At 51.0% G+C, this 1,053,347-nt stretch overlaps 310 protein-coding genes across 310 annotated transcripts; 143 read left to right on the plus strand and 167 right to left on the minus strand.

The window, feature by feature from the left end:
* Positions 1-1,917: 1,917 nt before the first annotated feature.
* MRS44_013617 (uncharacterized protein) lies at positions 1,918-2,539 on the plus strand (the record flags this gene model as incomplete). Its single annotated transcript, XM_065617084.1, has 2 exons — positions 1,918-1,974; positions 2,051-2,539. 2 exons carry the CDS (start codon positions 1,918-1,920, stop codon positions 2,537-2,539), a joined length of 546 nt encoding a protein of 181 aa, XP_065473156.1.
* A 6,447-nt stretch (positions 2,540-8,986) lies between these two features.
* Positions 8,987-10,688, minus strand: MRS44_013618 (uncharacterized protein; the record flags this gene model as incomplete). Its single annotated transcript, XM_065617085.1, has 3 exons — positions 8,987-9,909; positions 9,960-10,216; positions 10,267-10,688. 3 exons carry the CDS (start codon positions 10,686-10,688, stop codon positions 8,987-8,989), a joined length of 1,602 nt encoding a protein of 533 aa, XP_065473157.1.
* Positions 10,689-13,677: 2,989 nt separating this feature from the next.
* MRS44_013619 (uncharacterized protein) lies at positions 13,678-14,263 on the plus strand (the record flags this gene model as incomplete). The annotated part of the gene is made up of 2 exons (XM_065617086.1): positions 13,678-13,937; positions 14,026-14,263. The coding sequence occupies 2 exons, from the start codon at positions 13,678-13,680 to the stop codon at positions 14,261-14,263; spliced, it is 498 nt and encodes a 165-aa protein (XP_065473158.1).
* A 4,381-nt stretch (positions 14,264-18,644) lies between these two features.
* Positions 18,645-19,325, minus strand: MRS44_013620 (uncharacterized protein; the record flags this gene model as incomplete). Its single annotated transcript, XM_065617087.1, has 2 exons — positions 18,645-19,085; positions 19,179-19,325. 2 exons carry the CDS (start codon positions 19,323-19,325, stop codon positions 18,645-18,647), a joined length of 588 nt encoding a protein of 195 aa, XP_065473159.1.
* Positions 19,326-19,736: 411 nt separating this feature from the next.
* On the plus strand, positions 19,737-26,777 carry MRS44_013621 (uncharacterized protein; the record flags this gene model as incomplete). The annotated part of the gene is made up of 10 exons (XM_065617088.1): positions 19,737-20,518; positions 20,570-21,073; positions 21,125-21,573; positions 21,627-21,926; positions 22,019-22,417; positions 22,700-23,133; positions 23,607-23,766; positions 23,814-25,147; positions 25,226-26,097; positions 26,153-26,777. The coding sequence occupies 10 exons, from the start codon at positions 19,737-19,739 to the stop codon at positions 26,775-26,777; spliced, it is 5,859 nt and encodes a 1,952-aa protein (XP_065473160.1).
* Positions 26,778-27,009: 232 nt separating this feature from the next.
* MRS44_013622 (uncharacterized protein) lies at positions 27,010-28,875 on the plus strand (the record flags this gene model as incomplete). The annotated part of the gene is made up of 1 exon (XM_065617089.1): positions 27,010-28,875. One exon carries the CDS (start codon positions 27,010-27,012, stop codon positions 28,873-28,875), a length of 1,866 nt encoding a protein of 621 aa, XP_065473161.1.
* A 6,983-nt stretch (positions 28,876-35,858) lies between these two features.
* MRS44_013623 (uncharacterized protein) lies at positions 35,859-36,257 on the plus strand (the record flags this gene model as incomplete). Its single annotated transcript, XM_065617090.1, has 1 exon — positions 35,859-36,257. One exon carries the CDS (start codon positions 35,859-35,861, stop codon positions 36,255-36,257), a length of 399 nt encoding a protein of 132 aa, XP_065473162.1.
* Positions 36,258-36,576: 319 nt separating this feature from the next.
* Positions 36,577-38,378, minus strand: MRS44_013624 (uncharacterized protein; the record flags this gene model as incomplete). Its single annotated transcript, XM_065617091.1, has 2 exons — positions 36,577-37,186; positions 38,002-38,378. The coding sequence occupies 2 exons, from the start codon at positions 38,376-38,378 to the stop codon at positions 36,577-36,579; spliced, it is 987 nt and encodes a 328-aa protein (XP_065473163.1).
* Positions 38,379-42,433: 4,055 nt separating this feature from the next.
* Positions 42,434-43,888, minus strand: MRS44_013625 (uncharacterized protein; the record flags this gene model as incomplete). Its single annotated transcript, XM_065617092.1, has 2 exons — positions 42,434-43,395; positions 43,489-43,888. 2 exons carry the CDS (start codon positions 43,886-43,888, stop codon positions 42,434-42,436), a joined length of 1,362 nt encoding a protein of 453 aa, XP_065473164.1.
* Positions 43,889-44,608: 720 nt separating this feature from the next.
* MRS44_013626 (uncharacterized protein) lies at positions 44,609-44,938 on the plus strand (the record flags this gene model as incomplete). Its single annotated transcript, XM_065617093.1, has 1 exon — positions 44,609-44,938. The coding sequence occupies one exon, from the start codon at positions 44,609-44,611 to the stop codon at positions 44,936-44,938; it is 330 nt and encodes a 109-aa protein (XP_065473165.1).
* A 1,289-nt stretch (positions 44,939-46,227) lies between these two features.
* Positions 46,228-47,961, minus strand: MRS44_013627 (uncharacterized protein; the record flags this gene model as incomplete). Its single annotated transcript, XM_065617094.1, has 4 exons — positions 46,228-47,007; positions 47,067-47,407; positions 47,460-47,719; positions 47,789-47,961. The coding sequence occupies 4 exons, from the start codon at positions 47,959-47,961 to the stop codon at positions 46,228-46,230; spliced, it is 1,554 nt and encodes a 517-aa protein (XP_065473166.1).
* Positions 47,962-51,906: 3,945 nt separating this feature from the next.
* Positions 51,907-53,280, plus strand: MRS44_013628 (uncharacterized protein; the record flags this gene model as incomplete). The annotated part of the gene is made up of 1 exon (XM_065617095.1): positions 51,907-53,280. One exon carries the CDS (start codon positions 51,907-51,909, stop codon positions 53,278-53,280), a length of 1,374 nt encoding a protein of 457 aa, XP_065473167.1.
* An 888-nt stretch (positions 53,281-54,168) lies between these two features.
* Positions 54,169-55,439, minus strand: MRS44_013629 (uncharacterized protein; the record flags this gene model as incomplete). Its single annotated transcript, XM_065617096.1, has 2 exons — positions 54,169-54,177; positions 54,261-55,439. 2 exons carry the CDS (start codon positions 55,437-55,439, stop codon positions 54,169-54,171), a joined length of 1,188 nt encoding a protein of 395 aa, XP_065473168.1.
* Positions 55,440-59,449: 4,010 nt separating this feature from the next.
* On the minus strand, positions 59,450-60,541 carry MRS44_013630 (uncharacterized protein; the record flags this gene model as incomplete). Its single annotated transcript, XM_046281487.2, has 2 exons — positions 59,450-60,167; positions 60,225-60,541. 2 exons carry the CDS (start codon positions 60,539-60,541, stop codon positions 59,450-59,452), a joined length of 1,035 nt encoding a protein of 344 aa, XP_046128745.2.
* A 477-nt stretch (positions 60,542-61,018) lies between these two features.
* On the plus strand, positions 61,019-67,570 carry MRS44_013631 (uncharacterized protein; the record flags this gene model as incomplete). Its single annotated transcript, XM_065617097.1, has 8 exons — positions 61,019-61,401; positions 61,530-61,600; positions 61,664-62,526; positions 62,612-64,039; positions 64,102-65,144; positions 65,303-66,309; positions 66,377-66,505; positions 66,555-67,570. The coding sequence occupies 8 exons, from the start codon at positions 61,019-61,021 to the stop codon at positions 67,568-67,570; spliced, it is 5,940 nt and encodes a 1,979-aa protein (XP_065473169.1).
* Positions 67,571-68,239: 669 nt separating this feature from the next.
* Positions 68,240-69,482, minus strand: MRS44_013632 (uncharacterized protein; the record flags this gene model as incomplete). The annotated part of the gene is made up of 3 exons (XM_065617098.1): positions 68,240-69,092; positions 69,240-69,347; positions 69,397-69,482. The coding sequence occupies 3 exons, from the start codon at positions 69,480-69,482 to the stop codon at positions 68,240-68,242; spliced, it is 1,047 nt and encodes a 348-aa protein (XP_065473170.1).
* Positions 69,483-70,528: 1,046 nt separating this feature from the next.
* On the plus strand, positions 70,529-72,232 carry MRS44_013633 (uncharacterized protein; the record flags this gene model as incomplete). The annotated part of the gene is made up of 2 exons (XM_065617099.1): positions 70,529-71,788; positions 71,975-72,232. 2 exons carry the CDS (start codon positions 70,529-70,531, stop codon positions 72,230-72,232), a joined length of 1,518 nt encoding a protein of 505 aa, XP_065473171.1.
* Positions 72,233-76,896: 4,664 nt separating this feature from the next.
* MRS44_013634 (uncharacterized protein) lies at positions 76,897-79,007 on the minus strand (the record flags this gene model as incomplete). Its single annotated transcript, XM_065617100.1, has 6 exons — positions 76,897-77,596; positions 77,747-77,806; positions 77,861-78,164; positions 78,376-78,503; positions 78,720-78,786; positions 78,860-79,007. 6 exons carry the CDS (start codon positions 79,005-79,007, stop codon positions 76,897-76,899), a joined length of 1,407 nt encoding a protein of 468 aa, XP_065473172.1.
* Positions 79,008-80,015: 1,008 nt separating this feature from the next.
* On the plus strand, positions 80,016-80,963 carry MRS44_013635 (uncharacterized protein; the record flags this gene model as incomplete). Its single annotated transcript, XM_065617101.1, has 2 exons — positions 80,016-80,440; positions 80,534-80,963. The coding sequence occupies 2 exons, from the start codon at positions 80,016-80,018 to the stop codon at positions 80,961-80,963; spliced, it is 855 nt and encodes a 284-aa protein (XP_065473173.1).
* A 1,038-nt stretch (positions 80,964-82,001) lies between these two features.
* On the minus strand, positions 82,002-82,599 carry MRS44_013636 (uncharacterized protein; the record flags this gene model as incomplete). The annotated part of the gene is made up of 2 exons (XM_065617102.1): positions 82,002-82,035; positions 82,157-82,599. The coding sequence occupies 2 exons, from the start codon at positions 82,597-82,599 to the stop codon at positions 82,002-82,004; spliced, it is 477 nt and encodes a 158-aa protein (XP_065473174.1).
* Positions 82,600-83,260: 661 nt separating this feature from the next.
* On the plus strand, positions 83,261-84,589 carry MRS44_013637 (uncharacterized protein; the record flags this gene model as incomplete). The annotated part of the gene is made up of 2 exons (XM_065617103.1): positions 83,261-83,337; positions 83,395-84,589. The coding sequence occupies 2 exons, from the start codon at positions 83,261-83,263 to the stop codon at positions 84,587-84,589; spliced, it is 1,272 nt and encodes a 423-aa protein (XP_065473175.1).
* Positions 84,590-87,381: 2,792 nt separating this feature from the next.
* On the minus strand, positions 87,382-89,132 carry MRS44_013638 (uncharacterized protein; the record flags this gene model as incomplete). The annotated part of the gene is made up of 3 exons (XM_046282695.2): positions 87,382-87,811; positions 87,861-88,849; positions 88,926-89,132. The coding sequence occupies 3 exons, from the start codon at positions 89,130-89,132 to the stop codon at positions 87,382-87,384; spliced, it is 1,626 nt and encodes a 541-aa protein (XP_046125853.2).
* Positions 89,133-98,677: 9,545 nt separating this feature from the next.
* MRS44_013639 (uncharacterized protein) lies at positions 98,678-100,033 on the plus strand (the record flags this gene model as incomplete). The annotated part of the gene is made up of 2 exons (XM_065617104.1): positions 98,678-98,856; positions 98,971-100,033. 2 exons carry the CDS (start codon positions 98,678-98,680, stop codon positions 100,031-100,033), a joined length of 1,242 nt encoding a protein of 413 aa, XP_065473176.1.
* A 1,749-nt stretch (positions 100,034-101,782) lies between these two features.
* MRS44_013640 (uncharacterized protein) lies at positions 101,783-104,392 on the minus strand (the record flags this gene model as incomplete). The annotated part of the gene is made up of 1 exon (XM_046278087.2): positions 101,783-104,392. One exon carries the CDS (start codon positions 104,390-104,392, stop codon positions 101,783-101,785), a length of 2,610 nt encoding a protein of 869 aa, XP_046123237.2.
* A 950-nt stretch (positions 104,393-105,342) lies between these two features.
* On the minus strand, positions 105,343-106,371 carry MRS44_013641 (uncharacterized protein; the record flags this gene model as incomplete). The annotated part of the gene is made up of 5 exons (XM_065617105.1): positions 105,343-105,390; positions 105,446-105,661; positions 105,752-105,804; positions 105,860-106,080; positions 106,244-106,371. The coding sequence occupies 5 exons, from the start codon at positions 106,369-106,371 to the stop codon at positions 105,343-105,345; spliced, it is 666 nt and encodes a 221-aa protein (XP_065473177.1).
* An 18-nt stretch (positions 106,372-106,389) lies between these two features.
* MRS44_013642 (uncharacterized protein) lies at positions 106,390-109,750 on the plus strand (the record flags this gene model as incomplete). The annotated part of the gene is made up of 6 exons (XM_065617106.1): positions 106,390-106,913; positions 107,003-107,747; positions 107,831-107,863; positions 107,923-108,317; positions 108,428-108,634; positions 108,694-109,750. The coding sequence occupies 6 exons, from the start codon at positions 106,390-106,392 to the stop codon at positions 109,748-109,750; spliced, it is 2,961 nt and encodes a 986-aa protein (XP_065473178.1).
* A 1,629-nt stretch (positions 109,751-111,379) lies between these two features.
* MRS44_013643 (uncharacterized protein) lies at positions 111,380-113,696 on the minus strand (the record flags this gene model as incomplete). Its single annotated transcript, XM_065617107.1, has 3 exons — positions 111,380-112,683; positions 112,902-113,445; positions 113,526-113,696. 3 exons carry the CDS (start codon positions 113,694-113,696, stop codon positions 111,380-111,382), a joined length of 2,019 nt encoding a protein of 672 aa, XP_065473179.1.
* A 179-nt stretch (positions 113,697-113,875) lies between these two features.
* Positions 113,876-116,880, minus strand: MRS44_013644 (uncharacterized protein; the record flags this gene model as incomplete). Its single annotated transcript, XM_065617108.1, has 4 exons — positions 113,876-114,068; positions 114,126-114,409; positions 114,968-115,869; positions 115,917-116,880. 4 exons carry the CDS (start codon positions 116,878-116,880, stop codon positions 113,876-113,878), a joined length of 2,343 nt encoding a protein of 780 aa, XP_065473180.1.
* A 418-nt stretch (positions 116,881-117,298) lies between these two features.
* MRS44_013645 (uncharacterized protein) lies at positions 117,299-119,481 on the plus strand (the record flags this gene model as incomplete). Its single annotated transcript, XM_065617109.1, has 2 exons — positions 117,299-118,883; positions 119,192-119,481. The coding sequence occupies 2 exons, from the start codon at positions 117,299-117,301 to the stop codon at positions 119,479-119,481; spliced, it is 1,875 nt and encodes a 624-aa protein (XP_065473181.1).
* A 784-nt stretch (positions 119,482-120,265) lies between these two features.
* Positions 120,266-120,928, plus strand: MRS44_013646 (uncharacterized protein; the record flags this gene model as incomplete). Its single annotated transcript, XM_065617110.1, has 1 exon — positions 120,266-120,928. The coding sequence occupies one exon, from the start codon at positions 120,266-120,268 to the stop codon at positions 120,926-120,928; it is 663 nt and encodes a 220-aa protein (XP_065473182.1).
* A 138-nt stretch (positions 120,929-121,066) lies between these two features.
* MRS44_013647 (uncharacterized protein) lies at positions 121,067-124,568 on the plus strand (the record flags this gene model as incomplete). Its single annotated transcript, XM_065617111.1, has 8 exons — positions 121,067-121,350; positions 121,467-121,521; positions 121,562-122,220; positions 122,967-123,595; positions 123,689-123,782; positions 123,843-124,087; positions 124,161-124,255; positions 124,515-124,568. The coding sequence occupies 8 exons, from the start codon at positions 121,067-121,069 to the stop codon at positions 124,566-124,568; spliced, it is 2,115 nt and encodes a 704-aa protein (XP_065473183.1).
* An 804-nt stretch (positions 124,569-125,372) lies between these two features.
* On the plus strand, positions 125,373-127,550 carry MRS44_013648 (uncharacterized protein; the record flags this gene model as incomplete). Its single annotated transcript, XM_046277072.2, has 1 exon — positions 125,373-127,550. The coding sequence occupies one exon, from the start codon at positions 125,373-125,375 to the stop codon at positions 127,548-127,550; it is 2,178 nt and encodes a 725-aa protein (XP_046128657.2).
* An 845-nt stretch (positions 127,551-128,395) lies between these two features.
* On the minus strand, positions 128,396-128,995 carry MRS44_013649 (uncharacterized protein; the record flags this gene model as incomplete). Its single annotated transcript, XM_065617112.1, has 1 exon — positions 128,396-128,995. The coding sequence occupies one exon, from the start codon at positions 128,993-128,995 to the stop codon at positions 128,396-128,398; it is 600 nt and encodes a 199-aa protein (XP_065473184.1).
* An 11,693-nt stretch (positions 128,996-140,688) lies between these two features.
* MRS44_013650 (uncharacterized protein) lies at positions 140,689-141,937 on the plus strand (the record flags this gene model as incomplete). The annotated part of the gene is made up of 2 exons (XM_065617113.1): positions 140,689-140,711; positions 140,752-141,937. The coding sequence occupies 2 exons, from the start codon at positions 140,689-140,691 to the stop codon at positions 141,935-141,937; spliced, it is 1,209 nt and encodes a 402-aa protein (XP_065473185.1).
* Positions 141,938-144,893: 2,956 nt separating this feature from the next.
* MRS44_013651 (uncharacterized protein) lies at positions 144,894-146,180 on the minus strand (the record flags this gene model as incomplete). The annotated part of the gene is made up of 1 exon (XM_065617114.1): positions 144,894-146,180. The coding sequence occupies one exon, from the start codon at positions 146,178-146,180 to the stop codon at positions 144,894-144,896; it is 1,287 nt and encodes a 428-aa protein (XP_065473186.1).
* Positions 146,181-146,482: 302 nt separating this feature from the next.
* Positions 146,483-148,226, plus strand: MRS44_013652 (uncharacterized protein; the record flags this gene model as incomplete). Its single annotated transcript, XM_065617115.1, has 3 exons — positions 146,483-146,993; positions 147,062-147,387; positions 147,447-148,226. 3 exons carry the CDS (start codon positions 146,483-146,485, stop codon positions 148,224-148,226), a joined length of 1,617 nt encoding a protein of 538 aa, XP_065473187.1.
* A 117-nt stretch (positions 148,227-148,343) lies between these two features.
* MRS44_013653 (uncharacterized protein) lies at positions 148,344-152,181 on the minus strand (the record flags this gene model as incomplete). The annotated part of the gene is made up of 4 exons (XM_065617116.1): positions 148,344-149,057; positions 149,102-149,910; positions 149,991-150,886; positions 150,941-152,181. 4 exons carry the CDS (start codon positions 152,179-152,181, stop codon positions 148,344-148,346), a joined length of 3,660 nt encoding a protein of 1,219 aa, XP_065473188.1.
* Positions 152,182-152,459: 278 nt separating this feature from the next.
* MRS44_013654 (uncharacterized protein) lies at positions 152,460-154,919 on the minus strand (the record flags this gene model as incomplete). Its single annotated transcript, XM_065617117.1, has 1 exon — positions 152,460-154,919. The coding sequence occupies one exon, from the start codon at positions 154,917-154,919 to the stop codon at positions 152,460-152,462; it is 2,460 nt and encodes an 819-aa protein (XP_065473189.1).
* Positions 154,920-155,053: 134 nt separating this feature from the next.
* Positions 155,054-157,372, minus strand: MRS44_013655 (uncharacterized protein; the record flags this gene model as incomplete). The annotated part of the gene is made up of 1 exon (XM_065617118.1): positions 155,054-157,372. One exon carries the CDS (start codon positions 157,370-157,372, stop codon positions 155,054-155,056), a length of 2,319 nt encoding a protein of 772 aa, XP_065473190.1.
* A 776-nt stretch (positions 157,373-158,148) lies between these two features.
* Positions 158,149-159,411, minus strand: MRS44_013656 (uncharacterized protein; the record flags this gene model as incomplete). The annotated part of the gene is made up of 3 exons (XM_046274101.2): positions 158,149-158,264; positions 158,332-158,774; positions 158,867-159,411. 3 exons carry the CDS (start codon positions 159,409-159,411, stop codon positions 158,149-158,151), a joined length of 1,104 nt encoding a protein of 367 aa, XP_046128840.2.
* A 3,577-nt stretch (positions 159,412-162,988) lies between these two features.
* MRS44_013657 (uncharacterized protein) lies at positions 162,989-164,765 on the plus strand (the record flags this gene model as incomplete). Its single annotated transcript, XM_065617119.1, has 3 exons — positions 162,989-163,335; positions 163,393-163,622; positions 163,660-164,765. 3 exons carry the CDS (start codon positions 162,989-162,991, stop codon positions 164,763-164,765), a joined length of 1,683 nt encoding a protein of 560 aa, XP_065473191.1.
* A 187-nt stretch (positions 164,766-164,952) lies between these two features.
* Positions 164,953-165,612, minus strand: MRS44_013658 (uncharacterized protein; the record flags this gene model as incomplete). Its single annotated transcript, XM_065617120.1, has 1 exon — positions 164,953-165,612. The coding sequence occupies one exon, from the start codon at positions 165,610-165,612 to the stop codon at positions 164,953-164,955; it is 660 nt and encodes a 219-aa protein (XP_065473192.1).
* Positions 165,613-165,997: 385 nt separating this feature from the next.
* On the plus strand, positions 165,998-167,630 carry MRS44_013659 (uncharacterized protein; the record flags this gene model as incomplete). The annotated part of the gene is made up of 3 exons (XM_065617121.1): positions 165,998-166,168; positions 166,218-166,506; positions 167,011-167,630. The coding sequence occupies 3 exons, from the start codon at positions 165,998-166,000 to the stop codon at positions 167,628-167,630; spliced, it is 1,080 nt and encodes a 359-aa protein (XP_065473193.1).
* A 1,226-nt stretch (positions 167,631-168,856) lies between these two features.
* Positions 168,857-169,885, minus strand: MRS44_013660 (uncharacterized protein; the record flags this gene model as incomplete). The annotated part of the gene is made up of 1 exon (XM_046282303.2): positions 168,857-169,885. One exon carries the CDS (start codon positions 169,883-169,885, stop codon positions 168,857-168,859), a length of 1,029 nt encoding a protein of 342 aa, XP_046128841.1.
* Positions 169,886-171,158: 1,273 nt separating this feature from the next.
* MRS44_013661 (uncharacterized protein) lies at positions 171,159-172,688 on the plus strand (the record flags this gene model as incomplete). Its single annotated transcript, XM_065617122.1, has 1 exon — positions 171,159-172,688. One exon carries the CDS (start codon positions 171,159-171,161, stop codon positions 172,686-172,688), a length of 1,530 nt encoding a protein of 509 aa, XP_065473194.1.
* Positions 172,689-174,321: 1,633 nt separating this feature from the next.
* MRS44_013662 (uncharacterized protein) lies at positions 174,322-175,513 on the minus strand (the record flags this gene model as incomplete). Its single annotated transcript, XM_065617123.1, has 4 exons — positions 174,322-174,727; positions 174,776-175,190; positions 175,234-175,256; positions 175,308-175,513. The coding sequence occupies 4 exons, from the start codon at positions 175,511-175,513 to the stop codon at positions 174,322-174,324; spliced, it is 1,050 nt and encodes a 349-aa protein (XP_065473195.1).
* A 2,569-nt stretch (positions 175,514-178,082) lies between these two features.
* Positions 178,083-179,190, plus strand: MRS44_013663 (uncharacterized protein; the record flags this gene model as incomplete). The annotated part of the gene is made up of 3 exons (XM_065617124.1): positions 178,083-178,181; positions 178,401-178,522; positions 178,698-179,190. The coding sequence occupies 3 exons, from the start codon at positions 178,083-178,085 to the stop codon at positions 179,188-179,190; spliced, it is 714 nt and encodes a 237-aa protein (XP_065473196.1).
* Positions 179,191-179,655: 465 nt separating this feature from the next.
* On the minus strand, positions 179,656-180,617 carry MRS44_013664 (uncharacterized protein; the record flags this gene model as incomplete). The annotated part of the gene is made up of 2 exons (XM_065617125.1): positions 179,656-179,855; positions 180,002-180,617. The coding sequence occupies 2 exons, from the start codon at positions 180,615-180,617 to the stop codon at positions 179,656-179,658; spliced, it is 816 nt and encodes a 271-aa protein (XP_065473197.1).
* Positions 180,618-181,001: 384 nt separating this feature from the next.
* MRS44_013665 (uncharacterized protein) lies at positions 181,002-184,790 on the plus strand (the record flags this gene model as incomplete). Its single annotated transcript, XM_065617126.1, has 9 exons — positions 181,002-181,512; positions 181,565-181,724; positions 181,903-182,014; positions 182,233-182,886; positions 183,391-183,507; positions 183,557-183,637; positions 183,678-183,831; positions 183,970-184,308; positions 184,372-184,790. 9 exons carry the CDS (start codon positions 181,002-181,004, stop codon positions 184,788-184,790), a joined length of 2,547 nt encoding a protein of 848 aa, XP_065473198.1.
* A 2,109-nt stretch (positions 184,791-186,899) lies between these two features.
* Positions 186,900-188,349, minus strand: MRS44_013666 (uncharacterized protein; the record flags this gene model as incomplete). The annotated part of the gene is made up of 4 exons (XM_046272954.2): positions 186,900-187,848; positions 187,897-187,976; positions 188,029-188,220; positions 188,275-188,349. 4 exons carry the CDS (start codon positions 188,347-188,349, stop codon positions 186,900-186,902), a joined length of 1,296 nt encoding a protein of 431 aa, XP_046128838.2.
* A 9,381-nt stretch (positions 188,350-197,730) lies between these two features.
* Positions 197,731-198,861, minus strand: MRS44_013667 (uncharacterized protein; the record flags this gene model as incomplete). Its single annotated transcript, XM_065617127.1, has 2 exons — positions 197,731-198,063; positions 198,112-198,861. 2 exons carry the CDS (start codon positions 198,859-198,861, stop codon positions 197,731-197,733), a joined length of 1,083 nt encoding a protein of 360 aa, XP_065473199.1.
* Positions 198,862-202,377: 3,516 nt separating this feature from the next.
* On the plus strand, positions 202,378-204,852 carry MRS44_013668 (uncharacterized protein; the record flags this gene model as incomplete). Its single annotated transcript, XM_065617128.1, has 8 exons — positions 202,378-202,385; positions 202,749-202,891; positions 203,012-203,295; positions 203,358-203,749; positions 203,829-204,087; positions 204,529-204,535; positions 204,596-204,680; positions 204,726-204,852. The coding sequence occupies 8 exons, from the start codon at positions 202,378-202,380 to the stop codon at positions 204,850-204,852; spliced, it is 1,305 nt and encodes a 434-aa protein (XP_065473200.1).
* Positions 204,853-212,911: 8,059 nt separating this feature from the next.
* Positions 212,912-214,955, plus strand: MRS44_013669 (uncharacterized protein; the record flags this gene model as incomplete). The annotated part of the gene is made up of 5 exons (XM_065617129.1): positions 212,912-213,126; positions 213,295-213,328; positions 213,538-214,281; positions 214,354-214,867; positions 214,921-214,955. 5 exons carry the CDS (start codon positions 212,912-212,914, stop codon positions 214,953-214,955), a joined length of 1,542 nt encoding a protein of 513 aa, XP_065473201.1.
* Positions 214,956-216,808: 1,853 nt separating this feature from the next.
* MRS44_013670 (uncharacterized protein) lies at positions 216,809-218,583 on the minus strand (the record flags this gene model as incomplete). Its single annotated transcript, XM_065617130.1, has 3 exons — positions 216,809-218,057; positions 218,132-218,384; positions 218,436-218,583. 3 exons carry the CDS (start codon positions 218,581-218,583, stop codon positions 216,809-216,811), a joined length of 1,650 nt encoding a protein of 549 aa, XP_065473202.1.
* Positions 218,584-219,730: 1,147 nt separating this feature from the next.
* On the plus strand, positions 219,731-220,829 carry MRS44_013671 (uncharacterized protein; the record flags this gene model as incomplete). Its single annotated transcript, XM_065617131.1, has 3 exons — positions 219,731-219,808; positions 219,862-220,095; positions 220,164-220,829. The coding sequence occupies 3 exons, from the start codon at positions 219,731-219,733 to the stop codon at positions 220,827-220,829; spliced, it is 978 nt and encodes a 325-aa protein (XP_065473203.1).
* A 590-nt stretch (positions 220,830-221,419) lies between these two features.
* Positions 221,420-222,206, plus strand: MRS44_013672 (uncharacterized protein; the record flags this gene model as incomplete). The annotated part of the gene is made up of 2 exons (XM_065617132.1): positions 221,420-221,726; positions 221,791-222,206. 2 exons carry the CDS (start codon positions 221,420-221,422, stop codon positions 222,204-222,206), a joined length of 723 nt encoding a protein of 240 aa, XP_065473204.1.
* A 653-nt stretch (positions 222,207-222,859) lies between these two features.
* On the minus strand, positions 222,860-224,718 carry MRS44_013673 (uncharacterized protein; the record flags this gene model as incomplete). Its single annotated transcript, XM_065617133.1, has 2 exons — positions 222,860-224,135; positions 224,210-224,718. 2 exons carry the CDS (start codon positions 224,716-224,718, stop codon positions 222,860-222,862), a joined length of 1,785 nt encoding a protein of 594 aa, XP_065473205.1.
* Positions 224,719-225,382: 664 nt separating this feature from the next.
* Positions 225,383-226,461, minus strand: MRS44_013674 (uncharacterized protein; the record flags this gene model as incomplete). The annotated part of the gene is made up of 2 exons (XM_065617134.1): positions 225,383-225,984; positions 226,035-226,461. 2 exons carry the CDS (start codon positions 226,459-226,461, stop codon positions 225,383-225,385), a joined length of 1,029 nt encoding a protein of 342 aa, XP_065473206.1.
* Positions 226,462-228,120: 1,659 nt separating this feature from the next.
* On the minus strand, positions 228,121-229,218 carry MRS44_013675 (uncharacterized protein; the record flags this gene model as incomplete). The annotated part of the gene is made up of 1 exon (XM_065617135.1): positions 228,121-229,218. One exon carries the CDS (start codon positions 229,216-229,218, stop codon positions 228,121-228,123), a length of 1,098 nt encoding a protein of 365 aa, XP_065473207.1.
* A 1,157-nt stretch (positions 229,219-230,375) lies between these two features.
* Positions 230,376-234,107, minus strand: MRS44_013676 (uncharacterized protein; the record flags this gene model as incomplete). Its single annotated transcript, XM_065617136.1, has 14 exons — positions 230,376-230,574; positions 230,770-230,805; positions 231,032-231,274; positions 231,403-231,515; positions 231,650-231,868; positions 231,937-232,067; positions 232,125-232,152; positions 232,315-232,499; positions 232,694-232,746; positions 232,804-232,892; positions 232,976-233,140; positions 233,199-233,669; positions 233,731-233,909; positions 234,080-234,107. 14 exons carry the CDS (start codon positions 234,105-234,107, stop codon positions 230,376-230,378), a joined length of 2,139 nt encoding a protein of 712 aa, XP_065473208.1.
* A 461-nt stretch (positions 234,108-234,568) lies between these two features.
* On the plus strand, positions 234,569-235,417 carry MRS44_013677 (uncharacterized protein; the record flags this gene model as incomplete). Its single annotated transcript, XM_065617137.1, has 3 exons — positions 234,569-234,615; positions 234,664-234,694; positions 234,980-235,417. 3 exons carry the CDS (start codon positions 234,569-234,571, stop codon positions 235,415-235,417), a joined length of 516 nt encoding a protein of 171 aa, XP_065473209.1.
* Positions 235,418-235,730: 313 nt separating this feature from the next.
* MRS44_013678 (uncharacterized protein) lies at positions 235,731-238,841 on the minus strand (the record flags this gene model as incomplete). Its single annotated transcript, XM_065617138.1, has 7 exons — positions 235,731-236,489; positions 236,555-237,327; positions 237,828-238,007; positions 238,191-238,243; positions 238,299-238,490; positions 238,544-238,707; positions 238,770-238,841. 7 exons carry the CDS (start codon positions 238,839-238,841, stop codon positions 235,731-235,733), a joined length of 2,193 nt encoding a protein of 730 aa, XP_065473210.1.
* Positions 238,842-243,915: 5,074 nt separating this feature from the next.
* Positions 243,916-244,883, plus strand: MRS44_013679 (uncharacterized protein; the record flags this gene model as incomplete). Its single annotated transcript, XM_046280393.2, has 4 exons — positions 243,916-243,929; positions 243,989-244,339; positions 244,403-244,490; positions 244,566-244,883. The coding sequence occupies 4 exons, from the start codon at positions 243,916-243,918 to the stop codon at positions 244,881-244,883; spliced, it is 771 nt and encodes a 256-aa protein (XP_046124402.2).
* A 314-nt stretch (positions 244,884-245,197) lies between these two features.
* Positions 245,198-246,941, minus strand: MRS44_013680 (uncharacterized protein; the record flags this gene model as incomplete). The annotated part of the gene is made up of 3 exons (XM_065617139.1): positions 245,198-245,555; positions 246,029-246,368; positions 246,431-246,941. 3 exons carry the CDS (start codon positions 246,939-246,941, stop codon positions 245,198-245,200), a joined length of 1,209 nt encoding a protein of 402 aa, XP_065473211.1.
* Positions 246,942-247,223: 282 nt separating this feature from the next.
* Positions 247,224-248,651, minus strand: MRS44_013681 (uncharacterized protein; the record flags this gene model as incomplete). Its single annotated transcript, XM_065617140.1, has 3 exons — positions 247,224-247,516; positions 247,743-247,768; positions 248,110-248,651. The coding sequence occupies 3 exons, from the start codon at positions 248,649-248,651 to the stop codon at positions 247,224-247,226; spliced, it is 861 nt and encodes a 286-aa protein (XP_065473212.1).
* Positions 248,652-250,752: 2,101 nt separating this feature from the next.
* MRS44_013682 (uncharacterized protein) lies at positions 250,753-254,400 on the plus strand (the record flags this gene model as incomplete). Its single annotated transcript, XM_065617141.1, has 6 exons — positions 250,753-251,776; positions 251,825-252,255; positions 252,311-252,560; positions 252,608-253,428; positions 253,484-253,699; positions 253,759-254,400. The coding sequence occupies 6 exons, from the start codon at positions 250,753-250,755 to the stop codon at positions 254,398-254,400; spliced, it is 3,384 nt and encodes a 1,127-aa protein (XP_065473213.1).
* A 515-nt stretch (positions 254,401-254,915) lies between these two features.
* On the minus strand, positions 254,916-256,380 carry MRS44_013683 (uncharacterized protein; the record flags this gene model as incomplete). Its single annotated transcript, XM_065617142.1, has 3 exons — positions 254,916-255,763; positions 256,037-256,059; positions 256,211-256,380. 3 exons carry the CDS (start codon positions 256,378-256,380, stop codon positions 254,916-254,918), a joined length of 1,041 nt encoding a protein of 346 aa, XP_065473214.1.
* A 338-nt stretch (positions 256,381-256,718) lies between these two features.
* On the plus strand, positions 256,719-259,745 carry MRS44_013684 (uncharacterized protein; the record flags this gene model as incomplete). The annotated part of the gene is made up of 4 exons (XM_065617143.1): positions 256,719-256,910; positions 256,965-257,356; positions 257,418-258,929; positions 259,031-259,745. 4 exons carry the CDS (start codon positions 256,719-256,721, stop codon positions 259,743-259,745), a joined length of 2,811 nt encoding a protein of 936 aa, XP_065473215.1.
* A 747-nt stretch (positions 259,746-260,492) lies between these two features.
* Positions 260,493-261,170, minus strand: MRS44_013685 (uncharacterized protein; the record flags this gene model as incomplete). Its single annotated transcript, XM_065617144.1, has 1 exon — positions 260,493-261,170. The coding sequence occupies one exon, from the start codon at positions 261,168-261,170 to the stop codon at positions 260,493-260,495; it is 678 nt and encodes a 225-aa protein (XP_065473216.1).
* Positions 261,171-264,990: 3,820 nt separating this feature from the next.
* Positions 264,991-265,578, minus strand: MRS44_013686 (uncharacterized protein; the record flags this gene model as incomplete). Its single annotated transcript, XM_065617145.1, has 1 exon — positions 264,991-265,578. One exon carries the CDS (start codon positions 265,576-265,578, stop codon positions 264,991-264,993), a length of 588 nt encoding a protein of 195 aa, XP_065473217.1.
* Positions 265,579-267,637: 2,059 nt separating this feature from the next.
* Positions 267,638-268,634, plus strand: MRS44_013687 (uncharacterized protein; the record flags this gene model as incomplete). The annotated part of the gene is made up of 3 exons (XM_065617146.1): positions 267,638-267,988; positions 268,044-268,554; positions 268,600-268,634. 3 exons carry the CDS (start codon positions 267,638-267,640, stop codon positions 268,632-268,634), a joined length of 897 nt encoding a protein of 298 aa, XP_065473218.1.
* A 1,324-nt stretch (positions 268,635-269,958) lies between these two features.
* On the plus strand, positions 269,959-271,291 carry MRS44_013688 (uncharacterized protein; the record flags this gene model as incomplete). The annotated part of the gene is made up of 2 exons (XM_065617147.1): positions 269,959-270,030; positions 270,473-271,291. 2 exons carry the CDS (start codon positions 269,959-269,961, stop codon positions 271,289-271,291), a joined length of 891 nt encoding a protein of 296 aa, XP_065473219.1.
* A 1,624-nt stretch (positions 271,292-272,915) lies between these two features.
* Positions 272,916-274,596, minus strand: MRS44_013689 (uncharacterized protein; the record flags this gene model as incomplete). The annotated part of the gene is made up of 2 exons (XM_065617148.1): positions 272,916-273,419; positions 273,511-274,596. 2 exons carry the CDS (start codon positions 274,594-274,596, stop codon positions 272,916-272,918), a joined length of 1,590 nt encoding a protein of 529 aa, XP_065473220.1.
* A 2,687-nt stretch (positions 274,597-277,283) lies between these two features.
* On the minus strand, positions 277,284-278,555 carry MRS44_013690 (uncharacterized protein; the record flags this gene model as incomplete). Its single annotated transcript, XM_065617149.1, has 5 exons — positions 277,284-277,299; positions 277,354-277,404; positions 277,461-277,756; positions 277,816-278,282; positions 278,354-278,555. 5 exons carry the CDS (start codon positions 278,553-278,555, stop codon positions 277,284-277,286), a joined length of 1,032 nt encoding a protein of 343 aa, XP_065473221.1.
* Positions 278,556-278,910: 355 nt separating this feature from the next.
* MRS44_013691 (uncharacterized protein) lies at positions 278,911-280,529 on the plus strand (the record flags this gene model as incomplete). The annotated part of the gene is made up of 4 exons (XM_065617150.1): positions 278,911-278,964; positions 279,022-279,091; positions 279,149-279,582; positions 279,639-280,529. 4 exons carry the CDS (start codon positions 278,911-278,913, stop codon positions 280,527-280,529), a joined length of 1,449 nt encoding a protein of 482 aa, XP_065473222.1.
* A 665-nt stretch (positions 280,530-281,194) lies between these two features.
* Positions 281,195-282,791, plus strand: MRS44_013692 (uncharacterized protein; the record flags this gene model as incomplete). Its single annotated transcript, XM_065617151.1, has 2 exons — positions 281,195-281,261; positions 281,323-282,791. The coding sequence occupies 2 exons, from the start codon at positions 281,195-281,197 to the stop codon at positions 282,789-282,791; spliced, it is 1,536 nt and encodes a 511-aa protein (XP_065473223.1).
* Positions 282,792-283,191: 400 nt separating this feature from the next.
* On the minus strand, positions 283,192-284,643 carry MRS44_013693 (uncharacterized protein; the record flags this gene model as incomplete). Its single annotated transcript, XM_065617152.1, has 4 exons — positions 283,192-283,538; positions 283,606-284,020; positions 284,071-284,178; positions 284,236-284,643. The coding sequence occupies 4 exons, from the start codon at positions 284,641-284,643 to the stop codon at positions 283,192-283,194; spliced, it is 1,278 nt and encodes a 425-aa protein (XP_065473224.1).
* Positions 284,644-285,120: 477 nt separating this feature from the next.
* On the minus strand, positions 285,121-287,177 carry MRS44_013694 (uncharacterized protein; the record flags this gene model as incomplete). Its single annotated transcript, XM_065617153.1, has 4 exons — positions 285,121-285,512; positions 285,564-285,849; positions 285,945-286,920; positions 286,978-287,177. The coding sequence occupies 4 exons, from the start codon at positions 287,175-287,177 to the stop codon at positions 285,121-285,123; spliced, it is 1,854 nt and encodes a 617-aa protein (XP_065473225.1).
* A 421-nt stretch (positions 287,178-287,598) lies between these two features.
* On the plus strand, positions 287,599-289,554 carry MRS44_013695 (uncharacterized protein; the record flags this gene model as incomplete). The annotated part of the gene is made up of 5 exons (XM_065617154.1): positions 287,599-287,771; positions 287,825-288,438; positions 288,498-288,750; positions 288,808-288,930; positions 288,987-289,554. The coding sequence occupies 5 exons, from the start codon at positions 287,599-287,601 to the stop codon at positions 289,552-289,554; spliced, it is 1,731 nt and encodes a 576-aa protein (XP_065473226.1).
* Positions 289,555-289,864: 310 nt separating this feature from the next.
* On the minus strand, positions 289,865-291,053 carry MRS44_013696 (uncharacterized protein; the record flags this gene model as incomplete). Its single annotated transcript, XM_065617155.1, has 3 exons — positions 289,865-290,117; positions 290,165-290,813; positions 290,864-291,053. 3 exons carry the CDS (start codon positions 291,051-291,053, stop codon positions 289,865-289,867), a joined length of 1,092 nt encoding a protein of 363 aa, XP_065473227.1.
* Positions 291,054-291,867: 814 nt separating this feature from the next.
* On the plus strand, positions 291,868-295,357 carry MRS44_013697 (uncharacterized protein; the record flags this gene model as incomplete). The annotated part of the gene is made up of 3 exons (XM_065617156.1): positions 291,868-292,361; positions 292,407-294,217; positions 294,696-295,357. 3 exons carry the CDS (start codon positions 291,868-291,870, stop codon positions 295,355-295,357), a joined length of 2,967 nt encoding a protein of 988 aa, XP_065473228.1.
* A 69-nt stretch (positions 295,358-295,426) lies between these two features.
* On the plus strand, positions 295,427-296,230 carry MRS44_013698 (uncharacterized protein; the record flags this gene model as incomplete). Its single annotated transcript, XM_065617157.1, has 1 exon — positions 295,427-296,230. The coding sequence occupies one exon, from the start codon at positions 295,427-295,429 to the stop codon at positions 296,228-296,230; it is 804 nt and encodes a 267-aa protein (XP_065473229.1).
* A 4,140-nt stretch (positions 296,231-300,370) lies between these two features.
* On the plus strand, positions 300,371-302,206 carry MRS44_013699 (uncharacterized protein; the record flags this gene model as incomplete). The annotated part of the gene is made up of 1 exon (XM_065617158.1): positions 300,371-302,206. The coding sequence occupies one exon, from the start codon at positions 300,371-300,373 to the stop codon at positions 302,204-302,206; it is 1,836 nt and encodes a 611-aa protein (XP_065473230.1).
* Positions 302,207-302,747: 541 nt separating this feature from the next.
* Positions 302,748-303,598, minus strand: MRS44_013700 (uncharacterized protein; the record flags this gene model as incomplete). The annotated part of the gene is made up of 2 exons (XM_065617159.1): positions 302,748-303,295; positions 303,472-303,598. The coding sequence occupies 2 exons, from the start codon at positions 303,596-303,598 to the stop codon at positions 302,748-302,750; spliced, it is 675 nt and encodes a 224-aa protein (XP_065473231.1).
* Positions 303,599-303,919: 321 nt separating this feature from the next.
* On the minus strand, positions 303,920-305,457 carry MRS44_013701 (uncharacterized protein; the record flags this gene model as incomplete). Its single annotated transcript, XM_065617160.1, has 2 exons — positions 303,920-304,783; positions 304,837-305,457. The coding sequence occupies 2 exons, from the start codon at positions 305,455-305,457 to the stop codon at positions 303,920-303,922; spliced, it is 1,485 nt and encodes a 494-aa protein (XP_065473232.1).
* An 872-nt stretch (positions 305,458-306,329) lies between these two features.
* Positions 306,330-308,360, plus strand: MRS44_013702 (uncharacterized protein; the record flags this gene model as incomplete). The annotated part of the gene is made up of 2 exons (XM_065617161.1): positions 306,330-306,575; positions 306,837-308,360. The coding sequence occupies 2 exons, from the start codon at positions 306,330-306,332 to the stop codon at positions 308,358-308,360; spliced, it is 1,770 nt and encodes a 589-aa protein (XP_065473233.1).
* A 290-nt stretch (positions 308,361-308,650) lies between these two features.
* Positions 308,651-311,171, minus strand: MRS44_013703 (uncharacterized protein; the record flags this gene model as incomplete). Its single annotated transcript, XM_065617162.1, has 3 exons — positions 308,651-309,967; positions 310,137-310,421; positions 310,569-311,171. The coding sequence occupies 3 exons, from the start codon at positions 311,169-311,171 to the stop codon at positions 308,651-308,653; spliced, it is 2,205 nt and encodes a 734-aa protein (XP_065473234.1).
* A 1,171-nt stretch (positions 311,172-312,342) lies between these two features.
* MRS44_013704 (uncharacterized protein) lies at positions 312,343-312,717 on the minus strand (the record flags this gene model as incomplete). Its single annotated transcript, XM_065617163.1, has 1 exon — positions 312,343-312,717. One exon carries the CDS (start codon positions 312,715-312,717, stop codon positions 312,343-312,345), a length of 375 nt encoding a protein of 124 aa, XP_065473235.1.
* A 2,661-nt stretch (positions 312,718-315,378) lies between these two features.
* MRS44_013705 (uncharacterized protein) lies at positions 315,379-316,201 on the minus strand (the record flags this gene model as incomplete). The annotated part of the gene is made up of 2 exons (XM_065617164.1): positions 315,379-315,648; positions 315,767-316,201. The coding sequence occupies 2 exons, from the start codon at positions 316,199-316,201 to the stop codon at positions 315,379-315,381; spliced, it is 705 nt and encodes a 234-aa protein (XP_065473236.1).
* Positions 316,202-320,199: 3,998 nt separating this feature from the next.
* On the plus strand, positions 320,200-322,720 carry MRS44_013706 (uncharacterized protein; the record flags this gene model as incomplete). The annotated part of the gene is made up of 3 exons (XM_065617165.1): positions 320,200-320,802; positions 320,950-321,234; positions 321,296-322,720. 3 exons carry the CDS (start codon positions 320,200-320,202, stop codon positions 322,718-322,720), a joined length of 2,313 nt encoding a protein of 770 aa, XP_065473237.1.
* A 290-nt stretch (positions 322,721-323,010) lies between these two features.
* Positions 323,011-325,041, minus strand: MRS44_013707 (uncharacterized protein; the record flags this gene model as incomplete). The annotated part of the gene is made up of 2 exons (XM_065617166.1): positions 323,011-324,534; positions 324,796-325,041. The coding sequence occupies 2 exons, from the start codon at positions 325,039-325,041 to the stop codon at positions 323,011-323,013; spliced, it is 1,770 nt and encodes a 589-aa protein (XP_065473238.1).
* A 2,072-nt stretch (positions 325,042-327,113) lies between these two features.
* On the plus strand, positions 327,114-329,070 carry MRS44_013708 (uncharacterized protein; the record flags this gene model as incomplete). Its single annotated transcript, XM_065617167.1, has 7 exons — positions 327,114-327,280; positions 327,336-327,461; positions 327,528-327,631; positions 327,699-327,845; positions 327,900-328,445; positions 328,512-328,819; positions 328,876-329,070. The coding sequence occupies 7 exons, from the start codon at positions 327,114-327,116 to the stop codon at positions 329,068-329,070; spliced, it is 1,593 nt and encodes a 530-aa protein (XP_065473239.1).
* Positions 329,071-329,931: 861 nt separating this feature from the next.
* Positions 329,932-331,714, minus strand: MRS44_013709 (uncharacterized protein; the record flags this gene model as incomplete). The annotated part of the gene is made up of 3 exons (XM_065617168.1): positions 329,932-330,099; positions 330,162-330,749; positions 331,346-331,714. 3 exons carry the CDS (start codon positions 331,712-331,714, stop codon positions 329,932-329,934), a joined length of 1,125 nt encoding a protein of 374 aa, XP_065473240.1.
* A 2,013-nt stretch (positions 331,715-333,727) lies between these two features.
* MRS44_013710 (uncharacterized protein) lies at positions 333,728-334,025 on the minus strand (the record flags this gene model as incomplete). The annotated part of the gene is made up of 2 exons (XM_065617169.1): positions 333,728-333,820; positions 333,888-334,025. 2 exons carry the CDS (start codon positions 334,023-334,025, stop codon positions 333,728-333,730), a joined length of 231 nt encoding a protein of 76 aa, XP_065473241.1.
* A 4,867-nt stretch (positions 334,026-338,892) lies between these two features.
* Positions 338,893-341,204, plus strand: MRS44_013711 (uncharacterized protein; the record flags this gene model as incomplete). Its single annotated transcript, XM_065617170.1, has 4 exons — positions 338,893-339,011; positions 339,085-339,495; positions 339,571-339,718; positions 340,359-341,204. The coding sequence occupies 4 exons, from the start codon at positions 338,893-338,895 to the stop codon at positions 341,202-341,204; spliced, it is 1,524 nt and encodes a 507-aa protein (XP_065473242.1).
* A 3,914-nt stretch (positions 341,205-345,118) lies between these two features.
* MRS44_013712 (uncharacterized protein) lies at positions 345,119-348,624 on the plus strand (the record flags this gene model as incomplete). Its single annotated transcript, XM_065617171.1, has 2 exons — positions 345,119-345,423; positions 345,474-348,624. 2 exons carry the CDS (start codon positions 345,119-345,121, stop codon positions 348,622-348,624), a joined length of 3,456 nt encoding a protein of 1,151 aa, XP_065473243.1.
* A 3,359-nt stretch (positions 348,625-351,983) lies between these two features.
* On the plus strand, positions 351,984-355,079 carry MRS44_013713 (uncharacterized protein; the record flags this gene model as incomplete). Its single annotated transcript, XM_065617172.1, has 1 exon — positions 351,984-355,079. One exon carries the CDS (start codon positions 351,984-351,986, stop codon positions 355,077-355,079), a length of 3,096 nt encoding a protein of 1,031 aa, XP_065473244.1.
* A 2,983-nt stretch (positions 355,080-358,062) lies between these two features.
* Positions 358,063-359,089, minus strand: MRS44_013714 (uncharacterized protein; the record flags this gene model as incomplete). The annotated part of the gene is made up of 3 exons (XM_046282306.2): positions 358,063-358,549; positions 358,613-358,905; positions 358,967-359,089. 3 exons carry the CDS (start codon positions 359,087-359,089, stop codon positions 358,063-358,065), a joined length of 903 nt encoding a protein of 300 aa, XP_046128891.2.
* A 753-nt stretch (positions 359,090-359,842) lies between these two features.
* Positions 359,843-361,134, plus strand: MRS44_013715 (uncharacterized protein; the record flags this gene model as incomplete). The annotated part of the gene is made up of 5 exons (XM_065617173.1): positions 359,843-359,918; positions 359,981-360,174; positions 360,232-360,349; positions 360,419-360,615; positions 360,679-361,134. The coding sequence occupies 5 exons, from the start codon at positions 359,843-359,845 to the stop codon at positions 361,132-361,134; spliced, it is 1,041 nt and encodes a 346-aa protein (XP_065473245.1).
* Positions 361,135-361,425: 291 nt separating this feature from the next.
* MRS44_013716 (uncharacterized protein) lies at positions 361,426-363,860 on the minus strand (the record flags this gene model as incomplete). The annotated part of the gene is made up of 3 exons (XM_065617174.1): positions 361,426-361,809; positions 362,398-362,937; positions 363,003-363,860. 3 exons carry the CDS (start codon positions 363,858-363,860, stop codon positions 361,426-361,428), a joined length of 1,782 nt encoding a protein of 593 aa, XP_065473246.1.
* A 1,434-nt stretch (positions 363,861-365,294) lies between these two features.
* Positions 365,295-365,867, plus strand: MRS44_013717 (uncharacterized protein; the record flags this gene model as incomplete). Its single annotated transcript, XM_065617175.1, has 1 exon — positions 365,295-365,867. One exon carries the CDS (start codon positions 365,295-365,297, stop codon positions 365,865-365,867), a length of 573 nt encoding a protein of 190 aa, XP_065473247.1.
* A 367-nt stretch (positions 365,868-366,234) lies between these two features.
* MRS44_013718 (uncharacterized protein) lies at positions 366,235-366,828 on the minus strand (the record flags this gene model as incomplete). The annotated part of the gene is made up of 1 exon (XM_065617176.1): positions 366,235-366,828. One exon carries the CDS (start codon positions 366,826-366,828, stop codon positions 366,235-366,237), a length of 594 nt encoding a protein of 197 aa, XP_065473248.1.
* A 1,703-nt stretch (positions 366,829-368,531) lies between these two features.
* On the plus strand, positions 368,532-370,615 carry MRS44_013719 (uncharacterized protein; the record flags this gene model as incomplete). The annotated part of the gene is made up of 5 exons (XM_065617177.1): positions 368,532-368,636; positions 368,696-368,856; positions 369,130-369,172; positions 369,344-370,183; positions 370,304-370,615. 5 exons carry the CDS (start codon positions 368,532-368,534, stop codon positions 370,613-370,615), a joined length of 1,461 nt encoding a protein of 486 aa, XP_065473249.1.
* Positions 370,616-371,203: 588 nt separating this feature from the next.
* MRS44_013720 (uncharacterized protein) lies at positions 371,204-374,104 on the minus strand (the record flags this gene model as incomplete). Its single annotated transcript, XM_065617178.1, has 5 exons — positions 371,204-372,955; positions 373,014-373,199; positions 373,250-373,756; positions 373,834-373,888; positions 373,944-374,104. The coding sequence occupies 5 exons, from the start codon at positions 374,102-374,104 to the stop codon at positions 371,204-371,206; spliced, it is 2,661 nt and encodes an 886-aa protein (XP_065473250.1).
* Positions 374,105-377,151: 3,047 nt separating this feature from the next.
* MRS44_013721 (uncharacterized protein) lies at positions 377,152-379,440 on the minus strand (the record flags this gene model as incomplete). Its single annotated transcript, XM_065617179.1, has 2 exons — positions 377,152-378,987; positions 379,162-379,440. The coding sequence occupies 2 exons, from the start codon at positions 379,438-379,440 to the stop codon at positions 377,152-377,154; spliced, it is 2,115 nt and encodes a 704-aa protein (XP_065473251.1).
* A 1,880-nt stretch (positions 379,441-381,320) lies between these two features.
* MRS44_013722 (uncharacterized protein) lies at positions 381,321-382,052 on the plus strand (the record flags this gene model as incomplete). Its single annotated transcript, XM_065617180.1, has 1 exon — positions 381,321-382,052. One exon carries the CDS (start codon positions 381,321-381,323, stop codon positions 382,050-382,052), a length of 732 nt encoding a protein of 243 aa, XP_065473252.1.
* Positions 382,053-383,566: 1,514 nt separating this feature from the next.
* On the plus strand, positions 383,567-386,002 carry MRS44_013723 (uncharacterized protein; the record flags this gene model as incomplete). Its single annotated transcript, XM_065617181.1, has 6 exons — positions 383,567-383,782; positions 383,929-384,279; positions 384,365-384,550; positions 384,608-384,915; positions 384,978-385,325; positions 385,519-386,002. The coding sequence occupies 6 exons, from the start codon at positions 383,567-383,569 to the stop codon at positions 386,000-386,002; spliced, it is 1,893 nt and encodes a 630-aa protein (XP_065473253.1).
* A 4,668-nt stretch (positions 386,003-390,670) lies between these two features.
* Positions 390,671-391,511, minus strand: MRS44_013724 (uncharacterized protein; the record flags this gene model as incomplete). The annotated part of the gene is made up of 2 exons (XM_065617182.1): positions 390,671-391,206; positions 391,430-391,511. 2 exons carry the CDS (start codon positions 391,509-391,511, stop codon positions 390,671-390,673), a joined length of 618 nt encoding a protein of 205 aa, XP_065473254.1.
* A 4,905-nt stretch (positions 391,512-396,416) lies between these two features.
* MRS44_013725 (uncharacterized protein) lies at positions 396,417-397,106 on the minus strand (the record flags this gene model as incomplete). Its single annotated transcript, XM_065617183.1, has 1 exon — positions 396,417-397,106. One exon carries the CDS (start codon positions 397,104-397,106, stop codon positions 396,417-396,419), a length of 690 nt encoding a protein of 229 aa, XP_065473255.1.
* A 965-nt stretch (positions 397,107-398,071) lies between these two features.
* On the plus strand, positions 398,072-400,593 carry MRS44_013726 (uncharacterized protein; the record flags this gene model as incomplete). Its single annotated transcript, XM_065617184.1, has 5 exons — positions 398,072-398,188; positions 398,239-398,302; positions 398,373-398,713; positions 398,762-399,523; positions 400,102-400,593. 5 exons carry the CDS (start codon positions 398,072-398,074, stop codon positions 400,591-400,593), a joined length of 1,776 nt encoding a protein of 591 aa, XP_065473256.1.
* Positions 400,594-400,671: 78 nt separating this feature from the next.
* On the plus strand, positions 400,672-401,562 carry MRS44_013727 (uncharacterized protein; the record flags this gene model as incomplete). Its single annotated transcript, XM_065617185.1, has 1 exon — positions 400,672-401,562. The coding sequence occupies one exon, from the start codon at positions 400,672-400,674 to the stop codon at positions 401,560-401,562; it is 891 nt and encodes a 296-aa protein (XP_065473257.1).
* A 1,042-nt stretch (positions 401,563-402,604) lies between these two features.
* Positions 402,605-403,336, minus strand: MRS44_013728 (uncharacterized protein; the record flags this gene model as incomplete). Its single annotated transcript, XM_065617186.1, has 3 exons — positions 402,605-402,700; positions 402,752-403,046; positions 403,203-403,336. 3 exons carry the CDS (start codon positions 403,334-403,336, stop codon positions 402,605-402,607), a joined length of 525 nt encoding a protein of 174 aa, XP_065473258.1.
* A 503-nt stretch (positions 403,337-403,839) lies between these two features.
* On the plus strand, positions 403,840-404,794 carry MRS44_013729 (uncharacterized protein; the record flags this gene model as incomplete). Its single annotated transcript, XM_065617187.1, has 2 exons — positions 403,840-404,135; positions 404,221-404,794. The coding sequence occupies 2 exons, from the start codon at positions 403,840-403,842 to the stop codon at positions 404,792-404,794; spliced, it is 870 nt and encodes a 289-aa protein (XP_065473259.1).
* A 332-nt stretch (positions 404,795-405,126) lies between these two features.
* MRS44_013730 (uncharacterized protein) lies at positions 405,127-406,716 on the plus strand (the record flags this gene model as incomplete). Its single annotated transcript, XM_065617188.1, has 3 exons — positions 405,127-406,323; positions 406,378-406,574; positions 406,626-406,716. 3 exons carry the CDS (start codon positions 405,127-405,129, stop codon positions 406,714-406,716), a joined length of 1,485 nt encoding a protein of 494 aa, XP_065473260.1.
* A 707-nt stretch (positions 406,717-407,423) lies between these two features.
* On the minus strand, positions 407,424-408,452 carry MRS44_013731 (uncharacterized protein; the record flags this gene model as incomplete). The annotated part of the gene is made up of 1 exon (XM_046277632.2): positions 407,424-408,452. The coding sequence occupies one exon, from the start codon at positions 408,450-408,452 to the stop codon at positions 407,424-407,426; it is 1,029 nt and encodes a 342-aa protein (XP_046125849.2).
* A 333-nt stretch (positions 408,453-408,785) lies between these two features.
* MRS44_013732 (uncharacterized protein) lies at positions 408,786-412,236 on the plus strand (the record flags this gene model as incomplete). Its single annotated transcript, XM_065617189.1, has 4 exons — positions 408,786-410,018; positions 410,080-410,578; positions 411,265-411,593; positions 411,949-412,236. The coding sequence occupies 4 exons, from the start codon at positions 408,786-408,788 to the stop codon at positions 412,234-412,236; spliced, it is 2,349 nt and encodes a 782-aa protein (XP_065473261.1).
* Positions 412,237-412,931: 695 nt separating this feature from the next.
* Positions 412,932-413,198, minus strand: MRS44_013733 (uncharacterized protein; the record flags this gene model as incomplete). The annotated part of the gene is made up of 1 exon (XM_065617190.1): positions 412,932-413,198. One exon carries the CDS (start codon positions 413,196-413,198, stop codon positions 412,932-412,934), a length of 267 nt encoding a protein of 88 aa, XP_065473262.1.
* Positions 413,199-413,492: 294 nt separating this feature from the next.
* On the plus strand, positions 413,493-415,433 carry MRS44_013734 (uncharacterized protein; the record flags this gene model as incomplete). Its single annotated transcript, XM_065617191.1, has 1 exon — positions 413,493-415,433. The coding sequence occupies one exon, from the start codon at positions 413,493-413,495 to the stop codon at positions 415,431-415,433; it is 1,941 nt and encodes a 646-aa protein (XP_065473263.1).
* A 234-nt stretch (positions 415,434-415,667) lies between these two features.
* On the minus strand, positions 415,668-419,665 carry MRS44_013735 (uncharacterized protein; the record flags this gene model as incomplete). Its single annotated transcript, XM_065617192.1, has 4 exons — positions 415,668-415,753; positions 415,807-417,716; positions 417,947-418,488; positions 418,550-419,665. The coding sequence occupies 4 exons, from the start codon at positions 419,663-419,665 to the stop codon at positions 415,668-415,670; spliced, it is 3,654 nt and encodes a 1,217-aa protein (XP_065473264.1).
* Positions 419,666-420,306: 641 nt separating this feature from the next.
* On the plus strand, positions 420,307-420,978 carry MRS44_013736 (uncharacterized protein; the record flags this gene model as incomplete). The annotated part of the gene is made up of 1 exon (XM_046271306.2): positions 420,307-420,978. One exon carries the CDS (start codon positions 420,307-420,309, stop codon positions 420,976-420,978), a length of 672 nt encoding a protein of 223 aa, XP_046128594.2.
* Positions 420,979-421,488: 510 nt separating this feature from the next.
* Positions 421,489-427,302, minus strand: MRS44_013737 (uncharacterized protein; the record flags this gene model as incomplete). Its single annotated transcript, XM_065617193.1, has 1 exon — positions 421,489-427,302. The coding sequence occupies one exon, from the start codon at positions 427,300-427,302 to the stop codon at positions 421,489-421,491; it is 5,814 nt and encodes a 1,937-aa protein (XP_065473265.1).
* A 1,242-nt stretch (positions 427,303-428,544) lies between these two features.
* Positions 428,545-430,612, minus strand: MRS44_013738 (uncharacterized protein; the record flags this gene model as incomplete). Its single annotated transcript, XM_065617194.1, has 4 exons — positions 428,545-429,202; positions 429,601-429,698; positions 430,086-430,215; positions 430,557-430,612. The coding sequence occupies 4 exons, from the start codon at positions 430,610-430,612 to the stop codon at positions 428,545-428,547; spliced, it is 942 nt and encodes a 313-aa protein (XP_065473266.1).
* Positions 430,613-430,656: 44 nt separating this feature from the next.
* MRS44_013739 (uncharacterized protein) lies at positions 430,657-435,367 on the minus strand (the record flags this gene model as incomplete). The annotated part of the gene is made up of 5 exons (XM_065617195.1): positions 430,657-431,059; positions 431,109-431,251; positions 431,985-432,023; positions 432,072-432,562; positions 432,844-435,367. The coding sequence occupies 5 exons, from the start codon at positions 435,365-435,367 to the stop codon at positions 430,657-430,659; spliced, it is 3,600 nt and encodes a 1,199-aa protein (XP_065473267.1).
* Positions 435,368-437,388: 2,021 nt separating this feature from the next.
* Positions 437,389-438,339, plus strand: MRS44_013740 (uncharacterized protein; the record flags this gene model as incomplete). The annotated part of the gene is made up of 1 exon (XM_065617196.1): positions 437,389-438,339. The coding sequence occupies one exon, from the start codon at positions 437,389-437,391 to the stop codon at positions 438,337-438,339; it is 951 nt and encodes a 316-aa protein (XP_065473268.1).
* Positions 438,340-440,471: 2,132 nt separating this feature from the next.
* On the plus strand, positions 440,472-441,443 carry MRS44_013741 (uncharacterized protein; the record flags this gene model as incomplete). Its single annotated transcript, XM_065617197.1, has 1 exon — positions 440,472-441,443. One exon carries the CDS (start codon positions 440,472-440,474, stop codon positions 441,441-441,443), a length of 972 nt encoding a protein of 323 aa, XP_065473269.1.
* A 281-nt stretch (positions 441,444-441,724) lies between these two features.
* MRS44_013742 (uncharacterized protein) lies at positions 441,725-442,321 on the plus strand (the record flags this gene model as incomplete). Its single annotated transcript, XM_065617198.1, has 2 exons — positions 441,725-441,984; positions 442,048-442,321. The coding sequence occupies 2 exons, from the start codon at positions 441,725-441,727 to the stop codon at positions 442,319-442,321; spliced, it is 534 nt and encodes a 177-aa protein (XP_065473270.1).
* Positions 442,322-448,594: 6,273 nt separating this feature from the next.
* MRS44_013743 (uncharacterized protein) lies at positions 448,595-449,323 on the minus strand (the record flags this gene model as incomplete). Its single annotated transcript, XM_046277092.2, has 1 exon — positions 448,595-449,323. The coding sequence occupies one exon, from the start codon at positions 449,321-449,323 to the stop codon at positions 448,595-448,597; it is 729 nt and encodes a 242-aa protein (XP_046128831.2).
* An 886-nt stretch (positions 449,324-450,209) lies between these two features.
* Positions 450,210-450,800, minus strand: MRS44_013744 (uncharacterized protein; the record flags this gene model as incomplete). Its single annotated transcript, XM_046274099.2, has 1 exon — positions 450,210-450,800. The coding sequence occupies one exon, from the start codon at positions 450,798-450,800 to the stop codon at positions 450,210-450,212; it is 591 nt and encodes a 196-aa protein (XP_046128830.2).
* Positions 450,801-450,999: 199 nt separating this feature from the next.
* Positions 451,000-452,118, minus strand: MRS44_013745 (uncharacterized protein; the record flags this gene model as incomplete). The annotated part of the gene is made up of 3 exons (XM_046277091.2): positions 451,000-451,738; positions 451,803-451,968; positions 452,025-452,118. 3 exons carry the CDS (start codon positions 452,116-452,118, stop codon positions 451,000-451,002), a joined length of 999 nt encoding a protein of 332 aa, XP_046128829.2.
* Positions 452,119-458,948: 6,830 nt separating this feature from the next.
* Positions 458,949-460,053, plus strand: MRS44_013746 (uncharacterized protein; the record flags this gene model as incomplete). The annotated part of the gene is made up of 4 exons (XM_065617199.1): positions 458,949-459,099; positions 459,412-459,649; positions 459,713-459,830; positions 459,880-460,053. The coding sequence occupies 4 exons, from the start codon at positions 458,949-458,951 to the stop codon at positions 460,051-460,053; spliced, it is 681 nt and encodes a 226-aa protein (XP_065473271.1).
* Positions 460,054-462,169: 2,116 nt separating this feature from the next.
* Positions 462,170-462,877, minus strand: MRS44_013747 (uncharacterized protein; the record flags this gene model as incomplete). The annotated part of the gene is made up of 1 exon (XM_046277089.2): positions 462,170-462,877. One exon carries the CDS (start codon positions 462,875-462,877, stop codon positions 462,170-462,172), a length of 708 nt encoding a protein of 235 aa, XP_046128827.2.
* Positions 462,878-464,310: 1,433 nt separating this feature from the next.
* On the plus strand, positions 464,311-465,344 carry MRS44_013748 (uncharacterized protein; the record flags this gene model as incomplete). The annotated part of the gene is made up of 2 exons (XM_065617200.1): positions 464,311-464,877; positions 464,919-465,344. The coding sequence occupies 2 exons, from the start codon at positions 464,311-464,313 to the stop codon at positions 465,342-465,344; spliced, it is 993 nt and encodes a 330-aa protein (XP_065473272.1).
* Positions 465,345-467,589: 2,245 nt separating this feature from the next.
* MRS44_013749 (uncharacterized protein) lies at positions 467,590-468,421 on the minus strand (the record flags this gene model as incomplete). The annotated part of the gene is made up of 4 exons (XM_065617201.1): positions 467,590-467,972; positions 468,028-468,203; positions 468,270-468,329; positions 468,369-468,421. The coding sequence occupies 4 exons, from the start codon at positions 468,419-468,421 to the stop codon at positions 467,590-467,592; spliced, it is 672 nt and encodes a 223-aa protein (XP_065473273.1).
* A 112-nt stretch (positions 468,422-468,533) lies between these two features.
* Positions 468,534-470,095, plus strand: MRS44_013750 (uncharacterized protein; the record flags this gene model as incomplete). Its single annotated transcript, XM_065617202.1, has 2 exons — positions 468,534-469,268; positions 469,313-470,095. 2 exons carry the CDS (start codon positions 468,534-468,536, stop codon positions 470,093-470,095), a joined length of 1,518 nt encoding a protein of 505 aa, XP_065473274.1.
* An 86-nt stretch (positions 470,096-470,181) lies between these two features.
* On the minus strand, positions 470,182-470,885 carry MRS44_013751 (uncharacterized protein; the record flags this gene model as incomplete). The annotated part of the gene is made up of 4 exons (XM_065617203.1): positions 470,182-470,235; positions 470,338-470,460; positions 470,572-470,796; positions 470,847-470,885. The coding sequence occupies 4 exons, from the start codon at positions 470,883-470,885 to the stop codon at positions 470,182-470,184; spliced, it is 441 nt and encodes a 146-aa protein (XP_065473275.1).
* Positions 470,886-473,578: 2,693 nt separating this feature from the next.
* On the plus strand, positions 473,579-474,538 carry MRS44_013752 (uncharacterized protein; the record flags this gene model as incomplete). The annotated part of the gene is made up of 1 exon (XM_065617204.1): positions 473,579-474,538. The coding sequence occupies one exon, from the start codon at positions 473,579-473,581 to the stop codon at positions 474,536-474,538; it is 960 nt and encodes a 319-aa protein (XP_065473276.1).
* Positions 474,539-475,092: 554 nt separating this feature from the next.
* On the plus strand, positions 475,093-478,059 carry MRS44_013753 (uncharacterized protein; the record flags this gene model as incomplete). The annotated part of the gene is made up of 3 exons (XM_065617205.1): positions 475,093-475,110; positions 475,458-476,571; positions 476,627-478,059. 3 exons carry the CDS (start codon positions 475,093-475,095, stop codon positions 478,057-478,059), a joined length of 2,565 nt encoding a protein of 854 aa, XP_065473277.1.
* A 1,360-nt stretch (positions 478,060-479,419) lies between these two features.
* MRS44_013754 (uncharacterized protein) lies at positions 479,420-484,081 on the plus strand (the record flags this gene model as incomplete). The annotated part of the gene is made up of 4 exons (XM_065617206.1): positions 479,420-479,703; positions 479,759-480,804; positions 480,853-482,747; positions 483,119-484,081. The coding sequence occupies 4 exons, from the start codon at positions 479,420-479,422 to the stop codon at positions 484,079-484,081; spliced, it is 4,188 nt and encodes a 1,395-aa protein (XP_065473278.1).
* A 1,048-nt stretch (positions 484,082-485,129) lies between these two features.
* Positions 485,130-486,380, minus strand: MRS44_013755 (uncharacterized protein; the record flags this gene model as incomplete). Its single annotated transcript, XM_065617207.1, has 3 exons — positions 485,130-485,395; positions 485,453-486,232; positions 486,350-486,380. The coding sequence occupies 3 exons, from the start codon at positions 486,378-486,380 to the stop codon at positions 485,130-485,132; spliced, it is 1,077 nt and encodes a 358-aa protein (XP_065473279.1).
* Positions 486,381-487,346: 966 nt separating this feature from the next.
* MRS44_013756 (uncharacterized protein) lies at positions 487,347-488,969 on the plus strand (the record flags this gene model as incomplete). The annotated part of the gene is made up of 1 exon (XM_046278073.2): positions 487,347-488,969. One exon carries the CDS (start codon positions 487,347-487,349, stop codon positions 488,967-488,969), a length of 1,623 nt encoding a protein of 540 aa, XP_046123353.2.
* Positions 488,970-490,324: 1,355 nt separating this feature from the next.
* MRS44_013757 (uncharacterized protein) lies at positions 490,325-491,005 on the minus strand (the record flags this gene model as incomplete). The annotated part of the gene is made up of 1 exon (XM_046274420.2): positions 490,325-491,005. One exon carries the CDS (start codon positions 491,003-491,005, stop codon positions 490,325-490,327), a length of 681 nt encoding a protein of 226 aa, XP_046123352.2.
* Positions 491,006-491,759: 754 nt separating this feature from the next.
* Positions 491,760-493,175, minus strand: MRS44_013758 (uncharacterized protein; the record flags this gene model as incomplete). Its single annotated transcript, XM_046272466.2, has 3 exons — positions 491,760-491,836; positions 491,893-491,998; positions 492,054-493,175. The coding sequence occupies 3 exons, from the start codon at positions 493,173-493,175 to the stop codon at positions 491,760-491,762; spliced, it is 1,305 nt and encodes a 434-aa protein (XP_046123351.2).
* Positions 493,176-493,692: 517 nt separating this feature from the next.
* MRS44_013759 (uncharacterized protein) lies at positions 493,693-495,441 on the plus strand (the record flags this gene model as incomplete). Its single annotated transcript, XM_046278072.2, has 1 exon — positions 493,693-495,441. One exon carries the CDS (start codon positions 493,693-493,695, stop codon positions 495,439-495,441), a length of 1,749 nt encoding a protein of 582 aa, XP_046123350.2.
* A 1,139-nt stretch (positions 495,442-496,580) lies between these two features.
* Positions 496,581-498,676, plus strand: MRS44_013760 (uncharacterized protein; the record flags this gene model as incomplete). Its single annotated transcript, XM_065617208.1, has 3 exons — positions 496,581-497,480; positions 497,531-497,782; positions 497,831-498,676. 3 exons carry the CDS (start codon positions 496,581-496,583, stop codon positions 498,674-498,676), a joined length of 1,998 nt encoding a protein of 665 aa, XP_065473280.1.
* Positions 498,677-499,543: 867 nt separating this feature from the next.
* On the minus strand, positions 499,544-500,241 carry MRS44_013761 (uncharacterized protein; the record flags this gene model as incomplete). Its single annotated transcript, XM_046283278.2, has 3 exons — positions 499,544-499,639; positions 499,694-500,066; positions 500,114-500,241. 3 exons carry the CDS (start codon positions 500,239-500,241, stop codon positions 499,544-499,546), a joined length of 597 nt encoding a protein of 198 aa, XP_046123348.1.
* Positions 500,242-500,753: 512 nt separating this feature from the next.
* MRS44_013762 (uncharacterized protein) lies at positions 500,754-503,086 on the plus strand (the record flags this gene model as incomplete). The annotated part of the gene is made up of 4 exons (XM_065617209.1): positions 500,754-500,787; positions 500,838-502,506; positions 502,551-502,674; positions 502,832-503,086. 4 exons carry the CDS (start codon positions 500,754-500,756, stop codon positions 503,084-503,086), a joined length of 2,082 nt encoding a protein of 693 aa, XP_065473281.1.
* A 674-nt stretch (positions 503,087-503,760) lies between these two features.
* On the plus strand, positions 503,761-504,219 carry MRS44_013763 (uncharacterized protein; the record flags this gene model as incomplete). Its single annotated transcript, XM_065617210.1, has 1 exon — positions 503,761-504,219. The coding sequence occupies one exon, from the start codon at positions 503,761-503,763 to the stop codon at positions 504,217-504,219; it is 459 nt and encodes a 152-aa protein (XP_065473282.1).
* Positions 504,220-504,767: 548 nt separating this feature from the next.
* On the minus strand, positions 504,768-505,898 carry MRS44_013764 (uncharacterized protein; the record flags this gene model as incomplete). The annotated part of the gene is made up of 1 exon (XM_046275748.2): positions 504,768-505,898. One exon carries the CDS (start codon positions 505,896-505,898, stop codon positions 504,768-504,770), a length of 1,131 nt encoding a protein of 376 aa, XP_046135005.2.
* Positions 505,899-506,705: 807 nt separating this feature from the next.
* On the minus strand, positions 506,706-509,151 carry MRS44_013765 (uncharacterized protein; the record flags this gene model as incomplete). Its single annotated transcript, XM_065617211.1, has 3 exons — positions 506,706-507,443; positions 507,491-508,135; positions 508,183-509,151. 3 exons carry the CDS (start codon positions 509,149-509,151, stop codon positions 506,706-506,708), a joined length of 2,352 nt encoding a protein of 783 aa, XP_065473283.1.
* A 1,213-nt stretch (positions 509,152-510,364) lies between these two features.
* MRS44_013766 (uncharacterized protein) lies at positions 510,365-514,631 on the plus strand (the record flags this gene model as incomplete). Its single annotated transcript, XM_065617212.1, has 5 exons — positions 510,365-510,559; positions 510,694-512,200; positions 512,250-512,483; positions 512,555-514,199; positions 514,277-514,631. 5 exons carry the CDS (start codon positions 510,365-510,367, stop codon positions 514,629-514,631), a joined length of 3,936 nt encoding a protein of 1,311 aa, XP_065473284.1.
* Positions 514,632-515,168: 537 nt separating this feature from the next.
* On the plus strand, positions 515,169-516,967 carry MRS44_013767 (uncharacterized protein; the record flags this gene model as incomplete). The annotated part of the gene is made up of 4 exons (XM_065617213.1): positions 515,169-515,719; positions 515,788-516,051; positions 516,115-516,745; positions 516,806-516,967. The coding sequence occupies 4 exons, from the start codon at positions 515,169-515,171 to the stop codon at positions 516,965-516,967; spliced, it is 1,608 nt and encodes a 535-aa protein (XP_065473285.1).
* A 438-nt stretch (positions 516,968-517,405) lies between these two features.
* On the minus strand, positions 517,406-518,506 carry MRS44_013768 (uncharacterized protein; the record flags this gene model as incomplete). The annotated part of the gene is made up of 1 exon (XM_065617214.1): positions 517,406-518,506. One exon carries the CDS (start codon positions 518,504-518,506, stop codon positions 517,406-517,408), a length of 1,101 nt encoding a protein of 366 aa, XP_065473286.1.
* A 2,188-nt stretch (positions 518,507-520,694) lies between these two features.
* Positions 520,695-523,062, minus strand: MRS44_013769 (uncharacterized protein; the record flags this gene model as incomplete). Its single annotated transcript, XM_065617215.1, has 2 exons — positions 520,695-521,537; positions 521,671-523,062. 2 exons carry the CDS (start codon positions 523,060-523,062, stop codon positions 520,695-520,697), a joined length of 2,235 nt encoding a protein of 744 aa, XP_065473287.1.
* Positions 523,063-523,876: 814 nt separating this feature from the next.
* On the minus strand, positions 523,877-526,330 carry MRS44_013770 (uncharacterized protein; the record flags this gene model as incomplete). Its single annotated transcript, XM_065617216.1, has 1 exon — positions 523,877-526,330. One exon carries the CDS (start codon positions 526,328-526,330, stop codon positions 523,877-523,879), a length of 2,454 nt encoding a protein of 817 aa, XP_065473288.1.
* Positions 526,331-527,978: 1,648 nt separating this feature from the next.
* MRS44_013771 (uncharacterized protein) lies at positions 527,979-530,491 on the minus strand (the record flags this gene model as incomplete). Its single annotated transcript, XM_046274244.2, has 2 exons — positions 527,979-530,272; positions 530,329-530,491. The coding sequence occupies 2 exons, from the start codon at positions 530,489-530,491 to the stop codon at positions 527,979-527,981; spliced, it is 2,457 nt and encodes an 818-aa protein (XP_046125878.2).
* Positions 530,492-532,774: 2,283 nt separating this feature from the next.
* MRS44_013772 (uncharacterized protein) lies at positions 532,775-534,087 on the plus strand (the record flags this gene model as incomplete). The annotated part of the gene is made up of 3 exons (XM_065617217.1): positions 532,775-533,041; positions 533,152-533,880; positions 533,938-534,087. The coding sequence occupies 3 exons, from the start codon at positions 532,775-532,777 to the stop codon at positions 534,085-534,087; spliced, it is 1,146 nt and encodes a 381-aa protein (XP_065473289.1).
* Positions 534,088-535,167: 1,080 nt separating this feature from the next.
* MRS44_013773 (uncharacterized protein) lies at positions 535,168-537,603 on the minus strand (the record flags this gene model as incomplete). Its single annotated transcript, XM_065617218.1, has 7 exons — positions 535,168-535,711; positions 535,765-535,922; positions 535,977-536,130; positions 536,184-536,518; positions 536,575-536,887; positions 536,954-537,387; positions 537,454-537,603. The coding sequence occupies 7 exons, from the start codon at positions 537,601-537,603 to the stop codon at positions 535,168-535,170; spliced, it is 2,088 nt and encodes a 695-aa protein (XP_065473290.1).
* A 2,280-nt stretch (positions 537,604-539,883) lies between these two features.
* On the minus strand, positions 539,884-542,379 carry MRS44_013774 (uncharacterized protein; the record flags this gene model as incomplete). Its single annotated transcript, XM_065617219.1, has 6 exons — positions 539,884-540,508; positions 540,570-540,649; positions 541,337-541,423; positions 541,523-541,957; positions 542,104-542,292; positions 542,368-542,379. 6 exons carry the CDS (start codon positions 542,377-542,379, stop codon positions 539,884-539,886), a joined length of 1,428 nt encoding a protein of 475 aa, XP_065473291.1.
* A 1,118-nt stretch (positions 542,380-543,497) lies between these two features.
* On the plus strand, positions 543,498-544,094 carry MRS44_013775 (uncharacterized protein; the record flags this gene model as incomplete). Its single annotated transcript, XM_046277637.2, has 3 exons — positions 543,498-543,512; positions 543,575-543,741; positions 543,839-544,094. The coding sequence occupies 3 exons, from the start codon at positions 543,498-543,500 to the stop codon at positions 544,092-544,094; spliced, it is 438 nt and encodes a 145-aa protein (XP_046125881.1).
* A 7,317-nt stretch (positions 544,095-551,411) lies between these two features.
* Positions 551,412-553,235, minus strand: MRS44_013776 (uncharacterized protein; the record flags this gene model as incomplete). Its single annotated transcript, XM_065617220.1, has 1 exon — positions 551,412-553,235. One exon carries the CDS (start codon positions 553,233-553,235, stop codon positions 551,412-551,414), a length of 1,824 nt encoding a protein of 607 aa, XP_065473292.1.
* A 1,056-nt stretch (positions 553,236-554,291) lies between these two features.
* Positions 554,292-554,804, plus strand: MRS44_013777 (uncharacterized protein; the record flags this gene model as incomplete). Its single annotated transcript, XM_065617221.1, has 1 exon — positions 554,292-554,804. The coding sequence occupies one exon, from the start codon at positions 554,292-554,294 to the stop codon at positions 554,802-554,804; it is 513 nt and encodes a 170-aa protein (XP_065473293.1).
* Positions 554,805-554,837: 33 nt separating this feature from the next.
* MRS44_013778 (uncharacterized protein) lies at positions 554,838-555,869 on the minus strand (the record flags this gene model as incomplete). Its single annotated transcript, XM_065617222.1, has 1 exon — positions 554,838-555,869. The coding sequence occupies one exon, from the start codon at positions 555,867-555,869 to the stop codon at positions 554,838-554,840; it is 1,032 nt and encodes a 343-aa protein (XP_065473294.1).
* Positions 555,870-557,295: 1,426 nt separating this feature from the next.
* MRS44_013779 (uncharacterized protein) lies at positions 557,296-558,955 on the minus strand (the record flags this gene model as incomplete). Its single annotated transcript, XM_065617223.1, has 4 exons — positions 557,296-558,055; positions 558,244-558,373; positions 558,419-558,851; positions 558,953-558,955. The coding sequence occupies 4 exons, from the start codon at positions 558,953-558,955 to the stop codon at positions 557,296-557,298; spliced, it is 1,326 nt and encodes a 441-aa protein (XP_065473295.1).
* A 1,810-nt stretch (positions 558,956-560,765) lies between these two features.
* On the minus strand, positions 560,766-561,698 carry MRS44_013780 (uncharacterized protein; the record flags this gene model as incomplete). Its single annotated transcript, XM_065617224.1, has 3 exons — positions 560,766-560,968; positions 561,044-561,347; positions 561,402-561,698. The coding sequence occupies 3 exons, from the start codon at positions 561,696-561,698 to the stop codon at positions 560,766-560,768; spliced, it is 804 nt and encodes a 267-aa protein (XP_065473296.1).
* Positions 561,699-563,228: 1,530 nt separating this feature from the next.
* MRS44_013781 (uncharacterized protein) lies at positions 563,229-564,511 on the plus strand (the record flags this gene model as incomplete). The annotated part of the gene is made up of 6 exons (XM_046271339.2): positions 563,229-563,304; positions 563,367-563,456; positions 563,526-563,557; positions 563,614-563,731; positions 563,794-563,990; positions 564,056-564,511. The coding sequence occupies 6 exons, from the start codon at positions 563,229-563,231 to the stop codon at positions 564,509-564,511; spliced, it is 969 nt and encodes a 322-aa protein (XP_046128892.2).
* Positions 564,512-566,870: 2,359 nt separating this feature from the next.
* On the minus strand, positions 566,871-568,184 carry MRS44_013782 (uncharacterized protein; the record flags this gene model as incomplete). Its single annotated transcript, XM_065617225.1, has 6 exons — positions 566,871-566,978; positions 567,028-567,496; positions 567,641-567,818; positions 567,872-567,951; positions 568,010-568,035; positions 568,092-568,184. The coding sequence occupies 6 exons, from the start codon at positions 568,182-568,184 to the stop codon at positions 566,871-566,873; spliced, it is 954 nt and encodes a 317-aa protein (XP_065473297.1).
* Positions 568,185-574,731: 6,547 nt separating this feature from the next.
* MRS44_013783 (uncharacterized protein) lies at positions 574,732-575,923 on the plus strand (the record flags this gene model as incomplete). The annotated part of the gene is made up of 7 exons (XM_065617226.1): positions 574,732-574,741; positions 574,830-574,871; positions 574,924-575,078; positions 575,134-575,171; positions 575,224-575,361; positions 575,412-575,831; positions 575,881-575,923. 7 exons carry the CDS (start codon positions 574,732-574,734, stop codon positions 575,921-575,923), a joined length of 846 nt encoding a protein of 281 aa, XP_065473298.1.
* Positions 575,924-577,136: 1,213 nt separating this feature from the next.
* On the minus strand, positions 577,137-579,497 carry MRS44_013784 (uncharacterized protein; the record flags this gene model as incomplete). Its single annotated transcript, XM_065617227.1, has 1 exon — positions 577,137-579,497. The coding sequence occupies one exon, from the start codon at positions 579,495-579,497 to the stop codon at positions 577,137-577,139; it is 2,361 nt and encodes a 786-aa protein (XP_065473299.1).
* Positions 579,498-579,581: 84 nt separating this feature from the next.
* On the minus strand, positions 579,582-580,016 carry MRS44_013785 (uncharacterized protein; the record flags this gene model as incomplete). The annotated part of the gene is made up of 1 exon (XM_065617228.1): positions 579,582-580,016. The coding sequence occupies one exon, from the start codon at positions 580,014-580,016 to the stop codon at positions 579,582-579,584; it is 435 nt and encodes a 144-aa protein (XP_065473300.1).
* An 837-nt stretch (positions 580,017-580,853) lies between these two features.
* MRS44_013786 (uncharacterized protein) lies at positions 580,854-582,380 on the plus strand (the record flags this gene model as incomplete). The annotated part of the gene is made up of 1 exon (XM_065617229.1): positions 580,854-582,380. The coding sequence occupies one exon, from the start codon at positions 580,854-580,856 to the stop codon at positions 582,378-582,380; it is 1,527 nt and encodes a 508-aa protein (XP_065473301.1).
* A 2,698-nt stretch (positions 582,381-585,078) lies between these two features.
* Positions 585,079-585,849, plus strand: MRS44_013787 (uncharacterized protein; the record flags this gene model as incomplete). Its single annotated transcript, XM_065617230.1, has 1 exon — positions 585,079-585,849. The coding sequence occupies one exon, from the start codon at positions 585,079-585,081 to the stop codon at positions 585,847-585,849; it is 771 nt and encodes a 256-aa protein (XP_065473302.1).
* A 2,741-nt stretch (positions 585,850-588,590) lies between these two features.
* On the minus strand, positions 588,591-589,834 carry MRS44_013788 (uncharacterized protein; the record flags this gene model as incomplete). The annotated part of the gene is made up of 2 exons (XM_065617231.1): positions 588,591-588,715; positions 588,964-589,834. The coding sequence occupies 2 exons, from the start codon at positions 589,832-589,834 to the stop codon at positions 588,591-588,593; spliced, it is 996 nt and encodes a 331-aa protein (XP_065473303.1).
* A 1,260-nt stretch (positions 589,835-591,094) lies between these two features.
* MRS44_013789 (uncharacterized protein) lies at positions 591,095-592,689 on the minus strand (the record flags this gene model as incomplete). Its single annotated transcript, XM_065617232.1, has 3 exons — positions 591,095-591,844; positions 591,892-592,502; positions 592,566-592,689. The coding sequence occupies 3 exons, from the start codon at positions 592,687-592,689 to the stop codon at positions 591,095-591,097; spliced, it is 1,485 nt and encodes a 494-aa protein (XP_065473304.1).
* Positions 592,690-596,202: 3,513 nt separating this feature from the next.
* MRS44_013790 (uncharacterized protein) lies at positions 596,203-597,666 on the minus strand (the record flags this gene model as incomplete). The annotated part of the gene is made up of 4 exons (XM_065617233.1): positions 596,203-596,312; positions 596,356-596,782; positions 596,899-597,157; positions 597,500-597,666. 4 exons carry the CDS (start codon positions 597,664-597,666, stop codon positions 596,203-596,205), a joined length of 963 nt encoding a protein of 320 aa, XP_065473305.1.
* A 7,697-nt stretch (positions 597,667-605,363) lies between these two features.
* On the minus strand, positions 605,364-605,953 carry MRS44_013791 (uncharacterized protein; the record flags this gene model as incomplete). The annotated part of the gene is made up of 4 exons (XM_065617234.1): positions 605,364-605,459; positions 605,511-605,553; positions 605,602-605,782; positions 605,944-605,953. 4 exons carry the CDS (start codon positions 605,951-605,953, stop codon positions 605,364-605,366), a joined length of 330 nt encoding a protein of 109 aa, XP_065473306.1.
* An 802-nt stretch (positions 605,954-606,755) lies between these two features.
* Positions 606,756-607,696, minus strand: MRS44_013792 (uncharacterized protein; the record flags this gene model as incomplete). Its single annotated transcript, XM_065617235.1, has 3 exons — positions 606,756-607,155; positions 607,212-607,338; positions 607,594-607,696. The coding sequence occupies 3 exons, from the start codon at positions 607,694-607,696 to the stop codon at positions 606,756-606,758; spliced, it is 630 nt and encodes a 209-aa protein (XP_065473307.1).
* An 871-nt stretch (positions 607,697-608,567) lies between these two features.
* MRS44_013793 (uncharacterized protein) lies at positions 608,568-609,487 on the plus strand (the record flags this gene model as incomplete). The annotated part of the gene is made up of 2 exons (XM_065617236.1): positions 608,568-608,963; positions 609,146-609,487. 2 exons carry the CDS (start codon positions 608,568-608,570, stop codon positions 609,485-609,487), a joined length of 738 nt encoding a protein of 245 aa, XP_065473308.1.
* Positions 609,488-611,440: 1,953 nt separating this feature from the next.
* On the minus strand, positions 611,441-616,538 carry MRS44_013794 (uncharacterized protein; the record flags this gene model as incomplete). The annotated part of the gene is made up of 6 exons (XM_065617237.1): positions 611,441-611,459; positions 611,712-613,354; positions 613,466-613,832; positions 614,008-615,011; positions 615,069-615,113; positions 615,180-616,538. The coding sequence occupies 6 exons, from the start codon at positions 616,536-616,538 to the stop codon at positions 611,441-611,443; spliced, it is 4,437 nt and encodes a 1,478-aa protein (XP_065473309.1).
* A 3,397-nt stretch (positions 616,539-619,935) lies between these two features.
* On the plus strand, positions 619,936-620,844 carry MRS44_013795 (uncharacterized protein; the record flags this gene model as incomplete). The annotated part of the gene is made up of 2 exons (XM_065617238.1): positions 619,936-620,204; positions 620,274-620,844. 2 exons carry the CDS (start codon positions 619,936-619,938, stop codon positions 620,842-620,844), a joined length of 840 nt encoding a protein of 279 aa, XP_065473310.1.
* Positions 620,845-622,019: 1,175 nt separating this feature from the next.
* MRS44_013796 (uncharacterized protein) lies at positions 622,020-625,113 on the minus strand (the record flags this gene model as incomplete). The annotated part of the gene is made up of 4 exons (XM_065617239.1): positions 622,020-622,496; positions 622,679-623,278; positions 623,341-624,728; positions 625,002-625,113. The coding sequence occupies 4 exons, from the start codon at positions 625,111-625,113 to the stop codon at positions 622,020-622,022; spliced, it is 2,577 nt and encodes an 858-aa protein (XP_065473311.1).
* An 800-nt stretch (positions 625,114-625,913) lies between these two features.
* Positions 625,914-628,911, minus strand: MRS44_013797 (uncharacterized protein; the record flags this gene model as incomplete). The annotated part of the gene is made up of 4 exons (XM_065617240.1): positions 625,914-626,325; positions 626,781-627,783; positions 627,834-628,079; positions 628,185-628,911. 4 exons carry the CDS (start codon positions 628,909-628,911, stop codon positions 625,914-625,916), a joined length of 2,388 nt encoding a protein of 795 aa, XP_065473312.1.
* Positions 628,912-629,304: 393 nt separating this feature from the next.
* MRS44_013798 (uncharacterized protein) lies at positions 629,305-634,676 on the plus strand (the record flags this gene model as incomplete). Its single annotated transcript, XM_065617241.1, has 3 exons — positions 629,305-630,912; positions 630,965-632,492; positions 632,536-634,676. The coding sequence occupies 3 exons, from the start codon at positions 629,305-629,307 to the stop codon at positions 634,674-634,676; spliced, it is 5,277 nt and encodes a 1,758-aa protein (XP_065473313.1).
* Positions 634,677-635,208: 532 nt separating this feature from the next.
* MRS44_013799 (uncharacterized protein) lies at positions 635,209-640,838 on the minus strand (the record flags this gene model as incomplete). Its single annotated transcript, XM_065617242.1, has 4 exons — positions 635,209-636,365; positions 636,434-636,768; positions 636,829-637,892; positions 637,950-640,838. 4 exons carry the CDS (start codon positions 640,836-640,838, stop codon positions 635,209-635,211), a joined length of 5,445 nt encoding a protein of 1,814 aa, XP_065473314.1.
* A 743-nt stretch (positions 640,839-641,581) lies between these two features.
* Positions 641,582-642,978, plus strand: MRS44_013800 (uncharacterized protein; the record flags this gene model as incomplete). The annotated part of the gene is made up of 2 exons (XM_065617243.1): positions 641,582-642,012; positions 642,066-642,978. 2 exons carry the CDS (start codon positions 641,582-641,584, stop codon positions 642,976-642,978), a joined length of 1,344 nt encoding a protein of 447 aa, XP_065473315.1.
* Positions 642,979-644,019: 1,041 nt separating this feature from the next.
* Positions 644,020-645,765, plus strand: MRS44_013801 (uncharacterized protein; the record flags this gene model as incomplete). The annotated part of the gene is made up of 1 exon (XM_065617244.1): positions 644,020-645,765. The coding sequence occupies one exon, from the start codon at positions 644,020-644,022 to the stop codon at positions 645,763-645,765; it is 1,746 nt and encodes a 581-aa protein (XP_065473316.1).
* Positions 645,766-648,553: 2,788 nt separating this feature from the next.
* MRS44_013802 (uncharacterized protein) lies at positions 648,554-651,604 on the plus strand (the record flags this gene model as incomplete). Its single annotated transcript, XM_065617245.1, has 2 exons — positions 648,554-651,426; positions 651,511-651,604. 2 exons carry the CDS (start codon positions 648,554-648,556, stop codon positions 651,602-651,604), a joined length of 2,967 nt encoding a protein of 988 aa, XP_065473317.1.
* Positions 651,605-652,862: 1,258 nt separating this feature from the next.
* MRS44_013803 (uncharacterized protein) lies at positions 652,863-654,930 on the plus strand (the record flags this gene model as incomplete). Its single annotated transcript, XM_065617246.1, has 4 exons — positions 652,863-652,964; positions 653,115-653,349; positions 653,809-653,887; positions 654,273-654,930. 4 exons carry the CDS (start codon positions 652,863-652,865, stop codon positions 654,928-654,930), a joined length of 1,074 nt encoding a protein of 357 aa, XP_065473318.1.
* Positions 654,931-655,743: 813 nt separating this feature from the next.
* Positions 655,744-657,251, plus strand: MRS44_013804 (uncharacterized protein; the record flags this gene model as incomplete). Its single annotated transcript, XM_065617247.1, has 4 exons — positions 655,744-656,305; positions 656,404-656,659; positions 656,709-657,094; positions 657,154-657,251. 4 exons carry the CDS (start codon positions 655,744-655,746, stop codon positions 657,249-657,251), a joined length of 1,302 nt encoding a protein of 433 aa, XP_065473319.1.
* Positions 657,252-658,393: 1,142 nt separating this feature from the next.
* Positions 658,394-659,292, minus strand: MRS44_013805 (uncharacterized protein; the record flags this gene model as incomplete). The annotated part of the gene is made up of 2 exons (XM_065617248.1): positions 658,394-658,986; positions 659,037-659,292. The coding sequence occupies 2 exons, from the start codon at positions 659,290-659,292 to the stop codon at positions 658,394-658,396; spliced, it is 849 nt and encodes a 282-aa protein (XP_065473320.1).
* Positions 659,293-659,707: 415 nt separating this feature from the next.
* MRS44_013806 (uncharacterized protein) lies at positions 659,708-660,976 on the minus strand (the record flags this gene model as incomplete). Its single annotated transcript, XM_065617249.1, has 1 exon — positions 659,708-660,976. One exon carries the CDS (start codon positions 660,974-660,976, stop codon positions 659,708-659,710), a length of 1,269 nt encoding a protein of 422 aa, XP_065473321.1.
* A 458-nt stretch (positions 660,977-661,434) lies between these two features.
* Positions 661,435-663,117, minus strand: MRS44_013807 (uncharacterized protein; the record flags this gene model as incomplete). The annotated part of the gene is made up of 1 exon (XM_046271801.2): positions 661,435-663,117. One exon carries the CDS (start codon positions 663,115-663,117, stop codon positions 661,435-661,437), a length of 1,683 nt encoding a protein of 560 aa, XP_046124414.2.
* Positions 663,118-665,865: 2,748 nt separating this feature from the next.
* Positions 665,866-667,039, plus strand: MRS44_013808 (uncharacterized protein; the record flags this gene model as incomplete). Its single annotated transcript, XM_065617250.1, has 3 exons — positions 665,866-666,131; positions 666,186-666,452; positions 666,505-667,039. 3 exons carry the CDS (start codon positions 665,866-665,868, stop codon positions 667,037-667,039), a joined length of 1,068 nt encoding a protein of 355 aa, XP_065473322.1.
* A 3,001-nt stretch (positions 667,040-670,040) lies between these two features.
* MRS44_013809 (uncharacterized protein) lies at positions 670,041-670,733 on the minus strand (the record flags this gene model as incomplete). The annotated part of the gene is made up of 1 exon (XM_065617251.1): positions 670,041-670,733. The coding sequence occupies one exon, from the start codon at positions 670,731-670,733 to the stop codon at positions 670,041-670,043; it is 693 nt and encodes a 230-aa protein (XP_065473323.1).
* Positions 670,734-671,411: 678 nt separating this feature from the next.
* Positions 671,412-671,963, plus strand: MRS44_013810 (uncharacterized protein; the record flags this gene model as incomplete). Its single annotated transcript, XM_065617252.1, has 1 exon — positions 671,412-671,963. The coding sequence occupies one exon, from the start codon at positions 671,412-671,414 to the stop codon at positions 671,961-671,963; it is 552 nt and encodes a 183-aa protein (XP_065473324.1).
* An 82-nt stretch (positions 671,964-672,045) lies between these two features.
* MRS44_013811 (uncharacterized protein) lies at positions 672,046-674,448 on the minus strand (the record flags this gene model as incomplete). Its single annotated transcript, XM_065617253.1, has 4 exons — positions 672,046-672,759; positions 672,815-673,015; positions 673,103-673,501; positions 673,552-674,448. 4 exons carry the CDS (start codon positions 674,446-674,448, stop codon positions 672,046-672,048), a joined length of 2,211 nt encoding a protein of 736 aa, XP_065473325.1.
* A 3,117-nt stretch (positions 674,449-677,565) lies between these two features.
* On the minus strand, positions 677,566-679,083 carry MRS44_013812 (uncharacterized protein; the record flags this gene model as incomplete). The annotated part of the gene is made up of 3 exons (XM_065617254.1): positions 677,566-678,001; positions 678,065-678,248; positions 678,384-679,083. The coding sequence occupies 3 exons, from the start codon at positions 679,081-679,083 to the stop codon at positions 677,566-677,568; spliced, it is 1,320 nt and encodes a 439-aa protein (XP_065473326.1).
* Positions 679,084-684,874: 5,791 nt separating this feature from the next.
* On the plus strand, positions 684,875-687,687 carry MRS44_013813 (uncharacterized protein; the record flags this gene model as incomplete). The annotated part of the gene is made up of 3 exons (XM_065617255.1): positions 684,875-684,932; positions 684,989-686,278; positions 686,390-687,687. 3 exons carry the CDS (start codon positions 684,875-684,877, stop codon positions 687,685-687,687), a joined length of 2,646 nt encoding a protein of 881 aa, XP_065473327.1.
* Positions 687,688-688,183: 496 nt separating this feature from the next.
* MRS44_013814 (uncharacterized protein) lies at positions 688,184-690,592 on the plus strand (the record flags this gene model as incomplete). The annotated part of the gene is made up of 1 exon (XM_065617256.1): positions 688,184-690,592. One exon carries the CDS (start codon positions 688,184-688,186, stop codon positions 690,590-690,592), a length of 2,409 nt encoding a protein of 802 aa, XP_065473328.1.
* A 705-nt stretch (positions 690,593-691,297) lies between these two features.
* On the plus strand, positions 691,298-693,692 carry MRS44_013815 (uncharacterized protein; the record flags this gene model as incomplete). The annotated part of the gene is made up of 3 exons (XM_065617257.1): positions 691,298-692,525; positions 692,618-692,882; positions 692,945-693,692. The coding sequence occupies 3 exons, from the start codon at positions 691,298-691,300 to the stop codon at positions 693,690-693,692; spliced, it is 2,241 nt and encodes a 746-aa protein (XP_065473329.1).
* Positions 693,693-698,252: 4,560 nt separating this feature from the next.
* Positions 698,253-699,486, plus strand: MRS44_013816 (uncharacterized protein; the record flags this gene model as incomplete). The annotated part of the gene is made up of 4 exons (XM_065617258.1): positions 698,253-698,262; positions 698,610-698,792; positions 698,854-699,277; positions 699,327-699,486. The coding sequence occupies 4 exons, from the start codon at positions 698,253-698,255 to the stop codon at positions 699,484-699,486; spliced, it is 777 nt and encodes a 258-aa protein (XP_065473330.1).
* Positions 699,487-700,367: 881 nt separating this feature from the next.
* Positions 700,368-700,995, plus strand: MRS44_013817 (uncharacterized protein; the record flags this gene model as incomplete). Its single annotated transcript, XM_046268558.2, has 2 exons — positions 700,368-700,686; positions 700,754-700,995. 2 exons carry the CDS (start codon positions 700,368-700,370, stop codon positions 700,993-700,995), a joined length of 561 nt encoding a protein of 186 aa, XP_046124211.2.
* Positions 700,996-701,548: 553 nt separating this feature from the next.
* MRS44_013818 (uncharacterized protein) lies at positions 701,549-702,887 on the minus strand (the record flags this gene model as incomplete). The annotated part of the gene is made up of 3 exons (XM_065617259.1): positions 701,549-702,594; positions 702,643-702,752; positions 702,808-702,887. The coding sequence occupies 3 exons, from the start codon at positions 702,885-702,887 to the stop codon at positions 701,549-701,551; spliced, it is 1,236 nt and encodes a 411-aa protein (XP_065473331.1).
* A 6,228-nt stretch (positions 702,888-709,115) lies between these two features.
* MRS44_013819 (uncharacterized protein) lies at positions 709,116-715,350 on the plus strand (the record flags this gene model as incomplete). The annotated part of the gene is made up of 3 exons (XM_065617260.1): positions 709,116-713,543; positions 713,832-714,209; positions 714,394-715,350. The coding sequence occupies 3 exons, from the start codon at positions 709,116-709,118 to the stop codon at positions 715,348-715,350; spliced, it is 5,763 nt and encodes a 1,920-aa protein (XP_065473332.1).
* An 80-nt stretch (positions 715,351-715,430) lies between these two features.
* On the minus strand, positions 715,431-717,475 carry MRS44_013820 (uncharacterized protein; the record flags this gene model as incomplete). Its single annotated transcript, XM_065617261.1, has 4 exons — positions 715,431-715,632; positions 715,707-716,030; positions 716,096-717,332; positions 717,448-717,475. The coding sequence occupies 4 exons, from the start codon at positions 717,473-717,475 to the stop codon at positions 715,431-715,433; spliced, it is 1,791 nt and encodes a 596-aa protein (XP_065473333.1).
* Positions 717,476-718,488: 1,013 nt separating this feature from the next.
* MRS44_013821 (uncharacterized protein) lies at positions 718,489-719,201 on the minus strand (the record flags this gene model as incomplete). The annotated part of the gene is made up of 2 exons (XM_065617262.1): positions 718,489-718,944; positions 719,190-719,201. The coding sequence occupies 2 exons, from the start codon at positions 719,199-719,201 to the stop codon at positions 718,489-718,491; spliced, it is 468 nt and encodes a 155-aa protein (XP_065473334.1).
* A 937-nt stretch (positions 719,202-720,138) lies between these two features.
* MRS44_013822 (uncharacterized protein) lies at positions 720,139-721,209 on the plus strand (the record flags this gene model as incomplete). Its single annotated transcript, XM_065617263.1, has 3 exons — positions 720,139-720,176; positions 720,281-720,510; positions 720,581-721,209. The coding sequence occupies 3 exons, from the start codon at positions 720,139-720,141 to the stop codon at positions 721,207-721,209; spliced, it is 897 nt and encodes a 298-aa protein (XP_065473335.1).
* A 2,835-nt stretch (positions 721,210-724,044) lies between these two features.
* MRS44_013823 (uncharacterized protein) lies at positions 724,045-727,263 on the minus strand (the record flags this gene model as incomplete). Its single annotated transcript, XM_065617264.1, has 3 exons — positions 724,045-725,291; positions 725,356-725,889; positions 726,048-727,263. 3 exons carry the CDS (start codon positions 727,261-727,263, stop codon positions 724,045-724,047), a joined length of 2,997 nt encoding a protein of 998 aa, XP_065473336.1.
* Positions 727,264-728,455: 1,192 nt separating this feature from the next.
* On the plus strand, positions 728,456-730,030 carry MRS44_013824 (uncharacterized protein; the record flags this gene model as incomplete). The annotated part of the gene is made up of 1 exon (XM_065617265.1): positions 728,456-730,030. The coding sequence occupies one exon, from the start codon at positions 728,456-728,458 to the stop codon at positions 730,028-730,030; it is 1,575 nt and encodes a 524-aa protein (XP_065473337.1).
* A 1,539-nt stretch (positions 730,031-731,569) lies between these two features.
* On the plus strand, positions 731,570-734,755 carry MRS44_013825 (uncharacterized protein; the record flags this gene model as incomplete). Its single annotated transcript, XM_065617266.1, has 1 exon — positions 731,570-734,755. One exon carries the CDS (start codon positions 731,570-731,572, stop codon positions 734,753-734,755), a length of 3,186 nt encoding a protein of 1,061 aa, XP_065473338.1.
* Positions 734,756-735,741: 986 nt separating this feature from the next.
* MRS44_013826 (uncharacterized protein) lies at positions 735,742-736,596 on the plus strand (the record flags this gene model as incomplete). Its single annotated transcript, XM_065617267.1, has 1 exon — positions 735,742-736,596. One exon carries the CDS (start codon positions 735,742-735,744, stop codon positions 736,594-736,596), a length of 855 nt encoding a protein of 284 aa, XP_065473339.1.
* Positions 736,597-737,331: 735 nt separating this feature from the next.
* Positions 737,332-738,146, minus strand: MRS44_013827 (uncharacterized protein; the record flags this gene model as incomplete). Its single annotated transcript, XM_065617268.1, has 5 exons — positions 737,332-737,397; positions 737,449-737,694; positions 737,750-737,802; positions 737,856-737,973; positions 738,033-738,146. 5 exons carry the CDS (start codon positions 738,144-738,146, stop codon positions 737,332-737,334), a joined length of 597 nt encoding a protein of 198 aa, XP_065473340.1.
* Positions 738,147-738,615: 469 nt separating this feature from the next.
* Positions 738,616-740,667, plus strand: MRS44_013828 (uncharacterized protein; the record flags this gene model as incomplete). The annotated part of the gene is made up of 2 exons (XM_065617269.1): positions 738,616-739,488; positions 739,726-740,667. 2 exons carry the CDS (start codon positions 738,616-738,618, stop codon positions 740,665-740,667), a joined length of 1,815 nt encoding a protein of 604 aa, XP_065473341.1.
* A 2,051-nt stretch (positions 740,668-742,718) lies between these two features.
* On the plus strand, positions 742,719-744,446 carry MRS44_013829 (uncharacterized protein; the record flags this gene model as incomplete). The annotated part of the gene is made up of 3 exons (XM_065617270.1): positions 742,719-742,990; positions 743,033-744,227; positions 744,276-744,446. 3 exons carry the CDS (start codon positions 742,719-742,721, stop codon positions 744,444-744,446), a joined length of 1,638 nt encoding a protein of 545 aa, XP_065473342.1.
* A 136-nt stretch (positions 744,447-744,582) lies between these two features.
* Positions 744,583-745,926, minus strand: MRS44_013830 (uncharacterized protein; the record flags this gene model as incomplete). Its single annotated transcript, XM_065617271.1, has 1 exon — positions 744,583-745,926. The coding sequence occupies one exon, from the start codon at positions 745,924-745,926 to the stop codon at positions 744,583-744,585; it is 1,344 nt and encodes a 447-aa protein (XP_065473343.1).
* A 1,568-nt stretch (positions 745,927-747,494) lies between these two features.
* MRS44_013831 (uncharacterized protein) lies at positions 747,495-749,306 on the minus strand (the record flags this gene model as incomplete). The annotated part of the gene is made up of 4 exons (XM_065617272.1): positions 747,495-747,723; positions 747,827-748,056; positions 748,122-748,787; positions 749,142-749,306. The coding sequence occupies 4 exons, from the start codon at positions 749,304-749,306 to the stop codon at positions 747,495-747,497; spliced, it is 1,290 nt and encodes a 429-aa protein (XP_065473344.1).
* A 1,358-nt stretch (positions 749,307-750,664) lies between these two features.
* On the plus strand, positions 750,665-752,338 carry MRS44_013832 (uncharacterized protein; the record flags this gene model as incomplete). The annotated part of the gene is made up of 1 exon (XM_065617273.1): positions 750,665-752,338. One exon carries the CDS (start codon positions 750,665-750,667, stop codon positions 752,336-752,338), a length of 1,674 nt encoding a protein of 557 aa, XP_065473345.1.
* Positions 752,339-753,038: 700 nt separating this feature from the next.
* On the plus strand, positions 753,039-753,945 carry MRS44_013833 (uncharacterized protein; the record flags this gene model as incomplete). Its single annotated transcript, XM_065617274.1, has 2 exons — positions 753,039-753,571; positions 753,633-753,945. The coding sequence occupies 2 exons, from the start codon at positions 753,039-753,041 to the stop codon at positions 753,943-753,945; spliced, it is 846 nt and encodes a 281-aa protein (XP_065473346.1).
* A 2,286-nt stretch (positions 753,946-756,231) lies between these two features.
* Positions 756,232-760,384, plus strand: MRS44_013834 (uncharacterized protein; the record flags this gene model as incomplete). Its single annotated transcript, XM_065617275.1, has 6 exons — positions 756,232-756,350; positions 756,669-756,788; positions 756,845-758,500; positions 758,616-759,138; positions 759,207-759,263; positions 759,362-760,384. 6 exons carry the CDS (start codon positions 756,232-756,234, stop codon positions 760,382-760,384), a joined length of 3,498 nt encoding a protein of 1,165 aa, XP_065473347.1.
* A 38-nt stretch (positions 760,385-760,422) lies between these two features.
* On the minus strand, positions 760,423-762,190 carry MRS44_013835 (uncharacterized protein; the record flags this gene model as incomplete). The annotated part of the gene is made up of 3 exons (XM_065617276.1): positions 760,423-760,427; positions 760,486-760,492; positions 760,538-762,190. 3 exons carry the CDS (start codon positions 762,188-762,190, stop codon positions 760,423-760,425), a joined length of 1,665 nt encoding a protein of 554 aa, XP_065473348.1.
* Positions 762,191-762,862: 672 nt separating this feature from the next.
* Positions 762,863-764,637, minus strand: MRS44_013836 (uncharacterized protein; the record flags this gene model as incomplete). The annotated part of the gene is made up of 4 exons (XM_065617277.1): positions 762,863-763,345; positions 763,724-764,064; positions 764,127-764,274; positions 764,437-764,637. The coding sequence occupies 4 exons, from the start codon at positions 764,635-764,637 to the stop codon at positions 762,863-762,865; spliced, it is 1,173 nt and encodes a 390-aa protein (XP_065473349.1).
* A 444-nt stretch (positions 764,638-765,081) lies between these two features.
* Positions 765,082-766,650, minus strand: MRS44_013837 (uncharacterized protein; the record flags this gene model as incomplete). Its single annotated transcript, XM_065617278.1, has 3 exons — positions 765,082-765,665; positions 765,849-766,493; positions 766,614-766,650. The coding sequence occupies 3 exons, from the start codon at positions 766,648-766,650 to the stop codon at positions 765,082-765,084; spliced, it is 1,266 nt and encodes a 421-aa protein (XP_065473350.1).
* Positions 766,651-766,729: 79 nt separating this feature from the next.
* MRS44_013838 (uncharacterized protein) lies at positions 766,730-768,504 on the plus strand (the record flags this gene model as incomplete). Its single annotated transcript, XM_065617279.1, has 3 exons — positions 766,730-767,240; positions 767,303-767,643; positions 768,022-768,504. 3 exons carry the CDS (start codon positions 766,730-766,732, stop codon positions 768,502-768,504), a joined length of 1,335 nt encoding a protein of 444 aa, XP_065473351.1.
* A 121-nt stretch (positions 768,505-768,625) lies between these two features.
* On the minus strand, positions 768,626-773,785 carry MRS44_013839 (uncharacterized protein; the record flags this gene model as incomplete). The annotated part of the gene is made up of 4 exons (XM_065617280.1): positions 768,626-769,209; positions 769,332-772,968; positions 773,518-773,651; positions 773,719-773,785. The coding sequence occupies 4 exons, from the start codon at positions 773,783-773,785 to the stop codon at positions 768,626-768,628; spliced, it is 4,422 nt and encodes a 1,473-aa protein (XP_065473352.1).
* A 371-nt stretch (positions 773,786-774,156) lies between these two features.
* On the minus strand, positions 774,157-776,459 carry MRS44_013840 (uncharacterized protein; the record flags this gene model as incomplete). The annotated part of the gene is made up of 3 exons (XM_065617281.1): positions 774,157-775,735; positions 775,991-776,038; positions 776,095-776,459. The coding sequence occupies 3 exons, from the start codon at positions 776,457-776,459 to the stop codon at positions 774,157-774,159; spliced, it is 1,992 nt and encodes a 663-aa protein (XP_065473353.1).
* A 748-nt stretch (positions 776,460-777,207) lies between these two features.
* Positions 777,208-777,519, minus strand: MRS44_013841 (uncharacterized protein; the record flags this gene model as incomplete). Its single annotated transcript, XM_065617282.1, has 1 exon — positions 777,208-777,519. The coding sequence occupies one exon, from the start codon at positions 777,517-777,519 to the stop codon at positions 777,208-777,210; it is 312 nt and encodes a 103-aa protein (XP_065473354.1).
* A 331-nt stretch (positions 777,520-777,850) lies between these two features.
* MRS44_013842 (uncharacterized protein) lies at positions 777,851-779,073 on the minus strand (the record flags this gene model as incomplete). The annotated part of the gene is made up of 5 exons (XM_065617283.1): positions 777,851-778,546; positions 778,592-778,624; positions 778,684-778,781; positions 778,829-779,008; positions 779,061-779,073. 5 exons carry the CDS (start codon positions 779,071-779,073, stop codon positions 777,851-777,853), a joined length of 1,020 nt encoding a protein of 339 aa, XP_065473355.1.
* Positions 779,074-780,680: 1,607 nt separating this feature from the next.
* MRS44_013843 (uncharacterized protein) lies at positions 780,681-781,679 on the minus strand (the record flags this gene model as incomplete). Its single annotated transcript, XM_065617284.1, has 1 exon — positions 780,681-781,679. The coding sequence occupies one exon, from the start codon at positions 781,677-781,679 to the stop codon at positions 780,681-780,683; it is 999 nt and encodes a 332-aa protein (XP_065473356.1).
* Positions 781,680-782,216: 537 nt separating this feature from the next.
* MRS44_013844 (uncharacterized protein) lies at positions 782,217-783,318 on the minus strand (the record flags this gene model as incomplete). Its single annotated transcript, XM_065617285.1, has 2 exons — positions 782,217-783,118; positions 783,171-783,318. The coding sequence occupies 2 exons, from the start codon at positions 783,316-783,318 to the stop codon at positions 782,217-782,219; spliced, it is 1,050 nt and encodes a 349-aa protein (XP_065473357.1).
* A 4,284-nt stretch (positions 783,319-787,602) lies between these two features.
* MRS44_013845 (uncharacterized protein) lies at positions 787,603-788,761 on the plus strand (the record flags this gene model as incomplete). Its single annotated transcript, XM_065617286.1, has 2 exons — positions 787,603-787,705; positions 787,767-788,761. The coding sequence occupies 2 exons, from the start codon at positions 787,603-787,605 to the stop codon at positions 788,759-788,761; spliced, it is 1,098 nt and encodes a 365-aa protein (XP_065473358.1).
* Positions 788,762-791,148: 2,387 nt separating this feature from the next.
* MRS44_013846 (uncharacterized protein) lies at positions 791,149-792,898 on the plus strand (the record flags this gene model as incomplete). Its single annotated transcript, XM_065617287.1, has 2 exons — positions 791,149-792,264; positions 792,320-792,898. 2 exons carry the CDS (start codon positions 791,149-791,151, stop codon positions 792,896-792,898), a joined length of 1,695 nt encoding a protein of 564 aa, XP_065473359.1.
* Positions 792,899-793,170: 272 nt separating this feature from the next.
* MRS44_013847 (uncharacterized protein) lies at positions 793,171-793,695 on the plus strand (the record flags this gene model as incomplete). The annotated part of the gene is made up of 2 exons (XM_065617288.1): positions 793,171-793,177; positions 793,355-793,695. 2 exons carry the CDS (start codon positions 793,171-793,173, stop codon positions 793,693-793,695), a joined length of 348 nt encoding a protein of 115 aa, XP_065473360.1.
* Positions 793,696-793,775: 80 nt separating this feature from the next.
* On the plus strand, positions 793,776-796,554 carry MRS44_013848 (uncharacterized protein; the record flags this gene model as incomplete). The annotated part of the gene is made up of 6 exons (XM_065617289.1): positions 793,776-793,934; positions 794,169-794,194; positions 794,389-794,579; positions 794,919-796,177; positions 796,231-796,419; positions 796,474-796,554. 6 exons carry the CDS (start codon positions 793,776-793,778, stop codon positions 796,552-796,554), a joined length of 1,905 nt encoding a protein of 634 aa, XP_065473361.1.
* Positions 796,555-798,613: 2,059 nt separating this feature from the next.
* Positions 798,614-799,132, minus strand: MRS44_013849 (uncharacterized protein; the record flags this gene model as incomplete). Its single annotated transcript, XM_065617290.1, has 1 exon — positions 798,614-799,132. The coding sequence occupies one exon, from the start codon at positions 799,130-799,132 to the stop codon at positions 798,614-798,616; it is 519 nt and encodes a 172-aa protein (XP_065473362.1).
* Positions 799,133-800,213: 1,081 nt separating this feature from the next.
* Positions 800,214-800,858, minus strand: MRS44_013850 (uncharacterized protein; the record flags this gene model as incomplete). The annotated part of the gene is made up of 1 exon (XM_065617291.1): positions 800,214-800,858. One exon carries the CDS (start codon positions 800,856-800,858, stop codon positions 800,214-800,216), a length of 645 nt encoding a protein of 214 aa, XP_065473363.1.
* A 553-nt stretch (positions 800,859-801,411) lies between these two features.
* Positions 801,412-804,093, minus strand: MRS44_013851 (uncharacterized protein; the record flags this gene model as incomplete). The annotated part of the gene is made up of 3 exons (XM_065617292.1): positions 801,412-803,322; positions 803,374-803,867; positions 803,931-804,093. 3 exons carry the CDS (start codon positions 804,091-804,093, stop codon positions 801,412-801,414), a joined length of 2,568 nt encoding a protein of 855 aa, XP_065473364.1.
* A 1,284-nt stretch (positions 804,094-805,377) lies between these two features.
* On the plus strand, positions 805,378-807,142 carry MRS44_013852 (uncharacterized protein; the record flags this gene model as incomplete). The annotated part of the gene is made up of 3 exons (XM_065617293.1): positions 805,378-805,888; positions 805,951-806,291; positions 806,492-807,142. 3 exons carry the CDS (start codon positions 805,378-805,380, stop codon positions 807,140-807,142), a joined length of 1,503 nt encoding a protein of 500 aa, XP_065473365.1.
* A 120-nt stretch (positions 807,143-807,262) lies between these two features.
* On the minus strand, positions 807,263-807,970 carry MRS44_013853 (uncharacterized protein; the record flags this gene model as incomplete). Its single annotated transcript, XM_065617294.1, has 1 exon — positions 807,263-807,970. The coding sequence occupies one exon, from the start codon at positions 807,968-807,970 to the stop codon at positions 807,263-807,265; it is 708 nt and encodes a 235-aa protein (XP_065473366.1).
* A 754-nt stretch (positions 807,971-808,724) lies between these two features.
* MRS44_013854 (uncharacterized protein) lies at positions 808,725-809,354 on the plus strand (the record flags this gene model as incomplete). Its single annotated transcript, XM_065617295.1, has 1 exon — positions 808,725-809,354. One exon carries the CDS (start codon positions 808,725-808,727, stop codon positions 809,352-809,354), a length of 630 nt encoding a protein of 209 aa, XP_065473367.1.
* Positions 809,355-812,366: 3,012 nt separating this feature from the next.
* MRS44_013855 (uncharacterized protein) lies at positions 812,367-812,915 on the minus strand (the record flags this gene model as incomplete). The annotated part of the gene is made up of 2 exons (XM_065617296.1): positions 812,367-812,504; positions 812,565-812,915. 2 exons carry the CDS (start codon positions 812,913-812,915, stop codon positions 812,367-812,369), a joined length of 489 nt encoding a protein of 162 aa, XP_065473368.1.
* Positions 812,916-814,138: 1,223 nt separating this feature from the next.
* Positions 814,139-814,893, plus strand: MRS44_013856 (uncharacterized protein; the record flags this gene model as incomplete). Its single annotated transcript, XM_065617297.1, has 2 exons — positions 814,139-814,219; positions 814,279-814,893. 2 exons carry the CDS (start codon positions 814,139-814,141, stop codon positions 814,891-814,893), a joined length of 696 nt encoding a protein of 231 aa, XP_065473369.1.
* Positions 814,894-815,462: 569 nt separating this feature from the next.
* Positions 815,463-816,234, minus strand: MRS44_013857 (uncharacterized protein; the record flags this gene model as incomplete). Its single annotated transcript, XM_065617298.1, has 2 exons — positions 815,463-815,643; positions 815,693-816,234. The coding sequence occupies 2 exons, from the start codon at positions 816,232-816,234 to the stop codon at positions 815,463-815,465; spliced, it is 723 nt and encodes a 240-aa protein (XP_065473370.1).
* Positions 816,235-818,526: 2,292 nt separating this feature from the next.
* MRS44_013858 (uncharacterized protein) lies at positions 818,527-820,269 on the plus strand (the record flags this gene model as incomplete). Its single annotated transcript, XM_065617299.1, has 4 exons — positions 818,527-818,625; positions 818,698-819,037; positions 819,090-819,430; positions 819,568-820,269. The coding sequence occupies 4 exons, from the start codon at positions 818,527-818,529 to the stop codon at positions 820,267-820,269; spliced, it is 1,482 nt and encodes a 493-aa protein (XP_065473371.1).
* Positions 820,270-820,589: 320 nt separating this feature from the next.
* On the minus strand, positions 820,590-821,618 carry MRS44_013859 (uncharacterized protein; the record flags this gene model as incomplete). Its single annotated transcript, XM_065617300.1, has 1 exon — positions 820,590-821,618. The coding sequence occupies one exon, from the start codon at positions 821,616-821,618 to the stop codon at positions 820,590-820,592; it is 1,029 nt and encodes a 342-aa protein (XP_065473372.1).
* A 381-nt stretch (positions 821,619-821,999) lies between these two features.
* On the minus strand, positions 822,000-824,501 carry MRS44_013860 (uncharacterized protein; the record flags this gene model as incomplete). The annotated part of the gene is made up of 3 exons (XM_065617301.1): positions 822,000-822,288; positions 823,229-823,812; positions 823,878-824,501. 3 exons carry the CDS (start codon positions 824,499-824,501, stop codon positions 822,000-822,002), a joined length of 1,497 nt encoding a protein of 498 aa, XP_065473373.1.
* A 778-nt stretch (positions 824,502-825,279) lies between these two features.
* Positions 825,280-828,262, minus strand: MRS44_013861 (uncharacterized protein; the record flags this gene model as incomplete). Its single annotated transcript, XM_065617302.1, has 5 exons — positions 825,280-825,647; positions 825,934-826,871; positions 826,921-826,944; positions 827,019-827,480; positions 827,529-828,262. The coding sequence occupies 5 exons, from the start codon at positions 828,260-828,262 to the stop codon at positions 825,280-825,282; spliced, it is 2,526 nt and encodes an 841-aa protein (XP_065473374.1).
* A 580-nt stretch (positions 828,263-828,842) lies between these two features.
* MRS44_013862 (uncharacterized protein) lies at positions 828,843-831,338 on the plus strand (the record flags this gene model as incomplete). The annotated part of the gene is made up of 1 exon (XM_065617303.1): positions 828,843-831,338. The coding sequence occupies one exon, from the start codon at positions 828,843-828,845 to the stop codon at positions 831,336-831,338; it is 2,496 nt and encodes an 831-aa protein (XP_065473375.1).
* A 746-nt stretch (positions 831,339-832,084) lies between these two features.
* On the minus strand, positions 832,085-834,145 carry MRS44_013863 (uncharacterized protein; the record flags this gene model as incomplete). The annotated part of the gene is made up of 4 exons (XM_065617304.1): positions 832,085-833,095; positions 833,165-833,343; positions 833,512-833,600; positions 833,883-834,145. The coding sequence occupies 4 exons, from the start codon at positions 834,143-834,145 to the stop codon at positions 832,085-832,087; spliced, it is 1,542 nt and encodes a 513-aa protein (XP_065473376.1).
* A 3,603-nt stretch (positions 834,146-837,748) lies between these two features.
* Positions 837,749-838,747, minus strand: MRS44_013864 (uncharacterized protein; the record flags this gene model as incomplete). The annotated part of the gene is made up of 1 exon (XM_065617305.1): positions 837,749-838,747. One exon carries the CDS (start codon positions 838,745-838,747, stop codon positions 837,749-837,751), a length of 999 nt encoding a protein of 332 aa, XP_065473377.1.
* A 1,262-nt stretch (positions 838,748-840,009) lies between these two features.
* MRS44_013865 (uncharacterized protein) lies at positions 840,010-840,336 on the minus strand (the record flags this gene model as incomplete). Its single annotated transcript, XM_065617306.1, has 1 exon — positions 840,010-840,336. The coding sequence occupies one exon, from the start codon at positions 840,334-840,336 to the stop codon at positions 840,010-840,012; it is 327 nt and encodes a 108-aa protein (XP_065473378.1).
* A 312-nt stretch (positions 840,337-840,648) lies between these two features.
* MRS44_013866 (uncharacterized protein) lies at positions 840,649-844,047 on the plus strand (the record flags this gene model as incomplete). The annotated part of the gene is made up of 5 exons (XM_065617307.1): positions 840,649-841,695; positions 841,746-842,152; positions 842,337-842,432; positions 842,700-843,111; positions 843,886-844,047. The coding sequence occupies 5 exons, from the start codon at positions 840,649-840,651 to the stop codon at positions 844,045-844,047; spliced, it is 2,124 nt and encodes a 707-aa protein (XP_065473379.1).
* Positions 844,048-846,637: 2,590 nt separating this feature from the next.
* Positions 846,638-847,165, minus strand: MRS44_013867 (uncharacterized protein; the record flags this gene model as incomplete). Its single annotated transcript, XM_065617308.1, has 1 exon — positions 846,638-847,165. One exon carries the CDS (start codon positions 847,163-847,165, stop codon positions 846,638-846,640), a length of 528 nt encoding a protein of 175 aa, XP_065473380.1.
* Positions 847,166-849,763: 2,598 nt separating this feature from the next.
* Positions 849,764-853,377, minus strand: MRS44_013868 (uncharacterized protein; the record flags this gene model as incomplete). Its single annotated transcript, XM_065617309.1, has 2 exons — positions 849,764-849,972; positions 850,074-853,377. The coding sequence occupies 2 exons, from the start codon at positions 853,375-853,377 to the stop codon at positions 849,764-849,766; spliced, it is 3,513 nt and encodes a 1,170-aa protein (XP_065473381.1).
* Positions 853,378-853,721: 344 nt separating this feature from the next.
* MRS44_013869 (uncharacterized protein) lies at positions 853,722-854,657 on the minus strand (the record flags this gene model as incomplete). Its single annotated transcript, XM_065617310.1, has 1 exon — positions 853,722-854,657. The coding sequence occupies one exon, from the start codon at positions 854,655-854,657 to the stop codon at positions 853,722-853,724; it is 936 nt and encodes a 311-aa protein (XP_065473382.1).
* Positions 854,658-855,235: 578 nt separating this feature from the next.
* Positions 855,236-855,781, plus strand: MRS44_013870 (uncharacterized protein; the record flags this gene model as incomplete). The annotated part of the gene is made up of 1 exon (XM_065617311.1): positions 855,236-855,781. One exon carries the CDS (start codon positions 855,236-855,238, stop codon positions 855,779-855,781), a length of 546 nt encoding a protein of 181 aa, XP_065473383.1.
* Positions 855,782-857,298: 1,517 nt separating this feature from the next.
* Positions 857,299-864,309, minus strand: MRS44_013871 (uncharacterized protein; the record flags this gene model as incomplete). The annotated part of the gene is made up of 5 exons (XM_065617312.1): positions 857,299-857,317; positions 857,570-859,693; positions 859,869-860,974; positions 861,041-863,731; positions 864,049-864,309. 5 exons carry the CDS (start codon positions 864,307-864,309, stop codon positions 857,299-857,301), a joined length of 6,201 nt encoding a protein of 2,066 aa, XP_065473384.1.
* A 1,264-nt stretch (positions 864,310-865,573) lies between these two features.
* Positions 865,574-866,936, plus strand: MRS44_013872 (uncharacterized protein; the record flags this gene model as incomplete). The annotated part of the gene is made up of 3 exons (XM_065617313.1): positions 865,574-866,070; positions 866,140-866,672; positions 866,719-866,936. The coding sequence occupies 3 exons, from the start codon at positions 865,574-865,576 to the stop codon at positions 866,934-866,936; spliced, it is 1,248 nt and encodes a 415-aa protein (XP_065473385.1).
* Positions 866,937-868,263: 1,327 nt separating this feature from the next.
* MRS44_013873 (uncharacterized protein) lies at positions 868,264-868,966 on the minus strand (the record flags this gene model as incomplete). Its single annotated transcript, XM_065617314.1, has 2 exons — positions 868,264-868,463; positions 868,627-868,966. The coding sequence occupies 2 exons, from the start codon at positions 868,964-868,966 to the stop codon at positions 868,264-868,266; spliced, it is 540 nt and encodes a 179-aa protein (XP_065473386.1).
* Positions 868,967-869,272: 306 nt separating this feature from the next.
* On the plus strand, positions 869,273-870,579 carry MRS44_013874 (uncharacterized protein; the record flags this gene model as incomplete). The annotated part of the gene is made up of 2 exons (XM_065617315.1): positions 869,273-869,441; positions 869,480-870,579. The coding sequence occupies 2 exons, from the start codon at positions 869,273-869,275 to the stop codon at positions 870,577-870,579; spliced, it is 1,269 nt and encodes a 422-aa protein (XP_065473387.1).
* Positions 870,580-872,862: 2,283 nt separating this feature from the next.
* Positions 872,863-876,362, minus strand: MRS44_013875 (uncharacterized protein; the record flags this gene model as incomplete). The annotated part of the gene is made up of 2 exons (XM_065617316.1): positions 872,863-875,314; positions 875,380-876,362. The coding sequence occupies 2 exons, from the start codon at positions 876,360-876,362 to the stop codon at positions 872,863-872,865; spliced, it is 3,435 nt and encodes a 1,144-aa protein (XP_065473388.1).
* Positions 876,363-876,500: 138 nt separating this feature from the next.
* On the minus strand, positions 876,501-879,338 carry MRS44_013876 (uncharacterized protein; the record flags this gene model as incomplete). Its single annotated transcript, XM_065617317.1, has 1 exon — positions 876,501-879,338. One exon carries the CDS (start codon positions 879,336-879,338, stop codon positions 876,501-876,503), a length of 2,838 nt encoding a protein of 945 aa, XP_065473389.1.
* Positions 879,339-880,018: 680 nt separating this feature from the next.
* Positions 880,019-883,661, plus strand: MRS44_013877 (uncharacterized protein; the record flags this gene model as incomplete). Its single annotated transcript, XM_065617318.1, has 5 exons — positions 880,019-880,485; positions 880,996-881,492; positions 881,575-881,915; positions 882,076-882,744; positions 882,930-883,661. The coding sequence occupies 5 exons, from the start codon at positions 880,019-880,021 to the stop codon at positions 883,659-883,661; spliced, it is 2,706 nt and encodes a 901-aa protein (XP_065473390.1).
* Positions 883,662-884,409: 748 nt separating this feature from the next.
* On the minus strand, positions 884,410-886,065 carry MRS44_013878 (uncharacterized protein; the record flags this gene model as incomplete). The annotated part of the gene is made up of 1 exon (XM_065617319.1): positions 884,410-886,065. One exon carries the CDS (start codon positions 886,063-886,065, stop codon positions 884,410-884,412), a length of 1,656 nt encoding a protein of 551 aa, XP_065473391.1.
* Positions 886,066-887,094: 1,029 nt separating this feature from the next.
* On the minus strand, positions 887,095-887,781 carry MRS44_013879 (uncharacterized protein; the record flags this gene model as incomplete). Its single annotated transcript, XM_065617320.1, has 1 exon — positions 887,095-887,781. The coding sequence occupies one exon, from the start codon at positions 887,779-887,781 to the stop codon at positions 887,095-887,097; it is 687 nt and encodes a 228-aa protein (XP_065473392.1).
* A 1,224-nt stretch (positions 887,782-889,005) lies between these two features.
* MRS44_013880 (uncharacterized protein) lies at positions 889,006-890,118 on the minus strand (the record flags this gene model as incomplete). The annotated part of the gene is made up of 1 exon (XM_065617321.1): positions 889,006-890,118. The coding sequence occupies one exon, from the start codon at positions 890,116-890,118 to the stop codon at positions 889,006-889,008; it is 1,113 nt and encodes a 370-aa protein (XP_065473393.1).
* Positions 890,119-890,889: 771 nt separating this feature from the next.
* On the plus strand, positions 890,890-891,527 carry MRS44_013881 (uncharacterized protein; the record flags this gene model as incomplete). The annotated part of the gene is made up of 2 exons (XM_065617322.1): positions 890,890-890,976; positions 891,030-891,527. The coding sequence occupies 2 exons, from the start codon at positions 890,890-890,892 to the stop codon at positions 891,525-891,527; spliced, it is 585 nt and encodes a 194-aa protein (XP_065473394.1).
* A 331-nt stretch (positions 891,528-891,858) lies between these two features.
* On the minus strand, positions 891,859-894,270 carry MRS44_013882 (uncharacterized protein; the record flags this gene model as incomplete). The annotated part of the gene is made up of 1 exon (XM_065617323.1): positions 891,859-894,270. One exon carries the CDS (start codon positions 894,268-894,270, stop codon positions 891,859-891,861), a length of 2,412 nt encoding a protein of 803 aa, XP_065473395.1.
* A 792-nt stretch (positions 894,271-895,062) lies between these two features.
* On the minus strand, positions 895,063-895,449 carry MRS44_013883 (uncharacterized protein; the record flags this gene model as incomplete). The annotated part of the gene is made up of 1 exon (XM_065617324.1): positions 895,063-895,449. The coding sequence occupies one exon, from the start codon at positions 895,447-895,449 to the stop codon at positions 895,063-895,065; it is 387 nt and encodes a 128-aa protein (XP_065473396.1).
* A 598-nt stretch (positions 895,450-896,047) lies between these two features.
* MRS44_013884 (uncharacterized protein) lies at positions 896,048-899,145 on the minus strand (the record flags this gene model as incomplete). Its single annotated transcript, XM_065617325.1, has 2 exons — positions 896,048-898,423; positions 898,576-899,145. The coding sequence occupies 2 exons, from the start codon at positions 899,143-899,145 to the stop codon at positions 896,048-896,050; spliced, it is 2,946 nt and encodes a 981-aa protein (XP_065473397.1).
* Positions 899,146-899,330: 185 nt separating this feature from the next.
* MRS44_013885 (uncharacterized protein) lies at positions 899,331-900,251 on the minus strand (the record flags this gene model as incomplete). The annotated part of the gene is made up of 1 exon (XM_065617326.1): positions 899,331-900,251. One exon carries the CDS (start codon positions 900,249-900,251, stop codon positions 899,331-899,333), a length of 921 nt encoding a protein of 306 aa, XP_065473398.1.
* Positions 900,252-901,970: 1,719 nt separating this feature from the next.
* Positions 901,971-905,371, plus strand: MRS44_013886 (uncharacterized protein; the record flags this gene model as incomplete). Its single annotated transcript, XM_065617327.1, has 3 exons — positions 901,971-902,953; positions 903,272-904,633; positions 904,819-905,371. The coding sequence occupies 3 exons, from the start codon at positions 901,971-901,973 to the stop codon at positions 905,369-905,371; spliced, it is 2,898 nt and encodes a 965-aa protein (XP_065473399.1).
* Positions 905,372-906,178: 807 nt separating this feature from the next.
* MRS44_013887 (uncharacterized protein) lies at positions 906,179-908,674 on the plus strand (the record flags this gene model as incomplete). Its single annotated transcript, XM_065617328.1, has 1 exon — positions 906,179-908,674. One exon carries the CDS (start codon positions 906,179-906,181, stop codon positions 908,672-908,674), a length of 2,496 nt encoding a protein of 831 aa, XP_065473400.1.
* Positions 908,675-910,809: 2,135 nt separating this feature from the next.
* Positions 910,810-916,395, minus strand: MRS44_013888 (uncharacterized protein; the record flags this gene model as incomplete). Its single annotated transcript, XM_065617329.1, has 10 exons — positions 910,810-912,013; positions 912,061-913,017; positions 913,080-913,788; positions 913,939-914,188; positions 914,236-914,551; positions 914,602-915,494; positions 915,548-915,574; positions 915,829-916,174; positions 916,234-916,259; positions 916,345-916,395. The coding sequence occupies 10 exons, from the start codon at positions 916,393-916,395 to the stop codon at positions 910,810-910,812; spliced, it is 4,779 nt and encodes a 1,592-aa protein (XP_065473401.1).
* A 367-nt stretch (positions 916,396-916,762) lies between these two features.
* On the plus strand, positions 916,763-918,037 carry MRS44_013889 (uncharacterized protein; the record flags this gene model as incomplete). Its single annotated transcript, XM_065617330.1, has 1 exon — positions 916,763-918,037. One exon carries the CDS (start codon positions 916,763-916,765, stop codon positions 918,035-918,037), a length of 1,275 nt encoding a protein of 424 aa, XP_065473402.1.
* A 1,241-nt stretch (positions 918,038-919,278) lies between these two features.
* Positions 919,279-921,272, plus strand: MRS44_013890 (uncharacterized protein; the record flags this gene model as incomplete). Its single annotated transcript, XM_065617331.1, has 3 exons — positions 919,279-919,687; positions 919,749-920,183; positions 920,296-921,272. 3 exons carry the CDS (start codon positions 919,279-919,281, stop codon positions 921,270-921,272), a joined length of 1,821 nt encoding a protein of 606 aa, XP_065473403.1.
* A 620-nt stretch (positions 921,273-921,892) lies between these two features.
* Positions 921,893-922,774, minus strand: MRS44_013891 (uncharacterized protein; the record flags this gene model as incomplete). The annotated part of the gene is made up of 1 exon (XM_065617332.1): positions 921,893-922,774. The coding sequence occupies one exon, from the start codon at positions 922,772-922,774 to the stop codon at positions 921,893-921,895; it is 882 nt and encodes a 293-aa protein (XP_065473404.1).
* Positions 922,775-925,217: 2,443 nt separating this feature from the next.
* Positions 925,218-927,619, plus strand: MRS44_013892 (uncharacterized protein; the record flags this gene model as incomplete). Its single annotated transcript, XM_065617333.1, has 2 exons — positions 925,218-926,647; positions 926,713-927,619. 2 exons carry the CDS (start codon positions 925,218-925,220, stop codon positions 927,617-927,619), a joined length of 2,337 nt encoding a protein of 778 aa, XP_065473405.1.
* A 733-nt stretch (positions 927,620-928,352) lies between these two features.
* MRS44_013893 (uncharacterized protein) lies at positions 928,353-934,055 on the plus strand (the record flags this gene model as incomplete). The annotated part of the gene is made up of 4 exons (XM_065617334.1): positions 928,353-929,888; positions 929,938-933,662; positions 933,726-933,875; positions 933,980-934,055. 4 exons carry the CDS (start codon positions 928,353-928,355, stop codon positions 934,053-934,055), a joined length of 5,487 nt encoding a protein of 1,828 aa, XP_065473406.1.
* A 203-nt stretch (positions 934,056-934,258) lies between these two features.
* On the minus strand, positions 934,259-937,354 carry MRS44_013894 (uncharacterized protein; the record flags this gene model as incomplete). Its single annotated transcript, XM_046281495.2, has 2 exons — positions 934,259-934,352; positions 934,437-937,354. 2 exons carry the CDS (start codon positions 937,352-937,354, stop codon positions 934,259-934,261), a joined length of 3,012 nt encoding a protein of 1,003 aa, XP_046128916.2.
* A 3,434-nt stretch (positions 937,355-940,788) lies between these two features.
* Positions 940,789-941,295, plus strand: MRS44_013895 (uncharacterized protein; the record flags this gene model as incomplete). The annotated part of the gene is made up of 1 exon (XM_065617335.1): positions 940,789-941,295. The coding sequence occupies one exon, from the start codon at positions 940,789-940,791 to the stop codon at positions 941,293-941,295; it is 507 nt and encodes a 168-aa protein (XP_065473407.1).
* Positions 941,296-942,761: 1,466 nt separating this feature from the next.
* MRS44_013896 (uncharacterized protein) lies at positions 942,762-945,020 on the plus strand (the record flags this gene model as incomplete). Its single annotated transcript, XM_065617336.1, has 4 exons — positions 942,762-943,201; positions 943,255-943,676; positions 943,748-944,871; positions 944,928-945,020. 4 exons carry the CDS (start codon positions 942,762-942,764, stop codon positions 945,018-945,020), a joined length of 2,079 nt encoding a protein of 692 aa, XP_065473408.1.
* Positions 945,021-945,831: 811 nt separating this feature from the next.
* Positions 945,832-947,721, minus strand: MRS44_013897 (uncharacterized protein; the record flags this gene model as incomplete). The annotated part of the gene is made up of 3 exons (XM_065617337.1): positions 945,832-946,424; positions 946,558-946,941; positions 947,433-947,721. 3 exons carry the CDS (start codon positions 947,719-947,721, stop codon positions 945,832-945,834), a joined length of 1,266 nt encoding a protein of 421 aa, XP_065473409.1.
* Positions 947,722-950,805: 3,084 nt separating this feature from the next.
* On the plus strand, positions 950,806-951,144 carry MRS44_013898 (uncharacterized protein; the record flags this gene model as incomplete). The annotated part of the gene is made up of 1 exon (XM_046281482.1): positions 950,806-951,144. The coding sequence occupies one exon, from the start codon at positions 950,806-950,808 to the stop codon at positions 951,142-951,144; it is 339 nt and encodes a 112-aa protein (XP_046128701.1).
* Positions 951,145-954,301: 3,157 nt separating this feature from the next.
* On the plus strand, positions 954,302-955,829 carry MRS44_013899 (uncharacterized protein; the record flags this gene model as incomplete). The annotated part of the gene is made up of 4 exons (XM_065617338.1): positions 954,302-954,395; positions 954,449-954,577; positions 954,640-954,980; positions 955,563-955,829. The coding sequence occupies 4 exons, from the start codon at positions 954,302-954,304 to the stop codon at positions 955,827-955,829; spliced, it is 831 nt and encodes a 276-aa protein (XP_065473410.1).
* A 698-nt stretch (positions 955,830-956,527) lies between these two features.
* Positions 956,528-962,139, minus strand: MRS44_013900 (uncharacterized protein; the record flags this gene model as incomplete). Its single annotated transcript, XM_065617339.1, has 10 exons — positions 956,528-957,134; positions 957,393-958,119; positions 958,169-958,670; positions 958,720-959,503; positions 959,554-959,929; positions 960,184-960,893; positions 960,955-961,360; positions 961,459-961,862; positions 961,900-961,909; positions 962,034-962,139. The coding sequence occupies 10 exons, from the start codon at positions 962,137-962,139 to the stop codon at positions 956,528-956,530; spliced, it is 4,632 nt and encodes a 1,543-aa protein (XP_065473411.1).
* Positions 962,140-965,597: 3,458 nt separating this feature from the next.
* MRS44_013901 (uncharacterized protein) lies at positions 965,598-965,828 on the minus strand (the record flags this gene model as incomplete). The annotated part of the gene is made up of 1 exon (XM_065617340.1): positions 965,598-965,828. One exon carries the CDS (start codon positions 965,826-965,828, stop codon positions 965,598-965,600), a length of 231 nt encoding a protein of 76 aa, XP_065473412.1.
* A 1,666-nt stretch (positions 965,829-967,494) lies between these two features.
* Positions 967,495-968,589, plus strand: MRS44_013902 (uncharacterized protein; the record flags this gene model as incomplete). The annotated part of the gene is made up of 4 exons (XM_065617341.1): positions 967,495-967,745; positions 967,934-968,066; positions 968,125-968,355; positions 968,422-968,589. The coding sequence occupies 4 exons, from the start codon at positions 967,495-967,497 to the stop codon at positions 968,587-968,589; spliced, it is 783 nt and encodes a 260-aa protein (XP_065473413.1).
* A 1,733-nt stretch (positions 968,590-970,322) lies between these two features.
* On the plus strand, positions 970,323-971,352 carry MRS44_013903 (uncharacterized protein; the record flags this gene model as incomplete). The annotated part of the gene is made up of 3 exons (XM_065617342.1): positions 970,323-970,388; positions 970,443-971,000; positions 971,080-971,352. 3 exons carry the CDS (start codon positions 970,323-970,325, stop codon positions 971,350-971,352), a joined length of 897 nt encoding a protein of 298 aa, XP_065473414.1.
* An 818-nt stretch (positions 971,353-972,170) lies between these two features.
* MRS44_013904 (uncharacterized protein) lies at positions 972,171-975,041 on the minus strand (the record flags this gene model as incomplete). The annotated part of the gene is made up of 7 exons (XM_065617343.1): positions 972,171-972,411; positions 973,224-973,994; positions 974,045-974,370; positions 974,416-974,577; positions 974,717-974,736; positions 974,802-974,886; positions 974,943-975,041. The coding sequence occupies 7 exons, from the start codon at positions 975,039-975,041 to the stop codon at positions 972,171-972,173; spliced, it is 1,704 nt and encodes a 567-aa protein (XP_065473415.1).
* A 1,838-nt stretch (positions 975,042-976,879) lies between these two features.
* Positions 976,880-978,459, minus strand: MRS44_013905 (uncharacterized protein; the record flags this gene model as incomplete). Its single annotated transcript, XM_065617344.1, has 5 exons — positions 976,880-976,897; positions 976,951-977,269; positions 977,323-977,688; positions 977,742-977,977; positions 978,133-978,459. The coding sequence occupies 5 exons, from the start codon at positions 978,457-978,459 to the stop codon at positions 976,880-976,882; spliced, it is 1,266 nt and encodes a 421-aa protein (XP_065473416.1).
* Positions 978,460-980,877: 2,418 nt separating this feature from the next.
* Positions 980,878-983,307, minus strand: MRS44_013906 (uncharacterized protein; the record flags this gene model as incomplete). The annotated part of the gene is made up of 5 exons (XM_065617345.1): positions 980,878-981,481; positions 981,542-981,889; positions 981,949-982,256; positions 982,306-982,938; positions 983,074-983,307. The coding sequence occupies 5 exons, from the start codon at positions 983,305-983,307 to the stop codon at positions 980,878-980,880; spliced, it is 2,127 nt and encodes a 708-aa protein (XP_065473417.1).
* A 6,594-nt stretch (positions 983,308-989,901) lies between these two features.
* Positions 989,902-991,258, minus strand: MRS44_013907 (uncharacterized protein; the record flags this gene model as incomplete). Its single annotated transcript, XM_065617346.1, has 5 exons — positions 989,902-989,994; positions 990,048-990,492; positions 990,649-990,754; positions 990,804-990,846; positions 991,082-991,258. 5 exons carry the CDS (start codon positions 991,256-991,258, stop codon positions 989,902-989,904), a joined length of 864 nt encoding a protein of 287 aa, XP_065473418.1.
* Positions 991,259-992,042: 784 nt separating this feature from the next.
* On the plus strand, positions 992,043-992,882 carry MRS44_013908 (uncharacterized protein; the record flags this gene model as incomplete). Its single annotated transcript, XM_065617347.1, has 1 exon — positions 992,043-992,882. One exon carries the CDS (start codon positions 992,043-992,045, stop codon positions 992,880-992,882), a length of 840 nt encoding a protein of 279 aa, XP_065473419.1.
* A 443-nt stretch (positions 992,883-993,325) lies between these two features.
* MRS44_013909 (uncharacterized protein) lies at positions 993,326-994,516 on the plus strand (the record flags this gene model as incomplete). Its single annotated transcript, XM_065617348.1, has 2 exons — positions 993,326-993,865; positions 993,923-994,516. The coding sequence occupies 2 exons, from the start codon at positions 993,326-993,328 to the stop codon at positions 994,514-994,516; spliced, it is 1,134 nt and encodes a 377-aa protein (XP_065473420.1).
* Positions 994,517-995,275: 759 nt separating this feature from the next.
* On the minus strand, positions 995,276-996,631 carry MRS44_013910 (uncharacterized protein; the record flags this gene model as incomplete). The annotated part of the gene is made up of 1 exon (XM_065617349.1): positions 995,276-996,631. The coding sequence occupies one exon, from the start codon at positions 996,629-996,631 to the stop codon at positions 995,276-995,278; it is 1,356 nt and encodes a 451-aa protein (XP_065473421.1).
* Positions 996,632-997,255: 624 nt separating this feature from the next.
* MRS44_013911 (uncharacterized protein) lies at positions 997,256-999,776 on the plus strand (the record flags this gene model as incomplete). Its single annotated transcript, XM_065617350.1, has 3 exons — positions 997,256-997,858; positions 998,006-998,290; positions 998,352-999,776. The coding sequence occupies 3 exons, from the start codon at positions 997,256-997,258 to the stop codon at positions 999,774-999,776; spliced, it is 2,313 nt and encodes a 770-aa protein (XP_065473422.1).
* A 278-nt stretch (positions 999,777-1,000,054) lies between these two features.
* Positions 1,000,055-1,002,085, minus strand: MRS44_013912 (uncharacterized protein; the record flags this gene model as incomplete). Its single annotated transcript, XM_065617351.1, has 2 exons — positions 1,000,055-1,001,578; positions 1,001,840-1,002,085. The coding sequence occupies 2 exons, from the start codon at positions 1,002,083-1,002,085 to the stop codon at positions 1,000,055-1,000,057; spliced, it is 1,770 nt and encodes a 589-aa protein (XP_065473423.1).
* A 1,486-nt stretch (positions 1,002,086-1,003,571) lies between these two features.
* Positions 1,003,572-1,006,101, minus strand: MRS44_013913 (uncharacterized protein; the record flags this gene model as incomplete). The annotated part of the gene is made up of 4 exons (XM_065617352.1): positions 1,003,572-1,004,254; positions 1,004,306-1,004,510; positions 1,004,561-1,004,997; positions 1,005,054-1,006,101. The coding sequence occupies 4 exons, from the start codon at positions 1,006,099-1,006,101 to the stop codon at positions 1,003,572-1,003,574; spliced, it is 2,373 nt and encodes a 790-aa protein (XP_065473424.1).
* A 1,514-nt stretch (positions 1,006,102-1,007,615) lies between these two features.
* MRS44_013914 (uncharacterized protein) lies at positions 1,007,616-1,012,930 on the minus strand (the record flags this gene model as incomplete). The annotated part of the gene is made up of 4 exons (XM_065617353.1): positions 1,007,616-1,011,318; positions 1,011,366-1,011,484; positions 1,011,987-1,012,589; positions 1,012,628-1,012,930. 4 exons carry the CDS (start codon positions 1,012,928-1,012,930, stop codon positions 1,007,616-1,007,618), a joined length of 4,728 nt encoding a protein of 1,575 aa, XP_065473425.1.
* A 431-nt stretch (positions 1,012,931-1,013,361) lies between these two features.
* On the minus strand, positions 1,013,362-1,015,251 carry MRS44_013915 (uncharacterized protein; the record flags this gene model as incomplete). The annotated part of the gene is made up of 4 exons (XM_065617354.1): positions 1,013,362-1,014,226; positions 1,014,282-1,014,365; positions 1,014,418-1,014,543; positions 1,014,752-1,015,251. The coding sequence occupies 4 exons, from the start codon at positions 1,015,249-1,015,251 to the stop codon at positions 1,013,362-1,013,364; spliced, it is 1,575 nt and encodes a 524-aa protein (XP_065473426.1).
* A 2,758-nt stretch (positions 1,015,252-1,018,009) lies between these two features.
* MRS44_013916 (uncharacterized protein) lies at positions 1,018,010-1,018,753 on the minus strand (the record flags this gene model as incomplete). Its single annotated transcript, XM_065617355.1, has 1 exon — positions 1,018,010-1,018,753. One exon carries the CDS (start codon positions 1,018,751-1,018,753, stop codon positions 1,018,010-1,018,012), a length of 744 nt encoding a protein of 247 aa, XP_065473427.1.
* Positions 1,018,754-1,022,353: 3,600 nt separating this feature from the next.
* On the plus strand, positions 1,022,354-1,023,321 carry MRS44_013917 (uncharacterized protein; the record flags this gene model as incomplete). Its single annotated transcript, XM_065617356.1, has 3 exons — positions 1,022,354-1,022,436; positions 1,022,482-1,022,862; positions 1,022,922-1,023,321. 3 exons carry the CDS (start codon positions 1,022,354-1,022,356, stop codon positions 1,023,319-1,023,321), a joined length of 864 nt encoding a protein of 287 aa, XP_065473428.1.
* A 170-nt stretch (positions 1,023,322-1,023,491) lies between these two features.
* Positions 1,023,492-1,024,376, minus strand: MRS44_013918 (uncharacterized protein; the record flags this gene model as incomplete). The annotated part of the gene is made up of 3 exons (XM_065617357.1): positions 1,023,492-1,023,778; positions 1,023,903-1,024,216; positions 1,024,363-1,024,376. The coding sequence occupies 3 exons, from the start codon at positions 1,024,374-1,024,376 to the stop codon at positions 1,023,492-1,023,494; spliced, it is 615 nt and encodes a 204-aa protein (XP_065473429.1).
* Positions 1,024,377-1,025,602: 1,226 nt separating this feature from the next.
* Positions 1,025,603-1,027,002, plus strand: MRS44_013919 (uncharacterized protein; the record flags this gene model as incomplete). The annotated part of the gene is made up of 4 exons (XM_065617358.1): positions 1,025,603-1,025,773; positions 1,025,850-1,025,954; positions 1,026,021-1,026,388; positions 1,026,456-1,027,002. 4 exons carry the CDS (start codon positions 1,025,603-1,025,605, stop codon positions 1,027,000-1,027,002), a joined length of 1,191 nt encoding a protein of 396 aa, XP_065473430.1.
* A 1,062-nt stretch (positions 1,027,003-1,028,064) lies between these two features.
* MRS44_013920 (uncharacterized protein) lies at positions 1,028,065-1,029,861 on the plus strand (the record flags this gene model as incomplete). Its single annotated transcript, XM_046278899.2, has 3 exons — positions 1,028,065-1,028,229; positions 1,028,306-1,028,971; positions 1,029,043-1,029,861. The coding sequence occupies 3 exons, from the start codon at positions 1,028,065-1,028,067 to the stop codon at positions 1,029,859-1,029,861; spliced, it is 1,650 nt and encodes a 549-aa protein (XP_046127012.2).
* Positions 1,029,862-1,030,063: 202 nt separating this feature from the next.
* MRS44_013921 (uncharacterized protein) lies at positions 1,030,064-1,032,883 on the minus strand (the record flags this gene model as incomplete). Its single annotated transcript, XM_065617359.1, has 5 exons — positions 1,030,064-1,031,731; positions 1,031,785-1,031,970; positions 1,032,024-1,032,271; positions 1,032,329-1,032,471; positions 1,032,723-1,032,883. The coding sequence occupies 5 exons, from the start codon at positions 1,032,881-1,032,883 to the stop codon at positions 1,030,064-1,030,066; spliced, it is 2,406 nt and encodes an 801-aa protein (XP_065473431.1).
* A 3,010-nt stretch (positions 1,032,884-1,035,893) lies between these two features.
* Positions 1,035,894-1,036,510, plus strand: MRS44_013922 (uncharacterized protein; the record flags this gene model as incomplete). Its single annotated transcript, XM_065617360.1, has 2 exons — positions 1,035,894-1,035,940; positions 1,036,009-1,036,510. 2 exons carry the CDS (start codon positions 1,035,894-1,035,896, stop codon positions 1,036,508-1,036,510), a joined length of 549 nt encoding a protein of 182 aa, XP_065473432.1.
* A 210-nt stretch (positions 1,036,511-1,036,720) lies between these two features.
* Positions 1,036,721-1,038,546, minus strand: MRS44_013923 (uncharacterized protein; the record flags this gene model as incomplete). The annotated part of the gene is made up of 5 exons (XM_065617361.1): positions 1,036,721-1,037,525; positions 1,037,585-1,037,668; positions 1,037,781-1,037,843; positions 1,037,894-1,038,018; positions 1,038,070-1,038,546. The coding sequence occupies 5 exons, from the start codon at positions 1,038,544-1,038,546 to the stop codon at positions 1,036,721-1,036,723; spliced, it is 1,554 nt and encodes a 517-aa protein (XP_065473433.1).
* Positions 1,038,547-1,041,815: 3,269 nt separating this feature from the next.
* Positions 1,041,816-1,044,188, plus strand: MRS44_013924 (uncharacterized protein; the record flags this gene model as incomplete). Its single annotated transcript, XM_065617362.1, has 5 exons — positions 1,041,816-1,041,839; positions 1,042,030-1,042,408; positions 1,042,462-1,042,614; positions 1,042,667-1,042,715; positions 1,043,741-1,044,188. The coding sequence occupies 5 exons, from the start codon at positions 1,041,816-1,041,818 to the stop codon at positions 1,044,186-1,044,188; spliced, it is 1,053 nt and encodes a 350-aa protein (XP_065473434.1).
* A 1,335-nt stretch (positions 1,044,189-1,045,523) lies between these two features.
* On the minus strand, positions 1,045,524-1,046,039 carry MRS44_013925 (uncharacterized protein; the record flags this gene model as incomplete). The annotated part of the gene is made up of 1 exon (XM_065617363.1): positions 1,045,524-1,046,039. One exon carries the CDS (start codon positions 1,046,037-1,046,039, stop codon positions 1,045,524-1,045,526), a length of 516 nt encoding a protein of 171 aa, XP_065473435.1.
* Positions 1,046,040-1,048,393: 2,354 nt separating this feature from the next.
* MRS44_013926 (uncharacterized protein) lies at positions 1,048,394-1,049,086 on the plus strand (the record flags this gene model as incomplete). The annotated part of the gene is made up of 2 exons (XM_065617364.1): positions 1,048,394-1,048,466; positions 1,048,530-1,049,086. The coding sequence occupies 2 exons, from the start codon at positions 1,048,394-1,048,396 to the stop codon at positions 1,049,084-1,049,086; spliced, it is 630 nt and encodes a 209-aa protein (XP_065473436.1).
* Between the last annotated feature and the right edge of the window lie 4,261 nt (positions 1,049,087-1,053,347).

Below are 1,053,347 nucleotides of genomic sequence, written 5' to 3' on the forward strand. Positions count from 1 at the left end.
TATCCACCGTGGTTCGACTGGCAATGGTGTAGAGCAGGTCTTTTCTTCAGCTATAGGATAGACTACCTGCTCACCCATGGCACTCTTGTCTGCCTCACTAATCATTCCCGCTGCCGTACGTTTTAACTTCGCCACTCTGCAAGGAAGAAGCTGACTGATCGTTGATATAGCTGGAGAAAATAGCATTATGAGGTCAAAACATACGATTGTCCAACAATGTTCAAAAGGCGTAATTCGTGGAAAGCATCCCGCCAATTCGGTCAGCCTACATCACGAAAAGCACGACCACTCACTTCCAGAGGCTCCTCAACCAGAACGCCATGTCTTATTCGAGTCATGCTTCTGCATTGTGGGATTCTACAACCGACTGGAGCAGAGCCCTTGAAAGGATCAGGGACCCAGAGGTCGTATTTGACGAAGAGCTAGCCATGCTTCATAACCGCTCACGAGAACAATTGAAACAGTTTGCCCTCGACCCTAGCCAAGAGAACTTGCCGCTGGTCTAGCAGGGACTGCTGTTGACTAGCCGTCAAATCAAGGAGCGCACTTGATCACGCTATGGCGAGGCTGTAGAAGCAACAAACCTGCGAGGAGGTAACAGAAGTGCTCGTTGAGAAAATTATTGGGGATCTAGTTCACATATTTGGGCTTCCCACTCTGCAAAGATTGTCCACCAAACTAGTTTTCCTTTTCCCAGAGAGAGGCCAAGCGCACGGGATTGGTCCCATCATCCGCGAGCCTTCATCTCCAAGCCACCTTCTCACAGAAGATGAGGGGTTATCTGCAAACTCGTCCACAAGACATAGAGGGGTAAGCATATTCCCATCGGTACCGGAACATAAATGATCAATTACGTATAGATCAAACAAAAACGAGGTGCTAGCATCGAAAGCATCAAAGGAAAGAGACGCCACAGGGAATCGAAAGAACCCCTGCAAGCTAGGATCACGAGACACGATCCGCCGGTAGCCGCAGTGCCTTTTTTGCCACCACCGAGAGCCCATACGAGCATAATACGACACAAAAGACCGTTATCAGGAAAAGAGGTCTCACTCTTGCGAGGAAGAGCATAAGCCTCGGTAGAGACGGAGATGCATCCTGCTTTGTGGCCTAGAAAAGTACTATCCAAAACCAATGGATATGTGCGATGCACGTTCCGGAAGGTCAAAGGGTCCCAAGCATGGATGCCAACGTATGCTCATCCCTAGGCTGCATTAGATATCGTATCTAACCCGCGATAGATAGCAGAGAGGTTGAGAACCGACCGATCGATGAGGTATCTGGACCTTGATAACAGAGAAGTTAAGGTCCGACCCAGCGATGAGGCATATATTTGCAGGATAGCTGAATGGACGTTGGAGCTAGCCCGACAGTCCGATTCGTGGACGGACAGAGATACTTATAAATAATTTGGTCGACCCTTTACTCGATACACGCATCGTAGAATGAACATGTGCCCCATTTGTCAGAGATAAATGGCCTTCAACTCCCGGATTGGCAGCCGGAAGGGTGGGATTTAGCAAAAACCCTGATCCACTCTTCATGAGCTATGCTCTCCTCTTTAATAAAGGCCTCCAGACCCCCCGACCACATCCAAGACTGCTTCCTCGCACTTTGCAATTATCACTTCGCCAAACATAATACAACTCTCTACCAGAGATCGTATCGAATCAGCTACTCGAGTGCGCTTTTTCTTTTTTTTTTTTTACCGCCTTCCCCTCATACCACCACTGGCTTGTTATTCATCCGCCTTAAACACGAGCCGCGCAACTCAGACGACTTAGCAAGGACCGCGAGCGGTCGAAAGCCGCAGCTTCGCACTCGGTAAAGTTCCTTTCCTCATGATTTCGTAGTTGTCTACCGAAAAATACTGACCGTATCTTTTTAGATAGGCGCAATACCTCTCACTCCACCATCATGCCAACCACAAGATCTCGGGCTCGCATAACCAGCGAACGCATCGTGCCCGGCAGAGTAACGAGAGCTAAAAGTAGAGCAGCTGCTGAGGGGGTTTTCAAAGGTCGATTCCATCACAACCCGACTTTCCCAGACTAGGAGCACTTCTAGAGTCATCAGTCCCACCCAAAACCCAAAGCCACTCCTGGAAACACATCATGGTTCGCGCCAACACAAGCCAGCCGGACAGTCAGAGGGTCAGCCAGCAAACCAGCCGGCATTTGAAAGCGGGCCCGCTCAGAAACGCCGTCTTATGCCGGCTAACAAACGGAAGGCGCATGCGATCTCTCGCCTCAGAGAGTTGGCAGACGTCAAAATCAGTCATCTTGAGGATGTCACAAACCGAGCAGAGCGCCGCTTTAAATGTAAAGAATATTTCGGCGCCCTCGCCCAAAACTCTCAAGGCGCCAACCATGCTCTACACCCGGACTATACCCTGCCTCATCTGATTCACGGCGACACCATATACAAATACAAAATCAGCGGCCCCTTCGTCGGTATGTCCGTTTCGCCAGGCACTCTCATTCAGGTTAACGGCGAAGACTATGTCGAATACCGCGTGCTCGCAAAGCCGCGTTTCTGATGCCAGACTTTGGAGTATTAAGCCAGGGAGGCGAGACTTTTCACGCACGCACGAACTTCACGAGTCAGTGCCCTAGTTTTGGCGAGTGTCTGTACGTAGTTAGCTCTTCCTGTCACTACGAGAATTGCACCAAAATGAGCCTCTAGGGGCTGTCTCCCCTGCGTCAATGCAACCCTGTCCTTTAAAGGCTTTTCTTTAGTACGTCTAGGCCACACCCTTTGCCGGGACTCGTGGCCGCAGAGGACCAGAACGTCTTGGACGTCGGGAACTCCACAAATAAATAAGCAAGGGAAAAAAAAAAGGAAAAAAAGGATCACAGCATAAAATTCGTGCGTAGTCAGATTCTGGTGTTTTCGAGACTATTCCTATCAACAAAATCTGGCCTCCATCGAACCAGCCTGTGGACCGCCAATAATCCGTTGAATGGCTGGCTGAATTGGGGATGGGGTATCTACGTGGCAGAGAGATATGTTGATGTGTTATTTTGGTTTTTTTGTTGTTACTAAAGAGTAATTATAACTTGATTTTTCTGAGATTTCTACCCTCCTATCTTCTTGCCATGACCAGTCTCTTCGACAAAAAAACAGTCCGGCGGCTTATTCTTAGGTCGAAAATTCTCTGCCCTCAAGCTCATGCCTCACCATGCTTCTCTTAAGGTGAAGGATAACAACAGTGTATTGGTCCAGGATAGACAACGACCGTCAGTCGGCTTACAGACGAACATCTTCAAGAGTTACGCCTCGCTACTCGGGGGTCAAATGGGGGCAGCGCTGTCGGTGGGTATTGTAGAATTGGTAATGGAAAATACAAAACAGATGGCTTGCCCCCTACAGGCACCTCTTGAGGCTTTATGGTGCCTTGGAGGCCTATCATGCGTATAGCATAATCCAGGACTCAGTGAAGCCTAGCATTTCCATTATGAAAATACTTTGAAGTATAATGATCAAGTTCTTCACCAGAGATGATTCGAGATTGGTTAAGTTCTAGGAGATTGTCGAAGAGAACGCCCTTAGTGACATCAAATCTGAATTCACCCCCAGCAGTTGTGCCTCTAAACATAGCATTAAGAAACTGCCGAACCTCTTCTCCGTCCCTTATGCTATCCTAGGCTTCTATGCCCATAAATTACAGCTGGTATCTCAAGGGTATACACTTTTCGCTGCGAGTAAGATTGTCCAGGCTAAGGAACCCCGAAGAGGGCCGGATGAAAGGAATACCGATGCTAAAATGGCCCTAGACCAGATCAGGAAACCACATGGCAACGCGCCACGCCGTGACGTCGCCTAAGCCATGACCACCAAGGATGATTTTGTTTTTCTTAGCAACAAGATATGCCAGCTCTTTGACGTCTTCAGCAATACTTCTCAAGGAGTAATATGCGGATGATCAGGTGCAGCAGTCTTCCCGAACCCGAGCGTGTCCGGTGCCAAAACCTCGTAGCCTAGAGAGGCAAGATGTGGAATCCGGCATCGCCAGCCGAATCCCAGGTCAGGGAAACCATGCATGAGAATGATTGTACCAAGCGAGTCTCTAACTAGACCTGCCCGGATATAATGGTATGGCTTACCGCGGATAGACGCCACGCACGATGTGGTCCTGGAGTCATTGATGTTCAGCTTGTCGAATTCCATCTTGTTGGGATCGAAGGCTTGGGGGCCGGGGCTGGCCGCTTAAGTGGTGCTCATGGTTAATAGAGTTTCTGGGGAAAGATGGAGATCATGAAATTACTGGGCTTATCTGAAGAACGATGCTTCTTGAAGTGACAGGACATGAAGGGCGTTGCATCGTTGTAGTTGAAATTAGCTGGACCCTATATAGCCGCGACAATAGTAAATAACGTGCAGTCTTAGGAGGCTGGCTGAACTGGTCGAGCAAAAAAAAAAAAAAAACAACAAGACAAGTCAATTTTGGCCTTGATCTTCAAGAACCACCATCGCCCTCTTACTCTTCATCAACCTCAAAAATGTCTGTAATCGCCTCACGCTACTGAGTCCCCGGTTACGCTGATAGATTCCTATATCCGTGGTTAATAGACCAGAACCATATATGGACGAGATAATATTAACGCAATAGGGGTCTAGAGCTTGGGACACTTGATCTAGTCAAATAGAGTACATCTAGCAATGTGGCTAATTTCCAGATTCGGAATGGGTTCTGATTAATCACCGTTGCGAGGAGGGATAGGCCGGTGGATATTGTAGGCTCTTGGGTCGAAATGATGATCTGCATGCCGAGATGTCATTGCACGCGGATGATAGACAGCAATGACTCTGTGAATACCTGGCTCTCCACATTGTCTGCCATCTACTTGTATAGTTCGTCGGATGCCACTGCCCTTCCGAGGCTGGTTTCCTTTCGGAGACCAGACCGGGACAGATGTTGAAGAGGGAACACGCCATCTCAGGGGTTACACAAGGACAAGACAGGTGTTGTCTCGATGAACCTATCACTAGTTTCCAATCGATAACCTTATCTTCCCTGCGTGCAGCAGCTTTGGTCTTCTTTTTGTCATCCTAGTTGGTAACCCCCTGACCCTTGACATTTGTTTTACCACGGAGCTCTCCAAGGGTTCAAGTCGCTTCTGAAGAGGGATAGATTGCCTCTCTGGTAGTGTTTCCGCTTTTAGAGATCTTTTAAACCTAGGGTAGTCGAATGTTCCACCTAGTTGTTGCTGCTAGATCCACAGGTCCTGCCGCACTCGTGCCATGTTATGAAGATGCAACGGCATTCAACTATTTTGACCTGAGTTGACTGCCATAAGATCCAGATGCGCTCCGCATCCCAAGCCTGATTTATGTGATCATTCTCGGCAGACCATGGCTCGCAGCAGACAGACCAATCCACCCAGCCACAGCTATGGCTTGATTGGCTTGGGTCTGTCAACCATCTCCGCGACTTTTCTGATTAGAAGGAATTTCTGGGTGGCTCGATCTCTCTTTAACTTGGCATAAGTCCCGCCAACACCGACCTGGCAGATAACCTTGGATATTTATTGATCATGAGGGCATTTGATCAGTTGACATGGAAGGCGCAAGGTTTGAGTTACCATCAAGAGATTCCATATATGGCGCGTTTTGAAGTCAACCGGTTGACATCGGGGCTGCCAACCGGAAGCCTTTCAGCCATAGCCACAAGCAGTAGACAAAGCGGCGACAGGCCCAGGTAGTAAATCAGCTTGGCGAGAAGATCAAGTAGGCTCGGGTTGACTCTATTCGGCTATGCCGCATAATTATACTATTAATCCAAAGAATAGATGGTCCGCGCCCACAAACTCAAAGCCTTCGCCCCCTTCGTCTTTCTTTATCCCTCTCTTACTCTATAACAATCAGTACTCTAGGGCCTTTAACAGCTGGGAAATTTGCCCTATGGCGTGCTATGGTGTAATGGTAGCCATTATGGGAGCTGACTGTTCTTTTGTGATGGCTGTGGTAGCCCTATGTAGGATTCACGCCTGGATTCGAAGCATGCAGATGTTTAATGTTTTCTGTGTTTGCATATAGAAACAAACGCCAGGAGGGAGTTTTGCTTCGCGATTGGTAGCAACTCCTGTGGAAGACTTCTCGGCGTGGCCCAATAGAGGCTTCAACTCAGCCGTCTGCAGCGCTTTCCAGTATACGCGGCGAATATCGAATAGGCTGCGCACTGGATGGGTGAGAGGCTCACTATCAATATTAATAATCTTCACTCCTCGTCCAGTTACTTGAAAATCAGTAACTCTCACTGAAATATGACGAGTTTCATAGTGTGGTTTACGCATGTTGAGATGTATTAGAAGTGTGGTATAAGCGGCGCCAGCACTGGTATTTATCAAGTTGTGTCGATGTGAGGTGTCGAGGCTCGTATTGACATTGCTATTTATGATCTGTCCGAATTAGATGGCTGGCTTCGTGAAAGATGATGGGAGCCATATTGGGCCATATTTAGGGCTAAAGATGGATGTCCAATACACTCGCTCTAGGGCTCGCCGCTTCATGAAAGTCATCGCGGGATCTTTGATAGAAGAAAGGCAACTATAAGAGATTTCTAGAGGAAAGCTATGGAAGATCGTGTCTGCTTTGAGAAATTGTTTCAAGAGTGACATTACTTGACCCGTGCCAGCGTGAGAATCGAAGACATCTGGAACTTCGATGAGACAGGGTTCTAACGGCATCTCTGTGTGGACTTTCAGAGAGATATACAACCCAATTCTGACCGACGTATACGACACTATCTCCATCACGAGCATTCAGGTCATCTCGGTGGCCGGGGTGGTGATACCGCTGTTCATTATCATGCCCAGTGTCCAAGTTCCGCCCAGGTGGGTCGGCAATGAACTTGACGGCGAGGCAGTCACCGCAGCCTCTCCAAAGGAGTATGTCAATTATTTTCTCGTTACAGAATGGTTCGGACACTTCTCTAAACGCACGAAGCCGGCTCGAGAGTGGCAGACGAGGATTATTCTGCTTGAGGGCTGTCAGAGTCACATTACGAAGGATCTTTTCGTAAATTGCGGCTCTCATGTAAATACCGACATCAGGAGGTCCTGATGAGTGAGATTTGCGGACGGCGCAACCGACCTTAATCAAGCCGACTTTTTCTGTCACCTTCAGAAGGTACTGAGGGACACGAAAAAGAAGTCGGCGATCCTCTCTTCAAGGCGAAAATTTGGCCCTTCTCCTTATAATCAGGCGGTTGTCTCAGAACGCATGGTGAATCCGTTGTCGCCCCTGACTGCGGAAGCGGCTGAGACTTAACCTCCGGGTTATAACTCTCTTGGATCCTTCCTTTGATGATATCTCTCACTCAGACGACGAAAATGGGGAGGAAGGCGGCAATGATGCTTTCCAAAATACACGAAGAAGCCCACGACAAGGAGATCACGATCATGCCCTCCACGCCCCCTAGAGGCCCCCCTTCTGCATAAGCAGGATTCAACAATACGAGCATTATTTGAAGCCTAGGTATGAGTCTTCTACTGCAGTCTGCAGGCAGCAGGAAGACCAAAAAAAAGGCCACTGTGTTAGCATTGGGATATGATGCTATGATGTGTTGATAATGTGTTCTTTGTTGTAGTTGAAGCCCGGCTCTTGATGGGATAACTGCGCCAGAAGACAGAAAATTCCAATTATAGAGAGCGAGTGAAAGAGCAGAGGCGTGTTGATGTTCTTCGTTAATATAAGGATACTTCAGCAGAAAGGCGATACTGCCTTCCTCACCGCGAGCAGCAGCATTATATATCGGGGTAATATTAAGATGCGTCTCGTGCTGTGGCAAGTAGGCCGTTTTGCGTTCAGAGGTCCAAAAGTCCTGAGAGAAAAGATGTTAAATGGGGTAGTTTTGTTCTCGCTTGCGTTGCTGACGCGCCTATAATAATCGATAGAAGTCTGGATTGAGTCGATAAGGAACTTAACCCCTCTAGAAGCTATGTAGATAGGAGTATGTTGTATAGAAAACGTTATGCTGAGTGGTGAGATTGCTTCGAATGATAGTGAAATAGGAAGGGCTCCCGATAATGAGGAGGGAGAAGCTAAAGGTAGAACTTATGGGGTAGAAGACCCCCTATATATTTACTATCCTGTAGATCAATTTTATGGTGTCTTCTATAGAATGCCTTGCCGATGGCACACGTCATATTGTTTTATTGCCATATGCTAGCTTCTAGCACGCTCCCTATTGATTTGTAAAAAGGAGGCCAAGCCGGGACTCTGTCCAGGGCTCGCGGGACCACGATCGTGGGAGCAACCACGTCTGGTAGTGAAAACCCCCGGTGTTGGTCGTGAGACCAGTTCATCGATTCAATAAGCATCGGCATACGAGGCACGGAAAGAGGCCGACAAGAAGCAAAAGTATAAGAGGACTATGTAAAGGCCATGCCTGTTTAAATGGGATCACATCGGGGCCGATAACTCGGTCCAGGGGATGAGACTATTGAGCCAAGGTTGCCCCAGAGGTCAATGAGCAGGCCATCTAGGCGCAGAGTGGTTACGAAAGAGTCACTCGGTCATAAAAATGCCTTGCCGCTGTCACCGATATGACCTAGGGGTAAAATGGTTAGGTCCAAATGAAGGCCAGAGGCAACTACGTAACCTTGAGACACCCGTCATCGGGATCAGGGCCTTCGGGAGCCAGATTTATGATGTTCACAATGGTGAAACAGGGGCCTGGACAGCCCTTGACTTGAGGCTACCGATACCACCAGCTGTGAAAGCCAAAGAATACCTCCCGGCGGGACAATAATATAAAAATTGACCAAGAAGCGGGCTTCTCAATTTGGGGAAAAGCAAACGCCCAAAGAGACGGCCTCCCCTCCCAACGGCGCTTAAGTGATTGTCCTTCCTTTGCCCCTCGTGTATTATATCATTTCAACAAATTCATAGTCTTCCTCTTCACCGTCATCCCTGTCAATCAGACCGACAGATAATCCCCATTCCACCAGATTTGAGACTCATCTCTCCTCTATTGAAGCCGTCATTCGAGAAACCAAGAATCGAGATCCAGATTGTCGAGCGCGGTACTGTCTGGAGGGCCAGCAATAGAACCGTGCCCCGAGTCCACAGACTGTATAGATGTTACCTGTGGCGGAAAGTCCCAAGATCCAAGGAGGTATTCTTCCGGTCGTGGTCCCAGATTGGCAAAGGCCTGGGCTTGGTCACTTGCCGGCCCGGAAACATTTGAAACATTTGAGTTTGCGTTTTGGCGAATGGGGTTGTACATGCCACTTGAAAAGACGGCGTCATTGTTGTCGCAAGTGACGCTAGGGAGCTCTGCAATCGGACCTCCTTCAGTTGTGTGCAAGAGGGAATCGTCCAAGTGACTCTCCCCAAACATAGAAGCTAAGTCGAGCTCCAAAGGAGACGTTGATCCCATTTGGCTCCGTTCCATATTTCCAAACTGGAACTCTGGCGAACGACTGAAAGCCGAACTTGTAGGGGTCGGGTACTGAGCTCTCGTCTCAATCTTTAGTCCGGTTCCACCAATGCCTGGAGGCAGAAGGAAATCATCCTGCAGCGGAGTCGGCCCTATCAGCGGCACTTGTTTCTCCTGTTTGATCGATATCTTTGATTCCTCTTCGGGGCTTTCAACATTCAGACGTGGTATCTGAAAGTCATTAAATGGCTGCTCCTTTGAGCGGTCCACCTCGGAAAGTGTTTTCCGCAAGGCGATTTCCACCACATTCTCAATCTGTCGTACCAGTTGTGGGTTTTCTGATGGATTTGATTTGCTACCAAATCCACTCGCCGAGCAATGTTGGTTTGCCATCACATCGTCTGTGATATGTCTCATCAGCCCTGGTCCCGCCGCTCTCAACTGTTCTGTAACAATCCCAGGTAGTTTCTGTATCAACATTTTTCGATAACAGTCTGGAAACTCGGGAACCTCTGGTTCATAGTCTAAAACATCATTAGCTTCAACTTCAGGTTAGGCAGAACAGATTTCCTACATGGGCTGGGAATGTTTTCCTCGTCTGGGAAGATGATCTTGTATATGGCACGCCACTTTTCCTCTTCATCGAGAGACTTCTGATACATCTTTCTACTTCTTAACTGCCCCTCTTGCTTTTTGCTGATGCCATGTGATTTTAGAGGTGGTTTTCGTCGACATGGAACGTCGAGGGGTTTGTCAAGTGCAGCGTGGTTCCCAAATTCCTCAAGGCCATCATGAGTGTCTGACAACATATGTCGACGAAAGATATGCTCCCTATACATCGTTAGCGCTTGGAACGTTATAGAACTTAGCTGGTGACTGACTTGACTCTGTGGACGCTGGACCAGCCAGGCCCTACGCATGTCCGTGAAGCCCTGAATGCCTGTGGATCATTCTTGTAGAACGGGCAAGCGAATTTGTTCTTTGCCGATTCTTCTTCTTCATCCTTTCTTCTTTTTCCAGTATTAGGTCGGCCGCCTCCTCTGCCAGAATCGTCAAAGTCGTCGTCGTCTCGTTCGACCGAGTCTCGTTTTCGTTTTTTGCCGGCCTTCGTTGTCCCATTTGTGCCTTCGCCGTAGTGAGAGTTTTGTCTCTGTCTTTTCGATGGCTTTTTCGATGTTTCACCGCCCTCTGGTGCCCTTGAGTCGCCGTGCTCTTCTCTTTTGATGGAGCCTGCGTTGTCTTCTGGATCGCTAGAACTGCCCCCAAGTTGTCTGTCAGTGATAATGGGACCGCTCTCTTTCATTCAGAAAACCCAAGGCTGATGTTCCAACCGCACATACCTTTGGAACTCACGTAAATAGTTTTTGGCTGTTTGCTCGGGTCCTTCATATCCCACCACTTGCAAGATATCATTCGCATTGCCAAAGCTAGTACGTGGTCCACGGATACATGAATGCTTTCTGTTCTGTCTCACAGAGGAACTGCATCGCGAGCAGCTGAAGCCTGGCTGAATAGAGGAGTTCAACGTTTGAGATGAAAAATCAAGATTCAGGACCTTCCGGTACGTCCCTTCGCATTGCAAAGGCGGCATAGAAGCCTCGGCGCACACAGAATTATCGGAGATCGCCTCCCTGTGGCTGCTTGTTTTTGGGTATTTATCCGATCGAACGTGAACCAAAGCATCTGTAGTATACCTGTTTTCTGTCACCTGTAACCCGCAGACCCAGTGAGAAACCCGCTGAGAGAAGTTAGAAAACAAAGAAGAAGATGGGAAAGGCTTGAGAAATCTGCGTAAGGTTCGTAGCAGAGCACCCTTGGGGAAAGGACATTGAAGAGAATCAAACTCCCGGATAGGTGTCCGTAGAAGCCAAGACTTTGTCAGCCAATATGTACTCCGCAAAGAAAGCTGCAGAGAGTTTTGGTCTATGCAAAAGTCGTCCAGGCAGTGGTGTGTAGCGCGCGTGGCTATCGTCAGAGTCTTTGCGACGAGGAAAGGATCTGCGCTAGATTCCGCCACCGGCTTGGCCCTGCCTTTGATAGAAGGCCAGGGACTTTTGGAAGAATCGAAGGCATCTTCGAAAATCTTGCGTGTCCGATTAGCGTCGCGCAACCATTGCCGGAAGCCGTCCCAGCGGTGTGGGGAGCCTTGACTAGGCTGCAAGCTGGATGTAGGGGAAGAAGTCATCTGTGAAGGGGCTTCGACAGCTGGCCTCGCGCATGAAGTGACGATGGGATTGTCTGGAGTAGTTCTCAAGCGATCGATCGATTTACGTAGAAGAAGGCTCTGGAGGCAGTTTTCGTGAGGACCTACGCGCCGATGTGATGATGAGAGGTCCAAGTTGTGTGGCCGAGTGCGTCCGCACCTGTGGCGGTCATATCACAAGGAGGCTGTGAGGCAACCACGCCCAATGAAGTTGTGCAGCCTAATTCGGCCTAAAATTGGCGGGGCGGGTCGCATTGTTGCCGCTGAGGCTGAGAGAAGGGTTTTGCCTTAACTTCTTCGAACAAGCAGCCTTGCCTGAGCTACTTGTGGTTCTTCTTGGTCTTCGCTAACGATGCCTTTGGATTGCACTCCGTGCCTCGGAGCTAGTGGATCTCCAGCTTATTGTCTCTCCTATCTTCCAGTCCAACGACCCATGCTGACTGACACTGACATGGCTCAAAAGACCGACGTCTATAAAGGCCCCAAATGACTGATAGAAGAAAGCTTCGCCTAGGAGCAGATTCGAACATGCTGACATCGTCCTCGCCCAGTCCAGGACGATTCGTAACTGGTGTGACACAGGTGGCCTCACGTCAAACCCTAACACATCAAAAGATAGAGTAACAAACATCCAAAGTATTTAATGTTTGTCCTGGTGGCTAGCCGATGTAACTCTCTCTTCCCTCGGCCAAGGGCACGGCGATACGTGGCAGTGCGGAGTGGAGCACCTTGTCAGTCAGTATTTATTACGCCTGGGAGAACGGATCTCATAGGGCCGGTGGCTACGCTAAACTGTCTTCGCTTCCCCGCTATTCATCCGGACCACCCAAGAGAGCCCCACTCTTCTTGCCAGCTCGTCTCTTTTCCAGCCCCGCTTGCTTGACTCTGCTCGACAGGCCTGCTTGAAGGCCGATTTCTCCAAGTGTTCAGCATCCTATCCCCAGCAGCTGAAGCATGGTCTGTCAACTTGAGGCTGTTCAATGTTAGTAGTCAGCTGTGGTGTTAGTGCTTAGCATGTTCTGTTTCCCTTTTCACCTCAGTCTTCCCGTCGCCATTGCAAACTTGATTGCCGCTCGCACCGCCTCTAGGTTAGGTGCCCATTTGGGCCCGTCCGACGCAGACTTTCCACCCTGGAGCTGTTAGACACGCGTGCTCGTATATTGATGGAGTAAGGGATCAGAAGATGGAGACCCAAGGATCATTGATTGATCGTGATCTCTGTCCGTCTTTGTCTTTTTATCTTGAAGAGACCTGGCCAAGATACTAGACTTGCTGTTCTGACAATTCTGGTATCATCGTGATGTCATCTTCCTTGAGGTGGCATGCCTGTGTAACACCATCATACAAGCCACTTCTCCAACAGGAGCACCTTGCAAGGCAGTGTGAGGCTACAAAAAGGAACGACACATTTTTCGGTACCCCGCTTTCCCGTCTACCTTCACCAGAATCATTACCAACTTCCATTGTTCATCACGCAGCCAAATCAAGGCAGAATGGCCCCAAAAAACATATCATTCTCCCATACGAGAACTGGAACTGTTTGGAGATACAATTCGGGTGTGTCAGCTAGCCACATCGCGTGGGAAGAGGGCGTCTCTCGGCATGCCATTTACGGCATCACATCCCAGCCATCCGCAGATTCAAAGCCCTCGTACCAACAGTTCCCTTCCTTCCAGTGGCTAGTAGGAGCGCACGTGCCCCTCTGGAGTTCATCATGAGTTCGCATGCAAGATCATCCAACTTGATATGATTGCGATATACGCGGTGTTTTCGGCTGAGACTGATACTGGGCTAAATCGGATAGGGAACTGCGTGTGGCTCGCAGGCTGATTGCTCTTGTAGAATGCCTTGCAATGAGCACGCTTGGCTGCATACCTACAGAACACGGCCGCTCTTGATGCGGCCTGCATTCACATCAGTGTTGTTGACGCCGCGGCCTGTGTCTACCTCAGCTGATCAATTAAGGGAACGCTGGAAGAAATAAGAATGCTGATATTCCCCTTAGGATGGTGCTTATTCCCCTCTCGTTCGACATATCACTTCCAAAGACTCACCACTTTGCAGTCCTTCACTCTCATACTTGTTCGTCATGACGCTTCTCAGAAACATCAGCCCTCCTCTCATCCAAGAAGCGCTTTCCCAACAGATATCCATCTTGGACCTCTTTCTTCCTGCTCTCACAAACATCACCGGTGCCGCCAGTCAGGTCCTCAGTGCAGAGAGCTTAGAGATTTTCTCCACCCTGAAACGAGACGCTGGTACTCTGAACATTCCATGCCCTACAAACAAGGGTATCTCTTACATGGCCCCCCTGGAGCCGGAGGTCGAGCTTCAGCTTGTCGATTGCAGGTCAATTGGACATGGATATCTATGTCGTCAGCATCCCCAGCACGAATGATCAAATGCTGAGGGGCCTGTTTGCTGGTCTTCCATATAGATGCGTTGTCTTGTTGGGAAACATTGACGCAGCAGGTGCCACCTGCTTTAGGGACTCTGGCCCAGAGAATTCAGACAGCGACACAGACTCAAAGTCGCGAAGGAGAGGAGTCACTCTCTCCGGCCTATGTTTGGACATGGAAGGGATACTGCAGAGAATGTCAACGGGATGGGCGCGACAGAGAGGTCGAGAGACGGGCGAAAGAATTCGCTACAATGATGCCGATGTTCAAATTTAGCCCGGTGAAGATCATATAGTACCTTTTGCGACACAGGCGTTGCCCGGCTACTACAGTAGACGATCGTGGCCAATGGGCGGATAATCTCCACCGGGAAAAGAAGGCCAAGAAAATAGTGTCGAAGGATCGTCGTAAGAATCAGCATGGTTAGGATGAGACGACGGACCAGAGGTTGATCCTACCGTCGAGGAGGCGGTTGTCAGTACTTACTGTATTCAGTCTGTGGTCATGAAGGCTAAGTAATACCACACTCATTACTCCATATTCCCCCAATGACAACCTCGGCAGCATAATTTGGGTACCTCAACAAAGGAATCATGTGTCCATGGTGTAAATCGGTCCACTTGAGCATGCGGGCGTGGCTCTGCTCTCGGGAGACCACGGTGTTCGTGCGTAGTTGGTCATGATCCCCCAGCCCCTGAGATTGGCAAACTGGATGGAGTGGAGGCACACAAACATCTTGGTTTTTGTTCTTTTGTTCCATCAATCACGCGCTATGTGGTGCGGTGGAGCCATGTTCTTTATGCCCTCAGGCTGCAAGCATAAATAGGACCTCGTGTAGCCTTTGTTGTCCCTCCCCACTAGCTGCGATTCATATTCCCTACTACCATATTCGTTTTTGACAACATGGACCGCCTTACTACATACCAGAGAGGTGACATCTACCTGCTGTCCGCAATTTCGACATTTTGTGTATGTCTTTTCATCGGTGTCAAGTATAATGCATTGTGGTGGCGGGAGAAATACTTGAAAGGCATGCTGGCAACTTGGGGCGTACTGGAAGTGGCAGTCTTGATCCTGTTTTCCCTGGAAAACAGTGGAAAGATCAAGCTACCGTGGGTTCTTGCCAGATCTGTGCACACACTCTTGGTCGCGGTTTCTTTATGGGGAATTGCCACGACTCAGGTGAGTTGAAGTCTTTGGGTTGCAGCATTGTTATTCTGAGGTGATGATCTAGATCGCTGCGATTATCCATGTCTTCGCGAGGGCAATTGAACGGGAAGAGTGGTGGATATGCACGGCAATCCTTGAATGTGTTGAAGTCGTTTTGATCTTCGTCTTCGTACTCGTTCGTGGAGATTCGATTCCTGTCGAAGTTGTGTACGTGATACCACTTACGTCTCAAGTTGCAACCGTATTGGTCACCGCCTACACTCTTTACGTTTTTCAATCCGAGAAATCATCGAACTCGGCCCCTTGGCACATGGTCATCCATTCCATGGGTATCGGTGTTGCTGTTATCGCAGCCTTTGCGACAGCGATTGCGCTTTCGACTACCGGAAACCTCCCGAGCTTGGTTTGGCCACATGGCATCCTTTTCATGATAAATTCAATAGTGGGGTATCGGCCTCCAGAGAGCCGGCAGCCCAGCCATCATTCAGAAATTGCCCTGAATTCATATGAACAACCGAGCCAGGCTCCGTCTCTCTCTGGCAGATCATCTTTGCCACAACCTTGATGGTCACTACTCGCTCTCTCCAGCCGCAAGAAATCGAATATCTTGCGCTTACTGCGAGGAAATGTATCATCCTAGGTCTGAGAAGCGGCCATTGCCTGAGGGAAGTTGGCATCGAGGGACGAGTGACGGACGGATTTCAATAACTTGTTGATCTATCGTCTCGTGGTTGCGGGTCTGGAGTTTTCTAGGGTGAATGGAATTTTTTGGTTGTATTTTCCCCAAATACTCCCACAACCTGCTGGTAGAATTGTCGGCTCTCCATGTCTTGCCACACCTTAATTGACGGGCGCTATTATGCGAATGGTGAACAGAATCGGGCCTGTTGTTTGGAAGGCGCCCCTGTCTCAATCCACGTCCAACCAATGATTGCTCTGGATATTAAGCAGCTAACAATGGCATCTGTCGATTTCATTGGGTCAACCAAGACAGGGTACCGACTTTATTCCGGTTGCAAGGACAGACGTGTACCCGAGGCTATTTACGACCTCAAGGTTATCGGTTGGTGTCTCCCAAAAACCCAGGACGGAGATGCAGCTTCTGAGGGCCAGTTTCATGGTGGTTCTTTTACTTCAGCTTCTGAGGGCCAGTTTCATGGTGGTTCTTTTATAAACAACTGGTAACCACGACGTTTACAAGCCTTTTTCTTACTTCTCCAGGTTCAAGAGGCAGGCGGGTGATCATATGCGCCCTAGCTAGCACCACCACCTACCAACCCAGATCTCCAGTGTCCTCGTGAAACGGGCTCGACCTCTCACAAGAGCGTGCGGTTGAAAAAAAAAAAAAAGATGGCCCGGGAGTGTGATTGGCTCCGAGGTTTACCTGTTCGAGCTCTCTTGCAGCTCGTCCAATTCCTCCTCATTATCTGTGATAACAACCAGAGGCGATTCACTGGCTGCATTTTACATTCTCCTCACGCCCTGCTTCAAGGGTGTTCAGGCTCAGTTATCCCATCGAGGGCCGGGCCTCAACTGTAACAAAGAATGCGTTTCGAGTTGCTCAGGTAAGTGCCACGATCAACCACAAACTGCTCGGCTCTGCCAACATCTTTTCTCACTTCCCCGTCGCACTTTCCCTTCTGGGTATCTGTCCCATCGTTGAATTGATATCATGTCGGTCTGCCCATGACTATCACTCTATCAGGCGACAGCTCCTCGACGCATGGATACATTGTCGCTGATCGTGCTCATCATGAGCCGAACAGAATAGTCACATCACCGGTTTCTAAACACTGCCACATACGCTCGAGATTGGCTTCCGGTCAAGTTACGTGAGATACTTCCCAACTGCCTTTTGCAATCTCCGCCGTCGGTTGAGGGGATCTAGAAATGATACCAATGGTACGCAAGCTTCAAAAGAACGATTTCAAGTTATTTAACCTCATATCATACCCAAGGGCAGATCAAGGCAACCCAGCAAGAGAAATACTGTTATCAACACAATTATTTGTGGTAGGTATGGTAACTCTATATAAGATACACACCTAGATCCGAAGCAGGCAGACATGTCCTTTCTTCCGCGTTTGCATATAGAAACATAGGCCAGGAGGGAGTTTTTACTTTTGCCATCGGCAATAGTCCCTCTAGAAAATCTCCCGGCGTAGTCCAATAGAGGCTTCAACTCAGTAGTCTGCAGCGCTTTATAGTACACGCGACTAATATCAAATAAGCTATATATTGGATGGCTAAGGGGTTCACCGTCAATATGAATGATCTTTACTCCACGTCCAGTGACTTGGACATCAGTAACTTCCACTAAACGGGTTTCATGGTGTGGTTTATGCATGTTGAAATCTGATGTGAGCGGCGCGAGCACTGGTATTTATCAAGGCGCGTCGATGTGAGGCTTGTATTGGCGTTACTATTTACTACCTATCCGAGTTAGACTCTAGTTCGGGCAATGCAAAACAAACCAAAATTGACCAGTCCATTGTTTTGTTTGAAATAATGCAGGGTGATATTGGTTTGGTATTGTTCGAGTACCAAAATGCTACCAAGAGCTTAGTAAATCGGGAGATAGTCAACAGTCATTGGACCTGCACGCAGCCATCACAAGGCAAAGGAAGGGCCGTTCGGAATGCTTCCTCACCGACGGGTCCAACATCTAGCAAGCTGCCGAGTACCTAAGACCTGGAGACGAAACAAACGGCGATGAAGTGCCTCCGCCGAGAAGAGTAGACGGGACCACGACGCAGGATAAGGCCAGACAAGCAGAAGAGCTCCTCAGCGTCTTCTTCCCCACCATTCCTGGCCAGCATAGAACACAAAGGCCCGCAACCGAGGCGTAGGGAAGTAGCCATGCCGCACCTGACGGGGAGGAGGTCGAGGAGAAGGTGATGGAACCTAAGCAAAGATGCAGCAATACACCAGCATGGCCGGTCAATACTGAACCCCAAACGTAGTCGGGAAGATTCCCGAGACGATACCAACCCCAGACAGTTGTTCGTATACCAGCGTGAAGGAGTGACTTAGAAGGACAGGTGTCTGGAATCATGCACCAAGTATAGACCATTACGAAACGCCAGTGAACGTCATGTCGTCGCATATGATAGACAGTGAGCCATGTAACAATGTTTAGAATTCCGTGTTCTGATGGAGCTAGTTGACAGATTTCTCTTCTAGTTGAGAACAGGATTAGGCGGATATGCCAAGTGGAACTACTGAAGAGAAGCACACAACAGGCGCACGAATAATAGTTGTATTGATAAATCAAATTAGCTTTCTTGTAACTCCCATCCTCGTCATGATGATGCTTCGTCATTCCCCGATGATAGACAAGGATGCTTGTACCATCACCAACCGTTGCCGTCATAGCCATGGCCTCGATCATCTCTGGAGCAAATGTTTCATGCCCTTGATCCGGGCAATAACGCCGCTTCGAAAGTTGAGTTATCGACTTATAATGTAATATTTGAGCATCAAGCCTTCAGTCGTTCTCTTTGGCTTTGCGTGCGGCGTCCTCAACTTGTGATAGAAATATTCTAGGGCCCTGTTCAGTGGTGTTTCCCGAGGTTCGAGTTTTCTCCGAGCCGTCGCCACTCCCAGTATCATGGGGGGTATTATTTCTGATAAGCTTGCCGATAAGGGAAATTGGTCGCGCGCACGTCGGCTTGATGCGCGGGAAAGCCTCCAACTTTGGCTCGTGGGTGTCAGCATTGTCCTTGAACTCCTCCAGGCTCTCACCATCGTCCTCAATCGCATAATCATCAAGCGAGCCGGTCGTGGGCAGAGTTACAGTTACAGTATATGTTGATGGTAATGGAGAGGGATCATTTGTTGTCGAGGTGAGCTTGGCAAGATCTTGCGACACTTCTGAATCTTTGACCAGGCTAGGTGACTTCGTACGAACACTCTGCTCATCAATAGGCTAGTCGTGGTGAGAAAAGGAAGCCCTCGTGTCTGTTCGAGGCATAGCAGCGGCATCAGTCTTTGGCTTGACACCAATAGCGCAAGAATCGACAGTTCGGGTAAGCGCAGTCGCGATGCTCGTTCCAGTGTTTCCGAACACGGCGATAGGAGCAAAAAAAGTGGAGTCAGGCAAGAAGAAGGCGAACAAGGCAACTTGAGGCTCACCAGGCGAACCACTAGCACAGGGGCCTCTTTGCATTTTTTATAGGACCACCGGACCTTGACAGGGGCACCCACCAACGCAGATAGATATTCACACCCAAACTTTCGTAAAATGATATGTGATACGCAAGCGGGGGTGTTCCATGTCTCCCATGTCTCAGGGATCAAGCAGGTCAGCCACAGCGGCGTTAGCGTGCTGGGCCTCTCCCCTGCACGGTGGAGCCTCACCGTCTCCCTGTGCAGTGGGGTGGCATGACGGCTCATATCCGTATTCCGCGCTAAAAGAAAGTTGACGCAGATTCCACCCGCTGAAGGGCCTGCAGATCATTGCATCCACGGATCATGGTGCCCCTGTCAAGGTCCGGTGGTCTATGAAAACGCAAGCGTCCCCAGAGACAGATGGTAGGACCTAAGCGCTGCTCTCAACAACCTGAGTCCCGCTGCCGTCATGACGCTCAACCAAATCGAGAATTTCCGATCCCAGTCGCAAGACCAGATCCCCATTGATCCTGCGCTTGAGGATCCTCAGCAAGCCCCGACATGGTCGATCTGTGTAGGCGCCGTCGGCCTGCCACTAACAACCACGCCCTTACGAGACAACGGAATCCATCTTACATCTCAAGCACCTCCAAAAGTCGAGATCGGACTGGCGCAGTTTCGCTGTGGTATATGCAACTCGCCGTTCAGGGAGGCTTACCGCCTACGTGAGCATGCGCGCATACAGCATCCTGATAAGGATGTCGCCTTCGGGTGTAATAGCCCTGGATGTCATGGGTCGCAGTGTTTTGACTCACCATGCTCTCTTTTGAGCAACCATGATTGTCCTAATCCCGTACCCAAACCCTATTCTTGTAGTTTATGCAAGAAGACATTTGCCAAGTTGGATAAGGCACAATACCATGTCAGGTGGCTCCACGCAGATGCAGTTGAGCCCCCTGACCGGCAGCCCGTCAAGGTTCCTTTCGTCTGCAATTACGTTGGTTGCAAAACATCAGTCTCAATACCTTCGCAGCTTCAACAACATATATGGAAGCATTCAGATGACACGCGGGAAAAGTGCAAATGTGGAAAGACGGTTGGTAGTGACCGCCAGGCATTTAAGAGTCATGCCGCCGACTGTGGACTACTTGACCGGGCACGCACGCCTACTTTTCGCATCGAATGTGACAACATCTATGGGTGTCGCCGTGATGGATGCGTCGAGGATTTTGGGCAATTTCATGACCTACTGTGAGTTTTGGGCGATCATATTTAAGCATCATACTGACTGACAATTGGAAGGAGGCATCTCAAGGCGGCACATTGCAAGACACAACGCCCTCACTGCGGGCGTAACTACAGGGACAGTAGGCATGTCGACTCGTGCGAAAAAGGGCCATCGAAAACCCAGATGGGGAGCAACATGCCGTTGGGGGAGGATCAACCACATCACCAAGCCCAGCAAGTCGTAGGGGACATCGTTCAAAGACAGAACCTCGGAGAGGATAACACCTCTTCTACAAAATTCTTCTGCTATCATCCCGAATGCCATGGCAAGATCAAGCGATTTGACCGGTGGGGAAACTTACAGCGACATGTCTGGACCCATTCAAAACGGAGGCGGCGAGAGTGCACATGTGATGATGGGGGGCCCCGTCTCTACGAAAAGTTTAAGAGCCATCTCGAACAAGGCAAGTGCCGGAGACGTGACCCAGACCGAATACCTCCTGATATGAAGGGCATGACGGTCTACGGATGCATCAAATATGGGGCAGCGTTTGCCTTCGATAGCAGAGATGCGCTACGGTAAGGTTACTTGAGACGTAATTGAGAATCATAGTGGCTAACATTTTGAAGGAAGCACCTAAAGAGCTCGGCTACACCATGCCCGCGCTGCGGGTTTCTGTTTTTCAGGATAAAGAGGCATCTCCGAATGGGGACATGCCTTCGGTCCCTCGTTGATACTAAGTGCGATTACTGCCGAAAACACTGGAAGACATTGGATGATTACCGTACGCATCTCGCCAGTTGCCCAAACAATCCGGACAATCAAAGCCCGGACAGTGGTCCTATATTAGGCGGCGAAGACGACCACGAGGACGACGATCGCGTTTCATCTGGAGGTGGTGATGAGTATGCTAACTACGACTGCGATGGCGGCGGCGGCTACGGCGACGATAACACCCCGCCCAGCGGTGATGAAGATGGGCAATCTGCCCTTCACCAAGGGGCCGGACATGGCAGGCCCTGGGACCAAGACCATATAGAACCAGGAAACCAAATGCAACCAGGGGCAGGATCAGGGGGTTCAACCACAAAATCAACTTCAGCCAGTTACCGAGAACAAGTTGAGTTTCAGCTTCATCCTCAGCTCAGAATCTTCTCAAGCTCGCTCTCCCAGACAATCGCTCCCCCCTGCACCCGGCGGTAGCATTGCATTTCGCGAGATGGAAGTACGAGAAAGGTTCAACTATCGATGTATCGAAGGGCGCCCCTTATAGCTCTCCTACGGCCATCCAACCTCAGCAGCCCGCTAGGCTCGATGCCTACCCACCCGAGGGCGGCGAGGAGAGCGGCACCGATTCCAGCCGATCGCTTGTTGGTGACAGGCAGTCACTCCCCCCTGCCACCGCCAGTGGCATTGCATTTCACGGGGCCCGTAAGCAAGAATTTCATCCGATAGGAGCCAAGAGAGACGGAAGATTCAAGAGGCCGAACATGACATACACAGGGATATACCATCAGAGACAGAATCAGGGGTTCAACCAGATCACCAACCCCAGCAAGTTGCCGAGAACACTAACCGCGGCTGGATTTCCCTCATACTCAACTCACCCGCAACAATCATTTCCGATCATAGAATACACCCTCTGGCCGACGACTCAGGTCATACGCATGAACCTTCTCAGGCTCGCTCTCCTCTGCAAGCAAGTCCAACGGCTTCACCATATTCGACAAACGAGCTCCCTCATCACCACGACCCATGGACAGCTAGAGACGACACTGTCAGGTTGGCATCCGAGCTCGACTATTCTAAGGAGGCCTCGGCCACGGTACAGCACTCAGGTCACCCAGTGACAGCACTCTCAGCAGTCGCGCAATCTACAGAGGGAGAGGCAGGGCCCAGAGCGGCCAAGCCCGACAGCTCAGGTCAATCGACTCAGCCTACCGAATCTCGACGCAAATTCAAGCCCCGCAATGCTATCAAGTTACTCACTGCCTCCCCGTTCAGAGTAATCTAAAGAGAGGAAATAGCGTTTATTAAGATAGTGAGAACGATAAAAGCCGCGCTCGCGCACAACTATTCGCTTATAATCCCAGACCGAGAGTAGGCCTGCTGTACATATCGCGGGGTGCTGACCAGGTGCATTGACCAGAGTGTCGCTCTCGGATAAGTCTCGGAAGTGTACTATACTTAAGCCTGCCATCCAGCCGCCGCCCGTTCACTCATCGTCCCCCAGAAACAACCTCGCACATCCGCCAACACGGCTGAGCCCGGCACTCCAGCACCAGATCTCGCCGCGCTCTTTGCTGCAACCCGCTGGGTCAGTTCTCAAATCAAACAGGTACAGAATTCACTCAAGTCTATTGCGGCATCCATTCAGCAGCACACAAGTGAGCCGAGATCCAGCACGCGACCTGCGACTCGTAGCACAGCTCGAGGAAAAGGCAGCAGTGAATCGGCAGTATGGACAAAAGCTATCTCCGGCTTCAAAGAGGCCTGTGAGAAGAAGGATTCTCTCAAAACTACTGCGGAAGCCCTCATCACTTCAGTATCACAACTATCACAAGAGTCGCGAGCTCGTGCCGACGGCGGCCCAGTGCATGATGTTGGAGACTACGAGTGTGAGGCGACTAAGGCGGTGGTAAGATGTGGAAGAAGGAGGAACATTCTACAAGAGATCGTGCCTGTACATAAATAGTGGTTTCCCTACTGCACTTTTAGGAGGAATCAAGCAATCAGCATCTTCTCATTACAACATGAATTGCAGACGACGCGGTCTCGTTGCGCCAAACCCTTGCAGGGTTGACGAGCCAGGGGACTCGTCATGGTCGCTGTTTTGCATCGAGATCTAGGATATTAATCCGAGAGCTTGCAGCACGCGGTGGAAACATTTTCTGCGGCCCTTGGGGGTCATGGTTGCATTCCGCCAGACATGAAACCCTAACATTACCAGGGCCTCTGAAAAATGAAAAGTAAAATTCAGCTTACAGATACCCTACAATCGACGCCCCTGCCCACCCCATCCTTCGACCGCAAAAAACTTCCCTCCTACATCAACTCCGCAGCTACAGCTGTTAAGGGAGTGCGCCGGACACACACCCAAATCGCTAACAGCCGCCGCCAACACCACCAACGGGCCAGATGGCCACAGGGCCATTTGACTTGGGCGATCGCACGCCCAAGGGCATCGCCCAGGGGCGCCCGCAACGCCCTTCTGCGCGGCAGCGAACGCAACCTTCGAGAAGAACAAGTGACGCCCCAGGGGAAGCAGGGCGTACGTGACCAACGCCAACGGGCCCGAAGCCCGCGAACCGAGCCCAGCCAGCAGCGAATTCATCGTGGCCACCGAGCCACCCGGCCTCGAAAGCTCACGGCACAACCCGGCCGCCAACACGACCCGCGCGCTCGCGGGCATCGCCGCCCAGAGCCGCGCCCAACTCGAATCCAAGATCAAAGCCGCAGAGGCCTTCTGCGCCGCTTTCGACACCACCGCCGCCCAATTCGCCGACAAACCCGCCGCCGCCTTTGCCAAAGACCTGGCCCGGCGCTTCACCGAGCTGTGCCAGTCCCTCGTGACTGGCACGACGAGCGACCGATCGAACAACCGCAGGGAGCAGCCCAAAGCCCAGAACGACACCTGGGCAAGCAAAGCTGCCACTCCTGCTCTCGCCGAACGTGGGCGTCCCAGAAACCCCCCAAAACAAGCTTCGGCACCCCTGCCGAAGCCACGAGCCCCCAAGAGCGACGACGAAAGAATTTTCATCCGCATCGACCAGGATCTCCCCGAACGCCGCCTGACGGCTTACGGGGTCCGCTCCGCTATCACAGAGGAGCTTCAGCTGCAATTAGACGCTATCCCACAAGCGTCTCGCACTAAGACAGGATGGGCAGTCCGCCCTGTCGATCGCAACATCAAGCACAAGATCCTCAAATCAGAGGCCGCCCTGCGCTCCAAGCTCGGCGCCGCTAAGATCGAACCTTCACAGAGGTGGCACACCTACGTCATCGCGGACGTCCCCCGCGAAGTCTACCGAATCGTCCCCGAAGCAGGCCCTATAGACGTCGACGAAGTCCTGCGAGGGGAGATCCTCACGCAGACTGGCATAGAACCAGTCAGCATTAGGGACTCTAAGCACAACGACCCGATGGCCTCGCACAAGGCCATTCTGGTCTCCTTCCTCGAGGCCCCTGCCAAGCGGTTCCAGCTCTTCGACGAGAGCAGGTTCAGCCGCCTGATCGATAAACCTCCCCCGACCGCCCAGTGTGATAGATGCTGGGATTTCCACTCCCGCAAGCACTGCGAGAGAGCAGAGCGCTGCTCTGATTGCGGCCAGAAGAAGTCCCAACACAAAGATAACTGTGAGAAGACGCAGTGCGCCAACTGCCTCGGCCCTCACGTCGCTACCTACGAACGCTGTCCAGCGCGGCCGGCAAAGCGAAACGGCGCCCTGCGCCCACTGACGAGGAGCGAGAGAGGGAAAGTCCGCCTCGCCGGCGAGAAGGCTTTCAGACGGGCAAACCCCCCCAGCTCCCCTCCTGCCCCCCCTGCGTCATCGCCATGCCCAACACTCCCGGCACCTTCGATGACCACCGACGCCCAAGAGCAGCAGCCTTCTGGCCGAGCCCGAGCTACCTCGCCTCACAAGAGACAGAGGGTCGACTCCACCACTGAGCAGCCATGCCGGGCGGCCTAAAAACACACACGATACGACCGCCCACTTCGCATTTTGCAGGTGAACGTGGGCAAGAAGCCCGAGGCGCACAACACTGCTATGGCCTTAGGCGATAGCTGCCACTACGATGTCCTCCTAATCCAGGAGCCCTCCACCAATGTATACGACGGCGGGCAACGCTGCACCACACTGACACACACCGCCTACGATACTTTTGTTCCAGTCGCCCACTGGGAGAAGAACAAGCCGCCCAGAGTTGCCACCTACGTCTCCCGCCGGGGCAAGCTCTTCGCCGACCAACTGTGCCCCGTAGAGACGAGGGACGCACTGTGGATTAGGATTGGCAACTACACCATCGTCAATATCTACAACGCCAAACGCAGCCCCGAGGACGACCTACAACAGGCGGCTGACCTACTACGGCAATGGGGAGCCCCCTCGCAGTGCATCATCGCCGGGGACTTCAACGCCATGCATCACAGCTGGCAGAGCAATGCGGACACCACCAATCGCGGAGGTATCATCGCCGACTGGATGGACGAACATGAACTCGCGCTTCTCAACCAGCCTGACTCACCAACTAGATATAACAACACCATCGACCTCGCCTTCTCAAACATCCCGCTCGCTGAAGCCACCGTCGAAGACCACCTGGCCACGAGCTCCGACCACAACACTCTCAGCATCACAATCCCCCGGCAGCCCACTGTACCGAATATCCCTGCGCGCCGGAAGGTTCATGACCTTGAACGCTTTACAACGTTTGTCTGGGACGGGATCAGCGCCATCGACACTCTCATAGGCCTCTCACGAGAACCTGAGGACACTGATAGACTCGACGAAGTCGCCGAGCAGCTGGTGCAGCTGGTGCAAGACGCTGTTGAGATCTCCGCCAAGACAACCAAACGGCACGCCCACCAAGCCCCTTGGTGGTCAGACAAATGCGCCGCCGCCCACCCGAGAATTCCTTGCGGCCATGAGAAGCAGGGATCGAGAAGCAATCGACGATGCCCGCCAGGCCCTGAGAAAGACCGTCAGGAAGGCCAAGAGGACCTTCTGGCGCATCACGACTTCAAGCCTGAAAGAACCTAAGGATATCTTTCGCATCACCCGCTGGAGGAAAGGCGCCAGCCAATTCCGGGAGCCGCCTCTCGAAGTGAACTCAGTGGTCTACGAGACCCAACTGGACCGCGCAGAAGCCCTACGCAGGGCCACTCTCGAACGACGGACTGCCGAGGATGACATTGAGGACCCATGGCTGGAAGACGCCGTGGCCTCACTGGTCATCCCACTCACAGTTACGCTCGAGGAAGCCGAACACGCTGCAACCAGCACTGGCAATACCTCGCCTGGCACCGATAATATCACAGTTGACCTCCTCAAGGCCAGCTGGCCGGCGATTGGCGACACAGTCCGCTGGCTGTATGAGAACTGTCTCCAGACAGGGCACCACCCCCTGATTTTCAAATCCGCCGAGGTGGTCATGATCCCCAAGACCGGCAAGCGGGACCTATCGAAGCCCAAGTCCTGGCGCCCTATCTCGCTCCTCTCCTGCCTGGGAAAGGGACTCGAACGCCTCATCGCGCGGAGGATCGCCTACGCCGTCATCTAGCAGAGGGTGCTCTCCTCGCAGCAATTTGGTGCACTACCAAAACGCGCCGCAGTGGACCTCGTGGCTGCCCTCATCCACGACATCGAGGCCGCCCTCAGCGCCGGCAAGGTAGCCACAGTGGCCACCATGGACGTGCAGGGGGCCTTCGACGCCATCCTCCGCAACCGACTCACCCTTAGGCTCCGCCAACAAGGCTGGCCGCCCCCCGATCGCCCGCTGGGCGCAGTCGTTCATGACCGGCAGATCCGCCCGGATCAGACTCCGCGAGACAACTACGCCTTCCAAACCACTCAACTGCGGCCTGCCCCAGGGCTCCCCCGCCTCGCCAATCCTTTTCATGCTATACACCCAGCCCATCTGCAACATCGGGACCCTCCAAATCCCAGGACTCATACTGCAGCGCATCAGAGGGAAATTCTGGCCCGCCAACCGCTTCGGCTACGCTGACGACACAGCGATGCTTCGCATCGGCAACACGCTAGAAGAGACCACTGAGCAGGTCGAGAATGATATCCAAGCTCTAATCGCCTGGGGCCAGGATAACGCCATCTCCTTCGACTACGAAAAGACCGAGGTCATGCACTTCTCCCGTAAGAAGAACACGATAAGCCCCCCCGTCCGACACGGCGATCACCTCATACAACCCAAGGAAGCCCTGCGCTGGCTTGGGCTTTGGCTGGATCGCAAGCTCACCTTCAAGGCCCACGTCACGAAGTGGGCATCGACTGCCGGCACAGTGGCAAGCATCCTGAAGAGCATCACAGGCTCATCATACGGCCCGCCCCCAGCCTATGCCCGGCAGGCGGTCAAGGCCTGCGTCGAACCCATGCTCCTTTACGGATTAGAAGCGTGGTTCCCTGGCTTTACAAACCAAGGGAAAAGCACAAGTACGGGACACCTTGCTGACCGCATGAACCGAGTTTACCTCAAAGCTATCCGCGCCGCTATTCCTGCCTGGAAGACCACCCCTCTCGCTGCCCTTCACAGGGAAAGCGGCCTGCCGCCCATCACCCAGCTGCTTGAGAGCTCCCGCCGACGCTTCGCCGCCAGACTTCAGTCACTGGATCCCCTGCACCCTCTGGCGGCCAGGCTGGCCAACCCGGCCTCCAACAAGCCCACCAGGCTCCAGCGCACTTGGGCCCTCCTGCCCAAGGCGCCTCGCCCCGAACTCACCCCGCCGATTCCTCCGGCTACCTTCGAGACCCCCTCCAAGCGCGAAGCCAAGGAGGCCTTCGAAAACTGGTTCCTCTTCCTCCCACAGAAGGACCTGACGGTCTTTTCAGACGGGTCCAAAACGGAAGACGGCGTCGGTTACGGGTACTCGATTTGGAGAGACGGCAAAGAAGTTGCGGCAGGCTACGGAGGACTCAGGTCAGCCGAAGTCTTCGACGCAGAGGCAGTCGCGGCCATCGAGGGCCTACAGCGCGCCCTTCACTTTACCACCCACCGGGTGCCTATCCACTCGTGCCTCGACAACACAGCCGTGATCAGGGGACTCCTAGGGAGGCCCAGCGAATCCTCCCAAAAAGCTTTCCTGGACTTCCAGAGGTTAGCAAAGGAGCATGGGGGGGTTGACATACGCTGGAGCCCTGGCCACATGGGAATCGAGGGGAATGAAGCCGCCGACGCATACGCCAAGCTCGGCTGCAGCAGCTCCCCGAGGGATGAACCTCCCACCCTCGCCAACGTCAAAGCCACCTCGAAAGCCCAGTCCAGAACGGACTTCCAGCAGTGGTGGAACAACGAAATGCCAGAGGCATACCAACCCCTGGAGCTCAAGGCAGCGCTGGGATGCCCGAAGGAGCTGGCACTCCCTAGGGCAACCCTTCATCACCTTCTAGCAGCGAGGACAGGGCACGGGGACTTCGCGGAGTACCATGAAAGGTTCAACCACCAGGACGCAGGTGCCAACTGCTCCTGCGGGCGCCGGAAGAACCCGCACCATATCTTCTACTGCCGGAAGGTGACGCGGCCTAAGCTCCAGGCTCGACCCACGATGCTAGCGAGCATCCACAGGGCCATTGGGAAGGATTTCGAGACCTTCACGGGCCTAGCAAAGAAGGCAAAGTTTTCCCAGGACATCTGCCCCCGTCACTAGGCCCGAGGCCCCGGAAGCCTTTCGTTTGTTCAACATATTCTCATTCGATTCGACCGAGCGGCACACTGTGAAAAAGCGCTAGCTAGAGCAAGAGCCCCTACCATTCAACACCTTCTTCAACTAGCGGCACCGGCGGCCGCGTCGAGCACAATCGGAACGCCTCTAGCCAGTACGTAAATACTGAAAATCGCGGTCTCACTCCGCGCCACGGACCCTGCGGATCAGGGAATGGGCCCCAAAGAACTCTGGCTTCGGCCGCTGAAAAGCTAGTTAGACTGGGGGAGATGCGAGAAGGAAATCGCGGGTGCGAGCAGCAAGGAGTGGACAGCGCGTTGTATATAGCGCGTGGGCCCCCGGCGCGCGACGCGATCAACGGATCAAGATAATTTCCGGGCGCCGCCCAACACCCTAGACCCTAGCCTAGCACGTCCTTTTACGCCTGAAGGCGGTCGGCAGGATTACCCTGTAGGACGATAAATATATCATCATCATCATCATCATCATCACCATCCTTCGACCGCCGAAGCGCACCTCTATCCGCGCAAATAAGTGATCGTATCGATCCATGGGCCGTCATCCAAAAGTCATCAACTGCAGTGAAGCGAGCCTAAGTGACTTCTCTAGCGTGCTGTCTTCCGCGACTGTAAATGATCGGCTCGGCTTGGTTCCTACCCTCCCAGAAGTCTTTCCATTGTCGCTTTAGAATCGTCGTGTTAATGGTAGAGTATGTGCGTTCTGCACCGGAACAACAGACTATCGTAATCGTGCAATGAAGGGTACGCGCTAGATAATGGGGTTGTCTTGGCGGATTTTTTTTGGGGTTTCGATAAAAAGATAGGCGTAGTATTATCGGCTTGAAATCCTAATTACTCCTTTCGACTTGGCCAAACGGCCTGCAATAAAGAATGACCCATCGTTTAACCCTTCTTCTCAAGATTCAGTCATCGTCAACCCATTCCTACTTTGCTACCGCTATGACAATTAGGTAGAATCTCCAGGATCGGTCCGGCTTTGTGGCACCATAGTCAGCAACCTATGAGCAGTAACAATCTCTTCTTCGAACTCACCTCAGAATGGCCAATGCAGTTTTCGCATGAGAAGGTGGAGGATCTTGTAATTTCTTTCAAATGATCACAGTAGATTTCGTGCACATCGGCCATGTAAGCCTGTTCTTGTTGTGCCTCTGGGCAGCGGCGTCTTTTCTCTCTCAAATCCTTCACTTCGTCGGGGATGTTTTCATCGGGAACGATGTCTCCGCAGACGTCGCAGTAAGTCACGTACTGGAAGGTTTTGCACATGGCCAATCGTCAGGGCGCTGAGGATGGGTTGAGACTGTTTTGGGGTATGAATGAGGGTTTGGGTCGATATTGGGAGTGATTTGTGGGAAATTGAGAGGGCGAGAGGACTGAATTTATATTAGGTAGGTCCGACGAGGGAGCACGGTATCAGGGACGACGTGGGAACAACTAAACAACAAAGGCAGTGGTCAGGTGGAGGATACATGACTAGCTTGAAATGAGATGACCAGTGTGCTAATTTGTCTTCGCTTCGCCCTACTTGCGCTTGGCAGCGCCCAAAACTCATGCAATCCATCGGTTCCTCCGTAGCGACAGCCCTCGCCCGTCACGGCCCTTTCGACCGGGGCTGCAGCCTGGCTTACAATGGTAATAAACAAACCGAAGGTAGGTAGTCACAGCAGTCAGGATCACACCTACGCAGCTTCTCGGCACGGATGATCCTCATGGTCTCCTCTCATGCACTTTCCGGGGACTTGACCCCTGGAAAGACAGAGTCCTCAGAGATGCCGAACTAAACCAATCCTTATGGCTACACAGGGTTACAGAAATTCATCGCCGCTCTTGAGACTGGAGTTGGCGACATAAAGCCTGACGCTGGGGAGGAGGAACAACTCGATCATCATCTAGGTAATCCTAGAGATTGCCATGTCTAGCCTCGGCGAGAAGAATGCCGCCCTGCACTTGCGGAAACCGAAAAGGGTTATCTATCATTTCTTAGAAGGTTTTACGGTTAAATGCTCGAATGAGGGCTCAGTTTCTAAAAAGCTGTATTTCAGCGGCGAAGAAGTTGACGATAGCATTTCTGTGAGTCGGTGGTGATCGGTTGCGCCTGTCAAATACGGCAAACCCCAATGGCCAGGGGTAGCTCCGTAACTTGAGATCCGAGATGAAACGGAGCCCCAGGACGTACAAAAAAAACCCCCATTGTAAGAGGGACAAAAAATCCAAAGGGAAAAGGTAAACCCAACCGAGAAAAGAAAAAACTCAAGAGAAAAGCAACAATACCGAAGGAGGAGGGCAGGTCCCCTTCTCAAACTCCATCCCTCCACCCCGCCATCCGGACCAGCCGCCAAAGCACAAGCAAGTAGGTGGGATGGATGCGTAGTTGCGCGTCCAAAGTGTCAGCGGCCAAAGGGGGAAACAGGCGTCAATATCGAGGCGGTTGGTCCGAAGTGCCGTGGCGCAATACAGCCGCCAACCCCCGCGCCCTGATTACAAGAGTCACATCTCTTTGTCGAATCGAGTGACAAAACACTACCCGTGTCATGTCAAGAGGGTGCCGCCAGTCACAGTCTGTGCTAGACGGACGGCTTGAATCTTTATCGAGCTCCGCCGCTCCCGCTGGCTTCTTCTGAGGCTTCGTAGAGGTCCAGACAGTCTTCGAGAACTATGCGCTTCTATTAGCCATCACGAGGTCGAGCCTTGGTCAGGAGAGTCTTGGGCATACCGGCAATTATCTGTTCCTCCCACACCCCGTATTGGTAGTCGACGAGTCCGTGGCGCTCGATCCCGTCGCATAAACGTATTAATTCGTTGCCCATCTTCTTAATCATGGCCTTTGACATGAGGCTCTGCGATCTCGATGGCTGGGATGAAGTCATCAACTCCATCTGGCGCTGGCCTAGGCCTAACCAGGCGTGGTTAAAGTCGTCCCATAACTTGATTCGATCGGTGTGGAGGTTTGGATCGTCTAAATTGAGGCCTGCAGTCTTGGTCAGCCATGTCGTCCTGCCCTGATGCTCTGCTCCCACCCATGCTCTTGGGGTTTGCGACAACACATACCAAGATCTGCCACCTGAGGCAACAGCCAGCTGGTGACGCTCAGCAATGTCTCAGATGCGCTTTCTAGAGATCCATTCATGATCTCTTGGAATATGGTGCCCAATTGTGTCTGGTAGTTGACCCATCTCTCCTCTAGTGCGCCATCTGGGTACTCGTGATCTTCTGCCATGGAAACATCGGCGCTCGCAGTCGCCTGGGGCATTGCGCCCACGCTCGACATGTCGCTTGCATCATTCATGGCATTGCTCTGCTGGTACACGTTTGCTGATCCGCTTGAGCCCTGCGCCGACTGTTGCAGGCCCGGACCGCCTGTGCTTCCCGTCTCGGATCCGAAGTATGTCGAAGCGACATCCGGCGTCATCATCTGCATAGCTGCAGGTTGCCGTGATCCAAATTGCTGCGCATCGTAGACGGGGTTTTGCACCCCAGGCTGGGCGACGTTGTACATCATAGTCGCAGCTGTGTTGTAACCGCCAAAGCTCTGAGGCTGCTGGCGCGAGTCCTGGCAGTACTCAGGCCCGTAAGCCATGGCTGTCCCAGGCATGTTTGCCGTCGAGAAGGGTGCGCTGGGTTCAGGATAGCAGCTGCTGTAGTTGCCCGAGCCCCCCACCCCTCGCACTGCTGCTGAAGGAGACGATGAAGCAAGGGACGCAGGCCGGTACCTGTCGCTGGAGACTCCGGCGAGAGAACGGCGCGGCTGGGAGGGATCGTTGAGCGAATATCTCTGGTTGGGTGATACTGGAGGGGTCACCGCGGGGTCGTTGGGATAAAGTCCACTCGGTTGGAGTAGTCGCGATGATCGATGGTCGGGGGGGTGGTGAGGCAGGGAATCGATGGCTAGGCGAGGTAGTAGTCGAAGTGAAAGAGCACAAATGAGTTTACAAACAGGGTGCCGCTGGCCTATTATACGCAACCAAGCCCAACTGATTCACTGGTCAGGGTCGCGAGAAGAGAAGGAGGGGTGTGGGCGTGTGTGTGTATCCAGGCGGGCGCTCGCGCTGAACAACGGCTCCAACATCTGTCTGGCTCTCAAGGGCTCGGAGTCTTTTGGGGTCCAAGCTCTGATCAAAACTTCTTGACCAGCGAGTTCCATTCCTGTCTTGCCGGTGAGTGGCAGCTGAAAATTGCGGCAACCGAGAAGCAATGCAAACAGGGCTGAGAAAACAAGGCCGAGTGGGGTCCAAGCCCACACACTATCCTCTGAGATCACGCCCGGCTCAACTGATCTCACAGGCGGTGGTATCCGAGAAGGTTCCCTATACCGACCAACTCCGTATCTCTCGGGGTCTTCGGCCTCGCTCGGTCTTGAACGCAAGGCGGATTGCTCCTCGATAAGTCCTATGACCATCTAGTTAAACCAGAAACTGAATATCGCAGGAGTCGTTCCGGTCCTCTGAATGAAGCTCTACGAATCAAGAAGCCGATGATGCGCCTGAGGCCCCGAAGCGATGATCATGGTGTAAGGTTATTTTTACCAAGATAGGAGAGGATAACATTGAGCTGGAAGATGATGCAACAGATGTAAATTAAAAACTAGCCTTGACATACTTGACCATCTCCATCGCGCGTGCACTCCGACTAGACCCCTTCTATCTCGACCCTACAGTGAGGTGTTGGGCAGACATGGAATCCCATCTGAGTAAAACAGCATTGTAATCACAGGAGATGCCTTTTCTAGCACACTGCTTGCAGGTAGGTTTCGTAAGGTTGCATCTCCTTTTGCGTTTCTTACAGGGCCAGCAAGAGCCTTCAACGGCGGCGTAAGGTTTTCTCTTCCCTTTTGTGCTCTGAGTTTGGGATAGTATGGATGTTGGGCCTCTCTGGGCCCTTGGTAGAGCCTTTAGGGCCGAGGGCTCCTTCTCAACGCCCTGAAGGGTATTGCTGGTCGCTGGTAATTCGCAGGTTGAGGCCTCCTCATCGCCGTTTTGATGAGTATCATTGGTTGACGATACATCCCCTCCAGAAGCGAGAACAGGGCGAGTGTTGGGCCTCGATAGCTACTCGGGCGGTAGGTGAGAGTACTGATCTGGCGGATCTGGCGGATCTGGCGTCGCGTACGGCTCTTTGATATTGGTTACAGATCCGATGAGACCGCCTGGATCCTGTACTTCGGCTGTCCCTGGCGCGCTACTGACGGGTGACTCTTCGGGAAAGAATTGCAATCGCCTATGGGCAATTAGGGGCGTCTAGCAAATGGATATTCAATGCAACATACAAGTGACCATCACGTCCGGCCAATGTCAATGAACGATGATATACTCCCTGGGCATCTTCCTGGATGCCCCAGAGCTTGGTCTTCTCCAAGTGTTCAAGAATCTGACACCGTGCCGTGTTACGGGGTTTGGGAAGGACTTGACCATTGCTGAAATAGGCAAAGCCATCTAGTGACTGACCGTCACAAGACAAAGTGTAACGAAACCTCAGAGACGACATGAAAGCAAAGGCAAAGAGTAATCGTAGGTGAGGCAGGAGTTGGAATATTTTACAACGAAGGTTGGCTTGCACCGAGCGCGTGGTCTTATCAAAGGCTGGTGGGACTCGATTAACCAATGCCAATCAACATTCGGAAAGGCTTGACAAGGAGCACCTCTACAAGCTCGACGTGAAGGCTCTAACACAAGTATTCTTTAACTTAATTTACAGGGAAGAGATGCCATTCTTGGCCAAGACTGGGCCCTGTTGTGCCATGCGTGGTGGTTGTGGAAACCAACAATGCCTCAACAGCAAGGAGGCTACCTGGTTACTTACCTTGTGTGTGTACGCACAGACTCTGGCCTTGAGGGGGACGTGTGTCTCTGTATGGCTGGTCACCTTGCCGGGACCGCCCTCCCATTTTATTCATGTTTCACGCCGAGTCCGGCGTCAACGGACCGCAATCACCTCCGAAGTGTGGGTGTGATTTGAGATCGGGATCGGCAAGCGCGGGCATACAGGGTCGAGACACTTTTGTGAAGATGGGTGGAGTCGAATCACCTTTGCCAACATGCGAGTCCAGATAAAGCTGTCACATTCAACATCCGCCTGGCCGATCCACTCCACATTCCTTGGTAGGTACTGTATATCTGATGTGTTGACCCCTCTACCCCTTGCTCCCGCCCAGTTGAGGCATGGTCCTTGCCGCCCCTGTCGTTATGCTAGTCTAGATACGATGGGATGAACAGGGGCTTAGAAAGTGGTTCGCAAAACAAGGAGATGCTTACCGTGAATCTTGTCCAGCTCGGTGGATCTGCCGCGCCACCCATTCTGTGTGCATTTAATGCCATCAGCGCAGGGACAAATCCCTGTGAGCAAGCTTGAAGTATGCTCAATATGCTGTCCTGATGGTGTTGGCTTGGGCGGAGCTGAGGAACCACTTCTGGGGGAGGCTTTGGCAAAAGAGCCATGTCGTGATTGCGACATAAACCGAAAGAGACAGGAGCTTGATGAAGTCATCGTGGGGTTCAATGGTGACGAAGACAAGGCGACCGCATTTGAAAACCGCAAGGCAGCAGCCGCACTTATATGGGCATTATCCTGGGGTGCCAGATGACCAACAGCTCCATACGCACACACCCTCCAACTTCATTTCATGTTGACTCTTTTCTCCAGTGAGCCAAGAAATCGAGATGAAATGTGGTTAGAGCGAACGGTCCTCGACTTGCTGGAGTGCTTTGCAGGTAGCATGTCTCACCATGGGGGACTCTTTGCTTCTGCTGCTTCCCGGCCATGCCCTGGATTCCAGCCGAGGCCCAGTCCTGGAGCCATGCCCTGGATCCCTCGGAAGTGAGCGCCAACGCGTTAAATTCTCGTACTGGTGGGCGCTATTGTGCGAGTGGTGAACAGAATCGGGCCTGTTGTTTGGAAGGCATCCCTGTCTCAACCCACGTCCAACCAATGATTGCTCTGGATATTAAGCAGCTAACAATGGCATCTGCCGATTCCATCGGGCCAACCAAGACAGGATACCGACTTTATTCCGGTTGCAAGGACGGACGAGTAGCTGAGGCTATCTACGACCTCAAGGTTATCGGTTGGTGTCTCCCAAAAGCGCCACATTCTGCCTCTCATCCGCTGGTTGATTTGACTGTAATTGTTACGATCATCCCTGGCTCGACCGATCTCACACGCGGTGGTATCCGAGGAGGTTCCCTGGGTGGGCTGAGTGGTGATCAGCCAGCCACTCGACGCCGTCCACGCCAATACATGGCTCCGTCTCAAGCGACCGCCGCTCATGACACTTACTTCGCCTCTGCCCGTGTCATTTGGGGCCACCAACTCGGCTTCTTCTCCGTAGATCCGCCAAGCGTGGTCCACCAAGCGTGAATGCAGCAAACCCAATTCAGAAGCAGTCAGTTTGAAGTCACTTTGCTGAGTCGCAACCCATGCACACCAATTCAACAATGAAGTTTTGACACAAGTCAGGCTGTCACTAAAGCTCCAGCGGAACTCGTTCATTGACAGACACTATGTAATGGGTCCGCCATTCGTAATATTCCCGTCAAACCGTGTTCCATGTGCAGGATCAATAATTGCGACGACCATGACCATAATCATCAACTAGAGACACTTTTCCGTAACCACGTCGATGATTATACATCAAGGGAAATGACATGAACAGCCCGCGTAACTCAAGAGGCCTCTTCTAGGGAGACGTATCATCTGTGTAGAAAACCTCGGGAAACCCTTTCGAAGAGTTTGTTAACAACCCCCCATTGGGATGGCCGTCACCTGCAACTCTTCGCTGGGCTGGAGGGAGGGTTTGGCCATTGCCTTGTTCCAGAGCCCCAAATGCAGTCCTGTAAATCCTTTTCCGTGTAGGATTCTCGGGAGCTTGATTGCCATGCAAGGTCACATCCTTCATCAGGTCCTTGTCGCCTTGGTCTGGGGGCAGGCCATTTTTAACAGCAGACTGTATCATCTCGGTGTTACCACCCGTAAGGGACTCTATCAGGGTTGCATCGCCGCAAGTGTTCTGAGTCCCGTCATCCTCGTGGTTGTTGGTCGTTGAAGATATGTGTGTACGTGGAGGAATGTCTGGGGGCGGACTTGAGGAAGGCTCGATTTTGGGGCGAACAGCTGTAAGGGGTGGGCTGTGTCTTTCCACTCCGTCAAAGCCAGGATCTGCCATTGTCTGCTTGATGTGGTATACTATCGCAGGGTGCTCGGGAAGGGCAGGAGTCGACGGGAGAAAGGAGGGCGAGAGTGTAGATCGACGAAGAGACTCGAACGTGCTCGGGGAGACAGTGCAGGAACTGAGAGATCAGAGTGGGAATCGAGGAGGAAAATCGTGTTGGGTCGACATGCGGGAAGACAAGGAGCCTGCCGCTTTTTGACTCCTGGGCGTTACATAATGGGGCCAGGAGACCGGCCCATCTGCCGAGCCTGATCTCGCGGAGAACACTTGGAATGTAAGCCATAGGAGGTCAGCTTGACGCCAAGTTCTGTTATCAACAGATGCTGCGCTTTGAACCCACGCTCGTCATGTAGAGGATAGCCTGGTGGCCGAGGCACGGTTATTTCCATCCACCACATCCCAAGACACCTCCACTTTCCCTGGATGCCTTTATCCGAACTCCGGTCAATTCTTTCCACTATGCTTCCATTCCAGCCTGTCCATATAGTCTAAGTGATCGGGATATCGGCCCCGCACCGGACTCAACCCCGGCGCAGTCCACATCACCACATGAAGATGACAGGGTGAAATTATCCCAGATGTTGCAACGGTTTCGTACAGAACACACACACATAAAACAGTGATTCTTTTGCATAGTACATGGAGCCATCTGTCCTTCTTATCTAACTCAATTTGGTCTCATTCGACGAGAGCTCAACCCCCTTTCGCAAACCACTTTTAGGAGGGCAAAAGAGCTTTTCTCCTTGCTCTCTCCTTTCGCTATGATAAGAATCCCAGTCTTAATAACGGCGAGAGAAGCGTATGTGGTTGATAAAGAATCGGCATGCTTGTAGTGTATAGAAAATGGGCCAGTTCGCGACAATGCGACTTTGGCACATGCTAATCACGCTCAGTGTGATACTTTTTGCTTGGCTAGATAGAAAATAAAAGTACTTACCGTAGATGTCTTTCTCCGATGGCGAAGAGCGAAGTCCGCGTTTGATGGCCGCATCACAAATTTTAACCGTCAAATCAAGTAGGCCGCCTAGTTTGTTTTCGGCCTCAACCCGGAGAAGCTCAGACGACCCAGACGACTGGAGAGAGACGACAATTTTCTTTGGGATGACTTCGTTATCGTTGTTTCCATCGTCATTGTCGTCGGTATACTCGATAGAAAACCCCGACTCTTCCTCGAAGGCGATCGCGGCCACGTCTAAACAAACGACAATCAGCACTGGTTCTGCCTCCTGTTTCTCGATCAAGTATGGAATTAAAAGCTCACTCTTGATGGCATTCACGAAGTCGGTATTTTCCGGTGATGGTGGAGTCATGGTGCTAGTCGGAGGTTCCTTGGAGTGCTAGCTGTAGAATAGCTTCAGTCTAGAACAGAAAGGGGAGATATGGAGGCCTCGAGCAGCTCAGCAGTCAACCGCCAAAAGTCTCAAACAGTGGTAGCTAAATCAGAGAGACAAGAACACACAAAGTCCGGTACCGTCTGGGGAACGAAGAGAGTAAATACACATAAAAAAAAAAGGAGGCTGCGAATGCCAAGGATCTGCAGAGCAGGCAGTACATCCACAACTTCACGAAGCCCAGATAAGACAAACAAGCATGAGATAACCAAGGTCCATTGGTCAAAGTATGAGATATGAGGTAATTCCATCACTATTGGCAAGGCCCTTCAAGACCACCGAAGCATAATGGCGTCGGTAAACAATACACTTTCAAGCCCCCAGGCCCCTCCTTATCTCCAAACGCCATCCAGTCAGACAAAGCCCTTGACACTCACGACATTAGTTCTTCCGGAACGGGATGCTGCTGAATACAGAGAATACAGCCCTGCAGTGACTTGCGTTGAGGCTGGTGTGGTGGGTCGGAAATCGTCCCTGGTGGTGTTGATGACTGGCGGTTTCGGATGCAGCCACAAGGACAGAACTTGGTGTTGGCCGGCGGACATTGTGAAGATGACGCCTTGACAATCCTCGGAGGCTGGGGTTTGCCGTAGCCTGATGCGTCGACGGCGTGCATGAACACACCGCTCTAGTTGAAGACGAAGTTGTTGGCCGAGCTGTCATACGCGCTTGCTGTGCGGTGTCGATGAGGAGGCGATGCCCCATGACCCATTCATTTTGCCGCTGCTACTTTTTTCGTTTTGGGAGGTGAGGGTCTACAATGGGATGATCCATCTCCATGCATATTTCCCGTCTGTTGTCTCGGTGCGCAACCCCTTTTCCGAGCTTGACGGGGCATTGAGACTCGCCACAGTCGACGATGGAAACATCGGCATGGTCTACTTTGTGCAGTTGTAGGTGACTCGATAGAGTACGCACATATTCGGTCAAGTGAGTTGCCGTGTGCAGTGCCAGCAGGGAATACCTATATCCCAACGATGAAGGATGGGGATGGTCAGGGGAAAAGGAGGTGTCTGAAGTTATTAATATTACGAGCAGCAATGTGAAAGATGAATTGTGCAAGGTTGAAGAACTAATATACAGAATTGGAGCAAATCCTGACTTCTGTACGCCACCACGGCATCGGGCTCATGTTGACCCGTCTCACATGCCAGGAGGCATGTAGGTCTCGAGTTCAGTTTCATTTTTAAACTTTCCTGTTTGTACTCGGTCTCTAGGAGCAGCATCATTGTGGTTTTTCCACGAACCCTCCGCTTTCTCTCCTCTCCGATCAGTGTGAGCAGGTAGTCAACCTCCTATCACACAACACCCAATGTGGGAGATCAGATCACCAGCAAGGTCCAGCTCCTACAAGGCACGTCTGGCTTGGCCTAATAAGGTAAGGACGTTGCCACCCAAAAGAAAACATGAGGCAAAGCAAGCCTCACCTGTATTACCTTCAAGGAGTCGCGACGGCGACGCGTCGCGCGAGGCCATGAATGGTGCTACACGCGACCCCCTACCCGACACGGTGCCCTGAATACTGTACTGCAGGGGCCTGACGGTCGGTCAGCTCCTGGGACGAGGTATTCCCCAGCATCGATCCACAGCGTGTCCAGCGATCCCAATGCTATGAAGGAAAAGGATCAGTAGGTCCTCCAGAATGGGTGTGGTCACTAGGCTGTCTCGCGTGCACCAGCATTGACCGCAGGAAATGGTGCCGAACTTACAGAGAACACATGTCAGGGATATTCTCCTATCGATCAAATGCATCTCAACAGAGGGAAGCGGGCTCATATCTGAATGGGGAATAGTAGAGTGATCCATGTGATACCATCCACAACCCCTCTTTCGGCACAACCCCTCTTTCGGCAAGCAAAATAAAAAAAGCTTCACCAAAACTCACCAACTTCACTTATACCAGAATTGGCCAAAGTAAATAGCTACTTAGGAGATAATGCCTCTATTGATTATAGAAATGATTGGAGTTAACGACTTTAGCTCTCTTAGGCTGTGCGGGGTATGTGATCTATGCATGCTGTGTTATGGAAATACTGTTGGTTTAATCATCAAACTCCTCACCGCTCTTTCCCGTGTTTTTTGACCTTTATCTGCGACAACGACGAGAAAATGCCTAGGTCGAGACCTCGATGGAAATATACAGAGGAAAACATGGCAAAGGCTATCTTGGATGTTACTGATGATGGCGTTTCACCTCCTCAAGCCCCTCAGAGACGGGGAGTGCCTCGAAGTACTCTAGTCGACAGACTTAACGGCCGCGGGGCCGTTAAAGAGCAGATCCACCCTCATCGGCGCTTGTCCAAGAACCAAGAGGATAGATTGGCTGCCTGGATACTCCGGCAGGAGTCCTTGGGCTACGCTCCGTCCCACAGTCAGATTCGCGCCTGTGTCATGGGCCTGTTGAGACAGCAGGGCGAACATCCCGACTTAGGACGCAACTGGGTGATCAAGTTTATCAGTCGCCGCGCAGATCTAAAGACCAAGATGGGTAGACGTCAAGAAGCCAAGAGGTTCGACTCTTTCACACCCAAAGCGGTTCATTGGTACTTTGATATCAGGGAGGGCCAGTACGGCTGGATCAAGCCCGAAAACACCGTCAACGTTGATGAAGGAGGTATTATGACTGGTTTCGGCAAGCATATACCTACATTCCTTGCCATTCTTTGAAATTCGACCGACTAATTCTCTTTATTTAGGCCTGGATAGCCTGGTTGTTGGAAGCGCGGACCCGAAGCGGAAGGCATTTCTCAAAGGACCACAAACTCGGAATTGGACTTCATTTATCGAAGCCATCACTGCTGACGGCCGCGCTTTGATTCCAGGCATAATCTTCAAGGGGAAAGAACTGCAGAAACAGTGGTTTCTTGAAGAATTTAAGAAGATAGCAGACTGGTATTACATAACTTCGCCTAACGGATGGACTGACGACCACATTGGCGTTGAATGGCTTGAAAGAGTTTATCTACCCCAGACAATGCCAGCTGACGACTCTGATGCGAGACTGATCATTTTAGATGGTCATGGGAGCCACGCAACGGTATGTTCTTCGTTTACCTCGGTTCAAGATCACTACTGAGCGACGGAAGGATGAATGGATGGCCACGTGCTTTTTGAACAACGTTTATTGTTGCTATCTGCCAGCACACTGCTCTCATGGACTCCAACCACTTGACAATGGAGTATTCAATGCCTCCAAGGCCGCATATCGACGAGAGTTGGAAAAGTTCGCTTCATTGACTGATTCCACTCCAATGGACAAGGTCAACTTCATCAGGATCTACGCCAAGGCTCGTCAAGTTGGCATGACTAAGAAGAACATACTCTCCGGCTGGAGAGTTACTGGGAACTGGCCGATCTCACGTACCAAGGCACTGAGGCATCCAGAAATCCAACAAGATAGGCCAAAGGGCAACCCAAGAGCAACCCCCGAACCCGCGCCGTATTTTGACTCGGACGATACACCACAAACGAGCCGTCAAATTCGTGATCTCGGGCTGAACAAAACACCAAAGACGCGGAGACGGTACCACGTAATAGCCAAGGGCTTTGAGGCTCAACAGCAGACAATAGCGGCGCATACGCTGAGGATTGCTAGCCTAGAGGAAGAATTGGCTCGCTTGAAAAGAGGGAAGAAGAGGAAGGCGGTGCCGAATCCTAACAAACGTTTTATGACTCTTGGGGAGATCCTATCCGGTGGAGAAGCTATAATAGAAGATGAGACCCAAAATATGGCTGTTGGACTGGAATCGGTCTGTTCAAGCGAGCAGGAGTCAGAATCGGAGGCTGGCTCTGTCATCGAAGTCAGAGAGGAAACCATCCGCCAACTCACCACGCGATCAGGGCGGCTTGTCAAAAAGCCCAGGGTACAATAGATGAACCTATTCGTTATTTATGAAACGAAGATTTTGACGCATTTCTATCAATTTGGTCAAGTTCTATGTAAGTAAAGTTGGTGATTTTTGGTGGTGGCTTTTTTATTTTGCTTGCCGAAAGAGGGGTTGTGCCGAAAGAGGGGTTGTGGATGGTATTTGAAGTTCGGGGTCGCTAATAACAAGTGACGTCAAGGCGGCGTTGATTGCTTCGTCTGGTTGGTCCACAACATAGATCCCTGATCGTACAGTTGCTGTCAGGATTACTCGATTGTTGTGTATCACCCTGGCTTGGTTATCGTCGAAAGAGATTTTTGCGCCCTTCTTTGTTAAGGCAGATATCGAAACAAGGTTGACACGTCCTTCTGGGGAGTATACCGAGTTGTCCAGCGCCAGGTGTTGCGGACCGTCAAGTCCCTTTAGCCGCAGGATATAGTTTCCCAGACACTGAGGAGTGATCTGTGTCTCGCCGATTCCAACTGTCTGTCCGCCGCTCCAGGGGTGAAGGGTACTGAAGTTTTCCCTTTTGCAAAAGGTATGCATCGAAGCTCCGCTATCCAACACGTGTACTTGCTCGAGTAAATCGCTCAACCTTTGACCCTGGTATGCCATGAGCTGTATGACGGGTTCCGCATGGATGGAAAGAGCATTTGTAACTTCGTCCTGGTCCGCATTTCTGGTTCGGTTGTTGGTTCTTGAATGATCTTGGCGCTGCTTTCTCCTAAATCGCTTATCCTTCAGGCGTTTCTTGAGCTCTGGGTGAAGTAACCAGCAGGCATCTGAGGTATGCCCAAGCTTCTTGCAGTAGCTACAGGTCGTGAAATTTTGCTCCTTGATGGCAGCGACCATAGCAGCGTGCTTGATTGCCTCTTGGTCTTGGTCTTGGTCTTGTTGTTGCATCCGCTGACTATGTTCCTCCTGCTCTGCAGCTCTAGTAGCTTCTTCAATAGTAGTAGCTGCCTTGATGATGATGCCTTCGAGGTTTCGTTCGGGTAGCAGGCTGTGGCTCTGAAGAAATGCAGTAAGGAACACTTGATACTTGGGTCCAAGTCCATTGAGAAACTTGTCTATCAGTTGTGGTTGTCCAATCTGACTAGTTTCGTCTAGTTGAAGGATTTGGTCTCGGGTCTTCTATAATTGCCGAGAGAAGTCGGATACACTTTCGCAGTTGTCAAGAGTGAGCCGATCAAACTTTTGCTGGAGGTCGTGGAATACACTGCTACCCTTGGGTTTGAAGTGCTGCTCCAGCGTTTTAAGGATGTCCGCCAAGTTGCTGAGACCTTGGACTTCCTGTTTGGGACGGAAACCAAGCCGATATCGAATTGCTCCGCACGCCCGTGCTTGTCTATTGTGCCAAGCATCTAGCTTTTCTTCGAAGTCGACGTCCGAGAGATTGCCTTGAGCCGGTGGGTCTCGTTTTCTCTCCAGGAGATCGTCATAACCGGACAGGGCCAGTAGATCTCGGATTTCCTCGTTCCAGTTGATCCAGCCTTCAGAGGATTCAAGCTTGGCAACTCCGGAAAGATTTCCGCTCAGATTCGAGTCTTTGCCGTCCGACATATTGAAGTAGTGTAATGTGCTGATGTTGTTTCGTGAACTGAATCGCAAGAGCGAGTCCAGGGCGTGCTTCTTATGGCCAGTGCCTGCCAACACAGAAGGTGATAGAAACCTGGTGGCAAAGAGAGCATTGACAGACCGAGGGGTTAGTATAGTCAGCTAGAAAGTAGTAGAATCAGCTAGAGTGTAGTGAAATCCGAGAGTGTAGTGAAATCAGTGAGCGGGAGGCTGGTAGAACCAGCGGGAAGCTGGTAGAATCAGCGGGAAGCTCTTGACTCCTTGAGTCTCCGCTGCAGTGGAAGGGACTGTGAAGTCCTTGTGAGTAAGAGGCAAATAACTAGGTAGGAGACTCAGCTTTTAAGTATGATTTAGCTTTCCGGGCTCATAACCTGTTGAAATGAGAAGATTCAGATTGCTTAATGCTTATCTCAAAGTGAAGTAGGGGAACCACTATTTATGTACAGGCACGATTTCTTGCAGAATGTTCCTCCTTCTTCCACACCTTGCCACCGACTTGGTCGCCTCACACTTGTGATCTCCAACACATTGTCGTGCAGCTGCGGGAAACACAACACCACGCTGCTCAGCCAGGTGCGCCTAGCGGGTGTTTGTCAGATCTAGGTGAGAGTCTCCGCCGCAATCATTACTAAGGAAACATCGGGTTTGATATATATCGAATAGCTTGCTAGGGTCATGCGCATCGGATCCATTATGCACAACAAGATGGTCAATAAGGACCCCGCTTTCAAACCTGGCGCTTATGATCCCGCCTTGTCGTTGGGTGCAAGAGAGGTGGTCTGGGAGGAGGGATACGACTATGGGGATTTATCATCTTCCCCGGATATGAGCGGGGGTGTTTCTGACGAGGCATACCATACCGTTTGCTGGCTGCCTGAAGAGGAACCCGTGACTGGCACCCTGAATCCGCGCATGCTCGAAGATCCTGCATTTCAAGGGAACCCTACCGATCCCAACCATTACGGATACGCGGCCAATGTATCTTTGTACGAACCACTGCCTTGCACGGCCGGAAATGTGCCCCAGAACCTATAGGGTGCTAGCGGCTCCCCATCCGGACACGACGCGGGTGTTTTAACGCGGCCCCAACGAATTATAAACTTGGGGCCTGATGAGTATCATGCCATGAATTTTTCTTCTGTTTCTGTAAACTCTCCTCAAAACCACCTACCCCCTCACGTCCCAGACCCACAATCCCTTGTTCACCATCCGATGGAGCGTGGAAACGCTTCTTTCACAACTAGCTATTGTACTCAGGATGGAAACCCCCCCGCTTCCAACACAGATTCCAATTCAGCAACAAATGCTGTTTCGAAGGTCACAACAAAGTTGAAGGAACGTTCTTTGCCAAAAGGCAGAAAGGGGCCAGTCAAATGCGAGTTCGCTGGTTGCAGCAAGATTTTCCCGAGGCCTACTGAACTCCAGTCAGTAAACTCCCTTTTCCTTTGGTGTAACGTACTACGAGACTACATCAAGCCAATCAAACTCATACATCAGCCAGCGGCGAAACTGATTTCTTTTCTGTAGTAAACACTATCGCACGCATACTCCTCCGGTTCCATGTAAAGCGGGTTGCGGGAAACTTTTCCAATGGAACGATGGCATGTTTCGCCACGTCCGACTCGCACACAGGTCATTCGCGGATGATCCGAATAATGGTGTTCCTCCCGATGGGGGAGAGTGCCCTTATTCTGACTGTGATGAGACATTCACTCGAGACGACAATCGCAAACGGCACATTGACAAGCAACATCTTCAAAGAAGGTCGTGAGCAAGCGTTGCGTATATATGAGGCGGGTGTGTGGTGTCGGGACTCGGCTCTGTCATCCACTTGGGAGACCCGTTGGGCCAGGTCTATTATAAGCAGTTCCTTTTCACCCTTTTTCTCCTGTATCTTACGGTTTACCTGTTTTCCATCTAATTGTTTCTCGGTTTTTCATGTGGATTTAGATTGGCAGCGCCGGCCATAGGGTTGTCGCTATTCTTTCTTTGCCTAGATGCCGAATGGATGATTTAAATATGAAAATTTGTTTCCCACTTTGAAATCAGCATGCCATAGAATACGAATGCAGGCATGACGTTCTAATATTGCACCTGGATCCTGTTGAACCATACGAATCCTGCTTGTGCTGGGGGTTGATCTCAGAGATGCTGAAACGCGTTAATTACCATGCAGTACCCACCTGCCGGTAATACCCACCTGCCGGTAAGCAAAAAAAATATTTCCCCATACAAAATGCAATTTTTCAACCATATGTGGAAAATTCACCAAAAATAAAACCCGTGAAATTAGTTTCGAATTTCGTTTTAGAATCAAGTAAATTTTAATATTTCCGCGGTATTTTGACCTCACGCCCTGCGCGTGTGCGTACCACAGCTAATTCTTCCCCCTCCGAATTTGAACTCTCATCTTCTTCCATCCCTCCCACCTCGATCACATCCCCAACAGCATCCGCTTCTTCAATTACTTCGTTTACCTCGGAAATAGTCTCACCAGCCACTAGAGCCTCCGCCAATGTCATGAATCTTTTGTTGGGATTCGGTATCGCCTTCCTCTTCTTGCCTCTGCTCAACCGCCCAACTTCCTCCTCCAGGCTGGCTATTCTAGTGCTCAGAGAGGCGATCTTTGACTCTTGAGCTTCAAACCCTCTCGATATCACAGAATAGCGCCTTCTTGTTGACGGACTCTTATTCTTCCCCAGATCTCGGATGTGGCGGCTGGTCTTTGGCGTATTATCAGAGTCGACTTGCCCGTCTCGGTGGCCGTCCGACCCGGGCGTCGTTTCCTTCTTGTCCGGCTGGATCTCAGGATATATGAGCGCTTTCCGCCGTGAAATCGGCCAGTTTCCAGTCACCCTCCAGCCTGAGAGGATATTTTTCTTCGTCATACCCACTTCCCTGGCCTTGGCATAGGCCTTGATGAAGTTGACCTTGTCCACCGGCGCAGAATCGGTCAGGCTGGTCAGTTTTTGGAGCTCTTTGCGATAGCCAGCCTTGGATGCATTGAATGGGCCATTGTCAAGTGGTTGTAGACCGTGAGAGCAATGAGCAGGCAGGTAACAGCAATATACGTTGTTCAAAAAGCACGTAGCCATCCACTCATCCTGAATTCTCAGTCAGCGCCGTCAGAGGGATTTCTGATCTAGAACAGGTAGATACTCACAGATACATGGCTCCTATGGCCATCTAGTATGATGAGCCTTGCATCAGACTCATCCGCCGGTTGCGTTTGAGGCAGATAGACCTCCTTTAGCCACTCGACTGCGATATGGTTGTCCGTCCAGCCATTGTCGGACGTGATATAATACCAGTCGGCGACCCCCCGGAGCTCGTCGATAAACCACTGTTGCTGGAGCTCTTTACCTTTGAAGATAATCCCCGGCTTGAGAAGACGGCCATCTGCGGTGACGGCTTCCATAAAGGTAGTCCAAGTGCGGGACTGCGAGCCCTTGAGGAAGGCCTTCCTCCTAGGGTCGCTACTGCCAATGACCAAGGAATCCAAGCCTATTTTTTCAGTGGATTAGAGAGTTTCGTAGCAAAAATAATCAATGCTCACCAAATCCAGCCATGATACCGCCCTCGTCAACATTAACCGTGTTCTCCGGTTTGATCCAGCCATATTCGCTCTCGCGGATATCAAAGTACCAATTGACGGCCATTGGGGTGAAGGAATTGAACCTTGCAGCTTCCTGACGTTTCCCCACCTTCGTCTTGATATTGGGATGGCGTTTAATGAATCTGGCTAGCCAGTGCACACCGATAGGCCTTTCCCGGCCCTGCTGTCTCAAGAGGGCAGCGACGGTGGCGCGGACTTGACTGTGGGAAGGAGCGTAGCCCAAGGCCTCTTGTCGAAGTATCCAGGTGCCTCTTAATCGGACTCCTCACTTGGAAGCAGCTGGGAGTGGTGACCTTGATTTTGGGACGCCTCTTATTCGGTCAGAAAGAGTGGTTTGAGGGACGCCATTCTTCTGGGCAGCCTGGTTCTGGGAGAGGCCATTATCGGTGACATCCAGTACGGCCTGGATAACATCCTCCTCCGTATAAGATAATCGAGGCATGTTTGAGGCGATTGAGGAAAGATGGGAAAGAGAAAATTCTGGATGAAGCTTCGGGGAGGCTGGGTGATAAGGGAGGCATTTTGAGACATTTTACATTAGTGCCGCGCGACCATGCCGCATGCGTCATTAACTAGACAATGCTGGAATATTAAATTCCATACAATTCTTAATACAGCAGACATTTTCTCATGAAAAAATCTTTCCTTTTGATAAAGTACTGTGTAAGTGAAATTGGGCATTTTGTATGGGGAAATATTTTTTTTGCTTACCGGCAGGTGGGTATTACCGGCAGGTGGGTACTGCATGGTAAATCATGGTTAATCTGACACCCAATGACTGGGGTTAAGGATCTCGTGACCTGCTAAGGCCAGAAATCCATGCCGCCGTCAGCTGACTTGCAACACGTTGGACAGGAGACGCAAACCGCAAGCGGTTTGCCCAAAAGAGCCTTGAGGAACGAAGGTTTGATGACACTTGACAACTTTCTAGGAAAAGAGAGCGAAAGAGAATCGCCTGTTGAGGCTAATCTAGCTTCTGTGGCTTGTCGCGTCCCCACATCCCGTTGGATCTCAGCGTTCGTAGCGAGGCTGTGCAGGTTGATGCCTGATTGCGAAGCAAGGGCGCCGTGACCCGTACGAGGCACAAAGAGGTGATTGAAGGAGCCTTGTTTTGGTGCCTTGTGAGGGCTGCCATGAGCCGTTTACGTACAGTGAGCTTGGCCCCTATTGTGGGACTGCTCGGTCCAATCAGAGACCGCCTACAGCACCGCACTGATCTTACCCCGCAATGATAAAATGCCAAGTGCCACCAGACGTCCATTACCCCTAAGCAGCCAAAGTCTGGCAGGAAACAACAATCTTCAAATGGCATCTACAGAGGAACAAGGTCGCCGCTAGATTCATTACGATTTTGAAGTGAGACTCAAGCTCCAGCCAAAGCACTGGGATTAAAATCTAACCGAGATACAGGATGTACGTCTACGGTTGAGGGCCGTGATACGCCGATACTAATCACACTATGTAGGAGGTGTGTGCACAATAGGTTGTGAACTAACAATATATTAACTTTAGTATATTTCTTATTATATAGATAGTAAGTAGATAATGCTATAATAGATGAGATGGCGATAATTGCTGACCTTGGCTTATTTGCTAGTATAGTGGGTAAATAAATGCCTCTAAGATGGATAAGATGGCGATGATTATTGACTTTAGTATATTTGCCGGTGCAGTGGGTATATAGATGCCTCTGAGATATATGAGATGGCGATAATTGCTGACCTTGGCGTGCCTGCTAGTATAGCGTATAAGTAGATGTCTCTGAGATGGATGAGATGGCGATAGTTGCTGACCTTGGCATTTGCTTGCTGGTATAGCGTGTCAGTAGATGCCTCCGAGATGGACGAGATGGCGATGGTTACTGACCTTGATGTGTTTACTGGTATTTAGGAAGTAAGTTAATGCCTCCGAGATATATGAAGTGGCGATGATTTCTAACCTTGGCGTGTTTGCTAGTATTTAGGAAGTAAGTGAATTCCTCTGAGGCGGATGAGATGGCTGTGGTTGCTGACCCTTGCGTGTTTGCTGGTGTAGTGGGTATATGGACGCCTCTAAGATAGACGAGAAGACGATTACTAACCTTTATGTATTTGCTGGTGTAGTAGGTGAATGAATTCCTCTAAGATAGACGAGGTAGCGATAGCTATTAACTTTAGTATATTTCTTATTGGGAATTGATATACGGGCATGACATTTTGGCTACACGGGCATGACTCTTACACGGGCATGACTTTTGTAACATCTGATTCGCTAGATTTCCGTCGACCCATAGATACATCCCCGCAAAGGCGGTGAAGCCAGCTTCGCTAACAAAATCTCCCTTTCAGTCGGGCCAGCCCCCTTGAACAAGTCTTGCACAGGCGTCAAAATAAGGTCTGGCTTTCCATACGGAACAAGGCCAACTCTATTACGCCCTCGAAGGCAGCTATCTACACCTCTACTTCCTAACTGTTATACAAGAAAGAGCCTCCTCGTCGCTCTCTACCATCTCCCACTGAACCCTTCGCCTCCAGATGCTTGGTTGCGTCCTCCGTCCGCTGGCACGTATCCCTGTAGTTCTTCCACTTCGCAGAGAAGCTGACTGTGGTCTATCCGTAAGCAGTGGCGGGCTGAACCTGGCTGGTCGGGTCTGTCGCTGTCGTTTTCGATGATGTGATTGATCGCTCGGGCTAGGCCTTCGGGTTCGGCGTCTTCAATTGCTCTCTAAGCTATGAAAAGGCTCAGATTGGGACATGATGAAGGTTCTTATCGTCAAAGGCTGGGAGGCTAGCAATGGATAGCTCATTATCAGATGGAGAGCGCCCGTCAGCCACTAGGGGTTGAAAACTGGAGGTACACATTAGAGCTGTCGGCAGAACCGAGATGTGCTAACAAAAGAGGGTCCTATCCAATCAGATGTTACAAAAGTCATGCCCGTGTAAGAGTCATGCCCGTGTAGCCAAAATGTCATGCCCGTATATCAATTCCCTTCTTATTATATAGGTAGTAAGTAGATAATACTATGATAGATAAGATGGCAATAATTATTAATCTTAGCATGCCTGCTAGTATAGCATATAAGTAGATGCCTCTAAGATAGATAAGATAATAATAGTTATTAACTTTGGTATATTTCTTATTATATAGATAATAAGTAGACGCTACTATGATAGATAAGATAGCGGTAATTGCTAACCTTAGCGTATCTATTAGTATTTAGGAAATAAGTAAATACCTCGAGGTAGATAGGATAGCTATGATTATTAACTTTAGTGTATTTATTAGTGCAGTGGGTATATAAATGCCTCTGAGATATATGAGATAGCGATAATTACTAACCTTAGCGTGCCTGCTAGTATAGTATATAAGTAGATGCCTCTGAGATATATGAGATGGCGATGGTTATTAACTTTAGTATGTTTTCTATTATATAGATGGTAAGTAGACGATGCTATAATAGACGAGATGGCGATGATTACTGACCTTAGTATATTTACTAGTGTAGGTAGTAAGTAGACGTCTATAATATAGTTTCCTCTTTCCTATTTATTTAACCCTTCTTTATAGATAACTTGGATATATAATGGTGATAGCGAATTCGCTAAGGAATTTTTTAGAGTATTAATAGAGAATACTTCTAATAATACTATCTCCTCTGACTCTATTGCTAGCTATTTATATTCCCTCTTATTGCGTAAGTGGCTTTAGAACTATGACTAAAACTATACCTAATATAAGCGGCTGTAAATAAAGGAGAATTTTTAACTAAAAGGGTTATTTTTATAGGTAATCTTAATAAATTAACACTCGTTAAGAAGTAGCTTTAAGGGGAAGACTACCTTATGCTCTTATATTACTAGGGCATTTTAATAAAAGAAGAAAAGAAGCGCTTTTATATTATCCTAAAAAACTACTAAGATTATTTATAGGGTTTTAGCTATAATAAGCTGCCTAGGATATTTTAAGATATAATTTAGGTAACTTAACCACTTAGGAAGTAATATCTAGATTAATACCCTTTATATTATTTAAGGGCTTAATAGCGATTAGAATAGTAAAGTAAGGATAATAGAAGATATATTTACTTATGCCTATTATATTATTACTATAAGCTTAGCGTGTAGCTAGGGAGATAGCTTCTTAATGCTAAATTTAGATTCCTTAGGTATTAGATTATAAGATATTCTAAGCATATTGACTTATAACTGCGACTTTAATAAAAATATAGATAAGGAGCCCCTTATATAGCGAGCTTAGGTATTATAAGAATAGGTGCTATCTTAGCGAATTATTTATTTTACTATAATATAACGTACTTGATAAGTGAGTGGATCAAACAAGTGAGTGGATCAAAAATCCCTCATCCTCCACCCTCTCTACTTGATCAATTGATTCTTCACCACCAAGCATGTCACAGACAAATTATGAGGCAAGAATCCTTCTGGCACTTCATGCCTATCAAAATAACCCCAATCTAGGTCTCAAACGCGCTGCAAAGACCTATAAAGTTGGTTATGGTACACTATGGCGCCGACACAATGGCATTCAGTCTCAGCGCGATACCACCCCCAAATCACGCAAATTATCCGATCTAGAGGAACTGATCATAGTTCAGTTCATTCTCGACCTAGATTCGCGAGGGTTTCCCCCGCGACTACGTGGTGTGGAAGAAATGGCCAACCGACTGCTCGCTGACCGCGACGCGCCACCCGTCGGCAAGCGCTGGGCTTCCAACTTCGTCAAGCGACACGATGAGCTCAAGACGCGGTTTTTTCGTAGATACGACTACCAGAGGGCCAAATGCGAAGATCCAGCCGAGATTCGAAAGTGGTTCAAGCTCGTGGAGAACACAATCGCCAAATACGGTATCGACCTGGCCGATATCTACAACTTCGATGAGGTTGGCTTTATGATGGGCGTCATTGCAAACGGAATGGTCGTCACAGGCACAGAAAGGCGTGAAAGACCGAAATTAGTGCAGCCTGGAAGCCGGGAATGGATTACTGTCATCCAGGCCATCAATGCGGAAGGCTGGGCGATCCCACCGTTCATCATAGGTGCGGGCCAGTATCACCTCGCCAACTGGTACCGAGACAGCAACCTCCCGGACGATTGGGCCATTGCAACGTCTCCCAATGGCTGGACCGATAATGAGCTGGGTCTGGAGTGGCTGAAGCACTTTGACCGGTACACCAAGACGCGATCGGTTGGCCGCTATCGTCTTTTGATCCTCGACGGCCACGAAAGTCACCACTCTCTCGAGTTTGAGAAATATTGCCAGGCAAACAAGATTGTTACGCTCTTTATGCCGCCTCATTCGTCTCATCTGCTTCAGCCCCTTGATGTCGGGTACTTTAGCCTGCTCAAGAGGGCATATGGTCGAGAAATCGAGCATCTAATGCGATGCTCTATAACCCACGTTTCCAAGACCGAGTTCTTTCCAGCATTTTATGCAGCATTTCAGGCCACCATGACAGAGAAAAACATCAAGGCAGCTTTTAGAGGGGCTGGCATTATTCCTCTTGATCCGGAAAGTGTGATTTCGAAGCTTGATGTGCAGCTACGGACGCCGACGCCGGCTGAGGAGGAGGCCGGGCTCTCTACTACTTGGGTTTCAAAGACGCCAAAGACGGTCCTTGAAGCCGAATCTCAATCTGAATACCTCGATAGACGAATCAGAAGGCATCATAGTAGCTCGCCAGAGTCAATACTGGAAGCATTAAAGTCGCTTTCCAAGGGAACAAAGGCAACTATGCATGAGCTTGCCTTGTTGAGGGCCTAGGTCCGCGATCTTCAGCAGGCAAATGAGACACTAAGCCGGCGGCGGAGGGCAAAACGGAGGCGACTACAGAAAGGAGGAGTAATGACAGTGGGGGAAGCAAGGGAAGCAATTGATCAGATGAATGTGGATGGGCAGGTAGAGGGGGAATCGTCGAGACGTGGTGGTCAAGGAGGGTCGGGGCGACTGAGGGAAAGGCGCTGTGGAGGATGCGGCAAGACGGGGCATAATGCAAGAACATGTCAGATAGTTGTTGCAATGTCTGAAGAAGAGTATAGCGACTAGTTTTAATTGATTAGATGATTTGTTGTGTTTTTATAGAATTTTCAATTGAGAAGGGTGAGGATTTTTGATCCACTCACTTGTTTGATCCACTCACTTATCAAGTACGTTATATATAACGTACATGATAAGCGAGCGACGCGGACAAGCGAGCGACGCGCTTTTACTACGCTCTTAACTAGAAATCACCATAAAAACACAACAAATTAATTAATCAATTAAAACTACCCACTGTACTCTTCCCCAGACGTCTCAATCACGACCTGACACGTTCTTACATTATGCCCGGGCTTACCGCACACTCCACAGCGCCGAACCCCCGGTCCGACCGACCTTCCTCGACCACCACTTCTCGACGATTCCGCCACTACCTGCGCATCAACATCCCTCTGATCAATTGCTTGCCTTCCTTCCTCTACTGTCATTACCCCTCCTCTTTGTAGTCGGGTCCTTTTTGCCCTCCGCCGCCGGCTTAATATCTCATTTGCCTGTCGAAGGTCTTGGACCTCAGCCCTTAATAAGGCATTCTCATGCATTATTGCCGTAGTTCCCTTAGCAAGTGACTTAAGAGCTCCTAGAATCGACTCTGGGGAGCTACTTTGATGCCTTCTAATTCGTCTATTGAGGTATTCAGACTGAGATTGGGCCTCGAGGACAGTCTTTGGGGTCTTTGAGACCCAAGGGGTCGAGGGGCTAGCTACCTCCTCGGCAGGCGTTGGCGTCCGTAGCTGCACATCAAGCTTTGAGACCACACTTTCTGGGTCAAGAGGAACAAGCCCAGCCCCTCTAAAGGCTGACTTGACATTTCTTTCTGTCATGGTGGCCTGATGTGCGGCATAAAAGGCCGGGAAGAACTCGGTCTTTGAAACGTGGGTTATAGAGCATCTGATCAGACGCTCAATTTCCCGACCATAAGCCTGCTTGAGCAGGTTAAAGTACCCGACATCAAGGGGCTGAAGCAGATGAGACGAATGAGGCGGCATACAAAGCGTGATGATCTTGTTTTCCTCGCAATATCTCTCAAAGTCGACGGAGTGGTGACTTTCGTGGCCATCTAGGATCAGAAGACGATAGGAACCAATTGATCGATTGCTTGTACACCGGTTGAAGTGCTTTAGCCACTCGAGACCGATCTCGTTATCGGTCCAGCCATTTTGGGTCGTTGCAATAGCCCAATCGCCTGGGAGGTTGCTGTCTCGGTACCAATTGGCGAGGTGATATTGGCCCGCACCGATAATAAACGGCTGGATCGCCCAGCCGGCCGCGTTAATCGCCTGAATGACCGTAATCCATTCCCGGCTTCCAGGCTGCACTGATTTCGGTCGTCCACGCCTTTCTGTACCTGTAACAACCATTCCGCTTGCAATCATGCCCATAAGAAAGCCAGTCTCGTCAAAGTTCCAGATATCATCTGATCGGATGCCGTACTTCGCGATTGTATTCGCCACAAGCCGAAACCAGTTGCGAATAACGGTTGGATCTTCGCATTTAGCTCTCTGGTAGTCGTATTTGCGAAAAAAACGCGTCTTGACCTCTTCGTGTCGCCTGACGAAGTTATGAGCCCAGCGCTTGCCGACGGGTGACGCGTCGCGGTCGGCAAGCAGTCGGTTGGCCATTTCTTCCACAGCACGCAATCGGGGAGGAAATCCTCGCGAATCTAGGTCGAGAATCAACTGAACTATAATCTGTTCCTCTAGATCAGATAGTCGGCGTGAGTTAGGGATAATATCGCCTCGAGATTGAATGCCATCCTGCCGGCGACGTAATCTTGCCTCAGAGATCTTATAGATCCTTGCAGTAGGTTTAATACGTAGGTTTGGGTTATTTTGAAGGGCCTGAAGGGCAAGAAGGGTTCTAGCCTCAATATTTGGGTCTGACATATTTTATGGTTGATAAATCAATTGATTAAGTGAAGGTTAGGTATAAGGAGGAAAAGCGCGTCGCTCGCTTGTCCGCGTCGCTCGCTTATCATGTACGTTATTAGGAGTATAAGATAGGAGTTTAATGCGAATAGTTTATTAAACTAGAATTATAAGTCTATAGTTAATAGTTATATATATAATAAAATCTAATATAGCTCTAGGCCATTTAGGAGGTAGTATTTTATCCTTAATCTTAACTTCCCTTATTGACTTAGCTAATCTAGGTATTAGATTATTATTAATTTTATTTAATTTTTATTTAAGAAGTATATAATATTTAACCTTATTTTTAAATCCGACTGGGATATTATGATTTATAGCCTAGTCGAGCGTATGCGACGTATATTATAGACCGAAGTGAGATATAGGATCATTAGTTACTTTCTTATTTCCCTTCTCCTATAGAAGCGGACTAACGAGGACAAGATAGCACTAATTAACTACGGAGATCAAACGGTGCCATTATAGTCCTAGATAGTATACCCCGGAGGCATTAATTTTATCTCAGATATAATGCAGAGACTTATAGTTTTGCGCTCTATAGATCTTAAGTTTACTAATAATAGGGATATATTAATTATTACCGTGAGGCGATTTAAAGATTGCTAGATAGGCTAAGACGGGAAATAATTTGCTATTTTTACTATATCTACTTTTGCCTTACTAAGAAAAGTAGGTTTTTTATGGTTTAATATAGCGGATAGGATTGAGTTTAAATATTATGTTATTATTGGTATAGATAAGGATTACTAGAAGGAAGACCCTTGGAAGACTTATTACTTCCTTCTTATTCGTGAGAGATAGGGTGGAGAAGGATTTGAAAGGCTTGGAGTTGGAAAGGTGGAAGCGCAGTATATCTCGAAGGCGAGTGATGCTAGTAAGCTTTGGTGAAATTGTGCTTCCTTCATGGTAGATATTTCCTACGAGAACAGAGAACGCCCTTGTAATGCCGGACATAAGTGGAAAGAGGCGAGCCAACAGAGGACGACGCCCTTGTAATGCCGAGTCACGGGGATGGGTATGAGCAACATCGACTGTCAGTCAGTTCCGAGCGCGTGCGACCCATACAGCCTGTATGAGCAACTGCCGCGGTGCACGTCGCTGGACGGCATTATGTTCCTGTCAAAGGCGCGAGAGAGGGACTTCGTAGGCAACAATGTGCCCGACAACATGGTTGCAGCGGAGGGGAGGCTGGAACGGTTGAGCGACGCAACGATCAGAGAAGCCGAGCTGTGGGGCTGGTCGGGATAAGAACTGATCAAGAAACGAGATAATAAGTGTTGGTAGAATATAGATGAAGGGGGATCACGAGGTGAAAACGCATTCATTCACAGAATTAAAGTTTGACGTTCAGGATGTGTGACTGGTGATCGATTTCGATTTCGGGTCGTCAGTATAAAGCTAGACGAGATGGCACGTGCTTGCCGCTAGCTACGGCAGGCTATAGGGGTCACTGTTGCAAAACCCCAAAAACCACCGGAAGAGAGACAAAATGGGTTAGCGAGATGGGCAACCCGACCCGCAGTACATTGCTACGTGTACCTCAGCATAGATTCTTGGATTTTTTTTCGCGTTACAGAGGACGTAATCAAAGCTGCGGGGTCGCTGCAGACCAGCAAAGCAGATTTCTATCTAGTCCTACAGACATCGGCCGCCACCATGACGGTCGAACTGGACAGCACCAACACTCAATTGTCCTCTTCCATCTCTTCCTCGTCCTCCTCCTCCTCCTCGTCCGATTTATTGAGCTGCTGCGCATCGAGTTAGTAGTGGAAATGTGTTGTTGAATTGCGCAGTGATGCTAGGTGTGATTAATAAAATCAAGGTTGTTATTATTATTGTCATGGTGAGAGCTCCCTAGGGGTTTATATCCCATGCGATTCCATCTAGGACTTTCAACTTTCAATCTAGGACTTTTTGATGTGACCCTGAAGTAAGGGGGAAGCTCCCAATTATTCCAACAAAATGTATATGACGACTTGATCACGCTCACAATCCAGAGCCGAGCAGCCTCAGCGATGGACAATATGCCCCCTTTGTCACAGCGGATGAAGTCGCTAGACCCATTTAAGCACGAGGTTGCTACGCTAGTCCGCTGCTGACCAGACGCGGGATTACTGCGGTAGTCCTCTGCTGCCTCACTGTCCCGCTCCTCATTCCAAGTTTGGGGGGACGTTAAGATAAAGACCGTACACAATGGTCATGGCTAGGACGTAGAGTCGAGACTTTAAACCCCAAATTTCAACCAGATACCATCATATAGCGAAAAACATTAGGCCCTTAAAGTCGATGCCATATATGTATGTTTTTTTTTCTTTATGGGCGTCGACATTTATATATTTCTAGCCCCATTAGGGTAGGGACTGGGTGACGGCTTTCCTTATTTCTGGAATAGGCGCGCTTTCGATCAGGACAATGGCAAAACTAAAGTTATTTGGTGAACTGGTTTTGGAAGAATTAATTTAGCTTGTCGGGACCAAGTTCTAGATATCGCGTTTTGCGCATCAATATGGTGGCAAATGGTTTGCAAACCGACTACTATTATGGACCTGATGCTGCGAACCTGTCAATTGGACTGGCAGAAGGCCACCGCGCGGGCCCGCTGCTAGTCCGCGGTACATATCTCATGCTTATATGAAGTACTTGGATGACTAAGGAGCTGAGCGCCTAAGCCCAAAAGAAATTGACACAGGGTTTTGCAATAGTGACCCCTATCGCCCACCGTAGCTAGCAACGATTGGGAGCCCATAGGTTCGCTAGGTTCGCGGTACCCGCGAAATTTTAAATCCGCGGGTACCGCGAACCTATGGGCTCCCGCAACGATTAGCCGTCTTAGTCACCCCTTTCCCTCTTTTCGTTTATGTTGTGTGAGACGCAAGGCGTTGCAGAAAAAGATATATGGCATGACGATGGGTTTGGTCAGGCGCCGAGGCACGAGGTTTAAGGGTCAAAACTTTTGATTGGAAGAAGTCAGGTGATTTTAAGGCCCGGAAAAAGATGGCGGCATAAAACAGGAGACGCAACCCGCAAGCGTGTTGCCCAGAAGAGCCTTGAGGAGCGAAATTGAAGCTAGAATTTAAACATGGAAAGGTATTTTTAGTAGATGATTAGAAGTTATATATATATATCGATGCAACCCCAACGGAAGACTCGCTTTTTGCTACTTTCAGTCACCGTGTCAATGATGTTAGGCTGAAACGTGCGGCAGGTCTTTGTGAAACATGCCCCTAAAACTCTAAAACGAGCCTGGTATCTTAAGATGGACCCCGCCCCTCCCCAAAAGCTTATGATTAGAGAATTTGCGTTCAGTTCAATTGACTATTGTCACAATTATAGAGCTCATATACCGTCACATATCGCAAACATGACCACGTGCCCAGTTCGGTTCCAGTTCCTTTGCGACAAGGTGGCCGAGGGCTTAAATTTCAATCATCCGGTCCCAGAGAGCCTAATCACCCCCCTATGCAAAGCTCGCGAAGAATCATCCTTTCATGACCGTTTCCGGCGTGCGATATTGGCTTTCATGAAAGAGCACGAAGCCGCTTGTCGCGCGGCGTCCAATCCTTTTTGCGTCAATTGCGGATCGCCCATCACAACTGTTCTGCAGACACCAATGTCCTATCTTCACAAAGCGAGCGATCCCCACGTAGCGGTCGTCGTCAGTGGCGTGTGTGGGAAGGTCGAATGCGAAATCAAGACACGGCAGGCCATCCAAGGGGAGATGCTTGAGGCTGGGGCAGGGTACGAGTCGGAGGTTGCAGGCACGTATTGCGCGGTATGTGGAACGAGGGAACAGATCAAAAGGTGCGGTCGGTGCAAGGCGGTGGGATACTGTGGAAAGGATCACCAGAGAGTGGATTGGAAGAGGCACAAGAGAGTGTGTGTACATCAAGACGCGGAAACAGCAGGGGAGAGTCAGACTGCATAGTTGGGTTACATCTTTGAATCGTGGGAAATGCATGAGGACTTTAGTACAAATGCAACTGCCTAGTCTTCGTGAGAATACTTCTTCGGGGGATGGCGATTGCGATGCGACCTAGTCCCACCGTCTGGGCCCGGGAAGGAGCCAAAGTGATGGAGGACTCGTCAGCGTCGGCCATGGTCGATGGAGACGGGGGATTGGTAGACGGATTTGCGCTCTCTTCTGCAATCGATAGACGAGAGCGATCCTCTATGGCTTGTGGGGGTTGACTCTCGTAGGAAGGCCCTGCAGCGCTGGCGCTCTCGTCGCCTCGTCGCCTTTTTGAAGGGGTGGACGGAGTGGCTCGGCCCTCCCAGCGAACAGACCGTTTTGAAGTCGGGGTAGAGGACGGCGTCGGCGCGGCCGTGGGTACGGGGGCCGGTCTCGGGAGGTAGGCCAAGTCGAGGACACGGAGGGCCAGCTGGTTGGTGTCGGTGGTGCGACCAGCAATCTTGGCCGTGATGCTCAAGAGAGCCCCTGCCGTAGGCGTCTTAACTCTATGCCAACGCTTCGTGATTTCCAAGAAGCAGGCCACGGAGAATGCCACCGGTGCGGACTTTGAAGAGTCGTAGACGGATGTTTCGACGGTAAAGCGGCGAGGCTCGGACAGGTCACCGGTCCTGTCGCCGGTAGACGGCACCGACCCGATAACGGTCACCATGGGGCACCACTGCCCCGGTAGGTGTCGGCGGTACTCGTCGAAGTTGGACACATCACCAGGGTGTCTGGGAAGATCAGATCAGATCAGTAAGAGCGAGATCAGGCGGCAAACTCGGACGAACCTCATCAGGCTGAGGGCCTGGACACTAATCTGCAGGACGCCATTAGGGGACTGGGCCGCGGAGAAGCGGCCATCGGCGTAGAAAAACGTATTAGGGGTGTATAGCTCCCGCTCTTCTCGTGTCAGATAAGCGTGGATGTGGGTGTGAATGGGGTCAATGTCAACGTGTGAGCCGCAGAAGCCGTCCTCCTCGAAGATGTTGATGTCGGTCTGGATCTCGACGTAGTTGGGAGCGTTTTCCCGAGTCGGATCGTCCGTGATGGCGTCAACAAAGTCGCGCAGATGGATAGTATTCGAGAAGGTCGTTGGTCGAGACATGGCGAAGATAGACGGAAGTACAGAAACGGGTGAGAAGATGCAGGAACGGGGCCGCCAGAAGGAAGTCATATAGGAACTCAACCCATATTAGCTACACACCACCACTTCTGTTGCGTGCCAGATGCTGTAACGGATGTGGTGTCAGGAAGAAACTCTATTGCCCTCCCTCGATCCATTCGCGGAGCGGGAGAGAAAAGCTACCGCTGAAACCATCGAAAGACATCACCATCGTTTCAAGGCGGTCAAGCCGACTCCCACGGTCATGGGTAGACTGGATTCCAAGGAGCCGCCCGTGGCAGAAGATGTAGCATCGGTTGGATGGAGGTGTGGAGGATGGGATCCGAGTTTCTGCAAGGGCAGGGCCCATGGGCTAGCAGTCGGGCGAGAAGACGGGGGCTATTTAGCTGGAAGCTGTGACGTGATATGCACATTACCGAGGAAGGTCTGGACAGGAAGAGCTACTGAAGTCGATTCGTTATGGACAGAGAGAACTTAGACGAGCTGAACCTCCGGCGGGATATGCGTAACCGGGAGAACGTGGCGCTCTTTGGTCTGGGAATCCGTACGTCGGCGGACATCTTCGAGGCCGCAGAGCGGCAGTTGGAAGAGGCCAGATCATGGAAAGCGCCGCCGCGGGCAGGACCGGCAGACACTTCGGCGCTGGCAAGTCTGGGTATCCGGACGTCGGTCGACATGTGGGAGGCGACGCAAAAGCAGCAGGAAGAAGCGAGGGAGAAGAAGAGCTCTCACCAACAGCGGGGTCGGAAATCGAGGGAGTCTGGCAGCGTCAAGAGGCAGCCAAGGAGCCTAGAAGGCAGACCGGGAAACAACCAGCCCGCAGGGCCTGGAGCATTATTCCGGTCCGTTCAGATCGACGGAGGCAGCAGGGTGCTGTCAGCCCCCCGGCCGTCGGTGGGTAGTCTGGCGGGGCCGGCCAGCGAGGAGGAAGCGCATAATCAGCCGAATACGGCGACATTCGCGGGACCAGATTTCCGTCCATCGGCGGAAATGCTGGAGGCTGGGCGAAGGTCTCTGGTCGCAGGCCTGGGGCTTCGGACGGTGGCTGATATTTTCGAGGAGTCGAGAAACGAAATTTCCGGCAACGGAGACGGACGAGGACAGTGGAGTCGTTCAGCCAAGTCGCCACCGGCGGGGTGGAGGACGCGGCGGAGGACGGTGCCCCTCCTGCGGGGCCGAGTGGGCGGCCGGGAAGGAAGCGAGCTGGTTCTGGCCGCTCTGATGATCAGCCAGCACCAAAGCGCAAGAGGGCCGCGGCCCACCGAGAGAGGGACGAGGAAGAACAGGCGCGGGATCTCGCCAGCGTCTTAGGGGCGCTCGACGAAGAGTTTGCGGAGAAGGAGCGGCTCTCGTACGGACAGGAATGGTGTGCGCCTGTGCCCCACGAGAGGAAGGTAAAGACGGCCCAGGACTTTTACAAGGCGTTTCATGAGACGAGGACGTTACCGATCCTCACCTGCATGTTCTGCTACCGTAAGTACAGCAGGGCAGAGCTGGAGGATGTTGAGTGGGACTGGTGGATGGCAAGTCCTGTCGAGAAGCGTGATGGATCACCATTCAAGTGCCTCCGGTGCTTCCCTGTGGGGGAGAAGATTCATGGGTGTGCGGATTGCGTGAGACAACTGAGGAGAGGCGCCTTGTCTCCAGCCGCACAGCTGCACACCAAGCTAGGATGCGAGCACATGTTTCCCGAGGAGCTGAAGGACCTTACGCCGGTCGAGGAGAAGCTCATCGCGCTCAACTCGTGTTATGGCTTCATCACCAAGCACAGCATCGCAGACGGGCACCGGCAGGGCACCAAATATCCGAGGCACGTCAAGGGGCATATCACTGTATTCCCAAACAACGTACAGGAGCTCGTGACGAAGGTGCTGCCGCATCCGCTGCTGAAGGTCATGGACGAGATCCATGTGTCATGGCAGGGGCCGGAGAAGCCAGAGCCGAGTGATCTGGCCGTGCTTCTCTCGGTCCGTCGCCGTGTTGTAGAGAACGCGCTGATGTGGCTGAAGGGAAACAATCAATCATTTGTATGTCGACATCAACATTGACAAGGCGGAGCTGGATAGCTGGGAGACCCCGTCGCATGGTGTGCCATCCCAGGTCTACGGTCGACTGGAACTGAACGAGCCTTCGGCAAGAGAAAAGACGCAAACTGCGCACATTGTCCCGCCGACGGAACGTGGACTTGACGATTTGGGTCCGGTAGACATCCGGGAAGTCATGGCATCACTGACCGAGGACCGGGGCATCCCTGGAAACGTGGCAGGGGATGGCGTGGCTTGCACGGAAGAAACTGGTAGTGGGCTTGACAGCAGCCGCGATGTTATGCACGAAATCGGCTCGTCCGGCATGTTCGGCTTGGATTGCCAGCCAGACATCGCGGACGTGGAAAAGCTGCGGTATCTTGTGGATTCCATCGGCGAAACGGTTGCTGGACAGGCGACGTGCAGAGCCGCCTGGAGAGGGTCGGGCGAAGGGCGGCACGGGCGCGCTGCTGAGCCGTATATCGTCGTTTCCCGGGGCCAGGACTTTGCAGATTCCTTTGACACGTGGTTTTTGGCAAAAGCATTCCCTACTCTGTTTCCGCTCGGTAGGGGCGGTCCTCGGCAGGCCGAGGAATGCGTCATAGGTGCAGAAGGGGGGTCATTTTGTGCTGTCGACGCGGAAGTCGTTGCGCAGCAGTTGGTGTCGTCCCGGAATATGACCCTGGAGGCTTGGGCCAAGCTGGTACTACAGCGTCACGGCGGCCGCTTTGCAGCGCATCCCGTGCTTGCCTTTCTTGTCTTCAATATCGGGGTCCGGTCTAGAAATCGTCGCGTAAGCATGGCAAGCGTGAGGACGAGCGACTTCCCCGAGGTAGAGCGCACCATACAGGCGCTGACGGCGTCAAGATTTGAAAGAGCGAGGGTCGAACTGGAGGCCTTTGGGAAGACCACAGACCAAGGTGTCAATCGGCTACTCAGAAGCCTATCGCTGTACGGCTACCGTCAGCCCATGTCGAGGGAAAGCCGATTAACCATGCGGCGGAAGATCAAGTCCCTCATAATCCGGTACGGCATCCCCGCGATATGGTTCACACTCAATCCAAATGATATTACGAATCCGATCAAGATTAAGCTCGCCGCATACCGCAACCATGAGACTGGTGAAGCCGAGGAATTCTTGAGAAGCCTCGATCAGGTATACAAAAGGGTCCGACTCGCGATATCAGACCCCCTGAGCTCTGCCATCTTCTTCCATCGGGAGATCTCTATGTTCTTCAAGCACTACCTCAGGATCGGGGAGGACTCGATCTTTGGCCGCGTCAGTCAGTACTACGGGGTGGTGGAGACGAATGAGAGGGGTGCGCTCCATCTCCACGGCCTCCTCTGGCTTCAGGGAAACATAAACCTGAGCTCCCTCATGAGCGATGTTCGGAGCGAGAATCAAGCTGCATACCGGGACCGGGTGATCGAGTACATAGACACCGTCTTTACGGAGGTGGGTTGGCCTGACGATCTGGAGTGGGGATGTCGATGAATAGGTGCTGACATGTGCAGTAGGACCTCGACGCAGAAGCATCTGAAGCAATGCGGGCGGGCAGGTCAGTCTCTGCCGAGATATCGTCGTTGCTGGACAACATGGCCCAGTTCGAAGCATCGTTCGAGGAGGAAGCGAACTTCTGCGCCGGCGCAACCCAGGTCCACACGCATAGCCCTACATGCGTGAAATACGCCATGGGGAGGCACAAGAGGCAGAATCCCTGCAGGTTCGGGGCGCCTTGGCCACTGGTCGAGAAGACCTGCTTCACGGAGGACGGGCTACTGAAGATTCGGCGCGGCCACAGCCTGGTGAATCGCTGGAACAAGGCGATGGCGGTGGGATTGAGACACAACCACGACATATCCTTTATCGTGACGAAATGCAAGGGTCTGGCTCTGGTTTATTACGTGACCAACTATGCCACCAAAGTGGAGGATCCGGTGTGGAAGCGTGTGGTAGCGGCTAAGGAACTGTTTCGGCTCGTGGGCTACGGGACAACGACGGATCAGCCGAATGAAGAGCCGCGCTCGACCGAGAGTGATGGCCGAGGGAACCGAACGCGGCAATTCCTCCTGCGCGTGGCCAACAGGATCTTCACGGAGCGGGCTTTGTCGCAGGTCGAGGTAGTGGCCCATTTTCAGGGGTATGGGGCAGAGTTTACAAGCAGCAACGCCTGGACGTTTCTCAACGTGTGCACTCTGTACTGGCACATATTTCGGCGGTGGCCGCTCCTGCGGCGTGCAGCCGGCGGGGAGAGCCTGAAGGAGCCAGTCGAAGAGACGGTCCTGCTAGGAGAAGACGGACAGAGGGTCTCGTTGTTGCAGGCATATCCACATCGCGGTCGGCTTCTAGAAGGCCTAGCTCTTTACGACTACATGTCGGTGGTCAGGCTGAAGCGGAAAGGGCAAGGTGCTGCTTGGGGTGAGATCGAACTCGACAGCTCCTGGCCGCTGTCAAGATCGTGGGTTCAGGTGCTGCGGCGGCCAGGGCAGCATGCAACCCTCTGCTTCGACGGATACCTGGGCATGGATTTCACTGAGGAGGATGGCTCTTACCACAGGAGGTATGAGACGCACCCCCATAGCGACGAGAGTGCAGAGCAGAGAGCTGACGGGGAGGTGTCCCTGGCTTCAGAGCAGCAGTGCAACATCTTGCCCTCTTCGTCCCATGGCAGGCGTTCTTGTGCGAGACGTCCGGCGAAATAAACAGCATTTGGGACAGAAAAAGAGCACGTTTACCCAAGCGCGTCTCGTGGCTAGTGGACAACGTCCAATTGCTGCGGTGGTCGGCCGAGGACGTGGCGCAGGATGCCGAACAATGGGCGGCATTGTCCGGTGAGCTCGAACCCGTCATTGACGCAGCTGAATCAGGCGGTGCCGAAAGGGACCACGCACAAAGCGCAGCCTACCAGTCAGGTACAGTCGGGACGGCGACACGCCTGATAGACGTAATGAGAAACGCGATATCCGCTAACGAGATTACGGCCGGCTCGAAGGAGATCTCTGCAATGGTAGAGCAAATGTACCGCTTCCAGGCGGCCGCTCTAGAGTCGGGGGACGACCTCTATAGTACGGTCTTCCCCGAGGCCGAAGCAAGGACCGTCAGTATCCTAGGAGGGGCCATCTCAGGAGCGGAAACCCCAGGGCAGGAGCAGTTAAGATCTATCAAGGCGCAGCAGGCCGGTCTCTCCCGCGAGCGGGAGAAGGCGATCCAGGGAATGCAGAGCGGGTCAAACGGCCGCGGCCGAGAAGACGGCTCTACAGCGGAAGGCGATTGCACATGGCCATCGCGGGACGCGGAACCGTCAACGAGAATCCGGTTCGGCCCGTCCACATCGTTTTGTGAAGTGGGGAGGCTGGTGGCCGATTCCTTGACGCTCAACCGAAGGCAGAGCCTCGCCCTCTGGCTGATCTGCCGCCAACTTGACCAAGTTCGCCGGGACGAGAGCGGCACCGCCCAGCTCTGCTTATTCGTCGGAGGCGAAGGTGGCACTGGGAAGTCACGCGTCATCGCGGCTGTCGCCGAACTGTTCGCCTGCACGGCACAATCCCATCGCCTGCTGGTGACGGCGACGTCTGGCACAGCAGCCGCGAACGTCAACGGAATCACCATCCATTCCGCCTGCAAGTTCTCCAAAGACACCAGAGCCAGCCGGGGCGGAGACCCAGACGGTTTCACGTCGTCCGGCTCCGCATCGACGGGCGGACCAAGATGGACTGGCAGGAGAAGTACGTGCTGATCATAGACGAGGTTAGCATGTTGGGTGTGCGGACACTCTACGCTGTCAACGAACAGCTCTGCAGACTCCGGGAGTCGAGCCGGGACTTTGGCGGGATCCCGGTGGTTCTATTTTGCGGAGATTTCCATCAGTTTCGTCCAGTCCAGGAGAGGTCGATTCTCCTCCCCAGCTCTACCATTCCGTGGGTGGAAGATCACGGTTTCGGTCCGGAACAGAGACGCCAACACGACGTAGCCCACGCCCTGTGGGGGAAATTCACCACGGTTATAATGCTGAACGAGCAAGTCCGTGCCGCGGATGATCCAAGGCTACGCCGGCTGCTAACGCGCATTCGACAAGGAGTGCAGGACCAGTCGGACGTGAACTATCTCAACAGCACCTGCTACCAGGAAGGCAGGCGGATCCCGTGGGAGTCGGACATCACGGTGGTGACGCCGCTGAACAGGAATCGGTGGAACCTGAACATGGAGGCGACGCTCGCTTTCCAGGGGAAATGGCAGGTCCCGCTCCGCATCTTCGTTTCGGAACACAAGTGGAAGGATGGCGAGCCGACGGAGGAGGAAGCCTTGGTGATGTTGGGCCACGGGGATGACAGCGCCATCCCTGTGCCTGCCGTCTTCATGTTCGTGCCGGGTATGCCCGTTGTGGTGAACCAGAACACTCACCAAGGTCTGAAACTGGTCAACGGCGCCGCCTATACGGCGATAGATGTCGTCCCTGACAGGGCACGACCGGGCTATCGGATCAATAAAAATACCATTCTCCACTTCGGTCCACCAGCGGGCATCGTGCTGGCCTCGGAGACGACGAGGAACTTCCGTTTCGTCGGCATGCCGCCTGGCACCATCCTGCTCACGCCAATCAGCACCAAAATAGAGTGCCAGAGAAAGCGGCCATGGCAACAGCATGATGTCTCCCGCAGGGGGCTGCCATGCGCAGCTGCGTTTGCGTGTACCGATTACAAGGTGCAGGCGAGGACGCTAGACCGGGTGGTTCTGGAGCTGCGGGGGACGAGGACGACCAATGCCGGCGGCCAGGCGGTTCCGAGTACATGCGACCCATACAGCCTATACGTGCAGCTGTCCCGGTGCAGGTCGCTGGACGGCATCATGCTCCTGTCCAAGGCGAGAGAGCGTGACTTCGTAGGCAACACGGTGCCTGAGGAAATGACGCAGGCTGAGCAGAGGCTGGAACAGTTGAGTGAAGAGACAATTAGGGCAGCGGAATCGTCTTGGGACTGGTCGGGATGAGGTTGAAGAGGGAAAAAAAAAAAAAAAAGAGTTTGACGTCGCGAACTAATAATGAAACGCGACTCAGACGCCGACTTGACACGACGGCACGTGATTGCCATGCCGGGCTATGATTGGTGGGCGGGTGAATAAGTCATAAGTCACGCTGCAAGTCACGCGTCAAATTAGACCGCCCAATGACAAGCCTTCAATCACGTGGTTTTTGTCTGGTGGTTTTTGGCTGGGCCCCTCTTTTCCCCCGCGCCCGTCCTCTAAGAGCCTTTCGTTCCTCAAGGCACTAGTGGGTTGCTGCACGTGTTGAGAAGAGGGCGCGGTTTTAAGTGGTCGGCTCCGGGTGGGTGGATGAAGAGACTTGGCCAATAGGGCGCGTGTGTGTGTTACCTTTATTTTGCGTAGCCAATAAGACGTACGCAGCGGGCTTTGAGGAGAAGGCACCATTTTGAGTGGCACGATTTGAAGAGCTTAATGCGGAACTAAGAGACGTAGCCAATAGGGTGAGGGTCAATAATTGAGACAGGGATCAGGGGACTGAGACTAGCAGAGATCAATCAGTTGCAATACCAAAGAGGGAAAATTGTCAATTTGAGTATAAGAAGCTGCCATGCCAAGATGTCCTGGTGTTGAGACCGTTGGACTTTTATCACTCGCATTGGTGTTGAAACCGCACCCTTATTGAGACTTGGCCTCTTCGCAGTCTTCAGTCTTGTAGAATTTCAGCCCAAAGCTGAACATGAATGTTAGCGAGTCACCGTAATGCTTCTTGATGAACTTGAGTTCGTCGGCGTCGAAATACGAGTCAGCTAGCTGCCCCTCCGGGCGGTCATCGTTAGGGTAGTCCCGACCAATATCGCTATCGTCGCTGTCGTCGCTGTCGTCGCCGTCACTGCCGGCCAGGATGGCCCGGAGGATAATATGACCCTCTTCGCGATCGTCTTCCTTGTTGATGTTGAGACCGTGGCTCGCTAGAAACCTGAATTCGCCGCCCCAGTGTTTCTTGAGCAACTGCTTTTCCTCGGTCGAAAGAGGACCTACCTCCGCCTGCTGCAGGGCTTTGCTGGCATGCGATGCCTCCCATTTCTCCCGCTCACTGTCGGCCCATCGCACGTTGATCCAGTACATTGCCGACGGATCAAACGGAGTAGTGCCAACCCGAGGCCCAACCGGTGGACCGCTCAACCTCACCTGTAAGAATTTGCCGCGGGGCTCAAAGTAGGCAACGGTCCTACCCTGTTTATCGATGATGGTGCCTTTTGTGTTTTGCATACTAGGTCCCGTATGGATATCGTATTCGTCTAGAATCGGACTTCCAATGACATTACAGATGCCTGTGGGGACGTGAAGGACATCGCGCAGTCGTAGGATGCCGTGGGATCGTGGACCGGTAGCCCTCGGACTTCGTTTGACGGGAAGTTCGACCGTGCCGATCCCCACAACCGGCGTTTGGATCCCTCCCATCAAGTGGCCGACCATGGAGTTAAGAGGTGTGTAGTCGGCGCCGAACCACGACCGATCCTTGGCGGCACTAAAATTCGATTAGATGTCAACTAAAGCTTCACTTCGACTTCGGCTTGGCCACTACGAGGGATAGAATAGAGCGGACCGGTAGACGGACAACGTGTATATATGACTTGTACGTGATGATATTGCGAGCATGCGGGATGATACGTACTGGACGTTGGAATTATTGGACCAGATCCATGAAGGGCATGGAAGAGATCCGGCCATGGTTGATGATCCGTTGCTTCGCGCGTTGACGATCCGCTCTTGATTGGCAAATCTATGGCGACCGTAGAACGCAAACAGGAAATCTAGGCAGCCTAGCGGACGAGTATCGGCGATATGGAGATGAGATGACTAGACGGATGGAGGGAGAGTGTTCTGGCGGATCGTAAACGATGGTGGAAGTTCGCATGACGGAGCTCGTGAGCTAAAAATAGCTGACGTCATGGCGTCATGGCCTGAAGGGACCGGTCAAATCTCGGTACGGGACAACCTCGGCTTAAAATCAGCCAAGCTGAAATCACGAAACAAGACTTGCTTCACCGAAACCTTCAACGTCAATACAATGAATATATATTTTCAACGTTGATACTATTAATTTTCCTGTTCAAATTCGTTCCTTAAGGCCCTTTTGGATAAACCGCGAAGCGGTTTGGCTCTCCTGTAAAATATAAGGACAAGAGCAATAATGCTATCACAACCCGAGTTCCACGTGCATTTCACGTGCATTTCACGTGTCTCTTAACAAGAAACCCTCAAAAAGAAGACTCCTTTACACTTAATCTCAGAGAGCGAATGAGAGAGAGTTCACTTGTGCGCATTGGCAAATGAGGAAGAGAAGATTGGCACCTCTGGGGGCATTCGGATGGGGTTAATCCGGACCAACAAGAGGTGCGGTTGCGCTTCCGAATCGGGTAATCGCTTAATGCGGTAATTTTGCAAGGGGGGCCAAATTTTGGGGGGAAATCCCAGAGCTTAAGAAGACCTTTCGTACCGAAAGGCATTTGGGGGTGAAAATCCCAGAGCTTAAGAAGACCTTTCGTACCGAAAGGCATTCTGCTCGCGTCTCCCAAAGGCCCCACATTCTTCCTCATCCGCTGGTTGGTCTCGCCTCTCTTAATTCTGTGAGACAGGCCTGCTTGAAGGCCAATTTCTCCAAGTGTTCAGCATCCTATCTTCAGCAGCTGAAGCATGGTTTGCCAGCTTGAGGCTGTTTGGTGTTAGTATCGCCAGGTTTGCCCGCTAAATGCCGTAAGAACTCGTTAAATTCGCGCTTTTTTGAGTTCAACCGTCGGTCTTGGCGCATTACTTCCCGGATGATCACTTCCTCATATAGTTAGTATGTGGAAGTGATCATTCGAGGGGTAATATCAGAAGATCAGATGTTCCCCCCGGCCAGGATTTTTGCAGTTTCTCTTTCATCCGATCTGAAGCTATCACCACCGCGTTTTTCACACGATGCCGCCGCTTGATGAGGTTGATCCTAATGCCGGCTGGACTATGGCCTCAACACCAAGAAACAAGCCCGGCCCAAAGCCCAAGCCTCTTGCAGAGCGGAAACCAAAGAGGATCCTGCCAATCCAACGCCCGGAAAGAAGCTATTCACAGGAGCAGAAGGCGGAAGTCCTCGTGTGGTTGATCCACGGCCATGTTATAAAGAAGGGTTGGAAAAGGAAGCCTACGGTTTATGATGCCTCGAGGCACTTCAAAATACCGGAAGGAACGATCCGTGGATGGCGACAAAAGCGTGAGTCTTTCCTCGAAGAATATCATCGGAAACTCTGCCCTAAGTGGCCAGGCCTCGAAGATCAAGTGTACCTCTCTTTCTTAGAGCGCCGCGCCCAAGGGAAAGTAGCTACGACCTCTTGGTTCCGCCGGAAGGCACAGGCTATTTACAAGGAGTTATACCCGGACCAAAGCTCCTATTTCCCTTTCTCCACCGGTTGGTGGCGGGGCTTCCTTCGGCGTCACAACATCGTAAAGCGACGAGTGACAAAGCAGTCAACCAAGAGGCCAGAGGATTATATCGACGTCGTGAATAGGTTCTTACGATTCATCAGGCGCATCTCTACATTACGATTCCAATCTCGGGCCATCACGATGATCTTGAACTCGCCAAAACGCCGGTTTTATCGGCGCCTAATACTCAACCTAGACGAGACCCCAATACCATTTGAGTATCTCGATGGCTTCACTTGGGAAATACGCGGCGCAAAATCAGTCTCCGGGAAATGCGACCGCAGCGGGTGGAATAAACGGCAGGCCACCTTGATTCTTTATATATTCGCAGATGGCGAATTCAGGCTTCGACCGACTATCATATTTCATGGTACCCCTACCGATGAAGGCGGCCAGAATTACGAGAAGGAGCAGCATCTTTATTCCCCTGACGTCGACGTAGAGTTCAATAAGACAGCATATAATAACGAGGAGCTTTTTTCTTCCTGGATTGACAACAAGCTTCTTCCCCTTACTAAGGATGAAGAAGAGGATATATTGCTCGTGATGGATGCAGCCACATTCCACAAGACTGAAGGGATCAAGAAGAAACTAAGGGATAACGGTATCTCCCTTGCACTTCTACCTTCCGGCTGTACGAGTCTTTTGCAACCCCTTGACACCGCTATCAACGCTCCTTTTAAGCGGTGGTTACAGGAGGCAACTGACGAGTATGTTGAGCAGATGGAAAGAGAGAAAGGGGAGGATTTCAAGTGGTCAGTTAGTGATAAGAGAGTTATGGTTACTTATGTAGTTGCTTCTGCTTTAAAGCGTCTTAATGCACAGTCAGAGATGGTCAAAAAAGCGTTCTTGAACTGCGGAATAAGCATACGCTCTGACGGGACTGAGGACTGGCTGATCCGGATCAAGGATATACCTTCTGATCAGATTGACTTCACTGGGTAGGAAGAAGCCGAGGAAGTCATCGTCAAAGACGAGGACCCCGTGGATCCCCTATGTGACGACGAGGAATTCCTCGTTGCCGACGATGACGAGCTTCTTCTGCGTACACGATATCACGAAGAAGTCGTCAAGCAGCTGCAAGAGCGGCTGCGGAAGAGGGGCCTCAAGGTATCAGGGAAGAAGGCAGATCTGATCCAACGACTGCGAGATGATGATGACTCGCAAAATCCTCGAGAAGGAGATACGATATATATTAGCTAACTAGACTAGAAGAATCAGCGCCTTCAGAAGTCTTATTGACCTTATTATCTTGCCAAAAGAAGGCTATTCCCTCTTGCCATTCGCGTTCCTTTCTTAACCTCCAGTCCATCTTCCTCCACCTCTTTCCTTTGCCTTCTACCTTACAGACATAATTCCCCTGCCTCATGACATCGTCAACAGGCTTCCTACTGCGCACCCTTACCCAGCCGTAATGAGAGCCTGATTTTACTAGGGAAATGGCCTCTTCTTCACCCGGTGAGGAAGGGAGTCGGTACTCAAGGCGGTAGGTCTGTCCGACCTCGAAGCAGGCTGCGGTCTCAAAGTCATATGTGACATCTAATTAGTTAGCCTCGCATAGCCTTATCATGATCTTCAACACCAAAAACACACATATGATGTCTATGAAGCCGGCGGCAGCCATCTTCGTTATCACGATGTCGGGGGGCAGCTTCAATGCAAGGTGGAGGTTGGAAGTGGGAACAAGCCCCTACCTATTTTTAGTGCGGAATCAGTTCTGCCGCCCATCCCCGCCCTCTGTGTGGCTTGCCAAGAGACACTAGTTGAACTCAATTTTGTTCGAATTTCGTGAGTTCTTACGGTAGAGGTTGCGTCACCCCTTCTCTGATGAAGAGAGGGTTGCGGCCTAAGACCACTTAGTCAGCCCCCGGGTAATCGTAGGACTTCAAACTTTAATCTTGATCCTGAAGTCAAGGGGGAACTCTCAGTTCTTCCAACAGCCTCAGAGATGCACTCACCATGTTCGTCGTGAGCAATCCAAACTACAACAGTATATAGTATACACGCATTTGCACTTTCCTATGTAGCAATTACCTCAGGTATCAATACAACTTGGTTACACTCAATACCTTTGAGCACATTACCAGACGTGACAACGCTGTTGTTCAAACAACACGGCTAGTCTTCCTGCCAACATAAACCCAGCACGACCGGTTTATCCCTTGGGAAATACACGATCGTCACACCTATAGAAAACCTATAGGGAATCTTAAAAGAGAGGATTTATATGTTACGATTGGAACCGGGCGAGGCCTCTGATTGGCCGGCGCCGGCGGGTTACTTCCGTGATATACGGCGTAAAGCAGACCTGACCTCGATGGCTCGAGGTCATAGGCTAACCTTTTGGCCTAACGGCTTAGGTTTTGCTGCGGCTGTACACTGCCTTTGCAGGCGTAACATCATCCCCTCGACTGTGTTAAGGCTCCAGTCGGGTCACTACAGGGATATCTAAAAAATGAAATTGCACAATATGAATGGTACATTATTTCCCACCTAAATTAACCTCTGGTAGAAGTCCCAACAATATTTTGAGTTACAAATCGCGACATCACGCTGCTTACACCCCCGCTTGATTGATGCCTCCTTTTATTGCTGCTGGCCGGCCATACTCATGCTCCCGGCAGCTGTTATCCTCCCTGATGAAGCTTTGGTCGTCATATGCATTGAGGGTCTCGGCAGGTATTGATTGAGAGCCCATTGATAACTTTGGAATGATATGTATGATGTTTTTGTTGGGAATAATTGATGATGCATCGTCACGTTCCCCGCATGTGCCTATCATATGACAGGGGTGATGTGGGGCGGAATACCTTCTGGGGCCTCAACACAATGGAGGGGATAAGCAGTACCTAGAACTTAGATCATTGCCGAAGAGTGCTGAGTCTCTGGATCGTCTAATTAAGGCTACGAGAGAAGTCTGGGCTTTAATTAAAGGTAACTAAGGTGCTTGAAAACCTGATTATTTGAATGCTGAAGCAAATAAAGGCCGTGATTAATAATGACGATTAGTATACAGAATATTAAAATATATTATAATAAACTACACTCTATGGGCTGTAATTTTATATATCTTATGATATTATACGGCTTTCATTGCTTGCACAATAGCTGGTCGACGATGGCGGTGTGGATGGAGGTGGTTCGGGTGGATCCGGGTTTTGTTGGAACTAAATCTCCCCCCACTGTAACGGGATACTCAGTTGAGTGCTCGCCAGGGTGGGGATGCCCTTGTATGGAGTGGGGAAAGGAGACTTTGCTTTTTAGTGTTTATGAAAGTCGTCGTTCTAGTGGGGCTCGTTTAATTGTGGCACACGCTTATGGATACTCCGCTGCTTGTGCTCTCGGCTGACTCCGATCCCCACTCTTCATTCGTCAGCAGGTAAATTCTATGAATCAAATTGCTGACTTCCCCGCTTCTCTTCCACCTGCGTTAATATTTAATTCTTCTTCCATCTTGTTGACCTATGCCACTCTTCCCCTAAGGGCGCTGACTATGGTCAACGACAGACTGCAATCGGCAGCGGAACTAGCACTTCCAGCACCTGGGTCATCCTTGTCTTTTCACGTCTTTCCCCACCTCCCTTTCGAGCTCCGACTAAAGATCTGGCGCTACTCTTTTACGCCCCGTATCGTCGAGATCCACGCCCGCAGATCGCATTACGCCGATGACTTCCAACATGGAGGTGTGCCAAAATGGCAAAGCGGCTGTAACAATCCTGCCGCGCTGTCTGTAAATTCCGAGGCGAGGTCCGCCGCATTGGATTGTTATCCCGTCAAATTGCCCCTTGCGACTTTTGCGCCGTATGAGCATGCTGGCGATAGTATTAACGACTTGAATCGTGTGTTGTATATCAATCCTGCGGTTGATACCGTCGTTGTACTTGGCGATCTGGACTATCGCAGAATGTCACGCCTGCTATCGGACTTGAGTCTTCGTGATCCGAAGGGGAAGGGTCTGCAGAGATTGGCTGTCAGCGCCAGCTGGACATATCATCAAGGAGCTGGCGACACAATCAGAATGCTTGTTCAACATATGTTTCCTGAACTGATTGAGATGACCGTGTTTATGTATGCTGAAAGAGTACCCCCTGCCGATTGGGCTGGTGGAGTGTGCTCGCTGGAAGATTGCAGTGGGACGGACTACTACAAGCGGTATGCAATGGGAAGAGGCCAACAGATGAAGGATGGTGATAAATGGATGGTGATTGGGAAGAAAGAGTTAAGAGTGATGGAGCTCACTTTCAGGCATGGATGGTAGTTGGATATTTCTTCGATGGTTTGGTGATGAGTAAAATATGCTGACACCCTCACCGATGGTGGGGAGGGTGTAATACAGTCCGAAGGATGTATCTCTATGACATGATATTTCATACTAGTAACTCTGGCTATGTGCTGGCGCTCCATGGGGCGGTGCGTAAAATGACTGTGACCTATTTTCACCCTCTCTGTACTATGGCGACGTCATCAAGATAAAAGAGGTTGGAATAGTGGCTGGTCAAGTTGCTGTTTCTTGCGCCAGTTCTAGTCGCGGACTTTCATCAAAACACCTGCTACTCTCTTAGGACTTATAGAGCCTCAAGCGTGAATAATATGATGGAACTCTACTTGCCATCAGGTAGCTTCTCATAGTGGAGAGACGCCCGTTCAAACGAGGTATCGATCATTAACCCGTCTAACATCTTGACCCTGGACACAGCAACATAGCTGAGCCCTGTCTGGAAGTCCCGTTCAGATAGATCTGTCACCATCTTGTCCACCATGATGCTCTGTTACTTGGCTGCATAATTAATCACAGCTTGAAGGCCGGTACAGGGGGAACTATCAATATTGCCTAACCAGCCAAGACTAAAACACCGATTATAGTGGTTCATAAGGTTATCATTCCTGGTCGCCTCGAAGGAGAAGTAGGATTGTCCCTATCGTCGAACAACATCAGCCGTATCTCTCGTATCCCGTGGGAAGAAAAAGCGACAAGGAATCTCTTCTAAATCCTTCTTCTTTCATGGGCAATACGCCTCACTGCAGTAGTAGCGTTAGCAGCGGTTCAGAACCTATGAGAGCCATTAGAACGTCAAGGGTTGCTATAATGGATTTACAGTCAAGGGATTACCTTCTCCTTGCTATTGGACTCGAGCTGGCTCAGGATTAAAAGCTATGATGTGGAAACTCCAGATACGAGCGAATTTCATCCATAAATGCTCATTTTCCAAGTCAACACTAGGCCCACCGTCCATCCAGAACAGGCCGTGGCAATAGCTACTTCCACGACCCTGCCATTCATACGTATTCCAAAAATTAGTAACGTTAAATTTCTGCTTCAGAACGATATCTCTAAATACGCCAAACCGCTTATAGAAGTGCCAGGCTGCAATATATGGGTTGCTCCTGTGAAGGTTGCTAGAAATACCCATTCGTTGTTGCTCGGGTAGAAATACCCAGTGTTGAAGCTGGGATAAATGTTGGTAGAGGTTGGTAGAGGCTCCTCCAGTGCAAGTCTGCCGGGCTGAATGTAATAACTGTATCGGGTGTCCGGATACTCGATCTGCCCGTGATATGCCATCCAAGACCACGACGGAAGCGCCTGACCAGCCGCGAAAGATATCCGCTCCAGGGGAATATCCTGAGACCGTTGCCACAGGAGACTTCTTTGGTGTAAGTGCTGAAAGATACCATATTTGGCATTGGTATTGAACGCTTTGGCCAACGCCCTAGCTAGTGAGTCGATCGCAACGGGCCTGTCTGTCTTATATGTAAGGTCCAGGTCCGAATAGTCCGCAAAGAGAGATTGAAAAGGAGCATGCATTTAAGGGGTAGTTGCCCATAACTCTAACGGGCGTAATACATCCATTCCATAGGGGAATGTGAGCCTAAGGACCCTGCCAGTCGAGAAAGTCGTCCCATGGAATGTCTGACGGACTGGGCAGTTCTTTAATTAGTTCCTCCCAGAGTGTGGCAACATCCTGGATCGATGGTCCGTCTAGGTGAGCCCCCGGCCAATCATGCGCTAGATTCGGCCTCTCCAAAGTCTCCACCAAGCGGTCGATGGCAGCAGAAATGCCATGGCCGGCTCGGCTTAGCGATCCTTGTTTCTCCTTTAGCATGCTGCAGATGGGGAGCAGGTCCGCCTTGCGCTTCTGCGCGAGTTCTGTGTCCTTTTCCCCCAAGATGCCCATGGACAACAGCAGCAGCGCACTGAACGAGTGCTGGTCCATGCTGTGAGAATGGACGTGCAGGCAGAGGTCGCCAGGCTCGACCATGCGCCGGATCTCGATCATTCTCTCAGCACACTGGATGGCCAGGGAATGAGAAACAGAAAAGAATTCTTTCTCGTCGGTGCCTCGGAGCAGAAACGGTCGGTGTAGACGACCGATACGTGAATATATGCCATACAGCAGCACGAATTTCTGGCGGAGAAGATAGGGGCGTCGGCTTGCCAGAACTGCGGCCTGGGCTGAACTTTTCTCATCGGCGCAAAAGAACCAGGGAAGACGGTCCATGAAGTCGGTGTAGCGGCTGCTCATCCTCAAGACCTGATCGTAGGGTAGGCTCGCCTCACCGCTTGGGAGGCTGTCCATAACGTTGCGGCAGAGCTCTGCAAACTTCAACCGCTGAAGAAAATATGACATTTGCGTCAGCTAATCAACCGGGAGGCCTTCTGTATAAAGCCCATCCGGCCGGATGTCTTCGTCGTCAAGGTTAGCAGGATACCGAACACACATGTGTTTGGTATGGAAGCTATAGATGCCTTCCCGCGGACCGGGCACGCTGGCAATTAACCTATTTAAGAGTTAGCATTGGCTGACAAGTGCAGACGAAACCAAGTTTACACACCAATCTGTTGCTGCAAGATGCCACCACAGTCGTCGCTTCAACTCAGCTTGGACAACGTCCGTTGCCGTATCTGCATCCAGTCGGTGAAGCTTCATCTGGACAGCTTTCGTATGTGCCAGGCTCCGTAGGGTATGGAACGTCGTTGACTGGCCTTCGGAATCCCACGTCAAATACATCATGATGGATATAGACTGCAACGATGTCAGAGTCAAGGAGGCAGCCGCATCGTGACTCATGACCGACTCCAGTGCTATCCTCTTCCATACAGGATGCAACTCATGAGCATCCTTGAGCTCGCGATGCACTTGATGTGAGTGTTTATGGCACACATAGAATGAGCTGGAGGCGAAGATGCTGCAGAATAAGACCAAGGTCTCAGTGGATACAGGCAATGAAGCTGACAGCTGGGCATACGTAGTTTCTAAGAGTGCTTGGGTGGAAGGAATGTGTATCTCCCTATGCAAGCTGTCGGCTGTCTGCACATAATGTTTGAACAATAATCGAGCAAGTCGTACATGGGGGAGCTGAGCGGCGATCAAGCTGCTGGCTTCCGTAGAATTCGCAACGGTTGGCCCAGCGCAATTTGGCGCGAGCGAGATCAATGGCTTCGCTGCGGGTTCGGCTTGGGGGGTTGCTGCGAATTCTTCCAAATTTTTCCAAGTATGTGATATGTCTTCTTGCCGGCCGACCGTGGGGATTCGTTTCTCAGGGCGATGTTGCGCTATGTTCAGGGCGGATCCAGGCTGGCAAGAAGCCAAGCTCTCCAGTTTTTGGACTCGACTCTGTAATTCCTGGACGTGCCTTTTGAACATTAGCGAAATACGTCATACTTGTGATATTATCTTCTCCGTAAGCCTACCGTCTCAATGACAAGTATCCGGCACCATAATCCTCCCTCTCCGATTCAGTGATCGGGTTTGCATCTTCTGTGTGGTTTTTAGCGTCGACCAGAATTCACACCCCGTCACGATAACGAGCTTTTCTTCGCTCTGAACATACCAGAAACATATCGGCACTCTAGCTGTCTAGTCGTACAGTTCGAACAAGGCCGTTCCTTGTCACAGCGAATCTTTTTGGAGCGGCAGAACTCGCAAGAAGCCGGCTGTTGCCAGGCGCTACGTCTGCTTTCTGATAGAGAGCGCTTCATCTGGTCTTTGAGTGGGCTGAAACTTGGGCAGCAAGGTAAGGTACTGCGTCGACTCGCCGAAGTGGCATGAGGATGGGGAGAGTAACATTCGGGAAAACATTAAACTCATTCGGACCCCCGAGCGGCTTGCTAAAGAGGCACTGACTTAGTTGAGCCCCACGATCCGCTGCCATTGGCCGACTCGGACCTCCGCGGAGCCTCCACTTCGCGCCCTCTAGCTGACGACTTAAATGCATTACTGGCGAGGTAATTTCACCAGGGCCGCAAAGACAGTGGCTTGCCATCACGTAATAGAAAATATCCAGCATCAGCCATTTATATCGGCATATTGTCCCTGGAAGTTTTGCAGTGACTCACGCAATACGTTCTCAATATACTTTTCGAGTCTCTTGGCTGGTATAATTTGCGTCCATTTCTTTGTCATACTTTTCTTCGATCAAAGTAACTTCCACACACGCTTGACAGAACTGCCATGGACCCAGACACTGAAGAGCCAAGGGTCGAGGAACCGAAACCGGAGTCACCCAAGCCTAATACCGAATTCCCAGATGGGGGGTTGAAGGCTTGGTTGGCTGTCTTGGGGGCCTTTTTTGGACTTTTTGTCAGCTTTGGCTGGACCAACTGTGCGACAATTTTCCCCATGTTGCTGTCTAGAATATAAGACTCCGAATCGCTAACATGTAAGGCAGGCGTCGGCGTTTTTCAGGCATACTACGAGGCAAACCAGTTGCGGGACTTGTCACCCAGCACTGTTTCATGGATTCCGGCCTTATCAATGTTTATGATGTTCATCGCTGTAGGTCTTGATTTCAAGTCTTTTGTGTTATGTGTGCTCAAGCTATGACTCAGGGACCTTTCGTGGGGCGAGCATTTGACAATTTCGGCCCGCGCTACCTTCTCCTTGTGGGGACACTGCTACACGTTTTTGGCTTGATGATGGCCTCGATATCGTCTCAGTACTACCAGTTCATCTTGTCCCAGGCAATTTGCAGCCCCCTGGGTGCAAGCATGGTTCTGTATCCGTCCTTCAGCTGCGTCGCCACCTGGTTCCGACAAAAGCGTGCTCTGGCCCTGGGAATCACAGCTAGCGGCTCGAGTCTCGGCGGCGCTATCTTGCCTGTTTTGGTCAATCGCTTGATACCACGTATTGGGTTTGGGTGGACGATGCGTGTCTGCGCTTTCCTCTTATTCGGCCTGCTTCTTCTGACAAATCTAACCGTTCGATCACGAGTCCCACCACAACCAAAGGAGACCGGTATCATGGCCTATCTCCGCCCCTTTACGTCGCTTTCCTTTGTGCTAACCTCCTTGGCGGGCTTCTTCTACTCCATGGGCATGTTCATCCCTATTACATTCATGGTAACTTACGGTGAATATGTCGGCCTGTCAGATGATATGGCTGGGTACCTGGTCTCAATCTTCAATGCGGCGAGGTGAGTAAAATCCAGGCATCCCCATATCTACCTACACAGAAGGCGTCGATTTACTCTTTCCCATGCCTAGCGACATGATATTGACTGCAATAGTGGAATTGGGCGTATTCTACCGGGATACATAGCAGACAAAGTTGGCAGCTTCAACGTGTCAATGGCAGCCGCGACTCTTTCGACCATCTTTGTGCTGGCATTGTGGCTGCCAGGGCATAGTCATGGGTCAGCCATCGCTTTTGCCGCATTGTTTGGATTCAGTTCCGGCACTTATACAGCCATCAGCCCGGCCTTGGTAGCGGACATTTCAGACCTCAAGGAGATAGGCACCCGTTCCGGAACCATGTACGCGTTCATGTCTGTGGCTGCCCTCACTGGCAGCCCAATCGGGGGTACCTTGATCTCGGGAGCAGACGGGAGCTATTGGAAGCTCCAAGTTTTTACTGGCTGCATGCTTGGTGCTGGAACTGCGTTCTATCTCGCTGCCAGGCTGTACCTGACAAAAGGTAGGCTGTGGGAGAAAGTCTGATGACTCCTACAAATGGCTACCACCATGCGCGTCTCACCTCTAAGAACGGTTGTCGCTGAAACTGCGACATCGCCGTTTTCGTCATGATTAGAGCTGAAAAAGAAAAGGGAGCATATAGATTCTGAAATCAGATAGGGTATGAAACCAGAGTGATATAAAGGCATTGCATAAGGGGAGAGATTGATCGAGATTAGAGAACTTCATGCCAAGGTACCATGCACAACCACCCTTTCGCCAACCCCACCCTTTCGCCAGGCAAAAAAAAAAAAAAAAGCACCACCAAAAATCAACAAGTTTACTTACACAGAACTTGGCCAAATTGATATGTGCGTGCAAGAATTTGCGTCTTGTGAATAATAGTTGCATCTCTTTATTGAATCCTGGGTCTTTTGATAAGCCGCCCTGACCGCGTGGTTAGTTGATGGGTTATGGTTTCCTCTGACGTCAATGACCGACGCAGCCTCCGATTCTGACTCCGGCTCCCCTGAACGGCCACGTTCCACCGCAACAGGCACATTGTGAGTCTCCTCTTCGGATATGGCTTCCCCAGCAGCTAGAGTCTCACCAAGAGTCATAAAACGTTTGTTAGGATTCGGCACCGCCTTCCTCTTCTTCCCTCTCTTCGGGCGAGCCAATTCCTCCTCTAGGCTAGCAATCTTCGCAGTATGCGCCGCTACCGTCTGCTGTTGAGCCTCAAAGCCCTTTGCTATTACGTTATACCGTCTTCGTGTCTTTGGTGTTTTGTTCAGCCCAAGATTACGAATTGTTGTTGAATTGCGCAGTGATGCTGGGTGTGATTGATAAAATCAAGGTTGTTATTATTATTGTCATGGTGAGAGCTCCCTAGGGGTTTATATCCCATGCGATTCCATCTAGGACTTTCAACTTTCAATCTAGTACTTTGTGATGTGACCCTGAAGTGAGGGGGAAGCTCCCAATTATTCCAACACGAATTTGACGGCTCGTCTTTGGTGTATCATCCGAGTGAAAATACGGCCTTGGTTCGGGAGTCGCTGTTGGAAGAACTGAGAGTTCCCCCTAAGGTTCAGGATCAAGATTAAAGTTTGGAGTCCTACGATTAAGGTTCAAAGTCCTAGATGGGATCATTCAAAGATATAAGGCCCCAAAGGGCCTCTCATTGAGATCATGGAAACTTAACCAAGAATAATTACAATCACGACAACAAGAACTACCTTTTGTCAAGTGCACTCAGCATCCCTGCGTGACACAACAACAGGAACTCTGTCTTCACCTCCCAAGGAAGGGGGGATGTAGGGGGAGGAGTCGGGTGATCATCTTGGACACTCTGAATCGGTTGACGTAGGACAGGAGTAAAGATCTGGGACAGACGCCGGTTAAGCTGATTGATGCGGATGTTGACACGGCCGTCGTCAGTGACGCAGGCGCTGGTACCCGGGGCGTCTTTTTCGTTGCGGACCTCGCCATAGGTGTCGCCGTACGCAGGAGGGGGTATGTCGTCCTCATGAGTGATGAGGTTAATGTCTTGCAGAAGAGCCTCCTGTCTCGTGGGTGTTGCGACATTGGCAGCGGCGGCTTGTGCTTGCTGAAGAATGGATTGCTGCACCACCATCTCCAGGACAGGTCGGCCCTCTTCTGGGGGAGCTTGAGTGACCATGATGTGAATGAGACAAGGCAGAATGGGTTGAGTTGGTTCAGCCACGGCATCAGAATTATATGGTATATCGTGAGAGGTCAACTGAGAGGTGACGCGGCTACAGGGAGGGTTGGAGAGGGGGCTCGTACATAGTTACGTGGACAGAGCTTACCATGAGGAGGCTTAGCAGAATAGAGAAGCGTCTGATGGCAGGTAGTATTTCAATCCTTCTTCTAAGGCACCAACTGAAAGACCGAGATCCAAGACCTTGGTGGTTGGTCTCGATGTTTCCATTCTGCTCCGTCCTTGCTCCACTGTCAGAATTTAGCGTAAGCTGATGTAGCACCATTGGTCAAATGCTCGTCCTGCCCCATTCTTTTGCTCGGTCTTTGACTTTACGCCAAGACCATTTTGGCGATCTTGACCCCTGGCACCAGATCCTTCAGGAGTGAAGAAGTACTGCATACTTTAGCCAAGGCTATTCCTCTATCAGTGTTAATGTACTGCTACATTAAATGCAGTCGTCGCTTAAGCCTTACCGAGCACATTCCACGCGGTGTGGGCCGCCTCAACTGACGCATATAAAACGGTTATTGTGCTGTGTCCTGCTTATTCTCATGTCATTCTCGCTCGGTCTTTGTTCACAACTCACCACCAATCAACCATCCATCCAGAGACCACAATGCCATCGGAAACAGACAAGGCGAAGCGGGCCAGGACCCATGTCAAGCAATCCAAATATGGCTGCTTCACTTGCAAGTATGATCAACCCCAGTTGGTCTTCGCATCCATGCATGGCTGACCTGATGCGTCTAGAGCTCGAAGAGTTAAATGCGATGAAGCTAAGCCGTCTTGTCGACGATGCTTGACTGCAAAGAGGTCTTGTCAAGGCTATCCACGTGGAGCACCTTGCGATTCGTCATCATCGCCATCGACAACCACGTCTTCGACGCCCACCTCGACACTTTCGTCAGCCTCTTCCTCGTCTCCAACCTTCCTAACATCCGACCTCCTCTATCCTTCAAGCCCCTTGGCTAAACTTGCCTGCACCGTACTCGTACAAAGTCCCCGCAGGGCAAAAAACACCCTCGAGCTGGGGTTTTGGTCACGCATCGTCCCTCAGCTCACCCACTCCGTCCCATGTGTCCGAGCTGCGGTCGAAGCCTTTGGAGCCTGCTATAAAGAGTATGTGCTGAGAGGTGATCCTGCCGCTACAGGCCTCGAGACTACGAAGCGATACATCAAAGCTTTGAAACTGGCGCAACTCGATCTTTCCACTATGCAACATGGGCCCTTGCCCTGCATGATCGCTTGTCTTCTCTTAGCGAGTATCGAGGCTATACAGCAGCGGCTCTACAACGGACACGTGCATCTTAACGGGGCATTGACTGTGATGGCGTCCCATGTTGGCCAGGGAGCAAAGCCCATGGTTGATATGGAATATGTCTCGTTATTCCAAAAACTCGATCTGCATATCGCCACCTATGATGTGGGAATCGCACCGCATCTGCCACCTCAGCCTTTAATCGCAATAGAAGACGTCCTGTCAGATCCGCCTGATCAAAGTCTCTCTAGAGTATTACACTCTTGCTATCATTTCATCTCCGCAGCGTATCCATACAAGTACACCAGCCGACGAATAATACCACCAGAGTTACTCATTGAACAGGGTCGTCAGCTCAGCAACATGAGGCAGTGGCTTGCAAATAACCAAGTGCCGTCTTCTCCAACGCCAAATACTCACGTTCAAGATGAGTCGCTGTTCGTTCTCCGGGCTCAATGTATTTCTGCGCTGGTTTATGCTTCAACTGTTCTTGACCCTTGGGAGACTGCCTTGGATTGCTTTGGTCCAGAGTTTGAAGAGATCGTCACGTTGATCGAGGACCTACCCCCTCAACACAGATCGGGATCAGACTTTACGGAACGACCACTTGAGCAGCCTGTTATCGTACACCCCGGAAATGGGCATCATTCATCCACTATACTTTGTGGCGCGAAAATACAGGCATAGACGCTGGCGACGCAGAGCCTTGCGTCTATTGCTAAAGAGCGGAAGGGAGGGGCCATGGTGCGGCGAGATTGAAGGTCCTGCGGCGTTGTGCGTGATCAGGGCAGAGGAAGGGATGGACGATAACACGCCTTTGGACCTAGCAGGACCCGAAGACGCAGAAATGGATGACCCTATCAACATCCCCGAAAGAAACAGAGTCCACATAAGTGGGCCAGTTGCGGTTGACGATGATGACGACTATGGGGGCGTGGAATCGAGTCAGACGTCAAAGAACAGACTCGCAAAGGTACGCATATTCAGGTGTTGTGATATAGAGGCAATGCTGCGGGATGATGGGCATCAACCTCGTTTTCACCCATGGAAGGATTCAAACCATTGGGAGTCATGGATGGACCCGCTTGAACCTATCCGATAGAATTAGTTCGTGGTTGTTAATTGTACTTTGACATGGAGAGAAAGGTGCGATGGTGCTTCTCGACCGTTCAGTGCACGACGGATACCAAAGACGACATGATGGTGTTGATGGGAAAGGAATTTTTATCAAGTTAGGTGTGGAAGAAATAGAAAGTAAGAACAAACAGAAGGTGGTTAAGGAAGCTGAGGACCTTTTCAACTTTTAGAAGGCTTTTTATACCGAGGAAGGAGGCTTATGGATATGGGCACCTGTTTGAAAACTTGTATATGCCCAGCATTAGAGCTCTTTCTAGGGCAAACATTGATGCTTGGCGGATTAGTTTACTGTAGGCAGCATCTTGGATCAAGGTAGGGTCTTGAACAACCTCATCGCTCTGAGAAGAAACAGTGGTCAAGCCCTTAGGTTATCTATCTGCTTTTCCATGTCTGTCTTCTTCTTAGAGGTTGTAAAGGTCTTTGCTTTAAGGTGGATAGGGAATGTCTCACGAATAAATCTTGTTAAGGACGAAGAAATTTATATCATTCGATAAGTATAATCCTTAAGCTCTCCGTGCGACGAACTCCTCATACTCCAGGTTCCCCGGATATCTTAGATTAGGGGAATCTCCCTATATAATTTCAATTACGTTTTGTTGCGCAATTTCTTGAGGATCCCGCAACACAAAACACATTCCCACGCGTTAAAATCTGCCTTTATGAGTGCCAGAAGGGCTTAGAAGCAGACCGAGAGAAAGCTTCAAGGTGAATTAGCAAGTAATCGAATACTTAGCCAAGCTTTAATGAATAAGGTTCCGTTTTTGACCGTCAAAAACCGTTTTTGACGGTCAAATTCCTAAAGGGGGTTTTTGGCGGTAATTTACGTCAAAAACCTTCCCGTTTTAGGCTTAGTTCCTAGCCATATTAGGATTAGTTAGTGCACGGAATAGGTTTAGTGCGTCATATCACCAATTCCCTCCCGCGATATCGAAAAGTAATAGACATGGAACTGTCACAATGAGTAAAGGCGGCCACCCTGAAACTCTTGGTGTTCATGAACACTTTGCAGCGGCCCCAATTCCTCCAGGAGCGGGTAAATTCACTCAACTTCGCGTTCGGTGCAAATATTGTTCTAAAACGATGAACTCTGTTCCTTCAGAGCGTTCTCTCAGTGCTACGAACTACCTTCATTGTAAGCTTCGGAATCGGCTTAGTCCACTTAGCACTGACCAAGTCACTTTCATCTATATGAATAGTCGGGTGCTAAAGAGCTTAAGACGGTCAAAGATAATCCGGCAGAACCGATGGCTGTCAAAAACTGGGAGACAGTTGATGTTGCTCGGCTGATGAAGGTAGAAAACACCTTCCAAGACTCCATTTTTGTGGATGGCTGGGGTTGGGAAGAGACCGATTTGGAAAATAGTGGAGAAGAAATGGACATCGGCCAATGAGAGGTTTTTGTCATGTAAAATACCTCGAGGTTTCTGACGTCAAAAACCTTGGTCAGATAGGTAAATTACCGTTCGGTAAATTACCTCGACGGAACCCTACTTATAAGAAGTGCTTACCTTGACGTGAAATACCTCAGTAACCACAACAATTTTACGAAAGGCAGAAAGAAAGAGAGCCTTTACAATCATATTTACCAATACGCGCTTGCTAAACTGTGAAAATGAGGAGAATTTATCATAAGTCACCAGTGGACTATAGGACCGGTTAATGACAATATTTACTTGCTTGGACGGAGAGATGAACAGTATATATACACATATATATATTGTGTGGGCCCGAGTGCTGCAGTTACGGCGTGCTTGGCTGCGGGTGGGGCAAAAGAACCATGATTACGGTTAGGCTAAGCGGAGCAATCGCATTCTCTATCTGGAGAGCTGTGCAACGCGGCCAGTACCGGTGGTGTCTGGGATTGCTCGGAGTAAGCCACCGACGCAGGCAGTAGAGAAGTGCGGACGCCTCTTTGACGCCTGCCGAGTGTCACAGGAACATCAGCGATGGTACACCATACATTTTTACGAGCAGCTATTATGTAACAACTTGCGTTGTAAAATAGCATCCTGCGGTGAATCAAAGTTGAGAATCGGAGATATGCCTCCATAGCCAAGGAGCAAGCAAATTGCAAGGCGACAGATCCAGCGAGAGGTGTTAGGGTTCACATGGTGTGCTGTCAAGGGCAAGGATCACAACCATCGTGAATAGCTTCACGGTCAGCGTGAACGCTATACCACAACTAGCATCAGGCAACAGCCTGCTGCCTATGAGATCGGCAGACCGAACACAGGTATAAAAGACCGACTCTCGCCACTCCTTTAGATAGGAAATTAAGCGCTCATTTGATCCTCACGGCCCATCAGTACCTGCGACAGTCCTGGATGGTACCTAGTACATAGCTAGTCAACTTTCTTGAACAGGACCTTTCCCTCAACCTCATCAGTGACTCGGTTAACCCAGTCCACCTGCAATCCAACCGGCTTTCCATCATTTCCAATCTTGAACTCCCCAGCTACAAACTCGGTGAAGTACCCTGGATTCTCCAATAATGGCAAGTAGATAATCCAATAGTCGCCAGAGACGTGGTGCAGGTTCATCTGGTACTTCCACGTCATCTCCTGGCGGTCTGCAACAAGAATCTTCTCATCTGATCTATCAGGGTGAGACGCCTCGTGTAATGTGATGCGTCCGTACCCTGGGTCGTAGTATATGCCCTGCAACTTGGTGGTATTCACGGTGGCGGGCAGCGGCGGATTCGGTCGCTCGGGGTAGAGAATATCAACAGCCTCATCCGCGGCACTGCTTAACCAGTTCCAAAACTTTTGGTATCTGTCTTGGTCAGTCAATGTTTCGTAGCATGACGGAAGACGTGACGAACTTAGCATCAAAATCAAAGCGCTCGTTCTCTGGGATCCCAAGCCGGTCTTGAATCAACTTCCATGCCAGGATTTCTTCGGCGGCATTCGACGTAGTGGCCGTGTTCGCGAACGCAACGACGCCATACTTGATCTGAGGCAACCAGTAGACCTGGGCGCCATAGGCGTGCAACCCTCCGCTGTGAATGTACATAACATGCCCCTTAAAGAGGGTGCGCCGCCAGCCCAGGGCGTATGTAACAATGTCGTTGGGAACATCCGGCTGCGTGGATTCAAGCATTCTCGGCGACTTTATATCCTTGTGCACCTCCTTCGAGAATGGCGGTGCCTCGTGAAGCAGGCATTTCACCCATTTAGCGTAGTCGAGGACATTGGAGATGACAGCTCCGGCGCCGCTGAGTTCCGTAACGCTCATGAAGGGAACCTCCCCGTATTTCCCTTCTTTTTTGTCCCAGTAGTACCCCGAAGCGAGTTGATGCGGTGCATCATTTGCATCCTGCAAGTCGAAAAAAGTCGAGTTCATATCCAGCGGAGCCCAGATCAGCTCCTTCATCACGTCCCCAAGCCATTTGCCCGTGACGGTCTCAATGACATGTGAGAGCGTAGTGTACATCGAATTCGTATAAGAGTACTTGAGCCGCGGTTCGGTGGTTAATGGTAGATTCCTCAAGTTGCGGACAACATCTTTAGGCTTAGCCTCCTTCCCTTCCACTACCCGCGCGTAGGATTTATCGTGAGCTGCCATCCCTGTGCGATGGCTTACAGCATCGTCTAGCGTGATGTGCTCTGTCGCCCACGTGTCCTGAAGGACGAAGTCGTCATGAATAATAGATGAGATTGTCGTTGACCAACCGTTTGCGAGAGCCGGGTGGTCTCCGGAGTTGATCAGGCGGGCTAGGGTAGCGGCAGTCTGTGCCTTTGTAGTTGAAGCGGCGTACCAAAGTGTTTCCGGCGTGGCTGGCTCGTCAGGCAATCTCGCAAAGCCGTATCCCTATATCCACGTCAGTATCATCAGCCCTCACGCATTCAAGCCGATGTTGCAGAGCGCAGAGGAATCAAATGCATACCTCAGCGAAGACCTGGTCGCCATCAACCACAGCAACGGACAAACCTGGGACTTTCCACTTATCCAATGTCTCTGTCACAAAGCTGGCGAAATCCTCGGTGAGCGGATTCTTGCCCACTGAACTGTGATCGTTCGCCTGGGCAGTTGCCCCCATCAAGATGAAGAAACCTACAGTGAGGCTGGCGATGAGATTCCGAAGCCGCAGCATCATGTCCTATTTATACACCACTAATGCCACTTATATGTTGATCAGACAAGTCGGTTACCAGGCCGCAACAGTGATGGCGAACTGTAGTTGAGTCCGTGTCAGAATACGGCATGCGCCGTATATCTATAGGAGAAATAGCAATAGATCTAATTAAGCAGCAAACGTGTACCGTTTATGCGCGACAGAAATCATGCTTTGCGTCCATGATTCGCAAGTATAGTGGCTGAGGGAGCCAGGATTATGGCACGCCAAACTAGAACGGCATGGATGACGTACCCAGATGTGACTGACGAATTCCAGTATTAATTCAAAAGTCGTTTCACCAATTAGAGAAGAGCCCTTGGGACCACCGCAAGGGCCATTTATTATTCGCTTCGGCAGCTCCGTGTAGAGGGGCCGAAGAACCTCACGATGACAACTCACTTTGTTGAGTGTGCTGTTGGCGTGTTTTAGGGGCCACGCGTTCACACTGCCTCAATTCAAACTAATCCTTGAAGGATGACAAATTAGTACCCCCGAAACTGTGGAGATGAAATGGTGGCAGCTTATTCCAAGCCTATTTGGAAGGATCTGTCAACTCAGCCCCGCAGAAGCACGAAGTCCAGGAGAGCCTCGTGGAGAATTCCCGGTTCAGAATATGTCCAAAATAAAGCCCCATATGATGCCTAAACCATACTTTAAGTATGGCCGCGAGCCACTAGTTTACACCAAGAGTCATACAGAAGAACAATGATGAGACTTTGTTTTTTTTTTGCTGTAAAGCAATAGGGATGTGATACCGTCCAGTGAATGCGGCCACAACTGTAAGACTCCATGCACCCATCAGGTTGACGACGAGGTCGGACGCCGGTTAGCTGGGCGGCTAAGAGCGCCCCTGAAGCTAGCGTTAAGCTTGTCCAGGGCGCCGGCCTCGACTCGAAGGATAAGTATGGTTAGATGCCGCTTAACTTGGCGGCCGCTCCTGGTCACGAAGCTACAGGGAAGCTGCTTCTCGTGAAGGGCGTCGGATCCGCATAAGGGACGACCCGCTTCCCCCACCCCCACCCCCATTGCAAGTTCGTAATGTACTCAGCAATTTATGACCTGGCGCCGGACTCGGGTGTCGGGGAGCGATCGGTTCAGCGAGACTTTTTCCGGCAGCGACTAAGGGCAGGTACTTGTTCTGCCCGGAGAGCACACGGTGCTCAGCCACGGTTAAGTCACTCCATCCAAAAATGGGCATAGTTCACCGATTACGACGATCCTCCAAGAGTGGCGCTTCCTAGCCCTTTCTCAGAGCTTGACGTCTCCTGCACCCACGATCGTACGAACCGAGTGCTAGCATGGCTTATCGTTTTCTGCTTTGCCCTTTCTACCAAAACTTCTAAAGTGGGGTCAAGCAATGACTAGCTCCTAGCAGTATGGTGCAGATAGATACCCGTGGGCATTTCCCTCAACTTATATGATTTATACGAGAAGGGAAAGTCGGTGATTTCAAATAACTGCCGGAACCAAGGGCTATTCCGGGTGTTCGAGGATGGAGGACTCCTCTGGTCTTGTTTATTAAGTCACCCCTCGTCATTCCCGAGACCCACCGTGCTAGATCGGTCCTGAAGTTTTATTTCGGTACATCGAATTTGCTTGCGATGGATATGTAGCGGAACAGGCATCAACGTCAGAAACCATCCATCAACCGATTCGTACTTACAGTCCTCGATACACGAGAAATAAGGACGCGGTTTGGCGGGAACAAATGAGGAAGCTAAGGTGCTTACCTCTAAACCCAGGCTGTTAGAGCGAAGCCTTCTCTCTTATTTCAGCTTTAACAAGTGTATCCTTAAGCAGGCTCTAAGAATAATAAAGAAGCCCAGAGACTCCCGCCGTTTTGACCCTAGATAAGGCCAATTGCTGAAGAGTAAGCACAACCTAATTGACATATTATTCTCTCTACGTCTTACATTGACGGCGTGTTGTTCGCGGCTCTGCGAAGCTACCATCACCACTTATCCTGTACCTATAACCCGGGCTTTATCGCCGGTGCTAAATGTGAGGGAGATTTCTAATTTATATCTGCAAAGAGATTTCTGACTATTAATTAATCTAACAAGCACGCGGGCGGTACGGACGTACGTCGCTACAAGAGCGAGGTCGTTCTGCGTATATGCATCTAAGAAAACGACACATGACTGCGCGATCATTGCCTCGTATCCAGGCTTTTGGAGAGAAAACACAGACTGACAATGATACGTTGCACATGTCCTAGCATCTAGTGACTAGTCTGCTACCCCATATGCTCCATACGGATGTACTCTCTGTTGTTGCGAGCATTATTTGTAGCCCTTGATTGTTGGCGTGCCTTCTTTTTTTGCCTTCGCATAGCTGTTCTTTCCGCTCGGCTGAGAGAGGGAAACTCGCTATCCGTCCCACGGAGAACGAAACCAGGATGCATCGCGTTCAGCATTGTCAGCGCCAAGATCATCGGAAGCGCATCGAGGGCAAAGGGATAGATTTCCTTCGTTACTAGGGGGTTGTCCGCCGCATTGAGACCCGGCCCGAATTCAATCAAGCGATAAACAGTTCGAACCTATGATGCTCTGAAGTTAGCCGTGACTTGACGTGCCATGAGTTCATTCAAAGTCCCTGGGTCTTCAAACCTACCACGATGAGAAGTAATACTGCTAACATCACCAACGTTAAGCCCTTCATTCGGCCGTTATTGCAGCGAGACAACTGATGTATCCTGCGATAGAACCATGCAGTCATGGCTCCAAAGATGATGATAAAGGCCATCTGTATCGCCACCCCAGCTGTATATACTTTTGTGCCAATTCTGGCTATATTCGGTTCGTCTTTATTTGACAGCATGCCACCCCCTCCAGCTTGGACGAGAAAGCAGACGACATCGATCCAAACGAAGAGGACGGTCAGCTTGTTCGCCTTGATATTCCAAATTTGCTTGTCGGCGAGCCCGAAATGTACCATTCTCGCGACTGTCATATACACAAAGGCATTCACCCCTAATTCGATGGTCAGCAGCGGAGTTTTCGGTGTCATTTGTTAATGTAACGAACAGAGTGGTGCCAAAATGAAGAGAAGCTGCCCCCAAAAGGCAAATTGTTCCTCTTGTTGGCCACGGGAGCCGAGTGTTCGCGCAATGAATGCGCCTGTCTCCCATGCCCCTCCCATAATGACCACCCAGCAGAATTTCTTTTCCTTTGATCAGCAATGTCTCCTCTCCCCTGGATTTATTGGGGATAAATTTCAGACCTTTTTAAACGCAATTGCTTCGATTAAGTGGGCAATAGTGCTCAATCCAAAGACTGTGGCAAAGGCGAGGTTACCAGTGAAGCTTGGGTAGAAATGATAGTTGGAGTTGCAGGTATTAGGATCGAATGGCACGTAGCCGTACGCCCCTGGTACTGCTGTAGTGCAACTGGCTATGATGGTAGAGAAGGTCGAGGTGACATGTGGCCCCTGAGAAATCGTTGTTGTGGCCATTGTAGCGGGAATGAACGTTGAGGGACTGAATTTGGAGGTATTGAGACTGACTGCGAGCTTGGTGTCTTGCTGTTCTTATGCCGAGAGCATTCGACGATTACCGTGTAACCCTGAGATCCTGGCGGAAACCAGCTCCAGTGGGGAAACGCTAATTGTGGACTAACGGGACTTTTGACACTCCAGTGGCTTTGCAGTTGGCGCAACTGAACGCGTAGCCTCTGCCACGCTAGTCATCAGCAAAAGCACAGAACTCCCCACTTAACAGGCATTGAAATGCGAGTTCCGTTAATAATAGTTATCTCTTTTATTTCTAAATATGATGACCCCTGCTTTCTCTGGGAAATGGTGCCTACTTGGTGGAGCTTCCCCACTGTCGTATGCTTCTTGCCCCCGTGCCCATGGCCGCAGTGACGACGACAGATGGCCTAGAGTTGACAAGGCTTGCGGAACGCTGTACATAGGACGGCCTGGCGCCCCAGGTCTCGACTCCCTTGCATAGGTAAGGCAGATTAGAAGATGCTTGTGGTGCAAACAGCACCGAGCACGTGGCAGACGTTGCTGCTCTAGCTCGACCACTTGTCTCAACCAAGCCTCGAAAAGAGTCAATTTGCGTTCTCTTGACGGGAAAGCTCAGTAAGCCTCACTGGGCAGGCTAAGAGCACTCACCGGATATTGCTGGGGTTGAAAGGAGTGTGCATATAAGCTATAACGCTCATATGTAAATTATGCGCGAGGCTGACTCCAGGCCAGCCGCTTCGGAGGGCATAAGCACGGCAGATGCGCAACCCGATGGGCGTATGGACAAGGCGACGAGGACTCTCCATAATTAGCAGTTGGTTCTCCGTTCTACTTAGCCCCTTGATGGCATCATCTCAAAAGTCTTCAGGGAATCGGGCAACCTAAGTGACCCTAAGAACCGGGCTTACGCATGGGTCCTTTTAGGCTGTCTTGAGGATCAAGCAAACCTTCTAGGGCTACATAATTGGCCGATAGCAAATGAACATTGGCATTACGTAAACTAGGCATAATTCCGGGGATATTAGCTATGAGACATTAATAAAGATTGAAGTGAGATTGCTGTGTCGAGGCAAGGCCGAGCAAAGTAGGCGTGCGACGCCCATTTTGCACTCCGTGGGTTGATCAGAGAGACCCAGGTTGGTTTACAGCTGAGCAGCAGCATGAGGTTCCAGGCCCTAGCCTCACAACTTGAAGTGAAGCGATTCATCAGCGAGCCATTCCCTTTCCCGAATCCTGACATCAGCCACGTTGCCTCAGCCCTCAGGGGTTGCCCTTGTTAAGCTTACCCTTACCACCAAACAGATCGGCTCAGACACGCACGCATTTCTAAGGCTGTTGCTTTTCAAGACTGACGCGGTATTGTTAGTTGTGAACGTTTTGCGAAGCCAACAGAGCAACTAAGGGCTCAGCTATGGAGATTAAACAATCATCTATGATGATTGAGCCGCGCAAGTACCTAGAAAGGGGGAATACGAACAGCTATCCATCCTACAAAAGTGCCGGTCAATGAGACTTATGGCGTAAGGTCTCTAGTCACAATACAGTACAAGTGGTGAGCTAAGCACGCTGGTGAATACTCGTGTAGGTGATATATCTGGAAAGGCTAGGAATAGGCCGCCACTGGTGCCTGGGTCGGTTCGCTTACGACTGATGAAACTCTCACGGGTCCGTGGATATACGAGAGATCTAATAGAGAACCCGCACGCGACTTACTGAATCTGGTTGATGTTGGTAGGGTCCGCGCTCAGGATCAGCAGCTGCAACTGGTTAGCCTCTATAAATGATGCTGCCTTCGAGGCCTCTCGTTTCACGTTTGGTATTAATCGGCACTCCGCATGTTGGCTGGCGTTGAGCTGAGTGCGAGAGGCGGAGAAACTGTTCAATGAAATGGACCTTATACTCCCCTGAGCGTGCAGTTAAGCCCAGCTCTTTAAGCTCCAAATACCCCTAAGCGTTAGTCGATACCTCTCCTGAAGGTCTAACGCGGCACGGAGCAGTCTGCGCCTGGGTTCGAGCTTTTTGTGACGGACAAGGGGCTAACTGGGCTCTGGGGTGAAAATTTCTTATCGCTCCCAGGTGCCCAGCGTTTCTCAGCATTTCCAGCCCTTACGAAACTAGCCATGTTCCATAAACCAAGCCCAAGTGTAAGAGAGAAAGTTTGTGAGCTGCCAATTGTCGTCGGCGGCATCGCCGCGCTCACGCGGCCAATCGTCTTGTAGGGAAGGACATTTGACTATCAACCAGAAATCCTCGACGTCCTACCTCGACGGCCTAGCATATTACATAGATTACATAGGGCAATAACGACACTCTAGATCGAGTTCAGAGGGATGTCCTTGTCGCTATTGGCCTGTATAGCCGCCTTCCTTCCTGTGCCCCTGCCTACGCCCCAGCCCCAGCCTTGGCCTCGTGTTGACCTCTCTTTTGGTGGCTCAATTCCAGCAGCGCCGTATTGAGCACTCTTGAGGAGCCATATCCACCGCATGAAGAAGCCTTTTTAAGCGATAACCCAGATCTTGAAGACTGTATCAGTTGGCTTACCCTCCCCCAGTGATTGCTGCGAACATTATGACGTAATATATAATATATAATCTGGTTCGTGCACGTTCTGAGGGTTCGTGGGACCGTTGTCGTTCCCCGCTCTCTTTACCACAATATCCCTTCAACTTTGGAAAGCCTCCATCGCGGTCACTACGGGGGTGTCAGGCCAATTAAAATGCAGGCATGAAAGGTACATCTTTCCCTTCCTAAATTAGCCTATGAGAGAAGTCCCAACAATATTTCGAGTTACAAAGTGCAACGTCACATTGCTCACATCCCTTGGTTGATTGCCGGCGCCGCAGCCCCTTTTTATTGCTGCTGACCGACACCAACGGCCGCCTTGAGCTCCTCGACCTAGGCTGCCCAACGCGATGACCCTGACAGGCCACGCAGTCTGATTTTTTCCCTCTCGCGACAAACTTATGCTGTGCAACAGGCGTAAATTCGTCTCTGGTCCGAAACTTTCGCCTTGCCTGACTGGTCTTATGGAACACCTTTGAACAGGTCGCTATGAAGGCGCCGGCGCCACTCTTGCTGACTCGTATATCGCTTCCAAGCCGGCTGGCCATGGAGCTGCATAAGGAGGCTATTCGCAAGGACCGCATCCAATAAGAAGGTCCAAGTAAGAGCGTGCCAAGCGCCGCGGTGGACAGCATGATCATAACCCTGATATGCCCTCCTCTGGTCTCCTCGATCCACATGATTCATCTCATCATCGTAAGAAGCAGCCACGGTAGGGATTGATATGAGCTTGACTGGCTCGTCACCAAAAAAAAAAAAAAAAAAAAAAACGCTGTATCGGCTGTGCTGTAGAAGTCGTTGTTGATGGTCGCTTCCTCCACCGCTCACATCTCTCATCGCCCTTAAACACGGTTGATAGGGATAACACTAGGGCATTATCCTTCCGCGCGATTTGGTTTACCTATAGTAAGAATAGATAAGTTAGTAAGGAAATCATAGCTAATAGGGTCAAGGCTTTCTACCTGATTATCTGGGGCAGGGATGACTTTGATCTCATTGAATTTGAACCCTGATTTCCCTGATTTGTCGTTCTTTTTGGCATCAGCGAGCTCCTTGAAGATGCCACAGTTAGGGCGGGCTGTGCCTGTAGCACCGTGGCCGTGCTGACGAACAGAGAGGAAGAGGTCTGGCGACGAGAAGAGGTTATCCACGAAGACATGATATGTCACACTTCGGCAGTAGGATTACCATCCACAACCCCTCTTTCGGCACAACCCCTCTTTCGGCAAGCAAAATAAAAAAGCCACCACCAAAAATCACCAACTTTACTTACATAGAACTTGACCAAATTGATAGAAATGCGTCAAAATCTTCGTTTCATAAATAACGAATAGGTTCATCTATTGTACCCTGGGCTTTTTGACAAGCCGCCCTGATCGCGTGGTGAGTTGGCGGATGGTTTCCTCTCTGACTTCGATGACAGAGCCAGCCTCCGATTCTGACTCCTGCTCGCTTGAACAGACCGATTCCAGTCCAACAGCCATATTTTGGGTCTCATCTTCTATTATAGCTTCTCCACCGGATAGGGTCTCCCCAAGAGTCATAAAACGTTTGTTAGGATTCGGCACCGCCTTCCTCTTCTTCCCTCTTTTCAAGCGAGCCAATTCTTCCTCTAGGCTAGCAATCCTCAGCGTATGCGCCGCTATTGTCTGCTGTTGAGCCTCAAAGCCCTTGGCTATTACGTGGTACCGTCTCCGCGTCTTTGGTGTTTTGTTCAGCCCGAGATCACGAATTTGACGGCTCGTTTGTGGTGTATCGTCCGAGTCAAAATACGGCGCGGGTTCGGGGGTTGCTCTTGGGTTGCCCTTTGGCCTATCTTGTTGGATTTCTGGATGCCTCAGTGCCTTGGTACGTGAGATCGGCCAGTTCCCAGTAACTCTCCAGCCGGAGAGTATGTTCTTCTTAGTCATGCCAACTTGACGAGCCTTGGCGTAGATCCTGATGAAGTTGACCTTGTCCATTGGAGTGGAATCAGTCAATGAAGCGAACTTTTCCAACTCTCGTCGATATGCGGCCTTGGAGGCATTGAATACTCCATTGTCAAGTGGTTGGAGTCCATGAGAGCAGTGTGCTGGCAGATAGCAACAATAAACGTTGTTCAAAAAGCACGTGGCCATCCATTCATCCTTCCGTCGCTCAGTAGTGATCTTGAACCGAGGTAAACGAAGAACATACCGTTGCGTGGCTCCCATGACCATCTAAAATGATCAGTCTCGCATCAGAGTCGTCAGCTGGCATTGTCTGGGGTAGATAAACTCTTTCAAGCCATTCAACGCCAATGTGGTCGTCAGTCCATCCGTTAGGCGAAGTTATGTAATACCAGTCTGCTATCTTCTTAAATTCTTCAAGAAACCACTGTTTCTGCAGTTCTTTCCCCTTGAAGATTATGCCTGGAATCAAAGCGCGGCCGTCAGCAGTGATGGCTTCGATAAATGAAGTCCAATTCCGAGTTTGTGGTCCTTTGAGAAATGCCTTCCGCTTCGGGTCCGCGCTTCCAACAACCAGGCTATCCAGGCCTAAATAAAGAGAATTAGTCGGTCGAATTTCAAAGAATGGCAAGGAATGTAGGTATATGCTTGCCGAAACCAGTCATAATACCTCCTTCATCAACGTTGACGGTGTTTTCGGGCTTGATCCAGCCGTACTGGCCCTCCCTGATATCAAAGTACCAATGAACCGCTTTGGGTGTGAAAGAGTCGAACCTCTTGGCTTCTTGACGTCTACCCATCTTGGTCTTTAGATCTGCGCGGCGACTGATAAACTTGATCACCCAGTTGCGTCCTAAGTCGGGATGTTCGCCCTGCTGTCTCAACAGGCCCATGACACAGGCGCGAATCTGACTGTGGGACGGAGCGTAGCCCAAGGACTCCTGCCGGAGTATCCAGGCAGCCAATCTATCCTCTTGGTTCTTGGACAAGCGCCGATGAGGGTGGATCTGCTCTTTAACGGCCCCGCGGCCGTTAAGTCTGTCGACTAGAGTACTTCGAGGCACTCCCCGTCTCTGAGGGGCTTGAGGAGGTGAAACGCCATCATCAGTAACATCCAAGATAGCCTTTGCCATGTTTTCCTCTGTATATTTCCATCGAGGTCTCGACCTAGGCATTTTCTCGTCGTTGTCGCAGATAAAGGTCAAAAAACACGGGAAAGAGCGGTGAGGAGTTTGATGATTAAACCAACAGTATTTCCATAACACAGCATGCATAGATCACATACCCCGCACAGCCTAAGAGAGCTAAAGTCGTTAACTCCAATCATTTCTATAATCAATAGAGGCATTATCTCCTAAGTAGCTATTTACTTTGGCCAATTCTGGTATAAGTGAAGTTGGTGAGTTTTGGTGAAGCTTTTTTTATTTTGCTTGCCGAAAGAGGGGTTGTGCCGAAAGAGGGGTTGTGGATGGTACATCAATCTTTTGTATCCTGAGCTGGAGATAATTTGCAAGGGCAACCTTGCGAATTAACTCGTTTTGCACAGATACGGATAGCGTGATGAGGAAAGCTCATGTGCATGTGGCTGCAAGAAAGGAATTCCAGCATTGCTTCTTTTCCCTCTGTGATTCACACGGGTTACAGCTGCTCATCAAGGACATCCTAGAGCTGCCGTTCTTTGAGGAGACATTCAAAAGCGCTACATTAATTGTCACCTTCTTCAAGAAGTCGAAACTGCAGTTGGCTTGATTGAGAGAGGCACAAAAGGCAGCTTGGGGCCACCATAAGGCGTTTTTATCCGCGTGGGTCTTTAATTTTTTCTGACTCCTGGCTATAACTAACGCTCGCTTTAGTGTAATCACACGCTGGGGCAGCCAGTTCAATGCTTTGCAGTCAGTTTTACGCTGTAAAGAGCCTCTCCAAACATACGCTCGCCGTCCTGACGTGAGGGCAGAGGTAGCCTCCGGTTCTCTCGAGCTTCTTCCAAAGGTGCTGGAGTCTGTCAATAACCCTCACTTCTGGACACGCCTAGAGACTGTTTGGGCTATAATTAAGCCTGTCAGCAGTCGTCAGCACGCCTCAGAAACCGATCGGGCTCACATCGGCCATGTGAGTCCTCGTTGGCTGGAGATTAAAGCAGAATGGAAAGCACTTGACGATTCTCAGCAACATAAAGACGTGAATTTCAGCGAGCTGTATTCCGTGTGGTTAAACCGTATGGATAAACAGACATATGATATTCATTATGCAGGATTTGCATTAAGGCCTGACACAGTCGGGACTAAGCTTGAAGAACAGCTGATGATGAAAGTGCTTCAGTTCTTTAAGTCAGCAGTCGATCCTGCTGACTACCTTCATATTGTTCGAGAATTTAACCACTTCCGAGCACAATCGGGCGCCCAGTTTGCTGCAGGGGGCTTAGTCTATTCAAAAGAATGGACGCCATTAGATGCTTGGATGCTTCTTGATAACCAGGGCAGCAAGCTGGCTACCCTTGCAGTCCGAATCTTTGGAACCATAGCCAATTCAGTTCCCTCAGAGAGATCATTCTCGGCGGTTAACTTCCTCCACAGCAAGGCACGCAACAGGCTCACACCAGCCAACGCTGACAAGTTGGCGTTCATCTACATGAACGAACGGGTGCTAGAGAGGATAACGCAGTCTCAGAATCAACCTTTTGATCATCGTAATGAGGTTGATTCTACGGTGGTTAGCTGGGAAGATTTGACAGAAGTCGGTTGGCTTACTCTCGAAGATACGTATATGGAAATCCATTGCGCATCAAGTCTGGAAGTTGACGCTGTTATCGGCGAGTTCACTCACCAACCCGCCTCTGACGGAGAAGAGGCGATTGTGGAAAAATTTGGGGTCCAAGATGGGTCAGAGAGTGAAGGAACGGGGGAAAAATTGACCTAATTTGGCTTGGTTATTTGTATTATATGACCCTTGGGCACCTTCATATATGGGTAGTTATATTGCAATAAAAAGCTGCTTCATTATAATAAAAAGCAGTTTAATACACATGTGTATTAAACACGTGCCCATCCCTATATGCGTCATCGTACGGTGGGGGTGGCGTGTTGTCAATAGGCACATTACTGCTGTGGCCTGACGGTCGCTGCAACTCGGAAAGGCCTGGAGGATCTGTCATGGTAGTGGAAAGGGACGTTGCTGATAACTGATTGTCAGAAGGCACGTAGGCAGACATTTGGACATCACGTAGGCAGACTGTCAGACCAGCTGGCTTCACAGGGATCATTGATGGCACCAGTCAATTGATGAGAATTATCTAAAGAACAAAAGAAACTGAACAGCCATGTGTTCGGGCACAGCTATTTGTTAGACACGCGTGTTCATATAATGACAGAGATAGATGATCAGAAGATGGAGAAGTGTATAACGTATATGATAAGTGTGACGGTCAAGGTTCCCAACGTAGTAAACCGTAACCCAATTGGTTTATGTTGGCAGTTGTGACGGGGCGTCGTACTGAGCGTAGGGTGGCGAATCACGTCTGATAATGTCAAGAAGTATTCTTGAGTAATCAAATTGTATTGAAAGCTGAGGTAGCGAGAGTGTCTGTCTAAGGGATGTTGTGTGGTTTTTTATAGGTAGGGTTTGGGGAGCATCTCACGATGCCCGTCGTGAGATAGTGTTACATTCTCACTTGCCCGGAGTGAGAAAATGGGTCCCGCTCACTCGGTGCGAGTGAGCGGAATACGTTGATCCGTGCCGTGTGGCGACACGCATTCGATCGCGGCATGGGCCGTGACAATAAGCGAGTGAGCCAGACAAGCGAGTGAGCCACTATACTGTACTGCAAAAAATAACCTACCCTATATAGACTAACTTTCTTAATAAAATAGCTATAAGGCTAAAAAGGGTATCTTTATAAACCTTATTTTATATAAAATCCAAAAATTATTTTTATATATTTCTTAAAAAATTCTTTTATAGAGAAATAACTAAGTATACAGTGCGGATTTACTTTTTTCTATACTCACTATTAAGTAATTTAATAATAATTTTTTATAAGACTTGATAAAGTAATAAATTATATAATAAATATAATTCTAAGTTTATAGCTATTTTAGGCTAGATTTCGATTTTTAAGGATTTTTTAAATTAGCTTTTTATATAGAAATACAAGTGGCTCACTCGCTTGACTGGCTCACTCGCTTATCATATACGTTATGGAATATAGAGAACCAAGAATGACCTGTGTCTGATCTGTGGATGTGTTGTCCTTCTTCTTCGCTCTCCCTCCTCGTCTTTTTATCTGAGGAAGCAGGCCAAGTTACTAGGCCTGCTGATCCTGCAACAGATCTGTAACGCCCGTTCTGACCTTCTGGTATCATCGTGGTGGCATGCCTGTGTAACATCATCATGCATGCCACTTCAACACTATTTAAGCTCATGTCGTTAGGATTGGAATCCTTGATGCGACAAGCCGGATGTGAAACCGGATACACGACTCCAAAGTATGGGCCGCGTTTCATATCCAGTCGCACGAACCTAGTGGTGATATGCGGCAATAAGTTCTGCTTATCATGTACGTTAGGGAAAGAGAGGCAAATGATTGGATCTTTTACCATTGAACCACTCCCCACGCTACCAATCTCCAATGCTCAAGCTAATGCCTTACCGTAGCACAAGTCCCGTTTCTTAGTACACTTCTTCTGCTCCCTCCAGCTCCTCTGTCTCATCCTCGGAGTCGTCGTTCTCAAACTGAATATCCTTGCCGATCTTACTAGCAATCTCAATCGCTATCTGGCCAGCCCCCGAACTAATCATGCCATTGAAAGGCTCCGCTGCGAGATTCAGCAGTCTCAAGTCACGTACTCCATCAACGCCACTTGCAGCCGTGAGAATGTACCCGACCACCCAGGGCAGCTCGCTCTCCTTCTCCATGTAAGCAGGTGTGTAAAGCTCTCTCAGGACGGGGTCGCAATTGTCTTTGACCGATCGCAGCAAGATCCAGCACCAGCGATGCATCAACAAGTACGGGAATGCCATTTCGAGGGACTCGGAGTTGAGTGCCAAAACGAGTGTTTTGGCAAGTTCCTCGGGCACAAGACCATCGGTGGCCGTGTCTTTCCCGGCAGCCCTACCCTTGGCCTTTTGCTGCCGAAGTCGATCTTTCGCTCTCAATTCTTGTGGATCGTCAATTTGTGTCATGATCAAGTCTCCGTTGTCGACCGAGCCCTCCCACTGATAGGCGCTGCGCGCGACAATGTCATCGATCAGCTCAGGCGTCCAGTTCATTTCGGCTCCCGAGCAAATCTGGGTCTTGAACATGGACGACACGGGCGCGCCCTCATTAATGCCTCGCGGACCAGCGCGCGAGGCGATGGCAGTCTTGCGTCGGCGGTTTGCTGTGAAGGCGGCAGCTGAGATGCCCATCTGAAGACAGAATTTCTGGAAGTAATCTCCAGTCGTCCTTGGCCGCTCACCTCCAACCCAGATGTTGGAATCGCCAAGCATAGTGAGCACAACATCCATATCCGGCCACTGACTTTCCAACAACCTCTCTTTGAGCAGGGCATTGTAGAGGTGAGCAGTGTAAGTGATTGAGCCCCAAGCATTTGCGACGGCAAGACCCACGTCGTACACCTCTGTACGAAGACGGAAGAGGTACAGACCAGACAGAACAGGGGAGTAGATCAAGATACGATGAGCCTCCATCTCCGAGGGTATAGGCAAGCCTGCTCGCGTGTACACCCTCGCCTTTGCACCGTGCACAGGATCCTTGCCCATCCATTTCATCAACCGACTCAGTTCTCGCAGCTGGTGGTCGTTGGAAGCAGGCCAATTCTGGATCTTCAGGTTCTCGTGAAACTCAAGATGTCGTCCCAGCGAATTGTCCATTATGGTAACTTCATCAACCATGGTCACGAAGCTTTGTCGCGTCACAGCACGCATGGTGTGATGAATGTCAAGAAAGATCTGGGCAGCGAACACGAGCGAAAAGGGAACGGTAGACGACTTTTCAAGCACTTTCATTTCGCGCAGGAACTCGTCTTCGACTGGGTAGTTGGGGATCAATCGAATCACGGTAATGAGCTCCGTGAAAAATTCCATGAGGAGGATTTGGTCTTCCTGGAACTTCTCCCGACCCGTCTTGGAGGCAGGGTTGCTGTTGGGGTCGTATTTGCCAAACATGCCTTCCTTGATCAAGGGAAGGTCTCTAGGATCGAGGACGTCGACAAAGCTGTTCAAGAGCCGGAAGGCAACGACGTAGCATTCGTTGGCCATGTCGTACAAGTCGTAATTGAAGTTGTCTTTACTGTTGTTGAGGTAGACTTGTTCTGGTTTGTATCCCTTCCTCAGGCAGATCATGAGGTAGAACTTATTCAGAACCCCCCAAGCGCCTCCGTCTTGCTTGTTCAAAAGAGGTGCTACTTCTTCGATCAAACCGCGAGCAAGGGAAATGGCCGTATTGGTGGCAACGGCAGCAGCAGCGAGGTCGAACCTACCATCACAATGGTTGGACCAGATCCATTCGATGCGTGACCTGATTCTGTTCAGATCGTTGATCAGAGCCGTAATGGCAAACAAGACATCCTCCAGGGAAGTCTGGGGCTCTGCTTCGTAAGAGACATGGTCATCATCGCGTGGTTTTGGTCTCTCATGGAGCGCGTTGCGGAACGCGTCGAGGAAGGCCTGAGACGGCTCGTCGACAGACAAAGCAGCGAACCTGCTGCCGAGATCCTTGGTCGCATCTCTAGAGGCATCATTGCTAGCGTCTATGGCTGCATCTACCGCCACAGTTGCTGTCGTAGAAGTCATTCCCGGTCGCAACGCCTCTCTGACCGCCTCGAGAACGCCAACGAAATATCCATGCTTTTCGTCGGACTTGGGATCTGGCTGAACTCCATTATCGCTCAATTTGCTACCAAACCCAGACCGAAGAGTGATGAGCCGATCAATTGTGGTAGAGAAGACATCTGGCACCGACACGGCCGGATCTCGGCGACCAGCGATGAAGTTGGCGAGTGGTAGGAAGTCCTTGATGGCAATGACGTGCTTGGCCGTCTTCTTCTCCGCTGGCTTTGGCTTCGGCTTTGCCCTGCCGCCACCGCGAGCCTTGCTTCTCTGCTTGCCCTTCAATCGTCCGCTTTTTGGTGCCTGTGTTTCTCCCGACTTGGAACCCGTAGTAGTGAGCAGATCAGCGGGGTAGCCGCAGGCCTTGGCAGTTGAGGCGAGCCATGAAGCGACCGAGTCAGTGTCCTGCTTGTACTGCCTGTAGATGCCCAAGAGCTGGATCGGCAGCATCGTGACAGAATTAGATGCCAGTTGGCATTAAAAGAAGACTTCGGTGATGTTCAATGAGAGGTAATTGTCAAAGTGCGAGGTCCGTATCAATGTTGAAAGGTGGGTAGGTTTCTTAGCGCGCCGCAGTGAGGGGGCCATTCTTCTGACACGACACCGTCACTCCGGGCCGACGTTGAACCCGAAAAAGCAAAAAGCATCGTCATTCTCAGAATTGCTTAACTTCTCTTGGAAATGGTCTGAGCTTGCTGAGGTAAGTGGAGCCAATCATTGGTTCAGTGATTTGGTCTCAGGCGATGTCGAGAATGCCGTTCATTGGGTACACATCTCCCAAACGTGACGCGACATCTCAATTCGCAGCCAAACATCCACATCTACCTTTTTTTCTCTTCAACATTAGAAGGGATCAAAGAGTGACAAGTTCTGCTTTAGGGTACCATATCGCCATGCAAAACAACCCTGCGTCCCAGGTAGCAGCATCGAGATATCGTACGGCAGGCTATAGGGGTGACTGTTGCAAAACCCCAAAATCCACCTCGAAAGTGCCGAAATGGGCTAGCGGCATGGACACCCCACCCCGCAGTACATTGCTCCATGTACCTCAGCGTAGGTTACCTGCATTTTTTTTCGCGTTTCAACAGATGCAAGTAAAGCAGCGGGGCCGCAGCGGACCAGCAAAGCGCATTTTCATTCCCGTTCTACAGACATCGTTGGAAGAAACTGCGAGTTCCCCTTAACTTCAGGTTCAAGATTAAAGTTTGAAGTCCTACCATTAAGGTTCAAAGTCCTAGATGGGATCACTCAAGGATATAAAGCCTCAAAGGAATAATTTAACCAAGAATAATTACAATCAGTACAATAATTACTTTTTCGTCAAGTACACGCAGCACCCCTGCGCAATCCAACAACAGATCAGCCGCCACCATGGCGGTCGAATCGGGAGACACCAACGCTTAACTGTCCTCTTCCTCTTCCTCTTCCTCCTCGTCCGGCTTGTTGAGCTGCTGAGCGTCGAGTTAGCAGTGAAAATGTATTTGACGACTTGATCCCGCTCACAATCCAGAGCCGAGCAGCCTCGGCAATGGTCTCCAGTGCCATGATCTTTCGCTCCTCGGGGCTCTTCTCGGCTATCTCGCCAAACGAGGCCAAAGCGGGAGCTGGTCCTGGAGTGGCAGGAAGAGCCGCACCACTGCCGCAAGCTCGTAGTTGTTGTGATGCGCGCTGTGCAGCAGTTCGCCAGGCATCATCTGGATCGGCATTTGCACGCTTGAGCTGCCGATTCAGCACCAACAGCACCAACAGGGACCTAGAGATGCAACTTCATCAATGAGTCGTCGCCCTACACAAGCAGAGATGCCTTACCGGTTTGCACGTGTGAGCGTTCTTTGCGCAGTCCCAGCACGCAGCACCAGTATCTATTCCGTGCTCGTCAGCATAACAGTCATATACTTCTAAAGCAATCCAACATACTGTCCTGGGAGGCACATTCATGACCGGGAGCCTTGGTGGCGCGCGTGACGCAGGCGCGACATGGAAAGTCTCGCACCGAGCCGAGGGGAGGGACCTTTTTCGTCTGCTTCTTCTTCTGCTCGAACAACCTTGTGAGCTGCCGTCCTTCTGTCAGAAAAGGAACTGACCAGATCTCACGGTAATTTTGCCTGTGGATTTGCGGGCGCTGGGCCGCATAAACCCTGTCCGGGTATCGGCATTGACGGGACTAAGCCCAGTGTCTAACTGGCTTGCTCGGCGTTCATCATCGTCACTCGCCGACGCCAAGGCGAGCTAGTCCTAATCGGTAGCAGGAACGCAAATGTGCTACAGATTAGGACTAGCCCGCCTTGGCGTCGGACGCACGGGCCTGAGCTTGCTGAGGTAAGGCGGTAAGAGCCTTTTCGTCGAGCCTTCGTTCCACTTCGTTCCACTTCGTTCCTCAAGGCATTAACGCGATCGCGTCTCATTAAACCACCTCGCGACAACATCATGATGGCATCTTGCTAATCATGGCAGACGAACATGAACCAATACCCAATGCTCCCGGCTCTACTACTGGGACCTTTGAGCCCGACGATTCCCAGAGTGATGCCGAGAGCGCTGCAAGCAACCTAAGCACCAACACCTACTATGTTGGTCTTAAGGAAGAACTCCTCGCCGCTCTCTCGAACATCCAGGCCTCAGGATCATTCGCATCGTTCGCTGGAATATCCAATACCCCGCCGGCCCTGTTTGTCGATGGAGTCGGCGACGTCACGATGCCGCTCAGCGAGTCCCAGGCGCGCCAGTTGATCGCGAGGGCACGTCAAGCGCCATACGGCAAGGGAAGCGAAACTCTCGTCGACACAGCCGTCCGAAACACCTGGGAATTAGATGCAGAACAATTCGAGTTTCGGGATCCAGCTTGGGCGGGTTTCATCAGGTCTTTGTGCGCCCATACCTCCCAGCGTTTAGGTATCAACACACCCATTACGGCCGAGATCTATAAGATGCTTGTCTACGAAAAGGGTGCCATGTTCAAGGCGCACACGGAGTAAGTTGCTCAACCAATCGCTGAGCCCCTGAAACATGGCAAAGATCAAGGCTCTGCTTTGCAAATGGCTGGCCTGACTATGACCACAGCACGGAGAAGATTCCTGGCATGTTCGGCACGCTTGTAGTCAGCCTGCCGTCGGCGCACCAAGGCGGAGACTTGGTACTGAAGCACTGCGGCGAGAAGAAGGTCTTCAAGACGTCCGAATGGGCGCAGTCCTTCGCCTGTTGGTACTCGGACGTGTCGCATGAGGTTCTCCCTGTCACGTCGGGCTACCGCTGGGTCCTGACTTACAATCTCGCGCTCGATCAGACTCTGCCGCGTCCATCGGCGACGGGCCTCCAGCTGTCCCAGTTTCGGCCTCTCCGTCACACTCTGAGACGGTGGCTGGCCGAGGACCAAGAGTCACGCAAACAGAAGTTCCTCTACCATGTACTCGACCACGACTACACGGAAGCCAACGCCTCGCTCAATGCGTTGAAGGCCCAAGATTTGGCTCGTGTCCAGGCTCTCAAGGAGGCATGCAGCAAACTCCCTGTCGACATCTTCCTCGCGCTGCTGGAGAAGCAGGAGATGGGAAGCGTTGAGTTCGATTACTACGACAGGGGTTATCGCCGGCGCGGCTACTGGGACGACTACGACGACGACGATGAGTCCGGCTTTCATGCACTTGAGGAAGTTTTCGAATTGAGCTATAAAGTCAAGACTCTTGTCGACTTGGAGGGCCGTATCGTGACAAAGGATCTGCACCTCGATGAAGATGACATCCTCGAAGAAGACTGTTTCGAGGATCTCGAGGCGGAAGAAGAGTACGAAGGGTATATGGGGAACTCGGTGTGTTTCCACTAGCCATAAATCGAGGCCAAGCCTTGGATTCTGGGGGTAGGGCTGGCCGTGCTAATATCTTCATTTCCCAGGGACCAACGGCGACTCACTGGTATCGCGTGACGGTAAGATATCCGTTCTTTCTTAATTCAATCCCTCATCAGTACTGACTTGTCCGACTTAGGCCGTCGTCATTGTCCCTCGCGACTCGGCCACCTCTTACTTCGATTGTAGTAAGCAGACACATTGCTCTTTGTCACATAACTTCTACTCCCCGATCGGCTATTACGCCCGAGCCTGCTTGCTACCACAGGCCGGGTTGTCTTCGGCCACTGCGCTTCTGAAGCTCTGGGAGCAAGTGTGGGGCGAGCGGAACAAGAAGCGCTACGGCTCGTTAGATGGAGACGCCATGCGGGACGTTCTCAAGGTCGCAGTACAGCGTGGACTATATGACTTGTTCGAAAAGGCTGCTGTCCGTCATCAGGGCCTCCTATTACCGGACTTCTTCAGCTGGGTGAGGCAGTGGTTGGGTACTGGTGATGGTGATCCCAATGAACGGTTCAATGCTATTAAAAAGGGGTATGTTGCTCAGCTGAACCGTCTCGGAACATGTTGTCGCCTTCGGAAGCTAACAATGGCAGATTGTGCTTTGCTATTTCGGGGTACCCTTATTTCACTGACCATTTCAGGGCGATCGCGAATTTGGTGCCCATTCCCGAGGATGCTACCGCTTCGGACAACACGCACACGCCCCAGCGCGTCCTCGGTTGGGCTCGTTCAACGCTCCGCTCTTGCCTGGATGGTTGTGTGGGCAGAGGCCTCGGCGGAGATGATGGAACAGCCTTGGTTGACTCTGCACTTTACTTCAGTGACCCCTCCGCTTTTCTCTCGCAGACGTACGTTGTACCGGCCTCCTTCATTGCTATCGTGCGTACGACGCTAACTGAAACTGTAGCGCAACGTCTATAGTCGATAGAAAACGAATCGCCGCGGCGTTCTGTCTAAGATTTCTGGCTCGATTGGAACAGCAAAGCACCAAAGGTACCCTGCCTGTGGAAAGCTCTATGCACCTCTATCGGACCATAGCGAGCTATTTCATCCGTATGGCGGATTTTGAGCAGGTAAAAAGTGAGGTTAGAGTACGGGCAGCGGCTAAACGGGCACGTCTCAGTGGCGCCAGACAAGATACAAAAGCTCAACTCCGAACAGCCATCAGCCATGAAACGCTAGCCGACTTCTTCTCTACCATCTTCAGGACAAGTGCAGAAGGAGACGGTCTCTTGGCGCAGCTCGTCTCCAATCTCGTTGCAGAAGCTCCGGGGCTCCTTGGTCTCGAACTCCACTACTTCTGGCTGCCCTTCTTGCGGTCTCTCATCCCCATCCTCACATCCAACGCCATACCCCTCGATACGGAACGCTATCAGAAGCTCTTTTCAACCTTCTTCAAAGCTTACCTTGACAACTTCGTGGGGCTTGAGCCTGGAAACAACCAAGACCTTGTGCGGAATGGTGTGCGCTGTTCCTGCTTTGACTGCGGGGTGCTAAATGGCTTTCTTACTGATCCGGCGCGGATGATCGGCCACTTCTCGGTCAATAAACAGCGGCGTATGCACCTGCACCGGCAGCTCGACTCTTCAGGTGTCGACTGCACTCACGAGACGGAGCGGTCGGGCTCACCACAGACTCTGGTGGTGACCAAGACTTTCCGACATCAAGTGAAGAGGCATCAGGACTGGGCGTCGCGTCGAACGCTAGCTGCCACAAAGATCGGAATTTTCGAACACGATCACCTTAGACTGCTACTCGGCCCGGACTACTTTGCCATTGTCCACATGGAACGAATCTCGGCGGCGCATCTGGCTCGGGCCCCGGCCGCAGCGTCGACGACAGGCCAGCCTCGTCAGCCGTTGGCAGATACCAGCCAACAAGGCACATCGCAGCCGCCGGTTGTTGGAGAGAAGCGGAAGTTGCCTCCTGCGGAGTATGAGATCATTGATCTGACCAGTGACTAGAGCGGTCGCGGCTGGTGTTGCCCTGGACCAGATCTGGTGGGAAGAAATGAGAACCCTAATGAATTGTGTTGGAGACTACCATTTGGAGAAATATCCAATCTCTTCTGCCCACACCCATGTTGCACACCTCTGACTTCTGAGAAAGCGAAGCGCCTCTTAGTTGGGCCCCACAGGGCCGACCAACGGGTAGTTAATGATGCATCTTTAGGTTCCCCTCATGTACCTGTCATGTGACAGGGGTCATGTGGGGCAACAGGTATCAAGAGCTCACCGCATCCAGGCCCGGGACTGATGGGTGACTAGGGTGAACTCTCTTTCTCTCTTTTCTCTCTCCTTCACTCGAACCGAGTGAACAGCAACGCTGACGGAACCAGAAATCTGCGCATTATCGCGGCTGCACCGAGCCAAGACGAACTAGGTGAGCAATTTTTTTTATATAACGGTAGCCGGCACGGCCAGCCACTGATAGATCCTTGTACATCTTCACCAGTGAAGCGCAACCTGAGAGAGTGAAGTAGGTCTAGTTGCGAGCAACGGTGGCCGTGCATGAAGAGGGAAATTGACGGGGCCAAGCTTCTTTTATTCAAGCAGAGCGAGCCTTGCAATCGAAACGTGAGCCGAGAGACGAACTTTGGTGAAATAGGGGCGACATGGATTCTGGCCTCGACATGGCACAGAGTGGTTTGGATGCTTGGTATCTTGTGGTAACAATTGACGTGGATGCGGAACATTCTCTCATGAGGCAAGGATCACCGGACCAGAGTTGCTAATAATATAAACAATACGTATATTGGCAATATGGACCCCCTCGCAATAATATCGTATTGTCAAGAGGCGATATTGTATTACCCAATATGAACATGACCCATATTGTATTGTATTGCCAAGAACCCAATATATTGGCAGTGTGACAATACATCCAATATATTCCACGTGACCTCATCATTCATCTGCCTCAGCGAAAATCTCGTCGCCTTGAAAATCTCGTATCCCAAACCATGACTTCAGGCACTCCAATGCTTCAATCACATCACTCCCAAGTCGATTTCGACGGTCTGTAATCGTTATTTTTGCCCCAGAGAAGAGTCGTTCGGGCTCCGCAGACATTGCAGGAATTGACAATATATCCACGGCCATCTTGCTCAGGCAGCGCTGCCCTCAAATCAAACAAATCAAATCCGGTGTCATATTTGGGATATTTGATAGCCCTCGACGCTGGATTTGTTGTTTGAAATATTTAACGTACTTGATAAGTGAGTGGATCAAACAAGTGAGTGGATCAAAAATCCTCACCCTTCTCAATTGAAAATTCTATAAAAACACAACAAATCATCTAATCAATTAAAACTAGTCGCTATACTCTTCTTCAGACATTGCAACAACTATCTGACATGTTCTTGCATTATGCCCCGTCTTGCCGCATCCTCCACAGCGCCTTTCCCTCAGTCGCCCCGACCCTCCTTGACCACCACGTCTCGACGATTCCCCCTCTACCTGCCCATCCACATTCATCTGATCAATTGCTTCCCTTGCTTCCCCCACTGTCATTACTCCTCCTTTCTGTAGTCGCCTCCGTTTTGCCCTCCGCCGCCGGCTTAGTGTCTCATTTGCCTGCTGAAGATCGCGGACCTAGGCCCTCAACAAGGCAAGCTCATGCATAGTTGCCTTTGTTCCCTTGGAAAGCGACTTTAATGCTTCCAGTATTGACTCTGGCGAGCTACTATGATGCCTTCTGATTCGTCTATCGAGGTATTCAGATTGAGATTCGGCTTCAAGGACCGTCTTTGGCGTCTTTGAAACCCAAGTAGTAGAGAGCCCGGCCTCCTCCTCAGCCGGCGTCGGCGTCCGTAGCTGCACATCAAGCTTCGAAATCACACTTTCCGGATCAAGAGGAATAATGCCAGCCCCTCTAAAAGCTGCCTTGATGTTTTTCTCTGTCATGGTGGCCTGAAATGCTGCATAAAATGCTGGAAAGAACTCGGTCTTGGAAACGTGGGTTATAGAGCATCGCATTAGATGCTCGATTTCTCGACCATATGCCCTCTTGAGCAGGCTAAAGTACCCGACATCAAGGGGCTGAAGCAGATGAGACGAATGAGGCGGCATAAAGAGCGTAACAATCTTGTTTGCCTGGCAATATTTCTCAAACTCGAGAGAGTGGTGACTTTCGTGGCCGTCGAGGATCAAAAGACGATAGCGGCCAACCGATCGCGTCTTGGTGTACCGGTCAAAGTGCTTCAGCCACTCCAGACCCAGCTCATTATCGGTCCAGCCATTGGGAGACGTTGCAATGGCCCAATCGTCCGGGAGGTTGCTGTCTCGGTACCAGTTGGCGAGGTGATACTGGCCCGCACCTATGATGAACGGTGGGATCGCCCAGCCTTCCGCATTGATGGCCTGGATGACAGTAATCCATTCCCGGCTTCCAGGCTGCACTAATTTCGGTCTTTCACGCCTTTCTGTGCCTGTGACGACCATTCCGTTTGCAATGACGCCCATCATAAAGCCAACCTCATCGAAGTTGTAGATATCGGCCAGGTCGATACCGTATTTGGCGATTGTGTTCTCCACGAGCTTGAACCACTTTCGAATCTCGGCTGGATCTTCGCATTTGGCCCTCTGGTAGTCGTATCTACGAAAAAACCGCGTCTTGAGCTCATCGTGTCGCTTGACGAAGTTGGAAGCCCAGCGCTTGCCGACGGGTGGCGCGTCGCGGTCAGCGAGCAGTCGGTTGGCCATTTCTTCCACACCACGTAGTCGCGGGGGAAACCCTCGCGAATCTAGGTCGAGAATGAACTGAACTATGATCAGTTCCTCTAGATCGGATAATTTGCGTGATTTGGGGGTGGTATCGCGCTGAGACTGAATGCCATTGTGTCGGCGCCATAGTGTACCATAACCAACTTTATAGGTCTTTGCAGCGCGTTTGAGACCTAGATTGGGGTTATTTTGATAGGCATGAAGTGCCAGAAGGATTCTTGCCTCATAATTTGTCTGTGACATGCTTGGTGGTGAAGAATCAATTGATCAAGTAGAGAGGGTGGAGGATGAGGGATTTTTGATCCACTCACTTGTTTGATCCACTCACTTATCAAGTACGTTAATCAAATATTTCAAATATTTCAAATCTCAGCATCCGTGCTCTCCATACCGCTATTTCCAATCTCCCACTGGAGCTCATCTCTCCCACCTGCTGTCGGGCCCAGCTTCACCGCGCCAGGCCTGACCCAGTTCTTGAGGCATTGCAACTTCTCCAGTGTTTCCGTCGTCATTGAAAGCCTCTGCGACGTCAACGTCAACTTGGCCAGGCTGAACGACCTCTCGCAATCAGTCGCCATCGCCGGTATGGCAAGTATATCAACAGCCAACTGGCTGGCCATTGGGAACTGCCCCTGGCGAGCCATCCACCACTGAATTGGATCCTCGATTTCTTGTAGTTCTAACCGCAGATACCGCTCGAGCTCGCTGCCCATCACCGTAGTCTTCGCTGTCCTGTTTTTGACCCACTGCTTGAACACGCTGTCTTCAGGTGTTTTCCGTAGCACGCTTGGGGATGCCACAGTCTCCGCAATCGCCTTTCGCTGCTCATCCACCGGCCGGTTGCAGCGGTACCAGCGGTCGAGGTAGTCAGAGAGTCTAATTTTGGCGTCCCTCACCCACACAAGTTCAGGATATGTCCGTAGCAGCGCATACGTCTGGCCCGGATGTCCGCCGGTCCCATCTCTACGTTGAGGCTTCCGTAGAAGTTTTGGAGATAGTTATCGTTCGAGGATACGTTGTCCGGGATCACTGTCCCAACTCGACCCTCTATCTCGAATTCCCGTACAACTCGTGAAAGCGTTACGGCGAGGTTTTCACCGCTATGGCACCCGAGCTGGCGTCGGAGTGCCAATAGGCGCGACTGGTGCTTGCCTTGGCGGTCAAGAAAGTGAGTAGTAACCGCCATGATAGCGTGCCGATTGGGCGAGGTTCACAGGTCAAACCCGAGATGGATTTTGGTGAGGGCATCTAAGAGCTCCTGCTTGACTCTATCCTTCTTGGACTTGTACATGTCATCCAGCAGACGGCTCATCGATTGCCGACTCCACGGTACCTGGCTAGATAGATGAGGGTCGAGCTGCCAGGCTAGCTGTTCGAAAATGGATCGGTAAAGAAAGAAAAGGGAACATCGGTGTTGATTAGAAGCCCTAGGCTTAGTTCCCGGATCATCTTGACCTTGGCCCGCGGCACGGCGCTGTACTGCAAGCGCGGTCGCTTGGGACGGTCAGAATCGTCGGTTGATGGGTCCGTGTCGGCGCTTTGACTGCTCTCGAATATCCTGTGAGACCTGCATATGGTCAATGTTGCTCAAGCTCGCGATATCTCATTCTCATACTTGCGGAGGTGGTCAGCTGCTGAACTGATAGCAGCAGCGGCGAAGAACTCGGGCTGGCCCTTCGCGTCGCACAAACGACAGGCCCAGTAAGGGCTCAACGGGCTGTCGTTAGCGTCAACTTCAACAAGAAAAAATCCATGGCGCTTGATCCAGCTCTTCCGTCCCTTCGAGCCCTTTCGAGACAAGAACTCTTCCAAAACATATCGTTTGTTCCTCCATACAGCTTGCGGAAGATCTGCAACGGTAGGATGATCTGGCAATGCCGTCTGCGTCGTCGATTCAAACTAACTCGCCAAGTTCCTCAGCGGTCAGAGAAGAGCAAAGGCGGAGGGTAGAGAAGGAAGCATAATGCCGTGGGGTTCCGTTGGGTTGGGCGTCCATCCGAGCTGGCTGGCACGCGTCGAGAGAAGTAAACAAACTGCCAAAGACGCGGTCTAATGATGTGGGGGCGAACAGCAGGGAAATTAAGAAGCTACTTTGTCTCTAGCGCATTTAAAGTGATGTCTGAAGGTAGCTCACTAACAGCAACTGCGGGCAATGGCTCTGATTGGCCAGGCCACTAACCGGATTCTGTGACACACCAGGTTCCGGGTAAGCTCACTCAGCAGCCCAGCCGGTTGTGTCTCAACCTCATATCACGTATCAAATATATCAAATGGCATTTCAAATTCGGGATTTTGTATTTGTTTGATTTGAAATAAGATTTTGGCATATTTGATTGATTTATTTGGCAGTTTGTTTGTTTGCATTTGATTTATGGGCAGCGCTGTGCTCAGGCTCGGGTAGTTTTTCTGCTGCGTCTCCTCTAGCCACCATGCAAGGGCGCTCGTAAAACCATAAACCCGTTCAGACTTGCAATAGCGCTCGTATTCGTCCGTGATGAGTGACGGCTGCAGGTGCTTGTTCCGCCAATTCAAGAACTCGTTCGTGGTCGCCGATGGGACCTCGCAGAGTGGAAGAGGTGATTCCACAGGCTTATATTCGTTCCACAGCGTCTCAAGCAACTCCTTCGACGACTCAACCCACTCCTTTTTCCAGTTCTCCTGGATGTAGTACCATTTATGCGAAGGGTGGAGCACGGTAGCTGCAACGTAGGCAGGTGATTCATCAGTAAGGCGATAATACTTGTCCAGCTTCGCCCAGCCCGAGTTATACATCGGTGCCATCACCGGATCGTCGATATTCGCCTCCTTGCCGGCTTCGAATTGTGCCAATACGAAGTCCGTGGCCAGGAGGACATTGTCGAGTGTTGCAAACGATGACTCGAGAGCCTTGGTCGTCATCTTCAGCTTCTCTAAGAAGGACTTGACCTTCTCCAAGATGGTCCAGTCCTCCGAAGAGAGCTCGTCTCCAGCGCAATCTGCTTCCATCCATTTGTTGAAATAGCCGTCAATTGCGTCTCTAAGATTCAAGGCCGCTCTCAACATGGTATACCACGAGCTCCACCGTGTGTCGTTGTCTCGCGCAAGCTTACGGTTATGGCTGATAGCAAGAAACTTTTGGCTGCGCTGAACATTCCGTTGGATGTAAACGACGAAGTTGTGAAGCTTGCCAAGAGGTCCCTTCTTCCGCCACGCTTCAATATGCTTTAGTGTCACATTATACAGACCTGGATCGTCGCGTTCGAGCTTCTCATTGTCGGTAACGAAGAGGAAGGCTTTAGCGGCGAGATTGATGATATGACCTTGGCAGCGGAGTCGGTGAACTTTGGGATCGTATCGGATGTCATATCGGCGAAGGAGGCCTGTGGGATGTTAGAACCAGTCAGTAGAAACGGTGAGTTGTACTGACCAAGCGAAAGGGATCTCATCATTGTGTCGTTATTGCCAGCATTGTCCATCACGAAATATCTGAGTTTTGAAGCAAAGCCCCATTCGTCAACCACTTCCAAAATCGCCGCCGCGAGGTGAGAACCGTCGTGCTCACTGTCGATGTCTTTCAACGCGAAAATATGGTGTTCCAGCTGACCGTCTTCCGTGACATAGTGGCCGACTACGCCCAAGATGGCCAAAGAGCTGGGAGAAGTCCAAAGGTCGCAGCTAATGTGAATTCTTGACTTCGCCGACTGTATGCGCTGCTTGACCTTCTCCTTCTGGTCTTCATACTGCCGCATGATCCATTTCCTAATGGTCTCGTGCGTATCTGGAAGCCAAATATCGATATCGTCATTGATGTAGGCCAAGAGTGCCCGGAACTCTGGGCATTCTACAAGCCGAAATGGGAGAGAGCAGGCCGTAATAAACCTCACGTACAACACTTCGAGCTGGTCAGGGTCGATCGAATCTCCGAATTGATCGTTGAGCCGACGGCGTTTGCGGGGATTTTCTTCTGCTGCAGCACGAGCTTGTTCGAGAATCGTTCGTACCGTTGTCACTTTAGCTGTTCGCAGGGCTCCTTTTGGTAGACCGTGGCCGTCAGGAGGAGGGTCCATAAGATGTTTTGCAGGAGCCGCAGTACCCCCAGAACAGGCATATGCTCTGTCACAATGTTTGCAACGCCACTCTTCTTTTCTGGTCCGCGGATTGTAGTATCTCGTCTCCATCTCCTCGTCTGGCATATGAGAGAAGACCCATGACGTTCTGGGCTTGGTGGAGGAGGTTGTGGAGGCTGTGCGAGGTCGAGATGACTGGCATTTGGGCGTTTGGCTCTGGCCTAGGTCATTCAACTGCCGGCTGGAAAACTCCGAAACGTCGACTGAAATTGACGACTCTCTTCGTTGCGACCATTGGCCAAAAGGGAGGCGTTGTTGAGGCATGGCGGTACGGTTAGTCAGTAGGCTCGACAGCGATAAAGAAAGTGGGCAGAGGTGACAATGGCCAATGTCGGCAGGTAACCACCGGTAGGCCCGGCCCAACATGGTCCGTACCAATCGTGCCTCTTATACCTCCCCTGACGCGTGGAAGAAACGCGTGATCGCGTGTTAGGTCTGATTGTCAATAAAGACAGACGTGTGTTGAGGTGAATGCTAGCCAATAAAATGCCCAGTATCCCTGTCGCTGGTATAGGGTAAGGCCTGCCCGCTACTGTCAAAAGGCAATTTCGCCCGAGGACTGACAACCCAATATAAATAATATAACGTACATGTATAGCTTGCGTGACAAACAAGTATGCGTGACAAAAATCCCTCAACCTACATCATCTCTATTTAACTAATTAATTCTCAACCACCTAGCATGTCACAGTCTAATGAGGAGGCTAGAATCCTTCTTGCCCTTCAAGCCCTTCAAAATAACCCAAAACTAAAGCTCCGACGCGCTGCAAAGATATATAATATTGGTCGTATGAAGCTATGGCGCCGGCAACAAGGCATTCAATCCCGACTTGACTGGATCCCTAAATCACGCAAGCTCTCTGATCTAGAAGAAGAGATCCTTATTCACTTTATTCTCGACCTAGATTCGCGAGGATTCCCCCCCCGACTGCGTGGTGTGAAAGATATGGCTGATCAATTGCTTGCCGACCGCGACGCGCCACCAGTCGGCACGCGTTGGGCTTCAAACTTCGTTAAGCGGCACCCAGACCTTAAGACGCGTTTCTTTCGGAAATACGACTACCAGAGAGCTAAGTGCGAAGATCCAACCATTATCCGCGATTGGTTTCGGCTTGTGACGAACACAATCGCGAAGTACGGCATCCGATCAAATGATATCTACAACTTTGACGAGACTGGCTTTATGATGGGCATGATTCAGAGCGGAATGGTTGTCACAGGCACAGATAGGCGTGAAAAGCCAAAATCAGTGCAGCCTGGAAATCGGGAATGGATTACGGTCATTCAATCGATCAATGCGGAAGGCTGGTCGATCCCGCCGTTTATCATCGGTGCGGGCCAATATCATCTCGCCAACTGGTACCGAGAAAGCAACCTCCCGGGCGATTGGGCTATTGCAACGACCCAAAATGGCTGGACCGATAACGAGACTGGTCTCGAGTGGCTAAAGCACTTTGACCGGTGCACAGCCAAGCGATCAAATAGTCGCTATCGTCTTCTAATCCTTGATGGCCACGAAAGTCACCACTCGATCGAATTCGAGAGATATTGCGAGGAAAACAAGATTATCAGGCTTTGTATGCCGCCTCATTCGTCTCATCTACTTCAGCCCCTTGACGTCGGGTGCTTCGGCGTGCTTAAGAACGCTTACGGTCGAGAAATAGAGCATCTGATCAGATGCTCTATAACCCACGTTTCGAAGACCGAGTTCTTTCCGGCCTTCCACGCCGCATTTCAGGCCACTATGACAGAAAAAAATATCAGATCAGCCTTTAGAGGAGCCGGGCTTGTTCCTCTTGACCCGGAAAGTGTGGTCTCGAAGCTTGATGTGCAGCTACGGACTCCAACACCGGCTGAGGAGGTGGCTGAACCGTCGACCCCTTGGGTTTCAAAGACCCCAAAGACCGTGCTTGAGGCTCAATCTCAGTCAGAATACCTTGAGAGACGAGTTATAAGGCACAAAAGCAGCTCCCCAGAGTCAATCCTAGAAGCTATACGGTCTTCTTCTAAGGGAACAAAGATAGTTATGCATAAGGTTGCCTTACTTGAGGCTAGGGTCAAAGAACTTGAACAGGCAAATGAGATACTAAGCCGGCGCCGGAGGGCAAAAAGGACCCGATTACAGAAAAGAGGGGTAATGACGGTAGAGGAAGGAAGGCAAGCAATTGATCAAATGGATGTAGATGCGCAGGTAGTGGCAGAATCGTCGAGGAGTGGTGGTCAAGGAAGGTCGGCGCGACCGGGTATTCGGCGTTGTGGTGTCTGTGGTAAGCCCGGCCATAATGCAAGGACGTGTCAGGTAGTGATTGAGACATCTGGGGAAGAGTATAGCGAGTAGTTTTAATCGATCAAATAGCGCGCGGTATTTTTATAGCGATTTCTATCTTAGAGGTTAAGAAAAGTGTCCGGTTCGCTTGCTGTCCGGCTCGCTATACATGTACGTTATTGCCAATATGGACATCATCATATTATATTGTCACAATATCAAATTCTTCATATCATATTGTGACAATATGAGAAAGTCCATATCATATGGGTTATATTGCAATATACTACTTTATTGCCATACTATTAGCAACACTGATGCCAGGAGGACATAGAACCTACTCCCTCCGAGTGCAAGGACCTAAGGGGCCACAGAATGTTACTCTCGACAACGCTCTCTACGCTCCGGAAGGATGCTCGAACCTATTGTCCGTGTCAGCGCTGGAGAAGAAGGGTGCAGAAGTTCTTTTCCGAAATGGGAAGGCAGTGGTCACAGACAAAGGAAAAATCGTCCTCACTGCAATAAGGATCTCCGGTATCTATGTGGTCGACGAAGCTGAGGAAGACACTTTCAAACCGCGTTGGCCTCCTTTTCAGTAGAAGACTCTCGACTACATCTTTGGCACGAACGACTCACACACTTTAGAACAGAGAAATATCAAGAGACTAATAGGGGTATCCACTAGAATTCAACCAGATCAGTCTACATCAAACCCATATGGAGCTTACGTGCAAGGCAAACTCAAGGAATGCCCTCACGTCCGACCGATCAAGAAAGGGACTTACCCCCTAGAGTATATCCATACAGATATTACTGGACCATTCCTAGAAGTGGGAGTAGACGGGAGCCGGTACTGGGCCTGCTTTATTGATGAATTTACTCAAATGTCCTGGGTGTATCCAGTCAAAGAAAGGTCAGAGTTCGAAGAGTGTTTCCAGCATCTATTGAAGCAGTTCGAAACGCCGGAAAGACGATGCCACTTCCTGCATCTCGATCGAGGAGGAGAGAATCGAAGCCACATCCTGATCAGGTCCTGCCGGGACAGGAATTCATCTCTCGTACAAAGCAACGGAGCAACACGAACAAATGGATTGGCAGAGGTTCTCAATCGAATCATCCTGGAAAAACACGCCCACACTGCTCAAATCTGGACTTGCTTTGAAATGGTGGCCATACTTCCTCAAGGCAGTGAACCACATCCGAAATCTCTGTCCCACGGCGAGCATTTCCACCACTCCATACCAAGCCTTGTATGGAGATGTTCCCGACCTCAGTCACTTACGAGTCCTTGGCTCACGAGGATAGGCTCTACTTCCATCCTCCAAACGAAAGAAGATGCAGTCTAGGAGCATTCTCTGTTAGATTTTCGACTATCAGGGCAGTATGGACTATATTCTCCTTGACGAAAGGGGCCGAGTCTTTATATCTAACAATGTCGTCTTCTCTGAAAACATCAAAAGCGCCGAACCAACACTCGATAACCTCACGCATCAGTTGAGTGACCAGAGGCCACCGCAACGACGACGGGTAGACAGAAAAGACAACACCGACGTGGAAAATCCTATCATTCTAGAACCGTCGCCCCTTCCGATCGCGCCAGGAAAGACAAATGGAACCGAGGAGATTGGCCGTGGAGAGACGGCCTCGGATGAGTCCTCAGTGGGAGATCCAGGATGGGATCCGGACCAAGAGCCAACCAGATCGAGTATCCATGTTGCCACAGATGAGCACGAAGTGCCACCGGAAGCAACAGAACGGCACGCAGAGTCTCGGCTGCCCGAAAGATCGACCAGAGGACAGCTGCCATCGAGATACATACTGGCCAGCACAAACTTCGCCTTCCTCGCAACGATTGCAAGACAGCTGTACCTAGTTGCTCGCGACATCGACCAGTCAGAACCAAGAAACTTCAAGGAAGCCACTCAGGGTCCTCATGGAAGACTCTGGTGGGAAGAACTGAAGGATGAACACGGATCTCTAATCGAGAATGGTGTCTGGACCCTAGTTACGCTTCCACCAGGACGAAAGGTCCTTCGAGGCAAATAGGTATTCAAGCTCAAACAAGGGGGAAATGGGGAGGTTCTGCGGTACAAAGCCCGCTTTGTCGTGAGAGGATTCGAACAAAGAGAAGGAGTTGACTTCAACGAAACCTTCGCCTCTGTTGTCAAGCCAATGAGCTATAAGATGATCTTTGCCATTGCGGCGGCACTCGACTTGGAACTGGAACAAATGGATGTCAAGACAGCCTTCCTCTATGGCCTCGTAACTGAGGAGATATACGTGGAACAACCCGAAGGATTCGACGATGGAAGTGGGAGAGTCTGTAAGCTCTTGAGAGCATTGTATGGACTGAAGCAAGCTCCAAGAGTGTGGTACGAGACCCTCTCGACCTTCCTCGAGACACTCGGGTTCAAGTCTTTATTCTCAAACATGGGGGTCTTCGTAAAAGGCCACACGTTCATTGCGGTGTATGTGGATGATCTGCTTATTGCTGGACCCTCCAAGGACGAGATCGTAGCGGTCAAGCAAGCTCTGTGCAACAAGTTCAAGATGACAGACCTGGGCCCATGCAAATATTACCTAGGCATGTCCTTGAGAAGAGACAGGGCGGACCGATCGATCTCCTTGTCGCAGACAACGTACCTGGAGAAAATACTTCGAGACTTTGGAATGGACTAGTGCGCCCCTAATGCCACACCAGTTGCCACAAGCAAGTTCGGAGAACCAGACACCGACTATAAGGCAACCGATAAACTCAAGCAGTGGTATGCAAAGGCGATTGGATCCCTGATGTATCTCATGCTTGGGACGAGACCCGACATTGCCTTTGCCGTCTCTTTATGCAGTCGACACCTGGGAAATCCAACCAACGAACATCAGACGGCTATCAAGCGTATCTTTCGATATCTCAAGGGATCGCAAAATATGGAACTGGTGTACCAAGGAAAGCTGCAACCTCTTCTCGGCTACACCGACTCGGATTGGGCGGGAGACCAGGAGACTCGAAAGTCAACGTCTGGATATGTGTTCAACCTTGGCACAGGCGCTATTAGCTGGAGCTCGAAGAGACAAAGGAATGTTGCCCTGTCTTCATGTGAAGCAGAATACATGGGGCAAACGGGAGCAGCGAAGGAAGCTGTCTGGTTGCGAAGCCTTCTCCAGGAACTGTTGAAAGAGTACAGGGAGGTCCCGGAACTGAAGACAACTGTGGTCTTCGGAGACAACCAAGGAGCGATCGTAATGTCGAAGAATCCCCAGTTCCATGCAAGAACCAAGCATATTGATATTCAACATCATTACTGCAGGGAGAAGGTCAACGATGGAACTGTTGACTTCCAGTATATTCCAATAGGCAAGAAAGTCGCTGACGGGCTAACGAAGGCTTTGCCGAAGGATCGCTTCTTATGATTTCGGGAAGCATTGGGTCTTAAAGAACGACGATTATGAGGAGGTGCAAATATGGGCATAGAGAGGAGACCTACTATAGACAAATAGGAGACCCATAGATCCAAGATTGCACTAAAACGTAAGGAAGGTATAAAGATAAGTTAAAGTAGGAGATCTTCTATGAATAGAAGAAGACCTACGACCTTAAGATTGCACTAAGCGTGAGGAACGTGTAAAGATAGACTAAAGTGGGAGACCTACCATAGAAAGGAGACCCATGGACTCAAGATTGCACCGGATTTGAAAAGAACCTGCAGAGACTGGCATAGGTAGGAGATCTTCTGTGGATAGAAAGAAGACCTATGGGTTTAAGGTTGTGCTGGACTAAGAAGAAAGGTACAAAGATAAATTCAGGAGGGAGATCTTCTGCGGATAGAAGAAGACCTACTGTCCTAAGATTGCATGAGGCTATCAAGAATTTTCGAGTGCCTGGGTCGAGATAGCTCTTTCCCTGTAGTTTTCACCCGCGAAGGTGTTTTTGGGGTTTTAACGAGGCTCGACAGGCATACACACTAAGTTCAATAGCAGCTCGAGTGGGAGTGTTAAGACCGTATGACTAAGATGGTCCAATCTGCTGGTGGTTGGGATGTAGGTACTATATGAGGAGCTATGCTCCTCTGAGACACACGTAACTTAGACCTTTAAAACATCACCGACAATTATTCGCTTCATCACGGACCGCACTCGAAGCAGCCGCTGAGAGAGGCCATCTAAAGATTGTCGAGAAGCTGCTTGTAGCGGGAGCCGATGAAGACCGAATCCACTGTCTCAACATATTTGCCACCTCCGCGTACTCGAAATTTCACGGCATCATAGGAGAAATACTCGAAAACGTCAATGACGAATCTCTAACCGACGATAACCTACTGAAGCTCATTGACGCTACCGAGGCTCTCAAAGGACTGACACCGTTCGAGGCGCTCATAACGAGAGCTCTGAAACGAAATAAGTGGAAGATGATCAAGAATCCTTATCACCGAGCGGTGCTGGTTGGCAGCTCTAATGCCGTAGAGGCCCTGAAGAAGTATGGGATAAACCCGACTGGCCTTGACGAAGACAACTGGCCCTGTGTGGACTACGCCACGAGACTAGGCCGCCTGGAATTGTTGGATAGTCTCCGCGAGCATTTTCAGCAACATGCGAGGGTAGAACGTGCAAGACCGGAGCATGGGCTTCCGACGACGCTGCTTTGGACCGATTTCGAGCAGAGTGTACTCGTTACTTCCTGCAGCACCTCCGGTCATCAGGAATGTACCGGAATCCACGGTAAGCTGGCCATTTATCTCCATACTACTATAGTAAGACTTATTCGCCCTTAACAGAGGTTCAAGTGCACGAACAGGTGGATGGCCTCGACAGTCTGTATCCGAACCAAGCGCTGCGTTCCCCCACCCTTGGCATCGAATAAACACTTCTACTTTGAGGTTACTGTCCTGAAAAATTCGAACACTCGGTGCGTTTCCATTTTAACATGTCATTAGCTGGACCTATAAGAACTCACAACTCGATGCAGGATTCTAGGTCTTGGTTTCTGCGGTGAAGACATCGGTCGTGATCAGATGCCGGGGTGGTTTGACGGATCGTGGGCCTATCACGGGGATGACGGCAAGCTATTCATCGGGCCAGGTTATGGACTGGTCCCAACTTCAGACTTTGGGGCTCCTGGAGAATTCGGTGCTGGCGACGTCGTCGGTGCTGGCCTGAACTTGGAGACGGGAGGGGGATTCTGCACCCTGAATGGCAAGAAGATGAATATGGGTGAGTTACCAACTATCTCGTGAGGCAGTGTGGACATGCGCCAATTAGATCTAGTATACTGACTCCAACATAGGAAATGCTTCTGAGCGGACGAAGTTCAAGGTTGTGAAAATGTACCTCTGTGTTGGGGTTGATACCAAGGAAGAGGGTGTGGGACTTCATTTTGTGGTAAACTTTGGGGCTTCATCTAATCATCCTTTCACGTATACAGGGCCCTTCTATTGATATTCAGTGACAGAATTATTTTGTTGGCTGTCCTATCTCTTTCAAAGACCGAGTTCTTTCTAGCCTTTTATGCCGCCCACAAAGCCGCCATGACAAAGAGCAATATTGAGGGAGGGTTTTGAGGGGCTGGACTTGTTCCTTTGGACCCAGAAAATATCATATCAAAGCTTGATGTGCAGTTACGGACTCTACACCGGTTTAGGAGGAGGTCAGCCTCCCTGACCCTTGGGTCTCCAAGACGCCAAAGACTGCTTGAGGCTAACTCGCAGTCTGAATACCTCAAAAGACGAGTGAGAAGGCATTAGAGTAGCCCCCCGCATCTATTCTTGAGGCGCTTGAGTCATTTTCTAAGGGAACAAAGGCAATAATGCATCAGATAGCATTATTGAAGTCGGAGAACCAGATCCTTCGACAGGCAAGTGAGACACTAAGCCGACGCCGGAGGGCAAAAAGGACCCGCCTACAGAATAGATGGAAGATGGCTCTGGATGAAGGAAGGCAAGCAATTGATCAGATAGATATTGATAGGCCGGTACTGGCTAAATCGTCTAGAAGTGGTGGTCAAGGAGAGTCGGCGCGAGCGAAGGAAAGGCGTTGTGGAACATGCGGCAAGACCGGTCATAACACAAGAACATGTCAGATATTTGTTGCGATATCTGGGGAAGATGATAGCGATTGAATTTAATTGATTAGATATTTATTGTGGTTTTATTAAAGTTCTTATGTTGAAGGTTAGGAAAAGTGTATCGCTCGCTTGTTTGTATCGCTCGCTTATCAAGTACGTTCTCTGCTCTGTGGGGATTGTATGTTTTCCAGATTCTGTCCGGGTACCTCCCTGCTCCCTGCTCCCTGCTCCACTGTATTTACAGGGGCCCAACTCTGGCAAGTCCTTCAAAAGGCGCGCATTTATCATTAAGACACACGACGATTGTATCCCTCGCGTTTCTAACTTTATTGACGTTGTCACTGTACATCCAACTTCTCTCGCACTTGTGGCCGTAAACCGAGGGGCCACCCAGAAGGACGGTAGTTCAAGCATGAAGTTTCTCTGACGTCACGCATGGAAACGCGGGGAACCAGCAAGGACACTTCTCCTCGACCTTCCATGCGGCTCGTTGCGGGCAACAAGCTTGTAACCGCCGAGGGACGTCGTGTTGTAGAAAATTTTATCCATCCGCCACTAATGAACACGGTTACCAAGGCGCTCGACGCCACGGTCGCGGCCATGAGCGAGATCCTCGACTTTTTACCGGTCCCCACCCTCGTCGTCTCACCGTCGCATCGCATACAGAGGGCCTCGGCCGGCTTGCTGGAGGCGTGGGGTCGCAGACGTGACGAGCTTGTCGATAAAGACCTCCTCGTCGCCCTCTACCAGGGCTCTCCGACTGAAAGATTCGATCGTATTCCTCTCGTCTACGCCATCGAGACTGCCGTCGCTGCTCGAGCTCTCCGTCTCTGCCATGCCGCCTATATCGCGGACGGTGTCTCTTGGACTGCGCGCATTACACCCGTCCACAGGGATGACGAACTGCTGTGCCTGATCTTCGAATGGGAGAAGGCCGAACTCCACATCACAGTTGATGGTAGCGGAATGATTCAGAGCTGGCTACCTGTCGATGATGCTTTCAGCATCCTCGTTCAAGCTGTCAGGGATTACGCTATCTTCCTGCTCGATACTCGCGGAAACGTGGTGACCTGGAATACTGGAGCAGAGCTGAACAAGGGATACAAGAAGGAAGAAATCGTCGGTAAGCACTTCTCGATCTTCTACGGCGAGGAAGATATCCAGTCCAGAAAGCCCGAGAAAGAGCTCGAAATTTGCTTGCGTGAGGGCAGGGTGGAAGATGAGGGCTGGCGCTACCGTAAGGATGGCAGCCGATTCTGGGCCAACGTCATCATCACAGCCATCTATAAGAACGACATCCACGTCGGCTTCGGCAAGGTTACCCGCAATCTTACTGAGCGAAAAGAGGCGGAAATGCGGCTTATCGCCGCCTACGAGGAGAGCACCAAGTTGAAGAATGACTTCCTAGCGAATATCAGCCACGAGATCCGTACGCCGATGCACGGCATGCTCTCCGCCTGCTCTCTGCTTCTTGACAGCCGCCTGACCGAGGAACAGCGGGAGACGGCCAATATAATCGAAGAGTCGGGTCGTGTCCTGTTGCATGTCATCAACGATATTCTCGACTATTCTAAGCTTGCGGCAGGCAGGTTTTCCATTAAGAATGACGAGGTTGATATTGCTAATGTGGTCGCTTCGGTTGTGCGCGGTGAGCAGACCGCTGTGCAACCGGGAGTGTCGCTGAGGCTGGTCCTGGCACCAGACCTGCCAAAGTGGACAAAAGGAGATCCTCTCAGGTGCCGCCAGATCGTTGAGAACATCGTCGGCAATGCCGTAAAGTTTACCGAAAAGGGGTCCATTTTGGTTAGAGTGTCGCTGCTCGCGGAGGACGCGACCGCTCACATCATCCTGACCGAGGTCGCCGACACTGGCCATGGCGTGTCGGAGGATGACGCCCAGAAACTCTTCAAGCCATTCACGCAGCTTGATACTCCGTATGAGAAGCGTCGCCAAGGGACTGGCCTCGGACTGTCTATCGCAAAGTCGCTCGCTGAGCTGATGGGTGGGGATATTGGATATAAACCTAACCCGGAACGGCAGGGCAGCATCTTCTGGTTCACAGTCAAGCTAAAAAAGCTCAACAGCCTTCAGCAGATCCACACCGCCAATGCACAGCCCGAACGCAGCAGCGAACTGTCGCGGCAGCAGGTCTCACAAGGCGAGAACATCGCGGCGCAGCTAACACATTTGGAGGAGATCGCGCCGACGATGCGGATCCTCGCAGCTGAGGATAACATCATCAACCAGAAGGTCCTGGTTGGATTGCTGCATGCCTTCGGATTCCAGCACATCACAGTCGTCTCGGACGGCGCCCAGGCAGTCTCAACACTATCCGCCGCGCCCGACGCCTTCGATCTGATTCTCATGGACATCAGCATGCCCGTCATGAATGGTTACGAGGCGACGGTCCAGATAAGGAACAGCGGCGTGCGGCTACCCATCATTGCCATGACCGCCTACGCGCTCAAGGGCGACATGGAACGCTGTTTGGAGAAAGGGGTGGATGATTACATCACCAAGCCGGTGAATAGGCAACTGCTAATGAAGAAGCTGCTGAAGTGGTTTGGAAGGTCGGGCCAGCGCTCCGAACAAAGCAAAACAAAACAAAATTGACTACTGTTTTGTTTTGTTTTGTTTTAAAATAATACAGGCTGATATTGATTTGGTAGTTATTGATTTGTATCGAATATTACCAAAATACTATGGCGATTGATACACTGGCGCCCGGGCGGGGAGCCCGTCAGTATCAGTATCAGTATCAGTATTTATTACGCCCGGGAGAACGGATCTCATAGGGCCGGTGGCTACGCTAAGCTGTCTTCGCTTCCCCACTACTCGTCCGGACCACCTAAGAGAACCCCACTCTTCTTGCCAGCTCGTCTCTTTCCCAGCCCCGACTCTGCTTAACAGGCCTGCTTAAAGGCCGATTTCTCCAAGTATTCAGCATCCTATCCCCAGCAGCTGAAGCATGGTCTATCAACTTGAGGCTATTCAATGTTAGTAGTCAGCTATGGTGTTAGTGTTTAGCATGTTCTATTTCCCTTTTCACCTCGTCTTCCCGTCGCCATTACAAACTTAACTACCGCTCGCACCGCCTCTAGGTTAGGTGCCCATTTGGGCCCGTCCGACGCCGACTTTCCACCCAGAAAGAAGGAAAGGTTTCCCAACATGCTTTGTCCCGCTTGTCGCATAACTTCACGTTCGGTGTCCCATCTCGAGCATCAGAAAAGGAAGTGCTCCATCGTCTCTGGTGCGCGTCCGCACTCACACACATCCGACTCTGCGGCCCCTATCTTGCTCAGGTAACTGTTGATCCTTGCCATTCCTGTACGAAGTTGCGAGAGCACGTCGGCTTCTCGTCTTTTTAGGTTATCGTAAATCACTTTCGTATGCTTGCCTGGTAGGGCTCAGTCGATCCGCTTAGAGTAGCCGCCCACTCTGTCGGGTAGTCTTCGTTACTAGTACAGCTGCGCTACTCCTAGCCTAGTCCAGGTAGAGCGGGCTTGGTACGGCAGCGATTGCGGCGTGCATTCTGCCCTGGTTGCTCTCTGCGCCTGTCTCTTCGCCTTGCGGCCGATGATGAGGTCGTCGTCCCGGGATGGTATCCATATCATCTTGACCCTGTTATTTCCCTTTCCCAGTCGTTCGGTGTGCTCATAGATCTGTCGGATGGTGATCTGACCGGATTGCTGTCGTGGCCGTGCGATCGCTTTCAGTGACGACTGGCTGCTTGACAACACCGTGAGTTCTCGATGTTGCAGACCATCGGGCATACAACGCAACGCCATCGCTATCGCCTCCAGCTCGGCCGTGTATGGGTTCTGGTCGTCTCGCGACCCGAGGGTGACCGAGTATCTGGCCACTATCTTGTCTGTCCGGTCCGGCGATCTGTATGCTACGATGCCACCTATACCTACGAGCCCTTCTCTGTCGGAAGCGCTGGTCACAATGACAATGTCGTTGGCGCTTTTGGCTGCTATTATCGCCGCGTCATGATCGGCCTCGCATACCATCGACACACGGCTGTGCCACGGTGGCACCGTGTAAGCCTGGATCATTTTGTTGGAGATCACAAGTGTGAGGCGACCAAGTAGGTGGCAAGGTGTGGAAGAAGGAGGAACATTCTACAAGAAATCGTGCCTGTACATAAATAGTGGTACCCCTACTTCACTTTGAGATAGAGATACGAAAAAAAAGTAATTAGTATCTTCTCATTTCAACAGTCCGAGACCACTCCTCCGCAACTCCGCGGCTAGGAGTAGGGCTTTCATGGTACAGGCTAGAGGCAACGGCAGGGAGGTTCTCGAAATGTATGTAAGATGATCGAGCCGACTCGACGGACAAAGCAATAAACGCAATGGGATTGGTTCCGCGTTAAAGGCATCTTTTTCTCTTCGCCCATGTCTCCCTTACTTTCGAAATCGAAGTCCGGGTAAAAACCAAACCATAGTCATGGTGGGGTAGGCAATGCATGTAAGGTTAACTACCACCTTCGCATATGACACATTGCTTCTTGCAAAGACATAGAGTGAGCTGATGTGGGTTGACCCTTGATGCCGCGAACTGACGTAGGGGAAGGGGAGGGTGCATGTGGCCCTAGCCCCTGCAGTGGCCTCGTTGCTCCCATCGCTTAGCCTCTCACCTCCGAAGACAGGTGCCCGTCCAGACGCGAGCCGGCTAGATCTCCCCTCTCTCGAGGCGTTGGAGGGGAACCCGTGTACGAGAATACATTCCCCGTATGCAAGGCGCTATCACCGACAGCTATGCGCCTGTGCGAGTCGGCGTACAGGATATCGCCCGACCCCTAGTGAGTCACCGACATGTACGTCTTTGATTCAGGCGGCCTCCTGAAGTGAAAATTTTCAATATAGATAGATACCGCCTTGACGAGGCGCCGGAATTTGTATCGCACAGGAGTCGGAATTGTTGAAGTATAAGTCTCAACAGTCTTCTGGGGGGTAACCCCATTTTTGTTTCAACAGGAATTTATCTGGAGTCCAACCTTGTAGGCCAGTGCGACTCGGTCTGCCAACTCCTAACCGGTAAGGCAAGACAACCGGCCGACTTACGGCAGGAGTACAATCGTAAGGAAGCTAGAGGGAGAGTGGATGTCGAGGTCCGGATGTGTCGTCGTATGCGGGGAGCCGCGTTAGAAGTGCCGCGACCCGTGAAGAATTAGCGGCCGAGCTAACGTACTCTCTGGAATCTTGGATGATGCAATGAAACGCTAATGCTTGGGCTGTTGCGCCAGCGGGTCGGTCCGCAGACCGATCGCCGCAGGTTCGAAAATTAGGCAGCAGTCGCCCAAGGCGTTTAGTGATTTTGGTTGAGAAATGCTGCAAATTCTTCATTTCACCCGTCTTGGCTGCAGTACAAGCGTGTTGGCGTTGGCGCTGGAGCTGTCAATTCCAAGTCTGGAGGGGAGACACACTTCGTCTGATGATGGCCTAGAGCTTCAAGTTTCCGTTCTCTGTTGTCAAGCTCGAGATAGCAATGATTACGATGCTGTGTAAGTAAGAATCCACTTTGTGGATGGACTACAGTTTCAGCCTCTCACGGAATTCGCATCAAGGCAGTTAATGGCAGCTTAAGCAGTTATTCATCACATTCCTTTGATTGCTATAGCCTTCACAATTTAAAGTCACTGTCCAGCTTCTCTTCCAAGTCGTAGTACGCCCGAAACTCGGCACATCACGAATCCGAATCACTTTAGGCATCAAAGTGCTTCCTTGTCGCTAATGTGTTTCTTCACAACTCAGTTGGCCGCCGCCGCTCGTTCGTCATCCATCTTTGCACGACACCAGTGCCTCGCCCATTGCAGTAAGCCCATCAACTCCGACTGCTTGACCCTCTTATTTCTCGTCCGAGCCTCGAACGTTGGGGTTCCTGCAACCGCCCCCCCCCCCCCACCCAATGGGCCATTTGGACCCGATTGCACCGATCCTGCAGAGGAGGTGGACTCCGCGGTTCGTAAATAAAGAAGGGATAACTGTTGCTATTATTATGGAAAGATTTGCTAAGTGAGTAAAAAGTAAGAGAGTAGTTTAGTAGTGTAGAGGCCGAAACCACTGTGACCTTAGTGTAAAAAAAAAAAAAAAAAAAAAACAGGCATGAACCATTTTCTGTAATGCATATGGCTTAGTACAATGTCTTTGCTCGGCGGTACGTTGAGGCTCACAGCCTTGCGTGCTCTAAGAGGCCTTTGGGTTGACGGCGTGCACCATGAGGCGCAGCAAGCCACAGCTGAGCTGCATACGCTCTGTCTCCGCGTTCTTGCAACTGCATCTTAGCGTCGTTGTCTCTGCGTTGCCTCCTGCAGCCAAATGCTATTGATCGGTGCCAGTGGCGCTGACGCTATCGATTGCCACAGTCTGGTCGGGCCCGATGTGACCCCTCCTGCAGGTGTATTGTACATATTAAGCCAGCCACTGTGATTTCCTCACGAATTTGGGGGCCGGACACTGGTTGGGACCTTGATCACAGCATCCCGGCTCGAAAGGGCTGGTGGTTGGCAGACAGGCGAAGAGCTAGGCATCGCGGTTGATATCAGACGATTTGCAGACGCGAGCCTCTTGCCACTCGTGCAATGAGGGCCTCTGGTATATTGACACGATGAATCCGTTAATACCTGGATACTGCGTGTGATGGCGAATTAGTGCCATTAGATGTTATTTATTGATCAGCAAACTCAGCACTGCGACAGGTTCCAGAGCTCTCTGTGCTCGGATCCAGGCTCGGCCTTCTCCTCTCGTTGCATTCTATTTCTTCAGGTCACTGCTCCCTCCAATCTGCCGTCCTCGCCTATGTTCGCGGTGGACGGCGGCGCTTTTGCTGGGTTGCTGCCGTTCGAGGCAGGCTGCTGGCCAGGGATGTTTATCAATACCTGACTTCGTGATACTGTTGCCTGAGAACTCACCACAGATGTCGTTACCCCTGGAGGGCAGTCAGTTAACTGAAATGGCCAGGATGCCAAGTACGCTTACCAATATTGCCTGCTAACAATCGTCGGTAGGCACCTTCGCTCCGTCTCAATATATTTGGGGCACCACGATTCCACTAGGTAATAGTGGTGCTGGCAGCTCAGCTCTTTCTGCGCGAGGCAGGTGTCAGCATGGAACGTGACAGCCGGAGCAGTGCTCACATAGATGTAATTACACATCCTGCTATGGGTCCGACGTCGTAAAGACAAGCGTCAAATCAGCGTCCCCAAGAAAGAAGTCGCACTATCGCGTTGCATAACTACAGATACAGAGGACTCAGTCAGAGCACATGGGGGACTCCTTTATATGTAGCGTCCCCACTGATTGAGACTGGAGGACATTCTTTGGGAGAGAATTGAGGTCGTGGCAGCCGCGTCGTAGGGCGCGGGCGGTACTGATTCGTGGTGCAATCACAGAGGAAGAGCATCCGGGGCTCCTTGAGACAAGGTCAATGAGGCGGGGGGCGCCAGGTGGGCTAGTCAAGGCCAATGTTATATCTCCCTCACGCCTGTGCAGGGCGAGGATACAGATTCAGCAATGCAATGGTGAGGAATTCATGATATCGGAGGCGGCTTTCTTCAGAATACGATGCCAAGAAACTTTGAAAGGGTGGAACCTTTAGGTGGCTGCTGCCACGGATCATGCCGGATGTGTTTCTCAATTGAATGATACTGAGTGAAGAAAGTGGGTTACCAGTCAATGCGCAGCTTTGTCACAATTCTTATCATAGCTGCCGTCTTATTGGAAAATTCGCAGTACGGCTTGAAGTGCTATTTTCTCAATTCGTGTCGCTGTCAACCAAACGCTTTCTTTGCTTTGTGCAGGACCCAGCGTGTCGAGTACGGACCAATAACGCGTCCGTGAGTCCGGTCAACAATGGTTGGCTTGAGGGAACTTGTGTTGCATGCCACAACTCAGGGGTGGCTGGGTGCGCCTGACGAAAACTCGAAGTTGCAAACACCACATTGCCCAACCCGCACCCAAAGGGGCAAACCGCACAGAATTGTTGGCTGGAGGGAACCTTGTGCATGGACAACATCATCGCGCGGGGCCAGGGAACGGGAACAGGGACGTCGAATTCTGGGGTTTGTTGCTAGCCGGGATGTGGATGCATTCAGGTCTCCCAACGCCTGGCGTCACGTTTGGTGGTTGGCTGTCTCGAGTTCGGGCTCATTTTGTGATTCACCAGAGGGTCTCGGGTGATTGTGCTGCTTTGTTCTACTCTCTCTCGATGAATCTTCCTGAGCGCTTTCTTGATCCCTCGTCGAAGAGAATGGGAGTCAGCCTTGTTGAAGTATAAGTCTCAACAGTCTTCTGGGGGTAATCCCATTTTTGTTTTAACAAGCCTTGGGCTGAAATCGGGTGGGGGCGCATATTGCAGCACAGCCGCTGCCAGTGCCACATCTGCCACATCAACCTCCACGTCCTGCACATAATGTGCCAGAGCTACGTGAATCGAGTCCTGGGTTTGAGATTCAATCCATCGCTATAACTTAGCATCTGCGACATACATCCTGCCCGTCTGGAAGGCATCCATGAGCTGCTTTGCTGTGGTGGGCCTTTGGTCGGGTTGCAAACCGCTGGATCGCCAAGTCATAAATCCCCTGCAGGCTTAGTCCAAAAGCGCTAGCAATCAATAGCTCCCAGCCTCACCACTGCCGATCCCTAAATGTCGGGAAATGATCGGCTTAGCCCTCCTGAACTGGGCATCGACGTCCATGGCTTGCTTCTTCCTTCAAGCCACTGCTGTCCGAGTCGTGCCATGAGTTGAACGTCAGCCAATTAAATCCTGGGCTTGCAGCGCCCGTCTCCCACAAGCAACCAACGCGGCGAATAACACCTCCAGTACAAGCAATCACTCCACCAGGCCGTCAGCCTGAGCCTCGAGTTCCACAGAGCTTGTTGGAGATCACAAGTGTGAGGCGACCAAGGCGGTGGCAAGGTGTGGAAGAAGGAGGAATATTCTATAAGAGATCGTGCCTGTACATAAACAGTGGTCCCCCTACTGCACTTTTAGGATGAATCAAGCATCTCATTTCAACAGAGCTTTATTTGGTTCTTGGATTGGCCGGCGCCGGTAGTTGACGCTTCATTTGGGCCGTTGATGTTGAAGATGTCTGGGATACGGCCGTCAGAGTGGATATCCCTTGGGCAAGGCCCGTTCGCGGGAAGCAGATGGAGCTTTGTCGCATACCACCACTAGGTTCGTGCGACTGGATATGAAACGCGGCCCGTACTTTGGGGTTGTGTATCCGGTTTCACATCCAACTTGTCGCATCAAGGATTCCAATCCTAACGACATGAGCTTAAATAGCTCTGCCCGAACACATGGCTGTTCAATTTCTTTTGTTCTTTAGATAATTCTCATCAATTGACTGGTGCCGTCAATGATCCCTGTGGAGCCAGTTGTCTGACAAACGTATATCTAAAAATTGCCGACCGTGACAGGCGCTTCTACTGCCTTCGTGGGCCTTCACAAAGACCACCTAATTTTGGTTAAGGTTCGGCACGAAGCGCAATGCGGCCCACATCGCACTAGACCAGGAATTCCCACCGTGAATGGGAATCCTACAGCTGTTGTGGTAGCTCGACGCGTGCTCCTTGGATGCGTGTTTCGAGACGCAAAGGCCGGTTCCCGTACGTGTACCTCTTATCTCACTGTGGAGGGCTGAAGTACTCGTATGAACCTTCAGCTGGTCAAATATGGCCACCTTCGCAGTCTTTGTTTGCATTCGATTGGCCACTGGGAATGCGGGCCAGCTGTCCTGCGTCCCAAATCTGCGAGTCTCGCGGAGAAGTCGGGCGAGTTGGCTCCGCCCCGCCAGCAATTTGCTGATTTACGCCGTCTATTATCGCTCTGCTCACTGGTCGGCGCCTTTTTGTGACAGCCCTCGCACCGATGCGTCGATGATTTGTGCACTGTGGCTAACGCCATCCAATCGGCAATTCATTTCTTTCTTGCAATTCGTGTAATGCTTTCCCCACGCGCTATTTGATTCGTTCGGATGCTCAACTCCTGGCTTCAATAAAAACGATACGGCATGGGAAGGGGAGAGTAGGCGAAAATGCTTAAGAGATAAATAGCTTTCAGGCGGACTGGATTTGACTTAATCTGCGCTTCGGGTTGGGACGTAATGTATCACGCTGGCAGATACAAAGAGGGCCACTGTTGGCATCATGCACTATCGCGACTGTAAAACAACAACTTGGCAATACATCTCAGATCATGATGGAATTGATACCAGACAGGGGCTCTCAGCAACATCGGTAATGTAGTCTAACTAGTATGAAGAAATTAGCTAGATAGCTTTACTCTAAAGCTGTAAAATCAAGCTCTTGTTGAATATGTACATGTAATTCTGGGCTCTTAGAAAGACGATGGTTTCAGTTACGTGATACTTTAAGTTATAACGTATTAACCCAGCGTAATAATTGTACCTGCTAACATGTCTTAGCACCATCTTCGAAATTTCGCCACGCGCGCTCGACGCGTTGGATCGTGGAGTTCTTGACTGGGTTCTCTGCAGCAGGCTCCAAGCTCGGGAAGATGCTGCTTGACGCACGTTGAGTCTTGGCCGCACTAATAGTGAGACTATCTCCTGAGTGCGCACTCAGGAGATAGCCACAACACGAGACCATTCAATTATTATTTCTTTCAAATCTTCCCTGAATTTTTACTTTCTTGGCATGCAAATATTAAGGAATTAGCCCTAATTACACCTTTATCCTTAACAAGCGCACCACAATTGACCCAATCTACGCTCCGCGCAGCCTCTAGCGGCGGCGATAGCATCGGCCACCACCAGCCCGCCTACTGCGCCAGATCCTTTTAATCTAGGAATCCATACTCCTGCCAACCTTAATCAAGGAGCCCGTGCAGCCCTTTTACAGAGCAGCCCCGCTATTATGAATAGACCTGCTAGTATCCCACCCGCCTTCGGGAGGACGGCTCAAACGCCGTCGCCGCTCAATGCGATCTCTACTACCATAGAAACTCGAGAAATTGATGGTCTTGGCAAAGCGGATCCGGTCCTCCGACTCCGCCCGCTATGCCCCCTTGGGCTAAGGGCGATGAGGCTCTTCATGAATCAAATATCATGTCGCAGGGTAGGCATGGTCTTCACGGCCTCATGAAACAACTGCGTTAGTAATCTAGCCGTATGCTTTAAGTAACTCTGCGGGATGGAATACCCCGCACAAGAGATAACCTCAGACAACAATCAATCAACACACTGCTGCTGCTCATTATCGTTTACCTGACCCTTGATCTTTTTAGCACGCTCAGTGCGACAATCCGGTTTCGCCGGGAATGTGTAAGAGGTGGTCAAGAACTGGGTGGAAGTAGTTCCTATCTTCGTATTCGTCCTTTTTGGAGTCCACCCATGTAAGGGTCGGCCGCTCTTCAGCCATGGGAAAGAAGATGGCGAGGTGGTAATTGGGAGAGGGCCGGCTGGCAAAGTTGGCTCTGGCACATTTTTCAAACTGGCGACACAAAAGCCAGTGGGTTCGCCAGTCAGTGTACTGACACTCAATGGAGCAGTAGGTAGCGGAGTGGCAACGAGCACAGCGGCGAGCATTGGGGGAACCACAAATCGTACAGGGGGCAGGTGCGTCCATTTTCTGTTGGGTGGGCGATGAATTGAGGTCGTTGAAGGTCCAAAAATGTAGTAGTTTGCTTGGGGGGGTTGGTGGGAGATGGGAGACGATTTCGTGCTAGTGAGTTGGATTTTTAGGGGCTGGCTTGAACGTACGGGAAAATGGCGACCAGACCCGTGGTGGAAGTGACAGAAGGTCACGTGGCTGAATTTGTGACCTAGCAACCCCACAAATCGTTTAATTATTGTAAACAAAACAACATCATTGTAAGATAACAGGTGATAGACAGACTAGGTCACCAAGATTGATTGGCAGTCATACGCTCTAATTCTCTAAAACTATGAACTGTCATTCCGACAAGCGGACTTCTAAATTGTTTTGAAATGAACGCCAGTGCTTCACCAGATGATTAGTGAATGACCCTGGGCGCTGGTAGTTTTTCACCTTTCTCTCGTCGCATAACGGACAGTTATAAAAGCCTTCAGAGTTCCTTAGCCCATTGAACTCAGGAACCAGACTTCTTCGTCTCAAATATTCCTTTAGATAATCGACGAGCGGCCCAGGAAGTTTATAAGCCCAATGGTTCAAGTCGAGTGATTCTGACTCGCTTAGGATTTGTAGATCAGGATGCATGGGTGCGCCTAACGATGTTGCTTTCTCGAGGCCTAAATTGCTTGGCCTAACTTCGTTGAACCGTGAAGGTGCTGACGCACTTGCATGGGCAGCAGCTCGACCTTGACCAGTCGACAAGCAATCCTGATCAACTGGCAATGGGACAGTGCCAAGTAATGGACTGCTTGCCGCGTTGGGGTTTGCCACCTGCGATACAGTAGCTGGGTTACTCCACCGATGGGTAGACATGGCATGAAATGTTGTGTCTTGCCCTCTAGAAGGAAGAATTGGTGGTAAGACGCACGCATTCGGTGGCGGCTGTGACGTCGATAAGACTCTTGTAGAGCCAGTGCTGATATGACCCCGGTTTAGGGGTCGAGTTGGTGGAAGAGCAGGAAGAGGTTGAAGTGACGCACGATTCGACGCTGGGCCTTCCGACAAGGTAGAGCTGTGACCAGACGATGGACCTTGTGAGATTAGTTGAAGATTTGATATTGGAGAATGCTGAGCTTGGTCCCGTGATTGTTCATCCATTATACGACATGCCACTGGCTCGGCGCCCTGGTTTCGGGGAGTTTCTGACGCAGCTTTTGCGACATGCGCTGGCTGAGAATGTCTTAACTCCGTTGACCTGGATAGTGCAGAAGGTTCGGCTTCATAATGGTCGTCAGATGTGAGCGGTGTTGACATGCTGTCTCGCACTGGCGCCGGCGAACGCAGGGTATCAAGTGCAGCCTGTGCGAGAGCGGATACTTGAGGCGATACTCGAGGCGATATGATAGCCGTGCTGTTGACACGATCTTCGGCCCCTTCTTCCGCGGCGAGAGAGTCCCGTTCTGCCGTGCTCGTGGTATGCTCGAACCCATCTATGGCTTGGCTCGTCCCTGCGGAGGTCTGAGGCCTCGTCACACTCAAGGCCTGGCCGGGATGCTCTTCCATTTGAGTTCCATTTACCGGGTTGATTTCGCATTGAGTATCAGAATGGCCGTTTCTTGGTATCTCTTGGCGAGGTTCAGGGCTTTGCTCCAGCTCTCTCATGCCGCCTGGCAACGAAGTCTGGCCATCAGGAGCGGATGTGGTGGAACGCGACTGTGCTGTACATGGCGCCAGCTCAGCCAGATGCGCGGGTTCGTGATCATCCTGATTTGAATCTGGGGAAGGTCTTGGATGAGTGTGCTGATCTGCATGCGGTGATAAAGCTGTAAGCAGAACTGTACGCGCAAGTCCCTATGGGAACATACCGTTGAATGAATCGGTTCTGTCCACGCCAGAATTCGCGACGATGACCTCCGCTTGTGGCGGCGCTGCACGATCTCTCAGGAATTTCCGCACTGATTGAAAATGCGGAACCAGAGAAGACTGAGCAGCATTTACATCGAGGGTGCGCAAATCTTTGGCAGCTACCCAGCCCACTGCACTCTTGGCTGGGAAATCCTGCCCGTCAAAGTACATGACGGGAAACTCGCGCTCTCTGACAGACGACTCGCCATCTCTGTATCCTTCCCGCCACCTAAAACAGTTGGTCCGGTTGTCATAGTCATAACATCCTGGCACGTCCTCCGCTAGACCTAAATCTTGAATAGTGTTTCGGACGCCAACGTTATCCAGCTCTGTCAGGGGGAGGAGGAGGACGGCCAACCATTCCTTAGACTTCTCCCAGAAAGCGAGATATACGTCGCCAGGTCTTGGGTCTATAATGCCGTCGAAACCTTCATCGCGTTGCCGACTACTATCGCCATGATGCCGCCTTCGACTCTGCCTGGTGGGTCTGTGAGAAGGCGAGGTTTTTTTCCCGTAGGGGCCTGTTGTGAGCAGCACTCTGCTCGTGTTCCCTTCGCAATGCTTTAAGAGCTACTGTGTTGTTCTTGTCAGCCAGGGTCACGTTGCAATCAAGAACCTGGACTCCAAATTGCTCGATAACTTCGGCGGGCTCTTTCGACAGCCGGCCATGCTCTCCACCAGCCAGGTGGGCCATAGCGCTCTCGATCACTTTGTCGTTGAAAGTGAGACCATGCTTGTCGCATCGAAGAATGTACCATGCACCATCGTCTGCAGGAAATCTAATGATGACATGCTTGGTTGCAGCAGACCCGTTCTGAAAGACTTCCTCAAAGTAGATTGTCTTCATCACTTCTCTATGAGGCTCTGTGCGATCGGCCCGGTGGCGTTTCTGTCTTGTTGATAAGCTAGATGGACTTTCCTTTCGTTTTTCCTGTATGCGTCAGCTGACGATCCTGTCAATCCTGGTGCAGAAGAGGCTCACGGGACAGACGCGAATGACACTTCCTGTCCTTGGAGTAGATGTATGCAACCGTGAAATCCTGACCTCTCGCTTAGTAGCTTCACTTGGCGTAGTCAAAGACGTTTCCAGGCCATCGGAAGAGCCACCATGACCACTTTCGGACGGCTGCTGGCTCGGAAGTGTTCGCAGCGACTTCTCTACCTGGGACCGTCCTATTGTCCCGATCAGATCGTCGCAAAGACTCTCCATTGCTGCATGTACTTGTTGATCATATGCTTTTTCATCTTCCTTGAAGGTCTCATTGTATGTGATTTCCAGTTCTTTCAACTGGCCACCGTGGTCTTCGATCTCGCGTTGAAGTCCAGACGCTTCCGGTGAATGGGGGTTTGCTAGAAGGCGATCCCACGCCTGAGCAAGGCTGGCCCGCACAGCTGCTGCCTTTTCCTCATAGATCTCATGTGGCGATTTGATCGCTTCGAATTCGAGGCTGCATCGTGCGACAATCTCTTTGACGTCCTTCAATTTGCGCAGACATTCCTGTTTCGTCATTTTGACCTTGGCTTCACGCAGTGACTCAATATCAACTGCGACGCTCACCGAGCTATGATCACTCGTGCGAGAGCACGGGCGATGGCATGAATTGAGTCCGTTAGACCGCTTAAATGCACGTGTGCCAGGAACCGGCCGTCACCTGTCTGATAGTCAGGGGGTCGATTGAACGTGTTGTCGGATCGGCAGAAGTGAAGTTCAGGTTTGAAGGTCAGCAGATGGGCCGACGCTTGTGGGGCGAAGTTGTTGGTCAGACACCATGTTCAAACGCGTCGAGTGGGCGGCTAAACAACGCACTAGTCACCAAGTACGGATACATATCGGGTAATCTAGCCCCGCACCATCCCTCGGTGCATCACAGTAGGTGTATTCGGTCCATTGATCCCAACTCAGTGTATTCGTGTTGTGTTTTTTTTTTTTTTTGTGTCTGCCCCTGAATGATCTACTGTTTCTGTGCGTAATCTCAGGACCCCTGACCCGCACGTGGCACCCCAGCATATGCCTTCTCAACTGTTTTCCACACAGGATGGCTGGCCCATCCTATCCTGGTCAGTTGAGAATAACACGGTAGTAGTCATGTGACCCCTCTAGTCTCATTTCGGCTGACGAGAAATGTTTCACGACGCCACACGGTCAACCTGAATCTGTTCAACCCGACTTACGCATCACCTCTTTCCATCGGAAAACCCTGATATTCCGGTCCCTTCCATGTCAACGGTATTGATTTTACCACCAGAAGTGCTGCAGCAGGTAGAGTATCCGTACCATCAAGATGTGGTCCAGCTCAATGCTTAGGTTCATCGCAGATCCTGTTGCATGCCCACGACGGCCTTAGGCGGCGTCAATTTGGTGGATTCGAGTCTCCGCCGCGTCGCTACGAACTCAAAGGAATCGACTTTCGTAAGAATCTGTCATCTCTACGCTTAGTTAATCGTGCGTTTTGTGATCTTGTTACACCATTGCTGTTCCAGCATGTCGCCATCAGCTTCGACAGCGGCATAGACCGTCTTCGGGCAATATCGAAAAGCCCACTGCGCCGCCTGGTCCGTCGCCTTGACTTATGCGTCAAACTCCGTCCTGTATCTGGTTTCGAAAGTTACTGGGCGGCTATAGAGGATGAAACGGACGAATATCTGGCCTATCTCAAGCGGCTGGCCATCGTTATTCATACAGCTTTACCACGGTTCTCTGAGGTCAAGGTCCTGAAGCTTGACTTTGTCGATATTCCGTACGATGACATCGATTGGGAAGAGAACACTACGGACTTGTTTGAATCACTGGCTACAGCTGTGCGGAGATCTGAACTTGATAAGTTGGATGAACTTGACCTTTGGCTGCCTCTCGCTTTCGATTTCGGTTACTTTCTGGACAATGAAGACGCAGATGATTGCTCATCAAAGCCGCTTTTTCGACGGCTTCGATATCTTGACCTTCGATACGAACAATCTACCGAAGAAGGAGAGGGTATAGAGTTCCGCTGGATGTACCCAAACCAAGAGTACGACAAGTACATTCGAAAACTGCTACCGCTTGCACCAAATATACGTGCTCTGTGGCTTCAAGGATCAGATGCCTTGATGCTTGACCGATCAGCATTCTCCCCCTCGCACCGTCTACGATCGTTGAACTTGGAGAGCCTGTCAATGACTGGCGACGCCTTCTGTACGATTGTCCATCAATCTATGGAAACCCTTGAACGGGTCGTCGTAAGGGGCGTCTACCTGGAGTCCGGAAGATGGAAGAAAATTCTCTTGGAGATGTGTAAGCTTCCACTCCTTACGCACTTTTACATTGAAACTTGCGGTTATCAAGCAGAGGGGGAAAGTGCACACTTCAATCCATCAGATTTGGGATCGCGCCCGGAGGACTCAATAATAGAGACTACTGAAAGTGATGATCTCGATGCTTGGCGAGCTTTGTTAAAGCGGCTGCGAGAGAACAAGCTTCGGATTCACGGGATCGATTATTCGGAGGAAGACGAGTTGGAAGACCTGAGAGCCGAAAGAGAAGAGATCGCATGAGGCAAGATTTACTGAACGCTGTGGTGAAGAAGATGGTTGCTGGCTGGTCAGATACTGAGCCGTCTGATACCGAGACGAGTGATTTGGAGGCATCTGACACAGCTTAAGTTCGTCATGAGCCATTCGGTCATGTAAATTGCCATGAGGTAGATGTATTTCTTGTATGGAGGCCATTGCTTTTACCGTTTTGTATTGTCATTTGGGATAATCGATAATAACATTCAAGACTCGATACTTGGTATCTTCAACTCGAGATTCCATTCTACCCACTTTCCCACCGTTACAGTGCCCACAAGATGGATAAAGCAGCCATCTCGACAGCTCCCACGACGACTGCCACCCGTGAGAGAGGAGCAGTGTTGCTCGTTTTCTTGCTTCCTTTCCGGCCAGGGATTGGATGCTGCAGGCTATGACACCTGTTGCCCAGCAAACTTATCGTTCTCATTGTACCGCACTGTTTTCGAGCCAGGATGAGGGGTGCCTCTGGGACGAGTCAGCGACGGCGTCGAACAGGCTGCCGACACAATCTACCTCTGAGGCTGGCAGCATTGTTGGAAGAGGCTGGATAACATTGATGAGAGTGCCATGGTCGCTGGTTGCCTCGGGCTTGCAAATAAGTAAATAAAACAAAATCGAGTGTCCAATTTGATTTGATTTGGATCGATTTGGATCTTATTTGCATATCTGGATAACCTCACTTTTCTTTTAAGATGATACACATTGAGCGGCTCCTATGATGTCCGCTTTCAGCCGGCCTCTCTGAGCCGTCACCATCTGTCCGGCTAGGCTAAATATTCGCTCTGGCTCAGAAGACATGGCTGGAATGTAAAAGTGTTGAGACCGTATGACTAAGGTGGGTCCGATCTGCTGATGGCTGGGATGTGGATACTATGTCAGGAGCTGTGCTCCTCTCAGACGTATGTAACTTAGACCTTTCAACATTACCGACAATTATTCGCTTCATCACGTACTCAAGCTCAAACTTAGCCAGCCGCTCTTCGAATGACTTTTCGTCTGGGGAAGCCACAATCGAGTGCCAAAACGCATAGAACTCATCCCACGCTTTGCCTTCTGCCTGCTCTATTGCTTGGCCAACCTTCGATGCAAAGAACGGACGGCAGTGCTGAAGGACTGCCTTGTTAACATGCCAGAGGCAAAGTAGTGCTTTAGAGGAAGAGAACCAGATCGCAGCAGCATTCATCGGCGCCAGGTGTCGCAGGTACTGATGGGCCATGACGGGGATCAAATGAGCGCTTGATTTTCTATCTAGAGGAGTGACGAGTGTCGGTCTCTTATATATGTGTTCAGTCTGCCGATCTCATAGGCAGCAGGCTGTTGCCTGATGCTAGTTGTGGTGTAGCGTTCACGCTGGCCGTGAAGCTATTCACGATGGTTATGATCCTTGCCCTTGACATCTCGAAACAGATGCAGGCCCCAGAATGTGGCACATCGCCTCGGCCTGGGTGTCTCGGCGACAGTTTTGAAAGAACGCAACCAGAAGTTCATTGAGGCGGCACGTAAGCGGCGTGATTCAGCAGAACACATTCCGCCTTGAGCCGCTGGGGCAAGGGTTTTAAATAGGATACATATTCCAGTGATGATGCAACATGGAGAAGTAAAGGTGGGAAGTGCAAGACTACAGCGAAAAATTGCTGAGGCAAAATCCTGCGTCTAGACATAGAGTGTGATTAACCTCCTCGCCAGGCCTCACGTCGGATAGAGGATGCCCTTGGGGAATCGTGGCGTGATGGAACACGCCGTCATACACCATCTTGGCAATGTCCTTGTGGCCCACGGCGCTGATGCTTGAGGAGCTTGTGTTGTTGGAGGGGAGGATTGAAGTGGGCCATACGGAGCGGAACGAGATCATTCGCAACTGATACAATGCCGCAACCATGGGTAACGGCACAGTAGACTCTAACTGGCCCGCCTGTGTAGGTTGTGCGGTGTTGGCACGCAGCCTGGTCCGCATAGGTACGGATATGCCATCTAAATGTGGAGACTGCTTTGAGAGATACTGTTGGAACGGTACGACGAACTCGAAGACACCGGGTATATACGAGCCAGAGCAGATCATTACTGGTGGCTTAAGGCACCAAGAGCCGTTTATGAGGGCGATAGGAGCTAGTGTGTTGGTCGTTTTCATGGTGCTGTACATGTGATTTGAGTAACTGGAAATGGGAGAATATGATGACAACTGTCGCGATGGCTCTGGTGGACTGTACAATCTCTCTGGTGCGCAAGACGAAATACGGTACATTAGGTACATGAACTGATCTAGCGGGATGCCAGTCCGAGTCACTCTCTTCCGTAATTCTTAGTTCAGTCTGGTTGGCCCTTCGTTCCCTGGGAATTCTCCAATTACAAACTTGTTATGATAGATCTTGTTAACCACCAAATAGAGTTGGGTGTTGCCAGTTGTGGCTTTTTTCTCAGCGGACTCCTCAGTATGCCCTAGCCCAAGTTATACTGTAGTGGTAGGCACTGTAGTGGTAGGCACTGTAGACTGGGTATTTGCCGCGCCATTCTGCCCTTCGACTCCCTGCTCGTAGCCATGCGCCTGAGGATGACCTCTTAAAAGGGCAAGAATTATCAGTCCACAATCCGAATCACGCCATATTTTATGCCTAAGGGAACTTACTTGGTGAGTTTTTCCGCATGATGCTTGATGTCGCGCCTTGTCTCCTCGAGCTTGATGTAAGTATGGAAGACATATATCTGTCAGACAATACGTGTATTCGGTCCATTGGTTGAATCAGTGTATTCGTGTTGTGTTCGTGTTCTCGTTAAGTATCTGCCCCTGAAGGACCTGCTTTTAATCTCAAGATCCTTGACCCACACGTGACACCCCACATATTCAACACACCCCCAGACTGCCCAGTATGGTTCAGTCTGTACAGTTCATAGTCCCGTCGCCAGGTTGACCTTCCCTCTGATCCGTTCGTTTTGCTTCTCCTCAATCCAGCTCATCCTCTGCTTTTAGGAAATCCTCCATAGTGAGCTCCTTGAACCTTCTCTCCTGGATCCTTTCCTTGATATCCACTAGGCCAACCTGCATGACGAACTTCTCGAACTGCTGAGCGGGCAATGCCTTCGTGAGGCCATCCGCGATCATGTCGGTGGTGGGAGTATATTGGACCGAGATCCGGTTAGCAAGTGCTTCTTGGCGTAGCCAGTGGTTGTGAATATCGACGTGTCGAAGTTTGGTCTGTAGAAGTGCCACGTCGGAGTTGATAAGCCGGATGGTCTGTGCGTTGTCGCACTGGATGGTGATCTTTGTATCGTCGAGAGTCACGCCGAGATCCTTGACCAATCTAGAGATGAACATGGATTCTTTTGCCGCCTGTGCAAGTGCCAGCAACTCCGCCTCTGTTGTAGAGGTAGTCACGGTGTCTTGCTTGTTAGCACGCCATCCAATAGTCCCTCCAAAAAGCTTCATGACGTAGGCTTGTGAACTCTTCCGATCGATGGTATTGTCGGCGAAAGAAGCGTCGCTATAAACGTCGAAAGTATCGGTTCCGCCGAGCTGCAATGCAAGTGTCCTAGTGGTCCGAAGGTACCGGAGCAGGTGATCCACGGCCTTGTGATGCTCATCGCTTGGGTTCATGTTGAATCGGCAAAGCCGGGATACGGCGAAGGCGATATCCGGCCGGGTGATCACCGCCAGGTATAGTACTGAACCAGTCTTGCGTTGGTACTTCCGTGTTGACGCTGCTGAGGCTCGCTCTTCGTTGGGAAGCAGCTCCTTGGTGGCCATTGGTGTAGGAGGATCCTTCCCTCCTTGAATTCCGAAATGGTTGATGATCTTATCGACGAAAGACGACTGCGAGAGCCAGATCAAGCGTTGGCGCCGGTCGCGGATTACCTCGATCCCGAGAAACCACTGTAACGGCTCACCCCCCGAGAGTTGATACTTCTCTCGGAGCTTGCCTATTGTCCAGTCCACCACCTGTTGATTCATCTTCTCGTAGGCGACGATCAGATCGTCCACGTAGAAGAAGACCATTATTCCCCCTTTCAAGAGGCAGCATGGTTCGTGGGGCACAGGCTTGAATCCGAGATTCGTGAGGGTGGCAGTCAGTTCCTTCTGCCAAAGCAGTGGTGACTGACGCAGGCCATACAGTGCCTTCTGGAGCTTGAGAATCAGGCCGGGCCTCCGGTATCCTGGTGGCATCCGCATATAGACATCCTGCTTCAGTTCAGCATTGACGAAAGCGTTGACGACATCATACTGAAGTACCATCCAGTACCCCTCTGCCGATAAGACCCCTCTACTGATAAGCAAAAAAAAAGTTTCCCCATACAAAATGCCCAATTTCACTTACACGGTGCTTGGCCAAAATTGAAGTTATTTACGTGAAACAAGTTGTGTCTTATTGAGAGTTTCATGCTGTTTCGCATTATGCTATTGTTGTTTACGCTATATGGGCGGTTTGGCCGCATGGAACTATCGCAAAATTTCTATCAATGCCTCCTCCACGAACACTCCTCCCCAAAGCTTGTAGGACTTTTATCTGCGCCGGCCTTCCATAATCGCCTTGAAAAATGGCTCGAGCTTCTTACACAGAGGATGACGTTATTGAAGCAATATTGGATGTCACAGATAACGGTCTCTCGCAGAACCAATCCGCCCAGAAGCACGGCATCCCTCAGCCGACTCTTTCGAACCGATTAAGAGGTGTACCGCCAAAGTCCGAGGTCACCCATCCCGCCCAGCTGTTATCCAAGTCTCAGGAGTCCAGATTAGTTTCCTGGATACTTCGACAAGAGGCCTTGGGCTATGCTCCTTCTCACAGTCAAGTTCGCGCCACCGTCGCTGCCCTCCTACAACAGCAAGGCAGGGAAAAGCCTATCGGCGTACATTGGCTAGCCAGGTTTATGAAACGACATCCGTCCATAAAGACGAAGATAGGAAAACGCCAGGAGGCGTCGAGGTTCAATTGTTTTACCCCGACCGCCGTCAATTGGTACTTTGACATCCGCGAGAGCGAATATGGCTGGATCAAACCTGAGAACACTGTTAATGTTGACGAGGGCGGCATCATGGCCGGATTTGGTGAGTATTTTGTCGTTTCTTTCATGAGACAAACTAACCAGCTGCCAATATAGGCTTGGATTCCTTAGTTATCGGCAGTAGCGACCCCAAGAAGAAAGCCTTCCTCAAAGGCTCCCAGTCCCGCACTTGGACCAGCTTTCTCGAAGCCGCAACTGCAACTGGCCGTCTTCTGAAGCCGGGGATTATCTTTAAAGGCAAAGAGCTTCAGCAACAGTGGTTTATTGATGAGCTCAAGGAAGTGGCTGACTGGTATTGCATCACGTCCGACAACGGCTGGACAGACAACCATATCGCGGTCGAGTGGCTCAAACAGGTCTATCTTCCCCAAACACAACCGGAAGATGAGTCAGATGCGAGGCTTATCATACTAGATGGTTATCGAAGCCATGTATCTGTTCGTATCCGCCTTTTCCGGGCCACCTGGGCCGGGGATGTCGCTGACCGTAAATCTAGGATGAGTGGATGGCTACGTGCTTTTTGAACAACGTGTATTGTTGTTACCTGCCGGCTCACTGCTCCCACGGCCTACAACCACTCGACAATGGTCCATTTAATGCATCCAAGGCGGCCTATCGCAAAGAACTCCAAAAGCTGACAAGCCTGACCGATTCTGCGCCGGTGGACAAGGTCAACTTCATCAAGGCCTATGCCAAAGGCAGAGAAGTGGGTATGACGAAGAAAAATATCCTTTCTGGTTGGAGAGTGACTGGAAACTGGCCGATTTCACGATGGAAAGCGCTCATACATCCTGAGATCCAGCCTGACAAGAAGGAAACGACGCCCGCATTAGACGGCCTCAGCGACGGGCAACGCGACTCTGATAACACGCCAAAGACCAGCCGTCATATCAGGGATCTGGGGAAGAACAAAAGCCCTTCAACAAGAAGGCGCTATTCTGTGATATCGAAAGGTTTCGAAGCACAAGAGTCAAAGATCGCCTCCCTAAGTTCAAGAGTAGCCAGTTTAGAGGAGGAAGTCGGGCGGTTGAGCAGAGGCAAGAAGAGAAAGGCGATACCGAATCCCAACAGGAAGTTCATGACACTAGCCGAGGCTCTAGTGGCTGGTGACACTATTTCCGAGCCAAACGAAGCAATTGAAGAGACAGAGGCTGTTGAGGAGGTGATCGAGGTGGGAGGAGTGGAAGAGGATGAGGGCTCAAATTCGGAGGCGGAAGAGTTACTAGTTGTACGGACCCGCGCAGGCCGCGCGGCTAAAAGACCAAGAGAATATTAAAATACATTCGATTCTAAGCTGAAAAATAGGAACCAATTTGTTTTTCGTATTTCTGGTGACTCCTTGTGGGGGGGTTGAAAATTAGCAGTTTGTATGGGGAAACTTTTTTTTTGCTTATCAGTAGAGGGGTCTTATCGGCAGAGGGGTACTGGATGGTAATTCAAAATCAAATCGGGCAGCTATAGCCATCAGTGTTCGGAAAGATCTGCCGGCGAGTGTGGATGCATAGGTGTCTTCGTGAGTTGACTTGGCTTGCTGGTCACCTCGTACGACGAGGCGGGCCTTGCACTTGGTGAACCACCCGTGCTTGTCAAACTTGTACACGTATACCCACATGCAGTCCAGCAACTCCTTAATTTCAGCATCCTGTCTTTGAACCTCACGCCAGGAGCGCATCTCCTTGTGGCTCTGAAGGTGAGTCGTTTCTGCCTCCCGGAACAGGTCACCCAGTGGATGGTTCTTGAGGTCTTTATGTCTCTTTGGCAACGCCGGCATATCTCGCCGGTGTATCCGGCACCGAGCGTTACCTAAGTCTGTCAGCTTCGAAGACTGGGTTCTGTCATGGGAGGAGTCCACCAGCTTGGCGGGTCTCCTATGGTTTCCTGTGGACTGGGGTTCTCCGCTATCAGGGTGGCAGCCGGCCGAGCTCGCCTGCTTCTCGAACTTCCGCTTACTCACCACCTTGCCATCCCAGGTCCCTTTCACAGAAGCGAGTCGACCAGCATTAAATGCGGCCTCCCAGAAACTGATCGAGGTTGGGATAACACGAGGGGCTCCATTTGCACCACCTCGGCCCGGGGAAGTGCCAGCGCTAGGTGGGACGTGCACCATCTTCGCAGCTCGTAACTGAGGGGGGTCCTCCCCTCCTTCCTCACGGTAGGTTCTCTGATAGCAGCGACCAAGAGGGTAGCAGGCTGTAGAGGGCAAGTCTCCGGGGTCAGGTAGGGAGTGAATCGAGCGGTCGTATAGGGGTGATCAGTCCCGTCAGGCTCTTCTCGGTTACGGTCTCCTACGGCTGGTGTCCTGCCAGCCTCACCCTGCGTGATCGCCGGATCACGTTCGAACCCTCCAGGTGGATTACTTGCAACCTCCCGCTCAAACGCTAGGTCCTCTGGCAAGGCGCTGAGTTCCTCGTCTTCTTCTTGGGTTGAGGCATCCAGATTGACACTGGATCCCTGTGGGACCTCGGCCTCGGTGAGGCGTTGGTTCAGTTCTTCCTCGCTAAGCTGTCTCAAGTCATCCCTGAGGTGTTGGATATCCCCAGAGAATGTTTCCTTCTCGTTGAAGATCACATCTCTAGTGGAGATGACCTTGTTGGTCAACGGATTCCAGACCCTGTAGATGTTTGTCGAGTTGTACCCGACCAGGTATCCTATCCACCCTCGGGGCTCGAGTCGCTGCAGTCGGTTCCTCTTTTTGAGGGCATCGGTCGTCATCGCAAAGGCCTTACAGCCGTATACGCGAAGGTGTGTCTGGTCGGGCTTACGCTCCGTGACAACCACGCCGTCCCTAAAAGCAAAGTAAGTGTAGAAGCGCTCATATGGTGTCTTCCAGTTGTAGATGTACTTCGGTGTCCTGTTGTAGAGGTATACCGCAGCACGCCAGATCTCAACCCAAAGGAAGGAAGGCAACTTTGCTCCGGCTCTCATTGCACGAGCCTTCTCCTTGATCACACCCCCGAGCGCTCTGCGCCGCCATTTTGGTTTTGGGTGTACGGTGCAGAGGGTTCTAAGCGCATCCCGTTTTTAATGCTTAGGAAGTTACTTACTCGGTGGCTGTCTGGGATCTCGTTGTCACATTCAAGAACTTCGGGCCTGCACTGGAGTTGGCGCTCGAGTGTTGCAAACAGGTGCTCGAGCGCGTTGATAACTGTTGGTCCTGTTCGATCCGGGAGATAATAGTCCCAGATATAGCCAGAGTACCGATCGGTAACCAGCATGGCTGAGGTGTAGTCAGGGTCTCCGCTGACGTCGTGGAAGTCAATAGCGAGTCGGATTCCGGCCTTTTCGGGCGGCGCTCGTCTTTGTCGACGGACCTGGCGCTTCACCTTGGCCACTCCACAGGCATCGCACTCGACTGTGGGAATCCCCTTAATTTTCACCCCACGGGATTGGCCCACGAGGTGCCTGAGTGCTTCAGGTCCTGGGTGCCCCAGTCGAAGGTGCCAACGGCTTTCGTTTCCACTGCAAGGAGGGCGCTTAGTCCATGAGTTGTATTGATTCCGTCTAGCAAGGAATGCCGCTGCTGTCATCGACCCGTGGATGTACTCTAGCACGTACTGATCGAACTTGTCGTTTAACGTGCAAAGGATGGAGTCGTCCTTTCTGCGGATGTGGTTGTTGTTCCCCTTGGTGTCCCAGTAGTAGCCCCTTTTCCGTAATTGTCGGTACGAGACGATATTGCAGGCGAAGTTTCGACAGTGAGCTACATCACGGAGTCGGAGGATAGAGGGGCCTTGTGGCCCTTGGACGCGGATGTCCACGTCCCCGTATCCGTAAATGGCCACTTGCGAGTCTCCTGCGTAAACGAAGTCTCCAAAAGGTGCTGGTCGGTAATCGAGGAACCTGCATATCTCGTTGAAGATGTGGATCGTCGATCCAGAGTCAAGGATTGCAGAGTGTTTGAGGGGGTAGGGGGCACAGTTGAACGCTGCGATAAAGCTGCGCATCACCAGGTAGGTCGCCTTGACGCGTGCCATACCCCGCCCAAGTCACTCATCTTTGGTGACTTTGTCCTTCTTCTTGGAGAGCCGTTTGACTTCCTCGGCAAGGCCGGTATCTTTCTTGAGGCGGTCGTTTATCAATCGTTGCATCCCTTGGCTTGGCTCCCACCCTTCCGCTCTTTGGTCGGGGAATAGGTACCAGCAGTCTTTCCAGTCGTGGAAACCGAGGCATCCTCGGCAGGTTGGGCCGTCGGGCTCTTGATTGGTGACCGTCTCTGCTCTTTTTCGCTTCGATGATGTGCCTCTTCCTTCTCTTCCTCCTCTACGCCCGCGGCCTCGGCCTCGCGTATCTCGAGTTCCTTGGGCTGCCGCGTCAGTCTTCCATGTCGACGCGTCTCCCAGAACTTCAATGGTGTCGGCGTCGGGTTCCGCATCGGCAGCGGGGTTGTCGTTCTTCCAAGTATGGCCGTAGGTAGCTGTGAAGGCGCCCCTCTTGATTCCTGATGGCCTTCCGCTAGGGTTGGCCATCTTGGCTTCGTATCGAATGTCGGCAGCTACCTCCCGGTAGTTGAGGGTATTGTTGAGGATCTGTGGGCGTCGATGTTGTCGGAACGTAGAGGCCCAGCTGGGGAGGACGTGGTACATTGCTCGATTCAAGTCTTCTGCCCAACATTGGGCATCAAGGGCATCAGGGACCTTCTTGCTGATGGCTTCGGCCATGGTAATCTCCCACTGGGTGACCCAGTCGTTGAGCTTGTTGATCTTCGGGGTTGTTTGCACGGCTTTGTGGTACTTGTCGCGAGCTTCTGGTCGGAGGCGTTCGTTATACACCACTCCTGATCTTCGTAGCTCTTGATACCACTTGTCCAACCGGTCTCCCGTAGTGCAGCACGTCTTCTGGTACGTGGGCGAGACTGTCTTGAGGACAAACTCCACCAGTTTCTGCTCCTGTTTCTTGGTCTCTCTATATGCCGTCTCTTTCAGGGAGTAGATCCTGAGATCATGCTCGTATTCTGCCTTTCCCTCGGTCGTAAGCTCTCCAATTCGTCGGGGTGGTACGTAATCGGAGCCAGGTGTGATCGTGCCACTCTCGGGGTCGTCAGGGCCTGCCTGTTTGGGGTAGTCCCGGATTTCCGGAAGCTCTGGCCGACGAGGCCATCTGATTCGGTCCGTCGGGTCGATATACTGCCACAGGTCGTAGGCGTGTGCCAGCTTTTTGAACTCGTTGGACCAGGTGTCCCAGTCCTCTGGAGACGAGTACGCAATGGTCCTTTCGGCTTGTTTTGTCGACATCGTGATGGAATGATTAATGGACCGAAGGTCGTATGTGCTTAGTTGCGCGGGTCGCTGAGATACAATTGAGACTCTTAATTGTCAGACAATACGTGTATTCGGTCCATTGGTTGAATCAGTGTATTCGTGTTGTGTTCGTGTTCTCGTTAAGTATCTGCCCCTGAAGGACCTGCTTTTAATCTCAAGATCCTTGACCCACACGTGACACCCCACATATTCAACAGTTGTTTCATGAGGCCGCGAAGATCATGCCTACCCTGCGACACACCCCCCAGATTTCACTCTGTATCAGATGAGGTCTGAATACCATCTTCATCAGTATCTTCTCCTGAAGCATATTCTGGATCAATCCGCGATGAGATATCAACCAGACCTAGTTGCTTGACGAAGTGAGAATGCTTTTCTGCTGAAAGAGGTTTTGTGAAGCCATCTGCAGGCATGTCTGTTGTTGGAACCCATTGTACTGTAATTTTGCCGTCTCGATGGACCTGTCTTAGCCAGAAGTTGTGGGTGTCGACGTGTCTCAACTTCGATGTCAGTTGTGGTCTCTCTTTCTGGACCAGTCCCACTGTTTGTTGATTGTCACAGAGGATGCGTGGTCGGTGTTCCGGATCGAACTGTATCTGTTCGAACAGTCGGTATAGAGCTATTGTTTCCCTCGCTGTATGAGATAGCGATAAGAGCTCCGCTTCAGTTGTTGACGTGGTTACAGTCTTCTGCTTCGAAGACTGCCACATGATAGCTCCGCTAAACAACTTCATGAGGTAGCCCTGGGTGGATTTTCGAGTCTCTGGATCATCCGCGAACGATGCGTCGCTTGACTGCTGTAGCACTTCATCATCGCCTGTCTCTATCTCTGCAGCTTTATCTACAGAGCCTGAGAACTCGATGGCATAGTACTGTGTGGTCTGGAGATATGAGAGAACTCGGTTTGCATACCGCAGGTGTTCAGATGAAGGGTTCATGGCGTGCTGGCTTAACTGGCTGGCTGCATAGGAGACATCTGGTCTTGATACCACTGCTGCGTACAGAATTGATCCTACCTTTTCTTGCATCTCCGTGATCTGTTGTATAGTGGCCTGTCCTTCGAAAGGTTGGGGACGATACGATGAAGTGAGAGGAGTTGCCGTTCTCATTGACTGATCAATCCCGAACTTGACAGAGAGTTTGTCGATATATCCATCTTGGCAGACCCAGAGCTTCTTGGCTTTGATGTCTCGAAGGATTCTGATGTTGAGGAAGGAGATTGCTTCGCCCAAATCCTTGATCCCGTATTTGCTGTGTACTGCTGCTTTGAATTCGTTGACTTGTTGAAGGTATTCAGGTTGTGCGATGATGAGAAGATCATCCACGTAAAACAGAATGAGTTGAGTCTCATTGTTGATGAGGATACAGGGTTCATCTGGGCAATATTCAAATCCCAGATCTTTGAGAAACGATACAAGCTCATTGAACCAGAGCTTTGGTGACTTACGCAGACCGTAGAGCGCTTTGAGCAGTCTCCAGACCTTTCCTGATTGACCATATCCCGGTGGGCATGTGGTGTAGACCTCCTCGTCCATGTCAGCGTTGACGAAGGCGTTCTTGAAGTCAACTTGATGACATATCAGCCCAAACGCACAGACGAGAGCCATCAGAATCCGGAAGCTTCGATAAGCACCGGTTGCTGCGTAGATATCTTCACCAGAGTGGTGTTGAAGATCACCTCTGACACAGACGCGAGCTTTGTGACAAATGAGATAACCTGCATCGTCCAGTTTGTAGGTAAAGACCCATTTGAGTGGCAGGATTTGTTTGCCTTCTGGACAATCAACTAGCCGGAAGGATCCTTTCTCCTTGAGTGACTTGATCTCGGCACCTGCGGCTCGTTTGAAGCCTTGTCTCTCAGGATGTCGCTTCAGTTGATGCCAAAAATCAGGCGGTGGTAACAAGTCCCTCCGATGAGTTCGGATTGACCGCGCTGTTGCGAAAGCGTGGGCGATCTGTTGTCCCAGCTTAGCGCGTTCCAATCGTAGGGCGTATGCCTGTCTTCGCGCTCGCTTCTGAACTCGATGCAGAGTGGAGCGTGGTCTGAGTGTTTCGATTGTATCTTGACCTCTCTGAGACAGTTTGATGTTCCTCCCAGATGTTGTTCGAAGGTTCTGGAGCACTACAGCGTCCGTTATCCTTTCCTTTCTGGGTGCCTCTGGCCTTGACTCGTTTGTCTGAGGACGCGGTGATGCTTGATGGAGAGCTTCTGGGTTCGAAGGCCGTGGCGGTGGCGATTCGTCCACAGGTGCTTCGACCTGTATCTCCCCTGCTATTGCTCGTTCAGGCGATTCTTGCGGCGTAAGAAGAGGCCGTGGTGGAGGTGGCTCTGCTTCTGCCTTCATCGGAATAGGAACCGATGTTGCTGCATCTTCCATAATGAGCAATGGTTCGATATCATCTTCGTCTAAATCAACTTCATTGATCGTGATCGCGAGAGCCTGTCCTGATTCGGGGAGAGTTGTAGCAAGCTGTGGATCGTACATAACTTTCTCGTCAACTTGAACATCCCGAGATACAATGACACGATCAAGGTGTGGGATCCAAACTTTATGGATGTTGGTTGCGTCGAATCCGACAAGCCATCCCATGAGCGCGTTCTCTTGTAATTTTACTCTGGCTGGACGAGCCTTCTTGTTCTTGATCAAGACATAGGCAAGAGAGCCAATGATTTTGAGATGAGAGATGTTGGGTTTTCGGCCGTGGACCATTTCGTATGGAGTTTGCCATTGTTTTCGTTGAACTGGGATGCGATTGAGGAGGCGAGTAGCATGAGCTACGATGTAGGGCCAGAGCTTCTGAGGTAGATTACCCTGTATTCGAAGCTTGCGAGCGATAGTCATGATCACCCCCCAGAACGTTCGGCAGGACCGTTCTGATCTGGCGTATCTGGCGGAGATGGGTTGAAGGTAATTCCCTTCATTGCGATGAAATGCTTCCACTTCTTCCCCAGACCTTTCTCGCCATCTGATTGGATGTATCGCGTAGTGAAACCCCAGTTGTCATTTGTTATGGCCAGAAACTCCCGTGTTACAGACAGAAGTTCATCTTGATTCTTGTTTGGAAGATTGAAGGAGATATGGTAAGCTGAGTAGTCGCAATAGAAGTGAGCGACCCAGGAGTTGGCGTTGAATGCCTCCTCCATGTCGATAAGATCAAGGTGTATCTTCTCGAAGGGGTAAGTTCCTCTCCACGTTGGTATGCGGGAGATTTGTTGATGCGCTTGTCCGAGTTGACATTCAGGACATAGTTCTGACTTTCGCTCAAAGTCGCGAGTGCCAAGTGCGACTCCTTCGACTACTTGAGGCACATGTTCAAGAGCTTCTTTTCGGATATGACCCAGCCTTGCATGCCAGGTGTCCATAGAAGCTGTGGCCACTCGAGGCGTTCTCGATTTGGTAGCCATCGCAAAGGACTGCGCTGCCTCTTCATGAGATTTGGCCTTGAAGACAGCGTCCTTAATGTGAGGTTCAACCACTCGAAAAGCACCATGTTTGGTTGCTTTGAAGGCATTTGATCCATCCGAGTATTCCATCCAACAGGTTCTGGTATTGAAGTAGAGGCCTTGTTGTTCGAGAGAGTGTGTGTTGATGAGGTTCCAGTGGAATCCAGGAACATGAGCAACGTTCTCGATCTGAATTAGACCTGGGCCCGATGGAGTGTCGACATGGACCGTGACATTGCCGATGCCTGCGATGTACGTGCCTGAGTCGCCAAACTCTATGATTTCATCATCCAGAGGTTTGTAGTTAGTGAAGCGAGACAGGTCGTTGCAGACATGTGTATCCGCGCAGTTGTCGAGTCGGAAACAGTCGCCGTACTCGTCTTTTGCAGTTGTGCCAAACGCGAACCTTGACGTAACAAATGCAGCTCTTGATTTGGATGGCGATGTAGCAGTGTTTGAAGTCTCGTCTTGTGCTTGATTCTTAGGTTGGTTCTGCCAGAACTTAGGCAGGTCGATGTTGTTTCTCTTGAAGTTCTTTTTAATATTTGCCCGAAGCCGCCTGCTCCCTTTGACTGCAGTGATGACTTTCGATTGGACTTGAATGATTGGTGACCATCCCTCTGGTGCATTCGAAGGATTGAGGTAGTAGCAATCAGCGTATTTGTGAGACATGCCACAGACGCAGTCTCGAAGGCTTGTGTTCGAGGATGAAGGTTCTGTTCGCTGTCTTTTCTGTTGAGGCTGATTCTCTTCATTGTGCGAGTCTGAATCATTGTCATGCTTCCTGCCTTGAAGAGTGGCATGGGCTGCTCGTCCTCTAGTAGCGTTCTCCTTCGGTGGTGCCATTGTCCTGAACTGCTTAATGCAGAATCCGATCGTGATCTTCTTCTCGGAGAGGGTTGGATTGAGCTTGCGAAAGGTCTTGAGAGCTCTATTAACTGTATTCTCAGCCTTCTGAACAATGGTGACATCGCCATCTTCGTCGTTTTCGTCCCCTTCAGAATCAGTCGAACTTGCGATGGTGACAGAACCGTTACTGGCGTGATCGGGGTTAATCTCGTTGAGCGTAGTGAGAAAGGCGTTTGAGATCTTCTCCATGGTCCTTGCAGCCTCCTTGACGAGATTCTTCTCATTCTCGACCTGGGCTTCCTTGGACTTCATATAGTTGTAGAACGGTGGGTTGACTTCGTGCGATGCTTCAATGAACGCATCACAGATCTGCGACTCGCTGAGGTTCTCAATCTTGTAACGCTTGGCGTTGTTAACGAGCGCCGGCCAGCGGCTGAGCCATTTGTCGAGACTGGTGTTGCTAGGGCCTTTCTTAAGCTTTTCAAACTCGGCCCTGACATTGTGCTTCTGATCCTTCGCGGTGGGCTGGATGCTATCAGCCAGCGCGATGAGTTTGCCGCGGACGTCATGGATTCCGAGGTAGTGTTGCTTGTACTCCTGGCACACCGTGAGGTCGATACGATCGGAGACCTTGTCATATTTCTTCTTCTCGGTGTCATGGATAGCCTGGAGGCTGTGATACTTCTGGATTGTGTCTTTGCTTGCTGAGTCCGATGGTTTGGTCGCGGTGAAGACCAAGGTTTCAGTCCCTTCTGGATCACAGTAGCTCCAGACGTCGTTGCGAACAGCCAGGTCCTCAATAGAGTTAATCCAGTTCGTCCAGTCCTCACGGGCGTTGAGCATGGTGAGATTATGGTCTCTGATTGACATTTTGATGATTTTCAGTCAAAAGACGATGACTTCGTTTCCAGTTGACTTCTGATCAATGCGTTAGCAATTTTTTGTTAGTTGAAGAGATCATGCAAAGATGTTAGTTATTCTTGTTTTTAAAGTCTTCTCTGTCAAATCTGTTGCGGGTTTCAAGTTGCTGTTTCGCATCGCTTCATCTGACACATCCGACAATGATCCGGAAGTCAGTATTGCGCGGTCGGCCTAACTTCGTGCCGGTTCCCCTGAGGAGATTTCCAAGTTGAAAGAATGAGCTCATTGCGACGGACTTGACAGCAGAAGGTGCTGGTGGTGATAGATCTGGCGTGCGACGCAGCGGAAGAGTCTCCGGGCTCATAACTGTCGCACTGAGCGTGCTGAAAGGATCAAGGATCAGGTAAAGAATAATGGGCAGCAGCAGTGTGTTGATTGATTGTTGTCTGAGGTTATCTCTTGTGCGGGGTATTCCATCCCGCAGAGTTACTTAAAGCATACGGCTAGATTACTAATGCAGTTGTTTCATGAGGCCGCGAAGATCATGCCTACCCTGCGACACCAGGTGAGGGGTATGGCCGGGTGAGGGGTACTGGATGGTTAGTTGATCGATTAAATGGCTGCCATCCACGCACCTCCATCGATGGGTACCGCGCAAGAGCCGTGCCGGGGATATGCATCCCATGGCCGCAAGGTAGGAGCCGAGATCTCGAATAGTATGTCGTGAAAGCCAAAGACTCATCGGGGCTGATGGTTCCCGTGTCATCATCCGATTAGTCTGAATGCTAATATTCGGAGCCTGCTTCGGAGCGGGTGTCGCCCCGATGAACTTTTCGGTGTCGTCGGAGGTTGGAGACCACAGAAAAGTGTCGGCCACACCCCTTGACCTCACAGGCAAAAGCTGAAGGTGCATGTTAGCAGCGGCCGTTGAACGTGGGGACACTGTTGTTTAAGATGGAGTAACGTACGCTTCTCGCCGGTGTGGCTGTACATATGAGTCTGAAGAGAGCTGGGTCGTGTGAATAGCTTATCGCAGACCTTGCACTTGTGCTTCTTCTGGGTCCTGGAAGAGACCTTGGAGCTGCACTGGCCCATCGTTGATTGAGGAGCCGGCGGAAATTGGGATGCCATCAAACCCTGGTGCCGGGGAAGGGCCTGTGAGTTGACAGATTCAACGTCTGAGCTAGCAGTTGAGGAATCCGAGACCGAATCGCCATCGTAGGGTCTGAAGTTACTAGTGGAAGAGATGGGGGAGCTGGTGGAGTGGATGGAAGGGACTCCATAAGGGTCTACTGAAGACCTGTCGCTCCAGGCGCCATAGATATTCCTGGGAGTTTCTTGACTCATGGCTAGCATGCCGTGACTGGCATCTAGAGCATCAGTGAAGCTCCTCCGGTCATATTGAAGGCCCCTGAGATTCAAGTCACCAATTAATTCCACATGTCGAGGTTTCATGGCTGTGCATGTCCCGGAGACTAAGCATGGGAACTAGGTGGAACTAACGGTTGAGAGAACCTCCTGGCGTGGTCCGCGTCAGGGGCGAGGGTGAATGGCGGTGGCTGTACGGGAGCCGGCGTGTAGCGCATTATTTCGTGATCAGTCGACGTGGGCGTCACCTGAGCACTGACGGGCGAAGCCGACGTCGTGTACTTCTGATCTCTGTAAGCAGCGGAGATGGTCTGCAAGCAGTTAATGCTGAGGAGATCTAGGGAAGAAATCGAGTGAGTCATGTTGACTAGATGAGCCATGGAGCGAAGACTGAGGCTACCTGCAGAAGTGTTTGCGACGGGCATTGAGCCATACGATGCCATCGGCGGGGCACTGCTCGTGCTGGCTCGGCCACTATACGGAGGCTTGCCGGCCATCATGTTTGGGTTGAGAGCCTGGTGGTTTCCAACAAAGAGACCGCCGCCTGCGGGAGCAGGATGAGGCGGCGGCGGTGAGGACGACCATTGGTTTAAGAAAGCAGGAGGTTGCGCGGGAGTCGACAAATTAAAGTTCAAAGAAGGCCCAAACCGCTTCTGTGTCGTGTCGAGAGTCATGGTCATGTTGGCGTATTAACATGACTATGTAAAGTTTGGTTAAGTGACGTGTAAGCATAGGTCGTTGGACAGTTTGCGTGGGAAGAAAAAAAGGTCCGTTGATCAGATGTGGGATCCTGACTAGCCAAGTCGGTCACACAGGTCAGAAACAAGATGATCCAGTCTGGCCTCTGTCCGGTTGTGAATTGACGTGTGTCATCTGCCTCTGAAGCGAGCTGGGCGGAGGGAGGGCAGTGGAGTTCCTTGTCCTTCAGGGGGAAAAGATGTGACAATTTTAGTCTAAGTGATCGGCAGGCCCACGTCCTTTCGCGATGTCTGGCGGCAGGGTTGGTGCAATGAGGTAGGGTTGTACAGTAGCCGACCAGCGGGTTATGGGCTGCATAAGGTGATGGCCTCTGTGCCGATTTTGATAGCCCACGGCACCCGGATAGTCCGCGTACTTGGCGGTGCAGAGATCAGCGAGATGTCGAGAGAGGTATCTGGTCATAGCATCCTGGGCAGATGTCGCGAAGTTGTCAGGGATTCTGGCCTCCGGTGAAGTTTGGGTTGAGGGAGTGAAGCTATGATAGTTCGTGTGGAGTTCCCAAATGGAAGAAATTTGAAGATATAGACAAGGCCAGATAAACGGTTTGGGGTTGACGACACGGGCAACGCTTTATACATATGTCTCTTGAGAAAGAAAGTGAGGAGAAATGATGTCGAGGGTGAGTGGGCCAAACTCTGGCGGATCTCAAGAGGCGCATAAGAGGTAGGATGGGGTATGCTTGACTCGAGAAAAGCCTCGGGAGGGGGTGTGAGAGCCACCAGAGACGGATGGAGGTGGGTAAGTACCCAAAATGACTGCTGGTCTAGGGGCTAACGCCACTGGTGTGGAGGTTCTCCGATGAGGTTGCGGTTATTCAGTCTGAACGTTGCTGGGCTGGGATTAGTGGACAAGGCGGGAATATGCAGTGTCTTGTTGGCCCGGGCATCCTGCCGAAAGGTGGTGTCACAGCGATGCCATATCGTCGTGACCCACGGCTTGATTCCCTGGGAAGAGAGCACTCCACGTCCCTAACGTCCGTCGTCTAAAAAGGGCCCAACCCCGGGGTCTTGCTTCCCCGTGCTTTGGCTGCTTCGGTTACTGGGATGCCTAGTTCCTTGCTGATGAATGGTCGCATTTGCTCCATGGGTAGCACCCTAGGGTGTGCAGGCATGGGATGTTGTCCAGCCATTGCTTGACTTGAACCTGATCTTGTTGGATTGGACTAGCATTGGACTGGATTTGTATGGACTGGATCGGGAGTTTCCTAAATTTGGACTGGACTGGAGCGAAAGATCTGGAGGGGACTCGGGACCTTATTCTCGAGGTATCTGAGAGACTCGCCCGCCCAAAGAGTTCCTGCCCTCAAGTCAACACTTGTCTAAGTCAAAATGCCCCGCATCCCCTCGTGGTTGTTACCCTGCGTCGGTGTATTCGTTCGTGATCGCCGCAAGCAGAGACATGATGCTGACCGACTGGGTCAAGCCAGAACTTGACAAGATAGACGATCCCTGCTGGCGCCACCATTGTTCGGTGTCTCTTTCTGCATTGATATGGTGTGGCACGCCAGCGGCATTTGCCGGGGAGGGGAGGCAGGAGTGTTGGAGAGCGCTGAGAGAGGGAACGCGTGTATGGTTTTGGAAGATGGTGTGGGGAACAGACACACATGTGACATATCCACCAGGATCTTTTGAGCTCGTTGAATCGTAAACAACAGATATCACCCGCAGCCACGACGGCGACATTGACATCGACGGGTAGCAGGGTTCTCAGAAAACAGTCCCTCCACACGTGCCGGCGTGACGGCTCATCTTCAAAGCTGCGCTAGTGTTTTGAGCCAAGCGGTTGTCCTCACTCCTCCCGCGCTATATGAGCAAACTAGAATGAAATGGGCATGGCTCTCAAGGCCCCCTGCTCGCTCAATTCTAGCACAAACGGATACTTGCATGGCTGTTTTAGTGCAACGGAATCTGGTGGGGCAAAGTATGGCTTGAACGCTTCGGAGCACTGAGGAGATAGAGGGTCGATCGGAATTTGCCGTAGTTGGGAAGGGGCCATAGTCCTCACCATAAAACAACGTGGTCATCAGACCAGGCCTGCTTTAGCATGAGCATGATGGGAAAAGGTGGGGATGCAACCCCCGAGACACTCCCCGCGGACCCACCGCCTTGGGCCAGGCTGAGGTAATCCCGCGAGTGCGGTACGGGCGGGAAGTCGGAGGACTGAGAGAAACCCGAGGGATTGGTCAGGAATTTGAGTCGAGAGAGGCTCACTCTCGCGGTCCTGCCCCCCCATAGCGGCGCTAGGCGATACGCTGAGAGGCATTAGGGGAGCCGACCTGGGAATGGGGCCCTGGATGGGACCATGAGGGCCGGACACGTGAAGGGGGGCACCTCGACGTTTTCCCGGAGTAACATCCGAGAGGAGCTCACTTTGCAAGCACCAAATGAACAGCTATGAAAATCACACTACTCAACGCACACACGCATTGTGTCGCGCCGAGCTGCGGTCTCGTGGCAGTCCAGTTGCAGCTTTACTGGCCGGCTTTTCGCTGGATTTTGGCGAAGCCGGCCATTCATGTGTATAAACGCACGGACCTCCAGTCTCACCTCGCCTTCACACCAACGTGACTTAGTGGGACGCTTTGTCGCTAGCTACGTACAGGTGTAGTCCGCACCCCAGGTTCTCGATATAGAGTCCCCCTCAAGTAATACTACTGGCATTTGTCCCTTCGTCTGGAGATCATGAGGCAGAGACCAACCGGTGCAGTACTGCACGGGCCATCGGTCCCAAGTGGTTGGGCACTGCTGCCAGGTCAGAGGATGGATCCCGGGGGAAGAGAAGGATGTACATGCCGCTTAGCCTACAGCCGAGTACCGGCCGAAAAGCGGGTGGCTTTTCTTACGTCAAGTCCATCAAGTGCCGCGGTTTGTGAGGCGGGATAATACATCGTGTCAAAACAACGGCGGCCTTATTTCTCAACCTGCAAGAATCTGGGTTTCTTCCATGTTGATCCCTGTGGATTCCAAGTTCCCTAGCGGCTCCAAATCACTTGCCCCTGGCGCTGGCAAGGCCGCTAACGGCATCGCGTTTCCCACATCGCGGATTATTGGCTCCAATTGGCGGCGTATTCCGGGAAGCAGCGCTGCCCATAAATCAAATGCAATCAAACAACCTGCCAAATAAATCAATCAAATATGCCAAAATCTTATTTCAAATCAAACAAATACAAAATCCCGGATTTGAAATGCCATTTGGTATATTTGATACGTGACATGAGGTTGAGGTCCAACCGGCTAGGCTGCTGAGTGAGCTTACCCGGAACCTGGTGAGTGACAGAATCCGGTCAGTGGCTTGACCAATCAGAGCTATTACCCACAGTTGTTATTAGTGCGCTACCTTCAGACCTCACTCTAAATGCGCTAGAGATAAAGTAGCTTCTTAATTTCCCTGCTGTTCGTCCCCACTTCATCAGACCGCGTCTTTGGCAGTTTGTTTACTCCTTCCGACGCGTGCTAGCAGCTCTGATGGACGCCCAAGCTAACGGAACCCTACGGCATCATGCTTCCTTCTCCACCCTCCGCCTTTGCTCTTCTCCGACCGCCGAGGAACTTGGCGAGTCAGTTTGAATCGACGACGCAGACGACATTGCCAGATCATCCTACCATTGTAGATCTCCCGCAAGCCGTATGGAGGAACAAACGATATGTTTTGGAAGAGTCCTTGTCTCGAAAGGGTTCGAAGGGACGGAAGAGCTGGATCAAGCGGCATGGATTTTTTCTTGTTGAAATTGACGCTAACGACAGCCCGTTGAACCCTTACTGGGCCTGTCGTTTGTGCGACGCGAAGGGCCAGCCCGAGTTCTTCGCCGCTGCTGCTACCAGTTCAGCAGCTGACCACCTCCGCAAGTATGAGAATGAGATATCGCGAGCTTGAGCAACATTGACCATATGCAGATCCCACAGGATCTTCGAGAGCAGCCAAAGCGCCGACACAGACCCGTCAACCGACGATTCTGACCGTCCCAAGCGACGGCGCTTGCAGTACAGCGCCGTGCCGCGGGTCAAGGTCAAGATGATCCGGGAACTGAGCCTGGGGCTTCTGATCAACACCGATGTTCCTTTTTCTTTCTTTCTTTACCGATCCCTTTTTCGAACAGCTGGCCTGGCAGCTCGACCCTCATCTGTCTGGCCAGGTACCGTGGAGCCGGCAATCGATGAGCCGTCTGTTAGATGACATATACAAGTGCAAGAAGGATAGGGTCAAGCAGGAGCTCTTAGATGCCCTCACCAAAATCCATCTCGGGTTTGACCTGTGGACCTCGCCCAATCGGCACGCTATCATGGCAGTTACTGCTCACTTTCTTGACCGCCAAGGCAAGCACCAGTCGCGCCTACTGGCACTCCGACGCCAGCTCGGGTGTCATAGCGGAGAGAATCTCGCGGTGACGCTGGGGCGAGTTGTACGGGAATTCGAGATAGAGGGTCGAGTTGGGACAGTGATCTCGGACAACGTATCCTCGAACGATAACTGTCTCCAAAGCTTCTACGGAAGCCTCAACGTGGAGATGGGGCCGGCGGACATCCGGGCCAGACGCATGCGCTGCTACGGACATATCTTAAACCTGGTGGCTCGTGCGTTCCTCTACGGCGAAGATTTCGAGGCTTTCGAGGCCGAATCGCAGGTTTTCAACCTTCTCGGCCGCCACGAGGATGACCTACGACACTGGAGAAAGAAAGGGCCGGTGGGAAAGCTACACAATATTGTCAAGTTCATCAGATCATCCCCTCAGAGGTGCGAACTCTTCAAGAGGATCTCGCGCGAGAACGATGAAGCGCAAGAATATCTCCTGGCGGGTGAGTCGACGGCGGAGCTAGAGGTCGTCATGAACAATGACACGAGATGGAACTCCACTTATCTCATGATCTCTCGAGCACTCGTCAAGCAGGGAGACATTAGGGCGTTCTTGGTCCATCCAGACGTGGAGAGATGGCTACCCGAGGCCGATATGTTGAAGGGGGATGACTGGAGGCTCTTGGAAGAAATCAAGCACATCCTTGAGCCATTCTATCTGCAGACTATGAGAACGCAGGGTTGGGGCAGTGAGGGAGGTAATGGACGGCTTTGGGAGGTGATGACAGGCATGGAATACTTGCTGGAACACTTGGAGGATCGGAAGCTGTTCTGTCAGGCTGCCCTAGACGAGGCAGCAGGGGAGAACACCAACTCGCAGGTTAAACTGCCCCGAGGGCGACCGGACCGAAATCGGCAGCTTCCTGCTCGGTTTAGGGATTGCGAGATAGACATACATCCGCGACAGCAGACTTGCGTATTGTGATATAACGTGCTAAAGTGATATTCATATTCATATTCACATATTCGCAAAAAGTGTGCTAGAATATCACCCTAGCACTTTAGCACGATTGATATCACTATGGCACTTTAGAACAATTGATATCACTATAGCACTTTAGCGCAATTGATATCACTATAGCACTTTAGCGATACTGTCAGACACTCGCAAATCAATCAAAATTAACATCGGAGTCTCCATCGCCGCCACTATCAAAACCCGTATCAGTAATTACACCCATACCACCATGAACAGTCTTCTGGATATGCCCTTCACGCAGCCAGTTGCCTATACATTCAATCTTCTCAAGATTCTCGCAAGTCATTCGTTCTCTATCCCAGGAGAGAGTACGTCGACCACCAGAGAAAGCAGATTCCGGATCAGCTGATTCAGGCGCGATTGAGAGGATATCAATAGCCATTCGACTTAGCTGAGGATAAGTCTTCCGCTGATCCTTATGACACCACCATTGAAGTGGTGATCCACTTATTTTGATGGGTGTTGCCTTGATAAAGTCTTCAAGATCGTCCATACTATCACCCAGATCCTCGGTGACTTCCAACTCTTCAAGTAAAGCGTCCCACTCGTTCGGCTGCCACTTTTGCGAAGCAGCTACCTCATCAACCGACTCTGCAAGTCCAGTCTCAGGCTGAGTTTTGTACTCTTCTTCCCAAATTGTACGGACACCAGCAATGGCGTTCTCGTGCCATGCCTCTAGCCAGTGGCGCTCAATGTACCTGATTCGCTTTGAAGGATCAAGAAGGAGGGCGGCAGCGTAAACAGGCGCATCTTCGGTCATAGTATAATACTTGTCGAGAATGAACCAGCCCATCTCAATTGAATGAAGGATACGGCGATCAAACGTCTCTGGCTTCGAGTAATGTTCCTAAATTTCGGTATTTAGATGCAATAATCAGCCTAATCACACGCCGCCGGCTTGCCTTCTCAGCAATTACCTGGGATGAGATGCAAGAGATTATGCTAGCAGCTAATCCTGCTATAGAGGACCTTTTAGTGGCCAACCGAAGTGCTCTAATGCGACTAATTGATGCCACATATGAGTTATATTCTTCTCAGCTCATGGCAACTCTTGAAGCTTCCATCTCAAAGATCCATATCCTCTCTGATCTCTGGACATCGCCCCATCGCCATGGATACTCGCCATCTCTGCGCGATGGGTTGATCAGGATTATCAGCCACGAAGGGCACTGCTAACGATGCCAGAATGTCGCTATAGCCATAGTGGTGAAACCCAGGCATCTCTAATTATCGATACACTGGCAAAGTACGGCATTGCTTCTAAAGTGGGCTACCATGTAGGGGATAATGCCACTTCAAATGATACCTGCTTGTCTTATCTCTCACGGCGGTTACGAGAAGACTATGGGGTACGATAGCCCTTCCCTTATCTCTGGATTAGGATTAATTGGCTGCTAGTTGACGTTTGATCCCTCTAAGCGCCGTATCCGCTGCGTCGCCCACATTATTAACCTATCCCTTCAAGCATTTCTTCTCGCGTCTTCAAAAGAGGCACTAATCGCCGCTCTTGATGCCACCGATGATACCTCAAACGATCAGTTGTTTGCACAGTTCTACGACACCTTGCACGACGCCGGACAGACAACAGGAACAGATGAGGCCCATCAGAGAAGAAGAGCTTCGCGAAGAGGCAATCGCATACTTGAGAACTTCACTGGATGGCAGCATATCGCGCCCCCTACGGAAAGTACACAACATCGCGGTCTGGATACGTAAATCTACGCTTCATTCGGCTATATGGGACGATGAAATAAAGCTCCGACTAGGCATAGATAATGCTACACGCTGGAATTCATGGTATCGATTGTTGGATAATTTTCTGCGGTATCAATCCCGTGTAAAACAGTTCCTAATTGACCATGATAGAGAGCTTCAAGACGATATCCTGCTAGCTTCAGAGTGGGAGTTTATTGAACGGACGCATCGTTTCCTACAGCCGTTTGCCTCAGCTACGTTGTTGGCCGAAGGGGTGCGATCTACACTCTCCCAATCACTCTCGATAATGGATGTTTTATTGCGACAGTACGAGAAGTATAAGGTCGGTGGCGATGTTTTTTCTTTTATCTAATTGATTGGCTAACCAATTGTCTTATTTAGGAGCTTTATAGTTCAAAGGAAAACCATGATCCCCACATGCTACACTGCATCGATATGGGCTGGTTTGTACTTAATAAGTACTACACCTTATCAGACCAGACACCTGTGTATGCCGCCGCACTCCTTCTCGATCCCTCGAAACGAAGAAAATACATTGAGCGGAATTGGCAAGAATCCTGGCACGCGCCTGCTATTGTTGCTGCCCAGCAAATTTGGCTAGATGAATATAATGCCGCGCCAATCCCAGAATCCTTGCGGGTGCCTCTAGATGCGTCCTCTTCATCTGGGAGGCAGCACAACGAGCTGGATGAGTTGTTGAGCGATATTGCTGTTACTGGCCCCATCTTAGACGACGCCGATGACTTCGAAACCTTTATGGATGCACCACCGACCCGGATAACTGGCTCTCCTCTCCAGTGGTGGCTACATCGAGATCAAAGGAAAGCATATCCGCGGTTATCCCGCATGGCAATTGATATCCTCTCAATCCCTCCTGAATCATCTGATGTTGAGTCTCACTTCTCATCGGCGCGGCGTACGCTATCGTGGGATAGAGAGAGCATGACCTGCGAGAACCTGGCGAAGGTTGAGTGTGTGGGCAACTGGATGCGCGAGGGTATCATTGTACCCAAGTCTCACGGTGGCAGGGGCGTTATTTCCAGCGTTGCTGTTGAATTTAGCGTTGAAACAGAGGCAGAGGACTTTCTAGATTAGGGTACTTTCTTGTTCTTTCTTCTAGCCTACAAGAATTATATGTGGTTTATCTGGATATCAACCTTGCTAAAGTGGCTGGCTATGTGGCTGTATGGATATCTACCTGGATATATCGATATCCAGATAATTTCTCCCACTTATCTGGATATCGATATAAGGGCCAGAATTTCGGTGGATATCGATATAGGCAGGTCTGGCCGCGATGCTTCGAGCGACGTCGGCCAAGTGGGTAAAGGTATAGATCAGTGTGGCTAACAGACCGACCGTCTGACAGACCGTCTGACAGACCATCTTCAGACCGCAGACCGACCGACCGGCAATTGTCATCAGACCGACAGACCGAAGCTGCTGGTCGGATTGGGTGGTCTGAGTTGGTCTGGGTTAGGGGCTTCCAGGGCTCCCATTGGCCGACTCAGCCTTAACGCACCCGTACCACCCCCACTCTTTTGCGGGTCGGAGTTCGCAGTGCCAAATTAAGTGGGGCATGGCAAAGGTAGCCAATGAGGGCATCAGTTAATCAGACCTAGACCGACCAGGTTGCTAACCCAGACAGACCTAGACCGACAGACCGGGAGCCCCGACAAACCCAGACCGACAGACCGAAAGGGCCGGTCTAGGTCTGTCGGTCTGTTAGCCACACTGGTATAGATGCATTGTCATTATCTCTTCAATTGTCATAAGCCTCCTTCGTGGCCAATCGCAGGCATTTGACCCAGTCAGAACCACCCTCTCAGGTTATACCTCAGATAGCACTAATTTTCGCGGAGCCGCGAAGTCAATATGCCATAGGATCATAACAGACAAGGGCTTATCGCGGCGATTTGTGTCGGCTTCTGCTAGCGTTATAACACTGAGACGAGTTACTTGCGGGAGGCCTACGACAGTTGGTGGGATATCAAAGTCTTATTAACATTCAGAAGTTTTCCAGGTTCCATAACCGTTACTAATCTTCCCTGATTATTGACCATATGTTCTGGACCCGGCATGGGAAACCGAAGATCAAGGGCTATACTTGGTATATCCCTTCAGTTCTACGCCCAATCCACCATTCAAGAACTATAACACTGGATTTCTACATGAGGAGGATGGTTCTTGATAGTGCTGAGCCCAAGTTTCTCCGGATTTTGAGCGAATGTACTTGTTTTTAAACTCCTAGGACTAGCTACAACTTTTGATTATTGGCGCCAAATAAGACACCAATCCAAACCCCTGGTGCGCTATTCTTACTACGCCTCATCAGAAATATTCACAATAACCTTCCCTTTCGCCTGTCCCGACTCTACCTTATCCCACGCCTCCACGGACTCACCAAAACTAACCACGCTATCAATGTTTGGCTTCAGCTTTCCAGCATCCAACAGCCTCGTAATGATATCCAGATCCTTGCCGAGTGGCGTGATGACGAAGAACAGGCTACGAACCCCTTTTTTTACGTCTTGTGGACGACTCCTCTCCGGTATGCCGCAGACACTTATGAGGCTACCCCCATCTCGGACTGCATACCAGGACTGGGAGAGGGATTGGCCTCCAATGCAGTCAAATACCAGGTCAACCTCTCGAGATACGGGATCCTTAGCCACCCAGTCGCCGATGCTTTCTTTTGTATAATCTATTGTCACCGTCGCGCCGAGGTCTCGTGCAAAATCGATATTCTTTGGTCCGACAACGGCTATGAGAACTACTACTCCAGCCTCTCGGGCAAGCTGGACTGCCCAGCTACCGACTCCACCGGCTCCGGCTGTGATCAAAACGCGAATCTTTGCGTTCTTATCCCGCGCGGCTGCGTCGCCCGACAGCGCCAAGGGGTCCAATGTACCCTGTGTGAAGAGCGACTGGTATGCCGTCAGCGCGCTAATTGGAGTTGCCGCCGTTTCGGCCCAGCTGATGTTCTTGGGCCTGATCGCGAGCTCGGGCACACGAGCCAGAACGTATTCAGCTGCGGCTCCAGGGCGGGCGGCATCGATACGAGCGTAGACTTCGTCACCAGCCTTAAAGCCGCTGTCTGCCGGAGCGGAGACGACGGTGCCCGCCAGATCCTGTCCTGGGATGGGGATCTTGTCATCGGGGATGAAGCCGGGGAACCAGACAGCCCAGTCAAGCTCGCCCTTGACAGGAGCAGTGGCGTGGACCTTCACAAGAACATCCTCAGGATGAGTGGGCACAGGAACGGCTTGCTGGCATAGAACGAGCTTGTGAGAGTGTTTGTCGGGCTGGAGGACTGCCTTCATTGTAGCTGGGAGGTTGAATGAAGCCATGGTGTGGGCAAGGACTTGGGACAGCAAGTTGCGTGATTGATGGGGGATAGATTATTCATCTAACGACGAGTAAGAACGAAGCTGGATGAGATGCCTCTGCTTGCATAAGCACAAGCTCTGGGGATGGTTCTTGACATGCTAAGCCAACTGCTGTTGTATCTTTTTCTTTTCGTCCCCATTGAGTTACGACAAGTATTTATACATTTAAGCCACGTCTACTCGTTCTAGTCCGTGCGCTTCGCCCAGCGTCTCCTGCTAAAACTTGACTGCAATATTCTTGGACTTACTCAAAAACGTGCATAAAATGACAGTGTTATCAGCACCGTTTCCCCGATATATCAAGTCGGTTAGATCAGTTTACCTTCGGAGGTGGGCGTTTTGACATTTACCGGCCCCTCTCGTTGCATCATGTCAAAGTCATCCCGGGAAACCGGTCAATCAGGTTCCAAGGTGGCAAGCCTCAATGACTGATGGATGAGTCACAACGAAGCAAGAACGTCAGTGAGTGTGATACTGAGCTTTCGTATTACTTTTTAAATTGCGTACGCTGAAGGAGCTCGAGCTGGGGGGTCCGGGATGCCAGCCTATCTCTGTCCTAGTTTGACCTCCTATCAACCGTCTCCAACCGGCCGGTGCTTTAGCTGATATTGTTCATTGATTGCTAAGTAATCGCGACGATGGAGAATAATTCCCCAAGTAGCCCCGACGACCAAACGTCGATGCAGACAATGAATAGATGGCTCCTCATACTGATTGTACTTGGAGTTATTTTAGTCGTTTATTACATTGTTATGTGCGCATATGTCATTCCAAAAACGAGTCATGTTTCCCAAATCAGAAGCTAACGATGAGAAAGATTTAACTGTCTAATCGCTAGAAGCAACCGCCTCACGAGCCCAGAGGATCCCGACGATACGCGGTCCTCAAGCAGCACAAACTCCGAGACTAGCGATCTGCAGCGACTGGACTTAGTTAGCTCTTCTAAAGACATATTTCGCGATTGTGTTCGCCACGAGCGCGAACTAATCGCGAATAACAGTCGGGTCTTCGCATTTAGCCCTTTAATAGTTATACTTGCGAAAGAAACGCGTCTTAAGCTCTGGATGCCGCTTAACGAAGTTTGAAGCCCAGTTCTTGCTAACGGGTACCTACACCTACAGCGGCACTCATCAAACTCTTCGACGAGAGGGAGATTCCCTATCTCGTCAAGTGGGCGGACGATAATCCGAATCGTCTTCTTGGCCTTGTCTGGACCTTCCCCTACTGTCTTCAGATGTGGAAGCGGTTCCCCGAGGTCATCAGCTTTGACAACACGTATAACACCAACCGCTTCAAGCTCCCATTGTTTCAGGCAACAGGACAGACTTGCCTAGGATCGGTCTTCAATGCCGCCTTCGGTTTAATCGACAACGAGAGACGGGAAGGGTTCCAGTTCCTTTCCGAAAGCATTCGGCAATTAGCAGAAGAGCAATCGATCCGACAACCAGACGTTATTATCACCGACTTCGACGATTCGATGAAAGCCGCCCTAAACGATCAGTTCCCCGAGGTACAGCAGCAGCTCTGCATCCACCACATCAATTCCAACGTCCTGCTCAGGTCGAAGCAGAAGTGGGTTAAGGACTGCAGCCACGATAGCAGCAGCAGCAGTCTTGATAGCAGCGACGGGGAGGCGCCTGCCCCGCAGACACAGGCAGATCTAAGTCCCAAAGACCGACAGTTCATCCACGCGCCAGCAGCCGAGGTTATCCCTCATAGCTATCGAGGGGTTCTTATGATGTGGAAGCTTGTCCTCTTCGCCGAGACTGAAGAGGCTCACGAGAAGGCATGGGTAAACTTTTGTCGGGAGTTTGATGACCAGCGGGCTATCCTGCGATATCTCCATGGAACGTACATGCCTGTTAGGGCTCAGTGGGCACGCTGCTTCATCCGCAAGTATCGCAACTTCGGCATCCGCGTCACCTCTGGCACAGAAGCAAGCAATAACAACGTCAAGAGCTACCTTCTCAATGGCATGAGCCACCTATATCGGCTAGTTGAGGCGATACAGGATATGATAAGGGACCAAGAGTGGGACTTCACCCATGCCAGCGCGGAGGACGAGGTACTAACTGCCCGCGAGTATCTCAGCTTGAGCTCTGAGTACCTAGGTGAATTGCGAGCATTGATTTCGTCCAAAGGCCTCGGACTGATCACAAAGCAATATCGGCTAGCAAGGAAAGCGATGCCGACAGGGAAGAATCCGTTCCCTGATCCTCTCAGGGATTGTAGTGAGGACTGCTCAGTATCGGTAGAGCTGGGTATCCCCTGTTGCCATAAGATCTACTCGAAGATAGGGTCTGGCACGCCTTTTACTAAGTGGGACGTCCATCCACGGTGGCGGCTGCGAGAGTCAACCTCTCGAGATCCCTATCGACGGATCCTCGACCCCAAGATCGCCACTGCTCTCCGTGGTAGGCCGAAGAATACTACACAGGCTGTTCCGACGCGGCTAGCTATCGGTACAAGCAGCCAGTCCAGTATCCAACCCGTCAGTAAGCCAGCAAGCCAACCAGCTAGCCAGGCGTCAGGGCGCAGGCGAGGTCGACTACCAGGGAGTCGGAACAAGTCGACGCTTGCTAGACTTGCCCTGGAAGAGAGCCAACGGGCCGGTAACCGGGTCGGTCCCTCATCCCAGCCCCAGACACGCAGTCAGTCAGCTACTCTGGGAAATGGAAGAACTACAGGGATGCGTGCCAGCGGACGGCGGACGGCGGACGCAACCAAGCATCCGGAGGCGCAGGAGTCAGTGGGAAATGGTTAAGAGCGACGAGGAGGTTCTTTCTTGTATAACAGTTAGGAAATAGAGGTGTAGATAGCTGCCTTCGAGGGCGTAATGGAGTTGGCCTTGTTCTGTATGGAAAACCAGTCCTTATTTTAACGCCTGTGCAAGACCTGTTCAAGGGGGCTGGCCCGACCTAATTGCTTCTACACTGAAAAGGAGATCTTGTTAGCGAAGCTGGTTTCACCGCCTTTGCGGAGATGTATCTATGGTCAACGGACATCTAGCGAATCAGATGTTACAAAAGTCATGCCCGTGTAGCCAAAATGTCATGCCCGTATAGCAATTCCCTAAGCTTAACGAGTACTATACCCTCCTCGGGCAGTCGCCTCTGTTTGCGGCCTCTATTATTTTGAACCCGGACCTTGGTCTCCAGTGGCTGTAGGCTAATTAGACCTCCCCAGAGCAGCTACAATGGCTTCGGGATGCAAAGGATGGTATCAAAAACTACTTTGAGCGTTGGTACTCAAACGATGATGATGCATCTGAGGAGAGTATTTTCACCACGCCGTCATCAACGCCCCAACCTGAGAAGAGCAGGTTTGAGCAGTGGGTAAAAAGCCGGCAGCCTAAGCTTTCGGCAACAGGCAGTGAGCTTGAACGATACTATAGGCTTGAACCGGAGCAAGTGAATAACCCTATTCAGGGGTGGATCGATCATAGGAACGCTTTTCCACGTCTGAGCAGATTTGCGTTGGATATCCTTGCTATTCCGGCCATGGCAACTGAATGTGAGAGAGCATTCAGTCTTGCGAAGCTTACAATCACCTCGCAGAGGCATTCACTGCTTGGATCGAGCATTGAGTCGGTCCAATTACTGAAGAACTGGATCAGGGGAGGGCGTATTACTCTAGGGAGACTATGCTTGAGCAACAAGGCCAGTTAGAGCCAAGGGCAGGGTGCCGAAGCCGGGGAGAGCTTCACGTGACTTATAATATATCAAATGTCTATCAATCAATCAATCAGATCAGATATAGAGGGTAAACTATTAGTTCAGATCAGATATGGGTCCTAATCTGATTTGAGTGATCTGACAGCAGCGCTGACTTAGAGGTTGAGTGACGACACCAGGAGGCAACACAGCGCGGTTTGTTCTATGACTTGGAAGCCCTCTCCATTAGTTGTTCGAGTACTGACATGTAGAATCGGATTCAGAAGACGCCAACACAGCGCCGTTGACTTCAGAGACTCCAGGTCAGGATTAATTCATGGCTGCTCTTAAAATGCTGGTACTCTGGACTTTGTGTTCCCCTCCATGAAATTTCGATGACGCTGCATAGTATTTACCGATCATGACACTGGGTCCTGTCTATACAACTTTAGTTAATTAACTTGTGGTTTTATCATGGGAAGATAAAAGGCCTAACCCTTGCAACCTCGTGTACTACCAGGTAGATCCCTGTCATGCTTCGCGATTCTCCAAGCCAAAGTTTGAGCAAAGCCGAAAGCCGGGTTGAGAGCTCTACGGCGAGGGCGTCGGTGAAATCGTGGGCCCGTGGATAATGGAACTGCAAGTCAGGACTGTTATGCGTAAAATGATGCTTTTACCTTAGCTTTAGACTGAGTTGAAATTAGTATGCTCTGGTGCATAGACAAACCCTCCTAAATGGTATTATTAAACATTATTCGAGATCCTCCTCGCTCCGGACCTATCACTCTGATCATCCCCATCATCCACCACCACCGTTGTCTCAACCGTCTTCGTGATTCCGTGAGGCTCAGGATACGTCGCAAGATGTATCTCAGACCCAGAGCTGCCCTGACGAACTCTTTCCTCCTTGCCAAGCTTGCTCAAGATGGTGCCGCTAGACTTGTGCATGCCGTGGCCTTGGCTCGCCGTCACAGCAACGCGGGACGTGATGTAGTTGGTTGGGTTGGATTTGTGGCCACTGCTGCTATTGTCGTACCAGTCGTCTCCTCGTCCACCTGCACTGCTCCTGACAACCTTGGAGATGAGATTGGCCATGAGGAGTTCGATGTACAGCTTGGAGATGTATGCGAGAGGGGCAAATTGGACATATCTGCCTCGAGTTAGTTGTTGTTCACGGAAGATAATAGTCAAAACTCACATGTAGGGGTTAGGCAAACTCAAGAAGCCAAGAAGCAGGATATCCAAGGACGTTGAGACAATCACCATGCCAGCGTTGAAGTTAAATAGCCTCCAGTACTTGCCCAGTCCATCAGCAATTAGCCGGAAGCGGACCAGGTATAGAAAGTACAAATTAAGTGCTAGATCGACGACGAGGAAGAAGGCCTTCTCCGCTTTCTCGAACACGTGGTTCAGATGGATCTGGAACTTTGTCGCTCCATCTAGGTGGGCGACGGTCCAGATGTAGCAAACAGCAATGTTAATAACCCCAATGATGAGAACGAGCCCCCATTTCAGCTTCATCGCGCGATGCTTGTTTGTCATAATTAGGGCGACTCGATTGGCGATGATCTGGGGAGAAGTTGTGTCTGGAGGGCCCAGAGGGCCACTGTATGCTGTTACCCTTCGCTCTCGCCGGAAGCTCGTCTTTGCAATTACCGGTGACTAAGTAGAACCCAAGACTGAAGGCTGGTTAGTATTGGCAGCCTACGAAATTATAGACATAGACTCACCCTCCGTGAATGATATCATTCAGGTACAGGAACGTAACGATGGCAAAGATGAGGTTCACCCATGCCTCGCCCCAGATCAAGTGCAAGTATGCATTGTGAAGTGTATGGGTACGCTTCCAAATGGATCGTGTCTGCTGCACGGCCTTTGCAAACGTAAAGATGAAGACGCCTATGAAAAGCCCAAAATAGATAGAGGCGAGATCCATAACGAGCTGCGGTGTCAAGCAGATGGACAAGCAGAAAGTGAGACAGCGCGGAGGGTCTAAGAAGGCGGACCATCCTAAATATCGCATCTCGTCTCGTATAGCAGACTCATGCACTTGGCGTGCGTTTGATTGACAAGACGACCAGGCTCCATCGCCGTGGACTCGGGCCCTGATTCCCCAGCTTCCCCTCACCGTCTATCCGCCCACATATCGCGGCTGTTGTGCATGAGCGAGCATCTGCCTGTTTCAATTATGACGATGGGCAGAGCTAGGAGGTGTGGCGTGGCCCTATATGCAGCCGGTTCCTGAGCTAGTCGAGTGGGTATCAATCGCGTCGCAGGTGGGCATGATCGACAGGTGCAGGGGTTGATGCTCTGCAGCCCGGCACTTGGATGACCGATCCTCCACTCTCGGCTGGAAATAGAAGGTCCTTTTTGAAAGTACGGATATTGATGCCGAAAATGCCCCCGTATTGCAGGGGTGGACCTGTCAGTGTCGTCTGCATATCGTCAATCATGGTTGCATTGAAGGCGTTGGTAATCTTCACGAGTCAGCTAGCGTCAGACGAACCCCAAAATTGTTCTAGCAGTCTCCCCAGTGCTCTCGAAATTGCCTCTGAGATGGAAAGATTTCCCCCAAGCGGAAGAAGACATCACCTCTTGCCGAGTCAATAGTCGCTTTGGGTTGTAGTGGGACGAGTATCCGGACGGCAGACTAAGCGATTTGTAACTATCAGGCGGGATAGCCTCAATATTGAAGGCGAAAATATTACATTCCTAGGTAAGAGCACTTGATCTATGCACAAAGCAGCAGAAGGTTCTGACTCTTGTAGTGTCCTCGAAAGCGTGAACTAGCAGGGTTCAAATCCACGACACTCTACGACACATTTGTAATTTGGCGACCCCACTCATCTGTTTCTAACCAACCGGTTGATAAACACTAGCCCAGCACGCCCTGTGCCCCAACAGGGGACCTGCCCGGACGGAACACATACTTAATTCTACGCAACTCTCCCCTGTAAAATTTATTTCTTCCCCGGCAGCTGTTAGCAGTGCTACCGGAGGGGCATTTTTCAAGCCACCCGGCCACGCTTTTGCCTTCAAGGCCCTATCAGGGCCTAGCAAGCACAAAGACCTCGGGAGAGGTTACCTACCTTTGCAAAGCTGGTCTCGACACACAGCCGGACCTCGCAACTGCCTTCGGAACCAAGGCAGATCAAGGTATTGGAGAGCGTGCAAGGCCCCCCAAACAACGGCAGCTAATTGCAGAGGCAGGGTTAAAAGCCACTCCACTCAATCCACATAGTGGATCCACCCGTGGATTCCACTGTCCACTCCACTGGCAAAATCCCAGTGGATTGGGTGGATTAGAAGTGGGGTAATAGATACTAATGTGGCCCTGTATTTCGGCAATGTTGCTACCCTATGTCAAAAACACTATGAAGCTTCTCGAATATCCTGGGATTTCTCATTAGGATGATATAAGTCTCGATAGATATACTTGAGATTTGTTCCGTGAGTGCCATATCATGATGAGGGCCAATATAAACCCAGCACGGTTAGGGTTATTAGACTAGGAAACCTAGCCGTTATTCGTCCAGATATAGCTCCGAGCAGCCCCTCATCTACTTAGCCGGGATGAGATTAAGGCAATTGTTACCGGAATAGCTCGGCTAGAACTTGTTCGTCATGTGACACATGAGGCTCCACTGGCGGGGAAATCCGTATCCTGGAACTGCACGCTCGGAGATCCTAAGTATAGGGAATCATTTTCTATCCGAGAGTCAAACACAACCCTACTGGGAAGGTGGCACCAAGCAAACCCGCTGTAAATATTAGGGACAAGGCATTTTCGAAAGAGTTGCTCGGCCATGCCATTAGGGGGACTGTCGGAACTGTTGCTGGGACAAATCTCATAAGTCTGGTGTCAAGGGCACGGATCATAACCATCGTAAATAGCTCCACGGCCAGCGTGAACGCTACACATACCTAGCGTCAGGCAACAGCCTGCTGCCTATGAGATCGGCAGACTGAACACAGGTATAAGAGACCGACTCTCGTCACTCCTTTAGATAGAAAATTAAGCGCTCATTCGATCCTGTATCCATCCGTGACTGCGACATCTGGGGCCTTGTAATGTTTTGTGACAAGCATCTAGGCCTGTTAGACAAGAGGTTCAAACATTTCTCCAGTTCGTCACCTGACGTTTTTTTTTTTTTTTTTTTTTTTTTTTAATACAGAGAATTGAAATCAGACAGTGCTGACCTATGGTACACTTGCCCGATGATCTGGAGCAGAAAATGTGGCAGACGCTGGTGAAACCTGGCGCACACGCTAATACGCAGGTTTCCCTCTAAATCGAGTCACATGAGTACCGTTGGAGGCTGTGTAGTAGAAGCGGGAACGAAGTGGATCATAACCTGCACAGTGATTTTCTCCGTTTTCGGTCCCGCATAACCACCGAGAAAAAGATATTTTTGGCGCTTTTCTCGTCGGTGTAGGAAGGAAGTCGTTCCGGCTTCTGCTTTTTTCCTTTTTCCTTGTCATATGATCGAAATCTCAACATTATCATGGACCACTCATACTGCTTCTCTAGCCCTCAGCCCTACCATGACTTCGTACAGATTCAACCCATCTCCAGCTTAGATGATCTTGGCACCTCCTTGGCGGTGAGTTTATGGTGCGATGGCTATTTCCTTCCCAATAGGAAGATAGAAACCTGTTCTCACGCTCCTAGACTTGGGCTACTTGACTGACTGCTTCCCGCCTTTGCCCACGACTAGGGATTCAGTACCAGCCTTCATCAGACCACTCACAGTTTTCCCAATTCTCCTATTTCTCCTATACACGATCCCTTGAGCCCTCAGCAATCTCAATATTCTCACCAGCCACATGACGGAATAACGGTGAAGCCCGTGAGGGGTGATAGCGGAACCAGCGAAGTGGACGATGACCTCATCTCATCTCAGTCACGGCAAAGGGCCCAGAGAAAGGTCCAGAACCGCGCCGCGTAGGTCTCCTTCCAACCGCTCAACCCAGCTAATTCACATTTGCTTCAAGCTACTTCAAGCCAGTCCGCAGGAACCCCGTTTTATAGGCAGTCGAGTTTTCATCGGGCCTCGGTAGCTCCTAGCTATTCCCGATCAACATCTTTTGTCTACTTTATTGACGTTCCTCTTTGACAGCCAACAAGCCTTCCGTAAGCGAAAGGAGATGCACGTCAAGGACCTCGAAACGAAAATTGCAAGCTTAGAAGCCGCGCAACAACAAATCCTGGTTGAGAACGAGCACCTCAAGCAAAAGCTCCACCAAATATCGAACGAGAACGAGAGACTCCGTGCCCTTTCCCAGATAAGCAGCGAAGACCTCTACTCCTTGGACCCGCCTACCTTCAACACTGCCAAGTTTTACCCCAATTTTCTCGCAGATCAATATGCTAAGAACCCTTCACGTTCCATCATCACCAGGGACGGTGAGCGACTTCTCGACGCTGGTGCTGCGTGGGACTTTATCATCAACCACCAGCTGTTCAAGAAGGGTCTCGTGGACATTGGAGATTTAAGCGAACGACTGAAACTCTGTGCCCGCTACGACAACCATAGCCTCGCCCTTTCAGAGCGCTCCATTATCGCAGCAATAGAGCAGAGCGTTGCGAGTAGAACTGATGATCTGCTCTAAGGATTGGGGTGGCAGGAGCGAAAAGCAGCGCTACTGTCAGATCAATCAAGCTAGATCAGGGCCCAAGTCTCATCTGAACTGATAATTTACCCTCTATATCTGATCTGATTGATTGACTGATAGATATCTGATACATCATAGGTCAGGTGAAGCTACCCCCAGCTTCAGCATCCTCTCCTAGGTTCTAACTGGCTTATTGCTCAAGCATAAGCACCCCTAGAGTAACACGCCCTCCCCTAATCCAGTTCTTCAGTAATTGGACCGACTCAATGCTCGATCCAAGTAGGGAAGGCCTCTGTGAGCTGACTGTAAGCTTCGCAAGACTGAATGCTCTCTCACAATCAGTTGCCATGGCCGGAATAGCAAGGACATCCAATGCAAATCTGCTTAGACGCGAAAAGCGTTCCTATGATCGGTCCACCACTGAATGGGGTCGTCCACTTGCTCCGGCTCAAGCCTGTAGTATCACTCAAGTTCACTGCCCGTTGCTGAAAGCTTAGGCTGCCGGCTTTTTACCCACTGCTCAAACCTACTTTGCTCAGGTCGGGGCGTTAACGAAGGCGTGGCGAAAATACTCTCCTCTGAGGCATCATCGTCGTTTGAGTACCAACGCTCAAAGTAGCCTTTGATGCCATCCTTTGCATCCCGAAGCCTTTGCAGCTGTTCTGGGGAGGTCCAGTTAGTCTCGAGCCACTGGAGGCGAAGGTCTGGATTTAGAACAACAGAGGCCGCAAACAGAGGCGATCGCCCGAGGAGGGTGTATAGTACTCGTTAAGCTTAATCCAAGCATTATTGATGCTTGCCCTAATACTTTCACGCTCTTGGCCCTCCATACTAGCAATATTGCTCACGGAACGAGCATCGCTCTGTAGGTAGTCCTCTCGAGAATGTGCAGGGAGGGCATCTTCATTAAACTGTGGGCTGGCAAGTTGATGGGCCGGAAGAGCTGTTTCGCGGCGGCGGCGTAACGGCGTGATCTCATACCCCTGAAGTCGTGATGGTAGTCGTGGCTGGCGTGAGGGTCGCTCTCGGGCTTGTCCGACTGCTGATGGTCGCGCAGATGTTGATTTCACACCCGTGGCTGGTTCGGGCCCCTCTCCCTGGATCGTATGCCTTACTTCCGCAGCTAGATGAGCAGTTTCATCCTCGTAGAGAACCCTCCAGTCTTCGAGATGTTCCAGAATAAACTCCATCCCTGTCATGACCTCCCAGAGCCGGCCGTGACCCCCGCTTGTACCCCATCCCTGTGTTCTCATCGTCATATTATAGATCGGCTCCAAGATATGGAGAACTTCCCTGAGGACCTTCCAGTCATCAGAGGTCAGGATGTCGGCGGTAGGAACCCTTCTTGAGGCGTCTGCTTCCAGCCCTAACTCTTGAATGAAGCTGTTGAGCTCAGACTGCTTGATCAAGGCGCGTTCGATCATCATATAGGTCGAATTCCATCTCGTAGCGTTGTTCTGTATGACTTCAAGCTCGGCCGTTGATTCTTCTGCAAGCTTATACCATCTAGTACCCCTCACCCGGTCATACCCCTCACCCGGTCAGCAAAAAAAATATTCCCCCATACAAAATGCGATTTTTCATTTGAACAGTTCTTGAACAAAAGCGAAGCTATCAGCATGGAAAAATGTCTATTCTATTGAAAATTGCATGGAATTTAGCATTTTAACGTTGCTTCCCCAGTGACGCATGCGGTATAGCCGTATGACACTAATATAAACTGTCTTGAAACGCCTCCCTCATCACCCTCCCTCCGCCAGGTCTCATCGGATTTTTCTCTACACCAGCCTCCCAAAACGACGCTCAAAATGCCCCAGACGCCTTATACAGAGGATTATATTATTGAAGCCATGATGGATGTCACAGATAATGGACTCTCGCAGCATGAGGCCGCCCAGAAGCATGGCATGCCCCAGACCACCCTCTCTGACCGACTAAGAGGCATACCGCCTAAACCTGAAGTCACCCATCCTGCCCAGCTGTTATCCAAGTCCCAAGAGACCAGGTTGGTAACCTGGATACTCCGGCAAGAGGCCCTGGGCTATGCTCCGTCCCACAGTCAAGTCCGTGCCACCGTCGCTGCCCTCCTACGACAACAAGGCAGGGAACGGCCTATCGGTGTACATTGGCTAGCCAGGTTCATGAAACGGCATCCGTCCATAAAGACGAAGATCGGAAAACGCCAGGAGGCATCGAGGTTCAATTGTTTTACCCCAACCGCCGTCAATTGTTACTTTGATATCCGGGAGAAGGAATATGGCTGGATCACACCCGAGAACACTGTCAACGTTGACGAGGGCGGTATCATGGCCGGATTTGGTGAGCATCAGTCGTTCTAGCCGTTGAATGAGCTAATCCATTGGGAACATAGGCTTGGATTCCTTGGTTATTGGCAGTAGCGACCCCAGGAGGAAGACCTTCCTCAAGGGCTCTCAGTCCCGCACTTGGACTAGCTTTATCGAAGCCGCGACTGCAACTGGCCGTCTTCTGAAACCGGGGATTATATTCAAAGGCAAAGAGCTTCAGCAACAGTGGTTTATCGATGAGCTCAGGGAGGTGTTGGAATAATTGGGAGCTTCCCCCTCACTTCAGGGTCACATCACAAAGTCCTAGATTGAAAGTTGAAAGTCCTAGATGGAATCGCATGGGATATAAACCCCTAGGGAGCTCTCACCATGACAATAATAATAATAACCTTGATTTTATCAGTCACACCCAGCATCACTGCGCAATTCGACAACAGGAGGTGGCCGACTGGTATTACGTCACGTCCGACAACGGCTGGACAGACAACCACATCGCAGTCGAGTGGCTCAGAGAGGTCTATCTTCCCCAAACGCAACCGGAAGATGAGTCTGATGCGAGGCTTATCATACTGGATGGCCATTGAAGCCACGTATCTGTGCGTATCTGCCTGTTCCGAACTTTCTGGACCAAAAATGTCGCTGACTCCCAATCCAGGATGAGTGGATGGCTACGTGCTTTTTGAACCACGTGTATTGCTGTTACCTACCAGCTCACTGCTCCCACGGCCTACAGCCACTCGACAATGGCCCATTCAATGCATCCAAGGCTGCCTATCGCAAAGAACTCCAAAAGCTGACAAGCCTGACTGACTCTGCGCCGGTGGATAAGGTCAACTTCATCAGGGCCTATGCCAAAGCCAGGGAGGTGGGTATGACGAAGAAGAACATCCTCTCGGGCTGGCGAGTGACTGGAAACTGGCCGGTTTCACGACGGAAAGCACTCATACATCCAGAGATTCAGCCAGACAAGAAGGAAACTACACCTGCATCAGATGGCCCGAGCGACGGGCAACGCGACTCGGATAACACGCCAAAGACCAGCCGTCATATCAGGGATCTGGGGAAGAACAAGAGCCCCTCAACGAGAAGGCGCTATTCTGTGATATCGAAGGGTTTCGAAGCACAAGAGTCAAAGATCGCCTCGCTGAGCGCAAGAGTAGCCAGTTTAGAGGAGGAAGTCGAGCGGTTGAGCAGAGGCAAGAAGAGAAGAGCGATACCGAATCCCAACAGGAAGTTCATGATACTATCCGAGGATCTAGTGGCTGGTGACACTATTTCTAGGTCAAACGAAGCAATTGAAGAGGCGGAAGCTGTTGAGGAGATGATCGAGGTGGGAGGGGTGGAAGAGGATGAGGGCTCAGATTCGGAGGCGGAAGAATTACCAGTTGTACGGACCCGCGCAGGCCGCGCAGTTAAAAGACCAAGAGGATATTAAAATACATTCAATTCTGATCTTGATCCTAAACATGAATTTATTTTTGCTGTTTTTATCAGGTTCTTGCCACCATGATGAAAAATCGCATTTTGTATGGGGGCATATTTTTTTTGCTGACCGGGTGAGGGGTATGACCGGGTGAGGGGTACTTGATGGTATTCCTCTTCCCTGGTCGCCTTTTCTTCAGACGTACCTCAGACTGCTGTTCCAGAGCGTATTGCAATTCAGTCACCAACATAACCTTGACACTAAACTACCCCCTCTGTCTTGTGGCTTCCTCTGCCTTGCGTCGTTGCCCAACAACGCATCATGTTCTACTCCGAGACTCTGCTCCAGAAGAGCGGGCCGCTTGCTCGCATCTGGCTTTCCGCCAACCTCCAACGCAAGGTTTCGAAAAAGCATGTGCTCCAGTCGAATATCATCGATAGCATAGCACTCATCACCACGTCGAGCTAGGCACCTATGGCCCTTCGACTGAGTAGTCAGCTCCAAGTAGGAGCTGTCCGGATCTACCAGCGCAAGACACGATACTTGCTGGATGACTGTGACGACACTTGGATGACGATGCAGATGGTATGTAGGACCTCTTGATCCATTTAATCACATGCATTGACATTTCTAGACCTTCCTACCAAGCATAGACCATGATCTGCCCATCAGTCTTCAACACCCCGACCCCGAAGCACTCAGACTTCCCAATGAGGTGATACCTTACAACGGCTTTGAGCTGGCTCCTGTCTCAGATAGGGGATGTTGGAGTGGCCCCGGTCAGCCGCAAACCCCGCGTCAGCCTCCGCGACATTTCCTTGCCAGAGGATTTGAGCCCGAGTCGGTACCCCGGCATGTATGAGGAGGCTGCGGTGCCCATGGAGGGCTTGGATCTCGAGCTTGATTTTGGTATCGAGATTGGCCGAGAAGCGCCAGCTCCTCGCCCATTTGAGGAAGAAATGGTGAGCGAGCTGTAACCAAGGCCACCTGAAAAAGAGAGCGTTGCGATTGAGCCATCCTTTGAAGAAGGACTTGAACTCCCGATAGGGGTTGAAGAGTTTGAGTTCCATCCAGCGGATATCAGTGGCGCTCGAATCCCCGAATCCCCCTTGTCCGAGATCAGCGAAGAAGTTGTTCGTCAGATTGAGGCAGAGATTCCCTCACTCCGCCTGCCCGAACTTCGTGAGCCCGAAGAGGAACGCGCTATATCGCGACGACCTGAGCAACGTGTTAGGAGACGGAGGATTCTGGTACCGGATGAAGAGATTACTCTCTCAAGCCGCCAAATCCAGGAACAGCAGACAAGCCACGAAAGCGTCATCAGACCCACAAGATTCATCCCTCGAGACTCGTTTCTGGCCGCCTTGGTAGATATGCAGACATCCGGTGGCTTTGTATCCTCTATTATGATGGAAGGACGAAGCTCTGGGTGGGCTCTCTAGTTGCGAGGAATCCTCTCTTTTGATGCCATTCAGGAAGCAAGACAACTGGCACGGAAGCGTCCAGCCCGAGTTGCTGAAGTTGAACCAGAGCCTAGAGTCCCCAAGTCCCCACGGTTGGAAATTGTCGAGGAGCCAACATTTGAGCTTGGAGCGGAGGGCCTTGTTGAGCCGAGCATGGCCGCCGAAGAAACCATGATTGAGCTTCCAGCCTTGGAGCCCAGTCCTCTTCCTCCCATCATTCCCACTGGGCGGCCCCCAATCGTGGAAACCACCGAAGATGTCGCCTACATCTTGCAAAATCAGTTCGGTCCTGAGGCTGCGATCAGTTCTGACGTTCGGGCGAGAAGCTCTGTCATCTTCCAAGACCTGGTCCCCGAACAACAAACCACGAAGGCCGAGGCATCAAAATGTTCTTTGAGTGTCTAGTGCTTGCTACCAAGGATGCAATCAAACTTGAGCAAGGGCCGAGGTTGGGGAGATACTATCCAGATATGGGCCAAAGAGGGCCTTTGGGGAGACTTTGCCGAAGCAGGCACGAGTAGTTGAATAGGGCCTCAGGTTACGGCACTGGTCAAAGTAGGTAGCCAGCTAGAATTTTTTTTTTTTTTTAATGTCGTCGGACTTAGCTTTGAAACCCAGAGAAGCTATGAAAACTACCAGTTATAATACTGAGCTTTGGAGAAATATAAAGACTTGCCTCATCGATTTCAAGACAGCGCGCTACGTATTGTGGTGAGACGAAGCGTCGCGGTAAACTTCCAGGTTCATTTGGTCACGGAGCGAATCTGTCAACACATCTCCAAATTCCATAAAGCGCAAGATAGACAAAAGCCAGAAAGGACTCACACAACTTCTAGTTTACAACGTCATGCTCACTCTTTGTCAGGAGTATCAACCTCTTGGTCCACCGTGTTAATTGGGAATGCAACTCTGGGATAGCTAAGAACACTCTAAATAGTGCTATAGTCCCAATACCCGGACTTGTTAAAAGGCGAGGTAGCACCTGGAAAGAGAAGACATAGAGCCACGTCAATGAGCTTGTCACCTGGCCCACAGCTGTCGCCCAAAGCTCTCACAAAGCTTGCTCGGTATGAATCTCTCTTTTATGTATAGTCCTAAACCTCCTCAAGGCTTCCCTTGGCTAAGTGGATGTGCTCTCTCTATATCTAAGTGGCAAGACGCTCCAAGTCTTCGCCGGCATTGTTCATAAGCCCCGACCAACACGCCTTCGCCGTTATGTCGTCAGTAGTGGATATGCCGATGTGAGTAGTAAAGAAGAAGTTGCACTCCCAGCTCTCTATGGTGAGGTGCTTCTTGTGCTGATAGGCAGCCCATTAATCTGCATGCGCCTAGGGCCTCGATTGACTGTTCTCGCCATCTCTAGATACCCTCAGTACGCAGATAGGTGTCCTCAAATATGACACTCCATCTAGCATTTAGGTCGACATCCGTGCTATTATGCTTCAAAATAAAGGAATCAAAGGTTTCCTATTTTCACGTTTTACGACACTATCGTACAAATCGATCCGCAAAGCTGGCACTTAGTCCAACTGCCTCATAATGCTTCCTTGCCTTATCCAACTTGCTAAACACATCCTCGACGTCGTCCAGATACATTTGCCTCATTGCCCAGCCCTGCGGGGATTTCCCTGGCCATGCATTCATCTCTCGTTCTTCCTCTATCAGAACCATCCACAGTGTATTTCCAATCCTCAATGATTCATCGCCTCCCTTGCCATTCATGACTGGCGCCGCTGGAAGGGCTTCAACCCGTACTCCACGCCCCTTGTTCACGAATCCTCGCTCCTCCAAACTCTGTCAAACGGTCGTTGCAGCATCGTGTCGGACTAGGCATCCTTTTCTATCAACCAAATCCCCTCGGCCCCTGCCGTCACCCATTCTCACCTGCCAAAAACAAAATAAATAAACCTCCCAAATCACCTTCAATGAGGTTACTGTCCGCCTTTCGTGAGATTTTACCCTGATCGCTGCTAGAAAGACCGACAACGCAAAATAAAAGGCGAAACGATATCAAGCGACCAAACAATGCGTATTATTGCCAATGCCATGCGCTTGCACAGGTAGGGCCTCGAACAAAGGGGAATCGTAATGCGTGAAATCAAAAAAAAAAAAAAGGGGGGGGGGTTTCGTCAGAACACCGACTACTGCCCAAGGAGAGTTTGCTTAGCCCAGGCATAGTCATAGAAGAACCAGGAAAACCGGCCCGTTCTCAAACGCTCTAGGCCTGGCTAATATCGCAAGAACGCCGAGAAATGCTTCCAAATCGGGATTGTTGTAAGTCCCATCCAATCCGCAATGATTTCGGCGCCCTCCTGGCAGCGTCTTGGTTATCTGCTCGCATTTGTTCCCGTATAGCTATCCCAAGTGATATATCCAATAAAAGCGAAAGAAGTAAAATTAAAAACCGGGATAATATTTGTCTGGTCCATCCTGGGTATGATACTGATACAGATATAGGCTCAATTGGGAACCGACTCATGCAATTATGCCTGTGTAGCACGCTATCGAGGGGTTTTAGATGGTCTTGAGTCTGCTGCTAGGCAATTGCATGGTGGGATCGTCAAACTCGATCTTTGGACCACAAAAGTCATAGACAGCAGTGCCATAGGCGGGCAACTGGCCAATGGTGGTCACCTTGGTCGGGGGTTGGTATCGCGGCCAATGTTCCTCCTGAGGCTGACAAGTCGGCTCAGGGTAGTTATTGGTCACGGAAACTGGGCTTTGCTGCCGTGCCTGGGCAGTGACGGTCCGCTGAGCCTGAGACATGGCCTGGTGCATCGGTTGAGGGTAGGTGGGCAATCTCTGATGAGAGTCGACGGGGGAAGCAGCCTGAATGGTGTACGAAGGTGGGTGTTGCTGTTGGGGCGGGTAGAAGCCACTATCCTGCATCAGGGTGCTCTGCACAGAGGCAGCTGAAATAGCACTGGGACTGCTTTGGATAAACGGCTTCGCTGCCATGCCTGGGGTCGAGTAAGGCATCTCGATGGGAGGTCGCTCAACCTGCTGCTGAGCAAGCTGGTACTGGGACGAGACAGGGTTGGTCGTCATGGTCGCGATTCCAGGGCTGCTCTGGTCAGTAACATAACAGGCTTGTCGAGGAACGCTCGCTGTTCGATGGATCATGTACATGTCGACTTGCTGTTCACCAACCGTGTGCGAATGGGACTTGGGAGGAACATTGGAGCGGATTGTTTGGCGGCCAACGTATTGCTGGTGGTGCTGGAGAGGGTAATCATGCATTTGCTGTCCGAAGTCAGGGTAGGGACTGGCACGATGCAACGCGCCATGGGGCATTGACGAGTTGACGGCCATCAGAGGAGTCCAAGTCATCGAGGGGGTCTGAGGAGTCGACGGGAATTCAGAGTCGGAGTCCGACGAGCAGTCGTCCAAAGGATCGTGGGGGTTCATTCCTTTCTGGTGCGATCTACGCTGATGCTTGGTCATCGTGGTATTCCTGCAGAAACTGCCCCTTCGTTAGCTGGAGGGCTTTAGCAAGGGCCAAATTGCTGACCTCTTCAAGCAGCCATTGTGGCCACACTTGTAAGGGCGCTCTCTAGTGTGGATTCGGCGGTGTCGGGCGAGACTGGAAGACTGTTGAACTGGTTAATTGCGGCAGGGGTTTTCAGCTCTACGAACTACTCACGTCGGAGAAGCGCTTTCCACAGTCAATGTATTGACACTGGTGAGGTTTTTCACCAGTGTGCGTTCGGACATGGACAGTCAGGGCACTTCGTTGAATGAAGCTCTTGCCACAACCAGGGATTGTGCAAGCGTAAGGACGCTCATTCGTGTGAATTCGGTAATGCCTCTGCAGGTCAGACTTGCGGTTGAAGCTCTGTATCCGAAGTGTCAGCCTCCAAAAGGCTCAAAGAGGAAGAAGTACACGAACCTTGATGCATTCTTCCCAGTTGCACCGGAATGGGTGGGCCGTAGGCTCGTTCTCGACAAGTTCCAGAAGTTCCATTATAAATTCTTAGATATCCGCTCTAAGAGCCGTGGTTGCAAGCGATTGAATGCGTTGAAGCTCTTAAATAAATCGGTGAAGCGTCAAGTCTTCCAATAGGGGCATGCTCAGGTTCAGGAGACGTGATGCTGGTCCCAAGGGTCAGATAATAAGCCTGGCCCGTACCGGTGACAAAGAGAACAGGTCGTATCATACAGGGAGTAGTCCAGGGAGAGAGCCGCGGCCTTAGGACGGGGGAGTCGGAAATGATGTTTTGCTTCCGGGCGATGATGCTCTCAGCTGCTCTCGTTTCTAGACGAAGGATTTGAATGATCCCAGGCTACAGCAAATTAGAGCACAGGAACGTCGAGGCCGAGATCCTGCTGGCCAGAGTGCGATTGAATTAAGAGCTCGAATGTAAGGGAGATCCTGTAACTGGGACAGCCCTTGGCAGAGCGACGATTTGCAGAGCCGTTGATTCGCGACTTCGGTGGTGGTAGGATCTGTTGCAGAAGAATATCGAGCCGACTCTGAGTGCGAGGGCTTGTGGTGAGGAGTGACTCCACCAGGGGGAATTTTATGTCAACCAAGTCGGCAGCTAGGTGACTTGTGGTGGAGAGGGCAGTGAAGAATTAGAGAAACTAGAGAAGGGATGAAGGTGTATTAATTAGTTAAACAGGACGATTATTGTGAAGTAGAAGTTGTTGAAGAAACATGGGGAGGATCAAGTCGAAGTTGAAGAGGTGACCTAAGAGCCTGTAGAGGAGAAGTCGATGAAGTCGAGAGTTGAGGACATGTGGTGTTTTAATACTGTATTAGGAGCCGCAGATAAAGAGGTACAATAGAGTTGACTTGTGCTTAGGATGCGGTGGAGGGCCGATTTAGTCTATTGGAGACAATCCAGGATGAGTGTCGAGAACTGAGCTGGAGGAATCAGCGGAGATATCGATGAGCTGAGTGGGTGATGCGCCTTGATCAAGCTCGACAGGGATCGGGAGGGTAAGGGCTGGGAAACGTTGGGATATCGGCCCAGGACCATGGCTGGGCGATGTAAATTATTAAAACTGAACGGAAATGGGGAAGGAGGCGCAAGCGTGAATCTCTACCTTCCAAACCGGAGATTCAGCGACCTTTACGAGGTAAGCTGAGTACTTTACCATTGCGACCATCATTGGCCAGTCCAACTGCTGTTTCAGAATCCAAGCCACTTACGCTCTAAGCTTGGGGGTTTCTGATGAATCTTGCGTAACTGAGGATCATGAACACCAGTAACTGGGGAAATGGGCGGCTTGCATTCTCCGTAAAGTGCCTTGAGTTCTGAGTTGCATCCTACCTTCGTCCGAGCACAAGAAATTGCCTCGCTTCATTGGTCCAAGGAGTTGGAATCAGCACAGAAACCGAGCATGTGTTAGCGCTCCGACCGCCATGTTGCCCATGATGCCAATGGCCTTACACTCACGTCCTTGAGCCTGGCCTGGCCGAGATCGTGACGTTGGGTTGGGAGCTTAGGTACATCACTAGCAGGCTATCTGCAGTGACCCATTTTACGTCATCACATCATCGACCGCGACAGTTTTCAGGGGATCGGGCTTGGGAGGCATCAGCCAGCGAACCGCGGCAAACGACAATCTGTGGTCGATCTTACTCCCCCGGCAACTTTTCGGCAGCGCCACTACTGGTGGCTTTTGCGTCTATCGAGGCTCTGGGGTGATGTGCCCTGGAGGTGATGCGCACCCTGTTAAAGCTCCCCTCCCCGCTAGAGCACTTGAAAAGTGCCCGAGACTCGAGTTCCATAGAGCTTTATTTGGTTCTTAGATTGGCCGGCGTCGGTAGTTGACGCTTCATTCGGGACGTTGATGTTGAAGATGCCTGGGATACGGCCGTCAGAGTGGATATCCCTTGGACAAGGCCCGTTCGCGGGAAGCAGATAGAGCTTCGATGCCGATAGATGAACACCAACCTAAACAGTGCTTTCTTTCGAATGCAGCCCACATCCACTGGGTACAGCAACCGCATGAGTCAACGATGAAAGGGGCCCACTATTCATCAATTCAGGGTGGAGCTAGTGCTGCAAGCTGGAAGGAGGGGATGATGGTTGAGGGACCAGGGATGAGAACTCATGCCCAACTTCGATCCACGTTCGCAGCCTCTACTAATCCAGCAAATGTCCAGAGAGCACATGCAACTATCTGGCCAGCCCTGTGCCTCGAAGAACGAAAGGACTCTGCCCCACCCACCTGCCTCACCCCTCAATCTCCCGCTTTTTGGTCGCTGGTGCCTTTTTTCCTGGTGTGTTGTCCCCCGCCGGTTGTGCTTCCTCATCCCTCTCATGGCATGACCCCAATTGGTGAAAACCCGACTAGACTTAGGAGCAAAGGGTTGACGAAAATCATTCACACTGTATCACATCTACCCTATAAGTTCTTGGAACATAGAAAATGCTTTCCCCCTTTTTTTCTGCCCTAGTTGCGGTGTTATCATACTTGCAAGTTGTCAACCTCGTCGTCGCTCTGTCGTCTGTTGGCCAATCAGAATTTTGTATATCAATACTAAACCTCTTTTGGTTTTCATATTCAAAACTAAACTGTATCTGACCTAGCGCAATTCCACGTTGCGCTAAACGCCAATCGAGTCGCGCCCAATCGATCAGACCCTCAATCGAATCGCGATTGAATCGATCGTTAAAGATCGTGACTACGTAATAGAGGCTTAGAATAAGGCTCCATAGAATAACTAGCTACGATGTGTCCATGGCGTGCTCGGTGAAGTAAATCAAGAATGCTGGACCGGGACGACGAGAATGCGGCAAGGGAGGCCATTGTGAGGTCTATCAAGGTACCGGTAGTGGACGCTCGGGAATCGAGATTGCGAGGAGATTTGCGGAGCCAATAAAGGGAGTAGTTTTATTGGGGTTGCCTCACGTGATGACCACACTGCACAATAGACTTCCCGGCTCGGAAGGTTCACTGAGGGGTTTTCTTCCCTCCTGCAACTGCCTCACGGGGAGTCAATTGCTCGCCTCGGTAGGTGTCTCGTCATCTCTCACGCAGTCAAGACTCGACTTTCACCCCCCCAACCAACCCTCTGTATATAGCACTACTACAATATACAGACACTTGCCTCCCTACGAGGGAGCGCGGACGGGCCCTCTCTGACGCTGCGGTCTAACACGCTCACGCATAAGATCGCAGTGACAGGTGACCCGTTGCGGCCAAACTACACACACTCTGTCCCTCTTGACTGCGTGAGGTCACCAATAAAATATTAAATTAACTAGCTGTGGGCTCTTTCCCCCGGTTCCCGATCAGCCCGATTCAACTCAATCGACTGAAGGCTCAATCGAATCGGGATCGCGGAAAACCTGATTGAATTGCGATTGAATCGGACTCTCAATCGCCGATCTCAGTCCCGACTGCCTCGACCAGTTGATCTGGGGACCACCCTGAAATGCACTAATCCTGCCAGAAGCCCGATCGACGACTGGGCCTCGTCGCTCTAGGCTCTCCCGATGACATTGATCCCGACTCTTTTCGAAGTCGGGCTGTCCCGGAGAGATCCGGTGCTCCTATTTAACATCCACCAGTCCCCGAAGTTTGGGCGCGTTACCATGTTTGCCGGCAGCGGGCCCCAGCTCCCCCAGACGCTCAGACGGGGTCTTATCGCTAGCCCCTGTCCCACCCGTGATATTGCCTTTCCATTGGCGGAGGGGCTCGGACTGACCTCTGTAGTCAAAGGGCTACCTACATACGGTTGACCGTCAAAGGCTCTACCGAAGGCGCCAACGCCACATCCCCCTACGTCCCTATGATCAACCACAGCTGAGACCAAATGCCATAAAACGTTAGGGGCGTAGGGGGTTTCCTTTTTAGGAACCACTAGAGACTATGATACTCTATCTGCCGTTTAGCGGTACCGAATTGGACTCAAGTATCTCAGTACTCCTTATATTTACCGTAGTTGTGGCGTCGTTCTTGCTTTTTCATCAGCCAAGGCTATTATTGACCCAGTCGTCCGTAAATTGGCGGCAGATCCATACGGAAAGCCCAGCAATAGACCCTGGTATTCTCCCGCCTTGTCGCCCCTGAGGTTAATTTGTAGGTTAGACTAAGGCCAGTGATCAAAGCCCAGCATTTGGATAGTCATGTTTAATGCACGGACCTGAAAGTAGCCCTTGCCTGTTGCGCTGCCTTATCTCAGCCAAAGCTCAAGTGTTCGGGCTAAGTAGCGTCTGGCACTTGTCACCACCGTGGTGCTTAGATTGTAGCTGGATACAGATGGGTACTCGTGCTGGAGCCAGTTGCCTCTCAGACTGACAAAGAGCGTAGGGAAACCAGTGTTACGCGGGACTGGCAGTTACGTTGGGCTAACTAATTACTTAACATCGGCGAACTAAGTGATGAAATGACGGGTCGATGCCTGGCCATCGCTCTTCAGCGAAGCTTTGGGACAGCCTAGATCGAGCGGCCCGGCCCTTGCCCACTAATCCAAGGATGCTATTGAGCGGTGCGCGCACGTTCATACCACGCGACAACCTGGGAAATGCAGTTAGGAGAACCCCCGGTCTCGCGAATTGAGGGGTAACTTAGTTCGCGAGCTCCACACGGCACACTTGGACACAAACGTGCAGTCAACAATGGCATTTTCAGGGCGAAGGAAAATATGGGCCGCAAGCAGGCCCAATCTGATTTTCATCACTATATTGGGGCGCCTCAATGTTGTTTGATTGCGGAAGATGAGAGCTGTGGCATATTCGAATCACTCCAAGGAGCAACTTTGGCTGACAGGAGAAGGGTAAATAGCCCCTGTCAGTTGTCACATAACTGACTTAGAACCGAGAGCCTGTTCAAAGAAAAATTTCGCCGGCATTCTCTATGCATGGTGCTATTGGAAAGGCCTCGGCGTTACTTCCACTAGACAAGTATCCGTGACATGGGAGCACGTCAAATGTGTTGTGCTTTGTGTAACGTCTTAAGTAACGTCTTAAGTACCTATGTCTTTGCCGGTATGTTTCAGCCTTATGGAGACGGATGATTACTAAACCCCCCCCCGGGGCAGGAGATGCAGGTTGATGACGGTAGCTAAGAAGCCAAATCTTATTCTAGCCCAGAAGGAAGGGTCCAGTTTTCAGTTGGGGCTTCGGGCACGGACCCATCACGCCTTTACCACCAAGCCCGGCCTTCACACTGGCCCACCCTAACAATGCGTTCCGCTCCTTTGGGCAACGTTGACCGGGGGAGTTCTGACGGCTCCGCTTTGTCAATGTGGCTATACGTTGGTGAGGAAAAGATCCGCAAAGTTCTGCAGCCTCTTCCTGATTAAGGGTCATCTTCATTTCCAGAACTGTGGCCACAGATGGGAACAGGCCCTCCAATGATGTGGGTGGGTTTTATTGTCCTCGTTGGATTGTGCATAGAGCGTTATGAAGGGCGAGGCTTTGCAGGGGCTTTGAAAGGACCATATATGGCAGGCCCTTGCAAGTCCAAAAACAACATGTTGCATGGTGGGGCTGAGCGACGGGAGCTAAGGTCGCTACAGGGGCCAGGGCAGCATGCATCCTCCCTTTGCCCTGGGTCAGCTCCCAAAATCACAGGTCAACGTGCAGAGGTAAGCTCTGTGTCTGCGAAAAGCGATGTGTCATACGTGGACGTGGTGATTAAACTTGCATACATTGCCTCCTTCACCGGGACTATGCCTTGGTTCTCATCCGACCTTCGATTTCGATTGTGAGACATACACAAAGAGAAAAAGAAGCCCATTATCGGAGAATCCATCCCATCGTGTTTATCCTTCCGTCAGTCGATCCGGCTCGCTCAGCTTACATTCATATTGAGGACTTCCCTGCAACTGCCTCTAGCCTATACTATGAAAGTCTTACTCATTAACGCCGCGGAGATGCGGAGGAGTTGTCTCAGACATCTTTATGAGACAGTCCCATGCCGCTATTCATTAAGCCCTAACTGGACCGGCGCCTATCACATGTTGATATATCATTCAGGCCATCCTCCCGAGGGATTAGCTTAGCCCACCCTAGCCACCCATAAGGCTAGGTTCTTCACCCCGCGACACCGACATAGCGGCAGTTGAATAGGGAAGGAAAGTGAAATTAGTATTCTGTTGCTCTCAAGCCTGCTGGCACCTATTGGTTTCACATTGCTTTGACATCCCTCGTCCCCACAACCCTCAAACAACCGGAGGGACTTCCGCGATGGCGCCTTGGCATCTTTCCTCGCCCCGTTTTAATTCTGCTCCCGCCGCAAAAGGGGTTACGCCTATGAAAACAAGACCGCTCACTACGACTTCTCCACTAACGCTTGCACGTATCGCTGGGACTCATAGGCGAGGTAGTTCTGAATGAGGGTGCAATTACATCCCGAGTGCTGTAGAAGTTGCATCTTAAGCTCATACACCTCGAACGTCAGGTCGGCCACGCAGGTGGAAAGATCGCGGTGGATGCGTTCCAAGTCCCGATTGCTAGACTCAAGTCTCAGCTGTTCTTCGCTCTACTTGACACGGAGCTTCTTGGCAGCGATTCAGTTTCGTTCCTGGATTTTTTTAATACTATTATTGCCCTGTTGGGCTGAATGGCCGCTGTAGCTGCTAGCGCTTCACTTGCAGCGACTAGTTGATTGTCTTGAGTTCTTTGGCTGTGGATTCAGGTTTCCGTTAACAAACCGGCTTCATCCAGCGGATTTGCGGGCCGAGATACTGTCAGAGTCACAACTCTGATTCGAACTCGGATGCTTTGCTGTTGAGTCGCTTGCATTTATTTAACATGAGCGGTTTCACCATTTTTAATATGGAGATGCATGAGTGTCGCTTGGGGAAGCCCCTCTGCCTACCGACGAACGATATGAATCTCTAGAAAAAATACTACCTCTAGGCATCAGATTCACGTTACTCCGACTAACCAAAATTCAATACGTCCAAGGTAACTGCTTTGGCACCCACACGGCCGGTGATGCTTCTGGCTCAACCGTTTTGCTGCCTCTGGTATGGTATTACCTGGTTGCTGGCCTCGCGCGCAGTGCCCACGCTTACTATAAGACGCAAGCTCTTGCTTGGGTTGAGCTTTTGTTGTATATGATGAGGTTGTCGGTGTCGGTAGTGTTGGCGAGCAGGTGGGGATCGTTGTGGTGTGAGGGATCTTGGATGAGCATGTCGTCCGAGGCTGCGGCTTCGGCGTGAAGAAACTGCAAAAGAGGGATAACTCAGGCTAAGTACATGGACCATCGACGACAGCCAGAGTTATAGCGAGGTCGCCAGCAGACTGTCCCTCGATAAGGTTGTCCCGGACCACAATAATTACAGTGCCGCCGAGAATGATTCCGTAGGTGCCCAAGGCAATGCATATCGGCAGTTGTTAGCTGCTGGTTATATATATCGACATGGTATGACCGCGACGGAATCCAGCGCAGTGGATGCCGGACTCGATAAAATCATCAATGCAGGACACGGAGCGCGGCATCATATATAGTAACGTAGTGAACTAAGATCTGGTTACCAGTTACGTTGTGCATACAAATGCCTATGAACCCGAGCCTCGTCAATGACAACGCGGTGTTATCAATGACTCGATTATTAGTCGAGCCAACCATGAGAAACCCGTACCGTCCGCCGCCAGCGAGCCTGTTCCCAATCACTCGAGCGTTTTGACCACCGACTACCGCCCTGTTCGCACCGAGAAGTGGCTGAACTGTAAGTCGGTGATTAGCATGTCTTCTAATGGCTCTCCCACCGAGAGAACCTTCCGGTGCTGACCAGGAACGGCGCTATGTCAAATTTAGGCTATATTGTGTAGATACCGGAACCACTTAGGATAAAAGAGCAACTTATAATAGTAAGGGTAGCGGTACGAGAATGGCGTCGAGCCCGACCAGAGCAGTCTCGCCTTTCTTAATTGCCAGCTGCTTGGCGTAGGTGCCGCCTTTAAGAAGGATCTGATCCCAGCAACAGGCAGCGTCGATCGCATCCTGAATGGACTGGCAGAGTCGGACGTGTATGGTGCGACAGCCCTTGTTGTTATGGTATTACTTGTCCGCTGCATGGTCTCCGGCACTGCGTTTCATGTCGGTACCGAGGCGTGGGCAACGCGACTCATCCATCTTATTGCACTCTTACGCTTATTTTTGTCCCATAGATGATAGAAACGTCAATCTTTCCACTTGAATAGGGCACCGCCCCAGGACTATAAATGTTAGTAGCTAACACGTTGCGATGTCGAGGAAGTTGATAGGCCTTTGAGGCTGGCGGAATGGCCAGAGCTTGTGAAGGGTGTAGCAGCAACGAGGTCAACCAAGAGGGTCTCGAAGACTACACACTTGAGCTCTATGATGCACAAGCTACGGAGAGATATGTATTGAGTTGGGGGAAATGGGTGCTAAGCCGTTTTGGGCCATTGGGCAATTTCTTGTACGTAGAAAAGGAGTCAGAGGCCTTTGACCTTTGACCATCATCATCTTCTTCAGAGTCAATTTAGGAATGGGGGAGCTTTGGGCTTTCTTCCTAGACAGGACCTTCATCACTATCAATTGATTAATTGCCCTTGTTATTTTATATGATATTCAGTTCACGAAGAAGTACGTGAAATCCCTCTTTTGAAAGTCGCTTGAAGAAAATTGCGTTCCAAGTTTCGGCTGTGGATGGTGTGTTGTGTTTCTCCAACAAAGTATGAGTGGAATTGGCCAAGTGTGGCAAGCCTTAAGGAAGAGAAGATAAGTAATAGTCGTACCGAATGATTGGCCTTGAAAAATGGTTACATATGATCATGAGATATACCGTAATATCACCTCTCTTGTAGGGAATGAAGGTGTGTCGCATAACATTCGTGTGACCGGATGTAACTATCCGGTTTCACATCTGGCCTGTCGCATAATCCTAACGACATGAACTTAAATAGCTATGCCCGAACACATGGCTGTTCGATTTCTTTTGTTCTTTAGATAATTCTCATCAATTGACTGGTGCCATCAATGATCCCTGTGAAGCCAATTGTCTGACAAGGTGCCGCGTTGCGTGCAGGATAGTCAATAGTATATATTTGCGTTCGTTTCTGGGTGTTTTAACCGGAAACGAGCAATTGAGATTTGATAGTAGGAAGTCGATGCGTCATGTACTCTCATTATACTGTCATTGATGACAGACTTATGCAGTGAGCCAAGACTTCTGGGACTAACAGTAGATAGATCCTCAGTAGCTATGAGCCTCTCCAGGTTTCACGTGGATCGACCTCGCTTCAAGCTGTTGTTTCCTTAATTTGGCATAACGTAGGCCGCACGCATTGCACAACGTCCTCGCTCCATCAGGACCCCGTCGCCATTCGGGTGTGTTAACTCGGTTGCAACAATGACATCCGTCAAGGGGAGCCGCACGCTATTAACGTGTGAGCTTTTTTTTTTTTTGGTCTCAAATGATTGAACCTACCCTCAACCGCGTGTTGGCCTCTGTCATACCATGTTGGGGCTTCATCGAATCTTCGTGCATGGGCACATCGTGATCCTCCTCGTACGGGCTCTTCATCTTGGCTGCTTCACGAGCCCGCTCGTTCTGGCTCGATGCTTGCAACAGACTCCTTACCTGCTCCAAATGCCGCGTGATGCGCTCGATGTTGCCGAGCATATCGCTGATACCCTGCTCTGTCGGTAGTCTGCTCGGGATGGGGTGCGCTCCGTGCTGCTCTTGAGTGATTCGGGTATATACTTCGGAGAAGTTAAGAATCTTGTGGGAGCAGGAGCCGATCTAAAGTCAGTTAATATTGCCGCCCTTCGTGAGCTTATTCCGACATACTTGACTTAAAGAATCTTGGTAGCTCCAGCTTTCAAAGTGCTTAGTCACGGTAGCGTCATGTCTAGCTCGAGGAGCACACACTCCCTTTTCTGTATCGGGAGGCTCCCATGGATTATAGGGCTTTGACACATGGGGCGTAACCGCGTGCTTGGGAGGGATCCGAGAAACGGGCAGACGCATCTGACTAGGAGGTTGTTGGCCAGGTTGATAAACACGCGTAGGAGGCGGCGGATGAGGATGCGTATACACCACGTTGAAGGGATAGTGAGCCCGCGGAGGCCTCTGCTGTTGAGGATGATGCTGCTGGGGTGGAATGTCCGGCTTGGCTGAAAGGCCCGCCTGGCAGTCCGAGAGAGGCAGTAGCGGTCGGCTAGTGAGTGGTAGCCGATGAGAACTTGCGAAGGAGGTAAGAACATCTTGTTGAGGGGGAAAAGACGAAGCCGGGTGTAGCGGCTGTGGTGAGGAATGCTTTCCAGCCTTTGAGAACGATTGAGGAATGGGCTCGGAAGATGACGAAAGTTTGGAGCAGGGCTGGGTGCTAGAAGGAGGTCCAGGAAGAGGAGGACCCAGCTTGGTGTCCTGAATGAGTTCCGAGATCGAGGGCAATGGCCGACGATTCGAAGAATTATTACCGTTGGCCGGCTTCTGGGGCACAACAGAAGAGATCATGTTAGAGATGCTTGCACTGGATGAGGAATGATGATAGTCCGAGGAGACTGACGGTCGAAGCGCGTGGTGAGTGGACGGCATGATGAGCATTGTCATGGCCATGGCAGGAGGTTCCCTATGCGAGGTTTCCATATGATCTCTTGAGATGGATAGGCGCTGCCGGTGATGGTGGCGAGAATGGTAGGTTGCACTAGGTGGTGTAGTTGTTGGGGGATGGAGGCAGAGCGAAAGCGGCAAGAGTGAGGGAGTTGTTGATGTGGGAGGACCAGCCAGAAATAAGAGAGGATGCTGCGGCAGCTCTCGTATTGGAAGCAAACAGACCACTTTCTGATAGAGTTGGGGGGTGTGGCAAATACAAAACATGGCCTGGGGCGATTTGATGTCGTAGATGCATCTGATCTGGCTACATTCGGCTGGGAGTGCTTGATGAATGAAGGAAGAAATAGACAGGCATAGGGATGATAAAGGAAGAGCTTCCGTGACTTGACGAGCCAAGAAGGGTATCGAGATATGGAGCTAGCACTAGATGTGATGGCCTACTTAGGCGAGGGAAGGGGCTATACACATAGGAGGACTCACGAGGCGAAAAAAAAAAAAAAAAAAAGGTAGACGAAGAAGCAAAAGGCAAAGAAATAGATAATGCCAGAAGAGCCACGGGGTATAGATAGTTCTGAAGGTTGATAGGAAACATGATTTGTGATAGCACTAAGGCAGGAGATCGACAGGGAGGCGGCCTGGGAATTAGGCTTCTTGGGTGGACAGACGCATGCAGACCAAATGAGCGCGGCTTACTTGCTGGCTTTCAAGGCTGGCTGGGGGGCGCCAAATCCACCGCCACAAGTAAGAGTGCTGGGGGATCGGTGTTGACCCGCTGGATCACAGACCAGACAAAGTGTAGCGCAAACTACTTAAGGCGGCGGCAAATCGTGAAACTGGCCTAAGGACCGGGGCTAAGGGACGTGGCGCTTAAGCCGGTTCAAGACAGAGAGATAGGCGAGTGGAGCGAAACCCACGGCACCGGGTTATAATCCTCTCGCGCGTTGGGGGCTGGCAAGAAGGTCGATGTTTGCGGACGTTTGGCGTTGCGGGCTCTTGGTGCCGGGTGGTCGTGGGCTAGAGGAAGAAAACTTATGTTGGAATGAACTAGTTGGTTAACTGAACCTTGCCTTGACGACATTCTCCCGTGTTGATGCTATCGACTCGATCTGAGGTGATTGGGGCGTGCGGTCTGTAGTTTGTAGATGGTTGGAGCCGGCCTTGGTTGCGCACTGGCGGTTAGCGACTAGCAACGGGGCAGCAGTGGACGACACCAGACCCAAAGCCGGGCAGTGCTGGGCCACTAATATGGCGGGTAAGGACGAAGCCTGCTGCTGCGGCCGGCGGCGTGTGGAAGGCACCAGAGCGGGTGAACACACTGCGGAGAAAGGAAGAAGAGGAAGAAGGTAAATAAAGGAGGAGAAGAAAAAAGAGAGAGAAGGAGAAGGGGCGAGGAGGGTGAGCAGAGGTAACAACTCGAAAGTTGATGGTATCGTGTTGTGAGACATGTGGAGGTGGTAGGATGCAAGGGAGAGAGAGCGAATGTTCAGGGGCAGGTGAGCGTGGGCCTCCTACAACCCTGAATCTCGGTTCAGGCGGCGTTGACAGATCTTCGGCAGCCCGTACCATCGCCTCGGGGATTGGATGAGATCTGAGGTCTCAGGGATCTTACTTTACGGCTGAAGTCGGCCAACAAATACGGAGGCATTAAGCAATGTCCTCCGTCCTCATTCCCGCAGCAGCACAAAGCCGGCCCCCAATACTTTAAGGGCGACTACACTGCTGCGAACTCGGGTACTCTAAGAAAACCGGCCTTATGTGACTGCAGTTTAACAGCAGCTCAACACATGCGACAGTGCGCAGTTTGTAGAGGAAGAACAAGTTGGCCGACAGACGGTGCAACAAGTTGCCGATGGATTTGGGCATGGTAAAGGGCCTGTGGATGGACAGTGCTCGAAAATGTGAACCAGTCGAAGGGGTACGTAGCTTGCACCCAGGCGAGCCTCCACCTTCCTTTTGTCTGTTTGTGTATCTCCGGATATGGATACGCTCTTCCCTGACCCCTGTAGAAAGGCGCCGCCTCCATTGGACTCGATCAGTGAACGGATATCATGCCCGATCGAAACCACTGGTGACAATGGTTGCCTGCCCATCCTGTCAAGCACCATCAGCTTTCCCTCATTGCACTCTCGTTGCCTTCTGGGGTTAGGACGCTCTGCAATGCCAGCGGCTTGCATTCCCCTAATAGAGGGAAAGAACCACAGCTTAAAGTGAGGTCAATCCGCCTACCATCTAAAGAAGGCTTCAGATCAGGAAGCCCACACTGGTCTGGGACCAACTATAGACGCAAACGGAAGTTCTCGAGTAAGTCATTACCAACGATATGTCTTTTTCCGTGGTAACCTGAGTCGCTGGAAATAGGATTTATCATATTTTAGCGCCCACTCTGGTCTGGACAAATCTTATCACCCCAGTGGCGCAACACTATTGGTTACGTTACCAATTTAGGCCATGATCTTGGGTGGAGAGTAGCCACCTTGAGGATAGCTCAGAAAATGCAGTGAATCCTTGGAGATCGTTTACTAAAGAGAACGTCCGTGGCTGAGAATAATGAACTGATTGGGCCTGCGGCATTTCGGAGTTATTGAGACATTGTTCAACAACTGAGTATATTCCCATAGGTGGAATCCAACGGATCCTCCGTAAGATTTCCCCAAGGGTCCGTGCCCGCCTTAAGCAGAGACCAATAGAACTTCCGGCAAACAAAGACAGCTAAAATACAATGAGTGGGCTCCGTCGGGGATCAGTACTGACCATCGATGTTTATCTCGGAAGATGTACGATGCACTCCAGGCCGCATGGAAATCCAGGGTGGTGAAATGATTGACCCGAGCGACCCATATATCAGCAAAAAAATTGCTTGGGCAAGACGAGATAGTGACTGGTCATATTTACCTCGGGGTAGGCCCGGGGTAGCCCTCCACATATCACTGGCGCCTCTCGCCCGCTGATCACCGCTGGTGGAATGGGGGCCGGAATGGAGACAAGAGACAACAAACAGTATTACAGCTCAGACATCCGGGGCATGTGTAAACAACGGCAATAACCCCTGCAAGTCAGGAATTTAGATGTAACGTACCATCCAAGACCACCTAATGCATCGCCAAAATTTCGATCCTCCCATACACAATCTTCTGGAGTAAAGTTACTCACAAAGTAAGACATGTACTATATTGCCTTTTCCGTGGAAATTTGATATCGGGTTTGTTTTTTCCCGTTCCGCGGCGTGGCTTAATTCTCTAGCCCTTTGAAAAATTTTCATTTTCACCTCATCTACCCTGTGCAACTGTTGAAATGAGAAGATGCTTATTGCTTAATTCGTATCTCAAAGTGAAGTAGGGGAACCACTAGTTATGTACAGGCACGATTTCTTGTAGAACGTTCCTCTTTCTTCCACACCTTGCCACCGACTTGGTCGTCTCACACTTGTGATCTCCAACAGTAACTACATACACTCAAGTAGGCATATCACCTGGTTTACGTGGTGGAACTCCTGCCACAATGATTCGGTATGTGTATACTGAAGACGACGTAGCTGAGGCTATATTCGATATTACTGGTAGAGGACTATCGCAGACTGAGGCGGCCCAGAAACGTGGAGTGCCTCAGTGGACCATTTCGAGACGACTTTCCGGTCAAACAAGCAGGCATGAACGTATCCAGGCCCACCTGCGTATTTCAGAGAGCCAGGAGGAGACTCTCCTTCGTTGGGTGCTGCGGCAAGAGTCTCTGGGCTATGCTCCCTCTCACAGCTAGCTCCGCGCCTGTGTCGAGGCCATCCTACAACAACAACAAGGCGATAACAAGCCTCTGGGCAAGCACTGGACCACGAGGTTCGTCAAACGTCACCCATAACTATCTAACAAGCTTAGAAAACGTCAGGAAGCCGCCAGATTTGACGGGTTTACTCCGAGGACGGTCAATTGGTACTTCGATATCCGGGAGAATGAATACGGCTGGATCAAGCCTGAGGACATGGTTAACGTGGACGAGGGCGGTATAATGGCGGGTTTCGGTAAGTCTTCTACAAGTACTTTATGGGTTTTTATAAGGCATAGCTAATTGGCTGTCCATGAGGCCTGGATAGCCTCGTAATCGGGAGCTCCGACCCGAAGAGGAGGGCGATGTTGAAAAGGCGTTCAGTCGCGCACGTGGACCTCGTTTATTGAGGCTGTCACCGCAACTGGTCACGCTTTAAAACCGGGCATCATCTTTAAAGGAAAAGAGCTACAGAAGCAGTGGTTTCTTAACGAATTCGAATTGATAGCAGATTGGCACTACATCACATCACCGAACGGCTGGACCGACAACCACATAGCTCTCGAGTGGTTAAAAGACATCTATCTACCTCAAATAGAGCCTCGTGATGCATCAGATGCGAGACTCATTATCCTTAACGGTCACGGAAGCCATGCACAGGTGAGTCTTTTGGGGTTTTCACCGCAAAGTCTCCCGCTACAAGATCGCTGACGAGCATCCAGGATGAGTGGATGGCTACGTGCTTTCTGAACAACGTCTACTGCTGTTATCTACCAGCACATTGTTCTCATGGTCTTCAACCGTCAGATAATGGAATCTTTAATGTCATCAAAGGTGCGTATCGGAAAGAACTCCAAAAGCTGGCTAGCTTGACCGATTCTGCGCCGGTCGACAAAGTCAACTTTATTCGGGCATATGCGAAAGCCAAGGAAGCGGGCATGAGGAAGGAGATTATCTTATCCGGCTGGAGATTTACTGGAAATGGGCCTAGAAATCGTCACAAGGCTCTAACACATCCGGAAATTCAACCGGCCAAAGAAAAGGTGCCGGAACGGTTCAAGACGCCGAGCCCTCCTCAACTACACTCAGATGATACGCCGAAACGAGCCGCCAGGTGAGAGAGTTGGCCAAACACAGCAGTCGCCCAACCAGACGGAACTACAGTATGATCGCAAAGGGACTGGAAGCTTTAGAGATGCAGATGGACGTTCAGAATGCGCGGATTACTGGCTTGGAGGATCGAATGGCCCAGCTGCGGCGAGGGAAGAAAAGAAAGGAAAGGCGGTACCGAACCCGAACCGACGACTCATGGCTCTAGCGGAGGCTCTAGCGGCTGAAGAAGCTCTTCCTATATCAAAGGAGGCAGAAATAGAGGTGGGTGTAGATGAGGAGGCCGAGTCCGTGATTGAGGTGGGTGACAGGTCAGAGGACGAAAGTGAGGAATTCATGGTCGTAAGAAAGAACTGCCAGCACACACGCAGCGGTCGGGAGCTCAAAAACCTACGCAGAGTGAACTTTGATCAATTTTATGGAGTGCCTCTTTACTAGTTTCGATTTTTATTGGCACGGTGGTCTATTTTTATGTGCACCAGAATTTAGATTTTGTCTGGGGATCGAAATTTTGGTGATGCATTAGGTGGTCCTGGATGGTAAGGTGATTCAGCCGTGGCATCCGCATGCGCTTTTTGGCATGCACTGTTCGTGCTTTTAGTTCACGGTGTTGGCTAAATTCGGCAACAGTAACTCTGCACTGGTGTAAGTGGCGGTATGAGGCGTTTGCGCAGCGCTGCCGTCAAGTCAAGTAAGTCAAGTTCACCTCCCCAACTTGACTCCTCACGAACCCCAACTTACTCGAACTTGACTTACTTGATTCAACTTGGAAACTTGACCTAGTGTGACAGTAAGAGTAGCATTCTGACCCGAATTGACTCTATTTGATCATCATCTGCGCTCGCCGCAGTCCTCGCGACATTCTTTCCCGATGGCGTCCGCGAGGAGGTTGCCCAACCGTATGCCACGGGTCAGGCTCCAATTCTTAAGGCATTGTAAGAACTCGAGGGTTTCCGGATGCATTGACTGACGCTGTGAAGTCATCGCGAGCTTCGAGAGACTAAAGGGCCTCTCAGTCAGCAGCCATCGCTGGTATGGCTGAGATATCGAGGGCAAGCTGTGACAGTGCCGGATATTCGTTCTTCTTCTGACACCATCACCCGATAGGGTCATCTGTGACCTCAAGCTTTGCCTTGTAATATCTGTCAAGCTCTTCGGGTAATGTATCAGGCTGCCGCTGCTGCTGTAGCATCCGGCACCTCCGATCATCTAACAAACCCTTCCAACGACTCTTCTCATGCTTAAGGCCCCCCGGGCAGAGGGGTTCGGCTGCTCGGCGCGGTCGGCACGATCAGAGGTCTACCAATGCTCGAAGTGGTCCTTGAGGTCCCTCTTGGCATCGCGAATCCATTGGAGTCGGGAATCTACATTCCACGCATCTGCGAGATACGTCAGAGAGTACTCGGGATGGCATCAATGGGGGCGGGACTGACCGTGGCAGAGGTGGTAGCAGTATGGCGTTATTGAAGGATGTAAGGACGAATAGCCGAGGGCTGAAAACGAGGTAGAATTTTCTGATGCATTGACTTAGGCAAGCGCCCGGGCCGCGGGCCGGCTCGTGTATCCGAAGCAAAACACTAAAAAAAAGACGATGATGACGTAAAAAGACTACTTTTTCGGCTTCATTTTGGATCGATAGTAGAATATGGAGCAAAGTCCAGAAAATATCAAAAATGTCTAATGTCTCAAGTAACCAAGCCATTGGGGGGCCCCACTTGACTTACTTGACTTGATAGAATCCCTCAACTTGACTTGCTTGAGTGCCAGCGAGCCCAAACTTGCCAAAGCCAACTTGACTTGACGGCAGCGCTGCGTTTGCGCACGCAAAGGCGCAGACAGGCACCCCACTCACCAGTCCGAGGGTGGGGAGAATGCCTATCTAAGCTAGAATTCGGCCTAATTCAGCCATCTAATCCAAACAGAGCTTGTGACCAACATGATCGACTAACATCCTCCCAACCATTGGCCGAATTGGTGATAGGTGACCATCCCAAAGGGTGGCTCTGGGCCTTCTAAGATTCACATCACCACCACGTGCCTCCGGATCATGAATGTCTATTGCCACCGTCCTGTTCGGTGAGCCATTTTTCCATCATCTAAAGTACTCGCTCGATACTGCAAGCGAGTCGACCAAAGACTAACGGATCCTGTCGTCCCCGCAGCATGGCCTGAAGCCGGAGGAGTGGTGACTTTTCTGCCCCTCAAAGATGAAGAGGCGGTGTCAAGCGACCAGTCGATCCCCGATGTGGTTATTGATGTGTTTGATATACTTGAGGACTTTCTCGTCATTAATACCCCGGATCACTGTAACCTATTCTTATTTCTAAGCTGGGTAGTTCCACGCCTCCCTGCGCTTATAATAACCATGCTGGTAGAGATAATCCCAATTTTAAGCCAGTTTTGTCAAAGTACTAGATTGAGTAGACCTAAGGCCATACTTCACGATTATATGTTCTACGAGCCAGAAGCCGCCCCTCGTGATGATTAAAAATCCGAATTTAGCTCTCCGACCATCGTCCACATGATCAATACGCCCCGGGAGCTCTATTGGTCTTTCTGGAATTACTTCTTAAATCCCAGAATCTCCTCGTGTGGCCAAGCTCGAGCTCAAAAATGCAAGAGAATCAGTCATTATCAAGATGGATAGTTGCCTTCTGTAATAAGCCTGTGGATTCTAGACGGGTATTTGCTCGCGTACCTTTAACTCAGGCTCCCTAATAGGCAAGCTGACTGTGCAGCAGTCCTTATGCGCTATATGGGTTGAAAGAAGAGCTCTGAGCCTTTTAAGCTCCTCTAGAAGATGATGTACCTCGACATATAGCGCAGCATTCCTTGACGTTAACCCTTTCAGTCGGGTCCTTACGTCCGGTTTTATTAAGCCGCAGCGAAGGAAATCATCGAAACTCTGGTCGCAAGCCATCCGAACCGACGCGTGAGGCTGTCTGTTGCGAGCTATTCAATGGTAAGTCGGAGTCGCTTCGTTTGAAGCACTGCAGTCGAGGCTTAGCAGAAATTGGGTGAGCTCGGACGGATTCAGATCATTACTTACCCACAAATCTACTGTACCTGTAGAAATAAGTATGCGGGCAGGGAACGGTGGCATCAGGGCATAAGCGAACCTTTATATAGCGGTTCGATCTACAATAAATATACGATATACACATGACTCTTGCAAGTGTTCCACCCTAATAGGTTGTCCAAGCGCAGGAAACTCAAAAGTCTCGGCAATGTCGTGTCATACTCCATGTGTAAGCCTGCATAGCGTCTTTTGCTTTGATCCCAAAAAGTCGGCCGCCCCGCATCCTCGTGCCGCTGGTGTGGTGTATTCGGCCCTGTCTGGTTTGGCATCTCGTGACCCCACGTTACATACGCACTGCCTTGGCATATTGGTTTGGCTAATAGTTGGTGCCCCGTGGGTGTCTACGGCGATGGGCTAGCCCCAGCACCGCACCACTTAGTCCAAATCAAAACGCCTTCTGAGCAGCCCCCTCTCCAACCCCTGCTTCCTCGGCCTTCATTCGCTTGTTTTGTAGCAGACATGCGCTTACAGAGGCTCTTTATGTTACTGTAATTGGAGTTGCGGCTCACGCGGCCCATCATAACAGTGTACGGCAAGAAGTACACTTTAAAAGCTTGTGGGATAGATATAAATAGAGCGATGGCCACCATCACAGTACATAGGCACACGTCCGACTGACAATATCTCCCATAGGCAGGCCTCCCTCAGGGGTCACTATCGCCTATGTTCTTCCTGTTTAACAGAGATGTAGTGCAGAGAAGAATGAACATAACAAGTTGCTCGATCGCACTCGTTAACTAGTTCTCAACTGCGTAACAGAACTAATAGCAGAGATAAATCCAATAGGCATTCATTTAATCATTAGTAGAGCACAGGATAGGCAAACGCAAGCATGGTCATCACAATAGCTGTTATCCTCCCTATGCCATACCCACGCGACTATCATCAGCACAAAATAAATGCCCTTCAGCTCGGGAGGGGTTTCGCTTCCAAGAGGGCTCTTCTAGGGTATTTGGCCATCAAAGAAGACCAAATGTGTCCCATCACCAACAAAGTTTTGAGAAGCTTATACTTTCGCCGTGCAAATAATGCAAAACCGTAATTTACTCGTCGAGAAGTGGGAGCATAACGACGCGGTGCGAGCCATCTGCGAAGACATGCCACTGACATTGATCGATTTGCGCTACCCAGCTGGAAACATTATCAGCCAACCCTACGCAAAAATCTGGTGACATAGCCTCTAATCGATCCTATAAGTAGCTTCGTTGCTCTCTGTACCCTTCTTCTGTCCTGTGAGGCTTCACGCTGACCCGTTGACCGTGTTAGACATGGATCACGGGGCCTAGAAAAGCTTTCCATCGAAAGAACAAAGGGCGGCCTGGAACAACCCCGGAAGAGTATATGTGAGGCATTGAAACTCATAGACCTCAGCGTGGACAAATCGGTGGCTTACTGGGTCATGCCGCTGCAGGATTTATGGTGGTGCTGGTCAGCGCCCTGCCTGTTTAAGCTCCGGGCCTTTAGGTGCCGGAAGCAACCTGCTGTCCACATATTAAAACGCTGCGGGGGGTCCAAGTTCGCATGTGCCAAGCCCTAGCATTGGTCGGGCCGACTGACATCTCACCCTTAAAGTTATTAATAGTGCCTTCAGAGACAGGGGCATAAAGGGATGGCCAATCGGAGGCGGCTCACCCACTCTGACTTGTCACCGGCACCGGCACCGAGGGTATGAGGGCGAGGTCACGAAGGACAAAAGGGTTCACGTCTTAACTCTAAACACGCCAACTGGCTTGTTCTCGGACGATACACGCACTAGCTCAACCACCGATGTTGGACTAGCTGAAGTTACTGAGTAGTATTAATGCAATATGTTCAAATATGTTACAGGGGGGATGGGAAAACAGCTAGCTGTGACGACCCGATGTCACACGAGGCCGCGAAATTCAGCCCCTCACTCCGCCAACATCCAGCCACCCCGTGTCATCATGCAGGTCCAGGTCATGTTCCGCGTGTAAGCCATCGTCCATCCCCAACACATCTCTGCAGAGATTTCGAACTGCGTGGTATTCTCCGTTCCCAGAGCCTGTCCACTAAGCAATTTGGACCGCGCAAGCGCCTGACGCACTCTCCGATTGTCGATTTGGTCGAAGGAGTCTGAACCCTCAATGCCAAACATTGCAACAAATGTCGTGATTCGCGATAGGGGAGATACTTGGATCGTAACAGTGTCGATTCTCATTGTCGCCAACAGCTTCAAATAACCCTCGATAGAGAGCGATGCGGTGGTTTGCGTTATTTCTGTCATCGATATACAAGTTGACGGGTAGCGCCGGTTGAAGTTGTTCGACTAATTGCTCTTCATCGTTGTTTAGAAGTTTGTCTGCCTGGAAACCGTCATAGTCAAGGCGAGACGGGAAGCTCGGTTACAGCTAACACCAGCGATGCAACGGGAGGTTTCCTTCTTTAAGGACGAATCGATAATACAGATTATCAGGTTGGGTTTAAGCGATCTCCGCGGAGCGGGCCGGTCTGCCCAACTACGACTTAATGCTGAGATAGTGTGCGGGGGTAAGCGTGTCACTCCATAAGTTCATAATTAAGGAAACACACAACAGCCAATGATTGCCCATTCGGTCCCCTCATTTCGAGTTGCTCCCCTGCACTTATCAGTCTACCACAAGTGTCACTGCGCGCATAATGGCCCTGTGCATCCACTATGTGGTCAGCTGCCCGCTATTAAGCCCCTGCGTAGTTTGTGCAGAAATCCGCCTTGCTTACCCCATCGACAGGGCTATTGTGGCTACAGCCGGTCAAACAAGCCGTTTTTAAGCCTTTGATAGGGCTTTCGTCAAAACAGAAAACGGCAATGGACGGAGGTTGTTTTCTCTTTCACCTAGGAGCTTTGGAAACTGGCCAAAACGGCCCTGGAGCGATGCTGCGAATGCGAGAGCGATGATTGCAAATCAAGGCCGTTTTTAGCTTTTATATTTCCAGGGAATGAAGTAGGTATCTAGGCCGGGTTGAATTTGACCATCTCCCCGTAGGGTCAATATCTCGTAATATCTCTTCCATTTTAAATCGAGTTAATCTAGCGGCTCATGCCACCTATTGTAATGACCTGTAAAGATAAATCGAGACGTCGCAGGCCCTGCAGGACACGTCAAGGCTCTTTTAAATTTGAAGTAAACCGAGTTTAAACCCTCAAAGGATGTGCTGATATCCCTCCTTTAGTGGCTCTTCGATGCATTGAGATTAAGAAACTCGAGTTACAATAGGCTGGACATATTGGGAAAAAGTCAGATAAAGAAGATGTTTTATTCGTGGTGACCTACATCAGGATAGAGGATATAATATGGCCTAAAATATGTTAGTTTGGTCGCGACTCTATAGGATGCCAGCTGCAAACAAGCTGCCTTTTCAAGGATAGTAACCGCCCTAGTTTCGATGCTGACAGCGACAGGCTTCGTTACAAGTTCAGGTTGATGAATGTGGTTGATTGATTGGATTGCCGGCTCAGGACGACTCGCCAGTCGTTAGTTCAATGTACGCGACCGCCTATATTTGTTACCGCAACTAGAGAGAATTACAATGTAGTCAATCTATCATGTAACCTTGTCAAGCGTGGGAGTGCTGTGGAAGTCATTAGGCGTCATTCTTATCTGACATCATATGAGTCGCACTAAGTGCAACCGCAGAGGGAGGAAATGAACTGCGTTGTTTTATTTAATCTCTGGCTCGTGTTCCTCTTTTCACTGTTTCGACGACTCGTTGATTGCCCGGGCGCAAGAGAGCGCATATTGCTCACTATCAGCGTCTTGTTAATATTCATTGCCGACCATGAGAGGTTGTGGCCTACGGCTGCTTAGATCTCTCTGGAAACCCTTGTCGCCAGGCTATCCCGAAGCTGCTTTGGGATTGTTTCACACCGGATGTCATATCGGACAACTCACCGTAGAGATGCTGACCCAGTTCTTCGGACCGCGAGGAGATTTCAACCGGACGGCCTGAGCTGGCTAGCATGGTTAGTCTGAAACTGGACGGTTGGTTAGATGGCATTGCTGTTCGATAGTGGTCGCGAATAGCAGTCTGTCAGACAATTGGCTCCACAGGGATCAGAGATGGCATCAGTAAATTGATGAGAATTATCTAAAGAGCAAGAATTTCTCGAGAGGATGCACCGAGACTAGTCAGCTCTTTTATACACAAATGAAAGTATTGCCTGTTTAGGCAGCAGCCTGCTGTCTGGTGCTAATCGTGGCCGTTCACTCTCACCGTGAACAAGTTCACGATGATCGTGATCCTTACCTCATTGCTATCCCCATTCCAACAGCAGTTGGTCAAGTGGGGCCAGGGTTTGATATGCGACACAGTCTCAGCAAGGCGGCTGGTTTAGCCAAGTTGGCCGAGGGTCGATTCTGTTCGTCGTGTGAAATGAGTATATACTGTCCGCCTGGGCGATTTCCTATATATACTTAATTCGACTTGCCCCTAACACTCGCTGCCTCTTCTCAGTGTGGATCCGAGGATGCATGTGAATTTGTCGTGATTTCTAATTACAGGCATGTCAAAACTTCTCACGGGCTTGACTAGCTGAATGGTGGAAGCATGGTAACCAACAACCAGCGAGGCCTTACTTTTCCTTAACTTTGATTCCCTTGCACTGTAGTCAAGGGTAAGAGCGACAAGTCCATGGCTTCTTAGGAACACACACTCCTTGCTCAGTTCCTCTTGGTAATTGAGGTAAGATAACGAACCCGGCTCTCACTCACGACATTGGGAGAGATTTAGTTTGGTTGTCTTTTGGCTTCCTAGACGCCTTTGTATGCCCTATCTTTTTAGTTTTAATTATATTGTATGTTATTGTATTTGTCTTCTTTCCTCCTATGCCTTAGGCCCTGGTCTACAAGGTGATAGCTTTAATCACCTCCTTTTGCGGAAGTGACAGGAGGTGATGTAACGAGGAGGATACTTCTGTCTCATCCTACGGGGCCAGGTGCCATTACTCGGCAAATATGGACTTGCTGAAGGGTGCCTAATATCTCTAATGCCATTTCGCACGTCAAGAAGACGAAAAATTGTAGGATATCTAAGATCTAGTATCTCTAACAACCGGCAACTGACTTCCCTCATCAACTTCCTGCAACCATAACGGTCCTAGCATCGAGATGCAAACCGCAATGGTAAGTAAACACACTAAGTTCCCCGAAAAGGCCGAATAGGAAAAGTCCAAGTTTGTTGTTGTGGAAGTCTCTCCATGGATGAAACGTCCCAACTTGTATCAGAGCTGCTGTTCAAGACTTATCCGTCTTCATGTGAGCCTTCCAACACTACTAGGTGATAGAGCTCATGGCCAAGTCGTCTCCGTTCGAGCACCTCGGCGGGAACATTGGATGTACGTAGGTAGCTAGATTTGCGAGGCCGATAGACCTCATACTTCAAGACGCTCTCATGACCGGTACCGTTAGGAGGTGGCACGGCCATGTCCCTGCGTCGTAGAATTAGCTCTGCAAAAACGCAAACAGCTCGCCTCATGTCATGTAGCACGCTCGTTGGATCCATAACGAGCTCCCGACGACCTAGGCTTCCAGATGATTAGCCATTCTCTAACAATTCCTGTCTCGTTGTCTTTCCGCAACGGTACCGTCACAGTCCCAACAATCTACCGCGCAGAAGCAAATAAGAGACGTACGACGGCCAAGCAGACTGAAAAATTTTTTAATGCTAAGTTATTTACTGCTTTGATCTATGCTGTTTCAATGGTTGATCTTCCCAGCTCTTCTTCCACATCCACCGCTTTACTCTCTGACTCGCCTGAGCGAAAAGAGAAGCGTCCTGACCTCCCACATAACCGCCCCTTCGTTCTGCCCTAGCCAGTCTTGTCCTTCTTTGCCTAGGTGCTCTAGCATCATCTTCCACCCTGGCGACAGGCACGTTCGTCTATCCAACTGATCATCCAGCCGCTGTCCGTTCTCCTCGTTGAGCCTTTCGTTGTCCGCCGCATTCAGGTCCCGCAGTACCTCCTGCAGCCAGACTTAACGCCTAACCCTTCCCTTCTGCCGCCCTTGGAACGGCTTATCAAGGATTAAGACCTTGCTATAGTGTCCGATAGCCTCTATCCGGCCCTTAATATCCACATCTAGCGGCAAAATGTTCATGCTGAACCGCCCCCGACTGATGAAGTCTTCTTCCTCATCCGAGATCGCTGATCGTACCAAAATTGCCGTCCACCAGAGCAGCGGATTCATTCGCACGTCCAGACTCATCTGTAATTATTCTGGTAAGGAATCCTTGAATTATGTCTCCCAGATCATCATCGTTCATGAACCAGCCCAATCCTGGCATTACCATTACCCCCAAATCCAGTAGGTCTTCCTTCTTCTCGTCGTCCAAGTTCAATCCTGTCTCCTCCAGGCTTTCTTCGTTAACTTTGATGGACCACGCCAGGAAGCATATTAAGCCTGTCCACATGGACTAAAATCGTCGCCGTTTTTGCAACAGCCATATCGCCGCCAGCGACTCGAACGGTCTAGCATCAGGCCCTTCCGCGCTTTGATTAAGAATCAGGTGCGACTTTACCGGCCAACGTTCGGACAGAGCCTCGAGACCATCGATCCGGTCTCAGAATGCTTGCTTGACTGCCTCACGCTATTTGGCGGCCGCGCTCTGGGTGACTCGGCGGGACGCGCCCGACCCTGTGATTCTCGTCTTTGTTGCCTTGAGTAACCGTTCCCAGCTCCTGACAATCATGTGCTATAACTCTTCGTCCTATCCAGGCGCAAGCAAGCGGATTGACCGGTGATCAACGCCCTGCGCACTCATTTATCAAGTTCATGCCATACAGCAAGTTTCAGCTCCTCCACAGACACCTTCGTCCCTTTGACCACACCAAATATGACGAAACCGCACCTATTCCGAAGGTATTCCAATGCGTTGAAGAGTGGTCTGACCACATACAGGCCGTATCTATGCAGATATTCCGGCCCGGGTCTCACCTTGCCGTCGATGAGTGCATAATCCGCTATACGGGCAAAAGCGATGGCATAACGGTCATCAAAGGCAAGCCTAACCTCGTAGGCTTCAAGATATGGGTCATTGCCCAATGCGGCTTCTTTATTCGGTGGATTTGGCACATTAAGGAGAAACCACATGGTGCCGTTGGCGATGAAATTTCAACGCAGGAGTCATCATCGCAAGGTCGGTCAAGCAAGCGAAGAAAAGTCACAGTCGAAGCCCCTGATACAGAAGACGAGCCTTTCTTACCGAATTCGACTCAGGCTATCGTTGTTGCCCTTACAAATATGGTGCCAAAAGCGACATATCACGTCTTTGTGGATAACCTCTTCTCGTCGTCTCCCCTCTTCCGCAACCTCCGCAACCACGGCCTCGGGGCCACAGGCACGGCTCGCACGAATAGCGGCATCCATAAGGAACTCATACAAGATAAGTACAATGACGGCGAAGTCAAGAAAATGTACGAATTTAATACGGTCAAGGCGATACCAACCCCTGACAACCAGGTACTTTCGACAGACCTCAGACACTTTTCACTGAGAAATCCTTACTAATTCGTCTTCGTGCTGTGACCCTAGGCCAACCGAATCGCTTGGAAAGACAACAAGCTTGTGTTATTTTTGACCACCGTGTTCACTGGTGCCGACGATGAGCGTGTCATGCGGCAGAGGAAGAAGCCGTCATCACGCAAGTCAGAAGTCAAGCCAATACGCCGCTTTTTCGGTGACGAAGCTTTCAAGATGATCAAAATCCCGGCAGTGGCTGCTGAGTATAACGACCAAATGAATCACGTTGACCGTGGTGACCAATTGAGGTCATATTACAAGTACGATCACCCCCTACGCCGTGGACCGTGGCAGGCACTTGCATGGACTTTTCTCCTTGACGTGGCTCTCGTTAATAGCTATATTGCTCAACTTCACGGACCGCAGCCAAATTGGAAGAGATATACCAATCAGAGAGAATGGCGAGAGTGCATTTATAACGAATTATTCAACGCCTACGGTCATGACAGTCAGGCGAGGCAGCGATACCGACCAGGAGACGAGCGTGATCTACAAAAGCCCGAATTACAGAGGGAACACATCAACCGTGAGATCAATCATGTCGACCGTCATGTCAAATCAGACTGCCTGGCCTGTCAGGGCTGTCGGCAGGGGCAGCTGAGATCAAAAAGTGAGGCTTGGAGAGCTCTTTCGGAGACCAGCGGTAATAAGAAGAGGCCCAATGGACGGAGTCGGACCTCTCATGGCTGTCGTATTTGCAAGGTTGCGATTTGTAATGACCAATACTGTTGGGACTTCTATCACCACCTAATTTAGCAGAAGAATTAAGTATCCTTTATTTGGCGCCTTCTGATTGGATCAGACCCCTTATCGTGACATCTTGGGAGGGCTACGCGCACTCAGGGGATGAGATTAGTTCTCCCGGGCGCAATAAAACCTACCTACCTGCTTGACGGCTACAATTGCAGTCAAGGCCCAATTTTTTGCCCTACTGTACCAATTGCCATTGGTATTGGCAGCCAATACCATTTTTCCTGGTCCGTGCACGCTTCTCGGATCTGGTATTGGGTCCAAATACAAGAAAACTTGGCGCGTGCACGTTCCCCAGCGTCCATGCCCCCGGTACTGATTCCCTGTCGCCGCAGATGGGAGGCAGCTTGATGGGCTCGATTTTTAAAATGGAAGAGAAATTACGGGACGACGCATCTTGTTTCCACTCAAAAGCCAAAAGTCAGAAACGGCTTTGGTTTGGAGGTCATTGCCCTCACATTCGTACCATCGCTCAAGTGCCCTTTAGCGACCTTCCAAAGGTCGGGGGCCATGGATCTTGATGGGATGATCTACGTTATCTCTTCCCGGGAAAGAGAAAACTTCGTCGATCTATTGCCGTTTTTGGCCAGGATGGAAACCCTTGTCAGAGACCCTATACACGGCTTGTTTGACCGGCTGCAGCCACAACAACCCCATCAGTGCAAGAGGGGCAAGACGCAGTTGCCTTAAAAGAAGAAGGTACATGAAAAATCGTGGCGGAGCAGTGAGAGGAGAAACTATCGACTCGGCAGCAAGTGCGACCGGATTGGGAATCATTGGGCTGTGGTATCCTGCCTCAGTTTAAGGTGACACAGACTGAAGGTTGCAGCGCTTGCCCCGAACACCCTGTCAGCATCAAATTGTGGGCAGGCCGCTCCGCACAGATCGCTTCGAGCTGACTCGATGATCTGCATTATCTCTTCGCCCTTACAAGGAAAAAGCTTGCTGCCGGATTGCAGGTATTGGTTGTAATCGAGCCTCCTGTCTTACGTCACACGATACGACCTATCGGTTGCTTCTTTAGCGGCAAAAGCCACGGCGGATAAAACCGGCAAGATGCGATATTTTCTTTGCCAGAAACGCATTGACCCATTGCTGCCTGATGCTCAAACCTGCAGCAACACCAAAACAGTCATATACTTTTTACCGTCCGAACTGCACCTTGCTTTGGTCGAGCTGGGCTGGCTTACTGGGGGGTTGCGAGGACTGTGCTATGTTTGAGGGGGGCCCGAGCGGTGGTCAGTGATCAAACGATCCTCTTTGTGTTGCTCAAGACGTGCATCCTAACGAGACATTAAATCCGGGAGGGGAGACCTTTGCTTCATTATTACAGCCTGATAGCTCTTAGTGTTATAGATCATTATTATAGATCACTGTCTGGGGTACCGAGTAATAAGGCCAGACGGCAATTGGGGCTCTAATCACAACAGCGTGTCAGCGATTCCGGAAGAAATGAGTACTTTTATTATTATTATATCTGTTGCCTAAAAAAGGCGGCGGAATTGTGTCTTTAATACTTGAGTAAGTAGGCTCTTTCAAACAGCAAGTCACCCACTCGCGAAGCACGGGTACGGTTCTAACAGGTAGAGAGGCACTATATTTATGATTTCGCTCGTGACTTTTCTATGAGCCCGTTATTTAGAATCCCATACAAACTAGGCCATACTTTTGAACTTGGAAGGCCATCCCATGTAGATTCGGCTCGCTATATTGCTCCTCACTGCTGAAGGGTTCTGACGTAGGCGACTGGACCTTCATACTGGTGAGTTCCACGGAAGAAGTAGTATGCCAAAGAGAACAGTGTAACGGCACCGTAAATCAGAATATTCCAATTCATCTCTGATGGCGTCGGGTTAGGGTTACCGGGCATGAATGCCAGGACGAAAATCACGACGAGGAAGGCCTCGGAGGCGATATTTATAGCGAGACCCCACTGACCCAGGCTGAACTTGGAGAGCAGAAGCGGGCTCTTCGTCCATCGCCGCCAGGTCATGCAGCCAATGGAGACGATGTAGCTGGTGAGAAGTGATGTTGTTGCCAAAGAAGTGATCGAGTTCAGTGCGACAGCGGAGCCGATGTTAATGAGGGAAAGAAGGCTTGAGATAAGGAAAGTCGTCAGAATGGCATTGATGGGCACATCCCATCCTGCTGGTACCTTGGACAACCAAGGGCTGAAGGGAACAGCATGGTCTCGTGCGAATGCGAAGAGCTGGCGCGACGATGTGGCCACCATGGTCAGATTGGAGAACACCGTCATGGCAACGATGAACACCGCCATCGCGGTAGCACTGCTCGCTGACTGCGTCGAGTTGTAGAAGACCTGCATGAAGGGATAGCCGGTTGGTGACGTGATCACCTCCCCAAGGTCGCCTATGCAGAAGCAAAACGTGATAACCATGATCCATCCGAAAGCGCCATTGAAGATGGTTGTCATGATCATGGAACGTGGCAGAGTACGGCTGGCATCGCGCAGCTCTTCGGACATGTGGACGGCAGCATCTGCACCCAGCAGTGGCAATATGCCGGCAAGAATGCCCACGAGGGTTGAGCCTCCCAGGCTGCCCCAACCTCCGCCATCACTAAACTCGGTGAAGACAGCCTTGGTGTCGGCTCTCGGCGAGAGAACCCAGAGAGCGACAAGGATGCCAAAAAAGGCGAAGATGTGAATGATGAGGACTAGAGCTTCAATCAATGGCAGCTTTCTGGCCAGGACAGTGTTGAAGAGCACGGAGAAAGCAGCAACGGCCACAGTGAGTAGCGTGCCATGCCAGGCCTCGGGAACATAGTCGGGGTAGTTCAGGACGACGAGGCCTTGGATTTGTGTGCCAGCAATGAACGCCGAGGAGGCACAGGACGTCTGCCAGCCGAGCACACACATCCATCCCATGAGGTAGCTGATGAACTTCTGGTACTGCGGCGGCGCGAATTCGGATACCCAGTGATATTGTCCTCCAGTTGTGGGAGCCCTGTAGAATATTGACGTCAGTGATTTGGCAATGCATGTCCAGAGGGGGCGTTTTTCAGTTTGGGCACTACTCACATTGAAGCCATCTCGGCCATTAACGAATTCACCAAAAGGAAGCCCACCCAGCAGATAAAGAACGTCCAGATCAAACCGGCGGTGCCGCCGTTGATAAGTCCGACAGTAGCGACACTTTGAGCAACAGGCTTAGTTAGTTGACCAACAGCCATGACAGGCGGAGTGCCGTCAGCATAATTTACCTCAGAGAGAACTCCCACGACGCCATTAGAATCATAGAAAAGCCAAAGATGGATAGGAAGCGAAAATTCCTCTGTGCGATGTTGCGTCAACAAAACTCAATAGGACAAATGTCAACAGTTACTGGCACAAACCCTCATTTCCTGGACCTTGCCCATACGGTACATGTCCGCGCGGTCGGCCGCGTTTCCTCTCTTCTCATCGACAACATCGTCGTTGTGGCCGATGGCGGCATCGTGGACGTCGGGGAATTCCTTATCGTCAATTGACATTTTAGCGGTGTTTCCTAATCCCTTTGGCGGCACTGGATTCACCAAAGAAAGAAAGAGGAGGAGAGATGTGAAAATAAAGCTATAGCTGGCTTTGCGTGGGAAATGCAGGAACAGGAATGCGCGCGGTAGACATGCATGGCCGGAGAGTCACGACGAAGAGGAGCAATACCCAAGTACCTTCGAAACCCGTGTTGTGTCTAAATATTGTGACAGGATCAGGGAGATGCGGCAAACTGGTGTGGGATTTAATTATATCTAATACATCAGCTCGAGTCCCTCAATGTGGCTTGGTGTGCAGGGTGTTGGTTCTGGTCCAAGCTGTCCCGTGCCGTGCCGTAGGCTGCAGCGGCCTACTCCTAGCTTCCGGCGAGCAACGGGACTTGTTCCGGTGACGGGCAAATGCTGAATGAGCCTTTCAACCCGAGTCCAGGATGTGGAGGGTTTTTGCTTTTGTGAACCAGAATGCAAAGGAGCGCATGAGTGGGTTGCCATGGACAGGCTTCGCCACCATGCGGCACCAACACGGCTCATGCACTTGGTAAGGGACAATAGCCCTTCTTTTCCGCAACATCTTACCGAGTACCAGTTCCCTAGGCCCTTCGTGTGCCCCAAGGCTCTTGCGCAACGCGATACTGGAGGCAAGATATCCTGTGGCGTCATCTAGAACCCTGAACGTACGCCCGTCCATGGGCGTCGGACCATTCACTACGTCAAGCTGATGTCGTAGATGAGCCGCGCCGCAATTGTGCAACAGAGAGATTAATAGTCATTCTTTGCCCTCTTGAGAACGTCTGTTCCATGTTCTTTCAGTCGTGCAGTGCTGTCAACTCCTCGCCTCTCTTGAGCCGGGCATACAGGTCTCCCATACCCATGGATCCAGAAACATCGAATGATGGTTCGCCTCGGTTCTCGCCTATTGCGTTCAACGATCATGCCGGACAGTTGTGGATCATAACAATCTTGTCACTGATATACAGCGCACTTGTGGCTACGGCAAGGGCGTACATCAAGTATCAGATGTTCGGTTTCGATGACATCCTCCTTGCTTTAGCAATGGTAAGGAAGCTGATCCGACCTGGATGGCATTCGGTATCAAAATTGATGAGTATTGATTACCTAGGCCTTGCATTTAGCTCAATCGATTGCAATGTTTGTTGGCTTGAATAATGGCCTCGGCAAGTTCAACTCTATTACGCCAACGGAACAATGGGCGACATCTTCAAAAGTAAGCCTCTGTGGACGGCCACTACTATCATCAGCTAACACGTCTACTGCCAGTCCACCCTCACAGCCGTTATTCTCTGCCTTCTAGCCCTGAGCCTCGCCAAATGCTCTGTCCTCGCCCTCATCCTACGCATCATTGGCTCCAAGACTGGAAAGAGTAAAACATTCTGCATCGGACTGATGGTGCTCAGTGCGGCATGGGGTGTCGGCTCTTGCGTGGCATTCTTGGTCAACTGCCGCGCCGATGCATTATTGGCTCTGGATAACGTCAAGCGATGCCCCAACCAGGTACGGAGGAAACGCGTCCAACGCCCGCAGCCTCATCATCAGATGCCTAACCAGAGAATTGATTCTAGAATACACGTTGGGCCGTGATCACGGCGATTGACATCTTTACCGAGATCCTTACCTGGCTTCTCGTTGTGCAACTGTCCTGGACCGTCAGAATGTCATTCACCCGCAAGCGTCAGGTTGTCATGGCCTTCTCATTCCGCATACCGCTCATCGCCCTCTCAGCCGTTCATCTGGCGTGTTTCGGCAAATACCCAGGCTCCACTGAGCCTCAATTTACCGTCACAAACAGTCTGCTCTTTCAACAGGCCATGATTGCTTGGTCCCTCATTTCTGCCACTGTGCCAAACCTGAAGAACTTCTTGAAATCATTCTCCATAGGTATGGGCTTTCCACTCGCCTTCGACATCAGCATGTACGGATCAAGCAATGTATACGCCCTTCAGTCACTTCAGAACAATCGTTCCAAGGCTACCTCATCTGCAGCAGCGGCAACTGCAGTAGCATCGACCTCCGTTTCGGTTCATGATCACTCTGAAAACGAGCCCCGTGGCCGACCGCACAACTGGAGGCTGGACCAGGTCTCGAATCAGACCACGGCGGTACATTACCGCGGCAGCAATAACCAGGAGAACCTGTCAGAAGAAGAGGGAGGCTCCAGGACAGGCAGTCAAGAGATGATCATCAACAAGGAGGTGGCGTGGAACGTCACCTATGAGGATCCTCAATAGATTAATCGCTGAGCACTAGTTTGGCAGGATTGTTCGTCGATGGGCAACGGAAGAGGAGGGAGGGGACGTGTCGTCGGGACGGAAAAAGCATGGGTTCATAGGTTTCCATTTCAACTTCCAACATTTTCGGCTTCTGCCTCAGCTGTGGCGTGAGCGTTTTTAATCGAAGCTAGGTGCAAGTGGATGAGCCTGGCCAGGTAACACTTCCGACATTGGCCTAACCTCGCTTCGGGCCTTGCCAGGCTCCCTAGCCAGGATCGCAATTCGGCAGTTGAGCTGGGTAACCAGGGTATAGATGCCCCGTTCCAATCGGACCACAATACAAGGTGCGAGGGGAACCCTGACTAGTTGCGGTGAACTACGCCACCTCTATACCATTTCAAGTCAATAGGATACGGTGTGTAACGAAATTTTCACCAGATGACTGGCCAATTGTTGGAGAGAACATAAGTCCCCTGAAACTTGCATTGTGAAAGTAGAAGTGTATGGAGGATATATTGTCTGGAGAACGAGACGCTTCCCAAGTAGCACCACCATTCGACCATACAGTCGCACATCTTGCCACCATCACTTGCTACTCATGCAAAAACATGTCTGAGATTGTGTTGCGCGGTGCGCGCTACTCTGAACTTCCCGAGATTGCCCACGTGATGGCAAAGGCATTTTGGGAGGATAACCTGTTTGGCCAGCTCATACATCCTCATCGCAACGAGCATCCTGACGATGTAGACTTGTACTGGCTGCGGCGGGCATGCGTCAACTTTTGGGACTACCGCTGGAAATGGCTCGTCGCCATTGGTAAAGACGACAGTGGCCGGGATGTTATTGCCGGGATTGCGCAATGGGCAAGATTGGGAGATGGGGGCCAGAAGCTGGAGTGCTGGTACTTAGATCCTCGTGAGTATATCTTGCCATCTCGTTTCCCCTAAGGCTATTCATCGAAGCTAAGCCATCAACCCAGGAAACCTGCTGAAGCCACTGTCTTCTGTTGCCATGAAAATCCATGCTTGGGCCTGGCCTAGTCGTGCAAGCGACCCCAAGGAGGAGGACATCGTGGAGCGGGCGTATCCTTTCTTCGATACGATATGGAGCGGCAAGCGCGCTGAATCGTGGTATCTCGAAGGATTAGCTGTGCACCCAGATTTCCAGGGGAGAAATGTAGGCCGGAAGCTTGTGCAATGGGGCCTCGAGCAGGCTGAGGCTGAGGGTATTTGCGCGTCGGTGATCAGCGCCTTGGGCAAAGATGAGTTCTACACAAAATGCGGGTTTCACGAGCAATACGGCAGCGCCAGACAAGGTGACGGGAATCCTTTGGCAGATGTCGAGGGCGCTAATATATTCTGGAAATGGCCTAAGACCAATACTACCACTGTTTGAAGTTGGGTTGAAGGGCAATCGCAGGCTTGAATGATGCTGGCCATTTGTTTTGAAGCCTCTCTAACTCTTCTCAATGAATAAATTACCCGCCAAGTGGATCATCTTAATAAGTCAAGGAGTCAAATCGCTGTCATAAGCCACTATCAGTGTGTTGGAGATCACAAGTATGAGGCGACCAAGTCGGTGGCAAGGTGTGGAAGAAGGAGGAACATTCTCCAAGAAATCGTGCCTGTACATAAATAGTGGTTCCCCTACTTCACTTTGAGATATGAATTAAGCAATAAGCATCTTCTCATTTCAACACAATGATGGGCTGACTGGCTTCGATAATGTGCACGAGGCTCCTTACGAGTCAAGATAAATAGGGAAAGAAACCATTCGAGTACGGGAGGGGCCGGCGCCCCTTCTTACCCCTGTTTCGCGTACCATTTCCGAGCACCAACAAGGAGGAGGGGATTTGCATTAGAGTGAGGATCAGTCATCTGTCGCGCCGAGCCCAACACATCCGCCCTCCTTGTCCAGGCATCCCACACCCATACACACGCACACAAAATCTCTCTCACGCACTCACGCGCACACACTAGCTTGACATGCCACCATTCTTAGTATTTCAAGCCCCTAGGGTAATGAGTCGACTTAGTCTACAAGTTAATCTAGGGCTTTTCTCTGTTGAGAAAGGGGTCAGCTACGTTGTCCGAACACCTCTCCACCTCCAATGTCCTTTCCAGCAGCTTCAACATGTCCGTCTGCTCCCATTCTTGGAACTCATAGCCGCGCCTGCGCAGCAGCCAAGGCACCACCACATCCGCAAAGCTCAGCAGGACCAGCGCGCCCGACATGCCGAGGATGAGCCCGAACCCCAGCGTGCTCAGCGACGTGTGCCCCGGCGACGTGAACTTGATTCCCCCGCACAGCGCTTTCAGAGCTTTGGACTTGCCCTTCTCCCACAAGTTGACGGCCATGCTCGGGTCGACGCCAGGCGGCTTCTCCACCGTCCCAAAAACTTCCAGCTGCAGGCGTGCCAGGCCGACGGCGAACCAGTATTCTAGCTCGCGCTTCCACTGATCGGGCTCGATCCGCACCTGCCTTCCGGCATAGAGGTAGCGGCCGGCCTGCAGGGCGGAGGCGGCCGTACGTTCGCCAACGCTCTCGGGCAGCAAGGTCGTCTGGAGCAATAATTGGATCAACATGGTTGGCCTCACGATGTCCATGGCATCGTCCTCAGCCACTTCTCCGCCAAGAACGGATAGGACGTCGGGGTAAAGAGGAGGTAGACCCTCCCAAGACGTGCATCTCCCTGTAAGAGAGCTGCAGAGCTGTGCACGCTCGTCGCAGCCGATCATGTTGACGGCTTTGTCCATTTTGTAGGAAGTGGAGTTCCGTGTTTTCCTCTGCGCTGAGAAGAGCGGGTCGTCGTTAGGCGAAGTGAAGATGATTCCGGTGCCGGAGAGCACAACTAGGCTGACCGTGTGGTCGTCTTGGTCTTTTTGCAGAGGTGCCGCGAGCTCTACACCGCTTACTCCCGGCGGCGGTACGACTGCGTAGGCCTGAAGATCGTAATCCAGGCTGACATTGGGGTGTCGGACATACTGCGATCCTATCGGGGTGCCGTTGCTCATCAAGAAAGCATAGGTCGAGAACTCGACCAGGGCGTTGGCCGCCAGTTCCGGTGGGTTTGGAACCCGAAATCGCTCCGCATCCAGCGGCGCGCAGGTACTTCGTCGTCGCACACTCAAGCCCCGCGCAAACTTGGAGTTGATACCCAGATCGGCAAAGGTAATGTTGCCCGAGTCCATGACAAAGGGTCGGTTCCCCGTGAGACACACATTGTCCCTGAAAGGGCACTCTGCGTCCGTTTCGGTGCGAAAGAAAAGCTCACGCGTCAGCAGTTTGTTGCAGCTCATGATTTGCCTAGACGTGCCTCGGTTGCTGTGGCAATTCCGTACGTAGTTGTCGGCATCGATGGTAGCGTTGCGAGTAAGCTCGAGACCCAAGAAATATACGTCGTTCTCCATAAATCCCCCTCGTAGGTGGTCGTCCACTGCCCGCATGTTTCAGTGATTCTGGAAACAACGGTCTGGCCCACGATGACCTGCGAGGTGAGGATACTGGCTGCGGCAAAGGCGAGAACGTGGCCTGCACTGAGGAGGCCTAGGAAGAACCCCCTCTGTGAGTCTTTGGGGGTGTTCGGCTTCAGAGAGGACGTTGAAAGGAGGCTCCAGAGAACAGCGCTGGGGGTGACGACATTGCGTATGATGACTTTGTGGCGGAGGAGAGCTGGAGCACACGCATCTTCGGCTTTGCCGCTGATGAAGTTGTGCAGTAGAAAGCGCCAGAACAGCCAGCTCCGGGTTGCCGCAAAGGTCACGAGGACGGCCAGGAAGGCCAGAAGGACAAGTGCATGGCGCGCTCGCAGTGTGAGAGTCGCGCCCAGGATGTTGCCTCGGCCATGGTCAACCCAGAAACCCACGAAGACGGCGCCCTCGCCCGCGTCGTCGTATGCTTGAGACATGGCAGCGGTTCAATACATGAAAACATGTTGAGGAGGCTGGCAGGTGAGCGAAAGACGGCATCGTGGTTTTTTTGAATCGCCCGTTGGGAGAGCCTTGCCAAGGCAGCCTACATGAAGCTATTGCGAGGGCTGAAAAACCTGGCGCCAGAAAGCGTTAGGTGCCGCAGCCACAAAAACCGCCTCTGAGGAGCCTTGTTGACATGAGCTGCGAGCATTTTTTTTATGTACCTCCACCTTACTGGGTACAGAGGATCTCGCTTCTCGGGCGGGCAGGGAGAGGCCTGGGTGGGTGGTCAAGTATTCGGTGAGGCGATTGGCCAGGAGCTCTAATAACCAATCGTTGATGGGAGATGGCGTCTGCGGAGCTTATCGAACAGCTTGGAAATGGCTGGAGCTAGTAGTAGGTTTTATTACGCCCGGGAGAACGAGTCTCATAGGGCCGTTAGATACACTTGCCATTTACACTTCCGCCATCTTGATCCTGACCACAAAAGAAAACCCCACTTCTCTCTCCGATTCTTTTCCAGCCTCTTGACTCTGTTTGACAGGCCCACTTGAAGGCCGATTTCTCCAAGTGTTCAGCATCCCATCTTCAGCAGCTGAAGCATGGTCTGTCAACCTGAGGCTGTTGGATGTTAGTATCTCCTAGGTTCGATGATTAGTATTATATCCCTCGATTCGCTCCCAGTCTTCCCGTCTCCGTTGCAAACTTGACCGTCGCCCGCACCGCCTGTAGGTTAGGTGCCCATTTCTGCCCATCCGACGTCGACTTGCCTCCCAGAAAGAACGAAAGGTTTCCCATCATGTTTTGTCCAACCTGTCGCATGCCTTCACGCTCTACCTCCCACTTTGTGCAACGGAACAGAAAATGTTCCATCGTCTCGGCTGCTTGTCCACAGTCACACATGTCCGACTCCACCGCGCCTATCTTGCACAGGTAACTGTTGATCCTTGCCATTCCCGTACGGAGCTGCGAGAGCACGTCTGCTTCTCCTCTTTTTAGTCCATCGTATAGCGCTTCTGTGTGTTTGCCTGGCAAAGCTTTGTCGATCCTCTTGGAGTAGCCGCCTACTCTGTCGGGCAGTGCCCGTTGCTGCCGCAGTTGCAACTTCGCCAGTCTGGTCCGGGTGGAGCGAGCCTGGTATGGTAACGACTCCGGTGTGCGCTCTGCCGCGATTGCTCTTCGGGCTTGCCTCTTTGCTATGTGGCCGATGGTGAAGTCATCGCTTCGAGACGGTATCCACATCATCTTGACCCTGTTATTTGCTTTTCCAGTCGTTCGATATGATCATAGATCTGCCGAATGGTGCCCTGACCTGACTGCTGTCGTGGTCGTGCAATCGCCTTTAGGGATGACTGGCCGCTTGATAATACCGTAAGCTCTCGGTATCGAAGTCCGTCGGGCATACATCGAAGTGCCATTGCTATCGCCTCCAGCTCGGCCGTGTATGGGTTCTGGTCGTCTCGCGAACCGAGAGTGACCGAGTACCTGGCGATTACCTTATCTGCCCGGCCAGGCGATTTGTGGCAGATGACGCCTCCCATGCCTACTAGTCCTCCCCTGTCGGAAGCACTAGTCGCGATGACGATATCGTCGGCACTCTCGGCTGCTGCCACCGCCGCTTCCCGATCAGCCTCGCACACCAGCGACATGCGGCCGTGCCACGGTGGTACCGCATAGGCTTGGATCGTTTCCATTCGCTCGATTCGGCTCTCGGTATGTGCAAGTGCCAGCCTCTTCATGTTGGAAGAACTGAGAGTTCCCCCTAAAATTCAGGATCAAGATAAAAGTTTGAAGTCCTACGATTAAGGTTCAAAGTCCTAGATGGGATCATTCAAAGATATAAGGCCCCAAAGGGCCTCTCATTGAGATAATGGAAACTTAACCAAGAATAATTACAATCACGACAACAAGAACTACCTTTTGTCAAGTGCACTCAGCATTCCTGCGCGACACAACAACACCCTGCACCATCATCCCCTGCATCACTCTTTCACTGTAAAATCATCCCCCTTTTTTTCTTTCTCGGCCCCAACCCCCTCTCAGCCAGGTTGTATTCGATCTCCAGCTAACCGCGATTGATAGCGGCTTAAGGTTCGACGCGAACAAGACCAGGTTCTATAGTCCCTAAGGTGTTTTGAACATGGACACACTAGCGTGTGCATCCATGTAAATGCAGCTGACTGCACGCTTCACACTTCGGAATCGGAATCGGAATCGGAAGAGCATCGTTCTGAAGGCACTAATACGTCGCAGTCGTACTCACGGAAGTCCAGCTCGCTTACCTTCAACTACATATTGGCGCTACCCAATTCACTTGCGTCATGACTTTCATGCCTTCCAGAGGCCAGGCTGTCATGGTTACTCCAATTCCTACTGCACGACTTGGACCCTCTGCCGCCGTCAGATCATAAAGGATGGCCAGCTCAGGCTATACAAGCTTTGGGTAATACCACCACAACATGAAGTTATTGCACTGACTGGGGAAAAGGCGTATATAAAGGACAGTCGGGAATTAACCGGTCTAAGGGGGCTATACTTTCCTTGGGGCTCTTTCTCGGGCTAGGCATATGCTTCTCGGACCCGCCAGGTAGGGAGACGATATTGTTCCAGGGTTAATAGGCTCAGACTGCTGGACATGATCGTTGAGCTAGGTGCAGCAGATTGAATTTCGCCTCCTCAGGAAGATCCGCTTTCGTGTATATCAGGTCCAGCCAGTCTTGCGTTCCGCGGTGGACAATTGCCTCAGTCAAGGGTATTTAGGAAGTTTAACGTCGACTTCGGATCCTTGACTCGTCTTCGCTGCGTGTACTATTGACCTGCATCTGTCAATACCGGAACTTTTCATTAGTCCAAAGCCTCATTCCAAACATCATCTGATTCAAGGCTCCTCGTCTGCGGATACGGATTTCAAGATCACGCCAGACTCCTCTTGATCCACTGGCAATTCTGCGACGATCTTAATCATCCCCAAGTCGTTGGGCCAAACATCAATACCTGTCCAGACACCCGCCAACCGCGCTGTTCTGCAACAGCCAGATCATGACTCGCAACTAAATTTGTTGCCAATACTCGCGATGTAAGTCCTCTTTCCGTTCATGAAGAACTAGAAGGGCCGAACGACTTAGACCGCCAAGGAGGGCCCAAGCTAGGCGACCGACCCAATATGGTGGCGTGTATAAGAGGACTGAGGTAACGACAAAGGGACAACAGACTTTTAGGGAAAATATAAAGAAGGGCTATGACACGGTAAACCGGGCAGAAGGAAGTGCCCTGACCAACAACTCCTGACAAGGCAGTAGATGGCAAGGCCATTCGATAACAACCTTAGACAACTGCACAGGCATAAAAACGGGCACCGAACCAAACTTGCTTGAGCTATTTGTTTGAAATACCCTTATCTATAGTGCGCTCTGCTTCAGTAACCAGTCGATACCATCCACGCTGTCCCTCATCCGCCGCTTGCTCATACCTAGGTCGCCATACTCGTTCCAGAAACAATGCGGAAAGCCCCTGTAAACGACAATCTTGGTGGGCACACCGCATTCTTCCCTCAACACCCTCTCATAGATCAAGCTCTCATCACGGTTGATATCCATCCCGCATACCTGGAAATACGCAGGTGGCTGGCCTATGTGCCCCGCTTTGACCTGGCCTGGTGCATCGCTGGGATGTCGCTGGTCAAACGGCACCCACAATGGGGAGTCAAGGTCCGGCGCCACTACGGATTGGAACTTCTCCAGGAAAATCCTGTTTACCGTCGGTGCGTCCTTGTTCTGCTCCCAGGAAAGGTAAAAGGGGCGGTACTTCTCCGGCACGCGTGAATGAGGGAGGAAGCCTCCTGCGCTGAGGAACTGGCCCGTCAATGGCGGGCAGAGGTTGTTGGATTGGGCGAGATGCGAGGCGACGCAAGCCATATGTGCGCCTGAGGACGTTCCGCCGACGATGAACCCTGCTTTTGAATCGGCTTGCTGCGGGAATAGGGTAGATTCGGGATCGTGGGGTGAGACGAGCTCTGCCGCGATATATTTCAGCGCAGCCCAGCCGTCATTCATTGGCGTGGGAAAGGGGTGTTCAGGGGCCAGTCGGATGGAAGGACACACAACAACGGCCGAGTGCGCCTTGACGAGCTTCCGGGCGAGTTCGACTTCTGTCTCGGGAAAGGCAAGGCAATAGCCGCCACCATGGAAGAGGACTATGATTGGACAGGACGTGGATGGTGCCAAAGGCTGGCAGACGAGGGTTCGAGAGTGGAAGCCGGTGTCGAGAGGGATGATGTGTTCTATCTCGATCACATCGTCGGGGCGATCGGCTGCGAGCTTGGCCTGTAGGACAGACAGGTGTTTATGCACCATTTTCTTTAGCTCATCGACCTCCAACCCCGGGAATCCAGGAGGACGGCCTTTCTTGGAGTAGGCCTCCTCGAAAGAGGGATCCATTGTGGCAGTGGCAAGGATCTCTTCCACCGTCGAGGGGATGTTTAAACTTGACGAAGTCATCGTTGGCAAATAATGTAAGCTGTAAAACCCAAAAGGGATGAGTTAATGATCGTTTCGCGAATACTTTTATAATTATTCTTGCACGACTTGAGGCTGGTCTTCTGGCCTTAAAATGGGGTAGGATTTGTTTATGAAGGGGCTTGGTTAAGCTAAGCCAGAACCGGCTCGCCGAAATCCGACAGCGTCCGCCATCGTGAGCTCGCCATTCCGACGGTCGAACAACTCTCCGTATTACCCTAACATTCCATGAGATTAAGAAGTTACTCATGCCGATTGCTCGCGCACAAATCGACCATTACTGGTCCCTGAGTCTTAGCCAGGGGCGTAAACCTCCCATCGTCGACGACTCACCGACCCAAGGCATAGGTGTCAGGGCCGAGTTCAGAAGGTGATACACATGACCTTTCTGTCGTGGGGAGGAGATGACCTTGATCCGACAGGGATTGTGGGTGGTGCGGAGGAACAGCTCGAAGGGAAGGCGATGCGGTCGTTGCGCGCAATGCATCAACAGGGAGTAATCCACAAGGATGTACGAAGGGCAAACATGCTGTTCAATGCGGAGATCAATGGAGTCATGACGATTGACTTTGAAAGAGCCTTGCTGCTGGAGCCACCTCGACGTCCGTTGGCTCAGTTGGCGCCGAACAAGCGAAGATGGAAGCCAGAGACGATGAATTGCAGCAAGTCGGCGGAGAAATCAGGCGATCGAGGTCAAGTCAGCCAGGCATTCTCCGAGGACATTGGAATGTTGAAAACAGTATTCGGGGAGCGTAATATTCACAAGCCATAATATAGTGAGTAGCATCATGAAACAGGAGGTTCATATCCAGAATTTCCGGCCCTAGAGTGATCTTCTCGCCACCGTTTTTTTTTGCCCTTGCCCTACTCTTTCAACATTGTCAGTCAAGACCAGAAGATGGGTCTGGAATAGATGATAACGTGAGACCCAAAGCATTGTACCTACATTGGATGCGATGGGCAATTCTGGCGTCTCACTACCTCTCGGCCATTGCATCTAGTCTTTTCCTTTGGAGCCTCGACGAGCGTATCTCTCCTTGCACCAGCACTCCCGACATTGGAAAATAAATGCGACATACCAAGACTTTACCACGCTTTTCCATATTTCAGGTGTCACCCACTTCTTCAGATACTTCTTTCTATGGGTTCTCCAAAATCCTCTTCGCCTCGTTTGGTACCTCAGGCAGTCGCAGCAAAGGCCGATGTTTCGATCGAGGCGGCCGCGATTGTCTCAAGGTGCTAGCTGCCTGAAAAGGTGAAATATTTCGTCGCAGGTTGATGGTGGGAGGAATCTGTGCTTGTGCACTGACGGCACCCGGATTCTCACGAGTGATGAAACTTGCAATAGGTGTCTACACGTTAGGGCAAGGCACAGCCATCCAATGAGTCGATGAATCGAAATATTTAAACAAGAATCTCCGTTGCTACTCCGCCGTCATTCCTGCGTATGTGTCGAGAGCTGTGGACTGCTTGCCGCCAAACATGGAGACCTTCATCGGTTGGTCGGGACTTGAGGAACCCTGAGAGACTTACCCGTCATCCATTTTATAGTCTTTCATTCCGAGGGTTCTTTGCAGATTCGAGTTAGCATCATGGCCTTTCAGTACATCGTACCCAGCCACCCAGATACAAGGACGGATGTAGGGGCTTACGTGACGGTAGTGTTCATACACGTCGCAGGAGCAAGGCCTGGGGAGGGGAAGAAGGTCCACTCCGCGAACGTGCTATGGTCCATCGACATCTATTCCCGCTAACCAACAGTCTCTCAACCCTGACACCTGAACAAAGCACCTACGTTGACGATTCAACCTCAAAAAGGCGAAGGTCGCTGAACAAGCCTAGGCTGAGCTTGAGACCGAACTTCAAGTCAGTGCTCAGCTCAAACCTGCCGCCGTCGTCCCCAGAGTTGTAGATGACTTTGTGGTTATCCATGGAGACCTTGTTGTCGTCGCGCTCGGTGTTCTTGGTGCCCAGCTTGTCCTCCGGGTTGGGCGGGAAGTTGACGTTGAAGCCTCCAAAGTCGGACTTGATGCGGGTGCTGAGCTTTCAGTCAAAGTACGGAGCGCTGCAGCTGGCGGGGCTCGCATCGGTGTCGTTGAAGGATGCAGCATGTAGTCGGTCTTGTAGTACGGCTGGAAGGTCATCCAAGTTTTGTCGGTTTGTTACAGCGTGTGGCCCTTGAGATTGATGGGCTTGGTCTGGGTGGATGCTGGGTTGCCCTTTCTGGCCTTGTCGAAGTCGACCACACCAACGCCTCCAACGGAAAAGGCCAGATCGGACTGTCCCCCTACGCTGAGCCAGCTGTTGGCTTGTTTGACGTTGAACACGTTGTCCATTGAGGCGTATGTTGTCCCATTAGATCAGCGAGCAGGCAGTCTGTGCTAGGTATGGGACATTGGGACTTGCGACTTACAATCATGGATAAGCTGTAGGTGAGATCGGCTTTGAACTTGCCCCCGACATGGGCTCCAAAGTCAAGCTCGTAGTCCTCTCCATCAAACTCACTGTACCAGAAGAAGGGAGTGTCGACTTCCCGTCCAGGTGCCTTTTGCCTTCGTCCTTGTACGTTTCGGCATTCTTGTACATGGTCCGCCAGTCGGCCTGGCGCTCGGCGAAGAATCGCTTTGCGATCCTGCGGGACAGAGAATCACCTGACTGGATGCCTGGAGAGTCGACAGCGGCGTTCCAGTAGCCTCAGACGTTGGAGTAGTCGATGCGGATCTTGGTGTTTCCAGCATCCCGTTGTGTGCGGTTCAAGTTCATGTCGAAGGCGAAGTCAAAGACCTTTGATGTAGCAGCTCCGGGCGAGTGGACAGATGGCACGCTTTGATCTGCAAAAGAGTTTTAGTAAGAGCAGAACAGGGGGAGGCTGATGGATAGTTGCCGACCTTCAGATTCTTTCAGGAATGGCTCGGGCTAAGGAGTTGGGAGCGCACTATACAAGTGTGCGTCAGCAAGATAGGCCAGGAAACGGAATTTGAAGTGTTCAACCCACATTATCGGGCATCTCAACAATAGTGCTCTCAACACCTCCCTCCATGACCCGGAAGCATCCTCAACGTCCTCGCTCAGACACACAACTGTGGCTATCTGGGTCTCGTTCTTGGGCCGTTCGAGTACGTCCGGAGGACAGTCGAGGAAGACCAGAGGCTCAGGCTCGTCCTCGCGCTTCTTGAGCGACGAAACCGCGTGCGAGTCGCCGGTGACGAGAACGAAGCCAAAGCAAGTCTGGTTGGGATCGGTCTCACCAGCATCGGCATTGCCTCCAAAGTTGATGAGAGCATAGTTGGTCTCGGCATCCTCGGGGGGAGCATTTCAGCAGGGAAGACGCGCTTGAGGTCCACCAGCGAGAAAGGAGCCTGGGTGTGCCCGATAAGCTAGCCCTTGGATATAGCCCTCAGGGCCTCGAGATTTGGGGTGTCGAGATCGATAGCCCGGATCATGAGACCATGAAGACCCATTTTTCTGGCATAATCGATCTTCATTTGGAAAGTCTCGGCATCGTCGAAGCTGGAGAGATATGATCAGCAAAGATGATGCTTCTGTATGACTCATTATTGAACTCACGAGATCCAGCTGCGGCCGTCGTAGACCATGTATCGAGCGGCGGCGGCGGCCTCGTCAAAATAGGGTGTTCGGCCGGTTTTGTCCGGTACCTGTTTCCATGATCTCTATTCGACAGAAACTAGTAAGAGATACTGTTCTTTTCCTCAAATTGAGTGGTTTCATGCTTGCTTACTGGATATGAGAGAATTCCAGCCGCGTTAGAGCAGCGACCGGGTGAACCAGGGCCCTGAAAGGCACAGCCGGGCTTCCAGCACGAGGCAGATTCGAGCTCCAAGGATCGACCGTAGAAGCCCAAGCCTAGTACGATGCTAGAAGGCTCAACGCCAACGCGCCAGAACTGATAGAGTTCGTGTGTCAGTCAAAGGTGCTAGATAGTTGCCAAGTGTTCCAGTGACACTTATCAGGTCCAAGGCGCAGTCTATGTCGGTCAGGTTGGTATGAGACAGAACCAGGTTTCCGATGGGGTTATCGCTGTCCCAGACGCCGTGCAAGTCATAGGACACGAGGTTAATCCAATCAACATGGGCCTCCATGCCTTTAAGATCGAAATGGCGAAGGTACCAGTATGAAGAGGGCGCGGTAAAGGTGACAACGCAGTCGTGGCCGCTCGTGTTGATGGCCTCCCGCAGCTCTTTCATGAGATCCACGTAGTTCTTACCATCCCTGTCTGAGCCGCCGCGGTCGTCAGCGCTGGGACATTCCCAGTCTGTGACAATGCCAGTACTCTTTCTGCACAGGATTCTCATAGGCTTAATTCGATCTCCAGAGACGTCACTCTTTTTGCGCACGGTTAGAGTGAAAAGACCCGAGACCAAACTAACAGGGGCATGATATGAACGGCCCGCAAATGCAACACTCACCGAAACCTGCGAAGAGCAATCAATTAGCATCAGATCGGAATCCCTGTGACATGACAATATATGATACTTTACCGACACCGTTGTAGCCATACTGGGAAAGATATCCCAAAAGGTTGTTGATCGAGGTGGCCCTATTCTCCTTCTTGGAGGCGAGCGAAGGGGAGATATCTTGCCAAGGGCCGGGGTCGCTGAAGGTCCAACCCCCGAGGGCAACGACAATCTTGAGATGCGGGTTCTTGGCCTTGGCTTTCGATGGTCTTGTAAATGTTAGGGTCGATGTTTGATGATGATCAAGGGTTGGGATTGACGGAAACCCCCAGACGGACAATATTTTCTCTCATATCCGTACTTTTCTTGTAGATCACTGTAGGTATCCTGATCACTTTCGCGTCCCGCCCTAGCAACTAGGGACTTACCCAAGAGGACGCGGGCTCGCTGTCTCATTACTCTGTCCATTAACAGTTGCCTGATAAGTCCTCGATTGATGCCCTACTCTCACTCTTAGAAACCTCGCCACATGGTTTGGAGGTACGTTACATTTGTAGCGAGGTGGCCAAGCGGCTTTGATCGACTACCCGATCCCTAGGTGAAGGATTGCTCAATAAAAACTGCATCGGCCATGCCAAAGGATTCAGGAAATCGTCCCTGAATGATCTTTCTTTGTTCCACCAAGGGTGGTATGCTGGGACAAATGTAAGTCTGTCGGCTTCTCAAAGCTCAGTCGTATCTACTTCACCTCATAACTATAGATATTAACATAAATATCCAGCGGGTACTCAACCTGACTCGCACGAGCACTTCAAGACTTAGATAGCCTTTTGCTTACGATTAGCTATGCATATGTTTTCCTTTCTTCGAAAATGCATTCTGCAGCTTCTGTCAGCCAAGGGAATTGGACTATCACAATGACGATCTACGTGATTGTCGGCAATAGCCCTACAATCATCTGTGGGTACTGAGTCATCAGCACGCAGAAATACCGAACTGACTACGCTTCCAGCGTGGGCAAATCCAAAATCGAGCTTCGGACGGTATGTCTCGCAAGCTGCTGAAAGTTATTAGAATCGTACTTTCCCATCGACTGATCGCCGCGTGATGGAGGGAGACGCTATTTGTCGCTACGTAAGCACGTAAGCCTTTCGAAAGGTGATGCAGAAGATAAATGCCGTCACTACCGGGTCGTGAGTTCTCTGTGCCTTCTAGACGAAAAGAGGAGTTCAGGCGAACAACCTCACGTTACTACCGGTAGCCCTTAGCCCTTCCAGAAGAATTCAATTGGTTACAAATTTCTGTCTACATGGACGCCGATTGGTTAGGTATCTCTCGTTTCCGCCTTTGAGAAAGAGAAATACAAGTTGCGCGTCTCCTCTGAGGGCCTGCGGCTTTGCGGTCAGGGCGAAGACGACGATCTCTTCCTCGAGCTTTATGACAAGGAATTGCTCGAGAAGAATGGATTATCTGGAAGCCTGGGTCGTCTGCAGCTCGTTATCAACTCAACGACGTTGGTACATGACATGGAGGCAAGCTGTTTGCGTTTGCCAGAGCTAACTCTACGACGGAAGTACATGATCCTGCCCCGTCCTAACGGTACCGTTCATGAGAGCGTCTTGAAGTACGAGGTCGATTGGCTTCGCAAATCCGGCTACGTACCTGCATCCGGGGTTCCCACCGAGGCGCTCGAACAGAGACGGTCTGGTCATGAGTTCTGCCACCTAGTAATGTTGGAAGACTCACTGGAAGACGGACAAGTTTGAATAGCACCTCTGATTCAATTTGTGACTTTTCAGTTACGAAGAGACTGCCATAACGATAGATTTGAATCTTCCCTATTCGGGGGTCTTCGGGGGAACTTGGTGTCTTATACTTACTCGTGTGGTTTTGCATCTCGATGCTCGGATCGGTAAGGTTGCAAAAGACTAATGAGCGAAGCCACCCGCCCCGGCGTCAAAGATGCCAGGACTTGGTAAGATGCCCTATCTCCTGAGTGCGCAAACACCTCCAACCAGGTCACGACGAGGGGTTCGATCCAATCAGAAGGCGCCAAAAAAAGGGTACATAATTCCTCTGCTAAATTAGATGGTGATAGAAGTCCCAACAATGCTTCGTATTACAAATCGCAACATCACAAATACGGCATCCGTGAGAGGTCTGACTCCGCACATCCGGCCTCTTCATCTTCTTCTTTTCCTCATTGCCGCTGACCTCTGTAAGAGGGCTCAATTCCGGGGCTCTTACTCCTAGCTGCCCCTGCCGACAGCCCTGACAGGCTAGGTAGTCTGACTTTACCTTGCGGTTGACATGATTGATCTTGCGATCGATGTGTTCCCTCTGTAATTCGGGTTGTTGTAGATCACGCTCGTCTTCGGCTCGGTAATGCCTCCTTGCTTGACTGTTATGGCCGTAGGTATTAAATAATTCGTTATAAATGCACTCTCGCCACTCCCTTTGATTCGTATATCTCTTCCAATTTGGCTGCGGTCCGTGAAGTTGAGCAATGTAGCTGTTAACGAGGGCCACGTCAAGGAGGAAAGTCCATGCAAGTGCCTGCCACGCACCACGGCGTAGGGGATGATCATACTTATAACAAGACCTCAGTTGGTCACCACGGTCAATATGATTCATCTGGTCGTTATAAGCAGCAGCCACTGTCGGTATGTTGATCTCTTTGGTAGCTTCGTTACCAAAAAAACGCCGTATTGGCTTGGCTTCTGACTTCCGTGATGACGGCTTCTTCCTCTGCCGGACGACACGCTCATCGTCGGCGCCGGTGAACACGGTGGTCAAAAACAACACAAGCTTGTTGTCCTTCCAAGCTATTTGGTTGACCTAGGGATACAGAATGAAGACGAATTAGTAGGGATTTCTCAGCCGAAAGTGTCTGAAGCTAGTACCTGGTTGTCAGAAGTCGGGATCGCCTTGACGGTATTGAATTCGTACATTTTTTTGACCTTGCCGTCATTATTCTTATCATCCACTAGTTCCTGGTTGATGCCGCTATTTGTACGAGCCGTGCCTGTGGCACCGAAGCCGTGGCTGCGGAGGTTGCGGAAGAGGGGAGACGACGAGAAAAGGTTATCCACAAATACGTGATATGTCGCTTCTGGCAGCATATTTGTAAGGGCAACGACGACAGCCTGAGTTGAATTCGTTGTGAAAGACTTGTCTTCTGTACTAGGGGCTTTGGCTGTGACTTTTCTTCGCTTGCTTGGCCGACCTCGTGATGATGACTTCTGGGTTGAAATTTCATCGCCAACGGCACCATGTGGTTTCTCCTTGACGTGCCAAATCCACCGAAAAAAGAAGCCGCATTGGGCGATAACCCATATCTTGAAGCCCACGGGGTCAGGCTTGCTTTTGACAACCGTTATGTCGTCGCTTTCGCCGGTATAACGGATCATACACTCATCGACGGCAAGGTGAGGCCCGGGCCGGAATATCTGCATGGATACGGCTTGCATATGGTCAGACCACTCTTCAACGCATTGGAATACCTTCGGAATAGGTGCAGTTTCGTCATATTTGGTGTGGTCAAAGGGACGAAGGTGCCTGTGGATAAGCTGAAACTTGTTATATGAGATGAACTTGATAAATGAGTGCGCAGGACGTTGATCACCGGGCTTGGGGGGTTTCCGATAGCTTCGTATCGTCTTTTCTTTATGCACACCTATATAAATTAGCGCACCAATCGTCGTTAACACCTCTGAGACCGTTGTTCCTTCCCATTTGTGTAGTTTTGAAGTCCGCTCCATCGGGGTATTCCAGCTGTCAATAACGCCGTGTTCCTTGAGCCACGTGATCCAGGAATTTGTGTAAGATACCCATTTCTCAACCAGTGATATGGGTAGAAAAAGCTGGAATAGTTGTAGAGGCGTTAGAGGCAGTATGTTAATGTGAAAAGGGCGTGTTTCTACGTGGAAAGGCTCGAAGTTGGTGCCTCGATCATTTTCAGCCGGAAAATCAACGGCGCGCGTAGGGTCATTTGGCCACAGGCGGCGACTGTGCTCCTCCCTGATAAAGCTCCTGTCATCATAGAGGTTGATGACCTGTATCTCTTCTAGAATCGGAGGGGAAGTCATTGATGAAATCAAAATAATTTGATGGTGTTTAAGGTAGGAAATAGTATTAATTTCTTATCGGATTAAACTTTTCGTACCCCTCACGTACTTCCGAGGTGCCCGTGATCATGTGGGGCGAGGTACGCCTTGGAGGTGTTTGCGCACTCAGGAGATAGGGTAAAAGTGATCCACTCGCTTGTTTGATCCACTCGCTTATCACGGACGTTACCAAAATTGAGGCATTTTGGTGTCCACGAATTTTGGGGCTGTCCACGAATTTTGGCCCCAACTAAGAGGGAAAAGCGAAGCGCCTCTTAGTTGGGCCCCACAGGGCCGACCAACGGGTAACGCCTTTCTTCTGGCCCTGGATCGCTTTGCCTGTTCGGGATGAAAATCGACTTGCATAATGGGCAGTCGACGTGGTGTTTCCGGAACCAAAGTTCGATGCAGCTCGAATGGAACACGTGTTTACACTTCAATCGTCGGACATCGTCCTGATCCTCGAGAACTTCAAGACAGATTGTACTGCACTGATGTGAGCATTGGTAGGAAAACCTCATCACTTCAACTTGGAACCTACCACACTTCAGCTGAACTGGAATGCGTTGAAGCCCAGGATGCCTGCCTCTTTAGCCACTTCACCTCCTTGTACTCTTGTGAAGGGTTTGCGTCCTTCAGCGTCTGCAGGTCAATTGTCTCCTTTGGTTCATTTTTCGCGGCCTCGACGTCCCTCTGAGGTTGGCGATGATGCCTTCGTGATTTCACCGCGAAGCTATTTTCATTAACATGGACATGGACCACAAGAACTTGGATGGAATCGCCTACAAGATGAGCAATACGAAGGGTGAAACCAAGATGCCGCCTAATATCACAAGGGCCGGTATAAGAGCTCCGAAGTCGAGCATATTGTCACCGCTCTCGTCAGTCGAGTTGCCTGGCGGAATGTAGTCTGTGGGTCGTGACTTTTGATGATGCCCTGATGCCAAATTCTGGACGAGCCATAAGAACCCGTTCCGTATCGTTTGTTTTATCCAAATGATGCCGCCTCTACCTGGGGTTTAATGATGACAGCATCGTGGCCTAGCCACGTCTCGATGATGTTCGTTGTCGGTCGAGAACGCATAGCTGTTCGCTGGAAGAAAGAGGGTCTGACGCGATGTTCCTAGCCCACTGCGACCTGGAGAAATCTATTGGCAGCAATTACGAATCCGCTGAACTTTGATTGATCATTGGGGTCTGGACTCCTTCGGCCTGGCGCTAAGAAACCTGATGGCCGCGATGTGAAGGGGGATCACAAGCAAGCGAATCATCGCTATGTACCGGGCACCACATCGCCACGAATCCATTCGCATTGCTCGACGCGGTGGCGCCCCTAGGCTATATCCGCACAACGCCAAACTAGCGTAATGGATGCATCATCGAGTTTAACACAACTGTACTACCAATTCTGATGCTTCGCAACCCAAATTTCAAGACGGTACCGTACTTACAATGTCAGGCAGATTGCTAGGCCAAAAGTTTGCGAGGCATCAGAAGACCTTTTGCTTTCCCTTATGCTTTTTTTCCCGTCGAGGCAATCGCTAAGCGGTCCAGGCAGTCAAAAACAGCATCCTCTTTGACGCTGCAGACGACAATTGTGTCTTCGGACACCTGAACATTCCTATCCCTTCAATTGTCGAAAACCTCCGTAGAGGTCACTATAGGGGTGTCGAGCCAATTAAAATCCAAACATGAAAGGTACATTACTTCCCACCTAAATTAGCCTATAATAGAAGTCCCAACAATAATCTGAGTTACAAAGCGCGACATCGCATTGCTTACATCCTTTCGTTGATTGTCGGCGCTGCTGCCCCCTTCTGTTATTACTGACCGGCGCCAACGGCCGCCTCGAGCTCCTCGACCTCGGCTGCCCAAGGCGATGACCCTGACAGGCTACGCAGTCCGATTTTTTCCCTCTTGCGATAAATTCATGCTGTGCAATAGGCGTAAATTCGTCTCCGGTCCGAAACTTTCTCCTTGACTGACTGGTCGTATGGAACGCCTTGAAGAGCTCGTTATCTTCCCACAAGTAAAATCTAGCGGATGCTCGGGATAACTTCCTCCAGGGGCCCGTGCCCGTCATAGGTACAGACAAATGGAACTTCCGGCAAACAAAGACGTCAAGATATAATGAGTAGGCGCCATCGGGGATCATTACTATCATCAATATTTAACGCCAAGACGAATGATGCCAGGGCCAGACCGCATGGAAATCCAGGGCGGTGGAATGATTTACCCGAAGGACCACTTTATCAACAAAAATGACTGGTCATTATCCCCTCGACTGTGTTAAGGCTCCAGTCGGGTCACTACAGGGATATCTAACCAATGAAATCGCACAATATGAATGGTACATTATTTCCCACCTAAATTGACCTATGATAGAAGTCCCAACAATATTTTGAGTTACAAATCGCGATATCACACTGCTTACATCCCCGCCTTGACTGATGCCTCCTTTTATTGCTGCTGACCGGCCATACTCATGCTCCCGGCAGCTTTTATCCTCCCTGATGAATCTTTGGTCGTCGTATGCGTTGAGGGCCTCGGCGGGTATTGATTGAGAGCTCATTGATAACTTCAGAATGATTTGTATGATGTTTTTAGTGGGAATGATTGATGATCGTCAGTGTTCCCCGCATGTACCTATCATGTGACAGGGGTGGTGTGGGGCGGAATACCTTCTGGAGCCTTAACACAATCGAGGGGATACCATAGCATGGATTGCTTGGGGGATCCTCGGTAGCCTTTCACATATCGCTGGCGCCTCTCGCCTGCTGAAAATCCCTGGTAGAATGGCCAGGGCCGGCGTGGAGACAAGAGACAACAAGCAATACTGAGGCTCAGGTCGGGCTGTGTGTGACAGCGGCAATGACCCATGTTATCCTCGTTGGACTTCGCACCTCCAGTAATCACCACATAATAGCCGCTAGAGACAAGCCATTACACTGCTATCCTGGAATGAAGCCTGTGCGCTCACATCTGTGACAGCCCAGCTTCATCGACATCCAGAGAAAGCTGGCGAATAAACCTGCAACCCGACCTTAAGAGCCTCCCACACCTTAGGCGCAGGGCCTTATTTTCTTTTTTTCTTTTTATACGTTTCGGTAAATTTTTTGGGGTTAGTTTAGAGCGCACCACCTTCACTGGAAAGGACCAAGGGATCCCAGGCTTATGAGACAGAAGGAAGAGGCTGCAGCAGCGTGCCACTATTAGATAGTTCGCATCCATTGACAGTAGAGGGGACCCAAAATGAACGCGAAAAGACAGGAGAAAGGGACAACAAGGGGGGCTGGACCTCATCGTTTCACATATAACCTACCCGGAGGCACAACTCTCACCACATCTCCTACGTAGGGTTACACAACCAATCTCGTCGCAAATGAGTGGATTCACCACTTTGAGAAGCTTACACCGTCCGCTGATCTGATCGAAAAGCGAGTCATTCGGATGGGGAGGATGTAAAAAGAGAGGAAATACCCCGCGATCGGAAGACTCAGCTCGATTTTGGGTCTAGCATATTCGCTAACGACATCCTCGCCGTCCAGGAACCATAAAAGAACCCATTCAGCATAACAACCCATCCTCCAGCCAAGGACCGGTTCCACTTCTGCTATCTAGCTAATAATTAGGATGACCCAGCAAGGTCTCCTTTTTCGTTAACAAGAGACTAGACCACCCCAAGTGGCACTTCAATGAAGAGAGCAGGGAGCCAGGGACCTGTGGTCACTAGAGCTAACAGCCAGTACGGATGATCGTCAAATTGCCATACACAACGTCTTCATTCCTCTAATCTTATAGCAAGCTCACCGTTGCAAGGTTGCTTACACAAGGACAAATTCAGTATTTCATATCATGGATGGACCATAAGCCTCTCGCTGCTCCCAGGCAAGCCATTGGAGTTTCGTCATCATACTCCTATCACATTTGAACCAACCAAAGTCATGGCGTACCACAGCTCGTCAGGACAGACGGCAGAGTTACAATCCCAAACCCCTGATCGTCGTTCAGCCGTTTCTTCACCGCCGCCACTGTGATGGGTCTGTAATAGGCAGTGATGCGCTATATCAGACCATGGTTCCCCGTAAGTTACATTCATCGACCCAGTCGGTTGGTCTGGGCCCCATTGATCGGCAAGCTGACACAAAACACATCCAATGATCGGCTAGAATCATAAAGCCCTTTTAAGTTTGCGTGTGGTAGTCAAAAGGTGGTGGCGCGACTGGGGTACCACTTTGTACCGCCTGTTCTGTGTTAGTGAACATGTCATATCACTTTGCTAGGTCATGTCGAGAAAGAAACATGCAGATACATTAAGGTGCAATGTGTCGGGCGACATTTTTCGAGCCGTTATTTCAGCGCATCCCGAATTGAGTTTGACGTGTTTATGGCGATACCATACTACCATGGACTCAAGTGCCGCGGTGACCCCCGTTTAACCTTAAGAATATCTCCCGTCCCTTTCCCGATGCCAACTGTCTTCGCGTCGCACTTGACCTTTCCTCGGGATCTTCCGACCTACAGAGACCGTATAGACTGACGCCATTGCCGCTCTCCTCCAGCATGGTAGTCAAGCCCGAGTCTTCTGCTGCACCGGCACGCAACTCCGGCCGTCACAAACCAACGCCCTCTCCCCCAGGCGCACAATCGAGAAGTGCGACGACACGGAGTTAAATGATACATTTACCAAACTACGGGATAGTATCCCTAGCATGAGAGTTACAATGGGAAAGGAAGCAGAGGAAAATGCAACCACGGATCCGCAAAAAGGAACGCTTAAAACAATAGTGGATCAGGTTAGTTAGCACGCAACTCATGATGCAACGATTCTTACCTAGAATGTAGGAGGCAGTTATATGCAGGGCCACGGCGTATATTGCGCTCCTCGAGGAGAGAAATAGATCTCTTCTAGAAGAGCACCTAGCGCTGCAGTCGACAGTTGCTTCGCTTGAGATGTTGTTTTCACGTGACTGACCTTCCCACGTATGCTTTGTGAACCCATATGTGTCGGATACGAGGGTGGTAAGTCAAGATGAATGATAATCTCAAGATGGAGAACAGATCAGTCATTGATTCAACTCTGTCCCGTCGTCTTCTTCCTTCCTCGTCCTCATTATATTTGACGAGGCGAGGCCATAATACTAGCCCCGCCGAACCTGCAACAGATCTGTAACACTACTCTGACTCTCGTGGTGCACTCTTGTGACAATCTGGGTAGAGGCATATGCAACAAGAATATGCCCAAGCGCGTTCGTGCACACGTCCGTGCCCCAAGCATTGCCGATATTTCATCAAAAATACACGCTTTTCGCCCGTGCACGCTTGCAGGGCTCTTCCCCTGGTAGGTCCTGCGCCACGGGCGAGCTTCCAGCAGTCCCGGGCAAACACATCCGTACTGTCCACATCCGATCCAATGCTTGGTGAGCCGGACTCAGAGGACCATGGACATAACCAAGCAAGATATAGAGTATAAGTGAATAATAATTATCGGCTTCATCGAGTGAGAGAGCTTGCCACCTAAAACTAAAGGTAATCATTCTTTATCAACTCACCCAGCTTTAATTTGACTTCAATTTGTTCTTTGCGCTTCTAGTTTGGGCTGTATATGCACGCCGTTGGTTGGCTGATGCTGATCCGGCCAGATCGGATCCAGGTAGTTATCATCTAATGCAGATGAGAATGCTGCGCATCGTCTCTAAAGCATGCAGACATCTATATAAAGTCCTCATTTCCTGATACAAGTCATTCAAGCCGATACATTGATGTTCTGCATATCTCTCGGGTGCAGTAAAGTGTGGGCCTGAGCGTGCCGTTAGGACGCAACGTCAGCCTTCAGTCAGCGGCTTGGTGCGCAACCCATTACATTTGCCCGACTATGGCGTGTTGTGGACTCCCAACGACCATTTATACCGCTCCTCTCTGCTTGCCAAAATCGAAACCGACACACCACACGTAGGAGTTAACAGACAAACCCTCCTTAGATTGCCCCCGCCACGCGTTACTTCCTATTACCGTTGCCGCTGTGTCATTACCTCATTATCTCCCATTCTAGCAGCACATTTTCCTTTGGATATCTGATACTGTTCTATTCCGGAGTAAGATTTTCCTTTTGTAGGCCCCCACCGCACCGCCGGAATATACCAAACCATACACCCATTATGCAGCGTAAGATGTTTGTCTCTCCGCTCGATCGGTCTCTCCAGGTCCATAACTCTGATGTTATGGCTGTAGCCAGGTTTTCCTCGCTCGCCTCTGTGGTCAGGCTGAGCGCTATGATGACATGGTCCCCCTTCTGAAGGAAGTCATCCAGAGGGGTGGTGAGCTGAGTGTCGATGAGCGGAACCTTCTCACTACTGCTTTTAATAACGTTTTCGACACCCGCCGAGCCAGCTGGCGCATTATCTCCTCGGTCGAGAAAAATGAGTACAAAGGTAGTGAGAAGCATCTTGCTACCATCCGTGGATACCGCATTAAGATTGAGAATGAGATCGAAAAGATCTGTCGGGACGTCTTGGATCTGCTAGACCAGAGCCTGATCCCAAATGCCAGTACTGGCGAGTCAATGGCATTATATTACAAGATGTATGCCTATTTTACTAGTCTGCCCTTCTCGAGAATACTTTGGCTGACTCCTCATGTTTTAAGGAAGGGTGACTACAGCCGTTATCTGACCGAGTTCGTGGCGGGTGAGAAGCACAATCTTGCAGTTATCTCTGCGTATAATGCCTACAAGGTAGGTTCCAAATCTGTTGGCTCAGAATTTAATCAGCCAAGGTATACTGAATTGAGGATTTTGTTTCCTTCCTAGATTGCTGCCTATGTTGCTCAGACAGAGTTCACAGCCACTCACCCATTGAGGCTGGGCCTGGCTGTCAATTTCTCTGTCTTCTACTACAGAATTCTGAATTCACGCGATCGTGCACGGTGTCTTGCGAAACATGCTTTTGACGATGCCAAGGCCGAGCTCGATGCCCTAACCAAGGAGCCTGATGGCGACAGTATCCTTCTCATGCAACTCCTTTGCAACAACCTGACCCTTTGGGCGTCTTCAGACAGTGGTCAGCGTGAAGGGAGTAGCTGTAGAAAGATGAGGCACACAATTGGCGCGCGCATTCAGTCCACATAGTCCCACGCATGCCCTTCTTATGTAACTCAGGCTATGAACGAGAACAAGTGCATTTAGAGGTACTTATTGTGACTAGAATATATAAAGCCTCTCTATCTCTCTCCATTCCTTGCTTTAGAGCGGCAGAAACTTCACGTAGCTCTGTTCATCATCACATCATACCATCCAGGACCACCTAATGGATAACCCCACCTAATGGATAACCAAAATTTCGCTCCACTCACACAAAATCCAAATTTTGATGCGTGCACAAAACACCAGGTCGTCCATTAGAAAGCGAAGCCTTGGAGAGACTCTAGAAAATTGATCAATTTTTACTCTCTGCGTGGTTTTTTGGCCTCCCGACCGCTCCGTGTGCGCTGGCAGTGCTTTGTTACGACCCTAAAGTCGTCATTTTCATCCTCTGATCTGACACCCACCTCAATCACCGGCTCGACCTCCTCATCCACATCCACCTCTATTTCTGCCTCCTTTGAGTCAAGAAGAGCTTCTCCAGCCGCTAGAGCCTCCACCAGAGCCATGAATCGTCGGTTCTGGTTCGGTACCGCCTTTCTTTTCTTCCCTCGCCGCAGCTGGGATACCTGCTCCTCTAGCCCAGTAATCCGCGCATTCTGAACGGCCACCTTCATTTCTAAAGCTTCCAACCCCTTCGCAATCTTAGTGTACTTCCGCCTGGTCGGGCGACTTCGGTGTTTGGCCAAATCTCTCACCTGGCGGCTCGTTTTCGGGGTACCATCTGAGTGCAACCGAGGAGGGCTCGGCGTCTTGAATCGTTCCACCACTTTTTCTTTGTCCGGTTGGATTTTAGGATGTGCTAGAGCCTTGTGACGATTTATAGGCCAATTTCCAGTAAATCTCCTTCCTCATGCCCGCCTCCCTCGCTTTCGCGTATGCCCGAATAAAGTTGACTTTGTCAACCGGCGCAGAATCGGTCAAACTAGCCAGCTTTTGGAATTCTTTCCGATACGCACCTTTGACGACATTAAAAATTCCATTATCTAATGGTTGCAGACCATGAGAACAGTGTGCTGGTAGGTAACAGCAGTAGACATTGTTCAGAAAGCACGTAGCCACCCACTCATCCTGGATGCTCGTCAGCGATCTTATAGCGGGAGACTTTGCGGTGAAAACCCCAAAAGACTCACCTGTGCATGGCTTCCGAGACGTCAAGGATAATGAGTCTCGCATCTGATGCATCACGAGGCTCTGTTTGAGGTAGATAGACGTCTTTCAGCCACTCGAGAGCTATGTGGTTATCGGTCCAGCCGTTCGGTGATGTGACGTAGTGCCAGTCCGCTATCAATTTGAACTCGTCCAGAAACCACTGTTTCTGTAGCTCCTTTCCTTTAAAGATAATCCCAGGTTTTAAAGCGCGGCCAGCTGCGGTGACGGCCTCGATAAATGAGGTCCACTTGCGCGACTGGGAGCCCTTCAACATTGCCTTCTCCGTCGGGTCAGAGCTCCCGATTACGAGGCTATCCAAGCCTGGTTGACAGCCAATTAGCTACGGCCTATAAAAACCCGTTGGGGACTTGTAGACAACGTACCGAAACCGGCCATTATGCCACCCTCGTCCACATTAACTGTGTTCTCAGGCTTGATCCAGCCGTACTCGGTCTCCCGAATATCAAAGTACCAATTGACCGCTTTTGGTGTAAATCCGTCAAATCTGGCGGCTTCCTGACGTTTCCCCAGCTTGGTAGATAGTTGTAGGTGACGTTTGACGAACCTCGTGGTCCAGTGCTTGCCCAGAGGCTTGTTATCGCCTTGTTGTTGAAGGATGGCTTCGACACAGGCGCGGAGCTGGCTGTGCGAGGGAGCATAACCCAGAGACTCTTGTCGCAGCACCCAACGAACGAGAGATTCCTCCTGGCTCTTGGAAATACGCTGTTGGGCCTGGATACGTTCATTCCTGCTCGCTTGACCGGAAAGTCGTCCAGAAAGGGTCGACTGAGGCACTCCACGTTTCTGAGCCGCCTCATTCTGTGAGAGGCCTCTATCCGTGGTATCTAATATGGCCTCAGCTACGTCGTCTTCGGTATAATTACGACGAACCATTGCGGAGAGAGTTCCGTCGAGTAAATTAGGTGAAAACTCGGCTTGAGTGGATGGAGTCGCCTAGGGTACATGAGGTGAAATGCAAATAAAATTCAAAGGGCTAGAGAACCAGGGCACGAGGCGGAATGGGGAAAATTTAAGCCGATATGGAATTATACGAAAAAGGCAATATAGTACAGGTCTTAGTTTGCAAGTACCTTCATTCCTGGCCGAATACGGTGCAACTGAAAATTTGGATTATTGTATGGGAGGAGCAAAAATTTGGTTATCCATTAGGTGGGGTTATCCATTAGGTGGTCCTGGATGGTAAGCAGTGACTGTAGATTCGAGCATCATAGCTTCTGTGACGACATTACATATCTGACGAAGCCCAGCACGCGTTGGAGAGCTGAAGGCATCGCCGTAGCGGTCTGAGAGACGTTTTGCGGTATCTGCGGCGGTCTGGAAGCGAGAGTCGTGAGGAAGAAGCGAGGCAAAGGCCGGGTTCATAGCCTGCTTCCCCTGAAGCTGCTTTTTGGCAAGATATGCCATCGCCGGCTCAGGATTTGGTGGATAGATGCCTGACTTCTCGAAGCCTGAGATGATATTGTGTGCGGTAAATCCTTCCTCGAAAACTTGCTACTTTACCGTTTAACTTAGTAACTATATCGACATAGAAGAAGAGTCGTAACTTGCCTGAAAGCTGCGGACGAAGTTAGTGCGAGAGAAGGAGATATTTCCCTTTTGAAACTACTTGGCTAGAAGCTTTTGGTGTGCGTTCTTTAGCGGCTGAAAGACTCCAATATCCATCGGCTGTAATACATGCGTAGAATGAGGCGGCAAGGGAGCTGTGATGATGTAGAATTTCGCATAATATTCTCTAACGGCGAAGACTCTATGTCCCGTAAAGCCGTCAAAGACGATGAGGCGCTAGATAGTCGCATCAGGGGCGTGAGAGATAGGAGGAATGTCATATTGAACGTGCTTATGCACAGGATCTCTGAGGAACTCGTCACAGCCAAACCACTCCTCAAATGTTACTTCGCGACTTCGTACTATAGAGGATTTTGCCTAGGAATACCGGTTAAAGTGTATTATCCACTCGAGAGTGATCTCGCCGTTGGAGAACGCTGTGTCGGACTAGGCGAAGCGTATATCAGGATTGGCCTCTATATACGCCCAATCTAACGTTGGAAATGTCTTAAAGATGAGCCACGGTGGCATCGTATCACCCGCAGCGCTGCCTGTACCGATGAGGGTGCAGGTCTCGCGGTTGGAAGGAGAGAGAACCTGCTTCCTCATTCTTCGCTTTGTCCGTACGACGAGGACTTTAATGCTTTCCTTGAGGATCCCGATCCTAATACCAGCCTGGTCAGTGTCCCAGCACTCAGAGGTACCGATCTTATGGATCCGGATAGTCTCAGTAAGGTGTTTGAACCACTGTTGAAGGTCATGAAGACCGCCGGCTTCCCAGGACTCACGAGACTGTTCTGCTGCCTTGAGGAATGCCTGCTCAAGCTCAGGATGATCATTACGGAAGCGAGAATACCACATCTTATTGACAGGATCGGCATCAGGATTCCTGCGCTGACGGAGGGTTGTCGCGGCATCCTCGATTTCAGGCTTAGAGGCGGGAAATCCGGACCTTTCCATCCATATGACGAAGGCGACGATGGCTTCTTCCCGGGCGGCCTTGAGATTCGCCTCACTCGGAATAATGAAGATGGACATAAGAAAGGTGTTTTTTACTAGTTGGTGTCGTGAAATACGGCTAAAATAGGTGGTAATTGCATGAAAATGAGGTGTCGCAGGGTAGGCATGATCTTCACGCCTCACGAAACAACTGCGTTAGTAATCTAGCCGTATGCTTTAAGTAACTCTGCGGGATGGAGTACCACGCACAAGAGACAACTTCAGACAACAATCAATCAACACACTGCTGCTGCTCATTATCGTTTACCTGACCCTTGATCTTTATAGCACGCTCAGTGCGACATTAAATGGTCGTGAACTAAGATGTGCCCCAGACGCCCCAATAACTTTGTGCGTGAACCAGAAGACATCATTCAGACAATGTTTCGGGAGGAGGGGAGGCGGGGGAAAGCGCGGTACTGAGTCGCCGCGGAGTTGGGCCTGGGTTTCCTGCCTGTTTCGGGAGATATCAGTGTGGGGGGGAGGGTCCTGATTCATGGTCTAGAACCAGGTGTTGGTCACTCCGCAAACGTTCTGCGGGCATAGCCACGTTTAGCTTGGGTTTGTGAATTACGGTGGACGTCGTTTGACGGTAGCTAGCTGCATGGCGGCGGCGTGCTTACAAAAGGAAGTTCTCGACTCGCCGGGCGATCATCGCCGTCCTTGGCTCCTACGAATTCCCCATGGCAGTGCCAGAAATCAGCCGCAGCGTGCACACATTCTCTGCTTTGGCTGAGTGGTTACTGTAGGCATCTGGCGGTTGGTGTGTTCTATAGAAGAACGAGTCAGGTCCGGGTCTGCCTTTCCGTTCTTAATTGTAACTCAAGTGGCATGTCCAAGGGACCAAGCCCCCTGATAAGCTTGCCACTAGATGCAAGTCCTGCATTAGCGTTTCCTCATCAAGCGGAGTCGGTCAGCGCCCCGGCACATCAACACCATCCACAGACGACTCAACTCATCATATACCCTTGAAAACACCATCATCAGTCTGCGCTCATAGTCATCAAGGAGAGCGCAGATACATCTAAAATCCGCCCTTACACAGCCTCGTGCTACTCTCGGAGGGCGCTAAACCTTCCGACTCCACACCACTGTGATCCGAATCCTCGCGACAAACCGAAGGCGTGCTCAACGGATAAGCAGCAACCCGATCACCATGGCCGCGTCTTTCGTGGGGTGAATTGCTGAGGGCCAACAAACTCTGCATGCACTGCCTCACGCGATTTTTCTTGGCGATAATGTCTCTAAGAACTCCCCGGTTGTGCAATGAAGCTATTCATGATAGTGAAACCGACAGGAACTCCATCACGGTTGGTGGACCATTGCGTGGAACAACACAGTCCATACCCCACTCAACAACTTCACTCCGAATGCTCCGTCTTCACATCCACTTGGGACGCACAGCCCCCTTCGGCTTCGGTCGAGGCAGTTTCCAACCTGACATCCAGGGCATGGCACCATCCGCCATGCCCTGGTCTAACATTAATGGAACTCGAATCATTGGACAGCAGCTAGTTTTTTGTCATTCTCGGCAACAAAGCAAGCACAATTTTCAGGCCCCGGCAGAACTTTTGAACAATACAACAGCCCAGCTGACACCGAAGGGGGCTGAGCCTGCGTTATGGTTTTTACGCTGTTCAGGTACACTGGTTGGTACCTTCTCTAAGCAGCTGTATGTAATGTAGCGTAGAATCAACCCAATTAACGATACATGGTGAGTTATACGAGTGGCATCTGTCAGTGAATATGCAGTTATACGTGGTATTCCACCCTAGCTTAGTAGATAAGGCTTGTCTCTGATTTGTTGTCGAAACTTGTGATTGTAAATTTTAGCACTAAACAGCTCGGACGTCTATCTAAGCTTGATAAGTGGGACAAGGCAATCAAACCTGCGGCATCCAGCAAGACGGGCCAGGCAGCGGGGAATCTGAGCCTGGTTGTACCTCCGTGCCGTCGACATCACACAGCCCACGCTGAAAACACTTTGTGCTCAGCCTCCTTGACGTCGTCTTTTACAATTCCATCGACCCATATAAAATAGCTTTGGCACTCCCTTAAAGAAAGCGCTCCAACTTTCATACCAAGGTCAAACGACATCTTACCTTTAGTCAGACACTTCCATCTTCACTTCTTTTTTACAATGGCGGCGAGTTGCAACCTTGCTCCGGCCACGCTCCACGTGGATAGACGACATCGTGCCGCCAGCAACGCTGAGACAATTCAGTCTGCCGCCCCCAACCCTTTTCTCATACCGACCACTGCCAGCCTCGAGGTGTCAGAGACACCGCTGTGGCCAGACCCCGGCACTGAAGGTGACTTCCATGTCGAAGACAACCCCTTTGCCTTCTCGCCGGGGCAGCTGAACAAGCTGCTCAACCCCAAGTCTCTCCCCGCATTTCGAGCCCTCGGCGGCCTCCGTGGCATTGCCTGCGGCCTTCAGACGGACGTCAACGCTGGCCTGAGCGTAGACGAGACATCCGCCCCAGCGCGCGTCTCTTTCGATGAGGCTGTGAAGCTCTCATCGGAGACTGCGCCAACAAAGTCACCACAGCCAACTTCTGTCACTTCCGAAGCCTTTGCGGATCGTGTCCGCGTCTACAAGCGCAATGTGCTGCCTGCGAAGAAGGCTACGCCGTTATGGAAGCTCATGTGGAATGCGTACAACGACAAGGTGCTGATTCTGCTTACGATCGCTGCCGTCATCTCCTTGGCGCTGGGGCTTTACGAGACGTTCGGCGTTGACCACCCGCCGGGCTCACCAACCCCAGTAGACTGGGTCGAGGGCGTTGCCATCTGCGTAGCAATCATCATCGTCACCGGTGTTGGCTCCCTCAATGACTGGCAGAAAGAGCGGGCTTTTGTCAAACTCAACGCTAAGAAAGAAGATCGTGAAATTAAGGTCATCCGGTCCGGAAAGTCCTTCATGATCAATGTCCACGACATCCTGGTTGGAGATGTCCTTCACCTGGAGCCTGGTGACTTGGTACCTGTCGATGGTATCTTTATCGACGGCCACGACCTCAAGTGCGACGAGTCCTCTGCAATTGGAGAGTCCGATGCGCTCAAGAAGACCAGCGGTGATCATGTCATGAAAATGTTAGAGTCAGGCCAAAGTACCAAGGACCTCGACCCGTTCATCATTTCAGGGGCAAAGGTCCTCGAAGGTAGGCGGCATCCAGCTTCCGGAATATTCCTCTAACTAACATTTCAAGGCATGGGTACCTTCATCTGCACCTCAGTCGGAGTCAATAGCAGCTTTGGCAAGATTATGATGTCTGTTCGTACCGAGGTTGAAGCTACTCCACTCCAGAAGAAGCTTGAAGGTCTTGCCCTCGCCATCGCCAAGCTTGGTAGCACTGCAGCTGCTCTGCTGTTCTTTGTACTGCTCTTCCGATTTCTTTCTGGCTTGTCTGGGGACACTCGTCCGCCAGCGGAGAAGGCATCTTCGTTCATGGATATTCTTATCGTTGCCATCACTATCATCGTTGTGGCAGTGCCTGAAGGCTTACCACTTGCCGTAACGCTTGCCCTCGCATTCGCAACCACGAGGCTGCTCAAGGAGAACAACCTGGTCCGAGTTCTTCGTGCGTGTGAGACTATGGGTAACGCAACCACCATTTGTTCCGACAAGACGGGCACCTTGGTAAGCCTGGCCCACAAGAAACCTTAGTATGAGCAGGCGTTGACTAATGTTGTAGACAACAAATAAAATGACTGTCGTTGCTGGCACCTTCGGGACCTCAGGTTTCGCCATGTCGGAGACAGAGAAACCTTCTGAGCAAACAATGTCCCAGTGGGCGGCGGGTCTTACGAACGCCACTAAAGAAGCCATTGTGCAGTCGGTTGCTATAAACTCCACCGCATTCGAAAGTAGCGAGGATGGGCAGGCCGTCTTCATCGGATCAAAGACGGAGACAGCCTTGCTCCAGCTTGCCAAGGATCACCTCGGTCTGCACTCACTGGCAGAGACCCGCGCCAACGAGCAAGTCCTACAGATGATGCCGTTCGATTCGGGAAGAAATGCATGGGCGCCGTTATCAAGCTTCGCTCCGGCACCGGATACCGCCTCCTGGTCAAGGGGGCTTCCGAGATCCTCCTTGGCTACTGCTCTACGAAAGCTGATCTCCAGACTTTGACGGAGGAGCCGCTCACATCCACCAACCGGGACTCGCTTCGATCGACCATAGATAAATATGCCAGCAAATCCCTTCGAACCATTGGCCTTGTCTACAAAGACTTCGAACAGTGGCCACCCTCGCATGCAGAGGCTACCGACGGACACATTGAATTCGCGTCGCTTCTTCGGGACCTCGTTTTCCTCGGAGTTGTCGGCATCCAGGACCCAGTTCGCCCTGGCGTCCCCGAAGCAGTCCGCAAGGCTCAGCATGCTGGCGTCACCGTCCGTATGGTCACTGGAGACAACATCATTACGGCTCAAGCCATTGCGACTGAGTGCGGTATCTATGCTGAAGGCGGAATTGTCATGGAAGGACCTGTGTTCCGAACACTTTCCGAGCAGGAGATGAACGCAACTCTCCCCAAGCTGCAAGTCCTTGCTCGTTCGTCGCCAGAAGATAAGAGAATTTTGGTGACAAAGCTGAAGGCCCTTAGTGAGACCGTCGCTGTGACTGGAGATGGCACTAATGATGCTCCCGCTCTTAAGGCTGCTGATGTCGGCTTCTCTATGGGCATATCTGGCACCGAGGTTGCTAAGGAGGCATCCGCTATCGTGCTGATGGACGACAACTTTACGTCCATTGTGACTGCGCTCAAATGGGGCCGGGCTGTTAATGACGCTGTTCAGAAATTCCTACAGGTAAGTCTGCGTCGCTTCCAAAGGGTTGGCTTTGGGTCGCTCCTGACGTCTATAGTTCCAAATCACCGTCAACATCACCGCAGTTCTATTGGCTTTTATCACTGCAGTTTATGATGAGAACATGGAGTCTGTTCTCAAGGCCGTGCAGCTTCTATGGGTGAACCTCATCATGGACACGTTTGCTGCATTGGCCCTTGCGACCGACCCACCAACCGAGAAGATCCTTGACCGATCTCCTCAAGGGAAAAAGGTCCCCATAATTACGACAAATGTGGGTTTTGAGAGGCTTCTGTCTGACTGCCGAGATTCTTACTAATGCCCAATTCACAGATGTGGAAGATGATCATAGGCCAGGCTGTATACCAACTCGCTGTCACCCTTGTCCTCTACTTTGCTGGTCCTGAGATTCTCGGCTACGATCGGCAAGACGAGACTCAGATGCTCGAGCTCGACACCATTATCTTCAATACCTTTGTCTGGATGCAAATCTTTAACGAGTTCAACAACCGTCGCCTGGATAACAAGTTCAACATCCTCGAGGGCATTCACCGCAACCAGTTCTTCATCTTCATCAACTGTCTGATGATCGGTCTCCAGGTGGCAATTATCTTCGTCGGCTCGCGGGCGTTCGAAATCAAGCCTGGGGGCCTCAATGGCGACCAGTGGGCCATCTCATTGGTTACTGCCTCAATGTGTCTGCCCTGGGCTATCGTCGTCCGCCTCTTTCCCGACACGTGGTTCGCCGCTATTGCGCGCATCGGCGCGAAACCGTTCATGATTGTGGACATGTTCCTTTCAAATACGTGGTCCAAGATCATTGGCATGTTCAAGAAGATTCCGCAGCAAGATGTAGAATCAAACGGCAACGCTCCTGTAGTCGTTGTTTCCGAAGCGTTGAGTATCCCCTCAAATGTCGAAAGGCTCCCGCCAGGTCACTCCAGGGATGTCTGCCCAATTAAAATGCTAGAATGATATTCCCTTGTTACCTAAATTAGCCTATGATAGATGTCCCAACAATATTTCGAGTTACAAATCGCGACATCACACTGCTCGCATCCCCAAATTGATTGATGCCTCTTCTTATTATTGTTGACTCGCGCCAAGGGGCTCCTTGAGCTTCTTGGCCTTGGCTGCTCAACCCGGTGGCCCTGGCAAGCAACGCAATGAGCTTTTCCCCCTTCGGACAAGTTTATGCTGTTCCATAGGCGTAAATTCGTCTACAGTCCGATGTCAAGGGCAAGGATTACAACCATCGTGAACAGCCTCACGGTCAGCGTGAACGCTACACCATAACTTGCACCAGGCAACAGCCTACTGCCTATAAGATGGGTAGATTGAACACAGGTATAAGAGACTGACTCTCGTCACTCCTTTAGATAGAAAATCAAGCGCTCATTTGAACCTCATGGCCCATCAGTACCTGCGACAGATACGGATGTGGCGGCTCTCTTCTGAGCCCACTAGAGTGCTTTTACCTAGCAATACCCTCATACACCATACTTTCCATTCAGCTGTCTCGTTGAACTTGACTCGCTCCTTGGTGTATCATCATCCTCAACCTTTGAGCTCACTATTTCCGTGATGACGGTCTTATGGATTCCTATAGTTGGCTGTGGGGGCTGGCTAGAGCCTTGTCCGTGTTGGCGGCTTGTTGAGACGTCTTCCGTGCTCCCCAGCTCAATGTGTGCTGTATATCGGGTGGGGCTCGCCTTACTTGCTCCTCGTGAGATGAGCCCTGAGAATCTTCTGCGTCCATTCTCCTCGCTGATACCTCCCCGGGGTACATCCGTGGTCCGTGATGACTTGCCACTTGGCCCAATGCCAGACGTGGAGCGTCCGTCTTTGTCTCCGTGTTGAGTGGCACGGACGACCTTCTTAATCAGTTCGGCCATGTTCATCTCGATGTAGAGCTTCGTGAGGTAGGCGAAGCATTGGAACTCGAGATATCTGTGACAAGACCCGTCAGCAGAACGCAAGTCGTTGCGTGAGGGGCCAGAAACACTTACACCACAGCACCTGGAAGAGGCATGAGCCCAATTAAGACGACCTTCGAGGTTGTGAGTTCTCTTGAATTTGGAAGTCTTAGAAGAAGCGGTGTTGCGACTCACATCCATGGATATCGAGATTATGATCATGGCAATGTTGACGGCGAAGAGAGTATTGTACTTCGTCAATCCGTTGGCAATTAACCGCGTTCGAACCAGATAAATGAAGTAGATATTGAGAGAGGCATCAACAAGCAGAAAGATGACCTTCTCTATGCGATCCCATATAGCATCGATGCGGATCCAAGTCTCGGAAATCTGTAGTCGGTTGGGAATCCAGACAATGCCAACTGTGATGTTAATAAAAGTCAGGATTACAAAGGCTCCCCACTTAAGCCTGGAAGCCTTTTCTCGGTTTACCATCAAGAGAGACAGGCGATTGATGATAATTTGCACGAGTAGCTGAGTCTGTTTAGTTTTCATTTATCAGTTTCGGTTCCATGAAACCAGTCTTGGTCTCGGGTTGTGACTTGAACATACCTGGAAGCACCAGCATACAACTTAAACAAAGACGAATCAGTTGCGGGTTTCACGTTAGGATTATCTGGATTTGTCACACGTACTGATGAAGAACCAGATCCAGAAACTGAGTGGGTCAAAGGATGTTAGTCTAGCTCAATCAAGCCCGATTAGAAAGGGGATATTGCCTCGTTTCAATAGTCCCCCACATGTACAGCCAGGTGAGGACACTGATGATTATACAAGCGATCCATTCTCCCCAGATCATCCAAACGTACGCCGTGACCCTCCGAGCTCGTGACCAGGAGGTCGCGGTCTGCTTGTTGGCCTTGGCAGCTGTAAATATGGCCACATCGAAGCACAATCCCCAGAAGATACTGGCAATGTTCATGTGCAGATTGGTGACGACCTCCTCCTTGTACCAAGGTGGCACTAGAAACCCAGCCATGATAGGAATTTCGATGGTCGTCAACCAAATGCGGGGGTCTGGGATCTCTGGGTAAACAGAAGTTGAACGAAGACCTCTCTGGTTTGATTTCACAACGTGAACTAAATCAGAGGGCAAGCAATGATTCTGTACTAAGAATACAGAAGTACCTCTTTAGAGAGATTGGGGTTTCTATACTACTTATTCTTCAACTTTGGCGATCTGAGCGGTCATTAAATTCTCTCGCAAAGCTCGAGTCAAGGAGATTCTCTAGCTCGTATGAGATGGGTGCGAATCAATGAACAAGGTTTGTCCTGTGGGCCTAACCTTCTCGGTCTTGGTGATGGATAGCGCCAACAATGACGGCCACCAGCGCCGTCGGGCTAGGTGCAACAACTGCAAACTACGAAGCCAAGGCAAATATAAACCGCCAGTATCTGATGAGAATCGCAAACAGAATATTCACTGAGCGGCCATTATCGCAGGTGGAGGTGATTGCGCACTTCCTGGATTACCCAAGCGAGTTCTCGAGTACTAAACAATGGTCATATGTGAATATGACGACGATATACTAGGCAATACTCCGACGCTAGCAATATCTCCAGCAACGCAGTAGCACTTTAGGCGACGACGATGATCGATCTATCGAGAACATAGGTGGCAATGGTAATGGCAACGGCAACGGCGCGGAAGCCAGCGATGAGAGGGTCTTGGTGGGAAGCAATGATAAGAAGCTACCATACATTGAAGCCTACCACCACCGTGGGGAAGTGCTGCAGACATTATGCTTCTATGACTACGTGTCGCTTGTTAAATTACAAAAGAGAATAGATTCATCTCTCAAGCAGTTGGTGAAGATAGAATTTGAAAGGAACTGGAAGCCGGGAAGGGACTGGGTGCAAGTTCTAAGACCCCCGGGGAAGTATGCAGTGCCGTGCATTAACGGCTTTCTCGATATGGACTTTGATATTGATTCAAACGCAGACAAATACCGCAGGTAAGCACAAGCCAAATAACAGTACAGATAAACAAAGAGCATGTACTGATATCAGTGCTAGAGCTGCAGTACAGCACCTTGCACTCTTCGTACCATGGGAGAAGTTTATTACAGCAGCGTCTGGTAACATCAACGAAGTCTGGGAGCACTGGAGACGGCGACTCCCCAAAAGACTCCAGACTATCGCAGGCAATATCCAGTTCTTGAAGCGATCAGCGCAAGATGCGCGACGAGATGCAAAGCAGTGGGCGGCTGCGGGGGACGACGCCGTTTTGGATGATATCGACGCTATGGGGTATGATCTCCAAGATCCTACAGGCCCAGTAAAACCGTATCGCCCAGACCAGGTTGGCCAGCTTGGCCGATTGATTGAGACAGTACGAGGTGCTACAGCCCCTAACCAGGTGACCGCTGGTTCGGAGCATCTTTTGCAGATGCTAGATCAGCTCCGCGAAGCCCAAGCAGATATCACCGACTTTGCGGATGATGTCGAGACTGTCGCTTCCGCAGAGAACCCAGAGCAGTACCAGCCTACCATGGTAGCCAGGAGCGAGCTCCCAACGCAACGTCAGCTTAGAGGAATTAAGAGCAAGCAGGATCAAGCTGACAAGGAAATTGTGAAAAGAATCCAAGGCTCTGATGGAGTTCAGATCACGCAGAACACAGCTGCCGACGCAGGAGCATCACTGAACCATACCTTCGCGGGCGCGGGAGAAGATATTATAGAAATGTCAGAAACAGACACCCAGAACACTCAGAGACCCAGTGCCAGGGTCGCCTTTGGACCGTCGACAACATTCCTCCATGCCGGTCGGGAGATTGCAAGGAGGTTCACCTTGAACGAGCGGCAGGAAATCGCCTTCCTTTTAGTGTGTCGCCATCTCGATACCATTAGGAACGAAGATGACAGCGATAACGTCAATAGCAGCAATGTCGAGAACAATCACAATGCACAACTGTGTGAGTTCCTAGGTGGAGAGGGCGGCACCGGGAAATCCAGGGTCATCGAGGCGTTGACGGAATTGTTCGCCAGCAAAGGCATATCACACAGGCTGCTGATGACGGCGACGTCGGGGGTCGCAGCAGCGCGTATCAACGGCGTGACCATTCACTCCGCCTGTGGGGTGCAACCCAACGCATCTGGCAACGGCAACGTGGACGATGGCAGCACTGTAACCTACGTGGATGGTGACGCTCGAAGAAAATGGAAAGAAAAATGGCTGCTCATCATTGACGAGGTAAGCATGCTGGGCCTACAAACGCTCTGTGATATCAACAAGCGAATTTGCGCCTCCCGAGCATCAGATGACGACTTTGGCGGGATCCCAGTGGTGCTACTGTCGGGAGATTTCCACCAGTTCCGCCCAGTGCGGAATAGGTCACTGTTGACGCCGTGGTCCGCCCTTAGGATTGCGAATGAAATGAGGGCACATGCACTCTGGGCTCGATTTACCACGGTCATCATGCTCACCGAACAGGTCCGCGCAGCAGGGGACCCGGAGCTGCAGCGACTGCTGACTCGGATCCGGCAGGGAGAGCAAGACGAGTCCGACATGGAGCTCCTTAACAGCCGGTGCTTCAGAGAAGGACAAGCCATACCATGGAGCAGGGGCGTCACAGTAGTTACACCGCTCAATAGCACCAGGTGGTGCCTGAACATGGATGCCGTTTTAGCCTTCCAGAGGAACGAACAGAAGCCAGTCCGGATATTTCTATCCCAGCACCGTTGGGGAAAACCCAATACATTGCCGGTAACGGAGGAAGATGCTACGCTTATGGCCAGCGTCGGGATGACAGCAAGATCTGTGTGCCGGCCACATTCATGTTCGTGCCTGGTATGCCGGTGGTGGTGACGATGAATATAAACCCAGGCCTCAAGCTCGTGAATGGCGCCAAGTACACAGCGCTAGAAGTTATACCAGACACCAAAAGATTCCCAGGCTATCAACTCGCCCCGAACATCATCCTCCACTTTGGACCGCCTGCCGGCATCATCCTGTCGTCCGAGTCAACCAAGAAGTTCGAATTTGATGAAATGCCACCAGGCACAATCCTGCTTACTCCAACGAGTGCCCAAATACCAATCGAAAAGAAGAAGAGGGTCAAGAAGAGGCCTTGGCAGAGGCATAATGTGAGCCGCCGAGGACTTCCCTGCACTGCGGCATTCGCATGCACCGATTACAAAATCCAAGGTGAAACCCTCCTCCAGATTGCACTGGAGCTGCGAGGAACCGGGACAAAGCTGAATAACAAGACTGGACAACTCGAGCCAGGAAAGTGCGATCCATATAGCCTGTACGTGCAGCTATCGCGGTGCAAATCGCTGGATGGTATTATGTTGCTGTCAAAGGCGCGTGTGGAGGATATAGTCGGCAATAAAATACCGTAGGATCTCAAGAAATTCGGACACACTAGCGTCGCCGCAAAACTCTGTATCAGCCAATTAACCAACGGTAACTCAACGGTTTAGAGGTTAAAAAGTGGAAAAGTGGAGGAGCTAGAGCGTCCGAATTTCTCGAGATCCTACGGTACTTAGTGGTAAAGGTTGAGTGTTGATACTGCAAAACTCATGCGTTTATTAATATTAGTTATGTGTGAAATCACATATAAATGTGTGGGTGGGGTGGAGCCGGCGCTCAAGCCCTACTAGCCGGGAGGTCATGGACTCAAGCCACAATGGGTGCTTGGTAGTCAGACCATGGGTGCTTAATGAAGCTCCCCAAAATAAATACAATTCTGCTTTTCTGATTCAGTCTAAACATCATCGACTTTAGCTAAGGAATGATTGCGAGTCATAGCTCTCTCGGCGCATTCTATCCAGGTGTTGACCCGAGATGGCCTTCAATCCAATCCAACCACTACCTGTTGTTGAATTGCGCAGTCAAGCTGGGTGTGATTGATAAAATCAAGGTTATTATTATTATTGTCATGGTGAGAGCTCCCTAGGGGTTTATATCCCATGCAATTCCATCTAGGACTTTCAACTTTCAATCTAGGACTTTGTGATGTGACCCTGAAGTGAGGGGGAGCTCCCAATTATTCCAACACTACCTCAACCCACCCACAATTTGTTGTCTAGAACGCGGTAATTTATAAATCTTCCCCTCGTGATATCGCCAATTGCAAGGCTGTAGAATCAAGCAGGTTCCCCCAGACTCGACTTTTGAGCCGTAATCTCAAGTTCTCGGATGTAGCTCTGGGCTTCATTGATGAGGTAATTTTGGATAAGGGGGAAGTCGCAGTCAGCGTGTTGCAGAAGCTTCATCTTCAGCTCGTAGACCACGCAAGTTAGGTTAGCTGCGCAGGCCGATAGGGTGCGATTGATTCGTTCCATATCTTGCTCTTCAGACTCGAGTCTTAGCTCGTCTTCCCTTTTCTTGTTTCGGAATTTGTTGGACGCAATACGGTTCCTCTTTTTTATCGCTGGACTAGTACCATCGCACCGATGATCCGATGGTTCACTACCATGTCGGCTATGGGTTCTTCGACGACTTTTTAAATTTCCTTCACTTTCTCCCGGTGTAGTATCGATTTTGTCGTTTTTGGGAGAATGTCGCCTTATGGGTTTGCGAGTCGAGCCTTCAGTTGAGTGACGCTTTTGTTTTCGATTCTTGTTCTCAGCAGTGGAGGGCAGAGATAGTCGACCTGGCTCCTTCAACGAGGTCGCAGTGGGAAACTGTGGTTCAGGAACCGAGGATATAGCCGTATCTTCGGCGGTAGGATGGGAATCGTGCCAACGACCTGGGGAGCTAGTAACGGGGTTGAATATTGAGTCGTTGACCAGAAAACCATTGCCTCCGTAGACGTTGGCCATGGTGCCTTCCTCCAACGATCTGGGGAGGAGGGCTAACGGGTCTTTTAAGCATTGTGGCTCCCAAGAAGTATTAGGAGGTATATTGAAGACGTCGAAGCTTAACTCGTTTTCTAGAGGATAGATCTCGCTAAAGGATCCATCGCCTATCGCGTAAGTGTCTTGACCGGGTTGTTAGGCACCATAACTGCAGCAGCTGGATAAAGGAATCGAGGGAGGCCATACCCATCTTAAGGCCCCGGGAGACCGTTGGTATGAGATTCGTTTGCTGTTAGGTCAAGCCGCAATTGAAATGGTTATTGAAGACATGAACTGTGGCAAAACCCGAGACGGTCTATTCGTTCTCTTTTATCGGTAGGATGCTTGTCGTCGGGGCAAGGTGGGATTCGAGACCGAGTGGCAACAACCCCTCTTATGACGTATATGATGAACGAAAGATCGGCAACCTTCACTACTGACGTAATCGCAGAGAAGATTGATACCTCTAAGTGTCCGGTCCAATAAAGTAGTGCATGGTAGTATTGTTAAATCCAGGATCAAAACAAGGGGGATCGACGAAGCAGCCTAGCGTTTACTCCTTGCGCCGCTGTTCTCTCATTGGGTACTCGGGTCGGCATTTATCCAGCCGACTTATCGCCTCACTTTTTAATAGGCCGTTGGGTGCCGTACCCACACATCTCTGCAATCACGACGGGTGCGACCGTTCTATTCCCCGCAACGGCTTTCCCCGCCTCTGGAACCTCCAATACCACATGCGTCGTGTACACAGACACGAGAGAGATTTTGTACTTCCTTCGGGGAACCGTCGAACCCAGTTGCCTGCCGATGGTGAACTTGGATGAAAGTAAGAAACAGACACAGCCCATTGATGCCTAAATGGCATACCGCGTGACTGAGATGGAGGGGAAGACCGAAGCGTCCCGCAAGTGCACGTGCTTTGTCACAGTCCTCCACTTGGGAAACGTATCTGAACACGAATGCGCCCATTAAGGACAGCGATGAAACCAAGGCACGGGACTCCAGGGAGCGGGAGCGTCGTAGGGCTGCCAAGTCGGGATTCTAGCCGGGTGTCGGCCCGTGGCAGATCTTTCTAGCCTGCCAACATGATTAAGGTTCGAGGATTAGCGTTGAGGCTTAGACAAATATAAAACCTAGGAAAATTTCTCGCTATACTTCCTCAATTAATTAACTTTATTTTAAAATCTTAGCCCTCTTTGGCTAAGTTTGAATTTTTAAACAGTTTTCTTAAAATCGCGATTTAAGGTGTAAAACTGAGTGTTGCACTCACTGGCACTCGCTGGTGGGGTACGTTAGGCTTGTGGAGACGGCTCCTCATCGGAAGCCGCCGATAAGTTAGGGGCTCAGATGAGAATCTGGCCCGGAGTATCGTCTCCGAATATCTCATATCCCCTCGATTGTGAGAAGCCTCCCAAGCGTCATGTGCAAGGATCTAGCTTAATAGGAACTAGCTCAGTAGCCTTTACTATATTAGCACTGATCTTTTTTAAGTCAATTGCGCCTAAGGTCATCAGAGATAAGACCTTATCACGGTGATGAAACCAAGTTCCCGCCAGCGCCGTAACAGCACGGCAAGTTCCCTACACTTGGAATGGGAGGGTGCCACGTATCAACGGCAATAGTGCCGGCTCCCCACGTCAAAGCTCTGGCCATCCAGTAGTGTACTCCGAAGCGACCGCCCTTCTAAAAACTTATGTTTTCACCCGATCTCTTGCTACGTAATAAAATCTGTGTTTGAGCCATGCACGGCGTCGGACGTGTGCTACGCGGTGGTTGGATGGTCGGTGGGCCGTGCTCTTGGCGATAGCTCCAAGGCCGCAAGCACGGGGGATTGTCCATGTGTCGTCTCAGTCGCGCCGCGATGCAAGTTGCTCACAAAGTGAAGAAAAGACATCTTAAGTCAACCTACAGCTGTCAATTAGGCAAACGATACATCTATAAGCTGATACGCTACGTACGGTTCAGAGGCCACACTGATGTTGCTCGAAATTTTCCGACCAGTCTCCAGCAGTACCGCTGTATGAGCTTCCCAGAACTAGTCCTGGTATCCGGGAGCAGCTGGCATGTGAAGATGGCCGAGTGTCAAGGCGAAGACGGGCTTTCCATTGTAGAACGATACACCACAGAAATGCCATACGTGATGTCACTTTATCGCTTTCTCGACGTAGCTACTCTTCTCTCATTTTCACGATCTCGATCAACCCATGGACCAGTATCGAAACGACGTCGGGTGCCGCCTCTTTTGGAATCTCCACCTTTTCTTCTCGCCAACGATAACAGAAACCTCTCTGGGGATCAGGGACGAATTCCAACAATTCAGATAGGTGTCAACCTAGCGCCGATACACGAATGCAGGCATTGAACAAAAGATCAGTGTAGATTGAGGACCATCTCTTCTATCTAAGGAGCGACGAGAGTCGGTCTCTTATACCTGTGTTCAGTCTGCCGATCTCATAGGCAGCAGCCTATTGCCTGATGCTAGTTGTGGTGTAGCGTTCACGCTGACCGTGAAGCTATTGACGATGGTTGTGATCCTTGCCATCGACAGAAAGAAACGGCCAGCGACATCGACGTGGATGATCAAAGGCGACAATGCGATGCCTAGTTTGATCCTTGGTTTCAGCAACAATTGTGCAATCATCCTCGCTCTGATAACCCTTGTACCAATTGATTGCAGAGCGTCTGTTCCCAACGAACGTGGTAGCTCACCTCTGCCTTCCTCTGAGCCATGCGGAAATTGGGTGGTTGGCAATTGCAAGTCGTATGAAGCTCGCTGTATCTGTCGTCCGGACCGCATCTGACTATTGAAAGGATGTATTCTCAAGCTTTCCAGCACAGAGAGCAGATATTACAGAGGAACATCTGAAGCCTGGAGGCATGTCAGCTGACGCTGATGCGAGAGTCCGAGCACGCCATAACGACGGTGTCAGACAACTAGCTCCACAGGGATCATTGATGGCACCAGTCAATTGATGAGAATTATCTAAAGAACAAAAGAAATCGAACAGCCATGTGTTCGGGCACAGCTATTTAAGCTCATGTCGTTAGGATTATGCGACAGGCCAGATGTGAAACCGGATAGTTACATCCGGTCACACGAATGTTATGCGACAGACGGCGTGGATAGCTACGGTTGTCGTCCTCGCCAACGACAGATTTCTACTACGCTCTTCTGCTGGGCCATTGCATGGCTATCTTATTTCGAGACCAGTTGCGCGTCTCTACATTTCAGTTAGGGCTGGGTACAATGAACCTGCATCCGACGACGCTTTATTTAGCGGGAAGACCCGAGTGAGTTTTAGTCCAGCGGTGTGACCTACAAATGGCCTAGGAACAATTTGTTGAAACAAAAATGGGTTACCCCCAGAAGACTGTTAAGACTTATACTTCAACACAATTTTCGAGAACACAAGATTGATCGCAAGCTTGAAAAGGAATGTGCTCTCTATTAATCCCATATATATATGACCCATGCCAAGAGAGGAGTCGAGGGCTTCAGATATGATGGCGTTGGGAGCAACTTGGCTGTGGAATTGGGTTTGGGGCAACAAAGCCACTTGGCAATCGATGCTGGGTTCACGGACGGCGTCGCATTCCAGCAAGATAGTCTATCGCCACTGAGAATCGGTAGTTGGCTTGAGATGAACTAAAACATGGTACTCGCTGCAGAAAACAAATTCCTCCGAGTTTACGAGGCCTCCCAGGGACGGAAACCCGCCCACCAAAACAAAACCCTATCCTCCGAAAATCGTGTGTGCGTGAGAAATGCCGCAACAGCCGTGTCTCGATACCCGTTGCCCAAAAATTAAGGCAGCTTAGCAAGCACCCGATACTCGACATGTTCCTCTCCGTCGATATCAATAAGAATGCCCTGCGACACGAGCTTGCCGGTGAACGGGCCTTTGAACTTGCGCTCGTACTTGATGCCTCCGTGAGACTTGGTGGAATCGGCGGTTGTCTTTGACCACAGGCGTGCTGCAGCGATGTGCGGATTTTGAGCTTGGTCAAGCTTCTGAGTACTTGCAGCCAGGGCGTTGGCGTGTTCTCTCCATTTGGCGTGGCGGTCTGCGCGTTCCTGAGCGTCCTCAACGCGTGCGATCTCGACGCCAGCCAAGTCCTTGATGCGCGCGATAGTCCGCGGAGCTCGTTTAGAAGTTGCCTTGGAACAGGGTTTCCGGATGGGCTTGGTAGCGACTGGTGTCTGGGCTGCTACCTGGTTGTCTGATTGCTTGGCAGGCTTCCGTCGGCGCAGACTGGAACGGTTTATGGAGGACTGCTCTGAGTCTTGGGCCGGACTGGCATCTCCAGAAATGGATCCAGATTGAGGAGTAGGGATGACGATGGTGTCGGCTGATGACACGTCGGAGGCTGCGGCTGGGCTTGCTGCCCTCATTTCGCCGCCAGAGTTGCTGAGCTCAGTGTCCGCGTGGGAACGGCGAGACCTCGTGAGACGCATCCTCGGCCTGGGTCCTCGGGTTGAAATGGTCAGAGTTTGCCTAAGGATACGCGGTCAATTTTTTTCCGTCTCATATTTTGTCGCTGGAAAGTGGATGAGATAGCAACATGGGAGTGGTGGCGAAATGATCATCATCGCGTGTGCGACTTGAACAAAACAGAGTCGAGTCTGCAGAGAATTACGAAGAGAACCCAGCACAGGGCCGCAGGGGTCAAACAAACGATTTAAAACATCAAATAGCGACATGATAAACAAATGAGCACCGTCATGCCGCAGCTTGCGGTTATTGATAGTTCTCGCGAAGCCGTTCGAGTCGCTTGACTAGCCTCCAGGGAAGCTGGAGAGGATGGCGACGAGGGCAGGGAAGAGAGGCAGCAGGAGATGGGACTCACTCTAATGACTAACTGAAGATGGTTTCTTGTAGCAGGACGCTCTTTTCCAGTGCCGTGGTGGTTATTGAGCGCGACACAGCTAGGTCTCGGTCTATGGTCGGGAACCCTGACACTTATGCCTTGCGCCAGCGAGTCCCTGACACACCCGTTGGATCATGTGGGGATAGGGCCCCAGGCGATCCAACTTAGCAAGCTACGTTGGTCACAGCATTGAGAGACAGCCACAAAACTGCGAGACATCGGAGGGCCTGATTTTAGGTATGATTTCGAACCAATTCGATATTCTGATGTTCTGTTGCCGTCCAAAGTCATTATTGAAACAAAGGGATAACGGAAAGTGAGGCTTTTCACGATGCCTGATTGAGTGACCTTCGCAATGACTATAATTTCTGCTATGGAAGCCGTTGCTGTGATGCCCAGGCCTTGCCGCCTTGTGAGACGGCTTCCTGCTCATTTAAGCCGTATTGGCATCTCGTAAATGCGCGAGGCTGGCTTATTGGGCCTCTCTTTCCTCTCTGGTTATGTGTATGATTGTATTCACTGTTGGTATGTGTTGTTGAGGCTGCGAAGGGCACGGCGTGGAAGACTCTGATCGCGGTGGTGATGACTCGTACGAGGGGGTAATTGGCGGCGAAGATCGTTGACAGTATGGCGTTGCACGGCCATCGCAAGGTTGAGGGCATTCGATCAATGGAAGCTCCTCATCTTCTTCATCTTCTTCATCGGCTTAGTTATCGCCGTGCGGTGGCGAGAGGTTGAAAATGACGGTATCATCAGTCCATCGCGCTGAGGGGCTTCGGGGCATAATTGGCATCGCGAATCGAGTCCCTGACTTCCTGCGGTAATTGTGTATCTATCATGAAGCCGTCCGTCTTCTCGTTGAGCAGTTGAGCCATCTCAGAGCGTTGTGTATCCATAGATAAATAGTCCTTATCTTTGCCTGTGTGTTGGAGCCATTTCTTGAACTGTAGCATATTCGTGACGCCGTTGATGATGACCTCTTTATTCTGGCGCCATTCCTCCTTCAAGTTATTGATCTCTCGAAGCAGCATAGAGCGAATAGAGCGAATTTGCCGGCGATGCTCTTTCTCACGATCAGCGCTGCCCACAAATCAAATGCAATCAAATAAATCAATCAAACAAGCCAAAATCTTGTTTAAAGTCGAATAAGTACGGGCCTGGGTTCGAACTGCCATTTGATATGATTTGATATTTGATGCGCAATATAGCGAGGAGGTCTAACCAGCCAGGCTGACACACACACAAGTCTATTACGCCCCGTAGGCCATGCCCAAAGGGCTCTGAAGCTAAAAATATATACACCTCTCTAGTTCTTGCCTTGATCTCGCTAAGTCCTCGTGGATTTCGCCTTGTCCTTTCGATCTAGTCATGGCTCTTCTTCTTGGTCCTCGTGAAGGTTAGTAGCAAGTCAACTTGAAGCCCAATTTCTCCAAGTGTTCAGTTTCCTATTTTCGGCGGCTGAAGCAGTGCCTGCTTTTGATTGTACGAGGGTTTTATGGTTAGTATTGATAGGTTAACGTATATGTCACCCATGCGCCGCATCCCGCACTTTTCCCTCTCCCACCTAACTTTTCACTTCATCAATGAAATCTCTACCACCAAGCCTGTCACAGCCAAATACTGAGGCAAAAACTCTCCTTGCCCTCCAAACCATTCAAAATGACCCAAGACTAAGTGCCCGACGCGCTGCTGGCATCTATGAAGTCAATCAGCATAGGCTACGTCGCCGGCAGAAGGGCATTCAATCTCGACGCGATTGGATCAACCCATCGAGTCGACTGTCTGATCTAGAGGAACAGATCATTTTTCAGCTCATTCTCGACCTGGATTCGCGAGGATTTCCCCCACGACTGCGTGATGTTGAAGAAATGGCTAACCGACTGCTCCCCGACTGCGACGGGTCACCTGTCGGCAAGCGCTGGGCTTCTAACTTCGTTAGGCGATAACCAGAGCTTAAGACGCATTTTTTTTCGTAAATATAACTATCAGAGGGCCAAATTTGAAGATCTAACTATTATTCGTAATTGGTTCAGGCTTGTGGAGAACACAATCGCGAAGTATGGTATCGACCTAGCCGATATCTACAACTTTGATGAGACTGGCTTTATGATGGGCCTTATTGGAAGCGGAATGGTTGCCATAGGCGCAGAAAGGCGTGGAAAACCGAAATCAGTCCAGCCTGGAAATTGGGAATGGGTTATAGTCATCCAAGCGATCAATGCGGAAGGCTGGGCGATGCAGCCGTTCATCGTGGTTGCGGGACAATGTCACCTCGCCAGCTGGTACCAAGGAAGCAACCTCCCGGGCGATTGGGCTATTGCGACGACTCAAAATGGTTGGACCGATAATAATATAGGTCTCGAATGGCTAAAGCACTTTGATCGACACATAAAGGCCCGAACAAACGGTCGCTACCGTCTTCTGATCCTCGATGGCCATGAAAGCCACCACTCGACCGACTTTGAGAAATATTGCGAAGAGAACAATATTATTACGCTTTGTATGTTGTCTCATTCGTCTTACCTACTTTAGCTTCTTGATGTAGGGTGCTTTGGGCCGCTTCAAAAGGCCTACGGTTGAGAAATTGAGCAGTTGATCAGATGCTCTATAACCCATATTTCAAAGACTGAGTTCTTTTCGGCCTTTTATGCCGCCCACGAAGCCGCCATGACAAAGAGTGATATTGAGGGAGGTTTTCGAGGGGCCGGGCTTGTTCCCTTGGACCCAGAAAATGTCATATCAAAGCTTGATGTGCAGCTACGGACTCCAACACCGGTTGAGGAGGAGGCCAGCCTCCCTGACCCTTGGGTCTCAAAGACCCCAAAGGCCGTGCTTGAGGCCAGCTCGCAGTCCGAATACCTCAAAAGACGAGTTAGAAGGCATCAAAGCAGCTCTCCGGCATCTATCCTTGGGGCACTTAAGTCATTTTCCAAGGGAACAAAGGCAATAATGCATCAGATGTCATTATTGAAGTCTGAGAGCCAGATCCTTCGACAGGGGAATAAGGCTCTTAGCAAACGGCGCAGAGCGAAAAGAAACCGCCTACAGAATAGAGGAAATATGACTATAGATGAAGGTAGGGGTTCAATTGATCAAAAGGATGGCAACACGCAGTTAGTGGCTGAATCATCGAAAAGTCGTAGTCAAGGATGTCAAGGGCAAGGATCACAGCCATCGTGAATAGCTTCACGGTCAGCGTGTACGCTATATCATAACGAGCATCAGGCAACAGCCTGCTGCCTATGAGATCGGCAGACTGAACCCAGGTATAAGAGACCGACTCTCGTCACTCCTCTAGATAGAAAATCAAGTGCTTATTTGACCCTCATGGCCCATCAGTACCTGCGACAAGTGTGAGGCAGCACTTGATCCGACGAACCATGAGATCCAGGATCCACTTCTGCCCCTCTAATAAACATTGATCATAAAAATGCCCGACATTTTGTAAGCAAACAAGACGGGTATACTTTGATCATCGCGATTGATTCCTCTTGCCCCATCTCATCGCCTCATTCTAGTACTATGCGTGCATATTAACCCTCTTGGACTATCCCAAACCACCTAGAATAACCCTCCATCTACTCCATTTCAACTGCCCAATTGGGCGGTCTGCATACATGCTTCGAACTTGGCTGTCCAATAGGGCTGGCTCTCCACCCTCGGAACGTCTCCAAGATTTATGACTTGGTACCCATGCCAGGATCTCCGATCCCCTGGTCAAAACTATCCCCCCACTATATTAGTGGGAAAACGGTGTGTGCCGCTTCAGTCTGCACGAGCGAGCGCACAGATACCAGGCCTGACCGGTTTCTTGCCAGTGTGGATGATTGAGATGTCATTCCAACGCCGTCATTTCTCTGGCACTATCCCTCTAGGCATATGGCGAGTCAGACTATGACAGGCGATGGCCCTCAGAAAGGACGCCAGGTCGAGCAACCTGGGTTCTACGGCCAAGCCACGTTTTTCTAAACTTGCTGTGAGTCTGGTGTTTAGAGGTGCTTGTGACTCAGCCACGGCCTCTCCTTATCCAAGCGCTTTGATATCCTTTAACCTCACCCTTCCTGCCACTCTTTGAGCCCTGGTATGTATGAGCAGCTAAATGAGCTCTCTTGCCGGTTGCTCCCACCCCTAGCTTCGTAACTATGTTCTAGAACACGCGTCGTTTCGGTTGCAACGACTCATAAGAACCAGTATATAATCGTCCACCTCCGATGATTCCGAGCTTCCATTACAGCATTCTCCATCAACGCAAATCCAACATCACTCGTACAGAATCATAGCCACCGATCTATTTAACACACTTCGATAGTTAAAGCCGTGCTTTAGCTGCTCTTTCCAGTGCTTTGGCCATTGTTTGAACCTCTTGCAAGAGATATACCTTTTGATCCCTCTCTATCTGATAGATGACAGGGCTCTAGGTGTTCTGGGTCCCATGGAAGACGACTCACCTTTTGGGACAGCAAACAATTTTCCAACCTCTCCCATGGGAGCAATGGGGGCCGTGGGACCAGTCAACCCCGCTCGATACATCAGGAGATGGGAGCAGCGCGGCAAACGGCGTCTACACGCAGACTAGTCCTCTACTCGAAGGCTTCGCCTATGGCTATGGTGCCGAGTCGACAGACGGTTGGAATTATATCAGTCCCGTGACCGACTCTACCAATCGGTGGAATGCCCTTGATCCTACTATGGAGTACGCGGATCCAGCTTCAGTATCTAGGCATATCGTTGCCAAGGAATTGCCTCCTCCACAGGGCTACTGGTACTCGCCCTCAACAGCAAAGAATCCGAGTCCGGAGCGGAATTGTGACTCTAGCGATCTTTCGACCCGCAAATCCGCTAGAGGAAGCTGGTTAGGTAACGGAAACCTTAATCCACGGCCAAAGAAGAAGACGAGACAATCAACTATTAGCCGCAAGAGAAGTGCTAGCAACAACGGCGATCCATCAACCCAACAGCATAACGACCAGGTCAAAAGGAAACAAGAACAGAACCGAATCGCATCCACCAAGTTCCGGGTCAAAAAGAGGGACAATATATCGAGGCTTGAGTCTAGCAAGCAGGACCTAGAGCGCATCCATGGCGATCTTTCCACTTGCGTGGCCGACTTAACCCTCGAGGTGTATGAGCTCAAGATGGAAATTCTACAGCAGTCGGGGTGCAACTGCGCTCTCATGCAGAACTACCTCGCCCATGAGTCCCAGCGATACGTGCAAACGTTGGTGAACTCGGCGTGAGCGGCCTTTTCGTAGGCGTAGCCCCTTTCGCGGTGGGGAGCAGAATTAATGCGGGATTAAAACGGGGCAAGGAAAGATACCAAGGCGCCATCGCGGAGGTCTCTCCGGTTGTTTGAGGGATGTGGGGGTGAGAGATGTCAAAAGCAATGTGAAACCAACAGGTGGCAGCAGGACTGAGACCTACAGGATACTAATTTGATTTTCCTTCCCTATTTACCTGCCGCCAGGCCAGTGGTCAGGGGTGAGGGACTTACCCTTATAGGTGGCTAAGGTTTTACAGGTGGTTGGCCAAGTCAATCCCTCGCAGGGATGGCGCGTATGATGTATCAACATGTGGTAGGCGCCGGTCCGGTTAGGGCGTGACGAACGGCGGCGTGGGACTGTCACACAAAGACATCTGACTACCCCTCGGCATCCCCCTGGTGTCTATGAGACGGACTTTTTCGTAGTACAGGCTAGGGGCAGCGGCGGAGAAGTTCCCGGTATGTGTATAAGCTGAGCGAGCTGAATCGTCTGACGAAAGGATAGACGCAATGGGGTTAATTCGGTGATAAAGGCGTCTATCCCTCTTTGTCCAGGTCTCCCTCACTTTCGAAATCGAACTCCGGATGAGGACCAAACCGGAGAGTCTCGGTGAAGTAGGAAATGCATGCAAATTTAATCACCACGTTCGCATATGACACGTCGCTTTTCGCAGAGACAGAGCCTGCTTTTGCGCGTTGACCCTGAATTTTGTGAACTGACGCAGAGCGTGTTGAAATGAGCATGTTGTATTGATTGAAGAAGAAGAAAGGTTGGTGTTAACCACCGGAAACTATTGACAAGAAGACATCCACATCCTCGCCACCAATGGATCGGAATAGCCATTGATCCGTTAAACAATGGATCTCAACAAGTACCCCCAGAACAGGCATATGCTCTGTCACAATGTTTGCAACGCCACTCTTCTTTTCCGGTCCGCGGATTGTAGTATCTCGTCTCCATCTCCTCGTCTGGCATATGAGAGAAGACCCATGACGTTCTGGGCTTGGTGGAGGAGGTTGTGGAGGCTGTGCGAGGTCGAGATGACTGGCATTTGGGCGTTTGGCTCTGGCCTAGGTCATTCAACTGCCGGCTGGAAAACTCCGAAACGTCGACTGAAATTGACGACTCTCTTCGTTGCGACCATTGGCCAAAAGGGAGGCGTTGTTGAGGCATGGCGGTACGGTTAGTCAGTAGGCTCGACAGCGATAAAGAAAGTGGGCAGAGGTGACAATGGCCAATGTCGGCAGGTAACCACCGGTAGGCCCGGCCCAACATGGTCCGTACCAATCGTGCCTCTTATACCTCCCCTGACGCGTGGAAGAAACGCGTGATCGCGTGTTAGGTCTGATTGTCAATAAAGACAGACGTGTGTTGAGGTGAATGCTAGCCAATAAAATGCCCAGTATCCCTGTCGCTGGTATAGGGTAAGGCCTGCCCGCTACTGTCAAAAGGCAATTTCGCCCGAGGACTGACAACCCAATATAAATAATATATTGCCAATATGGACATCATCATATTATATTGTCACAATATCAAATTCTTCATATCATATTGTGACAATATGAGAAAGTCCATATCATATGGGTTATATTGCAATATACTACTTTATTGCCATACTATTAGCAACACTGTCCATAGGCGTATTTTCGTCGCCAGCTCGAAATCGCTTCCTGGAATGACCAGTCCAATAAGCCGCAATAAGGTCATCTATAAGGCGGCCTCGCCAGTCACTTTGAGACCGTATTTTCTTCCACTTTGGCTGCCCATGAAGCTGAAGAAGATAGCTGTTGATGAGGGCTGTGTCAAGAAGGAAGGTCCAAGCTATAGCCTGCCAAGGGCCGCGACGAATTGAGTGACTGTAGCCTCGTGATGCCCTCAGTTGGTCGCCACGGTCCACATGATTCATCTCGTTGTTATAGGTAGCGGCGATAGAAGGGATCGCAAAGGTCTTGACGGCTTCGTCACCAAAAAAACGCTGTATTGGCCGTGCGCGGGCTTGATCTGTATTTGGCCTCTTCCTCTTCCGTATGACAAGCTCGTCGCCTTTGAATACAGTAGATAAGAAGAGCACGAGGGCGTTATCCTTCCACGCGATTTGGTTGACCTAGGGAAGAGTAAGTCAAATTAGTAGGGGTTTTATAGGTAAATTTGACTTAGCTTGCTACCTTATTATCAACTGTTGGAGCGCTTCTGACCTCATTGAACTGAAGGAGCCTCCGGCCAGCAGAATCATCCTCTTTAAGCTTCGCGAAGGGGGCGTAGATACCACAGTTGCGGCGGGCGGTGCCTGTGGCCCCGTGGCCATATTGACGGAGGCTTCTAAAGAGGTTAGCGGACGAGAAGAGGTTATCAATGAAGACGTGATATATGGCTTTTGGCAGCTTATTAATAAGGGCAATAACCACGCTTTGTGTCGGGTTGAGGTGTGTGTAAAGTCGCCTTCTTCTCTGAGATCGAAGCCGCGTTACGAGGCTAACTGGACCGCATCTCTTCTTCGGCTCGTGCCAAAGCCACCGCAAGAAGAGGCCTTTTTGCGCCGTGGCCCAGATCTTGAAGCCCACGGGGATAGGCTTATTTGGGACTCGTGTTGTCTGGTATGACCTTCCTGTATAGCGGATCATACACTCGTCCACAGCGATATTCGTGCCCGGCTTGAGGAATTCAGTTGACGCGTATTGTAGGTGCCGAGACCACTCGTCAACGGCGGCAAAGACCTTCGTAAGGCCAGCTTTGGCAGCCTCTTTGGCGAGGCTGAAGGGGTTGAAGAGCCGAAGGTGCCGATGAATCAGTTGAAAGCGGTCAAAAGTCATGACTTTGAGGATTGAATGGTCGGAACCTTGGTGCCCTAGCCGGGAAGTCTTCCAATGGTCTCGGATTGTGATTTCCTTATGAATTCCTATATGAATTAGAAGCGCAAGCCATAGATATACCTCTGGCACGGTGGTTGGCTTCCAACTGCGAATTCGAGCCCGTGGCTTCCAGCTGCGACTGCGAAGCAAATGATCAACCCATTCATTCGTATATTTAACCCATTTTGCGACTAGGAAATAAGGCACAAAGTGATGGAAGAGGTCAAGAGGCTGCTGGGGCAGCTCTTTGACCTCGAGGTCGCGATCGGGCACCATCACCGGGAGGAAATTGGTACCGCAGCTAGGGACCGGGTTGAATACAGGTCGGCAGGTGAAATCGGCTGGCTGCTCGCGGCGGCTATTCTCTTCTGTAATTATAATACTTGGATCAGAGGCACTCAGTGCCTGACTAGAGATTGATTGAGAGCTCATGAGTATCTTCAAAAAGATTTGTATGGTATTTTAGGTGGAAATAATTAATGGAGCACTATGCCGTCCCCCTCCCGTACCTACTGTACGTCATGACTAAGGTCATGTGGGTCGAGTAACCGGTTGTAGCCTTAACGCACTCAAGGAGATCTGGATTGGCAGTCTCATCGACTATGGAGGGTAGGTCGTTTTTGCGCTACGTACATTATCTGGATAATGTTTTATATTGGTAGAAAAATGGATATTGCCTTGGTTTTAACCGTCGGCAATTTTAGACTCTCCTAGTAGGAAAATGTTTCCTTATCTGATCGAGGTATGTGATAAATGAGACCCCGAGCTAAGCTACCGAACCAAACAACACCCCAACGACGGCTCATAATATTGAGGTGTGTAGACAAACTTGATTATTACGGTGGCGTGGATTATCTAGTCAGCCTGAAGGACCTACTTCGTACGCATGCAGCCGTCTTTTCCATCTGCTCGTCGGCCGACATGACTCCAGTACCTCCAAGTTAATTGATGCATGCGCCCAGCCTCAAATCTAGGTCCAGCGCGCTCGTTTATCCATGCACACACACCCTGGGGGTTTGTCTTGGTATTGGCTCCCACGTCGTGGGAGAATAAGACACGGAATTGGTGGCGCGGGTGGAACATTATCGGAGAAAAGAACGGCCATGGCATGTTCCTGAAGAATATACGTTAGAATGTAAGATTGGCCTCGAGAAATAGAGAGAGCACCGGCCTTAAGCAACACGGGCGCTGGGCTCAGGGACGACATAGCAGGAAAGAAAGTATCATAGGCGACGCGACAGAGACGTGGTCTAGCGCTGGGATGAACACATAGATCGCTTAGATGATCAAGAGCTTGATTGAACTCACAGCCGATCGCATCTTCTGTTCCATCCAAAAGAGACATTCACATCCCTGCTGTCACCGGCTTGTTTGTGATCGGAGGGGAAGCCAAGATGTGGACCAATGAAGATCCGTGGCAGGCAAGCTTTTTATTCTTTTTGGGCGTACCAATCCAATCATTGGTCTCTAGGTATTGTCCGGAGTGCCTGGTCAGTTTCATGTAGGGGTACCTGGTGAACTAGAGATGCGAGATCCAACTTCGTCAATTAGAGATCGAATCGACAGTGGGATTTCCACACGGATATCCCTGATATAACTAGGTATAGTGGCAAGACGGGTACGTTCCTGCTGGCTCTCATGAAGTGCGATCAGCGGCACAACGGTCGCGTCAAAGCCCAACGGACCTGAGATGGAACAACAAGAGACCCCCGAGACAGGGGCGCCTGTGAGCGAAATCATTGAATGAGATTTGAAATGCGGAGATGACGCTATATTTTTACTGGGAGGTAGCCTAGTGGTAGTGCACTCCATCGGCGCCAGTGAGGAAATAGCAAGAGTCGGCATTTCCATCGGGACAGTCACGCCAGAGTGCAGACGTCTTACATCGTGTAAAGATGTAGCCAACAATTACCTTGAACTTTTTATTCACTAACCCATTATGTCGAATCTGCCATCTCTTGGAGCCTGCTTGATCGGTGAAGTATAGCAGGGGCCGAGAGCAAGTCGCTGTTCTCAGATGCGCCAGGTACACGACTTACCATCACATCTCTCAACCTTCACGCCAATTCTTAGAGATGGGTAAGCTCTCATGATGTCAACTAAGCCACAAAGTCATGGGGAGACGGGAATCCGCTCGAAGCAGAGGGATCGCGCCTGTCGACATTGAAAAAGCAACGATACGGCTTACTACTTTGCTGGTAATCGATGTTGATGGCTCTCCTTTCCTTTATTGGGTCTTGATACCGTCATGTATTAGTGATTGTGCTTTTTGCTATTGTGGCCGATGGCTTGTCATCATTGTAGACAATAATAATAATGGCTCTACTTTCACCTTGCTTGAGTGGTAGTTCTTGTCATCATCAGGCTATGGGCCATATTACTATCTGGAAAAGAACAAAGGCAGATTCTTCACTCGGCTCGGCGTCTTGGTACAACTCGATCCTCGTGCTTTCGGCTCAAGCAGCCACTCAGACTCCATCTACATCCACCCAGAATCAAACTTGGCTCCCCAAGGACCATTCGACGATACCATATGGGGGAGCAGGCCATCCAGACTTATGACAGAGCTATATGCGCCAAACCTTGCACCACTTCTTCTTGTCCCACTTTTTCTCCTGCGTCTCCAGGTTTGACACACTCTTCTTATCCAATCTTCGTCCCAACGTCGATTTTTGACAACGTCAGTCGCCGCAACAGTCCTTTGCCTTCCCAATGGCTATGCCTCGTTGGTTTCCTCCTGGATCGGCGATTGGGTCTTCGGCGCGGACGCGCGTATCTTGTTGAGCTGGGGAGCAGAGCTCCCCTCGTTTGGGAAGAGGCTGGAAGCCCAAGGCCAGCATCTTGTCCTCCAAGCTCTCCATCGCACGAAGACCCGTGGCTTTAACTGCAAATACGTGCTAGCCCTGACCCGAAATGCACTACTAATATAACCCTTAGCTTTCCTCCCATACAAGAATAGGCTTAACAGCCTTCCCGGTTTTTATATCTTGAATTGCTAGGTTAAAATCCTTCGCCTATTAACACGATCAGCTTATTGTCTTATATGTTGCTTCGTACACTCGCCTTGTAGAAGCTAGTAAGCTTATTAATGGGAAAAACTCCCTCTCGATACCACTTGATCATTTGTGGAACATACTATTAATATGATTAGTTAAAAAGGTTTTAAATTCTAGCATCAGCATAACTCACAATGGATGGAACTGCGTCGCCTTGCACACTGCCAAGTAGAGTCTTTCCCGACTTTAAGCATCGGGTATGTCAGCAATGTTTAGAAGAATACGGGTAAAGAAACATACCAGCTTAAACTTTGTGATATCAACTTCAAGAGACGCCCCGACATGCCTAGTAAAACCATCTTGCCGAGAATGCTAGTCATGTTGAGTGCTTGCTGAATAACAGGAAGCACTCCCGTAGTATCAATGGTGATGGAAGAACCTGTACCGTTGGTTGCGTCTCGAGTGGCTTGCGGAAAACCATCAGGGCACTTCTCATTGTTTATCAGGACAGTCGCCCCCAGTTCTTTGGCGATTCGCAGTTTCTCGTCGACACGATCAATCGCAATAATGGATTTGCAACCAATTATCTTGGCAGCCTAGACCACACGAGAAGGAGTCAGCGGACATACAGAGACGGTCCCCGGAGACGACCTACCATGACACCGGCGAGGCCAACGCCTCCAAGTCCTATGATGGCGACCGAGTCGCTGGGCTGGGCATTTGCAAGGATCGAGACTGTCGCAGCACCTGTTTGGAAGCCGCAGCCTAGTGGTGCAAAGAGCTTCAGCTCTTCCCTGTCCTTGACAATGCCGTTGACGTTGACGATGCAGGATTCCTTGACCACGGCCAGGTTTGCGAGGCTGGATTGGCCGAAGAACCCGCCGGCTACAGAACCTCCGTCACCGCCTGCACCATTGGCATCTGTCGTGTATGCAGGCCCTGAATCGCCGAAACACAGTGCAAGAGCTGAATGGCAATATGCGGGATGCCCGCTCTGGCAGCTGGTACAGTTTCCGCAAAAGGCAAACGAAAGAAGAACAGGGTCGCCCTCCCGCAAGGGTGCTTTGGAAGGGTTGGGATTGGCACCGACTTTTGCCCCGATTTTTCTAATGTATCCCGCACCTGGTGATGACGTCTGTTATCAGAATTTTGCAAGGTTTTGCCCGGTAGTCAAGCGGGCAGAGTTCACTTACCTTCATGACCTAGAACCCTGGGATAGACCCCATCGGGTCGCGTAGCTATGGCAACGTCTGTATGACATATACCGGTGGCAACTATTTCAACCAAGCACTCGTCATCTCGAAGATCACGGAGTGATAGTTTATCAAGGCTGAAGTGGGGTTGGCCGCCTGGGCTTGGTGCTGACGCAACGACCGCACGACAAGGGTATGGCATGTTGAGCGATTCCTATGAAGCACGCTTGTCACAAGTTATGGAATGTTCCGGTATAGTGGCCGTTTATTTGTATTCGGTCCCAACGTCAGCCTCGGCAACAAGAGAGCGACTCGGGATTGGATTGGCACCTACACTACGTATCGACGGCGCTGGCTGGAAATTGTTTCCGACTTGACGGTTGCACTCCCTCCAGTTCCGGGGAGATAAGGTAAACCTTCCACTTCAACACTAGCGTCGGACTTAAGAACTGTTGCGTGGGCAAGCCGATCCTACCCATACATAAATGGTGTAACTAGAACACAATCAACACCGACGCAATTAATCCTGTACCTTGATCGCATCATTCTACGAAGCAATGGCCACCCAAACATCTACCAAGCATGAGACACGTCTCTTCATCAACGGCGAGGTTGGCAATGCGCTCACACCAAGCCAAACACGACATCGAGGCTAATCTTTCTGCTAGTTCTCTGCAGCCTCAGACGGAGGGATCTTTCCGTTAAACTCGCCACTCACGCGAGAGACAATCGCTTTAGGTGGGTTTGCAAATATTCAAAGGCGCGAGCAGATGATCTAATCCCCTTTGTCGTCAGTATCCGAGACAACGGTGGAGGACACCAACCGTGCTGTCGCAGCAGCGAAGGCGGCCTCGCCAGCATGGGCCGCTTTGTCAGTCCATGAAAGAGGAGCCTACATGAACAAACTGGCCGACTTGATCACAGACCATGAGGAGGAACTCGCCAGCCTAGAGGCAGTCTCGATGGGGCGGCCCGTCTCTTCATACTGGGATGCAAAGGCGGCAGTGAAGAAGCTCCAGTATTTTGCTACGGCCGGCTGGAACGGGCAGGGCCGTACTAGTCTGAATACTCCTGGGTTTGTCAACCTGACCCTGAGGCAACCGTTTGGTGTGGTCGCCGCTATTATTCCCTGGAATGTTCCCGTCTACGTCTTTATCAACAAGGTTGCGCCCGCCGTGGCAGCTGGCAACACAGTGGTCCTCAAGAGCAGCGAAAAAGCTCCCCTGACAGTGAGTGATATGATCCACCGTGTCTTGGTGTTTAGGCCATTACTGACCTTTCAAAGTCAGCAAAACTTGCTGGGCTCGTCCAGAAAGCTGGATTCCCCCCGGGTGTCATCAATGTTCTTTCCGGTCATGGCCACGTCTCTGGTGCCACCCTTGCTTCACATATGGATGTCAGATTGATCACGTTCACCGGCTCAGGACGGACCGGACGTCTCATCCGTGAAGCAGCAGCAAAGTCCAACATGAAGAACGTCGTCCTTGAGCTTGGAGGGAAGAGCCCGGCCGTGATATTCGACGACGCTGATCTGGAGCGTGCAGCAAAGGAGACGTCGCATAGTGTCCAGTGGAACAGTGGGCAGGTGTGCATGGCCAACTCTCGCGTCTACGTTCACGCTTCTGTGGCGGAACGCTTCGTGGAGCTTTTCAAAGAGTCCTTCAAAGCTGTGAGATTGGGCGACCCTCTGAACCCAGAGGTCAACCATGGGCCGCAAGCGGACCATGCCCAGTACAACACTGTGAAGAAATATTTTGAAATGGGCAAGCAGGACGGCAAGCTTGCCCTCGGGGGAGTACCTGAGGACACGGTTGGTTACTTTATCCACCCGACGATTTTCCTCGACACGCCCGAGAACGCGCAGATCATGAAGGATGAGGTTTTCGGGCCCATCGTCAACATCAACGTATTCACCAACGAAGAGGAGGTGATCCGGATGGCGAACGACACCGAGTTTGGGCTCTATTCTGCTGTATACACACGGGATATTGACCGAGCCTTGCGCTTCGCGAAGGCATCAGAGGCCGGTACTGTGGCGATCAACTGTACCAGCCCGACAGGTGCATTTGACCTTCCCTTTGGAGGGTACAAGTCAAGCGGTGTTGCACGAGAGGGTATCTATGACAGCTTGGACAACTATCTAGAGACTAAAACTGTTATTATTAGAACTGGATAGTGACAGTTGGCCTGGAATATAACTCGGTTTTATAATTACATTGTAGAGATTCTCTGAAAAATTCTAAGAGGGACCATTTATCTAATAAAGTACAATGGGTTAGCACTCAGAAGCCTGTTGGGTCTTATATTTTAACATTATACCCCCTTAGGAAGAGGGGAGATGGCATCTTGTACCGGGCTTCCTTTTCCATCTTTTCTATAGATGGCATCAGAGAAGATTAAATTTCTTTTGAAAAAAACAATCAAAAAAATCTAGGTTTCAGTGCCACGGTCGTTTTTAGTGACGACATTTTTTTGTAACCTTGTATTCTTTGACGCTGTGGCTGATGCCCCCAGAAGGTATGGAGTATTGATTAGTAGGTACCGACCGTTATGGGATAAGAACCAATCGGGGCTGTCGGGGAGTTAAGGACAAAGCCTGAGCTCCGGTTACGGAATGACAAGGCCAATTCCGACCAGAAGCGGATGGTCACTTGAATCTGTCGACTTCGATAGTTCCCCACAAACGCTTGGCCCGTCCGCCATGGCTGCCGAACAAGTAGTGCCGGTGTGAGAATATGAAAAAGCTCGCCGCAGACCACTCTCTCCGGCTTGGCAAGAGTCTCAATTGTCCAAGACTGTCACATCTCTACCTCGCTCAAGATCGATTCGAAACGCTCAACAATGACAACCACCGGTACTATGGATCTGGAAGGCTTCAGGGAAGCAGCGAGGTCGTCCATTGATGAGAGTAAGTCCAATGGCCGTCATCTGCCAGCCAGGTTGCAACCTCTACTCTAACACTGCTACAGTTGTAGGATACTACCAGAACATCACCGAGCGTCGAGTCGTTTCCAGCGTCAAACCAGGCTACCTACGCGAACTGGTTCCCTCCAAGCCCCCGGTCGAAGGTGAACAATGGAAGGACATCCAGAAAGACGTGGAAGCCAAGATCATGCCCGGCATCACGCACTGGCAGTCGCCCAACTTTATGGCATTCTTCCCATGCTCGTCTAGCTTTCCCGGAATGCTTGGAGAAATGTACTCGAGTGCGTTCAACGGCTCTGCCTTCAATTGGATCTGCTCCCCTGCCGTCACCGAGCTCGAGACCATTGTAACAGACTGGCTTGCCGACATGTTCAACCTGCCCGAGACCTACCGATCCTCTGGCAGTACTCTCGGAGGCGGCGTTATACACGGTACGGCATCCGAGGCTATTCTTACCGTCATGGTCGCAGCCCGCGACAAGTACCTGCGAGAAGCAACCGAGGGCGTACCGGAAGACCAGCTCGACGACGCCATGGCTGATGCGCGGAACAAGCTGGTAGCCTTTGGCAGCGCCACGACGCATTCCAGCACTAAGAAAGCTGCCCAGGTCTCTGGCGTCCGGTTCATGGAAATCCCCGTCTCGGCCAAGAACAACTTTGCTTTGACCGGCGCCGATGTGAAGGCCGCCGTCGAGAAGGCCCGCGCCAAGGGGCTTACGCCGTTCTACTTGACCGCGACCCTTGGGACGACAGACTGCTGCGCCTACGACGACTTTGAGTCTATTGCGGATGCTCTGCAAGAGGTCGCCCCGCCCGGCAAGGGAGAGGTTTGGGTCCACGTCGATGCGGCCTATGCTGGCGCTGCGCTTGTCTGCCCCGAGTATCACCACTTTACAGCCCAGTTCCACCGGTTTCACAGCTTCAACATGAATCTGCACAAGTGGCTGCTGACGAACTTCGACTGCTCCGTCACCTTTGTCCAGAAGCGGAGCTACTACATTGACGCCTTCAGCATGACTCCCCCGTATCTGAGAAACAACTACTCGGAGAGCGGCTTGGTGACCGACTACCGCGATTGGCAGATTCCCCTAGGTCGCCGGTTCCGAAGCTTGAAGGTGTGGTTTGTGATCCGGACATTTGGCGTCAAGGGTCTACAGGAGCACATCAGGAAGGGAATCCGCCATGGTGATCTCTTTACACAGCTGGTCAATGATCGATCGGACTTGTTTGAGATTGTTGCCGTGCCACGGTTCGCTCTGGTTGTCCTCAGGCTGAAGGGCGCCAGCTCGGATGACCAGAATGCGTTGACGGAAGAGGTGTACACCACCATTAACGAGGAGGGCAAGATTTACCTTACCAGCACAGTTCTTGATGGTAGTATCTATGCCATCAGGTTCTGCTTAAGCACGCCATTCGTCGAGGAGGTTCACGTCAGAGATGCGTTTGACACACTTGTCAAAACAACTGAGATGGTGTTTGGTACATCAAAGGGGTTAAATGCAGCCAAGCTCTAATTCATGCTGCATGAAATCCGACATGTTATGCAAAGCCTTAAACTAACAAATTTATCTATTTTTGACTGATTCTCCCGTCATCTTTCTTCATTTTCACCTTGACGCTTGCCGGATTTGCCTGGGCTTTTGCTTGTGAGATGTTTTCACCGTTAAACAACAAACACCTTCCAGCGGGCGTGGGATAGCTAGCGGCGTTTATCACATTCGAATAGTCTTGGAACATTTCTATGGTGTTATACGGTATTGGTTTGGTGCCTTCAGTGCGTTATACCGTGTGTTACTTGATATTGTGACTCATACCCTTTCTCTTGTTACAGAGGAACCGTCATTCAAATCCACAACAACTGAAGTATTTCATACGAAGACTCGGCCATTTGAGCAGGCCATTGCATACCTAGATTCAAGGAGTGGCAGGTTCTCCCTGCAGCTGGGCAAGCGCCTTGTCATACACCTGATCGATATCCTCAGTCCATATCCATTTCATGCGATCCTTCAGTAGGCCCCGAACAACCGGGAGGCTATCCTCGTAGCTGAGCCCCTCTACCTCCTTGGCCCTTAGCTCATACAAGTCCCCGGCCTGCCGAGACGTCCCTTGTACTCTTTCCGCTCGCGGGGCTCGGATGGATTGGTACAGGTGCAGGTAGTCCGCTATGGGACGTGGCTGAGTCGATTTCTGGACCTTGAAGTAGTCCTGAAGAGCTCGCCCGAGAATATATCCATCCTCAAGTGCCTGTCCAGCTCCAGCTCCTAATTTCAAGGTAAGTAAAGGGTCAGGTGGAAAGTATTGGGGCTGACAGCTTGTGACTAGACTGACCTTGGTGAGGACACATGGCGTGGGCAGCATCTCCGAGCAGAACCACCTTGCCTCCTGAAAAGACCCACTCTGGTGAAGGCTCTCTGTCAAAGAGAATCCACTTCAGAGGGTTTGTGTTCATCTTGCTGATGACAGTCTTGACTGCAGGGGCAAACTCTTTGAAGTGGTCCTCGACGGCGCTCTTGTCGCTTGTCAGAGTCCAGCTCTCCTTCACGTCACCCAGATCCTCCCACGGCGTCGTGACAAAGGCGACGACGTTTACAATCTTGTTGCTGCTGATGGGGAAGGTGAGGAAGTGCTTGCCCGGAGCCATAAAGACTGTGGCATATGTGTCGAGGGGCCAGTCGTCAGCGATATCCTCAGTTTTGCACAGGCCACGGTAAACCACCATTTTTCCATACTGCGGCGTGTCACTCTGCCATCGAGTGAGTTGAGTCAGGAGTGAATCCAAGCGGGAGTACGTACAACGTAATGCTTGCGAGTGACTGAATGGATACCGTCCGCGCCGATGACTAGGTTTGCAGACACCGTGGTGCCGTCGGCGAAAGTGACCAGCGTGGTCTCGCCCTTGTCCTATGTGAAGAAACAGCTACAGGGAGCGCAGGCAGGTTGAAATTACCAGGCATTTACCTCCAAGGATGCACATTGCTTGTCCGTGTGGAGAGTAGCCGCGCCCCGCTCTTGAACCGCATCGATCAAGGCTTGGAGGAACTCTGCGCGATGTAATGAGAAGCTAGGTGTGCTGGCGTCACCAGGGATTCTGACGGTATGGACATCTGACCCATCATCGAAGCGCCGAAACGAGAGCCAGATGCCTGCCCTCGTGTCTGTGATCTTGGCCAGCCGCTCACGCAGACCTAGCTTCACGGCCAGGGCGGCAGCGTTGGGGCCTATACCAAGACCGGCACCGATTTCCTTGTACTCGGGCGCTTGCTCGTAGATGTCAATCTGGATGTCCTCCGAAGGCGAGTGTTGGTGGATCGACAATGCAGCAAAGAGTCCACCAAGACCGCCTCCAATGATGGCAATCTTGAACATGTTCACGGTATTCTTGTCGAGTGACTTTTATTGGTTATGGAGAGCGTCCGAGTTATGCGGGTTTCCTCCTGTGGACTTGAACGACGGGATAACAACGAGCATTGATATACTGTTGTGCAAAAGTAAACACTAGCAGTTGATCACTACCCTCAACCGCTTCGGCGTTTCCGCGATTCACTCTTGCTACCCATTTCCCTGTGCTCTACACTCGGCATCGGCAACGGTGTTGACGGGACGAGGCTTCCAGCGATGAAGGGGTAAGTGGCTAACTCTTAACTCCGGCCGACCCGGCACCTCGGAATCCTCTCCACTGTCCACTGTCTCTTATCTCCCCATTCTCCGGTCTGCCAAGAGACTACATCGGAAATTGGAGTGATGTGGTGGGTACGGGAACCCGGGGAGAAGACTTTTACGTGCGCTGTCTGTGGAGTTTGATGAGGCATATGTTGTTGATGTTACGTACACGAAGCCCTCCTTTTACTGTACAAGATTATCCAATGTCCAAGTTGACTCGGCAAAGTTTCCGGACTCAAAGCTCTCCAGCTGCGTCTGCAAGTCATGGGCTATACCCCTCGTGTACCCAAACAGCGAGTGCAAGCCCGGAAATGCTTCCGTCGGCAATGTCAACGGCACGGGCATGGGTGTCAGAGAAGGGGGCAGATTAGCACAGCTCCCGCTTGAATGCAATGACTGGTGCATGCACTGGAGCAGCCCTTGAAGAAAGGTCAAGGCTCGCTTGGCAAAGGCGTGGTTGCTCGACATTTCTTTGATCATGTCCAGGGCGTTTTCCACCTTGGCCAACGCAGGGCTTTCTTGATGATGTGCCGTGCGGATAACTGAAGACACCAGGGCAACCACGGCGTTGAACACTGGCGTTGGTCAGCGAAGGGTGCAAGTTTGGGGAGAGAGGACCATCTTACAGTAGTAAACGTTGAACCAGTTGAGCCCCAAAGAGTGCTTCGTCTGCTCATACCTCAACGCAACAATATCTACAGTTTCAACCGCGGCATCAAGACACATCTTCTGGCTGAACCGCAACGTCTGGCCGGCCAATGAGCCTTGGCCAGCCGTCTGCACGCCATGACCCAAAGAAGGCCGATGGATCAAGATGCGGACCATGTTTGCTCGCAGAGCCAAGATCCATTGTGGCTCGTTTGGGTTATGGTGATCCAGCACAAGGTGCGTAGGAAGATCACGACGCCATTTCTGGTATTCGTCATCAAGAGCCACGATGCACTCTGCAGTGTCCCTTGTCATGTCCATTTTCTCAGAGAGAGACGTGCCAAGACCTTTTCAATTACCTTGCACAGCTTGATCATCTCAATACAGAATGACATGCTTGACGGCCGCTTAGGCATGGGGTACAGGACCCCGTCGTCACGTATGCACTCATCGTCAAGATCTTCGGGAATAGAGACGGAAAAGTCGGCGCTTCGGGTGGCCGAGGGACGCTGATAGATCATGCTCCAGTGCATATCAAGAATGTAGGCGGAATACCAGACCCTGCGCTTCGTCTCTCGCACCGGAGGCGTATCGAACTCGGGCGGGTCCCTGTGTAGATGCAGGCCGTAGGCGATCCTGACGGCGAGGCCGAGTATGTTCCAGGACTCCTCCCCACAGCTCGTGGTCTGAAGATATCTTGCACCGAGCAGCAAGGCCTGGACATGCTCCAGACGCCAGTCCCGCAGGAGGGTCGGTTGAAGTAGAGCCGTGGCGATCTCGTAGTGTCTCCGTGCGGTGCGAGGATTGGCCTCGACGTCGACTACCCAGTGAGACGTGCAGAGAGCAAGGATCATGTTGATGATGGCAAAAGTAAGCGGTTGGCCATGTCGAGTTTCTGCAGGGCAGCGCAGAGCCTCACCGAAAACCGATCTAGCGCTGGGCCCATGGAACAAGGGCGTGAGCGTATTTCGAGTGGTAAAGTACTGGTCCAGAATATCGGCGGCGTTGTCGGGCGTGGCATATAGTTCATCCCCTGTCAGCTGAAGTGGACTAACTCGAGATCCAGAATCTGTCTCGACCAGCTGCGCCTCCACGTTGCCTTGGCCATAAAGGCTGTTCAAGAGCAGCTGGGTGAACGAGATGCCCCCGATGGACAGATTGGCATCCACGACCACGGACGAGGGTGTTGGTCCTGACTGCACGGTGTTGTTGGAACAAGAACAGGTGGCTTGCCCCTGTCCTGGAATTTCCGAGGCCCCTGGCGTTCCAGACGGGACAGAGGTTTGAACGGCCTTTTCCAGGAGCTCAAGGCGACTTTCCAACCCCCGCAGGTAACTTTAGGTGACAATTCTCAGCAATCAACTTCCCACAAGGTTTACCGGGGGGGATTACTCGTGGTTGACCGTGACGGTGTTGGCAGCGGCGAGCGGGACACCCTGCTGGACAAAGGAGCATTCTCGCCCGTTGTGGGCACACGTCGAGCACACGGGCTTGGTGCCATCACATTTCGTCTTTAACGCTCGGCAGCTGGAGCACGACACGGGGACCCGGTTGCGCCGGCGTTTGCTCGCGGGACTACCTTCTCTTGCCATGGCTTTGAAGTCGGATATAGCGGGGAGAAGCTTTTGTCAGGCGCAGCGGGGCGGGGAGATAAAAGAGATTTCTAGGTTAAAGGTCACCAGCCGCTAACTAAGTGGGACTAACCTCCAGCCGTCAGCTCTCTCATCTAATGGTGATTCAACATGTTTCCCTTGGCGTTACGAAAGGTACTGCTCGTTTGTCCTTCGCTTGTAATCTAATCAATCAGATAACTGTATCTCAATTAAGCTATTAAGTAATTCACTCGGTGTCAGCCGGCCAGCACTCCCCATCCAGCTTAGTTCCATCAACGGTTTCCCACCAGGCGTGGGATGGCACAAATGAAGATTGAGGTACATATATGGCCTTGAAAGTGGTCGAAATGGTTCCCTTTCACTTGCATCATCATCCATTCTTCTTGAACCATTCACCATCATGGCAGCAACGTCGATATCTGATCATGTCGAGACCGGCATCCAAGACAATGGCGAGAAAGACCAGAGACGTTCGGACAAGTACGACGCTGCTTTCGCGCAAGCCGGTGTCCAACAGGTCGAGGCCATTGCGACGGTTTGGAGCACCAGGATGTTGTGGACTGTTTTTGCACTGTGAGTCAACAAAATCATCTACAGTATCAACTCGGCTAAGAATCTCCAACCAGGCTCTATGTAGTCAACGTCGTCGATGCCATCCTTCAGCACGTCCAGTCGTCCCTCACCCCTTATGTAACCTCAGCCTTTGCGCAGCACAGCCTCCTGGCAACAACCGGTGTCGTGTCGCCCATCATCGGCGGTGTCTGCCAGCTCACGATTGCCAAAGTCATTGACATCTGGGGCCGTGGCGAGGGCTACACCGTCATGCTCATGCTCTGCGTTATCGGACTGATCATGAAGGCGACTTGTAACAGCGTGGAAATGTACGCGGCTGCGCATACACTGTATTGGGTTGGACATATCGGCATCACCTACATCATCTCGGTTGTGCTGGCGGACATGACAACATTGCAGAACCGAATGATTATGTTTGAAATCAACACGACGCCGTCAATCGTGAGCACGTTCGCTGGACCCAAAATTGCTGAGCTCTTCTTGCAAAATGTCAACTTTCGTTGGGCATTCGGCGGCTTTTCCATCATCTTGGTCGCCTTCTCACTGCCTATCCTCCTGGTCTTTTTCCTCTATCGGCGCAAAGCCGTCAGTCTCGGGGTCATCGAGGAGAAAGCGACCAGCCGAACTATCCGGGAGTCGATCGTGTATTACTTTTGGCAATTCGATGGTATGTATTTCAATGCCGGATGTTTCTTCGAGTCGCATCTAACCAATCCGTCTACTCAGTTGTCGGTCTTCTCCTTGTCACGGTTGGATGGTCTCTGCTGCTCTTGCCGTTCAGCATCGCAAGATCAGCTCCTCAGGGGTGGTCCACGGGTTACATTATTGCCATGATTGTGCTTGGCGCCCTCGTGCTCGCCGCCTCTGTCTTTTGGGAAAAGTCGTATGCGAGGATTCCGTTTTTCCCCTGGCAATTCCTCAAGGAACGAACTGTTTGGGCGTCTTGTCTCTTGAACGGGCTGATGTTCATGTCGGTATTGTAAGCAGCATTGCTCAGGCCCTTTGGACACCCGACAAATAGCTGACTGAATTGCAGTGTATGGGAAGCATACTACACGACGTACTTGCAGGTCGTGTACAACCAGAGCGTCAGTAACGCGGGCTATATCTCAGGGACCTTTAATGTTTTCTCCTCGTTTATAGGACCTTATGTCGGCTTGTGAGTGTTTGACCACTAGAAAGACCCGACGCTCGAGAATTAACGGTTCAAAACAGGCTCATCCGGTACACCAACGAGTACAAGTGGGCGTCTATGGCCGGAGTTCCTTTTGCTGCACTGGGAAGTGGTCTACTCGTCCACTTCCGCCGCCCCGAGACCAACGTCGGCTATCTCGTCATGTGCCAGATCCTCACCGGCGTCGCCGTGGGAATCTGGGGCTTGACGGCGCAGCTCGCTCTCATGTCCTCAGTCCGTCACCAAGAGGTTGCCATAGCTCTCGCCATGAGCGGACTTTTCGGTTCGATTGGCGTGTCTCTCGGATTCACGGTTGCCGGTGCCCTATGGACCAATATTGTGCCTGTAAAGTTGCACGAGGCTCTGCCTGAGGACAGTAAGAACCTGACCAGCGTCCTCTTTGGGGATATTCGGGAGCAACTGTCGTATCCTATGGGAAGCCCAATCCGAGGTTCTGTCATTGTAGCTTTCCAGGACGCACAGCACAAGATGGTTATCGTTGGAACGTGTTTGGTGCCGCTTATGCTGGTTTGCATATCTGTCTGGAAGAATATTGATCTGAGGAAGCGACAGCAAGAGGAGGGCCAGTCAAAGGGAAATATCTTTTAGATGTCGGAAGATTCTTGAATCATGTCTGGTATATAAAAGGTCTATCCGAATCTGCTTGTTGTCGGTATCAATGACATCTCCTTCCGGGCACAGTATCACAGAAGACAATAAAACCTGGCTATTCCAGGTAACAAACTTCTCTACAGCAGCTTCTGGTTCCCACTCTGGCAGGTCACTGTCGCTACTGAGTTTCCCTTCAACCTACATCTTTGGAGCGATCAAGATTGATATGAGATCATTCGAAGGGACCGGCACATTGACTGAGACTTGACTTCCCCAGCATGTGACAAACAAAAACCATCTCAGTTCTTCAAGCATCAAGATGCTTCTCATTAACCAGCACATATCGGTATCGCGCCTTGCCTTCCTCCATGTCCAAGATGGCTTGATTTGCATCCGTCAGTGGCCTCAGCTCTACCCAGGGCTTGATATCGAGCTCGACAGCCAGATGGAGCATCTCCTCAATCTCTTTGGGAGAGCCAATAGCGCTGCCACTCAACTTGAAGCCGCCGTTGATAAGCGTAAAAGCGTTGACGGCGGGCAAGTCACCATCGTCAGGAGCGCTATGTTGTGTTAGTTTGGCTTCGCAGGAGTGGTGAGAGATGCATACCCAACCTGGACAAAGTCGCCGCCATATCGGAGGAGCTTCAGGTAGTCATTGAGCGGCATGTTGGCGCTTGAGACGGTGCAAATAATAAGATCCATGGACTTGGCGTGCTTGGTGGCCCAGTTCTGTTCTCCATCACCCGTGGCGATATAATCATCGGCACCCAAGGCCAAGACATCTTTTCTCTTCGACTCCTTGCGTGAGATCCCAATGACCTTGTCTGCATTGAGAGCTTTTGCGAATAGAACGGCAAAATGGCCTAGCCCACCGACACCAATCACACCCACGGTCTTGCCAGGTCCGCAGTTATTCTTTCGCAGTGGCGAATAGACCGTGATACCGGCGCACATCAGAGGTGCGGCATACTCCGAGGATAACTTCTCAGGAATCTTGACAGCAAAGCGTGAGTCAGTGCGAACATAGTCGCCAAACCCCCCATAGGATTTGCCTATATCGTTAGGGTATACACCACCATAGGTATTGATGTTCTCAGGACAGTAGTGAAGGCGACCAACGGAGCATTCGATACAATCATCGCCAAGGCAGCTTCGGGCTTGGGCACCAACACCCACGCGGTCACCAACATTGAGATGCTTGACATGATGTCCAGTACGAACAACCTTGCCAACAATCTCATGGCCAACACAGCAGGCTAGCAACATAAGTAAGTACCTGGGTTACAATAGTCCAAGGGAAGCTTACGATAAGGTGTCTCTCCCCACCCAGAGCGAAGCATATGACAATCTGCACCGCAGATACTGCAGTGAGTGATCTTGATATCGACATCATCTGCCTCCCACTTCTTGGGTTCAAAGGATCCCCATTCCATTTTGCCGTTGATCGCATCAGGCGAGTTGCCCAGCCAGCCCTGAAATTCGTAGTTGATCGACATTCTGGATGATGGAGTATGTGCAAGTCGACAGCTGACGAGAACGTCGCAAACACCAGTCAAAGAAGGTTAATTAGCCTGAGCTTGTACAGCGGGCGAGATTTTGATACTTGTATCCAAGCCAAGGTCTCAGGCAATGTTGAGGCTCGACCTACCACATTTTCCAGCGGCGTTAAGACTTTCCGGACTTAACTCTTGAGATGACCCATTTGAGTTCCGGGGAGATAACGCACTCCAAAGCCCAAAACTCCACCGCCTGTTGAGCTGCCCAACAATTCGAATTCGGTATGACGTTGACGACTGTTGTGGAGGTGCTCTGTAACGGGATGAACGCCGTCGGACAGAGGATTGGGAGGGAAACAGATATCCAGGCGCGTTATATTGCCGGGACAGTTTTGTCCAAGCGGGGCCGATCCCTCTACATCCTTATGGTTCCTCCTACTTTCACTGAAAGTGGACTTTTACGCGTCTTGATTGGACCAGTACCCCTGTAATCCCCTTTCACCTGAAAGAGGACGTTCAATAAGGCCGCCCTGGCCCTCTTTTCATGACAAAGTGGACATTTAGCCCCCTGGTTGGCTGCTACCCTTTTACCCTTGCATTTACCCTGCGCAAGTCTTTACAACTTTGGCATAGCAGCTGAATGCCATGTGACATTAATTTCAGCTTTCAAAGTTAACGCGCGAAGAACGCGTCTTCTTCGTGTCTGTGAACATTGCGACCGTACGTGGCTTCCTTGTCTTTATAAAGTCTATCATCTTTAGTTGTGCAGCATCGCAAGCCACCACTCTTAATAAAACGATCAAACACTGTGAAAATGGTGTTCGGGAATATTTCACCCGACAAAGCCGAGGTCACCGAGCAGAATGAAACGACTCCATGGCTCCAACATACTCGGTGGCCGGAGCTGTTCCGCAATCGACCGCTCGATATCATTGCTGCGTCAGCACGGCAACCGGGGCCTGTCAGGGGCGAAGACTATCTGCTAGGCCAATGGAAGGGGACTTCATTTTGGAGCTCTGCTGATGCTGAAGCCCAGCTGCATATTCTGCTACAGGGCGTCGACCTCATGTTCGATCGGGCAACGGCCACACTGGCTCGTACATCGTACACGTCCCGCTGCTGGTTGAATACGTACTCAAAAGACGTATTCTGGCCACATGCATTCCGGTTGGTGTCATGCTTCAAGAGATACGTCTCAGTATGGAAGAGGTTTATCTGCTTCATCTTCCGGGTTCTACGATTCAAGGCGCGGCAGCGACAACAGATTTACAACTTGAGGTTGGGGTCAGACGAAGAGAAGATGATGCAGTACATCTTGACACTGGTTGCTTAGTTGCTACTGGAAGGAGGCAGCTGCGACCTCGATCGTTTGGGCCAAGAGGATTGGGCACCTATCGATGACTGCAACCAGGAGTACCGGGAAGCGGACGACGACGACGATGCCGAAACCGACGAAGATGCCGACTACGAAGAAGAGGAACATATAGAGGAGGAAAACTATCCAATGGGAGATGAATCGGAATTTGTACCCCCATCCGGCTCTTGGTTACAGTTATCTGAGGCCCTATTTCAACTCTCAATGATGTTCTGGACGCACCGGGGCCCTGCTGGAAACATGGCCTCATCGGTACTCATCTATTACACGGCTGTCATGGGGATACAGAGGGAATCTCCTGCCTATCATTCGGCGAACAACTCCACACCTGGGCTAGCAGCTCTTATTTGGGTCGGCCGCGTCTTATTCCTCGAGTACGCTCTGCCTGTCTATCGCTACGGTACCCTTGCGTACCATTGGCCATCCCGGGACCAATATCCATCTCAACCCGACCGCCTCGATGCCATTCGCAAAAGATATCTCATACGGGGGTGCTATACCCCTTTCGGAGAGATTATCGAGCTAAAAGCATTTGCGAAGTCCATTATCAGACAGGAAGGTATTCCCGGAAACCTTTCATGGGCTCCAGATGGCCTGTCGTTCAAAATCGGCCACGATAAGGAAGTGAGGCTCTCTGACTTCTGTGGGACCTATCATAGGGTCATAACGCTCGTTCACGAGCAGGTAAAGGAGATGATGTTGGGTATTGAACTCAAAATTGACATTAACGACATCCGAGATGACCTGACCTGCCGAATAGCTGGCTGGTCCTTCCTCCAAAAAGCCGAAAACAAGCTGGCCGATTTGTGGAAGACGCTAGCAAACAGGCTTCAGACGTCCTATTTTCGTGGCAAGCCATTCACCAACGCCTCTAGTTGGCATCCCGAGACCTGTGTAGCGTATCTGAACGCAGGCATCGACCTCAACAAGTCAGCTTTTGCTGCGTTGCAGCTGGCAGGTGGGTTACCTGGTCGAGGCACCGAGGTAACTAGCATCCGGTACCTCAACACTACACTTGCTATACGCAATGTATTCTTTTATGGAGGCCAAATGATAGTCGTCATCAGCTACAACAAAGCCAGAGCATCGAACAACTACGCCTTCTACATTGTCCGATATCTTCCACCAGACCTCAGCCTAAGCCTATTGAAATACCTCGCCATTGTTCGGCCCGCCATGGACTTCCTAGCAAACCAGCTGAAAATATCTCACTACGCGAGTAACGAGTTCTTCTTCCAAGACCCTTGTGGTAAAAAAAGGCACCTTAGCTCGGTGCAAGCCTCGGGCATCCTCAAAAATCTGACTCGAGATCTCGTCACACCATGGACTCTCTCCTTATACAGGCAAGCAGCTCTTGCCATTGCTAAACGTTACCTTAGCAAACTTGTCGAAAAGACAAACCATTACTACCCATCCGACGCAACTAATCCAATACGAATGTTTGCAGCTGGGGCTGGCCACCACCCCCGAATGCTATTAACAGCGTACGCAATCGACAAAGCCCTACCCGCTCGGTTACAGCCGGAGCTCCTCGAGATGTACTATCGACTATCCACCATGTGGCAGGAGTGGAATCAGCAGTACTATCATGAACACTGCCGGGCTTCGAAGCCGAAACCATGCATACCTCTGACCACCGGTTCTAAAGGGCGAAAAAGAGCAGCTAGCCCAAACGACCCGAAAAGAGGCTTAAAGAGGGTCATGACGAGCGTTAATAACAACGATATGAACGGCCTGTTGGACAGCTTCATTTACAACGCTCAGTATCAGATTTTGATATGTGCTGCCTGTGGGTCAATGGTTCAGCCGGAAACCAAGTCTTTCTAGAGTCACCTGAACTCCATCCACCGGATCACTGGTACGGCCTGCAAGGCTTTGATGGATAGGTTCGGTGCATACGAGCTTTGTCCGTTTTCTGAACTTGCTGTCCCAAAGGAAAAGGTCCCTCGAATCGCAGGCCTGCCCATCCACAGGGGCTTTCGGTGCAATATCTGCCCCCAAACTCCTGAATCTTCATACTTCACAGTGTCATCAAAAAAGATCAGAGAACACATGTCCGTGCATAAATTAGGGATCATGCCAATGAGGGCGGAGCAGCAGAAGAAATTCCAGCCTTGTTACATCCAAACATTCTCCTCAGCTAAGGGGAGGATTCGATATTTTGAGGTGGAACCAATATGACACGGGAGTATTCCGTAGTAGTTATATAAGACTCTATTCCTTCCCTCGCCCCCCCAACTATATTGATTGCTTATACTCAAAGGAAGGTCTGCACCAGCACATGCCAGCACATGGTATGAAGGCCTCGCAGCACCGAGAGGCCGTCCCACTCTGGAGAGGCTGCATGCCCCAGACGTATTTCACGGCAAAGGGACGCATCGATTACTTCATCGTTAAAGAACCCTCGTTGTCGTCGTCGCCATCGGGGGAGGTGTCGGCCCTTAGACTCCTTCTGCCGCCGTCACAGGAGGAGGGGAAGCTATTTAATGAGCTAAAAGCGGATCTGGCCCAGGCATCCCGCGACCTAGAGGAGCAGGCCGGGGTCGTGCAGGACGTCGGAGAGTCACGAGCGGACCGAGTCCCGTGGCTCGTCCATACCGGGTTCCCTGCCCACATGCGGGGGCTCCGGGATGCCGAGATCCAGTCGTCGTACTCGCTGCCGCCGAAGAAGCTCCTAGGCGGAGACGGTGGCGGCGAAGGGGAGGACAACTCGGACCTCATCCGCATCCTTGTCGCGGTCGAGACCGTCCTCAGGGACGCCTACAAGCTCTGCAGCGATAAGTCACTCGAGCGGAAGATGACGCAGCAGCGGGCCAAGAGGTTGAATGAGTTCCGTGATGCCGGCGGCTCGAGCAGCGGCAAGCCCGGCGGGTTCCGCAGTTTTAAGAACGAATCCTCGCTGACCTCGTACTTCCGAAGGATGAAGTAGCTTCTCGTGTACTATTATCGGGTCGTATTCTGCGAGGACGGTCACTTCACGAGGGAGAATGAGGACCAAATGTTGCCGCGGGACGTCATCGAACCAACAGCTCAGCAGCAGCGAGCCATGGAAGGCATCATCGACGCCCTGCGGGAACAAGACGAGAGGGCGAAGGAAAAACCAGCCGATGAGGAAGATGACGACGAGCGCGACGCTGAGCTGAAGCATGCCATTCGCAACTTCTACGTATCCCTGATCTGCCAGACAGTCGGGAGCAGGCCGTTCCGGTCCGCGGTACTAAGCTTCTGCGCCATGCTCAGCCGGAAGAAGGCCTTTACACGGCTAGAGGCGAATGATGACGAGCAGCGCAAACGGTGCGTCTGGAACGAGCCAGGCAACTTCAACAGCAACTTATCCGCACTCACGTGGACTACTCAGCTCATCCTATTCGACTTCGTGTGCTTCCACAAGCAGGACGACGAGGACGGGATACCCGAACTGCTGGAGAAGATGTGCAAAAAGTACTTCCAGCAGATGGCAGAGACACCCTTTGGTCATATCCTGCAGTGGCGGCTCTACCTTTTCGCAGCATCTCGAACGGCTTTCGCCAAGAACCAGGCACGCTGGTCTCTCGACGGCCAGACGATCGACTACATGGGAACCAAGCTGCACATGGAACAGGTGTCGCAGCTGGTCGTATCGGAGTTTCGCCAGGCGCATTCGCTTCTGTATGATGAGCTGTTGTTCGGTGCGAATGATATTGCACCAATCGAAGCGTGGAGACTACAGGACGACCTGGACCTCGACGACTACGGCGGCTCGTGGCTGACGGACGAGAGGAATGCCGAGACCCTAAAGGGAACGCAGGACGCCCTGCTCTAGCAGATCGAGCATAGGGCTGAGCTGCGAGGGGTCTATGTGCGGACCGATCAGGCCGGCGGGTTGAGCCTATGTCCGAAGGCAATGGCCTGCTACGAGGCGCACGTGCAAGAGTTCCTGAAGCGGATGGTGACGCTCATCCATGTTCCACCGGCTCCTCCGTTGCGGGCGCCGGAGCTGCTTTCCGTCACCTACACCAACACAGGTCGTCGTCGATGCATATTAATCTGGGAGAAGATGGTCATGGTGTACGTGCGGTATCACAAGAGCCAGGAACAGGTTGGTGCCGAGACGGAGAGCATCCGCTTCTTGCCCCGCGCGATTGGAGATCTGCTCTTGACATATCTGGCTCTGGTGCCGCCGCTGCGCGAGGTGTCAGACAATTGGCTCCACAGGGATCATTGATGGCTCCAGTCAATTGATGAGAATTATCTAAAGAACAAAAGAAATTGAACAGCCATGTGTTCGGGCAGAGCTATTTAAGCTCATGTCGTTAGGATTGGAATCCTTGATGCGACAAGTTGGATGTGAAACGGGATACACGACCCCAAAGTACGGGCCGCGTTTCATATCCAGTTGCACGAACCTAGTGGTGATATGCGACACGGAGCTCTTCACGCCCCTACAGCATTGAAGATGTTGCGAGGTTGCATAACGCCAATAAACCTCTAACTGTGAAGTATCTATATATCCTGAGAGCAGGGAAGCCGCTTCCTTCAGAGAAGAAGCGGCCTGCTAAGGGAGGCCGGTCTGGGGCACTCACAGCCGCCGAGGAACGTGCCCTCATCGAGTTCATCCGTTCGGTTGAGAACTGTGCATTCCAGGTTACAGGGGATATCAATTATGCCTGCTTCTTAAGGAAACACCGAGTTGGAGTCTCTGCGGCTCCGGTCTCGTCAGCTTGGGCTCGCCGGTTTAAGAAGCGGTATCCAGAGATTCAAGCCGCGGGGGGGGGGGGGTCCAATAGTTTCTGGTGCCTATGATCGATTAAACAAAAGATTTGGACTTTACAACGGTCAATTTTGGCGTAATTAGACTTTCGTAAACACACTCTGCAATGCTTATGTGCGTTTCACCTACGAACGGCCAAAATAGACTGTTTTTCCAGCGAACCGCAGTCCCAGCACGGCGTCTGCTTTAGACAAATAGGCCGAGGGCCGTTTTCAGTCTGAAAAGAGATACATAGTCCGCCGAAGTCCAATTGAGACCGCCCCACCACAAGAAACCTAGTCAAGCTTTTGTCTCATTGTCAAATGTCCTAAAATGGCTGGCGATTTCACTATATACATATATACCTACTCGGGCTTGTCCCGAACATTCGCTACCTCTCCTCAGAGTGTATCCGAGGATGAAAAAGAATTCATCGCGATTTCCAATTGAAGGCATTGTCAAATGATCTCTCATGGGCTTAACTAGCTGAGTGATGGAAGCAACGGTGATCAACAATACGCAAAGCCTTATCTTGATTCCTTTGTACTGTAGTCAAGGGTAGGAGCGACAAACACCTTTGGCTTCTCAGGACTACACACTCCTCGCTCAGTTCCTCCTGGTGATAGGCGCTAGAGAACGAGCCATCCGGCTCACTCACTCACGATATGTGTAAAGTCTTCTGCCTGGGGGGGATCTGATTGGGTTGGTCTTTTGGCTCTCAGGCGCATTTATGACAATAGTGTTGGAATAGGGCCAAAAATAGGCAGCGATGTGAATGGCCACAACTAGCATCAGGCAGCAGGCTACTGCCTATGATATTGGAAGACTGAACACAAGTATAAGAAGCCTACCTTCATCGCTCCCTGAGATAGAAGAAAGTAGCGAAAATCCAATCTCTTCTGGCCACACCCATGTTGCACACCTCTGACTTTTGAGAAATAGTGACCTAACTGGAGCCTCCTGACCATTGAAGGGATAGTTTTTACAAATATTTTCCAAGTGCATTATATACTTAAAAGCCTATATATAAAGCCTTAGCCACCTTAAGTCTAGCTTTAAAAATCTATAATTCTCTAATGATTGCGATTTAAGGTGTAAATGGGGTGTAGCACTCTGCCAGGGACTTAATTGAAGAGAGCGATGACAGCAGGCAGTTATGATATTATTGATCTCCGGCCTGCTTCCTAACTAGGCAATTGGCTCCTCTTATCGGGCCAATGAGACGCCTCAGTTGCTCACGTTATCACCGGCTGATCCGATCCTCGGCCCGTACCAGGTCGCCTGCGCCGGGAACACGGAGGTCAGAGCTTTGAACCGCTTTGGGCTCCTGACAAACTCGCTTGTCTGTGGCACTCGCTTATTATTAACGTTACACCACATATGAGAACTTTTTCCAAGTCTTAATGCAGACACTGATTCGGCCAATACAGAGCTGTGCACCGTTTCAGCCACATCAGCCACGTCACGGTCCGTGCTCACTCCCTGGACACACCATCCCTGCAGGCCTTTGCGAGCACTAGTGTGACGAAACTGCTACACTCACCGTCACAGACCCAGACTTGGCCAGGCTAGAAACTCGAAACGACAAAGAACCTCGCACCTAGCAAGCATACGGGCAGACCAGACTCCGGGTCGCGCAGAATATCACCCACTCCTATCCCCGGCATCCCCGTCCTGCTGAAGCAAAGGTGCCATTGATCCACGACCTAGGCCGGAACATGGTACGGTGTTAATCGGCACGGGGTCTTAGTCTTGCGGGACCCTTTGTCCCGCCTCCGTCCCCGGATCCCCATTCATCGCCTCTATCAGTCAGTTCATCACCCGCTCCAGCTTCCCACGCTCACATCCCATCCCATTCCCGGCTGTGCTGTCGTTTTAAGGTTCCTTAAGATAGCCAGCCGCTTCACTTCGTGAGCGCTTGACTCGACTCCTTTAGTCCCCACCCCGCATATGCAAGCCCAAGGAAATCGGGCACGCCACCACCGCCTCCTCCCCGAGCGACTGATCTGATAACGCCTTCTAACGACTCCAATTAGCTACAATGTCCGGAAGGCAAACACGCTACTGCAATAGCTGTTGTTTGCTATAAGCCAGTTTAAAATTCGCTTCTTGCCCGGGTCTCTGGTCATTCATCCTGGTCCTCGTTCGCCCTCTGGCCGTAAAATCCGTTGATGTTCGACCTGCACTACTCAATACAAACTCCCTGCCATCCAGTAAGCTTATACCTCTTCAATCGAGATTTGCCTCCAGAAGAACACCTACAATAACATTATCACAGTATTCCTTCTGATTCTTTATCCGCAGCCATGTGCGATTTCACGAAGAACTACTACATCTATTCATCCTGTACGGATCCCGCATTTCATTTCTGCAAAAGTTCTACCGAGGGCAGCCAGAAACATTCTTGCCCGAAAGCTCCCCATGAGCGCTACATTGTGCTACCGGAGAGCTGCCCGTTGTGTTGCGGCTGATGCAGACTAGGCGACTCCGAGTTTTCGCCGTCAAAAACGAACCTCTATCTGAAGTGCCAGGCTGTTGAATACAATCGACATTCCCAAGAGACACCAGCTGCCTTTTATGGATTTTAAAAGCCCACTCAACAATTCAGCATTCATTTGGAGGCAACATGATTCGAAAGCACATACAAATCAACACGACGCTAAAAAAAAAACCGAGGGGGCAAAATGATTCAAAAAGAAAGGGGGGGGGGGAGTGGTTTAAATTTAGGGTTAAAATGGCCAATCTCGGCATGCATCGAAATAGAACATTTAGGCAATGTTATATACCGAGTTTTAATTAATTCCGAGCAGAATTGCGCCGTTGCGCCCGGGTTGAAATTTGGTTATATCATATGGTGATATGGGGGTTAGGGATGAGGAGTGAGTCCCGAAAACAAAAGTTTTTCGGAACAGAGAAAACATGACAGGGGCGATAGAGCAAGAAAAATGCAATCGAATGAAACTAGTCCCATATTTTTCCCTATCCTGTGGAATAGGTTATCGTGGTTTGGAATATTTAATGGATTGAAGTTTGACAAGTGGCGCCGTTTAGGGAGCCCATAGGCTCGCGGTACCCGTGGCTCCGGAATTTCACGGGTACCCGTGAGCATTATCTAAGCGTGGATGCGCTAACGCGCACACGTCGCGTGCCTGCTTCAAACCTCTCTCCAGTCCCTACGCTTCTTTTAGATATCCATCTGTTGCATGATGGAAAATGGGGTCAAGGGGAACGGCTGCTCGTTTTCCAGATGACTGTCTCCCTCCTGAATGCGAGTATACATCCCGAGATGCCTTATTTAAGGCGATTAATAGCTGGGCAGCACCACGGGGCTATGCCTTCGTTACTGGAAGGTCCCACAAAGAGAAGTCTGGGAGACTTACAGTCACATTCACTTGCGATCGAGCCTGTCGCCCTCCAGATGTATCGAAAGAACGACGACGGAAGACAAGCACCCGAGGCACAAGCTGCCAGTTTTCTGTGCTTGCAAAGCAGAGCCTTGATAAGGCCACATGGACTTTAAGGCACCGTCCAGATAGCCGATTCGCCATTCACAATCATGAGCCAACCTGGCACCAGTCTGCTCACCCAAATCATCGCACACTATCCGACACGGACAGATCAACAATCAGCAACCTCACAAACGCCGGGATAGCGCCAAAGGATATCAGGACTTATATCCGCCAGAACTCAAACACCACTGCAACCCAGCAAGATATCCACAATCGCATCGCGGATAGCAAGCGAGAGCTGTGTGAGGGTCAAAGTACTATACACGCCTTTGCAAATCAGCTAGATAAGGAAGGGTTCTGGAACCGGATTCAGCTTGATTCACATGACCGGGTTACAGCAGTATTGTTCGCTCACCCGGAGTCATTGGCATACCTCAAAGCTTACCCAGACCTGCTCTTCTTGGATTGCACATACAAGACGAATAAATATGGAATGCCGCTCCTCGATATCATCGGGGTGGATGCCAGCCAGCGATCCTTCTGTATCGCCTTTGCATTCTTGAGTGGCGAGAGCGAGGAGGATTATACCTGGGCTTTAGACCGGCTTCGATCAATGTACCAGCTTTGCGGTGCAGCCCTCCCGTCTATCATCCTCACGGATCGGTGCCTCGCTTGTATGAATGCTGTCGCTCGCTGCTTTCCAAGTGCAATCTCGCTTTTATGCCTCTGGCATGCTAACAAGGCAGTCCTCCGCTACTGCCAGCCAACCTTTACACGCCATAACCAGGGGCCAGAGGCTCGCCGAGAGAGTCTCAACGATTGGAACGAGTTTTTCAATTGCTGGCATTCGATTGTAAGATCAGCGGACGAGGAAACCTTCGATCGGCGCGTCAAGGGGTTTGAAGAGCGCTACCTGCCCCAATATCTCGAAGAAGTTGGTTATATCAAGACCAACTGGCTTGATCTCTACAAGGAAAAGCTCGTCAAGGCTTGGGTGGACCGATACCCCCATTTTGGTAACGTAGTTACCTCGCGGGTCGAAGGTATCCACGCGCTCCTGAAGAGCCACCTGAAGAGGTCTACATTAGACCTTTTCGAGGCTTGGAGGGCCGTGAAGCATGCATTGCTCAATCAACTAGCTGAGCTACGATATAACCAAGCCAAGCAGCAATCGCGTGTGCCAATTGAGCTCTCTGGGGTTCTCTATAATGCCGTACATGGCTGGGTATCTCATGAGGCTTTACGCAAGGTCGAAGAGCAGCGGAAACTGCTCTTGAAAGAAGACCTGCCAGCTTGTACCGGCGCATTCTCTCGATCTCACGGTCTCCCTTGTGCCCATATGCTCAAGGCGCTACAAGAGCAGGATCAGCCCCTTTGTCTGGAGCACTTCCATAGACACTGGCATCTTAGTCGCCCTGGGAGTCCTCAGCTGCTGCTTGAGCCTCGTCAGTACATTGATCGAGTAGCTGATAACTCAGCTAAGCCACAGTCGAGCATTCGGCGGGAGGCTAGTGCATTCGAGGCAGTCGAGGCAGCTACACAACCCAGGGCGCAGCCTACATGCAGCAGATGCCACGCATGTTGGAGACCACAAGTGTGAGGCGACCAAGTCGGTGGCGAGGTGTGGAAGAAGGAGGAACATTCTACAAGAAATCGTGCCTGTACATAAATAGTGGTTCCCCTACTTCACTTTGAGATATGAATTAAGCAACCTGCATCTTCTCATTTCAACAGAATGTTGGATGGATGGGAGGATCTGAGCGCCATTTTGGGGGCTTAGTCAGGGGGCGCGCCCAGGCGCCCACCTATCAGTCGCCCTAACTGCTCCCCTTGTTTATGTAACCAAAATCCAGCCAGATATCTCAGTACACGGTAGCAAAAGAAATATTCATGATTCATCCTATCTCGTTGCTGTCAAGCGCCCAATTGCTCCACAATCTCGTCTTCCTTCAGGCTATCCTAAGAGATATGTAGTCTCGAAGACGAGAGGCCATCCATTCCCGTTAGCGTTCAACATCCATTGTGCAGTGATGAAGCGAATAATTGTCAGTGATGTTAAAAGGTCTAAGTTACATATGTCTCAGAGGAGCACAGCTCCTCACATAGTATCCACATCCCAGCCACCAGCAGATCGGACCATCTTAGTCATACGGTCTCAACATGCAGCTACTAGAACGATCATCCGCCGCCTCGCCTGCCGCTAGCTCGTCAGCGAGCGTGTGCATTCCCATAAGCCTAGCAAGGGCAGAATAGGTCCAAGACCGTTCTCTGATTTCAAGATCCATTCTCGCTCCGAGCTTAAAAAGGAGACGGATGGTCTCGCTTGCCTGATCTTCCGGGAGCCGTAGAGCGTGCACGACCGGCGTCCCCGCATCCTTATCTTCGATATCGACATCCATTCCGTGGAATTTCACGAAAAGTTCGATCTCGCCATTAAGTCCATGTCTCGCTGCAGCATGAAGACTGTTTATGAGACGTCCGCAGCCTGGTCGAGCTCTTCTGTTGAGAAGCAATTCAGCTGCATGAACGTTCCCGCTATAGAGAGCGAGTGAAAGAGCGGAGGCGTCTTGGTGTCGATCGTTGAGATTAGAAGACTTCAGCAGAATGGCGACGACGTCGTCTGTCCCATGAGCAGCAGCATCCTGTATCGGAGTAACTTTGAGGCGAGTTTCATCCCGTGGCAGGTACACTGTTTTGCGTCCAAAGGACTGAAAGTCCTCGAGAGGAAAGATGCTGAAGGGAAGAGGTATTTTTCTCGATCACGTTGCTGGTGCGTCTGTAATCATCGATAGAAGCCTGGATTGAGTCGACAACGAACGAGAGGATTTTCAAGTTCGGCAGGTGCTCAAAGACCATAATAATCACCTCCATCGGTAGGCTGAGGAATGGAGGCGATCGGTTGCAGAGCATCCTTCTCCTCGCCTTGCATTTGCGGAGCGACAGGTGCAGGGCGGTCACAGTATTGGGTGACGTGGCGGTGTTTTGAGGTCATGGCCAAGCATTGATACCCCTCAATCGAAGCGGGCTGCGCAGTCATTGAGGCCAGCTGGGCTCAGCAGAGGTTTCAGAGGTGAATATGGTCAGATGAGAGCCAGTTGTTTGTGCGTTGGGAGGCGCGAGTGACGAAACACCAAGTAAAGCAACCATACCAGTTGATTCTACAAACTATCTGTTTTTGGGCTCCCACTTCCCTCAGTATTGTCAACAATCGAGAAGTGAGTTAGCGAGAATAGAAAAACAAGACAAGTTAAACCGGCCTTCGTGGTCAGATGACCAACTTTTCTTTATACCTCTCCTACCGAGGTATTGAAACCTAATACAACAGGTTCGTGCCACCGTTTTCGGCGTTTCGCGCGTCCTCCCAGTCCATAGAGGGCAACAGAATAGGGGAGTCGTTCGCGGGGACGTAGTTGCTGACAGAATATTCTCCCAAACATACTCTGCTGGGGAACCGGCAGTAGCCTTTGCCACCTCGGTGACGACAATCGGCCTTTTGGCAGACGTGCCCGTATACGCAGTTAGCCTTCCTGCACCCGCCGCGCCTAGAGCACGGGACCGAGCGCGCGAGGTACTCGAGGGCCGGCTTGAGCTCCTCGGCGATTGGGTTGTGCTCGTACTCGCAGTCGTCATTGTCGCAGGCGTCAAACAGCTGCTTATTGTTGCAGAACCTCTTCTCGGCGGATAACGCCTTGAGTCGCTTGATGGAGTCGGCGGAAGGGGTAGGCAGTAAGGCATCGAGGCGGTCGTCGACGTGGTTGATGGCGACAAAGCCTTCTGGGATGTCTTCCCTCTTGGGCAGTGATTCGATATTGGCCTTGGAGAGGGAGTTGCTGGAGCCGCGGCGCCAGTCGCTGTTGAGGTTTCTATCCGGCTTTGAGCCATTACCGATAGAAGGAGGCGACGGGGTGCTGTTCTGGCTCGTATGAGACGAAGTTTTGGTGTCGATATGGGGCAGTCGGCAGCTGTTTCCATATCGGCATTTGCCGAGGCTGTAAAATTGACAGACGGCGTTGCCATCGTTGTTGGCGGTTCCCCCGTTAGACAGGTTCGTAGATGCCAGGTTGAGTTTGGTGGATGAGTTGTTGGGCTTGATCTGAGATGAAGCAGCGTACGTGAGGGGAGTCTGGCGGAAGACGCCGTGTAGTTCCTCAATGTTCATGCCGAGCTTCTCAAACTCCTTGTGGAAGAGCAAGCTCGGAGTACGGATCAGGGTAAACCTGTCTTGGTTACCCCTATAGGGGTAAGGTCGGAGACATAGCCCACGTCGTGGCAGGCGGCAAAGTAGATGTGCTTGCACTGGGCATTGTCGGCGTAGAGGCGGAGGATAGCTTTGAGCTTGAAGTCGGCATTTTCTTTTAGTTCACCGGCGTCGATAAAGTCGGCGAGGCCATAAGATCTGTTGAAGCCTGCGACAAAGGACGAGAGGGAACGCTTTTCGGCGCCGCAAAGCCCGTTCTTACAGAGAGACTTGGACAAGCCCACGAGGTTAGCGTAGACACGCACCATGACCTCGCAGCTTTCGAGTCCCTTGCGGCGGAGGCTGCTCTTGACGCTGTCGATGAGTTGCTTGACGGCTCTGCTGCCGCCCTCTTCTCCCACGCCGACAAAGTGTTCGTCAAAGACATAGCCGTCTCCGTCAATGACGACGAGGGCAAAAGGGTTGCGCTCCTGGCCGCGAGCGAGCTGCTTGTATCGCTCTCTTCCCTCGCGCTCCTCTTCGTAGTCGCTCTTCAGGCGGCGGTAGTTATCAATGAGTACCTGATACTGGTCCAGGATCTCGGAGAGGGCATCGTTGCTCCGATACGCGGCAAGCTTGTCAGCCGCCCTGTTGATTGTCTCATCAGGAAGCATGGTCGCGACAAAGGGCCCTCGGCGATCGCCCCCGCATCGCCGGTTAATGCGCAACCAATCTCACAATCTCGACGAGATAAATGCTGTCGCAAGTATGCGCAGCTGATGATTCTCTGCTAGAAATGCTCAGGGAGAGAGACAAGATGACGCTGTCTTCGCTGCTGATGCAGTATGCGGGACAAAGGCTGCCTGACAATGAGGTAACAAGGGCAGAGCCTGTCTGAAGGCTGAGTCATCACATCACGTGATGGGCCGCAGCGCGTCAGAGGTTACCTCAGGTACTCAGACCCGCTCACTAAGCGCACAGATCACGTGCTTCTGTGAGAGGGCCTGAGTGGTTTCCGACGCGTTTTGGTGTGAGTGCGACTATCTACCATACAAAATGGGTACAGTGAGTGCCGCTTTGCAAACGCGACGTGAACGCCATCAACTCCCACGCGGCATAGCGCCTTCAATTCGACACTTTTCATTATAATTAGTATTTCCGAAAATCCTACAAACACCAGGTACCTGCTCATCTTGTTTTTGTTCAATTGGATCCGGTTCTTGTGCAATATCACTACGAACGGCCTTCGCGTCGGAAAATCCGCCAGCTAATTCACTCGACAACGACCGGCAACTCCACCATCTCCTGTGCAACAAAGACTCCATTATTAAGAGAGGCTCTCCCAAGCTAGTACGACCTTCGGGCAGCCTTGGACTTGGTACTCTACAGTCCTCTGTTGTGAAACCGACACGAACATCAACGGCTCCCAGATTTCATGCAATAGCGATAGTCGGATAGTCCCAGACTCAAGGCATCCGCCTTTCCTCACTCAACCGAATTGAAACGGATATTCAGGAGAGGCTGCCGATTTGACGGATCGTCGAGCATGGCTGAGATTGCCGCCACTAATATGGATGACGCGCAATTGACTTCTAAGATTGAGGGTTTGGTGGGTTTCCGGCCGCGAGTTGGGCAGGTAGAGGCGATACGCAAACTCGTGGTTGATCAGAAAGATATGATATTGATTGCACCGACGGGTTGGGGGAAAAGCCTCGTCTTTCAAACAGTTCCAGCCCTGGCTGGTGGAATTTGCCTCATGATCATGCCGCTGACGCTTCTAGAGGAAGATCAGGTTAGTCATCCGCTCTTGATACATGACTACGAGTACGGCTTATCTGAGTCGCCTTAACTAGGCAAGATCAATATCTAGGGTCCCAGGCTGCAGTCCATGTGTACTCAATGCAGGGACGAACTCACTGGCATTGCTTGAAAGCATCAGGAAAGGTGTGTACACCCATGGTTAGTGAGAGCCTTAGATATCTACGAACTACGTTCTGATTCTGTAGTTCTTCTCGGTCCGGAGCTTGCATTGTCTGAAACCTTTAAAACAAAGGTGCTTAGAGACCCGTCGTTCCAACAAAAGCTGGCTCTTGTTGCTATAGATGAAGCTCACGTAGTTTGGGAGTGGGGAGCGTCATTCCGAATGCACTACAGTCAACTAGTTGTACTGAGAAGCTTCATTCGCGGAACGGTGCCATGGCTAGCATGTTCTGCAACACTTGATCCTCAAACACTAGCCAAAGTGAAGGAGTTGTGTGGTTTTGATTCGAAGGTCTTCATCCAGCGCAACTCTGTTGATCGCCCGGACATCTTCATTGATGTGAAGCGGATGGCACATCCGCTTACCACGTTCCGAGACCTTGAGTTCCTCATTCAGCCAGTGAGGAAGGCCATAAAGGATGCAGTTGCCCAGGACTGCGAAAACCAAGCGCGAGCAGCAATAGCAGTTGGCGACATGCACAGTGCAACGCAGCTTATATCCCTCGCCGCACGAGAGCCACGGAGCAGCCAGGTCCTTCAGGGAGTGGACAGCCGGACATGGTGCATGAAAATCCGCAAGACAGTGGTGTATTTCGACTCCATTGCGACTCTTGAGGCTGCCGCAGCGTTATTAACTGTAGCACTAATCAACACTGGTTGCTCAAAGACGGCTGCATCGAACGCGATCCAGCCGTATCACGCCGAGCTCGCAACCTTCGATAAAGAGAGCATCTCGAGGGAATTTGCGAAGCCTGACAGAGAAACTGCCCGGGAGAGCTCCAGGCATCGCATTATCATGGCTACTGATGCCATGGGAATGGGCATCAACAATCCAGATATCCAACTCGTGGTACAGTGGAGACAACCGGCCACACTATGCTCTCTGTGGCAGCGGGCAGGTCGGGCAGCCAGAGGTGCTGGTATCACAGGAGAGTTCATCTGGCTCGTGGAACCTTGGTGCTTCGAAGTGGCGATGCCCGAGAAGGGATCTCAAGGAGCTTTACAGTCAAGCATGGCGCGCAATCGATCTCTATCTCAGGAACTGAGTGACGTGATCAACAGCAAGCACTGCAACAGAAAGAGTATCCTCCAGTTCTTCGAAGATACTGCTTCATACTTGCACCCTTCCGGCCCACAGTCTTGCTGCGCTCTTTGTCGAGGAGATCCACCGTCCTTACAAGTCAGAGTTGCACGAGGCCTACCGAATACGATGGTATCACAGAAGCATATCGTTGCTGCTGCAAGAGCCGCTCTGTTGAAGTGGAGGAAAGAGGCTGCCCAACGGTGGTCCTCTGTATTGTCTCGGGGCGGAGAGGATTTAGTGCTCCCCGATACTGTATTACGCAAGCTATCACAAGCAGCGTCTTCCATCGATACTGTTGACACGCTAGGGCTGCTAGTTGGTACTATTTGGGCCGCTCGGGAGACTTATGCAACTGAAGTAGTAGACCTCCTACGAGCTGCATGTTCGGAAGCCAAGGCGGCAAAGGCCACCGAATTTAGACCAAGGAAGCGTCGTGCTTTGCAAGAGATTGAGAGCAACAGTCAAGGGACGAGTAAGAAGGCACAGAGGGCCACAAAGCCATATAAAGTATAAGCCGAGCAATGAGCATCACAGCGCGTCTGTGATGGATTCTAATAGTGTAAATTACAGCTATATAGTCCTCATGCATTTTTACATCCGAGCTGAGGAAAGAAGAAAGAAGAAAGAAAGAAAGAAAGAAAGAAAGAAAGAAAGAAAGAAAGAAAGAAAGAAAGAAAGAAAGAAAGAAAGAAAGAGAAGATGACAGAAAATCCTTCGACAAGATAGACGAAGTCGTTACCACTCACCGGAGCAACAGTGCTTAGACTAGCAAGAGGACAAGGCAGTGCCTTGTCCCGCAGGGCTTAGCCCGTTACCTCGTCTTCCGCATCGACGGTGAAGAACTCACCTATCTCGTCTCCAGCATCCTCTTCTTCTGCGTTGAGGTCATCTGCGGTGAGATCCAGTCGATCTAAGCACTCCTTCCTATTGAATTTGCATAGACCTCCTCCGGCTAGTTTCGAGATCGCAGCATCAAAGAGATCGATCGCTTCATGTGTGACTGGGCGGCGCTGAGTGCCAGTGATAGATCCACTCCCAACGAGTACTTCTGCCATCATTCTGAGATCTTTGGTTGCCTTCTTCTCGGGATGGTTCCCGTTATGACTCATGCCAAGGAGCGACTCCGTATTCTCTTCCACTGACTTGAAGAAGTCTGTGTTTAGAGCACAGTTCTCCATGAGATATTTGACGGTAATGGCTGAGCCGCGGCGGTTCCTCAATATAGTCTTCAGCTTGCCATTATGGAACTCAACCAATCTATCGGTCTCAAACCAACCGTCGTCAACGCCAGTGGTATTCACTAGACCGTTTGCCAAGATGGCTCTCTGTAGTTCAGGCGCTGCGGCCGTGGTTGAAATAAGACGCTTAAGATAGAGCATCTCAAACGCGTATTTGTGCTGTCCCGATGCATGGAAATAAACACAGCTGCGGGCAATACCTCGATGGAGGAGACCAAGATCGGCGTGCTTGATGGCATGCTTCATAACCAGGTAATTTTGGGTATGTTGTAAGAACAAGATGTGGTTTCTAAGCTCGGGATTCTTCGTGTATCGACAGTCGACGTCGTAAGACTGTACGATGCTCTCAATGAGTTGGCTGAGTTCGTTCGGGCCGTATGACTGCAAAATGCGGGCGATATCCAACTCTGTATCACCTAGACCCAGAATACCGAGTCTAGACCACATAAGAGCACAGATCCTGGCCTGAAAGCTGTGGATAACGAGCTGTTCAAGAGCGTAGAAGTCGGCCTTCTTCGACTGGATTCCTTTGCGAACCCAGAAGTTCATAGCGTCATAGAGTGTGGCCTTGCTGCCATCACCTGCTGCGCCGAAATGCGTCCGGCTTAGCATATACAGGTAGTTCATTCTCACGTGAAAGAGAGCTGGCACAGGCAATACCCATCTTAAGCTATCAACTGCTTGGGCGGCCCTAGATCGGCGACTCTTGATCATGCGGATGCGCTGGGTTGTCTTCTGGTCACCGTATACGAGAAGTAACCGCTCCTTGAATGCCTCATCCGGCAACTGGTATTGCTCCCGGAAGATATTGGATAATACATCCAGATTGCCTGCATTCGTGCTCTCGTCGTATGGGATAGGACCAAGCGATAGGTGAGCCGTCTTCCGTCGTGGTAGGATATCTATCACCGGCATAGGATGTTGCGGTGGCATTGACATGCAGTCCGAAAAAGCAGCCCTGATTGACTCGTACACGAAATGACGGGATATCTACCTCTTTACAAGATCAGCTAACCGTAAGGTGGATGGATGATATGGAAATGAATCTCACCTCTACTTCAATGGTATCTCTTTGATTCCCTGGGGATAAGAATATATCCTCCAGTTGCAGCCTTGCTGCTGGATTCAGCATGCTTTGCATCAGGCCTCCTTCCGGCATCTCAATGCCTTGGATAAGCAGTCCAGTCGTGACTGAATGGAACGAGCCCTGATTATCAACACGTTGTTCTTTGACGTGCTCCATCTGCTCGAAATTATCGTATGCAGTAACGACAGTTGGTTGTTGCCCTTTTGCAGCTACTGCTTTCGCAGCGTGCTCTGACTGCCTCTTGATCACCTGCAATGTCTTGTGATAAGAGCAGCAAAGCCCGAGTCGTTGTAGGGCTTCTAACTGCCGTCTTTTAACGCCTTTGGAGTGGAGATATACGCTCAGTTGTATCTGGAAACCCGACGATCGATTCCGCTGGTGCGATCTACATATTACTGCCAGGACGTTAATGAGATATCCGTTATCTTCATGGCCCTCATAGCCTCTCCTGAGGTGGTTATGTGGCCTCAAAACACTCCGCAGAGTCTGCATAAGCAGTGGGCACTTCTGCTCAGCGGCCTCGATGATCTGATTGCTGTCCAGTCGCTCAAAATCAACCACCTCTTGACCCTGAGCATAGAGAAATGGCGTTATCTTGCCAAGTTGCTCAATCTCCTGCCGCAGCTCCATAGCACCGATGTTTAGGTACTGGATCAAGTAACCTCGAGAGGATGCTACAACCCTATTCTCAGACCGGCCCACGTATGCATCCAGGACTGTAGCATCTTGGAACGTTGCTTTGGCAAATGCAGTCCTCCTCTGAGTATTCCGCTGGCCCTCAGAGGTTGCCAGAGCTCGAACAAAGTCGCCAATCGACCAGTTCAAGTCGTCACGTATGTATTTCCATATCAGATCAAGCTTCTCGGTGCTATCTCGCTTCTGTTTTCGTGCATCCGTATTGCGCTGCGATGGAGATGGCGGAGGAGATGACGGACTGCTGATAGATTGCGGGCTGCCTATCGAGCTGAGGGATGACAATGATGTGGCGGGTTCATGCATCGTGCGCTTCGATGTTGAAGAATCGTCCTGTGTCGTATTTTTGCCCACGGTCTAATGGAAATGCCTGTGGCATTCGCCTGGACAAGCTAGCGATGGTGCGGGGTGGCGGGGACGCGTCGATGGAATGAATTCAGTCGCACTCACACCAAAACGCGTCGGAAACCACTCAGGCCCTCTCACAGAAGCACGTGATCGGTACGTCTGTGCGCTTAGTGAGTGGGTCTGAGCCTGCTGAGGTAAGCCAGTTGCCCACAAATGGTATCACGTGACTATACTATACTAGACCCAATTAGGAAAGAGAAGAATCCTGCCCTGTCGACTTCGGCGCGTCTTCGCCAAAGCTATGTACACAAAAACAACAATACATATCATCACATTTGTGCTAGGCTCGGACCCGGGCTCTTGCAACTTGGGTGAACTTGTTGATTAAATATCTAAGACTAAAGAGAAAGGGAAGAGGAAAGTTGTCTAGCTGTGGGCTCTCCGCGGGTTTTCTTAGGGCTCGCTGCGAGATGACGGGTAAAGGTTTGACCGGTTCCGGTTTTTGCAGTGGGCACAATGTCAGACAACTGGCTCCACAGGGATCATTGATGGCACCAGTCAATTGATGAGAATTATCTAAGGAGCAAGAACTCAATGGCAAGACGCGTTGAGTCGTGCAGCTCTTTATACACAAATGAAAGTGTTGCCTGTTTAGGCAGTAGCAGCTGCCCTGCAGGCAGCTGCACTAGTGGGGCCAGGGCTTGATATGCGACAAACAACCATTCTCACGGGCACGCCCGTAACACTCAGTCACTCACTCTTGGCCACAGGAAGCTGATAGCGAGATAGCGAGATAGCGATAGCAGATCTGGTGTGGGTATGGGTGTATGAATAAAGCGTGGGTGAGGGGTTAGTCGCGATGCAAGCGAGTAACTTGTCAGTGGTCTATTTCAGGCTTGGCGTCTTCTATGACGTTCGTACACAAGGCACATCACGGATTGTAGAATATAGTCGGGCACATGTATAACTAATTACCGACTAATATTGAGAATCGCTTGATATCACATTGACATCAACTCATGGTTTGGTAGAAATATTTACTTCACGAAGGCTTCAAGCCAGCCTGGTGCTGTTCCAAATTTCAATTGCTATGTAGACAACGCTTGCTACTCATAGTGATCTACTGTATCTACTGTCCAAGTCCCAGATCCTTGATGATGATATCCGCCGCCTTCTCACCAATCACAATAGCCGTGTTATTTGTGTTGGCGCCGACGTTGGCCGGTGCAATACTTAAGTCAGCAAGCTTAAGACCCTTTGTTCCCCAGACGTTCAGACTTTCATCAACAACGCCGAACTCATCGCGGGGAGCCATCCGGCAGGTGGCGATGGAGTGCCATGTAGTTCCAACGTTCTCACGCACCCATTTCTCAATAGCCTTGTCGTCCTCGGCAGAATACTCAATGTCCTCAACGTTAGAGAGCGATTGCTTAAGGTCCACACACGCCGCTGGGGAGCCTTCGGGGAAGGCCGGGTGGCCGGGGGCGATTTCACCACGGTACATCTCGGTGCGGCGCATAATCTCTCAGGATTTCTTATAAGCCCAGACTTGCTTCTTGAGATCAATGTCGTTCTCGTCGTTAAGGTAGCCGACGTCAAAGTGTTGGAATAATTGGGAGCTTCCCCCTCACTTCAGGGTCACATCACAAAGTCCTAGATTGAAAGTTGAAAGTCCTAGATGGAATCGCATGGGATATAAACCCCTAGGGAGCTCTCACCATGACAATAATAATAACAACCTTGATTTTATAAAACACACCCAGCATCACTGCGCAATTCAACAACAAGTAGAGAAGTGGGAAAAGTGAGAGATGATTAGATAGTGACTAGGGGTAAATGAAACCGTGATGCGCTAGTGATGAAAGAAGCACCAAAGAAGTGAAGTCGAAAGAGTCCCGTCGGTCTAGCTAGAAAAGGCGAAAGATGTGTGTGGCTGTAAAAGACCTGCCAAGGGCCGGGCCGTTAGCTCTGGGTTGGGTGAGCGGCCCAGAGCGGTTTTGTGAAGATCTTATAGAGGCGGGTAGATTGATTCGACAGCTGAATCGATGAGATGAAGGGGCGGTCGTATTGGCAGATGATTGACCGGGCCAAGGCCAGCTCACGAGAACCCAATATGGTTGCGATTAGTGAGGTGCATGCGGAAACGGGTGGGGGATTGTGCTGGAGTTTCGGGACTGGCACGTGCATATGCTCACGCGCGCCATCGCGAAGGCCTGGCAAGGCCCGAGCGAACCTTATACATTGCCTCCGTAACCGAAGACCAGAGGTTGCTGCACCCGCTGGAACCAGTCAAAGCCAAGAGTCATGTTGTAAGAGGCGGAGGCTGAAGCCGATGATTCCCAAAGGTCAGGCTGACTAGAGAAGTTTGTTGTTCGGCCGTCGCTGGAGTTGTCCGTTTGCTTAGCCTCGTTTGGGCAGGGGAGGCAGAGAGAGACTAGGAGGCGGGGCGGGACAGGGAGGGAGTTTCGAAGGTCGCTGAGTAGGCATATTGATTATGGTGCGTGCCGCTTGACTAGATTCGAATAGTTGTCAAGAGAGCCAAGTACAATTGGCTAAGTCCGTGACGGTTGGTAGTGTTGAGTGTCGAGTAGTATCGAGCAGTCGGGATAGTAGTAGTATGAGAGAGTTAAGTGACGCGAGATATATTGCAAGGAAGCACAAGCGGGAAAGAGGCGATGGTGAGTGCCTAAATAATTTCTTAAATGAGTTAATAGTAGAACGGGCTGATTGACCGATGATGTCATGCTCTCATAGCTTTGGCGTCTCCCAGCGTCCCAGGCGTGAGCTACCATCTCTCTGAAACGTAGCGTGAACCTTCGTTTTCTCGCGCTTTGGCCTCCTTCATCTGCTCCTTCTAATGTAATCCACGGGAACTCGACGCAGCCCCTAACTTTACCCGCCCTCATTACTTTATCACATTCAGAATGCGCGGTCGACAACGCTCAATGATTTCTTAGCGAAAATAGCTGCTAATTTCAAATCGAAATGAGAATTGACTAAAAATGCTCTCTTCAACTAACGTACTTGATAAGCGAGCGCCGCAAACAAGCGAGAGCCGCATTAGGATTTATACCTTAAATCGAGGTTTTCTAGGGATTGATTGAGAGCTCATAGATGACTTTCATATGATTTATACGATGATTTTGGTGGTAATGTGTCGCAGGCCAGGTATGAACTCAAAGAGCCTCAGGAACAGGGACCCAATAGGGCCACGGGTAGCCGGCGACTGATGGGTGTGCTCCCATCTCAACCAACCAAGCCAAGTAACTTGATTGATGGACACACTGAATGGTAGCAGCAATGCGGCCGCACGGGTTAGGGTAGCATTCAAAGTCCTTGAGATCATGTAGTCAGCGATCAATGCGCAACAGTTCAGGCTCTGCAACCCCCCGCGAGATCCGACTAGTCCTATGCTAGCGCGGTGATCAAACTTGGGTGCATCCCCTACTTCATTGACGCCATGGTCCAATTCTCATCCGGATAGCCAACCGTTGAGGGGGCCGAAGGCCAATGAAGCCGAAGTGGCAAGTCGGGGGCCAGGCATGCTAGACGGTGGACGTCGAGGACGTAATAAAAAGAAGAGACGCCTTTGCCACTGAGCCAAACCCATTGTGATTATCCTTTGTTTCTTTGATGCGGCCCGCTTAGCTTGCACCCCCCGAGAAATTTCCCGCCCCTGCTTGCAGCTTGTACTACGCAAGTCCTCCTCCGAGATGCCCTGCACATGGGGTCCGAGCCACACTTGTGTAACACTCAAAGCCATTCTCGTCACACTGGCCTAATGCAACGCTATCACATGTCGAGACATCATATCAGCCGCCTTTCGTTAGTCAACCGCGCCAAGAACGAACGCTAGCTACCCACGGGAACCGGGCCCAGGACGGCGCGGTGACAAAGGCAGGGGCCCTGGAAAATGAGATCGAGATGACTTCTCTGTGGTGCAGACCTCGAGATAAATAAGTCTAAAAGGAAATAGGAACATTCTGTGGCTGACAAGCCGGTCAAGTCCCCGTCCCCAAGTCCCCAAACAATAGCACTACACAAGCTTTCAGATAACGCGTCCACTCTGGAGGTCCCTACAATGGCATCCTATCATCCTTGCCATTCTTGTCCCGCTTCAATCCCATCTTCATTCTGGCTCGGGTCGCACCGGGTGCTACTACCGTCAATATGAGGCCTCTCGCTGCGACTTCTCTTCGCATGCTTGTACATATCGACTAGACTCATGGACGAGGTAGTTCTGAATGAGGGTACAATTGCATCCCGAGTGCTGTAGAAGTTGCATCTTAAGCTTATACACCTCGAATGTCAGGTCGGCCACGCAGGTGAAAAGATCGCGGTGGATACGCTCCAGGTCCTGCTGGCTTGACTCAAGTTTCAGCTGTTCTTCCCTCTGCTTGACACGGAGCTTGTTGGATGCGATTCGGTTTCGTTCCTGGATTCTTTTAATGCGATTGTTGCCATGTTGCACTGGATGAACGCCGTTGCCGCTGGCATTTCTCGTGCGGCGAAAAAGTTGAATGGTTTGTCTTGTTCGTTGCTTGTGAATTGACGTCTCTGCCACCCAGCGGAGTTCTTCCAGTGGATTTGCGAGACATAAGATCGTCAGAGGAGCAATTTTGCTTTCGATTTGGTTTCTTTGGCGTCGAGGGTGAGTGCCAATGGCCCTGGACAGGAGGTGATTCCTTAGGAATCCTATGCTCAGACACCGAAAACAGGGGCGTATCCGCTATGACAGGATCGAGGCCGTTCCACGAATTCATATCATCGGTCTCGTGGCTGATATTATGCCAACGGACTGTCGAGTTGGTGTTATAGTGATAGAAGAACCCATCGAGTAGAGGACCAGTCTGCGTATAAACGCCGTCTGACGTGCTACTCTTGCCTTCTGATGTACCAAACGGGACTAGCTGGTTTGACGACCACCATTGCTCCCATAGAAGAGATTCGGGGATGTAGGATGTCCCAAAGGTTAAGTCGTCTCCCATGTCTCTCGGCTCACCTAAGCCTCTGTCGTCCGTGAGATAAAGAGAGATCACAGGGTATATCTCTATACAAGAAGTTCAGCTGATGGCCAAAGCAGCGGGGGAAGAGCTAGAGGGAGACCCTAACCATCTAGAACCGTCTTGAATGCCCGTTGGGCTATTTCTGTGCTAGTGATGGTGATTTCGAGCAGGTGAACAACCGCGCACTGGAAGCTCGGGATGATTAGGGGCAAAAAGAAGCTACTGTGCTGACGCTCATACAAGTCGCTGCGAACGAAATGACCTGCAATATGTTAACAGAACTCGAAAATAGGACGTGGAACGACCGACAAGGAAGCTCGTTCAATTTCCCAGACCGATCAGATCTCGACGAGTGGCGGGAAGGGAAAAGTCAAATTTAAGGATGTGAAAACGCATGGATAAGAAACTATCTCGGTATCATTGAAACCCTAGGTTCGGAAGAAATTCCCCGGAAAATGTGGCCCGGCTTCAAAGCCAAGATCCTTGATCTAGCATTCGGTTTAGAGGCCACACAGCCCAACTCGCGACTTGCTAGGAGGGACGGCGCGGGACGGATGGCGCTAGGATGGTACCTGGGCGCACATTTCATTCTCGCTAGTCCAGAAAAGAGATAGTTAAGGGGACTAGGGAATCAGTGAGACTAGCACAGGACCCAACCTTTTAGTGTTGAAGGCCGTGCGAGAGTCTGGAAACCCGCCCAATAGGCAGCCAAGGTTGATGTCTGTGGCCTCCAACTGCGGAATTGAAAAAGAGTACTCCGTACGGAGGTCCATTTCAAAAGCCTTCGGTCAAGAAAAAGCAATAACGACGCCACACCAGTGATAAATACAAGAGGTACGTCGAGTTCACTTAAACCCACTAAACGAGATCAGAATATAGCAGGCTCTAGTCGGTAATTAAAAAATAAGATTCCCCTATGACCCCTGAAGTTATAGGGGAATTAGGGAGAGGACCTACTGTAGTCAATCCCAGTGTGAAGTATCGGAAAGTAGTCACAGGGGTTCAAGGATGTGGCGTTCATGAGCTTGGCCGAAAACTTTTGAAAGCTTCCTCCGTAGTGGAGGCTTATTCAAGATGATTCGGCATACTTCGTAGTCCATGGGCTCAATGTGCAAACACCTCTAGGATAAGACGGCGAGATAGGACAAGAGGAAACAACGGCGATAGTCAGTCTACCTATTTTGTTTATCGGATGTCACGTATTCCTACAACCAGTGTTTGTTTGAGAAACATACTGGTTCGCCAGATCAGGTGCTGCCTCGCACAGCTCATCAAAGGTGTAACAGAGGCTGCGAGCAAAGGATCTTATTTGATGTTGTTCTGGGATAGACCATTCTGCCAAGGGAAATCTTAGCCCTTGCACCGAGTAGCTCACATTTTCCAGTAATTATCGGCTCCACTGCCTTCAACGTGCCCCTTCACGGGCATGGGCAAAGCAAGTCGCTCTGCATACCTGTGTACACGGTTTACACCCAGGAAACCGCCCTAGGGCGACTCGCCCGGTGGGCCCACTGGGTGGGCCCACTTTCAAGTCTACCCACCGGGTATCCGATATTGGACGCCACGATCTACGATTACCATCCCTTTATACCATGCGGCTCAACAGGGCTCCTTTTGGCGGTGAATTTGGCACCAACCTGGTCCCAGAATATGGGCGTACCTGCTTGAAACAGCCCTTATCAACCGCTATCTGTAGCTTTGAGGGCAGCCCAAGTGGAAGCGATACACAAGCACAAGCTCAAGTGGCGGCAACGCGTCATCGACAACCTTTTTTTGTCCTTCCATATCGCCAGTCAGTCAATGCAGAGGTCTCGGTCTGGAGATGAGTTCACGCCTATTAAACAGCATAAATAGGTCTCTAGAGGGAAAAATTAGGAGTTGATTGTTTGTGGGGGAACATGCCTTCTTTCGCCGTCCAGAGGTTACACGGGCCAGTGGGCCCACTTAAAAGATCTCCCAGCTCCAAGCCCGTCGGGGGCGGTGTCCGAAGATTGACCTTACAGTTGTACGTGGTACGTTGTGATTCTCGGGTGGGCCAGTTCTGCTTATCGGGGTCCTGTCACCGGAGTTATCTGATTGGTTTCCACTGTGCATGTGATTCCAGGAGCTGGCATTCATCCCTCTCATTCTTACTAACGTCGGGTACCCTTTTCCCACCTGCAACATCATGACAGCTCACATTCAACCCGCGATTTCTCGCGCAAAAAAAAAAAAAAAAAAAAAAACTATCACCAAACTGACTTTTGCAATCGATACAGCATGCGTAAGTAGCCAGAAAAAAGTCTTCAGCTGGCTCTTCAGGACCACGAAAATGGGATGTCACAGAATGCAGCAGCTGCTAACCGGCATGCGGCTTGGAGAAGACGTTAACCAGACTAATCCCCTCAATTGTGGTAAGCCTCCCAAAGGTACCTTGTCCCAGTGTTATGATACTAGCAAGGTTCTCAGTTTATCGCTGCGATAAGATCTTATCTGTTATGCTCTTATGATAAGTGGACATGAGGGCTCAGTGAAGAGGGAGGCTTACACTCAGTCGAGGGGATATTTGACATGTCCATCGCCATTTCTGTGGGTTCTGGTGTATTCTCGGTTTTCGAGGGTTGTCAATGCGAGAATTCAAAAACAGCGCTCGGCGATACGACCGCCGCCGCAAAGGACACTCAGGAGATGTCAAATTCCCAATGCAATTTTTGTTCCCAATGTTTACAACTGCGACATTCACATGCCCGCAAAACACCACTTGCATTTGGATGGCACCATCTCCCTTCAACTGTAATTGTGGTAGGTCTCTACTACCTACATTGCCCCACACTATCCCGATCCTCACGAGTGTACATGAGGGGAACATGCGAGTCAAGTCAATCTCCTTGACTGCGCGGGGGCTACCATTGGGTATTCGTCCCCTCTGCTAGAGTACTATCTGAGATACTAGGGATATTCGTGGTATTGTGTTAATTCCTTATCGAGTTTTTGGAAAGCAAAGAGAAAGACTAACCGTAATTGGCTTAGATCCCTGCCAAATACCCAATGGTAGCCCCCGCGCAGTCAAAGAGATAGACTCATGAGACGCCAAGTCTTACGGATCTCGAATCGCATGTCTTGGCGTTCGATTCGATGCGAATAACGATTCTCGGGGATCGAACCATCCTCAGGGATCGGGCCATCCACAGGGATCGACCGAACTTCCATTGGTTGGGCCGGATGAGCCACGTGAGCCACGCGAGCCACGTGATTCGCCGGAAACGTTTCGAGAGCCCCTGTGACAAGTTGCTCAAGGTCCTCTCCTTGGGCGGGTGGCCACTCATTTGCTCACGCGAGGATGGGGGGTTGCTGCCTGCCACAAACCCACCATCTCGCTGGTGAATGTTTTCTTGAAATAGCTTGGCAATCAATGTGCCAACCCCCGAGAAAAACTGGCCCACAGTTTACCCGATATCCCGCTCGGATGGTGTCGGATATCGGTTCATGCGACTGGATATGAAACGCGGCCCGTACTTTGGGGTCGTGTATCCGGTTTCACATCCAGCTTGTCGCATCAAGGATTCCAATCCTAACGACATGAGCTCAAATAGCTGTGCCCGAACACATGGCTGTTCAATTTCCTTTGTTCTTCAGATAATTCCCATAAATTGACTGGTGCCATCAATGATCCCTGTGGAGCCAATTGTCTGACATCTTTTTTGCTTTTTGTGCATCCGTTTATCGCACACAGAGCCTGATCAGGGCGGTTTCCTCTGACGTTACCTCAGCAGGCTCAGACCCACTCACTAAGCGCACAGACGTACCGATCACGTGCTTCTGTGAGAGGGCCTGAGTGGTTTCCGACGCGTTTTGGTGTGAGTGCGACTGAATTCATTCCATCGACGCGTCCCCGCCACCCCGCACCATCGCTAGCTTGTCCAGGCGAATGCCACAGGCATTTCCATTAGACCGTGGGCAAAAATACGACACAGGACGATTCTTCAACATCGAAGCGCACGATGCATGAACCCGCCACATCATTGTCATCCCTCAGCTCGATAGGCAGCCCGCAATCTATCAGCAGTCCGTCATCTCCTCCGCCATCTCCATCGCAGCGCAATACGGATGCACGAAAACAGAAGCGAGATAGCACCGAGAAGCTTGATCTGATATGGAAATACATACGTGACGACTTGAACTGGTCGATTGGCGACTTTGTTCGAGCTCTGGCAACCTCTGAGGGCCAGCGGAATACTCAGAGGAGGACTGCATTTGCCAAAGCAACGTTCCAAGATGCTACAGTCCTGGATGCATACGTGGGCCGGTCTGAGAATAGGGTTGTAGCATCCTCTCGAGGTTACTTGATCCAGTACCTAAACATCGGTGCTATGGAGCTGCGGCAGGAGATTGAGCAACTTGGCAAGATAACGCCATTTCTCTATGCTCAGGGTCAAGAGGTGGTTGATTTTGAGCGACTGGACAGCAATCAGATCATCGAGGCCGCTGAGCAGAAGTGCCCACTGCTTATGCAGACTCTGCGGAGTGTTTTGAGGCCACATAACCACCTCAGGAGAGGCTATGAGGGCCATGAAGATAACGGATATCTCATTAACGTCCTGGCAGTAATATGTAGATCGCACCAGCGGAATCGATCGTCGGGTTTCCAGATACAACTGAGCGTATATCTCCACTCCAAAGGCGTTAAAAGACGGCAGTTAGAAGCCCTACAACGACTCGGGCTTTGCTGCTCTTATCACAAGACATTGCAGGTGATCAAGAGGCAGTCAGAGCACGCTGCGAAAGCAGTAGCTGCAAAAGGGCAACAACCAACTGTCGTTACTGCATACGATAATTTCGAGCAGATGGAGCACGTCAAAGAACAACGTGTTGATAATCAGGGCTCGTTCCATTCAGTCACGACTGGACTGCTTATCCAAGGCATTGAGATGCCGGAAGGAGGCCTGATGCAAAGCATGCTGAATCCAGCAGCAAGGCTGCAACTGGAGGATATATTCTTATCCCCAGGGAATCAAAGAGATACCATTGAAGTAGAGGTGAGATTCATTTCCATATCATCCATCCACCTTACGGTTAGCTGATCTTGTAAAGAGGTAGATATCCCGTCATTTCGTGTACGAGTCAATCAGGGCTGCTTTTTCGGACTGCATGTCAATGCCACCGCAACATCCTATGCCGGTGATAGATATCCTACCACGACGGAAGACGGCTCACCTATCGCTTGGTCCTATCCCATACGACGAGAGCACGAATGCAGGCAATCTGGATGTATTATCCAATATCTTCCGGGAGCAATACCAGTTGCCGGATGAGGCATTCAAGGAGCGGTTACTTCTCGTATACGGTGACCAGAAGACAACCCAGCGCATCCGCATGATCAAGAGTCGCCGATCTAGGGCCGCCCAAGCAGTTGATAGCTTAAGATGGGTATTGCCTGTGCCAGCTCTCTTTCACGTGAGAATGAACTACCTGTATATGCTAAGCCGGACGCATTTCGGCGCAGCAGGTGATGGCAGCAAGGCCACACTCTATGACGCTATGAACTTCTGGGTTCGCAAAGGAATCCAGTCGAAGAAGGCCGACTTCTACGCTCTTGAACAGCTCGTTATCCACAGCTTTCAGGCCAGGATCTGTGCTCTTATGTGGTCTAGACTCGGTATTCTGGGTCTAGGTGATACAGAGTTGGATATCGCCCGCATTTTGCAGTCATACGGCCCGAACGAACTCAGCCAACTCATTGAGAGCATCGTACAGTCTTACGACGTCGACTGTCGATACACGAAGAATCCCGAGCTTAGAAACCACATCTTGTTCTTACAACATACCCAAAATTACCTGGTTATGAAGCATGCCATCAAGCACGCCGATCTTGGTCTCCTCCATCGAGGTATTGCCCGCAGCTGTGTTTATTTCCATGCATCGGGACAGCACAAATACGCGTTTGAGATGCTCTATCTTAAGCGTCTTATTTCAACCACGGCCGCAGCGCCTGAACTACAGAGAGCCATCTTGGCAAACGGTCTAGTGAATACCACTGGCGTTGACGACGGTTGGTTTGAGACCGATAGATTGGTTGAGTTCCATAATGGCAAGCTGAAGACTATATTGAGGAACCGCCGCGGCTCAGCCATTACCGTCAAATATCTCATGGAGAACTGTGCTCTAAACACAGACTTCTTCAAGTCAGTGGAAGAGAATACGGAGTCGCTCCTTGGCATGAGTCATAACGGGAACCATCCCGAGAAGAAGGCAACCAAAGATCTCAGAATGATGGCAGAAGTACTCGTTGGGAGTGGATCTATCACTGGCACTCAGCGCCGCCCAGTCACACATGAAGCGATCGATCTCTTTGATGCTGCGATCTCGAAACTAGCCGGAGGAGGTCTATGCAAATTCAATAGGAAGGAGTGCTTAGATCGACTGGATCTCACCGCAGATGACCTCAACGCAGAAGAAGAGGATGCTGGAGACGAGATAGGTGAGTTCTTCACCGTCGATGCGGAAGACGAGGTAACGGGCTAAGCCCTGCGGGACAAGGCACTGCCTTGTCCTCTTGCTAGTCTAAGCACTGTTGCTCCGGTGAGTGGTAACGACTTCGTCTATCTTGTCGAAGGATTTTCTGTCATCTTCTCTTTCTTTCTTTCTTTCTTTCTTTCTTTCTTTCTTTCTTTCTTTCTTTCTTTCTTTCTTTCTTTCTTTCTTTCTTCTTTCTTCTTTCCTCAGCTCGGATGTAAAAATGCATGAGGACTATATAGCTGTAATTTACACTATTAGAATCCATCACAGACGCGCTGTGATGCTCATTGCTCGGCTTATACTTTATATGGCTTTGTGGCCCTCTGTGCCTTCTTACTCGTCCCTTGACTGTTGCTCTCAATCTCTTGCAAAGCACGACGCTTCCTTGGTCTAAATTCGGTGGCCTTTGCCGCCTTGGCTTCCGAACATGCAGCTCGTAGGAGGTCTACTACTTCAGTTGCATAAGTCTCCCGAGCGGCCCAAATAGTACCAACTAGCAGCCCTAGCGTGTCAACAGTATCGATGGAAGACGCTGCTTGTGATAGCTTGCGTAATACAGTATCGGGGAGCACTAAATCCTCTCCGCCCCGAGACAATACAGAGGACCACCGTTGGGCAGCCTCTTTCCTCCACTTCAACAGAGCGGCTCTTGCAGCAGCAACGATATGCTTCTGTGATACCATCGTATTCGGTAGGCCTCGTGCAACTCTGACTTGTAAGGACGGTGGATCTCCTCGACAAAGAGCGCAGCAAGACTGTGGGCCGGAAGGGTGCAAGTATGAAGCAGTATCTTCGAAGAACTGGAGGATACTCTTTCTGTTGCAGTGCTTGCTGTTGATCACGTCACTCAGTTCCTGAGATAGAGATCGATTGCGCGCCATGCTTGACTGTAAAGCTCCTTGAGATCCCTTCTCGGGCATCGCCACTTCGAAGCACCAAGGTTCCACGAGCCAGATGAACTCTCCTGTGATACCAGCACCTCTGGCTGCCCGACCTGCCCGCTGCCACAGAGAGCATAGTGTGGCCGGTTGTCTCCACTGTACCACGAGTTGGATATCTGGATTGTTGATGCCCATTCCCATGGCATCAGTAGCCATGATAATGCGATGCCTGGAGCTCTCCCGGGCAGTTTCTCTGTCAGGCTTCGCAAATTCCCTCGAGATGCTCTCTTTATCGAAGGTTGCGAGCTCGGCGTGATACGGCTGGATCGCGTTCGATGCAGCCGTCTTTGAGCAACCAGTGTTGATTAGTGCTACAGTTAATAACGCTGCGGCAGCCTCAAGAGTCGCAATGGAGTCGAAATACACCACTGTCTTGCGGATTTTCATGCACCATGTCCGGCTGTCCACTCCCTGAAGGACCTGGCTGCTCCGTGGCTCTCGTGCGGCGAGGGATATAAGCTGCGTTGCACTGTGCATGTCGCCAACTGCTATTGCTGCTCGCGCTTGGTTTTCGCAGTCCTGGGCAACTGCATCCTTTATGGCCTTCCTCACTGGCTGAATGAGGAACTCAAGGTCTCGGAACGTGGTAAGCGGATGTGCCATCCGCTTCACATCAATGAAGATGTCCGGGCGATCAACAGAGTTGCGCTGGATGAAGACCTTCGAATCAAAACCACACAACTCCTTCACTTTGGCTAGTGTTTGAGGATCAAGTGTTGCAGAACATGCTAGCCATGGCACCGTTCCGCGAATGAAGCTTCTCAGTACAACTAGTTGACTGTAGTGCATTCGGAATGACGCTCCCCACTCCCAAACTACGTGAGCTTCATCTATAGCAACAAGAGCCAGCTTTTGTTGGAACGACGGGTCTCTAAGCACCTTTGTTTTAAAGGTTTCAGACAATGCAAGCTCCGGACCGAGAAGAACTACAGAATCAGAACGTAGTTCGTAGATATCTAAGGCTCTCACTAACCATGGGTGTACACACCTTTCCTGATGCTTTCAAGCAATGCCAGTGAGTTCGTCCCTGCATTGAGTACACATGGACTGCAGCCTGGGACCCTAGATATTGATCTTGCCTAGTTAAGGCGACTCAGATAAGCCGTACTCGTAGTCATGTATCAAGAGCGGATGACTAACCTGATCTTCCTCTAGAAGCGTCAGCGGCATGATCATGAGGCAAATTCCACCAGCCAGGGCTGGAACTGTTTGAAAGACGAGGCTTTTCCCCCAACCCGTCGGTGCAATCAATATCATATCTTTCTGATCAACCACGAGTTTGCGTATCGCCTCTACCTGCCCAACTCGCGGCCGGAAACCCACCAAACCCTCAATCTTAGAAGTCAATTGCGCGTCATCCATATTAGTGGCGGCAATCTCAGCCATGCTCGACGATCCGTCAAATCGGCAGCCTCTCCTGAATATCCGTTTCAATTCGGTTGAGTGAGGAAAGGCGGATGCCTTGAGTCTGGGACTATCCGACTATCGCTATTGCATGAAATCTGGGAGCCGTTGATGTTCGTGTCGGTTTCACAACAGAGGACTGTAGAGTACCAAGTCCAAGGCTGCCCGAAGGTCGTACTAGCTTGGGAGAGCCTCTCTTAATAATGGAGTCTTTGTTGCACAGGAGATGGTGGAGTTGCCGGTCGTTGTCGAGTGAATTAGCTGGCGGATTTTCCGACGCGAAGGCCGTTCGTAGTGATATTGCACAAGAACCGGATCCAATTGAACAAAAACAAGATGAGCAGGTACCTGGTGTTTGTAGGATTTTCGGAAATACTAATTATAATGAAAAGTGTCGAATTGAAGGCGCTATGCCGCGTGGGAGTTGATGGCGTTCACGTCGCGTTTGCAAAGCGGCACTCACTGTACCCATTTTGTATGGTAGATAGTCGCACTCACACCAAAACGCGTCGGAAACCACTCAGGCCCTCTCACAGAAGCACGTGATCTGTGCGCTTAGTGAGCGGGTCTGAGTACCTGAGGTAAGCAACTGGCAGGCTGTCGACACATTCTTAAGTAAGATAAATTAATGCACTTACTGATCCGATGCACTTGTGTCAAATGTGACAGCCTGCCAGTTGCCCACAAACGGTATCACGTGACTATACTAGTCCCAATTAGGAAAGCGCAGAATCCTGCCCTTTCCGCTTTGGCGCGTCTTCGCCGAAGCTAGACATACATAACAACAATACACATCATCACATTTGATAACTTGCTTATTAAATACATTATATTAAGCTATATCAATGGACTGAATATACATAAGGTTTGACAGCTTCCTTTATTGAAATAATTAGAAATGCTTTGCAACCCCTATAGAGATAGTAAGCAGGGGGGGCCTATTAAGTCTGTTATGTTTCCGAGTTCCGATGGAAGTCGTTTGACAACCTGGTAAAAGTTTTTACTTTACTTATGCCGAGACGGGCCGATAAGCTCCCATGGTGTTGATAAAACTAGGACAACTCCAAATGGAAGTCGCCGGCGTTCCATATGTAAAAGACTTGGGAAAATGTCAAGACCGTACTGAAGGCACAGCATCAGAATGGATCATTGAAGGATCAGGCCACAAGTCCGGAGCAGAGGTGCAACCCGTAGCTCGGGCTAACGGCTATGCTAACCGAAATACCCAACAACCAAGACCTTATTGGCCACCTGGTATAATAGAAGGCATACTATTGTAAGAAAATGGATCCGAAACGGGATGACGCCGACAAATCGGCTTATCCTCGGGCCGAGGGCACGTGACCCCACTCCAATAGGGAAGTCCGCCGGGGAGCTCTCGCAGAGGACTCCGCAAGTTGAAGTCTTACGCATAATACAGACCTACCTTCTATCTATGATTTTCACCCTAATCCAGCCATTGAGGCCCACTATCTCACAACTATTAATAAGGTGAGGCTGAACAGCTATGTGCACTTGGTGGGCGGATGGGTCTGGGGTTGAACAGCCCGTGTGCGGGTTTGCGGGGGCTAGTGCCGTAACAGTTGGGCGACACCAGGCAGATTCCTTCGGCTGCCGGGCCGTCGAATCATGTGGCTCTTACATCTCCCTCTATTCAAGTGAGCTAACCGTAAGAGGGGGCCCCTACAGACCACACCATGGGGAAATACCCAGGGTAGCTGTCGTAATAGGCTGGGCTGTTTAGGCTATAAGGGCTGGGTGACTGGGGTAATTGGAGGTCCCCGGTTAATAGGTTAATATACCTTTCACACTTGATATTTAAATCATGCTTAACGCTCCTTGGTGCTCCCGTCAATATTTCGTGTTGTATCGCGGCTTCCAGAATCCAATTGTGCAACCTGTATCTCCGAATTCGATTTCGGAGAACAGCCATCTCTCCCAAGGGCTATCAGCAGAAGACTGGCCACTACCTTGCCCCTGTATAGTCTCTTGTCCCACCCCCATCCTGTGCCCCCCACACAGTCAATCGTCTGAGATCGACCACCTCGTTCACGATGCCTTTCGCCGTCGGTACTTCGACTACCAAACAGGACCTCGCCGTAGCTCAGGCCGAGGCCCCTCAGCTCGCCAAGGTCAAATGGTGGACTGATCCTGGAATGCGCGTGCTGTACTTCTACGCCGCTATTCTCTGTGTCTGCTCTGCTACCACTGGTTACGATGGGTAAGCGATCTCTAGGCTGGGAGACTAAAGATTGAGGCTAATAAGAAACCTCAAGCTCCATGTTGAACACTTCTCAGACCATGGACGATTGGCAGGATTACTTTGGTCACCCCACAGGCTCGAAGCTTGGCATTCTCAACTCTATCTACCAGATTGGTAGCATCTCCAGTTTCCCATTCGCGTACGTTGTTCTTGTTTGCGGGGTTGCAATCTGCAGACCCACCAAAACTAACTTTGCTTCGGATAGTCCCTTCATGGCCGATCACTTTGGTCGTAAGATCCCCATCACCGTGGGATGTCTTGTCATGATCCTTGGTGCTTTCCTTTCCGCCTTCACTAATGGCTTTGGCAGTACGTCACCAACTCTGAATACAACGTAATCTACTCTATCGAACAAGAGCTGCTAAACCCTTGACAGTGTACCTTGGCGGTCGATTCCTCGTGGGTTTCGGAAACTCTTTGGCCCAGTTATCTTGCCCTGTTCTGCTCACAGAGATCTGCCACCCTCAGCACCGTGCGATCGTCACTGCCATCTATAACTGCCTCTGGAATCTTGGTGCCACACGTGAGTAAACAGATAAGAGTTTAGATCTGACACCTGCTGATATAGATCCTATAGTCTGCGCTTTCATCGGTCTTGGTACGATCAACATTAGCAGCGACTGGTCGTGGCGATCCATCACCTTGATCCAAGCCGTACCATCTTTGATTCAGATCTGCTTCATTTGGTGGATTCCTGAATCCCCTCGTTGGCTCATGGCTCACGAACGTCATGAGCAAGCCCTTGGCATCCTCGCAAAGTATCATGCCAACGGCGATGTCAATAATGCAACTGTGCAGTTCGAGTACAACGAAATTAAGGAAACCATCGCCCTTGAGTACCAGGCCCAGAAGAACGGCAGCTACCTTGATTTCCTTCGAACTAGGGGCAACCGTTACCGTCTCATGCTCCTGGTCTCCCTAGGTATCATCTCGCAGTACTCTGGTAACGCTTTGATCAGCAACTATTCCAACATTATCTACGAGGGCGCTGGAATCAAGGACCAAGCCCAAAAGACCGGATTGAACGGCGGAGAGAACATGCTGAAGCTTTTCGTTGCTATTGGCTGCTCGATGGGAATTGATCGCTTCGGTCGTCGCCCACTGTTCCTTACTGCTACTGTCGGTAAGTAGAAATCTCTTTTGCCTAACCCTTGCCTAGGAGAAACGTAGCTAACTTTGGTACGCTTAGGTATGATGTTGTTCTTCTTGGCCTGGACAATTGTTGCCGCTCGCTTCGAAGCCACCGGTGAAACGGAGATTAAGCGCCTTGGATACCCCCAGATTGCCCTCATCTGGCTCTTCGACGTCTGCTACTCCATTGCCTGGTCCGGTCTCATTGTCGCATACGCTCTTGAAATCTGCCCATTCAGACTCCGTGCTCGTGGCCTCATGATCATGAACTTCTTCATCCAAGTTGCTCTCACCATCGGCAACCAGACCAATCCCATCGCTCTCGAGAACCTTCCCAACAACTGGAACTTTTGGTGCTTCTACACTGTAAGTCCCGCTTCCTTTGTTCGAAGCCGGTCTTCGAAAGGCTAATGAAGAAATAGGTTTGGATCGCGGTCGAGCTCGTCTTCGTTTACTTCTTCTATATCGAAACCAAGGGCCCGACTCTTGAAGAGATCGCGAGAATCTTCGATGGCGATGACGCTAATGTCGCACAAGTCGACTACAAAGACACTGAGAAGCAGTCTGTCATTGAGACCTCGGAACATGTGCGCAATACCGAGCGCAATGATCTTTAATTGCGTTTGCGACAGACCAGGGATTTGGTCGCCACTTGCGTCGTTGAGAGTTGGAACCACCTGATAGTCCATTCCTTTCTTTAGACAAGTCCGCAGTATGACGGGACGCTCTTATAAATACAACACTTTCTAGCAAGCCTTCCACTTGTGACTAAGCTGCGTAAATTGAACGACAATATTTAATACTCCCTGTGATTAACCACAGGGCACGTATAACCATAACGATTCAGATACACATGATTGATAACATGAAGTATTATAATGATTGACTTGGACCGTCTTGAAGTTCCTACAGCTTGATGAGATGAGCTTGCCCCTGAGTTAACCGCGAAATCCTGATTAGGCTAGTGCGCGACCGCGAAAATCAAATGAAGTTAGTGCGTGACCGCTAAATTCTGGTTGGCTAGAGGTTTTGAGCACTAAGTCCAAAATAGGCTAGCGTATTGGCCGCGAAACTCAAAAGGACAATTTCGACTGACCCGATGGCTTCATGCATAAGGCACATAACGGGGTGTAGAATTCTGCTGGTACAGATAGGATATCGATAGCTATATGGCTAAGCCGTGGGTATACTATACGAACGTCCTCACTATACTACTATTGAAGGGGCGTAGTACCCTCTGTAAGTATGATAAGAGCCTCTGAGATAAAGCTATCAAAATTATCCTTGCCCCGTGCTCTCGCTATCATCTTATTTCGCAGTTCTAAGCGCATCTTTGAGAGTATTATATCTTTCTTTCGCTTTAATAAAGTAGGCGTAGCTAAGGATTGCTCTGAGAGCTATATCTCGATATCGTGATTAGTCTCTTTTATCTAGAGACTACGGGCGGCGCCAAACGCTCCCTCGTGCTATTCCTCGGGCTAACATTCTTTGATATAGCTCTTGCGTTTAATAGGATCGAGAAGGAGGGCGGGGGCATATACGGGGACATCCTCGGCCATAGTGTAATACTTATCGAGTATAAACCAGCACATATCGATAGAGTGAATTATACGATCATCGCGATTGCTCGGCTGCGAGTAGTGGGCCTAAATAGATAATTAGTATGCCGCATAAATAATGCAGGAAGATGTAAAACTTAGCCGCATACCTTCCACTTTTCGCAGTGTCCTAGGAGAAGGTCCAGCAGCTCAAGTGACTGTGAGATTGATGACATAGCGCCTTCAGCTTCCAACGTGGCCTCATAGAAAGGTTGAAGGAATTCTAGCGTTCTTTCTAGCATTTCCCTATCCCTACTGCTAAGAGTATTGCCTTCGAGATCATTATCATGTTCAGCAGTAAACTGGATGATCTGTGGCTTCTTGTTTAACGCAATAGTTTTAACTCTATGCCATGAGGACCATCTCGTGATATTGTCAATACCTAGTTGCTTACCTATAGCATCGTACCACTGATCGTTATGTAGAGCCGAGCCCCGTATATAGACTGCAAGTGCGTGAAGTTTTGCTAGTGCCGGAATGCCTTGCCAGTCAGCGAAGCGCTCATCGTTGTTGCTGGCTTGCTGATGCGTAGTTGCGGCTCGCTTGTCTCTCGCCTTTATAGATCTTCTCGTGGGCTGCTCCTGCCGCTCTTCTTGCTGTTGTTCTTGCTGCGTGGTGGTGTCCGAATGTGCCGCAATCTTGTTGGAAATCCGAGGATCCCCTTTCCTTTCAGGATTCAGACTAGCAGTCTGAAAGTCCTAGATGGAATCATTCAGAGATATAAGCTTGAGAAGAACTCTTAAATCAATAATAATAATACAATCAAGTTCAAAAACCATCTTCACCCGGCACAGCTGCGCAATACAAACAACAGTAGGCCGCAGACGCCCGCTGGTGCAACTTGCACCTCAGCGACCCCGGCCTACGACGACAGCATCAATCCCTGACGCTGGCCAAGCTCGTCCTTGAGATCTGGCTCAACGATCGGGTCGAGAACTTGCAACGGCGTGAAGATTTTGGACCCAAGCCGGAGCTGAACGGGGCTACTGGTTAACCAAATGCTGAGGCAATGGATCGCAGTGGAGAAATGGGACCTCACGTTGGCGTTGTTCCACGAAACTGAATAACTTGTCGGCTTGACTTGAAATTCATGACCATACACCCATCGCCCCCATTAGATATTCTTTTTATGCCCGCCCTTTGATTCAAACGTCCAATCTTCAACGTCCTTCATGGCTCTCATGCATTCTGTAACCAGCAACCCGGTGGCACGCCTTAAGGGCTGCCTCGATGTTAGTATCAAACCGACGTTGGAGCCTCTTTGAAAGAGGGGTGAAGCCGGGGATTGACTTACCCAGGTAGCCCACCAGTAAGTGCTAGTACAGACAGCCCACCAGCACCACTCACTGATGCGTGCCGATGCCCACCCAAGTAGACTCCAAGCGCTCTGCCCCTGAACGCTTTGGGTCGGTCGTCTGCCTGCGTTTGTAACCGTAACCCAGCGTTCTTCTAGCCTCTCGACTCTGCCATCTTTGTCGGCATGAACCCGAACCTCGGATTCTATTATCAACTCCATTCTGATGCCTCTGAAGAGATACTTGTAGGATAGATTAAACTGGATAGAGTTCCCTCCAGATGTGACCACGTGCGATTGAATCTGGATAGACTCGCACCAAGTAGCATGTGCGTACCATGCGGCCACATTTTCGCGGTGCCCCTTCATGATGCCGCCTGGGCAGGTAAAGTACGCTTGCGGTGACCAGAGAGATAAATGCTTCAGCGATCCCTTTCCCTCATAGAGCTGTTTGCGCAGGCTTGGGTCAATTATCCCATGGCAGAAGGATGGATGGGGCGAGAAACTGGACGTACATCCAAGATGCTGCCCACGAGCAGCCTTTCATGGCCTGTGAGAGTCACACCCGGAGACGTATTGATGTTGACATTATGGATATCCCGAGAGGAAAGAGGCGTTATAGATTGCCCCGATGTTTCGCCTCTGATTCCGGTTTGCGATGACATTTGAGCCTATATCAACAAAGATAAAGAGTAACGGTATTGTTACTTAAGGACGTTAGGCGCAAAGCTGCTGCTGGGAGACGCGTGCTTTATGTTTCCCCAGTTTTCCCCACCTCATCACCGACACAGCCGCCTGGAAGTTTCGCACACTTATTTCCTGCGATTGGCTGCAACTGACGTCGGAGGCTTGAGGGTAAGTCTAATGTTGTGCTTCAATTATTGACCTCAAATGTTCAAGGGCAAAATCGAAAGCAAGCACACCAGCTGAAACGCAGCAAGCACTCGGTAATCATTTCTTATCCGTCTTAGACCGGTTCATTTACCAGCTTTACCGACGAATAGGCCATATTTAGTAATTATCCCACTTTGTCCATCTTAGATAGGCCCGCTTGCCTTGTACATGAGCAAATATACCACGGATTCAAGACGTAGGAAGAGTTGCCGACATGTGATTATGCCACGTTTCACACATGACGTCATCTCATGTCATCAACCAGTCGCTCGACGATCCCAAGAATAGGCAGAGAGATACCTGGAAGGGGCGATACGGCAACATCTCGTTGATTATTATTTTCAAGCTAGAGGTTCTTACGGGGACCCGAAACTTGTCCTTCTGCACTTAACAGCTAGTCTCTGCAATACCGGTTTAGTTCTTGATACTATCCCCTCGAATGTGGTAAGCCTCCCGGAAGTCACTTTCCCCGGTGTTATAACACTAGCAGAATCTAAGATTTAAACGCTACGATAAGCTATTATCTGTTATAACCTTATGCCAGTTTAACTTACACCCACAGTGATCAGGGTTCAAATCCACGACACTCCACGACCCATTTGTGAATATGGCGTGGATATGGATGCTGACTAATAACTTCGATGTGGAATGGGTGGAAATGTATCCATTTGTCAGGGGCAAGGATCACTACCATCGTGAATAGCTTCACGGTCAGCGTGAACGCTACACCATAACTAGCATCAGGCAACGGCCTGCGGGCTATGAGATCGGCAGACTGAACACAGGTATTAACTGCGCGAGGGCTACCAACGCGAACCGGGCCCAACTTTTTTTTTTCTCGTGATGACGCGGATACAAGCGGGGTACGAGAGGTCTCATTGAAATCAATTACGGCTGAAACACCATACAAATCATTGTGAAGATACCTATGACTTCAAATTGGTCCCCGGCGAGGCACTTAACGCCTCTGATCTAAGTAGCTATATCACAGAGGAAAATAGCCGCCGCGGGCAACCTAGCGATTTCACCTGCCGACCTGTATTCAGCCCGGCCACACACTGCGGGGCCTATTTTCTGTCGCAGATACTGATGGGCCACGAGGATCAAATGAGCGCTTGATTTTCTATCTAAAGGAGTGGCGAAAGTCAGTCTCTTATACCTGTGTTCAGTCTGCCGATCTCATAGGCAGCAGGCTGTTGCCTGACGCTAATGACGGTGTAGCGTTCACGCTGACCGTGAAGCTATTCACGATGGTTGTGGTCCTTGCCCTTGACAAAATCAATCAACCAATCAATCAACCTCCATCCATCATCCTATGGCTACTATCGTTATCGTCATACAAGACGCGTCGATTAAAGGCTAGGACAGGTACGGAGAAACAAGAATATAACAAAGAAGCGATAGGAAGGGCAAAGGCTCCCTTGATAAGGCACGCTCTACCTAATACACTTCTTTCGATCGGTCAATGTAACTTGGTAAATGGCTCCATTAAGGGAACTTAAAGTCAGGGGGAACGCAATAGGGGCTCTTGCTAGCTTGAAAGAACTTGCACGACGTGCTGGGAGGGCAAGAGCCAGCGAGCTAGAATTGTGTGTTATTAGCATAGGTATCTCTTTGTAGCAAGACGATAAGGCATGGAACTACTTACCACAAACTTGCCAGAGACGTCACAGACCTGCCAGCCTTTGGCATCGCTAGTGCAAGCATAGGTTCCGGGCGTGCATTCCTTGGAGGCGACAGCAGCGATGGAAGCGAAGGCGGCCATGAGAGTGATGGTGAACTTCATTTTGGTGATGGTGGCTGTTTGGAGGTAGAAATGGAGCCAAAATGGCTTGCTTGGTTGTTGTTGAGTGAAATGAGAGGCTTATGTGGATTGCTTTGTTGGTTATGGTGTTGAGCGAGGGTCAGTGATGAAACAGAAGTCTTCGTTGCGGGAGGAACAACGGCATCCTTATATACGCCTCCAGACGGCATATTCGCAGCCCATCCGTAGACTTCGTCATGATCTTTCAGCCACCTGCATGATAATGAGCGATTCTAGCAGGACAGATTGCTGGGTCTCATATTATGCAAGCAGATGACGTAGTTCGTATAGACGAGTAAGCATGACTGTTGCTCATATACGAGTATGCAGGGTGACTGAAACTGACGAAAGGTTTTTGCTAAGGATCTTCTTTAAAAATCAGAAAGCATATATCATCACATTCAGTTTCGAACGCGAGCTGCATTCCTGGACTTTCAGAGACCTCCAGGACAGGTGGCCCTGATATGCGCTAGGTCCCGTTGGGCCCCCGTGCCTTGGCTTATTTGCTATCGTTCAATTTAGAACCTAAAAAACTCTCCAGTCCAGTATCTTCCAGTGTCTCCCATGTGTCCCTTCGTGATCCATTTTCATGCGGCGCCACTCGTGTCATTGAAGAGCTAAGGGGCGAGACAGGCGAAGATGTTAGAGGGATGAAGGTTAGTTATACGATGTTGCAGTGCATGTTTTAGTTACGACGTAGACCCACTCACAGAAGTCAAATTGAAAGACAAAACGAAGAACTAGAGACTGGGAGCTGCCATAACGCATATTCATCCCCCTCATCAAGAGATGGTATGAAAAGGATGGCCATTATATGATGACATGAAGAACAGGACACCTCAGAAGAATCCAGCCTTTTTGATAAAGTGACGACAACGATGCCCCTCAGCTCTTGAGTTATTGGGGAGAACATGCCGAGGCAGGCGGCCCAGAGGAGGCATCAGAAGAGCCACCGGAGTTGACGGAGCCAAGTCAATAAGAACAGGCCCAGGGACAACCCGAGGGTAGTACTCTTCAAACATGAACCAATATGCCACCTTCACGACCTAAGTATTCGCATCCTCACGACGAGAAGTCGTCACCGCCGCCACCAAGCAAGGTGCTGGCAACCACTTGAGCAATGACCGGGCAGAAGAAAGGTGAAAATATGCCACCCAAGAAGTATGGGAGAGGGCAAAGGTTGACTCGTCGTGTTGACAAAATGCCATGATGAAAAGGCTGGGGATTTGTGATCAACTGTCCAACTGTCCTTGCCGAACTTGACAAAGGATAATAAAAAGGTGATGGGCTGGTGCGGAAAGTTTGCGCTGCGTCCCTGTCAAGGTTGATATCTACGAGACCGACCGTGTCCCCCCTTGAACGCCACCATTTGAGCCTCACTGCAAAAGACCCCAGACCCCAGACCCCTCTATCTAGGCTGGCCCGTATGGGCACTCTCCCCGTAGCTAGGGGCGTGTAGCTGCACCCCTTGGTCAGATTCGCAGGTTTCAGGTTGGCGTTACGCGACTCCGTGCGGCGGTGGTGGATGTCTGGTTTGACCAGCTACTGACAGTTTCCGGGTCACATTGTTGTTGAATTGCACAGTGATGCTTGGTGTGATTGATAAAATCAAGGTTGTTATTATTATTGTCATGGTGAGAGCTCCCTAGGGGTTTATATCCCATGCGATTCCAAGTAGGACTTTCAACTTTCAATCTAGGACTTTGTGATGTGACCCTGAAGTGAGGGGGAAGCTCCCAATTATTCCAACAGAGAGAGAGAGTATGGCTGGATCAAACCTGAGAACACTGTCAACGTTGACGAGGGCAGTATCATGGCCGGATTTGGTGAGCATTTGTCCTTCTGGCCATTTATTCAGCTAATCTATTGAGAATCTAGGCTTGGATTCCTTGGTTATCGGCAGTAGCGATCCCAAGAGGAAGGCCTTCCTCAAAGGCTCCTAGTCCCGCGCTTGGACTAGCTTTCTCGAAGCCGTTACAGCAACTGGCCGTCTTCTGAAACCTGGGATTATCTTCAAAGGCAAAGAGCTTTAGCAACAATGGTTTATCGATGAGCTCAAAGAGGTGGCCGACTGGTATTATATCACGTCCGACAACGGCTGGACAGACAACCATATCGCAGTCGAGTGGCTCAAAGAGGTCTATCTTCCCCAAACGCAACCGGAAGATGAGTCTGATGCGAGACTTATCATCTTAGATGGCCATAGAAGCCATGTATCTGTGCGTATCTGCCTGTTCCGAACTTTCTAAACCAAAAATGTCGCTGACTCAAAATCCAGGATGAGTGGATGGCTACGTGCTTTTTGAATAACGTGTATTGCTGTTACCTGCCAGCTCATTGCTCCCACGGCCTACAGCCACTTGATAACGGCGTATTCAATGTCTCCAAAGCTGCCTATCGCAAAGAACTTCAAAAACTGACAAGCCTGACCGATTCTGCACCGGTGGATAAGGTCAACTTCATCAAGGCATATGCCAAAGCCAGGGAAGTGGGCATGACGAAGGAAAACATCCATGCCGCTGGCGAGTGACTGGAAACTGGCCGGTTTCACGACGGAAAGCGCTCATACATCCTGAGATTCAGCCAGACAAGAAGGAAACGACGCCTGCATCAGACGGCCTCAGCGACGGGCAACGCGACTCTGATAACACGCCAAAGACCAGCCGTCACATCAGGGATCTGGGGAAGAACAAAAGCCCTTCAACTAGAAGACGGTACTCTGTGATATCGAAAGGGTTCGAAGCGCAAGAGTCAAAGATCGCCTCCCTAAGCTCAAGAGTGGCCAGTTTGGAGGAGGAAGTCGGGCGGTTGAGCAGAGGCAAGAAGAGAAAGGCGATACCGAATCCCAACAGGAAGTTCATGACATTAGCTGAGACTCTAGTGGCTGGTGACACTATTTCAGAGCCAAACCAAGCAGCTCAAGAGACAGAGGCTGTTGAGGATGTGATCGAGGTGGGAGGAGTGGAAGAGGATGAGAGCACAAATTCGGAGGCGGAAGAATTATCTGTCGTACGCACTCGCGCGGGCCGCGCAGTCGAAAGACCAAGATAATATAAAAAATTGTTCAAATCTCAGTAGAAAAACAGGAATCGATTTGTTTTTGGTATTTCTGGTGACTCATTGTGAGGTGGTTGAAAAATAGCAGTTTGTATTGGGAAACTTTTTTTTGGCTTATCGGTAGAGGGGTCTTCGGTGGAAGGGGTACCGCATGGTACTACATGAGGAGCTGTGCTCCTCTCAGATACATGTAACTTAGACCTTTCAAGAACCACACCTCTACTCCCGCAGTATTGCTTCATCAAGGGGAAAGGTCGAGGTTTAGGCTAAGACAGGCCACATACCGCCGGCGTTGACATTTAATCGTCTTTTGACTTGACAGAACAAGTAATAGAGGTTTCGTGACGAACGGAGGGCAATCAGGTCAGGTTGCGATCTTTGGAGCAATGAACTGGGAGCGTGTGGCGGTGGTCAGCTAACCCTGGGGATCTGGAGCTGGATGCTGAAAGTGGAGCGAGGAGCAGACAGGCCTGGGGGATGGTGACGCCTTTTCCATGAATCCGTGGTGTTCTGTCACAGCCCCGAAGATGTGGCTGCTTATGAGTCCTGTGCATGGTGTCCACCAAACCTGTGGACAACCAAGGCTTGAGCTGGGAGAGGGGACAACAAGGCTCGAAGATCAAACGAGACCCCTGTACAACTAGCAACGGCAAACCGCCGCAAGGATCGGAACATCGTCCGACTGGTCCGGTCAACCTAAAGACTAGGTGGAGATACCCATAACTTCAGCTCACAAAGCCTCCCTTCTGTTGAATATGTGGGGTGTCACGTTTGGGTCAAGGATCTTAAGATGAAAAGCAGGTCCTTCAGGGGCAGATACTGAACCAGAACACGAACACAACACGAATACACTGATTCAACCAATGGACCGAATACACGTACTGTCTGACACCTTCACCTTCTCCCATTGCTCAACCGAGCAGCGTCGAGGTCTTATACATGCAAGACAATCAACTATGGCTTTGGAGCTGCAATCTTACGGCCTAGGTTGAAAGAGCACACATACTACTGTGATTGAACCGCCACTGTGCGCCTTGCACCGGGGTGGAGATTCACCGCGTGTGGCGACCGAGATGATCAGCTGCATTCGCCAGCGGTCACTTTGCTGCCAGCCTTTTTGAACTAAAGCGAGTGCCACGCTGAAGAGGCGAGGATTGGTCTTACACTTCAACCCCCTGCATAGGATGCGTACCGCCAAGCCTGCTGCTGCAGGGGAGACAAGATAGCGCCCACGGTTGTGAGTGAGAATCAGGCTCCGGGGCGAACCGCTTAAAGGATACAGCATCACATCACAGATGAGGGGGCACGGGCCCTGGTCGCCTTGCGGCAGCTAGCTCAGCGGCAGCCCAGCCAAGCCAACCGGGTTTTTTTTTTTTTTTTTCCTGAGACAAGTGTTTTTTGCTATCAGGGAAAAGGAGGCTTTGACGATGTCGGTAACTTCTTTCGCCTTGACGTGGCATCGATGGAGGAAGTTGTTCTTATGTCGATGGAGTTTTCTAGCTTTTTGCACATCTATATCTATTTTCTTTTCTCACCTTCCCCCCGCTCTTATATGAACCGCACTTTCATTCTTGTCTTATCTGAGAATACCGGGTGAACGACGATGGTTGTGGATGATATGTTTGGGCGGCAGGATGAGGCTGAACTGCCATCACCTCAGCTATCATCGTCCCACAGGATAGAGACAGAGAGCAACTCGAGAAACTCTCCCCCCTTGACACAACAACACTCTTCTCCTCCCCTTCCTCAAACCACCCATAGTTTTTGATTGAGTCTGCATCGGTAGGCAAAGATGATGGCGAAGCCCTGGGATAAGCACCGTGAGACGACCACCAAGCTATACATCACGGAGGGGAGGACGCTCGAGGATGTACGGGGCATTATGAAGACTTATCACAACTTTGAGGCATCGTAAGTTTCTATACTCTTGTGTAAACTTACATAGTATCCAAGAGAAAGCTACTGACAAACACTCGGGATATAGCATCCGTTCCTATCGGCAGCACTTTGACATCTGGGACATTGGCAAGTACAACTGCAAGAAGCGCCAGCAGCGCCGTCGCCAGTTTCACAAAAGGACCATCCTCCCGGGTCCCTTGCGCTCTCCTCCAGCGCTCAGCAGCGCCTCAGAGACTTCTGACCCTGGATCCTCGCCAGCCTCGAGCTGCGGGAGCCAGCACTCCCCGGAGCAGCAGCTCTCCCTGCCCGCCATCCAGCAGCCCCCGCGGTACGCACAGTCGCCGTACTTCGACGCGCATAAGTTCCTGGGGCTGCAGTCGTCGTCCTCGCCCGAACCTTGCATCAAGATCGAGAACGGAGGGGGGAAAACGGGCTGGAGAGACGTGCCCATGTACCCCAGCGCGGCGCTGCATCCTTCCCAGAGCATGCTGCAATCGTGCGTACCCTCCTCATCCTCCCCGAATCCTAAAAAGTCTCCTATCTGTCAAGGGAAAACCTACCCCTTTCAAAGAAATGTGCACTTTGCCTATGCCGACTCTGCACACGGGCCTGTCCACCAGGCGCCGCCTCCTTCCTCGGCAGCCACTCCTCGCACGACTACTGCCGGCCATCGCTATGGTGCATACCGGATTCCTCCCGACATGGCGAGATGGCATCAGGTTCGCATGCCCCCAAACATGTCCCGTGGTGACGGGGCATGGAGGCCATGGTGCCTTGCATCCCCCTCAGTCAGTCTCCCTATCAGCTTCCGTCAAGAAGATGCCTCAGGATGACTACTGTCCTTCGTGTTAAGCTTTACTCGTCGAGCTCCACGTACATACTCCATAATGACATGGCAAATCAGATGCAAGGCTTTTGGGTTAGAAAACGGAAGGAGCGGTGTTCCGAGACACAAAATCCATCCATCGTTGGGCCAAGCTCATTTCAGGAGTCACAGTGAGGCAAAGACAAGGCTTGGGCATCATTGTGGGTAGTCAGTTTCGGGTCTCGAAATTGATTAGGTGCGTTTGTATTATTACATAGCTTTTTTCTCTTCAGCTTCACTTCCCGTTTGAATATCACGCTCTTTCACACTCCAAGGCCAAAGGCGCACATGATATACTGAGTGTTGTTGTGTCGCGCAGGAATGCTGAGTGCACTTGACAAAAGGTAGTTCTTGTTGTAGTGATTGTAATTATTCTTCGTTAAGTTTCCATTATCTCAATGAGAGGCCCTTTGGGGCCTCTTATCTTTGAATGATCCCATCTAGGACTTTGAACCTTAATTGTAGGACTTCAAACTTTAATCTTGATCCTGAAGCTTAGGGGGAACTCTCAGTTCTTCCAACAAGAAATCAAGCATATCCTTGAGCCTTTCCACCTGCAGACTATGAGAACGCAGGGGTGGCGTTGCGAGGGAGGTAATGGACGCCTTTGGGAGGTGATGACAGGCATGGAATACTTGCTGGAACACCTGGAAGATCGGAAGCTGTTCTATCAGGCTGCCCCAGACGAGGCAGCAGGGGAGAACACCGATTCGCCGGTCGAACTACGCCGAGGGCGACCAGACCGAAATCGGCAGCTTCCTGCTCGGTTCAGGGACTGCGAGATGGACATTATACATCCGCGAAAGTCAACGGAAAGCTCTTTGCGGGGTCGTGGCTTGGCACGATGTGATGGATCAGACAAGCCATCAGGATTATCGGGAATTGACGACATGGGAAAAGATCACCGACGCTATCTGAGACTCTCAATCATCACCGCCTGGCAGAAACTCAACGAGTACTACACCAAGCTTGGAGAGTCGCCGCTGTTCGCCGCATCCATCATCCTCCATCCGTCGCTCGGCATGAGCTATCTGGAGGTGAATTGGGCGTCGGAGGAGCAGCTTGTGTGGGTAAGGGACGCCAAAATTGGACTCTCTGACTACCTCGACCGCTGGTACCGCTGCAAGCGGCCGGTGGATGAGCAGCGAAAGGCGATTGCGGAGACTGTGGCATCCCCAAGCGTGCTACGGAAAACACCTGAAGACAGTGTGTTCAAGCAGTGGGTAAAAAACAGGACAGCGAAGACTACGGTGATGGGCAGCGAGCTCGAGCGGTATCTGCGGTTAGAACCACAAGAAATCGAGGATCCAATTGAGTGGTGGATGGCTCGCCAGGGGTAGTTCCCAACGGTCAGCCAGTTGGCTCTTGATATACTTGCCATACCGGCGATGGCGACTGATCGTGAGAGGCCGTTCAGCCTCGCTAAGTTGACGTTGACGTCGCAGAGGCTTTCAATGACGGCGGAAACACTGGAGAATTTGCAATGCCTCAAGAACTAGGTTAGGCATGGTGCGGTGAAGCTGGGCCCGACAGTAGGTGGGAGAGATGAGCTCTAGTGGGAGATTGGAAGTAGCGGTATGGAGAGCGCGGATGCTGAGATTTGAAATATTTGAAATATTTGATTAAATATTTCAAACAACAATTCCAGCGTCGAGGGCTATCAAATATCCCAAATACGACCCCGGATTTGATTTGTTTGATTTGAGGGCAGCGCTGCCTGCATCTTTCCCTCGTGTTCCGAGACCTCAATTCCCTGACACTAAGCTTCCGAACGGGAAGTAATACTCCGCCTTGCCGCTGCAAGACGTATAACAGACATGGCAGTATAGAGGGACAGGGCGTCCGGATTAATCACCTTGTACATAACGATCCAGTATGGCTATCTTAATCCATAAATAACCGGGATGGACAAATTTGTGCCAGCCATCTTTTCGACCTTAGCCGCGGCTTTCTTGTAACCAGCTTTCTCCTGCAGTAGCTCAACATATGCCCACAGGTTGGGGTACCTGTCAGCCAGTTTCCCAGCGCCCATATCCAATTTAGCCAACCTCGCTCGAGCAGACACAAGATGGTAGCTCATAAGTATGTCCGCTGCCGTTAAATGCTTACCACACAGGTAATTGCCGCCGCCTGAAGAAGTGGCTAATTGCTATTCCAAGAAGGCAAAGTGCTTCTTGGCATTTGGAAACACATGGAGTATATCTTGTTTGCAACCGCTGAGGTGATCGGACGAATAAGAAAGGGGATTTTGTTCCCGCAGAGTACTATAGCCGGGTCATTGAAAGCACTCAATTTTAGAACCAAACCTATCGCCAACTGGAAAGAATCAGTGACACAAGGAGAGGAGGTGAAAGACTGCCTTCTGCATAGGACATGAAGTACTGATATCTCATCCATTCTTTGGTTTCGTCAGTAATTTTTGTCAGGCTGAGCTTAAGGCAGAAGATGCTGTGCGGCTCTGAAAGGGCGATCTGGAAGAGGACATAGACCGGGAATCAGTGTAGGTCAAGAGGTTAGGTTAGGTGAAGCACTTTGACTCGCGAGACTTACTTGACGTATTCGGCGCAGCTGAGTGGGTGAAGGCAAAGACGGCAACAGCCCGGCAAGCTCAGGAAGCAGAGAGAATCAAGTGGCTATTGATGAGAGCCACATCGAGAAGAAAGGTCCAGCAGAGAGCTGCCAAGCACCCGCGAAGAAGGGAGTGATCATAACCTAGGTATGGCCTTTGTTGGTCACCTCGGTCTACATGGCTCACCTCGTCATTATATACAGCAGCAACGGTAGGAATACGAAGTAACTTTACGTCTCATCACCAAAGAACCGCCATATCGGCGGTGCCATGACATTGCCTAGCTAGTGATACAAAGCCCAAAATAAAACCCAAAGTGGTATGAGAAGATAGCCAAAGACTGGGGAGATTAAATTCGTAATGGTACCGGTATAGTGATGCCCCCTTATCAAGGAGTCATCATCAGAGAATCGAAGTGAGGTCCTACCGGGCCAGCCCAAGGGACAGTGGTGGAAAGTGTTGTGTGTTATCGTCTAGGTCCTAAGGCGGCGAAACGCCGATCTGGTGGAATCAGGGCGATTGATTTAGGGAAGGAAGATGAGGGGTTGACTGTGTTGGTGTTGAAGCCGGGCCATGCCAAGGCCAAACTCTGAAGTCTCGTGTCTGATTGCGGAAGTTGGAGCCGTTGTTCCTGGTGGAGGCTAAAGCTAAGTCGAAGTGCGATAGTAGTTGCGAGGATCTCGGATTTGGCTTGTCGGCGACCCGCTTAGCCACGCTTGGGCAGAGGAGGCAGAGGTCGGCTGGGAGGCGGGCCGGGACAAGGAGGAAGCTGCGATGGTCGCTGGGCGGGCATGTTGGCTTGGGTTTCTGTTGTAGCTGGTGTAGCTTGAGTTGTTGTAGATGAGGAACTGAGGACTAGCAGTTGCTTAGTTGCTTGTCGGTGGTAATGTTTGTTGGTTCGTGTTTGTGAGTGGTGGTGTAAGTTGCTTGGTGGTGCAAGACTCGGGGTCACGTGTTGCGGTCAGAGCCAAACAACTATTCAAGGCGAGTCTGTCTGGGTCGATAGTGAGAAATGATCTACTTTCGAAAAAGAGGCCAGGGAGATCACTGCTCTTTTATATTTCTGGCCTAGCCTAGTCTGCTGTTTGCGCTTCGCTAACATCAGGTGGCGGAAGGCCATTCGGGTGAAGCAACCCAGGGTGCAGGGCATGGTCCCAGCGACACAAGGGGGTGGGCTGGCCTCGCACAAAGTACCGGTACGGACTACATACATGAGCGGATGTATCTCGTCCCCAGGTACCCGTTACATGCAGTACACGTACATGCTAAACACATTTCCGCGTGCGCAGCAAGGCAGAAACTCAACAGTGCAGCATCATCTTGCACAAATGTATCAGGCGGCATCCCCGTCTGTCACAGACCCCCACGGCCTATCATCGCACGTCCATTCCAATCCACGACCGTTGACGTCAGGCGAAAACTCTCGGTCATCCAACCCGCACAAAGTCGGCGACAGAAAGGTAAAATCCAAACACTGGCCCCTTAGGTTCCACCGCGCCTTGGAACGCATGGAAGCTCTGTGGAAAGCCTCCCTAGCTCCGAATTTCCCTTAGGGTGTCGGAAACGAGTGGAGAGGGCTGGGGAGCCCGGGCGCTGGTGATAGGGCCTGCGAGCTGAGACCAAAGGCTGACACCGTCGACCGTCGTACATTGCATACTGCGATTTAGAGGGAGCGTCAGGTGCACACTCGACAATAAGCTTTCCCCCGATGGACGATATGGCCAAATGCTGACCGCCGAAAGCAGCAATTCACTGCCCGGGCTTGGTGTGGGGATGCCCCCAGGCGGCCATGGTCACGGTCACAGCCACGTCAAATGCAGACAGGGCGTAGAATGAGACACGATTCCGGTTGCGGGGTCGGTCCATTCCTGGAGACGGCAGAATCATTGGTCATGTGTTGCGATGCGCTGTCTTGGATTGTCGCGGGTTGTTGGCTGTAAGTTCTTTTCCTTTTATCGTGTTAGACCAGGCACATCCGGATACGCTTCGTACCGACAATACCGTATCGCTCGCTAAGAATTGCTTGAAAGAACTAAACTACTTAGACCATATTGTGTAGATCGAGGTTCTCGAACGTCGCGCGGGCCCGCTGCTGGTCCACAGTACCTGCTCGGCTACTCATGCCCAAGTATCTGGACTAATAAGGTGTGAGGTGATATCTGGGTCAATACCTAGTGGGAAGGGGCCCTCAAGGCGACTGACAGGGGTGTGGCCGGCGAGACGCGCTAAGCTCTGTTGCCGAACGCGTTCCCCTGTCCAGTCCTGCAGACTCTCAACGCCCGCTTGTCAATCAATCATCACCACTTTCATCTCGAGCCTCACAGGCAACCTAACAAAAGTCTGACGCGCAAACTAGATTGGCCGGCATCGTTGGCTCGTCGCATGAGGGATTATTTACGAAACATTCACTGGATTAGTGGGTTTACTTGTGCTATTAACCGCATCTGCTCGCTTTTCAGTTAGGACCTGTGCCTTCAGTTGGCCACGCGCGTCTTTCATTCAGGTTCTCAGGACCCAACCCAGGCAAACCTCCTTCCGACTGACAGGGCAAACTCGCAGATTGCGTCGCCCTTCCTTTCACTTCATCATCTAGCACGAGACCGTTTTCATTGCGGAATGGTGCAGGCAGCCGTGACTGAAGGAGAGGGACAATCCTAGAAAACTTTGACAAAGTTAGTCGCAGCCATGGCTCCAGGCCCAATTCCGGGTGCAGTTCCTGCTCCTGGTCCTGCTCATCCTCCCACACAACTCAAGGTAACCTACCTGACCCTGGACGATCCAAGCAATCCTGGGGATAATTCTCCTCTTCCACGACGATCACCATCGCCACAGCCGGCTCGTTTCGAGACGACTAATGCCCGATTTGTTCTGCACGATCCTGCTAGTGGTACCGGCTGCGCGCCCGTCAGTCCGCCTCAGAAACGACCTGGCCAAGGCCAATCCAGCTTTCGTTCATTTGAGCCACCTCACCCGTCGCAACCGACGTTTAGGTCAGCGCAAAAGGCAACCACGTCAAATGATGAATGGGATGATGCCCAAGACATGCCGAGGTTATCTGGCGTGCGATCCCCAACTTGGGGCATCGACAGGTGACGCCGACTTTGGAGTATCATTCCCCCAAAGCAACTAAAAATGCCAAAGCTATAAGCCCCAAGTATCAAACCCTGCGAAAGCCGGAATGGGATATCTCTTGCATCGTTCAAGCTTTAACCACATTTCGCCAAGATATCAAAGACGGACATGCACGCATGACGTCCTACATCATCGAATCCACCAAGGCTACGGAGCGCCGTGTTCTCACTGGCAATGATCTCTTTGCCGGCCTCAGCAGCAATCCTGCGTCAAGCGACGAGGCTGAAACCATGAGAATCAAATTCAAAGTAGTCGACCCTATATACTTTGATAAAATCGATACTAACATCAAAAAACAGGAACACTTCAACCCCAAGAACAACAAACGTGAGGATCGCTATGAGGTTATGCGCATCCAGACCGACGAAGAGCGCGTTCCCCGGTATCGCTTTCACCACGTGGAAATCAAAAAGAACATCCTCACTCCAAATACGATGCTGACATTTGTTCCCCACCTGAGGGACCTTGAGAGCTCTGAGGAGTCAAAGTACAACGTTTGGTTGCAGGAGCTGGAGGACATTGACCGCAAATCCGGATTTAAGCCAATGAGTCGCGAGGAAAAAGTGCGCGTAACTGTCCGCTCGGAATTCGCCTCGACTGTCTCGCTCTACCTTGAAAACTGGCTGGACAGGCTCAGGCTTCCCGGTTGCGATAAATCAACCCTGATCCGGTACATGGCAAGTCGCGCACCCGATGATGCAGTCGCGCCCCGACAGAAGTCCGACATCCTCAATTCCCATCGCCTAGCCGAGTCCACTACCTACCCCCAGGCCAACAGGGCTGCCAAAATGTTCACGGAAGCATTTTACCGTGTATTCCACCAAAACCAGCCTTCGACGAAGCAGATTACGCTTCGAGACGTCCTCTTACTCGATGAGTCTGTCAACAGCATCATGGATACCAAACAGACGGCCAAGGATGGCTCCGACTCTCAATACGAGGACGAATTCGAGGCTGCCGAATTCAATCTGGGAACTTATTGTATTCTTGGCTGTCTCATCTGCTTCAGTCATTCCTGCGAGCATGGAGAGTATGATGCTTCCAACTGCAAACGAAACCTTTCGATGCTTCCTCGCCTCTCAGATACCCTCAAGCGAAGAAGACGCATTCTGTCCGACAGGGCCAACATCGCCAACGGGCATCCTCTTAAACCGTGCAAACGCAACTGCTACCAAACATCGACCACTTCCGCGGTAAACTCTGCGCAGCGGCCTTGGACGCCGGAAGAGCACATCGTTATGCGATCCACGGTTGCGACAGCTGACCACAGTCGCGTCAAAAAGGATCCCTTCTGCATTGTAGCCCACCTTCTCGACCGCGACTGTCGCGATGTTTTCCACGAGTATGAACACCTCGGTATCAGACTGCCTCCGCCTGAGCCAGTCAGGGAGACGCCAACTAGGACGGTTTCATGGTATGATCGCTTCAAAAAGGCGCTCATTGGCGACTGGGAAAATCGCACACGCAGCCAGGAGCATCAACAGCGTGAGCTGATTGAGCCCTGCTCTCACGAAGGACCATGTACCCTGGAAAATTGCATTTGCGTCCAGTACGGATATTTATGTGAGAAGTACTGCGGATGCACGGTGGAGAATTGCGCGTACAAATTCACTGGCTGCGCCTGCCATTCGCAAGGCAAAACTTGTCTTTCGAAACAAAAGGATAGACCATGTGTTTGTGTGCAGCTGAACCGCGAGTGCGATCCGGATCTCTGCGGTACCTGTGGTGTTCTGGAGAGGGCTGATCCTGAAAATGCCGAAGATGAACTCCTCCACGCGACTGGCTGCCAGAACTGTTCTTTACAGCGGGGTCTTACCAGGGCTCTCGCGTTAGGCCAAAGCCAGCTAGAGGGAGTTGGCTACGGGCTTTTCGCAGCTGAATTTATCGCACAGGGTGATTTCATCATCGAGTATGTTGGAGAACTCATCACCCATGACGAAGGCGTCCGGAGAGAGGCCAGACGCGGTGATGTATTCGATGAAGAATCTAACATCTCATACGTCTTTACGCTTCTCGAAAATGAAGGCATTTGGGTGGACGCGGCTATGTATGGCAACCTGAGCCGCTATATCAACCATGCGTCGGAGAAGTCAGACGGCGACAAGCGTGGCTGCAACATTACGCCTCGAATTCTTTACGTCAATGGCGAATACCGGATCAAATTCACTGCGACGCGTGACATTCAGGCTGGCGAGGAACTCTTCTTCAATTATGGCAAGAACTTCCCCAATCTGAGCAAGAAGCTGCTCGACCATAAGGCGGGAGAGATGTCTGACGAGGCCAAGAAGCGGACACGCCGTCCAAACCGCGCCGATAATGGACAGGGAGTAGCAAGAAAAGCTCCCAAGTCTGACAAAACGAATCCTGACAAGGGCAAGAAGGCCTCGCGTCAAGACCTTGAAGACGAGGACTCGGAAATGTACGAGTCGCCTGAATTCATACCGAAACTACCGCGAAAGCGGAAGCGAGAGGTACAGGATGACTCTAAGGAGGATAAGTATCATCTAACGGCAACAGATGCGGCTGGGTCTTGCGCCGGGTCTCCGTCAGCAACTGACTCGGACTTTGCGTTAGGGAAGGGTTCGGACAGGCTTCGAAAACGAGCACGTCAGCCTCTAAAGTCAGCAATGGCCGAGCATATGGGCAAGTCTCGAGAGCCCAAGACACGGGGAAAACGGGGCGGAGCCAGACCCGGCAGTGGAAGGCCTAGAAAGTATCCGCACAGGGCGTCCAAGCCCGCTCCCGCCCCGATGCCCGAGCAATCAGTCGCCATGACACCAGATCGGCCTCGTACTGAGTCTCCCGAAGTGACACAACCAGTGGTGACGGCACTTGGCTTGCCAAGGCCGCAGGCCATGGATACTGACGACAGTTTAGAAGATATCGAGCACAGCGGTGGGTTTGGGGGAAATGCCATGTCTCGCAGCCACATGGACGACGGCGATGATGATGATGATGATCAAGATGTGTTCATCCGCAAGCGTGGTCGAGGGATGAGGAATCGACGACCACCGGCCAAGTCCAGGGACGATGGGGCTGGGTTAAGTGGGAACCAATGAAGCAAGCTGAACGAGGCTGGGAGGGACCCACGGTGACGGTAATGTTCGGGCACGTCGCAGGGACAAGGTCTGGGGAAGGGAAGAAGGCCCATTCCGTGAACGCGCTGTAGTTCACCGGCTTCTGTTCCATTCAGCTAACATTCTCTAAACCATGATAGCTTAACAGAGCACTTACATCAAAAATGGGAACCTCAAACAGGCGGAGGCTGATAGTAGTTGCCGGTTTTCGGATTCTTTCATGAGAAGGCTCGGGCCGAGGAGTTGGGAGCGCACTGTGCAAGTATGTGGCAGCAAGATTAGCCAGGAAAGGGACTTCAATGTGTTCTGTTGACATTTAACCAGGTAGCGGCAGCTTGTTCAAAATACCGACAGTGAGTTCCGCCAGGTTTGTCCAGTATTCCCATGATCTCTATTGGTCAGAGGCTAATAAGAGATACGGTTCCCTTTGTCAATTGGGGCGGTTTCATGCTTTCTTACTGGCATATGAGAAAATTTCAGCCGTGTCAGAGCAGTAACCGGGTGTCGCACTGAGCGTGCTAAAAGGATCAAGGGCCAGGTAAACGATAATGAGCAGCAGCAGTGTGCTGATTGATTGCTTTCTGAGGTTGTCTCTGGTGGGGGATACTCCATCCCGCAGAGTTACTTAAAGCATACGGGCTAGATTACTAACGCAGTTGTTTCCCGAGGCCGTGAAGATCATGCCTACCCTGTGACACCGGGTTAGCCAGGGCGCTCGAAGCCACAGCCGGGCTTCCAGCACGAACAACATTCAAGCTCAAAGGATCGGCCATAGAAGCCCAAGCCGAGTACGATGATGGAAGGCTCAACGCCAACGCGCTAGAGCTGCAAGGAGTTCGTGTGACAGTCGAAGGTGCCAGATAGCTGCCAAATGTTCCAGTGACACTTACCAGGTCCAAGGCCTACTCGATTTCGGACAGGTTGGTTTGCGACAAAACCTGGTTTCTGATAGGGTTGTCGCTATCTCAGACGCCGTGCAAGTCATAGGACATGAGTTTAATCCAATCGGCGGGGCCTCGATGCCCTTGAGATCAAAATGGCGAAGGTACCAGTATGAAGAGGGCGCAGGGCAAATAAAAGTAACGGGCTCCACAAGCGAAATGGTCGGTCAGTTTTACACCTCAAATCGCATTTTAACAAAATAATCATAAATCGAAACTAAGCTTAAAATTGCTTAAAATTGCTTAAAATTAGGTTCAGTAAACGCGGACGGCCCATTCAGGCAAGGCGCGCCCCCCACACCAGCCCAACCGCACATCACGTGACTCTATGTACATAAGACATCAACCTCCTACGACCATGCGAACATGTATCTTCTGCTTCTTCCCATGCTCTGCCCGTTTGTATCCACCGTTTCCCCTCTTCTGAAAGCATCTCTGCCTTCAGCCCAGCCCCCGTCGCCCATCCTGCCGCGTCATCGTTCTGATTTGGAATAAAGGTCTCCTGCCGCCGAGATTGACCGGCCATGGCGACGCTTGCATCGACCCCATGCCAGATTGCGGAGGGTATGAGAAAAATTCTACGATTCATGTTCCATTCTACCCTCTGATGCTATTTCCAGCTCTACTCTGCGTCTCGTACAGCTTCCCTTCCCGCCCTCTTCCCACGGAATCAAACAACGCCAACTGTCTAGAGGCGTTCCCCAGGTCGGGCTACCTCACAGCGCTGCGGTGCTTCTCAGGCAGCAGCAAAGCATCTCACAGCGATGTTTATCCTTTTGAGGCCTCCAACAGACGCCCAGCCAATGGAAGAAATGCCGCAGTGTCTCATCAGTGCCCCTGATGCATGATGGAGGATGGTGCCATCTCGGGCGTGGCTCCAGAGGCCACTGGCACGAACTTGCTCCCCGATTGGTTCCATCAGCGGGTAGAGCGGGTAGAGTAGGCGATGTGTGTGATCACGACTCGCTTGACGGGGCTCGAGCCGCTATTTCCCTGTTCAGGGCTGCCGAGACTACCCGCCGCTTAGGGGGACGTTCCCTCGATTACTACCTGCTGTTGGAATAATTGGGAGCTTCCCCTCACTTCAGGGTCACATCACAAAGTCCTAGATTGAAAGTTGAAAGTCCTAGATGGAATCGCATGGGATATAAACCCCTAGGGAGCTCTCACCATGACAATAATAATAACAACCTTGATTTTATAAAACACGCCCAGCATCACTGCGCAATTCAACAACACCTGCTGGTCCTCGGCTCACCCGTTCCTGTGCCGCTCGTGATGGCTCAGCAGCCTCAAAAACGGGGGGAACCAGCATGCCTAGAGGGATGATTGGGTGAAGAGAAGGAGACGGGGACGGGCGCACTCCGGCGAGTCGTTGGTGTCGCACGCATGTCAACCTCGGTTGTCTCATTGCTGCAGGATCATGAGGGGTTTATGACGGCACCTAGAGCTCTTGAGTCCTCTGAATGGTTTGAGAAGTTCGTGGCTGAGGATGATCAGAATGTGCGGGCGCAGCGTTGAACTCCATCACGGTCAGATGGACGAGCTAATGCTGCCGGAAACTCCCATCCCGATGCAGCCTGACCAACTGGAGGTCACGCGTCGTGCGTGAACAGCCCAACAGCCATCAAGACCTGCCACATATGGCATCTCCGAGAACTCTGCCTTTCCAGGGAGTGAGGTGGATCCCTGAAGATGTGCGAGAAGATGAAGCGAGGAGGGAATCATTTTTCTAGCATAGCTGTATTGGTGTGGCTCGGCAGTAGAGTGATTGGCACAAAGGAGAAGTGGTTACGTGTCTGCCTCCTCCATCCGACCCGCCCTAATCTTGGCTTACAATGGAGACAGCAGGAAGACACCGGGCAGGGCTCCTGCCGTCCTTGCATGTATGGTGATACCTTCGTCCGTCCATCCACCATGCCTACGCTCATGCCCTTTCTCGGACTCCAGCCCTACTCCCGCGGCGTTCCGTTTAGCGTCGGCCCCAGAAGGTCGACAATGGCTACTCCACGAAGAGATCAGCTTGTGCAACTGTATCTTCCCCTGCAATGGCGGCCCCTCCCCCTTTCTCTCCGGCGTGTTCCACCAGGGCTCATCCCACTTACTAATCTCCTGTATATATCGACGCAACCTTCAGATGCGCCCTGGTTTTACTCACATAGTGCGGTCACCACAAGCACACAGCCATGGCTCTTTCCAACCCAAACCCGAGCCATATCACATCCTGCTCCCCCCTCTCACCTTAACTACGTATAGACATGATCTCTATCGGCCCAGTTGCCAAGCTCTTACCCTGGCCGGGGTTTAACGACCCGCTCACCCATTCAGCCCTCGAAGGTCCCGGTATCGGCTATCAGCACCTTCACAACAGCCTCCCACTCACAAGAAGGATCGCCCATAATGTCACCCGATACCGTCGTTCCGACTACTAGTTCCTCAGTCCAACCGTCGCCTAAACCCATGCACAGTAGGAATGAGGACCCGTACCCCTACAACTTTCAGCTACCGGAGTCTATCCTATCTCGCAAGACGAGCAACGACTCACTAGATCGAAGCTTGGCTAGCTGCAATCCCAGCGCAATGCCCGAGACCTTGCCTAAGAGTAGCAGCTTGATTCGCCGCTTCTCGAATCGCGCCCATCGGTTTGCCAGCATCAGACAACAATCTTCGGCAGCCCCTGCCAGCCTGAACCGTAGTATCGGTCCCAGCATCTTGCGCCGTCGGAGTGACAGCAACGCCACTGCCCCGCCACGGCCACCAGAGTATAACGCCGTGACTGACACTGACGAGGAGGCTGACCCGATTCCGGATGGCAACATATCTCTCTTTGGCCTCGACGGAGCCACTCACTCATCAAGCAACAATGGCGCTGCCGGTTCAATTAATGGAAATGGCAGTGCCAAGGCCGGACCCGTGTTGCCGGCCGAGCTTCGGAATGGTTGTGAAGTTCTCAAGGTGTCCAGGAGAAGTCGCACGAGACGGGTTAATCTTATGTATGAGACTGAATCCAACAAGCTCTCGTGGGACCCTGCTCGCCCACATAAGTCCTTACATGTCGATGAGATCAAAGAGATCCGAACTGGTCCTGATACTCAACAATACTGCCTTGACTTTGGAATGTCCGAATCGTGTGCGGATACCTGGTTCACCATCATCTATACCGTCCAAAGCAGCTCGAGGACCAAGCTTCTGCACATTGTCACCGATAATGAGGAAGTCTTGAACCGCTGGACTGGGTTCCTCGAGGCTACATTGACTTACCGGCAGGGATCAATGACCTCTCTCATGGCCTTCGACGATGGGGCCATGGTCCAGCATTGGCAGACTGAGATGACCAGGGAGTTTGGTCACCAGCCCCGTGATCCTGAGCAGGAGGAACTGGACATAGCCGGAGTCAAGCGTGTTTGCCAGAACCTTCGTATTTACAGCTCCCAGTGGACCCTGCAGACCAACTTCCGCCTATCCGATGTCCGACGACGTGAGAAGCTCAACTTTACCGAGTTCAAGGGTTTCATCCACCTAATAAAGCAGAGGCACGATGTTCAGCGAATCATTCGCAGCATTGCCGCTAAACCTGAGACTGGCATGACCTTTCCAGAGTTTCTAGCGTTCCTTCGCGATACCCAAGGGGAGGACGTTGATCCTAACCTTTCTATGTGGGAGAAGCAATTTGCCTACCTCAGCCGCCGATACCGACCTGATGCAGTCGAGACCACCGATGCGGCTGATGACATGCTGGTCATGTCCGAAGCCGCCTTTGTGAGGTACCTAACATCTGAGACAAACTCAGCGATTATACCGGAGCCTCAAAACTACACTCTTGACCGCCCCATGAACGAATATATCATCTCTAGCTCCCACAACACCTACCTCCTTGGTCGACAGGTAGCCGGTCAGTCCAGCGTCGAGGGCTACATCTCGGTTCTTATTCGAGGCTGCCGCTGTGTCGAGGTTAACTGCTGGGATGGCAACTCTGGGCAGCCCGAGGTCAACCACGGTCGCACCCTTACGACCTCGATTAGTTTCCGTGAGGTCATAGCCACGATCAATAAGTACGCCTTTGTTAAGTCGAGGTTCCCTCTCTGGATCTCCCTCGAGGTTCATTGCAACCCTAATCAGCAAGCCATCATGGTCAACATTATGAAGGAGGCCTTCGGCTCTCGACTGGTCACCGAGACGTTGGAAGACTGCTATGACAAGTTGCCTTCGCCCTCTAAGCTCATGGAACGCATCCTCATCAAGGTCAAGAAGCCGCAGAGCAAGCAGGAGCCTCCTGCCAGCAATTTCCGCGGCCGCCGACGAGGCAACAGCCTCAACTCACCACTGACTCGTTCCGTGACTGATGCCGCCATGTTGATGCCGTCGCAGTCGCTTCCTCAGAGCCTCATGCATAGCCCTAGCCATTCTTGTCGTCGACCGGTCAGAAAGGCTCGTGCCAACACAATTACTGAAGGCGAGGTGCAAGGTAGGGCGAGTAGAAGCGCCAGCGACAATGACAGCGGCGGGGAGCGAAGCTCACGAAAGGCGTCTACCAAGATTGTTAAAGAGCTTGGTGATCTTGGCGTCTACTGTGCCGGTGTCAATTTTGCTGGCTTTGACGCTGCCGAGGCGAAGCAATACAACCACATCTTCTCCTTCATGGAGTCGGGTTTTGCCAAGCACTTTCGCGCCAAGGAACAGAAGATAGCAGTCGACCTCCACAACCTGCGCTACATGATGCGAGTTTACCCTGATCGCACCCGAATCACCTCCAACAACTTTGATCCCCTCCTGTACTGGCGCCGCGGAATCCAGATGATTGCGCTCAACTGGCAGACCTTCGACTTGGGTATGCAGATCAACCGCGCCATGTTTGACGGTGGCCAGGACTTCTCGGGCTACGTGCTTAAACCTGCGGAGCTACGGGACATCCAAGTGCTCCCATACAACCCCAAACTTCCTGGGGGCAAGAAGGAGCGCAGTGTTGTTTCATTCACCATCGATGTCATCTCGGCACAACGGCTTATGCGACCGGCCAGCCTTCCCGCCAACAAGGCGATGAACCCGTACGTCGAGGTCGAGGTCTTCCACGCCAGTGATAAACGGGAGAAGAGGAATGAGTCATCCTTGCCTCGAGATCCTGACCCGCCGCAAAAGTTCCGGACGAATATCGTACGAGAGAACGGCTTCAACCCAATGTTTGACGGTCATTTCAAGTTCAAAGTCACGAAGAAACAACCCGATCTGGTCTTTGTTCGATGGTCTGTCAAACTCTCCAACGATGGCGAGAACTACAATGACAGACCGGCAGTGGCCACCTACACTGCTAAGCTTAGCAACCTCAAGCAAGGCTACCGCACCTTACCTCTTCTCAACGATGCTGGCGACCAGTACCTTTTCTCAAAGCTCTTCTGCAAGATCAAGATTGATTCGATTGAGAAGATGATGATCGACGCACCCCACCGCGCCCTAGATGGTTGCAGGATCAAGGGCCAGGGCGGGAAGGCCTGTAGCTGAATCAGCACCCGCCCCAAAAGCACGATGGAAAAGCCCAGCACAGAGAAGATCAGCTTTGATAGCTATCCAAGATCTATTTTTGCGGCTTCATCTGTATACTGTGTTTCTTCCCTGGACTTATTTTCTCTTTCCCGAAGTGGCCGTCTTTCGACTTATTCCTTCTAGCTTGTCTTGAGCAACACCACCTTGATAACAGACTCGATTCGCTATTCATGCTAAGACGTGCGTGCTAGCACTGAACAAGTGTTCGAGCACCTATGTAAGCGCGCTCTCTCTACCAGCATATGGATACTGGCAAACCAGTGCCAGGACGGCTGGGCCAGCTCATGCATTCCTTCTCTCTAATTTCCTCCTCTTGAGATTTACGAGGAATATCAATTCTGTTTCCTATCCTGATCTTGCTGTTCTGGCACAACCGGTTTCTGCCAAGTCTTTAACAGAAATATGAAGATCTGTTAATTCATGTCTCTCGCAAGATCGGCGGGCGTCTGCCCCATGAAATCTTTTATGGCTACATCTGCTCCCGCCTCTACCAACGCACTCACCTTATCATCTCTGTTGCTGCCGACGACCGAGGCTTCAATTTTCAACCCTTCGAGGTGCCGCGACGAGAACTTCTCATCAATAAGCTGCCCCAGAGCCCGCTATTACTTTTCCAACACTTTATACCCATTTCCCTATTCAATAACTGGGTCAAGTACACCAATGACTGGGCCAGCAGCCTCATCCAAAGCGGCGTTATTGATAGCCAAGAACACGAAATAACAGAACAGTCACGCCTCCACGCCTGGAAACCAACCACGACTGTAGGGGTATACATCTGGCTTGGGATCCTTATTTATATAGGAGTCCACGGCGAAATATCAGTCGAAGACCATTGGAAGACCTCTCAGCTAGAGGACCAACGGCCTGAACACTCGATAATCAAGTTTATAACTTACAATCGATTTCAGCTTCTTTATCGTCATATCCGCATCTTTGACCATACCAAATTCACCGGCGACAACTTCCCTATCGTCTTCCAATGCGTTGAGTCATAGTCTCAGCACGTTCAACTTGCAACAACAGAGTCCTGTGAGCCGGGCTCGCATCTTGCCGTCGACGAGGCTATGATCCAATATACAGGAGGGAATAAGCAAGTTGCATACGTCCCCAATAAGCCTATCGACACAGGCTTCAAGGTGTGGATAGCCGCCCAGCTAGGCCTCTTCATGAGGTGGATATGGCACCAGCCCGGCGCAAAATACGGCCCTGTTGGCGTTCAGAAGAAGCCGGCATTACAAAGGAAGAAAAGCAAGGGAAAAGGCAAGGCTCCTAGCAGAGGCTGATAAGGCTGATGAGGTTGAGGAAGTTATCTACGTGGCCACAGAAGCAGGGGCTAAGATTATAGCTCTCAACTCGACTCAAAGCGTCGTTATTGCCCTTATCAACCTATTGCAGGAGTCGACATATCATGTCTTTGTGGATAACCTCTTCTCGTCGCCAGACCTCTTCTCTCTCTCTCCGTCAGCACGGCCACTGCGCTACAGGCACAACCCGCCCTAACTGCGGCATCTTCAAGGAGCTCGTTGATGCCAAAAAGCACGATAAATCAGGGATTTCAGGGTTCAAATTCAGCGAGATCAAAGTCATCCCTACCCCAGATAATCAGGTAGAAAGCCTCACTGACTTTTGGGTCTCAAACACCCCCAAGACTGTCCTTGAAACTAGCTCTCAGTCTGAATACCTGAAAAGACGAATTAGAAGGCATTAGAAGAGCTCTCCGGCATCTATTATTGAAGCACTTGAGTCATTTTCTAAGGGGGCGCAGGCAATAATGCATCACATAGCATCATTAAAGCCTGAGGACCAGATCTTTCGACCGTCAAATGAAGACCTTAGCAAGCGGCGCAGGGCAAGAAGAACACGCCTAAAGAATATAGGAAAACTGACTTTAGGTGAGGGAAGGGAAGCAATTGATCAAATAGATGTTAATAGGCAGGTAATGGCTGAAGCGTCGAAAAGTGGTGGTCGAGGCGGGTCGGCGCGACCGAAGGAAAGACCAGTCATAACGTAAGGACTTGCCAAGTGGTTATTGAGACGTCCGGAGAAGAGTGTAGCGATTGATTTTAATTAATTAGATTCTTTGTTGTGGTTTTATTCTGTATTATGTCTTGAGGGTCGTGGTTTTTGATCTATTCGCTTGTCTGATCAACTCGCTTATCATGTACGTTAACGCAAGTTAACCTTATCAATCATCGACTTTCATTCAATCATTATTAATGAAAGATGCGCCGCTCTGCTCAGCTTCCTCTTCTGCAGCCACCAACCTCTCATCCCAGGAAATATGATTTCAGCGTCGCCATGGCCGTCCGGATTTTCCATTTTACTCCTAACCCTGCATTTTCTTGTTCCCGCTGGTGACGGACCCGGGGGCTGGGGTTGTAGTTTCCCGGTAGGTGTAAAACACGCGGACATCCTGTTGGTTAACACGGACTGGATCGAGCCGTAAACCTTATCGATTATCCACATCTCGATCGCCATCAGGGAAAAACGGTAACTCATTCTGGCCCATGCCAGCTGGAGCCTTTTGACGCGTCTAGACCGCGGGGATGTCTCAATGACCCGAGCCTCATATTTTCCCATCCTGAGGGTGAGCACGTAGTATAGCGTTACAGCATCTAAAACCACAACCCTTGCAAATCAAGACACAAGCGATAGCTAAGCAACAAGGCCATATCTCATAGCGTGCCTGTAGACATTACAACGAGTTGCGTGTTCATTAAGAGTGCAGAACTAAAAGAGGTATCTCAACTCTGCGAGTCCACATGGTAGAAGTGACCACGTCAAGTCCATCTAACGAGCGGGCCTTTCTCCTCCATACCATTACTCCCCCGTCCAACTCACCTGTGAAACTTCCCGTCCGTCACAACAGCAACAACCCGTACATTATCATCTCCCGAGCGAGTCATCATTCTTTACTCGATCTTAACCATCCATCCTCCTAGACAGGAGGGTTTACAACACCACCGTACGTAGCAGGCGTGGCCGTGGTGGTGCCCGCTGGCGCATGCGTGCCAACATGCCCCTTCTCGGGGTGTACACCATTCCGATTGGAGCGAACGCGGCCATACTGGGTGAACTGTAGGTTCATGCGACCGTAGTCCCACTTGCGGGCGAGGAAAAGGAAGGCGAAGGCGGTGCCGCACACGAGGAGGAAGTCGAGGATGCCGAAGAAGATGAGGCCCTGGGTGACACCGATGACGTTGCCGCCGTCCGAGACAGCGAAGGCGATCGGGTACAGGAGCCAGAAGAGGTTGACATAGCCAGTGAGCATGGTGTGGTCGCGGCCGACCTGGACGCGGTCGGCAGAGGAGCGGCTCGCCCATATGGTCTGGAAGGCGAGGAGGAGGTAGGCGATGGTGCCGAAGGTGTAGAATCCCCACTTATACCGGGTAGCCGTGTAGGCCGAGCAGAGGTATGAGATGATCCTATCAACAACAGTCAGCTAATTTATCCCATCCAAGTCGATACATCACAGAAGCTTCACGTACCAGATCCAGGCCAGGAAGATGTTGAAGAAGATGGTCGCCCAGCTCACGCCACTAACAAGCCCAAGAGCAATGATGATAACGGGGAAGGCGACGACCCAGAAGATGTATTTGGCAAAGAAGATCTGGTATGTCGCGGCGTCTCTGGTGTAGAGGTGCGTGGGGATGACGGAGTAGGCGAGCCCGGAGGCCATGGCGAAGTAGGAGATGGCGCCGACGAGCAGGGCTATGGTGAAGAGGTAGTGGAAGATTTTCTCGCCGTGGCGCGGCCGGAAGCTAAGGACGTAGTAGGCGAGCTGTTGGCATGGTGGTTAGCTAGATATTCCGCGGTGGAAAGAGTTGATAGGGTTGACGAACGAAGGCGAGGGTGAAGCAGGCCATGACGGCAAAGAGCCAGTCGGAGCCTCCCTCGGAGAGATGGGATTGGCCGCCCTGAGGATTGACCTCGAGGGCATCGTTGCGGGAGTAGATGAAATCCATGGCGGCGAGGATGATGATGTTGCTCAGTGTTGTTATGAGATTAAGGCCGTCTTCTTAGACCTTGCCAACTCGGACAGGATGATGCGAGGCCGAAGATATCGAGAGTATCGTGTAAGTCGCAAGTGGATGGTACATAGGGCAGGAAGAGATCTGGGGGATGATACCAGTTTTCTTCATAGGAACTCGGGTCCCTCATCGTCATCTGTTTGCCGCCTTGGCACTTTGCATCTGCCAAAACCCGCTCACCCCCAAGCCAATACACCTTCGTCATGACTTCGTGCTTAGCGGTCCGTCGATCGACAAACCCAGCCGATGGCGCGGACAAGCTCTTACAGCTTTAGCCGATCATCGTCTCCCCAGGTTGCGTGTCGGTGATGATTCATGTGGTATCCGAGGCCAAAGCATCGAAAAAGTTAGTTAAGCTTTAAGCCCCCCAAGTATTATGACACTTACACCTCAAAGAGCCCCTTTGACCGGGCGGGACTTGATATGTGTCTCGCTGCTCCACAATAACGAGTGGCTAATGACCGGCGGTTGATGTCACAAAACAGGTCGTCATAGTCTCATCAGCAAATATCAACATGGCGCACTTCACTTGCAGTCCGAAGCACGCAAACCCTACCTTTGTCCTTCAAATAGAAAGCGAATAACTGCCAGCCGCAGTCGTGGCGCGGCTCCCCTTATTAACCTGAACAACCAACTCTCGCCAAAGGACATTCCAGACGCACATCTGCCGCAACCAACACCATCATCATGAGTGGACCAGCCTACGTCGTGATGCCCGTCCAGGCCGATGATGCTCAGCATTCCGAACCAGACACAGCGAAGAGTAAGCCTTCACGGATCTGCCAAAAGTGCCAGTAGTTAAATGCTCACATTCTTTGTTTCTAGTCGCTTCAGCAATTCAACAGTCGCTGTACGAAAAGACGCACCCTGAGGACCATGACGGACAAGGAGACATTGGACCATTGAAGGAGATCATTGGTACGAATCATATACGAAGCAATATCAAGGAGGAAACAGAGCACCGCGCTGACACGTGCGATACCACAGCTCACCAATATAGCCTTTACAAGTATATCAGTGTAGGTCCTTTACTCAAACTCACTGATTACAGACCTGACTGCTCATATTGGCTGCAGTGGGAGGATCCAATTCGCACCCTCGGCTCATACATCGGTGCTCTGAGCATCCTATTCGGAGCACACTATCTACCTATTACACAATTGGCCCTGAAGGCCGGAGCGGTCACTTTTGGAGGTATAAGAAATCGCACCTGCCAACGCTCTCTGGAGATGAACGCACATTGACTCTAACCTTCACTGCCAGTAATGTCTGTCACGGAATTCGCCAGCCGGTCGTTCGGCCCCGATACCTTTCTCTCCCGTCTACGACCCAAGGAGTATAGAAAGATTCCAGAGTCCACCCTCAACGCCACGCTGAAAGACATTCATGACTTCGTCCAGTATGCCGTAGTCCAAATCCAGAGAATCATCTTTGCTCAAGACCTGGACAGAACCTTCGCTGTAAGTTGCAATGCAGGATATGGATCGTCCGTATGAAGCAACCTTTTGACTGACGCAGGGCAGGCTTTCCTCGGGATCACCATCTTGTATTGGCTAATCAAAGTCATACCTCCGTTTGGGTTAGCCGTACTGGGTCTGACCTCGATCTACGTGGCTCCCCTCATCACTTCGCCCCGGGGTCGTGAGGTAGCCCATGATGGAATGGCGCGTGCTGAAGAGTTGACCAATGTGGCTGTTGAGAAGGGAAATACCCTTGTTCAGGATGGCAAGGCTAAGGCAGTCGACTTGCCTTCCAAGGCGCAAGAGACCGCTGGAGGCATGAGGCGACACATTGGGGATTTGGCTCAGAGCGCAAAGCAAACTGCCGCTGACCTGCCCAGCCAGGCCAGGAATACTGCCTCGGAAGTCTCTAGAGCCACCGCTGAGAACCTTAGGAGGCTGCCGGAAAAGGGCACCAACGTCATCAACAAGGCTCCGGGTATTATAAAGTCGGCCTTGAGCGACGCACAGCAGCAGTGACTAGCACTCCAGACGGGATGCCACAGACGTACCAGTTCAGAAGTTCTACCTAAGGATTAGTTAGTATTGATGAAGAAATATTGCGGGAGTGGGAGGTGATATGTTGTTGAAAGGTCTAAGTTACATGTATCTGAGAGGAGCATAGCTCCTTACATAGTATCCACATCCCAGCCATCAGCAGATCGGACCACCTCAGTCATACCGTCTCTACACTCCCATCGCCAAGAAATAATCCTTGCAAGGGACATATGGCAAAACAAAGTTTGGGCAAAGGATGAACGGAATACAGGACTAGGGTAGGAGGTGGCGGCGTGTACAAAGAATGGCCTCTCCGTCCTCATTCAAACCGGAAGCCCGTGGCCCAGAGTCCCCGTGGTCCCATTCTGACATGGGTGTGGAGATTTTGCGCCGAAGTCTGCCGCTAATTCTCCTCCAGCCAACACCCCCTCTATCGCCCGGTTGATCCAACGACACATAAGACTGCACGAATCCAGGTAAGATCGAGTCCTCCATGAGCTCATGGACGATCTTGACGGCATCATCCAATTCTGATGGATGTGGAGGAAGTACAGAAGGACGTAATCCAAGAAGTCGAGCCCTAACTTCAGATGGAAGGTTGACCTCGTGATGTCCGCTAGGAAGGATATAAGTGCCCAGAAGATCTTCCCATAGTCGCTGCAGGTAATCGTAATGGCGCTTTAGAGATACCCAAGGGATTTGTTTACCCTCGACTATCTCTGCGTAATAAGCTCGGTATCTCGATGCGTCTAGGATGAATTGGAGGGTTTCTAGGCAATGATTTTTTGAAAGATAGGCTTTAAAATCGTTGAACCTCCATGGGTCTGGAGACAAATCAGAAATAACGTCAGCTAATGATGGCATTATAAATTGTGTCTTCGGTGTAAGGAAGAGCTTGCAATCTAGCCCTGTCGCGCCTCGGGCCTTATCTTCTTATCTCCTGAGTGCGCAAACACCTCCAACCAGGTCACGACGAGGGGTTCGATCCAATCAGAAGGCGCCAAAAAAGGGTACATAATTCCTCTGCTAAATTAGGTGGTGATAGAAGTCCCAACAATGCTTCGTATTACAAATCGCAACATCACAAATACGGCATCCGTGAGAGGTCTGACTCCGCACATCCGGCCTCTTCATCTTCTTCTTTTCCTCACTGCCGCTGACCTCCGTAAGAGGGCTCAATTCCGGGGCTCTTACTCTTAGCTGCCCCTGCCCACAGCCCTGACAGGCTAGGCAGTCTGACTTTACCTTGCGGTTGACATGATTGATCTTGCGATCGATGTGTTCCCTCTGTAATTCGGGTTGTTGTAGATCACGCTCGTCTCCGGCTCGGTAATGCCTCCTTGCTTGACTGTTATGTCCGTAGGTATTAAATAATTCGTTATAAATGCACTCTCGCCACTCCCTTTGATTCGTATATCTCTTCCAATTTGGCTGCGGTCCGTGAAGTTGAGCAATGTAGCTGTTAACGAGGGCCACGTCAAGGAGGAAAGTCCATGCAAGTGCCTGCCACGCACCACGGCGTAGGGGATGATCATACTTATAACAAGACCTCAGTTGGTCACCACGGTCAATATGATTCATCTGGTCGTTATAAGCAGCAGCCACTGTCGGTATGTTGATCTCTTTGGTAGCTTCGTTACCAAAAAAACGCCGTATTGGCTTGGCTTCTGACTTCCGTGATGACGGCTTCTTCCTCTGCCGGACGACACGCTCATCGTCGGCGCCGGTGAACACGGTGGTCAAAAACAACACAAGCTTGTTGTCCTTCCAAGCTATTTGGTTGACCTAGGGATACAGAATGAAGACGAATTAGTAGGGATTTCTCAGCCGAAAGTGTCTGAAGCTAGTACCTGGTTGTCAGAAGTCGGGATCGCCTTGACGGTATTGAATTCGTACATTTTTTTGACCTTGCCGTCATTATTCTTATCATCCACTAGTTCCTGGTTGATGCCGCTATTTGTACGAGCCGTGCCTGTGGCACCGAAGCCGTGGCTGCGGAGGTTGCGGAAGAGGGGAGACGACGAGAAAAGGTTATCCACAAATACGTGATATGTCGCTTCTGGCAGCATATTTGTAAGGGCAACGACGACAGCCTGAGTTGAATTCGTTGTGAAAGACTTGTCTTCTGTACTAGGGGCTTTGGCTGTGACTTTTCTTCGCTTGCTTGGCCGACCTCGTGATGATGACTTCTGGGTTGAAATTTCATCGCCAACGGCACCATGTGGTTTCTCCTTGACGTGCCAAATCCACCGAAAAAAGAAGCCGCATTGGGCGATAACCCATATCTTGAAGCCCACGGGGTCAGGCTTGCTTTTGACAACCGTTATGTCGTCGCTTTCGCCGGTATAACGGATCATACACTCATCGACGGCAAGGTGAGGCCCGGGCCGGAATATCTGCATGGATACGGCTTGCATATGGTCAGACCACTCTTCAACGCATTGGAATACCTTCGGAATAGGTGCAGTTTCGTCATATTTGGTGTGGTCAAAGGGACGAAGGTGCCTGTGGATAAGCTGAAACTTGTTATATGAGATGAACTTGATAAATGAGTGCGCAGGACGTTGATCACCGGGCTTGGGGGGTTTCCGATAGCTTCGTATCGTCTTTTCTTTATGCACACCCATATAAATTAGCGCACCAATCGTCGTTAACACCTCTGAGACCGTTGTTCCTTCCCATTTGTGTAGTTTTGAAGTCCGCTCCATCGGGGTATTCCAGCTGTCAATAACGCCGTTTTCTTTGAGCCACGTGATCCAGGAATTTGTGTAAGATACCCATTTCTCAACGAGTTATATAGGTAGAAAAAGCTGGAATAGTTGTAGAGGCGTTGGAGGCAGTGTGTTAATGTGAAAAGGGCGTGTTTCTACGTGGAAAGGCTCGAAGTTGGTGCCTCGATCATTTTCAGCCGGAAAATCAACGGCGCGCGTAGGGTCATTTGGCTACAGGCGGCGACTGTGCTCCTCCTTGATAAAGCTCTTGTCATCATAGGGGTTGATGACCTGTATCTCTTCTAGAATCGGAGGGGAAGTCATTGATGAAATCAAAATAATTTGATGGTGTTTAAGGTGGGAAATGGCATTAATTTCTTATCGGATTAAACTTTTCGTACCCCTCACGTACTTCCGAGGTGCCCGTGATCATGTGGGGCGAGGTACGCCTTGGAGGTGCTTGCGCACTCAGGAGATAGGAGGACGAAAAAACGGGTAGTTTATTGGTGACCTCACGCAGTCAAGAGGGACAGAGTGTGTGTAGTTTGGCCGCAACGGGTCACCTGTCACTGCGGTCTTATGCGTAAGCGTGTTAGACCGCAGCGTCAGAGAGGGCTCGTCCGCGCTCCCTCGTAGGGAGGCAAGTGTCTGTATATTGTAGTAGTGCTATATACAGAGGGAAGGTGGGGCGGGTGAAAGTCGAGTCTTGACTGCGTGAGAGATGACGAGACACCTGCCGAGGCGAGCAATTGACTCCCCGTGAGGCAGTTGCAGGAGGGAAGAAAACCCCTCAGTGAACCTTCCGAGCCGGGAAGTCTATTGTGCAGTGTGGTCATCACGTGAGGCAACCCCAATAAAACTACTCCCTTGGAGGCGAAACGGAAGCATGGCACTGCATGCGCGGTACGTACCTCGATCACTCGATCTCTTTGACTGCGCGAAGGCTCCCACACGGTACCAGTCTCCACTACTAGGTCACTATCTAAGTCGCTCGCTAGCTTGGTGGCAATGTGTTAGTCCTGTATCTCGATTTGGGTGAGGGTAGAGAGATACTGATCGTAATTGGCTAAGATCCCTGTAAGATACCCAATGGGAGCCTTCGCGCAGTCAAAGGAGATAGGACGAATACAATAGACTGTGGAGCAGAAACTCGTGGTCATTGATTAAAGTTCTCGATGCGCTACAGCAGAGGCAAATTCCCTTTTATTCACACGCAGACGTCAATCGAACGGATGGAAGGAGACCCAATAATTGCATTAAGCAAGAATGTGGCGAGGGTGATGCGAATATGGCGCACCTCTGTGCTGAAGGAGGGGTATATCTCAGGGAGGCAGAAGGTTAGATAGATTGGATGAATTTCCCTTGATGGTGCCATATAAACATCTCACTGAGTTGACCAGAAAATTCAACACTTCCCCCAATACAGCAATCATGCATAGCCTGTTCTCCCTGCGACGCCAAAAGAGTTCGTCTTACGGCAGTTATCCAGATTCTTCGGATGACGAAGGCTATGGCAGCGAAGACAGAGGCAGGCCCAGAGCCTGGTCTCTAAGTCGCCAAAGTTTTGACCTTGGGGGTCCAGCCCGAGGTCATCGTTTGACTTCTCATTCCGAGATGAGGCGTGCTCAGTCCCTCGATCGACCACATCACTACCATCACCGCAGCCGCCCAGAGTCATCTCGCCGAGCCCGTCACGATGGTAGAAAGAGACACGACGAAAGCGAGCCGCAGTCTCAACGGAAGCTAGAACATGCCATCAACGCGGCCATCGACGCCGCTGCCCTGGAGGCATTCCAGCTAAGAAAAGAGCCTGGCGAGTGGACCGGGGCCAAAGGAATGAGAGTGGCAACGGCAGCGGTGGGTGCGGCAGTTCTAGACGCGACACATGATGGGCATCCAGACAGACATAGCAAGCGAACCTTGGCAAAGTCGACTCTGGGGGGCCTTCTTGTTAATAGGCTGTTGAATGGGTCTCGACAGGAGCTTAGATATCGTCGATATTGACGGGATGGAGGCATAAGAAGAATGAGGCTTAAAATTGAAGGAACAAGTTCTGCCTGTTCCGATATGGCCCTCTGCAAATGATCAAGGCTCGCCTGGATTTGCGTATCACCTAATTGGGACTCGGGAAACGGCTGAGCAATGATTGTAAACAGGGCAAAGTGGGGAGTAACATTCGGGGCGCATCGACCGTTAGCCAAATCCAATACATCTTCTGCAATTGGCTTGGCCGACGACGGTTCGACGGCCTGCGACCCCTCGCTGATGAATATTACTTAGTACCAGCTGTTATCGCTATCGAATGACATGGTCATAAACGCGATAAGTCAAGATCTGTCTCTGATACTCGACTTCGAACCTGCCCATCCGCTCAGACAATGCTCCCAGCCCCCATGATTGAAAGGCCTTCACCGAACCCGTCCGGTATCTCATGTGCGACCCTATCAACCGTCCATATGAATGCTTCCAGAAGAGCCTTTCCAACTCTCCCGTCGTTCATCTGACACATCGTTTCGGTAAAGGACACGCTCTGTTTCCCAATCGAGTTGACAAAGCCGAGCCCAAGGCCGACCACGGTTTCGAAGACCTTATATTTCCGCTCCATCCGTGCTGCATGGCGGGGGAGATACATCAGATATGGCAACAGAAAGTTGAGGAAGGAGATCAAGTTAACCACAAACATCTGGACACCGCGGCGCAGAATAGATCGTGGCTGGCCAGAAGCGCATGGAGTGAAGCCAACTCCAAGCTGAACCGCCCCCAGGTGCAGATGGGCAACGTCCTCAGGTAGAGCGGACTGGATCCGCCTCAGTTCGCAAACATCGAGGTCCTGGGGAAGTGCTTTGATGAGATACGTCACACCATCAATGAAGACCGTCCGCTCGAAATCAACATCCTCCTCTGCGATTGCAGGCTTGTCTCCCTCGATTGAGGTGTTCACAAGGTTGATCCTGAGAGTGAACATGAAGTCTTGGGAGTTGACGCAGTTGAATTCTCGAAAATCTATCATAACAGAATCGCCCAATACCTCTACAGCACCAGTCGGGAATGCCTCTTCCGCGTTTCGCCTGGACTGTTCTCCCTAACGTCAAGCCATTCATTTTAGCTGGTATTCGGCGTCTCGTCGCTCGATACTAGATGTTCAACGGTATCAAGCCAGAGACGAAGACGGAGGAAGACTTCGGACCGACGCTTGTGAATCTATACGAGGGTGGCGGCTCTAGGAGCGCCAGCCCCAGGAAGAGGAAGCCGCAAAATAATGACGGCGAGGATGCGAATCTTGACGGGGCAAATCAGCGGTATAGGCTCTTGAAGGTTGGAACAGTGGAAGGACGAGGAAACGGACTCGGATGGACGTCAACGGTTGGGGCGATGCCCATTGTCAGGGGCAAGGATCACTACCATTGTGAATAGCTTCACGGTCAGCGTGAACGCTACACCATAACTAGCATCAGGCAACAGCCTGCTGCCTATGAGATCGGCAGACTGAACACAGGTATAAGAGACTGACTCTCGTCACTCCTTTAGATAGAAAATCAAGCGCTCATTTGATCCTCATGGCCCATCAGTACCTGCGACACCCATAACGGTTTCTGGGATGATATTGCTGCCGAACGCGGACGCGTAGACGATGCCGCATCAACTCTACCTTCGTTGTTGAGCTCGAGCTCATCTCCAGACCCGGGTAGCCAATCTACACACGAGAGATTACTACTGGACGCACCGCGCTCCTAATCGTTCTCCCATGACAAGGCCGTCACGTTAGGGGCAAGTGGACAGACATTGGACGGCGCGGTATAATTTATACTGGGCGGGCTTTCGATGAAGGAGAGGAACGGGAACTAGTCTCCCCCGGCGATGGCCTTGCTCTAGCCAACCTCCTCAGGTTATGTTGCTTTCACCACCACGTAACTATATCTTACATACGAAAAGGCCTTGTGAAGAAAAAGGCGGGAATAAAACCGTGCCGACCCCAAGCAAGCGGCCAAATCCATTGTACGTCGACCTGACTGGCCGTTTCTGCCCCTCTACTACTCCTCCATTTTGACACCGCCCTTGGAGCCAGTTTTAGACGCCGCCAGTTCTGGCATCACCAGGACGCGCACCTGGAAAGGCTTCTGTCGCCTAGGCCAATATGTTTGACTTCGCGACGCCGAACGCGTGCGACATGGTTCATCCTTGCCAAGGGGCGGCATCATCGTCCAAAGAGAGACTAAATTTGACGAGCGTTGTCGTGTCCCCAGATGAGATCTCCATCATGTTGCTCATTGTTCGGCGATTCGAGCAATTTGGCCAGGCGGCACCATCCCGACGTCTTGGAAGGGAGACATCTGGCCATATGTCAAGGGGCCCAATATCAGTATTTATTACGCCCGGGAGAACGGATCTCATAGGGCTGGTGGCTACGCTAAGCTGTCTTCACTTCCCCCGCCGGACCACCTAAGAGAGCCCCACTCTTCTTGCCAGCTCGTCTCTTTCTCCTGCCCCGCTTGCTTGACTCTGCTTGACAGGCCTGCTTGAAGGCCGATTTCTCCAAGTGTTCAGCATCCTGTCCTCAGCAGCTGAAGCACGGTCTGCCAAAATGAGACTGTATGTTAGTAGGATCCGATCTGAATAGTCAGTGTGTCTGAGGGTTCTTATCCATCCATGTCAAGCCTCCCCGTTGCAATGGCAAATTTGATCGTCGCTCGTACTGCCTGCATGGCTGGTGCCCATTTGGCACCGTCAGACGCGGCCTTTCCTCCCAAGAAGAGCGAGAGGTTTCCCATCTTTGTTCGTGAGCATTTCAGCATGCCTTCCCGTTGCGTTGTCCACTTTGTGCATCTGAATAGAAAATGTTGAACTGTCTCGGGTGCTTGGCCAGATTCGCACGTATCCGATTCCACTGCATCGATCTTGTGCAGAAAGCTGTTCACTCTTGCCATTCCGGTCAAAGCGGAGCTGGACCAGCACCTCTGCTTCTTTCCTCTTCAGCGGGTCATATAGAGTACGGGTATGCTTGCCTGGCAGTGCCGTGTCTATCTGCTTCGAGTATTTCCCGACTCATTCTGGTAGTGTTCTCGTTTGCCGCTGCTTGGTTATCGCTAGTCTTATCCTTGTGGATCTTGCTAGGTGCGGTGGCACATCTGGTCTGCATTCTCCTTCTGTGGCCTTTCTGGCTGCTGCTTTGGCTTTTGGTCCCAGCGCGAAATTCTCTTCTCCTGCTGGAACCCACATCATCCGGAGAGAGTTGTTCTCGTCTGCAAGAAGCTTGACATGAACGTAGATTCGCCGAATGGTCTGTTGGCCGGATTGTTGTCGCGGCCGCCGTATGGCTTCTTGTTGGAATGAGAAAATGCTAATTGCTTAATTCATCCTAAAAGTGCAGTAGGGGAACCACTGTTTATGTACAGGCACGATCTCTTGTAGAATATTCCTCCTTCTTCCACACCTTGCCACCGCCTTGGCCGCCTCACACTTGTGATCTCCAACACTTCTAGTGCGGAGCGGCTGCTTGTCATGACGGTTATATTCTGTCGACACAGTCCATTTGGCATGCATCTCAGCGCCATCTCTATAGCGCCCAGCTCGGCGATGTATGGGTTCAGCTTCTCCCTCAACCCAAGAGTGATGGAGTAGCTGGCCACTACCTCGTCGGCATTGTTGATCGTCGTATCTCGTACGAAACCTCCCATGCCACCTTAAAGAAGTCCATTATCCTCAAGGCTTGGGAAAAGTGCGGAATCTCCCCTTTTAAACTTTCTGTGGTGTTAGAACAGCCCAAGGATCCTCTATCGTCATTGGTGGAGCAAGTATCGCTACGGGGGCTTCCCGGCTACGCCAGAGAAGGAACCGAGTCATTAGACTGCACCCTTCCCTCTGTGCGGCTTCTTGAGCCACAGACTCCCCTGTCAAAGCGCCAATTTACATGGAACGATGTCCGTATCCCCCCCCCCCTTTTACGTATGCGCACAATTGAGAGCTATTCCGAGTACGTCAGGTTGCGAATAGAGGCGTCCGTGGCTTCCGGGGTGCCTCTCACACCGTCAGTCACACATACGTACGATAAAATGAGGAAAACTCACGTAACCCTCGCACTCAACGGAATCACCGCCACTCAGGAGATGCACCGTCTAAAAGAGAAGGCATTGAGACGAGAGAGGCTCAATGAGGGGATGTCGTTTGTATGCAAATACGGCCCAATTCGCGTCTCCGATGCGAGGCTCCGTGTCGCCCGTGACGAATACCATCGACAAGCAGCACAGGCCGAGGAACAGCGCCGCCTTGTAAAGACAGATACACATGACGAAGTGAAGTATATAAGAAGGTGGTTAGCAGAGGTTAGATCGAGGGTCCGGCGCAGCATCACAGAGGTAAAGATCAACGAGATTTACAGCTAGAGGAGGAGGCACTGGAAGCCTCTTCTTTCCTTTAAGAAACAGACTGAATGGTGGTCAAAGACCGATAGGAGACTTCACTTAGATTCGGCTGAGTGGCTGGGTCAGCGCTATGTGATGCATCGTGAGCTTCACGAACAGAATAAGCTTCTTCCTGACTGGGAGCCGGCTGTGCCATGGCCCCCTATCTACGATACTGAGGTTATTGGGGAGGCGATGAGGTTCATCATCCTAGAGGAACGAGAACGGCGAGCAAGAAGAGCCCTGTTGCTAGACTATGAAATTGACGGACTGGAGATATCAGAGGAAGTTGACGGTGAGAGCGAGGGAGAGGAACTCATCGTTAAGGACGAAGACGAGGAGGATGACTTCTAGTTATCCCGGGTTTCATTTGGCCAGTTGATTTACTATGTAATTCCTTAATTGTGGGCAAAAAACCCAACTTCTTGGCCGTCTCCTTGAGTGCCAATTCAGGGGCTGCTTAGTTGCGTACGGGGTGGTTGATTTGCAAAATTTGGAGGACATGCTTTAAATGAAGTGACATCGAATCTCTAGTAACTTAGATGGCGGCGGCAGTATCTTTTTTTGCAAATCAACCCTCCATTTGCTAGTCAGACCACCCCCCTACCGGATGTACGGAGGTCAGGGGATGGTCGATTTAGAGGCCCCCACAGTAGGTGGTGCCGGATGGTATTTTCTATGCTTCTCTATTAGGCGAAGAGTGCGCTCTGCAACAATTACCTAGTTACACTTTGTTCAGGCCGTGTTCTATCGCGTCGGTTTCCCTTCCAAACCCAACAAATGAAATAACCATGGCCGCTTAGAATCCGTCTTCAATGCTCAAACAAAGTAACGTTAGTGAAAGCCAAACGACCAAGTAATATACACATTATCCAGATAAACACACACATACATCACACTCTCAGTGTGCCAACGCGGCAACTAATCGCTTCTCATCGTTTCCTACCGGCTCTCAACAGTCTCGGCAAATAGAATATCCACAAAAGAGGATACAAGGCCTACAGATCCCTTACGCGCCGCAATGTCAATGGACAGCTGTACTTTTGAGCCCGCATGCATGTTGGGTCCGATATGGCCCATTGGCTGTAGCTCGATCCCTGCTGCAGGCGATGTTTTCGAGTTGGTCGGTTCGATCGTGACCGTGTCGGAGCCGTCAGATCTAGGGTCCGTCTCTCCCCTTGGATTTCCTTCCTCAACATCAATTGTGATTTCTTGAAACACCATGATGCCCCCGTACGATGGCGTCGCCTGAGCTTCATCTTCCCGTGCTGCCGGATATATGCCCGAACTCTCTACTGAGTCCATCGACCTTGTCCGGTTGATATTATCAGACGGGCAAAGGTTAATCGCCGAACCAGACCGTGTGGAATCGGGTGAGGAGAATCGTCGTCCGCCCACTGCCGCCATGGCCCTACTGTTTAACTTGGTCGCCACTGAACTGTCGGTCCGTCCAAATGACCAGAACTTGGCTGACCGTCCGTGCCCGCTGTCTTGACATCCCTCGCACCGGTCCCCGAGCTTGACAATATGACCAAACTCCTGATGCACGCCTCGGGTGAACTCTTGTTGAAGCTGTGCTGACACCTGGCGCATCTTAAAGAAGCTAAGAGGCACAAACTCACAGTTTTGACTCAAGAGTACTGAGTGGATAGGAATCACCAATCGCATCGCGATCATGGAGGCCTCAGCCTGAGCTTTGTCACCTCGGCAAGGCACACGAACGATGGTGGGCGTGAGGACGGCGTCTTCAAATAGGGGCTCCTGTGTCCACTCCCGTAGCGCTTTGATTGTGTCCGAGAGCTGACCTGCAAACTCTGTCTCTTGGGCGCTTCGTTGTAGCGAGGCCTCCTCCCTTAAATCCTGGAGTACCTTGGAAACAGAAATGTTCTTGAGCCTCCTGAGAAACTGCACGTGCCACTTATCGAGGGCCTTGGTCGGAAGAGGCACGGATGGGAGTAGATGGTGGGCATCCTTTCGGACCAGGACCTCAAACCCGGAGCTGACACGGGCCCGGACGGCAAAGAAACCCAGATGGACTCCTGGAAGCATCTGGGTCTCTTCTGTCGTATATGTCGACATGGATCGAAGTTTCGTCTCGAAGTCTGGAGTCTGGATCTGCATCCTCGACCTGATAATGTCGCTCACCTGATGAGGCTCTGCGAAACGATAGCCAGCTGACACGAAGCGCTCGACGTCTCGATCCGATTTAACGCGGCGTATGAGCAACATCAGCGATCCGCGTCCAAAGTCTGATTGCCAGGTTTCGAGACACTTTTCTGCCATGTCAAAGTCGCCCTGTTCGTTTCCGTGCACGTCTCTGTTTTCTGATATGGGACTTTCCTGAGAGATTTTGTGAGGTTCTGTCTGTGACCGCTTGCTGTTTGCTCCCGTGGGAAGAATCTCATCCCATAAGACGCCTACCGAAGTAAGATCCTCTCTGAGTCGGTCTGCCAACGCTGCTGCTGCGAGACAAAATAGTTCCCTGAAGATGATGTCGTACTGTTCAATTATCTCGCCGTGCTCGTTAATGAGCTGAATACCACGCCGTCCATCTTTGTGGGTGCCCGAGTGCGGCAGCTGTGACACATGCCGCCTCATGCCGCCGACTAGAGTTGAGATTATGCCCCAGTCTCTCGATGCCTGGAACATCCACTGAAATAGTGGGTGACCGATGCCGAATCCTTCCTTGGTGTTCTCGATGGAGTCAGTAAGGGGCTCAGGTCGTAGAAGTGTAACTGGACCAAATACTTACCATTTCTAAGAAGGAGTCGGTAACGACGGTGCTGGGAATGAATCCATCAGGATCGACGAGGATTCTACCGCCATTATCAAAGACGGCTGCGCCTAATGTGACCTGTTGGGCTCGGAGCGCTGACTTCTTCATATTCCTTGCCCGAAGGAGGGCAGAGATGGCAATGATGAAGCAAGCACCAAGGGACTATACTAATCAGCCACTTCTTTGCTGGTATGGGACCAGATTATACTGACCAGACAGATTACAACCGTGACAGTTGCGCTCCTTGAGGGCCCGTTGCCTTCAGGCTTAATACTCTTAAGCCGATATCGAGTTCCCATAGCAGCACACCAATGCATCCCTGACACGGCACCTGCAAGGAAAACGGCTGAGATAGCTCGCTTCCACCACGAATTAACCCACATAGCTCTAAAAACGAAAAACATAGCGAGTGCAACATTGCTAGCAACGACAGCGATGAAGGCAGCTCCGACAACAAAGGCAGGTCGATATACGCAGGTATAGTTTTCGATAGAGGCGTTTCCAAGGTAATGCATGCCGCAGACGGCCGTGCCGCAGAGGACTCCACCAATAATAACTCTCCACCAGGAAACGGCATTATTGGTGCCGATAGCGAGAAAGGCTGCCAGCAAGACGAGGATAGGGACCAAGAACGATACGGCTGTGGATCCGCTCGAGTAGGCGATTTGCATCTCGGGCTCTCCATTGCCAAGGTCGATGGCTCTATTTCCGATGAAGTGCTGATGGAGGGAAGTAGATGGTGAGCGTCTGAGGGATTATGGGATGAGATTTACCTGTAGGGAATATGATAACTTACCATGCACCAGATGGCTACTCCGCCCATGGTGACAGCAGAGCTCACGAGCAAGAGGCTGAACTTGAGTCAGCATGATTGTCCTACGAGCATGCAATGAGGGTGTATCATACTGGTTGAAGAGCCCCCGGGAAGCCGTTCTCCTGTTGAGAAGCTCGAGGGTCGAGCCAGCACCGACCAGGCTGACAACATAGCTGAGAGAGACAAAGCCGGGATTGTAACTCTGGGGCACGATGTGGCCCTGGTACTCGCGAAACAAGTCGTGGGAAGACATGGCAGGATTTAGAAACCCGCGGAGGAGCAACGACGAGTCGCTGGCGCTGTATGGGAGAGGAACGGGGATCCTTACTTGACTGGGTGGAACATGATGGGCACGGGTGGTTCTTATCTGGCACTATAGACTACGAGTGCGTACGCAGTAGCTACGTGGGTAGGGAGTCTTACCTTGATGGGAACTCGGCTGCCGTCCTACAGTGTGGTGACTAGCAGAGTGTGGCTTCGGGGGCTGCCTTGATGGAGCCAGACACAACGGGATGATGGCGCTAAATCAAGCCACAAATTCGTCCAACGGGCGCGGGATGCGACAACTAGCATCAGAAAAGGAGCTGTCAAACATGGCTCATCACCACATAAAAGTCCGACTCCGACAAGCCCGACAAGCCCGACAAGGCCTCATCGGAAACCGAAAAAAAAAAAAAAAAAAAAACCAATGATTGGCCTTTTGGAGGAGTGTTGCCAAGTGATATTGATTACTGATGACGATACTCTTTTCTTTGACTGTGTGCACATATTTGCGATGAAAGGATGGCCACCAACGAAGGTTTGGTGCAAGAACTAACGTGAGGAATAATTTGCAACACCTAGTCTTGGTTGTGGATATGAAGCACAAAGGGTTGGATCAGGACTCAAGAGTGAGAGCGAGAGTCGGGATTTCGACCGGAACTTTTTTTTTTTTTTTTTTTTTTTTTTAAACCTTCTTGTTGCTTATTAGTGCTTTTCCTTGCTTTTTAGGTCTCCCAAGGAGCAAGCTATGAGACGAGAGTGGGGGGTCGAAAGCGGCCTGTAGCGAGAGGTAGAAGAGACGAGGGAAGCATGTTTCCCTCCCGTCTCGACTTTGGAACAACCGGTTTCGTAATTAAAACCCTTGTTGATTTGCTGGAGGCCAGAGGCCGGCAATTGAAGCCGTAGCCTCGGGGGATGGCGCCCAAATGAAGCTGGAAGGAGAAGAGTTCTGAGCTGTGTGAGACTTGGGTGTGCTTGTGCATGTTACTTGTAAGTGTCCTTGTATGAGTCATGGGTGTGCTCTGACCTCCCAAATCTCCCCGAACACACATCCCTACTCCCTGTCAAAGTATCATCTGCACGGGACACCCGATCCAGGCCCACGGAGATGACTTGGCGCCTTGACAGGCTGGTGGACCTTGCGCCTCGCTGGGGCCTGGCAGAACGAGTAATGTCAGTGGCTGGCTGAGCTGAGCCGGGAGGGGAATGACGTGCAAGGATACGTAGTAAAGGCCAGGGTTGTTTGGTGATCAAAGTGAATATATAATTGAGGCCTGTCTGTTTAAGATTGTTCTTGGATGACTTAATCATAATATGAGATCATCGACCATTGCTTTTCCTGGCAGGCCGATGAAGAATTGTCGAGATATATGTCACTCTGCTACTGTTGGGAGCACGGACATCCTCCCCTTTTACAATAGTTTGCAATTTGAAAAGCAGGTGTCCACACAGTGTCACTACCATGGCTCTAGACACAGTATACATTTAAGAGTGGCTTCAATGACTTTTAGAGTAATGCTTTGCCGTGAGCAAGGGGGGTACTTCGGCGACTCGTGAAAGGTCCTGTGGTTGGTAACTCACACTGTCTACGGGCGCGAATTTGATAGGACGCTGGCTATACTTACTAGTACCAAAGAGCACCTCTGCCATCTAGCTTGTAATGGACCTCACGCCTGATATCGCTGACCTTTCAGTCTCTTTTTGTCGATATGGCCGCTTACAAAGTAGATCTCTGTACCTGAAAGTCTTAACGCTCTACTTCACACAGACACTTTTAGTGCAAAGAGGAAGATGGTACTCTGAACTCTAGCGAGGCAAGGACAGGGCGTTCTCTTTTGCCCACTGGTTTGGTTTTGACGGTAATCAGCCTGAGACATTCCTGAGTGGCAGAGCCACCACGCTCAAACTGCAGGAGTATACTGCGCCCTCGGCGCCCATTCAAACGAGGATTCCGCAAGGATCACCCGTTTCGCCCATTCTATACCTCTTCTACAATGCGGACCTCATTGAGGCTTGCAGAACAGAAGACACGGAGGCTATCGGGTACATCGACGACGTGTCGATCCTAGCAGTGGGCCCAAGCGCACAACGCAACTGCAAGACTCTCAAGGGCATCCACCAAAATGCTAAAAGATAAGCAGCCAAGCATAAGTCCCAGTTCGCGCCCACCAAATACAAACTCATCCACTTCACCAGAGACCCAAAAATGAATGACACGCATGCTCTACGCCTGCCGCATACCACGATCAAAGCGTCACCGTTCAGCCGGAATCTAGGTAGGCATCCAAATGGACACCAGACTCCGCTAGGACTACCATCGGGAGAAGATGGAAGCAGGCGCCACAAAGCGACTCTCAGCCTCGTCGGCTCTGGCGTCGTCAACGTGGGGCACTGGACTCGTCAACCTCCGACAGGTCTACAGAGCAATGATCATACCTCCGGATACGACTCAACCACGGGAGCCCGCGCCGGACCGCAAGTTGAGGCCGACACACTACAGATTCTAATGGCGACCACTAAACTCACCATCCGCCAAGCCATGCAAGGCGAATAGAAGACGGCGTGGGACACCGCCGAACACAGCAGAGAGTTATACAAGCTTGGGGTATAGCCAGGAAAAGCGACACTCGACAAGCATCAAGGGACGCACCGGGCCATCAGCCCAGTGATCACCCAGATGCGTACCGGCAAGATCGGCCTCCGGGCCTATCTAAGCGCCACCAACAAAGCCGAGACCGACCAATGTCAGTGCGGTCGCGGACCACAAACGGTACAACACATCCTGCTCAAGTGCAGGAACTAGATAGAAAAACGACAAGAGATATGGGCAGGCAAGCAGCCATGCGTGGACGTCAAACGCATTCTCTATAGCACGTCAATGGCAGTACAAGCTGCAAAGATAATCCTCAGGACGGGACTCCAAGAAGCTACCGATACAAGTAGCATAGACATCTGGAGATTTACCAGTCATCATGCGCCTCACTGGTTTCCATTCGCTGTCAATTGACATTCGCAATCAAGATCGTGGCGGGGTGCAACCTAGACCCCGCACAACTCTTCCAAACTCGCCCGCAAAGATTGCGCCTCGACAGCAAAAACGTCCTTCTCCTGCTTCTTTGGCGCCCATTTCCTCTTCCGATTTCCACCATTGACGTTGATGGGCCCGAGAGGTTGTCGGGAATGGAATTCCGCCAGCATCAAGTCTACGATCATAAATCTACCAGTACGTTTATCGTAGAGCACGTTGCGTGGCTCTGCATCGCAGTGGAGAACACGGTGCTGATGCAATCGACCGAGCGCGGCGAGAATCTCATTGGCGACACCTGTATTGACCTCTCCCAGTTCTTTCAAGACTGGTCGCCCGCCATAACTGAGAAACATGAAGCACTCATACACGCCGCTATCATAGTAGTAGGGCTTGATGAGGTCAATGGTACCGAGACAGACCGGAACAACCTTCCCCTGGAGTTCCCGAAGATGATCGTATATCTTGTTTTCGTGGCGTAGATGCTTGGTATCCATGGCCTCTACACCTTTCGCCACAAGCGTGTAGCCATGCGACGACAGGCGGACTTTGAAGAGGGATCCACGTGATCCTGATAGGTAGAGCGGCACACAATCAGCATTCTCTCCGCGATCAACTGCTAGTTGATCCCGCGTCAGACGAAGAAACTCGCGTCGGTTGATGTGTATATTGCCATGATCCCTGAAGTTGGGGCATTTCTCATCCATTGGGCCGCCAAACGCTAGCCCACGAAGACACTCGTGCGTGCAGTATGGTCGGTCTTGGATGTTTGGTCGCACGTTGGTGCCCTCTTGTGAGGCTGCTCTTCCATCCTGCTGCTGCATCTCGTTCGACCCGACGTCTGTTGATGTGGTTAAGGCACCTCCGTGACTAAGGGCTGGGTTTGGCGTTGGGCAAGGGCTCTCGTCGTCATCGTCATCGCTGTCGTCACCGTTTGGCTGCGGCGTCCCGTCCTGGGGTGGCAAACATCGAGACCGTGTCCGGATCGGAGAGCGTACAAACCCTTTCCAGCGTTGCGCCTTGTAAGGAGTTTCGCGTCGCGTCTTCCGATCTGTTGCCGGAATGCTCCTCAATACCTCCTCATACTCCATAGACCATGTATCGAGATTTTCAGTCGCGTCATGCCAGGCTTGACGGGGTGGCGGCGATTGGATGGCCTGAAGCACAAAGGCAAAGGCTTGTGCGACAGCCGTACGATGGAGTCGAGTCTCGTCATCGTCCTGAACGTCTAGGCTTGGCACGCAGACGGAGTAGTAGACGCAGGAAGGGTCGTCCGGAATGTGGAGGAAAACATACGCCTCCCCAGTGCACACGTACCCATACTGGATGCCTTTACCTATCATGTAGGAGAAGAGCTGGGTCACAACGGCAGTGGCAAGTCGCCTCGCTGCGAATGCGAATCCCTCGCCCTCCTGGTTGATCACATCACGATCCGGTTGGATCTCTGAGACCAGCCCTGTGACGATCTCGCCACGCCTCAACTTATGTGATGCCTTATACTCGATCGCGACCGCAGGGATATTTCGTTCGTCAGAGGTCCGGTAGATGCAGAACTGGTCCGCTCGGTTGCCCTTTCCCCGCGCCTTTCGACGCCGAGTTGTTCGGTCGGGTGGCCTAGAACCAATAGATACTTGCTCCATGGATTCGGAGAGGGAGTCATCGGTAATCCCGAGATTCGTGTGGCTTTCGAACGTCACCGTTCCATCGAGGCCGAGATGGCTCCTCAGCAACGAATCGTTGTACGTCGCGTCCATCAGCTTCTGAACTGCGTTTTCCACAACGTCTCGCTCGCCGTTTCGGAGTCCAATCTCGCTGCTAACCGGGCGAAGCAAGGATCTCACATAATCCAGCTGGTGTCGGGATGGAAAGCTGGGTCGGGAAGAAAACGAGGGACTGAAGGAGAGCTGATTCCAGGCTTTTTCTTGTTCCCTTGCGAATGTGGTCCACGGGATGATTCGTCGAGGATAAATTCGGCTGGTCGGATTCGTCGTGTCCCCTTATGTCGTCAAAAAACGGTCGGTTACCACTTCAATAGCAAGGCTGAGCGAATGGCATGTTTCAAGATATTGGTGGAGTGACAACGGTTGCGATGCGCCCGCGCGTTCTTCTGCCTCTTCGCGTCGGCGTTGTTCTTCTTCGCGTCGGCGTTGTTCTTCTTCGCGTCGGCGCTGTTCTTCTTCGCGTCGGCGTTGTTCTTCTTCGCGCTGTTGTTGCTCGTCGAGGGCGCGACTTTCAGCAGCTTTGCGTAGGCGCTGTTCTTTCCGAAGCTGCTCTCGCAGCTGCTCAATATCAAGGTTTTCCATGGAAGCGGACGAATGTGAGCGGAAGAGCGAGTATGGCCGTCAAAAATTAGGTTGTTTTGAAGCTTTAACCAAACAAACTTGGATGAAACATCGGGGCAACAAGCAGCTGCCTACGCGTCATTAAGCGGTGTCTACACAGCCACAGCGACGCCACATGCGCTGCGTTCCGGTGCAGAACCACGCCAGCATGTCTGCGACCACACTCCAGGATTTTGCACTGCTCTTGGGCGCGCAGCCCTTGGGCTTTACTTCTTTTCGTTTGATCGAGAACAGCGTGCCACTGGTCCACCTTGCGTTCTCGGGGAAGTGCATGGATGGCCGTGTTGTCTCCGGACGTTGCGCCGCTCTGCTTTTCCCACTCTAGTGCTTCGTCTATCTTCAATTGTCGAGGACCTCCCGCCAGGTCACGACAGGGGAGAGCAGCCAATTAAAATGCATCGGATCAAAGGTACCTAATCCCCCACGAATCCCACGAATTTAATCCTAGGATAGAAGTACCAGCAATCTTTCGAGTTACAAATCGCTACATTACACCGCTCATATAAGTAGTGATCAATGACGCAACGTGTGGTTCCCCTCATGTACCTTCTTGATGACAGGGGTGTTGTGGGGCACGGTACGGCCGGGAGGTCCTCGACAATTCAAGGGATAATATTGTGTAGGCGGCATATTGCCCCTACGGCTGTTGAGAATCTTCAAGATGGGTGCTACCAAAAGTGATACTCGAAATCATGTCCTGCTGAATCAGTGGCTAACAGAGCGCTCAGCAGAATCGCCCTCTGCTATCTTCTTTGTCTTCATAGCCCTCAGACGTGTAGTTGAAACTGGGCATTGAAGTCACGAGGCAGTTGAACGCGCCTCGTTAGGGAGTCCGATAGCGGAGCCGCTATAATTGATGGAGTAATTGGGAGGAGCGACTAGCCCAGTCCAGTTTTAGAAGGACGGGTACCCGTCCCCCTTATTGATCGCCAGCCGATCCTGCAACATCGCACAGGCCAATATCACCAATTTTTATGGTGGGTTCTGGCAGAATGGCCGGAGAATAATACTTAGGATCCCTCGTCCATCCTTTGATTCCTCATGTGGGCAGTTTTCCGAACTTTGTAGTTGATGGCAGATTGTCTGCAGCGTAACTAAACCAAAGTTGCATGATGACAATACAAGCCAAGAGAACACCTCGACAATGCATAGCATCATTAACTTGTACTGAGCGGCTGCAGAATTTTAACACAGCTTGGACAACATCTGTCGCCTTCCATGAGTAAGCCGTGGGAAGCTGACTACCCTATACTGTGCCGGCGAACATTGCTGCGAAGTATCATCAATTACCCATGAACCCGATATCTTCATCAACATGTGAAATTGCTGTTAGGAGTTTATTAGAATTCTTGAAAGCTTTTTCCTATCTGAAATTGCCATGTAAAACTAAATTCGGTGGTGACAAACGCGCTGGATATTGACCTTGTCAGTTCTACTGTGACAGTATACTTGCGCAGTTGAACAACATTATTAGACAATGATGGGGTCACCTGGCGTGTCAAATTGAGGCGATGATTGGACGCGAGAACTGGAAGCTAGGATCGGCGGTCATTCCATCACCAGTATTTCTAGATGATGGATTCATCCTTGTGTAATCAATCACTGGGGTTTGACCACCACAACGTCGCTGTCCTACATCACCTGGACCACGAAGTCATTCAGTGATACCAGTATACTGCGCCAATGATTGATCGCTCGTTTATATAATACCGTAACGTCTGTCACTCACTCAGACATGTCTCACCACCTTGCTTTTCTCCTGCTTTCCGCGCCCTATATACATCGGGAGCACCGTTCCTTGACTGGTGCCGGGAAGACTCCTGATCGATAAGTTCGCAGTCATGAAGCTCTACGATCTCCTCGCCTGGACGCTTTTCACTTGCCCGTCGTTCGGCCAAACCGACGAAGAGGTCCACCTACAATGGTCCATCTGCGACTGCGACGCGAGAACGGTGCTCCAGAAACTAGGTGAAGATGTCCGCGAACCGTACAAGTCGAATCCGATCGTCTATTTTGACACTCTCCCTCCAACACACGCGCAACATGGCGTCATGTTCCGCACGAAAGTCAACAAGGGTGAGCCCTTCTCCTTGATCAAAATCCGCTTCAACGAGAAACCGAGCTACACTCCCGAAGCCGCTTCCTGTGTCTGGGATCGCTACGGCAGCAGTGTCTTCTACACCTGCGGAGAGAAAGCATCCTTGCTTGGAACTCACTCAAAGATATGGAGCGACGACCAGGTTTGCTTTGCCGAGCACTACGACGATATCGACTGGGACGGGCTTGTTCCCTTCGGCCCGTTTCCGGATGGGAAGTGGAAGTTGAGGATACTGGGATACAAGGCGAAACTCGACGACGTGGTGGCTGGGATGCTGCATCTGATGGAGATTGAGATAGGGCTTCCGAAGACTGAGTCAGAAGACGCTTTTCAGTGCATTACTGAGTATCTGGTTGATCGGGGCGTGGTGCTCTGTGATCCTCAAGAGTCAAAAACGTTGAGGCTCTTTCATGCCAAGGGATATCTAAAGCTCGCCGAGGATCTGAAGATAGCATATTCGAATGCGGAGTTGTAATCGAACTTCACCACTGAGACAGAAGATTCATCATTATGTCAGCTGATTAACCTTTGGAGTTGGATTTTTGGAACCATCTCTATCCTCGCATTGCGTGTAAGGAGCCAAATACGAATCCGGGGGCTGATTCACTCGAGTTGATCTACTGGTGATGTCGCCGATAAGACGCGACCTCCTTTTAAACAATTGCACTCGCTCATACCATTATTGGGCTCCTCTTGGTGTTCGCAACCACCAACCCCTCCACAAGCCTACCATGCTAACCCTCCGCCAACAATTTGGAGTCTCGCCAGGCATCCTGAAGGATCTTCGTCGTCCGAGCTATAATATTTTGCCCTCTCTTTCCCATCTCCTGTCACTCGGAAACACGGCTTTCCGATGTCTGTTGACCAATGGGATCAATGGGTGATAGTATGAAGTGAAATTTTCATCGATAACCCTAATCTAATCATCGTTGTTACTGATCAAGCCTGTTTTAGAAATTGCCAGCTCCCTTGCGTCCGCGAGATTCCAGCTACTAAATCGTGGAACGATTCTGCTCTCATTTGGCCCGTTGAAATGAATACGTATCCAGAACAAGACTCGGAAGGACGATTCGAGCTCGTGCATGAGAGAATGTTGATCGCCATCAAGCACTCCAATGGCCATAAAGGCGTTATGCCTGTCTTTCCATCCGCTCCCGACGTTCCGTCTCGCGATTCTCTAGTAACTAGGTTCAGGTCGATCAAGAATAAAGGCCAGAAAGGGTTGTTGTAGTCCTAATTAATGTTGGAGATCACAAGTGTGAGGCGACCAAGTCGGTGGCAAGGTGTGGAAGAAGGAGGAACATTCTACAAGAAATCGTGCCTATACATAAATAGTGGTTCCCCTACTTCACTTTGAGATATGAATTAAGCAACCTGCATCTTCTCATTTCAACAATTAATCATGAGATTGTTGATCCCGACGTCCTTATGAATAAAGCCTGTTCCGTGCAAAGACTCGTGCCCCTTGATGCAGCGATCGAGAGCAGCAAGCAGAGCGTCAGACAATTGGCTCCACAGGGATTAGAGATGGCATCAGCAAATTGACGAGAATTATCTAAGGAGCAAGAACTCAATGGCAAGACGCGTTGAGTCGTGCAGCTCTTTATACACAAATGAAAGTGTTGCCTGTTTAGGCAGTAGCAGCTGCATTGCAGGCAGCTGCGCTAGTGGGGCCAGGGCTTGATATGCGACAATGTTCGAAAGTCGTTGCCGGGAATAGAACGGTCGCACCTGTTGTGATCGCAGAGATGTGGGTAGCCCCGAACATCTAAAGTGCGGGGTACCTGCGTCGGGGTTCGTGCCGCTTGCTTACGTCACGACCTGCCTCGGCACTTTGGAATCGCTACAGGCCCGCCACTTGGGGGCTCGGCTGTACCCTACACTACGTCATCAGCGTTCGTGAGTCCCTTGGATCATATTTTGCCCCTTTATGACCGACTTGGTTCGCTTCCATGAATTTCGCCTCTATCCAGTCCCCTTACGTTCTTAATGATGTCTCCACAATCTTCTCGTCCAGCTCCATCTCTCGGCGACAACGGATTACTTTCGAGTGTCTCCAGATGTCGTAGCCTTCTACCAGCTCCAGTATCGAATTCTGAGGGCTCCACCTCTGGTTCCGACCAAGGACCATCTCTACCATCCCTCCGTCCCCGAGCCAACCTGACAAGGATCGCCTGCGAATCGTGTCGGAAACGAAAGGCCAAGGTACGTGTGGAGTTTCACATATCCATGTTTCTTCTAGAAATCTGACAATTTTGGCCCGCTAACTCGCCATCTCTCCCACGCAGTGCTGTGGCGATCGTCCGAAATGCGGGGGTTGTATCAACAGAGGTGTCCAATGTCATTACCAGGATTCAGACCGGGACCAGCATGTCCTAAAGCGAAAGTACGATGAGATACAAAAAAAGGCCAATACCTACGAACAACTCTACCACCTCCTGACGTGTCTGCCGGAGCGGGAGGCCCAGGGCATCCTCCGCAGACTTCGCGAGGGCGCCGACGTCGCCACAACCACGCGGCAGGTGAAAGACGGCGACCTTCCGCTACAGCCAGCATGGTCGCCAGAGACACGACTTCATTATGAGTTCCCTTATTCCACTTCCATGCCGGCTGCTCTGTTATCACCGGACAACCCGTATCTCGGCTCACCAGTATTCGAAATTACGTCCCACGCTCTGCCGCAGTCAGCAGAGCAAACGGAGGTTTGGGCAAGCCAGTGCGAGACCATTTACATGACGCCGTATAACGCAGCAGAACTGATGGACCCTCACATACCGAACATTCAAGTTTCCAAAGTGGACATCGATTGAGACAGACGATGAGTTGCTGCGAGCACTCTTGCGAGCGTACTTTCTCCATGACTATACGAATTACACTTGTTTTCAGAAGGACATTTTCCTCAAGGCCATGAGAGACGGCGACACTCGATTTTGCTCTCCTTTACTCGTCAACGCTGTCCTGGCTGAAGCATGTGTAGGTCACGAGAATGCAACAACACGGGGATCTGCTAAATCTCTCTCTCTCTTTCAGCATAGCTATCGTGGAACCACCCACCGTGCCCAGTTTTGGAGACCAGAGACTCTAGGCTATAGGTTCCTCGCAGAGGCGAAACGACTCTGGGAGCTAGAGAGCGGTAAGGTCAAGCTCACTACTTTGCATGCAGCAATGGTGCTACATGTTATCTATGCCATTAATGGGCTGGATCAGGTCGGCGTATCTTATCTGATTCAGTCGGTTCTATTGGCACAGGGCCTGAAGCTTTTTGCGCCGGAGCAAACGGAAGGGAGAACGAGGACTGCCCGTGTATTTACTGCTTGGGCCCTATATCGTTGGCAATCGTGGGTCTTCTTACTCCATGTTCTACACAATCTGGGGGGAGAGGCTGATGAATAGGCGATAGATTGCAGGCCTTCCACAACTTTAGGGCTCCCCTGATCAGAGAACCTCCAGCGACGCCTATGCCAGACCTAGCCGAGGAACCCTCGTGGTATGGGGAACTCTGGTTAAGATACCCGCCCAGTTCGATACTCGTACCAATGCACTTTGGATATGTCTATCGAGCTCAAACGGAACTACGCCGTATTGCAAATGGCATTGCCTGTATCATGTTCGAGGGCCAAAAAACAGCTCGGAGTTTGCCAGCAAGCGAACTTGCTCGTTTTCGAAAGGTACTCGACGACTGGTACAATGCTCTCCCAGAACCCATCAAGTCGCACAAGGCAGTGCTACCGTGTCAGCTCATAATGCAGTAAGTTTCAAAAAGACAATATGACTACATTACGCGGGCCTTGAGGTTGACATATAGGCAGCATGGAGTACTGTGTTTTGCTTTTCAAAATTGCCCAAATGGTGCTAGAAGAGACCAAGTCACGCCTATTAACAGGTGTTGAAGCAGTCAATAATGACACTCGACTTTTCAAATCTGTTACATACGCTTTAAGATGTCTCGAAACTGTACTTCGTCTCTACTACCTACGCCACAGCTTCGAGCACAGCGACACATACCTGACCTACTTCCTCTCCATCCTAGCATATACGACCATCGAGAACATGAATAGCGACTCAGTATCCCCGAGTGATGTGGAAACTCTTAAAATCCTACGCGCAACACTGATCCTCGCTGTCAAAGGCCTCTACGACCAAGGCCAGCACGTATACGTCTCGTCCGCCATGTGCCGGCTGATGCGGGACCGCATGACGAAAGAAGACATGAACGGGCTGAGGCGACACACGACGTGGAAGGATGATCAACCACTAGTCCCATACTACGTTAGATCGATGTTTCCGGTGACAATTATGATGCTGGATGAGGATTGGCAGATGGAGACGGTGAAGAACCTGGCTAAGAAGTATGATCGGTTGGCACTTGAGGCGAATGAGAGTGAGAGTAGCATGGCCATGACACCGGATAGAGGGTCCGAGTAGGCTGGTTGAAAGCTAGTAGTTGTCGGATTTGCCTCCTAGTCAATGAACCTGGTAACTTTATATTGTGTTTGTTTCCTGTCTGACGGGAATTTTGAAGCTCGAGATGGCATGGATTATGTTGTCAGTCTGTCAGTTACAGGCCATCTCTGGTCAATGGATGAAAAACCGTGAGAGAACTGTGGAATGCAATCATTCCCCGTCCGATAAGGCGAGGTTTGTCGGGTCCGATATGCCGAGCACGGCCTTGATTCTCGACACAGTCCAAGGCCTGGGCCCCGTGCGATACAACTTTACCAAAGTTGAGGCTTGCCAGGGACCGGGAGGGATAATAACTTGGATCGTGAACTTTGCAACGAGCCGCCAAGAATACGTGACAGGATGCCATCCGCTGGCTGCATTGCACTCCGTGCTTCATTTAATTCAGTTAGCCAAGAACCTGAACCAACTCTTTCCAGCCCGGACCTCAAATTACTGTCCTGCTTGAAGGCCAATTTCTCTAAGTGTTCAGCATCCTATCTTCAGAAGCTGAAGCGTGGTCTGCCAGCTTGAGGCTGTTTGGTGTTGGTATCGCTAGGTTTGACCGCTAAATGCTATTGGTTAGGAAGTCATCTAGTCCGGTTTGCATCAAGTCTCCGTATCCATGGCGAACCTAATCGCCGCCCGCACCACCTATTCTCGGCCTATCCCAGTGAAGACATTAAGAAGTGGGTATGAATGGGTAGATAACCGGCATCTCTTGGGAATAGGAATGTAGGGATGTGGTTCTAGCCTTCAATGGTCTTTAGGGGTCCCCTGGATGCCCCAACAGCGGAGTCCGGACAAGAATGACTGTGGATCAATCAACCATGACTCCGTACCTACTCTCCAGTGTGGTTTCAGGGTGGCTGAAGTACTTATATTAATGGAGGTCTTTTCTTGAGAATATTAAAGTTGGCTTTCGCTGTGATGCAGTTATATATGTGTGTATGTATATTTTTCGTTCGGGCAGGTCCCTAAACAGCGCCACGTCGCTGCGGCTCACAAGAAAAGTCTAACAGACCCCAGACTACCATCTCTCTCCTGGCACCGTCCTAAATCATTCAGGCATAGTAATGATCTATTAATCGTCGTCATGTTGATTCATGTTCTTCGTTAAGATCATCGTCGTTTCTCCGAATCGTACAACGCACAGGTTTCCTTGTACCTCGTCTAGATTCTAATTATGGTAGAGCCAATGCTGCTGATGATGTTTTTCATTACCCGTCTCGGATGTAGCGGTTGGCTTCGTTTGCGATAGAGCTCTGGATGAGGGAGCAGTTGCAATCGCTGTGTTAGAGGAGCTTTATCTTAAAGTTATAGACTTGGAGAGTCCCGTCTGCCACGCAGGTAAATAAGTCACCGTTAATCTGCTCTATATCCTCCGTCAGATTTAAGTTGCTTTGCATCTTCCCTCTTCCCAACTCGAAATTTAATTAATGCAATTCGATTTCTCTCTTAGGCTCGCCTAGTATAGTCGTCTTGATCTCGTTCAGGAGACGAGATACTCGCAGACCCAGCCTCGCGAATACTGCGGCGAGTTTTTAAATCTCTACTGACTTCTTCATCTGCTACTTCGGCCTCCTTCTTCTTAGAGGAACCGCGCCTCGATGGCTTTATAGAAGCGCGCTCGCCGGTGTTTCGCTTTCGTTTCCGCTTCTCCGAATAGGTTGACAAAGAGTCGTGTCGGCCATCCGAGGTGCCGGGAGAGATTTCATGGGATATCGACTCGGAAGTGGAAGGCGACACGGGATACTCTTGCGAAGGAATGGAGCTAGTCCATTCGGTCGAGGAAGCAAGAGGGTCTCGGAATGTACCAATACCTGCCTTGTCTTGGCACTCACGATGAATACAAGCATGGCCGCGAACAATGATCTGTGGTGCACTACTTCGCCCTGTTTCCTTGAATATTCACTCGCCTTGTGAGCGAGCACTGTGTGATAGGTGGTCCTTCATGGGATAGTTGAATTGGTTTAGTGCCATCATAACGACACGGATTGGCTGGCTTTGAGCCTTCTAGTTAATTGAGTGCCGCTCCAAGACCATAAAAATAGACGGGAATAACAAACGGTGTGGGTTACCGCAAGAAGTCTCAAGAACTTATCCATTGCTCATGACACCTAACCTTATGACCCTAGAACTATTCTCATAGCGCTTCCCAGGCTAAAGTCTCATCCTCCATAGGCTCGTCCTCGCTTAAGTCCTCGTTATTTACAAACTCTCGGAATAGCGCTATATCCTCAAACCTATAGGCCAGACTCTCCACGCTCGCCTCCTCAGGATCCATCATAGCAAGGTTCAGGCCAGCCATAAACATAGCTCGAATATTCTCCGATGGCTAGAATGGGTTGGCTTCGGGATCGGACGACAGGCTGACGCTACCTACAGACGGCGATCGACTCGCCTCGCCATCGGCTATTGCAAGATGGCCGGTGCTGAGGACTGCCCAGAGTGTCAGCTTGGAGTCAAGACGGCCCGAGACAACACGTAGGCATGATCTTTAGTGAGGAGAATTCCTCAGGGTAGTGTGACTGACTTCAAAATGTTGGACTCGACGGGCTGCAACGGCGGGAAGGATATTAGATTCTTAACATAAGCTCGTGCTCTAGCCCCGAGTGCCTTGTGGATATAGGAAGCCATTCTTATTCCAATAGACGACGTTCTGAACTCCCGTTCGCTTGCACGGTAGACAGAATGGCCCTAGGTTTGTTGTGGTATGGAAGAAGTCGCAGGATTTCGATGGCCTGGCTCTCGGGGACAGACTTCATAACTTCGAATAGTTCGAGGATTTGCTCTGTTTCTATGGTCAGCTGGCTCTGGTTGCAGCTATCGTCGTAGGTACATGGATCGTTCTCGCCTCGTCGTCGGCAGGCCTCACAATAAGGCCGCTGTCCGTCACACTAGGTATCCGAGTTAAGGGAGCAAAGGGGGAAGATGGAAAATAAATGCACTTACACGGGTCTTCCTTTTGCGGCACCCATTGCATGCTAGTTGTGTTCCAATCCGTTGTCATTTCAGGGGCTTGTCGCCGAGGAGCGAATGGAAGACGAGCCCGATGGATGCGAGTTCGAGGGAGTATCGCCTGAGCTGGGAGCTGGGAGCAGCTGGCGGTATCTCTTGGACATTGCTGGGGTTTAGATGCTGACTGGGAGTTAGAGTCAAAGCAGAGGAAGCTGTTGGTTGCATCGGACATAGCTAAACGGTAAATTTGATGCCTCGCAAGGCACGCCCCTCGACAAAGTGTCGTGAGCCGGAGCAATGTCCGCGCTATGCGATTGGCTCAGTCTGTCGGAGGCTCCTTGAGCTGCCATTGGCTGCTGCCATAGAATAACCTTGCGTCTTCTTTTATCCCTGGGGTAACTGACCGCTCGGCGCAGGGTTCAGCCATGGCGATGGCATTGCATGGCAGATATTGGTCCCTCCGCAATGATGACAATGCCCTTCGCCCATCATCCTGGCAATTAGATGACTTGCTCCGACCTTGGAAGCCTATCGCAGTCCCTGAACGACACGGAGTTGAAGCTGTCTGCCACACTAGCATCAGCGAGCGTTTTTAGCTTGAGTTGCAGCAAGGATGTGCCGGCTGTTAGCTGGCCCCCACTAACCGGGCATCGCTGGACATGTATTTTTCGTCCGGGCACGCCCCCCGGGGGCACAGGGCGTGCTGGGCTAAGCTATCTGAAGTTGCTGCCGCCTCAACGGCTCAAGGGGAGCTGAACTCCAACCCTCAGAAAGGAAGATCTCCCACCCGTAGTTCCCTCTACTGTAGGTTTCGCTAAAGCACGTCAATACAAGCACAGCTTAGCACCGGCTCAAAGGCACTCCTTGTCAAGCCTGTCGCACGTCAGCGGGATGTGCAGACGTGAGTAGTTAACCCATGGTTTTGAACGAGCCAGTATTCTCTCACATTTTTTGCTAAAGCTGCTGCCGCAGTGCCCTAGTTCTGAAGGCAGTCGTGGGGTCCGACTGAGTGTCGAGACTAGCTATTGCAAAGATGAACTCTTCCAAGGTCTTCTCTGTGTCTGTTATGCCTTGAAGACAAAAGTGTGGTCGAGTGGCCTGAAAAGTGCCCCTCCCCTAGCAATCCACTAACAGCTGCCGGAAGAGAAAATTTTTTAGGGGGAATTACAGGGCTGGAAATCATGGAATCAACCAATCAATCAACTCCATAGAAGCCATCAGCGATGCGTTCAGGCACATCATCATTCAGCAACCTCTCGTCCTCGGTTGCACAGGCAAGGGACAAGGTTCGCTGGGGTCTTGTCAGGGATTCGCGATGGCGCGCAGGCATATGCAGATGCGAGTCCCGCAACTCCAACACAGCCCGAACCCGTTTCAGCATGCACCTCATTAATCGCAACCATATTAGGCTCTTGTGAGCTGGCCTTGACCTAGTCAGTCATCTGCCAATAACCCCTTCCCTTCATATTGATTCGGCCGTCGAATCAGCCGTCGAATCAATTCCTCTGCCTATCCCATGAGTGCCCACAAGGCTCCAAGGAGGTCACAACGGGGGGTTCGTACCAATCAGGGCTTCCAGTGGCGGCGATACATCTTCGCTCTCTATCATCTGCTTGAGAACTAAGTATCGTGATGATAAGTCTTTAGCAGCTCTTCGGCTAAAAGAAGCGGCCAATTGTTAATGATATAACACTAGGGCAAGGTACTGGTTGGAGCCTTGTGGGCACTCATGGGATACCAGATCTTCACACAAAACCGTCCTGGGCCGCTCAGCCAACCCAGGCGCTTACGACGCAGCCACATGGCCGACCTCCTACAGCCACACACTTCTTTCGTCCTTTTTGGCTGTACCGACCGGACTCTTTCAGATTCACTTCTTTGCGTGCGCCTTTCATCTGGACCTGCCTTGCGCCACTGCTTCATCTGCCTGAGAAGATCATCAGCAATCTCCTCTATATCCTCGGCAAAGCCGTCGGGATCTTTGCCAAAAAGAAGCGCCCGCGTGACAAGATTGTTCACATGGCCCATGCAGCGAAAACGGCGCCATGCTCTATCGACGTTGAAGCCAGAAGACAGGTCCTCAAGACATGTATCGTTTTTCATCACGTTATTTGCAACAAAGTATCCGATCTGGTCCTCGGTGATTGTAAACTCCGCAAGGACCGCCTTTAAGTCAGGTAGGAAGATACGGAATGTGTTGCCAGCGCCAATAAAGCGTACGACAAGCCCTATGGCATATTAGCATCTTATTTTAATGTGGATCTATCCTCGCATTTTAGATGCATAAAACATAGAGGCTAGGACATGTATATATCAAATGGCATTTCAAATCAGGGGTTTTGTATTCGTGTGATTAGCTTTGATTTTAAGGGCAGCGATAGACGAGCTCAATGTAGAGGCCGTGCTTGCGTTCCGGAACGAGCACGCCGCATGGCTGTGGATAGCACACACCGTGGTCAACACGATGATGGGGTGGATGGCGTGTGGCAAGGGCTGGCGCAAGAAGATGGGCGGAACTTGCTGCGACGATCATCTTGTGGAGAGCGTTTTTCTTTATCCCCCTTTTCCTGTTTGCCTGCATGTGACCGATTATTCTAGTGGCACACAACTGCTCATTACGTCACCTGAAAGGGCGGCATTTTGCCATGACCGGAGCAACTATTTGACGATAAAGCTCCGGAAACTGGGGAGGCAACCACTACCCCTTCAAGAAATTGCGCGTTCTTGGTAGGCGTCGTATGATTACGTCATGATATTTGATCAGCTCCCGATGTGTCCCAAGCGCTTTGAGCGTCATCAAAGACCATTGCTGGCCCCCCAGATATATTAATGAGCCAAGATGAACCATCGCTCATCACATCTGTCGAACGCGGCCCGAGCTTGACCACGGGTATATTCACGAACAAATACAGCTCATGAGCTTCAATGCAGGCAACTCGACTCAGCCAAACGACTACGATGCCTCAACGCTAGGGTTGCCTATACCGCTCCTGGTGGTATTTGTCGTCATCATCGCCATAGCCTTCGTGTTCCTGATTCTGTACGTGATACCTTCCAAGTTCCTGCGATCCATGTGCACGCTAATGAACAAAAGCCATCTGGTGAAAGGACAAAGTATTTCTCGCCAACCTAGGAGAGACGTCGAGAGCGCAAAAGGGACATCGAGGGAGTCGATCGATGCACAAACGCTAAATGAAGCCAATCCCTCACAGAGGTACAAGCAGGTCGACGGCTTCAACAGGCAGGCAACCTGTGCTTCAGCCCAGTCCAGCTCAGCTGAGGTCTGGTGCGTTGCAAGTGGTGCAATTTTCCCGACAATACTGACATCGTGGTAGTGTAATCTGCCTCGAAGTCCTAGTAGATGGAGACAACGTCCGACGATTGAAATGCAAACACTTGTTTCATATGAGCTGCATCGACTCTTGGTTCCAAAAACACCATGTCGACTGCCCATTGTGCAAGGCGATATTTATTCCAAACAGAGAAGGTGATCCAGGACTAGCAGAAGCTCATTAGGCGATGGTCTATGTGGGCGAGGTTTGGGTACCGCATTAAAGCATGAGAGACATCAGGCAGCGAGGAGTTGCCATATCGGGTTCAACCTACACATAGCGTGTATTTGGACACGTCACCATTATTTAGTTACATTGCGGGTCTCAATTTGACAGACAGGAATGGGATTTATCAACTGAATCTCGAGTTTATTGTGATTCTTGAAAAGATCATGGCCGATCAATAAGACATTAAAATTGGATATAGAGCAACGTGTCGACCAGGAGATGCCTCGATGAAGGGGGGGCCTATGGCTAAACATATTACAAACAAGCGGCTAGAAGAGATGAGTTCATTTTGTATGGCCAAGAATTAATGTTATTGAGGGAATTTATTGAAGTCCGTGTCAGGGCGGTTGAGTGAAGGAATGAAGACTCGACAGTGGCTAAGTCCTTTGGGTCTCAAAACCTTCGACTACAATAGCCACTGATCCATTGATGACATTATTAATCTCTAGCCTTCTTCCCTCTCGATGGGGTATCTCTTACCGCTCTATCGGTCCGTTGTGTGGCCTTCGTACAGCTATATTATTCTAGTTTCCATAACTTAAACCATGAGGCTTTGGCCGTTCAACAGACAAATTTATTATAAGAAGACGGACGAAATGGAAAAGAAGCGAGCCGTTGTGGTAGAAGGGCGGAACTGCCTTGGGCCCTTGAGTGAATTCAGGCAGGCAAAGTCATGGCCACGCAAGAGATCTTCGCGTCGGCACCGGTGGTCGGGGCATTCTAATGGTCTCACATCGGCACCCATAAATTCCAGTGGCAAGTGAGTGAGCTGTTCCGAGGTGACTTTTGAACAAATTCACGAGTTCGCCGACCCTACCCTCGAGGGTCTCGAGACAGGCTCCGCCAGAGCAGGGCCCATTACCACACACTGGCAATTCCCCCACACGGCACACACGAGCACTACCCAGGTACGTCATTGTAGGCGAAGGAGGATATTGGCGTGGGAAATTTGATCCAATGGAGATGTGAAGGTGACAAGCTGGGAGTGTGTATTAGCGTCATTTCGGGCATGGAACTTGTTTCGATCGTCTTGTCCACCAAGCTTAGGGTAATGTAGGTGGGCTTAAATGATGAGAATCACGCCACAGATCTGCCAGACAAAACACCGCGAGGGCGGCCAAGCTACCTCGATATTTCAACCAAACGTATGCATAAGGCCCCTATTCTAAGACCAACAAACCACCTGTACCCAAAACACCACGCCATACAAACCAAAAGAGCACCACTACCGACAACACCACGGGCGGCGCCGAGTTCGTCACGCGCACGCTAGGAAACACGATCGACAGGCGTCACGCCCACGCTCGTCAGCGTGACGGGAGCAGTGGCGCGCGGCGTGGGTAACATGCAATACAGTGACTGGCAACACCGACTTGACGGGGCAGCAAGTGGGAAACACGCTGGGCAGCGTCGGCACGGGCGTCGAGACCAGAGAGTGGGCTCAACAACGTGGTAGAGGGTGTGGAGAAAGCGGGACAGTGGAAGGGGCCCCCAGGACGGGCTGGAGGAGTTGATGAGGTTCTTCTTGATTGGGAAGATGAGGTGAGGGATATGTCCGCTTTGTACGGTATATAAACGGGCCAAATGAAGTAGCTCTTGATTTAATTTATTGCACCCAGAATTTAATAGACTCGTAAAATAGACCCAGCCATCCTCAGCATGGTAGTCTTTATTCTTACTGTTACATCCGACGAGACTCGCAAACACTCGCAGCCAGCCACGGACTTACCATTCGGACTCATCCTCCTCGCTATCTACATCCTGGCACTAATATGTTATGTGATGTTGGTTCCCCGGTATCATAATGTTTGTGGCAATATATACTGAGGTACACTAAGCTCTTGGCTTCTAAGATCCTATTGGCATCCAAGCCGAGATGCAGTGGCCGCAGGATATGGGACTATGTCTGGCGACGATATATCAGAGTTGATTAGCGACGACGGGTCTGAGCCGGCGCTACTGGACCAAGTTGCCCCTGAACGAACTTATAAGCAGTGGAAGGCCGAAACGAATGATATGGCGAACATTGCATTCGGTTTTGATACCTGGTGGGCACACGAGTCTAATACTATATCAACTCTATTTTCTGACTATTTCTCAGTGCAATTTGTTTGGAGCCAATGTTAGACGAGGACGCAATCCGGTATTTACAATGCGGTCACATCTTTCATTCAAGTTGCTTCAGTCAATGGTTCTTTAGACGCCACGACACCTGTCCTATATGTAAATCGTGGATTAGAGCCGACCGGTTCAACGATGGAAGGGCTGCCTAAGCCATATAAGCTTCAGCAATAGCAGTTAGAATACACCAGACACTTAGTGACAGTGTGGAAGCAGAAGACCTTATCCTTGTAAGTGAGTGAGTTCGTTGGCTCGTTCTCTAATCTCAATCACCAGGAGGAACTGACCCAGGAGCGTGTATTTCTGAGAAGCAAAATGTTGCTGTCGCTCTTATCCTTGGCTGCAGTATAAAGGAATCAGGATAAGGCTTTGCTTCTTGTTGATTGTCATTGCTTCCATAGTTCAGATACTCAAACTCGTGAGAAGCCATTTGGCATGCTTGCAGTTAGAAATCACAATGAATTCACTTTTCATCCTCGCAAACAGTCTGAGGAGAGGCAGAGAATACTAGGGACCAAGCCCGAGTAGGCACATATATAGGTGTAATTGCCAGCTGTTTTAGAACACTTGACAATGAGGCGAAAAGGAGAAGCAGAGCTTGACTAGGAATCTCGTTGTAGGGCAGTGTAGATTGGACTTAGGCTGAAGGTGTATCCTCTTTTCAGACGACAGACAAAAATGGCCCTCGGCCTACTTGTCTAAAATACCCGCCGTGCTGGGAGTGTGATGACGCGACCACCCAATCCGTTCACCAATAAGCGAGTGTCCCTCCTGGCGGTGTTCACTGCTACAATAATAGCTAACAGGAGAGGCAAGCCGGTCGCGGCTTGCGCATAGAGCCTTGAGGAACGAAGAATGGCTAGGGCGCCATTGAAGGCCAAGAGCCTGGTATGGAGATTTTTACAAGTGCTATTCCCAAGGTTGTGTGGGGTCGTCTTATAATGGGCTTTATTGGTGACCTCACGCAGTCAAGAGGGACAGAGTGTGTGTAGTTTGGCCGCAACGGGTCACCTGTCACTGCGGTCTTATGCGTAAGCGTGTTAGACCGCAGCGTCAGAGAGGGCCCGTCCGCGCTCCCTCGTAGGGAGGCAAGTGTCTGTATATTGTAGTAGTGCTATATACAGAGGGAAGGTGGGGCGGGTGAAAGTCGAGTCTTGACTGCGTGAGAGATGACGAGACACTGCCGAGGCGAGCAATTGACTCCCCGTGAGGCAGTTGCAGGAGGGAAGAAAACCCCTCAGTGAACCTCCCGAGCCGGGAAGTCTATTGTGCAGTGTGGTCATCACGTGAGGCAACCCCAATAAAACTACTCCCTAATTTGCTACCTAAAATACCATCGACTTGGCCCCTTTGGCTTTTCTACGACTAAGCCTCCTGGGAATTTTTAGCGCCGTTTTTATCTATATGGGGTTTTCTGCGACTCAGTGGCCTGGAGTCGCTGCTGAATTTTTAGTAGAGATTGCGTTGATTTTTTGGTAGGCGGGAGATAGTATAAAGTGGAAGTGGTGGAGTAGTGAAAGGAACGGGTGCACGGATAGAAAATAGATCAACAGGTTGTTTTTGTCGAACCTGGTTACTGTGTCAATGTGCACGGACAAAAAGTGTAGAATCTAAGGGTGGTTTTTTGGGAAAACGCTGGGGAATTTCACGGTCGTCTAGGTTGGCACGGACGAAAAGTAGATAATGCGGCGCGATTTGGATAAACATTGGTACAGTAGTAGAACTTGGATAGTAGCTCTTCAGCTTGTTCCCTGTGGTTAGTCGTGGTTAGTCGTGGCTGTCCCATCCGCCCTGGCCAGCTGCGGAATTTTGCCAAATGCCGCATCATCCCCAGACTTCAAGTACTTGGCCACCTTCCAGATGTTGTCATTGTCCGCCAGAAACTCGTTCCAATGCTTCTTCTTTTGTTGTCTGATGGCGTCATGATACTGCTTTGCAGCCCCTTTCGCCATCTCTTCCAGCTCCGTCCTGGTTTGCCCTGCCCGCCTCTCGGCTCGAGCGCGGTTCCTCCAGTTCGTGTATATTTGGCGAAGCTGCGTGAGATCCGTCGTCCACCACCGTTTGGCGTACGGCGACGCCTTGGCTTTTGATGCCAGGGAATGAACCGCCTCCACAACCACCGACATCAGCCTGTCAGTTTTCTCCTGTACGGTGCCTTCCGACGGCAATGCCTCCAGCGCGCTTGCAATTCTTGCGTTGATTTCTCTCCATGGCGCATTCTTCAGGAGGAGCCGAGTCTGTTGTTTTGGTCCGGGAACCGAAATGTCGAAGACCGTGTTAATCGCCCGATGATCTGAGCCGTGTTCCGTCCCGTGAATCGCGCATTGGACAGTTAATGCCGTCAACTCCTCCGAGGCCAAGACCAAGTCGACCGTTGTCTCAAAGACTCCGTCACTCCACGTCTTCGTTCCTCTGGGGAGCAAGCTGGTGAGGCCAAGTTCGTGCATAAGGTCAATGATCTGGTCCGCTTCACCCTATCTCACTAAAGAAACGTCATCTCCTCCCCAGAGCTAGTCGTGCCAGTTAAAGTCTCCGGCAACCACCACATCCACAACCCTACCTGCTTCTCTTCTTGTGTCTGTGATAACCTGGCGTAAGATATTACAAGTGTCTCGTAGAGCCTAAGCATCTCCTCCTGGTACGTAAGTTGATACTACCAGGACCAGCCGCTCAGGGAGCCTTATGACGGCTGCCGTCATGTCCGGTGACTCAATCGGTATCTGTTCCGCCTCCACATTCTTGTTCACCCACAACATGCTCCGGACCGCCCATCTGCCATCTCTCCAAATTATGGGGACCATTTTGATCCATTTGGGGTGTCCCATAGGGACTACCATGCACCACCACCCTTTCGACAACCCCACCCTTTCGTCAAGCAAAAAAAAAATCCACCACCAAAACTCAACACTTTCATTTACACACAGCTTGACCAGAATAAAAGTTATTTGAGAGCAATTGCTTCTATCAAGTATAGAATTAATTGAAATTTCTGTTTCCGTTCTCATACTGCTGAATAGGGCACGTGATATATGCGGGTAGTGGTAAGGAAATATCACCACTTCAACCCCCAATTTCCTCACCGCTCCTTCTCAACATTACTCCTGCTAGTCTCTCACAACACGACCAAAATGCCTTCATCTCGGCCTCGTTGGAAATATATAGAAGACGACATGGCCGAGGCTATATTGGATGTCACCGATAATGGCTTTTCACCCCCCCTCAGGCGGCTCAGCGACGCGGCGTGCCTCGAACCACTCTAATCGACAGACTTAACGGCCAAACACCCGTAAAAGAGCAAATACAGCCTGGCCAACGGTTATCCAAGAATCAGGAAGACAAATTGGCTTTCTGGATTCTTCGTCAGGAGTCTCTGGGATACGCTCCGTCCCACAATCAGATTCGCGCTTGCGTCATGGGCCTGCTAAGACAACAAGGCGACCAACCGGAATTAGGACGCAACTGGGTGACCAGATTCATTGAGCGCCGCTCAGACCTTAAGACTAAGATGGTTGGACGCCAAGGCCAACAGGTTTGACTCATCACGCCTAAAGCGGTTCATTGGTACTTCGATTCAGGGAGGGCCAGTACGGCTGGATTCAGCCTGAGAACACTGTTAACGTTGACGAAGGAGGCATCATGATTGGTTTTGGCAAGCCTCAATTTCGATTTTCTCTATAGTTTTGAAATTTGACTAACTAGACTCTCTCCGTTAGGGTTGGATAGCCTGGTGGTCGGAAGCGCGAACCTGAAGCGGAAAGCTCTTCTCAAGGGACCACAAACTCGAAGTTGGACCTCGTTCATCGAAGCTATCACTGCTGACGGCCGCGCCTTAACTCCTGGCATAATATTCAAGGGGAAGGAACTCCAAAAACAGTGGTTTCTTGACGAATTCAAGAAGATAGCCGACTGGCATTACATAACTTCACCTAATGGGTGGACTGACGACCACATTGGTGTTGAATGGCTTGAAAGAGTCTATTTGCCTCAGACCAAGCCTAACGACGAGTCTGATGCCAGATTGATCATTCTAGACGGCCATGGGAGTCATGCAACGGTACTTCCATTGTTTCCTTAACCAAAGGTTACTGCTAACCGAGCCAAGGACGAATGGATGGCTACGTGCTTTCTGAACAACGTTTACTGTTGCTACCTTCCAGCACATTGCTCCCATGGACTTCAGCCATTAGATAATGGAGTATTTAACGCCTCCAAAGCGGCATATCGTCGAGAGCTGGAAAAATTCGCTTCCCTGACCGATTCTGCTCCGATGGATAAGGTCAATTTCATCAGAGCCTACGCCAAGGCTCGTGAAGTGGGAATGACTAAGAAGAATATACTCTCCGGCTGGAGAGTTACTGGTAATTGGCCAATTTCACGAGCCAAAGCTCTGCGGCATCCAGAAATCCAAGAGGACAGGCCGAATGACAGCCCGAAGAGGACTCCAGAGCGGGCGCCATATTTCGGCTCGGATGATACACCAAAAACCAGCCGCCACATTCGTGATCTTGGGCTAAACAAAACACCAAAGACGCGGAGACGGTATAACGTGATAGCAAAAGGGTTTGAGACGCAGCAGCAGACGTTAGCGGCTCATGCAATGAGAATTGCTGGTCTGGAGGAGGAACTGGCTCGTTCGAAGAGAGGGAAGAAGAGGAAGGCTGTACCTAATCCCAATAAGCGTTTCGTGACTCTGGGCGAGGCTCTAGCGGCTGGAGAAGTTACAACCGAAAAAGGAAGTCAAAAGAAGCTTGCTGTGGTGGATGATAGCTCTTCGGAGGAGTCAGGGTCAGAATCGGAGGCTGCTTCGGTTATTGAAGTCAGAGAGGAAACCATACCACCTCAGCGCACCACTCGATCTGGGCGGGTAGTCAAAAGACCTAAATATCAATAGAAATATCAATTTCAAATTTACAGGAGGTAACCATTTGCAAATAACTTTTATTTTGGCCGAATTCTGTGTAAGTGAAATAGCTGAGTTTTGGTGGTGAAATTTTTTTTTTGCCTGACGAAAGGGTGGGGTTGTCGAAAGGGTGGTGGTGCATGGTAAAGGTATGGGTTTATTAGTACAGATCTATGAGTATTATTAAATTACATACGCTATCTTTACTCTGCGCCTTTTGCGCGTGAATTAATGCACTTCACTATGAGAGCTCATGATAAGACTTGCAGGCTAAGAATCACGACACATTCATGATAACAAAAAAATCTGATTCGCATTAGTGTAACAGAACCGAGTGGCATGCCGATTGAGCCAATAGACCAAAAGATCAACCAGTTGTGGCACTTCGTGCCGCAACTGTGCCACACCTCTATCCATCAGGCCTATGGCTCGGCGGGACTTGCGCGCCCACACGCCGGTCGTAGACACCGGAGAGGTCAGGCAGAGGCAAACACGAGACACCTCTCCACCCAAAGAAACAAAACACAAACACCACAAATCAGCGAATGGTCGCACGCGTCATGAAACAATTCCACGAACTGGAAGAAAACCTGGAACAAATCAAGAAGACACCGGAAGAGGAACGACTCAAGAACATTCCACCACAATACCGCATCTATGAGAAACTCTTCGCGGAAGAACTTGAAACAGGTCTACCACCACACACGCACTACGATTTGGAAATCGAATTCATCGATGGGAAGCAACCCGGCCTCAGCAAGCTTTACCCACTCAATGCGGCACAACTACCAGTATTGAGGGAATACATCGAAGAAATGCTACAGAAAGGATATATCAGGGAAAGCAAGTCATCTGTCGGATACCCCGTCATGTTCGTCCCGAAGGAGAATGGAAAGCTCCGACTTTGTGTCGACTTCCGAATGCTCAACGCCATCACAGTCAAGGATCGTACACCGCTACCTCTCATCAGCGAGTTGAAGGATCGACTTTTTGGAATGAAATATTTCACAGCACTCGACCTCAAGGGAGTCTAAAACCTCATCCGGATCAAAGAAGGACATGAATGGAAAACCGCTTTTCGTACCAAGTACGGACTATTCGAGTACCTCGTTATGCCTTTTGGACTCACGAACGCACCTGCTGCATTCCAACGAATGATCAACAACGTGCTACAAGAACATCTGGACATATTCGTTGTATGTTACCTGGATGATATCCTCATCTTCTCCGAAACGGAAGAAGAACACACGGAACACATCCACAAGGTACTGCGAACACTACAAGACGCCAACCTGCTAGTGGAACTCGAGAAGAGCAAGTTCCACGCCTCGGAAGTGGAATTTCTCGGACATATCATCTCTCGCAACGAAATACGCATGGATCCTAAAAAGATCGCCGCAGTCAAGGATTGGAAGGAACCAACAAACGTCAAGGAAGTGCAAGACTTCCTCGGTTTCGCCAACTACTACCGCAGATTTCTCAAAAGGTTTGGGAAAATCGCAGCACCACTGACCGACCTTACGAAGAAAGACAAGCCATTCGTAATGGGGAACAAAGCAAGAGAAGCCTTCAACGAAATCAAAGAACTCATCCTGAGTGAGCCAGTACTCAAGATGTTTGACCCATCTCGACCAATTGAACTCGAAACGGACGCCTCAGACTTTGCGCTAGGAGCCCAGATCGGACAACGGGGCTACTACATCCAATCGCGTTCTATTCTCACAAACTACACGGAGCAGAACCCAACTATCCCATCCACGACAAAGAATTCCTCGCAATCGTCAATGCCTTCAAGGAATTCTGACACTACCTCATCGGAAGCCCCCACAAGGTCAAGGTGTACACCGTTCATAAGAACATCACCTACTTCGCGACAACCCAACAACTCAACGGACGATAACTACAATACGCCGAATATCTCTCCCCATTCGACTACGAAATCATCCACGTCAAGGGAACGGAGAACGGCAGGGCCGATGCAATCTGCCGACGACCCGACCTAGACACTGGGAAGATTAAGGCGAAAACACAACTACTACATTATACACCGGAGAGACACCTCGAGCAGCGAACCACTGCCTGCGCCAAACAACGAACACCACCGACCTATCTGACCAACGAATGGAAGGAAAGGATCACCAACGAGATTACGGACAGAGAAGCACGCCAGATGATCTATCGCGACGCAACCAAAGTCAGCACCCTCGAAGGAATGATCACATTCCAAGGACTGATCTAGGTACATCCCCACCAACTGCGCCGAAGAATTCATCACCTACTGCCACAAGACCCTCGGACAGGACAAAAGAAGCACAAGATTTTACCTGTTCACAAGGCTGTTCGCAAGATAAATGTTTAGGTCATTTTATGCCAATCCGAGACTATTCGGACTCTAACCCGATGGCTTGGCGGAGCTGGCCGCCCAGTCGTCTCGTCTTGATGATATAGACGCCACACAGGTACAAATCATGCGTGCACACCGACTCGCCAAGTCTATTCTCAAATCACTTTCACACAAGAGTAATCAAATCTTCGTTGCAATTCTTTTGTTGTCGAATATTGTCCGGAAAGCTTCACAGACGTCAATGATTATAGAATAGTGCAATGCTTGGCAGTCACCGGTATTCACATTGCTCACGAGTCTACTTCAAATCTTGCACACTAATAAAACATACAGCAATCCAAAAACTCGTAGTCAGGCTGAAGGTAAATTTACACTAAGAGCGGAATACATTAGTATTCATCCCCAACCGTGGGTCCTATCATCTCACGGTGAATAGCCCTGACAACGGGTCTAAGCCACAATAAGGTCATGAAAAGAAGAGAAAAAAAAAAAAACAATGGGGGTACGGCTTTGTAAACAGGTTATGAGGATTGTTTGCACTATGCTATGCATTCCTTGCCGTTTGATTTACCTTGCCCCCACCTCGAAGGCTGATAGTGTGGTTAGTAACCAAGGAAACGCACCGCTCTCGTTATGTTTCGTGTTTAATAAATAAAAGATAAACTATTCTCTGAGAATATATGTAGTCTGTGGCAACTAATTCACAACTCTAGAAGGTACAAAGACACTTGGCCGTGCTTAAGAACACTCTCCAGACTGGCTTTAGACGAAGGTCGCTGGGCAGCGGTTTCAAACTCCTATGTCAAATCACTTAGTGAAGTTGACCGGCATGGGCAGGGTTAGCTCACCTCAAGGCTATCCCAGCCAATCATTCCAGCAAACATGGTTCTATCTCGTGATCCCCATGCACAGAAGCCGGCCTTTTGCTCGCCCAAAGTTGAGATAAACTTGTACCAGTCGCTCAGTACATCCTCGGCCGCATTCTTAATACCCTCCACTTTGACGTAGTGCGTGTACTTGGCTGTAGTCGTCCCGCCGGATTCAGACTGCGCGTCCGAGCTGAACAAATCGGGAGCAACGGGACTCAGTATATATGGCTTGATAGTTTCCCTGAATGTCGCAAATTTATTGGAAACCCGGAAGCTATCGAACGAAGATATATCATCCTATTCTGCAACCCGTTAGCTTATATCAGATATATTAAAGGTCTTTTAAGGATAGGAGTACCTAATACGATCACCATGCCACTGTGGTCAATAGCAGTGTTCTCGGATTCGTCTCGCGCCTCGATGATTTTACCCCGGTGGTAACCCAGCAACCCTGGAACATCCGAGAATGTGGCTTTGGCTGCCACAGGGGAGCGTCTTTTTGAGGCTCTGGAGGAGAGCAGGATCAGGGTTAAGATGGGGAAAGACAAATTCTGTAACTGGCATATTGAAGTAATTGGAGAAAGTGATGATGGGGCAAAACTTTGAGCATGATAGTGTTTAGTCGTTCTAAGAGAGTTCGATATCTGCCGACACAACTGGGTCTTATTATTCTTCATCAATGATTTAAATTACGAGCTCTTCTCTGGAGAGAGTCTCGACCATTCCCTGACGGAACAGCCGGGTGGCCGTCTGCGGAGAGAGGTGGGTCGCATCCGATAGATCGGCGGAGAGAAGTGGATACCCAGGTCTCGGGTCACCGCTCCGCCTGTCACTGTATGCGGACAAATGTGGTTCAATGCGCTTAGACTTTGAAAATCCACTACGGACTCATGGGATACGATAATGCTTAGAAATCTCGCGATTGTCACAAAGTCCTGGTGCGGAAGGATAATCGCCGCCTCTACGCAGGAGAACTAGATATAAAGCACATACAAAGGCAGATGTCAAACGTGGAAAACAATCCATATTACATTTATCCATCGTCCCTAAATCTCAACCACCCTACTATGTCGAAGCTGGTCTCAGTTATCGGTGCCACTGGCATCCAGGGCGGCTCCGTCGTCAGAGCCCTTCTCGACGACAACACCTACAGTGTGAGGGCTATAACAAGGGACAAGGCGAGCGCTGCGGCTCAAAAGCTAGCTGACAGCGGAGCTGAGGTCATCGAGGCTAACCTCAATAACTTTTCCTCCCTGGAGCGTGCTTTTGCCGGATCCTACGCCATCTTCGCCGCAACGAACTTCTTTGAGTCCTTCCCAGCCATTAGCGCAGATGAGGCAATTGAGAAAAGAATCCATCCAGGGTATCAATCTGGCCAACGCCGCCATAGCTACTCCTACCCTTCAACATTTCATCTGGTCGACCCTTCCTAACGCCGGCCGAATCAGCAATGGCAGATCCCTTGTCCCGCACTACGTTGGGAAGAACAAGATCGACGATTACATCAAGTCTAAAACGGAGCTGTTTGCCAAGACTACGTTTCTTTGGGTCAGCTGCTATGCTTCAAACATGCTGTATCCATTTTTCAAACCATTCCCTGTTACCACAACCGACCCACGGAAGTACATTCAACTCCTCCCAGCCCCGTCGTCGACGCCCATGAAATTGATCGGAGACGCAACGACAAATGTTGGTCTCTTTGTCCGTGCTATTCTGGATCAGCCGGAAAAGTCTCTCCCGGCCAAATTCGTCCTCGGCGCTACAGACAGGATGACTACTGGTGAGTTACTCTCGCTGTGGGCGGAGGTGAATGGTGTAGAGACAGAGTATGTCATGGCAGATAAGAAGACGTATTACAAGCTATGGCCTGGATGGGCTGAGACGATGGACGCGGTCTTTGTGTACTGGGGCCTTGTTCAAGAGAAGGACTACTCTGGCGAAGATGGGATACTGACAGCAGAAGACCTGGGAGTCATTGGGTTGGTCAACACGGCTACGGCTCTGGGCAAGATGAAAGAATAAGTAGTTGAATTGGGACATGATCATAGTTTCCAGGCATATACAAACTTTGATAAGGTGGTGGCTATCAGAGGAAGAGAGATCCAGTTCAATTCAAACTTATGTTATCTTGTGATTTAACTCTTGGAATGGCGTTTGACCAAACCCGAACTCTCCTTTGGTCTCGGTTTAATTTATCCGTATCATTATCGATTTGGTAGTCCATGGCGTTTCCGCCCACTTTGCTTACCACCGAACGAATTACCAATGCTCTCTCTCCTTCAGCGGGGCTTATATCTTGGCCTTTCAACTCTCCCCACGTCAACCTAACTCGACGTCTTGCCGCCGAATCAAGCATGTCGCTTCGGAAAACATCGTGTGCTGCCTGCGTTTCAGCCAAGCGCCGCTGCGACCGCGGCTTGCCGCTATGTCGTCGTTGCACGCAAAAGTCTCTGCCGTGCGAGTACCCATACCCGCCTACGGGTCAGTCGGATTCAACAAATCAGGAAGAGCCTATACCATCAGACACGGCGTTTTCCGGGCTTGGAAATATCGACAGCCTGGATGTCACTGAGTTCCTTGACTTTAGCCTCACCGAAATAGACGGTCCTTCGGTTGTTGATGCGTGGGAATCTGTGAGCTCACAGATAGCCGCCAACCTCGAGCATTTGCTTGTGCCCGAGCCAGACGAGGCGCTGCATTCGCTCTTCGGGCCCTGTTCAAGTGAAAATGCCAGCAATTTAGACGCACAGCGAGCAACCGACCACTCAAGACGTCACCGAAAGCAACGCCGTCGGGCCTCTCAACAAGCCAGGCAAACCAGCATCGCACCACCGCTGCAAGGCATATGGCCACGTGGATGCGAGGTCGAAACTTGGAGCTTCTGCGCCAAAGAGCTCCTCTCTTTCGTCACACTGTTTGCCACAACAGCAACCAGCCCCTTCATCCTGCAGCCAACTGACAACGGGCTTCACGCATCACTCCAGAGAGCCCTTGGTGTTTGCGCCGCATCCTGCACACTAAGCGAGCCACCATTTGACCAGCTCCTCGAAGCCGAGATGCAGCATCTCATCAACGCTTCTGTTGTTGGCGATATGTCCGTCGTGCCGGAGGATGCTTACAGCCAGGCTCTCTTCGCCTTCCGGCAGAACCTTGCCCGCTTACAGGCAATGGTGTTGTATCAAATCATTGACCTTTTTAGCACCAACCTTGTCCGACAGCATCGCGCCAAGCAGAATGAGGCCTTGATGGCGTCCTGGACGAGGGAGTTACTGCTGTGCATACAGTTGCTGGAGCTTAAATCAAAAGTGAAGATGTGGATGTTTCCGTACTCCAACCTCAACAATTACCAGTCCGTGAGAGAAGAGCCACCAGTACTTTCGTCGTCGCATGACATGCCTCTACAAAAAGACGAGATTGAAAGTGCTTACAGAACTATCCTCGTATCATATCTCGCCCGGTGCGTCCACTCTATTCTCAGGGATCAGAATGGCAATTTGATACCGGAACTTGGCTTGATGCCGGTTCTTGTACCTCCGCAACAAGGAACTATAGTAAGTTTGACATTGTGAGCAGTGTTTTCTGAACGCACGAGCTAACGGCACAAGGTGGAGACACATGATTTCCTGAATAAGGAGATTCACACAATGTCTTATAACGATTTTGCCGACCTTTGGGGCCAGCAAAGGAGCATGCCCGGACTGGACATTCACGATCGTTTTAACCTGCTTCTGATAGTGGCGTGTAAGGGCGTTGATGTTATGAACCCTAGTAGTCACACACACACACAAGTCTATTACGCCCGGTAGGCCATGCCCAAAGGGCTCTGAAGCTAAAAATACATACACAACTCTAGTTCTTGCCTTGATCTCGCCAAGCCCTTGTGGATCCCGCCTTGTTCTTTTGGTCTAGTCACCGCTCTTCTTCTTGGTCCTCATGAAGGTTAGCAGCAAGTCGACTTGAAGCCCAATTCCTCCAAGTGTTCAGTTTCCTATTTTCGGCGGCTGAAGCAGTGCCTGCTTTTGATTGTACGAGGGGTTTATAGTTAGTATTGCTAGGTTAGCGGAATCTGGGTCATCTCTGATCAAGGCGACACGTAGCGATTGCGAATTTGACTGTGGCTCGCACAGCGTCTATGTTTGGTGTCCACTTCTGTCCATCTGATGCCGCCTTTCCTCCTAGATAGAAAGAGAGGTTACCGCGTTTTGTGTCCGTACATTGAAGCACCTCTTTGCGGTGTGCCGTCCAATTCACGCAGTGTTGGAATAATTGGGAGCTTCCACCTCACTTCAGGGTCACATCACAAAGTCCTAGATTGAAAGTTGAAAGTCCTAGATGGAATTGCATGGGATATAAACCCCTAGGGAGCTCTCACCATGACAATAATAATAATAACCTTGGTTTTATCAATCACACCCAGCATCACTGCGCAATTCAACAACACAAGTTAGATAGATGTGAAACCGGATACACAACCCCAAAGTACAAAGCACGGGCCGCGTTTCATATCCAGTCGCACGAACCTAGTGGTGATATGCGACAATACACATACTATGTAGGTATTACGTCGTAATGCTCGCAATAATCATTGGAGTAGGGCCTGATTAATTTGTACTGCTTGTTGAGAAGTCTGGCAGAGGGGTTGAAGCCATGGTCAGTTACGGGTTGGGTATTCGAGCTGGAGCGCCACAATATCCGCGGTCGAACTTCCGTACCGAGCAGATATCTCTAATAGCGTCTGATCGAGCGCTTCCGTCGCAGTCTGAGGCTGGGGCTGCATGATCAGGCGCCCGACCTTTGCTTGGCCATCAGGCATCAGGACAAGCCCGCGGCATGACCGCACCGGATCGGGGGCGTGACTGGTGGTGATAGCCCGGGCGCAATATGTGCGTGACCATGCGTCGGCAACAAGCGCAAGGGCGATTTCATCGAAGCCGTCCTCTACCGGCAGTTCGACGGTCTCATGGCTCCAAAAGGCGAGAGTGTTTCCGACAACTCTCAAGATGCGATTGGCAGTTAGTTTAAACTCGCAAGCATCATATGCCGCGTCCCAATGGTCGACCCCGAGTCGTTGTGCCACTGCCTGTGCCGTCGGGTAGCCTGCGATCGCCTCGACTAGAGCCAGTGACGCGGGAATGGAGGCAGTCACGCCGGTGGTGCTCATGATGTTGCCGTCGATGACGTAGCGCCGGTTCCGGAGCCATTGAGACTTTGGAAAGCATCTCACCATCTTCTCGAAGGCGAACCAGTGAGTAGTCGCAGCCTTGCCGTCGAAGATGCCAGCGCGCGCGGCGATCCACACCCCTTCGCAGATGGTAACGATTGTCGTCCCCTTCTTCGCCTGTTCGCGGACCCATTCGATCAGCGCAGGGTTCTTGTTGTCGCCAATAGCCGGCACAACGAGAATGTCGGCGCCGGCCTTCGTGTCGTCGAACTCTGCCGTCGTCATGTCCGGCTGGAGGTGAAGGGCGGGGATCAATTTGACGACGCCAGGACGAGTTGAGACGATAACAACGTCTGAAATGCCCGACTCTTTGAGAATGCCGTAGGGGATAACCAAATCGGTGGTTTCCGTCCCTGCATTGTCGGCGATGATGGCGACGAGCCGGCGGATGCGTCCCGCCCTGGTCGGCGGCAACGCTAGTATTGGCCGGGCCTCGGCGGTGCTCTGGGGTTCAGCCATATAGATGCGGTGGTTATAAACCACAAGAGGTAGAATAGGTCGCTGTGTTGATCCAAACAGGGGGTGGTTTGGGGCAGTGTCTTGCACGATGATGGACACGGCCGAGGCAACAGAACCGGACAAATGTCAAATACATATAGGGGATCATCACCTCAGACAACCCCTGAAAAGGAAAGCTTTTCAGCTGGATATATCCCTTGAGTTGTGTTGAGCCTCCCGGCCGTACCGAGCCCCACATCCCCCCATTTGTCAGGAGGTACATGAGGGGAACGTAGTGATGCGTCATTAATTGATTCCGCCTTTATCACCCTACAAATCATTTCGAATTAATTGATGGCTTCCCAATCAATACCTATAGAGATATCGGCGGAGGCACTCAACGCGTATGATGATAATAGCTTCATCAACGAAGATAACAGCCGTCAAGAGCATGAGGGTGATAGCACTCGGAGACCGGCTTTTCCAGCTGCCGAAGACCGAGGCTTCAATTTTCAACCCTTCGAGGTGCCGCGACGAGAGCTACTCGTCAACAAGCTGCCCCAAAGCCCGCTGTTACTTTTCCAACACTTCGTGCCTATTTCCCTAGTCAATACCTGGGTCAAATACACCAATAACTGGGTTAACAGCCTACTTCAGAGCGGCGTTATTGATAGTCAAGAACATGAAATAACAGAAAGGTCACGCCTCCGCACCTGGAAGCCAACTACCGCCGCAGAGGTATATGTCTGGCTTGGGATCCTTATTTATATAGGGGTCCATAGCGAAATAACAGTCCAAGACCATTGGAAGACCCCTCAGCTGGAGGATCAGCGGCCTGAACACTCGATCATTAAGTTCATGACTTATGACCGATTTCAACTCCTTCATCGTCACCTCCGGCTTTTTGACCACACCAAATTCACTGACGATGACGACTTTCCTATCGTCTTCCAATGCGTTGAGCTGTGGTCTCAACATATTCAACTTGCAACAACAGAGCTTTGTAATCCGGGCTCACATCTTGCTGTAGACGAGGGCATGATCCGATATACTGGAAGGAATAAGCAAGTTACATACGTCCCCAATAAGCCTATCGACACAGGCCTCAAAGTCTGGATAGCTGCCCAGCTAGGCCTCTTCATGAGGTGGATTTGGCACCAGCCTGGCGCAAAATACGGCCCAGTTGGTGTTGAGAGGAAGAAGCCGGCATCACAACGAGGGAGGAGGAAAGGCAAGGGAAGAGGCAGCCAACGGAGGGCTCCTAACGAGGTTGACGAGGTCAAGGAAGTTATCCACGTCATCACAGAAGCTGGGGATAAGATCATGGCGTTGAACTCCACCCAAAGCGTCGTTATTGCCCTTATTAACCTGTTGCCGGAGTTGACATATCACGTCTTCGTGGATAACCTCTTCTCGTCGCCAGACCTCTTCCGCTCCCTTCGTCAGCACGGCCACGGTGCAACTGGCACAGCCAGGCCTAATTGTGGCATCTACAAAGGTCTTGCAGACGCCAAAAAGGCCGACAAGGCAGGGAAGTCAGGGTTCCAATTCAATGAGATCAAGGTCATCCCAACGGCAGATAATCAGGTAGGAAGACTCGACATTCTTCCTTACAATTCGGCTGATAAATTATCTTCTTCCTCTCTAGGTCAATCAGATCACTTGGAAGGATAACGCCCTCGTATTGCTCCTTTCAACCGTCTTTACTGGTGATGAGAGATGTGATCGCTGGAGGAGGAGACCGTCAACGAAGACCCCAATGGCACGGCCAATACCGCGCTTTTTTAGTGGCGAGCCGGTCAAGCTTATATCGATCCCTACTATTGCCGCTTCCTACAACGACGAAATGAATCATGTTGACCGAGGCGACCAAAGGAGGTCATATCTAGGCTATGATCATCCTATCCGCCGGGGCGCTTGGCAGGCTATTGCTTGGACCTTCTTATTAGATGTGGTCCTTGTAAATAGCTTCCTCTTACAGCTACACGGGCAGCCGGCTTGGAGCCGTTATACTAACCAGAAGAAGTGGAGGGAACGCCTTTACAACGAGGTCTTCAAGGCCTTCCATCCACAGAGCCGATCAAGGCAGGCATTCCGAGCCGGGGACGAATTTACGCCCGTGACACAACATAAACACGTCCGAAGAGGTAAAAAGTCGGACTGCCTTGCTTGTAAGGGGCTTCAATTAGGGCAGCCAAGGTCAAAAAGTACAAGGAGGCCTTTGGCGCCGGTGAGCTATAACAAAAAAAGGCGCCAGTCAATTTGGGGATGTGAGCAGTGTGATGTAGCGATTTGTAACTCGAGAGATTGCTGGTACTTCTATCATAGGCTAAATTAGGGGGGGAACAGGTATCTTTGATATGGCGCATTTTAATTGGCTGCAACCCCCTGCCGTGACCTGGCGGGAGGTTCAACACAACTCAAGGGATACCTAGTCTTGGCCCTAGGGTAGGTGAGCGTCCCTGAGCACCTGGAGGCCCCTGCAAGACAAATGCATTGGCCAACCTGGAGGCCCCTCTGACAAATGCGGCTCTGAATGGTCTAGGAGACCTGCCCCGCCTCAACAGCAGAGACGATTATTTACCTTGTTTGTTTACTATCCCCACAAGATGTCCAAATGCCTGGATACGTGTCTTCTGACAATCAGTTATCAACCACGTCCCTTTCCACTGCCATGACAGATCCTCCAGCCCTTTCCGAGTTGCAGCGACCGTCAGGCCACAGCAGTGATGTGCCTATTGACAACACGCCACCCCCACCATACAATGACGCATATGCAGGGGGTTCAATTGGGGTCGCATACCTGGCTATATTCGACCAAATAACACGTCAGATCGACGCGGCTGGTACTGGGAGCGCGGCTTTGAGGTCCAGAAGGGGGCAGATGAAAAGAATCGCTTCTGGTTGTGCAAGAGCTGCCATCAAAAGAAGCCGCATAAGTCGTACTTATTCGCTTCCAGGGGCGTTGAGAACATCAAGAACCACATGCTCAAATATCACCACCTTGATAAGGCTGGTGAGCCAGCGGCGAAGCGGCCTAGGCAGTCTTTTTTCGAGCCCGTTGGACTTAACGCGAACAATCGACGCGATCAGCGGATTATGAATCAGTACAACTCAGCCTTTGAACCGGATCAGTGGAAGAAGCGTCTTCTTCGCTGGGTTGTCCGTGATCAAATTCCGTTTCACAGGCTCGAAAGCGAACATTTCTGAGATCTCTGCCAGTACGCTAACCCCCTAACGGCTTCAAATCACTGCCTCCCACACCATACAACAATACGGGCATGGATAATTGAGGAGTACACGAGCAATAAAGGAATCATCGCGGAGTTGCTCCATGCGGCTCAGACGAAGATTCACGTCGCGTTTGACCTCTGGACAAGCAGGTCTATGAAATGCTTTGCAGGTAATTATATATTTCATGTCCCAGCCTCTGAGATGCTTTATCCATGGGACCATCCCAGAATGTGAGGATAGATCCACGCTACCCGGGGGTCTGTGATGTACGTACCTTAACAAGGCCGACCCCTCTCCTGAAGAGGCTACAACCCGTATGCAAGGCAATCCTGGCACTGCGTCAGGGAGTCGAGTATGGGACATACTCCCTACGTACGAGTTCCTACTTCAACATCTGGAAGAGTTCAAGACGCGATATAAAGATCATAAGGAACCACACTTCCGTTACAATATCAACCAGGCCTGGATGAAGCTTGACAAGTACTATGGATTGACGGACGATTCGCCCATATATGTGGCAGCTGTTGTGCTACACCCTCGCATGAAGTGGAGCTTCATTAACAAGTTCTGAACGACAGGCCAGACTGGCGTGACAAGGCTAGGCGCGACGTCAGACAGCTATGGGAAGCTGAGTACAAGCATCGTGTTATTCTCATTCAACCAGAGCGACCTCCGGAGCGGCGCAGAATTGTGGTGGCATCGGGCCTCAACGACTTCCTTGATAACCTAACATGTCCTGCAGCCCAACTAGAAGAAGACCGGGATGAATACGACCACTATCTTGCACGGACAGATGATCCAGAGGATTTAGCTTGTACAGATCCAATCACGTACTGGATTAGCAAGCGTAGTGTGTGGCCTCATCTCTCACAGATGGCCCTTGATATCCTATCGATACCTTGTATGTCAGATGAACCAGAACGAATTTTCAGGCTTACGGGATTCCTGACGCCGGCGCACCGTGCGAGGCTGGGAGGCAATATAATTGGAGCGTCTTTGTGCCTTGCGGATTGGGACAGGCGGGGGTTGATAGATTTGATAAAGTAATGGTAAGTCGGCTCCTCTGTAACATATATCACCGTGCTTGGTAACGGATGGGCAGTCAGCGCTGAAGGTTTCTGTTTAGTAATAACGTTATCTGTCAATCAATTGCAATCAATGTCAATCGACCCCTAAATTGATCAATAGTAATCAATATCAATCTACTCCTCCGCAGAGCCACATCAATCAACTACAATTTGGCCAGAATTGAATTGAATTAATTGATTAGCAAGCCTGATTGATTCCACCAGGTCGTTCGGCTCCACCAGTCGGCTCTTTGGTGTGCGACGGTGGGAGTTCAATCTCTATTCCTACCTCTGTGGCCCAGATCTGAAACTCGGAGTCCCTTTGAAAAGGTAGATTAATGATGGCCCTTTCGTTGTCGATTCTGATCTGGCAGATCGATGCACCCGTGTGTCGCTTGACTCGGGCCTCAAAGTCCTTGATGATCTTGCTGACTTCCGTCTTTGAAGCCAAGGACCAGGAGAACATCATGCCGCTGAACTCGTCTGTGATTAGCAGAACGTAGCGGTGTCCATTGAATGCCGCAGGGAACTCGAAGATATCGATGAAGGTCCTTGTGTCTAAGCGCTTATCCACATGATCATATCATAATGCTCGAAGCTGTTGTCGACTCATCGACTTGTCAACGCCTCGCCCCCTTTGTTAACGTTTATTCTTCTCTGCTATTCACGCCCGAGAATCCTACAGTTTTCATGCATCCATGGGTCTCTTGCTACCAAGTCACCATATCTCCCCGCCCACTCGCTTCACCATTTCGCTGAAATGGCCAACTTACCAAACCCTTCCACGTCCCTCATGCAACTCGACGGTGTCGCCAGGCTTCCCACATTCCAATATTCCGCTCTCTCCTCTTCAACAAGCGTCCGTCTCGTTCACATTCTTCCCTCTCATCCCGGAGTAATTCGCTGCGAAGTGACGAGTATTGATATTGGCAACGAGAACAAGCCACACGACTCTTCCTTCGTCGCACTATCATACACGTGGGGAAGTCCGATTACGATCCACGAGGACCCAGTGTCTTTCCCTGATGCAGCTGGAGATTCTAATTGGAGTCCGGAGCTACCATTTGTCTTCCCGACCATAGGAGTGGGGGAAACGCGCCTCTTCAACATAGATTTCGCCATGAAATACTACGTTGAGAGGCATCCAGGGGTTCCTAGACGCAAGACTCCGGAATCAAAAGAGGAACGAAAGCTGATCGAAATCAACGGCTGTTCTTTGCATGTGCAGCAGAACCTCTATGATTTCCTTCAAGACTTTCGTTCCGCTACGTTCGAATCGTCACGTGGATCAGCATCCCAAGATGACGAGGAAGAACACTCCCTCAAGTCCCCACCGATATGGATTGATGCCATTTGTATCAACCAGGACGACCTACAAGAAAGGGCTTCCCAAGTACTGTTGATGGGTCGTATATTCAGATCTGCGTCTAGGGTGCTTGCCTGGCTGGGACCGCCAGATAGTTTCACCGAGGATGCAATCCACGGGCTGGACACACTTTTCCACTCCAATCTTGGCCTAGACCCAGGAAATGTGACCATGGAGTCATTTCCCGGTATCGATCTTATTCACTGGGTTGCTATTTTTGCCTTCTTCCAACGCTCCTGGTTTCGGCGGGCATGGGTGACGCAGGAAGTTGCTTTTGGGAGAGAACGGCTAGCCATCATCCACGGCGGTTACATGAGAACATGGCACTGGCTCACTATCGTGTGCGTAACGCTGGAGAATTCTGGACTTCGTTCCAAGATATCGAAATTGGGCTACTCTCTCCTGACCAGCGCACCGCTGTCCGATGGCAATCGACGACTTCGAGTACTGGTCCAGTATCATGACGATCTGCGTGCCAACTCTCTTTCGAACACTTCAGAATGTCTCGACGAAGGTCAAGATGGTGTAGCCTTCATTTCCTCAGTCCGGGCCGTTTTATGGCGTCTCAGGGAGAACGGCAATGACTTACTTGCTGCCTTCCCTCCGCTTCTACGCGTTCTGCAGCTCTTCCGAGGAACACAAGCCACTGATCCACGAGACAAAGTCTTTGCATTTCTCAATCTCGCCTTGGATCAACGTGAATTGGGTTTGGTGCCTGATTATCACGCCAGCGTACAGTCGGTCTTCAGAAACACCACCGAGATGATCATGAAGACGACAAAGTCACTTTCCATTCTATCCCATGTCCAAGAACATGGTGACACTCGAATTGAACATCTTCCCGGATGGGTACCCGACTTTAGCGCATGGCTTCGTTATACACCACTAGACACAGGAGACGACGATGTTGTTTATTGTGCGTCCGGACCCGGCACTGAGGCTTGTTTTGAAGTCCTCGATGACGGCACGCTACGGATTGAATCAATCAGGGTAGATCAAGTCATTACCTGCCTGAGATTGGATGGCGACTCTGATGATACAGTTCATTCAGTTTTGAAAGCAGTTCTCAGAGTACCACATTGGTATCCAGTTGACAATTTTAAGGACGAGCTTGAGAACTTTAATGACGACACCTGGTGGAATTTTCCAACTGAAGAAATAAAGTGGACCGGCAATAGTGAAACCAAGGACGAGATATCAGATGAGCATGACGGAACCGATGAGGGTACGGAGGAAGAGTATTCCCGTCTGTCGCCGCCAATCCTCTTAACACAGATGTCGTTAAAATACTCCGAACACCCGCTAAGTTGCCAAGGCAAGAGACTTAACGACTGAATATCCAGCCCGAAGGGTAAATATCGTATATCTGCAATTTAATTCTCCTGGGAGGACCCCCTAGACCCCTCCTTTCTCTTGCGGCGGGTGACCAGCTGTTAAACCGCTTCAAACCTGTCGCAAAGAAGTTGACTGATAGTCAGGGTTCACTCTCACGCTTCCTGACAGGCCCAATCTAACTATTTACCGTCCATCAAACCTCCCCTTTCTCTGTAGCTTATAGCAACACATCGTTTAGTCAATATAGCGTGGTGGATACGGCGGATTGGTCAGCTGTTGAGCCTTACGGCGTTGTTGGTCAGCAAGGCGCATCTTCATCCCTGCCTTATAGTTAGCCACAAACGCAGTACGTAGTAAACGCAGGCGTATAAACCTTCCGTGGGCGTGTGGTTATAGAGGCTCTGACGGTCAAAAGGCGCCTCAAGGAGCAGGCCTTGCAGCGAGGTAACTCGTGAGACAGCAACATAACTAATACCGGCCTGGAAGTCGCGCGTAGCGAGGTCAGTAACTATCTGATCCTTTGTTAAGCTCTGGCACTTGTGAACAGTGATGGCAAATGCCACGATCAGGGGAAACTGCGTGCGAGCGCAGGTCTCGTTGCCCACTAGGAAATCCCGTGTGATGGGAAGGATGGGTACGATTTTCCTGCCCTCGTTAGTTGTTAGATACGGTGGTCCATCGTAGCTATCGAAATCCACCATAATAACGGCCGGGGGGTCTTCCCATAGGTTGGCGCCTGCATTCCAGGCGATATCGTATACAGTACCCTGGGCACCGTTAACTAGGCCAGCTGGCTGCCATAGATTAGTCGTGAGCATTACCCTGGCGCCCTTAGCAACAGGGAACTTGTTGGATAGATTGCCAGCGTTGTCGCTTGGCGCCTGCCCCGCGCCGCTGCCCTGATTCTTTGCCTCCACCTGTATTGCTGGGGAGTTAAGGTGTACCATATGCTCGTAATTGTATTCGTTGACGCGGGCTTTTGTAGAATACACCCGCAAAGCGGCCCTGAATCTATCAACCTCGCTCTGCGTTAGCTTGGCTTGTACCCGATTGCTAAGGAGGTTCCAGGACGGTATAGATAACTTAACTTCACGCAGCTCTTGCAAGGCCTGACGGAACCGGGCCTGATCATCACCAGCCTGGTGCTGTACCGTGGTCAGGAAGACGGTGCGGTCAAATAACCGGTAGGCCACCTGCCCTCTCCTTTCCAACGAAGACAGGCTGGTGCTAGTCGAATACAGGGACTTTTGCCGGACTGGTGGTAACTGGAAGAAATCGCCTACAAGCAAGACGCTCACACCACCAAAGAACTCGAATCTACGCTGTGGAAAGGCCTGCCGCAGTCGGGAATCGATCCGCGCCAGCTGCTCAAGCCCTAGCATGCTCTTTTCATCGATAACGAGGTACTTGACGTGCCGTAGACGGGACTGAAGGGCGGCTGCGTCGGCTGGGGGAAGGTCGGTAAAAGCACCACCTGCTGGGAGACGTAGCAACGAATGTATGGTGCTGCCCTGTATCTGGTTACTCGCAACGCCTGTTGGCGCTACGCGGCAAATGGGGCTAGGATTCGGTAGGGCAGCCGCCTGAAGATGGGAGGAAAGCACCTTGATAAGGAAGGACTTGCCTGTACCACCACCACCGTCAACGTGGAGAAGGATTTGAGCAGGATTTTGCGCCTGGAAATGGCCCATGAAGGTGTCGTACACGAGCCGTTGTTGTGGGTTAAGCTGGTCACGCCAGTGAGGGCCAAGAACCTCCACATCGTTGGCTATAGGATGGCTAGCGATAAGGTCTTTCCAGTAGCTGTCTTGAAATTCCGGATAAGTGCCCACATGCCCTGTCCAGTCGTAATTGACGTCGATATCGCGGCGGCCAAGTAGGTCAAGACCTTCCTGGGTAAGGGGGTTGTCAGTTAAAAGGGCGGCGAGGCGGATCCAGTCTTCGTCATCAAATTCCTCCTCCACAGGCAGAGTCTCGTACTGATCCTCTTGAGGTTGTAATCGAGCCTCTTTTGGCCGGCCGTAATGGTCATCACCATGACTGTGGTGCTGCCAACAATAGGAGAAGGCCTTAGCGTGAGAACTAAAACGCTGGCCGTCAAATGTGAGGAGATCATCAAGCCGGCGATGTGGGTGGTTCAATGTTAGCTTTACACGGCAGTAATCTGGCCACTGTTGACCTTCTGGATCAGCCTGATAGCGAGGAAAGTAGACCAATACACGAGGCCTGCCGTTAACATTGCTTGGCTGCCATTGCTTCCACATCTCCTTGAGTGCGTTAAGGCTTCGTGAGGGTCAGGACAGGGGGGTCCGGTCCAATTAAAATAGCGCAAATTAGAGGTACTTTAATCCCCACCTATTTTATATGGTGATAGAAGTCCCAACAATCTTGCGAGTTACAAATCGCAACATCACATTGCTTGCAGCCGTAAGATGACCTCTTCAGCCCCTTCCTTTTCGTATTGCCATTGACACCGGCCAATGGCTTCCTCTTGCTTCGTGACCTAATTTGACCGCAGCGGAGTCCTTGACAAGCAAGGCAAGGGCTGTTTTTCCCTCTTTTGACGCGTGAATGCAGCTAGCGCCATAGGCGTATTTTCGTCGCCAGCTCGAAATCGCTTCCTAGAATGACCAGTCCAATAAGCCGCAATAAGGTCATCTATAAGGCGGCCTCGCCAGTCACTTTGAGACCGTATTTTCTTCCACTTTGGCTGCCCATGAAGCTGAAGAAGATAGCTGTTGATGAGGGCTGCGTCAAGAAGGAAGGTCCAAGCTATAGCCTGCCAAGGGCCGCGACGAATTGAGTGACTGTAGCCTCGTGATGCCCTCAGTTGGTCACCACGGTCCACATGATTCATCTCATCGTTGTACGTAGCGGCGATAGAAGGGATCGCAAAGGCCTTGACGGCTTCGTCACCAAAAAAACGCTGTATTGGCCGTGCGCGGGCTTGATCTGTATTTGGCCTCTTCCTCTTCCGTATGACAGGCTCGTCGCCTTTGAATACAGTAGATAAGAAGAGCACGAGGGCGTTATCCTTCCACGCGATTTGGTTGACCTAGGGAAGAGCAAGTCAAATTAGGAGGGGCTTTATAGGTAAATTTAACTTGGCTTGCTACCTTATTATCAAGTGCTGGAGCCATTCTGACCTCATTGAACTGAAGGAGCCTCCGGCCGGCAGAATCATCGTCTTTGAGCTTCGCGAAGGGGGCGTAGATACCACAGTTGCGGCGGGCCGTGCCTGTGGCCCCGTGGCCGTACTGACGGAGGCTTCTAAAGAGGTTAGCGGACGAGAAGAGGTTGTCAATAAAGACGTGATATATGGCTTTTGGCAGCTTATTAATAAGGGCAATAACCACGCTTTGTGTCGGGTTGAGGTGTGTGTAAAGTCGCCTTCTTCTCTGAGATCGAAGCCGCGTTACGAGGCTAACTGAACCGCATCTCTTCTTCGGCTCGTGCCAAAGCCACCGCAAGAAGAGGCCTTTTTGCGCCGTGGCCCAGATCTTGAAGCCCACGGGGATAGGCTTATTTGGGACTTGTGTTGTCTGGTATGACCTTCCTGTATAGCGGATCATACACTCGTCCACAGCGATATTCGTGCCCGGCTTAAGGAAGTCAGTTGACGCGTATTGTAGGTGCCGAGACCACTCGTCAACGGCGGCGAAGACCTTCGCAAGGCCAGCTTTGGCAGCCTCTTTGGCGAGGCTGAAGGGGTTGAAGAGCCGAAGGTGCCGATGAAGCAGTTGAAAGCGGTCAAAAGTCATGACTTTGAGGATTGAATGGTCGGAACCTTGGTGCCCTAGCCGGGAAGTCTTCCAATGGTCCCGGATTGTGATTTCCTTATGAATTCCTATATGAATTAGAAGCGCAAGCCATAGATATACCTCTGGCACGGTGGTTGGCTTCCAACTACGAATTCGAGCCCGTGGCTTCCAGCTGCGACTGCGAAGCAAATGATCAACCCATTCATTCGTATATTTAACCCATTTTGCGACTAGGAAATAAGGCACAAAGTGATGGAAGAGGTCAAGAGGCTGCTGGGGCAGCTCTTTGACCTCGAGGTCGCGATTGGGCACCATCACCGGGAGGAAATTGGTGCCGCAGCTAGGGACCGGGTTGAATGCAGGTCGGCAGGTGAAATCGGCTGGCTGCTCGCGGCGGCTATTCTCTTCTGTAATTATAATACTTGGATCAGAGGCACTCAGTGCCTGACTAGGGATTGATTGGGAGCTCATGAGTATCTTCAAAAAGATTTGTATGGTATTTTAGGTGGAAATAATTAATGGAGCACTATGCCGTACCCCTCTCGTACCTACGTCATGACTAAGGTCATGTGGGTCAAGTAACCTCACGAAGCCTTAACGCACTCAAGGAGATGTATGTCGCACAGGAGACCGGTCCCTGCGGGCCCGCCAATGCCTTTCGGAACGAGCCTTCGGATCCTCTGATTTCCCTGTGGTTATTCGATCACGGCTCGGTATATGGATTGAGAGTAAGTATTATACGGCGTTAGGTGGTCCTTTGGGAGGTAAGTAAAGGACGAAGGTTTCGTTTCGCATCACTGTGGCTTACCGCCCAGAACCTTATCTGCCGTGTGACGTAGGGTAGGTAGGTAGGTAGGTTATTCGCTCGGGAGGACACACCCCAGAGGGCCTTTGCACTAAGCTGTTTCCGTTTCGTACAGAGCTTTCCATAATCAGTGTGACGTAGGGATTCGATACCATGGGAACTTTACGAAAGAACTCGACTCATCAATTCTCCTAACATAACAAACTTGAAAAGCTTCCGAAATAGCAAATTTATATTATATGATATCCTCATCTTTATTTCTTTGACCGCCTCATCTTTCTCAGGTTGTAGTATTGAGCCACTCTCCATGGCGCCAATCGATTACTCCAAATGGGACAATATAGACACCGATTCCGAGCCACAAACGCCCACTGAGCAGGTGCCTCCGGTCGAAGCAAACCCACCCGCTCCAGCCACCTCGCAGTCGACTGCACCGGCATCGACGGCAGCACACAGCGTGTCAGGGTCCATCCAAGCCGTCATCGTCCGGTGCGACGTTGAGAGACTGAAATTCGTGCCTTGGTCCGCTACGACGATCCAGGCAGATCATCCCATCTTCTCGCAGCCCGTGCCTCCCGTCCCAGGGCTCATCGAGGTCCCGCTGGTCCTCCACCGCGTAGGCACTCGGTCCGCCAACCGTGCCGACCTCGACAACCAGATCGCCACGTATCTCAATATCGACGCCGAGTCCGGGTTTGCGCCCCCGGAGTGGCGGTCCTATGTCGGCACCGTGGTGGTCGCGCGCAAGGACATGAAGCCGTTGCTGCCGCACCATCTTGAGGGAGTGTGGATGTACTGTGACCGCATTCTGGACCTCTTCAGAGAGGGAGAAGGCGCGCCGAGAAGTCTGTACAACAGACAGGCCTTCGAAGAGTGGTGGAAAGATTATTGTGAGGAACAGAAGGAGTTCCGGCCGGGGAAGGGAGGCGAGAAGGATCCGGATGATTGGCGGGCGGTGAGGTCGCCTTATGAGATGTAGGGGTCGTAATTCGCCCTAAGCGTGTGCCCTGAATAACGGAAACGTTGTGTCTCGCCGTCGGGCGATCTTTTGGATGGTATCTCACGCTGTCCTACGCATGGCTTTGCTGACTTTCAAATACCCGTCTCGTTTCTGCCGCTAGATCCGTCAGTCTCTGCATGCCATCAACTATACTCTGGTCCAGCTTATTCCCGATGAAATCCTGGTGTCGTATGGGACTGAGAAGCCTGATGCCTTGTAGTGTCCTACACCTGGATAGCTGCACATAGAGACTAGTAAAGTCGCATTTAGAAGGCTGACCATTGGTCATACGATTTCCTCGCAGCTCCAAGAGCACTTCCACAAACGTCTTGCTTTGGGCTTTATAATCAGTAAGGACAAATGCCGGGACAACCGGCAATCCCCGGCGAGTGCATTTCCCCGATAGGAACCTGAAGTGGGAGCTGGCTGGATCGAGGGTGTGTGAGAGAGGCCTGATGAGCACTGTCCCCGTTGGGAGGGCTGGGACGGCTAAATCCTTTGTCTCTCGCGACTGCAATAATATGCCCAGTGGCGGGCCAAGTGGATGGTGATGTCGTCCGCAAGATGGTAGCCTGGGGATTTCGGATCAGGGATGACGTCCGCAGCGGTAAACTCAGCCCCATTCACAATCTTCAAGCCGGTATATATATTTTTGTTGACAACTACGGGCATCCCCTGGGCGTAGAAGAAGACACCAGGAACCTTGCAGTTGGAATCGTCTCCTTGTTCGATAGTCCGGGCGATCTCGTTCTGAGATAGGGTTCCACTCCGCCAGGTGTGGGTCGAGACGAAGATAGAGATATGTCTCTTATTAAACCGGGCCCAGTCTGCCACGGCTTCCATGTTGAGGCTCCATCGGTTGCGGTTGAGCGGTGTTATGGCGCGCAAGCCATCCTTGAAGGTGATTTGGGAGCGGTCCACCAGCTTCGTGTTGAGCAGGTCCAGGTCTTGCTGTGTCTGGGTCCCCGCCCGTACTCTGTCTAAAAGAGCGCCTAGCTGAGGATCGTCTCTCGCGCGGACTTGTTCCTCGAGAAGGATGACAGTCTTGAACATCAGCCACAGACTGTGGCCACGGTGGTGAGCAATGGTCGCTTGTCCCAGGGAGGCGGCGAAAGCGGGATCCACGATTCGGTCCACCAGGAGGCTCGTCTCTCGCACTGGGGCGAACTGATAGAAATCCCCCATCAAGAGAACAACGGGAATGCCGCCAAATGGCTTATCTAGGCAGTCGCGGAGCGACTGGAGGTGGCAGCTGGCGTTGAACAGAGTGGCTCCCCCAAGCATGCTCGCTTCGTCGATCACGAGAGCTAGCTTCTGCTTCCACGTCCATTTTTTAGCTTCCGAGAATGTTGGAGGTCGTGTATTGTGAGAGCGATGGGTATCCAGTCCGCAGGCCGAATGGAGCGTCGTCCCGCCGATCTGGGCGGCTGCACTGCCTGACGTGCCGGTAATCTGAAGATGATGCGACTGACCTCTGGCCGCGAACACGTAGCGCAAGGCATCGACGATCCTGGATTTTCCAGTACCGCCTAGTCCTCCAATGTACTGAAGATGTTGACCAGCGGAGTCAGGGTTGGCAGCGTACCTGTCCAAGAAGCTGCATACTAGCTGAAGAGCCAGACTTTGCAGATAGCTCAGCGTGTAGCTGGAGGCGGCAAGATGCCCCATCTCCACAAAGCTTTTGGTTAGGCCTACGTCGACAAACATTCGAGGACTTTGTACGACTGGGTCTTCATATTGCCTCGTAATGGGAACTTCTGTGTCACACTGCCGAACAAGCAGATCGTCGATGTCGGCGTTACCCGTGGAGGTTGTGCCACATTGGAGACCGCTCTCGATCTCATCCAGCATTCGAAGATGCAGCATGTCCTGGGCCTTTGCTGCGGCGCGAACATCCTCCCCAGACAGAGCCGGGTATTGGTACAGGGCACCTTCCTGGCTACGGCGAATTTGTTGGTAGAAACCTTCTTGGCGTAGGACAAAAGGGCGTCTCTCTTCAGCCGGGTTCTCTTGGCACAGGTCCCGGATCAGGCTCCGCAGGACTGGAGAGTCCTTCGTGGCATCGGAGCCTTGTACGGCCCTCTGAAGAGCCCAGAGGAGAGCTTTATAGTTCTGGTGATGCTCAGCCGTCGTTGCAGACTCTTCACTACACTGACTACAGTCGCCTTCATCAAGAGGGAACTCTACGTCAACCGTATCGTCGCCCACTGACCGGCTAGCCCAGAGCTTTGTGTCTTTACGTGCGTCTTCGGCTGATTTGCTGAGGAGGGAGATGTTCGCGACGTGGAAACGCAGCCGGCCGCAGAGAGAAGCTTCATAGGTTGACCATATATCGGTGATATCGCCGCGTGTCTCGGAAAGGAAGTCTTCCCAAGGCACAAACAAGGCCAAATGGAGGACAGAGTTGCTAGGCAGAAGGGTCAGAGTTGGCTCGGAGTCGGTAGCATAGACCTCTGGAACGTACCGTTTGAAGTACACGGGATGCTCGTCTTCGTGGTCGTTGCTGATGTATCCTTGAAAGATCGGCACGGCGTATTCGTGAGGTCGCCGAAGTTCTTGCAGCCAGCCGTGGCATTCGGGAGAGGATCCCTCAAGAGATATGTGGGTTTCGTCCTCATCTCGGTCACTGCGACGCACCAAGTTAATCATCGACATATAGTCATAGAGGCACAGAGATCTCAGAACTTGACCTCTGCAGGCATAAGCGTCCAAGTACAACAAAGTACGCCCGCCTTCCCTAAGCTGCACCGTCTCAGCAGGCTCCTCTAGATCTGTTTCTACGCCGGCCTGACGACGAAGATGCATCCAGCGCCGGAAGATGGCCCAATACAATGCCGTCAGATTTAGGAAGGACCAGTCCGGCACATTGGTAAAGTCCGTCTGATAGCCCAGCAGGTGGTAACACACCTCTACAGCCGAGAGCTGTCTCTCGGAAAAGATTCGATTCGCAGCCCTCATCAGAAACTGGTGACTCTCATTCAGCAGGGCGGGGCGGGCGTCACGCTCGGCAGGGTCCGACACCTGACACCTCCGCTCAGCAGATTCAGAGAGCTGTCGGAAGACCTCGGCTGCGAGGACAATTCGTTTCCACATTGGTGTATCCAGTTTAGTGGCGTAGTTCGTGATGTAAAACACCATGGCCAGGCCCTTGGTCCTCATCAAGATCATCGAGATGTCGTGGTTGTGGCGGAGGCCGATCGCCATTGCTTTGTTATATCGGTTGACGAGCGAGTGGTTCCGATGGATACGGAGCAGCCCATCATTTGTAAATCCCGTCGCTTCGACGATTTTCCAAGGCGCCTTGAACCGACAAAGGGTCCTTCTGTTCCTGTCCGCACTCTGTTCGGCGAATCCCTTCAGAGAATACTTGAGACAGGTATAAGTGTGCGAGTGAACCTGGCAACAGTACGCAATGTAGTTGGACTCATTTTCGAAGGCCGCAGTGAGAGCTTCGGTGCTGTTCATCATTCCTTCGTCGGAATGGATCGGCTTCCTCTCCTGTCGGACGGCGTTCCCCGCGTTCTCGTCTAAGCATTCATGAAAGACCGAGTCCACGTACCGAGTCACTTGGGCACGGTAATCTTCTTCCTCGGGGTCAGCCATGTCGTCGATCAGGGCCGGCAACTGCATGTTGCCGGCCAACCAGAGTAGTCCATGTAGATGTAGACTGCCGCGTTCGTTCGTTTCCACCGTCGCATAATAGTGACTGATCTTCCCGAAAACCGATTCTTGGCCTGTCCTGACGTATTTTTCGAAGAACAAAGAGACTTCTCGGTGGAAGAAGATGGCGGAGCTGACCGGATCCATGGTGCTGAGGGCGATCCTGTCATACCTCCCCCGAAGATCGGCTAAGAGTTCCTTTGCCGTGTCATACTCGTGGAGCCTGTGGATGGAGAGCCTCATCTTCACCGGGTTGTTGATGTCATTGGGGCTGATGGTAATCCAAATCGCAGGCGTGCCGGTCCAAATGTCAAGTGCTTGTATCTTCCTCCGCATCAGGAGTCGGCTTTCGTTAGAGAGCGGCTGTGCGTGACCAAAGATGGACAGCTCCCGGAGCAGGAACGATATGTCGGGGTCAGTCGTCTTCCTCGTCTCTCGCATCTCATTCTCGGCGGCTTTTAGGCGGTCCGTCGTCAAGCTCCCATACACCCGTTCAAGTTCCTGAAAAGAGCCCTTTGCCATGCGGACCATGCTGATGCGGCGGTTGGAGGATCGGAGGAGGATGTTGAAAACCAAGAAACAGAAGATGGGGTGGGTTGCAAAGCGGCCTCCGTGTCGTTGCAGAACATACTTGGCCCAGTAATTGAGCGAATGATTGGAACGGCGCCGAGCAGGCTCCGAAGCATCTCGTCGATTGGAATTCGCCTCCCCTAGTGCCTTTGGGCCACCCCTCCCCCACGGGAAAAGCTTGGGGAAGGTGCGCGGGAAGAAGTCCTCGTGCAGGGTATCTGCGAAGTCGGCACCACGCTCCACTCTGATGAACGGCCGTTCACCTGTTGTACCTGTTGTCTGAAGTCGCATAGCGCATGGCTCAGCGTCGTCGGCATCTCGACTCTGACTCGTCTGGAGAGCGTCGGCTAAGAAACACAGTTTATCGGCCTCCTCGAAAGCGGCTGGCCCGTCAAGGGGAAACATGCCGGATGATGACGTTCCATAAATGACTTCACCGTCGCCGTCAGCATCATCCGGAGGCAGGGGATGGTGCTGTTCGATCAACAGAGTGCCATCCGGAGGGCAGGGGTCGTCGCCGGAGCCGGTTTGTGCCGAGGTGGTGAGGAGTTCTTCAATACTCATGTACCGGTTCGCCTCCAACCCTCGATCGGTATCTGGGACGATATGATCCGTCTGCGTCTTCTCAGCAACCGACGGCTCCTCCCTCTGCATCATGTCCATGATGAGGGTGGGAACATCAGAGCCCTCCGCGTACCGCCAGTCGTCTATCTCGCCGTGGTTGATTCCGATGTGCTCGTAGAGTGGGTTGTTTTTCTGGAGCCACAACAGGGCAGCCCTTACACGGGACTTGCGCACCTGGAGAAGATGGCCAACGTCTGTCGAGCTGGGTTTGCTCGAACCACTCCAAGAGACGTGGATGTTCTCGATAGTCTCCAGAAGGGGGTGGGGGAGAACTGTGGCAACGAGGTCCTCGACCTTGTTCGGAAAGACGCCGATATGGCCCTTCACATGCTTCCGGTAACTGAGGCCCGACGGGGTCCTGTTGTCTACAGTGAACTTCGTGATGTAGCCGAAAGGGGCCTGGAGAGCAATCAGCCTCTCTTCAACAGGGGAGAGGCCATCAAGCTCTTCAGGGTACCGATGCTCGCACCCGATGTCCATATTGTTGACCGAGCAGGCCTTAGGAAGCTTTCCACCTTCCAAGCCGGCGCGGCATTCGCGGCACACCTGAACTGCAGCCCTGTCGTCATCCAGTGGAAGGCACTTCCGGCACTGCTGAAGAGTCCTCGCTACCTGCAGCAGGGATGGCGTCAACAGCCTCTTCCACTGGACGGCAGTGAGTTCGCAAGGCGCACGCTTTCTGTAGCAGAAGATGCAATGCGAAATCGGCAACATCTTTTCATCCGTAAACGCCTGGTAGAAGGACTTGGAAGCCTCTACCTGAAGGGCCAGTGGGACCTCTTTGCACCAGGATCTTGTTGCTGATGCCTCCTCCTTGTCGCGAAAGCAAGATTCACGGTGTTGTAGAATAGAATTGATTGACTCCCGCTGGAGTTGGACGGTTTCCGGCATGGGCCGCAGCGACTTCGGGGCGCGGTTTGGTTGCGTGTTCCGTGGAGTTGGAAGCGTTTCCTCCATTGACCGCCGCCTCCTCTTTGGGGAGCGGCTTGGTTTCGGGGCATGGTTTGGTTGCGTGTTCGGCGGAGTTGGAAGCGTTTCCTCCTCTTCCCTATGGCGCTTTGACGAAGGAAAGATCTGTGGAGGGCGGCACAACCTGTTGGGAGTGGTCGGCCGCTCTACCTGTTCGGTCTCTCCGGCCCTCTGGCGGGCTCGGTCTTCGGCGCGCTGGCGGTCTAGATGATCCAACATGCGGAGGATCTCAGCATGAGGGACTCTGACCGGCTCCCTTCGGGGCTCGGCGAGAGCCTGCAGAGTGGCATCGTCGGGATGGACTCTGACCAGCTCTTGCCGACGGTGGACAGCTCTCTGAGATGCCAGGGAATTTGGAACCGTCGATTGAGAGGCTCCCCGCCTCCCTCGGGCCCTGTTCTGAGTGCGCCGTCGGTCCAGATCTTCCAACGTACGGCGGATGTCATCAATTGGGACTCTGACTGGTTCTTGCCGGGGCATGATAACAAGTGGATGTGAAGCATGGGCGTGGGAAAGGAGAGGTATAAAACAAATGGCGCGCCATCAGCATAGGAGGCAGCTAGCAAAAGACACAATCGACCGCCACTTGTAGAAAAGAAACAACTGAGGCTACCGGAATCGCAACCATTTTTCAATTCAACTATTTTTCAACCGTTTCTTCGAAGCGAATTCTCCGTGGATGTACGGACGATGGCGGTGTCGGTGATAAAAATAAAACGACAGAGGGAGCGTTAAAGTGGCGCAGGAGGCAGATGCAGAGCTCCGTGGATGTACGGACGGTGGCGGAGCTCCGGGAACGGCCCGTCCCCGGGGACTAGCGGGGACGGGGGGACGGGCTCATTCGGAGCAAAAAGAAAATGAACCGTGGCTCACGGGTTTTTGGACTGTGGCAGTGGTGGCTGGAAAGGATCGGGGCGCTATGTGGCCCGGGCGTTTGGGGAGGGAGAGAGGACGCGGAAGGAAGAACCTTCGTCTCTACGTTCCTCAGGCATAACATTCGTGTGACCGGATAGTTGCATCCGGTCACACGAATGTTATGCGACACTACGGTTGTCGTCCTCGCCAACGGCAGACTTCTACTACGCTCTTCTGCTGGGCTATTGCATGGCTATCTTATTTCGAGACCAGTTGCGCATCTCTACATCTCAGTTAGGGCTGGGTACAATGAACCTGCATCCGACGACGCTTTATCTACCGGGGAGACTCGAGTGAGTTTTAGTCCAGCGGTGTGACCTACAAATGGCCTAGGAACAATTTGTTGAAACAAAAATGGGTTACCCCCAGAAGACTGTTGAGACTTATACTTCAACACAATTTTCGAGAGCACAAGATTGATCGCAAGCTTGAAAAGGCATGTGCTCTCTATTAATCCAATATATATGTGACCCATGCCAAGAGAGGAGTCGAGGGCTTCAGATATGATGGCGTTGGGGGCAACTTGGCTGTGGAATTGGGTTTGGGGCAACAAAGCCACTTGGCAATCGATGCTGGGTTCACGGACGGCGTCGCATTCCAGCAAGATAGTCTATCGCCACTGAGAATCGGTAGTTGGCTTGAGATGAACTAAAACATGGTACTCGCTGCGGAAAACAAATTCCTCCGAGTTTACGAGGCCTCCCAGGGACGGAAACCCGCCCACCAAAACAAAACCCTATCCTCCGAAAATCGTGTGTGCGTGAGAAATGCCGCAACAGCCGTGTCTCGATACCCATTGCCCAAAAATTAAGGCAGCTTAGCAAGCACCCGATACTCGACATGTTCCTCTCCGTCGATATCAATAAGAATGCCCTGCGACACGAGCTTGCCGGTGAACGGGCCTTTGAACTTGCGCTCGTACTTGATGCCTCCGTGAGACTTGGTGGAATCGGCGGTTGTCTTTGACCACAGACGTGCTGCAGCGATGTGCGGATTTTGAGCTTGGTCAAGATTCTGAGTACTTGCAGCCAGGGCGTTGGCGTGTTCTCTCCATTTGGCGTGGCGGTCTGCACGTTCCTGAGCGTCCTCAACGCGTGCGATCTCGGCGCCAGCCAAGTCCTTGATGCGCGCGATAGTCCGCGGAGCTCGTTTAGAAGTCGCCTTGGAACAGGGTTTCCGGATGGGCTTGGTAGCGACTGGTGTCTGGGCTGCTACCTGGTTGTCTGATTGCTTGGCAGGCTTCCGTCGGCGCAGACTGGAACGGTTTATGGAGGACTGCTCTGAGTCTTGGGCCGGACTGGCATCTCCAGAAATGGATCCAGATTGAGGAGTAGGGATGACGACGGTGTCGGCTGATGACACCTCGGAGGCTGCGGCTGGGCTTGCTGCCCTCATTTCGCCGCCAGAGTTGCTGAGCTCAGTGTCCGCGTGGGAACGGCGAGACCTCGTGAGACGCATCCTCGACCTGGGTCCTCGGGTTGAAATGGTCAGAGTTTGCCTAAGGATACGCGGTCAATTTTTTTCCGTCTCATATTTTGTCGCTGGAAAGTGGATGAGATAGCAATATGGGAGCGGTGGCGAAATGATCATCATCGCGTGTGCGGCTAGAGCAAAACAGAGTTGAGTCCGCAGAGGATCACGAAGAGAACCCAGCTCAGGGCCGCAGGGGTCAAACAAACGATTTAAAACATCAAATCGCGGCATGATAAACAAATGAGCATCGTCATGCCGCAGCTTGCGGTTATTGATAGTTCTCGCGAAGCCGTTCGAGTCGCTTGACTCGCTTCTAGGGAACCTGGAGAGGATGGCGACGAGGGCAGGGAAGAGAGGCAGCAGGAGATGAGACTCACTCTAATGACTGACTGAAGATGGTTTCTCGTAGCAGGACGCTCTTTTCCAGTGCCGTGGTAGTTATTGAGCGCGACAAAGCTGGGACACTTTTGCCTTACGCCAGCGAGTCCCTGGCAATCAATTTTGTATGGGAAATTTTTTGGCGCTTGTAAGACATGGGTCAGGTGGCGATTAAAATGAGCACCAGCCGGCAATTAACAGTTTGACCACTATAACAGTTACGGTGAGTTTTAAAACTGGTAATATTATGGAACAAATGTCTGCGATTCGATTGATGCCCATCTTGTTTCGCAGATACGTATGATTGTGAGTTTCTGAACGTATTTGCTTCATAATGTCTTTTTTTGATGGTTGTCGAGTGACAGGGTTTAAGAGCATGGGTTCAACCACAGTATCCAATAAGAGCGCGGCTCGACTTGCGAGGTACACAGTGGCTGCAGACGAGGAAGCTGCGGTGTGAAATTTGCTTAGCCCTCCCAAGTACCATCCGCACGTACACTGAGAACCGTCAAGAAGCTGACGAGAACACTGTCATACTCGGTGTCTTTGGTAAAATGATCAAGAACGGGATGTAAAGTTCCAGAACGTCGCTCTCCAGCAGATCGAGAAGCCTGGAAATCTCGGGTACTTCCGGGTCACCACCATGGTCTTTCCAAGCGACAGTCAAGTCATCTGCGTGCACCATCATGATATCGTAAGCGTTTTGTTGCCTCCTGCTCAGCTTGAACGGTGGCCGATATGCCTTGTCCTCGAAAGACATACACCGAACAATCTAAGCAAGTAGTTGTTTAACCACAAGCGTATAACGCCTCTGGGTCTCGGCCTTGAACCGGAAGTGAAACGGCTTGGACCGCTCCTTGATAAGGTCCTTGCGGTTGACCTCGAACAAAGCATTCTAAGAGACGGTATCTGGTGTGATGACGGCTTTGGCGTGGTTGACTATTCGATCGAATGCGATATGTATGAACCGAAGCTGAGCATCGTCTGACTCGTCCGGGTCGTTCGGATCGACTTCGTATTCCATGGTGATCAAGTCCCTCAAAAAGTCCTTTTTCCCGCTAAAGTCCTTCAAGTGGAGAGCAGAGCCAAGCCGACGAAGCCACGGATTCCGTGCAGTAAAATCGTTCTCGCATCAATTCGCCCTGCCTCTTGACTCCGGACATCATTGCTCTTACGCTGGAATGCGTCAATGGCCTGCTGAAGTCCGACCTGCGAGCCGTGGTCTTCAGATCTGAGCCCGTCGAGATTTAGTCCCCTTGCCACCTCGAAGTACTCGCTACGAGAACCCGTCAAGAAGAATCGTTGATAGAGAACCCCGCTCCTCCATGGATTATTGCTTCGCTCTTGTTCAGCCATAGCAGCTGAGCGTCGGCCAGCCTTTAGCTTTAGATCCCACTCGTGTTCATCCTTCAGATGCTGCCGTATTCGTTTCAAACTCGTGCCCACATATCGGCAAGTCGATACAGTCGTGCTATCTTCTGATACAAACGTGCAGCGGAATCCTCCCGTCTTTGGCCTACCCAATGCAGCAATTGGGCGGCGTGCCGTCGGGTACAAGCGGAAGACTATCGTGGATCTCTTGTTGATCTTGGATAATACCAATCTTGGATGCCCACTTCTGCACTTCCTTGATCTCGGCAATGCCTAGATGATGGGGAGAACTCTAAAGATGGTTTTTGATACGTCGTCGAGTTACCATAATCAGACAAGAGCGGCAACCGAGAAGCCGGTATTCCGGCACGTGTACGAAGTAATCCATTGCGAACAAGTTTAGAGAACCAAAGATCAAGATTTCTTGCCCAACTCACCCTGGCTACTTCTCAATATTAATAACTCATCTAACCCCTTATTTCATATTGACTTTCTTCAAGCTGAACATAACGAGACCGATGGTCTGCAGCCACCTCTGTGCCTCGCAAGCCGAGACGCGTTCTTATTGGCCACGGCGGCACAACCCATATTCTAAAACCCTGTCACTCAACAGCCATCAAAAAAAGACATCACGAAGCAAATACGCCCACAATCTCGCAATCATATATTTTCATAAAGAAATATTGGTATCAATCAAATCGCAGATATCAATTCGATATTCTTAGCTACTTTTAGCTTCACCGTAACCCTCGTAGTGGTCAAACTGGTAATTGCCGGCTGGTGTTCATTTTAATCGCCGGCTGACCCATGCCACGCAAGCGCCAAAAAATTTCCCATACAAAATTAATCGTCGACGACTCACTGACGCAAGGCATAGTTGTCAGGGGCGGCTCTCGTTCCAGATGAGAAAACTATTCCAGCAGGTGTTTGTTAGACTCGCCGCGGTCATTGACGTCTGGAAGCAGGTCTGATTGCATCATCTGCCAGCGATGGTCGAGCTCCTCCCTGTCAACCTTGTTAGTTACCTTTCCACATGCAATGTTTGGAGGCTCCATGCGATTGAGCTGTGAAGGCAAGATTAGTACTTACGTCGTCTGCTTCAGCATCCTGACTCCCTTCTCCCTACAAAAGAACAGGAACCGCCGCATAGTTCGATCCCGCTTGAAAGATGCCATCACATCGCCACGAGGTGCTCCATCCGACTTGTCCATCGTAACGTTGACCTTGCGCATGATGATGTGAATGCGAAGCGCCTCTATGTTCCACATCACTTCCTCAATCTCGTCGAGGTTAACATGGAAGTCAATGTGATCCTTAAACAAACCCCACGAGGCAGGGCTGACGTTCTTAAGGACTTGGTGCTGGAAGCAGCCGGCTTGCTCAATCCAGGTCCAATACTGGGTGACTGCCGTCGAGCTCGTGAATAATCGGTTTTTGACCTGGTAGAGGCGCCAGTCATACTTGGTGATTTCGCCACCACCAGTGTGGCTAACAGACCGACCGTCTGACAGACCGTCTGACAGACCATCTTCAGACCGCAGACCGACCGACCGGCAATTGTCATCAGACCGACAGACCGAAGCTGCTGGTCGGATTGGGTGGTCTGAGTTGGTCTGGGTTAGGGGCTTCCAGGGCTCCCATTGGCCGACTCAGCCTTAACGCACCCGTACCACCCCCACTCTTTTGCGGGTCGGAGTTCGCAGTGCCAAATTAAGTGGGGCATGGCAAAGGTAGCCAATGAGGGCATCAGTTAATCAGACCTAGACCGACCAGGTTGCTAACCCAGACAGACCTAGACCGACAGACCGGGAGCCCCGACAAACCCAGACCGACAGACCGAAAGGGCCGGTCTAGGTCTGTCGGTCTGTTAGCCACACTGGCCACCACTATGTGAGTCCGTATCAGACCATGCGTCGATGTGGAACTCGTCGTGAACCGGACCGGAAGCGGGCGACAAGAACTTGGGTCGCTTATGAAGATCAGTGTTAAATGGGCTGTCGGGCCCCCTGGGAACATGAGCAGCCAAGGGAGATTGTTCGATAAAGGACGTTTCGCGAGGCGTGCTAGCAACAGAATGCACGCTCTTGCGCTTCTTCAGACGCTTGGGCGTGTCGCTTGGACTGCCCTGGCTCTGACGCGCCTTCAATCCAGAGGGACGGCCGATGTTCTTGAAGCCATGCTTGTATCGAAGGGCAGTCAGCTTCGGGTCGTGATAGAAGTCATGGATCGTTCGAGGCAAGTTGAAGCTGGCGCCCTCGGCCAGGATTAGCTCGTGCAGGCGCTGCCGCATCCACTCAATTGGCTGGATATCCAACTTGAACTTTTCCAGCTCCGACATCGTCTCAGACAAACGGAAGAGCGCATCGTAGGACGTGATGCCGCCCTTTCCTGACTGGATGTACTTCTTGCTGAGGAGCTGATACGGGCTAACCGGGCCCTGTTCGTGAAACTCAAGGATTTTGACGCCCCGATTGACCAGCTGACCGATCTGATACTTGGACGAGCCACCCTTTTCTTGCTTCGGACCGGCATCGATTGCAGCCTGGTGTTTCTCGCGCCATCGAGCGAGCTGCGGCTCAATCAGTGTTCTCACATTTGGCCAGTTAGGCTCCCAATAGGGGTGATTTTCGTTGATCTTGACCAGGGGTACACCCTCAACGCACTCAGGGTAAGTGTAGACTTCTCCATTGTGCCGGAGCACCAGATTATCTCGGGTGATCTCCTCCAGAGGCTCCTCAGAAGGAGATTCCGTCGGCTGAGGCGATGGTTCGATGGGCATGGAAGCCGGTGTTGGTCGCTCCGCTCGCTCGGCTGATGGGGGTCTACTGCGAACGTTGGCCGGCGTGAATCCAGGGGTAACTCGATACTCTTGCAGTATCGGCATCTGCTCAGGCTTCCGCGCTGGTCGAGCGCTATTGGGAGCCGACGTGTCTTCCATGGGCGTGTCGAACTCGGTAGTAGGCTGAAGGATGCCAGGCCGTGTAGGTTGCGGGACATGCGAAGGAAGGGCGGAACGTGGGACTTCAGGCCTAGGTTGAGGTCGAGGTTGAGACTGAGACGGTGCTACCATAGCCTCTACCATACGCTCTGGAGCAAGATCAGGCCTGGGTAGGGGAGCAGGGCGGCTGACTGGTGCGGGAGGAGGCTCATAGGCACGCCTGTAATCCGGTTCGGGAACTCGTTCAGGAGCCGGCGAAGGAACAAGTTGATGGGCAGGCTGGGGCGAAGGATGACGCGAAGACACACAGACTGGTTCTTCAATTCGAGGTGCCTGTTCGGGTTGTGGTTCGGGTGCAGGCTCAGGTCTCGGTTGGATCTCCAGGCGCGGAGGCTCCGGCTCCGGCTCAGGGCTGGTGTGCGACCCCCTGGCCTCCCTCTGCTGTCGCGACCTTTCCCTCGAAGCCAGTATGTCAATCGTATCTCCAGACGCGCCGTGGCAACGCTGGCGGTTCCACTCACAGTTGCCACATCTCTGAAAGAGGTCACCACCGACAATAATACAATCATCGAAAGCTCCCTGATTCTTATTGCACGACCAGCATCGCTTGGACTGAATCTCTCCGGTGGCCTGGATCATGCAGGATAGCCACTTGACGCCCTTCGCTTCGGTTCGCTCATAAATGCTTGCAAGATGCGAGTCGTTGAAACGGCGACCGCGACGGATCTTGACGGGTCTCCGAATTTCGAGCTCCTGGATTTCTTCCACCCATTGATTCCACGGCTCGATGCGTTCCACCGGTCCGATCACATTGCCATCAGCATCGACAACGTCCACCATAACATCAGATGCGGGTTTGTCAGCGACGTTCTCGTCGTCGTGATGCTCAACACCTTCCATGCTCTCTCCATGGGTAGCCGATTGATCGGTTCTCACTTGGATGGAATCATCGGCGACCTCTCTCCGAGGAACATTTCCACTGACGTTTGAGAGTTCCGGTAATTCCTGAGGAAGGCCAAGGGCTTCCATGTCGGGGTCTTCGGAGTCCTCGACGTCGGGGTCCTCGCCCCTCTTCTCCTTGAAAAACCGACGCATCGTCTTCCAGATCTTCTGCTGAGTTTCGATCCTCGCCTGTCGCGACTCGTGGTAGTCTTGTTCAATGCGCTTCAGTCGATCTGTCTTCACTTCACACTCCTCAGTCACGCGGGCTAGCTCGGCCTCGACCTTAGCTAGTTCTCGAGCTAGCCGCGCTTGCGACTCGCTCAGCTGGCTTCGTTGTCCGGTGAGCTCACGAAGTTTGATTCGGAGTTCGGTCGTAGACTGTTGAAACTCTTGCTCGACCATGTTGTTTTCTGCTTCTCGTTGGCGACGAAGGTTGGTCCAGAAATTGCGTTCTGTTTTGTCCCAAACGGACTTGTGTTCCTCCACTGGGAGCGCCTCCCCAGCCGCGGCATCATCCACGGTAGCCATTTTGGGCCGCGTTGAGGCTGAAAGTCGCCCTTGAAAAATCGTCGAAGATGACTGAGATTCAAGGAAAGATCAAATGTCTTATGTGTTGGTGGATGTTGGCGTAAGTGATGCTTTCAGTCAATGTCGAATACGGGACGCACGTGACCGCCTCCAGCTGGAGAAAAGTGCGGCTCGAGTGGGCAAGCTGCTGGTGGCCGAGCAAGTCCCACAACTTAGACCAGAAAAAGAGAAGAAAGGCTGGGTCGAGTCGGAGGAATTGGAAGATCGCTGTGGCTCCAGCTACATTCGGATAGTCCGAGGGGCGAAATAGAGTCGTGGGGCGCGTGCTCTAAGGCGGGCGGGAATCGGACGAGGTACCCAAAGGACAAGCTGAGGTGATAGACTGGAAATTGGAAATGAGTAACCGAAGGGCGCGTAGGACGAAAGCCCGACAATGGAATCGTAGTTGGTAATCCGATTGATGTGGACCGGCCGATAGGCACCTGCAATCCCCTCACGCGCAAAGCGCAATTTTGCGAAAGCGGTCAAATCCCCGTCACTTGTCGCTCGTTAGTCGTCCCGGTTAACACCCAGCCTTTTTTTTTTCTCCCGGCGTCGTCGATGGCGTGTCTTGGGAAAAACCGGCCTCAATCCAACCGAGAGTCACCTCGAAATCCCTTCCACCTCCGTCGCGCCGCCCCCCCTGGTTCGAGCGCACCTCGTTTTCCTAACTTGTTCGAAGGGAACAAAAACGAAAAGAGGGAGGAAGAGGAAGGGCGTGTGAACGAGAAAAGTAGTGAAACCAACAAGGCGACAGAGAAGGAGATTCCTAGGCTGGAGAGACTGAGTGAAGAGCGGGTAACGCGTTGTGTGAAACGTTGCACGACCGTGGCGCGCGATATTCCTGGTGATAAATGAAAGGAAAGAAATTTCAACAGGTGACCGGTCCCTACGGGCCCACCAACGCCTTTCGGAACGAGGCCTACGGGTGTGATCTGGAAGGCATTGGGCGCTATGTGCCCCGAGCGCTGGGAGTTTGAGCTACTGCGTATCCACTGTCTTGTCGCAACCCAGGGATCTTAATCTGAACGAATTACCAGCACGACTGCCTACAGTATGGTAGCCAGCCACTAAAGCGTTTCTATCGGCACGCTATCGACTCGCCAGCAGCAGCAGTCCACCTGTTGTTGTGTCACGCAGGGATGCTGAGTGCACTTGACAACTGGTGGTTCTTGTTGTCGTGATTGTAATAAACGTTTATGTGTGACGGTCAAGGTTCCCAACGTAGTAAACCGTAACCTGATTTGGTTTATGTTGGCAGTTGCAACGGGGCGTGGCGTACCGAGCGTAGGGTGGCGAATCACGTCTGATAATGTCAAGAAGTATTCTTGAGTAATCAAATTGTATTGAAAGCTGGAGAGCTATCTAGACAGGGAAGTGGGAATGAGTGAAGATATATATACTATTCTGATTTGCTTGGTCGAACGCGCTCTCGTTCGACCTGTTCGACCATTCAAGGTTAAGGTTTTACTTTTGATCGAACGTGGTCGAACTCGTTCCCGTTCGACCAGTTCGACCACACACCACTTCCACCGGGGTCTGTTTGTTCCGTTCCGAGCTCCGACGTTTTCCGTTCGTATCCTGGTTGATCTTCCTACTTGTAACAAAGCGCTAACGTGGTTGATAAGCGATCGACGCACTTAGGTTACCTTTGTATATACTTTCTGCTAAAAAATACCGCAGTGCATCGCTCGCATATATGCGTCGCTCGCTTATCAACCATGTTGAGTAAGACCGGCTAAATAAAGCTCCCGGTGGACTAAAAGACGGCACGCTCGGCTCTCCATCTGCGACTTGGGGTTCGAAGGGTTTTTCGTCAGAGTCCCAGGTCACAGAAACATTCAGGAAACCGGCCCGTCGCAGATTGATCGTAAAGTTTTCAACCCTTAGATACTCACATCTTTCTCTACCTTAGCCCAGAACGCCCACGAGTCATGAGGCCGACATCGTTATCTTGGTCAATATGGATACTGGCAACAGCGATGGTGGGCGTCAGTGCTCAAGAAGACCCAGAGCCCCCGGAGTATCCAATACGCGTCAACATTGGTGTTGTTTTCCCGCGCAATGAGACCTACAGCCTCAATCTCCGTGAGCTGCCCGTCGTCTTCGCCATCGAAAATGCCCATGCGCTTTTCTGGGCCGGGTACAGCATTCGCTGGCAAATCGAGGGCATGGGTCCCCGACCCAACTCGGGCGTCTTCGAGGCTGGTAGCGTGTATACGATTGGACACCAAGCCCCTCTCCCGCCCGATGCCATCGGCAACAACTGGATCGCAGCCAACACAAGCTACTTCACTGACTCCCCTCGCGAGCCCGAGCCAGGGCCATTCCGCTTAATCTGGTCGCTCTCCATGTCGCATTGCGTCCGTGGGGGGCCCAACCGTTGGATCATCGAAAGCCTCGGCAACCGGATCAACGGAACGGTCGACTTCAGCGTTGGAAATGATACCGTTGCTCCGGTCAATTTGACCGCCGCGTGCCCCAAGTATTCCAACGGCATCACTATCACGCGCAACTCCCTCAGGACTGGGTCGTGCCCCGTCATATCGTTTGAAGATCCAGACGAGCAGCCCAATCTTTGTGGTCTCAGGCTCGACCAGACCATGGCGGACTGTGTCATGGCTAACGTCACCGGGAGTGACGACAGATCAGCCTGCGAAACCCTGCTGGAGAGGGTTCAGGAGGACGGAGGTTCAGATGGAGCGTCGGAAGATGGAGATTCCTCCGAGGATGGATCTGGTGATGATTCCGAAGACGGGGATTCCTCCGACAGTGATTCCGGCGAGAGAGATTCTGGGGAAGGTGGCTTGGGTGAAGGAGGCTCAGAGAACGGGAGCTCGGACGAGAATATCGCCTCCCAAGTTGCCCATCAAAGTCTTGTTCCGCTGATTATGGCCATGGTTGTGCCTGTGGGTTACTTCGCTCTGGTATGAAACTGAAACTACATAACGTACTTCATAAGCGAGTGCAACATGTTGGAGAAGTGGCATGCATGATGATGTTACACAGGCAGCCACCTCAAGGGAAGATGCCACCCCATGATACCTTAACGTACATGATAAGCATATGTCACAGACAAGTATGTGTCACACCTATACTGTACACTAAAAATACAAATTCTTAGGCTTAATAAAATTAGCAACAAAATAGCTAGAGACTTAAAAAAAAGATTCCTATTATTTAACTAGTAAATAAACTATATATAATTTTCTTATATTTTTTAAAAAATCTCTTTGTAGAGAAATAACTAATTATACAGTGTGAATATACTTTTTTCAAAAGGCTTAGTAAGTAATTTTTTTAAAAAATCTAGAAAGTTATTTTCATATTTCTAGTTATCTAATAGAGCTAACTTTAGACTTTTAGCCGTTTTAGGATTAAATTAAATTTTCTAGAATTTTTTAAATAACTTTTAAAAATAGGTGAAAATGCTAAGAAATATCAAAGTGTGACACATACTTGTCTGTGACATATGCTTATCATGTACGTTAATACTTTGAAAGATCTCATGAAGTCGAGAAATTTCGCACCTCATATCTTTTTTATTCTTGTCATTTCGAAATCGTATAACCCTGGTGAGTCACGGGTCCTCACTGTTATGAGTCGACCCAGCTTCCTTCTACGTTAGGTATGACAAAGTTCCCGTCGGGACCCGATAATGCCGCCCGAAGCATCCAGCTCATGTCCCATGACGATGACGTCTGATGCGGGGTTCGCAACACCAGACATCCGCCAAAGGCCTGAATCGCCGCCAAGCGGTTACCAGGACTTTCAAAAGTTATAAAAAAGGATAAGTTAACCAACACAAGTATTTCAAGATGTATCGAGTCTCATCTCTTCCTCGAAGTCTTCCTTAGCACCATACAGTGACGCACATGGGTTGAAAAATTATGCAACAGTCAAACTTGCGTGTAGTCCCCCTGCCGGTACAGCGATGGCGCAAGGCCAGCGCGGGTCCGTATCGACCCATTTTCTCAGGTCGATCCGCCTTTGTAGTCCGTGACGGCACGCCACCCATTGCCGGCCGCTGACGCCTATCATGCCGACCGCCGTCCGCGTCGGCATCAATAACCGTGCCGGCCAGTCCTCGCATCGGCCTCCATATACACTGGCCCATCTCATGCCGTCATAGCTAAAGTACTACTTCGAGATGCTACCTTCCAATACAACGAATCCCAAAATCTATGGTATAGTGATTGAAGGCTCCATTTCTCATTGTAATAACCATTCGCGCTGACGCCAGCTCAACCGTTACTTGAGGGGGCCTAGAGACCGGTCCGGTTCCCCGTGCTTGGTTTCTGTTGCACTTGGTCTTCCGGGCACAACGCAGTTAGGAAGACCAAGCACGGAATTGCCGGGCCGATCTCCAGGCCCCCTCAAGTAGTGCGTGGAAGGGGGACGTGTGGAAAGAGGGGTCGGGACACTAAGCTGTCAACGCAACGCCACGCGAGGACGAAATTGATGGAATTGAATTGATCGCCAGCCTGGATGTTGATGGCGGAGGTCTTTGACTTTTTCCAGCAAGGGGATTGTGCGTTATTATTTCATCCTCGCGGAATCTAGACTCGATTAAAACCAATGGGTCCGGGCATGGGATGAAGAACTTATCCGCGATCGATACATTACCTGAAGCAGCGCGCACAAAATCTTTTTCCTTATCACAATTTTGAGTGCCCTTGTAAAAAGATAAGTGGCTTGCTTTCTTATCCATATTCTCGGCTATGACCGCTCTAACAAAGCTGCCCTAAAATGTCGGCAATCCCACTCTGGCGTTATCAATTCAGGCTATTCCAGGTTGACGGCTCGCTACTTCGCCAATCTTAAACGCCGGGGCCGGGGCCGGGGCACTTGCGCACAATGGCATTGGATCCCACTTTCGGACGTCGGGTCTACGAAGTGGTTCAGAATCCTACGAAACACGAGCATTAGATGCTTAACTCCGAGCGCGATACTCCCACATCAGTGCTTATATAAATCTCGCTAATATGCCCAGCTAAGAATAAGCAATAAACCATTGCACCCTAATCCACTCAAAATTACCATTCCTTACATCGGACTTCCAACTATGACTGGTCTCAGATATGATCCTGAATATTTTAAGGCTATTGAGCCTTTCATAAAGGGTCGTAAAACTGCATCTGCAAAGACTGTTACCGAGATTCGCACCAATACGAATAACATCATAAGCCAAGTCATCGGCAACTCTCCATATCCCGCTGGTGTGACCGAAACCATGTACAAGATCAAGAGCTATGACGGAGTCGAGATCGAGTACACCCGCTTTGCATCCGAAGAAGCCTTAGCCTCAAAGGAACCTACACCAGCTGTAGTCTACTTTCACGGTGGGGCTTTTATAGCCTGTAGCGTCAAGCTCTTTGCACCGCAAATCGCTCGTTTAGCTGCCAATACGAATCTGCCGTATTTCGCAGTGTCATACCGACTGGCGCCAGAGCATCCAGCCCCAGCTGGAGTTGAAGATGCTTATGCGGTTATTCAGCACCTTTTAGAAACTGCTATTAAGTTTAACATCGACCCTACCAGGATTGCCGTCCACGGAGATAGTGCGGGCGGAGGTATCGCTGCAGGCGTTTGCCTACTTGCCAGGGACCGCAAGCTAGAGCCCCCTATTGCCAAGCAAATCCTTATCTATCCTATGCTGGATGATCGAATGAGAGTCGAGCAAGACGATCCCAGTGTCAAATTCATGTCATGGACACCGACTACGGCCACTATCGCCTGGGATGCCTACCTCGGAAAGGCTCGAGAAGGAAACGATGCGCAAACCTTATCTTATGTAGCGCCGGCTCGGGCCACAAACTTACGGGGCCTACCGCCCACCTACATTGAGGTCGGAACATTGGATCTTTTTAGAGATGAAGATTTGGAGTACGCTAGACGACTGGCTAACGATCATGTCGAAGTTGAGCTTCACCTTTGGCCGGGACTGCCACACGGATTTGATGGGGTTATGATCACAAGCTGGTATAAGCGGTCACAGGAGAGTCGCTTGAACGCCCTGAAGAGAATTGGAGTTTAGAGGTCTATATATGAGGGTTGTGCTTGTGGTTACCAAGGGTTCCCACATAAGCCCCAAAGAGCCTGCCAGGACTAATGAATTTCTAGCTGATTAGACCCATGGCTTTAATTTCATTCCTTTTATCATAGTTATCCCTTCGAATGCTTCTAGTAAATCTTAAAAAGTCTTAGCTGGCTCTCAACGGATTCCAGGCGCGTCATTCTTTTTCCTCTACCCAGGGGGCTGACTAATGATAGGCCGCCCCTCTGTTCATCACAGAGGGGGCATCACAACCTATAACTATGTCCCTGTGCAAGATAGGAACCGCCGAATCGGACATGTGTGAGTGCGGACGAGCACCAGAGACGATGGAACACTTTCTGTTCCGATGCACGAGATGGGAGACGGAGCGTGAAGTCATGCGACAAGCTGGACAAAGCATGATGGGAAACCTTTCCTACTTCCTTGGTGGAAAGTCAGCGTCGGACGGACCGAAATGGACACCTAACCTGAAGGCGGTGCGAGCGGCGGTAAAGTTTGCAATGGCGACGGGAAGACTGAGGTGAAAAAGGGAAACAGAACATACTAAACACCAACACTACAGCTGACTACTAACATTGAACAGCCTCATGTTGACAGACCATGCTTCAGCTGCTGGGGATAGGATGCTGAACACTTGGAGAAATCGGCCTTCGAGCAGGCCTGTCAAGCAGAGTCAAGCAAGCGGGGCTGGAAAAGAGACGAGCTGGAAGGAAGAGTGGGGCTCTTTTGGGTGGTCTGGAGGAATAGCGGAGAAGCGAAGACAGCTTAGCGTAGCCACTGGCCCTATGAGATCCGTTCTCCCCGGGCGTAATAAAAATACTACTACTACTACTACTATAACTATGTCACTGCTATAACCGCCTTGCGCACTGTAATTACCTCATTTCTCCACCAAATAAGGTCCAATTTCAATAAAAATATAATCAATAGATAGCGCTTTATCTGATCAATTGATTCTAATAATTTGAGCCTTCTTGAAGCTATTCCTACATTATTATGTATAAGTGAATGTGATGCCTAGTCTCGGGCCCGCGACTGCGGCACGGGAATTGTCATCCTGGCCACCACAATGCACGCCTCGACCCTCTCGTCATCCGAGTAGTTATTAGGCACGCGATCATAGCTAAATCCGCCCTAATCTTCTTGGCGTAATAGATCCTCTTCTTGATCGCTATTTTCAGGCAAATAATCCCCTCTTCCGGCCGTTAAAGCGGCTTGTGTGAATCCCTCGATCTACGTGTTCATAATGACCTTAATATCGTCATAATCCTCCTCCTCGTTGCCGGGCAAAAGCGGCGTTAAGTCTCCCGATAATACCGAGAGCACATCTTCAGGTATATTATCTAGCTGACCTCGCAAGGCTATAGCCTTATTAAGGTCGGCTAAATAGTCGGCGGCCTCGGGAATAGCTTCAAGAACGTGCCGGCCCCAAATTTAATAGTAGAAGTCCCATTTTTCCTTATCAGCTTTAATCCAAAGGCGCCGATGGTTCTCTAAGATCTCCTTTTCCGTCTTAGATATTATTCTCTAGCGGTCAGCCGCCTTTTCCAGCTTTGCTTTTACGACTGCGCCGCCACAGAGACGCGGCTAGCTATCGTCATGAAGGTTCTAGAGGACATTATTTTACTGCCTAGTTAGCCTCTTTGGCTCCAGTCTCTGCTCCTCTCGGTCTTATACTTTAACTATATGCTTTAACTCTCCTATAGTAAATGCTCCATCTTTTACGCCCTTAATTTAGCGTTGACTTCGTGTGTGGCATCCCTTGAGTCATATATATTCCTTCTATAACGTAAGGGTATTCTTATATGACTTTTGCGTCATAATAGCGAGATTAATATATGCTTTAGTATGCCAGATAACCTTCCTCGTTAGTATATTAAGGAGGGATATAGACTTTTGAACAGAGGGATCAAAGAGTTACTTTTTAACTCTCCTCGGGGTTACCTTATCTCTATTTAATTTTACTAAGAATAGCGGCTTTTCTCGCTCTTTAGCGTGCCGGCGGAGTAGACCTAGGATAACTTCTAGGTTAATAAGGAAAATGCCTGACTTCTTAAAGCCAATATATATATAATAGGCCTTAAAGGCAGCTATATACATACAATTCCACTGGTTCAGAAAGTCAAATCGAGAGATCTATAGACCGCCGGCTATCATAAAGTCTCTAAGAGCGTATTTCTATTCATTTTTAAGGTATTAATAAACGCTAACGTCAAGAGGTTATAGACGATAACTCAGGTGACTTGGGAGGCGGTACGGGATAATATCAAACATTCTATAATACTATATAAATTTAGGGTCCTCATGAGCGGAAAAGAAGTTCATTAATAGGAGCCGGTACGAGGTTAGAGCCTTCTTGACTTGGTAACGAGGTTTAAACGCATATTCCTTGTCAAACTAAGACTTCGTGATAGTCATTAGGTAGCCAAATCACTCCTTAATAAAGGATCCAGCGAAAGTCTCGCTAGCGGCAAAGGAACAGGGATTAAAGTATTGCAGCCACTAGATAGCTCGATGAGAGTTATTATAACCCGTATCAGTGAAAGTGAGGACAACCCGCTCGTCAATATCAGCCCGCGTATATTCCTCTAATAGTCTTCGCCATGAGTATTAGGAACGAAGGAATTAACCTCCTAGCTGCACTAACGGCATTAATAGACATCAAAGACTCCTTATTCCCGGGCTAAAAGATAGTCATCTATGTGTTTCATTTCATCTGGGTAGAAAAGAGCTTAAGGCTACCATTTACCCACCTAATTTATAAGGGGGTCTCGTCAAAGTTCCAAAGATCATACTTTTAGATACTAAGGGTGCTTATTAGGGCGTCGAATTCCTTAAACTAATTATCGATGTGTTATATATTGGTCTCGGCGGCGGCACGGGTAACTTCTTAGACTTTTAGGGACTTTTATTGAAGCTCTAGATGACGCTTTTTAAACCTCCGTACCCACGATACCGATACAAGGGGCTGTGGGTTATCAAATCGGTGTCCCCGAAGGAAACTGGCGTAGTTACGGATGGAGGTTTCTAATATAGCAAAAGCGCTCCTTTTAACTAAGCGGATAAAGGTCACCAAAGCCCGTTCTTCCGGCCCAGTCAGCGCTAACGGTGTCCCTCCTTTGGAATCAGAAGGCAGCGGTTTCCCAGCTTTTAATAGATATATATATTTCTTAGCCAGGGCGGCATTTACGTAGTGAAGCGCGGCGGTATCACTGATACTATATTTGCCTGGGGAGGGGTTCGCCCGAGTTATCAGTAGCGTGGATGGCCCGGATAGATACGCATGCGCCGCACGCGCCGCAGCAGCGCTTTCTTTGGCTGAAAATCGAGGCATGGTTAATTTCAATTAAAAATAAATTCGGTCTTTAATTTAAAGCTATTCAGACTTCAATTCGTGGAGAAATGAGGCAATTACGGTGCGCAAGGCAGTTACAGCAGTGACGCAGTTACAGGTTATGATGCCCCCCTCTCTGATGAAGAGAGGGTTGCGCGGCGCCGTCTAGGCGCACAGGTCCTGTGTGCTCGGGGCACAGTCCCCCTCTGTCGGCAGGCTAGGGGCACAGTCCCTTGACTAAGCATCCATCTTGACGCAATTCCAAGGGAGCAATTTTCAGGGGTTAAGCATCTTTATCCTGACCTCTGCATCATGTCATCAATCAACCTCAATGGATCAATTTCCGGAAGACTGCTTACCTCCTGAGCATACATATGCATCCAGAGATGATCTATTCCAAGCGATCAATGACTGGGCATCGCCACGAGGCTATGCCTTTGTTACTGGAAGGTCCAACAAAAGCAAGTCTGGGAGGCTTACAGTATACTTCACTTGCGATCGTGCCCGTCGGCCTCCAAGCGCCTCAAGAAGCCGTGTTCGGGCAACCTGCACTCGAAGTACTCTCTGCCACATTCTCTGTCATCGCAAAGGAACTACCGGACGCATCTGGCTGGGTTGTACGACATCGATCGGATAGTCAATATGCTGTACATAACCATACGCCAAGCACCCACCCGACTGCCCATCCTGTTCTACGAAGGCTCTCAAAAGACGACAAATCAACAATTAGCAATCTTACAAAGGCTGGAATCAGCTCAAAGGAGATCAGGACCTATATGCGGCAACATTCAAATTCCATTGCAACCCAGAAGGATATCTCGAACAGTATCGCAGAAGCTCGACGATCATCTTGCTTTGGCGAAAATACAATGCATGCTCTTATTAACCAACTAGACCAAGAGGGTTTTTTTTTGGAATCGTATGCAGGTGGATAGTGAAGGCAGGGTTACGGCGGTTTTATTTGCTCATCCTGACTCACTTGCGTATCTGCAAGCGTACTCCGACCTTCTTCTTTTAGACTGCACATATAAGACGAACCGATATGGCATGCCGCTTCTGGACATCATCGGCGTTGATGCCTGTCAACGATCATTCTGCGTTGCCTTTGCATTCCTCAGCGGCGAAGAGGAACAAGACTACCTATGGGCTCTCGAACGACTGAAGTCGTTATGTGAGATCTGCAATACAAGCTTTCCATCTGTCATTATTACAGACTGCGCTTTAGCTTGTATAAATGCAGTTGCTATCTGCTTTCCTTCTGCAGTCCTTCTGCTGTGCCTTTGGCATGCCAATAAGGCAGTCCTTGCTTATTGTCGACCAGCCTTTATTCAATACCGGACGGACCCAAAGATAATGGAGGCAGGGCTTCTTAGGTGGCAGGAGTTCTATAACCAGTGGCATTCGATCATTCAATCAGCTGATCAGATAACCTTCGATCAACGGGTTCAGCAGCTTGAGCAGCGGTATCTACCCGCCTACGCCAATGAGATTGCATATTTGCATGCAACGTGGCTAAACCCTCACAAGGAGAAGCTTGTAAAAGCTTGGGTTGATCAACATCTCCACTTTGGTACTGTTGTTACCTCCCATGTGGAGGGTATTCATAGCCTGCTTAAAAGCTATTTGAATACGTCTACACTAGATTTATTTGAGGCTTGGGGTGCCATTACACGAGCTGTTACCAACCAAGTCCATCAGCTACAGTCAAACCAAGCCCAGCAGCAACTTCGACAACTAATTGAGCTTCGTATAGCTCTATATAGCGCTGTTCAAGGCTGGGTATCTTTTGAGGCGTTGAGGAAGGTTGAAGAGCAACGAAAGCGGCTTTTAGATAAAAACTTCCCCCTGCCCCGCTGCACTGGCGTTTTTATGCGAACACTGGGATTGCCTTGTGCTCACTTACTTCAGACTCTGCAAGAACAAGGCAAAGTTCTTCTTCTTGAGCACTTCCACAAGCATTGGCACCTCAAGCGCTCAGGGCAGCAATAATTGCTTCTTGAGCCTCGCGCTCGAATAGATGCAAGGCCCGCCGTATCGAACTTGCCAAAATCAAGCACAAGAAGACTACCGAGCTCCTTTGAGGCCGCTGAGGCTATAGGAAAGGCAAGAGCGAAGGCCCCGTCAAAATGTAGTAGATGCCATGAAGTTGGTCACCAAATGAATTCGAAGGCATGTCCCTTGCGGCATCAAGAGCTTTTGGAAAGGGGCAGCAGCAGAGGCAAAGGCACTAGCAGTAACAGAAGCATCGGCAATGACAACGGCACCGACAGCCCTCGCTGATCAGCCAGAGACTATGACCGGGATCCTGCAAGACTCGACCGGCGGCGCCTCTCGGCGGCGCGGATCCCCTGTTCATGAACCATCTCCTTTGCCTGGCCCGCCATCGCCATCGCCACCGAGGTACGATTCGCCACAGGCCATATATGGACGATATGTCGCCGCAAGGAGCGCGTGGTACGCAGCGCAGCCGGCTGGCAGCATCAAGACGAACCAACAATATCGCAGGGTAATGGGACTCCCACTAAGGTATGACAAGCCGAGCTACGAGTGGTGCTTGGACTACAAGCAGATGTCCAAGCGCTGTGTCACGTCAACAGGATCAAGAGATTGGACGAAAGAAGAGATGATGGCGTATTTGGACTGGAGTAAAGCGGAGGATGAGCGAGTTGAAGCACAGGTTGCCGAGGAGATGGGAGACGATCCTTTAGCGAATAGAAGAAGGGGGAGTCAAAGATATTTGGGGGGGAGAATCGAAACGGACAGTAGGGAACAAGATGCTTTGCACTTAGCTCGTGGGCGTACAGAAGACTGTATCATTGTTGGAAGTAATGGGTATTAGACGATCACTTGGTACAAAAGCTGTCGAGTATCCTCTAGTTGCCGTAGCTGTGTAAATTTGGATTGGATAACTCTCTCCCACCCCCCCATTTCAGCAATCATATTTGAAAGGTAGTAATCGACTCTGTTAAATGCGTTGGTGTATTCAGTCAGTTCCTGATTCAACGGAAGGTGTCGCAGGGTAGGCATGTGTTGAGATCCGTTGCTTTGACGGATCAATGGCTATTCCGATCCATTGGTGGCTGGGATGTGGATGTCTTCTTGTCTATAGCTTTCGCTGGTTCGCGCTAGTCTTTCTTCTTCTTTAATCAATACAACATGCTCATCTCAACAGCATGATCTTCACGGCCTCATGAAACAACTGCATTAGTAATCTAGCCGTATGCTTTAAGTAGCTCTGCGGGATGGAGTACCCGCACCAAGAGACAACCTCAGACAACAATCAATCAACACACTGCTGCTGCTTATTATCGATTACCTGACCTTTGATCCTTTTAGCACGCTCAGTGCGACAGAAGGAAACGCTTAGTCAAGGGACTGTGCCCCTAGCCTGCCGACAGGGGGGGCTGTGCCCCGAGCACACAGGACCTGTGCGCCGATCACGTGGACTTATTTGCACAGCCGGCTGTGCACGTAACGCTCACCCGATCTGCTGGTGGCTGGGATGTGGATACTATGTAAGGTGCTGTGTTCCTCTCAGACATATGTAACCTAGACCTTTTAATATTACCGACAATTATTCGCTTCATCAGTCAAGACGCACTGGAAGCTGCCAGAGGGGCTGAAGGTGAAGTCGCATACGCTGTAAGAGGTGAAAATTGGTGAGATGTGAGTGATACCTTGTTGGTACATAGCCTGATTATGAAATGTCTGTCATGGATGAATGAAGCATCGGACTCTCGCTGAATATGCTCTATATTCGCTTCGTGATTCTTTGGTCTATGTCGTGTCGTCTGCCTCATTGCCTACCCGTCCGCATAAATAGATTTGATGGTAAATCGCGGTCCTTGAACTCAGGGTCAACATGATAGACAGTCTCATCGCCTTCTGGATAGAACCCCATTTTAATATATACTTTGCGTCCCATGCTCGATGCCTCAGTGATGGCCTCCAACCCGCCCCGACGCTTGGCCTCGTCAAGGCCCCATTGCACTAGCCGCTGAGCGATGCCCTTCCTTTGATGAGCCGGGTCGACGACACAGAGGTCCAACACCATGACGGCTGGCGGAGATGCAGTGGCCTTTTCCTTGATGACCTCGATGCGACGCCCGTGTAGCGAGCTGTCCAGTTGGACGAGGTAGCGCTGCTCAGCTTCATCTCCGGGGTAGAGAGTCTCTAAGTCCATGACCTTGCTAACGTCCTCAGGCTGAGGATCGCCGTAGCCTTCAACTACTGAGCACTGCTGCCAAATAGCGAAGCCTCCAATAACGCGGCGACCGTCGGAGTCGGGGAGAGTGGCCTTGAGGAAGACGGTGTTAAGGTCCCCGTCGCGGTTTCGCGTGACCGAAGACCAGCTGTCAACGAGGCGCTTGATACCAGCAGCTTCGCCAGCAGGCGTCTCCCACCCGGGGTTCATGGCGATCCAGAAGCCATCGCGAGTCTGGCGGCCGAAAGCGGCGGCGATGCAGGCAAAGGCCTCGGTGAGGTCTTCGGGGCTCGTGACGGGTTCGACTTGGATATCTGCCATGGCGATAGAAAATTCTCGGTGCTTCAAGAGAGGGGATTTGAAGCTCATGAACTGGTTGGCTTTCTTGGCTATTATACCTGGTTCCACTCTGTGTGGATTATCCATCGGTGTGAGTCATAAACACGAATCGACTTTACCCAAGATGGAGACAATGCCAACCGTTGATCCTGCGGCATGGGCTGTGGGATATCTAGACTTGAAGAGGATGTCAATTTAATCAATACGGCTGGATTAATATAGATTATATTGGTGCAATAGCAAAAGCCGTTTGGCCCGAATATCGAACTCTTTTGCTGTTGCGAAAACAATCCTACACCAGAGCACCTTTGAAGTGCCTACCTTAGCACGCAATTGTAATGTAAGCTAACACACGCTTCACTGCAAACTTAAACCCCCCCCTCGGAGCCCATTCGCTGAGACACTGGCCTCGTGGATGCCTAGGCGCTGCGCACCTTTTTTGAACAACAGGACGAAGGGGGGGCCGACCATCTCACTTCTCCAAGCGTACTCGCGGTTCTTGTTTTCACTGCAATTTAAAGCCCCCCGGAACTTCCACAAGTTACGGGGGAAGAGGGAAGAGACGACAATCGATTCACCATAAATTTAGCCCCCTCTGACATGGCTCTAGAATTTGCTTTATGTATCCGAGAACCATTGAAAAGACAGACACGTAACTATCGATAAATGCAGTCTCTTTCCTAGATGCTAAGCAAGCCGGAAAACTTATAGGATTAGATATTTATTACTTGTATTCAGAAGTAATAATCTCCATCATATTCGATCGTAATTGTAGTCTATGCCATTATCATATCTCCATAAGCCACCATACTACACCAAACCAGCCTGCTGGTCCTCCTAATTTTCGTCACTCCATCCATCTCCCCCATCATTTTCCCACATTGCATCGCCAACACGCAGTTCGTCGGTAATACTGCGATCCTTCATAGTCAACCTCCTCATTTTCCCACTGCGCCGGTGAGTACATATTATCCTGAGCGTTGAGGCGCATGGCGCTGGGGTGAATGGGACGACCATCATCTTCATCGTCCGAGTCTGAGTCGTGCTCGTAATCAGACGTCTCCTCCTCCGTTTCATGAGTAGACTTTCCAAGTGTTGAGGTACCGGGCACGGGTTGACTGTGTTGCTGGCCCTTTGAGATCCCTGACGACTCGAGATCCAATTCCATGTCTGAGAGGTCCAATTCTGGGAGTATGGGCTGAGAGGATGAATACCCTGAGTGGCTAGAAACAGTAGCTGGTTGCCAGTTGGTCTCGGCCGCGACCTCTGGCTGCCTGATCTCCTGGCTCTGCTCCGTACGCCAGTAGTGAACCGTGGTAGTCGCAGGTGACTCGTCGGTGTTCTCCCTGCGAAGGTGGGAGGGGACGAGATATCCATTTATCCTTACACTTTTAGGGTTATTAACCATAGAGCCCTTTGTGGTTATCAGTGCACACAGTGAAGCGTCGGGGCTTTTCATAAGGTCTAGTGCTGCATCTAAACGCACCTAAGATAAGGAAGGAAAACTTGTGCTCGCTGAATTTTAAATAGTGTTCTACCAATTCATGCCAGTAAGAAAGAAGATATGTTTTTCAAGAACCAACTTTGACACTAAGTCTAAAAGTCGTTTACCAGTTGTTTGCCGGTAAGGAAGACTATAGACCAATTCTCTCCATGGCCTAAATCATCTGCTCAACAAATTCCTGATCCATCTCGCTATACTGAGTCAACTTCTTTTCCAACTCCTCATCTGACATGTCCCTCTTCCATGGGATCGCGATTGGTGCACAAGTGGCCATGCTCTGGAAATAGGTGATGTGCGCAAGAATGTCCAGACCTATCGTGCCACCATTACACATAACGTTCGCCATGCCCTCACAAACCTTGATCTCGGTCACGGTGTAGTCCTTATCAAGTGGGCCACCGTCAAGCCAGTATTCTGGGCTAGTGTGACGGTATCCAAAGACGATAGGAGGAAGACGTGGGACGGGGTCATCACCATGTGTGACGCGATATTCAGCGCCCGTCTGTTGAGTGACGAAGTTGGCGAAGAAGTCATTTCCTACTCTTGGAGAGCCGTAGGTGTAAAGGTCAAAAGGAAAGCCGTCTTTGCGCAGGTACGCAGCCGCAACAGTAGCGACGGCACCACCGAGAGAGTGTCCGGTAGCGACGAACTTGAAAGTCGGGTTTGCAGTCTTCGCTGCGGAGACAGCAGCTTTGATATTGGCTGCAACCTCCTCCCAAGCATCCAAGAAGCCGGTGTGAACTCCACAGCCAGCAACAAGGTCGCAGGTCTTTTGACCAAAGTTGAAGTTTGTGATCCAGTTTCGCACGTTGATGCTGCCACGTACAGAGACAACGATCTCCTTACGAGCGTTGTCAGTTGCCACATAGGCACCGATGCCCGTCTTCGTACCACTGGAAAGCTTTGTGAGTCATGGTCCTCATGTTGCTGTTCGTGATCTTGGGGCAGTTGACTAACACTACCGATCCGACAACGATAGCAGCGTCCTTTTCAATGTCAGGGCAATTCCTGGCATTGCAGTGGACTGGTTTGCCAACTGCCGTATTGAAATTGCAATACGCAGCATCAGCATGCTGGAGATAGAACCTGAAGTTTGACAGATCCTGTGTCGTGACTGTCACAGCTAAGCTATATGTTAGCTCGTATTCGTTGGAGCTTCATATCGGTCAATTTGCTCACCTCGATGCTCAAGTACCCGAGTATTCTCATCAACAGAGGGCACTGGGCTAGCTGCCGTAAAGGCAATTATGGAAATAAGAGATAGGACGAGCATCATGACAGAGGTCTCAATGAGAGAGTCAATTGAGTTGGATTGTCGATCTGAAGAGGATGATGTGTGCTGAAGTTTTCTGATTACACAACAACGACGTGGCTTTTTATACAATTTGGAGAACGCTCACTTCGATATTCACATGCTGAAGCGTCTCGTATTGAGGTCAGTTACTATCAATTCATCAGGCATAGAGATTCACAAGCAAATAACGTCGTTCACACAGCGTGCGTTTCTCATCCGAGGATGTGTAAAGCAAAGGTCGTCCTCGCGGAGCGGGGTTCAATGGACTCCTACAACGCTTGGCAAACTCCGGTTAGACAGGGGCAATGGTTCTCAGAACGTTGCCAGATCCAGCCGAGAGCCGGATGCTTAGTTTACTTGAGATGCCTATTCTGGTATCGGAATTGAGGAACCGTGATCATGGTGTTGAGGTTTCCCGGGGGCGGGAAACCGAGGTGCTTTTGGCGCCGGTATGCAGCGATCAACATTTGGAGACTAAGGCCGGCAGGGCGTTCTAGGATCATCAAATCGAGGCCTTTGGTCGTATTGAGCATCTCAGCCAAGAAAGGGGACGGCAATCGCTATCCGACCCTTGCAGGAAGCCGGGACCACCTATCTTCTGGCTTGTGCTGCGTGAAGGATCAGCCCTTTCCGGATGGCAGACCTCGTCATTAGGCATATGACTGCTCTCTAACCATCTTCATGATCCCTCCAAAGTTAATTCTACATACTAGTAGGGATCGTTATGCAACTCGGTACCCTCACCCGAGCTACAAACTCCGGACTCGGATGGAAGTCACATGGGTCCAACCCCGGACAGCGGTTCGGCTCACCGTTGCACTGCCTTCGGGTGTACGCGTGGGATTTTGCGGGGTACCCAGGTTCCCTAGACGTCAGCTTCAGCCGAAGAGCCCTTGCCGCTCGTCAGGCTCGGCGAAATATGATCCCACCGCAACTAATAAGCTCAGGCAACCTACTCATGGCAAGTTCCGGGAATTACCTAAGAAGTAATCTAGCTTTTCCAGGGCTTTATTCATCCATGTGCGATATGCGATCGTATGATGCCCGTACTCCGATAACCCGATCTGACTCAGACGAGAGGCGGGATTTTCTTGTCAAGGTCTTTCCAGGCCAAGAAATTAAGATATTGGCGTATTATTTCGTCTTCAAAATGTCTCACCAGGCTGTTTCTCCTCCTTGTTGGCTAAGCCGATCGCGTATTTGCGTGACGGTAACTTTTCATCCAGCAGACCTTTCGTGTTCACTGGCACTGTCAATCCGATCCTACTTTCTGTGAGCCAAGGAACAAGATAGGAGGGTTACAAATCACAGTACCGGTAAGTCAATCCACAGTCCTGTGATTACGGGCCCTCCAGTGAGTTCACCGATCGGCGAGGGAGGTTGAAGTCGGTCGGGTGACTCTGGTCGGGCTTCCAAGGGGGCCTGAGAGGCGCACGGGTACCCGTGCGCCTATTAAGCCCCACTCTAAAGTCACCGCTTAGTCAGTTATGGTGGGCACAGGGAAACCAATAGCATCGTGTACGATTCCATTGTAACCCTCGTTGCCTTAGACCCATGCAATTCGAGCGAGGCCAAGGTGATCCAAGTCAGTGCATATGGGGTGAAATGTATGGGAACTCTGAGCTGGCGAAGATGAAGCTGCCCGTACTTCCAAAAAGGGAAGTAGTTTAGCATCCTGATTCATTGGGGCTGTGCGACGCTGATGCTACTGATCACACCTGCTGACCGGGAAGGCCGCTGACTAAACTATTCACGGTCTAGTTTTCCCACCGTTAGTGGGTGCTTCAAGCGAACTCGATGAGGCTGCTCCCCTGCTTGGTATGTTTTATCCACCGCCGCTTAGTTATCGCAAGTTTTGTTGATCTCCTGAGTGCGTGAAGCCCTGTAGTCCGGACCTCGCCCCATATGACCTCGGGAACTCTGGAAGTATATGACGGGTATAGAAAGTTTAATCTATAAAAGATTTTATTTTAATTCTCTATTAAAATATTAATAATTTATTTTAATAAGTATAATAAAGTTCTTTTTATTTCTTAATAAGATCTAGGATATTAATCCTTATAAGAATACGAGCTTTTCTAATAAGAGGCATAGTATAGTATAAGTGCAAAAGTATATTAGCTTGCTTTATATGACTATTGGAGTTAGAGGAGTTACTTTCCTAGTTCTTAATATATCTTTTTATATTATAAAAGACTAAAGAAAATAAATAATAAAATCTTAACAAGGTGTAGGGTAGATAATAGATATAAATATAGAAGGTAAATAGATAGTGGAATCATTCCTTTATAAATAGCTGATTAGCTAGGTAAGGGATCATAGAGTAATAAAAGTTAGGTAAAAGATAAATAAAGTTATAGAAAGAAAAGAAAGCTTTTAATTAGTGGTTTTATTGCTTGTATTACTTGATGTAAAAGTCCTTATTATCAAGGTCTTTTATAAATATAATTTTAAGAAAAATAAGCTTATAAGATATAAGCCTAGGATTTTATTACCCTATAGTATAGCTTATGCGCTATCTTATAGCTTGCTTACCTAAGCTTTAGACGCTTAGATAAGCAAGATATTAAGGAGTTACAATAATGCCCCTTTCAGGCAATATTACCCTTTTAGGAAGGGTCACGTGACTTCGGACTTAGGGCTCTTATAGAGCCCGATAAAGCCGATAAAGCCGTGCCTTTCTATAGGGTATTTCCTATCCGGTTTTAAATCTCTTAGTTTAAAACCTTTAAGGTTTCAGCTTCTTCCAACTACAGCCCGGCTTTAAGCTATCCGTTTCTAGCAAAACTAATAGGGTTTTAAAGCCCGGAATTAGAGCTATCCGACGGTATAACTTTTATCCGAATCGGGTTAATAGATTCCGATCAATTAGCTATATAAACTATAAACCCTCTCTTAGAAATAGCTTTTGAGATCTTCAACGAATTCAACCAATAAGACTACCTATAAGAAGCTGGCCTTCTTCTTTATAACCTTATCTATTATTTTCCCCACTTTTATTACTCTATGATACCTTATCTAGCCAATCAGCTTTTTATAAGGACTGATTCCACTGCCTATTCTCCTCCTATTTTAGTTACCTACCCTATACTATTTTCAGACTTTATAGTCTCTATTTTTCAGTCTTTTACACTTGAGGAACTAAGGATCTAAGGAAGGTGTTAATTCTAAGATAATGGCTATTTTATAAAGAATAACTCAGCATCTGTTAGTCCGATTCGGACTAAGAGTATGCTATTAGATAGTTCTAAATCCGGGCTATCTAACTATATAAGGTTTGTTAAAACTAAATAAGAGTTAGTCGAGTTATGGTATAAATAAGCTAAAACCGTTAAAGATTTAAAACTAGGATATTTAAAACCGGATAGAAAATATCTGTTATAATAAAATAGTGTTAACTGCTTTGACGGGCTTATAATCAAGCCCTAAGTCCGAGGTTACGTGGTGTACCCTATAGGGTAGTATTGCTAGAATTAGTTAATTCTAGTCATTGTGTAACTCTCTAATATCTTGCTTATATAAGCTTGTATAGCTTAGGTAAGTAATATTTATAAAGTGCTAGCTAGATAGTATAAAATATTAAAATTCTAAGTTTATGTCTTATAGGTCTATTTTCCTATAATTATTTATAAAATCCCATTATATAATAAAAGTCTTGTATTGTGACGGTCGAGGTTCCCAACGTAGTAAACCGGAACCGAATTGGTTTATGTTGGCAGTTGTAACGGGGCGTAACGTACTGAGCGTAGGGTGGCGAATCACGTCTGATAATATCAAGAAGTATTCTTGAGTAATCAAGTTATATTGACAGCTAGAGAGCCAAGTGGGCATAGGAAATGTGCAAATGAGCGACTTTATATACTACATCTCTTTTTGCGGGAGCGATATTAAAAAGTCGCTCCTTCCTCTAGGAGCGATATTGTGAACGGCCTCTAGTAACTGTATTCCAGCTATCTAGTCCAGGATGCTATTTACATCAAAGATGAAGAAGAAAGAAAGAAGTTCTCAAGTGCCCCTGAGCTGTGGGGTAATTTCCCATCCCTGGCGCGCACGAGCTCAGTACGTCTTGCGGCACAGCCGCAAGGATATGGGCCCTGGCCCGTGACAGATATTGAAAAGTCGCTTCTGCGTGTTGGAGCGATAAAGGGTGTCGCTCCTTCCATGATTGGTTGCTTACCTAGGGTCACGTGCAAGGACAGTGGCGAGTTCTCGTGTGACGACGGGTTGTAACATGTATAGAGGCATATATAAATTTAATCAAAACTTTAACTTATGTTTTTTAAGTAGGGGAGCGTGGCTAGGAAAAGAGCAAAGCATAGATTAAGTTATAACTATATATTAGATTTAATATAATATCAGGCATAGATATATAGCTATCTAATAATAAGTACAAGTAGCTAATTAAAGAGTTTAAATTATTATATAAGTATTAGAGCTGATATTACTAATATAATTTAAGACAGCGGTAAAGTAATTTGTAAATGGTTACTTTAAACCTATGCTAGAATGTTACGAGTAGGAAGATCAACCAGGGATACGAACGGAAAACGTCGGAGCTCGGAATGGAACAAACAGGCCCCGGTGGAAGTGGTGTGTGGTCGAACTGGTCGAACGGGAACGAGTTCGACCACGTTCGACCAAAAGTGAAACCTTAACCTTAAATGGTCGAACAGGTCGAACAAAGAGCGCGTTCGACCACGATCGACCAAGTAAATCAGAATAAGTATATATAGTCTCGCTCATTCCCACTTTCCTATGTCTGGATAGCTCTCCAGCTTTCAATACAACTTGATTACTCAAGAATACTTCTTGACATTATCAGACGTGATTCGCCACCCTATACTCAGTACGCCACGCCCCGTTGCAACTGCCAACATAAACCAAATCAGGTTACGGTTTACTACGTTGGGAACCTTGACCGTCACATAGAAGCTTCTACTATTACTATATAAGCTACTCTTGGAAATATAGCTATAGCTAGTTTTACCTTTATAACTAAACTTATTATTGCTTCTAAAGCTACTGTAGCTATTGCTCAAGACATGAACGAAAACCTATAGTAAAAATATGATTAAAATAAATCTTAAAATTTATTATATTAGTACTAAGTTAAGATTACCTTGAGAATATAAAGCCTAGCCCCTCTAACCCTTGCTGTTGTGTAGGGCAAGCTAATATACTTTTGCTCTTATACAATAGTAGCTAACGTACATGATAAGCGAGCGGCGCAGACAAGCGAGCAACGCAGTTAAAATTTCTTAGTATTTACACTTTAAATTTAAAAAATTCTTAAAGATTAAGGGTAAGCTTAAAATAGTTATAAATTAGTAAGTAAGACTATTAATATATTAGTAGCTTAAAAATGATTTTTTTAAACTTTTAAAAAAATTCTTTATTAAGTTATTAGATAAAATTCTATTCGCACTGTTTTTTTTTAAGTTTTTTATTTTTTAAAAATCTAAAAAAAATACCTCATAGTTTTCTTTTTAGTTAAATAGCTAAAAAATACTATTTTTAAGGTTCTAGCTATTTTATATCTATTTTTAAATACTTAAGGTTTATTATTTTTAAGTGCACAGTATAGGTGCGCCGCTCGCTTGTCTGCGCCGCTCGCTTATCATATACGTTATTGCATTTAGCTAAATAACTTAACCCGGGCTAACGTACTTGATAGGTGAGTGTCTCAAACAAGCGAGTCTCTCAAATTACCTTATAGTAGGATTTTCTCTTTAAACAAAAATCACTTTAAAAATTCTATAAAAATAGGTTAAAGCCTAAAATAGCTAGCATTTTAAATATAGCTTATTTAGATAAAGAAAAATAATATATAACTTTTCTAGATTTTTATAACAATTCCTTATAAGGGAGTTTTTTTTTTTTTAAAAAAAAAAGAAAAGGTATATTCGCACTGTATAGATAGTTACTTCTCTGTAAAGCAATTTTTTTTGAAAAAATAAAAAAAATATATTAAGATTTTATAAAAAAATTCAGTTTTATAAAAATACTCTTTTTAGGTTAATAGCTATTTTATAATAGCTTTTAGAACTTTTAAGTTAGCTATTTTTAGGTGCACAGTATGCTGAGACACTCACTTGCCTGAGACACTCACCTATCATATAAGTTACAGTTTTTCAGCTAAAGAGAACTGAGGCATGACCTTTAAGCTCTTTTAAATAGAACTATATAAATTTCATATTAATATACTAACTTTAATACTTTTAGACATATTTTAATTTTTCATTTTTATATTTCTTATTAAAAAACAGGTTATCTGTACTGAAAGCTAGGTTACTAAAATTTCTAAAAATTTCTTTTTATATAGTATTTATGGTAATTTATCTATGCTTAAATTTCTACCTAGTTTAAGCCTAGTTTGGATTTTTAAAGGCTTTTTGAAAAACCTCGATTTAAGTTGTAAATACCTAATGTCCGACTCGCTTATCATATACGTTAGGTAAACTACTTAGAAGTATAATATTTATAATATGCTAATTTATAGAAGCTAGTATTATTAGAACTCCTATTACAACTTAACTTAGTAGATAAACTGTATACTGCTAATTTAATATATTTTAATTAGCTATAATCCCTTATTATAACTCGCATAATGGGCTTCATGCACTTAGGAGGTGGCCACTTTTGGCCATACCGCAGTTCATCGTTCGGGAAAAGCAGCCGCAGGAGTGCTCTACCCTCCAGCTCCATGTCTTCAACAAATCTTCATTAGGAACGGGTCGTAGAAATTTTGCAATATTTCATCTTTGCCCCACGTTGTTCAGAGTGTTTGCGGACCTTTCGTGCCCGTCGCAATGGGTGCCTCGAGGTGGCGTGCTCGCCGCATGGTAGAAAAGGGGATGCATCACATTACATTGTACTTTCACGTTGTTCTCAGGCAGCAGGAGAGTTACGTGTTCCACTCCTTTACCCCGCCCACCCAGGGTCTCCAGCGTTGTGTCGCCGGTACGTGTATATATATAATATGTGTCCCATCCCCATCCCCATTCTCCGTAAACCAGTAGTGACTTTGGCCGCGCCACAATCAAACCATCATACCAACATGGCTCAGATCACACTGTTTACGGACAGTCGCTTCCCCTGTCCGCAGCGACTTCAGCTAGTCATACTCGAGCTAGGCATCACAGTGAAGGGCGTTCAAGAGCTCGACATTGAGAGGTCTGAGCAAAAGGCAAGCTTCAACTTCAATCCAATAAAGATACGATTTGCTGATAAGCTGTATGCAGAGCACCGAGCTTAGGAAACTCAACCCTTCAGGAGCAGTCCCGTTCATCCAAGATGATGCGCAGAAACCTCCTCTGCTCCTCTCTGAATCTCGTGCTATTGCCAGATACCTGGCATTAAGATATTCTACCAGCACTGGTCGAAATCCTATGCTCGTACCCGACGCAGGAGATTTTATAGGCTTAGCCAAGTTCGAAGAAGCCGCGTCCATTGAACTTACTTGTTTTGACGCTGCGGCCAACCCACTCGTCTTTGAGGAATACTTCAAATTGTTAGTCTTAACATCCCTTCGTACTAATCATCTTTGAGCTTACATTTCTGACTGGCGGAGCAGGCGGTACTCGAATCGGGCTGCAGATACTGAACGGTGCAAGGCGTTGAGGGAACGTCTCAATGACGTATTGACACTTCTTGACAACAGACTTGCCGGGCAACAATTCATGGCCGGAGAGGTGATTATTGCTCATAACCTACACGAATAATCGTAGACGAATCTAACAGCGTTCCCAGACAGTGACTCTAGTGGATTTCTTCTATGTACCATACATGCACTATCTCGCTACACATGTTTGGCCGTCAGTTCTGGATGGTCGACAGCACCTCGGCGCATGGTGGAAAATGATGCAAGGCCGAGATTCGTATCGTGTAGTATTCGGCCAGCAAGCGGCGAACTAACGGTCTTAGCTCGGGCATCGCATACCCGTTGTCACATGCGGGCATTGCAAAAGCAGGCTATGTCGAGGCGCTTTTAGGAGAGGAATATACGGGACCGAGGATCTGCTCTATTGTATGTTATGTTTATCATGCCACTCGACTTTGTGGCCATACTTAGCATCAGTTGGGGCCGCTCTCTAGTATGGTAAATAGACACTTATTCTTTAATATGTACACTAAATCACCGTCTCAACTGTGCTCCGCGCAGGCGGCGGCGATGGCATCGGCCTCGTCCAGCCCGGCTCATGATTAAATAGCCTTGGGCCTAGGTGTTATGTCGCATATCACCACGAGGTTCGTGCGACTGGATATGAAACGCGGCCCGTACTTTGGGGTTGTGCATCCGGTTTCACATCCAACTTGTCGCATCAAGGATTCCAATCCTAACGGCATGAGCTTAAATAGCTGTGCCCGAACACATGGCTGTTCAATTTCCTTTGTTCTTTAGATAATTCTCATAAATTGACTGGTGCCATCAATGATCCCTGTGGAGCCAATTGTCTGACACATTTCTTATCAGGCCTCGTGAGGGCGGTGTCTGTGAAACATGGATGGCATGTAACCATTGCATTGCCTATCTGGATGGTAAGAATAGAAAAGCAATTTGGCTTGGTCTTTATCAAGCATTCAACTGGTTGCAATAGTTGCAGTTTCTATAAACAGCCGACGCAAGATTGTCGAGTTTGTGCCGGAGTCGCCTCAGCACTTGAACCTCTCTGCGCAGCTCGATCATGTCCCTCTCCCTCCCGGCGCTCATGGGTCCGACGTTATACGTCTTCTTTGCAAGGTGGGTTTCAAGGCACTCCACCTCTGTAACGGTGTTATTGCTCTTCCCCAGTTGCCTGCCAGGTTTCAAGGATGGGGGGTTTCTCCGAAGTCGACCTGGCGACGGACGCTGCTGCCACTCATGCTCCAGTCTTGCATGACCATGTCAGTAAACCCCTCAACCAGCATGTCGATGAGACCAAGGAGCGTTAGACCGGCAGATGGAGTCTGCGTCATGTTGGGCATTTGTTTGGTGTAATTGGTGTTGACGACTGTGAGAGTATGAAAGGGGTAGTTAAAATGAGGTTGGAAGTATAATGAATTAGTACGTAGGTAAGCAGAGTGTCGCAGGGTAGGCATGATCTTCACGGCCTCATGAAACAACTGCGTTAGTAATCTAGCCGTATGCTTTAAGTAGCTTTGCGGGATGGAGTACCCCGCACAAGAGATAACTTCAGACAACAATCAATCAACACACTGCTGCTGCTCATTATTCTTTACCTGACACTTGATCTTTTTAGCACGCTCAGTGCGACACAGAGTGATGGACTGCATTTTATAGCCCTGGACTTGGAACCAGGCTGGCATACGACTTAAAGGCCTTGCCACTGTCCGGAAGACACCAAGTCAATATTTGCACTTCCTCCCTCTACTCTAGCCGAATACAACGAATTATCACGTTGCTTGTGGATCAATGGCGGTTCCCATTCTCCATGCTAAAAATAACACAGAAGCAATTTCGGAGCATTTATCTGGATTCAGCTGTGCAGGCCTACGTGCATCGTCAGAGCAGTTGTCTAACCGCGAGCCTCGTGCGACTGGAGTTGGGTTATCTCTAAAAGTGAGTGGGCTGTACTGATTGTGACCGCTCGTGGCGTTCATTGTGTCACACATAACCAGCCAGTGATGACTCGAGAAGTTGAAAGCCTAATGCCTTTTGTTTGGTGTTTGTAGTAGATGTTTCAGCTACTTGTCCTCGTGACGTTGGGATGTACGGACGGCATCGATTACAGACGGCTTGGGGGGCGCTATTGCACCAGTTGCCATGGGGCACGACGCGTGCCCAGACACGAAAAGGCTTACCAAGATCAATTCAGCCCTCACCTCTCGCGCCAGCCTGGTCGAGATACTTTGAGGTGTGGCAGTCGTCCGGGATTGGATGACGCTGAACTAAAGGCATCATTCTGTAAGCATGAACTCTTCCATCATTAATGCACTTTCGGCTGTGGAACTGTAGGGTAAAAACTTTAATGATGACTTGTCTAGCTATTCAAGGTCCAGTCTATCGAGTCGCATGCTTCTGAAGGTGCTCCTAAGGAAACGCATGGGTGGAGAGCTGGTTTCCACTCTTATCATATCTCTTGGGAAGAACATTGAGAACGCCGTTGATGTCCCTCGGCTCAAAGTCCAAGACGGAGCTTCCCTGGGTGAGAACATTCAATCCGTAGTTCTCCCTGATCCAGTAGGAAAACATGTCCATGCCAGAGACGGCACCGCCGCCAGTCCAGATGTTGCCATCCACAACCCACTTCTTGTCGTTGGCCCACTTGACGTTGGGGTAGATTTGCTTCATCAACTGGAATGCCACGTTGTTGATGGTGGCATTCTTTCCGTCCAAGACACCTGTTGACGCCACAACGGCTGCGCCAGTGCAGTTGGTGAAGAGCAGTTTTCCAGCAGCGACGTGCTTTCGGATAAAGTCGGCATGCTTGGGGTGCAGCTTGAAGTTAACAGGGTCGGGTCCTCCGACCAAGAGGATGTCGAGCTCGGGGCACTCATCCACAGTCGTAGAGGGCACAATGGTGATGTCGCTCGAGAGCAGGTGGACGGGTTCCTTATCCACTCCGATATGGTGAAAGACGAATTCGGGGGCACGGGAAAGTGTGTCATCCGTTACTCCAGTCAAGGACTGGAGTGCTCCCATGTACCGCTTGGTGCAGGAGTTGAGGAGGTCGACTGGGCCAAGGACATCGATGGCCTGGTAGTCGAAGAGGAGAGCGCCGAAGTGGAGGGGAGCCATTGTGTGTTTGGTTATGGAAGAGATGATGTAAGATGGAAGTTGCGAGAGGATGAGTGACTTGAGAATGATGGAATAAAGTGCGGGAGGGATCTAGATCTTATATAACCTTGGACCTGCGTGTCCCCACGGGTTGCGTGACATGCGTCGGCGGGGTGTATATACCCGGAAGGGCTCGGTATTCAGACATACATTTGTCGCCCGCTACAAATTCCTCTCGGGGGAAGCCGCTGGCTTTACCGGCGCCGTCTAGGCGCACAGGTCCGTACAGTCACAGGCCCGTACACATAGTCAGCAACATCCACTGTAATATTTCTGCTTCACCGCTGACCGCCTGTAACCCCTCCATCATAACTATTAAGGGCTGCTTTTATATTTAAACGGGCAACATTTTGCACCTCTTTTATGGCCTTTTGTATGACACTTAATTAATTCTAACTCCTTTTTATAGCTATTAGAATTAAGAAAGAGCTATTACTAAGTTATTATTATTGCTAATAAAACATATACTTAATTCTAGACATAGGCTATAGTTAATTATATAGAAAGATATATTAAGAGCTAGGAAAGTAACTCCTCTAACTCCAATAGTCATATAAAGCAAGCTAATATACTTTTGCACTTATACTATACTATGCCTCTTATTAGAAAAGCTCGTATTCTTATAAGGATTAATATCCTAGATCTTATTAAGAAATAAAAAGAACTTTATTATACTTATTAAAATAAATTATTAATATTTTAATAGAGAATTAAAATAAAATCTTTTATAGATTAAACTTTCTATACCCGTCATATACTTCCAGAGTTCCCGAGGTCATATGGGGCGAGGTCCGGACTACAGGGCTTCACGCACTCAGGAGATCAACAAAACTTGCGATAACTAAGCGGCGGTGGATAAAACATACCAAGCAGGGGAGCAGCCTCATCGAGTTCGCTTGAAGCACCCACTAACGGTGGGAAAACTAGACCGTGAATAGTTTAGTCAGCGGCCTTCCCGGTCAGCAGGTGTGATCAGTAGCATCAGCGTCGCACAGCCCCAATGAATCAGGATGCTAAACTACTTCCCTTTTTGGAAGTACGGGCAGCTTCATCTTCGCCAGCTCAGAGTTCCCATACATTTCACCCCATATGCACTGACTTGGATCACCTTGGCCTCGCTCGAATTGCATGGGTCTAAGGCAACGAGGGTTACAATGGAATCGTACACGATGCTATTGGTTTCCCTGTGCCCACTATAATTGACTAAGCGGCGACTTGAGAGTTCCGTTTATATGAGCTGGATATCGCACAGGGCGCCATGGAACATATATAAGGCGGCTTTCGCGACCTCGGATCTTGTTGAATCTCCTCGAAATTCTTGCATCTTAGAAAGGTTTACCAAGACGTTTTTTTTTTCGTTCATAATAGGACCACCCTCGACAGAATTGCCTCTCATGACTGAACAAAAGAAACCCTACAAGTGGATCGACAGGGAGATCGAATCCTTGGACCCCTATAAAGACTATCCGCAAATCTTCCGGCTGTCGATGAGCTATGGCGGTAATGATTTCATCAATACTTTGATGTATTCCTTGATTTTTCCTAGCTTCATCGTTACAGAATGGGGCGCCCGTGCCATCTGGCGTGAAGACGGTGGAAAAGTCTTGAACAAGCCAGCGGATAGGGTTGAGCAGACGGAAAACAGAAATGCAGCTTGGTGGTGGTATGGCCCGCATGACCCGAGAACCAAACAATCGGTTGAGAGTATCAACAAACTACACTCGTACTGGGCGAAACACTACAAGGGCGACTTCTCACACAACGACGACTACATTTATACCCTCGCCTCCACCGCTGTTTTCATGCACCGTCTTCGGCTACAGCTTGGCCTCCCAGGAGTCACAGACAACGTCAAGACTGCGTCATTCCTTGTTATGCGGGATATGGCGCCTCTGTTTCGTGCCGAAGGGGGAAACCTCTTCATTCCTTTCCGGAAGACTGGGATGGCCTGCTCAAATTTTGTGAGCATTTCGAAAATCAGCCCCACCCTGGATCTGAGCAGGGCAATCTCTGCGCCAATGCTCTATACGACTTGTTCGCCTTCCGTTTCTTTCCTAAGCCCCTGCGCTGGTTCAGGCGCTCCGTCCCTATTGCGCTGAGCCTGCCGACTACGTTGCGGGCCCACAGAATCAAACCCGTCAATCCCATGCTGAAAGCCCTCATTATCTGGGTTGTCAGCTGGATTTTCTGGCTTCAAGATAATGTCTTCCCGGACCCTCAAGTTGCTTTCATTCAGCGGCTAGAGGGTCTGACACCAGACGATCAATCGCGACGCAGGTACGAAATACGGAAAGTAGACAAGGACTATGGGCTATACTTTGCGAACCGCCATTCGGAGGTTCCAGCGTGGGGAGGATGCCCTTACCATGAGGCTCTCAAGGTCGTCAGGAAAGGCGGGTTTCCGGCCACCGAGTATAAGATGGAGTAATCTTCTGGGTGTAGAAATTGAATTCTATAAGCCTCGTTGTGTCTGGTTGCCAAGAGCATTGGACCTCGCGTAAATTACCATTTTGAATTTCGTTGTCATCGAGCTAGCCAGTTGAGGATTCGTGATGTTTGAACTTCCTTTTACCATACCGGGCCTCGAGCGGTTCGACGATGCGAGACGTGATCCAACCTGGGAGTTTTGCGAGACAAGCTTGATTACTCGCCATGCATGATAGACAACGGCATGAGAAAAGGGGCCCAAATACTTGCCCGGGGTAATATGGTTCACCCCGTCTCAGAAGAGTCGATAAAAGGTCCTCACGGCCCTCGATGAAGGCCCAGCAGAGAGGTCTGTCCTGTCTATACACGTAACCACCACTGATGTCTGACCGTGCGGCGATGGCTTCAAGGTCTGCTCCTTTGCTGAGCATTGTCTGGAGCAGCTCTTCTAGCAAAGTCTCGTCATCGACCCGGATGGCACTATGGCAAAGAGTCTTCTGTTTGCCCGCGCTCATTTGTTATTTTGGGGTGCGCAAGAGTGACCTGACGTAATGGCCATCTCCCGATTATATCGCCATTTACAACGGCGTATTCGCATCACTGTGTTTCGAATCAAGGCTGACTTTCACAAGTCTATCAATTCATGAAGCGATATGAGGGAGCATTGTGCGCACTAGCAATGTATAGGATACTGTCTAATCTCTGATTTGGGTGCATTCGGTCCTGCTGCCCATGCAACATTGCCCTGTCGACTTGGGAGAATCCTTGCTACCACCGAGGGCTGATGATGGCTTCAATGATTCCTTGTCAATCCCTGGTCCTTTCGGCTCCCTACCCTCTGAATAGAAGGGCTACTAGAAGTTATCAATTGCAGTCTAAGAACCTCACGCATCCCTGCATACGAGCGTAGTTGCGGAGACAACGCAAGCTCTCATGCGGCTCACCAACTCGCGAGCTTGCCTAGGATTTAGCGGTCCAACCGCGCGGTAATTCGGTAAAGATTCCGCGAGCGGCCTCAGTGCCTTGCTCGGCTACATTCACAAGCCAAGGGAGGGCAATAGAGGGGATGGAGTGATCCGACAGTGCAAGTTCCAAGCACAACTCTACCTTTTTAAACTCGGATGTTCCATCTCCCTTGATTACTGCCAAAAACCCATTGAACAGAAAATCTACTTGTTGTGGCATGTGATTCTTTAATGGTTTTACATTTGCTGGTATGGGGTCCATGCAACAAGAAGAAGTCAGATCCATCATCAGCATGTGGTCTGTATCCGGTTTGTTGCGCACTTCAGATCATGGTAGTAACGGTGCAGGAATATGCAACAGAAGATAAAGTCCGACCTATGCAAATCCTTCACAGGCAAATCCGCCAAGGCTGAACCCAGTTTTGTTGCATGTTGCTATGCCTGCCTCAGTGTGAAACTGGATGCTTGTCATAGAAGCACAACTGATGCAGGGTATAAGCCTACCATAGCGACGATTAAGTATCAGAAGTACCTGCTTCGAAGCGGTATATTAGTATAGATCTGTGACGGGAGGCCCGTAGAGGAATGGAAAATAGTCGAGTAACGTTAACTAACTAAGCAAAGCAAGCTACTCTTACCGAGTAAACTAAGTCAAGTAGAGGGTCCAAATTTTGCTTTACTTGGTTGATGGACACCCTGATAGCTACCACCACCACCTCGGTCAAGGGCAAACAAACGTCATTTAACTAATTATCCAAGAGGAACTGTTTCTTGCACAACCGGTGCGGCCCAACAGAAAGAACGTCTGGCTTTATTCCGAGTGGCATAACCTTCCACCGTGTATCCCCTGCGGCGCTATGGTTGAGTCGCACCACAAGCCGTTCGTTGTTCCAGACTCTAGACATCGTCATCACGCCCCGACTACCGGCACTGATTTGATCCCAATGAGGGCGTCATGAGGCCGTGGCTGTGTCAAAGGAGAACTCAATGTCAAAGGCGACACCCAATGCCGTCGCCCCTCTTTGTCCCGTCACGCAGATGCAGTCAATCAAGAACTTGGTATTCGTCATATCCCCTCCCTGCCGTCGTTATCTTACACCAGTCAACCTTGCGCCGTTCCCTCGTACCTAGCCGTGAGTACCAATCAGTCGCGCCGGTGAACCACAGTTTAGAGTTACCTCAGAAGCACCGTCGACCCAGATGATAAAACAAACTCGCCTGCAAAAACCCGTCAACGCCGATGACCTGGCTGTGGTAATGCCGTCTGTCAAGTACCCGCTGTCACTCAAGGCTCATTCGTGCCTCGTCGCCAACCCCCCACTGTCCGCCAGGTTTGCCCTGTTTCTGGATCTCCAATGCCAGCTCTGCTTCAAGGGAGCTTGCGTCATCGTCGTTGTACAAGCTGCTGGTCCTGCTGGCCCTCCTAGTACGTTCTTTATCCGTGACGGATCGGTCAGTGTCACGCTTCCGCATTAATGGTGACCGGAAGAATGATCTTGAAGCTGTCGAGTGTAATGACAGGGAGTCCTCTGCTGCTTTGGAACTCGCGTCGTTGATGCTGAGGTCCTCGACCTGGGCCAGGTCGGCCGTCTCGGGTCGTGTGGAACCATGGATTCGTTGCTCGAGTTGCATTGTTGAGATCTCAACTTGGTCACTGCGGGCGACTGCAGCATTGATTCTCGCTTACCTTGTTGTCATAGCGGATCCAACCATTCTTACCCTCCTCTCCATCATAGTCGACAGCCCCCTGATCGTCGGTTACTCCATCGACGCGCCAATGACCGCTCGGAACCCATCGCCACTCCATACGGGACCCATCCTCGACCTCGGGTAACTCAAAGTCATCCTTTCCGGGTGCCGGGTTATTATGCTCATCTGTCCACGCAGCCTTGAAGCTGCCTCAATTGCCTCATCAGAACCAGAAGAAGTCCACGTTATATCCAGTGGGAGTTCTGACGCACCCGTTGCCGATACCATCAACAACGATCAGAACTCCAGCTTCGCGCTCGCAAGAGATATCGCTACACCGAAAAGGGAAGATTCACCTGAGCCTACCTTACACTCTTCCTACGCCTTCTCTCGTCCAGCCATCAAGGAACCCATCCTCAAGCATGTCGGCCTCGAAGGAATCGACTGGAACACTTGGCAACCTAGCCAACATCCCGAAGCTAGAATCAACAGCCGGATGGATCAACTAGAGTCAAGAAATGAAGGACCATCTCACAATGTCGGGATACGGAGACTTGTTCAAACGAAACAAGGACAAACCCACCGGCACCAGCGCCGTGACCGTCGAAAAGATCGACAACTGGCTCTCCAAGCAGGAACGCGCGTGCGGAGCCGTCCTCAATCGACTTGGATACAACGCTAGGGAGCAGGTAAAGGACAAGGAGACCGTCACGGAGATGTTCGATGAGCTTGAGAAGCGCTTCAGACCAAAAGGAAGTGCGGTCTTCCAAGAGCTCGACCGACGATATAACTGCCTCACCCTAGACCAATGCTCGGGAGTCATGAACTTTGCAGAACGGCTGCGAGAAGCTCAATCTGAACTCTTGCAACTAGACGAGGCATGCAAAATCGGCACGCCTCAATTCATCAATAAGTTCCTAACCGGACTTGGCCCCGAATACGATATGTTCCTCACTGCCTTCTACCAAAACCACAACTTGCTACCCGAGCGAGACTCCAACGGAGAAATAACCAAACCTGCCGTAACATTCGAAATCGCTCTTGCCGCCGCAGAGCAAGAGGAAATGAACATTCAACAACGAGAAAAGGCCAAGACGCAAACAGCTCTGCTGGCTAGAATGCGTGGCCCTGGCAAAGAACGAGTGGCTCAGACGTGCGGCCACTGCAACAAACCAGGTCATACCAAGGCCGGATGTTTTGGCCTACGCCCCGACCTTCTTGAGGAGTTCAGAAGAAAACGAGCACTTCGGAGTGGACGACGAGAAGCCAAGGTTGAGAGAGAAAGGAGAACACCTCGTCACTGCAACTCGACGAGGATCACACTGCCGCCGTCGCCTTCTTAAACACGGCCCTTCTATCCTTTCAACCCCAGTTTGGCCTGGCTGCATCAGAGCCGTCCGGGCTGCTCGAGCGAATTCACGTATTGGACAGTGGCGCCTCCTCCCACACGTTCTGCCGTCGACAGAACTTTACGTCACTCGAGAAATTCACCGGCTCTGCCATCAACGGCATAGCTGGCTCGGCCATTATGCCCGCGGGGCAAGGCACATACACCCTCAGAACCATACGGAACAATGCCAAAGGAACAACGATCTTTCATAAGGCACTTTACGTCCCAGACGCTCACTGCAACCTTGTCTCGGTCTCAGCCCTCGAGGAAGATGGAGCAACTATTTTATTTCGAAAAGGACGAGCCGTCATTACAAGCCACGGTAAAGTCATCCTCAGCGCCACTAGGAAATTTGGTCTGTACGTGATCGACGAGGACGACCAACAACTGCACACTGCCATGGCCGCATACTCTGTCAGCGACCCCAAACTGCAGATCTGGCATGACCGACTCGGCCATTTGGGTGGACAGAACGTGCATTTACTCATGAAGATGTCCACGGACATCACTCCTCTATCTGACTCCAACGTCTGTGAAGCGTGCATAAAAGGGCGCATGAAGGAAAGGCCTCACCGCGGATGCATTCGAAAAGGAACAAGACCACTGGAGAGCCTGCATAGCGATATCGCTAGCCCCTTCCCAGACGAAGGCATCGACGGCCATAGATACTGGGCCTGCTTCATAGACGATTTCACCAAAATGACCTAGGTCTTCCCAATCAGGCAAAAGTCCGAATTTGGCAACTGCTTTCGACAACTCCTGGAACAAGCCGAGACACCAACCCGTCGCTGCCGTTACCTTCGCCTCGATCGAGGGGGAGAAAACCAAGCTGATACAGTCACTCTCCACTGCGAAAACAAGTTAATTGAGGTGATCTTCTCTGCCACCGAACAGCACGAACAAAACGGGGTGGCCGAAGTGGCAAACCGTGTCCTACTCGAGAAGCTCACAACGACTCTCATCCATTCAGGACTGGAAAAGAAATTCTGGCCATACGCAAGCGACTCCTCCTTCCATCGCTCGATGGACTCCGGCATCTCGTTGTAGAAGTTGATGGAGTTTAGGTTAGGTAACTGATACAAGTAGAGACTCAGAAATACATAATCATCAATCGCTGACGTTTGTTGGCTACCCCACTTTTGTTGACTACCCCTCTTTTGGTACCCGCGGAAACCGACGCTTACGTGACGAACATAACCACGGCATCGACTCTCGGATATAAGAGAGAGACGCAGGAGCTTCACGTTCGTGGCATCGATCTCGTGGAAGAGGATGGGTGAGATGAAGTCACGAAATGTTGTGTTGACGAGACGGAGCTCGCCGAACGTTTGTAATGGTGTCGATCCCATCGAATGGCGTTTGTCTGCACTCTTTGGCCGTTTTCCATCGTCATACATCAGTAGAAAGATCTTGGATTTGTTTTAGTAGATGAATCTTCAAGGTTCTGTTTGTCTCTTACCTGTCGAAGAATCTCGGAAGGAAGATCGAGGAGCAACATGGGATGGTTTCGCAGCACCTAGGGTTTGGAGGTGAATGAATTCTGATACGCCTATACTAATAGTGATGAATGGTGGGAGACTCCGGATGGCGGTCTTGCTTCCCCACCATGGGCAATCGATAAGATCACGTGTGACATTGCCAAGTCCGGATTTTCCATATATCCGACCCACCAATCAAGCCGGAGTGTCACCAATTCTACATTTCGCGATGTGCCTCTTGTACGAAACGATCGGATCTGTCGGTTACCCTCTCGAGTTTTGCGGTCGCTACGCTAGCCTATTTAGGACCCAGCGTTCAATCTTTTAGCCAACTGGATTTTAGCGGTCAACTCAGGGCCAAGCTCATCTCATCAAGCTGTAGCGGGACGGCCTGTCATTCATTGTAAGGCCAAGAGGAGCTAGTGAAGTGACCGCGAAACTCAAAGGGAGTAGTTTTATTGGGGTTGCCTCACGTGATGACCACACTGCACAATAGACTTCCCGGCTCGGAAGGTTCACTGAGGGGTTTTCTTCCCTCCCGCAACTGCCTCACGGGGAGTCAATTGCTCGCCTCGGCAGGTGTCTCGTCATCTCTCACGCAGTCAAGACTCGACTTTCACCCGCCCCACCTTCCCTCTGTATATAGCACTACTACAATATACAGACACTTGCCTCCCTACGAGGGAGCGCGGACGGGGCCCTCTCTGACGCTGCGGTCTAACACGCTTACGCGCATAAGACCACAGTGACAGGTGACCCGTTGCGGCCAAACTACACACACTCTGTCCCTCTTGACTGCGTGAGGTCACCAATAAAACGTACATGATAAGCGAGCGGCGCAGACAAGCGAGCGACGCAGTTAAAATTTCTTAGTATTTACACTTTAAGCTTAAAAAATTCTTAAAAATTAGGGTTAAGCTTAAAATAGCTATAAATTTAGTAAGTAAGACTTTTAATATATTAGTAGCTTAAAAATAATATTTTTTTTTTTTAAATTTTTTTTAAAAAAAAATCTTTATTAAGTTATTAGATGAAATTCTATTCGCACTGTCTTTTTTAAGTTTTTTATTTTTTAAAAACCTAAAAAAATACCCTACCAAGTTGTTGAACGATAGCGCTCTCTGATTGGTCAGAGCAGCCCCGCTAAAGGGGCTACGCGCTGTTATATTACCGCTTTAGGCGATACCCTCATTTTCAGAAGAACAGGGCTCTTTCAACTACCGTTTTTCATGCTTCAAGGTGACCGCAGGCGCTCTGTACGACACAAGTATTCAAGTCAGGAACGGGCCAAACTACCAGTTGGGGGTTATAGGGGCTGGCCAGTGAAAATGCGGGACGGGGTCCGGGGGTAGGTCCGGATCGTTGACAGGGGTCCCAAACTACCACTGCCAAACTACCAATTTCCCCCCTGAGAGCCTCAGGGTTATCTTCGTCTTTCCTAACTAATCGCCGCAAAGCAGCCCACGACGACGAGAGAGGAGCAGGCCCTACCTACCGGAGAGAGGGTTTCCAGGGCAGTCAGCGAGACACCGTCGGATCATATATCCATCGCCACCATCGTCAGTCGCGGACAACGCTGGATATCAGGGTATCGCTTAGCCATAGCCCGAGCGAAGCCAACGGGTAGAGATCCGACGTCTAGGGCGGATACAGCGACGAGAGAATGGCTCCTCTATCACGATAATTACCGGGCACTCGTCTATGCCTTTCATGGTTTTGTAGTAAGGAATCTCGAGAACCACCTAAGAGACCATCACCTAGATATCCACCGCCAGACTCGCAACGCTCTTATCCCTCGCCACAAGGGTCTAGCATTAGAAGGCCAATAGGAGGGCCAGCTCAGCCAGCGTGGTCCATCGAATCCAATCCCGGCCGTCTAGGGCCTACCGAAGAACCATAGCTTTGCCTATACCCAGCCGGATTGCCGCTTCCGCACACTAAGTTAGAAATGCCTAAGTACCTACTGGCCCACTCGCTTGTCTGTGTTGGAATGAGAAGATACTGATTGCTTAATTCATCCTAAAAGTGCAGTAGGGGAACCACTGTTTATGTACAGGCACGATCTCTTGTAGAATATTCCTCCTTCTTCCACGCCTTGCCACCGCCTTGGTCGCCTCACACTTGTGATCTTCAACACTAGGCTTATGAGCCCATGTCAGACAACTGGCTCCACAGGGATCATTGATGGCCCCAGTCAATTGATGAGAATTATCTGAAGAACTAAAGAAATCGAACAGCCATGTGTTCGGGCACAGCTATTTAAGCTCATATCGTTAGGATTATGCGACAAGCCAGATGTGAAACCGGATAGTTACATCCGGTCACACGAACGTTTTCGTCCAGCCAGACTGCCCGTCTAGGTTTGCCTATCACGACTAGCATCGCATCAAGCGGCTCAACGCAGAAGCCATAGCGAGGGTCTTCCTACCTGCCCCGTCCTGGAGTTTGACTCCCGAGTATGCGCAACTTCGGTCAGACCCCGACAACCCCTCCAGCTGCATCTTCTTCAGCCTCAACCTTTCCATCTACAATCAACCAGTCGTTGCTTCAGAATGGACCGACCAATGGTTCTTCATGAACGGTCGTGTTCATCCGTACGCCCTGACCTGGGACGTTGAACAACGAAATCGTCCAGAGAGTCGGACACTGGCGCCATCACCAAATACACCATTCCGGCTCTTATCATCCGTGATCAGGGCTACCAGCCGTAAGCATGCTGCATACAGCTGACCTTGCCAGTCCCCCTGACTCGAGTCAAAGCATTGTCCCCCGAAACTTTGCCTCCGTAGACCACTTCCCCGCTATTCCTCCCGTTGTCACGTTCACTGGCCCTGTTGTCGGTTCCGGCCGCACACTGCTACGAAAGGAGTCTATTCCGGGACTCGACGGCGTCCAGTTGAAATGCTGTGGCTTCGTCCAACTTTCTACGTACATCGCCCCTGAAAATCCTGGCAAGACACCCTTCAAAGGCTTCCATCCATTCCAGGTCTTTGCCATCTTCCCCATTCACGCCAATCCTTGGGCAGCCCTGTGCGAGAAAATGGTCGAGAGACAGGGCACCCAGTTCCAGATTAACGCGCTTTTCACTTGCACGGGCAAAGTTGTCGACCTGCTCGACCGTAACATCATGGTGCACCCGCCCGGCTTTGACCGGGACTACGTTTTCATCGTCGTACCAGATACCTGGACCTTTCTCGACAGGGCCACGTCCAAATCGGCCGCCGCAGCCCTATTACTCTCAACCCCACCGAAACAACCGTCCTCCGGCGCTATGACCTTTGGGGATGCGAAAGCTATGTTTTCCTCGCCACCAAAACCAACAGTTCACCAATCTCCTCCTATCCCGTCCACTCCTCCCGCGTCTGCTTCGCTCGAACCGAATACACCACCGGCCAAGCGAACAAACTCTGACTACAACCAGACCCCTACGAAGAAACGACGCCTGTCCCCGGCCTCTTCTAGCACCATTCCCTCTTCTCAGAGCAACGACCCTATCAGATCCCTCAACATTGCGGTTTCCTCACAAGATGAACTTGATGTATCGGAGGCGGATGTTGCCACTACCTGCCGTCCAGATCCGCCCGCATCCGATTCAATCACAGCGTTCTCGCCAGACTCGCCCCGACCACATCGCAACCGTCATCCCCCAAAGAAATATCGGGAAGTTGAATAAGGATCCACTCAAGAAAATCTCCTTATTATAGCAACAAACAGTCACTTCGTACAGCAACAAATTGACTGAGATATCTTTTTGTTCACCCACCAGTGCCAACCATCAATATTCTCCAAAGTACGCAAATGCTCCTCGCTCACATTGCCCATCCGTGGGCATGCAAACCTTCTTGTGAATCTTCCACTTTACCCTTTGATCCTCCCTCCCACAACCTCCCGCGGCCCGGCATTACCCGCAACTCTTAATGCCTTGTGTGTTTTTTCCCACACATACTTTATAGAGGCGAACTGGGCATTTGGTCATGATGGATACATGATCCTACAAACGCAAGATTGCGTCTCCATTCCACGACATTTTCAATCTTGCATTGTGCTTCATGACCCCTCACTTCCTACACCAGCATACCCTTGAAAGGACCCCATCTCCCGCAGATACATATGTGACCAACATCACCCAACCCAAACCCAATATTCGCACTTGAAGTTTACATTTCGATCCAACACATCTCAACTGGCCTCGAAACCGCCATAGCCAACCTCGTTCCTCAAGGCTCTATGCGCAAACCGCGACCGGTTTGCCTCTCCTGTTTAAGGCAGGATTGGTTCGCAAGCAAACGGGTAATTTTTGAATCCTTTTTGGGTCTTATCCATCGCACCAATTAATAGAGCGATGCTTCCGGCGGCCGCTAGATTGTATGCATGGATACTCTTTTCACTATCGTAGATGCTTTGGCCTACAGATTTGGTGCTAATTTAAGCATGCATGTCTGACAAACGCATTTCTTGGTATTTGTGCTATCAGGGAAATCTGAAGAGTCACAAACAGAAAGAATAGAGGATACCATTTTTTGCGCGCCACTTGAGTCTGTGAGTATGAAAGGGTGGAGCACCATTGAATTTGCCTGACATGAAGGGATTAGCGGTCGCCGATTGATGAGGACGAAAATGAGCTGGGTGAGCAACTGACACAGAGGTCGATACCATTCGAGGCAGTCATTCAGAATGAAACAGACAAGCACATCATTATTCAATACCCCAGAGGCCACGGATCCTGGTTCATCCTCCGCTGCCAGGAACATGACCTTGACTTTAGAAACCACCCGCTCAGAGCTGCCTCGGCGCATTTGAGGAGCAGACAGCACGGTCGGCTGCAAGACACGACTGGACCAGCCGTCATTGAGCATTTCGGCATCAAGGTTTTGAACTGCAACGAGGAGCTTGCGCAGATGAACAATGCTGTGGCTTTGAAGTTTAAGTCCGCCATTGAACGATCGGAATCCCGACACGTGGATGTGTCAGTACCAGCAGAGTTAGTACCAAGAGAGTCAGTGCCAGATGAATCCGCACCGGAAGAGTCGGTACTAGAACAACCAGTACCGGAAGAGCCGGCATCAGAAGCAGTACCAGAAGCAGTACCGGAAGAATCACCACTAGAAGAACCAACACGAGAAAAGTCAGCACAAGAAGAGCCAGTGCCAGAAGAGAGCACCCCACGCCAAAAGAGACGAAAACTGTCCTCAGCGCCATGCGATCTGGAAGGCGAAGTGCCGCCCGCGAAGGACGAACCGATGCAAGAACCGAGCCATGACCCGATAATAAGCCCGAAACCAGGCATCGTGTACCTGGCCTACCGAGAAACGACGAAAACTTGGCTTCCGGCTCTTGTTTTGCCACGGAACAATCTCGGCAAAGTTGGCTTGTCAACAACCCTCGAATCCCTGGGCCTGACGGAGAATGTTCCTAAATGCTACGTGTACGACCCAGGGACGACATATCTGGAATGGAAAGCGCAGTACGAAGATGGTGGCGCTCTTGTCGCTCAACGGCAATTTCCAGTTATCTATTTTGATGCGACGGCTTTCCCAAGTAAAGATGCTGCGGGATGGGTCGGCACTAGCGGTTTGCAGGAACCGGACCTTTCTGATGCTTCTGCGTGTCTCGAACCGCATTTCTCATTGGCCCGAGATTTCTTTGCGAAGCGTCTGGGGACGACGGGAGATTGCAAGAGCTTGAGCGCCCTTGTAATCCCGGACGGTAAGTTTGAGATTCTTATGATTGCGGCTCCTTGCATGTTACCAACTGCTGTTAGTCGAAGATGCCAAGAGACAACAACCCTCGCCACAAGCAACACCGAAAAAGATCGAAAGTCCCCTATTAAACATTCCCGAGAACTTACTGGCGAAGGAACCGGTCGTCGCATCCGTTATCGCAGAGAAAGATGTCACTCCACCGGTGGAAACACCGACAACCGAGCCCAGCCGTGAAGCTCCTGTGGAATCTGATTCGAAGCCCTCAGTGACTACTGAGTCTCCCTCGGAACCCTCTGATCCCAAGCCCATCACCGGCTCTGAGCTCCTCAAAAAGCCAGAGCTGATCAGCAATTCTGAGCCAGTCGCCAGCCTCGAGCCTATCCACATTTCCAAGCCCATCGACGACTCCGAACTCATCAGCAGCTCTGAGCTCATCAGCAAACCCGAGCCTATCGGCGACACCGAGGCGACCAACAGCCCCGAGCCTATTAGCAACCCTGAGCCTATCAGTATTACCGAACACACTGACAGTCCCGTGCTCATCAACGAGCCCGAGCCGATCGGCAACTCTGACCCTATCAATAACTTCGAGCCCATTAGCCACCCAGAGCTCGTCAGCAAGCCCGAACCCATCAACAGTCCCGAGCCTGCCAACGCCTTCGAATCTGGCAACAGCCCTGAACCCATGAACATCTGCAATCGAGAGGTGTCCATTGAGAACCAAGCAAGTAGGCGCAGCGAGTCTCGGAGCCACCATACCGCACATGTGGTCATGGTGAACCAGCATACTTATTCACCGGCGAGCACCTACGTTGACCCCGTACCAACACCACCCGCATCAGAGATCCAGTCTCATCGACACCGCGTTGAGCGCGCTTTGCTAAACCACATGTCAGCCGATCTTTTTCAACTCAAGACAAAGTCAACAACCCTCATCTTTCCTAAAGCCGTATTCGACTTAGAGACATTACAGTCAACGCTGCCACCTATCCAACAACTCCCTAACATGCAGGGCCATTCTCAGGCTCTCCGACCCATCAGTGATCAGATGGGCTCCCCAGCACCCAGCATTAACCAAACACAATCGTTTCCATCTCAGGCCACACAGCCCTCCGTGTACAGCTCACCAGCACCACAACACACGCCTGCGCCCATTCCCCGCACGGCTCCTGCAACAACAATCAAAAGGAGACCTGCCACACGGAAACCTGTTCCTACTCAAGGACCTGTCCACACACCGAGACCTCTCGCTCCGCGGCGACCTGCCGCCGTAGAGGAAGCTGAGCCTCGATTTGGAGAGACCCCCTACGGCGTTTCCGAATATATTCTCCAGGGCGTGAGAAGATGGTTGAGGACGACCGAGAAGAACCCTAAGATTTCCGAGTTTTGCCTTTCTGATGGGCTGTACCGCTGCCCTTGGTGTCACAAGCGGTTTGCCAGACCGGGTATTTTCACGGATCATTTGTCGTTGAAGCATGATGAACGGCCCTAACCGCCGGAGATTAGACCAGATCACAGATAATCTGCAACTATAGGAGTTCAGGACGGTCATAAGTATATTGTAATGAGATTTCTTACATGCATTTTCACTTTATCGTTTAGTTATTGTATCGTTGACTTAACTCGCTACATCCGTTTAACCTGGTGGTGATGGATTAGTAGAGGAGAGCCTTATCCTGGATTCCTTGCAATATGACAATCTAGTCTCATTAGAAATAGCCTTTCCTAGCGCAAATCCTCGCTCGAACGAAATAGTAAACAGAACATGGACCAGCTTCAACCTCCAAAGTAGGCACTTCGGGCCTCGGGTTGATGTTGACCGAGATCCACATCGCAACAGGTCATAATCCCCGTGTCAGACAATTGGCGGCACCAGTCAATTGATGAGAATTATCTGAGGAGCAATTGTACTATACAAAAGAGAATGACGTTGCTGTCTTATATAGAAGACGGAAATCCGTGTGGAACGGAAATTCCGAGTGGAATTCCGGAAATAATCCGGTGGGCTATGCCATGTGTGCGACAGGCTGATATGCGACACCCCGCATAGAGTCTGTTCTTCTGGCCACTTCTCTACTTGAGACAATCCTTCTTCACTCACTTTGATATAAACACACGATTCTCAAAACCGATAAGTCCTGGCCCTTGCGGGGAGAAGGGTCACCTGAAGGAGCCTTTGAACTCGACACACCGGGAGACAAGATCGACAACGTAGTCGTTACCAGTGTCGAGAGGCCTTTTCTCTTTGGATATCGCCCTGAGAAAGCAAATGGGCGAGGTGTACTTGTCCTCGGAGGAGGAGGCTACGTTCAGCTCATGGCTGGGCGTCAGTGATGTTATTGGATTGGATTGGAGCTGGATCCGAGCCTCAATCCAATCCAGTCCAGACGTGTGGACAGGCAGACTCCAGGAGATCCAGAACCGATCCAGTTCACGTTTTTACACTTTTGGGACAATCAATGGGAGCCCATAGGTTCGCGGTACCCGCGAATTTCAAATTTCGCGGGTACCGCGAAAATGACTAAGCACAAGTTTCACGCCTAAGGATACTCTATGCTTGAGGAACGTAGAGACGAAGGATCTTCCTTGGAGCGTTGGTGACAGTACCGAACAATCACAGAAACTGGACGAGATTCCTACCGACAAAGAGACATGAGATGCAATGGGCGGTTCGCAGCATGCTTTGGATCCGCAGTGATCTAGAAGCGGAGCAGGTACCGATACCCTCGGCTGACCTAACCGGAGCAGTACTCCGGTTGCCCGACCGGGAAGTCTTGGTGGTATCTGTGTACGTGGAAGGGAGGGACGAGAATGCTTTACGCACGGCCGTGAGACAACTGCACACGACGATAATGGACTTCCGCAACGGCACCGGCAAAAGAACGGATGTCGTTCTGGCCGGCGACTTCAATCGACATGACCAACTCTGGGGAGGCGACGAGGTGACAGGCAGGAGGCAAGGCGAGGCGGGCCCGATCATCGACCTCATGGACGAGCATGGCCTACTCAGTCTTCTCCCGCGAGGGACGAAGACTTGGGAAGGGCCAAACTGCGAGAGTACGATCGACCTGATGCTTACATCGTCCGAGTTGGCAGAAGAAGTGGTCCACTGCGGCATCCACCCGACCGAACATGGGTCAGACAGATCACAGGGCAATCCGAACAGAGTTTGACCTCACGACGCCTGAAAGGACGGTTGAGCCAAGATTACTTTTTAAGAACGCACCGTGGAATGCGGTCAGGGAGAGGGTGAAGGGCAAGCTGGCACCACTCCCATGGGACGGCGGAGTTCAGGCACAGACGGACAGGCTGATGGAGGTGGTTCTCGATGCGATCCACGAACTGGTTCCACGGGCTAAACCATCACCGTACGCGAAGAGATGGTGGACAACAGATCTTACGAGGCTTCGAAAGGCGTACACGTTCTGGAGGAACCTGGCGAGGTCCCAGCGCCGTGTAGGCCACCGGATCGACAACCTAGAAAACAGAGCCAAGGAAGCAGCCAAGGAGTATCACGACACCATCAAAAGGCAGAAGAAGGCCCATTGGGATGATTTCCTCGCAGACGGGACCAACATCTGGCAAGCCGCCACGTACCTCAAACCCGGAGGTGGGATGGCCAGTGACAAGATTCCCCCATTGAAAAGAGCGGACGGGACGACGACGCAGGACAAGGCCGAGCAGGCGGAAGAATTGCTCAGTGCATTCTTCCCACCGCTGCCGGCAACTATAGAAGACGAAGGCCCGCGACCGCGGCGGAGAGAAGTGGCCATGCCGAACTTGACGATGGAGGAAGTGGAGGAGAAGATCATGGAAGCCAAGGCGTGGAAAGCGCCCGGGGAAGACGGGCTGCCGGCGATGGTGTGGAAGCAACTGTGGCCGGTGGTGAAGGAGCGCGTTATGCATCTATTCCACACTTCACTGGGCGAAGGACAACTACCAGACCAGTGGAGGAGCGCCAAGATCATTCCGCTCAAGAAACCGGACAAGGGAAACTACAGGATCGCAAAGGCATGGAGGCCGATCTCGCTTTTGTCGACGCTGGGCAAGATCCTCGAAGCAGTAGTAGCTGACAGAATTTCGTACGTCGTCGAGAGGTTCGGACTCTTACCCACAAACCATTTTGGGGCGAGAAAACGGCGGTCGGCAGAGCAGGCACTGCTGCTCTTCCAGGAACAGGTCTACAAAGCATGGCGGAACCGCAAAGTGGTCAGTCTGGTTAGCTTCGACGTCAAGGGTGCCTACAACGGAGTGTTCAAGGACAGATTGCTGTAAAGACTCGAAGCAAGAGGCATCTCCAAGGGGCTTGTGAAGTGGATAGATGCGTTTTGCTCGAACCGCACGGCCACCATCGTGGTGAACGGCTACACTTCTGAGCGACGGGAGCTGCCACAGGCCGGCCTTCCGCAAGGGTCGCCACTGTCGCCTGTGCTCTTCCTCTTCTTCAACGCAGACCTAGTGCAGAGCAGGATCGACTCGAAAGGCGGCTCGATCGCGTTCGTTGACGACTACTCAGCCTGGGTCACAGGGCCGACGGCGGAGGCGAACAGGGATGGCATACAGGCCATCATTGACCGAGCACTAGCGTGGGAGAGACGCAGTGGAGCGACGTTTGAATGCGACAAGACGGCTATCATCCACTTCACACGCGTCGCTGAACGCACCAGTGATGCGCCGTTCATGATCAAGGGTGAGGAAGTCAAGCCGAAGCAGAAGGTCAAGATCTTGGGAGTGGTTATGGACACGAAGCTCAGGTTCAAGCAACATATAGCCGAGGCCGCTTCCAAAGGTCTCTCGGCAGCTATGTGTCTTAGGAGACTCAAGATGCTTCCACCGCACACTGCCAGACAGCTCTTCGTCGCCACCGTTGCTCCGGCCATGGACTACGCTTCTGTCGTGTGGTCGCATGCACGCGGAGAAACAGAACTAACCTGGCTCAACAGGGCACAGAAAACAGGGGCACAGAAAACAGGGGCACAGGCGATCACGGGCGCCTTTCGAACGGTGTCGACGGCAGTGGCTGAAGCGGAGGCTAGCATCCAAACAGTATGCGAGCGGCATGCTCAGGCCGGTACAAGTCTATACATCAACGTCCGGACTCTACCAAAGACACACCCGCTGGCAACATTAAAAGTGTCAGCAAGCCGAAGATACATATCGCCGATGAAGAGACTGGCACTTGCACATGCCGAGAGCGGATTCGAGCGAATGGAAACGATCCAAGCCTATGCGGTACCACCGTGGCACGGCCGCGTGTCGCTGGAGTGCGAGGCTGATCGGGAAGCGGCGGTGGCAGCAGCCGAGAGTGCCGACGATATTGTCATTGCGACTAGTGCTTCCGACAGGGGAGGACTAGTAAGCATGGGAGGCGTCATCTGCCACAAATCGCCTGGCCGGGCAGATAAGGTAGTCGCCAGGTACTCGGTCACTCTCGGTTCGCGAGACGACCAGAACCCATACACGGCCGAGCTGGAGGCGATAGCAATGGCACTTCGATGTATGCCCGACGGACTTCGATACCGAGAGCTTACGGTATTATCAAGCAGCCAGTCATCCCTAAAGGCGATTGCACGACCACGACAGCAGTCGGGTCAGGGCACCATTCGGCAGATCTATGATCATATTGAGCGACTAGGAAAGGCAAATAACAGGGTCAAGATGATGTGGATACCGTCTCGAAGCGATGACTTCACCATGGGCCACATAGCAAAGAGGCAAGCCCGAAGAGCAATCGCGGCAGAGCGCACACCGGAGTCGTTACCATACCAGGCTCGCTCCACCCGGACCAGACTGGCGAAGTTGCAACTGCGGCAGCAACGGGCACTGCCCGACAGAGTAGGCGGCTACTCCAAGAGGATCGACAAAGCTTTGCCAGGCAAACACACGGAAGCGCTATACGATGGACTAAAGAGAAGAGAAGCCGACGTGCTCTCGCAGCTCCGTACGGGAATGGCGAGGATCAACAGTTACCTGTGCAAGATAGGCGCGGTGGAGTCGGACATGTGTGACTGTGGACAAGCAGCCGAGACGATGGAACATTTTCTGTTCCGGTGCGCAAAGTGGGAGGCAGAGCGTGAAGGCATGCGACAGGTTGGACAAAACATGATGGGAAACCTTTCGTTCTTTCTGGGAGGCAAGTCGACGTCGGATGGGCAGAAATGGGCACCTAACCTACAGGCGGTGCGGGCGACGGTGAAGTTTGCAACAGAGACAGGAAGACTGGGAGCGAATCGAGGGATATAACATACTAATCATCGAACCTAGGAGATACTAACATCCAACAGCCTCAGGTTGACAGACCATGCTTCAGCTGCTGAAGATAGGATGCTGAACACTTGGAGTAATCGGCCTTCAAGCAGGCCTGTCAAACAGAGTCAAGCGAGGCTAGAACAAAAAGAATCGGAGATAGTTGGCCTTTCTTTTGTGGTCAGGATCAACACGACGGAAGTGTAAATGGCTTAGCGTATCTAGCGGCCCTATGAGATTAGTTCTCCCGGGCGTAATAAAACATACATACATGTATTGGCCGCCGCCGGATCCGGCGGGTCAAGTGCGACGAGGGACGGCCTGCATGCCGGCGATGTGTCAGTACAGGCCGGACATGTGACGGATACGGCATCTGGGATAATCACCAAAGCCGACCTCCTCTCCCGACTGGGGGCGGCAACAGTCCCCTCGCCCGGCCCATTGTCCCCATAAGTCTTGCCACCGCGAGCGACCACGAACGAGCCGGCTTCGAGTGGTTCATGGCCTACACTAGCACTAAGATGCCGGGTGTGTTTGAGTCTAAGTTCTGGAATTCCCTGGTCTTACAGGCGAGCTGGAGCGAACCCGCAATACTACAGGCTGTACTGGCTCTAGGTGCTGCGCATAGAAGGGTTATTCTCTCCAGTGACGATTCGGGCACGCAGCTATCGGGCTGTCCTGACAGACAGGAGCGTGCCTTGTTGCAGCACTACAGCAGAGCCATTTCCCTTCTGCAGCCTTATCTTACCGTTAAGAGCAAGGAGAACCTGCGCGTGGTCCTGATCTCCTGCATTGTCTTCACCTGCCTAAAGTTTCTTCGCCAACAGTACCAGACGGGGCATGCTCTCCCCCAAAATAGCCTCAAGCTTCTCAATGACATCCAACCCCAGTGTGATGAGGACGGACGCGGGGCCATCCTTCTCAAACCCGAACCTGCATCTGTTGAGGACCTTTTGGTGGAGGAGATTGCACGACTTGACGTGCAAGCCACGTTGCTCGGCCATGGCTCTTGCGAAAGATATGTTGTAGTATCACAGCCATCTTCCGGAACTCAACCCCCATTCTTCCGGTCTGTCCGAGTGTCGAGACAACAACTCGACACCCTGCTTAGTGTGATCCATGATCTTCAAAATACGAGTGCATCACCTGCAGACAATGAGGAGAGCGCGCAATCTATTCAAGCACAGCTGTCATCTTGGCTGAAAACCTACGAGCATCCATCTCGTAGAGGCTGTACTACATTACCCTGGGCCAATCTCAAGCTTTAGCCTCGAGTATATAGAAATAAGAATGAAGGATATTTTACTTCCAGTGTCATTTCCCCGGATGCAGAGTTTGGAAAGGTAGAAGCAGAGGTGCCGACACCAGTGAAAGCTAAATTAAGCAGAGCCATTCTTTCTAAGCCCTCATGTTTTGTTTGCATACTGCGGTTGCCTTCAACACCCTGTTTGTTACGCTGACTATCAAAAACTACGCTGTCAACCTCGTCAACTGACGATGCAATTGCTTATCTATTGTTTATAAGTTGCGTAAAACTAGTGTTGAATAATACGTTGGCTTTGTCTTTTGCATCAAGAACACGGACTCGGCCAGGCTGTCCTCGTTCACCCTCCCCAGGACCCCGACAACGACAAACTACTGATGCTTTGCTAGTCTCCGTCAGGATCGGCAACTTGCCAATTGATCGTGTCACTCTCTGCATAACCCCCTCATTGGTCTGCTACTCTTATTGCCCACATTCGCAAAGAACTAGCGGCGGAAATGTCGGAAAGGCCCAACGTTGCAGAGTAGAAGCTCACCAATCGCCAACGATATTCTGGCCCAGTAGTACTTAAGGATGACTTTGGCGAACAAAACGTAAACCTTGACGCCATATTTTGGCAAATCATCAACAGTACGACATTCCTCGAGCGGTCTTTCTTCCTCCATCATCCTGCTCAAGTCCCTAGCTACGACAAAAGACGGGCTTAGTGGTGAATTTGTCTTTCGAAGACTCCTAACTTCTGTTCGCAATGAAGCCATCTGGCGCGCGATTTGCCTCATCTAGTCTTCAACCTGATCGGCTGCTATTAAATATTGAGCCCGAGGGCCTATTCTGATGGCTTGAAATCCGGTCTTCTACAGGAGCTAGATAATTAAGAAATTTCAATTTGGCTTCCACTAGCATCGCACAGAATTTCGACTAGTTATCAGATGAAAGATGTAATAATGGCGTTTCGTAGAACTGGTACATTTCTGTAGCTGAAGCATGACCAAAAGTAGAAAGGCCGCTTTATCTCCGATTTGAACAGGGTACGAATGGTCATATGTTATCGCTCATATCTTCTTAGCCTTGCGACGATCGCAAATAGCCTCAGCCAGGTTTTCAAGAACGCCAACGGTGGTCTGCCAATTAATGCAAGCATCAGTGATACTAACACCGTGTTTTAGCGCAGCGGGTCCTTCTGAAGGGATTTCCTGGTTGCCCTCCTCGATGTAGGATTCAATCATAACCCCGACAATGCCCTTATCACCCGCGCACAGTTGCTCGGCGATAGCCTTAGCAACCTTAGGCTGGTTCTTGTGATTTTTCTGAGAGTTGCCTATCAACTAGTGAATACGAAAAGTAAGTTTGCGTAATACAGTCGGGAATCCTTTACCATGGGAACAATCGATCATAATAGCAGACTTATGACCTTTATTCTCAAGCGCTCTTCTGGCAGCTTGAATACCTTCCCGATCGTAATTAGGGCCTCTAGTGCCTCCACGAAGTATAATAAAGCAGTGGTCATTTCCTCGAGTGCGCGTAATAGCAGCAAGACCCTGTTTAGTTATGCCCATAAAGTGGTGTGGGGCGGTAGCAGCGCTAATAGCATCAATGGCAACGCTGAGGGTACCATCGGTGCCGTTCTTGAAACCGATGGGGAAAGAAAGACCCGACGCAAGTTCTCGATGGAGCTGGGACTCCGTTGTACGAGCACCGATAGCGCCGATAGAAATGCAGTCAGCTAGGAACTGGGGAGAGATGGTATCAAGGATTTCAGTAGCAATGGGCATGCCACAATTCGTCAAATCAGCGAAGAGCTGCCGGGAAACACGAAGACCCTTGTTGATCCTGAAAGAATTGTCGAGATCGGGATCGTTGATCAGACCCTTCCAGCCGACAGTCGTTCGAGGCTTCTCTAGGTAAGCGCGCATCACAATGCAAAGATCGTCAGAAAGCCTGTCGGAAAGGTCCTTGAGGCGGGTGGCATATTCTTTGGCGGCGGCAGGGTCGTGAATCGAGCAGGGGCCCACAATAACAAGTAGTCGATCACTTTTACCAAGGATGATATCGGAGACATCATTTCTGCCCTTTATGACGGTATTGATGGCGTCATCTGTTAAGGGAATTTCCGAGGCAAGGAGATCGGGAGGGATTAGGGGATCCTGCCCGGAAACTAGGTACTACATCAGCTTCATTTCGCTTGCAAGATATCCTGCGTGCTGGGATTGATATGCAAGCCATGAACTTAGGGGTAAGACTTGCGAGCGGACTGGTGGGGAAAAAAACATACTTCTGATGTCTTCAGTGACGATTGGAGTCATCCCGAATCCGTAATGGCGATGTATCCAAGATGTCCTTGATAAATTTGCTGAATTTATTTTTGGAAGTGTTGAGCTCACTTTGGGGAGCGCGAATGTTGGGTAAAATCTAGAGCGAACATTCTATAATTAAGGTCACCAAAAAAGATAGTGGTTATGACCAGGATCAAGAGAACTCAACGATGGGAGGAGATCGATACATAACGCTACATCAAATACGAGTGCCTGCGGGGGGATTAACCTGCCGAATACAGATCACCTCTTCCCAGACAGCGATTCTCGTCCTATACCAGCGTGGCGTCCCAAACGGAAATTGGCCCGTATAATTGCGTAGCGCATTATGAGGATCATTCACTTCTTTGCATACGTAGGTCGTACGGAATGTAAACGACGGAAAACACCGCTTCAATTCCGAAATCAAGACCAAAACCCTTTCCCCCACATCGAGCGCTTGTCGTTGACTAATTGACATCCCTCTGGTCAGCCCTTCCCTAATAGGGGATGGAGGGTAATGACGATTCCGATCATGCGTACCAAGGCCGAAGTGGGTCACGGGTTCTAAAAGTTGACTGCCGTACAAGCCCCGCTACTAAAGTACCTACATGTACGGAACCATTATGAAGACTTTGCCTCCAACTGAGAAACTTGGCCAATGATGGTTGCCAAAACCCAGAGCGGGACCAGTGGTTCCCACTAATTCCCGGGTGACCAGTATTCCGTCGACCTGAAAATGCCCGTAATACTTGGAACAGTTCCGGAAAGCATATCTGAGCAATCTCACAAGAGGTGGACTTCCGAGTAATGGCACAGACCGCCAGCGCTCGAGCAGTATACCGCTACTGGTTTAGGCATTCATTCTGGCAGGCTTTGTAAATATATACCCACATGCCGTGCCCAAGACTTTACGGTTCAATCTGATTATGCCGCATATATTTACTCCATCATTAGAATTTTCACGCCATGCTCGAAATGACTTCCGCTCTGCTGCCGGTTATTGAGCCCATTCCCTTTGTCCCTGGGCCCCCAGAGTATCAATCCCTACGGCAAGCCCTACTAGAAGACTTCGGTGCGAGAGTTCCGAATGCCTTCAAACTCCCGCGATCAATTATTGATGATCCACCAAAGAATGTCTCCAGCATCCCACGAGATTGTGGCATCTTATCACCAGAAGAGATCGACATAACTGAAAACTATGACGTGGTCGCCCTCGCAGAGGCAATCGCATCCAAGACCTTTTCTGCTGTGGCCGTGGCGACCGCATTCGCGAAGCGGGCTATTATAGCCCACCAGCTTACGTGTTGTCTCACAGAATGGTTCATGGACGAGGCAATCGACCAGGCAAGGATGCTCGATGCCTACTTGGAAGACAACGGCAAACCAATCGGTCCCCTGCACGGCGTTCCTATCAGCGTCAAAATACGGATCTCTATCGCCGGCCACTGGTCTATGGCTGGCACTCTCGATACGTTGCAGAAGGCTAGCAAGGACTCCCAGCTGATCGCGATCTTACGCAATGCCGGAGCCGTTTTCTACTGCAAAACCAATCAACCGCAGTCCCTAATGCATCTCGAAACGCTCTCGATCTGGGGCCGAACACTGAATCCCTACAATATCAACCTATCATCGGGAGGGTCTAGTGGCGGGGAAGCGGCCCTTATAGCTCTTAGAGGATCCCTCCTTGGCCTCGGTACCGACATTGCCGGAAGCGTACGCGGCCCAGCCGGCTACTGTGGCATTTTTGGGTTTCGCCCAACTTCCCACGTATTGCCAACCAAGGACTTCCTGACCGGCGTTCCAGGTTTTGCAGCGGAACTTAATATTATGGGATGTGTTGGCCCTATGTGCACGACACTACGAGATATGGATCTCTTTATGAACATTGTGATGTTGGCGAAGCCGTATCTCAGAGATCCTCAGCTCATCCGCACTTCATGGTCAGGCCAACGTAACGAAACGCAGCCCGATGCCGCTCGGTTACGAATTGGGTTTATGATGAACGACGGGATGATTACGCCGCAACCCCCAGTGACAAGGGCCCTATTATGGGTGCGGTCTCAGCTCGAGAAATCCGATTCTTTTGAGATCAAGGACTTTCAACCTTTTCGAACTGCCGAGGCTATGAAGAATCTCTCCAGCGCGTACTGGCCTGATGGTGGGAAAGCTCTTAAGCACCATCTTTCCGCTAAGAAGGAACCTGTGCTTCCTTTGACAGCATGGGCCATCAAAGATGTGGAGAATATTGATATTGGAGTATCAGGGGTACTTGAACAACGTGGAAAGCGTGATGGGTTTCGCTATGACTTCGCCGAACATTGGGCTTCTCAACAAGTCGATGTTGTCATATGCCCAGTCTCGGTTGGGCCTGCTTGTTCCCACGATACGACATTTTATTGGAATTATACTTCCTTCTGGAACTACGTGGACTACCCTGGCGCGACCGTACCAACCCCGATCAAGGCTCTCAAGAGAGGGGCTGAAGACTATGGTCCAGAGAATCAGCTTCCTCTGAGCGATGAGTGTAGGCACGTCAGAAAACTTTGGGCTGATGGGGACTTTGAAAGAGGCTCCCCTCACTGTTCAGGTTATTGCTAGGAGATATCATGATGATGAGTTGTTCACTGCATTGAAGGCGGTGAATAATGCTCTACAGGCGTAGACACACCCCTCTATCACGAGCCTGAAGTAGCCTAAAAGCCTGCGCGAAGATTAATGCCACTGCTATAGTTTCCTACTAAATAGTTCTTCTTATCGGGCCTCAAAAAACTTGCCGTGTACGCCCTGTATGTATCCGGCCGGAAGACTTCGGTCGGCAGTTCGATTTGCCCCGCAAAGCGGTTCGCGGCATGAACTTTGCTCAGCAAGTAATCTCCGTTGGCAGGGCTTGAAGTTATCATTCGTTGCGCACTCGTTATCCGTCAAATATTTTCAGGCTCGGCGTCGTGTCGCCGCTCGAGAGGTCAGCAGAAATCTCTTCGAAAACTTCGTATGTCCTCCCTTTATCTTTACGGCTATTCTTGGCGGATGGCTTAGATTTGTGTTAGCGGTTCGGTTCGTGCTGTACCGGACAAGAAGACCCGTCACCGCCCTCCCCGCTTGTAAATGAAGTCACGATGATGCCGATGTTCAAGATATTACCTCAGCTTTTTAAATTCAGTTCTGAGAGCTTAAGACTCTATTTTGGGTCAAGAGACTGCCCACAGCGCCTTCTCCACACAAACTCCTACCAAATGGAAGAAATGCCTGCATCAAGGGCCCAACGCGGGCGAGGAAGTGTTCCAGTGCCTAGCGAGCTACCGGCGAGGCATCACAGCTGCCGCTTTCTCAACCTGGTGAAGTCGGCACGTAGACAACGCAAGCAATGCGGTTAGGGTCTCACAATCCGGTTAACTGGCATTGGAGTAACCGGCAGACTCTATGTTTCCTCGAGAGGCTTCTCAAGGCTTCTCAAGGCTCGCCGTAACGGCCAACTTAATTTGCAGGCTGCCAGATGTGGACAGAGAGACGGGTAGGTAAGGTGACTCTGGCCGGGTTTAGTCTGGCGAGCTCTGCGCCGCACAGGCCCAGATATTACCCTGACGTGTAACCACCAGTTATTAGAATGATAAGGAGTCTATTGTAGCTGTAGCTTAGCTAACGTAGTAATTTCTGCCACACTCCCTTCAATTGCCTTTATATCTTGTACAGCTAAAGAGATGCCAAAGTATTTATACAGGACATCTACTCGTTCTGCCTCGCAGGTTAATTGCTGTTCCCATACTACAGCCCCCCTTTTCCGCCATTTAAACAAATGGCCATCTACAATAAGAGCCCCATCAATATATCCGATGTTCGTTTCCGTTCCAACTTCTGCCTTTTCGTTGTTGCTTTCCGTGATGTGCTCGCTATGATACACCTCATTCTCCGCCGTGAACTTCACGGCTACAACCCTTTGAGTGAAAAAGCTTGAACTACTTTTTCGCAGGAGCCCAGTTGATGCAATTGATATCATCAAGTAGGAATTCGAAGTCCGCGAAGCAGTACTGTGGAATCCACGCAGCCTGAGCGTCTTTCCGATGTTCATATATCCACAACTTTTGATCCTGGCACAACGCCTGTGGAATACTGTCATATCGTACCCGCATCTGTCCAGGCTCTGAGTGACGCTGGACATCTCCGTCTTGCAATTTCAAATGGAGAATAGGCACTCGGGACCCGAAACACACGTCAATGGCGTAACGCACGCCGTCGATAATGACAACGTTTAGGCAGTGGGTAAGGCCCCCATAGCGAGACGATGCTCTATCATGAGGCCTAGCACCGACCATGTATACGGTGTAGCCAAGTGAACGTAACACCACGTGGAAAAACGTATTGTTCTCCATGCAATAACCTCCTCTCCTAGCATCACATACGATCTTATTGAAGAGATGTTCCGGGTCCAGATCAATGACGCGATGCCAAGAGTAATGGAGGGTGAGGTTCTCGAAAGGTACTTGTATAAGCTGGTGCTTCTGGAGGACTGTGAGGATCTCGAGCTGCCTCTCCGGTGAGAGACCGACGACCGTGAGGTGACGATCAGAGCTCGGAAGGCCAATTCGATCAAAGTAGCACCGGAGTTGTGTTTCATTATACACAATGTTTTGGGCCATTTTGTAAGCAGGTGGTAAGGACAAAATTGGGCGCAGATATTCCTATGAAAGAGAATTGTCGCAATGAAAAGTACCTCGTCAAAGGATGCGACTCCCACCTTATATTTGAAGACAAGTATCTTAGAGAACACGGGTATAACACAAGTGGGACTCTACATGCATTCTTGCACAAATGATCACCTGTATTCACGGAATTTCAACGCCGGAAAAGACTTCTATGTTCCGGCACGGACTAACTACAATGGTCCTACACAGCCATCCGGCTTCAATTCCGTTTCTCGTCCCGCACGAGGTATGGAAGGAGGAACGCAGCCAGCACAGTAGCAGCGTACAATCCCAGCACCAGCAAATGGTCCAGTCTTGGATACCCTTGGCAAACTAGACGGTCGCCGTACGCATTCCCTGAGCCAATCGTGACAAAACCCTGTGACGGGTTGTGACGTAAGCGCAATAACAGTCAGTCTCTGTCAGGTTGAGACCTGTTTTGTTGCAAGTGATACTGGGGGGGGGGGAACGTGACTGCGCCAGTTGCTGGCCTAAGAAGTTGTGCAAACCCAGTTCGGGTCCATTCACTAATTACAGATCATTAAGCCTACCTCCCGCCGCCGATCTGGATCTTATGCCGAGTTTTCAGAGAATGAGAGTAAGCGGGATTCAATCTAGGTGTTCCCCCCCCCCCAAAAAAAAATAAGTTTACATCATGATTGTTCTGAAAATAAGCCTCCATTTGCGCCTACACTCAATGTTTCCATGTTTATTGAGATATCCGGCGGGTGTTCCGCACGACATCGTCAATAGTTGTTGCAACATAAGACACATTTTCGGATCGCACTAGTATCTCGTCAGTTACGTGAACATCTCCCCGTACAATATCTTAAGATACTCACAACCAGATAGTGATATTCTGCCAGACTGAAGCATGTAGACATGGTGTTTTTGACGCATGATGGAAACTTGACCGGGGTCCAGGCCAGTATAGGAAAACATTCCGACCTGAGAAACAGTAAGATATTCGTCGATCAAATATTGACAAGAAATCAGGGCATACCTGAGATAAGAGGTGACCCCAAGAACCAGGGGTCTGCAAGTCCACCAGCTTGCGGTGCAATGCCTCTCGCATCGAACGGATACGGCCGCTCATCGAGGCCAGATCCTGGTTCCACTGCCGACGCAGCTCCGGATCTCGAAGGACTCGTTTGACAATAGCACTCCCCCCATCTAGGAGCCATCGAGTACTCCGCACGGATAAAGTGAGTAAGCTCCGAGAGAGCACGGTAGCAGTGCCCTCAGTGGAAGGATCAGCTAGTGCGACATGGCAAACGCCGACTCGCTGACCGTAGAGTCCAAAGTTCTTTGAGAAAGACTGAGCCACACATATATCAAGCTTCTGGTGGAAAAAGTATCGCACTGCCCAAGCATCAGCGTCGACATCCCCCGTTGCAAAGCCTTGATAGGCCGAGTCGAACAGGACGATAAGTCCGAGGCGCTGGCAAGCCTGGGCAATTTTCTTCCACTCGTCCTGAGTAGGATCGGATCCTGTTGGGTTGTGCGCGCAGGCGTGGAGCACAATGGCATCGCCTTTCTGTGCTTGAGTTGAGAGCAAATCAAGCATGCCTTGTAGATCCAGCAACTGCGCAGCGTTGTTATAGTAAGGGTATGGCCGGCAACGAATGCCCGCAAAGTCCCAAATCGTGTAATGGTTACTCCAAGTCGGATCCGGTAGCCAGACGTTGACTGGCTTGAACCGTCTCGCTATGAGTGTAGCGCCTAAATGATTGGCACCGGTTCCAGAAATTGCTTGCACAGAGATCACACGAGAGACATCCTGTTGGTTCGTGGTTTCATTGAAACCGAATGCAAGATCTCTCGCGGCCGACAGAAATTCCTCATCGCCAACGATGTCGACATACTCGTGGCGAGAGGGATCGCGTTCTTGATGGACGATATGCTCTGCTTTTTGTACAACAGGCAACGGCCAAGGCGCTCCTTGTTCTGAGCGAAAGACGCCGATGCTGAGGTTGACCTTGCGAGGGTCGGAGTCAAGATGGAACGCTTTGTTCACCTCGAATGGCTCATCACTGAGTGATGTGTTGTACGCGACTAAGTCTAGCGCTTCTGTGAGAGAGCCGTTCTCTGAAGCGGCGGGTGTCGATGATATCTGGCTGGGCATGTTGGCGGTCCTATCGTCAGGTTCTGCCAGTGGCTACCGTGATCTGGGCGGTCTGGCCGGCAGATGTAGTAAGACAAGTTGCTATGGATAAAGCGGCATGTGGGCGCTTTCTTACTATTACAGACAACAGGCCTTGAATACTTCGGGATAACGGCTACATCCGGTTGAGTCAGGAATTGTTCCGCCCTCTTACGGAGCCGAAGTCGGTTCGGCGTAAAATAGTCATCCACGCCCTGTGGTGGAGAATGGGCATGAAGCTATCCCAGCAGGATGTGGGTCCTGGAATTATTTCCGGTTCCGAAGCAAGATTTGGTGCCACAAGTCTCGGCAGTGGAGAAGCAGGGAGTCATCCACATGGTACGATTACACCAAAAGCTCTCCTCACACAAAGTCCCTCCCCGAGTGAGACTCTGGAGAGCCTCAGGTATAAATTGTTGTGCCCAAAGCCGACATACTTGTGACAGCCATCTACAAACCTCAATTCTCATTCCTGAAGCTACCTAGACCCACGATCGCGATGGTTAACGAAATCGACCTCGGCGAGTACCTTTTCAAGCGCCTGCACGAGGCTGGCGCTCGAGCTGTTCATGGGGTCCCCGGAGACTACAACCTGACCGCCCTCGACTACATCGAGCCAGCAGGCCTCGCCTGGATCGGCAACTGCAATGAACTCAACGCCGGCTACGCTGCCGATGGCTATGGCAGGATCAAAGGCATCGGCGCACTGGTCACAACCTTTGGGGTGGGCGAGCTTTCGGCCATCAACGCCATCGCCGGCGCTTATGCCGAGCGAAGCCCCCTGGTCCACATCGTGGGTACCCCAGCACGAGGCCTGCAACGACGGGGAGCGAAGCTGCATCACTCGCTTTGCAACGGAAAGCAGGACGACTTTTCCATGTTTGCCGACATGTGCTCGAAAATCACCTTGCTTCAGGAGAACTTGATGGATCCAGAAACAGCGCCGGAACAGATCGACCGCGCTCTCATCGCCTGCGTCAGACATCAACGTCCTGTATACATTCAGCTCCCAGCGGACATGGTTGACATCAAAGTGTCATCGACCCCTCTGCTGGTGCCATTGAACTTCTCCCTGGAGCCCAACGATAGTCAGGCGGAACATGCCGCTGCTGAAGCGATTCTCGACAAGATCTACCAGGCAAAGCAGCCATTTATCCTAGTTGACGCTGGCGCTTCTCGGTTCAACATGGCGGCAGAGACTAACGAACTGGTCAAAGCCACCGGCTTTCCTACTTCCACAACCCCGTTCGGCAAGGGAGTTGTTGATGAAACGGTGCATAATTTCCACGGGGTTTACGGCACCGTTGGTGACCATGTATATGTTGCCTGGGTCAAGGAGTGCGACTTGATCCTCTACCTTGGACCATTCGAAAACAATGTCAACACGTACTACTTTAAGACCATCCCAGAGCAGTCCAAGACAGTAAGATTCGATGAGGACTCTGTCCAAGTCGGCTATGCTGGCGGTGAGCCCAGGACATGGAAATTGCACCCGAAAGGACTCATCCGGCGCATCCTTGATCGGCTTGACAAGGGCGCTTTGAATCAATATGCCGAATACCCCCAGCTGCCTGATTTGCGTGTGCAACTGAAAAGCCTGCCTCCGGTGCAAAAGACGGAGCTCCTGCTCCAAGACACCTTCTGGAAACGAATCTCTGAGTTCTTTGAGCCAGGAGACGTCGTCATGACCGAGACCGGCACACCAAGTACTGGTGGCCGTGACTTTGTCTTGCCCCAGCAAACCACCTTGATCAACTCTGGCGTGTGGCTGTCCATCGGCTACATGCTTGGAGCTTCGCAGGGAGTCGCACTTGCCCAGCGAGATCTAGCAGCCGATGACAGGTCTCGCAGAGGGCGGACCATCTTGTTTGAGGGCGACGGAAGCTTCCAGATGACAGCGCAGGAGCTTAGCACTATCATTCACAAGAGACTTGACATAATCATCTTCCTCATCAACAATGATGGCTACACTATCGAGAGGCTGGTGCACGGAAAGGATGAGGCTTACAACGACATCGCCCCGTGGAGGTATCTAGAAGCTCCGAGCTGCTTTGGGGCACCGACCGACGGCTCTTACAAGACAATGACGGCCAGGGCGGCAAACTGGGGGGAGCTTACCGAGATTATTTCCAAGGATGAGTTCAAGTACGGTTCGGGACTTCGAATGGTTGAGGTATTGATGGACCGTATGGATGCGCCGGTCATCTTGAAGCGATTGTTAGAGAGCTACTCTGCTTCAGCCTCGTAAGGACTATTCGATAGAAAAGAGACAAGCATTTAAGAAATGAAAAAAAAAAAAAGGGAGGGGGGTTTGGTATTTTACCAGTTTCCACTCGTTGAGTCCCGATGGCGATCGTCTGCTATGATTCTAGATCGAGGCATGTTGTCAGCTCACGAGCACCAGCTCTGTTGAGGGCACGACTGCAAGCGCTGAATCCAACGGCCTTATGAGCCTCTACTATGGATGGCATGGGCAAGTCGGGTGGAGAGCACCGTCCCTTACCCCATCCCAAGGTGGCCAAGGGTTGTTGGTCTTTCCCGACAAAATCGCGGCAAACCTGTGCGCGGCCGAAATCTATGCTATTACTTTTTGCGCGACATCATATTCCGCAGCAGTATCAATGTCAATCTTGTCTCCCAGCAGCGTTGCCAGTGGTTCTTTTTTTGTTTTTTTCGGCTTAGTTGTGGCGACGACAAAGACGCAATCAGCCAGTCGCAGCTAGAAAGTGACGAAGTGTCAAAATGCAGATCGTGGGCCACGCAAATACGGGGTACCCGTTGGCACATGTGGGTCAAGCCCCAAGCGAGTCAACTAAGCAAGCTTGGGGCTTGACGAGTAGGAGTCCAAGCATTTATAAATTAGCAGTCGCTAACCTTTGCCGTTCCGGTATTTCTCCCTCCCCATGCTGAACCCCGCTCTACCCGGGATCTGCACCAAGACTCGCGTCAAATGTCTTGAATTGCAACACGATTCCTCAGGAACCAGACGACGTATCTCCGCAAAAGGCAGACAAATCATCTAGCATGGACCAAAGTGACCCGGGGACTGGGGGGTCCCAGTCAGGACCAAGACGAAAACGCGGCCAGTACACCAATCTAGCTTGGTAACTTCCAACTACCTTGATGCGACTTTCAGTGGGTATTAATAACAGTATTTTTGTAGCTACGAATGCAAGAAGCGCAAGACAAAATGCAACAGCGCACATCCTTGTAGCCAATGCGCAAAAGCTGGCAGAGAATGTACGTCTTCGTCCGGCTGCTACAGGTTCTCAGACACTCACATCTCTAAGGCACCTTTCCCCCCAAGTACCGCGTCGCCGAGGAACAACTTTGTGAGACTCTCTCCTTCTGGGCTACGGCATCATCACTCACATTCGCAGCGGTCCCATGGAGACCAGGAAGATTCTCAAGAGGCTGTCCGATATTGAAAACCAGATCCGGCCGTCACCAGCCCAACTACCCCTTCCGACAGGTCTTTCAGCAGCTGATTCTGCTTCTGATCTTAATTCCCAGGGTGTTCAGAATGCCATTCTCGGCATCCCAGAGCCCACAGACGACAACTCGATGCCTCCCCTGTCGTCACCCCGTGCCAATTCTTCCGCTCCACGACAGGTCCCGATGGAGCAACATATGCCGTTTGGACCACCTAATGCTCTCAACATGGGCTTGCCAAGCGATTCTCCCTTATCAAGCCCCTACTCGACAAATTGCAACCGAGGTTCCGAGGCCGGAACCGCAAGCATCTACACACCAGCAACTGCCCACTACAAGTTCAATATTGGTCTTGCCCAGACAAATCTGCTTGCTCGTGGTGTCTACCCTCCCGCTCACAACGGCATCAGCGGCGCCGCCTTTACAGGTGCGAATTCTAGTCGCCTGGCGTCACCAGCGCCCCAGTTTGCGCGCCCAGACGAACCTTTTGTTGACCCAATTTGGTTAATCGACCGCATGGAGGCTATGCGGCTTTGCAATGTCTACGAAGAGGAGATCAACATTTCACATCCATTTCTCGACATGGCCACGATTCGAGACAACGTCAAAACGCTGTACGACTCTATCGACATTCTTCTTCGCCATGGATGTGCACGAATCTCGTTAAAAGACACCGCCATAATCGGAAAGGACGACTTGCAAATAGTCAAGCTGGTGTTCGCTACCGCTTTGATTACGGAGACAGGTGGTCCCGGCAGCCTGGCCAAGGCACTTTTTGACGATGTCAAATCCTCCACCAGAGATAAATTCTGGGAGGATGTTACTATTCCAACCATCGTCATTTTCTTTCTCCTGGTACGTCGAAAGGGGATCCGCGATAACACCTAGCTAACAGGCAAACATAGGCAATGTGGCAGTTCCTGGCGGATAACGACCGGCTCGCTTGGCGGCTTACAGGTTTCGTTGCGCGCTGGTGCTTGGAGATAGGACTGAATCAATCTCTATTCATTCGACAGGTGCCTAGAAGCGACCACGATCGTAAGATGGCAGTTCGTCTCTTTTGGTGCATCCACGCCTTGGATCGGCGATGGAGCTTTGGGAATGGTTTACCATTCGTGATTCAGGACTCAGATATTGACAAGAACTACCCAGAGCCGGTAAGTCGAGATTGATTCTGACTGAATTCGACTAACCGTTTTACCTAGGATGATCAAGTCCCGTATCTCAAAGCAATGGTTGCGTTTAGCTACATTATGTCGGCCGTATGGTACGCATCGTACAGCTCTCCGATAGATCGATCCAAGACCAAAGGGCGGGATGAAGCATCTTATCTCGACTTTCGCATTACCAAATGGTGGGACGAACTGCCAGCAGAATTGCAGCTGGGCAAAAATGACGACCAGTTCTCGCGTGGCACGAAGCGGCTGCGGATTCTCCTGTACCTCAGGCGGTGCCAGCTCAAGATTCTGCTTCATCAGTCGGTGCTGCATTCACCGCTGCTTATCCAGGAGCACTCCCAGGTTGCGGACGGCGTTGTCCAGCTAGCGAAAGACGTAATTTGGAAGCTAGATAACCTTCATCGCTCGACAGACATCTACTCTACCCAGCAGATGTGCTTCAACTACTTCCTGGTCCTCTCGCTGGGCGTCATCTTCCTCGCCATTTCGCAGGCCCCGGATAGATTTGCACGCACCGTTCAAGCCGAGTTCCACGCCGCGCTGGATCTGGTCGAGAGCCTGAGCTCGAACTCATATGTTTCTCAGAGGCTGTGGAGGTTCATCAGTGGTCTGAGGCCCCTCGGCGACAGGTTGGCCTCTAAGGGCGCGGACCAGACTGCGCATGCGGGTAAAGATAGCGAAGGCCCCGTGGTGCTGGAGCAGACCCAAAACATTCTTGAGCCTGATCTGGGATTTCTCCAATTCACCGAAGACGCTTTTATGCCGCTTCAGCCATTCGAAGAACCGGTCGATGCCGCGCAGCTGATGGAGAGCATGAAATCCATATTTGAGGCCATGGAAGGAGACTGGGGCCAAGGGAGTGTTCAAAATTGACTATGAATTTGCATTTAAAATGCGTTTAATCGACTTCGTTTAAAATATTGTGCCGTTGTTAATGACGAAATCGATTCAATGTGAAGCCCGTCGGAACACTGATGGTGCCAGACGAACAGCGACACAGGGATCCCCAATCCGGCGCTCAACTGGGTGGACCACTACGGAATAACCGTACACCTTCGGAATACGGAATACGGAACACAATTAGCCCAGGCCCTGTCATCTGCACTCTGGCAAGCTGATGGTCGCCACCCACTTTACGTGCTCCGCCGCAGAATATCACCGCTTCGGATGGGTTAATCTACGCCCTGTCTTGGAATATCGATTGCCTGTATATGATCGTGATTGGTGTCCTTATCCTTCCATGGACCGATCACGCCTTGTCCTGTCATTGCGGCCCGTTTGGTCGGCTACCGGTTCCCGACCCATTGCTTGGAATTAGCCCCTTTTGTCGACCTGGAATGGGTTACTCACGTGGCCGCCATGATAGTTACCAGATCACCACCATCACCTTCGTATGTGGTACAGCTCTTTGTCACACTTTCTAGACTTTAGCTGCCTCAGCTATGATATAGCGATTTTGCCTCTACCTCTCTAATTATAAGTCTGTGCTCCCTGTCTAGGTAGAGGTTTTATGGAGAAGCCTACTATGTTGGATATGAAAAGTATAGACCTAGCACAATTTCCTGAGAAAATCATTACGATAGAGAGATCGTGCAGATGCCTTATTTTGCTGTCAAAACACCTGCTATGCTGAATACACACTTTTTGTCATCGCTCTGATACCAACACTACTAACACGGGTGTTTGGCTGCCACTGGTCCCAATGAAAGATGACAACGCAACTGTTAGTTACATATCATCCTAAACCATGATTGGCTGGGGCATGTCTTCGGTAGCAGCGAAACTAATCCTCCCAGCCGGCAAGAAGTAAAGCGCAACTACCGCGCCCTTCCGCACCTAGATCAGCCATTTCAGCGAAAGTCTTTCCAATTGGCAGGTTTATCGGCTCACCTCGGGATAGTGGTGTGTGCCTGCACCAGGGCTTGTCCAGCCAGCGCCTTGCCATCCCTTCATCCCCTTGAGCTCAGCTCCCTCATCGATCTGGATGACACAGTTGATCTCTCCGTAAGGATGTGAGTGATACTCTCCCTTGTACACCTCTTGACTGTCCATGAACACAGTGGTGATGCTGAAGTGATGTGTAGCAGGCTTGGGGAGGCTAACTCTCGAACGACGGTATCGAGCGCCGTCTATCTCGATTGTTGCGCACCAACCCTCGTTGTTCTTGATTCCTTGGCGGACGTACTTGCAGAAGTCCTCATAGTAAGGGTTTCCCGGTCCGTAGTTCTCATTCAAGTACTTTTCGAGGTCTTGCCCTGGGGTCCTGGAATTATTAGTCTGCGGTAACTGCATGTGAGATTGTTGACGCACAAGTTCTTAACTTCGGCAAAGAACTCAGAGGCTCTTTCCACCAAGGCCTTTGCCGTGGGATATTTGCTCAGGTCGACTTCTTCTCGCTCATCATTGAACGTGGCGGGGAGATTTTTGACGTTGCTCATGGTTGCAATGGATATCAACGGCGTCAAGAGTGGTGCAATCTGAATAGGTGTTTTGGAAGCTCAACTTTGATGCTGAAATCAGTTGGTACTGGAAGTTATTTATCGACGACAGAGAGGATCTTTTGAGTTGAACAAGTGATATCAAAGGCCAGGTCCTGTATGTGGCTGTTCGTCAGTCCGGAAGTCACGGAATTAGTTCCGAACGGAATTTCAACCAACAGGAGCCCTGGGATTCTCCATCATCAGCACCACTCTCTCATCCACAATGTAATGTTTCGATACGGCACGGAAACATGGCCAATTCCGTCCTTCGCTGGGTTGCATGTGGCCAATATTACGCTCCCTTCGGGTTCAGGCACAGTTGAAGTGGCATGTCGTGATATACAGTTCAGGCCTCACAAATGGCTTCCTTGTCACTGAATATCACATAGAGGCTATAAAGACAGTCCTGCTTCGCTCAATATCCGGATAGCTCATTCAACAAGCATCATCCCGAAAAGGTCTACAAAACCATGGAGCGACTAGACATTGCAATTATTGGCGCAGGTAAGGTCCTCTTCTGGAAGACCTTGGCACTTCCTAGCTAATTTTCCTAGGCTGGCATGGCCTTGCCATGGCAAAGACATACCTGGAAGTCTGCCCAGATGCAAGCATGGCCATCTTCGACGGGGCAGCTTCTATTGGGGGTACTTGGGCAAAGGAAAGGCTTTACCCGGGCTTGAAAACAAACAACCTCCTCGGCACGTATGAGTTTTCGGACTTCCCCATGACCCCCGGCCGGTTCGACGTCAAAGAAGGACAACACATTCCCGGTCAGGCTGTGCACGAGTACCTCACACAATTCGCGGATCACTTCTACCTCACGTCGCGCATCCAACTGAGGCAAAAGGTGGAGACGGCAGAGCTCTTGGAAGATGGCTCTTGGTCCCTGCGGATCGTCTCTACGGAGTTAGAGACCGAACCAAGAACCGTCGTTGCCAAGAAGCTTGTGGTGGCAACTGGACTCACCTCTGAGCCTTTCATGCCTAAATTTGCAGGAGAGAAAGATTTCAACAGACCCTTGTTTCACGCCAAAGAGCTGAGGGATCGCGCTGACGAGGTCGAGAAAGCCCGCAAGGTCGTCGTCCTGGGTGGCAACAAGTCCGCATGGGATACCTGCTTTTTCGCCGCAAAGACAGGGGCCCATGTGCACATGGTCATGCGACCCAATGGTGGCGGCCCGAGTTGGGTTTGGCCTGTGTTGTTCTCCCCCTTCAAGGTCTCGGTCCAGCGTCTGGCAGCCACCCGGTTCTTCACCTGGTTTGACCCTTGCATTTGGAGCGAGTCGAGTGGGACAGTAGGCTGGGTCCGTAGCGCCCTCCATGGGACCCGTCTTGGTCGAGTGGTGGTATCGAAATTCTGGAACACGCTTCAAGGTTTTGCGCAAAGAGCTCACCGTTACGATGACCACCCCGAAACACGGAGGCTGAGGCCCTGGGTGAGCCCGTTCTGGATGGGCAACTCACTGAGCATTCACAACTATGCCTCTCCGTGGTTTGATCTAGTCCGCGAGGGCAAGATCACGGTGCATATTGCCAACGTCTCTTCACTGTCGGGTGGCACAGTGCACCTTTCAAACGGCGAGAATTTGAATGTGGACGCATTCGTATGTTGCACTGGCTGGGCCACAGAGCCTCCTGTCCGTTTCTTGCCAAAAGAGATAAAGCCAGAATTGGGCCTGCAGCGGAGCAACAGTATCGAAGATCGGAAAATGACAGAGATGGCTCGCGCAGAGATCTTCAGACGATTGCCTGCTGTTCGAGGCCCTCCAAACCGACATCTTCCGCCCGGGACGGCGATGCCCGTCACCAAAGCACCCACATCTCCCAGCAAGACCTCTTCCGGCTACCAACTCTACCGTTTCCTCGTGCCTTCAGACGAAAAACTTTTGAGGCAGCGCAACATTGCCTTTATTGGCTCTCACCTCGCACTTAACGCCACCATGATTGCACAGCTGCAGGCTTTGTGGGTTACTGCCTTTTTCGTGGATGAATTGCCTCACTTGACTGCGGATACTTTGAATCATAATAAGGTTAGGTACGAAGCCATCCTCCATAACGAGTACTCCGCGATCAGGCACCCACATGAAGCTGGCGGAGCCGGTACTAGATGTCCTGATTTGGCTTTTGACTGCTTGTCGTACATGGACCTGCTTGGCAATGACTTGGGACTCCCAAGGTATAGGAAGTACGGTCGAACTGGAGTCTGGTCGGAGATATTTTACCGGTATGGTCCAAGTGACTTTAAGGGCATGGTGCAGGAATGGCTAGGCGAAAGACGCAAAGTCTCCATTCACAGAAATTGGAGCCGGGTATAAGTGTTGCTGTTGAAGGTGGTCGTTTGGACATGAGTGTGGGCGAGTGGACATGGATGTTGTTGCGAATGAGTGCTGTGGTAAGTACCAACGCATGATAGATATTTACAACCTTCTGGGTCTAAATACCTCGCGTCTTCACAAACATTCGGCTATCTCAATACGTCCCTACTAGACAGTGGCTATTAGAACTATAGTAGAATTCGTTTTTGTGCCCTGCTTTACACTCTGTTGTAGAAGAGCCAATGCCATGATCATCTTAATGAGCAACTCTGCAAAATTACTCCCAAGTCCCGACTTAATGCCACATATTTCCGCAGCTTTCTCCTTCGCGATACCGGGGACTATAAGTGTAAGGCTAAGCGTACTCAAGCCTCGAACCCAGGACACCCTGACGAACGGAAGCCGGGGATCATTCGTGCAAAGGAGTGCAGCTGCAATAAGGAGATCTTTTCGGTCATGTCTAGTGACTACGATTTGTTTGGGTCCTGATTCCTCCCGCTCCTCGCTCTCAATGAAGAAATGATCCATGACCTTTCATCAACTAACCAAGGCCGCCATCAGGCACCCACCTTCCGGCTTCAACGTAATTCCTTGGTAAAGGCGTGGGAGGCAAAACCGACCGCCCCAGGCAATATAAAACATACTGGGACTACCATTCCATCCGGATCTGCCATAGACAGCCTAGTAGTCAATGACAATTTCAATTGTAGTAGAAATGTTTTTTCTGCCCCACTTTACAGGGGGTAGAGTTGATTTAAACGACAGGGGTAGAGTTGAATTTCTGGGAGCCAATTACAGCTCGTCTTAAGACTTACGTAAGGAGACGCGACTTGATAGACGCGTTAAGCACATACGAAGCACTCTTCGCGTCCAAGTCACATATTCTACACCCCGTGATGTGCCTTGTGTACGAAGCCATCGGGTCAGTCGAAATTGCCCTTTCGAGTTTCGCGGTCATTACGCTAGCCTATTTTGAACTTAGTGCTCAAAACCTCTAGCCAACCAGAATTTAGCGGTCACACACTAACTTCATTTGATTTTCGCGGTCACGCACTAGCCTAATCAAGATTTCGCGGTCAACTCAGGGGCAAGCTCATCTCATCAAGCTGCAGGAACTTCCAGACGGTCCAGGTCAATCATTGTAATACTGCATCTTGACCACTATGCCCGAAGCACCCAAGAAGCGTGGGCGACCTCGAAAGTACGATACACCAGAGGAGAAAGCAAGGCAAGATGTCATTGCTAAACGCGCTCGACGACGGCTTCGGAGCTCCTCGGTGCATGGAGATATCCGATTTCAAGTCTATGTCCCCCAACCGATAGAAGCTTTGCGGCCTCCATCCTCGCTGCAACGTCACACAGAGTCGACAAGCTGCCTCGGTGTCCTCGCAAACGCCGCTAGCCGATCAGATCGAGCTGAGACGCCACCCCCACCAGCTCTGAACCATATTACAAGCAACATCATTGTGGCCGGAAATGGATTGCGTCCACAACCAACGGAAGAGTCTATGTTGGTACAGCCGTGTCTGCAGAATCTACTGTTGTTGAATTGCGCAGTGATGCTGGGTGTGATTGATAAAATCAAGGTTATTATTATTATTGTCATGGTGAGAGCTCCCTAGGGGTTTATATCCCATGCGATTCCATCTAGGACTTTCAACTTTCAATCTAGGACTTTGTGATGTGACCCTGAAGTGAGGGGGAAGCTCCCAATTATTCCAACATCAGCGAGGTCTCACCAGGGGTCGGCTTGAACTGTAGGCCAGGAGGGAAAGAAGGAAGTATTAATATTGTCTATGAAGAAGTCGATGTTTGCCCCTGTGATCAGACAGCTAGAGAGGGTTCTTATACCTCTAGGCCTGACCGGGCTGGGCTTGAATAGGTCCTGAATCCATATTCCAGCCAGGGCCGCTTCATTGTAAGCATATGGTTAAGCTTAGCTGCTATAAATGAGTTATAATGTATCAGTACTAGCGACCCAATCAGTCAATCATCAAGAAGGGTGGACTTGTATGATTTCACTGATGAACGCATGGCTAGCTAGCTGTTCGAAGAGTCAGTGTCCCACGTTCTAAAAGTTTCAAGGTGAATCATTTTTTGGGTAATTTAGGGGTTCAGAATTTCGATTATGCTTCAGTGTTCGTCTCTCTTCGTTACTACCTGGAATCTCTCAGCTGACCCTGTCTACCAAGTCCTTCACAACCTGGGGATCACTCGGCCCATCGTGCGGTATCGAGAAGTACATGGGCTCGAAGGCTCTGCCATTCAACAAGTTGGGATCAGCTCCGTGCTCTAACAGCCATTCTGCATACTCCCAATCCTGCCCTGCGCACGCAAACGCAAAAGGTGTAAGATCCTCCATCCTCGAGGGTCGAGTAATGTCCAGAAAGGGAACATTCTTGATGTCGTTGACGCCCGCCATCCCCGATGAGAGAATGAACTCAGCCATGGGGCGGCGCACGGAAAAGGCTGTGGCGCCGGCCCCTCCCCTCCATTTGACCAGCTCATGTAACGGCATTGCATACGCGGGATCCGCACCGTGAGCCACAAGCAGGGCTACCAGTGTGGGGTCCCCTGTCAGGATGGCATGGCCGAGGACTCTGCTGGAGGCGCGGCGGCTCAAGGGCTTCGAATCCCCTATGCCGACGTTGTGGTGGCTGATCATGGGATCTGCGCCGTGAGATAGCAGGAATGTGAGGAGAGGTCTGTTTTCGAGGCTCTCAATGATTGGACTGACCCTGCGAGTGTTGTCCCTGTAGGAGAATCCAGTCCACAGCCGATTGGGATGCCAGCCAAAGTCGAGAAATACCTCAAGCAGTGGTATCGAGACTTCTCTGCCTTTGTCAAAGAGGGTCACCACCTTTCCCTGGCCGCCCCGATACTTCGCCGGCTCGGTCCAAGACCGTAAAAAGACATTGTCGTGCAGGATGGTCCCATGCTTCAGTAGGCACCGAGCGACGGCGGGTTGATTCCCGAAGGAAGCCTTCTCAAGACCGTACTGGCACACTGCCTGGGTCGGGTTGCAATCTTGAAGATAGGATTCGACCTGGGGCAGCCAGCCTTGGGCGCATGCAACGTAAAACCCCAACTCCCGCGGGTCGGTCTGGCTGATGACATTGGCGTTGGTGGAGTACTCGGGCCTGGGCAGGCGAGGCGGCAGTGCTGGAAGGTCACGGTCATCTTGAGATGCCAAGCCTGGCTGGGGCGGATATGCGGCTATCTTCCTCTCCGCACGGCGCCGGTTGGCGTTTGCCAGCTCCATCCTGGCGATGTGGTCGCGGATGTTGCCGAGGTCATCCATGGTGGTGTTTCGGATAGACCAGTTGGGGGTGGAGACAGCGACTGGGCCTTCGGAGGCGATGTAGGGTTTATCTGGGCTGTAATCACGCAGGAAAAGCGGAAGAAGGTCAAGGCAGTGTCTGCATTGTCGGCCTTGTTAAGTATGCGCATGCAGTGACCCGAGTGATGAGACAGGTTGAACCCTGGATATTTGGCCTTGGCTATGTCCTATCTGAAACGCCCTAGGCCCAAATCCACCCAGTACCTGCATATTCACATTCATGCAAGAATCACCTGTTCCCTGCTCAGAGTTTGCTGCGGTCCACAATACATGCGGTCAGCACTGCCCTACAGACATTGTTTAACCCTTCTGGGCATACTCTGCGGCATTCAACTTGAAACATGATCTTCTTTTGAGCTGAGCCGGCTTTGGTGAATGGGGAGATTGTGTGAAAGGCATCGGATCAGCTTGTGCACCCTCGCGAACTGTCCGCCTGCACAGTTCGTTTAGCGTTTCCCGACATGCCATACGTTTATTCAACTCGAAACATGATCTTCTCCGGATGATCGGCGTGTTTGATGAAGTGTGGAGAGTGCGCCCGCTGCCAATGGCACGTTGCATACTTGGGCATTGTAGAGTAGAGGGAGCTCTACCCACTTCTCTACCCTACCCAGGTAGAGGAGTGGTCTCCTCTACCCTACCCGGGTAGAGTGGGTAGAGTAGTGGGTAGAGTGCCGGTAGTGGGTAGATTGGTGGGTAGACCATAAGGTAGGTAGGGAAGGTAGATGCTGTATATATGCTCAATTCTTCGAAATATGCCACTTTATATTATACATCCCAATCCTCCTCCTCGAAATCAATATTCATCTCATCATCCATCTCCACAACCTCTACCATCATCGCTAGCAGCTCCTCCGAAGAGATGAGCTTCCTCGCAAACCAGTTGCCCATGCACTCTAACCTCTGCAGGTTCTCTGGCGATAACCTAAGCCTATCCCAGCTCTGTGTACGGCGTGCGCCCGAGAATTGTTGTTCTGGTTCAGCGGATGAGGGTGCGATTGAGAGGATATTGATGGCCATACGGTGGAGACGAGGATAGCGCCGGCGCTGCTCTGGAACTAACCACCACTGAAGAGGAGTTATCTTTAGAGCATCAAGATCGATAGTTTTATCTTCAATAAACGCCATAAACGTATCTTCATCCTCTTGCGAAGTAGGTTGAACTCTTAGACGACGTTTCAGCCGGTCTAATTCATTCTCTACCCTCTTCTTCGAGGATGGATGAGACGTATCGATATCAGCAGCAGCAGCAGGGAGTGATTCATGAGGGAGATGCGCGTATTCCTTCTGCCAGATCGAATAAGCAGCATCAATAGTCTTCTGATGCCACTCTTCAGGCCAGTTCTGAAAAAGATAATGCTTCCGCTTCGAGGGATCGAGAAGCATCGCGGCGGCGTATACTGGCGTTGACTCAACGAGGGCATAGTATTTATCAAGGATAAACCAGCCCATCTCAATAGAATGAACCATGCGGAGGTCCTTCTCTGGGCCTGATTTATATAGCGCCTATAAAACATCAGCTTTAAGCATTGTTTTGATGAAATAGGATAAACCTTCTGATCCTCAAAGAAGGTGAGGATAGCATCCATCAGGGTAAGGCTCTGGGATAATGAAGCCTCACTGCCTTCAATCCATAGCGTACCACTAGCAAATACAGAGAGAAACCTCTCCGTACGCTTAAGTGTATCCCACTCAACACCATTGAGTCGAAAGTTATCGCATTCAGGGTGTTTATCAATGAAGTCCTTAATCTCTCGCTCCTTGCGTGTCGTACGCTTGATGAGATGATACCATGAGGACCATCGAGTGTCGTTATCAATCCCTAATGTAATGCCGACAGCCTCTATCCATCGGTCATGATGGATAGAGCTGTTTCGAAGCCATACAGCTAGGTTATGAAGCTTCTGGAGCGCAGTAGTAGCACCCCAGCCTTCGAAACCTTTATGCTTCGCTTTAACTTTACCCCCTCTTCTCTGGGCTTGTTCATGAGCTCTTATTGAGGCCGGATTATCCTCAACAACCGGTACATCAAGATAGGCGGAGAATAGCTCGTAAGGGTCGGTGTCTTCCGTCTCTTCAATAGCCGCAAGAGCAGCTTTGAGTGCTTCTTTTGAGGTGGCAAGGAGAAAGGCTTGAAGGGCAAGGTTAAGAATATGATCAAGGCAGCGGATGCGGTGCGTAGTTGGATCATAATCAATCTGTTCGATATAAGTGAATACCCATCTAAAAGCTAGTGTATACAAACCCCAAATTCAAGTTTTAGAGACCGAGAGAGCTCTATGAGTAGAGTATCATTTGAAGTGGCGTTATCTCCAGTGTGATAGCCGAGTTTAGTTGTTATCCCGAATGATTTAAGGGTGCGGAGGATGATAGCTGCCTGGATCTCTCCAGAGTGGCTAAAGAGCACCTGTGGGAGTGCTAGCATCCCGTGTTTGAACTGGTAATCCTGGGAGATCCACCTAACACAGATGCAGAGGTATGCCTTTCGAGCTGGAGATGTCCACATATCTGTTGATATATGGATATCCCCAATAGCTTCCTGGATATTGTTCTGGAGTATTTGACGATATCTCTCGTAGTTGAGAACCAGGGCACGAGTGAATGTTCTTCTGCTAAACTGTGCAAGATCCGAGATCTCTGGATTAGCAGAGAGGAGGAGATCATGGAGTTCTGGCCACTCAATAGCATTGAGAGGAAGCCTCCTTCTGGCACAGAGTGCTAGCAACGCCTGGAGATGTCGCGGCCGATCATAAGCCTCTCGGAGGACCAGTTCTCTCGAAGCCTCATCCTTTTGAAACAAAAAAGAATTCATGACCTGCTGGCCAGGCACTAATTTAGGCTTGGAAGAGGTTTGCCGGTCTTCCATATCCAGCCATCTCTTCCACAGAGATGGGTGATTGAGACGAAGATGATCCCGGGCTCCTGATGTGTATATTGTACTCCAACTCTTCTTCTTATTATCCCAACAGGCGATGCAGTAATGTAGGCGTTTATTTGAGGACTTCCCCCTTCGATCAGATCTCTCTTTTGGCCTGAATTCGGGCTCCGAACCTCTGGCATATCGAAAGAAGGTCCAGATTGAAAGTTTCTGGGTGGGAATCGAGGCAATACTCGGAGGAGCACTGGAAGCAACACTGGGCGCCGGCAAGGGGAGGTTCGGCGTGGAGGGCGTTGTAGGGACGGTAAAGGATAATGAATCCTGTGAGAAAGACATGGTTAGAGATGTATATAATAAAGATTGGTATAAAACAATATCTTCGTGTGGATGCCAGTAGTAAGAGGTGTCACATTCACTAGCAGGGTGCAAAGGAAGTCATAGGAAGCTCTTGATTTCTATCTAAGGACTGTAACAGGGTCGGTCTTTTATATATGAGTTCAATGACCTCCAGGGCCTCTGTGTTACAGAACTTGCTTTTTGGGAGACACAGTTGATACCAACCTCTGACTGGAAGTCCGGACCTCCGGGCAGCCGGTTTGATCAATCGTATGACCCTCGTGACAAGAGGCAGGGAAGGGGATAAAACTAGACGACTCCTCAAGGACTTCAGCATCCACAATCTTACAATCTTATCAAATGATAAGATCTAATTGACCAATCAGGAGTGGGTAGAGTGGGTAGCTCTACCCACTTCTACTCTACTCTACCTGGGTAGAGTAGAGGAGATACCTCCTCTACCCTACCGGGTAGAGTGGGTAGAGCTCCCTCTACAATGCCCAAGTATGGCACGTTGTCAAGTGATGCGCCCCCGGGCCATCAAAGAAACTAGACGAGAACTTGGCTATATCGGGCGACTACCAGAGGTAACCCTTGGACTTCTAAATTCCTTCCATCGGAATCAACAAGCATCGTTGACGGGCATCCGCTCGCTTACAGCCGACGGCAGTCCACAGAGCAAGGTATGGCTCGGGCCGACCACATGGACTGCATGCAACTCGGTGGCTAGCGCCAACAGAATAGCATGTTGGAAAAGATTAAAGGAAAAAGGCAGTGCAGGGAGGATTCAGCTGCAGCTCCAGCTCGTGTCGGCACAGGCCAAGCCCTGTTCCCTCCGAGTTTAGAGCCAGTGCTTAACCTTGAGTGCAGCACAACCAACACGCCAATCACGTACTGGCATCCTGTAGCAGCGTTCGTCCTGTAATGTAGCGGGTGCTGCATGCTGCGTGTAGCTAATTCTCAGCTGCTGCGCGGGCTGCTTTCTCATCCCATACCTAGTGATCGGATACCAAGTTGGTTCAGGCCGTTAATCCCTCATCATGCCGGCGACAGGGTTGAGGCTGGAGAATGAGGCATGGGGGCGGAGACACTTGATATGTTTCCTCACGTTGAACAAGAGACTATATAGTAGCCATGGTCTTGCAAGCTTCCAGCCGTTCATCACCACAATTCCCTCCCCCGTGAGACGTCATTCTTTTCATCGCCTACCATCATGGTGGCACTTCGTTTTCTGCTGCTGGCCCTGGCGCTCGGCCTTGCAAATGCAGCTGCTTGCAGGCCCAAGCCTTCCACTACGCTCCCTGAAGCCCAGACCACTGGCCCGTACGGCCCGCCTGACGGCTGTAAGTACGGCTACGTCGACCAGGATGGTGTTTGCGTCACAACTGCTGCACCTGAAGATTCCACTGTGAGTTGTGTTGTTTTCTTATTCTGTGCTATTGAATTTGGCGCTACGGAACAGTCCTGGTGTTTCAAGCCCAGTGCTACACTACGTGTCATTTATTGCACCCATCGAATCACAGGCTGACCTTTTCATCCTAGACTACTACCTTGAGCGAGTCTACTGATGTACCTGGACAAGGCACCAGTGCTGGCACTCCCGGAGACCACACAACTGACGAGGCTGGCAACACTATCCCAGTGACGACTGACGAGGCCGGTAACACGATCCCCGTCCACACGGATAGCACTGGGCGACCCGTCACTACGGATGAAGCCGGAAACACCATTCCCGTTAACACCGATGCTACTGAAGTTCCTGTCACCACAGACGAGGCTGGCAACACTATTCCTGTTACTACTGATGAAGCCGGCAACACGGTTCCTGCTGTGACCACCGATGAAGCTGGCAACACGAATCCCGTCACTGATGCTACTGAACTTCCCGTCACCACCGATGAGGCTGGAAACACCATCCCGGTCAGTACTGACGAAGCTGGTAACACCATTCCCGCTGTCACGACCGACGAGGCTGGAAATACCATTTCCGTTACCGACGCTACTGGTGTTCCTGCCACTACTGATGAAGCTGGCAATACTATTCCTGTTACTGATGGGCCTGGCACCCCCGTTTCGACTGATACTGCCGGCAGCACTATCCCTGTCACTACCGATGAGGCGGGCAACACGATTCCAGTCACGACTGATGAAGCCGGCAACACGGTCCCTGCCAACACCGAGGGCGGCAACACTGCTGCCACGACGGATGAGGCTGGAAACACTATCCCAGTTACTGATGCCACTGGAGTTCCTGTTACCACTGATGAAGCGGGCAACACCATCCCGGTAACTACAGATGAGGCTGGAAATACCGTGCCTGTGACCACTGATGAAGCTGGAAACACTATCCCAGTTACGACCGACGAAGCGGGCAACACTGTTCCTGTCACAACTGACGAGGCCGGCAACACCATTCCAGTGACCACTGATGAGGCCGGAAATACGGTCCCAGTGACGACCGATGAGGCAGGCCATACTATCCCGTTCCCAACTGACAGCAACACGCTTCCCGTCACCACGGATGAAGCTGGCAACACCATTCCTGTTACAACGGATGAGGCTGGCAATACTATTCCAGCCACTACAGACGAGGCTGGAAATACGGTTCCTGTCACAACTGATGAAGCCGGAAACACGGTGCCCGTTACTACTGATGAGAACGGCAACACCAATCCCGTAACAACGGATGAAGCCGCTACAGAGACCACCGCATCTGGAGAATCATCCGAGTCCAGCGGTGCTTTCGAGCGTACTGGCGAGCCCACAACGCACACCCCAGGAGAGGCTACCACCGAGCCCACTGGAGAGCCCACTGGAGAGCCCACCACCGCCAGCCCGGGAGACCAGACCACCGAGGCTCCTGGGGCTCCTTCTACCATCCCGACTGAAGGTCCTACCACTCAGCCGCCAGACGGGACAACAACGGACATCCCGACGTTTACCACGTTGCCTCCTGGAGCTACCCTCTCTCCTGTCGATACTACATACACTTCCCCTGTCATGATCACGACTACTTCTCCTGGAAGTGACCACGCAACTGTTGTGCCAAGTAAGTACCACTGTTTGTCTATTGGGTCACGACTAACCAAGGTAAACAGTCATCATCCCTACTGGAGGTCCACCTGAAGTCTGCTGGGGCTGCCCCCCTAACGTCAAGATCGATACCCCTGAATTCTGTGTCGAAATCTTTGGAGCCAAGATTGGAGATTGCTCTGACGATAACGACGACGACGATGATGACGACGACGACGACGATCCCAGCTCAACTGACGAGGTTTCATCTTGCACGTCGGTCGTCGCCACATATGAGAGTGTCTTTTGCTCCGTCACAGGTCAGTATAGTTGATAATCACGATCCTCTATCCAAAGAGTAAAGGAGAGTACTGATACTGACTCTCAACAGGAACCAACACCGAGCCTGCCACCGGATGTTCAACCAGTGCTTGGACAACCGTCACAGGCTGCAGCGTCACCAACTCGGCAACCACAACCACCACGACGGCTACAGAGGAAGAGGATACACAGCCAACTTGTGACCCTGAGATCTGCGGTGCATCATCATGTGCCTCACTCCCGCAGAAGAGGTCCTTGGACGAAGAGCCCGTCTCAAACCTGACCAAGCGCGGAGACCCAAGCAACGGAGAATGGCTCGAACCCACCGACTTTGAGGGTGCGACCTTGCCGGACAGGCAGAAAGAGCTAGTCATCAGCATGGTTCGTGATGCGTACCAGAAGCGCTACGTCCCTGACCCATTCACGCCCCAACTCGTCTGGTTCCCCCTTGACCCCACCGACGCGACCACGTCCAACTACATCCTCTTCGGGAGCAAAACTGCCAGTCTCGCTGTCCAAGGGCTGTGGGGATGTGCAGCTATAGTCGTGGCATCAGAACGTGGCGCATGGGCCAGCCATATATGGGAGAACAAATTCAACAGTTACGAGGCTTACCAGGAGCCAATGGCTAGCCTCTATTTCGGCAACGGCAGAGGCGACCTGTACCACCCGTTCGCTCTCGCCGACCTCGTAAACAGTCCCCATAACGGCGACGAGGGTGTCATGTTTGGTGATGAGAACAAAAACGCGAAGGCGTTGGGCACTCGTGTCTTTATCATGGCCCCTTACTACCGGCCATGGCCTCGATTCGATGCCAGCCCCGGACAGACCAGCAACTACCACGCTTACTATACAGATCAGCAGTTGCAAAATAACAGATTCAACCCGCATAAGGGCAATCCACAAAAGGATCCGAACACAAACGGGGACCTCAAGTATGGCGATCTCATCAATACACTCATGGGTGACATCAGAACGATATTGGGCGCAGATACCCCCGTCGACGTCATCAAATACGCGCCTATGGTGCTGAACAATGAGCTGGAGGCGAAACGTCAAAAGGGGACACTGCCCTTGGAGGAACAGATCGACATCCTTGGTGACGTAGACCAGACAACCTCTCGCGGAAAGGCCCTGGTCCAGTACCACCCGGCAAAGACGTGTAGAGGATGGGCCGAATGGCGAGCTTGGTTCGAAGGTGGTCCTATCAGTGGCCGGAAGGACAAATGGCGTCCCATGACTTCGCAGGTTCTGGTCCGCGAGGGGAACCAGAAGAGAGAGGAGTGTCCTCTGGACAACCCTGACGATGAGGATACAACCTCGTCCGAGACATCGGCTTCCGAGACCTCCACCGAGACGTCGTCGGCTGCTTCCGAGGCGGCCTCGGGTGACTTCACGCTGCCTCCCATACCCACTCTCACTGGTATCTTCGATTGCGTATCCAGCACCGAGATCTCCCAGTGTCTGGGCGGCTTGTGTGTGACATCCACGTCCTGTATCAGCTTCGGGTTGCCCACGGCCACGGCCACAACCACGACCGAGGAGGAGCCCGCAGCTACGACCGAGGGAGCTTCCTGCATGGAGGACAGCGATTGTGACATCGAGTGCGAGAACGGTAATGACCCTGTCTGCCTCAACCTCAACGCCATGACTGCCGCTGGAGTTTGCACGTGCCTCGAAATCGCCACGCCGACCAACACCGACCCTGCCGAGACGTGCGCCACAGCCGTGCCCACTCTCGAGGCCGGAGAAGGCGACGACGAGGATTGTCGCTGCTACTACGATGCCGCAGACGCCGAGAGCGAAATCACCAAGTACCCCAGAGAGACGACCAAGACAAGGCCATCGAGGGCATGTGTGGCGGTGACCCCCCTGACCCCAACTACGCCCAGGCGGGCACCTATTTCCTCGAAAACGGCATCTCGATAGACTTTGGGGTGAGCCGTGTCAAAATCAACCAAGACGGATGTAAGGACGAGACCAAGATGGACAAAATGCAGTGGAAGGAATACTGTATCAAGTCTCTCGGCACGCTTGCCAGCTGCGACGTGATTGGCAACGGCGAGAGTCTGGGCGGCAAGTACATTGACAATGGAGACTATGGATGTATCGAATGGGAGCTCTCAGCGCACAAGAGAGATGAGTGAGCGCGGAACACGAAAAGTCTGGAAAGGAGCCCCGGATATTTTACTTGTATATATTGCTTGCACAGCGGTTGACACCGCTCTTTTTGACGTTCCCTTTCTTGAGTCGCGCGCCTGGTAGAGGCAAGTGCTGGCTTAGAGTAGTATGCTCTTGGATACATATACGAATGTCCATATTTGACTATAAAAGGTTTGTGCTTAGAGATGTCTCCCTGAACACTGGTCCCTTGGTGAGGAACAAGAGTACTGTTCTATGGCTGAGTTTTATTCTCGTCTGGTACCGATAACATGTTCTTGATTATAGCGCCTGATGCTCGCTTTAGAGTGGGTATGATGCTCAGTAAATAACAAAAGCTTTGTGTGAGGCCGACAAACGAAATCGTTTCTTTGTTTCTCCTATACTCATGGCCATAAGAAAGAGGAATCAGCCACCTGTTCCCACTCTCATAATCCTCTCTGTGGAAAGTCAACTCTTATCAAATTCACGGCCCTGACGAAAGAAACCGTCTCCTCAACAATTCTTCCGTGCAGGGTACAAAAATGGTCAACACGCTTTATAGAAACTCTCTTTACATCATTAGGGACGTGCCCGACAAGGACTATGGCGTCGTAGCAGCCGACAAGGTCCCTAAAGGCACCCGAATTCTCTCTGAAGCGCCCCTGATCCAGGTGCCCCGAAAAGTCACCTCCAAAGATCGGATTCGGCAGTTGATCACTAGCAAGCTTCTGTCGCTTCCCGTAGATCAGCAGAAGGCCTATCACAATTTGAAGAACTCATTTGAAGGAGAGGCCCCTGAGGTTGGGATCTTTTGCACCAACGCTCTGCCTTTGGGCCCGAATGCAACTGAAGGCGGCATCTTCCTGCATGCATCGCGTATCAATCATGGTTGTCACCCAAACGCCCAAGAAAGCTGGAACGAGAACATCAACAAACTAACCATACACGCATGTTACGACATTGAAGAAGGAGAAGAGATCACCATCACCTACTTGGCAAAACGCGCAGCCTACGAGACCCGGCAGCACGCCATCCAATCTCACTTCAACTTCACTTCAACTTTCGCTGCTCATGCTCTCTCTGCTCCCTGCCAGTTGCTAAGCGCAAGTTGAGTAACGCCGGGCTAGAACAGATTCAGAAACTCGACCATCAAATCGGCAGTCCGCTGGCGGGCCTTTTGAAACCCCTCAATACCCTCCGCAATGTGGAGCGAATGTTGAAGCTCCTCATTGCCGAGGGCATTGGCGATGTAAGCATCCCCAGGGCCTACTTCGATGCCTTTTATGTCACCATCGCCCAAGGAGATATGGCTAGGGCCAAGGTCTTTGCTGATCGAGCACTGTACAGCCGAAGAATTGTGGAAGGGGACGACAGTTCCATGGTCGACAAGTTACGGCAGCTGCCCTACCATCCATATCTACACTTGTCTCATGGAATCACGTCAAAGTGGAAGTCTAATATTCAAGATGCCCCAAGATGATTTTCTAGACATGACTTTGAGTGTTGGCTCTGGCAACAGCAGAAACCCCGTGAGTTGCAATTCGCTGACCTGCGCTGCGCGTTAACCTTTCCTGCCTTCAAGGATCTGCCTGGAAACCACGAAGTCGAAACTGAGTTCTTTGAGGCTACAGATTGGTTTTATAAACAGCTAAAGAAGCATTGGGCTTTCCTGGGCGAGATTCTCTCCCTGCGCTCAGGTGCCAACCTGAAACTTGTTGTCGAGGACAAAAACTACAAAAGGGTCCCGGTTTCTCTCCGCACCGCCGAGTTTGAAGATAAGCTGGACCGTTCGTTGTTAGAGGAAGGAAATACGGTTGTGGTCCTTTTCCCCGAGAAGGACGGAGTTTTGAACGGAACGCCTGGTATTGTCGTCGAGGAGCTCAAGGTTTTGAAGGTATTTCTGGATTACAACCCCTGGTGGAACTTTTCTCATGATAATGCTAACATTTATGTGAAACAGACATTTCCTATGGATCTTGAGGAATTGCTCTTGCTGAGTGACAAAGTGCAGATTTATTCATCGATTGTCGATGGGATGAGGATCTGCTATGGCTGTAACAAGAAATCAGCCTCACTGCGGTCATGTACCAAGTGTGGCTTCTTCTTCTACTGCAATGAGGTAAGAGACTCCGTATCGGAAGAATTGAGGGTGAGCTTTGCTAATATTTGATATCGATAGACCTGTCAAAAGGTTGGATACAAAGACAAAGGTCACCATGGGGACTGCAATCTTCTCTCCAATACTGACATTGGTGGGCTGTTTCGCCTGAAGGAGGACAGCCTTGAAAGACACACAAAGTTAGGACCTGGAATGCCGGAAAGGGAGTGCGTGGTGTCATGAGAAGGGAATGAACCGAGATGGGGGCGAGACGGACAAGGGGTGTCAATGGGAGGGACACTGACGAGTTTAAGCTTTCCTGCTCTCCCACGAGGCGTGTAGTTTTGAAACATCTCTTAGTTTATTATATTGTCTTTAGTTTCTACCATTGTCTTACCGCTAGCATGCTGCGTACTGTACAAGGTAGCTGCACACAGATTTATTCTAACTGATTTAAACGAGATCTACCACGACATCCCCTGATTCAGATATGGTCCCACAACGCTTGCATCCGCTAGAAAAGGCCTCACTCTCCCCTTCACAAAGCGGAAAGCCCTCTCTATACATGCCGACTCTTTCAAACTCGTTTTTGTTTCCACTCGACCTGAGGATCAGCCCCATTCGTCTCCGCTCCCATCGACCTGAGTGCCGGCCTTGCTGGATCTGGAGTTGAGAAGTAAGTTACAGGAGCCACAGCGTCAGCTCTGCAGCCACGCTCTCTCTCTTGTTACTATCGGTCCCAAGAACCACTTCATGTTCTGCCGACGGCCCATGCGGGAATGTGAGTCTTGAGTAGCCTGGAGAATGCCGGGTGATTTGCGTGAGACGCCCCTTCAAACTAATTCTGCCACTCTCAACGGAGCCAAAGGGGAGTAACTCATTCCTAACTTTAATGTCCGTCAATAGGACTTGGGCTGTAGCATCGGACTCGCGGACGGAATGTTCCCATCGGACCTGGCCCTGGACAGAAGCCCATGACCATGACGGTGCGATCCAAGTGTTGTTCTCTTTCTGAGCCTCATGGCCTGCGGTGTGCCATAGTAGACCTGATATGAGCATGGGCCTCCATAGTCCAACAATGTATTCTGTCGGCGGTAGGCCGCTAGCCTCAGCAAAGCGGCTTGCGGCGCCTGCTATGGCGTTGAGCGTGTCGTGCTGAAAGGTCAAGCTTCTCGAGGAATACTGGCTCACTTGGTCCACCAACTGATCTGTCAGGAGATACTCCCGAGGCGAGGCTGAGTCTGGGCATAACCGAAATCGTTCCTCTTTTCTGGACCTTCTGCATAGAAACTCGTTCTCCTGTGTCCCATACTCCAAAACTCTTTTCGAGAGAACCTGTTCCTGAAAGGTCCACGCTCTCGCATCGATAGGCTCCTCCTTGAATCCGTCTATGCTGATGACCTGTGCGATGTCGTAATTGTCTTGGTTCTTGAGTGGGAATGCCACACCGGGAAGGTATGGCGAGCGGTCGTGGAGGAAGCCTTCAGTGCAGGCTAAAGCACAAGAGGCAGAAATTGTCACGAGTGCTCCTTGATAGATCTCGGGCATCTTGGCAAGTTCTGGGGCTTTGTCGTTCTGGTCGTCTTGGATGATGCACAGCGAGTCTATCCAGATATGGGAAATAGCCAGCCTGCGACAGACGGATAGGGCGTCACGGATAGTTAGAGGTAGGTCGGAGAGGAGGAAGCCGCTGTAACGAGCAGTCACGTTCTGGGTTGTCGTTTTTATCTTTTGAGGACCTCCCCAGCAGTAAGTGAGAGCTGCCCATGTCGGAGTAGCCATCTTTGCAATCGAGACAAGTCGTATTATTTGCAAGTCTTTCCCAACCTCGATCAGTCGCGAGGGGGGATTTATATGACTTGGCTTTGGACATTCAGCATGGGAAGCCAAGCATTCCTGTAGTAAAGTGCTGGTTTTCCGGAAGGCTTCCTCAGAGTTGACGACGGGGTGAAAAGGATGCTCTGCGAATCTCATACTAGATGTATCTGTACGTGTTAGGTATGAGGAGACATCAGGCCTGGGAACTTGCTTTTACTAGGACTCAGACTGAAGAACTCATCATGCATGCCTAGGTCGTCATCAGCGCCGTCTATCTCCCAACCGGCCATGAAATAAAGTGTATCCGATTTTTCAGAACGTCGATGCCGTACTTTGAGAGCTAGCGTCGCCGTCTCAGCGATATCTTGGGTGACCGACTCGCTCGATAGAACATCTTTGTTTGGAAGCGGAGCCTTGATAGTAGAGATGCAGAACTTGAAGAATGCGCAGTTGTCAGCGGCAGCATTGAATGCTTGCTTCCCGGACGTCCGATGTGTGCAAACGTTGGGACCGCGAACATCTGTGATGTCTATGACAAAGACCTGGCAGTATTTGAAAGTGTCTAGGCGATATTACTTGTCCTTGGCCTCTTGGGTAAAGTGGTCGAGATCCATGGGTGTGATGTTGTCCGGCTGTGTTGGGTGAGGAATCACAGGTGCAGAGAGCCTGAGGGAGTGGAATATTCTACACCCCGTGATGTACGTACTAAATAAAACGATCAGGTCAGCAGAAATTACTCTTTTGAGTTTTGCGGTCACTGACCTAGCCTTTTAAAGCCTTAGCGCATCTTGGACGGACGAATCAGATTTTAGCAGTCATGCACTAACGTCTTTCGATTTAAGCGGTCACCCACTAGCCTAATCAGGATTTCACGGTCAATTCAGGAGAAGGCTCATTTCCTAGAAAACGAACATACTGTTGTTTGTATTGCGCAGCTGTGCTGGGTGAAGATGTTTTTTTTTTGAACTTGATTATATTATTAATATTGATATAAGAGTTCTTCTCAAATTTATATCTCTGAATGATTCCATCTAGGACTTTGAACTCTAAATCTAGGACTTTCAGACTGCTAGTCTGAATCCTAAAAGGAAGGGGGATCCTCGGATTTCCAACACATACTACATCCTTTTATATCCCGTCCGTTATCATGCCCGAAGTAACAAGAAAGCGTAGGCGGCCTCGGAAGTACGATACACCAGAAGAAAAAGCGAAGCAAGATATCATCGCCAAACGCGCTCGGAGACGGCTTCAGAAGCTACTGGTCTCAGCCCACGGCGACATCAGATTTCAGATTTGCGTCCCTCAACAGATAGAAGCTTTGCCGCCTTCTCTCACACAGAAAACCCGATTAGAATTCACAAGCTATTTGGATAACACTCCAAGAGACGGTAATTTGGCGAGTCGAATCGAGACACCCTTAATATCTTATTTTACCTACCTGTACAAAGGAATGCTTGTATTTTAATAAATTACACACTTTTCGTCCGAGCGCAGAACCCCCAGTCCATTTTATCTTCATGAAATTACATCATTTTTGTCCGTGCACGCTCGTTGGGTTCAAGTTGATGGGGCTTTCTTCTTGTACAGGGCCACCTCGTCCTCGGGATTCCTCTGCTAGCCACTTGAAGATTCTTTCCCGCAAGCTCGGGGGCTTAACTACCGCCTTCCATGCGAATGATTGTCTTTATTCCTACGTCAAGGAGGTGTTTCAGGAACTAATCGAAGGCGTGATTCATATAGCAGTAGTGGCGCAATCCGGTTAACTAACATTTCTTAGCATAATTCAACACTGCTAGCACAGAAAGACAAGGATTGCCTGGTATCATACAGGGCAGAAGTTATTGGCTGCGGGAGGACACTTATTTGACGAGTATTGATCCCAAGTACGCTTAAATCTTACTGCCCAGTCCCCAGGGGGCTGACTAATGATAGGCCGCCCCTCTGTTCATCACAGAGGGGGCATCACAACCTGTAACTGCGTCACTGCTGTAACCGCCTTGCGCACCGTAATTGCCTCCTTTCTCCACGAATTGAAGTCCAATTTTAATAAGAATACAATCAATGAATAGCGCTTAATCTTATCAATTGATTCTGTCAATTTGAGCCTTCTTGAGGCTATTCCCACATTGTTGTGTGTAAGTGAATGTGATGCCTAGTCTCGGGCCCGCGACGGCGGCACGGGAATTGTCATCCCGGCCACCACAATGCACGCCTCGACCCTCTCGTCATCCGAGTAGTTATTAGGCACGCGATCATAGCCGAATCCGCTCCAATCTTCTCGGTGTGATAGATCATCATCTTGATCGCTATTTTCAGGCGAATAATCCCCTCTTCCGGCCGTCAAAGCGGCTTGTGTGAATCCCTCGATCTGTGTGTTCATGATGACCTCAATATCGTCACAATCCTCCTCCTCGTTGCCGGGCAACAGCGGCGTCAAGTCTCCTGATGATACCGAGAGCACATCTTCAGGTATGTTATCTAGCTGACCTTGCAAGGCTGCCACCTCTCGCAAGGCTACAGCCTTGTCAAGGCCGGCCAAATAGTCGGCGGCCTCGGGAATAGCTTCAAGAACATGCCGACCCCAAATTCGATGCTGGAAGTCCCGTTTTTCCTCGTCAGCTTCAATCCAAAGGCGCCTGCGATTCTCTAAGGTCTCCTTTTCTGTCTCAGACATTATTCTCTGGCGATTGGCCTCCTGTGAGGCCATCGCGGCGGCTTCTGTGGCGGCCTTTTCCCGCTTCGCTTTCACGGCCGCGCCGCCACGGAGGCGCGGCCGGCCATCGTCACGAAGGTTCTGGAGGACATTATTCTGCTGCCGAGTCAGCCTATTAGAGTCCAGTCTCCGCTGCTCTCGCTCTCGTGCTTCAACCATACGCTTTAATTCTCCTACAGTAAAAGCACCATCTTTTACGCCCTTAATTTGGCGACGACTTCGTGCGCGGCGTCCCTCGAGTCGTATACGTTCCTTCTGTAACGTGATGACATTCTCATGTGACTTTTGCATCACAATAGAGATCAACACACGCTTCAGCGTTCCGGATAACCTTCCGCGTTGGTGTGTCAAGGAGGGATATAGACCTTTGAACAGAGCGATCAGAGAGTTGCTTTTTGACTCTCCTCGGGGTCACCTTATCCCTATTTAATGTCACTGGGAATAGAGGCTTCTCTCGCTCTTCAGCGTGCCGGCGGAGCGGGCCTAGGATGACTTCTCGGTTGATAGGGAAGATGCCTGACTTCTCAAAGCCAACGTATATATGACAGGCCTTAAAGGCGGCTGTATACATACGATTCCACTGGTTCAGAAAGTCGAATCGAGAGATCTGGATACTGCCGGCTATCATGAAATCCCTGAGAGCGCATTTCTGTTCATTTTTAAGGTGTTGATAGACGCCAACGTCAAGAGGTTGCAGACGATGACTCAGGTGACTTGGGAGGCGGTACGGGATAATATCGAACATTCCACAATACCATATAAATTCAGGATTCTCATGAGCGGAAAAGGAGTCCATCAGCAGGAGCCGGTATGAGGTCGGAGCCTTCTTGACTTGGTAACGAGGTTTGAACGCATATTCCTCGTCAAACTGGGACTTCGTGATAGTTGTTGGGTAGCCAAACCACTCCTCAATAGAAGATCCGGCAAAGGTCTCGCTGGCGGCAAAGGAACAGCGGTTAAAGTGTTGCAGCCACTGGATAGCTCGATGAGAGTTATTATAACCCGTATCTGTGAATGTGAGAACAACACGCTCGTCAATATCAGCACGCGTATATTCCTCTAATAACGTCTTCGCCGTGAGTATCAGGAACGAAGGAATTGACCTCCCAGCTGCGCTGACGGCATCGACAGACGTCAAAGACTCTTTATTCCCGGGTTGAAAGATAGTCGTCCGTGTGTTTCGTTTCATCCGGGTAGAAAAGAGCTTCGGGCTACCATTTACCCACCCAATTTGTAAGGGGGTCTCGTCAAAGTTCCAAAGATCGCACTTTTGGATACCAAGGGTGCTCATCAGGGCGTCGAATTCCGTGAACCAATTGTCGATGTGTTGTATATCTGTCTCGGCGGCGGCACGGGTGACTTCCTGGACCTTTGGGGACTTATGTTGAAGCTCTGGATGACGCTTTTTAAACCTCCGTACCCACGATACTGATACAGGAGGCTGTGGGTTGTCAAATCGGTGTCCCCGAAGGAAACTGGCGTAGTTACGGATGGAGGCTTCTGACACAGCAAAAGCGCTCCTCTCAACTGAGCGGATAAAAGTCACCAAAGCCCGTTCTTCCGGCCCAGTCAGGGCAAACGGAGTCCCTCCTTTAGAGTCAGAAGGCAGCGGTTTCCCAGCTTTCAATAGATATATATATTTCTTCGTCAGGGCGGCATTTGCGTGGTGAAGCGCGGCGGTGTCACTGATACTGTATTTGCCTGGGGAGGGGTTCGCCCGTGTTGTCGGTGGCGTGGATGCCCCGGATAGATACGCATGCGCCGCACGCGCCGCAGCAGCGCTTTCTTTGGTTGAAAATCGAGGCATAGTTAATATCAATTGAAAATACGGTCTAACTTTAATTTGAAGCTATTCGGACTTCAATTCGTGGAGAAAGGAGGCAATTACGGTGCGCAAGGCGGTTACAGCAGTGACGCAGTTACAGGTTGTGATGCCCCCTTGTCAGACAACTGGCTCCACAGGGATCATTGACGGCACCAGTCAATTGATGAGAATTATCTAAAGAACAAAAGAAATTGAACAGCCATGTGTTCGGGCAGAGCTATTTAAGCTCATGTCGTTAGGATTGGAATCCTTGATGCGACAAGTTGGATGTGAAACCGGATACACAACCCCAAAGTACGGGCCGCGTTTCATATCCAGTCGCACGAACCTAGTGGTGGTATGCGACACCCCTCTGTGATGAACAGAGGGGTTGCGTGGGAATTGATCCAGGCACCGCCGGCGGTGTGATTATCCGCACGTGACCTGGGCACCGCCAGCGGTGTAATTATAATCCGTTATGTAAGCATGATAGTTGCGATGTCCCTCTCCCATCTAAAGAAAGGGCATCTATTCACATAATTGAAGAGATACAGCAAATCGCTATATATGCAGCTATTCAATATAGAGTACATAGTCTATTTACAACATATAAGCCCGCTCAGGGCCGTGGAGATTACACAATGCGTACACTCGCATCATCCGAACACCACAGATATCACGATGCAAGTGAATCACTTTACACATCGTAGTATATAAAGCAGAGGCCTCTCTCTTGTAGAAAGCTCTTCGTTCTTGTATCAACGCATTGAAAAATACCATCAAAATGGCTAACTTCACCCCAAACAACACTCAAAAACTAAGCCCCTCCACCCTGCAGTATAACATCTCTCCCGGCAGCATCCCAGATATCCTGCATTCCTCGCCGCCCTGAGAAAGGCTGCTCTGCCATCTCTTTCCCTACATTCTGTTCAACCCGCTCATTCTCAGCTTTATCCCAATCAAGATAACTCATCATCTCCTCCCTAGTCCAGTCTCTGATGCCGGATTCTCCCCTGCAATACCTCCCCATTTGCTTGTAGTTAATACACCACTCATAGTCTTCTTTACTATAACGTGTAGGTAGCCCCATAGCCTTCCGGTATTGTTGATTGGTCTTCTGAGATCCCCGAGGAAATGTAGCAACCCAGGCCTCTCGTGCTTCTTTGTATCGTTGGAAGATGGCACGGGGGTCATCGGCCCGTAATGCAGGCACCGCATTTGCTGGTCCGGCCGCTGGAGGAGATACCACATGAGTTGTTGTGTGTGTTGTTGTACAGGCTATGATCTCCGATACTATAGAGGATCCCGATGGGGATGATGGGGATAGCGATCGAGTTATAGAGCGAGTAGTTGTATGTGTTGTTGTATGCGTTGTCGTAGTGGTTTGAGTAGGAGCCTCCAATAGATATTGGTAACGTAAAGGGCATGCTTTAGACCTCATGTTATGGCCTAGCTGATGACAGCTCGAACACTTCGGCGCTGCCTTTGGCTGTAGTGCTTTCTCAACACGTTCAGATACACACGGCTCACGTTGTGTGCTTGTTGGTGACAGCGTTGAACTAGCAGCTAGACGATCAAACTTCTTGTGAGGCTCAAGAATAAGCCGGGGGGTTCCTGAGCGTTGGAGATGCCAATGTGAGTGGAAATGATGCAGTTGAAGGGGCTGATTTTGCACTAGCAAAGGCTGAAGGATATGTGCACAGGGCAGACCAAGAGTCCTAGTGAAAAGCCCTGTACATGGAGGATATTCCTCCAGCAGTCGTTGCCGTTGAGCCTCAACCATCCGCAGGGCTTGATGTGATATCCAACCACGGATGTTGCTATACAACACCCCAGATAGTATACGAGGTGTGTTGATGTGCTGCTGGGCTTGGTTCGCCTCGAGCTCGGCAAGCTGGTTTGACAGAACAAGCTTGATGATCCTCCAGGCCTCAAAGAGGTCAGATTGCGAGTTTTTCAGGTGGGATTTGAGAAGCCGATGAATCCCCTCGCACCGTGACGTAACATATTGCTCAAAGTGAAGGTATTGGTTAACCCACGCCTTGACAAACCTCTCCTTGTAGAGATCTAGCCAGGTCTCCATGATGTAGCCCACCTCGTTGATATGGTCAGGGGTATAGCGCCTCTTGAACTTCTCAAGCCTCTCGTTGTAGATTGCCTCAGTCGTCGAGGCTACAATCTCATGCCAAGAGCTGTAGAACTCAGCCCACGCTTCCTCCCCTCGAGGGTTGCCTTTATCCCCAACAAATGCGGGCCTACAATGGGCCAGAACTGCCATGTTGATATGCCACAAGCATAACATCGAGGTTGACTGAGGGAAGCAAGAGGAAACAGCATTCATACAAGCAAGGCAGCGATCTGTGAGTATCACAGATGGGAGGGCTGCTCCATGGAGCTCATACATATACCGTAACCGTTCAAGAGCCCAGGTGTAGTCATCCTCTTCCTCGCCGCCGAGGAACGCAAATGCAATACAGAAGGACCGTTGACAAGCATCAACACCAACTATATCGAGCAGAGGCATGCAGTACTTGTTGATCTTGTATGTACAGTCCAATACAAGCACTTCGGGATATGATTTGAGGTATCCCAGCGACTTCGGATGTGCAAATAACACCGCCGTAACTCTGCCACTCTCGTCAAGGCGAATTTGATTCCAGAAGCCCTCGCTCTCGAGCTGATCAGTAAGGGCATGTATGTTGCTTTGACCTTTGGCAAGCGCTCGTTTGCCCTCTGCAATGTAATTGTAGATATCCCTTTGTGTAGCAAGTGTGTTTGAGGTCATCAGTAAGTAGGATCTAATCTCCTTTGCCCCAATGCCGGCACTAGAGAGTTGTCGGACTGTTGATACCTCTGGGCCTGATAGATGACGATGCGTTGGATGTGCTACTGGGTCGATGCTTGGTTCGTGATTGTGTTGATCAAATCTAGCCCCGGGCCGATGCTTCAGACTCCATATAGTCTGACACAGGCTTTCCTTTGCTATCACAGAGAAGGTGCATCCTGTGCGACGTGTTGTAGTTTGCCGATGCTGTTTCCCCGGGGCCTTTGGGGCTGAGGGGGGAGGAAAGACCCCTGGTCCACGGTCACAGTTGAAGATAACTACTCTTCTACCATTGGGAGTCTTCCTAGATCTTGCAATCGTAAAGGCATAACCCCGTGGCGCTGCCCAAGCGTTGATTGCTGTGCGTAGTTCCTCCTGTGAGTTGTATTGGCCTTCAGGGGGAAGGGCATCATCAGGGAAGCGACGGGGGACCTCAATTGGGTTCATTGGAGCAGGGTGAAGGCGCGACAAGTTAAATTGATACTGCAGAAGCTGTTGCTCGTTGAATTGGTGGGCCAATTTGCAGTATGTTACCCCTTTTCAAAGGCCGCGTAACTATCATGCTTACATAACGGATTATAATTACACCGCTGGCGGTGCCCAGGTCACGTGCGGATAATCACACCGCCGGCGGTGCCTGGATCAATTCCCGGGTTGCGTAACTAGCTTACCTAATCCCCTGGGTATACGGAGCCTTTGGATGAGATATCTTCGCGTCATGCCATAGTTGAGCGACAGCGAGGCTGACAGCTGGGACAGGGCAGCTCCGCGGTCGTTGTGCAAGCATAGTTTTTAATAGCATTATCTAGGTAGTCAACAGAGACGCTGGTCCGATCTAACACTGGATGTCATCGCATCTATAACGCCTTGACACTTGTGCCTTGCGTCGGTGAGTCCCTCATAAAAATTTTTGCATCCCTTGAATTGTCGAGGACCTCCCGGCCGTACCGTGCCCCACACCGCCCCTGTCATCAAGAAGGTACATGAGGGGAACCACACGATGCGTCATTAATCATCACCACCTACCCGGGGGTCTGTGATGTGCGTACCTTAACAAGGCCGACCCCTCTCCGGCAGGAGAGGGGTCGGTGTCAGGCAACTGGCTCCACAGGGATCATTGATGGCACCAGTCAATTGATGAGAATTATCTGAAGAACAAAAGAGATTGAACAACCATGTGTTCGGGCAGAGCTATTTAAGCTCATGTCGTTAGGATTGGAATCCTTGATGCGACAAGTTGGATATGAAACCGGATACACGACCCCAAAGTATGAGCCGCGTTTCATATCCAGTCGCACGAACCTAGTGGTGATATGCGACACTTATCGTGAGACGACCATACAGTGGCCGTCAATTATAGTGCGGTAGGCAAGAAGAGCCGCCAATGATGTTGGAAAGTTGTGAAAGTATTTGGGATAAAATATAGCAGAAAGATTTCATATTTCATCTTAAAACACTCTAGACTTTCGACTACGAGATCATAATTAACAAGCTATTGAAATCCGGCACTCTAGCCTCGATGCCCACTTCCCTTGGCCAATGGCCACTTGTAAAACTGCAGCAGATTGAGACATGTCCTTGCCGTAAGCGTAAAATACTCGGTTGCTTGAGGTACCACGGCGCGATATTGACAGCAATTTCGTAACTCCTTTCTACCCCGGGGCCCCGACTGTTCTGGCTGATGAACGATGCAGCCATCTTGTCTATGGGCAGAAGCCACCCGAGCAGTCTGAGTCTCAGCCGCAGCCTCAGCCTTCGAGGTCCTCGATCTCTGTCTATAGGAGGGTGTGACGTTAGAGCTGCGGGAGCAAAAAGCAAATCGTCAATGACGGTCGTCGAGCGAGGAGAGAGGCAATGTCCGAGCTCCAGGTATGACTTGGCAAACACCGGCGAGCCATAGGTGCGTGCACCGGATCTGTGTACATGTACTGTGCTAGACGTTGAGCTAGGATACAATTTACTATTCCATGGCATGTGTTAATATATTCCTCGGCTCCAAAACTGGGACTAGTGAAGAACAACACTATTCACCAACCCTCCAACGCTAGCAACGCAGGGGTTGGCTACCACCCCCAAGTACTGTTGTCCTCATTTGCTATTGAACAAGCGCTCGAGACGATTCGTCTGAATCCTCACCATCGTCAACGCCATTGCTAACATCAAGGTCATTGAGATAGCTATCGGAATGATAAGAGTTCGCCCGTCGGCTCACGTGTTTCCCTGACGATCCGGTATTGGCTATATCTGTAGATAGCTCGTCATCTTCGTCGGACATGGAGTTATTGCTGCTAAACGGCGGAATGAAAATGGCAGGGGATGGCAGTGGGCCTGGAGCCAGCCTCTCGATGCGCCCGGACAGATACTCAACCTCGACAGGCAGTGGTTCTTCGCATGGCTTTGTCTTTAAGCCGCCAAGGACGGGACAAGAAGTTGACATCGTGGCTAGTCGATGAATGATCTCTTCCGTGCTCTCGTTTGACCTCTCAATCTGAGACTCGGAAGTCGATGGGAGGATATCTTGCTTGGGCCGCTTAGTAGCGACAAGCACCATAAAGTGGTCCTCGGGGAAAACGCCGCCAAGTCCGCAGGGCTCCAAGGGTTGGTACTCTACGTACTGCGGATCATCGGTCCAAACCAAGTCCAGCTCGATGTCGCTCATTTGTTCGCTGTCATCGTTTGTCAGACCCGGAGGTCCATTATTGTCCTCGTACATGGCTGAACTCTGCTGGTGCAGGGCCCGGTCTCGATCAGACAACGGCCTGTAGTTGATGAAGGACTCAGACGATGACCGAGTGAAGTATGATGACTGCTGAGAACCCTTTTGGTTTTGACCGGTTGAGAGGCGGTGAGAGGTCGGCGATATATCACCTGGATCACCCGACAAATCGATGCAGAAAGGTGCGCCGCTATAGTAGATGGTAGCACCTTCATGGCGTTGTTTTTTGTGAGTCGACTCTCCGGCGCAATTCAAGCCCCATCCCGACTCATCGAGATTGCGGTCCTCCGCGGGTCCAAAACAAGAAACCGGCTCAGGAGTTTGCCCATCGGATGTATCTTGCCGAACTAACAGTGGCTGATAGTGGAAGCTCTCGGATGGAGCACAAAGCTTCGTACCAAACTTGTACACATTGTTACTGGAGCTGCCGGATCGGAACTCATTGCCGGTAGAGCGGCTCGTTTTCTGGCGCTTACGCTTCTTTTCTGAACCGTCGATGCCATCGGTAGAAGGACTCTTTGGCGAGTTGTAACCAGAGCTGTCGTTACTGAACTTGGTACCTTCGGGTCCGCCTCGCCATCGAATTTTGCGCCCGTCAGGGGACAACTGAAACTTGGTGCTGATTTCTGAGACGGTGGAGCGAACGAAGTCTGGTGTCACATTTATCATGTGAAGCTGGGCCAAGTTGTACATCAGGTTCAGGTACACCCAGCCGTCGGCGTCACGATGGGGGCCCAGATCAAGAAGCCGTGTGGGTCGCTCTTCCGGCGGCGGCGGCATTGGGGGAGACAGCTTGGTACCAGAAACGGGGCTATTGCCATTGCCTCCGATCTCCGTGTGGTCCTCATTGGGACTAGAATTCGATCCATGGCCTCCTGAAGGGGTAGGCTCAGTTCCAAGAGTGGGTGGTTCGTGGACTGTTGATGAGCCTGTCGTCTTTGCATCCGCTATAACAAGCGCTAAAGCGAAGCTACCACCCGACCGCATAGGCTGTTTCTTCGGTGCGTGGCGACCGCTAATTTTGCCCGTGAAGAGCTGTTCAAAACGGCGAACAACGACATTCTTCAGCTCCTTGTCTGTCATGATTACGTATCGCGAGTCCAGGCCATCGGGAATGTCTTGCAGATAATTCTCCACCTTTTGCTTCGACGATTCGGTTGAACGTATCGGGGGACGGCTAAGAGACGTGGTCGAAGACTTGGCGCCGGTTGTTATGGAGGCGTAGGCGGAGTCGGCTGGCCGGAGGTTGGAGCTTGAAGAAGAGGCATGTTTGAGCTGAATTCCAGATCCGGAGTAAATGTGATCGTCGTTGTGGCGGGATGGCTTTTTCTTCCTCTGCGACGATGAGGCACCCGGAGGCCCATCGAGACTGGCGGCAAAGTCTCTCAGAGTAGCCTCGAGCTCTCTCTTCTTCTCTTTGGGCAACCCGTGAACTTTAATTTCGAACAGCTTGTCTTTACGAACCATATCCGGGCCCGTTTGCTTGTAGCGCTTCAGTTTCTCCCTAAGCTTTTGAATCTCAACCGTTAGGTCGTTAATGACGCTGCAGTAGTCATCAGCGCTACTGCTGTGCGTCGTGGTGAGCTTCGGAGAGGTGCGCTGGTATTGATTATGGAAGTATGGCTTCTCCGAATCCGACGAATCAGATTCTTTCTGGAAGAAGGGGGGATCAGCTACAACTTCGCATTAGTATCTTCCGAGATACGGTCCGAGTAGAGGCATTCTATACTGTCTATGATATTGTTATTGATAGTGGCGGTCGGATTCTGGTTCGAGTGATCAAACCACTTCTTGGGGTCGCTTTGCCCGGTCTCATGACTGTCGCCGGAGGAGCTGCGGCGAGGGGATACCTCGATGCGGGGCTGAGCCGGCGCTGGCTCTGAGCGAGGCATCACGGCACCAAACGGTAATGATGAAAAGTGACAGACTTCTCGAGCGAATTGCGTCGGTGGAGAGGATGTCCGGTCGGCGGCGGTTGGGTTCCGTATGAGCTGCATCGATTTGGGGATATTTCCAGTCATATAAGCGTGCGTGAAGTTGAGCAAGTCTCTAATAGCATTGCTTAATGGTCGATGCCGCAAAGATGTCGAGTATGCCTATCGTGAGGCTGGAGCCTGGTAAAATTTCCACGGTCTGACGACTGTGTAGGACGGCTGGAGACGTCTGGCAACTGTCAAGTGTTCTGCACAGCGACAAGGCGGCGTTAGCACAACGGAGAAAGCCAGAGATAACAATTGAAATCGCACGATGTGCAAGGGTTTGTGTAATTAAGTCTGTCCTAAAGCACCACGAAGAGTACCATTGCCTAAGGAGTGGGCGGTCATCGCTCGATCGATCGCGACCGTCAGTCGCCAGATGAGGAAGGGGATTACAGTGTGCTACACTAGCTTTGGGGGGAGCAACGGCAGTTTTGAGCTGCTCACCAAAACGAAATGAAGCTAGAAATTGGAATAACGAGTCGCAGATGGTTCCTAAATCGTTCAAAGTTGCTTCACAGGGGGTTTATCAACGTCAAGCCTGGCCGTCGGAGTCCTGGAGAAGGAAAATTGAACAGATGAGCAAATCGCGCCGGGTGGAATGCTTCTTTGCACTTTGTCTGGTCAATGGGTCCAGCCGGGAGGTTGTCGAAGCTGCAGCGACAGACCGCAGAGCCTCGGTGTATTTGGCGTTCAACTCAAGTTGCCGATTGTGACGATTAATAGCAAAACGGCCGTGCAACAGCCCCGGTCGGGTTATCGTGCGCGGCGTCTTGGGAGTGTATGTGTATGGAAAAGACGTGATAAAAAGAGACAGGGGTATGTCGTGATGGCCAGGCAAGGCACCGTGATGCCACTGTGAAAATTGGCTGCAGCAAAGAGGAAAAATAGTCCGAGCACCACAATTCTATAAGATACAGAGTGTGGAGGGTCAGCCTGCTAGGGTTGGACCAGCTATGGGGGGGTTTATGAAATCGGCGTCAAGCTGTACCCCTACTGTCGATGGCAAGAGTGGTGGGTGGGGCACGCCACGATGTTAGCCCACTGTCTAGCGAGGGCGCCTGACTCCTCCAGACCCTTATAAAACAAAGCTAAGGCAAATTTGGGCCTAGTTCGGCCGAATCTGGCGAAAACGCCACCTCCCAACAAGGCACGTGGCCGAGATGGTGGAATTATGGTGGAAAAGTGGTCTGATTCTAAAATGATGGACGGGCCCAGAATACGTGGGAGCTGACACAAGGCAAATGTGTGGTCTCTGATGCAGGGTCTCCCTATTGTAGCTTGACCCAGTGTTACGGCGCTAGCAAGAACCTTCTTTTTATCGCCGCGACAACGCCTTATCTGTTATGATCTTATGCGCAGTTGGTTGAAGATGTCATTCAAGATCAGGTATAGTCTGGAAAGTTATTTCTTATTGGGTTAGATCCTTCCAAGTGACTGCTTGGGAAGCTTCGCACAATTGAGGGGATAAATCAAGGTTGAGACTGCATTTGTATGCTCGATTGCCAAGCTCCTTCTCTCAATCAACTGCGGCGAGATTTCAGGCATCCTCGCACGGCAGGTACTTTCAGTCAATTGGATGGCTCTAGACTAACAATTAATAAGAGTGGGCTATTGTGCGGGGCCCCATAGGGACACGGGTACCCGTGGGCATTATCTAAGCGTGGATGCGCTAACACTGCGACAACTACAACGAGATATGGCTATAGGCTTGTGTAGATCGGGTTAATGAGGAGGGATCGCAGCTGGATTGATGTATTAAGTGGCCCTATAAGGATGTTCTCCCGGGCGTAATAAATTCTACTGCTACTACTACTACTCCTGCTACTACGACTATAGGGCTGACTACTGTCAAATGTGGCCGCCTTCCGGGTGGTCACATGACTTCCCTCTTCTGGCACTAGGCCTGATTAGGAAGCGCGGATCCCGCGCCTCCCTTTTTCAGGGTCTCGCCGAGAACACAGAGAGAACAACAACAATACACATGACACAACATTTTGACAATAGTCATCTAGAAAATGAGTAGCCATTCCCCTTGACCCTATTTTCCACTATGTAATAGATAGATATCTAAAAGAAGCGTAGGGGCTGAAGAGAAGTTTGAAGCAGGCACGCGACGTATTCGCGTTAGCGCATCCACGCTTAGATAATGCCCACGGGTACCCGTGAAATTTTGGAGCCACGGGTACCCGTGTCCCTATGGGGCCCCCTATTGTGCGCCAAAAAGTGGGCTTGGCCCCAGCACGGATCAGCCTGGATGGCTGGGCTTCTCTGCAGGCCCCAATCGGCGTCTGTTCCTCTCATCCCTCACTCGCAACCCCATTCCTCCAGCTCCAGGCCACACACGCCCGCTCGCTTACCACCAAAGCACCAACTGCTACGGTGACAACTCTACCGAGCCAGCCTTGCCAAGAGCAGCCTGTTGCCGCTTCTATAGAAGAACATCACCGGGGCCAGGCCCGCTGGGTGAGAGAGCCTCGCCCCCCGTTAGCCCATCCCTTGCCTCTCACTTCTCTCACGTGACCGACCCCGCTTCCTCCTCTCTCACTAATGACTCCTCCTCCCGCTGTCCCCAGACCCAGCAGCAATACTACGACGCCGCCGCCAGGCAGTTCAACGGCGGGCCCCCTTACGACCCGTACGACCCCTCCAGGGCCGCTCCTCCACGTCCGCCTGGCCGTCAGGCTTCTCCCTGGGATCTGACCCTTGGTCAGGAACAGCGGCAGAACCTCCAGCAACCGCTTGTCTCCGCCAGCCTTGTCGGCCTTGCATCTACAACATTCAGTCGCGAGCCCATCTACACCGCCCCCCTCCTGTCGAACTCGAACCCGATATCGCCCGCGCGACAGGGCAATCTCCAAGACAATGCCTCTTTCCAACCGGACGCACTTAGCTCCCTGACTCCTGCAGGGCAGGAGCAACTTCGCAACATCGCCATGCCGGCCCATTTCCAGTACAACTCCCCAAAGAGCGCCTCGAGTCCCGACTTGGCGACAGATGAGACCAAGATGGAGACCTTCTCTTCACCAGACCCTGATGAAATGTCTCCGAAAGCGTCTCGAAAGCGGAAATACTCCGCTAACCCCAAGGAGGATGACAAGGACGAAGGGTATCAACCCGTCAAAAAGACCGCTCACAACATGATTGAAAAGCGATATCGGATAAATTTGAACGACAAATTTGCTGTTAGAGACAGCGTTCCGAGTCTGCGAGTCACGTCTAGGAACGGCAGAGGTGAGGACATGACCGAGGATCGCGAGGAGCTACATGGCTTGGCACCAGCCCAAAACCTGAACAAGGGTACGGTAAGTTCTTCTAGTAAAATTGCTACCGTGGCCACGCGAAACTGATTAGACATGCAGGTGCTTAGCAAAGCGGCCGAGTATATCCGGCATCTTGAAAAGCGAATTGACCGATTAGTCGACGAGAATAGCGCCATGCAAGCCCGAAACGCCGCCTTCGAAAAACTGTTCATGGCTGGCACAATGAATGGGACCATCAGCCCTCTCTAATAGCCCCTACCTCAATCTGTGCTCGAGATTCTCAACAATTTGTCGCAATTGCAAGGTTTATCGCGTGGAGGATGAGTGCTCCCGGGTTGGAGCTATTCAAGGCAAAGGCATCATGGCTGTATAAGACGAGCTTTAACGCCCCTTCGTCGGGGCAGTAGACGTACGTGACACAGATAAAGGGAGCCAGGAGAAGAGGTTGACGCCATTGGGCACTTGTGGATCGCGCGCATCCAATTGATTTTCTGCTCGGTTTCGGTCGCACTTTTCTACGACAACTTGCGTTTCGCTTTTTAACCCCGGTTCCGCTTTACCCTTCCCAAAGTCGTTCGATTCGAACAGAAGGCGACAACATTTCAATTGCATGGGTGGGCCACCGCACTCGAACCCTCTGACCCAGCCATCGAACGCCTTATCAAACCCTTCTATTCCCCGGGCGATTTGAGCAAGCATTTCAAACAACACCATCTCTCGAATCTCCAAGACAATGAGAAGCTGCACTGTCGCTTAACCAAGCATTCTTTAGATCACAAAATGCATGCTGAGACGATACCTGAGGTTGGGGATTTGACGTATCGTCTTGGATATTCTGCGTCGGTTATCGTGCGATAGGCTGCGATGCCGGGTGTTCAAGTGCGTCGCGACCTCGTCAGATGCAGACCCAAAGCCGCAGCCTAAGAAGGCATATGATTTGATATCTTCCATCGAGTTTGTCTGTGTTGGGATTCATGTTGAAGGACTCATAGAGAGTAACCAATTTCTAAGACTCTTCGTTTCCTTATACTACATACAAGATGCTCGTACTCTTCACAATCTTCTTGCACGTTTCCTTGCGTAACGTGCGCCAAATCCGTCATCGTATTTTGATTGGACAAGTCAATATTCAATTCTACCGCCCCGTGGTGTGGAGCAAGAAACTCAATTCTACGAGAAGTGATGTAGTAATTAGCTACTATGACAGTAAATTCAAGTAATATACTGATAGAAACAGACTTTATTCGTGGTATCTAGTACCAGTTAAAGACGGTAAAGTCCGAAGTCTATTATACGTCAGTTCTGTCCTTACACCGAAACGCCTTCTACCTAGTCAGGACCGAAATCTCCTGGAGCCACCATCGAAAGCACGCCCGATAATGTCAGATGGCCTGAATGTCCCGCTGAATCTGCCTTCTGGACAATAACACTATGATCTCTAACCTTGACAACCGTATACTCCTCTATGCTATCTCCAACATCTTCCCCTTTTCTCGGGAAGTGCTCCTGCGCGTACGAAGGGAGCTCAAGTCTTTGCTTCTTCACGACAGACTCTATCGAGAGTAAGACGTCCTTGGCAACCGGAAACGACTCGCTCAGCTCAATCAACGCCCGACACGCCTTGACAAACGTCTCTAGCTGGATTGGACTGGCCTCAATGTCGAATAGCACTCGGAAAGCGCAGACTGAAGCAGCTTGAACCATCCACTGCTCGTTGCGCAGAGTGTATAGGGCTCGGAAGTGCCACAATGTCGACATTACGTTGCTTGCGTGTGCATACGACATTGTGTTAGGCTCGAATGGTCCAAATTCCTCTTTGGATAAACCATCAAACGGACGAAACAGACTGATGATGATGAGCTCAACACTGACGCTGTTGGGACGTGTGTCAGTACTGGCAACGAACTGTGCATGCGCGTGACTTACTGGAGTAGTATGGCCGCTGGTAGAACTGCGTTCTCCGCTCTGAGTCTCTCCGGAAGAGAAAACTTCCACTGAGTAAGCTTTTTATAGAGTTCTAGGGCTTTTTGTGCGTTGCGTCGAGGCAGCCAGCCTTCCTCGAGCGGTATCAAAAACTCGAGAACCTGTTCCGTAATTTCTGTGAGGTCGCATTCCGCCTCAAATATCTCTTTTCAAACGATTTTTTGCGGAACCACAGATACAGGGTAGGGGAACCACCAGTAATCTGGGTTGTCTTTCTTGCACAATGGCAACGTAGTCTCGTCGTGCCAGCTCTTTAGTCTATTCGGTTTCTTGATAACAAGTCGGCGACAAAGGCCGTGCATTGGCTTCCTTCAAGATAGGTGAGAAGGAGGAGTTGTAAATGGCAGGCTGTCGTAACTTACCAGTCCAAAACGTAGAATCCCCATGAAATCCATGACAATGCGTGCGCCTCTTTACGCTGCCGTGATCCAGCAATGGCAGCGTCGGTGGACCGTGGAATGTTGTCGAGTCGAAGCGCGAGGTATCTTGCTTGCATGCGACTGTGGTAACTCAACGCTGTCTCCCCATCACCAAGAGCGCCTTCGTACACGTACATTAACGCCAGCCCCTGAGCTACTGGTAACGATGGACTAGTATCTTCCAAAGCCAACAGCCGCTCTGCTTCTTTGGCAAAGGCCTGGCCTCGCGAGTCTGAGTCACCCGGCTGATCGAACGTCGCCGGATTCTTTGTATACAACTGAAACTCCTCGTTAGAACATGATCTAGATGCGAAAACATGAATGTATTGCGTACACAGCTAACGGCTAGAAGGGCGTTGACGAGAAAGGGGGAGTAGAAGTGGAGCAGATCTGGTGGGTTTGATGAAGGATTAAGGAATCTCAGGTCCTCTTCGAAGATAGTCCGATCGATGGCACGGTTGCAGATAATATCCCATGTCCAAAAGAGTAAGAAGAGATGATTCAAGAGTTTTTCGTCGTTGGAGACTGTTGTCCATCGCGAGATTGGCAGTGTGTACCCAGGTAAGTCGACAAAGACACTATCCTCAGCGTATCTGTATTGTGTTTCCCGCCAGGTTTCTTCGAAGATATGTTCTGGATGATCGTATCTGAAGAGTAATGTTAGTTTATGGGTATACCTATGAGATGTGAACCCTAGAGGATGTAATACTCACGGGGAGGTAAGTCTGGCTCGAGGAGGTTGACCAAAGCTGAACCGCCGTTCCCTTATTAGAGATTGTACTTGCGGATTGCCAGCCCAAGGGCCATTTACTCCAGAATCTGCGTCATGGCCTCCTGGAGCTGCCAACCGCGGGTTTCTGGACGCCGGGGGTGAGCTGAACTGAAGGAGTAGGTTTCCCTCATGAATGTCCTCGGTAACAGACTTGACATCTCCACCAGCCCGTATCCGACTAAGAATCTCCTCAGCCTCCGGCGATTGTCGCGTTTTCAGGGACGTGTAGAGGTTCTCATGATAGACCATCCGTTCCTGGAGCTCATCGTGTTTCCGCTTTATGGCAGCCACCTGCGACTCGTACGGATGAGCAGCAAACACACACTCCCGTCCGGCCACGATACACGCAGAGCATTTGGGACGTCGCCCATTGCACTGTTTAACCCCTTCAGTTAGTCTCTCTCTTGGTTTTTGACTGGGGAATGGCGGTTAAATAGAAACCTTGGCCTTGCGCTGTCGGCACGCGTCGCAGGCTGTCTTGACAACTGAGCGCTTCGGAATCGCGACCCTTGGCGGTGGCGCGTTAGGGGGCCCACCGCGGGTCGGTCCGGGGCGTAACGGGCGGTATCGAGATGCATGGCTTTCGGACATTGTCTAAGTGCGCGTATTGTATGGTAGAGCCTAGATAAAAGGAGCAGTGATGGCGATCTTGGGGGTTGAAGGGAAGGAAGTGTCTGATGAAATGAGGATGGTGCGAGAAGTTGCTGAGATCCGCAACTCGCATTATGCGTTAGCGATACCTGCAAAAAGGGGGGTTTCCTTTTTGCGTGGGTCGATTTGAGAATGATGATGTAAAAGGATCTGTAAATGATGTATTCTCAACTCAACCAAGCGTTCACATTCCCCGCAAAAGCAACCGTACATTGTCAGGCCAGCTCAAAACTGGCCCAGTTTGAGGAAGACAGGCTTACCTGCATATCCATCGTTAAATCCCTCGAAGGACGGAAAATAATTGGGGCATCTTTATGACACATCCCCCCGCTCGCGCCATCGCCGACTGAGGTTATCCCCGCTTTATCGATAACCGCCCCTGCAACAGTCCACCTAAAGATCGCCCCACAATTATCGCAATATCGAGTCAACAAGCAGGATGACTACATCGATCGAAAGAGCAACTTCTAGAGATTCCGCTGTTATAAGATTGATCAGCCTGGAGACCCGGGAAACCTAGGATTGCACGCTTTACTGTTGAGAACCTAGAGAAACGAACCTTCGCCACGGGGGAGCTATTTGAAAAAGGATTTTACCGTACCGCCCCAAAGGCCTCTGACGCGTGGAAGGTGCCGTATCACAGACTGCGCGGCCGTATCCTAGGAAGAATGGCGGTCATAGCGGGGTTTTCTCGACTATAGGTTAAGACCACAATACTGTGTTGGCCATATCGTCGCATTACGCAAGGACATCACATCCAGATCAGGGATTGAGGCATCATGCTAATGTCTTATTGAGAGAGACTGGAAGAGAACGCACTGTCAGTCTGGACTGGGCAAAGCACTTCATGAAGCGTCATAAAGATATATACAAGATGAAGTCATTTACAAGGGATGTGGAGCGCAAGGCTGTTCAAGACCGTGCTCACATCGAGTCTTTCTTCAGGGGATTTCTGCAGACATGTTGTCAGCTTGGGGTGAAGTGAAGCCGGAGAACGTGTTACCGCCCGACCAGGAGGTACGAGTGGGGGGGGGTTGGGCGGATTTGAGCCCCCCTTCGTAGACGATTCACTGGGATGGTAGCAAAAATCCATCGCAACTCCGCCGTCATCCTTTTCAGACTAAAGAAGCGAGTTTAAGCTAGAAGGAATATATCACGGGCTTCGTACAAGGGTTGACACCTAATTATTCCCTTTTGGTCAGTATCATTGAACAGTTTCCGTCCTCCTAATGACCAACCCCATTCCACGAGATGCTTCCCCCGAAGGTGACTTCTGATTTCCTGGCTGATGTTACTCCCAGTCGTGCCTGTGATGTATCTTGCGCAAGCTTACCCTTCCCTTGATACAGTCCCATGCACTATCTCGGCGTGGTTCTGTAGATGCATTTCGTGGTCCAAAGATAGTTTGCATAGGCGACAATATCAGTTTGGTTCGGGTACCTGGCTGCACGTAGGCAGCGGAGCCACGATCTAGAGGCCTCGAGGCTGGCGGATAATCTCCTGTTGATACCACCAAGCATATTATCAGGGAGTTTGGATAATATCGTGGTGCTTCCGGATTGTCCTCGGCCCTGCAGAATTCCCCTCTTCCAGAATGCCAACAACATGGGCCGCGGAGCCTCCGATACTACTGGTGTTCCAAAGCCCCCACCAAGACCAAGTTGAGGATGATGTGAGGATGAGGTCCGTGGTGAAAACTGCCACTGGTGGCGGCTCTAACTAATCCGCTACGTTCGGTAGTGGAGTTATACCAAGCCCTCCGAGCCTGGCAATGACTCGCAAGTTCTCAGGGCTCTGCCTTGGGGTCAGAGATGGGCCGTAAGGAGCACGCTTAGTGGCCGCCGGTTCAGCGCTCTGCGGTCCAGCTGGCGCACGGTGCATAAACCCGGTAATCCATTGCCAGGTCACCCCCGCCACTTCTTTTCCCTACCGACATGTCGTGATATGCCAAATTAATAACATGATATTCGTGGGCTGTTCATTTTGCTATGCCGCTCGAAGAGAGGAGCAAGGGGCAAATCGTGGCCGGGACACCAAGTTCAACGATGTTACAAGCAACAGTTCTCTCACGGTCTTTCATCCACTGACCCAAGATGGCTTGTACCTAACAACACAATCCATGTTCAAGGGGTTTCACAATCCGCGTCAGACAAGAAACACATACAATCTGAAGTCGCCAGGTTTATTGACTGGGAGGATAGGTCCGTCAATTAATAGCTTTCATCCAGCCTGCTCGGACCCCCTATCCGGCGTGATGGCCATGCTACTTTCACTCTCATTCGCCTCGAGTGCCAACTGATCATACTTCTTGGCCAAATTCTCCACCGTCTCTAGCTGCCAATCCTCATCCAGCATCACAATTGTCACCGGAAACGTCGATCTAACATAGTGTGGGGCCAGCGGTTGGTCGTCTTTCCACGTCGTGTGTCGCCTCAGCCCGTTCATGTCTTCGTTCGTCATGCGGTCCCGCATCAGCCGGCACATGGCGGACGAGACGTATACGTGCTGGCCTTGGTCGTAGAGGCCTTTGATAGCGAGGATGAGTGTTGCGCGTAGGATTTTGAGTTTTTCCACATCGTCCGGGGATACTGAGCCGCTATTTATGTTCTCGATGGTCATATTTGCTAGGATGGAGAGGAAGTAGGTCAGGTATGTGTCGCTGTACTCGAAGCTGTGGCGTAGGTAGTAGAGACGAAGTATAGTTTCGAGACATCTTAAAGCGTATGCAACAGCTTTAGAAGGTCGAGTGTTATTATTGACTGCTTTAGCACCTGTTGATAGGCGTGACTTTGCCTCTTTTGGCACCATTTGGGCGATTTTGAAAAGCAAAACACAGTACTCCATGCTGTCTATATGTCAACCTTAAGGCCCGCGTAATGTAGTCATATTGTCTTTTTGAAACTTACTGCATTATGAGCTGGCAGGGTAGCACTGCCTTGTGCGGCTTGATGGGTTCTGGGAGAGCATTGTACCAGTCGTCAAGTACCTTTTGAAAATGAGCAAGTTCGCTTGCTGGCAAACTCCGAGCTGTTTTTTTGGCCCTCGAATATGATATAGCCAATGTTATTTGCAATACGGCGTAGTTCCGTTTGAGCTCGATAGACATATCTAAAGTGCATTGGTACGAGTATTGAACTGGGCGGGTATCTTAACTAGAGTTCCCTATACCATGAGGGTTCCTCGTCTAGGTCTGGCATAGGCGTCGCTGGAGGTTCTCTGATCAGGGGAGCCCTAAAGTTATGGAAGGCCTGCAATCTATCGCCTATTCATCAGCATCTCCCCCAGATTGTGTAGAACATAGAGTAAGAAGACCCATGATTGCCAGCGATATAGGGCCTAAGCAGTAAATACACGGGCGGTCCTCGTTCTCCCTTCCGTTTGCTCCGGTGCAAAAAGCTTTAGGTCCTGTGCCAATAGAACCGACTGAATCAGATAAGATACGCCGACCTGATCCATCCCATTAATGGCATAGATAACATGTAGCACCATTGCGGTATATAGAGTGGTGAGCTTGACCTTACCGCTCTCTAGCTCCTAGAGTCGTTTCGCCTCTGCGAGGAACCTATAGCCTAGAGTCTCTGGTCTCCAAAACTGGGCACGGTGGGTGGCCCCACGATAACTATGCTGAGAGAGATTTAGCAGATCCACGTGTTGTTGCATTCTCGTGACCTACACATGCTTTAGCCAGGACAGCGTTGACGAGTAAAGGAGAGCAAAATCGAGTATCGCCGTCTCTCATCGCCTGGAGGAAGATGTCCTTCTGAAAACAAGTATAATTCGCATAGTCATAGAGAAATTACGCTCGCAAGAGTGCTCGCAGCAATTCATCGTCCGTCTCAATCGATATCCACTTAGAAACTTGAATGTTCGGTATGTGAGGGTCCATCAGTTCTGCTACGTTATACGACGTCATGTAAATGGTCTCGCACTGGCTTGCCCAAGCCTCCGTTTGCTCTGCTGACTGCGGCAGAGCGTGGGACGTAATTTCGAATACTGGTGAGCCGAGATACGGGTTGTCCGGTGATAACAGAGCAGCCGGCATGGAAGTGGAATAAGGGAACTCATAATGAAGTCGTGTCTCTAGCGCCCATGCTGGCTGTAGCGGAAGGTCGCCGTCTTTCACCTGCCGCGTGGTTGTGGCGACGTCGGCGCCCTCGCGAAGACGGTGGAGGATGCCCTGGGCCTCCCGCTCCGACAGACACGTTAGGAGATGGTAGAGTTGTTCGTAGGTATTGGCCTTTTTTTGTATCTCATCGTGCTTCTGTTTTGGGACATGCTGGTCCCGGTCTGAAGCCTGGTAATGACATTGGACACCTCTGTTGATACAACCCCTGCATTTCGGACGTTCACCACAGCACTGCGTGGGAGAGATGGCGAGTTAGCGGGCCGAACTTGTCAGATTCCTAGAAGAAACATGGACATGTGAAACTCCGCACGTACCTTGGCCTTTCGTTTCCGACACGATTCGCAGGCGATCTTTGTCAGGTTGGCTCGAGGACGGAGGGATGGCAGAGATGGTCCTTGGTAAGAAGCAGAGCTAGGGCTCTCAGAATTCGATACTGGAGCTTGGTAGAAGTCTACGAGATCCGGAGACACACGAAAGCAATCCGTTGTCGCCGAGAGATGGAACTGGACGAGAGGATATTGGAGACATCATTGAGAGCAGAAGGGGACTAGGTAGAGGCAAACTTCATGGAAGCGAACCAACTCGGTCATGATGGGGCAAACTTAATAAATAAGGGACTCACAAACGCTGATGACGTAGCGGGCCTGTGGCAATTCCCAAGTGCTGAGGGCGACTGATAGGTGGGCGCCTGGGCGGGGAGCCCATGAATGAATGAAATTTATTCCGCCCGGGAGGACTAACCTCATAGGGCCAAGTACGCTAAGCTATTTACAGTTTTACGCCATCCTGCTCGCGACTCCCAGAAGCCCCACACTCTTCCTCATCCGCTGGTTGGTCTCGCCTCGCTTGACTCTATGTGACAGGCCTGCTTGAAGGCCAATTTCTCCAAGTGTTCAGCATCCTATCCTCAGCAGCTGAAGCGTGGTCTGCTAGCTTGAAGTAGCTGTTGATCCTTGCCATTCCCGTGCGCAGCTGGGAGAGCATGTCTGATTCGCGTCTTTTCAATCCATCATACAGGGAGCGTGTGTGTGTGCCTGGTAACGCTTTGTCGATACGCCTCGAATAGTTCCCGACCCTGTCGGGCAGAGTCTTCTGCCGCTGCTGCTGTGCGACCGCCAGTCTTATCCGTGTGGAGCGAGCTTGGTATGCTGGTTTCTCTGGTCTGTGACTTCCTCGTGCGGCTCTTCGCGCTTCCGCCTTTGCCTCGCTGCCCATGGGGAAGTCTTTTCTCTATCGTACCTTCCTCAAGAAACCGTTTCCTAATCTTGCTGATCGCGGAATGCCTGCCTTGAACCGACGCGCGACCTCACGTAGGCTGACTCCCTCATCTAACAGCGCCAACATAGCTCCTTTCTGGGCGGGAGAAAACTCACATCCTTTTCCACGATTTGCTGATATTGCTTCACTAAAGCTGCGTTTTTTTGGCATCGTTTTGGTGGTGGAAATGTGATGGAAGTGGGAGGTTGGGTCGCGGTCGCGTCACGAAGTTAGCGCGGTCGCGTCAGGTGGACCCAAACTTTTGGAAGCTAACTGTAATGGCGGAGGCGGGATAGCCGCCGATTGCAGTCACCCCGCACCATTACTTCATCGCCAGTTATAACCAAGGCTTGACTCCCAAGTGGAGACTGCAGATTCAGTCCAACTCTGAACTCTTCCACTGCGAGAGCTATCCAAGTTTGACCCCATCCATCCTCAGGCGCGTTCTATTATGTCTGGCGACGAAGTTCGTCCCTTCTTTTTCCTCTTCATGATTTATCCCATCTTCAATCTGCTGACTATTGCAAGGATAACTTCGGCATACCTCCTGATGCCCAGAATTTCGTTGACATTGAGACCTTTGAGCAAATTCTAGAATTGGACGACGAGGGCTCGGAGCGAGAATTCTCGAAAGGACTTGTTTTCGGATTCTTTGAACAGGCAGAGAATACGTTCGATGAAATGGACCATTCTCTGTAAGATTGCCTCCTGAGATCGATTTTGGCTGCGTTCCTCAATTACCGTGGGACGTGTCACCGCATACGCAGAGGATAAGACTAAAGCAATGCACAGTGGAGAAAAGGACTTGAAAAATCTTTTGGCTCTGGGCCATTTTCTCAAAGGCTCTGCAGCCACTCTGGGCATTTACAAGGTAAGGGATGCCTGCGAAAAGATCCAACATTGGTGTGCTGGCAGGGACGAAAGTGGATTCGAGCACATTGAGCGGGAAGAGAGCCTGAAAAAGGTCCGCGACATATTACCAACTCTGAAAGTAGATTACAAGGCTGCGAAGGACTGGTTGACTAGGTTTTTTGGGCCCTGGGAATAAGGTACAGGGGTGTTGAAAAAAGAACGACGAGTTCACCGTCCGCCCCACGACACCATAACATTATCGAAGAGCATCACCAACTTCAATCAACAATTACTCAACAACAAAAGTCTAAATGGAACGAGGGCCACAACATTATCCTCACCAGAGGACCAGGATTGTGTGGAATTATAATTGTGGTGTTTCCGCGGCTCAAATCGGGGCGCAGGAGGGCCTAGGTATTATTCACCGGCGATTTAACTTCAATCGCCCATTTGTGGCAGCTCTGGCACTTGGGAATGTCTCTGTAGCCGTAGTCGAAATCTATGTTGATGCAGCCGCAGCATATCTCGTCCTTCTTGCGGTTCTTGCCGCACACTAGGCAGTTGGGGCACGAAACCGATTGCTTGGGGTCTTGGATGGCCTTGTCCGCGTCGTTATCCAAATACATCAGCGAGTTGACGTTGGAGTCGGAGCCATAGCCCCAGGCTCTGACTTTGCCCATGGAAGCAGATTGCCATAGCAAGAGCCGTCATCTCCATTCCTTCGTTGATAAATGTCAGAGTGATCCTTGCAGACGGGTAGAAGGTGTGGCGCTTCACTTGAAGGTTGCAATACGTACGCTGTCACTGGCAATGCAAGGACGTACACATTTTTCCTCCTATGCCATGGTTTGGCTGTTGGATAGAGGTTGGTCAATAATTGACCATCTTTGCCTGCGGCCTCAGCCAAGCCATGGTCCTACCACCTCAACCCAGCCACGAACTTGCGTTGAAGCACAATTTAGCAGTAATCCATAGGCCATATGTATCGTGAGCGATACAAGGTACATTTTTCGTCACTAATCGAAAGTACGACAGCGCTGTATTCGCTCAACAAGACATCATATTGGTATCTCCAGCCTTGTCCCTGGTCCGTTGCAGTTCCTCGCTCTCCTCCTCTCCGTGGACTTGGGAAAATAGCCATTACCAGCGACTGCGCAGTGCGTTGAGCCAATCATTGACTGACAAGGAAGTTTAAGCCAAAAATTTTCCGTGCTTTTTGACTCCAGCTGAGGTTTTTGAGAGATGTGATAGATGATTGTTGTCTTTAGGTCGCGTCTGACGCCTGGCTGCATAGAGTTCGAAGAGCATAGTTGATAGTAGGTCATCTTGCCTTTCAGTAAGGCCGACGCGAATCGACGGGCAAGAGAATGGACCGCCAATGCTGGCATGGGGCTCGAATGGACTTCCGGACTCGAGGCGGAAGGCGGCTCCTCCACACATGTCTGTGCTGTGTTGCTCGCGCAGTCTCAAAAGTTCACCCTTCAGGGAAGCCACCTCTTCCTCACATCTTTCAAGGCTGGCCAAATGCTTCCATTCACGAAGCCGAGCCATTCTTTCGGTCGTCCTTTCAATCCGATTTTCCTTCTTCGTCACTTGATCGCATACTTTGCATTTTTTTGCTTCGTCCTGCCGCTCATACACGAGCTTCAATCCGCAGGTCTCTCCAATGCGGTACTCTTTGTTGCATTGTTGACGAAACCTGCCCCACTTCCAATTGCCGCATGCCCAGACAACCTGGTCGAAGTAACACATCATGAAACTGGGTGAGGTAAAATGAACAGAAGAAGATTTTAGCCTAGAATGGGAGTCTTTTGAGCCTGGCTGCTGGGGCTCTTTGCTTATCTACTCAACCAAAAACTATTGATTAAGTCTTTTCGAAATCTCATGATGACTCCGTTCGGTGGGCGCGAAAGTCAATTTCGCACTCTTTAGCCGATCAACAGGGAATGCTGTTACTGGCTGCCTGTCGTATGAGAATCACACACAGACCCGCCAATCACCAACGATGTCTTCGCCAACCGACGAGCAGGGGGAAACCAACAGAACGTAGCAGTGGCAACATCATCGCACGTAATCGTTGAGTCGGACGAAAGGAAACTATGCCCCCGCTCTTATCACGTCGGTGCCTGCTTGCTTCATCTTTGGCCATGGCGCACTCGCCCACTTGTACGAGAGACTAGAATTGTTCCGTTCACTTTACTCGGCAGTTGGTGCCCTGAACCTTGCTAAGCCGGGTAAAGGTTCTTCGGTACCAGAATTGCACTCTGCCCACTCCCGACACTCTCGGCTTGGCAAGTGAGGTAGCCCGACGAGCCATTGTTGGCTTGGCTTGATGATTTTGGGGGTTGGGGGGAACGTGATCCGGAGCATTGGCGGATCAGGAAGGAACCCGCATACAGCTAGCCACAGATCGGGATAGTAGGCCCGATGCAATCCGCCGATTGTCACAGAGTGGTTTAAGATGCGGAACCTTTGCAAAACTTGGCCGAGGCCCATATAAGCTGCTTATGCTACTGGACAGCGGCTACCACACCAATACCGACACAACGGTACGCTAGCGGCGTCGCCAATTTGTGCGCCAGGTCAGCCATACACTGCTGTATCTAGCTTCAAAAACTGCTAGAACCAACAGATACGAGAGACCTAACCCAGAACTACCTGAAACATTATTTAACCCTGGATGACGTCAATTCCCACTTTTGACGAGGCATGGCTATTCCATTACACAGCACAAATCCCTGAAAAAGGGGGACCCTCAGGTGTGCTCGAAGCAACACTTGGCGAGAATTCATAAGGCTACCCACACCTACCTTCTGAAAGCTGTTGTGTGGGTGGGTTTGTTCAAGCGCTTATGAAGAGAGCTGTGGGTCCGGGTTACCGGGGAGAAGTTCCGAGTCACACAGCCTAGACGTTGGACAGGTCATGGACCAGGTGCTAGGGTGCCCTCTTCTCTCTTTCCTCTTTTCATCCCTCCCTGCGCTTGTCGACAGTAATTCATTCGAAGGCCCAGTGCGCGTAGCGAGGAGAAAAGGTCGTTCACCACTCGCTTTCTAGGTTACAAGACTTTTGACGCCCAGGCCATGGCAATTCATCAGCGATGCCACATTTTCACAAGGCAAGTCGACCGAGTACGAAGAAAATAGCTCGATACAAGTGATATGATCACGAGCCAACATCCAAAATTTCACCACTCTGAGCTACTGCATTGAAAATAAGTGCGCTTATTACGAGATCACCAGTTCTTAGCTATGTGTGACGCGAGGGGAACTGGACTTATTGTTCACAATCTGAGGCGATGGCTTACCTACTTGCATAGAGGAATTATCCGTGATCCAGGACGAACCAGGTGTGATCCATGATGACCGCCACTAGCCTTAACAACTATTCAGCAAAGACTTTGCCTACTAAAGCATGCACAGTGGAAGAACAGCGCATTTCCTATATCATACGGCGTCAGTGAGGCTTGGGCAACCACTCAAGCATGCAGAGCTATTGTACAGGGCCCAATCCAACAGGTCCCACTTACCGGGTTAATATAATGGCGATCCGGGCCGAGTCTTACTTATCTTATCGTATCTTGTCTTGTCTTATCACAAGTGTGGATATGACAGGGGTTCAGTTCAACATAAACATATTCTGATTGGCCTGTGGAGACTTAGGGATACCGTTCGTCCCACAACCTGACAAGGATGGGTTTGCACTTACCCTGTACATTCCATGCTGTTGACTTGAATGAAGCACAAAAAGCTTGTTGAAGGCATTACAATATTTGAATTTACTTTGATCAAATCAAATAGACTTTTCTCCATCTATTCGTCTAATTTTTATTTTGTGTATCGTTGTGGCTGATTTTTGGCTGATTAAATTGTGTTTCTTACCCTTTCCCAACACATGTCCCAACCCGAAACCCGAAGCTCAACCTTGATCAACTTTGATGACCTATGCTTTTCAAAAGGTCATTTGTCGAAGATGCCCTCCCACCGGAAGGCGTATATGAATCACGCGAGTCTCTCCTCGCGGCTATCAATTCCTGGGCAAAGCCTCTAGGGTATGCTTTCACGACGGGTAAGTCTACGAAGACTCCGAGCGGACGCATCAAAGTGGTATATGTCGCAGGTACTGATGGGCCATGAGGATCAAATGAGCGCTTGATTTTCTATCTAAAGGAGTGACGAGAGTCCGTCTCTTATACCTGTGTTCAGTCTGCCGATCTCATAGGCAGCAGGCTGTTGCCTGATGCTAGTTGTGGTGTAGCGTTCACGCTGACCGTGAAGCTATTCACGATGGTTGTGATCCTTGCCCTCGACAAGATCCAGGGCCAGGGTTACGCAGTTAGGTTTAGGGTTATGAGATCGAGGGTTGCCAGATCAAGTGGCATGACAGCTGTTGTGACATATGTCATGAGTGCCCAAGGATCTCCAAGCAGGTACCCCAAGGGGCCATAAACCAATCAAAGCTGTCGATAGGAGCGATACATCATCATCACCTCACTTCCGCCTTTTAGACCAAGTAGTGTAATCATAAGGTCTTATCAATAAGACCTCCTAAGCCGCCTACTAGCTGTTAAAGGGATAACGCTGGGTCGAAGTACGGCTTGGAGGTCCTTGGGCACTCATGGCATAGGTTATAAACCCGGCGCGCCGGCAAGTTAGGAGCCGTGGAAGTAGCCCGTTGAGGCAGGCGGGGGAGAGCAGGAGCTCGGCCGTTGTAGGGCTCGTGACCCCGTAGCCCATTTGAAACGGGGGCCCGTCAGCCCGTCAAAGTCAGAATCCATGCCGTTTAGGTGGGAGCCGGTAGCCATTACATAAATAAAACCATAGAAGTCAGAGTCATTAGATATATACATCAAATGGAAGGGGGAGAGTTAGGACCATAGGAGGCAAAAACCCGCGACCATAGAAGGGGGGGAGCCAAGCCCGTTCGAGGCAAGCAATTTAGATAACATTATCATAGTTAAGAGTTGTCAGAAGAACTGAGTTCCCTTTTAACTTCAGGATCAATATTAAGTTTGAAGACCTACGACCAAGGCCCAAAGCCCTAGATGGGATCACTAAAGATATAAGGCCCCAAAGGGCCTCTCATTGCGATAATAACAACTTAAACAAGAATAATTACAATCATTACAACAAGAACTACCTTTTGCTAAGTGCACTCAGCATCCCTGCGCGACACAACAACACGTCGTCAATCGTGAGTGGTGGGCCTCCAGCATCAACCGATGATAGCCTTCTTGGGCTGTCGTTCTTATTGGCTCTTCGGGCTCTCATTTATCCAAGCCGAATTATCACCCCAAGCACCTGAGCTTTTCTTCGCACCTGACCCTTTCGCAATCACGCCTTCGACGATTTCCAGGTAATTGATTTCCATAACGCAACAACTTTCCCTTAGAGATGGATCCAGCAGAACGCGAGGAACCAAACTCTGCCGAACACATCGCTTCTGATGGCGATGTTGTACTCGTTGTCGGAGAACAGAAGATACGGTTGAGAGTTTATTCCCAGTGCCTCCGTTCTGCCTCAATGCCATGCTCAGTCGCCATTGGAGTGAAGGCCAAGGGATATCTAGTCAATCCCCGCGGGACGTTCCACTCGTGGAGGACGATGCCGATGCGATGCGCCTAATTTGTTCTGTTATCCACCATCGCAATACCGATGTCCCAGATACCCTGACGGCTAAAGAGGTCCTTCAAATCGCCGTTGAGGCAGATAAATACGATCTCAGCGTTGCCCTCAAATACGCCAGAGTGCAATGGCTGAAGCCTAAAGGCGATGAAGACATGACGGATATGGCTTCTCTTATGGCTGCGGCTTTCTTGTTCTGCGACATGGGCGCATTCGTGGCTCGCAGCCTCGACCTTATCATCAATTACAAAGAAACCTACTTAGGGCTTCTGGATGATGAGAATATCAGTCAAATGATACCTTTGAAAACGTTCTGTAAGAAATAACCCCGAACCTATTAAAATAAGCGCAGATCGTAGGACGCAAGCTGACTTCCATAGATCTGTTGGCAGAGAGAAGAACCCGAATGCGAGCAGAAATAAGCCAATTATTATTTAAATGGGCAGATACCGGCTGTTCATGTGGTTGGAGTAAAAACCGCGGTGAGAAGTACGCGTCACTGCAATCGGAATACCAGCCATTGAAGATAATCGAAGTTCCCATGTTGGAAATTATTGATAACATGAAGGCGATATCAACCGAAGATATGAAAAGAAAATACCATCATGACAGGCAACGCGGTGGGTACTATCACGAAACACCACCCTATGAGGAAACGCTGTTCGGAAGGTTAGAGAGTATGGAGAGGAAGGCTAGCATTTGTCTTGATTGCGTCCGAACTGACACCGCTATGGAATCATGCAGGTTTCAGCACGAATGAAAGATGGGAAAAAATAACAAAGTCAGAACGAACAGGTATGGCATTATTGATGCAGGGAAGGAGAGGATGCGAAACTGTGCCTTAGAAAAGGATGAATATCACTTGTTGTCCTGTCTCCCATATATTTGCCTCTAGACCGAGCGGGCAGCCTATTGGCTGGCTAACCTTCGTTGCAGCTGTCAGACAGTACGTGTATTCGGTCCATTGATCTCATATCAGTTTATTCGTGTTGTGTTGTTGTTTTTTGTATCTGCCCCTGAATGATCTACTGTTTCTATGCGTAATCTCAGGACCCTTGACCCGCACGTGACACCCCCAGCATATGCCTTCTGTTCAACAGCAGCTAATTGATGTTAACCGACAAGCCATGCGAGCCGGAAAAGAATGGGGGTTCCGCTTCGCCAGCATCCACCGATGCGGGTCAAAAGGCTCAGTCCACGAGGGCGCTTCGCTTGCTCCCATCCATGTCCGTGGCCAATGCCTCCACTGCCCGCGAAAATTGGCTTTAGCGGGCTAGTATTGGAGCATGGGAAGAGACAGGCCCTGGCGTTTACCCTCAACATTACGCAGAGCGCCGACAGTTGAGTTTGAGGTCCGTCCACGGCGTCCCCATACAGGAAATTCAAAGGGTTCGGTGATTGTTGTGGTACCAGGTGGAAGAAGTATGATTAACTATAAGAAACTTAACAATAATAGTCCTATCAGACAATTGGTTCCGCAGGGATCATTGGTGGCACCAGTCAATCGATGAGAATTATCTGAAGAACAAAAGAAATCGAACGTCCATGTGTTCGGGCACAGCTATTTAAGTTCATGTCGTTAGGATTATGCGACAGACCAGATGTGAAACCGGATAGTTACATCCGGTCACACGGATGTTATGCGAGCCCTTCACCACCACAATCGTACATAGCATAGTAGCTTGGCAGACCTAACTCTCATCTAGTTACATCTATAGATGTAGACACTTGGCCGCTGATTAGGAAACGACTTAGATTACACCTAGCATTGGACTTAATCTATCCTCCAGCCTTAGATAGCTGGCATTAATACATTCCGAGTTCTTAATTCCATATCATTATCACAGTGACAAGGAAGTATAGTTAAACTAGGCAAATTTATCGAACCTCTACTAAAATATCGAGATGCGTTTTCGGGTTCTTTGGCCTGTCTCGGCCGACTCCATGATCTCCCCAAGCGCCACGATTGGAAGCCCATCCCACCCAGGGCTATCATTAACCAGTGCACAACTAACAATTCGATACCCGTTGGATTCAGGCCGTAGAACGATCGGTATACGCAAGCCGTATAGTATCCAAATCTCATCTCCGCGTTCCGCAGAAGACAATGAGTTGCCACCATAACCTTGCGGAGTCTCAAAGTTTCCAAACGGTTCATTTCTGATGACCGACCGTATCGTGTCAACATGAATACCCCAAACCTCGATCACTAGTGTGCGATGGAGGTTCGTTGGGTCTATAATTTCGCGAAAAGAGGCATTGGCGTTTGTGTGCGTGATTCCACAGCGCATCTTCAAAGAAAACTTGCCACAGCAGTCATCTCGCCCTTTGCAAGTCCAATCCACAACCCAAGATGGCAATGCTAGCCTCCGAGAAGCAACAGGAATTGCAGCCTGGATCAAGACGTCTAGACTGTCTTCGGCCTGTATAATCTTCTTTGTCGTCTCAATGAGAACATCAGACGGGCTGTTTTGTGATGAATAGTCCGGAATGATGTGATACTTCGGATATGCAAGCCCAATGAAGGAGTAGACCCTATCTCGGTCATCAGAAGACTTGCAATAGCGAGAGTGTGCTAAAAGCATCTTGATATCCGTTCTTCCGTTCCAGCGCAACTTAATCTTGGTCATAACCCCTGCTCTGTCCACATTCTCTTGCGCTCCTGTACGCTGGATGTGCTCCAAGACACGACAAAAGACTCGATCTTCCGGGCCATTTATCTCAAGGCCATTGGTTCCAATAAGCCGATCACGACTTGTCAGGAAGCTTTTGTGGATTTCGCAAAAGCAATCCAGCATTTGCGATATCTGCGCCCAAGGGATGAACTGGCGCCCAAACATGAAAGTAATGTCGTGGGACATGATGAACTCCTGAAATACCCATGCTCGTCCCCACCAAGGGCTTCCAAGGACGTCGTAAAATGCCATCCATCCGTTTGCAAATCTTTCGTTCGCCATGTTCTCCCAGAAATAGCGGTTCAGTCGGTACCACCAGAATCGCTTCACCGTAGGTTTAGGATCCTCTGGACACATTAGGATGGTCTCGATATAGTAGGCGTCACGGTGCCATTGGTTTTGTTTCCTTTTCATTTCGACATCCAGGTTCTCTCGCTCTTCATCGTTCTCAAAGCTGGGCATATTATCATCCTCTCGAAGTGGCAAATTGAGACATAGCTCGCTCAACCATTCGAGTCCCGTTCCCCTTGTGTCAGATATCGATAAACATATAAGGGTATGCTGTGCACACTCGTAGATGTCTCTCATGAATCCGACTTGGTGGGATCTCTCTTGGTTGTTCTTCTGGTTGATACATAATTGATCAACCCATAAACGAAGTGGGCTGTTTCCGAAGCTCTTGTTGAAATACTGGCGAGCAAGCGCCAACGCATGATGTAGGTTGGCGAAGACATTGCACCTTATCCCATTGACGAGGATAATGTTGGTCGTTTTTGCATTTCCCGCGCAATATGAGAGAGCAAAGTATCGGCCTTTCACGTCGACTAAAGGCGCTTCAGGCAGGAACTCGCACTCAATTAATCCACCGCCAGAGTCGGGAAGAATATTGATAATCCGGATTTCTTTGCTGGTTACATCAAGGTCATTGTAGAGATTTGCCGAATAGAACTCTTCATTTTCTGGAGTCTGAAAGACATCGTGTCCTGATAGTACTCCTGGTGGCTGTTGGCTGGATTTTGTCGCCTCTGCGGCTTCGTTCATTGTGAGAGCATTTGATTGCGAGGCTGCTGGGGAGAAAGACGGTGAGCGGGGAGTCTATGGTCGGCGGGACTTCAGAGCCTGACGAGGCAGAAAAATGCTCTACTTAGGTATATGCATGGCTGCAAGCTGTGCCACATTGCTCCTGCATTCTGAGCTAGGGGACGGGGGCATATCTGGTATAAATATATTGCATTAAAGATAGTATATCTACACACAAATAATGAGTAAAGCCTCTTATCTCCTCAGTGCCCATAAGCCTCAATTCTCGTACTGACAGCGGGGTCGGTCCAATTAAAATGCCTCAAATAAGAGGTACTTTATTGCCTACCTAATTTCTATTACGATAGAAGTACCAGCAATTCCCGTTGTTACATGTCAACCTAGCACCGATACATGAATGCAGACATCGAACAAAAGATTAGTGTAGGTTGAGGATTAAAAATAAGTGCCTGATTTTTTATCTAAAGGAGCGACGAGAGTTAGTCTCTTATACCCGTGTTTAGTCTGCCGATTCATAGACAGCAGGCTGTTGCCTGACGCTAGTTGTGGTCGTTCACTCTCATCGTGATCCTTGCCTCCAACAGTAAGCGAAGGTCTCCGGAGCTTGACAGCATGACCCCAAAGTACCGGCGGCGTTTCATATCCAGACGCACGAACCTAGTGGTGGGGTAGCTTATCCGTGCTAACCAAATTAAGGAATCGTCACGCTCTCTCAAAATCGTACTAATCCACAAGAGGAAATCGTCACGGTCGAGCGATGACGGCATTGTCTATTGAGGCTTAACAAGCAGCTACAACAGGAAAATAGATCTAATTAAAAAAAAAAATCATTTCCATGTTTTTTAGTGACTAGGCTTCTGGAAAGAATTATGTAAGATAAGGAATCTTGGTTGTGGTGTTGAAAACCTAAGTGCTGATTCCCCCCTGGAGTAACATCGGCCAGCATTAACGGCGTTTTTCCAGAGTCAAGTGCGGCAACGACCTCAGCTGCCAGAGGATCATTTTCTGAATGTCTTGTACGAAGCTGCAGATGTGGATGTGTTGCTGATCACAGGGATGAGAGACGAGGCGCCTGTCACATCCTTGTCGCACTTGGTGCCAGACAGCAGACTGCTCGATTCCTGCGTCAAAGCTAACGAAGAAACGCGGCGAGCTCGCCGAGGGCATCAGGGTTACCGTGGCGGTGGCGATGACAAGAACGAGAGCAAGGGCAGTAACAATGGCAGGTCGAATCCGACCGTCTTGAACTACTGTCCTACACTCATTTTCGAGAATGACTCGAGTGGAAGCCAGGCGGCAAAAACGTTTGCTCAACACTACCTACTTCCCTTCTTACACAAGGACCTGCGAAAGCTAGCACGTATGGTACGCGTGGTGCCCGACTTTCCGCGCCCGGGCGTCGAGTTTCGCCACGTCCTGAACATCTCCCTGCAACCGGGCGGACTGGCTCTGTGTGCATCTCTACTGCGAACTCACTTCATAGGTGACTGGGCCAAAGTTGACGCGGTGACCTGTTGCGAGGCCGGCGGCTTTGTCTATGCTCCAGCATTGGCTGCGCTGGTCGTATAGACCCCCATCGACTCGGTCATGTTGCTCAACCTGCTAATCCACAGTCCAGAACGCCTCAGTGTCCCATACCGCGTTGCCGTTTACGTCCGTTGCGGCATTAGATCCGTTCTCATCCGTCCAGTAGAATGCGCCCCGTGACGCATCCACGACACGGCGATGGCCCCAAGGCTCCCAATAAAGCATCTGGTTGATATTCCAAAGCGGACGTCCATTGTAGAACTCGCGAAGAGAGGGCTGATACCCGTAAAGGTCCGCCCCCAAAGGAAATTCACCTTGGCATCTCCGAAAGCCCTGCACCAAGAGCTTATACAAGGCCTCCCTCAAGGTAGAGCCACCGGGGTTCTCTCGAGGAATAACCCAGCAGTCTACCTCGCAATTTGGGTCTTTGATACCAGACTTCGAAGTTGCCCTGAACTGTAACAGCAGAAAAGTTTCATGGTCAAAGCAGAAAATCTGGGGGCACGAATAGATGTATGCGTATCTAATCCACTCCTTAGTCAGTGCAGAGATGCAGAGAATGGTTACTAACGCTCTGAGTTCCTGAGAAAAGCTCTTCTGGCCTCCAGAAAGCTTGCCATCCTGCCATTGATCGGGCAGAATCAGACCTCTCTTGAACTCTCCGATAGTCACATGCTTCCTCTTGCCATTGTGCTTGACTGAGTAGGCAACATCAACTGTTTGGTCGAACTTGGTATCGGAGAGTGGCTTCTCATGCGACACTTGGAGCATGGTTGGATACTCTCCAAATGCCGCGAGGACGATGTTAGAGACCTCTGTATGGAACCACTGGATGCCATCTTCCTCCGAGCTGAGTCTCCACTCTCTGTAATTGGGGGGATACGCGCCTGTTTGAAGCCGCTCATTATCATCGTCATACGGTTCTAGAAAAGCGGCGTCGTAGCTGGCCACGACATGGCCTGGTCCCTGGACAGTGGTGTGGACGTTGAGCTTGGTGATGGCAGGGTACGATTTCGTCCATGACTTGTTGCTCGTTGATTGGAAGCCCGTAACTTTCACGGGATTCGTTGGATGCTGGTTGAGGAGGTCAAAGACTGTGGAAGACATGATTCTAACAAATAATCCGATAATCCGTAGCGCTCTACAGAGCTCTGTGGAACAAAAATAATAAAGCGTTGGATGGTTTCGATTTAATTGCAGGGGTCTTATTCACCTGTTTGCACGTTTCGTTAGGCATTCGTTAGGCAGCAGCGGGGGATGCTGGCTAACATCTCGGACTAATTTGCATGCCGATCTCTGTCATGTGATCCCACCAATGATTCACGGGAAAACTCTCTGGCCACCCCTAATTGCCAACGTGCATCAATCCCTCAGTCACCACCTCGCCCGCACCATCGTCGCTCGTGATGGACGAATATGACTCTAGCTCTCGTAAAATCAACGTAAGCTGTTTCTAGATTTACCAAGAGTCACATCACTCATCTTTCCTCGATCAGTTCGGTTTTGGCCATAGCCAATTGACAGCCATCGGACATTACAACGACCATAGGCATCCCCATGTGCTTCACCTCACTCTCCAGCGCAGCCCATTCATCCGAGCAGCGAGTCGGCTTCTCTTGCGACTCCCTTCAATACTTCAGAGCCTGGTTAGACCTCTATGCCCCAGCTGGCTCTTACCAACAAGCCTGATCCTGAAAAAACTGAAGCCGGGCTGGGATGACGAATTCGACAACGAGAAGCGCATGTATGAGAGGCTACAGGACCTACAAGGATCCACGATACCGTTTTTCCACGGCGAAGGCCGTTGCGAGGGCACTCGGGCTTTGATTCTCTCCAAAGTGAATGGAGTTGAACCATTCAACCAGAAAGACCCTTTGCCACTTGTGGACTTTCAGGACCGGGCCAGCGTCGCCTTTGACGCGTTGCGCGCCAGGGGAGTCATGTACGATGATATCAAACTTGATAATCTTCTGATCACGGGGGATAGAATCGTGCTGATTGACCTCGAATCAATATGGGAGCCTGATGACATGGATTATTTCTTTAAGTCGTGTGTTAACAACAGCGTTAGATTGTATAACAACTATCTCAGCAGTTTATAAATGGATTTCTAGATCGTGTATTTAGTGATGCAATTTCCTATACACGTACGTACGTACAGAAAAGTTGTACGTACAAAGTTGTACCATACAAACTTCCCCCTTCCCTTTCTGGTAATACTGGTAACTTAGCAGCCTTCTCGCCGTCCTCGTCCTCTGCCATTCTAGCCTCAAACCTCTGTTTCCACCTCAGTGCCAACCCCCAATACGTCACCCGTTGACTGTAATACACCTTCCCGCCCACAATCTTCATTGGTAGACACCATCGCGCTATCCATCCAGACCTTCTTGCCCTGCGCATTCACAAATAACTCCAGGTATGAATCTTCGAGTTCTAGCCAGTCCTTCCCCTCAAGATCCACCCAGCGCTTTTTATGGGCGTACTTATGATCCTTAAGGCGATCCAACACGCGGTCGTTCATGAAAATGAAGGCCTACATATCAGCGTGCATGGGCGTAAGGCGATTCCGAGCCTTCGTGCGTATGAAACTAATAGCAGAGAAACTTCTTTCTGAGGGTACCGAGTTCGCAAGCGTGCTCATTATCTTTACAGCTGCTCTAGCAAGAATCGAACACTGGTTGAGGAGGCACTGCCACGCCATTGCTGACTTGAAACCATCGTCGTACACAGCGCTGCGCTTATTAAACAAGTCCCCCGGGCCGCCTGTACGCATTCGGAAGTGTGTGAATTCAAAAAGGGCACGGCGACATTCGTCGTCGTTCTTCAGCTGTTTCTTCAAATACTCTTGCACGCGCGCGAAGACGCTAGGCGGCAGCTTCGAATTTGGGCTGGTTGTGTCTGGCCGGAGGGCATCGGCGATCCAATGGATGTCGTACGTTTGCTTATCAAGCCGGGCTTTGAATATGGCGTCAACATCGTCCCACGGAATATCAGGGAACTGGTCAGCCTCTCTCATCTCAGCCCATTTACCTTTGATTTGCAGCCAGCGATTTATAACGTGTGCGATCCCCGCCCCATCAACCTCGGAAGCGTGTTGAAATTCATTCACGGGCTTTAGTACCGCGATCGCAGCCTCGAGTTTCAGCCAGAAGCCGTTGTCTTGGATGATTCGAACCGCCTCGGGCAGGAGGACAGGGCAATCTTGAGATCGTAGCTCTTCGCGTACATTTTTTCCGAATGGACCAGTCTTTGGCAGGGTCTCGAGAACGGAGAAGGGAGAAGAAAGAATTGTACTGAGAACCCCAGGGTGTAATTACACTATTTGGGAAGAGAATGTTAGTGTAAGTTACTGGCTATGATTTCCTAGTAACAGCTGGTGATTCACCGGTACCTTCTGGTCAGTGCGCGAGTTACTCCGTTCCACCTTGTGCGCTGGCATATCCTCAAACTTTGCAATTGTAATTTAGACCGTGAGAAAAACGTGAGAAGAATACTGGCGTTGTTCAAGAGATCCTCGAAGAACGGAAGAAGAAGGATATCTTTAATCACAAGCTGAGGGCCGTGGGAATCGCATAGAGAGAAGTTGATATGTGAGAGCTCGGGGTGTCTCCCTAGTAAGTCGTGTAAGGAGCGCATCGTATTTTCGGTATCTGTACAGATAGAATTGATTCTGGAGAGATCGTTGCTGCACAGCGTTTGCATTTCTCTCCATATCAACTTCACCCAGTTCTCCGCTGTGTGCTGTGCATCTCCCGTGTCAAGAGTCTTCCAGTAGAAGGCTGGACCATCTGGCAGTTGTACCGAGATATTGACGATTCTGTGTCCCGAGACATTATCAAAGGCGTCAAATATGACATTGAACCATTCTGAGCGGGTGATGCGCTTGAAAGCCTCATCATAGAGTTCTTGGTAGAAGTCGGGAAGAATTCTTGTGATAACGGCGCGGCTGGGAGGCTTCCAGCCAGGCTTGATACGAGTGAAGAAATAACGCCAACGACAGCTCTCGAAGAGGCTGAAGAGGCGGCCGCCGGCGATTACAGCAGCAGCGGCATCATAAGCGAAGCTCTGACTCTCGTCTTGCGAGATATGCTGAATTCAGACCTCGGTTATCTTCTTTTGTGTAGCTTTAATAAGATGCAAGGTAGTCAGTGTTATCTTGAGCCTGGTGTTCTTGTCGCTGCCTAGCTTACCATTTCTCACACGCAGCGAGATGCTCTTTCGGCCTCCCAATAGAGGTTGCAGCGAAATCCTTCTGGCAGTGATGGCATCTGTATCGCTTGCTTTTCTTGGGGTTAGAGCGGCCGAGGTCGATAAACTATCGCCACACGAAGGCAGTGCTAGCTTTAGCGGGGGCCATCTTTTTGGTGATACCTTCAATTGGGAGAGAATGGCAGAGTTACGTTGGGTTGTCAAGCCAGCAAAGTTTTGTACAGCTAGCTCCGTGCTTGTACGATATGACCCACATATTCCTATAGTTGGGATATAGTGAGTCCAGTCGTACGTACATGGTACACGTACGTACATTTTCTTTTTGTACGTACGTACGCACAACAAGGTTGTACATACTGTACAACATCACTAGAGCAAAGCAGGATCCTGCAGCTGCAAGGAACGGATAAACGTATTAAGCCCACGGCGTTCCTTCTTAGAGATGTCGTGTTTCTGTCCAAGATGTCTCGATACGCGGTCGCTCTGGGGGTTGAGGGCAAACCCGCATCTGGTACAGAGGATAGCGTGCTCTGGCTCATTGAAGTGTAGGCCAAGCTTCTCTAACCACCGAAGTTCCTTGCGTGATAAGTCCATCGTAGGGTAGGTAAGTGGGAAGGTGGAAAGGCTATTTCTGTGAGAGTAGGGTGTGATGAGAGCTATTGGAGTCCTTTGCTAGCGGTTGGTTTATGATGGCAGGAGTTACGCGTCTGGCGTCTTGCTAGCCTTTTGGAAAAGGGAAGAACGAATCTACTAGCTACGATTGGCTCAGAAGTGGAAACGGGCCCCGTTTCGGTCTTTAATTCATGAGTAGTAGAGCGAGAGTGAGATGTAGATAGTGATGGCTCTGGGATGGACTGCCACTCGCAATTTCCGATGACTGATAAACTGGGGTCGTTAATAGGAATAATTGCCGGGATTCGTAAGCGATGTTGTCGGTCCCGATATTTTTGAACGCCAAGGCGTGTAAGATCTCGGGTCGACATAGAAAAGTCTCTCCGGGGACGGCCAGCCTCAAGGTGAGCTTCTTGGCGTATAGGCGGTAAATTGCATGTCGGGTTTGTATCCGCGAGTCCTGTGGGATGCCTCATACCATCTCCAGTTTCTGTTCGTCGGCTGGTTGATGGCGAGATTATCTGAGCACCACTCGAAACGCAGGGTGTTGGACAATACACCGGCTGTGCGGGAAGCCGTATCGGTGGTGCGGTAGTCACAGCAGCTGTCAAGACGGCTGGAGGCAACGTTGTTGCTGCTTGGCGAATTAGCGAGTCAGTTGGCAGAGACTGTCTCTCAGTAGGCCCGGGACTCTGGCGCGATAACCCCGCCGGCGATAACAAGTTGTGTGTGGGATTTAACACCGCCATGTCGTGATTTGAGGAGCAAGTTTGGGCTGGCTGGACATTGAAGGAATCGTTATCGTTAATTAGGCGGATCGTGGGGTGGCGAGAACATTCCTGGAGAACCAGGCACGTTACGCAGGGGGACCCCTGTCTTTCATTTCATTATTGTCATTTCATTGCTGTCTCTCCAATGCAATGATCATTATTTCGGGCATGGCGTCAATGAAATGATTGATAGTGATCATTATTGATCATTCAGCACCAACTCGATCACTATTAATGAATGATGCGCCAGCCTGGCTATGTAACACACTGCTCTACCTTTGCCGCAGCAGCCCCCTCTAAAGGCGGCCATACTAGAAAACAAGGGAAGTGACTTTCCTAAGATAATGCCAAAGACCGCCGAGTATCATCTCTCTCTCAACTCAGGTCGTAGTGCTCCCTCACCGCACCTCCTCTAAACGTCATGCGGAGCGTCCTGCCCAGGGTTTGCCTCTTCATAGTGCATGCGCTTGGCCAGCCGATAGTATCCAGCAGCCAAGGCCGCACCGAGTGCCGGCCCAACCCAGTAAATCCAATGATACCCGGGAAAGTCCGTACCAGCAACAGCGCAGCCAAAACTACGGACGGGGTTTGCAGAGCCACCAGTGACAAATACTCCTGCGCAAACATAGTGTTAGCTCTCTCTATATGACCTGGTGCCCAATTGTGCAACCGACGAGAGAATACACTTACCGGGGATCAGAGCTACAAATAGAGCGAGTCCAATGCCAATAGGCGCGATGAAGGTATCTCGAGACTTTTCAGCAGCCAGCATCAAGACAACGAAAACCAGCTGAGCTGTGAAGAACATCTCCAAGAACACGCCCTTCGCAATAGAAGTATAAGGTCCAAGTACTGTGTTGGCCTGCGCCACTGACCCTGGAAACATCGCATCGACGAGGCCACCCGCGCACATAGATCCGAGCAGCTGTGCAGGGACAAGGAACGCCGCGCGCAGCCAAGGGAGCTGTTCTCCGATGCACAAACCGAGCGTGACCTATAGCGCTATAGTCAGTCTCGAGTCTTTGTTATAACAAGAACTGTTGCTTACTGCTGGGTTGAACAATCCTCCGCTGATCCGGTAGAAAGCCCAGACGTTGACCAGCAGAGCAAACCCGTACGACATTGCGATCCAAATGTCCGTGGTACTTGCCAACCCGCCATTTACCGCAGGATATGGCGACTGAAGCACGGCCATCATGTTTCCAGCGTAGCCAAAGTAGAGGAAAAAGAAGAACGTCCCAACGAACTCCCCCGATGCGGCGACAAGGTGAGCCTTGACTGTGCTTAGATGGCGTCGTCGATGACCTGGGCCATTATGCCCGTTAGTATCAGCAGAAGGTCCCATTTCGTCTGTGTCATCGAGGCTCCTTGGATGGTGATGAAGTTCTCCTGTGTTTGATGCCGGTGCAGGAATCAGTTTTCAAAACCAACAAAGGAGAAGGGTTAAGGGTTACATGTCCATCGAGAGCCGGAGACGTAGCTCCGTCAACAAAGTTCCCGCACACTCATGAAGCATCCCTGAGACAATTCTCTTATCATGATGCGTGTGGCTTGGGATATGACGCACAAGAGATTGCTCTCGGAAATTAATGTGGCCGCCACACATTGAAATTGAAGAGTCAATCATGACTGGCTTAAATCCCAGCATGACATCAAGCGTGCCCCCTAGTATATGCGCCAACTAGAACCGACACTTGCGGAGGTGAAGCAACAGGAGGACAATGACCGAGAAGTTGAGAGACAAGCCGCTGCATTTGCCGCAAAGGTACCAGAGTCCGAGTTTAGCCCGGCGGAGATCATGTCATACCTTGTGCCATACAGGCATTCGCCGGCTGCCGCAATAGAGAACCGCGGCCAATGGGTGGATGATCTACTGCAGGAAAAGTAGTGAAAGAGAAAGAACGCGTAGAATGGCCATGAGAATATGAAGAGGAAACGAAACACTGATGACACCACTTTCATGGGCCTCGGGCAACGGCGACGAGGCGGTGGTGAGGCTTCTTATCAAGAATGGAGCAAGGTCGGCGTGAATCACGGTGGCTACCTCTATTACCACTAGGAAAATTTTGTGGGTGCCATGTCTCGTTTGCATGTTGTACCACGCCGGGACGTCTTCAGGCTTGTTTGAATTCTATGTCTAAAGAGTCAGGAAGCAATCTAGAAGATAATCACTACGATCTACTCAGTGCAAGTGTCACTTTGGTGTGCTTACTCTTGTGGCTGAAGATTTTTTTCTAAGCCCTTCCTGACCCCGAGTGTTATCAAGAACACACAGCAGTAAGAGCCACAATAGTATAGCACAACCCAAAGACCCTAAAACACAACAACAGCAGGTCCAGCAGCTAGGAACAGCTAGTCCGGAAGATCATATCATCCGATCAAATGTATTGGCTTCGGACAGGCTAGTCAGAACAGCCGGGTCGGCAGCTTAGGATGGCAGAGGCTCTTTCATATAAGAAAGAATAGATCCAGCAGGGAGAAAGGAATGAAACTGCTTGTCTGATCCTCTAGCTTTGACTTCCTGACCCCGTTTTGGTGATCGGCAGTGCAGCCACTACATGTACCTTCAAAAGAGGGGCGGTGCCACAGTGGCACAAGGGTGAAGGAGTTTCGCGGAGTTGTTGCTCCTGAATGACAAACGGCTAATGACCGCCGGTTGATGTCACAAAACACGTCGTCATAGTCTCATCAACAAATATCAACATGACGCACCGCACTTTCAGTCCGAAGCACGCAAACCCTACCTTTGTCCTTCAAATAGAAAGCGATAGTTGCCAGCCACAATCGTGGCGCGACTCCCCTCAGTAACCTGAAGAACCAGCTTTTGCCAAAGGACATTCCATACGAACATCCATCCGCAACCAACACCACCATCATGAGTGGACCGACCTACGTCGTTATGCCCGTCCAGGCCGATGGTGCTCAGCATTCCGAACCAGACACAGCGAAGAGTAAGCCTTTACGGGTCTGCCAAAAGTGCCAGTCGTCAAATGCTCACATTCTTTGTTTCTAGTCGCTTCAGCAATTCAGCAGTCATTGTACGAAAAGACACATCCCGAGGGCCATGGCAGACAAGGGGACATTGGACCATTGAAGATTATAGGTACGAATCATATGTCAAGCAAAATCAAAGAGGAAACAGAGCATCGCGCTAACACTTGCGATACCACAGCTCATCAAGACAGCCTTTATAAGTACACCAGTGTAGGTCCTTCGCTCAAATTCATTGACTACAGACCTGATCGCTCATGTGGCTACAGTGGGAGGATCCAATTCGCACCCTCGGCTCATTCATCGGTGCTCTGAGCATCCTGTTCGGAGCACACTACCTACCTCTTACACAACTAGCCCTGAAGGCCGGGGCGGCCACTCTTGGAGGTATGTAATATCACACCCGCACGATCTCTGGAGATGAATGCACGTTGACTATGACCTGTCAGTAATATCGATCACGGAATTCGCAAGCCGGTTGTTCGGCCTGGACACCCTTCTCGCCCGTCTACGACCCAAGGAGTATAAGAAGGTCCCAGAGTCCACCCTCAACGCCACGCTGAAAGACATTCATGACTTTGTCCAGTACGCCGTGGTCCAAGTCCAGAGAATCATGTTTGGTCAAGACCTGGACAAAACCTTCGCTGTAAGCTGTAGCCCCCAGGATATGGATCATCCGTATAAATGAACCTTTAACTAACGTACAGGCAGGCGTTCCTCGGTTTCACGGCCTTGTATTGGCTAACCAAAGTCGTACCTCCGTTTTGGTTAGCCGTGCTGGGCTTGATCTCGCTCTACATCGCTCCCCTCATCACTTCGCCTCGGGGTTGTGAGGTAGCCCATGATGGAATGGTGCGTGCTGAAGAGCTGACAACTGCGGCTGCTGAGAAGGGAAATGCCCTTGCCCAAGATGGCAAGGCCAAGGCAGCGGAGTTTTCTTCCAAGGCGCGAGAGACTGCCACAGACATAGAACGACGCATTGAGGATATGACTCAAAGCGGGAAGCAAACTGTCGCCAACCTGTCCACCCAGGCCAGGAATACCGCCTCGAGTGTCTCTGAAGCCACTGCTGAGAATGTTAGGAAGCTGCCGGAACTGGGCACCAACGCCGTCAACAAAGCTCCGGATATTGTGAAGTCGGTCTTGAGCGACGCAGGGCAGAAGTGACTAGCACGTCGGATGGGATGCCGCGGACGTACCAGTACGGAAGTTCTACCTAAGGATTAGTGAGTGTAGAGTAACACATTACTTGTTGGAATGAGGAGAAAATGAAGCAAGGATCACGATCATTGTGAACGACCACAACTAGCATTAGGCAGCAGCCTACTGCCTGTGATATGGGCAGATTGAACATAAGTATAAGAGACCGACTTTCGTCACTCCCATAGATAGAATTAAACTGCTCAAATCAATCATCTCCTCTGCCCGCACCCTTGTTGCATACCTCAACTTCTCAGACTGCTATCCCACTGACTGACGTGAGGCTCCAGCACGTAACTCGCCCTACATCACCCCTGGCACATGATAGGTACGTGCGTGGAGGCAACAACCACGCTCTGCAGCTCCAGATGCTGGCAGGGGGAACAACGGCGACGGGGAACACGGAAAGCCCCTATCGTGCTCCCTACAGATCCGGTCCAACCATCCTGGACGATCGGAGAAATTTTGGAGCAGATGCCGCTGTGGAGCAGCAACGGACGACATGCCTGCGGAACCCCAGACGCTCGGGGGCAATCGTCACCCTGCCAACACCAACCACCATCTGGCGCCCGCGAATCTGAGCCGGCGCTGAAGAAGCCATGTCAGACAATTGGTTCCGCAGGGATCATTGGTGGTACCAGTCGATTGATGAGAATTATCTAAAGAACAAAAGAAATCGAACAGTCATGTGTTCGGGCACAGCTATTTAAGCTCATGTCGTTAGGATTATGCGACAGGCCAGATGTGAAACCGGATAGTTACATCCGGTCACACGAATGTTATGCGACAGGGATCGGCGGGAGGCCTAAATCTTAGTGTTGAAGGCAGTGCGAGAGTCTGAGGAGCCCACCTATTGGGCAGCCAAGGTTGAAGCATCTGCCTCCCCGTCTTTATCGCCGCCGAGACCCAAATTCTCAAAGTAGAGAATAATCGACCAGTAGCCGATACTGTGTTTGTCCCTAACTTTAAGTTTTAGGGCTCATACCTCCTCCATCCACTTGTGCATTGCCCATGCCGGCCCCGCGCATTAAAACTCCTCGTGGCGACCCCAAACGCATCTTCGTCATTGTGGAATAACAAGCAACGTTCCAGTCTTGTGTTGCACACAGACGCTTTTCCAACTGAATTCGACCTTTCAAAGCTTGCGGTCGTGAATGGGGCACTAGCATGTGCTTCGTCAACCTGGGCACGCTCGTCTGTCAGGCATGTGGGCAGCGCGTAGGCGAGCAGCCCGTGGGGATGGTGCCCTGCGCCACCACATGTGGCAAGTTCGTGACGAAGGTGACGAGCGAGGTGGTTTCGGGCGAGTGTGGTGTTTGTCGCGACGCAAGGGAGAAAAGAACTGATCTGGCGCGGAGGGTGACCCAGGCGCCCAAGAAATAGTAGAGTGGAGGGCGTGGCGGGGTTTGTGACGCTGATGATGATGGTCATACGGCAGCTTGGGGTTTCATTCAGAGGAGCAGAGAAGAGAGCGGAGTTGAAAATGACAATGGTGACGAGTCGGTTAGTTGTTGGCCCTCGGAGTTGGTCATGGTTGACGTCTCGCGCCGTTTAGGTTTTCATCCATCATGGCTTGAGAAAGGGCCCTGCACCTCTCGAAGCATGGTACGTCGTTTATGGACTTGGTCCAAAAAATCCATTTATATTGTGCATCTGGTTCACCTACAGTGGTCCTGGAAATATAGCACTGATAATGACCCTACTTTTCTCCATCGGCTCCGGTGTCTTCAAGTCCTCTACCAAAACAAAAGCCCTAATGGAGGGACTAGAGAGGAGGAATTTTGGCCAAAGCGTGCGAACGGCAGTGCTTCAACCAGATATCGCGCAACAGACCGTGGTTGGAGCTGGGCATTCATATGGATTGATATACTTATTCTGCAACCGGTTTTGACCAGCCCAGGCTTCTTGACTTCCGTTGTCATGTCATGCTGGCTTTCCAAGCAGCCATTCTCATCTTCCGAGTGCGTGAAGCCCTCCAATGCGGTCACGACAAGGGTATCAGGCCAATCAGAGTCCTCGTTAAAAGCGATACGTACCGACTGCCGGCTCCACGGCACCTCTTTTGCCAATGACGGATCGTGTAAGTCGAGCATTCGTCGCAAGTAGGGATTCGATGGCGCCGTGAAAGGAAGATTACACGGTGATCAGCACAGCGGTTGTCTAAAGCCTGATGAGGGTAAGAAATTTGGGTTTTATCAAGTCTGGCACCTTTGAGAATTAGGGAGTGATATCCTAATCCTCCTGAATTTTCTTGGCCCCTAAATAACAACATACATACTCCAGTGCGCGAAGGTCTTAATCGAACATAATCGAGGCACAATGCACTCTAGGACATCTCAGCATCCTCTGGCTTGCGGCCCCATACAACATAGAACTTCTGATAACCATGCATTCTCTGGTCTGCTAAATCTTTCCTCACGTCGACAAGGTTGACCTAGTACCTATTAGTTGAGTGCTAGGTTAATTAGGTAGTCGAAACTTACCTCGATCTCTTCCTTAGTCATGCCTTTAACGCGATGCAACAGGCCGTAGCTAAGCGCCTGTAGTCCTTCCACCACGTTCGCATGCCATAGCTCTCCAAACCTCTTAAGCCTGCGGTCCTTAGGCCATCCGTTGATGGGAATCTTGTATATCTTTTCATGGATATCCACGAATCCGGCCTCTATGAACGCCTGCTTCATACTTGCAGCACCGGGCAAGGGTCGATCGGCGGTTATGCTGGCGTCGACAATGTCATCGCACCACTTTTTGAAAGCATTGTCTTTGACCGAACCGTCGTCGCACTCCAAGAGGCCCTCTAGTTCTTGGCATTCTATCCATCCACCAGGCTTCAGCCGTTCAAAGGCCGGCTGAATGATTTGTTTAGCCATATCAGACCAGCAGCCCATGGTTACCCTGGTATGTATCAGGTCAAAGTTACACCAGTCCCTGCCTTGAGGCCACTCATCGGTTCTATGATTGTCAGTTTATTTGTCAAAGGCAAGGGCTAGGGGCAGTTACGCACGCATCGTCAATTATGAATTCAACATTAGGAGGAACTAAGTCGCTCTGGATAGGAGACAGGTCCGTGCCGATGATCCGGGCTTCGGGAAAAACTCATCTCCCAGATCGATAGCCCAGCAGCCGGATCCTGTGGCGATATCAAGAACCTTGCGTGGAGGGTTTTTCTGAGAGAAGGGAGCAAGGCAACTCCTGCCATCTAAGAGGATTTTGAGAATCTCATGTTGGGTATTCAACCGTTCAACCTCGATCATGTCATTGGGATAGTAGTAGGCTGCAAGTTGAGCTTCTATTGCGCATGAGATGAGACATGAGAGCAGAACGTACAGCCAGCGCGATAAGCATGGTAGGTTCGCCCATTCTCCTTGTGGAACTCGTAGATGCTCTCTGCCACGGATGCGGTGTCTCTGCGATACATTAGCCCTGAAAATGAGATACGTTGGCGATCGAGGGCCGAGAGCTGACAGCGTGGGACGACTCCAAGGATTTGACTATGAAATGTGAGCATACGGTGGAATCGGGGCCAAGGTTTTCTTATGAGACTCACGTCGACTTCAATTCCTGTCGAATAGTCAAGGTACGCCTCAAAGCTGAATTCGTATTCGGAAAGACTGTCTCTCGGCCCATTAGTGCTCGACATCGGGATCCTCAGAGTTATAACCGAGTTGGGGGTCGCTGCCGTGAAAACTGGAAGCGTCGTGCGCAACGACACGTCGCGCCCTAACAGGGATTTCAAGAGTGGAGAGGGATCAAAGGCAGGAGTTTGCGTTGGGGAGAGGAGAGGGAATTGTAGGGTCAAATGGTGGTGCGTGCTGCGGTGGTGTGTTTCTGTGAAGAGGAGAAGAGGGGTTTCAGCGAGACACCGACAGACTGGGTCTAAGGCTGAGATCGCTGAATAAGACAGAGAGTCGACCCGATGGGTTGGTTGCCTGGGAAAAGCTTATACACGGTGACCCAGAGGATCGGGACGGGGGATTGGAGGGTGCGCGAGATCCAAGACAGGGGAGGCAGTTTTTATTGGGCAATTTCTCGTGTTGTTTTAGGGCAAGCCGTGAAGCAGGGTTTGTGAGAGGCTAGAGCAGGATCCGGTGTTTGGGTTTTAAGGGTGGCTGGTACGCGGGTAAGCGGGGTTGAAGGCGATCACAGTAAATAGGCACCGCTCAGACACTATCTTACTTATTAACAGCTACTTTGCCGTCATTTTGTTCCCCTTCACCAGCCAGACGATAACACTCGGGCCACTTTATCCGCTGGGTGCAACATAAATGACAAGTAACCTTGCCATTATTAGAGACCATGTTAATCTTGGTACCTCTTGTGTCGAAGCTGTTACTGCTCCTCACACTCGCGTCCCTGTCATTTATGATAACACATACAGTGGCTAGGCGGCGGTCGGGACTTTTTAATTGATTCATTTTGCCTGCCTGTGGCGTGTTCCAGACCCATGATCTGCAATCGGTTTAGGTCTAGACACACATCTCAATGTCACCCGATGGACCGTCGTGTGTGGCCGAGCCCCGCACACGCCAGAACCTTCACCGACAATCGCGTATCACCCTTGGGCATCTATCTGAGCCAGCAAAATTCCAGCCAAAAAAGGTGAAAACATTCCAGAAACAAGAAGTGTGCCTTGGGAAATAGACTTTTGAAATCGGCATATTCCAGTCCCGTCCTGACGATGACATTCTGGATTCATGAGTCATAACAATCCTACTGGCTGACCTTCTCCCGAAGCCTCGTAGCTACCGTTTCTCCGAGCTGCCTCAATGACGCAGCCCCATCATTTCCAACACGCTGACCTGAAGCCCGAACGCCTAGCGGAGCCATCTTCGCCACTCGATTGCCATGAGAGAATCCAAGCCAATTTCGGAAAGTCTGAGGCCTGTATCGATCGCAGTGTCTGTGTCGCTCGGCACGGGTGCATGACTACCGTAGGGTCTGGAGAAATTCGGACACTCTAGCGTCGCCACAAAACTCCGAATCAGCCAATTAACCAATGGTGACTCAACGGTTTGGAGGTTAAAAAGTGGAAAAGTGGTGGAGCTACGGAGGAAGGGCCCAAAAGTTCTGACCTAACAGAGTGTACAGGATATGACTAATCAAGTACTGGTACCTGTAAGTACTTAAAGTATAACTGCTTTATGGGGGATATAGGTGCTAAGAGGTTAGATTTAGTGACTTTAGTGCCGAGCTTTCTAGCGGTGATAGGGGCATAGATATAGAGGGTTTAGTGCTCTCCATAAAAATTAAAAGTACTACTAAGTACTCTAGGCGCTGACTCATCAGCTCGTTACCTCTAGTCGGGTCAGAACTTTTGGGCCCTGCCTCCGTAGAGTGTCCGAATTTCTCGAGATCCTACGGTAGGTCAAGGAGACCTCCTGCGAAACGATCCTCACAGGCTCAGCGACGCATGTAGCCACTTCTACCAAGCACTTAACTCACCCGGCGCCAACGGCATGGCAATCACTGATGCGCTCAGTGGAGTCCTTACGGCCAGCGAATTCATTTCTCGTCCACATCTCCCCGACTTCGAGCGCGTCCTGTCCGGCTACCACTATCTGTTTGGTGCGGAAGATACAGACTACCTAGAGCTCGCGGTGGAAGTCTGCGAGGTGGCTTCGTCCACAGACCGGGCAGCGGAATTTCTTCCGTTGTTCAGGCGAGTAGTGCCGAAGCTATTAAGCAGAGCGACAGACGTGGGACAAGCAATCTTATTTGCCGGAATGGGGTATTTGAAATCTCAATTGTTGACTGTGGAAGAAATGCAAAGATTGATGACAGATATTCTGGCTTATCTAGACTCCCACGGCCAGTTTTCTTGCGGTTACGAGATGTTATTTGAGCTCTCTTATGTTTATGCAGCCCATATGGAGTTGTACGACGAGGCGGACAAGTGTCTTGTGCAGGCCCTCGATGTCGCCTGTACGCGCGGGGATTTCTTCAAGTGTGCGAGCCATGACCGGTTATTCCTTAACATTTCCCTGAATGATTGGAGCGAATTCCATCCGTCATTGTTACACCCGAAATTTCGTTGTATCCCTTGAGTTGTGTTGAACCTCCCCCAGGTCGCGGCAAGGAGATGTAGCCAATTAAAATGCGTCAATCAAAAGATACCTGTCGCCCCCCTATTTCAGCCTGTGATAGAAGTACCAGCAATCTCTCGAGTTACAAATCGCTACATCACACTGCTCACGTTCCCATTCCATCACGAGGTTCCACCCTTGTACCTCCTAGAAGATGGTGGGCATGTGGGGCCTGGTACGGCCGGGAGGTTCAACACAACTCAAGGGATAGAGAAAGGTCTAAGGGCTCATCAGAATGATGTCGGCATTGGGGAGTCGGAGGTCTCATGTTGGATCCACCTTGCCACAACGTTTGCGAGAATTTGCAGTACCGACGATGCTATGCGCATATTAGAGGACGTCAGAACAGCTCTGCGGATATCACCTGCTCAGGTCATAGGAGATATCTGGAGTATCCCTTGAGTTGTGTTGAGCCTCCCGGCCGTACCAAGCCCCACATCCCCCCATTTGTCAGGAGGTACATGAGGGGAACGTAGTGATGCGTCATTAATTGATTCCGCCTTTATCACCCTACAATTCATTTCGAATTAATTGATGACTTCCCAATCAATACCTACAGAGATCTCGGCGGAGGCGCTCAACGCGTATGATGGTAGTAGCTTCATCAACGAAGATAACAGACGTCAAGAGCACGAGTGTGACAGCACCCGGAGACCGGCTTTTCTGCCTGCCGAAGACCGAGGCTTCACTTTTCAACCCTTCGAGGTGCCGCGACGAGAGCTTCTCATCAATAAGCTGCCCCAGAACCCGCTATTACCTTTCCAACACTTTATTCCCATTTCCCTAGTCAATAACTGGGTCAGGTACACCAATGACTGGGTCAGCAGCCTCATCCAAACCGGCGTTATTGATAGCCAAGAACACGAAATAACAGAACAGTCACGCCTCCACGCCTGGAAGCCAACCACGGCTGCAGAGCTATATATCTGGCTTGGAATCCTTATTTATATGGGAGTCCACAGCGAAATAACGGTTGAAGACCATTGGAAGACCTCTCAGCTAGAGGATCAGCGGGCTGAACACTCGATAATCAAGTTCATGACTTACAATCGATTCCAGCTTCTTTATCGTCATATCCTCCTTTTTGACCATACCAAATTCACCGACGGCGGCGGCGACGACTTCCCTATCGTCTTCCAATGCGTTGAGTCATAGTCTCAGCACATTCAACTTGCAACAACAGAGCTCTGAGAGCCGGGCACGCATCTTGCCGGCGACGAGGCTATGATCCAATATACCGGAAGGAATAAGCAAGTTGCATACGTCCCCAGTAAGCCTATCGACACAGGCTTCAAGGTGTGGATAGCCGCCCAGCTAGGCCTCTTCATGAGGTGGATATGGCACCAACCCGGCGCAAAATACGGCCCTGTTGGAGTTCAGAAGAAGAAGCCGGCATCACAAAGAAAGAAAAGCAAGGGAAATAGCAAGGGTCCTAGCACGGCTGATAAGGCCGACGAGGTTGAAGAAGTTATCTACGTGGCTACGGAAGCCGGGGCTAAGATCATAGCTCTCAACTCGACTCAAAGCGTCGTTATTGCCCTTATCAACCTATTACCGGAGTCGATATATCACATCCTCGTGGATAACCTCTTCTCGTCGCCGGACCTCTTCCGCTCTCTTCGTCAGCACGGCCACGGTGCAACCGGCACAGCCCGGCCTAACTGTGGTATCTACAAAGGTCTTGCAGAGGCCAAAAATGCCGATAAGGCAGGTAAGTCAGGGTTCCAATTCAATGGGATCAAGGCCATCCCGACTGCCGATAATCAGGTAAGATAATCTAATCTTCTTCTTATCTAGCGGCTGACTAGTCTTTTTCTTCCCTAGGTTAACCAAATCGCGTGGAAGGATAATAACCTCGTATTGTCCCTTTCAACCGTGTTCACCGGCGATGAGACGACTGAGCGTTGGAGGAAGAGACCATCAACGCAGACCCCAACGGCACGGCCAATACAGCGCTTTTTTGGTGGTGAGCCAGTCAAGCTCATATCGATTCCTACAATCGCTGCTTCTTACAACGACGAGATGAATCATGTTGACCGGGGCGACCAAAGAAGGTCATATCTTGGCTATGATCATCCTATCCTCCGGGGCGCTTGGCAGGCTATTGCTTGGACCTTCTTATTAGATGTGGTCCTTGTACATAGCTTCCTCTTGCAGCTACACGGGCAGCCGACTTGGAGCCGTTATACGAGTCAGAAGAAGTGGAGGGAATGCCTCTACAACGCGGTCTTCAAGGCCTTCCATCCTCAAAGTCAGTCAAGGAAGCTTTTTCGAGCCGGGGTCGAATTTACGCCTATTGCACAGCATAAATTCGTCCGAAGAGGAAAAAAATCAGAATGCCTCGCTTGTCAGGGGCTTCAATTGGAGCAGCCAAGGTCAAGAAGCTCAAGGAAGCCGTCGGCGCCGGTCAGTCGTAATAAAAGGAGACATCAATCAATTTGGGGATGTGAGCAGTGTAGTGTAGTGATTTGTAACTCGAGAGATTGCTGGGACTTGTATCATAGGCTAAAATAGGTGGGGGATTAGGTACCTTTGATCCGATGCATTTTAATTGGCTGCTCCCCCTGCCGTGACCTGGCGGGAGGTCCTCGACAATTGAAGGGATAGCAACCCGCAAAAGCAATAAAATAATAGGAATATCAAGAAGCAATCTAAAGCATCAACATCAAGTAATTTCCAACACCCAATATTCCAACATCTACTAGAGTTAATATGGAGAGACCAACGAAGCGTGGACGACCACGCATATATGCAACAGCCCAGGACAAAGCGACAGCAGATACTCAACGCAAACGGGAAAAGCGGCAGAAAGTAGCAGCTAGAGAGAGGGGCTTGCCATACAGCAATTTCTACAACTTGCACCTTCCTTCTATTATGCCTCCAGTTGATTACGGCCATCCTACCCAGCACTTGGATAATACAGCGAGCAGCCTAAACTTGATGACAGGCATTTCTGAGCACCTAGAACTCATTAATTTTAGCACTACGGAAGAAATAGAGTCGTTCTTCCTTCAGATGTCCATCAAATATAGTAGAATTAAGCTCGGGGACAATGCTGCCACGTGCCCATCCTTGACCGTCTCTTGATGCAAAACGGGCGACCAACGTATCTGGAATGCAACACAAGAATCTCTATCATCGAATAAACAGCTCGGGTGATCCAGTCGGGCTAACGATCTACACGGGAGCGGGCCGGCCTGACCTAAAAGGATCTGACGCCACCAGGCGATGCGGGACGAGCTGCTTATTTTAGCTTTCCAGCTACCCACCCTTCCCTTCTAGCGTCCACCTGTCATCATCGCCAGCTGACAACTGAGACACAACGGTTTTTGATCACCCTTACAAATAAGCTCGTTGCCTTGCTGCTATGCCGTACCACAGTTCCGCGGAAACCCTGTTGGAAGAGAACAGACGATATAATTTGCAAAGCTGAGCATTGGCCTTGTCATAGGTACCGATGTAGCCTCCGATTGCGAGTACCCGGGCCCGAGCGGCGAGCATGTGTGGCGGTTTAGCTCACATAAAAACAACTCCATCTCATCTCAATTGGTGGAGTGTCTACTCCTTTTTCCAGTCCCTGTGAGCTAGGATCGTTCCAGAGCGGGGTCGCGTCCAGTCAACCACCCGAAATGTCGCCAACATCCTTGCAGAACATCAGAAGAGGAGAGAGAGAACAAGGCGGCCCCTCTCTCAGATTTGATTGGTGCCCGCTCGAGTTCGTCAATACGGTGCCGCGGTATTAAAGCTAGTCGACTTACCATCCTTCATTGAGGGGAAACCTTGGTGAGAATATCACGCCGCTCAATCTACCAAGAAGCCCAACACGCGATTCAGGACGATTCAGGAAATGGCAGCAGCCAATGCAGAACCTATCGTGGCCCCCGATGAAGACGTTTGATGCCTCTCCTTGCATAAGAAGAGCATGAGCTGACTTTCAGTCCAGGCAGCTGACGATCGGGACTCGTCGCTTGGAGATGTAGGAACTGCTTCTTGCTTGTCGTGCAACCCCGTGGAGACAAGACCACTAATCCAGGCCATGGTGGTAGGATACAACATCGTCGACTGAAAGCCTGAGAAGTTCCATTCTCGACTACCGACGAGAAAATGGGAGAACGTATCATCGATACAAGGATGGAAGTGGGTTGCCGATGATCTCTCCTCTGGTGATCTAGAGAGTCCACAATGATGTCTGACGCGTGCAGAATATAACCTTCCGAACGACGACCAAGAAAACGAGAGGCTAGGTATAACAACCCCCTCGGCAGGTACTGGATAGTTCGTACTGAAAAAGTTCAGACCTGCAGCACAATTTGTTCCTTCTCACTTTCGACAACCAACTTGGTCTTTCGCCCCCGAACCTCTCTGATTCCAAGGTCAAACGAGTCCTCGACTTGGGCACTGGCACGGGGATTTGGGCAATTGAATTTGGTGACGACCATCCTGAGGCTGAGGTAAATTGAGTCATCTCAGAAGCGAAGAGTCAAAGCTAAAACTATACAACTCTAGATTGTCGGCGTCGATCTATCTCCCATTCAGCCGAACTTGTAAAAACCGGATTGCCTTTGGCGTTTCCCATAGTTACTAACAGTCAATCAGTGTTCCACCGAATGTTCAGTTTCTCATTGACGATATTGACCAGGAATGGGAGTACTCTGAGCCCTTTGATTACATCCACAGCAGAATGATGAACTTTAGCGTTCAGGATTGGCTGGGCTACTTGCGCAAAATCTACCAGTAAGGTTCATTTCGGCCTTTGTACTCTCCATCAACCCTAACTTGGCTAGGAATCTCACCCCAGGCGGCTACGTTGAACTCCAGGACATTGATGTTATCATGAAGTCCGATGACGGAACTCTTACCGAGGACAATGCACTCTTCAAATGGAACAAGCTTCTGGAGGAAGCGGCCATTAAGTTAGGCCGGCCTTTCGAACAAACCGACAAGTTCAAGGACATTATGGCCGAGGTCGGATTCACTAATATCGTCGCCACACGCTTCAAATGGCCGACAAATCGCTGGGCCAAGGACAAGAAGTACAAGGAGCTCGGAGCATGGAACAATGAAAACACAAGCATTGCTCTGGAGTCGTTGACTATGGCGCCATTCACAAGGGGCCTCGGTTGGTCTAGCGAGGAGGTAAATGTTTTCCTGCCTAAGGTGAGGAACGATTTGAATGATCCAAAGATCCATGCCTACTGGCCAATGTACGCGTGTCCATTAATTTCTTGGTTTCGTGGGCTAACGTATCGATAGTTGTTCAGTTTATGGAATGAAGCCTGAAGCCCAAGGGGAGTAGAGTGGTGGACTCATGGGGCCTGGATAGCAATGCCTGGCAGGGTCTTCCGTGTCACGACCCTCGACATGACCCGGCGGGACTCGGGGGCCACGTGGACACGGTGACCCCACTGGTCTCAATCATACCAAAGACAGTTCACTCTCGAGACAGTGAGCCAACCCACATCCCTCACCAGGGCAAGAGCGGGGAGAACAGACTCACTCACTTCCCCTTCGATGAGCCACTTAGTATATAGCACACACTCATTGCACTTTCTCATGTACCGGTAGCAGCTATCAATACAACTTGGCTACACCCAATGCCTTTGAGCACATCACCAGACGTGACAACCATTTGTTCAAAGACCACGTAACTAGTCCTCCTGCCAACATAACCCAGCACGGCCGGTTTATCCCTTGGGACCCAACACGATCGACACATTCGGTGCTCTGAGCCATGTGCCGCCAGATTGCCTCCAGGCGTTCTTGAGGGAGATAACGATGCATGTCTATGCTGCTCTGAACGATGCCCCAGTGTAGCTCTCACCGCGACTATGGGCTTTACTTTTCAACATCGTCAAAAGAACGAGGGTGCTGTTGGAGAACACCAGGTGGACAAAAGCGACAGGTTGCAGGCAAAGGGAGCTGATCGATCCATAATCGCCTTTCATCATTAGCAAGGTACGAGGCTGTGCGACAAAAGTGGGAAATTCCTGGAAAGAAGACGTAGACTCCGAATCGGGGTGATTGACGTCCGCTATCCATTCGAAGAAGAGGAATAAGGAGGGCCGATCGAATCCGGCACTCCCAGGGTTTTCCAATATCCAGCCATTTGTTCGAGGTTGAGTACCGGTTGGCCACGCCAGTCCATGTTTTCTTCCTATCGGCAGGCACAGAGGCGATTCCACGTTTTGTCGAGAAATTCTTTTGCCGGAAAAATGGTCCGACTCGGTCACGTCATCGGGCTGGCTTTCAACGTCCATCTGACTCGAAGTATCAGGAATGTGTGATGACCAGTCGGAGTGTGCTTCAAACCTAGCCTCTGACTGGGAATCAAGACCGGCGATTCTTGCCTGATCGTCTTGTGCCGGATTTCCTAATCATGGACTGTCCACCTGAGGCTATTGGATGTTAGTATTCCCTAGGTTCAGTTGTTAATGTGTCATATCTCCCGGTTCGCCTCCAGTCTCCCCGTCTCTCTTGCAAACTTGACCGCCGTTCGCACCGCCTGTAAATTAGGTGTCCACTTCTGTCCATCCGACGTCGATTTGCCTCCCCAGAAAGAACGAGAGATTTCCCATCATACTTTGTCCAACTTGTCTCATGCCTTCGCGCTGTGTCTCCCATTTTGTGCATCGAAACAGGAAATGTTCCATCGTCTCGGCTGCTTGTCCACAATCACACATGTCCGACTCCACCGCGCCTATCTGGCACAGGTAACTGTTGATCCTCGCCATTCCCGTACGGAGCTGCGAGAGCACGTCTGCTTCTCTTCTCTTTAGTCCATCGTATAGCGCTTCCGTGTGTTTGCCTGGCAAAGCTTTGTCGATCCTCTTGGAGTAGCCGCCTACTCTGTCGGGCAGTGCCCGCTGCTGCCGCAGTTGCAACTTCGCCAGTCTGGTCCGGGTAGAGCGAGCCTGGTATGGCAGCGATTGCGGCGTGCATTCTGCTCTGGTTGCTTTCTGCGCTTGTCTCTTCGCCTTGCGGCCGATGGCGAGGTCATCGTCCCGGCATGGTATCCATACCATTCTGACCCTGTTACTTTTCTTTCCCAGTCGTTTGGTGTACTCATAGATCTGTCGGATGGTGATCTGACCGGATTGCTGCCGTGGTCGTGCGATCGCTTTCAGTGACGACTGGTTGCTTGACAGCACCGTGAGTTCTCGATGTTGCAGCCCATCGGGCATGCAACGCAACGCCATCGCTATCGCCTCCAGCTCGGCCGTGTATGGGTTCTGGTCGTCTCGCGACCCGAGGGTGACCGAGTATCTGGCCACTATTTTGTCTGTCCGGTCCGGCGATCTGTATGCTACGATGCCACCTATACCTACGATCCCTTCTCTGTCGGAAGCACTGGTCACAATAACAATGTCGTTGGCGCTTTTGGCTGCTGTTATCGCCGCGTCATGATCAGCCTCGCATACCGTCGACACACGGCTGTGCCACGGTGGCACCGTGTAAGCCTGGATCGTTTCCATCCGCTCGATACCGCTCCCTTCGTGCGCAAGGGCTAGTCGCTTCAACGGTGACATGTATCTTCGACTCACTGACGCCCGGAGTGTTGCGAGCGGATGCGTCTTTGGCAGGGTCCGGATGTTGATGTATGATCTCGAGCCTGCATGGGCGTGTCGCTCGCCTACCGACTGAATGCTAGCTTCCGCTTCCGCCACTGCTGTCGCGACCGTTCGAAAGGCGCCTGTGATGGCTCGTGCCCCCATCTTCTGAGCCCTGTTGAGCCAGGTCAGCTCTCTTTCACCTCGTGCATGCGACCAGACGGCGGAGGCGTAGTCCATGGTCGGCGCAACGGTCGCCACGAAGAGCTGTCTAGCCGTACGCGGGGATAGCATCTTCAGTCTCCTCAGGCACATGGCCGCCGAGAGACCCTTGGTGGCGGCCTCGGCCATGTGCTTCTTGAATCCAAGCTTCGTGTCCATGACCACTCCCAAGATCTTGGCCTCCTGCTTCGGTTTGACTTCTTCCCCTTTGATCGTAAACGGTGTGTGGCTGGTGCGCTCGGCGACGCGTGTGAAGTGCACGATGGTTGTCTTGTCGCACTCAAACGTCGCTCCGCTACGCCTCTCCCACGCCAGTGCACGGTCGATGATGGTCTGTATGCCGTCTCTGTTCGCTTCTGCCGTTGGACCTGCGACCCAGGCTGAGTAGTCGTCGACGAACGCGATCGATCCTCCTCTCGAGTCTATCCTACTCTGCACTAGGTCTGCATTGAAGAAGAGGAAGAGGACTGGCGACAGCGGTGAGCCTTGCGGGAGGCCCGCCTGCGGCAGCTCCTGTAGCCTAGAGGTGTAGCCGTTCACCGTGATGGTGGCCCTGCGGTCCGAGCAGAACGCATCTATCCACTTGACCAGTTTCTTGGGTATACCTCGTGCTTCCAGCCTCTGCATCAGCCTGTCCTTGAACACCCCGTTGTAGGCTCCCTTGACGTCAAAGCTGACCAGGCTGACCACTTTGCGGTTCCGCCATGCTTTGTAGACCTGTTCCTGGAAGAGCAGCAGTACCTGCTCTGTCGATCGCCGTTTTCTTGCTCCAAAGTGGTTTGTGGGTAGTAGCCCGAACGTCTCGACGGCGTACGGGGATCCTGTCCGCCACGCCACGACCGCCTCGAGAATCTTGCCTAGCGTCGACAGCAGTGAGATCGGTCTCCTCCATGCTTTGGCGGCGATCGCGTAGTCGCCTTTTCCCGGTTTCTTGAGCGGGATGATCTTGGCGCTCCTCCACTGGTCCGGTAGTACTCTCCATCTATCAATGACGTTCGGAATAGATAGATGCAAATACCCGGGTCCTAGACCACTGGCACTGGCCAAAGTTGTTTCTACACCATCGCTGGTAAAGCCATCTTCTCCAGGTGCTTTTTCCATGCTTTGGCGGCCATGACTTTCTGCTCCACCTCGTCCAAGGTTATGTTTGGCATCTCCACCTCCGCCCGACGGGGCCGGATTCCTTCATCGTCGATGACGGCCGGCAGTGGCGGGGAAGAATGCGCTGAGCAGCTCCTCGGCTTGCTCTGCCTTGTTCTTTGTTTTTGCTCCATCCGGTCTCTTGAGCGGTGGGATCTTGTCGCTCATCGTATCACCTTCCGGCTTGAGATATCTTGCCGACTGCCAAATGTTGGCTCCGTCCTCGAGGAAGTCGTCCCAGTGCGCCTTCTTCTGCCTCCTGATCGTGTCATGGTATTCTTTGCCTGCTTCCTTGACTCTCTTTTCCAGGTCCGGCGACCGTTGACCTCTTCGACGTTGTGACCTCGCCTGGTTCCTCCAGTACGTATACGCCCGTCGAAGCCGGGTTAGGTCTGTTGTCCACCACCTCTTCGCGTACGGGGATGGCTTTGCTAGTGGCACGAGCTTGTCGATTGCTTCGAGCACAACTCCCATGAGCATGTCCGTTTGGGTCTGCACGCCGTCATCCCATGGCAGCCATCGGAGCCTTTCCTCCACTCTTTCTCTGATCGCTGTCCACGGTGCGTTCTTGAACAGCCGTCGTTCGCTGGTTCTCCTACTCAAGAATTAAAGACCGAAACGGGGCCGAATCCAATGGCTAATTCCATATAAGAAAAAAAGGCGCTAATGAACAGGTGAAGCGAATCCATTGCACCCCAATGGATTTGGGTCACCCGCAAGTTTTATCTAGTAAAATGCATTTTAATTAGATACACCGATTAATTATATAAAGGATAGGTTATAAATTTATTTTTGGTGATAGAAAACCGTAATTGCGGTATTGCGACCCATTTGAAGTTTAAATAGGTCATCAAAGTTGGGTTTTGGGTTGCGGGTTGCCAAGTAGCCTTGGGTTACAAGGGGGCAGCAAACGCAATTAGATCGAACTCCAAATCAGCCACAACGGTGCATGAATAAAAAGCAGATGAATCGATAGAGAAAGGTTCATTTGATTTTATGAGATTACATTAAATGTTTAAATATTTTCAGCAAGAATTTTATTCTTCGTGAAAATCAACAACAGGAATATACAGGGTAAATCTAACTACTACCCTGGCCTGATCAGACCGTGGGAAGAACGGTATCCCTGTCAACTCTCCAAGAGCCAATCAGAGTCAGTTAATGTTGAACTGCTATCTTATCTTATCAGCTGACGCAGCAACTGAAAACAAACAATCACCCGATCACGTCCATACACACCATCAATATCCTCGTCCTCAACGTCACTCAGCGCACAATCGCAGAACGGCTCCAAATCGTCGTGTCTGCAGGAGTCACATGGACTCTGAAGTCATTGCCGCCTGGATCTGCGACCAGCACCTTCTGCTCCACACCTGCTCTGATCCACAGACGTGTTCGTTGCCGCTCGAGTACGAGTACGAGTCCTCAACCTCTCCCTCCCCGCGGCGGCGTCGACACGTGCTCGGCCTCTGTCCCTCAGCGAAGCGACAACGGATTGATAGCGCCGGCACCGATCCCATCTCCGACGGAGAAGCACCGAGAGAGCGCGATATGCGACGCAGCCCGAGAAAGAAAGACGACAACCACCCAGATCAGCAAGACCCGTTCACGTCCGACGACAACGACGCCGATATAGCCGCCCATCAAGTTACACCACGGCCCCGTCGGAGTATTCCTCAGCAACGGCAGCAGCTGCATCATGTCTTTCCACCGCCCATGTCGTTCACTGCCAAGCTTAGCACAAGCGACCGGCAATCCTTTGCCTCTGGCTCACGAGAACGGAGCAGTGCCACCAGCCGCACACGATCTACGAGCCCCATCAAGAACCCAGACGACCTTCTTAAGCTCGAGAAACCTGTCACATGGACGAGCCCTGACCCTCGTACATTGAGGGACACGGTGAAGAAGACAGGGAGTGCCCAGGCGCTGGGCTTGTTTGACGATGTTTGGAGAGTGATACAAGGAGAAGGATACTTGCCGCGGGAGCTGAAAAAGATCTTGAAAGATGAGCTAATGGTTAGCGAGTCTCGCTTCGCGGCTGAGGATAGAGTTCTGGTCGTGGATAAGAAAGAGGTGGACGATGCCAGCCAGCTCTTCCCATCTTTTGACGCCGGGATAGCCAGCCTCCTCGCCCTTTACAACGAGCTTAGCGCTATTCGCAATATCGTCGCTACTACGATACGGTTTATAAACACGACTCGTTCTGAAGCGACGTGGAACGACCACATCCATGGCCCCGCCCTTCGCCTGGCTGTCTCTGGCATACCGCACGTCGGCGCTGAGAACATAACTCAAGCCGCCATCGCCAAGGCTTTTATCCCACCCTCGCGCGGGGAGCTTGAGACCTTGGGCGGGAAAATGATTGACTACGCTCTTCTGCTCCAGCCTGATAGGGATCTCGCCATCCGCATCGCCGACTTCGTCGACGGCTTCGATGGCCCACGATCCTTTAACCAATCGACACATGGCCCGCTGTGCTATGAGCCCACGGGCGTGCTTGTCGAGACCAAGGTTGATATCCGACGGCGTGCTGAGGGTAAGGCTCAGCTGGGAGTATGGTTAGCCGCTTGGTACGGGCGTGTGGCCAAGTTTGCGCCGCTGCCTCCTGAGGATCCAGGTACGTTGGCGAACCTGCCCTTCCTCCCAGTCCTCCTCGTTGTGTGTGAGAATTGGGAGCTATACTTTGCCTTCGACAGAGATGGCGAGGTTGAGGTGTGCGGTCCGCTTGAGATTGGCAGCACCGTTACCGTGGATGGCTCATACCGCTTGCTCGCGGTGTTGCGACTACTGGCAGGCTGGGTTAACCAAGAGTTCCGTGGGTGGGTTGAGCGGTGTGTTTCGTAGTCGACGATAGCAGATATCATGATGATACATTACAGAAACGACTAGCGAGTCATCCTAAACCAGCAATCCAATCAAGAAATCAATCACATTTATTAACATGATCTTCAAAGAAAGTCTATCGCCATTAGCATCAAAACCAAGGCGGTCAATAGCCCTGAAAAGGAATCTTATGTATAGCTGGAGTCAGAGAGTTGGGATCAAACTACGATATTTTGGGCCGTATCGTATTCTCCATCTTAATATACGTCGCCACGAAAAAAGTCTTCTTTGTCTAACTTGCCTTTAATATGTTCAGGCTATGGTAACCTGAGTTTCTTGATCTCCGTGTATTAAAGAATTACTAAGGGAGGGATATCGGTACATCACAAACCCCCAGGTAAGCTCAGTTTTACTTCAAAGTTGAGACTTATTGCCTCCTGCAGGGCCTGCCACGCCTCGATTTATGTTTATAAGTCCGTGCAATAGATGATATGAGGTATTTGATTGGTTTGATTTTTAAAATGGAAGAGAAATTACGGGATGATGACCCTGCAGGCAGATGATCAAATTAATCTCGGCCTACACGCCTCTTGTTTCGACTCAAAGACAAAAGTCGGAAGGCACCTTAGTTTGGGAATTATTGATCTCACATTCGTAGCAGCGCTCGAGTGCCCTTTAGCCAGCATCCAAAGCTCTTAGGTCTTAGCTTCGACGCGGAGCGGGAGGGCCAGAGATCCTGATGGGATGATCTACGTTATCTCCTCTCCAGGGAAAGAGAAAACTGTGTCGATCCATTGCCGTTTTGGTTTGATAGAAACCCTTGTCGAAGAACCATCGTCAGCTTGTTTAACCGGCTGCAGCCCCAATAGCCCCCCTCGCAGGGGTCGAGTCTTACAAGCAGGGCGGACATGAACACGGCCTAGATAGGTGCCTAACTCCAGGCAGCTGATCAAGTTGTGGTGGAGACATATGGGTATCTGACCTTTATTTACGCTTGATCGGCGGGGAAGCGTTTGTTCAGCTTAGCGGGTCACTGGCTGGTGTGGGAGGGGGTAAGGCGCAATCGTCTCAAAGGAAGACGTGTACTACGGAGTAAGAAATCGTGGTGGGGCGGTGAGGGGAGAAAAGCGACTCAGCCGCAAGTGCGACCAGATTCGAAATCATTGGCCCGTCGTCATCTTGCCTCAGTTGAAGGTGACACTGAAAGTTGCACCAGTGGGTAGTTGAAGCCATCGCTTACCCTGCACACCTTGTCAGATCAAATCGTGGGAGGGCACACAGGCCCGCCCCGTGCTGATCGCTTAGAGCCTACTGGATGGTCTGCGTTATCTAGTCGCCCTCAAAGCAAAAATCTTGCTGCTACATTGCAGGTGCTGATTATAACCGAGCTTCCTGTCCTACCTCACACGATACGAAGACCCATGAGTTGCTTTTCTACTGGCAGCAACCAAGGCGGATAAAACCGGCAAGATGCGGTGTTTTCCCAGCCAATGTTACCGGAAATGCCTCAGACCTGCAACAATACCAAAACAGTCATCCCCTTTGCCGTCCAAACTGCACCTTGCCTCGGTCGAACTGAGATGGCTTACTGGGGGGGTTGTGGGGGCGCGCGGTCAGCTGTGCTACGTTTGTGGGGGCTCGAGCGGTGGTCAGTGATCAAATGACCCTCTTTGTGTTGCTCGAGACGTGTATCCTGATGAGGTATTGGGTCCGGGAAGGGAGACCATGCCGTCGTTATTGTAGCCTGACAGCTCTTGGTGTTGTGAATCAGTATTGTGAATCACTTTGTGGTACGGAGTAATGAGGCTAGACGGCAAGTGGGGCACAGACAAGCAGCGGATCCGCGATTACTAGACAATAGTTTTAGTGGAGTCCACTTCTTAACGCCTGTGGCTGTGCATCCGGGCTGAGGGGTACCTCGAAAGTACCGCTGCAATAACAAAGTAACGAGAGAAATTCTTGCGCTTGCTGAATCTTCAGTATGTGCGCACCACCACATATTCGTGGGCCACAAATGAGGTTTCCTTCCTCGCGGCACAACACACAATACACAACTTACCTTGCCACATGCGTTGCCATGCCGTGACAATCAGAATGTCATCACCTCTAGTGAGACCAGTCATTGATAAAGCCAACTAACACATTCATTACCTTATTTAGTGACAACTCCAGCCCGCTTTATATGAACTCACAAGCGGCTATAAACACAGTTTCTCATTCTGCGCGCAACCACCGATAGCACAGAGTAACCGATGCAGGTTGGGCATCCATGCATCCAACGACCACTCGTCGAGGTGTCTAGTTGGCTGGCGATATGCACGTTGCGGACCGCACAAGGCTGGCGCTTAGACTACCCCTCTTCAGTTCTGATGATGCTGAGGGTTGGATGCTGGGCGACTCTGTGCTCACACTTCGGGTCACCTTGTCGGTTTTCTCAATCACCTTTGATAGCAGTTCGCCCCCGACGACCAGGTATTCCAAAAGACGACCCTAGAGCCTCCCACTGACAGGTCTTCCTGCTTGTTGGTGATAATCATCGAAATGAGCCCGGCCGTCCCCATCATCATAAGAAGCCTTACTCAGGCGCAGGCCATCCAAATCGCCAGAACATATGGGCCGGCCGCGCTGCTCTGGTTGCTTCAGATATTGAATCAGCGGAGAGAAGGGAGAGCATGGAGACAGCAAGAGCAGACGTTCCAGGAAATACACGTTCCAGGAAATGCAGGACGCCCTATCACGGTTACTTAACGACATTCAGACGAGAGAAATTCGAGTCGTCCGACAGGCGTTCAACTCGACCCCGACCTTCATAGCCTACTTCCAGTCGGCCGCCCTGGGTGCTATACCTCTAGCACTGTTGGATCTCGCGAGCGCTATAAAGAGAGTTGGTGTAAGTCACGATGCCATACGATCCGAACTCGCGATTTCAAACGTCGCGAAGGTACAGGGTTGGGATAATGGTGGGTTCGGAGCGTATGTGCATCGCTTCGTCCAGAATGAGATGGCTGCGGTCGACGGTACACGGGATGGTGCAGATAATCAGCACCACTTTTTCTATGTTTGGCACCCGGATAGCGATTGGTATCCTGATTTCGAAGGAAGGCAGGCAGCAGACCCCCTTGGTCCTGCATTTGGCGGCTACCATCACGATCTCCCGACTATCTGCCTGAGGATGGGAGCCGATAGACAAGCCCTTGTTGCGACGACTGATTATGGGCATGCCGCCGTGTTCCATCTCGTCATTCCGGCCTACTATCCGCTCGTGATCGACCGTCCTGTTGCCTTTGCCGACGAACTGCTGCCGTTGGTTGTTACCGGAGGCCGACATCGAGCTACTGACCTTGTGTGGTTTGCCCTTCGTCAAGGCTCAGATGCGGAGAGACTGCATCTCAACTTTATTGGTGTCCTGCCCGAAAAACCTCAGAACTCAGTGATGATGGGCGGTCTTTTGGGGCCTTGGGCTGCTGGCTTGGTAGTGCTGGTTGTGTAGTTGCATCGGTCGCCTTCCCCCCTTGCGCGCCAGTTGCAGGGAATGTAGCTTCGTCATTGTGCGTGTCCTTCTTTGCATCCCATGCGATGGGCATGGCAGGGTTAGCTTACGAGGTGTCTACGAAAGAAACCACTCAAGTTTTAGGAAACCCTATATTCTTGGAGTGATTCTACTTACTCAAGAATTAAAGACGGAAACGGGGCCCGTCCAGGGGGGAACCAGCACTTAGGTTTTCAACACTACAACCAAGATTCCTTATCTTGTAACGTATATGTATAGTAAGCGTCGCAGTTAAGTAAGCGTCGCCCTTTTCTTAACCTCTAAACTAGAAATCACAATAAAAACACTATAAACCATTTGATCAATTTGAACTACTAACTATACTCTTCCCCAGACGTCTCAATCACTACCTGATAGGTCCTTGCATTATGGCCGGGCTTGCCGCAGACACCACAACGCCGAACACCCAATTGCGCCGACCTTCCTTGACCACCACTCCTCGATGATTCATCCACCACCTGCGCATTAATATCCATCTGATCAATTACCTGCCTTCCTTCCTCCACTGTCATAACCCCTCTTTTCTGTAGTCTGGTCCTTTTTGCCCTCAGGCGCCGGCTTAGTATCTCATTTGCCTCTCGAAGGCCTTTAACCTCTGCCCTTAATAATGCTATCTCATGCATATTTCCCTTCACTGCCTTCGTAAGAGACCTCATAGCCTCTATAATTGACTCTATGGGGCTGTTCTGATGCCTTCTGATTCGTCTTTCAAGGTATTCAGACTAAAATCCGGCCTCAAGCACGGCCTTTGGGGTCCTTGAGACCCAAGGGGTGGAGGGTTTAACCCCCTCCTCGGCAGGCATTAGAGTCCATAGCTACACATCAAGCTTTAAGACCACAGCTTCTGGGTCAAGGGAATAAGGCCAGCTCCTTTGAAAGCTCCCTTGATATTTCTTTCCGTCATAGTGGCCTCATATGCAGCGTGGAAGGCCGGAAAGAACTCAGTCTTGGAAACGTGGTTATAGAGCATCTGATCAATCGCTCTATTTCTCGACCATAAGCTCGCTTTAGCACGCTAAAGCATCCAACATCAAGGGGCTAGAGTACAATAAAGATGAGAGGAATGAGGTAGCATACAAAGCCGGATAATCTTCTTTTCCTCACAATATCTCTCAAATTCGATCAAGTGGTAACTTTCGTGGCCATCAAGGATCAAGAGACGATAGGAACCAATTGATCGATTGGTTATGCACCGGTCAAAGTGTTTAAGCCACTCTAGGCCGGTCTCGTTATCGGTCCAGCCATTTTGGGTCGTCGCAATAGCCCAATCGCCCGGAAGGTTGCTTTCTCGGTACCAGTTGGCGAGGTGATATTGGCCCGCACTAATGATAAATGGCTAGATCGCCCAGCCTTCCGCGTTGATCGCTTGAATGACTATAATCCATTCCCGGTTTCCAGTCTGCACTGATTTTGGCTCTGAACGCCTTTCTGAACCTATGACGACCATTCCACTTGCGATCATGCCCATAAGAAAGCCAGTCTCGTCAAAGTCATAGATATCATTTGATCGGATGCTATACTTCGCGATTGTATTCGCCACAAGCCGAAATCAATGGCAGATAATGGTTAGATCTTCGCACTTGGCTCTCTGGTAGTCATATTTGCAAAAAAAACGCGTCTTAAGGTCTGGATGTCGCCACGAAGTTTGAGGGCCAGCGCACGCCGACTGGTGACGCACCACGATCGGCAAGCAATTGATCAGCCGTTTCTTTCACACCACGAAGCCGGGGAATCCTCGCGAATCTAGGTCAAGAATAAAGTGAAGAAGGATCCCTTCCTTTAGATCGGATAGCTTGCGTGATTTCGGGATAGTATCAGCTCGGGCTTGAATGCCTTGATTGCGGTTAAAGAGAGTACTATAGTTGGCTTTATAGATTCTTGCGACTCGCCGGAGACTTAAATTTGGGGTATTTTTATAGGCCTGAAGGGCAAGAAGAATTCTAGCCTCTCTATTTCCTTCTGACATATTAGGTGGTTGAGAATCAATTGATCAAATAGTGATAATGTAGGTTGAGGGATTTTTGATCATCTCACTTGTCTGATCATCTCACGTATTAACTTAAGTACGTCAGTAGAACTTTTCTATTTTTATTTTCTGTTATGTTGACTTTCCTTTAGACTCGAATCTTGAAGCGGCAGAGGATCCCTCCTCGCCTGCGTACAAGAGCTACAACACGCCCATCGATTCATACCCTCGCTTCCGGCACAGGAGGGGCTGAGGTTAAGGCTCATTTCGATCACCACTAAGATATTACCATCCCAAACCCCCATACTCTAGTAATATAGAAAACTGACACACCATAAAGCCCGCCATTATTAAAGAATATATCGGCGAGATATAGTTTTACATTATTTATCATAATATTAACTAGGAGAGTCTCATCGTCTTGGGTATATCTTCCAGGATTAACTGCCAGAGATATCTAAAAGCTGTACCACGCACCTCGTCTACAATTACGCTCACATATCGATCACTCTTATAAAGAAGCCGCTGGTATAATAAGCGGTATTGCATTCCGGCCGGTTGAGCGCCGAAAGTTCGTCAAGATAATCTTTTGCACCGTCTTATCAGACGAGCAGGCCAAGCGGTACGAGGCGCACGTCATATCGCCTCTCGAGGACTACACCAAGACACATCGGATATGGTCCAATCTAATGATATCACTAGAAAGAGGGTCGCCTCAATCCGAGTCAGGAGGCGATTTCGGCCATACATCATAGTCCACCACATCCTCCCAGCGAAGAATCTCCTCATCGCTACTTTGAGGCGGTTGGAAATAGCCCTTCTCTCCATCGTCATCATTTCCTGCTGTGCGTGATGCTGTCGCTGCCGGCCTTGGGCGGCGCTTTCTGTTTCTTCTTCTTTCAGAATAGAAGGACACCCGCGCCTTCCCCCCCATCGTTGCAACTCGATCGGATGGCAAAGACACCATAAAGCTAGCTCCCGTGCCGCCATGGCGTCCTCCAATCCGTCATGTACCCCAGATCCCAGGCGAATTTGGACGTGCAGCAGATCCTTGCACAGCAATTCAAGACCCCACCTGCGACCTGTACTTTTTCCCCTGCCGAAAGCAGCTTCAGCGGTAACAATAGCAGTGTCGATAACCTTGGTATGTACCACCCGCAGAGCCTTCAGATCGTTTTGTAGAGACTGTCCTACAAGCACGGTATGCTCGTTGACGTGTTTCCAGAGTTCTTCACGCGCTGCCTCCCAGCCGTCGAGAGCTTGCCGAAGAGTGACGGCTATCGACATGATCGAGGGCGTTATACCATGAATGTGACTGCGCCATTCAAGAATAGGCTCCCGTGGCTTGACGAGGGAATTCATCAATATTTCTCCGGTGAAGAAGTCGACAGCGCAGATTGATACCACTTCACTTCTCCCACCCTCAACACCTGCCATCTCGCAATCGAAAGCGATGGCCTTTCTTTTGGGGGATAAGGGTTCGCAGACAGGGGTAGGAAGACATTGCTTTAGCATCTTGGTTTGCTTCTGTCCACTGCGAGACGCTTTGTTTAGGTCATCTGGCAAAACATACCCCTCCATTCTGAGGCGATCTTGTGAATGGCAAGTGACGAGGAGCAGATCGTAAACGGCATTCATGTCTAGCGGCGACAAGAGTTTGTATTCTCGGTCGCTGGAAGTATATGATCCAGGGATGAGGGGGGATAAAAGTATATTAGCACCTGTGTCCGGTACTGAAGGAGGGCTTGCTGATGGCACAGCTGCGCGGGGCTTCCAGTGTTTATCGGCTCTATGCTGCGCCAGAGAGTTCTTGCTGCCAAACCATTTGACGCATTGATGACAGCACTGATCGGCTTGATGCCCGGTTTCCAAGCAGTGCTTAGCAAGATTAGAGGGGCTTTTGAAGAAGGCGAGACATATTTCACACTGTCGCTGTCTGTTTGGCTGCGGCTTCTCCATTTTCTTTGTGTATGCTCCAGTGTATGGTGTTGAAAGAGGAGAAGTAGAGGCGATGAAAAATCGCTCAGGCCTACTTGAATCTCAGATCATTGGGTTTCAGTAGGGCAGCCAGATGGGAGGGCTGGTACGATAATTGGCTCGATGGGCCGCATATGCACTGTTGGTGTTAGAGCGAACCGTGGGGAGTTTTGCAGCCACAGCGGCTATTGAGTGTGCCACAACGATGCCTTAAGGGGTGCACCCATTTTTAGAGCGGAATAGACAGTTGGTGTGACGGAACGCCCTGAAACCCGGTGCGAAGAGACACCTTCCTCCGCTTCTACTTTGTAATCCTTTCTATAAGCTAATTAATAAATAAAGCTCTTGTTTTAATACTTATAAGCTTATTAAGAAAGAATATAAAATATCCCTTATAGTAAATAAGAAATAAAATAATATCCTTAATATCTCTATTAAAAAGAATTAACTTAGGGAGTTTAATAGCTTCCTTAATATCCCTAGCTAATATTAGAGCTAATTAAGGGGCGCTAATATCTATACTATTTATTAATTAATTTATATTTATAGCTACTAAATTATAGCCTAGAGCTATTAGAGCTTAGCGGCTATCTTAGTGTTACTTAGAGGCATAATATAAGCTAATAAGTTAATAGAAATATTATTAGATATATTATTATTAACATAATATTATTTAAGGTAATACTAATAATCCTCTAAATAAGAGCTATTAATATATAATAATTATAATATTTCTTAAGGGATAAACTAGTTATACTAGTTTATATTAATAGAAGCAGATATTATATAGCCTTAAAGGATAATATAGGTTATGTCTAGTAATATACTTAAAGTATTAAGTATAACTAAGTTATATTAATAGCTAAGGTAGCTAATATATAAGGAAGTATATATACTAAGTAGGTCACTAGGGTCTAAGTAAGTGAGATAGGCTTACTTATTATCCCTATAGTAAGTAGTATAGGTTAGCTTATTATTATAAGAGTAAGCGGACTAATATCCTTACGGATTAACTAAGTATCATAGGGTAGTATCTGGCATATGACCTGAGATCTATCTAGGCCGTGATAATCTTGGGTATCTATCACTTGCACTCGTGTGATATCTACCCTTAGCATCCTTATCAGATTTTAAGAAGCCAGTCGGAAAACGCTGTCACTTAATCTAGAAACTGCACTGCTTCCTCGGCTTGAAAACACCCGGGACCCTCCTCACCAGAGCGCTAACGATAGCTACCCAATACTAGCTTTCATCCCCTGGTGTATCCTGACCAGAGGGTAGGAGATTATCCGAGGCGTTTAGCCCAGCTTCTTTAGACGCCTTAAACAAATCGACCTCCATCTTCTTTGCCTCCTTCTCAAGATCCTCTATTGTATAGAGTCCCCCGAGTATAGTATCGAGGGCAGCGCCCTTGGCAAAAACAGCGAGCTCACTCGATTTCCAGACATCGATCTTATTTGATCGCCGCATTCGCCGGTGTGTCGAGAGTATGGTGAATATCAGAATAAATAGCGCTGTGATCTCCTCGAGGCAGTGTAAGGTTATCCAAGGCCACACCACTTTGTAGACTGTGGCGGATGATAGCATAGTGCCATCTCCTGTCACTTCGCCATCGGCACCGCGACGTAGAGCATTGCTCATACTTGCGGCAACGTTCTTGAAGATTGATTCGATGTCGTCGGTCTCCCAGAGCACCTTTGCTGTACTAGGGCGATAGTCCTCCCTTTGCCTCCCATCGCTGGAAGAAGCGGATAGGTAGAAGCCGTTGGGGATGACCCAATCTTCTACAGCTTGGGTGCAATTTTCTCTGTTCAGGCAGGTGGCGAAAAACGTCTGCATGTAGTAACTTATTCCATAAACGGCCGTGTCGGAAACATTCCATCCACTCGTTCCGTCAGCACTGCGAAGTCGTAGGTCTGATCGGCGTATGAATGAATCGTGAGGGTGGTAAGCCAGGCTCTTCAAGACTTTGTCTGATAGGCCGTCACTGGCCTGGAGGAGCGAGGTCAACGATGCCCAAGATTCCGGGTCCTCTCTACATCCTTCAGCTTCTCTGACGTGAAGCTCATCCGACTGTTGTTGTACGTTGCGTTCTCATAGCGCCGGGCGCAGTAATAAAGAGCACATTCCGAGGCCCTGATTCCAAAGGCTGGCCATGTGTCATTCGAGTCTGGGTCTGGCTTAGTGGCCACTTTGATGATTGTCTGCGCCCAAACGAGTGTGTCAATATCACTCATGACTACGGTCTTAGTAGGGTCTGCTGTGCCGCTCATTGTCATGTACACCATTCTCCGACTAGGGCCATACTGGTCGTCGATGTTGTTGAGAAATAGACCATTCGGTAGCGAATACTCGGTGCTATTCGGATCGATCTGTGCCAAGCTCTGATCGAACTGAAGGACATTGTAGAGGCCACCGTCGCTCAGTGTATTTGTCTCGAGGCGATCCGTTATGTTGGAGCACCTGCTGCACACCGACAACGACTCCCAGTCCTCAAAGACGCATTGAGCTCCCTGGCAGAAGAACGGAGTCTGCTGTTGAATTGCTTCGGCATCTGCCGAGAACCCAAATGCGATGGCAGCTTGCATCTCGAAGTCGGCGTTGGCATAGACATCGGGGCCACGCAAATCAACACGGCCATCCTCGTTCGCTATGTACAATCAATCAGTAAGCCACACTGCGTAGATTGGAAAAGAAAAGAAAAAACCCATACCCTGAACGCCAGACAGTCCAGCGAGACTGATTCCCCGAGAGTATCGTGATGCATACGGGATGCTGGCTTCACCAAAACTTTCTCTCTCGTCAAAACTAATTAATTTCTGCGCAAAGGGGTCCATGGCGACAGCTAGACACGTAGCTATAGCGCCAATCATGACTATAGTGCTAGAAAACACGTCAAACAAAGTTCTGTTAGGAGTAGGTCTAACAATAGACCCAAAGAGTCAAAACTCACCCACCGTGAAGGCGGCGGTGTTCTTTGTTATAGTTGAAGCCCGGCACGAGATGGGATAACCGAGTGAGAAGATTGTTGAAGCCCGGCCATAACTGAACTAGACGATCGCGAATGAAGTAAAGACAGAACCTGAGTATTAGCCGAAGACTCCCTTGAAGCCCACGGCTCGCGTCCGAGACTGCCTGAAAGTCATACAGACATCGTGACTCTTCAGAAAATAGAATCCAATTTTGCTGACTGAGACATGCTCCGAGAACCAAGAGTAAGAACACACCATTAGCAGTCGAGAGGGCAGATATTTTTGCGTTGAGAGTTTCGTCGTTGCCGTTTACGGGCTTCCCATTTGAACTCTTCAGCACGAACACCATACTACCGACCAAACCGATGGAAACAAGCATTGAGAAAAGCTGAAACCACCAAGGTTTGATGGACGATGAAAGAATTCGCCACATCTTCTTTCCGAGGCCATGGTGAATGATAGGTAAAGTTAGAGGAAGTAAAACATTCAGAGTTGAGTGTGTGAATATTGTAGAGCTAATCAAACAGGACTTCGGTCAACTGAAGTACCCTATATATGCCAACAAGGCAGCGTGGGGGAAAAGATCAGGCAATCCGGAATTCTGCACATTGAAGCGCTGTGGCGTCGTCGTAATTCTAATGAGTGCTGTTGGAGGTACGAAAATGGCGGCTATTGGATAGGAAGTCCTATGTAAATTTACTCCAGGTCTTAAAGCAGGCTGTATTTACATCAGGCTCTGCCATTCTCGCCTGCACTGAGACACGGGCTGGATATGGTACGCGCCTCGAGCGGCACGGCATTATTAGGAACTGCGTGTCTCAATCTGACCCCTACATGTGTATAGAAGTCTTCATGTTCAGTTCTGCTCTTTCTTTTGAGTGGACTATGTAGCCATATGTTATGTTAGCTTAATATCTAGGAGTTATGAAGAATTTCCACTGTCGTTAATCCATTTCACAAACCCCATCATGTGTTCGGGGAGCCGAGCCTCGCCAAAGAGAGACAACACAGGCACACGCAGCCGCCAAGTACTTGGCACATCTAAACGTACTTTGAGCCTTTATTTAAGAAAAAGAAACGAGAAACGGAGAGATTTTACTCCGAAATTACGTATTTGGCAACCCCCTCGCCGCGAGCTGAGCCTCCACAACTGTTCACCAAGCATTGGCATGCAGAAGGCGACAACTCGGATTGGATGTTTATTGTTGCCTCAAGTTCAGCTGCCTCTTGGCTATTGACTTGGCCCTGCATCCTGTTATTGTATATTCCGCATTTTCTTCTCCATGTCTCGGCAACCAAGTGTCCAATACCCGTAGGAGGGCCAACAGCTTCTCCTCCTCACAAGCACCACCCTGCAGGCCGCCACCCAGACTCGAATCCCAACCGAGACCGGCGTCATCTCGGAACTGCCGTTGCAGAGCCTCGGTGTCGGCAGGTTTATCGGCGTTTTCGCTGTTCGCGGGTGGTTTGGAGGGGCTTGCCAAGATAGACCAAAAACAACCAACAATCTTTCTTTTTCGAGGAAGTTGAGGTGGCGGCGGCAGCGTCGACCTGTGGTGACATTGTGTGCAAATGTCTGACAGCGGCACTATACGTGGCTGCCTGGTGCACGGTCGATGCCTCTCCTCTCCCTCCCTCATGTCCAAATACGAGTCAGACAAAAAATCCTGTTGTGATGATCCATCTCTTATCGGACACCATTCAGGTAGTCATTTCGCAATATCTACCGCAGCCGCATACATCCCAGTCGGGAAGGCCCATTCGATGGTGTTGGCCCCATTATTTTGCGGCCCCGACTTCTTTCCTCAGAATGAAGGCTCGTCCGTCGGGCGCGCTGGCTTGACCTTCTCTCGAACAAACGCAAATTCATTCGCCCAGTGTGTCCCATATTAAATTACCCTTACTCAAGAATGCACGCAGGAAACGCAGTGCGTTTCCCTTTTCTAACCAATTAGCGTCTAGAATTTCCGCCCCGTATTTCCCCCTCTAGAAACGCAGTGTGTTTCTCACAGAGCGCTAATAAAATCAGAAAACCAAAAACGTGAAACGCGTCGCGTTTCCGTCTTCTGACCCCTGTTGAATTTAATGACTTCGCAACTCCAGAACTAAATAACAACATTCATCATCATTAGCACGAGAATACTTGCATGTCTGATGGGTTGGGGTTGCGACATGCAAAAGGCGCTACGCCCTGAATGACTATGTCTGAAAGGAATGCCCCTTAAACGACATTGCCACACAACGGCCTGGTGAGGCATCTGCCGTAGTCCCCTATTAACAGAGCCACCACGCATTCTTTCGTCTCGGGCTCCTGGTCGGCAAGTTAAACCACCTTCGAAGCCTCATCACTAACCATCAGAATATCATGGTTTGCTATGGCCCCGCCGGGGCGACGCCCTGCCTGGGCTCGCTTATCTAGAAGCAGTATCTTTGACTCTAGTCACGGGTCAGCACGCCATATGTCCTTCCGACGACCAGTGTAGGCCAACTATTTTGCGCCATTATCTCCCATCAATCAGCTCTTATCCATATTTTTGCCCCAACAGCTTCACGCTTTCTCTGCGGTCTACCTCGATCCTGCTCGATCTCCTGAATTAGCAACACATCCACAGCGCTCCATGCCCCCACATCAACAACGACTTGGGGTGGCGGCTAATTACAGACATGGACGCCGAGACGACGGGTGAACCCGCATTTGCGACTGGCAACCGCCATGCTACTGCCGGCTGCTATGCTCATTAGCGAAAAGCTGGGGAGGCGTTTCCGAAAGAAGCAATCGGAGCCGATAACGTTAATTTTTAGTGCTGTTTCCTTGGTGCAGTCCCCTTGGAGCTGTCTTGTGGATGGTCAGGGGTAAGCTACCCGCCCGACATGATCTGACAACCGGCCGTGGACACATGGAGTCAAATCGTGCCAGCTTGTTCTCACCTCTCTCCCTCACCTGCTTTGCTTTGTACTTTCCACTCCCAACACGGCAGAGCTCTGCGATTGACCTGGCGCAGCTGCACATCCCATTACTTGGCAACCCTACTGGCTTCATCAGCTGCGCCGAGCTGCAGGGGTCTTTTTCAGCTGCTGACGCTTCCCTTCCCCGCACGAGAAATCCCGCAGATGTTGCTGCCCAAGTTGTCAGTCGTGACGCTCCATCGTCATCCCGACTCATTGATTGGGGCAGAAGCCGCCTCGATAATACGATGATAACCCGCAGCAAGACCAAGGTATCCTATTGTCGGTGAAGATAGCGCAGAGCTTGTTTGAGAAAACGAAATCCAAGGCCAGAAGGTTGTTGCAAGCCTCTCCCCAAGAATCTGCCTCGGCAGCCACACCTTCGCAAACGCTGTCTCAGCCTGCATCCCAACTAACCACTCGACCGACATTTCAGCCAACCTCTTCTCCACCTACCTCACGGATTCCGATACCTCGTTGCTGCCGAGTCCACAAGAGCGACTTTGGAACCATGCCTATGACGAGCTCAAAGCTGGCGAAAACTGATCAAAGCGTACGAGAGGTTCTTACCAGCTGGACTCTCACATACACCCATTTGTTCACCGTTGAACTCGGCTCTCGGAGGAATCGGGGCGTCGGCTTGAGGAACATCTGACCAGACGAGATGCATATTCAGCCGCTCCTTGACAAGGATCTCCCCACTTCGTAGTGTCTGGTGATGCAGCGAACGCGGCGCGGCGACATGGGCAGACCCGCAATCCAGAGCCAGGGCCTGCATGCTGATGAGCCGCTGCTGGTCGAGCTCCTTCTCAACACAGGCCGTGACATATTGACGCTTCCTTGCGGCACGAAGCGGGCAACAGCGATAGGGGCCGGTCGCGATCGCGTTGGAATGCGTCCTTAGCATGTTCGTTCTCACGTTTGAGAAGCTGGATGGAGAATGGAGAACTCTGTTAGCAGAGCATTCGATATGTTGCTCAACCAGATCATACCTGCCGAGCGGAGGCGATGTCTATCGGTGCATGAGACATTGTTAGGCATGGTTAGTGAAGCGCACGATACCCAACCCGCCATGGCACACTGGAACGACGTTTATTGGCCGAGGCATGCTGATTCACCTGCAAGTACGCGCTCAGTTGTGAAGTCTTTATCGGTCTCGATACGCTCAGAACATTTCGTCACTTGTGTCGTCTTTCCCTGATTGGCCGCAGAGTGCTTTGACCAGATGATCTGGCCGAGAAGGGTAGAAATTGTTGGCTGGAGGAAGGTGACATTGCGAAGTGGTTTCCCAGCCTCGCCTAATCCCGGTGCAGCGACCAACATGGCGCTTTCACTGCCTCCACCGAATGCGGCTGCGGCCGCACGCTCCTTCATCTCATTGGAGGGCCTGATGAGTCTCAGTCTCTACCTCTGGTGACTTTCCCACCCACTCATTTGTTTGGCTTAGCTTCCTGCTCATCACCGTCCCAAGATGCTGCCCACTTCGCAACAGCGGAATGGCACCCGTCTACTATCTTGAATGGCTACATCATGGGCAAAGCTAAGCTGAACAGGGCATAGACGCTTGTTGAATTGGAGCGGCTGGTAAGGTGCTGGAGCGGAACATGACTTGTTTCAGCCCATAGTAGCCCTTCTATTCGTCTACGCAATGCAGACGCTGAAGTGACACCGAGGGCTAAGCCACATCCGTTGCGACAATGCCCCAGCCCAGAAGTATTCAATCCCTTACCTAAGCTGGAAAGCTGACAAGTTACGACAGAGCGCAATAAAGAGGCAGACGCCGCTGCCGCCGGCAAAAGGATGCCTTTGACATTCAGCTGGCCTTGACGTCTCGTCGCCCAGTTTTCCTTTTTGCTTCCCCGCGAGGCTCTGATAACTCGTTAGATCCGCGATCATCTTATCCCTAATCTCCATCGCCCGCGACCTAGGTGGTCTTGTCGGCAACGAACGAAGGCCATCATTTGCCCCCGAAATATCCCCGACTCTCAACTTCGTGGTAGAATATCCGCCAGGGACATCCGCATCCCTGGCCGAAACGTCCCCATAACTTTCCCCTCGGTACTCATTGAAACCCAGTGGAGAATCGCTCAGACGTACGACCTCCCATGTATGAGTAGTTGAATAACAATTCACAGTGATTGCAGGTGACCGAATTCCTTCCCGATTCCCGTCTACCCGAGCCTCGAAAGACCCGCAACCCGAAGAGGGAAATGGATCCACTCAGCATCATTGCGTCCACAATCGCAATCGTCGAAGCCGTCTCGTCGACGTATAAGGCGATTCAACACCTCAGAGGCCTCCCAGATGAGTTCAAAGAAGTGAACCAGAGTCTCCCTCTCGCGCAAGATACTCTGGCTCTGGCCCGCGATCATCTCCAAGGCCTGGCCCTGGATGACTCATCTAAAAAGGCCATCCAGCCTGTGGTCAGTGGCTGCGAAGAGAGAGCCAAATTGCTGCAGGACATCTTCGAGAAAGTCGAAAAAGGGGCGAAGAATTCAAAGGATGGATCTGTGCTCGACTTCTATCGCACCTCTCTGCTCCGCTTGGGCAAAGCACACAGGGTGGAGACACTGATGCGAGGCATCTTGAGAGACTTGGATGCATTAGCTACCAACCAGTTGTTCAAGACGGCAACGCAGAGCCAGACGGCCCAGCTGAAGGAGGCGATTGATCAGCTGTCGAACGTGGAGTCATCTGTGCCAGACTCGGAATTTGACAGTCCCTGGACAAACTCTCAGCATATCGCCTCCGGGGGAACGGGCTATCAGTCTAATATTACTGGCCAAGATCATAAAATCGTCTCTGGGAGTGGCCAGCAGTATATTGTCTCTGGAAGTGGGCATACTATGAACTTCGGTACGAAATGACAAGATCCATAGATAGATTCATTACCAATAGACTGACCTTTCCTCCTCTGCAGGTCAATCCAGTGAAAGGCCCAAGACTCGGATCCTCCAGACCCTCCATACCTCGCCGTATCTGGATAGAAAGAACAGGAATCCAGATCGGGTCCCAGGGACGTGTGAGTGGTTCGTACGTCATGACCACTTTCAGCAATGGCGAGAAAGCAAATCGTCAAATATCCTCTGGGTGTCCGCAAATCCTGGTTGCGGAAAATCCGTCTTAGTAAAACATCTGGTGGACTCTGAGCTTCCGACTACAAAATCCAGAACGACCTGCTATTTCTTCTTCAAGGACGACTTCGAGGATCAGAGGACAGCGACAAGCGCTCTCAGCTGCATCCTACATCAGGTCTTCACACAAAAAGAGATCCTTTTCTCTGACAAGATTGTCAAGCGGTTCGAAGACTATAGAACGCATCTTACCACCTCGTTTGATGAACTTTGGGAAGTCCTGGTTATGACTTCACAGGACAACAATGCTGGCGAGTTAGTCTGCATTCTTGACGCATTCGACGAATGCGAAGACCAACAGCGGGACAAGTTTGTCAAAGCCCTGCGCAAACTCTATGGCACAGAAAATGACACGAAAAACAACGCCAACTTGAAGTTTCTCGTAACCAGTCGGCCCTATGACAAAATCAGACTGGGCTTCCAGCCTGTCATTCATCTGGAGGGGAAAGCGAGGCAGAGATATCGAAGATTGCCAAAGAGGTCGATGTCTACATAGACTACAGGGTCTCTGACATCCGAGATAGTCTGCCTCTCAAACCAGACGAAGCACAGCTGCTCTTGAATGAGCTACGGAGTGTCCCTAACCAGACCTACCTATGGGTATATCTCACCCTAGATTTGATCGAAAGCGACATCAGCATCGACAAGGCCAAGATACGCAATGTCACTTCCTCACTTCCACGAACGGTCGATGGCGCGTACGAAAGGATTCTAGCTAAGAGTAGCGATGCCAAAGAAGCCAAAAAACTGCTGCATATTATCGTCGCGGCAGCACGACCCTTGACTCTGGCAGAAATGGACCTAGCGTTGGCTCTTCGAGAAAATCACAGGTCCTATAAAGACCTGGACGACAGGCCAGAGGCGCGCTTCCGCAAGTATGTCACAGACCTCTGCGGTCTCTTCGTAACCATCACAGACTCGAAGATCTATCTTCTTCACCAGACCGCGAAAGAATTCTTGGTCCCGAACGACGATTCAGATTCTCGAGGGGACCAGGACAGTCAGCTCAGATGGAAATCCTCGCTCCAGCCACCAGAGTCCCATCGCATTCTTTGCCAGATCTGTATCTGGCACCTCCTCTTTACTGAGTTTGAGACTCACCCCCTGGATGAAAATTTGGACGGGAAAGTATCCCACTACCTCTACGATCACATTTTCCTTGACTACTCTGCTACAAACTGGACTACCCACTTGCGAGCGTCAGGTATCGAAGGCGACGAAGTCAGGGAATCACTGTGGCGGATCTGTGATGCGAGCTCGGGACGTTGTCGGACCTGGTTCAGGATCTACTGGGCGAGCACACATACGGGTATTCCTCAGGGTTTCACAACTCTCATGATTGCCTCATATTTCGGACTTGAACAAATTGTAAAGCATCAGCTTGACATAGACGAGGTTAAAGTGGATTCCAGAGATGGGACTTATCAGCGTTCGGCGCTCTCTTGGGCTTCAGAGAACGGATTTAACGGTGTCGTGGAGATGTTGATCAAGGGCCCTAAGATGATTGGGTTGAAAAACATCGCCAAACTGTGGTTTTCGAGGGGCGCGGAAGTTGACGCAAGAGATATGCATGGTCGAACGCCGCTATCATACGCCGCTTGGAATGGCCACATGGCCGTCGTACAGCGGCTGGTCAAGGCAGGAGCCCGCGTCGACTCAAAGGATAAGATTGGAGGGACGCCAGTATCCTATGCCCTTTGCAGTGGACAGGAGGCTGTAGCCGACCGACTAATGAAAGGTGCCCAGGTCGAATCAGTGGACAAGATTAGGCGGGAACTACTCTTGTCAGCTGCCGAGAAGGGTCACGAGGCTGTCATCGAGCGACTGCTTGAACATGGCGCCGACAAGGAGGCGGCGGATAGCACTGGCCGGGCGCCGCTATCATATGCCGCCGAGGGCGGGCACGCAGCCGTTGCACGATTGTTGCTGGACAAAGGCGCCGACAAGGAGGCGATGGATAGCGCTGGCCGGACCCCGCTATCATATGCCGCTGAGGGCGGGCACGCAGCCGTTGCACGATTGTTGCTGGACAAAGGCGCTGATGCGAAGACGACGGATAGCGCTGGCCAAACACCATTAGCTCGTGCCATTGACAACGGGTCTACGGATATTATTAGGATACTGCTAGAAAGAGGCGCGAAAGTGAACTACTCATACAGTGTCCAGGTGAGTGATCCGGCACTGAACTTGGGAGATAAATCAATGATTGACGGTCTTGTCTCTACTTGTCGCAGAATGTAAGTAAATATGATCTACTCTGATCTTTGTATGAGTTGCTGATGATGCTGCCTTTGGCTGTTGTAGCGAGTAAGTGAATATGATCTACTCGGATCTTTATATGGATTGCTGATGATGCTGCCTTTGGCTGTTGTAGATTGTAAGTTAATATGGTCCATTTTGATCTTTGTATGGGTTGCTGATGATGCTGCCTTTTGGCTGTTATAGCGAGTAAGTGAATATGATCCACTCTGATCTTTGTATGAGTTGCTGATGATGCTGCCTTTGGCTGTTGTAGCGAGTAAGTAAATATGATCTACTCTGATCTTTGTATAGATTGCTGATGATATTGCCTTTGGCTGTTGTAGGATGTAAGTGAATATGATCTACTCTGATCTTTGTATGGATTGCTGATGATGCTGCCTTTGGTTGTTGTAGCGAGTAAGTGAATATGATCTACTCTGATCTTTGTATGAGTTGCTGATGATATTGACTTTGGCTGTTGTAGCTTGTAAGTCAATGTGGTCTACTCTGATCTTTGTATAGATTGCTGATGATGCTGCCTTTGGCTGTTGTAGCTTGTAAGTCAATATGATCTACTCGGATCTTTGTATGGGTTGCTGATGATGCTGCCTTTGGCTGTTGTAGCTTGTAAGTCAATGTGATCTAATCTGATCTTTGTATAGATTGCTGATGATGCTGACTTTTGGCTGTTGTAGGAGGTAAGTTAATAATATGATATACTCTGATCTTTGTATGGATTACTGATGATACTGCCTTTGGCTGTTGCAGCTTGTGAGTGAATATGATTTGTTTTGATCTTTGTATGGATTGCTGATGGTGCTGCCTTTGGCTGTTGTAGAATGTAAGTTAATATGATCTACTCGGATCTTTATATGGATTGCTGATGATGCTGCCTTTGGCTGTTGTAGCGAGTAAGTAAATATGATCTACTCTCATCTTTGTATGGGTTGCTGATGATGCTGCCTTTGGCTGTTGTAGATTGTAAGTGAATATGATCCACTCTGATCTTTGTATGGATTGCTGATGATGCTGCCTTTGGCTGTTGTAGCTTGTAAGTCAATATGATCCACTCTGATCTTTGTATGGGTTGCTGATGATGCTGCCTTTGGCTGTTGTAGGATGTAAGTTAATAATATGATCTACTCTGATCTTTGTATGGATTGCTGATGATATTGACTTTGGCTGTTGTAGATTGTAAGTTAATATGATCCACTCTGATCTTTGTATGGGTTGCTGATGATGCTGCTTTTGCCTGTTGTAGTATGTAAGTGAATATGGTCTATTATAATCTTTATATGGATTACTAATGATATTGCCTTTGGCTGTTGTAGGGTGTAAGTGAATATGATCTACTCTGATCTTTATATGGATTGCTGATGATGCTGCCTTTGGCTGTTGTAGTTTGTGAGTGAATATGATTTGTTTTGATCTTTGTATGGATTGCTGATGATGCTACCTTCGGCTGTTGTAGGAGGTAAGTTAATATGATCTACTTTGGTCTTTGTATGGGTTGCTGATGATGTTGCCTTTGGCTGTTGTAGGATGTAAGTTAATATGATCTACTCTGATCTTTGTATAGATTGCTGATGATGCTGCCTTTGGCTGTTGTAGGATGTAAGTTAACATGGTCTATTCTGATCTTTGTATGGATTGCTGATGATGCTGCCTTTGGCTGTTGTAGTTTGTGAGTGAATGTGATCTACTTTGATCTTTGTATAGATTGCTGATGGTGCTGCCTTTGGCTATTGTAGCGAGTAAGTAGATATGATCTACTTTGATCTTTGTATGGGTTGCTGATGATGCTGCCTTTGGTTGTTGTAGGATGTAAGTTAATATGATCTACTCTGATCTTTGTATGGGTTGCTGATGATGCTGCCTTTGGCTGTTGTAGGATGTAAGTTAATATGATCTACTTTGATCTTTGTATGGGTTGCTGATGATGTTGCCTTTGGCTGTTGTAGCAAGTAAGTGAATATGATCTACTCTGATCTTTGTATAGATTGCTGATGATGCTGCCTTTGGCTGTTGTAGGATGTAAGTTAACATGGTCTATTCTGATCTTTGTATGGATTGCTGATGATGCTGCCTTTGGCTGTTGTAGTTTGTGAGTGAATGTGATCTACTCTGATCTTTGTATGAGTTGCTGATGATATTGACTTTGGCTGTTGTAGCTTGTAAGTCAATGTGATCTACTCTGATCTTTGTATAGATTGCTGATGATGCTGCCTTTGGCTGTTGTAGCTTGTAAGTGAATATGACCCACTCTGATCTTTGTATGGGTTGCTGATGATGCTGCCTTCGGCTGTTGTAGGGAGTAAGTGAATATGATCTACTCTGATCTTTGTATAGATTGCTGATGATATTGACTTTGGCTGTTGTAGCTTGTAAGTTAATGTGGTCTACTTTGGTCTTTGTATAGATTGCTGATGATGCTGCCTTTGGCTATTGTAGCTTGTGAGTGAATATGATCCACTCTGATCTTTGTATGGATTGCTGATGATGCTGCCTTTGGCTGTTGTAGGATGTAAGTGAATATGATCTACTCTGATCTTTGTATAGATTGCTGATGATATTGCCTTTGGCTGTTGTAGGATGTAAGTTAATATGATCTACTCTGATCTTTGTATGGGTTGCTGATGATGCTGCCTTTGGCTGTTGTAGGATGTAAGTTAATATGATCTATTCTGACCTCTGTATGGGTTGCTGATGATGCTGCCTTTGGTTGTTGTAGCTTGTAAGTCAATATGATCCACTCTGATCTCTGTATGGATTGCTGATTATGCTGTCTTTGGCTGTTGTAGCGAGTAAGTCAATATGATCTACTCTCATCTTTGTATTTTTTACTGATGATGCTGCCTTTGGCTGTTGTAGCGAGTAAGCGTAAACCGCAATTGCATGTATTCTAATATGTTTGAATTATGTGCTAATGCTCGGCGCCCCTTTCTTCTACGCAGGTCAGTACACCCTTGTCCCTGTAAACCAACCTCATTGCAAACGAGACCATCAGTCACCTCTATTGCGGGCAATTGAAACCTCAAATCCCGAAGCTGTAGCCCTACTACTCGAACACGGTGCTCGGGAAACCTCAAATCCCAAATTTCTCTACCGATCTCCCCCTCACACCCCTCTCCTTGGCTGAGGGGATTGGTAATGAAACCATCATCCAGATGTTAAGAACCCGGCTTCGCGACTTGGTAGGACCCCCGAAATTGACATAGCCAACCCACGCTCCGTCTGCTAACGGCACACAGGAGACCGGTCCCCTACGGGGTCCGCCAATGCCTTTTCGGAACGAGCCGAGCCCTTGAGAGGCCGACCGTGTTGCGGTTACAGAGATTGGTGGATTATCAAAGTTGAGCTTCGGGTTGCGGGTTGGCACGTGTGTTCGGAAAGGGTAAGAAACGCAATTTAATCAGCCAAAAATCAGCCACAATGATATAGAAAATAAAAATTAGATGAGTAGATGGATAAAAGTCTATTTTATTTGATCAAAGCAAATCTCAATATTATAATGCATTTCATAAGCTTTTTGTCCTTCATTTAAGTCAACAGCATGAATGTACAGGGTAAGTGCAAACCTATGCTTGTCAGATTGCGGGACGAACGCTATCCCTGTCGGATCTCTACGGGCCAATCATAATCTGTTTATATTGAACCGAACCCCTGTCATATCCACATCTGTGATAAGATAAGATAAGATAAAACTTGACCCGGATCGCCATTATATTAACCCGATAAGTAGGCCCTCCCCCTTTCCCCGCTGATATAGGGAGTAGTTTTATTGGGGTTGCCTCACGTGATGACCACACTGCACAATAGACTTCCCGGCTCGGAAGGTTCACTGAGGGGTTTTCTTCCCTCCTGCAACTGCCTCACGGGGAGTCAATTGCTCGCCTCGGCAGTGTCTCGTCATCTCTCACGCAGTCAAGACTCGACTTTCACCCCCCCACCTTCCCTCTGTATGTAGCACTACTACAATATACAGACACTTGCCTCCCTACGAGGGAGCGCGGACGGGCCCTCTCTGACGCTGCGGTCTAACACGCTTACGCATAAGACCGCAGTGACAGGTGACCCGTTGCGGCCAAACTACACACACTCTGTCCCTCTTGACTGCGTGAGGTCACCAATAAAGTAAGTAAATAGTTCGCGGTGGCAAGTAAGTAAGGATTTCGTTAGTAAGTAAGTAAGTAAGCCTGAAAATTTTACTTACTTTACTTATGTAGAACGCTGCTTCAGATTGTCCTCGGGTTCCCACGTCCAGTCTTTCTTGCTGTCGAACCCTTCCCACTTAACCAAAAATTTGAGAATACCCTAGAAAGACGTCAGCCACATACGCGGCCAAGTCATACGCAGCATGCTCACATCGTTGTCGATGACGTGGTTCTTGATCGTCTCTACATTGAAACTGAGACATGAGTAACTTATGAAAGCTCGTTGCAGACAAGCAACTCACAATTCATCCTCGAATTCGTCGTCACCTTCCTCTTCATCACCGTCGTCCGTTGTGACGCCGTTGGGAGCTTCGACTTTGTCCCGGTCGGCAACCGACAATGCGCTGTTTGAGGTTGATCTTTGGCTCTCTTGAGTGAGGGCCATAGGCTTGGTCTGATTCGGACATTTGTCGTCGCGGAGTGCTGCAGAACATTAGCTCTCGTCTTGTCCAGGATGCGACAGGAGCTGGCGTTGCGTTGGGGGGATTGGGTTTTTAGAGCGCAGACGCGACGCCCTCTCTATCTTTGTGGCTAAATGTTTGGGAGGAGCCGATGAAAGTGGTGGTAAGAAGGCAGAATTTTACCTGCAGGCATCCTGGAGACCTATGAACTGTGCGGCTCTGGAAATATTGCGGTGCCTCCCCCAGGTGAACTCTGAATACGTCGGTTTGTTATTTCTCAATAGTCCAGGCCTGGGTAGGCCGTTTCCGGAGCAACGTAACCTTATACACCAACACCCTGATACCATCATGAACAAAGATGCTTCGCGACCCTATTGAAGAGGCACGACTTATCTTCGGCAGCACGAATTCCCACAAGCCAGGTTTATCGACTTTGTCCATGCCAGCAACGATAGCGGCGATGGCAAAAGCCACGCCCTGCTCTCGCTACGGGCACTCGACGACGGAGGCATCGACTACGCGACAGCCCACATAGCGGGTGGAGTTTCGGCTGCGAACCGATGGGACGGCTTCTTTTCTCGAGACAGGCACAGGACCCAAGAGGTTGAAAGACCTCAAGGCGAGGTTCTACGCCATAATCGACACTTCTAACATCTCCCTTCAGCCTCTACAGACAAACCGTATCCTGTCCTCACACGTTTCAACGACTGGCGTTTTTTCACAATGCCCTGCCTCCGGTATGGACCAGGCTCCAACGAAAGCTGTCCTCTCTAGGGCAAACAACTCCTTCTTCCGTTTTAGGATTGCCTACGGCTGAAGCCAAGCGGCTTGTAACGCTTGAGGCGATTGCGAGTATCAATAGCAAAGCGCCCAAGACTTCAGCCGTCCTACTGGTCTATGAGGTAGAGATGCCGAAAGTTTCGCTATCAAATGCAAAGGGAAGGTCGCTTAAAGCTTCGTGTCCACTAATAATATGTAAATTCTGAGCTAGAGCGTTAAGATCCTTCTTGCAGAATGTTGCCGGCGCGCCGCGACCAGCACATTGGACTTCGGCCGGCATGACATTGCTTCTCGGCGGTAGCGCCTGGAGCGAGAAGAAGCTCGATTATCTCGACATTGCCAGTACAAGAACACGAAGGACACGTGAAAGCTGGCTGTGGAATAAAAGCGACGTGCCGGTACGCTAACGAAACAGTGGCCGGAACGGGGACAGCACGGCTCTCCCTCGCTCTACCAATGATGGCTCTGAACCACGACGGACATCTGATCCTGATGGCGCCGACGATACCGGTGATTTTGCCCAGCGGGCCCACTGCCAGAATAACATTGTCGGCCCAGCCCATAGCTTTGCTCATGAGCTGCATGGTGACCCTTTCCCCGAAGAGGGCCAGCAGCCTAGATGCAACGTCCCGTCAGTACACGGGTGGCACCAGGCCAACTGCGGCACGTACGGAGCTAGGTCGGTGAACAGGGGGTTGGAGAAATCATCGCCGGCATCCGCGGTGACGCACGGCACGAGGCAGGCTCCGATGAGGAGCTGCAAGTTGTTCGGCGGCCAGCATTTGGCGCTGGAAGAGTCTGATTAAGATATTGGTGCTTGTATAGGTGTTTTCTCATTCTTCAATGCTCTCGGTTCGAGAGTAGCCGTGGTTTGGACGTGCGATTATCACTCGACGTCCAGTCTTGTAATCTTGGGGTGCCCAATTCTAACCCAATGTTGCCGCACCCCTAATCCTCAGTCGGCTGGCCTAACTCCCTAGGCAGTGCCCGCGATTCTCAAAATTCAGGGCGCCTGTGAGTTTGGGGCTGCTCGTCATATCTGGCTTGTCACACGCGTGGGCCGAGATGGATACGGTCCAGTGCGATTGACCGCCTGAGGAGAATATGGGCTGCGGAGCACCGGACGAATGATAAGAGAGAAACGACTTGCCGGCATGATGGCGGCAGCCACGTTGAACAGCAGTCGAGGGTTTCAGCACAAGAATCTGTCACAAAGGGAGCTGACAAGCAGGGTGGGGGACACCAGGCGGCAAGAAAAAGTAGCACCGCACGAGGACAGTTGGCCCGCATTTATGCATGCTGATCAGACAGAAACGAAGACGTGAATGGACTATTGCTTGAGCAGCTGAGGGTACAAATCAAGACCCACTGGCCTGCGAAGTGTGACAAGGCGTAAGACAGGGGAAACGCGGCGATCACGTCTGGGGGCGCACTTTCAATGGTCAACGCGTCAAGCTTCAGAATGGCCAGTCATGGGGCTCTGTCATGATTATCCGATGACAGTTAAGGTAAGGTCCGAGAACATCTCGCGCCGAGTCGTGCTTCGCGCAATCCAAACTGGATTGGGGCCGTCTTCAAATGGTTCGGCCAGCCAGCGGCGTGAATGACGATACGAGACCTGCCAACCGGGACACGAATATTATGCTTCCAATGTGTTCAGCCTATTGTAATTCGATTTTCTTGATCTCAATGCATCGAAAAAGGAATGGAGGGAACATCGGTACATGTTTTGAGGTCCTAAGCTCGGCTTTATCCTAAACTTGAGACTTATTTTCTCCGGCAGGGCCTGCCACGTCTCAAAGAGTTTGTTGTTACAATTTATTGTGATGCGTGGCATGAGCCACTTGATCGGCTCGATTGTAAAAATGGAAGAAAGTTTACTGGATGATTACTCTACAGGGAGATAATCAAAATAAATCCGGCCTACACACCTGTTCTTTCTAACCAAGGACAACAATGATGGTGACCGGGAGAGTCTCATCGTCCTGGGCGGGCTGCAATGCGTCTTCCAAAAGCAGCTGCCGGAAATGCCCAAGAGCTACATCGCGCGCCTCGTCTACGATAGAGTTCACATGTCCATCGCCATTGTGAGAAAGCCACTAGCAGTAGTAGGTGGCATCACGTACCGGCCGTTCAAGCACCGCAAGTTCGTCAATATTGTCTTCTGCGCCGTCTTGTCAGACGAGCAGGCCAAGGGGTGCGGGGCGCACCTCATGTCGCATCTGAAGGATTACATCAAGGCATCATCGGATACGATGCATCTCCTGACCTATGCCGACAACTTGGCCATCCCCTATTTCAAGAAACAGGCTTATACAAAGGAGATCACGTTGGATGACTCAATTTGGAAGGGGTGTATAAAAGACTATGAGGGCGGAACTCTTATGCAGTGCTCTATGCTCCCAAGGATTCGCTACCTAGAGGTAGGCCGCATGCTCCTCAAGCAGAAGAAATGCGTCCGTGCCAAAATGCGGGCTTTTAGTAAGAGCCACGTGGTCCATCAACCTCCGAAACAGTGGGAGAACGGCCTCGCTCCCATTGACCCCCTATCCATCTACGCAATCCGGGCGTCGGGTTGGTTACCTGAGATGGACGAGCTGGCTAGGCAATCCCGCCACGGTCCGAACTACAAGCAGCTGCTACATCTCCTAATGACCTCCAGAACCATCAATCATCGTGGCCATTCCGGCAGCCTGTCAGCGAGGACGACGTCGCCGACTATTACGAAGTCATCAAGGCACCAATGGACCTCAGTACTATGGAGGCCAGGCTGGAAGCGGAGCAATACATGACACCTGAGGATTTCATTAAAGACGCCCGGCTCATCTTCGAGAACTGCCGGCAATTCAATGACGAGAATTCGCTGTATGCGAAGTGTGCCAACAAGTTAGAGAAGTACATGTGGCAGCAGATACGCACGATCTCGGAATTGTCCCATTTGGAGTAGTATGATAGCTTGACTTGGTTAACTTGAGGCACCATGGATAACTTTTCCTTCTGCGAGCCTGCGAGCGTAGACTGTACGCAATCCCCGCCTCCCTTTTCTGCCAATGCAGCGGCTTCAAGCATGGCCAACCGAGATCCTTAAGGGAACATTGATGACTGGGAAGAGCCTCTTCGGCAATTACTCACAGGCTGGTCAGATGGACAGGAGTGGTTACTAGATATGGATGCGGTACGAGCGACAGTCACATTCGCGATTGCCGCGGGTCGCTTCGATCCGAGACAATCCAGATCTCGCTAACTCACTAAACATATTAATGCTAGTGCATGAGACAATGACTCAGCCTGATCTGTGGTGGCAGCATCAGCCCCAGCTTGCCTCTCGTCTAGCAAGCTGCTAAAAGTTATCAGAATCGTGTTTTCCCATCGACTGATCGCCGTGTATGGAGGGAAGCCCTCTTTGTCGCTAGTAAAGCACGTAGGTATTTGAAACATGATGCAAAAGATAAATGTCATTGTTACCGGGTCGTGGGTTCTCACTGTTTTTCTAGACGAGAAGACGAATTCAGGGGGGAACCCCATGTTGCTTATCCTTGGCCCTTCCGGACAAATTCATTGGTTATTCCTACAAGAATGGTTATCTCTCGTTTCCGCCTTTGAGAAGGAGATTTACAATTTGCGCACCTCCTCGGACCTGCAGCTTTGCGGTAGGTCGGAATCGGCCTCTTCTCAGGTGTCTGTATTAGATGCAGGGCCATTTTATTTTTGACATTGCTGAATGATTTTCTCGCATGTTCTTCCATACGTTCTCAGACCGAGACGTCCCAGCTCCTCCGAAGCTCTAGTCAGATGCGCCAAGCCGTTACGCAAGTGCACGCGAAGCATTGATTCGCCGGTCGCTATGCATATCCCATCGTCGGCCATGGCAGGTCTATATCCTTCAACACGCTCAAAGTCCCACCCTAGCCCTTTAACTAGGTCTAGAACCTGGCCGGCAGTGGAGTCCCTGCCTGCGAGACAGAGTTCGCTGAAGGAGTATTTCAGCTGGGTAAATGCCATGTCGTGCTTGGGATCCATGATACTGGGCTTGGCTGATACTCGTATTAAACGCGTGAGACACGAAATCGAACGTTGGGAGTACTGGGCAGAACATACCACTCAACAAGCGAGCTAATGCAATGGTGTCTCGGGCTCAATGGAGGTTAGATTCGTTGTGCGCTCTCTTACAGAAAACAATGGGAGATCCGAGAATTGACTGGCAAATAAAGAAAAACTTTTCTGCTTGTAGCAAAAAGATATGATGAAAGGCATAAAGAACCGCGGTTTTGAAGTATGGAATGGATGTGATGAGCGTTGAAGAATCCTGTGCGGGGTCAAAAGGTCGTTGTTGCTTTCGCGTCTGATGCATGTGAACCATTGTTGTAGCGGTCCGGCAGGGCCTTATCTTATGCCTTTCGGTACGAAAGGTCTTCTTAAGCTCTGGGATTCCCCCCACCCGCATTAAGTGGTTACCCGATTAGGAAGCGTAACTGCACCTCCTATTGGTCCGGATTAACCCCATCCGAATGCCCCTCAGAGGTGCCAATCTTCTCTTCCTCATTTGGCAATGCGCACATGTGAACTCTCATTCGCTCTCTGAGATTAAGTGCAAAGGAGTCTTCTTTTGAGGGTTTCCTGTTAAGACACACGTGAAATGCACGTGAAATGCACGTGCGAGCTCGGTTTGTGTGATCGCATTATTGCTCTTGTCTTTATATTTTATGACATTTTCTCTTATGCTTGAGTTAGGTGTAATTAATGTATTAGTTATTGTTGGATCGCGTACCACACATTCAATCCAAGGGATTAATGGTCAATAGAGTGTGGAGACCAAAGATGATGATTGTATTGATCTAGGATGCCTCGCGGCCCCCTCTTTTCTCGAGAGGGGTTTTATGTCATCTCACGCCGCCTCTGACTAAGGTCGGCATATCGATCTATCAGAGGTTTCGTAATACAGGGTCACAATCCAACAGTTATCTAAATTACATTACTGCTAGTATTGTGCAGATGGATATGACAATAACGATAATCGGGCCTCATTTACTGTCCTCTCGCACAACTGTTCCATCCTAGCCTCGCCATCAAACATTTCCTGTGGTATTTCATTCCCGACTATGTCCTGCACCCGTGCCTTTGACAGCAACATAATACCATCAAGCGATTTGCACCGCGATAGCTGCACATACAGGCTGTACGGATCGCACTTTCCTGGCTCGAGTTGTCCAGTTGTCGTATTCAGCTTTGTTCCGGTTCCTCGCAGCTCCAGCGCAATCTCGACGAGGGTTTCGCCTTGGATTTTGTAATCGGTGCATGCGAACGCGGCAGTGCAGGGGAGTCCTCGGCGGCTCACTTCGTGCCTCTGCCAAGGCCTCTTCTTGGCCCTCTTCTTCTTCTCGATGGGTATCTGGGCACTTGTTGGAGTAAGCAGGACCGTGCCTGGTGGCATGTCATCAAACTTGAACTTCTTGGTGGACTCGGACGACAGGATGATGCCGGCAGGTGGTCCAAAGTGGAGGATGATGTTCGAGGCGAGTTGATACCCTGGGAAACTCTTGGAGTCTGGTATAACTTCCAGTGCTTTGTACTTGGCCCCGTTCACGAGCTTGAGGCCTGGGTTTATATTCTTCGTCACTACCACCGGCATGCCAGGCACGAACATGAACGTGGCCGGCACACAGATCTTGCTGTCATCTCCGACGCTGGCCATGAGCGTAGCTTCTTCCTCCGTTACCGGTAATGTACTGGGTTTACCCCAACGGTGCTGGGGTAGAAATATCCGGACTGGCTTCTGGTGGTGCCCCTGGAAGGCCAAGACCGCATCCATGTTCAGGCTCCATCTGGTGCTGTTGAGGGGTGTAACTACTGTGATGCCCCTGCCCCATGGTATGGCTCGGCCTTCCTGGAAGCACCGGCTATTAAGAAGCTCCATGTCGGACTCGTCTTGCTGCCCCTGCCGGATCCGAGTCAGCAGCCGCTGCAGCTGCGGGTCCCCCGCTGCGCGCACCTGTTCGGTGAGCATAACGACGGTGGTAAATCGAGCCCAGAGTGCGTGCGCCCTCATTTCATCTGCAATCCTGAGGGCGGACCATGGCGTCAATAGCGACTTGTTTTGCACTGGGCGGAATTGGTGGAAATCTCCTGATAGTAGCACCACTGGGATGCCGCCAAAATCTTGATTCGATCCTCGGGAGGCGCAAAGCCGCTTGTTGATGTTGGAGAGCGTCTGGAGGCCCAGCATGCTCACCTCGTCAATGATGAGCAGCCACTTTTCGCTCCATCTTCTTCGGGCATCACCGTCCACGTAGGTTACCGTGCTGCCATCGTCGGTATTGCCGTCGGATGCGTTGGGTTGCATCCCACAGGCGGAGTGAATAGTCACGCCGTTGATCCGCGCTGCTGCGGCCCCCGATGTCGCCGTCATGAGCAGCCTGTGCGATATGTCTTTGCTAGCGAACAATTCCGCCAACGCCTCGATGACCCTGGACTTCCCGGTGCCGCCCTCCCCACCCAGGAACTCGCATAGTTGTGCGTTATCATTGTTCTCGACATTACTGCTATCGAAATCATCGCTGTCACCTTCGTCCGGGATGGTGTCGAGATGGCGACATACTAAAAGGAAGGCAATTTCCTGCCGCTCGTTCAGGGTGAACCTGCTTGCGATCTGCCGACCGGCATGGAGGAATGTGGTTGACGGTCCAAAAGCGACCGTAGTGCTGGGTCCATCAGTGTTCCTGGTGTCTGTTTCCGATATCTCTATGCTATCTTCTCCTGCACCCGCAAAAGTATAGTTCAATAATGCTTCTGTGCCGGCAGCCGTGTTCTGAGTATCCTAAACTCCGTCAGAGCCTTGGATTCTTTGCACAATTTCCTTATCGGCTTTATCCTGCTTGCTCTTAATCCCCCTGAGCTGATGTTGCATTGGGAGCTCGCTTCTAGCTACCATAGTTGGCTGGTACTGCTCAAGGCTCTCAGCAGGGGCGACAGTCTCAAGATCATCTGCAAAGTCGGTGATATCTGCGTGGGCTTCATGAAGCTGATCTAGCAGCTTAACGAGAGACTCCGAACCAGCGGTCACCTGGTTGGGAGCTGTGGCACCCCGTACTGTTTCCATCAGTCGGCGAAGCTGGCCAACCTGATCTGAGCGATACGTTTTTACTGGGCCCATAGAATCTTGGATATCATCCCCCATAGCATCGATATCATCTAAAATGGCATCGTCCCCTGCAACTGCCCACTGCTTCGCGTCTCGCCGCGCATCTTCCGCTGATCGCTTCAAGAGCTGGATGTTGCTTGCGATAGTCTGGAGTCTTTTGGGAGTCGCCGTCTCCAGTGTTCCCAGATTTCATTAATATCGCCTGATGCTGCTGTAGTGAACTTCTCCCATGGCACAAAGAGTGCGAGGTGCTGTACTGCAGCTCTGGTGCTAATATTAGTGTATGCTCCTCGTTTATCCATCCCATCTGTTCTATGGCTTGTGCTTACCTGCGGTATCTGTCTGCGTTTGTGTCAATATCAAAGTCCATATCGAGAAACCCGTTCATGCATGGCACTGCATACTTCCCCGGGGGTCTTAGAACCTGCACCCAGTCCCTTCCCGGCTTCCAGTTCATTTCAAATTCTATCTTCACCAACTCCTTGGAAGATGAATCTATCCTCTTTTGTAATGTAACAAGCGACACGTAGTCATAGAAGCATAATGTCTGCAGCACCTCTCCACGGTGGTGGTAGGCTTCAATGTATGGTAGCTTCTTGCCATCGCTTCCCACCAAGACCCTCTCCGCGCTGGCTTCCGCGTCGTTGCCGTTGCCATTGCCACTTATGTTCTCGATAGGTCCATCATCGTCGTCGCCTATAGTGCTACCGGTACTGCATTGCTGGAGATGCGGCCAGCGTCGGAGTATTGCCCAGTACATCGTTGTCATATTCACATATGACCATTGTTTGGTACTCGAGAACTCACTTGGGTAATCCAAGAAGTGCGCAATCACCTCCACCTGCGATAATGGCCTCTCGGTGAATATTCGGTTTGCGATTCTCATCAGATACTGGCGGTTTATATTTGCCTTGGCTTCGTAGTTTGCAGTTGTTGCACCAAGCCCGACGGCGCTGGTTGTGCTGATACTCGGAAAGAGCTCTGCTGCTATGGCCACTCTCTTCCAGATCGGATCTTCGATTTTTGTGGCGTAGTTTGTCAGGTAGTATATCAGCGCCATTGTCTTGCTTTGGGTTCCGATGAAGGAGATGTCGTGATTGTGCCTCAACCCAACCGCCATTGACTTGTTCCATCGGTTGATCATGGGATGTGAGCGTTGGAGCCGAAGTATACCATCCGCGCCGAATTCGCTTTTTGTAAAGAGCTTCCAAGGCGCATGGAATCGACACGTGGGCTTCTTCCCTCCCTCCTTGTTATGAGAGTATTTGACACAAGTTGCGGTGTGGACATGCATCTGGACCCTGCCCGCGCAAAAGTGGGCTTCATCGTCAAACTATTCAGAGAAGCGCCCTGTATCGGTCATCAAGTGGGATATGTTGTCGTAAACCACCCTAGTCTGGCTCTCCTCATTAAAGGCAGCAGATTCGTTCAGATCCTAGATAATAGTTTAGCTTCCGACCTACGTTGGCTTTTGGTTACGTGGATATATGGATGCACATACCTCGGCAAAGACAGAATCGACATATTTCAGGATTCCTTCCCGTTCCATCGCCGCACTCTCATCATCCTCCCCGTTTCCATGAGCACCGATGAAGTTTCCGAGCTCCAAGTTCCCCTCGAGCCATAGCAAACCATGGACATGAAGAGCACCGCGTTCGTTGGTCTCGACGGCGGCGAAATACTGTCCAATCCGACCAAACACAGATTCCTCCCCAACCTTGACGTAATGCTCAAAGAACATCTCTACTTCGCGGTGGAAGAAGATGGCAGAGCTTATGGGGTCGGTTATCGCCAGCTTCACTCTCTCATACCTATCCTGAAGGGCCCGAAGCAGGGTTGCTTCCGCGCCAGCCTTGTCCTCCTTTCGATATGCCGCCAGACGTAGTTTTACCGGGTTCGTAATGTCATTAGGGTTCAGCGTAAACCAAATCGCCGGTATACCGTATCTGATGATGAGCGCTTTAATCTTTCTGCGCATGGCTAGCCGCGACTCCTGCGACATGGCCTGTTTGTAGCCAAAGTATGAGATGTGTCGCAGGAGCTTTTTGATATCTTCATCTCGGGTGCTCCCGCCAGCCTCTAACTCCTTTTGCACTTCCGCCAGTCTGTCTAGTGTTAACGACTGAATGATCCTCTCAACCTCAGGAAAATCGGTCCGTCGCACGCTCACCATACTTACTCCTCTATTCCTAGACCGAACCTCTATGTTGAAGACTAGGAATGAAAACGCCGGATGATTGGCAAAGCGACCACCATGTCGTTGCAGCACCTTCTTCATCCATGCGCGAAGTCCGAGATTACGTGTTGGCGAAATCGCATCCTCTCCACCCTCTCCAATACCGTCTCTATTACGGATATGCCCTGTGAGCTGGACACTGTTCTTCCACAGGTCCGATTCTATCTCTTCCTTGCACCGTGGCCCACCAAAACCGAACGGGAATAGTGTTGGAAATGCTTTTGTAAGATGCCAGAGATCATTGATATCTGCAAACTCGTTGCCTCTTGAAATGTGAATGTATGGCTGAAGGTGCGAACCCTGCGCGCTCCCAGCCGGCGGGTTGGGCGGCTGTGCTTGCGCATTTGTCTGTCCACCTCTGATTGTATTAATGGCAAATTGCAGTTTATCGGCATCGGTTGCTCGCGGTGCTGTATCCAGTGGAAACATACTAGATGCAAGGATCTCATTAAGAAAGCTTCTTATGCCCTCATATTCGAGCTCCTCCCGACTGCGCTCGTCATAGAGCTGCTCATCCTCGTCGTAACTTATATCATTCTCATCATACGCTCTGCCTAGCCCGTCCATAATCTGTTCGAGTGACTGGGGTTCAGTGTCATCTATTCTACGTTCTGCCGGGGGCATGATGTGCGTTGTTTGCGTTTTTTCCCATGCCGATGGTTCATCTCTCTCTATCTTGTCATAGATCGGGCTCGGAACCCCGTGCGCCGGCTCTCCCTAACTATCCAACTCGGCTTTGTCGATTTGGATATGCTGATAGTGGGGGTTAAATTCTTTTAGCTAAAGTAATGCCCGTTCTATAGCTCCTCGCCGGACTGAGAGCAACTTGGATAGATCGCTGGGGGCTGGTCTCTGCGGCCTATGCTAGGATATATGGATGTCCTCTAAAGATTGTAGAAGCGGATGTGGTAGTACTGTGGTAACCAAGTCTTGAACACTGTTTGGAAACACAGTTATATGACCCTTTACATGGCGTGCATATGCCGTACTCTGTTTGGTGCTTTTTGTGACTTTGATTCTTGCAACGAAGCCGAAATGGGTGTTGAGTGCAATCAGCTTCTCCTCAACCAAAGTCAAATCTCTGAGAGCATCTGGGTACATGTGCTCGCAACTAAGTGCTTGATGCAAGTTCCCGCCCCGTGCCATATTGCCTTCGCGGATCTTCATGGCACAGTTTTCGCAGCTCGGTATAGCCTTGCCAATAGGGAAGCAATCTGGATATGAATACGTGCGGCAGCTATTTATCGCTGCGCTATTTGTCTACTCTTCCCAGCTAAGCTCTTTTATCTCCATCGTGCTGATCTTCTGATAGCATATCATGCATGTGTGTATGGGTAGGGTGTTGATGTTGTGAAATGCTTGATAAAAGTCCATGACTGTGGATATATTCCTCTCACGGGGGACTGGCTTACGCCAATTCTTTGTGTAGGATATTCTCTCTTTCTCTGTAAATTCATCTTCCAGATGCTTAATAGCTCTCTTGAATGCCTGGGTTTGCTCTTTAAGGTTGCTATTCTTAACCTGTCTTCGATTTTGCCTTTTGTTTTGTTCTTGTCCGTGTTGGTTAGCCTTACGCTTGGCGCCAAGTTCTTGTTGGCCATGTTGATCCACATCTGAAAAGCTTGGAATGCTTATACATTGCTGCATGCCCAGTGCATTGTGCCGGTGATATTGGCTCGCGTTGCTTATTTTTGCAGCTTGTGTGGGGTTTGGTGCTATAAGCGGTTGCACTGGTATAGGTTTTAGTTGCTGTGGAGCATTAGATGGCAACTGGGAACTGGCTGGGGTCCCAACGGCAACCAGTGGTCTTTGCTGTTGGGTTTGTCTCCTTTGCCGCCAGTTTCTTTCCCGGGCCTCTTTCTGTCTTGATGAACGAGAAGTTCGTGGTTTGCCTCTTGATCTTGGAGGCGCCTGTATTGGTGTCGTACTCCTTGGCGGCGGTCGACTCATCCAGCTTTTAGGTCCCTGTACTTGAGTATTGATGGTGTCGACTTGGTATGCACTTGGCTGATGTTCCTGCACCTGATTTCCTTCTTGAACATCTCTCCGCCTTGGTGCATGAGAACCTCGCGGTCTGCCTCTTTTTCTTGGAGGCACTTGTGTCGGCGTCGTGCTCCCTGGTGGTGGCCGGCTTATCTAGTTTCCTGCCGCCTGTGTTTGCGCATTGGCATTGTCGATTTGATTTACACTTGATTGGTATTGTTGGTGATTACCTGGTTTGCTTGGTTGGCCCGTTGATTGTGGTCCCTCTAGTGCCGCGTCTATAGGTACGGGTTCTGGAATATCACTAAGTGTACTCGGTTGGATAGTAGGGAGCGACCTCCTTAATGCCGGGCCCACAGGCTGGACACCCGGAATACGACCGGGTGTGCCTGGTTGGATAGTAGAATGTGATTCTCTTGGTGTTGCGTTTGTATTCGAGTTTCCCGCACCAAAGATATCATTGTATGTCTTCAGCCCGAGACTGCTGAGTGTGCTGCCAGGCGTTCGACCACGCAACCTTTTAAGTAGAGCAGATAATGACAAATCCATTACAAGACAGTGTATGTACGAATATTCTTAGGGTGTGTAATCATGTGTATTAAGCCAAATAGTGTCATAAATATGAATGATAAAGGTTGATGCCATTCACAATGCTGTTTTGTAATCGGTACATTCTGGGGCAGATTTCGATTCTCCCACACCAAACCCGGCCAACCAGTCCTACTCTGCTCTTGATCTGATTCTATCCCGATACTCCCACGTCATCTTTATCTCTATTATACCTATCAAATTATATGATAATATGGTCTATCGTCATTGCCTTGACCCACTTACCAATAAATGATAGGTCTATCCCACCATGGTCTTCTTTACTCTTCCAATTTCATCCCAATATCAGACTTGATTATTCATCCCATTATCTACTCGGAGCATTATCACACTGATATACCAATAGAATATCATATTCCTCCACCCTCTTATTCTTCTAATATTAATAACATCGGGCTTGATTATTCATCCCATTATCTAGTCGGAATGCCATTACGCCGGTATACCAATACGGCATCATACTCCTCCACCCTCTTATTCATATGGTCGCTGTAGTATTGATATACCAATAGATCAAAATATCCCTTTACCCTCTTTCGTTGTAATGGTAACATCGATGGGCACATATGTGATTGATATAATATATACTACGTTATTTCATCTACCTATTAAATACTGCTTAGCTCTTATACTTTCTTTTTTTTTTTTTCATGCATTAATTTCTTAGTTAATCCTTTGTAATCATAGAAGAAGCAATTCTGTTCAACAGCTACGTTGATTGATCAATTCCGCTGTGCAAGTATCCACTTAATAGGCATCAAGCTTCTTACCTCAAGATGCTTTACTGCGATCGGCGACATGTGCTGACGTTTTGGCCAATCCTTTGTACTTATGGAAAAAGCAGATCTGTTCACCATCTATCTTAATTGATCAATTTAATTGTGCGAGTATCCACATCGGCAGGGATAGTAGCTCTTGGCTGAAAATGTTGGATGGAGATCGGCGATGCCATATCCTCTCTGCGCAATGAAATATAGTATCTTTACCAAGTGGTATTAATCTTCGCATTGTATAGTTATACGATAATATCTAATCGATTATAAATATCAGATGTGCTTCTCCTTTGTTCTGTATATTTGCATGCCAATCTTACAGGCTTATCTTACAATTGCTCTCTCTCTCTCTCTCTCCCTTACACACAGAGTCGTAATCTTAACTGCTCTCCTATTTTTTATTGAAACATTTGCTAGTTCAATATATCATGTCTTCATCAACTTCTACCTCAAATTCTACCTTAACTTCCACTCTTAGCGGTCATCCCCCTCCGCGCATGCCTTATGACTCTCAGAAAAACCTTGGTAGTGATATGACTATGTCCTTTTTTGGTCAGCTGGATACCCCAACGCGGTTTCTTATATCAGATGAATAACTCATAAAGAGCCTTAATGTTGAAGCTCTTGGCAGGGTTTTCCTTCTACCCCCTCCCTATATGACACTGCCTGAATATTCTGTGCTGCGTCCTGAAGGGTGTCGATCCCCTGATCTACTCCCGATTTACTTTAGTCTCAACCTCTCTGTCTATAACCAGCAGATTGTTGAATCGGAGTGGGAGAATCAGTGGTTCTATTTCACTGGAAAAGTATACCCCTACGCACTGGAGTGGGTGCTATGGGAGCCTGATGTTTTCGGCGATGAAGATGGTGACGGCGAAGTGTATAAGGTTCCAGTTGTTCTCATACGCGACTTTGGATACCAAGCGTAAGCAGACTTATTAATTTCCCTTAGCTCGAGTTCGACTATCGCGCTTGCCACTAATGTAACTATTAGCATTGACCCACGAACTCTTTGCAATGGTGAGGGCTTTCCACTTATCCAACCGGTTGTTTCTTTGACCGGGCAGGTTCTCGGGACAGGTCAAACCCACTTGATCAAGGACTATGTCCCGCTGTTGGATGATGCGCAGCTGAGATGCTGTGCATTTATCCAGTGCTGTACCTATATCACGCCGGGTCAGCCATCAAAGAGCCCTTTCAAAGGCTTCCAGCCCTTCCAAGTTTTTATTCTCTTTCCTATTCGCGCTTTGCTATTCTCTCTCCTCTGCAAGAAGATGGCAGATAGGAAAGATACACAGTTTGTTCCAGGTGTTCCCTTCAACTGCGTCGGCAAGATTGTTGGCCTTCTTGACCATAGTCTTATGGTAGCCGCCCCTATAGTTGATGAGAAGGACTATGTTTTCATTGTCGTTCCCGACTCTTGGACGTTTCCGGACAAGAGCACGCCACCTGTACCTGCCGCTAATAGAGTCCCCCCCTCTAAAACCGAACCTGGCCCATCCCAAGCTGGCGGATTCGCAGCAGCGAGGTCTATGTTCAAGTCTCCCTCAAAGAAATCTTCATAGGTGCAATAGTCACGGTCATAATCATCACAATCGCCGCAGGGAGGTCCATCCCAACAACCCGATACTCCATCTCAGAACAAAAGGCCCGCAATCTCCGCATCTCTATCGTCTTAGTTAAGTTCGAATAACCCCGCCCCTAAGAGACTAAGGGGTCTACTGTAACTACCGCAATATCTCCAATCATTGCAGGGTCGCCGGTCTCCCCTTTAATATCCGTAGACTCTGATGAAAATGATAACTATGAAGAAGGTGAAGCGAAGGAAAACGAGGACTCTCGATTACCTAACATATCTGCCACACTCCGATCCTCCGTTCGTCCTAATATGAGGTCATTAACTACCGAACCAGGTGGCAGGAATAAGAGGCATCCGACAAAGAGACTTTAAGTAGCATAGTATAGTGATAGTGTGTGGTATTTTGGCCGCGAGTGATAAAGTCCAATGGTCTCAACACCAGGACATCTTCGCATGGTAGTTTCTTATACTCAAATTGACAATTTTCCCTCTTTGGTATTGCGGCTGGTTGATCTCTGCTAGTCTAAGTCCCTTGGTCTACTGTCTCAATTATTCACCCTCACCCTATTGGCTAGGTCTCTTAGTTCCGCATTAAGCTCTTCAAATCGTGCTACTCAAAATGGTGCCTTCTCCTTAAAGCCTGCTGCATATGTCTTATTGGCTACGCAAAACAAAGGTAACACACACACGCGCCCTATTGGCCAAGTCTCTTCATCTACCCACCCAGAGCCGACCACTTAAAACCGCGCCCTCTTCTCAATACGTGCAGCAACCCACTAGTAAAATAGGCTCTTGTTGCAAGCTTCGTACCGAAAGGCTACTCAGCGCAAGGGAGCCGCCAACTTGCCAACCATGCCCAGCTTCCAACTTCCAACTTCCCCGGCGGACGTGCGCCTTCCCCTGTGCCTTGAGGAACGAAAGGTCTATGCCCCGCCCCGAGCCTTAAAAGAACCCCTCTCATTGGTCGGTTTCCTCGCCTCTCATTGGTTCGGTTTTGCCCTCTCATTGGTCGGTTTTTCCCTCTGTGTCGTCCCAGTAAGCGCGTTCCCAACCGCCCCGCCGCCGCCGCCGCCGCCGCTTCCGCTTTCCTCTCTCATCACGTCACCTAACGCAGCCGTCTTGACTCTTCAGAATCGTCAATCAAACCAGCGCAACGCCTCCTCAACCGTCCTGTCGCTCAGTTTCTCCAGTCTCGCCTCCGCAGCAGTCATTTCTTCGGGGACCCTGTTGCCCACCAGGTCTCTCTCCCGCACCTTGGACACGAGCATGATGCCGTCCAGCGTCCGGCAACGCGACAGCTGCACGTACAGGCTGTACGGGTCGCACTGCGAGGGAACGACGCGTCCGTCGACGTTTGTCGTCCGCGTCCCTCGCAGCTCCAGAGCTACGCGCTCGAGCGTCCTGCCCTGCACCTTGTAGTCTGTGCAGGCAAAAGCCGCCGCGCACGGCAGACCCTTTCGGCTGACATCGTTCTTTTGCCACGGCCGCTTTCGTTGGCAATGTATCCTGACGCTCATCGGCGTCAACAAGATCGTGCCTGGCGGCATCCCGACGAAGTGGAGGTCCTTTGTCGTCTCCGACTCCAGCAATATCCCTGCCGGCGGCCCGAAGTGGACCGTCATGTCGGCCGAGATCAGACTTCTCAACAAGCAGTACTGATTGATAAGGCCCTTACTGATAACTGATTGATTGATCACCATGTTACTGATACTGATTGATTAGCTTATCAGTAAATGCCAAGACATGACGTAGTTGTCCTTTCAGCCCGAATATGTCGCCACCCCCTGATTCTCAGCCTAGTTGTCATCATCGCGAAGTACATGCACCTCGCGAATAAGGTCGTTCTTGTTCCAACTGCTAAGACACTCTGTCATCTCAATAGTCTCAGCCCCAAGGCGTGCACGATCAAACGAAATAGTACGCCGAGCACCTGAGAAGACACGTTCGGCCTTATCCGACATAGGCGCAATCGAAAGTACGTTAATAGCCATCTTGTGCAGCCGCGGGTATTCCATCCGTTGCTCCTCTCTGGCCCACCATGCAAGGGGACTGACTGCGATTTTGCATGGAGAACCGTTAATAAACTTCTCCAGCTCATCCTCATCGCCGCACGCCTCCGTCACGTCGAGCGATAGCGCCAGCCTATCATACGCTGTCATCTGGGTCTCCGGAGGCTCCTCTGGAGTACTGGCAACAGGAATATCTTTGTACTGAGCCCAGATCTGTCTGGCTTTGTTGATCGCACCATCATGCCAATCCTCATGCCAGTTCTGGCGGAGGTATTTCAATCGCTTTGATGGGTGGAGAAGCAATGCCGCGGAGTATACAGGCGTCTCATCAGTCTTGAAGTAGTACTTATCAAGCACAAACCAACCCATGTGGATGGAGTGGATAAGGCGTTGATTCTCGCTGTACGTCTTCTATCATAACGTAGTTAGCGCCATCATGCATCATGCTATACAAGATCGAAGTGACTGTATACCTTTGCATCTTCAAAATGCTTGAGCAAGATGTCCATATGGTAAAGTAACTGGTCTAACGACGACCACTTCTTCTGTTGCGCTAGTGTCGCCTGCCAGAAGGGTTGGAGGAAGTCCGCCGTTAACCTGAGGACATCCCAGTCATCCTGTGTGAGACTATCTTCACCCAGGGCCTTATGATGCTCTTGTTGAAACATCATAAGCTTGTCTCTCTTCTCGAGTGCAGTACGAAGTAGCATGTACCACGAATTCCATCTCGTTGCATTGTCAATGCCGAGTGCACGACCTGCCAGGCGCTGCCACGCATCGCTGTGCACTGTCGAACTCTGTATAAACACGGCGATATTGTGTAGTTTACCAAGGGGGCCCATCGATCGCCATCCGGCTTGATCCTCCGGCACTTTTCGATGTTTACCCTTGCTGTTCTTTTGCTGCAATTGCGCCTGTAGAGACTCGACAACTGTGGTGTTCGCGTTACTATCTGCCTCTTCAATTGCCGCACGGAGTGCCTCTTTGCTGGAGGCGAAGAGAAACGCCTGGAGGCAGAGATTGATAATATGGCCTCCGCATCGAACTCGGCGCTCGGCGGGGTCCATTCCAATGCCAAACTCGTTCGCCAATGCCGTCGATAAAGCACGCAGGCAAGTGTCATTGGCGGTGGCGTTGTCTGATGTAAAGTAGCCAATGTTGCCAGCGACATCGAAATATCGTATGGTGTCAAGCAAGTGCCGCGACATCGTCTCTCCGGAGTGACTGTACTGTACGTTCGGCAGACCCAATAGGGCCTCACGGAGCTCGTAGTGTTCATCAACCCATTGCCCACATATTCCGAGAAAGGCTTTGCGATGCGGCGATGACCATAGATCGATGCTGAAGTGGATTTGTGACTTTGCCGCCTGCAATTGAGCCTTGATGTTCTCGCGATGCATCATGTATGACCGCTCAACATGAGCCAATACCGTATTACCTGACTGGATAAGAACCTCCTCTGCCTTCGGGTTAACTGCGCAAAGAAGCGCTTGATATTCCGGCCAAGAGACACAGTTGAGCGGGAGACGGCGGCGCGTGATCAGTTGGATTTGGGCTTCATAGAATGCGTCAAGCTTGATCGTATTCCGCAGGATCGATTCTTCGTTCCGGGAGAGTATCGCTCGATTTTTCTCTTCGGCACGCGTGAAAGCTACTTCCAGAGACTGTTGAAGTGCCTTCTTGGCTGGCCTTTCTTCGTCATCAATGATAATACCGTGGTCCTTTCGCATATGTCGTTTGGCGCTTGTGGTCGAGACTGTTCGCCATGGCGGGTTGTGGCAATGTTGACAATACCACAGTCTCTGGTTATTCTGGTGCGTCTCTTCGTCTCCTTGAGGCACACGGAAGTACTTCCAGGTTTCTGGAGTGCGTAATTTACGTTTCTTCGGCTGCGATTGACGCGTAGACGCGGATGATGCGGGGAAAAGGGGCCGGAGAAAATTGACTGTTGTGAATGAGGCCGCTCAATTGCGGAGATGCTTGATTCTGGCGCCGGCGAGCTTAATTCTTCGCATTGAACGTCCCCTACGAATAGAGACGACCCGGGAAGCATGTCGGCGCGTGGCATATCATTCATGTCTTATAAATGCAAGCCTATTGAAACCTTTGGAGTGGTGCGCACGAGACCATCTACCTACCTTCAAAACAAACGTCGGACCCCTGGCTCTGCCCGACAAGTGGCATAGCGCTAAACGCGAGAAGCGGACACGCCGTGTCGCGTCAGCTTCGCGCACTTGTCGCCCCATTTTGGCGTCTGATCAGAATTGATTCTTGAGCTCGTCACTCAGCTCACGCAAGGTTGCGTCGTGGGACCTTCGAGGTTAAGCCATCATGTGCAGTCCAGGAAATCTGCGAAGTCGCTCATACAACGTCAACGGGCGTATTTTGGGTTGGGCGCAGTGGGTTGGGTGACGCTAGCGGGGTAAGTGCGTAGATAACCTTTTTCTCGACGGCGAAACGACAGCTGGGAAAGATAATTCTAACCGGGGTGGAATCAGTGCCAGGAAGGCGCTCTCGCCAGGGAAAATTTCAGCGACGATGCCTTCAACTTGTATGATAGATCATTTGTAGAGACCAGCGTGTTCGCTGCGATGTCAAGTGCATTGCGCAGCAGAATGCTAAGTGAGCCAACCTACCCTATGTACAGCGAATAGAGGCTACCGCATATCTCACCTATTTGTTATGGCGGGGCTAGTACCTAATAACTCTGTGCCTGTTTCCCTTGAAAGATAACAGGCGCCTCACTCAAGCTACGAATATTCGGGTTGTAACCCTGCAAGATATCGATTCAAAGTTAAAAAAAATATTGTGTTGCCGTTGAATACATATGTAGAAAGTAAGTAATTCTGGGCTCTGACCCGGGCGATGGGTTGCGTTGCTGAGGTACCTGATTTACCGAACTGATCGCAGCAATCTGACTGTACCTGCTAACACATCTTAGCACCACGTAGGCAGGTCGCAATAGCCTGGTCACGTGAGTTACTGATTACTGATTGATTGGTTAGGGGCTTACTGATACTGATAACGTATCAGTATCAATCAGTAATCAGTACTGATTGATAACTGACTGCTTGTTGAGAAGTCTGGCCGAGATCCGATGCCCCGGGTACGTCTTGTCGACAATGACGTCCACCGCCGAGTAGCTGGCACCGTTCACCAGCTTCAACCCCTGATGCGTATTGTGGTTCACGACGACAGGCATCCTGGGCACGAACATGAAGACGGCTGGCACCGGTATCGCGCTATCGTCGCCCTGGTTCAGCATCATGATGGCTTCTTCCTCGGTCGGCAGGCCGTCCTTCCATCTGTGTTCGGATATGAAGATTCGCATCATGGACCGCTGCTGGACCTGGAACGCCAAGGTTGCCTCCATGTTCAGGTTCCACCGGTTCCTGTTCAGCGGCGTCACCACGGTGATGCCCGTCTCCCACGGAATCCTTCTATCCTTCCGATAGCACCTGGAGTCAGGCTTGCTAATCAATCAATTCAATTCAATTCTGGCCAAATTGCAGTTGATTGATGCGGCTCTGCGGAGGAGCAGATTGATATTGATTACTATTGATCAATTTGGGGGTCGATTGACATTGATTGCAATTGATTGACAGATAACCTTATTACTAAACAGAAACCTTCAGCGCTGACTGCCCATCAGTTACCAAGCACGGTGATATATGTTACGGAGGAGCCGACTTACCACTACTTTAACAAATCTATCACCCCCCGCCTGTCCCAATCCGCAAGGCACAAAGACGCTCCAATTATATTGCCTCCCAGCCTCGCACGGTGCGCCGGCGTCAGGAGTCCCGTAAGGCTGAAAATTCGTTCTGGTTCATCCGACATACAAGGTATTGATAGGATATCAAGGGCCATCTGTCAGAGATGAGGCCACACACTACGCTTGCTAATCCAGTACGTGATTGGATCTGTACAAGCTAAATCCTCTGGATCATCTGTCCGTGCAAGATAGTGGTCGTATTCATCCCGGTCTTCTTCTAGTTGGGCTGCAGGACATGTTAGATTATCAAGGAAGTCGTTGAGGCCCGATGCCACCACAATTCTGCGCCGCTCCGGAGGTCGCTCTGGTTGAATGAGAATAACACGATGCTTATACTCAGCTTCCCATAGCTGTCTGACGTCGCGCCTAGCCTTATCACGCCAGTCTGGCCTGTCGTTCCAGAACTTGTCAACGAAGCTCCACTTCATGCGAGGATGTAGCACAACAGCTGCTACATATATGGGCGAATCGTCCGTCAATCCATAGTACTTGTCAAGCTTCATCCAGGCCTGGTTGATATTGTAACGGAAGTGTTGTTCCTTATGATCTTTGTATCGCGTCTTGAACTCTTCCAGATGTTGAAGTAGGAACTCGTACGTAGGGAGTATGTCCCATACTCGACTCCCTGACGCAGTGCCAGGATTGCCTTGCATACGGGTTGTAGCCTCTTCAAAGGGTTTGAGGACTTCAAGATAGATTGTAAGAGTGTGCCAATCGTCATCATCAAGTGCATCATCCACAATATGAGGCTTCTCTCGTCGCCTCGCTGGAGGTTCTTGGGTGCTGTTGTGTGTGATCTTGTTCCAGTACTGCTGCCAGGCTTGGACCTCTGCGCCGATCATGATATCAATAGGTTTCCGAAGCAGCAGTCCCCGCTCTATCTCAGCTTTGTTGGAGTTCCAGCGGGTATCGTTGGCGAGAACTGGATCATATGTGAGCTTCCTTTCCGCATCTGGATCGCTAGCAGTGATATATACGGCGCGCTGGTGGGCGTGTAATTGTTTGAGTCTCTCACTAGAGCTCCTTAGCCACACCACGATATTGTGAAGCTTTCCAACTGGGCCTGCCTTGCGCCACTGCTTCATCTTCCTTAGAAGATCATCAGCAATCTCCTCTGTATCCTCGGCAAAGCCGTCGGGATCTTTGCCAAAAGAAGCGCCCGTGCGACAAGATTGATCACATGGCCCATACAGCGAAGACGGCGCCATGCTTTATCGAAGCTGAATTCAGCAGACAGGTCCTCAAGACACGTATCATTCTCCGTTGCGTTATCTGCAACAAAATATCCGATCTGGTCCTCAGTGATTGCAAACTCGGCAAGGACCGCCTTTACCCGTTCTGCAATCCCAATACCGGTGTGGCCGGTAGACTGCTCAGGTAGGTCAAGTAAGAATGTGCGGAACGTGTTGTCGGCGTCAATAAAGTGCACAACAAGCCCTATTGCACATTAGCTTCTTATTAAAGTGTGGATCGATCCTCGCATTCTGAGATGGTCCCATGGATAAAATATCTCAGAGGCTGGGACATGAAATATATAATTACCTGCAAAGCATTTCATAGACCTGCTTGTCCAGAGGTCAAACGCCACATGAATCTTCGTCTGAGCCGCATGGAGCAACTCCGTGATGATTCCTTTATTGCTCGCGTACTCCTCAATTATCCATGCCCGGATTGTTGTATGGTGTGGGAGGCAGTGATTTGAAGCCGTTAGGGGGTTAGCGTACTGGCAGAGATCTCGGAAATGTTCGCTTTCGAGCTTGTGAAACGGAATTTGATCACGGACAACCCAGCGAAGAAGACGCTTCTTCCACTGATCCGGTTCAAAGGCTGAGTTATAGTGATTCATAATCCGCTGATCGCGTAGATTGTTCGCGTTAAGGCCAACGGGCTCGAAAAAAGCGTGCCTAGGCCGCTTCACCGCTGGCTCACCATCCTTATCAAGGTGGTGATATTTGAGCATGTGGTTCTTGATGTTCTCAACACCCCTGGAAGCGAATAAGTACGACTTATGCGGCTTCTTTTGATGGCAGCTCTTGCACAACCAGAAGCGATTCTTCTCATCTGTCCCCTTCTGGACCTCGAAGCCGTGCTCCCAGTACCAGCCGCGTCGATCTGACGTGGTATTTGGTCGAATATAGCCAGGTATGCGACCCCAATTGAGCCCTGCATATGCGTCATCGTATGGTGGGGGCGGCGTGTTGTCAATAGGCACATCACTGCTGTGGTCTGACGGTCGCTGCAACTCGGAAAGGGCTGGAGGATCTGTCATGGCAGTGGAAAGGGACGTGGCTGATAACTGATTGTCAAAAGGCACGTAGGCAGACATTTGGACATCTTGTGTGGATAGTAAACAAACAAGGTAAACAATCGTCTCTGCTGTTGAGGCGGGGCAGGTCTCCTAGGCGAGCCATTCAGGGGCCGCATTTGTCTTGCAGGGGCCTCCAGATTGGCCAATCCGATGCAAGCAACCCCGATCCTCACGGACGCTCACCTACCCTAGACCAAAACTAGGTATATGGTAACGAATCAACCGCACCTTCCTTTGTCATCACACTTTCTTGGCATACAAGTGCTAAGAAAGTGGCTCTGTCTACACCTAATTCCTTAACAAGTGCACAACAAACGTCCCAATCTGCGCTTTGCGCAGCTGCAAGCTGCGGCGATGGCTTCGTCGATGACGAACCCGCCTGCTGCCCCGGACCCCTTCGATCTGGGGATCCACACTCCCGCCAATCTCAATCGAGGAGCCCGTGCAGCCCTCTTGCAGAACAGCCCGGCGGCCGTCAACGCCCCCGTCGGTGTTTCACCTAGACCCGGGCGGACGGCCCAGACACCGTCTTCACCACTCATCGCCGCCACCACTGCTGCAGCTACGGAAGGAACTGCACGCGAACACCCCTCATCGATCTTCGAACAACGACCAGTTTCTATCATCGAATCGGCCAATGATCTCGCGCGCGAGCGCGTTGAAGAATACAACGCCAAGTTGATGGTCTTCCAGGCCTTTTGCGCCAAGTTTGAAGAAGCCGCCCAGCAATTCACCACCGGACCGCAACAGCGTTTCGCTCAACAATTTGCCGACAGCTTCCTTGACTCCTGGAAGCGGGAGCTCTCCAGCAACGGATCTACCTCTAAGCCCACGTACAGCAGCGTCACTGCCGCCTCGCCTCCTGTTGCAGGCGACCGTCGGACCCACCCGCCTCAGCAACATCGTCAGCAACAACAACAGCGCCAACAGATTCATCCACCTCATCGTCAGGGGCAACCGACGACCGCCGCCCCACCCCGACAGGATCTCCGTGTCTTCATCCGTCTAGAAGCCGAAGCTCCGGCCCGGGCTCAGAGTAGCTACGCGATCCGGACCCTTATTCGGGAGAAACTCGGTGCCGTTTCAGATAAGATTCGACAAGTATTCCAAGTCAGGTCTGGATGGGCCGTCCAGACTGCCGACCCTGAGACTCGCGACTTCCTCGTAGAAAAGCAGGCCGAGTGGGCGGCTGAATTGGGGGCTACGACAGTAGAAACGAACAAGGAATGGTTCACCTATGTGGTCTCAGACTTTCCCACAAAACTGACTGACTTTCGTGGTAACGAGGTGGACAGCGACAGTATTGTCAGCGACGAGATAGAAATTCAGACCGGACTCAAGCCTATTAGTGTACGCCCTGTGCGACAAGTTTCGGGTAACCCCTTGACCAAGACCTTACTTGTGTCATTCTTGAAGCCTACAAAGAGATACTGGTCTCTCTTTGGCAGCCGCGCGGCTAGACTTCTCGATAAGACTGACCGCCTCAGACAATGTGAAACATGCTGGGACTACCATTTTGCCCGCAACTGCCACAGACAGCCAGTCTGCCAACGCTGCGGTAAGACTGGACACAGGGCAGACGACTGTGCTGCATCAGAGCAGTGCATCAACTGCTTAGGTCCTCATCCGGCCAGCTTCCGAGGGTGCCCTGCTCGGCCGAGGAAAGTGCACGGCGTCTTCCGCCGGCTCACCAGAGAGCAACGAGAACACGTCCGGGCAGTGGGCGCACAGACATACCGACAACGTCACCTGGAATCACGACTAGAAACTCAACAAGACAACGCGACTATTCTACAAAGAAACGACAGCACATCATCTGAACAGCCGAGCGTTCGTGCTCCAAGTCCAGCGGCATCAGGCGCACCTTCGTGCATCATGGTGGCCACGACCCCCCAGGCCGGCTACGAAGGGGAGGAGGAGCCCGAGCAACCCAGACCAGGCTCACCAAGGAAACGTCGAATAGTACTTATCACCCGTACTCATGACCAGGAATAAGTACTCACGGACTCGAAAGAACGACAGGAAGCCGCTCAGGATCTTCCAGGCCAACGTCGGCAAGATCCCTCCGGCCCACGACTGCGCCCTGGCGCTGGCCGACTCTGAACGATACGACATCGTCCTTCTGCAAGAGCCATGGACGGCCCATACAGACAGCCGCTCCTTGACCAAAACCCACCCGGCATACGACACATTCACACCTGTCGAGATGTGGGATAGTAACGACACTCGGCCGAGAGTCATGACATATGTCCGGAGAGACCCAAAGCTCCTGGCTGATCAGATCAGGCCCTTTCAGACTCGAGATATTCTCTGGCTGGTTATCAACGGCATGACGATAGTCAACTTCTATCGTCAGAATGATGAGCATGACGCCCTGGAGACACTACTACAGTGGCCTGTCCCAGGACGCTGCCTCGTTGCTGGCGACTTCAATGCCAGACATCGCAGCTGGCAGACAGGCCCTACTACCAACCGCGGCCAGGAGATCGAAGCCTGGTCATCAGAAAACGATCTGAACCTACTCAATTCTCTGGACATTCCAACAAACCCATACGGCAATACGATCGATCTCGCCTTTACGAATATGCCATTGGCCGAGGCTATCGTCGAGGACCATCTCGCCACTAGCTCCGACCACTTCACGCTTAGCCTGACCCTGCCCGACGTCAGGCCAGCTCCGACTCAGCCGGGTAAGGTACGGGTGACAACAGACGACGAGCTCAAACGATTTGTAGAGATCGTAGAGCTCGGGGCCACAAGAATCCCCCTCGCGAATTCGACTCCAGCGGACCTAGATGAGCTAGCCTCCGCACTCGTGAATCTCCTGATGTCGGCAGCGAAGGCAGCCGGACGGCCTTCACGGAAGAGCACGCGTTCGGCTCCGTGGTGGACCGAGGAGTGTGTCGGCGCCGCCGCGGCTTTCCGTGCCATCAGAAGACTCTATCCTCGCGGCTTCAATCAAGATGTCCAGATCGCCAAGAGGGACCTCCATCGCGTGGTCCGCCGGGCTAAAAGAAAGTATTGGCGAAACCTCATCGACAGTTTCTCCGACAGCAGTGCTGTTTTCAAAGCTGTTCGCTGGCTAAAATCTCCAGGACCTTTCCAGCCCCCACCGCTGCAGGTCGACGATGTTGTATACGAGTCTCAGATGGACAAGGCCAACGCACTTCGGCAAGCCACACTGGAACGACGGACTGCGGAAGACGACATCACAAACCCTTGGACATCAGTATCTTCTCCTAGATCAATTCCATTCCCGCTTGAGATTTCGCTGGACGAGGTTCAGTATGCGACTCTTTACACAGGCAATACATCTCCAGGATCAGACAGCATCACGGTAGATCTCCTCAAAGCTGTATGGCATATCATCGGGACGCACGTCTGCCGCTTGTTTGAAAGATGCCTGACGACAGGCCACCACCCGAAACCGTTCAAGGAGGCGGAAGTGGTCATGATCGCCAAACCCGGACGCCGTGATCTCACGTCGCCAAGGGCCTGGCGACCTGTCTCTCTGCTCTCCTGCCTCGGCAAAGGGCTGGAACGTCTGATCGCACGCCGTCTATCGTGGGCAGCTGTTCACTACAGCGTCCTTCACCCACAACAAGCTGGGGCTCTCCCCCAAAAGGTCAGCAACAGACCTGGTAGCCGCCCTGATCCATGATATCGAGGAAGCGTTTGCACGCAAGAAGGTGGCCACCCTGGTCACGATGGACATACAAGGTGCTTTCGACACCGTCATGCGCAACAGACTGGTCTTGCGTCTTCGTGAACAAGGCTGGCCCGACCATCTGGCTAGATGGGCCGAGTCCTTCATGAGGGATCGATCAGCCCGTGTCAGATATCAAGACACCCTTACCCCCTTCACCCCTCTTCAGTGCGGCCTTCCCCAAGGTTCACCGGTATCGCCGATTCTCTTTCTGCTCTATACTGAACCAATCTACCGACTGGGCAACCCCCAAGGCCGCTTCGGCTACGCAGATGACACGGCCATCCTATCCATAGGCGACACAGTAGACGAGAGTACTGCCATGGCATCCAGCGCCATCGCGGAGATGGTGCGTTGGGGCGCGGAAAATGGCGTGTCCTTCGACCCGAAGAAGACTGAAGTCATGCACTTCTCCCGCAGCAAACTCAGGACCGCACCGGCAGTACGTCACGGCGATGTCGAGAAACACCCCGAGTCAGCTCTACGCTGGCTTGGCATCTGGCTCGACAGCAGGCTGTCGTTCCGGATTCATGTCGAAAAGTGGGCGGCGAAGGCACAGGCCGTCGCCTACCACCTGCGAGGACTGACCAACACGATACACGGTCCTCTCCCGAGCGCCGTGCGAAGCGCCGTCAGAGCGTGTGTCGAGCCAGTGCTGCTGCACGGCTCCGAGGCGTGGTACCCGGGCAGGACTAGGCCGCGGTGGAGCCAGCCTGCCAAGGACATGCCATCAAGTAATCAGCATCTCATACAAAGAATGGCGAAAGCCATGAACCAGGCCATGAGAGCCATACTTCCCGTCTGGAGGACAACACCAATCGCTGCTCTCCACCGAGAAAGCGGGATACCGCCGGTTGATCAGCTACTCGAAGCAAGGCGACTCAAGTTCTCCGCGCGGCTCAAATCGCTTGATGAGGCTCACCCTCTGGCGAGTCGGACACGCCCACCTAGCCAACCTACTTACCACGACCTCATCAAACGAAAATATCAAGTACAAGTAGAAAGCGGCTTCAGGACACGTCTCTGTCGCACAGACGAACTCTTTGCACCCTGTACGCGGCCAAGGCTCGTTCAGCGACGCTTCCATCAAGAACAGATGGCGCCGCTGCAGACAGCGTCGAAAGAGCAATCGGCCAACACCTTCTCTCGCTGGGTCGAGTCACTCGACTCACACACCTTGGTTGTATACTCGGATGGCTCTCTGTCCTCGGAAGGAGCGGCGAGCTACGGCTTTACCATCCACCAGAATAACACCCCCATCCTCGACGGATCCGGCCGGCTTGGACCGGCCGAGGTCTTCGATGCCGAAGCGGCGGGAGCATTAGAGGGTTTGAAGGCCGCCCTGAATCTGCAGGAATCAGCAGCCCAAGACATCTTTATCTGCCTAGATAACCTCGCTGCTGCTGCATGCCTGCGAGACACACCATCAGACTCCTCCCAGGAGGTCTTCCTCGAATTCCAAGCCTTGGCAGCATCGCATGGTGCTACGAAAGTACGCTGGGTACCGGGTCATACCAACATTCCCGGCAACGAACAAGCCGATAAACTGGCAAAAGCAGCATCCTCGCTGCCCGAGCCCGAGGGTGCTAGGCCAACGCTGGCCTACTTGCGAAGATTCGCGAGGCAGAAACCAAGAGAAGCGTTCGAAGCCTGGTGGTCTTCCGCCTCCCCTGAGCAGTACAAGAGATTGAATCTCAAGGCAACAGTAGCCTGCCCTCCGGAGCTATCGCTCCCGCGCACAGTCTTACACCACTTGCTCGCCGCAAGGTCCCTCCACGGGGATTTTGCCGCATACCACGAGAGGTTCAACCACAGCGAAGCACGAGTGGTCTGCTCATGCAACCGACGCAAAACACCTGACCATATCTTCTACTGTAGAAAGGTACCGCCACGGCATCGAGCGAGGCTCGCTCCCTCGCCAAACACGGCAGTGAATCTAGCATTAGGAAAAGACTTTGATAGGTTCTTCAAGTTGGCCAAGATAAGCGCCTTCTTTGATAGGATCTGCCCTCGCTACTAAACGAGATCGACTCGAGACGTACTAGCGTCCGCTCCCTCCTTTATCTTCTCTTGTATTCCTTTGTTACCTCTTTCTATTATCTAGGCTCGGCCAGATAGAGAGCCGCAACGCTCTCCATCCGACTGTGGCTATCGGCAACCACGGCCCCCGCCATGACTGTCCTAGTCATAAGCTGCCCCGCGGCCACTGTTTACTAGCCGTGCCTGGACCACCCGCTGACGGGTAACAGGCTCGATGTAATGCGCCATTTGTGTCGATGATATGCTGGATAGGGGACACCGTGTGGTTAGATCATAGGTAGACTCCCGTAGCTCAGCACGTCCTGTGCTCCCTTAGGAGACTTCTGGGGCCTCACGGCCCCCCGGACGAAAAATATACATACATACATACAAACGAATCAACCGGAATCAATCAACGGGCACCTACATTGAATTGTATTGCATTGACTTATGTAATCTGGAATTCAGGATTGAATTGCATTGAATTGAATTGATTCAATAATATTGCATCAATATTGAAAGCCGTTGATTGATTAGCAAGCCTGCCTGGAGTTGAGGAGGTCAAGGTCCGTCCGGTCCTGCACGCCCAATCGGATTCGCTTCAACAGCCTCTGCAGTACCGGATCCCCAGCGGCGCGCATTTGTTCGTCCAGCATGACCACCGTCGTGAATTTCTTCCACAGCGCGTGCGCCTTGTCATGCTGGTGCCGTTGCTCGGCCTTGAACGAGTTGTCTTCGTCCCACGACATGGCCACGCTGGGGAGCAGGATCGACCTCTCCTGGACCGGGCGGAACTGGTGGAAGTCCGCAAAAGAGAACGATGGGGATCCCCCGAAATCTTGCTGCGATCCGCGGAGACGGCACAGCCGCTCGTTCACGGCGTGCAGCGTCCGCGCTCCGAGCATGCTCACCTCATCGATGACTAGCAGGTCCTTGTCCTGCCAGTCCATTCGCGATTGCCCATGGACGAATCTCTCCGCCTGTTTCGGGAGCCGGACGCCGTCCGAGTCTTTCGTCGTGTCGGCGCCTGTCCCTTGCTCCTTCGAGAACCCGCATGCGGAGTGGATCGTGATGCCATTGATGCGTGCTGCGGCCGTCCCTGACGTCGCCGTGATCAGCAGACGATTCGAAAGGCCCTTCTTGGCGAAAAGCTCCACGAGTGCCTCGATGACTCGCGACTTGCCAGTCCCACCTTCGCCGCCGACGAACTGGCAGAGCTGACCGATGTCACCATTCTCCCCACGTTTTATGAGGTCGAGCTGGCCACATATTATCAGGAAAGCGATCGCCTGTCTCTTGTTCAATGTCAATCGTGCTACCAGATCCTTGCCAGCCTCGAGGAAAGAGGTTGATGGGCCGAACTGGACTTCTACCCTCGGATCTGCGTCGTCTACCGTCTCTTCCAAGTCCGCCGCCGTCATTTGAATGTCACCGTCCCCGAAACCGGTGAGCACGCTCCGCGCCGCTGCACTGCGATCAGTTCCATGGGCCGCGGCCATATTTTGTATGCCCTGGATCATTTTCACCCTCTCTTTGGAGGCACATATCTGCTGTGACTTTATGGCCTTGACCTGATCCTGCGGCGGTACTGCGGCCCCAGAAAACACCCGCCCTGGCATGTTTATCCGTCTTTCCCCCTTTCGGGTGTTATGGTGGCCAGGAGTTCGGTCGTCGAGGATAGCGCTGATTGCTGGAAGCGGCAGAGCTGCTGCATCATTGCTGTGAGTTCCCGCGATCCCACTGTGATCTGGTTCGCACCGACCGCGCTTCTGACGACATCGATAAGACGCGTTGCGTTTCCAACGTTATCGGACTGGTACGCCGATGCGGCCTCTTCATCCGCCTGGCCTGCTCCCGCCTCCTCAACATGTGTGCCCGTGGCGTCCCCGTCGCCGGATGAGGATGCCCATTGCTTAGCGTCCCGTTTTGCGTCCTCGGCGGACCGCCGAAGCAGTTGCACGTTATCGACGAGGCATGAGATTCTAGGATCCAGCGCCTCTCGTGCCCGCGCCCATATGTCGTTGATGTCGTCTCCTTCTTCGCCCAAGAAGGATTCCCACGGCACAAATAAGGCAAGGTGCTGCACGGCTGCTCTTCAGTAGGAGAGTTAGTCTCTTTCAACCACTTTTCGTTCGACTCGTCCCCGGACATACCTACGATGGCACGACCCTTCGTCGTCTTGGTCGAAATCTTTGCTCAGATAGCCGTCAAGGCAGACGACGGCATGCTTTCCCGGCCGTCTCAGCACCTGCACCCATTGTCTCCCAGCCGTCCAATCGCTCTCGAATGGCACCTCTCCCCAGGCACCCGAGCTTTCGTCCTTGCCAACGCGTTTGAGGCTGACAAGCGAAACGTAGTCATATAGGCACAGACCTCGCAGGACATCACCACGATGACGATACGCCTCAGCGAAGCTGATTCTCTGGCCTGCTTCTTCCACGACGATCGACTCGTCCACAAAACCGTCCGCGACCGCGATGCCGCTCTCTTGCCGGAGATGTCGCCACCGTCGGAAGACGTGCCAGTAGAGCAGAGATACGTTCAGATACGCCCAGGCGCTACTGTTCGTGAACTCGCTCGGGTACCCTAGAAGATAGGCAACAACTTCGACTTGCGATAGTGGCCGCTCCGTAAATATACGGTTCGCCACTCTCATCAGAAACTGTCGCGTCTTGTTTTTTGTACCGTCTTCGTCGCCTCCGCCGTCGCCTCCAGCATCCTCCCCGGCGGCCGGCTGGCCACCTGCTGAGAGGACAGGCAACAGTTCTGCGGCCGCAGCGACTCGCTTCCACGTCGGGTCCTCTACTTTGGTCGCGTAATTCGTGACGTAATAGACGAGTGCCATGGTCTTCCGCTGCGTCGCTATGAAGGAGATGTCGTGGTTGTGGCGAAGCCCTACGGCAATGGCCTTATTCCACCGGTTAACCATGGGGTGCGTCCTGCGAATCTGCAGCACGCCGTCTGGCGTGAATGCAGTTTTGTCGACCAATCTCCATGGTGCCTTGAACCGACAGAGGTCGCCCTTCTGGGTCTTCTTGCCCAGGGAATACTTGACGCAGGTCGGACTGTGGGTATGAATCTGCGTCGCGCCGGCACAGAAGTTGGCTTCCTCGTCAAATGCGGCCGAGAACTGCTCGGTGTTGTCCAAAAGGAAGGAAATGTCGGATGCCACCGATCGCTCCGCTTGCACGGCGCAGAACCCTTCCTGGTCAAGATCCTGCCTAGCATGTCAGCCTAGCCGCCCCGTTTTGCCCACCACAACTTTGAGCATTACCTCGGAGAAAACACTATCGACGTATTGGACGATGCGCTCACGATACGCCGCCTGATCCTCCCCGTGGATGCCGGCAAGCGTAGAGCTCAGATGCGCGTTTCCATGCAACCAGAGCAGCCCGTGAACGTGAAGCGCCCCTCGTTCGTTGGTTTCCACAGCACCATAGTACTGGCTGATACGCCCGAAAACTGACTCTTCTCCTACTTTCACGTAATGCTCGAAAAACAACGTCATCTCCCGGTGGAAGAATATAGCCGAACTCATAGGGTCTGAGATGGACAACCGCATACGTTTAAACGACATGTCAAGGCTTCGCAGGAAAGCCTCGGCCGCCTCAGGATCGCGTGAGCGATACGCTGCCAGTCGGAGCTTCACCGGGTTCGTAATGTCGTTTGGGTTGATAGTGAACCAAATGGCAGGCACACCATGGCGAACGATGAGCGCCTGGATCTTGTGCCGCATGCTGAGACGGAGCTCTCTGGACATAGGCTGGCGGTAACCATACAGCGATAGGCTCCTGAGAAGCTCTTTCACACCATCATCGGTGGTCTTGCCTGAGCTTTCCAACTCTGCCCTAGCTGCCGCTAACCTGTCTGCAGTCAGCGACCGTACGATACGCTCCACCTTGCGGAAGTTCTTCCTCGTCACGCTCAGCATGCTGACACGCCGGTTCCTCGACCGCACGCCCATGTTGAAGACGAGAAATGCGAAAATGTGGTGCGTCGCGAATCGGCCGCCATGACGCCGCAGCACAATGTCAGCCCAGGTCCGAAGGCTCATGTTCCGAGACGACAAGAGGTCTCGCGCCGCCATATCTCCTCCACTCACGTTGGCACCTCTTCCCGCCTCTATGGCGGCTTCTTCGACTAACCGTGGCCCCCCGACGCCGAACGGTAGTAGTGTGGGGAACGTCTTCGCAAAGAACGAGCCATCAAACGAGTCGGCGAACTCGTCCCCACGAGAAACATGAATGTACGGCTCAGAGTCGTCAGCATGCCCCCGCCGCCTTTCAGCCGAGGATCCAACCCATGTTCTCGGGCCCATGTGGCTGGTCCCAGCACCTTTTCCGACAGCGTCGCAAGCAAACCGCAATTTCTCGACGTCCGCTACATCCGGCGGCCCGTCCAGCGGAAACATTCCAGAAGAGGTGACCTCATTGATCGGTTTCGTGACCTGGTCAGCCTCAGCTCCAGCTTTACAGCGAGACTCGTTTCCCTCGTTCGTCACTGGTCCTCCAGTCTGGCATGTTGGCGCGCCTTCTCCCTCATTGAGCAGAGAGAGGATTTCCTCGATGTCCACCGAACCCTCGTCGTCCATGGCGCGCTCCGTGGGCGGCACGACTTGCGCCGTTCGTGTCTTTTCCCATGCCGACGGCTCGTTCCGCTCCATGCGATCGTACACCAACGATGGCACCCCATGCGGCGGGGCTCCCCAACTCTCCATCTCCGCCGCGTCGATCTCGATCTCGGCATAGTGTGGATTGTTCTTCTTCAGCCAGACAAGGGCCCTCTCTACGACTCGCCGCCTCACCGATAGGAGGCTTGAAAGATCGCTCGGTGCCGGCTTCCCCGCGCCCTGCCACGAGACGTGGATCTCGTCCATGACTTGCAAAAGTGGATGGGGGAGCACTTTCGTGGCCAGCTCCTGCACGTTGTTTGGGAACACCGTGATGTGGCCCTTGATGTGCTTCGGATACCGGACACTTTGCTTCTGGCTGCTCGCAATGCTGTACCTTGTGACGAACCCGTAACATGAGTTCAGTGCGATAAGCTTCTCCTCAACCGGCGTGAGGCCCTTCAGCTCTTCGGGAAACATATGCTCACACCCAATACGTCGGTGAAACTGGGCCGCAGGCGACAGAACACCCCGCCTCAAGCAACGAGCGCACTCCGCACATGCCGAGAAGGTCTCGCCCACGGGAAAGCAACTCAGACATGAAAATGGCGAACGGTTGTCCTTTTCGACCCAGCTCGACATCCATTGGTCCCATGTCACATCTCTCAACTCCTTTTTCGTGCGCTTACGATAGCACAGCATGCAAGTCCGTATTGGCAAAGTTTCCACATCGTGGAACTCCTTGTAGAAGGCTCGCACGGTCGACACCTTTCTCTCATGTGGTATTGGCGTACACCACGTCTGCTCGTTGGACAGACTCTCCTTCACGGCAAATTCGTCCTCCAAGAAACGCAGAACGCTCGCCAGATCTTCGGCCTGCAACTCCCGTCTTCTCTGCCTTCGGGTTCCAGCTCGGATTTGTTTCCTCGGAGGTTCGTCTCGGCTAGTATCTGGTCTTGCTTTCGGCCGCCGACCCCGTCCCCGACGTCTCTTGGGCAAACCCCGTGCAATTGCTGCTGCTAGCTCTCTTCGTCTAATGTCTTCAGATACTGATTGCTTGGGCTGGGTAATCCGGACCGTGGGTGCTTCATGCCGACGAAAAAGCGGGGGATCGCCAACCGCCTTACCGCGCCGCTCATCATCTCCATCCCCCCTCTCCTTGGGCAAAATGTGTCGATGAAAGAGCGGAGCATCGGAATCCGCGGCCTCCGGTGCACCACGTTCTCTGGGCAACAAAGGCCTTTGAAGCCGACTCGGTGGCTGATATTGCGCGGAACCTCCGGTGTTGGCCCTATCATGAGACTTCCGTGCTCTGGGCAACGACCCTGCAATTGCTTCCGCATGTTGCCTCCATGCGGTATCTTCCACCGCAGACAAATGTCCCAACCTCTTGTCCGCAGCTGCTACCACATCCACGCCGCCTCCTGTCGTCTCATCTCCCTGCGCTCTCTCCAACGCGCTTACAGCATTACCCTCTTGTCCGTTCCCTACTGACCCTGAGCAGGCTCCCGCGCGAGCAATCGTTTCATTTGGCTTGGCCACAGGACTATTCATCCTGCCGCTGCCTTCTCGGCATCGATGACTCCAGGCGAACGGTATATCACAAGGCTTCCGCGTCGGACTCTCTTTAGTTGCACGATTTCGCTTCTGGATGATGATGATTATGCTCCTTAATACGGCATTGGTTCCTGCAGTATCCCAGCGGTCCGCTAATAGTCCCCTTAACCACCTACAACCCTTCCTGTATGCCTACAACCCAGACTCTTGCTCAACTGCCGACGTTGCCCTTTGTCGCGCCGCAACTCCCATCCTGCCAGTTGGTGACACACTCAAGCTGAAACCGTTGCTACTCCGATATCAGCTGATTCCATATCGGCACCTCACCTTCATTCACCTGCTTCACAGAAAGTGACACTACTCCATCCCCTACAGTCACATCGCACTTCTGACATTTGACATACATCACTTTCGATGACGTCTCTGGCGCCAGATCGACCTTGCTCATGACCCAAACCCCGCATTCTTCATCTACTTGAAACGTGAGGCTTTCCCGGACCTTCGTCTGAGCTCTGATCTGCCGAACCCCGCACCCTAGATACTGCGGCCCGCGAGAACTGCCCCTGCATCTATATCCATATAGAGACCAAGCCATCGTCACCCCGCTCACTTCCTACTCTGCTGTTCACTACCGCGGCATCTACCGTCCTATTACCTCCAACGTTCGTCTCGGATATTCTTGGCTCCTTTCCGACAACCACTGCTCCAGTGTATCATATCTACTCCCGCTCCCCTCGCCAATGGCCCTTCGAACCCGCGCAAAACCTCTCGAGAGCCAGACAATCGCGGGCAGTGATATGTCCATGATGCTTTTCGTCCAACCAGACTGCCCGTCCAGGTTTGCCTATCAGGACCACCGGCTCAACGCAGAAGCCATAGCGAAGGTCTTCCTACCTGCCCCGTCCTGGATTTTGACTCCCGAGTATGCGCAACTTCGGTCAGACCCCGACAACCCCTCCAGCTGCATCTTCTTCAGCCTCAACCTTTCCATCTATAATCAACCAGTCGTTGCTTCAGAATGGACCGACCAATGGTTCTTCATGAACGGTCGTGTTCACCCGTACACCCTGACCTGGGAGGTTGAACAGCGAGATGGTCTAGAGTCGGATACTGGCGCCATCACCGAATACACCATTCCGGCTCTTATCATCCGTGATCAGGGCTACCAGCCGTAATCATGCTGCATACAACTGACCTTGCCAGCCCCCCTGACTCGAGTCAAAGCATTGTCCCTCGAAACTTTGCCTCCGTAGACCACTTCCCCGCTATTCCTCCCGTTGCCACGTTCACTGGCCCTGTTGTCGGTCCCGGCCGCACACTGCTACGAAAGGAGTCTATTCCGGGACTCGACAACGTCCAGTTGAAGTGCTGTGGCTTCGTCCAACTTTCTACGTACATCGCCCCTGGAAATCCTGACAAAACACCCTTCAAAGGCTTCTATCCCTTCCAGGTCTTTGCCATCTTCCCCATCCACGCCAACCCTTGGGCATCTCTGTGCAAGAAAATGGTGGAGAGACAGGACACCCACTTCCAGGCTAACGCTCATTTCACCTGCACCGGCAAAGTTGTCGGCCTGCTCGACTACAGCATCATGGTGCACCCGCCCGGCTTTGACCGCGACTACGTTTTCATCGTCGTGCCAGATACCTGGACCTTTCTCGACAGGGCCACGTCCAAATCGGCCTCCGCAGCCCTATCACTCTCTACCCCACCGAAGCAACCGTCCTCCGGCCCTATGGCCTTTGGGGATGCGAAAGCTATGTTTGCCTCGCCACCAAAACCAACAGTTCACCGATCTCCTCCTATCCCATCCACTCCTCCCCCGTCTGCTTCGCTCGAACCGACTACACCACCGGCCAAGCGGACAAACTCTAACTGCGACCAGACCCCTACGAAGAAACGACGCCTGTCCCCGGCCTCTTCTAGCACCATTCCATCTTCTCAGAGCAACGAGCCTGTTGGATCCCCCACGGTTTCGGCTTTCTCACAAGATGAACTTGATGTATCGGAGGCAGATGTTGCCACTACCTGTCGTCCAGATGCGCCTGCGTCCGATTCAATCACAGCGTTCTCGTCAGATCCGCCCCGACCACATCGCAACCGTCATCCCCCAAAGAAATATCAGGAAGTTATCTAAGAACCCATTGGAATAATCCCCTTAGCCTAGCAACAATTAGTCACTTCGTACAGCAACAAATTGACTGAGATATCTGTTGTCCATCCACCAGTGGCGACCATCAATATCCCTCCTCGCCCACATTACCCATCCTTGGGCACGCAGACCTTGTGAATTTTCCAATCCGCCCTTTGATACTCCTTCCCACAATACCCCACGGCCCGGCATCGCCCACACCTCTTGATGCCTTCCGTCTTTTCCCACACATACCTTACAGAGCATGTTTTCCATCATTTGCATGCTAGATGCATGATTCTGCAGATGCAAGATTGCGTCTCCATTGCATGACGTTTTCACTCTTGCAGTTTCATGACCCCTCACTTCCTACACCACCTCGAGGACGCTGCCGGGATTACCCCTGAGAGGGTTCTCGTCTCCCCGCGTGTATATTTATGGCCAACACCACTCAAAACCAAGATTCGCACTTGGCTTTTCCGTTTCCAACATATCTCATCTCAATTGCCGAGCAAACTGCCACAACCATCTTCGTTCCTCAAGGCCTTTGCGCAACCCGTGGTCGGGTTGCCTCTCCTGTACCTGGTAAAGGGGCGAGCTTAATTTCGAGACTCAATACATAATTGGATGGGCTGACAGGGTTGAGAAACGATTACTGGCTTCGGAGGGACGGAAGCGCTTGTTGAGAGTTTGCGAGCTGATGGGGAAAAAGCAAATAAGAGCTCAACCCGGCACTTGCTATCTTAGCGCCGCCAGGTAAAATACGGCGATCTAGGGTAGGTGCAAAGAACAATCGCGACAAGCGATCGCGGTGGAAAAGTACCGTATCGACTCGACAAATTGATAAAACCTGGTGGGTCCTGGCACCCCTGCTTCATGCAAGTTCTATTCCTCATATAGTTAGTATGTGATGATAAACTCTCGAGGCTCTTCCCCGCAATATCAGACAAGGGTTTTGCAATGTTTGAGGGATTTTCCCCCTTCCAACGTAAATCACCTGTTTTTTCATCCGATGTGAAGCTATCATGACCCCGTTTTTCCGTCAAAATGACACTTGTGGAGCGGTCAGTCAATATTACGCCTCGGAAATCAGGACCAAAGAAGAAGCCGCTGTCCCATCGGAAATATACTCCTCCAAAACCACTGCAACGCCGTGAGAATACATACTCACCACGCAAGAAAGTCGAGGTCCTTATGTTCCTAGAGCATTATAGGATATACGATCCAGATCACTACTTTTCTGTCAATGGTTATCGTCATCCATTGGCCAAAGAAGCCTCAATCCAGTTCTTAATTCCCGAGCAGACAATATACCGTTGGAAACGGGATAAGGAGGCCGCCCTTGACATCAAGAAACGAAGCTATTCCCCCCACTGGCCGGACCTCGAGGAGGAGCTTTTCCGGCTGTTTCTGGAGGCCCGGGACAAGAAGCTTATCGTAACGACTGGATGGTTCAGGAGACAGGCCCAGATTATCTGGGAAGATAAATACCCTCAGTCAGTGAAGGTATTCACATTCTCAAATGGTTGGTGGCTGGGCTTTAAGCGGCGGCGAGGCATCGTCAAGCGTCGGATCACTAAGGAGTCAAGTCGTCGCCCTGAGGAATACAGGGCTGTCACGAATAACTTCCTCTGCTTTATCCGCCGGGTATCTAACAACACCAATACACTGCAATTGCGCCACGACCAGTCACCCAAAATGACTATAAATTATATCCTCGACTCGCCCGTTCGTCGCTTTGAGAAGAAATGGACTTTAAACGTCGATGAGACCCCGATTCCATTCGAATATCTCGATGGAAGTACGTGGGAATTACGTGGGGCAAAAACCGTGGCCGGCAAGACCGACCGTAGCGGGTGGAGCAAGAGACAGGCCACCCTGATCATGTACATCTTCGCCGACGGGTCTTTCCGACTAAAGCCCAAGATCATCTTCCACGGCACCGCCGGTCCAAAAGGCAGGATTTTCGCAGATGAGGGCCATCTTTACGCACCAGACGTGACTGTCGCGTACAATGAGACAGCGTACAACAATGAGGACTTATTTTATGACTGGATCAAGGACGAATTAGCGGACGTACAGGCGAAAACACGAGACTTCCTTCTCGTAATGGACGTCGCCACATTTCACAAGACTGACAAAGTCACAGACCAGCTACGGCAACAGAAGGTGACGAGGGCGCTTATCCCGCCGGGCTGTACGGGTCAGCTTCAACCGCTTGACGTGTCCGTCAACAGACCATTGAAGGACTTACTACGAGAAGAAACCCGTATTTACATGATAAATAAGGAGGCCCAAGGGCAGACAGAGTGGTCCGTCAAGGATAAGAGGATAATGACAACATGGGTCGTCTCACGGGCTATCCAACGACTTGCCCAACGCCCTGAGATGATTGCCAAGTCATTTACAACCTGCGGTATTAGTGTGAGACCCGACGGGAGCCAAGACCACCTCATACACATCAAAGACATCGACGAGATCGATTTTACGGGTTGGGAGACTGCTGAGGAGATTATCGTCAAGGAGGAAGAAGTTGTGAATACCCTCACGGACTTTGAGGAGCTTATGTTAGCTGGGGACGAAGACAATACCCCAGAGGACCTTTATATTGGTCTCATGCAGCTAAAGAAGGAACAGCTGAAGACAATGGCCAAGGGGCTTGGACTTTTGGTGGGTGGGAATAAGGATGATATTGTGAGACGGCTGATGAGGAAATATACCGATGGGACTACTGCCGAGGCCCCGATTATAGTGGAGGAAGAGCCTGAATCATGTATTGTAGTTGTACCTTAGCTATTGACTTGTCCTTCGTCGTCTCTATCGACCTTGCAAAAACACACCTTTCCCCGGCTCAAGACATCATCGGCAGCCTAACTACTTCGCACCCTAACCCAACCGTAGTAATAGCCTTCTTTTGCTAGGGAAATCCCTGTATTTTGACCGGGCGAGGAGGGCTGCCTGTACTCGAGGCGGTAGGTCTGTCTGATCTCGAAGGGTTCGGCGCGTTCAAAGTCGTGTGTGACGTCTATTTGGCCCTGGTTAGCTTCCGTTGGGAATGCCCTCACTTCTGCACATACAGACGATATCAATGAAGCCGCACACCGGCGATGGCCTCGATTGGGGCATGCCGGCGGCCGTGACGCGAGGAATTTGCCAAAATCAAGGAAGAGGGGGAGATGAGCTGACGTTGTGTTCTGATTCTCATACTAACTGTATGAGGAATAGAACTTGCATGAAGCAGGGGTGCTAGGACCCACCAGGTTTTATCAATTTGTCGAGTCGATACGGTAAACCCGGCGACGAAGGATACATGATAACCTCTTAATGAACCAAGCGGCCCCTCAAAATCATATGTATTGCATCTTGAATTCATGCTATGTAGGGTGATAAAGTCTAGGTTGTGCGCAATACAATGATGTCTGCTACTATCCGGTCGTTTAGTCTCGACAGTGCTTGCTTGACTACTCGCTCGGCCAGTTCTATGGGCAAAACGAAACTTACCCTTGTTGAAGACATCGTTGTGGAGCCTACCAGGATACCGTCCGGTCCAAGCCATGCTATCATTGGCTAAAATCATCAGTATATCGAACTGCCCCTGTTCATACTCAGTTCAGCTAGCTGTTTCAGGAAATCACTGTGGAGCAAACAAGGATACCGTCCGGTCCAAGCCCTCCTTTCATTGGTTTGAGGTCTAGGCCAAGCGACCAGGGTGTAACGATATTTCGTAAGCAGCCTCTGAGCTCAGACCATGCTTTCGTCTCGACACCGAGTTAGATGCTTTCTTTTGCGTGTCTGTTAGCCAACGATAAAATAAAAAATAACTCTATAGAAATTGATCAATCAATTGCTTTCTTCTCTATCGTTTTATACACATATCGCTAGATGCATCGTTGTGGTTGAATTTTGACAAAATAAAATGCCTCTGTCGACTACCCGCGCGAATTCCATCGAGTCCCCCAGGACTCAAGCCTGGGGGGAGCCCGATTCGCATGTCCTATGGGAACGAGTTCGACCACGTTCGATCAAAAGTAAAACCTTAACCTTGAATGGTCGAACAGGTCGAACGAGAGCGCGTTCGACCAAGCAAATCAGAATAGTATATATATCTTCACTCATTCCCACTTCCCTGTCTAGATAGCTCTCCAGCTTTCAATACAATTTGATTACTCAAGAATACTTCTTGACATTATCAGACGTGATTCGCCACCCTACGCTCGGTACGCCACGCCCCGTTGCAACTGCCAACATAAACCAAATCAGGTTACGGTTTACTACGTTGGGAACCTTGACCGTCACACATAAACGTTTATTACAATCACGACAACAAGAACCACCAGTTGTCAAGTGCACTCAGCATCCCTGCGTGACACAACAACAGGTGGACCGCTGCTGCTGGCGAGTCGATAGCGTGCCGATAGAAACGCTTTAGTGGCTGGCTAGCATACTGTCGGCAGTCGTGCTGGTAATTCGTTTAGATTAAGAAAGATCCCTGGGTTGCGACACGACAGTGGATACGTAGTAGCTCAAACACCAGACCCTCCCAGCGCTCGGGACACATAGCGCCTAATGCCTTCCAGATCACACCCGTAGGCCTCGTTCCGAAAGGTGTTGGCGGACCCGTAGGGACCGGTCACCTGTTGAAATTTCTTTCCTCTCACTTATCACCAGGAACATCGCGCGCCACGGTCGTGCAACGTTTCACGCAACGCGTTGCGCGCTCTTCATTCAGTCTCTCCAGCCTAGGAATCTCCTTTTCTGTCGCCTTGTTGGTTTCACTACTTTTCTCGTTCACACACCCTTCCTCTTCCTCCCTCTTTCGTTTTCGCTCCCTTCGAGCAAGTTAGGAAAACGAGGTGCGCTCCAACCAGGGGGGGGCTGGCGCGACGGCGCGTGAAGTGTGGGCTCGTTTGCGCGACGGAGGTGGAAGGGATTTCGAAGTGACTGCGTTGAGGCCGGCTTTTCCCAAGACACGCCATTGACAACGCCGGGAGAGAATAAAAAAAAAAAAAGAGCTGGGTGCCAACCGGGACGACTAACGAGCGACAAGTGACGGGAATTTGACCGCTTTCGCAACATTGCGCTTTGCGCGTGAGGGGATTGCAGGTGCCTACCGGCCGGCCCCCATCAATCGGATTACCAACTACGATTCCATTGTCAGTCAGGCTTTCGTCCTACGCACCCTTCGGTTACTCATTTCCAATTTCCAATCTATCACAGCTTGTCCTTTGGGTGGCTCGTCCGATTCCCGCCCGCCTTGGAGCACGCGCCCCACGACTCTATTTCGGCCCTCGGACTATCGGACTGTAGCTGGAACCATAGCGATCTTCCAATTCCTCTGACCCGATCTGGCCTTTCTTCTCTTTTTCTGGCCTAGGTTGTGGGACTTGCTCGGCCACCAGCAGCTTGCCCACCCGAGCCGCACTTTTCTCCAGCTGGAGGCGGTTCTGTGCGTCCGCATTCGACATTGACTGAAACCATCACTTACGCCAACATCCACCAACACATACGACATTTGATCTTTGAATCTCAATCATATTCGACGATTCTTCAAGGGCGACTTTCAGCCTCAACGCGGCCCAAAATGGCCACCGTGGATGATGCCGCGGCCTCGGAGGCGCTCCCAGTGGAGGAACACAAGTCCGTTTGGGACAAGACAGAACGGAATTTCTGGGCCAACCTTCATCGCCAAAGAGAAGCAGAAAACAACATGATCGAGCAAGAGTTTCAAAAATCTACGACCGAACTCCGAATCAAACTTTGTGAGCTCACCGGACAACGAAGCCAGCTGAGCGAGTCGCAAGCGCGGCTAGCTCGAGAACTCGCTAAGGTCGAGGCCGAGCTAGCCCGCGTGACTGAGGAGTGTGAAGTGAAGACAGATCGACTGAAGCGCATTGAACAAGACTACCACGAGTCGCGACAGGCGGCGATCGAAACTCAGCAGGAGATCTGGAAGACGATGCGTCGGTTTTTCAAGGAGAAGAGGGGCGAGGACCCCGACGTCGAGGACTCCGAAGACCCCGACATGGAAGCCCTTGGCCTTCCTCAGGAATTACCGGAACTCTCAAACGTCAGTGGAAATGTTCCTCGGAGAGAGGTCGCCGATGATTCCATCCAAGTGAGAACCTATCCATCGGCTGCCCATGAAGAGAGCATGGAAGGCGTTGAGCATCATGGCAACGAGAACGCCGTTGGCAAACCCGCATCTGATGTTATAGTGGACGTTGTCGATGCTGATGGCAATGTGATCGGACCGGTGGAACGCATCGAGCCGTGGAATCAATGGGTGGAAGGAATCCAGGAACTCGAAATTCGGAGGCCCGTCAAGATCCGTCGCGGTCGCCGTTTCAACGACTCGCATCTTGCTAGCATTTATGAGCGAACCGAAGCCAAGGGCGTCAAGTGGCTATCCTGCATGATCCAGGCCACCGGAGAGATTCAGTCCAAGCGTTGCTGGTCGTGCAATAAGAATCAGGGAGCTTTCGATGATTGTATTATTGTCGGTGGTGACCTTTTTCAGAGATGTGGCAACTGTGAGTGGAACCGTCAGCGTTGCCACGGCGCGTCTGGAGATACGATTGACATACTGGCTTCGAGGGAAAGGTCGCGACAGCAGAGGGAGGCCAAGGGGTCGCACACCAGACCTGAGCCTGCACCCGAACCACAACCCGAACAGGCACCTCGAACTGAGGAACCAGTCTGCGTGTCTTCGCATCATCCTTCGCCCCAGCCTGTCCATCAGCTTGTTCCCCCGCCGGCTCCTGAACGAGGTCCTGAGCAAGCTCCCGAACCAACTTACAGGCGTGCCTACGAGCCTCCTCCCGCACCAGTCAGCCGCCCTTCTCCCGTACCCAGGCCCGATCTTGCTCCAGAGCGTATGGTAGAGGCTATGGTAACACTATCTCAGTCTCAACCTCAACCTAGGCCTGAAGTCCCACGTTCCGCCCTTCCTTCGCATGTCCCGCGACCTACACGGCCTGGCATTCTTCAGCCCACTGCCGAGTTCGACACGCCCATGGAAGACACATCGGCTCCCAATAGCACTCAACCAGCGCGGGAGCCTGAGGAGATGCCGATACCACAAGAGTATCGAGCTACCACTGGATTCACGCCGGCCAACGTTCGCAGTAGACCCCCATCAGCCGAGCGAGCGGAGCGGCCAACACCGGCTTCCATGCCCATCGAACCGTCGCCTCAGCTGACGGAATCTCCTTCTGAGGAGCCTCTGGAGGAGATCACCCGAGATAATCTGGTGCTCCGGCACAATGGAGAAGTCTACACTTACCCTGAGTGCGTTGAGGGTGTACCCCTGGTCAAGATCAACGAAAATCACCCCTATTGGGAGCCTAACTGGCCAAATGTGAGAACACTGATTGAGCCGCAGCTCGCTCGATGGCGCGAGAAACACCAGGCTGCAATCGATGCCGGTCCGAAGCAAGAAAAGGGTGGCTCGTCCAAGTATCAGATCGGTCAGCTGGTCAATCGGGGCGTCAAAATCCTTGAGTTTCACGAACAGGGCCCGGTCAGCCCGTATCAGCTCCTCAGCAAGAAGTACATTCAGTCAGGAAAGGGCGGCATCACGTCCTACGATGCGCTCTTCCGTTTGTCTGAAACGATGTCGGAGTTGGAAAAGTTCAAGTTGGATATCCAGCCAATTGAGTGGATGCGACAGCGCCTGCACGAGCTAATCCTGGCCGAGGGCGCCAGCTTCAACTTGCCTCGAACGATCCATGACTTCTATCATGACCCGAAGCTGACTGCCCTTCGATACAAGCATGGCTTCAAGAACATCGGCCGTCCCTCCGGATTGAAGGCGCGTCAGAGCCAGGGCAGTCCAAGCGACACGCCCAAGCCTCTGAAGAAGCGCAAGAGCTTGCATTCTGTTGCTAGCACGCCTCGCGAAACGTCCTTTATCGACCAATCTCCCTTGGCTACTCAAGTTCCCATGGGGCCTAACAGCCCATTTAACACTCATCTTCATAAGCGACCCAAGTTCTTGTCGCCCGCTTCCGGTCCGGTTCACGAAGAGTTCCACATCGACGCATGGTCTGATACGGACTCACATAGTGGTGGTGAAATCACCAAATACGACTGGCGCCTCTACCAGGTCAAAAACCGATTATTCACGAGCTCGACGGCAGTCACCCAGTATTGGACCTGGATTGAGCAAGCCGGCTGCTTCCAGCACCAAGTCCTTAAGAACGTCAGCCCTGCCTCGTGGGGTCTATTTAAGGATCACATTGACTTCCATGTTAACCTCGACGAGATTGAGGAAGTGGTGTGGAACATTGAGGCGCTTCGCATTCACATCATCATGCGCAAGGTCAACGTTACCATGGACAAGTCGGATGGAGCGCCTCGTGGCGATGTGATGGCATCTTTCAAGCGGGATCGAACTATGCGGCGGTTCCTGTTCTTTTGTAGGGAGAAGGGGGTCAGGATGCTGAAGCAGACGACGTAAGTACCAATCTTGCCTCCACAGCTCATTTGCATGGAGCCTCCAAGCATTGCATGTGGAAAGGTAACTAACAAGGTTGACAGGGAGGAGCTCGACCATCGCTGGCAGATGATGCAATCAGACCTGCTTCCAGACGTCGATGACCGCGGCGAGTCTAACAAACACCTGCTGGAATAGTTTTCTCATCTGGAACGAGAGCCGCCCCTGACAACTATGCCTTGCGTCAGTGAGTCGTCGACGATTAATTTTGAATGGGAAATTTTTTGGCGCTTGCGTGGCATGGGTCAGGTGGCGATTAAAATGAGCACCAGCCGGCAATTACGAGTTTGACCACTACGAGGGTTACGGTGAAGCTAAAAGTAGCTAAGAATATAGAACAGATATCTGCGATTTGATTGATATCAATATTTCTTGATGAAAATATATGATTGCGAGATTGTGGGCGTATTTGCTTCGTGTTGTCTTTTTTTGATGGCTGTTGAGTGACAGGGTTTTAGAATATGGGTTGTGCCGCCGTGGCCAATAAGAACGCGTCTCGACTTGCGAGGCACAGAGGTGGCTGCAGACCATCGGTCTCGTTATGTTCAGCTTGAAGAAAGTCAATATGAAATAAGGGGTTAGATGAGTTATTAATATTGAGAAGTAGCCAGGGTGAGTTAGGCAAGAAATCTTGATCTTTGGTTCTCTAAACTTGTTCGCAATGGATTACTTCGTACACGTGCGGGAATACTGGCTTCTCGGTTGCCGCTCTTGTCTGATTATGGTAACTCGACGACGTATCAAAAACCATCTTTAGAGTTCTCCCCACCATCTAGGCATTGCCGAGATCAAGGAAGTGCAGAAGTGGGCATCCAAGATTGGTATTATCCAAGATCAACAAGAGATCCACGATAGTCTTCCGCTTGTACCCGACGGCACGCCGCCCAATTGCTGCATTGGGTAGGCCAAAGACGGGAGGATTCCGCTGCACGTTTGTATCAGAAGATAGCACGACTGTATCGACTTGCCGATATGTGGGCACGAGTTTGAAACGAATACGGCAGCATCTGAAGGATGAACACGAGTGGGATCTAGAGCTAAAGGCTGGCCGACGCTCAGCTGCTATGGCTGAACAAGAGCGAAGCAATAATCCATGGAGGAGCGGGGTTCTCTATCAACGATTCTTCTTGACGGGTTCTCGTAGCGAGTACTTCGAGGTGGCAAGGGGACTAAATCTCGACGGGCTCAGATCTGAAGACCACGGCTCGCAGGTCGGACTTCAACAGGCCATTGACGCATTCCAGCGTAAGAGCAATGATGTCCGGAGTCAAGAGGCAGGGCGAATTGATGCGAGAACGATTTTACTGCACGGAATCCGTGGCTTCGTCGGCTTGGCTCTGCTCTCCACTTGAAGGACTTTAGCGGGAAAAAGGACTTTTTGAGGGACTTGATCACCATGGAATACGAAGTCGATCCGAACGACCCGGACGAGTCAGACGATGCTCAGCTTCGGTTCATACATATCGCATTCGATCGAATAGTCAACCACGCCAAAGCCGTCATCACACCAGATACCGTCTCTTAGAATGCTTTGTTCGAGGTCAACCGCAAGGACCTTATCAAGGAGCGGTCCAAGCCGTTTCACTTCCGGTTCAAGGCCGAGACCCAGAGGCGTTATACGCTTGTGGTTAAACAACTACTTGCTTAGATTGTTCGGTGTATGTCTTTCGAGGACAAGGCATATCGGCCACCGTTCAAGCTGAGCAGGAGGCAACAAAACGCTTACGATATCATGATGGTGCACGCAGATGACTTGACTGTCGCTTGGAAAGACCATGGTGGTGACCCGGAAGTACCCGAGATTTCCAGGCTTCTCGATCTGCTGGAGAGCGACGTTCTGGAACTTTACATCCCGTTCTTGATCATTTTACCAAAGACACCGAGTATGACAGTGTTCTCGTCAGCTTCTTGACGGTTCTCAGTGTACGTGCGGATGGTACTTGGGAGGGCTAAGCAAATTTCACACCGCAGCTTTCTCGTCTGCAGCCACTGTGTGCCTCGCAAGTCGAGCCGCGCTATTATTGGATACTGTGGTTGAACCCATGCTCTTAAACCCTGTCACTCGACAACCATCAAAAAAAGACATTATGAAGCAAATACGTTCAGAAACTCACAATCATACGTATCTGCGAAACAAGATGGGCATCAATCGAATCGCAGACATTTGTTCCATAATATCACCAGTTTTAAAACTCACCGTAACTGTTATAGTGGTCAAACTGTTAATTGCCGGCTGGTGCTCATTTTAATCGCCACCTGACCCATGTCTTACAAGCGCCAAAAAATTTCCCATACAAAATTGATTGCCAGGGACTCGCTGGCGTAAGGCAAAAGTGTCCCAGCTTTGTCGCGCTCAATAACTACCACGGCACTGGAAAAGAGCGTCCTGCTACGAGAAACCATCTTCAGTCAGTCATTAGAGTGAGTCTCATCTCCTGCTGCCTCTCTTCCCCGCCCTCGTCGCCATCCTCTCCAGCTTCCCTAGAAGCGAGTCAAGCGACTCGAACGGCTTCGCGAGAACTATCAATAACCGCAAGCTGCGGCATGACGATGCTCATTTGTTTATCATGCCGCGATTTGATGTTTTAAATCGTTTGTTTGACCCCTGCGGCCCTGAGCTGGGTTCTCTTCGTGATCCTCTGCGGACTCAACTCTGTTTTGCTCTAGCCGCACACGCGATGATGATCATTTCGCCACCGCTCCCATATTGCTATCTCATCCACTTTCCAGCGACAAAATATGAGACGGAAAAAAATTGACCGCGTATCCTTAGGCAAACTCTGACCATTTCAACCCGAGGACCCAGGCCGAGGATGCGTCTCACGAGGTCTCGCCGTTCCCACGCGGACACTGAGCTCAGCAACTCTGACGGCGAAATCAGGGCATCAAGCCCAGCCGCCGCCTCCGAGATGTCATCAGCCGACACCATCGTCATCCCTACTCCTCAATCTGGATCCATTTCTGGAGATGACAGTCCGGCCCAAGACTCAGAGCAGTCCTCCATAAACCGTTCCAGTCTGCGCCGACGGAAGCCTGCCAAGCAATCAGACAACCAGGTAGCAGCCCAGACACCAGTCGCTACCAAGCCCACCCGGAAACCCTGTTCCAAGGCAACTTCTAAACGAGCTCCGCGGACTATCGCGCGCATCAAGGACTTGGCTGGCGTCGAGATCGCACGCGTTGAGGACGCTCAGGAACGCGCAGACCGCCACGCCAAATGGAGAGAACACGCCAACGCCCTGGCTGCAAGTACTCAGAATCTTGACCAAGCTCAAAATCCGCACATCGCTGCAGCACGCCTGTGGTCAAAGACAACCGCCGATTCCACCAAGTCTCACGGAGGTATCAAGTACGAGCGCAAGTTCAAAGGCCCGTTCACCGGCAAGCTCGTGTCGCAAGGCATTCTTATTGATATCGACGGAGAGGAACATGTCGAGTATCGGGTGCTTGCTAAGCTGCCTTAATTTTTGATCAATGGGTATCGAGACACGGCTGTTGCGGCATTTCTCACGCACACACGATTTTCGGAGGGTAGGGTTTTGTTTTGGTGGGCGGGTTTCCGTCCCTGGGAGGCCTCGTAAACTCGGAGGAATTTGTTTTCTGCAGCGAGTACCATGTTTTAGTTCATCTCAAGCCAACTACCGATTTTCTGTGGCAATAGACTATCTTGCTGGAATGCGACGCCGTCCGTGAACCCAGCATCGATTGCCAAGTGGCTTTGTTGCCCCAAACCCAATTCCACAGCCACGTTGCCCCCAACGCCATCATATCTGAAGCCCTCGACTCCTCTCTTGGCATGGGTCACATATATATTGGATTAATAGAGAGCACATGCTTTTTCAAGCTTGCGGTCAATCTCGTGCTCTCGAAAATTGTTCCTAGGCCATTTGTAGGTCACACCGCTGGACTAAAACTCACTCGGGTCTCCCCGGTAAATAAAGCGTCGTCGGATGCAGGTTCATTGTACCCAGCCCTAACTGAAATGTAGAGATGCGCAACTGGTCTCGAAATAAGATAGCCATGCAATAGCCCAGCAGAAGAGCGTAGTAGAAGTCTGCCGTTGGCGAGGACGACAACCGTAGTGTCGCATAACATTCGTGTGACCGGATGCAACTATCCGGTCACACGAATGTTATGCGACATACATACATACAGCTTAATCAGGTGGCTGAAGTGCTGCCCAGCCACATCAGTCGGAGCCACAGCCATTCACCCCGCATTACGTAACCACATCCCATCGTTTCCCCATCAACCACCAACCTCAACTGTTTATCTTGATGACACTTGGACCATTCACAGCAGAGTCGACAAGACGATTCGCAGCGTCGGCAGCCGTTCTCATGTCTGCGCGTGTATTTCTTGAGCGAAAGTCCATTGCTGAATGGTTGGAGGGTATCCCAACTGTCCCGGACGACCCGCATAGCGATCAATTCGACCACCACAGATCCAAGAAGCGCAAATATCACCATCACCCTCTTTCGCCACCCGCCTCGCTCCCGGGCTCGAGGTGCATCAGCGACGACATGGGCCCGTCTCTCAAAACTCCCAGCAAGAAGCGAAAGAAGCGCAAAGTAGATGCTGCCAGCGATGACTCGGACCCTGGCGGCAACGAGGAGGAGACGCCGACGCAGCCGCCGAGGATGATGGATATCGATAACAGCGATGCATTGTCTCTTTCTTCTGCTTCCATGAGCCAGACTTCAAACAAGTCGTCCCCAACCAAGTTATTTCCACAGCTCTCCCTGGCCCCGCAAGGTCTCAAACGTGTACCCATGGACCTCCGGGACACAAACCTGCCCATGGAACTGGTAGCTCTCATAATTGAGATGCAAGCTATATGTAGGGGCCGGGCAGTCGTCCCAAGTAGCCTGAGGGTAAGCTTGCTGACTTATTGGTATTCGAAGCACTGACTGATCTCATTCTCTGGTAGTCCACAGTAGAGCAGCGGAAAAGAGAGAGTCGGGCCAACTACACACTGTACAGCGAGTTTGACGACTTTGTGTATGGGCCCGATGATGGATTCTCTACGGAAATGGACGGTCTTCTTGACAGCGCTCTCAAGACTGTTGATGCAGCGGTTGATTGCGACGCGACACAGCAAGATGAGACAGGATGGAACCATCTTGTTCACTCCCCTTTGCTCGACACGGTCCTTGATCGCCTCCCTCGTAACCTGGTTGGCTTTGCACCGTGGTAAGTGTCTAGTGCACTTTACGCCAACGCTCTCAACTGACACGGCCAGTATGACGGCAAATATCACGCCAAGATACAAAATCCCTTCTGCACCTGGAGCAAGAGTTGACTACGCCATGTTTGCAAACCCTCTAAAAGATGGGGACCCGAGACTTGACGATGCTATCGAGAATCTCCAACGAAGAATGCCCGAGGCAACCATTAACCATACACCCTTTACTCCATTCAGCAAACGCCCTATAAGCGTCAGCATTGAAACAAAGCGGCAGAACGGTGAGGGTGACAAGGCCGTGCTTCAGATAGGGATCTGGCAGGCTGCTCAATGGAACCTGCTATCAGAGCTCACTGGATCAGGAATCGAAGAGCTGTCATTTATTCCGGGTATTGTGGTTGAAGGCCATGAATGGAAGCTGGTAGCGACGACACACAAGGCGGGTAAAACGGTACGTGATGCTTGGGTCCCCTCTGCCCATAGCTCTGCTCATGATTCATAGGTCCTTTGGACAAGCCAGCTCTTTGGCAATACCTTGTCTCCTCTTGGGTCCTTCCAGGCCATGTCAGGGATCCGACGACTAAGAAGATGGACGGCTGAAATATATTGGCCGTGGTATAAGAGGCATGTCTTGAAGTTAGACCCGCCTCGAGCACCTCATGGGTTATCTGTCTAGATAATATTGTTACATCCTAACCGCTTGTCACGAGCCCTTTGTCTATCCCACTTGATCTGTACATTTGAGGCTTGTTTACATGTATGGAGCTGTCCATCTAATCGCGCAAATGGGATGAGATGTCTCGTCTCGTAGCCCTGCTCCCGCGGTCGCCTAATGTTCAACTTTCTAGGGCTCAAGATACGTGGAGTTCCATCAATGTGTGAGAAAACCGCGACCCTTGTTGTACTTACATCTCATTTCACAGTTCACAGACTTTCAACATCACCCAAATCGAGCCCAACCTGTAGATCCCACCACCTAAGGGACCTTGGAAGTTTCTCACACTAACGTGCATGATAAGCATGCGGATCAAAAATCTTCACCTTTAAAAAAGAAGCCACGATAAAAGCACAACAAGCAATGAAATCAATTGAAACTATTCGCTATATTCTTCCCCAGATATCGCAACAGCTATCTGACATGTTCTTGTGTTATGCCCGGTCCTGCCGCATGTTCCACAACGCCTTTCCTTCGCTTGCGCCGACCTTCCTGGGCCACCACTTCTCGACGATTCGCCCTCTACCTGCCCATCGACATTCATCTAATCAATTGCTTGCCTTCCCTCCTCTACTATCATTACCCCTCCTTTCCGCCAGTCGGGTTCTTCTTGCCCTCCGGCGCCGGCTTAGTATCTCATTTACCTATCGAAGGTCTTGGTTCTCAGCCCTCTAGTAGGCAATTGCGACTTAGGTCTTCAAGGCCACAACCAGAATTTCCCGTCTTGTATAGTTTAATTGGGTAGTTAAATGCCTCAATAACAGGGAAATGCATTCTATCTGTCTCAGATCTATGTTGCTGTTGTGTCACACGGTTAAACTTAATGACCTCGAAGGCCATCGGGTTGACCGCGAAATCCTGATTAGGCTAGTGCGTGACCGCGAAAATCAGATGAAGTTAGTGTGTGACCGCTAAATTCTGGTTGGCTAGAGGTTTTGAGCACTAAGTCCAAAATAGGCTAGCGTGTTGACCGCGAAACTCGAAAGGGCAATTTCGACTGACCCGATGGCTTCGTCCACAAGGCACATCACGGGGTGTAGAATAAGGGGAGAGACACTGCCTCAAACTCGACCTCGGGACCCGACCAAGACTGGGTTTGGGCGGGCGGAGATGGAGTCAAATCATCACGTAGGGCCAGGGCAGAGAATTCGACGGTAGGTGGCAGCTCTTGAGTGACCGCAGCCTCCTGAATAAGCTGTTGTACCCTTTCAAGGTGCTGTTGGTCGCGGTATCGTTGGACGCGGAGACGCGTTCGTGCACGCGGTGATATAGCGAGATCTAACCGGGGATGGCCGGGTCTAACGCCCGGTTGCTCATTTGATGAGGACGACTCTGAATTCGGAATTCCAACTACAGAGACCTCTTCCCCCTCGTCTTGTCCGGCCGCCCTCGACTGGTGTGTGGTTGCAGAATGTGCTGCCGCGGCATGGTTGGGGTTGGGAAATGTTTGCTTGTTGATCGGCCGTATTGGTGCGGGTGGTCCCGCGGACGCTTCCGGTCGCAGATCCGTTTCGCTCGCTACAGGTGCCGGTTCGTAAATTGTCGAGGCCGGTCGATTGGCGATTCCTAGGCTTCGGCTTCCCCGATGGGTAATGGGCGGTGGTTGTTCGTCGACCAGGTCTAGGGTAGTAGGGTTACTCTGGTCCCCATTATCTGCTGGTGAGTATGACTGTTAGCCCGCGAGCCCAAGGGGAAGTAGAGATAAAGAAGAGGCATGCTAGCAAAGATAATGCCTTCTACGATTGTTTCTGGGAGTGTGTCGCTTGAGTCGGTAACTAGGCGAGTATTATTTGAGTCGTCGAGGTTAGGTTGGATGTGGTGTGCTTGCTTGTTTTGGCGGGCTCCCAGCCGACGCTGTCTCGCCCGCTCCCGTTCGCGCTCAAGCTTGTCTGCTTTTTCCTCTGAAGTGAGCGCACGACGACCCATTTTGGCGTGTACGGTAATAGTATTTGGGCAGTAAAGAATGATATTTATTACAATGAACAGCTTGCTTGTTCGTATTCGATGGGTATGTTTACATCAGTTGGGGCAGAGTTTATTGTCTGCTCTTTTTGCTTTTTTCCCCCTCCTATTGAAACCATAATGCTAGCTCCCTATTGAAGCCACAATGATAACTGCCGAGCCAAAGTGATTGATCTTCCTCGTAAGGGGATAGGTGATTAAAATTAAGAGGCGCAGAGTGGCAGGGGTGAGAACTCCCTAGACAACACAACACAACGTCAACTGCCGGGGTCAAATGTTAAACCTCAATGGATTCGGCATATCTTACTTCAAGGCTAAATTCTGATCTATGATAGCAAATAGTAAAAGGGCGTGCGTGGCAGTCGCTTGCATCTTGATCTCACTCTCTCCTCGATAGTTTAGATATGATATCGGCGAGACCTTGCGCATCAGTGGCTTCCAAGGGGCCCTCATCTTGCACGTATGTGTCTTCAATCATGCAGCCAACCATGGAGAAATGGTTGATTTCCAGAGTATCGGAAATTTTCTCGATAAGGAGGTGCCACGACGATTCAGTGCCAGATATGAGGTTGATCGTGTCGAAATAGATTTCCCGAAGTGAGTTTCGATGTCGAAGAAGAAAATCTGCCAACTCCTCGCCGGTGCAGTCTATCAACCCAAGTGATAATACTTCTAAATTTGGGATATATAGAAGCGAAGAAAACCGCGAGAACCTGTTGATATCGTCGCGATACTCGAATTCAAGCATGAATTGTGAAAGCTGCGGGAAGAGCTCAATAAATTCAACGAGGCCGGATTCCCAAGATGATGGGTCGAAGGTCGGGAACTCGGGGTTAACTAGGTCGAGAATGGGGTTATCTGAGTCGAGAATGAGGTATAAATGGCGGAGACTGGTGATGTGGGTTGGCAGGATAGGAAGCATATGGGGGCTTATACGATTGGCATTCTCCATCTGACTGCCGATATTAATATCGAGATCCTTCAGCTCCAGCTTGCTGATGACTGCTGCGGAAAGAACAGCATGTATGACGTGGCGAATGAGCTCGACGCTTTTCGTTGACAAGAATGTGAGCGTCCTTTGTGGTAGGATGCCAATAGTCTCTTCCAGGCGGTCTAATCCCCAGGGTCGGTTGCCATCGTCAAAAGTGATCCTTTCGCAGTGGGTCAAGTTCGACATGGCTTTGCTCAAGCAATGAAAAGCGTGGTGAGTTTCGATCATTTGCTCCTGGTCTTCCCAAAGCGCGAGATATGCGTCTGGGTCTAACCGACTCGGGCGACCATCCTGCGGTGATCTGGCACCTGAATCCTCAGTACCAGACGCCATCCTCTTCATGATTTCATCATACGGCTTGAACGGAGGGTCTATGTCTTCAAGCTCCTCAAGGGGCAAGAGATGATAGGGACAAAATTCTAGTGTCGTGACATGTCGAGCGAGACTGGCATGCATCGAAATGTCGACGAGGGTATCTATGCTTCGCCGCTCAAACATGACATGGCGCGTCTGGAAATAATGCCGAGTAAACAGATGGGTCGCTATGGCGTGAAAGTCCTTGCATGTTCGTCGGACAGGGAGAAGGTCCTGTGATGGAAGTTCTGCAAATATCAGGGTAGTTATCTCGGCGGGAAAATGATGAAGGAGAGGAGCCATCGCTTGTTATCTTGTGCCCGGGGCGGATGCCTGAAGGATGGCTTTGCTCCCAACCCTGAGTGCCGTGGTCTTGTCTTCAGGGTTGGTCGTGCAGAGTGGAGTCACCGTCCGCGGTTATTCTCAATCGTATTGGCTCGAGAGATTCGTTGTGGATACCGTCCGCGTTTAAACGCAATGACATTGGTCGCCGCTAAAAGCCACCAAGAAGGGTGTAACGGTATTTCATAAGCAAGATTCGGCCGGGTTTGGTCTCGAATTAGATCGACCATGAAATAGGCAAGAAAAAGTAGCAAAAAAAGGTGTAAATGGAGGTAAGGATATTATTTTTAGGTGTAAATGGGTTAATGACACTTTTGGCTATCGTTTTATCTGGTTTTTATTTGCTTATTAGTGGTGTTGGAATTTTCAAGGGTTTTAATCGTGCTCTTTGGCTGACGCTTGAATTTTCACCAAGACTTTCACGACGCCTCAACCCTCGCCCTACAAGCAACATTGATCTGGATGTATATAAGTCCAGAAAGGTAAGGTGTGTAGGAACGCGCGTTGTGGAAGCTGTTGGTTGCTTCCGAGAATGCAAGTATACCGCTGAAGTACACAAGCACCGTCGAGCTTGGTTGGCCATCCGTCAACCGTTCTGTACATAGCGCGAGACTCAGGCCGAAGACGAGCTCGGCAAGGGAGACAAGGGACTCAACTCTTTCGGGCCTTTTGGCGAAGTTCCCTACTCCGTTCTCATCGTCGTCGCTAGGTATGCAAACATCATCATCACTGTCCTCATCGATGGTGCTGTGCAGGTCGCTGTCGTCGTCATCGTCGTCTTCCCTGTCGAGGTCTCCATAGACATTTCCATCCATATCCATATCCATATCCAAATCCTCATCCTCGACTCGCATTTCATCCTCACTCGCCTCTTCAGCCTGCTCTTCCGCCTGAGCCACATCCTCGGTAACCAAAGGTAGATTGGCCAGGTCTTCATGATGCCAAATCTCATCAAGGAAACGATTTAGCTTCTTGTTGAAATGCACGCCAATCAGCCGCTCTCGTTGCTTCGCGTCCATGCGGTATACCCGAAAACAGAAGGCCAACGCCTTTTTCAGTAGTAAGCGGTATCTGGTGGTTGATGAGGCATGTTTGACCAGTGTGAACGGCTTGGGGTAAGGCATATGGGGATGGTTGCTTTTCAGCCAGCAAAGGAGATTGCGACTCGTCCTGTGAACGGTCTCTTCACAGCGGTCCATAACCACATCCACGACCTTCAAGATCCCGTCGATCTTAATCTCATCTTCGCGCGGGCTGACTAGATCGGTGGAGAGACCAGGGACTCGGGCCGCGCTGGCCAGGAGGTACGGCAGCGCATCTGGCCGCCCATAGAAACTTAGATAGGGTGTCTGGATAAGGCAACGGTGCAGGCTTCGGTCCCTGTTCCTGTACGTGGTCTCCCACCTCGTTCTCTCCAGCCATGGCCGCTGCTCGGCGTACATGGTCGCCGAGCCGGCTGCTGAGGTTTGCATATCGGCGGCAAGGCCGTGGTCGCGCTGGTGCTCGCGTTCCTGCACAGATCTGATCAAGTCCTGTTGTTCTTGACCAGTCCTGTCTCGGCGGCTCAAAGCTGACCCACTCATGTGGCCCACAGGCACCGTCGGTCGGGTCAGTTGGCCATCGCGTTCAACAATCCAGTAGACACGAGACGAGCCAGAGGCCCAAGCTTGCAAGTAAACGTACTCGAAGTATGCCTCTATGTCCGCCCGCCTGGTAGGTCTCCGCGGGTGTTGGGGATACTTGGGCAGGTCTTGGCTATAGTGTTGCATGATGAGAGTGAGGTTGATGGTGCGATAGCTGCAATGCAGACAGGAAAATCCATCGTAGGACCGGAGCCTTTGCTCTTCAGGCGAGCCGTCAGCAAGAGGCGCAGCTCCGCTTGAGCTTTTCAGCTCTAGTTTAGCCAATACCTTGGAGAGACCTTTCCGCCGAGGTAGGGGGATGCTGTGTTCATCACGTAGGTGATTGGTAGGGTTAGACCCAACGGGGGAAATAGCGTGTCTGCATTTCTTGTCGAAACAGATCAACAGTCGCGACTCGGGATGGACCCATAAAGAAAGTGACTCGAGAAACTCAGCAGAGGCAATAGGTATTGGGTCCATGATGTCAACCGCTGCTTTTGCCGCTACTACTTCTCGATGTTCTTCTTTTATCCCTCTTCTCTTTAATATTAGGCGGAAGACTAAAAAGGCAGGAGATAGTAGTAGTATAAAGTGGATATTTGGAACGGGAAGTGGAAGTGGTGGAGTAGTGAAAGGAACGCGTGCACGGATAGAAAACGAATAAACAACAGGTTGTTTTTGTCGAACCTTGTTACTGTGTCAATGTGCACGGACAGAAATTGTAGAATCTGGGGGTGGTTTTTCGGGAAAACACCGGGGAATTATATAGTGGTCAGGGTTGGCACGGACGAAAATTGAATAATGCGGCGCGATTTGGATCAACATTGGTACAGTAGAGGATAGGTATATATCATAGACGCGCCATATGATGATGATGATGATGAGATTGAGCTTACTTGCTCACCCAGTCGTGACAAAGGCTGGCCTCCCGAGACGCGTTCTGTTAGATTTCCCTCCTCTCTTTGCTTTTTCCTTAACCCTGAAGTTGCCCGTCCCTTATCCTGATTGGCTGCAGTATGAAATGGTAGTTTGGCACTGGTAGTTTAGCCCCCCTGTCCGCGTCCGGGACCCACCCCCGCGTGCATCCCCGTATGTTCATTGGTCCGTGCCCCTGACCCCGAAATGGTAGTTTGGCCCAAACTACCACTGGCCTCCCGGTTAGGGAACGCTTCTACCTCGCCACCAAATATCAGCCAAAGAGATGAGTGCCCTCACTGGAAAATTGCTTTGAAGGGTATTCGCCACGCCAGATGAGTGTTGTATGCCATTTAACATTACAGACCCTTGTGGGTTGTACGATGCAGCCACACAGACGCCAATGCAGCTCCATCGTCTCCCAAGGTTTCTTCTGGAGGCCACTGTATCGGTGACCAATAGACAAGGCCCTCCCCAGGAGCCTCGCCGGTAAATGTGCCCGATTGCCCAACACATTCATGCAGTAGATCATGTGGGTAGCTTTCCCGTCCCTCCAATTCAGTGCCGGCATGCCGTGTTCGGATGACCGGGTCGGGCTGACGTGACCTGAGGATGATGTGTCCTTTGAGGCGAAGAGACACGGGAACTGCCCTGACCTTTTGCATGCATATGCACTGCGGTAATTTGAAACCAAAGGGGAAGTTTTATTTACGAGTTTAGAAAGGCGATAACACATGCCGTGCTCTAAATCAATACACCGCGGAATTATTGTTGTATTTATGCAGATCCTTGCCTGACTCAGAAGCCCACCATCAAGGGGCCTCCAATGTCACTGTTAGACACACAATGACGATTAGTGCACGCACAAGTGTAGTTGTGAAGGTGGTCCATTGATCTGGAACTCCATTATTGGTTCCTTCGATGATTGTGTTGTTGTTCTTGCTCTGGCCCCTTTTTGTGCCTTGAGTAGGGCGTGCCTCGTCTATGCCTGTTGGATACGCGATGGGGTAGGGGTGAATTCAGTAGATTGTGGGCCAGAAATTGATGATTTTTATTGATTGAAGCCTTGATGATCTTGTTCTTGCTCGCTTCGTCATCGTGCGGGGGCGTTGGTCCATTCTTGATGTTTTCACCGCCACAAGCCACACATTGTTATAACGAGGAGCAAACTCCCTTCTATCCGCACACAGGCGCCAATCTAACAACTTGCATTGGTTGTGGCGTCGCTAGTGTTTCTGATTACTTGCGCGCTCATCGATATGGGATGAGCATGGTTTACGAGGGGTGTCAAGTGACGCCTGGTGGATGTAACAGATATGTAGAGCTGGCTTCCTTATTGAAGGCCAAGGACGGTGGGTTTCTGGCTTTGGCTTCAATTCATACCATCCTTGGAGGCTTCTTGGCCTCTAGCCCCATTAGTTTAGGTCGTCTCTCCAGGCCGTCAAAACCCGCCCCCCACCAACCTATTGATACTCACCGTCCACTCGCACCATCTCCAGTCCCCCGATCCTAATTCGTCTTTTCCCAATCACTAATGCAACAGAATGATCCTCCGTCATTCAGTCTCCTCCCCCGTGGGGCGGACAGCGACCCTAGTCACGCTACTCATGTTCCTAGCCCTCCCCACCTCCCCTGCACTAGACTCGATAGTCTGCCGTCAGAAGCAGCTGTACCTTGGTACAACCCACAAGGGTCTGTAATGTTAAATGGCATACAACACTCATCTGGCGTGGCGAATACCCTTCAAAGCAATTTTCCAGTGAGGGCACTCATCTCTTTGGCTGATATTTGGTGGCGAGGTAGAAGCGTTCCCACCTTTTAACATTACAGACCCTTGCGGGTTGTATGGGGCCATCTAACTTTTGTTCAGTTGGTGCAGTGGTCAATTTCTGACACTACTTGCATGAGCAGGCTCCCATCATCATTTGCAGCAGCAGGAAGTACAAGAGGCACAGTATTGCAAGCCCGCCCGTTGGCTTATTCCTCTCCCTCTCCCACTTTTGGGCTACTGGAGCGTATTAATATTCCATAATCGACTTAAGATCACCGACTTCCACTTACATTAATGGAGGTCGTTGGAAGGAGTCGCGGCATATAACCCCCAACGTCCCTTCCGTACGAGAGCCTGCCGCCTCAACCTCGACCGCATCCTCAACCGCACTTTAACCGACCGCCTTCATATCCCCGCCTTCGGTTAAATCCAACCATTGACAAACGGAAACATCATGCCTTGAACGCTTCCTGAGCCTTGACCAGATCGCCATACATCTCTACTACTACCTACAACGCTGATCATAATCATCATCCGCCACCATGTCGACAGAATCAACTCTCTCCAAGACGCAGCTCAGCGCCATAAGCGTCATCGAGCGAACCTGCTCCATCTTCTCTCTACTAGGCTCTGTCTTTGTCATCCTCACTTTTATCTTTTCCAAAGCCTTCCACAAGCCCATCAATAGGCTCGTCTTCTACGCCTCCTTCGGCAACATGATGACCAATGTCGGCACTCTGATGTCTAGAACATATCTACACTCGCCCAATTCAGTAGGCTGCCAGTTCCAGGGATTTCTTATGCAGATGTAAGTCTTTGCCTTCCCAATAACTTGGCGGAGGAGTCGCTGATATTGGTTTAGGTTCATGCCCGCAGACGCCTTTTGGACATTGACCATGGCTATCAATGTGTACTTGACGTTTTACTTCAATTATAACGCCAGAAGGCTGCGGAGAATAGAGCTTCCTTATTTGCTTGGGTGCTATGGCATCCCGCTCATTCCTGCCTTTGTCTATATCTTTGTGCGAAATAGCAAGGGCCAGCGCGTTTATGGCGATGCCACGTTGTGGTGTTGGGTTACTTCCGAGTGGGATGTTCTCCGCATCGCTACCTTTTATGGGCCTATCTGGTAAGTGAATGTTCTGGTAAGTAAACGATCGAGACTGGTTGACAAGGTGCAGGGTCGTCATCGGGGTCACCTTCTCCATCTACATTCGGGCCGGCCACACCATCTACCTCAATCGTAAGGAGCTGAATAGCTTCCGCTCAACAAACGAAGACCCCATCTCTTCTGTCGACGACGTCCTCACGGCCATTAAGACGAAGGAGGTATCAGTGGCGACAGAGATGAGGGGCCAACAGGACGATATTGGCCTACAGCTTATGGGCCGAAGAGCTGCGGATGTGAACAACCCTGAGAATAATAACGGGGCTTATTCGGTCACGATCTCAGCCGACCTCCAATCTGGGGATATTGCAGATGTTGTTCTGCCTTCCCAGGGCCAAACTAGCCAGTCGACGTACCGCGCACCGACGCAAAGCATACCCAATCCGGCACAAAGACGGAACAGGGAGTTGCACAGCGCAGCGTGGTCGTACACCAAATGTGCCCTCTCTTCTTCACAGCGATCCTTATTACTTGGATCCCGTCGAGCGCCAACCGTGTGTACTCGGTTGCCCATTCCAAACGCTCTTCAGCTCCACTCGAGTTCATGAGTGCATTTGTGCTCCCGCTACAGGGGTTCTGGAACGCCATCATCTACGCTGTCACATCATGGAACGCATGCAAGAACCTAGTCAGCGATCTACGTCTTGGGTGCAGACCAGAGGTAACAGAGCTAGTCAGAGACATGGAGCCTGAAACCCATCACCACCACTCCCACCACCGCCATAACTTGTATCAGTTAAAGCCAACCTCACGATCAAATAAGACGCGCCAGACAGAGAGTATGACTGAGTTGGCCAACAGCCGGCCGAACTCGGATGACGAGCGTGAAGGGCACCACCACGAGCATGTATGAAGGCCCGGGGTCAAAGTGAAAGGGATTACTATATTTACTTTAACTTAATGTGGAGGATAGATTTTGGAAAGTGAGTGCTTGAACGATTCAACTGTGGACATGCGGGAGGGTATCAACTGTGGAAGGCGCCGGTTTAGGGGCACAGGTGAAGGATGCTCTTTTATTGTTAAACACCAACCCCCCCCCCCCTTTTTTCTTTTACTTACTCCCTACAGACTTTGGTTTGGAATGAGATTCCAGGGAATAAAGCCGAATGAGTCATAGAGGCGACTAATAGGTGGGCGCCTGGGCGGGGAGCCCATGTATGTATGTATGTATGTTTTATTTGTCACGGGCCAGGGCCCATATCCTTGCGGCTGTGCCGCAAGACGTACTGGGCTCGTGCGCGCCAGGGATGGGAAATTGTCCCATAGCTCAGGGGCACTTGGGAACTTCTTTCTTTCTTCTTTATCTTTGATGTAAATAGCATCCTGGACTAGATAGCTGGAATACAGTTACTAGAGACCGTTCACATATAGAAATAATTTAACTCTTAGCTATTATAATAAAGAAATAACCCTATAAGTAACTCTGACCATAAGAATAACCCTAACCCTATATTTATTTAAAGGGTTAAGAAATAAGTATAGACCTTGTCATAGGGTAAAGACTTAAGAGAAATATAACCCTTACTATAAGGTAGAGACTTAAGAAAAAAATATAAGCCTAACCCTAGGGTAAAGACTAAAAGAAAAAAAAAAGGTTTTATTTTATAAATTTATATTAACGTACATGATAAGCGAGTGCACCGGACAAGTGAGTGCACCAGCATACTGTATAACCTAAAATCACAAAATCCTAAGTCTCTAAAAATAGCTATAAAATAGCTATGAAGTTAAACAGAGTATTTCTATAAATATAACTCTATATAATATCTAAAAATGATTTTTTAATATTTTTAAAAAAATCCGTTTATAAAGAAATAGCGATATATACAGTGCGAATAAGATTTTTTCTAAACTAGCTTACTAAGGGATTTTAAAAAAAAACTATAAAAAATACTAAATACTTTTCTCATATTATATAATTAAACTTTAAAATTATAGCTTTCTAAGATTTTTCTTTAATTTTAGAGAATTTTTTAAAGAGATTAAAAATTAAAGTGTAAATCCTAAGAACTTCCAAAGTGGTGCACTCACTTGTCCGGTGCACTCGCTTATCATGTACGTTATATTATTTATTATTTCCTATAATGTGCGAATTAAATCCAAGTTGGATAGGTTGGGTTAGACTTAGAATAAGGTGAGTAAAGGTGATGTGCAGCAGGGCTAATAGGCATCCAAGTTAAGAAGGCAAGTAGAGGGGTTGTAAAAGAAGCCGGCAAAGTAAGGTTTGTACCCCAGGGTACAAAAGCCGATGGCTCTAGAGTCTCATCGAAAGCGTTGAACCATCATCATCATCATCATGGGAGAAGAGCGTAGAAACTTTCAACCCCAGGGTACAAAGTCTGCCTGACCGGCTTTCCGAAAGGCTAGGGTTCGAGCTTTGTACCCCGGGTTACAAAACAGGAGGCTCTTCATGTCTTTCTAAGAGCATCCATTTCCCTCGGTAAAACAAAGCTTTCGTACCCCAGGGTACAAAATGAAGACCTAAACCCTTTCCTCTATTGAGGTTCTCTGTTCTCTGTTCTCTGTTCTCTGTTGTTCTCTGCCAACATTGCGGTCTACCAGGCTCCATTTGGGCTTGTTCGTTAGTTAGGATGCAAGGTCCAAAGGCTAGAACTCGGAAAAAGTAACAAACCCACCGTTGAGAGCTAGATATCGGGATTAAGAATAAGCACCCATATTGCTCTAGGTGACAGAGAGTAGTCAGTCAAATGGCGCCTCCATTGACAGCAATAACGGTAAGCAGCAAATAAGTTTGTGCGACTTGTTGGAGGCGACTTAAATCGAACACTCCCAATCTCTGAGACATCTAGTGTTGCTACTGAGAAAAGAGGATAGGCTGGTTAATTCTTAAGATCTGGGGATGAGAAATAATAGAAGTTGGAAGTTGCCATGCCGTGCGTTGGGTGGGAGAAGCGAGCTTATGAAGGAGGAAAGAGAACCCCTGTCCGCTGTCCAAGCCCCGGCCTTCAGACTACCCTATATCCAGTATACAACATCACATTTGTGGTCTTAGATCCGGGACAAGCGGCAAAGGGGATGAGAATGTGTTAAATTATTAAGAAGCCAACTAACGAAAATGGTCTTGCCAGTCACAAGACTTTGTCCAAGTAGGAATGTCCGATTGAGAGAAATGCAGTTCGCTTGTGTAGCGGGAAGGCAAACCAACTGATTCACCCTCGGACGCCAACAGTGTCTATGAGCATCACAACGCGTCACGTTCTTGTTGATAAGGTTGATCTGACCGGGGACACGCGTTTTTCTCTAGCCATTTCAAGTTAAGCGCCAGTCATCTCAGTTCACTGTACAAACAAAGAGATCCTCCCTCAACCTCTCATCCCATCTGGACGTCCGGGATCGCCTCTTTAGCCGGCTCCCGCGTCCACTCTTCCACGTCCACTTGCATGCGTTGCTCAAACGATGCTCTACCCTCTATGATATCCCGCCTCGTGAGCTCCGTAGGTCTATTCCAGTACGATAACAGACTACGAGTCGGGTGAGACTTTCCGAGTGGCCATTTCTCGATACCAAAACGATTGCCAAAGAAATCTATCAGACGCTTGACCGTGACCGAGATATCTGCGATAGTCTGGCGTGTCGCTGGATCGCTACCATCAAGTGGCCCGTCTCCACGAAGCACGAGCGTGATCTTCTCTGCATTAGTGAATAGGAAAAGGTCTTCCAAACGCTTCCGAGTTCGTCTTGCCACGATGTCTCCGCTAGGCTGCATGCGATCCGGACTATTGCTTTCTCTTCTTCGCCGATGCCGTCATGAGGATACAAAGGGTTGTCCTCTTCGTCGTTTTCCCAGTCGAAACCATCGTGAAGGCCTGTTTCGACAATGATATGCCGAACCAATGGTGCTATGGGTGCTGGCGGTGCGTCGAGATCGTACTGATCACATTGGAATTCGCATAGCCAATGTAGCCTCACCCAGAACTTATTTTCACCGTAGTGCACCTCACGGGCCTCTTTCACCACCTGTTTCCCCATCGCGCCCTTGCCCACAAATAGCGGCTGCAGGAGCAGAACGCCGTCGGAAATATTTGGATTTAACGCATTATCATCATCTCCTTCCTCGATGATGACTGGCTCGGGTTGCACCAGATGTTGACGGAGTATGGACTTGCGCTCTGTGAGGGGTAACTGCAAAAACTGTGCCACGGTCTGGTCATGGAGCATTTCGCGGACTTTTGTAAACTCGCTTGCGAAAAAAATCGCTTCGTCGTCATCTGGCCTGGCCATGATGGTTGTAGTTGTGATAACGAATGATGTGTGAAGGGGTTATTGTTGTGAGGTCGATTGAATGCTGGGACAACTGGAGACGGTCGAAACCAGAGTTTGAAAATTCCTCAAGGGGAAGGCGAAGAGGGGAAATGAGCTGCTCTCGTCACACTGTCCAGCAAGAAGCGTGTGGTTGGTTGTCGACATGACTTGATTCACACAAGGTGGCGCGTATGTTAGCCCAGCTTAGTAAGGGCTAAAAACGGTGCCCCCGGCCCTGTCTGATCACAGTCCCACACCAGACGACAACCCATGCATGTATGATGGAAACATTTAATTGACGGTTTGGGTCTTGCCTACCCCTGAATCTCTACGTGCGAGTTAAGTGGCTTCTACGCTTAAAATCCGCACGCATTCTACACCCAGTGATGTGCCTTGTGTACGAAGCCATCGGGCCAGTCGAAATTACCCTTTTGAGTTTCGCGGTCATTGCGCTAGCCTATCTAGCTAGGACTTAGCGCTTGAGCTTCTAGCCACCCAGAATTTAGCGGTCACACACTAACTTCATTCAATTTTCGCGGTCACGCACTAGCCTAATCAGGATTTCGCGGTCAACTCAGGGGCAAGCTCATTTCATCAAGCTGTATGAACTTCAAGACAGCCCAAAGTCAATCACTATAATACTGCATCTTGATCACTATGCCCGAAGCACCCAAGAAGCGTGGGCGACCTCGAAAGTACGATACACCAGAGGAGAAAGCAAGGCAAGATGTCATTGCTAAACGCGCCCGACGACGGCTTCGGAACTCCTCGGTACACGGAGATATCCGATTTCAAGTCTATGTCCCCCAACCGATAGAAGCTTTGCGGCCTCCATCCTCGCTGCAACGTCGCCCAGAGTCGACAAGCTGCCTTGATGTCCTGGCAAAGGCCGCTAGCCGGTCAGATCGAACTGAGACGCCACCCCCACCAGCTTTGAACCATATTACAAGCAACACCATTGTGGCCAGAAATGGATTGCGTCCACAACCAACGGAAGAGTCTGTGTTGGTACAGCCGTATCTGCAGAATCTACGCAATGCGTCAGAGCCACACAGAACAATTGAGACGGGCTCAAATTCGCCTAGCCCGTTAGGAGAGGCGGTGCTGAGATCATACTTGCGTATTGTGATATCACGCGCTAAAGTGATATTCATATTCATATTCACATATTCGCAAAAAGCGCGCCAGAATATCACCCTAGCACTTTAGCACGATTGATATCACTATAGCACTTTAGAACAATTGATATCACTATAGTACTTTAGCACCTATACTGTCAGACATCCGCAAATCAATCAAAATTAACATCAGAGTCTTCATCGCCGCCACTATCAAAACCCGTATCAGTAATTACACCCATACCACCATGAACAGCCTTCTGGATATGCCCTTCACGCAGCCAGTTACCTATGCATTCAACCTTCTCAAGATTCTCGCAAGTCATTCGTTCTCTATCCCAGGAGAGAGTACGTCGACCACCAGAGAAAGCAGATTCCGGATCAGCTGATTCAGGCGCGATCGAGAGGATATCAATAGCCATTCGGCTTAGCTGAGGATAAGTCTTCCGCTGATCCTTATGACACCACCATTGAAGTGGTGATCCACTTATTTTGATGGGTGTTGCCTTGATAAAGTCTTCAAGATCGTCCATACAATCACCCAGATCCTCGGTGACTTCCAACTCTTCAAGTAAAGCGTCCCACTCGTTCGGCTGCCGCTTTTGCGAAGCAGATACCTCATCAACCGACTCTGCAGGTCCAGTCTCAGGCTGAGCTTTGTACTCTTCTTCCCAAATTGTACGGACACCAGCAATGGCGTTCTCGTGCCATGACTCTGGCCAGTGACGCTCAATGTACCTGATTCGCTTTGAAGGATTAAGAAGGAGGGCGGCAGCGTAAATAGGCGCATCTTCGGTCATAGTATAATACTTGTCGAGAATGAACCAGCCCATCTCAATTGAATGAAGGATGCGGCGATCAAGCATCTCTGGCTTCGAGTAATGTTCCTAGATTGGATAATTAGCCAAGCTTGGGTTTTGAGTCTATTAAGAGACAGCAAACCTTGTTCTTTTCATAGTGGCGTAATAAGCCATCCATAACTGTCAATATTTGCGACAAGGTAGAATTCTTACCCTCAGCCCATAAAGTTGCCGACGCGAATGGGTGGAGAAATCTATGTGTTTTTTCAAGGTAATCCCAATCTGATGAGTTGAGGATATTATCGTTGATCTCCTTATCGTAATTAAGCAAGAATTGCTTGATCTATGATTGTCTTCGGATAAGATTATCGATCAGCTTATACTAAGAGTTCCATCGGGTGTCGTTATCGATCCCAAGCCGCAAGCATACTCGATCCTCCCATAGATCACTGTGGATAGATGAATTTCGAAGCCAGACCGCAATGTTATGTAGTTTACGCATCGCCGGGATGGCTTGCCAGCCTCTGAATTTGTCATCCTTGAAATCGGGGGGCTTCCGAGCGGCCCTTTTAGCCTTTCCCTTCCATATCTTACTGAAAGACTGTTCTTGCTGTCCCGAAGCTTCAGACCGCGATGCTGGCTCATTGGCGGATATATCATATAGTGTGAAGTAGAATTGTTCGTACATCTCGGCGCCGGTTACGTCGCTAGCAGCGGCAAGTGCTGCGCGTAAAGCTTCTTTCGAGGACGCAAGGAGAAAGGCTTGAAGGGAGAGATTTATGATATGAGCGATGCATCGGATTCGACGCTGGTTGGGATGGAAAGATATCTAGACTCAGTTAACCCACTACCTATTAATCAACGTTCTAAATAACATACACCGTGTTTATCCTGTAGCATTTGAGAGAGATGCTTTAAACAGGTATCGTTTGAAGTAGCATTATCGCCGGTATGATAGCCGATTTGCTTCGCAATACCGTATTCTTCGATTGCTTCCGCCATTAGAGTTGCTTGGCGCTCGCCACTGTGGCTGTATCGACATTCAGGCATAGCTAACAGGGCCTTTTGAAGTTGATAGCCATTATCAACCCATCTAGCGCATACTGCTAAAATGCCATGCCGATGAGGCGATGTCCAGAGATCGGTCGAGAGATGGATCTTCGATACGGACGCCTGAAGCTTTGCTTTCAATTGGGATCGGTATAAGTCGAAAGTAGTGGTAATATGACGCATAGCTGCGTCGCGGGACGTGAGGAGAAGATCCTCAATAGCCGGATTGCATGCCAATATGATATCCTGCATCTCATCCCATTTCACCGCGGAGAATGGTAAACGACGGCGTGTGAGAAGACCGACAATCGATTCTATATATTGCTGTCGGTTAAAGACGCGGCGTAAAGTGGTATCTGATGGCCGACTGTGAAAAAAACTGTCTATCCGAGGCTGCTTTGATGGTCGGGTAATAATATCTGAGTCGTGCTCGTCTACGGTACTGGCCTCCGTCTGAAGAATAGAGGCATGTTTCCTTTTCGCGTGGTAAATAGCATTGCCACGCTTTCCATTTGACCATGGGCTATCTGGGGGACAATGAAGGCATTCATACATAACACGACCAGACGTCTTTCGTTTTCCAGATGGGCCTAGTTTGGTCTTCTCTGGATGAGTGGTACGGAAAATGACGTCGAAGCTAGATGATTCGAAGGGCAGATCATCGGGTGATGCTCTAGTCTGTGATCGAGTAAGGGTATTAGTGATAATTTTTGAAGATGAACTCATAATTTAATATTGAAAGTCGAGGCAGCAGACTGTCGGACAGCGCGCTCTCACTAGGTAACTCATAATCTAATGATGATCGGAATGATTGTCTTCTTGCTCTCCTCCTTCTTATAGGTAAAGAGGCGAGGCTACGATACTAGATCTGCTGACCCTGTAACAGACCTGTAACACTGTTCTGACGATTCACGCGTAATCGTGACACCGTTTCTTGTGGCTGCCTATGCAACACTATCATCCATGTCACTTCTCCAACCCCAGGGATGGACATCTTACGAACGGGAATCGAATTGATAGATTAATTCGATGCCAAGTCTTATGAATATCGAATCGAATTTCTTGGCGTTCAATTCGATGTCGAATCTGCCACAGGCCCGTTCGATTTGCATCGAATCGAAGGTGGAAGGTCTCATTCGATATTCGATTGCGTCGAATCGAATGTGGCGTTTTTCATTCAATCGAACAGGCCACATTATATTCGCCATTGAATCGAACGGGCCTAAACTTTCGATCGCAATCGATCGATTCGGTCGAACGAGTGACGTGGTTCGCTGAAACTCACGCGGGGCTCGTTTTAGTGTCATTTCTTGAACGCGTCAACCGACCCCTGACGCTACCTGACGCGATCGAGCTTGATTTGGTGTCTTGAATGCCCAGGCTATGTGGATGTGCTAAGATGTGTTAGTGTATACATCTAAACCGCCGAGACTTACACGTCAGAATAGGTATCGTGCAACTGCAGCAATTATGCTTCCCCGCATCCCATAAACGACTACTTTCTAAAATTTCAACAGTAATTTATTGAATGAGACCATTTCCCAATTCCCATGTGGACTATGTCCAGCGTGGGAGAGGTTGAAAAGCGAATCCTCGTGACCATGAAATGCGACTAGTGCCGTTTAGGGGGTACTTGCGCAAGTGTGGGGGAATATGTGAGAACCTGGTATCTTTCTAGCACTGAGGTATAGGGTAGGCCCGTCTTGCAAAAAAAAAAACCCACGAACTTCAACACATGCTGATTTTTGGAAGTAATGCAAACAAAAACTGGTCCGTTTAGACATCTCCCGTCAGGAGCTTTCTATCGGTGCCAGTGTTCTCACGGTCAGAAGACCATTTCGACCTTGGAGTCTCACATGTCTCCAGCATCCTCAACCTTCCCGTACGAGGTCACTGACTGTTCAGAGGCAACGCCAGAATGGAACGAGAAGGGCCAACGCGGAAGGAATTGTCCCGTTGTGCGCCTCGATGGTCTGTGCACGATGACACAAGCCAATCTCTTAGACTGCGCGAAGGCATCCAACGGGCACCAGACAGGGATCTAGGCCAATCATGGCTAGCATCTGATTTCTCCCACTACGAATGCAATAAGATGAGATCAGGATAACAGCAAAGCGCCAGCAACAACTAATAGTGCTCTAGCAGTGGGGCGAGTACCTGTTGGATGCCTTCGCGCAGTCTAAGAGATCTCCTTGAGTGCGTTAAGGCTACAACCCGTACCGGTTGCGTCATAAAAAACAGCCGGTCAAATCGCATATTGTTGTGCGTTCTTAGTAATATATATCATGTTATGCAATCGAATCGGATTAACCGGTCCGATGCAGTGACAGGTTTGTAGCCTTAACGCACTCAAGGAGATAGGGTGTTGCAAAAGCTATTTACAGTAGATCCAACAAAAGTAGATAAGATTAGATGGCCTTATCAGATAAGGGCGATAGCATTTTAGCTATCGTGATATCACATTTAGCTGAAAAAAAGTGTGATATATATTCACGGTGATATATATCACTTTAGCACTTTAGCACAGTGTGATATCACTTTAGCACATCACAATACGCAAGTCTGGCTGAGATCGTGCGTGATGGGACCATGTGGTGACCAGTGTCACTCTACCAGAGATGATGACATCTGCGAAACTTCGGATTTACAGTTGCACAATGCTACTATATCGGGTTCCTCAGAGAGAGAAAGCACATCGAGCTTCTTGCCTGAGAGAACAAGTGCCCCTCCCAACCCAGATGCACACGAAGCAGTTGAAAACGACGCGGGTAGAATACGAGAAGATGAGAACGCAACCTATCAAGAAGAAGGTATTGGCGATGGATTGTTGCCTGACGTCGAGTCTCAGTCAGAAGACGCTTTGAAACAGACTCCAGCTCTGAGTCGGATGTCTCAGATGCTGAAAGTGAGATGGATATCGACAACACCAGTGTTCCTTCCGAGTCGGATCTCTACTTGGCAAAAGGTTTCTTAGAAAGGAACTGGGGGCATTTATGCGATTGCCATGAAGAAGAAGAAAATGTCAGCGGGGATGCACGGCCTGGGCTCGGTCTAAAGGATATGGCTGACTACTGGCGGAATCTTGCGGTACCAGATGCAATTGGCACTGCGTCACCTCAGGTTCGGACAGACGAAAATGAACAGGTTCAGCCGGATTGGTCCTCGATACTAAGCGGTGGAGACAGTCGCTCAAACTTAAACATCCAGAGGTCTCAAAAAATTGCCCCCAGTATTCAACGTACTTGGGATGTGGACAGCGTCATCTCCTGGGCTTCGTGTTTATCAATTAACCGTGGGCTCTACGTATCGTATCATCCGCCAACTTCAAGGAATTTTGGAAGCAGCATTCATGTTTTTCACCAAGGAACAGCTTTGCATCTTATTCCTCACCTTCGACTGGGCAGCGGACGCCAATCTCCTCAATTTGGCGTATATATTTTCTTTCCCGGAATTTCCCACGTCTGTCGAACGACTACTTACCTTACTACCCGTGGGCCCATCTTAAAAGGGGCCCACTATTCTAGACCCACGAGTAAACCCATCACTGATCCGGGCCGAGATGATTTTTGAGCCATCCATGACGGCCAACCCAACCGCAACTGAAGCCCGAACTCGATTTCCATACTTTATATTATAGATCTGATGGCAAGCGCAAAACCTGTTCCCTCATGAAGGTCCGGAACGGACCATTGGTCCACGCAGCTAGTATACGGAGTGCCTTGACAAGGCTGTAAATCCCCAACAGCGAGCTTGTGTCGCCAATTACAAACATGGAGGTAATAAAGATCTTGGTAGGCGTATCAGTAGCAAGATACAGTCTCCACACGCTCTCGGTTGCTACAATTAAGGGCATCTGCAGCTCAATGGGCCGAGGAAAATCTCCAGCTTTTCCGGGGATTTGGACCCGGGACTGGATGACAATGCTCGCAGGTAACGCATCTGTTCCATCCAGGCGGCGATCCAGATGGATAGCTGTAAGCGACCATCTGAGGGGGTGGCTGACTTTGTCTCTATGTTCACTCCCGCTGGCTTGTATCGAACAGGTCCATAACGCGTCTGGTTGATAGTCTTGCGGGTGATTGGCGCCAGTGCGATCAGACGGCGAATTGCCTCTTCCATGTCATCCAAGATACCACTTTTCTCGGATTCTCTACTCCCTTGGCAAGGTGTCTCATGCGAGTGCGTGTCGAGGTTGATTGAATAGTCGACCAGCTTGCTATCAAATGTATCACCAGCCATATCTTTGGGCACAAGGGAGCTCTCAGGTCGTGCTGTCGTACTAAGTCACGACGTCAGCGTTGAGCTTCACGAGTAAGTGACATGCGGTGTATCAAAGACTTACATGTTGTGGTGCCTCACACCCGGAACCGGTTCCAAAGCGAGATAGAGTACACGACTCGACACGCCATCATTCCATGCTGCTTCCGAGGCTGAGTCCTGCTGGCAGTACTTTGATTCCCTGAGAATCCGCCGTATCTCATCGAGTTCACGCAGCGCCTGAGGTCGGTCGGTGGATTGGCTGTAGTCTATGTTCCATGGTCTCAAGTCGTCTGCGTCCGAACCAAGCAATCGTTCAACATCGTCCTAAAATCGCGCCTGTTAGAGCCTGAAGACACGACACTGCATACCGGCACATAAAAGTGGCGGGCAGGGCTATTGACTTGCCTTGATGCCGGCTGGTATAATGCCGATGCCATCCCTTGCGTCCTTGAGCCCCCTCAGTAACGGAGGGAGTGCGGCTTCACCGTTGTAATCAAAGGGCTTGGCAGCAAGATGAAGATCAGAAACTGACTTGGCCGGGCTTTTGGATCGGCGTGAAGTGTTGGTCGTATTCGTCTTGCCTGTAGTGGTGCTAGCCTCGGAGCGTGTGGGCGACGGAGGGGACGATAACGATGGCAGTTCCGAGCTTGATCCCTCGCGGCGCCAGAGAGATTGAGAGTTTCCCGCGCCTGGCCCAAGACTCGGGACACCTTGGCTATGAAACGGATGTCGGTAGGCAAGGATTTGCCTCGATGATCGTGGTGTATTCTGGTCCTCTTCCTCTTCCTCATCGTCATCCTCGACTGATCCTGTGTCCATGATATTCGACGTTCCTTCTACAGTTTCTGTTGCTTCGATGCTTGCATCGACTCTTTGCGACTGCGTGCGTGCTCGTTTTCTCGATGATGATGTCGTTGGTGTCGTTAGCATGGTAAGGCGGTGCAACCCGAGACGCTGCGGCGATGCCGCCGAGAGAATTGGTTCGAGTTCGAAATCGTCGTCCTCTCGAGGGAGGAGACCGTCAAGCCAGTGTTGAATAGAAATGTGCGTCTCAGATTCCATCAGCATTTGCGCTGATGTTGTTTTGGGACAGCTCGCCATTGTTTATGGATTGTTGTCGATAATAATTAAACCAAAGAGTTGACGAGCGGGGCACAAGGGGCTGAATGCTGTTGGCATGGCAACTAACAATTGGGCAAAACAAAGAGGCTTATGTACCCCGCGAGCCACCATGTAGTAAATAACAGCAGTAGAAACACAATAATGTCCATGATAAGTGCAACAGACAAATATGCGCAACAAAAATCTCAACCTTTAATACAAGAACCGAAATAAAAACGTGACGAAGCATTTAATTAATTACAATCAATCGCTATACTCTTCCCCAGATGTCTTACGGCGCCTTTAACAATCTGACAAGTCCTTACATTACCCTCCTATGACCGGCCTTTCCGCAAGTTCCACGGCGCCTTTCCCTCGGTCGCGCCGATAACCCTCCTTGACCACCACTTACCCGCGATAATTCAACCATCTACCCGCGTATTAACATCTATTTGATCAATTGCATCTCTTCCTTCATCTAGAGTCATCTTCCCTCCTTTGCGTAAGCATGTTTTTTTTTTTTTTTTTTTTTTAGCTCTGCGCCGTTTACTGAGTGCCTCATTCGCCTGTTGAAGGATCCGGATCTCAGACCTGAACAATGCCACCTCATGCATTATTCCCTTTGTTCCCTTGGAAAGTGGCTCAATAGCTTCTAATATAGATGTTAACGTTGTTACCAATCTTCGCGGCCGGCCTCGCGGTCCCGTCAACGGCAAGCAAGATGTTCCAAAGGAGCTGAAAGCGGTGGCCGGAGGGCAGCGAGCCCTAACCGCAACACCAGAAGACACAACGACCCCTACGATGACCCCGATCCCCTCGTCAAGCCGAGCCTTCGAGGCACTCGACCGACTACGAAGCCGAGCGCAAGACGAATCCTCTCACAGTCAGAGGTTGATATCCAAAAAAGACCATCCGATCCGTTACAGTCTGCCGGGCTACTCACAAGAAGATCGACTACACATACAAATGCAACGGGAAGAGGATAGGAGAGTAAGCGAGGCCGTGGAGCCCGTGTGGGAGCTACGGCTATGAGTAACAGGCTGCCCTTATGCATTGAGGCTGCGCTGCTGTGAGCCGGATCATCATCGGTCGGTCCAACGTGCGGACGTGTTCATTTTGACAGAAATACATTTCGTCAGCGATTTGAGCGTAATTGAGCAGGTTGTGTGTTATTTGGCCTTGAAATTGGCTTCTTTCTATGTGTATTTGATGTGATTTTGACGTCTGGGTCATTACATACAAAATTTGAGAAAAAAAGGGAAACGAAATCGAAATCGGGAGAATTTTCCGCGGTCATGGTACGGCTAGCATTCGTGTTGGTACGAAAAACAACACTCTTCCATTTTAGCACCTGTAGCTTCCCCTTTGGTTTCAGCCTGGGTGCTGCCCGAAAGAGCAGTTACGACGAAAGCGGCTGCCCTTCTCGTGGTGTCCGGTGTCAGCAGCTGCAGCAAGGGCGATGCTCGGTGGCTGCGCCTCAAATCATGGTTGTTGCCTGTCGTGAAAAATCTTCGCAACACGCTGGAACCCACCCACAGACCGCGCAGGGCAACCATCACAACGAGTGTCTCACCGGCGGCCAAGTTAACAAGCTGCATGACGATCGCTGTATTGACACAGGGTTCATAGTCAACCGATACAGCTAGTCGGCCCAGGGATGTGGTTAAATGTCTCGAAAATTGCTTTCTGGGGTAGAGAACGTTGTTGTCTCCTCCCTGCGATGAATTTAGGCATGCAGTTGCCAAACCAGTATGTTCCAAGTCTGTGCGGACTCTGGAGTTGTGCTCAAATGCCAGCAAATCAAACGTCCTGGATATGAAGCTTGAAGATCGCTCCTGAAAGCGACAAAGTTTGTGGCAACAAACTCGGCGGCTACATTGTTAGTTGCAAGTGCCGCGTCCAAAAAGGTATGTCGCACTCTACCTAGCCTAACCTGGATCATGTCAAGTAAATAAGCCCGAGGCAGCCAATGCTTGGTCGGACCGTCCCGCAACTCTCTTGGTGCTGGAGGTGTCTGTGACACGCTGATGCTCGCACGCAGTCAGCCAAGACACGGAAACTGGCTAGCATCCTTGCACAGCTAATCACACCAAAATGTGCTGCAACTGGAGGAAATGGTTCACAGACGCGCCACCAACTCGGAAGCCCAATTTCCGATTCGCTACAAGGCTGTTCTGCACTCCTTCCACCCACCACCCAACCTCGAACACACAAGTACCTCAGCCCCTCAGGACTGGAAATGGGGGTGTTCTCAAATTTCAGGGTGCGTCGCGAGGTGACCTACTGGCTACCAATCACCATTGTCACGCCGCAGGGTCCGGGAGGGCATGCTGCATATCTTGTCCATGGAGCGTGCGAACAAAGCAAATACCGCGTGGGACATCAGCGCATGAATTTCAAGAAAGAAACGAATTGCCGATAATGTGGCGCCAGCCACATTTGAACAAGTAATCAAGGGTTTGGTACAAGCAGCAGTCACGAAAGGGCGTTTCGAGTGAGAAGAGCGATGAAGGACCAGTCTCTGCGGTTGCCCTACCTGTTCAACGAGAACATCAGGAACAGATTCTGTTGATGCTATCCTCGTCTATATCGCTGTCAAAATTGGAGCTATCCTCCACGTCTCGTTTCCTGGTACAGTAGCGCAGCCGCATCCATCCTTAGTTGGGGTAAGGCCCACTTTGACGCTCGATGCAGCCTGTTTTGGGGACCCCCACTTCTTTCCTGGAACTGAAGGCTCTTCCATAAGAGACGCAAATTCATCGCCCAGTTCATTCCCTCATTAGATTACCCGTGAACCAACATGCGTTGGAGCTGTAGCCAAGAAGCTCTCGTGCAGTGAGCAGTTGGCGGATGCACTTGGCCCGAACGTGATGGTGTGTTTCTGGCCCTTTTCGTTGGGGCCTCAAAAGGACGCCTAATTCGGTTGACGAAGCGTAGCGCGGCGCGGCACGGCACGGCACGTTCCGCCCTAGGAACAAGTAGCTCTCGACCCTTCCAGTAGCTTGACACGTATCTCTTGAGCGCGTGCTTCGATACGCGATGGCGGTTTCCCATGTAACTTGTCTCTTCGGAGGACTGAAATTCTCTTGTGTACCTTCGGCTGCTCAAGCAATGGCCACGTCACTGCCTCTGTTTGGCGTTCGATTGGCCGGCACAGTTCGCGGGCCAGCTGTTCTGCGTCCGGAATCTGCGAGTTGCCGCGAAGGTAGGCGAGCCGCTCCGCATCCCCTGATCTGCAACTTTACGCCATCCATTCGCTCTCGTCATTCTTCATCGCCCTTTTGTGACGGCTCCTTGCCGCGAAACACTGGATGACTTGTTCAATGTGGCGGGCGCCGTCCTGTCGGCAGTTGGTCTCTGTCTTGCAATTCGTGCAATGCTTTGCTGCCGCCGTATTTCCGACTTGTTAGAATGTTCAGCGAGGATGTACCCTGCCACGTGACAACACTGAATTGCTAGCCAGCAAGTCAAGCTCGGCCACGGACCTGAGGATCCGAGGTACTCCTGGTCACGGAATGGAGAGTATCATCTCCCGCTGCGGCTCATCTTGAGAGCGGCCAATTGCGTCCTCCCGCAGCAACACGCAGTGGAGCTTACCGCGTGCGGATGCGCGAGAATTTTGGCTGGAGGAGGACAGCGCAACCGAGTCAGCGGGCATTGCAGCATGTGCGACCCCGAATGGACATCGCGCCGAAGATCATTGCCTTACTTGTGAGGTGGGCACAAGGGTGTCGCTCGCATTGGGACACAAGTTCATTTTACGCAGCCTGGACGACGGTCATTGGAATCTAAGATCAGATCGGCGCGGAACGGAGCGATCTGCGAGCTCGGTGGGATGATCTACTTTCCCGCGGAAAGAGAAAACTACGCCATTGCATTGTCGGTGCTGGCTGTGATCGAAACCTCCTCTCCAGCCTAATACCGATACGAAAACCCACATATGGCTTGTCTGACCGGCTGCAGCCAAGACGCATGAAAACTGCTGCCTGGCACCCAAGCCTGCACGATGCACTTTGCTGTCGTACTGTATCTGCACATTACCTTGGCCGTCTGAAAGTGCGCATAGACGTTACATTTTGAAGGACGCGAAAGCAATAGTAATGACCAAGAATCCTCTTTGCGTTGTTCAGAACATGCGTCAAAGCGGATTTTAGGTCCGGGAGTTGGCCGTCGCTTCAGTCAGTCATATAGCCGAAGTAGCCGCTGTGTTCTGCTCATGTCGCTTTTATGCCACTCTGGATCAAAGGATGTGATGGCTACCTGTATTGTAAGGTGGGGCTCTGACCACAACAGCGTGTCCGCGATTACTTTGATAAACCGAGAAAAACACTTCTTGGTGCCGCGGAATCCGGTGGGACTTGTCGCCCGAGTCAGCATTTGAAGACACCTGCAGTGCGGGAAATCAGGAGGTAATGAGATGGTGTCTACTGACCGTAAAGCCAAAGCGCAACAGGGATGTAGTCTTCTGTCTTTCATGAGGGTTCTTTTGGTGCGCACATCGGGCGAAGCTGTTCATGGTCATAGAGCTCGTGCATATTCCGTGTGCTATTACTTCATAGGTTGGAATTCGGACTGCAGCTCTGTATCCCAGTCAGCGTTCCCAGCCCTCTGGACATTCCACGTCAGCTGTGGTAACGGTGTCGATGCTGAGGTCACAACTTTTCAGTTGGTGAGATGAAGTACCGAGGTGAGGGGAAGCTCAGGTGGTTTCGAAGCTGAGTCGGATGGATAAATAACGGCCCGAAGAACCAATGAGAACAACGGCGCAATGTGTGGTGATGTTGTCAGTTAGTGCCGGAGGCCCACCGCTAACGACTAGCGCGACCATCAGATCAGGCTGAGCACGGGGTCAAAGGTTACATATTCCCAGGCCATTCGGCACTGCGAACCCTCTCAACTCGGCTCAGTCTTACCCTTTTGTCTCCTAGGCATACGGCTTGGCGAAGTGAGGTCGCAAAGCTTAAAAAGACGGCCTTCAGCTGCGGTCAGCGGCAATAGAAGGAGGCCACAGGGGCCGCGGCAATCAACGAAGGGATGTGAGCAGTGTGATGGAGGGCTTTGTAACTCTCGATATTGTTGGGACTTCTATCACAGGCTAATTTAGGTGGGAAATATGTACCTTACATTCCGTGACGTCTGATTGGCCTGACACCCCAGTCGTGACCGCCACGCAGGTTTCGCACGTAAGACGGGTGCAGAATCACACCGAACTGACAGACGAGTGGAAATTCTCATTCTTGACAGGTGCAGCGATAAATGTCAGCGGCGCAAAATCGAAAGAATGTACCTTATACGGAGTACATCTCTGCAACTAAGTGGACGGGGTAGAGAGGCAGTGCGTAACCCTATTAGGAAAGTCGATTATAGGGATCTGCCGACGGACCTCCTAATCTGGGATTAGCAAGCGAAATCTTGGAGGGTCTTCACGTCAGATGGAGGAACATTTCGACCAAGGGGTCTCTACAAATGGTAAAGGGTGCCTCAGGGCCTGCAGTTTAGCCCAGTTAAGGCTAAAATCCATACTATATTAAGTAAGGCGAAGTCGGCTCTAGGAACTTGTTGCTCGACCAGAGGTACTACTTAGTGGGTACTCCGCTCTTAGTTCCTTGTTCTGATTGGCCATCCATCCTGCTACCTGGGATCTGTAGTGATAAAATGCTTTCAGTTGCTTGCCCACTCGAACCCTCGCAACCGAAATGGTCTCCTGTCCCATTCCAACAGTTGTTTGGAAAAGCCCACACCTTGCACACCGCACTGGACTTTTGGTCAAGTTTCAGCTTTGCTTTTCGGGATGGCTGGCATTACTATTGGAGAAGTCTCTGCAATGATCAACGCAGCCATTGTCTTGGGTATGATTCGTGTGCAATGTGGATGGATCAGCACTGACAATGCACTTCAAGTTCAGTTGACTTTCCCTCTCGCCATAGTGCTCGCAATGGTTGGCTTGCTGGAAAACCAGGAAACCGCAGCCACATGGTGCACACTGATCCCCTAGTAACCTTTCACCACCAAATTGCTGATAGACGTCCCAGGACTGCGGTTGCACGCTTGATTCAAGGCTCATTCTGGCCCTCAATACTCCGTTCGGATTATTCCCTAAACCACGGGGTTCGAAAACGGGTTTCGGTCTTATCCTGGACAACTACAGTTGGCTCCATTCTCCTCGTTGTAGTCGGGGTATCGACTCCCTTGGGACTATCGGAACAGCTGCAGCTGGCCGGGGAGGAGGTAGTTTCATGGACTTATGCGCCAGATTTTGGACCGATAGGCTCGGGAACACCTTTCAGAACTACCTACGAGTATTCGCGGCTGTGTGGCCTTACCACTCCCTTTAACTGCCCGGGGGTTGACGGCGGATATCAAACCTGGTACAACGAATCCAGTGGATGGTTTCGCACCGATACCACATTTAATAAGAGCAGAAATATTGTCGATTTGAGGATACCTCAGAATGTGACTGAAGCGTTCACAAGCGCCACAAGGAACACCACAGTCTCCAGCATATTCGATATCCAGTATCGATCTTACAAGCATGACACAACTGCCTACACCTCAACCGAATACCCATTACAGAACAACTCGCTATATACTATCGGCTCTATGCGCACGCTTCAGTCGCTGATCTTGAACGACAAGATTGAGCTTGTACAGGGTTTAGTGGTTAACACCATCAACGGCGGTGTGGGCTTTCGCAATCATACCATCCCTGAACAAATTGAATTCGGTTCGTCATGGCAAGAGGATCTCCTCTGGATCGAACCCGTCACGGAATGCGTGGACACAAACCTCATAATTGAGTTTGACAACATTTTATCTGAGACTGATAACCCGCACGAAGCACAGTCTTTTCTCGTTGACAATGGCGGTTTCGTCAATCTTTCACCCGACTTTCCTTCCATTCATGAAAACACCACGGAGAACGATCCGCAGCTACGTGCATCGGCGTACCGCGCCGCTGCCTTTAATAACGCATTCGCAGCAGCTTTCTACAACTTGACGGTAGGAAGGAAGGACCATGGCAAAGCGCATTTAGGCGCAAGATACAATCTGACTGGCAGTGGAGCACCCCACTCCCAGTATCTTCCCAACATTTTTGAAATCAGCATAGGTCCCTTGAGTGGGTCTTATCTACCGCTGCCAGATACCATGTACAACGGGACAGGGGATATAACCAGCGAGAATTGGACGACTGTAGGTAAGTCATTCTCTCGAGTTCTTTAAACCCATCCCGCCCGGGGTTGTTAACTGTAGCCTTTCAACCTTTTCCTGCTTCCGACCACAAAAGCTGTTCTCTGACTAATCCCAGATGTCGGGACACGTCGCTACGGTGGCTTGGACGTTGTAAATATGTCGACAGTTGGAATCCAGGTCGGCATGATTATGGGAGCACCTCATCTGACGGACGGCTCGGATTCCTTAATCCTCGAGCCTAAGACGAAGTGGACTCAGAATATGATAGCCTGTGCATCAGCCGCTCGCGCTTCCATCAAGACGGTGAAATTTACGGCCAACGGCACTAGCCTCGAAAACGTTCGTGTCGTTCAGGTTTTAGATAAAATCTTTCCCGACGAAGCCAGCATGCCTCTATGGGCAATAGAGAGAACAAATCTCACCATCAAAACGTATTCGCCTCTTTGGGGTCTGGTCGATGACAGATACGAGAGTTCAGAAGCATTCCTAACGACGCGAAAACGGAGCCTATGGCTTCCCGCTGGTCGGGGCTTCCAGGCACAGCACGCCGGACTGGAGATGTCCATCTTCGATTCAACCCCCGCCGATGCACATATGATGGCACTTTCAGCCGCATACGATGTGGGGAATTCTGTCTCGCCAGGTCTGGGTCAAATGGATTACACTGCTGTGGACAATTTCGGCTTGTATGTCCGCTGGAGGGACCTTTCTCGATCGTCAGAAACCGCAAGAACACTGATCAATCTCATCTGGACGGATATCATGGCAAACCTTGTTTTGGGGACAAAGCCAGGCCCTTTTTCGTCAGAGAAAATGCTTGACAATCCGTCGTATGATAGAGTGGCTCAATTGTGGAAGCGACACGTTGTCTATGACCTGCGTTACGCAATTCCGGCCATAGTCTTGCTTGCACTCTGGTTAAGTATCCTGTTGGGATCCACGCTACTCATCCTCTTGTCGCGAGTTTCGTTTTCCGCGCTTACCCAATTGGCGAACCAGCTGGCGCCTGGTAGGATCGCGGTCAACTTTCTCAACAGCGAGGCTTGCCGCTCAGATGCACCGACAAAGGAATGGGGAACGAGAGCAGGATCTTTAATCATCGGCTTCGAACGAGACGGAAATCAACAACGAAACGACAGTAGTGTGGTAGCGGCTTCACAGAATGCAGGATCTAAGAACACCAGAGACTTGGACAGAGCGGATGATTTGAAAATGGTGACCGTCGCCGGTACTAGTGGCGATCGAGCCTCCGTACCGGTCTCTTCCATCTTGACGTTAAGAGGGGCGGCGTCATCTGGCGCATCTCTAACGTCGAAGAGAAAACCCGGCCCAGAATCATCCTCCCTCTTACAAGTGACCGCACCATCTAAGCCGGAACCAGGTACCGAGGGCCAATCTCGAAATCTGATATGAAGAGTTCTCAAAGGGGTGGCCATTGCAATGGTTTCTATTGGGGTTCACGTTTGGGAGAAAACGGATAGAGGGGGTAGTTTTATTGGGGTTGCCTCACGTGACGACCACACTGCAGAATAGGCTTCCCGGCTTCGGGGGGCTTACTGAGGGGTCAGAAGGCGCGGAAGGAAGAAACTTCGTCTCTACGTTCCTCAGGCAGAGGAGAGGCAAACCGGTCGCGGTTTGCGCAAATGAGCCTTGAGGAACGGAGCTTGATATCGGAGATGAATTCACTAGCAGGTTGGGAAGGAAGCTAAAGGAAGCTCTTGATTTCTAACTAATGTGTGGGGAAGGGGGCCCCATAGGGACACGGGGACCCGTGGCTCCAAAATTTCACGGGTACCCGTGGGCATTATCTAAGCGTGGATGCGCTAACGCGAACACGTCGCGTGCCTGCTTCAAACTTCTCTCCGGTCCCTACGCTTCTTTTAGATATCCATCTGTTGCATGGTGGAAAATGGGGTCAAGGGGAACGGCTGCTCGTTTTCCAGATGACTGTCTCCCTCCTGAATGCGAGTATACATCCCGAGATGCCTTATTTAAGGCGATTAATAGCTGGGCAGCACCACGGGGCTATGCCTTCGTTACTGGAAGGTCTCACAAAGAGAAGTCCGGGAGGCTTACAGTCACATTCACTTGCGATCGAGCCTGCCGCCCTCCAGATGTATCGAAAGAACGACGACGGAAGACAAGCACCCGAGGCACAAGCTGCCAGTTTTCTGTGCTTGCAAAGCAGAGCCTTGATAAGGCCACATGGACTTTAAGGCACCGTCCAGATAGCCGATTCGCCATTCACAATCATGAGCCAACCTGGCACCAGTCTGCTCACCCAAATCATCGCACACTATCCGACACGGACAGATCAACAATCAGCAACCTCACAAACGCCGGGATAGCGCCAAAGGATATCAGGACTTATATCCGCCAGAACTCAAACACCATTGCAACCCAGCAAGATATCTACAATCGCATCGCGGATAGCAAGCGAGAGCTGTGTGAGGGTCAAAGTACTATACACGCCTTTGCAAATCAGCTAGATAAGGAAGGGTTCTGGAACCGGATGCAGCTTGATTCACATGACCGGGTTACAGCAGTATTGTTCGCTCACCCAGAGTCATTGGCATACCTCAAAGCTTACCCAGACCTGCTCTTCTTGGATTGCACATACAAGACGAATAAATATGGAATGCCGCTCCTCGATATCATCGGGGTGGATGCCTGCCAGCGATCCTTCTGTATCGCCTTTGCATTCTTGAGTGGCGAGAGCGAGGAGGATTATACCTGGGCTTTAGACCGGCTTCGATCAATGTACCAGCTTTGCGGTGCAGCCCTCCCGTCTATCATCCTCACGGATCGGTGCCTCGCTTGTATGAATGCTGTCGCTCGCTGCTTTCCAAGTGCAATCTCGCTTTTATGCCTCTGGCATGCTAACAAGGCAGTCCTCCGCTACTGCCAGCCAACCTTTACACGCCATGACCAGGGGCCAGAGGCTCGCCGAGAGAGTCTCAACGATTGGAACGAGTTTTTCAATTGCTGGCATTCGATTGTAAGATCAACGGACGAGGAAACCTTCGATCGGCGCGTCAAGGGGTTTGAAGAGCGCTACCTGCCCCAATATCTTGAAGAAGTTGGTTATATCAAGACCAACTGGCTTGATCTCTACAAGGAAAAGCTCGTCAAGGCTTGGGTGGACCGATACCCCCATTTTGGTAACGTAGTTACCTCGCGGGTCGAAGGTATCCACGCGCTCCTGAAGAGCCACCTGAAGAAGTCTACATTAGACCTTTTCGAGGCTTGGAGGGCCGTGAAGCATGCATTGCTCAATCAACTAGCTGAGCTACGATATAACCAAGCCAAGCAGCAATCGCGTGTGCCGATTGAGCTCTCTGGGGTTCTCTATAATGCCGTACATGGCTGGGTATCTCATGAGGCTTTACGCAAGGTCGAAGAGCAGCGGAAACTGCTCTTGAAAGAAGACCTGCCAGCTTGTACCGGCGCATTCTCTCGATCTCACGGTCTCCCTTGTGCCCATATGCTCAAGGCGCTACAAGAGCAGGATCAGCCCCTTTGTCTGGAGCACTTCCATAGACACTGGCATCTTAGTCGCCCTGGGAGTCCTCAGCTGCTGCTTGAGCCTCGTCAGTACATTGATCGAGTAGCTGATAACTCAGCTAAGCCACAGTCGAGCATTCGGCGGGAGGCTAGTGCATTCGAGGCAGTCGAGGCAGCTACACAACCCAGGGCGCAGCCTACATGCAGCAGATGCCACGCAATAGGCCATAAAATGAGCTCAAAGTCATGCCCTCTACGGCACGTGGAGATTTCACAACGGTCAGCAACAGAAACGTTGGCAGCCATAGCTGTTCCGCCAACAGCAGCTGGTACTTCGACAATGGTGTTGTTGCCAGCGACAACGAAGGGACAGACAGCAGTAGAATCATCGGTGGAAGCGGTAGCGGTAGCACCGGTACTGCGGTACGATGACCCACGAGCTATCTACCAGAGATATACTGCAGCAAGAGAAGATTGGTACAAGGCGCAGCCGCCCGGCAGTACCAGGACTGACCAGCAGTATCGGAAGGCGATGGGTCTGCCTTTGCAGTATAGTAAAGCCGACTACAACTGGTGCCTCGACTGGAAGCAAATGACTAGGCGCTGTGAGACGCCAACAGGCTCTAGGGAATGGACTAAAGAAGAGATGATGGCCTATCTTGACTGGGACAAGTCAGAGAACGACCGTCTTGATGTCAAAGTAGCCGATGAGATAATAGTAGCACCTTTTTCGAGTAGACGAGGGCCAGGGGAGATATGGAGAGCATGTGAGAAAGATAGTGAGGAGCAACAGGCATTGTATCCAGCCCTATAGTCGTAGTAGCAGGAGTAGTTAGTAGTAGTAGCAGTAGAATTTATTACGCCCGGGAGAACGTCCTCACAGGGCCACTTAACACACCAATCCGGCTGCGATCCCTCCTCATTGGTTAACCCGATCTGCACAAGCCTATGTCCATATCTCGTTGTAGTTGTCGCAGTGTTAGCGATCCACGCTTAGATAATGCCCACGGGTACCCGTGAAATTTTGGAGCCACGGGTACCCGTGTCCCTATGGGGCCCCGTGGGGAAGGAGGGTCTTTATCTAGACAACATGAATAAACCACTTAAGGCCCCTTCCTATCTCTGCCTCCCGCAATCCATTTCTCTCAGCATTTATTTATTTCTGTTCCATGACATGACATACGCTTAGCCCAACGCGGAGCCAGAGCAGACCATTATCAACAATGACTATGTTCTTTAGTCATTAAACTCCGAGAAAGGGCCAACGTACATAAGCGAGCGGCGCAGACAAGCGAGCGACGCAGTTAAAATTTCTTAGTACCCGTTGGCTCATGTGGGGCTAGGGCCCCAGGCGATCCAACCTAGCAAGCTAGGTTGGTCACAAAATGGCGGGACAGCCACAAAACCTCGGGACAGCCCCTCACTATGACACGTCCGAATTTACCTGCATTTCCCACCCAAAAACGCCAAAAAAGAGACACAAGACGGTGTAATCAGTGCATCCGCGTCTATCTTCATTATGAGTGCCGCAAATAACGTCAAGGCCGCGAGGGCTGTGATCGCATCACGTGCTAGATTCGCCAACCGGCCGCGTCGCGCTGCTTGCTCTGGCATCACAAAGCCACTCTCTGTCAGGGCTGCAACGACCAAATACGAGGCTTCTTCTTCTTCTGCAGTCGATCGTCTCATCAAGCAGCTTGAGAACCCTGATTCCGTGACGCCTCCGGGCCGCCCGCGCCTCCTTACGGATGAAGAAGAGGATGCCATCGTCGCCTTCGTCACCTGGATGGAAAGGGCCGGCTTTCCTGCCTCGAAGGGCGAGATTGAAGACGCTGCCAACACCCTTCGCCGCCGTAGGGACCCAGAAGCGAAGCCTGTCAGCAAGATGTGGTACCCACGCTTCCGTGAGGATCATCCGGAACTCCAGAAGACCCTCCTGAAGGCCGTCGATAAGTCTCGTGAGTCTTGGGAAGCAGGCGGCGTCACCGACCTAAAGGAGTGGTTCAAACGACTTACTGAGGCCATCAGGAACTTCAACATCGGCGCCTCTGAATGTTGGAATGCAGACCAGGCCGGGATCCGAGTCGGCTGCTTGCGTGAGCGGATACAGTGCCTCGTCGTCCGCACGAAGAAGAAGACTCGCGCCCAAGTGCTCGACCCGTCGAACCGCGAGACCTGCACCCTTATCGGTACAGGCAACGCTGTGGGCGACACGGTCCCCCCATGGGTCATCTTCAAGGCATTCCCTACACTAGAATACGCCTATGTAGAGGCCGATCCGCAGATGCGCTTTGCAAAGTCAGAGACTGCCTTCTCTAACGGCGAGATTACCTTCGAGTGGGCGCAGGCCTTCAACCGGCATAGCTGGGAGAAGTCTGCTACGGTGCAGAGTCGTGGGTTGCCTTTTGAAGAGTGGTTTGGCTGCGATGAATTCCTTCGTGATCCCATAAGGCAATACGTTCAATATGATATTCCTCCTCTTTCTCATACTCCAGGTGAAGAGATCTGGCGACTTCTTATCCTCGACGGATTCACTGGACACGGTCTCTTTGCCTTCCGCGAGTATTGCCTTAAGTTCCAGATCATCGTGATTCCTTTGCCTTCACACTCAACGCATTTCCTTCAGCCGATGGATATAGGAGTCTTCCAGCCGATGAAGAACGCACATCAGAAGATTCTCCGCCGAGCGTTACGCAAAGGTAGCATCACTTTCTCGCGCCTTGACTTCGTCAAAGGACTGCAGGCAAGTTAGTGAATATCTCATAAGAAGACCTACTAATCGATGCGTGACTTTAGGAGATCATCGATAAGGGATTCACCAGAAAGAATATTATATCAGGCTTCGAGAAATCCGGCATCTTTCCCCCCAACGCCGAGCCTGCGGTGACCTTCCTCCTTAAGCAGCAGATGAAGGCAAAGAAAGCAGTCAACCCTGCCTTCTCTTCCCTTTTGCCGTCAGAAACACGCTTCCAACGCGCCTCTGATACCGCAAAACGCGTCACAGAGGAGTATCGCGATATCTTCTCCTCGCCGACGCGTGCAGGGCTGCGAGAAGTCCGCAAAGTCGTCACAGAGGCCGTTCTTCTCGAGGAGACAGTAACTATGTATGTGGATGACCGGCGAAGCCGTATTGAGAAGAGATATAACGAGATGAAGAGGGGAAAAGGGCGAAGCCCGTTGGCGACTTCAGTCACAGCGTTAGTCTTCAGGACCTTCGTGACCAGCAAGCAGAAGTCATCACCGCAGAGCGTGAGAAGGAGCAACGGCGGCAGATTCGCTCTATCCGGTCTATACTCCTTAGGGAGATCGAGAAGCTTAAGGAAGAGTGGCGAGAGAATAAGGAAGTCGTCGTCGACGGTGTGAAGAAGAAGTTACAGTTTAAGAAGTGGCTTGAGCACACAGGAAAGGATAAAGACTATCTATCTATGGATACACAACGCTCTGAGATGACTCAACTCCTCAATGAAAAGACTGATGGGTTCATGATAGATACACAGTTGCCGCAGGAAGTCAGAGTCTCGATCCTTGAAGCAAGTCACGCCGCGAAGCCCCTCAGCGCGATGGACTGGACCGCCCTCCCCGGCAGCGACGATACGGTCACCTTCAACCTCGAGCCGCCGCGGCACGCCCATGACGAAGAAGAAGATGAAGAAGAAGAAGAAGAAGAAGACCTTCCCTTGATCGAGGTTGTTCCTCTTCACGAAGGGCGAGCAACCCCCCGTTGGCAGCGATCTTCGCCGCCGATGACCCCCTCGTACAAGTCATCACCCCCGCCGGAAGAGGCTTCAACGCCGTGCCCTTCACGACTTCAACCGCACACATCAACGATAGATCAGATGCTTCAGATCATCAGGAAGGAAAGAGAGGTTCAAGAAGCCAGTTTGCCGCATTCAATGGACGTTGATACGCCTTAAATAGGCGAGGAACTGTCCCTCAAGGCGGCGAGGCCTAGGTGCCAATACAACGGCTTCTATAGCTCAATCTTGGTCTTCAGAAATGTCATTCTCTTAGGCATCGCGAAAGGCATCACTTTCTCTTCCGATCCTGCCTCACAAATCATCTTGGACGCCTTGTGAACATCAAAATATCGGAAAGGGGGCAAATCACGGCTAAAATCGGGCATCGTCGATGTCCCGAGGTTTTGTGGCTGTCCCGCCATTTTGTGACCAACCTAGCTTGCGAGGTTGGATCGCCTGGGGCCCTAGCCCCACATGAGCCAACGGGTATTTACACTTTAAGCTTAAAAAATTCTTAAAAATTAAAGTTAAGCTTAAAATAGCTATAAATTAGTAAGTAAGACTATTAATAACGTACATGATAAGCGAGTGCACCGGACAAGTGAGTGCACCAGCATACTGTATAACCTAAAATCACAAAATCCTAAGTCTCTAAAAATAGCTATAAAATAGCTATGAAGTTAAAAAGAGCATTTCTATAAATATAACTCTATATAATATCTAAAAATATTTTTTAAATATTTTTTAAAAAATTCGTTTATATAGAAATAGCTATATATACAGTGCTAATATGAGTTTTTCTAAACTAGCTTACTAAGGGATTTTTAAAAAACTTATAAAAAATAATAAATACTTTTCTCATTTTATATAATCAAAATCTAAAATTGTAGCTTTTTAAGGTTTTTCCTTAATTTTAGAGAATTTTTTAAAGAGATTAAAAATTAAGGTGTAAATCCTAAGAACTTTCAAAGTGGTGCACTCACTTGTCCGGTGCACTCGCTTATCATGTACGTTATATTATTAGCTTAAAAATAATTTTTTTTTAAATTTTTTAAAAAAAATCTTTATTAAGTTATTAGATAAATTTCTATTTGTACTGTTTTTTTTTAAGTTTTTTATTTTTTAAAAAGTAATATCATTTTTTAAAAGGCAATTGATAGGGACGCATCATGAATTGATAGGGGCGCATCCGCCTTAGGGACGCGCCAGCTTTTATAACATCTAATTGGGCCAAATTTTCCAGACCCATAAATACTTCCCCGTGAAGGCGGTGAAGCCAGCTCTCTTAACAAGCCTAGTTCTTCCCAGCCCAGAAGCAACTACGTCGGGCCAATCCTCCTAGAACAGGTCGCGTTCAGGTGCCAACTCAGTATTATTTACGATACAGAATCGGAGCGATTCCATTAAGAGTAGCTACCTACGAAGCCCTTGCGATCTATGGGGCCGTGGAGCGGTCGTAAAGGTCTGTGGATAAGATGCGAAGAGGTTTGCGATTGTATCTCCGTCGCCGACTCCGTAGTATTGGCCGATACTTATTCCGTTGCTGCTCGCTGAACGAGGTCTATTCGCGAGAAATGGTGGGCTGAAACTGGCTTGTCGACTCTGCCGCTGTCGTTTTCAGGTACGCGATTCGCAGCTAGGACCGGGGCTTCGAGTTCGACGTCTTGAATTACTCTCTGAGCTAAAAGGTGACTCGGACTGGAGCATGACGAAAGACCTAGTGGTTAAAGGCTGAGAGACTCATGGTGGATCATCCGCTCATTTAGGTAGATTGAGAGCCAAGCTCGAGGTACTTCGGGAGCGTCGGCAGAATTCTGCCTGTACTAACAGAAAAGTGGCTGACGAATCAGAGGCTACAAACCTGGCGCGTCCCTAAGGTGGATGCGCCCCTATCAATTCGTGATGCGTCCCTATTGTGACGGTCAAGGTTCCCAACGTAGTAAACCGTAACCCAATTGGTTTATGTTGGCAGTTGTGACGGGGCGTCGTACTGAGCGTAGGGTGGCGAATCACGTCTGATAATATCAAGAAGTATTCTTGAGTAATCAAATTGTATTGAAAGCTGAGGTAGCGAGAGCAGCGCTCGCAATAGTCCAGACCATTTGGACTATTAGTCCAAACTGCAATCCAAGATCAATAATCAATCCACGACGGGCGTTCGTGGATTGACGACTAGGATGATGCGTCCCTTGAAACGAGCCGTGTTGATCTGGATCGCACCAGTAAATTGATCAGAAATATCCAAAACAAAATGGTTGGCACAGCAACAATCATGGGTACCCTGGTTTTGTAACACCATGCCAACAACCTAGCGTACTTAGCGTCCACACCGGGCGTCCGTATTCCCTGCCCTGATCTGCAGTCTGGACTAATAGTCCAAATGGTCTGGACTATTGCGAGCGCTGAGCGAGAGTGTCTGTCTAAGGGATGTTGTGTGGTTTTTTATAGGCAGGGTCTGGGGAGCATCTCACGATGCCCATCGTGAGATAGTGTTACATTCTCACTTGTCCGGAGTGAGAAAATGGGTCCCGCTCACTCGCACCGAGTGAGCGGAATACGTTGATCCGTGCCGTGTGGCGACACGCATTCGATCGCGGCATGGGCCGTGACAACAGTATAGGTGCGTCGCTCGCTTGTCTGCGCCGCTCGCTTATCATATACGTTATATAAGATAAGGGACCTTGGTTGTGTTTCTGAAGATCTACTACCAAATTGCCCCCTGGATTACCTCTAATCTCCCCCTCGATCCGAGCCAGCACCCGCCGTATCTCGACAGGCCACGCGTGACCCGGGGTAGTCCCTGCTCTTTGATCTTGATGATGATATGTAACACATCCGTCACCACCGTAGACGTGTCTTTGTCGTCCAGGGCAGAGTGATGACCGGGCAACAGCTTGCCTTGCTCGATCCCCACACCTGGGCCCCATCGCTCAAAACGGGCTCTGGCAACCTTGAACCGAGTGTCTAAAACATGCGAGTCAGTGCCGAATGTCTGACAAGATTGTACCTTGTTGACTGCCTCCAGACAGGTGGTGAAGAGCCCGGCGAGCCCGGCGAGCCCGGCGATCCCGGCGATCCCAACGGCGAGTCCGGTAGGATCCATGGTTATGTGTCGATGAGGTGGCAGGTTCGAGTTGATGAGGGGCGCCTCGCGTTAAATCTCTCAGCCACTCATGCATGACGTTGTCTGAGCCTGTCAGTGTGACCATGCAGGTTGGTGTTTGGCGCTTCTGCCAGGCTGTAAGCAGCCTTATCGTATTTATTGTGTCTATCCATGGCGACAATGGGCTCTTCTAACACATGAGCTCAGACTTTGAGAAGCACAACGATGGCCCGCGTCTTTGAGTCCGCAACCCACCAATCCCTCACTCTTCGGACGTCCATTCCAGTGCAACCGGCACTCCCGCTTGCCATTCTAGATGCGGGCGCTTAGAACCTCGACTCCATCGCTAAAGGCTTTGCAGTCCCACTCAAATTGTCGGACAAGCTGTTCATCTAAGATGTTTTCTCTAGGCTCCCAGCCATAACTTCCATCCGACCACCTTAAATGGAATAAGTCCTTGCCCATCTTCCAAGCAAACAGTCAACCGAATACGCCTCTTCCTGCGCGGAATCTAGTTGATTAACGTGCATCATAAGTGTGACGATCGTGTGTTTCCCAAGGGATAAACCGGTCGTGCTGGGTTTATGTTGGCAGGAGTCCGAATCCTCAGAGGCTGAACCTAGATCGCTGCCTGGAGCTCGAGTGTCTCCTCCGCCAGTGCTCGGAGCTCTCACCAAAGACAATTAACAAGACGCACTACGCATTCACCGGAAGAGCATCAAACGTCAGTATACAACACCAAGCGTCTTACACCATCACAGGTCACATCAGTTCCCTCCGAAGCCCACGCACTTCTCGCTAAATTCGAAGAATAGCCTCTACAGGACGTTTTATTAAAGCGCATAACTAAGGGTGGCAGAACAACATTTCAACTACAGTTTAAATAGGCCCCTAATCCAAGGCAGCAACATACTAACAGGTCCGTTTCGCATTTTAAAGGCAGAGGATCGCCCAAGGCTTCACTTTCAAGGACAAGATCATTCAGTAGAAAATAGACAACAGAGGAGGAAAATACCATGCGCACAATAAGACAGGCTAGCCATTCTAGGGCTAAGATCCACTACGTGTTGCATATGCCTCTACCCAGATTGTCACACGAGTGCACCACAAGAGTCAGAGGGGTGTTACAGATCTGTTGCAGGTTCGGCAGGTCTAGTATCGTAGCCTCTCCTCGTCAAATATAATGAGGACGAAGAAGGAAGGCGACGAGGGGATAGAGATGAATCAATCAATAATCTGTTCTTCTCTATCTTGAAATCATCATTCATCTTGACTTACCACCCTCGTATCCGACACCATCGTCGCACGACGCACCGGGATCCCCGACACGATAATTGTCAACCTAGCACTGATACACGAATGCAGACATTGAAATAAAAGATCAGTGTGTCGATTGTATTATCCCCCCAATATCTAAGGAGCGACGAAGGTTGGTCTCTTATACTTGTGTTCAATCTGTTGATCTCATAGGCAGCAGGCTGCTGCCTGGTGCTAGTTGAGGTCGTTCACATTCATCGTGATCCTTGCCTAATTTTGGCCTCATTCCAACAACCTGATCTTGACAAGTTTCCTCCAATAGTAAGTGAAGGTCTCCGGAGCTTGACAATAATTGCGCTCCTTACGGCCGGCGCAGAATGGGAAGAGGTAGGTTTTCAACAAGGCCAACATCGCTGCTGTTGCCCTGCTAATTGTTACATCGATTGTAGCTCGTCGTCGTTATCTCCTCTCTTGCCCAGGGGCGCTCCTCATTGGCAGTGGGCAACATTGTCGGGTCCGCGATCTCGAACATACTTGGTGCCTTTTCTCTTGGCCTCCTATTCCACGAGAAGGGGAAGCCGGCTCAGTTCGATAGGAGCTCTCGAATATACTCCCTCTCCTGTTAGTGGTAACCAGTTTTGTTACGCCAGTCATATATTTTTCCTACAGGACGATCTGGCCGGTTTGCGGCACCATCTTGATTGCCTCTTTTGCTCTTTATATTGTTTCCATAGGCTGGGCCATCAACAAGGGCAGCCTCACTGCTCCAGAAGACTCGGATGACGGGAGCAGTGATGACGACAGCAACATAGATTCAACGAGGGCATCCATCGGCCAGGAAGATTCAGGGAACCAGGAGACTGATGCGCTATTACACCAAAGAGGCGGTTGGGCACATAGACCTCTGTCTCAGACAAGTTAGCCAAGGGCGGCGCAGTTTGGAACAACATATTTTCTACTTGGTCCTTGGTTTCTTAGCCATCTGCCTAGCCGGTTACATCTTGTCTGACGCCGCGACGAACATTACGGTCGCCATCGGCATTTCTGACGTTCTTTCCGGCGTCATAATCCTTGCTATTGCCACCACACTTCCCGAGAAATTCGTGGCCGTTATGCGCGGCCACCGAGGACATATTGGTATTGTGGCTAATGCTGTGGGAAGCAACGTTTTTCTTCTCTCACTCTATATGGGAATCATAATGCTGGACACCTCCGGGGAATTCAACAGTGGTAATGTCAATGTCACGGAGCCAGCAGTGCTCTGGGCTTCAATTCTGGCTTTCACGTTAACCGGCTGGTTTGGTAGCAGATTTGACCGCTGGATTGGAGATGCAATGTTGGCTGGTTATGTTGCCTTTATTGTGTTAGAGCTTACCGTCATTCATAATGTCGCTGATACGCCGTAATTATCATCGGGAGTCTGGCGGTTTCGTCTACTCTAACACCCTCAGCCGCAGTGCAACTGCTATAGGCCCCAAGAGCAGTCAGCTGAACCTAGCGGAGATGTTTGAGGCATTGAAAGCCGGCACAGCGGAATGTCCTCATCGCTATGAGATTCACCCCTACATGCCTAAGGTTGATCTTGTGCTGGTTGATCCTGCAATGCCCTGATGCTGTAGCCTCGTAAGGGTTCTACCAAGAGCTTTTTTTCTTTCCTTTCCCTCTTTTTTCTTCTTAGCCAATTCTGGGATTCTACTTCTCTGATTATTGTCTCATTTAGGAGTTCCAATCTCTCCTCCGCGGCGACTATACTGTAGGGTACCCTACCGCGGAGACGGCCTGAGTGATTGGCGATTCTCTTCACTTGGCGATATTGCTGCCTCGGTTAGGGCTAGTTGTTTTATACCCCGGATGTTTCGCGGGGTTCTTAAAGGATGGTGCGACGAGGACTGCCACCTTTGTTACCCTTACGTAGTAGGAAGCCGTTAGGGAGTCTGAGCGCCATCGTCTTGGCACTTGGCTAGCTCAAGGAATACGTTCTAGAATTAATCAGGGTAGCGAGGGCTTCTGCTAGTGAATCAAAAAAAAAAAAAAAAAAAAAAAAAAAGCTCAGGCGCTCGGACTCTCAAGCACCCGTTTGAACGAGGGTCTCATGATACATTATCTCAAACGCCCGGGGACTACGAAACAGAATGGTGTGGCGGCTGTCTCGCGCCTCGACAAAAATTGGTAGCTCTTAGTATCTATTTTAAGGAGATACAGACGGCTTTAGGTATTTTTAGACCTTGTATCTATTTCAAGCCCTGAGATAGCTCAACATCACCGACAGTGCCTGGGACCCCTATTAACCACTGTGACTTAGGCTGGTTACTATTGGCCAACCGGGATTCTCGAACGGTGTCATGTCCTCAGGGCTGTTAACTTGTTTACATGTTGTGTTGAGTATAAAAGCACGTAGTTCCTCTCGAGTTGGTACTCCTAATATCAGATCCAACTCAGATCAATCAACAGTCCCAGTCTTATTACTACTACTTCAGCACATTCTTTTCCCAATGCATCCCACTATTTTTCTCGCTGGCCTGGCTGCGATCATCCCTGCTGCCCTAGCAGAGGAGCTCCGTGCAGACGATGTGCCATCGGCATGCAAGGCAATCTGCCAGCCCATTGTCGATCTCACCAATACATGCGATGTCGACCCCAACGAAGCGGACAAAGATAACGACAAAAGAAGGAAATTGCGGCTACGCGAAAGCAACGAGGCTGATGAGGCTATCGAGGCGAACTGTATTTGCACGAATAAGAGCTTCGACGTTGCTGCCGTGATGGCGCTCTGCGCAAGCTGCATGGCCCAGAACAGCCAGAACACGGAAGGTATAAACTCCGGAGATGGCACGTTCGTGGATGACTAGATGTAGATGGCTGACACTCGGAGTATTAGATGTCGATAAGCTCATGTCGCAATGCTCCTTCACGTCTACTTCATACGTGCGCTCAGCTACGGCCATAGCCTCAGGCATCCAGGTTCAGGCAACGAAGCCAGCCATGACTGAGGCTTCTGAATCTACTTCCACGGCTGGTGCGTCGTCCTCCACCGACTCGGCTGGCAGCGGCGCCGGGAAGATGGCGGTTTCCATTATAGCTGCTGCAGGGGCCGGGTTGGTGTTGGTGTTGCAATTGTAAAGAAGCTCCAGCGGGGTACTGGAAATGGTGTCTCGGTGATGAATAGTGGAGTGGCTTTCAACCCTGTAAAGGCATGACAGCCTGGTGATGATGGCAACGATCCATTTTGTTCTAGGTCCCATTGGTGTTTCGGTCTCCGCCGGGAGTCCGCCGGAGTAGTTCTACGATCGATCGAGTTCGAATCGAATTCGATCGAATCTTGGCATTCGATAGATATCGAATCTACGGAAGACACATTCGATTTGATGCGAATCTACTAGAGGCACGTTCGATTCGATACGAATCTGCGGGAGATGCGTTCGATTCGATAGATTCGTAAGATGTCCCTGCCTGGGTATAAGCCGCCGGGCGTAATATAAATTGACTGACTGACTGACTGACTGACTGACTGCTGCTGCTCATCATATTCACTTTACCTAACTCTTTAAGCACGCTCAGTGCGACAGATCTCAACAATATCCAACGGCTGTTGGATAGACTACAAACCTATTGAATTCAAGTAGGCACTTCCTATGCTCATGTATAAAGCCAGACGTACTGAAAGGCTGTTGCATCACATCACGGTGCAGCTAATTGCGGCCAACCCTGCCGCCCCACCAACAACGGCTCCGGCAGCGGATTTCCCGATCACCGATCCTGCAGACGTGACTGCCGAGTGCCTGAAGAGGGTCCGGGAGGACTTCCGAGGCTCCAGTGGTGGCGTGCTTGACTCGGGCTTGTCAGGCAAGAGAAGACTCATGGTGTCAATCTCCTTGCGATACCGGTCATTGGTCAACCTCATGTGCTCCAACTGTTGCTGCTTCTCTTCTGCCTCAGCCAACTGTTTGGCACGTTGGGCTTGGTATTCGGCCTCTTTGATCTCCAGGAGCTTGTCATTGGTAATCTTCAGAGCTTCGCGATCACGAATTGCTTCTTCCAATTGGCGCTTGAGTCTGTCCTGATCGCCAGTGGCCATGTCGATTGTCTTGGGGTCTCCCTCTTCCAGTGCTTGATCCAATTCTCTTTCGTTTTCTCTCAGTCGTGACTCGATTCTCTGTCGCTTATTGTCCAGGTCTTGACCAAGCATTTGACCTGCGGAAGTCTCATCCAGGGTCTTCTTACCATCCACCATTTCCCGCTGAATCTGCAGGACAGTGTTCATGTTTTGGTCAAGGATATATGTGACAATGTCCACGGCCGATTGGCGATTGTTGTTGTGTCGGAAAACAGCACTACCCCTGGAGACCATATCACCCCAGAAATTTTGATTAGTTTTGAGCTGCTCTTGTCGCTTCTCAAACTTGTGCGCATCCTCCTGGTTCCACATTGTAGTTGCGAGAACAACTGTCTTGAGCGTTTCATCGCCACATAGTCGTTCGAAAAGACGGAGATTCTTATGGACAGATCCCGTGATTCTGGTATTGGTGATGGGGTGCAGGTAAACAATGCCGCTCAGCTTGACATTTTTCTTGTATGTCTGGCGAAGCCAGAATGCAATCTCTTTCAACACTTCCGAGTCCGTCCGATATGTGTCATCAAACCCCGGAGTGTCAATGAGATGAATTTTTCGACCGTCCATGTCAAAAGGGAAGCTCTCCATGTCAGTCGTGCCTGAGTATACTTGAGTGAGAAAGTTATTCGGTTTGGAGGATGAAGGATTTGACATACAGGAGCTAAGATCATGTCCAACTCTGGCATCTCCATTTGTAAGATGGGAGATGAAGGTGCTCTTGCCAGATCCGGTCATTCCCATGACAGCAATGAAGCGATCCTCGGGGCTATGCCTTTGTCAATCCACTTATCGGTGAAAGTCCATGGTGAATTGTAAGATACCTGTATTCTACATCGTCTCGGGCAGCCAGGGCCATGACCGAGTTAGGATTGTAGTCCGAGTCGGTGTTGGAACGCTGCATGGTTAGGACACAGGTTCTATGCCGAGGAATGGTTCTGTTGGGTTGGGTGGTGAAATTGTGAATTCAAGATAAGCGTATGGCTTGTTGGAGCAGACCCCAGAATGAAAGCAATCAGACCTCTAACGGACGCTATATACTACATCTACGGAGCCTTAAAGTCGAGCGATAGCCACACCCCACGCAGCAGTCGCCCACCAGCTGAGGCGAATTTGTCAACCTTGGTACTGCGCCTATCTCGCATCTGCAGATCCCGGCCACAACCAACCGCGCTGCTGATGTCAGATGGTGACGATGCCTGCATGGCGGGTTGAAATACTACCCTAGCTCGTCGCGCAATTGTTATCCCTTCAATTGTGATAAGCCTCCCGCCAGGTCACTACAGGGGTGTCTGGCCAATTAAAACGTGAACATGAAAGATACATCTATTCCCACCTAAATTAGCCCGTGATACTTGTCCAAACAGTTCTTCCTGTTACGAAGTGCGACATCGCATTGGTAGTGATTGATGACGCGTCGCGAGGTTCCCCTTATGTACTAGTCAGGTGACAGGGGTCCTGTGGGGCGAGTTACATCCGAGAGGCTTATCACAATTGAAGGGATAAAGTGCATAGAGTACGCAGTTGAAATATCATGCGCCACGACTTCGTCATCTCCGTTTGCCTTGGTTGCGTGCCATGTCTCTGTAAAGCTGATCACGACACGAGTAGGCCAATCGTAAGCTTCTATTTTGGCCCCCACACCGCTTAGCAAGCAATTACAGCCACGCCGATTTCCGGTTTCTGACACGATTTTCGCTGAGCGATTTTCGGCGAGTCTTGCGGCTTACGGCGCATGCACAGCGAACCTACAGACGTACCTACTACTACTACTATTGAGACAAGGGCTGCCTGTAATTTTTGATCAAATACAACAGATCTGGTCCGTGCACGCGGTCAGGTCCTCAAAAATGCGTTCAATTACATGTTTTTCGTCCCTGCACGCAGACGAGTGTCTTTGTTAGATTGACACCTGTGTGCGGTTAAAGAGACGTTAAAATGTATGAGAACGAACCGACACCCCGGCACGAACAGTCATCAAGCAACAGAACAATCATCAAGACTTCAATCAATAAGATCATCACTTTCTACTCCACAATCTACTGAATTCACCCCATCGTGTAATCATTATACCCATCGCGTATCCAACCGTCTTCAGGCCCATATATACGTATTAGTTCAATGGAAATTAACAAGGGTACTGGTACCGTTCGACCCAGACGTGATCTTATTGGCTGAGCCCTCCCGAACACAAGCCCAACCCGAGACCCTAAATCCATCACTGATCTGTGAGATCGTGCCTGCATTCTTTCTCTCAACAGCAAAAGAAGCAGTCACCATCACTATCACTGTTGGCTGCATTATGGAAGGCGGAGCGCAAGCCGCACTTGCAGAATAATTAGTTAGTACTTGCCAATATAAAGCGGAAGGAGATTATATTACATCCAAGAGTCCGCCCCCACGAAGATTGAGAGTCTCGCTGACTGGTCCATCTGGGCTAACTTGTTGTGACATAGGATTAGAGGGCTTCTGAAGAACTGTTGTGTTAGAAGGGTGCAGTTTAGGCCGGAATTTAATTTTTTCTATTTGCACTCTTAAGGAACACTTACCGGCGCATCCACGACTATGTTCGGACGGACGGCCGAATCTTGGCTGGGCGACAATGATGAGTCCATGGTGGAGCCGAGGAGTGCTGATGAGTAAAGATGTTTGTGGATGTGTTGTTGAGATTGGTTTGCACATCGTCCTTTTCATTGAGGATACTATCTTCTTATATATTTTGATCCTGACTCGCATAAGAGCCTCATAATTGCGCCTAACCTTGCACAGTGGTATCAGGCAAGGCAGACAGGTTACCGCCAGGAGCTGCCTTCGGAGACGGGATGATTCGAGAATCATTAGTGACATGCCAGCTGTGCATCTACGGCTAACATACACCTCCATCAAATGGGTCCTACGTATGCGTCTAAGATGCGGCGCCTTACGCTGCGCCCGCAACGCGTACCATGAGAAGATACGAAATTCGGGCGAAACAGCGAAGTTCGGCTTATGACGTCATGGGGGGCAATAGGTTCAACAGGCCACGAATTGCCTCGCAGAAGATAATTAATCAGCTACGGTGCCTAAACATTTAGCTTGTAAGCGAAAAATACCAAATCCTATGCAAAATGGACACATTAAGCCGTTTTCGCAAACCAGCTGCAAGCCTAACGTCGCAGTGATCAATTAAAAAGCACTTTTGTATTCCATATGTTTCCCAGCTAGAAATGAAAATTGATCCCGGCTGTATTCGTCCAACTTTGTACCTGTCCATTTATTATAACTATGCAATTTGTGTAAATTGGATAACTACGGGACTTCTTGTCTTGATAAAAATACATCATTGTTAACGCGGCTCGGGATGGAAATTGTTGCAACCTACATAATCACCGCGGTAGGCAGACCGAAAACAAATTCTGTATGACGATATCCATCAGCTGCAACCATATCACACCTTCCACTGCAGATTCTGACGGTGGGGAACGTCATCATCTCAGCCCTTCTTGTCATTGCCCTTCCAGGCAGACCGAGCCATCCTCCGTGCCATCAGAGATGATACCAACCTGGTACTCGAACAACCCCACCGCCTGAACTGCACCAGTATGAACACACTGGACTGAGGGATGTTCATAAGATTTATGAAGTCTGTCAGCAGAACCTGCCAACCCTGCCTCAAAAACGGACCTTCGAGACGGACTACGAAGCGGATACGGACACGGACGTCCGATCCAGACCAACGATCTGGACCCACACGGGCACCAATTCGGACATATGTCTAGAAAAAAGACCAAAGAATTCCATTTGTTGAGTCACAAAGGACTTTCGTATCCCTTATGCAGTGGAGGAGCACCAGCTTCGTACCCGACAAGGATATCGACCAATGAGACAGTAGAAGATTTTGGGTACATTCGTTTCACCTAGTTTAACCTGTGATAGAAGTACCAGCAATCTCGACCAGTACAAAGAGCGACATCACATTGCTCGCAACCCCACCTTGTCATTTTCGGCCGCTGCTGCCGCCGCCGTTGTGGCCTATTGAGGCTATTCCCGCTAGTCTCACGAAGGGCTGCTCGATTCTGACGGATCTCGTCAAACCTCTTGCCCTTACACCCTAGGCAGCTAGACCTTTTGCCTCTGTTGACATGATTATGCTGTGATACAGGCACAAATTCGTCGCCCGTCTTAAATAGCTGCCGTGACTTGCCCGTCTTTGAATAGGTCTCGAAGAGGCTATCCAGACTGCATTGTCGCCACTCAACTTGGTCTTCAAAAGGGACCCATTTTACAGGGGCCTGCTGTTGTAAAATGAAGCTATTGATAAGGGCAACCTCCAGCAAGAAGGACCAGGCTAGAGCCCTCCGAGGCCCCTTAGGGACCTTATGGTCATAGCCAAAGCCGGCTCGAAGCTGGTCTCCGATGTCAACGGAATTCATTTCATCGTTATAGTCAACAGAGGCAGACGGGATCCAGACCTCTAGCACAGGGTTACCACCAAAAAACGCTGTATTTGCCGTGCTCGAGGATGTGTTGATGTTGGCCGCCGACGGACCCGTTGTTCGAACTCGTTTCCAATATAAACAGTGGAGAGCAATAGCACAAGGGCGTTATCCTTCCACGCGATTTGATTAGCCTAATGTACCGATAGACAGGTTAGTAAGGGAAATATAGGGAAGGCCGTCAAAAGAGAGATATAACAAACTAGGTTATCTGACGTCGGCACAGCTTCTAGGTGGTTCCAATCCCAAGGCAGCTTGCCTGCTGTGTCGGCGGCCTTCCAAGCTATTAGCTCTTTAAACAGCCCACAGTTCGTGCGGCAAGTGCCTGTAGCCCCGATGCCTCAGCTTCGAAGGACTCGGAAGAGCTTGGGCGAGGAAAACAGGCTATCAAGATAGACGTGATATATCGCATTGGGCAGCTGATTTATTAGTGCTGGAACGACGCTTTGAGTCGGGTTGAGGGACTCTTGGTCCATCTTCTTCTGCCGGACTGTCTATTTGCCCACAGGCCCGAAAGGCGCCTTCGGCTCATAGAAAATCCAACGCAGAAAATAGCCTCGTTGGGCCACAGCCCAAACTTTGAAGCCTTTGGGGGGCGGTTTTGTAGGGATAAGAACTGTCAGCTTTGATCTCCAGCGCTGCTGTCAGATCAGATTAACAATCAGATATATCAATCAGATCAATCAAATCAAATCAGATATGGATTTTCATCAGATCAAACAATTCAGATACTAGCCTCTATACATCTGATATATCTGATATCCCTTAGGCAACCTTGCAATCCCATAGTTGGATAGCTATTACCCTAGAGCTGCCGGATCATCTATATATTCCGACCCGAGAAAGTAAAGCTTGTCCTACCATGCACCGCGTTACAGGCAGGGGTCGGCAGCAAAGCAACATTTATCCGGGGCCCTTGCCCAGGTCCTGGGAAGAGGCAAATATTTCCCCCCTTTTTCTCAGAGTATAGCCTTTGGTAGCCAGGCATGCACCACCTCTAGACCGTCAGAAACTCGCCTCAGCTATCTAATCTGAAGCTGTCCACATATTCTGCTGTGGTCCAAAATGTCGGAGACCCCTTTGAAAGACAGCTTTGCTGGCAGCACGTCGCCACAGCCGCCACTTCCCCTATTTCCTCGTCTCGGATCCCGGCCTAAGGGCATTGCCAAGCAGTATGATGAGGCTTTGGCCTTAGCCTCAACTACTGATTCTTCAGTTGACGACCTTTACAAGATCACTTGGGGCCAACGACGTTTCATCATAGCAAGCCTCTTAGATAGGAGGAAGAGTAGGGGCCGGCGAAGCTGGATTGGAAACCATGGCTGGTTCCTAGCAGAATTGAGGACGGATAACACATCTAGCGGGGATATTTGGTGTTGCCGGCTCTGTGATAATAAGGGCACGCCGCGATTTTTCAATGCTCAATCAACATCTTCAGCACAGGCCCATCTTTACAAGTTAGCAATCTGTCAGACAATTGGCTCCACAGGGATCATTGATGGCACCAGTCAATTGATGAGAATTATCTAAGGAGCAATTGTACTATACAAAGGAGAAAGACGTTGCTGTCTTATATAGAAGACGGAAATCCGTGTGGAACGGAAATTCCGAGTGGAATTCCGGAAATAATCCGGTGGGCTATGCCGTGTGTGCGACAGGCTGATATGCGACACAATCCTTCCCTTATCCAAGGACATCACTAATAGTGTCAGAGCTCATAGGGTCACTGAGACCTTCGAACCGGGCTCATCGGACAACTCGTCGGTCCTCGACCTTCAAAGGTGCGCATCTAAGAAACGACCAGCTCCTCCTTCCTAGGTTCTTCCCCGAGCGAAGATGGCACGGATCAAAGAGCTATCAGTTGGCTATATTGTTGATTCTAATCTCCCCTTTACTACCCTCGAGAGTACTTACCTATAAGAGCTATTCCGTCACCTGGATCCTGATCTCTGTCTCCAGGTGCCCTGGAGTCGAAGTACGGTCAGGAAAAGATCTCGAGGACATAATCTCTTTGAAGAAAGCAGCCATCAAGGAAGAGCTCAACACGGCTATTATCCAGATACATATCAGCTTCGATCTCTGGACCTCTCCAAACAGGCTAGCTTTTATTTCGATCTTTGGTCATTTTATCAATCAGAGCAACTTATTAAGTCCGAAGGACTTCTATTACGACGATAACTTCTTACCACGACAACTTGAATTGAAAAAGCTCCACTCGACGTGGATTGGTCAGATGCGTCTCCACTCAACATGGACTGGTGTCATGGCGGGTGCACGGTCTTTGCTGTCGGCCTGCCAACGAACGCGTGTCGCCAACGCGCAGTCCTTCCTCATTCTCATTCTTCCTCATCAAAACGTCCCTCCAATCCAACATCCTCATGGCTGATTCTATCCCATTACCGAAGGTTTGCAGGAATTGCAAGCAGATGAAACTGGCAGATCAATTCATTTCGAAGACGAAGTCTTCCATAACATGTGGAAGACTTACGGCTAACTGTCTCGACTGCAGGAATCGGCAAGCCTCACTCGCCTCTAAGCGTACTGCGGAACAAGCTGAGTTATCCCCAATACGTCGAGAAGGACTGCCATTGATAGACTTGCAACTATGCACACCAATTCACTCACAAGGGCCTATTTTGCTGGGGACACCAATTGCGATGTCAACACGAGCAGGCGCGCCGGTGACTTCCCGACCAGGTTCCTTGATTGCTTCTCAAGAAGGCGTACGACTTGGAACGCCGATCGAATCTCCGATGTCGAGCCCTTCTATTTGGCCGAGACCAGCCCGGGAAAGACACTCCCGCCCACCTGTGCAGCTGCAGCAGTCGGCTATTGAACGCCCGGGCATGGAACCTCGAGATTTCGAGCTCCCAGATCCTAATTGGACGCGTGATCTGTCGCATTGCCCGTTGTCTGACAGAGATAAGGAGCTATTGGAGAAGTTCTGGACGGAGCTGGAAAACGACCGGATGGAAAACTGCTTCCGCTGTCAGGAGACATGGTTCGACATGGGCTTGAAAGACGGCGTTTGCAAGCGTTGCATAGCCAAAGACAAGAACAAACAGGAGGATGAGCCTCTGTTTTTTTCGGCCGAAAATCAGTTGGATTTTGGCTCGATCCCCGCATTCCTCCCTCAGTTGACAAGAATAGAAGAGATGCTAATCGCTCGAGTTCATGTGTTCGTGAACGTCATGAAGGTCCGGGGCCAGCAATACAAGTATCGTGGCCATATCGTGCACTTTCTCCGCGATGTTGGCAAGGTGTATCGCCAACTTCCTCTTCTACCTTCTGAATTAGATGTTATCCTGCTACGCCCCCCGAATGCAAGCGAGCATGCCCACCTTGACCGCCAATTCAGACGCCAGTTCCGCGTACGCCGTCGCTGTCTACAGGCGTGGCTGGATTTCCTGCGTCATAGTCACCCGGGTTACCGAGATATTACCGTCTGCCAGAAGCGGATGTCAGTGCTACCCGAAGACGGTGATGTGCTTGATGAGGTTGCTGCTGTAGATATTACTGATCCTCTTTCAACTGATTTGGGTGTCACGGAGAATGACGATGTTGAGCCGGATGAGGTTGACCAGTCTGCAGTGCCAGATCTGCTACCAGAGGATACCGAGATGGAAGCACTACATTCGCACATTCTCGGCGAAGAGCGCGATGAAACGATCCCTGTACGACCGTCAACACAACATCAGCTTGAAATGCCAGATATTCGGAGGACACCAATCAATGAGTTTAACCGATCACAAGCGCTCCTGTCCCTGGCCTTTCCCACACTATTCCCTCGTGGTCAAGCCGATTTCGTCGAGCCGAGGTTGCGGCCCATCAAGTATGCAGACTACATACAGCATGCCCTACGATGGCATGATGGCAGATTTGCCCGCCATCCCACTTTCCGGTTTGTGGTTTTCAACACGCTGATGCGAGCACAGGCGCGGGCCAAAAGCAGCTACTTCGTCAAGAAACACCAGCAAAGGCAGGGTCCAATAACGCGGGATGATCTACTGAGGGCTTTCCAGGACGCTGAATCGGCAGAAGCGCAGCAGTTGCTCAATTCGATCAACCGCCAGACAGCGCAGCTTCGCGGGACACGGCCTTATTGGTACCGAAAGCGTCGAGAGCTTGAATCTTATGCCTACAACCTCGACTGTCCTGGAGCCTTTATTACTTTCACCCCGGCAGACTTACATTGGAGGAGCCTCTATCAGCATCTGCCCCAGTTCCGAGACTGGCAAGAGTTGCCCGAGCAGCAACGAATGGGCATGTCCAGCAAGCTTCTTAGGGACAATCCACATATTGCAGCTTGGCACTTCTACAGGCGGTTTGGTCTATTCAGGGATATTGTTCTGAAGCGGAAATTCAACGTGACTGATTATTGGAACAGGTATGAATGGCAGGGCCGCGGAAGTAGCCATTGCCATGGCCTATTCTGGATGGACGGTGCGCCCAGTGTTGACCTGGGGAACGAGCATACACGTAAGGAGTTTGTCCGTATCTGGGGGTCCCATGTGACAGCTCTCAATCCCGAGCCAGCTCGAGTGCAGCAGCAAGGAGAAGGCAACCCCCTGGCCATAAATCCCTTGCGGTATCCCCTGACGTTCCAATGGCTCTCGCAGGTTTTGAACCGTTGCCAACGCCACCATTGCAGTGAGACATACTGCCTACGGAAGAAGAAGGATTCAGGGGAGATCTCTTGCCGCTTTTTCTTTCCACGGGATACGAGAGATACGGCCGACGTTGTTCGGCGACAGGGACAGTCTTACTTTTCCTTCGAGGCGGCCAGGAACGACAGCCTGATGAATCACTACAACCGGTGCCTCAGTCTTGGCTGGTTAGCCAACATTGATATATCCCCCTGCACCAGCCTTCAGGCTGTGATCAATTATGCAGCCAAGTATTGCAGTAAGATGGAGAAGCGGACGGACAGCTATGCCAGCCTCGGGCGGCAAATCTTGCCCCACGTCTCGCACCATAACCCTCTTCTATCTTTTGCCTCGCGTCTAATGAACAAATTGCTTGCGGAGAGGGATTTCTCGGGGCAAGAGATCTGTCACATCTTGCTCAACTGCGAGTTGCAGGAGGGCACTCGTGTTGTCAGAGCTGTTGATTGCCGTCCATACGAGCAGCAGGGACGGTCTCTCCGCCTCCAGGGTGATCATGACGACGGTGAGGTCGTTGGGGTATATGACAAGTATCTTTCTCGCCCTAACCTTCATGAAGAACTCACCTATCTTGACTTTCTAGCCAACTGGAATACAAGCAAGAGGGACGGGACAAAGTGGACACGTTGGGGTCGTCAAGCCAAGCCTCGTGTTCTATACTACTTCCCGCGGTATAACTCTAGCCGTCAGCATGACCAATACGGTGATTTTTGCCGCGTCAAGCTGATGCTGGCCCATCCACATCGCGATCCCAACCAACTGCGCAAGATCAACGGCGTTGAGTACGCCTCTTACGCATCTGCCGCCGAATTCTGTTACGGAAACCACCAACACCCTGACGATTACTACGGCACACCTGACGCGGAGGAACGCCGGCCGGATCCGGATGAGTTCGAGCAAGAATATCACGAACCTGACCTTGTGGAGGAGGACTGGCTCGAGCTTGCCCGCCAGCTCCCCGACTGCCCACCAAGCCAGGAGGCAATAGATCTTCTTGGCAGACGGGATATCGACATCCAATACGATTGGACACCCCACATCGGCCGCTATGCTGACCCAGCAATCATTCAAGGCGACTATTGGCGCCGTCAGATTGAGCAACATCGTCTCGATATGGATGTTGAAGACCTGCTTTTAGAGGTCCGCGATACACTCAACCCAGAGCAGCGGATAGTATACGATACCTTTATTGGACACTTCCAAAGCGGCAGCGAAGAGCAGATTCTGCTCCAAGTTGACGGTGGTGGCGGGACAGGCAAGTCCTACATGATCAAGGTGCTGTCTTCGCATCTTCAGAGGCTCGCTGGTGGGCGGCCCAGTCCGATCTGGAGAGCTGCACCCACGGGTGTTGCAAGCAACCAGATCATGGGGACGACCCTACACTCTCTCCTCCGGCTACCTGTTGATAGGGCTTTTGCAGAGCTATCGCCAGCAGATGCTGATGCTATCCAGAAGAAGCTGCGGGACGTTCGGTATCTCGTGATCGATGAAAAGAGTATGCTGGGTCTGCGCCAACTTTCGTGGGTTGACAAACGCCTCCGCCAAGTCTTTCCCGACAGAGCAGCCGACTTGTTTGGTCGCATGAGCATCATCCTCGTTGGTGACTTCTTCCAGCTGCCGCCGGTTGCGAACAAGCCTCTCTACTTTGATGGGCCACTCAAGGACCTGCATGAGATCTCTGGCCAGATACCGTATAGGGCATTCAGCCACACCGTCTTCTTGAAGAAGATCGAGAGGCAGCAAGGCGATGACCAGACTGGTTTTCGTCTCGCGCTTGAAGAACTGCGCGGTCTGAAGTTATCCGTCGAATCATGGAAACTTCTGAGTCAGCGCGTGCAGGTCAAGCTAAGCCAGTGCGAGGTAGATAAGTTCGATGCTGCTCTCCGGATCTACAGCAAGAAAGCTCGTGTCAATGAGTACAACTACGAGCACCTCGTCCATCTGAAGCAGCCAGCAATCCAGGCCATGGCCGAGAACATCGGTAATGGTGCTGATAAGGCAACATCTGAACAGGCTGGCAACCTGGTTGGCCAGTTTCCGGTATGTATCGGTGCTCGTCTCATGCTGACCCAGAACATCTGGCAGCCAGCCGGTCTGGTTAACGGGGCACAGGGGACAGTGTATGATATCGGTTGGGCCCCCGGCGCTGATACACTTCGTGACCCGCCGTGTGTCATTATGATGGTGATGGATAAGTATACCGGGCCGCCTTATCTAACCACCGGTGACGGGCGTGAGATAGTACCCATAACCCCCGTGAGGCGAGACTTCTTTCTTGGGACATCTGCGTGCACACGAAAACAGTTTCCGCTTATAGTATCGTATGCCATTACGGTTCACAAGTCACAGAGCATCACGGTGGACAAGCTGGTGACGGATCTGTCTGAACGGGACTTTCAGACAGGGCTTAGCTATGTTGCGGTGTCGAGGGTCAAGATGCTAGAGGGCTTAATGATCGATGCCCCATTTGAACGGGCATCTCTCTGCTATGAGAAGCTACCTGATGGCAAGAATAGTTCCACGAGGCTAGCACGCCTGAGGCTATATAAGTCCTAACCGATTAGTAGGTGTTTTGATGAAGGTCCGCGACCAGGACCGGCGGAGGCAACAGCAACTTGATCAGCCCCTTTTCCATCCTCTTTTTTCTTAAAATCTTAACGATATCCAGAGTTAGCAACATTAGCAATACAGCATGAAATTTCATCCTAGGCAATCCTCCGCAACATAGAGATACATCCTTCGGACTTTATTACGCCCTCCCCACCTCCGGTGAGGGTGTCACCATATTTTAATATCGTTAGGTTCATCCGAGCCTCTCCGCAAGGTACCGAAGCATTCAAAGCATATGCTAGGGAGCAGGAAGAAGCAGGCATTTATAAGCTTGCAGAAGAATCAACGGCCGAGCTTGAAGTCATACAGAACAACGCTACGAGATGGAATTCGACCTATATGATGATCGAACGCGCCTTGATCAAGCAGTCTGAGCTGAATAGCTTCATTCAAGAGCTAGGTCTGGAAGCGGATGCCTCAAGAAGGCCTCCTACAGCTGATATCCTGACCTCTGATGACTGGAAGGTCCTCAGGGAAGTCCGTCATATCTTAGAGCCGATCTATAATATGACGATGAGAACACAGGGATGGGGTACAAGCAGGGGGTCACGGCCGGCTCTGGGAGGTCATGACGGGGATGGAGTTTATTCTGGAACATCTCGAAGACTGGCGGGCTCTCTATGATGAGAAACCCGCTCATATAGCTATGGAAGCAAGGCAGATAAGCCAGGGAGAGGAGCCTGAGCTAGCTATGGGTGTGAAATCAACATCTACGCGGTCACCAGCAGTCGGCCAAACCCGAGAGCGATCCTCACGCCGGTCGCGACTACCATCAAGGCTTCAGGGGTGTGAGCTCACGCCGTTACGCCGCCATCGCGAAACAACTCTTCCGGCTTATCCACATGCCCACCCACAGTTCAACGAAGATGCCCTCCCTGCGCATTCTCGGGATGACTACCTACAGGGCGATGCTCGCTCTATGAGTATTATTACTAGTATGGAGGGTCAAGAGCGTGCAAGCATTAAGGCGAGCATCAATAATGCTTGGATTAAGCTCAACGAGTACTATACTCTTCTCGGACAATCGCCTCTATTCGCGGCCTCTATTATTTTGAACCCGGACCTTGGTCTCCAGTGGCTGGAGGCTAATTGGACCTCCCCAGAGCAGCTACAATGGCTTCGGGATGCAAAGGATGGTACCAAAAACTACTTTGAGCGTTGGTACTCAAACGATGATGATGCATCTGAGGAGAGTATTTTCACCACGCCGTCATCAACGCCCCAACCTGAGAAGAGCAGGTTTGAGCAGTGGGTAAAAAGCCGGCAGCCTAAGCTTTCGGCAACAGGGAGTGAGCTTGAACGATACTATAGGCTTGAACCGGAGCAAGTGAATGACCCTATTCAGTGGTGGATCGATCATAGGAACGCTTTTCCATGCCTGAGCAGATTTGCGTTGGATATCCTTGCTATTCCGGCTATGGCAACTGACTGTGAGAGAGCATTCAGACTTGCGAAGCTTACAATCACCTCGCAGAGGCATTCACTGCTTGGATCGAGCATTGAGTCGGCCCAATTACTGAAGAACTGGATCAGGGGAGGGGCGTATTACTCCCAGGGGGCTATGCTTGAGCAACAAGGCCAGTTAGAGCCAAGGGCAGGGTGCCGAAGCCGGGAATAGCTTCACGTGACTTATAATATATCAAATATCTATCAATCAATCAATCAGATCAGATATAGAGGGTAAATTATCAGTTCAGATCAGATTTGGGTCCTGATTTGATTTGATTGATCTGACAGCAGCGCTGTTGATCTCCCCGTATAGCGGACCATACACTCATCTACCGCAATATTCATGCCCGGCTTGTAGATCTTGATGGACGCATCTTGTAGGATTTCGGACCATTCATGGACCTTCTTGAAGTTCAAAGGGATGCCGTTATCAGCAGCGAGAAATTCAGGGCTACAGGTTCGAAGTTGACGATAGAGGAGGTGAAAACGGTCATATATCATGAATTTGACAATAGGATGAGATACTTCAAAGCGCGCTTGAAAAGGCTATTCCTCTCGTTGGGGCCAATCTCGCCCAACGTATCCTGCTGGTACATGATCCTGTACCATCGCGGATGCAATGAGTCCAGGGCAAACTGGAAGTCTTCTGCCGTCATCTTGTAAGGCATAGTCTCAGGATCAATACCCGGGCATATCTCGTGATGGCCAATAACGGCACTCCAGGGGCAATCCAAATTGTCCTGTGGCGGTACGAAATATGGCGCGCAGAATTGGATCTGGAAAAACGCAGGCTGGGATCTGTACCATGTTCCCACATTGTTGTTTGTGCCAACCTCTTTGCTATGACAACTGTAAAAAGTAACCAGTATACATCTCCCGACAAGGCGACGGAATTTGTGGTCGAATGATCCCACGTGTGTCTCGATAGTTGTCCAGTATCCTTTGAATGCCCGATAAAGCTGGAGGAAGTACAAGCGGTTCCAAGTTGGAGGGCATGAACGGTCGAAAGCTGCTGAAACACGTATTCAGACCAGCTGTCCTTGGGTGGTACAAAATTGCGGCTTGTCATCCAGCAAGGTAGCTCTTCAGGCAGTTGACTGTCTTCGTTGTCGGAAAGTGTTGGGGCATAGACTGCCCAGGCTTCCGCGTAAATTTCCCAAATGGTCTGTGAAGTGACGTTTCGACTGGCCTGGGCTGCCGAATCCTCCATTGTTTGCTTTAGACCTTCCAAAGGGGGCAGAATGCTGCGGCCCTTCTTCGCTCTCAGCCGATTCCAAACAGACTCCATTTTAGAGAGCATATGAAGGCTGTAGGCCCTCGCTATCTCCTGAGTTGCGATCTTTGCTATCTTGTAAGCCAGGTCTTTTCCTCTGGACTGTTGGCCTTCTTCAAAAAGTTGCCGGGCTTCTTCGAGATGCTGCAACAACAATACTTCGATGGTCACCCTGGATGTAGTCAGGGTCTGAACGTTGGATTGCGACACCAGGCGGCTTTGAAGTGGGCTTCGTGGAATGTAAATATTGACAAGTACGTCAAGTGATATATGCCCATTGTACCAGTCAATAGTTTCGGCTGGAACCCACAGCATTCCGGATGTCTTGATGGATTGCTCCAGTCCTAGACCCTGTCGCTGAAAGCGAAACCGATGTGGGTCAGACCGATCCCGCACCACCCATTCCTTGAGCCAAATCCAGTTGTCGTATGCAACAGGTTCCTCGGCACTGAGAGTATGTATGAGAAGCCGGCAGAAGAGTTGAGCAGTATAGAAAGACAAGATCAGCCGGACAGAGAGTTCCCCCTTATTCAAGCTACCTGATTCAACTAAATGCGGAGCTGAAGCCTGAGTGAACAAATGATCGAGGGGAAGGATCAGCCGTGCCGCTTGAATCAAAATCATGGTTTTGACGTCTTCGGTAGGGATTATCCAAAGGGGGCAGTGTTTGCTTTCATCAGACGCAAACGGTACTCTTCGGGAAATCTGACCCACATGAGGGTTCAGGTCGGGATCAAAGTAACACTGATCCCACATTGTGAGGATAGTTCTGAGGCGGAATGTGACTTCCTTGCGGACACCATAGTTCGCGAGAGTTTTTCGCTTGTAGAATCGATCTGAGATGCCGTTTGTTTGCCTCCCATGAGCGTAGTAAGGAACTGCGACTGATTTGTTTCACAGGTGCCCGTTGGCAATTATGACTCGACGCCCAGAAATCATCCATCATTTCCTCGCTCAACGAGAGCAAAGGCAGAGATCCTGACCCAAACACACGGTAATCGCTGAACATAACAGCAAACATTTCTTTGTTGCAATTGTATGCCTTTGCACGTATGATCGCTGGCACTGTGGAATCGGGATGGCCAGGATTTGATTTCTGAGTCGGTTTTGACTTCGACATGTAGCTGCCGTGTCGCATATCAGCCTGTCGCACACACGGCATAGCCCACCGGATTATTTCCGGAATTCCACTCGGAATTTCCGTTCCACACGGATTTCCGTCTTCTATATAAGACAGCAACGTCATTCTCTTTTGTATAGTACAATTGCTCCTTAGATAATTCTCATCAATTGACTGGTGCCATCAATGATCCCTGTGGAGCCAACTGTCTGACATGCAGTGATAAAACCAAACTACTAGTAGTACTAGGGACTATTGGAGATACCCCTCCCTTTTTACAGCTATCCCCAGTACCTCATACGCGTGTGGTACTGACGTGCGTGGGCGAGCTCCGATGCCCCGCCGGCTTGACACGCAGCAACGAAATATTGATTACTGAACTTACATCACTTGGGCCCTTTACTCTTGATCGAGAAATATAAGCAACGTGCCATTTTAAGTGGTGTGATTAAGTGGTGGGGGATGGTACCAAAAAAAAATTCCATACTAAATGAGCTCTTTCGATGCAACCAGCGTCCACGGCCAACAGTAGGATTGGCGATTAACATGATCAAGTGCGAAGTGGTGATTTTTCCGTCGTAGATTCCATTTTTGCCATCAAAAAACGCTCATCCGTAATCCGCCGGCCTGCGCCTGATCACAGGGATACCCTAGCGACATCTCCACATGTAAAAACACTCAAATGAAGTCGTTTTCACAGCAGAGAACGAGGATTAACAAGTCTCCCGTCATCTTGGGCCTTCTTCCGGCCATCCTGCAATATCCCTTGAACCCTTTGGTTGCCCGTGCGAGGCGCTGGGGTGGGCGTGATGTCTGGAGGCGACGATGGCAAACCGTCCGCACTATCATCTCCATCTTCCCCGTCACTGTAGAGATCTGGATCCAGGGCCACTGCCCGGCTCGAGGGCCCTGGGTCAATGCCCCAGGAATTCAACCCAGGCGTCTGACCGTAGATCTATATCGCGTAGGGGCCTGGCGCTCCTGTTGATCTGCCGGCGCAGCTGTTCGTTCAATGCCCGTCCTGTGACATCGATGCCATAGAGACTGCTATTGATCTCCCCTCGAGGGTCCCCTGGGATCGCCCACCGGACGTCTTTAGGGTCAAGTGGCACGTAATCAGCCCCTTTACCAGTCCGCTGAAGCCAGCCCCGGAAGGTCTGATCGTTCTCCTTGCCATGGAGCTGTCGTTGTGGCTGTTTACCGCCTCGCCACATTGCCTTCAGCTCCTCCCCGTGTAGGCGGGCCTGTTTCTTGGCTTCCTTGATCTGGGCCTTGACGAGGGCCTCGTGGGCAGCTGCCTCTTCGGCTGCTGCTGCCTGCCGGATATCATCAACGGAAACGCTCGTGACAAAGTTGGATGACGGTTTGGCCTAGCGCCATGTTTTCCGCTGCTTCTGGTATAGCTGGAGCCGAGTTTCCCTGCCTTTGAGGTGGTTCTTCAATGCCGTGGCGAGGGTAATAGCATCCCCGAGACTAACCAGGACATCATCTAAATCCTCCGCGGAGGCTTTTGGAAATGAGGGCTTGAACGACTTGCGATCGCCCGGAGTTCTCGAGGCTGAAACTTTCAGTTTGCCCCCTGGCGCTCGAGTACATACCGTATGTAACTTCCTACATAATGAACCATTGTCTACTACGTGTTCATCAGAAGATGATGCGCCGTCAAGAGACGAAAAGAAATGCCGAAATAAAAGCGAGCGGACATTAGTGTTCCTCGTCCTAGCCGAAATGCTAACCAAATTTGGGACAACATAATAATTCTGCCTACTGTGTAGGAAGATAAGTTCGTAAGTTTCTTGCTAACACCAAGACTTGGAAAAGGCAGGAGTGCAGCCTCCGAAGTCCGTGAATAGAGTTAGCAACTGTCGCAGAGCTCATTTCTGACGGGCTTCGGCGAGCCCACCGCTCCTAACAGGGGTGGGAGGAATAGATGATTAGTGATCATGGGCCAACTGCTTCTGACTCGGCTCCTTGTACTAATCCATCTGAAATAGCAGCGGGTGGGCAGTGCTGGATCGGATCACATCAGTAATCAGGGCTTAGTACACCAATCAATGCTACTCAAGTGCCGCCATGGCGCCGAACGCGTCGGACATATTTAATAATCGTTTACTTTAGACATATCGGTCTAATTTGATGCAGGCATGCATGCCTCAGTCCGCATATTGGTCGAGAGTCACAGATCTGCTGCGTACCGAGCTGCGGCATTTAATCACGCCGATTGAAAGTGGTACCGGGGGGCCATCAGATATCAGTTGCCACACTTGCACTACTTTTTCGCCGGTAGAGATTATCAATTCCTGGGGGAATTAGATAACCCTGCAAGTGGCTATATGGTTTATGTCGGCATGCAGGTTTGTAAGCGCCACTTTGGCCAACTCATGTCCCTTTACGTTCTCCTCCTAGATAATGAAGACAGTTCTTAGTGCATTTAAGAAGATCCCCTTCACTTGTGCTGGCGTTTCTGATTATTCTTCAACATTCACTACGCACCCCTCCTGCATACGCTCACTGCAACTCCCAACGTTGCCCGCTGCCACACCCGGAGCTTTCAGCAGATCACCATGACTTTGTCAACAAAGCGGTCCATCCTTATCACGGGGTATGTAGAGCCATGTCTTGCCGCCCATTTCTGCCACAGTCATCTGAGATAATACGGGGGTCGAAAACATACATATGGTGCTAACCGCTGTTGCTCTGCGCTAGGTGCTCGCAAGGTGGAGCAGGCAATGCTTTAGCCTTGGAGTTCGCGTCTCGCGGTTTTCGCGTCTTTGCAACCGCCCGGTCACTGAAGTCCCTGACCAACCTGGAGGAGAAGGGTATTGAGACCCTCGCTCTAGATGTTACGGCACGCGAAAGCATTGTGGCTTTGAAGGCTGAGATCAGCAAGCGCACTGGTGGCAAACTTGACATCTTGTTCAACAACGCCGGCACTAGTAAGTGGGCTATTCCACCAACCTGTTGCTCCTCTGCTCGCACCGTGTCTGACCCTTGCACGACTGGCAGTGTACGAAGCTCCAGCTCTTGAAGCTGACCCCGTCCGCATCCGACAAATGTACGACACGAATGTATTCGGCCTTTTCGATGTGGTAGCGGCCTTTACGCCTCTGCTGATAGCCGCGGTCCCAAATGCTGACCACGCACCTACTATTGTGAACGTCGCCTCTATTCTCGCACGCACACCATTTCCATTCGCATCGGCGTATAATGCTTCCAAGGCGGCCGTGTCTGCCTACTCGGACACTCTACGACTGGAGCTCGACCCGCTGGGTGTTCGAGTCGTCACCTTATTCATGGGGGAGGTCTCCACGGGGCTCATGTCTGCGGGAAATATCAGCTTCGGACCCGATAGCTTGTACGCCGATCTTGAAGAAAAGGTCAAGGAAAGGTCTCTTGAACACGCTAGGACGTCCATCCGACCAGAGCCTTTCGCCCAGCAGGTTGTAGATAGCGTCTTGAAGCACAAAGCCAGCTACGTTTGGAAGGGTACCAACGCCTTTCTGATCTGGCTCCTCAACGCATTTGGTCCTAGGAAGGTGTTTGACTCTTATATGAAGAGCTCTGCGGGACTTGATAAAGGGGAATTGTGCAAGAGCATCTATGAACGAGGTCAGAAGCTCGTCAAGGGTCAATGAAGGAAGGTATGTCTTTCCTTTCTATTAGTTGACCTATGTATGCATATCCAACTGCTTTACTTGTCTTTCTTTTCATCTTTCGTAGATCTCATAGCTTAATTAGGTGTTGCACGTTATTAGACATATTTGTCCGATATTAGGGTGAATTGTCTGTGTTCCCTGTTCTTCTGCCCCATCCGTACAGGGGAGATCCATCCTCTCCCTGTGCTGTTTCTTACTCTCTCTATGTTACTAACCAAAAGTGGTAAGAGCGGGGGCATATCTGCCCCTGACACAGTGTACATAATTTTACTAGGCAGACACACATAAATTGAAGTACCCACTGTCGAACCCAGTTCTCGCATTTTCTGCCAGCTTTTGTTTCCCACTTACTCGCGTGAAGGTATCGCGATACTGTTAACGCATTACACGCAACACAACGCGATAGAAGCTTCATTCTCAAAGCTCTGTCATTACCTCAGGCACTCAGACCCACACACTAGCCGAATAAGCGCTAAGGGAAGGCGCCCAGTGGGTCTGAGTGCCTGAGGTAACTCTCTGTCAAAGTAGGTGGAGTCACGTGATGTTCGAGCCCGGTTATGCTTACCTCAGCGAGCTCAGACCATTTGTGGGTCTGCGGATCGGACTATGCCTAATCGGCAAGTCACATGCGGTCCTCGACCAAATTGCAGGAAGATCAACCGGGTACGAACGAGAAACGGCGGAGCTCGGGACGGAACAAACAGACCCCGGTGGAAGTGGTGTGTGGTCGAACTGGTCGAACGGGAACGAGTTCGACCATGTTCGATCAAAAGTTAACCTTAAATGGTCGAACAGGTCGAACAAGAGCGCATTCGACCACGATCGACCAAGCAAATCAGAATAGTATCTATAGCTTCACCCATTCTCACTCAGCGCTCCTAATAGTCCAGACCGTTTGGACTATTAGTCCAGACTGCAATCCAAGATCAATAATCAATCCACGACGGGCGTTCGTGGATTGACGACTAGGATGACGCGTCCCTTGAAACGGGCCTTGTTGATCTGGATCGCACCAGTAAATTGATCGGAAATATCCACAACAAAATGGTTGGCACAGCAACAATCATGGGTACCCTGGATTTAGCGTACTTAGCGTCCACACCGGGCGTCTGTATTCCCCTGCCCTGATCTGCAGTCTGGACTAATAGTCCAAACGGTCTGGACTATTAGGAGCGCTGAATTGAACAGCCATGTGTCCGGGCATAGCTATTTAAGCTCATGTCGTTAGGATTGGAGTCCTTGATGCGACAAGCCGGATGTGAAACCGGAGACACGACTCTAAAGTACAGGCCGCGTTTTATATCCAGTCGCACGAACCTAGTGGTGATATGCGACACATATTTACTATTAGCAAGTTTCTAACTGCGTTGAAGGCATTTGGTTTGCGAAATTTTCTTGGTTAGGTACTAAGATATTTGGGACTCATCGGGCGTATATGAAACATTTGAAACCGACTGAAACATATGAAACTGGGGGAGTTACTGTTTCATATGAAACCGTATGAAACAACACGCGTGGCTATCCAGCACTGGCTTGCAGACCGAAACTCACAATGCTTACACTCCGCCCCATACTGAAGGGCTAGGTATGGGTGCGGAGCGGACCTATCTGCTTGCTTCGGCAGCTCATCTGGATCAGGAAGATATAGGGAATTGACAAGTAGATTAAGCTTTTTTCGGTGCATTTTAGATATGCCTTGTTTCTCTTTGAGGTAACGTCCGACGCGATCATCGTCTGTCTTCAAGGCAAAACCACAGGGCATGCAAATGATAGCTTGGTGTGAGATATCATAATAAAGCTCCAGTCTCCTGAGCGTCTGCACTTGACTGGGCGTAATATTTTGCTGGCGAAGTAGGCTTCTAGAAGATGCCTGGAAAGACGTGCTAAGGAGGTAGGACATTTGAAGGTTTTCAAGATGGATGTGAATGCTGAGATTATCAGTAGAAGAAAGGAGACGCGGCAGTCTGGAAGGGGTTATTATGATTAAGGTCAGCTAATTCCAGAGTCTGCATGTGATTGGTGGTTTGCCTATACGCAATGATTTCAGCATGGGTGGCACGGATCACTGTGTCATGTAACGGGCCCCGTTTCGCGATCTGGTAAACGCGACCTGAACAGAAACGGGGCCCGTTACGAGTTCTGAAAATCCATGTCGGTTTCCATAGTTTTGATTGGCCTAAAAGTGGTAACGGGCCCCGTGTCGCATAACATTCGTGTGACCGGATGTAAGCTATCCGGTTTCACATCTGGCCTGTCGCATAATCCATGATATGAGCTTAAATAGCTGTGCCCGAACACATGGCTGTTCGATTTCCTTTGTTCTTGAGATAATTCTCATCAATTGACTGGTGCCATCAATGATCCCTGTGGAGCCAATTGTCTGACACCCCGTTACCGACTAGAATACTAGAGTAGAACAAGACGGCCGTTCACGGCCACCGCGATGATGGCTGGAGGAAAGAGAAAGCAGTGACTGCTCGACCTCTTTCGACAGTTATTCTAGACAAGAAGCAGAAGGAGCCTCTCATTGGAGACCTTAGAGATTTTCTCGACCCTCAAACCAGACGCTAGTATTCTAAACATTCAATTCCTGACAAACGAGGATATCTCTTATATGGTCCGCCGGGAACCAGAAAATCGAGCTTCAGCTTGTCGATTGCCAGTGAATTGGATATGGATATCTACGCCGTCAGAATCCCCAGCATAAATGATTAAATGCTGAAGGGCCTATTTTCTGGGCTTACTCCCTCATCCCTCTTATCTTCCTTCAACTTTGCACGTCGCCCGTGAGCCAAGCGCCGTGACTCTGCAATATCAAACGCCAAAGTGAACATAAGGAACCCACAGCGGTCGCCGCGCCTCCGACCCCTGGCTGATTTCAGCATCCCTCGCTTCCCGTAGCCATGACTTTTCGCGCCCACCATCCCCGCCGTCCACCCACCGGTCTCGGAGCGTCCTCATCGCCTGGTGAAGCCCACGGCTCACGCACTCATCCCTTATTCCCTCATCCCGAAGAAACTCATACGTCATTCTCGCCATGCCCACACATAACTCGTCATCGACGCTCCAAAGCGTGCCCACCACGTGACGAAACCCGGCTAGCTGGCAAGCATTGGCCAGATGGATACTCTCGTCAACAGACCCCTCATCTAGGATCTGACTAGTCCCGCATGCCGAGAGGTAGGCGAGGAATGGCGGCTTAGAGGTAAGGTTGGTCTCCAGGAGGCTAGCCACCGTGAATGGCTCCCTATCCCAGTCATCGAGGAGCAGCTGACTCTGCAGCGGTTCTGTGGGATGCGTGCTGCCGTGGCCGGCAAAGTGGAATATCCTGCAGGTCTTCAAGGCCGACAAGACTTCGGTCTTGCACGGTCGAGGCCGGTCGTGCGGCAATCCCATCGACTCGCAAACAGCCACTACCGCATCAACCTCGCCGTTCGCATACTTGAGCGGATTTTGCTTTGGCGTGTTCTGCATGGCAACGACAACGGCATTTCGGGATTCTCCGGCTGCCGGCGCTTGCTGTGGCCGTCGCCGGCTACGTGTGATCGACTTGACGGACGAGGCGTAGGATGAGACGACCCGATCGATTGCCGTCTCGCCGGTGCGCCTCAGATGGTGTCCCGCCGCATGGAGTGGAAATCGAGTCAGTGTGCCGGTGGGGATCCACCACACGTGCGGCCACTGACTGTCCGATGGAGGCCCAGTAAAGCCTAGAGCATTAAGAACAGGACTGACAATGTCATCCCAGAGCCATCCAAGCGTATCGAGAGTTTTGAGTTCCCGGACATGGTCGTAGAGGGTGTCTTGGGAGAGGTGTGGCAGCTCTAGCAGTCGGATGCCGGACTGCTCAATGAGCAAGGCATCGCAGCGATACGAGCTCACATTCAGAACGATAATCGGACCAGGCCGTGCAGCCTCCAGAATATCAGCTTCCGACGCAGAGAGCAGAAATCGCTCAAAACCGGACTTGGAACGGATTGTCTCAAGGAGAGCGGCAAGCTGGGGTCCAGCATCGCGGCGCCGGTCGCCTTCCGTCTCTGTGGCCGCAGTGGGGCGCTCGACTGCAGCGAGGGAGTCCGCCGCAGGTGGCGCGTCTAGTTTGATCTCGCAGGTCGATAAAAAAACGCGCCAGGTCAGGATGCTCGCGTTCGAGAGCGGAAAGGTCGGATTGATCGAAAAGAGCTCCCGCGATAACACCACGACCAGTCTCAAGCAGTTCGATAGCAGCAGCAGGGCCTCTGTTGGCATGGAGAGCAATGGCTGCCGCATCCGACGACAGTCCGACAGCGGCGGAGAGGAGGTGCCGCTTGTCCGAGTTCTGCAGAGCACGAGGCGTCAATAAGGGAATCAAGTCGATTGTTGTTTTGGCAATGGCGTATGCTTGTCGATCTTGAAGTATGGCTGGGGATGACAGAAATTGACGGCCGGCTGCGACACGCACGCTCACAGCGGCGGCGGAGTGACGCAAGGCGGCGGCGGAGTGACGTAAGGCGGCGAGGAAGCATTCCTTGGCTTCCTCGAGGTCTGCCATCGCTCCAGTCTGTGAGTATCTGTCGCTTAGAAGAACTCCAAGGTTACTCAAGAACATAGCACTGTGCGAAAGATCTAGCGGGGTGGCATCGATGGCTTCACGTGTCAGGCGAATGGCTTTCTCGAGGTCTGTCAACGTTCCAGTCCGTGAGTACCGGTATCTATCGCCTAGATGGCTTCCGAGGCTGTTCAGCCGTACAGCCCGATCCGGATGATCAAGAGGGTGGCATCAAGGGCTTCACGTGCCAAGCGAATGGCTTCCTCAAGGTCTGCCATCGCTCCAGTACGTGAATGCCTGTGGCCTAGACGAATTCCATAGGTGTTCAGCCGTCCAGCCCGATCTGGATGATCAAGAGGGGTGGCATCGATGGATTCGCGTGTCAAGCGAATGGCTTCCTCAAGGTCTGCCATCGCTCCAGTGCGTGAATACCTGTGGCCTAGACGAAGTCCAAGGTTGTGTAGAAATCCAGCCCGATCTGGATGATCAAGAGGGGTGGCATCGATGGCTTCACGTGTCAGGCGAATGGCTTCCTCGAGGTCCGTTAACGCTCCAGTCCGTGAGTATCTGTCGCCTAGACGAACTCCGAGGCTGTTCAACCGTACAGCCCAAACCGGATAATCAAGAGGGGTGGCATCAAGGGCTTCACGTGCCAAGCGAATGGCTTCCTCAAGGTCTGCCATCGCTCCAGTACGTGAATGCCTGTGGCCTAGACGAAGTCCAAGGTTGTATAGAAATCCAGCCCGATCTGGATGATCAAGAGGGGTGGCATCGATGGCTTCGCGTGTCAGGCGAATGGCTTCCTCGAGGTCTGTTAACGCTCCAGTCCGTGAGTACCGGTATCTGTCGCCTAGATGGCTTCCGAGGCTGTTCAGCCGTACAGCCCGATCCGGATGATCAAGAGGGGTGGCATCAAGGGCTTCACGTGCCAAGCGAATGGCTTCCTCAAGGTCTGCTATCGCTCCAGTCTGTGAGTATCTGTCGCTTAGACGAAGTCCGAGGCTGTTCAGCCATCCAGCCCGGTCTGAACGATCAAGAGGGGTGGTATCGATGGCTTCTCGACCTGCTCTGATGGCTTCCTCAAGGTCTGCCATCGCTCTAGTACGTGAGTACCTGTGGCCTAGACGAAGTCCAAGGTTGTGTAGAAATCCAGCCCGATCTGGATGATCAAGAGGGGTGGCATCGATGGCTTCGCGTGTCAGGCGAATGGCTTCCTCGAGGTCTGTTAACGCTCCAGTCCGTGAGTACCGGTATCTGTCGCCTAGATGGCTTCCGAGGCTGTTCAGCCGTACAGCCCGATCCGGATGATCAAGAGGGGTGGCATCAAGGGCTTCACGTGCCAAGCGAATGGCTTCCTCAAGGTCTGCTATCGCTCCAGTCTGTGAGTATCTGTCGCTTAGACGAAGTCCGAGGCTGTTCAGCCATCCAGCCCGGTCTGGGTCGTCCGGCGCGAGAGCATCGACGGCTTCCCGCGCCAAGCGAATGGCTTCCTCGAGGTCTGCCATCGCTGTGGTCCGTGAGTACCTCTCACCTGGAGAACTGGTTGTGCTGGTAATTCGCAGCGGCTCGTTAGTAGTCCGAAGTCTTGGCCAGGGAGAAAACTAATCTACATGCCTTCGAAGCTTTAAAACCCACAGTAGAAACGGTCCTGGTGTTAAATAATACGGTAGTGGAAGATACATCATTCCCTTCGACCTTAGCCCCTGCCGAGAATCAAGGCCGAGCCATGCACCCACTGCGGCGAGCTATCATATGCTTAATTGCCATTGGCAACTGCTGACTCAAAGCTGACTAGGCATCTTCGTGGCTTAGCGCACTCAGCTTTCAGCCGGCAGAACTTGAATTTGTTGTAACCACCCTTTGGAGAAACTGAGCTTCGGTGATGGAGGCTCTCTAGTCATAGCAGCGTCATGGCTCGTCTTGAGACTTTCAGCTGACAGTCAGCGCGTGCTGTGTTGTCAGATGCCCGCAAGGCTCCGAAGTTAGATTTGTAACTCCTCGCAAATCCACCAGTGCAGGGTAGACACATGCTCTAACCTGGTGCGTTGTCATTAATTTCTGTTGGATCATTCGACTGACTGACATGCATCATGATGCATGTGGGCGCCACGATGGAAATATGCCTGTCAAAGCCCTTTTTGTGGTAGTAATCCATCTTTAAAGGTCTCTGGCTAGATGCGGGGAACGGCCCACTAACTTACCTTGGGTTCCGCCGCCGAAAGCATGCATAGAAATAGGGGAGCCCACTGACATCTGAATAGTAGGAGACAGAGACCACCAGCAGTGCATCATGGCCTTCCCAATCTCCCCAAAACGATTTGCCTTGCTCGTCGGCATCGATCTGTACTTGAATGACGGCTCAAGAAGAATGAAAATGGAGAACCACTCTCTCTCGGAAAGCTTCGAGGCTGTGTCAACGATGTCCGGGGGGTTGCGGAGTTACTTCGAAATGAATTCCAACTGGAGGAGCCTCGCATCCTCACTTCTCCCTTGACCCCGTCAAGCTTCACGTGTCCCACTGAGCCGACTGAGCCGTCAGATCGTCGACCTACATTTGACAACATCAAGAGGGAATTCGACACCGTGGCTGAGCAGGCTGGTCCTGGTGACCTCTTCTTTTTTCACTTCTCTGGGCATGGGGCACGGCTGCAACCGACAAGCAAATCGCCCCCCGGGAGGCCGACAGACCCATCCCTGATGACGATGGACTTTTGCTGCGGAAAACCTGCAGTGAGAGGATGGCAGCTGAACCAGTGGCTGAAAAGGCTCAACGAGAAGAAGATTCGGACCATTGTCATACTCGACAGCTGCCACTCTGGCGGCGCCTTTAGGACTGGTAAAAGCTGTCGAACTCCAGAAGGCTGGAAGAGCATCTCCAACCTTCCCGCCGACGAAGAGGCCATCACAGAAACCGCTACCGAATTGGGCAGCCGCGATGGGGAGTTGGAAAGGTCCTGGTCCATCAACCCGGACGGATTCACGCTGATGGCAGCCTGCGAAAGTCACGAGCTGGCCGCAGAGAAGACTCTCAACGGCATATCTTACGGCGCATTCACCCATGGACTCTTGGCGTGCCTCAAGCAGAACCGGCCAAGCGAGACAATTGTGACTTATCGGAATCTGCGCGACCAGATAGTCAAGCGGGTCCACGGACAGACTCCTCGGGTGTACGGTCGAGACAGGCTGGTATTCTTCGGAGACGAGGAACCATTCTCGGCAACACCCCTCGTCGTGCGACTTGAAGGAGAGAAGATTCATCTTCCTATCGGAAAAGTTCACGGTGTTCGGGAGAGGTCCGAATTCACAACTTATCCGCCTACATCGCACGCAACGTTTTCGGTGGATCGAGTCGACGACTTCGAATGCAGCGCCTCGGTGCCATCGGACACCCACGCGCAGACTTTGCAACAGCACCACTGTCAGATCGTTCCGCGTCGGTGGAGTTTAGGAGACGACATTCTCCAAGTGCTTGTCCATCCCCCTCTGGGGAGCGAATTCCAGCAGGCGCTTCGTGCCACTCTTCAGGATAGGATCGTTGGAGATATCGATATCACCGAACTCAACGACAGTTACGAACCTGACTCCGACGTTTTCATGGTGACAAAACGTGGCAATGACGGCATTGACATCGCCGGATCTCCGTCTTTGACTGGGTACGAAGGTCCGGTGCGCGGGTTGGACATCCAAGGCGTCAACACCGCTCAGCTGGGCACAAGGTCTGCCATTGCTTTGGCTCACTTGACTCGGTTCAGACAAATCCTCAGTCTCAGTGGAAACGCGTCTCAACAGCTTGGACCATTCGAGCTTACTCTGAAACCAAAGCTGGTTGGGGGCAACCTCTCGGGTGGCCAGGAAATAGACTTCGTGTTCAGGAACACATCCAAATCTCAGCTCCACTTCACGGTCTTGGTGCTTAGTCCTGGATTTCATGTGAAGCAGCTTTACCCTTCAGAAGATTTTCCAAAATCGGTGGATCCGGGCCGCGACGTTTCGTTCACCTTTAACCTGACGATACCTGACCCACTCAACGGTTATCGAGAGCAGCGAGACATAATCCGTACGGTTGTCACGGAAGGCAGGCGGCTTTCCTGGAAGAGCCTGGAACTGCCCGACATCTGGAATGCTGATCAGCTGGCACACAAGAAGAGTGGCTCAGGGAGGGACGCGAGGTTGCGGTCCGAGTGTAGCTTGTGGGTCAAGGACAATGTAATAATAACAACAAAACAAGGTGAAGGAGACAAGGTCTACTGGATGTCACACTTAGTTGATTAGGCGGATAACGTTTTGCTTCTCTTGCCTCCGTTTGCCGACGGAAGTTTCAGCCTCTTGCACCGTTCGTAGGCGCGAATGGCGTCCCATCAAAATGCTTGTTGCCTTTGTGGTTGCTCTAGCTTCTGCGTCGCGACTCTGTGGCGCGCTCATCGTTCGGGCGCAACCAGCACATTCCCTTCGTAAAGCAAGACAGTTCTGCAGAGTGTAGGATACTTTACGAGCCATCGTCCACGCCCAGTGCCAGAATATGTGTGGCCCTGCAGGTCGAGGAGTGGGGTTGCAAGGTGCACACAATGCATCATGTCAAGCTCCGGAGACCTTCGGTTACTGTTGGAGGCAAGGATCACGATCATCGTGAACTTGTTCACGATGAGAGTGAACGACCACAACTAGTGTCAGGCAACAGCCTGCTGTCTATGAATCGGCAGACTGAACACGGGTATAAAGAGACCGACTCTCGTCGCTCCTTTAGATAAAAAATCAGACGCTCCTTTTAATCCTCAATCTACACTGATCTTTTGTTCGATGTCTGCATTCATGTATCGGTGCTAGGTTGACACATCATGCATAAAGTCCAAAGTACCGCTGCGCTTAGCGTGATAAAACGGAGCACAACGGGGAGGTTTACTGTGGAGGAACGGGTGGAGCCACAGAGAGGCAGGTGCCTACACCTTTGTCGCACTAGGCTAAGAGGAAGGGTACGATCATCGCACTGTGTCCCAATTTTCTGGGAGATGAATGGGCGAGCCGGCCCCTCGGTGGCGTACGGAGTTTGCCGTATACGAGGAGGGACATCAACTTTGTTGAGTACCTATGTCTGAGGACGGTGCTGTCGCCTGTGATTCTTGGGCATGGAATTCACGCGGGAACCTCCTATCACAGAGTTTTCGGACCTGTACAGGCGAACCTGGCAGGTCTGGCGAGGTCACCTCCCACGAACACCATGCCGAAAGACATATTCCACGGAGGCGCCTGCGCCAGCCCGAGCGCACGGGAATTAATGACGAATGCATCAGAGTAGAGTAAGTTGGAGATCGTCCACTGATCGATTCGAAAGTCACAAATCAACCGAACCTCGCGGGCACCTTCCACCATAGCACGCGCTGCCCTGGCAACTTGAAGACTTGAGACGAGCCACGACGCTCGTTATGACGAGGGGCCTGCATTCCAAGAACTCAGTTTTTCCAAAGGGTGGTTACAACAGATGCAGGTTCTGCGAGTTGAAAGCTGAGTGCGCGAAGCCACGAAGATGCCCAGTCAGCATTGAGTGCCAGCAGTTGCCAATGGCAGTTAAGCATGTGATAGCTCGCCACAGTGGGTGGGTGGTTCGGCCGTGACTGTAGGCAGGGCTGAGACCGAAGAAGAATGATGTATCTTTCATAATCATTTGACACTGGCTTGATTCTAATTCAGATTTTGCGGCTTCGAAGATATATGGATACGTTTCCTCCCTGGCAAAGACTTTGAACTACTAACGAGCCGCTTCGAATGACCAGGACAACCAGTTCTTTGGGTGACAGGTACCCGCGGACCGCAGCGATGGGAGACCTTGACGAAACTATTCGCATGGCGCGAGAAATCATCGATGCTCTCGCGCTGGACGACCCAGACCGAGCTGGATGGTTGAACAACCTTGGACTTCGTCTAAACGACAGATACTCACGGATTGGAACGATGGCCGATCTCGAGGAAGCCATTCGAGTAGGACGAGAAGCCATCAATGCTACCCCGCTAGATCATCCGGACCGGGTTGTATGGCTGAACAATCTTGGAGTTCATCTAAGCGATAGATTCTCACTGACTGGAGCGATGGCAGACCTCGAGGAAGCCATTCGCCTGACACGGGAAGCCATCGATGCCATTCCTCTTGATCATCCGGACCGGGCTGGACGGTTGAACAACCTTGGACTTCGTCTAGGCGACAGATACTCACGGATTGGAGCGACGGCAGACCTCGAGGAAGCCATTCGTGTGACACGGGAAGCCATCGATGCTACTCCTCTTGATCATTCGGACCGGGCTGGACGGTTGAACAACCTCGGAATTTTTCTAAGCGATAGATACTCACGTTCTGGAGCGATGGCAGACCTCGAGGGAGCCATTCGCCTGACACGGGAAGCCATCGATGCCACTCCTCTTGATCATCCGGACCGGGCTTGGCGGTTGAACAACCTTGGACTTCGTCTAAACGACAGATACTCACGGATTGGAACGATGGCCGATCTCGAGGAAGCCATTCGAGTAGGACGAGAAGCCATCAATGCCATCCCTCGAGACTATCCAAACCGGGCTGCGTTCTTAAGCAACCTCGGACTTCGGCTAGGCGAGACATACTCACGGACTGGATCGATGGCAGACCTCGAGGAAGCCATTCACCTGATACGGGAAGCCATCGATGCCACTCCTCTTGATTATCCGGATCGGGCTGGGCGGTTGAACAACCTCGGAAGTCGTCTAGGCGAAAGATACTCACGGATTGGAACGATGGCCGATCTCGAGGAAGCCATTCACCTGATACAGGAAGCCATCGATGCCACTCCTCTTGATCATTCGGACCGGGCTGGACGGTTGAACAACCTCGGAAGTCGTCTAGGAGACAGATACTCACGGACTGGAACGATGGCCGATCTCGAGGAAGCCATCCGAGTAGGACGAGAAGCCATCAAAGCTACCCCGCTAGATCATCCGGACCGGGTTGTATGGCTGAACAATCTTGGAATTCATCTAAGCGACAGATTCTCACGGACTGGAGCGACGGCAGACCTCGAGAAAGCCATTCGCCTGACAAGGGAAGCCATCGATGCCACTCCTCTTGGTCGTCCAAACCGGGCTGCGTTCTTAAGCAACCTCGGAAATCGTCTAGGCGACAGATACTCACGCACTGGAGCGATAGCAGACCTCGAGGAAGCGATTCGCCTGAAACGGGAAGCCATCGATGCCACCCCTCTTGATCATCCGGATCGGGCTGGACAGTTGAACAGCCTTGGAAGTTGTCTAGGCGGCAGATACTTAGAGGCTGGAGCGATGGCAGACCTCGAGGAAGCCAAGGAATGCTTCGTCACTGCCTTACGTCACTCCACCTCTGATGTGAGCACGCGTGTCACAGCTGGACGTCTTTTTCTATCATCCCCAGCCATACTTCAAGATCAACAAGCATATGCCATTGCCAAAACAACAATTGACTTGATTCCCTTATTGACACCCCGCTCCCTGCAGCACTCAGATAAGACACACCTCCTCTCCGCCGCTGTCGGACTCTCGTCGGACGCGGCAGCCATTGCTCTCCATGCCAACAGAAGCCCTGCTGCTGCTATCGACCTGCTTGAGACTGGTCGTGGTGTTATCGCGGGAGCTCTTTTCGAGCAATCCGACCTTGCCGCTCTCGAACGCGAGCATCCTGACCTGGCGCGTTCTTTTATCGACCTGCGAGATCAACTAGACGCGCCGCCGCCGGCGGACTCCCTCGCTACGGTCGAGCGACCCACTGCGGCCGCAGAGACGGATGGCGATCGGCGCCGCGACGCTGGACCCCAGCTTGCCGCTCTCCTTGAGAAAATCCGTTCCAAGTCCGGTTTTGAGCGATTCCTGCTCTCCGCGTCGGAAGCCGATATTCTGGAGGCTGCACGGCACGGCCCCATCGTCGTCCTGAATGTGAGCTCGTATCGCTGCGATACCTTGCTCATTGAGCAGTCCGGCATCCGACTGCTAGAGCTGCCACACCTCTCCCGAGACGCCATTAACGACCATGTCCGGGGACTTGAAACTCTCGACACGCTTGGATGGCTCTGGGATGATATCGTCTGTCCCATTCTTAATGCTCTAGACTTTACTAGGCCTCCGCCGGACGGTCAGTGGCCGCACGTGTGGTGGGTCCCCACCGGCACACTGACCCGGTTTCCACTCCATGCAGCGGGACACCATCTGAGGCGCACCGGCGAGACGGCGGTCGATCGGGTCGTCTCATCATACGCCTCGTCCGTCAAGGCGATCATACATAGCCGGCGACGGCCACAGCAAGCGCCGCCGGCAGCCAGAGAGTCCCGAAATGCCGTTGTTGTTGCCATGCAGAACACGCCAAAACAGATGCCGCTCAAATATGCGAGCGACGAGGTTGATGCGGTAGTGGCTGTTTGCGAGTCGATGGGATTGCCGCACGACCGACCTCGACCGCTCAAGGCCGATGTTTCGTCGGCCTTAGAGGCCTGCAGGGTGTTCCACTTTGCCGGCCACGGCAGCACGCATCCCACAGAACCGCTGCAGAGCCAGCTGCTCCTCGATGACTGGGATCGGGAGCCATTCACGGTGAGGAGCCTCCTAGAGACCAACCTTACTTCGAAGCCGCCATTCCTCGCCTACCTCTCGGCATGTGGGACTGGTCAGATCCTGGATGAGGGGTCTGTTGACGAGAGCATCCATCTTGCCAATGCTTGCCAGCTGGCGGGGTTCCGTCACGTGGTGGGCACGCTTTGGAGCGTCGATGACGGGTTATGTGTGGACATGGCGAGAATGACGTATGAGTTTCTGCGGGATGAGGGGATAAGGGATGACTGCGTGAGCCGGGGGCTTCACCGGGCGATGAGGACGGTCCGAGACCGGTGGGTGAACGGCGAGGATGGCGGACGCGGAAAGTCATGGCTGTCGGGACCGGAAAGGGACGCTAAATTGGGACGCGGGTCGGAGGCGAGGCGGCCGCTCTGGGTTCCTTATGTTCACTTTGGCGTTTGATATTGAAGTCATGTAATGCTTGCCCAGGGCTGCCGTCAGATCAGATTAACAATCAGATATATCAATCAGATTAATCAATTCAAATCAGATATGGAATTTCATCAGATCAATCAATTCAGATACAAGCGTCTATACATCTGATATATCTGATATCCCTTGCACAGAGAGCGGTTACCCTAGAACTGCCCGATCATCTATATGCTCCGACTCCGGAGAGTAAGGCTCTTTCCGAAAAGCAACGGTGTTACAGGGGTCAGCCGAGCTGATTGGTCCTGGACCCCTGCTTGCCTGGGTCCTGGCCGGAGGCAAATCTGAAGGAAGATTCCCCCTTTTTTCCTACAGGAGAGGCCAGTGTTGCTAATAATATGGCAATAAAGTAGTATATTGCAATATAACCCATATGATATGGACTTTCTCATATTGTGACAATATGATATGAAGTTTTTGATATTATGGCAATATAACATGAGGATGTCCATATTGGCAATAACTATATTATTTATATTAGGTTATCGGTCCTAGGGCGAAATTGCCTCTTGACAGTAGCCGGGCATGCCTTACCCTATACCCGCGGCAGGGATACTTGGCATTTTATTGGCGAGCATTCACCTCAACACGCGTCTTTATTGACAATCAGTCCTAACACGCGACCACGCGTTTCTTCCACGCGTCAGGGGAGGTACGATTGGTACGGACCATGTTGGGCTGGGCTGTGACGGCATGGTCACAGCTGCGGGCACCTTAGCCGCTGCGCCACGGGGCAAAAGATTGGGCCATAATCGCTATTGTAGCAATTACAGAAGGTGCTTCAACTGCCTATAGAGCCTATCGCTTACAGGGGGACCAAGCCTGTAACATGGGCCTACCGGTGGTTGCCTGTCGACATTGGCCATCGTCACCTCTGCCCATTTTCTTTATCACTGTCGAGCCTAGACAACCGTAAGCTTGCGCGAGATAACGACATAAGATAGAGCTCGTGGTATACCATGTTGAGAGCGGCCTTGAATCTTAGAGACGCAATTGACGGTTATTTCAACAAATGGATGGAAGCAGATTGCGCTGGAGACGAGCTCTCTTCGGAGGACTGGACCATCTTGGAGAAGATCAAGTCCTTCTTAGAGAAGCTGAAGATGACGACCAAGGCTCTCGAGTCATCGTTTGCAACACTCGACAATGTCCTCCTGGCTATGGACTTCGTATTGGCACAATTCGAAGCCGGCAAGGAGGCGAATATCGACGATCCGGTGATGGCACCGATGTATAACTCGGGCTGGGCGAAGCTGGACAAGTATTATCGCCTTACTGATGAATCACCTGCCTACGTTGCAGCTATCGTGCTCCACCCTTCGCATAAATGGCACTACATCCAGGAGAACTGGAAAAAGGAGTGGGTTGAGTCGTCGAAGGAGTTGCTTGAGACGCTGTGGAACGAATATAAACCCGTGGAATCACCTCTTCCACTCTGCGAGGTCCCATCGGCGACCACGAACGAGTTCTTGAATTGGCGGAACAAGCACCTGCAGCCGTCACTCATCACGGACGAATACGAGCGCTATTGCAAGTCTGAACGGGTTTATGGTTTTACGAGCGCCCTTGCATGGTGGCTAGAGGAGACGCAGCAGAAAAACTACCCGAGTCTGAGCAAGATGGCCGTGGATATATTGTCAATTCCTGCAATGTCTGCGGAGCCCGAACGACTCTTCTCTGGGGCAAAGATAACGATTACAGGCCGTCGAAATCGACTTGGAAGTGATGTGATTGAAGCATTGGAGTGCCTGAAGTCATGGGTTGGGATACGAGATTTTCAAGGTGACGAGATTTTCGATGAGGCAGTTGAATGATGAGGTCACGTGGAATATATTGGATGTATTGTCACACTGCCAATATATTGGGTTCTTGGCAATACAATACAACAGGAGACCGGTCCTTGCGGGCCCGCCAATGCCTTTCGGAACGAGCCTTGGGATCCTCTGATTTCCCTGTAGCTCTTCGATCACGGCTCGGTATATGGATTGAGAGTATACGGCGTTAGGTGGTCCTTTGGGAGGTGAGTAAAGGACGAAGATTTCGTTTCGCATCACTGTTGCTTACAGCCCAGAACCTTATCTGCCGTGTGACGTAGGGATTCGATACCATGGGAACTTGAACAAAGAACTCGACTCATCAATTCTCCTAACAAACTCGAAAGGCTTCTGAACTAGCAAATTTATATTATATCCTTATCTTTATTTCCTTGACCGTCTCATCTTCCTCAGGTTGTAGGTAGTACTGAGCCACTCTCCATGGCGCCAATCGATTACTGCGGCAGCCTATAGAGGTCACTGTTGCAAAACCCAAAAAGCACGTTCCAACTAACAAAATAGGTTAGCGCGAATGCATTGACGGCCCCACAGTACATTGAGGCATGTACCTTAGAACCGTGATTCCTTTCGTTTGAGACGCAAGAGTAGGTTCGGCAACAGCAGCGGGGTCGCAGCGGACCAGCGAAGAGCAGCTTCGTTGTACGATGGATATAAAGACCCCCTGTTATGGCCCCCGCCCCTTAACCACCCTCCACATCAGACGATAATCAAGACTTAGTTATCTTCGTCCTCTCCATCTTCATCCTCCTCCACGCTCTCCTCGTCTAGCTTGTTAAGTTGCTAGGCGTTAAGTTAATAGTGGAACTTAGCTGGCGAGTTTGATTCACCTACAGTCCAGAGCCGAGCAGCCTCAGCAATAGCCTCCAACGCTGCAACCTTTCGCTCCTCGAGATTTTTCTCATCTGCTTCACCACGTGGAGCCAGAGCCGGAGCTGGAGCGGCACTGCAGGCACGAAGCTGCTGTGCTGCACGCTGCGCGGCCGAGCGCCAGGCATCGCCAGGATCCTTGTTCATATCGTCAATCTGCCGGTTCAGCTCCCAAAAGGCACGCACAGCAGCGACTGCACCAGCAGGGACCTAGATAGCAGCTAATTAGCAGCTCACTAGCCGAGAGCTGGAGAAGACTACTTACAGGCCTACAGGTATGACCATTCTTTGCGCAGGCCCAGCAAGCGGCACCAGTATCTATCCCATATATGTTGCCCTGGCAAGCTTAAATAGCAAAACAAGCTACTTACTGTCCTGGGAGGCGCACTCATACCCTGGGCTCTTGGTAGCGCGAGTAACGCAGGGGCGGCAGGGGAAGTCACGCGCAGAGCCAATGGGAGGGGCCTTCTTCTTTTGCTTCTTCTTCTTCTGCTTAAACAGAGTGTTAGTAGCGGTCTCTTGGCTGTATAGCAGCTGACTGGATTTACCATAATTCTGCCCGCGAATTTGCGGCCGCTAGGCTGAACCTTTCCTTTGTCCTTGCTGTTTTGGTTCTGGGAGGGATCCCCACCCGCTGAGACAGAGGCCGCCGCTCCAGACATCGGGGATCGGCAGCGATGACGCTGCTGATTATCAGCTTATTCGCTAAGAGAGCGGTGCTCGTGGGAGGCCGCTCAATGTATTTGGCGATGATAATAGCGCAGGGGATCCAAGCTAAATAAGTATATTAAAGTTGTACTTTGAAGGCGAGGAGCCAAGCACACTTCTTAGCCACATGGTGGAGAAGGAGAGGGAGGAAAGAGGTTGGAAGGGATTTGAGGGAGTAGTTTTATTGGGGTTGCCTCACGTGATGACCACACTGCACAATAGACTTCCCGGCTCGGAAGGTTCACTGAGGGGTTTTCTTCCCTCCTGCAACTGCCTCACGGGGAGTCAATTGCTCGCCTCGGCAGGTGTCTCGTCATCTCTCACGCAGTCGAGACTCGACTTTCAGTCTCCAAGTCATTCTCTCGCAACTATAGCACTAACAAGGCTGCATATACCCCCCTTTCCGCCCCCCCCCGCTGTACGATGACGCCCTCCAGCGAGTCCATCACCGTCGCGCCCGCCCCACAGGACTCCGCATGGCCTCCACCCCACATCTGGGAGACCATGAGCGCCGCAGACCGCGCCAGCTGGCTAGGTCAAATACAGCGGGACAGGGCCAGGCGTCTAGAATTAGACATAGCCGAGACCGACCTCCGCCGGAGGAGGCCTCAGGGGGACCTGCAAATCGACGAGGATAACCAAGAGGAATACCGTGAGCCACCCCCTGAAGTGAAACCACTCATCGACATGTTCCCGGGTGTCTCCGCCGCCCTCCTTACTCGCATCTTCGAGAGGAAGCTAAAGGCAACCAAACTCATACGCCTTAAAGAAAAATCGGTCACCGATCTAGATCAGGAAGACAGGGTCTTCAAGATGACCGAGTCAGGAGGGGCAGTAGGCTTCAAGAAGACAGCGCCATCGCTCAAGGACTGGGGCCCCAACCCCCAAATATGGACCGGCTGCTTCCTCACCTACCTGGCAGCCATAGGATACCTCTTCGGCGACAAGTACCCTAAGGCGGTCCCCAACATGCTCATATTCATGAGGCAGATCCTGGACTTTGCTCAGACCTATCACTGGTCGAAAGCGGTACTCCCGCTTGCTCTTAACTTTCATCAATATATACTGGATAAGGGAGAGCTATCGACGGATAGCTACCTGGTCACGGCCCAATTCCGCGAGAAATACCTCCGCCACAACCTCACCCTGCCAGCCAAGTCACCACCGCATTCCCCAGCAGCCCGACCCCGACAGGCGAGACGGGCCAGATCTTCAAACAATGAGACAGAGGTTTGCGACAAGTTCAACACGACAGGGTGCCTCTGGGAAGGCTACAAGAGACGTCACGAGTGCACGGTATGCGGTTTAGGCGACCACGGTGCCTCGTCCTGCCGCAAGAAGAAGTAGCAAGCCAGCCGAGCGGTAAGGAGAGGCCCTAGCGAAAACAACGGGGTAGCCTCCTACCTACCAGCGACAGGCGCGATACCGTGTGGTCAACCGGCGAGGCCTAACACAGCCACCCAGTACCCCGTCTTCAACCCAGAACTCCCGAAACTAGAGTTCTCTCCTTCACCACTACACACGCAAAGCTAGAGCAACTTCCTCCGCTACTATCCCGGAAACCTTGGGTCCACCCTCGTGGGCATCCTAACGCACGGTATCCAGATAGGCTACAGAGGCAAGAGGCAGTCTTACCCTTCCACCAACCACCACATACACGAACCCAACATTATCACGGAAAAATTAGCAGAGGATCTTAGGCTCTATCGGGTTAGATTGACCTCTGAACCTTCCTTCATCTCGCCGCTTGGGTTAGTTCCTAAACAGGATGGGGGATGGCGCCGCATCCACGACCTATCATGGCCCCCTGACCGAGGCGTCAACCAGGGTATACCAGACAGCTGGTCAACCATCGAGTATATGAATATCGACGATATATACGACCAGGTTGTGCAGGCCGGCCCAGGCTGTACAATCATCAAAAGGGACATCAAGGACGCTTTCCGAATAGTCCCCGTTGCTGAGGATAACCAGCACCTCCTAGCCTTTCGGTGGAACGATTCCACCTACGTCGAGTGCTGCCTCCCATTTGGCCTGGCAACAGCCCCATTTCTATTCAACCTCTTTGCGGAGGCTCTCCACTGGATACTCCAGTGCCTCCTCCCTGCATTCTACATGAACCATTACCTAGACGACTTCATCGCCATCACAAGATCGCCCTCAGTGTCCGACCCTGCGGGTGCCTTCGACGAGGTCTACAACATCGTAACCGACCGCCTAGGCATCCCCCGCAACACCAAAAAGGACGAGCAAGGGACATGCGTCGCGGTCCTAGGTATCCAAATCGACTCCATCGCGATGGAAGCTCGCCTGCCACCAGAGAAGTTGTGCCGCGCCACATTGGACGCCGCAGCTGCCCTGAACGCAGCGAGTCTCAGCCTCAAGCAAACCGAGAGTCTTACAGGCTTACTAGCCTTCTGCTCAAGAGTCGTCCGGCTAGGAAGAACAAGGCTGCAGTCTCTATACACCTTCTAAGCCGCCTTCCCACGTGGGAAGAGCGCGCGCCGCCGTATCCCCTACGAGGTACGTGACGATTTGGAATGGTGGAGGGACTCCTTGTCTCTCTTCAACGGCGTACTCCTAATCGACCCCTGCCGCCGCCACATCACGCATCTATACACAGATGCCTCCACCACAGGCCAGGGGCTCTTCTTCTTTTCTTCTAAGTCCACATCGGACTGCTGGCTGGCCCATTGCCACCAGCTTCATGCAAGCAATGCTGCCACATTGGCCCTTGCTCAAGACGCACATGTGCACATCAACACCAACGAAGTAGACGCCATCCTACAAGGCTTCCTACTCTTCAGCCAACATTGGCTTCATCACACCCTCGTGGTCCACACGGACAGCTCTACAGCGCACACAGGGCTAAGTAAAGGCTTCCTTCATGGTCCGCCCAATGCACCTCTGAAGAGCCTGCTTATCCTAGCCGCGGCGAGGGACATCCAAATCGTGCCACATTGGCTACCCTCCGGGGAAAACACATTAGCAGACGCGCTCTCGCGTAGTAACCTTCAACAGATTGCTAACATTTGCCCTCACTGGCAGGACCTCTCGGTATTGAACCGCCCGCGTGGTTCTCCTCACGAGCTCATCAGCTCAACGCAGGCCACCTGAAGCTGCTCTGGAACGGGCTCGGCGCCAACACGCGCTCCGTGTACCTCTCTGCCCAGCGCAACTACGAGAGGCACTGCGCGCTGCAAAACTTGCCAGCGTGGCCAGCTTCGAGGCACTCGCTGATCTCGTGGCTAACCTCATGACTCCTTGGCAATTCCGGCTAGAAATCAGTCAAGCCGGACACGGCCCTGGCAGACTTAGCCGCCCTCCGGGCCTACCACATTGATAACTTTCTTGATGATAACCTCTTTGATAACAAGCACTTCCGCCGTCTCATCTATGGCGCGAGAAGACTCAGCCCAACGGCCAAAGTACGAGTCAGAAAGCCGATTTCGCGTGAGGCCATCACAGCGCTATCCGCGGGCTTAGACACACTTCCGCTATAGCCCTCGCAGATGACCGTTGACCTCAGGGATGATCTGAACTTCGCAGCCGCCTGCCGGGTGGCATTTGCTGGATTCCTCCGCGTCGGAGAATTCACATACAAGAGAGAAGACCTTGGCACACCTTCCATCTTCTTAGCAACGAAACTGACGCGCTCAGACATCAGATTCTCGTCTTCGTCCGACCATGCTTAACTCACACTCAAGAGGAGTAAGACGGACCGCCGCCACGAAGGAGTGCAGATCATCCTCGCGAGAACAGGAGACGGAGCATGCCCAGTCGACGCGCTTCAAAAGCTGCTGCTCCTCTCGACCCCAAGGAGCATAACGCCCCGTTATTCTCCTTCCACAGAAGACCATTCAGTCGCAGCAACTTCCTATCTACCCTCTCTACCAAACTGAGAACTCTTGGGTTATAAACGGACGGGTACTCAGGCCACAGCTTTCGGAAAGGTGCAGCGCAACATGCGCACGATAGTGGGATTCTCAACGACCAGATTCAGATGCTCGGGAGGTAGACCTCGGAGGCATTCAGAGTTTATTTTACGACGAACGCGTCAGTCTTGTATCAGCTCAACCACCAGTTCCAGACGGGCTCGCCGGCGCCGCTGTCTCTGGTTCAACCACCGTCCCCTCCACCATCCTAGTTTGGCCCGGGTCATTTGGGCCCTCTCTGACGCTGCGGTCTAACACGCTTACGCATAAGACCGCAGTGACAGGTGACCCGTTGCGGCCAAACTACACACACTCTGTCCCTCTTGACTGCGTGAGGTCACCAATAAATGTTTTTTTAAAAACTTGCAGTCACTTCCAAAGGTGGGGTCCTAATTGTTCCCATTCCCCAATAGTGGCATTGCATTTCGTCTGATTCACTGGTTGCCCAGTCCGCACCGGGCCAGCTATTGAGCCGCTGCGGGGTAGTGCAAATTAGCCAATTCGCCCTGCTTAAATAGGGGCTCCGTCCTAACAGTCCACCTTTTCCAACACCAAGAGATCACCCCTACCTACATACTCACCTCCAACGCCATGGCACGGCCACCCAGTCCCATCGATCAGTACCGTGACTATATCACCTTTCTGTACCTCAATGGCGCCTCGCGAAGCAAGATCAGGCATAAGCTTCGGAAGCGTCACCATATCGCTGTCGACCTCAGCACAATCTCCCGGCGGATAGCCAGCTGGGGACTTCCGCGTCAGCAATCACGTACCATTGAGACGCCTGAGCTTGTAGAAGCTATCCGCGACCTTATCTTCCGCGTTGGCCTTACCGAGAAGCAGACCTTGAGTGTCCTTCAGAGGTAAGGCTGGCCCATCACCAAAAGAGGTTTAAAACGGATCAGACTTCACCCGGACCGCCGCTGGGTTCGTCGCATCAATAGCGATGAAGAACGCCTTGCCTTATTGGAGAAGACAGAGCAGGTTATTGTCGAGATGGCGCAGCGGTCCAATGCCATTGCAGGATACGGCAGAAGGTTTCTCCAGCCATATCTGCGCCAGCAACAGCAGCTCTGGGTACCAAGAGATCCCCTCTTAGAGATGTACAAAATTATGTTCCCAAACGAGGTTGAGATGCGCAAAAGGATGATGCGGAGGAAGAAAGGGCAGTTCCTTGTCCCGGGGCCAAACTACCAGTGGTGTATTGACGGCCACGATAAGCTCAAGGCGTATGGATTCGAGATATACGCCGCAATCGATGCCTACTCACGCAACATTATCTGGTTCTATGTTGGCCACTCTGCTACAACCGCCTTGAGTGTGTTGAAGCAGTATTTGGCTGCATGCGACACCTATGGCTTCCGCCCGTGGTTTCTGCAAGCAGACAGGGGCAGTGAAACGCCATTAGTCGCAGCAGCCCACTGGAACTTTGCTTTGGCTGCAGGCGGATGCGTGGAATGGAATGGACAGGTCTTCCAACAGGGCAAACGATTGAAGGATTCCTACAAGGCGGCACCGAGTACGAAGAATGCCAAAATCGAGGGTTGGTGGGAACGCATGCTTCACGTCTGTTCCCGACAGTGGGTAGACTACTTTGGAGAGCTTGCTAGGGATGGGGATTTTGACGGCAGCATGCTTGAGGACCAGATTGCTATCTACGCTGTCTTCGAAGGTGTACTGCGTCAAGAGCTCTTCGACTTCGTCGAAGCGTGGAATCTACACAAAATACGCCTCCAGAAGAACCGTCCCCACGTTGTCCACGGCCAGCCCTGGATGAATTATCATTACCCTGACCCAGACAAGGCCTGCAATTGGGGGATCCCTATCGACCGCCCGGTTCTAGGCGAAATGCTACGACCCCTGGCTGGTATCGATATCAGCACATGTCTAGAGCCAGAGACGAAGGAGTGGTGCCGCGGTGTCCTCACAGAAATGGGCTACGATGACGTAGTCCTTGGCAATCACCAGGACCCTGATAAGCTGCGTCCATTCAAGCGCTTCTACCTTGCCCTTCGGGACAGGATCATTCAACACATCGAAAGTAGACAGCCACCTGTGCTGGCGTACCGTAGGGCTCCAACTGGGGGAGTTGCTGAATATGTAAGCTACCGCGTCTGTCTGCGCATTAAATTGTCTAACTACATATAGGAAGGATTACTTGCACGAGCAGATCAAGCCCGACAAGACGAATTGGAAGATGGGGAACCAGCAGAACAACCACTTGTTGAGTTTAGTGTTGAAGACGAAGAAGGAAATGACATCGAGGAAATAAGTGATGATGGGGAGGATGGTGACCGGTCTGATGGGGAACCTGAGTAGTCAATCCTTCCTTTTTCTGGGTCGAGAGGCAAAGGTCATGGGAATCTTTGTGCCTCTAAAACGTGTAGACTGGGCGGGGGGAAGTCCTTCAACAGCACCATCCGCGTATTGTTGGGTTTGGGCTCCTTCGATGGAGTCAGGGATGACTGCCGACTGCGGGCTTACCTGCTGAGATCAGGATTTCGATAGGCAAGAGCTTAGTCTGGTTGCATACGAACTCCTTGAAAAGACTTGTCTCGCTCTCACAGTCGACCTCGTCCTCTTGGTCTGCATCACGCTCATCTCCCTCCCCATCAGAGACGCTATCAAGCATTAGCTCGGTGACCGCGTCTTCGGATTCGCTGAGGCCAACCACATCCCACTTCACAACGATGTTGTCGAGGATATCGTTACGGTCCTCATACGCCAAGTTCAGGTAGGTGGAAGCTGGAACTGCCTTTTCCTGCTTGACCTGTTCCCTATTCTTCGTACCATTGTCCTGATTGATCTGCCTCTCTTGCTTGATACGTTTCTTGAGCCCAGGAGCTGGGCTCGAATCCTCCTGTTTGACCTTCCGTTTCTTGCCGTCCTTGGCCGGTGTTGAATATTCATCTGGCCTTAGCGGTGTGATTGGCTCCTGCTTGTCACCCACGTCTGTCGATGTCAGGACGACGAGCACCTTTAACTGGCCCGCTTGGTTGTTCGAAAAGTGCCCAGAAGTGAGCATGCTTGAGGGCGTCGTGAACTTATCGGTATTGGGAACGGTGACGATTTTCTTTCCGGAGAAAGACGAAGCGTAAGAAAGCTTCCAAAGCTCTTGGTTGGTGGGGTCTATGGTGCTCGGGAGCGGATGTAGGTGTTCGAATAAGGTCTGAGTGAACGAGGGCCAGGTAAGGAGGTCTGCCGAGTTGAACTTGATCACCGTATCTTTTAGAGGCAGCACTGTCTCTGGGACCTCTACCGCAAGACCATTGAAGTACCTGGTCTCCAAGCTCATGAGTAGGAGACTGATGTGGACCCATTGGTAGCCAGTACGCTGCCTCGTAGGCTTTCTGGTACTGCTTTTAGTGTTCTGAATGGCTTGACTAGCCGCCGAGGCAATCGCCATGAACTGCGGATGGGGAGGACCGCTTGACGGCTTGAAAGGATGTTGGCGTGCCCGTGTATTCGCAGTCACCCCGTTGGGGACAGACACTGCGTTGGGGAGTAGTTGTGTATACCCAATACCGGCAGATGACACTGGTTTTGGTTTGTTGCGCATAAGCTGACTTGCCGGGCTGACTGGGTGTGGCGGAGAGTCATCCACCTCAACCACCTCATCATACGGGCCAGGAAGGGCTGGAGTCCTAGACCTGGCCCGGCGTTGGGATTGAAAGGGGTTGGCTAAGCCGCAACGGCCACAATAGTTTTCGCCAGCGTATATGGTGGTAAAGAGATCATGATGCTTCTTCCCAGCTTTGACGCAGTAGACGTACTCAGGGGGGATGTCTGGGGGTGCCATTCTGTTTGAAGAGAGACGTTGAGAAAATGGAGGCAAAAAAAAAGAACCAAACTGACGTTGGGAACGAGATTTAATGTTTACAAACCATAACAATGTTGCCCTTTGCTACGGTGGATGATGATCACTACACTGTCCTGAGCATGAGATCGCCGCGCTAGTCCGCTGCTGACCCGGCGCGGGGAACACTGCGCTAAGCCGCTGCTGGCATATCACGCTGTGTGCTCACACATAGATGTTGGCACCTGGAGTGAAAATCGCTTATGCAAGAATTGTGCCTGTTACTCAATGGAGTTCGCAACGCGAGTCTCTGAATTGAAATTTGAGGCTATAGAAAAGGGGACGCTAGCATATACACGTCCACAGCTTTTGAAGCTGGACAAAGTGATTATCATCCGGCACAGCGCCGTTCGACTTGCAACCACAGCCAATGAAAATCAGGTTGATTACAATACCGTATCGCTCGCTAAGAATTGCTTGAAAAGAACTAAACTGCTTAGACCACATTGTGTAGATCGAGGTTCTAGAACGTCGCGCGGGCCCGTTGCTACTTCGCAGTATTTGCGATGGGGGTTGCTTGGGCGGGACGGATATGTACCGCGCGGGCCCGCTGCTGGTCCGCAGTACCTGCTCTACTACTCATGCCTAAGTATCTGGACTAATAAGGTGTGGGGTGATTTCTGGCTTAAGAGTGGGGAAGGGGCCCAAAAGACAACTGACAGGGGGGTTTTGCAACAGTGTTCCCTATCGGCCTCCGTAGTTTACAAAGAAAAGAATCGGACGTGATAGCCCAGCTTCGGACCGGGATGGCGCGACTGAACAGTTATCTTCACAGGATAGGGGCAGCGGAATCGGACATATGCGACTGTGGACAAGCAGCAGAGACGATTGAGCACTTCCTCTTCCGATGCAAAAAGTGGGAAATGCAACGGGAAGTCATGTTTAAATGCTCACGAACAAAGATTGGGAATTTATCGTTCTTCTTGGGAGGAAAAGCTGCGTCGGATAACGAAAAGTGGAAGCCAAACATGCAGGCGGTGCGTGCGGCAATCAAATTTGCTATCGCGACAAACAGGCTCGACGCGGACCAGCGGCCTTCGGCAAACTAACCTCTAGCGTGCGACTATACTAACAAAAAGCAGCCTCGATTTTGGCAGACCGTGCTTCAGCTGCCGAGGATAGGATGCTGAACACTTGCAGAATTTGGCCTTCAAGCAGGCCTGTCATGGAACAAGCAGCGACGAGGTTGAGCAGCAAGCGATGAGACGACGATCCGTGGGGCTTGGGGTGTCAGGTACCAAATGTACTGAGATGTGAACGAGACTGTGCCAAGGCCCTATCTCATGAGTGCCCACAAGCCTGCACCGAGGTATTTGCAGGGGGGTGGGGCCAATTAAAATGCGCCAAAGAAGAGATACATTAGCTTCCACCTATTTCTCTATGGTGATAAATGTACCAACACTTCTGATTGTTACAAAGTGCGACTTTGCACACACTACACCAAAATCGCGTCTGTGATCTCGTGATGTTGCTGTTGACCGTCCCGAGAGGCTTCCTTTTGCCCTTTGACCTTATTTCGCCTTGCCGATATCCTTGACAAGCGAGGCAATCTGAATTTGTCTTCCGGCGGATAAGATTATGTTCTTTTTGCTGTATTTCAGGGTCAGATTCGTCGCCAGCTCGATACCTCTGCCTTGACTGGCTTTCTCCATGATATTCATTAAATAAGGCGTTGAAAATGCACTCTCGCCACTCTCTGTGATTCGTATATCTCTCCCAATTTGGCTGTGGCCCGTGAAGCTGAGCAAGATAGCTGTTAATAAGCACTACATCAAGAAGGAAGGTCCAACAGAGAGCCTGCCAAGGGCCCCGGCGTAAGGGATGATCGTATGCATAATATGACCTCAACTGGTCACCCCGATCAACGTGATTCATCTCGTCGTTATAAGCAGCAGCGACTGTCGGGATCGAGATGACTTTGACAGCTTCGTCACCAAAAAAGCGACGTATTGGCTTGGCCTCGGGCTTCTGTGAGGACGGCTTCTTCCTCTTCCGGCAGACACGCTCCTCGCCTGTGAAAACGGTTGTAAGGAATAATATAAGGCGGTTGTCTTTCCAAGCGATCTGATTGACCTAATTAGATGGCGCAAGGACATATTAGTAAGGAATTCACATAGAAAAGTGTCTTAGATTAATACCTTATTGTCGGGGGTTGGGATTATCTTGACCTGGTTGAAGTCATAGCTGGTCTTGGCCCCCCCATCAGCCTTCTTATCCCGTTGAAGCTCCTTGTGTATGCCACAGTTAGGCCGGGCTGTGCCTGTGGCCCCGTGGCCATGTGTGCGGAGGCTGCGGAAGAGGTCTGCCGACGAGAAGAGGTTATCCACAAAGACGTGATATGTCGCTTTTGGCAGTGTATTTGCTAGGGCAACAACGACGCCTTGGGTCGAGTTTAAGGCGATAGGCTTATCTTCTTCTTTAGGCTCCTTCTTTGGTGCTTGTGATGCCCTCTTGCCGCGACCTCGTGAGGATGACGCCGGCTTTGGAAGCTCAACACCAACGGCACCGTATTTTTCGCCCTTGATGTGCCACAGCCAGTGAATAAAGAAGCCCTGTTGTGCTATGACCCAGATCTTGAACCCTAGGGGAATAGGCTTGCCCTTGACGACTGTTGTCTCGTTCGATCTACCCGTATAGCGGATCATACACTCATCCACAGCCAGATGAGAGCCCGGGAAGAAGATCTCCGCAGACGCGGCCTGTATATGATCAGACCACTCATCACAAGCTTGGAATACCTTCGGAAGAGGCCCGGTCTCATCGATCTTGGTGTGGTCAAAGGGGCGAAGGTGACGATGAAGGATCTGAAACTTCCAATACGGCATGAATTTGATGATTGAGTGTTCAGGGCGTTGTTGCCCCGGCTTCGGGGTACTCCAGTGGCTCTAAATCGTCTTTTCCTTATGTATACCCATATAAATTAGCATTCCAAGCCAGACATATACTTCTGCAACAGAGGTCCCTTGCCAAGCTCGCAGCCTTGCGTTCTTCGTCATCGGGTGCTTCCAGCTATCAACAACGTCATTTTCCTTCAGCCACGAGATCCAGCTTTTGGTGTATTAGACCCATTTCTCAACGAGGGAAATAGGAAGGAAAAGCTAGAATAGCTGCAGAGGTGTTGGCGGCAGTGTGCTGATGCGAAAGTTGCGTGTTTCTACGTGGAAAGGCTCGAAGTTGGTGCCGCGGTCAGTTTCGGCCGGAAAAACAGCTATCCGGGTAGGGTCATTTGGGTGCAGCTGATGACTGTGATCCTCCTTGATAAAGCTCTTATCATCATAGGCATTGAATGCCTGACTCTCTTCTAGAATTGATTGGGAATTCATTGTTGACTTCAAAATGATTTATATGGTGTTTTGGCGGGAATTGCTTCATTGAACTAACTTTCCGTACCCCGCTTGTACCCTCGTGATGTCAGGGGTGGTGTGGGGCGAGGTACGCGGTGCAGGCTTGTGGGCACTCATGAGATTATGTGTTGTGTGTTGTCTCACAGACTTGTCCATGACGACACGTATGTCCTCCATCCTTTTACCGTATATTCGAACAGATGCGCCAGCTTCCCTCTAGGGCCGTTCCGAACGCATGACCAAACGCAGGGCGATACCATCACTGAGACCTCGCGAACACCGCAAATGTGGTTCAGCTTTATGCCCATCGTCCTCATCAAGGATGAGGACCTGACATACCACGGGAAGACATTAAGCGCCAGGTATGAAGAAGGGCGACTTCGAGCAATTCAGGTGGACGGGCACAGACGAGCACCGGGGCCGGCCAAGGGTAAGGTCCAACTTGATCATGCCAAACTGAAGATAAAGAGGAGATTGCCAACGCCAGTCTTGATAGCTTCCCCAGCGACACCCTTCGCCCGAGAATCCAGACAAGTCATTAAGTCCAAAGGTCGGACAATGACAACGGATAAGCTGTAGGGTGGGAAAATATCTCCACAGTCGCTGTAGAGCTGTGAAAGCCTTGCCTCGATATGGTGAATATGTGCTGAGCTGGTGGATGGATGCGATCCAGCAGATATTAGGGAGAATGAATGAAAGTCATAATCAAGGCATGGAGCCGAGAGTGTTCGAATCATACGTGAGAGAGGTCGGGGTTGATATGATGTCAGTCTTGGGCTATTCTCAGATCGTACAGATGAGTGGGTCGAAGGCGGGCATTTAGGGAACAGCGGATAGGTTTGGGAAGGTCACCGCGTTTGTTAAAGTTGGCTTCAGTCTGTTGGCTATTCACAAAGCGCTTGCTTTTTTTCTCGTTTCCTTCAATAGCTTCAACGCTCCGCTGCCATGCGTGCCTTACATACTAGGCACGTGCCATGCATCTAAGGAACCACTTACTAATGTAACCCGAGTGGAAGATATGGTCCCAGTGTTAATGACGGTGAGAGAATTCTAACCACTGCACCATATGCCAAAAGGTAGGGGCCCCATGTCAACTGGTATAGGCTTATACCGTAGAAACCCGAGAAATTGGCCCTCTTGGCAAAGTGGATACAGTTGAAAGCATGATCAGCGAATTGCTGCAATGGAAATACGAAGGGGATAAGGGTACCCTATACTATGTGTGATTGGGTAGATGATGGCAGGCCCTCTTCGGCTACGCAGACGACACAGCCATCCTGTTCACAGGTGACACGGTCGACGAGACCACCGCTGCGGCGTCTGCGTCCATCGAAGAAATGATCCGCTGGGGCGCGGCAAACGGTGTCTCCTTCGACCCCGAAAAGACCGAAGTCATGCACTTCTCTCGCAGCAAACTCAGGTCCTCCCCGGCGATACGCCACGGTGACGTCGTGAAACAGCCCGAATCGGCCCTGCGCTGGCTGGGCATCTGGCTTGACAGTAGACTGTCATTCCGAGTCCACGTAGAAAAGTGGGCAGCAAAAGCGAAGGTAGTGGCCCATCACTTGCGAGGGCTCGCCAACACGAAACACGGCCCGCTGCCGAGCGCCGTGCGAAGCGCCGTCAGAGCATGCGTCGAGCCGGTGCTGCTCCACGGCGCCGAGGCGTGGTACCCGGGCACAAGCCGGCCGCGGTGGAACCAACCATCCAAAGACGTACCATCGAGCAACCAGCATCTCATCCAGAGAATGACCGAGGCCATGAACCAATCCATGAGAGCTATCCTACCTGTCTGGAAGACAACACCTATTGCCGCCCTCCACCGAGAATGCGGGATACCACCAGTCGCCCAGCTTCTTGAAGCACGGCAGCTCCGCTTCTCAGCACGACTTAAGTCGCTTGATGTGGCTCACCCCCTGGCGAGCCGAACATGCCTACCCCGCCAACCTACTTACCACGACCTTATCAAGCGAAAATACCAAGCACCGCCAGAGAGCAGCTTCAGGACACGTCTTCGACGCACCGACGAGCTCCTCGCACCCTGCACACGACCAAAGCTCATCCAGAAACGCTTTAGCGATGAGCAAATGACGCCGCTGCAGATAGCATCGAAAGAAGAGACAGCTGGAGCCTTCCTTCATTGGGCCCAGACGCTCGACCCGCTCACCCTGGTCGTATACTCAGATGGCTCTCTATCCTCGGATGGAGCCGCCAGCTATGGCTATACTATCCACCAAAATAGCCTCCCGATCCTTGATGGATCAGGACGACTCGGACCGGCTGAGGTCTTTGATGCCGAAGCCACAGGGGCATTAGAAGGCTTGAAAGCCGCCCTACACCTGCAGGAATCAGCAACCCGAGACATCTTCATCTGCCTAGACAACCTCGCTGCCGCTACATGCCTGCGGGGCACACCATCAGACTCGTCCCAGGAAGTCTTTCTCGAGTTCCAGTCCCTAGTAGCATCGCACGGGGCCACTCAAGTGCGCTGGGTACCCGGTCACACCAAAATCCCCGGTAACGAACAAGCCGATAAACTAGCAAAAGCAGCATCCTCGCTGCCCGAGCCCGAGGGCGCCCGACCCACGCTGGCCTACCTGCGAAGAATCGCGAGGCAGAAACCAAAAGAAGCATTCAGAACCTGGTGGCCCTCCGCCTCCCCTGAGCAGTATAAGAGATTCAATCTCAAGGCGACAATAGCCTGCCCGCGGGAGCTCTCGCTCCCGCGTACAGTCTTGCACCACTTACTCGCTGCAAGGTCCCTTCACGGGGATTTTGCCGCATATCACGAGAGGTTCAATCACACTGAAGCACGAGTACTCTGCTCATGCAATCGACGCAAAACACCTGACCATATCTTCTACTGCAGAAAGATACCGCCACGGAAGCGAGCGAGGCTCGCTCCCTCGCCGAATACGGCAGTGAATCTAGCTTTGGGAAAAGACTTTGACAAGTTCGTCAAACTGGCCAAGATAAGCGCCTTCTTTGATAGGATCTGCCCTCGCTACTAGACGGGACCGCCCCGAGACGCAGTTGCGTCCGCTCCCTCCTTTATTCTCTCTTCTCTTCTTTTGTTACCTCTTTCTATTGCACAGGCTCGGCCAGGCAGGGAGCCGTAACGTTCTCCGTCTGGCTGCGGCCATCCTCAACCACGGCCCTCCACCATGACTATCCTAGTCATGAGCTGCCCCGCGGCTACTATTCACTAGCCGTGCCTGGACCACCCGCTGACGGGTAACAGGCTCGATATAAAGCGCCATTTGTGCCGATTATATGCTGGATAGGGGACACTATATGGTTAGATCATAGGTAGACTCCCGTAGCTCAGCACGTCCTGTGCTCCCTTAGGACTTCTGAGGCCTCACGGCCTCCCGGACGAAAAATATACATACATACATACAGATGGCAGGCCCTCACCTCTAACCCCTTTTGGGTGCATTAGCGAGCAGAAGCGTGCATAACTCCACTTTGCCAAGAGGGGAAAGAAGCAGGATGATGCAATCTGCAGCACAGTCGGCACCGTGCGAGGCCTTCAGTGGCCAGTGGGTTTTTATCAGCCGCCCTAGCGCGACCCAGACCCGCGTCGCCCTCCGTTTTCCTCGCGCCCCATCTCTGTCTGGCATGTTTCCCCACGATGCTCCTCCGCGATCATAACCATCACCACCCCCGCCTCAGCAACAGCAACCATCTGTTATCTCTCAACCCCAAGAAATGTCCAACGGTGCGACAACTGTCAAACCCGAGGCGAAGCCAGCATCGGGCCCTATTGACCCTCACGATAACGACGCTGCGAATGGTCTATTCATGTTGGCCCAAAGTAGGAACGGTGCCCAGAGTACGAACCAATTCGCCGTCACTTCAGGCGCCCCCGGCCACGCTCACCCTCGTCTTGTCGCTCCACAGAATATGAACACTTTGCCGCAGGTGTCGAGTGTTAATGGAGGCTCAATTGGCTCTGCTCGCAGCATGAGTAAGGGTAGTATTGCTTCGGAAAAGAGCGAACAGGCCAGGCCCAATACGCGAGGCAAGGGCAAGAGAAACCCCTCTCCAACCAACGGTCAACGGAAGGCGGATGAACCCCCAGTCAAGGCTCCCGTTAATAAGAAATCCAAGACCAATGCCGCTGCTATCAATGGTGACATGGATTTCTCTGGTGACGAGTCCAAGATGAAACTGGAGGAGGGCGGATCCAAGTTAAAGATGACGGACGAGGAGAAGCGAAAGAACTTCCTCGAACGCAATCGGTATTTTCTTAAACACTTGATTGTTCTGTATTGGGGCATATTTACTGACTCTTTAAACCAGCGTCGCTGCCCTCAAGTGTCGTCAGAGGAAGAAACGATGGCTTACTAACCTGCAGACCAAGGCTGAGATGTTCAATACGGAGAACGATGCTTTGACAGTGCAAGTCACCCAGCTCAGAGAAGAGGCGGTTAACCTAAAGACACTTCTTTTCGCCCACAAGGACTGTCTAGTTACTCAGCAGCAAGGACTCCACGGTACCTTCATGTCGCAGGTCGTCGAGCCCTTCCATCCGCAGACGAACCCCTATGATATGGCTGCGCCGATGTCAAACCAGGTCATGGCTGGCCAGGGCGTGCAGTGGCGTTTCTCATAGCGCGAGCGCCTCCCTATTCCCATGTACGGTCTAGAAGCTCAACGCGTTCAGTTGAGTGACAGCTCTCTGTGTCACATCGTATGACCAAAGCCGCTCTGACACACGGGCTGTCTGACCAAGAAAGATCAAACCTGGATAAAACAGATCGTGAAGAACACTCCGTCATAGCTGACGAATACGAGGGATCCAAGGAAGGATAAAACAGACCAACTTCAGTCACTCATTCAGTTAGAAATCAAGAGCTTCAACGCACAGTCAAAATCCCTCGTCAAATGTGACACTTTCCAACGGTGCAGGCGTGAGGTTTTCCCCATTTGGCCCATCCAGCTGTCAACAACTTCATTTCTCTTGAGCCACGTGACTCAGATCCTGGTGTAAGAGACCCATTTCTCAACGAAATAGGTAGAAAAAGAGGGAATAGCTGTAGCGGCGTTGGAGGCAGTGTGTTGATGTGAAAATTGCGTGTTTCTATGTGGAAGGGCTCGAAGCTGGTGCCTCGGTCATTTTCAGTCGGAAAAACCGCGACCCGGGTCGGGTCATCCGGCCATAAGTGTTGGAATAGGGCCAAAAATAGGCAGCGATCACGATCGTGAACGACCACGACTAGCATCAGGCAGCAGGCTACTGCCTATGATATTGGAAGACTGAACACAGGTATAAGAAGCCTACCTTCGTCACTCCCTGAGATAGAAGAAAGTAGCGAAAAATCCAATCTCTTCTGCCCACACCCATGTTGCACACCTCTGACTTCTGAGACACGATCCGTACCCTCAAGGCCGTCCCCACTCTCACCGCGTTTGGCAATTACAACTCCAGACTACACTTCCCCTCGGCAGCCCCACGTCCCGGCAAATCGCATCGCATTGAAGTCGCAGGGTTCGTGAAATTCTGTCCTTGTATCTTTGCGTGCTCGCCGAACTCTCCATCATCTCATTCTCATATTCTTATCCGAGACATCGACCACTGTTAGATTGGCGCCTGTGTGCGGATAGAAGGGAGTTTGCTCTTCGTTATAACAATGTGTGGCTTGTGGCGGTGAAAGCTTCAAGAATGGACCAACGCCCCCGCACGATGACGAAGGAAGGAAGAAGAAGATGAAGATCATCGACTTCAATCAATAAAATCATCAATTTCTGGCCCACAGTCTACTGAATTCACCCCTACCCCATCGCGTATCCAACAACCACCCACAAATATCCTCCGACCAACCAAAACCTCTTGAAGCCCTGGAGTGAGCTGATCGCGGCCCCAGCAACGCAAAAAGAGTGTCAGGTGCCGCAGCCTCTGCGAGTTAGGGTGGACTGCTAGAAAGCTTAAGGGTTGTGTCGCATATCAGCCTGTCGCACACACGGCATAGCCCACCGGATTATTTCCGGAATTCCACTCGGAATTTCCGTTCCACACGGATTTCCGTCTTCTATATAAGACAGCAACGTCTTTCTCCTTTGTATAGTACAATTGCTCCTTAGATAATTCTCATCAATTGACTGGTGCCATCAATGATCCCTGTGGAGCCAATTGTCTGACAGGTTGCGCTCTCGTTTATTCGTCGCAGTGGTAGACAGGCCTACAACCCACAAGGGTCTGTAATGTTAAATGGCATACAACACTCATCTGGTGTGGCGAATACCCTTCAAAGCAATTTTCCAGTGAGGGCACTCATCTCTTTGGCTGATATTTGGTAGCGAGGTAGAAGCGTTCCCACCTTTTAACATTACAGACCCTTGAGGGTTGTACAGTCTGCCTTCGACTAACAATACACAAACTGATTCAGCAGCGATCAGAGTTGCTGTGGAATCTCAGCCAGATGGTCTCGAACGGTAATAAACTCGAAAGGGGAACGATGGCCCAATCTAAAACGGTCAGTGACAAGGTGCTAGAGTTTTAGTGAAAGTAGCAGCCTACCCCGGCCCGCGGGGGACAGAAAACACGAGACTCGCTGAAGCGACAGTCCAGCCAAATGAGTCTCATGTATTATATCCCACACCAAGTCCGGCTATCAAGCGCCGAGCTTAGCGGATAGTGTTGGCTAGAACCCCTAAAGCTTAAAGGGACTAAGCTCGTTAGCGTCTATCACCCGCTGAAGTCAACATGTAACATTATGTTCTGCACGTATCCGGCGCCATGAAGGCGACTCTTTGACAAGAGAGGAGAGGGCTTTTATCCTTAAACTTTGAATGATCCCTTCTATTCCTCTTATCTCGCCTCCTATTCAATTTTCGGATCGAGAAACTTGATATTTACCTCCTTGAGCTTCGGCGACGTCGCCAATTGGGACGAGACAAGATGCCTATTATGGACGACACAGATTTGGGCAAAAACATCGACCGGGAAGCCCAGGCCGCCGAGAGCTGTGCCTCTCGTGAGAAAAGATTTCAAAGTGACGGTGTGCATCTAGAACCTAGGTGAGCCACAAGGAACATAAATACACATCCCAAGGAGCATGCCTCAGCCGTTCTCAGCCGTTACTAACACGATGCCCTCTCTTCGTGTCGCAGCCGTTGGTGGTTCCTCTCATCGGCGTTCCCCATGATCGCAGGGACTCTCGGTCCTGTGGCTTCAGCGTTTAGTATATGTGCATTAGTTCAGCCATGGCGACAGCATCTCGTTCCTGGGGGGATGTCCAGGAAGCCCGTTTCGTCGCCAACCCGTCCTGGTTTGCAACCCTAGGGTTATTCTGATGAATGCCTAGAGAGTCTTTTCTCTGATATATGCTACTATAGGTTGACGATTGCCAATGTCATCCAGCTTGCTATCGCCGTCACCTCCAACATATTTCTACTCCTCAACATGGCAAGAAGAGTCCGCTTTAGTCTGGCACAACCCATCACAATAGTCGGATGGTGATACACAAAAAACCCCATGCAATAGGGGTATACTCCTAACGTAAGATTAACAGGTACATCTCAGCTATATGCCGCATCTCTCTAGGCGCTACTGCTGCTGGGCCGCTCCTCGAAGACATCAAGTTTCCCGAAAACGAGTTCATCTGGTCCCAAGCATTTTACTATGGCATATGGGCGGCCATCCTGTACTTCGTCGATGCTTCTCTGATGGCCATGACCTTCTGGGGTGCTTCATCTGGTCACTACGCGAAGGACTTCATGCTAACCTTTAGTCAACGCACTCTGATGTTGCAGACCATTATGTTCCTTTTGTACCTCCTCCTTGGCGCCCGTGTTTTCTCTGCAGTCGAAGGCTGGAACTACCTCGATGCCGTATACTGGGCAGACGTTACTCTCTTCACAGTCGGCTTCGGTGACTACGCCCCTACAACTACCCTTGGACAAGCTCTCTTGGTCCCATACGCCCTCTTTGGTATTATCAGTCTTGGTTTGGTCATCAACTCAGTCAGGAACCTAATCCTCGAGCGTGAAAGACCCCGCTTCGCAGCCCGGATGGAAGAGAAGTCGCGACGCAGGATGGTCCGGACCATAACACGCAGGGGTGACGATGATATCCTTACGCCCATCCGCGAAGAGTCTGAAATCTCTCGCACACAATCAGTCAAAATTCCCGCAACCGAGTTTGAACGCCGCAGGGCCGAATTTGCTCTAATGCGCAAGATACAAGACCAATCTTCATCTCGCAGAAGATGGATGGCCATGGCCATCGCTACTAGCTCTTGGCTCGTTCTATGGCTAGTAGGTGCGGTTATCTTTGAGGCGTCTGAGAAGCCCTATCAAGACTGGTCATACTTCGACTCTTTCTATTTCTGCTTCGAGGCCTGGACTACTATAGGATACGGTGATCTCTCCCCTACATCTAATGCAGGCAAATCCTTCTTTGTCTTTTGGTCTCTCTTAGCCCTGCCTACTATGACGGTGCTTATCTCTCACGCTAGTGAGACTGTGGTCAAGTTGATCCGAAATGGTACCCTTCGACTGGGTAATGTCACGATCCTGCCAGGCGACGAAGGTTTTCTCGGTAATATGAAGCACATCATCAGCAAGATTACATTCGGCAAAGCCTACCCAGACTATCTAGACTCTGCATCTCCGGAGCTAGGGGAGTCCTCGAAGAGCATCAATCAACCATTAGAGGGGAGAATGGCCCAGGCCTACGAACAAACTCTCCAGGACAATGGCAGAGGGTGCCCCAGTGCCTCCGCTGTCGATCAAAGGGTTTCACAGAACCGTCGCCCACAATGCACTCACGCTTCATCCCGACGATCGCTCTCCTACCTCCGTAATCCCCACGATGAGCTTCCTACGGGCACCGATTTCCACTTCCTCCTTATCTCCGAGATCCAGATCATTGTTACCCACTTCAAAGAATCCAAGCCGCATCGCTACACTTTCGACCAATGGTCCTGGTACCTCAAGCTCATCGGTGAAGACGAACACAACGCACAGACACATCGCAAGGTCAAGCCAAAGGGAAAGCGCCGGGATCCTAACGATGAGGACTCAGATAAGGAGCTGACGTGGTCGTGGGTCGGGGATCGCAGTCCTCTGATGGGTAGCCAGGAGGAGAGCGAGTGGATTCTGGATAGGCTGATAGATAGGCTCCGGGAGTCGTTATCGGCAGAGGCGGCGGCGGCAGCCGAGGAGCGGTGCCAGGGTGGTGCCTAGGGAGGTGTATGGTTTGGATGGAGATGGTGGCGTTAAGGAGACGCAAGTACGGTTGGATGGATGGATTTTATTTCGCCCGGAGGGAAGTCCCTGTAGGTTTATCGACCTCGGCCGCCCCTTCAGCCTCTTCGAGAGCCGTCGTTGGCGTTATTTCTTCACTCGTATCAAGCCTGGCTGGAAGCCTCCCAGCCGCGCCGTTATCACAAGAATTCTCCCCGACTTCTATCAGGAACTCTACGATGAGGTTTTCAAGCGCATAACCAGCTCAGAATGGTTCAATGTCATATTTGACGGCTCCGATAATGTCTCGGGACACAGAATCGTCAATATCTCGGTACAACTGCCAGATGGCCCAGCCTTCTACTGGAAGACTCTTGACACGGGAGATGCACAGCACACAGCGGAGAATTGGGTGGAGTTGATATGGAGAGAAATGCAAAAACTGTGCGGCAATGATCTCTCCAGAATCAATTCTATCTGTACAGATACCGAAAATACGATGCGCTCCGTACACGACTTACTAGGGAGACACCCCGAGCTCTCACATATCAACTTCTCTCTATGCGATTCCCACGGCCTTCAGCTTCTCATTAAAGATATCCTTCTTCTTCCGTTCTTTGTGGGTCTCTTGAATAACGCCGGCATCCTTCTCACATTCTTCTCACGTTCTAAATTACAATTGCAAAGGTTGAGGATATGCCAGCGCACAAGGTGGAACGGAGTAACTCGCGCGCTGATCAGAAGGTACCGGTGAATCACCAGCTGTTACTAGGAAATCATTGTCAGTAACTTACACCAACTTGCTCATCCCAAATAGTGTAATTACACGCTGGGGCTCTCAGTACAATTCTTTCTTCTCCCTCCTCCGTTCTCGAGACCCTGCCAAAGACTGGTCTGTTCGGAAAGATGTACGCGAGGAGCTACGATCTCAAGATTGCCCTGTCCTCCTGCCCGAAGCGGTTCGAATCATCAAAGACAACGGCTTCTGGCTAAAACTCGAGGCTGCGATCGCGGTGCTAAAGCCCGTGAATGAATTTCAACACGCTTCCGAGGCTGATGGGGCGGGGATCGCACACGTTATAAATCGCTGGCTGCAAATCAAAAGCAAATGGGCTGAGATGAGAGAGGCTGATCAGTTCCCTGATATTCCGTGGGACGATGTTGACGCCATATTCAAAGCCCGGCTTGATAAGCAAACGTACGACATCCATTGGATCGCCGATGCCCTCCGGCCAGACACAACCGGCCCAAATTCGAAGCTGCCGCCTAGCATCTTTGCGCGCGTACAAGAGTATTTGAAGAAACAGTTGAAGAACGACGACGAATATCGCCGTGCCCTTTCCGAATTCACCCACTTCCGAATGCGTACAGGCGGCCCGGACGGCTTATTTAATAAGCACAGTGCTGTGTACGACGATGGTTTCACGCCAGCAATGGCGTGGCAGTGCCTCCTCAACCAGGGCTCGATTCTGGCTAGAGTAGCTGTAAAGGTCATGAGCACGCTCGCGAACTCGGTGCCCTCAGAACGAAGCTTCTCCGCTATTAGTTTCATACATACGAAAGCTCGGAATCGCCTTACTCCCATGCACGCTGACATGCAGGCCTTCATTTTCATGAACGACCGCGTATTAGATCGCCTTAAGGATCATAAGTACACCCATAAAAAGCGCTGGGCGGATCTTGAGGAGAAGGACTGGCTAGAACTCGAAGATTCATATCTGGAGTTATTTGTGAATGCGCAGGGCAAGAAGGTATGGATGGATGGCGCGATGGTGTCTACCAATGAAGATTGTGGGTGGGAAGGTGTATTACAGTCAACGGGTGATGTATTGGGGGTTGGCACTGAGGTGGATACAGAGGTTTGAGGCTAGAATGGCAGAGGACGAGGACGGTGAGAAGCCTGCTAAGCTACCAGAATTACCCAAAAGGGAAGGAGGAAGTTTGTATGGTACAACTTTGTACGTACAACTTTTCTGTACGTACGTACAGCGGCTAAAATACAGTACGTACGTACGTACGTGTACAGGAAATTGCATCACTAGTCGGGTCTCGATGTCATCTGCAAATGACGCATCACTTGCGATCACAAGAGCCTCTCCTGCGTGCATCCCATCATAGACGATGGCAAGGAATCTTGTCGTATAGAGGTAACGGATGCACTGGTTGGCTGCAGCAAGGTGTTCAGTCGATGGGTTTGTCAAGAACCTTGCAAGCTGGGCTGCTGCATGCGCTATGTCCGGCCTGGTCATAACTGCGATGTACATCAAAGACCCAACTCGTTCCTGATACGCCTTGATTTCTTCCTTGGACGCCTGTCCGTCATACTTGACAAGAGGGATCGTTGTGATCGGGACCGATGGCACTCGAAGTTTCGAATCGCAGAGCTTGAATTTTCGTGCGATTTTCTCAACGTAAGCGTCTTGGCAGAGGTAGATCTTCCGATTTGGTCGATCCCTAATGACTCTGATGCCAAGATACCATTTGAACTCTTCTTCGCGCAGGTTGTATTTGGATTGGAGATGTTGAACGAGGTCGCCAACTACCTTCTTTTCTTGCCGGGGGCTGAGGATCAGGATATCGTCAACATAGATGAGAACTAGGATCTTGCCGTTGGTAAAAACGCAAGGTTCTTCATCCGTGCGATCAATCCCTGCTTGCTTTAGTGTCTCAGAAATCTCGTTATACCAAAGGAGTGGAGCCTCGCGAAGACCGTAGAGGGCCTTGTCGAGTTCCGCAATCATGGTCGACGTTTCCCCTGGCTTCAGGAAACCAAGTTCCACATATCCCTTAGGAAGCTGAACGTAGACGGGTTGGTCCTTCTTGAGTTCGCTGTAGAGGAATGCGTTCCCAACGTCGAATTGTCGAATCTCGAGATCGAATCGTGCAGCTGTTGCCATCATGATCCTGAAGGTCTTTGCTGCGAGCGTGGCGGCATAAGTTTCCAGTCCCCCATCATCATCTTGGAGATCCCCACGGACACAGATGCGGGCCTTGCACCTTTGGAGGTAGCCATCTTGATCGAACTTATAGGTGAACACCCACTTGAGTGGAAGGGGTAGTCCACGAGCTTTTTCGCGTTCGATCAGTCTCCAGGTGCCTCGTCGTAGGAGATCGTGCAACTCCTTCCTTATGGCTGCTTTGAATTCTGGACCCATTGGGTGGTCTTCTAGATCCTGATATCGCTTAGGAAGTCGTACAAGGTCATCCCGGTGAAATCGGTGATCTCGTGCCGTCTTGGAGACTGCGGCGAGAAAGACGCTATGAAATGTTGCGAGGTTTCCCTCTGGATGTTGGTCGGTTGGAAGCAGGGTAGTGAAAACGCTGTGCACGTAATCATCATACCTCCGATTTGGCTTTGGTGTCCGGTCGCTCTTGCGAGTCGGTTGGTCACCGTAGAGTTCCTTTTGGCTGCGGCGTGTGCGCGTGGTGCCGCGAGCTTCAGGAGTTGTTTGGTCACCTGACGGCTGCTTTAGGGATGGATTTAATGCTGCATCATTACACAGGAGACCGGTCCCTGCGGGCCCGCCAATGCCTTTCGGAACGAGCCTTCGGATCCTCTGATTTCCCTGTGGCTCTTCGATCACGGCTCGGTATATGGATTGAGAGTAAGTATTATACGGCGTTAGGTGGTCCTTTGGGAGGTGAGTAAGGACGAAGGCTTCGTTTCGCATCACTGTGTGTCAGACAATTGGCTCCACAGGGATCATTGATGGCACCAGTCAATTGATGAGAATTATCTGAAGAACAAAAGAAATCGAACAGCCATGTGTTCGGGCACAGCTATTTAAGTTCATGTCGTTAGGATTATGCGACAGGCCAGATGTGAAACCGGATAGTTACATCCGGTCACACGAATGTTATGCGACACTGTGGCTTACCGCCCAGAACCTTATCTGCCGTGTGACGTAGGGTAGGTAGGTAGGTTTTTATTCGCTCGGGGGGACACACCTCAGAGGGCGTTTGCACTAAGCTGTTTCCGTTTCGGACAGAGGTTCTATAATCAGTGTGACGTAGGGATTCGATACCATGGGAACTTTAAGAAAGAACTCGACTCATCAATTCTTCCTAACAAACTTGAAAAGCTTCCGAAATAGCAAATTTATATGATATCCTTATCTTTATTTCTTTGACCGCCTCATCTTCCTCAGGTTGTAGTACTGAGCCACTCTCCATGGCGCCAATCGATTACCATCCAGGACCACCTAATGGATAACCCCACCTAATGGATAACCAAAATTTCGCTCCGCCCACACAAAATCCAAATTTTGATGCGTGCACAAAACACCAGGTCGTCAATTAAAAAGCGAAGCCTTGGAGAGAGACTCTAGAAAATTGATCAATTTTTACTCTCTGCGTGGTTTTTTGACCTCCCGACCGCTCCGTGTCCGCTGGCAGTGCTTTGTTGTGACCATAACGTCCTCACTTTCGTCCTCTGATCCGACACCCACCTCAATCACCGACTCGACCTCTTCGTCCACATCCACCTCTATTTCTGCCTCCTTTGAGTCAAGAAGAGCTTCTCCAGCCGCTAGAGCCTCCGCCAGAGCCATGAATCGTCGGTTCGGGTTCGGTACCGCCTTTCTTTTCTTCCCTCGCCGCAGCTGGGACACCTGCTCCTCCAGCCCAGTAATCCGCGCATTCTGAACGGCCACCTTCATCTCTAAAGCTTCCAGCCCCTTCGCGATCTTACTGTACTTCTGCCTGGTTGGACGACTTCGGTGTTTGGCCAAATCTCTCACCTGGCGGCTCGTTTTCGGCGTATCATCTGAGTGCAACTGAGTGCAACTGAGGAGGGCTCGGCGTCTTGAACTGTTCCACCACTTTTTCTTTGTCCGGTTGAATTTCAGGATGTGTTAGAGCCTTGTGACGACTTATAGGCCAATTTCCAGTAAATCTCCAGCCGGACAAGATAATCTCCTTCCTCATGCCCGCCTCTCTGGCTTTCGCGTATGCCCGAATAAAGTTGACTTTGTCAACCGGTGCAGAATCGGTCAAACTAGCCAGCTTTTGGAGTTCTTTCCGATACGCACCTTTAATAACATTAAAAATTCCATTATCTAACGGTTGCAGACCATGAGAACAATGTGCTGGCAGGTAACAGCAGTAGACGTTGTTCAAAAAGCACGTAGCCATCCACTCGTCCTGGCTGCTCGTCAACGACCCTATAGCCGGCAATTGTGCGGCGAAAACACCCAGAGGCTCACCTGCGCATGGCTCCCATGACCGTCAAGGATGATTAGTCTCGCATCCGATGCATCACGAGGCTCCGTTTGAGGTAGATAGACGTCTTTCAGCCACTCGAGAGCTATGTGGTTGTCGGTCCAGCCGTTGGGCGATGTGATGTAGTACCAGTCGGCTATCAATTTGAACTCGTCCAGAAACCACTGTTTCTGTAGCTCCTTTCCTTTAAAGATAATCCCGGGTTTTAAAGCGCGGCCAGTTGCGGTGACAGCTTCGATAAATGAGGTCCACTTGCGCGACTGGGAGCCCTTCAACATCGCCTTCTTCTTCGGGTCAGAGCTCCCGATTACGAGGCTATCCAAGCCTGGTTGACAGCCAATTAGCTACGGCCTATAAAAACCCATTGGGGACTTGTAGACAACGTACCGAAACCGGCCCTTATGCCACCCTCGTCCACATTAACTGTGTTCTCAGGCTTAATCCAGCCGTACTCGGTCTCCCGAATATCAAAGTACCAATTGACCGCTTTTGGTGTAAATCCGTCAAATCTGGCGGCTTCCTGACGTTTTCCCAGCTTGGTAGATAGTTGTAGGTGATGTTTGACGAACCTCGTGGTCCAGTGCTTGCCCAGAGGCTTGTTATCGCCTTATTGTTAAAGGATAGCTTCGACACAGGCGCGGAGCTGGCTGTGCGAGGGAGCATAGCCCAGAGACTCTTATCGCAGCACCCAACGAACGAGAGTTTCCTCCTGGCTCTTGGAAATACGCTGTTGGGCCTGGATACGTTCATTCCTGCTCGCTTGACCGGAAAGTCGTCCAGAAAGGGTCGACTGAGGCACTCCACGTTTCTGAGCCGCCTCATTCTGTGAGAGGCCTCTATCCGTGGTATCTAATATGGCCTCAGCTACGTCGTCTTCGGTATAATTACGACGAACCATTGCGGAGGGAGTTCCGTCGAGTAAATTAGGTGAAAACTCGGCTTGAGTGGATGGAGTCGCCTAGGGTACATGAGGTGAAATGCAAAAAAATTCAAAGGGCTAGAGAACCAGGCCACGAGGCGGAATGGGGAAAGTTTAAGCCGATATGAAAATTATACGAAAAAAGCAATATAGTACAGGTCTTAGTTTGCAAGTACCTTCATTCCTGGCCGAATACGGTGCAACTGAAAATTTGGATTTTGTATGGGAGGAGCAAAAATTTGGTTATCCATTAGGTGGGGTTATCCATTAGGTGGTCCTGGATGGTACTCCAAATGGGACAACATAGACACCGATTCCGAGCCACAAACGCCCACTGAGCAGGTGCCTCCGGTCGAAGCAAACCCACCCGCTCCAGCCACCTCACAGTCGACTGCATCGGCATCGACAGCAACACACAGCGCGTCAGGGTCCATCCAAGCCGTCATCGTCCGGTGCGACGTTGAGAGACTTAAATTCGTGCCTTGGTCCGCCACGACGATCCAGGTAGATCATCCCATCTTCTCGCAGCCCGTGCCTCCCGTCCCAGGGCTCATCGAGGTTCCGCTGGTCCTCCAACGCGTAGGCACTCAGTCCGCAAACCGTGCCGACCTCGACAACCAGATCGCCACGTATCTCAATATCGACGCCGAGTCCGGGTTTGCGCCCCGGAGTGGCGGTCCTATGTCGGCACCGTCGTAGTCGCGCGCAAGGGCATGAAGCCGTTGCTGCCGCACCATCTTGAGGGCGTGTGGATGTACTGTGACCGCATTCTGGACCTCTTCGGAGAAGGAGAAGGCGCGCCGAGAAGTCTGTACAACAGACAGGCCTTCGAAGAGTGGTGGGAAGATTATTGTGAGGAACAGAAGGAGTTCCGGCCGGGGAAGGGAGGCGAGAAGGATCCGGATGATTGGCGGGCGGTGAGGTCACCTTATGAGATGTAGGGGTCGTAATTCGCCCTAAGCGTGTGTCCTGAATAACGGAAACGTTGTGTCTCGCCGTCGGGCGATCTTTTGGATGGTATCTCACGCTGTCCTACGCATGGCTTTGCTGACTTTCAAATACCCGTCTCGTTTCTGCCGCTAGATCCGTCAGTCTCTGCATGCCATCAACTATACTCTGGTCCAGCTTATTCCCGATGAAATCCTCGTGTCGTACGGGACTGAGAAGCCTGATGCCTTGTAGTGTCCTACACCTGGATAGCTGCACATAGAGACTAGTAAAGTCGCATTTAGAAGGCTGACCATTGGTCATACGATTTCCTCGCAGCTCCAAGAGCACTTCCACAAACGTCTTGCTTTGGGCTTTATAATCAGTAAGGACAAATGCCGGGACAACCGGCAATCCCCGGCGAGTGCATTTCCCCGATAGGAACCTGAAGTGGGAGCTGGCTGGATCGAGGGTGTGTGAGAGAGGCCTGATGAGCACTGTCCCCGTTGGGAGGGCCGGGACGGCTAAATCCTTTGTCTCTCGCGACTGCAATAATATGCCCAGTGGCGGGCCAAAGTGGATGGTGATGTCGTCCGCAAGATGGTAGCCTGGGGATTTCGGATCAGGGATGACGTCCGCAGCGGTAAACTCAGCCCCATTCACAATCTTCAAGCCGGTATATATATTTTTGTTGACCACTACAGGCATCCCCTGGGCATAGAAGAAGACACCAGGGACCTTGCAGTTGGAATCGTCTCCTTGTTCGATAGTCTGGGCGATCTCGTTCTGAGATAGGGTTCCACTCCGCCAGGTGTGGGTCGAGACGAAGATAGAGATACCATCCACCACCACTTCAAGAATCACCCCACTTAAAGCATAGCACAAATATTCGTCTCCCCATACAAATTCTACGATGTTATTTGCATCATATTTTATTATAATAAAATCATTTAGAAAAACGAAAAACTGCAGTGCATTATTTTTTACATGCTCTCTTACCCCGGGCCTTTTTTGTCCGACTTTGCTACCTATAATGGGAGTTTCAGCACTTTGAAAATTTTGCATTTTTCTCTCCCTCATCTTTCCACTCCCACAAAGTTAGCAAGGCTCTCTACGCAGCTTACAACTGTAAAATATCTCCAAAATGGGTCGCTATGTTTACACCGAAAAAGGCGTTATTGATGCCATATTCGATATTACTGACGGTTCTCTATCACAGTACCAGGCCTCCGAGAAGCATGGAGTGCCTCAGCCGGTCCTCTCGAAGAAACTTTCGGGCCAGAAGAGCAGGAAAGAGTCTACACACCCTCATCAACGTCTTTCCCCCAGTCAAGAGGATCGCCTTGTTCGTTGGCTTCTGCGGCAGGAGTCCCTCGGCTACGCTCTCTCGCATAGCCAACTTCGAAGTTGCGTCGAAGCCCTCCTCCGTCAACAGGGAGATAACAAGCCATTGGGCCAAAACTGGACATCCAGGTTCATCAAGCGTCATTCGAAACTGTCTACAAAGCTTGGGAAACGCCAGGAATCTGCCAGATTTGACGGCTTCACACCAAGGTCGGTCAATTGGTACTTTGATATCCGGGAGGACGAGTACGGCTGGATCAAACCCGAGAACACGGTTAACGTGGACGAGGGCGGCATAATGGCCGGTTTCGGTAAGTCATCTGTAACTCCTCTACGTTTTTTTATAGGTTATAACCGATTGGTTGTCCACAAGGCTTAGACAGCCTCGTAATCGGGAGCTCTGACCCGAAGAAGAAGGCGATGTTGAAGGGCTCCCAGTCGCGCAAGTGGACCTCATTTATCGAAGCTGTCACCGCAACTGGCCGCGCTTTAAAACCCGGGATTATCTTTAAAGGAAAGGAGCTACAGAAACAGTGGTTTCTGGACGAGTTCAAATTGATAGCCGACTGGTACTACATCACATCGCCCAACGGCTGGACCGACAACCACATAGCTCTCGAGTGGCTGAAAGACGTCTATCTACCTCAAACGGAGCCTCGTGATGCATCGGATGCGAGACTAATCATCCTTGACGGTCATGGGAGCCATGCGCAGGTGAGCCTCTGGGTGTTTTCGCCGCACAATTGCCGGCTATAGGGTCGTTGACGAGCAGCCAGGACGAGTGGATGGCTACGTGCTTTTTGAACAACGTCTACTGCTGTTACCTGCCAGCACATTGTTCTCATGGTCTGCAACCGTTAGATAATGGAATTTTTAATGTTATTAAAGGTGCGTATCGGAAAGAACTCCAAAAGCTGGCTAGTTTGACCGATTCTGCACCGGTTGACAAAGTCAACTTTATTCGGGCATACGCGAAAGCCAGAGAGGCGGGCATGAGGAAGGAGATTATCTTGTCCGGCTGGAGATTTACTGGAAATTGGCCTATAAGTCGTCACAAGGCTCTAACACATCCTGAAATTCAACCGGACAAAGAAAAAGTGGTGGAACAGTTCAAGACGCCGAGCCCTCCTCAGTTGCACTCAGTTGCACTCAGATGATACGCCGAAAACGAGCCGCCAGGTGAGAGATTTGGCCAAACACCGAAGTCGTCCAACCAGGCAGAAGTACAGTAAGATCGCGAAGGGGCTGGAAGCTTTAGAGATGAAGGTGGCCGTTCAGAATGCGCGGATTACTGGGCTGGAGGAGCAGGTGTCCCAGCTGCGGCGAGGGAAGAAAAGAAAGGCGGTACCGAACCCGAACCGACGATTCATGGCTCTGGCGGAGGCTCTAGCGGCTGGAGAAGCTCTTCTTGACTCAAAGGAGGCAGAAATAGAGGTGGATGTGGACGAAGAGGTCGAGTCGGTGATTGAGGTGGGTGTCGGATCAGAGGACGAAAGTGAGGACGTTATGGTCACAACAAAGCACTGCCAGCGGACACGGAGCGGTCGGGAGGTCAAAAAACCACGCAGAGAGTAAACTTCAAGTAATTCTATATAGAACCCCGGCGTGATTTCATTTCTCACGGACAAAAATGGTTGGTTTTTGTATGCATCAAATATTGGATTTTGTATGGGGCGGCGATTTTTCGTGCTATGCTTTAAGTGGGGTGATTCTTGAAGTGGTGGTGGATGGTATGTCTCTTGTTAAACCGGGCCCAGTCTGCCACAGCTTCCATGTTGAGGCTCCATCGGTTGCGGTTGAGCGGTGTTATGGCGCGCAAGCCATCCTTGAAGGTGATTTGGGAGCGGCCCACCAGCTTCGTGTTGAGCAGGTCCAGGTCTTGCTGTGTCTGGGTCCCCGCCCGTACTCTGTCTAAAAGAGCGCCTAGCTGAGGAGCGTCTCTCGCGCGGACTTGTTCCTCGAGAAGAACAACAGTCTTGAACATCAGCCACAGACTGTAGCCACGGTGGTGAGAAATGGTCGCTTGTCCCAGGGAGGCGGCGAAAGCGGGATCCGCGATTCGGTCCACCAGGAGGCTCGTCTCCCGCACTGGGGCGAACTGATAGAAATCCCCCATCAAGAGAACAAGGGGAATGCCGCCAAATGGCTTATCTAGGCAATCGCGGAGCGACTGGAGGTGGCAGCTGGCGTTGAATAGAGTGGCTCCCCCAAGCATGCTCACTTCGTCGATCACGAGGACTAGCTTCTGCTTCCACATGCATTTTTTAGCTTCCGAGAATGCTGGGGCCGTGTATTGTGAGATCGATGAGTATCCAGTCCGCAGGCCGAATGGAGCGTCGTCCCGCCGATCTGGGCTGCCGCACTGCCTGACGTGCCGGTAATCTGAAGATGATGTGGCTGACCTCTGGCCGCGAACACGTAGCGCAAGGCATCGACGATCCTGGATTTTCCAGTACCGCCTGGTCCTCCGATGTACTGAAGATGTTGACCAGCAGAGTCAGGGTTGGCAGCGTACTTGTCCAAGAAGCTGCACACCAGCTGAAGAGTCATACTTTGCAGATCGTTGAGCGTATAGCTGGAGGCGGCAAGATGCCCCATCTCCACAAAGCTTTTGGTGAGGTCCACGTCGAGAAATATTCGAGGACCTTGTATGACTGGGTCTTCGTCTTGCCTCGGAATGGGAATCTCCGTGTCGCAATGCCGAACAAGCAGATCGTCGATGTCGGCGCTACCCGTGGAGGTTGTGCCACATTGGAGACCGCCTTCCATCTCATCGAGCATTCGGAGATGCAGCATGTCCTGGGCCTTTGCCGCGGCCCGAACATCCTCCCCAGAAAGAGTCGGATGCTGGTATAAGGAGCTATCCTGGTTACGGCGAATTTGCTGATAAAAATCTTCTTGACGTGGGACAAAAGGCCGACCCTCTTCAGCCGGGTTCTCTTGGCACAGGTCCCGGATCAGGCTCCGCAAGACTGGGGAGCCCCTCGTAGCGTCGGAGTCTCGCACGGCATTGTGCAGAGCCCGGAGGAGAGCTATATAGTTTTGGTGATGCGCAGCCGTCGTTGCAGATTCTTCACTGCAGTCGCCTTCATCCAGGGGAAGCTCTACATCAACCGTATCGTCGCCCTCGGACCGGCTGGCCCAGAGCTTTGCATCTTTGCGTGCGTCTTCGGCTGATTTGCTGAGGAGGGAGATGTTCGAGACGTGGAAACGCAGCCTGCCGCAGAGAGAAGCTTCATGGTTCGACCATATATCGGTGATATCGCCGCGTGTCTCGGAAAGGAAGTCTTCCCAAGGTACGAATAAGGCCAAATGGAGGACAGAGTTGCTAGGCAGAAGGGTCAGAGCTGGGCTCAGAGTCAGTAGCATAGACTCTGGAGCGTACCGTTTGAAATACACGGGGTGCTCGTCCTCGTGGTCGTTGCTGATGTATCCTTGAAAGATCGGCACGGCGTATTCGTGAGGTCGCCGAAGTTCTTGCAGCCAGCCGTGGCATTCGGGAGAGGATCCCCCAAGAGAGATGTGGGTTTCATCTTCATCTCGGTCACTGCGACGCACCAAGTCAATCATCGACATATAGTCATAGAGGCATAGAGATCGCAGAACTTGACCTCTGCAGGCATAAGCGTCCAAGTACAACAAGGTACGTCCGCCTTCTCTAAGCTGCACCGTCTCAGCAGGCTCCTCTAGATCTGTGTCTACGCCGGCCTGACGACGAAGATGCATCCAGCGCCGGAAGATGGCCCAATACAATGCGGCCAGATTTAGGAAGGACCAGTCCGGCACGTTGGTAAAGTCCGTGTGATAGCCCAGCAGGTGGTAACACACCTCTACAGCCGAGAGCTGCCTCTCAGAAAAGATTCGATTTGCTGCCCTCATCAGAAACTGACGACTCTCATTCAGCAGGGCGGGGTCCGACACCTGGCGCCTCCGCTCAGCAGATTCAGAGAGCTGTCGGAAGACCTCGGCTGCGAGGACAATACGTTTCCACATTGGTGTATCCAGTTTAGTGGCGTAGTTCGTGATGTAAAACACCATGGCCAGGCTCTTGGTCCTCGTCAAGATCATCGAGATGTCGTGGTTGTGGCGGAGGCCGATCGCCATTGCTTTGTTATATCGGTTGACTAGCGAGTGGTTCCGACGGATACGGAGCAGCCCATCCTTTGTAAATCCGGTCTCCTCAACGATTTTCGAAGGCGCCTTGAACCGACAAGCCGTCCTCCTGTTCGTATCCGCACCCTGTCCGGCGAGTCCCTTCAGAGAATACTTGATACAGGTATAAGTGTGCGAGTGAACCTGGCAACAGTACGCAATGTAGTTGGACTCATTTTCAAAGGCCGCAGTGAGAGCTTCTGTGCTGTTCATCATTCCTTCGTCCGGGTGGATCGGCTTCCTCTCTTGTCGGACAGCATTCCCGGCGTTCTCGTCTAAACATTCATGAAAGACCGAGTCCACGTACCGAGTCACTTGGGCACGGTAATCTTCTTCTTCGGGGTCGGCCATGTCGTCGATCAGGGCCGGCAACTGCATGTTGCCGGCCAACCAGAGTAGTCCATGTAGATGTAGACTGCCTCGTTCGTTCGTTTCCACCGTTGCATAATAGTGACTGATCTCCCCGAAAACCGATTCTTGGCCTGTCCTGACGTATTTTTCGAAGAACAAAGAGACTTCTCGGTGGAAGAAGATGGCGGAGCTGACCGGGTCCATGGTGCTAAGGGCGATCCTGTCATACCTCCCCCGAAGATCGGCTAAGAGTTCCTTTGCCGTGTCATACTCGTGGAGCCTGTGGATGGAGAGCCTCAACTTGACCGGGTTGTTGATGTCATTGGGGCTGATGGTAATCCAAATCACGGGCGTGCCGGTCCAAATGTCAAGTGCTTGTATCTTCCTCCGCATCAGGAGTCGGCTTTCGTTAGAGAGCGGCTGTGCGTGGCCAAAGATGGACAGCTCCCGGAGCAGGAACGATATGTCGGGGTCAGTCGTCTTTCTCGTCTCTCGCATCTCATTCTCGGCGGCTTTTAGGCGGTCCGTCGTCAAGCTTCCATACACCCGTTCAAGTTCCTGAAAAGAGCCCTTTGCCATGCGGACCATGCTGATGCGGCGGTTGGAGGATCGGAGAAGGATGTTGAAAACCAAGAAACAGAAGATGGGATGGGTTGCAAACCGGCCTCCGTGTCGTTGTAGAACATACTTGGCCCAGTAATTGAGTGAATGATTGGAATGGCGCCGAGCAGGCTCTGCAGCATCTTGTTGATTGGAATCCGACTCCCCCAGGGCCTTTGGGCCACCTCTCCCCCACGGGAAAAGCTTTGGGAAGGTCCGCGGGAAGAAGTCCTCGTGCAGGGTATCTGCGAAGTCGGCACCACGCTCCACTCTGATGAACGGCTGTTCGCCTGTTGTCTGAAGTCGCATAACGCATGGTTCAGCATCGTCGGCATCTCGACTCCGACTCGTCTGGAGAGCGTCGGCTAAGAAGGAAAGCTTATCAGCCTCCTCGAAGGCGGCTGGCCCGTCAAGAGGAAACATGCCGGATGATGACGTCCCATAAACGACTTCACCGTCGCCGTCGGCGTCATCCGGAGGCAAGGGATGGTGCTGTTCGATCGACAGAGTGCCCTTCCGAGGGCAGTGGCCGGAGCCGGAGCCGGTTGGTGCCGAGGTGTTGAGGAGTTCTTCAATACTCACGAACCGGTTCGCCTCCAACCCTCGATCGGTATCTGGGACGATATGGTCCGTCTGCGTCTTCTCAACAACAGACGGCTCCTCCCTCTGCAGCATGCTCATGATGAGGGTGGGAACATTAGAGCCCTCCGCGTACTGCCAGCCATCTATCTCGCCGTGGTTGATTCTGATGTGCTCGTAAAGTGGGTTGTTCCTTTGGAGCCACGACAAGGCAGCCCTTACACGGGACTTGCGCACCTGAAGAAGATGCCCAACGTCTGCAGCGTTAGGTTTGCTCGAGCCGCTCCAAGAGACGTGGATGTTCTCGATGGTCTCCAGAAGGGGGTGGGGGAGAACTGTAGCAACGAGGTCCTCCACCTTGTTCGGAAATACCACAATATGGCCCTTCACATGCTTCCGGTAACTGAGGCCCGACGGGGCAAGGGTGTGCACCACTCAATTCAATCAACTGAATGGCTCGGTGGCGGTGAGTTGACCTGGTCAACCACTCTCTTCAGTGGCGTTGATCAATTATCCGTCAAATTGAGTTGAATGGACACTGGTTGAAGTCGTTGATCTCTAAGCTGAGCTATTTCACTCCCACTCTCCCATCCCCTTTTCTTCACATCCCACCTCTACCCAGGATCCTTCTTCCGCCCCATCACTACTACTATTCTCGGTAGGAAGTAGTGACACGTCTAGGTCGTTAATCACCCCAGCCCGTAACCATGATCGCAGCACTTGACACATTCCTATAATGTCCGCGTCTAGCCGATTTCATAGTGGCGTCACCATCCGCCCTGCCGCCGCAAAAATCCTCTCGCACTCTGCTGATATCGGCTGGATCGTAAGGAAGTCTAGCGCCATTCGTAAAAGACGAGGATACCGACGTTTGCGCTCATGCTAGTATGATATCGGATCTCTAACATCGTTATCTCTATCCTCCCACGACGACTGCCATAATTCGAGCTCGTTAATATCTTTATTGATGTCGTCGGGCAAAGTCGCTTCCTCTTTCACCAAACCGTATCCGAGAACCGGCCGCGTGCGCTTATAGTATGCTTAAAATGGGTTGTAGTACTTTTGCTGCCGCTTCGCAACTGGTTCGTCGTCTATGGGACTCCGGACCACCTGCAGGTGATGATAGTCCGATTCCCATACTTCTCGGACCATCTGCTTCGCCTTCGTCACCCATTTCGTGCTATCCTTCTACTCATTCTCGAAATACCCCCACCGGAAAGCCGGGTGCAACGCTAAGGCCGTGTAATAGATTGGTGTCTCATCCAGCCTGCTGTAGTACTTATTGAGTTTTTCCCAACCCAGATTAATATTGATTCGGAAGTGCTCCGCGTCGGGTATCTTAGAAGCAAGCTGCTTATAGTCCTCGAGCACTTCCAATAAGAACTCGAATCCCTGGATAACCTCCTATATATTCCCGTACGAGCTAACCTACCCTCTTTTCCGCTTGCGTTATTGGCCATCGCCTTCTAGAGTCTTCATGGCATCCTCGTAGAATCCAAGAAGCTTAGCTAGGTGTTCTAGGACTGCCCAGTCATTGACCGTAAGCTAGTTTTCCTCTAAGCAAATCCGGGGTTCCCTCGCAGACTTTCTGAGATTCCCTGTCCTCTTTGATCTGTTGTCCTGCTCCCACTGTTGACGATGCTTCAAGACGAGTTGTTCGATGAATAGTCGAAGAATGATAGCGCGTCTAATCATGTATAGTTGAGAAAGCCACCGGGTATCGTTGTCAATGATCAAATCGACCGGCTGCCTCGCTCTAATCCTGGGATCCGAGGATAGATCGAATTCGGAGCGTTGTATACTCCGTAGCAAATAAGTAAGCTGGTCCGACCTTCGGACGTCAACCACCAGATTGTGCAGCTTTCCGACAGGTCCTTTGCGCCGCCAAAGTGTGTGCTCCGCCTCAGACAGAGCAGCTTCCCCTGACAACTGCTCTTCGAAAGCCTCGACGTTGTGGCCAAACAGCAGTGCTTTGGCCGAGAGATTTAGCGTATGGCCGAAGCAGCGCCCACGCCTCGTCGACCCGACGAACCCGAGCTCGCCACCAATTATCTCCATGGCCTTGTCGTTGCTTTCCGCGTTGTCCAGTGTGAAGTACCCAATCTTATCCTGGATCCCATAGGCGTCAAGGACGTCCAGTATTTCGGCCGCAATGTTGTGTCCGAAATGGCGAGTCCGCAATTCCGGCACACCAAGCGTCAGCTTGCGTGGCTGGCTATTCTCATCCCGAAAGAAACAAGCAATCCCGTACAGGCTGTGCCTGTTGCCTGACTTCCACCCGTCAAAGGAGACGTGAATCAGGCCGCATGACTGCTTCAGCGCTGCGATGACCTTATCCTTGTGCATTTCGTAGGCCGAGAGAACTTTGCGGCGGATGGTTGTTCTGGTAATATTGGCATCCGTGATCTTGACAAGTGGGTTGAGGTATTCGAATATCTGGCGTAGTCTTCCTTGCTCACAGACGCTAAATGCGTGGTTTTCTTCGATGATCCATTCGAGTAGAAGGCGCTGGAAATGCTTGCGGTCGAAACCCTTGGCCAGACTGTTCGCAATGTCTTGTTCGCGCGGGAGTCGCGTATCGAGCTTCATCACTTCGGCGATGGACCTCTGATCCTTGGCCTTCAACTTTTCGGCTTTTTTCTCAGCGGCTGATTTCGTCTTGTCAGGGGGAGCGCGTATTCCATGGCCCTTGAATAAATGGGCGTTCGCATTCTGGATTCCCTTCTCCGCGAAGCTTCTGGGTTTGGGATTCTTGTTCTGGATGCAGCGCCTGCAGACCCACCGCCGACTACCAGAAGAATCCTCAACATCGTACCCAAAACCCCATACCCACGATGGCGTATCTCGGACGCGTTGGGACCACACGTAATCCGGGAAGCATCGCCAGAGGTACTGATGCTCTACTTCTTCATGTGGTGTTTCCTCTCGCAGGCTGGGAGCTGGCGTCGCTAAAGAAGCCACTGCAAGTGTTGCGGAAGATAACACGTCAACGTCGTTCGTGGAGGGCGCTGTAGACTCCATTCCTTCTGGTTCAGAGCGTCCAGCCGGATCAAGGTCGCGGAGGAACGCGATCATGGAACGCGTCGGCACTGATCCAATAGGGAAAAAAAACCAAGGTGGTGAACTAAACCATATTAAGGCTAGTGTGACGGGAAGGGTAGATCGCAAGGACTAAACCTATTCAAGATGCCCAAAACCACTTCAGGAATCACGAGTCCTATTACCAGCTACCCTAAATCCACCACCTTCAATCCATTCAATCAATGATAACTCAAAATGGATTGATGTTTATGTAACCCGTATTCGATGTTGATTGACGTTGAGTTGACGTTGATCGTCAATCCATTCAACATATTGAAATACGTTGAGTTGAGCACACCCTTGCGCGTCGATCTCATCGCAGAAGCTTTTGGCTTTCTCCTCTAGCCTATTTGACTTTTCTTAGTTTCTTCCTAGGTTATTGTCTCCGAAAGTTGGTCTCACCTATTCTGTAGAGTATTGACCTTCTCCTCGAACTGCGCAATCCTGCTCTCGAGCCGACTGTCGAGACCGCGAGAATTTTCTACGAGCTCAGAAATAATTCTCTTATCATTCTGCTCTGCCACTGAAGCGGAAGTTTGAGTACTGTTCTGCCCGGCTTGGCTAGAAGGTGGGTTTGGTTCCCCAGCCCATGACCATGCCGCAAGGCCTGGATCGATGAGGTGATCATGGTTGTTGTTAGAATCAAAGAGAGCTTCAGGAACTGGGTCGAGAGAAGAGCCTTGCGTATTGTCGGTGCAGAGTTGGAAATCCGTGAGGAGAGAATTCAAGAAATCTTGGCCGCCAGTTTGATCCCAGTTGTGAGACATTTTGTGGCCCTGAGCTGGGATAATTTTGCCAGTTCCACGTTAACGTCACTACAAGCCTTAAGTATACCAATTTTTGCTGACAAGTTACGCTGTGCTAAAAATAGTACACATCTTAGGTCCTCAGGAATGGACCGATGAAGCCTAGGTCTGGGCCTCTTGCAGAGCCTCGATTTGGACCCAGCTCCCAACAGATCCGATTTTGTTGGGGTCTTGGTTGGCCTATAAGATATAGAGCTCGCCTTGTTTGCATGTGAGACGGAGGATAGGGATATAACATAATGATGCTTCGAGGCTGCAAGCCCCGCCATTGTGGAATGCGCAAATGGCGGAAGCGATGCGGAAAAGTTGGGATCGGAGGGAAGCCATTACAGTTGCAACGCCTATTAACGGAAGAAACAAATATGGTCCTGATCGACAAGGTTACATCACTTCAAGAATGCAAAGCAACTGGAGGGGCCTTCTCGAGAGAAGCGAATAAGGCCATTGCGTCTCTGTCTGACTACTTCACAGCCATGAACTCGGAGACCAAGGCTGAGATGGGTGGTGTGGGGGTCTAGGGAACCTAGCATAGCCGCCCTTTGGGTCCCGCAGTTTCTAAATATGGGAGCAGGAATGGGTCATGCCTGTCTTTGGCGCCTAACTAGCCAATTGCGGTCTTTTATCACATATAAGCAAATCCATATGTAACTTGTGAATTTCCGACAAAGAGGCGGGCAAGCCGCCTGACATAGTTACTAAGATTAGGAGACTACACCCAGCCTCCCTCATTACGTCGATGAAGCCCGGTGTTGTCTCTTTCAATTCCCCAGAATGCTAACCAGTCCCTTTCCGCCGCAATCTCCTCACCAATACACTGCTCAAAAGCCTTTTGGAGGGCTGTTAGCGCTCGTTGGGCTTGTTCTAGTAGATCCATTGTGCGAAGCCAACGCTGCTGGTAGGCCACAGCTAGGCTATCAAGAAGGGAGTTCTCCTTAGTGAGCCTTTCAACGGTATCTAGCTGGTTCATTCTCTCGAACTCTTCTACTTGGTGGATCAAGGAACTGATTGAGAACTCTTCCATGGTTGTGGAGGGTGCGTTGAGGTGAAATCACTACTCAGAGGCTTTCTTGCTGAACTTGGATCGAATTGTGTTAGAACGTAAGATATATGAGGACGTGTAAATATACGGGTGCCATCTTTCTGCCTTCCGCTGTTTTGGAAGGACCATTTTTGGGACTCCCCTCCCAAGTACCATGCGGTACCCCTCCACCGATAAGACCCCTCTACCGATAAGCCAAAAAAAGTTTCCCCATATAAACTGCTATTTTTTAACCACCTCACAATGAGTCACCAGAAATACGAAAAACAAATCGATTCCTGTTTTTCTACTGGGATTTGAATGGTTTTTGATATTATCGTGGTCTTTTGACTGCGCGGCCCGCGCGAGTGCGTACGACAGGTAATTCTTTCGCCTCCGAATTTGTGCTCTCATCCTCTTCCACTCCTCCCACCTCGATCACATCCTCAACAACCTCTGTCTCTTGAGCTGCTTGGTTTGGCTCTGAAATAGTGTCACCGGCCACTAGAGCCTCAGCCAATGTCATGAACTTTCTGTTGGGATTCGGTATCGCCTTTCTCTTCTTGCCTCTGCTCAACCGCCCGACTTCCTCCTCTAAACTGGCTACTCTTGCGCTCAGCGAGGCGATCTTTGACTCTTGTTCTTCGAAACCCTTCGATATCACATAATAGCGCCTTCTCGTTGAGGGGCTTTTGTTCTTCCCCAGATCCCTGATGTGACGGCTGGTCTTTGGCGTGTTATCAGAGTCGCGTTGCCCGTCGCTGAGGCCGTCTGATGCGGGCGTCGTTTCCTTCTTGTCAGGCTGGATCTCAGGATGTATGAGCGCTTTCCGTCGTGAAATCGGCCAGTTTCCAGTCACTCGCCAGCCCGAAAGGATGTTTTCCTTCGTCATGCCCACTTCCCTGGCTTTGGCATATGCCTTGATGAAGTTGACCTTATCTACCGGTGCAGAATCGGTCAGGCTTGTCAGTTTTTGAAGTTCTTTGCGATAGGCAGCCTTGGAGACATTGAATACGCCGTTATCAAGTGGCTGTAGGCCGTGGGAGCAATGAGCTGGCAGGTAACAGCAATATACGTTGTTCAAAAAGCACGTAGCCATCCACTCATCCTGGATTTTGAGTCAGCGACATTTTTGGTTCAGAAAGTTTGGAACAGGCAGACACGCACAGATACATGGCTTCGATGGCCATCTAATATGATAAGTCTCGCATCAGACTCATCTTCCGGTTGCGTTTGGGGAAGATAGACCTCTTTGAGCCACTCGACTGCGATATGGTTGTCTGTCCAGCCGTTGTCGGACGTGATATAATACCAGTCGGCCACCTCTTTGAGCTCATCGATAAACCATTGCCTTTGAAGATAATCCCAGGTTTCAGAAGACGGCCAGTTGCAGTGACGGCTTCGAGAAAGCTAGTCCAAGTGCGGGACTGGGAGCCTTTGAGGAAGGCCTTCCTCTTAGGGTCGCTACTGCCGATAACCAAGGAATCCAAGCCTAGATTCGCAATGAATTAGTTGAATTCATGGCCAGAACGACAAACACTCACCAAATCCAGCCATGATACCGCCCTCGTCAACGTTAACTGTGTTCTCAGGTTTGATCCAGCCATACTCTCTCTCCCGAATATCAAAATACCAATTGACGGCGGTCGGGGTAAAACAATTGAACCTCGACGCCTCCTGACGTTTTCCTATCTTCGTCTTTATTGACGGATGCCGTTTCATGAACCTGGCTAGCCAATGTACACCGATAGGCCGTTCCCTACCTTGTTGTCGTAGGAGAGCAGTGACGGTGGCGCGAACTTGACTGTGAGAAGGAGCATAGCCCAAGGCCTCTTGTCTTAGTATCCAGGTAACCAATCGAGAATCTTGAGACCTGGATAACAGCTGGGAAGGATGGGTGACCTCAGACTTTGACGGTACACCTCTTAATCGGCCTGAAAGAGTTGGCTGAGGGATGCCATGCTTCTAGGCGGATTGGTTCTGGGGGAGGCCGTTATCTGTGACATCCAATATTGCTTCAATAATTTCATCCTCTGTGTAAGATGCTCGAGGCATTTTTAAGGCGATTATGGAAGGTTGGTGTTAATAAAAATCCTACAAGCTTTGGGGAGGACTGTTCGTGGAGGAGGCATTGATAGAAATTTTACAATAGTGCTATGCGACCAAACCGCTTATATAACGTAGGAAAAAATAGCATAATACGAAACAGCATGAAACTGTCAGTAAGACATAGCTTGTTTCATGTAGATAACTTCAATTCTGGCTAAGCACTGTATAAGTGAAATTGGGCATTTTGTATGGGGAAACTTTTTTTTGGCTTATCGGTAGAGGGGTCTTATCGGTGGAGGGGTACCGCATGGTATGCCCAGCGGCGCTTTAAAGGGGCCAACAGCACGTCAAGTCAACAAGTAAGATTTCTGATATCTATTCATATCATAGTTTCAAAAATGAGAGCTCTTAAGGTTATTACACTTGTTTTGGGTTTAGTTTGGGGTTTGGAGTGCCATAGTTCCCAATGCTCTGCTGGGAGGCGGCATCAGGCGGCACTTGACGGTACAATACCGATATTCATATTTCAAGGAACATCACATCATGCTTCCGGAGTCTCCATATCACATCAAATGTACAATCCTAAACCCGATATCTAGACTTCAATCCCCAACCTTGACAACTGAGCTTTTGGAGACTACTCCTGGGCGCTGTCCTACACGAGGATTTGGTGACTTTCAAATAATCGTCTCGTTTCTGCTGCCAGATTTATCAACCTCTGCATGGCGTCAATTATGCTTTGGTCTGGTTATTCCCGACGAAATCCTGCGGTCGTATGCAACTGAGGAGCTTCATGCCTTTTAGCGTTTTGCACCTGGATAGTTATACATAGAGGCTAGCAAGGTCGCTCTTGGAAGACTGGCCATTTGTTATACGGTTTCCACGCAGTTCCAAGAGCGCGTCCAGAAACGTTTGCCTTAAGCTTTATAGTCAGTAAGGACAAATGCAGGGACAACGGGCAATGCTAGTTGTTATTGACTGGGACGTGAAGTGATCGCGCTACATATAATTATTACAATATCACGAATTATATGGCTCTGTGATTCATAGGGATATATTCATCTAAGTAAATCACAAATTGATTCTATTCTAAGGGTCAAGCCCCTCTGAATTCCCTACTCCTCGTCCGGCAATCCCACAAGCTTGAGCGAGTCGCTCCATAGCCTCTTCGCCTCTTCCACGTCATAGGCGTACGGGGCATACCCGAGCGCAGTAAACTTGTCATCCCCTTCCGTATACGGCTCTGCCACAGCGCAGTTGACAAGGTACTTGCCGCCCTCATGTTCCCATGCCTTGCCGATGGCCGCCCAAACCGATGTTGCGGCACCCTGCTCAACGCTTTTCATGGTGGGGTATAAAAACTCCTTTCCCTTGAAAGCATCCGGGGGCATGTGCTGGGCCAGGCCAGTGTGGACAATGCCCGGGTTGACGCTCGTGGCATGCAGGTGGCGCGGGCCGTAGCGGCGCTCGATCTCGTTGGCCATGTAGATATTGGCCATCTTAGACTGGCCGTAGGCCAAGATGGGGTCATAGGCACTTTTCTGGAAGTCGTAGTTATCGGTGTTGTTGATACCGTGGACGTTATGGGCGGAGGAAGAGAGAGTGACGACACGGGAGGGTAGACCAGGGGAGGCGGCGGCGAGGAGAGCGGGCTCTAGGAGCTTGAAGAAAAGGAAATGCGAGAGGTGATTCGTGCCGAACTGGAGTTCGTGACCGTCGGCGGTCAAGCGGAGGTCTGGGATGGCCATAATACCGGCATTGTTCACGAGGAGGTGAATCTTGGAGGTCTTGGCGAGGATAGCGGCGGCGGCAGCACGGACAGAGGCAAGGGATGCTTGATCCATCTGGATTAACTCCATACGGGAAGGTTCAAATATACCGGCGAGGGCGGACTGGGCCTTGGCGACGTCTCGGGCTGTGAGATAGAGGGTGGCCCCAGTGGCGGCTAGGGCACGAGCAGTTTCGATACCAATTCCGGAAGAGGTACCGGTAATGACAATGGCCTCACCCTGGAGCTTGCCCTCAACGCCCTCGTCCTTGATGATCTGTAGGGCCGTGGGGCGTGCGTCTCCGGGGCCGTTTGGCTTGGCATGGGCGGCAGCGTAGCGTGACATGATCGTATGAGTGAGGGATGCAGTGAGAGGTGATGAGGAACAGATCTGCTTATTGCGCGGAGGGCTAATGGAATCTTGAGGACTTGGAGTGTGAACTGGAGTCGAAGCCTGGGGGGGAGTGGTTTATTTATCTAGATGGCTTACCCTGAACGCCTACATAACTGCGTGGGCCCACTTCAGCAGAGCATCACTTCGGAAGACCGTCAGGTAGGGAATAGCTTACCAATCGCCGTCTACTCTAAAGATGCTTCCCGGTGATAGAAGTAAATCCATAACTTAACGCCGTATTACCAATGATGATTGATAGACTAAGATCAATCGATGGAAACTCGTAAACTGCCCCTCATCGTTCCCGTATCAGACCCATGACTCGCCATGATGACTTTTTTCCCTTTTCGGCCGCACTGTGGAAGATCACTTCACTCTACTGACAACAACGCTCTGACTGAGGGGATTACGAGGAATAGATTGTATCAGGAGACTATCCCCAGGCTGTCCTGCGCTTGTTATAAGACTTCTTTCGCATTGCAGCTATCTTTACGATTCAGAGAGGCGCATAGGTTCCTCTCCTCTCATCATCCTCCAGCGGTTACTACACTTCACTAGTTCGTCGCAACCCTCCACAGCCCAGGCCCATTTCGCAAGAAAGGCGGGAGTGGCCTCCCAGTTCTGCATGTCGTATGGTTCGCCCCAAACAATAAGCCCCCGGCGCCCCGCGGTGACCTCATCTTCGTCACGTCTTGCTGCGAGGGGCGGGGTCCACATGGTTTTAGGGTCGGCGACGGTGATGGAGAGGGGCGTACCTCGTTGCTTTGGAGCCGGCGTGACGCTCATGAGCTCACCGATCAGGTCTTGCAGCAGCTCCCAGTGATCGAAGCGTCCTTCGTGCTTAATAAGATTGTCACGGACGCAGGGGATGGGAATGAGGTTGATCCATAAGGAGTGGGGGCAGGCTTGCTGGAGGCGGGTCGGAAAAAGGGAGAGAGGGATATTGGGATTGAGGGGGTAGATAGTTGTGTCGTCCCGGTAAGGGCCACTGATGGGACAGACAGTAGGGGGGAGAGGGGCATCGGTCCAGCCTGTGAGAAGGGTATTGAGAGTGCGCTTGTTGGAGGCGAAGGCGCGAAAGACATTATACTGGATAAGGTGGAGGAGGTGATCGGTTGAGAGGGGGAAGATGAAGGGCCGGGGGGACGTTTGGGCGTGGACGAGGGCGGTGGGCGGTGGCCCTCGACGGACAACGGCGCGTTCGGGTGTGGACATTGATGTACTGACGTGGGTGTGAGGTGGCCCAGCGGAGATGTGCTTGGCGGTTGCGTCTTTCGCTGACGAGGCGTCTCGGGATGGACAACCATCGAGTTCGTCGAGGCGCCAGCGCCCGACTTGGAACGGGCGAGACGTCAGAACAAGCCCCGGGTCTTGCTCCCGAATCCGCAGTCCTTTAAAGCTTATGAGCTCAGCAGGGGGTGAGGCATCGAGGGAAAGACTCACGCTGTGCTCTTTTGTTCTTCCTATTTTGAACCTTCCTGCGCTGCTTGTTGGCCTCGGCCTCGGCGTCGACGTGGGTGGGGTGACCGCCAACCTTGTTCGTCTCGCCTTCGCCAAGGGCTGAATGAAGCAAAGTAACGGAGTGTTCCATGATGCCGAGTTATTGAGTATCTAGTTCTGTGTCGCTGTTCTTGAAGCGTAGCGGTGAGTAGTGAAGAAAGTAGAGTCCGACTGGGCCTGGTCCCGGAGTTGAAATGTGTCATGCAATCAGCTGGAGCTTGACAAGGGTTACTTGGTGGGGGCTCAAAATCAGGAACAAATGACGGGGATGGGCGATTTTGAGCCCTCACTAAGTAGGACTTGCGTGAGCCCTGCCTGAGGCTAGGCTGAAGGAGGCAAAAATGTCATCAAGTGAGCGAGGATTAAACCGGAGATCTAGCCGGAATCTCGCGTGATGAACAAAGTCAATCAACCTGAGCTGGACAAGGGTTAGCACCTGCGTGAACTCTATCACAAGGCTAGGCTGAAGGAGGCAAGAATGTCATCAAGCGAGCGGAGCTAGGATTAAACAACGGGAGATCTAGGCCTGGTGTTAAACCTGGATGAGACACACTAGGCCGAAAAAGGTGGGAACGCCATCGCGGCGTGTCATATCCCTTTCACTGTTGTTCCACTTGGGCTAGTAGCAGGGATCTAGACCAACTACACAGCGAGACAGTTGAGGAACACAAGGTCTTACTTACTTTATTTGATGCTAGAAGTCATGGCTCTAAGGGATCTACATCACAGTACATAATACTCCGTACTCTGTTCAGCTATGCAGCGAATCAAAGTTTACACGAGAAAACGCGGTCTCAGTATGTGGCGTGATAGTGGTGGAAGGTGGAAAAAAGTGGCCGGTTGGGGGGGCCGGCCGGCTGGGGTCCATAATCCAACGGGTAATATTTCAGCCGAGTTTTTCTTAACCTTTTCCACGCAGGAAGTCGATGACGATGTGGCTAAAGTTAGGTCGCGCTGTTATTACCCCGCGACAAGCCCAACTTAACCTCGTATTCAGTGTCAGACAGCGCGCCCTCACTAGGTCACTGATGATGAAAGATGATATTGGGATGATCTTGAGTGTATTGATGAGGTTCCTTGTGTTCGTCTTCCTGGTTCTTCGTTCTCCCTCGTTATCTTTGTATCTGAGGGGGCAAGGCCAAGATACTAGACCTGCTGATCCTGCAACAGATCTGTAACGCTATTCTGACAATTAAGGTATCATGGGGTGACATCTTCCCTTGAGGTGGCTGCCTGTGTAACATCATCATGCATGCCACTTCTCCAACAAATAATTACCCCTTTCTGACAAATGCAAAATGTTTCTAGTAGTAATGACTTGTAAAGTTATGTTACTATTATTAAGGTATACAGCGTATGCTACTATAATAGCACGACCTTCTCGCTCAGTTAACCCATCGAGGGCCGGGCTCCAACTATAATAAAAAACACATTACTGGTCAGTTGCAAAGTATCCAACTGTCTACACAGTCTTCTAATCTTATCCTCAGTCCACCATGCCTGCTACGCTTACCGCCCTGTACCCGAATGAGCCGGATGCAAAGTATGATATCGACTATTACATCCAGCACCATATGCGCCTTGCCCAAGAGGTATTTGGGAAGTACGGGATGAAAAGTTCAACAGTCACCAAGTATTACCCGGGGCTAGACGGGTCTCAGCCGAAGTATTTATTCGCATCGGTGGTCATTTGGGAGAACGTGGACTCTATAAGAACTGCATTCGCGGCATCCGATGCTGCTCAGGTCTCGGATGATGTACCTAATTTCAGCAACAAATCGCCTGTTTTTCTGATTGGGGCGGATGTTAGTGCATGATTAGAGGTCGCACTAGAGGCGGGGGATTCGTCGCATGGACTGCAGGTATCTGCCGCGCCTTTAACGATTACCAAACCCATTCGCTTCCACCTCTCTCCCTAGCTTTTGTCCTCCTCAAAGCAGTTCTTCTTTCTGTAGTCTTTTTCGGGGCGCCGCTGGATATCTCGATTTTCTCGTTGAGTGTGACGCTTTCGAGAGGCGACTACGTGAAGGCTTGTAGACGCGCGATCTCGGACCCCACACAGATTCAACATGGTACGAGGATGCCCTTGGGCTGCACTCAGACCCTAAGCTGTGGTCTCCAAGAACCGCTAAAATTATAATCCTTGGAATAATTGCTGCGGGCCGTCGTCTCTGCGACATCGTTAGCGCCGTCATGTCTTGTTTGGGACCTATACTCGTCGCTTTCTACAGTCAATGCATTCACGTCTTACCCAGGTCCTTCGGAGATAATAGGTTTGCCAGTATCAGGCTTTCATAATAGCATCATCGCCTGGGAATAGACGATGCTTATCTTATTATCTGGTTTCCGATAGCCCTTCCACTATTATTATCTGATTTTAGCGAGATCTCAGTATTTATGACGGAGGCAGTAAGGCTGTGCTTGCCTCCTTATGACAGCGACACGTCTTTCCAGTGCAAAATGCCTTAGTTCTTCGCCCTCCGCCCCTTCTATAAGTACGTAATATACAGATCCAATGTACTACATTAAAAACCCCCAATGCGCCGGTACGGCCTGTAGAGTGTGTGTTTATTTGAATTTTGATTGATGAACTTGCCCTTTAGCTGTCGTTTAGCAGTTGAATATAAGAGCGGGGATCCATATTGTGGTGCAGCGAAAGCATTGAAAAGAGGAGTGTCGGGGTGGTCTCACGAGGAATGAATGGCTAGGATGAGGGGAAATCGGAACTCCAGTCTCGAGTGGGCATCTAGCAGTATATCGGAAATCCAGACCCAGTCGGATGGTCTACCTTTTCTGCGGGCCCTCCCTCTTGTTAAGGCGGGCTTGGTCCGCCTCGCGGACTCCTATTGACCAAGCTGGATGCCACCTCAGTACGTCGTATCATACAGCAAGCTTTGCTGTCGGAGTGGATTTCGGCCGGTCAGAACTCCGCGAGTAGATACACGAGAAGTTCGTAGCCACCCTGGCAGGTCTCACAATGTCTCTCCGCTTCACCAGCTTCCATATAGCCATAGAAGGTCAACGTTCATGTATATTAGCCCCCTCGAAACTGGGTACTTCCACACATGCAGGATACTTTCCAGCTCGAACGCTGGACCAACTCAACATAAGGTACCTAACAGGAACAATAAGAATGCAACTTGAAGTCGGAAAGAACATCTCACCAACACAGTGTCTCCATTGAGTTGTGGTAGCAGCATAATCAATCAGACGCCCCCGCCAAATTGCCGCACACCGCCTACCGCTTCCTTACTCTGAGCAACTTCCGGTCCGGGCATCGGCACCCAGCCGATAACCGCTCGCTCCCTCCCGAAAAATACATACTAATACTCTAGCACTGAGCGTCAAGTACAAGCCATCAGACGCTAGAGATGCACGGAAGAAGATGACAAACCCAAGGTTTGGAGCCCAGGCTTTGCTGCTGTATGAAACTCCGCTTGCCCCACCTGTTGATTTTTTGGCCCGAAGAATGGAGATCGGAGGCAACGTGTGCACTCCGCAACGGGGACAGGAAGTTATTTGCGGGCCATTACCCTAAGGCCCTGATCATGAACGGGGTTCAAAATGAATCACGTTTTGAGGAGGGACATGCTGGCGCATAAAATTAGGTTGGCTAACGTCTCGTACCAAAATCCTGTTCTGTGCATACGTGATTAAAATTGAATCACCCCCTCACGGCGTATTCATTTTGAACCCCGATTTCCAGTGTGATCATCGTCAAATTGACCTCAAAGAGCAAGTCCGCAACGTGCGGGAGCTCGTGGCGAAATGGTTACATGCCAGGATGCACTTAGGACAATGATGCTTCTATCGCCTGCTGGAAGTGGTGCTGGATTGAGGTTGGCGCGTCTGATAGGCGTCTAACCCGAAAACTCAAAGCCGAGTTCATTCTGAACCCCCTTCATGATCAGGGCCTAACCCTAATGGTGTGATGGCACCGCATCGTAATAAAACATGGCACACTTAAGAGTAGTTCTCTCTTCTCAGCAACAGAATATGTTAACAGAATAGAGAAAGAAACGGTAAAAATTATATAGATAGATAGCTAGAGCTTCCCTCTCTATATTAGTGTTTTTACTCTTATTATAATCCTCTTTTGATTGAGAAATCGCCAGGTTAAGAGGGTACGTTTTAACCACCGACAGCCAGGTATGCCATGTTTTTTTACGATATGGTGGATCGACTTCCCGGTTTGAGACACTAGTTAGCTTAAAAAAATATAAAAGAAGTCACTGGCATCTCCTACCCAAGCCATCAATACCAAGCAAGCAGCACAAAGTTGACTGCCACACTACATTATCATCAACACTCCCCCTTAACCGCATTAACGATCAATCAATTTTATCACAGCAACCTACGCAAGAATTCTATCAACATGAAGTCGGTCATTGTCAGGAAGGACACCTCGGTCGAAATTGTCGATATCGACGTTCCCAAGCCCGGCCCTGGCGAGGTGCTGGTTAAGGTGATCATCGCAGGTAAGTTGTAAGCTCTCAAGGAAGTGATAGGAAGAGATCAGCGGCCTAACGCAGATAAAAGGTTCGAACCCAAAGGACTGGAAGCTCCCCACGCTCTTCGGCCTCGAAACCAACACTGGAGACGATGTTGCCGGTCTTGTCGAAGCCGTGGGCGAAAATGTCGTTGGGTTCCATCCAGGCGATCGCGTAGCCGCTTTTCATATGATGAGGACTCCCGGCGGGGCTTTCGCTGAATATGCTATTGCCCCCTATTACACCACCTTTCATATTCCAGATTGGCTATCCTACGAGGATGCCGCTACGATTCCCCTAGCGGCCTACACCTCCGCTTGCGCGTTGTTCCAGGAACTCGAGTTTCCCGAGCCGTGGTCGCCGATCGCTAAGAACGCAGAGAAGAACAACATTAAGCGCCCCTTGATCATCTACGGTGCATCGACCGCCACCGGTGCCTTTGCCATCAAGCTTGCCGCGGCTGCTAGTATTCACCCTATTATTGCGGTTGGTAGCCAGAGGAGCAACTTTATTAAGCCATTCCTCGATGAGAACAAAGGGGATCAGCTGGTCGACTATACCCTGTACAAATCAGACGACGAGCTCGTAACGGCGATCCGGGAGGCTGTGAAGACGAGCGGCGCCCCTGACGGTCGCTGCTGGAAGGCATATGACACTGTTTCTGAGGACAACACAATAGCCTTGGTGACTAAAGCTATCGCTGGTCCGCCAGATGCTTCTGGTGTTAGACCCAAGGTAACCAACATCTTTCTCAAGACTGAGGCCCCAGGCTCTGATCCGAGCGTTGATATCGTCTTTTCTATGGTCGCTCAGGTCCATGAAACCAGCGAGAATGACAAGATGATCGGGGTGGTTTGGGGCGCTGCATTCTCCCGCGGTCTTCGTGAGGGCTGGTTCACCGCCCACCCCTATATGGTTGGAAAGAACGGCCTGGAGGGTGTTTCTGATGGTTTGAAGGGCCTTAAGAATGGTACAATCCGGGCTCAAAAGTTCTTGACGCGTATTGCAGACACTCCTGGCCTGAGCAACGAAGATATACCTTAAGTAGAGAGATAAAACTGTGTTCTTTATTATAGTGAAAGCCTGACCCCTGATATGTTAAGTAAGCCGGGAGATCGCAGAGAGATAAATAAAAAGGACACTTATTATTCTAGCTAGCAAAGTGTCGCATATCAGCCTGTCGCACACACGGCATAGCCCACCGGATTATTTCCGGAATTCCACTCGGAATTTCCGTTCCACACGGATTTCCGTCTTCTATATAAGACAGCAACGTCTTTCTCTTTTGTATAGTACAATTGCTCCTTAGATAATTCTCATCAATTGACTGGTGCCATCAATGATCCCTGTGGAGCCAATTGTCTGACACAAAGTTATAGTATAAAATAAAGAGGTAGCTAGCTTATAAGAATATTATTTATATATATAACGTGCACGATAAGCGAGTGATGTTACATATGCCTCTACCCAGATTGTCACAAGAGTGCATCACGAGAGTCAGAGTGGTGTTACAGATTTGTTGCAGGTTCGGCGGGTCTGGCATCATGGCCTCGCCTCGTCAAATATAATGAGGACGAGGAAGGAAGAAGACGACCAGACAGAGTTCAATCAATCACTGATCTGTTCTCCATCTCGAGATTATCATTCATCTTGACTTACCACCCTCGTATCCGACAAGTGAGCCAGACAAGCGAGTGAGCCACGCAGAATTTGTACCAGTTTACACCAAACAGAAAGAAAATTCTTAAAAATCCAATTCCAGCCCAAGATAGCCCAAACTCTAAAACTATATTTATTAAGTAGAAATCTATATTGTGGAATTTTTTTTATAATTTACATAATTTTTATTAGTTAGGTATGGAGAAAAACTCTATTCATACTGTATATTTATAGTTTATCTATGTTTTAAAGCTAAATAAAAATTTTAAAAATATTGGAAAAATACTAGCATATACGATTTCGAGTTACTTAAGTAGTAATACTTATCTTTTATCTTTATATATTATATAAACTGTTTTAGAAAATCTCAGGTTTACTCTTTTAGCTGTACAGTATTAGTGGCTCACTCGCTTGTCTGGCTCACTCGCTTATCATGTACGTTATATAATATTATTAAATTATATTTATTAAATATAATAATATTTTTTTTTATAAATATTTTTATTAATAAAATATTTATTAATTTTATTTATTTACTTTTATTTATAATAAATAAAAATAAAGTATTAAATTATTATATTATCTTAATTTCTTAAAGATTTACCTCTATATTACTCTACTTAATATATAGTAATAAGTAGTAAATAAGGCCTTTAGTATTAAAGCATATTATATATTATATATAATTAAAACTATTAAATTAGGAATAAGCTACAATAAAGGAAGCATTACTAACTAAAGTAGCGCGCTACGCTTTTTAGCTCAGTGGTGAATTTCGGACAAAAATAAGCTAGACAAGGGCACGCACCAGGTATATAATATAACCCCTGAAAATTTATCTAGCGTGAACTTAGGTGCAGGGGTCTCCTATAAAATCCTAAAGAATCTCAGTAATTAAAGTAAATAAATAGAAATATATAGTCCTATTATACTAGGAATATTATAAGTAGTTTTTTTATTATTTTTCTAAGCTTTTTGGCGGCTTTATTGCTAAAAAAGATATACCTTTGTCGAGTTGGGGAGGCTTAGTCATAAGAGGTACCCGCTAGCCAAACTTTCAGGGGTTGGATTGTAAACCCTGCCTCGTGGGCTAGGTTAAATGAGGAGAAAATGTCATCGAGCGGAGCCATGATAAAATCACCGCTCTGAGCCTTATGGCGAACTCTGGTCAGAGACACACTAGGCCGAAAAGGCAGAAAATGTCATCACACGAGTCGTCGTATCTGTGACACGAAAAGTTAATTGAGTACTAGATCATGCTAATTAATCTTATCCGGGAAGCATATTTGAAAAAACGGTGTTAACTTATGGATTTACTCTTATCGCCGGAAGGACTATGGCTCGTAGTCTGCGGTAAGGGTTGGCCTGGGTGATGCCCATTGTGAAACCATCCCTTTTCGCGAACCGAAGGCTAACTACAAGATGCGATTTTCAAAAAATCCTGGTCTCTTTGCCTGTTAGTAATCCAGTCCTGGCAGGCACAAATCATAGTTCAGCAAATGCCACGCGTAGATCAGGGGCGTAGACCAGTTACGAATCGCATCATCGGCAGACCTCTGGATGATGAGGCCATGGCTAAGCAGCATTCGGCGGAAGTCCGATCCGCTATGAACAATCATCGTTGCCCATGTGCTTACCAAGCTTTAAATTGAAAACTTGCCGCATCCAAGCTCTGTTCCACGCATATATATGAGAGCGGAGTGTCTCCCAATGCTGGCTTAAGTTGTACACCATCCTCTTTTTTATTGTCCTACACACTTTCCACAGTTACAATGAAGCCGCAGACCATCACCTCGATTTGCGCCACACTTCTTGGTATCGCACGGGCTGCACGGCTCGGCTCATGCGAAGTCATTCCGGCAACTCCTAGAGTCACAGTTTCCGCCGGTACCATCATCGGGTCTTTGATCGACGATGTTGAGTACTATCGCGGCATACCCTATGCCCAGCCACCGATTGGTAATCTCCGACTGAGACCACCGCAGCCCAATCGAGGCTTTGGCACGATTCAGGCCACCGGTCTTGGCCCTGCCTGCCCTCAATTCACGAATGCAGAATCTTCTCCAGTCTTCAACCGGGTGCTGGGCATACCTGGCGTCCCGGAAGCGTTGTTTTTCGCTGGAGCATTAGGAAACGAAACGGAAGACTGCCTTACCGTCTCGGTAATGCGACCACAGAACACCAAGCCCGATGAGAAGCTGCCTGTACTCTTCTGGATACATGGCGGCGCTTTCCAGCTGGGAAGTGCCCAGGCTTTCAATGCCTCCGTGTTGATCCCCAGGGCAGTATCGCAAGGCAAGCCGTTCATCTTCGTCGCAGTCAATTATCGCCTTGGAGGCTTCGGTTTCCTAGGAGGAAAGGAGATACTTGCTGATGGCGCGGCCAACTTGGGCTTGCTTGACCAGAGATTGGCCCTAGAATGGGTTGCGGATAATATTGCAGCCTTTGGTGGTGACCCAGACGCAGTCACTATATGGGGCGAGAGCGCAGGCGCCATCGGTGTCTTCAGCCAGATGGCGCTCTACGACGGCAATGCTACTTACAAGGGCCGGCCGTTATTCAGGGGGGCCATTATGAACAGCGGCAGTCTGACCCCAGCAGAGCCAGTTGATGGCGTGAAGGCGCAGGGGATTTTCGATACAGTGGTCCGAGAAGCGGGCTGCGATGCAGTCCCAGATGCGGAGAAACTGGATTGTCTTCGGGGCCTCGATTACAAGACGTTTGCCGATGCCACAACCAAGGTTCCCAGCTTCAACGGATATCATAGTCTCGCATTCAGCTATGCACCTCGACCTGACGGCCGTATCATCACCGCCAGCGCAGAAGTATTGGCCCAGACGAAGAAGTACGCAGCTGTACCCATGATCATCGGCAACCAGCAGAACGAGGTTTGTAGCCGTCAAGTCACATTATGCGCGATTGAATAAGCTGACACTCCCACAGGGCTCGGTATTTGGTATCTTCACTTACAACATCACCACCAAAGCTGAAACGATTTCTTATTTGAACGAAATCTTTTTCCGCAACGCTACGAGGGAACAAGTCTCTGGCCTCGTCAACACGTATTCCCGTCACGGTGCCGACAACTCACTGGATGCCTCGGTCAAAGACACGTATCCAGAGTTTAAGCGATTGACCGCGATCCTTGGAGACTTCGAGTTCATTCTCATCAGCCGAGTCCTCCTTGACTTGGCCCCTGAATCCGTGCCTGCGTGGTCCTATCTGTCCACTTATGGACGCGGCACGCCTATTCTGGGGACGTACCACGTGTCCGACCTACCAAGGATGTTCGCCCAGACAGATGAAGTCAGCACGCGCATCCAGGATCGATTCATTGCGTTTGTCAATTCTCTTGATCCAAACCACGACCCTGCTGATGACGCTTCCACACGCTGGCCATCATGGCATGAAAGCAGGCAATTGCTGGAGTTCGGGGCCAATTCGACGGGACTGCTGGACGGAAATTTCCGGAGCCGCAATTTCGAGTATATTCGCGACCACCTCGAAGTTTTGCGTCTCTAAGCATGATGTGAGGGCGGTTCTTAGATAGCGGGAATGGGGTTTGATAATGCAGCGGACTGGCTGTGTTACTAACTGATATATAAGAATCTTATAGTTTTTTTTTTCCATCTTCTGGCTCGGTTAACCCATTGAGGGCCGGGCTTTAACTATAATAAAGAACACATTTTTAACACATCATAGCATTATATCCCAATGCTAACATAGTGGCCTTTTTTTTCTTTCTTTTCTAGCCTTCTGCTGCCTGTAGTCAAAGAGTCATACCTGGTCACATCATGAAAGGTTGAGCCTCTCATGGGGTATCTAACTGCTCTAACCTCCGTACGAGAAATAAGAGAATTATCCCTTGTGGAGGAGGGTTACGGCGAGATTCGGTTAGAGTAGAGCTTGAATGCAACATCTCGGCAAATTGCCAAACTTTGGCCCGTACGCATCATCTTTGAACACAATGCCTACCAGCCACGCCAGTGCAAGAATCACTCATCGTGGAGACGATGCTAGAGCTCAAGGCGTACTGGGCCGACCGTGTGTTTGACCTGAGCCAGCTGGGCGAGATTGATGGCGATCGATCGAAGATGGCATGGACTGAGGCTGCCAGGAGGCTCGACATCCTTCGAACCATATTCGTTCCTCTCACACAACCAAGCACAGAGGAAAACATCAATATCGTCACGTGGCCCTCTCAACTCGGGATCCAGTCCAAGATCCTGCAAATTGTTCGGCGCGAGCCACTTGTGAACTGGACTTGGCCATCCAGGGATGAAGACCAGGATCTAGCCAGCTGGGTCGAGAAGCTGTAGATGGAACTCACGCCGACAAGGACAACCCTACCCCTTGGTCCGTCACATTTGCTGAGGGCGGTTGCAAACTCATGCTAAGCATGCATCCCTCTCTCTACGACCTCCTCCTTGACACAGTCGCGAAGCTCTACGAGGACCAAGTTGAGGGTAGCTCTGGCGGCGTCTTACAACTCGAGAGGGGTATGTATGGAGCTGGGTCTTCTGCCGAACGCTGCCCAGGGGACCGAGGCTTCTTCCTTGTGGAACAGTCATCTAGTGGATCCCAGGAAGACCGTTGGTGTCTTGAACGCCCCATTCCCTGGCCTCTTTGTATACCACCCAGCCACTGAGGACAATACCACTTGGAAAGTTTTCCTCATATAGAGATCATAGGGTCAGGGAATGACGGGTTGTTCAGAGAACCGAATTTTTCCAAAACAAAGTAAAATTGTTACATATAATAGAGCAATAAAATCGTAACTGAATGCATCTAGTCCCATAATTTTCACTACCTCATGGCGTAAGTTATCGTGGTTTGAAATAATTATCGGATTGAAGCTCGAGAAAAGGGGCCCCATAGGGACACGCCTAGGCGCGCCTCCACTCGCGAACGCGTAGGCGTGCAGATTATGTCAGCCCTCAATTTGGCTTAAACCCCACAGTCGCAGTTTCAGGGGCTCCGTCTGTTGCTGCCACTGCTGAACACAACTACAGTCTCCAGGAGCGGGCTTCCGCTATGGCCCAAGCAACATTTCCTGATGATGTGCTCCCGCCGGAGGGTACATACGATTCACGAGAGGCTCTACTCGCAGCTATCAACGAATGGGCAGCACCCAGAGGATACGCATTCATAACTGGGAGGTCTTCGCGATCAACTAGTGGAAGGCAGATTGTTACATACGCATGTGATCGGTGGTGTCGTCTACCTAGCGCCTTAAAAGATCGCTAGCGCAAGACTACTACACGAGGAACCAATTGTCGGTTCTCAATCATTGCGAAGGAATCCCTGGATAAGGCGACCTGGTCTTTAAGGCATCGTCCAGACAGCCGATTTTCCTTACACAACCACGAGCCAAGCTGGCACAAATCGGCTCATCCAGTCCATCGGCAGCTCTCTGATGCGGACAAGTCAACAATCAGCCGCCTTACGAATGCCGGGGTAGCGCCAAAGGATATCAGGACTTATATCCGTCAGAACTCGAACACCATTGCAACCCAGCAAGATATCTATAATCGTATCGCAGATAGCAAACGAGAGCTGTGTGAGGGACAGAGCACTATACACGCCTTTGCTAACCAGCTGGATAAGGAAGGGTTCTGGAACCGGATGCAGCTTGATTCAGATGACCGAATCACGGCAGTGTTATTCGCCCATCCAGAGTCATTGGCATACCTCCAGGCTTATCCAGACCTACTTTTCCTGGACTGCACATACAAGACGAACAAATATGGGATGCCACTCCTTGATATGATTGGCGTTGATGCCTGCCAGCGATCCTTCTGCATCGCCTTTGCATTCCTTAGTGGCGAGACTGAGCAGGACTACCTATGGGCCTTGGACCGGCTCAGGTCCCTGTATGAACTCTGCAATACAAGGTTTCCATCTGTTATCTTAACAGACCGCGATAAGGCTTGTATGAACGCCGCAGAGATCTGCTTTCCATCTTCAATCTCGCTGCTATGCCTATGGCACGCGAACAAGGCAGTCCTCCGCTATTGCCAGCCGACATTCGTGCGCCACCAACAAGGATCGGAGGCCTATCAGCAGGGTCTGAGCGATTGGAGTGAGTTTTTCAACCACTGGCACTCAATTATGAAGTCACCAGACGAAGAGGCCTTTGATCAGCGCGTACAAGAGCTTGAAAGGCGCTACCTACCGCAATACATTGAAGAGGTTGGCTATATCAAGGCCAATTGGCTCGATCCATACAAGGAAAAGCTGGTGAAGGCTTGGGTTGATCAGCACCCTCATTTTGGTAATGTAGTTACCTCGCGGGTTGAGGGTATCCATGGGCTCCTTAAGAGCCACCTCAAGAAATCTACGCTGGATCTCTTCGAGGCTTGGAGGGCTATGAAGCATGCGCTTCTTAATCAATTAGCCGAACTGCGATCCAACCAAGCGAGACAGCAAATGAGAATACCAATTGAGCTCTCTGGATCACTATATAGTGCCATACGTGGCTGGGTATCTCACGAAGCTTTACGCAAAGTTGAAGAACAGCGGAAGCTGCTCTTGAAAGAAAACCTGCCTAGTTGCACCGGCGCATTCTCTCGATCTCACGGCCTCCCTTGCGCCCATACTCTCAAGGCTCTACAAGAACAAGGTCAAGCCCTTCGCCTAGAGCATTTTCACACGCATTGGCACCTCAATCGCCATGGTGTTCATCAGTTACTACTAGAGCCTCGGCATCGACCTGATCGAATAGCCGCCGGTTCGACTACTGGTAGACCGCAATCAAGCACCCAGAGAGAGCCAAGTGCATTCGAGGCAGTTCAGGCAATAGTACGGCCAAAGGCACAACCCAAATGCAGCAGATGCCACCAAGTAGGTCATAGAATGACTTCAAAGGCATGCCCTCAGCGATACGAGGAACTTTTGCAGTCGTCAGCATCGTCGGCGCAGGTAGGGGCAATGCCAGCGGCGTTGCCGTCGGCATTATCAGGGCAGGTACGACCAGTGCCGATGACATCTTCATCAGCACCATCTTTGCAGGCAGGGGAAGCTCTAAGACCAATGTCTTCAGGGTCATCAGGGCAGGCAAGGCCAATCAGGGATAGTGCTAGCTGCATTGTTGTTAGTATCGACGACACAGACAGTACAGTGCCGGCAGCATCATCATCAGCACCGTCGGCTCAGGCAAGGATGGTGCCGGCACCTAGGTATGATGACCCGCGGGCTATCTATCAGAGATATGTTGCTGCTCGAGATGCCTGGTACAAGGCGCAGCCTCGTGGCAGTATTAAAACCAACCAGCAATATCGGAGGGCGCTAGGTCTACCTCTGCGGTATGACAAATCAAGCTATCAGTGGTGTCTCGATTGGAAGCAGATGGGCAAGCGCTGCGATACGCCAACTGGCTCTAGAGATTGGACTAAAGAGGAGATGATGGCCTACCTAGATTGGAGCAAAGCAGAAGATGACCGGGTCGAGGCTCAGGTAGCCACGGAGATGGAACGCATGCCTTTTTCTAGTAGAAGAGGTATGTGTGATATTTGGGAGGCGGCAGCGGCAGATGGCGAGGCCCAGCAGGCTATTTATTCAGGTAGATAATCAACTATTCCTCACCGTTCGGGATCATAGGATTTTAGTACTCAGTAGTAGTAGTAGAGTTTATAGGATTTTAAGAACTACCTCAGAACTCGGAATTATAGCTGTGCGGGGTTTAAGCCAAATTGAGGGCTGACATAATCTGCACGCCTACGCGTTCGCGAGTGGAGGCGCGCCTAGGCGTGTCCCTATGGGGCCCCTCGAGAAAATGGTTGATGACATAAGAAAGTCTTGGCTCAGATAAATTCCGAATAGGAAAGGCGCCGACCCACTGTAAAGTCTTGGCTCAGAAAAAATCGAAAGTAGAATAGTGCGGACCCGCTCGAAAAGTCTTGGCTCAGAAATATTCAAGAAGGGAATAGCTCCGTATCCTGGCAGGGTCGTCCGAAACTTGTTGCCTAGGAAAAAGCAATAACGTCGCAACAGGATAAATGTAGTAAATCCTCCACCCAATTCGAGACGGCTTGACGACGATATATTTATAACGAAATCTCGTGCAAAACTTTTCTGTGCTCCCCAACGCTACCCGGCGCCAGGCAAAGGCCGCTCCAGGGCAGATTGAAAAGAGGTGTAGTTATGCACATTTGACAAGGCTGTTGGAAGATTGTGCTGTTGATGGCCTAGGCCACGATCCTTGGGTCCTACCCCCGTATAATCAAGCCACCAAACTTTCCTCCCTCGAGGAAAACAACTGCCGAAATTGCCCCTCATTATCATGCTGACTGTATTATACAATGCCATGACCCCTGAAAGCCACAGTAATAGAATAGTTACCGGTAGTTTCCTCTATATAAGGTGTAATTATTCGCTCATCTTCTTGTGTAGATGCGGTGGTCCCTACCTGCATTCGGCTATTCCCTACAATACTGTCGCATAACTTCGTCTGCAACTAAGTTACTCGGCAGAACGTTCGTTCACTACATCATTACTACCGCATTTATCTCTATCTGACAACCTGGCCTTTCTATTTTCATCACCCTCGCCTTTCCCGAAACAAGCATGTCTGGTAAACAACAACCGAGACGCCGAGGGCGACCTAGAAAGGTACAGACAGAAGCAGAACGACTAGCGGCGCAACGCATACACTCGAGAACCTATTACCACCGCCGATTACAAGAAGAAGATGTAGACTCGGAGCTTCGTATGAAGTTTTACCAGCACGCGCCTTACACTCCAGCCACCTAGTGCTACATTGGGGCAGTTATTCGACTCGAACATCCATGATGGGTTTAGGGTGTCGGATTTCGCTTGCGTTTGGGAGGGCTCAGCCAATAAAATAACGTTTAGGACGAACAGCCCCCTTGTCGATTTCCACACGCCGAACAAAGCGACGGCACGCTAAGTCCAGAGTGGAAAGTTCGACACTAAGATACTACAAGTAATCGCGGACGCGCTGTTGTGATCTGGGGCCCACTTACCGTCTGGCCTCATTCCTCCATCAGCTGAAGATGTCCCGAAGATCTTGATCGTTGACAATGTTGGAAGAACTGAGAGTTCCCCCTAAGCTTCAGGATCGAGATTAAAGTTTGAAGTCCTACGATTAAGGTTCAAAGTCCTAGATGGGATCATTCAAAGATATAAGGCCCCAAAGGGCCTCTCATTGAGATCATAAAAACTTAACCAAGAATAATCACAATCACGACAACAAGAACTACCTTTTGTCAAGTGCACTCAGCATTCCTGCGCGACAAAACAACAGACAATCGAAAACGATTGGTTAGAATTGACAATCCAGTTGACGAGTTTCTGCTGGAATACAGTTTTGTCGAAGCGTTTGATCAGCGTATTGATCAAGTCTTGCTCCTTCGGCTCCTTGGGGTTCAACTGTAGGATTGTTGCAATAGACCGGTTTGCTTTCTCAGATGCCTTTGCGGGCTTTTGCCTCTTGCCTGTCGGGTCCATGATGCCATTGTGGTCTGTGTACAGGTGGCTCTCAGCGTTTTGTAACCCTTTGATAGCATAGCTCTTCGGCCTCGGCCGTTTTTGCTTGATGCAGAGGCAGCACACCCATCGGCGTTCCCCCTTCTGAGCATGCTGGATATCATAGCCGAACTGATATACCCATTGACGAACCTGGCCATCTCTCTCTGTTAAGGTCCAGCCTTTGTAGAGTTGAAAGAGTCGTTGATTGTCTTCTTCTGTACGTTCTGGAAGGAGTGTGGCCGGCGTTATAGGGTGGAGGGTGGCCATTCCGATTCCGGTCAAAGTGGCAGTGAACCCCTCTGGAAAAGGCTTATTTGAACCTTGTGTACGGGTAAAAAGAGGAAGAGAAATTGATGTTATTGTGTTTTGTGGATGATAGAAAGTACGTAGGGTACGAGTTATTTCGCAAGGAAATCCGGGTATTTTTGAACCCCGCCTAAAACTTCTATTCCTTTCCACGATTTCCACAAGTGGGACATGTGGAAGGGGTTTTGTGGCATGGATGTGGAAATGCTGAAGCTCGCCGTGGAATGGAATGGAATGGACATGGATCCATATTATGGATCCATATGTGGATTTCGTGGTATGGATTTGAACCCTGGTCACAACAGCCCTTCAAATTGCTCAAAGGGAAGGCTACGATGAGGCATTGTTAGATACTGTGGAGTTGATGACATCGGCCATCAATATGTACAGATCCATGGGGTTCCAAGAGGTTAAACCGTATTACAACAACCCTGGTGATGGGTTTATCAACATGTCTAAGGATCTCAAGCCACTAGACCCTCAAGCTCATTTCTGAGGCTTCCAATCTATGCCCACCGGAGTATGAGGAAGAGTTGTATTTTTATTTTCTGAGTTTAGAGTGGTTAGACTTGGAAATTCCGCCAAGAACCAAGGATGCAAGCAACTCAATTCAATTCAACTTAATTCAACCCGCATCAACATTTTGTCAAGGAGCCAATAGAATAGGTGTATTTTAGCTCACCCCACATATAATCTACACATCCTATTGGCTCCTTGACAAAATGTTGATGTGGGTTGAATTAAGTTGAATTGAATTGAGTTGCTTGCATCCTTGGCAAGAACTGGCTCACTGGCCGACACAAACACAGTTACCTCCCTTTTCACCCTAAAACCGTTCTCGTGCTATATGCCGGTACATCATGTGCTTGAAGATTGCGCAAACAACTTATAAATCGCCATCATATCTTAGTTCACGGTCTCTAGCATTCCTGTAGAGAGAATTACAAAGAGTGATGAGTGGAGTCTCGACTTGAACGCTCTGTGCAGCTGATTTGATTAGCTCGGTGCTGTTGTAGCAGTCATCGATAGCGGCCTGTGGCGACTAATCTGCCTTGAGCATCTTGGCAACCTTGACCTTGGAGTATGGGGAAGCCAAGGCACAGTTGTCTAGCACCTGTCCGAAAGCTTTAAGGTCGATTCCTTGAGCTCGGGTGAGGTTCATGGATTCGGTAAGTCTAGCCGTCACGGCGACTAAGAACAGGTTGACAGCGTACTTGGCTTTCAAGCCTGATCCGATTGGGCCGCAATACACAGCAGCTTTGGTGATGGGCTTAACCATAGGTTTTATCTGCTCGGCAAAAGATAGATCGCCGGCCATCATGCCTATAAGCTGCCCCTGCTCGGCCGGGGTCTTGCTGCCGCTCACGGGCATCTCGATGAAGTGACCGCCCGCTTTATGAACTTGCTGTGCAAGCTTATGGCTGAACCCGATAGATACCGAGCTGGTATTGATGAGGGTCTTTCCGCGGATTGCTTTGAGAAAGTCACTGTCGTTGTCGATGACGGATTGAATGGCGGGGCCATCGAAGAGCATGGTGAAGATGAAGTCGGATTGCTGAGCCACCTGGGCAGGTATTTCACCAATCGTGGCACTAGAATCTGCCAGTGCGGTGTATTTTGAGCGACTGCGATTCCAGACAATGACAGAGGACTTGCGGCATAGATTGAGGGCCATGGGCGTGCCCATCGTGCCAAGTCCCAAGAACCCAACCCTCATAATGATGGGCCTCGAATGGCAGTATGAGGTACTAGAGAAGGTGTGAAATCGGCCTTGGCTTATAGAGGGGGCTCCCGTAATGACAGAGCGGCGCCTTTCTTAAATGCGAGCCTTAAGGGTTTCACGGAGGATTAAGCATGCTCAGCTGAAGGGCGTGCGTGACAAGTCCGACCGCCGAAGCCGCACGCAAAGACCGGCAGTAACCGCGCCAACTACGCCCTTGCACTCAATTCCTAGTGTTGATTACCAGTATTAAGTTCTCCCTACGCAGAGTCCTGCGGAATATTTGGACCCGTCACAGGCTGGTTGTCTACTCGCTCTGGCCGGGAGTGCTAGCGGTTCGGTTCTGGCGGCACAGTTGGTCCATCACTCGCCTGTTCCAGCGACTAAGCCGCTTGTAGGTGGCCACTCACTTCACCCTAATCAAGTCTTGCAATGCTGGAGTTCCATTTAGACTCCTTTCTGTATGTATGCCAATGTAATACTGCCATTGCCTCCGTAGCCCGCCAGCCAAAGAAAATCATCAACGAGCTGCCAACCTCTGGGATAGAAGCTTCGCCAGGCTGTACGACATATCTGATCTTCTCCCAAGCAGCCAGAGGGCATCAATGCAGTGCTTCACTTGTACTTCAGCCTCCCTCATCTCATCCGGAGCATGGCCCAGTGCCTGCCAGTCATTCTGTCTAAGATCCTCTACCGTGCCCAAGTGATACACGGCGGCATTTCTAAACGCCCCAATCAGAAGTACAGTCCATGGCTCTGTGAGAATGGCACTGCTCTTGACCGCGAAATGGTAGCCAGGCAACTGCTCTGTCGGAGTATTACCTCCCCAATCCTCACTACCCGGGCATGTCAACTTGGCCAGTTCGGCTATGTCAACGGCAGTAGACCTTCTCATCCGAGAGGTAATCTGAGACTCAATTCTGGCCGCCCTAGTATCTGCTTTTCCAACCTCGCTGCTGTCTGCAACGTCGATGAGGTCTGCCATCAGCATCACGGCAAGGTGCCAGGGAATGACGATGCAGATGAACCACCCCTTAATCCGCGCAGGTAGCGAGGAATACATTTGAGCCAGTTCACGGAAGAATGCTCCGTATGTGACATTCCAGCGCCGGTAAGTCGCGATGGAGCCTTGAATGATGTCGTCGACCTGTTCATGGTTGCCTTGTCGTAGGGCGTTCTGGAGGGATGATACCTTTCTGAAAAGGAGTACCTTGACCGGGACAGACCTCGTTATCCCTTCGAATACAAAGTCGTGGGCAGACGCCCAGTCGAGCTGCAACAATTTGTCGGCCTCGAAGAACTCCAGCTCACCAAGCGCTTCTGCTTGAATGCTATCAAAAGAAGGATTCTGGGCCATGTCTGGGTGTTCCCTCGATCTCGATGCCGGGCCGTCGCAGTACTCCTCCCTGATGGCAAGGGGTCTCTCATTTGTAGATGAGGAAACCGTGTCGCACATAACCGCCAGCCAGTACAAGAGCCTTGCTGTGGCTTGTTCTTCCGGGCCTATGTTTAGAAACGAGTTCTTGGGGTTTGAGCGATTCCGTCTGGCTCCGGCCGTCTTTAATGAGCCTATTTTGGCAGCATCAAGCTTAAATTTGAGTACTTGAATCTTTCGAGACGCACTCTCGATAAAAAAGGGAGGCCCGCCGCGACCAAGTATGTCTACAAAACTGCACGAGAGCGGATTATCGTCATCCATGCCCTTTTCGGTCGTCCAGTCGGAGGAAATGCCCGCTTCTCCCGGCTGTTCCAGTTTCTCAGTCCAGTTGAAGAGTATTTCAGCATACACCACTCGGTAGGATTCGATTTCAGACGCCTCGAGTAGAGCTGTTCTTGCTTGGTGCCAGGTCGCCCGCTGAAAGTCCCTTTCGAAGTCGTCATTGTGACTCTCGAGGAAATCGTCTTCACTGTCGCATGAAGTCGAGTCTCCACCAAAAGGTTTTTCTCTTCTGCTGTAGTTCTGAGACCATTGGCTTGAAAATGCCATGATGACTTGGTTCAAGGCTTTTGAGGCTGCCCTGTCTTGGGAGGCCGTCAAGGATATCACATTGTTGGCCATCATGGCTCTGTCGAGGCGAAGAACCCGTGTGTAGAACCGATTCAGAGAAAGCGTGTTGATAGAAGACGACGAGATCGTGGATTGGGGCGACAGAGTCACGGACTTCTCCCTCGAAGCATAGCCATCCCAGTTTCTAGTGTAAGGGCAAGTCCGTTCGGTGAGCCAGCACGCCAGGTTCGACTCGAGAACATCATGGTATATCTTGAGCAAACTCTTCGTTATGAGTCGCTTGTTAGATATTTGCATCATGGTTGTCTGCAAATCGAACTCGGATAAAGCCGCTTGGCTCGCAACCACGCCAGGGCTAAAACGAGCCCTTTTCGCCAATGGTGGTTGCGCGTGTGATTCGGGCGTCGCTGGCAGTGAATAGCTCTGTTGATATTAGTTAGAAACTAATGCGACTGGGGGAAATGAGAGACATACCTGATGGAAAACTCCCTTCGAGACAATCTCCATCTTATCTGAGGGGGGCTGCTCTTGAACCTTTGTGCGCGTGGGGCCATGGCCGATGGACTCCCAAGCAGAGGGCACTGTCTGCAAGTCGAGAAAGTCGAGCCAATTTCTTTCCGGCATGGGAACAGGATTGAGAACGTCGCTAATAGAGAGGGAGCACCCATCCGTGTGGGCACCACCCCCGACTGGCGTTGGTGGAGGGCAAGGCGAGTCGTGCGGGCTGGGCCTGGGTTCGGTCTCGGGGGTTTGATGCACAGACTGAACATCGTTACCGTGTTCGCTTTCCTTGAATTTACGCTTCGGGGGCCGAGGGCTTTCGTCGGAGACTCGCGGCGAGTCGTCGGATGGTTGGGGAGATGGGCCAAGTTGGAGTAGGAATCGAGCCTCTAACCAGCGATCGTGAAGTGAACACTGCTTCTTGGTCCTAACGCAGTATGAACAAGGCAATGGCTTGATGCTTGTATCTAAGGAAGATGAGAGTCAGAACATAGTCTCAACGTTGGATGGGGATCCAGGGGAAAACCAACCGGGGCTGCTCTTGGGGGTGTCTGGGGTTGAGTCTCTCTGTACCATGGCATTAAGCTGAAATCCATCGCAGGCTTTCTTAGAAGTTCTGCACTGCTCGCATGACAGGTTCTGTCTCCTCTTCATGGACAATCCGACCACTTGTTCTTCCGACGTGATGGTCATGGTTAAAGAGTCAGGGAGGTAGACAGCAAAAGCAGGACGTGTTTGGCAAAAAAAGCATTAAAGACTGCATAGGCTGTTAACGTAAAAAACAGTCATGTAGGCAGCTGGGTCATCTTTTCACATTCTCGGCTCGGTACTCAACTGGACCGACCAGACGCCGCAACTGGACCAACTGGGCCGAGCAACGGGAAGAACAGAGGCTACGTATGTGCTTCGGGACTTGCATGGATGGTTTGGTATTCCCCCGCATTCTCCTTTACATGGCTTCAAGGTTCCCCACCAAGTTGGTTCGTGGGGTCTGGGGACGCCCAAGATCCAAGATGGTGGAGTGCCTAGAGGCACTTAGTCTAGCTACACTAGGTAGGGACCGCCAAGCTCGCTTCGGCCAGAGATGGCTGCTCTAGATGGAGGTGGGCACATGACCCCCCATGCCCCCTCCTAGCCACCTCATCATCCTCGGGCATCTGACACTTCGGATTCTGTCCCAAATAGGCAAGAATGGAGGTTGGCTTGAACCATGCAACCAGCTTTCAACTGCGCTACTAAGCTCCCGTCTTCACACTGACCCTCCCCTCCAATAAGACCTGGATCAACCATTGAAACCTCCCTTCAATCCTTGTTCTGCGGAAGTGGATAGCCGCCCATCGAATCCATCAACTGCCCAAATTTGGCCATCGAGTCCACCAAGTCGTCACCCAGCCAACTAGCCAACAGGTCCTGTCGTGTGCGTTCCAGTTCCCGCTTGTAAGTCCCCCACACCTTGATCAGGCGTTAGATCGCCATGGCCGCCCATAGACGAAGAGGTGGAGACTTACCAGACAAGCAAGCCCGTGAGCGGTACCGTCGCACGCCAAGCTTGCAGCAACCGACGCAACCCCTTCTGGGGTGTTGGCATCGAGTCCAGCGTCGGTGATCTTCTGCCCGAAGCCCGCTGTGAGGTGGGTTGGGGTGTAACACGGAGCGACCGAGTTGAGGCTACCATCCAGGACCACCTAATGGATAACCCCACCTAATGGATAACCAAATTTTTGCTCCTCCCATACAAAATCCAAATTTTCAGTTGCACCGTATTCAGCCAGGAATGAAGGTACTTGCAAACTAAGACCTGTACTATATTGCTTTTTTCGTATAATTTTCATATCGGCTTAAATTTTCCCCATTCCGCCTCGTGGCCTGGTTCTCTAGCCCTTTGAATTTTTTTGCATTTCACCTCATGTACCCTAGGCGACTCCATCCACTCAAGCCGAGTTTTCACCTAATTTACTCGACGGAACTCCCTCCGCAATGGTTCGTCGTAATTATACCGAAGACGACGTAGCTGAGGCCATATTAGATACCACGGATAGAGGCCTCTCACAGAATGAGGCGGCTCAGAAACGTGGAGTGCCTCAGTCGACCCTTTCTGGACGACTTTCCGGTCAAGCGAGCAGGAATGAACGTATCCAGGCCCAACAGCGTATTTCCAAGAGCCAGGAGGAAACTCTCGTTCGTTGGGTGCTGCGACAAGAGTCTCTGGGCTATGCTCCCTCGCACAGCCAGCTCCGCGCCTGTGTCGAAGCCATCCTTCAACAACAAGGCGATAACAAGCCTCTGGGCAAGCACTGGACCACGAGGTTCGTCAAACGTCACCTACAACTATCTACCAAGCTGGGAAAACGTCAGGAAGCCGCCAGATTTGAAGGATTTACACCAAAAGCGGTCAATTGGTACTTTGATATTCGGGAGACCGAGTACGGCTGGATCAAGCCTGAGAACACAGTTAATGTGGACGAGGGTGGCATAATGGCCGGTTTCGGTACGTTGTCTACAAGTCCCCAACGGGTTTTTATAGGCCGTAGCTAAATTGCTGTCAACCAGGCTTGGATAGCCTCGTAATCGGGAGCTCTGACCCGAAGAAGAAGGCGATGTTGAAGGGCTCCCAGTCGCGCAAGTGGACCTCATTTATCGAGGCCGTCACCGCAACTGGCCGCGCTTTAAAACCCGGGATTATCTTTAAAGGAAAGGAGCTACAGAAACAGTGGTTTCTGGACGAGTTCAAATTGATAGCCGACTGGCACTACATCACATCGCCCAACGGCTGGACCGACAACCACATAGCTCTCGAGTGGCTGAAAGACGTCTATCTACCTCAAACAGAGCCTCGTGATGCATCAGATGCGAGACTTATTATCCTTGACGGTCACGGAAGCCATGCAAAGGTGAGTCTTTTGGGTGTTTTTGCCGCACAATATCGGCTATAGGGTCGTTGACGAGCAGCCAGGATGAGTAGATGGCGACGTGCTTTCTGAACAATGTCTACTGCTGTTACCTCCCCGCACACTGCTCCCATGGTTTGCAACCGCTGGATAATGGAGTTTTTAATGTCATCAAAGGTGCGTATCGGAAAGAACTCCAAAAGCTGGCTAGTTTGATCGATTCTGCGCCGGTTGACAAAGTCAACTTTATTCGGGCATATACGAAAGCCAGAGAGGCGGGCATGAGGAAGGAGATTATCTTATCCGGCTGGAGACTTACTGGAAATTGGCCAATAAATCGTCGCAAAGCTCTAACACACCCGGAAATTCAACCGGACAAAGAAAAGGTGCCGGAACAGTTCAAGACGCCGAGCCCTCCTCAGTTGCACTCAGATGATACGCCGAAAACGAGCCGCCAGGTGAGAGATTTGGCCAAACACCGAAGTCGTCCAACCAGGCAGAAGTACAGTAAGATCGCGAAGGGGCTGGAAGCTTTAGAGATGAAGGTGGCCGTTCAGAATGCGCGGATTACTGGGCTGGAGGAGCAGGTGTCCCAGCTGCGGCGAGGGAAGAAAAGAAAGGCGGTACCGAACCCGAACCGACGATTCATGGCTCTGGCGGAGGCTCTAGCGGCTGGAGAAGCTCTTCCTGACTCAAAAGAGGCAGAAATAGAGGTGGATGTGGACGAGGAGGTCGAGTCGGTGATCGAGGTGGGTGTCAGGTCAGAGGACGAAAGTGACGACTTTATGGTCGTAACAAAGCACTGCCAGCGCACACGGAGCGGTCGAGAGGTCAAAAAACCACGCAGAGAGTAAAAATTGATCAATTTTCTAGAGTCTCTCTCCAAGGCTTCGCTTTTTAATTGACGACCTGGTGTTTTGTGCACGCATCAAAATTTGGATTTTGTGTGGGCGGAGCGAAATTTTGGTTATCCATTAGGTGGGGTTATCCATTAGGTGGTCCTGGATGGTAATGCCCAGAGATGCCGCTCGCCGAAGAGACGCTCTCATCAGGCCAACGACGCCATGTTTGGAAGATATGTAGGCAGCATTCCCAGTAGATCCAAAGTACCCAGACGTAGAGATGACAAATACAATAGAGCCACGAGACCCTGTGGAAGATGGGTTATTCTGGCCAAGGTAGTGAAGGCCTAGCCTCAAGGCTATTTGCCAGCGATTAGCAAATGCGAGCGACGCTTCCAAGAATGGGACTCTCGACTTACTATTCAACGTTCCCTTGAGGTTTACATCAATGACTCTGTTGGCCTCCAGAGACTCGACAGGGTCGCCAGCTTCGTCAACCTCGACATCCAACACTGGTTTGCTCTCCATGATGGCGGCATTGGCCACAACCACATCGACCTTGGAAAACCTCTGCACCGCGGTTTTGAACACACTCACAAGATCTTTCCAAACAAGGATGTTGGCAGGGACGAAAATGCTCTTCTCTGGATACTGAAAGGACCTAATCAAGGATGTGGCGGCGTCCTTGGCTGGGTCGAGATCAACCAAGACCACATTGGCGCCGTGCGAGTTGAACAGTGCTGCCGTGGAAGCTCCGATACCTCGACCAGCCCCAGTAACAATGACTGTCCGGCCAGCCAAGTCGGCGAGGTTACTGGAAGAGAAGTCTAATTGGTGCATGTTGATATTTGTCTGGCGGTGGCCATTGACTCGCTCTTTGAAGTGAAACTTGGAGAGCGAGAGATTTCCAGGTCTTTATTTATGCTTGAATGGACTCTACAGACTCCCCAGGATTTGTGTCGTGCCGTGATCGGATCGGGTCTTATGCTTGCGGTACCATAACCCAAGGTCATTTCGTTGAAACTGCCATGATTTCCCGTCTTGGAAACCCGGCGAGTTTGATCTACGGCTAAAGCGCCCTGAGTGAGGGATCCCCGGAGAAGACCTAGTCTCCCCGAGTCGACTGCCGCTGCCAAGTCGATCGTGCGGGGGTCGATTGAGGGGGTTCGTGGGATAATGGGACCGCTTGTGGTCGGTACCGAACGTGTTGACTCCATTGAGTCGCAGCGTAACGTCAGCCGACGCCTGGGGGTTCCGACTCGCCGAGTTAGACCGAGGAGCCACATCATGGAGCATTGACTCAAGTTCCAAATAGCTGTGAGTGAAAGAGAAGATTCTTCCAAGTGACTATAAATTATCTCAACGTACCTACCTACCTCAGCATTTGCTCTTGCTTTGCCATTGGTTAGCAGATCCTCACATCTCCTAGTCACTGCCTTATCCTCTGACGAATCTGTGTTCTTCCCTGCCCATCCAAGCCTCTATTCTATTACTCCATCGTTACGATGCCTACAGACACCATTCAACCCTCTGCCTTCAAGTTACTGGAAAGGGTTGAAGCAAATTTTACCCATACAAGGCTTCTTTCAGAACGATGGTACCTTGTTGCACTGGCAGCCTTAGTAGGGGGAATGATCCGGTCATCTGCAAGGACCTTTATCTCTATCTCATTTCCAACCCAAAATTCTCCCAGGCAGGCCAGAGAAAAGCCCTCATTCGCCGTATTCGAGAAGCTCTGATAAAGTGCGTCTCCGTTGTTGGCGTTTGCAAGCCTATCGAGGCCATCCTTTCCATCAACGAGGTCGAGAGGGACGAAGACAAGGACCACAGCATCACCAGAGAGGGCTGGCAGTGTGATGACGCCAACCTGAAGCGTGGAAACGACTGGATGCAAAAGCTTTACTCCAAGAACATGGACGAGACTATGGGGTTCTTCCATGATCACAGGGACTTTGAGTGGGTCAGCAGACACATCACATATGGGCTGTACCTGAGCGATCGCCAGGTGCTGGATGATATCGATACTGAAATTGTTGTGCTGGCATCAATCATGATTCAGAACCTTGAAAAGGAGACCCATTGGCATATCAGGGGATCAAGGCGGCTTGGTATCCCCAGGGCTGACGTTGAGGCTATTCACGATTCGGTCGGCGTTATCGCTGGACACCTTGGGCTAAGTTTGCACCGCGTCCCGACCGCTGAGCAGGTAGAACGCGATGTCTAGATGAACATTCTCTAGTTCAAGTCTTTACTAGAGACGAAGTTTCCTTTTGAGAGCCATTTGTGCCAAGGTTTCTCGCGTTTGATATACTATCTGCTAGCTCAGTTAACCCATCGAGGGCCGGGCTTCAACTATAACAAAGAACACATTATCAACACATCATAGCATCATATCCTAATGCTAACGCGTTTGATATACAAATGGATGAATTAAATGACTCAGCTTCTACAAATGGTCACGGAAGCTCAGCCTATAGTAACTACTTCGTTCCTTTCCGTATAGTGTAGGGTTGGGCCTCTTGTGTTCTTTTACTCGTTGAAATAGACAAAGATATCATCAATATTGGTAACTATTTCTTAACTATGAATTACTTGTCCCTCATCTTGAAGTTGCTTGATCTGCCACTCAGTCTTCACCAATAACATGCGCCAATTCAATGTCACTCCCAGCATCAAATATCTCGCAGCCATGGTTTGAGTGTGTCGAGGCAGATAAGTTTGGGTGGTAGGAGGAAGGGGGGCGTAGCGACGTGTCACCTTGTTGAGCGACAGGACATCCCTCTGAGATTGCGTCATGAAAATAACGTGCTGCAATCTCGCTTTCTCCCCTTTTCCTATTGACCGACTGCGCATAGGAGCGTCTGAATATTGAAAGTTGCGCGATTAGTCGCAGATAGGGCCGCAGAGGGGGCAGGCAAGCCATCAGAAGGCAAACGTTGCTATCAAGAGCGCACCAGAGCTCTATCCAGAGGCTATATGAGCTTCGTTCCATGCAGAGCTGTCTTTAAGGGGGTTTTAAGGAACATACCAACAAGCGTGATGGATGGTGGTCCCGCAGACAGCTTGAGTTGAATGATCAAGAAGCGAGTCAAGCAAAAGGAAATATTTATAAGTCCCAGCCCAAAGGTGCAGTACACGCCAATCTTGACTACGGTACTCAGTCGTAGTTGGTGCAGTATTAGGAAGGGGAGGGAAAAAACTAATTGCCAATTCTTGTTAGCAAGCGTGCAGACGGTCTCTCCAGCTATTGGCAGGGTTGAGGCTACTCATTATATCTCCAGAAAAATGCAAAGCCCATCCAATTTGAAGGACCCTATAGGCCCGATGAGTTGGGCACGCCTCTTTTGGGTTGAGTGACCTATGGTCAAATCAGCTCTCGTCTTATGCATGGGGACTTTGCCTTGATACTGAAGGGAGTATAGGGGCAAACACGTACCAGTTTGTCTCGATTCTCCAACAATAGAAGAGGCTTAGGGATATGGTTACAATCCAGGCACAGACAACATATACGATTACCACCCACAGTAGAAATCTTCGCTTGCGCAAAACGGGAGGGAACAGTTGGTTGTAGAAGGTCAAGATGGCCGCTTTGCATAGATATAAACCCATGTAAAATGGGAAGTTGGCGATCCAAAGAAACTGTTCCGTTTGTTACTATGCAGGTTTTTTTGACTCAATAATGGAGGGAGATTACCTTCAGTCCCTTCCGTATTATCTCAGGGGCCCCGTTGAATCCTCTCAGGGCGTAGTCAACATCCTGGTGCAAGATGCCAGCCTTGGCGAAGACGATATCCAACGACCCAATCGTCAACGAACAGCACCATGCAAGAAATATCAACCCATCACTGGGCGCAAACTGTTGCCGGTTGATTCTGAGTCGAAGATTGATTCGAGCGACAATCAGGCCAGCTGCAATGGCTATCAGTAACCATTCAGTGAGCTGTAAGGATACTATCAGTATCTATTTGACCAACTAACAAAGGGGGGGCATAGTCGGGGATCATGAATTTAGAACAAGTGGGACTAACGATTACTGATGTAGCCGTCGGATTAGCGGCCGACATGCCTTCAAGTGAATGATTCCCGCAGGATGGTGATGGATGCAAAAGGAAATGGTGAGAGGGGGAATCTGCTCTGGCCGAATCTGTGATGCATGCTTGGAAAACGCGGGGTGCAGGTAGGCCGCAGTACTACGCTCATGTGGGCAAGTTGACAAGCAAGTCTCACATTGAACAACCTAGGGAAACTCTCTTAGCTGCCTATGTGGCATAATGGAAAATTGGTCAAGTAGGGAGGAGCTAAGCTTCGGCGTCCACTCCTCCTCATGAAGGTGGTTTGAAAGCATGCTTCATTTTGTTTAACACGCCATGAACAGCCGAACTCTTAAGTTTCATTCAAGAGCTCTACCTGAGGATTATTTAAAACGTCCAGGAACTTCTAGGTGTTGTCTCTGGCTAAGAAACCAAGGGCGTGAACTTGTGAAGTCATGCAGATGGATGTCGAGGCGAAACCCGCTTCGGGTCCGTGACGAAATAGGCAAGTTCCGGGTGTCAACCTAGCACCGATACATGAATGCAGACATCGAACAAAAGATCAGTGTAGATTGAGGATCAAAAGGAGCGTGTGATTTTCTATCTAAAGGAGCGACGAGAGTCGGTCTCTTTATACCCGTGTTCAGTCTGCCGATTCATAGACAGCAGGCTGTTGCCTGACGCTAGTTGTGGTCGTTCACGATGATCGTGATCCTTGCCTCCAACAGTAACCGAAGGTCTCCGGAGCTTGACAGCTATCAATCCAGCCGTTTTTCTTAAGCCACGTGACCCAGCTTTTAGCGTAGACGACCCATTTTTCAACGAGGAATATAGGAAGGAAAAGTTAGAATAGCTTCAGAGGCGTTGGAGGCAGTGTGTTGATGTGAAATTGGCGTGGTTCTACTTGGAAGGGCTCGAAGGTCGTGCCTCGGTCCTCTTCGGCCGGAAAAGCCGCGGCCCAGGTTGAGTCATTTGGCCAAATGCGATGGCTGTGCCTCTCATCGAGAAAGCTCTTGTCGTCATAGGGATTGATGACCCGGATCTCGTCAAGAATTGGAGGGGACTCCATCGTTCTCATCAAAATGAAATGGTGGTGTTTTGGCGGGGAATGGGCACGAAATCTTTCACGGATTAAACTTTCCGTACCCCTCACGTACTTCCGGGGTTCCCGAGGTCGTGTGGGGCGAGGTACGGACTGGAGGGCTTCACGCACTCGGGAGATAGGCCTGGGAGCCCTGGATGGCTGCAAGATTAGCCGCCGATATCATCTGCTCAGGGGCCCATCGGAACAACGAGCTGCCATCCCCTAGGATGTCTAAAAATGGAAACTCGAAACCAGCTCTCTGTGGTGCAGTCTGTCAGTAACATGGTTGAGCGACCAACGTGCGATGGGTCTTCCTTACGCTGAAGTCTGGAATCCCGGAATTCTGAAACCGGATATCGTGGTCATGGCCGGCTTGGACCAGTGCAGGGTACATGTCGGCAGGGAAGTCCGGCATCAAGGCGCGGTAGGCATGCTCTAGGATCGCGTACTGTTGTGGGATGATCTGGCGTGCCATCGCCATGGGAATCGGGATGATGGCTAGTGTGGTGTTCAAGGCACCAGTGGCGTTGCCGGGGTACTGGCTGAAGATGGGGTCCGGCTGGTCCTGGGTCGTGCAGACATCCTGAGCGGCGGCCGTCTGCAGGTGGAAGCCAGAAGAGACCAGCAGGGCCACGAGGGATACGTGAGCGAGGTAGGCGGAGAGCGGCATCTTGGGCCGAATCGACGGGTTGCTGGTGCGAGACTGAAGACGCACTTGCTCGTTCAACTGCACATGGTGAATGAAAGAAGGATGAAGAGGCGTCTTCAAGGCCGCAGATGCCTTCCTCCTGGGGAGTGCTCCGTTGAACCTTCCGCGGAGGCTTTCGGAAATCAGGGCTTGTTCGACTTGAACGACTTGCGATCGCCCGGAGTTAGGCTGACACTTTCAGTTTGCCCGCTTGCGCTATAGTACATACTGTATGTAACTTCCTACATAATGAATCATTGTCTACTAGATGGTGAGGGACACAGATGTCCGGGTTTGACGTTGCTCAAGAGCGGCACGCCTAAGGGACAATGGTCTCGTGTATATTAGAAAGGATGATTGGCCGTCAACAGACGAAATGAAATGCCGAACGAAAACCGAGCGGACATTAGTGTCAGAATCTGAGCTGTGGACCGAGTAGATGTTGGAAGAACTGAGAGTTCCCCCTAAGCTTCAGGATCAAGATTAAAGTTTGAAGTCCTACGATTAAGGTTCAAAGTCCTAGATGGGATCATTCAAAGATATAAGGCCCCAAAGGGCCTCTCATTGAGATTATGAAAACTTAACCAAGAATAATCACAATCACGACAACAAGAACTACCTTTTGTCAAGTGCACTCAGCATCCCTGCGCGACACAACAACAGTAGATTGTGGATCCACATGACTTGTACTACTGGACCAGGGTACAAAGATTTTTCACTCAGGCAGCCAATTAGCAAGCTGCACAATCAAGAACATCCAAGTACAACAACACATTCATTGAAGCCACGGATCTGACAATTAGTATTCCTCCGTCCTGGCCGAACCGCTAACCAAATTTGGGACAACATAATAATTCTGCCGACTGCGTAGGAAGCTAAGTTCGTACTAGACATCCATCTGACGCGGACCGTTTGAGAATTCCGAACCGTGCGGGACTAGCGTCGACGTCGCCGTATGCCAGGTTGCCTCACCCCCCTCGTTATCTCCTTTAAGTCCGATGGTCGATGGATCCCCAGTCCTGAATAGCGGCAGATTGTGACAGCTAGCGCGGCTCCGCGAGAGGGGGGCAAGAATAAATACCACTAACGGACCTCTGGCTTCATCGTGCTGGTTTCCAAGCATTCTGCGGTATTTGATCTTGTCTTATGCGTTCTAAATCTCTTCAATACTATAATCCTATCTTCTTACGCAACTTCACATCAAGATGGCCAGGCCCAAGGTTCTCGTTATCCTAACCTCTGTCGATAAGGTCCCCAAGTCGGGCAAGACGATCGGGTGGTATCTCGTAAGTGGTACATTCCCGTATCTCCTAGATCCTATTCGATTCTGACTTTCTATGTACAGCCCGAGCTCGCCCACCCATGGCACATCCTGAGCCCCAAGGTCGAATTCGCCTATGCCTCCCCTAAGGGCGGTGAGGCGCCTCTCGACCCAATCTCGCTCGAACTCTCCAAGGATGACCCCGTCTCTAAGGACTTCTACGAGAACCACTCGGACACCTGGAAGAATACTATAAGGTTGTCTGACCTCGCCGGTCGCGCCTCCGACTTCGATGCCGTCTTCTACCCCGGCGGCCACGGCCCCATGTTCGACCTCGCCTTCGACGAGACCTCGCTCGCCCTGCTGCGCGACTTCCACGCCCAGGACAAGGTCATATCAGCCGTTTGCCATGGTCCCGCGGCGCTGATCAACGCCAAGACTGCCGATGGCGAACTGCTTATCAAGGGCAAGCAGGTGACAGGCTTTGACAATGTGGGGGAGGATATGTTTAAGTTCACAGCGGAGATGGACTTTAGCCTCGAGGATAAGCTGGGCGAGGTCAGCGGCGGCAAGTACGTCAAGTCGGCTGAGGGCCCGCTGAGCGAGATGGTCGTTGTTGATGGCAAGCTTATTACAGGCCAGAACCCCGCGTCGTCATATGGTGTGGGAAATGCCATTGCCCAAGCTCTGGGTGTCTAAACCAGCGAGTATAGCATTAATCTGATGCCGAAAGACTTATGACATACGATGGGAGTGGGCAGAAGTAGTCCCCCTCCATTACGCGAGCGGACCCATTTTTCCGTACCTTCACTATGCCAATAGCCTCTAAATAAAGCTCTTCAGAGGTCTCTATCTCGTGATTTTATATAGTGTGCATAGGTTTATAAAATATAGCCTCTCTGCGAGGAGCTGGTGGCAATGACTATGCTGTCTATCCTCTTCGCTGCTTCCACCGTTCTTTCCCGGTTAGGATCGCACGACACCAGTATGCGGTCTCTCCATGGCGGTATGGCGTACTCCTGAATGACCTCCATTCGTTCCGTAGTCGCCTCCCCATGTAGGTGATAACATTTTCAGTCTTCTCAAACACATAGCAGCCGACTGTCAATGGTCTGGTCTGGTCGGACTCCCATTTTAGATGGCACTGAGGTAAACCACGCTTTGATTGGCGCTTCTGATTGCGAAACTATTTTCTCGCACTGTCGCACATCCGCTCCCAAAATAAGGCAACTACATCAGCTGAGAAATTCGATCAATGGACGTAAAGTCTATGTTCTGCTAGAGCCTGGAAAGTGCACGTAACCCTTCCCAACAACATACGTCGCAAACCACGGAATGTCCGGCTTCTCCTCCGCAAGCTTCCAGTAGAAATCGCCCGCGTATTCACCCGAGAGCACATCCAGCGGCACTCCCCGCCCCTCAACATCACGTTCATCGGCGAACCAGAATCTGCAACAATCAGCAACATATCAAGATACAAGGTCCAAGCAGCACTCACTTGTAGCCCTTCTCTTTGTAAAACGCAGAGGCCGAGCCGACCCAGTAACTCGCCGCACTCTTACCCGTGCCCAGGCCAATCAGGAGCGGCAGAGGGCTTGTGGCGCCAGCGAGGCCGTTGCCAGTGTAGATGAATGTCTTGGGGAGATCTGCCGCCGTGGCTTCGAATCCGGCTACGGACTCCCTGGCGGCGACGTAGACGCTGGTATTGAGAAGTGAAAGATCTCGCTCGAGTGCCTCAATCGAAACAGTAAACGGATTCTGGGGATCCGTCGGCGGAGTCAGAGCCGCCGCGTTGTCCACGACAACGTTTGGAGGGCCGCCGAGTATCTCCTTGACCGCCGCGAAGATGGAGGGCACCGAAGATGGGTTGCTCAGGTCTGCTCGAAGAGTTGTGTCGCCCTCAGAAGTCGTCCCTCGATCCTCTGCGCTTCGAGACACGAGTGCGACACGGTAGCCGGCAGATCTGAATTTCTGGGCGCCACCTTGACCGATGTTTTTTCCGGCACCAAGGACCAGCACGATTTTAGTTTGAGAACCCATGGTGAAGAGGAAGTGATAGAGTACAGCTCTGATGAGGCTATTGAGAACACATGGAACAAATGGTGCTCAAGCACAGTATCCCTTCAATTGTGATAAGCCTCCCGCCAGGTCACTACAGGGGTATCTGACCAATTAAAACGTGAACATGAAAGATACATTTATTCCCACCTAAATTAGCCCGTGATACTTGTCCAAACAATTCTTCTTGTTACGAAGTGCGACATCGCATTGGTAGTGATTGATAACGCGTCGCGAGGTTCCCCTTATGTACTAGTCAGGTGACAGGGGTCATGTGGGGCGAGTTACATCCGGGAGGCTTATCACAACGGAAGGGATAACTTTAATGATAGCACGCAATCTACATAGCGCGAAAGGCGAGCGAGGTTGCGAATATTGTTGTTGTGTCGCGCAGGGATGCTGAGTGCACTTGACAAAAGGTAGTTCTTGTTGTAGTGATTGTAATTATTCTTGGTTAAGTTTCCATCATCTCAATGAGAGGCCCTTTGGGGCCTTATATCTTTGAATGATCCCATCTAGGACTTTGAACCTTAATCGTAGGACTTCAAACTTTAATCTTGATCCTGAAGCTTAGGGGGAACTCTCAGTTCTTCCAACAAATATTGGCTCATGGCAATTGCGGATGACAAATCGGACGAGCGACCAACACTCAGACGGGTGGCTTTGCAGCTGCTTAATAACCTGGTCGGATGCTTGAGTGGGATGTTCGTCCGAGAATGAAGGCGGCTCTCACGCAAGGTCGTGGCTTTGTCTAGTAAACGGCGCGCGGCAGGAAGCCAAAATCCTCTCGTGAAGTGCGGGGGAAGTCGACTGACTGGAGTGCTCGGACGTTCCGGAAACCCGAAGAGGCCGATGGGTCAAGACGGGTTAGGAGCAACGCCTCCAACAATTCAAGTCGACTATGCCACAATTCGATTGATTGATTGATGTTGGATCCGATACGGTCAATTCGATCAGGGATAATAGGGATCAATACGATGTGGAGCCCAAAAATGATGATGTTGACGTCTGATGATGTTCCTTGTTGCCTCCTGCCCCTCTTTTTCTATGAGGGGTTTTTGGGTCAATCTGTCAACGTGTATTCGGTCCATTGGTTGAATCAGTGTATTCGTGTTGTGTTCGTGTTCTCGTTAAGTATCTGCCCCTGATGTCAGACAGCGCGCCCTCACTAGGTCACTGATGATGAAAGGTGATACTGGGATGATCTTGAGTGTATTGATGAGGTTCCTTGTGTTCGTCCTCCTTGTTCTTCGTTCTCCCTCGTTGTCTTTGTATCTGAGGGGGCAAGGCCAATATACTAGACCTGCTGATCCTGCAACAGATCTGTAACGCTGTTCTGACAATTAAGGTATCATGGGGTGACATCTTCCCTTGAGGTGGCTGCCTGTGTAACATCATCATGCATGCCACTTCTCCAACAATACCATATTTGGCGATTGTGTTCTCTACGAGCTTAAACTACTTTCAAATCTCAGCTGGATCTTCGCACTTGGCCCTCTGGTAGTCATATTTACGGAAAAAGCGCGTCTTTAGCTCATTGTGTCGCTTAATAAAGTTGGAAGCCCAGCGCTTGCCGACGAGTGGTGCGTTCCGGTCAGCGAGCAGTCGGTTGGCTATTTCTTCCATACTACGGAGTCGCGGAGGAAATCCTCTTGAATCTAGGTCGAGAATGAATCGAACTATGATCTGCTCTTCTAGATCGGATAGTTTGCGCGAGTTTGGGATAGTATCGCGTCGAGACTGTATGCCCCTATGCCGGCGCCATAGTGTACCATAACCAACTTTATAGGTTTTTGCAGCGCGTTTAAGACCTAAGTTGGGGTTATTTTGATAGGCATTGAGTGCAAGAAGTACTCTAGCCTCGTAATTTGTCTGTGACATGCTTGGTGGTCAAGAATCAATTGATCAAGTAGAAAGGATGCAGCATGAGGGATTTTTGATCCACTCGCTTGTTTGATCCACTCGCTTACCATGCAGTACCCACCTGCCGGTAATACCCACCTACCGGTAAGCAAAAAATATTTCCCCATACAAAATGCCCAATTTCACTTGCACAGTACTTTGTCCAAAGGAAAGATTTTTTCATGAGAAAATGTCTGCTATATTAAGAATTATATGGAATTTAATATCCCAGCATTGTTTCTTTAGTGACGCATGCGGCATGGTCTCACGGCACTAATGTAAAATGTCTCAAAATGCCTTCCTTATCACCCAGCCTCCTCGAAGCTTCGTCCAGAATTTTCTCTTTCCCATCTTTCCTTAATCGCCTCAAACATGCCTCAATTATCTTATACGGAGGAGGATGTTATCCAGGCCATACTGGATGTCACAGATAATGGCCTCTCCCAGAACCAGGCTGCCCAGAAGAATGGCGTGCCTCAAACCACTCTCTCTGACCGATTAAGAGGCCTACCGTCAAGATCCGAGGTCACCTAGCCTGCTCAGCTTTTATCCAAGTCGGAGGAGTCCAGATTGGTTACCTGGATACTTCGACAAGAGGCCTTGGGCTATGCTCCTTCTCACAGCCAAGTTCGCGCTACCGTCGCTGCCCTCTTGAGACAGCAAGGACGGGAAAGGCCTATCGGTGTACACTGGCTAGCCAGGTTCATTAAACGCCATGACGATATCAAGACGAAGGTGGGAAAACGCCAGGAAGCTGCAAGGTTCAATTCCTTTACCCCAATGGCCGTCAATTGGTACTTTGATATCCGGGAGAGCGAATATGGCTGGATCAAACCGGAGAACACGGTTAATGTTGACGAGGGCGGTATCATGGCTGGATTTGGTGAGTATTGATCCTTTTGGCTACGAAACTCTCTAATCTACTGAAAAAATAGGCTTGGATTCCTTGGTCATTGGCAGTAGCGATCCTAGGAGGAAGGCCTTCCTCAAGGGCTCGCAGTCCCGCACTTGGACTACCTTTATCGAAGCCGTCACCGCAGATGGCCGTCTTCTGAAGCCGGGGATTATCTTCAAAGGTAAAGAGCTTCAGCAACAGTGGTTTATCGATGAGCTCCGGGGGGTCGCCGACTGGTATTATATCACGTCCGACAATGGCTGGACGGACAACCATATCGCAGTCGAGTGGCTCAAGGAGGTCTATCTGCCACAAACGCAACCGGCGGATGAGTCTGATGCAAGGCTCATCATATTAGATGGCCATGGGAGCCATGTATCTGTGAGTATCTACCTGTTCTAGATCGGAAATACCACTGACGGCGCTGACTAAAAATCCAGGATGAGTGGATGGCTACGTGCTTTTTAAACAACGTATACTGCTGTTACCTGCCTGCACATTGCTCTCATGGGTTGCAGCCGCTGGATAATGGCGTATTCAATGTATCCAAGGCTGCCTATCGAAAAGAACTGCAGAAACTGACCAGCCTGACCGATTCTGCGCCGGTGGACAAGGTCAACTTCATCAAGGCCTATGCCAAAGCCAGGGAAGTGGGTATGACGAAGAAAAATATACTCTCAGGCTGGAGGGTGACTGGAAACTGGCCGATTTCACGGCGGAAAGCGCTCATACATCCTGAGATTCAGCCAGATAAGAAGGAAACGACGCCCGGGTCGGACGGCCACCGAGACGGGCAAGTCGACTCTGATAATACGCCAAAGACCAGCCGCCACATCCGAGATCTGGGGAAGAACAAGAGTCCGTCAACAAGAAGGCGCTATACCGTGATATCGAGAGGGTTTGAAGCTCAAGAGTCAAAGATCGCCTCTCTGAGCACCAGAATAGCCAGTCTGGAGGAGGAAGTTGGGCGGTTGAGCAGAGGCAAGAAGAGGAAGGCGATACCGAATCCTAACAAAAGGTTCATGACATTGGCGGAGGCTCTAGTGGCTGGTGACACTATTTCCGAGCCAAATGAAGCAATTGAAGGGGCGGATGCTGTTGAGGATGTGATCGAGGTGGGAGGGATGGAAGATGATGAGAGGTCAAATTCGGAGGAGGAAGAGTTAGCTGTGGTACGCACACGCGCAGGGCGTGAAGTCAAAATACCGCGAAAATATTAAAATCCACTTGATTCTAAAACGAAATTCGAAAATCATTTCACGGTTTTTATTTTTGGTGAATTTTCCACATTTGGTTGAAAAATTGCATTTTGTATGGGGAAATATTTTTTTTGCTTACCGGTAGGTGGGTATTACCGGCAGGTGGGTACTGCATGGTATCATGTACGTTAGCTCTTTTATTTATTTATTTTTTATAAAAATAAAAACTAGATATCTAGGACCTGGGAATGTGTCGTTACTTTTTGAGACCCACTGTAGTCTGACCAAATCAGACGGACTAAATAGACAGTCTGAGGTGTTCAGACGGACTGACCAGACTATTAGGAGCGCTGAGCGAAGGCACTCGTTGTCAACCATGTCTCCACAGACGTGATATCCGGATGAACCTTCTTAACTTCCTCTATGTCAACGTTGTAGCCTTCGTCTCGCAGCCAATTTATCATGCTTCCCAGTTCCGCAACGCCAGCCATTAGAGCCTTTCCGAGGAAACCAAATGTCGTGCCAGCTTGGCTCCCGGTAACCCTCTCGAACGTTTGACTCAGTTGGGAAAAGGTCAGCTCGTCGCCTGCGATGCCGACAGCCTTGTTGGCCCAGGCAGCAGGGTCGTGGAAAGCCTTCGCTGCAAAGACACCAATATCCTTAGTGACCACCCACTGCAGTGGCTTCTCCTTCAATGTGTTGCGTACTGCCGTCATGAAGACCTTGCTCTGGAAGCCTGGAGCGATGCTGTCGATGAAGTTGACGGGCCGTAGGATCGTCCAGCCCATGGAGCTCTTGCCGTTAGCGGTGGAATCGCGAAGGTGAATCTCGATGTCATGCTTGGTCTTGAAGTGTGGGACGAGGGTGGGGTTGTTCCATGACTTGTCGTTACCACCGCGGTCGACGCTGCTGTAGACGAAGTGCTGGATGCCGGCCTTGATAGCTTCGTCGACCATTTCCTTGCCTTGTTTCAACTCGCCACCTAATGGGGCCCGTGAATCAATCGACGCCTGCATGGAGTAGACTCCCCATAGCGGGACGGATCCGGCGGCTTTCCTGGCAGCTTCGAAGAGAGTAGGGATTGAGTCGAGGTTCCCCTCGACGAGTCTGATGGAAGAAGACTTTGCACAGAGGGTCTTGGCTCGGGGGGATTGAGCATCACGGGTGACGGCAAGTAGCAGGAAATCGGAAGGCTGACTTGCGACGAGGGCGTCGAGGACGCTGCCGCCCTGTTTCCCTGTGGCACCGGTGATGAGAATGGCGCGGGACATGGTCGCGAGGAATGGTGATGGGTGGTGAGTAGGTGGATTGTGGTTGAGAAGGTGGATAGTGGTGCTGGAGAGTGACGGAATGTGACCTGACGTGAGCATCGCCACAAATATATCTGGTCAGACTGCACCCCTGGAATGGCATTAATTTAAGAAATCCTAGAGTGGGGCGAGACCAGGTACCTCGATTTGGGCAATGAGATCATTCCTTATGCTTCCATGACCGTGTTGTTGCTTTATGTTTGAAGTCACCGGGGATCCGGCTTAAGCAAGCTTAGCTCATTTTGATCCATCACCGCGATGTCTGACTATCATAACAACGATGTCGTGAGGGACTCCTGTCACGATGTGTATTTGGGTAGCTGGGCGTGTACATGGCGTGTTAATGCTATAGCTATACCCTTCTAGCTGGTTTCAGTATAGTACAGGGACTCAGCGGGGATCATATGTAACTCAGAATATACACACACCCAATCAGACGCCTCACAGAATCAGAGCTCGTGACAATCCTCCTTGCACTGGTTCAGTATCAGTATCAGTATTTATTACGCCCGGGAGAACGGATCTCATAGGGCCGGTGGCTACGCTAAGCTGTCTTCGCTTCTCCGCTATTCCTCCAGACCACCCAAAAGAGCCCCACTCTTCCTTCCAGCTCGTCTCTTTTCCAGCCCCGCTTGCTTGACTCTGCTTGACAGGCCTGCTCGAAGGCCGATTTCTCCAAGTGTTCAGCATCCTATCCCCAGCAGCTGAAGCATGGTCTGTCAACTTGAGGCTGTTCAATGTTAGTAGTCAGCTTTGCACTGGTTGGTAGCACGCACGGACTGGTATCGTTTGCTGACAAATTCGGCAAGCCCTGCCTGGGGCCATGCCCAAATGCTACACGATCACGAAAGTGGCGTAAAGTATCGTCTAGCTCTCGAAGCTTGTCCCCACATATACAGCCCGTGGTGCATTTAGCAGAAGTCTATCTCCTTGACTGCGGTAAGGCTCCCACACGGTACCAGTCTCCACTGCTAGGTCACTATCTAAGTCTCTCACTAGCTTGGTGGTGGCATGTTAATCCTCTATCTCAATTTGGGTGAGGGACGAGAGATGCTAATCGTAATTGGCTGAGATCCCTGCAAGATACCCAATGGGAGCCTTACCGCAGTCAAGGAGATTTCCCTCAGCATTTAACCGAAATAGTTCAGAAGATCCTGGTCCGCCCCTGGACTTCAAGACGAGCCAGACAAGTCAGGTGCTTACGAAGTGTGACTTCGAAACCAGCCGAATGTGATGTCAAGCCTGTGGATCACTGACCGTATTGATACGGCCAGCTACGTTGGGTGGCGCCCCTGGCTCGGGCTATCGCCGGTGGGACTTGCGGGAGCCGCGGCCTCGGCGTTTACGGACATGGTTACTAGGAGAATCGGTCCTCGGAAAATTAACTGGCCGAATACGAGAATTGGCGCTAACAAAACGTGGCTGTGGGATATTCCCGTGCATCCATTTCGATTAGACCTCCTGATCCCATGAGAGCCCGAAGAGCTTGTGGGGTCAGGAAAACAGGGATGTCAGCCAATAGGGCTATCACATATGAAAGTGACTTCTATTTACATACTAATTGGCTGATGATAGAAGTACCAACAATTTGGGGCGGTACATATTGCGACATCACACTTATCACAACGGTAATTGGTCTGCCTCGGCCTCTTCTGCGCATTGCCGTTAACCTCGCCCAAAGCTGGCCGCCGCGGGCGCCGCGATGAGGGCATTCCCACTTGATCGCCTCTGCAGGCCCTGCAGGGTGAATATTCTCGGTCTTGACGTGGTTATGCTGTGATACTTGCGTGAATTCGTCGCCGGCACGAAGGTATTTCCTTGTGACTCCATCGTGATAATATTTCGCGATCAATTGACTGCAAATAGCCTCTCGCCATTGTTCCTGATTCTCGTAAGGCTTCCAATTGCAGCTTCCTCTCTTTTGGAGTATATATGTGTTAATAAGAGCCGTCTCGAGGAGGAAGGTCCAGGCAAGGGCTTGCCACCCGCCGCGGCGGATAGCATGATTATAACCTATATATGACCTCAACTGATCGCCTCGATCCACGGCGTTCATCTCGTGATTATAGGCGACGGCGATACACGGCGTTGAAACAGATCTCTGCGGCTCGTCACCAAAAAAAGCCATAGCCGGCCGGGCTCGTGGGTGCGAAGATGTGGGCCGCCGTCGTACGTGGTCTTGCCTCTCGCTGCCGCTGAAATAAGAGGTCATAAAGAGCACAAGGGCGTTATCTTTCCAAGCGATTTGGTTGACCTAGGGGAATAAGAAGACAAATTAGTAAGGGAAATACATAGAAAAGTGGCTACGGGCTCTCTTACGATATCATCTACCGTGGGTACAGCACGTAGCCGGTTGAACGGCCAGTCCAATTTCCCCGTGTTGTCAGCAGTCTTTGCAACCACGAAGGGGGGGTATATGCCGCTATTCACACGAGCCGTCCCCGTGGCCGCGATGCCTTGTTTCCGGAGAGCTTGGAGGAGTTGAGGGGTGGTAAAGAGGTTTTCAAAGAAGACGTGATAACTGGCAGTTGGAAGCTTCAATACAAGGTCTAAGACCACCGCCTGCGTCTCAGCTAGCTCTTGCTTCTGTTGCCGGCGCCTCATAGAGATCCCACGAGGCCGTGAGGCCGTTGGAATGTGAAACCGCCACCGAAGGAAGTAGCCCTGTTGCGCGGCAACCCACACCTTGAGGCCTATGGGAATAGGCTTCCTTGGAATCGTCACCTTCGCCTTTGACCGGCCAGTGAAGCGGATCATGCACTCATCCACGGCAATAGAGAGGCCCGGCGTGAAGAGCCGGGTCGAGATATCTTGGATGAGGTTAGACCAGCCGGATACCCTCCAGATCATGCGTTCAGGGCCATTTTCAATGACCTCGAAGGGAGGGAAGATACGGATATTGCGGAAGATAATCGCGAACCGGCGGAAAGTCATGAACTTCATGATCGGGCTCGTTGGATGCATTGACCCCGCTTTTGAGGTCTTCCAATGGTCTCGGATCCGTGATTTGGTGTGAATTCCTATATAAATTAAGATTGCAAGCCAGATGTATACTTCTGAGAGAGAGACTGGGGTCCAGCCGTCAAGGGAAGCCCGTGGCCTATGCAGAAGCTGGTGGGCAACCCAGTCATTCGTCCAAAGGACCCATTGATCTATAAGGGATTGTGGGCAAAAAAGCTGGAAAAGGGCGACAGGGTTATCAGGAAGGTCTTGCATGATGAAATCGCGATGTTGTGGTTTGAAAGGTTGAAAATTGAAGCCGCGGGGAGATGCCTTCCTCGTCATAATAGCCTTAGCTGCTAGGTGTATCCAATGAATCCCTCAATTAAAGATATGAAGCAATTTGTGTAGGAATCCCTCACAAATTGATTCACGATGGGTATCTTGTTCATTCGTGGTACCACGCTAAGGTTGAAGTGTGTGTGGGGGCGAGAGGGACCCACAAGCTCTTCGGGCTCTCGTGGGATACGCTAAGCCATTTACACTTCCGTCGTGTTGATCCTGACCACAAAAGAAAGCCCAACTACCCAGGGGATTAGGTAAGCTAGTTACGCAACCGGGGCGACTGATAGGTGGGCGCCCGGGCGCCCATACATCCTTGGGCGCCTGGGCGCGCCCCCTGACTAAGCCCCCAAAATGGCGCTCAGATCCTCCCATCCATCCATCCAACATTCTTCGCTCATTCTACGAAAGCCTTAGCAGAAAATACATTGTAAATGGGCTACATTTTGACTACGATACATTGTTCCGTCGAGCCAGTGTCCGTGTGCAAAGCTTGCTGCTCTTTACTGTCTCGTTCCACGCTCTTCCAAATCTCTTTTACACCTCTTCTCTTGTTTGTCAGGGGATTGTCACCCATCTCCTTCGCGACCTGGGCTTCGATACGTTCATCCTCAGCCTTACTCCAGTCTAGATATGCCATCATCTCTTCCTTTGTCCATTCTCTTGATCCGGTTGAAGTGATGTATCGCTTGGACATTTGTTTGTAGTCCAGACACCACTTATAACTTTGCTTGCCATACCTGAGTGGATGTTGGAAGAACTGAGAGTTCCCCCTAAGCTTCAGGATCAAGATTAAAGTTTGAAGTCCTACGATTAAGGTTCAAAGTCCTAGATGGGATCATTCAAAGATATAAGGCCCCAAAGGGCCTCTCATTGAGATCATGAAAACTTAACCAAGAATAATTACAATCACTACAACAAGAACTACCTTTTGTCAAGTGCACTCAGCATTCCTGCGCGACACAACAACAGTGGAAGCCCCATCGCCCTGCGATATTGCTGGTTGGTCTTGGCGCTACTTGCGGGTTGCGCTGCGTACCATGCGCTTCTGGCGGCGACATATCTTCCATATATAGCCCGAGGGGAATCGTACCGCGGCGGTGATTGCAAGGGGGGTTGCGCAACAGAGCCGCCTCTTCAACTGGAGATCCTTCGCTGGCAGATCTTGGCAGAATTCCAGTTGAGTAGCCCGGTATGACAGGATTGTGAGGAGCGATAGGCGAATCTAAGATAGGAGGAGGGGAGCGGACAAGTAGCGTGTGTGCAACAGAGGGTGAGCGCTGATTAGCTTCCGTAGGGAATTCCAGGATGGCATCAGACATTGGTGCTTGCAACGCCACCGAAGCGCTGTTCGTTGTACCAGTTGAATCCGGAACTGGAGTTAGCCTTACTACGCCTAACTGCGGAACCGAGTTTGGGGCCTGTGCTGCTTGTGTGGGCAACTCCTTGAACCTCAGCGGACAGGCCCTTGAGGCCATAGTATGGCCAACTGTATGGCATCTGCTGCATTTACTGGGAGCTCTCTTGCGAGCTTCTGCCGGCTCAAATCCAGAGGGTTCGCGTCTATTGCTCGTCGCCGGCTGACTGTCTCTCTGGTTAAGTTGGTTTGTGGCTCGTCGTGGTTCCAGCATAGGACGGGGCTGCGCCACGTCTCGCTTCAAATGCCAATGGGGATGGAAGTGCTCGAGCAAAAGGGTTTGCCTCTCTTCCTCTAGTTTCGCCAAGGTGTGAGAACACGGTAGTCCATGTGAAGATGTAAAGGTCTGGCTGCAAGGAGCGTTATGCTGCTTTTGGAGTAGCTGCCGTTGCTCTTGCACCTTGCGCAGAGCTTGGTGTGAAACCCAACCTCGCACCGCCTCAAATAGTATTCCAGAGGCTTCCAGAGGTGTGCGCACTTGTTGAGAGGCTCGCATATGCTTGAGTTCCTTCAGTTGGTTCGTAATAGCGTGCTTCATTGCCCGCCAAACGTCGAAGAGGTCGAATGAAGAAGTCTTGATATGCGACTTGATTAGTGAATGGATTCCTTCAGCCCTGGAGCATGCACATTAGTTTTGTCATTTTTTCCCCCTGCGCCATATACCGCAAGCTACCTGCCTTGAAGTGGCTATATTGCCGAAGTGTAAGTGCTCATCCACCCATGCTTTGACAATCTTCTCTTTGTGCGGCTCGAGCCAATACATTTTGATGTATCCCACCGACTCGAGGTATTTGCTACCGTACTTGAGCTCAAACTTAGCCAGCCGCTCTTCGAATGACTTTTCGTCTGGGGAAGCCACAATCGAGTGCCAAAACGCATAGAACTCATCCCACGCTTTGCCTTCTGCCTGCTCTGTTGCTTGGCCAACCTTCGATGCAAAGAACGGTCGGCAGTGCTGAAGGACTGCCTTGTTAACATGCCAGAGGCAAAGTAGTGCTTTAGAGGAAGAGAACCAGATCGCAGCAGCATTCATCGCCGCCAGGCATCTATCCGTCAATATAACCGACGGAAGCTCACACTGATAGAGTGACCTAAGGTGTTCTAACGCCCATGAGTAATCCTCTTCTGATTCACCTGAGAGGAAGGCGAATGCGATGCAGAAGGAACGTTGACATGAATCAACTCCAATCATGTCAAGGAGTGGCATGTGGTGCTTGTTCGTCCTATAGGTGCAATCCAACAATAAGACATCTGGATTGCATTGTAGGTACGCAACAGAGTCCGGGTGGGCGAAGAAGATGGCTGTCAGTCGATTATCCGGGTCCAATCGAACTCGGCACCAGAAACCTTCTCTGTGCAGTTGATCAACTAATGCTTGGATGCTGCTCTGACCTTCACGCAGATCTCTCCTCGTCTCCGCGATCCGATTATATATGTCTCGTTGGGTGGCGAGGGTCTCTGAGTGAGTATGGAGGTATGTCCTTATATCCCGCGGAGTGGTGCCAGACATCGCAAGATTTGAGATAGTTGCAGCATCTTGCTCTTCAAATCGTCGGTGTGCTGGGTGTGCAGATGGGTCCTCGCTCGGTGGGTGATTGTGCCTAGCGCACTCTTTGTCTGGACGATGGCTTAGAACCCATACGCCTCCATCTAGCGATTGCTTGGCTAGGACTGAAAACTTGCAGCCAGTTCTTCGACTCGAGGTGTGGCGAACACGTTCGATAGATGCGCTCGGCGGTTGTTTGTTTCGATCGCATGCGTATACCACTTTGATGCGTCCGCTCGGAGTCTTCGTAGACTTGCCCGTCGTGAAAGCATACCCTCGAGGCTTTGCCCAGGAATTGATAGCTGTGAGGAGAGACTCGCGTGATTCATATATGCCTTCCGGTGGGAGGGCATCTTCGACAAATGCTGCCTGGGCCATTACTAGCCCGTTGTCTGGCGACTCAATTGCTCGTGATAGGTGTTGCAGAGCGCGTCTCGCAGCACCAATCGGAGAATGCATTTTGGGGGCTTAGTCAGGGGGCGCGCCCAGGCGCCCAAGGATGTATGGGCGCCCGGGCGCCCACCTATCAGTCGCCACGCAACCGGCCACCGGTAGGTGCACAGCCGGCTGTGCAAATAAGATCACGTGATATATCGCACAGCCGGCTGTGCGAATAAGGTCTTGTCAGGGCATATGTCAAGCCCCGGAGACCTTCACTTACTGTTGGAGGAAACTTGTCAAGATCAGGTTGTTGGAATGAGGCCAAAATTAGGCAAGGATCACGATCATCGTGAACTTGTTCACGATGAACGTGAACGACCTCAACTAGCATCAGGCAGCAGCCTGCTGCCTATGAGATCAACAGATTGAACACAAGTATAAGAGACCAACCTTCGTCGCTCCTTAGATATGAAGGGGGGAGCAATACAATTTACACTGATCTTTGATTTTCAATGTCTGCATTCGTGTCTCAGCGCTAGGTTGACAGCATACGTGGCCTTGTTGAAAAGCCTCAACATACTGCAAATTGACCCCCTATTTCAACGACCAATAGCTTCAACATCGCCAATTCAGGTTGCCGCGCCATTCTTCTGCTATAATGAACCCAATTGACGATACACGTTGCTTCCCTGATGATGTCCTTCCTCCTGAGGGCGAATTCGGCTCACGAGAGGAACTGGCTATGGCGATCAACGCCTGGGCAGCGCCACGAGGCTATGCCTTTGCAGTCAAAAGCTCTTGGAAGACCCCCAATGGAAGAACCGGAGTTATCTTCAACTGTGACCGTGGAGCAGGGCGTGCCCCTTCCTCCTCGAAGGCACGGCAACGGCGGACTGGAACACGCCGTACAGGATGCCTCTTCTCTGTCATAGCAAAGGAAAGCCTGTGTAAGACTATATGGAGTCTCAGGCACCGTCCCGGGGCTGATTTCAATCACCACAATCACGAACCAAGCCTCACACAAGTGGCACATCCAATACATCGTCAGCTATCATGCTCAGACGAATCAACAGTCCACCAACTCGCCAACGCTGGCGTTGCGCCAAAGGATATCAGGTCCTATTTACAGATGAACTCAGATACACTTGCTACACAGCAAGATATCTACAACTGTATTAAACGGGGCAAGCGGGACCTTGCTAGGGGTCAAAGCAACATACATGCTCTTGCTGATCAGCTCAAGAGCGAGGGCTTCTGGAGCCAAATTCGCATTGACAAGAGCAACAGGGTTGTGGCAGTATTCTTTGCACATCCGAAGTCATTGGGATACCTCAAATCATATCCCGAAGTGCTTATATTGGACTGTACCTACAAGACCAATATGTACAAGATGCCTCTTCTTGATATAGTTGGTGTTGATGCTTGTCAACGATCTTTCTGTATCGCATTTGCATTCCTGAGCGGCGAGGAAGAGGCTGACTTTATCTGGGCTCTTGGGCAGTTACGGTATCTATACGAGCTTCACAGTATAGCCCTTCCAACTGTGATACTCACAGATCGCTGTCTTGCCTGTATGAATGCTCTTTCCTCCTTATCCTGCTTTCCTGAGTCGCCCTCGTTGTTATGCTTGTGGCATATCAATAAAGCAGTTCTCAGCTATTGTATGCCCGCTTTCACTCGAGATAAAGGCAACCCTCAAGGGCATGAAGAGTGGAAGGCGTTCTATGGCTCATGGCATGAGATTGTGGCCTCAACGACTGAGGATATCTATAATGAGAGGCTTGAGAAGTTCAAAGAGCGCTACCTCCCTGAATATCTCAATGAGGTGGGCTACATTTTGGAGACCTGGCTAGATCTCTACAAGGAGAGGTTTGTTAAGGCGTGGGTCCAACAGCATCTTCACTTCGAGCAATTTGTTACCTCACGCGCCGAGGGCATTCATCAGCTCATCAAGAGTCATTTGAAAACCTCTCAAACTGATCTCTTTGAGGCCTGGAGGATCATCAGACTTGTTATCTCCAACCAGGTTGCCGAACTCGAGGCAAATCAAGTCAAGCAACAGACCACCACACCTGTTGAGCTATCTGGGGTGCTGTATGGTAATATCCGCGGTTGGATCTCACGTGAAGCCCTGCGGAAGGTTGAGGTTCAGCGGAAACGACTCCTAGGAGAGCTTCCTGCCTGTACCGGAGTCTTTACCAAGACTCTTAGTCTCCCTTGTGCTCATGCCCTTCAGCCGTTGCTAGAGCAGAAGCAGCCCCTCCAACTACACCATTTCCATTCACATTGGCATCTCCAACGCTCAGGAACCCCCCAGCTTATTATTGAGCCTCACAAGCAATTTGATCGGCTGGCAGCTAATTCAACACTGCCGCCAACAAGCACACAACGTGAGCCCTCTCTATTTGAGCTTGTTGAGAAAGCAGCACAACCAAAAGCACCGCCAAAGTGTTCGAGATGTCACGAGCATGGCCACAACATGAGGTCTAAAGCATGCCCCTTACGCTATGAGCATCTATTGCCGGCTCCTACCCAAACCTCTACGACAACACATACAACAACGCATATATCTACTCGCTCTGTAACCCGCTCGTTATCCCCGTCATCCCCATCAGGGGCCTCTATTGTATCTGAGACCATTACAACAACACATACAACAACATACACAACAACTCAGGTACTATCTCCCCCTACAGCCACACCATCAACAACTATCCCTGCAGCAACTGCCACAGCGGCGCCTACATTACGAGCTGATGACCCCCGTGCTATCTTCCAACGATACAAAGAAGCACGAGAGGCCTGGTATGCTACGCTGCCTCAGGGAGCCTACAAGACCAATCAACAATACAGGAAAGCTATGAGGCTGCCTATCCGCTATAGCAAAGCGGAATATGACTGGTGCCTTGACTACAAGCAGATGGGGAGACATTGCAAGGCCGGAAGCAGCATCAGGGACTGGACCAAGGAGGAGATGATGAGTTATCTTGACTGGGATAAAGCTGAGAACGAGCGGGTTGAACAGAATGTAGGGATAGAGATGGCGGAGCAGCCTTTCTCAGGGCGGCGAGGTATGCGAGATATATGGGATGCCGCTGAGAGAGATCTTGAAGTACAGGAGAGATGGTACGGGAATGGGAACCCCCCCAATTAATATTTGTAGGAGTGATGAGACATGTAATTATTATCTATCATTACAAAGAGAAAGAAAAGGCAAAACTCCGAGCATAGGTATGGTGACTTAATTGCTTAACTAAACAAAGCTGTGGCCGAGTTTACATGGAGGGTTAAGTAGGCTCGGTAATCGCCCATAAGATAACTAGGGATATAACAACAACACCACAATATTATATCTACTAAACGATTTACTGCGTTCCCTGCCATATCCACATAACATACCCATTCTGGTCAACATTCCAAATGTGAATCCCTGATCTCTCTACTGCCCGGAGGGTTGCTAGGTTAGTAGTCATCCCCACAGCGGCTGTTGGCCATATCGTGCCTAGAGAGCTTCTTCTACGAGAAATGGCCCTGCTTTATATATTGCACGAGTTGAAGTGATTCACTTATATTCGCTTGCAACGTATTCTCCGGGGCGTTATTCACGGCCTTGGATAGAGTCATACGCTGCCAATAGATGATATATTATCCTTTGAAGAGCCACATATCTACTGAATCAATCTCTCACTTCAATTGCGTGCGTAGATGCTATTTCTTTGGATCAATGAGGGTTATCTCTTACTCACACGTATGCCCCTGACAAGACCTTATTCGCACAGCCGGCTGTGCGATATATCACGTGATCTTATTTGCACAGCCGGCTGTGCACCTACCGGTGGCCGTATGGTGTGGTTTGACCCCCCATACCAGACCATACCAGACCATACCAGACCATTCCGATCACTGTAACGTTACCGACCCGAAGATAAACTCACTCGGCCACTTCAGAGCATCTTCCCACTCATCTCCGAGAACCCCCCTAATATGCCCCAGCAACCCGCTTGGCCAGTCTCTCAGGCACCAGTGCTCCTTATAAAAGCTCATCAAGACAGTAAAGTGAGCCAGAATGACGAGCGCCACTGCATGCCGCGCCGAGCATAAGTCTAGAAAGGCCTGGTACACCTCAAGTCCCCAGCCCCAAATCACCTTAGCCGCTTCGGGATCTCCGGGGTTATCCGACAGCGTTGCAATGCGACGGAACAGTAGTTCGACGGCATGGAGGCATGGCCCCTTCTGCCTCCCCTCACACCAACGCTTTATGCATCCCCGGAGAGGCGCAAGCTGCGGAAATCTTGTTTCGAGATCCTGCAGAACTTCTTGGTGATTGGCGCTGAATTTAGTCAGAAGCCACGATTCTGAGATGACCAGAGGGGGGAAGTTCTGCCGCACGAACACCGCGGTGGACCTGCTAAAATGGAGTGCCTGCAAAAGCTCCTCGACAGGGTCGAACTGTGCTTGCAGAGAGCGGACGCGAGCGGGGCGTAAGAGCGGTTCCGCTACCGCATACATTGAGGTAAAAGCGGAAAATCCCAGGATGGCTCGATGCTGCGTCTGGTCAAGAGACTGGAAGTGCGGCCTGGCTCGGGCGATGGCGGCCTGCTGGTGCGCAACGGCTCTAGCGTACCACTTAGACCGGGATTGGTCTTCACTGTAGAGCTGGAGGGCCGTAAGGCCGAGGATGCTATTCAGTAAGTAATGGTGAGAGAAGCCTAAGCGGACAAGGTCGTATTGCAGGTGCCTCGTGGTATCCGACATGTCGCCTGTGACGGGATGCCGGTGCCAGTGCTCCAGCAGCTCAAGATCAGCTAGACTATCCTCGTTGAGTGGCGTGATCGTCAGGCTAGGGGACGAAAAGCTGCACGAGATATTTGCCCGCTCGCAATGAAGGCATTGCGGATGGACCTCGTTGCACTAGAGCGTTCAGTTGTGGGCTTCGACATGAGTAGCAGTGAGCAGTCACAGGGAGGGGCTTCGCCGTACCTTAGCGTGCCGCTCCTTGCATTGTACACAGCCTTCCCGAGACTTTCTGTGCGCTTTGCGCCTTCGGATCATATTTGTCATGAGCGGTCGTGTGACAGAGAATACGCTGAGGTCGCATTTGTCCGGTGTCAAATCCAGGTTGGAAGTGCCGTATAGATACGGTGATGGAGTGCGGGGGTCTGGTTGATAACAGTATCAGTATCAGTATTTATTACGCCCGGGAGAACGGATCTCATAGGGCCGGTGGCTACGCTAAGCTGTTCTTCGCTTCCCCGCTATTCGTCCGGACCACCCAAGAGAGCCCCACTCTTCTTGCCAGCTCGTCTCTTTTCCCCCGCTTGCTTGACTCTGCTTGACAGGCCTGCTCGAAGGCCGATTTCTCCAAGTGTTCAGCATCCTATCCCCAGCAGCTGAAGCATGGTCTGTCAACCTGAGGCTGTTCAATGTTAGTAGTCAGCTGTGGTGTTAGTGTTTAGCATGTTCTGTTTCCCTTTTCACCTCAGTCCTCCCGTCGCCATTGCAAACTTGACTGCCGCTCGCACCGCCTCTAGGTTAGGTGCCCATTTGGGCCCGTCCGACGCCGACTTTCCACCCAGAAAGAAGGAAAGGTTTCCCAACATGCTTTGTCCCGCTTATCGCATAACTTCACGTTCAGTATCCCATCTCGAGCATCGGAAAAGGAAGTGCTCCATCGTCTCTGGTGCGCGTCCGCACTCACACACGTCCGACTCTGCGGCTCCTATCTTGCTCAGGTAACTGTTGATCCTTGCCATTCCTGTACGAAGTTGCGAGAGCACGTCGGCTTCTCGTCTTTTTAGGTTGTCGTAAAGCGCTTTCGTATGCTTGCCCGGTAGGGCTCGGTCGACCCGCTTGGAGTAGCCGCCCACTCTGTCGGGTAGTCTTCGTTGCTGGTGCAGCTGCGCTGCCACCAGCCTGGCCCGAGTGGAGCGAGCCTGGTATGGCAGCGATTGCGGCGTGCATTCTGCTCTGGTTGCTTTCTGCGCTTGTCTCTTCGCCTTGCGGCCGATGGCGAGATCATCGTCCCGGGATGGTAAAATACAAGCCCAGGCCCTGGCGTCGGACGCACGGGCCTGAGCTTGCTGAGGTAAAACGTCATCTCTCGGTGGAAGAACGTACAGTGGGGGGGCAAAAAGTATTCGCACCCCTGATGGTACCGAGCGCTAGCCAGGGGTAGCTTCAAAGGTCGCCGGTGCTTAATAGTAGGTGCAATCCTCCCCTACTCTGAGGAATCAGATACTAGATGTCAGTTAAGCTCCTAGCTAAAAGAGGTTAAAAGGTACAAAATTATCTCACACACCTGCGAATACTTCTTGCCCCCCACTGTAGCAGAACTCATAGTGCTGAGATTAGATAAACATGACGTACCACATAGACTACGTTCTTCCAGAACTTGCCTAACTCGGCGTTTGTGCGAACCTAATTTGCGGGGTAAGTTATGATAGACTTTACCCTACAGTATGGTACCTGGTCGATCAGCGTGGAGAGGCTCGTGTCATTAAACCTTGACGAATTGTGTCAAACTTATGACTCAATCTTATAAGGGATTTCCCGGTGATCTGCCGGATCCGGTGATTCGCCGGATTTGTTCCCACCTGCACATCCAACTTCAACTCACCACAACTCGCCAACCATGGAAGCAATTGATAAGGCTCTTAGTGCTCTGAAACCGTTAGAGTCTATCACTTATGCAGAGACTGCTAGAATATTCAAATGCAACGAAACCACCTTGCGGCGGCGCCATCAAGGCAAACAACGGCCGAGACGCACCGCTTTATTTGGGCACCTAGGTGCCATGTATTGGCCGCCATCTGGAAGCCCTTTGATTGGTAAGCGTTCAGAGCAGACTCGTCTTGCCCCCGCTTTAGCAAGCGGCCAATGAAGTGTGGCCGCTTAATTTGCTAGCTTGAAACCAATCAAATATCAACCGGGCCCCCGCACTCCATCACCGTATCTATACGGCGCCTCGTGCGACCCTCAACGTATCTCTCCATGACACGACACGACGGCTCATGACAAATATGATCAGAAGGCGTAAAGTGCCCAGAAAGTCTCGGGAAGGGTGTGTTCAATGCAAGGAGCGGCACGCTAAGGTACGGTGCGCCCCCTCCCTGTGCTCTGCTTCTCGTCATGCCGAGGCGAAGCCCACAGCTGAACCCTGTAGTGCAACGAGGTCCATCCGCAACGCCTTCAATGCGAGCGGGCCAACATCTCGTGCAGCTTCTCGTCCCCTACCCTGACCATGACGCCACTCAACGAAGACAGCCTAGCTGATCTCGAGCTGTTGGAGCACTGGCACCGGTATCCCGTCACAGGCGACATGTCGGAGACCACGAAGCACCTGCAATACGACCTTGTCCGCTTAGGCTTCTCGCACCATTACTTGCTGAATAGCATCCTGGGCCTTACGGCCCTCCAGCTCTAGGTATAGTGAAGATCAGTCCCAGCCTAAGTGGTACGCTAGAGCCGTTGCACACCATCAGGCCGCAATCACCCGAGCCAGGCGGCATTTCGAGGCCCTTGATCAGACGCAGCATCGAGCCCTGCTGGGGTTCTCTGCTTTCACCTCAATGTATGCGGTAGCGGAACCTATCTTTCGCCCCCCTGGCGTCCGCTCTCTGGCACAGTTCGACCCTATCGAGGAGCTATTAAAGGCATTCCACTTTAGCAGGTCTACCTTGGTATTTGTGCAGCAGAACCTCCCCCCTCTAGTCGTCTCAGAATCGTAGCTTCTGACTAAATTCAGTACCAATCACCAAGACACTCGGCAGGATCTCGAAATAAGGTATCCACAGCTTGCGTCTCTTCGGGGATGTATAGAGCGTCGGTGTGCGGGGAGACAGAAGGCAGCATGCCTCCATGCCGTCAACGTATTATTCCGCCGCATTGCAACGCTCTCAGATAATCTCGGAGACGCCGAAGCGGCTAAGGTGATTTGGGGCTGGGGACTTGAGGTGTACTAGGCCTTTCTAGACTTATGCTCGGCGCGGTATGCAGTGGCGCTCGTCATTCTGGCTCACTTTACTGTCTTGATGAGCTTTTATAAGGAGCACTGGTGCCTGAGAGACTGGCCAAGCGGGTTGCTGGGGCATATTAGGGGGGTTCTCGGAGATGAGTGGGAAGATGCTCTGAAGTGGCCGAGTGAGTTTATCTTCGGGTCGGTAACGTTAGCACCTGGGGCGGCGACTCGCAGCGGCGTAGCGTATCAGGAGGTCTAATCGAAATGGATGCACGGGAATATCCAACAGCCGCGTTTTGTTAGCGCCAATTCTCGTATTCGGCCAGTTAATTTTCCGAGGACCGATTCTCCTAGTAACCATGTCCGTAAACGCCGAGGCCGCGGCTCCCGCAAGTCCCACCGGCGATAGCCCGAGCCAGGGGCGCCGCCCAACGTAGCTGGCCGTATCAATACGGTCAGTGATCCACAGGCTTGATATCACGTTCGGCTGGTTTCGAAGTCACGCTTCACACCCGAACGCGCTGGAGCCCTGCCACCGCTCCAGTCCATGCCCAGACTTCCTGTCACAGGTACTGATGGGCCATGAAGATCAAATGAGCGCTTGATTTTCTATCTAAAGGAGTGACGAGAGTCAGTCTCTTATGTCTGTGTTCAGTCTGCCGATCTCATAGGCAGCAGGCTGTGCCTGATGCTAGTTATGGCGTAGCGTTCACGCTGACCGTGAAGCTATTCACGATCGTTGTGATCCTTGCCCTTGACACGTCCCTAACCCCCCTATCCTTCATCTTCCCCCTCTCAACCGATCACCTCCTCCATCTTGTCCTACCTGTCCCATCAACGGTCCTTACCGTGACGACACAACCGTCTACCCCTGAACCCCAATATTCCCCTCTCCCGCGTCCCGACCCGCCTCCAGCAAACCCGCTTCCACTCCTTCTGGGTCAATATCTTTCCCTTCCCTGCGTCCGTAACAATCTTATAAGGCACGAAGTAAGTTTAGACCACTGGGAGCTGCTACAAGACCTCATCGGTGAGCTTATGAGTGCCACGCCGGCTCAAAAGCGACGAGATGCGCCCCTCGCCATCACCGTCTCCGACCCCAAAACCATGTGGACCCTGCCCCTCACAGCAGGACGTGACGAGGATGCGGTCACTGCGACATGCGAAGCTGGGAGGCCACCCCCGGCTTTCTTGCGAAGTGGTCGTGGGCTGCGGAGGGGTGGGACCATTCCGTTGAATCTAGTAACCGCCGGAGGCTGATGAGAGGAGAGGAACCTATACGCCTCTCTGCATCGAAAAGGTAGCCGCTATGCCGAATAAGTCTCGAAGCAAATGAAGGATGGCAGGCTAACGGGCAATAGGCACTTATCCTTGGAGTACTGTCGACTATAGATTACACCTTAATTTCAGGTTATAGACGGCGCGGTTACGACCACCACACATAACGCCGAGAGATCAGTTCTATTGACCCGGACGTGAACTGATCACGCTACATATAAATTATTAGAGTATCACGAATTGAATGGCTTCGGGATTCATAGGGTTATATTCATCATAGGAAATTACGGGTTTGACTGGATACTGAGGGCCAGGCCCCTCTTGGTTCCCTACTCCTCGTCCGGCAATCCTACAAGCTTGAGCGAGTCGCTCCACAGCCTCTTTGCCTTCTCCACATCGTAGGCGTGTGGGGCATACCCGGACGCAGATAACTTGTCATCCCCTTCCGCATATGGCTTTGCAATAGCACAGTCGGCGAGGTACTTGCCGCCCTCATGTTCCCATGCCTTGCCGATGGCCGCCCACACCGATGTTGCGGCACCCTGCTCAACGCTCTTCATGGTGGGGTATAAGAACTCCATCCCCTTGAAGGCATCCGGGGGCATGTGCTGGGTGAGCGCGGTCTGGATAAGGCCGGGATGGACGCTCGTGGAGTGTAGGTGGCGCGAGCCATAACGGCGCTCGATCTCGTTGGCCATGTAAATGTTGGCCGTCTTAGACTGACCGTAGGCCACAGTGGGGTCATAGCCGCCTTTCTGGAAGTTGTAGTTGTCGGGGTCATTGATCCCGTGGACGTTGTGGGCCGAGGAAGCGAGACTGACGACGCGGGACGGGAGCTCGGGGGAGGCGGCAGCGAGGAGAGCGGGTTCCAAGAGCTTGTAGAAGAGGAAATGCGAGAGGTGGTTCGTGCCGAACTGGAGCTCGTAGCCATCGGCGGTTAGGCGGAGGTCGGGGATGGCCATGATGCCGGCATTGTTCACGAGGAGGTGAATCTTGGAGGTCTTGGCGAGAATGGTGGCGGCGGCGGCGCGGACGGAAGAGAGGTTCGCCTGGTCCATCTCGATAATCTCCATGCAGGAAGGTTCAAAGATACCAGCGAGGGCGGATTGGGCCTTGGCGACGTCTCGGGCCGTGAGAAAGAGGGTGGCACCAGTGGTGGCCAGGGCGCGAGTGGTTTCAATGCCGATGCCCGAAGACGTACCGGTGATAACGATGACCTCGCCCTTGAGCTTGCCTTCAACCCCCTCGTCCTTGATGATTTGTAGGGCCGTCGGGCGGGCGTCGCCAGGGCCGTTTGTCTTAACGTGGGCCTCAGCGTAGCGCGACATGATTGCGTTGGGGATGGATTCTGAGAGATGGTGATGAGGAATATGTTGGAGATCACAAGTGTGAGGCGACCAAGTCGGTGGCAAGGTGTGGAAGAAGGAGGAACATTCTACAAGAAATCGTGCCTGTACATAAATAGTGGTTCCCCTACTTCACTTTGAGAGAAGAATCAAGCAATTAGCATCTTCTCATTTCAACAGAATAAGACTTGCTTAGGTATCACGAGGAGGACTGATGTGATGTTGAGGAATTGGATTCTGAAGTCGGGTGGAAGCAGGAGGGGGAAGTGGCTCACTTATACAGTCAACTCACTTAAGACGTCTACACGGCGCCGTGGGCTCGTTGCAGGAGAGCATTACTTGGGAAGACCATGACTTACAAATCACCATACACTTCAGAGACTGTCGCATAACATTCGTGTGACCGGATGTAACTATCCGGTTTCACATCTGGCCTGTCGCATAATCCTAACGACATGAGCTTAAATAGCTGTGCCCGAACACATGGCTGTTCGATTTCTTTTGTTCTTTAGATAATTCTCATCAATTGACTGGTGCCATCAATGATCCCTGTGGAGCCAATTGTCTGACATGATGTGACATGTCTGTGATTTCTCAGCAAAGCACCTGATGTTATCGGAGCCCCGGGGTGGTTCTATAATTGGAACAAGATAGCATGCCACCGGGGGGTTTGCTCCCCACCTGTGCCACCGAGTTTGGGTGGGGCCTCGGTGGGAAGCTTCATGCTTTGCCTCGCCTGCGGGTGTCAACCCTCCTCCCCACCTGTGCCGCGGGCAGGGATCTCGGTGGGGACCCTTGCTCATTACCCCCTAGCGGCGTTCTCTATGCTCGGCACCCCGGTGAGACGGACTTTACGGACTTTCCAAGTTACTTGGGGCGCGATCCCCATACTCTCATGGTGGCAATTGTGAAAGCACCAGAGCGCCATGGAACTCTCGTTGATGCTGTTGTAGAGAAGGGCATTCTCATCTGTCAGACATGTGCCCATATCCACCCACTATTCCTGCTTGGGGTTGGGCAACACAAACCTCAAGTCGTCGTCCAGCTATTCCTATCCATGGCTGGCATAGTCCCAGGTTGTTCACCCAGCTGGATAGCTTTCATAACGGACAAATATCATAGAGATAGTCTCCAGTAGAGAGAGCGCAGGTCATACTTGTAAAGTAATGGAGCAGGCCATCAAATAACGAATCGCCAGCACAAACGGATAATGGATTCAGGTGTCTTCAGTTGGAACCTAAACGCTACCAAGGGTTTGGAGCAATATCGGTGTAGACCCTAAACCCGCTCTTCTCCCTCGCTTCTTGGAAGGCCTCGTGATGCTGCTCTAGGCTGTACACCTTGTGTACCGAACCTCCGCGCTTTCCGAGCTTGAGAAGTTCTGAGTTGACCATTCTAATGACGGTATTAATTCCGCCCCGCGAGACTATCACCTTGCCAATAATCTTGATGTTTTGATGCATGACAAGGGTGTAGGGAACGGCGATGGTGCCAGATGGGGCGCCGCTGAGCACGACCCTCCCTTCTGGTCGGACGGCCTGTATTGCAGCTGAGAAGTAAGGCGAGCCCATCAGAGATCCAGATGCCCAGTCGTTCCTCGTTGAGCACAAACACATTCTCCAAGGGGACCTTCTGGTACTGCTGAAGAGCCCCGTCACGCCACTCTCCCCCACCAAGCTGCAGATACTGCTCCAGCCCCACAAACTATTGTAACCCAGTCGAATGCGGGGACCCACCCTAGTGAGGCCCCACCCTAGTGTGATGGTCAGTCCGTATAAAGGTATTCGTAATCTGCGGAGACTTTGCTTCTGGAATTCCCATGCCCGATCGATCGTCTACCAATGCAGCTCACTCGTCTATCGCGAAGCTCCATTTTGCACGCAATGTTACCCGACATTATTTTGCGCCTTTCGCCAGTCTATCAGCTCCTCTTTGCACTCTCTTTGGCCCTGCTTGTCTGGCGGACATGGCTGGTTATCTTCCGACTTTACTTCCATCCCTTTGCAAAATTCCGTGGCCCTCGATTGGGAAGGGTCACAAGCCTGTATATGATGTGGGAGAGCCTATCATTTCGTGCTACGTACACACGCCATAGTCTTCACCAGGTCTATGGTCCTGTTGTCCGTATGGGCCCCAATGAACTCTCATTCTCCAACAAATCCGCAATTAAAGACATATATGGCCAAGGCTCGCAGCCTTGCTTGAAACCTCCACCGTTCTATGCGGGCTTTACATTAACAGGGTCACATAGTGTCTTTAGCTGTGTTGATCGTGCTGAGCATGCGAAGTTGCGCAGACTTCTTGCGCACGCGTTTTCTGAGCGTGGAGTCCTCCAGGTCGAGGGAGAGATCTCGAAAAAAATCCAACGTTTTATTGCAGTCCTTCGCCCTTCGGAGAACCCGGTTGATATATACGACCACCTTCACCATCTGCTCCTTGATCTCACTAGTCAGCTGAGTTTTTCTAAATCCTTTGATCTGCTCGAAGGCGCCAAGAACCCACTGGCAGACGATATTCACGCCTTTTACGGCATCGCGACGCTATTTGGATTCGTTCCCTGGGCTCGGTATATTCCATTCGGTCCATTCAAAGCCGCTGCAACAGCAAGGCGCCGGCTAACAAAGAATTTATATTCTCTGGTATATGACGAGGGTGAGAAGCTGAAAGGCGGGTCAGCGCCACCGAGCTTTCTGAGGAGCATGATGGAAGCAAGAGACAAGGAGACGGGCACCGGGCTCTCCAACGAAGATCTTGTAGAGAATGCTGGCGTTTTTATCGAAGCAGGCAGTGGAACCACAGCAAGCTCGCTGGTGTATCTCATATACGAGCTTGCGCGACGTCCAGAGATGCAGAAGCGCGTCGTGGAAGAAATCCGTCAAGCCTTCCCGGACCCATCAATATTCCCAACCTATGAAAAGGCCAACAAGCTGGTAAGACGCGTACCTTGAACTCCTTTGACTGATACTAATGGATAATTTAGTCATACTTGAGCCAGGTAATCCGGGAAGTTATGCGTTTAAGAGGGCCGCTTTCGACATTTATTCCTCGCGTTTCCCCTGGCAAGACTATTGCCGGCGTATATGTCCCTGCTGGCGTTATCGTGGGCAGTCAAACTTACACCACGGGGCGCGACGAAAATGTGTTCCCGGGCCCGTTGGAGTTCAATCCGGACCGCTGGGAAAATCCCACCGAACAGATGCAAGCCATGGACCGACCATTCAGTTCTGGGCCGCGTGTCTGCATTGGCATGCATGTAGCTCGTGTGGAGATGCTGCTTACTGCCTGCGCCTTCTACCAGGCATTCGATGTCGAACTAGCCGCTGGGTTCCGCCACGAGGGTATGGAGCTAGACGACCAGGGGTTTATGATGGCAAAGGGAAAGTCTTTGTTAGTGAAGCTCACGCCAGTAACCTGATGTACCGTAGAAAGACAAGTACTTTCGCACCACTATAAACAAGTAACTAAATATCACGTTTCCGATACCCTGATCTCCACCATTTATCTTTCCATAGTTAATCCGCATCCCCTGGGCCAACAGCACTCGAAGCTGCGGCAAACGCTACTATCTCAGACGGTCGCATCTACCTGCCAGAAGTGCTCCCACCAACAGCCGACGTTCGAGCAACATACACGGCTGTGTCGCAGTGCGCTTCCGAACATTCTACGTGTACGTACCTTTTGAAGTTTGACACTCTTCCTTGTACGTTCTCAGTTATGAAGAGCGGTCGTTTTCCCCAAGAAAAGACATCCCGGGTGTAGATGAGGACCGGTGATACATTCATCACCTGTCCAGGGCACTCAGACAGCGAACACACCTTGATTTCGACTGGATTCTCTCGTCAGGGTAAAAGCCCATGATCCAGAAGCAGTATTATGCGGGCGGTATCGAGCGGATGGAAACGATCCAGGCTTATACGGTACCACCGTGGCACAGCCGTATGTCGACGGTATGTGAGGCTGATCATGACGCGGCGATAACAGCAGCCAAAGGCGCCAACGACATTGTCATTGTGACCAGTGCTTCCGACAGAGAAGGGCTCGTAGGTATAGGTGGCATCGTAGCATACAGATCGCCGGACCGGACAGACAAGATAGTGGCCAGATACTCGGTCACCCTCGGGTCGCGAGACGACCAGAACCCATACACGGCCGAGCTGGAGGCGATAGCGATGGCATTGCGTTGCATGCCCGATGGGCTGCAACATCGAGAACTCACGGTGCTGTCAAGCAGCCAGTCGTCACTGAAAGCGATCGCACGACCACGGCAGCAATCCGGTCAGATCACCATCCGACAGATCTATGAGCACATCAAACGACTGGGAAAGGGAAGTAACAGGGTCAGAATGGTATGGATACCATCCCGAGAAGACGACCTCGCCATCGGCCGCAAGGCGAAGGGACAAGCGCAGAAAGCAACCAGAGCAGAATACAGACATCGAACAAAAGATCAGTGTAGATTGAGGATTAAAAGGAGCGTGTGTTTTCTTATCTAAAGGAGCGACGAGAGTCGGTCTCTTATACCCGTGTTTAGTCTGCCGATTCATAGACAGCAGGCTGTTGCCTGACGCTAGTTGTGGTCGTTCACTCTCATCGTGAACAAGTTCACGATGATCGTGATCCTTGCCTCCAACAGTAAGCGAAAGTCTCCGGAGCTTGACAACCCGACAGAGTGGGCGGCTACTCCAAGCGGGTCGACCGAGCCCTACCGGGCAAGCATACGAAAGCGCTTTACGACAACCTAAAAAGACGAGAAGCCGACGTGCTCTCGCAACTTCGTACAGGAATGGCAAGGATCAACAGTTACCTGAGCAAGATAGGAGCCGCAGAGTCGGACGTGTGTGAGTGCGGACGCGCACCAGAGACGATGGAGCACTTCCTTTTCCGATGCTCGAGATGGGATACTGAACGTGAAGTTATGCGATAAGCGGGACAAAGCATGTTGGGAAACCTTTCCTTCTTTCTGGGTGGAAAGTCGGCGTCGGACGGGCCCAAATGGGCACCTAACCTAGAGGCGGTGCGAGCGGCAGTCAAGTTTGCAATGGCGACGGGAGGACTGAGGTGAAAAGGGAAACAGAACATGCTAAACACTAACACCACAGCTGACTACTAACATTGAACAGCCTCAATTTGACAGACCATGCTTCAGCTGCTGGGGAAAGGATGCTGAACACTTGGAGAAATCGGCCTTCAAGCAGGCCTGTCAGGCAGTCAAGCAAGCGAGGCTGGAAAAGAGACGAGCTGGCAAGAAGAGTGGGGCTCTCTTAGGTGGTCTGGACGAATAGCGGGGGAAGTGAAGACAGCTTAGCGTAGCCACCGGCCCTATGAGATCCGTTCTCCCGGGCGTAATAAATACTGATACTGATACTGATACTGATGGGGCCCCTATAGCTGTGGATATATTATTAATTCCTATAATATCTGCACGTGACGGTCAACGTTCCCAACGTAGTAGACCGTAACCTGATTGGTTTATGTTGGCAGTTGCAACGGGGCGTGGTGTACTGAGCGTAGGGTGGGGAATCACGTCTGATAATGTCAGGAAGTACCCAGGGGGTCAGGTGATACGCAACCCCTCTGTTCATCACAGAGGGGGCATCACAACCTGTAACTGCGTCGCTCCTGTAACCACTGTCAACCTATAGAAAATTAGCTGTTTGACAAAAATAACCCTGTAAAATCCCCCTTTGGAAAAGTGGGCTGAAAGTTTAAATTTTTTTGATCGCTTATTTTTGTCAGATAGCCAATTTTCTATAGGTTGACAGTGGTTACAGGAGCGACGCAGTTACAGGTTGTGATGCCCCCTCTATTCGTTCCTCATAGAGGGGCACTTCGATAGAATATGCCCCCCGGGTATTCTTGAGTAATCAAGTTGTATTGAAAGCTGAGGTAGCTAGAGTGTCTGTCTAAGGAATGTTGTGTGGTCTTTTATAAGCAGGGTCTGGGGAGCATCTCACGATGGACATCGTGAGATATTGCCACATTCTCACTCGCCCCGGAGTGAGAGAGTGAGCGGGACGACAGGTTCCAGAGTGAGCGGTAAGACGTTGATCCGTGCCGTGCGGCATCATGCATTCAGTCGCGGCATAGGCCGTGACACTTATGTATTTAAATCCAGAGGTAATTAATAGGTAGCCTGGACTTGTATAATAAGCTTTTGTAAATCTCGAGAAACAGCAGGTGGAACTTTATAGATCAAGGGTTAGCTAGTGAGATAATATAATAAGTGCGAGTTTAACATACAACGCCATACTGCCGTGGGGGAACTCAGCATCGTGGCACAAGCTGCGAGGGGCAAGGTCGCCACTCGACTCCCAACTGCTAAGTGCTTGACCTCGGATAGAGCTTCTTCCACCGTGTCACTGATGTCTTGGTGGGATTCGAATGTCTTCGGGTTGATGGTTTTGCTCATGAGGTACCAGAAGAGAAGGAGACCTTGGAGGGGTTAGGCATCTAAATGGTTTTGGAAATGCAAGCAGTTCCAGCATAGTGTGACTTACCGCTCTCACACAGAGCGTGAATTTCTAGAGGATCAAACCACAATGGTGCCGTAAGTTTCAAGTAATTTATACCCGACTCAAAGTCGAGCTGTAATGCTTTGGCAGCGCAAATTAAACCTCTTTTCAGCGGAGGGGAACAGGGGCTGTCAAACAGGCTCGACAGCTCCTGTGGATCACGTAGCACCTCGGGGTTTCGCAATAACCTTTTCATGCCAGATAGTTCGTGGCTGCTGTAAAGATGAAGAAAGGCCGAATTCAATGCCGAGTTCGTGTGCCGATGGAGTGGGGAGGAGTGCTCGTAGTTCATTCGTGACCACGCCTGGCTTAACGTATTCATAGCTGCATCCATTGTTTCAATAAATGTTGCCTTCAGGCTTGGATGGCAAGAGATGGAAAAGGCTTCGAATGAACAAATCCGACAACGGATATTGCACACAACGGCGAGAAAAGCGTACTCGCTGAGTTCAGAAGGGGGCTTGTTCCCTTGCATTATGCCTTCCATTATTTCGGGGTTGTAAATAACTGGTTTAAATGTATCCCCGCTGGCTTCGGCTCTTGACCACTGCGATGTAGTGCAAGGTAATGGATACTTGGAATCGAGGTATGGAATGTTGAGTGATCGACTCAACGAGGTTGAGAAGTATCCCGAAGCTATTATTATACTGCACGAAATGCATCTGAGGCTATGTTAGGAGTTATCAGAAAGGCAGATGTTAATCAAGCGTCCAATGTACCTGCTTATAGTCTCTTGATATATCCAGGTGGTCTGCGACTCTATCGCGGGAGCTGCAAGTTTCTTGATTGCTGCTTCCACAAGCTAACGAATTATTAGCTACCGCTGCGGCTATTTGCAGTAGGTTTGATTGTGCATACCTCGATTACATGATGGAACGTAAACCTTGCTCGCTCTTCCAAGTGTGAATCTCCGCTGAGAATTCCAAAGTAAGTTGCAAGCAGCATAGTCTGGAGTCGCGATAGTTCAAACTCAATTCCTGTCTCGTCGCAAATAGATGTGAATTCTCCCTACTAATATTAGTCCATTTGTATATTTTTGAGATGGCCGATGAAGCTGAAACCCAGTCGTGAAACAAAGTAAACTCGAGATGAAGATTTGGATGGCACCAATACGCTATCAAATGGCCCCACATTGGTCCGCTCAGAAGGCTCCATTTCAATGCTGTTTGGTGAAAGAAACGCGAATAGGGGCACTCACGTTGAGAAGGAGTTTGAGTACATTCCTATGCAAATTCATTGCCACTTCCGTCTCGTTTGAATACACAGCACCGCAGGCCATGATTTCCAACAAGAGTGGCGCTAGTCATATTCACAGTATTAGTCAGCATTCAAGTAACTTTGACAAGGTAAGTCTGCAGGATCACTTACGCTGGAGCGAAGAGACATCAAAAGTAGGGCCATGGACCACGGGTACGTACGGGGCCATATGCGTAAAGTATGCCTTCACGAATCGAACCATCGCAGGTCTTGACGGAAAGTGCATGTCTGAAAGCTTTTCTTGTCCGTTGAACCGTGACAAGTTTGCCTTTGCTCGTGAATGAGCATCAACAGTGATATCCAGACAGGTCTGAGCTTTTCGCTCCTCGTAATCAGAAGTAGGTGTACTCGCCTCAGGCAAGGCAGCAGGCATTGATTGAACGTTCCCTTTCTCTTGAAGCATGCCTCCGATATTCACCAACTGATCCAAGGGTGCGAGAATGCCAACATCGAATAATTGTGGATCAAATGCACGGCCAAAGTCCACTTGAGGTGTAGCAAAAGTATCGCCGCCGGATAAGTCGTGATTTTCGTGAGAAGTTGGGTTGAGACCAACAGCGCCCCCGTTGAATTGAAGCCATGGGCTGAGATCTATGCTTCCCAAATCCGCATGCGAGGAAGAAAGGGACATTTTGAAAGGGTGCCCGAGTCTCCATGATAGGGGTATGTGAGGGCACTGGCCCTCCCATACGGACGGGATCCTCTGGCATGCTGCAGTCACCCAAAGGGTGATTCATGCGATGCGCCGATTTCGATGCCAACGATGTCAGTCTGCTCGTTTTCTTTAGAGCTAGAATCCAAAAGTTGCCCAGGATGGAAGGTCCGGGTATGACGAATGATTGCGTCTTTTCTGGACGACTCTAAAGGACAATATCGGCATGTAAAGGGCTTGTCGGCGCGGTCTAACGAATAACTCGTGAGTCAGCGGGGTTTACGTGTGTAGTAGATAACCTACGGGTTCTTTGGTGACGTCGCATGTGGCTAGACCTGGCGAATGTCGCGGCGCATTGTGGGCAAGAGAAACGACGTGTGTTTGTCCTCGCATTATCTTTGACAGCACGACTAGCCTCAACTTCCTGACAAATGACTTGTGTTGCTGCCATTGAAGATTGACTCTTGTTCCTGCTCTCGTTGATGCCTTGCTTTGTCGACTATGTGGGAGTAGGGATGGGAAAGACCCCGCTCGACAGGATTGCTGGGAAAGCTGGGAAAGCTGGGAAAGCCGGGGAAAGAAACGTGTGACTTAATCAACGCTTGTCAATTGCCTCCTAAAGTCAGGTGCGCCGGCCCACCCGAATGCGGGGTACGGGGTACGCGGGGTACTTAATCGGCTATCTTAAGTTTCTTAACCGAGCCGGGGCTTTAGCCCGCGGCTTACAGTGGCATGCGGCGAGGCCGGGCGAGCCAACCAAGCAAGCTTAGTTGGCAACCAAAGTGTGAGACTGGGCAGAAATTGTGGGGGGCCCATACTCGCACAGCTAGCTGCTGTGCGAGTAAGGTTCGCTCTCAGAAGAGCCAAACAAATGTAAAGGCAGCTTGCTTACAAAAAGGCAGCTTGCAGAGAGGCATCTTTGATTGCGATTAAAGACACGTGATAGCAAATGCAGTGTGGCTGGTGGCTGGTGGCAGGTCTGCTGCATGTACCAGCGCGGCTATGCAGAACTGGGCAATTCCAATCAATGGCGGCGCTCAGGTATATCTGGCAAAAATCTTGGGGTCGCTTATCGATGGTGCCCGCAATTACGTCGTAATTCGCTTAGACCACGTGACAACTTATCCCCCGCAAAAGGCGGCCCATGACATCGTGTGCGCGACGCCTGATAAGTGCGTTTGATAAGTCCCCCGCAACTTATCTAGCTCCGGACGGAAAAACGACACCACATAGAAAGGCCTCGATCGACCGAGATGGCCGCAGACGACTCGTACACGGCCGCAGACGAGCGGGCCCGCGCCGCCCGGAGGGCGGGCCTCCAGGCGAAGAAGGACGAACAGCCGGCGAACACGGCGCCAAGGATGCAAACCACTTAACGTATTTCAATATATTGAATGGATTGATGATCAACGTCAATTCAACTCAATCAACATCGAATTTTGATTATATAATACGTCAATCCATTTTAATATTCTGTTGATTGAATGGGTTGAATTTGTTGACTTGTTGATTTAGGGTAACTTAGCAGATTTTGCTGCACGGACTTTGGCCGTTGGTGTCATGGCGGCAGCCGTTTCATTGAGTCAAAGTCGCTTGGGTCCCTGCCCGGCACAACTCGGATCACGCTAAGCCCAAGATAGTTAGGGCATGCTAAGGTTAATACCCAGAAAATAAACACGACTTCGCGATCGCGTCTTAGCCGGCCACAAGTTCTGTGTTGCAACATCAAGGTGTCAGACAATTGGCTCCACAGGGATCATTGATGGCACCAGTCAATTGATGAGAATTATCTAAGGGGCCCTTGTACTATACAAAAGAGAAAGACGTTGCTGTCTTATATAGAAGACGGAAATCCGTGTGGAACGGAAATTCCGAGTGGAATTCCGGAAATAATCCGGTGGGCTATGCCGTGTGTGCGACAGGCTGATATGCGACAATATGCGTACAGGACTGCAATTTAACCTGAAACACGCTGGGGGAAATTGGCCCTGGAAAATAATAGCGGGTCCATATTATTAAGAGTTAATTCAGCCCGAAGGGCGTTTTTATTCAGCCCGAAGGGCGTTTTATTCAGCCCGAAGGGCGTTTGCCTTTCGGTACGAAAGGTCTTCTTAAGCTCTGGGATTTCCAACCCCAAAATTTAGCCCCCCCCCGAAAATTACCCGATTCGGAAGCGCAACTGCACCTCCTAATTGGTCCAATCCTCCCACTCTCATTGGCACATGTGGATGAGCTTCGAATTCACCCTCCCCCGAGATCAAATGTAGAGAAGTCTTCATTGGCTGGATTTTTCTGTTAAGATTCACGTGAGATTCACGTGAGCTTCTAATTTATAATAATGACGTTGCTCTTGTCTGTGAACGGCCTCTAGTAACTGTATTCCAGCTATCTAGTCCAGGATGCTATTTACATCAAAGATGAAGAAGAAAGAAAGAAGTTCTCAAGTGCCCCTGAGCTGTGGGGTAATTTCCCATCCCTGGCGCGCACGAGCTCAGTACGTCTTGCGGCACAGCCGCAAGGATATGGGCCCTGGCCCGTGACATTACCCCCCTCCTTCCTGGGTGAAGAAGTTGAGGGCTATTTGCAACTCCTCTTGTGGTTCCTGCGCCAGAGCTTCCACTGAGCGGTAGCTTGCAGGTTGCCAATAGGTTCCCACGTAGGCTCGGAGTAACCTACCCACTTCACTAAAGCTTCCTTGCGCCTTACGCCTTTCTCAGTCTTCCAATGCTCATCTAAAATGCGTTCTACCTGCCACTCCTCCTCAATAGGTGCCGGTTGTGTGTTATCTGTCTCGGTTGTGTGTTAGGGCTGATGGTCTCTGTGAGGGCAGATGGTCTGTTGGGCGCTGGGCGTAATAGGTCAACGTGAAAGACCGGGTGGATCCTACCAGGTACGTTCAGCTGATAGGAGTGAGAATTGACTTCCCGGACCACTTGGTATTTGGCATGTAGCCAGTCCAGCTTCTTCGATGGTCTTGTGGTCTTTACATTCTTCAGATTCAGATAAACCCAATCGCCTGGCTTGTACCTTGGAGCTGCTGAGCGGGACTTGTTGGCGAACCGTTCTTGCTTCTCCTGGGCTGTGGCGATGGCCGCCTGTGCCCACTCTGTGGCGTCCTGCAATCGTCTGACGAAGTCCTCAGCGAGAGTTTCACCCTCCTTCTGCTTTCCCTCAATCATTCGGTCTGCTACCAGGCGGATCGGTTCATTGTGGTAGCCATGCATAAAGAAGAATGGGCTCAGGCCTGTTGAGGATGCTTCTCGGTTGTTTATACTTGCCATTGCGATTGGCAAGAGGTCCAGCCAGTTATCCTGAGTGTAGGTAGCCCAAATCCGTATAATCTTCTCGATCTCCTGATTCATACGCTCTGTAGCGCCATCAGTCTGAGGGTGATATCCCGTTGAGAGCCGTTGTTCAATCTTGAGAAGTTTGCAAAAGTGCTTCCACAAATCGCTCACAAACTGCGGGCCTCTGTCGCTCGTTATTGCTGTCGGTATGCCATGAATTGGGTAGTGGCGCTCAAAGAGCCTCTTTGCAGCTGCTTCAGATGAGATGTCATCCATTCCCTCTAGCTCTACCCCTTTTGTCAGGCGATCAGTGATCACCATGCAATTTGTCGCTTCATCCCTTCCAGATGGTGGTAGGTCTATAATGAAGTCGATCGAGATCTCTCCCCAGATGCGCTCAGGGATTGGCATTGGCTTGAGAAGCCCCTTCTTGGTGTCTCTCCAGATCGTATTCCTGCCGCAGACCTCACAGTTCCTCACGAACCGGCGCACATCTGCTGCAGCTCCAGGCCAGAAGAACTGCCTCGATAGAATAGTGTAGGTAAGGTCTCTGCCTGGATGTCCAGTAATATGGGAGTCATGAGTATCCTGAATGATCTTCGTGCGAAGGGGTTCTAAATTTGGAATCCAGACTCGATCGCGGAAACGAAGAAGACCTCGCTCGTCCACAGTACACTCAGTGATGCTAATAGTTTTCTCCTTCTGGAGGTGGGTAGGCAAGTTCCTTTCATTCCTAGCCACACACATTGTGAGTTGTCGGTAGAGTTCGTCCTTTCGAGCTTCGTGCCATAGGGTCTGTAGTTCTTGGTCTTCAAAAAGCCGTACTTCCTCTTCAAAGTCGATCTCCTCAGGTTTCGCCGGGACTCCCATTGAAGCAATGTGCACGCTTTTGAGGTGTTCAGACTGGAACATCTTCATGAACCTAGCCTTCAACCGTTCGTCGCTACCATCTGCTGGGAGGTCCTGCCCCCTACGAGACAGGGCGTCAGGACGCCCTAAGCTCTTGCCTGGCTTCCACTCCAGAGTAAAGTTGAACCTAGCGAGGTATTCGGACCAACGCACTTGCCTCTCAGTAAGCTGCTTCTCAGAATAAAAGTACCTCAAGTTCTTATGGTCTGTAAGAATCGTAAAGTGCTTAACTGCCTGCAACTCGGGCCGCCACGCTTCAAGGCAGCGTATAATAGCAAGGAGTTCCTTATCATGAATGGGGTAGTTGGCTTCAGCAGGAGAGTGCTTCTTCGACAAATAAGCAACAGGGCGCCAAATACCATGATCGTCCTTCTGTAGCATCAGCCCTCCTGTAGCGTAGCCAGAGGAATCAGCCTCGACCATAGTCTCTCTCTCCGGGTCGAAATGTGCAAGGATTGGGGCCGTAATGAGCATTTCCTTCAGCTTGTCAAATGCTTCTTCACATCGGTCGTCCCATTTGAACTGAACATCCTTCTTCGTTAGCTCGGTCAACGGTCGAGCTATGTCTGAGAAGTCTTGGATGAAGACCCTGTAGAAGTTCACAAAGCCAATAAATCCACGAACTCCTTTGACTGAGGTTGGTATAGCCCATTCCCTAATTGCCTTGACTTTCTCGGGGTCGACTCGGATGCCAACCTCTGCCTCAATCAAAAAGCCCAAATACTTGACAGTCTTGACCTCGAATTCGCACTTATCGATATCAATCTGGAGGCCAGCATCCATCAATCTCTGTAGAGTTTGGCCGACCTTTTTCCTGTGGTCCTTGAGGGACCCTGAAGAATATACTAAGACATCATCTACATATGCAGAGGCAAAGTCATCTAAGTAGTCTTGTAAGGTGTTGTTGATGTAGCGTTGGAAGGCGGCTGGGGCTCCAGTCAGCCCGAATGGCATGACTCGGTACTCAAAGGAGCCATATCTCGTGCGGAAGGCCGTTTTGTGTACATCTTCTTCCGCTATTCGTACCTTATTGAAGGCAGCGATGATGTCGAGTTTCGTGAACCACTTTGCCTTTGCGATATTCCTCAAGGTCTCGCTCAGAAGCGGGAGGGGGTATCGGTCCTTCTTGGTAATGCTGTTTAACCCTCGGTAGTCGACGCAGAAGCGGACTCCTCCGCCTGGTTTCTTCACTAATAGGACTGGGGCAGCCGCCGGGGAGCTACTCACGCGGATGAACTCCTTATCCAGCAGCTCAGTGAGGGCCTTCCTTAAAACTAGGAGCTCCTCTCTTTTCATGCCGTACAACGGGCTCCAAGGGAGGTTCTTCTCATTTCCATCTTTGTCCTTCATAATCTCGATTCGGAGGTCGATACCGGGTCGTAGGGGCGGGAGTTTGTCGGCACGTTGCCTGCTGAATGCCTGAAGCCACCGGTGGTAATGCTTTGGAAGCTTCTCTTTTGGGTCCGTCCTTGCCCTCGGCCTTAGGGCCTTGTCAATGTCTCTCACGGTGACGGCGAACACTCCGGTGCCTCGCAGCCTCCTATCTCGTCGTACCTCCGCCATGAAGACTGATGCCATTACCTGTTTAACCTTCGGGTCTGGGGGTGTCTGCTTGGCTCGATTCCACACCTGTATGCCTGACGACCCAATCGTAAGGCAGCCCTTCTTAGCTGAGATGTGTACATCCTCGTCTTCCATCCAGGGTTTCCCAAGAATGATACTATAGTTCAGCTTTGGGACCACATAGAAGAAGATCCTTTGGCGCTGGTGACCGTCGATATCAACTGACGCGAAAGTAACTGTGTCAATCGCTATATTTGGGTCGCCAGTAGCATTCTCAAGTTTCCGAGGAGGAATGGGGATCTGTGGCAGCTTTAAGGAGCGGAAGAGTTCTTCGTTCATAGCAGCGTAGCAAAGACAACCGTAGTCGACTAGACCCGTAGTGAAGTCGGTTCCATTAAGTCTGATATCGACTAGGAAGGGGTCTCCGTCCATCTTTGCTCTGCCATCTCTTCTCCATTCCCTCTGAGCTGCCGCGTGCCCCTATTGCTCGCCTCCACTAGTCTCATCCTCACTCTCTTGGTCCTCGAATGCTGCTTTAGTGACTCGAGGCCTTGCCGATGTAACGCTGATATGTGTCTGCGAATCCGGACGTAGGGGTGCTGCTAATGGGCATGTGAGGATTTTGCAGTTGTCTCTCCCACAGCGGAGGCAGCGGTGCTCGCTCCGTCGCGCATCGATCTCCTCCTGACTAACCCACTTGGCCCTCTTCCCCAGGAGGGCTTTATCCTGAAGTCGCTTTGAGGGGTACCCGTTGAGATTGTTGTTCCTCCTGGGTCTCAAGGTGCTGACCTGCGTTGAGCCCGGGGGGTTGGGTCCCATTCCATCATGTCTTCCCTCTTAACTTCCGGTTGGGCATGGCCGCTAGAGGCAGCAGGTGAGGAGGCCCTTGGCTGACTCCTGTTCCTGCTGCTTGGCTTTCTCCACTGACCAAGCAGCTCCATAGAGTTACTTAACTCATCACACTTTGTTGCAAGGCCAACGTAAGAGTTGATCTCGGCCCTGTTCACCGGCACGAGCATCATCTTCAACTTATCGTTCAATGCGTTGCGCAAGTATGAGATTTTGCTGGCATCTGGCCATGCTTCCGCATTTGCATTGGCAATTTCTCTCTCGAATCGGGGGTAGAAGGCAGCAAAGGACTCGTTCTCTCCTTGCTTGAGGGTATGTAGTGCCTGAATGGCCTTCTTTTCGCGATCCCGGTCTCCATATAACAGGTCCAGGCGATTAAGAAGCGAAGCAGGGTTAGCCTCAGGCCTTTTGGTCTCGATCTCCACAAACGTGGTGACGTCCTCCTTTGCTCTTCCCGATAACCGAGAGTACACATACTTAAATTGTGACATAGAGCTGCCCAGTGCATCGGCGTCTTCATGCAGCTTATTCTCCATCTCCAGCTTCCATCCACGCCATGTGCTCTTCTTTCCTTCGTAAAGGGCTGGATCGGGGAGTCGAGGGCGTGGTCGTTGAGTGGGCTTCTGTTCGGGAACTGGGATGCTGACTTCTTCATGGGGTGTCGAGGTACCGAGTCCGCTCGGCGTGAGGGGGGTGGTATTGGTTCGTCTATCGTGGACTGCAGTTTCGACGGCTTGTAGCTTCAATCTAAATTCTTCTTCGTTCTCAGCTAGAGTTCTTCTGAGTTCTGCGTTTTCTTCTCGTATGCTCTTGAGCTCTTGCATTATAGCTTCGAGGGTGATGATCGGGTGGGTGAGATCCATTCTGTCGGCTTCTGGCTCAAAGTCTTCAATAACAAAATAACAAGTACTCCAGATATGCAAATAAAAAGATCTTTGATGTATGTGAACGGCCTCTAGTAACTGTATTCCAGCTATCTAGTCCAGGATGCTATTTACATCAAAGATGAAGAAGAAAGAAAGAAGTTCTCAAGTGCCCCTGAGCTGTGGGGTAATTTCCCATCCCTGGCGCGCACGAGCTCAGTACGTCTTGCGGCACAGCCGCAAGGATATGGGCCCTGGCCCGTGACATTGTCGTTTGCATTTGGTGAGATTCCTGCTTCTGCTTGAACTAGGTGAAATCTATTACATTAGATCGGATTTTTAATATATAATATATATAGAGGAAACAGTGGATTGATTTTTCTCGAAATCTCATTATTGATCTCCTTTATACCTTTTGGAATACCTGGTACCCGTTGGCGAAGATTTTTAGTTTATGGCGGATGTCTGGTGCTGCGAACCCCGCTTCAGACGTCATCATCGTCATAGAACGCGAACCGGACGTTCCGAGCGGGGAACATCATCGTCTACTGCGTAAATGAGCCAGAACGACGAGGGCAATGGAATCGGAACAACAAGAACGTGATAGGGAATGGGAGGAGGAGCAGGAGAGCAGTGAGGGAGCGTCGAGCCGTAACCGACCTAAGAAAAGGACCACGCCCAAGGCCGCTGGCAGCATGATCGAGGCAATCCAGAGCCTGAAACAACTCCAACAGCAAGACTTCAATAAGAAAATGGAAATTATAAAGGCCGAGTTTCAGCTCGAGTTTACAAAGCTTCACGACCGTATGGCTGAAGTCGTCACGAGGACCACGGCCCAGATGGCACAAGAGTTATCCCAAGTCCGTAAGCTTACCCAGGTTTGCGGCGAGCCGGAACAAACCCAGCTACAGTTAGATATCATGAACAATGCTCATGCAGCACGATCGCCTAGCCAGACATATGCGGATGCTGCCCGAATGACACCTGTTAGTATTACCACTCCAATTCCATCCACGGTTCTATCGGCAACCCCGAAACCGGTGTTCTGCACAGCAGACACATCCAAGGGTGCCCGAGGATCATATGGGAGATACTACACCAGCAGTGCTTCACAGGACCATTGAACAGGAATGCGAACGTCTAGCGACTAACCTCATTAGCGATGCGTTGCAGTGACCAGAGATGGACGAAATACTAACCGCCTGAGGACTATCGGTAGGAACGAGGAAGAACTAAAGGGGATCAAGGCGATCACCGTGGCCAAGAACATTGTGGCTAACAGATGTTGTTGAATTGCGCAGCGATGCTGGGTGTGTTTTATAAAATCAAGGTTGTTATTATTATTGTCATGGTGAGAGCTCCCTAGGGGTTTATATCCCATGCGATTTCATCTAGGACTTTCAACTTTCAATCTAGGACTTTGTGATGTGACCCTGAAGTGAGGGGGAAGCTCCCAATTATTCCAACAACAGACAGACCGTCTGCCAGACCGCAGGCCGACAGACCGGCCGTTCTCGTCAGACCGGTCGGTCTAGGGTAGTCTGGATCGGTCGGTTGGCCTAAATGGGCTACTGTTTCAGTGCCCCCATTGGTCCACTTCGCCCTTAGGAAGACGGGGAAGGTCTGTTTACTCAACCTGGCGCATCTGCACTTGCCAGAAAACTATTGAAAAAATTCGCGTCGTGCTCCGTACGTGCGCATCCATACCTGCATCTTGATATCTTGTAGCAGGACTTCGAGCCCCGTGCCGTCTCTACCGCAGTCTCTTGATCCCGTTTCAATCCTTGATTCTGACCCTATTGGCTAGCTCTTAGTTTCGCATTAAACTCTTCAAATCGTGCCACTCAAAATCGTGCCTGCTCCCTAAAGCCTGCTGCATAGGTCTTATTGGCTACGCAAAACAAAAGTAACACACACACGCGCCCTATTGGCCAAATCTCTTCGTCCACCCACCCAGAGCCGACCACTTAAAACCGCGCCCTCTTCTCAACACGTGCAGCAACCGACTATTAAAACAGGCCCTAGTTTTGCAAGCTTCGTACCGAAAGGCTACTCAGCGCAAGGGAGCCGCCAACTTGCCCAATCACGCCCAGCTTCCAACTTCCCCCGGCGGACGTGCGCCTTCCCCTGTGCCTTTCGGTACGAAAGGTCTTCTTAAGCTCTGGGATTCCCCCCCACCCGCATTAAGTGGTTACCCGATTAGGAAGCGTAACTGCACCTCCTATTGGTCCGGATTAACCCCATCCGAATGCCCCTCAGAGGTGCCAATCTTCTCTTCCTCATTTGGCAATGCGCACATGTGAACTCTCATTCGCTCTCTGAGATTAAGTGCAAAGGAGTCTTCTTTTGAGGGTTTCCTGTTAAGACACACGTGAAATGCACGTGAAATGCACGTGCGAGCTCGGTTTGTGTGATCGCATTATTGCTCTTGTCTTTATATTTTATGACATTTTCTCTTATGCTTGAGTTAGGTGTAATTAATGTATTAGTTATTGTTGGATCGCGTACCACACATTCAATCCAAGGGATTAATGGTCAATAGAGTGTGGAGACCAAAGATGATGATTGTATTGATCTAGGATGCCTCGCGGCCCCCTCTCTTTCTCGAGAGGGGTTTTATGTCATCTCACGCCGCCTCTGACTAAGGTCGGCATATCGATCTATCAGAGGTTTCGTAATACAGGGTCACAATCCAACAGTTATCTAAATTACATTACTGCTAGTATTGTGCAGATGGATATGACAATAACGATAATCGGGCCTCATTTACTGTCCTCTCGCACAACTGTTCCAGCCTAGCCTCGCCATCAAACATTTCCTGTGGTATTTCATTCCCGACTATGTCCTGCACCCGCGCCTTTGACAGCAACATAATACCATCAAGCGATTTGCACCGCGATAGCTGCACATACAGGCTGTACGGATCGCACTTTCCTGGCTCGAGTTGTCCAGTTGTCGTATTCAGCTTTGTTCCGGTTCCTCGCAGCTCCAGCGCAATCTCGACGAGGGTTTCGCCTTGGATTTTGTAATCGGTGCATGCGAACGCGGCAGTGCAGGGGAGTCCTCGGCGGCTCACTTCGTGCCTCTGCCAAGGCCTCTTCTTGGCCCTCTTCTTCTTCTCGATGGGTATCTGGGCACTTGTTGGAGTAAGCAGGACCGTGCCTGGTGGTGGCATGTCATCAAACTTGAACTTCTTGGTGGACTCGGACGACAGGATGATGCCGGCAGGTGGTCCAAAGTGGAGGATGATGTTCGAGGCGAGTTGATACCCTGGGAAACTCTTGGAGTCTGGTATAACTTCCAGTGCTTTGTACTTGGCCCCGTTCACGAGCTTGAGGCCTGGGTTTATATTCTTCGTCACTACCACCGGCATGCCAGGCACGAACATGAACGTGGCCGGCACACAGATCTTGCTGTCATCTCCGACGCTGGCCATGAGCGTAGCTTCTTCCTCCGTTACCGGTAATGTACTGGGTTTACCCCAACGGTGCTGGGGTAGAAATATCCGGACTGGCTTCTGGTGGTGCCTCTGGAAGGCCAAGACCGCATCCATGTTCAGGCTCCATCTATTGCTGTTAAGGGGTGTAACTACTGTGATGCCCCTGCCCCATGGTATGGCTCGGCCTTCCTGAAAGCACCGGCTATTAAGAAGCTCCATGTCGGACTCGTCTTGCTGCCCCTGCCGGATCCGAGTCAGCAGCCGCTGCAGCTGCGGGTCCCCCGCTGCGCGCACCTGTTCGGTGAGCATAACGACGGTGGTAAATCGAGCCCAGAGTGCGTGCGCCCTCATTTCATCTGCAATCCTGAGGGCGGACCATGGCGTCAATAGCGACTTGTTTTGCACTGGGCGGAATTGGTGGAAATCTCCTGATAGTAGCACCACTGGGATGCCGCCAAAATCTTGATTCGATCCTCGGGAGGCGCAAAGCCGCTTGTTGATGTTGGAGAGCGTCTGGAGGCCCAGCATGCTCACCTCGTCAATGATGAGCAGCCACTTTTCGCTCCATCTTCTTCGGGCATCACCGTCCACGTAGGTTACCGTGCTGCCATCGTCGGTATTGCCGTCGGATGCGTTGGGTTGCATCCCACAGGCGGAGTGAATAGTCACGCCGTTGATCCGCGCTGCTGCGGCCCCCGATGTCGCCGTCATGAGCAGCCTGTGCGATATGTCTTTGCTAGCGAACAATTCCGCCAACGCCTCGATGACCCTGGACTTCCCGGTGCCGCCCTCCCCACCCAGGAACTCGCATAGTTGTGCGTTATCATTGTTCTCGACATTACTGCTATCGAAATCATCGCTGTCACCTTCGTCCGGGATGGTGTCGAGATGGCGACATACTAAAAGGAAGGCAATTTCCTGCCGCTCGTTCAGGGTGAACCTGCTTGCGATCTGCCGACCGGCATGGAGGAATGTGGTTGACGGTCCAAAAGCGACCGTAGTGCTGGGTCCATCAGTGTTCCTGGTGTCTGTTTCCGATATCTCTATGCTATCTTCTCCTGCACCCGCAAAAGTATGGTTCAATAATGCTTCTGTGCCGGCAGCCGTGTTCTGAGTATCCTGAACTCCGTCAGAGCCTTGGATTCTTTGCACGATTTCCTTGTCGGCTTTATCCTGCTTGCTCTTAATCCCCCTGAGCTGATGTTGCATTGGGAGCTCGCTTCTAGCTACCATAGTTGGCTGGTACTGCTCAAGGCTCTCAGCAGGGGCGACAGTCTCAAGATCATCTGCAAAGTCGGTGATATCTGCGTGGGCTTCATGAAGCTGATCTAGCAGCTTAACGAGAGACTCCGAACCAGCGGTCACCTGGTTGGGAGCTGTGGCACCCCGTACTGTTTCCATCAGTCGGCGAAGCTGGCCAACCTGATCTGAGCGATACGTTTTTACTGGGCCCATAGAATCTTGGATATCATCCCCCATAGCATCGATATCATCTAAAATGGCATCGTCCCCTGCAACTGCCCACTGCTTCGCGTCTCGCCGCGCATCTTCCGCTGATCGCTTCAAGAGCTGGATGTTGCTTGCGATAGTCTGGAGTCTTTTGGGAGTCGCCGTCTCCAGTGTTCCCGGATTTCATTAATATCGCCTGATGCTGCGGTAGTGAACTTCTCCCATGGCACAAAGAGTGCGAGGTGCTGTACTGCAGCTCTGGTGCTAATATTAGTGTATGCTCCTCGTTTATCCATCCCATCTGTTCTATGGCTTGTGCTTACCTGCGGTATCTGTCTGCGTTTGTGTCAATATCAAAGTCCATATCGAGAAACCCGTTCATGCATGGCACTGCATACTTCCCCGGGGGTCTTAGAACCTGCACCCAGTCCCTTCCCGGCTTCCAGTTCATTTCAAATTCTATCTTCACCAACTCCTTGGAAGATGAATCTATCCTCTTTTGTAATGTAACAAGCGACACGTAGTCATAGAAGCATAATGTCTGCAGCACCTCTCCACGGTGGTGGTAGGCTTCAATGTATGGTAGCTTCTTGCCATCGCTTCCCACCAAGACCCTCTCCGCGCTGGCTTCCGCGTCGTTGCCGTTGCCATTGCCACTTATGTTCTCGATAGGTCCATCATCGTCGTCGCCTATAGTGCTACCGGTACTGCATTGCTGGAGATGCGGCCAGCGTCGGAGTATTGCCCAGTACATCGTTGTCATATTCACATATGACCATTGTTTGGTACTCGAGAACTCACTTGGGTAATCCAAGAAGTGCGCAATCACCTCCACCTGCGATAATGGCCTCTCGGTGAATATTCGGTTTGCGATTCTCATCAGATACTGGCGGTTTATATTTGCCTTGGCTTCGTAGTTTGCAGTTGTTGCACCAAGCCCGACGGCGCTGGTTGTGCTGATACTCGGAAAGAGCTCTGCTGCTATGGCCACTCTCTTCCAGATCGGATCTTCGGTTTTTGTGGCGTAGTTTGTCAGGTAGTATATCAGCGCCATTGTCTTGCTTTGGGTTCCGATGAAGGAGATGTCGTGATTGTGCCTCAACCCAACCGCCATTGACTTGTTCCATCGGTTGATCATGGGATGTGAGCGTTGGAGCCGAAGTATACCATCCGCGCCGAATTCGCTTTTTGTAAAGAGCTTCCAAGGCGCATGGAATCGACACGTGGGCTTCTTCCCTCCCTCCTTGTTATGAGAGTATTTGACACAAGTTGCGGTGTGGACATGCATCTGGACCCTGCCCGGGCAAAAGTGGGCTTCATCGTCAAACTGTTCAGAGAAGCGCCCTGTATCGGTCATCAAGTGGGATATGTTGTCGTAAACCACCCTAGTCTGGCTCTCCTCATTAAAGGCAGCAGATTCGTTCAGATCCTAGATAATAGTTTAGCTTCCGACCTACGTTGGCTTTTGGTTACGTGGATATATGGATGCACATACCTCGGCAAAGACAGAATCGACATATTTCAGGATTCCTTCCCGTTCCATCGCCGCACTCTCATCATCCTCCCCGTTTCCATGAGCACCGATGAAGTTTCCGAGCTCCAAGTTCCCCTCGAGCCATAGCAAACCATGGACATGAAGAGCACCGCGTTCGTTGGTCTCGACGGCGGCGAAATACTGTCCAATCCGACCAAACACAGATTCCTCCCCAACCTTGACGTAATGCTCAAAGAACATCTCTACTTCGCGGTGGAAGAAGATGGCAGAGCTTATGGGGTCGGTTATCGCCAGCTTCACTCTCTCATACCTATCCTGAAGGGCCCGAAGCAGGGTTGCTTCCGCGCCAGCCTTGTCCTCCTTTCGATATGCCGCCAGACGTAGTTTTACCGGGTTCGTAATGTCATTAGGGTTCAGCGTAAACCAAATCGCCGGTATACCGTATCTGATGATGAGCGCTTTAATCTTTCTGCGCATGGCTAGCCGCGACTCCTGCGACATGGCCTGTTTGTAGCCAAAGTATGAGATGTGTCGCAGGAGCTTTTTGATATCTTCATCTCGGGTGCTCCCGCCAGCCTCTAACTCCTTTTGCACTTCCGCCAGTCTGTCTAGTGTTAACGACTGAATGATCCTCTCAACCTCAGGAAAATCGGTCCGTCGCACGCTCACCATACTTACTCCTCTATTCCTAGACCGAACCTCTATGTTGAAGACTAGGAATGAAAACGCCGGATGATTGGCAAAGCGACCACCATGTCGTTGCAGCACCTTCTTCATCCATGCGCGAAGTCCGAGATTACGTGTTGGCGAAATCGCATCCTCTCCACCCTCTCCAATACCGTCTCTATTACGGATATGCCCTGTGAGCTGGACACTGTTCTTCCACAGGTCCGATTCCATCTCTTCCTTGCACCGTGGCCCACCAAAACCGAACGGGAATAGTGTTGGAAATGCTTTTGCAAGATGCCAGAGATCATTGACATCTGCAAACTCGTTGCCTCTTGAAATGTGAATGTATGGCTGAAGGTGCGAATCCTGCGCGCTCCCAGCCGGCGGGTTGGGCGGCTGTGCCTGCGCATTTGTCTGTCCACCTCTGATTGTATCAATGGCAAATTGCAGTTTATCGGCATCTGTTGCTCGCGGTGCTGTATCCAGTGGAAACATACCAGATGCAAGCATCTCATCAAGAAAGCTTCCCATGCCCTCATACTCGAGCTCCTCCCGACTGCGCTCGTCATAGAGCTGCTGATCCTCGTCGTAACTTACATCATTCTCATCATACGCTCTGCCCAGCCCGTCCACAATCTGTTCGAGTGACTGGGGCCCAGTGTCATCCATTCCACGTTCTGCCGGGGGCACAATGTGCGCTGTTCGCGTTTCTTCCCATGCCGATGGTTCATCTCTCTCTATCCTGTCATAGATCGGGCTCGGAACCCCATGCGCCGGCTCTCCCCAACTATCCAACTCGGCTTTGTCGATTTCGATGTGCCGATAGTGGGGGTTAAATTCTTTTAGCCAAAGCAACGCCCGTTCCACAGCTCCTCGCCGGACTGAGAGCAACTTGGATAGATCGCTGGGGGCTGGTCTCTGCGGCCCATGCCAGGATATATGGATGTCCTCCAAAGATTGTAGAAGCGGATGTGGTAGTACTGTGGTAACCAAGTCTTGAACATTGTTTGGAAACACAGTTATATGACCCTTCACATGCCGTGCATATGCCGTACTCTGTTTGGTGCTTTTTGTGACTTTGATTCTTGCAACGAAACCGAAATGGGTGTTGAGTGCGATCAGCTTCTCCTCAACCAATGTCAAGTCTCTGAGAGCATCCGGGTACATGTGCTCGCAACCAAGTGCTTGATGCAAGTTCCCGCCCCGCGCCATATTGCATTCGCGGATCTTCATTGCACAGTTTTCGCAGCTCGGTATAGCCTTGCCAACAGGGAAGCAATCGGGACATGAATACGTGCGGCAGCTATTCATCGCTGCGCTATTCGTCCACTCTTCCCAGCTAAGCTCTTTCATCTCCATGGTGCTGATCTTCTGATAGCATATCATGCATGTGTGTATGGGTAGGGTGTCCATGTTGTGAAATGCTTGATAAAAGTCCATGACTGTGGATATATTCCTCTCACGGGGGACCGGCTTACGCCAATTCTTTGTGTAGGATATTCTCTCCTTCTCTGTAAATTCATCTTCCAGATGCTTAATAGCTCTCTTGAATGCCTGGGTTTGCTCTTCAAGGTTGCTATTCTCAACCTGTCTTCGATTTTGCCTTTTGTTTTGTTCTTGTCCGTGTTGGTCAGCCTTACGCTTGGCGCCAAGTTCTTGTTGGCCATGTTGATCCACATCTGAAAAGCTTGGAATGCTCATACATTGCTGCATGCCCAGTGCATTGCGCGGGTGATATTGGCTCGCGTTGCTTATTTCTGCAGCTTGTGTGGGGTTTGGTGCTATAAGCGGTTGCACTGGTACAGGTTTTAGTTGCTGTGGAGCATTAGATGGCAACTGGGAACTGGCTGGGGGGTCCCAACGGCAACCAGTGGTCTTTGCTGTTGGGTTTGTCTCCTTTGCCGCCAGTTTCTTTCCCGGGCCTCTTTCCGTCTTGATGAACGAGAAGTTCGCGGTTTGCCTCTTGATCTTGGAGGCGCCTGTATTGGTGTCGTACTCCTTGGCGGCGGTCGACTCATCCAGCTTTCAGGTCCCTGTATTTGAGTATTGATGGTGTCGACTTGGTATGCACTTGGCTGATGTTCCTGCACCCGATTTCCTTCTCGAACATCTCTCCGCCTTGGTGCACGAGAACCTCGCGGTCTGCCTCTTTTTCTTGGAGGCACTTGTGTCGGCGTCGTGCTCCCTGGTGGTGGCCGGCTCATCCAGTTTCCTGCCGCCTGTGTTTGCGCATTGGCATTGTCGATTTGATTTACACTTGATTGGTATTGTTGGTGATTACCTGGTTTGCTTGGTTGGCCCGTTGATTGTGGTCCCTCTAGTGCCGCGTCTATAGGTACGGGTTCTGGAATATCACCAAGTGTACTCGGTTGGACAGTAGGGAGCGACCTCCTTAATGCCGGGCCCACAGGCTGGACACCCGGAATACGACCGGGTGTGCCTGGTTGGACAGTAGAATGTGATTCTCTTGGTGTTGCGTTTGTATTCGAGTTTCCCGCACCAAAGATATCATTGTACGTCTTCAGCCCGAGACTGCTGAGTGTGCTGCCAGGCGTTCGACCACGCAACCTTTCAAGTAGAGCAGATAATGACAAATCCATTACAAGACAGTGTATGTACGAATATTCTTAGGGTGTGTAATAATGTGTATTAAGCCAAATAGTGTCATAAATATGAACGATAAAGGTTGATGCCATTCACAATGCTGTTTTGTAATCGGTACATTCTGGGGCAGATTTCGATTCTCCCACACCAAACCCGGCCAACCAGTCCTACTCTGCTCTTGATCCGATTCTATCCCGATACTCCCACGTCATCTTTATCTCTATTATACCCATCAAATTATATGATAATATGGTCTATCGTCATTGTCTTGACCCACTTACCAATAAATGATAGGTCTATCCCACCATGGTCTTCTTTACTCTTCCAATTTCATCCCAATATCAGACTTGATTATTCATCCCATCATCTACTCGGAGCATCATCACACCGATATACCAATAGAATATCATATTCCTCCACCCTCTTATTCTTCTAACATTAATAACATCGGGCTTGATTATTCATCCCATTATCTTGTCGGAATGCCATTACGCCGGTATACCAATACGGCATCATACTCCTCCACCCTCTTATTCATATGGTCGCTGCAGTATTGATATACCAATAGATCAAAATATCCCTTCACCCTCTTTCGTTGTAATGGTAACATCGATGGGCACATATGTGATTGATATAATACACACCACGTTATTTCATCTACCTATCAAATACTGCTCAGCTCTCATACTTTCTTTTTTTTTTTTTTTTCATGCATTAATTTCGTAGTCAATCCTTTGTAATCATAGAAGAAGCAATTCTGTTCAACAGCTACGTTGATTGATCAATTCCGCTGTGCAAGTATCCACTTAACAGGCATCAAGGTTCTTACCTCAAGATGCTTTACTGCGATCGGCGACATGTGCTGACGTTTTGGCCAATCCTTTGTACTCATGGAAAAAGCAGATCTGTTCACCATCTATCTTAATTGATCAATTCAATTGTGCGAGTATCCACATCAGCAGGGATAGTAGCTCTTGGCTGAAAATGTTGGATGGAGATCGGCGATGCCACATCCTCTCTGCGCAATGAAATACAGTATCTTTACCAAGTGGTATCAATCTTCGCATTGTATAGTTATACGATAATATTTAATCGATTATAAATATCAGATGTGTTTCTCCTTTGTTCTGTACATTTGCATGCCAATCTTACAGGCTTATCTTACAATTGCTCTCTCTCTCTCTCTCTCCCTTACACACAGAGTCGTAATCTTAACTGCTCTCCCATTTTTTATCGAAACATTTGCCAGTTCAATATATCATGTCTTCATCAACTTCTACCTCAAATTCTACCTCAACTTCCACTCTTAGCGGTCATCCCCCTCCGCGCATGCCTTATGACTCTCAGAAAAACCTTGGTAGTGATATGACCATGTCCTTTTTTGGTCAGCTGGATACCCCAACGCGGTTTCCTACATCAGATGAACAACTCATAAAGAGCCTTAATGTTGAAGCTCTTGGCAGGGTTTTCCTTCCACCCCCTCCCTATATGACACTGCCTGAATATTCTGTGCTGCGTCCTGAAGGGTGTCGATCCCCTGATCCACTCCCGATTTACTTTAGTCTCAACCTCTCTGTCTATAACCAGCAGATTGTTGAATCGGAGTGGGAGAATCAGTGGTTCCATTTCACTGGAAAAGTACACCCCTACGCACTGGAGTGGGTGCTACGGGAGCCTGATGTTTTCGGCGATGAAGATGGTGACGGCGAAGTGTACAAGGTTCCAGTTGTTCTCATACGCGACTTTGGATACCAAGCGTAAGCAGACTTATCAATTTCCCTTAGCTCGAGTTCGACTATCGCGCTTGCCGCTAATGTAACTATCAGCATTGACCCACGAACTCTTTGCAATGGTGAGGGCTTTCCACTTATCCAACCGGTTGTTTCTTTGACCGGGCAGGTTCTCGGGACAGGTCAAACCCACTTGATCAAGGACTCTGTCCCGCTGTTGGATGATGCGCAGCTGAGATGCTGTGCATTTATCCAGTGCTGTACCTACATCACGCCGGGTCAGCCATCAAAGAGCCCTTTCAAAGGCTTCCACCCCTTCCAAGTTTTTATTCTCTTTCCTATTCGCGCTTTGCCATTCTCTCTCCTCTGCAAGAAGATGGCAGATAGGAAAGATACACAGTTTGTTCCAGGTGTTCCCTTCAACTGCGTCGGCAAGATTGTTGGCCTGCTTGACCATAGTCTTATGGTAGCCGCCCCTACAGTTGATGAGAAGGACTATGTTTTCATTGTCGTTCCCGACTCTTGGGCGTTTCCGGACAAGAGCACGCCACCTGCACCTGCCGCTAACAGAGTCCCCCCTCTAAAACCGAACCTGGCCCATCCCAAGCTGGCGGATTCGCAGCAGCGAGGTCTATGTTCAAGTCTCCCTCAAAGAAATCTTCACAGGTGCAACAGTCACGGTCACAATCATCACAATCGCCGCAGGGAGGTCCATCCCAACAACCCGATACTCCATCTCAGAACAAAAGGCCCGCAATCTCCGCATCTCCATCGTCTCAGTCAAGTTCGAACAACCCCGCCCCCAAGAGACTAAGGGGGTCTACTGTAACTACCGCAACATCTCCAATCATTGCAGGGTCGCCGGTCTCCCCTTTAACATCCGTAGACTCTGATGAAAACGATAACCATGAAGAAGGTGAAGCGAAGGAAAACGAGGACTCTCGATCACCTAACATATCTGCCACACTCCGATCCTCCGTTCGTCCTAATATGAGGTCATCAACTACCGAACCAGGTGGCAGGAACAAGAGGCATCCGACAAAGAGACTTTAAGTAGCATAGTATAGTGATAGTGTGTGGTATTTTGGGCTGTTTTATTGGATTTGAAAAACTTATAGGCTGATATGTGGGGGAAATAGGTAAGCGTGCGGTTTCAACACCAGTGCGAGTGATAAAAGTCCGATTGTCTCAACACCAGGACATCTTGGCATGGCAGTTTCTTATACTCAAATTGACAATTTTCCCTCTTTGGTATTGCAACTGATTGATCTCTGCTAGTCTCAGTCCCTTGGTCTACTGTCTCAATTATTCACCCTCACCCTATTGGCTAGGTCTCTTAGTTCCGCATTAAGCTCTTCAAATCGTGCCGCTCAAAATGGTGCCTTCTCCTCAAAGCCTGCTGCATAGGTCTTATTGGCTACGCAAAACAAAGGTAACACACACACACGCCCTATTGGCCAAGTCTCTTCATCCACCCACCAGGCTCTTGTTGCAAGCTTCGTACCGAAAGGCTACTCAGCGCAAGGGAGCCGCCAACTTGCCCACCTCGCCCAGCTTCCAACCTTCCCCCGGCGGACGTGCGCCTTCCCCTGTGCCTTGAGGAACGAAAGGCCTTTTGAACGCGCCGGACTTCACCCCGCAAAATGCCTTGAGGAACGAAGAGAGGAACGAACGAAGAGACGAAAGGTTGTTCCGCCTCTACCCCCGAACTTAAGCCCTTCGCTCTGGTTGGCCCAGGAAAACCTCCCTTCTGATAGGTCAAAAATCACTACTCCTTTGAAAACTTGGAACTTTTAAGCCGCCCCAGGCCCTCATCTCCTCTCATTACCCCTTACGTGTCCTTCCCTTGAGACTTCATATATTCCACCCTTATATGTATATCACTCTTCCACTCTTTCTTTATTAGAGTACTTTGATTATTAACTTCCTTTTATTATTCTACTACTATATCCCGTATCCCGGTTTCATTATAATTTATCATAGATGCATCGTCATCCATCCAACCAGCTCAGAGCTGTCCTGATCGTCTCCTGGCTGAGGAGTTCCAGCCTAGCCTCTGCAGCCGCCATATTAGCAGGGATTCTATTACCGACTAGGTCCCTCTCTCGAGCTTTCGACACGAGTATGATCCCATCTAGCGATGGACAGCGCGACAGCTGCACGTATAGACTGTATGGGTCACATTGGCTGGGCACCGCCTTGCCATCAATGTTTGTCGTCCTAGTCCCGCGCAGCTCCAACGCCACCCGGTTCAGTGTCCTCCCTTGCACCCTGTAGTCGGTGCATGCAAATGCTGGCGTACACGGTAAACCCTTTCGGGTGACGTCGTGCTGCTGCCACGGCCGTTTTTGCTGGCACTCTATCCTGATGCTCATCGGCGTCAGCAAGATCGTCCCGGGCGGCATGCCGACGAAGTGGAACTCTGCCGTCGTCTCAGAGGCTAAGAAGATCCCTGATGGTGACCCGAAGTGGAGTATGGTATCGGCCGAGACCCGGCATCCTAGAAATGCCTTGTCGATGATGACTTCCAAAGCCGTATAGCTGATGCTCTGCTTCGCCCTGAATGAATTATCTTGTTCCCACGCGACGGCTGCGCTGGGAAGCAGGATCGACCTCTCCTGCACGGGCGGAACTGGTGGAAGTCGCCGCAGAAGAAGACGATGGGGATGCCTCCAAAGTCCTTTGTAGATCCTCGGAGCCTGCACAGCTGCTTGTTCACCATGTACAACGTCCGCGCGGCGAGCATGCTGACCTCGTTGACAATCAGCAGATACTTTTCCTGCCAGTCCATCTGTGACGGTCCGTTGATGTAACGATCGGACGAGTTGGAGGGCCCAATCCCATTGGCACCTTTGTCTCTATTGGCACTCATGCGTGATGCGTCCTTAGAGAAGTTGCGAGCCGGCGATACCGTGCCTGGCATGCCGTTCCCTCCCTGCCGCTCTAAACTCAGCCAGCCCCGCAACCATGTAGGTGAGCCTGGATGAGCACAGAGTAAGCAGGATGGAGTCGGCAACGCAGATTGCCGGGCGGCCACCATCAGTTCATTGATACCCCCCACGCCGTATGAGTCACTCCGGCCGGCCCCGTCCCACTTTTCCTAGATATCGATCAGCACGGAACATTATCAAAGTAGCGGAGGCAGATATAAGCTGAGGAGAGGGATACTGACTGAATAGCAGCGGAAGCTATAAATTACCAACCTTCAATATTGACACGAGCTTGCAAAATGGACATTGAAGAGCTTGACCACGGCCGACCACCGACACCTTCCCATCATCCTACCGCAGGCGTTCGCGTGCTCCGTCAGGAAATTAAAGCCATTGTTTCCTTTGGGCTCCCAGACTATAACCTGGTATCGATTACGCAGGTTCCATCTGGAAAGTCCTTCAATAATCGTATCTACTTCCTCAAGCTAAAACATTCTGCGAGCAAGGCCTTGTTACTACCAGGCACCCTGTCGCAGCCAGAGCAAGTCGTCTTAAGGTCAACGGCCGCTTCTTTGGGGCAAATAAGATTCAAAACGAAGTGTCCTGCTTTCAGCTTCTCCAGAGATACTGCCCTGATATCCCGTCGCCGCGTGCCCTGGCCTGGTCCGAGGATGGACGTGTCGCGACTTATGCGACCTCGTGTCAGACAAGGACATGTTCCCTTGATATGCCGCCCGGCGTGGAAAAGCCTGAGCATGGCGGGTGGATATTAATGTCATACGTTCCTGGAAGCCCAATGCCAACCGCCGACTTGAGCGACGCGATTCTCACAGACCTGGCCAAGCAGCTCGGTGATATTGTCGTGCGCTTGAGACGAAACATTCCTCCTCAAAAGCGCTGCGGAAACATTCGTCTTCCACCTAGAAAACTCGGAGAGCAATGTGTACCCGTAGTAGATAGCACAGCTCTAACCATCCGTGACATCATCCAAGAGGGCATTGAGGTCAACGATCCTATCACCACTGCAAACGAGTACTACCGGCTCAGGCTGACGGATAAGCTACGAGAGCTCGAAACCTCCAATACCTACGCCCCAAATAGATCCCTCGCAGAGACACTCCGTGCTTTCATATCCGAGCAGCTCCCGCACCTCGAGCTTACCGACGGCGACGGCATCCCCTCCGGCGAGTTCGTTCTGACACACTACGACCTCTCTCCGCGCAACGTCCTCGTCTCGGGCCAGCCGCCCCGCATCACCGGCCTCGTCGACTTTGAGTTTGCGGGCTTCTTCCCGCCCGTCGACGAGTTCCTGAACGACGTCGTCAACAATGGTGGGGAGTGGCCGCGCGAATTTTACGAGGCATACCTGGCGCGCCTCCACGAGAAGGGGGTCGCGACGCCGGTACGGGGGTTCGACCCAGATGTATGGAACCGCAATTGCTGGCTTGAGACGCTTGTAGGGAGCATTGCGCCGTGGTACTTGCCCGGCGGCTGGAAGGGGGAGGAGTTGCAGGCCAAGCTGAGAGAGGCAGAGGCTAATGCGAGGGAGATGTTGAAGAGGCTTATTAGGGATCATGACAAATATCGGGAGCGGGCAATTCAGTGACGCGACGATGAGACGCCGTAGAGGCCTTGAAATACATTTCAGACTCAGTGCGTTCCCAGCCGCCCACAGCCGGCGCTACCTATTGGATAAAACGGAGGGAAAATGCGATCAAATGATATAGATCACGAAGATGATGGTTAAGGGGTGCACGATGTCGGGTTGTTCTTGCTGTCTGCCTTATTTCTGCCTTTTATTGGTGACCTCACGCAGTCAAGGGGGACAGAGTGTGTATGGTTTGGCTGCAACGGGTCACCTGTCGCTGCGGTCTTATATGTAAACGCGTTAGACCGTAGCGTCAGAGAAGGCCACGTCCGCGCTCCCCTATAGGGAGGCAAGTGTCTGTATATTGCAGTGGTTCTATATACAGAGGGAAGGTGGGGGAAAATCGAGTCTTGACTGCGGAAGAGATGACGAGCTACTTGTAGAGGCGAGTAATTGACTCCCGTGAGGCAATTGCAGGAGGGAAGAACCCCTTAGTAAGCCCTCCGAGGCGGGGAAGCCTATTCTGCGGTGTGGTCGTCATATGAGGCGATCCCAATAATACTACCCCCTTTATGCCTTTTCTCTATTGTATGTATCCTCTTGTGTATGTGTAGCACCAACGTTCCATAACTGTTGTAGAAGGCGTTTTGTCTCAGCAGTGTTCCAGCGCAGGTGCAATACAGTTGCATCTGCATTTATCTAAGAATAAGGTAATCATGCCGTCTTTACTTTTATTATGACGATGCAGGGCATTATGCCGCCAGGATACCCTAGATATATTCACCATGTAAGCCACCAAAGACCGCCCCACGCAAGCTTGCGAATAACACTTATGAAAATCTTCTTAGCAGGCTCTTGGCAATAAATGCTGTAAATAAAAGCACCTTGAAACCCGCCATAGCCATCTTCGTTCCTCAAGGCTCTTTTGCGCAAACCGCGACCGGTTTGCCTCTCCTGTCTCTCGCTTCTCATTGGTGGCCCAGAAAGTCCGTCGTGATTGGTCGTCGGTCTTCACCTTCCCTCTTCACCTTCCCCCGCGTCCCTCCATGGCGCCGTTACAACTGCCGTGATGTTGAGGAGGACGGTCACATCGTTGCTTTTCGCCATTACGTTACAGCCTCAGCGTCTTCCTCTAGCGGGTCAAACACTACTAGGCAGAGTCCTGCCTCGGTAAACCCTTCAACGCCTGCCCTTGATAAATTCTGGAAAAGGAATAACTACATAATTGGTAGTCTGCTGCAATATTTTCATCAGGAAAGCACACAACAATGCAGCTTGTCCTATTCATCTGCCACAATGTGAACCCAACTTGTCTGTTGCCTCACTCCATCCACAATCTCTGATGTTGTCCCCGTCTCCTTCCAGACTCTCCTTGTCTGCTGACATCCTCTCGGCACACACGCCTTCTTATGAACCTTCCAGTCCGCCTTTTGGTGGTCTTTGCCGCAATATGCCACTGCACGACATCTATCGCACCGCTTCACTCCCACAGTTGTGCCGCAAACCTTGCACAACTTGACCTCCATGCAATCAGTGTGTCCCAAAACCTCGCCAAGCATCTCGTCCTCTTGCCGCATTTCCTGCATCATTAATTGCATTTCCTGTCTCATCTGGGTCTCACACTGCCCTCTTCCACACAAGGAGGTGACCCAAACTACAATGCGAGGTTTATCCCCGTGCAACATAGATATTGGACTCTGTAGGATGTCTGTCGCAAACCGCCCGCAGCATTCACAGAAAGCCCCCGAGGCACTGCGACATGCTGATTCATGCTCCTTCATAAGAGGCATCATGGCCTGCGCGAACCGTTCGTTGTATTCGGCATCTCGTCCGGCACGATTCGCCTCGATGACAAGACTTCGGGCGATGCTGTGGTTGTGTGTGAATTGCCTGGCGCCAAATTGGCAAATGAACTCGACTTGAACAGTGGAGGTTGCCATAATAGTTTCCGGAGCTCTAGAATGCTCTGTGTAACAACGTGTCGCACTGAGCGTGCTTGAAGGGTCGAAGGTGAAATGATGAGCCGCAAGCAGCAGTGTGTTGATTGATTGATATCGAATGTGTCTTTTGAAGGAATATTCCTGGTTGTTTTATGATAAAATTTTTGGAACATTTCATCATGCTTGTCTCAGCGTCCCCTCATTTTCTCCGCCCTTTCATACCGTCTTTGCTTTTTATAGTATTATGACGTTGCAGGGCATACTGTGTAGCGTTTCAAACTGCGCCACCAGGATACCCTGGACTTCACCAACGTGCGAGCCACCAAAGACGGCCCCCACGCAGCCCGCCGCTCTCCCATCATCACGTCACCCAACCCAGTCGTCTTGACTCTGCACCACCGTCATCAAACCAGCGCAACGCCTCCTCAACCGTCCTGTCGCTCAGTTTCTCCAGCCTCGCCTGCGCCGCAGTCATTTCTTCGGGGACCCTGTTGCCCACCAGGTCTCTCTCCCGCACCTTGGACACGAGCATGATGCCGTCCAGCGTCCGGCAACGCGACAGTTGCACGTACAGGCTGTACGGGTCGCACTGCGAGGGGATGATGCGTCCGTCGACATTTGTCGTCCGCGTTCCTCGCAGCTCCAGAGCTACGCGCTCGAGCGTCCCGCCCTGCACCTTGTAGTCTGTGCAGGCAAAAGCCGCCGCGCACGGCAGACCCTTTCGGCTGACGTCGTTCTTCTGCCACGGCCGCTTCCGCTGGCATTGTATCTTGACGCTCATGGGCGTCAGGAGGATCGTGCCTGGCGGCATCCCGACGAAGCGGAAGTCTCTTGTCGTTTCCGACTCCAGAATTATCCCCGCGGGCGGCCCGAAGTGGACCGTCATGTCGGCCGATATCTGATGGCCCGGGTGCGCCTTGTCAAGAACGACCTCCACCGCCGTGTAGCTGGCACCGTTGACCAGCTTCAGCCCCTGGTGGGTGTTGTGGTTCACGACGGCCGGCATCCCCGGTACGAACATGAAGATGGCCGGCACCGGTATCGCACTGTCGTCGCCCTGGTTCAGAATCATGATGGCTTCTTCCTCCGTCGGCAGGCCGTCCTTCCATCTGTGCTTGGATATGAAGATTCGCATCATCGACCGCTGCTGGACCTGAAAGGCCAAGGTTGCCTCCATGTTCAGATTCCACCGGTTCCTGTTCAGCGGCGTCACCACGGTGATGCCTGTTTCCCATGGGATCCTTCTATCCTCCCGATAGCACCTCGAGTTGAGAAGGTCCAAGTCCGTACGGTCCTGCAGGCCCAGTCGGATTCGCTTCAGCAGCCTCTGCAAGTCCGGATCTCCGGCGGCGCGCACTTGCTCGTTCAGCATGACGACCGTCGTGAATTTCTTCCACAGCGCGTGCGCCTTGTCGTGCTGGTGCCGTTGCTCGGCCTTGAACGAGTTGTCTTCGTCCCACGAGACGGCCATGCTGGGGAGCAGGATCGACCGGTCTTGGACCGGGCGGAATTGGTGGAAGTCTCCACAGAAGAGGACGATGGGGATCCCTCCGAAATCCTGCTGCGATCCACGCAGTCTGCAGAGCTGCTCGTTCACGGCGTGCAGCGTTCGTGCTCCGAGCATGCTCACCTCGTCGATGACAAGCACGTCCTTCTCCCGCCAGCCCATCCGGGACGGGCCGTGGATGAACCGCCCCGCCTGTTTCGGCAGGCGCACCCCGTCGAGATCCTTGACCGTGTTCGCGCCCGACCCTTGGTCTTTGGTGAAACCACAGGCGGAGTGGATCGTGATGCCGTTGATCCGCGCTGCTGCCGTCCCTGACGTCGCCGTGATCAAGAGCCGATCCGAAAGGTCCTTCTTGGCGAACAGCTCGACGAGCGCCTCAACAACTCGTGATTTTCCCGTTCCACCCTCTCCACCGACGAACTGGCAGAGCTGACCGACGTCGCCTCTGTCGCTCTGTCGTATCAGGTCGAGATGACGGCATAGTATTAAGAAAGCGATCGACTGCATTTTGTTCAGCGTCAGCCATGTTGCCAACTCCTTGCCCGCCGCGAAGAAAGAGGTTGATGGGCCAAACTGGACGCGCATTTCCGCATCTGTGTCGCCTGCGGTCTCGTCTGAGTCGGCCGTCGTCATTGCGATGTCGTCCTCCCCGAAGCCGGTCATGACACTCCGCAACGCAGCGCGGCGGTTGCTTTCCCAGACCCCGGGTGTGCTTTGTATGCCTTGGATCATTCTCTCCCTCTCCTTCGAGGCACTCATCTGCTGCGACTTGATAGCCTTGACCTGATCCTGCGGCGGTAGCGCGGCCTCGGAAAATACCCGCCCGGGCATGCTTATGCGTCTTGCCCCTCGTTCGGGCATCACGGTGGCCTCGAGCTCGGCCGTCGAGCACAGCGCTGATTGTTGAAACCGACAGAGCTGCTGCATCATTGCCATGAGCTCCGGCGATTTGGCCGTCACCTGATTCGTGCCCACTGCACCCCGGACGACGTCGATGAGGCGCATTGCGTCTCCGATGCTGTTGGACTGATACGGCGCTGCAAATTCTGCGCCCGCCTCGTCCGTCCCGCCCTCCTCCAGATGTGCGACCGTCGGATCACCGTCTCCGGACGTGACTTCCCATTGCTTGGCGTCGCGTTTTGCGTCTTCGGCTGATCGTCGAAGCAGCTGCACATTGTCGACGAGACATGATACTCTCGGAGCAAGCGTCTCTCGCGCCCGCGCCCATATGCTGTTGATGTCGCCCGATTCTTCGCACAAGAAGGACTCCCATGGTACGAATAGCGCAAGATGCTGCACGGCTGCCCTTCAGGGGGGTTCTAGTTAGCCTCTCTTCTAGCGCCTGCCGGCAGAGTAGTTTGCCATACATACCTCCGATGGCACTGCTCCTCTTCTTCGTGGGCAAAGTCCTTGCTCAGGTAGCCGTCAAGGCAGACGGTAGCCTGCTCGCCCGGCCGCCTGAGCACCTGGACCCAATCTTTTCCCGGCGCCCACCCGTCCTCGAAAGGCACCTCCCCCCAAGCCGCACAACTCTCGTCGTTGCTGTTGCGTTTGAGTGCGACGAGCGATATGTAGTCGTACAAGCATAGACCTTGCAGGGCCTCTCCCCGGTGCGGATACGCCTCGACGTGGGACATTCTCAGGCCTGCTTCTTCGACGATGACCGACTCATCCAGGGTATCATCTGTGGCCGCTGCGCCACTTGCTCGTCGGAGATGCCGCCATCGTCGAAAGATGTGCCAGTACAGCAGGGATGTATTCAGGTACGCCCAGGCGCTGCTGTTGGTGAACTCGGCTGGATATCCTAGGAGATGAGCGATGACCTCGACCTGCGATAGCGGACGCTCCGTGAACACCCGGTTCGCCACCCTCATCAAGAACTGCCGCGTCCTGTTCCCCTTGACGGTATCATCTGTAGCACCGTCTCCACCGTTCCCCGCTCCGTTGGCCGTCCCTTCACCCGTCGAGGCGGCCAGGAGCTCGGCCGCGGCGGCCACACGCTTCCACACCGGGTCCTCCACTTTTGTTGCGTAGTTCGTGACATAATAGATGAGGGCCATGGCCTTGCGCTGCGTGGCGATAAACGAGATGTCGTGGTTGTGCCGCAGCCCCACGGCGATGGCCTTGTTCCATCGATTCACCATGCTGTGTGTCCTCCGGACCTGCAGCACCCCCTCTGCCGTGAAGGCGGTCTTCTCGACCAACCTCCATGGCGCCTTAAACCGGCAGAGATCCCCTTTCCGCCCTCCTTTGCCCAGGGAGTACTTGACACACGTTGGGCTATGCGTGTGGACCTGTGTCGCGCCGGCACAGAAGTTGGCCTCCTCGTCAAATGCGGCCGAGAACTGCTCCATGTTGTCCAGCAGGGAGGAGATGTCGGACGTGACCGATCGCTCCGCTTGCACGGCGCAGAACCCTTCCCGGTCCAGATCCTGCCTACCACGTCAGCTTTTCAGCTTTGGCGATGTTTGCCGGCCAGAGGACCTGGGCAGTCAACGGCGCGACCTTGGTTGGGCCCTTGCCTCGGAGAAGACGCTGTCCACGTATCGAATGATTCGCTCACGATATGCCGCCTGATCCTCGCCGTCGATGTCGGCAAGCATCGAGCTCAGATGCGCGTTTCCGTGCAACCAGAGCAGCCCATGGACATGAAGCGCCCCTCGTTCATTGGTCTCCACAGCGCCATAGTACTTGCTGATGCGCCCAAATACCGACTCTTCCCCGACTTTCACGTAATGGTCGAAGAACAGCTTCATCTCCCGGTGGAAGAATATGGCGGAGCTCATGGGATCCGATATGGCCAGCCGTGTCCGTTTGTACGCATTTCCCAGGCTTTCGAGAAACTCCTCGGCCGCGCCGGGGTCGCGTGTGCGGTACGCCGCCAGTCGCAGCTTCACGGGATTCGTGATGTCATTCGGGTTGAGAGTGAACCAGATGGCCGGCACGCCGTAGCCAACGATGAGCGACTGGATTTTCCGCCGCATATTGAGACGAACCTCTCGCGACATGGGCTGCCGCTGGCCGTACAACGACAGGCTCCTGAGAAGCTCGTTTACGCCATCATCAGTCGTTTTGCCCGAGCTCTCCAACTCGACCCTCGCCGCCGCTAACCTTTCTGCGGTCATCGAACGCACGATGCGCTCCACCTTGCGGAAGTTCTTCCTCGTCACACTCAACATGCTGACACGGCGGTTTCTCGACCGCACACCCATGTTGAAGACAAGAAATGCGAAGATGTGGTGCGTCGCGAATCGGCCGCCATGACGCCGCAGCACAATGTCGACCCACGTCTGAAGATTCAAGTTTCGCGAGCCTACGAGATCTCGCACGGCCGCCTCTGCCTCTACAGTCCTACCTCGCAGGTCGGCGGCCTTTGCCGCTTCGAGTATGGCCTCTTCAGCCAATCTTGGTCCCCCGACGCCAAACGGGAACAAGGTCGGGAACGTCTTGGTGAAGAACGAGGCATCAAACGAGTCGGCGAATTCGTCCCCTCGAGAAACATGAATGTACGGCTCAGAGTCGTCAGCATGTCCCCGCCGCCTTTCAGCCGAGGATCCAACCCGTGTTCTCGGGCCAATATGGCCGGCCCCAGCAGCTTCACCGACGGCGTCGCAAGCAAACCGCAATTTCTCGACATCCGCTACGTCCGGCGGTCCGTCCAGCGGGAACATTCCGGAAGAGGTGACCTCATTGATCAGTATCGTGACCTGGCCAGCCTCAGCTCCGCCTTCACAGCAAGACTTGTTCGCCTCGTCCGTCACTGGTCCTCCAGTCTTGCATGTTGGCACGCCTTCTCCCTGGTTGAGCAGAGCGAAGATTTCCTCGATCTCCACCGAATCCTCGTCGTCCATGGCGCGCTCCGTGGGCGGCACGACTTGCGCCGTTCGTGTCCTTTCCCATGCCGTTGGCTCATTCCGTTCCATGCGATCGTACACCAGCGGCGGCACCCCATGCGGCGGCGGCGCGCCCCAGCTCTCCATCTCCGCCGCGTCAATCTCGATCTCGGCGTACTGCGGGTTGTTCTTCTTCAGCCAGACGAGGGCCCTCTCAACGACTCGTCGCCTCACCGACAGTAAACCTGACAAGTCGCTTGGTGCTGGCTTCTCCGCACCCTGCCACGAGACATGGATCTCTTCCATAACCTGCACGAGCGGGTGGGGGAGCACCTTTGAGGCCAGCTCCTGCACATTGTTCGGAAACACCGTGATGTGGCCCTTGATGTGCTTCGGATACCGCGCACTTTGCTTCTGGCTGCTCGCAATGCTATGCCTGGTGACAAGTCCGTAACATGAGTTCAGCGCGATAAGCTTCTCCTCAACCGGCGTGAGGCCCTTCAGCTCTTCGGGAAACATATGTTCACACCCAATACGTCTGTGAAGCTGGGCCGCAGGCGACAGAGCCCCCCGCCTCAAGCAGCGAGCGCACTCCGCACATGCCGAGAAGGTCTCGCCCACGGGAAAGCAGCTCCGACATGAAAATGGCGAACGGCTGTCCTTTTCGACGCAGCTCGACATCCATTGGTCCCATGTCACATCTCTCAACTCTTTTTTCGTGCGCTTACAGTAGCACAGCATGCAAGTCCGTATTGGCAAAGCGTCCACATCGTGGAACTCCTTGTAGAAGGCCCGCGCGGTCGACACCTTTCTCTCATGTGGTATTGGCGTACACCACGTCTGCTCGTTGGACAGACTCTCCTTCACGGCAAATTCGTCGTCCAAGAAGCGCAGCACGCTCGCCAGGTCTTCGGCCTGCAACTCCCGTCTTCTCTGCCTTCGGGTTCCAGCTCGGATTTGTTTCCTCGGAGGCGTACCGCGCCGCTCATCATCTCCATCCCGCCTCTCCTTGGGCAAAAAGTGTCGGTGAAAGAGCGGGAGGTCAGAATGCACGGCCTCCGGCGCACCGCGTTCTCTGGCCAACAAGGGCCATTGAAGCTGACTCGGTGGCTGATGTTGCATGGAACCTCCACTGTTGGCCGTGTCATGAGACTTCCGTGCTCTGTTTGACCGCAAACCGCCTCGCAGACGTCGTCTGGGCAACGACCTCGCAATTGCTTCCGCACGCTGCCTCCATGCGGTATCTTCAACCGCAGACTGCTTAGGCTGAATCTGTCGGAACGTTGATGCTGCATTCGCGAGTGAATCATATCTTGACCAACGTCCCAGCCTCTTGCCCGTAGCTGCTACCGCATCCGCGCCGCCTCCCGTCGTCTCATTTCCCTGCTCTTTCTCCCACACGCTTACATCATTGCCCTCTGGTCCGTTCCCAACTGACAACGGGCAGGCTCCCACGTGAGCAACCGCCTCATGTGACTTCGCCGCTGGACTCTCCATCCTGCTGCTGCCTTCTCGACATCGATGGCTCCAGGCGGGACGGTAGATTACAAAGGTTTCCGCGTCGGACTCTCTTTAGTGGCACGATTTCGCTTCTGGATGATGATTATGCTCCTTAGTACGGCATCGGTTCCTCCACTATCCGAGCGATCCGCTAATAATAGTCCCCTTAACCACCTACAGCCTTGCCTGTATGCGTCCATTGTCACAATCTCGGCCAGCGGAGCTATTCCAACGCTGAGCTCTCCTCCGCGTCCCTCCGTGATTTTGAGGAGGACGGTCACATCGTTGCCTTTTCACGCAATACAGAGCTGCTGTCAAGATCAGGTAGCTCGGGAGCCATTGCATCACTCACCGTCTCGACACGGAACAAGTCCGGTATCGAACGGATATCGTCTGGAATATAGAACATTCTAGTTTACCAAAAATATATATATATATAGATATATATCCATCTCAACACGGAGACAGTCCGGTATCGAGCAGACATCGTCTAGGATATAGAACAACTTGATTTACCACTCTTTCTGGCAGAAACCCAAGAGTCGTTTCCTTTGTCCGAATCACTGAGGGACCTTCTGCCCGGTCGTCAGCTAATTATGTATCCATGCCGCGCGACAGCTGCGGTTTAATCCTCCACCTGTAGCCACATCAGTCACATAATCTATACGGGACGTATCATGTCTTCCTCTTCGCCCGTCGCCCATGCTTCGCCCCACCTTCGAAAGCCGCTCGACACCCAGAGGGCCGCTGGCGGTGATATGTCTATGATGTTCTTCGCCCAACCAGACTGCCCCTCCAGATTCGCTCACCAGGATCAGCATCGCATCAAGGGCCTCAATGCCGAAACGCTCGCCCGCATCTTCCTGCCTCCCCCCTCGTGGTTGCTGGCTTCGGAATATGCAACTCTGCGGTCCGACGTTGACGACTCGCCGACATCCATCTTCTTCAGTCTCAATCTCTCGATTTACAATCAACCTATTGTAGCCTCGGAATGGACCGAAGAGTGGTTCTTCATGAATGGCCGCGTCCACCCCTACGCCCTTGCGTGGGAGGTTGATCAGCTCGACGGTCTAGAATCTGATGCAGGCCGCACCCTTCTCTACACCATACCCGCCCTCATCGTCCGTGATCAAGGCTATCAGCCGTAAGTCTTAACGCACTCCCCCCACACGCGCTTCCTCGAACAAACTCGGCTGATATATATCCAAAGCGTTCTGCCCAGGCTCTTGGCCTCCACGGTCAACTTCCCCTGTATCCCGCCCATCGTTTCCTTCACCGGCCCCATCGTCGGCCCTGGTCACTCCTTGCTGCGACAGGACCTCCTCCCGGGTCTGGACGCCACCCAACTACCATCCACAACCCCTCTTTCGGCACAACCCCTCTTTCGGCAAGCAAAATAAAAAAAGCTTCACCAAAACTCACCAACTTCACTTATACCAGAATTGGCCAACGTAAATAGCTACTTAGGAGATAATGCCTCTATTGATTATAGAAATGATTGGAGTTAACGACTTTGGCTCTCTTAGGCTGTGCGGGGTATGTGATCTATGCATGCTGTGTTATGGAAATACTGTTGGTTTAATCATCAAACTCCTCACCGCTCTTTCCCGTGTTTTTTGACCTTTATCTGCGACAACGACGAGAAAATGCCTAGGTCGAGACCTCGATGGAAATATACAGAGGAAAACATGGCAGAGGCTATCTTGGATGTTACTGATGATGGCGTTTCACCTCCTCAAGCCGCTCAGAGACGAGGAGTGCCTCGAAGCACTCTAGTCGATAGACTTAACGGCCGCGGGGCCGTTAAAGAGCAGATCCACCCTCATCGGCGCTTGTCCAAGAACCAAGAGGATAGATTGGCTGCCTGGATACTCCGGCAGGAGTCCTTGGGCTACGCTCCGTCCCACAGTCAGATTCGCGCCTGTGTCATGGGCCTGTTGAGACAGCAGGGCGAACATCCCGACTTAGGACGCAACTGGGTGATCAAGTTTATCAGTCGCCGTGCAGATCTAAAGACCAAGATGGGTAGACGTCAAGAAGCCAAGAGGTTCGACTCTTTCACACCCAAAGCGGTTCATTGGTACTTTGATATCAGGGAGGGCCAGTACGGCTGGATCAAGCCGGAAAACACCGTCAACGTTGATGAAGGAGGTATTATGGCTGGTTTCGGCAAGCATATACCTACATTCCTTGCCAGTGTTTGAAATTCGACCGACTAATTCTCTTTATTTAGGCCTGGATAGCCTGGTTGTTGGAAGCGCGGACCCGAAGCGGAAGGCATTTCTCAAAGGACCACAAACTCGGAATTGGACTTCATTTATCGAAGCCATCACTGCTGACGGCCGCGCTTTGATTCCAGGCATAATCTTCAAGGGGAAAGAACTGCAGAAACAGTGGTTTCTTGAAGAATTTAAGAAGATAGCAGACTGGTATTACATAACTTCGCCTAACGGATGGACTGACGACCACATTGGCGTTGAATGGCTTGAAAGAGTTTACCTACCCCAGACAATGCCAGCCGACGACTCTGACGCGAGACTGATCATTTTAGATGGTCATGGGAGCCACGCAACGGTATGTTCTTCGTTTACCTCGGTTCAAGATCACTACTGAGTGACGGAAGGATGAATGGATGGTCACGTGCTTTTTGAACAACGTTTATTGTTGCTATCTGCCAGCACACTGCTCTCATGGGCTCCAACCACTTGACAATGGAGTATTCAATGCCTCCAAGGCCGCATATCGACGAGAGTTGGAAAAGTTCGCTTCATTGACTGATTCCACTCCAATGGATAAGGTCAACTTCATCAGGGTCTACGCCAAGGCTCGTCAAGTTGGCATGACTAAGAAGAACATACTCTCCGGCTGGAGGGTTACTGGGAATTGGCCGATCTCCCGTACCAAGGCACTGAGGCATCCAGAAATCCAACAAGATAGGCCAAAGGGCAACCCAAGAGCAACCCCCGAACCCGCGCCGTATTTTGACTCGGACGATACACCACAAACGAGCCGTCAAATTCGTGATCTCGGGCTGAACAAAACACCAAAGACGCGGAGACGGTACAACGTGATAGCCAAGGGCTTTGAGGCTCAACAGCAGACAGTAGCGGCGCATACGCTGAGGATTGCTAGCCTAGAGGAAGAATTGGCTCGCTTGAAAAGAGGGAAGAAGAGGAAGGCGGTACCGAATCCTAACAAACGTTTTATGACTCTTGGGGAGACCCTATCCGGTGGAGAAGCTATAATAGAAGAGGAGACCCAAAATATGGCTGTTGGACTGGAATCGGTCTGTTCAAGCGAGCAGGAGTCAGAATCGGAGGCTGGCTCTGTCATCGAAGTCAGAGAGGAAACCATACCCCGCCAACTCACCACGCGATCAGGGCGGCTTGTCAAAAAGCCCAGGGTACAATAGATGAACCTATTCGTTATTTATGAAACGAAGATTTTGACGCATTTCTATCAATTTGGTCAAGTTCTATGTAAGTAAAGTTGGTGATTTTTGGTGGTGACTTTTTTATTTTGCTTGCCGAAAGAGGGGTTGTGCCGAAAGAGGGGTTGTGGATGGTAAACTGCTGCGGCTTCATCCAGCTTTCCACTTATCTTGCTCCAGGGAACCCCGACAAGACTCCATTCAGAGGCTCTCACCCTTTCCAGGTCTTCGTCATCTTCCCCGTTCACACGAATCCCTGGGCCATCCTGTGCAAGAAAATGACCGAGAGGCGAGATTCCCAGTTCCAGGCTAACACCCAATTCACCTGCACTGGCAAAGTCGCTGGCCTGCTCGACCATCGCGTCATGGTCCACCCGCCAGGCTTCGAACGAGACTACGTCTTTATTGTCGTTCCTGATTCTTGGACTTTTCTCGACAGGGCTACCACCGTGCCTCTCTCTACGCCACCAAAACAGCAAGCATCCTCGGCTTCCTCCGCTTTCCAGGATATGCGCGCTGCCTGCTATTCTGTGACTACGCCTAGCACTCTCCCACCGAGTCCTCCAACCTCATCTTCCGGCCAGCCCGTTACACCACCACGAAAGCGACACTACCCTGACCCTGCCCAGGTGCCGACGAAGAGGCCGCGTATGCCGCAGCCGGCCCCAAACCTTTCCTCTTCGCCTGACAGTTCCAGCACTGTCACTCAATCCTTCCCTCCCTCAGCCTCAGCGTCTTCCTCTAGCGACTCAAACACTACTGGGCAGAGTCCTGCCTCGGTAAAGCCTTCGACGCCTGCGCTTCATTCAATTGTCGCCTTACCATCAGATTCGACAAACCGGCCACATCGAAGCCGTCAACCCACTAAAAAAATTCTGGAAAAGGAATAACAACGTGGATGGTAGTCTGCTGCAATATTCTCAGGGTGAAAATAAAAACCAAGACAGAAATAGCCTAACGTACGTGATAAGCGAGTGTTACAAACAAGTGAGTGTTACACTATACTGTATAACCAAAAATGCTAAGATTTAGCTTTTTAAAAATTAACTATATAATTAAAAAAAAATCTAAGAAAAAGAATTTACTGTAATCTTTACACAGTAAAGTACTATACTAACTTTTATAAAATTCTACTTAATTTATTTAGGCTTATATTTACAAATACACAGTGTAAATAGGTTTTCTTTATACTAGCCATTAAAGAAATTATGTAAAATCTGGGAAAAATATATTTTATAGATTCAGTTATAATCTATGTTATATTAAAATTTCTTTCATTTTAGGCATGGTTTAAATTTAGAAGGGTTTATTTTAGTCGAGTGTAAGCCAGTATAAATTTTCAATGTAACACTCACTTGTTTGTAACACTCGCTTATCACGTACGTTAACTATTATCTAGCCGCAAAATGAAAAATGCCACCTAACTCTATACTGAAAACCACAAACCCCTCCATTTTATTATCTTCATCTTCCCGACCTATCAAAAATCCTATCTTGGTAATTTAAAGCTGTTAACTATGACATTTTTATAACGTACATGATAAGTGAGTGGATCAAACAAGTGAGTGGATCAAAAATCCTCACCCTTCTCAATTGAAAATTCTATAAAAACACAACAAATCATCTAATCAATTAAAACTAGTCGCTATACTCTTCTTCAGACATTGCAACAACTATCTGACATGTTCTTGCATTATGCCCCGTCTTGCCGCATCCTCCACAGCGCCTTTCCCTCGGTCGCCCCGACCCTCCTTGACCACCACGTCTCGACGATTCCCTCTCTACCTGCCCATCCACATTCATCTGATCAATTGCTTCCCTTGCTTCCCCCACTGTCATCACTCCTCCTTTCTGTAGTCGCCTCCGTTTTGCCCTCCGCCGCCGGCTTAGTGTCTCATTTGCCTGCTGAAGATCGCGGACCTCGGCCCTCAACAAGGCAAGCTCATGCATAGTTGCCTTTGTTCCCTTGGAAAGCGACTTTAATGCTTCCAGTATTGACTCTGGCGAGCTACTATGATGCCTTCTGATTCGTCTATCGAGGTATTCAGATTGAGATTCGGCCTCAAGGACCGTCTTTGGCGTCTTTGAAACCCAAGTAGTAGAGAGCCCGGCCTCCTCCTCAGCCGGCGTCGGCGTCCGTAGCTGCACATCAAGCTTCGAAATCACACTTTCCGGATCAAGAGGAATAATGCCAGCCCCTCTAAAAGCTGCCTTGATGTTTTTCTCTGTCATGGTGGCCTGAAATGCTGCATAAAATGCTGGAAAGAACTCGGTCTTGGAAACGTGGGTTATAGAGCATCGCATTAGATGCTCGATTTCTCGACCATATGCCCTCTTGAGCAGGCTAAAGTACCCGACGTCGAGGGGCTGAAGCAGATGAGACGAATGAGGCGGCATAAAGAGCGTAACAATCTTGTTTGCCTGGCAATATTTCTCAAACTCGAGAGAGTGGTGACTTTCGTGGCCGTCGAGGATCAAAAGACGATAGCGGCCAACCGATCGCGTCTTGGTGTACCGGTCAAAGTGCTTCAGCCACTCCAGACCCAGCTCATTATCGGTCCAGCCATTGGGAGACGTTGCAATGGCCCAATCGTCCGGGAGGTTGCTGTCTCGGTACCAGTTGGCGAGGTGATACTGGCCCGCACCTATGATGAACGGCGGGATCGCCCAGCCTTCCGCATTGATGGCCTGGATGACAGTAATCCATTCCCGGCTTCCAGGCTGCACTAATTTCGGTCTTGCACGCCTTTCTGTGCCTGTGACGACCATTCCGTTTGCAATGACGCCCATCATAAAGCCAACCTCATCGAAGTTGTAGATATCGGCCAGGTCGATACCGTATTTGGCGATTGTGTTCTCCACGAGCTTGAACCACTTTCGAATCTCGATTGGATCTTCGCATTTGGCCCTCTGGTAGTCGTATCTACGAAAAAAGCGCGTCTTGAGCTCATCATGTCGCTTGACGAAGTTGGAAGCCCAGCGCTTGCCGACGGGTGGTGCGTTCCGGTCGGCGAGCAGTCGGTTGGCCATTTCTTCCACACCACGCAGTCGTGGGGGAAACCCTCGCGAGTCCAGGTCTAGGATGAACTGAACTATGATCTGTTCCTCTAGATCGGATAATTTGCGTGATTTGGGGGTGGTATCGCGCTGAGACTGAATGCCATTGTGTCGGCGCCATAGTGTACCATAACCAACTTTATAGGTCTTTGCAGCGCGTTTGAGACCTAGATTGGGGTTATTTTGATAGGCATGAAGTGCCAGAAGGATTCTTGCCTCATAATTTGTCTGTGACATGCTTGGTGGTGAAGAATCAGTTGATCAAGTAGAGAGGGTGGAGGATGAGGGATTTTTGATCCACTCACTTGTTTGATCCACTCACTTATCATGTACGTTAACGAAATTCTGGAAATGTTTCATCACACTCATCTCAAACCGTCATTAGACTTTGCTGTGATGTCACATTGCATGTGCGTTTCCAGGATACCCTGGACAGATGCAACCAAAGACAATTCCAGGCGAAACATAAAGAAGACCCCACACAACCTTGAAGATATATCTCCGCCAGACTCTTCTTCAATAACACCCTAGCCATTCTTCGTTCCTCAAGGCTCTATGCGCAAGCCGCGACCGGCTTGCCTCTCCTGTTTAAAGCCGATGCGTACTAGTCCCTAGAAATCGACAAGGGTAATGTTCGTCCTAGATGGGATCTTACTGGCTGAGTCTGCCCGAACACAAGCGAAATCCGACACCCTAAACCCATCATTGATCCTTTAGGAGGAACAGTTGGCTCAGAGAAACAGCTGCCAAAGGCCGCATTCTCAAACTACTCGTAGCGAAGCCATTTCGACTGAACCACGTGTTTACGCATAAGGTTGTTATATATGCGGCTAAAGCAGGCTCTGGGAGAGTTTTCCCCTTTCATGCTCTGTTCCAACATCAGAACTCTTCTATTGAAGAAATATCTTTGCAAGTGTCTAGTTGCCCAGAAGGCGCCAAGACTCTGGGGCAGGCACCACAACAGGAAACTCAAGAGTTCTTGTCGTGGAGATCAGGTAGAGTAGGATGCACGGGTTACTCTTTATGCAGCCAGCTTACTAACCTCTCTTCCACTAGCCCAGGCCCTCTCAAGGCCCATCTTGCAGAAAACATGCCAGGCTGGGTCAGTTCAGGGATGAGAAATGAAAGTGTCCGGGGACATGCCGCCAAACTAGCCTATGTTGCAAATCAGACATTAAAGCAAGTGACATTATCATTGAATGCTAGGGCCATGGAATTATTATGCTGCAACATGGTAATGCGCGCGTCCGGCGCGGCATGTGCCCGTCAAGATTCACCTCGCATTGATCTCCAGTGCCTCGTGGATTCCAGAAGCCGGGGGCAGTCTTTAATCACCCACGTCCACTTCGAGGCAAAGGCTTCGGTGACTTCCCATGCTCGAGAGTCCCAAGGATCACCCCAGACAATCATGCCCCCCAGCCCATTAGCAACGTCCTGAAAACATCTCAGGTCGCGGCAGAGCGCCTTCTTGTCATAGGAATTCTCGTCACGGCGCAGAATATTATCTCGGATCTCGGGTAACGGCAAGATGTCGATCCAAGGGTGATGGCTGACAGTAAGCTGAAGGTGCGTAGGTTCCAAGCTCGACGGCACCGAGGGAATCGTCGCGGCGGCGTCGATAGCGTGATAAGGTAGCCGAGACCGAGCGTCAGGCAACATGAGCTCACTCGTGATGTTCATTATTCTTGCGTTCATCACTAATGCCCGCGTGGTGTTGAACTGAACCAGGTTGAGGAGCATGTCGGCGCGGGGCGAGCCATTGGTGAAATCTGCGTGTACACGAGTGCTGAAGTGAATGATGAAGCGCTCGGTGCGCTCAGACTCGGGCTCGCAGGCAGTGAAAGAATAGATACTCAAGGGATCAACCCGTCGGGCGGCGTCAATAGAGTTACCGGAGGAACTGGCGGCGGTACTGAGTTGATGTTCGTCAAAGACGGGATGGGAGTTAGGCATTCCCGAGAGGCTTGGTACACAGCAACGGATCTCGACCGGGTGGGATCTTGCAATTCCCTTCATTCGTTGTCCTTTTCCTCATCAAACATGACACCAGAGTTAGCTGAGAACTGTAACGGGGTTAATGACAAGACTAACGCCTGATCCTCTGGTGGATCCGATCCTGCATCTTCTTCCGTGCTCTGGGATCGCTGGTGCCCGTCCAATCATCTTCCGAGCTTACATTGACCTGCTGGGGCATTAATCGGAGCGGGATGAAGGGTGGAGGCATCTTGGTCGGCGCGCTCAGCAAAGAGGGCTCTGTGATGGAGTCGTCCTGATGATATCCTCCTGTGGATACAATTGCAAAGGAGGAAAGCTTACAGGGGATCGCGGGGTGAGGTGGGTTGCGGCAGCCTATCCCCTGGACTGACCTAAGGTGCAATTGGGGTACCGACAGGGGTCTGATCCAATTAAAATAGCCGATATCAAAGGTACTTTCTTCCCCACCTATTTTAGCCTATGATAGAAGTCCCAACAATCCTTCGAGTTACAAATTGCAACATCACACACATCACAACCCCAAGCCGAGTACTTTCTGAGGCTATTCCCACTTTGGAGCTCACGCATGCCCCGGTTCTGCCGGGTTTCGTCAAATCTGATGCCTTTGCACGCAAGGCAAGGGCCCCGTTTCCCTCGCTGGATGAGATTATGCTGTGAAATAGGCGTAAATGTGTCTCCCGACCGGTATCTCTTCCTGGACTTAGCTATGTGCCCGTAGTGTTGGATGAGGCTATTCACAAGTGCCTGCCTCCACCTCCCTTGGGGTTCAAAAGGAGCCCATTTGACCGGTTGCCGTGACTGTATGATATAGCTATTCACAACAGCTATATCCAAGAGAAAGGACCACGCGAGGCATCTCCAACTGCCCTTCCGTATGTGATGATCATAGTGAAAAGGTGCACGAAGTTGATCGCCGATATCAACAGCCCCCATCTCATCGTTGTATTCTGCCGCAAAGGACGGAATCCACACAGTCAGCACGGCCTCTGTACTAAAATAACGCTTGACCTGCCGTGCTTGTGGCTTCGTGCTTGTCGGCCGCTTGCGAATGCGAGCCTCAAACTCGGTCTCACGGTACGCAGTTGTGAGGAAAAGCACGAGCTTAGTATCCTTCCACGCGATTTGATTGACCTAGAAAGCCGAGAGACATATCAGTAGGGAAAACACAGCTAAAATAAGGCCCTAGGCGTCATAGTTCTTTCTCACCTGGTTGTCAGCCGTGGGGATCGCCTCATAATAGTCCCAAGGCCACTGCAGCTTGCCCTTATTATCCTGCTTCTTGTGCTCTACGAGCTCGGCGTTAATGCCGCTGTTAATGCGTGCCGTACCTGTGGCTGCGATGCCGCGTTGGCGGAGTATGCGATATAGCTTTGGCGAGGAAAAGAGGTTATCCATGAAGACGTGATAGGTGGCAGTCGGCAGCAGGTTAACGAGGGCAACCACCACGCTCTGTGTCGGGTTGAGGGATCTATTGGCTAGCTCTTGGGGCCGCCGCCGCGTAATCTCGCCGGCGGCCGGGCCAAAAGTCGTATTTGGCGTGTGAAAGAGCCACCGCAGGAAGAAGCCGCCTTCAGCTATAACCCACACCTTGAAGCCCGTCGGGTCAGGCTTTGAGGGTATCGTGATAGTTAGCTTTGATCTTCCTGTATAACCGATGATGGCCTCATCCACGGCCACACGGCTCCCCGGGCCCCAGATACGCATACAGGCACCTTGGAGGCACGAAGAAAAGTCATCAACCTTCTGATAGTTCAGAGGGTCGTTGGTTTCTGTGCGGTCAAGGCGATCTTCATCGTAAATGCGAAGAAGGCGGAACAGCTGGTGGAACCGGCAAAGAGGGAGGAACTTAGCTATCGGATGGTCAGGTATCAAGTCACCCGGCGTAGGGACTCTCCAGTAGTCTTCTAGCTCTTCTTCCTTGTGAAGACCTATGTAAATCAGGATCGCGAGGAAGGTGTACACTTCTGAAAGGTTCGTCGGGTACCAGGGCGTCTTCTTATCACGTTCTTCAGGGTTCATCGCCGCCGCCGCCGTATTCGTGTAGGTCACCCATGTATTGACGAGGGTTTCAGGCACAAATAGCTGGAAAAGCCGGGCCGGGTCTTCTATTGACGATGTTGTGATGTGTAAAATAGGTTGCCGTTCTTCAAAGTTGAGAGGTTGAAAGTTGTGGCCTCTTGTGGCCTCAGGCACCTCATCCGGCTCAGTTGTGGCCTCATCGCCTTCGCGCTGCACACGGCTATTGCTGACACAGATAAAGAGGTCAGGGTCATAGTCATTCCTCGCAACTTCCATTATTTATCGTGGTTAAGAATGATAGAACTGATTGAAGCTGAAATCACATCCAAATTGGCCCTAATGCAGTTCCATGACGCTGTTGTTCCATCTTGGTACCCGTGAAATTTTGGAGCCACGGGTACCCGTGTCCCTATGGGGCCCCAGCGGTGTCACATCGTATGACTAAGGCCGCTCTGACACACGGACTGTCTGACCAAGAAAGATCAAACCTGGATAAAACAGATCGTGAAGAACACTCCGTCATAGCTGACGAATACGAGGGATCCAAGGAAGGGTAAAACGGACCAACTTCAGTCACTCATTCAGTTAGAAATCAAGAGCTTCAACGCACAGTCAACATCCCTCGTTAAATGTGACACAGGGCTTCTGGAAGACGCGAGCAGAAAAGCTTAGAACTGTAAATAGCCCAGTGGTCTTGGCCCTATGAGGTTAGTCCTCCCGGACGGAATAAATTTCATTCATTCCTTCATTCATTTACAGTTGCCGGGGTTACCAACGAGAACAGTTGGCAATTTTGCGGGGCATCGGCAAAACCAACGGCAGAAGTCCGAGATGAGGAGCCACATGAACTGCAACGAAAACTTTATCCAGACTTTCAGGGATAACTAAGTAAATATCCCACGTTAACTAGGTTACTTTGTTTATTCATCATCTATTTGTTTATTTACTTCCGTCTGGCTAGCAGGTTCAGCAGGACGACTCACGTCAGCAGCGACATCTTCCAGAACCCGCTCAGTAACTACCGGTACTCCGCATTCGCCATTCACAATGTACGGACTGTGGCCCTATGACCTCGCGGATTGCGAGAGCGAGCACGCTCCTACCCAGTGGAATGCATTCAAGATCCCACAAACAGTAGGCTACATCTGCGTCTTAGAGTGTTTGACCTTTTTTGCTGAGTAAAGCAGCTTCTCGAACAGCCACAGGCAACTCAGTCATCAGGTCTCCTGGCGCTGCCGAATGAGCTGCTGCTTCAAATCTTTATGCATGCTGGCTCGGTCGACCAACTCTTCCTGGCACTCACGTGCAAGCGGCTGCTTAATATTTCCTCGATGACAGTCACAATGATCCCCTGCACATCCAAGCATCGTGCTTCTCGCCTGAATTGCTCTGCAATGCTCGCACTCCTACATGTCGTACGACCATTAGACGCTCGCGGTCGCTTCAAGAAATCTTTGGCGCCATGCTGCGATTGTTATCGGTATCGGCCCAAGCGGAAGAGCTACTGGAAAGGTGTGGAAAAGCGTTACCGTAGGGAGTCCGCTTCTGGAATTCTGGTAGGTCACGACTCGATTGTCGACTCATGGAGCAAAAAGCACTCGTCCTCATACCAGTGTCCGGAATGCTGGTGCGAAGAACGTATAAACAAGTACGGGCATCTGATCGATCGTGAGGATATACGCTAGAACAGTACGAGACACAAGCGGAGTGCGCGTTCACTTTTGCTGGTCAATCCGGCAATGTTATAATGGATTTATCGCATTACCGAAACCATCTTGCGTAGGAAAATCGATCGTGAAAGTCTGATGTAATGTAGGGTAGAATAATCATTGTCGACAAGGAAGGTGAGAAGAGCAAGCATTATTCGCACGTAATAGTCCAGAGGAAGATGTGTGCAAAGGGTGATTGATGGTAAAGTTGATTAGTACGTTACTGTATGGTATGGTAATTACCCGATAGACTGAAAATGATGCGTTTCGGCTGTTCTCAGATTTGCTAACAAGGAGCGCTCGCTACTCATATTCCACGGTGAGTATTCCGCTCTAAGAACGCCGTCTTTGCCAACCAAATATCCTCTGAAAAGCTTCGATGTGACCGACTTCGCTCGCTTGAATCACCAGTCACCTTCTTGACATCCATCGCCTCCGACTTCCACGCTCGCTTGTTCGGCACCAGCTGCGCCAACGGACGCCGAGGCGGCTCGAGTAGCAAAGCCCGTTCAAAGTCGATCACCATAACCCCGTTGGTCTCAGAGTTAAATAACATGTTCGCAAGCCGCACATCTTCGTGGATCACCCCCTCTCGATGCATGGCTCTCAAGGACCGAATGGCCTCGTTTTCGAGTGATCTGTTTATGTCGCTAATTTTCTGTGCTTTGTCGATGCTGCACCCTCCCCAGGACAAAAATGTCATGTGCACCACGTAGACCCGATGGTCATAGTAGTAAATCTTGTTCATCGATCGGAGGTCAATGGTACCCAGGAAGACAGGCACGTAGACGCCTTGGATAGGCTTGAGACGCTCGTAAACAGCAGCCTCGTGCTCGAGATCTTTGATGAAAGCCCGCACCGTGCCCTTGCTGACAAAGGTGTAGCCATGCGCAAGTAGGGTCACTTGGAAGAGCACACCCCGCGCACCACCCTCCCCCAATGGCCTGATCCCGTCGTCAAGAGACTGTTCCAGCTGCTTCCAGAGTAGGCGAAGCCATTCCTCATGATTGACAGGATGACGTGCGCGGGCGGGAGCACAGCTCTTGCAGTGAAGTGCCACGTTCGGGCACTTTGGGTCGAGAAAACCTCCCTTAACCATCCCGAGAAGGCATTTCTGCGTACAGTACTGCCGACCCTGCTCACCGCCCCCTCCGCGCGGCCGTCGCGCCAGTCGCTGGCCCCGCCTAGTCCCTTGTCTTGCGTTTCGTCCAGTTGGCGTAGGCGTGTCCGGTGGCTTGGGCGCCGACTCGTCATCAGATGGTTCCCGCCTGTCGTCCTTCCTCAACGACCCCTCACCAATCTGGCTCTTAGCGGTTCGACGTTTCCTTCTGCGGGGCAAGGCCGGCGACCGATCGACGCCCTTGTAGGTGGTAGGTTCATGACCAGGTGAGTAGTTTGATGACGCCGATCGTTCATTTTCCGGAATAGAGCGTAACGTCGATTCGAAGTCCTCGGCCCATGTCTTCAAGTTCTCCATAGCTTTTTGACGTTCCTCCTGCCCATTCTCCCGTCGTTCTCCTGGCGAACCGAGAGCCATGAGGGTGAACGCAAGATATTGACCGACAGCCGAACAGATATGGAGGTTGTTTGGATGAGCTGACACCTCCGGACCAGGCTCCGCTAGATGATAGTACAGCGTCTCAGGTTCGTCCCAGTCAATCTTGAGAAACACGATGGCCTCGCCAGTAGTCAGAAGCCCATGTTCAAGGCCACTTTCGATCATGTAATGGTATGTCTGCGTGATGGCAGATGCCGTCAGCTTCTCTGCGTGGTACTGGAAACGCGCGTCAGGGTCTACAGAAGTTGGAATCGTCTTTCGGTTCACAACCTCCTTGTGGATGTCCATGGCGCGGAGGCCGAGACGAAGATGCGGAGCGGTCAACTTGTGGGGCGGTTTATACTCGGAAACGTAAACCATGGTGCGCCGGGAAGACAGGGTATTGTCGGATCGATAGACGCAGATTTGATCCGGTCGCAGCTGGTTGAGGTCTCTTCGATGGTCCGGCGTCCGCGGTGGTGTCGCTGGGGTCTCCCTGTCCACGACTTCCTCGGCGACGTCGCTGAGGGCATGGGGATGGTTCTCAAAGACAACACCATCTCCGATCTGAAAGGCCCTTCTGACCTCTTCCACCAGTTTGAGCTGTTGTATGATGGCTCTGACCGGATCCTCCACGCTATTATGCAGGAAATATTCGAGCGTCTTCTCGTCTGCTATCGGCCGTTGAGAGATCCTGTTTCCCAAGCCGGCCAGGAAAGTTCGGTTCTCGAAAACGCGGCGGTCGGTAGGGAATGAATCGTAGAGCGTGCCGAAGATGAGCTTCTGTTGATCAAGGAAGTCGGGCCATGGCCTCAGATTTTTGGGACACCACTTGTCACGCGGATTTGTAATGGAGCCCCTCGAGGTCAGATTTGGATCTGTTTCGATGGTAAATCGGGAGAAAACGGAGGTATGGCAGGCTGCGATGTATTCGTCAAGTGTTGTGAGTCGTGTTTGTTCCTCTGACGCTTCGGCGCGTTGCTGCTCCCTCTCGGCGCGTTGTCGCTCCTCTTGTCGTTCTCTCTCCGCTTCCTCGGCGCGTTGCTGTTCTCTCTCGGCGCGTTGTCGCTCCTCTTGTCGTTCTCTCTCCGCTTCCTCAGCGCGTTGCTGTTCCCTTTCGGCGCGTTTCTCAGCTTCTCGTAGGAGTCTTGTCAACTCTTCTACACTCAATGATCCATCCATTATGCGTGGGATCGATGTCGTGGCGAGGATCGATTTCGAAGGGTGGGTCTTTGCATCACAAACATGTTTTGAAGCCCGGCCTAATTAAAGTGGACCCTATTACGTTGCGAGGGGTTACCCGAGTGCTAGCGCAGCCACCGCGGACCTCCGTCGTCTCCGAGACTGCAATTTATCACCAAACTTGATGCATCACTTTGTCAATACAACATGCACCCGTCCGTTTGACATTGACGACACTGGATCAACACCGTGCAAACAGAAAAAGGAGGCCGTTGTAGCGTCCTAGACGGGCCCTCAGGTGCTCCACTAACCTTGTCGGATGCATGCATGGCAGAACAGCAAGCTTGAACACAGACTTCCCAGAGTTACCCCTTGGACAAACGGCCTCACAAACGAGGCCATACCCCTTTTAACGTGCTTTTGACCTGTTTGGAAGCCCTAAACAAATTTTGATGCCTTTCTTCTCGGGTTCAAAGACTTGAACGCTGCGATTAAATCCAACTCGTCTCCCGCCTTGCGTGTTGAAATGAGCATATTGTGTTGATTAAAGAAGAAGAAAGACTGGTGCTAACCAGCGGAAATTATTGACAAGAAGACATCCACATCCTCGCCACCAATGGATCGGAATAGCCATTGATCCGTTAAACAATGGATCTCAACACTCCCACTCGAGCCATTGGTGCGAGATGTTTCTGCGTAACAGAGTGTGGCCTCGTTAAAACCTCAAAAACACCTTCGTGGGTGAAAAACAGGAAAGAGCTTCTATTACCACACCTGTGTTAGATTGTTCGGTCACTGGGGCCTTAGCACCCCGGGTCTCCCGAATTGTTTGATAGATAAATTTGTGAGGCGAACAGCCTTGAATTCTCTGGTCACTGGGGCCTTAGCACCCCAGATCCTCCAGATTGTTTGATGTTTGATGTTTGCGAGGCGGACAGCCTTGAATTCTTTGGTCACTGGAGCCTTAGCACCCCAGATCTCCCAGGTAGTTTGATATTTGGATGAAGTCTTGGAATCTTCGATCACTGGGGCCTTAACGCCCCAGATCTCCCACTTCATCGCGGACAGATGGTTTTGATTGGATGAAGCCTTGGAATCTTCGATCACTGGAGCTCTAACACCCCAGATCTCCCACTTCATCACGGACAGGTGGTTTTGAAATGTAGAAGACATTGGCATTGTCTTTTATATGTATTGTCGACTATGATAGTCGAAGTATTTTGTTTTCTTTGACGGATCCGATTGACCAGGTTCCGTTGCATGTCTTGTAGGACAGTGGCTGTTAAGGCTGAAGAAGCCAATTCAGCAGCGTTTGCTGTATTTTGTAGATTTGTAGATTTGTAGCTCAATCATGTTCATTTGCCACATGATTCTTTCCGATTGGCTCTTGTGTGAATGTTTCTGAATAGGTGGATCTGATTTGCGCGTAATGGGCGCCCAGATACAGCTGAAGCTGTTGTAGAATTGTTGTAGGAAGCCGAAGTGTTCCGAGCCGAGGGCCCGCGGGTCATTTTTGGGGATTCGATGATTTGAATAGACTGTTGGGCTCCCATTCTCTGCCACTTGGAGTATGATGAAAAGGACAAGAAGGATTTGTGAACTTAATGTAGTAGACTTTCGACGCTACTGCCCTAATAACTTGGTTGGCTGGTAGCTTGGTTGGTTGTTGAGACAGCGCGGAGTGTCAGTTGGCTAGGCTTTTTTTTTTTTTTTTTTTTTTTTTTGAAATGAATCACCTCCTTTTCTCATGATCCATACTTACGCGACCAACAGTAGATCACGGATTGGAGAGGCCCAGCGCATTACGGAACACGATAAACCGGTCTTTTGGGAGAGCTTTCGTAAGTCCGTCTGCGATTTGTTGCTCGGTTGGGACATATTGGAGCTCAACGTCTCCATTCGAGACCCGTTCTCGAACGTAATGCCATTGAAGATCAATGTGCTTAGTCCTGGCATGGAACTGTGGATTTTTGGCCATTCCAATTGCCCCTTGATTGTCCCCGTAGAGGATAGTTGTTTGAAGGTCTCCATGTTTGTATTGGGCCAGAAGTTCGCGCAGCAACCCTCGTAGCCAGATCGCTTCTTTGGTGCATTGTGTTTGCCCCATGTACTCCGCTTCGCAGGATGATAGTGCGACCGTTGGTTGTCGTTTGGAGCTCCAACTGATGGCGCCTGTGCCGACGTTGAAGACATAACCAGCCGTTGATCGTCTGGTGTCGTGGTCGCCAGCCCAGTCTGAGTCGGTGTACCCAACTAACGGTCTGAGTGGTCCTCTGAAAACGAGTTCCAAGTCGATCGTTCCTCGCAAGTACCTCATGATGCGCTTGACGGCTTGGACGTGTTCGTTGGTTGGGTTTCCCAGATATCGGCTGCAGAGAGAGACGGCAAATGCGATGTCTGGGCGAGTGCCAAGCATGGCGTACATAAGTGAACCAATTGCTTTTGCGTACCATAGTTTCGTCGTTTCAGACGCTTTGTATTCGTCTGGGACAGGTTGGAATTTTGACGTGCTCAGGGGAGTTGTGACTGGCTTGCTCTCCCACATGTCAAATTCCCGTAGGACCTTCTCGACATATGCTCGTTGGGAGAGGAAGATGGCCTTGTTGCGTCTGTCTCTCCGGACGGACATTCCCAGATAGTACTGACACGGGCCAAGGTCAGTCATTTCGAATTTCTCGCTCAAGGCGGCTTTGATTTGGCGGATTTCTTCCTTATCGGGACCAGCGATTAGGAGGTCATCCACGTAGACGGCGATGTAGGTTGTGCCACGGATGAAGACGCCAACGTCGGCGTTGAGTGGTTTGAAGCCGAGGGTTTCCAGGAAATCAGATAAAGTCTGGTACCAGATTCGGGGAGATTGTTTGAGGCCGTAGAGAGCTTTCCGCAGTCGGAAGACTCTGCCCGACCCGTCATCGAAACCCTGTGGCTGAGTCACGTAGATTTCTTCTTTGACGCCGCCGTAAAGGAAGGCAGTTTTGACATCCATCTGTTCCAGTTCAAGGTCTAGGGCCGCAGCGATAGCGAAGATCATTTTATAGCTCATCGGCTTGACCACGGAGGCAAACGTTTCGTGGTAGTCGATTCCCTCTTTTTGCTCGAAGCCTCTGACGACGAAGCGAGCTTTGAATCTGGTAATCTCGCCATCCTTTCCCCGTTTGAGCTTATAAACCCATTTGCCTTGGAGGGTATGTTTTCCTGGAGGGAGGCTGACTGGTATGAAGGTGCCGTTTCTCATCAAGGAGTCGATTTCGTCAATCATGGCTTGCATCCATTGTTCGCTATGAGGCGAGTTCATTGCTTCGGCAAAGGTTTTGGGTTCGGTCGGTTCAAGGTTGTTGGCGATCATAGCCAGGTGAATGGCGATCATGGTGAAGCGCCACTGGTTTTGTTGAGCTGATGGGCCTTGTTGAGCTAGGACTGTGTATCTTGATGGAATTTGTCCTCTGGTTTCCCGTACTGGAAAACGTTGTTGTTGATGACCGTCGGCTGCTTCCGTGGCGACTTGGTGCTCGTCGACTGCACTATCGGGGCTTTGTGTTCTTTCTGGAGTCCCCAATTCCACATGGAAGCTTGGCTCGTCTTGATTCAGTTGATAGGATTGGTTGGGGGCTGACTGTATCTCTTCGTCTGTTCTAATGTTTTCGGTCAGGGGTATAGTTGGAAGAGATGGTGTGAGATCCATCCGTTTTGCGTTGGGTTCGTCAGTTGGTTGCTCGGATGCAATTCGCTTTCTTAGCAGGGATTTCTCATCGAACACGACGTTATTCGCAAAGAATATTCTTCCGTCGTCGTCGACTAAGGCGTAGTTTGTGCTCCCTTGATAGCCGAGGAGTCGGCAGGGGATTGTCTTGTCGTCCATCTTCTTCCGTTTGGCTGAAGGCATCTTTGCAAAGCCTCGGCTGCCGATAACTCGGAGATGGGAGAGATCCGGCACTTCCTTGTGCCATGCTTCATAAGGTGTGATTTGACGACCCGAGGCTGGTGAGAGGTTTCGTATATATGCCATGGCTTTGAGGACGTATGGCCAGAATTTCTTTTCCAGTCCTGAATGGATGAGAGTCGTTGTGAGCTTCTCGAGTAGGACACGGTTTGCTACTTCGGCCACCCCGTTTTGTTCGTGCTGTTCGGTAGCAGAGAAGATCATCTCAATTATCTTGTTTTCGCAGTAGAGAGTGATTGTATCAGCTTGGTTTCTCCCCCTCGATCGAGGCGAAGGTAACGGCAGCGACGGGTTGGTGTCTCGGCTTGTTCCAGAAGTTGTCGAAGGCAGTTGCCAAATTCGGACTTTTGCCTGATTGGGAAGACCCAGGTCATTTTGGTGAAATCGTCTATGAAGCAGGCCCAGTATCTATGGCCGTCGATGCCTTCGTCTGGGAAGGGGCCAGCGATATCGCCATGCAGGCTCTCCAGTGGTCTTGTTCCTTTTCGAATGCATCCGCGGTGAGGCCTTTCCTTCATGCGCCCTTTCACGCACGCTTCACAGACGTTGGAGTCAGATAGAGGAGTGATGCCCGTGGACATCTTCATGAGTAAATGCAAGTTCTGTTCTCCCAAATGGCCGAGTCGGTCATGCCAGATCTGCAGTTTGGGGTCGCTGACAGAGTATGCGGCCATGGCAGTGTGCAGTTGTTCGTCGTCCTCGTCGATCACATACAGACCAAATTTCCTAGTGGCGCTGAGGATGACTTTACCGTGGCTTGTAATGACGGCTCGTCCTTTTCGAAATAAAATAGTTGCTCCATCTTCCTCGAGGGCTGAGACCGAGACGAGGTTGCAGTGAGCGTCTGGGACGTAAAGTGCCTTATGAAAGGTCGTCGTTCCTTTGGCATTGTTCCGTATGGTTCTGAGGGTGTATGTGCCTTGCCCCGCGGGCATAATGGCCGAGCCAGCTATGCCGTTGATGGCAGAGCCGGTAAATTTCTCGAGTGACGTAAAGTTCTGTCGACGGCAGAACGTGTGGGAGGAGGCGCCACTGTCCAATACGTGAATTCGCTCGAGCAGCCCGGACGGCTCTGATGCAGCCAGGCCAAACCGGGGTTGAAGAGATAGAAGGGCCGTGTTTAAGAAGGCGACGGCGGCAGTGTGATCCTCGTCGAGTTGCAGTGACGAGGTGTTCTCCTTCTCTTCTCAAGCTTGGCTTCTCGTCGTCCACTCCGAAGTGCTCGTTTTCTTCTGAACTCTTCAAGAAGGTCGGGGTGTAGGCCGAAACATCCGGCCTTGGTATGACCTGGTTTATTGCAGTGGCCGCACGTCTGAGCCACTCGGTCTTTGCCAGGACCACGCATTCCAGCCAGCAGGGCGGTTTGTGTCTTGGCCTTTTCTCGCTGTTGAATGTTCATTTCCTCTTGCTCTGCGGCGGCAAGAGCGACTTCGAATGTGACGGCAGGTTTTGTTATTTCTCCATTGGAGCCTCGTTCGGGTAGTAAGTTGTGGTTTTGGTAGAAGGCAGTGAGGAACACTTCGTATTCGGGACCAAGTCCGGTTAGGAACTTATTGATGAATTGAGGCGTGCCAATTTTGCAAGTCTCGTCGAGTTGCAAGAGTTCCGATTGAGCTTCTCGCAGCCGTTCCGCAAAGTTCATGACTCCTGAGCATTGGTCTAGGGCGAGGCTGTTGTATCGCCGATCGAGCTCTTGGAAAACCGCACTGCCCTTTGGCTTGAAGCGCTTCTCAAGTTCATCGAACATCTCCGAGACGATCTCCTTGTCCTTGACCTGCTCCCTGGCGTTGTATCCAAGTCGATTGAGGACGCCTCCGCACGCCCGCTCCTGCTTGGAGAGCCAGTTGTCGATCTTCTCAACGGTCGCGGCGCTGGTGCCGGTGGGTTTGTCCTTGTTTCGTTTGAACAAGTCTCCATATCCCAACATCGTGAGATGATCCTTCATTTCTCGGTTCCAGTTGATCCATCCCGCTGTTGACTCTAGCTTCGGGATGCTGGCCAGGTTGCCAAGTGTTCCTGTGGGTTCTTTGGAGGCTGACATGCTTAAGGATGGATTCCTTGGTGGCTGGACAATACAAGGCCTGGGACAAAGCGGGGCAGGTTTTAAGTGAATCTTCTGAATCTTCCCTCTTCAGCCTGGTGACGTCTTTTGCGAGCGCAAGGCTAAAAAAAAAATCCTTGTTGCTGTCGATTTTGTCGGTAACGGATGAGTCGGAGCTCCCACTGGATGCAACGTGGGTTTCTCTTGGTTCTTTTGAGGCAAACGAAGCCATTCAGAACTCAGAACCTAGAAGGAACCCCCCGAAAATACAGGGCGTCAAGAGTCCTTTCCTATGCGATGTAGAATCAACTAGAATAGCTGCTTGGTCATCCTGTGGCGATAGGTGGCGATATTTTTGTGAAAAATTCTTTCCTTTCCAGCAGTTTCCAGCAGTTTCCCTTTTGCCACATATTCAGCAAGAACTCAACAGTAGAATTCAGCAACAAAATATGCGTCAAGGTCAGCGTCATGATGAGGAAAATTCTGCTTGTGAAGGAATCAAAGGAAGGTCGGTTTTGAGAGGAGTCGGGCTCTCAAGTCGTAGTTGTGCGAGGCCATCGTGAGGTCGAGTATAGGGTGAAAGTTTTCGCGCGAACATTTTTATTGATAGGCCGGGAAGTGTGCAATATCCCAATGCTCGATTCCTAGATCAAGCGGCTAGCAGTATTCCGTTAAAAATTTTTGAGTAGGGTGCAATGAGTATCTTTGTCGCAGTGGAAGGAGGCGATTAGACCTCGAGTGATATCGGAAATCATGATCAGGGGATACTCAGCTGTATGGTGGCTTTTCCGGGCTCATAACCTGTTGAAATGAGCATGTTGTGTTGATTGAAGAAGAAGAAAGACTGGTGCTAACCACCGGAAACTATTGACAGGAAGACACCCACATCCTCGCCACCAATGGATCGGAATAGCCATTGATCCGTTAAACAATGGATCTCAACATTTCCAGCTGTCGATCCAGCCGTTCAATTTGAGCCACGAGACCCAGCTTCTCGTATAGACGACCCATTTTTCAACGAGGGATATAGGGAGGAAAAGTTGGAATAGCTTCAGAGGCGTTGGAGGCAGGGTGTTGATATGAAATTTACGTGTTTCCACTTGGAAGGGCTCGAAGCTCGTGCCTTGGTCCTCTTCGGCCGGAAAAACCGCGGCCCGGGTTGAATCATTGGGCCAAATGCGATGGCTGTGCCGTTCATCGAGAAGCTCGTGTCATCATAGGGGATGATGACCTGTATCTCGTCTGAGAATTGGAGGGGAGCTCATTGATGAGATCAAAATAATTTGATGGTGTTTAGGGTGTGAAATGGCATTAATTTCTTGTTGCATTAAACTTTTCGTACCCCTCACGTACTTCCGAGGTGACCGAGATAAGTGGGGCGAGTGACTTTGCGGAGGTCCGCACGCACTCAGGAGATAACAGGAATATAGATCTAATCATCAAAAAAAATATCATTTCTATGTTCTTTAGCCATTAAACTCCCAGAAAAGGCTATATAAGGTAAGGGACCTTGGTTGTGTTTCTGAAAATCTACTACCAAATTGCCCCCTGGAGTTGCTGAATTGTTGGTAGGTCATGTGACTTAATCGTTATTCTGCCATGCCCGACCGCCTATGGTTGGTTCAGGTCGTGACAGGAGTACCCTGCGCTTTAGACAACAATTGAGGTTTTTTTAATCTTTACCTCGAAGCTAGTACAGAAGACAGTGCTATTTCAGTAATGCCGCTGCTTAATCTTGCAAACGAGTTGCTCCGTTGCATATCAGAGAGCCTCGAATCAGAGAGAGATATCAACGCCTTCGCACAAACCAACCGCCGCCTTTACCGTCTGCTAAACAACTATCTCTACCGCTACAACGTACAACGGTCCGGAAGCTCGGCGTTAGTGTGGGCTGCCTGGCATGGACAAGAGACGACGGTTAAAAAGTTGCTAGGAGAAAGAGTCAATGTCGAAGCCAGAAGTACCTACAATTGGACACCGCTGTTAAGGGCAGCAAACCACGGGCATGAGGGAGTGCTAAAGCTGCTTCTCGACAAAGGCGGCGAGGTCAACGCGCAGGGCAGATACTATGGCAACGCACTCCAGGCGGCTTCACTTCTAGGCCACGAGCAGATTGTGAAGCTGCTGCTCGACAAGGACGCCGACGTCAACGCGCAGAGCGGATACTATGGCAGCGCAATCCAGGCGGCTTCATACGGAGGCCACGAGCAGATTATGAAGCTGCTGCTCGACAAGGACGCCGACGTCAACGCGCAGAGTGGATACTACGGCAGCGCACTCAAGGCGGCTTCATACGGAGGCCACGAGCAGATTGTAAGGCTGCTGGTTGAGAAGGGCGCCGACGTCAACGCGCAGAGCGGATACTATGGCAGCGCACTCCAGACAGCTTCCGACAGAGGCCACGAGCAGGTTGTGAAGCTGCTGCTCGATAAAGGCGCCGATGTCAACGCGCAGAGCGGATACTACGGCAGCGCACTCCGGGCGGCTTCAGCTGGAGGCCACGAGCAGATTGTAAGGCTGCTGGTTGAGAAGGGCGCCGACGTCAACGCGCAGAGCGGATACTATGGCAGCGCACTCCAGGCAGCTTCATACGGAGGCCACGAGCAGATTGTAAGGCTGCTGGTTGAGAAGGGCGCCGACGTCAACACGCAGAGCGGATACTATGGCAGCGCACTCCGGGCGGCTTCAGCTGGTGTCGCAGGGTAGGCATCATCTTCACGGCCTCATGAAACAACTGCGTTAGTAATCTAGCTGTATTCTTTAAGTACCATGCAGTACTGTTGAGGGGCCCCATAGGGACACGGGTACCCGTGGGCATTATCTAAGCGTGGATGCGCTAACGCGAACACGTCGCGTGCCTGCTTCAAACTTCTCTCCGGTCCCTACGCTTCTTTTAGATATCCATCTGTTGCATGGTGGAAAATGGGGTCAAGGGGAACGGCTGCTCGTTTTCCAGATGACTGTCTCCCTCCTGAATGCGAGTATACATCCCGAGATGCCTTATTTAAGGCGATTAATAGCTGGGCAGCACCACGGGGCTATGCCTTCGTTACTGGAAGGTCCCACAAAGAGAAGTCCGGGAGGCTTACAGTCACATTCACTTGCGATCGAGCCTGTCGCCCTCCAGATGTATCGAAAGAACGACGACGGAAGACAAGCACCCGAGGCACAAGCTGCCAGTTTTCTGTGCTTGCAAAGCAGAGCCTTGATAAGGTCACATGGACTTTAAGGCACCGTCCAGATAGCCGATTCGCCATTCACAATCATGAGCCAACCTGGCACCAGTCTGCTCACCCAAATCATCGCACACTATCCGACACGGACAGATCAACAATCAGCAACCTCACAAACGCCGGGATAGCGCCAAAGGATATCAGGACTTATATCCGCCAGAACTCAAACACCATTGCAACCCAGCAAGATATCTACAATCGCATCGCGGATAGCAAGCGAGAGCTGTGTGAGGGTCAAAGTACTATACACGCCTTTGCAAATCAGCTAGATAAGGAAGGGTTCTGGAACCGGATGCAGCTTGATTCACATGACCGGGTTACAGCAGTATTGTTCGCTCACCCGGAGTCATTGGCATACCTCAAAGCTTACCCAGACCTGCTCTTCTTGGATTGCACATACAAGACGAATAAATATGGAATGCCGCTCCTCGATATCATCGGGGTGGATGCCTGCCAGCGATCCTTCTGTATCGCCTTTGCATTCTTGAGTGGCGAGAGCGAGGAGGATTATACCTGGGCTTTAGACCGGCTTCGATCAATGTACGAGCTTTGCGGTGCAGCCCTCCCGTCTGTCATCCTCACGGATCGGTGCCTCGCTTGTATGAATGCTGTCGCTCGCTGCTTTCCAAGTGCAATCTCGCTTTTATGCCTCTGGCATGCTAACAAGGCAGTCCTCCGCTACTGCCAGCCAACCTTTACACGCCATGACCAGGGGCCAGAGGCTCGCCGAGAGAGTCTCAACGATTGGAACGAGTTTTTCAATTGCTGGCATTCGATTGTAAGATCAACGGACGAGGAAACCTTCGATCGGCGCGTCAAGGGGTTTGAAGAGCGCTACCTGCCCCAATATCTTGAAGAAGTTGGTTATATCAAGACCAACTGGCTTGATCTCTACAAGGAAAAGCTCATCAAGGCTTGGGTGGACCGATACCCCCATTTTGGTAACGTAGTTACCTCGCGGGTCGAAGGTATCCACGCGCTCCTGAAGAGCCACCTGAAGAAGTCTACATTAGACCTTTTCGAGGCTTGGAGGGCCGTGAAGCATGCATTGCTCAATCAACTAGCTGAGCTACGATATAACCAAGCCAAGCAGCAATCGCGTGTGCCGATTGAGCTCTCTGGGTTCTCTATAATGCCGTACATGGCTGGGTATCTCATGAGGCTTTACGCAAGGTCGAAGAGCAGCGGAAACTGCTCTTGAAAGAAGACCTGCCAGCTTGTACCGGCGCATTCTCTCGATCTCACGGTCTCCCTTGTGCCCATATGCTCAAGGCGCTACAAGAGCAGGATCAGCCCCTTTGTCTGGAGCACTTCCATAGACACTGGCATCTTAGTCGCCCTGGGAGTCCTCAGCTGCTGCTCGAGCCTCGTCAGTACATTGATCGAGTAGCTGATAACTCAGCTAAGCCACAGTCGAGCATTCGGCGGGAGGCTAGTGCATTCGAGGCAGTCGAGGCAGCTACACAACCCAGGGCGCAGCCTACATGCAGCAGATGCCACGCAATAGGCCATAAAATGAGCTCAAAGTCATGCCCTCTACGGCACGTGGAGATTTCACAACGGTCAGCAACAGAAACGTTGGCAGCCATAGCCGTTCCGCCAACAGTAGCCGGTACTTCGACAATGGCGTTGTTGCCAGCGACAACGAAGGGACCGACAGCAGTAGAATCATCGGTGGAAGCGGTAGCGGTAGCACCGGTACTGCGGTATGATGACCCACGAGCTATCTACCAGAGATATACTGCAGCAAGAGAAGATTGGTACAAGACGCAGCCGCCCGGCAGCACCAGGACTGACCAGCAGTATCGGAAGGCGATGGGTCTGCCTTTGCAGTATAGTAAAGCCGACTACAACTGGTGCCTCGACTGGAAGCAAATGCAGGGTTGAAAGCCACTCCACCCAATCCACGTAGTGGATCCACTCGTGGATTCCACTTTCCACTCCACTGGCAAAATCCCAGTGGATTGGCTAATCCACCGAATCCACTCGACGATGTCGTGGGTGGATTGGGTGGATTTGGGTGGATTAGAAGTGGGGTAGTTAAGGGCACCCATATATTTTGGCAGAATGCCTCTATCAGAGACTGGCAATGTTGCTACCCTATGTCAAAAACACCATGAAGCTTCTGAACAGCGCAATTTTAGAATGCATACAATAGGTACCATTCGAATGTCCTGGGCTTTCTCATTGGGATGACATAAGTCTCGATAGATATACTTAAGATTAGCTCCGTGAGTGCCATATTGTCAATGAGGGCCGTCAATACTTGTACTTTTTCCTGTTTGCTGAACAACATTTCCAGCGCATACCAAGTCCGACTGCCCATATCTGGACTTGTAATACAACACCTATACCATTAAATAACTTCCGGCAAGCTGACCCAAAAAACGCGTCCAGATCCCTCAATACCCCAATACTGCGCGAAAAATTGCAAGCGATACTACTCGCGTCAAGCTCGTGATTTGAAGGATGTTAGGGACTTATCTAATACCCGACCCCAATGTGACACTCGCTACGTGCTTGTCCACAACAAATTAGCTCGAAAGGCAAGTATCTGAAACATCTGCGGGATAAGGGCCTATTGTGCCAACTGACCGCGTTGGACGCGTCATGCGCGCTTACTTGACGGCCTGTTGTTAACCCATCACTGCACCATGTTTTGCGATTTCGACATGATAAAGAGATTATTTTACCATGACTTCGCCTGATTCCTGCTTCGACATTTCCGACAGCGGCTTCGGGTCCGCTGCCGAATCAACGCCCTGCCCGACGCCGTATCCTACCCGTTCAACCTCGACCCCTGTCTCGACTCTGACGACCTCTTCCGCAAGCGATGAACAGTACGAACGTACGCTCTGGAGGCATTTCCCAGGCTGGGCGTTCTCCGAGCGATCCAGAGAGACGCGTTGTTGGGCCTGGCAATTTGGATATGACATCCAAAAGGAAGACGACCGCAGATGGATTTGCCGAGCGTGTATTCGCAAGAATACCCCACATCCACGTCATTTCGAAGCTGATGGCATTCACAACGCGTACAATCATCTGTTCAACGACCACGGGATTCGCGCCCCGCCTGGAATGACCAAAGGAACTGCTGAAAAGAAGGCGAATTCGAAGGGCAAAAGGCCAGCTGGGCAGCGGACTCTCGCGGAATCCTTGAAACTTGATCTACACGACCCTCGAGAACAAGCAATTGCGAACGGCCTTATCAAGCGCTTCGACAGGGAACACTTCCGCAGGCTTCTGATCGACTGGATCGTGGCCAAGAATCACCCCTTTTCTATTGCTGAAGAGACGGAGCTCCAAGCTATCTTCGATTACTTGAACCCGTCAGTTTCGGCTCGTAAAGCCAATATTACCCATACAACGGTTCGAGAAAAGATCGTCGCCGCGTTCGAACAACACAAGCAGAAGGTGATAGAGGTCTTGTGCAAGGCGCCTGGGCTTATCCACCTGTCCTTCGACGGCTGGCGGTCTGGAAACCGACACGCCTTATATGGTATCTGTTGCTTCTTTAGGGACGAAAACAACAAGCCTTGCAAGATTACGCTTGGGCTCCCCGAACTTAGCGCTAGGCATACAGGACCCAATATCGCCGCCGAAATCCTCGACGTAATTGAATCGTACCAGATCCAAGACAAGATTGGCTATTTCACGCTTGACAACGCGAAAAACAACGATACCGCCATGGAGATTATCGGCGGAGAGCTCGGATTCGTAGGGGCTCGTAGGCGAGGGCGCTGTTTTGGGCATACCTTAAACCTCTCCGCCAAAGCCATTCTATTTGGCCACGATGCTGATGCATTTGAGCGGCGTCTGTCAGGGGCGGAGCCTCTTACTGAAGCAGAACACTTGATTTGGCGCAAGAAGGGGCCAGCTGGCAAATTGCACAATCTTGTGGTAGCTATCCACACATCAGACTTGTTGACTGGTATGCTTCGCAGCATTCAACAAGAAGCCTTCACCAAGTCGTCTGACCCTAAACTCAACGCCAGAAAGCCGTTGGATGTTATTTTGGACAACGATACCAGATGGCTGTCACAGTTGTATATGATACGACGAGCTCTACTGCTTCGCGACTATATCGAGCGACTCGTTGCCCACCATCGAATCGACTTCGAACAACAGAACAAGACCAAGAGGGGCGTCCCTAGGAAGTCGCTCACATTGCCCTTTATTTGCCAGCCAGAGAACCAGCTATCCGACAAGGACTGGGAGGTGGTCGAATTATTTGCGCAAATCCTTGGTTACTACGAAGCCACGATCAAGATGCTCGAAGGCGACGGCCAGATCCGCAAGCGGAAGCGTGGGTGGACTGGGTCCTATGGCAATATTTGGGACGTGATTCAAGGCTTCGAATTCCTTCTCGAGCAGCTTGAACGCTTCAAGGATATCGCCAAGGACTTCCCTGATCCTGAACACTTCAGGATCAACATCAATTTGGGCTGGCAAAAATTAAACGAGTACTACGAGACATTGAGTGAGACGCCTATGTACTACACTGGCCTGGCGCTCCATCCCGCATACCGATGGAAATGGTTTGAACGCAACTGGACTGACCGCCCCGAGTGGATTGACGAGGCGAAAAAAATCGTTCACGATGTCTGGCGTTTTGAATATCGGGAGGCTACTTTACCTACAGAGAGGCCATCCGCCGTTGAGCCAGTTCCAAAGCGGAGGAAGACTTCGGACAATCCGTTCCGGGAATACCTTAAACGAAACCGCTACACAGCGACAGAAGCAGGTCACGATGGCCTCACGCCAGGCGAAGACGAATACCTCCATTGGATTACGCACTGCGAAAGTGGCGATGGTTCCGTCGACGATCCTCTCGCTTACTGGCACGAGAAGCGATTCAAGTATCCCAACTTATCGCGAATGGCGCTTGACTTTCTCACGATACAACCAATGTCTGCTGAATGTGAGCGTCTTTTCTCAGCAGCAGGTCGGATGGTGAACCCTCTGCGCCACCAACTTGAAGCCCAGATTATCGGGATGTGCCAGGTATTGCGTTCATGGCTGAGGGCAGGGATTATTCATGATTTAGATCCCTTCTTTATCTCGGTAGACGATGAAAAAGTTGATCTCGAATTGGCTCAGATGTCAGATCAACAGCTTGAAGGGTGGGCAACAAAGTGGCTTACTGAGGTGGCGAGTATTCAAGACGAGATGGAAGCCAGTTGGAGATAGGTCTCACTTGGAAGTCGGAACAAGGGACGTAGGTGGGCAATGGGTCCGGGAATAGATTCACCATTACAAATAGAGGCACTTGCCAATCCACCCAATCCACCATAATCCACGGAAGCCTCCAGTGGATCCACTCTACTGAGATATTCAGTGGATTATAATCTACCCACTCCACTCGAGCAGCCAGTGGATTGAGTGGAGTGGCTTTCAACCCTGAGCAAATGACTAGGCGCTGTGAGACGCCAACAGGCTCTAGGGAATGGACTAAAGAAGAGATGATGGCCTATCTTGACTGGGACAAGTCAGAGAACGACCGTCTTGATGTCAAAGTAGCCGATGAGATAGTAGTAGCACCTTTTTCGAGTAGACGAGGGCCAGGGGAGATATGGAGAGCATGTGAGAAAGATAGTGAGGAGCAACAGGCATTGTATCCAGCCCTATAGTAGTAGTAGCAGTAGAATTTATTACGCCCGGGAGAACGGCCTCATAGGGCCACTTAACACACCAATCCGGCTGCGATCCCTCCTCATTAACCCGATCTGCACAAGCCTATAGCCATATCTCGTTGTAGTTGTCGCAGTGTTAGCCATCCACGCTTAGATAATGCCCACGGGTACCCGTGAAATTTTGGAGCCACGGGTACCCGTGTCCCTATGGGGCCCCGGTTTCCAACACCTCTAGACAACGCCTATCGCTCTATGCGGAAAACCTTTCCACACTGTGGATTCACATCCATAATGAGGGTTGCAAACAAAGAAATAAAATCTAAATCTATTCAAGTCAAATCAAATCGGGACGTCCAGATTTATTTGGATATTTGAGTTCATTTGGAAAACGTATTGTCCAATCAGCACTCGTGTGAGGAGGGCTGGTAGCTCCACTTTTACGTCGAGTTCCTGCCTATTTTGGTAACCGGGCTCGAACCACCCCAATTTACATGCCATAGTTTTAGCCTTGGTGCCGCCCATTGCACGGTGAAGACTCCGGGAAATGGTCAAGTATCAATGTCTGTCACGAACGGCGATTGAGCTCTGTTCAATTCCTGCGATATCTTCCGGCTCAAAGTGAATATTCAGTCTCGCAGGGCAGATGGTTACAGCTCAGGAGGCCGACTCCCAGGCGGACATAGGAGCCAAGCAATGCATCTCCGCGGGGAGTCAAGTGGGGTTATCCAAAATAATCACATCGATCCAAATCAATCCAAATCAACTTGAAGGCTCGATTTGATTTGATTTATTTGGTTGCAACCCTCTCCGTAATGGATCCATATCCATCCATAGTCTTAGTCATCTTCCACATCAATTCCATATCCTCGGATGTGTAGCGGAGGGTAGTGGCTTTAAACCCTGCCGAAGAGGCACCCCGGAGGGCTGCTTCCAAGGACGCCACCCGTGTCCGCAACCAACTAACCTCGTCGTTCTTCTCAGCCGCGTACGAGTACTCGCAGTCCCGGCCGCTGCAGCGGTAGGTCACGCATTGAGGGAATCGTTTGTCACATCGCCGCTTCTGCCTACGACAAAACTGGCAAGCCTGGTGCGGCTGCTGCTCTGGACCAGCCATGGAATGAGCTGAATGCGCGAGGTATGAGGCAACGCGAACCAGGATAGTGTATACCGCAACGGAAGTTGCGGAGGAGTGGGTATTTCAAAGCTTGGATGCCTGCCCCCGGACGTGCGGCCGTACGTGCGGCCTATCTTCCGGTGTTCGGTCGCATGATTACAGTACTACACACACACGTAGATCCGGAACGCCAAGGAATGAGGGGCCAAGGCACGATTCCCCACCCAAAATTTCGGAGGCCTTCGGTATTGGGTCTGGTTGGAGCTGCGGAGCGCTGCTCAACTAAGGCTCGGCACGAAGTGAAGCCCGACCTGTTTACCGGCTCTCCCACTCCATCTCATTGAAAGGAGACGAGCCTCCTAAAATACTACGCCACCCCATGCACATTGGAGCGGCGATGGGGCGCATGGGGTATCCTCAGCCGAAGGCCGTGTGTCCGCGGGCCGGGAAGCTATTACTACTACTGCATTATCTACGTACTGATCCAGTGCCATGGCCATTCTTGGTATTATATATCATGTAAGGACTCCGTGTAAGAACCTGTCGTTTCCTAAGCTCCTGATCCCTCATCTTCATCTTCATGCCATCCGGGGAGACCCGTAGACCAGGTGATTACGATCAAATGGCGCATCCAACATCAAACCCTCAAGCGTTTTTACACGAGAGACAGCCACGTAGCTTAAACCGGTCTGAAAGTCCCGGCAGGAGAGATCCGTCACGATCATATCTTCTGTGATGCTTTGTGACTTGTGCACGGTAATAGCGTAGCATACGATCAGGGGAAACTGCGTGCGAGCGCAGAGAGTGGCTCCGATGAGAAAGTCTCTCTCAACTGGGAGAATTGGGACAATCTTTTTGCCATCGGGGGTGGTCAGGAACACCGGTCCGTTGTACTTGTCAAACTCCATCATGATAACACAAGGAGGATCTTGGATGGGGTCAGCCCCGGGTGCCCAGCCGATGTCGTAAACCGTACCGCGAGCGCCGTTGCAGAGGCCAACGGGCTGCCAAAGGTTAGACGTCAGCATCAGACGAGCGCCAATGCATATAGGGATCTGCTTCGCAAGGTTGCCCGCCTTGTCATCAGGGGCAGCAGCCGCACCAGGGCCGACGTTCTTAGCTTTGACCTGGACGACTGGCCGGCCGAGGCGGTCGAGGTGATAGTGGTTATACTCGTTCACCCTATCTTTGGTAGCGTATACTCGCAGGGCGCTGGAAAACCTCGCGACCTCTCGATCGTCTAGCTTTGCCTGCACGCGGGTGGACAGGAGCTTCCAGGACTCCATAGATAGTTGGAGCAGCCGCAGTTCCCCGAGAGCTGTGCGAAACGCCTCCTGGTCGTCGCCGCGCTGCCTCTGAACAACCTTCAAGAATACTGATTTATCGAAGCGCCTGTATGCGTTCCTGCCCTTGATCTCTACTCCCTGCACCTCTTTGTCGTAATAAAGCGGCTTCTGTAGCACAGGGGGAAGCTGGAAGAAGTCACCAACCAAGAGGATGTTCAGACCGCCAAAGAACTCCTCATTCCTATTCGGGAACGCCTCGCGGAGACGGTCATCGATCCACGATAGCTGACGCAGTCCTAGCATGCTCTTCTCATCGATGATGAGGTACTTGATATCCTTCAGCTTCTTCTGGAGCTGGGTCTTATCAACGGGAGATAGAGGCTTGAAGTCCTTATTGATTGGGAGGTGTAACAGGGAGTGCAAGGTAGTGCCCGATATCTGGTTTCCTGCGACGCCCCCGTTGGCGCAGCACGCCAAACAGGTGTCCCCCTCCCCCCTGTCGCGGATTGGAGGTGCGCGGAGAGCAGGTTAATGAGGTATGACTTGCCAGTGCCGCCTCCGCCATCCACATAGAGTAGCAACTGAGAGGGATCCTGGGTCAGGAAGTGGCCCATCACCGTATCGTATACTATGCGCTGCTCTGGATTTAGGGAATCGCGAGCCTCCAAGGGCTGATCATCCACATCAAGGTCAAGGGTGTTTTCCGCTTTGCGTTGCTTCCAGTAGTCGCTGTTGAGAATGCCATCATCGGCATACCGCCCAACATGAGGGGTCCAATCGTAATTGATGTCAATGTCTCGGCGGCCGAGGATGTCGATGTCCTCTTCCTCCAGTGGGCGGTCAGGTAGCATGCGGGCGAGTTCATGCCAGTCCTCCTCCGCGATGGGCTCCTCATGGATCTCAAGCTCAAATTCATCCTCCTCTGCTGTTAATTCATCTGTATCTGGTTCCCCATAATGATCGTCCGCATGGGTATCATAGTGCTGTCTGCAGTGCATGTACGCAGCCGTGAAGGAATCGAACCGCTGCCCGCCTACAACGAGTAACTCTTCTGGAGAGCGATGTGGATGAACCATCATTAATTTAACACGGCAGAAGTCGTTAAATTGGGAAGAGGCCTCCATAGACTTGTATCGAGGGAAGTAAGACAGGACTCTCTTCTTCGCTTGAGCAGTGAGTCTCCTCCACGTGTTGAGATTGTATGATTGTAGGTATTTGAGATAGGTTATATCCTCATGCTGGTCCTTTCTCTCTAGATATTTCCTGTAGCTGCCGATGGCCTCGTTGACATCTCCGTCCACACGATACGAACGTGCCTGTCGCTCTAACGGACGGCAGTCCACGGTGACAACCATACGGGTGCCTTCTTGCAGCGGAATGTTAAGCAGCAGATGGGAAATCTCCTGCGCCAGTAATCTCTCTCGGCAATTAACTTGTTTATTAGGCGAGAGGAGAAGGATAATAGGGGCTGAACGTGCGATGTGTGAGGCAAGACCTGGTCTGTAAGCCTGGCGAAAGACTCGGTCTTCTTCTCAGATTTACTGCAATACTTCGCAGCGTACGTAATAACCGCCTGTAAGCTGGTGCAAGGAGATATGTCGATATTGGCTAGCCAGCCTAGGATAATCGCAGGATTGAAGTTATTCATGAGGCTGTCATTCCGGGCCGCCTCAAAGACATAGTACGACCTGCCTTCCTTCCTGATCACTGCGGCCAGCTCCCGCAAGGCACGAGGGAAGTCAAAACGACACTCCCTCTCTGGATTGGCAACGTTTGCCGCCTCGATATCCGCAGCGGCACCTTCCATGTCCCTCGCCAGATCACCGGTTCTCTTCCTCACGCGCAAGCAGTACGTGGTATTGCACTTGTGGCGCTGGCAACGGTTGACGATTTGTGAGAGCCGCAGGAATGTCATCTCTATGCTCAGGGGATCCACGCTCAGGGGATTACCCTCACCCTGAGGCATAGTCCTACTCGGCTCAGGGTTAATGGCAGTGACGTGGAATCCCCATGTGCGTGCAAATACATCACGAGCCGCTTCGTCCTCCATGTCGGCCCCTGGACAATTATCCATCCAGTACAGGCCGTGGTTGTGTGGGCTACCACGGCCTTGCCATTCGTACCGATCCCAGTAATCTGTGATGCTAAACTTCTTACTTAGCACGATATCCCGAAAGAGGGTGTATCGGCGGTAGAAGTGGAAAGCAGCAATGTGAGGGTTCTGCCGCAATAGGCGGCGCGATAGAGCCATCCTCTCCGGCTCGGTGGCGGCTAACTAGTCGTCATACTGGGGCATGTGCTGGTAGAGACTCCGCTAGTGTAAATCTGCCGGGCTAAACGTGATGAATGCACCAGGACAACCAAGGTTATAGGCATAGGCCTCGAGGTCTTGCCTCTTTTTGTTCCAGAATGGACGCGTACCGCGAATAGACACCGCATGCCTTGCGATCGAGTTGATCAGCGCCTGCGCCTCGGGGTCCTCGCTGTGTTCCAGCGCCTGAATAAGTTGCTCTCGCGTTAGCGGCTGCTGTCTCCCATCATGTTGCTTCACGAAGAATCTGGACCGCGAACGTGCTTGTGACCGCATTAGCGTGTTGAAGGCGACGAAGCGGAAGGTCGGGTGGCGTGCAAAACGCCCGTCGTGCCAGCGCATCGCGTGCTCGACGTAATCCTTGTAATCAATGGAGCGCAATCGAGGTTCAACAAAGTCGGCTCTACCGTCAGGAAAGAGGCAGGGAAACGCCAAGGAGAGCAGGGCATGAGAGCGATTGAACTCATTAATGGGTGTGTGTCGTATATATTCGGGAGCTGCAGCTCGTGTTGCGCCTGCGCCTGGAAGCTTGTGGAAAGCTCTGAATCAGCTTCCGACTCTCCGGCGAGAATAGACCGCAGAGCATCGAGCTCCGTGTCCTTTGCCAATAGGTCTGGCACTGCAGCCTCGTCCTCCAGGTCAGGCTCTGCCTCCTGATCTTCCTCGGGTCCAACATCCGCAGCCTCCACCTGACTCTGGGGATGGCATCCAGGACATTGCCATCTTGGGGCAATTGATTTAGCCTCTCTTCGTCGATGACGACGCATCGATACCCAGGATGATGGCGCCGGAGGTAGTCTAGCCATATGACAACCGGCTGGCGGCGGACACGGAACTGGCGGGTGAATTGCCGACTAAGATTTGCGTGGGACGATGTATTGGCAGGACGTAGTAATACAATGTTTAACTCCTGCGGCAGAAGCGGGAGCTGGTTGTACACTAAGCCAACCTCACGGAGAAAGTGAACTACGTGCCCCCGATACTTGTACTGCTGCCCTCGCACAAGCATAATGTTCACGTGGACGTGAACACGAGCAATCAAAGACTCTTCGGTAGGCGTAAGCTGGGGCAACCGGGCCGGTACAGGGCCAAAGTCGAGCTGATTATCCGCAGAGAAGAAATACGGCTCGTCGGGGCGGCGTTTCTCATCTTTTCGATAACAACGCGCACAAATGCCATCGCAATCGATCTTCATCTGGAACCAACACTCCTGGCATCGACTGCAAAACTGCATTTGGTCATTATCCAGCTTTGTCCAGAACTCGCGGAGGATTGCCTTATCGCGACCAGTCAAGGCGCAAGCCTCAAGGTCGCCATTCCACACCGGATCTTGCGCATGAAAGACCGCCGATTCTTCAGGTGGAATTATCACTGGACTCCGAATACGTCGTGGCGGCATCGATGATCGAGTTTGTGTTCGAGATTTTCTTGGTCGCCCTCCTATACCAGGGGCAGGACCACGGCGACCACGCCTTGGCTGTGCGGAAGGCTGCCGCAAGCGATGGCGAAGAGGGCTTCCATCCACGCAATCATTATCGTCGTTCTCGTCTTCGTCCCCTAGATCGGAATCAGACTCTACCCCTAATTGTTTGAGGTACCTCCGTGGTCGAGCAGGTGAAAGCAGCAAGTTGAAATAGTCATCGGCGTCAATATCAGATTCAGAGAACTATCCCCTGTCATCCCCTTCCTTGATTATCCCATCCCCATCTAGAAACCCACTCGGTCGTAGTTGATCTTGACTCCCATCTACGTTCCGTGGTTAACCTGAACAAACTACTGGGGCCACAGAACAAGGATACCTTCTCCAGGACCCTCAAAATCTTCCAAGAAGCCAAGTTGAGATATTGTGGGAGTCAGTGACACAGTCTCCCCTGCACGGCGTCGTGAACGATGGTCGCGCTGGATAACAGCCAGCTTGGCCCTCGCCCCAGCCTTCAAGGAATCATCTTGCGAGTCCTTCCCCCCTTGTGGAACCTGGTGGCCAAGTAAGAGTAATCCACACCAGGTGTGCTGCTTCGAAGAGTAGATGGATCAGAATGTGAGACGAGTGGATGGGTCGTTGGCTGCACAGGCGGTGACGGAGCTAGAGCCCGGAAGAGCCGCGAGCTTTGTTGGGTTGGTGGAATTGGCGTCCCTAGCACTACATGCGGCTGGCTAATTGACTCTCCGAATAAACTCCTAGCTGTATGAAGTTGCCGTAGCTTCTCTGGCGATGTAGGCTGGGTTCCGGATCTCTCGTTGGGGGGCGATAGGCCAGCATCTCCTTCGGTTCTCTTCGTGGCAGGTCTGCCAGGTGAGGATGGACGAAGTGCAATGTTCCGCAGCGTCTGGAGCACGACTTTGGATCTAGAATGCTTCATTTGATGAGGGTTAAGAGACTTATAGACGAGGAAGGCAGAACTTACATGAGAAACGCGCTGGTTACGGCAGTCTATGCATTGCTTAGTTTGCCTAGCAGACTGCCTCTTTGCTCTGAAGGCACTCTCCGGTCTCTCCTCCCCACAACGAGCACAAACAACGAAGAGTAAATCAGTAGAGAGCTCTTCGGGGTTGAGACCGAAATCCATTACTCAATCAACGAGGCCATGTCGAGACCTGTCGAATTGGGGAGATGAATTGAACGCGTGGTACTGGCACAGTACTGAGTAAACAAACAATTCCAAATGGACGTAAGCTGCCGTGAGCCTTTTGGGGGCCAGCACCGATTGGCCCCACTCTTTTGGTGCCATCAGCCAGTTGCGCGTTCTTTCGCGGCTGGCCATACAAAATCTGGACCAATCAGATTCCGAGAAACTTATTTATCCCTGTCTGCACCAAACCCTCATTATTCGGGAAAACTTATGAATTAATGTAGAGTCAGCCTTCGGCTGAATGACATGCGTATGAGTCCGACATTTACTCTTTTTCCAGCGCCTTACTGGATATAGGTCACATATGATCACTGAGGCGGGCGGCAATGCGGACGAAGATTCGTCTCGCGCTGACAGTCAACCCCCTTCGAAACGGCGCTGCCTGGAGCTTCCTACTGCAAGATCCAATGTTAATAAAGCGAAGGAGCTGACGGTCGGCTGGATTGTTACTGCCAATCTTCCTTTCACGGCGCCGTCGAATCCGTACTTGCGACGAATGCTCGACTTACACGATGCGTCATTGGCGAAAGAGGTGCCGTGGAGCCGGCAGTCGGTGCGTGATACCATGCGGAAATTATTCGAGGTAAAGAAGGGAGCAATATCGAGTCAATTGGAGAAGGCAGTCACAAAGATTAGCTTTAGCTTTGACATGTGGACTTCTCCCAACCGGTATGCTTTCCTTGGCCTCCACGCTCACTATCTCGATGCCTCCTATCAAGTCCAATCGCGACTTCTTGCCCTGCGCCGTGTGTGGGGAGCTCATTCCGGAGATAACCAAGCAACGACAATATATGACATCTTCGGCGAGTACGGAATACGAGATCGGATTGGCGCGGGTGTCTGCGACAATGTCTCGTCCAATGACACATGCTTGGCGAGCCTCTATCGTCAACTTTCTCCTGCGATGGCCGAGGAGGATATTAGAAACAATCGAACACGGTGCTTTGGGCATATTGTCAACTTTGCAGCTCGAGCGTTCCTCTGGGGGAAAGACCCTGACTCGTTTGAGCGAGAAGCCTTCACCAAGGCGGCTTTCCAAGTTGAAGAGCGTGAGCTTCGACTTTGGCGGAAACGGGGAGCAGTGGGCAAGCTGCATAACATCGTCCGGTTCGTCAGGGCTTCTCCGCAACGGCGAGAGTTGATGAAATCTCTGGCATGCAGCCAGCGCGATGAAGACGATTATCACCTCTTTGAGGAGGACCGACCTGCCATCGATCTCGAACTGATGCAGAATAATGAAACCAGATGGAATTCGACGTTTCTGATGATCCAGCGTGCAATTCGAAAACGGGAGCAGATTGACCATTTCATCACATATCTCGACACGAAGGCAGCAGAGCCCCGACAATGGGTGCCTGTCCAAGATCATCTTTCACAGCAGGACTGGCTTCTCTTGGCGGAGATACAGAGTCTACTAAAACCACTCTACGAGATCACCATGAGGTGCCAGGGTTGGGCTAAAGAAGGCCATTACGGCGCCTTGTGGGAAGTGGTGATCGGAATGGAATATTTGCTCAACTTCTTCGAGGAGCAAAAGCTGATATTCTCGCCCCCGGATGGCACTACTGATGAGCTATAGATTGCCAGAGCCTCGGTAACGACGAGTACGGCTTTCCAGTTCATATTCGCTCTTCTTGTGTCTATTTTACTAATACTTTCGCAGGATGTAGTCCTCCACGAGCTGACCAGGGTCGCAGACGCGAGAAACACTTGCCACAGCACACTCGAGACGAATATACCGGTGCATTCTCGCAAGCTAAGGGTCTTGATGATGACCACCGACGATGCATACAAATCTCTATCAATAACTGTTAGGCAAAACTTGACGAGTGTTACAGTCTACTTGGCCAATCGCCACTTTACCCGGCTGCCGTTATTCTTCACCCGCGCTGGAACGTGTCTTAGCTTGAGGCTAACTGGACTAGTCACGAGCAACTAGTGTGGCTACGGGATGCTAAGAACAGTGTCCGGGAATTCTTTGAACAACAGTATCCCCGTAAGGAGCAGTCTGAGGCAGCGAGAACCGTGATAGGAAAAGCGATGCGGCAAGACGAGCCCAGCCAATTCGACCAGTGGATGCAGAGCTACGATCGGTACATGATGGAGGAAGAAGATGAGCTTGGAGTTTATATGAGGCAAGGGCCAGTCCGGCGAGAGAACTTGAACCCCATTCTATGGTGGAAGGAACACCAAGAAGAATATCCACGTTTGAGCACGTTTGCCCTCGACATCCTGGCAATTCCTGCTATGTCTGTCGATCCTGAGCGGACGTTTAGTGTCACGAAGTTGACAATAAGCTCGCAAAGGCACAGCGTAAGCCCCGAGATAATAGAGGAAATACAGTGCCTACGGAATTGGCTTGGCCATCAAGCGATCACTGTGGGCGAGGTCGTCAGCTTTGGTGGGGGCCTGATGGGGTGGGGTGGAGGGGAGGCGTGAGAGTACCAATAGCTTCATCCTGGCCTCAGGTCAGCGCTTTCAATTCAAGTATATCAATTCAATTCAAGTTAAGTAAGTTCACGGACGATTTTATTTCAAGTAATCAAGTTACACCCCCGAACTTGACTTACTTGAATTGAAGTCAGCGCTGCCATACACCAATGAAGGGTTGAACATTTTCAAGCGACAGACCGCCTGCTAAAACAACCGCCTCACTAGCCTCTAAGAACGCTGTGAAGCCCCAACCAGGGGGCTTAGTGAGGCCTCCGGAACAACGATTGAGGTATTAACCCAAACTCACCCAGGTGGAGCGAGGTTATCAACACCTCATCGCTCTGTCTCTTAGCAAGCAAACTTTACGGGTCTGGAACAAACAGAATTATGACGACCGTCTGCGATAACTGCGTGGAGAATGTCCCTTTAGACCTCTTCCTCCCCTTCTCATCCTGGCATGTTGATCACGACAGAGTCTGGCGCCTGAACATTCTACTGTTCGAAGGCGAGGATGCCGTTGCCAAACTCGACGCGTCACGACGCAGAGGGTGTCCTCTGTGCAACGTTATCTGGGCTGCACTGGAATCAGCTGAGCCTCTCTGGGCCACAAATGAGTTTAGAGGGACCGGCAGCAAGAACTTACTCCGTGAGTCAAGGCAACATGCCTCTGCGGAGGAGCATAAGCCCGGGATCAAATTGACCGTGCAGGTCGAAGGCGAGATGAGAATCAAGGACGGGCGGAGGACGAGCGGCGTGTATTGGGAGATGAAGAGCAAGGGGTATGGCAAAGCCCGCGGTACGTTGCATTCGCCCCTGTCAGGCTGTGACGTCTGGCCTGATCTAAGATTTGATAACAGCTGCTGTTCGAAATCGTGCGGATTGTGACGAGAATATCGATATGATTAAGGGCTGGCTGGGAGAGTGTACCGAAGCCCACGAGTCGTGCTTCACGCGTCCGGGCGACAAGACGTTTCTACCTACCCGAGTTATCGACATCGGCCCCAGTAATGATTCCGAGCCGATTCAACCACGACTGGTCATGTCGGACTTCTTGGACCCGAACACTACTTACTTCGCTTTGAGTTACTGTTGGGGTACCGACCGCGGCAAGACCGTCCTCAAGACCACGCGAGACAATCTACCGTTGCATCTGAAGACGATTGAAACAGCCAAGCTAAACAGAACATATATCGATGCCATGGAACTCATCCGGAAGCTAGGTTATCGCTACATATGGATCGATGCTCTCTGCATAATCCAGGATGATAGGTCCGACTTTGAAGTCGAATGCGGTCAGATGAACCAGATCTACGCGAAAGCTTACTGTACCATTGTAGTAAGTTGCCATAGATCAAAGAATTTCGAAACAAATTCTAACACTCCTTAATGCTGCTGATTCTCCAGATGGCGATGGGGGCTGCTTCCTTCCTCGTGACGCCGAGGGAGCAAAGGCTGTCACATACCGTGCCATCAACCAACGGTATCGGCGGTCTCTGGAGTCCGCTGACTACTTCAACGCGCATCCGGATTCCGCTGATCTAACCATATACCCCAGTTTTGGCCCTTGGATCAAGGGGATCAACCAGGGCCCTGTTTTCCGCCGTGGGTGGTGCCTCCAGGAGCGCGAGATGAGTCCCCGCGTGCTGCACTTCACCAAGTCGCGGATTCTCTGGGAGTGCCGAGAGACCATCGCATCGGAGGACGCACCAGAAATGGTGTCGAAGGCAGCGAGAGATCTCGAACTAGGATCATATCTATCGACTGCTCGGCTACTTGACGACGAAAAGACAACTGTAACGCTCAAGACTAAAGGCGGCACCATATACGAGGGTTCCAAGTGGCCACGTATTGTTGAGGCATATTCGCACCGCAGCCTGTCTGTGGTGGCAGACAAACTTCCTGCCATATCTGGCCTGGCGGCGACGGTCGCGTTACAACGGCCTGACGATACGTATCTAGCAGGAATATGGAGAAGCGAATTGCTCAAGGGTATATCGTGGGTTCCAGCTAAGCGTGCGGAGCGACTACCAGTGGACGGTCTTGGCTCAGGCAGTGATACGGACACCGTAATTTTATCGGCCAAAGCTCTGACTGAGCCTGGGCTGAGAACGGAGGAGAAATGGCCTCCGGAGCCGGTAGACCCGGACATACCGTCGTGGTCATGGGTCGCGCACGACGGACCGATACGATTCTGCGGAGACTCATGGGGCAGCGTTTATTGGACTGAAATCACTGTAGATGACGACGAGCACAAATGGATCAAGAGCGAAGTCCAGGTGGATGTCCTGTCTGCTTCCGTCAACCACACAGGCAAAGACCCCTTTGGGCGCGTCTCAGGGGGGAGCTTCTCCTCCGAGGATGGGTGGCCGATGTGTACCTGAGCGAAGAAAGACTTTGCGAAAAGACTGAGACGACTGAAATCTTCAACTCAAAGTGCTACAGCGGTCCCAGCGGCGCCTCCGTGGCAATCTATCTTGACACAGACGTCGACGCGGTACCAGACGTCTGTGTCCTGCTGCTGCAGCTAGGTACTGGACAAAACGCGAGGAAAACGAATTTGAAGGCGGACTGTGGGTTAGTGTTGGTTGAGAATGAAGATAATGGCGTGTACCGCCGAGTAGGTATGTTTGACGTTACCGGAGATAAAGAAATATGGCATAGCTTGCGCAGGAAGGGGACTATTCGGATCGGATGAGCTACCCGTTGGGTCATGGTGGGGCAAGCCCCAAGGCGATCCAATTACCCGCTGGCTCATGTGGGCCCTTGAGGCCCAGGCGAGCCAACCAAGCAAGCTAGGTTGGCCACAAAATTATCTCCTCAGTGCGTGAAGCCCTCCAGTCCGTACCTCGCCCCACATGACCTCGGGAACCCCGGAAGTACGTAAGGGGTACGGAAAGTTTAATCCGTGAAAGATTTCGTGCTAATTCCCCGCCAAAACACCACCAATTCATTTTGATGAGAACGATGGAGTCCCCTCCAATTCTTGACGAGATCCGGGTCATCAATCCCTATGACGACAAGAGCTTTCTCGATGAGAGGCACAGCCATCGCATTTGGCCCAATGATTCAACCCGACAAGGTAGTCGCGGGTCTCAGGGTCGGCAGTCAGGACGGCCCATCCCGATCTGACGGGAAATACCTGCCGGATCTTGTTTGAGATGGCGCCGAGTTTTCCGCAGATGTGGGTCCGGATCGCGTAGCAGTTCTGGGCCCGAGCCGGGGCTCTAGCTTCTAGGCGGATGAAGCCGCGGAGGTCCTCTCGGGGTGGGGCGATGGTCGCCGGTTGCTCCTGGCGACGCGGGGCGTCGGATTGTTGTTGATGTTGTTGTTGCCGTTGCCGTTGGGGGGGCAGATGGCCGGGATCAGCCGCAGGAGGTGAGGCAGCGACGCTGCTGTACGTAGGCTTAGGGGTTGGTCCAGCTCCGGAGAGCTCGCGGCTCCAGGAGTCCAGAAAGCTGTTGGCGAACTGTTGGGCAAATTGTCGTTCAGGTCCAGTGGTAAATTGCTGCGCAGCTTCTTCGAACTTGGCGCAGAAGGCCTGGAAGACCGTTAGTTTGGCGTTATACTCCTCCACGCGTTCGTGTGCGAGCCTATTGGCTGATTCGACAATAGAGACCGGTTGTTGTCTAGGAGGTGATGAGGGGTGGTCAGGGCGAGCTCCTTCCGTAGCTGCAGCAGCGGTGGTGGTGGTGGTGGTGGCATTGAGTGGCGAGGACGGCGTTTGAGCCATGCGTCCGGGTGAGACACCAATTGGGCCGTTCACGATCGCGGGGCTGTTCTGCAAGAGAGCTGCACGGGCTCCTCGGTTCAGGTTGGCGGGAGTGTGGATGCCCAGGTCAAAGGGATCCGGAGCAGCGGGCGGGTTCGTCGCAGACGATGCCATCGCCGCCGCGTACGGCTGCGCAGAGCGCAGGTTGGAGCGTTTGGTGTGCGACTGTTAAGGATCAGGGTGTAGACAGGGCTACTTTCTTAACACTTGCATGCCAAGAAAGTGTGATTACAAGGGAAGGTCACGCAGATGGATCTGGTTAAGCCATACATTGAGTTCAGGGTAGCGCGGGGGGAGTGGGGTGGGGAGTGATGGATACTGTTGGATACGCGATGGGGTAGGGGTGAATTCAGTAGATTGTGGGTTACAAATTGATGATCTTATTGATTGAAGTCTTGATGATCTTGTTCTTGCTCGCTTCGTCATCGTGCGGGGGCGTTTGTCCATTCTTGATGTTTTCACCGCCACAAGCCACACATTGTTATAACGAGGAGCAAACTCCCTTCTATCCGCACACAAGCGCCAATCTAACAGATACCTAGCGATAGCAAGAGACGATGCTTTGGGAGCAGAAGTCATCTGGACGCCATTCATGAACATGAAGGCCTCAGGAAGTACGAGGCTTCAAGTCCATAAGCTTTTCTTTGTATGCACATGTTGTATCTTGACGAGAAATGCTAAGATTTGCTATCTCCTCTGCTGTGCGAAGACTACAGCAGGTCACTCGCCCCGCAGTTAGTATCTTAACTGATCTGAGAGCGTTGACTGGATATCATGATAGAGCATTAACTTCCTGGTACTCGCCACTCCTCCTAAGATGAGTGCTTCATGAAGTTACGGAGAATACGCTGGTCTCAATTGGGTTAGATCCCTGCGGGTGACTCAGCTGTAGTCTTCGCACAGCAGAGGAGATAGCTCAGCGAAGCGCTGTGAGAGAACGATCATGTGACTTTCATACTTTATGAATAGTCTCGCTTTATGAAATGAATATTGTGTAAATAGCTTAAGTCAGAGTTTTCCTTAGGAATCTCTTTCTCTCCTTGTAAACAATCATTTTGCCCGTCGCACTCGACCTTGTTCGTGCCCTTGTACCGTCACAAGCGCCACTTTGAGCGATGACATGGCTTACGCCAGCTGGTGGTGGCACAGTAAATGTGAGGTGGGCTGACATGCCTTGTCTCGGCTTCTATATCACCCAACACAACAAGTCTTCTTATTTTATTATTTACCCCTCGCGTCAATATCTCTAATAATAGCTTGGTGGCTGAAGGTTCAATTGGACTGCCGTTGAACTGCGAGCTTGAACTGTTGTTCAGATTTTCAAGGTTCAGGCAGCAGATTCCGGCTGTTCAATTGGTGGGTGTACTGCGCTACAAATTGTTGCTGGACATGTGATGGCCTGGGAGTGGGAAGTTCCGCTCATGCCGCGTGCTTCGGTAAACCGAAGACATGCAACCATGAGGATATTATCGTATCGGCCGACTAAGGTATAGAACTTCTCGTTTACGACGGTTTACCTGCGTTCTAAAACAAAGAAAAAAAAAGCCATTTGTCATGTATAAACCACAAGACTTCTCCGACGAGTTATAAACTCTGTTTCGTTGAAGGATATGGATAGTTGAATGGGGTAACATGATGGATTGCTATTGGTCTAAGTCCAGGAACGGGTCCCGTTCTATTTTAACTTCCTTGCGTAGGTCCGACGTATGAGGCCTAGCTTATTCCCATTCCTCTTTTTTCCTTGCGTTTATGCCTCGTTAGTGGATGTTGAGATAGGGTTCAGGCTGTTAGGCAGGCGGAGATAAATCGGGCGGCCCGGAGCGCGTCGGGCTACGGAGTAGACAAGGTGCCGAAGGGTAACTAAAAATAGGTCGATGCGGGTCTGGTCGTCGCGGGGGACGGTGGAGCATAGGTCTGGCGGCGTGACGGTGCCGCCCCGGCCCCGGTCGCCGACTCGTTGCGGTGGTACAGTACCTAACCGGGGCTTACATGTGATCGATTCGTGGCTATGTGGCAAAATTCAGTTAGGCTGCCTTAAGGTGGGTACTGCATGGTATACTACGGGATATAGATTCCCATCCAACCTGTTACAGCGACGTTCTTCTGCTCCTCTTCTCCCTTGGTTGGGAGCTGAGTACGCCTTATCCGCACAGGAGAGAGCCAGAGCCTGGTGCTGTCTTGCTTGCTCGCGCGCGTCTAATCCTGTTACTGCTACTGGTCGAGTAACTTGGGTGTGCATGCCCAGAGTCCTGGTGCGTTAGCGCTGAGCTAAGATTGGCCACGAGGCCTTTATTTTAGGAGGGACGCAAGCCTCAAATATGCATTTTCCCACCCTTACTTAAGAGTCTCGCGAATCCCAGCCTTGTTGTGTCACCACCAACCGATCACAAAACACGGGCTTGCATTTGCCCAGCCACCACAATCCGCCCGAGGCTCACAGCCTGATTTCCTTTTACACTATATATCCCATGTATCATCCCCGATGAAACCTCGCCATCATGCTCTTCCAGCTTTGCACCCATTCGCCCACGTATGCCCACCAACTCGAAGGCGGACAATGAATCAGCCAGGCTCTTTTCCCGACCCATATCCTGGATACTGGGGCCATGATGGTCTCCAAAGTAGCACCGAAAATGGCCAACAGACGCGTTTCCGCCATCAGCACCACCCGCCTATTCCCCCTGGTGAAGAACGACCCGGAGTTGGCTATGTCCGCGACCAAACAAGCGTTGCGCCGGGTCTCTTTGGTGGCAAAGTTCCCAAGAGAATAGGCTGGTGGTTGCGGTTCGTTACATTCGCATCGTTCATCGTCTTGTTTGCGGCAATTGTCTTCTTATCGTGGCTCTGGTTCGAGGACCATGAGTACGAAACATGGCGCCGCGTGATGCTCAGCGGGATGTCGACACAGGCCATAACCTTGACGGGAGTGCTCATCAGGGTCGCCATTGGATCCCTTGCGACCATCACCACGTCGATGATTGCCTCCATCGCTGTCGAGGGCCATGGTGTGCCTGTACCCGCGGTTGCCGAGGCCTCCATCGCTCGCTTCACGAATAGCGGACCTCAGTCCCTCTTCATGCTTCTTCTCTCTGGCGAAACGTTTAAAGCATATCTGAGACTCTTGGCCAGCATTCTGTTACTATTCACCGTGGCATCTCAGTTTACCTCAACCCTGCTTGTCGCAGACCTTCAACAGACACGCGTTAGTTCTTTTAGCCAAAAGATCAGCTACGGGTACAACTTTCAACAGATGTCAACTTCTATAGCTACACCATCGCCTCTGATAGGCTTTGCCTACAATTACTGGCTCAATAAGCCATCTTTGTCCGAGATTTTCGCAGAGTATTCGCAACCCGGCAAGTCTGCAGATGGCGTCGACGACACTGGGCCCACGATCAGAGCATTCATTCCGATACCCATCCAGTCCGAGAGGGAAAACCTGCGTACCTTCAAGGGTATGGCTCGAGCCTTTGATGCCCGTGTCGCGTGCATCAGCCCTGAGTTCACTGCACGTTTCTGCTACAACGGCGGCGCCACCTTTAATTGGTACGTGTGTGGGAATCTCTCGATAGACGCTGCCAACCTGCCAACACATGTTGCAGGGCCCCTGGATGACGACGGGCGGTTCTCCCTCGAATTCGACTGCCCCATCATCGACAGCCCGGTTGAGTTCCCCGAACAGAATTGGGCGTTGTGTCCAGCTAAACCTGGCTACGGTCTCGCTTCGTCTCTAAGTAATGCCACCTCGCTCAATAATTCGACTGTTTTTGGCAGCTCCTGGCTGCTGTTTGATATTGGATCAATTGGAAGTGCCACGCCAAGTGGCGTTAAAACGATTTGGCAGTCAAATTCGACGTGGGCTCATCTAAATTCGACGAAATCAGGTTCATGGCTGCGGCAGTGGAGCAGAGTTACATCAGAGGACGGGGACACCGAAGTCGATTACCATCTGCAAATGTCATGGTGTTTTGATGCCCTGGGAGGCGAGTACGTCAACCCCCCATCCTTGTGACATTAATGCCGTTGGCTCAGATCGCTAATGAGATTCAAAGGGTCCAAAACCTCAACATCACTGCATCGAGCCCTTCTAACCAGACGGAGCCAGTCTTTCAATGGGATGTTGATTCAAACCTCTATGACACTTTGGCAGTGCGTAGGCAGCTAGGAGCGACTAATCCCGAAGAGAGAAAAAGCGGCCCCGAGCGGGAAATACTCACAATCTCGGCGTCGGATATGGAGACATCGCTTGAAGAGATTCGAGGGAAGCCTCTTGTACCTCCCTACCAGGATGGTACGACGTATTACGAATGGCTTCACACCCAGATACTCCTTCCTGGCGGCCAAGCATTGGCCATATGTCCTTCATGCAGCCCAGATCAGACTTCGTTTCAGACCGTGGATAACCTTCTGGCACAACTCTTCATTGACATCTTGAATAAAACCGACTCGCCGGCCCTTGCGCTGCAGAGTCTGAACACGATGGCCCTCCGTATGGCGTACTATGACCAGATTGCGGCCTTTACCTCCACTGAGGATAATGCTACTATAACCCGGTTCGACCTGGTCCAAACACCACAATCCGCGTGGGGTTTCATAGCCGTCATGGCTATCATCGGTTGCAACATACTTCTTTTCATCATTGTCTGCAGTTTGTTCTTGTGCATCACCAAGTTCAGCCTTATTGGAAATGCCTGGCACACCGTGGCCCAAATCTCCCAGAGCGCCGAGACTCATGAACTTCTTGAGTATGCCGTGTTGGCGACGGACAAAGACGTCAAGGACCTGGTTCGCGGTCGCACGCCACCAGCGGGCTTTAAGGATCAGATTTGGCAATTCGTGAAAGATTATTTTCATGCTGGTGGCTCCATGCGCTGGATCTTGTGTCTGTCAGAAAAGTCAGATGAGCCGCAGAGGTTGTCTGTCAAGCATGGGTTGTTTGCGGAGGTTACGCCGAGGTGATTGTTTGGGCCCACTTCAGCCAGTGTCAAAACTCTTGTGGATAGCAATGTTAGCAATGTTAGCAATGTTGGTAGGAAACGCAATTAAGTCAACCAAAAATCAGCCATAACAACGCATGAACTAAAAAGCGCATGAATCGATAGAGAAAGAATCGATAGAGAAAAAGGCAACCAATTTGATGAAAATAAATATAATGTTTGCATATCGTCAGTAAGTCTTTTATTCTCCATATATATGTATGTATGTATGTATGTATGTATGTATGTATCTCCTTGCTTGCGCGAAGACCTCCAACGCGTACTTTGCAAGGATCTAAACCAATTACGGTTAGCAGATCACTTAGCTCACTTTTAGCTGCAATATGATAATAACAGCCCTCTACTAAAATTTTGAAAGATTTAGATAGTGCGTTAGCAGTGGGGCAAGTACGCGTTGGAGGTCTTCGCGCAAGCAAGGAGATATATATTTTCCATCCGGGCAAGTCCCCTATTGGGGCACAGGACGTGCTAGGCTAAGCTATTTGAAGTTACTACTCGGGGCCCCATAGGGACACGGGTCCGTACATACACGCGTCATCCATTAGTCAGCAGCGTCCACTGTAATCTCTAGCAACACCCACTATAACTTTTCCGCCGAATCCGACTCCGTACACTGCACCCGGGAATCTTTACAATCTTTACAATCCTTTTGAGGGACGTAGAGGCCGGTGCGACCGTGGGCGCGGTGCCGCGAAATGGACGCGACTGCCGACGAGATCCTGGTGCGAGGTGGAGATTCAATCACCGTGGCGCGTCGGTCCTCAAGACCTGTGAAGCCGACTGCAAAACTACAGGAAAGGCTACAGGCGATTGAGAAGAGGAGTGATACAGTGAAGAGGAACGGGTCACAACAGCCGCGGGATGGTGAACATGAAGGCGAGACTGGATTGGCCGACGGGGCCAGAGAATCGCAGACGACGGAAGGCGCGACGGGCAACCACGCGTCGCCCATGCAGATCATGTTCCGAGCGATGCTCCAGGAGACGTCGGCCCATTTGATGAGTGAGCAGAGGAAGATGCTAGAGAGGCTCTGGGACGCGTTGATGGAGAACCAGCGAACGGCAACGCGGATGATGAGCGAGCAGCTGGAGATGATACGCCAACTCCAGCAGGAAATCCAGACGATCAAGGCCCAGGCAGCCGAGGAATCGAAGAAGGTGGACGAGCTCAGACGCTCGCACGAACAAGCCACCAGGCAGCTGAGGATAATGCGAGAGCAGACGAACGAGCAGCTCAAATCCATGCGTGAACAGGCTGCAAGAGACCTCGAGCAGATGCGAGAGCAAGTTATGAAGGAGCTGGGGAGAACACAACCCCAGACGGCAGAGGAGTTGAAACAAGTGAAGGAGGAAATGAAACAGGTGAAGGAACAGCTGAACACGATGGCCGACAGCATCTCTAGCAATGCTCAGACGAGCCCACAGCCATCGTATGCAGACGTAGCCCGCACCCCGCCTACGAGCCAGCCAAGCAACGTCCGCACCTTATCGTCCATGCGCACGACCCCATCCTCGTTCACGGATACCTTGTTCTGCACCATCGACACCTCGCGGGTCAGTGAAGAGGACAGAGGCAAGGCGCAAGTTGGAGAAGTTCGTCAAGCGATCGAAGAGAAGGTGCGGGTCAGGGAAGGCCAACAGAGCTGGCGGTGCGCAGCCGTGGTGAAGGATGCGAGGAATCCAGACCGCATCAAGGTGGTGTGCCGAGACGAAGCAGAGGTGCAGCTCATCAGAGAGGTGGCGGAGAAGACGGTGGTCAAGGGCGCCAGAGTGCTCAGGGACCAGCTATACCCGGTCAAGGTCGACGGCGCAAACAGGACTGCGGTGCTGGACTCGCCCGGTAATGTGCTGCCAGGTGCGGCGGAGGCACTAGGGAAGGAAAATGAGGTGACGATCGCCAAGATGCACTGGCTCAGCGACAAGGCGAATGGTAAGATGTACGGCTCGATGGTGATCTACGTCACCAAAGCGAGCGATGCGCGACGGCTGCTTGAAGAGGGGTATTTCCACCTTGCGGGAGAGTCGGCCAGCACCAACGTCTTTGAGAGGCGCCAAGGCCCGGCTCAGTGCTACAACTGCTGGGAGATTGGCCATAAGGCCTTCGCATGCAGCAAGGCGCAACGATGCGGCAAGTGCGCGGAGACGGGCCATCGACACCGAGACTGCCAGGCGGCCGAGCCAAAGTGCATTCTCTGTGGAGGGCCACACGAGTCGCTCAGCCGAAACTGTCGGGTGCGACAACTGCATATGACCGATGGCCACTAACCTCCAGATCCTACAGCTCAACGTGCGGAAGAGAGATGTGGTGCAGCTGAGCATGATGAACGATAGGGACTTGCAGGACTATGCAGTACTGGCGGTGGCCGAGCCATACGCGCTGAAGGTCGAGGGGACGCTGATGACGACACCGAACCACCACAGGAACTGGACGAAATTCGTACCATCAAAGAGACACGAGACGCAGTGGCCGATCCGGAGTATGCTCTGGATACGCAGCGATCTGGAGACTGAGCAGGTGCCCATCCCTTCGGCTGACCTGACCGGGGCGATACTTAGATGGCCCGATCGAGAAGTCTTGGTGGTGTCAGTGTACGTGGCAGGAAAAGATGAAGACGCTCTGCACACGGCCATGAGACAGTTGCACACGACAATCACAAGTTTTCGCAACAGCACGGGGAAAAGGACGGACGTCATCCTGGCCGGTGACTTCAACCGCCACGACCAGCTCTGGGGAGGCGATGAGGTGACAGGCAGGAGGCAAGGCGAAGCGAGCCCGATCATCGACCTCATGGACGAGCACGGCCTACTCAGTCTCCTCCCGCGGGGGACGAAGACGTGGGAAGGACCCGGTGGGGAGAGTACGATCGACCTGATGCTCGCATCAGCTGAACTGGCAGACGAGATGGTTCACTGCGGGATCCATCCGACTGAACATGGATCAGACCACAGGGCCATCGAGACGGAATTTGATCTCACGACACCAGAGAGGATGGCGGGCTCGAGGCTGCTGTTCAAGAACGCACCATGGAACGCGATCAGGGCGAAAGTGCAAGACAAGCTGGCACCACTCCCGTGGGGCGGTGGAGTTCAAGAACAGACTGACAGGTTGATGGACGTGGTCCTAGACACGATCCACGAACTTGTCCCAAGAGCAAAGCCATCGCCGTACGCGAAGCGATGGTGGACGACAGATCTCACAAGGCTCCGAAGAAGTTACACGTTTTGGAGGAACCTAGCGAGGACCCGGCGTCGGGCTGGTCAGCGAATCGACAATTTGGAAACCCGAGCCAAAGAAGCAGCCAAGGAGTACCACGACGCCATCCGAAGGCAGAAGAAGGCACACTGGGAAGACTTCCTCGCCGACGGGACCAACATCTGGCAAGCTGCCAGGTACCTGAAGCCTGGAGACGAAACAAACGGCGACAAAGTGCCTCCGCTGAAAAGAACAAACGGGGCAACAACACAAGACAAGGCTGAACAGGCGGAGGAACTGCTCAACGCGTTCTTCCCACCACTACCGACCGACATAGAAGATGAAGGCCCACGGCCGCATCGCAGAGAAGTGGCCATGCCGAACCTGACGATGGGGGAGGTGGAGGAGAAAGTCATGGAGGCCAAGGCTTGGAAGGCACCCGGAGAGGACGGATTGCCGGCGATGGTGTGGAAGCAGCTGTGGCCGGTGGTGAAGGAGCGGGTACTACATCTGTTCCATACATCACTGGGCGAAGGACGACTGCCGGACCAGTGGCGGACTGCCAAGATCATTCCGCTCAAGAAGCCGGGCAAGGCTGACTACAGAATTGCAAAAGCGTGGAGGCCGATCTCGCTATTGTCGACGCTAGGCAAGATCCTCGAAGCAGTAGTGGCGGATCGCATCTCACACGCCGTCGAAACATACGGACTCCTGCCTACCAACCACTTCGGTGCGAGAAAGCGGCGGTCGGCAGAGCAGGCGCTGCTGCTCTTCCAGGAACAGGTCTACAAAGCATGGCGGAACCGCAAAGTGGTCAGCCTGGTCAGCTTCGACGTCAAGGGGGCCTATAACGGGGTGTTCAAGGACAGACTGTTGCAAAGATTGGAAGCACGGGGCATCCCTAAGGGGCTGGTGAGATGGATAGACGCATTCTGCTCGAGTCGCACGGCCACCATCACGGTAAACGGCTACACCTCTGCGCTACGGGAGCTGCCACAGGCTGGCCTTCCGCAAGGATCGCCACTGTCGCCCGTGCTCTTTCTCTTCTTCAACGCAGACCTGGTTCAGAGCAAGATAGACGCAAAGGGAGGCTCGATCGCATTCGTCGACGACTACTCAGCCTGGGTCACAGGCCCGACGGCGGAAGCGAACAGAGACGGAATACAGGCCATTATTGACCGCGCACTGAAATGGGAGAAGCGCAGCGGGGCGACATTTGAATGTGACAAGACGACCATCGTCCACTTCACACGCGTGGCCGAACGTACCAGCTGCACGCCGTTCATGGTCAAAGGGAAGGAGATCAAGCCGAAGCAGGAGGCCAAGATCCTGGGAGTGGTCATGGACGCGAAGCTCAGGTTCAAGAAACACATGGCCGAGGCGGCCACCAAAGGCCTCTCGGTAGCCATGTGCCTGAGGAGACTCAAGATGCTGTCCCCACGCACGGCTAGGCAGCTCTTCATCACGGCTGTGGCGCCGGCCATGGACTACGCCTCGGTCGTCTGGTCGCACGCACGTGGCGAGAAGGAACTGACCTGGCTCAACAGGGCTCAGAAGATGGGAGCACAGGCCATCACGGGAGCCTTTCGGACAGTGTCGCGGGCGGTCGCGGAAGCGGAGGCCGGTATCCAGACAGTAGACGGACGACACGCCCAAGCCGGCATGAAGCTGTACATCAACGTCCGGACGTTGCCAAAGACGCATCCGCTCGCAACGCTCAAAGTATCAGTGAGCCGGAGATACTTGTCACCGCTCAAGAGGTTGGCACTTGCATTTGAGAAGAGCGGAATCGAGCGAATGGAAACGATCCAAGCCTATGCAGTACCGCCGTGGCACAACCGAGTGTCACTGGTATGCGAGGCCGACCGTGAGGCGGCGATAGCAGCAGCTAACGATGCCAAAGATATCGTCATCGCGACCAGTGCCTCTGACAGAGAAGGGCTTGTAGCTATGGGAGGCTTCGTCACGCAAGAGTCAACTGGTCAAGTTGGTAGGATGGTGGCCAGGTACTCGGTCACCCTCGGGTCGCGAGACGACCAGAACCCGTACACGGCCGAACTGGAGGCAATAGCGATGGCGTTACGATGCATGCCTGACGGACTGCAATGTCGAGAGCTCACCGTGGTATCAAGCTGCCAGTCGTCACTGAAAGCGATCGCACGACCGCGACAGCAATCTGGCCAGACCACCATCCGACAGATCTACGAACACATCGAACGACTGGCGAGAGGAAACAACAGGGTCAAGATGATCTGGGCTCCGTCCCGAAACGACGGTTTCGCCATGGGCCGCAAGGCGAAGAGACAAGCCAAGAAAGCGACCAAAGCAGGATGCACCCCAGAGTCGCCGCCGTACCAGGCTCGGTCGACACGGACCAGGCTGGCGACGTCGCAATTGCGGCGGCAGCGGGCACTCCCCGACAAAGTAGGCGGCTACTCCAAGCGGATCGATCGAGCCCTACCAGGCGAACATACGAAAGCGCTATATGACGGCCTAAAGAGACGGGAAGCTGACGTGCTCTCGCAGCTCCGCACGGGAATGGCGAGGATCAACAGCTACCTGTGCAAGATAGGAACCGCCGAATCGGACATGTGTGAGTGCGGACGAGCACCAGAGACGATGGAACACTTTCTGTTCCGATGCACGAGATGGGAGACGGAGCGTGAAGTCATGCGACAAGCTGGACAAAGCATGATGGGAAACCTTTCCTACTTCCTTGGTGGAAAGTCAGCGTCGGACGGACCGAAATGGACACCTAACCTGAAGGCGGTGCGAGCGGCGGTAAAGTTTGCAATGGCGACGGGAAGACTGAGGTGAAAAAGGGAAACAGAACATACTAAACACCAACACTACAGCTGACTACTAACATTGAACAGCCTCATGTTGACAGACCATGCTTCAGCTGCTGGGGATAGGATGCTGAACACTTGGAGAAATCGGCCTTCGAGCAGGCCTGTCAAGCAGAGTCAAGCAAGCGGGGCTGGAAAAGAGACGAGCTGGAAGGAAGAGTGGGGCTCTTTTGGGTGGTCTGGAGGAATAGCGGAGAAGCGAAGACAGCTTAGCGTAGCCACTGGCCCTATGAGATCCGTTCTCCCGGGCGTAATAAAAATACTACTACTACTACGCTCAGTACACCACGCCCCGTTGCAACTGCCAACATAAACCAATCAGGTTACGCCGAACACAAGCGAAATCTGACACCCTAAACCCATCATTGATCCAAGTTGGGTGGGTCCGCCCCCCTCAACGGGTATTAATGCTCCACCGGACCCAATGAGAAACTCCCAGTAAGCTCGGTGAGGATGGCGCCCCATAGGTATTAACTGAGCTTCAATCCCCAAGTCTTGGAGATATTGAAAGCCATTCAGTGCACGGACGATAGGGGCGGCTCTCGTTCCAGATGAGAAAACTATTCCAGCAGGTGTTTGTTAGACTCGCCGCGGTCATCGACGTCTGGAAGCAGGTCTGATTGCATCATCTGCCAGCGATGGTCGAGCTCCTCCCTGTCAACCTTGTTAGTTACCTTTCCACATGCAATTCTTGGAGGCTCCATGCAAATGAGCTGTGGAGGCAAGATTGGTACTTACGTCGTCTGCTTTAGCATCCTGACTCCCTTCTCCCTACAAAAGAACAGGAACCGCCGCATAGTTCGATCCCGCTTGAAAGATGCCATCATATCGCCACGAGGTGCTCCATCCGACTTGTCCATCGTAACGTTGACCTTGCGCATGATGATGTGAATGCGAAGCGCCTCAATGTTCCATATCACTTCCTCAATCTCGTCGAGGTTAACATGGAAGTCAATGTGATCCTTAAACAAACCCCACGAGACAGGGCTGACGTTCTTAAGGACTTGGTGCTGGAAGCAGCCGGCTTGCTCAATCCAGGTCCAATACTGGGTGACTGCCGTCGAGCTCGTGAATAATCGGTTTTTGACCTGGTAGAGGCGCCAGTCATACTTGGTGATTTCGCCACCACTATGTGAGTCCGTATCAGACCATGCGTCGATGTGGAACTCGTCGTGAACCGGACCGGAAGCGGGCGACAAGAACTTGGGTCGCTTATGAAGATGAGTGTTAAATGGGCTGTCGGGCCCCATGGGAACTTGAGTAGCCAAGGGAGATTGGTCGATAAAGGACGTCTCGCGAGGCGTGCTAGCAACAGAATGAATGCTCTTGCGCTTCTTCAGAGGCTTGGGCGTGTCGCTTGGACTGCCCTGGCTCTGACGCGCCTTCAATCCAGAGGGACGGCCGATGTTCTTGAAGCCATGCTTGTATCGAAGGGCAGTCAGCTTCGGGTCGTGATAGAAGTCATGGATCGTTCGAGGCAAGTTGAAGCTGGCGCCCTCGGCCAGGATTAGCTCGTGCAGGCGCTGTCGCATCCACTCAATTGGCTGGATATCCAACTTGAACTTTTCCAACTCCGACATCGTCTCAGACAAACGGAAGAGCGCATCGTAGGACGTGATGCCGCCCTTTCCTGGCTGGATGTACTTCTTGCTGAGGAGCTGATACGGGCTGACCGGACCCTGTTCGTGAAACTCAAGGATTTTGACGCCCCGATTGACCAGCTGACCGATCTGATACTTGGACGAGCCACCCTTTTCTTGCTTCGGACCGGCATCGATTGCAGCCTGGTGTTTCTCGCGCCATCGAGCGAGCTGCGGCTCAATCAGTGTTCTCACATTTGGCCAGTTAGGCTCCCAATAGGGGTGATTTTCGTTGATCTTGACCAGGGGTACACCCTCAACGCACTCAGGGTAAGTGTAGACTTCTCCATTGTGCCGGAGCACCAGATTATCTCGGGTGATCTCCTCCAGAGGCTCCTCAGAAGGAGATTCCGTCGGCTGAGGCGACAGTTCGATGGGCATGGAAGCCGGTCTTGGTCGCTCCGCTCGCTCGGCTGATGGGGGTCTACTGCGAATGTTGGCCGGCGTGAATCCAGGGGTAACTCGATACTCTTGCGGTATCGGCATCTGCTCAGGCTCCCGCGCTGGTTGAGTGCTATTGGGAGCCGACGTGTCTTCCACGGGCGTGTCGAACTCGGCAGTGGGCTGAAGGATGCCAGGCCGTGTAGGTCGCGGGGCATGCGAAGGAACGGCGGAACATGGGACTTCAGGCCTAGGTTGAGATTGAGACTGAGATGGTGCTACCATAGCCTCTACCATACGCTCTGGAGCAAGATCAGGCCTGGGTACGGGAGCAGGGCGGCTGACTGGTGCGGGAGAAGGCTCGTAGGCATGCCTGTAAGCTGGTTCGGGAGCTCGCTCAGGACCTCGTTCAGGAGCCGGCGGAGGAACAGGCTGATGGACAGGCTGGGGTGAAGGATGATGCGAAGACACGCAGACTGGTTCCTCAGTTCGAGGTGCCTGTTCGGGTTGTGGTTCGGGTGCAGGCTCAGGTCTCGGTTGGATCTCCAGGCGCGGAGGCTCCGGTTCCGGCTCAGGTCTGGTGTGCGACCCCTTGGCCTCCCTCTGCTGGCGCGACCTTTCTCTCGAAGCCACTATGTCAATCGTATCTCCAGACGCGCCGTGGCAACGCTGACGGTTCCACTCACAGTTGCCACATTTCTGAAAGAGGTCACCACCGACAATAATACAATCATCGAAAGCTCCCTGATTCTTATTGCACGACCAGCATCGCTTGGACTGAATCTCTCCGGTGGCCTGGATCATGCAGGATAGCCACTTGACGCCCTTGGCTTCGGTTCGCTCATAAATGCTAGCAAGATGCGAGTCGTTGAACCGGCGACCGCGACGGATCTTGACGGGTCTCCGAATTTCGAGTTCCTGGATTCCTTCCACCCATTGATTCCACGGCTCGATGCGTTCCACCGGTCCGATCACATTGCCATCAGCATCGACAACGTCCACTATAACATCAGATGCGGGTTTGTCAGCGGCGTTCTCGTTGCCGTGATCCTCAACACCTTCCATGCTCTCTCCATGGGCAGCCGATTGATGGGTTCTCACTTGGATGGAATCATCGGCGACCTCTCTCCGAGGAACATTTCCACTGACGTTTGAGAGTTCCGGTAATTCCTGAGGAAGGCCAAGGGCTTCCATGTCGGGGTCTTCGGAGTCCTCGACGTCGGGGTCCTCGCCCCTCTTCTCCTTGAAAAACCGACGCATCGTCTTCCAGATCTTCTGCTGAGTTTCGATCCTTGCCTGTCGCGACTCGTGGTAGTCTTGTTCAATGCGCTTCAGTCGATCTGTCTTCACTTCACACTCCTCAGTCACGCGGGCTAGCTCGGCCTCGACCTTAGCGAGTTCTCGAGCTAGCCGCGCTTGCGACTCGCTCAGCTGGCTTCGTTGTCCGGTGAGCTCACGAAGTTTGATTCGGAGTTCGGTCGTAGATTGTTGAAACTCTTGCTCGATCATGTTGTTTTCTGCTTCTCGTTGGCGATGAAGGTTGGCCCAGAAATTCCGTTCTGTCTTGTCCCAAACGGACTTGTGTTCCTCCACTGGGAGCGCCTCCGAGGCCGCGGCATCATCCACGGTGGCCATTTTGGGCCACGTTGAGGCTGAAAGTCGCCCTTGAAGAATCGTCGAATATGATTGAGATTCAAAGAAAGATCAAATGTCGTATGTGTTGGTGGATGTTGGCGTAAGTGATGGTTTCAGTCAATGTCGAATGCGGGACGCACATGACCGCCTCCAGCTGGAGAAAAGTGCGGCTCGGGTGGGCAAGCTGCTGGTGGCCGAGCAAGTCCCACAACTTAGACCAGAAAAAGAGAAGAAAGGCTGGGTCGAGTCGGAGGAATTGGAAGATCGCTATGGCTCCAGCTACAGTCCGATAGTCCGAGGGCCGAAATAGAGTCGTGGGGCGCGTGCTCCAAGGCGGGCGGGAATCGGACGAGCTACCCAAAGGACAAGCTGAGGTGATAGATTGGAAATTGAAAATGAGTAACCGAAGGGCGCGTAGGACGAAAGCCTGACAATGGAATCGTAGTTGGTAATCCGATTGATGTGGACCGGCCGATAGGCACCTGCAATCCCCTCACGCGCAAAGCGCAATTTTGCGAAAGCGGTCAAATCCCGTCACTTGTCGCTCGTTAGTCGTCCCGGTTGACACCCAGCTTTTTTTTTCTCCCGGCGTCGTCAATGGCGTGTCTTGGAAAAACCGGCCTCAATCCAACAGACAGTCACTTCGAAATCCCTTCCACCTCCGTCGCGCCGGCCCCCCTGGTTGGAGCGCACCTCGTTTTCCTAACTTGCTCGAAGAGAGCGAAAACGAAAAGAGGGAGGAAGAGGAAGGGCGTGTGAACGAGAAAAGTAGTGAAACCAACAAGGCGACAGAAAAGGAGATTCCTGGGCTGGAGAGACTGAATGAAGAGCGCGCAACGCGTTGTGTGAAACGTTGCACGACCGTGGCGCGCGATGTTCTAGGTGATAAGTGAAAGGAAAGAAATTTCAACAGGTGACCGGTCGCTACGGGCCCGCCAGCGCCTTTCGGAAGTCCCGAGCGCTGGGAGGGTCTGGTGTTCGAGCTACTGCGTATCCACTGTCGTGTCGCAACCCAGTGTCAGACAATTGGCTCCACAGGGATCATTGATGGCACCAGTCAATTATGAGAATTATCTGAAGAACAAAGGAAATTGAACAGCCATGTGTTCGGGCACAGCTATTCAAGCTCATGTCGTTAGGATTGGAATCCTTGATGCGACAAGCTGGATGTGAAACCGGATACACGACCCCAAAGTACGGGCTGCGTTTCATATCCAGTCGCACGAACCTAGTGGTGATATGCGACAAGCTGCTATCATCATATGTATTGAGGGCCTCGCCCGGTATTGAATCAGACATCCCAGTAATGAATATATATTTATTGTTAAGGGCATATTTATTGTTAAGCTTATCCATAAGGATAAGAATATAGACGCTGCCAATAAATATATATTGTTAACTATTAATAATATGGACCCGCTATTTTCCAGTGCCAATTTCCCCAGCGTGTTTCAGGTTAAATTGCAGTCCTGTTCGCATATTGCTGCCTATCAGGCAAGCGACGACAACGATATAAGTGGGCCCTCAAGTTAGGAATAATTCATAAGCTTAAGAATAGATAAGAATATAAGGGCGCGGCTATGAATACATAAGAATATGGCAATATTATGTATTTATTCATTATTGGGATGTCTGGTATTGATTGAGAACTCATAGATGACTTTGAAATGATTTGTATGACGATTTTGGCGAGAATGGTGTATGATGCATCTTTAGGTTCTCCTGATGTACCGGTACCTGTCATGTGACAGGGGTCATGTGGGGCGAGGTACTTTCGGGAGCCTTTCGACAATTGAGGGGATAGGGAGATAGTCAAATTAAATCCGGCCTACGCGCCTCCTGATTCTACTCAAATACAAAAGCTAGAAACGGCCTTAGTTTGGGAATTATTGCTCTCACATTCGTCGCACTACTCGAGTACCCTTTTGCCAGCCTCCAAAGGTCTCAAGCCATCTCCTCTCCGGGAAAGAGAAAACTACGTCGATCCATTGCCGTTTTTGGTTTTGATGGAGACCCTTGTCGAAGATCCCATTGGCGGCTTGGTTGACCGGCTGCAGCCACAACAGCCCGGGGTCAAATCCTACAAGCAGGGCGGATATAGGTACACGCCAGATAGGTGCCTAATGGCAGGCAGCTGAGCAATTCGTGGTGGGGACACATGGCAAGACGCAATTGCCTTGAAAGAAGATGCAACATGAGAAATTGTGGTTGGACAATGAGGGGAGAAACTGTCGACTCACAGCAAAGTGTGACCGGATTGAGAATGATTGGCCGTGGTGGCTTACCTCCGTTTAAGGTGACGCTGAAGGTTGCAGTAGTTGGGAGCTCAAGTCCGTCTCTTACCCCTCACACCCTGTCAGATCAAATCGTGGTAAGGCAAACCGGCCCGCCCCGCGCAGATCACTTGGAGCTGACTAGATGATCTGTGTAGTCTACTCGCCTTCGGAAAAAAATTGCTATTGCATTGCAGGTGTCGGTTCTAACCGAGCTTCCAGTCTTACCTCACACGATACGGAGACCCATGAGTTGCTTATCTATTGGCAGCAGTCAAGGCGGATAAAACCGGCAAGATGCAGTGTTTTCTGAGCCAACGTTGCTGGAATGCATTGATCTATCTCCTCAGTGCCCACAAGCCTCAATCCTGTACCTCGCCCCATATGACCCCGGTCATGACGACAGTACAAGCGGAGTACGGAAAGTTAGTTCAATGAAGCAATTTCGGCCAAAACACCATACAAATTATTGTGAAGTTATCAATGAATTCCCCGCTAATTCTAGAAGAGATACATGTTATCAACGCCTATGATGACAGTAGCTTTATCAAAGAAGATCACAGTCGCCGTATACACCCAAATGACCTGACCCGGGTAGCTGTTTTTCCGGCCGAAACGGACCGCGGCACCAAATTCGAGCCGTTCCCCGTAGAAACACGCAGCTTTCGCATCAACACACTACCCCCAACGCCGCTGCAGCTATCCCAGCTTTTTCTTCCTATTTCCCCTGTTGAAAAATGGGTTCAATACACCAAGGTCTGGGTCACGTGGCTCAAAGAATACGGCGTTGTTGATAGCTGGAAGCACCCAATGAAGAGAACGGCAAGTCTGAGAAAATGGGAATGAACCTCAGTTGCAGAAGTATATGTATGGCTTGGAATACTAATTTATATGGGCATACATGAGGAAAGAACGATAAAGAGCCACTGGAGTACCCCCCAGCCGGGTGTTCAACGCCCTGAGCACACAATCATCAAGTTCATGCCGTATTGGAAGTTTCAGCTCATCCACCGGCACCTTCGTCCCTTCGGCCACAGCAAGATCGACGAGACCGCACCTCTTCCGAAGGTATTCCAAGCTTCTGATGAGTGATCTGATCATATACAAGCCGTGCCCGCAGAGATCTTCGCTCCGGGCTCTCATTTAGCTGTAGATGAGTGTATGATTCGCTACACAGGCCGGTCAAATGAGACAACGCTTGTCAAGGGCAAGCCGGACCCCCTAGGGTTCAAGATCTGGGTTATCGCTCAACAGGGCTTCTTTATCCGGTGGCAATGGCATATCAAGAAAGCAAAATACGGCGCCGTTAGCGTTGAACTTCCCCCACCGAAGCCATCTACACAAGGCCGGGGAGGGCGAAGAGGCGGTCGAGGCAGGGGTGTAGCCAAGGCCGCAGGGAAGAAGCCTGCCACAGAAGACAAGCCTATCGCCTTGAACTCGAACCAGAGCGTCGTTGTTGCCCTAGCAAATATGCTGCCAAAAGCGACATATCACGTCTTTGTGGATAACCTCTTCTCGTCGTCAGATCTCTTCCGCAGCCTTCGCAAGCATGGCCACGGGGCCACAGGCACGGCACGCCCTAACTGCGGCATCCATAAGGAGCTACAACAAGATAAGAAGGCTGATGGGGGGGCAAAGCCAGCTACGAGTTTAACCAAGTCAAGGTGATCCCAACCCCTGACAATCAGGTACTAGCTTCAGACACTTTTTGTATATGAAATCTCTACTAATTTGTCTATGTGCCGTACTTCTAGGTCAACCAAATAGCTTGGAAAGACAACTACCTTGTGTTATTCCTGACTACTGTGTTCACGGGCGATGAGCGAGTCGATCGAAAGAGGAAGAGGCCGTCTTCTAAGAAGTCAGAAGCCAAGCCGATACAGCGTTTTTGGTGACGAAGCTGTCAATGTGATAAAAATCCCGACAGTTGCTGCTGCTTACAACGACGAAATGAATCATGTTGATCGAGGTGACCAGTTGAGGTCATATTATGCGTATGATCATCCCCTCCGCCGCGGCCCTTGGCAGGCACTTTGTTGGACCTTCCTTCTTGATGTGGCCCTTATCAATAGCTATATTGCTCAACTACACGGGCCGCAGCCAAATTGGAAGAGATATACGACTCAAAGGGAATGGCGAGAGTGCATTTACAACGCCTTATTCAACACATATCATGAAGAAAGTCAGTCAAGGAAGAGGTATCGCGCAGGGGACGAATCCGACCCTGAAATACAGCAAAAAGAGCACCTTCTTGTCCGCCGGAAGATGAGGTCGGATTGCTTTGCTTGTCAGGGCTTTCGGCAAGGCCAAGTGAGGTCAAAGGGCCAAAAAAGGAGGCCACTTGGGGAGGGTGACGGCAATGCGAGAAGGGGGCAGACTGATTACTGGTGTAGCGTGTGTAAGGTTCCTCTTTGTAACAACGGGAATTGCTGGTACTTCTATAATAATAGAAATTAGGTAGACAATAAAGTACCTCTTATTTGAGGCATTTTAATTGGACCGACCCCGCTGTCAGTACGAGAATTGAGGCTTGTGGGCACTGAGGAGATAAGGAATTACTACAGGATGGTAGTATAAGCACGACGAGGCGTACACCTAGCTGCGTTCTTAATTTAAATGGGTGAATATGCGTCCCTACCGCCGACTGACGAAGTCTACTCGCATTTTCCCATCCCGTATAGTATACCTAGCAGCGCATCTCTAAGCTCCTGGGTTATCGATATTTATAACCGTCCTGCTAGGCAATGGCTTTATTTGCCGCGCAATCTCTCCCCGAAGGGTATGTTACGTTGGCTAAGAAGCGCCACGCCTCGCTAAGCCCGAATGAGACAGTGTTTCTATTTGCAGCCAAGAAGCTTGTGCATCAGCTGCTGCTCATATAAATGTATCTACCTTTGGAGCTGTCAGAATGTCGTCAGTGGTTATCATACTCCAATATATTAGTCTGCGCTGGCCTCCGTCCAGCGGTTGCTGCATTGAAAGTCTTGCCACATATCGCTCCTGCGCTAATACACCTCCATATTATTCCCCTCAGACTCTGAATGCACGACCAAACCCGCCTCCTTTCCATACAAAACGTTCTATAGAATGGACTGAAATCTTTCGACCCCCGCCGTACTATCGAAGTTGCTACGATGAATTACACGTCGGGTCTCATACCCTTGAACCAGGTACATAAGCCGCCGTTCACCATCGAAGCTCCCGGATACGCGAAGGTCCCTGGTGAGACCGTCCCGCGTCGCCATCCCCGAGCCAAGGACGGCCTTATCAACCGTCCCGTCAACGACGTCCACACCGTATTCGATATCGTCCGCCGTAGCGCGCGCGTCTACCCCAACCACCGCGCCGTCGGCTCCCGGAAGCTCGTTAAGTTGCACAAGGAGAGGAGGAAGGTCCAGAAGGTCGTTGACGGCAAGATCCAGGAGCTCGAGAAGGAGTGGCAATTATTTGAGCTCTCAAAATTTTCGTACTTGACGTTCAAGGAGTACGAGCAGCTTGCACTTCAGGTTGGCTATGGCTTGCGCAGATTAGGCCTGACATCGAAGCACAAGCTTCATCTCTTCGGTACCACAAGGTATGTTTCTCCTGTGGTCAACTCACCTCGGATCGCGCTCACAATCTCCTTAGCATAAGCTGGATTTCCATGTCCCACGGCTGCGCCTCCCAGTCTATCTCTATAGTCACCGCCTACGATACACTCGGCGAAAGCGGCCTTGAACACACCCTCCTCCAGACTAAGGCCGACGCTATGTACATCGACCCTCACCTCCTCCAGATTGCCGCCCGCCCCCTTAAGAAGTCCAATGTCAAGACCATCATTGTCAACGAGGGCTGCATATTCGCGACTGGGGATGAGATCGAAGAGTTCAAGCACGCCCACGCCGAGTTCAAGGTTCTGACATTCGAGGAGCTGCGAAAGATGGGCGAGGACAACCCGGTCGATCCGGTGCCGGCCAAAGGCCCCAACCTCTACTGCATTATGTACACCTCCGGCTCTACCGGTCCTCCCAAGGGGGCCTGCATCACGCACGAGGCGCTCGTTGCTGGAGGTATATTCGCAATCCTATTCTTACACACTACTTGTCCTATCTACGGGCTTGACTGACTCCCTTGGCTATAGTTACAGGTCTCTATACCTGTGTTGAAGAATGCGTTAGCGACAAGGAGGACGTGCTTGCCTACCTACCTTTAGCCCACGTCTTCGAGATGGCACTCGAGAACCTCGTCTTGTTCATTGGCGGAACCCTCGGATATGGTAACCCCAGAACGCTCGCCGACTCCTCAGTGAAGAACTGCGCTGGTGATATGCGGGAGTTCAGGCCCACTGTCATGGTCGGGGTGCCTCAGATCTGGGAAACCGTCAAGAAGGGCGTCATAGCCAAACTTGACGCCTCTAGTCCTGTCGTCAAGGCGCTCTTCTGGAGCGCCTTCAGCTTTAAGACCTTCATGTCTAAAAACAAGCTCCCCGGAGCTAGGATATTTGACAACATCGTCTTTAGCAAGGTTCGAGAACTGACTGGTGGCCGACTTCGATTCACCATGAACGGTGCTAGCGGCATCTCCGATGGCACCAGGCACTTCCTGTCCATGGTCCTCGCCCCTATGCTGGCTGGTTATGGCCTCACGGAAACTTGCGCCAACGGCGCCTTAGGTTGCCCACTCGAGTACTCACCCAATGCAATTGGCCCTGTCCCTGCTGCTGTTGATGTGAAATTGGTATCCATTCCCGATATTGGATACTCGACGGACGCAGAGGTTCCTCAGGGTGAGATATGGCTTAAGGGTGTTCCGATCATGAAAGAGTACTATGACAACCCCGAGGAGACGAATATGGCCCTTACTCGTGATGGGTGGTTCAAGTCTGGTGATATCGGCGAGTTCGACGGCAACGGCCATCTGCGAGTCATCGACCGTGTCAAGAATCTTGTCAAGACGCAGGGCGGTGAGTATATCGCCCTGGAGAAGCTCGAGTCTGTCTACCGAGGCACCCAAACCATAATAAACGTTATGGTACACGCCGACTCTCAACACTCCCGCCCCATCGCAGTCATCATGCCCAACAAGACCGTTCTCGTTGAGAAGATTAAGGGCCTAGGCGTAGATGAGCACAGCATGCACTACGACCCTAAGGTCCGCAGCCTCATCCTCAAGGATCTTCAGAGCACCGGCAAGCGCTCTGGCCTAGCTGGCATGGAAATTGTGTCCGGCGTCGTCATCACCGATGAGGAGTGGACCCCACCAAGCGTAAGTCTCAAACAACCCAGAGCTATCTAGGTGCAGCCATATTGACCGATACCCAGGGACTTGTCACTGCCACGCATAAGCTGAACCGGAAAGTCGTTCATGAGAAGTTCAAGAAGGAAATCGACGAGTGTCTGAAGAATTCGCCCTAAAGATGAGAGATGATGAAAAAAGATGGAGACGCGCAAAGGAGAGGAGAACAATGACACCGCTATTGTGATTCATATCCTAGCAAGAATGCTTTATGTGCGTATTGTAGCTTTAGGTGTTCGCTCGACGAGGCATCTATCAGTAACAACATGGTTCGAAGTAACAGCCCAATGAAGGACATACTCGCCCCATAATCACACGTATAACGTGAGCAGAGTTGCATGATGGGGATCAGGATCCATGAACACCTTAGCCACAAGGATTCGCGGGATCCACGATCAGAGCATTTAGCGCTGCGCGATCAGGATGATCTAACGACGCTCTGTGTCACATGAATACGCTACAAAATACAGAACCTCTCTCCAAAATGTGAGATTTTGCATGGAGTATGGGGAATACCCTAAAACCAGGACTATCATGAGTAGCATCCGGCGTCTCTTCGCCTGCCTTCACTGCCAGTCTCGGCCTAGAACGTCTGCCCACTCGGGCGGCAACGCCCAGATGTTGAACGGACTCCTCGAAAGACACACCTCAGATCAAGTAACGGTGCAAGTGTGCCCGCTGAAAAGCAGCCGCAACCAACAGCAACAGGCGCTACAATAAACATAGCCGCCGACACCTCAAAGACATCCTCAAAAAAAAAAAACATCGACATCACCAACCCTTCGGTCTTAGCGCCGGCCTCGCTAAGTCAGGAACCCAGAGCGACCGACAGTGCGCAGGCCAGCCCGGGGCCAGGGCAGGCCAAGCGCACTTTCCGGGAGATATCAAAGCCTGAAAACCATCGGACACCTGCGCGGCACTGGCCACGGGCTAGGTGACCTTGGTAATCTGGGCACCAGCTCGGACGATGCGTTGACCGGCCGAGTCGTTCATGTAGGTGGCGTCCTTGTTCTCGAACTGGGCACGCTTCCAGATCTCAACCTCGCAGCCACCGCGAAGGATACCCACACGCATGGCTGACAGGAGGTTGTGTGCGGCGTTAGAGTGGTTGTAGACACCGCCGTTGAAGATGGCGGTGGCATCCTTACCAATAGCGGAAGAGATGAGGGCCTTGCCGCCGGGGTGGTCCTTGATGAAGTCGGTGACGTTGTGAATGACTCCAGCAATGGCAACGAGGGCCTTTCCGTTCTTGGAGTCGGCTACGAAGTCATCCCAGTGGACAACAGGGAGCTGCTCCAAGGGGATACCCCAGTCGAGGGTGGCACGCTTCTGGTCGAGCTTCTTCTGCAACTGCTGGACACGGCCCTTCTCGATCTCGTTCTGGCGGAACTGCTTCAGGTCGTAGGCAAGGCCGAGCTGCTTCCAGATCCAGATGGACCACTTCGTGGGGTCATATTGGTACCACTTGATGGCGTTTCGGTAGTCCGAAGGAAACTCGTGGTGGAAGTTGTGGTAGCCCTCACCTAGGGTGACGAGAGCGGTAATGACGTGGTCACGGGGTGAATTTCGGTCGTCGAAGGGCTGCTCACCCGAGCCAGTGGGCGAGGGAGTTGACGCAGAACGTGGCTTGTTGGACGAAACAGGTTCGGAGGATACCGGCGTAGACGAAACCGCCGAGCCAGTCGCTCCAACCGAAACCAGCGACGATGGTAGGCAGAACGAGGGCCATGAAAATGACGCACTTGAAGTAGTTGCGATGCTGCCAGACAACGATAGGGTCCTCGTTAAGGTCGGTGATATCGGCTCGACCCTGGCGCTTGGGGTTCTGTTTAAAGACCATCCACCCGACGTGGGAGTAGAGAAGACCTTTGCGGACGGAGTAGGGGTCCTTTTCGGTGTCGGTGTACCGGTGATGAGCACGGTGGCCGTAAGACCACCAGCGGATAGAGCCCTCAACAGCGCCAGCACCGACAGCAGCCAGGTAGAACTTGAGGGGAGTAGTGGCCTTGTAGGAGGTGTGAGCCCAAAGACGATGGTAACCTACAAAATGGTGGGAAGGTCAGTATCAACAACCAGCGGAAGGAGAGGACATTTGATTGGAACACATTTGAACAACGGACCAGTGTGGCTAACAGACCGACCGTCTGACAGACCGTCTGACAGACCATCTTCAGACCGCAGACCGACCGACCGGCAATTGTCATCAGACCGACAGACCGAAGCTGCTGGTCGGATTGGGTGGTCTGAGTTGGTCTGGGTTAGGGGCTTCCAGGGCTCCCATTGGCCGACTCAGCCTTAACGCACCCGTACCACCCCCACTCTTTTGCGGGTCGGAGTTCGCAGTGCCAAATTAAGTGGGGCATGGCAAAGGTAGCCAATGAGGGCATCAGTTAATCAGACCTAGACCGACCAGGTTGCTAACCCAGACAGACCTAGACCGACAGACCGGGAGCCCCGACAAACCCAGACCGACAGACCGAAAGGGCCGGTCTAGGTCTGTCGGTCTGTTAGCCACACTGCAACGGACTCACCAGCAGTTATTCCAAGGCCGGTGTTAAAGTAGAAGATGACGGCCCAGATGCCGGTATAGAGGTGGAGAGGGACCCAGTAGGCAGAGATAAAGCCGATGATGGGAATGATGATGATGAGAGTGGTGTTGAGCCAGTTAATGTGGAGGTGGATGTTGGGCCAAGTCATTGGAGTGTCGGCAATGTGAACCTTCTTGGGATTATACTTGGTGTTGCTTCGGAGCGGCTCGTATTCGATGGTTCCGTCCGGGAAGGCCGCGGCCTCCTTGCTGGCCAAAGACGACGACGACATCTTGAGCGGTGGTCAAACAAGTGGTGGGACTGCTTGAGGGAGAGTCGACCACGACGAGGAACTAGCAGGACTCTTCACCCAATGCGAAAAACCGCGATGAGGGTGGTATTCCGAAAGCGAAATGGGAGGTGGAAGCTAGGATATAGATAGTAAGGCGCTCTAGAGGGAGAGAAAGGATGGATCGGCAGGTCGTCGGTTTGTTGGGGTGGTGCCAAAAGGCTTCACGTCAGACCCCGAATCCAGGCGAGTATGTGGGTTACAGGAGGCAATTTTCCCTTGGGAGTTGGGTTAGCAGTGCAACAGTAACGGGGAGGAGTCGAAAACAACACATCCTTGCTCGTGATGATGTTAAAGAATGAAGATGCGGGAGAAGGAAGACGAAAAGACAGGGACAGGAAGGAGAAGTTGAGAGCAAGGTGATGCGAGATGGATCGTCCACACACTGGGGATTCACATGTGAGTGAGTGAGTGAGTGATGTGTGTCGCTGTGTTATTCCTGTATTTTGCTTTCCAATCCCACTCTTTACCAACCTACCTTGGGGTTGGGACCGACGGGAACACGTTGCACCCAAAGACTCAACAAAGTGGCACCTCCAAACTTTGTTGGACCCGCGCTGGGCCGGGCCGCCGGGTCTGGGTGGGAAAAGCTCCCGCTGCTGCGACGAAAGGGTTAGGAATATAACACACAGCTTGGCAATAGGGGTGTACGTATCATGCGTAGGTGTGAATCGCATGTTCGAGGGTTGGCGAGAAACCCGTCGGTCCCATGTCTCGACGGCGAGTGCAACATCACTGTGCAAGAACTTGCAACAGAGTGGGTTTCCTAACCGGAAACTTTTCTTTAGACCTTTGAAAGCAGTGCCATTTCGATTGACCATCATATGGGGCGAGTATGTATTCGGTCGTGACCAAATGCCGAGGTCAAGATCAGCCCCCCGAACGCAACACCTACAAGATAAGGTACCCAGCTCTGCGGTTGCTACTACTGGTGATTGCTGGTGGATGTGTGTAGTCGACTCAACATCTTTTCCCACCCTTCCCCAACTTTCTGCGCTCCGGGACCATTCGCTGGGGGAGCCCAGCAGATTGCCTTTTGTGGGTAGAGGGCACGCCAGCCGACGTACCTCCACACCTAACTTGTGTGAATATATACATGCGGTAGCTTGTCCCTTGTCGTTTCCTGCATGCATTGCAGCTGGGTGGCTAGTCGTACTTATCTCTTCGATTGTGCGAAGCCTCCAGTGTTGTACCCCGCCCCCGACAGAGTCATGTAGACCGTCCAATGCTCGAGTCAAGGCACGCCGGACCTGCTTTCGCCCGTTAGGACCAGACGTGTCTAGGAAAGGATTCACAGGTATTAAACGTATGGAAAGCAGGATAGAAGCTTGCTTGTTCTCGATACCCGTGCGGCTTTATTCGCGATTGTATACATGTTCATATCGTACTCTCTCGACGCTGCGTAAACCGTCGGCTCGCGTCACCAACAAGTCTTTCACCCTGTGTTTACAATTCTTTGTGTTAGGGGCTACCACTCTGTCCAGTGGCATCCTGTAGTTCGAGCTTTCTTTTCCCTTGCATTCTCGACTTCTTGAGTACTCGCACCACTGTTTCATAAACTAGCATTGTCGTGGCAGACGCTGGTACCGCTCCGATTAGACCAGTGCCCATACCAGAGTATAGGGCTCGCCAGCCTTCTTCCCGTAAAATTGTTTTGAACGTGCTGATAATTCCTTGGTATCGAAGGGGCAACCTCTCGCATGTTCTTCCTCCATCACAGCACTTTTCCCTTCGTGGACCACTCCCACGCACGGATGGGTCTAGGGTCTTGCTCGGTCTTGCCGGTTCCACTGGTGTAAAGGGGTATATCTTCTGTTGCGTTTGCAGCCTTGTTCGAATAACTTCGTGAGGATATGTGGCTGCGATCGCACACGCTTTGCTCGCGGAGCTAGCTGCTAGAATCCCCTAGAACCTGGAGCCATCCATGGTCCTCATGCCAATTCCCAAGCCCTGCTCCAGTCAAGTACCTCTTGAACTGCTCATATAACGGAAACTGTACTGCTAAGTGTGTCACCCCAAGCAGAGCTGGAGTTAGCCCTGAATAGAATGAAGTAATGCCTTCTCGGTAGTACATCTTCCAAGCGACGTCTATGGCAGACTTGTATTCTTTCGGAGCGGTGTTTGTAGAGGTACTTGATTGAGAAATGAGTCTGGTCTTGATAACCCACAATGGATTTGTGAGTAATATGGAACAGGTACCTCCAGTAACTGCGGACGCACTTGAGGATACCCACGTCTGTCGTTGGCCTATTGACTGAGGTTTAGCATTGCCCACAACTATTTAGACAAAGCCAGTACACAGGAGGGGTGGCTTACTGAATCTCTCATTTAAAAGACTGATTCATCCTGTGATATACTGTGAAGTATATCGCCCCCTAGGAAGGCACGCCAACATGGTCGGCCCCAATCCTTGGTACATGCCAATCAATCCCCCTTCAAGCCATATTGCTCGTCCAGTACCAATCAAGCCTCTGTCTTGAAATGAACGTCGTTTGCTGATCAAGTCGAGCGTCCACAACTGGAGACAATCTCGTCCTTGTAATTTGATTTTTATTACCTCTAGAGGACATATTACAACACTAGTGGCTACCCCACTGATGGCGCCGGCAAAACTTTGAATCGAGGTATCAGAGAAACGGGTGGTAAGTTGCTCCAGGTGGGAAATTGATTGGGAACTGGAAGGGGATGGCTTGTGATGCTTTGGGTGGCATTATGGATAACGAGTATAAAAAGGCTAAGTCGTTGGATGGATGGATGGGTGGATGGGTGGATGGATGGATATTTATTTCGGTCTGTTCCAAATCGCAGACAGTGCGTCATTCTCCAAGGAATGGAGTGAATGGAGGGGCTCGGCTATTTTAGGCATAATTGCCGGACCGACTTTAAGAGAAAGCTTAGCGGCCCAGTTATGACATCCATCAAGTCATCATTGCGTAATGTACTAACCGTTCCAATCCTCGTCGGTCACTCAACGAGAAGGCCTGCGCCGGCTTCGACCTACTCGTAGCGATACTCTCCGAATTCGAGATGTGCGCGTATAAGCTACGGGAACGGGACCTCGAAAACACTGCCACCGCTGCTGGAACGTCCATGAATGAAGACCGACGTGTCGCCAACGAAAGCTTGCAGAGAGCAAGAGGAGTCGTGAACGAAGGCATCGAGCGAGCCAGGCGAACTGCCTTGGTTCTGGAGCATATCCAACAAGCCATTCTCCAGGCCAAGGAGAGAGGCCTGCTGGTATACGAGGAAGTGCCCGCCGCATGGAGAAACAACCCGTATATCAAGAGGGGATACCGCTTCTCTGAAACCAAGCTAGAGTGTGTCCGGTCTGCTTTCAACCTCTCGAACGAGTTCATCAACATTTAGCCCCACGCCATCGGCCTCATTCTGGTCCCCGCTGTGGCCCACCATTTCTACCCTAGCAGTACCAACTTGTCCCTAAGTAGCAAAAGTGATATTTTTTTGCTGCCGTTTTCTTTGTTACGGCTTGCCTGACACTGGTATATTCCATCATTTGGCACCCCACGAATGCAGTGGTCGATGTGAATGCTATCTTCATGTTTGCCTGCGTGGACTATACGGGGATTTCGCTGCTTATTACCGCCTCGATCATGACAGTCGAATGCACAGCCTTCTTCTGCGAGCCCCTAAGCCAGTGGTTGTACATGGGCCTGTCAGCGTTCCTGGCCGGCGGTGGTGTTGTTCTGCCTTGGCAGCCGCGATTCAACGGCGCAGATATGGCCTGGTCTCATGTCGTCTTTCACGTTGGACTGGCCCTGACCGGCTTCATGCCCATCCTACAGCTTTATATGACTCTCGCAGACCCAAGTTTGTCTACGATTTCTACTCTGCCATATCAGAGTCTATACTGGTCTATTTGGGAGGCGCGATGGTCTATGCAAGCAAGATCCCCGAAAGACGGTGACCTGGGATGTTTGATCACATTAGTGGCAGTCATAATCTTTGACACACAGTGGTGCTAGGTGGCATCCTCTTCTAATGCACAGCTATGCAGCAGTTTTTCTCCAAGGCTTTCCATCGTGACGAGGCTGGGTGTGCTGCCTGTTAAAGTGGAAGCTCAAAAAGCCAGGCATTTGAGATGCCTTGCCTTGGGGTGTCTAATATCGAGCGAAAGAACTTTAGAAGCGATTGAACCTACATTTGGCATGGCCTTCCACATACTGGGACTTGATTAAGTTCACCTCAACAGCCCATTAAAAAGTGAAGCGCATCTCAAGGGATACAGCTCCTCAACAGCCCAGGAGTGTAATGAGGATAACCGCCGGCGCCGGAATTGCTGCCACGAGACCTATGCCTTGCTTTGACAAAGCCGCCGTTTGGGCCGTTGCGCCGGTGTTGTTGTGTTCGCTGGGGGAAGATTTCTGTCATCAGAACGACTGGTGTCGCTGTTGTTGCATCAACTGGTTTCATTACGAATCAGACAAACGTGGACTATGAGCTCAGAATCATACCTTCGATTATCGTAGCGGGCCAATAGGATTACCAAGATCTAGTCATACACCCTCACCTACGGATTAAGAAACACTGCACAAGTGACCACACAACGCTCAATCAGCCTTGGCAGGGTAGGTCGCGGTACTTTGAGAAACAGAAAAGCGATATATAATACGTATATATCTCAAGAACGCGTTATCTCATGGGTTACCATTGTGAACGGAGTCGATGGCCGGGTATCCCCTTCGACAGTATGGCGGATGGCTCGCGGCTGTTGGAAGCGCAAATGGAAGGCTCCAAACCATTCAAAATAAAAAATAAATAACACTAAGAAGGGGCTTGCTTGAACACAAATTCGGACCCCAAAAGTTGAGGAACTGATTGAGATATTGCAGTTCAAAGTTCGTAGGGATATCAAGCTAAATACCGCCCAGGTGATGTTGACCGAAGAGGCTACGGTACAGAATAAATCTAGCAATCCCAACACGCATATCTTCCAACATACCCGCGAGAAGTATAAATAAGACCTAGTGAATTGAACAGACCATGTAGAACCTATAATATCCGAGACGTTCTGGGAGGAATTCGTCTAGAAGATCGGATATTCCTCGTGTGGATGGGACGTGATTTAAACGCCTCTAGGCAAGGATACTCCGACTGGAGCTATGGCAAGGTGCTTGACGAAGAACGTTTTTCTCAAAAGCATAGGGAACCTGTCTATCAGCGCGATGACTCGTGTGTACACACGGCAAAAGAGACGGTGACTTGGTTCCTGGTCCACGCCTGTTACTTTATTGACCCGCCGCCTTTCTCTCCATATTTGAAACTATTGAGACCGTTTGGAACCTTCTAAGGTTGAAATAACGCCTGTTGTTCCCTCATCTTGGTGACCTGAAGGGTTGTGTTGGACGCGGCCTACAAATCGGAAGCCACTGGAGCCAGTACCACGACGCAAACCAAGGGCCGTGCAACGCGCCATGGTCTGGTATACAAAATATAGAATGGCAGAAATAGAGCTGTTTGATGCTATAAAAATGTATTTATAGTTGAGCTTCATTCGGCTGCGCAATATGCGCTGGAAGTTGAGTGACGCTAATGTGGGAGTAGGCCCACTGGTGGGATGGCCGCAGACTTTCGAGCATTTGCCGTAGCTGAGATATAGATGCCCGGAGGGTTGTTGATTAAGTTGAATATTGTGTTTGCTAGAAGGCAATCCTATGCGTAGTAACCTAAGATGTAGTTATCAGCAAGCTCTTCCATGTTTCCTAGTATTTTTCACGGCGGCAACTCTCTTGCATTAAGACAACTTCGGGCGTTATCATCAAAGTCGGTGTAGAAATAGAATCGGCAAGACGCTAGCTGCATGGGAGGTCGGTTTGCATAGGTAGACCATTCATAATAAGTGGCTCGGCGTAACGAAAGTAGATCGGTACGGTTGCAGGCTATCAGATGGTGCCGGTGATGAGCTTGGCGATTATTGAGACGCGTCTTGTAGCCATTTAGAAAATGTAGTGGACGAGACTGATACCATCCAGGACCACCTAATGGATAACCCCACCTAATGCATAACCAAAATTTCGCTTCTCCCATACAAAATCTAAATTTTCAATTACACCGTATTCAGCCAGGAATAAAGGCACTCATAAGCTAAGGCCTATACTATATTGCTTTTTTTATGAAATTTAAATATCGGTTTGACTTTTCCCCGTTCTGCCTCGTGACCCGGTTCTCTAGCCCTTTGAATTTCTTCGCATCTCGCTTCATCTACCCTATGCTACTCTATTCACTCAGGTCGAATTTTCACCTAATAAACTCGTCGGACCTCCTTCCACAATGGTTCGCTGTAATTATACCGAAGATGACGTAGTTGAGGCTATATTCGATACCACTGATAGAGGCCTCTCGCAGAACGAGGCGGCCCAGAAACGTGGAGTGCCTTAGTCGACCCTTTCTAGACGACCTTACGGTCATGCGAGCAGGAATGAGCGTATCTAAGCCCATTAATGTGTTTCAAAGAGTCAGGAGGAGACTCTCGTCCGTTGGGTGCTGCGACAAGAGTCTCTTGGCTATGCTCCCTCGCATAGCCAACTCCGCGCCTGTGTCGAGGCCCTCCTTTAGCAACAAGGCGATAATAAGCCTCTGGGTAAAAACTGGACCACGAGGTTTGTTAAACGTCACGAAAAACTATCTACTAAGCTTGGAAAACGCTAGAAAGCCGCAAGATTTGACGGGTTTACACTAAAAGCGGTTAATTGGTACTTTGATATTTGGGAGACCGAGTATGGCTGGATCAAGCCTGAGAACACAGTTAACGTGGACGAGGGTGGCATAATGGCTGGTTTCGGTACGTTGCCCATAAGTCCCCAACGGGTTTTGATAGGCCATAGCTAATTAGCTGTCTATAAGGCTTGGATAGCCTTGTAATCGGGAGCTCTGACCCGAAGAAGAAGGCGCTGTTGAAAGGCACCCAGTCGCGCGCTTGGACGTCGTTTATTGAGGCTGTCACCGCAACTGGTCGAGCTTTGAAACCAGGAATTATTTTCAAAGGCAAGGAGCTGCAGAAGCAGTGGTTCCTTGAGGAGTTTGAGGCGATAGCGGACTGGCACTACATCACATCGCCGAACGGCTGGACCGATAACCATATAGCTCTTGAGTGGCTGAAAGATGTTTATTTACCCCAGACAGAGCCTCTAAATGCCTCGGACGCGAGACTTATCATCCTTGACGGTCATGGGAGCCATGCGCAGGTGAGTCTTTTGGTAGTTTCCCCGCAGATTCTCCCGCTATAAGATTACTAACGAGCGCCCAGGATGAGTGGATGGCTACGTGCTTTCTGAACAACGTGTACTGTTGCTACCTGCTAGCACATTGTTCTCATGGTTTGCAGCCGTTGGATAATGGGATTTTTAATGTAATTAAAGGTGAATATCGGAAAGAACTCCAAAACCTGGCTAGTTTGACCGATTCTGCGCCGGTTGATAAGGTTAATTTTATCTGGGCATACGCGAAAGCTAGGGAGGCGGGTTTGAGGAAGGAGGTTATCTTATCTGGCTAGAGATTACTGGATATTGGCCAATAAATCGTCATAAGGCTCTATTATATCTGGAAATTTAACCGGATAGAGACAAGGGGTAGAACAGTTTAAGACGCTAAGCCCTCCTTAACTGCACTCAGATGATACGCCGAAGACGAGCCGGCAAGTAAGAGATTTGGCTAAATACCGAAGTCGCCCGACCAGGAGGAAGTATAGTAAGATAGCAAAGGGGTTAGAAGCTTTAGAGATGAAGGTGGCCGTTCTGAATACGCGGATTACTGGCCTCGAGGAATAGATGGCCCAGCTGCGGCGAGGGAAGAAAAGAAAGGCGGTACCGAACCCGAACCGACGATTCATGGCTCTGGCGGAGGCTCTAGCGGCTGAAGAAGCTCTTCCTGACTCAAAGGAGGCAGAAATAGAGGTGGATGTGGATGAGGAGGTCGAGTCGGTGATTGAGGTGGGTGTCAGGTCAGAGGACGAAAGTGAGGACTTTATGGTCATAACAAAGCACTGCCAGCGCACAAGGAGCGGTCGGGAGGTCAAAAAGCCACGCAGAGAGTAAAATCTGAATAAATTTCTAGAAACTTTCTCTAAAGCCTCATATGTTCATCAAGGATCTGGCCTGTTTTTGTGGATATTAAAATTTGGATTTTGTATGGGAGGAGCGAAATTTTGGTTATGCATTAGGTGGGGTTATCAATTAGGTGGTCCTGGATGGTAGGTCTCGACTTTTTAGATGCTACGTGGATGAGGATACGTGGCTTAAAATATTTGACGATGCTGTTGCTGCTGCCATGTTCGTGTTTGGACGAAATACACAACACTGAGGAGCACTGTTGGCATCTCTCCACACCAAAAGATAAGCAGAACTTATCGTGGGGTCGTTTTGCGGAGTAATTTCGGGAAATCGTATGTGATTACACAACTACCATCTGATAAGTGCCCGGCGCCGCGCACGCGAATATCTCGACGGTTAGGAGCCAAATCGATGCAATTCCAGGGCTGGAGGACTGCTACGCTCTGGCGGTCCGTTTGGTTCAAGAGCGACGCTATATAGGCGAGCGGGCGCTGAGATATTTGCGTGTGTGCAGCGGCTGGGGGGGCCAGGCTTCGCTGCAAGGACTACGACATAGCAATGCGCTGATCCTACTGCTCCTTAATCTTTAAGAAAAAAAAACAATACGCCGTCTAGATAGATAGATATATATACGGACTAGTTACCGCTATACAAATATATAAAGATCCTACCTGACGGCCAGCTTACCGTCGACGAGGGGCGGTCCGCCTCCTCCCTAGCCGAGCCCAGCGCCCCCGATGGCCCTGGCCCCGAGTCGGCCTTGGTCCCGGGTCTGGGTCATCGGGCACGGGGGTCCCTACCTGTACCCGTATCCGGCCCTGGCCCTGGCCCCGCCGGCGGCGCTGTTTGAGCTCGTCGACGAGCCGGTTCAAGCTCCGGCCGGCGCGTAAGAGCTCTAGCTCTGCAACTGCCTCCTCCTCGCTCTTGCCGGACGCCGTGCGGGCCAAGAGATCGTCCCAGATCACCTTCCGGCGACAGAACTGCACCCTGATCCCGTTCCCCGGGCGCCAGCGGCTTCCCCACGTCTCTTCTAGCACCCGTACAGCCGGCTGACCTGCAATCCCTTCCTCCCACTCCTTCCAGGCGTCCCGCACTGTAAAGACCTTGGCCAGGGTTGCAACGACGGGCATACCTGGTACTGGAGGCTCTGGAGCCGGAGCCGGAGCCGTATTGAAGTTCAAGGTAGGGGCTGTCGACGGCGCCGGCGCCAGCGACGCTGCTGGCCCGGCTCCAAAGTGGCCGGTAAAGGTGATTGGGACCTTGCCCTGGAGCAGGGAATCGAGACCGCCCCTGAATTCCCTCTAGCCGGGCCTCTAACCGGATGGCGAGTCGCTGGTTATTCTGTAAGAGGGCCTCGCGCGTGCTCTCTAACACGCCGCTTAGCTCTGGCAGCCAGCGCTGCCCTCAAATCAAACAAATCAAATCCAGAGTCATATTTGAAATATTTGATTGCCTGCAAAGCCAGATTTGTTGTTTGAAATATTTGATCAAATATTTCAAATCCCAACATCTATGCTCTCCATACTACTCTCAATGTCCCAGTGTAACCCATCTTTCCCAGGTGCAGTAGCCCCAAGCTTCACGGCACCATGCCTGATCCAGTTCTTGAGGCACTGCAGCCTCTCCAATGTTGCCGCACTCATCGAAAGTCTCTGCGACGTCAACGTCAGCTTAGCAAGGCTGAAAGATCTCTCACAATCAGTTGCCATCGCCGGGATAGCAAGTATATCAAGAGCCAGCTGGCTGAGCACAGGGAATGGTCCCTGGTGAGCCATCCACCACTCGATTGGATCCTCAGTTTCTTGTGGTTCCAGCCGCAAATAGCGCTCGAGTTCGCTGCCCATCACCGTTGCTCGAGCTCTCCTGCTTTTCACCCATTGTTTAAACACACTATCCTCGTGTATTTTCCGTGGCACGCATGGCGATGTCGCAGTCTCCGCAATTGCCTTTTGCTGTTCATCCGCTGCCGTCGGCCGGCTGCAGCGATACCAGCGGTCAAGGTAGTCGGATAGACCCATCTTGGCGTCTCTCACCCATACGAGCTGCGCTTCCGTAGCCCAGTTCATCTCGAGGTAACTCATGCCAAGAGCCGGATGCAGAATGATGGATGCGGCGAACAACGGGGACTCCCCTAGCTTGGTGTAGTACTCATTGAGCTTCTGCCAGGCAGTCGTGATAGAGAGCCTTAAATATCGTCGATGATCTTTTCCCATGTCTTCGATTTTCGACAATCCGGACGCCTTGCCCCGTCCACCATATTCTCCTCGGCCACGATCTGGAACGGGTCCCCTCCTGTGGCTTTCGCGGCTGCATGTCCATCTCACAGTCCTTGAATCGAGCAGGGAGCTGGCGATTTCGGTCTGGTCGCCCTCGAGGTAGTTTCACCTGCGAGTTGGCATTCTCTTCCACTGTCTCGTCCGGGGAAGCGTGATAGAACAGCTTCCATTCCTCCAAATGTTCCAGCAAATATTCCATGCCCGTCATCACCTCCCAAAGGCGTCCATGGCCTCCCTCACTGCCCCACCCTTGCGCTCTCATAGTCTGCAGATAGAATGGCTCAAGGATATGCTTGACTTCCGCCAGAAGCCTCCAGTCATCACCTTTCAAGACATCGCCTTCGGGTAGCCATCCCTCCACATCCGGATGTACTAAGAAGGCCCTGATATCTCCCTGCTTGACAAGCGCCCGAGAGATCATAAGGTAGGTAGAATTCCATCTCGTGTCATTGTTCAGGACAACCTCTAGCTCCGCCGTGGATTCGCCCGCTAGGAGAAAGCCTTGTGCTTCATCGTTCTCGCGTGCGATCCTCTTGAAGAGCTCGCATCTCTGAGGGGACGATCTGATGAACTTGACTACGTTATGAAGCTTTTCCCACCGGCCCTTTCTTTCTCCAGTGCCGTAGGTCTTCCTCGTGGCGGCCGAGAAGGTCGAAAACCTGCGACTCGGCCTCGAAAGCCTCGAAATCTTCCCCGTAAAGGAACGCACGAGCTACCAAGTTCAAGATATGTCCATAGCAGCGCATGCGTCTGGCACGCACATCCGCCGGTGTCATTTCTGTGTCGAGAGTTCTATAGAAATGTTCAAGACAGTTATCATTAGAGGACACGTTGTCCGAGATCACTGTTCCAACTCGATCCTCTATTTTCCATTCTTGGACGATTTGCGAAAGCGTCACGGCGAGGTTGTCTCCGCTATGGCACCCGAGCTGGCGTCGAAGTGCAAGTAAGCGTGACTGGTGGTGGCCCTGGCGGTCAAGGAAGTGAGCTGTGACCGCCATTATAGCGTACCGATTGGGCGAGGTCCAGAGGTCGAACCCGAGATGAATTTTGGTGAGGGCATCCAAAAGCTCCTGCTTGACCTGGTCTTTCTTGGCCTTGTACATGTCGTCCAGCAGACGGCTCATCGATTGCCGGCTCCATGGTATCTGGCCTGATAAATGAGGGTCGAGCTGCCACACGAGCTGTTCAAAGAATGGATCCGTGAAGAAAGAAAAGGGAACGTCGGCGTTGATCAGAAGTCCTAGGCTTAGTTCTCGGACAATCTTGACTTTGGCTCGCGGGACGGCGCTATAGTGTAAGCGTGGTCGCTTGGCCCGATCGGAGTCGTCGGTCGATGGGTCTGTATCGGCGCTTTGGCTGCTTTCGAAGATCCGGTGTGACCTGCACTTGTCAATGATGCTCAAGCTGGCGATGCTTCACTTGTGACGTACTTGCGGAGGTGGTCAGCCGCCGAACTGGTAGCGGCAGCGGCGAAGAACTCGGGCTGGCCCTTCACATCGCATAAACGGCAGGCCCAGTAAGGGTTCGACGGGCTGTCGTTGGCATCTAGTTCAACAAGAAATAAACCATGGCGCTTGATCCAGCTCTTCCGGCCCTTCGACCCCTTTCTGGATAAGGACTCTTCCAGAACATATCGTTTGTTCCTCCATACCGCTTGCGGGAGATCTGCAACGGTGGGATGGTCTGGTAATGCCGTCTGCGTCGTCGATTCGAGTTGACTTGCCAAGTTCCTAGGCGGTCGGAGAAGAGCAAAGGCGGAGCGTGGGAGAAGGAAGCATGATGTCGTTGGGTATGCATCAGTCCGCGCTGGTACGTGTTGAAAGCAGGTAAACAATTCCCCCAAACGCGTGCTGATCCTGTGGGGAACAACGATAATAAGAAGTGACTTTTAGGCCCGGGCCTCTCAATCATGAAGAAAAGTAGCTCATTAACAAGCATCTTCAGGATGACTCTGATTGGTCAGACTAATCAGTGCATGAACAGCGAAGCTGGTTCCGGGTAGGCTAGCATCTCGCACGCAACAGCCTAGACCTGCCAGGCCACCTCGCTATATTGCGTACCAAATATATCAAATTGCATTTCAAATCTGGGATTTTGTATTTGTTTGATTTGAAATAAGATTTCGCTCCATTTGTTTGATTTGTTTGGCAATTTGTTTGTTTGGATTTGATATATGGGCAGCGCTGCTGGCAGCGCGCGTTGTACGAGCAGGCTTAACGGCTCCGTAGCCCCTGCCGCGTCGGAGCGAACGGCGACGGCGAACTCGTCCCATTCGGGCCCATTAAAAGGGGCGTGGGCGAAGAAGGGCAGCGACGGGTAGCGAGGCTGCAAGACAGCCAGGTCCTGTAAGAGCACTATGCGCAGGCGTCGCATAAGCTTAAGGAAGCCGTCGGCGGCTAGGTCGTCGTCGTCGAGGCCGCCTTCTGCCCAGCACTGCCGGCGCGCGCGCGCCTCAAAGCGAGGCTCCCACTCCTCGATCCACGGCCAGAGCTGCTTTTGTAAGACGTACGGGGGTTCATTAGCCGCACGCGCGAGGAAGTAGTCCCCCGGTGACGCCGAGAAGCCGGCGACGATACGCATGAACTGGCGCGGTAGGTGCGTAAGATAGGCCTGGCAGAGCACGCTCTGGTTCCAGCGGCCGGCCTGCGAGATCTGGGCGAGCGACGTGCCGTGGGTCTCAGCGTCCTGGGCGCCTACCCTGCGCGGGAGGTGAGTCTTCTTTGACGCGACAAGGCCAGCGGCGCCGAAGATGCGCCCAGGTCTCTTGTAGCTGCGTCGGGTACGAGAGCTCCTGCTCGCGGTCCCGTCCAACAAGGACCTTGATCCGATACCAGTCCTGGCGGCGCCGGAAGGACGGGGGCGACTCGCCGGCGACGTGCCAGCGCCAGAAGAAGAGCTGTGCCAGAGCCCCTTGCGTACAGAGCAAGGGGTCCTTATGCCGGAGGGCGCCCATGAACTCTTTCTTTGCCGTCTTGTTCAGCTTACCGTCTCGCAGAAGGGTCACGAGGCAGCCACAGGGGGTCGGGCCTTCTGAAGACGGATAGTCGAGTAGGGACAGGTCTGCAAGCTCCATCTTACGGCGGTTCTCCCCTCGTAGGAGGTAGTAGTGGCCGAATAGGAGGTCGACTCGTGTACGGAGGTTTTGCGGCATGTATGCGGCCCCGCTGAGAAGGAGATCCTGGATCCGGAGCCATTCATCGTGCGAATAGCCGGCCTGGATCCCGTCGGTTCCGCGGTCTTTAAAGGAGGCGCGGTCGTGCTTCCCCCGCTGCCGGCCTCGTTGCTCAAGGAAGCCCCGTACGGCGGCGCCCCGGGGTTCTCCGTGTTCGCGTTACCGTGGGCCACCTGGAGCCGCCAGAGCTCGATAGCGGCCGCGATATAGGCGTCGATAGTGCCCTTCGTAAGCAGAGATCCTTCGGCAAGGTCTGCTGCAGCCGGCGCAAGGGCCGTGGGTGGCACGTAGCCCTCGCGGTCGTCCGCGAGCAGCTCGGCGGCCTCGGCCAGGGGGACCTCTAGGGCTTCGGCTAGGCTTTCGGCCTCTGCCAGGGCCGCGGCCTCGAGCTGCTCCTGTTCAAGCTGCTGCCGTAACTGTACCGCCTTGCCTTTGCCCTTGCCCTTGTCCTTACCACTACCCCGTGCCCGTGGCTTCTTCTGCGGCGGCGCTACGCGTCGTAAGAGGACATCCTCTTTGAGCCACGCCGCTAGCTTGTCCGGCGTTACGAGCTCGCCGTCGGGCCAGCTATAGAGTGAGCCGTCTGCCGCAGCCCGGGGCGTACGGCACCAGGCCTATAGGTTTTCGTCTGTTAGCCGTCCACGGGGCTCCTGCGTAAAAAGAGGGAGGGGAAAGGGGGAAGAGAGGGGGGCGGCCGGGGAGGACGCGCCTTCCACTCCCGCTGCTTCGCAGCGTAACTCCGCGCCGTGTTCGCCGGCTGTTCGTCCTTCTTCGCCTGGAGGCCCGCCCTCCGGGCGGCGCGGGCGCGCTCGTCTGCGGCCGTGTACGAGTCGTCTGCGGCCATCTCGGTCGATCAAGGCCTTTCTATGTGGTGTCGTTTTTCCGTCCGGAGCTAGATAAGTTGCGGGGGACTTATCAAACGCACTTATCAGGCGTCGCGCACACGATTTCACGGGCCGCCTTTTGCGGGGGATAAGTTGTCACGTGGTCCAAGCGAATTACGACGTAATTGCGGGCACCATCGATAAGCCTGGATACCCCTCGTAGAGTTTGCTTGTCAGACCTATTTTTACAGACTCCCTCCTAGTACTGGGGTCTATGCACCCTGCACAACAATTTGATCAGTCTTCGCCCAACCGACGGTTCCAACTCCTTCCCGTCTCTAGCAATTTTCGGCCCCTCTACGAAGAGCGGGTTGGAACAGCCACCTGCTTAATTGAAAGACATTCCGGCAGGGAAGGAGGGACTTCTGTCACCGAAAACCCTAGAAACTCGAGAAATTCAACCTCTTGGCAAACTGGAGCTGACCCACCCACCCCACCCACTATGCCCTTAAGGGCTAAAGCCGATGAGGCTCATTCAAATCCGATATTAGATTAATCCCTCAACTAAGGAGTCAGAATACCCTCTTTTTTTGACATTTAAAACGGTCTGACATATCCCTAGGTCGCAAGGATGGTATTAGAACCAAAAGACCCGAATATGCAGGTAACACTGAAGCCCAAGCGCGGCCCAAAGCCAAAGCCACCTTCTCAGCGCAAGTCAAAGCCGTTTTCGCCCCTCAAGCGCAAAGAAGAAACGTATTCTCATGATAAGAAGGTGCGAGTATTACTTTTCTCCTTAACCACCGCATTTACGATCCAAAGCCCAACACAAGAGGCTCTCAACGCGTTCAATAAAGTGATGGTTATCGCTAACCATACCTTTCTGAGGCGGCAAAGTGGTTCTTAATCAATGAACAGACGATCAAAGTATAGTGGAAGAATAGGGAAAAGCTCCTCGGCGTAGTGCCCGAACAGTCGACTTAGAGGCCTCATTAGCCAGAGCTCGAGGATAAGTTATTCAGACGCTTCGCTTAATATCGATCAAAGAGGAAAATCATTACCATTGCTTAGTTCCAGACCATAGCAAAATACCTCTTTGGAAAGTTCTATCTAGAATATAATCAGCTATTTGGGATTCTTAAATGCATAGTTCCTAAACTTCAAGAAAAAGGCACCGCATTATTAAACGCTGGCTCGCCAACTAAGCCCAGAAGACCCCAGAAGAGTATTTAAGGATTGTTACTAGCTTTCTTCGCTTTCTTCGCCGGAATACTCAACTAAGACCATCACCACCGCCGGCAAAGCCCCCTAAATTCCCTCCAAAGCCATATAAAAAGATCCCTAATATATTAGACTCGCCAAAGCGTCGCTTTCACAATAACTACATCCTGAACGTAGATAAGACCCCGGTACCTTTCGAACACACAGGCGGCTCAACCTATGACTTTGAGGGCGAAAAAACTATCTCCGGCAAGACCGATCGAAGTAGTTAGAACAAGAGAAAAGCCACTCTTTTACTCCCAATTTTCGCTAAATAGTCTTGGCTGGCTAAAACTAAAGCTAATCTTCAAAGGAGCTAAGCCACCGAAGGGAAAGATACTAAGGAGAGAGGGGCATCTTTATCACCCTAGTATCACAGTTAAGTTCAATCCAACGGCCTATAATAATAAGAAGTTATTCCTAAAGTAGGTAAACGAGGAAGTTATCCCTTGCAAAAGACCATACCAGGAATTCATGCTCATTATGGATATAGCCAGCTTTCATAAGACCGATGCCATAACAACACTCTTATCAGAGAAGAATATCCTCCCGGCTATAATCCCTCCTGGCTATACAAGTCTCCCTATAACCACCGGATATATCAATAAACAACCCTTTTAAGCAGTGGTTACAGCAATTTGCGGACGACTAGATTGCCGAGAGAGACCTTAACCCGGAACGCAGTTCCAAGCCATGGACTCCTACTAAAAAGCAGATCATAATAACACACATTGTGGCCAAGGCGTGGGATCGGCTCCAAGAGCATTCTAATATAGTTAAGAAGTCATTTTACACGTGCGGAATAGGTCTACGACCTAATAGAAGTAAGGAATATAAGATCAGCATAAAAAACATTAAGCAAGAAGAGATTGACTTCACTAACTGGGAAATCGCATCAAATGGCGCCGAAGGAGAGGCACAAAACCAAGAGATAGCTAATGTAACGTTATATGATGATTAAGAATATCACATCGTATTACTAAGGCCGCTCTGACACACGGGCTGTCTGACCAAGAAAAATCAAACCTGGATAAAACAGATCGTGAAGAACACTCCGTCATAGCTGACGAATACGAGGGATCCAAGGAAGGATAAAACGGACCAACTTCAGTCACTCATTCAGTTAAAAATCAAGAGCTTCAACGCACAGTCAACATCCCCTCGTCAAATGTGACAAAGAACTAGGGGCTTCTAGAAGACGATATCATCGAGTCACTGACGTCCTGTTCCACAGAGGAATTGGCGCGAATCGCATTAGAGGAGGGATTGACTTTCGATCATAGAGCTCTTCGCCTTATGGTGGCGTACTATATATCATCGACCTATTATAATCGTAGAAGCCTCTTAGGCCGAGTTCGCAGTTTACGCACCATAGACTTAGCAGTTCCTTACATCTTAGAATCCAACCGCACCCAGTGTACAGATAGCCTCGCCTGGACCTGCGAAAAGCCTCGTCCTTTTTAAGCTACTCAAATACTGCATGCCAGTCCTATATGCCGCCGCGAGAAAGGCTCTCCTTCTCGGTCGTATATCCTTCGTTGCATAACTCGAGGTAGACCTCCTAAAGCCCACTATCGGGATACTGCACAAAGGAATAGCCTTCATCAGCGTTAGTTATGTCGTCTTCAATCTTGTTCAGATTAGCAGTGGGGTCCCAGCCCAACATCAGTTCAGAGCACAGGCAGCTAGCCTGCTCGATGAAATGCTCAGGGAAGAGTTGAAATTAACCTATCGAGATCTCTCAATGTTATCCCCCGCAAGAAACCCTTTCGCCATCCTCGTCCCGTAAAGAAGAAATAGCGGCGCGTTCGAACGGCCGATTTAGCGCCCGTACTATCGAAGACTCATCACCTTCTCAAATGGCGATTAAGAGCCCGTCACCATATATCATTTCAGTACAGGCTCCCGCCGCTCCAGCAGTTTCGTTTGCGGACGGCAGGTAACGCCACAACTTAGATAGTCACTCAGCGGAAGGGCATACTCGAGAAACAGGAGCTTTTATATATATATCAGAGCCGATAGATATATCGTGGAGGAGCTAGCGGAGCGAAAACTGCTCAAATAAAGCGAAAATCTAAGCACACCGCCAGATTAGATCAACGCTATAGAGCTTAGCCGGTCATCAGTGAGAGGTTGCATATAAAGTGCCTAATTCAGCCCGAAAAAGAGCTCCAGCACGTCCTCCGCTAGACCCTCGTTAGCCCCGTCATCCCCGTACTTACGGCGATCCCTCACCAGCATCGCCCACGCTTCGATGGTCCTCATGTGCCTCTCCAAAAGCATCGTCTTCTCCTTGCTCGTCCCAATCGTCTGTGTCCTCGCCTACCACCACTTGATCATCCTCCTGGTCGTCACTATCACTGCAATCGCTCTCCTCCAAGAGTTCATCCTCACACCTATCAGCATAGCTCATTCCCTCGTCCACCGCCAGCGACTTAACAAGCTGCATGGTGAATTCCTATTATATAGTCGGCCTACGTCTAGAAAGCGTGGTTCCAGATCCTATTCGGGAGTTATACCTGCCTTTTACTTAACTAGATGCCTGCTATCCTGTCGCAGATATGAGGCGGCAGCCTATACGCTCGGAATATTATGACGAGTTTAGTTAAATAGCCGCCGATACTTTAACCGTAGTCGACGGAAGGCGCATAAGCGTGAAGGGCTTCGGGTAGCTCGGGAGAGGGCAAGTGCTCTTTAACCAGCAAAGGATACTACGGCTCGTCTTCTTAGCCGTGTATTCGCACTGGTCTATCACAAAGTCCTCTAGATCAAGAATCAAAGCTATTCTTCGCTCGTCTGCCGGTAGACTCACTAAGTCCTCAGACAGGCCACTAGTGTCACGTCGTGCGAGGAGGTAGCAAAATCTACCGGGATGATAAAGAAGGAGTTGAATAAGGGCAGAGAGAAGCTCGCGACTGACGTGCTTTTATATCTTATCCTCGCTGGTTCTTATCTATGGACCACGGCCGTTGCTTAGCAAAAGTAAGTTCCGATAGCTCCGAGGTTAAGGCGCCTTACGCTTATTCTAATATCTTCCCTTAGTCAAGTCCACGTTTTAAGGATCAACTACAGGTATTATTAGTAGGCCCCCGCACGATCTAGTGGTCAGACTAAGGCCCCGTTTCACTGGATGGTGTAGTATTTTCTCTTCGGTCCGGTCCTCACGTCTGCAAGTTAACATAATCATTTCGTCAATATCATGCCCATGCCGCGCCATGCCATTATTAGGGCAAGAATTTGCCAGGGGGTCAGAGAAACAGCCCTTAATAGATCGGAGGTTAATTGCGCGATAGTTACCTAAGCCAAGACAGATAAACCCATCATGAACCTCAAGCTAGCGGCGCTCGGCGAACCATCATCACGAAGAGGCGACTCGTTAGGGTCACGAAGGCTACAGGATTTCAGGTACTTCATCAACCCCTTTTCTTGCTTCCTCTGGGATCCGGTGCTTAACCCTAAGATGCGTGGTCACTCGCGCACGGCGAGTGCAGAGGGCATCTCGACACTCCTCGTGACAACAGATCAAAACTCGAGCGTTCGAATCAATGTACAGTCCTAGGTTGGCCAAGAATTAAGGGGTAGATATGATCCCGTGGAAAAGGAAGCTCGCCGTAGTTGTGGCAGCTTACTCAACGGTTGATCTAGTACAGCGAAGTGGACAATCGACATCTTATTCTTCTCTTCTCTTCCGGTCCAACAGTCCCTGATAATGATGGAATGGAGCATAGCCGCTGGAGGATGGTTCGATGTGCAAGAGCTTTCCTGCTCGCTCTGAGGGGGGACGATGATGATTAACACCATTTACATGTATATTGCCAATCAATAAAACCGTTGACTAGGATTTGCAGCGATGGTGGATAACAGAGGAAATGAACCTATCACGTGTGTACGGCCGAAACGATGGCATGTTGACAAAAAATACTACGAGTCCTTGGTACAGTTGTACTTCCGTCTAGGAACCCCAGATTAGTAACGTGTCAGGACGAAAAACGCCATCCGATCCACTAAATAAAACCCAAGACCTCAACACACGACTCGCGACTGATTGAGTTCTTTCTACCCTAAAAATCGTATCTGATCAATCCATTCATCTAACATCTTGTTTACAAAGCGCCATGAGAAGCTCACAGTCTGCGCCCCAGGAAGTAGCATTGCGCCACCGCCGTCTCTCAGCGACAGGCCTATCAACAGAATCTATCAACACAATTAAGGCCATCGAGGATAAAGCAGAGAAAACACTCCTCCTCCTCTGGGACGACCTCCCCCCTGGCGCCGCGACAACGCCTTCATTTACTCTGCCTATTGCCAAATCTGCCCTTCCTACCTGCACTCGCTGCGCTCCCTCTTCTATCTACACAATGAATCCGTCAACATCTGGTCGCACCTCGTCGGCGCCATTGTAGCCATCGCTGGCTCGCCCTACTTGTACTACGTCATCCGCCCGCGCTACGACTCTGCCACGGTGTCTGACGTGCTCGTCTTCGCGTGCTTTATTGGCGGCGCAGTACTGTGCCTTGGCATGAGCGCGACGTTCCACGCTGTGCTAAATCACAGCCAGGAGGTCGCGCGGTGGGGGAATAAGCTGGATTACACGGGAATTGTCGTATTGATTGTGGGAAGTTTTGTGCCGGCGCTATACTATGGCTTCTTTTGCAAGCCTACACTCCTCACGGCGTACTTGTGCCTGGTGAGTTTGACTTTGAGAGGACGTGACGTAACGGTGACGGCCACTGACAAAGACCCAGATCTGTCTGCTTGGCACCGGATGCGCCGTTGTCTCGTGGGCAGAGCAGTTCCGCACTTCAAAATGGCGACCATACCGAGCCATGATGTTCATCGGCCTCGGCTTATCCGGCTTCATCCCTGTTATCCACGGTATTACTATCTACGGCTACAAGGGGCTCGAGAACAGGATGAGCGTCACCCGTATCATCATCCACGGCGCCATGTATATCTTCGGCGCAGCTCTCTACGCGGTCAGGCGCAAACGTCCCAATCGACTCCTACAGTGACGGTGTCTGACTGACTGACTGGGAATGTAGGCTCGATGGCCGGAGAGGAGTTTCCCTGGAGCATTCGACATCTGGGGCAGCTCCCATCAGATCTTCCACATGTTTGTCCTGCTCGCTGCGGCAACGCATTTTTATGGCATGGCGAAGGCGTTTGACTATCATCACACCGTATTGGGATCCCAGTGCTTGACCGCATAAATTAATACGGTTTCGGTCATGTGTCACTCTCCATGGACGGAAGGAGGTTTATCATTATTATTCGTTACTTGGGTCATTCTTAAACCCGGGACCCACGATGCGCGCAAGACCGGATCCCATCGCTACCGCTGCCCAGCACCCGTATCCGTAGTTCGGATTCCACTCCACCACGGTGATTCTTGTCAGCAGCTCGTGTATAACGCCGCGAGAAGATCTACGGACCCAGCAGCGTCGTCTTCATCATGCACGCCGCCTGCACCGGCCTAACGCTATGGCTTGCATCGTCTGCTCCCCTTGTCAGGACATCATCTCTGCACCGTCATCCTTTCTTATTGATACTAAAGCTTCTGCGCAGCGCTATCTGAGGCTCAAACAACATTTAGGAAGTTTTAGCAAAGAATATTCTAAACTAGGAGCATAAAAGCGAACAATGACGCGATTATTTTGTCTGGTAAACGATCTGAGCAAATGTCCACAGGCGACAGGGCGAATACACAATATTGGTAAGGTCTGCACACAATCCCTGATGGGGCGTAGCACCAACTTCATTATTTCGCCACCGAAGACTTCACGGTCTGACACATGTTCTAGCGATTTCTAGAGCGAGAGTGATTTATGAAAGGAAGATTTGAAATTATTGCCAATACTTAGACTGGCTGGAAAATATTTCATCGTTGACGATGAAGTTGCACCGCTCCGGTACGCAGAAGTGATAGTGTTGAACCATGCCTGAGTTGGGAGGGGCTAATGCTATAGATGACATCGCATTTACTATGATCGGAAGCCACGGAGTTCATGAATCCAGCTGTTGGCATCTGGACTTTCTCACAATTTGGTGGGCAACCATGGTTCCTCGCGTGTCGTTCCTTGTTCCCTGGCGCGGTGGCATGTGTTGGGCACACGACGTTAGTGTTGAGCTCTTGCAGGTGGAGGAACCGGGCAAACCGACCTCAGATCGCTGGATGGAGCCCTTCTCCAAGATCTCCCTTGATGGCACCCTCATTTAAATGACCTCATTTAAATAAGTGCCAAATTCGCTAACCAGTGCCGCATTGGAGGCCACATCATATACGCCTCGGGCACCGTGCCTACATTACAATTCGGTTAGCTATCGTCTGTGGAATTTCGTTCATTATCGTTGCTGTGCTTGGCGGTAAATGCAAGCGATGCACACTCTGGGATGCGACCCATGTTTTAATTAGGAGTACTAAGTAGTTTCGCCTCCAGTCATGCTGACTTAACTTGGGATGTGATTTCTGTTTGGAGAAGGCAGTTCAGTAAGGGGGGTAAAGTGTGTGGCAGAAATCTGATTTGGCGTGCCTTGGTTTGGTAGAGGATGTCTCGCGTGAAGCAAAACCACGAATAAATAACGTAACGTGCCCCACAAGCAAGTGCAACAAACAAGCAAGTGCAACAAAAATTCCCTCAATCTCTCTTTCTTCCATTTGATCATTTGATTCTCAACCACCAGATATGTCTCAATTTAATAACGAGGCTAATATGCTTCTTGCTCTTCAAGCCCTTCAAAATGACCGAAAATTAAGTCTCCGACGCGCTGCAAGCATCTACCAGGTCCGTTTTTGGGCCTTATATTGCCGACAGAAGGGCATTCTCATCGCGATACCATACCCAAATCACGCAAGGTATCAGATTTAGAGGAACAGATCATTATTCAATTTAACCTCGACCTAGATTCGCGAGGGTTTCCCCCGCGACTGCGTGGTGTTGAAGAAATGGCCAATCAACTGCTTGCCGACCGTAACGCATCACCAGTTGGCAAGAACTGGGCTTCAAACTTCGTCAAGCGACATCTAGACCTCAAGACGCGTTTCTTTCGCAAGTATGACTATTAGAGGGCTAAATGCGAAGATCCGACCCTTATTCATGATTGGTTTACGCTCGTAGCGAATACAATCGCGAAATATGGTATCACCTTCACCGATATCTACAACTTTGATGAGACCGGCTTTATGATGGGCATGATTGCAAGCGGAATGGTCGTTACAGGCGCCGAAAGGCGTGGAAGACCAAAATCAGTCCAGACCGGAAATCGGGAATGCGCCACAGTCATCCAAGCGATCAATGCCGAGGGGTGGGCGATCCAGCCGCTCATCGTGGTTGCAGGCCAATATCACCTCGCCAGCTGGTGCCGGGAAAGCAACCTCCCGGGCGATTGGGCTATCGCCGCGACTTACAATGGCTGGACTGATAACGAGACGGGTCTCGAGTGGTTAAAACACTTTGATCGGCATACAACTACCCGATCAAATGGTCGCTATCGTCTTCTAATCCTTGATGGCCACGAAAGTCACCATTCAGTCGACTTCGAGAAGTATTGCGAGGAAAACAAGATTATTACGCTTTTGTATGCCGCCTCATTCGTCTCATCTGCTCCAGCCTCTTGGCATCGGGTGCTTTGGGCCGCTCAAAAAGGCATACGGTCGAGAGATGGAGCATCTGATCAGATGCTTTCTCACCCACATTTCGAAGACCGAGTTCTTCCTAGCCTTTTACGCCGCCTACCAGGCCACCATGACAACAAGCAATATCAAGGGGGGTTTTAGAGGAGCCGGGCTTGTTCCATTAGACCCCGAAAGTGTCATATCAAAGCTTGATGTGCAGCTACGGACCCCAACGCCTGCCAAGGAGGAGGCAAGCCTCCCCGACCCTTGGGCCTCGAAGACTCCAAAGACCATCCTTGAGGCTAGCTCTCAGTCTAAATATCTTGAAAGACGAATCAGAAGGTATCAGAGTAGCTCTTAGGCATCTGTACTTGAGGCGCTGAAGTCATTTTCTAAGTCAACAAAGGCAATAATGCATGAGATGGTATTATTGAAGTCTGAGATCCAGATCCTTCGACTCAAATGAGGCCCTTAGTAAGCGGCGGGAAGCAAAGAGAGCCCACCTACAGAATAGAGGGAAGGTGACTCTAGATGAGGGTAGGAAAGTAAATGACCAAATGGATATTGATACGCAGGTGGTGGCCGAATCGTCGAGAAGCGGTGGACAAGGAGCGTCGGCGCAACCGAAGGAAAGGCGCTGTGGAACGTGCGGCAAGACCGGTCATGACGCAAGAACGTGTCAGGTTGTTATTAAGACGTCTAAGAGTAGAGCCATTAGTTTAATTGATTAGTTGCTTTGTTGTGTTTTTGTTATAAACTCTTTATTGAGGATTGAGATTTTTGGTCCACTCACTGATTACGTACGTTAAAGGGAGCCCAGAACCCTAGAGATAAACGAGGAACGGAGGGAAGTTGACGCAGTTTCCGGAACAGAGTATCAGGGCCTTTCTGCTGCGCTACTGTACGAATTCAAGGAGCGATTAATCCAAACAAATTCACTTAGACGGCTAAGCTAGCCACAGCTAGAAACCAGTACTTTCAACTTAGGTTGCCGCTGGCAAAGTTGCGTTCCAGGGACGCGAGAAGATGTGACGCGTCGATAATGATCTCGACAAGACGTAGAGAACCTTGATTTTAGTCACGCCGACGGGGATGAGACTGTGAGCAAAATGAACGAGTAGATCGCAGCCAAGCGCCCGCGCCGTGTGATTGGCAATACGGTATGCGCCGTCGGTAACGTTACCCATAAGCGTCTCGATTGCCCGGGCAGAACTGGGTGCGGATGTCGGAGATGGTGATGGCAAAGAGGAGTAGGCCTTCCGGTAACTGCAGTGCAACTTTCTGGGCACCTGAGGAACGGATGCGATGGATCGTCTCGGGGATCGCAAAGTTGTAGTTGGCGGGCAGCAGGGCGATAGCGGCCTTGAAGTTGGGATCTTCGAGGATCTCCTTGGGAACTCGGTTCAAGAATCTGAGTGCTCTTCAAGATTTAGTAGCAATAATAATAAGATATGTGAGCTATATGATCCTCACTCATACTTTGATCTCACAAACTCGAGAAAGAAACTGGTTGTCATGAAGCGGTAAGCAAACTCTGAACAGCACCACTCTCACCTGGCGTCCCTGATCCTCCAGTCTTCACCGCAGCCTCAGCCGCGGCTCGTCGACCCACGCATATCTTCTTTGGTTGCCTTAATGGCGTTCCTTTATTCTGTGTCGTCGGTGCCGTCTAAGTTTCGGCGGCGGGGGGCGAAGTCGACTTAGCGAGCTGGGCTTCTTCGATATCGGCCGCCGTGCCAAGGTCGGTCTGTCGCCGGTCCTCCTCCATTTCCTCTTGGTATGAAAGTACAGAAGAGTAAGAAACAGAAAATTCAAGTGATTTTTCCGGTTTCTTAAGTTTCGCTTTCATATCAGTCTGGCTAGACTTGCAGAATGAAAAGTTGGGCGGCAATGTAAACCCGAATTTCTGGCACTGTACCGCCCACTTTCCAGATTTGTCAAGTCAGTCAAACACTCATAAAGATCACTTGTTGTAGAAACTTTGAAGTATCGGCTTAGGACTTGACTGAATGGAATTAACTCGGCTACCTATGTTCACTCCCAAGACCTTCTCTTGCGCGCTACAGTTTCCTCCAAGACGAGTCCTCCAGCATGTGAACATCCATTGAAAATAAGTTGCTCTCTCTACGAGTCCCACCTCTGCCTTGCGCGCCCATTATACTGTTACCTATCGAAACGCGAACAAATTGGCTCCTCAGGCGTCAATGAGGTTTTCCTTGTTCTGCTGCTGACCCCGGGTCTCGGTCTCCGCCCGAACCCTGACCTTGGCCTTCGCATCCTTGGCGGCTCGCTGGTAGAACTCGTTGAGGATCTTGGCGGGAATACGGTTGAGCATCTCCCCTGGGGTAGATTCGGAGGAGGGTCCATGCGAGATCAAGAGACTCGTAGATGGTTCGCGATTCGTACTGGCCCTGGCTAATGAATTGGCGCTCAAACTTCTCCAAGAACTCCAGAGACAGCTTGTCCTCAGGCGACAGAGCCTCCTCACCGACAACAGCCTTCATGGCCGCGGCATCACGACCGATAGCGTACTTGGCGTACAGCTGGTTCGACACATCACCGTGGTCCTTGCGGGTCATGCCCTCACCAATGGCAGACTTCATCAGACGGGACAGCGAAGGCAGCACGTTGATGGGAGGGTAGATACCGCGGTTGTCCAGAGCTCGGTCGACAAACACCTGGCCCTCAGTAATGTAGCCAGTCAAATCGGGGATGGGGTGAGTAATATCGTCATTGGGCATGGTCAGAATGGGAATCTGGGTGATGGATCCGTTGCGGCCCTTGACACGACCGGCTCGTTCGTAGATGGTGGACAAGTCAGTATACATATAACCGGGGAAACCGCGTCGACCGGGTACTTCTTCTCGGGCAGCCGACACTTCTCGAAGGGCATCGCAGTAGGCAGAGAGATCGGTAAGAATGACCAGGACGTGCTTTTCGAGCTGGTAGGCATAGTATTCGGCAGTGGTGAGGGCGAGACGGGGAGTAATGATACGCTCGATACTAGGCAGGGTCAGTCTCGATTGCATGATATCATGGATGACCGCGCCTACGTAGGGTCGTTGGCGAGGTTCAGGAAGAGAGTGACACGCTCCAAGCTGCCGTTCTCCTCGAAATCATGAGTGAAGAAACGTGCAGTCTCGAAGTTGACGCCCATGGCACCAAAGACGATGGAGAAGTTCTCGTCGTGACCATCATGGACGCCCTTGTTGGTAACTCCCTGCTTCTGGACCAGACCAGCCTGCCGGCAAATCTGGGCGGCGATTTCGTTGTGAGGCAGACCGGAGGCGGAGAAAATGGGGATCTTTTGTCCTCGGGCAATCGAGTTCATGGTGTCGATGGCGGAGATACCGGTCGAGATCATCTCTTCGGGATATTCCTAGGGTTGTTAGTCAAGAATGAACGCCCGGAGCGCCTGCCTTACACGAGAGTAAGGGTTGATGGGACTGCCGTTGATGTCGAGGTAGTCCTCCGCCAGTACCTTGGGACCCTTATCGATAGCTCGTCCAGATCCATCAAAGATACGACCAAGCATGTCCTCAGACACACCGAGCTTCAAGCTCTGGCCGGTGAACTCGACCTTAGTCTATTGCGTCTCAGCCTAACTTTCTTATTACAGCTCGCATTGCTGCCTGCCTTCTTGGCATCGATACCGGAAGTGCCTTCGAAGACCTGGTACACTCGTCAATCGCCCTGTTGAAATACATCGCGTTTCGAGGAAGTACCTGAACGACCGCTCGGTCGCCTGTTAATCACTGTCAGCATGTCCCGCGTCATTACTTCCAGGGGTTGTTTAGTAGCGGCGCGAACCTCGAGCTTCCAGGATCTGACCCGATCGCTCAGTGCCATCGGGAAGAGTGAGCGTCACGATCTCGTTGTATCGCGGGAATTTGACCTATTGTTGTCAGCTGGTAAGGCACAAGCTGACTGGACCTTGGCATAACGACACACATTCTCGAGGATGACGAGGGGACCGTTAACGCCGCCGACAGTGTTGTAGCGGATTCTTGGGATGACCGAGTACGACGACGACTTGCACGGGTCTTCCATAATGGGCGATATATCGAGCAACGGGCGGGAGAGCGAGATGAGAGGGGGACGAGGAGCCGATCTAAAAGCTTGAGGATGGAGTGGGGAAACGGGAAAGATACCTTAAGCTGGGATGAGGATCATCTAAATTAGCGTCATATTCCATCGGAGCCGTCCTCGTTTTAGTTGCAGGCAATTCGAATTATTTGCCGCTGGCGGCTTGTAGTATTCAATCGGGGACCTTATTTACATGTCTCAGTACGATTGTCTGGGTGTTATGCGAGGTATCCCTCCCAGTGAGGGAGATACCTTCGGCATATACATTGCATGTTGTATCTCAGCCATTACTATTTGGCCTTGGCTAACTCTGTGCAGGCCACCTTGGTAATGTTAGGCATGAGGGGGCGCAGCCAAAACTCTTTTGTGAATTGTGAACGATATTGATATCATCCCCTGCGCGTTCTCACGTGGTAGGATCAATAAATCGAATATAACCTCCCAAAAGACAAGGCAGATCGAGATTTGCAACCAGATACTTGCCACTACCATGTTGCGCACACCCGAACCATACCCTTGTAGTAATGTAGGATTTAACTTCTCATCGATGCGCATCATAAATGTGAAAATGAACTTCGTCTTCTCCTCGTGTTCACCCTCCGTTTTTTTATTTTATTTTTTATTTTGTTTCAGAAATGGCCTATCGTTACGTTACTGCCGTCCAAGGTACCCTGATGGATTGGAGTGATTGAGCCTCATCCGTTGTAAAAACACACGTTTTTAGTGATTGCTGAGCTGTTAAAAGATGCCAGGGACGCGACCGGGAAACCTACCCTCTCGACGAAACCGCCTCTCGGAAAGCACCTTTCGGAAAGCGCCTTGATGACGTGGATCAAGCCAATGAGGCTTATGTCTCGGGCACCACCTTATCAGCGACAAACCCTAAACCTGGGCTGACGGAGTGCCTCCGTAATGTTTTAGTGGTCAGCGCAACGGTTGAGACAATTTCGTTGCGGGGGGCGGGATCAAACTTCGCAGGAGGTCCTACAGCCCGGGGTCTCTATATGATCACACGACGAGCGATGGATCGCGATGTGTCTAGGGGAAGCTTCTATGCCGACGTACCTTGCATCCAATTTTCCGTACATTGGTGTGTGTGTATTATGTGTTGTGTGTTGTCTCAGGCGGGTCCATGACGACACGTATATCCTCCTTCCTTTTACAGTATTTTCGAACAGATGCGCCAACTTCCCTCTAAGGCCGTTCCGAGTGTATGACCAAACGCAGGACAATACCATCACCAAGACGTCGCAAACACCACGAATGTGGTTCTACTCTATGCCCCTCGTCCTCATCAAGGATGAGGACCTAACATACCACGGGAAGACATTGAGCGCCAGGTATGAAGAAGGGCGACTTCGAGCAATTCACACAATTACGGGTACAGACGATCACCAGGGCCGGCCAAGGGTAAGATCCAACTTAATCGTGCCAGACTGAAGATAACGAGCAGATTGCCAACGCCAGTCTTGATAGCTTCCCCAGCGACACCCTTCGCCCGAGAATCCAGACAAGTCATTAAGTCCAAGGGTCGGACACTGACAACGGATAAGCTGTGGGGTGGGAAAATATTTCCACAGCCGCTGTAGAGCTTGGAAAGCCTTGCCTCGATATGGTGGATTTGTGTTGAGCTGGTGGACGGATGCTATCCGGCAGATCTTGGGGAGAATGAATGGACAAAGTCATGGTCAAGGCATGGAGCTGAGAATGTTCGAATAATACGCGAGAGAGGTCGGGGTTGGTATGATGCTCGCCTTGGGCTATTCTCAGATCGTACAGATGAGTGGGTCGAAGACGGGCATTTAGGGAACAGCGGATAGCTTTGGGAAGGTCACCGCGTTTATGTTAAAGTTGGCTTCAGCCTGTAACAGACTCTATCGAGAGTGACATCTTTGGCAACCGGAAACGACTCTCCCAGCTCAATCAGCGCCCGGCAAGCCTTGATGAACGCCTCAAGTTGGATCGGACTGGCCTCTATGTCGAATAACACCTGAAATGCACAGGCCGAAGCAGCTTGAATCGTCCAGTGCTCGTTTCGGAGAGTATACAGAGCTCGGAAGTGCCACAATGTCGACATTATGTTGCGTACGTGTGCGTAACACATTGTAACTGGGTCAAACGGCCCAAACTCTTCCTTAGTTAAACCATCAAACGGCCTGAGTATGCTGATGATGATGAGTTCGACGCTGAGGCTAACGGCATTTAAGTTAGTGATGGAAAGCAACTTCAGAGATTACTAACATACTGGAGTAGTATAGCGGCTGGCAGCACCGCATTCTCCGCCTGAAGTGGTTCTGGAAGAGAAAACTTCCACTCACTAAGCCTTGTGTAGAGTTCCATAGCCCTCTTCGTATTCCGGCGAGGCGGACGGCCCTCCTCGGGCAGGTTCAAGAACTCGAGGACTTGTTCTGTAATCTCTGTAAGGTCATATTCCGCGTCAAATATCTCTCGTTTCAACGCCTTTTGTGGAACCACAGACACTGGGTATGGGAACCACCAGTAATCCGGATTGTCTCTCTTGCACAATGGCGATGTGGTTTCGTCGCGCCAGGTCTTTGGTCTATTCGGTTTCTTGGTAACGAACCGGTGACAGAGGCCGTGCATTGGCTTCCTGTAACAATGGTTGGGCCTCCTGTCTGAACATGGCCAGAGGTCGTAACATACCAATCCCAGACGTGGAACCCCCATGAAATCCATGACAACGCGTGTGCCTCTCTGCGCTGCCGCGCTCCGGTGATGGCGACGCCAGTGGAGCGCGGTACATCATCGAGTCGCAGCGTAAGGTATCTCGCTTGCATGCGACTGTGGTAACTCAACGCCGTCTCCCCATTGCCGAGAGCTCCCTCGTAGACGTACATTAACGCCAGGCCCTGTACTACTGGCAATGAACGGGCAGATATCTTCTAAAGGTAAGAGTCCTGCTGCTTCTTCAGCAAAAGCCCGACCTCGTGTGTTTGGGTCGCTGGACTGACGAAAAGTCGCCTGGTTCGTTGTGTACAGCTAAAGCTCTCGTCAGTAAAGGCTTCATATGTGGCCACATTAGTAAACTACGTACACAGCTGACGGCTAAAAGCGCGTTGACAAGAAAAGGGGAGCAGAAGCATAACGCGTGTGGCTGGCTTGAGGGGGGATCAAGTGATTTCAGGTCCTCCTCGAAGATGGTCCGATCGATGACACGACTGCAGACTGTATCCCATGTCCAATAGAGCAGCAAGAGATAGCTCAAGGGTTTATCGTCGCTGGAGATAGTCGTCCATCGCGAAAGTGGAAGTGTGTATCCTGGAATGTCGACAAGGATGTTATCCTCGGCATATGTATGTTGTGTATCCCGCCAAGTCTTCTCGAAAATGTGCTCTGGATGGCCGTATCTGAGAAAGTACATCAGTTTACAAACATATACTTGCAACTTTGACTGCATAAGCATATGGTACTCACGGGGAGGTAAGTCTGGGGTGCGGAGATGACCAAAACTGAACCGTCGTGCGCTTGCTGGAGATTGTCCTTGGGAGCTACCGGAGATGGAATGACCGGTCGCAGTAGGGTTCCGTTTTTGACCGTCAAAAACAGTATTTGACGGTCAAATTCCTAAAGGGGGTTTTTGGCGGTAATTTACGTCAAAAACCCTCCCATTTTAGGCTTAGTGCCTACCTGTATTAGGACTAGCATGTGCACGGAATAGGTTTAGTGCATTGCAAAATCACCGATGAGACGCACAAATCATCACCACATTCCCATCTTCGGTGTTGAAAAGCAATGGATATGTGACTGTCACTATGAGTAACAAAGGCGGTCGCCTTAAAACCCATGGTGTTCATGAATACTTTGAAGCGGCCCCAATTCGTCCAGGAGGGGGGAAGTTTACTAAACTTTGTGTTCGGTGTAAATACTGCTCTAAAATAATGGCCAAGCACGTCCAATGGCAACAGAATCACCTTGTTAAAGACTGTCTTGGTTTCTAATAAGCTACAGGTTATGTTGATCGCCAGCCCTGAATTACTATAGCTCTGTCTATGATAGATTGAAAGTCTAAAGATTAATTTGATTGAGCTGCAGCCCTCGCCATCTTTAAGTCTGGCAAGCCATATACTACCTTCGAAGACTCTAGTATCATTAAGTTCATCCAAATGCTCAATCCAGTGTACAATCCCCCTAGCGGTGATTAAATTACCTCTATGCTGCCTGAAGTCTACCAAGATTACTAAGTCTAAGTTAAGGAGATCCTCGACGATGCTGATTATCTCAATATTATCTTTAATGGTTCCGATAATGTAAGCAATAACTGTATTGTTAATATTTCAATTTTAGTTCCCAACTCAGTTATATTCTATTAGAAGACTGTTAATATATAGAATGAGGAGTATATAGTCTTGAATATTATTTGCTTAATTCAGCCACTTTTGGAAGATATATTTATAAAGGAAGAAGAGGACTTTCAGGATTACGTTGTATAAATACTATCTGCACAGGTATATGCTCGATAATATAGAAACTCCACGCTGAGATAAAGAATATGTCTAACTTTAGGTATTATTTCTTTATTTTATGTGATTTCTATGGTCTTTAACTTCTGGTGAAAGACATTGTGGAATTGAAGAGATGGGCTTTACCGGTAGTCCTTAAGAAAGTTACAAGAATTATTATATTCTTTAAGAAGGCCAGGCTCCAACTTGCACGACTTCATGCTTATTAGTTTGAGTGTTACAGTAAACAGAAGGCTTTCGTTACACTAGCCATCACTTGTTAGAGAATATAACTTAGAGCTATTATATCTTCACTAGTGAATAGAGAGGCTCTTCAGGTATATGTATATAATGCTATAGTCCTCAATTCCCTAAAGGCTAAGGCTATTAATAGGGAAGAAGAGGAGGAGGCAGATTGACAAGTCCTAAGTATAATACTCTTGCGAAGGTGCTCTCTTTGGCCCAACCTTGCAGATCTATCAGGAATAGCCGAAGACTTCTTATATGCCTTCTCACTATTATGTCTTACGCACGTGGGGATACTTTGGGTCTATGGGAGTTAAGTTGGCTACATTAGTAAGAAGAATTCTAGGATCTTTGGCGAACTCTGTTCCTTCAGAGCGTTCCTTCAGCACTACGAACTACCTTCATTGTAAGCTTCGGAATCGGCTTAGTCCGCTTAGCACTGACAAGGTCACTTTATCTATATAAGCAGTTGGGTGCTAGAGAGGCTTAAGACTGTCAAAGATAATCGGGCAGAACCAATGGTTGTTAAAAACTGGGAGATAGTTGATGTTGCTCGGCTGATGAAGGTAGACAACACCTTCCAAGACTCCATTTTTGTGGATGGCTGGGGTTGGGAAGAGACCGATTTAGAAAATAGTGGAGAAGAAATGGACATCGGCCAATGAGAGGTTTTTGTCATGTAAAATACCTCGACGGAACCCTAGTATCGACAACGTCACCTCTGCCCCAGCTGATGATGACATAGATTTGTGGATACGAACCACCATCAGGCTGTGCCCAGCTGGAAACCCTCACGCCTATTCTTGGCGAAGGATTCATTAAGGGTCTGCCCGCGTTCCCGCCATTTGAGTCCTGGACCATGGCAGCTTCGCGCGAGACACTAGTTCCCAAGTCAATACTTGTCTTAAACCAGACCAAACAAGATGTGACTCGGTGCGGGCAGAGACTTGCAGGTATACAATCGCCAGCACAAAAACACGAAGACGTGAAAGCTGGCAGCTTACGTATGCTAGGTGTTAGATTTACTGTCAAGTTCATTGACTCGGAGGACGGGTCAGTCAATTAACAGCTTTCATACAGCATGCTTGGACCTCCTATCCGGCGTCATGGGCCCTACCACTTGCGCTCTCGCTCGCCTCAAGTGCCAATTGATCATACTTCTTGGTCAGATTCTCCACCGTCTCCATCTGCCAATCCTCATCCAGCTTCACAATCTTCACCGGAAACGCCGACCTAACATACTGCGGCACCAGCGGCTGGTCGTCCTCCCACGTCGTGTGTCGCCTCAGCGCATTCATGTCTCCGTCCGTCATGCGGTCCCGCATCAGCCGGCAGATAACGGACGAGACGTACACGTGCTGGCCTTGGTCGTAGAGGCCTTTGACAGCGAGGATAAGTGTTGCGCGTAGGATCTTGAGAGTTTCCACATCATCCAGGGATACTGAATCGCTATTCATGCTCTCGATGGTCATATTTGCTAGGATGGAGAGGAAGTAGGTCAGGAATGTGTCGGTGTGCTTGAAGCTGTGGCGGAGGTAGTAGAGACGAAGTACAGTTTCGAGACATCTCAAAGCGTACGCGACAGCTTGGGGGGATCGAGTCTCATCTTTGACTGCTCCAGGACCTGTTGATGGGCGCAACTCCGTTTCTTCTGGCACCATTTGGGCAACCTTGAAGAGCAGAACACAGTACTCCATGCTGCCTATATGTCAGCCTCAAGGACTGCGTAGTGTATTCTTATTATCTTTTGAAACTTACTGCATTATGAGTTGGCACGGTAGCACCGCCTTGTGTGACTTGATAGGTTCTGGGACAGCATCGTACCAGTCGTCGAGTTCCTTTCGGAAATGAGCCAGTTCGCTTGCTGTCAAACTCCGAGTCATATTTTGGCCCTCGGATATGATACAGGCAATGCCATTCGCAATACGACGTAGTTCCGTTTGAGCTCGATAGACATATCCAAAGTGCATTGGGAAGAGTGTCGAACTAGGGGGGTATCTCAACCAGAGTTCCCCGTACCACGAGGGTTCCTCGTCTAGGTCTGGCATAGGCGTCGCTGGAGGTTCTCTGATCAGGGGAGCTCTGAGGCAGTGGAAGCCCTGCATTCTGTCAGCCGTTCATCAGCCTTCCTCAGATTATGTACAACATGGAGTAAAAGGGCTCACGATTGCCAGCGATATAGGGCCCAGGCAGTAAATACACGGGCCGCCCTCTTTCTCCCTTTCTCTTGCTCCGGTGCAAAAAGCTTCAGGTCCTGCGCCAATTGAACCGACTGAAGCAGATACGATATGCCGACCTGATCCATCCCATTGATGGTATAGATGATATGCAACACCAATGCGGCGTGCAGAGTGGTGAGCTTGACCTTACCGCTCTCCAGCTCCCAAAGTCGTTTCGCCTCTTCGAGGAACCTGTAGCCCAGAGTCTCTGGTCTCCAAAGCTGGGCACGGTGGGTGACTCCACTATAACTATGCTGAGAGAGATTTAGCAGGTCTACGTGTTGTTGCGTTCTCGTAACCTACACACGCTTCGGCCAGGACAGCGTTGACGAGTAGAGGAGAGCAAAAGCGAGCATCGCCGTCTCTCATGGCCTGGAGGAAGATGTCTTTCTGAAAACAAGTGTAATTCGCATAGTCATGGAGGAAGTACGCTCGCAAGAGTGTTCGCAGCAACTCATCGTCTGACTCAACCGATGTCCACTTGGAAACTTGAATGCTTGGTATGTGAGGGTCAATCAGTTCTGCTGCGTGATACGGCGTCATGTAGATGGTCTCGGACGGGCTTGCCCAAGCCTCCGTTTGCTCTGCTGACTGCGGCAGAGCGTGAAACGTAGTTTGGAATACTGGTGAGCCGAGATACGGGCTACCCGGTGATAACAGAGCCGCTGGCATGGAAGTGGAATAAGGGAACTCGTAACGAAGTCGTGTCTCTGGCGCCCATGCCAGCTGTAGAAGAAGGTCGCCGTCTTTCACCTGCCGCATAGTTGTGGCAACGTCGGCGCCCTCGCGAAGTCTGCGGAGGATGCCATAGGACTCTCGCTCTGGCAGGCACCTCAGGAGGTGGTAGAGTTGTTCGTATGTGTTGGTCTTTTCTTGTATCTCATCATATTTGCGCTTCAGGCCATGCAGGTCTCGATCTGAAGCTTGGTAATGGCACTCGAGACCTCTGTTAATGCAAGCCCTGCATTTCGGACGTTCGCCACAGCACTGCGTGGGAGAGATGGGGAGTTAGCGGGCGGAACTTGTCAGATTTCCCAGAAGAAACATGGACCTGTCGACCTCCGCACGTACTTTGGCCTTTCGTTTCCGACACGGTTCGCAGGCGATCTTTGTCAGGTTGACTCGAGGAGGGAGATGGGATCGCAGAGATGGTCCGCGGTCGGAGCCAGAGCTAGTGCCCTCAGAATTCGAAACTGGAGCTGGTAAAAGTGTACGAAATCCGGGGACACCCGAAGGTAATCCGTTGTCGCCGAGAGATGGACTTGGAAGTGGACGAGAGGAGGACATTTGAGAGTTTGGCACCATTGAGAGCAGAAGGGCACGAGGTAGAAGCGGGGTACAATTCATGGAAGTGAACCAACTCGGGAATGACAAGGAGACAAAGAAACGTGATAAGCGGGGATTCGCCAATTCTATCATCCCACGAGTGCCCACAAGACTGCAACGCGTACCTCGCCCCACATTGACCACGTGATAGGCTTAGTACAAGGAGGGTACGAAAAGTTAGCTCAATGAAGCTATCACAGACAAAATCACATACAAATTATTTTGAACTGAACAATGGCCACGCTCTCAATTCCACAAGAGGCACAAGCCCTCAATGCCTATGACGACAAGAGCTTTATCAAGGAAAATCATAGTCATCAAATGCACCCTAATGACCCGACCCGGGTGGCTGTTTTTCCGGCCGAAAAGGGTCGCGGCACCAACTTTGAACCCTTCCACGTAGAGACACGCAACTTCCACATCAACATACCGCCGCCATCGCCGCTGCAGCTATTCCAGCTTTTCCTTCCTATTTCCCTTGTTGAGAGATGGGTCCAATACACTCAAAGCTGGCTCTCGTGGCTCAAGGAAAATGACGTTGTCGATAGCTGGAATCACCCGATGACGAAGAACGCCAGGCTGCGAGCTTGGCAAGGGACCTCTGTTGCAGAAGTATATGTATGGCTTGGAGTGCTAATTTATATAGGTTTACATAAGGAAAGGACCATTAAGAGCCATTGGAGTACTCCAAAGCCGGGGGAACAGCGCCCTTTACACTCAATCATCAAGTTCATGCCCTATTGGAAGTTTCAGATCCTTCACCGCCACCTTCGCCCTTTTGACTACACCAAGATCGACGAGACCGCGCCTCTTCCGAAGGTATTCCAAGCCTGTGACGAGTGGTCTGACCTCATACAAGCTGCGTCTACAAGGATCTTTACCCCGGGCTCTCATCTCGCTGTGGATGAGTGTATGATCCGCTTCACGGGCAGGTCTAATGAGACAACAGTCGTCAAAGGCAAGCCCATTCCTCAAGGCTTCAAGATCTGGGTTATCACACAGCACGGCTTCTTTATCCACTGGTTCTAGCACATCACGGGCGCACAATACGGCGCCGTTAGTGTTGAGCTTCCTCCCGCAAAGCGCCGCTGCACCCGCCGCACGCAAGGATCACAGGAGACACAGGGGAGCTCCTCAGACGAGCCTATCGCCTTGAACTCGACTCAAAGCGTCGTCGTGGCCCTAGCAAATACACTGCCAAAAGCGACATATCACGTCTTCGTCGATAACCTCTTCTCGTCGTCAGATCTCTTCCGCAGCCTCCGTATGCATGGCCACGGAGCCACAGGCACGGCTCGACCTAACAGCGGCATCAACGAGGAGCTTATTCACGATCTCAGAGGCGATAAAAGGCTTAATACGAGCTATAACTTTAACCAGGTCAAAGTAATCCCTACGCCTAATAATAAGGTATAACGCCAAGACACTTTCACACATAAATCTCTTACTAATTTATCTTCTCTTCATCTCACAAGGTCAACCAAGTCGCTTAGAAGGATAGCCGCCTCGTCCTCTTCTTCACGACCGTCTTTTCCGGCGAGGAGCGGGTCAAACGCCGCAGGAAGAAGCCCACCTCTAAGAAGCCCGAGGCCCGGCAGATACGCCGCTTCTTCGGCGATGAAGCCATCAAGGATATCTCTATCCCTACTATTGCCGCTGAGTATAATGATGAGATGAATCACGTGGATCGGGGCGACCAGTTGAGGTCATATTACGCCTATGATCATCCCTTGCGCCGCGGCCCTTGGCAGGCTCTTTGCTGGACCTTCCTGCTTGACGTTGCACTCGTCAATAGCTATGTTATTCAGTTACGGGGCCCGAAGCCAAGTTGGAAGCGATTCACGACTCAGAGAGAGTGGCGAGAGTGCATTTACAATGAGTTATTCAACACCTACGGCCAGGAAAGTCGGTCGCGGCAACGTTACAGAGCCGGCGACGAGCGTGACCTTCAAAGCCCTGATTTACAGCGTGTTCACATCAATCGAGAGGTCAATCATGTCAATCGCAAGGTAAACTCAGACTGCCTAGCTTGTAAGGGCTTTCGGCAGGGGCAGATAAGGTCAAAAGGTGAGAAAATAAGTCCCTTTGGGGAGCTCAGCGGCAACTGCCAAAGCCGGAAGCAGACTCGGTACGGCTGCCGCTTGTGCAATGTCGCGATTTGTAACAGCCAATATTGTTGGGACTTCTATCACCGTGTAATTTAGGTGTGGCATTAAGTACCTTTCATTTGATGCATTTTAATTGGCCCCAACCCCTCGTCGTGACCTGGTTGCAGTCTTGTGGGCACTCATGGGATAGCTTAAGTCCTGGAAATCACTCCCCTCCCTCCAGCCATGACAGAATCCACTTTTCACAATGTCCGAATTTGGTAAGAACCCCTTCGGGCAACCGCAACAGCGACCGGCCGGCTTTGACGCATTCGGATCAAACACCCGCAACTCTAACCGTACGATACCCTGCGAGCTTAGTCTCCCCTCACGTAGAGCAGCGACACTAATTTCGTCAGCAACTGACTTATCGTAGGACCCAGTGGTTGGATTTTCGGTTCCAGCACGCCATCGCCTACTGGATCTTTTGATGCCACACACGGATCATTCCCTGGAACCTCTGGCGGTAAGGTCCCTCTAATGCAGCTGTCGTACGGTTGTCCGAAGTCATCTGATGTCTATCTCGAGTAATGGTGAAAATACAGGAGCAAACTATAATGCAAAACACTCCCTTCCCATAGTTTGTGATACTAAGTCCCCCTCCTCTAGATTCTCTCAGTTCGCTTGGACCACGGTCGTCTAGCTCGGCACCCACGTTCCCACCTACAACAACTGGCACTAATTGGTTTGGGCGGCAGAGTAACACACCAGGGACGACTGCATTCAGCGGTTCTGGCGGAGGTAATGTCGCGAGTCCTTTCGGCCTGACCGGGTTTGGGGGCGGATCCTTTGGTTCAAGCGCCACAAAGACGGGCTTCGGCACAGGAACGAGCCCAGGTACGGCCAAGTTTGGCTCAAATGCTTGGACAGGATTCAGAACCCCAACCACCTCCATCTTCGGGGCTCCGAGCCAACCTTTTGGGAGTTCGGGTTGGGGGAGTCCTGCGACAGATACCTCGAAGCAGCCATTCTCTCCATTTGTGGAAGGTGAGCTGGGCAGCAGGCAGAAGAGTTCGTATCAAAATCTTTGTTTCCAAGGTCCATACAAGGACTTCTCCCAAGAAGAGCTGAGACTTGCAGATTATGCCCTTGGCCACCGCTATGGTGTTTCATTTGGGCTCGGCAGCTCAAGTTTTGGAACCGGCTTCGGTACGCCGATGCGAAGAAGCGCTTCTGGTCCACCTCAAAGTTTTGGAATGGGCTCTCAATCTGGTGCATTTGGCACAGACTTTGGAGCCATGGCAAGTGGTGCAACTGGCTTCGGATCTGCTACTGCTTCGCCCTTTGGACAGACTAAGGCCGACAGAACCTTCATCTGGGGTCAAAAAAATCAGGGTCCAAATCTGTCCGGGATCCAGCCGGACTATGTTGGAGGAGCAGGAAGCAGCCAAAGAACATTCAGAGCTTCTGGAAGCCCAGGAACTGGGTTTATTCAGAAACCACTTCCTAGTAGTGCTCTACAAACGAGTGGCACCTCATGGTCGAGCCCTTTCACCTTTGGACTCCAGGGTCAACAGCAAACACGAGGATTGACGTCCTCTGCTGAAGCTCAAAAGCCGAGCGCTGGCGGACTGTCTACAGGATTTACGTTTGTGACGACGAGTACGAGCCCTGCTCCTAATCCATTTGCTCTGAAGCCTACCGCAGTGCCCGCGGTTTCGGGGCCCCCAAGCCAAACATCCTGGTTTACTGAGAGGGGTGCGACTACTCAGGCAGGGCAGCAGGCAACACAATTCCCAAGTACGGGAATCTCGGTTGGCCAAGTTCAAGTTCCCCAATCATTTGGCCAGCAGAGTCAGTATGGACAGACCGGCATAGCTCGTTCTGAGGTTTTTGGAAGGCCCACTTTGACTTCTGGTGATGCTATGCTCATTCAACAACAACCACAAGCCGCTGGTTTCGCAGCCTCTCAGCCAGAACTGATCGCAAAAGTCGATGAAATTACTGCCTACGGAAGACCGTGGTTATTCTTGACTGCAGAGGAGAAACAGCAACTCCAGTACCGAGGTCCGTTGGCGGTCCGACAGGCAAGCAAGGGTAAACCTAGGAGCAGATCCGTTCCACCTGGATTTACTTTTAGGTACCCTGGGTTTGCATCTCGCCAAATCCTCTCAAAGGCTTCTGGGTCCGGGTTTCGGTACGGGTCATGTACTTCGTCAGACCAAGTCGAAGAAAGATCTCAGAGCTCCAGCTGGATGCGTCCCCCAAATCTAGGTCGTCAACCGATCGAGAGCCTGTCTACGAGCGGCTCTGGCCAACGTCTTACCAGCGAAGGCACGCCCTCAATCAGCAGCCATACAGAGGGTTCAAGCACAGTCGAGAAAACCCTGTAACAGGTCTCTAGGCAGCTAAAGACGCTTGAAATCAATAAAGGCCAAGACAAACATTTATTCTCAGGTTTGCCTAAGTGCAAGGGCCAAGGAAAGAACATCGACACGATGACACCCACTGGCGTTGTCGTTGACGAGAGACAACTGCAGCCACTTGACCCTGGTAGAGAAAGAGGGGCAAAGAGCGAAACCCTAGGCACTATAACCGAAGGCAACGAACGTGCTAGTAGTCCACCCGGCCCGGGTAGGCCCGTCGTTCGATTGAAGGACGAAACGGACGTGGATCAAAACATGGAGATAACAACACGGCGGCCGATTCCCGTCGGCGAGTACTGGATGCGACCTACAAAGGAAGACATTCTTGCTATGGACAAAGATAAGCGGAAGGGTGTGATAGGCTTGACTATTGGACGGGAGAACGTTGGTATCATTCGCTTTAAAGCTCCAGTTGATCTTACAGTCATTGACATTGAAAGTTTGCTCGGTGGTCTTGTCATACTTGAAAGTCGATCAGCAACGGTCTATCCCGACTCCGTTGGACTCAACCCTCCTATTGGTGAGGGCTTGAATGTTCCTGCCTCAATTTCCTTGGAACATTCGTGGCCTCGAAGAATGACGAAAGGAAGGAGTCCGTCAGAGGCGGAGACCAAGCGCCAGGTGGCGAGCCATATTGAGCGTCTTAAGAGCGTTGAAGGGACCACATTCGAGAGTTACAGCGAGGAAAACGGAACCTGGACTTTTTCAGTCAATCATTTCTCAACTTACAACCAAGTCACATACAATAGCTGAATTGCTTACCAATGATATATGATGTCACTTAAAGCAAATAAGAAATGTTCGGTCGAGTGCGCATGAAAACCTTCTCGTCGTCAATTTTCGAGGTCCAATGACAACCCATTCTGGAACATGTCTGGAGGAGGTTAAGCGTTTGGGTTTAGAAGTTTGTGAGTGCCGTCTCGCAATACTCGACAAGGGATAAAACAACCTGCTAATGTGTTGGCTTCACGAGGCAACTCTTTCGATGTAACAATGACAATGTAGTTGCCCGTTCTTGTCTCTAACCTAGGCGATCATACCCAAATTCCGCTGCCTTGCAGCGAATACGATAAATTCGCGCATTGCTTGGGGGGGCTGGGGGTCCCCCTCTCCCCCGGACCATATGTCAAGGGCAAAAGCTGCATAATCAGCTTGGTTAAGCAGATCTAGGTGACACGCCTTTACTCATTGCCTGGTCTCTGGAGAGGTTTGCAGGACCGGCCAGTCACGCACCGGTATCACTGTCATCTCTACAAGTCAGCACAGAGCTCCACAGCCTGCAAATGGAACATGAAGCAAATACAACGGAGGATCCCGGCTTTCTCTCACGAGGCGGAGTGGCTCGTGCATGCACACACTCTTTTTATGTCCAACAGATTTCATAGATAGTAATTCCGACCGAGTGTTATATTGTTCTCATTGATACTAAAAGAGTTTTCAATACTACCCCCTCTGTATTAATTACTCAGATTAGTTATAGGGAATGTATAATTTAAAATAGACAAGTAGTGCCCGAGTCGTGCTCTGAATTTCGCGAAATACATTAACGTACGTGATAAGCGAGTGTTACAAACAAGTGAGTGTTACACTATACTGTATAACCAAAAATGCTAAGATTTAGCTTTTTAAAAATTAACTATATAATTAAAAAAAAATCTAAGAAAAAGAATTTACTGTAATCTTTACACAGTAAAGTACTATACTAACTTTTATAAAATTCTACTTAATTTATTTAGGCTTATATTTACAAATACACAGTGTAAATAGGTTTTCTTTATACTAGCCATTAAAGAAATTATGTAAAATCTGGGAAAAATATATTTTATAGATTCAGTTATAATCTATGTTATATTAAAATTTCTTTCATTTTAGGCATGGTTTAAATTTAGAAGGGTTTATTTTAGTCGAGTGTAAGCCAGTATAAATTTTCAATGTAACACTCACTTGTTTGTAACACTCGCTTATCACGTACGTTACAGATAATAAAAGCAGGCGAAGCACAATGCAACCAGCTCCCGGTTTTGATGCCATGTCAAGTGTTGATGCCGATTTGCTTTTTTTTAAGAAACATGGATTCGGCGCGATTCGTGCTTCTTAACCTTGGGAACGACAATGCTGAGGATACCGTCTTGGAACTTCGCGCTGACGCTATCCTGATCCACCATAGAGGGAAAGCTAAAGGTGCGAGAAAACTCCCCGACGCTACGCTCAGCGAGCCAGTACTTCGTCTTGTCATCTTCTTATCGGTCTCCTCCGTGCGTTGAGCGGGCTGCGATGTATCGGGCTCCCCGTCATCACCTACGATGGCACCGCGCATAGCGGTGCCTTCGATAAACCCCGCAGGAGGGTTGCCAGAAGTATAGGTCCGTTCCGATTTTCCACGGATGACCATTGTCTGAGGCTCAGTGAACTCAATGTGAACCGCCTTTTTGTCCATGCCAGGGAGCTCGCCATGGAGTTCGTAGGCTTGACTGGTCTCGCAGATATCAAACTTAGGCTGCCAACGGCGCAATGAGGTATCTCGACCGCTCTGGCCCTGCCGAGTATAGCTGTCGTAGTCGTCAAGAAGCCGGAACAGGGGAGTAAAGGAGGAGTCAGAGTTGTAGAAATGGCGAGGGAAAAGAGCCATTGTGCGTGAGGTTGGCGGTGGGCTTTAGAAAGACGCGTTTGTTGATAAATAGTTGACCTGCAAGGGTGCTCGTCTGTCTGCAAACAGTTGATCTGCAAGAGAACATGACATGAAAGTGGTTGTTCGGGTTCTCTGTCAAGAACTCTAGGACTGGGGGATGGAAACCATCGCTTTATACCTGTGGAAGCAGAACGTGGGGATGATGGCCTTGCAAAAGATGGCTGGCAATCCTGAAGCACATCTCCGCTCAGGGCTTCTTTGCAGGCGAATGGAAGAGCTGCGAACTGTGTGATGTGATGCTCGGTGTCATAGTGACGCGTGCCCCAAACTTACTTGAGGGGTTCTGTGTTTCGGCCCTCACCCAGCGACTGGAGTACTAGAGTCGAGAGAGCGCGAGGAGACGATGACAAAGCACCACAAAACTCAATTTTGCATGGAGAGAGGTATGCGTACTTGCGATCATCCTTGGCGCCATAAAATGGTTCGACATCGCGTTGTCATTTGATAATTTCCTCGATTCCGCGAGCCTGGGTTCTACGTTCTGAGGATTGCGCTTACAAGCGGCCCAATCTTGGCCGTTTTAGTCAATTGCCAGCGCCGATGGCGCTGACCATGTACTCTGCTGGTTTCACATCATGTGGACATGTGGGGCTTCCGTTGGAGTCGAAGTACGGGATTAGATTATGATTGTTATTGCCGAGGGCTTTGCGAGAGACGAGGCGGCCGCCAGACTTCAGGAGAGAAAGCTCATCAAGGTGCTCAGATAGGACGATTGAAGGCTGGTGCATGGTGCAATGAGAGCCTGGCCGTTGTCCTCGAGCTTCGGACGGAACCGGACGATATCAAGGAAACGCGGGAGCCAAGGCCAGAGAATAACCCCCAAATCACTAGTGAAATAAGGCGCGGGGAAGCATCAAGGCTTCGTCAATCTAGCAACCTAGGTCCACGGTGGACATCATAACATGTTGCCTTGGTGTTTGGCTCCCGAAAGATTACGAGTTCGTGTATGGCTGCGGTTCTGACTCGTTCACGAGGACCAATCAATTTTCCCTTCATATGCTACTTGTAAGTTTTCTGACCCATCCAAGTGATATTTGTGCTAGGTTCAGAGCATCAGCCTCGGCCCTCCGCAATTTCTCGGGGCCGTTAAAGTTCTAGATTCCGGTGTTAACCACCCCGCGTGATACACCCTTACCAGCTATTGCACGATGTAGTGAGGTCAATGGTAACGTTAAAACCCCGCATCGCATACTTCAATGGGCCTTGTCGCAGTCATGATCTGATCCGGAAACTCTATTTCTGCACGGTTTAACCTTGCTGAGGGAGTTGGAGCTGGTGTGTCGCAAGCCATGATCTGATTTAATAACAAGCCCATTTCTTCATAACTTTAACGAGTCGAAGGGGTCAGTCTGTCGAGTCACTACTACTCATGATCTGATCTATTAACTGGCGTATTCCCACGTGAGCAGAGGGACATGAATTGTATTTATTGCAAATGAACACCACTTTCTAGTGGCGTGAATAAATGAACCTCAGCCGACTCGTCACTATAGGTTTACAGACCAACCTGCAATGGCTTCATCTCGAAGAGGACTACTTGTGATCGGAGCTGGCGGCATGGGCCTCGCCATTGCCCGACGTCTTGGGGCAGGGCAGCTCGTGATTCTTGCCGATTCCTCGCAGAAAGTTCTCGATTCCGCTGCATCCTCACTCCAAGATGATGGGCACGAAGTTGAAACTCAAATCGTTGACGTGTCAAGCCACGAATCTGTCGAAAACCTCTCCAAGGTCGCTTCTGGGGCGGCTAGGCTAAACACAGTAATCAACACCGCTGGTATTTCCCCTGGAATGGGTACCGCTCGAAGGATCTTCGAGGTGAATTTGCTCGGAACAGCGAATGTCATTGATGCCTTCCTTGAGGTTATGCCTCCTGGTTCCTCGTTGACATCCATTGCGAGCATAGCTGGCCATTTGGTCCAGAAGGCGGTTAGTCCCGAGCTAGAGAAGCATCTGGCGACATCCCCAAGAGAACAACTACTAGGTCACGATGCTGCTGATCTGGAGGGCTCACCTGAGCTGGCATACGGCATTGCCAAGTGGGGAATCATCGTTCGCATGCAGGCTGCAGTTCGACAAGGACAAAAGAAAGGAGTGAGACTAAACACAATCAGTCCGGGCGTGATTATGACGACAATGATACGAAAGGAGCTAGAATCAGAGTTGGGAGATCGGATAAAGAAGATGATTCCGGAGACCCCAATCCCCAGAGCCGGCTGCGCGGATGAGATTGCAAGTCTTGTGGCTTTCTTGTCAGGCCCAGATGCAGCCTTTATTAACGGCGCAGACTTTGTCATCGACGGTGGTGCTACTGCAGCGTCTCGATTCAGCGATCCAATCCTTGAGTTGGTTTAGCAGAACAAGATATGCAGACGATGAGGTATCTCGAGGGGTTGTTATTGAGCTATAATGTTAGTTATGCTGGAACATGTATTATCAACACAAAACCGGAGGCTGTACTCAGCTTAATTGACCATCTTACCATTCTAAGTACCCTAGTCGGCGTCCCCAGGAAGGGTAATTGCTACCACTTGGGCCACGCCCCAACTTATCCCATCGGCTGTCATAAACCTCCATTCCGTATGTCGCATATCCAGAGTGTGTCGCATAACATTCGTGTGACCGGATGTAACTATCCGGTTTCACATCTGGCCTGTCGCATAATCCTAACGACATGAACTTAAATAGCTGTGCCCGAACACATGGCTGTTCGATTTCTTTTGTTCTTTAGATAATTCTCATCAATCGACTGGTGCCACCAATGATCCCTGCGGAACCAATTGTCCGACAACGAGGCTATGATCCGATATACCGGAAGGAATAAGCAAGTTACGTACGTCTCCAATAAGCCTATCGACACAGACTTCAAGGTGTGGATAGCTGCCCAGCTAGGCCTCTTCATGAGGTGGATATGGCACCAGCCCGGCGCAAGATACGGCCCTGTTGGCGTTCAGAAGAAGCCGGCATCACAAAGGAAGAATAGCAACGGAAAAGACAAGGCTCCTAGCAAGGCTGATAAGGCTGACGAGGTTGAGGAAGTTATCTACGTGGCTACGGAAGCCGGGGCTAAGATCATAGCTCTCAACTCGACTCAAAGCGTCGTTATTGCCCTTATTAACCTACTGCTGATATTGATATATCACGTCTTCGTGGATAACCTCTTCTCGTCGCCGGACCTCTTCCGCTCCCTTCGCCAACACGGCCACGGTGCAACCGGCACAGCCCGACCTCGCTGTGGAATCTACAAAGGTCTTGTAGAGGCCAAAAAGGGCGATCAGGCAGGGAAGTCAGGCTTCCAATTCAATGAGATCAAGGTCATCCCAACGGCTGATAATCAGGTAAGACAATTTGATCTTCTTCTTATCTATCTGCTGACTAGTCTTCTTCTTCCCTAGGTCAACCAAATCGCGTGGAATGATAATGCCCTCGTATGGTTCCTTTCAACCGTCTTCACCGGCGATGAGACGACTGAGCGTTGGAGGAAGAGACCGTTAACGAAGACCCCAACGGCACGGCCAATACAGCGCTTTTTTTGTAGTGAGCCAGTCAAGCTTGTATCGATCCCTACAATCGCTGCTTCTTACAACGACGAAATGAATCATGTTGACCGGGGCGACCAAAGAAGGTCATACCTTGGCTATGATCATCCTATCCGCCGGGGCGCTTGGCAGGCTATTGCTTGGACTTTCTTATTAGATGTGGTCCTTGTGAATAGCTTCCTCTTACAGCTACACGACCATCCGGCTTGGAGCCGTTATACGAACCAGAAGAAGTGGAGGGAATGCCTATACAACGAGGTCTTTAAAGCCTTCCATCCGCAAAGTCAATCGAGGCAGCTTTTTCGAGCTGGGGACGAATTTACGCCTGTTGCACAGCATAAGCAGGTCCGAAGAGGGAAAAAGTTCGAACTGCCACGCTTGTCAGGGGCTTCAATTAGGGCAGCCAAGGTCAAGAAGCTCAAGGAGGCCGTTGGCGCCCGTCAGTGGTAATAAATGGAGGCGCCAGACAATTTGGGGATGTTGACCAGTGTAATGCAGCAATTTGTAACTCGAGAGGTTGCTGGTACTTCTATCATAGGCTAAAATAGGTGGGGGGCTAGGTACCTTTGATCCAATGCATTTTTATTGGTTGGCCCCCCCCCCGCCGTGACCCGACCGGAGCTCCTGTCAAGCTCCGGAGACCTTCGCTTACTGTTGGAGGCAAGGATCACGATGAGAGTGAACGACCACAACTAGCGTCAGGCAACAGCCTGCTGTCTATGAATCGGCAGACTAAACACGGGTATAAGAGACCGACTCTCGTCGCTCCTTTAGATAAGAAATCACACGCTCCTTTTGATCCTCAATCTACACTGATCTTTTGTTCGATGTCTGCATTCATGTATCGGTGCTAGGTTGACAGTTGATCAAAAACCTTGTTGCTGCTTGGGCGTGCCGTTCCTGTACCGGTAGAATACTACCTAGCTTCAGCCTCTGCCACCACTTAATTGCAAGAATCGTTTGACCCGACTTCACTTTGACCGAGATTCGTACTCACGGCATTAGCGTCTCTAGGTGGAAACAGTTACTTTCACAGGTCGCAATTTTGGTCTAGACTAGTAGGAAGGGGACTGACGATGGTTTCAAATATCACCAACAGGAAATATCTATCTAAAAGGAATAAAGCCATGACATGTTCGAAGAGCCTCAATATTCCGCAATATAACAAGGTATTTCAATCATGAAAAAAGTGAAACATATCCTGCAAAATCATGCGCCATATGCTGTGCGCTTGAACCTCCTCCATCCAGGTATCCAAGGATTCTCGCTCGGTGTTAGAGGAGGGATATAGTACGTGATGGGATGCCTAACACTCTCGCCTTCTCGGTCCAGTCTTTCAGTAGCATATGCAGAAGGAAAACCAATCCTAGACTTTCCACCACCGGCAAAGAAAATCATCTTCTCGCGGTCATGCCTCTCATATAAGGCGTCAAAGTGTAGCTTCGTCAAATTTGCCGTCTTGCTGGTACAGTGATCGAGAATTGGCCGAAATGTTCCTGTACTTAGAATCATACTCTCCAGGGACAGCTCGCGGACTCTTGTCCGCTTAACAAAGTCAAGTAAGTCCATCTCCCTAGCAGAGATCCCGCAAAGTCTGCAATGCTGTAGGATGGGCAACCTGTCCATCTCGACTACGCGCTGTAGAATGTTTTCGCAACAGAAGCGACCGATCAAGTCCGAATAACCTGTCGGGATCCGGAGATAATCTATTTCCAGATTCTCAAGTCGGTTACACAGCCGGAGGAGTCTTGAAAGACCGACAAAGTTGTTTTCATCTTCAGCTTCTGCTTGTACCTCGGCTGCATCCCGCCTCGGGGGTTGCCCCTCGTCATGCTCATCCTCGTGTGTGTCTTTGTGAAACCTGAAAACTCGAGTGGAGATGCTTATTGATAGTGACCTTAAAGTTGCAAAGGACTCGGCAAACCCGGAATCATTCCAGTCGATGACGTTGAGTTGCTCGCAGGCCAGGCTGCAGTGCTGCATATCCGGTTCGTTGAAGACGTTGAGGCTCTCGATTCGCAAGGTACTTGCAGCCAATGCACGTAAAGCCGTGTCAAATGTGTAGATTGTGCAGAGCCACATACTCTTCCGCAAGGGCATCAAATGTCTTGCATCGGCAGGTAAAGGTGTTTCTTTGTCGTTACGGGCGATGGCTACCCTCAGCGTGAGCGACGGAAGACTTCCATTCTTGCTGTATTTTGCAAGCCCGTTAAACGCTTGGCCAAGTAGATTTATTTCCTGCCTCATCCTTATTTCCTCCTTTTGCCCATCGCTTCGCGTTCTCGGTTTCCTTCGTGTTTTAGATTCGTTGGCAATACCTATGAGGTATAGTTCCTGGACTAGAGATCGAAGACCCCCGGCCTGAATACCCTGAGCGAATATCCGTAGAGCATCGGCTGTAACGTCGACGTGTTTGGAACGAAAGAAAGTCTTGAAATGATACTGAGAGGATTTCAGGGCAAGAGATTTGCAGCTTAGGCGGAGATTGCAAATATCGTCCAGGTCTAGCAGATTGACAAAGCATTCGACAACGAGTTCTGGGCAGCTTTCCAGATCTAATGGCATGTTGCAAATGCACATCAAGCTGGGGTGAGTGAGATAATGGCGGTCGGGTCCTCTTGGTCCTTGAGCTGAGCATGTGGACCAGGTTAAAAAGAAGCAAGGTCTGCACGTGATGTCAGCGGCTGCACGCCATGTCTCGACTTCGGCGCCCCTGCAAATTCACACCGCACGCCAAGCCGGCAAAACGGCATGGCCTTGACGCTTAGCGGATACAGTTCAAGAGCAAGTTCGGCGAATCGGTGAAGAGTGGCTGGAAGGAAAGCGTAGCGACACGGGCACAGGGGCGTCGCGATTGACGTAGATCCAGAACCTTATCCCACCGAAACAAGTTGTGGGCCCTTAACTCTATTCCCCAATCAGGGGGGTCTCATACGTTCACAGCCGGCTTTACCTCAGCAGGCTCAGACCCACTCACTAAGCGCACAGACGTACCGATCACGTGCTTCTGTGAGAGGGCCTGAGTGGTTTCCGACGCGTTTTGGTGTGAGTGCGACTGAATTCATTCCATCGACGCGTCCCCGCCACCCCGCACCATCGCTAGCTTGTCCAGGCGAATGCCACAGGCATTTCCATTAGACCGTGGGCAAAAATACGACACAGGACGATTCTTCAACATCGAAGCGCACGATGCATGAACCCGCCACATCATTGTCATCCCTCAGCTCGATAGGCAGCCCGCAATCTATCAGCAGTCCGTCATCTCCTCCGCCATCTCCATCGCAGCGCAATACGGATGCACGAAAACAGAAGCGAGATAGCACCGAGAAGCTTGATCTGATATGGAAATACATACGTGACGACTTGAACTGGTCGATTGGCGACTTTGTTCGAGCTCTGGCAACCTCTGAGGGCCAGCGGAATACTCAGAGGAGGACTGCATTTGCCAAAGCAACGTTCCAAGATGCTACAGTCCTGGATGCATACGTGGGCCGGTCTGAGAATAGGGTTGTAGCATCCTCTCGAGGTTACTTGATCCAGTACCTAAACATCGGTGCTATGGAGCTGCGGCAGGAGATTGAGCAACTTGGCAAGATAACGCCATTTCTCTATGCTCAGGGTCAAGAGGTGGTTGATTTTGAGCGACTGGACAGCAATCAGATCATCGAGGCCGCTGAGCAGAAGTGCCCACTGCTTATGCAGACTCTGCGGAGTGTTTTGAGGCCACATAACCACCTCAGGAGAGGCTATGAGGGCCATGAAGATAACGGATATCTCATTAACGTCCTGGCAGTAATATGTAGATCGCACCAGCGGAATCGATCGTCGGGTTTCCAGATACAACTGAGCGTATATCTCCACTCCAAAGGCGTTAAAAGACGGCAGTTAGAAGCCCTACAACGACTCGGGCTTTGCTGCTCTTATCACAAGACATTGCAGGTGATCAAGAGGCAGTCAGAGCACGCTGCGAAAGCAGTAGCTGCAAAAGGGCAACAACCAACTGTCGTTACTGCATACGATAATTTCGAGCAGATGGAGCACGTCAAAGAACAACGTGTTGATAATCAGGGCTCGTTCCATTCAGTCACGACTGGACTGCTTATCCAAGGCATTGAGATGCCGGAAGGAGGCCTGATGCAAAGCATGCTGAATCCAGCAGCAAGGCTGCAACTGGAGGATATATTCTTATCCCCAGGGAATCAAAGAGATACCATTGAAGTAGAGGTGAGATTCATTTCCATATCATCCATCCACCTTACGGTTAGCTGATCTTGTAAAGAGGTAGATATCCCGTCATTTCGTGTACGAGTCAATCAGGGCTGCTTTTTCGGACTGCATGTCAATGCCACCGCAACATCCTATGCCGGTGATAGATATCCTACCACGACGGAAGACGGCTCACCTATCGCTTGGTCCTATCCCATACGACGAGAGCACGAATGCAGGCAATCTGGATGTATTATCCAATATCTTCCGGGAGCAATACCAGTTGCCGGATGAGGCATTCAAGGAGCGGTTACTTCTCGTATACGGTGACCAGAAGACAACCCAGCGCATCCGCATGATCAAGAGTCGCCGATCTAGGGCCGCCCAAGCAGTTGATAGCTTAAGATGGGTATTGCCTGTGCCAGCTCTCTTTCACGTGAGAATGAACTACCTGTATATGCTAAGCCGGACGCATTTCGGCGCAGCAGGTGATGGCAGCAAGGCCACACTCTATGACGCTATGAACTTCTGGGTTCGCAAAGGAATCCAGTCGAAGAAGGCCGACTTCTACGCTCTTGAACAGCTCGTTATCCACAGCTTTCAGGCCAGGATCTGTGCTCTTATGTGGTCTAGACTCGGTATTCTGGGTCTAGGTGATACAGAGTTGGATATCGCCCGCATTTTGCAGTCATACGGCCCGAACGAACTCAGCCAACTCATTGAGAGCATCGTACAGTCTTACGACGTCGACTGTCGATACACGAAGAATCCCGAGCTTAGAAACCACATCTTGTTCTTACAACATACCCAAAATTACCTGGTTATGAAGCATGCCATCAAGCACGCCGATCTTGGTCTCCTCCATCGAGGTATTGCCCGCAGTTGTGTTTATTTCCATGCATCGGGACAGCACAAATACGCGTTTGAGATGCTCTATCTTAAGCGTCTTATTTCAACCACGGCCGCAGCGCCTGAACTACAGAGAGCCATCTTGGCAAACGGTCTAGTGAATACCACTGGCGTTGACGACGGTTGGTTTGAGACCGATAGATTGGTTGAGTTCCATAATGGCAAGCTGAAGACTATATTGAGGAACCGCCGCGGCTCAGCCATTACCGTCAAATATCTCATGGAGAACTGTGCTCTAAACACAGACTTCTTCAAGTCAGTGGAAGAGAATACGGAGTCGCTCCTTGGCATGAGTCATAACGGGAACCATCCCGAGAAGAAGGCAACCAAAGATCTCAGAATGATGGCAGAAGTACTCGTTGGGAGTGGATCTATCACTGGCACTCAGCGCCGCCCAGTCACACATGAAGCGATCGATCTCTTTGATGCTGCGATCTCGAAACTAGCCGGAGGAGGTCTATGCAAATTCAATAGGAAGGAGTGCTTAGATCGACTGGATCTCACCGCAGATGACCTCAACGCAGAAGAAGAGGATGCTGGAGACGAGATAGGTGAGTTCTTCACCGTCGATGCGGAAGACGAGGTAACGGGCTAAGCCCTGCGGGACAAGGCACTGCCTTGTCCTCTTGCTAGTCTAAGCACTGTTGCTCCGGTGAGTGGTAACGACTTCGTCTATCTTGTCGAAGGATTTTCTGTCATCTTCTCTTTCTTTCTTTCTTTCTTTCTTTCTTTCTTTCTTTCTTTCTTTCTTTCTTTCTTTCTTTCTTCTTTCTTCTTTCCTCAGCTCGGATGTAAAAATGCATGAGGACTATATAGCTGTAATTTACACTATTAGAATCCATCACAGACGCGCTGTGATGCTCATTGCTCGGCTTATACTTTATATGGCTTTGTGGCCCTCTGTGCCTTCTTACTCGTCCCTTGACTGTTGCTCTCAATCTCTTGCAAAGCACGACGCTTCCTTGGTCTAAATTCGGTGGCCTTTGCCGCCTTGGCTTCCGAACATGCAGCTCGTAGGAGGTCTACTACTTCAGTTGCATAAGTCTCCCGAGCGGCCCAAATAGTACCAACTAGCAGCCCTAGCGTGTCAACAGTATCGATGGAAGACGCTGCTTGTGATAGCTTGCGTAATACAGTATCGGGGAGCACTAAATCCTCTCCGCCCCGAGACAATACAGAGGACCACCGTTGGGCAGCCTCTTTCCTCCACTTCAACAGAGCGGCTCTTGCAGCAGCAACGATATGCTTCTGTGATACCATCGTATTCGGTAGGCCTCGTGCAACTCTGACTTGTAAGGACGGTGGATCTCCTCGACAAAGAGCGCAGCAAGACTGTGGGCCGGAAGGGTGCAAGTATGAAGCAGTATCTTCGAAGAACTGGAGGATACTCTTTCTGTTGCAGTGCTTGCTGTTGATCACGTCACTCAGTTCCTGAGATAGAGATCGATTGCGCGCCATGCTTGACTGTAAAGCTCCTTGAGATCCCTTCTCGGGCATCGCCACTTCGAAGCACCAAGGTTCCACGAGCCAGATGAACTCTCCTGTGATACCAGCACCTCTGGCTGCCCGACCTGCCCGCTGCCACAGAGAGCATAGTGTGGCCGGTTGTCTCCACTGTACCACGAGTTGGATATCTGGATTGTTGATGCCCATTCCCATGGCATCAGTAGCCATGATAATGCGATGCCTGGAGCTCTCCCGGGCAGTTTCTCTGTCAGGCTTCGCAAATTCCCTCGAGATGCTCTCTTTATCGAAGGTTGCGAGCTCGGCGTGATACGGCTGGATCGCGTTCGATGCAGCCGTCTTTGAGCAACCAGTGTTGATTAGTGCTACAGTTAATAACGCTGCGGCAGCCTCAAGAGTCGCAATGGAGTCGAAATACACCACTGTCTTGCGGATTTTCATGCACCATGTCCGGCTGTCCACTCCCTGAAGGACCTGGCTGCTCCGTGGCTCTCGTGCGGCGAGGGATATAAGCTGCGTTGCACTGTGCATGTCGCCAACTGCTATTGCTGCTCGCGCTTGGTTTTCGCAGTCCTGGGCAACTGCATCCTTTATGGCCTTCCTCACTGGCTGAATGAGGAACTCAAGGTCTCGGAACGTGGTAAGCGGATGTGCCATCCGCTTCACATCAATGAAGATGTCCGGGCGATCAACAGAGTTGCGCTGGATGAAGACCTTCGAATCAAAACCACACAACTCCTTCACTTTGGCTAGTGTTTGAGGATCAAGTGTTGCAGAACATGCTAGCCATGGCACCGTTCCGCGAATGAAGCTTCTCAGTACAACTAGTTGACTGTAGTGCATTCGGAATGACACTCCCCACTCCCAAACTACGTGAGCTTCATCTATAGCAACAAGAGCCAGCTTTTGTTGGAACGACGGGTCTCTAAGCACCTTTGTTTTAAAGGTTTCAGACAATGCAAGCTCCGGACCGAGAAGAACTACAGAATCAGAACGTAGTTCGTAGATATCTAAGGCTCTCACTAACCATGGGTGTACACACCTTTCCTGATGCTTTCAAGCAATGCCAGTGAGTTCGTCCCTGCATTGAGTACACATGGACTGCAGCCTGGGACCCTAGATATTGATCTTGCCTAGTTAAGGCGACTCAGATAAGCCGTACTCGTAGTCATGTATCAAGAGCGGATGACTAACCTGATCTTCCTCTAGAAGCGTCAGCGGCATGATCATGAGGCAAATTCCACCAGCCAGGGCTGGAACTGTTTGAAAGACGAGGCTTTTCCCCCAACCCGTCGGTGCAATCAATATCATATCTTTCTGATCAACCACGAGTTTGCGTATCGCCTCTACCTGCCCAACTCGCGGCCGGAAACCCACCAAACCCTCAATCTTAGAAGTCAATTGCGCGTCATCCATATTAGTGGCGGCAATCTCAGCCATGCTGGACGATCCGTCAAATCGGCAGCCTCTCCTGAATATCCGTTTCAATTCGGTTGAGTGAGGAAAGGCGGATGCCTTGAGTCTGGGACTATCCGACTATCGCTATTGCATGAAATCTGGGAGCCGTTGATGTTCGTGTCGGTTTCACAACAGAGGACTGTAGAGTACCAAGTCCAAGGCTGCCCGAAGGTCGTACTAGCTTGGGAGAGCCTCTCTTAATAATGGAGTCTTTGTTGCACAGGAGATGGTGGAGTTGCCGGTCGTTGTCGAGTGAATTAGCTGGCGGATTTTCCGACGCGAAGGCCGTTCGTAGTGATATTGCACAAGAACCGGATCCAATTGAACAAAAACAAGATGAGCAGGTACCTGGTGTTTGTAGGATTTTCGGAAATACTAATTATAATGAAAAGTGTCGAATTGAAGGCGCTATGCCGCGTGGGAGTTGATGGCGTTCACGTCGCGTTTGCAAAGCGGCACTCACTGTACCCATTTTGTATGGTAGATAGTCGCACTCACACCAAAACGCGTCGGAAACCACTCAGGCCCTCTCACAGAAGCACGTGATCTGTGCGCTTAGTGAGCGGGTCTGAGTACCTGAGGTAAGACCGGTCGTGTCTATATGAGGGGCCCAAATGGGCACCTAACCTAGAGGCGGTGCGAGCGGCAGTCAAGTTTGCAATGGCGACGGGAAGACTGAGGTGAAAAGGGAAACAGAACATGCTAAACACTAACACCACAGCTGACTACTAACATTGAACAGCCTCAAGTTGACAGACCATGCTTCAGCTGCTGGGGATAGGATGCTGAACACTTAGAGAAATCGGCCTTCAAGCAGGCCTGTCAAGCAGAGTCAAGCAAGCGGGGCTGGAAAAGAGACGAGCTGGAAGGAAGAGTGGGGCTCTTTTGGGTGGTCTGGAGGAATAGCGGAGAAGCGAAGACAGCTTAGCGTAGCCACCGGCCCTATGAGATCCGTTCTCCCGGGCGTAATAATGTCAAGCTCCGGAGACCCTCGCTTACTGTTGGAGGCAAGGATCACGATGAGAGTGAACGACCACAACTAGCGTCAGGCAACAGCCTGCTGTCTATGAATCGGCAGACTAAACACGGGTATAAGAGACCGACTCTCGTCGCTCCTTTAGATAAGAAATCACACGCTCCTTTTGATCCTCAATCTACACTGATCTTTTGTTCGATATCTGCATTTATGTTTCGGTGCTAGGTTGACAAATAAATACTGATACTGATACTGATACTGAGAGAGCTTACATCCAGAGAAGATGGCCTTCAAATTATTCGCGCTGCATAGATAGATCCAGAAAGAGGGAAAAGAAATAGTAACAAGACTCTTCGTAACATGATAACATCCCTTTCTGTCCGGCGACGCCCATTCCTTCCACCATCTTTTCTCTCCGTACTCATCCTGTCCTACCATCTAGAATTCCAGTTCCCGCCGTGGCCCCTCTGTTCATTGCTCTAAGCCGCCTTGTCACGATGCAAGGCCGTTGCGCTTCCAAGTCCAGTCCTTGAGAAAGGGTGGGTCCACACCCGTCGCAAAAGCCTCGTTACGGGCCTGGATCTGGGCGTTGAGAAGAGCCTGACGGGCTGAAGCACCACAGTTGTGAAGCTGGGGCATACGGTCGATGGCGTCGATGGCGAGACTAAAGCGGTCGGTTTGGTTGCGAATGGCGAGCTCGAGAGGTGTGTTGATGTTGCCCTTCTCCTTGTAGCCCCGAACATGCAGGTTCCTGCTGCCGGGGCGCTTGTATGTAAGGCGGTGCACCATCCAGGGGTAGCTGTGGAAGTTAAAGATGATGGGGGTATCATCGGTGAAGAGGCTGGTCCACTCAGTATCCGAAAGGCCATGGGAGTGGTCACTGGGGTGGATGAGCTTGAAGAGATCGACAACGTTGACGCAGCGGATCTTCAGTTCGGGGAAGTGCTCGAGCAGGAGATCAATAGCCGCAAGCGACTCGTGTGTGCTGACGTCACCGCAGGCTGCCATGACGACATCAGGATCCTGGCCAGCGTCGGTGCTGAACTGAGGCCAGATGCCGATGCCCTTAGTGCAGTGCTCGATAGCGGCGTCCATAGAGAGATACTGAAGATGCTCCTGCTTATCAGAAACGACAACGTTGACATAGTTGACTGAGCGGAGGCAGTGATCCATGACTAAGGTTATATTAAAAGTCTGCAATGATAAGAGGCATGCTTTCAACATACCAGAAAGCAGGCAGTTGCCATCAGGAGGAAGATATATGCGGACGACTTCGGGACTCTTGTTGGTGACGACATCGAGGAAGCCAGGATCCTGATGGGTGAAACCGTTGTGATCCTGACGCCAGACCACAGCAGTCAAAAGGATGTTGAGGGAGGCAACCTTGGCGCGCCACTCAACTTCAAGACACTTTTCGATCCACTTACAGTGCTAGAGATGGTGTAAGAAGAAATTCTCAGCGTAATGAAGTTGTTACATACCTGGTTGACCATCGAGTCAATAACATGGATGAAAGGCTCGTAACTGTTAAGCAGTCCATGGCGACCACTCAGAATATAACCCTCAAGCCAACCCTCGCAAGTGTGCTCAGAGAGCATCTCCATAACACGGCCAGACTTGGCAAGGTTGCCACCGTTCTCATCCTCCTCAAAGTACTCACCCATCCAAACCTTCTTGCCCGCAGCATAAACGCCACCGAGCTTATTGGATTCAGTTTCATCAGGACCGAACAGACGGAAGTTTTTTTGGTTCTCAGCAATGACATCCTTCAAAAAGATAGCCATATTGGCCATGCTGGCGTTCACGACATTTCCGGGGCTATCGACCTTGATGGCATAATCTCTAAAGTCGGGCATCCTCAAAGGCTTCCTCAAAAGACCGCCGTTGGCGACAGGGTTGGCGCTCATTCGTCGGTTGCCTGAAGGAGTGAGAGCACGCAGAGAAGCAAGGGGGCGCCAGACTCATCGAACAGACGTTCAGGCTCGTAGCTTCGCATCCATTCCTCGAGAAGCTTCAGGTGAGCAGAGTTAGTGGCGGGGTCTGTAATGGGGACCTGATGAGCACGCCAGAAACCGGCCAAGTAGTTATTATCGACCTTTCGGGGGGCGGTCCAGCCTTTAGGACTTCGAAGAACAATCATGGGCCAGATGGGACGAAAAGCCTCGCCGCTCTCCCGGGCCTGCTTCTGGAATTTTCTGATCTCGGTCACGCAACGCTCCAGGGTAGCAGCCATAGCCTGGTGCATGGTATCCAGGTCATCACCTTCAACAAAGTATGGCTGCCATCCATAGCCGAGGAAGAGGTTCTCGAGCTCCTTATGGGAAATCCGGGCAAGAATAGTCGGGTTGTTGATCTTGTAGCCGTTGAGGTGAAGAACAGGAAGGACAGCACCATCAACGATGGGGTTGAGGAATTTGTTGCTGTGCCAGGCGGTGGCAAGAGGACCGGTTTCAGCCTCACCATCACCAACCATAGTGAGAGCAACTAGATCGGGGTTATCGTAAACGGTACCGAAGGCGTGTGAGATAGAGTAGCCCAGCTCACCACCCTCGTGAAGTGACCCTGGGGTTTCAGGAGTGGCATGAGAGCCAATGCCTCCGGGAAACGAGAAGCTCTTGAAGAACTTTTGCAAACCCTCAGCGTCGAGTGTCTTGTCCGGAAAGACCTCAGAGTAGACACCCTCGAGATAAGACTGAGACAGAACGGCAGGGGCGCCGTGGCCAGGTCCGGAGATAAAGATGGAATCAAGATCATATTTCTTGATCAAGCGGTTGAAGTGCATATATGTGAAGATTTGACCAGGAGCAGAGCCAAAGTGACCGAGCAACCGAAGCTTGAGATGCTCGGGCTTAAGAGGTTCTCGAAGAAGAGGGTTTTCCTTCAGGTAGATCATACCTAAGGACAAGTAGCAGCTGGCCTTGAAATAGTCATTGGACTGCTCAATCTCCTTCTTGGAGAGCGGGGAGCTCTTGATAGTAGAGCGGGCGGGGCCAAAAGGCCGGATAGACTCGACTTCGGCCATTGGATCAGGTTATAAGAGGCGATGAGTAAAGAGCTGGGAGTGAAATCTTTGGAAAAGAAATGAGGAGAGAAGAGAGCAAAAGAAGGAACTACATGTGCCACAGACTCGAAAGGTTTCTAATATGGGAGACCAGAGGGGTTGCCAAGAAGGAGGGCCGGGAGGGAGGAAGGTAGTTAGAGTATAATGGAGAGTGCGGTGAGAGAAAAGCTGATGGCCTTTACTGCAGGTTGGGTACGGTAAGCAAGGGGTCTAAACAGCGGCCGTTGACGAGATCAGCAGACAGGCTACATTGGAATGAGAGAGCACCAAAGGCAAGAGAGAGGGCAGCTGCTCGCAGCTGAGAGCGTGAATGTAATTGTTCTCCGGCGTGCAATAGTGACGAGCACTGTCCGGCATGGTTTCCTCGCCGAAAACGAAATGGTGGCGTGCGTAGGGTAGCTTTCGAGGGAGCCATAGACGGGGGACGGAAGGGCAAAGACGGGCCGCACAATGGGCAGCAAGGTGCCCAGTATGTAATTGTCAGTAGTCGTCACTTAATTTTTGTCTCAGCGCCGGCGTAAGTAAATGGGTCAATCAGTTTCTTCTAGACCTTGCGAACATGTTGGTGAGGAATAAGCAGAAGCACGGCAACAAGGTGGATGGTCCGCTTGGTGCTGGGTTGGGCGATGGTGGTTGTCAAAAAAGGTGGTCTGATCTTTTGAGAGTCTTTCAAGGCGTGCCAAAGACGAACGCCATAGCCCCATCTCCCACTTTCTCACGGACACTCAGAAAGGCGATTATCGGGTTAATAGCCTCTAGAATGTTTTCGCTAGCATGGTAAAGGGCAACACGTGAGTACGTGCTCGGAGGCTTGTAACTTGGAAGGCGAGGCGGGGTCCGACAAAAGGCAATCTGTAGTGATACAGCGCATGACTGTTGGAAGCGTCAGGGTTGAAGGGTGGCATGTTATCCAGTCGAGCTTTTTGCGTCATTATGACGAAACGAGACGACATATGGGATGCAGGTCGAGATAGGCATCTGACGGGCATCTGACGGGCAAAATGACTAAGTTGGAGACCAGCTGGAGGGCTGCGACGCTCGATGGAGTCAGATGTGTACAGTTTACTGTGGGTGGTTGTTTATGTATGTATGTATGTATATTTTTCGTCCGGGGGGCCGTGAGGCCCCAGAAGTCTCCTAAGGGAGCACAGGACGTGCTGAGCTACGGGAGTCTGCCTATGATCTAACCACACGGTGTCCCCTATCCAGCATATCATCGGCACAGATGGCGCATTGGATCGAGCCTGTTACCCGTCAGCGGGCGGTCCAGGCACGGCTAGTAAATAGTAGCCGCGGGGCAGCTCATGACTAGGATAGTCATGGTGGAGGGTTGTGGTTAAGGATGGCCGCAGCCAGACAGAGAGCGTTGCGGCTCCCTGTCTGGCCAAGCCTATGTAATAGAAAGAGGTGACAAAAGAAGAGAAAGGAGAATAAAGGAGGGGGCAGACGCCACTGCATCTCAGGTCGGCCCCTGTCTAGTAGCGAGGGCAGATCCTATCAAAGAAGGCGCTTGTCTTGGCCAGCTTGACGAACTTATCAAAGTCTTTTCCTAATGCCAGATTCACTGCCGTATTCGGCGATGGAGCGAGCCTCGCTCGCTTCCGTGGCGGTACCTTTCTGCAGTAGAAGATATGGTCAGGTGTTTTGCGTCGATTGCATGAGCAGAGTACTCGTGCTTCAGTATGATTGAACCTCTCGTGATATGCGGCAAAATCCCCGTGAAGGGACCTTGCAGCGAGTAAGTGGTGCAAGACTGTACGCGGGAGCGAGAGCTCCCGCGGGCAGGCTATTGTCGCCTTGAGATTGAATCTCTTATACTGCTCAGGGGAGGCGGAGGGCCACCAGGTTCTGAATGCTTCTTTTGGTTTCTGCCTCGCGATTCTTCGCAGGTAGGCCAGCGTGGGTCGCGCGCCCTCGGGCTCGGGCAGCGAGGATGCTGCTTTTGCTAGCTTATCGGCTTGTTCGTTACCGGGGATTTTGGTGTGACCGGGTACCCAGCGCACTTGAGTGGCCCCATGGGATGCTACTAGGGACTGGAACTCGAGAAAGACTTCCTGGGAGGAGTCTGATGGTGTGCCCCGCAGGCATGTAGCGGCAGCGAGGTTGTCTAGGCAGATGAAGATGTCTCGGGTTGCTGATTCTTGCAAGTGTAGGGCGGCTTTCAAGCCTTCTAATGCCCCTGTGGCTTCGGCATCAAAGACCTCAGCCGGTCCGAGTCGTCCTGATCCATCAAGGATCGGGAGGCTATTTTGGTGGATAGTATAGCCATAGCTGGCGGCTCCATCTGAGGATAGAGAGCCATCTGAGTATACAACCAGGGTGAGCGGGTCGAGTGTCTGGGCCCAATGAAGGAAGGCTCCAGCTGTCTCTTCTTTCGATGCTATCTGCAGCGGCGTCATTTGCTCATCGCTAAAGCGTTGCTGGATGAGCTTTGGTCGTGCGCAGGGTGCGAGAAGCTTATCAGTGCGTCGAAGACGTGTCCTAGAGTTGCCCTCTGGCAGTGCTTGGTATTTTCGTTTAATAAGGTCGTGGTAGGTAGGTTGGCGGGGTAGGCATGTTCGGCTCGCCAGGGGGTGAGCCTCATCAAGCGACTTGAGTCGTGCAGAGAAGCGGAGCCGCCTTGCTTCGAGAAGCTGGGCGACTGGTGGTATTCCGCTTTCCCGGTGGAGGGCGGCGATGGGTGTTGTCTTCCAGACAGGTAGGATGGCTCTCATGGATTGGTTCATGGCCTCGGTCATTCTCTGGATGAGATGCTGGTTGCTCGATGGTACGTCCTTGGATGGTTGGCTCCACCGCGGCCGGCTTGTGCCCGGGTACCACGCCTCGGCGCCGTGGAGCAGCACCGGCTCGACGCATGCTCTGACGGCGCTTCGCACGGCGCTCGGCAGCGGACCGTGTTTCGTGTTGGCGAGTCCCCGCAAGTGGTAGGCCACCGCTTTTGCTTTCGCCGCCCACTTCTCAACGTGGACTCGGAATGATAGTCTGCTGTCAAGCCAAATGCCCAGCCAGCGCAGGGCCGATTCGGGCTGTTTCACGACGTCGCCGTGGCGTATCGCCGGCGAGGACCTAAGTTTGCTGCGAGAGAAGTGCATGACTTCGGTCTTTTCGGGGTCAAAGGAGATACCATTTGCCGTGCCCCAGCGGATCATTTCTTCGATGGACTTGGACGCCGCCGCGGCGGTCTCGTCTACCGTGTCGCCTGTGACCAGGATGGCTGTGTCGTCTGCGTAGCCGAAGCGGCTTTGGGGGTTGCTTAGACGGTAGATGGGCTCCGTGTAGAGCAGAAACAGTATCGGCGATACCGGCGACCCCTGAGGGAGGCCACACTGGAGGGGAGAGGAGGCGGTGACGGTGTCTTGGTACCTGACACGGGCAGATCGGCCGCCCATGAAAGATCCAGCCCATCTGGCCAGATGATCGGGCCAGCCTTGTTCGCGTAGGCGCAGAACCAGCCTGTTGCGCATGACGGTGTCGAACGCACCTTGGATGTCCATCGTGACCAATGTGGCCACCTTGTTGCGTGCGAATGCCTCTTCGATGTCGTGGATCAAGGCAGTCACTAGGTCCGTTGCAGACCTCTTCGGAAGTGCCCCGGCCTGTTGCGGGTGGAGGACCTGGTAGTGGATGGCAGCCCATGCTAGCCGGCGTGCAATTAGTCGTTCTAGCCCTTTGCCGAGGCAGGAGAGCAGTGAGATGGGCCGCCACGCCCGCGGCTTCGTGAGGTCCCTTCGTCCCGGCTTCGCAATCATGACCACCTCCGCCTCCCTAAATGGTTCTGGGTGATGGCCTATAGTGAGGCATGCCTGAAATAGGCGGCGGACGTGCGTCCCGATGATATGCCACACGGCCTCGAGGAGTTTGACTGTGATGTTGTCTGTTCCTGGGGAAGTGTTTCCCGTATGGAGGGTCGCGTACTGCGCCTCTTCCAGGGAGATTTCTAGTGGGAATGGTATCGATCTAGGAGGGTGCACCTCGATCCAGGGGTCCTGGATATCGTCTTCTGCGGTTCGTCGCTCTAACGCAGCCCTGCGGAGTGCGTTTGCCTTGTCTATCTGGGTTTCGTAAACGACGTCGCCAACCTGCAGTGGTGGTGGTTGGAAGGCCCCTGGGGACTTTAGCCATCGCACTGCTTTGAAGACAGAGCTACTATCCGAGAAGCTGTCGATGAGGTTCCGCCAGTAGAGTCTTTTTGCTCGGCGGACGACACGGTGGAAGTCTCGTTTGGCAAATTGGACTTCTTGGTTAAACCCGAGGGGGTAGAGTCTTCTTATGGCGCGAAATTCGGTTGCGGCGCTGGCGCATTCTTCGGTCCACCAGGGTGCAGTACGCGCTCCCTTCCGCGAAGGTCGGCCGGCCGCTCTTGCCGCCGATGTTAGGAGGTTCACAAGCCTCGAGGCGAGCTCGTCAAGCTCTGATGGGGACGAGTCTGCGAGGGGGATTTGTGCAGCTCCGAGTTCTACGATTTCGACAAAGCGTTTGAGCTCGTCATCTGTTGTCACGCGTATCCGGCCTAGTTGCATCGGGACCGGTTTTATATCGGGGAGGGTGAGTTTGAGTGTGAAGTGATCAGAGCTGGTCGCGAGATGGTCCTCGATTGCGGCTTCAGCCAGTGGTATATTGGTAAAGGCGAGGTCGATGGTGTTTCCATGTGGGTTTGTCGGGATATCTGGGGTATTCAGTAGGCTTAGGTCGTTTTCCGAGGCCCAGGAGGCGATGTCTTGTCCCCGGTTGGTAGTCTGCCCGGTCTGCCAGGTATGATGTCTGGCGTTGAAGTCGCCAGCAACGAGACAGCGCTCCGGCACAGGCCATCGTAGCAGATTGTTCAGGGCGTCTTTCTCGTCGCTCTGGCGGTAGAAGTTGACCATGGTCACTTCGTTGACCCTGAGCCAAAGAGTGTCTCGGGTCTGAAAGGGCCGGATCTGGTCCGCTAGGAGCCTTGGGTCCCGTCGGACATACGTCATAACTCTGGGCCGAGTGTCGTTGCTGTTCCATGTGTCGACTGGCGCGAATGTGTCGTACGCCGGGTGTGTTTTGGTGATGCATTGCGAGCTTGTGAAGGCCGTCCATGGTTCCTGTAGGAGGACGACGTCGTATCGTTCGGAATCGGCTAATGCCAGGGCGCAGTCGTGGGCCGGGGGGATCTTACCGACGTTAGCCTGAAAGATCCTGAGTGGCTGTCTATCCTTCTTTAGTGTTTGCTGATATCTATTCCTGGTCATGAGGACGGGTGATAAGGACTATGCGGCGTTTCCTTGGTGAGCCAGGTCTGGGATGCTCCGGTTCCTCCTCTACTTCGGAGGTTGTAGCCACCATTATGCATGAGGGCGCTCTTGATGCGGTTGGGCTAGATGCGTGAGCGTCCAGCTGTTCTTGCGGTGTATTGGTGTCGCGTTGCGGTTCTGGGTTGCGCTGACGGTATGTCTCGGCACCTATCGTCCGGATATGTTCTCTTTGCTCCCTATTTAGTCGGCGGAAGACGCCGTGCACTTTCCTTGGTCGAGCCGGACACTTGTGGAAGTTGGCCCGGTGGGGGCCCGAGCAGTTGGCGCACTGCTCTGCTGCGACACAGTCATCCAGGGCGTGGCCCGTCTTGCCGCATCGTTGACAGCGAGGCTGTCTATGGCACATCCGGATGGGATGGTAGTCCCAGCATGTTTCGCACTGTCTGGGGCGGTCGGTCTTGTCGAAAAATCTAGCCGGACGGCTGCCAAAGACAGACCAATATTTCCTGATTGGCTTTAGGAAAGACACAAGCAGGGTCTTGGTCAAGGGGTCTTCCGAGGCCTGTCGCGAGAGGCGCACGTCGACGGGCTTGACCCCGTCTGGATCTCTATCTCATCGCTGACAATACTGTCAACGTCAACCTCCTTGCCGTGGAAGTCAGTCAGTCTTCGGGGAAAGTCCGAGATCACATAGGTGAACCATGTCTTGTTAGTCTCTATGGCCGTGGCGCCCAGGTCCGCCGCCCACTCGGACTGCTTCTCTACGAGGTAGTCGCGGGTCTCAGGGTCGGCAGTCTGGACGGCCCATCCCGATCTGACGGGGAATACCTGCCGGATCTTGTTTGAGATGGCGCCGAGTTTTTCGCAGATGTGGGTCCGGATCGCATAGCAACTCTGGGTCCGGGCCGGGGCGCTAGCTTCTAGGCGGATGAAGACGCGGAGGTCCTCGCGGGGTGGGGCGATAGTCGCCGGTCGTCCCTGGCGACGCGGGGCGTCGAATTGTTGTCGATGTTGTTGTTGTCGTTGGCGTTGGGGAGGCAGATGGCCGGGATCAGCCGCAGGAGGTGAGGTAGCGGCGCTGCTGTACGTAGGCTTGGGGGTTGGTCCAGCACCGGAGAGCTCGCGGCTCCAGGAGTCTAGAAAGCTGTTGGCGAATTGTTGGGCGAATTGTCGTTCCGGTCCAGTGGTGAATTGTTGCGCAGCTTCTTCGAACTTGGCACAGAAAGCCTGGAAGACCGTCAGTTTGGCGTTATACTCCTCTACACGTTCGTGTGCGAGCCTATTGGCTGACTCGATAATAGAGACCGGTCGTTGTCCAGGAGGTGATGAGGGGGGTCAGGGCGAGCTCCTTCCGTAGCTGCGGCAGTGGTGGTGGTGGCATTAAGTGGCGAGGACGGCGTTTGAGCCATGCGCCGGGGATCGGGTGAGACGCCAATTGGGCCGTTCACGATCGCGGGGCTGTTCTGCAAGAGAGCTGCACGGGCTCCTCGGTTCAGGTTGGCGGGGGTGTGGATACCCAGGTCAAAGGGATCCGGAGCAGCGGGCGGGTTCGTCGTAGACGATGCCATCGCCGCCGCGTGCGGCTGCGCAACGCGCAGGTTGGGACGTTTGGTGTGCGATTGTTAAGGACTAAGGTGTAGATAAGGCTACTTTCTTAACACTTGCATGCCAAGAAAGTGTGATTACAAGGGAAGGTTGCCGGAGTCGGAGCATATAGATGATTCGGTAGTTCTAGGGTAACCGCTCTCTGTGCAAGGGATATCAGATATATCAGATGTATAGACGCTTGTATCTGAATTGATTGATCTAATGAAATTCCATATCTGATTTGAATTGATTGATCTGATTGATATATCTGATTGTTAATCTGATCTGACGGCGGCCCTGCTCACTCGTTTATCAAGTACGTTCGTTACAGTAAGAAACAGGCTCTGATTAATCCACTCATCTGCATCAGTACAGGGAAGTGTCAAAAATCCGTCCTAGGAGACTTAAATCATCAAGGCTCCCTAAACTCATAACCATGCTCAACGGGTAGCGCAACGGCATTTCCTGTCTCAATGTTATCGTTCGAGTTGATCAAGAACCGTCGTTGCTTAACAAACTTTGGCCAAGTGTTGGTCCAGACAAAGTACTTGATGCTTGCTTCAGCGTTATCAAAAATGCTGGCATCAAAGCCGTCGGGGATGTCATCCCAGCAGACGGTCTTGTCTTCCATTCCGTCTGTCTCGTTGATCGACCTGGTCACGATACCGGTCTGAGAACCGTGAGGTGATGCGGAAGACGTCTTGGGCTTGGTGATCATGGCGAAGGAGTCAGCGGGTGTAGCGGGATCAACACCGTGCTGATAGGGAGTGCGGGCGGACGGCTCGAAAATAAGCTCGAGCCTGTTGAGATCTTGTGAGGAAAGGTGGATTTGAAACTTGGCATAGCGGGAGCTAATAAAGTCGGAGTAGATTTGGACAGCGCTGTTAAATCGTTCGCGGATAAGTTTTTGGACCTCGATAACTTTGAACTCATCCGAGTTACGAAGCGCCGGAGGAAACGAAGACTTCCAGTCAGCGACGGCTCCTAGGAAGGCAATATTCTCTCCAGAGAGATCCCGGAGGGCAGAGAACTGCTGGAGTGGCCCCGGATTTCGCCAGAGAACGCACTCGAGAGCTTCCATAGTGAGGATAATCTCGTTGGGGTTGCTCTTGGTAGGGCCATCCTTGGGCCATGCGCTTAGTGATGAGCTTGCCTCTTTCAGTTGCCATTGAACGATCGAGCTAAGATGTTCTTGGCGTAAAGTCTGGTATCTAATAACCTCCCAGCAGGGTAGGAAAATAGTGAAGATCTCGAGCATCATGATAGAGATGGCAATCCTTAAATCGAATGAGCTCGATATTCCGGCAAAAAGCGAATATCGGGATAACATACCATTGAGGCGGAGCCCAGATGTGATTAATCGACGACATAGCAGGGAGATATAGAGCAATAAGCCACATAGGGGTAGCATGAAGACTACGTAGTAGTTAGCGTCTAATCGGGCCAAGTAATGTCAAGGGGTGCTAACCTCGATAGGCAGCAAGCAATAGTTTGGGTCCTCCACCCTTGTGTATCATTGATTCCACGTGCGCGCCAGAGAGTATAGGGAGCGACAACCCATGTCCAGAAGAATTGCCAAAAGATAGACGGCCACCTAGAAAAATGCGTTAGAGCTCAGGCTAGTAAGAGGAAATCGTCGGCATGACCATTCCCAGCCTCTCCTTATCTGCGACTTCTGAACGTCCTCAGTTCTAGAAATCTCAGTGCCAAAAATGCCGAAAGAGGGATGAAACTTTCGCGAAATGAGGTACATAAAGAGCGTAAGCAAAACCTTGCTGAATTAGTGATTGTAACGAGAACACCATGCTGCAAGTTGTGTCACCTGAAAACCCATGCCTGCGCCCACAAGTAGTAGAATCTTTCTAGTATAGTCGAGAGGGTGGAAGTGGGAAATGAGGGAACTCGTGTTCCCACCCTTGCTCCGAATCGAGGCAGCATCTGAAGTGAGGAGTTCCTTCTGGACTTCAGCAATAACGAGAAATCGGGAATTAGAGATGTGGAACAGAGCGATACCACAGGGGAGGTAGATGCTCATTATCCAGTACTCAACCTGGGGTGAAGTCAGAAGAAAATGACCGGCCTGGACAGTGCCCCAATAGAGATGGAGCAAGGTGATAGCAAGGAATGATAGCGGTAGACCTCGTATCTTAAGGATAGGCATGTCACGACGACGCCATAGAAATATCATGCCGCCCGCAACGATAAAGGTCCAGGAGAGGGAAAATGCTATCCAGAAGATTCCAAGGCCATCAAGGTTGACCTGAGGCTGGGCCTCAGACTCCGTCGAGCCCGTCACCGCCATGTTTGGGAGCGAAGGAAATGGGAAAGTGGGAACCGAATAGACAAGGTTTCTCAGGAAAGGGGATATGTAGATAGATGGAAGCTATAGGGGAATAAGGTCTCCGCAACAGGGAATCCTAGAAGCGGAACCAGGAGTTACGATATGAATATGTATTGTTGGTGATGAAGTCCTAGAGGCTTTCTGAGAAGCCTCAACACCACCATCACACCACGGATGAGCAAAGGATCTAGCCACCATCCATGAGGAGAGCCTCGTGGGCGACAACCCCTGATCCCGGCATCTGCAAATGCATTATTCCTGTCAGGAGCCCGATCACTGGGGGCCTCGTCGCTCGAGGCTCTCCCGATGACATTGACCCCGAATTTTTTCGAAGTAGGGCTGTCCCGGAGAGATCCGGTCCCCCGATTTATCATCCATTGGTCACAGAAGTTTAAGCGCGTTAGCATGTTTGCCGGCAGCGGGCCCTAGCTTCCCCAGACGCTCAGTTGGGGTCTTATCCCTAGCCCCTGTCCCGCCCGTGATATTGCCCTTCCAGTGGCGGAGGGGCTCGGATTGACATCTGCGGTGAAAGGCTAACCCTTGACCGGCCGTGGCACTTGATGATGTAATGCTGAGAGCAGATAGCTATCGACACCCATGGTTTCCCAGAAGACTTAACGCGGGCTCTGTTTATGGATGGAGGGGTTGGCCCCTCCAAAAATGTTTCAGACGAACAAGGATCCCGGCCTCACAAATGACGACAGAATAAACCTGAGGAACGCTGCTGATAGAATCCCCGGCCTCGCGGATTGAGAGGCAGCTCGCGAGCTCCACATATGGCACACTTGGACACAAACATGCGGTCACTAACGGCATTTTTCAAGGCGAACGAAGATAAGGGCTGCAAGCGGGTCCCCTCCTCTTTCATTACTATTGAGACTCCTCAATGCTGTTTGGTGGCGGAAGATCAGAGCTATGGCATATCCGGATGGCTCAAAGGGGCAACTTTGGCTGACAGGAGAAGGGTACAGAGTCACCCTCAGTTGTCACATAAGCTATCTTAGAACAGGAGCCTGTTTAAAGAAAGATAAGTTTCACCGTCATTCTCCATGCATGGTGCTATTGGAAAGGCCTCGACGCTACTTCCACTAGACAAACACACATGATATGGAAAGCACGCCAAACGATCTTTTTGTGTAACCTCTTCCTTTTTCTTTGCCGGTGTCTTTAGCCTTATGGAGTACGGAGTACCCCTAGGACGGATGATTGCCAAAGCCCCCGCAGGAGATGCTGGTCGAAGACGGTAGCTCAGACGCTAACTCTCATTCTAGCCCAGAATGAAGGGGGGCCGATTTTCAGTTGGGGCTTCGGGCACGGACCCATCACGTCTTCACCCACGAAGCCCGGTCTTAACACTGGCCCACCCTGACAATGCGTCCCGCTACTTTGGGCAACGTTAAGCAGGAGAGGTTCTGATGGCTCCGCTTTGTCAATGTGGCTATATGTTGGTGGGAAAGATCCGTAGCCTCGTCCTGACCAAGGGCCGTCCTCACTTCCAGAGCTGTGGCCGCGGGTAGGAACCGGCCCGCCAATGTTGTGAGTGGGTTTTATTGTCCACATTGGATAATGCATAGAGGGTGAAGGACGAAGTTTTGCAGGGCTTTGAAAGGACCAGATATAATGGACGTTGACCCTTTGCAAGTCCAAAACATGTTGCATTGAGAGGCTGAGCGACGGGGGCAACAAGGCCACTGCAGGGGCAAGGGCAACATGTATCTTCCCTTCGCTCTGCGTCAGTTCACGAAATTCAGGGTCAACGCGCAAAAGCAGGCTCTATGTCTCTGCGAAAAGCGACGTGTCATATGCGAACGTGGTGATTAAACTTGTATGCATTTCCTACTTCGCCGAGACTCTCTGGTTTGGTCCTCATCCGGAGTTCGATTTCGAAAGTGCGGGAGACCTGGACAAAGAGAAATAGACGCCTTGTCAGACAACTAGCTCCACAGGGATCATTGATGGCACCAGTCAATTGATGAGAATTATCTGAAGAACAAAAGAAATTGAACAGCCATGTGTTCAGGCAGAGCTATTTAAGCTCATGTCGTTAGGATTAAAATCCTTAATGCGACAAGTTGGATGTGAAACCGGATACACGACCCCAAAGTACGGGCCGCGTTTCATATCCAGTCGCACGAACCTAGTGGTGATATGCGACACGCCTTTATCACCGAATTAACCCCATTGCGTCTATCCTTTCGTCAGACGATTCAGCTCGCTCAGCTTATACACATATCGAGAACTTCTCCGCCGCTGCCCTTGGCCTGTACTACGAAAAAGTCCGTCTCATAGACACCAGGGGGATGCCGAGGGGTGGTCTCAGACGTCTTTGTGTGACAGTCCCACGCCGCCGTTCGTCACGCCCTAACCGGACCGGCGCCTACCACATGTTGATACATCATACGCGCAATCCCTGCGAGGGATTGACTTGGCCAACCACCTGTAAAACCTTAGTCACCTATAAGGGTAGGTCCCTCACCCCTGACCACTGACCTAGCGGCAGGTAAATAGGGAAGGAAAATCAAATTAGTATCCTGTAGGTCTCAGTCCTGCTGCCACCTGTTGGTTTCACATTGCTTTTGACATTCCTCACCCCCACATCCCTCAAACAACCGGAGGGACCTCCGCGATGGCGCCTTGGTATCTTTCCTCGCCCCGTTTTAATCCCGCATTAATTCTGCTCCCGCCGCGAAAGGGGCTACGCCTACGAAAAGAAGGCCGCTCACGCCGAGTTCACCAACGTTTGCACGTATCGCTGGGACTCATGGGCGAGGTAGTTCTGCATGAGAGCGCAGTTGCACCCCGACTGCTGTAGAATTTCCATCTTGAGCTCATACACCTCGAGGGTTAAGTCGGCCACGCAAGTGGAAAGATCGCCATGGATGCGCTCTAGGTCCTGCTTGCTAGACTCAAGTCTCGATATATTGTCCCTCTTTTTGACCCGGAACTTGGTGGATGCGATTCGGTTCTGTTCTTGTTTCCTTTTGACCTGGTCGTTATGCTGTTGGGTTGATGGATCGCCGTTGTTGCTAGCACTTCTCTTGCGGCTAATAGTTGATTGTCTCGTCTTCTTCTTTGGCCGTGGATTAAGGTTTCCGTTACCTAACCAGCTTCGTCTAGCGCATTTGCGGGTCGAAAGATCGCTAGAGTCACAATTCCGCTCCGGACTCGGATTCTTTGCTGTTGAGAGCGAGTACCAGTAGCCCTGTGGAGGAGGCAATTCCTTGGCAACGATATGCCTAGAAACTGAAGCTGGATCCGCGTACTCCATAGTAGGATCAAGGGCATTCCACCAATTGGTAGAGTCGGTCACGGGACTGATATAATTCCAACCGTCTGTCGACTCGGCACCATAGCCATAAGCGAAGCCTTTGAGTAGAGGACTAGTCTGCGTGTAGACGCCGTTTGCCGTGCTGCTCCCATCTCCTGATGTATCGAGCGGGTTGACTGGTCCCACGGCCCTCATTGCTCCCATGGGAGAGGTTGGAAAATGTTTGCTGTCCCGAAAGGTGAGTCGTCTTCCATGGGACCCAGAACACCTAGAGCCCTGTCATCTATCAGATAGAGAGGGATCAAAAGGTATATCTCTTGCAAGAGGTTCAATCAATGGCCAAAGCACTGGAAAGAGCAGCTAAAGAACGGCTTTAACTATTGTAGCGTGTTAAATAGATCGGTGGCTATGATTCTGTACGAGTGATGGTGGATTTGAGTTGATGGAGAATGGTGTAATGGAAGCTCGGAATCATCGGAGGTGGAAGATTATATACTGGTTCTTATGAGTCGTTGCAACCGAAACGACGCGTGTTCTAGAACATAGTTACGAAGCTAGGAGTGGGAGCAACCGGCAAGAGAGCTCATTTAGCTGCTCATACATACCAGGACTCAAAGAGTGGCAGGAAGGGTGAGGTTAAAGGATATCAAAGCGCTTGGATAAGGAGAGGCCGTGGCTGAGTCACAAGCACCTCTAAACACCAGACTCACAGCAAGTTTAGAAAACCGTGGCTTGGCCTTAGAACCCAGGTTGCTCGACCTAGCGTCTTTTCTGAGGGCCATCGCCTGTCACAGTCTGGCTCGCCATTTGCCCAGAGGGATGGTGCCAGAAGAATGACGGCGGTGGAATGACATCTCGATCATCCACACTGGCAAGAGACCGGTCAGACCTGGTATCTGTGCGCTCGCTCGTGCAGACTGAAGCTGCATACACCGGTTTCTCACTAGTATAGGGAGGGGATAGTTTTGACCAGGGGATCGGAGATCCTGGCATGGGTACCAAGTCATAAATCTTGGAGATGTTCCGAGGATGAAGAGCCAGCCCTATTGGACAGCCAAGTTCGAAGCATGCATGCAGACCGCCCAATTGGGCAGTTGAAATGGAGTAGATGGAGGGTTGTTATAGATGGTTTGGGATAGCCCAAGGGGGTTAATATATACGCATGGTACTAGGATGAGGCGATGAGATGGGGCAAGAGGAAACAACCGCGATGATCAAAGTATACCCGTCTTGTTTGCTTACAAAATGTCAGGTATTTTTATGATCAATGTTTATCAGAGGGACAGAATTGGATCCTGGATCTCATGGTTCGTCGGATCAAGTGCTGCCTCACACTGCTAATTACAATTGTGACCGAGGTTGCGACCGACGGCTTCCTCTTAACTGTTCTTAACTAGACCTCTGGGCGACGGTAAATCTAAGCTATTCGAGAAGTTAGCCCTTTTTATTGAGAAATGTGCAAGCGAAGCTGTACGGCCACAACGAGGGTATTGCATTTGGGGTGGGGTGGCCACAGACTTTTGTCATGTTACTGTACCGACGGGCAAACCATAGCCATGGTCGAGGCCATTGGCGTGGTGGCCGAACTAGCCCAGAGCCAGGGCGAGAGCCTCACCTCAGATCAGTGCAAGAGTTTGAGGAAGTTTGACGATAAGTGCTTGGTATTTTTGGTTTCCTTCCTGGACCACAAGCTATATGGAAATATTTATGATAGCATCGTGGTTGGCTTTCTTGCGGCAATGAGGATCCGTCCATCTACCATGCAGTACCCACCTGCCGTACAGCCAAAAATTTTCTCCCCATACAAAATGCAATTTTTAACCTCATGGGGAAAATTCACCAAAAATAGTAAAAATAAATTGTTTCTATATTTCAGATGAGAATCGAGTGGATTTTAATATTTTCTTGTCTTTTAACTTCACGGCCTGCGCGGGTGTGTATGATAGGTAACTCTTTCGCCTCCGAATTTGAACTTTCATCATCCTCCATCCCTCCCACCTCGATCACAGCTTCAACAGCCTCTGCCTCTTCAACTGCTTGGTTTAGCTCGGAAATAGTTTCATTAGCCACTGGAGCCTCGGCTATTGTCATGAACTTCTTGTTGGGATTGGGTATGGCTTTCCTCTTCTTGCCTCTACACAGCCGGCCGACTTCCTCCTCCAGACTGGTGATTCTTGCGCTGCGGGAAGCTATCTTTGACTCCTGGGCCCTAAACCCATTTGGTATCACAGAATACCGTCTTTTATTTGAAGGGGTCTTGTTCTTTCCTAGATCTCTGATATGACGGCTGGTCTTTGCCGTATTATCAGAGTCGAGTTGCCCGTCTCTGAGACCCTCTGATGCAGGCGTAGTTTCTTTCTTGTCTGATTGAATCTCCGGATGCATGAGTGCTTTCCGTCGTGAAATTGGCCAATTTCCAGCTACCCCCCAGCCTGAAAGGATGTTTTTCTTAGTCATACCCACTTCCCTAGCTTTGGCATAAGCCTTGATGAACTTGACCTTATCCACCGGTGCAGAATCAGTTAGACTTGACAAATTTTAGTTTTCTTTACGATATGCAGACAGGGAGGCATTAAAAACGCCATCATCGAGCGGCTGTAGGCCATGGGAGCAATGAGACAGCAGGTAATAACAATGCACGTTGTTCAAAAAACACGTAGCCATCCACTCATCCTGGATTTTGAATCGGCGACGTTCATGATTTAAGCTAGCTAGATATCCATAGATACGTTGCTTCCATGGCTACCTAATATGATAAGCCTGGCATCAGACTCGTCTTCTGGCTGTGTTTGAGGTAGATAGGCCTCCTTGAGCCACTCGACAGCGATATTACTGTCCAGCCCTTCTCAGTGACATAATACCAGTCAGCTATCTTCTTGAACTTATTGATAAAGCACTATTTCTGAAGATCTTTTCCTTTGAAAATAATCCCTGGTTTTAGAAGGCGGCCATCTGCAGTCACGGCTTCGATAAAGCTAGTCTAAGCGCGTGACTGAGAGCCTTTGAGGAAGGCCTTCCTCTTGGGATCGCTACTTCCGATAGCCAAGGAATCTAGGCCTAGATTCGGAATGGATTAGTGAGTTTTACGACAAAAATGGTAAATACTCACCAAATCCAGCCATAATACCGCCCTCATCAACATTAACAGTGTTCTCAGGCTTGATCCAGCCATACTCGCTCTCCCGGATATCAAAGTACTTGACGGCCATTAGGGTAAAAGAATTGAATCTCGCAGCCTCCTGACGTTTTATTACCTTCGCCTTGATCTTTGGACGACATTTTATCAACCTGGCTAGCTAGTGTACACCGATAGGCCTTTCCCGGCCTTGTTGCCTCAAGAGGGTAGCGCGAACTTGACTGCGAGAAGGGGCATAGCCCAAGGTCTCTTGTCTCAGTATCCATATAGCTAATCTGACCTCCTGAGACTTGGATAGTTGCTGGGCAGGCTAGTTGACCTCGGACTTTGATGGTAGGCCTCTTAATCAATCAGAGAGAGTGGTCGGAGGTATGCCATGCTTCTGGGCGGCCTGGTTCTGCGAGAGGCCATTATCTGTGACATCCAATATGGCTTCAATAATATCATTCTCTGTATAAGACGTCTGAGACATTTTCGAGGCGATTAGGGAAGGCTAGCGTAGATAGAAATTCGACGAAGCTTCGGGGAGGCTGGGTGATGAGGGAGGCATTTTGAGACAATTTACATGTGTCATGCGACCATACCGCTTATGCGATCAAAAAAAAACAAGGTAGGAATATCAAACGCAATAAAATTCCCAATAAAATAGACATTGTTCAATGGCAGTAGCTTCAATTTTGGCCAAGCACCGTGCAAGTGAAAGTGAACATTTTGTGTGGGGAATTTGTATTTTTGCTGCACGGTAGGTGGGTAAGTACGACGGGTGGGTTACTGCGTGGTATTGAAGCCATGACACAAAGCCTCAGCGGCGCAGCCCTCATTTGGAGGGCTATCTTACCAACGGCGTCAACAAGCCCTCCCTAAACTTCATATTGAACCATCTGCCCGAATTGGGCCAGTGGTTATACGACCTCATCAAACCTGGGAGCGTCTTGGGTAGATTTCCGGTCACTGACAGTACGACCAAAACCCCAGATGCTGAGTTCCCAGGCATGGACAATCCGTACAATGAACTCGCCTTACAGCTACCGGAGAACAGAAACGCTGTGGTTTGCCAAGCACAGAGAGTGGCTTTGACCATTGTTGCCATTCTGAAGATGGGCAGAGGCAAAATGCCAAACAGGCTCGACGACGTTCAACTAAACGCCAGTCTACCCAGCGACTTTGAGTATACAACAGAAGCGACGGCATCCTCTGGGACTTTATCGAGTGTTGCGGCGAACGCAGGGCCGCTGAGCCAAATACTCTTATCGAAAGCGCACAGAGTAGCAAGGCTGCCCAGAAGGCCCTCGAGCAAGAGCTTAGGGGTGCTCTATGGCCCGCCGCTGGTAAGGTCCCCCACAAAATCGTCATGATCGCGCACTCTCAGGCTTGCCTGGCCTTGCGCCTAGCGCTACAGACGCTGGTAACAGAGATTCCGAAAGGCTCTGCTCAGAGACGAATCATTAAGGAAAGGCTAAGAATATTCACCTTTGGGAACCCAAGTATCGACTGGAAGGCGAAAAATGGGACAGAACACCCTTTGAGCGAATACGTCCACACTACAGAGCATTTTTGCGAACGAGACCGACTTTGTGGCCATGCTAGGCGCTGTGATGCACCGCGACGACTAGGGCTCGGGTCATGACCCAAACTTGGTTTTTTATAGCAAGGCGGGAAAGGCGCATTTATTCGGTATATATTATTCTCTCGGGGTTAATGCTTATTACGGTGGCGAGAATTCATAGGCATTGAAGCCGTGAATGGAATAGAGATAGCTTGAGCGATATGGCCTGGTATGTCATCTGCGAATGCGGCTCACTCCCACGGCTTTACACTTTTACCCTCGTCGTAGCTGCCACCAGCGGGTCTCCACATCTGCCAGAAGGTCATGGGTTGCAACTCCTCGTCAATCTTCCTCCACACCTCGCCAGGGGCTGTCTTTGCCGGTTGCAGTCGGTTAATGTTGACAATAGTGAATCCGTGCTTCTTGTAGACAGGTACACCATACTCGGTGGCATCCAGCCACATCTCAACGCCCATCTCGTCAGCTTTCTGCTTACCCCAGTCCATTATCAAGTCTGCCACGCCCTGACGCTGGAAGTCTAGGTGTGTATAGATGATATTAAGGTCTTGCACCATCAGCAAACTTTCCAAATTACTAAGTAGCGACCAATTTGAAGCTTGATGACAAAGAGGATCGAAAGGAATATCTGGGCCTTGACTTACAAAGTTGCGGTCTTGCCCCGATCTTGCGTCTTGGTGCGTCGAACTGCTCCAAACACTTGCTAACATATTCCCGCGTCTCTCCTTCCGGGTACCAATAGGCTTCAGAATAGCCATCGTGCTTTTCGAAAGGGTTGGTTGGACAGATCTTCCATAGACAAGCGCCAACAATCTTGCCGTTGTCATCAATGACCTTCCCCCAGTAACTCGTTGGATCCGAATTGTACCAGTCTAGCTGGCGAGCTGTACATTCCTTAAGTGACTCTGCTCGGGCAGTAGGGCCGTCGCCATGAACTGGACAGAAGAGGCGGAAGAAACTTTGAAAGGGATTCTCATATGCGGCTCATTGGCACTCGATGACTTCTTCAAAGTCAGTGGCGGTGTCCACCTCGAGCAACTTAAAAAGCATGATGCTGATCTTGTGGGTTGAGACAGGAGCTTGTTGATGCGCAGAATCGCATACGAAGATGGGTTCATTTGAGTCCAGACAGTGCCAAAGTCAACGCATGCCGAGACCCCGAAAGATCGACTGATTACCTCTCAAGCCTCAAAAGTTTCTACCATTTTTTCTCACGGTGCTGGTTCTACAAATGGATTGAGAGGATGCTGTGCCACGCCTGACGGGAATTACCCCTATGCAGTTTCTCCTGCGTCCAAGCACACGGCAGGACGGTGGTTGTGCCTTTTGAACGGAGTATAACCAACGGGAACTGTGTTCTCTGACATCTAACCTTGAACTAAGGTGAGTGAGTTCCTGAGCCAAACTTGAGGGCCGGGGGTTTAGGACCAATCATGAAGGTTACATGGTGCGCGGGCCCTCCCGGATAGTTCTCCGCGGACCGATTGATCGACAGCCGCAAAGGCACGCACGGGGCAATTTGGTGATATCATATCTCATATCTCACATCCTGATCGAATGGAGTGTCAATGCACATGTCACAAGGCTATGAACCCCTTGAAATGTGGGCTCTTATCACTGTGCCTGAACTCAGTCTTGGTGGAGCTTGCCTGTTTTCGGCCAAGCTTGCAGATTGGTGGCGAAGTATCTCCTCCGCACACTTTCTATGCCAAGATACCTTGATTCGAACTGGAAGCTTGGACACCCGTCAACATTACACACTTATGAACTGGTCCTGAGTAATTGAAAGACCAGAAAGTCACAGGCAGGTTTTTTAATTCACCACGGTGCATCATGGAACCACTTAGCTACGTCCTTTCTAGGAGGCTATTCCAGACCTCGGCCGGGTGCCGAACGTGTTCCGTCATTGGTGGCCCGTCGACGGCGGACCGTGCCCCTGTTAGTGTTTTAGGCCCGGGGAGGAGCAAGTGATTGAATCCAGCCGAGTCTCGTTTGCGCCCACAAGGCTCAGCCCAGACACTATCGACAAACTGTGCCAAGCCAAGTAAGTGAAGGCGATTCTGGCAATCTCAACTGCTATCTAGGTCAACAATGCCGCCCTGCCCTCTTCCCGCGCCGCTCCCAAGAAGCGGTTCTGGGATTTTTCACACAATCAACGTTCCCCAATCTCGGGTGTTGAGGCGCTTGACTTTCTTCCTCACCTTTCCTGCGGGCAGCTATCGTTTCTATTTGTTCTCCCCAACCGTCGTGCTTTTCCTTAATCGTTGTGGTTCCCCTCTCCTTTTCGCTCGATTCTTCCGTTACTCCCACCATTGTAACCGTGACAACCGCTGCTTCGCCCGACATGAATCCTACGCAAAAGGTCATCACCGACACCAACAAGTCTCCGCTAGTCCAGGTCTTAACCTTGATGTTCCTTGTCATCGCTCTTCTCGCATGCTCTGTCCGCACGGGAACCAAGATCCGCATGATCAAAACCCTGAGGGCCGATGATATCCTCACCATTGTCGCAAGTGTGAGTAGAGAGTCCTGTCAGCGCGATTCACCTAGCAAAACATCCAACTGCTGTGTGCTCACGCCCGTACCCGCAGGTCCTTGCAATCGGCCAGTCCATCGCTGTGTTCGTAGGATGTGAAAATGGACTGGGGCGGCATTTCAACACGTTGAACTCCCGCGAAATCGACACATTCTTCAAGGTAGATGCGTTGACCGCAACCCGCAGAGTCATGGCCAGGAGCACTGATCGAGTATTGCGACTGTAGAGCCAATACGCGGCCAACACCATGTTCATCACCTCCCTTTTCTGTTGCAAGCTATCAGGTATCGTCGGTCTCCGGATTATGAGCCAGGGAAGCCAGAAATGGACCATTTTTGGCTGTGAGGCTGCCGTCGGCGGATGGGGATTCACTGCGCTCGTTATCAACATCTTCCAGTGCCGACTACCTACGCCGTGGAGGTACGCTGACGACAAAGAATGCATCGACCGAACTGCTTTCTGGACTTATTATTCCATCACAAATATTGCCTCGGACATTGCTATTGTTGTCATCATGTGCGAAAGCGTTCTGAAAATCCAAACATCATGGTCCAAGAAGGCTTTGGTGATGGGTGTTTTTGGCAGCCGTATCCTGTACGTTTTAATCCCGCAATTGAGATAGTTCTATCTAGATTTCGTGCAACAGAAAACACTAACAAAGACGGAAAAGTGTTACACCCGCAATTGCGGTTCAAATCTATTACTCCAACAAGGCTTTTGGTGCCACCGATTTCACTTTCTCGATCTGGAAAGCCACTATTGCTTTACAGCTAGTCCAGTGTCTCTCCATACTCATCGTTTGCATTCCCAGCTTCAAGCCCTTTCTCGACAGCGTGGAATCCGGCCAGATCCGTATGGATGACCTTCGGCGACAGGGCAAGACTAGCACCAACGGCTACCCGAGTGGGAGGCCGGGGTACAGTGGAAACAAGTCAAGCCGGAGCACCCCTCTAGGCACTGGGTCACGGCCGTTCAGGTTGATCGAGGAGCCTGTCACGATTGAACCACAGCATAGCCAAGTATTCGAGTTGGCTGACTTCTCTAAGCCAAACTCACGAGGGGCTGTAAAAACGACGACGGAGCAGCAGGGTGCTGCTTCGGAGGGGCAAAGCCGCCGCACTAGCCACTCAAGTCAGTCTATCCTCGTCCTCCAGACATGGCAAGTGGAAGTGCGGAGCATGCACGAAAGAGCCCTTGGGGAAGATTGAAGAGAATTTCTCTTTCCCCGCTAAAGGAGGCACAGCGCTTTGGATCTCACGCACAGGGAAACATTGTATACCAACGTCGTGAATGGAAATCGATCAAGGGGTCGGACAGCTTGAATCCCCAATCTTGTCAAGAGCGAAATCATCCGGGAAGCTGAGGGCGTGAAGAGGCATCAAGATGATGCGCCACTCTGCAGGGGGCCAAAGCGAGGACCCAACATGTAGATGAGCCATGGCAGGGGTAATTCAATTCATAGGGGAACAGGTTTTGTACATGTTTGCCGCATGTTAGCCACGGGAGTGGTTCGGGATGGCAGCCATTTAAGAGAATGCTTGCATACATCATAGCACGGACATGACAGGGGCAGGGTGAAAACGGAGGAGGTGCCAACTTGGCAACGTGGCTGGATAGGAAAGGGCAGATTGGGTATTAGATCGGACAAGGGGTCGCTTTGACCTGGAATGGAGCATGAAGGATGTCAACTTTCCATGTGGCGTCTTCCCAAGGCGCCTCATAATGCCGTATGCAGTCGGCGTTCAATTGCTTGATGATCTCTCCGGTGCCCGAGGCAACCGTCTCTTTGAGTCAGGGTTGGAAGTATTGCTAGACAGCTGAGAGACGTAAAAAAAGCAATGGTAGTCTGGCTGTCAGCAAATATGAACCCTGGACGTTGTAGCACTGACCCTCTTCACCTGCTGCATACATCAAGGCGCCGTCCTCGGTAGACTAATGCAGTGTCAAGGCCCCTGGACAGGTTCCAGGGTTGCTAATCTCCACAGTTATGCGCCGGGGCACCGGAGCAGGCTGCCGGTTAAACCGCGAGAACAAACTCAACCTCAAGCACCACCAACTTCTCGCCTTAGGGAGGAGCTGGTGGCGTCAACATCCTCCTTTTGCCGTCATCCTGACATCGTCTGGAATTCTCGACTTCTCCTTTTATCTCTTTTTTTTTCTCTCTTTCATTTCTCTACATTTTAAACTCTTCTGTCCTGTTCTTCTCTCATCCTTCCTCTTTGGTCCATCATTTGTTGAACTCGCCTTCTGCTTCCATTTCCCGCTCCGCTATGATAGGTAGCGACAACTCCAGCTATGAGCTGGGCAACACGGTGGCTGTCGAGGCCCATGAAGCCGGCGTCTCGATGGAGGTCAAGCCATTTTCTGCTCGGTCTTCTAACGGCTACGCTGATAGTGATCAATTGGCGCGACTAGGCAAGAAGCAGGTTCTCAAGGTACGCTACCGCGTCATCAACTTTCAGCCTCTATTACATTAGCCTCATTCCATTACTAACTACATCGCTTGAATAGCGAAATTTTGGCTTCATGTCGATTCTCGGCTTTAGTTGTACCATCCTGATTACCTGGGAAGCTGTCACAGTTCTCTTCGCTCAGGGCCTCAACAACGGCGGCACTGCCGGCGTCATCTACAGTTTCCTTATCGTCTGGGTCGGCAACTTCAGCGTCTTCTCTACAATGTGCGAACTAGTCTCCATGGCTCCTACATCCGGTGGACAATACCACTGGGTTGCCATGATGGCACCGCGATCCTGCGCCAAGTTCTTGAGCTACCTTACAGGGATTCTGACGGTCGGCGGCTGGCAAGGCTCCGTTGCTTCTAGCGCTCTTCTCACCGGAAACATGATTCTGGGTTTAATATCATTGAACAACGACAGCTTTGAGCCCAAGCTGTGGCAAGGCACTCTGCTCTTCTGGGCCATATTCGTTTTCGCCGTGTCCATAAACACCCTTGTCAGTTCGGTGCTGCCCAAATTCGAGGGCTTAATCCTGATTCTGCACGTGTTGGGTTTCTTCGCCATCCTTATTCCCCTGGTTATTCTAGGCCCTCACGGAGATGTCGAAGAGCTCTTCACGACCTTCGTGAACAACGGCGGCTGGCCATCTCAGGGATTATCCTTTATGGTTGGTATGATGGGCAATGTTTTCGCCTTTGTCGGTACTGATGCCGCTTTCCACGTATGTTTTACCCTGTTTGAGAGCTTGCTTATATACACCCAGTGGAGGTCGTTACTTACTCGCTTTTGCAGATGTCCGAGGAAACTGTGAACCCATCTGTCGTGGTTCCCGCTTCCGTCCTACTGAGTCTATTCATCAATGGTGCTTGCGGTTTCGCCATGATCATTGCCATGGTCTTCTGCATGGGTAATTTTGACGAGGCTATTAACTCTGGTCCCGGCATGCTGGGATTTCCATATATGTATATCTTCAAGCAGGCGACCAATTCCACGGCCGGTGCTACCGTCATGGCTACAATTATCATGATCCTTGGAGCTTGCGCTACCGTCGGCATGCTTGCCTCGACTTCACGAGTATTCTGGTCTTTCGCCCGTGACCGCGGTCTCCCTTTCTGGCCCACCTTGTCCAAGGTCGACGACCGCACCACTGTTCCCGTTTGGGCTGTCGCCGTCACTACCACAATTTCGGTACTATTATCTCTCATCAACCTTGGGTCTCCTATTGCATTCATGAACGTTACGTCCCTTTCGATTTCCTGTCTCTACGCCTCCTACCTCTTGGTCGCTATTCTGCTCCTCTACCGCCGTACCACCAAAGGTTTCGCGTTGCCAGCTACTTCAGATCTCCCAGCCCTGGCTAACAGCACAGGCGCCGAACTCGTTTGGGGTCCCTTCCATCTTCCGGGCGCTTTTGGTATTGCGAACAACATATTCACCATCTGCTATCTGGCGGTGGTTGGCTTCTTCAGCTTTTGGCCTCCGGTGCTGAACCCAACCCCCGACATGATGAATTATAGCGTTCTAGTTACTGGTTCAGTTGCCATTTTTAGCGTTGTCTATTACTTCGTACAGGCCAGGAAGGACTATAATGGTCCCGTTGTGGAAATCTAACCGCTTAGGGCAAAGGGTCAGAAAGATTAGGGGGTCAGATCCTTCCAGCATAGCCTTCAGCACAGCCCAATTACATGGATGAAACTGTCAACAGTACGAGACTCACCATTAGATATTCATTTAGCTAGGAAAATCAAGAGTCTCTCGGTGATTCTTATCCATCTGTCTGGGTGATATATACAATGTTCGTGCGCCTGCGCAATCAACCGCTCGCCTCTCTCGCCGTCTTTTTCTCGCGGCTCTCAATAGTCTCGACAAAAAGAATATCCACAAACGGCAACGTATGGTTCACTGAACTTTTACGTGTCCCAATGTCGTTGGACACCCGTAAGTCCGCCTGCAAGTTGGTTCCGAAGTGGCCCATCGACTGGAGTTCAATCCCTGCTACCGGTGATGTCTTTGAATTAGTCGGTGCGATCGTGAGCGTGTCTGAGTCTTCCGATCCGGGCCCTTGCTCTGCTCTCGGCTTTCTTTCTTCAACGTCGGCCGTGATGTCTTGAAACATCATGATATCTCCACATGGCGGCCGGGCCTGTCGTGAGTTGGGCGACAAGGCGCGTCGTCCCCTCACCGCCGCCATAGTCTTGCTATTCATCCTCGTGGCCACTAAACTGTCGGACCGCCCAAACGGCCAGAACTTGGATAGGAAGCCAGGTTCGCTATCTGGGGATCCCTCACGCCTATCCGCCAACTTTACGACGTGTCCAAACTCTTGGTGTACCCTTCGTATAAATTCTTGTTGAAATTGTGCTGAGAACTGGCGCATCTTAAAAAAGCTAAGAGGCACAAATTCACAGTTGGGGCTCGACAGCACTGAGTGGATAGGAATCACCCGCCGCATCACAATCATGGTCGATTGCACCCATTCTTCATCGCCTCGGCAGGGTACACGAACCATGGTAGACGTGAGGACTGCGTCTTCAAAAAGGGGCTCTTGTGTCCACTCACACAGCGTCTTGATGGTCTCTGATAGTTGACCCGCAAACTCGATCTCCTGAGCGTTTTGCCGCGCCGAGATCTCCTCCTTCAGACTTTGAAGTATTTTGGAAACTGGCATGTTTTCAAACCGCCTGAGGAACTGTACGTGCCAGTTCTCGAGTGTCTTAAGTGGAAGAGCCGTGGATGGGAGAAGATGTCGGGCGTCCTTCTGTACCAGGACCTCGAAATCCGGAGCTGACGCAGGCTCGGATGGGAGAAGAATCCTATATGAACACCTGGGGGGTGCCTCGTTGTGCTTGGTTGTGTATGTCGACATGGATCGGAGTTTCGTCTCAAAATCGGAACTCTGAATCTGCATGCACGACCTGATGATATTGCTGACCTGATGGAGCTCGGCGAAACGATAACCGGCTGACACAAAACGCTCGGCGTCCCGATCCGACTCGACGCGGCGAATTAACAACATCAATAAGCCGCGCCCAAAGTCCTGCTGTCGAGCGTTGAGCCCCTTCTCTGCCATGTCAGAGCCGCTTTGGTTGTCCTCATGAGCGTCTCCCATTCCCCAAGAGAGACTTAGACGGGAGCCCATTCGAGATTGGGCTCGTGGCCACTTGCCGCCCGGGCCTGTAGGGATAATCTCATCCCACAAGACACCTACTGAGGTCAAATCCTCATGAAACCGGTCCGCAAGCTCGGCTGCGGCAAGACAGAAAAGTTCCTTAAAAACGACGTCGTAGCGTTCAATTATCTCTCCATACTCGCTAATGAGCTGAATGCCACGTCGTCCGTCCTTGTGAGTGCTAGAATGCGGCAACTGTGACATGTGCCGTCTCATACCGCCGACAAAGTTCGAGATAGTACTCCAGTTTCTTGATGCCTGGAACATCCATTGGAAGATTGGGTGACTGATGCTAAAGCCGTCTTTGGTATTCTAGCGAAGTGAGTAGAGGTTCATACACAACCTGGCAGAGTATATATGTCTACCTTTTCCAGAAAGGAGTCAGTGACAACAGCACTGGGAATGAATCCATCAGGGTCAATGAGAATTCTTCCGCCCTTGTCAAAGACGGCCGCTCCCAGTGTGACCTGCTGCGCTCGAAGGGCCGACTTTCTCATGTTCCTCGTGCGAATAATGGCTGAGGTAGCAATGATGAAACAGGCACCGAGAGACTGTTCTGGATTAGCCGCACTCTTCATGTTGTCAACTGCGGTTGCTTACTGACCAAACAGATAACCACAATGACAGTTGCACCTTTAGAGGGCTCGTTACCCTCAGACTTGATATCTCTGAGACGATAGCGAGTTCCAGTAGCGGCACACCAATGCATCCCTGATACAGCACTTGCAAGGACCGCAGCCGAGATGGCTCGCTTCTGCCACGAATTGGTCCACATAGCTCTAAAGACAAAGAACGTGAAGAGGGCAACATTGCTGGCAACGACGGCGATGATGGCAGATCCGACGACATAAACTGGCCGATATACACAGGTGTAGTTTTTGATAGACGCGTTCCCGAGATAGTGCATACTGCAGACAGCAATGCCGCAGAGAACACCGCCGACAACAACTCTCCACCAGGAAACGGCATTATTGGTGCCGATTGCGAGAAAGGTGACCAGCAAGACGAGGATAGGGATGAAGAAGGATACAGCTGTGAACCCCTCGAGTAGGCTATTTGCATCTCGGGTTCTCCGTTGGCAAGATCGATGGCTATATTTCCAATGAAATGCTAGTTGGTAGAACAGATGGTGAGCATTCGAGGACTACGTGATGAAGATGGATATTGTTGTTACTCACCATGCACCAGATGGCTACTCCGCCCATGGTAACAGCCGAGCTCACGAGTAACAGGCTGATTTGGTCAGTGCGATCATTCCAAGACATAATATGTGACTTTGAGAATCAAAAACACGTGAACATACTGGTTGAACAGGCCTCGGAAGCCGGCTCGTCTGTTGATAAGCTCAAGGCTCGAGCCTGCGCCGACCAGGCTGACAACGTAGCTGAGAGCGACGAAGCCGGCATTGTAGCTCTGGGGCACGATGTGATTCTGATACTCACCAAGCAAGTCGTAGGAAGTCATGATGAGACTAGAGCCCGCGGAAGAGCAACGGCAAGTTACTGACACCGTGCAGTAGAGTGCAAAAATCCTTACTTAGCTGGGTGGAACATAATGCGACTCGGGCGGCTCTTAACTGACACCTACAAACGGGGGCACGGCTTACAGAGTTTAGAAGCTCGGCAGCATTGCTTCTGGTTGAGTTTGGTTGCTAGGACAGGCTGGCCACGCTTTGGGATTCACTTGAGATGACTTGGTCATTCATTACGAAGTCGGAAGCCATTGTGGGATGCAAGATGCCCTTCCCGCTACCTGGATGACCACCATCAGACCAGGACTAACACCCAAGGACTAGCCAGGTGGGCTAACGTAAGGAGGGTGAAAGCTTGGTTGTGATTCGGGGACCCATTAGGAATTGAGACTGAAACGCCATCTGCGATCTCTCTTCCGTCTGGGGTGTTGAGCTAGCTGATCGGGGGATAGTAACCGAGCAGGCTTGCGTAGGGGTGGCTTGAGCTCTGCCCAGATGAAACAAAGATGACGGCGCTAAGTCAAGATATGAATTCACACAACGGGCGCAGGGTGTTTTTATGTAGGGACTGCGGTTGCATCGAAAAGCCTATCAACATGCCTGGTCGCCAAGCCAAAGACTTAAATTGGTGGCGGGTCCGGTTCGCGGTCAACAGGGTTTTACCCGTTGCTTGTGCTAGATCGGAAATAATACCGTGCTCGCAACTGGACCTCTTAACGCCCGAGCTTTGGCTGTTAATGATGTGCGCCCTTCGTCACTAATGTGGGGGGCTGCTGCAAGGGGCAGCCGCCTCTTCCCACCAGCATTATGAGAACCAAGGCCTGGAGGCGATCTCGGCGCACTCCGCTTTGGTCTCTGGCCAATGCTTTTCCGCATTCGTATGTTTATGCCGTTTCCAGCATTCACCCGAATCTTTTCTACGGCGCCATTCACCCACAAACTTCCGGTAAGTTTGAGTGGCTCAAGCGAACGCGCCAACCAGAAATGGCGCCAACGCGACGAAAAGGCCCAGATACAAGCTAGCACCACGCCGTCTCCGGAACGGTTTGCAACGGTCCCCTTCGTAAAGTTCGTCGGGATTGTCGTCGGGATTGTTTGTGTACCAGCTCATCCGGAAGCCTCTCCAGATAGAATTGGCGGATTTCACGGGGCAAGCCTCCGAAGCATTTTACTACGTGTGCCACGTCTTATCTCCCTTTCTCACATGCTGCCAGATCCCTGTTTCTATACACAACACGGCCGGTTGAGTACGTACTCTCTAAGCCGCGGAAAAAGATATTGGCTACAACGTCCATATCAGCCGTTGGGCTCGCCGTGCGGAACCACAATGCCAGCAGGAACAACGCGTCGCCAGGATTCAATAGCGCCTGGTGGGATGAATTGCTGGCCAAATTGTGCATATGGAAAGTTCCGCGCAACCCAGCTCAAGTTTGTGGCAATAGGGGGGAGGCTCATGGTGTTCAAATGCTAAACCCATGCACTCTAGTGCTGCCAGTGTTGTGTGCACATTATGTGAGACCCAGCGCTTCCACCTAGGTCTGCAGCCTCGCGATACCCTAGGTCCTTGATTGGCGAGGAGGCGCATCTTCGATTCTCAGCGGCATATCTTGGTGTCTGTGTTTACTATACAAACCTAGCTGAGACAACCGATATGAGACGCGACAAGATAAGACGCGGGCCTTCCTACATGATTACAAACCTTATTAGTTAGAAAATCCCGAGTCCCAAGGGGATGCGGCTCAAGGCCCCGCCCAAGGCTACATTCCAGAGCCTAAGGCCAGTCGCAAACCTGACGGCTTGGGATTATGTACATGCAGACTGTCCACTCCGCAGGTCCCCTTGTGTTTTTGACAAAACACTCACAAAGGGGTCTGTGCTCATATTCTTGTGCCTCTGTCGGCATTTCTCATCCGTGCGCGAGCAGCAGCCCGTGTGGCAACGTAACGCAAAACGTAAAAGCGCGGTGAGGATACCCTGTAGTTAGACGGGAGTTTGGGTTCACAACTTCGTCACCTTCCCCTGTATTCTTACTTTCTTGACACATAAATGTTAAGAAAGTAGCCTAGTCTTCACCCATTTGCTTAACATGTGTATTGTAAATCGTTTAACTGCACGCCGAGCAGCCGTGCTGCCCTCCTCCGAAACAGCTCGCCTATCGTGAACCGTCCAATTGGCGTCTTGCCCGCCTTTGGGAGGGCGGCTCAGACCCCTTCGTCGCCGCTCAATGCGGCCTCCTACGCTGCAGCTACCGAAGGAGCGCAACGCGCCGACTTTCCTGGCCTGCCGCGCCCCAACTCACGAAGCGGAGACAGTCCCATCTCTATTCTCGAATCAGCCAATAGACTCGCGCGTGAAGTGGGGACATACAACGCCAACCTGACTGTATTCCAAGCCTTTTGCGTATCATTCGCAAAGACTCCTTAACGATTCACCTCTGGACCGGAGCGGAGCTTTGCCGAACACTTTTCCCAGAGTTTCTTGGAATTCCGGAACCAGGCACTTGCCAACACCAAATCTGCTCCCGTACCGACCTACAGCAGCATTGCCGCCGCGAACCTCGAGCGCCCTCCCACTCGGTCTACGACCTTAGCCACAAACAATGCTCCCCCATATTAACATCAACAACAACAACAAAAAAAGGCCAGTGTCTCCAGGGACAACCGGCTCCGCTTGCCTCACTTCCCGACAACCTCCGCGTTTCGTCCGGCTCGAAGCCGAGGCGCCGGCCAGAAACCAGATCGGCTATGCCATCCGGACCCATATTTCCGGCAAACTGGGTGTCAGACAATTGGCTCCACAGGGATCTTTGATGGCACCAGTCAACTTATGAGAATTATCTGAAGAACAAAGGAAAATTGAACAGCCATGTGTTTAGGCACAGCTATTTAAGCTCATATCGTTAGGATTAGAATCTTTAATGCGATAAGCTGGATGTGAAAACGGATACACGACCCCAAAGTACGGTCCGCGTTTCATATCCGGTCGCACGAACCTAGTGGTAATATGCGACACTGGGCATCGACCTTGGCCGGATCCCGCAGGCGATCCAGGTCAATACTGGATGAGCAATTCGTACGACTGGCTCAACCACCCGTGATCTCCTGATCCAACGACTTAGACGAGCAGATGAACTCCTCACCGCGCGCGTACGACCACTGCTCATCCAACAACGCTTCGACAGCGACCAAGCAACACCGCTACAAACAGCATCGAAAGAGGAATCAGCAACGGCTTCCCATCAATGGCTAAGTACGGTGCCACAACATGCCTTGATTGTATACTCAGACGGTTCCCTGTCGAAAGACGGAACCGCCAGCTATGAGTTCACCATCCGGCAGGGCGACCGGTCAGTTCTAGACGGCTCCGATCGCCTAGGGTCCGCCGAGGTCTTCGACGCAGAAGCGACAGGGGCTCTCAGAGGCCTGCAAGCCGCGCTGAGCCACCCTGATTCGGCGACACAAGGCATCGTTGTCTGCCTCGGCAACCTCGCTGCCGCCACCCGCCGGCGTGCCAAGTTGAACGATGGATTGAAGCCAAGCAGCGGTGGATTTGACAGCCAAAAGTGTAGTACCACGACACGAGATGAGGCAGTTAACAAAAGAGTAACAGACGAAGACTGATGGTCCAGTCGCGTTTTCATTAATAGAATAGAAGCATTAAAAACCCTCCCAAGTTGTGAAATATCGCCTAGAAAATTCACCGTAAAACACGCGTACTTTGCTTCAATGCCTTCAATCAACGAGCCGCGGGAATACCGTTTCCAGCCTCGAGGGTATCGTTAGAGTTGGTCGAGCATCGCCGGTCCTTAACAAACTTGGGCCACGTGTTGGTCAGGACGAGGTATTTGATGCTTCCTTCAGCATCGTCAAAGATGGTGGCGTTGAAGCCCTCGGGGATATCCCCCAGTAGAGAGCCTTGTCGCTGATGGACCCCGAGCAGTTGTTGATCGACTCAGTCTGCATGATGCCCGTCTCAGAGCCGTGAGCCGACGCCGCAGACGACTTGGTCTTTGTCAAGGTCATCTGGAACGAGTCGAAGGGCGTGGCAGGGTCGATCTGGCGCTCCTCGCCGTAAAGGATACGGGCCGAGCTCTCGAAGACAACTTCCAACTTTCGGAGGTCTTGCGAGGACAGATTGATCTGGAACTCGGCGTCGCGGGAGCTGGCGAAGTTGGTGTAGATGCGGAGGGCGCTGTTGAATCGTTCGCGGACGAGCTCTTGGACACAGGCGTCCTTGATCTTCTCGGGGTCGCGGACGCCAGCGGGCAGCGAGGACTTCCACTCGGCGACGGCTCTTAAGAAGGCGATGTTCTCACCAGAGAAATCTCGGAGGGCGGAAAATTGCTGTAGTGGCTCGGGGTCTCGCTTAAGGACGTACTCCAGGGCCTCCATAGTAAGAATACTCTCGCCGGAGCCACTGCTCTTGCTGTCCTTGGACCAGGAAGTCAAGGCGGAGCCGGCAACCGTGGTTGATCCAGTGACCATTGACCTGGCGCCCCTATCGACAACTCTCTTATTGAGCTGCCATTGGGCGATAGAGTCAAGGGTCTCCTGTCGCAGGGTCTGGTGCTGGATAACCTCATAGCAAGGAAAGAAGACGGTAAATATCTCAAGCAATATGATTGAGAGGGCAATCCTTAGCAAACGGTTAGTCAGAGTTCAATGCCTGACGGAAGTATCATAAAATGTGCCTACCATTGGGGAGGAACCCAGACGTGGTTGACGGGAGCCATACCAGGAACATACAAAGCAATCAGCCACATAGGGGTAGCATGAAGACTATGTCTAGGTCAGCTTGGAGTCGAGCATAGCCTCAAGGGAGACTGGCTTGGAAATGCAGCAAGCTACGGTTTGAGTCCTCCATCCCTGGGTATCGTTGATATCACGAGACTTCCACAGAATGTAGGGGGCAACGATCCATGCCCAGAAGAACTGCCAGAAGACGGACGGCCACCTGGGTACGGGTCAGTATTTGGATGGCTCTCGGGGAGATATTGGGCGTACCATTCCCAGCCGCGGCCCATCTGAGACTTTTGGTAGTCCTCAGTGCCGGTGACTTCAGTGCCGGGGATGCCAAAGGAAGGGTGGAACTTTCGCGAGATAAGAAACATAAAGATTGTGAGGAAAAGCTGTGTAAGTTAGCCATGCATCCAGACCGGTGGTGCAGCATAGTGTCGTACCTGGAAGGCCATGCCGAGACCGACAAGGACAAGGATCTTCTTGGTGTAATTGAGTGTTTGGAAGCGACCCTTCGGGCCGGACTCGGATCGGCGGGGCTTCTCGTGTGAGCTTGCGGCGAAGAGCTCCTTCTGGGTCTTGGCTACATGGAGGAATCGGCTGTTGGAAGCGTGAAACAGAGCAATGCCGAAGGGCAGATAGGTGCTCATGACCCAGTATTCGACCTGGGGTGTGGCTAGGGGGAACCAGACGTAAGCGGTTTGGACGGCACCCCAGTAGAGGTGGAGGAGGATGATGGCAGTAAAGGATAGCGGCAGGCCTCGGATCCTTAACAAGGGCATATTGCGACGACGCCATAGAAAGTACATCCCGCCGGCGAGCATGAAGGTCCAGGCGAAGGTGAAAACCATCCAGAAGATGCCGAGGGCATCAAGCCGAGGCTCGGCTTTTGCGGTATCCTTGAAACCCGACTCCGTCATTATTCGATGTTTATTGAGAGAAATGTGGGAATCGGAGCTGTACGGATTGATTGGAGGGCCGGCGGGGAGGGAAGAAGTAACGAATGTGGTTGCAAAGGGATGTGTAGCCTCCACAACCTCTGTAGGGGAGAAGGGGAGGTGACAACATGTTTTGTATTGTTGATTGATGGAATGTAAGCCACCCCCTGGTTCCAGCAGAGAGAGCAAAAAAGCCTAGCACGAGAAGCACCAAAAAGGCACCAAGAGAGAAGATAGAAATGGCGCGGCCCATCTCCTCAGCTGCCTCCGCGGCGGTCACGACAGGGTAGTCGGTCCAATCAGAGCACTTTTTAGTCACAATACCTTGGTTTCCACTGTCTTCCACCCCAGGAAAGAGTAGACTGGTTACAAAGCAATTACAGCACGCTCCCTGAAGCCCCCTACAGTAGGCGCTAGCTGTTAGAGGTATAACACGGGGGCGGGATGCGGACTGGATAGCCCCGGCCATATTCCGGTACTTGGCATCTGGTCGGGAGTCCGATCACTGGGGTCAGTGCCTTTACTTCTAGTGGTAAAGGGCGACAACCAATGTGCACGGTGGCCCTGGGCTTCGGGAGGGGAAAGCTTGTGCCAAAAGCCACAGCGATTGTTCGGCGCGTCGAAGTTTTGTCTTTTTGCAGCCCTCAACTGGCGCTCGGTACATCGCGTCACCAAGTCGACAATGCGCTCAGGGCCAGTATTGGCGCCGCCATGACGAAGTTGGGAACTGATGAGGGCATCAAGAATCTCGTTGAGGCACAGGAGCCACCCTTGACACGCGAGAGCAAAAGGTTCCTGTCTCCCTTGTTCTTCATGCGGCGTGACCGTTTGATGACTTGTCTTGTCTTGGGCTATCACAATCAAGTCCTGCTTCGAACAGGCCGGCGATGTCTACTGTCTATCGAGCGTTGGTTTTTGGCTCTTCCGTACAAGGATTAGAGAATCTTTTGCTGCTGCTCGCTCCAGACCTGCGAGCCGATGCGATGCGAACCATCTCATTCATACCTTCTGTCGAGGCCTACGGGGAGGAGAGCAGGGAAAAAGTGTCGGGATCTCTTTGATCACGTCGGCGTTGTGTTGCATTTCAGCAAACTCCACCCCTGCTGATAGACAAGATATCGTGAATACTGGACTCTTTCTTTATTAGTATACTTTTATTGGTTGCTTGTCGTGGACCACGATACTCACCCATGCCACTATTCACCCGAGAGGCCTATCATCACACGATTGCACTGTCAGAGCCACTTCGCTCTAGACCTGTTGGAGCACGGGCTTCTTTTGCGTGTCGTCGATGTCCTTCAAACAGACACAGACAATGGCTTCCATAAGGTGTGGCTCGTGAATATGATTAGCAAACGTCTTCGGATCTGTTGGAAGTCGTGTCGGGGTATCCGGGGCGTGTTTAGCGCTTGTGAGGCCTCGTCGGGTATCCGGACCGAAGGCGATAACGCCACATCGGGACGGCTTCAAGCTGGACATCTAGCAGTCAGCAGATCTTGATGTGCTAAATAAGGCCACTACCTTCTCGTCTCATCCTCTCCGCCGGGTATTTTCTTAACGAAATGTCAACGCGTCAAGGCCTAAGACCGGCCGGCGTCTAGACAAGGATGGGCTAATCGCCCGATACTGTCGTCATTGCCTCGTAGCAAACGCTTCCAGGCCGTTCTGTCCGTGTCAAAGCTACCGGCTTGCTTAAATGTAGTGTGAAGCTCTGATGACTTTGACGTCTGCATTGGCCCTCTATCAAGGCGACCATGCAACGGTTTCGATTCCAACTCGTGAGAACGGACCGCGACAGGGGCGGGGACGCGGAAGCAGGCGGCCCGTGCTTCGCCAGGTCGCATTGGGGGCGATTAATAGTACTCCGAACCCATCCTTCTAAAACTTAGACAGGTCCGTCCAAAACTACATTTGGTATAGCGCCTCCGCTCTCTATCTTCCCCGAATGGCAATGAGATTAGCTCTGTAGTCCTGATACATCGTGCCTAGCTATGTTCGTCTATTCAGCCTAGCATCGATCATAAAGTTCCAAACAGTTAAGCTCCAGCCCAGCTAAGCTAGCGCAAAAGCGAGGACCATAAGTATTAACATGCAAAAATAACGTGCTTTTATTTCCGTGACTGAACGATGTGTCTGGGTGTTTTCGGAGGAGCACCATTCTCATCCATCCCATTGCCGCCATGTCCGGGCGGTGGCGCTTCGTTTAAGCCGCTTAAACATACCGAAAGGCTGCAGGGTGAAGAGCGCCACAGGCAGGATTCAGGTGAGCGTTACCAACGGCATGAATATATGAATCCGGAAGGGATTTACGAGAGACGAGGTCAGAGCACATTGAGATGGCCTCGCAGACATCGGTTCTCATCATGATGGTGCGAAGAACGATCCTCCTGCAGAAGCCCCGGCGCTAGCGATGAAAGACACACCAATAAACGAGAACACGGGGTGAAGGGTCCACCCTCGATCGTGAACACGGCTTCATTCACGATATAGCATAAGCGGCAGGTAAGAGCCTCGCGCGGAGCACTTGATCACGAACCAAACGCGCCAACCCTTGAAACCCTTAGCTTAAGAACGAAGCAAATTAATGGGCTTTCTGGTATTACCGCAATACCTAGACAAAACTACCCCGCGCCCTTTTCACGAATTTGTGGCTTGACTCAATACCCTCATGCCTGCTCTACCAGCAGCGCTGCCCATAAATCAAATGCGATCGAACGAACTACCGAATAAATCGATCAAATATGCCAAAATCTTATTTCAAATCAAATAAATACAAAATCCCGAATTTCAAATGCCATTTGATATATTTCAGCCGAAGGCTGACTCTACATTAATCCATAAGTTTCCAGAATAATGAGGGTTTGGTGCAGACAAGGGTAATATAAGTTTCCCGGGCTCTGATTGGCCTAAGTTTTGTATTGCCAGCCGCAAATCGTTCGACAATTGGCTGTTGGCTCCAGAGAAGTGGGTCCAGGCCCCTCTACACCATCTCGCCGTTTGTTTACGAAGATGATTTGTTTATGTTACACTTGGCTGAAGACAGCCATTTCGTCCGCTTCAACGCTTCTGCGTCTTCTTTTCGTTAGGCAATGGGTCCTAAATCTACTTCCCGGTAGCTGTATAATGGACATAATTCCCATTGTCTGTGCCCGCTGTGGCGAGGAGAGACCGGCGGGCGACTTCGTCAGCAAAAAGGAAATCTGTTGGGAATACGAAGAGCTGCCTTGATTGTCGTAATAAGAACAATTCTCATGTCAGCTCTGTCTCCCCACTCTGTAAGATCAATACTAGCTAAATGAAGTATTCCAGATCCAGAGACGCGACCTTGACGCTGAGAAACCTAGCCTCAGCTGAGAGATGTGCCCCGAAGAGAACCGACCGGGATGCTGGCTTATCGCCTCCTAACGAGAGATCAGGAACCCAGCCTACGTCGCCAGAGAAACTACGGCAACTTCATGCAGCTAGGAGGCTATTCAGAAGTCACTTAGCCAGCCGCACGTAGTGCTGGGGACGCCAATTCCACCAACCCAACAAAGCACGCGACGTTGCCGTGCTCTAGTTCCCTCACCTCCCCTGCAGCCAACGGCCCATCCAATCGCCTCATATTCTGACCCATCTACTGTCCGAAGCAGCACAACTGGTTTGGGTTACTCTTACTTGGCTGCTAGGTTCCACAAGGCCGGGAAGGACTCGCAAGATGATCCCTCCAAGGCCGTGGCGAGGGCGAAGCAGGCCGCTATCCAGCGCGACCATCGTTCACGACGCCGTGCAGGGGAGGCTGTGTCACTGACACCCACAATATCTCAACTCGGCGTCTTTGGAGATTTTGAGGGTCCTAGAGAAGGTATCCTTGTCCTGTGGTCCCAGTGGTTTGTTCGGGCTAACCACGAAACGTAGACGCGAGTCAAGATCGACTACAGCCGAGTGAGCTTCTAGGAGGGGATGAGATAAGGAAGGAAGGAGATGACAGGGGCCAGTTCTCTGAGTCCGATATTGACGCTGAGGACTACTTCAACCAAGATGAGGGATCAGCAGCTTCGGAGACGACAGGTTCTTATACGGGATCCCCTACAAGACAGACCACGGTTCTGCATAATTCTAGGTGATTCTGCTCGCGACAAGAAGAAATGTTACAAAAATTGCTCCAGTGCGTAAGTATTGTAATGGTTGTAAATAATTGCTTGGCCCGCGGACTCTCAGCCTTCGGCTGATTGTACCCCTTGCACCACCGCTCTAAAGTGCAAGGGGTGACGTAGTATTTTTAATACGTGATATGAGGTTATGGCCCAACCAGCTAGGCTGCTGGGGTGAGCTTACCCGGAACCTAGTGTGTGACAGAATCCTGTCAGCGGCCTGGCCAATCAGAGCCATTGCCCACAGTTGCTATGAGTGCGCTACCTTCAGACCTCACTCTAAATGCGCTATGGACAAAGTAGCTTCTTAATTTCCCTACTATTCGCCCCCATATCATCAAACAACGTCTTTGGCAGTTTATTTACTTCTCTCGACGCGTGCCAGCTAGCTCTAATGGACGCCTAACCCAACGGAACCCCCCGGCATTATGCTTCCTTCCCTACCCTCCGCCTTTGCTCTTCTCCGACCGCCGAGGAACTTGGCGAGTCAGTTTAAATCGACGACATAGACGGCATTGCCAGACTATCCTACCGTTGCAGATTTCCCGCAAGCTATATGGAGGAACAAACGATATGTTTTGGAAGAGTTCTTGTCTCGAAAGGGCTCGAAGGGACGGAAGAGCTGGATCAAGCGCCATGGTTTTTTTCTTGTTGAAGTTGACGCTAACGACAGCCCGTTGTGTTGAAATATAAGACCCAACAGGCTCCTAGGTCCTAACCCTCTTTGTTTCAACAGGTTATGAGCCCGGTAGCCTAGCGGATAGAGCGTAAAACCAAACGGAAATGCCGAGGTTGCGAGTTCGATTCACACCGAAGCCGCACTTTCATTGCACCGGAGCAAATTTCCTATTACATAATGACCTAGAGCCCATCAAAAAGGTCAAGTTAAGTCTTCAGCTTAAAAGAAATATCCCGCCTATTGTGTCAGTGGGAGTGTTGAAATATAAGACCCAACAGGCTCCTAGGTCCTAACCCTTTTTGTTTCAACACGTTGAACCCTTACTGGGCCAAGACCCAGAGCAGCCCTCCATAAACCGTTCCAGTCTGCGCCGACGGAAGCCTGCCAGGCAATCAGACAACCAGGTAGCTGCCCAGGCACCAGTCGCTACCAAGCCCATCCGGAAACCCTGTTCCAAGGCAGCTTCTAGACGCGTTCCGAGGACTATCGCACGCATCAAGGACTTGGCTGGCGTCGAGATCGCACGCGTTGAGGACGCTCAGGAACGCGCAGACCGCCACGCCAAATGGAGAGAACACACCGACGCCCTGGCTGCAAGTACTCAGAACCTCGACCAAGCTCAAAATCCGCACATCGCTGCAGCACGCCTGTGGTCAAAGACAACCGCCGATTTCACCAAGTCTCACGGAGGCATCAAGTACGAGCGCAAGTTCAAAGGCCCGTTCACCGGCAAGCTCGTGTCGCAGGGCATTCTTATTGATATCGACGGAGAGGAACATGCCGAGTATCGGGTGCTTGCTAAGCTGCCTTAATTTTTTGGGCAATGGGTATCGGGACAGGGCTGTTGCGGCATTTCTCACGCACCACACGATTTTCGGAGGACAGGGTATTGTTTTGGTGGGCGGGTTTCGGCCTCGTAAACTCGGAGGAATTTGTTTTCTGCAGCGAGTACCATGTTTTAGTTCATCTCAAGCCAACTACCGATTCTCAGTGGCGATAGACTATCTTGCTGGAATGCGACGCCGTCCGTGGACCCAGCATCGATTGCCAAGTGGCTTTGTTGCCCAAAACCCAATTCCACAGCCAAGTTGCCCCCAATGCCATCGTATCTGAAGCCCTCGACTCCTCTCTTGGCATGAGTGACATATATATTGAATTAATAGACAGCACATGCTTTTTCAAGCTTGCGATCAATCTCGTGCTCTCGAAAATTGTTCCTAGGCCATTTGTAGGTCACACCGCTGGACTAAAACTCACTCGGGTCTCCCCGCTAAATAAAGCGTCGTCGGATGCAGATTCATTGTGCCCAGCCCTAACTGAAATGTAGAGACGCGCAACTGGCCTCGAAATAAGATAGCCATGCAGTGGCTCAGCAGAAGGGCGTAGTAGAAGTCTGCCGTTGGCGAGGACGACAACCGTAGCTATCCACGCCGTCGTTATGGCGTGCTCGGACTCTCGCATCAGCGTCAGCTGACATGCCTCCAGGCTTCAGCTGTTCCTCTGTAACATCTGCTCTCTGTGCTGGAAAGCTTGAGAATACATCCTTTCAATAGTCAGATGCGGTCCGGATGACAGATACAGCGAGCTTCATACGACTTGCAATTGCCAACCACCCAATTTCTGCCTGGCTCAGAGGAAGGCAGAAGTGGGCTACCACGTACGTTGGGAACAGACGCTCTGCAATCAATTGGTACAAGGGTTATCAGAGCGAGGATGATTGCACAATTGTTGCTGCAACAAGGGATCAAACTAGGCGTCCCATTGTCGCCTTCGATCATCCACATCGATGTCGCTGGCCGTTTCTTTCAAAGCTATCTATATCCTCTGATTCACTGTAGCTTTCAGCCCGAAAATGGACACGTTGGAGATATTTACTGAAAGGCAGTCTTCGATGTCAACGGAAGATGATCCCGCTGTCTCCCGGCTTCACGGACGGTTGGGAGCGACCTTTGCGGAAGTAATCGAGGTTTGGCGAGATAGAGAAGACCAGCAACCGGCCTTCCAATGTGGAAGAAAGTTGACCTGGCACGGCTAATCACATGATGCTTGATCCTTGTTTATTTCGGTTCAAGTACTCAAAAATGACCGCTGCCGAGATCTTATCTTTAAGGGACGATAACAGATACCCGTCAAGTGAAAAGATAATATCAGAAGAAAGCTGTCTCGTCTCGGTGCTCCGGTACTCCCTTGTACAGAAACTCATCATATCCTCCAAACACAAACCCATACCGCTTGTAGAACCGACAAGCCGGAACATTGTTGTTTTGAGTTTCCAATCGAACCCCTGCTACTCCAAGCTGGCGGGCCCATGTGACAGCAGCGTCGAGCAGTCGTTTTCCGTGCCCTTGGCCGCGAATACTCTTGTCTAGGGCGATGTCGTTGAGTGTGACGAAATTGTTCCACGATTTGGCTGCATGCGCATACCCTAAGACCTGTCCATCCCGATTCACTGTGAAAACGACTGCGTCGAGGTCATCCAAATTGGCAAAGTCCTCCTCATCGAATCCGTAGGTCTTCAACTTCGGCGTGGTACGAGTTGTGATGATCTCTGTGTCCTTGGAGAGATGGTCGTAGGGTTTGGCGACGACTTCACTAATCTCAAAGGAAAAGTCTCGGCCGGCGACTTTCTCCTTCGTAAGGCTCCTTGATTTTGTGATTTCCATCTTGAAGGTGCTGATTCCAAGGATCATGATACTGAAGGATAGAAAATGATTGGGATGAGCCATGTGTTCTAGCTTTGATCTCAAATGTTGAAGCGTCAAGGGCGTACGACCTTCGCCGGTGACTCATCATCTTGAAGAATCAGCTGGAAGAAATTCAACCAATTAGAACACCTTGTTAGCCAGATCTTCTGCTTGCCCAAGAAACACACATTTTGCAACGACAGCACGTTTTATGTTATTTCGTTATAGCCAGTCAAAAGTGTTCAATAAGTCAAATGCAAATGCAAATCGTGGTTGTGCGATAAAGCTTGGGTCAAACCCTAGAGTCCCCGAGCTGTCGACTTCCTGGTTGAGGCAGTGATCCAGCACGCGCTGGATGACGACTTTGCAGCTAGCAAATAGTTTACCATTCGGTGCAGACGGACGAACCCACTCCAGGAACCCAACGACCAGGCTCAGCTGCTGTATCAGGCTCGACCGTGTCAAACGCGGATTCTTGGGGTAGGCGCCTTGGAACGTCGGCTTCAGCAGCTCCAGGCACAGCACTCCGCCTCCGGGAGCTGCGTAAGCCATTAACTAGATACTTCATTAGCATTCAGGCCAGCTTGAGGTAGGGCCACGTACAAGCCACTCAAATTCTTGCCGGATATTGGCGAAGCGATCCTTGTGTGTCCAGAAGAGCACAGACAGAGTAGGCGTACCGCCCGGGAAATCTCCAATGAGCCCGATGTGACTTCCTTCTCTCTCAACGCACCTCGGAAGACGTCTACGAGGCAGACTGCGGAGGCTACGTCGTCTGGACGGTATCCCTCATCGGCTGCCTCTTCTCCTTCAACGACCGCGGCTGGGTCGAGAGAGTCACCAGCTAATCCCCTTCGCCCGACTTAGCGGCCCACTGTTTCGCATCAATCTTCACGTCTTCGGCCGATCGGCGCAAGAGTTGGACGTTATCCACCAGAAATAAGACCCTTCTCGGGAGGCAAGCCTTTTCTCTCTCCCAGATTGCATTCACCCCGCCGGACGAGTATGGATGAAACTCTGCCAAGGCACGAAGATCGACAAATGTTGCACCGCCGCCCTGATATGCAACAACTCGCCTGTCAGTCACTCACTAAACCTCGTCGGGATGGCACTCACCTCTTGTGATACGTGTCATCGGTCTCCGCAAAATCCATGCTCAGGTACCCGTCGAAGACCACGACTGCCTGCTTGCATGGCCGTCGGAGTACCTGCACCCACGAAGACGAGTATTGGCAGGAACTGTCGAATTCCACCTCCCCCCAACCGGCAACGCCTCTGCCCTTGCGCTTCAACACGACCAGCGACATACAGTCATAGAGGGCCAGTCCTTCAAGCACCTTCCCTCTGAAGGGATACGCTTGCAGGTAAGTCAGTCTCTGTCCTGTAGCCCCTAGCAGTACCGTTTCCTCGACGCCCGCCGCAGAATCCTCTACCCGGCTTCATTTCGGAGATGGGCCCACCGCCTAAAGACTTGCCAGTATAAGGTGCATACGTTCAAGAAGACCCAGGCGTCGCCACTGCTGAACTCCGTTTTATACCCTCGCAAGTGCACCACAACCTCTACCTGCGACAACGTTCTCTCAGTAAAGACCCTGTTCGCAACCTTCATCAGGAATTGTCGCGTTTTGTTTTGTCGATAATCCCTCTGGGTCGGGCCGGGCTCACATGCCGGACTCTGAATCTCTTCGTTGCCCAAAGAGGGTATGAGTTCCTTCGCTGCAGCTGCCCGCTTCCATATCGGATCTTCAATCTTGGTGACGTAGTTCGCCAAATAGAAGATAGCCGCGAGACTTTTGCACTCGGTCACGATAAATGATATGCCATGGTTATGTCGCAGACCCACGGCCATGGCCTTGTTCCATCGATTCACCAGAGCGTGGCTGCGCCGGACGTGTAGGACACCATCCTCATCAAAAGTCGTCTTCTCCACCAACTTCCAAGGTGCTTGGAACCGGCACAGATCCCTCTTTCCAGCCTCTCTCTTTATAGAGTACTTTACGCAAGTGGGGCTGTGGACGTGAATTTGTGCCGACCCGGCACAAAAGTTGGCTTCCCCCTCAAATGACGCGGTGAATTCCTCGGTATTGTTGACAAGCGCAGATATATCGGAGGCCACGGACCTGCCGACCCGCGCTTTCATGAACGCATCTTCATCAAGGTCCTGCCACATAGTATCAATATGTTGGAATGAGAAGATGCAGGTTGCTTAATTCATATCTCAAAGTGAAGTAGGGGAACCACTATTTATGTACAGGCACGATTTCTTGTAGAATGTTCCTCCTTCTTCCACACCTTGCCACCGACTTGGTCGCCTCACACTTGTGATCTCCAACATGTTCCTCCGCTTCCTCTGGAGCAACATACCCGTCTCCAGCAAGGTCTCCATTGTTGCTTACATCTTTACCTGTAAGCCCACTGCTCCCTCCCACTAGAACTCCCTCTCCAAGTTCGTCAAGCTAACCATTGCAGACTACGCCATCGCTGCCGGCATGCTGCTCACCATCATCAACTACGTCCTGGTCGGCTTGTTCTTCTACGATCTCGACCACTTCTATACTCCTTCATGGGGTCTCTGGGTGTCTCTCCTGGTTGTTTTCAACGGCGTTGCCTCCGTGTCCTTCAGCATGACCCGCCACCGGCTCAAGGAGAAGTCATTCTGGGTCACCATCATCGAGACCATTAAGTGGCTGCCCTTCCTGCTCCTCTTTTTTGGTGGCATCAGTATCAACTGCGCCAAGGCACTGCTGTGCCACGCCTTCTCCATCAACATCGAGTGGGCCTCGACCTCCAAGGAGCTGGGCCCTACAGGTATTTACATTGGCCTCAACAAAATGATGCACCGCTTCAAGTACACCTTCCTCATCTGCATTGTTATCGCCGCAGGCATGATTTACATGGCCGTCGGTGCGCCCTGGGGCTGGACCATTGCCCCGGGTGAGTTCTCCACTGGTACGTACGCCATCGTGCCGCTGGCTGTTCAGGTGGTCTGTTCGTTCACTCTGCCCTTGTTCCTTGGCTTGACATAATCGGGTGCACCCGTCGGATCAAGTCAACAATCAAAGCCCCTTTCAACTCTTGCGTAGATGAGAGGGAATTTGGACGCCTCCATCTATACTTTATTCCCCATTGCTGCGTTAGATTCCCTTCTTAATGGATGGTTTGGACGGATATGCTTCGCTACCACATTGCTGTTTTGAGTTATAATATTCTTGAGCGTTTTTCATTTTGTAGAGATAGAAAGATCGGGCGTCGGTAAGCTTAACATTGAGGGCATTTCTTTATAGACAGTTATAATTTCAGTAGGATTTAATAGAGCTGTCGATTGTATTAGCTAAATATTTGCCAGTCTCATGGTCTCAAAAAACGAGTTGTGCAACGGAGGGTGTGATCAGAAGAGATTTCATTGCGCTGCTTGATTCCATCTAAGGGAGCGACGAAGGTCGGCCTCTTATACCTCTATTCAGTCTTCCAATATCATAGGCAGCAGCCTGCTGCCTGATGCTAGTTGTGGTCGTTCACGAACATCGTGATTCTTACCTTATTTCTATCCTCATTCCAACAGCGTCCCACGTTTAGACGCCCCTGGGTTGACGCAGTGGCGTGGCTCCAGGTGATGTCACGCAGGTTCCTTCTTGGTGAAAGCCTCACCATCGTATTTTCACCAATGCCAATGGCTCTATTTATTCCCTTAGGTACAAGAAACTCGCTTCCCCGCTCAACTCGCCATATGTACTGCGAAGAGTGAGCCGCAATCTACCATCAACCCCCGAAGTCCAGCCCGCCACATTTTCAACAAACAGGATGTTCCAGGCTGTCGACGGCCGTCATGCTATCGTGGTGCTCGAGGCTCGTATGGTGGTTGCAGAGAATCCGGGGGAAAGCTGCACTTGAAAACCTGCGCGACTTCGAGTAAATCGTCAGTCGAGAATGCCAGTAACGCCAACGTTCTTTCTCGCAATCTGGTGATGGCATACCATAGAGGACAGGTACGAGCGCGCCGCTCAAGCCATGGGTCGATGCACGCTGGGTGGAATACGTGCCCACAGGGCAAGAGGCGCAGCAAAACGCCATCAACAAAACCTTCCGTGCAAATGGGACATTCAGATTGGTGGCCGCATCTTGACTCTGACTGTCTCCGAGTTGGTTTTGAGTGCCGGATGAAGACCTCTCTTGGAATCTGTATCCCGCCGTCGCTCGGTCGGCGTCTAGATCTCTTATTTTCCGTCTCGAATGTATGAGCATCTCCAAAACGGCTCGACCGGGCACGATAGACGACTGTTGGAATATGGTGGACAGTGTCCCGGCCAAGGCCGCCTGTGGTGTTAACGGTGGCGCTGGTGGCACTGGCGGAATGGTGCATTCCCTCCCGGAGAATTCTAAGGGGCGAACCTCGTCTGGCGATACATGCAAAGCCGCCGATAATAAGTGCAAGAACAATTACCAGAATGATAGATACCGTGGTTGGTGTCCTGTCGAGAGTTGACGAAGTTTCGTGGCCATCAGCCATATTCTTGCGACGAGCTCCAAGTTATTCAGGACACAGGAGACCCCAGAGACAGGATTATAAGCGTCTCTCAGATTGGAAAAGCAAGTCATGGCATGGCTTCAATGGCCTGGGTTTGGCATGTAGCGGTCAGAAGTCGAGAAGTCACTGTAACATCATTGTGCCGTTGTGCCGTTGTCCAGCAGCCGTATTTGCCCATTGTCTGCGTCTCGAAAATGCTTGATAATATCGCTTAGAGATCGTTGGTCCAACCCTCTCATGTGTCATCACGGCCAGGGTTCTGTTCTGTAAGAGAGACTCGTTTTGGGTGTCGGCCCAAAAAATGCATTTGGATGAGTGATTTCTTATCCCTTGTACAGGTACATGATGACCATCGGCAGCGCGTTGCACGACCACGTCGCTTCGAGCTCCAAACCAGTAGAACACGCACGAGGATAAGTATTCAGTACAATCCACAATGTATCTCTTCTGTTGATCAATGTCTTGATTTCGCCCTGCGTCTCGGACCCCAGCAAGCCATGCGACAATACGATCCAACTAGACGATGAAGCGGATGGACATTTACTGATGGCAATGGGGAGGCAAAAAGACTGCACTGGACCTCCTCTGTGATAATTCACAGCCGAAAACGCGATCAATTACGCAGGGTAGGCTGTGGGACATCAAAAGTTTCCCGGCTGGCTACGCCCCGTCCCTAGCAATTTGCACGTGGTTGCCGAGGTATCCTGGTGTGTGAAAGATTTAGAAGCGCAGGAGACAAGCCTTTGGATCTCTTCTGCGTTGTTGGTTTTCGAAGCCTTGTATCTTCTTAACTGACTTACAGCAAAGAATAAAGATTTCTAGTTTACGGAAGAACCCTTCGTCCCCGCTCAAGAGATGCTTTGGTGGGTCCGTATCGAGGCCGCCCGTCAGGGGGTGTGCGGAAAAGATCGAAGCTCTCGGTCGTAAACTCAGCTTTGGTGTCTTCTACGTACTGAGCGTGACGTCGGGACCTTTTGCCCTTGCTCCCTGATCCGGAGTGGCTGTGAACAGCAGCTCCCGTCGGTGATGAAGGGATGGAGCCAACTGAGCCATTTTTCTGAACCAATGGCCTTTGTGCGACTCGAGGTCGTCTGATCCTCTTCCGCTGGCGTGAGCTTGATGCTTCGGACGCCGACGAGGGCAAGCTCAAGCTGGCATTCGCCCTCGAGGCCCACACCTCCACCCCTCTTCGACACGAATTTCGCTTGCACTGCGGGCGCTCTGGACGCTGGTGCAGTCGCTTGTCACAACTGACTCAACTCGTGGCGCGGAATGGGTCTAGCCAGATATGATGTGGATGGGAAATTAACTGGGTCTGTTCCCTTAGATACGAGGAAGGGAGAAACAGAAAAAAAAAAAAAAAAAGGAGAAATTCTTTTGCCACACAGATAATCTTGTGTCTACGATTGACCAGAATTGACAGGGTTGAAAATAGACAATGTCGCATCTGTCACATCCTCTGCATCTTTTTGCTATTGAGCTCTGTTATTGACTTGTCAACGCCTCAGGCTGTGCGCTACTCTACATGGAGTCGATGCATCGAACTATCACCACAGTTCGACAATCTGCGTGCGTAACGTCGCCTGGTCAATTACTGGACTTTCAGACTAGCGCTCGTTGGATCATTCATAGAAAGCACTCAACCACGATCACGTGTGGACTTTTTTATTCTCCGCCCAATGCGCGTGAGTCTTGAATATCAGGACCTTCTGCTTTCTAGGTCGGTTTGCTATGGCTCGTCGACATTATTAGCTCTGTCGTTGATCCCGTTGGAGGGGCATCCAACGATTCCACCCTTCTGTGCCTGGAAAGCTAACGCTGCTTTCCGAGCCAAGTCAAGGACAGCTAAAACGGATTGCGTTGCAGTTGATGTTGTCGTTACAGGTGCTTTCTTCACTTCCAATCCCTGAAGGGATCTGATGCAGAGCTTAGGAGCCCTATCGTAGGCCGCGACGGTGATGCCTGTGGAATGACGTCTCTGGGTGGTCAATGCGGATCAGAAAGGATGATTGTCTATCGTGTGATGGCATGCAGGAGCTGCAGGTGCTGCAGGTGCTGAAGGTTGTTGCTGGGTCAATTTTCCGACAACCGTTTGGGTATTGGTCAGCACCATCCCGGACTGCGCCCGTGAAACGGTGGGAGTTCCGGACTTGGCGCGTTCAGAATGTACGGAGCACCCATGCATGGGTGCACCCTACGGGCCCCCAACTTTCGAGGTAAGCTTCTCAGAAAAGTTGAGGGATATATCCCTGCAACAAGTCACAATTTGACCAGAGTGTCGGCCAATAATATCCTTCAGGTCAGCGCGTCAGCCTGACTGGACCCTGAAGCACCCACGTCTCCACACGAAAAGATCGACGGGGATGAGGGTCAGTGCGCTGCGCAACGAAACAAGCATTGCCCAGCTCGCACTTTGAGAGCCAAGCTTTCTCGCCAAGACGGTCCTAGCGCTGCGGAGCCGGTCAGAGGTTACATTCTATATTGGCAACCCCCCTTTCTAAAGTGAGCCCGTTAGCAGAATTCTCCTTAAATCTCTTCCCTTCCCAAATGCTATTGCTGAGGGCAGTGCTTGAGGCAAGCCGTGTCTTGGTGAGGCGCCCGGCCAAAGGAAAAATACACCCCCCTACGGTTGCTTGATCCCAGTTGTGAAAAGTCTACAGTTTGGTATTGTAATACTTCAAGGCAAAGAGGGGAGTTCGTGCAGAGTCACAAGTGCATGTGGCCCTTGAGACATTTCTGGGCGACAAACGGGTTCCCCCATC

This window comes from Fusarium solani, assembly GCF_023522795.1.
Source record: "Fusarium solani strain SB1 chromosome Unknown bctg00000009, whole genome shotgun sequence".
NCBI classification, from domain to species: Eukaryota; Fungi; Ascomycota; class Sordariomycetes; order Hypocreales; family Nectriaceae; genus Fusarium; species Fusarium solani.